The sequence below is a fragment of the Giraffa tippelskirchi genome, chromosome 10, assembly GCF_054371585.1.
Source record: "Giraffa tippelskirchi isolate mGirTip1 chromosome 10, T2T-mGirTip1v1.2.pri, whole genome shotgun sequence".
NCBI lineage: Eukaryota > Metazoa > Chordata > Mammalia > Artiodactyla > Giraffidae > Giraffa > Giraffa tippelskirchi.
This window is the reverse complement of record NC_137284.1, coordinates 124,786,296-125,864,905: the sequence shown is the minus strand read 5'-3', so window position 1 is coordinate 125,864,905 and position 1,078,610 is coordinate 124,786,296. Positions and strand designations below refer to the sequence as shown.

Here is a 1,078,610-nt window from a genome sequence, read left to right as displayed (position 1 = left end):
CCAATTAAAAATAAATTAAAGAGATAATGAAGTTAAAATATGAGGATGGGCCCTAATCCAATCTGACCTGTACCCTTCCAAGAAGAAGAAATTTTGACACACAAAAAGACATCAGACATATGAGTGCACAGAGGAAAGACCATGTGAATACACAGCAAGAAGGCAGCCATCTGCCCTCCATCCAGAGGGGTGAGGCCTCAGAAGGAACCACACCTGTTGCCATCAGATATCTAATTTCCAGAACTATGAGAAAATAAATTTCTGCTGCTTAACGTCCAGTCTGTGGTGTCTTATTTTGGCAGCCCTAGCAAGCTAATAAAACACCCCTCCAGATTCTTCCAGAACCCTTGTATACACATGTTAGCAAATGGCACAGTTTTATTTTCTAGAAATTCATTGTTTCATCAGGTCTTTATTGAGCACCTACTATATTCAGAGAGGTTTCATTGGTGTGCAAAACAAATCCCTACTGAAATGAGATCATACCAAATATACAAAAATCAGCTTTATTTTTTCACTTAAAAATGTATCTGTATCAGTAATGATAACCATAATTTATTAAGGGCTTTGTAATCTCCAGGCATTAAGGGTAAACACTTTGCTTACAGTGTGTTAAAGTGCTCCCGTCTCTCCAAGCCAAATGAGATGATAGGCTTGAAAGCCTTTGGGAACACTGAAGCTTAAACTACATATAAAGGATGTACCCTTGACTGCAGCCTTCAGAGATTCACTGACTGATAAACATTAAGCCTAGAAGGAACCTTAACAAGCCAGGGATTCTGATTACTGTGTATGTCAGGAAACTGAGGCCCAGAGAAAACAGAACCTGTTGTGACCCTTAGATGGGATCATCAAATTGGCTCTCGACAGCAGAAGCCAAAAGAATAACTTCTTGCAGGATCTCAGGAACCAAGGGAGAACCAAGCCCAGAAAGTTAAAAGAGGGGACAGTGGTTCCCCCAGACACTTCTAGCCACTTGGACTCTCAGCAACACCACTGCCACTGTGAATAATCTATAATGACGCCAAGATTTTGTTGAACCTCTTCCAATTCTAAGTCCCAGGCAAGAGTGTCCAATTACTTGTTCTGCCAGGTACCGGGAGAGAGGGGATATCTGGTACCTCACACTAGGAGGAAGAGTCCTGTCTCCCAACAAGCCTCACATAGCAGAGGACCCCCCAAATCAAGAAAGGGCACTCAGATGCTGGGTACCCAAAAGTGCCGATGTCCACTACAGAGGGGAAAATTCAGGACTTGAAGTCAGGTGTCCTAACTTTTAGTTCTAATCTTTTTTCTACAACCCTTTTCTTTACCTTCCTTGTACATAGTTTCTTTAAAATCATGAGATATCTTTATTTGAGTGGGAGTATAATTTAATACACACTGAATTTTCTGGGGCTGTGACTACTGCATTAATAGAGAGAATGTTGTATTATGTTGTGTTTGGAACTGATAAACTACACTGCTGCTGGTATCAAGTCACCAGTGCAACTCACCTGCCAGACTGCCCCTTGTCTCCATCAGACTCCTCTGTTATGCCTTAGTGGAGTTGTGCCCAAGCATTACGTGTAGAAGTATAGATTCTTTTGCTGATAATAATCTTCCTTTCATTTCTCCTTTAGGTTATAATTAGGGCCCTATCATAATTTTTTAACTAGATGGATAGGAAAAGGCTGTTATGTCTAAAAACCACTACTTTAAGGATAACAACTTAGAATAAAATTCTAAAAGCACAAACTTCTGTCTGTATCTTCCTCACTATTTTTTTAATCACTATTTACTTTCAAGTTTTTGTTTGTTTGTTTGTTTTCTTGGCTAAGGGGTTCCAATTTATCTTGGTTTCTGCCTGGAGAATCCCATGGACAGAGGAGCTGCAGTTCATGGGGTAGCAGAGAGTTGGACACGACTCAGCGACTAACACTTCACTGCTGATTTCCAGGACTTTTTAAACACTCCAAACCACTATACTTGTCTTTTACAGGTGTTAAAATTTCTCCAATCTTTCTTTTATTTCAGCCCAGATTTAATTACTATGTTACTGTGGACTGCTTGGTTTTGAAAAGTTAGTGTTACTTAGTCCTTTGTACATGTAAGGAGCCTGTAAGCTTGACAAAGCTTGGAAGTAGGAAAAATTACAGCTACCCCACCTACTGCACAGCAGCAGCAGAAATTTCCATAGTGTTTCTTTTCTAATAATAATAGTCTCCTCTCAAAGGAGAAGGCTTCCCCACTTTTATTAAGTATGTGGCTATCTGGTTAGAATTTGTTCACTGATTATATCCACTTACGGTGTTATTAACAGATTAAACAAGGCTTCCTATTTATTCACTTGCTAGCACATTCCTTTTTTAGAATTTACTTTAGAAATTTAAATATTATACAATTTTAGTTTTAGTTTAAAATAAAAGGCTTTTTAAGGACTTGAAAATCCCTTGGACAGCAAGGAGATCAAACCAGTCAATCTTAAGGGAGATCAACCCTGAATATTCACTGGAAGAGACTGATGCTGAAGCTGAAGCTCCAGTATTTTGGACATCTGATGAGAAGAGACGACTCACTGGAAAAGTCCCTGATGCTGGGAAAGATTGAGGGCTGAAGTAGAAGAGGGTATCAGAGGATTAGATGGCTGGATGGCATCACTGATGCAATGAACATGAATTTGGGCAAACTCTGGGAGATGGTGAGACAGGAAGGCTTAGCGTACTGCAGTCCATGGGGTTGCAAAGAGTAGGATGTGACATGGTGACTCAACAACAACAACAACAAGGATTTCCCTGGTTGTCCAGCAGTTTAAGACTCTGCCCTTCCAATACAGGGAGCATGGGTTCAATCCCTGGTCAGGAAACTGAGATACCACATGCCACGAGGTGTGGCCAAAAATAAAAATAAAGGAATTTTATAATAAAAAGTAAATCACTTGTAATCTTAGAAGCAATGGAAACTAATTTGCCTTATACACTGATGAATGTTGAAAAGTGATAGCTATAGATAAAAGTTCCCATGTAAGTCAAAAGCTTTGCTGAGAAAATAAGTGTATGACTGTATTTGACAACATAAAATCTATATATTTTGCACCAAAAATTTTCTATGTAGTTTTCTGTATAGCTAGTTTAATGACCTCAAGAGCACATGTAGTTTAGAATCTAAAATCCAAAACTGAAATTGTCAGTTGTTGATTTAATGGTTTATAGAGAACTGTTGGTGTTCCAAATCTGAAATGTGTTCTTCAGCTGGGGTGTCAGTTTTGCAGTACCTGGGTTGCTTAATTAGAATACGCAGTGTCCTAACCTTTAAAAATACTTAAAGATAAATTATCTTCTTTTACATAATTGGGGACCCCAAATCCTATTGGGTGTTAGTAAAAAAAAATCCTTCACATTCTTCAGCATCTAAAGCTCAAACCCTGTTTTTAGCTGTATAAGAAATCCTATTTTCTTCTCCATAGTGTTTAACCACCTTGGTTCAAATCCCCCACCTATCCCATACCCCCTACTCCACCCCCACCTCCAGAATAATCCTCATGACCCCCAAACTCCTGAGGAATCCTGTTGTCATGAAAGGTCGGTTTCATACCTATCTAGTAAGGCGATTGTTAGACCTAAATACATAATAGGTAGTATTAGTATTAGTACTGTGTACTCTCTTAAAATCTTGTCATTGGTTTATTTAGATTTTCTCCTGAACTCCATGAAGAGACAGAGATCTAGTGTCTAATAAGAGACAAACATGTGGAGTTAATTGTCTGCTTATTGTTTGGATGCTTTTGAGAAGAAGAATCAGTGCAGATATATTTGTTGGTGTGTAGCCAACACTATCCTAGGGGGGGCAGGAAAGTTTCCTTTAGCTGAACACTCAATCAGGCTCAGAAACAGCTGTAAAATTCATGGATTTTAATTTCCACTGCCTTTCAATTTTTGCCTAGGCTATAAGAATAGCCTCTTACTTCCCATTGCTCCCCTGTCCTCTATAGCATTGCCAGAAAGATCTTTCTAAAACACAAGTTTGATTTTATTGTTCTCTTCCATGTCTCCTCATGACTGAAACAACTGGTCCCAGCCTTCATTTCCAATGTCATCATCTGTCAGATGACCTCACACATCAGTGATAATAACAAATGCTGTTTCCTAAAGCTCCATGTGCTTGCAAATTTGTTGCTGTGGCTGGATTGAATGTTTTCCACTGTCTCCTCCTTTAAATTCAACTAAAGTATCATCACTAGGAAAACCATTACTCATTCTTCCGAGGCTGAGATAATAACTTTGTGTTTCCCTGGTACCTCTTACCCACCACAGAGCATGTTACAGGTACTCCTCAGTGTTGCCACATTAGCTTGTGAGCTCTTTGAAGGGTTGAATGCTGCTGCTGCTGCTAAGTCGCTTCAGTCATGTCCAGCTCTGTGCGACCCCATAGACGGCAGCTCACCAGGCTGCCGGGTCCCTAGGATTCTCCAGGCAAGAACACTGGAGTGGGTTGCCATTTCCATCTCCAGTGCATGAAAGTGAAAAGTGAAAGGGAAGTCGCTCAGTTGTGTCCAACTCTTAGCGACCCCATGGACTGTAGCCTACCAGGCTCCTCCATCCATGGGATTTTCCAGGCAAGAGTACTGGAGTGGGGTGCCATTGCCTTCTCCGGAAGGGTTGAATAGATATTACTAAAATCTGGCTCCTCAGAATTTAGTAAAGTGCTGGACACATATTGAGTAAATGCTCAATCAGTTCAGTTCAGTCGCTCAGTCGTGTCAGACTCTTTGCAACTGCATGGACTGCAGGCACTCCATGCCTCCCTGTCCATCACCAACTCCTGGAGTTTACTCAAACTCATGTCCATTGAGTCTGTGATGCCCTCCAATCTCAATAGACATATACTGAATGAACAGCATTCCACAGGATAATTCTTTTCGTTTTCCCACAGTCTTAAGGAGACTTCCTTAAATTCACTGAAGTGCCTTTTTTTCTGAGAAGGGTGTCTTGAATGTCTAGGAGGATTTTGTCCTCTGTTAAGGTATTAACAAATAAAGTGACACAATCAGTCTGGCTTGTTTATGTCTCTTGAATTTAGTTTATATGACTCAATTTGCCAGAGCCTGATTCCTCTGACTGAATGAAGAAACAGAATTCCTGAACATACAGTAGGGGTGTAAAAAGTATCCAAGGGAACCCACCAGACATGTGAGATTATTCAGTAACAGTTACATTTTTTCTCTTAACTTTTATTTGGTTCTATTCCTGGAATCTTATCTTATTGGAACAGATAGATAATAGATTGGGATTGCTTGTTGGCATGTGGTTTAAAAGTCTTTAAATAGACACCTTTCTTTGACTATTCTGTTCAATTATTGTCTTAGTGGTTTTCTTAGTATTTGTAATGTGTGGTTGTTTCTCTCTCTCTCTTTTTTTTTTTTTTGGTTTTTGGTAAATCATTTTCCAAGTTGAAAATAATTAAGCTATCACTGACTTGTCATCGAGGGTTTAACTGATTATTTCTTTGACATTTGCTGACATAAGGAATTGTTTCTTGGTCATTACTCTTTCATAATTTTTTTCTGAATGTGTTGTTTATTGGCATTTCTTTCAAATGTAAGGGTGGTAATTTTTTCTTTCTTTTTTAGTGTATTTTAGTTGTGATTATAATACTTAAGAGTAGTGCTTAGTAGTATTTACTGTTTAATAAATATCTGTTCAATGAATGAATAAACACAATCAAATTCTTTTTTTTTTTTTTTGGCTGTGCCATGGCCTGTGATCTTAGTTCCCCATTGAACCTGTGCCTCCTACAGTGGAAGCACAGAGTCTTAACCATTGGAGTGCCAGGGAAGTCTCTCCAATCCTTCCTTCTTTAATCCTCCAATTCCTACTACCAGTTGTACACATAAATTGATTTTATCTTTTGTTGAAATCAATAAAATCATCTTTAATAAGAATAAAACTATTAAAAAATATGCTCTCAACAGGCCCTTAATAATATTTTGAAGTAAATTGGATTTTTCAGCCTCAGTTATATGATCTGAATATTTTTAATGTGAAGATAAAATTTCTGTATTTAAAATTTTATCCCTCTTTACTGCCAATAAAAAATTAATCTATTTTGATCACTAATTCTGAGTCTTTGTGTTTTTCATAATTAAAGGTAATTTACTTGAGTACATGACATCGCTGTTATAAAATATTTTCCTGTTTGCCAGGAGGTCTATCAAGGGTAATTCCAGGAATGTGACAGCGTCTACAGGAATAACAAAACCACTGCAACCAGTCAGCATTTAGGGAACTGTAGCCTTATTTCAGGAAGCCATGCTTGGAGGCAGTAGGCAGACAATAAGGTCATCTGTCACCACAAGACACCAAGATGATGACTCACCAAAAGTCCCCTTCCAAACCTTGGCACTTAGAGGAAGAAACACCTGACAAGCATCACTAATACAATATGTATCTATTATACTTTACAGAATATGATTGTAGCAGCAGGAGACTCAGAACACAGAGAAATATAATTTCAGTGTGGCTCAGCTCCACTGACATGACAATCATGCATATATGAATGAATTATTATTGAATATAATAAAGTATTTAATATGTTGAATATTGACTAAGACACTGTACCAAACACTATAAATCACTCATAATACTGTTCAGATTCCCAACATAACTTAAATTTTAATGATTTTTAATTACTGTAAATACTTTAAAGAAATTATCACATATACTAATCTCACAGTGTTGTCATGGAATCAAATGATAAAGTAATGATACTAATTGAGCACATAAAATATGTCAAATACTGGCTAAGGCCTTTAAGTGGACTGTGTTACTTTATTCTCATTAAGTGGTGATATCCTTATTTTACAGATAAATAAAGAAGTGAGATTGAATCTATATCTGCTGGACTCCAAAAGCTTGTCCCCTTAATTACTTTGATCTTTAGCACCATTCCCTCAGACCTTTACAGAGGCATCCCCACAGAGCTTAATAATATACCTTTTACTGGCTGCCTTTCTCTTCCATCCCTACTTCTCTACCACGTTTCCTAGTATCCCCTAATATACTAGTTTGCTAAGGTTGCCATAATAAAATATGATACAACCATCTGGATGGCTTAAACCACATAAATTTATTTTTCATGGTTCTGGAGACTAGAAACCTAAGATCAAGGTGTCAGCAGGTTTAGTTCCTTCTAAGGCCTCTCTCCTTGGCTTGTAGATGGCCTCGTTCTTTATGTGTCCTCATGTGGTCACTCCTGTGCGCACACATTCCTGCTGTCTTTCCACATGCCCAAATGTCCTCATCTTATAAGGACATCCATCATTTTGGATTAGGGCCTACCCTGAAGACCTAATTTTTACTTAATCAACACTATAAACCCCTTACCTCCAAATAGGTTACATTCTGAGGTGCTGGGGATTAGGACTTCAACATATAAATCTGGCAGGGGGCAGGGGATACGGTACATAATTCAGCACATAATATTACCCAGTAAACTACTTCAATTGAAACTTTGTTCCAGGTTTGACTTCTTGGCAAACACAAACTACTACTTAAAATAAGAAGATTTCTGTTTGGTAGGTAGTACTAAATATTTCTTTAGCATTCTTGGTAGTGCTAGCTTACTGGCCATGAATTCTCTTAGTTTTCATTTATATTAAAATGTCCTTATTTCACTTTTATTCTTAAAGAGTATTTTTTGCTAGGTGTAAAATTCTAGATACTTCTACTAGGTATAAAATAGGTATAGAGTTCTAGCGTTTTCTTTCTTTTGGCACTTTAAATATACCATTCAGTTACCTTCTGACTTCTGATTAAAAGTCAGCTGTCATTACATATCATTGTTGCCTTGTTCACAATGTACTGACTTTCTCTGGTTGCTTTAAATATGTTGTCTTTCATTTTTAATTTCAGTAGTTTCAGTGTGATGTGCCCTCATTACCCTGGTTGGTGTTTGCCAAGTATCTTGGATATTTCACCAAATTTGGAAATACTTTAGCCATTGATTCTTCAAATTTTTGATCATTTATTCTCTCTCTCTCTCTCTCTCTTGCCTTACAACACTCTACTCCAGTTATACAGAGTCTGCTTGATGTTGTTCAGAAACTCACTGGGGCTCTGCTCATTTTTTCCCCAAGCTTTCTACTGTTTTTTTCAGATTGGATAATTTCTATTGACCTGTATTTAAGGGTACTAGTTCTTTCTTCTACTATCGCCATCTGCAGTTAAACCCATCCAGCCAATTTTTTATATCCGATATTTTAACACCTAATTCTAGAATTTTCATTTGGTTATTTCTTTTTACTTACTATTTCTGCTGAGATTTCCTATATATTCACCCATTAAAATTAAATTTTACATCCTTGCTGCTGCTGCTGCTAAGTCGCTTCAGTCATGTCTGACTCTGTGCGACCCCATTAGACGGCAGCCCACCAGGCTCCCCCGTCCCTGGGATTCTCCAGGCAAGAACACTGGAGTGGGTTGCCATTTCCTTCTCCAATGCATGAAAGTGAAAAGTGAAAGGGAAGTCGCTCAGTCATGTCTGACTCCTAGCGACCCCATGGACTGCAGCCTACCAGGCTCCTCCGTCCATGGGATTTTCCAGGCAAGAGTACTGGAGTGGGTTGCCATTGCCTTCTCCGAGTTTACATCCTTAAGTGCAGTCATAATAATTGCCTTAAAATTCTTGTTAGCTAACTACAACATGTGAGGCATCCTGGGATTGATCTCTTGATTGTCTTTTCCTTTGAGCACTGGTCATATTTTCCTGTTTCTTCTTTTGTGTAGTAATTTTGGATTGTATCCCAGACATGGTGAATAATACATTGCAGAGACTGTAAACTCTGTTATGTTCTTCTCAAGAATATTGATTTTTGTTTTAGTTGACAACTTTGCAGAACTCGAACTCTAAACTTTACCTCTCCCTGTTGGGCAGCAGCTGAAAACTCTGTCAGTTCTTTTAGCCTTGTATAAGCTGCTTGGATTCTGCCCTGCACATACATAGAACAGAGTTGAGCCAGATTTTCAGGCAGAGTTCGTATTCCTAAGTGGAGGCCTTTCTGTGGCTCTCTCCTTTCTGGAATATTCTCCCTATCATTTCAGCTGTGGTTGCTCCAAGCATTAACTGAATACTCCAGAGATTACAAGTTTCTGAGCCTTAGCTCTCTGTATGAACCTGCCTGGAGCCTGCCCTGAGGTAAAGATTTATAAAAAGGGGAGAATTCACCGAATGTCCTTCCTTTCATCCAATTGTTGACTCCCCTCCAATTTCTGCCTGCTTTGATCACTTTTCAGTACCTTTATATAGTTGCTTTCTTCTATTTTGTCCAGACTTTATTATGGAATAGTTTACTATGGAATGGTTGATGTGATACAAGCTACTCACCATTAATGGAAGTAGAACCTCATTTTTTTTTACTCAAAAATCTGCTCCGTATCTAGACATCTGTATTGTATTTATTTATACCAACCCTATTACTCCCCATCAAAATATGCTTTTAAATTTTTTTACGTTTTAGAGATAAACCTTTTTAGAAAAAAGACTGCCTCCCTTCTCTTCTGGTGCTCCTGTCTCAATTCTCTGTTGAAGCTGCCACACTACTTTTTCTCCAGACCTCCCTACCAGTAGGACTTTTATACTTGTCTTGACTTACGCTTCCAATTCTGTTTCTTTGGATTAGTGAGTAGAAGCATTATAGACTGGGGATTTTTTCCTGAGGTTGAGGAAGTACCTTGGAACATTTCCAAGCATTCCATTCAACTGTTCTCTTTTTATTGACAAGGATATTTATATAGACTGTTTCTGGAGGGTTGCACAGGAAATTTCTGAATAAAGGAGATTTAAGTTCATATCCAATGGTATAACCAGGAAAGGAGGAACATGTCACCCTGGGACATGTTCCAGAGGAGATGGAGGACACTGCAAAGGGGCAGAGTCAGGCCACATGCTGAACTCAATGCAAGAAACATTTATTTGCCAAACTCTGCTGGTCTCTGGGGAGAAAAGACATTGGAATACACTATAAATGTCTCTTCTTTAACAGCTTTATTAAGATACAATTTCTATACCAAACTATAAAATTTTAAGAATGAATAATATCTGAATAAATAACTAGTTCCCAAATAACTAGTACAATATTACAGTAACTACTACTATATTTTCTTGAAGAGATCTCTAGTCTTTCCCATTCTGTTGTTTTCCTCTATTTCTTTGCACTGATCACTGAGGAAGGCTTTCTTATCTCTCCTTGCTATTCTTTAGAACTCTGCATTCAAATGGGTATATCTTTCCTTTTCTCCTTTGCTTTTCGCTTCTCGTCTTTTCACAGCTATTTGTAAGGCCTCCTCAGACAGTCATTTTGCTTTTTTTGCATTTCTTTTTCTTGGGGTTGGTCTCGATCCCTGTCTCCTGTACAGTGTCATGAACCTCTGTCCATAGTTCATCAGGCACTCTATCAGATCTAGTCCTTTAAATCTATTTCTCACTTCCACTGTATAATCATAAGGGATTTGATTTAGGTCATACTGAATGGTCTAGTGGTTTTCCCTACTTTCTTCAATTTAAGTCTGAATTTGGCAATAAGGAGTTCATGATCTGAGCCACAGTCAGCTCCTGGTCTTGTTTTTGCTGACTGTATAGAGCTTCTCCACCTTTGGCTGCAAAGAACATAATCAATCTGATTTCGGTGTTGACCATCTGGTGATGTCCATGTATAGAGCCTTCTCTTGTGTTGTTGGAAGAGGGTGTTTGCTATGACAAGTGTGTTCTCTTGGCATTAGCCTTTGCCCTGCTTCATTCTGTAGTACAAGGCCAAATTTGCCTGTTACTCCAGGTGTTTCTTGACTTCCTACTTTTATTCTAGTAGATAGAAGAGGAAGAATGGAGAGACTAAAACTTTTTAAAATGCCAATTTTTCTATAACCCCCCAAAATAAGACCCAACGTAGGTAGATGTCTCTTAATTTAGCAGTGCCTGTGCTGAGTTTTGATATGCAAAAGTAAACTGGAGTCCCTAAGTAGGTTGAAAACTAAACTGATTGGAAAACAAGCTCTGAGAATTTTGATGAAGTGCTTGCTCCTGAAGAGATTAGCCTGAAGAATGAAACCAGAGACCAGTGACTATGGAAGGCAACCAGTGAAAAATTCCGATAGAATTGCTGAGAATGTTTAAAACAAGAATGTCTAATAATCCACGTTAAGATGTTTTACTGGAGTAATGTAAACTCTATTCCCTTAACCTAAACCTCCAGTAGAGTTTGGAACACGCCCACACACATACACACAACTTTCTATGTCTTATGCGAGTGGAATTTTTTTTAATTTTGAAGAAGTCATGTTTCATGGCTGCATAAGAAAACACTTTGCCGAAGGAGATAAAAAGAGATGAGATGAGACAGCAAGCATTCAATAGAATCAAAACATTGGACTTGGAGAATGTCAGCCTGAGGAAATTCAAAGAGATACTGGGAGGATGCTGGATTTCCCTCCAACTGTGAGTCAATGGTTAACTCAGTTTTTGAAGTGTTCAGGGAAAGAATTTGTCAATTAAGATGACTTTGGCTGCAAGTAACAAAAAACCCTGGTTTAGTTTAACTTAAACAATAACAGAATTCATTGTCTTGTATGATCGGAAGTACAGAGGAAGGGTGGGCTTCCCTTGTGGCTCAACCAGTAAAGAATCTGCCAGTAATGTGGGAGACCTGGGTTTGATCCCTAGGTTGGGAAGATTCCCTGGGGAAGGGAAAGGCTACCCACTCCAGTATTCTGGCCTAGAGAATTCCATGGACTCTATAGTCCATGGGGTCACAAAGAGTCGGACACAACTGAGCAACTTTCATTTTCACTTTCTTTTTTCACAGAGGAAGGGCAGAAAATTTTAGAAGAGGGTTTTGGTGGTCTCAAGGACTCCAGTTCCTTTGATATCCTCACTCTGACATTTTCAGCTGATAGTAAAATGGCTATAGCAGTTCCTGGCAATACATCCAGTTATAACATCCAGAGGCAGGAAAGAGGCCATTTCTTGGGATCACCTATTTATGAATGAGGAAATTTTTCTAAGAAGCAACTCCAGCCAACTTTCCTACGTGTCTAATTGGCCAGAACTGTATCACATGCCTGCCATTAAACCAATCTCCTTGGAAGGGGGATTGCTCCCATTTGGAAACACCCTAATTGGCTTAGACCAATTAGGATTTACTCCTGTGCTAGGAATGAGTCACCTTCACCTGAGTCACAAGAGTTGGGTAGATACCTAAGAAAATCAGGACAATTAGGTTTTCAGTGTGACCTCCACTGACTCTGAGTCTCAAGAAAAGTGATACATTGCAGGAAATGTGATGTATATATATTTCAGTCAAGAGATTCACATATATATGTGTGTGTGTGTGTATATGTGAGGCACATTTATGTAAACTACTTAGACAACTTATATTAAGGCTAGTTTCATTATTAGTATTATAGTCAGAAATAATGGTTTCAGTGATCCTCTCAACAAAAAATTCCTTTTATGGGAAGAATGTAAGTGAGGACTCAAAGTTGTTTTATTTTTCAGTATAAAGGAGTTGAACACATTTAGAATAATGTGTTCAAGTTAAGGCATCACATTTTATAAAAACTGAGAAAATGGCAGTGTGTCAGAGAAATCATATACTACAGGTTAGAAAAATAAGCTGGGAATATTTAACTTGGAAAAAAATCACTTGGGAGAATATAACAGGGGTCTTAATTTATTTGAAAGGCTAGTATAGCCTATACTATGGAACAGAATACAGACTTACTCTGAGTAGTTCCACAGAAGTATGACAAATTGAAATTACAGTGAGACACTCTTCAGGTCAATGTAATATGGCCATTCAGCAGCGATGTTGAGATTCTTGCTTTGGTGGGAAACCAGACTAGGTTAAAGTAACTCTGTAAGCATGATTTGCAGCCTACTGCGAGCTGTCACCCTGCTTCCTGGGCTGTGATGGTTAATTTTATGTGGTATCTTGACTGGACCGTGAGGTGCCATAATACTTGGTCAAACATTATTCTGAGTGTATCTGTGAGAGTGTTTTTGGATTAAATGAACCTTTCAATTAATAGACTGAGTAAAGCAGATTGCTCGCCCTAATGTGGATGGCTCTCATCCAGTCAGGTGAAGATCTAAATAGAATAAAAAGGCTGATGCTCCTGCAAATCAGAGAGAACTCCTCCTGGCTGACTGCCTTTGAGCTGAGACATCAGCCTTTTTCCTGCCTTCAGAGTCAAACTGAGACACTGGCTCTTCTTGAGTCTCTGCTCTGTTGGCTTTCAGACTGAGCTTGCATCATTAGCTCTTTTGGTACTTTGGACTTTGACTGGAACTACATTGGCTCCTATGGGTCCCCAGAAAGCAACACCTGTCTTCAGTTCTCATAGGTGAGTGATTCATTCTGTAGATTATCCTTTTTACTAGCTGGTTTGAGGATGACTAGAATTCTGATTCTATTTCAGTTTCTATGGATGTGTTCACCAGCACTGATCTCTTTTCATTAGAAAATGGAAACTGGTGGGCTTCAGGACCTTTGCCCTTCCTCCACAGATCATGGGCTTCCCTGATGGCTCAGTGGTAAAGAATCAGCCTGCAGTGAAGGAGACACAGGAGACACGGGTTCAATCCCTGGGTCAGGATGGTTCCCTGGAGAAGGAAATGGCAACCCACTCCCAGTGTTCTTGCCTGGAGAGTCCCATGAGCAGCAAGCCTGGTGGGCTATAGTCCATAGGGTCGCAAAGAGTCGATGCGACTGAAGTGACTTAGGACACAGCACACACACCATGGATTATAGTAAAACCATTTTTAAAGAAATTCTCTGGTTTAGACCACTTCCAAAGTCTCCTACAACTTTAAAATTCCATTATGATATTAATTTATTTCTTCCATATTTATTTCTTTGGGACATCTAGATTTTTTGTGCTCAGAAAAAAGAAAATATAAGTATGATGAGTCAGAAACAGAAGAGAGGAAAGCTATAGATTGTAGTTTTTAAATGGCCGTTTCAAAAATACACAGAAACTAAAGATTTCGACTTTATTTTTCATTTAATAGGTTTTTAGCGACTAAAAGAAGGCTAGTGTATTACATTCCACCTGTAGTTAGGTTTTTCACAGAAAACCTCAGGAAAATTCTAAAGGAACAGATAACTTTTAATCTCACTCTGTCTGATAACGATAATTTTGTGGCCCAGCAAGAATGATAGGAAAAAGTGAAACTGTTATTCTATACTACATAAATCTACTCCACCCTCGTGGCTTTTTCTGAGCGTGGAGGTAGAATGGGGTAAATGGTAGGAAAAAGAACACCCCAGTTGCTTGTGTTTGTGCATACACAAAGACATGCCCAGGATTTTCTCTCTAGGTTGAGAAGCAAAGTAGAAGATCCCAGACATAATATCAAAATAGAACTAAAATATTAAGCTCCAAGAGTACATTATCTAGGAGTTATAAGAAGACATATAAAATTGTTTAGCAATTTACAATACAAAATTCATCAAATTGTGTAATTGTGGAGTAAAATCCTTTTTGTAATTTTTATTAAACTTCAGAGAAACAGGCTTTCTTGTTTGAGTGACTTGCATAAAGTTGCCTACAGTCATTATTTTTGAGTCTTTCAAGAGATAAGTTGTACACTTTGAATTCTTTCCTGAAATTTTAATATTTTATGCCAGTACAAGTTGACTTTGGTGTTGCTTTCTGTAAAATTACATGATATATCCAAGTTCTTTCCTCCCATCTATGAAAATGTTATTTCCAGTGTCATGAACTATCCTGTCTTCAGCACTTCTTTGTTGCCATCTATTCCTCCAAAGTATGATGTTTACTTAAAGCCATAACTTGTCCCTTTTTTTAGGACTGCCTGGATCCTCTCCTTTGTTGTAGATGGAATAACACCCCTCTCTCTAAGTCAACTGTGAAAGTGTTAGGTGCTCAGTCATGTCTGACTCTTTGGGACCCCATGGAATGTAGCCTGCCAGGTTCTGTCCATGGATTTCTCCAGGCGAGAATACTGGAGTGGGTTGCCATTTCTTCTCCAGGGCATCTTCCCTACCCAAGGATCAAACCTGGGTTTCCTGCATTGCAGGCAGATTCTTTACTGCCTGAGCCACCAAAGCAAGTAAATACATAAAAAACAATAATACCCATCTCCCCAAAGATGTCTATGTTCTAATCCCTGGAACCTTTGAATAGGTTAGGTTACATAGCAAAGGGACATTAAGGTCCCAGATGGAATTCATCAGCTGATTTTAAGGTAGGGACGCTATCCTTGATTATACAGATGGGCTCAATGTTATCACCAGAGTCCTTAGAAGTGGAAGAAAGAATTTTGAGAAGCAGAGAGATGGCAGGCCCATGACGCTCCTGGCTTTGAGAGTGAAGGAAGCCGTGAGCCCAGGAAAACAAGCAGACTCTAGAATGTACCTGGCTAACAGCTGGATTGTAGTCCAGTGAACGCTGGGTAGGATTTCTGATCTGCAGAACTGTAAGATTATAAGTGTGTGTTGTTTTAAGCCACTAGGTTTATGATAACTTGTCACAGCAGCATTAGAAAACTAATTCATCTGTTTTGTTTTGGGCCTTTCCTCTGCATGGATTCCATTTTCATTGAAATCCTTAATAACCTTCAGGCCAAACCCAAAGATCACAGTATCTATTCATCCTCCCTTGATTTCTTTCTATCAGAAAATTAGTGAAACTATGGAATAATCCTATAGTATAAAGATATGCAGTTTTTCACTTGTCTAAGATGCCAGGATATAAGTGAAATGCCATTTGCTTATAGTTCTAAAATATTTCCATAGCCAATAATCTCTTGAATGCCTATAAAATATCCAGCACAGTAGTCTAGGTAAGTTAAAAATTGGGATGATACATGTAGCAAAGTCCTTGGGAATGCATAGAACCCACCCATGTTGAGCAAATGACTTGAGAGAAAAGGTATAGATGGAGAGACAGGAAGTGAAGAATAGATGGAATGAGAAGTAGAGGAAGTTTCATGGGTGATTTTTTAAATGGAGAAAAAGAGAAAGAAAACAAAGAAAGGAGAATGTGGCAAAAATAAGAACACTCAGGAAATTTGTGTCTTGACCGTAATATGTACCCCCACAAACCTTTACAGGAGGACTGACTTGTATACTGTGATTCCTTCTCAGTGGAAAGCCAGGAAAGAGATTTATGCCTCTTTCTCTGATTCCCCAAGACTCAAACCATCCAGATTCATGGGACCTAGCCAGACATCCCTTCTTTTGTAAGGTGCCTGGAACAATGTTTGAAATATAGTAAATATTCAATAAATGCTAATTTAATTCCCTTTTCTTGGCTGATTCTGGACTCAAATAGTCAGTTGCTTCCCAATGGATGGCATCTAATTCTTTGTTTTGGTTTCTCAGATCTTCACCTTCTGGTGTAATCCTTGCTACCTACCAGATTCCTCCTGATTTTATAAATACCCTTTTGTTCTAGTCTATCCCCACCTTTACCCTTTTCCAGGACAAATCAATTTGTTTATGATACAATAATTCATTTTAATGTGGTATATTAAAGACTAGATTTGTATTCTACAGGAAGATATAAAGGTATTCTGTGTATCTGTATACCCACACACCCGCCCGCACACCCATACACACACAGACACACAAGAATATATTAATAGAAGCCATTGAAGCCCAAGGATTGTGGCTCAGATGATAAAGAATCTGCCTGCAATGCAGGAGACCCGGGTTCGATCCCTGGGTCAGGAAGACCCCCTAGACAAGGGAATGGCAACTTATTCCAGTATTCTTGCCTGGAGAATTCCATGGACAGAGGAGCCTGGTGGGCTACATACAGTCCATGGGGTCAAAGAGTTAGACACAAATGAGCAACTCACACTTTCACTTTCACTAGATATCGATGCAAGGTATGCATTGATTCTTCTGAAAAATAATACAACTTATGCTGCTAAGTCACCTCAGTCGTGTCTGACTCTGCGACCCCACAGGTGGCAGCCCACCAGGCTCCTCCATCCCTGGGAATCTCCAGGCAAGAACACTGGAGTGGGTTGCCATTTCCTTCTCCAGTGCAGGAAAGTGAAAAGTGAAAGTGAAGTCGCTCAGTCGTGTCCGACTCTTAGCGACCCCATGGAGTTATAAAACTGAACAAAACTAAAATGGGTATTAATTTTCACAATGATAGATTCTGACCAGAGGTATATTTTCACAGACTTTGTCAAAATGTAATCAAGAGCTCTTTAAAATATCAAAATGGATTCTTCAGTTACTGGTGAGAAAAATGCACAATTTTATTTATAGTTAAAAAGTATAAAAACTTATTCAAGGTTGAAAGATTATGAAAGAAACCTGAAGAGAAGTAAGGACATTAAATAGAACCAAGCATATCTATTCCCTAATTCAAGGGAAATATTTCATTTGCGAGATCAATCCAAGCAGACAATGGCTTCTAAAAAACAAATACTTGATTTCACAATAGTAAAAATCAATTTTAGAGCTAATTCAGCGATAGGACAGTATAAAATGCATCATGCTGTGCTGTGCTGTGCTTAGTCCCTTAGTTGTGTCCGAGTCTTTGTAACCCCATGGACTGTATCCTGCCAGGCTCCTCTGTCCTTGGGGATTCTCTAGGCAAGAATACTAAAGTGGGTTGCCATGCCCTGTTCCAGGGGATCTTTCCAACCCAGGTCTCTTGCATTGCAGGTAGAATCTTTACCATCTGAGCCACCAGGGAAGCCCAAAATACATCATCCAATGCACTTGAACGGCAATTATATCTTAAATAAAAGAATATAAAAATACTACACAGCTGCAAATCCAAAACTTCATTTAATAAGTATAATTCCTAACATTTCTCTTAATGTGTCAAAAAAGAGGAAAAGAAGCAGCATAGAGATATTTTCAGCTATACAAATTCAGGGCTTCCAAAACACACCTACACAAAAGCTGACGATGCCACTGTTATTTATACACATTTTTTTCTACATAGAAAATATTTATATCTAATTCAATTTTACCTTATTAACCGTGAGCAAAGTAAATGTTCTAATTAGACAACAGCATTCATTTAACATTTCACCTACTCATTTAACATTTCACCTACATGTACTAGACATGTGCCAGATACTGTTCTAAGTACCCTACAGATATTAACTCATTTAGTCCAAAAACCATGCAACAGAATATGGTAAAAAAAAAAATTTTTTTTTAACTGAAATTGCTATTTTTTCCTTCACTTTTCCATCCCACCCCATCATACATAGTCAGTGAAAGGACAGCAAAAGTCTAGTGAAAAGTACTTAACTCAGATTCATAAAATTTGAGTCCATTTCTGGCTCTGTTTAGGGTTTTGGGTGACATTGGGTAAGTTAGTAAACCAGAACTTCCCAAACCTAACCGATATATCTAAATTTATATAAATATACATATAAGGTTTACCCAAGACTTACTTTGTTTAGAATGGGACTCAAGAATCTGAATTTCCTTTAAAGGTATATGTATCTTCCTCAACTTCTGATGGGATTATATCTCAATAAATCCATCATAAATTGAAAATAATATGTCAAAAATCTAACCTATTGAACATCATAACTGAGCTTAGTCTACTTTAAATGTGCTCAGAACACTTACATTAGCCTACAGTTGGGAAAAATCAGCTAACATGAATACCTATTTTATAATCTATTTTATAAATTTCATGTAATTTATTGACTACTGTAGTCAAGATGAAAAACTAAATGGTTGTCTGGGCACAGGATGGTTGCAGATAAAGCAGTTATTTACCCTTGTGTTCATGCAGCTGACTGGAAGCTGCCTCATGAGAGAGAGTATTGTACCCATATGGCTAGCCCAGGAAAAGTTCAAACTTCGAAACTCCAAGTATGGTTTCCACTGAACATGTATTGCTTTCACACCATCATAAAATCAGGGACTGTCTGTGCAGGTGGTTCTGAAGGTGAGCAGTCACACTTGGGAACCATTGATCTAGTTGTCTTAGCCTTTAATCACAACAGAACAAGTATGGAAATATGTGGTCCACAAAAGTGAAAATGAAGGGCAGGATTATAAAGTCTAAGTGTCAGACCTCCATTCTTTATGCATTCTCACTACAGTGGCCACAACATTAGGGCAGAAACATTAGAAATAGTATTATACAAATGACTGTCATAGCACCTATGTAAACCTACCCTTTTAGGCCTAATGTCAGTAAAAGCGAAGCAGAAAACAGAGTCTCATAAACTTATGAGTCTCATAAACTTAAACTAAAAAATCAAAACAAAATTTTACCTAAATGTGCTGAAAATGGACACACACACCTAAAAGTTTCTAAGGTGATCATTTATTTTTCCTTATTCAACTAATCATCACAATATACTTTTTATTTTTATCCTTAAAATATTTTGATTACTTACGCCTGACACCATGAAGATGAATAAAACAAAATGTCTATCTTCAAGGTGGTAAAGACATCTCTATAAACATAATAGCAGTTTAAATTTTAAAAATTTAAGTTGGCTGGATTTCTGAGATTGTAACAGGCAATCAATCATAAGCCAGAAATGCACATAACTGCCATATCAAGTTGGTAGCCATCTATGAAGTCCTAGAAAGAAGGCTAATTTGAAAGTCTCAGGATAAGAGATTGAGTTTGACTTGGCTACTTGACAATTCGTAGCAAGTCTTTCAGCCCTTAGGCAAATCTTCAAACCCTCTGAGCCTGTTTTTTTGAACAATGCATGTCTTACAAAGTTGTTGTGAAAACAAAATCAAATACAAATGTTAATATACCATGGGTATTACAGACAATATTTACAACTCTACTAATAATAAAACATGTATTTTGAGTTCTTTTTCCACCAATAGGGATAAACTGCTAGTAACCAACTACTTTCTCACCTTACTCCCAATACATCTAGGAGGCTTTTGTTATTACCATATGTATATCTATTGTACATTAATACATTTTTTTATAAATTGATATATAAGCAGGTATATAAAAATAAATATGCACATATAGCCATGAATATATTTACATGTATGTTTATATACACATACACCTTTCAAAAGAGAAATACTGAAGGCAGCAATCTAAGAGGCAAAATTTCATCTACTTTGGGGATAGATGCTGGACTAGACCTCAGAAGACTATGTATTATATATTTCTGATTAACCAATGATGAAAATGACAGATTTACAGGAATGCACTTACCTTCATACTTCAAACATGTAACTACATGTAAATTACTATTCTATAGGGATGTGAGTAATGCTTTAATAGAAAATTCCAGTTAAATGACTGCAGTAGACTGATCATTAATTCTAAAATGTGATTCTGACAAAAGCATACATACCTATCTCATACTTCTCCCAAAAGCATAATTAGCTACAAGCAAATGTAAGAATTATAGTTACTAAAACTTCTTAACCTTTTTTCCTCACACATAAGATAGGTTTATAAACAATAAAAATTAAATTAACAAGTCAAGAAGAAATCCAAGTATATTTTAAAACAGAATCCTTCATGTTCTTTTGAGTTGTCCAGGCAGCAAATTTTGAAAGGCTCATGCATTCTACTGGATATTAGTGCTGATTATTAACAACATATACTTACCATTATGCCCTTTCATCCAAGTACCTCAAAGAGCTTTTAAAGCAATATATAATATGTTATTTCTTGTAATAATTCTGAGAGGCAGACTGGTAGAAAGTTATCATTAACTCTATTTTATAGTCAAAGAAACTAGGGCACTGAGAGGTTAAATGACTTTGCTGGGGTCATATGGTGCAAAGAACTTTGGACCTCAAGATCATTGTTCTCATTTCGAGTTCAGTATATTATCCATTATATGGTTGTTTATTTAGTACACCTAAATGTAATTCTATTCTAGGAAAATTGGGAATAATGTATATGAATAATCTAAGAACTAAAGGTGAGAGTTTATTTTTTGTGTGTATTTAAGAAATGCTGCTATACAGGAATATAGAATAACTAATAATTAGTCTCTGGTTTGTTGCTGTAGCTATTATTTATAGGGCTTTTGCTATTTGTGGCTTTCTGAAGCCTCTGCTCAAAAATGATCCATTCTATTTCTGACTGTTTTAAGCTAGCTTAGCATAGCTGTAAACAACCAAGAAGCAGCTTAGACAGGCTAATTAACTTGAAGTTGTCTTTCATTGTGTTTCCATAGCTCACTCTTCTGAAAGTCATTCTCCTTCTAGTTCTCCATTCAACAGGTATCTGTGCAGTCTACCATCCGCAATCCTCCATCTATGGCCAGTTTAACCAATGCCTTGTCAATTATTGAATTTTTAAAATTTAATTAAAGTAACAAAGATAGGGATTTCCCTGGCAATTCAGTGGTTAAGACTCTGCATCCCTAAAGCGAGGACATAGATTTGATCCCTGGTCAAGGAACTAGAATCCCTCATGGTGTACCACAGGGCCAAATAAATAAATACTCATCTGCTTTTAATAAAAATTTTTAAAAAGACTCTTAAAAAATATTATGCTATACTAGTTAAAATTGTCATATTCAGCTTTTGGAAGCCTAACTTATAGGCTTCCCAGATTGCTCAGTGGTAAAGAATTTGCCTGCAATGCAGGAGACACAGGAGATGTGGGTTCCATCCTGGGTCAGAAAGATCGCCTGGAGAAGGAAACGTCAACCCACTCCGGTAGTCTTGCCTGGAGACTCCCATGGACAGAGGAGATTGGTGGGCTACAGTCCATGGGATCACAAAGAGTCAGACATGACTGAAGCGACTTAGCACCTGGCACAAGCCTAACTTTCATTGTCCTTAGAAGACCATTAAGCATATATCACCACATGGGGTTTTTTTTAATGTAATATTTCACCATTTTTCCCAAGAAAAAGTAGGGAGAAAGAAGTGGTTTTAAATCTGTGCTCAATGAATTGAGACTGCACAGCTGGCTTGAATGTGGTAATACAAGCCTGTGGTGTTTGTTACTTCATACCACATCCTACCCAGAGCTCTAGATGTATATAGCAACGGCCATTCGACAGCACCATCCACACTTAAAATCCACCAGGTCCAAAATGGCACTTATTTTCTGCACCCCACCCCATCCCAATCCTTCCCTATTTGTAAAATACACCTTTATCCTCCCCCCAAAAGCAGGACAAGGCATACTTATAGTCATTTCCATTCTTTTACCCAGCAAGCACCTGCCCCCCATGAATCAATTATAACCAGTTCATTTGGCATCCTGTACTTTGGGAATTCATCTTCGGATGTTCACTGCCACTCACATTATGGTTCTTTTCTGTTGATTTCTGTAATGGCCCCTGGTCTACAAGCCCTCTGCTTGACCTGTTCCTCCCCTCAGCTAATCTATCCCCCACCAACTTAAATTGTATTATCAATCTGTCCAAGGTCATTACTCTATTCATTGTCTCAGCACAGCGTAAGACGGTTCATGTTTGGCTCCTGTTTGCTACCTTAGATTCATCTTTTTCAGCAGCCCAGGCTTGAACTTTTGTCCTGTAATTACTACTTAGACTTTTCAATACTCTTTTTGTTCCTTTGCTGCACGTTCCTTTTTAGTCAGGATCTGGATTTGCCACCCCACCTCTTTTTGGTGCTGTAAAATCCCCACTTTAAAACCTTAAAGCAGTTTCAGTAAACTCAACCATTCTTTTCTCTCTATACCTTGATATACTACACTTCCAACCATAATTATTTGCTTTCATTAGACTGGGCATTCTTTGAATGGACTGTGTCAAGCGCTCAGTTGGAGGGTGGGGAGGCTGGAGAACGGAGTTAAGCATCAAGAGACAAGACTGTAGCTAGCTGCTAACGGATGTTAGTCTAACGATCTTATTTCGAACCTGTGGATGGATTAAATAAAGCAAAAGATTTAGTGGAACTACTTCCAATTTAGGTTCCCAAATTACACGATGGGGCTGCGGGTTGATCTCAATGCCACGCCAGACATCAGCCGCAGTGTCGTGGGAGGCTCGGGAATTCTCAGGAAAGGATGCCAGACTATCCGCCGATGCGAGTTCTCTAGGGATCAGCAGGAGGATAGAAGGCCCACGGCGGCCACCAGACCCTTCAGCCAGGGCAGACGACTGACTCATCTCCCGGGATTCAGCCCGCGACGAGCCACGTCGCCGGCTCCACTCGGGAAATCCCGGACACAGAAGAGTTGCCTCCACCCTAGGACGCCCCGGGAGAAGGGGCTGCCCTCTAGAAGCAAGATGGCGGCCTCCGCTCTCCCCCTCCTTCCAAGAACCCCCTCCTGGTCCCCAGAAGAGAGACAAGGACGTCGTGGCGCCGAGATACGGGAAACTCTGCGAGGCCCGCGGCCACTCCCGGGCCCCCGGGAGGTGACTTCACCTCGCCGGCGCAGAGAGCCGGGGGTGGAGCCGCCCTAAAGGCCGTGAAACCCGCCCTCAACACTCAGACAGTGGACACAGGAGAGCCCGCACCCTCCGGCCATTGTTCTCCAGCCCCAGGCCCCCACCCTCCTCTCCGTTCGCAGACAGGAAGTTGCTTCCCAGCCGACCCCGCCCCACTCCCCAGCGCCCCGGAAGTGATCCGCGGCAGCTGCTGCAGAGAGGCCAGGAGGAGGGCGGATCTCCCGAGAACGGAGCGGCCGGAGTCCTCCTCCACCTCCTCCTGCCGCCCAAGCTCCACCGCCGCCTGTCGGACTCCTCCTTCTGCCGCTCCCGGCGTGGAGCCTCCTAGACTACAAGAGCGGAACACTATCCGGCTGGAGCCAGCTCAGCCGCGGCTTCCGGAGCCCACGGGGCGCGGACCGGCTTGCGGTGCAGGTGAGCTGTGCCCACCCGGGCCGGCCCGGGAAGGGTTAGGGCCTCCCGGGCGGCGGCGGGGGTGTGTCTGGGCGGCGGCGATCCGAGGCCCAGGCGCAGGGCCCGGACGCCGAGATTGCACCTCCCGCGTTCTGCCCGGGAACCAGCTGCGGGACGAGCCCGAGCTGGAATCCAGGGCTCCGTGTTCGCTGCCGTGCGGGCTACTGCACCTCCCGAGAGCGGTTGGTTGCGGCGGTGTCCCCCGAGCCCGGCACCCCGTTGAGTTGGCCTCGTCGGAAGGTCACCCTGCATCTCTGGCCCGCCGCGGCGAGGTCCCCGCCTGGGCGGTGCCCGCGACCTGGGGGACCCGTCGTCGCAGTCCCCGCGCCTCACTCCGCCCCTCTCTCCTCCTTCCCTCTCTTCCACTCCTTGTCTGTTTGCGGACAGTTGCTTTTTAAACATCTCTGGTGGGGTTTTGTGCCAGTTAAAGGAATGGGTTTTACAGGTTGAAGTCCTTAGATGGTCCTCGCTGAACTAAATAGCCGGTCCTGGGCTCTTGTACAGGTTTAGCCAATAGTCACGAATCAAGCCTCTGAAACGAGGACGCGATAAGGGTGTTTTGAGCAAGGGGGTGTTTCCTCCGTGATTCCTTCTAAATGTTTTCCAAAAGTGAAAGATGTGATGTGTGTGATCCAGGCTGGGTATCTGTGTGTAAGTGGGCGGAGGTGACGGCGCAGAGAGGTGGCAGTGTTGTTTCAAGGTTTAGGGAGAATCAGGGAGTTGACTGGCCTTTTCTCGGGAACCTGAATGTCCAGACTTGTGAGAGCTCATCCAAGTGTCATTGACGTTGTTTGAGAACTCCAGGACCACGCCCTACCTGTCAAGCTAAAAAGCACCTAATTTACTAATTGTGTCCGGACGGGGGAGGTGGGGAGAGGATCGTTATAAAATATGTGTCATGAGTTAATTCTTGTCCTGGAAATAAATTCCAACTTTAATCATGCTCCACATATTGAATAACACATTTCATTAGTAAACTCATTTCCACTAAAGGAGAGGTATTCCTCTTAGCTTATGTTTATTAGTGTATTTCAGTGTGTCTTATTAGGTTACGTTTTTGTCTCTATTAATGCAATATTATAAAATGACTCTAGATTCTTATAACATTATTTTTAGTTTTTTAATTTCTTCAGGGTCAGAGTCATGTCTTTCTCATCCTTGTGCTTACATGGGATGTGCCCAGAATGTAGAAGTTATTCACACAATTCTTCACCGAGTGAATCAATGTGTAGGTGATCTCATAGTTGCCTTCTAGTAGTCATTTAGTATGTTGGGCTAAGGTTTTTTGTTTGTTTGTGTTTTTGTTTCAGTTTGGGGGCACATGCAGATTTTGTTATGTCTTTCCGTTCTTTAGCATGGTCAAAGGACAAATCAAGAAGAATCCTTTGCCATCCTTCCAAAACTATCCTCCCTTGAAAGATTAAAATTATATTTGGGGTGTTGTGATTAGGTATTGTAATAACTTGTATTCAGTGGGAAATGTTTACCACTTGAGCTTTTTTGCCCAGGATTACCAGGATTTCCTGGTGATAGTAAATTGTGTTTGGAGTTTGTAACCATACCCTATCTTAATCAAACAGAGAAAATTGGTAGTTACCACTATTGGCATAGTGTGGTACATTGCAAAATTGCTTATAGTGGTTCATTTTTTCCCCATGGGTACATGAAGTCTGACATAACAAGTCCTCTTGTTATGACCTTGACATGACTTACCAATAGCCACTTTCACACAATTTTTCAGCGATCCAGATGCTGTTTTCCAGTGTGTCTGCTGAGTGTGCAGTCTACTGTATCAATTATTTTGAAGTAATTATTCATACAACACTTTCTTTGCAAGGCTTTCAGGGAAAAGGGGCTAATTATAGAAAAGAATATTGTCTACCATTTGTGCAGGGAGGTAATTTTTGCCTGTGGATGGTTGGGTTATTTTCACTGTAGTGAGGTTCAGATAAAAAAGCGCTGATACCTTCTTTTCTCTCCGAATGTCTGGTCCTGCACTGGTTTTCCAAGCTTAGCTTCTGCAGAACAGAAATAATTGTACCAGTATCACTTTTTGTATCTGTGTGTATCAGTGTAATATGCACATGTACATGGATTACAAAGAGAGTTACTTTTAAAATACTGGATTAAGAGGCTATGAATATTCATGGAGAAAAGATACTGATTTTGAAGAAGTAGGGAGACGGTTCATGGTTTTCATTGTTTTATGAAATTTTTCATTTTAGACACGAAGAAGACTGAAGCCTGCAGTTCTTATCTCAGTGACGTAACCACTATACAGAGGTCAGATTTCCCTTATTTTAACAACCCTCTTGGTAATAGCAGTCCTCCTACATTGATTGCCTGCCAAGCCCTGTGATAAGAACTTTACTTGTATTATTTTTAATCTCCACACTACAGGAAGAAACTTTTCCATAGTTTACTAAGGCTAAGTGAAGTTACTTGCTGGAAGCTGGGCCACTAGTGAGTAACATCATCTGGATTTTGAAGTAATGATTGCTGAGAGCATTGGCTATTGCAATTAATACTAAAAGACTGAGAAAAAAATTTAGTTTTTGATTTAGCTGAGCTTTAAAAAAGCAAAGATACTGATCTCCTCAGTATTCTTGGCCATCAAATGGGGCCTGGGGTAACCACTGACCCTGGCCAGGTGGCTTCAGACAGCAGCCAGTCTTCTGTTTGTGACCTTTCATATGTTATCCCCTTCTGCGTGTGCCGTGATGAAAAATGGTTGGGCATTGTTCATGTAAGTGTCCTGGGAGAGTAGACTATTCGGAACTCAACTTTGGTGTTTGATGATTACTTTTTACCTTTCAAGTAGCTGAATAGTCCCTATTTGAGAAGACTCTTGGAGGCTTGTTTGTAGTGACCTTTCCTGAAGTCTTGTTTTTTTTTAGCTCTTTCTTGGACTGAAGGAGATGGGGGAACTTATCCTCCAGCCCCCATTAGTAACAGTTATTCTTTTTTTTTTTTCTTTAGCTATAAAACATCTTTCTTACTACTTTATTGCACTCATAAGGATTTGGTTACAATATAGAAAAAATGAAATTAAAGCTCTGAGTTCTTAAAGATGTTTGAATAAATTATAGAAAATTTGCATCTTTGACTTATTTACACCTGCAGGTAAAAACTTAATTTCTCAACATCAGAGGATATTCTGTCCAACCCAAAAAGCAGGCTTCCATAAGATACATTAGTATTCTTAAATACACCACAGCTAGAGTCCTGTATCAGATTCAGTAGATGGACATAATGCTTGACACACATAATCTCTTTGAAGTCTGGGATCCAGTTTCATTGCAGAATTCACTTATTGAAACTAAATATCAGGGTTTGTCAATGTCATCTTGGAGAATAAAACAGCAAGATTATGAAATGACTTCTACCCCCAAATACATTGTGAAGGTGGGGCAAAGATCCCCAGTTTCTAAAAAGATCATGATTGTAGTCTTCTAAACCGCAGGATCTCTGCTTTCCTGTGCAGTGAGAAGCTAGCATAGTAATCCATTGAAAATGAGGCTGCCCTACTGCTGAGTGATTGCAGATGCTTTAGTTCTGCTGCCCTATCTAGATCTATTCTGGATTCTTGTAACAGCCTTTCAGCCTCTGATTGGGGTCTCCCCACCCAGTCTTTTCTCCACACTTTGGGGGTTAGAGCATTCTTGATACTCCCATGCTTAAAACCCTTTCACACCTTTTTGCTAATTAATAAAATGCAAATTCCTTTTATCCTTAATTTCATATATAAGTTTAACTTATACCTCTCCAAAAATTGTATCTTGATTCAATTTTTTTTCTGTCAACTCCATCCCTCAAAACAACACCCAAAAAATCAACTTTCAAGACTGGGCTAGTTGCTCCCCTTGCGATCTGCCATAAAATCTACCTTATACTACCATGGACAGTGCCTTCATTAGCCTATTATAAATTTTGTTGACCACAGTCTATAGTAACCTCATAACTACAGGTACCCATGCATTCTTAAAAGCCTACACAGGACTATGTCAGAAGTTCCCAAACTTCTTCAGTTCTTAATGACATCCTTATTCCTGGTGGCTCAGATGGTAAAGAATCTACCTGCAGTGCAGGAGACCACGGCTTGATCCCAGGGTTGGGAAGACCCCCTGGAGAAGGGAATGGCAACCCACTCCAGTATTTTTGTCTGAAGAATTCCGAGGACAGAGGAGCCTGGGGGCTACAGTGCATTGGGTCGCAAAGATTTGGACAGGACTGAGCGACTAACACACTATGCTACAAGTAATATCCAGTATCTTTCTTTTACAGATGATGTTATAATGCCAATCTTTGTTTCTTTGCATTATTGAAAGCACATCTTCAGGGTAAATGCATATGTAAGATTTGTTAGATTTGCCAAATTTTTCTTCTATAGGATTGTAGTATTTTGAATTCCCACCAGTGGTATATGAGTACTGCAGCTTCTGCTAATTTGAAAGGTGAGAAATGGTATCTCGGTGTAGTTTTAATTTGTATTTCTCATATTACAAGTGAATTGAACATTTTTTATATGTTTAAGGGCCATTATTTTGTATATTTAAAATTGTTCACATTATTTGCTCACTTTCTAAATAAATTTTGGTCTTTTCTCCTCAGAGCTTAAAACTTCTTTATATTTAAGAGTATTAGTCATTTAGCTTTGCCGTACATTGCAGATACTTTGCCCAGTTATCTTTGGGCATTGCTAGTGGTATGTGTGTTGTTTTTTTTTTCTTTTGACTTGCAAAAATTTGTTTCTGTGTAATATATTAAATCTATTGCATCTATATTTTTAGTCATAGAGAGCCTTTTCGCTACCCACAGGACAGGTTAGAGAGGAATTTAGCCATGCTTTCTTCAGTACTAATACAGTTTTATTTATAATATAGAGAGCATTCAGTTCTGTGATCCATTTGGAGTATATTTCTGCTTTGATGTAAGGAATGGATCTAATTTTATCTTTTCCACATGACTGTCCAGTTGTTCTAATGCCACTTAATTAAGAAAAAACTTTGCCCCCTTTATCATGTACTAGATTTCCATATGTAATTGAGTGTGTTTCATTCTTTTGTATGTCTGACTGTTCATGTACCAGTAAGTAGTACACTGTTTTAATCATAAAGTCTTTGTATATGATTCAATATCTGGTAGGGCTAGTTCCCCACTATTGTTCCTCCTTCAGTGTTCCTTACTAGTCTTGCATGTCGTATTTTTTTTATTTGAACTCTAGCATCAGTTTGTCTAAGTCCATTGAAAAGCTCAGTTTTTATTGAGATCGCATTAAACTTACTATATAACTTAGAACTGATCTCTTGATGATGTTGGAACATCTGAATCTTAAGTGAAATCTTTTCATTTTCTTAAATCCACTTTTTTGTCTCTGCAGAATGGTTTATATTTACTTTGTATAAGTTTTGAACATTTCTTGTTTATTCCTACATATTTTGTATTTTGTTGTTAATATTATAAACAGAATTTTCTTATCCATTGTTTTTTATCATTGCTTCCCTTTGGTCCAGATATACAGTTACTTGTTGTTGTTCAGTAACTCAGTCGTGTCCGACTCTTTGCGATATATAGTTATATCACCTGTAAATAAAGGTTTTATCGTTTTCTTTTCCAGTGTTTTTGTTTATGTCTGTTTGTCATATCTAATTGCATTGATTACTATCTCCAGAACAGTGTTAATAGTGGTGTTAAGAGTGTCTTTGATAGAGATGATGATTGTTTTATTGTATTATCTTCTCTGTGCATGTACAAAGATAAACATTTTGGAGAAGGCAATGGCACCCCACTCCAGTACTCTTGCCTGGAAAATCCCACAGACCGAGGAGCCTGGTAGGCTACAGTCCATGGGGTCGCTAAGAGTCGGACACGACTGAGCGACTTCACTTTCACTTTTCACTTTCATGCATTGGAGAAGGAAATGGCAACCCACTCCAGTGTTCTTGCCTGGAGAATCCCAGGGATGGGGGAGCCTTGTGCGCTGCCGTCTATGGGATCGCATAGAGTCGGACACGACTGAAGCGAGTTAGCAGTAGCAGCAGCAGATATTAATTTAACAATGGAAATTCCTTGCCACGACTGCAGTACTTCACTATTTCTGTAAGTGATACTCAATGTCGATAAATATAAGAGGCAGGAAGCTTGACTTACCTAGTGGGCAGCAGCAAAGTGTAATGACAGTCAAGGTGAGGTACTGATCCTTAGCTTCCCAGTTCATACAACCATTCCTGAGTTCTGTTCCTGCCTCTCCATATAATTCTTCCGAACCTCGTTGTAATTTTCATTCAGCGAGACATGGGTGCCACAGGTTAAAAGCAGCCATAGGGATATGAAAATCTAAGAGTTTCCTTCTAGACTTTCATGGTCTTTAAGTGGTTTCTGTGCCTAGCAGATGAATTAGGCTCACCTTGTATTGAGAGTCCCTTGGACTGCAAGAAGATCCAACCAGTCCATCCTAAAGGAGATCAGTCCTGGGTGTTCATTGGAAGGACTGATGTTGAAGCTGAAACTCCAATACTTTGGCCACCTCATGCGAAGAGTTAACTCATTGGAAAAGACCCTAATGCTGGGAAGGATTGGGGGCAGGAGGAAAAGGGGACGACAGAGGATGAGATGGATGGCATCACCAACTCTATGGACATGGGTTTGAGTAAACTCCGGGAGTTGGTGATGGACAGGGAGGCCTGGCGTGCTGTGATTCATGGGGTCACAAAGAGTCAGACACGACTGAGCGACTGAACTGAACTGTATTGATGTAATTATGGCTTCAGTCCTTAGTCAATAAGGCAAGTCAGGCTTGTAATTAGATGAGTTTATCCATCGGGTGGCCCATGGCATACAAATATGGGGTAATTGTAGGCAAGTTTGTAGGGCTTGGGTCCATTTGGCCTCCAGAATTCATTTATAAATGATCTAGGCCTCTGGCTGGAGGTATATGTGGTGTGGAATCAGATGCTGGCATCCTGGGCACATTGCATTCACATGGCAGTTATAGAGACACACCAGTGCTCAGTCTCCCATGTTCTGGAGAATGTTTCATTTCGCTGCCATCTACTTCACCCAGAAAGTTCAAGTAGCATATTTTCTGTAGATTCTTATAATTTCAAGATTATCTAGGTCCATTTTGTGAACTTGCAATCCACGTCTCATTTTCCGTCTCAGTCATTCTGTTTCTTTTCCCAGGAGTGCAGGGTGATGGGATATTTATTAATTTCTTATCCCTTGTGCCGAGGAACCTTCTTCCTAGCTGCTGCTGCTGCTGCTGCTAAGTCGCTTCATTCATGTCCGACTCTGTGCGATCCCATAGACGGCCACCCACCAGGGTCCCCTGTCCCTGGGATTCTCCAGGCAAGAACACTGGAGTGGGTTGCCATTTCCTTCTCCAATGCATGAAAGTGAAGTCTCTCAGTCATGTCCGACTCTTGGCAACCCCATGGACTGCAGCCTACCAGGCTCCTCCGTCCATGGGATTTTCCAGGCAAGAGTACTGGAGTGGGTTGCCATTGCCTTCTCCCCTCCTCCCTAGAAGTCCCTTCAAATCTCTCTATGACCTGTAAGTCCATCTTTGTTGTCCCAGAAATTCTGGTTGGTCTCTAGGTAGAGGAGCTCTCACCCCCAGGTGAATACTCTTGGTCTGTGGCCAGTTGTCTGTCTCCACTTTTTCCTGGGATCTGTGTTGCCTTTTTCTCTCTGTCTTGTTGCCTCCTTAGTCCACAGTTCAGCCTTGGACAGGTGGTGGCTGGGGGCTCTCCTGCCTTGAAGAACCTCAGGTCTCATCCTCTGCTTCATGCTGCTACCCTGATATCTGGGCTTGCAGTTGGCTGATCTTTTCTGTTCGCTGATTTTTGCCTTATTTCCCCTGCCCCCATCTTTTTAGTCTGAGGACATTTCGTCTTCCTTCATCCTTCTGCCTAAAACACTTTCCTGTGACAGAAAATCCCTGTCCTCTGAGATTCTAAGTTTCTGGGACACCAGCCGTAGTCTTTTAGTACTTAGACTATCGGTGACTTTACTACTACTCTGTCAGTCTCTAAGATCTCCCTATTTCATGTGCCTACACTACAACTAAAATAATTCTCTACGTCTGTTACTTCATTTATTCATATTTGCTGAGCTTTCTTGATCCCTCAGAATAAAATAAAACTTGATCATCTATCTTTTCTTGTCCTTTGCTTTGGCCCGGATAATTAAACCCACCCTTGTTTTTATGTTTTGTTAAAGTTTATATATATATATATTTGGCTACAACTGTTTGAACTTTTTGCACATTCATTAGTCATTGATATTTTTTATCCTGTCAACTATCTTTTTATGTCCTTTGCTTATTGGGGTGGGGATGGGGAGGCTGGGTTTTTTTTAATGACGAATTTGTCAATTTATAATTCACATACCAATAAATTTACTTTTTAAGTGTTTAATTCAGTGCTTTTTGTTTGAACTTTCAGGTGAACAGTCCTTTTGATTCATAACAGGATTCCTGTCTTACATTACTGTGTCTGAATTTAAGCCATTAAAACTCTTTAAATTGTTAAAAAGTACACTGTTAACAGATTGTGGTATAGTTTAAGTAGAAAGACAAAATACCCAAATTAGAGTGGTGAGAGGGAGTTATTCATATTGAACACTGACAGTGCTTTGAAAAATTGTTTGTACAGTGTTGACTACAAGATTGAGGAACTCCAGTTATAGACAGGAGTAATCAGATATGATGCTCGATTTAATTCTCTGTTTCTGTTCTAGGAAGGTACAAAGTGTAAGTGACTAAATTTTTTTAAATTGACACTTAGCACTTTTGTGTATATGATCTTTGATTTGATCTTTGTATCAGCCAAAGAGATGACAGTATACCTCATCTCTGTGCCTCTTTCTGAAATGCACAGAGAACTACATCGGTGAGTCCTGTTACATTTGCATTTTAAAATGAGAGTGCTCCATGAAAAGATGTTCAGTGTCACCTGTTACTAGGGACATGCAAATCAAAACCGCAGTGAGATACCACCTCACACCTGTTAGAATGACTTTTATCAAAAAGACAAGAAACCACAAGTGTTGGTGAGGATGCAGAAAAAAAGGGTATCCTTACCCATTGTTGGTTGTTGTTGTTGAGTCACTAAGTCGAGTCTGACTCTTTGCGACCCGTAGACTGCAGCACTCGAGGCTTCCCTGTCCTTTACCGTCTCCCGGAGTTTGTTCAAATTCATGTCCATCGAGTCAATGATGCCATCCAATCATCTCATCGTCTGTCGTCCCCTTCTCCTCCTGCCTTCAATCTTTACGAGTATCAGGGTCTTTTCCAATGAGTTGACCCTTTGCATGAGGTGGCCAAAGTATTGGAGCTTCAGCATCAGTCCTTCCAATCAGTATTCAAGGTTGATTTCCTTTAGGATTGACTGGTTTGATCTCCTTGCAGTCCAAGGGACTCTCAGAGTCTTTTCCAGCACCACAGCTCGAAAGCATCAATTCTTTGGCTCCCTTCTTTATGGTCCAACTCTCACATCCATACATGACTACTGAAAAAACCATATCTTTGACTATACGGACCTTTGTTAGCAAGGGTTTGTTGGCAACAGATTTCTCTGTTGTTTAATACGCTGTCTAGGTTTGTCAAAGCTTTTCTTCCAAGGAACAAGTGTCTTTTGATGCAGGCACTATCGAAAATAGTATGGAGACTCCTCAAAAAGTCCAGAATAAAGCTACCATATAATCTAGATGTTCCACCTCTGGGTATTTTTCCAAAGAATGTGAAAACACGAATTCAAAAACATGTATGTGCTGCTAGGTTCATCACAGCCTTATTATGATTGTCAAGATTTAGAAACAGCTTCAGTGCCCATCAACAGATGAATGGGTCCATAGGATGCTACTCAGCCATGAAAAAGATGAAATCTTGCCATTTGTGACAACGTGTACCTTGAGGGTATTATGCTAAGTGAAATATGTCAGAGAAAGATAAATACCTTTTGATTTTACTCATGTGGAATATAAAAAGAAAAAAAAAAAATGACGAAACCAAACTAAAGCGAATACAGAGACCAGAGTACTCCTCAGAAGGGAAGGGGCAGGGGTGAGGGCAAAATAGATAAAGGGGATCAGCTGTATGGTGACAGATGAAAAGTAAATTCTTGGTGAGCACATTGTAGGATATAGGAGAAGTAGAAACATACGTTGTACAGATGAAATTTATATAATGTCATAAGCAAATATTACCTCAATAAAAACAGTATTTAAAGAGAGAATATAAAATGAGTACTCTTTTCCCCCAACTTTGTGCTTTGAAAGATTTCTTTTTTTTAATTGAAGTATAGTTGATTTCCAATGTTGTGTTAATTTCTGCTGTACAGCAAAATAATCCAGATATATATATATATACACACACACATTCTTTTTTTTATATTCTTTTCCATTATGGTTTATCCCAGGACAATGACTATAGCTCCCTGTGCTATACAGTAGGTCTTTGCTGCCTTGAAAAGTTTACAAAAAGGTTAATAAGAGTGCTATGTTAAAAGCCAGTAGTTACTAATCACTTTATATTCACCAATTATTGTTTTGCTTCATTTGCTTTACCTTTCTAAGTGTAGATGCTTTTATTTTCTGAGTTGTTTGAAGGAAGGTTGGAGACATGAAATTTTACCTCTGTGTACTTGAGTTTACATTTCTGAGGATGACGACATTCTCCTGTCTACTACCGTACTATTACCATAGTACTACTGCAATATCTAAGAAAATTGGCAATAATTTCATTACATCATCTAATATCTAGTCCAAGTTCAGATTTCAGTAATTGTCTTCTTTCATCTTTAATAGCTTTTTTTTTCTTCCTGATCCAGAACCCAGTCAAGGCTCATAATTTCTGCTTGCTTATTTTGACTTCTCTAGTCTCTTTTCACGTTTTCTAAGTAACTTTTTGAGACGGAATTTACGTACCATAAATTCACTCATTTTAGATTTATAGTGATTTTTAGTAACTTTACTGAGTTGTGTAAATCATTACCATAATCCAGTTTTAAAACATTTTCATCACTTTAGTATAAAATCTCTTATACTCCTTTGTAGTTAATTCCCATTCTATGAATATACTACATTTTGCTTATCCTTTTACTGGTTGATGGACATTTGGATTGTTTTGCCTTTTTGGATATTATGAATAATCCTGCTATGAACATTCAAGTAGAAGTCTTTAATGGACATATATTTTCATTTCTGTTTGGTAATGTAGAGTGAAATCTCTAGGTTGTGTGGTAGATTGATGTTTAATACGTTGTTTTGCATTCCCACCAGCAATATTTGAGGATTCTTGTTTCTCTGCATCTTTATGAACAATTGTTAATCATGTTTAAAAAAATTTTATTGCCATTCTGTTGGGTGTAAATAAGTATCTTGTTGAGAATTTAATTTGCATTTCTCTAATGAATGATAGTGTATTTTTGCATGTGCTTATTATTAGTCTTCTACCTGTTTTCTTTAATGAAGTGTCTACTGAAATCTTTTGCCTAGTTTTTAAAAATTGGAATATTTTTCTTATTGTGTCTTAAGAGTTCTTTGTGAGTTCTGGATACAGGTCCTTAAGATCTGTGATTTTCAAAGATTTTCTCCCAGCCTTTAAGTTTTCTAATTTGCCGTGGGGCTTTTTGGAGAGTTGGAATAAAAGCTAAATCTTGTGTTTATAATTCTTCCACATGTCTAGTACTGAAGTACTAGATTAATTGGGGACAACAGAGGATGAGATGGTTGAATGGCATCACCGACTCAATGGGCATGGGTTTGGGTGGACTCCGGTAGTTGGTGATGGACAGGGAGGCCTGGCATGCTGCAGTTCATGGGATCGCAAAGAGTCGGACACGACTGAGTGGCTGAACTGAAGTGAGCTAGATTAATTAAAGACTAACTAATCAAAGACAGCGTAGACCCCTTTATCTTCATTCTGCCGTTAACCAGTGAGAAACTCTTCCTTTCTAAGGTGTAAGAAACAAATAGAGACCCTATAAACCATCAGCATTCTTTCAGTTGTAAGAGGCAGAAATCCAGTTTAGGCTACCTTAAGCACAACAGAAGTGTGCTGGCTTTCTCTCCTCCCCCAGCTCTGCTGCTTTCTTTTTTTGTACTGGCAGACTGTGTGGTGGCCACATTCATCTCCAGATTCATCAAAGAGCCTGTCTCTCTCACTCATTTAAGGAGTAGAGTACTCTGGCCAGCCTGTGTCTCTTGTCCTGCTTTGTAGTCCTGCCCCAGTATATAGTCCCATTGTAATTGCAGTAGGAGAGAATGGTTCCCACAAGAAGAGGGCGTGCTGGGCAGACAAACCATGTTTATCCCTCTTTAGGGGCAATGGGTCATTTTTTGCTCACTTTTATGAAATTAAACCAAATGTAATGAATGTAATGTATTAATATCTGAAGTTTAAGGGGGAAATCACATTTGTTAGCTGATTAAGTAGCCTTATTAGTAGCACTTTTTCTTACCTAACCACACACAGGTGAAATTTGGTTTAAGCTAAAACATTCCAGGTATCTCTCCCATGGAAGTGAGGGGAGGACCTACATTAACAATGATAACAACTTGATAATTGTGGCTGATTTTTCTGTACTTCTCTTACGTGTTTTTTTATGTAGTTTTCTTTAGCTCTCTGAGTGGGGGTTATAGCCAACTCTCTTGGAGTTCCTGCATTCCTACAGATTGCTGAAACGCATTTTTATAATTAGTTTCCTTCCTCTCTTCTTTCATTTACTTGGATTCTCAAGCTCTGTCTGTGTCCATATGTTACATGATTCATCTTCGAAGCGATTTTTTTTTTTTTCCCCAAAGTAAGGCTTGTTCCCAGTTCCTTTTCATGACATTGAGTGTATGGTGATGGTGATGATGCTATTGATGCAGTTGTGATTTTCCTGCTCAAAAAAGAAAATACTTTTCAGCACTTGGAGCATTTCTAATCTAAACTCTTGAATAGACATGCAACTGATATGTAAGTACTATCATGAAGTCAAACAAATAATTTTGGATACTGTGGCTCTTGTGTTGCGTCTATACTTTTCCAGTATTATTTAGGATTTATTTTTAGTGTGAAAATAAATGCAGAAACAAGAGCTTCTGATTTTGGACTGTGTATAAAATGTAGCATCTCTTACAGAGTTAGAACAGGTCTTCAAAGGGCAGCTAATACATTCTTCCACTGTTTATAAAAATCTCCTCAAAAACTCCTCAGCCACTAGCCATTGCTTAAACACTTGTAGTGGTATTGTGGAAATATGTGTTATTTCTGGATGTCTTCATTTAAAAACCCATCTTTGTTTTGAACTGTAGTCTATTATCTTGTGGCTTCTCTTTATTCCTGTTTGCTCTGGAGAAGCACTTAGTACACAAATATGTTTTTGAGCCCTTGTTAAACAGTGCATCTGTTGACAGAATCAAGAATAGTCATTTTCACATGTACCTTTCTTCAAATAATTGAAGATGGCAGCCATGCAACTCCCTTGCCAGCTTCCCAAGCGTCTGCCTGTTCAGACACATCCTTCATGTATTTAGTTAGTTCCCTAACCATCTTGGTCACATGCTTCTAAAAATAATATAGCAACAGTCACTAATTTGAAGGTCAAACTTTACAACTTGAAACATGAAATGTACTTAGAGAGGGAGAAAGAAATGACTAGAATTTGTAGCTTTCCTTCATGGCCAGGCCCTGACCCAAACATTTCAGATTCATTATTTCCATTTAATCATCCACACACAACCCTATGAGGTAGAAGGTGTGCCCCATTGAGAATTAGAAAATAAAGTTTCAAACCAAACGGGGAAAAAAAAAAAAGATACTTTGGAACATCCAAAGTAGAAAGGTAAGGTCCTAACACTAAAGGCTGTTATGTGTCCAGTGCTCAACAGAATAGTTATGTCTTTCAGAACCTACTTACCCTTATTTTATATCTGATAACAATAAGCCTGGTAATTTGCTTCCAGACAGTTTTTCGGGATGGAGGAGTGCTCTGAAGGCACGTAGGCTGTTAGTGATCAGTGAGGGACAACTGTGAAAGGAAGGGATGAGGCAGAAAGACTATAGCATGACAGTAGAATTTAGAGTTCCATCTTCTAGAGCTGTTGAATCTAGGGAAAACGGCCCTAAATTCATAGTTGCCTCTGAAAACAGGGTAATAGTTGATCATTATGATTCTGGGTTATCAAGAAAAAAAATGTAAACTGTTCAGTTAAGTTGAAGAATTTGTGAGACATGAAATTCTGAACTCAATTTTTGCCAAATACAACTCAGAAATTAAAATATCATCCTATCCAAATACTACTTCTGATGGCTAAGTTGCTTATTTTGATTATTGGCTTGTTGAGAAATTCTCATGATTATTATTATTATTTTTTGATGTGTGTATGCATATGTGTGCATGTGCTTAGTTGCGTCCGACTCTTTGCAACCCTGTGGACTGTAGCCCACCAGGCTCCTCTCTCCATGGAATTTTCCAGGCAAGAATACTGGAGTGGGTTGCCATTTTCCTACTCCAGGGGATCTTCCCAACCCAGGGACTGAACCCATGTCTCGTGCATCTCCTGCATTGGCAGACAGGTTCTTTACCACTGCACCAGATATGTGTATATTGAGTGTTAAGTATACTTGGTAAACAGGAGGTATCACTCTTTGATGATTTGGGGAGCTAAACTTTACCTTTTATAGCTTTGATTGAATTCCCAGGGTTTTCCCATCTTGGATGTGTTAAGGTTTATCACAACTTGACTGGTCCACTTCCCCTGCTGTCAGTTACTAAGTATTTAGAGAATGCTGTTATTAGACTAAGTGAAACATAATTTAAATTTTTAAATAAAAATATATGTGAATACTTTTAAGATTATCTAGTTAATAGTTGCTTGCTTTTTCTTAAATTAGGAAGTAAAGGAAGAAGATTATATTACTCCAGAAATACTTTAGTTTCAGCCTTCATCTCATTTTCCTCCAAATCCCAGCTGTTCATTTGGTTGTTCTTTCAGTGTAAGTAGTGAAATAACTACTGTTTGTTATTCTTATGAGTTTAAACTGTATCTAATTTTATTACATCTTTAAAGCTTTGATACAAATATTGACAATTTGTTCTTCAATCAAAAAAGACTAGTTAAAATGTACAGTCCAGAATACTTATAGGGTCTTTTTTTGGTTGTTAAAACTCAGGAGTAATCCTTATCAGAGCATTACTGCCGTAGAGAGCTGTAAGATAGTAAGCTTATCTGTGTTCTTAGTGAAATTTTAGTAACTTCTTATGAACAGTGTTGTCATACAGTGTAGAATGTATGTCATCATCTGACAGGTTTGTGCAAAATGTAGGAAACTGTTTCTGCTTATGGCTTGCCTTTTGCTGTTTCTTTACTGATAAATCAAGAAGTATGATATGACCAGGTTTCCTTAACTCTTAAATCTTAAAAACATGAAGTGCTCTTTTGATTATAATTGTAACATCATTTGGGTCAGAATTCGTTTTCAACTTAATGTCAGTATAAAGTATTATCAGTTATAATAAAGCTCTTGGGCCAAGGATAAACAGCAGCAAATTTCCTTTTTGTAGGTTATTTTTGTTATATTAGTCAATAAACCTCTATTTGAAATCTGTGTCACAGTGTCACAATCAGACAGATAGGTTCAAAAAGAAACATTCCCTTTTAAGGCAGTCATATGAAAGTAATTTTGAGATGAAAGTTGTTACTAATGTGTGTTTTCTTCATTCCAAAACTAGGACTTGATGGCAAAAATGGTCTCATAAATGAAGTGAGAAAGGGAAGAAAGACAGTAATTGAGAGGTTTTTTTTGTTAGAAATTATAGTTTTTTTTAAAAAATATTTGAAGCTGATAAACATCCATTTATTCTCAGTACGGTGTAAAGTTTTAAATAGAAGTATAGAACATTTGGGGGGAGACAGTAGGTACGGTGAATATTGAACATAAGTTTTGTTTAATAAAATGTTTATTGAGTGAATAAGCACTGTTGTGTGCCAGGCACTGTGCTAGACGCATATGAGGGAAGGCACTTAACCCCCACTTAAGCAACAGGGAGCTCTCCCCAGAAGTGACCACAGGAGGATGAATAGGAGTTTGATAAAGGAGATGAATCATGTTGAGTTGGACATCAAGTGTTCAGAACTAGGGAATAAAATTCATGCCGTGCCTTTAAAGGGAGTGTGGTGTATTCCGGAGGGGTGAGGTAGGGAAGCAGAAAGGGCCCAGGGGAGAGGATTGGGAGAGTTGCAGGCCAATCTTAAAGCCCCTCATTTCAGGCCTCTGGGGAGCCATTGAAAAAATTTAGGAAGCATCCTGATCAAGTTTGCCTTTTGAATGTTCTCTGCAGCAGTGCTTCTGAAATGATCTCTGATAAAGGTTTATTTTTTAGGTTTTCTGTTCATAGCAGACTGATACTTTTGTAAAATATAGTAAAAAATAAAATACTAGAAAAATGAAAATCTAAGAAGACAGAATACAAGCCCATTTTAAAAATTAAGTTGAACAAACATAAAATTACTGTCAGGTTCCTCTTTGAGTTTCTAAATGTATACTCTAAAATTGGTTCTTTCCTATTGTTGAACTAGTTATGCTTTGAGTACCTCTCCTGCGGAGGAGTAATCTCTTTTTGATCGTGTACCCCATCAGTACAGAATTCTAGAAACTCTCATGTGTATATTTACTTTCAAATCATGTACATGTGCTACTGTGCAGTTATACGATGTGTGCCATAAACTGTAAATACAAATTGAAAAATAACAAGAGATTGTATTAGCTATTTTAAATGAAAATGTTTTATTCTTAGTAGTTAAAAAAAAACTGCACTAAAATATTGTTTAGTGAGAGCAGTGTAATTGAATGCTTCATTACAGCTTTTGAAAGACTTGGTTCATTCATAAAATAATCAGTGTATTAGATCATCATATTGTGTACTTTGTATATAATTCTACTGTCAATTATATTTCAATAAAGCTGGAAAAATTAAGTAAGAAATAAATTGTCTCGGCTCTCTTCCAGATGATACCAGACCATAATATATACAAGAACCCCTGCACACGTGGGGTCTTCTTTCTAGTGGAGGTTATTAACGCTTCGTGATTCAAAGGCCTGGTTTTAGGGTTGAGTTTGTTTTGTATTTGTTGTAACGGCTGTCATAGTTGAAATAAATGCTTTATAAAGTATATAGATCAAAATGGGAGAACTGTGTTGTTGGTTGTGTTTCCTTCGTAGTAGGCCTCAGTTTTCAGTTTCATCCAGCAGTTATTGACAGATTTTTAATGAAGTTTGTCTTGCTCATTTTCTTTTCCCCTGATGTCAGTCAGTTCTTACAAACTCATCAGAATGTCTTCCCTTTGTATGTGTGTGTGTGTATGTGTGTATTTTTAATCAGTGTTTTCAAAATCCAGTGAAACTGTAGATTTAAACAGGTTAGGAATTTTCAAATTGGTATTCAGGTGAGATGTAAAGTGGGCATATTACATTTATAAGGGTACAAACTTGTCAGCTCTTCCTATATCCATTCACTAATACCAACTGTCTTTATTGCTTTCTAATAAGTCTTCTTAGTCAATATAGTAAGAGTCAGCAAATATTTCCTTAAGGGGCCACATATTAAATGTTGTAGGCTCTGCAGGCCAAATGGTCTGTTACAGTACACACCTCAGCCACTGTAAATAGAAGGCAGCCATAGATAATACATAAATAATTTGGAATTACTATGTCCCAGTAAAAGTTTAGGTACAAAGAAGCATTTTGCTATGAACCTGAAAAATGAAACCTATTAAAAAGAAATGAAGGCAGAAAAAAAAAGCATCATTTTTTTGTTCTTCCTACCAGAGATGCATAACCTGAATCTGATCATCATACAATTCACTTAAGGGACATTCTATGAAATAATTGGTCAGTAATCTTTAAAATACCCAACTTCATGAAAGTCAAAGAAAATATTAGGAATTCTTCTAAACTGAAGGTGACCAAAGAGATATGACTACTAAGTGCAGTGCATGATTCTAATCCAGTGCAGAATCTTGGATAAGGTCTGAGGATTCTTCTGGTAGAAATGTGTTCATGCTGATTTCCCAGTGATGGTGGCTGCATTATGATTTGTAGATGCTTGTCCTCATTTGTTGGAAGTAAATGCAGAGGCGTTCAAGTGAGATAGAGTGAGCAACTTACTATCAAATAGCACAGGGAAAAAATCTTTTTGGGTTATACTTGCAACTTTTCTATAAATTTGAGATATTTTAACATCTTAAATGTATATATCATTAAGAGTAAAATAGATTTATTGGCAGGACAGTCTAGTTTGACAACCTCCTACATACTTTGATGCTGTTTTGGATATTCTTGATGTTACTGTTACCATACAAATTTTAAAATCAGTTTATCAGTTTCCACCAAAAAGAAAAACCCTGCCAGGATTTTTAGTGAGATCGAGTTGAGTCTGTAGATAGGTTTGGGGAGGATTGATGCTTTTGCAATAATGTGAGTTCCAGTCCGTAAACGTGACTTAAAGCAGTATTTAGATGGTCTCTACATTTTGTTAGCAGTGTTTTATAGTTTTCTGTGTAAATTTTTTTGTGGTTGCCATCCTCTAAAATGCCCACCAGAGATTTTTGCCTCTTGGTATTCATACATACTCTTTTGTAAGTGACTCTTTTTCACATTGAGTAAGGGAGTAAGATTGACCGAATGACACTGTATGACTTCCAAGACTAGATCATAAGAGATGTTTCAGCTTCAGCCTTGCTGTCTTGGATCACTTACCTGAAAGAAGCCAGCTATGATGTTATGAGGACATTCAAGCAACCCAATGAAGACGTCCAGATGGTGAGGAACTCTGAGGTCTCCCGCCAACAGGAGTTGTGAGTGAGCCATCTTGGAAGCAGCGTGTCCAGCTCTGTTTAAGCCTTCGGACGACTGCAGTCTGCCAGCATCCTGACAGCAACCTCATGAGAGTCCCTGAACTACTAGCACCACCTACCTAAGCTGCTCAAACTCTAAGAAAATAAGTGTTTGTTATTTTAAGCCACTAAGTTTTAGATTAATTTATTATAGAGCAATAGGTAACTAGTAATGTACTTGTTTTTTAATTTTTAAATCCTGTGTAATTATTTTTTTGTTTCCACCTTTTTTTGTAGTAAAATACACTAACATAACATTTACCATCTTAACCATTTTTAAGTGTACAGTTTCATGGTATTAATACAGTCACATTGTTCTACAACCATCACCACTATTCATCCCCATAACTCTTCATTGTAAAACTGAAACTCTGTATTCATTAAACAATAACTCTCCAGTCTTCCCTCCCTGTAGCCTGTGGTAGCCCCCATTCTACCTTTTGTCTATGATTTTGACTATGCTTAGTACCGTAGCTAAATGGCATCAGACACTATTTGTCTTCTTGTGATTAGCTCATTTCACTTAGCCCAGTGTCCCAAGATTCATCCATGTAGTAGCAGACTGCAGAATTTCCTTGCTTTTCATGTTGAATATTATTCCATTGTATGTTTATACCACATTTTGCTTATCTCTTCATCCGTTGAACTTGGTTCCTTCCATACGTTAGCTATTATGAAGAATGCTTTATGAATGAGTGTACAGATATCTGTTTGAGACCCTACTTTTTTTTTCTTTCTTTCTTCTCTTTTTTTATGGAGGTTTTGATTCTTTTGGGTATATATACTCAAGAAGTAGAATTGCTGTATCATATGGTAATTCTGGTTTTTAACTTTTTGAGGAACCGCCATACGGTTTTCCACAGTAGCTGTACAATTTTGTGTTCCTAGTAAGAGTGCAGAAGGGTTCCAGTCTTTGCACATCCTCACCAGCACTTGGCTATTTTCTGTTTTGTGTTTGTTTTGTTTGTAGTAGCAGCCATTCTAATAGCCATGAAGTTAGTTATTCTTGAGCCCAAGTGGGTGATGATGTCATTCATTGAAATGAGGAACGTAGGAGAAAGAACAGGCTATTTTAATCATTTTGAGTTTGAGTTGTCTGTGAATATCCATGTCGTTATAAGCAGTAGCAGTTGGAAGCATCAGATGGACTCTGTTCACTTCTCCGTTAATATTGAAGATGCGTAATCCCTTGTACAGTCTTGTCTTGTTTTTTATTCATCTGTTTGATGCCTACCTTATAGAATCATTTTGACAAATACCATAAAATGTTAGAATATTGTAGGCATTCATCCACAAATTTTAGCATCTTTTCCTTTAAAAATAAGCAGGAATAACTATTAGTTTATATTCAGAAATATAAATAAATAAATGTTTATTTAATATAAATAAATCCTGAGTATATTCCTATTAGCTTATAAGCAGGTTGTCTTTGGTACTAAATCTGCATAGCTTCTGCTCTTATGGGACTTACCCATGAATTTTGGAAATACCTTCATAATGACCTATAACTCGGCTATAAAAATGATTTTTGTAAATATACTAGAGGTAGAATCCAGCTAGTTGTGTGTCTAATCAGAATTCCATCAGTGTGTGCGACTATCTCAGATATATTGTGTCCTTGAACTTAAACTTATGGTATATAGTACATTGGAAATAGTGTAGATTTGGGGTTTCATAGGCCTATATTTGAATTCTTGTGCAGCCATTTATTAGCTATGTGACCTTACACATCTTAGTTAACTTTAGGGACTCATTTACATGGTCTTCTACTGAAATTTGAAAAAAGGATGAAAATTTCTACCAACTTGCCATTGTCATTGTTGGAGACCAGAAGACAGTTTTTTCCATATCTAACTTAACACCTTGGACATTTTAAGCCCTTAAGTAAGTGTTAAGTATATTCTCATTGTTGTACAACCATCACCACCATACATCCCCACTGCTCTTTTCATCTTGTAAAAGTGAATCTCGTTTCACTTCTGTGTCACCAGGTTATATCTGCTGGTATGACACTTCTCCTACATAGCATGTCATTTTTTCCAGGAAGTCAGAATTGTACTTCCCTATCAACACACCTTTATAGAAGCTGTGGTCTGCTCCCTGTGGGTTTGGAAGCATCTGTCATCACACAAGCCTGAAGTTATATGTCAACTTTTGGAAGTTTGTAGATTTTAAAGGGGTCCAAGTCTCCTGGGTCAGTCATCATTTTACAGATCTGAAAACCATGGTCGTCAGAGGTTAGGTAAGTGTCAGAAAAACTAGTCTTTAGAGGCTAGTGTGTGGCAAAATCTCAGTGTTAACTCATATTCCATCCTTTTTGCTATAAGTTATCAGGGGCTCTGGTTATGTTTTACAAACACTATGAGAATGTAAATTGAGGACAAAGTTAATATACACAATTTATTTTGCTAATAAGTTTTCCATCAACTTTGTAAATGATCTGGGTTTTGGTTTGGGTTTTTTTTTGTGTGTGGGGGGAGTCTCTTTTCACAGTTAACTCATTCAACAAATATTTCTTAAGGACTTAGTATGTGTCAGGTACTACTGAGGTAATGGAGATGCAACAATAAGCAAAAACTCCCTGCCCTCATGGATCTGACATTCTACAGACCAGAATCCTGAAGGATATGAGGAAGTGGGCCATATGTTTATCTTCTAGTAGAAGGAATGGCAAGAAAAGTTAGAACCATAGTAAGGATTTTATTCTGAGTATCATGGGAGGTCTTCTGAGGAGTGGATATATTCTCAGGATGGAGCCTCTAAATTTGCCAGCAGATCAGGTGTGGCCTGTGAAAGAGTAGTCAAAAATGATTCCAGTAGTTTTGGTCTGAGAAACTCAAAGAATGAATTGCCGTTTACTGATAAAGAGAAAACTAAGAGACAGTTTGGGGTAGGTAAATTAGATAGGAGTAGAGTCTGGACATTTCGGAGTTTGGGCAGTTGAGTTTGGACTACCTGTTAAGACAACCTGTTGAAGATGTTGAATTGGTAGTTGAATATATGAGCCAGGTGTTCAGGGGAGAAATGAAACCTGAAGATATAAATTTGTGTGTCTTTCCATGTAAAAAAGTATTCTGAGAACATGAAAGGAAAGACTATAGCTAGCCAAAAGGGGTCCAAGATGAACCCTGAGATAACACCAGAATTTAAAATGATGGTGATGGAAGAGTAATAGCCGAAGAGATTCGAGGGGGAAAAAAAGAGCAATGTGATTAAGGTATCTTGGAAGTCAAAGAAAAAATGTATTTTAGGAAAGAGAGAGTGATTATCTCGGTCGCTGCTGCTAAGCAACGTGTGTTGAAGACTGAGAATTTCTGGTTGGGTTTGGGCTTCCCTGGTGGCTCAGACAGGGAAGAATCTGCTTGCAATGTAGGACACCTGGGTTCAATCCCTGGGTTGGGAAGAGCCCCTGGAGAAGGGAATGGTATCCACTCCAGTATTCTTGCCTGGAGAATTCGTGGACAGGAGAAGCCTGGCGGGCTATGGTCCATGTGGTCACAGAGTCAAGAGAGGGCTGAGTGACTAACACTTTCACCTTTTCACTTAGTGATTTGAAGATCATTGATGATCTTAACAAAAGCTTGGTTAAGAGCAGGCTTAGGGAGAGGAAAGAAGCAGAATTCGATACAGTGAGTTTAAGAAATGGAAGTAGGATTGAGAATTTTTTTTTTTAGGATAGGAGAATAACATGTTTGCATGCAGTACAGAGGGACAAATTGGGAGGGTGGGAGATTTCTGGAACAGTATCTGTTGAATCAACAGAGGAAATGGGATGTTCTGCATGAGCGGAAGTATTATTCTTACAGGATCTTGATCAGTTTAATTTATAGCAAGGGTTGGCAAGCCACAATTCTGCAGCCAAATTCCATCTACTGCCTGCTTTTAAAATAAAGTTTTATTGGAACAAGGCCACACCCAATTATTTAGATATTGTCCATGGTTACTTTCCAACTATAGCAGCAAGCTTGAGTAGTTGCTCCAGAGAAGCCTAAAATATTTACTGTCTGGCTCTTTACAGGAGTCTGGTGACCCTAGATTTATAGTAACTAAAAGAGAAGATGGGATGAAATAGGAGTGGGGGAAGGAAGGAAGTAGAAGTCAAATCTAAGGAACTGAACCTTTTGCAAAGGTATTCAAATATCTTTTCTGATTTGGGTCAGACCAAGAGAAAAATCAGAACCGTGAAGTTGAGCAAAATGAGCTATAAGCCTAGGTGCTTTTTACTGAGATGAGTTCTTAGGACTCTATAGTCTCCAAAGCTGTAAGCTAACTGTATATAGTCAGCTCTTCCTGCATTACAAATGACTGCAATCTTATCAGCTTAAAACAACAAACTCTTAACTATCTCACAGTTTCTGTGGGGGAAGAATCGGAAGTAGCTTTAGCTGTATAGTTCTGACTCAGTCTCTCAGGAGGCTGTAATCAAAGTGGCAGCCAGGACTGCGAGCACCTAGGCTTGTCAAAGTCCAGAGGGTCAGCTTCCTATCCTGCTCACATGGTTGTTGGCAGGAGACCTCCATTCCTTGCCACTTGGGCTTCTCACATATGACTGCTCACAGCATGGTTTCCCATGTAGAGAATTATGAGAGAGTCCAGGGTGGAGGCCTCAGCCTTTTATTACCAGTTCTAGGAAGTGACGTGCCTTCATTTCTGCTGTATTACACTGATCACACACATCAAGGCTGGTATAGTATAGGAAGAGACTGCATGAGGGTGTGAATACTGGGAAGCGGGAGTTGTTGGGACTCCTCTTGGAGGCTGACTGCCACAGACCCACTTGACTGCCTACAGAGTTCAGTGCATTGTGTACTTCCAGTTTTGCTGGGTGTGTCCACTGTCTTCACAATTGCCTGAAGCAGCTTGTGACTGTTTGATTCTCTTAAAGCCCAATCACAGACACCGTTTTAAATATTTTTTCCTTTTTTTTAATAAGCTTTTTTATTCCTGATTGTAAAAGCAGTATTCATGGTATTAAAAAAAAAAAAAAACTGGCATAGAAATAAATGAAAAGCTCTGGGAATTAAACATTTTTCATGTTCCCCTGTTTAGATTATTCTTGTGTGCTTGTTCAGTCACTCAGTCATGTCTGACTCTCTGCGATCCCTTGGACTGTAATCCGCCAGGTTCCTCTGTCCATGGAATTTTCCAGGCAAGAAAACTGGAGCGAGTTGCCATTTCCTCCTCCAGGGGATGTTCCCAACCCAGGGATTAAACCCTCATCTTGATTGCATTCCAGGTGGATTCTTAACCTGCTAATCCACTGGGGAAGCCCTTAGATTACTTGTACCAGATTTTTGTTTTGCTATCTAATGTTTTTCCTGTCTGTACTAGTATATATCTGTTTCAAAAGTTTATACATAGATCCTATTTGTAAGCTACTTTCACATATTTTGTGAACATTTTTCAGTGTCGCTCAGTGTCACTTTTTAATAATTGTTTTATACTATTTTACAGCTATTCTTCATTTTTTGTTACGAATAATGTTACAGTAAATATCCTCGTTATCAATTCTCTATGCCAGCCATATTTTTTTAAAGGAGTTATTGCTGATAATCCACTAAAAACTCAGCAAAAGCAGTAACTAGGTATAAGCTTTATAGCATTTAGATTAATTTTTAACTAGAACCATGGTGGGTCTTCTGTGTTGAGGTTCCATGAACTTTATTGAGTTCTCAAAGAGGAATGGGATATTTACATGTCAAGTTAATTTGTGAAAATAATTCAGTTACTGTAAACATAGCTTACATAAGTAAAACTATTGGATTGGATATAGGAACAGAACATGGGTGTAATCCATGTATAACCTTGTAATACGTATATAAGATAAGAAACAAAAAAATTTTGTAGGGATTTGCAATTTGCTATAGTGATTTTAGTAAATGACTGTCATCAGAAGACTGAATTTCTTTGTAATCAAATGTCATATAACATTGACATGGTTGTATTTATTAAGAAAAATGTGTGACAGATCAGCTCAGCAGAATTATCTCTGACAGTTCCATTTTCTTTTTTTCAGGGTTTCTATTTTCAACATTAGTCTCATAAAAGCTAACAGCCTCTGAGACCAGTGTTCAGTTTGTCCATATTGCATAATGCATTGTAATTCCAGGTAATAAAACAAGGCATTATCAGCTATGGGAGCAGTCTGCCTTTCTCTATGGCTGATTTCCCCATCACCTCAGTCAGTTCTTAACTAGTGCCAGCCTTCCAAGGGGAATGAATGTCTCAGAATTTTACCAGTACCGATTACCTGTTCTCCAAGGTCATTTTCAAGAGTTTAATTTCTTTTTCAACTATATATTATATACTAGTTATTTGCTAAATACTGTGCTAAATTTGAGATTACAAAATTGGAGGTGGGGAGCTCTTTGCTATCGAAAAACTCCCAATAATTAATGTGGTGGGAAGCACTGGAAGAAATTTTGTCCAAAATGCTCTGGACTACTGAGCAGTGAGGAGTTACCCACCTAGGCCTGGAGAGAAGGCCAGGAATGCTTCACTAAGAGGTTCTGTTTAGATAGAACCTCTAAGGGATTCCTTGGTGGCTCAGATGGTAAAGAATCTTTATCTTTACTTACACATTTATTTACATCACCCTGTTAGGCAAAAAATGTTTTAACTGAAAATGTTTTTATCAGGTTTTATGGATCAAGAATTTCTTTCACCATTGATTTAATATGATATCAAATATGCATTAAGTTGGTCATCTTATAAATAGCTAAAATGTGTATTTATAGAGTAAAAAGGAATTTAAATTTAATCAGCTCAGTCTCTATTTCCCTTTCTTTCTCTGCTTGAATTCTTTGATGGTAACTTACATACAGTTCATTTCATTTTTGAGTTCCTGCCAGTGAGCCAAAATCTGCCTTTCTCTTTACCCAGTAATTTTAGTTTTAAATTCTAAAAATTTTCCCTGGTCTGTGGCTTACCTTCCCTTTTTTGTTGTTGGACAGGGATTTTTTTTTTTAATTAGCTTAATCCATTTGATATATTTCAGAAAGTACAGTACTGTCCTTCATTTATCAATGAAAGAAGTTAGAAATTTTAAAAAGATCATCCAATGGCAAACAAATTTCCTTGAAAGTCACATACATAGCGCATCCTAGGAAAGAGGCAAGTCACGTTTCACTAACTTTCATGAGATTCATCAAATACTGGACAAACTCAGGGTTGGGGGAAAGAGGCAGCTTTCACAAAGGACAGAGTTACCTACAGTGTTTCCTGCACGCCTTCCTAGGAGCACCAGGTGGGGAACACATTTTCTAAACTAGATCTAGGAATTGGAATGCAGTGTCAATCTGCCTTCCTGTTAAAGATTGTTCAGTATTTTGTTTTGTTTTGTTTTTTTAATAAAAGGACTGATAACAAAAATCCTCCCTCCTCAAAAAAAAAAAAGAAAAGGAGAAAAACACCACTATTCTCAGGAGCGGAATCAGCTTCAAGAATCCAAATTAGTCTGTTACAGTCATTACAAGCATGCTTTGCTTCTAAACACAAGAAAAAGAATTTAAATAACAGAACAAAAGCTAGTAGTGATACAGATGACCCAGTCAGAGAAAAAACCAAAACCTCATACTCAATGTAGTTCAGTTTAGTACTAGTTCTTCTGTGGGTTTTACTTTTGGTGTTATATGTAAGAAATTTGCCTAACTCAAGACCACATGCCTATTTAACCCTATGCTTTCTTCTTGGAGTGTTGTAGTTTTAGGTTTTATATATGGGAATGGGTACATTTTGACTTAATTTTTGTGTGTGGTGGAAGATATGGATCTAAGTCCTTGTTTTGGTATATGGATATCTAATTTGTTATGTGGTTATCATTGTTGACGCTGTTTTTTTAACCACACTGCCTTTTTCATCTTTGTCAACGGGCGTCAAAAACTAAATTCACATGTAAATCAACAGGTGAGTGGATAAATAAATTGTGGAGTACCCATACTAGTGGCATACTGTGCAGAAATGAGTTATTGATACAGCAACAACAGGGATGTGTCTCAAAATTATGCTGAGTGAAAGAAGCCAGATAGAGTACATATTACATAATTCTAGAAATTCTAGAAAATGCTAACTTATTTATAGTTACAGAAAGCAGATTGATGTATTGGTGGGGGAGTGGAAAGAAGGGAATTATAATAAGGCAAATTTTTGAATATGTGCAGTTTATTATGTTATACCTCAAAGCTGTTAAAAATAAACTTCTTAAAATGATACAGGCTAACACAGTAGTTGGATAAACTTTTGACAGCCACAGTTTTTCTACCCCCATTCCTCAATCGTTTCTTCATACTGGAACTCCAGTTTATTACTGCTGTTTAAAAAAAAGATGTATGTCTGAACATAACATCCAGAAAATGTTGTGATGATTATAAGCTCACTTCAACTATACTTTTTATTTCTTTATTCAAGACATTAATATGTTATGCCAGTCCCTGTAGGGTCTGTTAACTTTCCTTGGTACCATGTTGTTCAACTACCTACAAATCCACTTTACTTGTTATGACTTAATTCAAACTTCCCCAAATTGTCCATACATATTTCATTATTAGAAATTGAAAAATGCATCAGGAGGCATATGAGGTATATGAGGTATATGAGGTTTAGTGGAGAAGAGTAGAAAAGGGACAGATAATACAGGTAAAGAGTATTAAGAAATTTAAATTTTAAGCCAGAAGCAGCATGGAGTCTGGAGAATTTTAAGTAAGCCATGTCAAACTAATTTTACTTTTTATTGTGGTAGGTGGTGCTTATACAAAAGGCAGACAATATTAATAATAAGAGTATTTGTGTCAGTCCCTTTGGTATTTTAGTATGTATATAGCTTTTGGGAGTGACAGGATCACCCTATTCTTACATCTTAAATTACTTGTTCCCGTGCTTTGTACATTATAGTTGTAGCCCGTCAACTGAAATATAACTAGCAATTCAAAGTTCAGAACTATTTGAATTTTCTCGCTTCTGACTACTTCTTGGTTTTATGAGAATGACAACTATATTTAGGCCTAAGAATTTAGTCTGCTAGAACTGGAACAAATGCAGGTCTCATCTGTTCATGCTGGCTGGTTCCCAATATGAAATCGTATAAAATAACATGTAAGAGCTTTAAAATTTTTTTCCTTTCAAACCTTTAGAGTTAAGGTTCAGTAATTTGGTTAGTTATGGTTCTCTGTGAGGCCACTACTGATTCTTGACTACAGCAAGAACCCAAAAAGGAAAAAAGGTAATTTATGAGCAGCAGCCAATTTGGCAACCAGAATGCTTTGTTGTTACAAAGAGTCTATTGTAGTAAGTCTCTTTGTCTTCATTCAACACCTGTCACTGTGTAACCAAGACGATGTTTTTGAACACCTGGCATAGCATAAAACGACTGTATCACTTTGAAGCCAGTCCCTCAAGTGAGTTAAATTGCTCCATTAGTTTTAACTCAGCCCTCCAATATGGTGGATCTGTGAACGTGGAGACCTGTAAGTGGGTACCAATTCCTAAGTGGAACAAACATGCTTGAACTGAACCCCACGCCTTGAACTGAACCCCAGATTTGGGGATAGAGTAAAAGAATGAGAGTGGATAAGGGATATTTGCTTCAAATGTCATTTGAGAGAACACAGTGATTTCACATCTGATCTAACTACACTGGCACAGATACATAGAATCTGCTGGATCATGCCATCCTGGGTGAGTGCCATTTTTAACTCTATCGCAAGTTTCTGCTGAGTTTCTTGCAAGTGACTTAACTCTTCTCAAGCCCATGTTTCCTCATATGAAAAAATGAGGGGATTAGATTATTTTAAGAATTCATCTATGGTTCAGTTACATATTGTTTACCTGACTTTAAAAAATATCTTGCAGTAAAACTTTAGGTAAAAATGAAAGTAACTTGTCAAAATCATATCACATGTAAAATTGGAATAAGTAGATTAGTATACCAAAGGATATTGTATTGAATGAGATCTCCAGGAAAAATCTCACTTTCTCTGGAGCATGGAGCTTCTAAATGTTATCTCTTAGATCATTGTCCTCTGTATTAGTTGAAGCCTTTTCTTGCCTAGAGAATCCCATGGACAGAGGAGCCTCACAGGCTATAGTCCATAGGGTTGCAAAAAGTTGGACGCGACTGAAGCGACTGAGCATGCATACATAGCTTAAACGATGATGAGATAGTACAAGTTTACTTCTGACCACTGGTTTGAATTCAAGTGTGCATGTTTAATGTTTTAATTTTAAATGTACGATTGGCTGTTTAGTGATACAGTTTGAGAAGAATGGAGGTTTACTTGCACATGGAGCTGCTGACCAGCCTGACGAACCATGACTGTACCCAGTGAACCCCTTATAAGGAGAGGGTAGAAGTGTGTCCAGGGTTCAGACCAGAGGAGTGGCTTAAGTGTTCTGCCCACCCCCTTGGTGGGGTCAAGTACAGGGGGCATGCCCAGTACCCTGCTTTTCCTCCTGACACCTTGTTTTATGTTCCCATCTCTTCAGAAGTGTTGGGAGGGGCTGTCTTTTTGTATCCTGTTGTCCATAATTTGCCCCAACTGCGCCTGCATGCAGTTATTGATAGTCCCTTACAATTTCTTTGTATTTTATTGCTTGAGGACACATTTGTCCACGTGCAGGCACTACAGCAAAGGGTCCCAGGTCCTAGGAAGTGTGGAACCCTCACCACTGGACCACCAGGGGACTCCCTCCCCAATGTTCTTTATCCCAATCATAACAGTAATTTGCCCTGTGGTCTCATCTCTAATTCAGTTCGTCTTCTGTCTCAGCTGCCTCTCTGTCCCCCTCACCTCATCACGTGAAGTTTGGGTTTATTTTTGCTCATCTGTTGCCTGGTGTTACCAGACTTTCAGCAACAACTATAAAGAACTTCGTGCCTGGTACAAAGTCATACAGTGTTGGCTGTTTTTAATCCTTGGCCACTTTCTATCAGATGAATCATATGAAATTGCTATTTTTGTATATAAAAAAGGAAACCTCATGTTGGCTGTGTCATGCAGTTCAACTGTATCGATACTCATACAGAGCAATGATTCTTAGCCATCGCTAGGATGCAATTAGAATTATCTACGCAGCTTTTTATAAAACATGTATACACTGTCCCCGTCTTAGACAAGTGAATCAGAAGCTTCATGCGTGGGTCCTAGGTAAAAACATTTTTATGAAGCTCCCCAGATGATTCTAATTCTTATTCCATCTTAAAACCACCTATGAAAAAAAAAAAAAAAAAACCACCTATGAGAGAATCTTTCCTTCAGGTGATTTTTCTTTTAACGTAGAAGTTTCTTTTTAATACAGACCTGTATGTTTTTTATATAGTCAGTTGTCTGATCATTAACTGAAACTTTAATTTTATGACTACAAATTATGGTCATTTTTTACTTTGAGATATGATCAAACCTCAGATTAAGATTTATCAATACTCAATCTTGGGAAGAAAAATCTAGGTGCTATAAGACATTTTCATGATTTTCAGGGAATTCCAAAATCTTTTTTTCTCCTAGTTTGTAGCACCACATTATCTTTCATATAACTTAGAATTTTGTACTTTTCAAATGCACTTTTGCCTTTTCATGGAAAAGAGAATGAACATCAGTAAGCAGGCTACAGTTCAGTAGTAACTTATACTGACTAACATGACTCACAGTGTAGCATACGTACATGATTCATAATTTTAATGTAGCCAAGAAAAAATGGAAGCAGCTTCATTTGACAGTATCTGTCTTTGTTCGTGGATGGTAATTTGTGTGTTGTACTCTTATTATTAACCAGCATTTTGAAATCTCTGGGTAAGTGGGCTCTAGGTAAGTCCAAAATTATGAACAGAATTTTTTACTTTGTTCATTGGTGGCTGTAGACAAAAATATTAAAACCCAGAAAAGAGAATTGTGAGTTGTTTTTCTACCTCCCACTATCATGTTCTCTGCACATGAAACGAGCTAGCTCAGTGGCAAATACACTTTATATATACATATAAAAAAAAATACAGAGAAGTATAGTGTTTAAAAATGAATTCTGTATAAAAATGGCTCTTAAAGCTGTGTATGAAGCATTTCATTAGAAATACATATGTGCACCAACAGTGGGCAACCTCTGATGTTGAACTCATAAATATTGTATCAACAAGGCCTACTGAATTTTTCTGATGCCATTTTCTTTTCTTTTTTTTGTTAATTATATGGCTTTTCTCATTGGGCCTAATCATGTGACTATGTTATTTTATAGCCTTCTTAGTATCAAGCTATTATTATATTCCTGGGATAAAACACATTTGACTCAACTGAATTATTCTTTTTGGTTCAGTTCAGCTCAGTCGCTCAGCCGTGTCCGACTCTTTGCAACCCCGTGAACCGCAGCACGCCAGGCCTCCCTGTCCATCACCAACTCCCTGAGTCCACTCAAACCCATGTCCATCGAGTCAGTGATGCCATCCAGCCATCTCATCCTCTGTCATCCCTTTCTCCTCCTGCCCTCAATCTTTCCCAGCATCAGGGTCTTTTCCAATGAGTCAGCTCTTCGCATGAGGTGGCCAAAGTATTGGAGTTTCAGCTTCAACATCAGTCCTTCCAATGAATACCCAGGACTAATCTCTTTTAGGATGGACCGGTTGGATCTCCTTGCAGTCCAAAGGACTCTCAAGAGTCTTCTCCAGCACCACAGTTCAAAAGCATCCATTCTTCGGCACTCAGCTTTCCTCAGTCCAACTCTTACATCTGTACATGACTACTGGAAAAACCAGAGCCTTGACTAGATGGACCTTTGTTGGCAAAGTAATGTCTCTGCTTTATAATATGCTGTCAGGTTGGTTATAACTTTTCTTCCAAGGAGTAAGCGTCTTTTAATTTCATGGCTGCAATCACCATCTGCAGTGATTTTGGAGCCCAGAAAAATAAAGTCAACCACTGTTTCCACTGTTTCCCCATCTATCTGCCATGAAGTGATGGGACCGGATGCCATGATCTTAGTTTTCTGAATGTTGAGCTTTAAGCCAACTTTTTCACTCTCCTCTTTCACCTTCATCAAGAGGCTCTTTAGTTCCTCTTCACTTTCTGCCATAAGGGTGGTGTCATCTGCATATCTGAGGTTATTGATATTTTTCCCAGCAATATTGATTCCAGCTTGCGCTTCCTCCAGCCCAGCGTTTCTCATGATGTACTCTTCATATAAGTTAAATAAGCAAGGTGACAATATACAGCCTTGACGTACTCCTTTTCCTATTTGGAACCAGTCTGTTGTTCCATGTCCCGTTCTAACTGTTGCTACCTGACCTGCATACAGGTGTCTCAAGGGGCAGGTCAGGTTGTCTGGCATTCCCATCTCTTTCAGAATTTTCCACAGTTTATTGTGATCCACACAGTCAAAGGCTTTGGCACAGTCAATAAAGCAGAAATAGATGTTTTTCTGGTACTCTCTTTTTCGATGATCCATCGGATGTTGGCAATTTGATCTCTGGTTCCTCTGCCTTTTCTAAAACCAACTTGAACATCTGGAAGTTCACAGTTCACGAACTGCTGAAGCCTGGCTTGGAGAATTTTGAGCATTACTTTACTAGCGTGTGAGATGAGTGCAATTGTGTGGTGGTTTGAGCATTCTTTGGCATTGCCTTTCTTTGGGATTGGAATGAAAACTGACCTTTTCCAGTCCTCTGGCCACTGCTGAGTTTTCCATATTTGCTGGCATATTGAGTGCAGCTTTCTTCACCGTCCAACTCTCACATCCATACATGACCACTGGAAAAACCATAGTCTTGACTAGACGGACTTTTGTTGGCAAAGTAATGTCTCTGCTTTTAAACATGCTATCTAGGTTGGCCATAACCTTCCTTCCAAGGAGTAAGCGTCTTTTAATTTTATGGCTGCAGTCACCATCAGCAGTGATTCTGGAGCCCAAAAAAGTAAAGTCTGACACTGTTTCCACTGTTTCCCCATCTATTTCCCATGGAGTGATGGGACCAGATGCCATGATCTTAGTTTTCTGAACGTTGAGCTTTAAGCCAACTTTTTCACTCTCCTCCTTCACCTTCATCAAGAGGCTCTTTAGTTCTTCTTCACTTTCTGCCATAAGGGTGGTGTCATCCGCATATCTGAGGTTATTGATATTTCTCCCGGCAATCTTGATTCCAGCTTGTGTTTCTTCCAGCCCAGCGTTTCTCATGATGTACTCTGCATATAAGTTAAATAAGCAGGGTGACAATATACAGCCTTGACGTACTCCTTTTCCTATTTGGAACCAGTCTGTTGTTCCATGTCCAGTTCTAACTGTTGCTTCCTGACCTGCATACAGGTTTCTCAAGAGACAGGTCAGATGGTCTGGTATTCCCATCTCTTTCAGAATTTTCCACAGTTTATTGTGATCCATACAGTCAAAGGCTTTGGCATAGTCAATAAAGCAGAAATAGATGTTTTTCTGGAAGTCTCTTGCTTTTTCGATGATCCAGCGGATATTGGCAATTTGATCTCTGGTTCCTCTGCCTTTTCTAAAACCAGCTTGAACATCTGGAAGTTCACGGTTCACGTATTGCTGAAGCCTGGCTTGGAGAATTTTGAGCATTACTTTACTAGCATGTGAGATGAGTGCAATTGTGCGGTAGTTTGAGCATTCTTTGGCATTGCCTTTGGGATTGCAACGAAGACTGACCTTTTCCAGTCCTGTGGCCACTGCTGAGTTTTCCAAATTTGCTGGCATATCGAGTGCAGCACTTTCACAGCATCACCTTTGAGGATTTGAAATAGCTCAACTGGAATTCCATCACCTCCACTAGCTTTGTTCATAGTGATGCTTTCTAAGGTCCACTTGACTTCACATTCCAAGATGTCTGGCTCTAGGTGAGTGATCACACCATCGTGATTATCTGTGTCATGAAGATCTTTTTTGTACAGTTCTTCTGTGTATTCTTGCCACCTCTTCTTAATATCTTCTGCTTCTGTTAGGTCCATACCATTTCTGTCCTTTATCGAGCCTATCTTTGCGTGAAACGTTCCCTTGGTATCTCTAATTTTCTTGAAGAGGTCTCTAGTCTTTCCCAATCTGTTGTTTTCCTTTATTTGTTTGCACTGATCGCTGAGGAAGGCTTTCTTATCTCTCCTTGCTATTCTTTGGAACTCTGCATTCAGATGAGAATATCTTTCCTTTTCTCCTTTGCTTTTCGCTTCTCTTCTCTTCCCAGCTATCTGTAAGGCCTCCTCAGACAGCCATTTTGCTTTTTTGCATTTCTTTTCCATGGGGATTTTCTTGATCCCTGTCTCCTGTACAATGTCACGAACATCTGTCCATAGTTCATCAGGCATTCTGTCTATCAAGTCTAGTCCCTTAAATCTATTTGTCACTTCCACTGTATACTCATACGGGATTTGATCTAGATCATACCTGAATGGTCTAGTGGTTTTCCCTACTTTCTTCAATTTAATTCTGAATTTGGCAATAAGCAGTTCATGATCTGAGCCACAGTCTGCTCCCGGTCTTGTTTTTGCTGACTGTATAGAGCTTCTCCATCTTTGGCTGCAAAGAATATAATCAGTCTGATTTCGGTGTTGACCATCTGGTGATGTCCACGTGTAGAGTCTTCTCTTGTGTTGTTGGAATAGGGTGTTTGCTATTGCCAGTGCGTTCTCGTGGCAAAACTCTATTAGCCTTTGCCCTGCTTCATTCTGTACTCCAAGGCCAAACCTGCCTGTTACGCCAGGTGTTTCTTGATTTCCTACTTTTGCATTCCAGTCCCCTATAATGAAAAGGACATCTTTTTTGTCTAGTCAAGACTATGGTTTTTCCAGTGGTCATGTATGGATGTGAGAGTTGGAAGGTGAAGAAAGCTGAGCGCCGCAGAATTGATGCTTTTGAACTGTGGTGTTGGAGAAGACTCTTGAGAGTTTCTTGGACTGCAAGGAGATCCAATCAATCCATCCTAAAAGAGATCAATCCTGAGTGTTCATTGGAAGGTCTGATGTTGAAGCTGAAGCTCCAATACTTTGGCCACCTCATGCGAAGAGTTGACTCATTGGAAAAGACCCTAATGCTGGGTAGGATTGGGGGCGGGAGGAGAAGGGGACGACAGAGGATGAGATGGTTGGATGGCATCACCGACTCGATGAACATGGGTTTGGGTAGACTCCGGGAGTTGGTGATGGACAGAGAGGCCTGGCATGCTGCAATTCATGGGGTCGCAGAGAGTCGGACACGACTGAGCGACTGAACTGAACTGAGTGCAGCACTTTCACAGCATCATCTTTGAGGATTTGAAATAGCTCCACTGGAATTCCATCACCTCCACTAGCTTTGTTCGTAGTGATTCTTCCTAAGGCCCACTTGACTTCACATTCCAGGATGTCTCGTTCTAGGTGAGTGATCACACCATCTTGGTTGTCTGGGTCGTGAAGAACTTTTTAGTACAATTCTTCTGTGTATTCTTGCCACCTCTTCTTAATATCTTCTGCTTCTGTTAGGTCCCTACCATTTCTGTCCTTTATTGAGCTCATCTTTGCATGAAATGTTCCCTTGGTATCTCTAATTTTCTTGAAAAGATCTCTAGTCTTTCCCATTCTGTTGTTTTCCTCTATTTCTTTGCATTGATCGCTGAGGAAGGCTTTCTTATCTCTCCTTGCTATTCTTTGGAACTCTGCATTCAAATGGGTATATCTTTCCTTTTATTCAAATGGGTATATCTTTCCTTTTCTTCTTTGCTTTTCGCTTCCTGTCTTTTCACAGCTATTTGTAAGGCCTCCTCAGACAGTCATTTTGCTTTTTTGCATTTCTTTTTCTTGGGAATGGTCTTGATTCCTGTCTCCTGTACATTGTCACGAACCTCCATCCATAGTTCATCAGGCATTTTGTCTATCAGATCTAGTCCTTTAAATCTATTTCTCACTTTTACTGTATAGTCATAAGGGATTTGATTTAGATCATACCTGAATGGTGTAGTGATTTTCTCCACTTTCTTCACTTTCAGTCTGAATTTGGCAATAAGGTGTTCATGATCTGTTCCACAGTCAGCTCCTGGTCTTGTTTTTGCTGACTGTATAGAGCTTCTCCATCTTTGGCTGCAAAAAGTATAATCAATCTGATTTCGGTGTCGACCATCTGGTGATGTCCATCTGTAGAGTCTTCTCTTGTGTTGTTAGAAGAGGGTGTTTGCTATGACCAATGTATTCTCTTGGCAGAACTCTATTAGCCTTTGCCCTGCTTCATTCTGTACTCCAAGGCCAAATTTGCCAGGTGTTTCTTGACTTCTTACTTTTGCATTCTAGTCCCCTATAATGAAAAGGACATCAACTGAATTATTCTTTTATTAAGAGGTAAAATTCAGATGTTCATGTTTTATAAAATTTCTGTGTTCATAAATGCAATTGTAATATGGCTTTTTTGGGTACAGTTACTGCTCTTTTGTTACCGCTATTATTACCCAAATAAAATGATTTGGCTACCTTTTCTGTGCTACCCATGAAAATTATTTTTTTATTTTTAAAAGAAATTGCATCTTAACCCATCTGTGCCCCAAACCTTGTACAAAGATCATTCTTACATTTTCTTTCATATTGGTAGTAAACTTTAGATGGAAAACACTTAGGATCTGGGTTTTTGTAAAAATCCTGGCTCCATATCAACAATGAGATTTGGGGTTTGTTAGTTTGAAACTCTGTGTGTGGTTAGTTTGAAACTGTGAATTTTCTCACAGAAATAATGATTATAATGCCTTTTGAGAGTTCCATGAGATAATCAAGTAATTGAAAAAGTATCTCACTAAGTGAAACTATTCACTCTCCTCCAGTGTTTATTGTACCATTTCCAAGTATTATGAGTTTTTTAATCTCCTTTTTTTATTTTTTCTTCTTTTCTGTTCTTCTTAGAATTTTCCTCCCAGTTTCTTGAACCATATGACTGGTTGAACACTTTTTGTAAGATAGACCTGTAAGAAGATAAAAATTGAGAAATATTAACCCTGGATGACAGGAGCACACAAATGACCTTTCCCCTCTTCTCTTTTCTCTCCACATTATATATGATGACCACATGTTATTTTTAAGATTATGAAAACTTGATGAGGGAGCTCAAGTCTATGCATCCATGCCTGTGTACTTCGTGCATGCATGGCAAGGTGATCAACACTAAGGGTAAGATGCGGAGTGTTCAACAGCATTCAGGATAGATAGCCCTTGGAAGTGAACTGTGGTAAACAAGTTTAATATTCTAGTTGTCATTAAATGAGTTCAGATAATATATTCATTGTCAAAGGAGGTTCTTATTTGAAAAAGTGGTATTTCCAGTATATTTGTTATGCCATACTTAACAGTGAGCATCTTACAGTACATACCAAGATGTTAACCTGTCTGGAGAGATGGGTGGTACCATGCATAGCAGGTCAGAATTTTAAAGGTTAGTAGTTTATATTTTCTTTCTTTCTTTCTATTTTTTCAGCAGCTCCTTGTTATTCCTTTGAAAGAATTGGCTGATTGCCCACAGTTTCACAAAAACAAACTTAGCAGGTGGTCTCTGAAAGAGCTATTGTTGTTTTTCACTAGCTAAGTCATGTCCAACTCTTTGCAACCCCTGAACTGCAGCACGCCAGACTTCCCTGCCCTTCACTATCACCTGGAGTTTGTTCAAACTCCTGTCCATTGATGCCATCCAACCATCTCATCCTGTCACTCCCTTTTTCTCCTGCCCTCAGTCTTTCCAAGCATCAGGGTCTTTTCCAGTGAGTCGGTTCTTCACATTAGGTGGCCAGAGTATTGGAGCTTCAGCTTCAGCGTCAGTTCTTCTAGTGAACATTTTAGTGACTGGTTTGATCTCCTTGCTGTCGAGGGGACTCTCAGGAATCTTTTCCAGCACCACAGCTCAAAAGCATCAGTTCTTTGACACCTCTTTATGGTCCAACTCTCACATCCATACATGACTAGTGGAAAAACCATAGTTTTGACTATATGGACCTTTGTTGGCAAAGTGATGTCTCTGCTTTTTATAGGCTGCCTAGGTTTGTCATAGCTTTTCTTCTGAGGAGCAAGCACCTTTAACTTCCTGGCTGCAGTTACCATCCACAGTGATTTTGGAGCTCAAGGAAATAAAGTCTGTCACTTTACCCTTTTTCCCCTTCTGTTTGCCATGAAGTGATGGGACCATATGCCATGATCTTAGTTTTTCTTTCTGCCATTAGAATGGTATCATCTGCATATCTGAGGTTGTTGTTTCTCCCGGAAATCTTGATTCCAGCTTGTGAGTCATCCAGCCTGGCATTTTGCATGATGTACTCTGCATATAAGTTAAATAAGCAGGGTGACAATGTAGTGGAGCTTTGATGTACTCCTTTCCCAATTTTGAGCCAGTCTGTTGTTCCATGTCTGGTTTAACTGTTGCCTCTTGTCCTGCATACAGGTTACTCAGGAGACAGGTAAGGTGGTATGGTATTTCCACCTCTTTAAGAATTTTCCGCAGTTTGTTGTGATCTACACAGTGAAGAATCTGCCTGCAGTGCAGGAGACTTGGGTTCAATTCCTGGGTCAGGAAGATTCCCCTGGAGAAAGAAATGGCAACCCACTCCAGTAGTCTTGCCTGTAGAATACCATGCACAGAGGAGCCTGGCAGGCTACAGTCCATGGGGTCAAAGCGTCAGCCACAACTTAGTGACTAAACCACCACCACCAATCTGCAGCCTGTATCTTTGGGGCTTCCCTGGTGGCTCAGTCAATAAAGAATCCACCTACAATGCAGGAGACTTGGGTTCGATCCCTGGGTTGAGAAGATCACCTGGTTGAGGGCATGGCAACCCACTCCATTATTCTTGCCAGGAGAATCCCCATGGACAGAGGAGCCTGGTAGGCTGCAGTCTGTGGTGTTGCAAAGAGTAGGACATGACTGAGTGACTAAGTACTACACACAGTCAAAGGCTCTAGCATAGTCAATGAAGCAGAAGTAGATATTTCTCTGGAATTCCCCTTTTCTATGACCCAACAGATGTTGATGATTTTGTCTCTGATTCCTCTGCCTTTCCTAAACCCAGCTACTACATCTAGAAGTTCTTGGTTCACATACTTTTGAAGCCTAGCTTGAAGTATCTTGAGCATCACCTTGCTAGTATATGAAATGAGCATAATTGTAGGGTAGTATGAACATTCTTATAATTAGATGTCTTTAATACAGCTTGTCATAGTTTTAAAATTTGGAATATTTGAGGATTCCAAATCAAGTCAACTCTGAGTTTTAACTCATTTACAGGGAAAGCCAACAGACTAATGTGTCCTACTCCTCTGTAGCCCCAACTCCCTGTGAAACGACAGAGGGGAAAAATTTACAGGCAGAAATTTGTAAATCCATAACTGAGAGTGGGAACAGATGGAGTGACCCTCAGCAAAGCAGACACTTTCCAGGTTCCAGAAGACAGAAGACAGATGGTGCTGGTGGATGAACCAGAGTGGAGAAAGCCCCAGTGAAGCATAGCCATGAGGGAGGCTGCCAGTGCGGTCTCTCTTTACCCACAGACTCCTGAAGAGACTTCCAGCTTGAGTCTGTAGCAGCAGAGAGCGGAAGAGATGCTAGGACATGGTAGTAAGTAAAAGAGGATATGTTAAGAGCTAATTGGATATGCTGCCCACTCACCCAACCCATGCAAAGATTGCACAACATTGGTTACCACGCTGATTTTGGAAATCTGCTTTCAAAAAACCTTGTTTTTAAACTCTCAGCCTGTGGAGGACTAGGAGTTCTGATGCACAAGCTAGTGCCCTAGGTAATACCCTCCTTATTTTGATATTTGGAAAAAGATCCTACCTGTCAACCTGTTCCTTGCCCATGAACCCTGAAGTAAGGCATTTCCACTTAAATGCCACTAAACGTAGAGTCTGTTACCTCTGCTGATCTGTCATGGTAGCAGATCTACCCAGCAACAGAAGAAACCTGCTACAGTGAACTGGGAAACAAGAGGAAAGAAAGCCTAGCCAGGAGTGACGTGAAAGAATAAAAAGACTTTATTTTTTTGGGCTCCAAAATCACTGCTGATGGTGATTGCAGCCATGAAATTAAAAGACGCTTACTCCTTGAAAGGAAGGTTATGACCAACCTAGATAGCATATTTAAAAGCAGAGACATTACTTTGCCAACAAAGGTCCGTCTAGTCAAGGCTATGGTTGTTCCAGTGGTCATGTATGGATATGAGAGTTGGATGGTGAAGAAAGCTGAGCACCGAAGAATTGATGCTTTTGAACTGTGGTGTTGGAGAAGACTCTTGAGAGTCCCTTGGACTGCAAGGAGATCCAACCAGTCCATCCTAAAGGAGATCAGTCCTGGGTGTTCATTGGAAGGACTGATGTTGAAGCTGAAACTCCAATACTTTGGCCACCTCATGCGAAGAGTTGACTCATTGGAAAAGACCCTAATGCTGGGAAGAATTGGGAGCAGGAGGAGAAGGGGCCAACAGAGGATGAGATGGTTGGATGGCATCACCGACTCGATGGACATGGGTTTGGGTAAACTCTGGGAGTTGGTGATGGACAGACAGGCCTGGCGTGCTGCGATTCATGGGGTAGCAAAGAGTCGGACATGACTGAGCGACTGAACTGAACTGAACTGAACTGATGAGTAAAGGATGTGATTCACAAAATTCATAAGAACATGGAAACAATGATCACCCTCATCATGTAATCAAAGGTGTCATTAGAAACAGTGAGATCATTCCCCCATTATATAATGAGCAGATTTTTAAAAAGAATGTTCATTGCTAATAGGAATGTTGTGAACGATTGTATAGCACTTTTGAAAAGCATTGGACAGTATATCTAATAAACCTTAAACAATCCATTAACTCATTACAGTTCCTTAAAATATGCCTCATGGAAAGCATTTTTAATGTAGAAATAGACGGTTATCCATTTAGAAGAACTCTTAAACAGCCATACTGTCTTATATAATAGTTTTTAAGTAGGCTTTCTACATCTGTAGGATGATGGTATTAAATTAAATTCAAAAATAAAAATGGCAGCTATAAAGTTAACTAAAAGAACATACAAAAAGCAAGTGACTTAAGTGGAAAGGGATGGAGAGGGCAAACTTGTGTGTTGCAACTTAGTAACATCCTTCCCCCACATCTGTCACTTATTGTAAGATCTTGAAGTCAGGAATTCTGACTTGTTCATCTGTATACCCACCCACCAGCCCCTCCCAATGCCTAGCACAGCATCTGATCCTTAGTAAATATATGTTGTCTCAGAAAATGGGCATAAGAAGAAGAAACAGAAAGGAAATCCAAAAGCAAACCAAAAGATCGGGGAAGCCACTATACAAAGAGAGAGCTAATAATGTAATGAAACATGCATCCCAGAGTATGCACTGACAGATGTCTTCATGTAAACCAGAGGCCATACTTAGATTCTTAGAAAGTATTTCATTTGCTAACTGTTTACTGTTAAAACTTTTTGTCAGTATTTCTTCTAATATGTAGTTTGATATGGGGCTCAGACGGTAAAGCATCTGCCTACAATGTAGGAGACTTCGGTTCGATCCATGGGTTGGGAAGACCCCCCTGGAGAAGGGAATGGCTACCCACTCCAGTATTCTTGTCTGAAGAATTCAATGGACAGAAGAGCCTGGCAGACTGTGTCATGGGGTTGCAAAGGGTCGGACATGACTGAGCAACTTACACTTTAATGTCTTATTCAGTTAATCAAATGCCCTATTTATTTTTAAGTTGGATCCTTAAGACATGGGTAATTCAATTATTTTTTTCTGGTTCCACTTTTTTAATCAGCAGAGCTTTCATAGCCAATATCAGGTTTATAAATATATCAGAGAAATTCAAAATAGCAGTAGTTATACACCTGATTTATAGCTCAGATGCAGTAGAATCTAAAGCAGGTATAAATTACATAAATCATACTTTTTTATTCTATTAAATTTAGGCTCTGACTATTACTTCATCTAATTTTGTAGTTGTTAAGTTCAGTAAATAATATGTATTGAATTTTCAGATAGGTAAAATACTCACATGGTTCAGAAGTCGATTATTGTTATGTATCTTGCCATAGTTAGCATAGGAATGCAGGAGCAAAACATATATTCTTTATAATTAATAATTATTAAATGTTTCTACATAATCTTATTTTTAAAACACATTTAGGAGTTCAAAAACAAATGTTAAAATAGCTGTAAATAATAGTTTGTCAGTCTTTCTCTTCCACCTTTCAGGTTCCACCCTGTTACTTATTTCTCAGCATTGCTGAAATCAAGTCATAGCATGGTGGCGAAACCTCTGGGACTGGAGTAAGAAAACTGCTTATACTTAGGCTATGCTTAGATTTTTCTTTTAAAATATTTTCATCTATTAAAAGATCAGGATTGATTTCCATCATTTCCTAGCACCAACTCTTCTCACACACACCCACTCCTCTAAAAAGGCCGCTTGTTTCTCTTCCTTTCCTTACCCCGATCAACTCTAGCCTTAAAAGGGAAGTTGGGTACTTTGAATTGAATTGTCCCTTCATCCCTTGCATTTAATCTGTCCCAAGATTTGATTGATGTTTTTTATCTTAACGTCTCATATCCATCCCCATCTTCTCCCTAGTCCAGACTCAAGTCACCGTTGCCCTGTAGCCTTGCAGCTGTTTTTTCTGCCTTCTGAGTCGTACTCTCGGACTTAAAAACTCCTGGTGGGTCTCTTTGAGTGCATACGTGCTAAATCGCTTCAGTCGTGTCTGACTCTTTGTGACCATATGGACTGTAGCCCACCAGGCTCCTCTGTCTGTGGGATTCTCCAGGCAAGAATACTGGAGTGGGTTGCCAGCTCCTTCTCCAGGGGATCTTCCCAATCCAGGGATCAAACCCTGGATTGCAGGCAGATTCTTTATCACTGAGGAAAAAACCTAATTACTGGCATATAAACTTCTGTTTTTAGTCACTTTTACGTAGAGCTTCGTCTCTCACCACCATCCCCAAAGTTCACCTCGTCTGCTGATACTTTGTCTTTCAAGTGTCAGCTTAGTTGTGACTTTTTCCTGAGCTCTAGACATTTTTTGTTAGTCTTAACTGTGGTGAGGGCTTTGCCTTTGTGCTGCTGGTAATAACTTAATACTGACTGGGGGCTGAATATACCTGGCATATAAAGGTAGGGTCTTCTAAAAAGATGCCTGAATGTTTACATTACCCATACTTAAATGGTGTGTATTTAGACATCTTACAGGTGCTATTTATCTTAACCTTAGTTTTACAAACAAATTAAGATCGAAGGAAATAAAGTAATTTCGACCTTTCCCATGAATTTAAGGCTGTGCTTTGATGTCTGAAAACATGTCTGGCAAGTCAGATAAATGAATTTTATTATGCAGACAAGGCAAATTGTTAAGTCACCTTTACTCTTAAAACAGAATGTAATTTTTCTTTTAGTTCAGTCTTTGTTATAATTTTGTGTTCTCCTTATTCAGTGCACTTTGGGTTGTTGGAAAATATTAAGTTATTACGTTTCAGAAGTAAAACATTGCCTCAGGGACTTTCTGACTTTCTTGCTTCTTTTGAGCTGATCAAATACCTTAAAATAAAGAAGGACCTTCTAAGAGTTCAGGGTATCAGTTACTACTTATATTGTGTTTCACTTGAATGTGCTTCCATTTTCTCTTTTTAATTATAACTAAGTAATAAGATTTTGTTTATAAATATTCAAAAAATAGTAGCTTCTTTGCCATTTAAAATTTACTTGTCAAAGATTAGGACCCCCAAAACATGAAACACAGAAAGTTGATAAATTGGACTCCATCAAAATCAAAAGCTTCTTACTCTCCAGAAAACATATTAAGAAAATGTAAAGATAAGCCACAGGCTGGGAGAAACACTTTCAAGATAATGTTTCTAATAAAAGATTTGATTCCAGAATATCTAAAGAACTCTTATGAATCACTTAAAAAAAAAAATTTTTTTTTTAAATGGGCAAAAGATTTTAACTCCAAGGATATAAAATAGCAAGTAACCACATTAAAAGATGCCCAACATGATTAGTCATTAGGAAAATGCAAATTAAAACCACAGTGTAATTACTAGTACACATCCAATAGACCACTTAACATGAAAAGCCTGTGGCTGTGACTGTACCAGGATGGGGAGCAACTGGAAATCTCATACATTTATGTACCATACAGTTTAGCAATCCCACTCCAAGGTATTCCAAGAGAAATGAAAGCATATAGGTGTACAAAGACTGGTGCACCTCTGTTTATAGCTTCTTTTTCATAAAATTTTTAAAATGGAAAGGCCCTGAATAAATGTGAATAGATAAATTATGCTACTTCCAGACAATGGAATACTGTCCAACAGTTTAAAAAAAAAAGGGCACATCCTATTGATATGTGTAACAATATGAATATATCTCAAAAGCCTTGTCTGGGTGAAAGAAACAGGCACAAACGGCTATGTACAATATAATCCATTTATATGTAACATTCTGGAAAATAGGAACTAAGATCAGTGGCTGCCACAGTGGTTGCCATGGGGTGGAGTGATCATAGGAAACTGACTGCAGAGAGGTAAGAGAAAACCATCTGGGGTGATAGAAATGTTGTGTGTCTTAGATTGTAGTGGTGTTACATGACTGTATACATTTATCAAAGCTCATAAAAAGGGCAATATTATTGTATGTAATCAGCTTGCCTTAAAATGTTAAAGCCAGCTTTTAACATCAGAAATTATCTTCACAAATTTAAGGGCAAAGAAAGCTAGGAGATAGTTCAGATGACTCCTAAGTCAGGTCCTTTGTCTCTTGACCCAATGGTCAAAATTGTTTTTCATTGTGAAGTAATTTTTATATATTAGAAATTAATAGTCTTTCTTATTAGAGTTTTGTCCCTTTACTAATATACAATCTTCTTGTCCCAAGAACAGGATCTACCTTCATTTATCTTCATAAAGTCACCCTTTCTGTTACCTAAGTATTGTTATTGTCTTCATGAATATCTTACAGTTTGTTCATTTTATTCTTAGTTATGTGTTCTTTTGTGAGTCTTGTTGTAAATTGAGCCTTCCATTATATATTCTAACTGCTTATTTGAAAAGAAATTTATTTTTCACATAATGTATTGATTATATAACCATTTACCTTTGAAATCTCTCATTTGTAGTAATTTTTCAGTTGATTCTTTTGGCCTCACTATGAAAGCTTCATTGGTATAAGCAGTGTACTTTGAGTTTTATCAGATATCATTCCAGATCATATAGAGATAATCTATGACTTTTCTATTAATGTAAAGAATTAGATTGATTTTCTAAAATGTAAAGACATCCTTATGTATCTGGTTGAATCCCACCTGGTTACTTTTATTCTTTTAATGTAGTGAACTCTAACATTTTTTATTTAGAATTTTTGCATCATATTTACATTATAGATCACCAGTCTGCTTTTCCTTTAGTCTCTTTGTGTTAGGAACTTTACATCAATGTTTAACTAGTTCTCAAAAAAGAATTTGGAGGCTTTCTGTATGCTTTGAAATATTAAATTGTATTAATAAGACATGTTCTTTAAATGCTTGGGAAAATACGCCAGTGATACTGTCTGTATCTGAGCCTGGTAATAAACCTGAATAGACTCAAATCCCTTTCAAATTAGAATTGTGTATCTTGCTTTCTTGGTCAAGTATATTCTAACGCAATTGTTTATTTTCTACTAAATTTCTTTATTGAGCGGGTATTTTGAATGCAGATAGGGATTGTCATTTGTGAGTTGTCTGTATGAACCATTTTTCACTTGGAGGATGAGTCACTAATTTGGCCTCTACCAACTTGTGCTTAGTAATGGTTTGTAATGATTTGCTCGGAACTGAACTTCCATGATCATAGCCTTTCATGGGCTATTCAAATTGGAGGGGAGACAGATGTTTCATTTAATCTCTTTTTAACAAGGAATCTCTCAGTAAGAACTTCTACTAGCTAATGGTTTTATTAAACTAAAGTCTAATGATAAGTGTCTCTATTTTGAAAGTCTAAAAAAGGTAGTAATGAACTCTGGAAATAAAAAGATCATTGGGTTTATTTTTAGTGGGCAAGGAGTATTGTTTGAGACCTTACTTGGTAGAGTATTCTTTTTTGGAGAACTAGGTTGATCACTTCTTAGAAATTTTCATAAAGTTTAAAATAGAGACCTTAGAGTTTGGGTTGGAGATCTATGATCTGAAGTGCTCTGACCCACTTCTTACTGGTGTGGCAGGGTAAATCATGACCCAACTACAAGATATTCATGGTCCCCATAACTGTTGACTGTTAACTCCTTTGGCAAAGGGTACAGGTGTGATGAAGTTAAGGATTTGGGGATGATTTTCTGGATTATCCTTGTGGGCCTTAAATCTAATCACAAGTCTCCTCATCACGAGTCTGCCTGTAAGAGGGAGGCAGAGGAAGGTTTGACTGCAGTGAAGGAGAAGGCTGCATGACCACAGTAGCAGAGGTGGTGGTGATGCAGCCAGGAGCCAAGGAAACCCAGTCCCTAGAAGTGGAAGCAGTAGGGAACAGATTATCCCCCTCTGGAGGCTCTAGACGGAACCTGCCCCGCTGACACCTTGAATTTAGCCTCTGAAAATTCATTTTGGACTTCTGACAACAGGAGCTCTTAAGACGGTAAATTTTGTGTTGTTTTCAGTTTCAGTTCAGTTGTTCAGTTGCGTCCAACTCTTCGCGATCCCTTGGACTGCAGTGTGCCAGGCTTCCCTGTCCATCACCAATTCCTGGAGCTTCCTCAAACTCATGTCCATTGAGTCGGTGATGCCATCCAACAATCTCATCCTCTGTCGTCCCCTTCTCCTCCTGCTTTCAACCTTTCCCAGCATCAGAGTCTTCCAATGAGTCAGTTCTTGCATCAGGTGGCCAAAGTATTGGAGTTTCAGCTTTAGCATCAGCCCTTCCAATGAATATTCAGGACTGATTTCCTTTAGGATGGACTGGTTGGGTCTTCTTGCTCTCCAAGGGATTCTCAAGAGTCTTCTCCAACACCACGGTTCAAAAGCATCAATTCTTCGGCGCTCAGCTTTCTTTATAGTCCAACTCTCACATCCATACATGACCACTGGAAAAACCATAGCCTTGACTAGACGGACCTTTGTTGGCAAAGTAATGTCTCTGCTTTTTAGTATGCTGTCTAGGTTGGTCATAACTTTTCTTCCAAGGAGCAAGTGTCTTAATTTCATGGCTGCAGTCACCATCTGCAGTGATTTTGGAGCCCCCCAAAAAATCCCTATAAATTTGTGGTATTTGTTACCGTGACAGGAAACTTACTTCGGTATATGTGTATGTGCTCAATTGCTCAGTCCTGGCCAACTCTTTGCAACCGTATGGACTGTAGCCCACCGGGCTCCTCTGTCCATGGAATTTCCCAGGCAAGAATACTAGAGTTGGTAGCCATCTCCTACTCCAGGGGATCTTCCCGACCCAGGGATCAAACCCACGTCTCTTGTGTCTCCTTCAATGGCAGGTGGATTCTTCACCACCACACTACCTGGGAAGCCCATCAAGACAATATGGGTACCTGTTAACTAAACATAGGAGGGCAGGGACCTAGGCCTGTGGAATTCTGCTTCACATCCTCAGTCCCTAGAACTGTGCCTTATGTATTTTAATAAGGCAAGCACTGAGTCTATTTGTTAATGGAGGATGGGAAGGAGAGAGGGAGGAAAAAAATCGTGTAATTTATCATTTAAATCAACATTGTGAGCATGGTATAGGTATCTAGCTTCTGGGTGAAGCAGAGAAATGCAGTGAGGTTGAAAACTTGAAGGCCACCCATAACCATAGATTCTACAGTATTTTTCTGGGATATCACTTTTTAAAAATAGAACTGCCGTCAGTTCAGTCGTTGAGTAGTGTCTGACTCTTTGTGACCTGATGGACTGCAGTACGCCAGGCTTCTCTGTCCATCACCAACTCCCAGAGCTTGCTCAAACTCATGTCAATCAAGCTGGTGATGCCATCTGACCAACTCGAACTGCCATATGATCCAGCAATTCCACTTCTGGGTATTTCTCCAAACGAAATGAAAACACTTACTCAGAAGATATATGCACCCCCTCGTTCCTTGCAGCATTACTTACAGTAGCCAAGACATGGAAGCATATTAATTAGTGTCCATCAGCATATTAATGGTTGAAGAAAGTGTGGCCTATATGTACAATGTAATATATTACTCAGCCTTTAAAAAAAAAAAAAAAATCTTGCTATTTGTGACATGGATGGACCTTGAGGGCATTATGCTAATGAAATAAGTCAGAGAAAGATAAATACTGTAGGATTTCGCTTATATGTGGAATCTAAAAAACCAAAACCAAGCTTATAGATACAGAGAACAGATTGGTGGTTGCCAGGATGGGGGTGAGGGAGCAAACAGTGAAGGGGATTAAAAGGTACACACTGGCAGTAAAAAATTAAGTCACGGGGATGAAATGTTACCCCAAAGGTGGCAGGGAGGAGGCAGTTGTGTAATTCAAAAAAAAATTGTTTTTAAACAGTAAGCGGTAGAAAATAATTGAGGAACCGAATCAAACAATTTGAAGTTGAGGGATCCCTAACTCTTTACTTGCAGAGGGAAAGCACAAATGCATACACATATGTGGAGAAGTCGTATTTCTCCATGAGAAATCTAACTTCTCAAAGAAGTTAAAATTCAGGTTCAGTTCTCTAATTCCTCATTTGTTTAATGTGCCAGGAAAGTAGTTAATAATATTTTTACCAAGTGGATGCAGGAAATAAACAGATTTACATTATTAGTTTATTCTGTGGCTAATTTTAATTTTAAAAACAAGCTGTATGTTCACATTATACAGAAATCAAAATGGTGGTTAGCCAAACGCCGTTATCCCAAGTCTGTTCACCAGTGACTTAGTTTCCATGCTCACAGGCAACCCTGTGTTAACCATTTTTTATATCCTTTCAGGTAGATAAACAAGTGAACTTCTAAATCCCCTTTTTCTCGTCTTTTTATGCAGTTCATAGCTTACAAAGTGTATTGTTCTGTATCTTATTTTTTTTCACTTTACCAATACGTTTTGGCTCCCTCCATCTTGTGGGTAAAGAACATCTGTTTCTCTCTGTGGGCTTCCCTGGTGACTCAGTGGTAAACAGCTTGCCTGCCAATACAGGAGACACAGGTTCAATCCCTGGGTCAGAAAATTCCCCTGGAAGAGGAAATGGCAACCCCCTCCAGTATTCTTGCCTGGGAAATCCCATGGACAGAGGAGCTGGCAAGCTGCAGTCCACGGGGTCACAAAAGAGTTGGACATGACTTAGCAACTAAACAACAGCAACACAAAACTTTTTCTGTGGTTACTAATTAGTTTGTGTTTCCAGTTTATACTTCCACTGCAGAGAAGGAATGTGCCTGTTTGTCTACCAGGAAGGAACAAGCTTTTTCTGTAGATGAGGGGAAAGAAAAGATGATTTAGACTTGCTGGCCACATACGTATTCTGTTGCATATTCTTCTTAGTTTTCTTTTGTTTACAACCCTTTAAAACCATAATGCCATTCTTAGCCACAGACCATACAAAAAGTAGACCAAGGAGGCAATAGTTTACTGATCCTTGCAAACATATTGATAGCAATCTGATGGGTAAAACAATTGAGTCTCCATCTAATCTTATTTGTATTTCTTTTATAAACAAGGTTGAACCTACTAGAGCCATTGGTATCTTATTGTTGATTTTATTTGTAGTAACTTTTCATATTGAGAAATTACCTCTTATCTTTGAAATGGATCACAAAATATTTTCCTGTTTATCTTTTTATTCTGCTTATAGAAGATTTTGCCATGTAGAAATTGTTCTAAGTAGTAAAATTTATCAAAGTTATTTTATGACTTGGGTTTTAGATAGTACTTTATGCCTTTCCCATTCTAAGATTATAAAACAGAAATTTTGTGGGATTTTTTCTTTTCTGGTGCTTTTGTGATTTCATTGTGTCATTTAAACCTCTGATACACTTTAACAGTTTTGTTTTGTTTTGTTTCCAGAGAGCTCACCAGTTGTCCCATTACCATGTGAATTATCCTCTGTGCTTCCCTCCCCCACTCTCCACTTGAAATACCACCTTTATTACACACTAAACTATAGTCTTTGCTTGGATCTATTTCTGTATATCCTGTTCCATTGATCTTATCTAGACAGGCTTACTTTTGAATTCCAACTCCCTCACTAAATTGCTCTGTGAATCATATTTCATTGAGGAAATACAGATGCAGTTAAATAAATAGCCAGATCTACCTGCAGCCCGTACGTCTTGCTTTACCACCACACCTGTTACAAAGGAAGCAGTGTCCCTGCTCTTGTGTGCCCTGGGTCCCCACTCCTCTGGTCTACAGCTAGTAGAGTCACTTTGCTCCTAGAGGCACTGTCTCTTCTTCATCATTAATTTCTGCCTCTTTTAGATGATTGTCATATAAACATCCCTTAAGAACATTTAAGAAGCTGCTGCTGCTGCTAAGTCGCTTCAGTTGTGTCCGACTCTTAGCGACCCCATGGACTGTAGCCTACCAGGCTCCTCCGTCCATGGGATTTTCCAGGCAAGAATACTGGAGTGGGGTGCCATTGCCTTCTCCGATTTAAGAAGCAACCCACACTAAAATCTATGTTCATCTATGGCCCCATTTCTCCATTTGTCTTCAAAGTTCGTTTCTGCGCCTTCTGTTTTCTCCCCAACCCACCCCATTCAGGCTATGGTTCCTATCTCATTGATGAAATGACTCTTCCCAAGGTCATTGGCAGCCTCCATCTGCCACACTTAGTCATGGCCTGTGGGAGAGATTCCTGTGTTTTCAGCCATTGCTCCTCTTCCATTCATTGTCCACACACCAGCCGTGGTAGTCTTTTCAAAAATGGATGAAATTATGTCACAGTCTTGCTTACACACTCTCCAGAGGTTTCGCATTACGGTTATAATCAAACACCTTTCCATGGCCTTCAAGGCTTTTTATGATTTGGTCTCTGCTCCCTCTCTGTCTCACCTCCTGTTTACACTCCCTGATACTCACAGACTCCATCCACTCTGGCCTTCGTCCAGCCCCTAGAACGTGGCAAACCCTCTCCTGTCTTGGACCTCTGCACTTGTCTTTCCCTGTGTCTAGAGTGCTCTTCCCTCAGAGCTGGCTGGTTTCTTGATAAAATTCAGATCTCATCTCAAATGCTGTCTCATCACAGGAGTCGCCCTTGGCCATCCTGGTTAAAGTAGCCCGTCCCCACTGTCTTTATCCCAGTGCCCCTGTGTTCTCCATTGCATTTACCACCAGTGGAAGAGTCTTATTTCTGTGTGTGTTGTCTTAGGTTCCAACATCTAGACCAGGGATTGGGACCTGAGTTGTGGAAAGCCAGATTTTTAAATTGGGGCTGAGGAGTGTCTCCTTGGTGGGATATTTTCCTGGATAGCCTCTTGAAAGGAAGGGATCTGCACCTCATAGTTACTGAGGAATGTTTGCACTTTGGGAAAATGTCTTTAGGAATCTCTGCATTTTTTAAGTCATAGACTGAATTGTAAATTTTTCTGAAAGGGGAAGTGTTTTAACCCAGTTCTACAACTGCTAACTAATTTTTTGCTTTAAAAGCATACATACTCAATTCTTAGAATATTAATTGATACGGTAACACCCTCAGCTCTTGTGGTATAACTATTTTAAAAATTAAATGGTAGTTATGTAGCCATGAAGTGATTACAGCTGCCAGCAAGTAAAGATCGTACGAGTGAGAAATAAATCATTTCCTGCCTTCCTTAGGAATGCCAGCAACAGCGTGCTCCATAAGCTTTCTTAGATGACGTGTCTTTTAGACTTCTACTTATCTGAAGTACACTATTAATTTTCACTGTTTCTGAGCAGTGGCAATCATTTAGAATCCAATGATTTTGTCCTTGGTGTCCAGGAAAAAGAGGGACTCAATCCTTGTTTATTGAGTTAAATTGAACTACTAGCCTTCAAATGTGGATTCCTTAGCATATGCCTCACAGTTCAGGTTGCCTCTACTAAAAATGTTTATGACATATGAATAATAGGATCAAAAATTGCATTATGTAGTGTGATCTCAGTTATGCTCACAAGTTGCAGCTTGTGAAAGGTATGCTGTGACTCTCTCAAATATGTCTCAACTTATTCCTGGTGTTATATGGATAGCAAGATTTGGGATTTTTTTTTTTTTCCTGAAGACTTTTTTATATTGGGCAGATAGGCATATGGGCATGATTTCTGGGGCAGCGTGAGCAGCACCCAGCTCTTGGGTGCCTGCACAACCAGTGTGTGGAGCACAAACCCAAAGCCGACTGTTCCTCACCTGAACTTGTGATGGAATCTCTAGTAGCAATAGCTGCTTTATACCAGTACCATCCAAAGCACTCCCCAGATTAAGTCAGACTCCGACATTTATTTGTTCATTTGACACACATGTACTGATGTTGCCAAGTCAAGTAAACCACAGACATAGCGGCCATACTCAAGTTGCTTCCAGTATATTAGGAAGAAGACCGGTATTAAACAATTAACACGCTAGAGCAGTTCCAGCTCGTGATAATGGTTTGAAGGAAAGGTATCATGTACCATGTGAGCACAGAGCAGGGGAGAGCCTAGTTTAGGTTGAGAGTTTCAGGTAAGCTGAAACCTCAAAACTGGGAGGAGTTAGCCAAGAATATGTCAGATGGAGGAAACGGCATGATAAAGGCCTGCAGGCAGAGAAGAGCACATGAAGAATCAAGGGAGACCAGTGTGGGTCTTATGCAGCCAAACTGGGAGAGATGAATGGGCATGAGATGGAGAAGTGGGCAGCGTGAGGAGTATTCCTGTGAGTTGCAGCTTGTGAAAGGTGTGCTGTGACCTAAACAAGTCAGAGAAGCTGAGAAGGTAACTCTAACCTCTAAAGAAGGAACCCCCCTCCAACCTCTAAAAACAAAGCCTCCTTGCATGGGCCTCCACGCAGACTCAGTGTTTGCGCTGACCTTACCGCCTCTTTTTCTGAGGACTGGTACCATGACCAAAGGTAACTGGGTACCATTAGTGTGCAGCACCACTCCAGCTCCTGGGGGAACCTGGTGTTTCCGCACTGAGCACATAAATGCAGTAAACAAATACATGTTCGAAGGAAAGTGAGGGCATGCTAGATTCATGTATTTAAGTTAAGTTTCCCGTCCCATCACAGTATATACAGATGTTCCAGTAACACGATCCTCGGGAGTTGGGGTGCACAGTGTTAGATTCTACTTATGCTTCAACTTCCAAGTTGTCAGGATGAGGTTTCTTTTTTTTTTTTTTTGTCAGTTGTTTCTTACTGAAGTTAGAAGAAACATCTCTTTAATTATTGCCAACAGAGATTAATGTGGAAACAAAGTGATTGTTCAGCCTGCTTTGTCATCTGTGTGACCGTATTCTTGTACAGCTAATACTCCATTACTGTCAGCATGTGGTTGCCCTGGGAAGCTTTCCCTTTCGGTCAGCAAACTCATTACTGAAAACTATTGTAAGAGAAATGCCCTTGAGTCATATACTTGTCTTATTGCCATGGTGTTTTCTGATAAGTGGTTCTTCCCACAAATGAGCATACTTCATTTGCCCTCTGTTTAAAATCATAGCAGAATGGGAACTAGTAACTTGAAGCCTAAGGACTTCATATCTCTTTCATATACTGAAATTCTGACAAAGATTGTATTGAGCATTACTTGTTCTTTCATTCTTTTTAGATTCTTCTTAATCCTTTGGTGAAAACTCTGTGACACAAGATGGCTGCGAATAAGCCCAAGGGTCAGAATTCTTTGGCCTTACACAAAGTCATCATGGTGGGCAGTGGTGGTGTGGGCAAGTCTGCTCTGACTCTGCAGTTCATGTATGATGAGGTAAGTGCTGACTGTATCATGGATGTCAGAGTTTGGGCTTTCAGAGAGTATTTCTCTAGCTTAGTTTTGGTTGTGTTTTGGATGGATTCCTTGAGCCTTTGAAAGCTACTGATCATTTTTTTCCTGGTTTTAAATTCAGAGCCAACATTTGTATGCAGCTTGATTTACCAAGTTGACAATTCAAGGTCCTTAAAAACGTTATGCTTTTAAAAAACAGAACAAAAGTGGAAACAGTACCTATTTCTGAGCAATATGTGACTTTTTTTTATTTTTAGTGTCTTAATAGTAAGACCCACCTTGAATTAATAGAACTGGTAGATATAGTACCTACTTGAGACTTGAGGTTAACATATATAAGGTATCCTTTAATAACTCAATGAAAAAAATCAGTTATTTATTGTATATTTGGCCTGGTACTACGCTCACCACTAAGCAAGTGAAGGCTGTGTCCCTGAAGTAAAATTACTTAAAATAAATAAAATTACTTACAGATTTGTGTGCATGTATTTGTATTAAGACTTTATGGCCCCAAAGTTAAGGTCTCAGCCTATATACAGCAATGTATTTTTTCCATAGAGCATTGTTATTAAGGCTAAATGATTTGAGTTGCTAATCAAATTTAAGCATTTATCCTCAATTCTTCTTCCTCCCAAATAGAAGTAAGGATTTATGGTTACTCTTTTTTACCTGGTCCTCACAGCAGTCTTGTGTGGTAGGTAGTGGTATCCTCATTTTACAGATGAGAAAATAGAAGTTACCCAACCTGCCCACGTAGAGTGACCTCTGATGAGTAACTCAGTGTTAAACCTGGTCTTCTAAGAAAAGTATCCTGCAGATTTTTATCACCCAATGTCTCTTTTCATTGCCTGGTCATCAGCATTTCTTTCATACATACAGAACTTTTAAAAAAAAATTTTATTAAGTGTAGTTGATTTACAATATTGTAATAATTTCTTCTCACACTCTTAAATCCTGCAGTTGTCCTGCTTAAATAAACAATTTGGAGGGGGAAAATTGAAATGGTATTTTAAATAGAATTGCTAATTTATCTGTTCAGCTCTGTTCTTCATACTGGTCACCTAAATAGCTGCTTTCCTTTAAATTAGTCCTTAAATCAGTCCCCTTCTTGACAGTAAGGCGGTCAAAAGTAAGAATGTTCATATGTCTGATGTTTGATGAATGGTTACTCTTTCATTTAATAGTCATAATATTTTCAGATACAGTAACTGAATATATCCATTAAATATTCATAAATGTTTATAAATATTTGATATTTGTGGAATAATAGCATGTAATTATGGTAGAATGTTCTGTATCTTTTACAATTACAAATACACTGTGTTTGATTTTTCAGTAAATACCTGTTGAGTGTCTCCATGTACCAGACACTCTTCTAGGCTTTGAGGAGACATTGGTGAATAGACTGGTCAAGGTCCCTGCCCCCAGGGGTTAAAATTCTAGTATGGGGATTTAGACATTGAGCAAATAAATAAGAAAATATCAGATAAATATTTATAGGAACTAATTAAAAGCCCACAAAAGTATGTGTGTATATCTGTATACACACACACCAACAGTGATACACTGATCAAAAATATCAAGGTGAGATTTAGAGGGTAAAAGTTAGAAGTACAATTGTAAAGTTGTTTAATTGTGCTATTTTTAAAAATGGGCAGACTGGGGAGAAATCTCAGAGTTCAAGATTTGACATTCTACAGAGTGGCATAAGCCACTTTTTTGGCTCGGTTCATTTTGGAGAAAGAAAAGATTTAACCATGCTTTCAATCCTTACCTAAATATTGACTTACTTTGAAGTCATTTTCTACAATTCTGACATGAAAATTTATATTTGGAGTCACAAAAAAGGATTCTTAAACATTTGATAAAATACCTATGTAATAGTTTTTGCAGATACAGTGTTTTAAGGAAGAAAAGAGTCACGATTTTCAAGCTGTCAATGGCCTAGAGCTGTTCAACCTCCACTTTTTGTAAAAGCAAAGACCTCTGAATTGTCTACGATGGAAATGTAAACGAATGTAGCTTTTACCACTAGGGAAAACTTAATGAAGGTTACATGTGGCCTCTCAGTACTATTTTGGCACCTTCATGTAAATCTGTATTTCACAATAAGAAACTTTGAAAAGTAAAAATGATTTAGAAATAGAAGTGCTTTTCCTCATTCCCAGTTTGTGGAAGACTACGAGCCGACCAAAGCCGACAGCTATCGGAAGAAGGTGGTGCTAGACGGGGAGGAAGTCCAGATTGACATCCTGGATACAGCTGGGCAAGAGGACTACGCTGCCATTAGAGATAACTACTTCCGCAGCGGCGAGGGCTTCCTCTGTGTCTTCTCCATTACAGAAATGGAATCCTTTGCAGCCACAGCCGACTTCAGGTATGTCAGGGAGTCGTGTCATGACACTGCAGAACAGCTGCCTCCTCAGCAACGAGTGGATGACTAGAGGCTCTTAACCTAGTTGTCTTTCCCTCTAACTGTGTTTATTCCCTCTCTGACATCAGTATGACTCTGTCCTCTGTCCTCAGTGCCATACCTAACCTCACAGCCAGCTCTCCCAGCGCCAGCTGCAGTGCAGCTTGCATACGCAGAGTCTCCTTATGTGTTACTGAAGTATTTCCCTTTGGAGTACAGTACTACTGCTGCTGTAAAAGCAGATGCCTGGATCACATAACGGGTCTCTGACCCAGATTTTAAGTCTTTCTGTGTTAGTCACGGGTGTCTCAGCACCTGTGTCATGCCCAGCAGGCACATTGCCATCCTCCTCACAATGTAGACACGTTGATAACACACACTGAACTTTCAGTGGAAATAATACCACCATAGATTGACACACTGTCTCGTTATACAATCTTTTTAATATCTTATTTACTGTTTAATAGAAATCCATCTTCCACTTGATTTGGGGCAGGGGATTGGGGAAGTGATAAAGGGGAGAGGTGTTCTCTCTATACATGAGACAAATATAGCATAAATAAGTTCTTGAGTAGTGTCATAAATACAGCATGCATAAAAACAAATATTCTTCATGTATTTTTATTTACGTACACGTGGTCTGCTTTGGTGTGGGGTGGGGTGGGTGCAAAAGAAGCATATAATGTATCTTCTGTTTTCAACGTTCACACAGCCGGGTTGAATAAGGCATGAAACCCAGTGTCAGTTCATGATAAAGAAGATATGGACAGTGATTGTTACAGGGGATCCAGGAAAGGAGAGGAGTTGGAGGCCTTCAAGAAGAGATAGATAACCTTGAAGGATAACAAGGATTTCCAAAGATGAGGAAAGACATCATCCCTAGTGTTTGGGCAGGAAACTGAACCAGGGCTTACACCAAACATTTCTCTTCATGTATACATGAAGGTCCCAAGAACTCAAAAGATTCTAAGAGAACCTTCTTTGCAAAAAAGCATGTCACTGAGAAACTTAGGAAATGTAAATTTATTTGTAAAATTAATTTTATTGGTTTCTGTAAGGAAGAAGTTTTTGTACATGATAAAGTGCAAAGAGTGGCAGATTCTGGTAACTTGTAACCCTGGGAGACATATTGAAAGTTACGTGTCAGTGCTTATTTGTTCATTCAAAAAATATTTGAGTGCTTACTCTGTAGCAGATTCTGTTCTAAGTAATGGAATACATTTTGTCACCATAGTCACCAAAGCCAATGTGGTATCTCAAGGGAATGAGGTATTTTTATGCCAAGAAAAAAAGTCTTAGGCTATTGCTATTACAGAAAATAAGTGAATCATTCATTACCCTTCTGTCCTACCTCCAATGTGTTGCCCTTCCCATAAATAAAAAATGTTCCTGGTAACTGACCAGCAGTAGGAAAGCCATTTTTGAGGTGGTCTGAATGGTAATAGAATAGTAGACACTCCACATGATCTGACCTGCAAAGTATAGCACAATGTCAGCTCCTCATTTCAATTTTTTTTATTGTAGTTGATTTTTAAAAATTTTTTATTGAAGTATAGTTGATTTACAATGACATGTTAATTTCAGCTATACAGCAAAGTGATTCAGTTTTACATACCTAATTATTTTTTTATATTCTTTTCCATTATGGTTTATCATAGGATATTGAGTGTAGTTCTCTGTGCTATACAGTGGGACCTTGTTGTGTATCCATTTTATATGTAATAGTTTACATCTGCTAATCCCAGACTCCCCCAACCCATTCCTCCTTGGCAACTCCAAGCCTCTCTTCTATGTCTGTGAGTCTTTTTTCATAGATAGGTTTATTTATGTCATATTTTAGATTCCATACATAAGGGATATCATATGGTATTTCTCTTTCTGACTTGCTTCACGTGGTGTGATCATCTCTAGTTGCATCCACGTTGCTGCAAATGACATTATTTCATTCTTTCTTATGGCTGAGCAGTATTCCATTTTATAGGCACTATATCTTCTTTATGCATTCACTCATCTGTTGATGGACATTTAGGCTGTTTCTGTGTTTTGGCTATTGTGACTAGTGCTGCTAAGAACACTGGGGCACATGTATCTTTTTGAATTAGAGTTTTGTCTGGATACATGTCTAGGAATGGGCTTGCTGGATCATGTGGTAATGCTTAGTTTTCTGAGGACCTTCCATACTGTTTTCCACAATGACTGCACAAATTTACATTCCCACCAGCAGTGTAGGAGGACTCCTGTTTCTCCATGCCCTCTCCAGCATTTGTTATTTGTAAACTTTTAAATAATGCCCATTCTGACTGGTGTGAGGTGGTACATCAGTATAGTTTTGATTTGCATTTCTCTAATAATTTTCAGCTCCTAAATGTAGCCTTCCTGGGCCTCCTGTCACGAAGGCAGAATCCACTGTTTCCTCATCGGTGTTTGTGATATACTTTGCACAGCCCCAATAGCACACTCATCACACTCTGACACTGAGATTGATTTCTGTATGCTGTGTGTTTTTCCTGACAAGGTAAAAACACTTGAGAGCAGAACCCATTTCTTACCCATTTCAGTTCAGTCAGTTCATTTGCTCGGTTGTGTCCGACTCTTTGCGACCCCATGAATCGTAGCACGCCAGGCCTGCCTGTCCATCACCAACTCCCGGAGTCTACCCAAACCCATGTCCATCGAGTCAGTGATGCCATCCAACCATCTCATCCTCTGTCGTCCCCTTCTCCTCCTGCCCCCAATCCTACCCAGCATTAGGATCTTTTCCAATGAGTCAACTCTTCACATGAGGTGGCCAAAGTATTGGAGTTTCAGCTTCAACATCAGTCCTTCCAATGAACACCCAGGACTGATCTCCTTTAGGATGGACTGGTTGGATCTCCTTGCAGTCCAAGGGACTCCCAAGAGTCTTCTCCAACACCACAGTTCAAAAGCATCAATTCTTCTGCGCTCAGCTTTCTTCACCGTCCAACTCTCACATCCATACATGACCACTGGAAAAACCATAGCCTTGACTAGACGGACCTTTTTTGGCAAAGTAATGTCTCTGCTTTTAAATATGCTATCTAGGTTGGTCATAACCTTCCTTCCAAGGAGTAAGCGTGTTTTAATTTCATGGCTGCAGTCACCATCAGCAGTGATTTTGGAGCCCCCAAAAATAAAGTCTGACACTGTTTCCACTGTTTCCCCATCTATTTACCCATTTCAGTAACCCTGATACCCATATTTGGCACAGTTGCTAGCATGTAACTTACAGTACTTATAAGTGTTCAATAGAAATGTTAGAAAACCCTGTTACCTTTTGTGGTTCTCACTTTCCTTAAAATAAAAATGAAGCTTGACCAGTTTGTAAAGGTGCTTTTCTACTCTAAAATTCTATAATTGTCTCTCAAACTCCAAAGGGAGCATCAATTTAAGCAAAAATGCTGGTAATGATTACAGTCATCACAAAGGTCACTTATCACCCTAACAAATTTAATAATATTGGAAAAGTTTAAAATATTGTGAGAATTACCAAAGTGTGACACAGAGACACAAAGTGAGCAAATGCTGTTGGAAAAGTGACACCGATAGACTAGCTTGACACAGGGTGACTGCACACCTTCAGTCTGTTAAAAAAAAGAGAGAAAGCAGTATCTGCAAAGCACAGTAAAGCGAATTGCAGTATAACAAGGTATATTTGTATCAGTAGTACTTCATAAATTGTGATAAATATACCACATTAAGGTAGTGTTGACAACAGGGGAAACTGGGTATGGGGACATACAGGAACTCTGTCCTATCTTCACACCTTCTCTGTAAATCTGAAATCATTCTAATGTAAAGAGTTTGTTTTGAAAAAGCCTTTAGAGGGACGTCCCTGACAGTCCAGTGGTTAAGACTCTGTGCTTCCACTGCAGGGGGTGCGGGTTCAATCCTGGTTGGGGAACTAAGATCCTACATGCCACACAGCCTGGCCAAGATGTAAAAAAGGTTTTAAAAACAAGGCATTTAGAATGAAGTTGCATTTGATACTTTCACTTCATGCCTCTACTGCCATATTTGTACTCTTCTTTGGTGTATTTTTCCTCCATCAATGAAGTGAATGTGAAGCTCAAATGATTGAGGGTAGATAAAGGAAGACGTGCTGCTTGTTTCCTCCTGTGTAATAAAAGAGCTCATTGTTAAGAAGCATAAATAAATGCCTGCATGTGTTATTTGTTATTTTAACACAGATATTTCTTGCTCATTTCCTCTTATCCAGGGAGCAGATTTTAAGAGTAAAGGAAGATGAGAACGTCCCATTTCTGCTCGTTGGAAACAAATCAGATTTGGAAGATAAAAGGCAGGTTTCCGTAGAAGAGGCGAAAACCAGAGCCGATCAGTGGAACGTTAACTATGTGGAAACATCTGCCAAGACGCGGGCCAATGTTGACAAGGTAAGAGGGGACCCTCCTCACCACGACATCATGTTAAAATAGGTTGATTTACTTAACTCGGCTGTATCTGTGTCTAGAGATTCTGTTGAGACTTTCAGAGAGAGATTTAATACACGTTGATGTTTATTAGCCCTGAATGCTCAAGTACACTGTGTTAGGACTTTCTTGACTTCACCTTGTCTTTAGGTTCCCAAGGGGCGTAAAAACATGAGACAACAACAGCAAGATGTACTATTTTTTTAAGTACTGGCCAGATTCCTGATCTGAATCCCTCCTGTTTTTGTTTTTTTTTCCTTTTCTTTTCCTGATTGGCTGGAGAATCTCTGAGCTGACACCTGCCCATCCCCACTTAAGTTCTCCCAAATGAAGGTGGCTCCCAAGATGAAGGAGCCCCAAGGGAGAGGGTTTTGAAATCTCTGTCACCACAGCTACACTCCCCACCCTCCACCTCTGTTCTCCACCCCCTCGCCCCCTCTCCACCCAGGGGAAAGAGAACTCCTCTGCCCTCTTCCCTCATCTTTGCACTTTGTGCAGATTGGCCCTTCCTGGAGACCAGGTGAGGAACACCTTAGAGCCTTTGCAGGTGCCGTTCATCCACCCTCCAACACCACTGTCAGAGTTCAGGAAGCCTGCTGCTGGGGCTGGAGCAGCTCTGGGTGGGAGCCCTTCCAGGGAGGCCTTTTCAGTGCCCGAGTATCTCAGCCCTACAAGTGCCTCACAAAACCTCACATGCAGAAGGATTGCCTATAAAGCCTGATAAACAGAGGTTCCTGGGTCTTCTTCAGAGATTTGGACTCGTTTGCTCTGGGGTGAGTCCTGAGAATTTGCGGATCTAGTGAGCTCCTGGCTGTGCAGGTGGGGTGGTGGACCACACTTGAAGTAACGCTGCCATAGGCGTCTGCAGCTGTTTGTGAACTGGTCTGCTGTGTCTGTAGATCCACAACCCTGGTCCAGAAATCATGATGTTAAAAGTTTAGAGGTTCTTTCTGCCTGTCTACTATAGGTTTGAAGACGTAGTCATTTTAAGCTCACTTTTTTTTTTCCAGTCACATGGTCAGATTCCTCTAAGTCCAGGATATCTTTACAACATGCTAAAAGAGTTCTACTCAGTAAACCAGTTTCCACTAGTTACAGCGAATGTTTTTTAAAATACTAATGAAATATAGTTTAAGATTCAGTCTGTATGAGGTTTTGAAAGACGCCACAGAACAGTATGGTAGCATATATATACTTTGTTTCCTCCTGTTTAACATCTCCAGCAGATGGTAGAACACACACTAAAACCTATTTGAACTAAGGGGGGTGGGGAGGAGAGGTGAACAGTAACTGTCCGGCTCTGAGGCTTGCAGCAGTCCTGTGGTGTCACCTGCTGGCATCAGAGGTCCCGGGAAAGTACAGTCATGGACATTGTCAGAGTTACCACAGGACAGTGAGAAAAAGACCAGCCAACCCAATGGGAAAACAGTCAAAAAATATAGACACCCTTGTCATAGAAAAGAAGTACAAATTGCTTTTAAAGTTTAAAAGCAGCTTAGTCTAACTTATAATAGGAAGCACAATTTAAAAATAGGGCTTTTTTTTTACCTGTTATATTGGGGAATAAAGCAGCAAGACTGATGATAATACTGTTGACAGGAGTATGGGGAGGAGGGGAAAGGAACTCTCATATGTTCGTGGAAGGCCAATTTGGTAATTACCTGTCAAAATTATGACCCCACCAATTCAAGTTCTAAAATTTATATAAAATCATACATCCACGCATAAGTATGTTCAGCAGTAGTCACTGAAGCATTATCTGTAGAAACAAAAGACTGGAGATACCCAAGCGTCCAATAACAGACTATTTTAAAGGCTGGTGCATCCATATAATGGAATATTGTACAACCATTAAAAAGAAATGAAGAGAACTTCCCTGGTGGTACAGTTGATAAGAATCTGCCTCCCAGTGCAGGGGATGCAGGTTTGACCCTGGTCCATGAAGATCTCACAATGCCACAGAGCAAGTAAGCCCGTGCGCTGCAACTGCTGAAGCCCACACACCTGGAGCCTGTGCTCTGCAACAAGAGAAGCCACTGCAATGAGAAAAGCCTGTGCACTGCAACTAAGAGTAGCCCCCACTCACCACAACTAGAGAAAACTTCGAGCAGCAGTGAAGACCCAGCAGGCCAAAAATAAATATTTTTTTTAAATGAAGGTAGAGCTAAATGTGCTGATCTTCAGCATTAGGAAATTAAATACAGAACAGTAGCAGTAACTGTAGTTTGCTGCCATCTGTGTTTGAAACGCATCATGCACAAAAGCACACGTGTATGTGTGTGTCAGGGGGATATGCAAAAATCTAGTACCTGTGGCTGCCACCAGGTAGATGCATTTTTCACAAGCACCTCAGTGGCTGCAGAAAAGTAATGTGCAGCAACTCTTCAGCCACAGCATGAGTCCACATCCTTCAGGCCCTTCTCAGTGTGCACTCAGACACTTGCCTGGAGAATCCCATGGACAGGAGCCTAGTGGGCTACAGTCCGTAGGGTCACACAGAGTCAGACACAACTGAAGCAACTTAGCACGCACACATGTACAGACACTTGTTAGTGATATTGAACTTTTGAATTATTACACTAATAGCTTTTAAATTATTATGCTAATATCTCCCATTATTTGCCAATTTCTAGACAGACAAAAATTGATAAATCCTAAAATATTGTGCAACAAGCAATTATTTTCTAGTGCCTGGTATCAAAATAATAAAGGAAGCAGTCATTTTCCACAGCTGTTTTTAAAAATGGGGCTGAAGAAAGATTAATTGAAAATTTTATTAAATTACTTTAAAATAGTAATTGATAAAATATATTTGCTGATTATTAATTACTCAAATGTAATCCATTGGGTTACATCTTCGGAGCTATCACTTGCAGTGCTTTTTTATTTTTATCTTGAAAATTCAGATGGGAGATTAGGTTATATTATGTAAGCAGATTTTACCCAAAAGTGTAATTCAGAAAATCTTCCTGTTTCCCATTTTTTTAATGTACTTGGAAGAAGCAGACTTTACTTATATACTTTCCTGTCCCTGTACTCCCCAAATAAGAGCTCTTTAATATTCATATAGTCCTCCCAGTGTTTACTGCTATGATTCAGAGATGTACCAGGCACATATTATCTACTTGCTTTATTCTGTTTTCTTCTTTGTAGGTATTTTTTGATTTAATGAGGGAAATTCGGGCCAGAAAGATGGAAGACAGCAAAGAAAAGAATGGAAAAAAGAAGAGGAAAAGTTTAGCCAAGAGAATCAGAGAAAGATGCTGCATTTTATAATCAGAGCCCAAACTCCTTTCTTATCTTGACCATACTAATAAATATAATTTATAAGCTTTGCCATTGAAGGCTCAATTGACTGAAATTACTTTAACATTTTGGAAATTGTTATGTATCTCTAAAAGCATGAATTGGAACTGCACTGAAAGTCAAATTCACTTAAAAAGAAATTAATGTGGCTTCACCAAGAAGCAAAGTTCAACTTATTTCATAATTGCCTACATTTATCACGGTCCTGAATGTAGCGTGGGCGCTTGTGTTTTGCCGGCAGTCTTTCTTGAACTGTTCGAGAGGTGAGAATGGGGGTGGACAATGGGAGGAAAGGCTACTTCCTCTGGTTTATTATAAAGCTTAAATTTTATAATCATTTTAAAATGTCTTGGTCTTCTACTGCCTTGAAAAAAAAATGACAATTGTGAACATGATAGTTAAACTGTACCACCTTTTTTTTAACCATTGTTATGCAAAATATAGAAGAAAAAGTGACTGGCATGATTGTTGCGTATAGTTCAACTGAGAGTAATTCATCTGTGAACCTGCATTAATTACCTGGTGATTAACGTAGAAAAGTGGTGTAAACTTGTACATGGAAATTTTTTAATATGCCTTAATTTAGAAACCGAAAGATACCTGGTTACATCATTCTGGGTTGTATCCTTATGGTGCCGTGGGCCCACTGCCCACGTGTCCTAGTGAGAGAATATATGTCAGGATGGCGAACAACTTTTGTATAGAAGATGCTCAAGAAATAACTGCTAGAGTCTGTCCAAATGTAAAATGTGTGCCATACTCTGGTTCTTGAAAGTGAAGTTCCAGAGCTCCTTGATTGCTTTTAATTAAGGTAGTTTAAAAATGAAGGACCAGCATATACTTGTAAGATAATTTTAGACTATGAGGATTCAGTATGACTCAGTGAACCCTTATTCTGTAAGATGCTGATCCCTGGAAATCCCTTTATGCAAGTGGTGAGCATGTGTTAAGATTTTGATCTCTTTGGAGCAGGGCATAGGAAAAGTGTCCACGGTGCTAATGCGTTTTGCACTAGACCACTTCAGGAAAGTAGTTGTGCTTGCCATCTGTTAACTTCTAAATTTGTATTCCTGAGGTTGCAGTTTGGCTGTGTGGGAGTTACTAGGAGTGTTTGTAGTCTGTGTTCATAATGAAGAACATTGTAGTTACATTTTCCTAAAGTTAACATTGAACAGCCAAACCTGAGGATAGTGCAGAAAACATGTTTGCCACCAAACAGTAGGCTGTGTCCCCGTTGTACAGCATGCCCACTGAAGGGACATAATTTCAATGGGAAATATACCACTATCAGATTTTTCTTTTCTTTGGAATGGGACTAGGGAAGTTGTTTCAATAAAGTTTTGCTTTCTTTATGCTCAGTCTTAATTTCAGCAAGTCAAAGATGTGTTCAGGCATTCCAGGTAACAGATGTGTACGTAAAGTTAACACAAATAGACTATTTAGGAACTGAACTCTTTAGATACTACATCCAGCTTGTCATGTTAAATATGTGTCCTTAAAGGGTTTGAGATGTACATCTTTCATTTTATATTTTTCATAGGCTATGCTGTGTGCAGAATTAAAGTTCCCCATATAAGCGCAGCCCCGCGGGCCCAGCAATCTCCATGTGTACTTGTTGCAGTCTCATTTAACCAGGGGTCCTAACCACTAATGTTGTGACTTTGCTTTGAGACCTTTCCTCTCCTGGGTACTGAGGTGCTATGAAGCCAAATGACAAAGATGCATCACATGTCTTAGGCTGATGCCACTACCCGACTGGTTTATTTGCAATTTGAGCCATTTAAAGACCAATAAACTTTCTTTTTTTAAATGTTTGTGGTGTTACTTGATGTTTACAATAGAACATGTAAAATTCAACCTGGGCATCCTTACCAGAGACTTGAAAACACCTCACTCTTTTGAGCTATCAGTTTAGGGACTTCTGTGTGAGAAGAATCCTGAGCCAGATGTCCTCGGTCACAGGACCATCATTATTCAGGTTTAAGCAAGGCTCAGAAATGGCAGAGCCCCCACACGCACAGTTTTAAGGAAGGCACTCTTCTGCTGTCACGAGAGTCCTCCATTGTACATTACTTTTCGAATACTACTCAACTCCTGAGTGGGTAGGTGGCAGCTTTATATTCATTTTGTAAATCAGACTGATCCCCAGAGACAATTCCATTTCCAAATTGTGGCAGGAGGAATCCCCCCTGCCCCCTGCCATCTCATCATACTTCAGGCATTCACTCACATTTGATGTCTGTCTGGAAAACAGTGGCCTACTAGCTGTCACACAGCCCCTGTGCTAGAAATGATCTGGCCCAACATTGAACACAACCGTTCAAAATCAAATTCACTTTAATTTCTTAATTCATAAGCAGTGAGCACATTTATAATTGGCATAATTTTAATCTCGCAGTATGGACCCATTCTTAACACCAATCAGGGGCATGATGTTGAACATTATATACTAAACAAAGGTTAGATTAAGTTGTCTCAAAGTGAATCAGAATGTCATTTTCAAAATTTTGTAACGGAACATAAAATTTAAAACTATCGAAGCATTCACCAAAACTTAAATGAACAGTTTTCAAACTAATCCTTTCTTTTAAAAAAATCCATCATTAAAAGTCCCCTTTAGCAAATTGCTTTGAAAGTGAAGAGTGGACAGACCAATGGAGGCCTTCATTCATGCCCTTAGTTTGTGATAGGTTTTTACAGACCACCTACTGTGGGCACTGCTGCAAATATAATAGGTGAAAGGACAGGCATGAGTTCAGGACAAGTATAGAGATTCACACAGAGGAAAGTACCTATGTGTTACAAGGAAAGCAAGTTTTAAAAAGATTAGAGATTAAGGCTAGGTCTCCTTATCCTGGGCCAGACACCCTATGTCTTAACGATTGTAAACTTATATAATAATAGCACAGTGCATCCTATATGAAAGATACTGTATATTTTTTAATTTAATATTAACTCTTTGAGGTACTTGCTATCATTAGCCCTTATCTTCCAGATGGACAAACTAAGTTGAATAACTTGCCCAGAGCCAAAAAATGGCAAAATTATTAACGAATCGGAAGCAAAGTAGTCAGGTCCCGAGTCCATGCTCTGAATCCCTGCACAGTGAAGGAGTAGAGGATAGAGTTAATGATTCGGGGGTCTGTAATACGGGGGGAAACATCCAGGATTTTCCCCAGGCTGATTTCCTTCAGAGAGCTTGCAGAGGTTGCTGTGAACCAAAAGGCCTCTTGGGCATACAGCCTGGTTGCTAAGAGAAAAATCAAGTGTGGAGGGAAAACCTTGTGCAGAGCTCAGCTGTGGAGTCAGCCTTACAGTGCTTTTTCCATAACATCAGTCAAGAGGCAGCATTCTTTGGCAGGCAAAAAGCCTCTATCCTACATTTCTTTAACTGCAAAAAATTTCCTAGTCATTTGCTCCAGCAGTACTGCCTGCAGCTGTTGTGGATGGCTGCCTGGAGACGCATGAAGGTAGGTGGGGAGGGACGTTCGGCCATCTGTGTTCTCAATCCTACAGAAGCACCATTTCTAGGGAGAGTGAGGGGCCCAGAGAGCATTTAACATCTGTTTAAGAAAGTCCATGACGGTCCAGTGGTTAGGACTTGGCGCTTTCACTGCCGAGGCCAAGTTCAATCCTCAGTCAGGTAACTAAGATCCTCCAAGCCATGCAGTGCAGCCAAGAAAAAAAAAAAAAAGGCCGTGAGAACTGTGATAACTTACACAGATAATCTGATAGAAGAACAAGATCACTTTTATCAAAAGCCCTAAGGAAAGAAAACAGCCTAAGTGTTTAAGTGCTTGCAAGCTCCTAGCAGCTAGAAAGTGCTCCTACGGGCAAAGTGAAACAGCCAAAAAGCAAGAGTCAAGCCTTGTTGAATTAGAAGGAAAAGGAGCAGGTATGAGAGCTAACTTCTGGGCCTTTGCCCAGGGAATTGCATGCTGTCGCCCTGAGCATTGCACCATTACATGCCAACTCTGTTCTTTATGACCAACCTAGACAGCATATTAAAAAGCAGAGGCATTACTTTGCCAACAATGGTCTGTCTCGTCAAAGCTACAGTTTTTCCAGTAGTCATGTATGGATGTGAGAGTCGGACTATAAAGAAAGCTGAGTGCCAGAGAATTGATGCTTTTGAACCGTGGTGTTGGAGAAGACTCTTGAGAGTCCCTTGGAGTGCAAGGAGATCCAACCAGTCCATCCTAAAGGAGATCAGTCCTGAATATTCATTGGAAGGACTGATGCTGAAGCGGAAACTCCCATACTTTGGCCACCTAATGCAAAGAACTGACTCATTGGAAAAGACCCTGATGCTGGGAAAGATTGAAGGCAGGAGGAGAAGGGGATAACAGAGGATGAGATGGTTGGATGGTGTCACCAACTCAATGGACATGAGTTTGAGTAAGCTCTGGGAGTTGGTGATGGACAGGGAAGCCTGGCATGCTTCAGTCCATGGGGTCACAGAGTCGGACATGACTGAGCGACTGAACTGAACTGATACCAACTCTGTTGTTTACAGACTGATCTTTGTAAAGGGTGCCAATTTGGTGGAAAGGTATTTGGATGATTTTCCTGGACACCTGGAAGTTAGCTTAGAAGGAATTTGGAATTCACTTTGAACTTAGCCTTCAGGTCTCCTTAGTCTCCTCTCCAGTCAATGACAATTCCTAATAGAACTAAGATCCCACATGCCCTGTGGCCAAAAGATTTAAAAAAAAGAAGAACTGAGAGCATGTGACATAGAAAGCACCCATTAAGTGTGACTCACGAGGAACACGTCTAAATCCCACACAGGACTTCCCTAGTGGTCCAGTGGTTTAAGACTTCACATTTCCAATGCAAGTGGTATGGGTTTGATCCCTGGTTGGGGGACTAAGATCCCGAAAGTCGTATGACATGGCCAAAAAAAAATATCCCACTCCAGTTCAAGGCCCACCTCTTTGTAGTTGGTAGATAGCTGGGATATAAAATAGTGGGTGGACCTTGTAGTCAAAAGATAAGTGATTGTTGTCCAACATGTGGGGAAACACATATCCAGGTGGAGGAGGGGGCAGTATGGCAGAGTCTTCAAATATGAAAACCACATACCTTAACATTCATAAAATTCCCTTTTTCTATATCTCTCTAAAGAAATAACTGCACATGTGCCCAGAGTCATGCCCAAGGTGGTTCACTGTAGCACTGCTTACTAAAAGAACACTGAGAACTACCTAATGTCTAGAAACTGAGGAATGGCTGAAGAAACATAGACAATCCATACTATACAACAGTTTGAAGGAACAGACTAGAGATATTTATCAGTATAAAGAAGTCTTTACAATATTCTTGGGTCAAAAATGCATCTTCGGGACTTCCTTGGCAGTCCAGTGGTTAAAACTCTGTGCTTCCAATGCAGGGGGCATGGGTTCAATCCCTAGTCAGGGAACTAAGATCCCACATGTCACACAATGCTGCCAAAAGCTTTTTAACTTTTTAAATTTAAAAATACATCTTTGACCATGGTACAAACATTATAACTTTTCTATAAAACCCATATACAAACAATACCATATACATTCTATGAGTCTGTTTATCTTGAGAAAGCTAATTTTTTTAATCTAGTGGAATATACCTGAAATACATAATAATGGTTACTCATGAGAGAATGCCGAAAAGGGAAAGGATTTGAGGGTTTAAACCTTATCCTTTTTAAAAAAAAACATTTTAAGTCAACCTGGGGGATTGTCAGGTTGACTGCTTTTTTAAAAAAAATTATTTGTGGCTGTGCCGGGTCTTTTTTTCTACATGGACTCTTCTCTAATTGCAGTGAGCAGGGGCTACTCTCTAGTTGTGGTGCACAGGCGTCTCTTGTTGCACAGCCTGGTGCACAGGCTCTAGAGCACGCGGGCTTCAGTAGTTGTGGTTCCCAGGCTCTAGGGCACAGGCTCAATAGCTGTGGTGCATGGGCTTAGTTGCTCCTCAGCATGTGGGATCTTCTCAGATCAGGGATCACACCTGTGTTTCCTGCATTGGCAGGTAGATTCTTTACCACTGAGCCACCAGGGAAGTCCTATCCTGTCATTTTTAAATGAAGGATGCATTCATGTATTACCCACATAATTGAAATTAATTTTTTAAACATGATTACATGTGGCCAGAGTCCTCATACCTAGAATATATAGAGAACACTCAAAACTCAACATTAAAGAAAAAGCAATTAGAAAATGGACAAAAGAAACATTTCACTAAGTGGCAAATAAGCACATGAAAAGATGTTTGTCATCATTAGCCATTAGGGAAATGCAAACCCTTTGGAAATGCAGACCCTTTGGAAGACAGTTTGGTGGTTTCTTCCAAAACTATAAATAAATTTTGGGGACTTCCCTTGTGGTCCGGTGGTTAAGAATCCTCCTTGCAATGCAGGGGACATGGGTTCCATTCCTGGTGGGAGAACTAATATCTCACGTGGTTCGAAGCAAGTAAGCCCACGGACTGCAACTAAGACCTGCTGCAGGTCTTAGTAACTGTTAAAAAAAAAAAACAAAAAACTGTGATATTGGCATAAGAATGGTCAAATAGATCAATGAAATAGAATTTAGAGTCCCAAAACAAATCTTCACATTTATAGTCAATCTGTTTTGGACCAAGGTGCCAAGACAATTCAATGGAAAAGAGTAGTTTTTCAACAAAATTGTGCTGGGACTGGATATCCACAAACAAAAGAAAGAAATTGTATTCTTTCTTCATACCGTATACAAAATTAACTCAAAATGGATCCCTGACCTAGAAAATGAGAACAAAACTACAAAACTCTTAGAAGAAAAGAGAAGTGAATCTTTATAACCTTAGATTCGACAAAGCCTACTAAGCTATAACACACACAGAACAAAAAAATTAATTGAACTTCATCAAAATTTAAAACTTTTGTGCTTCACAGAATACCAAGAAAGCATAAAGACAACCCCCAAAATAAAATATTTGCAAATCTTATATCTGATAAGGAATTTGCATCTAGACTATCAAGAAACCTACAACTCAACCATTAAAATACAACCCAATTTAAAAATGCACAAAAGTTCCAAGTAAACATTTTTTTCCCCCAAGAAAATATGCAAATAGCCAATAAGCACATGAAAAGATGCTCAGAGGCAGAATCAAGATGGTGGAATAGGATGTGGAAGTCACTTCCTCCCACAAAAGCATCAAAATACATCTAATACTTACTCAACGTTCGCCTAACTCAGACACCCAAAACTGTAAGAAAGATCTCCACATAACCAGGTAGGATGAAAGGAGAGAGGAGAAAGGAATCAGGACAGAACCTCTGCCCTTGGGAGGGGGCTGTGAAAAACAAAAGGTTCCTGCAGCCTGGGAAGGCCCTTCACCAGTGGGGTCAGGACAGAAAAGGAGTTTCAGAGGCTCAGTGAGACAGGCAGTTTGCAGCACACAGAACAGAGCAGACCTGCACAGGTGGTCTATGCCACCTCCCCACACTCTCCAGACTGAGACTCACATCAGCTGTGCATGTGGATGCTGAATGCTGGATGCTGAAACTCTGGCTTCAGCAGACAGATGTGGGGAGAAGACTGGGATGGGCTGCATGGAGACAGCCTGATGGTGGTAAAGAATCCGCCTGCCAATGCAGGCTGACCCAGAAAGATCCCACATGCTGCAGAACAACTGAGCCCATGTGCCACAACTATTGAACCTGTGCTCTAGTGCCTGGGATCCATAGCTATTGAAGCCTGCGCTCTCTAGAGCCCGTGCTCCACAACAAGAGAAACCACCACAATGAGAAGCCCTTGCACCACAACTAGAGAGTAGCCCCAGCTCTCTGCAATTAGAGAAAGCCCATGTGCAGCAACAAAGACCCAGCACAGCCAAAAATAAATTTTTAAAATCAAGAGAATTCCCTTAAAATAATAAAATGTACCCCAATGTTCATTGCAGTACTATTTACAATAGTCAAGACATGGAAACAACATAAATGTCCCTTGACAGATGAATGGATAAAGAAGATGTAATGTGTGTGTGTGTGTGTGTGTGTGTGTGTGTGTGTGTGTAGGTATGAATATATAAATGGAATACTACTCAGCCATAAAAAAGAATAAAATAATGTCATTTGCAGCAACATGTTTGGATCTAGAGATTATCATACAAAGTGAAGTCAGAAAGAGAAAGACAAATACCATATGATATCACTTATATGTGGAAACTAAAATATGACAAAAATGAATTTATCTATGAAACAGAAACAGACTCACAGACCTAGAGAACAGACTTGTGGTCGCCAAGGGCAGGGGAAAGGGAAGGATTGGGCATTCAGGATTATATAGTATGAGTGAATAACGAAGTCCTATTATATAGCACAGGGCACTATATTCAATATCCTGTAATAAACCATAATGAAGGCGAATATGAAAAAGAATATATATATAACTGGATCACTTTGTTGTACACCAAAAAAATAACACATTGTAAATCAACTATACTGGATATATAGTATATACACATATATACTATGCAGGCTTGGCAAAGTTATATGGAAACGAGAAGTCTGATACACTACTGATGGAAATAAAGTCTTGATAAAAGCAAAACAAGGTGGGGGGGGAGGCGCACAGTGCTGGCACAGCAACGTTGTGAATCACTGCGTGGCAGTGAGTGTGCACTTTTCCCAACCCAACCGCGACGTTTCGCAGGCATGAGCTATAACCGCGCCATCACCGTCTTCTCTTCCAACAGCCACCTCTTCCAAGCGGAGTACTTGCAGGAGGCCATGAAGAAGGGCTGTACCGCGTTCGGTGTTCGAGGAAAAGACGTTGTTGTTCTTGGTGTGGAGAAGAAGTCAGTGGCCAAACTGCAGGATGAAAGGACGGTGTGGAAGGTCTGTGCTCCGGATAATAATGTCTGCATGGCATTCGCCGGCCTCACTGCTAACGCAAGGATAGTCATCAATAGGGCCCGGGTGGAATGCCAGAGCCACCGGCTGACTGTGGAGGACCCGGTCACCATGGAGTACATCACCCGCTATATCGCCAATCTGAAGCAGCGCTACACACAGAGCAAGGGGCGCCGGTGGTTTGGTATCTCTGCCCTCCTTGTGGGTTTTGACTTTGATGGCACCCCCCGACTCTATCAGACTGACCTCTCCGGCACATACCATGCCTGGAAGGCCAATGCTATAGGCCGGGTTGCCAAGTCAGTGCGTGAATTCCTAGAGAAGAATTATACTGAGGAAGCAATTGAAATGATCTGACTATTAAGCTGGCTATCAGGGTCCTTCTGGAAGTGGTTCAGTCAGGTGGCAAAAACATAGAGCTTGCTGTTGTGAGGCAAGATCAACCACTCAAGATTTTAAATCCTGAAGAAACTGAGAAATACATTGCTGAGATTGAAAAAAAAAAGAAGAAGAAAATGAAAAGAAAAAACAAAAGAAAGCATCATGATGAAATGAAATTTTGCTTGTAACAATTTTTAAATTCAAATCATGGCTGATTTCCAAAATGATACATAGGCGTTTCCATTCCATTTATCTGTACTGTCCAAGTGTCCTACAATAAATTTGCCTATTTTTTTTTAAAGCGAAACAAAAAGATGTTCAATCTCTTTACTCATTAGGGAAATTCAAATCAAAACCACAATGAGATCCTACTTCACCTTCACTAGAAAAGAATGGCTATAATCAAAAAGACAGTAAGTATTGGTGATGTTGCAGAGATATCAGAATCTTCATACACTGCTGGTGAGAATGTAAAATAGTATAACTGCTTTGGAAAACAGTTTGGCTATTCTTGAGAAGATTAAACATACAGTGATCATATGATTCACTAATTTCACTCAGATATAGCTAAGAGTACTGGAAACATATGTCCATGCAAAAACTTGTACATAAATGTTCACAGCAGCATTATTCATCACAGCCAAAAAGTGGAAACAACTCAATGTCCATCAACTGATGGCTAAACAAAGTGGTTTATTCATACAGGGAATATTATTCAGCAATAAAAAGGAATGAAGTACATGCTACAGTGTTACTGAGCAAAAGGCTTGCTGCCCCATGTGCATAGAAGCCAATACTATGGCACTGGCTTTTGAGGAAAGAAAAAGCTTTATTGCAACATGAACCTGCAAGGAGACAGGAGGCCTAGCTCAAATCTGTTTCCCAAATCTGGGATTCAGTCAAACTTTTAAGAGTTAGAGGAGAATGGATTAGTATGCAGAAATGCTGGTGAGACAGATTTCAAATGGAGGGCTTTGGAACTTGGTATTTATGGGAAGATATGGGAGGAGGCTTCAGTGAATCTTCTGGGCAATGGAACTTTCGTTTCTGAAAGAGTTCCAGCATTCAAGTTCCAGTCATGTCTCCATAGTTTAGTTCTGGGGTTTGGGGGGCCTCACACTCTCTTTATAATTCCCCATGCTTAGGGCCTCACCCAACACAAGGGGGTTGGGGGGAACTTTAGTTCCGAGTGTTATTTAAGGTTAAAATTTTCTCTTCCGTGCTTACTTTGCATGATTTATGGTTTTGCTCTGTTGTCTTTGAAAAACAGCTCAGTGTCTTATTATTGATAGAGCAGGACTTGTTTCAGCTCTTCCTACAGTTGCAACAATGTGGATGAACCTTGAAAACATTGTGCCAAGTAAAAGAAGTCAGTCACAAAAAACCACATATTAAATGATTCTGTTTATATGAAATGTCCAAAAAAAGTGAATCTATAGAGGTAAAAAGTAGATTAGTGCATCCCTAGGACTGAGGGGTTGGGAAAAATAGGGAGTGACTTATAAGGGTATAAGGTTTCTTTGGGGGGTGATGAAAAGGTTCTAAATTGACTGTGGTGATGGTTGTGCAACTGTTAATATATGAAAAAAACTATTGAACTGAACACTTTAAATGGATGAAATGCATGGTATGGGAATTATATGTCAATAAAGCTGTTATCTTTCAAATAAAGATTGCATACTGTATGATTCCATTTATATAACATTCTCCATGTAGAGATGGAGAACAGATTAGTGGTTTCCAGGAAGGGGAGGGGGAGGGGTGAGCGTAAATTCAAAAAGGCCGCAGGAGAGAGTTCTTTTTCAGCAATTGAGCAGTTCTGTATCTTGATTGTGGTGGTGATGACAGAAATTTCCAGAGGCAATCAAGCTGCATGGATATACATACACACAAATGAATACAGTTTTTCTTTCTTTTTTTTTTTTTCAAGTGGTAAAAACTGAATAAGGCCTGTAGTCTAGAAGAGTAATGTACCAATTTCCTGGCTTTGATATTGTACTACACCCATATAAGATGTCACTACCTGGGGGAAATAGGTGAGCGGTGCAGGAAGCTTGTTGGATTAGTTTTACAGTTTTCTACAAGCCTGTAACTATTTCAGGATAAAAACTTAAGATAGAATTACAGTTGTCCAAAATTGGAATATTTTGTCCCATGGAATGATTTCTCTGTTGTCAGAGTTTTTAAAAGGCTTGGTATTATTAAAATTCTATAAATAATAAATGCTAAAGTAGCATAGGGAACTCTACACAATACTCTGTAATGGCCTAAATGGGAAAAGAATCTTAAAAAAAGTGGGTATATGTATATGTGGGCTTCCCAGATGGCACTAGTGGTAAAGAACCTGCCTGCCAATGCAGGAGACATAAGAGACACGAGTTTGATCCCTGGGTCAGGAAGATCCCTTGGTGGAGGGCCCAGCTAACACATTCCAGTGCTCTTGCCTGAAGAATCCCATGGACAGAGGAGCATGGTGGGCTACAGTCCATGGGGTTGTGACTTAGCATGCATGTACACATGTACATGTACATATGTATATGTACACTTGAAACTAACAGCATGGTAAATCAACTATACTCCAATAAAAAAATTTTTAATAATAATAAATAATAGAGAGGCTGTGGATATCAGGAAAACTTCCTACAGTGTTGATGAGAATGCAAACTGGTGCAGCCACTGTGGAAAACAGTATGGAGGTTCCTTAAGAAACTAAAAATAGAGTTGCCATATGATGCATCAATCCCACTCCTAGGCATGTATCCAGATAAAACTCTAAATTCAAAAAGATACATGCACCCCAACATTCATAGCAGCACTATTCACAGTAGCCAAGACATGGAGACTATCCATACTATGTGAAGTCAGACAAAAACAAATACCATATTATATCACTTATATGTGGAATCTAATACATTATACAAATGAACTTATTTATTGGGCTTTCCAGGTGGCTCAGGGGGTTAAGAATCTGCCTGAAATGCAGGAGACGTGGGTTCGATCCCTGGGTTAGGAAGATCCCCTGGAGGAGGGCATGGAAACCCACTCCAGTATTCTTGCCTAGAGAATCCCATGGACAAAGGAGCCTGGCAGCCTGCAGTCCGTGGCGTAACAAGGAGTCGGACATGACTGAAGCGACTGAGCATACATACATGCACAAACTTATTTATAAAACAAAAACAGATGCAAAGACATAGAAAACAAAAAGCTACAAAAGTGTTTCCCCTCTCTGGAGGGTGTTCAGTTCAGTTCAGTTCAGTCGCTCAGTCATGTCCGACTCTTTGCGACCCCATGAATCGCAGCACGCCAGGCCTCCCTGTCCATCACCAACTCCCAGAGTCTACCCAAACCCATGTCCATCGAGTCAGTGATGCCATCCAGCCATCTCATCCTCTGTCATCCCCTTCTCCTCCTGCCCGCTATCCTTCCCAGCATTAGGGTCTTTTCCAATGAATCAACTCTTTGCATCAGGTGGCCAAAGTATTGGAGTTTCAGCTTCAACATCAGTCCTTCCAGTGAACACCCAGGACTGATCTCCTTTAGGATGGACTGGTTGGATCTTCTTGCAGTCCAAGGGACTCTCAAGAGTCTTGTCCAACACCACAGTTCAAAAGCATCAATTCTTCGGCGCTCAGCTTTGGAGGGTGGGGAAGGGATAAATTAGGATTCACAGATACAGACTACCCTACATATAAAATAGATAACCAACAAGATCTCACTGTAGAGCACAGGAAACTATATTCAATATCCTATGATAAACCATAATGGAAACAAATATATTCTTTGCTGAACATTAGCAACTAACATGACATTGTAAATCAACTATGTTTCAGTAAAAAATAAGATAAATAAATTTTTTAAAGTTTGGGTGAATCTGTATCTGGGATACTAAAAATTGTAGAGAGCTGGCAACCGAAAAGACTTTTTTCTATAGCAAATTTCAGATCCAGCTGTTACACAAGCCAGCCCTGTCCCTACTTACAGTTTTAGGCCGGAGAATGAGGTCTGGAATGTGGAGGCTCTCAGAAGTTCCTGGATGCGCCAGGCTACCCTGTGGTTCCAGGTGACCCAAAGCTCTTTATCTCCCAAGGCTGACTTGACAAACTCAGTTCTCTCTGGGCAAACCCAGCTCCAGTGTAAACAATGAAGGTGAGGCTCTGTCTGGAAAATCTTTTCCTAAGATAAAAAGCAACTTCCTGCTCCAGGAGCCATTTGAAGATAGAGACTGAATCTCACTCCCTCTAGAATTCCCCGTGCCCAGGGCCTCACCCAACACAAGGGAATGGCTAGCAGAGGAGCGTGTCTTACATATCACTCCCAGTCCCCGTGGGTCTCAACTCTGGCAGCACATCAGAGCTTTTAGAAATGTGGCAGATAAGCAGTTAAATCAGTTTGGAGTGTTCTTTTTCACTTTTGCTTTTCTATTTTATAGCATCCTCAATGTCATTCTTACATCAGGTTCGTTGATGAGTTTCTGAGGGATATTTCTTATGCTGGTTCTCAGGGGAGGGTGACAGCTGTCATTCCTAAGGAGGATTCAGTTAAATATGATGTCAACCAGACATCCAGCTTGGAGACTCATCTAAGCTTCCACAAACTTATTGTATCTCTTTTAATGTAAGTGTTAGTTGCTCAATTATGTTTGACTCTTTGTGACCCCCATGAAGCCTGTCAGGTTCCTCTGCCCATGGAATTCTCCAGGCAAGAATACTTGAGTGGTTGCTATTTCCTTCTCCAAGGGATCTTCCCCACCCAGGGATTGAACCTGGGTCTCCTGCATTGCAGGTGGATTCTTTACCATCTGAGCCACATAGTAAACATAAGCCAAAAGCGTTGAAAGCTGTTCAGTGTAAAGAAAGCCTAATTCCCACCCAGCTCCCCAAAGGCCACCATTTGGTTTTTGTATTTTGTTTTTTTTTTTTTTCGCCATGCTGCATTGCATATGAGATCTTCATTCCAACCAGGGATCGAACCCATGCCCCTGGCAGTGGAAGCATGGAGTCTTAACCACTGGACTGCCAGGAAAGTCCTGAGGCCACCATTTGTATCAGCTTATTTTTCCTCCCAAACACTCTCTGCAACAACACACACACATATACTCATGTAGAGATGCATTTTAGAAGACACAGACCCTTGTGGGCTTGTAAAAGCTTCTGGGGAGAAAGAAACATTTGGATATGCTACACCCTATCTACTGTACACATGCATGCATCTACTGCATAGTGCATATTAAAATTTCTGAGTGTTCACAAGAATATTTTTTTTGATCTATCTCCTAGAGTAATGAGAATGAAAACCAAAATAAAAAAATTGGACTTAATCAAACAAAAGTTTTTGCAGAGCAAAGGAAACCATAAGCAAAACAAAACGAAAAGATCTCCCACAGAATGGGAAAAAGTATTTGCAGATGATATGACCAAGAAGGGATTAATGGCCCAAAGGCACATGAAAAGATGCTCAGTACCACTAATTACTAAAGAAATACAAATCAAAACTATAATGAAGTACCACCTCACACCAGTCAGAATGGCCATCAATAAGTGGTACTGGACAGCTACATGTAAAAGAATAAAATTTGAACACTGCCTAATACCATAAACAAAAATAAAATGGATTAAAGGGCTAAATGTAAGATTGGACATTATAAAACTCTTAGAGGAAAACACAGGCAGAACACTCTTCAACATAAATCGCAGCAAGATCTTTTTTGATCCATCTCCTAGAGTAATGAAAATAAAAACAAAAACTAACAAATGAGACCTAATTAAACTTAAAAGCTTTTGCACAGCAAAGGAAACCATAAACAAAATGAAAAGACAACCCTCAGAATGGGGGAAAATATTTGCAAATGAAGCAACCCACAAGAGATTAATCTCCAATATATACAAACAGCTCATGCAGCTCAATATAAAAAAAAAACCCAACCACCCAATAAAAAAAATGGGCAGAAGATATAGATATTTTTTCCAAAGAAGACATACAGGTGGCCAAAAACCACATGAAAAGATGCTCAACGTTACTAATCATTAATGAAATCAAAACTGCTATGAGGTATCACGTCACACTAGTCAGAACGGCCATCATCAAAAAAATCTACAAACAGATGTTGGAATGGCTGAGGAGAAAAGGAAACCCTTCTACACTGTTGGTGGGAATGTAAATTGGTGCAGCCACTATGAAAACCAGTATGAGGTTGACTAAAAAACTAAAAATAGAGTTGACATATGATCCAGCAAACCTACTCCTAGGAATATATCCAGAAAAGATGAAAACTCTAATTTGAAAAGATACCTGCACCCCAATGTTCATAGCAGCACTATTTATTCAGTATAATCTCCAGGACATGAAAGCAACCTAAATGTCCAACAATGAATGGATAAAGATGTGGTATATACACACACAATGGAATACTGCTCAGCTATAGAAAAGAAACAGTACCATTTGCAGCAACAAGGGTGGACCTAGAGATTATTATACTAAGTGAAGTAAGTCAAACAGAGAAAGGCAAATACCACGTGATACCACTAATATGTGGAATCTAAAAAAAATGATACAAATGAGCCTATTTACAGAACAGAAACAGACTCACAGACACAGAAAACAAACTTTTGGTTACCGAAGAGGAAAGAGGAGGGGGAAATAAATTAAGAGATTAACACAGACTACTATATATAAAATAAACAACAAGGACCTACGGTATAGCACAGGGAACTATACTCATCATCTTGTAATGACCTATAATGAGAAAATCTTAAAAAGAATACTGGAGTGGGTTGCCATTTCCTACTCCACTTAAAAAGAATATATATGTATACTTAGGTGGATCATTTTACTATACAGTTGAAACTAATACACTGAAAATCAACTGTACTCAATTGAAAAACAGTTCTGTTTCTCACACTTTTTGAACTTAGAATTTTTCTTTTGGGGGAAATTCTTTAAGACTTCTAGTGGTGGCATTTTCGGGCACATGAGCTAGGTGAATACTCACATAGATGGGTCATAGCTGATAAATTAGTGAACATGTCTTCATTCCTGGACATCCCCGGTCTCTTGTGATCCTTTCCCTCTTCGGGTCCCAGCTACAATGTTCTGGGCTCATAGTCCCAGAGAATGGGGGTGGGGCCGAGTCGTACAGTGACAGAAAAGTACAAAAGACACAAAAGTGACACAAAAAATCTGATCTAGATTTCTGACTTTTAATCTACATCTTTTAGAGGACAGAATGAGATAAAGGTTTTGAATCTCAAAAGTCAAAGCCCCAAGGGAGTCAGAGCAGACAGTTTAAGACAGAAATCACAGATTTGGATGAATGAAAGAGAATAATGGTTTTCCTGCCCTGGGAGACATTAAGACCCTCTGCTTGAGTAAGGGAGAAAAAAAGTCAGAAGAGAAGAGAAAGATCAGGTGCTATGTTCCTGAGAAAGAGATTACGTGACAGAATCCAAGTTAGTTTGAAGACTTAAAAGCAAAAGGACCCATGCTTACTTCCCCTGTGGCAACTCCAAGGAGAAACCAAACCTCATGGAGAAGCCACAGGTCCAGGACAGCAAGAAGTGTGTTGGTCAGAACTGGGTTATGCCCCAAGAGATAGAAATACTCAATATATTGATACATTGATTTCTCTCTTCTTTTTTTTACCTCTGTGCCACACACGGCTTGTGGGATCATAGTTCCCCAACCAGGGATCGAACCTGGGCCCCCAGCAGTGAAAGCACGGGGTCCTAACCACTGGACCACTAGGGAAGTTCCTGATGTCTCTTTAAAGTCCGAGTTGACTGTCCAGGACTGATCGTGCGCTGCACGCTGTGAAGAACCCAATCCACTCTGCATTGTTGCTTCATCTTGTGTGGCTCAACATCAGTGTCTGAGTTCTGGGCAGCAGGATGGAGGAAAGGACAGAGAAAGAGGAAAGGGAATCAACAGGCTATTTCCTAAGAAAGGTCTATGAAAAGCTCCTGTATATTTCTACCACATACCTTTAACTAGAAGTTAGCCACTTGGTATTATGGGTTGAGTTGTGTTCCTCAAAATGTTAGGTTGAAGTCCTAACACCTGTATCTGTGAATGTGACCTCATTTGGAAACATGATCTTTTCTTTAAGGTATTTTTTTATGTGGACCATTTCTAAAGTCTTTATTGAATTTGCTACAATATTGCTTCTGTTTTATGTTTTGGTTTTTTGGCTGCAAAACAAGGATCTTATATCCTCGACCAGGGTTCAAACCCACACCCCCTGCACTAGAAGGCGAAGTCTTAACCACTAGACTCCCATGGAAGATCCTGGAATTAAAATCTTTTGCAGATGTAATCAGTTAAGATGAGGTCATTAAGGGTGGATCCCAATCCAACAGGAAAGATGCCCTTGTAAGAAGGGAAGAGACACACGGGGAGAGGCTGGTATACCATGTGGCGAGGGATGCGGGGCAGGGGGCAGAGATTGAAGTGGTGCCTCCACAAGCCAGAGAACTCAAGGATTGTTAGCAAACATCAGAAGCCAGGAAAGGAAAGAAGGCATTCCTCCCCCAAGTTTCTTCAGAGAGAATGGTCTTGTGACACCTTGATTTTGAACTTCTAGCCTCCAGAACTGTAAGACAATACATTTCTGTTGTTTGAAGTGACTCAGTTTGTAGAACAAAGTGGACAATCAGTTCAGTTCAGTCACTCAGTCATGTCCCACTCTTTGCGACCCCATGGACTGCAGCATGCCAGGCTTCCTTGTCCATCACCAACTCCTGGAGCTTGCTCAAACCCATATCCATTGAATCGGTGATGCCATCCAACCATCTCATCCTCTGTCATCCCCTTCTCCTCCTGAAAAGTGGACAATAGGGAGCATTAAAGTTTTCAAGTGGGATAATAATAGGAGGAAATTTGTATTCTAAGGAGGCTGCCTACCCAGTGAGCCACGAAACACTTAACAGCCAGTGCAAGAGCCAGCAGAGGCCAGACCATAAAGGACCTTGAATGGCAGCCTCAATAATCCTCTGAGGGTGGAGGTTACCTGTAATGAGATGCCCTCATGTAGTGTCTGAGAGGCACTTGAGCCAAGGTCGTGCCTAGAGGGAAGGCCATTGGGAAATGTTTCTATTCTCTTTCAGTTCATCTGTTATGTAAGTGAGCCAAACACAGCCTCTGTGTATCAGCCCCTGGGTTGTTTATTTCTTCACTGCAGACTGAGACCCATCCAAAGCCTGCCTGTGAGAAACTCAAAACTTTACACATCTAGTTATTGTAAATCAAGCCCAAACAAGTGGATTTCTAGCCATTTAGATCCTGCTGATGTGCATACTCTGTAAGACATGGCTCATTGCACATCTGCCACTGGTAGATAAGATAGAGCCTGGTAGTTAGAAGACCCCAAGTGCCCTTTGCAGTTCCCTGATCTAGACATTTGTTCATGTATGGATGTGAGAGTTGGACGGTGAAGAAAGCTGAGCGCCGCAAAATTGATGCTTTTGAACTGTGGTGTTGGAGAAGACTCTTGAGAGTCCCTTGGACTGCAGGGAGATCCAATCAATCCATCCTAAAGGAGATCAGTCCTGGTTGTTCATTGGAAGGACTGATGCTGAAGCTGAAACTCCAATACTTTGGCCACCTCAGGCAAAGAGTTGACTCATTGGAAAAGACCCTAATGCTGGGAAGGATTGGGGGCAGGAGGAGAAGGGGACAACAGAGGATGAGATGGTTGGATGGCATCACTGACTCGATGGACATGGGTTTGGGTAGACTCCGGGAGTTGGTGATGGAGAGGGAGGCCTGGCATGCTGCAATTCATGGGGTCGCAAAGAGTCAGACACGACTGAGCGACTGAACTGAACTGAACTGATCTGGACATTCCTCACCATGCTCTGAGCAACACCACCTAGACCGGTGAGCTCCATCTCTCAGCCCTGAATCCCTGGGACTTCCCTTGGTCTCCTCTCCTCCTGGAGGACGGCCCGCTCACCAAAAGCCTCTCACGGTCTCAAACTGTGAGGGATTTCCCCTCGGGTGCACCCTTGCTCTATCACAACTGCTTCTCTCTGGTCATGGTTTTTCCCTAATCAGCCCCCAAGCCCCTTGAACTTCATCATCATGTCCCAGGGCCACACCCCACTGACTGCTTCCGGGGACCACAGCTTGGGAGGGCTGAAGAGCTTCCTTGAACCCAGTCCTGGTCTTTGTGGGTGAATCCTTTGATCCTAGGCCAGAGGAGAGGGGACCGAAGGGAGGGGTGGGATGGACACCAGCCAGGAGCCTGGAGAGGCAGTGCCGAGGCCTCAGCTCTTAGCACAGAGTGTTTTCAGGATGCAGTCAGGATGCATCAAGAAAGAATACCTTCTTTGTGAAATAAGCCAGACAGAGCAAGAGAAATACCACATGGAATTGCTGAATCACTTATATGTGGAATCTTTTATTCTAAAAAAAATCATAGAAACAGTAGAAAGGTGGTTGCTAGGAGCTGAGGTGTGGGGGAAATAGGGAGGGACTGGTAAAAGGGAACAAACTTCCAGCTATAAGATGAATAAAGTCTTATTACCAGGTCCAAGCTCCAACTGCTCACCACGTGACAGGCTAATTAATTGAGAGAGGACTTGTTGGGGCAAGGAAAAGGGACTTTATTTGGAAAGCAGGGAGACTAAAGAGATGGACTCAGGTCCCAAGTCAGAATTCAGGATTCTTTTATACTAAAAGTGCTTGTGCGTATTAGTTGCTCAGTCGTGTCTGACTCTTTGCGACCCCATGGACTGTAACCCGTCAGGCTTGTCTGTCCATGAGATTTTTTCCAGGCAAGAATACTGGAGTGGCTTGCCATTTCCTCCGCCAGTGGATCTTCCCAACGTAGAGATTGAACCTTGGTCTCCTGCACTGCAGGCCGATTCTTTACCATCCAAGCCACCAGGGAGGCCCAATTAGGCTTATTGGGTATGTTCAATTACATGGGTAGCATTGTCAAATAACCATGTCCACTGCAAGAAAGAAGAAATTAACAATCCCTTCTGGAGGCTGCCTGAGCCAGGAAATGTTTGACTTTACTCCCTCCCCTTTGGGAGGCAGATTCTTTACCATCTGAGCCACAGGGAAGAAGTTTGGTCTTGGGGTTTTACATATACCAATGACACAGAAGACCATAAATGGCATTATTAACACAATAAAGGTAGCAGTACCTGGTGACAGGGTCCTGAGATAACTCTGCCTGAAGCCCTTGTGGAGATCCTAACAGGTACTGTGACCACATAGTGTTACAATAAAATATCATCTTCTTCTCATCCATGGGGTCATAGCAGTAATCAGGTCACTTATCCAAAATGAACCTCAGAGGACTTTCTGTAGAGATAGTTGAAGCATTCCCTGTTTTTAAAGACAGAAATTCAAGACCAAAAAAAATACAAACTTCACACACAAATGCTATAACAGCATCCAAAGAAACAAATGAACCAGTTCACAAATCAGGTACAAGTCCAAAAACTATTTCCTTTCTCCAACAGTGTATTCCAAACTAATTGATTTATTCCAGAGAAAAAGCCCCAAACAGAGAGGAAATAAAGGTTCCTAGCTGTACACACCAGAGCAACTTACCCTACTGTATGGAGCCTGTCAGTTTCCAAATGTTCCTCGCTCCAACTGCCAAGCGCTGGGGTAGCCAGTGCTAATTTGGAGAATTTTGAGAGGAAGATCTTCAGAACGAGTGGTCCTGGCATCTGTGAGGGCCTTACCTGAAAATCCCCCAACTGGACCGGCTAGCCAGGAACATCAAGGCTCTCGACTGGAACGCCAAAATTTGTTACTGAGTCCCAGCTCATACTTGCTTGCCCCACAACAGACCAAGAAATTGAGAAACGAGTTGTTGGGGCAAGGAATAGTAACCTTTTTCAGAAAGCCAGATGACTAAGAAGATGGTGGACTCATATCCCTGGAATTTGGGCTTCTTTTATACTAAAAGAGGAGGGAGTAAAGTCAAACATTCCCCGGTTCAGGTCAGCCTCCAGAGAGGATGTGTTCATTTCTTCCTGCCTGCAGCCATTCACAGCTAGGCCTGTGAGCTAAATGAAGGTATTTTAGCTTAATGCTCATTATCTGGGTGGCAGGGTTCCCAGAGATGGGCCATCACACTTAGATGACCCTTAACACCCACTGAACAAAGGAAAGGAGGAGGACTTACCTCCTTTCAGGAACCCTCCCCAGATTAGGCTGAACCAGGTTCTATAATCATTTGAGGAATAGTACCTTGGCCTTTTGGGTCCAAAATATACCACTCCCCCATCTCCACCCCACAGACACACACGCAAATAGTAAGTAGATGGCTGCCATGTAGGAACGTCCAGCCTGGCCTCTGTGGCTACCTACCCACATTTTTCACTGTGTGCTGGAAATTTTTCACTGTATCAGGACAAAGTGGACACAGCTGGCACTCGTCTCCCTACAACTTGGCTCTAACTAGCCCTCCTTCCCCTCAGGTACACCTTAGTCTGTTGTTTCCCAGGACGGTACTTCCCTCCTCTGACATCCCCATTCATGAAAAGGGCGCCCGCTACCTAAACCCCACTCAGCTTTTCCAGGCAGAATCAAAAGTCAGCAATGAATTCCACCCTCCGGTACCCTATGGCCACCACTGCTAGAGTAAATGGACAGCACTGAGAACTGAATTCAGGAGGAGCATCTGAGGGGAGGGGAGAAGTGAATTTGGGGACTGCATGAGAGGAGGTGCCTGTGAAACATCTAGGAGGAGAGGAAGCTGAGTATCTCAGACTTACTCCTTGCCAGGTACCATTTTTCCAAACTCCTGACTGGTGGCTCCGGCGTCTGCCTCTGCTCGCGGCCAACTCTTCTACACCTGCCTAGATACCATCGACGTCTCGGGATTCCCGCTATCTCATTGGTCGATATTTCCTCTCGCCCGTGCGTGGGAAGAAGGGAGAGCCGTGGTCCCTTGAGATCTCGAAGGCTGTTTCCCTGGTGACTGTAAGCTGGCTGCACACGAGGCGCCCACGTGGGCCTCCCCCAGCCCGCTCTAGGAGTTGGGATCTCCTTGGACAGAGACTGCTACATCTGTCGTGCCTGAAAACCGGAAACTGGATGCACCCTGCTCCCTAGTGCATCCGCAGCACCAGCGCAGAAAGGAGGCACTCATCCTCCATCAGCACTAGAGTCTGTGGCCTCTAGCTTTGTTTTTCGCACCATGGCCTTGGATTAGTCTCTCCTCAAATCAGAGAGAAGATATTATCGGAGATGATCCACAAGCAGTTTCGGCTTCAGAATCAGAGGAACGAGAGGTTCATCCAGGAGCCTGGATTCCTGACCTGGCCTTGTATCCTACCTCAGTTTCCTGATCTGTAAAATATGAGTGTTGAGACTTGGAACATGGGAGAAGGGGTGGAGGGTCATTAGAGCCCCTTCCAGCCTGTCTTCTAAGCCTGGGATCTCTTTCAATGGCCAAGTGTCTTTGAGGGTTTCAGATGAAGGGACCTGCCCCAAGTCACATGCTTAGGAAGTAACTGAATCAGAACCTAGGTCATTTCCAGTGCTTCTAATGAGCAAGACACTGAGTGACCTTTCAGTCTACAAATGAGGAAACTGAGGCTCTGAAAGGTCACTCAGACTCCGACTGAGGACTGTGAACCCTTCTTCCATGGCGTGTCCCTATAATTAGGAAAAAATGTGTAGAGTAAGTGCCAAGTACGTGGCACTTAATAAAAAAAAAGATCACTATATAGTGTATTTAATTTTTAATAAAGAAAATATATTCTTATTAAGTGTATTCAGTGTTGTGTCCCTAAGCTAATTCTGTTAACTCTTTTTTCCCTTTGTCTAGTCTGGCTTCTCCAGTTCTTCTCCACCATCCCTCCCTCATTTCTGTAATTCCCAGGGACTCAGCTTATTTCTCTCTCATCTGAGTCACTTCACAGTCCCCTCTTTGAGATCTGTACTCTAGCCTGCTGTGTGTTAGTTGCTCAGTCGTGTCCAACTCTTTGCGACCCCATGGACTGTAGCCTGTCAGGCTCCTCTGTCCATGGAATTCTCCAGGCGAGAATACTGGAGTGGGTTGCCATTTCCTTCTCCCCAGCCTGCTGTAGAGCTTAATAAAACCCTATATCTTCTTTTAATTTTTTTTTTAATCATTTGGCCACACAGCAAGGCATATGGGATCTTAGTTCCCTTCCAGAGATGGAAACTGCACCTCCTGCATTGGCAGTGTGTAATCTTAACCACTGGACAGCTAGGGAAGTCCCTAAACCCTATCTCTCTTCTTGTCTTCACTATGCTCAAGGCAAGGCCACACAACTTTACTATATTAGGGATTTTGTAGTATTTACTATAAGGGCTTCCCCACTGGCTCATTGCTAAAGAATCTGCCTGCAATGCAGGAGACCTGGGTTCCACCCCTGGGTTGGGAAGATCCCCTGGAGAAGGAAATGGTAACTTTAGTATTCTTACTTGGGAAATCCCATGGACAGAGGAACATGGTGGGCTACAGTCCATACAATCATAAAAGAGACATGATTTAGCGACTAAACAACAACAAATATTTACTATAGGAATACAGTTGGGGACAATAAAAAAAGGAATCAGGGCGATTACAAAGCTCAGGAAAATGATACCAAGATGAAACATGACTCCTCTGCCAGGTATCCCACTGGATACTGGCCTAGGCTCACTTCTCAGCTCAAATGCCATCTCTGCAGATCATTCCTGAATCTCTGTAGCCAGCTCAGATCTCTCCTGACCTGTGGCCTCAACTGTGTACTGTGTAATGTCTTCATTCTTTCACTCAGGAACATGGGTCTCTCCCCACTTCTCTGGGTAGGTCTTGGGAGGAATAAGCCAGTGAAAGTCCAGTCCCCACTTCTGATCTAGCATCCTGGAGAGGGATGAACTAGGCAGGAACCAATCTACCTCTGCCAACAGGAATGAGGATGCTATGTAAGAGAACCAAGTCCCCTGAAATACACATTTTGCTGATTCTGATGATGCTTTGAGAACCACTGGACTCTGTTTCCCACCTCAGTTGTTTTTATTCAGTTGCTAAGTCGTGTCCAACTCTTAGCCACCCCATGGACTGAAGCACACCAGGCTTCCCTGTCCTTCACTCTCTCCCAGAGTTTGCTCAGATTCATGTCCATTGAGTTGGTGGTGCTAGCTAACCATCTCATCCTCTGCTGCCTCCTTCCCATTTTGCTTTTGATCTTTCCCAGCATCAGAGTCTTTTCCAATGTGTCAGCTCTTCATATCAGGTGGCCAAAGTATTGGGGCTTCAGCAGCAACTGAAAATAGACCCCAGAGCAATGAAGCCTTGGTCCAAGAGGGGTCCATGTGGAACAGAGAAATATTTCCTAGTGCTGTGTTCACCTTTCTGACTCTTCTAGTTAATTTATGACTTCTGGAATCCAAAGCTCACAAAACCTTTCATGAAAGGGCCACAGTTTACATCATCACATCTCTCATGGATCTCTTTCTCCTCAAAATGTACCTTGAAGTTTTTGCATAAGCTCTTCCCTCTGGCTAGACCCTACCCTGCTCCTTGTTCCAGCTCTGCCACCTACATTTTCACCAGGCTATTTGCTGTTCCCCATCCATCTGATCTCAGCTTAGACATCACTTTCTCTAGGAAGGCTTCCTGAACTAACTGCTTGTCTGTCTTCCCCAGTATCAAGCATAATACCTGGCATAGAATAGATGCTCTATAAATACTTGTTAAATTTAAAAAATGGTTGTGGGGGGAGGGGGGGACTTCCCTAGTGATTGAGTAGCTAAGACTCCTCACTCCCAATGCAGGGGGTCTGGGTTCAGTCCTGGTCAGGAAACTAGATCCCACATGGTTCAACTAAGAGTTAACATGCCACAATGAAGATCAAAGATCCTGAGAGCTGCAATTAAGACCTGGTGCAGCCAAATAAAAAATTTTTTTTGTAAATGAGGAATTCCCTAGTAGTTCAGTGGTTAGGACTCAGCACTTTCACTGCTATGAACCTGGATTTGATCCCTGGTTGGGGAACTAAAATCCTGCAATCCATGCAGTGCAGGAAAAAAATTAAAACAATTAAATGGTCCATCTGTAACTGTTCTTTCTGGTAATGACTATCCAGCAGACAGTGTTATCTTTTATTTTGTCCCTCCTAGTTTGAAGGAATAAGGCATACCATATGTTTATTACAGAATGTTTATCTTTATGTTCTCTGTAACAAGAAAATGGAATCCAGCCCATTTCAACGTTTTGTACTTTTTATAAACAAATTAGAAAAAAGGGAGGCCAGATCACAGTGCTGTGTTGGGTTTACCAACAGTTCAGTTTGAAGATTGTTCCCATAGAGATCTGGCCTCCCCTATTTCAGTGACAACCAACAGTCATTCTCAACCGTAGCTCACCTGGGAGTCTTAAAAAATACCCATCCCCAGAAATTCTATGCAATTGGTCTAGGGTGTGGCCTGGGCCACAGATTCTTGAAAGTTCCTCAGGCGATTCCAATGTGCAGCTAAAGCTGAGAATCCCTGTCAGACTGAAGCAGAGCATGATCAGTGTTCCCTCCCGGAAGACTTGTGAGAACAGCGCTGGTAGGACAGTGGAGTGGGTCTCCACCTGGGTGACACATTACTGGTACTGGCAATCTGACTGGCAGTGAGCAGTGCCAGCAATCTCAGCAATAGCAGTTCTAGACAACTACAGGTAACCTAGGATCACCAACCTCGACTGGTTGCAGAAAACCACCTCTAATCTCATCACCAAGAGGCCTAGAAGGGAGACTCATCTTTAGTCAGATGACAAAAGCAGCTGAAAGAGCTGAATAAGGACAAAGGGGAGTAAGGAGGCTTGTGCTGCCCAGGTTTGTGCAAATGTCAATCTCAGTTTCCTCATCTGTAAAATGTTGATAAAAATACTACCCATGACTTCTCTGATGGTACAGTGGATAAGAAGCTGCCTACTAATGCAGGGAACATGGGTTCAATCTCTGGTCTGGGAAGATTCCACAAGCCAAGGAACAACTAAGCCCATGTGCCACAACAACTGAGCCTGAGCTCTAGAGCCTGCAAGTTACAACTACTGAGCCTGTGCACCACAACTACTAAAGCCAGCACACTATAGGGCCTGCAAACTACAATTACTGAAGCCTGTGCTCCTAGAGCCCGTGTTCCACAACAAAAGAAGCCACCACAGTGAGAAGCTCGTACACCACAAAGAAAGAGTAGCCCCTACTTACTACAACTTGAGAAAGCCCTGTATATCAATGAAGACCCAATGAAACAAACAAACAAAAATACTACCTCTCTTATAACCCTTTCGGACTTCAGACAATACTACAAAGCTGCAGTAATCAAAACAGCATGGTATTGGAATAAGAACAGACATATGGCCCAATGGACTAGGATAGAGAGACAAGAAATAAAATCCACACATCTATGTCAATTAATCTTTGACAAAGGAAGCAAGAATATATTAACACAACGGAGAAAAGACAGTCTCTTCAGCAAGTGGTGCTGGGAAAGTTGGATAGTCACAAGCAAATCAGTGAAGTTAGAACACAGCCTCACACCATACACAAAAACAATCTCAAAATGGCTTAAAGACTTACATGTAAGACCTGACACCATAAAACTCTTAGAAGAGAATATAGGCAAAACATTCTCTGACATAAATTGTACCAATGTCTACTTTCGTTAGCCTACTAAGGCGATAGAAATAAAAGCAAAAACAAACAAATGGGACCTAACTAAACTTATAAGCTTTTGCATAGCAAAGGAAACCATAAACAAAGTGAAAAGACAACCTATGGACAGGGATAAAATATTTACAAATGACACAACCAACAAGAGCTTAATTTCTAAAATATGCAAACAGCTCATACAACTCAATAACAGAAAAACAAGCAACCCAATCAAAAAGTGGACAGAAGATATGAACAGATATTTCTCCAAAGAAGAACAATAGGCACGTGAAAAGATGTTCAAAATTGCTAATTATTAGAGAAATGTAAATCAAAACTACAATGACCTCACAATGATCAGAATGGCCATCATCAAAAAGTCTACAAATAATAAATTATTGGAAAAGGTGTGGAGAAAAGATAACCCTCCTCCACTGTTGGGTGGGAATGTAAATTGGTGCAGCCACTATAGAAAACAGTATGGAGGTTCCTCAAAAAACTAAAAATTGAATTGCCATATGTTCCAGCAATCCCATTCCTAGGCATATATACAACTCTAACCCTAACTGCAATTCAAAAAGATGCATGTACCCCAATGTTCAGACCAGCACTATTTACGATAACCAAGACATGGAAATAACCTAAATGTCCACCAACAGATGAAAGGATGAAGAAGTGGTATAAATATATACAGTGGCATACTACTCAGCCATAAAATAGAATGAAATAATGCCCTTTGCAGCAACGTGGATGGACCCAAAGATTATGATATCAATACTAAGCAAAGTAAGTCAGAGACAAATATATGATATCACTTATACATGGAATCTAAAATATGACACAAGTGAACTTACTCACAAAACAGAAGTAGAATCACAGATATAGAGAACAGATTTGTGGTTGCCAAAGGAGAGGTGGGAGAGGGATGGATTGAGAGTTTAGGATTAGCAGATGCAAACAATTATATATAGACAAAGTATAAACAAGTCCTGTATAGCATGGGGAACTATATTCAATATCCTGTAAAAGATCATAATGGAAAATAAGTACTACTTGCATTGTTAGTAGTTACATAGAATAAACAATTTAATGTATATAAAATGTTACTAAGTGGTATGTAAGTCTTCACTGCTACTGTGGTTTGGAACAGTGAGGAAATAGGACAGTGTTTCAGTGGATAAAATAAGACTTTTTACACATATTTCTTCCCTGACCAGTCTCCTCATATGAAGAGGTTCACAGTTTACACTGTTTTTAGTTCCTATCATAATAAAAAAAAATTTTTTAATGTTTGTACTGTCTTAGTGTAAATGAACTTCATCTTCATACATCATGTAATTTTCATGTCCTAACATGCTTCATGTTCTGGCAAGCTTCTGATCACTGCATTTTCCTCTTTGGAACATCAGCAAGGGTTTATACAAGGTCTTGCTGTGTTGGGGAGTGCAACTCAACATGCTGGATCCATGGAGTGGGTTTGGAAGGAACCCAGGTTTCTCTCTACCAACCAAATGTTGAGCTTATATCTGTGGCCTGGCCTTCTTGTCTTGCTTATTAGAAAAAAGACACAAAGGAGGCTGAAACTTTGGGGCCAGGTCAGTGGGGAGTGGCAGGCCCTGTCTGTGTGAGTTCACTAGGTTATCTGTCCTGTGGAGAGATACAATGGTGAAGGCACCCACCTGCTGTTCTCCAGGGATGCTGACCTACACAAATCAGGTCTGTGGTATCACCAGAGCTCCTGGAGGAGGGCCCCTTGTAGTGTTGACTCTTCAGGTATCAAATATGGAACACAGGCATGGACACTCCACTTGCTGACAGAATTAAACTGGAATACTCTGCCCTTGAAGGGCAATCTCATTTCTCTCATGAAGATAAACGGCCCGAGAACTGTCAACAATTCTGATTAAAAGCTACTGACACAACGGAAAAACAAACTTTATCAGAGCAAGAGAGACTGTAGACTATTTTCTAATCCCCTGGAAAAGTAGGCATCTTTTGAAATGATTTGTTGTACCTGAAATCCAAATTCTGAAATTAAGTTCCTGGAACCTAGCAAAAGTGGGGCAGTGACATTGATTGGTGTCTTTTTTGATGTGTTGCTCAAGGATAAACGCTTTACATATGTGAATCATTAAAAATCCTCTTAATTTTTAATCCTTAAAAAGTATCTCATTTTTTATTTGTCTGTAAAAGGAAGCTCTTATATTGAGGTAACACCTCCAAAGTAGCATGGCTAACACAAGGTTGGAGCCGGAACATCATTGCAGATCTGTCCATAGACTCTTGAGTTCTCAGGGGAGGCAAGTCATCTGTCTACCCAGTACAATGAGGCTGTCTAAGGTTGAATAAAATGCATGCGTGCTACGTTGATACAGTAATGTCTGACTCTTTGCAAGCCTATGGGCTGTAGCCTGCTAGGCTCCTTGATCCATGGGATTCTCCAGACAAGAATACTGGAGTGGGTTGCTATGCCCTCCTTGAATAAAATGACTAAATGTTTTTTAAAGATAAGGGTTTTATAGAAAAGTCAGAAAATACATAGGAGCAACTGGAAAAATATTCATTTGTCATGCCCATCCAAGTTACCACAGAAAATATTTTGGGGTTGTATTAATATTTGAAAGTATTAATATGTTTCCCTGTTTTTGTCATGTGAGCCTTCATAGTGAGGTTATTTTTCTAGGTCAATAAATATAGATTTATATCATCTACAGTTAGCTGGGTGGTATCTCAGTGTACACATGTCTCCTAAATTATTCATCTGGTTTCCCTATCATTAGACATCTATATGGTTTCTAATTTTTATTTATTACAAATGGTGTTCAATGCATATCTTTGTACATCTTTGGGTGCTTTTATTATAGCTTTCTTAGGGGAAAAATTTTCTGGGAATTGCAAAGTCAAAGGGAATGCACATAACTTTCTTGGAAAAAAACTTTTTATTTTATTTTTGAAAGATTTAAAATATTTTTTATTTTATGTTGTTTTGGCCATGAGGATGTCCTGGATGACCATTGGAGGATGTTCACTTAGTCCAATATCCATAATGAATCCAATATCCTTCTCGTACTGATGGATGAGACTGTGCTGATTTGAGCAGAGGCAGCAAGAGCAAGAACCCTGGCTGAATTTTCTCAGATGGCTCCAGTAGAGCTGCTGGTGACCCGTTTTGCTTTCTTGAATGCAAGGAAGCAAAAGGAAAGGCTCCAAAAACAAACATTAAATTTTCCAATTTTTTGGCTGCACTATGTGGCATGGGGGATCTTAGTTCCCCAACTTGGAATAAAACCCTTGTACCCTGAATTGGATGCACAGAGTCTCAACCACTGGACTTCCAGGGAATTCCCCCAAAACAAACTTTTAGCTTCAAGTATGGCGCTAGTGTAAAGAACCCATCTGCCAATGCAGGAGACATAAAAGACACGGGTTCAATTCCTGGGTGGGGAAGACCTCCTGGAGGAGGGCATGGTAACCCACTCCAGTTTTCTTGCCTGGAGAATCCCAAGGACAGAGGAACCTGGTGGGCTACAGTCCATAGGGTCACAAAGAGTCGGACACGACCAATGTGAGTTAACATGCACATGTCATGTACAGAGAAAGTTCACAAATTATAGGTGGACAGCTTGACCGAGTATCACAAAGGGAGCACACCTGTGTAAATATAACCCAGAACAAGAAACAGAAAAGTATGAACCCCAACCCCTTTTATGCTTCTCAACCTTTCTTGCTCTCACCTTTCCAGACATAACCACTCTTCTAACGTTTAACATCACAGATTGATTTTGACTCTTAACATTATGTAAACGTTTTCATTCAGTGTACACACATTTGTGTCTGATTTCTCTCAGTATGATCTTTGTGAGTTTGTGTTGTCAAGTATAGCAGTAACTCATTTTCACTGATGTATTTTTTCATTCTAATAGTGAATTTTTGCAGATGAATACTCATGTGCAGCCATCATACCAGAAGCAAACTTTGTGCTTTCTACCAGTCATTGCTTTCCGGAAAGATGACCTCTCTCCCATTTTCCCAATTCTTGGTGTATCTTCGCTTGTTATTTTCATAGAGATGTACTTCAGTATCATGTGCTAAAAATCTTAGGAAAATGAATGTTAGCATTTTGATTTGGATAGTGCAGGACACACAGGTTAATTTAGTATCTTAATTTTCAAAATCCTCCTCTGTTTGTTAAAATCCACGTTTCTTAACAAAGTTTTATAGTTTCCTTCATGTCATTTTTACACACTTACTTTTATAAATAAAATTTATTCCTCAGTAGTTTATATCTTTGGTCACTTTTGTGAATGAGATCTTCTTACAGGGAGGTCTTTCGATGACATTGTACAAAAGAAGTAAATGAGTACTGTTCAGAAATTCAGTATCTCACAGAAATTCTACCCATCTCAGGACTTCCCTGGCAGTCCAATGGTCAAGATTTTGTGCTTTCAGTGCCGGGGGTCATGAGTTCAATCCCCAGTCCAGTCCTGTCCGACTCTGGGCTATAGCCCGCCAGGCTCCTCTGTCCACGGGATTCTCCAGGCAAGAGAAGGAGAATTGCCATTCCTTTCTCGAGGGGATCTTCCAGACCCAGGTATAGAACCCGGGTCTCCCACATTGCAGGCAAATTGTTTACCATCTGAGCCACCAGGGAAGCCCAGATTAGGGATCAAACCCATGTCTCCAGCACTGGCCAGTGGGTTCTTACCACTGAGCCACCAGAGAAACCCTATCTTTTTCTTAAATTTCATTTAAAATAAGCAGCAAGTACAGCTTCTGGTTCCTCTCCCTGTTAAGCATTTAACCATCTGTGAGTGTGTACATGAGAAGCAGCTTCTTCTTTTAGAAATATGGGCAAGCCTTTTGTCACGGGAGTGATATCACCCTCCAATTTGATGCAGTAATAGGGCTTCCCTGATAGCTCAGTTGGTAAACAATCTGCCTGCAATGCAGGAGACCAGTTCAATCCCTGGATCAGGAAGACCCACTGGAGAAGGGATAGGCTACCCATTCCAGTATATTCATGGGCTTCCCTTGTGACTCAGTTGGTAAAGAATCCGCCTGCAATGCAGGAGACATGGGTTCGATCCCTGGGTTGGGAAGATCCCCTGGAGAAGGGAAAGGCTACCCACTCCAGTATTCTGGCCTGGAGAATTCCATGGATTGTATAGTCCATGGGGTCACAAAGAGTCGGACATGACTGAGCAACTTTGACTTTCACATTTTTTCAATGAAACAGGAGGGAAGGATGTGGAGCACAACCTTTGAAAAAATGACATAGCCAGAGGACACAACCTAAACTGATTAGAACCAAATAGGGCCAAGGTGGTGGATGAGTTGACTTCCACTAGACCTTGAGCCTCAGTATAAAATTATTGTAACACAGCAGCACACTAAATGACACACTCCCCAGCATCATGACAGATATGAAGCCAACCATAGAGGATCAAAAGGTGGGCAATGGCACAGTTCCTGGAAATTCCCACTCCTTCCCTAAAAGAGCTGGAGTACTCCCCTTCATTAGCCTATGAAATTACCCACTCCTGTAAAAACTGACAACCCCATACCCTGGTGCCACTCTCACCTGAGATGACCACACTGTCTGTGGGATATGTTTCTCTCTAAATAAATCCACTTCTTACCTATCACTTGTCTCTCACTGACTTCTTTCTGCCATGAGACATCAAGAAACTGAGCTTCATGAAGTCTTGAGATCAGGTGTGTGATCTCAGTTAAAAGACTGTGGGTTCAAGCCCCAATCTGAGTTACACAGTTTCAGTAAGCAAGTAAATGGCTCTGTATTGGAGAAAGCAGCCTGGTGAGGGAGAGGGTATTTTTGTACACATAGAATTCCTCTGATTCATACTCTGTGGTGTCCTGTGTTTCTGTGACAGACACCCAGGCATTCCAAGCACTCCCCTCCCAGAAAGTTATTGTGTGATGCCAAAGAGATAAAGCATGGGAAAATACTTTCTAACTGCAGAGCCAGACAGGCTGGGGGTTATAATCAGATTGAGGGTCTTCCTGGGGTCCCTGAGCATCTGGGGAAACAGGTAACCCACCGAGAAAGTGGAGCAAATGTCAAAACTGAGGAGATGACTGAGGCAGCTGGAAATCAAAGAAGATACATAAAACTTAATTTTTTTTCCTAAGCTGGTCTGTCCACAGTCAAAATTTCATACTACAGCAGAAACTAATATGATGTGGTATAGCAACTATACTGTAATAAAAGTTATATTTAAAAATACTTTGAAAAAAGAAAACATGATATAGTTTCCAGTAATAGAAATGTATTAGACATAATTTGAGCAAACTCCAGGAGATAGTGAAGGACAGGGAAGACTGGTATGCTGCAGTCCAAGGGATCACAAAGTCTGGGACACAACTTAGCAACTAACACATTCACTTTCATATCAAAGGAATAATGTCAGTAAGTCCAGACTCTTGCATCTTCCCATACATAGAAAAGTGTAAAATTCCTTAATTTGGAATATCTGGTTTTCTTTAATTTATAATCATCTTCTGATGTTCAGACTACCTGTCCTTTGTTGCAAAACTGCTGTACATCCTAGCTCCCCACTCACCTCCTTGGAGCAGTTCTCTCAGGGTTACTTGAGATGCTGCCTTCCAGGTTTGAAGTCCTAAATATTCCTGTTGAATGAAGCAGAACTCTTAACTTTTAGGTTGTGAAAATATTTTTGAGTTGACAAACCCAACTAGGGTCTGTTACCTCAATGGTTAGCAAGATGTGGAAGCCTGAGGTCTGGAGAGCAGGGATCCAGGGATACTGGACTGGTTCCCAAAAGGTAAAAGGAATGGAGAGCAGGGGAGGGTCTAAACTGTTCGGCCTAACATAAGACGGATGCAGAAGGAATGATAATGCTCTGGCTCACCTCTCTGCCCCGGGCATTCTTGTTTGAGTGCCAGCTCTGTTACCCTGAGTACTAGCACTCTAGATACATAAAGCACAGTATACCAATCAAAGGAAATCAGAAATTCATCTCATCTAGGGAACATTTACTGACACCCTCATTTGGGCCAGGAGCAGATAGATACTGGGAATCCGAAAAGGATTTCAGGAGAGAGGATGACATAATACAGTGAGGTAAATGCCCTGAATTAAGCCCAAGGGGTCACAGGAGCCCAGAGGAAGAGCAAGCTGGCTCACTTTTCCTGGAAAGGGGTTGGGGTAGGTACCTGGAAAGTTGTCAGAAAGGAGTTGCTGGAGTCGGGCTCTGCAGGCAAGACAAGGTATCACAGATCTCCTTGTAAGGGGCAGGGGATTCTCAGCTTTAAAGAACCAAACAACCAGGATCAGAAGTCTGTGTGAGCAGATGTAGAGAGCAAATGTATGGATACCAAGGGGGGAGGGGGTGGGATGGATTTGGAGATTGGAAATGACGTATATACGCTACTATATATAAAATAGATAACTAATGAGAACCTACTGTATAGCACAGGGAACTCTGCTCCATACTCTGTGGTGACCTATATGGGAAGGAAATCTAAAAAAGAGGGAATATGTATAGGTATATGTATACGTAAAGAAGGCTGAGCCCACAATAATTGATGCTTTCGAACTGTGGTGCTGGAGAAGACTCTTGAGAGTCTCTTGGACTGCAAGGAGATCAAACCAGTCAATCCTAAAGGAAATCAGTCCTCAATATTCATTGGAAGGACTGATGCTGAAGCTGAAGCTCCAATACTTTGGCCACCTGACACGAAAAACTGGCTCACTGGAAAAGATTCTGATGCTGGGAAAGATTGAAGGCAGGAGGAGAAGGGGGTGACAGAGGATAAGATGGTTGCATGGCATCACCGACTCAATGGTCGTGAATTTGAGCAGACTCCGGGAGGTGGTGAAGGACAGGGAAGCCTGGCGTGCTGCATTCCAGGGGGTCACAAAGAGTCAGACATGACTAAGCCACTGACTAACAATAATATATACGTATAGATGATTCACTTTGCTGTACAGCAGAAACCAATACAACATTGTAAAGAAACTATACTCCAATTGAAAAAAAAGTCTGTGTGAGCAGTAGGACCCAGGCAGACAGATGAGGACACAGATGATGTAGTCCATGGAGGGTGAGGCTGGTCCTCTTTCCAGACCTTCTTCTTAGGGACAGCTTGTACTAGACCCCAAGCTGGGGCTAGGTCTAAAGGTCTGGGTATCCAGATGGCCTGAGGGAGAGAAGGGTGGGGCTGCAAATCAGGCAGGCTCTGAAAAAATTGATCTGCTGTCAGATAAACTTCCTGGGGAGAAGGGTGGAAAAATATGGACTGGAGTGTGGCCTTTCCAGGAAGCAGAAAAGATAGGCAGGCTCCAAGACACTGGTTCATGCTTGACTAGAGAGCAAGGTTGAGCAACAAGCAGGCTGGCCCCAGTCCACCCTTCCCACCCCCTCCACCCTCCACAATGTCTCCCACTGCTGGTTGTGTTCAGCAGTGCGGTGAGATCTGCACACTGAGGATGCTGGTAAGTGTTAGGGTCTGGGTGAGGTAACCAAGTGGGGCTCTCAAGCTTCAGCATCACCTGAGGAGCCCTGTTAAAACACAGACTACTGAGGCCCCCTCCAAGGTCTATGGGTCTGAAGTAGAGCCCCCAAAACTCTACTGTATACAAGTTCCCAGGTGACCCAGTTCTCAGGGTTGTTTTTTTTGGGGGGGGGTTGTTTTTAATTGAGGTCTAGCTGCACAATACTATAAAAATTTCAAGTGTACAACATAGTGATTCACAAATTTTTTTTGCTCTCACCATGCAACTCAAAGAGTTGGACATGACTGAGACCAGCACATGCGGTGTGGGGGATGGAACCTGTGCCCCCTGCAGTGGAAACCAAAAGTCTTAACCAATGAACCATCAGTTCAGTTCAGTTCAGTTGCTCAGTTGTGTCCGACTCTTTGAGACCCCATGGACAGCAGCACACCAGGCCTCCCTGTTCATCACCAACTCCTGGAGTTTACCTAAACTCATGTCTATCGAGTTGGTGAATGCAATTCAACCATCTCATCCTCTGTCATCCCCTTCCCTTCCTGCCTTCTATCTTTCCCAGCATCAGGGTCTTTTCCAATGAGTCCACTCTTTGCATCAGGTGGCCAAAGTATTGGAGTTTCAGCTTCAGCATCAGTCCTCCCAATGAACACCCAGGACTGACCTCATTTAGGATGGACTGGTTGGATCTCCTTGCAGTCCAAGGGACTCTCAAGAGTCTTCTCCAACACCACAGTTCAAAAGCATCAATTCTTTGGCACTAGTTTTCTTTATAGTCCAACTCTCACATCCATACGTGACTACTGGAAAAACCATAGCCTTGGCTAGACAGACCTTTGTTGACAAAGTAATGTCTCTGCTTTTTAATATGCTGTCTAAATTGGTCATAACTTTCCTTCCAAGGAGTAAGTGTCTTTTAATTTCATGGCTGCAGTCACCATCTGCAGTGATTTTGGAGCCCCCAAAAATAAAGTCAGCTACTGTTTCCACAGGTTCCCCAACTATTTGCCATGAAGTGATGGGACCAGATGCCATGATCTTAGTTTTCTGAATGTTGAGCTTTAAGCCAACTTTTTCACTCTCCTCTTTCACTTTCATCAAGAGGCTCCTTAGTTATTCACTTTCTGCCATAAGGGTGGTATCATCTGCATATCCTAGGTTATTGATATTTCTCCCGACAATTTTGATTCCAGCTCGTGCTTCATCCAGCTGGGCATTTCTCATGATGTACTCTGCATATAAGTTAAATAAGCTGCTGCTGCTGCTGCTGCTAAGTCGCTTCAGTCGTGTCCGACTCTGTGCGACCTTATTGACGGCAGCCCACCAGGCTCCGCTGTCCCAGGGTGACAATATACAGCCTTGACATACTCCTTTTCCTATTTGGAACCAGTCTGTTCCATCAGGGAATTCCAATGATTCACAATTTTTTTAAATGTATTTATTTATTTTTAGTTAGGCTGGATCTTCATTGCTGCATGTAGACTTTCTCTAATTGCAGCAAGTGGGGACTACTCTTCACTGTGGGGCCCAGGTTTCTCATTGCCATGGCTTCTCTTATTGCGGAGCACAGGCTCTAGAAGCTTGGACTTCATTAGTTGGGGCACAGGAGCTCAGTTGCTCCATGGTATGTGGAATCTTCCCAGACTAGGGATTGAACCTGTGTCCCCTGCATTGGCAGGCAGATTCTTATCTAGCATACCACCAGGGAAGTCCTGATTCACAATTTTTAAAGATTATATTCCATTTATAGTTATCAGAAAATATTGGCTATATTTCCTGTATTGTACAATATATCCTTGCAGCTTATTGCTTATGTTGGTTCTCATGTTTTGAGAACTGAGGTGACCCAGGTCTGGCCTCTCTTTGACAGGGGACCTGCGGCTGAGGAAGGACGGGGAATTCGGAAGCTGGAACTATGCTTGTGGGCTGACTTGAGTGACTCCTCATTTTTTTAATCACAATAAAAAGGTCATCTGGGGAAATTCCCTGGGAGTCCAGAGGTTAGGACTTTACTCTCACTGCCAAAGGTCCCTCTGGGTTCAATCCTTGGTCAGGGAACAAAAATCCCACAAGCCACTTGGTGTGAGGCCAAAGAAAATAAAAAGAGACAAGGATCATTCTGAGTCCCAAACAATACCTGTGATGTGTAAACTGAGAGGTGAGACTCAATGTCAGTTATCATGCCCAAACTTAACATTGTAAAATGTGTTTATTTCTCCTAAAATTATCATGGCTTTGACCTAAGGACCTCACCTACATCAGGACTCCTTGGATGTTTCTTTTAATGCAGACTTTAGTAGTTCTGAATCATGGGTTGCTGTTCAGTTGCTCAGTCATGTCCAACTCTTAGCGATCCCATGGATTGCAACATGCCAGTCTTCCCTGTCCCTCACTATCTCTTGGAGTTTGCTCAAACTCATGTCCATTGAGTCAGGGATGCCATCCAAGCATCTCATCCTCTGTCACTCTCTTATCCTCCTTGTCCTCGATCTTTCCCAGCATCAGTGTCTTTAATACATCAGTGTTATACATTTTAATACATCTTGGGTGATTCTTGGGTACCCCAAGGAGTTTGAGAACCACCAACTTATGCTGAGGAGTGAGTGAAAGATGAAAAAAACAATAATCATTCTTCATTGTCCTGGTTTGCTGTTGGACCACTAAGCTCTCGATTCAGTCTCCTTACTGCCAGCAGTGCTGGAGGAACCTCAATTCTCTGGAAGGTCATGACTTACCAGCCTCACTTTTCCAAAGGCAGCTTCTGGGTTGCCAGACTCCTAGCCACATGCACGCCAGGCGCCACCTCCTGGCCACATAGTATTGTCACTTTTTTTCTCCAGTGGTGTTAATCTGATCCTCCCACATCTGTGTTCAGAATCTTTTTAATGTCAGAAGGAAATGAGATTCTCTTGCATTTAAGAAGTTTGAGTGTCTCTTTAAATGTCTCAGCTACTTGTGATTTTGCCTTTCCAGTGTTTTGGAATGAACTCTCCAGAAAAATAGGTTCAGGCATTTCTTTGGTAATAGTGAAATGCAGGTTGGGTGGACCGCTTCTTCCTTGAGTGGAGTCCTTTCTTTAGAAGCACTGCATCTGCCAGGGTGTGACTCAAAGCGCAGCAGAAAACTGCAGTCCTAAAGGATGTTTGTGGTGGGTACCTGTGTGCAGTTTCCTTCCATGGCTTCAGTTCAGCAGTGTGTGGTTTTCTGTGTGCATTTAGCATTTCCTACAGAAGAAATCACACATAAGCAAATGCAAAATTCCCATTATGCTCAGATTGTTCCCTAATATATCAATTGTGCTGCACAAATTTGTACCTCTTACAGCAGATCTGACTACAATGCATAATTAAGAATGTGCTGATGTGAAAATACCTTTGAAATAAATTGTAGAGTGAAAGAACCAAGGTGCAAAAAAAAAAAGTGCTGCATCTCAGTAAGCTAGTGGAGAAAAGTGTCTGTGGATTCAGAAAACCTAATTAACAACTTGAGATTTCCTCTGAGTCTTGTTGATTGTCTGATCACTTTTATCACAGCATCCTGGAGCTGGAGGGTGTCCTAGTGATTTCTTCCCATCTGTGTGCACGCTGAGCACACTGAGATTGTTAAAAGATAAGCTAATGCACATGACACATTTGAAAAGTTTATTTCATCAAACATCAGTTTGAATTGGGTAGTACCAAACCAAAAGCGGGCTTCCCAGGTGGCACAGTGGTAAAGAATCTGCCTGCCAGTGGAGGAGATGCAATAGATTTCGGTTTGATTCCTATGTCAGGAAAGGAAATGGTAACCCACTCCAGTATTCTGGCCTGGGAAATCCCGTGGACTGGTGGGCTACAGTCCATGGGGTCACAAAGAGTTGCACACGACTGAAAGACTAAACAACAGCAACAACAAAACTCAAAGCAGTTAGAAGCACACAACCGACAGGAAATGGGGAAAGGCTTTTATAGGAGGATGCAAAAATAAAGCAATGATTTCATTGGCTGTAGCCTGAGCAGTTGCCTTTTTGGGGGAAATCTACTTGGCTCTTTGTCCTTAAATTTTGTTTTCTGGGAATTGAGTGCATTAACTCTGGCCTAGGTTTCAGTTTGTTTATACAGGCTATCAAGGCATTAGTGCCACCTCAATCCATAGGTTTCCTTAGGGTCCACTCTCACTGCTGTACATTCGATGAGTTTGGACATGTGTGTAATGACACGTATCCATCATTATAGTATCATCTGGAGTGTTTTCACTGTCCTCCAAACCCTCTGTGCTCCACACAGTCATCTCTCCCTGTTCACTAACCCCTGGCAACCACTGATCTTTTACCATCTCCATAAGAATGTCCTGTACTTGGAATCATACAATATGTAGACGTATCAGGTTGGTTTCTTTCACTTAGTAATATGCATTTAAGTTTCCTCCCTTTCTTTGCACAGCTTCATAGATCATTGCTTAACAGTGCTGAATTATATTTCATTGTCTGATGTACCCTAGTTTATTTATCCATTCACCAGAACTTTTTCTTCTGCCCAAAAGGAAATTTTGTACTCATTAAACATTTACTCCGCAAGTCCTGGTCTTCCCAGCCCGTGGCAACTGCTTCTCTACTTTTTGTCTCTATGGATTTGCCTATTCTGGATATTTTATACAAATGGAATCTCATTAATTCTTTGTACTTTCCTTATTATTCAGTCTTGATTTCATTTGTTCTTCATTTCCAGCCTCTCCTCTTCCCTAGGTCCCCCAGGCTTCCTTGCTACAAAGATGACACTGTGTTACCTTTCCTTGGAATATTTATGCTGTAAACCCATATGAATGTGGCAGCTTAAAGCAAAAAGAAACATTTCAAATCATATTTCTGGGCCTGGCTGTGACCCACCCTCCAACCTGAGTCAGCCTCAGAGTTCCTCGGAAAGTGTCAAGAAAATGAAGATTCTAACTGCTCACCGGTAAAGTCTCATCCAGTGTGTCTTTGGACACCCTTGGACATATGTCTTTTTGTTCATGCACACTTGTGAGCACTCTGGGGCAGGGCTGGAAGTAGAGTAAGAGCAAGCCCTCAGGCATAGCACCTAGGGAAGCACTTGGCCTGTCCCCCTTGTCTCACCCCAGTCCGGGCCCTGCACTGTGCTGTGTGGTTAGTCACTCAGTTGTGTCCAACTCTGCGACCCCACGGACTGTAGCCTGCCAGGCTCCTTTATCCATGGGGATTCTGCAGGCAAGAATACTGGAGATGGTTGCCATACCCTCCTCCAGGGGCTCTTCCCAACCCAAGGATCAAATCCAGGTCTCCTGCATTGCAGGTGGATTCTTTACCGTCTGAGCCACCAGAGAAGCCCAGGCCCTGCACTAGAGACTCCTAAAAATGTGTGGAGGAAAAATAGGTCTTTCCAGGGAGTTGGAGCCAGTGGCCAGTGTCAGAAAAACACAGGTTATATCTATAAGGCCTCTTGACTTAAACAACATGGCAATTCAATGAGTTTTCACTGTTATCTTTAAAAACTCGTATCTTAAGCCTTTCCTGGCGGCTCACTGGTTAAGACTCCATGCTTTCACTGTTGAGGGTGTGAGTTTGATCCTTGTTTAGGGAACTATGATCCCACATGCTGCATTGTGCAGCCAATAAAAGAAAAAAAAAACCCATATCTGTAAAGGTCACATGCACAAGTCCGTGTTTCCACCTAAATTTCAGACCTAGAGATGTCTAAGAGCTATTCAGAATTAGTGACCCTCACTTTTCTCAAATGGATGCTTTCTAAGATGCTGTATTAATTTCCTAGTGCTGCTGTAACCAAGTACCATAAGTAAGGTGGCTTAGAGTAATTATTCTCTCCTAATTCTGGAGCCAAGAAGTCTGAAATCAAGGTGTTGGTAGGGCCATGCTTCCTCTGAAACCTGTAGGGGAGAACCTCTCTTCGCTACTGGCTATCCTTCGGATTCCTCAGCTTGAAGCTTCATGACCCCAGTCTCTGCCCCCACAGCCTCATAACCTTCCTCTCTCTGTATCTGTGTCTCTGTCTCCAAATGTCCCTCTCCTTATCAGAAGCCCTACCTCAATCTGGCAGGACCTCATCTTAACTTGATTACATTTGCGAAGTCCCTATTTCCAAACAAGGTTATGTTCACAGGTTACAGATGGACAGCCAGTCTTCCATACACTTTTTTTAAAAGCCACTATCACTTAAGAGTTTTGGATAAAGCAGCATAAAGTCATTAATGTTATCAAGTCTTGATCCTTGCCTACACATCTTCTTAATATCCTGTGTATGAAATAAACATGTATAAAGCACTTTTGTGGCATACTGAAGTATAGTGATTGTCCACGAAAAGCAGTTGAGCTATTATTTGAATAGCAAACTGAGTTGCGTTTCCATGGAACACTGTTTTTACTTGAAAAGAACACCTGCCAAACTAGAGTTATTCACATTTGAGTATTTAGCAGGTATTTCCACAAAAATGAATAAAATGAAGACAACTGACAGCATTTGTTGCCAATGATAAAATCTGATCCTTCAAATAACAATCAGAATTCTGGGAAACTTGTGCCTACCACCATGCGTTTGACAATTTCCCAATATATAAAGACTTTTCTGATAAGATCTATAGCCATATTAACAAAGGTGATTTTTTTATATTACAGAATGAAATGTGTCATTTCTTGTGAGATTTGAAGAACTCAGTAAATCAGTATTTTCCACATCTTCAATCCATGATGTTAAGAAGCCACACATGGGTAAAAAGATCTATTAGAAGTATGAAACGGGTTTCAATGTAGCAGAATATGAGAAGTTCATTGATACTGTTTTGGATTACACATTACAATTTGGGAAACTATCACTTGTCTAGTGCTGGGGTAGTATGAAACAACAGCCACAATTATATAAAAATCATCTAAAAACAAAATATCATTCCCCTTTCATACTGCATAACAGTGAGGATGAATTTTCTTCAAACATTTTAACCAGAGCAAAAATAGCAACAGACTAATAAGGAACTGTGATGTTGGAGAAGACTCTTGAGAATCCCTTGGGCTGCACGGAGATCCAACCAGTCCATCCTAAGGGAGATCAGTCCTGGGTGTTCATTGGAAGAACTGATGCTGAAACTGAAACTTCAATACTTTGGCCACCTGATGCAAAGAACTGACTCATTGGAAAAGACCCTGATGCTGGGAAAGATTGAAGGCGGGAGGAGAAGGGGACAAGAGAGGATGAGATGGTTGGATGGCTTCACCGACTTGATGGACATGAGCTTGAGTAAGCCCTGGGAGTTGGTGATGGACAGGGAAGCCTGGCATGCTGCAGTCCATGGGGTTGCAAAGAGTCGGACATGATGGAGTGCCTGAACTGACCTGAATAAAGAATCAGATGAGAATCAAATATCTTCTATTAAGATTAACTATCTTCCATTAAGCTAGGCCTTAAAACATTTTTAATTTAAAAAATCCATTCTTCTCACTAAATGCTTTCCTATTTTGAAGAAGATGTTTATTTTCTATTTTTTAAAAAATGTGTTACTGTTTTACCTAACGTGAAATGGGTTTATTATTGGTATTGTTCTGGCCCCTGCCATGGAAGTACATGGACCCCACACTTAAAATTTGGCTCACAAAATTTAGAGAAGAGCTAACTAACACCTATCCTACTCAAACTCTTCCAGGAAATTGCAGAGGAAGGTAAAATGCCAAACTCATTCTATGAGGCCACCATCACCCTAATACCAAAACCAGACAAAGATGCCACACACAAAAAAGAAAACTACAGGCCAATATCACTGATGAAATAGATGCAAAAATCCTCAACAAATTCTAGCAAACAGAATCAAACAACATATTAAGAGATCAGACATCATGACCAAGTGGGATTTATCCCAGGGATGCAAGGATTCTTCAATATTCGCAAATCAATCAATGTGATATACCACATTAACAAACTGAGAGATAAAAACCATATGATTATCTCAACAGATGCAGAGAAAACTTTTGACAAAATTCAACATCCATTTATGATAAAAAACCCTCCAGAAAGCAGGCATAGAAGGAACATACCTCAACATAATAAAAGCCATATATGATAAACCCACAGCAAACATTATCCTCAATGGTGAAAAACTGAAAGCTTTTCCCCTAAAGTCAAGAACAAGACAAGGGTGCCCACTCTCACCACTACTCTTCAACATAATTTTGGAAGTTTTAGCCACAGCAATCAGAGAAGAAAAATAAATAAAAGGAATGCAGATTGGAAAAGAAAAAGTAAAACTCTCACTGTTTGCAGATGACATGATCCTCTACACAGAAAACCCTAAAGACACCACCAGAAAATTACAAGAGCTAATCAATGAATATAGTAAAGTTTCAGGATATAAAATGAACACACAGAAATTCCTTGCATCCCTATACACTAGCCATGAGAAAACAGAAAGAGAAATTAAGGAAACAATTCCATTCACCATTGAGATGAAAAGAATAAAATACTTAGGAATAAATCTACCTAAAGAAACAGAAGACCTATATATATATAGAAAACTAAAAAACACTGATGAAAGAAATCAAAGATGACACAAATAGATAGAGAAATATACCATGTTCGTGGATCAGAAGAATCAATATAGTGAAAATAAGTATACTACCCAAAGCAATCTACAGATTCAATGCAATCCATATCAAGCTACCAACAGTATTTTTCACAGAACTAGAACAAATAATTTCACAATATGCATGGAAATACAAAAAAACCTTGAATAGCCAAAGCAATCTTGAGAAAGAAGCATGGAACTGGAGGAATCAACCTGCCTGACTTCAGACTATAATACAAAGCTACAATCATCAAGACAGTATGGTACTGGCACAAAGACAGAAATATAGATCAATGGAACAAAATAGAAAGCCCAGAGATTAATACATGCACCTATGGACACCTTATCTTTGACAAAGGAGGCAAGAATATCCAACAGAGAAAAGACAATCTCTTTAACAAGTGGTGCTGGGAAAACTGGTCAACCACTTGTAAAACAATAAAACTAGAACACTTTCTAATACCATACACAAAAATAAACTCAAAATGGATTAAAGATCTAAATGTAAGACCAGAAACTATAAAACTCTTAGAGGAAAACATAGGCAAAACACTCTGACATAAATCACAGCAGGATCCTCTATGACCCATCTCCCAGAGTAACGGAAATAAAAGCAAAAATAAACAAATGGGACCTAATTAAATTTAAAAGCTTTTGCATAATGAAGGAAACTACAAGCAAGGTGAAAAGACAGACTTCAGAATGGGAGAAAATAATAGCAAATGAAGCAACTGACAAAGAATTAATCTCAAAAATATATAAGCAGCTCATGCAGCTCAATACCAGAAAAATAAACAACCCAATAAAAAAATGGGCCAAAGAACTAAACAGACATTTCTCCAAAGAAGACATACAGATGGATAACAAACACATGAAAAGATGCTCAACATCACTCATTATCAGAGAAATGTAAATCAAAACCACAATGAAGTACCATCTCACACCAGTCAGAATGGCTGCTATCAAAAAGGCTACAAACAATAAATGTTGGAGAGGGTGTGGAGAAAAGGGAATCCTCTTACACTGTTGGTGGGAATGCATACTAGTACAGCCACTAAGGAGAACAGTGTGGAGATTCCTTAAAAAACTGGAAATAGAACTTCCAGAGGTCCCAGCAATCCCACTGCTGGGCATACACATTGAGGAAACCAGAATTGAAAGAGACACGTGTACCCCAATGTTCATCACAACACTGTTTACAATAGCTAGGACATAGAAGCAACCTAGATGTCCATTGGCAGATGAATGGATAAGAAAGCTGTGGTACATATACACGATAGAATATTACTCACCTATTAAACAGAACACATTTGAATTAGTTCTAATGAGGTGGATGAAACTGGAGCCTATTATACAAAGTGAAGTAAGTCAGAAAGAAAAACACCAATACAGTATATTAATGCATATATATGGAATTTAGAAAGATGGTGACAATGACCTTATACGTGAGACAGCAAAAGAGACACAGGTATAAAGAACAGACTTTTGGACTCTGTGGGAGAAGGCAAGGGTGGGATGATTTGAGAGAATAGCATTGAAACATGTATATTACCATATGTGAAATAGATGACCAGTGCAAGTTCGATGCATGAAGCAGGGCACTCAAAGCTGGTGCACTGGGACAACCCAGAGGGATGGGATGGGGAGGAAAGTGGGAGGGAGCTTCAGGATGGGGGACACATGTACACCCGTTGCTGATTCATGTCAATGTATGGCAAAACCCACTACAATATTGTAAAGTAACTAATCTCCAATTAAAATAAATAAATTAATGTAAAAAAAGTTTGGCTCACAATTTGACATACCACAGACACCAAGGAGGCTTCCCTGGTGGCTCAGATGGTAAAGCATCTGCCTGCAATGCTGGAGACCTGGGTTCGATCCCTGGGTCGGGAAGATCCCCTGGAGAAGGAAATGGCAACCCACTCCAGTACTCTTGCCTGGAAAATCCCATGGATGGAGGAGCCTGGTAGTCTACAGTCCATGGGGTCGCAAAGAGTCAGACATGACTGAGTGACTTCACTTTCACTTTCACTTTTCACACACACCAAGAGGGTATAAAGAATCTATTACTCCACATAATGAGGCTTTCTGGGAAGAGCAGAGCAGGCTCTCAAAGAAGGTCCAAACACAGCTTATGAAAGCAGAGAGAGGTGACTGATTTGGAGTTTTTTGGTGGTTGAGGGGTCGGGCTGGACCAGATTGCCTGTGGTCTGAGCTTTTTGTTGGTGCAAAGGGAGGCAGATCATTGAGCTTTGTTATTGCCTTCAGTTGTAGAGCAAGAGGGCCAGGTAAGGGACAGAAGTTGAAAGATGTCAACAGTCAAATAGCAACAACAGAGTTAGACTCCTTACTAAAGTTCACTCCTGATATTAGACCGATGACTGAAATGTGCCATGCTTCATTTAATTGAATTTGAACCTGTAACAAATAGTCCATCATGGTGTTCTACAAAGCCTACAGCCTGAGGCTGGTTTAGGAGGTGAAAGTTCTGTTGAATACCTGTTTTAGTTCAGTGTTGTGTATTTTGCAAAATAAAATGTGTGCATTGGTCGCTATCAATAATATTTCAAACTGCAATAATGGAGGTAATAAGTATCTTGGTGAACCCTCACACTGTGACTTTTGTAGGTGCAGAGGTATGTGTGACCTTGGTTTATATATTTAGGTGTCAGTGAGGCTACAGATTCCTAGAGTTTTTACCTCTAAGGACGCAACTTTGGATCAGGAATTGTTGCTGCCATTGGCTGGACCAGATGACTGACCACCGGAAATGAATGACTCACATGTCTGTAAACACGTGCAGCTGGGGCCAGGGCTAAGATGACTGCCTGAAGTATAGCTAATTATGCTGAACCTTGTGTCCGTCCTTAGTTAGGGATGACTCTGTGATGGGAAAAAAAGCAGCAACTCTCCAGCAAGCTCCATCTTGTGTGCCGATTGCATTGCTATCTGTAAACCATTCAGACTTCCGTTGCTATTCACTGTATGGATCCCAAGTAGCCACAGGGGTCTGGAGAGGGGTGACCTCATCCAGCATGGTAGCATCTAGCAAAAGCTGTGAGACATATGACCCATGGCTAACCCGAAAGGGGATCTCAAAGCCATTCTCCAGGCCCTAAACATCAATTATCAAAACTTTCAACAAAGGTTGACTACAAGTGTGAAGGAGGCTTGGGAGGACTCAGCAAATGCAGCACAAAGCAACACAGCTCAGGGTGTAAGAAGTGCCCCAGCAGACAGGAACACAGCTCAGAGAGGCACACGGGCCAGCCAGCCTGTGGTGCTCAGAACACATGCTTGCCAGCAGGCAACACAGCTGCTGGCATATCTGTAAAAATGAAGCAGAAGTCTCACAAAACAATAGTTTCCATCTATCATGTGATAGCTCTGATTTTCTCCTCTATTCTTTTCTCTCTCCTCCTGTAACAAGTGCCAGTCATGCCCACCAATAGTTCATTCACCAGGTAACAAGCTGAAGCAAGAGAAGAGAGACCCTAGGTAGTAGTCACCAGCTTGATACCCAATGGTTGGGTTCACCTTGCCTCCTTGGGGTGATCACATTTATTCATACAAAAAATAAATAAACTAATTAATTATTATTTATTTATGCCACACTGTGCATCATGTGGGGTCTTAGTTTCCTGACAAAGGATCAAACCCACACTCCTTGAACTGGAAGCTCAAAGTCTTAACCACTGGACTACCAGGGAACCCCTGCATTTTCCCTCTTTAAATGCAAGAAGAGGCAGACAGGCCACCACTGAATTTCCTCTGGTTATTATTAGCCTAGTTGTTTACTAAGAATGGAGAGAGGCATTTAAATGTGACTCTTTTTCTTTTTTAAAGGTATTTCTGGTCTCTGTTAGGCAGAAAGTTAGAAGTTAATTATAGAAAATAAAAAAGAGTTCATTCCTACATCAAGCAATGGTAGGATATTTTTTGAGGTTTAGTGACCAGGAGAATAAGATGCGTGTACTTCCAAGTACACTAAGCATTTAGGTTCAGAAAACACTGTGCCAAATACTCTTTGGATCTAAAACAAGAATTCACCTTGTCCTTGTGTGACATGTCTGGGAGGGTTAATGTTTCTGACCTTAAAGAAACTGCCGAGGAGACGGGGCTGAGAGCAGGACAACAAGACCGTCTGAAGACCTGTTGTGACAGCAACTGACCATTTAGAAGCTTTACAATCAGAAGGAAAATGAGCTTGAGAAGAAATATGAAACAGCGACAAATCACCATGCCACACAATGAGCCCTCCAGTTTCTATGAAAGATGAAAACTCTCTGTCATTTGAAAAGGCAGAAAAAAATAAACATTCTAATGATGAAAATTCTTAAGATTTTTTATTGTGAGAAACAGGGATGAAAATGGCATCGAAGTTATTTTTAAAAGGTCACAATCTTCGAAGAGCTGTGGCTTGCAACAATAGCAAAAAAAAAACCTGGTTTAAGTTTATTTACTTGCGTAAGACTTAGTAAAGTGATTTCAAGCACATACTTTTATTTTCTTAGGACATACTTTTCAAAAGTAGAAAGAATATGTGTTGGGCTGCACCCCATGGGCCTGCAAGGACTGCACTTGCCCAGCTTTAAGACAGAAGAAAGAGGGAAATTGCCTGGTGGTCCAGTGGTTGGGACTCTGAGCTTCCAATGATGGGGTTCAGGTTCAATTCCTGGTCAGGGAACTAAAGATCCCACATGCCATGCAGCATGGCCAAAATGGTTTTTAAAGAGAGAGAAAGAGCCTCAACTCAGTGACAAAGATGTCAGTGGTTTCATGGATGAGAGAGTTTGCACATCTGAAGCAGGGTCCTGGACCTGTAGCAAGTCTTCACCATGTGCAGCTGACAGCTTGCAGGACACAGCAGCAGGCCTCGTCCTGGGGGAAGAGGAGATTGTCCATGGGCTCACTGGTTACCTGGGAAACCACCAATCCTTTGATAAGAAAAATTTCTAGTTAGAGCCTGGGGCAAGTATGTAGGAAGGTCAGTCAGGTGAATATGGTGTAGGTGAAGCAAGCAGCACTGGTCAGGCAGGGCATGTACATTTCTTGGTGCTACCTAGAGCTGTTGTGAGAATCAATTAAATTGACAAAATAAAACAAAACAGAAGCGGTAGCTAGGTCAAAATATCTCTGTGCTATGAATCGCAAAGAGTTGGACACAACTTTGTGACCGAACAACATGAATAAAAGAAGAGAGATGAAAATATTTACTGCACGAGGGATTTCCCTGATGGTCCAGTGGTTAAGAACCTGCACTCCCAATGCAGAAGGCATGGGTTGGATCCCTGGGTGGAGATCTAAGATCCTGTATGCTCCATGGTGTGGCCTAAATAAATAAATAAAATAAAGTATTTAATATGTGAAAATGAAAAATGAGGTTGGAGTCTACCTAGCTCTGGGCTTTCCTAGAAGCTCAGCTGTAAAGAATCTGCCTGCCAATGCCAGAGACACAGGAGATCCCTGGGTTCGATCCCTGGGTAAGGAAGATCCCCTAGAGAAGGAGATGGCAACCCACTTCAGTATTCTTGCTGGGAAATCCCATGGACAGAGGAGCCTGGCGGGCTACAGTCCATGGAATTGCAAAGAGCCAGACACTACTTAGGGACTAAACAACTACCTATGCTAGAGTTTTGATATATTTGTTCTTCTTTTGCCAGGTTCAGTAAACATTTGTTGTTTTGGTGCATATGTTGGACATCCTTTAAGGGGAGAATATATTGGATATTTGTTGTAGTTGCTGTTGTTTTTATACAGTTCTACTCTGTGGTGACAGTAGCCTGAATTTTGCTTTGGGGAACCGCCCCTTCCCCACACTTTGAGCCCACATGCTTCAGGTGAATCTGAATCCACCATGGCTCCTGGAAAGAAGTATGTAACCCAGGCTAAGCTGATCAGCACACCTATGTCCCCTGACAACAGTAATTGATTCAGAGAAGAACACATGAATCAAATGAGACCAATCAGGGCATAAAAGATTCAATACCAAGAAATTGAGCCTATTGGTGGGTTACCTGGACCTATTTTTTCTCTTTAGGTATGAGTAAGAATAGAGGTACTGTTATAATACGTTCCTGGCAGAGAATGCAAAATGTTACAACCTTACAGAAAATTCAGCAATATCTAAAGAGACTGACAATAGAAGCAATTAATAACTTGTGATTTTTTCCCCCTATAAAAGGTGTTATTGGGACCTTTAGTGAAATCTATAGCTTTTTTAGTGAAATATATAGTGAAATCAAGAAAACTTGAGTTTTTATATCAAGTTTAATATCTTGTTTTTAATCACTGTTTTTTGATAACTATATTGTGGTTGGTATTCTTGTTTTTAGATAATACACATTGATGTGTTTAGAGATAAAAAGTTATTACATCTATGACTCATTGCCTGTGGTTGAAAAAAAAATGACACTATACACATACACATGCAGATGGTAAATGTATAAAGTAGGGGACAGGAAAAGAATGAAAAAGCAAATGGGATAAGAAGTTAACTGGGGAACCTGATTAAGAGGGGAGGTATAGAAAGAAACATATTTAGTCCTTGTCATAGTTTCTGACTCTGAGCTTCTTTAGGAGGGTTTTGTGTTTGTGTGTGTGTGTGCATGCATGCTCAATTGTGTGCAACTCCTTGTAACCCCACGGACTGTAGCCCACCAGTCTCCTCTGTCCCTGGGATTTCCCAGGCAAGAACCCTGGAATGGGTTGCCATTTCCTCCTCCAGTGGTTCTGACCCAGGGATGGAACCCATGATTCTTGCATGTCCTGCATTAACAAGTGGATCCTTTACCACTGCACCACTTTTAACCCTTGGCGTTTCCTGAGTGATAGAAATGTCTTGTCATTCATAAGAAGCCCCTCTTGTGCACACCTGAGTACATTCTAATGAGTTGACTGAGGTTGGGCCCCAAGATAACTCCTGATGGAGCTGGTCACCAGAAAGGCAAAGGGATGAGAAGGCTGGAAATTTCAGCCACACTTACCGACCTCTGGGAAGGTGAGGAGATTGGCAATTAAGCTCTATAAGAACTCTTCAACAAGATTTGATCAGCTTCCTAGTTGGTGAAAGCTTCCACACACGAGGAGATGGTGCACCCCAGTTCCATGGGAAAAGAAACTCTTCCCCTCAGGACCCTTCCAGACCTTGCCCTATGTACCTCTTCATCTGGCTGTTCATCCGGAAATAAATATTTCTGGGCTCTGTGACGGAGAAGGCAATGGCAACCCACTCCAGTACTCTTGCCTGGAAAATCCCATGGACGGAGGAGCCTGGTAGGCTACAGTCCACGGGGTCACTAAGAGTCGGACATGACTGAGCGACTTCACTTTCACTTTTCCCTTTCATGCACTGGAGAAGGAAATGGCAACCCACTTCAGTATTCTTGCCTGGAGAATCCCAGGGACGGCGGAGCCTGGTGGGCTGCCGTCTATGGGGTCGCACAGAGTCGGACACGACTGAAGCGACTTAGCAGCAGCAGCAGCAGCAGAGCTCTGTGAGTCATTCTAGCAAGGTAACTGAACTTGAAAAAAGGGTTATGAGAATCTCCAGTTTATAGCCAGTTGGTCAGAAGCACCTGGAATTTCTGCTGGCATCTGAAAAGGCAGATGCAATCTCATAGGACTGAGCCCTACGGTTGTGGGATCTGACACTATCTTCAAGTAGTTAGTGTCAGAATCGAGTTAAATTGTCGGACACCCAGCTTGTATTGCAGAATTGCTTAATGTCTGGGGAAAAAACCACACACTCGGTGTCAGAAGTAAAGTGGAGTGCCTGAGTAGGGGAGTGAAGGACACAAACGAAGTGAGTTTTCATTTACAGGGCAGACACAGAAATAAGTCTTGCTATTCTTGTAACTCTTCTGTGAATCTGCAATTACGTCAAAATAAAGTTTACTCGAGCAAGTGCAGGAGAGGGAGGAGGAAATGCAACAGAGGAGGAAAAAGAAGAAAATTACTGTTGGCAGCCGCCTTAAAACCACACTGAGAAAGGCTGTCTCAGAATGGAATAGACCCAGAAGCAGCAGTGTGAGGTGGATTGAGGTTGTTCATTTTCATCCCCTCAGTTGTTCATTTTCATTCCTAAATGAACACTGAGATGACACACCAGAGTTCTAAGAAGCTACATGCTTTGCTGAAAAAAAGAAGAAGAAAGCGGAGGACATGGACAAAAGTTACTTAGAGAAATACAACCATAAAGAATTACATGGATGGGAACTTGCCTGGCAGTCCATTGGTTAAGACTGTACTCTTCCAATGCAGGGGATGCAGGTTTGATCCCTGGTCAGGGAACTAGGGGGCTACATGCCGCGTGGTGCAGCCAAAAAAAAAAAAATTACAGGGACAATTCAACGACAACAACAAAACCAAACTGATTTAAAAATGAATAAAGGACTTGCATAGATATTTATCCAAAGAAGACATACAAGTGGCCAACAGGTATATGAAAATATGCTGCACATTGTTAATAAATAGTGAAATGCACATAAAACCTCAATATCATCTCACAGCTATCAGGATGGCTATTATTTAAAAAAAAAACAAACAACAGAAGATAGTGTTAGTGAGCATGTGGAGAAATTGGAATTCTTCTGCACCGTTGGTGAGAAGGTAAAATGATGCAGCCACTGTGGAAAATAGTATGGCAGTTCCTTGAAAAATTAAGCTTAAGCATAAAATTACCATATAGTGCGACATATACCCAAAATAATTAAAACCAGGATCTCAAAGAGATATTTATATTCATAGAAGCATTATTTGCAATAGTAAGAAGGTGAAAGTGACCCAGATATCCACCGATGGATGAATGGATAAAGAAAATGTGATATAAATACACATACATGAAATATTATTCAGCCATAAAAGGGAAGGAAATTCTGACACGTGCTACAACATGGGTGAACTTTGAGAACATTATGCTAAGTGAAATAAGCCAATCACAAAAGGACAAATACTTTGTGGTTCCATTTACATAAGATTTCTAGTGTAGTGAAATTCACAGAAAGTGCGATAGAGAAATAAGGTGGTGGTTTCCAGGGACCAGTGGGGAGAGAAGAATGAGGAGTTATTGTTTAATAGATGCAGGTTTCAGTTTTGCATGATAAAGAGTTCTAAGCATGGATGGCATTAATGGTAGCACGACAGAGTCAGTAAACTTAATGACACTGAACTATACATCTAAAAATGGTTAAGGTGCTATACTTTATGTTATATATGTTTTACGATTAAAAAAAATAAAAAGTTACAAGGACAAAGAATTTGCCACAGGATAGACTGAACAACTTACATAGTTTAGCCAGAGAACAGCTAGAGTAAAGAAAAAAAAATTACTTAAAGGAAGCAAAAATGTATAAATCCTGAGGAAAGATAAAATTTACTGTAAAACTCTAAGCTAAATCTATGTAGAAAATATAGCAGAAAATATGCATATTAAATATAATACCCTATATGTGGCTTTCTCTATACACAAAGATACAAAATGACTATGTCAGCCTTGTAAGGAATTACAAATCCCACAAAATCTAGGACTTTAGTTCTCCACTAGATGTGAATTATTTAGAGTTAGGTTTGGTTATATGTGACAGAAAATAAATATGTAAATAATGGTGGCTTAAAAGAGAAAAAAAAAGAAAAAGAAAAGAAAGAAAATATAGTGGAGGGAGTCCCCTGGTGGTCCAGTGGCGAAGACACTAAACTTCTACTGCCAGGGGCCCTGGGTTCAATCCCTGGTCCAGGAACTAAGATCCACGTACCACACGGTGTGGCCAAAGAATAAAATGAAAAGAAAATATAGCAGAAAATCAATACACTACTATATATAAAATAAGGAACCAATAAGGACCTAATGTACAGCACAGGGAACGACACCCAATAATTTGTAGTAACCTAAAAGGGAAAAGAATCTGAAAAAAACAGGTACATGTATATGTATAACTGAATCACTTTTCTGTACACCTGAAACTAACACATCATTGTAAGTCAACTATGCTGCAATAAAAGCAAAAAAACAAAACAAAAAAGTATTACTAAATAGGGATTACTAGACATGGGCCCTGTCTTTATTCTAGAAATTCTAAGAAAGATTACCTGCCCCTGACATACTCTTCAAAGCTTCTCATGATGCCTTAAATGTCAGTCTTTAAGGACTGTAACTTTAGCTTAAAGTTTTTCCCTCTGTCCTAACCACGAGGTAAGTTCCAGAACTATAGTATAAAAGCTTAGTCAATGTTTTCCACCAATTCTTCAAAACAACACATCCAAATACATTATCTTATTTTCCTCAGACTTCACTCCTTTAGATATTACCATTTCCGCCAATCCCTCACTATTCCCTCTAAAGTGTGTGTTAGCCGCTCAGTCGTGACTGACTCTGTTGTGACCCCATGGACTATATATAGCCCCCTAGACGCCTCTGTCCATGGAATTCTCCAGGCAAGAATGCTGGAGTGCATTGCCATTTCCTTCTCCAGGGGCTCTTCCCTATCCAGTAATCAAACCTGGGTCGCCTGCATTGCAGACAGATTCTTTACCATTTGAGTCACTAGGGAAGCCCACATCCCACAGTAATTTTTCCTCCTCCATCCCTCTTGCCCTTATATCCACTTGGCGATCTGGTCCTGGCATTTTCCTTCCCAGTCGCGTTCCTCTCTTCTGCCCATCCCCATTGTTGCTACCCTTTGGCTATTTATTCCTTGATTGCTGTGACAGAGGCCCAGCTAGCTATCCCCCTCAACTTCCCCCCCATCCCATAGTAGAAAGACTGGACACAGGCTACAGCACCAGGAAAGCAGGTGAGAAAGAAGAAGGGAGAGAGGGAAGGAAGCAATACTGGAAAAATTTCAAAAACTTGAAAATAAAATCAAAGGATGCATCATGAGAAAAATATAAAAGAAACCTTCCTTAACAAATTCTATTACTTGAACACAATCCTTGTACATATATTTTGCACATTTTTTTCCCCAAATTTCCAAAAGATAGTCATGTATACTTTCTAGTAGTCTAGCCTGACCCTAGTCTATAAATTACTGTAATTGAAGAAAGTCTCTAAGAATCAATCTTAATGTAATAACATAGTGTATTGAATCTGAGATTTTTCTCAGTCAAAAAATTTTCTCCAAGAATAACCAGCCTTTAGGAGACAGGGTGTCTTACAAGGTTATTATATAAAGATTATTGTTTAGTAATAATTTTACAGGTTCTGATCTAAATGTGTTTTCTATATCACTGGACTTAGGTAAAACTTGAGGGAAAGAGAATTTCAGCTCAGTATAAGAAAGACATCAATAGCAAGATTGTTGGGAGTTCCATGGTGGCCTAGAGGGTAGGATTCTGGGCTTTCGCTGCTGTAACCCAGGTTCAATCCTTGGTTGGCAAACTGAGGTCCCGCAAGGCACAGTGTGGACAAATCAATAAAATAAAATACAAAAAAGCCAAAACAGCTACAACAATAGTGTTGACAACAGGATGGAAACTTTCAGAGGAAAGTAAGCTGGAGAGGATGAGCATTTGTCAGGAAATTGCCAGACTGACTTAAACATCCAGGTCTTAGTTGTGACATGCAGGATATTTCAGTTGTGGCATGAGGGATCTAGTTCCCTGACCAGGGCTCGAACCCTGGCCCCCTGCATTGGGAGCACAGAGCCTTAGTCACTGGACCTCAAGGGAAGTCCCTATGTAGCTATAGTCTTAATAGTGAATATATTTACCATATTTGTAACCCAAGTATATATTTGGAGAAACCAGTTTGAGAAACATTGTGTTAGAAGCTATCTAAAACCCTGAGATTTAACAACTAGCTGGAGTATCTGACTTAGGCTCAATTAACTCCTAAAGAAAATTCTTAGGAAAAAAAAATTGAAGGCCAGGTTTGGGAGGAGTCAGGGAAGGTGTTCTATCAGTGCAAGGACAGAACCTGTGGCTTTTAAAAGCCGTTTCACCAGGACCTGGACTAGGGCCTAGCATAGTAGGCAGTTAATAGATACTCATTAAGAAGGAATGAAGGAAGAAAGGAAGGGAGGGAGGGAGGGAGAAAGAGGAAGACAGACATTTTGTTTATCATAATTAGATCCTTTGCCTGCATTTGTGGATTAGCAAGCCATATAAAGAACCTATAAAAAGCCATTTTTGAAATAATCAAGAAAATTTGCATAAGATTTGGGTATTGCATGTTATTAATTTACTGAAATTCTTATTAATATTAGTGTATTTCTGTGTGTGTGGTGCTCACTCGCTCTTTGAGACCCCACGGACTGTAGGCCACCAGACTCCTCTGTCCATGGAATTTTCCAAGCAAGAATACAGAGCTGCTTTTTCCTACTCCAGGGGATATTCTTGACCCAGAGATCAAAGTCGAGTCTCTTGCATCTCCTGCATTGGCAGGTGGATTCTTTATCACCGCACCACCTGGGAAGCCCCATGTTAGGGATACATTGTGCTATTCTTCCCATTTACTATGACTTTTGCTGGGTGCAATCATGGCATAGTGATTTATGAGTGATTTTAAAGGCCTTTCCAGTGAGAGATGTATACTGAAGAATTTATAGGCGAAATTTTAGGATGTCTCAAGGAACAGATGAAACAAAATTGACAGTTGCTAATTGTTAAATATGAGTGGTTTGTACAGGGATTTTATTATGGTAGGTGTGTGCTCAATCGCGGACTGCAACCTTCCAGGCTCCTTCTGTCTGTGGGATTCTCCAGACAAGAACACTGTAGTGGGTTGCCAGGCCCTCCTCCAGGGGATCTTCCTGACCCAGGAATAGAACCCAAAGTCTCCTGAGTCTCCTGCATTGGCAGGTGGATTCTTTACCACTGAACAACCTGGGAAACCTCATGTTATAGTGTACATTATACTATTCTTTCCATTTCCCTGTATGTAACAAAAGGTAAACTGCCCTTTTCCTGAGAGCAACAAGTCTTCCTACCTGGAGGCTTGTGTATGTAATGAATTAAGTTTGCTCCTTTGTATCCAGCATGAGACTAGTTATGTAGCACCCTGGGAGAGCTGGGTGCTACAAAATACTCAAAATACTCAAAAGTATTTCTTTGTGGTTTCTGTGGTTCCTCTTCCTTGGCTGAAAGTTTTGAAAGTCTAAGCCAGAGCAGGACATCCCATTAAGGAACAGGAAGGCACAGTCAGGATTTACCTAGTCTTTCTTTGCCTCAGTTCACACAGATGTGAAAATGGAGATAATAAAACTACCCACTTCATAAGGAGTTGGGATGAACTGCCTGCCCTTCTTGTTGCCCTGGACAATTGATTTTGTACTTCCTGAGCGTGATGGTTTCTGCTCAAGGCCACAACAGGCGATGAGGCAAGAGGAAGCGTTGGAAGCAGTGATTATGTGCACACTTCTTTGGAGTCTGCCCATACATCCCTATTTCTCTCCTTAGCCTCCCAGGATGAAGCCTCACTTCATCTTCCCTTCTCTCCGTCCCTAAAACAGTGTCATTCTAGATTTCCCAACAGTGACTCAGGAGCCGAAAGGCAGGATTTTTAGTGGGAGATGTTGGGCCTGGCAGCCCACAGGCATCTGATTTTCTATCCTGATGCCATGACTCTTTGGCCATGTGATTTTGGGTAATTACCTAACCTCTCTTGGCATCAAGCTACTGTGAAACAAAGATAGTATCGCCCCACATGCAGATGGGAAGACTGAAGAATTGTAGATAAGGGGCCTGGTGGACCACATGGTATACAGCAGATGCTCAATAAGTTAGTGATGAAGGCAGCAAGAGTCTCTCATTGCTGTCTCCCCCACATTTCCCACCATGCCCACTCGGACCTCACTGGGCCATTTGCACCTTGGATTTTTGATGCTGATATCTGGTTTCTGGCAGAGCTTCCCATGTGGCGCTAGTGGTAAAGAACCTGTCTGCCAAAAGAGGATACATAAGACATGCTGGTTGGATCCCTGGGTCAGGAAGATCCCCTGCAGGAGGGCAAGGCAACCCACTCCAGTATTCTTGCCTGGAGAATCCCATGGACAGAGGGGTCGCAGAGTCGGATATGATGGAAGTGACAGCACGCACACAAGGTAAGATCAGGGCAGAGAAGACTCGGGAAGGGTTGGTAGGCTGCTCAAAAGACTTCCTCCATAAGGGCTGATGGTGGGGTTTTCAGTGAGGCAGGTGAGAAGGAGAATGCTTGCAAGGGAGACAAGGGGATTTTCTGGAGCAAATGGTAGGGGAAAGGAAGAGAGAGGAACATGTGGAAAATCGCTCTGAGGATCACAATGGAAAACCAGACTTACCTGTGAATATGAATATCTCTTATAAATAAAGTGAGATAGTGCTTACTATGTGCCAAATATTCTAGGTGCTTTACATATGATAACTCATGTAAACCTCCCAGCAACCTGTGAGTTATGCATAATATTATCATCTCCATTTTACATGTGAGTGAAATGAGGTGAAGAGTATTTAAATAACTTGCTTAAGGTACCCCAGCTGGTAAGTGATGTGGCAAATATTGTTACTGTTCCCTATCTGCCCTCCAGATTCCATCCCAGATGTCTTTAGTGGCCCATACCAACCTGTAACTGTGCAGGGAAGGGAATTTGGAGAAGTATAGTTCCCAGGTGCCTCAGTGGTAAAGAATCTGCCTGCCAATGCAGGAGATGCAGGTTCAATCCTCGGGTTGGGAAGATCCCCTAGAGGAGGAAATGAAGCTAATTTTTATAGGATCTTAATTACACAATGATTATGTTCCAAATATATATGCCAATATATATTCTTTAAGTCTCAGTGTCTTTTGAATATGCCATAATTATATGAAATAGCATAAATGACAGTGTAATATGATCTACAATACTAATCTCCAGGGTAGGTGTAAGCACAGAGTTGCTTTTATTGAAATACTCTAACAATTAGAGGCAGCATTGCCTAGGTGAGTGGTTGTCATAATTTGGGCTGTGGCAGAATTCCCTGCTGTGTGTGGTTAGTTGCTCAGTTGTGTCTGACTCTTTGCGACCCCATGGGCTGCAGCCTGCCAGGCTCCTCTGTCCATGGGATTCTCCAGGCAAGAATACTGGAGTGGGTTGCCATTTCCTTCTCTAGGGGATCTTCCTGACTCAGGGATTGAACCAGAGTCTCCTGAATTGCAGGCAGATTCTTTTACCTCAGGGCTGATTAATACCCTGCTGGCTCCCATCCTTGGAATTTCTGATTCAAAAGTTCTCGGGTAGGGAGGGCCTGGAAACTTGCAGGTCTATTGGGTTTCCAGGTAATGATGGTGCTCCTGGTCTAGGGGGCCACACTTTGAGAACCACTGACCTTGTGGTTAGGATCACATCCTTCTAGGTGAGACATCATGAGCTGGACTCCCAACTCATCATCAATTTGTTATTTGACCTTGAGCAAATTCTCAATATCCTCAAGCCTCAGTTTCTTTATATGTAAATGAGGATAATAATGACACAATCTTTGGGAGTTACACTGAGAATTATATAAATTAATCCCCATAATGTATAGATACTTTATGCATCTATAAAGTACTTTATCCACATAAAATATGGATACAGCACACAGTAAATACCCAGATGTTTGCTATTATTTTAATTCAGAATGTTTTGTGCATCAATGATTACATAGCAAATGCATATTATAAAATATTCCAGATCTGCAGATCTTTTAGACTATGTCTAGAAGAAATGGAAGTTTTTTAATGTAATTTCTAAGTAATCGGTTGTGATCTTGTCATGTCTCTTCCTATTTGTCCCTTCGTTTTTCTCTAATGACCAGGAAGTTTGGAAAAACCAAGCAAATGCATTTAGGAAAAAAGATAGAAATACAGCAAGGGCCAGGTCTTTCACAAAATTTAATTTCATTAGCATTACAACAAAGTTTGAGTTTAATTTCCTAGTTGAACAGAAGGTGGCAGCACCATACAGGATTTGGCAGAAGAGTTTCTCAGAGCTGCCTCCCCCAAAACCCCTGCCTGAGGCTGTCTTCTTGCACTTTGAACTCCATTTCCTGGATCTCAGGCCTTTTCTTATTCTTGTTTAGGTTTTAGACCATCAGTGGATCGAGCCTCATTCTGGCTGGGGACTCCAGGGTCAATTCACAGGTTAGAAAAACGGAGTTTCACCTTAGCCGCGAGACTAAACTGATTTGTAACTCAAAAAAAGGTCCCTGTGTGCCTCTGAGCCTCAGTTTCCCCTGTGTAAAACAAATTCAGTTCAGTCGCTCAGTCATGTCTAACTCTTTGCGATCCCATGGACGGCAGCACGCCAGGCCTCCCTGTTCATCACCAACTGCAGGAGTTTACTCAAACTCAAGTCCATTGAGTTGGTGACGCAATCCAACCATCTCATCCTCTGTCATCCCCTTCTCCTCCCGCCTTCAATCTTTCCCAGCATCAGGGTCTTTTCCAATGAGTCCGCTCTTTGCATCAGGTGGCCAAAGTATTGGAGTTTCAGCTTCAGCATCAGTCCTTCCAATGAATATTCAGGACTGATCTCCTTTAGGATGGGCTGGTTGGATCTCCTTGCAGTCCAAGGGACTCTCAAGAGTCTTCGCCAACACCACAGTTGAAAGGCATCAATTCTTTGGTGCTCAGCTTTCTTTATAGTCCGACTCTCACATCCATACATGACTACTGGAAAAACCATAAGTTTGACTAAACGGACCTTTGTTAGCAAAGTAATGTCTTTTTAATATTGAAATGTAAAACTTTGTGTATAAAGCAAACCAGGATGTATCAGGAGAGTCTGGAAAGTCGTGTCAGTTTTTCACACCAAACGGATAACGGCAATGAAATTGCATTGCCTCAGAAGACTTTTCCAGGGACCACCTGTCCACTCTCTTCTGCCTTTAGGGTTACTTCGGTGGAGCCTGTCGTTTTGGGGAAATGTTTTTGTTTAACTGACGCCATAAGGGTTTCGTTGAACTGAAACTTCTTTTGGCGAAGGATGTTCCGGCGCCCTCTGGTGACGAATCCCAAGTAATGCACGATTCGCCTCACAACGCCTTGCTTTCTATCCCTGTCACCAAATAATCCAGTTTTTGCCTTTTGAGTCCTATGTTAGCCTGCTTCTGGATTATTATTTTTACTGCTAACTCTATGAAACCCCCCACATAGCGGTTATGAGATTCAGTATTGGAAATATGGACTCCAGGCAAACTTAGAGCGGAAGCACGAATAAACTAACTTGGTAGGACTGCCAACTCTTCGATGTTGGCTCATTTCACAGGAAAAGCAGACGCCTTCGGAGAGATGGTTGTCAGTCCCAGTGCGGAGAGGGAGTGTCGGTGAGCTTCATATTTTCTATGCTTGCGATCCGGATAGCTGGCTCCCTGGAATCTCTGCGCCCTTTCCTCTACCTCCCATTTCCAAGGCTGACCCTGTATGACTTGGTGACCACTCTTAGGACCCTGACATCTATCCTAGCGCTCCTAGTGAGTGAGGGGCCAGACCTGATCCTTCTGCCTGGAAATGTTGCTAGAAATACCAATGTTTCTCCAGGAACCAGCTGCATCAGAATCTTCTAGGATGCTGCTTACATCCAGACTCCTTTACTGAACACTGGACTTGCTGCAATAGAATCTCTGAAGGTAGAGATGAGAATTATGCATTTTAGCCAGATCCCTAAGTGATTGTGAGGCAAGCCAAGGTTTAGAAATTGCTTCATATACTTGTGACTTCATAGACATGATGATGATGATAACTGCTGTCTACATAACAAGTGTCTGTGTTTCTGCTGCCACTTCCCCACTCCACTGCCATGACTATCAGTGATGTGAGCACCAGCCAGGGTACATAAGCATGAACCATCTGGCTTTCATCCCTGGAAACACATCATAGAATATGTTTTTCAGCCCTTTCCTGGGGCTTCTTTTTTCATTCATCAGGCTAGTGTTTCTGAGCAAGACTCTTCCCTGAGAAGCCTTAAATTATACCCCTAACACTAAAGTTAAAATGTCAAGGATTAAAAAATCTAATTTCTGTGTGGTACATATAAACACTGGAATACTACTCAACCATGAAAACAAAATAATGCCATTTGCAGCAACATGGGTGCAACTAGAGATTAGCATACTAAGTGAAGTCAGAAAGAGAAAGACAAATACTATATGGTACCACTTATATGTGGAATCTAAAATATGGCACAAATGAACTTATCTGTGAAACAGAAAAAAACTCACAGACATAGAAAACAGACTTGTGGTTGCCAAGGGGGAAGGGGAGTGGGAGAGAGATAGCTTGAGAGTTTGGGATTAGCAGATACAAATTATTATATATAGAATGGATAAACTACAAGGTCCCTACTGTATAGCACAGGGAGCTATATTCAATATCCTGTAATAAATCATAATAGAAAAGAGTACGAAAAAGAATGTGTGTATATATATATATATACAAACTGAACCACTGTACAGTAATTAGCATGACTTGTAAATGACATTAGCATGAACTTGTAAATCAACTTCAATAAAATAAATTTTTAAATAAATAAAGGCTACCTACCAAAACAGTTGTGTGGTGGGTAGCTTTGCCCAGCTGAAGCACCTTTTATTTCTGTTGGTCTGTCTGTCTGTGGAGGGCATGGCATGCCATTGTGCCTTTGACATTAACAGGAATAAGTTGAAAGTGAGCACCTGCTGTTTCTGTTAGGGGCATTAAATCCCCCCAAGGACTCAGTGTTAGTAAGGACAGTGAAGTGCAACTTGTTGCCCAGGGCAGGAATCACATACCCTCATACTCATTGAGGGGACATTGTCTTAGATGCTGACTTCTGAATCTGTCTTCCCTTGGATCTGTTTTCAGGTATATTTTTCATCTGAGTACCCAAGTGCTTCCTCACCCAGCAAGGCCCAGAAAAGAGATGAAGCACAAAAGAGCCTAGGAGGTCACTAACACTGGTCACTAGTGTTACTAGTGTGGACACTAGTCTCAGACTCTGTGCAGTGCTGTCCGATGTAGTAATACAAGCCACATCTGGCCACTGAGCACTTGAAATGTGGCTGATGAAGAATGTGCTATAAGTGTGAAACACACACCAGCCTCTGGACACATAGCACGAAGATAAAATATCCCATAGATAGATAGGTAGCATGTTGAAATGATAATATTCTGGATATATTGGGTTAAATAAAAAGTATTATTAAAATTAATTTTATTTGTTTATTTGTCATTTTCAAATTTGATTACATGGCAATTTAAAATTATATAACATGGTTTAGATGCTACTGGTCTGGACCTGTGGTGTTTACCTGATGGTTTCCACTACTTCTAACCAGGCTTCCCTGGTGGCTCAGTCAGTAAAGAATCCCCCTTAAATGCAGGAGACCACCTGCAATGCAGAAGATACGGGTTCAATCCCTGGGTTGGTAGGATCCCCTGGAGAAGGAAATGGCAACTCACTCCAGTATTCTTGCCTAATAAATCCTATGGATAGAAGAGCTGGCGGACTACAGTCCATTCGATCACAAGAGTTGAACACAACTTAGTGATTAAACCACTACCACTGTTTTTAACCTTTTGGGGCTTAACCACTTCCCTAACATGATCTTTCTGGTTCCTCCTAGTTCTTTCCCTCCTCGTCAGTCTTATCCTGTTGCCCATGGAGCTGTGTGATACATTACAGCTCATGCCAGAAAGTCTTCCTGGGGTGCCCCAGTTTGCCCACTCCATTGCTACATGATTCTAGTGGTTAGAAGATTCTTTTTTATGCATAAACCAAAATAGGCTTCCCTGGGACAGCTTTCTATGGAAGAAATGAGTCATGGTTAATGATCATAAAGTAATACATGTAAGCCATTTATTTAATCAATTCCTTATTGCTAGTTATTTAGTCTATTTTCAGGTTTCTAAATTTTGTATTATGATAATCATCCTTATGTTTAAATCTTTGTACTCATGTTAAATCATTTCCTTTGGATCAGTTCTTACTAATATAATCTTTTAAGCTTTTGATGCCATTCTGTATTACATGAACAACATTAGGCATTATAATTTAAAAATTTTTTATAATTCTTATAAAATGGTAATTTTGTTAAAAAAATTGCATTAAAATTTTACATGGCTTAAAGGAAGTTTAAAATGATAATTACTAAATGGTAAGAACTACAGCGGTGGGATAGGGGACAGAGGGAGATTTGAGAGGGAGGGGATATATGTTTACACACAGCTGATGCACTTTGTTGTACAGCAGAAAATAACACAACATTGTAAAGCAATTATACTCCAAGAAATAAATTAATGAAAAAAAGGACTTAATTTCATCTCAAGTTCCCTTTCTGTTGATGTGCTGTGCTGGGTGCTAAGTCGCTTCAGTGGTGTCTGACTCTTTGCGGCCCTATGGACTGTAGCCCTCCACTCTCCTTTGTCCAGGGGATTCTCCAGGCAAGAATACTGGAGTGGGTTGCCATGCCCTCATCCAGGGGACCTTCCCGAGAGGGAACAAACCTGTGTCTCATTATGTCTCTTGTATTAGCAGGAGGGTTCTTTACCACTAGCACCACCTGGGAAGCTTCTTTCTGTTGATAGCAGAAGTTAAATAGAATTCAAATGCCAGTTCTGACCTGTGTGTTTTCTTCTAGAGGTGATTTATGCATTTCTATACAAAAGTACCATAAAATGCACCCTTTTCTATGCTTTTCATTTTCACATTTATACTTTTTTTTTAAAAAAGAAAATTCTAGGCTGTCTTAAAAAAAAGTCCTCCTTAACAAATGTCACTTATTACCTTAGTCTTGTAATAAACACAGGAATCCACTTTAAGCAGCGATTTATTTTCCTCCTTCTTTTCTTTTTCTTTTTACTTTTCTTTCCACTTGCCTTTGCTTCAGATGGAAGAGTAAGCAGTCAGATCCTGAGTATTCTGGGACCCACGAGGGACAAGTTTGCCTACCCTTGTGTCTTGTGAGCTGGAAAAAGTGGGTACTAAGCCCCTGGGCCAGGCTGCAGAATCTCTCCTCTAAGACCTGCTGGTGGAGGCAAGAAGTGAGAAATGACTGACTTATTATTATTATAAGAGGTCTCAACCTCTCTTCCTCAGGTTTATTTCTTTATTTTATTCCTCTATTCCAACAAAGGTCCATCTAGTCAAGGCTACGGTTTTTCCAGTAGTCACGTATGGTTGTGAGAGTTGGACTACAAAGAAAGCTGAGCACCGAAGAATTGATGTTTTTGAACTGTGGTGTTGAAGAAGACTCTCGAGAGTCCCTTAGACTGCAAGGAGATCCAACTAGTCCATCCTAAAGGAGATCAGTCCTGGGTGTTCATTGGAAAGACTGATGTTGAAGCTGAAACTCCAATACTTTGGCCACCTCATGCGAAGAGCTGACTCAGTTGAAAAGACCCTGATGCTGGGAAAGATTGAAGGCGGGAGGAGAAGGGGCCAACAGAGGATGAGATGGTTGGATGGCATCACCGACTCAATGGACGTGGGTTTGGGTGGGCTCCGGGAGTTGGTGATGGACAGGGAGGCCTGGCGTGCTGTGGTCGGACACGACTGAGCGACTGAACTGAACTGAACTGATTTCAATTTAACAATGTTTTGCATAAAGTTGACTTTATATAAATATGTATTGAATGAATAAACGGAATGAATGAATGAATGAAATGTATCTATCAGTGGGTGACTGTTTACCCTGGAAATATCTGGTTAGGCTTGTTACGGCAATACCAAAGATTTTCCTCTGTGTGACTCACCCATACAGATGGTGAGTCACATACAGATGGTGAGTCACATAATGATCCATATGTCACTCACCATAAATGATCAGTGACAGGGTAGCACACATACTACTGGGATATCACAGAATTATATAGTGTTAGACCTGGAAAGGGCCCTTGAGCTTTTCATGTCCCAAGGTTCCCAACTGGTGAATACCACCAGAATTTAGCTGACAGATGTATTTATTTAGCTTGCATAGTCTCACTGCTGACTTTTACTTATTTTTTATTTATTTTTTACTTTTACTTATTAATTTTTAAATTTTATTTATTTTAGGCTGAGCCACTTGGCTTATGAGATCTTAGTTCCCTGACCAGGGATTGAACCCAGACCTTGGAAGTGAAAGCACAGAGCCTAAACCACTGGGTCCCCAGGCAACTCCCTACCTTTAGAGTGGTTACCAATGTATACATATTGGGAGATTCATACAGTGTTTGGAGCTTTTTTAAACTGGAAATTTTGGCACCACTAGGTCCATAGCAACATACAACAGCCTGGGCTGAGTAGCTGCTGCCCTCTTTTATTCAACCAATAGTGGATTTTCGTTCACTTGTCAAATGATTGCTATATATTTAAGGCAACTTGCTCATTTTTCTGTTTTATCTATGACTTAGTGAAGTTTTCTTGCTATGAATCCAGACTTGCTGATTGATTCTTGGAAGCACATTCAAGTATAGCTTGGGTCTATCCCCTATCTTAAAATTCTTTTTTTTTGGCCACCCCTTGCAGCATGTGTGATCTCAGTTTCCCAATGGGGAATGGAACCCACGATTGCTGCATTGGAAACCCAGATAACCACTGAACCACCAGAAAGTCTCTGCCCTCTTTTAGATGGGATGTGTTCTATCCATCGGTGGAGCCCCAACCACACACAGCACACCTGAGAGATACACAGGACTTTTCTGGCCTTTTGGATATTGTATTTGTGATGCCAAATCTAGTCTGATGCCAATGTAGTTAACGAAACTGAGGCCCACTGAATTTACCTCCCTGAATATTTTGCTTGATCTTCCCCACACCATCTTCCATCTATTGCCAGAGTAAGCTCTGGAAAATATAAATTTGCCTAGGTCACACCCCTGCTTAAAATATTCCAGTGGCTCTACTAGACCCGCTTCCCTGGTGGCTCAGACGGTAAAGCGTCTGTCTGTTGTGCGGGAGACCCGGGTTCGATCCCTGGGTTGGGAAGATCCCCTTGGAGAAGGAAATGGCAACCCACTCCAGTACTCTTGCCCGGAAAATTCCATGGACTGAGGAGCCTGGTAGGCTACAGTCCATGGGGTCGCAAAGAGTCGGACTTGACTGAATGATTTCACTTTTCAACTAGACCTAAAGATCCTAACCTTCTTATCGTGGTTTATGAGACCTTTCAGTGCCAAGCCTGCCTGACCAATCTGCCTCACCAGCCACACCAGGTAACTTCACGTTTCTCTACTCTGCCCTTTCCTCTTTGCCCTAAGGTCTCCATTCCTGCTGTTCCCTTTTCCTAGAAGGTTCTTCCCCATCTCTTTGTCTGACACTTTCTTATGTGCTTAGGTCAGACGCCCGTGATTCTCCCCTGTGAACCCTTCCACTTCACTTTATCATCTCCGCCGTGGGACACAGTTCACAGTCCACTTTACAGTCCCTGGAACAGTTTAGTATGATTTCTCCGCTAGACTGTATTTTTCTTGTGGATGGGAACCACAAATCACTCTCTCTCTCTCTCTTTTTTTTTAGGCCGCAGTGTGTGGCATCTTAATTCCCCAATTAAGGATCAAACCCATGCACTCTGAGTTGGAAGTGTGGAGTCTTAACCGCTGGACTGCCAGGAAAGTCCCACAAATCATTCATTTTTATCCTCATTATTTATTCCAGTGCTCAATAAATGTTGAATGAATGAATGACAGCCTTGCTCCGTGTGACTTATTTAGTAAGATAGCCATGAGAAACTATGGTCTGCCCGATTCCCTGTAGGGTTATGATCAAGGATGCTTTGCAAACTAGATAGAGCATAGGGACAAGCTTCACTCTTTCCATATTACCAGACTGTCTCAGGAACCTTAGTCTTCAGTATTTGTTGATTTTATTCCTGCTCTTTCTTCTACACAAATTGTATAAGTATTTTTGACTTCAGTGTCTCACTTTAAAAATTGACTCCCAAGTCCCTGGCAGTCCAGTGGTTAGGACTCCATGCTCTCACTGCCAGGTCCTGGGTTCGATTTCTGGTCTGGGAGCTAAGATACCACAGGCTGCTCAGCATGGTCAGGGGGAAAAAATGATCCCCAAATCTCTATTTGCCTCCAGATAATTAATATAAATCAATCATTGAAATTCTATACTCCTTGCTAGTGGGTTCATAAAGGGGTTTGTGACCAAAACCTGGGTAGTGAGATGTGAGGACAATGATGCTGGATGAGAACAGATGTGTCCTGCGTCTATCATCAAGTCACTTTCATTTCAGAATTTGATGTTTAGACATACTGCAGATATCTTGCCACCAACCTGAAAATGAAGCCAGTATTAAGGATCACAGAAAGATGCAAAAAAACCTGAAATGAAGGTATCATTGAAGAGCTAAATCAGTCAACCCTGATTCTTGTTACAGTATGAAGGTTAATTGTTAATTGCTACATTAGATGATAAATTTCCTTTCTGTTAAGCCAGTTTAAGTCTTGTTTCTATACTTTAATTTGGAACCAAAACATGTTACCTGATATAGTTCTCCAGTTCCCACTATCATTCCTAAAATAACTACATATAATCCTCAACTTTTTAATCTCTTTGTTAGTCTATGAATAGCTTCATTAGATAGGTTTTGGATGATCTAAAATTGAGCAAAATAAAGGTGGAAGTGACAGGACCAGGAGTTCTTTAAGTATTTGTTTTCTTTGGATCATTTCTACACATTGTTGTTGTTCAGTCGCTAAGTCGTGTCTGACTTTTTGCGACCCCATGGACTGCAGCATGCCAGGCTTCCCTGTCCTTCACTATCTCCCAGAGTTTGTTCAAACTCATGTCCATTGAGTTGGTGATGTTCTAAACATGGCTATTAATTACTGATAATGCACATCTTAGAGGGGGCCACAAGTGAGCCTCATTCCATCATTCCCTACCGTGGGCCACACTTCTACCCAGGCTTCAGCCACAGTTTTTCCTTCCTAACGCCACCCAGATTTTGTTTATAATAATACCCATCCTCCCGATAGTCACAATACCCCCAGTTCTAAGAGTAGGCCTGATTCCTCCTCAGATAATCACATTGCCCCTTGTCAGTTATGAGTGAGCCCAAGACTGATTTTCAGCCAGGGATACATGACGAGAAGGCCATTAGGAGGCTTCTGGAAAAACTTCTCTCATTCATAAAAAAGATGTCATCCTTATTCCTCTTCTTTCCCTTTTGAGATGTGGATACTAGAATTAATGCTGCTGTTTTATTATGAGCTTGAGGACAAAGCCAACACTAAGGATTTCAGAAGAGAAAGCTGAAAAAACTGCTGGTCCTTGATGGCACATTGAGCTGTTAAACTGACCAATGCTGAAGCACTCCCTGTCTTAGCTGAAACTTTTAGTGGTGCGAGTTAATGCATTTTCTTATGTTTAAGCCAATTCTATTTAGACTTTCTGACACGTGTGCTAAGTCGTTTCAGTTGTGTCTGACTCTTTGCAATCCCATATACTGTAGCGTAGCCTGCCAAGCTCCTCTGTCCATGGGATTCTCTAGGCAAGAATACTGGAGTGGGTTGCCATGCCCTCCTGCAGGGGATCTTCCTGACCCAGGGATTGAGTCTGTGTCTCCTGAAGCTCCTGCATTGCAGAAGGATTCTTTACCCCTCAGCCACTGGGGAAGCCCAGACTTTCTGACATTTTCTCCTAAATCATTCATATGATACATCTACAAAATAGGGAAGGTGTCTTGCAGTTAGCCATTTATTACTTTCCTGATAGCCCTAAGTTATTTTTATATATCTTGCTTGCTGGTTGAAAATCAGCTTTTCATTAAGCATCTGACATGTGGGTGATATGATTTGAAAAGGACATTCCAGGAATCGGGTACTGTTCAGTTCTCCTTTCCAACAAAAATCAAATGGTACATACTTGTCTCAGCCAGGATAGGATAGGATGTGATTCAGCAACAAACCCTGTCTAATGACTTAGCATGCATTAGAGCCAAAGGTCTCCTCCATCTGGCCACCTCCACTTTTACAATTTGGGGATCCCTGAGTCACCAGGTCCAGTTAGTCTTCTGATGAGACCAAGTAAACTCTGTGGAGGAGTCATACAGGGAGGGCGAGGCTCTGGGACTACTCAAGAGGGAGAGAGGTGTCTCACCTTCTCAGAAATTCAACTGAGCATGGGCTTCCTACTGCCCCCACCCACCCCCACGCCCCCACTAAGGGGCCAGACATGAGAGTGAGGACATCTTGGACATTCCAGCCCCCACTGGCAGGTGACTGCAGCTTTATGGGAGACTACTCATGAGGACAACTTTCCAGGTGGCTCAGTGATAAATTATCCACCTACCAATGCAAAAGACACAGGAGACGGTGGGTCCATTGCCTGGGTTGGGAAGATCTTCTGAAGGAGGAAAGGGCAACCCGCTCCAGTATTCTTGCCTAGAAAATCCCATGGACAGAGGAGTCTGGCGAGTTACAGTCCACGGGGTCACAAAGAGTTGGACGTGACTGAGTGACTGAGCACACACATAGAGACAAACTCATGAGGCCAGCAGAAGAACCATTCAGCTGAGCTTTACTCAACTCACAGAACCAAGGAAAACATTAGAATGGTGGCTGTTCTAATTAGGCTTGTGATATGTAACTAAAATGGCCACCAGGCAGCAACTCCCCAGATAAGCAGCCTGGCGATGATCAACATTTCAACCTCATCCTTCTCTCCCTTTTATTTCACCTGCTCTCCCAAAACTGAATCTAATCAGAAGCAGAGGGTAAAGGAAACTTTGATGTTGTCCATAAAGGTGAGCCTCTCAGGGCACATATCAGGGAAGACACGAACAGAGATTGGATCTGGAGAGATGAACAGAAGCTATTCAGTAGGGTTCACCCCTGTCCCTTTTAGCATTTTTCTTTTTTTAATCCTGCAAACTTTACTCTGCCCACTCTGTTAACACACACATAATAATCAAAAGAAGACAATACAAAATATTCCTCCATTAACTGAACAATGCAAAAAGCATCCAAAGATTTTAATGCCAATTCACATCCTAATGTGATGCTTTCATAGGGAAGGTTCCATTGTTGGTCAAAGAATACTTCCTTCCCAGCAAAAGCATCCTGGGTACTAGGATAATGAAGAATTCGCTCACATTTAACGAAACATTCCAATTTCATTCCTTTTCAAAAATATTATTATTAAAACTACTTGGAAGAATTTGGTTGCAGGTGTTATATTTATAAGCCTGCAGCAAGCATTCCATTGAGTAAAGTAAAATTTGAACTTCATGATAAAAGAGAAAACTTGATCTTTGTGCAGGTAAAATTCTGTCTCCCATCACAGGAGATACTCAAAGTTCTTCAGCATCTGTATTACCATAGGGAAATGTCTATTCAGTCATAGTCCCACCTGAAACCTAAAATATTAGCCACCACTAGCGTATTTCAGGCTTCCCTTGTGGCTCAACTGGTTAAGAATCCACCTGTAATGTGGGAGATCTGGGTTTGATCCCTGGGTTGGGAAGATCCCTTGGAGAAAGGAAAGGCTACCCACTGCAGTATTCTGGCCTAGAGAATTCCATGGACTGTATAGTACATGGGATTGCAAAGAGTCAGACAGGACTGAACGACTTTCACTTTCACTAGCATATTTCACATCAGGTGGCTGGGACAGGGAAAGGATATAGAAAAATAATTAATGAATATATAAAACATCTCTATGACCATCCCTGTTTCTGTGACTGGTCAGGAAGTCTAAGAAGGCGGTAATCATAGCTGTGTTCTTCAGACTGGCTTCCCATCTTTCTTAACCTCTGATAGCACATCAGCCAGATGAGATTCTTCACCCAGTAGGATGATTCAAACCTTCCCTCCTATGGCATTTGAGTTGTTAGTGGTCTTGCTTTATTGTCCCACAACAGTTTCCCACTGACTAAGATACTTGGCCAGTTGAGCACTCTGAGGCTCCCAGTGAATGCTCTGGATGCCAAACACAGTTCTCCGCCTTCCTTTTGTGGCAGCAACTCAATTTCCCCCTGGTAATCAGGATCAATGACCCAGTCAGCACGGTAGCCTCATTCTTTAAATTCCTCCCTTGGGCACTAAGATCACTAAGAGAAGCTAAGATCACAGAGAAAGCAAAAATTCTTCAAGCCCATGGTGTAATAGGGAGAGGGATCACTCTCATTTCCAGCCCTTGGAGCCCATGCAATCTGGCTAGGAAAAAGAAGGCACCATAAATGGATCACTGGTTAAACATATACTTAGATTTACAAATCGCTAGCCAAACTTCACAGGGTGGTGTCTCCCAGCTGGTGTTGAGACTAAGCTTTCAGCACGCCATTCCACTCTTCTAGCTAACCAACTACTCCTGTGAAATGGAGCACATGATAATATCAGTGAAGTTCACAAATGCTGAGAGAAGTGCTCCAGTTCCTTTACTCTAAAATGCATCCTTACATCTTAGGCAATGTTGTGTGGGATACAAGGTATTCTGGAAGTACAAAACTGGTGGAGTTGGCAGAAGCACTGAGATCTGCCACTGATTTTCCAAAAATTGTCTTTCCAAACTCCTAACCACCTGAATCACAGTCCATGTGTCACTATAGTTTTATACCTCGGGCTACCTCTCTTTTTTTATTGAAGTATAGTTGATTAACAATATCATTTTAGTTTTAGGTATACATCACAGTGACTCAGTTACATATATATATATATATATATATATATACACACACATAACTTCACATGTTATATATGTGTGTATTATATATATAACTTCACATATTATATATATATGTTATATATATCTTCACATATTATATGTGTGTGTGTGTTATATATGTATAACTTCACATATTATATGTCTGTATGTTATAACTTCACATGCTGTATATGTGTGTATTATATATATAACTTCACATATTATATATATATGTTATATATATCTTCACATATTATATATGTGTGTTATATATATGTATAACTTCACATATTATATGTCTGTATGTTATAACTTCACATGCTATATATGTGTGTATTATATATATAACTTCACATATTATATATATATGTTATATATATCTTCACATATTATATGTGTGTGTGTTATATATATGTATAACTTCACATATTATATGTCTGTATGTTATAACTTCACATGCTATATATGTGTGTATGTTATATATATCACTTCACATATTATATGTGTGTGTGTTATATATATATTCCATCTCAGATTCTTTTCTCTTATAGTTTGTTAAAAAATATTGAGTATAGTTCCCCGTGCTATACAATAGGTCCTTGCTGATAATCTACTTTATATATAGTAGTCAGTCTCCTCTTCTTCCACATGAAGTGGACGACCAGATGCAGCATCCAGAATTCTGCCCGTGGGGACTTCGCCTCTGTCTTTCCGGGCCACTCTTTGGTAGAGCGCTACTATGGCAGCCCCCGACTTCCAGCTGGTGATGTTGTTAATATAGGCAGATCTGTCAATAAATCTAGCCTTTGTTTTCTTTCTTTTCTATTAACTTGTCATATGGAACTCTTCACAAGGCACTGGTGTGGACTGAGAAAGAAGTGACAAAGCAGTAGCTTGGAGGGGGGATGCCACACGTTTATGTTTTCTTGTGTCTTCCCAAGCTCCTTATAAGACTGTGTATACCATTTCCATTTGATAAGAAATCTCTGCTGTAAAATGGCCACATTTTAAATTTTTTTTATGGAACACGTACCACTGACTTCATGATGGGCAGCTTGGGTCAGGCATCTGTCAGGTCTGGTTATCCAGGTTTGTTTTTTTTTTCCAACAGAGAATAGTTGAAGGCCTTTTAGGACCCGAGTCCTTCCAACAAGGGATGTAGCTAGACTCCTTAGAGAGGGAGCTGGGGGTATAAATATCCAAATCTCCCTCTTCTTCTTCTCTCTAATCTCCTTGGTTTGTCATGGACTGAGGCCAAATGGATTCCAGAGAACAGGGGGTTCATTGGTGATTGTAGACCATATATGTCATCTTCCTAGGGCACAAAGCAGGATGGAAGGTGGATCTAGAGAGGCAAATAGAAGATATCCTGCACATAGGGTGAATATAGTAAAGGGAGACACAAAGAAATTAAGAATGATGTGAATCAGACTTAGAGAATGAATTTATGGTTACTGGAGGGAGGAAGGGAGGATGGGATATTTAGGGAGTTTGGGATTGACATGTGCACACTGTTATATTTAAAATAGATAACCAACAAGCTCCTACGGTACAGCACAGAGAACTCTGCTCAGTGTTATGTGGCAGTCTGGATGGGAGAGGACTTTGAGGGAGAATGGATACACATATATGAACAGCTGAGTCTCTTTGCTGTGCACCTGAAATGATCACAACATTGTTCATTGGCTGTACTCCAATGTAAAATATAAGTTTAAAAAAAATGAGGTGGGACTTACCTGGCAGTCCAGTGGTTAGAACTCCATGCTTCCACTGCACGGGACACAGGTTCAATCCCTGGTCAGGGAACTAAGATCCCACATGCAGCAACTAAGACCTGGGACAGCCAAATAAATAAACTCTAAAAAAAAAAAAAAAAAAGAATGAAGTGAAAGATCATAACACTTAAGCTGGGGAGGGGGAGTGGTGAGGACTCAGGAAGGGGATGACAGCAAGGAGAAAGATGTAGGACCTTATAAGTACAGGTCAAATGGGGGTTACAGAGTATTCAAGTGGGGATACAAGGGCAAGTTGGAAAGATAGAAGGTGTTTTTCATAAAAGGGGACTGCTTAAAATGAAAATTCTGAGTGAAATATTGGTTATGATATGGTTTAGAAAGATAAGACCAGAAGCTGACTGTGGCTCATATCATGAACTCCTCCTTACAAAATTCAGACTTAAATTGAAGTAGGGAAAACCACTAGACCATTCAGTATGACCTAAATCAAATCCCTTACAATTATACAGTGGAAGTGACAAATAGATTCAAGGGATTAGAGCTGATAGAGAGAGGACCTGAAGAACTATGGATGGAGGTTTCTGACATTGTGCAGGAGGTGGCGATCAAAACCATCCCCAAGAAGAAGAAATGCAAAAACACAAAAAGGCTGTCTGAGGAGGCCTTACAAATAGCTGAGAAAAGAAGAGAAGCTAAAGGCAAAGGAGAAAACGAAAGACATACCCATCTGAATGCAGAGTTCCAAAGAATAGCAAGGAGAGATAAGAAGGCCTTCCTCAGTGATCAATGCAAAGAAATAGAGGAAAACTATAGAATGGGAAAGACTAGAGATCTCTTCAAGAAAATTAGAGATCCCAAGGGAACATTTCATGCAAAGATGGACACAATAAAGGACAGAAATGGTATGGACCTAACAGAAGCAGAAGATATTAAGAAGAGGTGGCAAGAACACACAGAAGAACTGTACAAAAAAGATCTTCATGACCCAGATAACCACGATGGTGTGATCACTCACCTAGAGCCAGATATCCTGGAGTGCGAAGTCAAGTGGGCCTTAGGAAGCATCACTACAAACAAAGCTAGTGGAGGTGATGGAATTCCAGCTGAGTTATTGAAAATTCTAAAAGATGATGCTGTGAAAGTGCTGCACTCAATATGCCAGCAAATTTGGAAAACTCAGAAATGGCCACAGGACTGGAAAAGGTCAGTTTTCATTCTAATCCCAAAGAAAGGCAAAGACAAAGAATGTTCACACAATTGCACTCATCTCACATGCTAGCAAAGTAATGCTCAAAATTCTCCAAGTGATGCTTCAACAGTCCATGAACCAAAAACTTCCAGAAGTAAAAGCTGGATTTAGAAAAGGCAGAGGAACCAGAGATCAAATGGCCAACATCCATTGGATCATCGAAAAAGCAAAAGAGTTCCAGAAAAACATCTATTTCTGCTTTATGGACTATGCCAAAGCCTTTCACTGTGTGGATCACAACAAACTGTGGAAAATTTTTCAAGAGATGGGAATACCAGACCACCTGACCTGCCATGTGAGAAATCTGTATGCAGGTCAAGAAGCAACAGGTAAAACTGGACATGGAACAATGGACTAGTTCAAAATTGGGGAAGGAGTACATCAAGGCTATTCATTGTCACCCTGGTTATTTAACTTATATTAACTTACATGCAAAATGCTAGACTGGAGGAAGCACAAGCTGGAATGAAGGTTGCCGGGAGAAATATCAGTAACCTCAGATATGCAGATGACACCACCCTTATGCCAGAAAGTGAAGAGGAACTAAAGAGCCTCTTGATGAAAGTGCAAGGGGAGAGTGAAAAAGCTGGCTTAAAACTCATCATTCAGAAAACTAAGATCATGGCATCCAGTCCCATCACTTCATGGCAAATAGATGGGGAAACAATGGAAACAGTGACAGACTTTATTTTCTTGGGCTCTAAAATCACTGCAGATGGTGACTGCAGCCATGAAATTAAAAGACACTTGCTCCTTGGAAGAAAAGCTATGACCAACCTAGACAGCATATTAAAAAGCAGAGACATTACTTTGCCAACAAAGGTCCATCTAGTCAAAGCTATGGTTTTCCAGTAGTCATGTATAGATGTGAGAGTTGGACCATAAAGAAAGCTGAACACCAAAGAATTCATGCTTTTGAACTGTGGTGCTGGAGAAGATTCTTGAGAGTCCCTTGGACTGCAAGGAGATCCAACCAGTCCATCCTAAAGGAAATCAGTCCTGAATATTCATTGGAGGGACTGATGCTGAAGCTGAAGTTCCAATACTTTGGCCACTTGATGTGAAGAACTGACTCACTGGAAAAGACCCTGATGCTGGGAAAGATTGAAGGTGGGAGGAGAAGGGGTCGACAGAGGATGAGATGGTTGGATGACATCACCAACTCGACGGACATGAGTTTGAGCAGGCTCCAGGAGTTGGTGATGGACAGGGAAGCCTGGCGTGCTGCAGTCGATGGGGTTGCAAAGAGTCAGACGTGATTGAGCAACTGAACTGAACTGAATTGAAGCACTCTCCAGTGGAACTTCCTGTGATGATGGACATGTTCTAGATCTGTGCTGTCCCGTTCTATAGCAACTCATCACATACGGCTACTGAGCTCTTAAAATATGGCTTCTGTGACTGAGACAATGAACTTTAAATCATATTTCATTGTAATTAATTAATTTTAATTTTGATAGCCAAACGGGTCTAATGGCTACTGTACAGTTAGATAGGACAGGTCTGGAGTATGACCATATCAGCTGCTTTATTGGGAGGGCAGCCAAGAATGATGGAAAAAGGAAAGGAGCAGAAACAAACACAGTGTGGTGAGTTTCTGAGCTGGTCACAGATTCATGGGAAAACACACCAGTTACACGGGACATCCCTGGATGTGCCACATGGCAATGTTGTGGGAACAGCCCATCAAGGGGAGGAAGGAAGATGCCCTGGTCTGCCGGCTTCTTCCCATCATCTCCAAGTGTGCCCAGCAGTGTCATAAGTACTCTACCCTTCTGGGCTGTGCTGGGAAAGCAGGGCTTCACCTCTTCTGGAAACTGGGGGAAAAGCCAGTCACTGGGTCGCTTTGGACCGAAGTGCTGAAGCTGCTGCTGCATGAGTGGGCATGAGAGAGGCAGGCCAATGCCAGGCCCTCAGTGGGGGAAGACTGAATCACATGGGGTATTAGGAGATGAGATTAGCTCCACTGAGCAAGAGGCCAAAGTCAGGAGGTATGGTCAGGAGGAGCCAAGTAAGTCTGAGGTAGTGTATGAGCTCAGTCTGGTATATTATATATAAGTGACCTCTGGCAGGTCAGCTAAGCACTTCAAGTCTTAGCTCCTTTTTCTGTACGGTGGGTAACAGGACCTACCTTGTATGCTGGCTCATATTATTCATACACATTACTCAGTATTATTACAAGAACTTTGTGACAATAGATAGGTGAGGCATCTAGCATTCTTGCCATTTCACAGATGGGGAAACTGAGGCTAAGAGAGAGTAAATGAAAATACAAATGGTAGAGCCTGAGTTCCTCTGATTCAACATCTTACTATTTCCACCCTATCATACATCCCTTGAGATTTCATCTGAGGACTTAATTTTAAAATGCTAAGAGAGAGGCCTCCAGCATGAAAGTGAGTTAAAATTATACACAGGGGCAGATATTATAAAGGATAAAGTGTTTAACAACACTGACTTCATAAAGTAAAAGGTACTAGGAAAGCAGTTGACAAGTACAGTTTTAGAAGCACTCCAAAAAAGTGTTTGTTATCCCTGTTGGAAGTTATTCCTGTTGAATTGTGATCTGTTGAAGCAGAAAATATAAGATCCATTCTTCCAAATAGTTTTCAGGGGATGCCTCTCATGGGCTAGTCCAGCGCAGCAGGAGAGCTGCTATCATTGAGACCACACATGCTCTGACTTGTCAAAACCTACCTTTGTGCTTCCCTCTGCCAAAGAACAGACTCAGGTATCATGATCTCTAATCCCTTGGATGCAGCTGCCCATCAGACTTTTAGAGCCCAAGCCAGGCAGCTCCCACTGACAGCAAACCTCTTTCAGATCTGAGTTCCAAGGAAAAGAACGCAAGATGGGGAGATTAACTCAGCAAAGACCCTCCAGGCAGTATGAGTAGAATTTAATCATGAAAATAAGATGTGAACTGTTAATTTTTTTACTTCCTGTAAATACAGAGTGAAATCAAGACTCTCTTAAAAACAGGGTTATTATTTTGCAAGCCTTCAAACTCTCTGAGTAAGGTGATATGGGAGTCGTGTTAAGGGACACAAGCAGAGCTCTTAGAGAAGTCTAACAGGGGCTTCTCTGGTAGTCCAGTGGTTAAGACTCTGGGCTTCAGGTGCAGGGGGCACAGGTTCAGTTCTTGGTCAGGGAACTAAGATCCCAGATGGGCTGGCACAGCCAAAAATAAATAAATTAGTTAAATTTAACAAAGAAGAACAAACCTGGTGTTTTTCAGGAGCATATACCAGAGATGAACCATTTCATAACTGAAGACTTTTCCTGTGAATGATATGGACACCGTAAGGGCTATGGAAACAGAAACTGGCCCTTACTCACTGATGTTATTACCCCAAAAAAGTGAGTGCTGGAAGGGATGAGAAGGTCATCCAAATGTTAGACGGAGGCCGGTGTCTTGGGCACCCAGGGCCTTCTCATCAAGAGAGAGGCAAACAGGCGTTCTGCATCTCCACACTTATTCCCCTCTTCTTAAACCAGAGGATGGTGGCAGTGCCAAAAGATCCAGTGATGATCAACACGGGCTCTCTTCCTGGGGAGCTGACTGGTGGGCCACTACTGATGGAAGCAGTTCCATGAGCTTTCTCCAAGGCCACCTTTAGTGATAAGGAAAAAGACTCTCAAATATATTATACTCTGGAATGGTGGGATTTCAAATAAAGTTTCCACCAAAAGAGAAAGAACTATGCTGTAGGACTTCGCTGGTGGCTCAGTGGTAAAGAATCTGCCTGCCAACGCAGGGGACACGGGTTCGATCCCTGGTCTGGGAAGATCCCACATACTGCAGAGCGACTAAGCTTGTTTGCCACAACTACTGAGCTCACATGTCATATCTACTGAAGCCTGTGTGCCTAGAGTCTGTTCTGCAACAAAAGAAGCCACAGCAATGAGGAGTCCAAGCACCACAAGGAACAGTAGCCCCCACCCACCGCAACTGGAGAAAGCCTGCACAGCAATGAAGACCTAGCACAACCACAAAAAATTTAAATAATAAATTGTGCCGTTAGAGAAGAAACACATCTGCTTTACGTCTTTGCATCCAGGATGGTGCCTTTCCTGGATATGGTAGGACTCAACAGTCTCTGTCATCAATGCTGATAGTAAAAAGCTTAAAAAAAAAAAAAAAAGTTCCTGGGCTTTCTGGAGTAATTATTTGTTTACCTTTCAGTTTCAGTGACCAGGGGATGAAGAGTCATAAGCTTTGGCTTCACATTATCCTGTGAGGCATTAACCAACTGTTCTTTCATGAACAGCTGTGAAAAAAAAAGTTTCAAAACTATTATGTGTTCTTTAGACAAATTCTCATTTTACCCACTTAAGGCTCTGCTCCTTGCTAGTTACATGATGTTGAGAAAATTATCTAATTTCTTTGATCTTCTATTTCTACATTTGCTTAATGTGGATGATAGTAATGCCTGCCTCACTGGGGTGTTCTGAAAATAGTTAAATGAGTTATTATCTGTAAATACTGTCAGCAGGATGCTCAGTGGACTGTAGGTATGAATGGGATTTTTGGATTAAAAAAACATGCAGAAATGACAGCTTAAGTTTTACTTCGCTGATATTTAAAATTTCTCTTTTGAATCCAATATCAGAAGAAGAAGAGAAAGTGGCAAATAGTCTTTATTTTGGAAAATATTTCAGAAGAAAGTCAATGTCATATGGCCTAAGCATTTCTTTCAGATGCAGGCCAATTCTATCTTTCCTGAAATATGGGCAGTTTGAATTTTCTTTGGATTTTGAAGAATTTTGTTTAATCGAAGACCTTTAAACATCTAGAGTTTTCAGAGAAAATAGGAAATAATATCAAGAAAAAAAATTCTGCAGCATTTCTGGTTTCATCTGGATTGGAATTTATAGATTCTTATCAACTTCTTTATGATTTTTCATAAAATGGGACAAACTACTTAAGTTTCATGAATCCTGTCATTCTAAATTAAAATTTTGTGCAACATAATCTCGTGCAATAACTTTCTGCTAATAACTCCAGAGATGAACAGAAATCAAGCTTTTTAAAAAATTATCAGCAATAAGTACTTAGTGATGTTTATAATAGCCTAACTATTTTATGCAATATGCTAAGCAAAGGGAATATAATTAAAACTTTCAGGAAACTAACATTCAAGTCATTCAAAACAAAGTTCAAACAGTTGGTTATGAGTGCATTAGTCTATGGGAAGACAATCCTCTTTCTTTGGTAGAAGTTTCGTTTGTTTTTTTCTGCTTGATTTTGTTTGATTTGGTGTTTCCCTGAGACACTCCTTGTCGGGGGGTGGGGACAGGGCAATTGAATGCAAAGGGATTTGAGAATAAGTTTAGGCAGAACAGTCAAGGGCTTGATTATTCATCTGGCTTGGAATTTGTCAGTTTTATAAATGGACTGAGAACTAAAGTCATTATTTACAAACAAAAGGAGAAGCTTTCTCATTAAAACCAACTTTCTGGTCATAAGATTACAAGTCCACTAGGGGAATTAGGGGCTTCCCTGATGGCTCAGTGGGTGAAGAATCCACCTGCAATCAGGAGATGCAGGGAGACTCTAGTTTGATCCTTGGATGGGGAAGATCCCTTGGAGAAGGGCATGACAACTCACTCTAGTATTCTTGCCTGGAAAATCCCATGGAAAGAGGAGCCAGGGGGCTACAGTTCATACTGTGGCGAAGCATCAGACACAACTGAGCATGCATGCATGCATTTTACCTGTGTGTTAAAGGTCTAGCAAACCTTCAAAGGAAAAAAAAAAAACATCTAGGGGAATTAGGGTCAGAAGAGAATGAGTGAAGACACCAAGTTATGATGAATTATTCAATGACATGCAATGGAAATACCCAAGATAATATACATTCCAGTCTTGGAGGGATGAAGAAGGTCCTCTTTGGGGGAGAGGAGACTTAAGTTGAATTTTCATGGGTACATGGGATGTACACAAGAGTAAGTCATGGGAAAGAGTATTGAAAAAGGAAGGAAACACACCCAGGAACTCTGGTTCAAAGACCAGCAAGCACCACATTAGGATGGATTGGGATGCTGAGATGTGAGGCTAGAAAAGTGACCAGAGATTAGAAGAAAAACCTTCAATCTGTCATGAAGGCAGTGAGATCCATTAAAGGATTTGGGTTAGGGGAAGGCCTTAAGCAGATTTGCCTTTGAGTAAGATCCCTGGGACTAGTGTGGAGAAGAGATTGAGGGAGATATTCTAGCTATTGGCCAATATCAATGTCCTAGAGGGAAGAAAGTGACATACAATAAACCTGTTTTTCAAGTTTAATCCAACTTTAATGTCCTTATGTTGCTCTTAGAAGCAACCTAAACATCTAGAGAACTACCTAAATAAATAAATTCAATTTGTGCCCTTCATATAAGTATTGATATATGCTGCTAATGTGTCAGCAGGGTTTTATAAAAACAAGAATTTCAAGATAAGCTGGGTGTAGTTTTAGAGATGATTTTCCCCCTGTGCAAGCGCTATGGTTTGGTTTCTTTGGCTTATCGTTTAAAGTCATTAGTCATGTCAGATATTATGCCTAATTGTATAATTAAGTATATACATTCCCACTTAGAAGGGCACAGGTACCTCCATGAAATATGAAACACTTTCAGGGGTTTTTTATAGGTGATTTTAAAATGAAGTCACCAGAACATATTCTTAAGTTTTTAGTTTCTTGATACTGTGGTTTAAGGTAGATTCAGGATTAAGGATGATCATGATCTTCATAAATTCTAGGAAACATGAAAAGTGTGGAAACTCATACTTTCTGCCTCTTCTTTGAAAGGTACTAAGACCTATTTTTCTTCAGGGACAGGCAGTAGCTTTTGCTACTCCTTCAAACTTTTCTCAGCTCTTGGCCTCTTCTAATTATTTTTGGCAGAAAATGTAGTTCCTCACCTTCAAGAGCAACTTCCTGGCAAAACTAAGAGTAATGACCACCTACCTACCTTTCAGAACCAAATAATATAAAAGAAGTTATAACACAAGGCAACACTCACCTGTCCCAGCCCTGTACCATTTTCCAGAGACAACTACTTTGAACCATTTTCTCATTATTTCATTAATCCACTTTAGATGTTTTCTTTTTACTTCCTGCTCTGACAGGAGAGTATTTAGCACATTTATACTTCATCTCAGTTCACTTACCTCACTTCTCCTTTCTGTTAGTCATATTCTTACACTGTATTTAGTTTCTCTATTGCAGAGCTTGCAAGTGGATGGCCTGGAGGCTAGATCTGACCAAGATGTATTTGGTTTGAATAGCAATGAGTTCAAAAACAAACAAAAATAACCAATATGAAAAAAATTCTAAGATGTGACATTTAAAAATTCCAAATGTTTAGCCTCCTGAAAAAGTCAGAGGGGACACATTTTAATTTCCTACGGCTGCCTTAAGAAATCACCATGAACCAGGAAGCACAAAACTTAAATGGACACTCACTGTCCTAGAGGCTTGAAGTCTGGAAGCAGGGTGTTAGCAGGGCCATGCTCCCTCTGAAAGCGCTAAGGAAGAATCCATTCTTGCCTCTTCTGAGCATCTGGTGGTTCCCAGCAATTCCTGACATTCCTTGGTTGGTAGCTGTATCACTCACATTTCTTTCTGTATCTTCATGTGGCCTTCTTCCCTCCATGTCTCTTAGTCCAAACCTCCCCTTCTTGTAAGAACATCAGCCATTTGATTTAGGGCTTACCATAATCCAGTACAACTTTACGAGTTACATTTGCAAAGACACTTTTTCCAGATAAGATCTCTCTCTGAGATTCCAGGTGGACATGAAGTTTAGGGGGACACTAACCCAATGCATGGCAAATATGGCCCCTTTCCCATGAATTGACCAAATCTAATTGATTGGCTTTATTCTTTAGACGGGGCAAGCACTGACTAGCCAGCCAAAGTTCTCTGCACATCTTCCAGGTAAACACAAGCACCAAAACCCTAATCCTGTTTCTCATTTAAGTTGCTTGCTTTGCTTCTTGCTTAGTTTGCTAATCATGCTATTGGTTATCTTTATAACTTTTAAATAATATACCAAAACTCCTATTTCATGTTTTATAAACTTTTGTCTTTATCTCACTGCTACCTTCCTGTTCTGTGATACCAGGATATTAGTTTTTTCCATGTTTTCTTCCGTCTCTTCTGTTCCCTTTCTACCTCACGTAATTTTGGCAGCAGCATCTTAATTATTGCTATGGGTAGAATCGTGTCCTCTCACCCCACTAAAATTCTTATGCAGAAGTCCTAATCCCTAGTACCTCAGAATGGGGCCTTATATGGAAATAGGGTGATTACAGATATAATTAGTTAAGATGAGATCATACCAAAGTAGGGCGGGTCCCTAATCCAACATGACTGATGTTCTTAAAAGGGGGGAAATTTGGAGACAGACGTACACACAAGGAGAATGCCGCATCAAGAGAAAGGCAGAAATTGGGGTGATGCAGCAAAACCAGGGAATGCCATAGATTGCCGGTAAACTTCCAGAAGCTAAGGGAGAGACATGGAAAAGATTCTCCCTCACAGCCCTCAGAATGAACCAACCCTGCTGTCACCTAGATCTTGGATTTCTAGCCTTCAAAACTGTGTGACAAAAAAATTCCTGCTGAGGACTTCCCTGGGAGTTCAGGGGTTAAGACTCTGTGCTCTGAATGCAGGGGGCATGGGTTCAATCCCTGTTCTGGGAACTAAGATCCCTCATGCTGCACAGTATGGCCAAAAAATAAGTAAATGAAATAAAATAAAATTTCTGTTGTTTTAAGTCATCAGTTTGCGTTACTTTGTTATAGCAACCCTAACAAAATGATTTCACTGTGGCTTAGATGGTAAAGAATCTGCCTGCCATGCAGGAGACCTGGGTTCCAGAAGATCACCTGGAGAAGGAAATGGCAACCCACTCCAGTTTTCTTGCCTGAAAAATCCCATGGACAGAGGAGCCTGTGGTCTACAGTTCATGGGGTTGCAAAAGAGTTGGACACAACTGGGCGACTAATATTTTCACCTTATACATGTATATTCAATATTACAGCATTCATATTACATTCTAAAGTTTGAAGTATACCTTATGTTCTACTGCCCTCAGATGTCTGCTGATTCATTCACATTTATTTATTTTATTTTTTTTGGCCACATGGCATGTAGGATCTTAGTTGCCCAATCAGGGATTGAACCTGCGTCCCCTGCACTGGAAGTGTGGAGTCTTAACCCCTGGACCATTAGGGACATCTCTATTCATATTTAAAATGAGGCAATAGACTTCTGCTTCCTCTCGTGATGGGGTTACTGGTATGGGGCTTGCCATCTGCTATAAATAACTAGAAAACTGAACAAAACATTTGAAATAAATATCCAAAGCCATTTATTTTCAGCCTTTCTTTCAGAAAGGAAACCAATATGGTATACCTTTTGATTGTGGCAGCATTCTCTTTGGGGGCAACTTCTGGACAATAGTATCAGGAGGAGAAATCCATACATCACTGGGAGATCTCACTGTGTTGATGAGCCAGGAATCCAGAAATAAGGACTTGGAAGACTGAGGTAGCTGCAATTTGTGGAGTGAAACACCAAAGAGAAGAGAGATACACAAAGAAGGAGATCCAAAATTCTGCCTAGGGATTTCCTTGATTTTTTGGCAGAATAATAACCTAAACGTATGTAAAATGAAACTATACGAGGCTGGGTAAAGAACAAAAACTAGGAGCTATGAGCTAAACAAATCTTAGAACTCACACAGGGCTAAAAGACAATTGATCTCCTACTAACTAGAGTGAAGAAAACATATAAAAAAAACCTGGGGCATTCAATAGAGAACCAAAAGCGTTATACCTTGTGAGTTGGGTTTAAATAAGCATTACAATAAAAGTTACTTTAAATCTACCCTAACACAGCTTACAAGTAGATCTTGATATGATCAAGCTGATCCCCAAGTAACTAAATTGCCTGACAAGCAAATTTAATACTCATTAAATGAGACAAAAATGTCCAAATATTCAAGGGACTTCCCTGGTGGTCTTGCGGCTAAGACTCTGCATTCCCAATGCAACGAACCCCGGCTTGATACCTGGTCAGGGAACTAGATCCCCCATGCTGCAACTAAGATCCAGTACAGTCAAATAAATAAATAAATGTTTTCTTAAAAAATCAAAATATTCAAAACCATAACATTCAAAATACTCAACTTCTAGTCAAAATTACTGGACAAGAGAAGGTGAAAATACGACCTCACTAGCTGGCAGAAAAACTCAGTATGACAAAAATGAGTGGGGGTTAAACTCATCAGGAAGATATAATTTCTCAATGTGTATGCAATTAAAAACAGCATTTCAAGATACATGAAGCACAAGTTGGTAGATTTAAAAAAGAAATGAAAAATCCACAATTGCAGTAGATTTCACTCAGCTCAGTAACTGATAGATTAAGTAGCAGATATGTAAGAATATAGAACCATAAGAAAATTTAATTGACCTTTTCTCACTTATAGAACACTTTCTTCTTATTAAAGAACACTACCCTCAACAACAGAAGAATACACATTTTTTAAGCTGACTAGAGTAATCAGTAAAATAGGCCATATATTGAACCACAAGATAAGATTGGATAAATTTATGTATATGGGAATCATAGTGAGCATGTTATTTGACCACAATGGAATTAAATTAGAAGCTAGTAATCAAAAGATACATATTGTTGTTTAGTCGCTAAGTCATGTTTGACTTTTGTGACTCCATGGGCTGTAGGCCTGCCAGGCTAACTCTGTCCATGGGATTTCCCAGGCAATAATACTAGAGTGGGTTGCTGTTTCCTTCTCCAGGGGATCTTCCCAACCCAGGGATCGAACCCAGCTCTCCTGCTTCTCAAGTGGATTCTTTACCACTGCACCACCTGGGAAGCCCAAAAGATATGTGATCAGAGCCTAATTACCTGCATAATCTGTATATTTTTTTAAAAAAAGATATCAAATAACTGAATCACTTTGTTGTACACCTGAAACTAACACAACATTGTATATCAACTGTTCTTCAATTTTAAAAATTCTATGAAGAAAGAAATAAGATCTAAAATCAATAATCTATGCTTTGTCTTTAAGAAGCTAGTAAACAAAGAGTAAATTAAACCCAAAGTAAGCTGGAAGAAAGAACTAGTAAAGATAAAAGTAGAAGTCAATGAAATAGAAAGTGGAGAAACAAAAATGAAAAACTAAAAGTTAACTCTGTAAAAGATGAAGAAAAATGATAAGCTACTAGCTAAACAGATAAAAAATGAAAAGAGACAGCATAAATTTAAAATAACAGGGCTGAAAGAGGAGAGATCACAGCACACATTGAAAGATGTAAAGTAAAATTTTGAAGAACTTTATGCCAATAAATTCCACAAGTCAGATGAAATGAACAAATTCTTTGAAGGACACAAGATTGTCATTAAGGCATAATAACTATTTCTAAATACTAGCAACGAACTGAAAGAAAATGGAATATTAAAAAAAACCTTTGCACACCTTTCATGAAAATTAAATAAAAATGGGTCATGGACCTAGCTGTAAAATGCAAAGCTACAAAATTTCTAGTGGCAACAAACGAGAAAATACAGATGACCTTAGGTTTGGTGATAAATGTTTATATACAGCAAAAGCAGGATCCTAAAAGAAAAACTTGATAAGTTGTCCTTTATAAAAATTGAATACATCTGTTCTGTGAAAGAGAATCAAAAGATCAGACTCAGACAAAAAAAATATTTACAAGATATTGTTTTTGTAAATATTTAAGCAAAATATTAAATATTTAAGTGACTAAACAAGACTAAAAGATCAGACTCAGGCAAAAAATATTCACAAAATTCATAACTGATAAAGGATTTGTATCACCAATACACCAAGAATCTTACAGCTCAACAATAAGAAAACAATCCAATTTTTAAAAATGGACAACAGATATAAAAAGAACACATCAAAGAAGATACACACATATCAAATAAGCATATGAAAAATGCTCCATAGCATTTGCCATTAGGGAACTTCAAATTAAAATTACAATGAGGGCTTCCTGAGTGGCTCAGTAGTAAAGAATCTGTCAATGCAGGAGACATGGGTTTGATCCCTGATCCGGGAAGATCCCACACGGCACAGAATAGCTGGGCCCGTGCGCCACGACTATTGAGCCTGTACTCTAGAGCCCGGGAGCCATAACTCCTGAGCCCCTGTGCAGCTGAGCACCTAGAACCCGTGCTGTACAACAAGGTATCCCACTGCACTGTGAAGCCTGAGCACTGCAACGAGAGAGTAAGCCCCTGGTTGTCGCTACAGGAGAAAAGCCCACACAGCAATGAAGACCCAGCATAGCCAAAGATAAATAGATATATAAATAAAACAGCGAGATACCACTACATATCTACTGTCAGATGTGTTGCTGGAGAGGATGTAGAGAATAGGAACTCTCAATTATTACTAATGGGAATGGAAAATGGTACACTGTGACAGCTTCTTACAAAGTTAAAAATAGTCTAAACATAATCTTACCATATGATTCAGCAGTTGCACTCCCAAGTATTTACCCAACTGAACTGAAATTTTATGTCTACATAGGAACCTGCACACAAATGACTGTATTATCAGCTTTGTTCACAATCACCCCAAACTGGGAACAACCAAGATATCCTTTAACAGGTGAAAGGACAACCAAACTGTGGTACATCTGTGCAGTGGAATATTTTTCAGTGATAAAAAGAAAAGAGCTATTGAGCCATGAAAAGATGTAGGTCAATTTTAAACACACATTGCTAAGTGAAAGATGCCTGTCTAAAAAGACTAAATACTGTATAATTTCAATTATAATCTGGAAAAATAAAACTGTAGCAATTGCCAGAGGTTTAAGGGGAGCAAGAAGTGGTTGAATAGGGTGAAGCACAGGGGATCTTTTTAGTACAGCAACACTATTTTGTGCGATACTTCAGTGGTGGCTACATGAACCTTGTGTGTGTGTGTGTGTGTTAGTTGCTCAGTCGTGTCCGGCTCTTTGCGACCACATGGACTGTAGCCTGCCAGGCTCCTCCGTCCATGGAATTCTCCAGGCAACAATACTGGAGTGGGTTGCCGTTTTCTTCTCCAGGGGGTCTTCCCGACCCAGGGATTGAACCCAGATCTCCCACATTGCAGGCAGACCCTTTACAGTTTGAGCCACCAGGGAAGACTTGTTCATGAACCTTATAGCAGTCTTATTCATAGTAGTCCCAAACTGCAAACAACTGGAATGTCCAACCACAGGTGACTTGTGGTATATCCATACAATGGAGTACTGCTCAGCAAGAAAAGGAAATGAATTACTGATACAAGCTACAACTTGATGAATCTCAAAAACATTATGCTAAGCAAGAGAAGCAAAAACCACATACCCTATGTACGATTCAATTCATCAGAAATTCTATAACATGAAAATTAATTTATAGCTAGTTGCCTGGGACTGGTGAAGATAGAGACTGATTTCAAAGAGGTAGGAAGAAACTTGCATTTTTGCGAAAAACTTGTTTTTGTTTTATTTTGTATGGTGCTTAATATGCGTTATACATTTGTCACTATGTATATGTAATATATATATATACAATATACTATTGTATAATATACTTATATATTATATGTAGTATATAATATACTAATGTATATAATATACTATATATTACTCACCACCACCCACCCAGGTGTAACCACCTAGCTGCCAACATTTATGTGTTTTGTGTTTCAGGGAGTGGGCAGGAGTGGTTGGTTCCCTATAGACCTTGAAATCATTACAGAATGATTCCTTCCTTCTGTAAACTTCGTATACCTAAGTCAAAACCTCTCCAAAGTCCTGTAAATCCAAAGTTGTTCATTTATCCTCAAGATTTTTAATTCTTGATGTGCATCCATCGATCATCGATTGAATCCTCATTGAAAGTCAGTGTATCCATTGTCTATCACTGCATAAAAAAATACCACAAAATTTAGGGTCTTAAAACAACAATAAAAGGAGATGAAGATCATTGGGGATCATCTTGGAGGCTGGCTAATGTATAGTCAGTGAATAGTTACTTGTGTTTTTATGTCCATCTACTTCATTTTATTCCTTAGTGAGCATTTCACCTACCACTTGTGAAGAAAATACCAGTCTTTATTAATTTGGTAGATACCATGATAAATGCAGCTAAGAAGTTTATAGTATTTCATAATTATAATTGTACATGCTTCAGTCTTGAAAAAAATTAATATACTTAAAAAAAAATAAAAAGCAGTTGTAAGAAACTTGAGCTGAAAGCTCTCATATATACCCCACGTCCAGTGTCTTCTATTAGCATCTTATATTAGGGCAGTACATTTGTTACAATTAATGAAGCAATATTGATACATTTTTATTAACTAAAATCCAACTAAAGTTTATATTAGGGTTTACTCTTCATGTTGTACATTCTATGGATTTTGACAAATGTATAATGACAGGCACCCACCTTTACAATATTATATAAAACAAATTTCACTTCCTTAAAAATATCTTTTCGCTCCACCTATGAATCCCTCCCTTGCTCTGAACCCCTAATCTTTTTACTATTTCTGGTTTTCCCTTTTCCAGAATGTCATATAATGGAAATAAGTATTGTGAGCCTTTTCAAATTGACTTCCTTCACTTAGCAATATGTACCTAAGTTTCCTCCATGTTTTTTTTTGTGTGTGTGTGACTTGGTAATTCAATTCTTTTTTATTGCTGAGTAATATTCCATTGTCTGTATGTACCGCAGTTAAGCCACTTACTTATTGAAGAGCATCTTGGTTGCTTCCAAATTTTAAGAATTATGAATAAAGCTGCATAAACATTGATGTGCAGGGTTTTGTGTGGATGCATATTTCTTTTTCACTCCTGGTTTTTCAGGTTTTACATTGGACATTTTTTTTTCTTAGATGGTTTATTTCTTCCATATCTGAGGAAAACCCTTCATCTTGTCTATATGACGCTGAATTCCTGTTGCATTATTGACAAACATTAATTACCACAAGGTTTCCTCAAGACTCCTACAGACATTTAAAAATTTATTGAGTGATTTTCAAAGCCTTTTGGATTTCTAGGTCGATTGCTATTTTCACAGAAAGGTAGAATTCTGTGCTGTGATTGAGATGGGAGCCCCATATAACTTTTGCCTGGTGCAACTAAAAGTACTTTAAGTGCTTTTCAGTTAATGTTTTAAATGTTTATTTTGTAATTTCTTTTTCTATCCTTAACTGAGCACTTCATTAAGTAAAACTTCTCACATAACCATATCTGAATTACTGAATATTCCACTTGACTACAGGATAAAGACTATGTTTCTCTAAAAACATCACACTCAATTCATGTGTTTTTATTACTTTCTAAGCCACTCTAGAGGCCCTAAATACACACATGGCACCAAAACAAACTGTTCTGTGTGGAAACACATATTTTGCTTTAGTTCTAGACAGCTGTAGCAGACAGCTGTACTTTCTTAGCTTCACTGTATCCAACCCTTCTTCCTGTGTGAGGGAATTCCCCACTGTCCCAGTGAGAGGCATGCCTTCATTCCCTCTCTGGATGTGTGACAGGCCCTGACCTGATATTCCTCATCTTCAGTAGTCTGGGCATGGCACATGATCATTAGACAATGATTGCTTTTCCAGAAACGTAAATCTTGATCAAGTGACACAAAGATGAAGGGGCAATTCCCAGCAGTGGGGAAATTATCTCCAAGAGAATTTGAGGTGGAATCCTAAAGAGACAGCAACAGGGTCATATAAAAAAAGGTGACTGTGTCCCTCTCAGTCTACTGGGGTATTCATTGCTAACATTTTCCAGCTTCTTGGCTGCTGGAGTTACCCAGCTCTTTATCTATTTTTCAAGACTGGTATTAAAACTTCTTGTCAATTCATGAGCCCTTTTTACCCTTCCAATAAATTCCTTTAAGATTGTTATAGTAGCTGTTACTTTCAACAGAAGTATTTTAATTGATCAATCAGCAAAATCAATCCATTCATTAGGGATTTCCCTGGCGGTCCAGGGGTTAAGACTTCATCTTCCAATGGCAGGGGGTGTGGGTGTGATCCCTGATCAGGGAGCTAAGATCCTACATGCCTCAGGGGCCAAAAAAAAAAAAAAAACCCCAAAACATAAAAGAGAAGCAAAGTTGTAACAAATTCAATAAAGATTTTAAAATGGTCCACATCAAAAGATCTTTTTAAAAAAAATCTATTCATTAATTCTCCCACTATCCATTAAGAAACTTGCAGGTACCAAATATTGTCGGAGGCTTGATATGATGATGAATAGACATTGTTTCTATTGTGCTACAACCTACAGTGCACCAGGCTCCTCCATCCATGGGATTTTCCAGGCAAGAGTACTGGAGTGGGTTGCCATTTCCTCCTCCAGAGGATCTTCCCAACCCAGGGATTGAATCCGGGTCTCCTGCACTGCAGGCAGACGCTTTACCCTCTGAGCCACCAGGGAAGCTCCTATTGGAGGATACAGGCCAGGAAAGAGAAGACTGTAGTACATGCTTGATGAAGAAGGACACTATTCATTGGGAACATAAAAAAGGAAAATTTAATCCAAACTTAGTGATGCTAGTGGTGGGGGATGTGTCAGAGAAAAGTTCAAATGATATTTGAATATGTAAATTTATGTTTGAAAATGTAAAAATTAGACCTAGTTGAGAGGTAGGAAGTGGGGTAAGTGTTCCACATAGTGGGACCAGCCCGTGTGAAGGCCCAGCATTGAGAGATGAACAGGACTTTCAAAGAACTGAAAAGAAGTTCCAGATGACTATAGTGCAGAGTTTGAGCGGACAGAAAGATAAGTGTGGAACTATAAGTGGGACTCGAATCATTCAGAGTAATGTCAACCTCTGATGGTGTTAGCACTTTTTCCTAGACACAGTTGGGATGCATTTGTGAGCAATTGAAGAGTTTTAAGCAGAAGTCTCAGTATATAGCAGTCTGGTGCTGTTTTCCAAAACTTGTCTATTGATTATAGCCACGCTGTTTTGTTTTTTTCAAAGTATATTTTCCATTTTATTGTCTTTTCAGAGAACAGTATTTCTTCAGTCTTTAAGGATTTGCCTCTTTACAAGGGCTTTGGTGGAGGACTCGGGGCAGCACCCGCAGGTCTAAATTGAGGTGGAAGTGTGCAGTCCTCTCTGGCTTCCCCAGAAGGATTCCTAACTACCTTGCTGTGAATGGCACAACTCACGCAGTAATGCAGTTTCACATACAGCTTGGAAAGCACATAGGCATTGAAAACACTCGTTTCACAAGTGTCCCTGAGAGTTGTGGCCTCTAAGATGTTCTGAATGACTAACTTCTTACCGGCCTATTCTCAGGCACACATCGGGCAAAGTTAGTGCAAATAAATGAACAGGCTGCACGTAGCTGTGGCCCTTTCTGGCACAACCATTGTTCCTTCTTTTCTTGGAAGCAGAGAGAAAGAGCGCCCATCCTGGTGTTTTAAAGTGGTATCTCATTGTGTTTTTTTATGTGAATTTCCTAAATTTTTTTTGTTGTTGTTGTTTGTTTAGTCACTAAGTTGTGTCCGACTCTTTGCGACCCCACGAACTGTAGCCCACCAGTCTTCTCTGTCCATGGGATTTCCCAGGCAAGAATACTGGTTTGGGTTGCCATTTCCTTCTCCAGAGGATCTTCCTGATCCAGGGATAGAACCCTCATCGCCTGCCTGGCAGGCAGATTCTTTACCACTGAGCCACCTGGAAAGCCCTAATTTCCTTAATGGCTAAATGTTATTGAGCATTATTTCAACTTTCTTTTGTGGCCATTTGTATGTCTTCTTTTGAGAAATATCTATTCAGATCCTTTAATCATTTTAAAATTGGGCTATTTATCTTTCCATTATTGAGTTGCAAGAGTTCTTTATATATCCTACATACAAATCCCTTACTGTATAAATTGTAAAAATATATGTGCTGTCTTTTTTATTTTCTTGATGGTGCCATTTGAAGCAACACAAGCTTTTTAATTTTGATAAGTCCAATTCATCTGTTTCGTCATTTGTGCTTTTAATGTCTCATTGAGGTTTTGTGTAACCTAAGGTTGCAAATATATATTCCTATGTTTACTTCTCAGAGTTTTTGATTTTTAGCTCTTATATTGGGCCTCTGATCCATTCTGAGCTAATTTTTGTATATTGTATGAGGTTTGGGTCAGCTTCGTTCTTTTGCATGTGGCTATCAAGTTGTTCAAGCACCATTTTTTTTCTTTGCTATTATTTATATTCTGACAATGGGGAAAAGGGAAATGGGGAGGGGGCTGAACAGTTGTTGTTTTTATCAATCAACAATAATCTCCTTCATCATAACCATTTGTTGAATGGACTATTCTTCCCCATCGAATTGTCTTGGCACCCATGTTGAAAATCATCTGATCATAAATACAAGGATGAATCAATTGATCCTATAATTTTATTAGATTCTAATAATTTTATTGCAGTACTCTGAACACAAAATAAGATTCATGTGGTCAGTTAAAAAGTTCTAGTAGAAGTTATTTCCTTTGATCTATATCACCAATAGTTTATTTTAGGCTATAATGACCTTATTAATGAGAACTTTGAACACTACATAAATGGCTTACTTGTTTATGCTTTATATGTCAAGTCTTAGTTGATGTAATTAGAAATTTAAAGTATTGTTCTGTAGTCATACTTCCAAATATTCCTGAATATCTATCTCCTAAGAGTTCATAAGTATTCTTGTGAAATTAAACATTAACAAAATATTGATTCCAGTAAATTACATACCCTTTAAATCTTGACATAATTCAATGTATTCATCTGTCTCTATAACTAAGGCATAACTAATACACCATAACTAACATGTGTAGTTTTGTGTCAGGGTGTGAATCCTGAGCTTTTTGACAAAGCAATGCTCCAAATGGGAAAAATTGCTTCAGAACAAGCATGAAAAATAATTTCATTACTGGTATCATTTCTGATTCAGAGGTAATAGGCTTCTGAAACTGTGTGAAAGATGAGCTTGGGAGTGACACATTGCTTCAGAGTTTCACTAGAGAAATTGATCTTAAGTTTTATCACAAATTTCATGTTGTATTTTCTTTCTTTTTTAAAATTTTTTTTGGCTTTGCCACACAGCATGCAGAATCTTAGTTCCCGATCAGGGATGAAACCTGTGCCCCCTGCAGTAGAAGCAGGAGGTCTTAACCACTGAACCACAAGGGAAGTCCTGTGTTATATTTTCTTTTATTCTGGTATATATTGCTTTGGGTATGTCTATGTCCCATGCTTTATTTAAGAACAAAGTGATGAATGATGTGGGGATTATAATCAGGAGCATCACTGAACTTCACCTTCCCTTCAGCCAGTTCCCCAAAACTCCCTGTCCCCACACCCTCTGTGTTGCCAGTTCCTTTCAGAGTGAATGAGAACTTAATCCTAAAAACCCTGGTAGAGACCCCAAAGTGTCCCCCTAACTCTTTCCTTTCCTTTGACTTCCATTCCTGGGAAGGCACCTCAATTTGAAGGTATGGGAAAGCCCAGAGTGGTGATAGACATGAAGGAAAGGCTTGACCCTCACAGAAAGAGACTGAGGGGTACAGCATGGTCAAGTGAGGGTCCCCATAGTCTGGGGTGCCCAAAATCTGGCCCTGGGGCCAGAGAAAAGGATGATGGTTTCTCTAAGAAAGGAGACACAGTAGCCTCAAAATCCTCTCATTGGGAATAAGCACTGCATGATCATTTGCCTTTCTGATGAACCACACTTAGTTGCAGAAGTACACTTGGCCCATGTGCTTCTCAAGCCTGAGCTGCTGGGTGATGTGGGTTTTAGACACTTATGTTGAGATGGATTCTGAGGCTATGTTTAGGATGAGCAGGAAAGAATGCTGTCATTAATGATACCCACCATTGAAGTGGAATGGGAGCATGGGATTCACATTGTAATATTTATGTATGTGTGCATGCTCAGTCGTGTCCGACTCTGTGTGACCCCATGGACAGTAGCCCACCAGGCTCCTCTGTCCATGGAATTCTCCAGGCAAGAATACTGGAGTAGCTTGCCATTCCCTTCTCAAGGGGATCGTTGTGACCCAGGGATCAAACAGGGGTCTCCTGCACTGCAGCCAGATTCCTTACGGTCTGAGCCACCAGGGAAGCCCTTGCAATATTTAGGAATTTAGTTTATCTGTAATGAAATTGGAAATAATAGCGGCATAATCATATCACCAGTTTTATGTCTTTATTGGTCCAGGGTTGATTTGGCAGATCCAAAAGTAGGAAGTCAAGAGATACCTGAAGAACAGGCAACTTTGGCCTTGCAGTACAAAATGAAGCAGGCGAAAGGCTAATAGAGTTTTGTCAACAGAATGCACTGGTCATAGCAACACCCTCTTTCAACAACACAGGGGAACACTCTACACATGGACATCACCAGATGGTCAATACCCAAATCAGATTGATTATATTCTTTGCAGCCAAAGATGGAGAAACTATACACAGTCAGCAAAAACAAGACTGGGGGCTGATGGTGACTCAGATCATGAACTACTTATTGCCAAATTCAGACTTAAATTGAAGAAAGTAGGGAAAACCACTAGACCATTCAGGTATGACCTAAATCAAATCCCTTACCATTATACAGTGGAAGTGACAGATAGATTCAAGGGCTTAGATCTGATAGACAGAGTGCCTGAAGAACTAAGGATGGAAGTTCGTGACACTGTATAGGAAGCAGTGATCAAGACCATCCCCAAGAACAAGAAATGCAAAAACCAAATGGTTGTCTGAGGAGGCCTTACAAATAGCTGAGAAAAGAGAAGCTAAAGGCAAAGGAGAAAAGGAAAGACATACCCATCTGAATGCAGAGTTCCAAAGAATAGCAAGAAGAGATAAGAAAGCCTTCCTCAGTGATCAGTGCAAAGAAATAGAGGAAAACAATAGAATGGGAAAGACTAGAGGCCTCTTCAAGAAAATTAGAGATCCCAAGGGAACATTTCATGCAAAGATGGGCACAATAAAGGACAGAAATGGTATGGACCTAACAGAAGCAGAAGATATTAAGAAGAGGTAACAGGAATACACAGAAATGACCCAGGTAACCCGGATGGTGTGATCACTCACCTAGAACCGGATATCCTGGAGTGTGAAGTCAAGTGGGCCTTAGGAAGTATCAGTACGAAAAAGCTAGTGGAGGTGATGGAATTCCAATTGAGCTATTTCAAATCCTGAAAGATGATGCTATGAAAGTGCTGCACTCAATATGCCAGCAAATTTGGAAAACTCAGCAGTGGCTACAGGACTGGAAATGGTCAGTTTTCATTCCAACCCAAAGAAAGGAAAAGACACAGAATGTTCAAACTACCACACAATTGCACTCATCTCACATGCTAGCAAAGTAATGCTCAAAATTCTCTAAGCCAGGCTTCAACAGTATGTAAACTGTGAAATTCCAGATGTTCAAGCTGGATTTAGAAAAGGCAGAGGAGCCAGAGATCAAATTGCCAACATCTGTTGGATCACTGAAAAAGCAAGAGAGTTCCAGAAACACATTTATTTCTGCTTTATGGACTACGCCAAAGCCTTTGACTATGTGGGTCACAACAAACTGTGGAAAATTTTTCAAGAGATGGGAATACCAGACCACCTGACCTGCCATGTGAGAAATCTGTATGCAGGTCAAGAAGCAACAGGTAAAACTGGACATGGAACAAATTGGGAAAGGAGTATGTCAAGGCTGTATATTGTCACCCCGCTTATTTAACTTATATGCAGAGTACATCATGTGAAATGCCGGGCTGGATGAAGCACAAGCTGGTATCAAGATTGCCAGGACAAAAATCAATAACCTCAGATATGCAGATGACACCACCCTTATGGCAGAAAGCAAAAAGGAACGAGAGCCTCTTGATGAAAGTGAAAGAGGAGAGTGAAAAAGCTAGCTTAAAACGCAACATTCAGAAAACTAAGATCATGGCATGTGGTCCCATCACTGTATGGCAAATAGATGGGGAAACAGTGGAAACAGTGAAAGACTATATTCTTGGGCTCCAAAATCACTGCAGATGAGTACTGCAGTCATGAAATTAAAAGACACTTGCTCCTTGGAAGAAAAGCTATGACAAACCTAGACAGCATATTAAAAAGCAGAGACATTACTTTGCTGACAGTGGTCTGTCTAGTCAAAGTTTTGTTTTTCCAGTAGTCATGTATGGGTGTGAGAATTGGACCATGAAGAAAGCTGAATGCCAAAGAACTGATGCTTTTGAACTGTGGTGTTGGAGAAGACTCTTGAGAGTCCCTTGGACTGCAAGGAGATCAAACCAATCAATCATAAGGAAACCAATCCTGAATATTCATTTGAAGGACTGGTGCTGAAGCTGAAGCTGCAATATTGTGGCCACCTGATGCAAAGAACTAACTCATTGGAAAAGATCCTGATGCTGGGACAAATTGAGGGCAGGAGGAGAAGGGGACGACAGAGGATGAGATGGTTGGCTGGCATCACCGACTCAATGGACATGAGTTTGAATAAGCTCTGGGAGTTCATGATGGACAGGGAAGCCTGGTGTGCTGTAGTCCCTGTGGTTGCAAAGAGCTGGACACAACTGAGCAACTGAACTGAACTGAACTGACAATGTCCTCAGAGAGCCAAGTCTTTCTTTCCTTAACCCAGCCATCCTTAACATGTGCTTGTTCCTTTGTAGTTGCAAGATGGTTGCTCAAGCTCCAGTATTGCATTTGAGATCCAGTTGTAAAGAAAAATAAAAGGCAAGGTCAGCTAAATCAGCCTTCCGTTTTAAGAAAGCATTCTCAGAAATCTCATCCAACAACTTCCACTTAGATTTCATTGTTCAAGACTGCATAGTATGGTCATGTCCTTCATCTGCAAGAAGTGCTGGGAGATCTAGTTTTAAGTCAGGCACACCTATACAGCCATCAAAACTAGTGTTCTTTCCTTATGATCAGGGAGAATCCCTATTAGGAAGGCCTCTTGGTTTCACCCACCATTTTTGTTTTATAAATAGGCATCCTTCAGCTTTATTGAACCAGGAAGAACTGCTCCCCTACCACTCCCAACACACACGCATGCCTACACACACACACACACACACACACACACACACACACACAAGCAGCATTGCTTTTCTGCAAAGTGTTGATAGCAAGTGTGGGCCTCTGAACTGTGTAAAAGATGAGGGTGGAGGGTGGAAAGAACACATCTATCACATTAGTGTTTTACTACTGAAACTGAACTCAAAATTTTATCATAAGATTTTGTGTGTTTTCTTCTTTTATTCTGGAATATATTACTATTGTCGGGATCAACATAAATCTCAGAAGCACTGATACCATTGTGGAACATCTCGTTATTCTTTAGGATCCCAGATCCACATTAACTAGTGGTATACTTTGGGCAAGACACTCAATCTCTCCATGCCTCGGTTTCCTAATTTGTAAACTGTTGATAATACTTTTTATGGGAAAGGTGATCAGATAATTTACGTCCAAACTTGAAAAATTTATATTCTGGAGTAAGTGAAGTTGCTCAGTTGTGCCCGACTCTTTGAGATATCATGGATTGTAGCCTACCAGGCTCCTCCATCCATGGAATTTTCCAGACAAGAGTACTGGAGTGGGTTGCCATTTCCTTCTCCAGAGGATCTTCCCGACCCAGAGATCGAACCCTGTTCTCCCACATTGGAGGCAGATGCTTTACTGTCTGAGCCACCAGGGAGCCCCATATTGGAAGGGGGCTATCACTAATAATTATGCTTGTACAAGTGGCACAAACAAGGACCACTCCAGGCAAGCTGAGGACTATGGTCATCCTATTTTTAAATGCAGGTGCGAGCGTGCATGCTCAGTTGCTTAGTTGTGTCGGACTCATTGAGACCCCATGGACTGTAGCCTGCCACGCTTCTCTGTCCATGGAATTTTCCAGGCAAGAATACTGGAGCAGATTGCCATCTCCTACTGCATGGCATCTTCTCTGCCAAGGGATTGAACCCGTTTCTTGCATTGGCAGGTGGATTCTTTACCACTGTGCCACTTGGGAAGCCCCTGAGATGCAGTTGAGAGAATTAAATGAGAAAATAAATACAAAGCACTTAGCACAAAGCCTGACACACAGTAAGTGTTCAGTAGATACTAGCCAATATTTGATTTTACTATTGAATTGAAAAGTTTTATTGTTTTGGCTTTGCTTTCTCTCTTTTAACAATACTAAGCTAGATATTCTTCTTTATGATAAAAGATAGTGGGCTGAAATAAGGAGAGCTTAAGTTTTTCAAGACTGAGAAAAACCTAACTGAAAATTAAACATCCAACCTCTCTTAAGGAGCAGCAGTGTTGAAAGACACTGCCGAAATTCTTAGTTATAAAGAAGATTCTGGAATTGCAGTGCATGACCTGTTTGAGAACTGTTTGTACCATCAAAAGCATGAATGGAAGAACTAGAATTTTAATGGTTTTGTGTAACATTTCTCAAAGGTTTTGGTCTGAAGATCCCTTTGCACTTAAAAAAATTTTTGAGCACCACAAAAAAGCTTTAGTTTATATGAGCTATATCTATTGATATTAGAAATAAAAATGGAGGCAATTTAAAAATATTTATCTAGGAAATTCCCTGGCAGTACAGTGCATAGGACTCCACACTTCCACTGCCAAGGGCCTGGACTGGATCCTTGGTCAAGGAACTAGGATCCCTCAAGCCACTCCATGTGGCCAAAAAAATTAGTTTTTTCATTTAAGATAACTTCATCATATATTAACACAACTAACATATTTAAATGAAAGAAACTAACTTTATAAAATAAAAACTGTTAGAGGGTTCATGTTTTACCTTTCTACAGATCTCTTTTTTGACTGGTTTAGTAGGGTTGAATTTGTTGCAATATGTTATGGTAGAAAAGTATGAATAAGATACACTGTTGGAAAAGTGAGGGAGTATTTTAATAGCTTTTCTAGATAATTATGGTTATTCTTTGATACTACACCAAAACTCCACAGTAGTTTCTTATAGGTTTATTATAAATTGAGATCTGAAATCATATCAATTAACTTTTTGTACTGTTACATTAAAGCACATCAGTCTGTTCTGCACTTTGAATGAATCTTTAACTCATGATTTTGTAACATCATCTATTATTCAGTTGGAAAATATTGTTTCACTGAGTTAGGCAGATATTTCAAATGTTCACACATTTCAGAAATCTAATACTTTAGATCATTCTAGAAAACATATGACACGCATTCCATTAGCCATCAGAATGATGGTATCATCACATGTCACATTGCCTCTGGAAAACTCCATGGTGGATTTGTGAAAAAATGAGAAGAATAAAGACAAATCATGTCTTATGATGAAAATAGTTTTGATTGCATGATTCATTGAAAAAGTATTAGTCTCAGGCCACACTTTAAGGACAGTTGATACGGTATGATATGAGCTATTAGATAAACAAAGAAAACAAACAAAAGAAAACTTACCACCTCCTTTTCCCTCTTTTAAATACAAGTAGACAATACGAAATAACACACAAACAGTAAAAGGCTAAAATATAGTCTCAGGTGGCAATTCCAAGTCTCTTTACAATGAAGGTAAGTAGACAAGCTTATAGAGACATATGACTTGTAATTTAAAGGTCTTTCTCATTTTTTGGGAGTTTGAACCCTGTTAATCATTAGCATTTCAAAGCATGAGAGTAGCTCTCTTTGGGGAGCTCAAAGTGCTTCACTTCTTGGTCTTCTCCCCATTTCCCCCCACCCCCACCCCTGCCCCTGCCCAAGATGGAATCTTTGCAGAAACATACAGGGTGGCAGAACAATACTAAATACATTTTAGTACATGTTTTCTGTTTGCAACCTAGATTGGAAGCTACTCATTTTCTACGGAACGAGTTTTCTTTGCAGGTACAGAATATAAGGAGATATTCTTACATGAAATTTGTTGCATGTGAGGAACTGCTAGATAAGCCTGTTTTGCTCTCCTTGTTCTATTATTCCAGGCCCTTCAAAGTAGGATGATAGCACAGGCTGATCCTAGTTTTTGCAAAAAGCTGCTTGCTAACTAGTTTAGGCTGCAAGAAATTCATTCAGCAATACTGCCGAGGAGAAACGTTTTTTAGGCGCCTTGCCCCTTACTATTCAGTTTCCCAATGCACTTACCACATCCTTCCTGCTGCATGGTAGGTCCTACTGTGTGGTCTCCTGGGAAATGAACCGATTTCAAGATTACCTACCCTTCAGCAAACATCTTTTGTACTTTCTTTTAGGTAAGTCTGGTTTTATCTTAGATCAGTCCAGACTCAGATACAGTGTTAGAGTATGTCAAATCAATTAAAATTATTTACACTAAAGCATGAATGAAAGACGGATATCAAGTGTCTAAGAACCAAGAACAAACTGATGGACTGAACAAATAAACTTGAAAAGGGGTGATTACATGTGGCCACAACGCAGTACTCAGCTTTTCTTTCCATAATAAAAGCCAGTAAGATATAGCACAGGGAATTCTACTCAATACGCTGTAAACACCTATGTGGATAAAGAATTTTTGAAAAGAATGGATATATGTATACCGGATTCACTTTGCTATACACCAGAAACTTTCACAACAGTGTGAATCAACTGTATACTCCAATTAAAAAAACCCCAAAAACAGTAAGTCATAGGTTTTAATCTTATTAAGTGCCCAGGCCGTAACTGAAAGACAAGGCTGGTAATGCAATAAGTGAGGCCTGAGATCACTAAATGGTTGTTTTGCAGACCCACAGATTTAGATAGTTAAGGTGAAAAAAGGTGAAGTGACAAGATGACAACTCTCATTTGAGCAAGGTGTTTTGACTTCAAGGCCGTTGGTAATAATTCTGAGACCCTCTTGACGTTTCATTATTCTTCGTATTTGTTTTTTTAACTTCAGCACTATGAAAATTCCAGACTCTGATTTACAACTGTTTTTAGGTTAAGACGGGGCCTGGAACTTGGGTGTGCATGACATAGTTTAAGCTAATGCCACCTCCACCCTCTTTTGCAGGGCGCCCTCTCTTCCTTTCAACGTAGCTGTTCCAACTCCCGGGCTTGGCTGAGGGTAGACGACGGGGTGACTACCCGGCCCAAAAAGCCATTAAGGGCATATTCCTGAGTCTTCAGATTTTCGCTCTCGCCATGACCTTTCAACAGGCAGGCGGTACGGCGCCTGCAGTGATCCGGAGCCGGCAGTGCGCGCTGGATGCAAGCAACAGGCACGACCGACGTGCCATTACTGCGATTCTCCAGCGACAGCAGTGGGCGGCACATGAATCTTCTTTCTTTAACCCTTCTTCACAGAGTCCCACCCTCACCGGAAGTGAAGTTGACTCTACGTTACGTCACTTCCGACCCGAACCAGCCGCTTGGCGGAAGCGAGCACGTCCGTGCGCGGTAACTTTGTTCCCGCCTCCTTTGCCCCTGACACCACTCACCTTCGGCTTTCTCGGAGCGCGACGTGCGTGCGCGCCCCCGGCCTTGCGTCAGGGCCGAGGGGAAAGGCCGAAAGAGCGAGGCTAGAAGGAGGGGTTGCGGAGGTTAGGGCCCAACCAGCAAGTCCCGTCGTCCTCCCCCCTCCTGACGAAGAGCGGAGAGGGAAGGGGAGGAGCGAGCCGGCCCGGCCGCGCACTCTAGGAGCCTCCTCGTGGAGGAGGGGGGAGCGGAGGAAAAGGGCAGCACCGCCACCTCTGCTCGCGGCAGCGGAGGAAGAAGAAAGTCAGGGCCCCTACCCACCGCCACAGACTCAGAAACGCCCCCCCACCCCCATCTCCCCGGAAACAGCCCCCCGCCCAGCCCCGCACACTCGCTGCCCCAACCGTGAGCCGCAGCCGGGTCGCCCCCGCCTCGCCCCGCCCCACCGCCCGTCCCTGCGGGCCGCAGAGTGCGCGAGGCCTTAGGCCGGGAGTTGTTGTCAGGCCCAGGCCACTTCCGAGGCGCCCGCCGTGTGTCGCCGCCACTACTGGAGGACGACGTCGACGCTGAGGAGGAGGAGGAGGCGGCGGAGGCGTGTTGTTGTCTCGCCCACTCCCCTCCCCTGAACTCGCACCCAACGTCAGGGCGCGATGAAGTGAAGCGGCGACGAAGGTGGTACTTCCGCGTTGCGCTGCCGGAGCTGAGAGCGCAGCCGAGGCCGCTCCCCCACCCCTGGGGGGCACTTGGAGGACTCCGGACTCCCCCGCAGGTCAGCGCCCGGCGCATCTGGTGTTTTTGCGGCTGAAGCTACGACGGCGAGAGCGATCGGGAGCTGCTTCGCCCGGATTCCTGCTGCCCTCGGGCCCGGAGGCCGCTACGTACCCCACTGTGACCTGGAACCCAGGGACCCAAGTCCCGATCCGGATTATCGTGGCGCTTCTCCTGGACGGCCCTGGTGCTCGGTGTCCCTCCGCCGCCGCTGCCGCCGTTCCCGTTTCCGGCGGGGGAGATGGCCAGGATCTGACCCGGGAGGAGGCCGCACCCGCGCCGCTCTCTGCGGCGGGCTCTAGGCGATGCCGAGCAGCTCGGACACGGCGCTGGGGGGAGGCGGGGGCTTGAGCTGGGCGGAGAAGAAGTTGGAGGAACGCCGCAAGCGGAGGCGATTCCTGTCCCCTCAGCAGCCGCCGCTGCTGTTGCCGCTCCTGCAGCCGCAGCTCCTGCAACCGCCGCCGCCCCCGCCGCCTCTGCTCTTCCTGGCTGCTCCCGGCACGGCCGCCGCCGCAGCCGCCGCCGCCGCGGCCTCCTCCTCTTGCTTCAGCCCGGGCCCCCCTCTGGAGGTCAAGCGGCTGGCGAGAGGCAAGAGGCGCGCAGGAGGGCGGCAGAAGCGGCGCCGCGGGCCCCGCGCCGGGCAGGAGGCGGAGAAGCGTCGGGTCTTCTCGCTGCCCCAGCCGCAGCAGGACGGCGGTGGCGGTGCTAGTAGCGGCGGGGGTGTGACCCCGCTGGTGGAGTACGAGGATGTAAGCTCCCAGTCCGAGCAGGGGCTGCTGCTGGGGGGGGCCAGCGCGGCAACGGCGGCGACGGCTGCCGGGGGAACGGGGGGCAGCGGCGGGAGTCCGGCCTCCTCCTCCGGTACCCAGCGTCGCGGGGAGGGGTCGGAGCGCAGGCCCCGCCGGGACCGCCGCAGCAGCAGCGGCCGCAGCAAGGATCGCCACCGCGAGCACCGGCGGCGGGACGGGCAGCGCGGCGGCGGCGAGGCCTCCAAGTCCCGCAGCCGACACGGCCACGGCGGCGAGGAGCGGGCAGAGGCCGTCAAGAGCGGCAGCAGCAGCAGCAGCGGCGGCCGGCGGAAAAGCGCCTCGGCCACGTCCAGCAGCAGCAGCAGCCGCAAGGACCGAGACCAAAAGGCCCATCGGAGCCGGACTAAATCGTCCAAAGAACCGCCTTCGGCCTATAAGGAGCCGCCCAAGGCCTACCGGGAGGACAAGACCGAGCCCAAGGCCTACAGGCGACGGCAGCGGTCCCTGAGCCCGCTGGGAGGCCGGGACGACAGCCCGGTATCCCACCGGGCCTCGCAGAGCCTGCGGAGCCGCAAGTCTCCCAGTCCGGCGGGAGGTGGCAGCAGCCCCTACTCGCGGCGGCTGGCCCGCTCCCCGAGCCCCTACAGCCGCCGCCGTTCCCCCAGCTACAGCCGCCACAGCTCCTACGAGCGCGGCGGCGACGTGTCCCCCAGCCCCTACAGCAGCAGCAGCTGGCGCCGCTCCCGGAGCCCCTACAGCCCCGTGATCAGGTGAGTTCGGCGTCCCGAGCGCCCGTCCTGAGCTGGGCCGGCCAGAGCCCGGAGGCTAGGCTGGAGGTGATGAGACTCCGCAAAATTCGGGTCCGCGGGCGGGGCGAGAAACCCCACCTCGATCGGGGCTTCTGGTGGGGAGGGGCGCTTTCGCGCGCCCGGGACCCCTGGTGGGGGGTTTGGAGGGGACAAAGCGACAGGTCCAGTAGACTCTTTCTCCTCTCTCTAGAAAGGAAAGGTTCTGGGGAAGAGTTCAAAGCTTTAAACTTGTTGCGTTAATATATTAACAGGTTTCTCTAACTGCTCTTAGCTTTTTTCAGCCCAGTTGCTTTGGGTAAACCGAGAGGTGGATTGGATTTGTCACAATTCGAAACCTCTCAGAAGAGGTTTCATTGCTGGAGACGTAGAACTGGGTTGCGGCTTAGGGAGTAAATACTGTAAAGGAGAATCGGCACCAGGTGCTGATGTCAAAGTTAGGTGTGGGTTGCCTATGTTGCATATGAGGAGTACAGCGATGGGAGAAGCGAAAGCTCATGGTTTTAAATTCTGAAGATACTTATTTTATATTCTTGCCTGGAATAGTTTTTTCACCTGACCTTCCAGTCTAGTTTTAGAAAGAAAAAAATGGCGAGATTGTGGTTTCATTGTTTGTTTGTGTGACACTCAGTTGCTGATAACGTCATTTAAATACAGTCTAGCTGCTGTGATCCAGTATAGTGACCGAGTGAATGACTTAGTGAATGTTTCTTAACACTATTACACTATCTGCTGTTTAAATTATTTACATTAAAGTTAACTAGACCTTTAAGTATCAGGATTTTTGTTCAAGTGAAATTGAAGTAATTCTTTTATGCAGTTGTTATGCCTTATCTGTTATATAATACTATTCTCCAAAAAAAAGTGTGTGGCTTGATATAAATTTATATCTGTTAAGCAAAATAAATTGAAAGTAACTTTTGAGGATATTTCATGTTCTTAAATTCCCTTAGATGTGTAGAAATTCTAGACTTTAGAGTATTAGAAAATGTTTGTCGGTTTGTTTTTTTTCTATTGGTCTTTTCAGTAATGCCAAGCTACTGAACGTGGTTATGTTGAATACAATATGTGTACCTGTAAAATTAGATCTTCTTGAAGCGTCAGCCTAGTGTTTGTAAAGATGTGATTCCAGTACATATTTGTGTTTGCCTTTAAACCAAAACAGCTGTATAAATCTCTTCATTCTTGCAGGGTTGCAGCACACTTATAGTGCTAGTTGATGTGTTAAGCAGAGAATATCAAGATTGAACACTCAATTTCACCATATCTAGCTTCTATATCTTGTAAGAGGTTATATTTTACTTTAGATGAGATATGTTAGGTTTGCCAAAATGTTTGTATTTTTTGCAGGTAAATTTGTTTTTGACTGATTAGGTCTAAGTTTTAGTGCTTTAGATAGCTATTAAGTGTATGATGCAGGTTTAAGAATGAATTTTGTGTTTATCAGACTTTTTAGTTGCTAGGTACTTCAGTGAGGTCCTTTATTATCTAATAGTGCTGTGTATTTTGTATTTATTACAGAGCAGCGTTATGTGTGTTTAGGGGTGTTATTTTATATTTAGCAAGTATTTATTGAGCATGTATTATATGCCAGATAACTGTTTTAGGGACTAAAATATAGCAGTGAAGAAAGACAAGGTCCTTCCCCTTATGAGCCTGGCATTCTAGAGGATCATTTATACAGAATCTTTTCATGGTGTCAGTACTGATCACTTATGTTTATAAATGGTTGGATTTGGAAGAAGCTTTAGAATATATTGGCCAACATTCCTGACAGCTAGCCTTTTGACTGTGTGCATGTATACATCTAGAGGTTGGAAGATGTTATGTTACTTTGCGACAGCCTATTCTGTTAGATTCAGAACTTCTACTCCTGGTTTGCCCAGTTTCTTAGCAAGTCCCTGGGAGATTCCATTTCCTAAACTTTTAACAGGGAAATACTTGGTTTTTTTGGATTATTTCAAGGGTTAAGTGAAAAATTTGTGTTTTGTGTGTATTTAAAATTGGTAAATTTTGCTGTATTTAAATTACATCTCAATAAAACTGATATTTTTAAAGGGAAAAAATTTGTGTTTTGTAAAGTGTAGAAATAGACTATTGCAGAAATATAACATTGTAGAATATTTTATTGAATAGCTTGAATTGCTCGAATTTTTCATATTGAAACCAGAAATCTTCCTCCACATAACTTCTGCTCACTGCTTTGAGTTTAGCTTTTTGGAATGGTTCAGAGCAAACCTGTATGCTGCCTCTTCAAAATGTAGACAGTTGTGGCTTCTGAGTCTTTTTTTCTCTGGGTCAAAAACCTAATTTTTCATACAGTTTTTAGATTTCACATTGTATTATGCCTAGTTTGTCAAATGTCCTACTTGAAAATAGGACTCAGAATATATAGTTAAAATAGTTGATTGAAAAACTTGATTTTTAAGTATAGCAAATGTGTTATTACAGTTTTGGAACAACTAATTGATCTCTCTTGTCCATGTTAATGCATAAAGTTTTAAGTAATTATAGTAGATGGCCCACATTGTTTAATGAATGGACTGTTGGATTGTGAGCTCCATGAAGGCAATTAGCCTGTCTTGCCTACCATTGTATTCCTAGTGCTCAGCGTAATATCTGGCACCAGTAGACTTAATAATTGTTGAATGGGGACAGGAAGGGATGATGGAGTTTACTGAGAATATGAAATGCTGTGGGCAAGAGTTTAATAGCAACTGCGTGTTTTGCTATAGAAAATAGCAGAGTGATATTTTGTAGCACTCATGGAGCTTATATATTAATGAATAGTCAGTGTAGATATTTTAAGGAAATGCATGCACCTTTAAAATGGTATTGAAACTATGGAATCAAAGTTTTTCTCTGTATTCCTAGAATAAATTCTCTCTTCCATTAACTTCTACTTCATGTCTTCTACTTTCCATTGATAACCCGCTCTTTGCCTCCATCTGAATCTTTAGCTCCCTGCTGCTCATGCTTTTCATAAAGTCCTTTCTTACTTTTTCTCCTTTATAACCGGGTTACCATATTTTCTTTGCTAGTTGACAGTTGAGGTGTGAGAAATCACATAATTCTGCTGATTGGCCTTACAATAAATGTGCAAGTGAACTGAAGAGAGGGGCTGTGTAGAATGAGAGAGTGGTACTGACATTTAAGTTTTCCTGAGTGCCAGCCATTGACTGATACTTAACATACATTCACCGCCAAAACCCATGTTGTGGTTGGAACAGTCTTGTTGATAGACTGGGGAATGGAACCTCTAAAAAGTTAAGTGATTTGTTCTAAGGTCAGCTTGGATTCTAATGCTGAGCTGATCCTGAAGTATAAACTTTTGATAGATATTGTGCTGTAGGGGTTCAGGGGAGCTGACCACCTCACTTGGCGATCTGTTTTGCTAAAATTTACCCTGTTTGGTTACTTGTGTGTTAATTTCTGTTTTCTGACCCATTTCTGCAGCATTTTGAAGATTTAAAAAAACAAATTCAAAAAAACCCAAATTCTTCTAAAGATCCTTTCAGGTCGTTTTGTCTTTTAATTTGTAGGTTTTATGAATAGGAGGCTAAAAACATTTCTTGGAGGCACTAGTAATACTTAGTTATTGACAGGTGTTTTGCAATGGCATGTCTTGGTCTGAAGTCACTCAAGTCAGACCAGTTGTAATCAGTACAATAAATTGCTATATGTAATTGATTCCTTTTCTGAACCTGTGGAAGTTCTCTTCCACCAAGAAGCAGCAGAAGCCTCGATTATGGAATAATAAGATCCTGAGGATCTAAAGACAGGCATAAATTTAAATGAATTTACTAGTATTCACTTGCATATGTTGTAGGGTACCTCTGTTGTGGAATATTTAATGTTTTGTCCTAAAAACTAGTGCTCAAAAATAAATAAAATGAAGACATTCCAGAATATTAAAAACACTATTACTCATAAAATACTGATTTGATATGTATTTACTAGAAATGTCATGAATACTCATAGATGAATTGAGTTCTTAAAATGCTTTTCAAAAGTGTTAAAAAGATAGGCTAGTTGAATAAATGCAGAAACACTCAGAAGGGATGGAAATTTAGGTGAACTGTCTTAAATCTCTAAACCTGTAATCACTCCTTTCGTTCCCAGGATGGCCTTGTGTTTTGCTACTTCTCTGACCAAACCTTTCCTGACATTTATGTCTACTCATTCTGTATCACATTTTTGTCTTAACCCTGATATTATTGCCTTAGTTCAGGCCCTCATTTGTGATCAGACTTCTATTATTCTTTTCTTCCCTGTTCATCCATTCTTTTCTTCCCAGTTCATTCTTTATCCAGGAGAGTTTTCTGAAAATTTTGGTTAGGTTGTGTCACTTCCATTAATTAAGTTCACATTTTCTAGTGCATTGTCAGGTAAGGCATTTTATTATCTGGCCCTGTTCTATCAGAGTTCTACTTTTAGAGGCCCTTCTATTTCTCTACATTTTTACTTTTGCCATTCCTTTAGCTTGGAATCCCTTTCTTTTGCTTCTCTGCCTCCACTTTTACAGATCAAAATCCAGCTCAAATTCCACCATCCTGAGACCTTTCTCCATTCATCCAGAAAAAGTTAATTCCTTTTCTTATATCCTTATAGCACTTGCTGTAGCTTTGCTGTAGAGCTTTTAAAAATTTGATTGTTTGTCTGACTACATTTCCCTACTAGATTGCAAGCTCTTAGAAGACAAATTCCAAAGTGTATTTATTAGTGGTTGAATTAAATATTTTTCTCCACTGATTAATGCAAATCAGCTTTTGCACAGATGCCAGTTATATCTCTAAACTTACCTACTGTTTTGGTTCACATATACTCCAGGATGGGGGAAGCAATTGTTTTGATTTTTAAGTGAAGAATTTAAGAACCTCCCTCTTTTAGCTTCTACTTTATTGGAAATGAGTCAAGGATGCTGGGAGTCACTTTTAATGTGAATAGAATGAATTCAGGGACTTCCCTGGGAGTTCAGTAGTTACGACTCTGTGCTTGGGGCAAGTGTTCAGATCTCTGGTTGGGGAGCTAAGATTTCACATGCTAGGATGTGTGGGGGCTCTCCCCTACCCCCCCAACAAAAGAATAAGTTCAGACTTAGTGTTTATATTTGCACTCTGTTGTGTGATCAAGATAATGATCTGTTTTTCTTGGTGAAAATTTTCTGCATAGACTTTATGTCAAACTTTCATTTCCTAACTCTGAAAAATTAATAGCTATTTCTAAAAAACCAGTTGAAAATTAATGTTGCTTAATATTAATATTTAAGGTCATTTAAATTTTTTATTCTGTATGCTTTCTATGAATATCACTTAAGTTTTTGCTGTTATTTTTGTTTTGAGTTGACTTTGTTTATCTACAAATATGTAGATATTTGTAAACTTTAAGCTGGATATTGGAAGCAAAAGTATTTGCTAGAAAAATCAGTTTTTGTTGAGTTGCTCAGTCATGTCCATCTCTTTGCTACCTCCCATGGACTGCAGCATGCCACGCTTACCTGTCCTTCACCATGTACTGGAGCTTGCTCAAACTCATGTCCATTGAGTCTGTGATGCCATCCAACCATCTCATCCTCTGTCCCTTCTCCACCTGCCCAATCTTTCCTAGCAACAGGGTCTTTTCCAGCGTGTCGGCTCTTCGCATCAGGTGGTCAAAGTATTGGAGCTTCAGCTTCAGCATCAGTCCTTCCAATGAATATTCAGAACTGATTTCCTTTAGGATGGACTAGTTTGATCTCCTTGCTATCCAAGATACTCTTAAGAGTTTTCTCCAGCATCACAGTTCAAAGGCATCAATTCTTCGGCGCTCAGCCTTTTTTATTGTCCATCTCTTACGCCTGTACATGACTACTGGAAAAACCATAGGTTTGACTAGATGGACCTTTGTTGGCAAAGCAATGTCTCTGCTTTTTAATATGCTGTCTAGGTTTGTCACTGTTTTTCTTTCAAGGAGCAAGTGTCTTTTAATTTCCTGGCTGCAGTCACCATCTACAGTGATTTTGGAGCCCAAGAAAATAAGATCTGTCACTGTTTCCATTGTTTCCCCATCTATTTGCCATGAAATGGTGGGACCAGATACCATGATCTTCATTTTTTGAATGTTGAGTTTTAAGCCAACTTTATCACTCTTCTCTTTCACCTTTATCAAGAAGCTCTTTAATTCCTCTTCTGGAAAAGGTCAATTTTCATTCCAATCTGAAAGAAGGGAGTGCCAAAGAATGTTCAAATTATTGCACAGTTGCACTTATGTCACATGCTAGCGAAGTATTGCTCAAAATCCTTCAAGGTAGGCTTCAACAGTATATGAACCGAGAACTTCCAGATGTAGAAGCTGGATTTAGAAAAGGCAGAGGAACCAGAAATCAAATTGCCAACATCTGTTGGATTATAGAAAAAGCTAGAAAAATCAGAGGTATTATTCACAGTGATTTTTGTTCCTTGAATTTCTACACATGCAAATTATGGTAGAATCTAGTGTTCTTAATGTATTTGAAAAATAAATGTAGGTTAGAGGAGCAAAGTCTAGGCTAAAAATTGGAATTTACATAAATGGAAATGAAAAAGGTAGTGAGAGGAACTGAAAACTGAAAGTAGTTAATGGGCTGCATGCCTCCCCTTTTCTGTTTCTGCATTTTCAGTTGCATAGGGATACTTTCACTGAGGTATTTTATTGACACTTCAAACTTAATTTGTCCACCATTTAATTAATTATTTCACTTGTCTTGAAGGCATTTTTTTTTTTTCTGATATTGCTCTTCGTTATTTTTTATATATCCTCAAAGAATAATAGAGGCTTATGTAGACATTTTAGTAGTACAGAGAAGTGTAAGAGATTAAAAGTCCCTTTGAATCCACCTACCTGAGATGATCACCCCATGACATTTTGATGAACATTCTACTAGACTTCTGTGCATATGTTTGCAAGGACATAAGATTTTACATGACATACTATGATTCTATTTTGTACCCTGTACTCCATGGTGTATTTTTTATATTGAATCCTAGTGTTCTGTTATATGAATATATCGTAACTTGTTTGGCCAACTCTATTTTGCTAGACTCTTAGTTTTTTGGTTTTTTCCCTATGATCATGGATGCATCACAAAATTTTTGTGTGCATTTGTTCATAATCTCTTCTAGATTGGATTTCCTAGGGATAAAATTGCTGGGGTCAATTTATAGGTTTATAAGCTTGATACCATCCCTAAGAAAAAGAAATGCAACAAAGCAAAATGGCTGTCTGAGGAGGCCTTACAAATAGCTGTGAAAAGAAGAGAAGTGAAAAGAAAAGGAGAAAAGGAAAAATATTCCCATTTGAATGCAGAGTTCCAAAGAATAGCAAGAAGAGATAAGAAAGCCTTCCTCAGCGATCAGTGCAAAGAAGTGGAGGAAAACCATAGAATGGGAAAGACTAGAAGTCTCTTCAAGAGAATTAGAGATCCCAAGGGAACATTTCAGGCAAAGATGGGCTCAGTAAAGGACAGAAATGGTATGGACCTAACAGAAGCAGAAGATACTAAGAAGAGGTGGCAAGAATACACGGAAGAATTGTACAAAAAAGATCTTCACGACCCAGAAAATCACCATGGTGTGATCACTCACCTAGAGCCAGACATCCTGGAATGTGAAGTCAAGTGGGCCTTAAGGAAGCATCAATACGAACAAAACTAGTGGAGGTGATGGAATTCCAGTGGAGCTATTTCAAATCCTGAAAGATGATGCTGTGAAAGTGCTGCATGCAGTATGCCAGCAAATCTGGAAAACTCAGCAGTGGCCACAGGACTGGAAAAGGTCAGTTTTCATTCCAATCCCAAAGAAAGGCAATGCCAAAGAATGCTCAAACTACCGCACAATTGCACTCATCTCACATGCTAGTAAAGTGATGCTCAAAATTCTCCAAGCCAGGCTTCAGCAGTACGTGAACTGTGAACTTCCAGATGTTCAAGCTGGTTTTAGAAAAGGCACAGGAACCAGAGATCAAATTGGCAACATCTGATGGATCATCAAAAAAGCAAAGGGTACCAGAAAAACATCTATTTCTGCTTTATTGACTATGCCAAAGCCTTTGACTGTGTGGATCACAATAAACTGTGGAAAATTCTGAAAGAGATGGGCCTGCCAGACCACCTGACCTGCCTCTTGAGAAACCTGTATGCAGGTCAGGAAGCAACAGTTAGAACTGGACATGGAACAACAGACTGGTTCCAAATAGGAAAAGGAGTACGTCAAGGCTGTATATTGTCACCCTGCTTATTTAACTTATATGCAGAGTACATCATGAGAAACACTGGGCTGGATGAAGCACAAGCTGGAATCAAGATTGCTGGGAGAAATATCAATAACCTCAGATATGAAGATGACACCACCCTTATGGCAGAAAGTGAAGAAGAACTAAAAAGCCTCTTGATGAAAGTGAAAGAGGAGAGTGAAAAAGTTGGCTTAAAGCTCAACATGCAGAAAACTAAGATCATGGCATCTGGTCCCATCACTTCATGGCAGATAGATGGGGAAACAGTGGAAACAGTGGTTGACTTTATTTTTCTGGGCTCCAAAATCACTGCAGATGGTGACTGCAGCTATGAAATTAAAAGACGCTTACTCCTTGGAAGGAAAGTTATGACCAACCTAGATAGCATATTAAAAAGCAGAGACATTACTTTCCAACAAAGTTCTGTGTGGTCAAGGCTGTGGTTTTTCCAGTGGTCATGTATGGATGTGAGAGTTGGACTATAAAGAAAGCTGAGTGCGGAAGAATTGATGCTTTTGAACTGTGGTGTTGGAGAAGACTCTTGAGAGTCCCTTGGACTGCAAGGAGATCCAACCAGTCCATCCTAAAGGAGATCAGTCCTGGGTGTTCATTGGAAGGACTGATGTTGAAGCTGAAACTCCTGTACTTTGGCCACTTGAAGCGAAGAGCTGACTCATTGGAAAAGACCCTGACTCTGGGACAGATTGAGGGCAGGAGGAGAAGGGGACGACAGAAGATGAGATGGCTGGGTGGCATCACTGACTCGATGGAATGGGTTTGGGTGGACTCAGGGAGTTGGTGATGGACAGGGAGGCCTGGCGTGCTGTGGTTCATGGGGTCACAAAGAGTCAGACATGACCGAGTGACTAAACTGAACTGAAGCTTGATACACTATCACTTTTGCCCTTTAGAAGACTTTTATCAGTTTATATTTCCCAGTGATGTGAGAGTGCCTGTTTCTTTGGTCTCACCATCACTTGGAATTGTCAGATGTCCCACTATTTTTTTTTTTTTCTTTCATTTGTGTTCCTTTAATATCTAGTAAAGATGCCTTTATTTTCATTCATATTTTGAATGTTCTAATTTCTTGATTCATTACTTTGTTGTTTTTCTAATTTGTAAGAGCTCTTTGTATTAGATACCAAGTGTTTTTTGTGGTACTAATACTTTTGTGAGTCTTTTAACCTTCTTTATATAGCTTTTATTTTTAAGAAGTTTTTGATTTGTGTGTGCATACATATTTTAAGTGGCATTAGTTTCTCTCAAATATCCAGTGGGAAAACCTTAGTAATACTTAACTCCTCTCCTTCCTGAGTTCTGATGAATTGCTTGTTCTCGTTGGTTCTTCTGTAATGGTCTTTGTGTGGTGTGCTCAGTCACCTCAGTTGTGCCTGCCTCTTTGACACTATGGCCTATAGCCTGCCAGTCTCCTCTGTCCATGGGATTCTCTAGGCAGCAATACTGAAGTGGGTTGCCATGTCCTTCTCCAGGGGATCTTACCCACCTGGGGATTGAACCTGCATCTGCCTGCGTCTCCTGCATTGCAGATGGATTCTTTACCCACTGAGCCACCTGGGAAGCCACCTGAGAAGTAATGGTCTTTAGTGTACTCTTACTTAGTTTGGAACTCTTTAGCTCATGTCCCTATTGTTGATTCTGCTTGCTTTTGGGCTTTACATTTTTGAGTCCCTCCTGTTTTCTGCATTCAAATTAATCTTAAAATACCCCTTTGAATCTGTCATTTATATATAAAACATGTTTACAGAGTCACATTCTTGAATTGGGTATTTAAGATTCTCCATTGTAGACAGATCCAAAATAACCTTATTTCTCACTATATATGCTGATGACAATACAAACTGGACCCTTACTATTTTAAAAATACGGAGTTGTAAGCTCCTGTACCTTGGTTTATGTCGTACCTTTCTGGCCAGTCCTGCTTGTCCATTCTTTCAACCATAGTCTGGGTGTCATCTTATCTATGAAGCCTTCATTAATCTCATCCCAAAGTGCTGTGTCTTAATGCTTTTTTCTCTGAGATCACTTTTATGTAGACTTACTACATCGAGGCTTACATTAAATAGAATTCTCCCTCCTAACCCCAGGTATATTGGACATGTTTTATTTATTCATTTTTTAAAATTCAGTTTTATTCAGGTATAACTTTACATATAGTATAATTCACCAGTTTTAAGTGTATAGTTTAATGGGTTTTGGCAAATATATATATATACACACACACACACCTGTATAACAGTCATCACAATCATGATAACTGGAACATTTCTGTTGCCTCCGAAAGTTCCCTATGCCTCTTTGCGGTCTGTTCTCTGCTTCTACCTGTGGTCCTTGGCAACCACTAACTTACTTTCTGTCACATTAGTTGTACCTTTCTTGTCATATAAATGGAATTATATGGTATGTAATTTTTGATGTCTACCTTTCACTTAGCATGCTTTTGAGATTCACTGATGTTATTGTATGTTCTAGTGGTTTGTTCCTTTTTATTGCTGAGTAATATTCCACTTATGAATATACCACAGTTTGCTTGTCCTGCTACCCAGTTGATAAACAATTGAATTGTTTCCAGTTTGGGGCTGTTGTGAACAAAGCTGCTGTGAACATTTGAATATACTTTTTTTTTTTTGGTGAGCAAATTAGGGGTGTGATTGCTGTGTTGAATGGTTAAGTGAGTGTTTGACTTTATAAGAAAATGCCAGCCTGTTTTCCAAAATGGCTGTACCATTTTGCATTCTAGTTGGCCATGTTTGAGCATTCTAGTTACTTTCCATTCTTACTGAGACTTCAGCTTTTGTCTTTGGTTTTAGCTGTTCTCGGAGAAGGCAATGGCACCCCACTCCAGTACTCGTGCCTGGAAAATCCCATGGATGGAGGAGCCTGGTAGGCTACAGTCCATGGGGTTGCTAAGAGTCGGACACGACTGGGCAACTTCACTTTCCCTTTTCCCTTTCATGCACTGGAGAAGGAAATGGCAACCCACTCCAGTATTCTTGCCTGGAGAATCCCAGGGACTGGGGAGCCTGGTGGGCTGCCATCTATGGGGTCGCGCAGAGTCAGACACGACTGAAGCGACTTAGCAGCAGCAGCAGCAGTTGATGCATAGTGGTATATCATTGTGGTTTTATTTACAGTTTCCTAATGACTAGTAATGTTGAGCTTCTTTCTAGTTGCTCTTCGTGTCGTGAAGTATCTTAAAATGTTTTAATTCATATTCTTTGTGAATTGAATTGCTTGTCTTATTGAGTTGTATGAGTTCTGTATATACCCTGGGTACAAACTATCAGATAGCGTGTTTTGTAAAGATGAGCCAGTCTGTGGCTCACCTTTTCTTAACAGTAATTTCAAAGAGCAGAAGTTTTTAATTTTCATGGAATCCCACTTGGCAGTTTTTTTTCTTTTATGATTTGTGTTTTTGTCTTCCCATCCTGCCGTCAAACTGTCTAACTCATGTTCACAGGTTTTCTCCTCCATTTTTTTTTTTTAATTGAAATATAGTTGATTTACAGTGTTGTGTTAGTTTCTGGTGTATAGCAAAGTGATTCAGTTATTTATATATATATATCCTTTTTCGTTACAGATTATTATGAGATATTGAATATATATATATCCTTGGCTTTGTAATACATATTTTTAATTTGTCACAGTCAGCCTTCATGTATAATATAACATTACTTGCCTGGAGAATCCCAGGGACAGGGGAGCCTGGTGGGCTGCTGTCTATGGGGTCGCACAGAGTCGGACACGACTGAAGCGACTTAGCAGCAGCAGCACAGGAGCATATTTCCATTTTCTTGTCTTTTGCACTGTTCTTGTCATGTTTTATTTCTACATGTGGATAACCTAACATGTTATACGTAGACATGAAATGTAAAATGAGAAAAGTTACTTACCTACTTTATATATACCTTTTCTTTTTCTTTTTTAAAAATTTCTCGTTTATTTTATTTTTTGCTGTGCTACATCTTCATTGCTGTGTAGGTTTTTCTCTAGTTGAGATGAGCAGGGGCTTCTCTCTAGTTGTGGTGTGTGGGCTTCTCGTTGCAGTGGCCTCTCTTATTGTGGCTCCCAGGCTCTAGAGCATAGGCTCAGTAGTTGTAGCACATGGGTTTATTAGTTGCTCCGTGGCATGTGGGGTCCTCCCCGATTAGGGATTGGATCTGTGTTCAATGCATTCTCATGCCTTGGCAGGCAGATTCTTTACCACTGAGCCACCAGAGAAGCCTTTATATATGCCTTCTCAAACATTTCTCTTTCCTTTGTATAGACCCAAATTTTAATATGATATTTTTCTGTATTAGAGGGATGGTTTTGAACATTTCTTTTAATGTAGGTCTGCTGTTTTATCTGTTTGAAAAAGTCTCCATTGCCAAAGATATTTTTGCTAGGTATAAAATTCTGTATATACTTTTTTTCCCCCCAGGTTCTTTGACTTATTTCATTTCTAGCTTGTGTAGTTTGATGAGAATTTTTGTAATTGTTTTTTACTTCAGCCGCTGGATTTTAAGTTCCATGAAGTTCTTTTTTAATCTTAGTGTCTCTTAAGCATTTGTCACCTGTGTGTATCTATAGGTGATAGATACCTGACAAATAATTTTAGATTGATTTGAATTACAAAATATCCAGCATTTCAGGAATGAATAAAATTTCGTAGGGATTGCATTGAATCCAGAGATTAATTTGGGAGTATTCCTGTCTTTATCCATCGCTTGTATTGTTGGTGTTCAGTTGCTCAGTTGTGTCTGACTTTGCGACCCCATGGTCTGCAGCATGCCAGACTTTCCTGTCCTTCACCTTCTCAGGGAGTTTGCTGAAACTCATCACCAAACTTGAGTTGATGATGCCATCCAACCATCTTATCCTGATTGAGACCTGATGCTGAGAAAGACTGAGGGCAGGAGGAGAAGGGGGTGACAGAGGATGAAATTGCTTGTATATAAAACTATTAATACATTTTGCTATTAACAGGGTCTAATATTGGCCTTGAAATAAATTCATGATGACTAGAGCTAGACTAATCAAAATTATGTGCCTTTGTGCAAGTCAAGTATCAAGCCCTTTCTATGCTGTTCTCCTGTCTTTCTTTTTTCTCTCTTCAGAAATACATTTGAAGACATGATTCAGTGAAACATGAAGATAGGGTTATGCTCAGTGGATTAGAACTTGTTTGCCTGAGCAAATCAGCAAAAGTCAGCCACGTACTCTCTATTTTTTTTTTTTTAACTTTTAGTGTTGTGTTAGGAACATAAGGAAAGAAGATATACTTTAAAAATAAACATGAAGTATTTCAATGTTATTTATTTTTTCTAGTTTTCCTAGTTTTAAAGTAATTGTACAGTTTACTCTGGTTTTAAATGGTGCAGTCAGTGGTCTTTAGTATATTCACAAAATGAATAATTCCTGCATAATAAAAAAAACTGAAACAACCTAAGTACGCCGAATAGGGCAGCGTTAAATAATTTGTGGCACAGATATGTTATTTGCAAATATTTTCTCTCTTTGTATCACTTTCCTGATGTCTGTTAAACACAAAAGTTTTAAATTTTGATGAAGTCTAGTTAATTTTTCCTTTTGTTGCTTGTGCTTTGGTGTCATATCTAAGAAGGCATTTCCTAATTGAAAGTCACAAAAATTTTCTCCTATGTTTTCTTCAAAGGGTTTTTATACTTTCAGTTCTTATATGTTGGTCTTTGATCTAGTTTGAGTTACTTTTCTGGAATCTCAGTTCCATTCCATTGATTTACATGTCCATACTTGTGCCAGTAGCACACACTCTTGATTATCCTAACTTTGCAGTAATTTTTGAAACCAGGAAGTATGATTGTGTTTTTTGGGAGTGGGGGAGGGTGGTGGAGAGATCCTTTGCATTTCCACATGGATTTTAGGATCAGCTTGTCAATTTGTACAAAAAAGAAAGTTAAGGATTTTCATAGGAATTGCATTGAATTTGAAGATTAGTTTGGGAATATTACCAATATTCTTAATAATGTTAAGTCAACGAATAATGTTAAGTCAACTAATACCTGAACATGGAATGTCTTTCCATTTATTTAGATTTTCCTTAATATTTTCAGCGGTGTTTTAAGTTTTTAGGTACGATCCTTGCACCTTTTTTTTTTGCCAAATTTATTCCTAGATTTTTCTTTTAAGGCTATTGTAATGGGAATTGATTTTGTAAGTTAATTTTTTTTGGTAAATTTAAAAAACTTTATTGAAGTGTAGTTGATTTGAAATGCCATATTAATTTTTGCTTTACAGCAGAGTGGCTTGGATTTATATGTATATATGCTTTTTCATATTTTCATTATGATTTATCATAGAATATTGAGTATAGTTCCCTTTGCTATACGTAGGACCTTATTTTTTAAGTAGATTTTGATTGTCCGTTGCTGCTGAGTAAAACTAATGTAGATTTTTTTTGGGGGGGCCTACTCTCCATGGATTGAGGGATCTTGGTTCCTCAGCCAGGGATTGAACTTTGGGCCTTGGCAGTGAAAGTGCTGAATCCTAACCACTGGACTGCCAGGGAATTCCTTACAGTAGATTTTTTTGTGCTGATCATGTATCATGCATCTTGCTGACTTGTTTGTTTGTTCTAATAATTTTTTAGTGGTTTCTTTAGGGTATTTTATATGCAAGATGTGTTATCCTATCTGCAAATAGAGAATGTTTTACTTCTTTTTTATCTCTACTCTAGTTCTTTTGCTTGCCTAATTGTAGTGGCTAGAATTCCAAGTGCAGTGTTTATTAGAAGCGGTGAAATTGGACTGCCTTACTTTGTTCCTGATCATTTAGGGAAAGCATGTAGTCTTTCTCCACAAAATGATTTTAGCACTGAATTTTTCATAAATGCTTTATTTTTTGATTAAAGTTGTTTCTCTCAGAGTCTCATTTTTGGTGTCAAAAACATTCCAAAGGGTTTGGTTGTCCCATATACCCAAGCCTGTGTAATTATTGCTATCGTTCTTTGGGCTAGCTGCTGCTGCTAAGTCGCTTCAGTTGTGTCTGACTCTGTGCGACCCCATAGAGGGCAGCCCACCAGGCTCCCCAGTCCCTGGGATTCTCCAGGCAAGAATACTGGAGTGGGTTGCCATTTCCTTCTCTAGTGCATGAAAGTAAAAAGTGAAAGTGAAGTTGCTCAGTCGTGTCCAACTCTTCACGACCCCATGGACTGCAGCCTACCAGGCTCCTCCATCCATGGGATTTTCCAGGCAAGAGTACTGGAGTGGGGTGCCATTGCTTTCTCCTCTATGGGCTAGAAGAAGAGGAAAATCTCCTACTTTGTGTGTAATGATTGGTCACATCAGTTTCTTCATATACAATGCCCAAAAAACACTTGAAAAATGTTTGCTCTGGAAAATACATGAATTGATAATAGTATTTCCTTTAGTTAGTGTTATTTGAAACTCGAAGTGGAAGTCGCTCAGTCTTGTCCAACTCTTTGTGACCCCGAGGACTGTACAGTCCATGGAATTCTCCAGGCAAGATACTAGAGTGGGTAGCCATTCCCTTCTCCAGGGGATCTTCCCAACCCAGGGATTGAACCCAGGTCTCCATCATTACAGGCGGATTCTTTACCAGCTGAGCCACCACAGAAGCCCTAGTGTTACTTAAGCACACATAATTTTCTGACTTTCAGTCTGTAAAGTTAAGCAGTTGGTGTACTGGAGTAAATGGTACAACTTCTTTTGTTTTTATTGAGAAAAGTGACAATGTAAAAAACAATATAAAATACCATACATTTTGGTTTGCAGTAGTTTCTGGTAGTGTTCATATTTAAACTTTTCTGTTGGTGTTTATCCTTAATTTTTCTGTAATTTTCAGTTTTCTACATTGAAGTGGTGTGACTTTTCTTAACCTACACTTTTTTTTTGTATTTGCATATGTAATACTTGAAAACAGTATGGAGGCATAGCAAGATGTGAAAGCTACCCTTTATGTCCTTTTCATTTCCATTTCCTTCCAAATATATAACAATGTAAATAGATTGATGTCTGTCCTTTTTTTGCATATATGCTTACATATAAACATATGTATTCATAAACATTAAAGATGTTTTTATTCCATAAATGTTGTTTACTGTTTTTTAAACAGTATTATGTGAAGATGTTTCCAAAACTACATAGAATTCCATAGTGAAATTTATCAAGCTTTATTTAACCATCAACTGCTGGGCACTAAGCTATTTTTTTCATTATTTTTGATTTACAAATAGTCCTTTAAACTATATGCTAGGGATAACTTCTGACACGTTTGGAAATGTTTTTGTAGCATATGTTCTTAAAAGTGGAATTACAGTTCCAAAGCATTTGATAGATACTACCAAATTGCCTTTTAAAAAAAGGCTTAGTTAGCAATTTTATATTCTCTCTGATAATTTATGTGAGTGACTGTTTCTTTGTATTCTCGTGACTACTTGATATTTTCAGAATTTCTCTTTTTGCCATCCTGATGGATGTAAATTTATTACCAACATTTTATTTTGCTTTTTTCTGGTTACCAGAGAGGAGAGAGCATTTAAATTTTTTTAAATGACCATTTGTATTTCTTCTGTGACTGAATTATTTTTCTAATTAAGAAGACCCTCTAGTTATTAAAAAGAAGGAGCAAACACAGTTTTACGTTAGAAAAAGTTTTGTTCACTAAATCCCCATGGGATAATTAATGTAAAATATTTGGTTGCTAATAAAGAATAACTTCATCTCAGTGTTTACCTGAATAAGCTAATTAACTAAATGTGATTCTGTCTCCTAAATCATCTTAAAGTAGAATTTTATCAGTGGACCTATGCCCATTAGTTGACTAGCTGGATATCTGTTACCCAAAGCATTCTTTAGTATTAATATTTGCAGACATTCAGAGAAGTAGATAACTTGTTGTTAACTTTTATTCATCAATTCAGTAAATATCTTTTGATCTCTTACTATATGCCAGATATAGATTTAGGCATTGGGGCTATAGTGGTAAATGAGACATTGGTTGAGGAGAGGGGTGTATATGTACTAATTTATCTTTCTGATGAGGGAAAGCCTCACTATGAAGTTGACAGTTAAATGGAGACCTAGGCAATGGCAACCCACTCCAGTACTCTTGCCTGGAACATCCCATGGATGGAGGAGCCTGGTAGGCTGCAGTCCATGGGGTTGCGAAGAGTCAGACACGACTGAGCGACTTCACTTTTCACTTTCATGCATTGGAGAAGGAAATGGCAACCCACTCCAGTGTTCTTGCCTGGAGAATCCCAGGGCTGGAGGAGCCTGGTAGGCTGCTGTCTATGGGGTCGCACAGAGTCGGACACCAGTGAAGTGACTTAGCAGCAGCAGCAGATGACAAGAGTCAGCTATGTGATGATCTAAGCATCCCAGGAAGATAAAAAATAGTATTTTAAGGTATCAAGAAGAAGCATGGCCTTTTTTTCTTTCTTCACATTAAAAAAAAATTAAGTACAGTTTTATTTACCATGTTTTAGTTTCAGGTGTGCAGTAAACTGACTCACATCTGTATCACATATAACTATTCTTTTTCAGATTCTTTTCCATTATAGCTTATTATAAGATATTGAAGATAGTTCCCTGTGATATATACTAGGTCCTTACTGTTTATCTGTTTTAAATATAGTAGTGTGTATCTGTTAATCCTGAACTCCCAATTTATCCCCTCCTCTCCTTTTTTCCTTTGGTAACCACAAGTTTGTTTTTAGTGTCTGTGAGTCTGTTTTGTAAATAAGTTAATTTGTATCATTTCTTTTTAGATTCCACATATAAGTGATATCATATGGTATTTGTCTCTTTCTGACTTATTAGTATGATCATCTTTAGGTCCATCCATGTGCTGCAGATGGCATTATTTCATTCTTTTTTATGGCTGAGTAATATTCTGTTGTAGATATCTTCTTTATCAGTTCATCTGTTGATGGACATTAGGTTGCAAAGTGTGACCTTTTGATGACTTGGAAAAGAGGCTTGTGTGGCTGGACCCATAAAGACATAAGAAATAAATGGAGAATAAAGATGTAGTATGGTGTGGTAGCAATAAATAATGCCTGCCTTTGAACTGGAAGACTTGCTTTCGAGTATTGACTCGACCTTTTTATAGATCCTGGCCTCTAAATTTCTTAACTCGCTTCATCTTAGCTCTTCCATCTGCTTCCTCTATGCCTTGATTGATATAAAGAGCAAGTCAAACGAAAAATGCCTATAAAGGTATTTTGTAAACTGTTTGGTTCAGTGTGGTGTGCTTGTTTATTTAATAAAAGGCCACTATCTGTGTGTTTTGCTAAGGGCTATGGAGCAACACTAAAATGAATAGCATTTGGTGATTGGTCCTTAAAAGAGGATATAGTCTAGTAGTAATATAGTAATATCTGAAATACAATGTTGAGAATGATGGAGATCTTAAGGATGCAGATAAGGTGCTATAGGGACTCAAAGAAGGGAGAGCTTTCTTTTTTCTTGAAGTTGGTGGTATGGCTTTATGAAAAATAAAGGACTCTTGAACTAGCCCTTGAAAGATGGGTATGGTTTCAATAGAAGATGGAGGAGAAGAGCATAATCTCAGTAGGTCAACCTGTGGGAGTAAAGGCATGGAGCATTAGGCAAATTCAGAAGGAAAGGTTAGGACCAGACAGATTATGCAACATTTTAATACTAGGTTAAGGAAAGTGAATTCCATTCAATAGGAATACTACCAGCAAATATTTATTGAGCATCTGCCTTTGCTAGGTCTCTGCTGGTTAGGGCTATGAAAATTCAGTGATCTCAATTTAGTTGGAGAAGACAGATTAATTATTATAATTTTAATGAAATGTGAATAAAGTGTTGTAGGATCATAGTTCAAGGAACATCTCCAGCTGCCTGGCATAATAAGGGAAGGCTTCATAGAGGTAGATATTAGTGCTTGGACATAAAGTATCCCTTTTCGTAGCAGATAAAATTGATAAAGAGAGGCATATGAAGAAACATTCTAGACCTGGCACTTTATGTGTTTTGGGATGGCTGGATGAGGTTTTGTGTGCAGTACAAGGCCGTGAGGAGTTTTGTCAGAGAGAAACTGAAAGATTCAGGTGGCAGCGTGAACGGTAAATTAGAAAAGGTAGAGATTGAGATGGGGAACCTGTAAGACTATTACGCTGGACCAAGTAAAAGATGATGTAGGACCTCTTCATGTGAAATAGTAGCTAAGGGAATAGAGAGCCTGGAAAACTGGAGACCTGCTTAAGATGTAGAATTGGCAGGACTTGAAAAGCAGTTGGTTATGGGAGAAGGGAGGAAAGGATCAGGTGGAATATGGAATGACTTGCAGATTTCACCATTGTATGAGGATAGAGTATTTAAGGGGAAAGAGGGTGGGTTTGGAGAGGTAGGCTAATAGTTTCAGCTGTATTTGTCAGAGGTGCATATAGGATAATTGGGAGGGGCAAAGGATGACTTGGGGGGTGATCCACGTTTAGATGATGATTTAAGCCTTACATAGTGAATAGTGAAAATCGCTCAGTCTTGTCCGACTCTTTGCAACCCCGTGGACTGTATAGTCCAGGCCAGAATACTGGATTGGGTAGCTGTTCCCTTCTCCTGGGGATCTTCCCAACCCAGGGATCAAACCCAGGTCTCCCACATTGCAGGTGGATTCTTTACCAGCTGAGCCACAAGGAGAGCTATATGTAAGTATAAATTAAATAATCATGGGAGAATAGGTAAGTGAAGAGGAACCTTAAGGAGCATTGAGAAACAGCCATAGAAGTAAAAAAACAATCAGGAAAAAAAAAGTATTAAAAGTGGTTAGAAGTTTTTGTTAAAGGGGGTAGTCAGTGTTGTCATCATAGATGTTGATATTTCTCTTTCCCTTTATTTTTCCTCCAGTAGTAGGTCATTGGTCACCTCAATAGTTTCAATGAGGATATATAAGTGAGATTATAGTGACTTGAGTATATGGGGGCAGATTAGAATTCAGCTATAATTGGAAGGAGAGATAAAGATACAATATCAAGGTACTATTGTTTGCTTATTTTTTCTTGTCTGTTTTTAAAGATCTAAGAGTCATGAGTTTTTTATTTCCTGAGAGGAAATTGTGAATAGACAGCAAAGGGTTGAAGTCACAAGTAATGGAGTAGCCATTGAGGAGCTTAGCATAGTACATCTCAAACTGTAATGGGAATTCTGTTGAAATGCAGATTCCAAATCGGAAGGTCTGGGTTGGAGTCTGAGATACAGCATTTCTGATAAGCTCCCCGGATCAGGATGCTGCTGCTTTTGTTTATGGCCCACACTCTTTGAAGTAATATTTAGAGAATATGGGATCGATAGTATTATAGTGAGTTAGCGTTAATGGAAAGAGGAACACCTGCTCTGAGATCAGGTGGAATATAAGGTGGATGAGATACAAATTAGGTTTGCAGGTAGGAAACATGCTTGGTAACCTTAAATTGTTTTTTCTATGCAATAGAAGTAAAATGGCTTTAAAAAAAAAAGACTTTGAGAATGGTGTTGTGAGCTTAAAAAAGGTGTGAAGGTTTGAAATAGTTACTAAAAAGAGAAGGGAAGTGAGTGAGTATGAGACATGTAATAATCGCTGAAAAGTGAGAATTATTAATAGTTTGGTTATGGGTATCTGTAGAAATAGTTGGGACAAGGAGAGATTAGATTTGAGGAAGTCAGTCCTTTTTGAGATGATTCAGTTTAGTTCAGTTCAGTCGCTCAGTCGTGTCCGACTCTTTGCGACCCCATGAACCACAGCACACGAGGCCTCCCTGTCCATTACCAACTCCCAGAGTCCACCCAAACCCATGTCCGTTGAGTCTGTGATGCCATCCAACCATCTCATTCTCTGTCGTCCCCTTCTTCTGCCCTCAATCTTTCCCAGCAAAAGGGTCTTTTCCAATGAGTCAGCTCTTCGCAAGAGACTGTAGAAGGAACATAGCCCTGGTGACATGTTGATTTTGGCCCAATGAGACATTTTGGACCTGCAGAAACTGTAAGATAAATCATTTGTGTTGTTTAAGCCACTAAATTTGTGGATTAATTTGTTACAGCAGCAATAGGCAACATGCAGGGAATTGTGGATGTGTGGGAATGTTGAGTTGAGTTGAGTTCAGTTCAGTCGCTCAGTCGTGTCCGACTCTCTGCGACCCCATGAATTGCAGCACGCCAGGCCTCTCTGTCCATCACCAACTCCCGGAGTCCACCCAAACCCATGTTCATCGAGTCGGTGATGCCATCCAACCATCTCATCCTCTGTCGTCCCCTTCTCCTCCCGCCCCTAATCCTACCCAGCATTAGGGTCTTTTCCAATGAGTCAACCCTTCGCATGAGGTGGCCAAAGTATTGGAGCTTCAGCTTCAACATCAGACCTTCCAATGAACACCCAGGATTGATCATAAAATTAGGCAACTGACGGCGTGTGATATGGGCAGCAGAAAACTGGGAAGGTTTTTAAGCTGGGTAAATGTGTGGAGGAGTGTGGTGAAATTAAAAATAGAGAATGACAGCAGATTTTATAGAAAGGTGTTCATTTTGCATGTAAGTATGGGTTAGATATGGATTAGTTTTGAAATGAGATAAATTTAAAGCGGCTGATATTTTATATTACTATTTTATGGTACTATTAAAGTTAATAGAGCTGTTATAATAAAATGCATGGCAAATTTTATAGGAATATTTAGAGTTTAAAGTTTTGACTGAGTGACCAAAGGGGTGAGTGAGAGAGACTGGTTTTTTAAAAAATAATGCCACATTATGTTTATATAGTGCTTTTCTTCATTTTGGGAAATGTTCCCCTACCCCCCACCCCCACCCCCAGGTTTATTGAGGTATAATTGACAAATAAACAAAATTATAATATAGTCAAGGTATCAACAGTGATGGTTTTGATATATGTACACTTTGTGAGAGGCTTTCCACAATTGAGTTAACACATTCATGACTTCGCATATTTACCTTTTTTTTTCTTTTTGATTTTTTGTTGTTGTTCAGTTGCTAAGTCGTGTCCAACTCTTTGCGATAAGTGATATCATGCAGTATTTGTCTTTCTCTGGCTTACTTCACGTAGCATAACACCCTCCAGATTCATCAGTGTTGTCACAAATGGCAGAATTTCTGTCTTTTTTTTTAAGGCTACATAATGTTAAACACATGCTCCTATTTTCTTTATCTGTTCATCTGTTCATGAACATTTAGGGTTGTTTCCATATCTTGGCTACTATGAATAGTACTGCAGTGAACATGGGAGTATAGGAGTATTTTGTTTTATTGTGCTTCGTAGGCTCTTTGTGTTTTTTTGTATACAAACTGAACTGAAAGTTTGTGGCACCCCTGTATTGAGTAAGACCATTGGTGCTGTTTTCCCGGCAGCATTCTTTTTTAAAATATTACTTATTTTTAATTGGAAGATAATTGCTTTACAATGTTGTGTTGGTGTCTGCTGTATAATAGCATAAATCAGCCATAAGTATACATATATCCCTTCCCTCTTGAACCTTCCCCTCTGCCCCCATCATACCCCTCTAGGTCATCACAGAGCACTGGGCTGAGCTCCCTGTGTTACACAGCAGCTTCCCACTAGCTATCTGTTTTACACATGGTATTGTATATATGTCAGTGCTTTAGTGCTTTTCTCTCAGTTCACCTCACCTTCTCCTTCCCCTGCTATGCCCACAAGTCTGTTCTCTATGTGGCTCTATTCCTACCCTGCAAATAGGTTCATCAGTACCATTTTTCTAGATTCCATTTATGTGTTAATATACAATATTTGTTTTTCTCTTTCTGTCTTAACTTCACTCTGTATAACAGGCTTTAGGTTCATCCACCTCAGTTCAACTGACTCACAATTGTTTCTTTTCATGGCTCAGTAATATTCCATTGTATATATGTACCAAAACTTCTTTCTCCATTCGTCCGTCGGTGGACATCTAGGTTGCTTCCATGTCCTGGCTCTTATAAGTAGTGCTGCAGTAAACATTGGGGTACATGGGTCTTTTTGAATTATGTTTTTTTCAGGGTATATGCCCAGTAGTGGGATTTCTGGGTCATATAGTAGTTTTATTCTTAGTTTTTTAAGGAATCTCCATGCTCTTCTCCATAGTGGCTGTATTATTTTACTTTTCCACCAGCAGTGCAAGAGGGTTCCCTTTCCTCCACATCCTCTCCAGCATATATTGTTCATAGATTTTTGGATGATGTCCATTCTGACCCATGTGAGGTGACTCCTCATTGTAGTTTTGATTTACATTTCTCTAATAATTAGCAGTGTTGAGGATTTTTTCATGTGTTTATTGGCCACCTGTATGTTGTCTTTGGAAAAATGTCTGTTTAGGTCTTTTCCCCATTTTTTCATTAGGTTGTTTGTTTTACTGATATTGAGTTGCATGAGTCATGTGCATAATTTGGAGATTAATCCTTTGTTAATTGCTTCATTTGCAGTTTTTTCTCCCATTCTGAGAGTTGTCTTTTCATCTTGTTTATAGTTTCCTTTATTTTTTTGGGCTCTAAAATCAGTGCTGATGGTGATTGCAGCCATGAAATTAAAAGATGCTTACTCCTTGGAAGGAAGGTTATGACCAACCTAGATAGAATATTTAAAAGCAGAGACATTACTTCGCCAACAAAGGTCCGTCTAGTCAAGGCTGTGCTTTTTCCAGTAGTCATGTATGGATGTGAGAGTTGGACAGTGAAGAAAGCTGAGTGCCGAAGAATTGATGCTTTTGAACTGTGGTGTTGAAGAAGACTCTTGAGAGTCCCTTGGACTGCAAGGAGATCCAACCAGTCCATCCTAAAGGAGATCAGTCCTGGGTGTTCATTGGAAGGACTGATGTTGAAGCTGAAACTCCAATACTTTGGCCACCTGATGCAAAGAGTTGACTCATTGGAAAAGACTCTAATGCTGGGTAGGATTGGGGGCGGGAGGAGAAGGGGACAACAGAGGATGAGATGGTTGGATGGCATCACCAACTCGATGGCCACGGGTTTGGGTAAACTCCGGGAGTTGGTGATGGACAGGGAGGCCTGGCATGCTGCGATTCATGAGGTCACAAAGATTCGACATGACTGAGTGACTGAACTGAACTGAACTTGCTGGGCAAAAGCTCTTACCTTTAGTTAGGTCTTATTTGTTTGTTTTTGTTTCTGTGTCATTACTCTAGAAGGTGGTTCAGGGGATCTTGCTGTGACTTACGTCAAAGAGTGTTCTGCCTACGTTTTCCTCTACAAGTTTTATAGTTTCTGTCCTTACATTTAGGTCTTTAATCCATTTTGAATTTATTTTTGTGTATGGTGTTAGGAAGTGTTCTAATTTCATGTTTCTACCCATAGCTGTCCAGTTTTCCCAGCACCACTTACTGAAGAGCTGTTTTTTTCTCCATTGTATATTCTTGCCTCCTTTGTCAAAGATAAGGTGCCCATAGTTGTGTTGGTTTATCTCTGGGCTTGCTTTCGTGTTGCATTGATCTGTATTTTTGTTTTTGTGCCAGTACCATACTGTCTTGATGACTGTAGCTTTGTAGTATAGTCTGAAGTCAGGACGGTTGGTTCTTCCACTCTGTTTTTCTTTGTCAAAATTGCTTTGGCTATTCAGGGTCTTTCGTTTTTCCATCCAAATTGTAAAAATTTTTTGTTCTAGTTCTGTGGAAATGCCATTGGTAATTTTATAGGGATTGCATTGAATTTGTAGATTGCTTTAGGTGATATGGTTATTTTCACAAGGTTGATTCTTCCAATTCCAGAACATGGTATTTGTTTTTGTCATCTTTGATTTCTTTTATCATCAGTGTCTTACAGTTTTTTGCATACAGGTCTTTTGTCTTCTTACATAGGTTTATTCCTAGGTATTTTATCCTTTCTGTTTGCACTAGTGAAGGGGATTGTTTCCTTAATTTCTCTTTTTTACTTTTTTGTTGTTAGCATATAGGAATACAAGGGATTTCTGTGTATTAGTTTTGTGTCCTGTACCTTTGCTAAATTCATTGATTAGCTGTTAGTAATTTTCTGGTGGTATCTTCAGAGTTTTCTATGTATAGTATCATGTCATCTGCAGACAGTGAGAGTTTTACTTCTTCTTTTCCAATCTGAATGCCTTTTATTTCTTTTTCTTCTCTAATTGCTTGGGTTGGACTTCCAAAACTGTTTTAATAATAGTGGAGAGGATGGCCACCCTTGTGTTGTTCCTCGTCTTAGAGGGCATGCTTTCAGCTTTTCACCATTGAGAAGAATGTTTGCTTGGGTTTGTTGTATATGGCCTTTATTATATTGAGGTACCAACAACAGTAATTTTTAAAATTGAGGTATGTATTTCTTTTAGAAATAATGCTATAGACAACAGTATAGTGTAACATAGGTTTTATATGTGCTGGGAAACCAAAACATTTGTGTGAGTTGCTTTGTTGCAAATTTGCTTTTTGTGGTGCTTTGGGTATGTCTGTACAGATACCTCTTTTGAGGTAGTGATTTTATTTCCTTTCAGTATATACAGAAGTGGATTGCTGGTAGTTGTATTTTTGACTTCTAGGTGTGCTTCCGTATGATTTCTGTAGTGGTTGTATCAGTTTGCATTCCTACCATCAGTGTACTGAGGTTCCCTTTTCTCTACATTTTCACCAGTATTCAGTGTTTTTCACCTTTCTGATAATAGACATTCAAGCAGATGTGTGATGCCTTCTCATTGTGGTTTTGAATTGTGTTTCCCTGATGATTAGTGATACTAAGCATCTTTTCAAGTACCTGTTAGCTGCTTGGATGTGTTGCAAAATCTCTTCAAGTCCTTTGCCCACACTTTTTTAGACAAATGCTTTTTAAAATTAATTATTTGGCTGTGCAGAGTGGCATGTGGGATCTTAGTTCCCTGAATAGTGATCAAGTCTATACTCCCTGCTTTGGAAACATGGAGACTTAACCACTGGACTACCAGGAAGTCCCTTTTGTCTACTTTTTAATTGGGTTATTTGATTTTTTTGCTCTCTGAGTTGTATGAGTTCCTTATATATTTTGTATATAAACCCCTTATCAAGAACATTTTCTCCCATGCTGTATAGGTTGACTTTTTGTTTTGTTGATGGTTTCCTTTGCTATGCATAAGTTTTGTTATGCATAACAAACATAAGTTTGTTATACATAAGTTATGCTATGCATAATTTTGATCTAGTCCATGTATTTGTTTTTGCTTTCGATAAACCATTGCCAAGACCAATATCAAGGAGTTTACCCCCTACTTTTTCTTCTAGGAATTTTATAGTTTCAGATCTTATCTTCAAGTCTCTATCTATTTTGAGTTGATTTTTGTATGTGGTATAAAATAAAGGTCCAGTTTTATTTTTTTGCATATGGTCATCCAGTTTTCCCGCACCATTTATTGAAGAGATCATTCTTTCTTCGTTGTATATTCTTGACGCCTTTGTAGAAAATTAATTGGCCATATATATGCAAGGGTTTATTTCTGGACTCTCCATTTTGTGCTGTTAGTCTGAATCTCTGTTTTTATGTCAATACAATTACCAATACAGTAATCAATTGTTTAGATTACTGTAACTTTGCAATATAGTTTGAAATCAGAAAGTTGATGCCTCCAGCTCTTTTCTTCTTTTTCAAGAATGTTCTTGCTATTCAGGGTCTTTTGTGGTTCCATATGAATTTTAGTATTTTTTTCCCAATTTTTGTGAAAAATGCCATTGGAATTTTAATGGGGATTGCATTGAATTTGTAGACTACTTTGGGGAGTATGTACAATTTAATAATTCTTCCAGTCCATGAGCACAGATGTTTCCATTAATTTCTTTTTCACTTTCTTTTATCTCCTTGGTTAAATTTATTCCTGATTGGTTCATTCTTTTTGGTGCTAGTATAAAAGGGATTGCTTTCTTACTTTGTCTTTCTAATAGTTCATTGTTAGTGTATAGAAGGACAACTGATTTTTTTTTTATACTGACTTTGTATCCTGCAACTTTGTTGTTGTTGTTCAGTCACTAAGTTGTGTCCAACTCTTGGAATTCATGGGGTTGCAAAGTCGGACACGACTGAGCAACTGAACTGAACTCTCTGGGACCCTATGGACTGCAGCACATTAGGGCTCCTTGTCCGTCACTATATTTCCTGGAGTTTGCCCAAGTTCATCTCCATTGAATTGGTGATGGTATGTTGATATTTATTCTTGCCATCTCTTGCATGACCACGTCCTCATGGACCTTATCTTCAAGGTTTCTATGCAGTATTGTTCTTTACAGCATTGGATTTTACTTTCACCACCAGACATATTCACAACTGAGGATCATTTCTGCTTTCTCCCAGCTGCTTCATTCTTTCTGGAGCAATTAGTAATTGTCCTCCACTCTTCCCCCAGTAGCATATTGGACACCTTCCAACCTGGGAGGCGGCATGGTTCATCTTTCGGTGTCATATCTTTTTGCCTTTTTATACTGTTCATGGAGTTCTCAACGGCAAGAATACTGGAGTGGTTTGCCATTCCCTTCTACAGTGGATCATGTTTTGTCAGATCTTTCACTGTGACCCATCCACCCTGCATGGCATGGCTCATAGCTTCTTTGAGTTCTGCAAGCCCCTTTGCCATAACAAGGCAGTGATACATGATAGGATCCTGGAACTTTTCTGAACTTAATATTCTGACAGGTCTTTGGTGGAGTCTTGAAAGGTTTTTCTGTCTATAAGATCACATCATCTGCAAACAAGACAGTTTTACTTTTTCCTTTCTAATTTTGATGCCTTTTATTTCTTTTTCTTGCCTAATTGATCAGACTAGGACTTGGCAATACTATGTTGGTTGAAAGTGATGAGAATGGGTATCTTTATTTTGTTCCTGATCTTAGAGGAAAAGATTTCCAGCTTTTCACTGTTGAGTATAATGTTATCTGTGGGTTTGTCATATATGGCCTTTATTTCGTTGAGGTATGTCCCTCTGTGTCCAGTCTGTTTAGTTTTTATTTTTAAAAGTTTTTATTGGAGTATAGTTGACTTACACTGCTGTGCTACTCTCTGCTGTACAACAAAATCAGTTGGTTATATATATATGTATATCTACTCTTTTTAGATTCTTTTCCTATATAGGTCATTGTAGAACATTAAGGAGAGTTTTCTGTGCTATATAGTCCTTATTTGTTATGTATTTTATATATAATAGCATGTATGTGTGAATCTCAGCCTCCCAATTTATCTATCCCTCCTCCCTTTCACCCAGTAACCATAATGTTTGATTTTTATAATAAAGGGATGTTGAATTTTATCAAACACATGATTTTTATCCATTATTTTATTAATGTGATGTATCACATTTATTAATCCGCATATATGTTGAACCATTCTTGCATGGGAAGCATTTCATATCTTTTTAGGGGGCTTAGTAACAAGTTTTTGAATGGACATAGCTGCTAGCATGTAAAATAAGCTACTAGCATGTAAAATTAGGGCAAAATAATATTGTGAATGGTTTTTTTCCCTGGTAGCTCAGCTGGTGAAGAATCCACCTGCAATTCAGGAGATGCCGGTTCAATTCCTGGGTCAGGACGATCTGCTGGAGAAGGAGTGGGCTACCCACTCCAGTACTCTTGGGCTTCCCTGGTGGCTCAGCCAGCTGGTAAAGAATCCCCCTGCAATGCTAGAGACCTGGGTTCGATCCCTGGGTTGGGAAGATCCCCTGGAGAAGGGAACAGCTACCCACTCCAGTATTCTGGCTTGGAGAATTCCATGAACTATTCCATGGGGTCGCAAAGAATCAGACATGACTGAGCGACTTTCACTTTCAATACTGTGAAGAGTTCCTACTCTAATAGACATCAAATGTATAGACCATTTCTAGCATCCCAGAAAGTTCTTTTGGATACTGCTGTTGTGTATTATTTTATGTAATAAGGACTGAATATCATTACAGTAAAAGTTTTAAGAATCACTCTTTGCTAATTACATACAGTTTCAGAAGACTTAGACTCTTATAGTGAAGTGAACAGTACACCATGCTCTTTAAGAAACATCAATCTAATTAACAGCAAGCACTAACCAGTTGGTTGGTTTTTTTTTTTAATCCTAGTTCTGCTTTGTGTTTCATGAATTTGGGAAACCTAAAGAGATTCTGTAAGCTCTTAAAAGACATTAAAAGCAAACAAGAAATAGCTAATGTGTGTTGACTGTAAATTTTACAGTGCAAAAAATTAGAAAAACCATTTTTGAAAAGAAAAATCGTATTTATAAAACATGGGCTTGCTGTCTACCATCCGTTTAAGTTCTTTTTGTAACACATGATATAATTCATTATATCATCTTTCTTCTCTAATTCGATCCACTTTGTATCGAGCCACTTCTCTTTTAGCCTCATAACTTTGTTTAACTGAAGTATTAGATCATCAGCAAAAAAAAGACCTAAACTTGAGTTTTGTGTTTTTATTTAATTTTAGATTCCCCAAATGTGTTTGTTATAAACAGTAAGGATTTCCCTCGGTGGTATAAACAGTAAGGATTTCCCTCGGTGGTTCAGTGATAAAGAATCTGCCTGCACTGCAGGAGATGCAGGTTCCATCCCTGGGTGGGGAAAATCCCCAGGAGGAGGGCATGGCAACCCACTCCAGTATTGTTGTTTGGAGAATCCCATGGACAGAGGTGCCTGGTGGGCTACAGTCCATGGGATCGAAAAAGGTCAGACACAACTGAAGAGACTTAACATGCATGCACATAAACAGTAAATACATAATTGAAATTTATTACCAAATATAAAACATCTTAGAGGATACAAGTTTACTAGGATAGAAAATGTGAAAAGTTAAGAAACCTTTGAAGTGAAATAGAATTGGATAAGAAGGGAGAGTGTGTCTAGAAGAATTTCACTTGGTACGTAGATCAAATACCATAAAAACATCTTTTCTGAAATATGATTTTTATAAATCGAACATTTGTTGTCTTTTCGACAATTTTGTTATACAGATTCTCGGCAGAAAAGAATAATCAATATGCTAGAGGAGTGACTTGTGTTGGGATTTTATCTTTGTTTTCTTAAGTAAAGTTTACTGATTATAAATTTCTTAACATATAATTTCTGTCTGTATGGAACTGATAACAAGTATAGGAAAGTTAATTTAAGAAAAGTTCTGTGCTATTACCTTTGACGAGATGACAGTTTCTTTGCTGTCTCCTGCTGTGTGCCTTTCTTCTACTGCTTAGTATCTGATCAGGGCATGGAAACATGGCATAGAGACTTACTTTGAGGTCCAAGATTCTGAAGGCAGAGGAAATTAAAAGTGTGGCTGCATGTTTCATAATATGACACTTTTGGCTCCTATATTAAAGTTATCTGAGATAGTTTATAACCAGCTTGTTACTTCATATTTAACCAAACATTTCCCTCATTTCTATAAATAATTATAAGCTCATTGATGATTTTAATGATCGATGTATATGAGTATTTAACCATAAACAAGTATTAGATTAAAGTGTTTTCTAAACCAAGATTCCCTTTTACCTGAAATAATGTTACATAAATACTTTATGTAAAGTATAGAGTTTGAAACACTAGCTCAACGCTGAACACTAATTGGGCCCTCTGTACATTTTGAAATGTTTCTGAAAGAATGAGGGAGAAGTTGAATTTGTATTTGAGTTTATACTAAATTTAACCATTATTTGTCTTCATACTAGAATTGTAAAATGTATTGCATAATATATATTATATATTATGTATCACATGAATGCCAGATATAAACAAAAATTTCCGGTTCTTCCTTTTCTCTTCCCATTTTAATTATAGGTTCTTAGGAGTTTCTTTGCTTTATTTACTGAATCTCAATATTTTGATTTCAGTAAGAACTGTCTCCATAGTAGTGTGTTAATGTGTTGAATGTGACTTTACCTACTTCAGAATCAAAAGGTCTGGTTTTAAGACCTGGCATGCAGTTAGGTTCTAGAACATGACAGAATCCAACTTAGTTGGTTCAGGAGGAGTACAGGGATAGGGATGGAGTAAGAAAACTGACAAAGGATATGTTTTCACTGGTTACAGAGGGAAGCTTGAAAGGGCAAGGAAAGCATAGTGTCATTAGAGCCTAGTGAGAGCTCTGGAGAAGTGGGTACCTGACAGGAGCCATGATTGTAGAGGGACACAGCGTCTGTCACAAAATATGACCAGTAGGAAGGAGGGAATTGGAAAGAAATAATCCAGCTTTTCTCTGCCAGTGATGGACAGTACTGGAACCGAGGAGATGCTGTTCAGGTCTGCTTCCTTTGGGCACAGAGTAGGGCAGAAGAATATTGGAGGCATGGGGTAATGGCAGTAAGATAATAACCAGGACAACTACTAATGAGAGTGGGACTGACTTAAGGTAATATTTTAGATTCAGTTTCTTATCTCTAAACTGCAGATACTTCACTGGGGTTGATGTGGTCATTAAGTGAGCCATATCAAAGTACTAATTCAGAAAACTAAGATCATGGCATCTGGTCCCATCACTTCATGGCAGATAGATGGGGAAACAGTGGAAACAGTGGCTGACTTTATTTTTCTGGGCTCCAAAATCACTGCAGATGGTGACTGCAGCCATGAAATTAAAAGACGCTTACTTCTTGGAAGGAAAGTTATGACCAACCTAGATAGCATATTAAAAAGCAGAGACATTACTTTGCCAACAAAGGTCCGTCTAGTCAAGGCTATGGTTTTTCCAGTGGTCATTTGTGGATGTGAGAGTTGGACTATAAAGAAAGCTGAGTGCAGAAGAGTTGATGCTTTTGAACTGTGGTGTTGGAGAAGACTCTTGAGAGTCCCTTGGACTGCAAGGAGATCCAACCAGTCCATCCTAAAGGAGATCAGTCCTGGGTGTTCATTGGAAGGACTGATGTTGAAGCTGAAACTCCAATACTTTGGGCACCTGATGTGAAGAGCTGACTCATTGGAAAAGACCCTGATTCTGGGACAGATAGAGGGCGGGAGGAGAAGGGGACGACAGAGGATGAGATGGCTGGATGGCATCACTGACTCGATGGACATGGGTTTGGGTGGACTCAGGGAGTTGGTGATGGACAGGGAGGCCTGGCGTGCTGCAGTTCATGGGGTCGCAAAGAGTTGGACACGACTGAGCGACTGAACTGAACTGACTGAACTGATCAAAGTACTCCAATAGTGCCTTGGTCTTGTATTTTTTAGAAGTTTTGATAAGGTATAGATTTGAAAAGCTCAGCTTTATTTCTCTTGGTGCTGTGCTGCATTTGTTTCATAAGAACTTTGATTGCCACCATACTTTGGAATATATATTAGTATTTGTGTTTCCCAATGATTTTGGGGGCTTCCCTGTTAGCTTAGTTGTAAAGAATCCATCTGCAATGGAGGAGACCGCCGGTTTGATTCCTGGGTTGGGAAGATCTGCTGGAGAAGGGATAGGCTACTCACTCCAGTATTCTTGGGCTTCCCTTGTGACTCAGTTGGTAAAGAATCTGCCTGCAATGGGGGAGATCTGGGTTCGATCCCTGGGTTGGGAAGATCCCCTGGAGAAGGGAAAGGCTGCCCACTCCAGTATTCTGGCCTGGAGAATTCCATGGATTGTATAGTCCATGGTGTCGCAAAGAGTTGGACACAACTGAGTGACTTTCTCTTCACTTCAGTGATTTTTGAGAAGTGAAGAGTCATTGTTCAGTGGTTCCCAGGATTTAGACTTTTTTTCCTTACTGCCTAATGAGAAGTTTCATTCTTTTCATTCTTGGTGTAGACAGAGCACTGCTTGCTTCTGAACTTATGGATGAAGTGCTTTTGAGATGCAGAAATTATCTCCCTGGTAAAAGATTGGTCAGACTTCACTCTCCCACTTCTTCCATTGATGTATCCTTAGTAACTGCTTCTATTTTCTTGAGACAGCAGTGATTGTATTTTCAAATTTTTTCCTCCTAATTCTTACTGTATTTCTTGTCACAGAGATATGCTTTCATCCAGCTTTACCTTTGAGCGTTCGTAGGCCAGACCAGAATCAAGCATTCACTCGGTTTTCAGGAAATGTGTAGCCACTAGATGACATTTTACTTAACAGCACTTTTTGTTTTTTTAACGATTCTCTCACAAAAACTATATTGTGATTTTGAAATTAAGTACTTTCTATTTAATTTACAGGCTCAAGTTAGCAGTTTTGTACACTGCAAATTAAACTTTCTGAATTACTGACTAAATCTTAATTATTTTCCACCAGACGGTCTGCCAAATCACGAAGCAGAAGCCCATATTCATCTAGGCATTCAAGATCTCGTAGCAGACATAGATTGTCTAGATCCAGAAGTCGTCATTCTAGCATTTCTCCTAGCACACTAACTCTGAAGAGTAGCCTGGCAGCTGAATTGAACAAGAATAAAAAAGCACGAGCTGCAGAGGCAGCACGAGCTGCAGAGGCGGCTAAGGCTGCAGAAGCAGCTAAGGCTGCTGAGGCTGCTGCCAAAGCTGCCAAAGCTGCCAACACTTCTACACCTACGAAGGGGAACACAGAAACTGGTGCCAGTGCCTCACAAACCAACCATGTGAAGGATGTGAAGAAACTTAAAATTGAGCATGCACCTTCTCCCTCAAGCGGTGGAACTTTAAAAAATGACAAGGCAAAAACAAAGCCACCTCTTCAGGTGACGAAAGTGGATAATAATTTGATTGTAGATAAAGCCACCAAGAAAGCAGTTGTAGTTGGAAAGGAGAGTAAATCTGCTGCTACAAAGGAGGAACCAGTATCTCTTAAAGAGAAGACGAAACCACTGACACCAAGCATAGGAGCCAAGGAGAAGGAGCAACATGTGGCTTTAGTGACCTCTACCTTACCACCCTTACCTTTGCCTCCCATGCTGCCTGAAGATAAAGATGCCGATAGGTAAGTGCAAACAATTTTGTTGTGACTGGTTAAAGAAAAGGAAATCTCAGTTTGAAATGAGAGATTATTTGACCCCACCCCAAAAAAAAACCTTTATGAAAGACTGTTTAGTAAGTGAATTAATTTTCTTTATGGTATACAACTTAAAATGAAGCACATTGCTTGTAGGATGAAAAAATTATAGCTTGTGCTAAGAATTCCAGGTAAAAATTGCCATTGTCATGGGATATAATGTATATTTCAGTTTGAGTTTGAAAATTAGAAATGTCAGTATTTTCTTTGGCTGAGTATTCTTTGATGTTATCAGAGACAGGACATTTTATAATAGAATCTGTCCTGGGTGATAATATCATATTATCTTGCTTATTTCTAAGTGTTTTCACTGACATTATAAATTTATCACTTTAGGTCCCTTTATGAATACATCGTTTTTTAGTTTTTTATTGACTTAATTTTTTGCAACTAGAGATTAATTACATGTTACAGAAACTTCATAATGTGTTAATGCTTTCCTTTAAATTATTTATAAATTTCTGCTGTTGGGGATATAGCTAGTACTTTATTTTGAAACATTTTAAAGAGGATGAAGTTAAGAGTGACTAAATGTAAATGCAATTCTAAGACTGTTTCTCAGATTGTGCTCGGATGGAAACTTGCTGTGTGTGATTTGCCTATTGACTTGACCTTTTTCATTTTTATTTTTATGAAGAAATTATAACTCCCTCTCCCCTTTTTGTTAAAAAACAACTATATGGGCAATTTTTTTAGCTGGCATCCTTAGGGAATTTGAAAACAAATTAATAAAAATGCCATGTGGGAAGGTCTTTCAAGCACTCAGTTTGGCTAGCTTTATGAAAATTTTGTAATTTAAACAAAAAAATGATAATTTCATGCCCTCTGAAGCATCTTTTCTCTTTTGTATTTTCAGTACAATCAGAAATGTTGCTGAAGGGACCCCATCCAATTTAATCAGGTGTTATCTAGTTACACTATTCTAATTGTGATATTTGCAGGTTTGACTGGTTTTTTTGGAACACTGAAGGGACATAACAGTAGTGATTTATAGTTTTGATGAGTCCTGGAATAGGTTGTCCAGCACAGAGAGGCATGAGTGCAGAACTGTCATGTCATCAGTAAGAGAATAAGCCTGTTGCCTGTTGCCGAGAATCTAGTGATTCTGGACCAACGAGACTAGTTATTCTCTACTTTACTCTTCATATGTGCTGTAGGGGTAAATTTTACTTGTAAGAATTCAGGATATGTGCCCAGGTGGTGACTGCTTATTAAGAAGGGTATTCTTTGTGCATATGTTTTTAATGAGATGGTGGCACATTCCATACTTGGTCATTAAAAATTTTTTTGACTCACCTTCTTTGCTGTCTTCTTTTTTTATTGTCTCTGCTCTTTTTTGCTTTGAATGTTTTTGTATGTTTCAGGGATATAGAATTTTTTAAGACTCTTGAGTACTACTACTGACATATGTGGCCAAAGATTGATTTAACACCAGTTACAGCCGCTCTTCTTTTTGATGTTCCAAATTTGATTGTCTGAAATTTGGCCAGTGGGAGCTCCTTTAAGCCAACTCCTTTGTCCTTTTGATATGATCCCTTTTATTTTTGAGTGCATTCTTTCTTCCTATCCAAACAATCTTTTAGACTCACTCTGAACTTTGCTTCTCTCCCAGCCCTAGAATCTTTTCTTTCTGAAAATCATAAGATAGACTGTTAACTATAGGTTTACATCTAATCATCTTTTTAAAAAAATGAGGATCATACCATTTATAATATTCTTCCTCTCTTTTAAAATTTAATGTATTGGAGATCTTTCCATGTTGGTAGAGATAGATTCAGCATTCCTACACATGGAAGTGGATGCATCACTTTCTTATTAATTATTCTGCTATTGATTAGTGGATATTTAGATTTGTAATTGTTTGCTATTAAACACTCCTTATACATTAATATTTTATGTACGTGTGAGCAACTTATGTAGGATAGTTATGTGGTCAAATATCCACATTTAAAGATTTGATAGAAACTGCCAAATTGTGTCTTAGTAGGATTGTGTGTCAATTTATGTAGCCAAATGTATAAAATTGCTTCAGTATCACTAAATATTGCCAATTTTGAGGTGTTGAAAATCTTTAAAATATATGATTAATTTTGCATTTTTCTGATTATTGAGATATAGCATCTTTCTGAACATTTGTGGGCTATTTATTTTTTCCTGTGAATTGCTTGTTCAGGTCTTATGCTGACTTTTCCTTAAGATTATTATTATTTTTTAAATTGATTTATAGGTACCCCTTATGTTAGGATCTTGATCTGTGCCTGTCAGAGTGTGTTGCTTGTCTTGGAGACTTAACTTGTTTTGGCTGTGTGAATGTTTTCCATTTTGGATGTATTTGGATCTGTCATTTTTCCATTAAAACTTACAGGTTTAAAAAGTTTTTAAAAGTTGATTCACATCTCATAGAAATTTATTTTTGCTTATTATATGTAGGAGAAAGACATGGTCTGATTATCCGCTCTCGTCCACCACCTTGTGGACTAATAGATCAGTTGTTGCTAACATCATTTATTGAATACTCTTATCTTACTGACTTCTGGTGCCATATATAAAAATTAGATGCAGGCAGGTAATGTAAAAGTGAAGGGATGGAGTAAACGACTGCTTGTGAACAACCCAACCCTTCAGCCTCAACTTCAATGCTGCTGTGAATGAATCTGGACCCAGTGTTGGCATTTTTTCCTTTATTCTTAGATAAATTTTAAATCATTTGGTTTCTCTTGCTTGATTTTTTGTTTGGGACTTGATTAAATGCAGTGATTATTTTGGAGACTGACAGCTGTACAGAATTAGAGCTTCCCATATGAAAACACCGTTTCTTTTCTTTCATTCTTGTCTAGTTTTATGTTTATCAGTCATGTTTTAATTTTCTTCTCTTGATCTTATACATTTCTTGTTAAGGCATTTTATTGTTTTTTTGTTACTGTAGTATATGGAACAAAAAATCATTACATATCCTATTTGGTTACTGCAAATAGTGTGAATATATTTTAAATTATATAGTGTTATTTTGGGGAAGTAATATTTCATTTCTCTAAGTCTCAGAGCCTTGCTGAATTTGATAGTTCATATAATGATGTATTTGAATATAGGCAGTCTTTTACATGCTAAATTGTAAGTAAAATAAGACTTCTACTCCGCCCCCCCATGTTGAATTGTTCTTGTACAAGCAAATTTTTGACTAAAGCCTAATTACAAGTTAGAGACTACAGTTCTCTAAATAAGTTATTTTAAATAGATTTATTTTCAGACAGTTCAAGTGGTACCTTTTCTAGAAAAAAGCTTTTACTGTCTTTCAGTCTTGAGTTGGCTACCCTTTAGTACCATATTACTCTGGAAATAAGTGTGTTCAGTACTGTATCCTGCTGCTTACTGATATCTTCCAAAAGACTAAACGCTTCTTTCTGAGAAGAACTGAATCTTAATGTTTTTTGTGAGTTTTTTCTGTTGTGAAACTATAGTGTTTTCTGTAACACGTAGCTCATGGGCATGTACAGTGAATATTTGTTAAATGGTAGGACATTAGAATTGAAAAGTAGGTTGCATGACACCATTACTGTAGAAATAAAACTGCAATCCAATTTCCTTTTGAGCTTGTTTTCCCTATTAGAGGTTACCTTCTAGTAAGTAACCTGGGGTTGTGAAGAAAAGTCATAATTTTATTGATAGTGTTTATCAGATGGTATTGAAAGATTCATGTATTTACTGTACAGTAATATTGATGTTCAGTGTAAGTAGGAGAAGTGATAATTAAGTGAAATGACTTAACATCAGTAGTAATTTCTGACCACAGCAGTGTAGTTTCACTAAATTTTTTAAATTCTGGGACTCATAACTGTTACGAAAGTATATGAAGTAAGGCTTCTCTACTGGCTCAGTGATCAAGAATCCACCTGCCAGTGCAGGAGACAGGGTTCAATCGCTGATAGGGAAAATCCTGCATGCTACAGAGCAACTTAACCTGTGTGCCTCAATTATGGAGCCTGTGCTCTAGAGCCTGGGAGCTGCAACTAGTGAGTCTGAGCACCTTAGAATCTGTGCTCTGCAAAAAGAGAAGCCACTGTAATGAGAATCCTGTGGACCACAACAACAGAGTGGCCCCTGCTTGCTGCAAGTAGAGAAAACCGCAGGCAGCAACAAAGACCCAGCACAACCAAAAGAAAATAAATAAAATTATATATAAAAAATGAAAGTGTGTGAAGTCCAAATTTTATTATCATTTTAAGATTCTTTTTTATATTTGTAATGTCTGGGAGGTTTAATTACCAGGTTAAGATATACTTAAAAAATCAGAGCCCTTAATATATTCATAAAAAGTATAACACTGAGCTTAATTTTCAACTGTAATTCTGATAAACTAGAGTCTTAAAAAAACTTAAAAAAAAGAGAATCATTGTCCAATTCAAGAAGAATTTATTAGGAAAGGGAATGAAGCTAAATCAATTCTTTGTGTGCGTGTTCAGTCCTATCTGACTCTTTGCCACCCTATGGCTGTAGCCCTCCAGGTTCCTTTGTTGTATGGCATTTTCCAGGCAGGACTACTGGAGTGGGTTGCCATTTACTATTCCAGGGGATCTTCCTGACCCATGGATCGAACCTAGGTTTTTTTTTTGCATCTTCTACATTGGCAGATGGATTCTTTTCCACTAACCTACCTGGAAAGCCGTAAATTAGTTCCCTGTCGTTATTTAAATAGGCAAGATAAATAATAGCATGTGGTTTATTCTTACAACAAAATAGCTTTTTGTCTCTCTACCAGAATCAGACCAAATGCTTTAAAACTAATGAATTTTCCTGTAAAGCATGACTACTTGACTTTAAGTTTTAATTTGTAGTTTTATAGTAATTCTGTATCATTAAAAAAGAAACTTTTTAAGAACAGTTTTGGTATTTACAAAAAAATTACAGTGATATTACAGAGGGTTACCATATTACTTGCACTCGGTTTCATTATTAACATCTAACAGTATTAGTATGGTACATTTGTTACAATTAGTGAACCAATATTCATACATTATTAGCAACTGAATTCCATATTTTTATTAGTTTTGCATTGTTTTTTATCTAATTCTGCATCATTTTTACTCCCAAATTTTGTATTTTGCAGTTGAATATAGCTGGAAAGTAAACTAGTCTTCTGCTATTGCATATTTCATAAATGTATTTTTATTTCTCAGTGAAATAAATTTTGTGTTTATTCGTGATTCCTTTTTAGCTTGCGAGGAAATATTTCAGTAAAAGCGGTTAAAAAAGAAGTAGAAAAGAAACTGCGATGTCTACTCGCTGATTTACCACTGCCCCCTGAGCTACCAGGAGGAGATGATCTCTCAAAAAGTCCAGAGGAAAAGAAAACAGCAACACAGTTACATAATAAAAGGAGACCTAAGTATGTGCTTGCTTTCTACCTGCTCTTAAATTGGCCAGAGATGATTCTGTATCACCAGAAAAAAGATCATAAAATACAAAATTAAGATTTTAAAAAAGTGTATTTATTTTTTCAGCTTAAGTATATGAATAAATTTTATTGGAGCTTTGGAAATTTTTTTCATAATTGCCTGAGTACTTACTCAAAGTGACTAATAAAACCACAATTTTTTCTCAGTTTGTAATGTATTGATTTCTTGGGATTATATGTGTTGAAAAAAACTTCTATAACATATTTAAATGACAGAAATATTGAAATTGGGCAAGGTGGAAGTCAGCAGTCAGTGAGCCCAAACAAAATTAGAAATGGGCAAGCTGCTATGTTTTCCTTTCCTTTTAGCTCCGTTTGCTCCCATAACTAATGCATTCTTCATTTTGCAAGAGGTGGAGTGGAAGAAGGTTTGAAATCTGTATCCTAAATTAGCTTCAAGTAAGTGCCTAGAGATAACTCTTTCCCTTGAAACCTGTTCATCAGTTAAGAAGCGAATGATGATTCCTTTTTTTTTTTTTAACTTAACCAAAGAAAAGTGTGAGTAAGCCTTTGAGTTAGATCTGATTTTAGAATTGCTGTTTCAGATATTGCCTAGTATAAGAATATGAAGTGATTTTCTAGTGTAGAGTAGAAAGCTAGAAAACTTTTTAAAATAGTCTCTCCTTGGGTATTGTAGCTTAATTACTTAAATTCTATTACCTGCCAGAATATTAAAATACAGAGTTACATATCTTCTTGACAAGGGTCAAATATTTGTTGTATATATAATGCACACTTTTTAAAAAGTGTGGATTCCTAAGGGTTGATTATATTAATATTTCTATATTCTCATGACTGAAAGTCTTTCTGGTGCTTCTGTTTTTAAGATAGTTTTATTGAGCCATAAGTCTAAATTTGTTAATATGCTTTATAGTTAGATCTTTGGTAATTTTTGTATTTTTAAACTTTTGACTTTTGAAAGCAAATGTGTATAGATTTGTTGTCAGTGAATGAAAAAGAAAACACTTTGGTGGCTGGCTAGAGAGCTTTGACTCTTTGGACTGGTGTTGCTTTGTTCCACTCACTGAAAAATTACATTGTATTTCTGAAAGTCCTTCATAAACACTTTACTTCTCTTTCCTATTCTGTTAGTCTACAGAAGGAAAGTCAGTATACAGAATAATAACTTAACTTTCATGATGATTTATAGTACCAACTCACAGTGTAACTTGTCTTAGATGATCACAAATATACAAGGGTGAGGGGAAATAAAAGATTTAAGATTGGGTGGAGGGTGGATACTGAGTATTAAATAGTTTATTCAGTTTGCTTGATTGTATATAAAAACTTCAGAACTATATTTGATAGAATATGTGGGCCTCGCTATGGTGAAATCAAAGAGAAAGATATTGACTGGGGAAAACGCTGCGTGGATAAATTTGATATCATCGGAATTATTGGAGAAGGTACCTATGGACAAGTTTACAAGGCCAGGGATAAAGACACTGGTAAGAATGCCAAGTATTTTGGATCTTTGGGTCTATGGAATGTACTTAATTCATGTTTCTCTTCTAATGTATAACTTGAGGAAGTTTCAGGAAAAAGTTAAACTTGAATTTATCATGCTATTGTTTCATCTTGTTTTTGGTTTCATTTTATATATAGACTAATGTTAAGATATGAGTTCAGATAACAAGCTATATACATATATATGTTTAAAAATTTTTTTTTTTTTTAGTACTTATGTTGTGTAGTATGGGGGGATTTAGATTTCTTTCGGTCAGTAAAATTTTACATTGTTAGTAATCAGGTGGAAAGTACCTTGACCTTAATTAGTAAATTTTGTTCTATTAAGACTTATGTGACACCTATATTTTTCCCCCCGCCCCAAGTTTTTTTTCTGTAGAAATTATCCTTTATTTGGAGGCCAGATTTAGCAGTGTAGTCTTTCAAATTATAATATGTCACCTGAGAGAAAGTTTTAAAAAGCCTTGGAGCAGAGGAAAAAGTAATTATGTTAGAGGTCATATATTTTACTAATAAATAGTGCTTAGAGCCAGTATTTAATTTTTATTTATAGTTCCTTGATATAAACCAATACATAAAATAGCATAGATGTTTGAGGCCACTTAGTATAAGGGAGACTACCTTATGCATAGAAACTTTGAAGGCAATTATAGCATGCAGCAATAAAGTAATATTTATAACGATTCTGCATTATCAAAAGAGATTGAATTATAAAGCAAGGAATCATACTGTATTTTAGAGTTCTGTTAAAAAGAATCAACTAAGTTTTAATGATTAAAAGTAAAAATGTCCTTTCTTTGGAAAATTTATAAGAACTGAATTCTTCTTCTTTTTTCCTACAAAGAAGTGGAATGAACAAACTTCTATAGTGAATTTTCTCTTAAAATAGGATTTCTGTGTGTGTGTTTCAGTACACACACCAGGCTTCTTTGGTAGGTCAGATAGTAAAGAATCCACTTGTAAGCGGAAGACCTGGGTTCAGTCCCTTTTGGGAAGATCCCCTGGCGAAAGAAATGGCTGCCCACTCTGTTATTCTTGCCTGGAGAATCAGATGGACAGAGGAGCCTGGCAAGCTACAGTCTATGGGATTGCAAAGAGTCAGACATGACTGAGTGACTAACACGTCAATATTTAGATTATCTGTTACAAAACTCAGTCGTATGTGAATTATGAAATCATTTAGTGTTGAGGGACGAGCACATAGTTTGGAGACAGCTAAACCAGATTTTGAATCCCAGTTTCACTACTGGATAACTGTGCATCTTTGGACAAGTTAATATAAATGAGCATATCTTCTTATCTGTTTAATGTCCAGAGTTTTTGCATCTGTTTAGAGAGATTTTACACATTTATAAGCAAATCGGGTGTATATTTAGTGTTCCCTCTTCATTTTTTAAAAAAAATGACAGTATAATGTATCAACCCTCATTATCTTGCTTTTTTCATTTAATGCATCTTATAAAATAACAATACATTTGGACCTACTGTATCCTTTTTAACAGTTATATAGTATTCTGTAGTTTGAGAAATACCCCATAATTTATTTCACCGGAGACTTTTTGAACCATAAATTTATAATTTGGTATATTGGAAACCAAAATATATTTTGTGGGTTGTAATTTCAAGAGGTAGGAACTGAAATTATGAATTAAAAATTTGGGGGATTCCCTGGTGGTCCAGTGGTTAAGATTCCAAGCTTCTTCTGCAGGGGCATAGGTTCGATCCCTGGTTGGAGAACTAAGATTCCCATGAACTGCCTCAGTTCAGTTCAGTTCAGTCGTTCAGTTGTGTCCGACTTTTTGCGATCCCATGGACCACAGCACGCCAGGCCTCTCTGTCCATCACCAACTCACAGAGTCCACCCAAACCCATGTCCATGAACTGCCTGATGCAGCCAAAAAGAAAAAATAAAAGTTTAAAATGTTACTTGGTTTTGTTAGTTGGTAACCTGATTTTATTTACTTTTCTAACAGGAGAAATGGTAGCCTTAAAAAAAGTACGCCTGGATAATGAAAAGGAAGGGTTTCCTATTACAGCAATTCGAGAAATTAAAATTCTCCGGCAGCTTACCCACCAGAGTATTATCAATATGAAGGAAATAGTGACGGATAAAGAAGATGCTTTGGACTTTAAGAAGGATAAAGGTATGTGTGCATATTTATATAATCAGCTCTGTATATTCATGATGTTACTAATTTGTATATTTTGGTATTGATTATTTAAGTATTAGGTATAGTAAAGTCATTGCCTTAATATCAAACTTATTAAAATTTTTTCTAAAAATTTATTAAATTACAGTTGATTTACAGCATTGTAATAATTTGTGGACAGAGGAGCCTGGTGGGCTACAGACCATAGGGTCACAAAGAGTCGGACACGACTGAAGTGACTGAGCACGCACACATGCTGGTATTTCATCGGTTTTGTGATGAGAGAATTGTTAATTATTGATTGATTTGGTCATTTTTTCATTCCACACACTGTGCCAGTTCAAGACTTGGGCTGACCAATACAGAATCCATTAGGCAATGTGGTTATTTGAATTTAAACTAATTAAAGTGAGTAAAATTAAAAGTTGAGTTCCTTGGTTGCATTAGTGACATTTCAAGTGCTCTATAGTTGTACGTGACTACTGGCTGCAATTTGGATAGTGAAGCTATAGATTGAAAGAAAGTGAAAGTCGCTCAGTTGTGTCCCCCTCTTTGCGACCCCATGGACTTACAGTCCATGGAATTCTCCAGGCCAGAATATTGGAGTGGGTAGCCTTTCCCTTCTCTAGGGGATCTTCCCAACCCAAGGATCGAACCCAGGTCTCCCACATTGCAGGCGGATTATTTACCAACTGAGCCACAAGGGAAGCCCAAGAATACTGGAGTGGATAGCCTATCCCTTCTCCATCGGATCTTCCCTGACTATAGAATATTTCCATCAAATCAGCAAGTTCTAATGAACAGTGCTTGAGATATACAAGGGAAAGAAAAACATCTGGTCTGTGAATCAGCTGAGCTTCTGGGAACCAGACAGATCAGTGCTTGCTAGAACTAGATCAAACTAATACATGAATGACAAGCTTATTTCTGCCCAGAAGTTTTCCTCTGTTAATTTGTAATTGCTAAAATTTCAGTTGTAGGTGGTGAGTTTTCAAGAGAGGTGAAAAAATTTCAATACAGCCTGTGGAATTTTATTTAATAAGGAGGAGAAACTTTGTTAAGGAGTGTGCACCTACCAACTCTATACTATGTCTTCTTTTTTCCCAACTTAAAAAAGTAATGAACTTGGTTGTTATATTAAAAATACAATTTTCCTGTAATGGTGTGGTCTCCAGCAGGTTATTGAGGCAGGATTGAAAGTCATTTGTAAGTTTAAATTTTTTATATACTGCTGTGTATGTGCTCAGTAGTGTCTGACTCTTTGTGACCCTATAGACTTTAGCACACCAGGCCACTCTGTCCATGGGATTTTCCAGGCAAGCATATTGGAGTTGGTTGCTATTTCCTACTCCAGGCAATCTTTGCAACACAGAGATTGAACCCGCATCTCTTGTGTCTCCTACATTGAAGGATTGCGTGTATTATGGTATTAATTTTGTCATATAAAAGGTAAAACTTGTCTCAGATGTTCAATTTATTTGTATCTGATATTTTATGTGAAATTTCCAATTAAGGTGTCTAGACCAGGGATGCATAGTTTTAAGATCTTATACCTTCTTTTTGTGTAGCACTACTGCTATTTAGAATTAGTAACTTTTTTTGAGTAAAGCAGAGTATATCATGAGAAATTCTGAGCTGGATAACTCAAGCTGGAATCAAGATTGTCAGGAGAAATAACAATCTCAGATATGCAGATGATGCCACTTTAATGATAGAAAGTGAAGAGGAACTAAGGAGCCTCTTGATGAAGGTGAAAGAGGAGAGTGAGCAAGCTGGCTTAAAACTCAGCATTCAAAAAACTAAGATCATGGCATCTGGCCCCATCACTTCATGGCAAATAGATGGGGAAAAATGGAAACTGTGACAGACTTTATTTTTTTGGGCTCCAAAATCACTATGGATGGTGACTGCAGCCGTGAAATTAAAAGCTTCTTGCTACTTAGAAGAAAAGCTATGACAAAATTAAATAGCATATTAAAAAGCAGAGATAACAGTTGCTGACAAAAGTCTGTATAAGTCAAAGCTATGGTTTTTCCAGTAGTCGTATACGGATGTGAGCTGGACCATAAAGAAGGCTGGGTGCTGAAGAATTGATGCTTTTGAACTGTAGTGCTGGAGAAGACTTTTGAGAGTCCCTTGGACTGCAGGGAGATCAAACCAGTCAGTCCTAAAGGAAATCAACCTTGAATACTCATTAGAAGGCCTGATGCCGTAGCTCTAATACTTTGGCCACCTCATGCAAAGGATTGACTCATTGGAGAAGACTCTGATGCTGGGAAAGATTGAAGGCACGAGGAGAAGGGGATGACAGAGGATGAGATGGTTGGATGGCATCACCGACTTAATGGACATGAGTTTGAGCCAACTCCAGGAGTAGTGAAGGACAGGGAAGCATGGCGTGCTGCATGCAGTCCATGGTGTTGCAAAGTTGGACACAGCTTAGGGACTGAACAACAATAGCAACTTGTTTAAGTGAGGCACAGGAGGAGAAAAGAAAAATATTAGACTTTCTTTACTTGATTAAAAAAGTGATGTTTACTGTTTTAAGTTTGGGAGATAACACATAAAATGACCCAGATATTATCACTATTGCAATTTTGTGTAGTTTTCCTAATATCTTTCTTCTCTATACATATGATTATTTATTCCCAAACTGAAGTTATGCTTCTGTCATTAATAACTTGCTTTTTTATTGGCATAGTGGCACTTGGATAGACCATATTTCATTCCTCCATTTTATTTTATTTTATTTTATTTCTTTCACTTCTTTCCATTTTATTTCTTTCAGGCATTTCAACTACTGTTTCCTATACTGAAGTGTTCTACTCGAAAATTCTAGTAGTTATTGTACCTTTTCCTATACCTTTAACCAAACATAGGAATTTTATCTTCTAGAAAAAGTCCTGACAAGTTCTGAATTATAGGTTTGATGAGAAATGAAGTAGTGAGTGATAAAAGATTCTGTCTAATAAGCACGTATAATTCTAGCAGTCAGTGAGTCCATATGTCTTTTTGTTTAAAACTTATTTGCATCTGATTATTCCCTTAACTTCATTATAGAAATGGGATTACTAGGTCAAAGGATTTGAACTTTGAAATTTCTTGACACATTACCACATTGTTTTCCAGACAGTTTGTGTCCATTTACACTCTGAAAAGTAGGGCAGCAATAGAACAGAATAGGAAAAAAGGGGAACTGCCTCCACTTGTTAAAGGGCATCTGTGAAAAATAAGGATGTCTGCTCTTGCCACTTCTATTCAACATTACCAGGGCAATTAGGTAAAAAATTGAAATAGAAAGTAACCAGTTGGAAAGGAGGAAGTAAAACCAACTCTAATCAGTTTGTGTGTGTGTGTGTTTGCATGTATACACAGTACAGAAAATTCTGTGTAATCCACTAAAAATCTGTTAGAACTAATAAATGCGGTCAGCAAGGTGGCAGAAGATCAATATACGGAAATCTGTTCTTCTTTAGTAGTGAGCAGTCTAAAGTGAAATTAAGAAAACTTTAGTTTACATTAGCATTGAAAAGAATAAAATATCCATGAGTAAATTGACCAAAAAAATTGTAAGCCTTTGTACCCTGAAAACTGCAAAATATCATTGAAAGAATATTAAGACCTAAATAAATGGCAAGATGTTGGATTAGATTCATAATACTCCCCAATTTGATGTATGTATTCTATTCAGTCTCTCTCAGAATCCCAGCTGGCTTCCTTAAAGAAACTGACATGTTGATCATAAGATTCATATGAAAATTCAAAAGGTGAACTAATAAAACAAGAAAAAAATTAGAAAAACAAAATTGGAGGGCTCATACAAAGAGATGTCAAATATTTCTTCTGGCTTTAAGATACATATAGAGATCAGTGAAATACAATTGAGAGTCTAGAAACAGACCCTCATAGTTATGGTCAGTTGATTTTTTTTATGAAGATACCAGGACAAGTCCATAAGCTTTTTTAGCAATCAGTGCTGGGTCAAGTGGATATCTATCCACATGTAAAAGAATGAAATTGGACCCCTTTCTCACATTATACACAGTAATTAACTGAAAATGGATTAAGAACCTAAATATAAGAGCTAAAACCATATAAAACTCTTAGAAGAAAATCTAGGAGTAAACTTCATGGCCTTGGATTGGCCAGAGCCACCTTAGTTACGACACTAAAAGGAGAAACCAAAGGAAAAAAATAATTTATTAGACTTGATGAAAATTTAAAACTTTTGTCCTTTGGTGGACACCATTGGAAAAGTAAAAAGACAACTCAGAATGGGAGAAATTTATAAATCATATATCTGATAAGAGGCTTGTATCTAGACTATATAAAGAACTCTTAGAACTAAATGCAAAGGATTTCAGTAGACATTTCTCTGAAGAAGATACACAAATGGCCTATAAGCATATGGAGAGATGTTCAACATCATAGTCATTAGGGAAATACTGATCAAAACTACAATGAGATACCACCTTATTTACACTATCAGTTGACCATAATTAAAAGGATAGGTAATAACAAGTGTAGGGGGGAGATGTGGAGAAATTGGAAGACTCGTACATTATTGGTGGAATGTAGAATGGTACAGTGGACTACTTGGAGAAGCAGCCTGGCATTTCCTCAAATTATTATATGTGACTCAGAACAGCTTCTACTCCTAAGGACATATCCAGTAGAAATAAAAGTCTGTTATATTTATGCAGTTGAATATTACTCTGCCATTAAAAGGATTGAAGTACTTACACCAACAAATTAGGTAACTTAGATGAAATGCATTCATTCATAAAAGCACAGAACCTACCAAGAATCATGAGGAAATAGAAAATCTAAATAGACATATAACTGTTTAAGAGATGAATCTGTACTAAAAAAAAAAAATATCTCCAGACTGCCGGTTCAGTCACAACTAGGTGTTGAACAGCCATCAACAGGAGGACACTGGAACCCACCTAAAAAAGATACCCCATGTCCAAAGACAAGAAGCTACAATAAGATGGTAGGAGGGGCACAATAACGATAAAATCAAATCCCATACCTGCTGGATGAGCAAGCCACAAACTGGAGAACAGTAATACCAAAGAACTTTTCTCGTTGTGAAAGTTAAAAGCCCCATGTCAAGCTTCCCAGCCTGGGGATCCAGCAAAGGGACTGGGAATCCCCAGGGAATCTGAGCTTGAAGAACAGTGGGATTTGATTACAGATAGGTCTTCCACAGGACAGGGGGAAACAGAAACTCCACTCTTGGAAGACACAGACAAAATCTTGTATACACCAAGACCCAGGGGAAAGGAGCAGTGACCCTTCAGGAGACTGAACCAGACCTACCTGCTAGTGTTGGAGGGTCTCCTGTAGAGGTGTGGTTTGGCAGTGGCTTGCTGTGGGGATGGGGGCACTGGAAGCATCAGTCCTGGAAGGTGCCCTGTGAAGTAATTCTTCTTGGAGTTTGCCGTTAACCCTACCATAGAGCCCAGGGCTGGGTCACCTCAGGCCGGACAACTAACAGAGAGGGAGAGAAACCCCACCCATATGCAGATAATTGGATTAAAGCTTTATTGATCAAGGCTCTGCCCACCAGAGCAAGACCCAGTTTTTCCCATCCAGTCCCTCCCATCAGGATGCTTACACAAGCCTGTTACCCTCATCTCCTGTTAAACAGAAGAAGCAAGAAGAACCACATTCCCATAACTGCTAGTACGAAAACCACATTACAGAAAGTTAACGAGGATGAAAAAGCAGAGAGTTATGTCCCAGATGAAGGGACAAGGTAAAACTCCAGAAAAACAACTAAATGAAGCGAAGATAGGCAGCATTCTAGAAAAAGAATTCAGAATAATGATAGTGAAGATGATCCAGAATGGAGAACATGCAAGAAATGTTTACCAAAGACCTAGAAGAACTAAAGAACAAACAAACAAACAGAGATGAATGTTACACTGGAAGGAATCAATAGCTGAATAACTGAGGCAGAAGAACAGATCAGTAACCTGGAAGATTGTTGGAAATCACTACCACAGAACAGAATTTAGAAAAAATGAAAAAAAAAAATGAAGATAGCTTAAGAGACCTCTGGGACAACATTCGCATTATTGCGGTGCCAGAAGGAGAAGAGAGAGAGAGAGGACCCAAAAAAATATTTTAAGAGCTAATAGCTGAAAACTACCCTATCATGGGAAAGGAAATAGACAATCAAGTCCAGGAAGTGCGGAGTCCCAGGCAGGATAAATCCAAGGAGGAGCACCCTGAGGCACAGTAATCAAACTGACAGAAATTAAAGACAAAGGTAAAATATTAAAAGCAACAAGGGAAAAACTAAAAGTAACATACACGGGACCTTCCATACTGTTAGCAACTGATTTCTCACCGAAAACTCCACAAACCAGAAGGGAATAGCTGGATGTATTTAAAGTGATGAAAGGGAAGAACCTACAGCAAGAATACTCTACCTAGCAAGGCTCTAGTTCACATTTGATGGAGAAATCAAAAGCTTTCCAGACAAGCAAACGTTAAAATTCAACACTCCCAAACCAGCTATAATACAACAAATGCTAAAGGAACTCCTCTAGCCAGGAAACACAAGAGAAGGAAAAGACCTACAGAAAATTACCCCAAAACAATTAAGAAAATGGTAATAGGATGATACATATTGATCATTATCTTAAATGTAAATGGATTCGATGTACCAATCAAAAGACATAGATTGGCTGTGTGGATGAAAACCTGTATGTATGCACTTCCACTTAACCGCATCACTCTACTTAACCCCTTAAATTGTATGTAATTATTTTCTCTTGTTAGGTTAGGTATGTTTCCATTATGGCTTGCAATTATAATTATCTTTTAGTTTTTGCCTGGCTATTGATTGTGAAAATTGATAAAATCTTTTCTTACTTTGATTATGTAACTATTCGCTTAGTACCACTGTGTTATGATTGGTCAACAGAAAATCATTGAATTTTTTATCACTAAAACTAGCATTTAATAGAAAAACCTGTGATCACTTTTTAAAATCCAGATGCATATAAGGATTATCTTGGAAATTTTTGAAAAATACAAATGCCCAAGTATTGCTTTTTTCTCCAAGGCTTCAGATGTGTTTCTAATGAGCAGCCATGTTTAAAAAGAATTGGACTGTATGACTTTACTTTTATCTAATTTGTTTCACTTTTTCTATTTCATATTCAGTGTTCCCATTTCATTTAGTTTTTGTTTTCCAGGTTCTCCGTCTCTCTCTTTTTTTGATATTCTTTCTCAACTCTTTATCGAGAAAGTAGAGAAGATTTTGGATAAATATATATGTGTATAAATAGTATGTATAATATATCTGTTTCAGAAAACTGAGGAATTTTTGCCTAACCAAAATATTTATGACATTTTGATACCACTTGTTTGAGTTAGTATGAATAGTTTGCTAGATTTCTAATCTATATTCACTCAAAACTTTGATATAATTCCATGTATTTTGGCATCTAGTGTTACTGCTAAAAATCTAGGAAGTTTATTATGTTAGTTATCTTTAAATAAAAAATTTGATGCTTGAAACTTCTAACCCAATTCTGAGAATATAAAGAGATACTATGTTGCTAGAAAAAAAAACCCAGGAAATTAACATGTGATACACTATTATTAACTAAATACAGATTTTGTTCATATTTCACAACACATAAAAAAATTTTCAACAAAAAATGCCCAGGTCCAGATGGTCTTGCTGATGATTTCTGTCAAAAATTTAATGAAGAATTAACACCAGTTCTCTCCAGACTCTTCCAAAAAATTTAACAGGAGAAATAGTTCAAACTCATTGTCTAAGCCTAGCATTACTCTGTTACCAAACCTTGGCAAAGACTATAAGAAAACTATAGGCTAATGATTCTTCTGATGAATATTCAACAAAATAAATTCAGAGCCTCTTGATGAAAGTGAAAGAGGAGAGTGAAAAAGTTGGCTTAAAGATCAACGTTCAGAAAACTAAGATCATGGCATCTGGTCCCATCACTTCATGGGAAATAGATGGGGAAACAGTGGAAATAGTGTCAGACTTTATTTTTTTGGGCTCCAGAATCACTGCTGATGGTGACTGCAGCCATGAAATTAAAAGACGCTTACTCCTTGGAAGGAAGGTTATGGCCTACCTAGATAGCATATTTAAAAGCAGAGACACTACTTTGCCAACAAAAGTCCGTCTAGTCAAGGCTATGGTTTTTCCAGTGGTCATGTATGTATGTGAGAGTTGGACGGTGAAGAAAGCTGAGCGCCGAAGAATTGATGCTTTTGAACTGTGGTGTTGGAGAAGACTCTTGAGAGTCCCTTGGACTGCAAGGAGATCCAACCAGTCCATCCTAAAGGAGATCAGTCCTGGGTGTTCATTGGAAGGACTGATGTTGAGGCTGAAACTCCAATACTTTGGCCACCTCATGCGAAGAGTTGACTCGTTGGAAAAGACCCTGATGCTGGGTAGGATTGGGGGCAGGAGGAGAAGGGGACGACAGAGGATGGATGGCATCACTGACTCGATGGACATGGGTTTGGGTGGACTCAGGGAGTTGGTGATGGACAGGGAGGCCTGGCGTGCTGCAATTCATGCGGTCGCAAAGAGTTGGACTTGAGTGAGTGACTGAACTGAACTGAAATTCAGCAATGTTTTGAAAGGATTATACACTGTGATCAAGTGAGATTTAGTCTTGGATTGCAAAGATGATTCAGTGTATTAAAATCAATGTGATATATTACATTATTACAATGAAGGGGAAAAAAAATAACATGACAATCTCAATTGAGACTAAACATTTGTCTTAGTGTCTTAGTCTCTATTTCTCAGAGAAAAAGCATTTAGCTGTTTAATGCACTTTTATAATAAAAACACTCAACAAACTAGGAATAGAAGGAAACTATGTCAACATATTAAAGAGCATATATGATATGAAAATTCCAGAGCTAACATCATGCTTAGTGATGAAAGACTGAAGGCTTTTCTAAAATCACGTAGAAGACAAGACTATAGTTTCCCCATGCTGTCTGAAAACTTTGTGGTCTTGTGAAGCCTTCTGTAAGCCAAATGGCATAAAGGGAAGAAACAATTACTTTAGGACACATCTTGCTAATAAAATCAAAAAAGAAATTGAGATAAAGCACAGTTATGGCAACCTGATGCTAAGAGTGGGAGCATAGCTGTCAGGGAAGGAGGTTGGTAGTGCTACTCTCATTGCTCAGAGTGCATTCTGCTTCTGTAATGGATCAGTGCAAAATCAATACTGAATGCTATTTTGGCTTTTTACCTTTTTTGGTAACAGCAAAAATCCTCTTTCAGTTAGCGAAAACAGATACTAATGTAGGTCTTCTATAAAAAGCAAAGTGGTGTAAAATGAACTTTCTAAAAATGTGATATACTTGTACCTGCTTTTGTTGCTTCTGTTCAACATGGTGATTGAATTCCCAGTCAGAGCAAGAAAAAGAATAGATGCCCAAATAGGAAAAGAAGAAATAAAATTATGTCTGTTCATAGACAGCATGGCTTTATGTGTAGAAAACTCTAAATGTTTCACACACACATATACACACAGTTAGAATTAATGAATAAATGCAGCAAAGTAGCAGGGAACAAAATCAACATCCAAAAATCAATTGCATTTCTATACTCTTTAACAGTGAAAAATATGAATAAAAGTAGAAAACAATTCTGTTTACAATAGCATCATAAAGAATAACAGGAATAAATTAGTCAAGGAAATGAAAATGTTTTACACTCAAAATTACAAGACAGAAAGTTAAGGACGCCAATAAATTACAGATATTTGTGTTTATGGATTAGAAGACTTAATAGTTTTAAGGTAGTAATACTACTCAAGGTAGTCTACAAATTTAGGGCAACTCTTACGAAAATTCCACATTGATTTTTGCAGAAAAAGGTTTATTTTTAAGTATAATGTAAAATATCAAATGTATGCATAAATTTAAAAATAGTATAATGAAATAACACTCCATGTACCCATGGCTCACCTTTACCAGTTATCAACTCATGGCCAATCTTGTTTGTATATGATCCATATCACAGTGATCTAAACTGCAATCTCAGGAATCAAAGAACAAATTAAACTCCAAGTAAATAAATACAAGAAAATTAAGAGTGGAAATCAGTGAAATAGAAAACAAATATGCTAATAGATTAAAAAGCAATAAAACCAATATGTGATTCTTCGAAAGTGGGAATATCATTTCCGACCCTACAGATGTTAAAATGATACAGGAATTATGACAACTTTATATGCATAATTTCGACAACTTAGAGGAGATGAACACATTCTTCAAAGGAGAAAAAAGCAGAGCAATGATAAATCTGAGTGACCTTTGTGAAAGGGTTGTTGGACCCAGTTCGTGTGTGTGTGTGTGTGTGTGTGTGTGTGTAGGGTTCCCCACCTCAAGAGTCAATCCTTAAAGCACCCTGCTGGTGTCTCAATTCTGACACTGTCTACTGGGAGGTAGAAACAGATTCCAAAGGTGTAGGGCTCAGTCCCGCAAAACTGCACTCTAGTTCAGATGCTGGTCACAATCCCAGGTTATTACCAGCACTTCTGACCAACCAGCTATAAATCAGAAGTTTCCACAACCCCCTCCTTGGGTTCATTTAACTTGTTATAATGGCTCAAAGAACTCAGGAAAATTCATTTATTCACTGGATTACAGATTTATTACAACTTGACATTAAGTGATATGAATCAACAATCAGATGAACAGATACATAGGGTGAGGGTCCAAAAGGGGGAGTTTCTGTCTTTGTGAAGCTTATGGTCTGGCATGGTACACAGGGAAGCATACTGCTTCCCTAAAGGGGAAAACTCTTGAAAACCCTTGGCCCCCGTTTTTTTTGGTGTTGTTGTTTTGTTTTTATGTAGGCTTAATTACATAGCCAAAATTGATTATTAACTTATTGGCTATTGATGATTGGTACTACCTCTGGTCTCTTCTTCCACAGTGGTTGCATCAGTTTACAGTCCCAACAACAATGGAGAAGAGTTCGCTTTCCTCCACACCTTCTCCAGCATTTGTTATTTGTATACTTTTTAATGATGGCCATCTTGACTGTTCATCTTTTTAGTGATTTACATGAAAAGTATCCTGCGATCTGGTTTTCTTGCTCATTGTGTGTTTCTTATGTTATTGCTTAGTGTTTGTTGAATTGAATTGAGGAGAAAAATATTTATGAAACAAATACTGTATTGTTTTCTGTTTCAGAATAACTGAATGAACCTTTCATGATTGTGAATTTTGCCTGATCAGTAAAAGTTATAGGAAGATGCTTTTAGTTATTACATCAATAAAACACAAATAGTGCTTTTAAAGGAAAAAAATCGAACTCTTAACTAGTAATGACTTCCTTTGAGTTACAGGAAATAAAGAGTTAGCCTCATGTGTTGAAATTTAGAGGTAATGTACATAGATCAGAATGTGTAGGTGCCCATTAGGAGGTGATCTATGGCAAGAAGATTGTCAGTCCTTTTAAGGAATCTGTAGGAAGGTAGGTCAGGGGTAGTAGGTGGACATGGAAGGGGTGTAGGGATTCCATTTCCCTGCCATTATTTCCTGAATAGCTGAACAAGAAATATGTTATTTTGAGGCAGATGTTAAAAGGTAATAGTTATGGGAACTATGTGTAATGGTTGAGAGCATAGTTGGAATCTGTGCTTCTTGCACTATCATGTCCTCTCTGTTTTCCTCACCTGGAAAATGATATAGTAATACCTAACTCATAGGTTTGTTGTATCAAATGAGACAAACTGTGTGAAGTGCTAAACCTAGACATTTGCACATAGTAAGCACACAGTAAAGTTTGCTGTTATCATAGCTTGGTAGTTGATTGTGAGGGCAGAAATAGGTCAGTAATACAATAATTGTTCCAAGCGCAGAGGGTGGATGTTTGGGAGAAATGAATATTTTAGTTTTAGTCTTTAGTGAAACTTGACTATGTGGAGATCAGATATCAGGAATGGTGCTGACCCAGAAGTTAAAGTAAAGAAAATTTCCTGAAAGCTTAAAAATAGTCTCTAATTATTAACAGCAAAAGTTGTTAAGAAGAGTAAAAAACTTGTCACATCTGACCAGCTGTGATTGACTGGTTAACTCACCAGAAGTCAAAAAGTGAATTTTTTGTGCGAAGTCACTTCAGCTGTGTCTGACTTTTTGTGACCCCATGGACGGTAGCTCACCAGGCTCCTCTGCCCATGAGATTGTCCAGGCAAGATTACTGGAGTGGGTTACCATTTCCTTTTCCAGGGAATCTTCCTGACCCAGGGATCGGACCCGTGTCTCTTAAGTCTCCTGCATTGGCAGATGGGTTCTTTACCACTAGCACCACCTGGGAAGCAAGCCCCAGAGTTCTTGGTTGGATCAAACCCAAGCAGCCAAAAGGAAGTCAAAAGGGTAAAACTCAATAGCAGGCAGAAGGACTGATGCCAGTTGCAGAAGCCATAGAATGCTATGGCTGTCAGTAAGCTGAAAGAATTCTGCAGTTAAATTCTGTGGTGGAGAAAGGGAGTGAACTAAAAGACAGCTGTTAGATTGCTCTGTGGTTTTTGAGCCCTCTCTGAGGAAGTGAATAACCCATTTTGCTTCATGATGAAAAGGGGATGGGACACTCAGGCTGAGGGATTGTTTTGCTCTTGCCATTTAGTAGGTGTGTGATAATGGGCAGATTATTTAGTGTCTCTTCAGCCCCTGTGTTGCAAGGAGATAGTACTTTTTGAGTAATTCTGAAGCTTAAATGAGATAATATGTGAAGTATTTTCACCTCTGTAGTAGTTTACCATTTTTTATGCTTACTGTAGCGTCAGCCTACATACTAATATGTCACTCTTAAAGTGAATGTTATAGAAGAGACTTAATATAATAGTTGATAATCATGCAATTACTACATAAGACTTTCAGATTTCTTATTTCTTTTCATTTGTGTGCAGAATTTTGTTGAAAGTCATTTGTTAGAATTTGGAAGGTACTATGCCATGTGCCATATCTTTAGAGGTGTATCTCATGTTTAAAAGAAATAGCTGTGGCATCAATGTTCTTTTTAACATATAGGCACAGTTTTCCTTTATAGCTCAGAAAAGGTTTACTAGAAGAAGACATAAACCAGGAACAAAACCCCAATAATTTCTAGTAAATATTAGCAAAAATATTTAGCTGCCAATGCAGGAGACGTGGGTTTGATCCCTGGGTTGGGAAGATCCCCTGGAATAGGAAATGGCAACTCTCTCCAGTATTCTTGCCTGTAAAATCCCATGGACAGAGAGTCTTGGCAGACTACACTCCATGGGTTCGACGAGTCAGATATGACTGAGCCACTGAGCACACACATACATAAAGGAAGTGTAATTTAAGTACAACATATTTTTTACCTGTCAAAAACTGTTGAACTTCTTTCACCTGATTCTTCATAGAATTATAAAAAAAATAACATATCTGGTGAATTAAAGCCCTGGAAATATAGAAATAAAGAATATAAATGAGTAGAATAGAGACATAGGCATAGATGCTCTGACATTTGGCCAACAATAAAGGTTTTCCTGGTGGCTCAGATGGTAAAGAATCCACCTACAATATGTGGGAAACCTGGGTTTGATCCCCTGGTTGGGAAGATACCCTGGAGGAGGGCATGGCAACCCACTACAGTGTTCTTGCTTGGAGAATCCCATGGACAGAGGGGGCCTGGTGAACTACAGTCCGTGGAGTTACAGTCGGAGATGATTGAGTGGCTAGCACCACACGGCACAGCACAACAAAGAGACGCCGAGTGGCTCCCTCATTTTAGTTTCTTTGCAGGCATTTTTGTGTGTGTGAAAAAGTATACACCTTATTTAATCATTAAGTTGACATAATCAATATTCTGTAAAATAGACATTTCTTCTATATCATACAGCCATTTTTGTTCTGTAGTTTTGTAATTTGTGTATATTTTATTAGACTTTCCTCTGTTAATAGGCATTGAGGCTATTGGTTTTTAGCTTCTGTTAGTAATGCTTTATCAAACACCATTAAATGTAAACCTATGTATATTTCTTGAGTCCTTCTATAGATACATTCTTAAAGTGGACTTGTTAGGTTACATGATACAGCTTTTTAATGTTACTAATTACAGCCAAATTAACATATAAGAAAGCTTATACTAATTTACATATTCATTATAATTTTGTGTGAATGCTTTGTTTAATGAATCACAGTTCATTATTGATTTTACATTTTTTGTCCAACTCACAAGAGAAAATAATACTTTTTTGTTACTCGTGAGGTTAAATATTTTTTTCATGTTTCTTGCCATTTCTTCTGTGAATTGCTTGTTCCTTTGACATTTTCTTACCATCTGGGGAGATTTATTAAAATATAGATGTTAATGCTTCATGTGTTTCACATATCATAGTTAATTTTTCCCATTCTGTTGCTTGCCTTTAACTTTTTCTGTTTTTTGTAAATTTAGATTTTATATGTGGTCATTCTGTCAGTTTGGGGCTTTTTGAGGGAAAGTGATTTGTCTTATGCCTAGCCTTCTAGAAAATTATGAGAATGTTTTTCTGAAGTTTTTTTCAACTTCTGTTTTAGTTTCAGATTTTTAGATATTTAAATCATTTTTATTCTGTTCTGCTATCTTTAATCCGGAGAAGGCAATGGCACCCCACTCCAGTACTCTTGCCTGGAAAATCCCATGGACGGAGGAACCTGGTAGGCTACAGTCCATGGGGTCGCTAAGAGTCGGACGACTGAGCGACTTCACTTTCACTTTTCACTTTCATGCACTGGAGAAGGAAACGGCAACCCACTCCAGTATTCTTGCCTGGAGAATCCCAGGGACGGCGGAGCCTGGTGGGCTGCCGTCTATGGGGTCGCACAGAGTCGGACACGACTGAAGCGACTTAGCAGCAGCAGTAGCAGCAGCTATCTTTAATCAAGTTCCTTATGTTATGGGCTTTCCTGTTTTACTGACCCTTTTGCATGTTCTGCTACCATACCACGTTGTTTCAATTATTGCAACCTTATAATTACATGTTAATTTCTGTAAATAAGGGTTTCTTCTCCTTTCCCCCTTACAAGAAGGTCTTATGTATTTTTATGCATTTAGGTGGAGATTAGGTGTGAAAACTTACTAGGATGGAGATTTGACTGGAATTACATTCAGCTTCATTTGGGGAAGGGCAGGGATTTTTAAAAACTTATTGATAGGATCATAGATGGGTATGTTTATGTAATGCTTGAGAGTGGAAATTGGTATAACTTTCAGAGTGTAGTTAAGGGCATGGTAGAGTGTGTGACACATACTAAATGATCTGTAATATTTGATGTTGATATTATAATAATTATTTCTTAGAAGATAATGTGTCCTATAAATCAGCTATCCTGTTATTAGAACCATATAAGGGGACTTGCCTGGTGGTACAGTGGGTAGGAATCTGCCTACCAGTACAGGGGCCCTAGGTTCAGTCCCTGGTCTGTGAGCATTCCACACGCCTCGGAACAACTAGGCCCCTGTGCCGCAAATAAGCAAGCCCTCTAGCGCCCATGAGCCACAACTACTTTAGTCCATGTGCTGCACCTACCGAAGTCCGTGTGCCTAGAGCCTGTGCTCCGCAACAAGAGAAGCCACCACAATGAGAAGCCCTTGCAAAGCAACGAAGAGTAGACCCCACTCAGTGCAACTAGAGAAAGCCCGTGCATAGCAAGGAAGACCCAGCATAACCAATAAATAAATAAATGTTTTTTCTTTTTCTTTTTTTTTCAAAGTTATCTGTTCTTTAATTGCCTCTACAAATGCAAAGTTTCCCACTGCCAGTGTTTTTTCAAAAGAAGCATATAAGGAAGTAATCATGACTTCATATAGATAAAGCTGTGAAACTGTTCTTCGTAGCATTGCTTATAGTAGCAAAATGTTAGAAACAATTATCTAACAATGAAGGATTCTTAAACAGAACTAGGGCATATTATTACTGTGGAATACCGTATAGCTCTTAAAATTATGTAAAAATTAAATGATAATGAGGAAAATTGTTTACCCTTTATATTATGAACTGGAGAAAGTTCACAAAGGAAGATACTAAGTTTAATCCAATTTTTGTTTTAAAAACGTATTCTGGGAGTACTGGGAAACCTGTGGGGGTGATAGATATATTCATTATCTTAATTGTAGCCATAGTCTCACAAGTGTATAATACCTATGTGAAAACTACTTAAATTTTATCTTCTGAATATATGCAGTTTATTTTATTAACTAATAATATCAAATCTATTTAAAAAAACTTTGTTCTTTAAATGTAATAAATGTAAGGAAAACTGTTGAGCTTATTGCTCCAAGAAATAAAACCATTAGTGCATAGAGAGAGAGAGAGAGAGAAAGATTGATTTTAAGGAATTGGGTCACATGATTGTAGAGGCCAGCAGGTCTGTCATTTGTAAGGCCTTCTGGCAAGCTGGAAATTCTGGCAGGAGTTGTTGCAGTCTTGAGTTCAAAGGCATTCTGGAACAGAATTCTTCTTTACGGGACCTCAGTCCGTTCTCTTAAGACTTCGTATTAAGTCTCTCCTCAAAGTCTACTGATATAAAAGTTAATTAAATCTAAAATACCTGTACACAACAACATCTAGACTGGTTTTGAGCAAGCATCTGCATACTATAGTGTAGCTGAGTTCGCACGTAGAATTAGCCATCTCACTTGTGTTAGAGTGATTTCAGCAGAGTAACAGAAAATCCAGTTGGAATGGTTTAAAAGGTCCAGAGGTTGAGCAGGGTTTAAGGTAAGTTGATTCAGTGGCTTCAGGATGTCATCAAAGACCCTAGTTATGCTATCCGTACTGTCTGTTTCGTTCTCACTGTAGTGTGCCTTGGAGAGGCAGTTGTTCGTATCTGGAGAGGTATCCTGGTTTCCCATGGCTCTTTGAAGATGTACTTGTGCCTGCACATCTGTAAAGCAGTCACCAGCAGGAGGTTTGCCAAGAAACTACTTAACGTAAAATGTGCCCAAATTTAGACTATCATAAAAAGGAAAGAAACTAAGAAAAGTACCACTTTCAGAACTCAGGAGCTTACTTGGAGAGGAGATTGCTGAGTTATACAGAGGTCAGTTCATTGGCTTTGTGTGAAATCCAAAGATACACACTAGAGTGTAACATAAGAAGATTGAGAAATAACCTGTTCTGGTAAGCAATGTAAAGGTTATGCACTGGTTTTGTCCTTTTTTTTTTCCCCATTTAAATTAGTAGTCTGTATCTCTAGGACAGGTGGGAACTGGCAGCCAAACATACTGAGTCATAAAGATAATGGAGTTATTGACCATTTTTAATATAAAATGTAGCAAGTTGCATTGATATCTTTTTTTTTTTTTAATTTTTTGATTATGCTGAGTCTTCTTTGCTGCATACAGGGTTTTTCTGTTTGTAGTGAGAGGGCTCTGTTGTGGTGTGTGGGCTTTTCATTGTGGTGTCTTCTCTTATTGCATAGCACAGGCTCTAGGCATGTGGGCTTCAGTGGTTGTGGTGTACAGGCTTAGTTGCCCTGTGCCTTGTGAAATCTTCTCAGACCAGGGATTGAACCCATGTACCCTGTATTGGTAGGTGGATTCTTATCCACCTGACAGGAACTTACCAATAGGAAATTCCAGTATCCTCTTTTTTTAATGCTGTGACTTTAGTGTTTTATTTAGTGAATGTAATAATTGTTTACTGACTCATCTTCCATCACTGGGTTTGTTCATAAGGTTTAAGTTCATTTCACTCTGGGGTTTTCAGTTACCAAATTTCTGATTTGGGGATTTTAGGTCATTTTAGTGTATAATGGGATTTTCTAACAACTGTTATATACTCATAAGATTTGTCTATTTTTACAGATACTTGGGGTAACAGGAATTGAATGAATTTTGTACTTTACAAAGTTTTTTTGTTATTTGTCTCTGTTTTTTGAAATTGAATTGGATTTGTACCTTATTTTCTAGATTTAATATAGCTTGATAAGCTCTCAACTTTCATGAATATAGCTTGATATTGGCCCTTCTTTGGAGTAAGTAGTTATTGTATTGGACATATTTTGCCATCTCCTACCAATTTACCCTACTTCCTACTTACTTTACTTCCTATAATAGCCTTGAGCTTTTTTGTTTGTTTTTGAGGTTCCAGCTTTTATCTCTTCTTTGTCCATGAAACTGTGGCTCATGGACTTCACTTCTGGCTCCCTAGATACGTGTCACTCAGGTTTGGCTAGTTAGAGCCTTACAGTGTTTCTGTCCACGGATTTGAGACTTTTCCTAAGGTTCCATGTTGTAAAGAATCCGCCTGCAATGCAGGAGACCCTGGTTCGATTCCTGGGTTGGGAAGATCCACTGGAGAAGGGATAGGCTACTCACTCCAGTATTCTTGGGCTTCCCTTGTGGCTCAGCTGGTAAAGAATCTGCCTGCAATGTGGGAGACCTGGGTGTGATCCCTGGGTTGGGAAGATCTCTTGGAGAAAGGAAAGGCTACCCCCTCTAGTCTTCTGGCATAGAGAATGCCATGGACAGTATAATCCATGGGGTTGCAAAGAGTTGGACATGCCTCAGCAACTTTCACTGCAACAACTGCATGTATATTGAATGAGGTCTCTTACTTGTGAGTTGTGCACCTGAGAGCAAGAAGGGGCTTTTGCTGTAGCAGTCACCCTGAGAGTATGGGGTCTGAGGATAGAGCCAGCACAGAGAAGTGGAGAGAGGGAACCTAGACTCTTCCCATAGGATTTTGAAAGCTGTTTTGCTCCATACCCAAAACAAAATAGAATGTTTAGGAGATTGATAAATTACCTTTTTTGATCAAATCATTGTGCTTTGAATTGTAGAAGTAGTCCAAGTTTAACTGAAACTTGGATGAGAGGTTTGGATTAGGTAAGTCTCTGTTAAATATCTTATGGTCCTAGAATGCCCCAGTAGCACAGGGCTGTTCTGGGGTTGATGGGAGGGCTTCCACTGGTTTTCCAGTTGTGATTCCCAGGCCTCAGATTCTTGAGTTGTCTTCTGTCAAGTGTTGTTCTGGACCTTTTGGAGAAGTAGACATTTAAGGATTCAACCTAATTACAGTGAAAAATGATGACCCTACTTTTTATCATCAATGAAGGTGATCAGAACTGCAAGTAACACTATAATTTGTTCCCACTAGGGTGCTTTCATTGCATTTTATTGCTTTAACTATGATTGCAGAATGTCATCAACTTTTACTAAATTTAGAAATTTTGTTTTTTAAGGACTGTTAACTGTAAATTCTTTAATATTTTTCTTTTGAAAATGAACTTCTTCTGTAAGAAGTAGAAAAATAAAATGAGTTTTTTATGATCATTGAAATAATATATATAAAGAAAAAACTAATTTCCCTTCTCTTGCTACTTTGTCCAGCTCAGGGTTAACAGCCTGCTATATATCCTTCAAGACCTTTGTCTATGCACAGAAATGGAAATAGAAATAATAAGAAAAACTATGTTTAAACAATAAAAAACTATATTTAAGTATATAAACTGAGAGAGCGAGCCAGGCAGTCAGTCAGTCAAGCAGGGACACAGAATCCAACAAAAATACAGTTTGATAGAGCCACAGAAAGGGACACAGAGAAAGAGATAAAGGCACAGAAAGCCCCACAGAGAATCTGACAGGAGCGCACGCACGCACACACACACACACACACACACACACAATAGTTTCACTGTCTTAAAAATCCTGGTGTCCACCTTTCATCGCCCACCTCCACCACTATCCCTAGCAAGCGCTTGGTTTTTATTTTTTATTTTTTTTTTTACTGTCTACATAGTTTTACCTCTTCCAGAATATCATCAAAGTTGGAAATACACAGTATGTAGCTTTTACAGATCGGCTTCTTTCACTTAGTAATATAGATTTAAGTTTGGTGTATGAATTTTCATAGCTTTATACCTCATTTGTTTTTAGTGCTGATCAGTGTTCTATTGTCTGGATGAATTTACCCATTCACCTACTAAGACATATCTTGGTTGCTTCCAAGTTTTTACAATTAGGAATAAAGCAGCTATAAACATTGATGTGAAAGTTTCTATGTAAATAAAAGTTTTAAACCTCTTTGGGTAGATATCAAGGAGTGCAGTTACTGGATTGTATGTAAGAGTATGTTTGGTTTTGTAAGAAATTTCCAAATTGTCTTCAAAAGTGGCTGTATTTGCATTTCCACAAGCAGTGAGTGAGTTTGTTGCTCCATGTCCTCACCAACATTTGGCATTGTCAGCGTTATGGATTTTTGTCATTCTAAGTATGTATGACGTTGTTTTAATTTGCCTTTCTCTGTTGAAATATGATGATATTCATGTACTTATTTGCCATCTGTGTCTTTTCTTTGGTGAGGTATCTGTTCAGATCTTTCACCATTTTTAAATTAGGCTTTTTGTTTTCTTGTTGTTTTTCAGTCCCTAAGTTGTGTCTGACTCTTTGTGACGCCATGAACTTCAGCACCCCAGGCTTCCCTGTCTTTCACCGTCTCCTGGAGTTTGCTAAAATTCATGTCCATTGAATTAGTGATGCTATCTAACCATCTCATTCTCTGTCATCCTCTTCTCCTGCCCTCAATCTTCCCCAGCATCAGGGTCTTTTCCAGTGAGTCAGCTCTTCACATCAAGTGGCCGAATTATTGGAGCTTCAGCATCAGTCCTTCCAATGAATATTCAGGATTGATTTCCTTTAGGATCAACTGATTTGATCTCGTTGCTGTCCAAGGGACTCGCAAGGGTCTTCTCTAGCAGCACAGTTTGAAAGCATCAGTTCTTCAGCGCTCAGCCTTCTTTATGATCCAACTCTCACATCCATACGTGACTACTGGAAAAACCATAGCTTTCACTATCCGACCTTTGTCAGCAAACTGATGTCTCTTTTTAGTATGCTGTTTAAGTTTGTCATAGCTTTTCTTGCAAGGAGCAAGTGTCTTTTAATTTCCTGGCTGTAGTCCCCATCCGCAGTGATTTTGGGGCCCAAGAAAATAAAGTCTGTGACTGTTCCCACTTTTCTCTATCTATTTGCCGTGAAGTGATGGGACCGGATACCATGATCTTTGTTTTTTGAATGTTGAGTTTTAAGCCAGTTTTTTCATTCTCCTCTTTGACCCTCATCAAAAGGCTGTTTAGTTCCTTTTCGCTTTCTGCCATTAGATTCTAACTCTTGCTTCTTGTCTTGTATACAGCTTTCTCAGGAGACAGGTAAGATTGTCTGGTATTCCCATCTCTTTAAAAATTTTCCATAGTTTGTTGTGATCCACACAGTCAAAGGCTTTTCCATAGTTAGTAAGGCATAAGTAGATGTTTTTCTGGAGTTCCCTTGCTTTCTCTGTGATCCAACTGATTTTGGCAATTTGATCTTTGGTTCCTCTGGCTTTTCTAAATCCAACTTGTACATTTAGAAATTCTCGATTCAGGTACTTCTGAAGCCTAACTTGTTGAAGCCTAACTTGAAGGAATCTGAGCATCACCTTGCTAGCATGTGAAATGAATACAACTGTATAGTAGTTTGTACATTCTTTGGCATTGTTTTTCTTTGGGTGTGAAATGAAAACTGACCTTTTCCAGTCCTGTGGCTACACTGAGTTTTCCAAATTTGCTGACACACTGAGTGCAGCACTTTAACAGCCTCGTCTTTTAGGCTTTGAAATACTTCAGCTGGAATTCCATCACCTCCACTAGCTTTGTTTTGCTTCCTAAGGCCCACTTGACTTCACACTTCAAGATGTCTGGCTCTAGGTGAGTAACCACACCTTCGTGGTTATCCGGGTCATTAAGACCTTTTTTGTATAGTTCTTCTATGTATTCTTGCCACCTCTTTTTAGCATCTTCTGCTTCTGTTAGGTCCTTGCCGTTTCTGTGCTTCATCATGATCATGTTTGCATGAAATTTTCCCTTGGTATCTCTGATTTTCTTGAAGAGGTCTCTTTCCCATTCTGTTGTTTTCCTCTGTTTCTTTGCATTATTTGCTTAAGGCCTTCTTGTCTCTCATTGCTACTGTTGTTTTCTTAATTTATTGAGTTTTTACGTTTCTTTGTATATGTCGTATGTGCTGTGCTGTGCTTAGTCGCTTGGTTGTGTCAGACTCTTTGCGACCCCATGGACTGTATAGCCCACCAGGCTCCTTTGTCCATGGGGGTTCTCTAGGCAAGGGTTGCCATAGCCTCCTCCATGGGATTTTCCCAACCCAGGGGTCGAACCCAGGTCTCCCACATTGCAGGTAGATTCTTTACCATTTGAGCCACCAGGAAAGCCCATGTGTTGTATACGAGACCTTACCAGATACATTTTTAAAAGATTTTCCTCAGTCTGGCTTGTCTTTTTATTCTCTTAATTGTGTCTTTTGCAGAGCTGAAGTTTTTAATTTTAATCAAGTCCAGCTGCTTTCACAAGAACCCCATTTCTTTTTCCCTGGTTGCAATTTTGGTGTCATCGTCAGGGGTTTTCTGTTTTGTTAACTTCTAGGAGTTTTTTTGGAGAAGGCAATGGCAACCCACTCCAGTACTCTTGCCTGGAAAAGCCCATGGACAGAGGAGCCTGGTAGGCTGGGCTGCAGTCCATGGGGTTGCTAAGAGTCGGACACAACTGAGTGACTTCACTTTCACTTTTCACTTTCATGCATTGGAGAAGGTAATGGCAACCCACTCCAGTGTTCTTGCCTGGAGAATCCCAGGGACAGGGGAGCCTGGTGGGCTGCCATCTATGGGGTCGCACAGAGTCAGACACGACTGAAGTGACTTAGCAGCAGCAGCAGCAGGAGTTTTTTGGGAGAAAGAAATGGCAACCCACTCCAGTATTCTTGCCTGGAGAATCCCAGGGACAGGGGAGCCTGGTGGGCTGCCGTCTATAGGGTCGCACAGAGTTGGACACGACTGAAGTGACTTAGCAGCAATAGGAGTTTTTTAGTTTTGCATTTTGCCCTTAGGTCTATGATCCATTTTGAGTTAATTTTTGTGAAGTGTTTAAGGTCTGTATCTAGATTCTTTTTTTCCTTTTTGTTGTTGGCATGTCTATGTCCACTTGTTAAGCAGCCTTTGTTGAAGACTCCATTTTTCTACCAGAATGCCTTTGCTCTGTTGTTGAAGATCAGTTGTCTAGTTTTGGTATTAGAGTAATGCTGGCCTTTTGGAATGAGTTAGGAAGTAGTATTTCTTAGTTCTTCTTGTATTTTCTGGAAGAGATTGTAGAGAACTGATATAATAATGTCTTCCTTAAATGTTTGGTGGAATTCGCCAGTCAAGCTGTTTGGGTCTATGCTTTATGTTTTGAAAGGCTATTAATTATTGATTCATTTTCTGTAATAGATTTGAGCCAATTAAGATGGTCTGTTTCTCACTGTGTGAGTTTTGGTAGGTTGTGTCTTTCTAGTTGTTGGTTCATGTCATCTAGAATATAAAATTTGTGGTCATAGAGTTGTTGATATATTCCTTTGCTATGCTTTTATTGTTTGAGGGAGCAATAGTGATGTGTCCCTCCTTTCATTTTTGATATTAGTAGTTTGTACTTTTTCTCTATTTTCCTTAGTTAACCTGGTGAGAGCCTTACCAATTATATTGTTCTTTTCAGAGGATCAGTTTTCAATTTCACTTATTTTCTTTTTTTTTTTGTATTGATTTCCCATTGTCAATATCACTGGTTTCTGTTTCAGTTTTTATTATTTCTCTTCTGCTTACTTAGCTCTTTTTCTAGTTCCTTGGGTGGATGCAGAGGTAATTGATTTTAGATTTTCTAATACATATATTCAGTGCTATAATTTTCCCCTAAGCAATAGCTTTGCTGTATCCCAAGTGTTTTGGTAAAGTGTGTTTTATTTACTTCAAAGTATTTAAAACTTAATTTTTAGATTTCTCCTTTAACCCACATGTTATTTAGAAAAAAAATTTAATGTATTTTGCAGTTTTCCAGCTATCTTTCTGTTACTGATTTCTAGTGTAATTCCATTGTGGTCTGATAGCATACTTTGTAAGATTTCTATTCTTTTAAATTAGCTTAAGTGTATTTTATGTGTGTAACTGGGTCTGTCTTGGTGAATGTTTCATGGGGAATTGAGAAGATGTATTTATTCTGCTGTTGTTGAAGTGTTATACAGACATAAATTAGATCCAGCTGACTGACAGTGCTGTTCAAATATGTTCTCACTAATTTCTTTGTATTGAATTTGCCAGTTAATCTTAGAGGGGTCTTGAAGTGTCCCAACTGCAATGGAGAGTTTTGACACTGTTGCTAGGATTATACACATTAAAGGTTGTTATGTTTTGGAGAATTGATTCCTTTATGTAATGAGCATTCCTTATGTAATGCTCCACTTTATTCCTATTGACTTCTTTTGCTCTTAACTCAGCTCTATCTGATGTTTAATGTAGTTTCTCCTGCTTTCTTTTGCTTAGTGTTACTCTGTTGGTCTTTATATTTAAAGTGGATTTTTTTTGTAGACAACATACAATTGAGTTGGGCCTTTTTAAAAATTCAGTACAACATTCTGCTCTGAATAATTGGTATATTTTAGACCATTGGCATTTAAAGTGCTTGTTGATGTAGCTGAATTATTATCGACTGTAATTTGTTTTGTTTTCTATTAGTTACCCTTGCTTGTTTTTCGTCTATTCTTTTTCTGCCTTCTCTTGTCTTTGTCTTTTTATATGACTCTGTTTCTTCTCTTTTCTGAGCATATAAATTATCCTTTAAAAAATTTTTGTTAGTTGAGCTTGTGTTTGCAATATACATTTACAATTGGTCCAAGTTGTCTTTAAAATATCATTATACTACTTTAGGTTGTGTGCATGAGTTCATGCTTCATTTGTGTCCGACAGTTTTTGTGACCCTGTGGGCCATAGTCCACCAGGTTCCTCTGTCCATGCGATTTTCCAGGCATGAATACGGGATTGGGTTGCCATGCCCACCTCCAGAGGATCTTTAGGTACCTCATAACAGGATTCCCGTTTCCTCCCTCCTATCCCTTATAACATTATTGTTATTCATTTTACTTATCCACAAGCTGTAATCACTCAACTCATTTTTGCTATTATTGCTTTAAACAGACTCTTAACTGTTTGGTCAGTGAATAATAAGGAAAATATTTTATTCTACCTTCATTTAAGTTGGTTAGTTTTTTCGTTCAACACTTTATAAATAGTTCATTTCACTCTCTTCTTGTATAGCTTCTGAGGAGAAATCCAATATGCATTTTATCTTTCCTACTGTATAGGTAAGTTGTTTTTTTTTTTTCTTTTCTGGCTTCTATCAAGATTTTCCTTTTGTCTTTGATTCTCAGCAGGTTGCATGTGATAGACCTAGGTGTAGATGTTTTGTTATTTATCCTCCTTTATATTTAAGCTTCCTGGATTTGTGGTTGGATAGTTATCAGTTGGGGAAATTTTAATCATTATTAGTTTTTTTTCTGTCCTTCCCCCGACCCCCTTCCTACTTGCTTCCTTCCTCATTCCCTTCTTTGTTTCTGGTATTCCTATATACATCTATGTTGTTATTGTTCCACATTTTTCTGGACTTTCTTTTTCACTTTCTTTTTTTCCTTGGCATTTCAGCCTTTGGAAGTTCCTGATTCTTTGCTTGCTTAAATCTGGTGTATTGATGAACCCAACAAAGGCATTCTTTGTTTCTCTTACGGTATTTTTTATTCCCATCATTTCCTTTTGGTTGTTTCTTAGAAATTTCCATTTTTCTGCTTACATCTGTTCTTGCATGTTGTTTATTTCTTTCATAAGAGCCCTTAGAATATTAATCACTGTTACTTAAAAATTCTTGGTGTGATAATTCCATTATGCTTGGTTTTCCATATTCAGACTGTTTTAGCATGCCTTGTAATTTTCTGTTGAAAGGCATATATATAATGTATTTAGTAAAAAAATGAGATAAATCGACTTTCAGTGTAAGGTTTTATGTTTATCTGGCTAGCAGTTACGTTGTGTTTGCTGTTTGCTGAAGCTGTATCAGAGGCTAAAATTTCCTTCTCTGTTGTCTTTTGGTTTCCCTGGAGACTTCTTCTTAAATAAGGTCTGAGATGCATAGTTCTTTTGTAGTACACTGTTATTATATATGATGGTAAGTTATAGCGGGGAGGGAAGTGTTCTGTGCTCCCATGATTTGGCCTCAGTTTTTTTAGAGACTCTCTATCCTCAAGACATGTTTACCTGTTTTCTTGTTTCTGTTCCCTCTTAAGTGAGACAGGAATGATAAAAGGCACTGGAGTTTAGTGTTTCTTTACCCTAAGTCAAAGACTAGAGTGTTCTAGAATTGGATATTTCCTTTTTGCTAGGCTGATGAGGCTCTTACTGAACCCCAGTTGGTTAGACTCTGGTAAAATAGGTTCTCTTGAGGACAGACCTTGTTAAATGCTTTAGGGATATTTCATCATGACTGTTTTCCCCCTCACCTTCCTGGAAGAACAACTTGATTTTCAGTGTGATAACCTGGTAGGGTTCCTGGTGATGAAATTCACAAAAGTGGTGGGGGGCTTCCCTAAGACTGGAACCCCTGGAGTTTTAACTTAAATTTATTCCTGCTGCGTCTTCAACAATTTGTCGGTCATAATTTGGGCTTTCCTACTCTGGTAATGGTTGTTGTGGCGTTTTCTGCTTCTGAGCTTTGCTGAATTGATGATTCTCTGTATCTGCCTGTCTCTCTCGCCAGTTTTGGGGGCAGTGGTTTGCTCTGTGAGCCCAATTCTCTGATAATCTAAGAACTGTTGATTTTTAGTTTGTTTTGCTATTTGCTATGGGGATTGGTGTGAGAACTTCCAAACTCCTTATTGTTGGATCAGAAACCATAAGCCCCCTGTGATAATTACTTTTATTTATTCTATATTTTACTTTTCTTACTAAAGAGTATAACATATCTCAAGGTGATAAAGCTTTCTTTTTTCTAGCTGCATAATATGGCATGGTATGCATAAACTGGGCTGATTTCAACCATTCTTCTTGATGGGCACTCAGTCTTCCCCATCTTTTCCTATTACTAACAGTACTGCTAGAAACGTGTTTATACATGTATGTATACTTGCATGCTGGTTATGTTATTTCCTTAGGTTACTTCCAAAAGTGTGATATCCAGGTCAAATGATAATTTCTTTTGTTAGCCTACTTTGTCAAAAAATTTTGGCAGTGTATGAATTTCCTTTCATTTGGACATCACTGGATATTGTCACTCTGATAGGTAAAAATAGTTTCTCATTGTTTTTTTGATTAGTACTTTCCTAATTAGAGTGAGGTCTGAAGCATCTTTGTCTACCATTTCAGCTTCCTGAATGCATCTTTATTTGTGATATTGCCATTTCTTTCATTTGGGTTATTTGCTTATTCCTAATAAATTTGTATTCTAGGCCCAGTTGTTAATATATTTAAAACTTATTATTTATGTTCCTTATAGAAAAGTCAGAAAATGGCAGCATAAGAAGAAAGTAAAAATCACCCATCTGCTCACAGAGATAAACTGCTCTTAGAATTTTGATATTGGACATTTTTCTAAGCATATGTATGTATATAAATTCCTACCAAAATGAAATTTTACTTGGAATGCTATATAAAAATATTATTACATGCTATTTTATGTTTAAATACAAAATAAGAAAAAATATCAACCAAGAGAAAAAAGCTTTTTGAAATGTAGGTCATGACCTACTAAATTGATTTCATGACACACAGTTTGAAAACATTGCCTAAAACTATGTAAATATGCAACCTTGATAAAAGAAAAACCAAATTAAAAATATGGGAACAATAAATATATCCCTTAATTCAAGATAACTTGAATGTCTTCTATGTTTTTCATTTATTTAGTTTTTTTCAGACATTTAAAAAATTCAGTATTACTGAAATGCTCAAACATAATTAAAAGTAGACAAAGTAGTATGATGAATCCCACTGTCCCCATCCCTTACATTTAGCAGTTATCACATTTTGCTAATCTTGTTTTACCGAACAATCCATATTTAAATTTACTTAGTCGTCTCAAAAAATATTTTTCATAATTGTCTTTCTTTGAATCTGGATGCAAGCAAGAGATCTGCACACTGTGTGGTTAATATTATCTTAAGTCTCTTGTGATCTATAATATCTACTGTTGCCTTTTAAAATTTTTGCTCTACTTATTGCTTCCTGGGTGACTCAAACGGTAAAGAATTTGCCCACAATGCAGGAGACTGGAGTTTGATCCCTGGGTTGGGAAGATCCGCTGGAGGAGGAAATGACAACCCACACCAGTATTCTTGCCTGGAGAATTCCATGGACAGAGGAACCTGTGGGCTCTAGTGCATGGGATCACAAAGAGTTGGACATGACTGAGGACCAAACATTGATTGAAGAATCGACCATGTTTTGGGTTTGACAAATACTTGCTTTGGTGGTGGTAAAGGACAGAAATGGTATGGACCTAACAGAAGTAGAAGAGATTAAGAACAGATAGCAAGAATACATAGATGCACTATACGAAAAAGATCTGCATGACCTAGATATCAACAGTGGTGTGCTCACTCACCTGGAGCCAGACATCCTGGAATGTGAAGTCAAGTGGGCCTTAGGAAGCATCACTCACTGCAAACAAAGCTACTGGAGGTGATGGATGCCAGCAAAGTAATGCTCAAAATTCTCCAAGCCAGGCTTCAACAAGAAGTGAACCGAGAACTTTGAGATGTTCAAGCTGGATTTAGAAAAGGCAGAGGAACCAGAGATCATATTGCCAACATCCATTGTATCATAGAAAAAGCAAGAGAGTTCCAGAATAAAAATCTACTTTATTGACTATACCAAAGCCTTTTGACTGTGTGGATCACAACAAACTGTGGAAAATTCTTAAAGAGATGGGAATCCCAGGCCACCTTACCTACCTCCTGAGAAATCTGTATGCAGGTCAAGAAGCACCAGTTAGAACCAGACATGCAACAAAGGACTGGTTGCAAATTGGGAAAGGAGTAGGTCAGTGCTGTATATTGTCACCTGTTTATTTAACTTATTCATAGAGTACCTCATGCAAAATGCCTGGCTGGATGAAGCAAAATGGTAGAATCAAGATTGCCAGGAGAAACATAAAGAACCTCAGATATGCAGATGACACCACCCTTATGGCAGAAAGCGAAGAGGAACTAAAGAGCCTTTTGATGAAAGTGAAAGAGGAGAGTGAAAAAGCTGGCTTAAAACTCCACATTCAAAAAGCTAAGATCATGGCATCCAGTCCCATCACTTCATGGCAAATAGATGGAGAAACAATGGAAACAGTGAGAGATCTTATTTTCTTGGGCTGCAAAATCACTGCAGATGGTGATTGCAGCCATGAAATTAAAAGATGCTTGCTCATTGCAAGAAAATCTATGACCAACCTAGGTAGCATATTAAAAAGCAGAGGCATTACTTTGCTGACAGTGGTCTGTCTGGTCAAAGCTATGGTTTTTCCAGTAGTCACGTATGGATGTGCTGTTGCTGCTGCTAAGTCGCTTCAGTCGTGTCTGACTCTGTGCGACCCCATAGACGGCAGCCCACCAGGCTCCCCCGTCCCTGGGATTCTCCAGGCAAGAACACTGGAGTGGGTTGCCATTTCCTTCTCCAGTGCATGAAAGTGAAAAGTGAAAGTGAAGACGTTCAGTCGTGTCCGACTCTTAGTGACCCCATGAACTGCAGCCTACCAGGCTCCTCTGTCCATGGGATTTTCCAGGCAAGAGTACTGGAGTGGGTTGCCATTGCCTTCTCCATTTATGGCTGTGAGTTGGACCATAAAGAAAGCTGAGCGCTGAAGAATTGATGCTTTTGAACTGTGGTGTTCGAGAAGACTCTTGAGAGTCCCTTGGACTGCAAGGAGATCAAACCAGTCAGTCATAAGGAAATCAATTCTGAATATTCATTGGAAGGACTGATGCTGAGCCTCCAATACTTTGATCACCTGATGTGAAGAACTGACTCATTGGAGAAGACCTTGATGCTGGGAAAGATTGAAGACAGGAGGAGAAGGGGACAGAGGTTGAGATGATTGGATGGCATCACTGACTCGATGGACATGAGTTTGAGCAAGCTCCAGGAGTTGGTGAGAGACAGGGAAGCCTGGTGTGCTGCAGTCCATGGGATCGCAAAGGGTTAGACATGAGTGAGCGACTGAACTGACTGAGCTTGTTCTTCTAATCGTTGTAGTTCCTAGAAATGGAAGTTAGCTATAGATGATTATTTAGATGTAAGTTCACATCTTTGGCAACTGCACTTCAAAAGTGATGCTGGCAGCTTATTTTTTTGCAGTTTCTGTGGGCACGAATTTGGGCACCTTAGCCAGGCAGTTTTGACTTGAATTCCTTCATAAAACTGCAGTGAAATGTTGACTGGGGCATCATCACTAGAAGGTGTAACCAAGGTTGGAGAATCTCTTCCAGGTTGACTCTCTCACATGGCTGGCAAATTGTAATTCACTGTTTAGGGAAGGTCTCAGTTGTTAGTGTGGACCTTTCAAAAGTGTTAGTTGACTATTTGACAGCCTGGAGGCTGGCTTCTCAGGGCCAATGATCCAAGCAAGTTTTTAATAACTTTTTTATATTGAATGTGTATGTCTTTTCAGAGAACAAAAGTTCATGTCATCTACACGTGGGGATAGTTTTAGCACTCATGTTTCAGTTCTTACTCTAATTCAGTACAGGCTTCCCTGGTGACTGACATGGTAAAGAATCTGCCTGTGATGCCGGAGACCTGGGTTCAATCCCTGGGTTGGGAAGATCCCCTAGGGGAGGACATGACAACCCACTCTAGCGTTCTTGCCTGCAGAATCCCCATGGACAGAGGAGCCTGGTGGGCAATAGTCCGTGGGATCACAAAGAGTCGGACAAGTAGAAATAGAATGCAAGACATTATGGTTTAACTTAAGAAAATCTGTTAGTCTTATTTTTAGTTTTAATAATATTTTTATTTAACCCAGTATATCAATAAATTATTTTATTTGGTACCAATTTAACAAATTATCAAGATATTAATTTTTTTATTTTTTAATTAGTTTATTTTCTGTTTTTTAACTGTACAATATTGTATTTGTTTTTCCATACATTGACATGAATCCACCATGGGTATACATGTTTTCCCCTTCCAGAACCCCCCTTCCACCTCCCTCCCCATCCCATACCTCCAGGTCATCCTCGATTAATTTTTTTACTTGTAGTAAGTTTTTGAAATCAGTGTATGTTTTACACTTCAGGAACATTTGGACCATCCACATTTCAGGTAAGTGGTAGCCACATGTAGCTAGTAGTCACTGTATTGGGCTGTTCAACTCTGATACTCTTTGTATAATTAACTGTGCTACTTAATACCATCAAAGATAGTGAGATAGAGCTATCAACTGCATAATCTTTGATAATCTACTCTAACTCAATATCATCAGTATATTTCCATATCAGCAACATACTTCTGCAATATTTTTCAGAGTGCATGGTATGGTATAGATGTACCATAATAACTGTTTTTTTTGCTTAAAGTTTTTAGGTATTATTATATTGCTTTTAGTGAACATGCTTATAGAAAAATCTTTTATGTCTTTATTTCCTAGTGCTCAATATCTGTAAAAGCCCTTGCTATGTTAAAGGGTACAGGATTTTTTAAGCTTTGGGTGCCTTCGCCAAATTATATTTTGTAAATATGCCAGTTTACTACTGGCAGCATAAAACAGTATCTGTTTACGTCATACCTTTGTTAATACTGTGTAGTTTTCCTTTGGAAATATTTTCCTCTTAGTTAAAAGTGGTATATGATTTGTATATTTTGATTAATAGTGAGATTAAATACATAGGCATCTGCGTATTGACAGTTCATTAATTTTTCATTTTCTGTTGTTGTCCTGGTATTTTCTTTGTTCAGTTTGGTCGTGTCCGACTCTTTGCAACCCCATTGTTTTGTCACTAATTTAAAATGACTATTTTCACAATTATTAGATGTGTTTGGGTTTTTTTTTTTTCCTGATGTGTATTTTATGCATTTTTCTGTTGTTTCAGTATTACAGTAGGTCATATTAATTTCTGGTAGGGCAAGTGTTTATTTTCAGAAATGTATTGGCTGATACTCTCATTTTGTTTTCTTCAAGGTGAATTTAGAATTAGTTTGTCAAGTTAAGTGTTCTTTCAGCAAAAGAAATAAAAAGAAATAATTGGTCCTTTTATTGAAATTGTATTAAAATACAGAATTTTACAATTTGCTGAATTGTTAATAAATTTTTTTAATTGTCGTTAAGGTTTCAGTTCAGTTCAGTCTCTCAGTTGTGTCCAACTCTTTGCAAATCCATGAGCTGCAGCATGCCAGGCCTCTCTGTCCATCACCAAATCCCAGAGTCTACCCAAACCCATGTCCATTGTGTCGGTGATGCCATCCAACCATCTAATCCTCTGTCGTCCCCTTGTCCTCCTGCCCTCAAATCTTACCCAGCATCAGGGTCTTTTCCAATGAGTCAGCACTTCGCATCAGGTGGCCAAAGTATTGGAGTTTCAGCTTCAACATCAGTCCTTTCAATGAATACCCAAGACTGATCTCCTTTAGGATGGACTGGTTGGATCTCCTTGCAGTCCAAGGAACTCCCAAGAGTCTCCTCCAACACTACAGTTCAAAAGCATCAATTCTTTGGCGCTCAGTTTTCTTTATAGTCTGACTCTCACATCCATACATGACTATTGGAAAAACCATAGCCTTGACTAGATCGACTTTTGTTGACAAAGTAGTGTCTCTGCTTTTTAATATCTTGTCTATACTGGTCATAACTTTCCTTCCAAGGAGTAAGCATCTTTTAATTTCCTGGCTGCAATCACCATCTGCAGTGATTTTGGAGCCCCCAAAAATAAAGTCAGCCACCGTTTCCCCATCTGTTTGCCATGAAGTGATGGGACCAGATGCCATGATCTTAGTTTTCTGAATGTTGAGCTTTAAGCCAACTTTTTCACTCTCCTCTCTCACTTGCATCAAGAGACTCTTTAGTTCTTCACGTTCTGCCATAAGGGTAGTGTCATCTGCATATCTGAGGTTATTGATATTTCTCCCGGCAATCTTGATTCCAGATTGTGCTTCTTCCAGCCCAGTGCTTCTCATGATGTGCTCTGCATATAGGTTACGTGAGCAGAGTGACAATATACACCCTTGATGTACTCCGTTTCCTGTTTGGAACCAATCTGTTGTTCCATGTCCAGTTCTAACTGTTGCTTCCTGACCTAAGTACAGGTTACTCAGGAGGCAGATCACGTCATCTGGTATTCCCATCTCCTTCAGAATTTTCCACAGTTTATTGTGATCCACACAGTCAAAGGCTTTGGCATGGTCAATAAAGCAAAAATACATGTTTTTCTGGAACTCTCTTGGTTTTTCGATGATCCAGGGGATGTTGGTAATTTGATCTCTGGTTCCTCTGCCTTTTCTGAAACCAGATTGAACATCTGGAAGTTTATGGTTCACATATTGCTGAAACCTGACTTGGAGAATTTTGAGCGTTACTTTCCCAGCATGTGAGATAAGTGCAATTGTGCGGTAGTTTGAGCATTCTTTGGCATTGCCTTTCTTTCGGATTAGAATGAAAACTGACCTTTTCCAGTCCTGTGGCCATTTCTCAGTTTTCCAAATTTGCTGACATAGTGAGTGCAGCACTTTTACAGCATCGTCTTTTAGGATTTGAAATAGCTTCGCTGGAATTCCGTCACTTTCACTAGCTTTGTTTGTATTGATGCTTCCTAAAGCCCACTTGACTTCACATTCCAGGCTGTCTGGCTATAGGTGGGTGATCACACCATCATGATTATCTTTGTCGTGAAGATGTTTTTTGTACAATTCTTCTGTGTATTCTTGCCACCTCTTCTTAATATCTTCTGCTTCTGTTAGGTCCATACCATTTCTGTCATTTATTGTGCCCATCTTTGCATGAAATGTTCCCTTGGTATCTCTAATTTTCTTGAAGAGATCTCTAGTCTTTCCCATTCTATTGTTTTCATCTATTTCTTTGCATTAATTGCTGAGGAAGGTTTTCTTATCTCTCCTTGCTATTCTTTGGAACTCTGCATTCAAATGGGTATATCTTTCCTTTTCTCCTTTTCTTTTCGCTTCTCTTCTTTTCACAGCTATTTGTACGGCCTCCTCAGACAGCCATTTTGCTTTTTTGCATTTCTTTTTCTTGGGGGTGTTGTTGATTCCTGTCTCCTGTACAATGTCATGAACTTCCGTCCATAGTTCATGAGGCACTCTGTCTGTCAGATCTAGTTCCTTAAATCTATTTCTCACTTCTACTGTATAATCATAAGGGATTTGATTTAGATCATACCTGAATGGTCTAGTGGTTTTCCCCACTTTCTTCAGTTTAAGTCTGAATTTTACAATAAGGATTTCATGATCTGAGCCACAGTTATCTCCTGGTCTTGTTTTTGCTGACTGTACAGAGCTTCTCCATCTTTGGCTGCAAAGAATATAATCAGTCTGATTTCAGTGTTGATGTCCATGTGTCATTTTTAGTATTTTTTCTTCTATTGTTCAGTTCAGTTCATTGATCTGTTGTGGAGTCATTTAAATTTTACTTTCTTATTGTTTCTAATTTTAATTTCTAATTGTTGCTGGCATGTGAGGAGTCTTCTTTTTTGTGTGATAGTCAAAGTCGTTCAGTCCTGTCCTACTCTTTGCAACCCCATAGACTATACAGTCCATGGAATTCTCCAGGCCAGAATACTGAAGTGGGTAGCCTTTCCCTTCTTCAGCGGATCTTCCCAACTCAGGGATCGAACCCAGGTCTCCTGCATTGTAGGTGGATTGTTTAGCAGCTGAGCCACAAGGCCCCTGGACTAACCTTTTTTGTATACAGTTTTTCTAATGTATCTTTTTCTTTTTTTAAAATTCTTTTGGATCTGCGGAGATTGTCATCTCTTCTACGAGTAATCTTGTTTTTGTCACTTTCAATATTTGTTTTTAATTTTACTTACTAAGTTCTAGAACAGTTAGTAATAATGAACATTCTTGTCTTGTGTGCAACACCTGGCATTTTACTGTTAAATATGACAGTAATTGTTTGTTTCAGGGAAATACCATTATAAACGTTTAAGAAAATATCCTATTGCAAGGTTACTATGAAATCTTTGCTCCAGTTGTTTTTTTATTTTTATCTTTTTGCCTTGCCACGTGACTTGCAGGATCCCCAGAGCATGGATGAAACCTAGGCCCTGCTGTGAAATTGCCCAGTTCTAACCACTGGACTGCCAGGGAATTCCCTTTGCTCTGTTTTTAATCAGGAACTGATTGTGAACTTTCTTCCGATGTCTTTTTGGTATATTGATAGGTTTTTTACTTTGAAAGATAGATGCATGGAATTTTATTAGCTTTTTCAGTCTTGAATTGGTAAATTAAACTGCTTGAGTGAGATATTTATAGATGATAGGTTTGAATTCAGTTTGTGCAAGTTTCGTTTAAGAATTTTGAATTTATCATTTGTATCGTGTGTATTTGCTATGTGCTGTTGTATGTTTTAATAGTAGGATTAGTAAGTTGGTTTTATAAAATTAAGCTGTGATTTGTATGCTTTCACATACTCTGGAGCTGTATAAAAGAATTAAATTTTACATTTATTGAAGACTTGCTAGAAGTCATATAAAGCCCAACTGGGCCCGGACTATTTTTTTTTATTAAAAGTAACCCTTTTAACATCTTTAAATGTTCTTTGATGAACTATACTGATTTTTTTTCAGCTTTTGCCAAGAAACAGTTTGTTCAGTAAGTAAAACAGCTAAGAATTTATTTTATGTTAATCATACCCAGAAACTATGCAGTGTGGAAATTAGCCGTGTTGATTTTATATCATAGCAATTTTCTTTAGGGGAAGAAGGCTGGTTAGATATCTCCTTGGGATGTTATTGATACTAGATTCAGAGAGAAGAGAGTAAACGTTATTAAATGACAAAAGTATCAGTTCTTTTAAAGGATTAGTTTTCTTCCTAGCACTTTATTTTTTAAAAATTTTGAACCTGTAGTAACGTTATGGGAATAAAATCTTTAATGTATTAATTATTCTTGTTCTTAGGTGCATTCTATCTCGTGTTTGAATATATGGACCATGATCTGATGGGACTGTTGGAATCAGGCTTGGTTCATTTTAATGAAAATCACATAAAGTCATTTATGAGACAACTCATGGAAGGTCTGGATTATTGTCATAAGAAGAACTTTTTGCATCGAGATATTAAATGTTCAAATATTCTTCTAAATAATAGGTATGATAAAAGTTTGACATATATGTTTAAAATGAATCTTACATATTGTCTACCTTGATGAGATTTAAAAATTAGTTTTCTATTGCTTAAAATATTTTTAACATAATCAGTATTACCACTTGGACTACACCTGAAGTTGTGTTAAGTATACTTCAATTAATTAACTTCCAGTAATAGTTTGTAATGTATGTAAGATAAACTTTGTTGACTTGTTGAAATTCCATCTCCTCAATCTAAGCAATTTAACAGAATTAAGTGGATCAAACCTCTAAAGAACTTTAAAGTCTCTTTAACCTTGTAGGGATTTAGGAGTCATAAAGGCCTGAGTTTGAATCCACAGAGTAGTTTGAATCTATATACTGCTGCTGCTGCTAAGTCACTTCAGTCGTGTCCAACTCTGTGCAACACCATAGATGGCAGCCCACTAGGCTCTCCCGTCCCTGGGATTCTCCAGGCAAGAATACTGGAGTGGGTTGCCATTTCCTTCTCCAGTGCATGAAAGTGAAAAGTGAAAGGGAAGTCGCTCAGTCGTGTCTGACTCCTCGTGACCCCATGGACTGCAGCCTACCAGGCTCCTCCATCCATGGGATTTTCCAGGCAAGAGTACTGGAGTGGGGTGCCATTGCCTTCTCTGATCTACATACTAGTATCCATAAACTATATACTAGTTGAAGTGAACTTGGGAAAACTATTTAACCCCTCCTTTTGTTGTTGTTGCTGAATAACAACTGTCATACCTCAGTGGAGGAGACAAAGGGAAGGGAAGATGACTGAGCATTATAAGCACCTCCTGGCTCCCAATACTTAGTTGACCTTCTTGTATGATAGTCTTCCAAATAATATGAATGACCCTTATAATAATAATATGATTTTAGCTTTAGATTAAAAATTGATTTTAGAATCTTTCTTAATTTGAATTTTTTTTAAAAAAAGGCACAATTTTTAAGTGAACTATTTTTGAAGTGTTTATATACATGAAGTTTATGTTAAATATTTTACTGGTAGCATAATCTGAACTCTGATAATTCTGTTGTAATTGCTACTATTTGTTAAAGTGAGGCATGTCTGATCCTGATTTTAGTTAATAGGAAGTATTCTGTAGAGCGCCTAGTCACTCTTAAGAACTGAAAAATTAAACATAAATTTAAAATGATATGATTTGCTTTTGTGCATTTTCGGCTGGAATTGAACAGGTAATCTGTATTATTACTAAAGTAATACAAGTTACTTCACTTTGTTAATTTTTATTGAAGTGTACTTTTCTAAATAGGAACTGGATAATACTGAGAAACTTGTTATATTAATACTTTTATGTATAATAATATATATAATAATAGTACTGGTATAATAGTAGCTGAAATTATCCAAAGAAAAGTATTGATTTTTTTGCCTTAAATTGTTGTGAGCTTATCTATTTGCCTTTTCCTACAGAGCCTTGGGTACTGCAGTGTAATCAGAGTTACTAGTTAGTTCTAGAAATAGAAGAGAATGTTTACCATCAATTCAGAGTAAACTAATACTTTTTGTTCATTTTCTCTTACTTCCATCAGAGGACAGATAAAGCTTGCAGATTTTGGACTTGCTCGATTGTATAGCTCAGAAGAAAGGTAAGAATATTTTCAAATGAATATTGTAGACATTAGTGACCAGTTGTAGAAGCTATATTAAGGATACCTTATTGATAGTTTATTTTTTAATTCTGAAAATTATTTTTAGAATTTAGAGGGTTTTAAATGGTATGTTTCGGATACATTAGAGTTCTTTTAACCTCAGACCATGGTATGGACAGGCTGTAATGGACAGTGTTCCAGTTCCCTATATGTACTTTAGCCCTAGCTTTTCTGCCTTTATTTGTTTTACCTAATTAATATTTAAAGGACAGGTTGTATGCTTTTGCTTGTTTGCTTAAGTTGTTCTAGAGCTTAACAGCTTCATTTCCATTTGAGAAAACAGACCCAGAAAGGATTGAGTGACTTGAAATATTCAAAAGTATTTGTTAACATCATCTAGAGTATGTAGCTTGAAGTTTCCAACTTCCAATTATTTATTTTTTCCATCATATATAATAATGCCTCTTGATAGAATTTGAAGGAAAAAAATATATAGGTTCATAAGTGTACTTAATCGAAAACTTCACTTGCATAGCTGGTTCACTGAGATTGCATTGTAGTTTGGTTATCCTTTTTTAATACAAGTGTGTGTCTCTTATACTTTGACTATAAATCCTATTCCTCTTGTTTTCATGTTAGGTTTCAGTGGAGATGGAGAACAGCTAAATTGCCATTTTCCATCTGATGATTCTTTTTATGCAGATATTTGTGCACATTGGAATAAGTATGTTCCAGAAAACCTATAAAGCCAAATTTTATGTCTGAATCCACTGTCCTATTGATTTTTTTTTTTAATGGAATGTTGGGTTTCAGTGGATTGTCAGGGGTTTGGTGTGTTAACTGAGGCTTGGTCCTCATTGTCTTGCTGAATTGAAAATTTAAAATCCCATAACTTTGCATCTTCAGGTAATGTATACTGAAATTTTCTGCTTATTAAAATTTGCAAGTTAAAAACTTGGTGTATCATTTTGTTTTACAAGCAGATATCTTATCCTTCAGGGTTAAGTAGTTTTAAAAAATTACTTTTTTCAGATTCAAATAATTCTGATTTCTTTAAAATCAGTAAAGAAGTAGGCTTAACTTAATGGAATGACTTTAAACATATTATTCTAGTAAATTTTAATAATACTGAAATTCACTGCCTTCAGCAGATTCACTGTATTATCTCAAATTCTCTAGATATTTCTTGAAATATACAGCAAATGATTTTCATCCATATTTCTTTGTTATTAGAACCAGAAAGAAACCATAATACCCCGATCTAAATATTAAGATAACTTTGAAAAACTTTCTGAGTATAATTAGCTATTATAGATAGAATGCAGTATTCAAGAAATTATCCTAGGGACTTTTGTTTTAAAATAGAGCAAATTTCAGCTTATCACTGTAATTTGATTTGGTATGTCTTTTTTTGAGTGAAAATAACTGGACAGAGCTACAACTAGTGTGTAGGAATTGAACATGAAGTACAGGGTGACCAATATGAATCTCTTATGTCCTATGTGCTACATTAGAAAAAAGATGAACTACTAGGCTAAAACTAGGGGGAAAATGATTCCTTTAAAGTTGAAGAATCATTTTCTCATTTTGAACATCAATATTAATGCTTTGCCTTATTTTACCTTGGGGAAAAAAAGAACTTGAGAATGGGAGTTTTTACCCCATTTTTTCATATCTGTTCTGTTTTTTAGTAGCTTGTTTAGGTCCAACTTTTCCCAAGACTTTCAGCCACAATGATAAACTCTCTTTCTGAGTGTTTATTTTACTAGGTCTGGGCCCCAATGCTTTTCCAGGTAATCGGGTATCTTTTTCTCGTTGTGATTGACTTATATGAAGAAAAAAATAGTTTATATATAAGTTGAAGTTAATTTCACTTTTAGAGAAGAAACTATAGCTTAGAACATTTATTTCTTTAACGCTAAGAACTCAAAATCCTTAGGCCTAAATCAGGAAACTTTGGCTCTAGGCCTGGCATTGTTATTTTACCAGTTGTGGAATATTGAACAAGTCAGTTAATCTCTCTGTATTTCATTATTCTCAGCTTTTAAGATAAAGGATTTCAAATATCTAAGATACTTATAGTTTATTGAAAAACATATATTATTTCTTGGTTCTGAAAGTTAACATGAATAACAGATTTTTAAACATTTGAAGACAATAGCGCCATCTAGAGGCTTTTCATAAGATTGCCATTATAGCCAAAACTAAATTTTCCCAAACCACATAGGGTATGAATGGGAGAGTCAGCTGTTGCTGCTTGTCCAGGTTCTAGATGAAATTATATTCAGAATGAAAATTGGCTTCTTAGCGCTGGGCTTTTTGTGTTCTTGTCTTTTCACTAGAGCTAGAATTATAGTTATTTAAGGACAGGTATCATTATTTTAAACTTTCGTGTTTTATATGCCTTAAAACATAAAACACTTTCATGGTAGCTGCTTGATTAATTCTGATCCTTGAATATGTTGTATTAATTATATAAAGATTAGTTGTTGGCCCTTCAAATATTATATTTTATTTTTGCCAAATAAAATATACTCATTTAGTCTTCCAGCAAGTTGTGTGATACTTCCATTTCTGAATCTCCCTTAAAGCACCCTGTCTAATAATATTTTGATAGCATCAAATATTTAAAATTACCTGTGATTTCACATCAAAATTATTTATAAGTCTGATGACTTTACAATTTATTATCTTATTAACCACATTAAAGTAGAAGCTTTGAAAAATAAGTGGTGGTGGTGTCACTTCCCTAGTGGACTAGAGAAATAGTGTCTGCTTTTTTTTTTTCCCCCAAAAAAACCGTTAATGAGACTTATTTGCAGAAGATATTCAGTAGAAATTGAAAATCAGAATATTCAATGTTGAGACCATTATTTCTGGATTTTTACAAAGTTAGTTTCCAGCTGTCTGAGAGTAACAGCTTGTTAGAGTTACTGTTTTCTGTTTTCTAATTTAATGTCTGAGGGATTTTATGTGTGTCTGTCTGCTAGATTATGGAATTTATTGCTTGGAATTTAATTGTGGGAATAAATTGGAATAAAAACATTCTTTTTTTATTTTTAGACTTGTTTTGAAGTATTAATTTATTCTATAACACGTAGAACCTCACTGTATGTTTTTCAGTCATGTTTCTTTTTCAGTAGGGGTGAATTTGTTTTCTGTGTGTGTGTGTGAAAAGACTGGGTAGACATGTCAATACCACAATTTTTTTAGTCCATGAAACAAAAAAAAGTCGTCAGATGTGTGGTGTCACTTCAGTTTGTGTTTTCTCTTTGTGAAATCTAAACAAAACCATCTTTAGGATGTTGACTGTGAGTAGCCAAACCAGTAGACCAAGTACTAAATGTTTAGTTTTGAGGACTCTGGATTTTTATTTATTTGTCTAACTTCGGATGATCTATTTTCATTATTACATCAGTACTTTAGTTTTCTTGGCATTTAAATATCCTAGTTTCAAAACAGTTTCAGTGTCTTATACTTTTGTTTTTACATTTGTAAACACAACATTCTAATCATACCATGAAATATTCTCTTGATAACATAACACTATAAATGATTATTAAATTGGGTAATTCAAGATTGGTCTTATTCTCTGCTAATTCCACCTACCTTTGAGTTTTCTTTTATATTAGAGTCCTGTCTGCATACTTTCTCAATGTTTGCTTTTTCCTCGTTAAGCACTAAGGTAGAACTGAAGCATGACACAATTTTGTGAAAGTTTTGCGTAAGTTATCATGAGTTTTTCTTTGACATTAATAAAACAATCATTTTCGTTGTCTCTGGTCAGTATTAACTTTAAAAATTATATTAAAAAGCCTAATGTAATTAAAACACCCCTGTCTTTTTTAAAGTTCTTTTGCCAGTTCTCTTCTCTCCCTGGCTCTTTCTCCTAGCTCTAGAAATGAGCATTTGCTCAGCCTTCTCAGGGAAATGATAGTCGAGTGTAGTCAGAGCAAGAACCAAGTAATTTTATAGGTCTCCTCTGGATATCGTCCTAGAGACAGCAGTATGTATTGAAGGTGTAAACATCGGCATTTTATTTTATATTATCACTTTGGCTGCACTTTGGAAAGTAGATTGACCTTGTAAGACTGCAAGCAAGGTGTTGAATAAACCTCTGTAGGATAATCATAGCTAAACTAGGCAATGGGCATAGCTGTTGTAAAGGTGGAGATGAATTTCGTCATAAGATACAGAATTGTTAGAATTTGCTGGTTGACATGTTGGTAGACATATTCCTGCCTTTACCCCTATGGTAAGATTTCTGCTTAAGTAACTGAATAAATGACCTATTAATTAGGATAAACTAAATTTATAACAAAGAGAACCTCAAAATTCAGTGGCTTAAAGAATAAGAAGTTTGTATTTCTCACTCAGTAATCTGGAATAGTTGTTACTTTACCTTGATGCAAAATTGAGAGTATTTTACCATATTTTAGATTAAGTGTTGACTCTGCTTCACACAGTCAGTTAAGGATCCAGATTGGAAGATGTGCTATCTTTCTTCACATGCCTTCCAAGTCGGTCACCATGTTTGTCAGCTTGAAGCTAGAAAAGAGAAAGGAATGGTGTTGTGAGCCAAGAAATGGTACCTGTGTTCACTTTCCTTTGGCAAGAACTTGGGCACATGGCCATACTTAACTGCAGTGAGGATGGGAGATGCAGTGTAGGTGGGCAGCTCCCATCAAAGAAAGGAAGAACAGATTTTAGGAAACAGCTTTGCAGTCTCTGCCATAAACTGTGATGCTTTTTGCTGAGACAGGAAATGGGAAGCAGGTTTGCAAGATAATAAATTTCCTTTTATGTTAAGACATAGGTATTTATAGGACTTCTAAATTTGCATGTGTAATAATGTACAAGTGATCCTAAGATGACAGCACTTGGAAAAAAAATACTTATATTTTTCTGTAGCAATCTTATGATACAGAAATTTATTTTTCTAAGAAAATATCAAAAGGAGAAAAATGGGATAAAATTAGAAGGGAATGGGAAAAGGGCATAAAGAAAAGATTGTGTTTATTGTTATATATTGATAGTTATGGCATAAATCCGTTGATTAAGTATATTAATAAGTACTTATTATATGCCAAACACTGACCCAGGTAATACCCATTGGCTGCGTATTAAGAGATATAAAAGATTGACCAACTCCCTGGTCTCATTTACATGGTCATAAAAGAAGGTAGACCACGAACCTATTGGGTAGAAGAAAGAATTTAAAGTACTAAATACTAAAAAACAAATAAAATAGTTTCTGAAGAGTCATTGTGAGCGTGGGGTGGGGCTGCTAGGGTAATTTTAGCTAAAACAGTAGGATAGAACTCTTTGTGAAGTAAAAATGAGCTAAGACCTGAGTGATGAGAAGAGAATAACTTAATGAAGATCTAGGCAGATAACATTCCAAATAGAAGGAACTCAGCAACTGCAAGGCCTGGGAACAGACTTGCAAAGTTAAGGGGCCAAGATGTTTCCCACTGTAATTGGTACTCTAGGTTACAGTCTTATCACCAGAGGTAAAGTTTAAATTTTATATAATTACTGTGGGAAATCACTGGACAGTTTAAGCAGCTGACTGATATGACCTGGTTTTATGCTTAAAAGCCATAAAAATGGGGGAAGAAGGCTAGAAATGGAGGCAGGGAAACTAGTTAGGAGTACCAGAGAAAAGATAATAGTGGCTCATATTCAAAGTGAGCAGTGACTCAGATTTCCTTGAAATTGTGGGAAATGGTTGGATTTAGGATCTATTCGGTTGTAGAGTTGACAGAGTTGTTGATAGATAAGATATGAAATTTGAAGGAAAAGGGAATCAAAGATGACTCCTCAGTTTTTGACTTTAGAAGCTGGGTTGGAATTAGAAATAGGTCCCAGATTTCTTTTGTAATTTTGGTAGGTGTTTATGTAGTAGATTCTGAAGGATACATGACTTGTGGTCATAGAGTGAATTTACTTAGCTGAACTCTTTACATGTTTTCCTCATATAAGTTATGCTGTAAAAGAATTAAGTGTAGACTTTATGTATTGTTGGAAAAGTGAAGTATTTTAGAGCTTATTTAGTTATTTCCCTTTATGTGATTCTTTTTTCATTACTTAAGAGAATAGGCAAAGTTATCAACTATGGTTTGTGAATTTTACTTTGGGTTATCCAGAATCTCTAAATACATCAAGGGCCTAAAATCTTGCTCTGATCATCTGCCTTGCCTTTTACCTGTTTAGACCAAGACAGGAGACCGAGCTGCCTGCCAGCCTGGGGATGCACCGTTAAGGCAGTGCTTGCTTTGTTAGAAGCAACAGTGCTGCTTGTGGGGCAGTAGGGTAGGGAAGACCATAACCACATCACAAGGTCCCTAAGGTCCCCAGTGTTAAGGGCAGTGTTGGAATCCACTGATAATTTTTGATCTCTGTTCTGTTGATACTTAATCGAATGTAAAGAGAAATGCTGGGATGGTACTTTGTTTTATAAAATGTATATATCAGTTTGAATATTTACTTCATGAAAGAATTTTCACAATATAGATTATGCTGCTGCTGCTAAGTCGCTTCAGTCGTGTCCGATTCTGTGCGACCTACTAGTGTTTTAAAATTGAACTTTGTGTGTCAGATTTTACAGTTAAATGTTTCCAGTATTTACATAGTTTTAATTTTTCTTCTGACAGAAACTAAGCATTTGGATATATTTGGAAAAGCTGCTAATTGGTATACATTAAATTCTTTTGCTGTATACCTGGAAGTGTATTCCATCTAGTCTCTGTTACTTTTTGAAAATATACTAAATATTTTCACTTATGAATTTGATGAGTTAATAAAAAAGTGAACTACTCTAATTTTAACTGCTAAAGATGACTGTTTCTGAATGTTGCCTAGAACTTATTATATAGTATGGTTAAAAAACAAAATTCAACTGAGTAAATTCGAAGATCTAATTGGGTTATTAAGCACTTCATGAATCAGGCAGCATCCCATCTAGCAAGTAGAAAGGAGCTCCAAAGATCTGTACAAAATGGAAGATTTTTAAAGGCAGAGGGGGCAGGGACAAGGAAGTTATACTAGCAGAAAGCAGATTGGTTGTAGCAAGGTTGTTTTCCTTTAAGGGATGGCGGGGGTATCTGTGTGACAGATTACCTCACTAGTGCTGAGCAGGAAATTCCAGACTGATTGATTAAGATGAAGTTTCTGGGATGGCTTGAATCTGCAATTAGGTTAGATATTAAGTCTTGGTTTGCTGGTGTGGGGCTTACACAAATAACTCCATTTTGGATTTGTTGTTTTTTTTTAAACTATATAAAATAATCTTTCATTTAAATATGAACTTTACTAACCTTAATTTGTATAATCTTTCCACATATTTCACCCTTTTATTTTTTAAAATATATTTAAAAACATTTCTAAACATAAAAAGATTAAAAGTTACCTATTTACTTGACCACTTTATATTAATTTAAACATTTTTCTTGAGACTAGTTGTACCTTAGTAACAAGACTTCAGGTTTCATGTGCTCACAGACCCTTGAAATGTTTTAGAAAACTACTTGACATATTTTTCTAATACTTTGCCTCCCCTCTGCCACCAGCTAATTCTTGTATGTCACCTAAAGTTGGGGCCATAACACATTAAAAGGTCTTCCCTATGTCCAGCACTGTTCTGGGCTTAGTTTGTTCATAATAAAGAATGGTCTCTGAGGCCTTTTGACTTTTTTGGGACATAGAGAAACAAAATAGTTTAATACAATGGTAAGTATGGTGTAAATTTAAAAATATGAAAATAAATCTCTCTTTAAAAATAAATCTGTTGTTAAAAAGAGATTAGACCTTATGGAGATGGATCTTTCACTGTGTTTTAAAGGAGGTATAGGTTTGAGTGAGAGTAAAATGGGAAGGAACTTCAAATTTAAAAGGAGGTAGGACATCAAGAGGTGAACATATTTTTAAATGGTTAAATCCCGCTTAATTAGAATAGCTAGAGTTTAAGAGACTTCCTCATTATGCAAAGTGATGCTAGTAAAAACAAGCAAAAATCACTAAGGAAAGTAATTTAGTAATGTTGGAAAAATCTAATGCTCGTTGGCTGTTGAAAACAGACTATCGTCTCTGTTTTCACAAGGTCAAGTATTCTTTTTTCCTGGCTTTGGCACACTGTTACTATAGTCCTAACTGTGGTAATGCTGTGATGTCTAGACCAATATATAGCATAAATGTTTAAATTATTTGGAGAAATTTGGCTGTGTGGGAGCCGGCTGCTTGGAACTTCAGACCTACAGTTGGCAAGAGGGAATTGCTTTGTAAATTATATGCTCCTTTTTTTCCTTTCCCAAACTGGTCCAAGTTTAAGCCAACCTCAGGTGGCTTAGCTTGGAATACAGGCGTTCTGGGGAATTTCCTGATACGCCTTTTGTGTCCTTGTGATTCGGAGGATATTTGGAAAGAAAGAGAAGTTTAGAATTGATCTAAAGAAATATGTGATAATATGTGTATGTGTATGAAGACACATATGTATGTCTTCATTGTTAGAAGATGATCAGGTGTCTCACATTGCCAGTGGTTCTTTACAGAATAAACCTGAATTGGAGAGAGAACACAGCCCCGCCTGTCAACAGAAAATTGGATTGAATATTTACTGAGTATGGCCCCAGGCATCAGAACAAGACCCAGTTTCCCCTGCAGTCAGTCTCTCCCATCAGGAAGCTTCCATAAGCCTCTTATCCTTATCCATCAGAGGGCAGACAATGAAAATCAAAATCACAGAAAACTAACCAAACTGATCATATGGACCACAGCCTTGTCTAACTTAATGAAACTATGTGCCATGCTGTGTGGGGCCACCCAAGACGGATGGGTCATAGTGGAGACTTCTGACAAAACGTGGTCCACTGGAGAAGGGAATGGCAAACAACTTCCGTATTCTTGCCTTGAGAATCCCATGAGCAGTATGAAAAGGCAAAAAGATATGACACTGAAAGATGAAGAGCCCCAGGTCAGTAGGTGCCCAGTAAGCTACTGGAGAAGAGTGGGGAAATGACTCCAGAGAGAATGAAGAAGTAGAACCAAAGCAAAAAGAATGCCCAGTTGTGAATATGACTGGTGACGGAAGTAAAGTCTGATGCTGTAAAGAACAGTATTGCGTAAGAACCTGGAATGTTACGTCCATGAATCAAGGTAAATTGGGAAGTGGTCAAACAGGAGATGGCAAGAGTCAATATTGACATTTTAGGAATCAGTGAACTAAAATGGACTGGAGTGGGCAAATTTAATTCAGAATACCATTATATCTACTACGCTGGGCAAGAATCCCTTAGAATAAATGGAGTAGCCCTCATAGGCAACAAGAGTCCAAAATGCAGTACTTGGGTGCAGCCTCAAAAATGACAGAATGATCTCTGTTCGTTTCCAAGGCAAGCCATTCAGTGTCAGAGTAATCCAAGTGTATGCCCCAACCACTAATGCCGAAGAAGCTGAAGTTGAACAGTTTATGAAGACCTACAAGACCTTCTAGAACTACCACCCCCAAAAGATGTTCTTTTCATCATATGGGGCTGGAATGCAGAGGTAGGAAGTCAAGAGATACCTGGAGTAACAGGCAGGTTTAGCCTTGGAGCACAGAGTGAAGCAGGGCAAAGGCTAATAGAATTTTGCCAAGAGAACACACTGGTCATAGGAAAACACCCCTTACCAACAATACAAGAGATAACTCTACACGTGGACATCACCAGACTGTCAATACCAAAATCAGATTGATGATATTCTTTGCAGCTGAAGATGGAGAAGCTCTGTACAGTCAGCAAGAACAAGACAAGGAGCTGACTGTGGCTGAGATCATGAAATCCTTACTGCAAAATTCATACATAGATTGAAGAAAGTAGGGAAAACCACTAGACCATTCAGGTATGACCTAAAATCCCTTACCATTATACAGTGGAAGTGACAGATTCAAGGGATTAGATCTGAGAGAGTGCCTGAAGAACTAAGGATGGAGGTTCGTGACATTGTACAGGAAGCAGTGATCAAGACCATCCCTAAGAAAAAGAAATGCAAAAAGGCAAAATGGTTATCTGAGGAGGCCTTACAAATAGCTGAGGAAAGAAGAGAAGCTAAAGGCAAAGGAGAAAAGAAAAGACATACCCATCTGAATGCAGAGTTCCAAAGAATAGTAGCAAGGAGAGATAAGAAAGCCTTCCTCAGTGATCAGTGCAAAGAAATAGAGGAAAACAATAGAATGGGAAAGACTAGAGATCTCTTCAAGAAAATTAGAGATCCCAAGGGAACATTTCATGCAAAGATGGGCACAATAAAGGACAGAAATGGTATGGACCTAACAGAAGCAGAAGAGATTAAGAAGAGGTGGCAGGAATACACAGAAATGATCCAGGTAACCAGGATGGTGTGATCACTCACCTAGAACCGGATATCCTGGAGTGTGAAGTCAAGTGGGCCTTAGGAAGCATCACTATGAACAAAGCTAGTGGAGGTGATGGAATTCCAGTGGAGCTATTTCAAATCCTAAAAGATGATGCTATGGAAGTACTGCTCTCAATATGCCAGCAAATTTGGAAAATTCAGCAGTGGCTGCAGGACTGGAAAAGGTCAGTTTAATTCCAATCCCAAAGAAGGGCAATGCCAAAGAATGTTCAAACTATTGCACAATGACACTCATTTCACACACTAGCAAAGTAATGCTCAAAATTCTCCAAGCCAGGCTTCAACAGTACGTGAACTGTGAAATTCCAGATGTTCAAGCTGAATTTAGAAAAGGCAGAGGAGCCAGAGATCAAATTGCCAACATCTGTTGGATCACTGAAAAAGCAAGAGAGTTGCAGAAAAACATCTACTTCTGCTTTATTTGACTATGCCAAAGCCTTTGACTGTGTGGATCACAACAAACTATGAAAAATTTGTAAAGAGTTGGGAATACCAGAACACCTTACCTACCTTCTGAGAAATCTGTATGCAGGTCAAGAAGCACCAGTTAGAACTGGACATGGAACAATGGACTGGTTGTGAATTGGGAAAGAAGTATGTCAAGGCTGTATATTATCCCTTGTTTATTTAACTTACATGCAGAGTACATCATGTGAAATGCTGGGCTGGATGTAGCAACAAGCTGGAATCAAGATTGCCGGGAGAAATGTCAATAACCTCAGATATGCAGATGACACCACCCTTATGGCAGAAAGCGAAGAGGAACTAAAGAGCCTCTTGATGAAAGCGAAAGAGAGTGAAAAAGTTGGCTTAAAACTCAACATTCAAAAAACTAAGATCATGGCATCTGGTCCCATCACTTCATGGCAAATAGATGGGGAAACAATGGAAACAGTGAGAGACTTTGTTTTCTTGGGCTCCAAAATCACTGCAGATGGGGACTGCAGCCATGAGATTTTAAAAGACACTTGTTCCTTGGTAGAAATTCTATGAGAAACCTAGACAGCATATTATAAAGCAGAGACATTTCTTTGCTGACAATGGTCCGTCCAGTCAAAGCTATGGTTTTTCTAGTAGTCATGTATGGATGTGTGAGTTGGATCATAAACAGAGCTAAGTGCCGAAGAATTGACGCTTTTGAACTGTGATGTTGAAGAAGGCTCTTGAGAGTCACTTGTACTGCAAGGCGATCCAACCAGTCCATCCTAAAGGAAATCATTCCTGAATATTCACTGGAAGGACTGATGCTGAAGCTGAAACTCCAGTACTCTGGCCACTTGATGTGAAGTACTGACTTACTGGAAAAGATCCTGAAGAGAAGCTAAAGGCAGGAGGGGATTGAAGGCAGGAGGAGAAGGGGACAGCAGAGGATGAGATGGTTGGATGGCATCACTGACTCAATGGACATGAGTTGGCGCAAGCTCCAGGAGTTGGTGATGGACAGGGAAGCTTGGCGTGCTGCAGTCCATGGTGTCACAAAGAGTTGGACATGACTGACCAACTGAACTGAACTGAACTACAGTTTACCTTTCTGCACTTCCTAGTCACATACCAAAATGGTTTAAAGTAAATAAAATATTGTCAATGGAAGGTATGCCCAGTTGAAAACTTTTGTTAGGTGGTTACAGTTTGAACTGTATCTTACCACACATTAATAATTTGCCATATTTGATGAATATCAATCTGCCAACAGTTATGTTGATATATAGATCTTTCTCTGACCATATTACAGTTAAAACAAGATGACTTTTTAAAAAATATATTGACGGAATCTTTCAGTTAATTACATTGCTTTCAGATCTATTTTATGATCCTGTGTTAGATGTCATAGCATGTATGCAGGCAGATGAAAGTGGTTTTAGTTAGGATTGTAGGATGGTTTTGATTGGCCAAATAATATTTCTTAAGAGAATTTCGGGGGCTTCCCTGGCGGCTCAGTGGTAAAGAATCCACCTGTTAATGTAGGAGTTGCAGGCTTGATCCCTGGGAACAGATTGAGAAGATTTCCCTGGAGAAGGAAATGGCAACTCCAGTATTCTTGCCTGGAGAATTCCATGGACAGAGGAGCCTGGCAGTCTACAGTCCATGGGGTTGCAAGAGCTGGACACAACTTAATGAGTAAACAGCAACACCAAAAAAGAGAATTTCTCTTTTCCTAACACATATTAACTCTAAAGAGTGCTTTCTCTGTTTTTTAGTCGGCCATATACAAACAAAGTCATCACTTTGTGGTACCGTCCACCTGAACTGCTGCTGGGAGAAGAAAGGTATACACCAGCTATCGATGTGTGGAGCTGTGGGTAAGATAGGTTTTCTGAATAGTTTATTTGAAACTTTTGATAATTACGTGAAATCATACCTTTTGGTAATCATGGTTATTTTTTCCTGTTAGATGTATCCTTGGTGAACTCTTCACTAAAAAACCTATATTTCAAGCAAATCAGGAGCTTGCACAACTAGAATTAATAAGGTAAGTTTGTGATTGTAATATCTGTAGGAATTTAAAAAATTTTCAGGCCTGTGTTTCTAGGTGAACATCACGTTTCTATTTAAAGCTAAATGAGTGTTGAAAGGAGGAGAAACTATGTTACAGGCACTCTGATGATTGTTCTAGTAAAATTAAGGATCTTAAAGTCCATGAATATTTTGTGATTAAATTAACATGTTTGAGGCCCTAAAAATAAGACTGGGAAGGAGGAGTAAATGTAGGAGAGAATGAATGGTAGATTCTGTTTTTCAGAGTGTGGAGTATGGAAGAATTAATGTTTGGGGATATCAGAAATACTCTTTTATATACGTATATGCATACATGTTTATATGTATCTGTATATGTATGCACACACTGAAATACATCCATGTACTCACTAGCATATGTCTTCATTATTTGAAGCCTATTGTAGGACCTTGGTCATAGGGTAATCATCTTTCTCGTCATCTAATATTTTAAATAAATTTTCTTTTAAAAAAACAGCTTTGGTTTTATTATTTATAGTAATATTAATTCGCAACTTGTAAGATTTGCACGAGTGTTTGAAAATATGGCTGAGAATTTTTAGGAAAGATTGGTATAAGACACAAAAATACCCATATACTGTCAACTTTGCCTTTAGCAGACTTATTGGACTAATTGGTGCTTTCCATTCCATCTGTAAATACCACTAGCTTGATAACATAGCACACTGAATATTTGCAGTTAGTAGATTATCACTCTCTCCTCTACTTAAGACTATGTATTTATTCCAGCAGTTGAAGAGTACGATGACCAAGAGGGAGTTGTTTCCAATTTTGTATACAAATATTCTATTATTGTACATATGTTCAATTATGGACAGATGTTCTTTGCAAAGACTTATCAACATTGCTATTAAATTATTTAGGTGTGTGCAGGGTACTGTAAGAAAGAAAAGTCATACAAATTTAGAATAATTTAATGATCAGATTGCTTGGAATCCTGGATGATATGTTATGGCTATGGTTTGTGCAAGAAAGCTAATGTAGAACCCCATTCAGTGAATCCTCTCTTGAAAGAGAAGGCCATGGCTCTGTGTCAGAACATTGGGAAATACACATTTATATGCTTTTAGTTAAAATAAAATGTTTAAATCATATATCTGTGTACCTTTCTTTTTCTTTTGGTAATGATTTCTTCTAACCCATTTTTTTCTGTTAGCCAAATATTGTTCTTAATTGGATTGGATACTTGGCCTCTGTCCGTGATGTTGATATTTATTTAGTTTATACATGATGCAAATATTGTTCTAAGAATTCACCTGAATTACTTCAGTTGTGTCTTGTCTTTATAGTTAAGAAAACTGAACTTTATAGAGGTGAAGAATTTGTTCAAAGTCATACAACTAAACTAGCAAGTGGCAAAATTGAGATTTGAATCTAAGTAGGTTTATCTTAGAAACAATATCATTCTCTATTACTCTGGGAAATAAAACTTCTGGAGCTTTTAGTTACTATGACACAAACACAAAAAGTTAATGAAGAAAGCCTGAGAAATTTTTACAGGACATTAATATAAAAATTCTAAAAGAACTGATTAGCTTGTGTTATCTAATGTTTTATTAAAAATTACAGAGTCAAGTAGGTCATCCTAAAAATACAAGAATGTTTTAGCTTTAGGTATTCCTTTATTATAATTCATCATTTTAACAGACAAAAAACAGTATGTTTATCTTGATAGCTGTTGAATAGGCATTTGCTGAAATTATAAACTCCTGATTAAGTGTAGAGGCATATTTCTTTACTATGATAAAAATATGTATCACAAACTGACTAAATCATGTTTAGTGGTAAAATACTAGAAGCAAAGATATGAATGAGAAAAAGTTAACTTATGGTATCATTTTAAGAGTGTTTTAGAGGCGCTGATAAGTTAACTAGTAATATTAGAAAAGTGAACCCAATAGAGGTATATATACTAATACATATATTCCAAAAGAAATAGCTTTTAAAGATTATTTATGAATATTAACCAGTTTGTCACCTACAATGTTAAAGAAGATTTAAGTAAGTATTGGAGAGACATATCTTATTTTTGGCTAGGAAGCCTTCCTTTTTTTTTTTTTAAGGTGGCAGTTCATCCTCTAGTAGTCATTATAGTCCTAATGAGAATTTCAGAGAACATTTTCTGAACACTGATTGATTTTAATGTTTATCTGGAGGGATGAGCCTGAAAGTAACTAGGAAAAATTTTTTAAAAAAGACAGACAATTTGGCATATCATATGTTAAAACCAAATTTTAGTGACTAAAACTATTTTGTGCTGGCACAAGATACCATAGATGAATCATTGGAATTATATGGGAAATTCAGAAGTAAGGAAAGTTCATATGGACCTTAAAATATGATACAGAGGACATTTCAAATCAAGGAGTTAATTGAACAGTATTTATTGAGTGCTGATTATGTTCCAGTTGCTAGGTACTGAGGATACAGCAGAGGTTGGGGATTGTATCTCCAGTGCCTAGTAACTGGCACACATCCTTTTCTGCTTTCTTGTTGGCAGAGACAGAAAAAAACAAGAATAAAATGTATCAGGTGGTGATAAGTGTAAGAGGGTAGAAAGCGATAGAAGGTAGTGTATATGGTACCAGAGAAAATTTCATGAGGTATCATTTGAGTAGAGATTTGAGTGAACAGAAAAGTCATGATCCTCAGGCAATGAGTCTGTTTTGATTATCTTGTGAACATGTTAAGTCAGTTAATGGGAAACAGAAAGTTCATTCCGTTAGTGACATACTCTACAGTTATTAAAAAGGAGGTAGTAGATCAGGAGATCCTGATGTGGAAAAGCAACATTGTCACATGAGAAGATCAATTTTATAGAAACTGTGATTGGTTTGATCCCATATACAGGAGACAAATTAAACATATCAGAAGAATCTGAATCTGTTAATCTGATCATGGACTTGTGAGGGGGGTAGGGAGGGGACTATTTTATTTTCCACTTGATATATTTTGAAATGTCTTTGGGTTTTGGTAAGATAGTAAATATGTATATTATGAAAAAGAATGCTTCAAATTTGATTTTATAGCATTAATTATTTTTAAAACATGAAAAGGGGGCATTTCTGGTAAAAGAGACATATCTCCTTGATTTGAAGAAGGCAGCAGAATATATTAGATAGGGTGGGCTTTGGAATCATGAAATCCTTGGCTCTAATGCCATCTCAGCTACTTCCTGCTCTTGTGACTTAGGTTAAGTTCCATAATGCTGTAAGTTTCTTTCTTCACAAGTAAAACAGGACAAAGAATATGCTTAGGATTGTAAAAATTAAATATAAGTTTGCTAATACATACTCTTCCCCTTATCTTATTTGCAGTAATGTTGGAATATTTCCCCAGTCTGAAGCCTCAGGAATGATGAGTTCTAGGGTCTGCATTGAACAAATACATATAAATGTATTAAGGATGGTAATACTAATCAGAATCTGTCTTAAAAAGCTTTACACTGTAGTGGTCAAGTTATTTGTACTTCACCTGATTCCAGAAAATGCTTTAGGCAGATTACAAAAATTCTATGATAAGTGGCTTGAATTGAATCAAAGAGAGTGAAAAACATAGGTGGGGACAAAAAAGGGATGAATGAGGGCAAAAATGTTTCTACATGAGAGTCACACTTTTAACTCTTAAGCAGCCAGTGAAAGAACCTTATATCACACAGTGTATATTGCTTAGGGAATAAAAAACTAATTATGGGAGAAAGTAGATTTGGAATGAGAAGAATCTACCCTCTCTCCTGCCCTACACATACACAAAGCCTCAGGTCACACAGGTAAAATTTTTAAAACTTTAAAGGCATAGGCTTTGGTTCCAGAATATTGGAAATGAAGCAACGTTCGCATATTTTAAAAAGTGAAGCATGTATACGTTTATAAGTCAGTATCATAAAAAATTCTGTAGACTTGTATTTCTTAATCTTTTTGGTCTCAGAACTTCTTTATACTATTAGACATTGTGAAAAATCCCAGGAGCTTGTTTATGTTGATGGTATGTATTGAAATTTAAAACTGAGAATTAAAAATATTTATTCATTTTAAAACAATATGTTAACATAACATTTTAATTGTAAAAAGTGTATATTTTTCCAAACTAAAATAAATGGTGAAATGAATAAAATTGTTTTTACATTTTTATAAATTTTGCATGTCTGGCTTAATAAACATATGGATAAACATCTGTGATATGATGTTTTCAGTAGTCTTTTCAGATAATTGTGCATATTCTTCCTTGAAACTGCAGTGAATGGCAGTTGTTTTTTTTTGTTTTTTAAAGCAGGTTATTTGCAATATTCAGTCTGTAACCACAGATTTTGTACTCTAATATATTGAAACCCATTGGTGTATCTTATACTCTGAATAGGTCTTTTACCCGTGATGATTTTGTAACATTATGTGTGGGTCACTTAATCTATATTGGATCACTGAATTGAACAGATCTTCTAAATGTAACATTTCATTTTATGGTTCTTGTTATGACACTAATCTCATCAGAAAAGCCTTTAGGTATTTATTTTGAAGCTTTTTTTTTTTTTTAATAAATTTATTTATTTTAGTTGGGGGCTAATTACTTTACAATATTGTAATAGTTTTTGCCATACTATTTTGAAGCTTTTAAGTTTACAGTGCAGACGTAAGTCTTTTAGTATTCCTGACTTTCTCCTGAAAGCTTGAATTTTATAATTGACAACACTGCAGTTGTCTTCCTTGAAGTAACAAGCTGACTTTGTTCCTATATAAGAAAATGTCTGGCAGATACCCAAGTCAGTGACCACAGTTTGATAGTTCTTTTTGTAGGTAAAAATGGTGGTTCATGAAAAAAGCAGCAGCTTGCAACTCAATTATTGTACAAGTGCTTCTCAAGATAACTGTCACTTTTTTGTGCAGCAGAAGTGCTTTATGAGTATCTTCTCTTTCATTACTAAGAATATTAAAAAGATACATCTTCAAGTGTAAGGATTTAATAACAATTTTTACTGCTTCATCAAGTGCATTCTTGAGTGAAAACCCTCCCCACCCCATCAAGTGTTACTGAAGAGTCTGTACTGCTAATAGTCTGGCATCTCTGCCTTAAATCATGCTAAGGTGCCAGTGTTTTATACCGTTGGCTTAATAGTGTCAGTACAAAGTCAACACATTAAAAAGTGTAAATGATGTTTTAAAAGTATCTTTGACCTACCAGACCCCTGAAGGGTCTAGGGGACCCTATTTTTGCAAACTGCTGGTGTAGACCAATTAAAAAGGAGAATACAGCATTACACTAAAAACTTGTACTTTGATTAGGCCCAAGAAATATTCCTCTTTTGAATGTATGGATAACTAAGTATTAGAAAATCTCTTAATAATTCATAATATTAGTAACCCAAGTAAAAAAATGCAGATGATGGCTACAATAGAGTTTCTAAAAATCAAACTGATAGAAGTAAAGAAGCATTCTTTTGAAATTTGAAAGTCACAACAATTAAACCCTAAGTTTAGGAATAAATTAATGCTTTCTTAGCAGGAGGTATGTGTGAATTTGTATATGTCTGTTACTATCTTTACCATGTGTTGTGTTTCTCAAACCAGAAGTTATCATTCTTCCCACTGGTAAATAATGAAAGTACTCCCATTAAAATCGGAAACCAAAAAATTACCAAATATTGTGTAGCATCGTTAGCATTTTAACATTGTTTGGTAATTACCACATAATGTAGCATACCATAATGATAAAGAATACATATTTGAAAAAATAACAGATGTGTTCTGATTTTAGGTGATGATAATGGAAAGCCTCAAACAAACAACTATTTTTAAAAAACTATTAGGAACCATAGGATCTCAGAGGGCATTCTAAAAAAAATTTTTGCCACATTTTGACCATTTCCTTTAACAAAACTCTTCTAATTATTGCTTAGGAAATATAATAGGGATAGGAACAAGTTCAAAAAATGACACTAAACCCCATAAAAAGAAACACAAGATCTAATTGAAGAACTTTATACAAGTAAACTTTGGAGCTATTGCAGGTTTGGTTATAGGCTACCATGATAAAGTGAGTATCAAAGTGACTCACAAAATTCTTTGGTTTCCCAATGTATATGAAGTTATATTTGCACTATACTGTAGTCTGTTAGATAAGCAATAGTATTATGTGTATATGCCCTAATTTTAAAATACTATATTGCTAAAAGTGCCTGCCATCGTTTGAGCCTTGAGCAAGTTGTAAACTTCTTGTGAAGGAGGATTTGAGATACTGTGAGAATTACCAGAATCTGATGCAGAGACATGAAGTGAGTAAATGCTTTTGGAAAGATGGTGTCAGTAGACTTGCTGACACAAGCTTACCACAAACTTGAAATTTGTTTAAACAAAAAAAATGCGGTGTAATAAAATAAGATATGCTTGAATAAAACCAAAGGAAATGTAAAAATTGAAGCATTAAGCTTTGTAAAGATCACAGTTCTTTAATCCAGAGCAGCTGTGTTGAATCCCAACAGGATTCTCTTACTTGGAATGTGACAGTATTGATTGTACAATTCATCTGTAAGGAAATCCTGAAAAGGATAATTAGAGGAATGAGTACATAGTGGGGTTTGTCTTGTCTTAAGAAAAATGTAAAGCTTTCATGTGATATTGACATCAGAATAGATAAATCAGATCAAAATAGATTCCCATAACAGATCTCAGGTATTTAGGGATTTAGCATATGATGCATTTCAGAATGTCTTCAGAAATGATTTAGGCATAGCTAATTGATTATCAGGCACTGATTTTGCTAAAATGCAGTTATCAATTTCTGTCATGTCTCCTTCCCTAATTTCTAAAGTTTTTCCCTATCTTAGAATGTGTATTCCATCCTGTATGCTGCTCCCAGTTAGATAACGTTCCCAGTCAACTATCTTCCCAGAATACATAAAATAAAAGTCTTTAGCTATGAGATAGTGAAGCTAATTTCTATTATAAGGCTATTAATGAGCCAGATGCTGGATCATATACTTTCACAGCTCTGAAATAAAATGAATCTCCATTTTACAAAAGAGCAACAGATTCTAAGCAGCACAGTTTCACCCATATCACAGATAGTGTTGAGGTCTAAAGTTTGTTTTCCAAGTCTGTCTTCTTTGTAGTTGGACAAACTGCCTCATAAGACTGTTGTGTGACCCCTGTCTGTGTTCCGAAATAAACCTCTGTAGCCCCAAATTCCACCTATACCACTTTCCTTGATCTGCCTCCTGAATGTTTATACTTTGCTATTTTCATAACCTTGCCTGTGCACTAGTCTTTGCCAGTAACGTATTTCTTATTTCCTTTCTCACCTGTCTATTGTTTACTTATCCTTTGAGTTGTAGGCAAAATTCTGTATCTCTTCTGTAACTCAAGTACATTTTCTTATATTTCTGTAGTTTAAAGTATCCTTCATTTTCTTTATTCCAGTGTATTTTATACTTTTATTATGGTGCACATCAATCTGTGAGGGATTGATTATTTATATTTATGTAGTATACAAAAGTGCAAGAGTGATTCTCTTACCATAATTTAGTAAGATAAAGTCATGTAAACAACTAAAATGTAAAGCAGGATGAAATAGTGTCAAAAGAAATCAGGAGGATGTAGAAAGTGACTATTCTGGACAGCGAGGATACGGAAAACATTGTAAATAGATTACTTTTGATGTGCATCTTCAGGAATGAAAAGGATTCAGCTAGGTAGAATCTAGGAAGAAGGAGTACGAACAAAGACATGGAAGAATGGTTGGCCCATGAAGAGATGAATTGGAAGATGAGAATGAGGAAGACAATTTGGGACCCGATCATAGAGAACCATGCTCCTGAGTTTGGCCTTCTCTCCTTTTGAGGAGGTTGTGAGAATGAGATTGTAAGGAAGAAGAGATAGGCATATTAAAGAGTAAGATCTTAAAAGCTTGAATTTACAGAAATCCTAATGACACAGCTTTAAAAATGCTCTCATCGTCTGGTATAAATGTTTCTGATGTAGTAGTGATCTTAAGGTCTGCTGAAGAATGGCAACTTTAGTTGTCACTTGCTTCTGTACCTTAGTACGTGTATTTATGTATGTGTAGAATATTTTTACTTTTATGTCAGTGAGGCATGGACCTTTTCTTTTTATATATGAAGGTCAGTATAATTTTATAAGATAAAATTTTATCTGATAATTTTATATAAGATACACATCTATTCTCAATATACTTGACTTAAGTATATTTAACCAGTTTTTCATCTATATACTACCAAAGCATTTTAAAATGTTTATCAGCTAGAGTCATCTGTTAGAGCATTTCTTTAGTTTATGAAGGACTTACTATAAGAATACTGAGGGATTCCAAGATATAGAGAGTAAAGCAGTTAAAAGCTCTAAATACCTTGAAATCAGAGGCAGTACTGAAATTGAAGAACTATGTTTCAGGAATGTGACTTTTAGGGTTCTCTAGTTGATCTAATTCAGCAGCAGTCTATACAGTTAGTGTCTTCAGTGTAGGAAATCTTTTCTGCTGTTATTGCAAACTTCATTATATTCATGAAAAGTGGTAATGATAGGTACCTGCGAAACCAGAGAATACATATACTAAACTCTAGTTCCTCAATTGGTATAAAAATTTAAAATTTTGGTTCAAAATATGCTCCACATATTTTGAATATTACTTGTGTCTTTAAGATTTGATTTTGCAAATATGAAGGTTTTCTTTCTAGAAATTGGAATGTTTATAGAGTGTTAAAAGCATTCACTGAAAAGAAATTCTTAAGACAGTTTATTTGGGATGACTAAAATATTTAATGAAACTTTTATACATTATAGGACTTCCCTGGTGGCTCAGATGGTAAAGCATCTGCCTAAAATGTGGGAGACCTGGGTTCAACCCCTGGGTCAGGAAGATCCTCTGGAGAAGGAAATGGCAACCCACTCCAGTACTCTTGCCTGGAAAATCCCATGGACAGAGGAGCCTGGTAGGCTTACAGTCCATGGGGTTGCAAAGAGTCGGACACGACTGAGCGACTTCACTTTCACTTATACATTATATGAGAACTTCAGCTTTTGTATATTTAAAAAGGAGTTGTTTTGTATAGCATTTGCATGTATTATTTTTTCCATGTAGTTTATATTGATGTACTTATTTTTGTGTGTTGTTTAGCCGTATATGTGGGAGTCCATGTCCTGCAGTGTGGCCTGATGTAATCAAACTACCGTATTTCAACACCATGAAACCAAAGAAGCAATATCGTCGCAAGTTAAGAGAAGAATTTGTTTTGTAAGAGGGGGATGCTTAAACATCCATATTGCATTGATTTTTTACAAAGTTACTTCTTTAGAATTCTAAATGTTACTCTAGCCTCTGTTGACCTAAGGTAGAACTATCACAGTTCTACTATATCATTTAATTTTGAATGTCCCTTTGCTACATGCAAGTAAGCGTTTCACCATCATTATGAAATCAGTTATTTGGGGTTGTGTGTTTGATTTAGTGTTTACCTGAAAGAAGTTTAACAATATCATTTAAAATTTTAATGAAACAGTTTTCAAGATACTTGAATTCAGTTTTTTATTTTGTTGTAGGAAACTATTCTGTTCAGTTTTTAGTTAATGTTAAAACAGCAGATTGCCCATAGAGTAATAAATATACTAATTTTGCTAGTTTTCAAATTATTTAGAATAATACTTACAAAATTATGTAAAAAATAAGCATTTCTTCAAAGTAAGATTTGTAACTTATTGGAATAAACTGTTGCAAATGTGTTACAAAATGCTAATGTTTAAGTTCCTACAGAACATTAAACTTGAGTCAAAGAACTTGCATGACTTTTGTAATCCTCTCATGCCAGTATTCCTGCAGCCGCACTAGACTTATTTGATTACATGCTCGCCTTGGATCCTAGTAAGCGCTGTACTGCAGAGCAGGCTCTTCAGTGTGAGTTCCTGCGGGATGTGGAACCCTCAAAAATGCCTCCACCAGAGTAAGTAACTTTTTACCATATGCAAAGTGTGGACAATTTTAATAACATCTGTATGTAACTATTAAGCTATTCTGTGGTAAGTTAAGTCAAAAGAAAAATAATTAATCAAATAGAATAGCAGTAGTACATATAATTTGCACATTAAATGTTCAGCTAAACGTCAGACGAGCAAAAGCAGCTTTCCTATAGGTAATTTTATTAATATATTTCAACTCTTAAAAAAAGTCACTGCTGCTGCTATTGTAGTACTGCTTCTATCAATATTACTTGCTATAGCTAAAATCTTGAGTGCTATGCTAAGCATTTCTCATGTAGTACATTAATCTTTACAATCTTAGGAAATGGGTATTACTATCACCATTTTACAGAGATGCAAACAGGTTCAGAGAGGTTAAGAAACTTGCCCAAGAATACAAATCTAGTAAAGGGTGAAGCCAGCTATCAAATTCAAGTTAGTTCTGTAACAAAAAGAGGTTCTGAAATACTCCTTAGCAGACTACACAATAGAAAATTCTTATCACTGAGTGAAAGAATATTAGTATCAAAAGCCTGTATAGAATAAGTTTACTGTCTGTTGTGGGGGTTGGGAGGCAGGAAATGCATAGAGTTTGGGAGTCAGAATGCTTGAGTTCTTGACTCTTTCACTCCTTTGTGGTTCCTGTAATTTCTCTAGGATTGATTTGGGGAAGGGAATAAAGCAGTCCATTTCATTCTCCTTGATAGAACCTGGCAAGTTTGTAGAGATTTTGTTAGTTATTTTGAAAATGATGATGAGTGTCATAAAAGCAAACCTGTTCCTATAATAACAAAGTGTGTCCATGTAATAACAGTATATTGTGAATGAACAAACATGGGCTTTGGAGTTCAAATCCTGACTCTTCCACTTAATTAATGAAACTGGTCTTACTACAGTTCTATGAGATCCATCATACTCGGCTTTAGTTTTTTATTGAACTGTATATGAATAGCCTTTGTGAGATGTTTTGAAAGGCAGAAAGGATCTATCATCTGACATGCTGAGGAACCTGAATCACTCACTGTTGAATTGTTTCATGGATTTTTTTTTTTTTATGCTTATAGTATATGTCAGCAGTCTTGAAATTTTGGCTTTAGTACCCCTTTTAACTTTTGATTTTGAAAATTTTCAACTCTATACAGAAAAATAGAATAATACAATGAGCATTTATATATCCTTCATCTAGATTCAACACTTAACTGTTATTTGGACATATTTATCACTCTGTATCTTTTTTCCTGAACTATTTGATTATTGTGGAAATAACATTTCACTTTCACCATGTTATGTATAAGAACTAGGACTTTATTCTGTATAACTACAATATCATTATGAAACACAGGAAATTTAACATTTAAATATCTGATAGTTTATATTCAAATTTCTCTAGTTGGCCCAATAATTGCCTTTTTACTCTGGTTTTTGTTTTGTTTTGGTTTGGTTTTTTGGGTGAAGAATTTATTCTAAGCTCACACATTTCATTTAGTTGTCATGTCTCTTCAGTCTCCGGGGAAGACTTTTATGACATTGACATTTTTGATGAGCTAGCTGTTTTGTAAAGCATTCTACAGTCTGGCTTTAATTACTTCTTCATGATCAGAACTAGTGTAACCAGTAATTGGAGTGTATTTTTGGTTTTTTTTTAGCAAGAATACTACTTAGGGTAATGATGTGTATTTCCTGCTGTATCACATCAAGAGGAATATAATATAATTTTTCTCCCATTATTGGTAGTACTAAATTGATATCTTGGTTTAAGTGGGCCATACAAAAAAATTCTGGTAAAACTGGATTGAGCACATTTTAAACTGCCATCTAAACTTTTAAAATCAAGGGTTTAAATAGTTGCCAAAGATAAAACTTTCAGTGTGTAATTGTAGTCACTTTTAAATACAGCAGTTATCTTGTAAATGTATCTAGTGGAATCAAAATACCTAGGCATTTGATATTAATCAGTATTCACTTAGAAATGTATGAACAGACTTTTCAACAATTGGACATCACTGGGTTTTTGTGTGTGTGTATGAACTTACATTGCTTCTGCAGGTTTTTAATGTAGCATATATTTATGCTTGAAAACATTTTGTTGATTACCCTGTTGTACTTCTTTAAAACAAGTATATATATATGAGTGGGAATTTAATTTAAAAATTTCCTTTGACTACAAAGCTTTTTCTTCTTAATTAATCAGTAGTGCATATTTTAGTTAAAAAAAAAGAAACTAATAGTAGATTTTATTGGAGATGCAACGTTAATGAAATAGAGTTGAGATTTTTTTCAAGTGATTTGCATATCTGTTAATGTTATATATTCTAGAATGAGATGTAGTTCCACATTAATGGTAATTTAAAAAATTTTGTAAGTACCCTTTTAAAATAAGCATTTGAGACTGGATGGAGTTTTGTTATAGTTAAATCACTGAGTTTTTTGAACTTCTTCTATATTATATCCCCAAGATCACAGTGCTCTGTCATCAAAAATTATTTTAATGACCTTTCAGATGTCAACTTAAGATTCTTTCTCTAATTTTCTTGACAGCAAAGAATTAGAAACCACATGACTTGCAAAAGATTACTTAACCAGTCATTAATCATTTATTTTTTTCAAATTTTGAGAGAATAAACCAAAGAAACTTTACCAATACTTACTACATGACTTCTTATACTTGTTACTTTTTCTTTTATTTGCACTTAGGAAGTCAACATGTAATTTCAGTGCTACTTAACCAATTAATGCATTTGTTAAATTGCATTTCTTATTACATATTAAAAATATATGCTTTTGTCAGAATCTTGAAACCGTAGATGCATCCCATTTGATTTATGGAAAATATTTGCCATATAACCTAATAGGAAACTCTGTTCATACTATCAAACACATAACCTAAATTGATTTAATTTGTATCAGAACACACTGGACTATATTTTTCCATTAAAAATAAACATGTTAGTACAGATTTTGGTGAACATTCTATTCAACCAGTAATAAATTATGGGATTTATCTTTGTTAGGTATATCACTAAAGCAGTCGGGTTGAAATTATGATGATATTGATCTGATATTTAAATAAAAGGCTATATAAATAGTATAACATATCTCTATTATTTTCTTATGTAATGGTAGTTAAGATTGTAAAATGTGAAGATGAGAACTATAAAGAAAGGCATTGGTATTACTCTGGGAAATAGTATATGTATTAAACTCTTGTTAACAGTTTTTTAGGAATAATCAAATGAATATGGTACTAAAAATAAATTTCATTAATTTTACTAGATATCCTGTCAAACTTTTTTAATGTATTTAATGAAATAGTGCACTTTGCTAAAAAGTGGATTAGGCTAGCAGCTAGTCTATAATTTTATTTTTCCTTAAAAGCAAGTAAAAGGCTTTAAACAATTCATAAGATAAATGTGATCAACTGTAAATGGAATAAATATTTTGTGATATGATTAAATACAAAATACTTTCAAACTACCTTTCTGAATGATGAAACATGAATATAATGCTTGCTGTGTGAAAGGCACTGTCCAGGTGCTTACATATGTTAACATACATTTACTTCTACTCCACAAGGTAGATTGTCTTGTTAACTCCGTTTTTAAAGATAAGGAAAGTGAGGCACGGAGGTCAAGTTACTTGCCTATGAGACACAGTAAGTAAGTGCCTGAGCCTGTATTTGAACGTTTAGAAAAGAGCACATTAAAAATTTGGTTGTCCTGGAAACATTCCCAGTACATCTAATAGCATCACTAACCTATTACTATTTGTTGGGTAATGTTTATCTTTCCTAGTGTTGAGATCATCCATAACAAATCTCTTACCTTTAAATTGTGGAAGGGAACAAAATCCCGTTTTAGTGGGTTTCTTTGCTTTATTCTCATGGGACTCTCCCACAAAAGCAATGCGTTCTCTGAATATCAGCATGGAAAAAATGAAATCACTCTAGCCTTCTTACTACAGTACTGCAGTATGTCTGAATTCAGAATAACCCCAACAGTGGCCAGAGTTACATACTTTATAACACACATATGTACACACACACACAAATACAGAAAGGAAAGTCTTTGGCAGGTTTATGATGCCTTAAAGCTTCCCAATATCAATATTTCAAATTGTCCCTTTGTTTGTTACTCCAGGAGGTTTTTACACGCTGAGGCAATGCATCATAGTAAGATGACTGAGAGGTATGCCTTTGTTTTGTTTTTGGACCTCAGGTGCATAGACTTGGTTTAATCATAATTCTTGTGTCACTCATCATTGGTCCATGCATGGCTCTCTTTTATTCTTTTAGTCACTTAATTAGTTATTTTAAATGATGTTATAAGCAGCCATGAACTTACCGAGTAAAAGCTCGAACCTTGACAATAACTTACTTTACTCATATCGTATCCTCTCCGCCCATGACCTATCCCCCTTGCCTTCCTCCACTGGAGGTAACCATCATCCCTGTTTTCTTTTGTATATACTTTTTGTTGCCATCTAAATGTACTCATAAAAAGTTATATTTTGCAATTTTAGTTGCTTTTAATTTTATGAAAGTGTCATGCTGTTTGTAATCTTTTGGGAATGACTTTTTTTTTAACTTAATATTATATTGCTAAGATTCGACAATATTGTTGCATATGCCTTTATTTTATAACATGAGGTAAAACTGTGAAAGAGGACGTGTGAAAGAACTTTCTGAACATGCAGGCCCTTCTCAAAGATCAGTTTTAGGAAAGTGGACACATGGATGTGGAACTTGTAGAACAATTTCAGGTGTACTCCATCAGAAAATCTTGTATCCCTAGAGGTAAACATATCCAGGTTGAAGACTAGGTTGGGGCTGCTTAAGGGAATTTATAGATATTCTGGGCAAGTTTATTAACCTTTCCAAGCCTCAATTTTCTTATCTTTAAAATAGATATCATAGTAACTTCCCATTGGATTTTTTATTAGGGTAAGAAGAAAATATTTATAAATCAAATATTTATGTCTTTCTTAAGCAAAAGTTATTCTTTATTGTTGTGAATTCTGTGAAATTACACAAAAAAGTTGTTTCAGAATTGTGGATAACTTTGATAGTTGCTAGTTATTCAAAACTCAATGATAAGTATAAGCGATAAGCCTGGATTACAATCTGTTTTTGAAACTCCTCTTTAGCATCAGTTTAATTCTAGAGCATTTGATTATAGAAGCAAATAAGAGGATATCAAAAAGTAAAAAGCTTGTACTAGAAAGTTTTTCACAAACATTATGTCCTAGCCTCTGTTACTTTTTAATTCTGTGTCTATTTTCTGCAAGTGGCATATTTTTCACCTTTTTTTCATGTCCTATTCAGTGTATAATGTACAGTGTGAGAAGTGGCTTTAAAAGATTGCACCAAAGATAATAGTAACCTACTTCTATGAACATTTACTCTTCATTCATAGTTTTAATAAGTTATTATTCATTGATTATACAGAAGCCACAGAAAAACAGTTTGTCTGTATCAGACACGTGGATGATTTGTGTTGGAGGAGTTTATAAGACCTCTGTGTGAAATCTTCAAGAAAACTTGTAGGGAAGTGGGGGTGGCAGCTTTGGTTCTGTATATTAGCTGTATATTTGCTGTATATTAGCAGACGCTAAGTATTAGCATTTTGTTGTTGTTGTTAAGAGATGCCATTGACAAACAATTTAATACTTTTTTCCCCCAGCCTTCCATTATGGCAAGATTGTCATGAGTTATGGAGTAAAAAAAGAAGACGACAGAAGCAGATGGGCATGACTGATGATGTTTCCACAATTAAAGCCCCCAGAAAGGACTTGTCTCTGGGCATGGATGACAGCAGAACTAGCACACCTCAGAGCGTGCTGCCATCTTCACAGCTGAAATCTCAGGGCAACTCGAATGTAGCACCTGGTCAGTAATACTTCATGGGTTGGTTTGCTTCACATTGTTTTGTGGTTGCCATTAACTATATTGCTGTAGTGTTAAATCTCTTGTGCTTTAAAGTTGAGCACTGAATTTGACATTTCCTTATAATTTGATTGTGCTAGTACAGATGTTTCACTGCTATAGCAACATAATATTAAGCACTCTCAAGGTAAGATTTTTTTATAAACTGTATCAAATTACATATGATTAGTGATTGGTCAGATTTCTCTACTGTTTCCCTTGGTACAAGAGTCAGTAGATCTTTTACTAACACTATTTTTTGAGGCTCCTCGTTCAGTGTCTGTGGATGCTTCTAAGGAGGAAGAAGAAAGATATAAGAAAACAGCCAGAAATCATACTAAAAGCTCTTTCACACCGTTTATAATGTCCTCAGGTCACTTTTAAAATATTTCCCACTCTGTTACAGAATCTCAAAGACTGGAATCTGACATTGTGTCCAAAATGATTTGAAGTATGATAAAGAAGGGTATTTTGAGGAAGTTAAATTTTTTCCTCTGATTCAATCTGTTACAAGAGTAAACTTTTTTATGAGAAACCAATCTCTTCAGTGTTGTTAGAAGTGTTTTTTCTCTCTTTTAGTTAACAACTTTAAAAAAAAAATTGAATCCACTCCCTCATTTTGCCTCAAGAATCCAGAAAACTTTCACTTTAATATTTTTATGAAGACAGAGATGATAAAAAATAAATACATGTGTGTGTAGTATTTTATTAAACATGAAAAATAGCCCAACACTTATTAAGAGATGAGTAACTATTGACCGATGAGTTACTTGATTAAAACAGATGTGTGGATCAGATTGAACTTTTTGTGGTTAAGTATAAATATAAAGTAGACTAGCTGAGAAAGCTTGAGGAAGATTACCTTTAATACTTTCTCATGTAATCTACAAGCTTAGACTTGACCTTAGTCGTACTACATAAAGTGTTAATGTTACTTTAGAAACCAAAATTAATTACTTGTTTTTCAGAAGTATTCTTCAGAGTTTCTTGAAATAGTGAATTCCCCTTGTACATGAAAATACTTGATATTTGTAGCTTAGGAGAAAACACCTTTGTTGTAGAAAGTGACGGCTATCTCTATCAAGTTCAATATCATTTCTCTTCATGTATAAAATAGTAAAACTTGGAGAAAGACAAAAGAGAAGCAACAGAAGTTTTCTTGGTTTGTGTCACTTGTTTTATGTACCATCTATTACTAAAAAAAGCTTTGAGATGATTATAAGTAATTTGGATGGTGGCCACTTGTCCCAGGTAATAGTTGTCATGTTCCTTAAGAAAAATACCAGGTCTTTATTTCTACTTCTCTTCATGGAACTGATGTCCTTATTCCACTGGCAAGTCTAGTGGAATAGAAGATAGTTATTGCACTCTATTTTAGCTGATTAAAAATGAAATCTGGGCTCATTTTGTATTATTTCTTAGCTCTACATATTTACAACTCTGTTAATGGTAGAGTTTCATTTTTTTTTTCTTCCTCTCTTTCTTTATTCAAACTGTCGCTATTATTCTAGTTTTTTGAAATAGGAATGGATCTTCTTAGCTCCGTTTTTTTACATCATCAGTAAGTGTCATGAAATAAAAATGTCCCTTCTGTAGATGAAACACGATAGTTAAAGTGTACTCTGAGCTCACATGGAGACTGCATCTGCTAATAGAGAAATGAAAGGGAAAATGAGGAAAACTAGCTCTTAGTGGGTAGCAAACGAGCATAATTCCTTACTAATACCTGCAGATCATAAGAACTCGCAAGAATTTGTTTTTAGTTAATCTAAAAAAATACTAAGAAATAACAAATATCTAAAATAATGTAAAGAGAATATATTAAAAATAGAATTAATCATCACCTTTTCATCTTAGAATTCTATTAGTCTGTCATCTGTGGTTATAGAAATTGCTTATCAGTATCTGTATTATCACTTAATGTATATAGTATTATGTACAGGGCCTTCGTGTTACGTATGACTCAGATAAGTTTGCATAAGAACCTGTAGAAACCATCACAAGTCTAAACAGAAAATTAGAAAAAGACAGTCTGTTTTATAGGTGATGAGTTAATGCCATGTTATATGTAAATAGGCTTCCCTGATGTCTCAGTGGGTAAAGAATCTGCCTGCAATGCAAGAGACGCAGGAGATACGGGTTTGATCCCTAGGTAGGGAAGATCCCCTGGAGTCAGAAATGGCAACCCACTCCAGTATTCTTGCCTGAAAAATCCCATGGACTGAGGAACCCACTGGGTAACAGTCCAAAGGGTTGCAAAAAGTTGGACACAACTGAGTGACTAAGCACACACATATATATGTACATGATACGCATGCTTCTGTAGAAGTTCCTAATTTATCCAGAGGGCTTAACTTTAAGTAAAAGCAATTTGAGTGAAAGACATTATATCAGACAGTCTATAAAACCTCAGTTTGAATTTACTGCAAAGATAAGGTTAGGTTCTTAAAAAAGAAGCATTATTTTAGATGAGCAGTATAGTGAATGGTTGAAAGTTCAGACTCTGGAGTCAGAATATCTGGGTTCAAATCTCATTTCTGCCACTTACAGAGTTTGTGACCTTAAGCAAGTTATTTTAGTCTCTCTGGATGCCAGTTTCTTCTTCAGTTTTGTTTTTGTTTTTTTTTTTTTTAAAAGTGGGGCCAGTAATTAAGCATGCCTTATACGGTTGTTGTGAGGAATAAAGGATATGCTCAGAGAGTAACCTGAAATTGTAGCTGTCATCATCACCAGTGCCCATTCACAGGTGCGGTTTCCTGGTCATGTCTATAGTATGGGCTTCTAATGCTGGTCTTGATTTTCCATTTGAAGTATTTACCCTTAAAGATAATTTATTCAAAATGGGCTGCAGTTCTTTTTCTTTTTTGTTTTAACTTACATGCACTTAACATCTTAAATGTACATGAAATTGAACTAGAATAAGATTCCCTTTTCACAGTATTTCTTAAACACTGTCCCACACATGTACATTTTAATATGGTAATACAGAGGCATTTTGTGGGGAGGGGGAGCTGTGAATTATGGCAATTCTAACCAATACAAATTTTGTCTTTAGTAAAAACAGGCCCTGGACAGCAGTTAAACCACAGTGAATTGGCAATTCTGCTAAACCTACTACAGTCTAAAACAAGTGTTAATATGGCTGATTTTGTCCAAGTGTTGAACATTAAGGTAAACTCTGAGACTCAGCAGCAGCTAAATAAAATAAACCTTCCTGCTGGAATTTTGGCAACAGGTGAAAAACAGACAGATCCATCAACACCACAACAGGAGTCTTCGAAACCATTGGGAGGAATTCAGCCTTCTTCTCAGAACATGCAGCCTAAAGTGGAGCCTGATGCGGCCCAGGCGGCTGTGCAGAGCGCATTTGCGGTTCTGTTGACTCAGTTAATAAAGGCTCAGCAGTCAAAGCAGAAAGACGTGCTTCTGGAAGAGAGGGAAAATGGATCGGGACACGAAGCACCATTACAGCTCCGGCCGCCTCCAGAACCTAGCACGCCGGCGTCGGGTGAGTGTGCAGACAGCAGACCACGGACCCTGCTGCTATCGCTCTCTTTTCTTGCTGTTGATGATTATCTGTAATGGGTATTGTTTAGCTTTGCTAGCAGATGTCCTGAAAATACTCAGGTTACTGGTTATAGGTTGGTTTCTTAGTCTGTATATTCCTCGGAATTGATTCTTTAATTGTCTGTGGGTAGTAGAACTCATATGAATGCTGTAGTTATTTTTCATGTAATCTATGCTAAAAAAGTAATCTTTTACTCCAGTTATAACTGGATGATTGACCAAAGCAGAAACTTTACATACATAGTAGCTTTTTTTCAAGCCATAGATAGGTACATTTGAGGTGACTTTTAAAAGTCAAATACAATAAAATTTTTCTGTCACCATAAACTCAAATGGTAGCAGGCAATGTTAGTACTTACATACACGTTTTTATTTTTCATTTGACTTTTGGGTGGTTTTTGTTTGTTTGAGTTTTTGGTTGGTTGGTTGTTTTTTTGCCAGAGATGGAACTTCTTATGCCATTTAGGAAACATTGAGTATTCTGAAGATTTTGTTTTCCATGGTAACTTTCAGCTCTCTTTTTTGCTTTGTTTCACTTAGGGCAAGATGACCTGATCCAGCACCAAGATATGAGGCTACTGGAGCTCACACCAGAACCGGACCGGCCTCGTATTCTGCCTCCCGATCAGCGACCTCCAGAACCTCCAGAACCCCCGCCAGTCACTGAAGAAGATCTAGATTACCGGACAGAAAACCAGCATGCACCCACCACTAGTTCTTCGCTAACTGACCCTCACGCCGGAGTCAAAGCAGCCCTGTTACAGCTCCTGGCTCAGCATCAGCCCCAGGATGACCCCAAAAGAGAAAGTGGTATTGATTACCAAGCAGGAGATACTTATGTACCTTCTTCAGACTACAAGGACAATTTTGGATCCTCTTCTTTCTCTTCTGCTCCTTATGTTAGCAATGACGGTCTTGGAAGTGCTTCTGCTCCACCATTGGAACGACGTAGCTTCATGGGAAACTCAGATATTCAGTCCTTGGATAACTACAGTACTACTTCATCTCATTCTGGTGGTCCACCTCAGCCTTCTGCCTTTTCCGAGTCATTTCCCAGTTCGGTAGCTGGATACGGAGACATTTACCTCAATACAGGTCCCATGTTGTTTAGTGGAGACAAGGACCATAGATTTGAATATAGCCATGGCCCCATTGCAGTGCTGGCAAACAGCAGTGACCCTTCCACAGGGCCAGAGAGTACTCATCCTTTGCCAGCAAAGATGCACAACTTTAACTATGGTGGTAACTTACAGGAAAACCCAGGTGGCCACAGCCTCATGCATGGACAGACCTGGACTTCTCCTGCCCAAGGACCTGGGTATTCACAAGGATACAGGGGACACATTAGCACATCAGCTGGCAGAGGTCGAGGCAGAGGGTTACCATACTGAGTATCTGTTTTTCCTCAGGCACATCATTTTTATCTGGAAAGACTTTTCTAGCTGCAATTTAAAGCAGCAATCCAAGAGACTTGAATAATATTAATTCAACAACAGCTTTATTTTTATGTGGAAAAGGGTCTTGCATACAATAGTTAAAAAAAAAAGACAAAAAAAAACCTTTGCTTAAATTCATGCTGTTCTAAAACCTAGATCTATTGATTGTACATCTTCACAAATTCTAGTTAACGATTTTATTTTGTATTCTTGCAGTTTTAAGTGGATGCTAATCTTAGGGACATAAAAGTCTTTTATGGCCCTCTGGCAGATCTTCTGAACTATGCACATTTGTGCTTTTTTGTAAGTTTGGACCAACTTTTATGTAACAACCACCCAGCCCCTCCCCCCTCCAGTTTTACAACAATCAGAAAGGGCACTGATTTATTTGGTATTTTTCTTTTTACAAAGCTACCTTTAGTCAAAGGTCACTGTCAGTCTTTGCACCTGCTTTCAGTGTTATTGTGAAAGGTGTACTTTGTGCTCATTTCAGAAAATAAAACACAACCTTTCTCTTGATGCAACAGTTTTATATAAAAAAAAAATGGTCAACGTTATTTTTGTTTTATTTTGCAGATTATCATAGCCTAGCAAAATGCATTCAAACGAAATAGTGGGTTTTATATGAAAAATATGGGTGGGGTGGGGAGGGTAAGTAAGTGCCTTAACAGGTAAGCTTAAGGTCTGAAAAAGTAGTTAACCTTTACACCCATTTGTCTTCTAAAGGGAATCAATGTATTGTATTGAAGAGGCAGAGAGCTCTCAAGTGTCCAGGGGCTGCCTGTTCAGTTCCTGTTAGGTCCCTTCCGTCTACCTATCACACTTTCTCCTTTTCTTTGGGCTGTGTTACCTTCCAACACCACCTTCTCTTGACAGGGGAGTGAAAGCAGAGAATAAAAGTCCAGCCCCCATCTGCACCTTCTGTTACTTCTGAGAAAAATTTCTAAAAAGTTTTGTCATTTAAATGGTGGAAAGTAATAGCTAAATGAGCATTTTAGAGTATTGTTTTCTTTCAGGCTGGCACATTGTCCCTGTTTCCTTTTGTCATGGGTAATTGGAGGGCAATAGCAAAGAAACAAGGCTTAATAACAGAATTTGCATAATTCAGTTAAAGTTCATGGGGGCAGGGGTGGCAAACACCACTTTTTAAATTATATAATTGCCATTTAACACAAAGTTAACTCTGTTCACTTTACTGGTTAACTAGAAACATTGCCTAGATTGAATTTATTGAAGTAAAAAGAAAAAGTAGTGCAAAAAACCCTCTTATTCTCTCTCTCACTTTCTGTAAGGTTTACTACAACGTCTGCCACACCTAGAGTAACTTTATTTTAGTTCATTTTAGAATGATGGACTAACTCTTATTTAAACTGTAATGGTGTCAAGTCTTTTTGTGCACACTTAAACACATGTACCATTATAGTACCATTATAGTAATCCTAGAAAGGAACCAAAGGTAAATAACCAGTGTTTCCATTAGCACTAAATGCCAATTAACCATTTTGTTTTAATCGTTCTCCTGGTAACTTATTTTTTGATTGGAATCTTAAATTGGAACAACTGTTATTGAATGAATATTGCTCCAGTTCTAAAGTCAGTCTTTTAATCTTGTGCCCTCTATCTGACTTGTGAACCTTCATTTCAAAACAGTATATGGAAAGCATTATAGTTTGGTGACAATAAGATTATTTTAAAGTGAATAATTTACCATTTTACTGCTATAAAATGAGTTGATGTCAGTTGACCATTTTATCTTTTGATGGAATTTTTTTGTTGAGAAAGAAATGAATGAAAGAAAATTATTATGCTTTTATTTGAATATTGAATACTAACAACTTATACTAAAACTACATTGCAGGAAGTGAAGAAATATTTTGAAATTTAGCAAAATAGCTACAGTATTCAAGTATCTGGAATTTTAATATGGTGAGTCTTAGAGCTTTAGACTTTCCTATAAGTGACAGTATCTAAGTTATTCTTAATAGTCACACTTGATAATTCTGCTGACCATAGCAGCTAACCTAAAATTGAAGATATTTATGTGACATGAATAGCCTGTGTTTTAAAAATTAAATATTTTATATAAAATTGAATTGTGTTTGGATAGTTTTTCCTAACATTTCAGTTATATATTTATACTGGGAGAGCGGCTGGGAGGACAAGGAAATTGTTGCTTGAGGTTGAAAATTTGAACTACAGCTCCTGATACTACCCTAAGACGGCATTGATTGTGAGATACACTAGTTAGGAAAAATGTTGCCAATTAAACACAACTCAAGGCTAAGGTACTTCCTAAGTTCAGAGATGTTGTTATATGGAAGAAGGCTTCTTAAAATTGATGAAATATGGTAGTAAAAATCTTAATGCCTTCTTCCATATCATCTAATACTTCAGTAAATTTGGATTAATGAAAAGAGCAGGGCTATGAAATCAATAATTCTGTGTTGTAACTGCAGTAATCAGTATTCTTGAGTGAAACTGAAGGAGCATAAAATATTTTTGGGAAGAAACAGGTAAGTCAGATTGCAAATGAGATGAAAATATAAAAAATTGACCTACTAAAAGAAGAAAATGTTTATTATTTCCCATGTGAAATTCCCTTATGTATTTCTTGATCCAGCAGCTTTTTCTGCATGAAACTCAGTATGTTTCCCAAGTCTTCAATCCATTGTTTTTTGGAGAGTCCCAGTCATCCATGAAATTTTAAAAGACTGATGTTAAGGGTTTACTGATTAATAGTTTGTGGAATGTGAATTAGGATAGGGCTTTAGCTATGATTCAGAGCTTAACTCTATGTAAATATTCAGTGCCTACCAAGTGCCAGGTACTATTCTAGTACTTGGGGTACATCAATCAACATGAAAGGCTTTAAATAATACTTCCAGTGGACTGATAGTGAGCAGGAATATTTAAAAAGCGAAGTAGTAGTTGCAACTCTTCAGCTGTATCTAAATTACACATAAGTGAAAGTAAGAAAAATGTGTCTATGTAAAATTTTGAAGTCAAATAGAGACAAAGTTCTAGAAAAATAGAACAATTGGAAATTCAGTGATGAAAGCAAAATTTAAATTGGCTCTGACTAGTTTGGAGCTCAATTGGTAAGAAGTATCAAGATTTCTTAAGAAAAATAAAAGAAAAATGGCGTAAATGCTTCCAAACTAATCTTTCTGGTATTTGTGAGTTAAGGTTTTTTTGTATTTGGTATGGACTTAATCCAATTTTAGATGATTTTTCTCCCTAGGCTCCCTTACCTGGCCCCTGCCTTTCTTTAGGTAAAGCTGAAATATGAGATTTGAATAAAGATTCAGTGATTCCCTGGGTTAATGATTTTGATATTTTAAAAGTTTGAATAGGATGTCCCCAAAGTCTAAAATCTGGCCCATATCTTAACAGCTAAGAAAAATGAAATTTAGATGGATTACCAGGGTTGTTCTTAGCTATATCTAAATTCTTTAGTAAATGCTTCTTAATGAGAAAATTAACTGTTAAAATACTTTTGTTAAAATAATTAAATTTAAGATACTGAACAACTGTTTTAACAGATGACTTTAAAAAGTCAACTTAAAGGCCTCAGAAAAAATAGGCAAATAAAATTTTAGAAAACTTAGGAGCCTATAGAGACAGTTTTTTTTCATATAGTGATGGTCTTTAGAAGGGAGGTTCCTCATTTTCTTTTTTGAGACAATAGTTACCTGAATATCTAACAATTAGATAGTAAGACTGAATCTTTAAACTTTTCTGTTTGTAGGAGGAAGATCGGTACCAGCAGGCCTGCAAACATTGCTTTTAAATTCTTTCAAGTTTGTAATTCTTAAACTGTTTCTAGTGTAATTGAAAATAAGAGCTATTAAGAGAAAAGCTGTCGGGATTCAGTTGAAGGTGGGGAAAACAAAATTTTGATAATATTGGAAAGAACTTGCTCTTTGAATTATGTAGAAGGACATTTTGTGGGTTTTATTCCTTTCACCATATCAAATGTCCCATTAAAAAAGATTTTCTAATTGAAAATGCCACATTGAAAGTGAGGCTCTGTAGTGAATCACTTTATATTTTTCTCACAATTAAGTTAATTTGTTGTCAAGGTGTGGTTTTTTTGCAAGAATTTTTAGTAAAGTCTCGTAACTCCTAAATCTAATGTGTTTAATATAAGCCATTTGTTTAACAAAAGAAAAAAGACTGTATTTGATAGTCTGTAAATAAACTGCCCTAAAAATCCAGGCTATTTTTATCCTTGTTTTCTTCTTGCCTCATACACAGAATAGACTCAGAAATAAGCTTATCTGATGTGAAGAATATACCACTTGTTATAACCATTGTGTCATGTTTTACAGACAATACTTTAAACCTGGAACCCTTATTTTTTTTCCTTCTTATATATTTACATATTCAAAAATGTAGGAACACATACAGAGATAACCACTATTAATATTTTGCCTTTGATGGATATCTTTTCAAACAATGGGATTATACTTCCCATAGCTTTGTAATTAGTTTTCATTTAATATTTTGTGAAAATCCATCTGTCAGTAATTCAAGTCTACTCTCTTTTTAGTGATAATAAATTACTCCTTTATAGAATAACCATAACTTAACCATTCCTCATTGCTAGACACAAAATAGATAACTTTTCTGTTACAAATAACAATGTGAGGGGAAATCTACCTAAGTAGAAGCATACAAATGTACATAATTTCCTTGGAGTTGCTGGTGTGAATTGTACACATCTAAACTTTTGCTATGTCCACATTGCCCTCAGGAAAGGTTTGCAAGTTTCACATTCCTATTACTTTCTTTTTTCATTTAGCTATGCTGAGTATTTAAAATTTTTGAATCATCGCCAGTTTGACAGGTGAGAAGTCATTTTCATTTGTATTTCTTTGATTACTAGTGAAATTCAAATTCATGCTAACCGGGTGTCTTTTATTAAGTATTCATATGTTTAGTTATTAGGCATTTCTCCTTGTAGCTTGGAAGAGCTTTTTCTATAAAGAGGGTAGCCCTTTGTAAACTGTAACCTTAAAAATACTGTGTGGTGTATTTTGATAAAAATTTATTAATTATATGTAGTCAAGTCTATTCATCTTTTCCTTTTGGTTTCTTCTTAGAAAAGTTTACCCTAGTCCAAGGTTATTTTACTTTTTACACAATTTTATTTTACTCTCTGGCTTTCTGCTTTTACACTTAATTCTAAACTGTTCTTGTTAAATTGTTAAATCTTGTGAGGTAAAAGGTCCAACTTAATCTGAATGGCTGTACTAATTATGCCAACAGCTTTTGTTAAATAGTTTCATCCTATCCCTAGTTTTCAAATATCTGTCGTATTTGGGTCTGTTGCTGAGCTTTCAGTTATGTTCCACCTCTGATCTTTCTTTTCTGGTAGAAGTACCTATGTATTTTTTCTTCATAAACTGTGTGTAGCACCGATAGCAGGAAATAGTATTTGTTTTGAGACAGAAGATTATTAAATTGTCCCTTTTCCCCAAGCTTTGTCTATTTCTGCCGATTTTTTCTTGTTACTTTCAGAATCTCTTGACTCTCTTTCATCAGGCATCCTTTTAGGATTTTAACTAGAAACGTATCAGTAGTTTAAACTAGGGTTTTTGTTTGTTTGCTTGCTTTTCGCATGTTCCTCAAATTTCTGAAAATTTACTATGGTTTTGACTTGTTGGTTTTTTGAGTTCCAAAATTTGTTATTGCTTCTAGAAATGGGCTCTTCATATTGTTATGAATAATGTATTTTAAGCTAGTCTTCTTGTATGTGCTGTGCTCAGTCACGTCTGACTCTTTGCAGCCCCATGGACTGTTAGCCTGTAAGGCTCCTCCATCCATGAAATTTTCCAGGCAAGGATACTGAAGCTTCGAAGTTGCCATTTCCTACTCCAGGAGATCTTCCCAACCCAGGAATCAAACTTGCATTGGCAGGCAGATTTTTTACCACTAGCACTACCTGGGAAGCCACCTGCTTATATAGGAAAGCTGTCATTAAAAAAAACCCAAAAACTGGCCACATTAATTTTTTCTAGTTGATTGAATATGTTAATGGGCATCCTTATTTCTGATTTTATGAATGTATAATTTTTAGTATTTTACTCATGTATAATTTAAACTATAGATAAGAAATATTATGTTAATATTTATGAAACACATTTATCAGGATCAGATGTTCTTTTTTTCAATGCTTTTTCATTGTATTTTCTCCTTTGATCTGTTGATGACAGGCACCACTTAGTAGAATCTAATACTGAGCCATTCATTAGAAATACTGCTGTTTTCTGTTGACTAACCCTGTACTTATTATGAGAGGTAGGTCTGGTTTTAATTAACAGGTTTTGATAGTGTTACAGAATAAACTAGAAACTCATGTTTTATTTGATTTAGAATGGTTTATGTATCCTGAAGATGATTTTTTTTTTAAGTTGATGCTATTTTATTTATATACAGAAACACCTGACTTTTTTCTTGAAGGTAATTCTTTCACTATGTCTCTATTTCCTCATGTGTCCATTTTTTCAGGGTTCTATTTCTTGAGTAAACGTTGGTAATTTTCTTTTTTCTGGAATTCATCATATAGTCCATCTTATATTTAAAATTCTTTTAGCATATAGTTGCACTTAATAATCTCAGTGTTTTAAAAACATTGTCTATTACATTTCCTTTGTTTTTTCTCTTTCCTTGTTAGACTAGTTAGGATTTGCCCCATTCCACTTCTGTCCTCTCAGCACCAGGGAATAAAAATCTAATCATTTACCTTCTCATTTATTTTAGCATTGTGACTTTGATTCCTTTCTAATTCCCTTATTTATTACTACCTCTTCAGTTGAATAATTGACCATTTGTTTGTCTTCCTTCCAATTAAAAAAAAAAACATTTTAATCGTACAAATTCCCTGATTATTTCTTTACTTTCATCACATAGGTTAAGAATGTTGTGTTTTCATTGTTTTCTTAATATTTGATGGCTGCAAATGTGATTGCTTTTTTGATCCAAGGATTATTCTGAATAGTGCATTTCAATTCCAGGTCATTGGATATATATTTTTTTAATAACATATTTTCTAATATTACATATAGTCAGTATATGTAGCCTGCATTGGGGAGTTTATTAAGGATATCCTTTTAGCCTGCTAAGCAAACAAATATTGTAAATATTTCTTTAGAAAGTATGTCATTTGGTACAATTTTTCACATAAGAATTAATATCATTAAACACTGGTGAGATTCTCAACATCTTATTTCTCCAAGAGTGAGAAATGTAAAATAAATTCTTATAGTGCTATAATGTATTTTCCTTATATGTCTAATGCTTTTTTTTATATGTTCAGTGCTATATTCAGCACTAAATATTCAACACATGCATGTTCATAACTACTTAAACTTTATTCCATTTATTCAAGCTTCTGAAACATTTTGAATGCTACTAGGTCCAGTTAATTGGTCTGCTTGTCCTTTTTTTTTTTTAATGCTACCTTGCTGTCATTGTTTTTAATCTTTTGCTAAAACTGTTTTTTTTTCCTTTGTTAGAAATTTGTATTTTGAACCTTCTGTTGATTTGTAGTGTATACAGACTTTTCTTCTCAGCTTTAAGTATTTAAAAGACATAAACCTATTCCTTGAATGAAGAACTTCAGGAGTTATATAAGAGTTGTTATAGACTGTCTTTTATTAAAAGGTTGCCCAAAAGATGAATTACCATGACTGCCTTAGACCAGGATTGAAGCAATGTTGGAGAGTCACCTGTATTTAATTGATTTTTAAAAAGGCTGACAAAAATAAGAATCAGTATTCTTGGATGTTAAAAACATGATCGTATGGGCTGTAAAATAGAGTATCCACAGCTGAAGATCAAATTAGTGAGCCGGAATATCAACTGAGTGAGTTGAAAATGACCTTCTCTAAAATTCACTACTAAAGTTTAAAAGGAAAATTGAGAAATGGAGACTAAATCGAGATATCCCACTATTTATCTGGTAGCAGTTCCAAAAGTAGAGAATAGGGAAAATGGAGAGAAATAGAAAAAAATGTTCCAGAGTTGAAAAGACATGAATCTTCTATTAAAAGCCCATGGAATGCAAAGCACAGTTACGACGAGTCATACTTGAAATACATCAAAGCAATATCTCAGAATTCTAAATTTTATTAGAACTTCACATTTATTTATATTGAGAAAATAACAGATTGTAAAAGAAGCAGAATCAGACTGGGTCCTCACCACCAACACTGGATGTTAAAAGGCAAACACCTTTGGGCTTGGAATTCCATCCTCAGTGTAGTGGTGTTCCCTCAGCCTTCTTGCTTGATTGAAATCAAGCTCTTCCCTATGGGGGACTGATTGCCCTGTAGCCTTCTCAATCGATGGCTGTTTTTTCTTCCTAGGACTACTGGGCTTCGAGTTTAATTGTCCTTTCTGAGGCTCATTTTCACTTTCAGAATGTTCTTGTTGCTCCTTAAAACTATGGAGCTTTGATGCTCGTGTCATCAGACTGCTCCACTCTTGCCTCCCAGCTGCAGTTACTTACTGACCTCTGAGTGGTTCTTCCCCTTCCACCCTCCCCACCATACCCTACCCTTGATACCTCACCCATTCTTTGAAGATTTTAATTTCAGTTTCATTGTCACTCCTGTTTCTGTCTTGATTTCGATATCCATGTGGATGATCCTTCAAATCTTAGCTTCATTCTCTGCCATTCCTCTGTTGATCTTATCTTCCCTCTCATCTCAGCTACTCCTGTCCTAGTCATTCTCTTGACTTTATGGCTACCAGTAAAAGTCTCAATTCAAGCACTCTATTTAGACTACTCTTCGAACCCCTCCCACAAGTTTGCAGCCCACTTCCTCTACTATGCTCTGACGCCAGCTGCCTTTCTTATTAAAATCACTCACTCACTAATACGTATCTTCAACTGACTTGTCACCCTCTTGCTTTCCTGTATTCACATGAAAAAGCCAAAACTCTGTTCAAACTCAATCTCCACAAACAATGTTTAAATCCATTCTATGTGTGCACCTATGCAGCTGGACATGGCTAGGAAAAAACTCAACCATGACCACTAGTTTCATTTTACTTCATGATACTAACCACATTTGGGCCCTTACGGCTACCCAACAATTAGACTGCAATTAAATGGTTCATCAGTTCTAAAAACATAACATTTTCATAATATCTGTGAAGTGAGGATGTCATATATGCCACTAGGGTATGTCATACTTTAATTGGTAGGTTTTCCCTTTTTTAGTGTTACTGAAAATAATGGGGTATCTTAAAATCAAGGGTATCTTTGATAAAGTACAGCATAATTCTCTAGTTCTTTTCATTCTCTTGTTTCTCCACATGATCATGTAATACTTTTTCTCTGCTCTACTCAGATTTTCAGTATTTCATTCCTTTATTTGCTAGAGCTGCCAAGACAGCATTCTTGCTTTGTTCTCACGTATTCTTTCCTCTGTGTGCCAAAGTTTGAGAAGAAATCTCACTGCTTTAAATTCAAGATTTGTAATACAACCATATCCTTCTACAGGAATCTCATCCTTTATTCTGTAGGCTCATGTCATGGTGTTCATTAATAAAAAAAATCACAATCACTCATTCCCAATAAACTGTTGAATTTCAAAATGGCCCTAATATGTAGAATGTTAACCAACAATGATAATTCCTTTTATCTACATATTACGGGAATATGTATGACAGTTACTCAATTGATTAAAATCCCAATTTAAAAAATAACTCTTCCCTGCCCCTGCCCACCCCCCACCCCCCCAGATCCCTGGTCTAACAAGTATATAAAAAGCATTTACTGAAAATATGTACATTTTCCTGTTAATCACTCAGAACAAAGGTTCGAATGAACTGGTGATCCAGGGTTGGAATTCAGCTTATAGGTGGTTTTGTTTGACTCAATGCTTAAACATTAAAAAAATTAGTTTAAAACTGGGAGGGTTTGTGTAAAAAAAGTCCAGGTTTCTGCCAGTAGCAAGTTGTTTAAAAAATGGGAAAATCTGGCAACACTGCACTTCTGTACTGGGCATTAAGTTAGTACACCCTTAAAAAGTGACTGATTTCTCAGCTGCTTTCACATGTAACAAGAGCTAGGAAAAAGATGGCAAGAGCAGTGTTTACTCCTCTTGCCCCTTCTCTCTGGTACCTGAATCTTGAGGATGCTTCAGTAACATTAGGGATTATGACTTGCAAAGGATTAATAACAATTTTAAAGACTAAAAGGGAAAGGTAATATGCAATATTTATTTCAGGGTTGCTTTTGCATTATCAAATTACAGATATGCTTAAGAGTCACCTGGTAAAACCAAAAGCATGTTGATACTTTATGATGAAAGTTAACCCTAATTATAAAGTAAAAAAAAAAAGGAAATGAAATTTGAGGGCTGGAGTCACAAAACCCAACCAAATGCATTTATCCCAGACAATGTGCTCACCTAAAAAACAGAAAAAATAGAACTCTTGACAGTTTCCTTGAACTGTTCTATTATTCTAGCCTCATAAGCTAGAGGCTTTGATGTTATTTAATTACTTTCTTATTTATTTATATTACTTTATTTCTTAAGTGTCACAAAGTTAGTGACCTAGCAGCATTTGGTTAGTGTATGTGGCCCAGACATTCACTGATGTTGTACACTGATGTAATGAAGTGTGTGAAAGTCGCTGAGTCGTGTCTGACTGTTTGTGACCCCAAGGACTACACAGTCCATGGAATTCTCCAGGCCAGAATACTGCAGTGGGTAGCCTATCCCTTCTCCAGGGGATCGTCCTGACTCAGGATTCGAACTGGGGTCCCCTGCATTGCAGGTGGATTCTTTACCAACTGAGCCACAAGGGAAGACCTAACAACCTAACAACCTCACCCTCATAGGACATCCCTGTTTTTTTTCTTCCCATTTCTCATTCCCAAAACAGAGGGATTTCCAGATAACAGCTAAATTTTACTTTTAAAATCTCTATGGATTATATATTTAACCAATCAGGATTAAAGGCATAAAACAAAATTCATTGTAAGTATTAAGGGTTTAATACAAACATTTTGGAATGCTCTCTGAAAATACAGAAAGTAGTCTACTAGGAAGGATACTGCATCTAAGGCCAGGCTAGAACTCGTAAGACACCACCACCAGCAACAGCATCTCGACAACAGGAAGACAAGGGAAGCTGCACCTAGGAACCAGGGAGATTAGAACAAGGAGCTGCAGACCCTTAGGAACCTGGCAAATGAAAACTGGAATCTCAGGAAAACTGCAGCCTTCCTAACCACTGGTGACAACCAGAAGCCAACTGAAGATGGCCTCTGATTCACTTTTGTTTCCTAAATCTTAAGCAAGTGCCTCTAATTGGCAACCCTTAATTTATATTCAGAACTCTGTGGGTGCAAGGGAGTCAGGGCATTGAAAAAATTTTTTTCTAACCCTTCCAAATGGAGGGTGATATGAAAAGTTGAGGACCAATTTATTTACTATTTTAAAATGATGTGTATTGAAGAATTTTTATAAATGTATACTTAAAAGTAAACAGGATTATAGTGACAGTTCAATTTGTGGCACTGGTATATATTGATACAAATGTTTAACACAGATTATATATAAGGAACTAGAGAAAAACAAAGAATTACATTTCCCTTTACACAGAGACAAAAGAATCTGCCTGTGATGCAGGAGACCAGGGTTTGATTCCTGGGTTGGGAAGTTCCTCTGGAGAAGGGAATGGCAATCCCCTCCAGTATTCTTGCCTGGAGAATTCCATGGACAGAGAAGCCTGGCAGGCTACAGTCCGTGGGGTCATAAAGAGTTGGACATGACTGAGCGACTAACACACATTACACAGTGACAAACGGTGAGATTAATAATCTCAGCCTCTTATGCCTGCAACTGTGCATTTCCAACCAGCTTTGCTATCGGGCCATCTCTAACCCCAACTATTTCAGGAGTTTACTAAATGGTTGCTGGGAATCATTTCAGTCTGTCAGTCTTCTATTCTGTTTTCCACACAGAAGCCGGAGTACAGATCTTTAAAAATCAAACAGATTTTATTTTTTTGAGTTTGTGTTTACAGAAAAATGAGCAGGAAATACAGAGTTCCCCCACACCCTCTCATCCCCCTCCCACTTCCAGTTTCCTCTATTATTGACATCTTGCATTAGTGGTACATTTATTACAATTGATGAACCATTATTGACACATTATTAACTAAAATCAGAGTAGATGCTTTGTGTTGTCCATTCTATGGGTCTGGGCAAATGTATAACATGTATCTACCATTACAGTAACAGGGTAGTTTCAAGGGCCTACAAATCCAGTGCTCTACATGTTCATCCCTCCTTCCACTTAATCCACCTCTCCCAACTCCTGGCAACCTGATCTTTTTACTGTCTCCCTGCTGCTGCTGCTGCTAAGTCGCTTCAGTCGTGTCCGACTCTGTGTGACCCCATAGACAGCAGCCCACCAGGCTCCGCCGTCCCTGGGATTCTCCAGGCAAGAACACTGGAGTGGGTTGCCATTTCCTTCTCCAGTGCCTTTTCCAGACTGTCACATGTTGGCATTATATAGTATGTAGCCTTTTCAGATTGGCTTCTTTCACTTAAGTGTTACACTTTCAAGGGCCTTCCATAACTTTTTGTGACTTGATAACTTGTTTCATTTTATTGCCAAATAACAATCCATGTGTGGATGTACCAGTTTGTTCATACATTTACCTATTGAAGGACTTTTCTGAATAAAGCTGTTGTAAACATTGATGTGCCAGTTTTTGTGTGGACCTAAGTTTGCGACTCATTGAATTGCTGGATTGTTTGCTAAGGGTATGTTTAGTTTTCTAAGAAACTGCCAGCTGTCTTCCAAATTGGCTCTACCATCTTGCATTCCCACTAGCAATGAAAGTTCATGTTACTCCACATCCAGCCAGTATTTGGTGTCATCAGTGTTTTGGATTTTTGCCATTGGATTTAATCACTGTAACAATGGTGTTTCATTGTTTTGCAAATATTTTCTCCCCACTTGTGGCTTATCTTTTCATTCAACATCTTTTGGATAGCAGAAATTTTCAGTTTTAATGAAGTCCAACTTATTTTTTCTTTTATAGATCATGCATTTAGCTATGTATCTAAAAAAGTCATGGCTAAACTGAAGATCACCTAAATTTTCTATGTATCTTCTTTATAGGTTTGTGTTTTACATTTAGGTTATTATTCATTTTGAGTTTAGTTTGTGAAAGGTGTAAGTAAGGTCTATGTCCAGATTCACTTTTTTTTTTTTTAATGTGGATTCCCAGTTGTTCCATTCCAACACCATTTGTTGAAGACTATCCTTTCTCTATTGAATTGCCTTGATCCTTTGTCAAAGATCAATTGACCATATTTGTGGGGTCTATTTCTGGTCTCTGTTTTCTATTCCATTGACTAGCTGCTTATTCTTTCACCATTACCACACCATCTTGGTTACTGAAGCTTTATAGTAAGTCAAGGGCTGGCTGTGTCAGCCATGCCACTATGTTCTTCTCAATGCTGTCAGCTATTTTGGGTCTTCTGCCTTTACAATTAAACTTTAGAATAAATTTGTCAATATCCATAAAATAACTTTCTGCAGTTTTAATTGAAATTGTGCTGAATCTACAAAGCAAGTAGGGAGGAACTGATATGTTGACAATATTGAGTCTTCCTGTCCATGTACATGGAATATTTCCATTTATTTTTTTAAAAATTGCTTTCACCAGTTTATTAGTTGTCCTTGTATAGATGTTGTGGATGTTTTAAGATTCATACCTAAGGTGTTTTTTTTTTTATTGTTTGTTTTTGTTTGGTATTGGGTTTTAAGTTTCAAATTTAACTTGTTCATCACTGGCATATAAGAAAGCAAGTGACTTTGTATATTAACTTTGTATACTGAAACTGCTATAACTGTAATTGCTTAATCCTGCTTCCAGGTTTTTTGTTTTGTTTTTGGTAATTTTCTAGATACTCATGTCATCTGACAATGTTTTATTTCTTCCTTCTCAATCTATAATCTTTATCCTTCCCCTGCTTTATATATGTGAAAGATGTCTTAAGATGTGAAAAGCAGTGGTAAGAGGGGACATCCTTGCCTTGTTCCTGATCTTGGTGAAAAAGCATTTAGTTTCTCACCATTTAGTATGATATTAGCTGTAGGTTTTTGTAGATGTTCTTTATCAAGTTAAGGAAGGTTTGTTCCTAGTTTGCTGAGAGTTTTAATCATGAATGGGTGCTGGATTTTGTCAAATTCTTTTCCTACATGTATTGATAATATATATTTTTTTCTTTTTTAGTCTGTTGATATGATGGACTACCTTAATTGATTTTTGAATGTTGACCTAGCCTTGCACACCTTAAGTCCCACTTGTTCATGGTATATTATTCTTTTAATACATTGTTGGATTTAAGTATAAAAATGAGGTCATGGCCAGCACGTTACTATACAAAGTTCATGAGCAAATCCAATCTACTATCACAATGCTAAGTAAATAAACACAAGTTTTATGGACAAATTAAGAGTTTCCTTTTCTATACTCTAATGTTGATAGTTAACAATACTTGGAGAACAATATTAAATACAAATCTAAGAATCTTACAGGAATAGTCTTTGTCCTTCTGAGTAAACACTTAAGGTATATTTAACCTAGATTTTTTGGTAACTGCGATGTATTCTCTGACCTTAAAAAAAAAAAAACACTTTATAAACATATTTGCATTCCTCAAGTACTTCTGACAGTCTTAGAAAGAGCTTTCTCATTACATTCTATTCTGACTTAGGCAAGTTTCAGTTGCATTAATTGGGGTTTGTAATTTTCATTATCACAAAAAATTGACCTATTACTACTTATTATCTGTCCTTTCCCCCACTGATTTGTAGTGCTATCTCAACCAAGTATCAAGTTTTTATATGTGTGTGAATTTGTTTCTGAGTTCTCTATTTTTGTTTCTTTAGCCTCTTTACTCTCAGAGTACACCGATCAGTCATTAGTTTTACAAGTTTCTTTGTCTGGTAGAGCAAGCCTGCTTACATTTTTCTTCTTCAACATTTTTATGACTAACCTTGACACTTTCCTCTTCCATTTAAACACTGGAATCATTTTGCAGGGTTCACCAAAATTATTTTGAGATTCTACTGCAGGTGAATTTATAGATTAATTTAGGGAGAATGACCTATGTACAATACTGTATCTTTCCATGCAAGAATATCTACCTCTCCATTTAGTCATGCTTTTAAAGGAATTCTTCCAAAATGTTTTGTAATCTTCTGTGGTCTCCTCAAACCCTCTTCCTACCTAGATTTACGGCAGCTTGCTGTATGGAGTGTGGGGCATATTATTGCATCTTCTGACTGATTTGTAGGAATGCTGTAATTGTATATTGGTTTTGGATCCAGAAAAACAGTTCCAAAAAATTTGCCTCCCTTGGAGTTATGGCAACCCACTCCAGTATTCTTGCCTGAAGAATCCCATGGACAGGACAGTCCATGGGGTCCCAAGAGTTGGACAAGACTTACTGACTAAACCATGAAGTTGTACACAGACAGTAACATTATCTGCAAATAAGATCAGTTTCTTCTCTTCTTTTGTTCTTTCATACTTGATAAAATTTTTTTTTGGGGGGGCTGTGCTGGATCTTCATTGCTGCGCTCAGGCTTTCTCTAGTTGTGGTCAGTGGGCTTCTCATTTCGATGACTTCTCTTGTTGCAGGGCAGGGCTTCGGTAGTTGCAGCTCATGGACTCTATAAAGTGTGGTATCAGTAGTTGTGGGTGTACCAGCTTAGTTCCCCCAAGGCATGTGGAAACTTCCCAGACCAAGGATTGAACTTGTGTCCCCTGCATTGGTAGGCAAATTCTTAACCCTGGACTACCGGGGAAGGCCTAAACAATGCATTTTCTTCATCTGCTGAGTTACTAGTATAGATCTTTTCCTTTAAGCAATTAATAAAGTGTATTATAGAAATAAATTTTGAGATGTTGAGCCAATACTGCAATCCTGAGACACACCTATTAGTTGTTTTTTCGTTTGTTTGTGAGCAACTGCTGAATTGTCTTGTTTAGGGTTTTTATCAACAATGTCCATAAGTGAAATGACCTATAATTTCCATTTATATTTTCCTTGGCCTGGTTTGAGATCAGTTAATACCATATGTGTGTTGGATACTTTTTTTAAACTAAAGTTTTTATAGTACAGGAGTTAAGTATTCCATGAAGGCTTAGTAAGTCCAATATCATTTGTGGGGAGAATACTCATGATTATCAGCTCAGCATCTCTAATGGTTATTGGTTTATTCTGAGTTTCTATTCCTTTTTGAGTCAATATTACTGATGTATTTTTGTAAAATATACATTTCACCTATGCTTTCAAATACTTTGGTGTAAAGTTAGTCATCTTTGTTTGGGTGACTTTTAAAGCCTTTATTGGTTCTAGGATGATTTCTTCAGTTAATCATCAGTATACCAGAAAAAATTAGTCATCATTTGTTATCTGGGTCCAATGATCCTTTTCATTTTTAAAAACATTTTTAAGTTATTTGGCAAAAATGTAGAGAATAAGGAGTTAGTAACAACTTTATTAGACATCTTAATAAGAATGTAAACATAGGAAACCCAAAATTTTATTCAGTATTTTTGTGGTTTTGAAAGTATTTAATATACAAGATGGGTAGCATCACATGAACATAAATACGTGTTCATCAACTGTCATGAACCGAGACTATATTCATTTTATGAACTTTGACTCCAGAGTTTAAATACATCTCTAATGTATTTAACACTAGCGTTTATTAACACTTCTTGTTCTTTTCACATTTGCATCTTCATAATGCAATATATTTAAGAACTTTGATATCATATTTTTGTAAAGAAAAGGATCGTCTTTTTTGTGTGTCTCATAATTGCAGAACACTTTCACTTTCAGATTTATAAACAGCAATTAGAATGGTAACTCCAACTGATTTTTCACTTTTACATCATTTATTGCCTTTCAATAAATTCTGGATATACATCTGCATTCAATATTGGTCTACCTACAATTTTGAGTAATAAATATAAAAGATGTTCTTGTCACAAAGTACAGTGATGATGACGTCTTTCCTCCTGCATAACTGAGTAAATGAGAGTATCTTATTTCTTTTGTCCTTAGAAGTATTGTTCACTCATTGATTCTTGAGTTTGAGAAAAATTTTCTACGACATTGTCATATGAAAATTTATAGTCTGAGTTTGCTTGTAAGAGTCCAAAGTGCTGATTCATTTAATAATCATGAAAAACCTATTAATTTTCTTTTCCTTGCTATTATGGATAAAAAATGAAAATGCTAAGTTTCTGCTGCTGTGGCTAAGTGACTTCAGTCGTGTCTGACTCTTTGTGACCCCGTGGACTGTCCATGGGATTTTCCAGGCAAGATTACTGGAGTGGGTTGCCATTTCCTTCTCCAGAGGATCTTCCCAACCCAGGGATCAAACCTGCATCTCTTGTGTCTCCTGCACTGGCAGGCAGGTTCGTTACCACTAGCACTACCTGGGAAGCCCTTAATTTTCTTTTCCTTACCATTATGGATGAAAAATGAAAAACGCCAAGTTCCTAACTGTGTCCAAGAAAAGCTTAATAAACATTTATAGAGATTGTGTCTCTAGACCTCTTTTACCCTCCTGAAAGGTGATGCAGGATTTAGTAAGGCAATGCGAAGAAATCAGAAGGATGGTGCAACTGATGATTCATTTCACTGTTCTTCTAGGTGATTCCATCACTATTGTTTTCCTACTGTAGTCCTTTTTCAAGCATAATTCCTGATGTTACAGCAAGGCTTAACATTTATATTTTTCCTTTTTTTCATCAATACTATTTTTTTTTTTTTTTGGTGTACAATGCAGCTTGAAGGTTCTCAGTTCCCCAACCAGGAATTAAGCCCAGGCCATGGCAATGAAAGCCTAGAATTCTAACCAACAGGCCACCAGGGAAATTCCTTTTCATCAATTTCTATCGACCTCAGTTAATCCAAGGAATAGGTTTGTTTTTGTTGACATTCTCCACAATTTTGTCTTCTGTTTTACTCATTTTTTTGAGGGAGGATATTTTTGTTTTTAAATTTACTGAATACTTTTGGTCAGGATATATGACCTATCAAATCCTTGAAATGTGCAAAGACTCTGTGATTTAGAACATTTATAAAAAATTTGTTAAATACTTGAAAAAATATGTATATATTACATATAATTTCTATTTTATATACCAGTTCCTTTTCTCCCTGCAAATTCTATATCTGCTTGTTATATCCATGTCTGGTGCATGCTTAGTCGTTTCAGTCGTCTCCGACTCTCTGCTACCCTATGGACCATGTAGAGGTGTGCTAAAATCCCCCCTGTGATTTGAATCTTTTTATAGCTTTTTATTTTAGATGTATCTTTTCTTAACCAACAAATTGATTCCATTATCTCTAATCTTATCTGAAAATATGCCTTTTAAAAGATTTTACTTTTTTAAGATTCAGTGTTATTATTGGAATATCCGGATTTACTCGTCATTTACTTCTCTTCCTTTCCTGACATCTCTTGGATTTATGGTTTATCATATTCCTCTTTCTCCCTCCTCTGATGGTTTGAGAGCTTTAATTTTTTTAGTCATATATTTTCTGAAGTAATTTTGAGAAGTGATGTACCCTTTTATACTTTAACACAAAAACAACCTTTTTAAGTCTCAAAAATTGCAAAGAAAGTCATTTTAGTAACACTGACGTTTTAAGCTAAATCCATTACATTAAGGTATCCAACTGAATCTAACTGTCACAGTAATTTGTTGTCTAAAAACACTCCTTAACATAGTAGGAAATTTTACACTACCTTATTCCCAATTCATGTTTTTATTTTATTTCCCCACATAACTTTTATCTCATTGTAATGAAAGTGTAATGTTTATAAGTCCTTTACTGGACTTTACTGTTTACTTTACTGTTTTATTTTTTACTGTCATACATGTTTCTCAAAAATGTGTGAAAAATATATTTACTGAAATTTTAAAAAATGTATTTCAAACGGCTATAAACCTTCAAGTTTGAAGACTGTTATCTGGATTATCATTACTATTCACATAATAAATAAAGACACGATAAATATTACTAATTGCTAGAATGAGAATTATATTACTATTTTTAAACTGTAGATAAAAATGCTGAGAAAACTCATTTATGCCTATAAGTGAAAAGGGACAGAATTTTGTTATAGTGATGTCACTTTTTAAGTTATATGCCAGAAATAATAAATTGATCATCAAATTATTTTTAATGATCTTTAATTGATAATCTGATTAAGCTTTTTTCAATTTTGTTGAAAACAAAGAATTGAAGAACCACTCTCACTGAAGTCTTTTGCTGGTTAGGCCATTTTCTTTCTCAATTCCTTGGAAACTTAACTAAAAGTTAAGACATCAAGATGTCTTTACCAAGACATCACTTATTCACTGAGCATCATCTTGCTTATGGAGCTTAAAATTAAGACAATCCTGAGTATAAATATCCCCATAAAACTGGAAATTACACATATTTATTGAGGATAACTCTACATAGGTTAGAAGCATTTTACATTTGAAAAGTATGCCTTTTACAGAATTAGAACAGAATATAAATTATCTGAGAAGAATTAATCCTAATTAAGTAAAGCTGGAGTTCTAATTTTACATGCACTTTCCTAGACTCTTTTGTAAAACATTTACACCTATACCTATACGTGAATAGATGTTTTGCTTTTTAAAAGTATTGTTTAAGGTGTTTTATCAAACTAAGATGCATATTTTAACATCTCTGAAACTGAGATGCAACCTATAATCAACAGCATATTATAGTTTAGTTGGCAGTATTTTACTAAGTGGTACATAGGGATTATATATAATCATGTAATAACAGTTTCTTAAATGAATATTAGAATAAAAATTAAGAGCAAATCAGCAAAGATGTTTGGTCACTACCAAGTTCAGGGTTTATACAACATATACTTATGACTACAATGTTTTATTTATAGTAAAATTCACAATATGTTTTGGTTAATTTAAATGTAAACACAAAGTAGAAATGAAAAAAAAAAAAGAGAGAAATGTCTCAAAGACAGTAAGTAGGTGACTTGGACCAGGTAAGAAATTAATATGGATTTATAGAATCTAATAATGAACTGGCAAAGGATAATAATGTTTTTCCTAAGAATCTGAAAAATGCTCTAGAAAATATAAAAACCACAAACTTACCTCTGAAACAGGATGTTTTAACTTGAAGATCTAAGGTTAATATGTCAGAAATAAACATGGAAATTTTAACTTCTCCTTGAAATCATGCAAATTATTAAGACAGGTTTGAGACATATTCATCAGGCTCTTTATCATTATTGAAGTGGGGAAAAGACAGTTTTCCTGACAGCAGATTCACCAAAACCCATCATGCTTTTATACCAATATTGAATAGATGAGATAGATAGATAAGGCAAGCAACTTTATCATTTGTTTCCTAAAAATAAGGTGCCTTTCTCTTCATGTTACGTTCATGCTCTCTTTGCTTTACTTTCACATGATTCACACACAGGAAAAATCATTTTTTGAATAGTCAGTAGACAAAAAAGGAAAGGCAAGGTCATTAAACAAAAACTGTCATCACTCTATCTTTGTATCTCCACATTTGCCAATATAACTGATTTCTAAGACGACACTTCACCCATAATGAAAATAAATTTACTTTCACTATACTTCCTTGGGCAGTGAGAACAGTCTGCTCAAGTTGAAAGGCCAGGGACATAACTTTACGTCTTGATGAGGTGCAGGAAAGGTTCTGGGAGTCTGAAGGACCTGAAAAATTGTTGGTATCATTTTTGAAAAACAAAACCTGCCATAGGTATCTTTTGTCAAGAGGGAGAAGGGTAATTATGAAAAGGCAGAAGGGAAAATAGAGAACTAGCATTAGCATCATCCACTGATGACAGAATGTTCTTTAAGCACATCATTTTAACAAAGAGTACATTTGGGATTTGAGGATCTGGATCTGAATCCCTTAAAGCTATCTTTGTCTTTAAGATCCAGCTATAGATTATACTTCTGTTCTTCAATTATATGAATATTTAAGAAGCATGCTTAACTATAAATTTCCCTAAAAAAGTCATTTAACATTTCTACGGAGGTAAAAATGTGCTTTCTGGAATAATTAAAAGTCATTTTTCATTTAAAAGAATGATCAATTTCTTCACTCAGCTAAACAAAATAGGCTAGTAACATAAACAAATCAATATCAATGTTTAAAGACCTTTGATAACTATGTATACTAATAACCAGAGCAAAAAAGCAATGTACATTTACTGAGGACAAAAATGTTTCTTTTAAAATCAGAAAGGTCAGATATCTGGAAGATGTTGGTAACTTGGCAAAATAGAAATTCTACATGTAGTTGTTTAAGATTACACTTATAAATTAGTAAAAATGTACATAAGCCATTAGAAAATTATAATTTGAATGTCTTACAAATATGCTAACATATATTAGCGTAAAACATCTGACTTTTTTTATTTTTGTCAATAATCCAGTGATCTCTAAGCAATAGCTTAATAATTTTTTTCTAAATGCCATTTCTTTGAGATATATTTCTTACCTACAAAGTTCAATAAAAGTATTGTACTTGCTCTAATTTTCATCACACATCATGACCTCAAATCATCTAGAAAGATGTTAAGAAAAATAGGACATTCCCTTTAGAATATTGGGGGAAAAATTACTATCTTCTTTGTATACAGCAGATAAAGGCAGAGCAATATAGTAGTTATAATCAGAATGTCTGCATCCATTCGCCAAATATTTATTAAGCACCTACTATTTTCCAGGCATCATTCCCAGAGCTGAGGATATAGGGGTGAGTGAGAAAGTAACAGCTGCCATTTAGAGTGCTTACTATGTGCCAGGCTCTGGCCTAACAGTTTTCACACATGTAAACCCATTTAATCCTCAAACACAACACCTCTATGGCATGGGTACTGTTAATCTTTTCATTTTACACAAAAGAAAATTGAGGCACAGAGAAGTTAAATAACTCACCTAACTAGTCTGCCTCTGAATTTCTCTATTCCACATCTTTCAGTATAATAACAGTATTAGAATATAGTAACAGTACTAGTCCTGAGTCTCATGAAGCTTTTATTAATCTAAATCCTTCCCTTATTTTCTGTTTTGCCTTTGTGAAAGACCTAACATACAAATAGAACTGGTTACGGCTCAAATAACTGGTGTGACCATTTCACTTTTAGAAGTTTCTTTCTGGGAATGTTCAAACAAAATTTTAATGAGCTATACTTTCATCATATATTGACCCCAAAATACCTAAAAAGCCTGAATGTTCTAAGATTTGGTTTTGTTTAAATAGTTGGGGAAAATGAAAATCCCTTTATATTTTTCTCATAACCATAGGCATAGGTACACAGCATTCCATCCTTTGGAAAACCTTTCTTTAGTCCAGGTAGGCCTAAGGTGGGTCTAAGATCATGGGACTCTGCCTCATTCTAGGGATGGGTCCATGTTCAAATTTATTATGCCACACCGCCTTGATCATAGTTATTAGATCAAGACTACAAAAAAAGACCAAGCATAACCAATCTGTCTTCACTGGGATTGACAAGAGTTGGAAAATACTCTCTTCACAATGGAAGTGATTTGAGACTGCTGATAGCCATCTTCCTAGACTCAAGAGAAAATGATTCCACAATACTGGGAGATATGGAGTAAAGAAATTCAGATACAGAATTCTTTTATCTAGTTATGCAAGAAATAGGTTCATCCCTGACTTTTTCAGTTAAATGAGTATAAAGGCTGCAAATAGTTTTAAATTTAAGCTTAAGTGGGTTTCTCTAACTTTCTACCAAGTTTCAATGCATTTTTACAAAAGCATTACATAAAATATGGACACAGAACAATGGTTATAATATGAATAGAATCTTTTTTATTCTCTTCCTTTACTCCCTTTCCCTGTGAACAAATATATAGACCTGTCTACAGCACAAAGTATGGTCTATCTATTTTCAAAAGCAGTATTCAAAATATATACTTATGAATTCTAACTATGTGATTACAAAGTATTATTTTAATAATTCTTTTTTAGCATATGACAAAAGAACAATATAGCTAGAAAGACAAACTGCTTTATTTTAAAACATTGGGACAAAACATTAAAAGGCAAATGTCCATTATATAACCAAGAATGTTAAGCATTTGGAAAATGTCAATCTTCTAAATTGTGGTAGGCACTTCCAGAGAGCTAAATATTGCAAATTATCCTACCATATGTCTTCTCTAATACCAAAAATACTTGACATGATGAAACACACAACTAATTACCCAATCAAAGTCACCATGTTAGGTTTCAATTTAATTACAAGTAAAAGTTTTGTCCAAGATGTTCCTGACACATGAAGCATCCAGTTGAATTTCAGAAATGTTAACAAAAGTATCTTCCTTTTTTGCCTGTGAATGTTTGAGTATTGCTGTATTGTTGGCTTATATCCACTACAGATACTGGTTCTAGGCCAGCCCAAGGGTCTTCAAGCATTGAAGGCTTGAAATAACTCTCCAACTCATTAGACATTCTCTTTTCTCTACCACGCCCTGATCCAAATGGTGTAGATGTCCTTGGAGAACCCTTTAGGAAAAAAATCATTAGTTAAAGACATTTAGCAGAGGTAAGAGTGGAACTTTTTCTTTAGCGGCTAGTTGGGGGGGGTCACACTGCTAGTTAAAAGTTATGTCTTGAACCCAATTATGTTCAATTGCAAAGCCCATGCTTCTTTTAATCTAGTGTTTTAAAAAAGTATTTAAACCAATTTGATGTACTTATTAATAATTTTATGCCCCTTGTCAATTCAAATCCTTCTGGATTTCTAATGTGATAACTTTGCCAAATGAAAAACTGATGATGAAATAAGAATTGTAGTTTTCTCTCAGTTATTTCCCTATTTTTTCTGGAGGCAAATTAGAACTTTTTTTTACCCTACAGCTTCAAAATTTCTAAACCTTCCCATCTCATTAGCTCCACACTCAAAGAGGTGTTTTCGTTTAGCATAAAGTTGGAAAACTACTAAGCACATTTAAGTTGTAAACCACAGAATCCTAGAAACAATACAAAGACTTGGAACAGAAGCCAGTGTAGTCGGAAAACCAAGGTCAAAAAAAAAAGTGGAAGAAGAAAAAGGTGCCAACAGTAGGAAGAAGGCACTAGCCTATAACTCTAGAGAGATGACCTCTATGCTAGGGATTAATTCGCTATTTTTCCCCCTCGGAGAGCGGGGACTCGGCATAGTCTACTGCACCCAACGGGCCATGCCCCTGACAAAGGAGAGGGAATTAGGGAAATCTCCTGTGCACAAGCGGCACTGTACCGGTGAAAAAGTAGGAGGGCTCCAGAAACAAGTCGGGCTCTGCCACTTGGTAGAGCATTCCAAGGAAAGCTACACTTCTCTGAGCCTCAGTTTATTCATTGGCAACACAGGGCTAACGACAGTATCCCACCTCATAGAGGAGTCAAAATAATCCACGTAAAGGGAGTACCATGCCTGCCATACAGTAAGAGCTCGGCAAACGCTGGCTATTATTACCTGGGGGTGGGTCTGCTGCTGCCCTGGGGAGTAGCCGAATTGCTGCTGGGACCCCGCGGGGGACTTGGAGTAGTTGCCAGGGTAGCCGCCAGGGGACGGAGACCCGAACCGGCCCCCCGGGAAGCTGCCGCCGTGTCGCGGAGAAAGGCTGCTCCCGTAGGGCCTAGATCGGGGCCCGTACGGCGGCGTGTGGTGTGGACTCCCGTAACCGTCCCGCGGGGATGGCGGCCGCGGTCCGCCTCCGCTCGGGGTACCCCGGAAGCTGCTCCCGCTACCCCAACCTCCTACACCCGGGCCGGGGTAAGGAGGAGTCGGGGGTCGAAAATTCTGTCGCTGCATCTCAGTAGACGACAACAAGGATCTCACTGGCGCCTTCTCCTGCCGGAACTGTCGCGAGCAACCCCTCACTTATATTTGGTGGTCCTTCACCAAAACACTTCTCTGTTCTCCAGCAGTATATAGCACATTGGTTCCGGCCTCACAAAGGTTCCGCTAGGGCGGCGGGATAAGTAGGTTATCGAATTGGGTACGGATTGAGTTAAGTGAAGGAAAGAGAAGGAAAAAATGGATAAAGGAAAGGCCAAACACTGAGGAAGCCCCAGCAATGGCCTTTGAAGTCTCGCGGGCTTTGGTTGGGACTGACCCACCGACTAAACGCCTGCCCAGAGCTAGGTGGGTGGGTCGGAGCGCTCGGCCTGGCCGGGCCCGGCCCCTCCCACGTGGTGCCGGGAGAGGGCTGAGTTGTCCGCGGGCGCCTCCAGTGGCCGCGCAAGCGCGGAGTTCTCTACTCGGGGAGCCAGGATTTGTGAGCGGCGCGCAATGCTGGCATCGCTGGCGAGGGTTGGTGCTCTGCGGAAAACCGGCCTTTTCTCCCGCCAGGGCGGCGGGATGGGGCTGTGGACCGGCCGCCCGCAGTCAGGTACCCTCCGAAACTCTGTCCGGGCGGCGAAAGAGATCCCAGTCCCAGCCTTCCCACTCAGGCTCCGCTCAGATTGCGGAGCGCTGCGCTTTCCTGTAGTATCCGCTGACCCCGCCGCCCGCCCTCTGACCTTTCGCGTTTCGCTAGCGCCTGGCTCCGCGGTCGCCGGGTGGTCACCCTGCCCGACGTCCGGCTCCCGGTTCGGCCCCCGCGCGGTCCTAACCGGGCGGACTCGCCTGTCTCCCTTACTCATCCCTCCTCGTCTCCCATGTTTAAATAACTTGAAAAATGTACCCCCCACCTCCACCCCCGTAACCAGCTGCATTTCAGAAAGGATTTCAGACTGCGTCTTTAAATAACTCGGGGTTGAGGCTGTGTTCACAGATGCCGGACTTTATTCGCTGCCTTGTTCTTGTTAAATGCAGTCGGGTAAGGGAGGTGGTTAGGAAGCAGAGATCCTGATTTTCAAAAAGAACATTTGTCCAGAGCTCTTAAAATAATGGCCATTTCACAGACCTTTGGTTATAAAGAAAAATGTGATCATTCAGGAAATGACCCCTGAGGTATAAACACACCTTTGAACCGAAGACCTGGCCCAGAATTTTATTTAGATGAAATTTGGGTTTATTGCAGTTTTCTGAAACTGCCTTGACTCCCTTCGAATTTGGGGATGAAAGTCTACGGTGAGCCTTGAAATCAGCTTGTAGAAAAATCTTAGAGAATTTTAGGACTCATTTAATCATAGCCTAATGGGTAGCGTGGACTTGTGCCTTTCAGCCTATGAACATTCTTGCAGCTTCCACTCCTCACCGTCCGTTTGACATATTCTGTGGCATGTGGCAAACTGAAGAATGTGTTGTTTTCTCAGCTTCTATCCTTGATGAATGGAGAAACACACAGGTTTTCGCCATTGTTTGAGAGAATTTGGATCTTCAGATTTCTTGTTTAGACTCAAGTTATAGAATCAATCAAGGCAGGGTAATTGCATCGAGGCTTTGTGATGCAATTAAGGCTTGAGGATCCCAGATTACCCTCTTTAAACATACTTCTGTCCTGTCCAGAAATTCACCTTCCTGGACATTGTCTTTGGCGCTTAGTTTAATGCCTGGTAATTGGGCTCTCAGATATTTATTGAATGAATGAGTGGGTCACATCATTAACCCACATGAGTGGGTTAGTGAGTCTCACTTGTAATACCACCTTTAATGTCATCAACCAGTCTACCTCTTGGTGGGAAGGAACAGAGAAATGAGGGTGACAGGGACCAAAATTACCTTTGTTAATATTTAAATAATTGGCAAATGATTTGTTGAATTGAGTGAAGTACTGTAAGTTGTCTTTTTACTTGGCTTGCACTTCTGGAATGTGCTTCCCTGTAGTGATATCTTGCTGTCTTCCACACATATGAACTTGTATTAGAAACAAGAAAGAAAGCGTGAAATTTTTGACCAGTAGATTATGCATGACATTGTGCTCTTCATTATGTTTTCAGGTATTAATACATAGGAGTAGTGAGGGAGAGCACATTCTTAATAATTGTATGAAAACTGCAGATTCCACCTGGATCACTTCTGAGTATAGGCAATTTGCCTTTTTATAGATGAGAAATTGTCCAAGAGAAATTAGGTGACTGAAACGGGAATCTAACTTCTTGTTCACGGAGTCGAAGAATGGAATCCAGGAACATGTAGACACTCATGGTAGCAAGCAAATAGGATTTATCAGAGAGGAGGAAAGTACAAAGCTCTCAGCATAGACACTGGGGGTGGGGAGCAGTAAAGAGTCCCTAAAAAGGTGGGGATTACAGCAGTCTTACATCTTTACCAGTATTAATCTGTACATTTTTGGTTGGCTCCTGTCCTTAAAGTACATCATTTTTGACCAATCAATTTAAAGGTCAAAGTGTTTAACTTAACATCTTTATGGCTTCCTAATATGGTACTTCATAGCATATTTTTTTTAGATGTTTAGAGATTAGTAGATATAACTTTAATTGTGAACATTTGTAAATGTAGCTAGAATCTTCACAGGTGTTAACCTGGGGATTGCAGTCTGACTGCCTGAGCTGATGGATCTGAGGTTCCAAGACGCCTATTTGTATTGAATTTATTTATATGGTGGTGAGTTCAGGGAAAGAGAAGTGAAGGAAGTTTTATGTTGCATTACCTGGAAATAGAAAAGTGAAGTGGGATGATGTATGTGAGAGTATGGTGGCTTCCCCATGAATGAAGTCAGAGTCCTGTGAGGAGAAAAGGGCACTTTTAACATTTGTGTGAGTAACACGGGTATTGTTCTGACAAAACGAGAATTGTAGAACTGTTTAGGGAGGACCACCTTTAGAAAACAGGATCCCAAATAGGATAGTGCATTTATTGAAGACACTATTAATGGCTAGGTGATGTCTTCAAGTGACATTGTACTCAGAGGACATAAACAGGCAAAGCGTTAAGAACTTTCTCAGTACCTGTGAAGTATATGAGGATCCCCAAAATAATTGGTTAACTTTCTGATGATGCATGTTTTACAAGTTTTACACTAATGCAAGTAAGAGTACCACAAATTTAAGTGTAAATTTAACTGTAAGTGAAAATGGGAACTTGTCCATTTCTATAAGACAGAGAATCTTTATTGGGGTTACCAAAGATTTTTTTTAGTGTTTCTTTTTTTCACTAGATTAAAATTTTTTTTTTTGGTAGAGCCTTTTTGAGAGCATATGGCTTCGTGTTTGAAGGAGGAATTGGGATTCCCAGAGCTGCTCACTCTGTCCCCTACTTTATCTACCTCCTTGAAAAGACACTTCTGGGGCACCTCTGAGGAATTTCTAGGGCTCTCCAGAAAGGATTTGAAAGCCAATATGTTTGGTAGGCGTCAGGTATTAACGAGTGCTGAAAACGTAAATACTTTGGTTAGTTTTTACTACTTATTACCAAGGAGTGAATATTTTCATGTTTCTGCATGGTCAGGGCTTTCTACGCCAAGAAAACTAGAGCTTGGGTTAAAGGGCAAGCCTTGGAAGTTAAAAGATGACTGAAATGATTGTTAGAGAACTTCCAGGAAATTTATGTTTATATTTCAAAGGGGTATAAAACTCAGAGTCTTGGATACATTCCCAAGATTGAGATTGTTAACCCAGTTAAGTTTATCTTTCCCCCTGGAGACATTTATTTACATTCCAGAGAGTCAGAACCCAGGGACCATCCCCCTTTCTTCCTGAGGAGAATTTGCTTACTTTAGGGTGATTAGCTGTCTCTGCTTTTTGGGAGGAAGGTGCGGTGCTGAGCAGCTGTTCCATACAAACTGATTGATTTATAATTTGGGGGACCTTTCCTAGGGTTCAGTCCTTCTATGTGCAGGTGAAGTCCACCAGCTCTCATTATGACTCCTGAAACTTATTAGTTGGGGAGCAAATGGTGCATTTCTTGATGTAAGAAATAATAACTCTGATCTCTGTTTCAGAAACCACATTTTTGAATAAGCATGGGTATTAAAGACCATGTATTTTTAATGAAAGCACTTCTTAGGACAGGAGAGTGTATTTAATAGCTTCTATGTTAGAAATGTTTGTTCCAATTTTAGTATATGTGCTCCTGAAGCTAGTTCTGGAAATGTTTGTTCAGGTATCTGCAGAGGATTGATTCTAGGATTCCCGCCCCCTTGGATATGAAAATCCAAGGATGCTCAAGTTCCTTACTATATAAAATGGTTTGGTATTTGCATACTATTGCATACCACATGTTCTGTGTGTACCTTATAATACCTAATACAATGTAAATAATATGTGAATAGTTGTAAATACAATGTAACTGCTATGTAAATAGTTGTGGGAGGTGTGGCATATTCAAGCTTTGCTTTTGGAACTTTTTTCTCCCCAATATTTTCAATCCACCATTGGTTGAATCTGTAGTTGAGGAACCCATGGATGAGGGGCAGGGGGCGGAACTACTGTGATATACTTAGAGCATAAGCTACCATAGTATTCCCTGATGCCTTTCAGATTATCTCTGTTTTCCTCTTCTCTTGTTAGCTGTTCAGCTGTTCCATGTTAAAGACTGTCAATCAGTTCAGTTCAATTGCTCAGTCATGTCTGACTCTTTGCGACCCCACGAACCGCAGCACGCCAGGCCTCTCTGTCCATCACCAACTCCTGGAGTTTACCCAAACCCATGGCCAACGAGTCGATGGTGCCATCCAGCCATCTCATCCTCTGTCATCCCCTTCTCCTCCTGCCCTCAATCCTTCCCAGCATCAGGGTCTTTTCCAATGAGTCAGCTCTTTGCATCAGGTGCCCAAAGTATTGGAGTTTCAGCTTCAACATCAGTCCTTCCAATGAACACCCAGGACTGATCTCCTTTAGGATGGACTGGTTTGATCTCCTTGTAGTCCAAGGGACTCTCAAGAGTCTTCTCCAACACCATAGTTCAAAAGCATCAATTCTTCGGCACTCAGCTTTCTTCACAGTCCAACTCTCACATCCATACATGACCACTGGAAAAACCATAGCCTTAACTAGATGGACCTTTGTTGGCAAAGTGATATCTCTGCTTTTTAATATGCTGTCTAAGTTGGTCATAACTTTCCTTCCAAGGAGTAAGCGTCTTTTAATTTCATGGCTGCATTCACCATCTGCAGTGATTTTGGAGCCCCCCAAAATAAAGTCAGCCACTGTTTCCACTGTTTCCCCATCTATCTGCCATGAAGTGATGGGACCGGATGCCATGATCTTAGTTTTCTGAATGTTGAGCTTTAAGCCAACTTTTTCACTCTCCTGTTTCACTTTCATCAAGAGGCTGTTTAGTTCTTCTTCACTTTCTGCCGTAAGGGTGGTGTCATCTGCATATCTGAGGTTATTGATGTTTCTCCCGGCAATCTTGATTCCAGCTTGTGCTTCCTCCAGCCCAGCGTTTCTCATGATGTACTCTGCATATAAGTTAAATAAGCAGAGTGACAATATACAGCCTTGATGTGTTCCTTTTCCTATTTGGAACCAGTCTGTTGTTCCATGTCCAGTTCTAATAGTAGAAAAGTAAATGCATCTCTAGGATATGATTAGCTCATTCATTGATAGGGTGAGGTCTGCATTGAACACAGTAGATCACTTAACTGTCACTTATGTCATGTTCTCATTGATTAAGCAGGTGTTGGAAGCAACTTGTTCTTGTCTCTGAGAGCCATACTACTGTTAATTATCTTCTTTTCAATTCTAAGCATGTTTGCATTGTCCAAAGCAGTCAAGCACAGGTGAAATGTTTTATACATATGTATTTCTTTTTGATTAATATTCTTCACCCATGTGTAATATGTGTTAATGCATTAAACCACTTATAAAAATTTTTATTGCATATAATAAAATTGTTGACAGAATAGTTTGACATGAAGAAAAATGTTAAAGAATGTAATTATTCTTTTCTAGATACAATTTTTTATTTTAAAATGAGTGAATAAAATGTTAATGTCACTAGAATTTGTATCTTTTTGTTTTATACTCATAAAAGGTTAATGTTCTTACTACACAAAGAATCCATACAGATCAATAAGGAAAAGATAAATGTGCCTGTAGACATATGGGCCAACAAGAAGAATACATTATTTACAAGAGAAGATATAAAAAAAGAGAAAGTATGAAAAGCAGTGTAATTTCTGGTCATTAAGTAAATGAAAATTAAAATGGTAGTAACATGCAGATTTTTAACTGTTGGATTTACAACAAACAAGTAAACAAAATGCTCCCAAAACTAAGCCATCGTGGGTTATGGGAGATGGTGGAGAACATTGTTTTCCATGGCTGATGCTGGTATATATTAGTACTGCTTTTCTCGTGGACAGTTTGATAGTATGTATGAGAAGTTTGAATGAATTTACAACATGAACATGGCTAGGCCACCTTAAGACCTGCCTCTGTCCCTGGAAACATGCTCCTCATTGTGCCTTCTTAATCCCCCCAAACTCTAAAAGGCTTAGAGAATAATTTTTATCTATACTACTTAAAGAGACATCCCTGGGAGGGTTCCATAGCACTTCACAGAAAGTATCCTGAGTTCTCCTAGACATCTCCTGCTCCTCAGAATGACTTATTGGAAGCTGTTGAAAACAAATCAAGTCATAAAACATTTTTTTCTGACATATGTATCTGTCCACTCACTTCTCCCAGGTTGTTCCTTTCTTTTGCATCTACTTCTCCTGTTTTATTTGCAGTTGGTCTGTAAAATAGGGTTCAGTTCCCTTTTTGTGTTCAAAATAGGCTCATCACATTCACCATCTAACACTGCCCCCTGTTCCCACCCTCCCATGCCTCGCACACACACATTTTCTTCTTTTCTGTGATAACTATAATGCCCCTCAAGTACCTATGATGGTGTTTTGCTGCTTGTCCCCTGGAATGGATGACTTTCCCTAATTTGCACAAAGGTCTTCCCTTTGGTCAGTCTTCTTCTGGAAGAAAGCCACGTCACCTACACAGTAAAGTTTCAGAGGTCTCATGGGTTTGTGGGCATTCATATTCTGTAGTTTATAACTCTCATTTGCTCCACGAGTTCCTGGTTCAGCCGCTTGTTATCCCCGAGTTATTCTCTTCAGGCCCATTAAAGAGGCTTTGACCCTGAAGCTTTTTTCTCTGGCTTCCTGACTTTTGGTTGTGAATCCTATAACTATAAATTGATTATTTATAAAGTCTCTAAGTTGGTACTGTTTTCCACCCTTCCACCCTTCTAGTGGTCTTTCTCCTAAATGACTTTTGAAAAGCAATGCATTGCATATGTTAAGTTCATATTTAAAATTTTTTTTTATCACAAATAAATTTTATAGTAAGAACTAAGGTGAGGGTAATATCCGTAATGTGTGAAGAATATGCTTACCTTTTACCCAGTGTGAGAAGCCTCGTCATGAAAGAAGGCTTATTTGTAGGTCTTATTTGATCAGTTTTGGGGAAAAATATGTATGGAAGCTTAAGATCTGGAAATTGATTTTTCTTTAAAATCATTGATTTCTTACAAAAGTCGTAATGTATCTCAGTTTGATGACTGCTGCTAGCAGTGAAGCAACCTACCCCTGAAATGGACATCCAACTTGTTGGCTTGGATGCTCTGCGTTCACTTAGATGATACTACCGTTTTTCCTCCACTCATGCCTGGTTTCTTCATTGGTCAGGAAAGGCTAGATGGGGCTGTGGTACAAATTAGCCCACAGTCAACTGCAGTAGGACTATAGAAGCCTGGAGGACCTAATGGGATGTTTTTAAGGATTAGGGCTGGAATTAGCTTATATTGCTTCTCTTTATGTGTTATTGGCCAGACCCCAGGCATTTGGCCCCAGTCTAATTGCAAGGGAAGCTGGGAAGTGAGAAGAGCAGAGGGGTTAGGGATTAGCACCCATTGGTACTTGGGTTGTGTAATGCTTTACCTATCATTTGGTAGCCCTTTATTTCTAGTCTTTGCATTTTTCTTCAAGTTTTCATTAAAATAGTAGCATCCAGCAGTTTTAAAACCTCTTTGATTGCAAATCCCCCAGTGATAGCCAAGTCCTTGCAAGGGAAGGGCAGTTCTCAAGAAACTGAGTGTCAATGAAGCATGAATTATAAACTATTATACGTTATTATCCATCTTGCTATTGTTTTCTGTGTACTCAGTCACCTAGTTGTGTCTGACTCTTTGTGACTCCATAGACTGTAGCCTGCCAGGCTGTCCATAGGGTTTTCCAAGTGAAAATACTGGAGTGGTTTGCCATTTCTTCCTCCAGGGGTTCTTCCCAACCTAGGAATTGAACCCATGTCTCCTGCAGCTCCTGCACTGCAGGTGGAGTCTTTACCGCTGAACCAAGTTGTCTCTAAATGCCTTGTAACTTGAGTGTCACTTCCATGTTATCTTTTTACAACTCAAAAATTTTAGTTTCCCTGGAATGTTTTCCAGTGGCTTCTGATTTTCCAAGTACTCTAAACCTCTAAAATTTCCTGCCAAATTATACTATTAGGAACAGAGAATTCCTTCAAGACTCAACCTGTGCTAGAAAGAAAATATCCTGCTAACTTTTCTAAATAAAGCTTGGAAGAGATATCCATCTACTGGCTAACTCCTAAGTTCTGGCAATTAAGTTCTCTTTAAAAATATCAAATCAGGAAAGCCTTCTGATGTATATCACATGTTGTATTTGATAGTGATATTTGATCAGTTTGTTTTAGGACTTAACTTTTTTGTTTAATGACTCAGTAGTTGGCTAGTACAGTGGGAGAGGGATGTCATGGTTGCTGCCATACAAATGAGCCACTTGTGTGGACATCTGTCAATTATATCTGCGCTGGTGTTCAAATTTATTTGTGTCATGGAAACCTAGGGCCAAATACCAGAGGAGTCCTAGAAGCAACTCTGGCAAGCATAAATTTGATAGCAGCTTCATTATAATTATATTTCTTTGCATGATTACTCAGCTGTATCAACATAATAGCTTTCCATTCCTAGAGGCCAAATAAGATAGAGTGATACACAGGCTGCTCAATATATCTCAACAAATTACGTTATAATAGATGCTCTTTTCAACTGTTTTTCACCCTGTAATCAGTCTTTTCTGGTCTTTCATAAGGAGGCAAAATATGGCTGTAGATATTTTTTTAAAGTATAGAGTATTGAGAATAAATTATTTTCTGTTCCTCAAAATAATCATGAGTCATGTAATTGCTTTCAAATCTAGATTATCTACTTTAATAGATATTGGGACTGTATATTACGTTGGTGATGATGATGATAACAACAATTGTTGGTATTTAGTGAGCATTTACTATATGCCGGGAAGTGTACTTTGTGTGTGCCTGTGTGCTAAGTCAGTTCATTTGTATCTGACTCTTTGCAGCCCCATGGACTATAGCCTGCCAGGCCCCTCTGTCCATGAGATTCTCCAGGCAAGAATACCAGAAGGTTGCCATGCCCTCCTCCAGGAGATCTTCCCGACCCAGAGATCAAACCCAACTCTCTTATGTCTCCTGCATTGGCAGGCGGGTTCTTTACCACTAACACCACTGGGAAGCCCACATATAACATTTCACTTAATCTTTGCAAACTCTATGATGTAGGTGTTTCAAATGAGGAAACTGAAACAGAGAAATGTTTACCTTGGTCAGGGTCACTAGGATAGTAAATAGTAAAGCAGAGGATTAAATTCAGTCTCTTAAGGTTTATGCTCTTAACTGTTTAAAACTCATTAATTGATTGTGACTTAAATATGCTTTAGAAGTCCTTTTGGTTATCTTCGCAGATCATAAAAGTAAAATGCTATTGGCTGATGTTAAATGAATTCATTTAAAAGTTTTTGCATCATTACATAAAATTTTACTAATTTATTACGGTTGTGAGTTGACATTGGTAATAAAATATAGACTTCTCTTTATAGATTTATGATGAGATGAGATTTATGGATTGAAGAGATCTCTAAATATATTTTCTGCATCGTTTGAAATAAAACAGGGGCCGCCAAAGAGATGAGTACAGAAGACTCATATTTTTGGAGTCTTATGGACAATAACTACTTGTCAGTTCATTCCTAATGATATCAAAATATCTTCTCATATTTAAGATCTTTTTCTATGTTTTACTTTCTCTAAAATATCTTGTTTCTCTCTCAATTTGTTCTTTATGTTTTCACTTTTTCTTTTTTTTTTCTGATTTAAGAATTAAGCAAAATTACAGAAATAAATAGCTTAGCCAGTGAAAGTGCTCCATAAATTCTTACCCCAAGATTTAGCCAAGAGTCGAACTTTATGAATGCTCCAGGTACCAACATTATTATTAATATTATTATGTATGTTTACAAACATAGGCTCATATTATACATTCTATTCTACAACTTGAATTTGTAAAATTATTTATTTATTTGGCTGTGGCACTGGAAGTCTCTAGTTGTGGCATAGTTGCTTCGCAGCATGTGGGATCTTAGTTCCCTGGTCAGGAACTGAACCTGGTTCCCCTGCATTGCAAGGTGAATTCGTAACCACTGGACCACCAGGGAAGTCCCTGATTTATTTTTTAACTTAGGAATATATCTTGGTCAACTTTATATGTCAGGGTATGTAGATCTGTCTCATTTTTTTCTTAACATCGTCGTATTTTGTTATATGAATGTCAGTGCTTATTTAATATTTCACATGTTGGTGGATTTTTGCATTGCTTTGAATATTTTGCTTCAGTATTACGATAAAAAGTGAGACAGTTCACAATAGAAGATATATGAATGGCTTGTTGTTACATGAAAAGATTACAAACAGCATTAATCATCAAAAGAATGCAAATTAAAGCCTCAGAGAAACATCATATACCCATTAGAATGGCTAACATTAGAAAGATTAACAAGGGACTTCTTTGGTAGTCCAGTGGTTAAGACTCTGGTCCCAATGCAAGGGACCCAGGTTTGATTCCTGGTCAGGGAACTAGATCCTGCATGCTGCAAGGATGATTGAAGAGTCCATGTGCTGCAACTGAGACCCAGTGCAGCCAAATAAATAAATTTAAAAAAGACTAACAATACTTAGTGTTTTGAGGATGTGGAGCTTCTGGAACTCACACGTACTATTGTCCAGTCACTTTGGAAATCTGTTTGGCAGTTTCTTAGAAAGTTAAGCATAACCTTACCGTATCACCCAGCCATTCTACTAGGTATTTACTCAAGAGAAATGAAAACATGTCCAACAAAGACTTGTACATGAATGTTCATAGCAGCTTGATCCACTGGAACCTAAAACTGGAGCCTACTCAGTAGGTTAGAAAGGATAAAGAAAAATGTATATCCATAGAACAAGATATTACTTATAAAAATTCAACAACATGGATGAGTCTCAATATCATTATGCTGAATGGAAGAAGCCAGACAAAAAGGGTGCATGCTGTATTATTTTAGTTAGATAATATTTTAGAAAATGCAGATTAAACTGTAGCGACAGAAAGCAGATCAGTGGTTGCCTGAGGTTGGGAATGGAGGGAAAGGTAGTTTGCAAAGGGCAGGCAGAAACTTTCAGGTGATGGAAAGTTTTTGTGAGTTTGGAAAATGTGTAATGACATGTATCCATCATTGTGGTATCATACAGAGTATTTTCAGTGTCCTAAGAATCCTCTGTGCTCAGCCTCTGCAACCCTCTCTCCTCCAACTTTTTATTTTTCATTAGACAAACTATTTTACATGTAGCTTTGGACTTTATTAAATGGGGAATAATCTGGTGTTGGAGGCTTTAAAATCTCTACAGATTGATAAATTGGATTGGTGAAGGGTTCTGTGTTATATGTAGTTCCCTTTAGTAATCTGAAGGAAAATTTATTTATTTATTTGGTAGTAATAGAGTACTTTCAGAATATGAAAAATTCTGCATTATTCCTTTCTAAAATTAGTAATCAATTATCTTCAAGTATTTTCTGTGTTTTGCCAGATACTGACAATGTGAAGCCATTGGAGGGTGTAAAGATTCTGGATCTAACGAGGTTTGTATTGGTTTATCTATGTTTTGGTGATTGAGTTTTCCTCTTCTCTAAAAAAGCATTTGTTTCTTGGATTATAAGAGGGTGCTTGTAAGCTTATCATTGAAATTTTGGAAAGACAAATCAAGGAAATTTCCTATAATTTAATTATTCTGAGAAACAATTCATGTAATATTTATACATTTCTTTCTAATCTTCATATCTATGTATACTTTAAAAAAATGAAACCATATTGAAATTATAGGTTTATTCACATTTTAAGCATTGTGCTATATTTTGGCTATTTTTCCCATGTCATTCAAAATTCAATAAAAATATATGATAATATTTTATTATATAGTTGTCACATAATTACTTAATCATCCCCCAATGTTTTTCTACTATAAACTAGACTCCTTTGTACATAAATCTTGGCCTTAGAAAATCTTTCAATTTCTTCTTTAGGGTAGAATTATGGAAGTAGAATTACTGCATCAAAGGGAATATACTTTTTAAAGCTCTTGATACATATGGCCAAATCACTTTTATAACAGTTGTAATTCTTACTAACATTATATGAGCTTGTCTGTGTTGGTGGACCATTAAGAAACAAATAAATATAAAAATCTTAAAGATGGTAATGAATTTATTTATCACTGTCAACATTGTAGAGTACTGGCGGGACCTTTTGCTACTATGAATTTAGGAGATCTTGGAGCAGAAGTTATAAAAGTGGAAAGACCAGGTAAAACTACTGTTCTCTTTAAAACATAGAAACAAACTAATGTTTTTAATAGTTCTTTAAATATCCATGTACCTATATGTGGGACGAGGAGAGAATTGAAATGAAGTGATTATTTTCTCTTCTCCATTCTTTATTTTCCTCTGAACCTATACTAAAGTTAGATCTCTTTCTACTCTTTACATGCCAAGGGTTGAGGCCTAAGCCAGTTTCTGGAAGCCTCTGGTAGAAACACCAGGGCTTCCCTGCTGGCTCAGATGGTTAAGAATCCGCTTGCAATGTGAGATACCTGGGTTCGATCCCTGGGTTGGAAAGATCCTCAGGAGGAGGGCATGGCAACCCACTCCAGTATTCTTGCCTGGAGAATCCCCATGGACAGAGGAGCCTGGTGGGTTACAGTATATGGGGTGACAAAGAGTTGGACACGACTGAGCGACTAAGCACGCTGGTAGAAACTGACATGCAATGTGATAATAGCGATGCTAAACCTAAATCATTCTTTTCTATTTCTAATAAAAGAAACATTTTCCCATTTCATACTTTTAAATATTTTGAGGGAAAAACACTGAAGCTAAGATGAATTCTTTGCTTTTATGTTTTTCATCTGACAGCTTTCCTTTCTTCTCTTCCCTTTGTCCACCAAATAAACCCATTCTAGGTGCATAATTCTCACTCTTATTTGGTGCCTTCTCAACTCTTTGGTGTTTAATTCATGTTGCTGTTGATGAAGTTATTTAGAAAAGTGTCATATTACGTTCCCTTTCTCTCTAATAAACACTTAAACCAGGAGTCCATGTTCTCTGCATCGTCTCATAAACAGCTTGTTTTGAAAGGTTTCAGAAATCAGCGTTATTATTTATCCTTCAAGATCTGATGCTGGGACTTCCCTGGTAGTCCGATAGTTAGGATTCTGTGCTTCTACTGCAGGGGGCACTGGTTCGATCCCTGGTCCAGGAACTAAGATTCCACATCCCATAGTCCATGTACCATGGCCAAAAAAAAAGAAATTCTGATGCTTATGGATCTGGAACAGAATTCCCAAATCAATGAAAATGATCCAGCCTTCTTGAGTAATGTGCATGTGTCTGTCAGACCCATAAGAGACTAGATTGCAATTACATCAACATATGAATTCACCATAAGTGATTAAATGCTATAAAGTTGAATACCTGATCTGGAAGATTCAACTTTCTGCTAAATCTTCTTAGGAGGCCCAAGCAGTTAGCAGAAGATTCTCTGATGAGCATGAAGAATATTATATATTTTATATTACGTTTTTCTGACCCTGTCTTTGTCAGGCTGCAGGTGATAGAAGAGCCTGGTGAATCCTGCTTTCCAGAGATGGTGCTTCATTTATCCAGTCCATGATATTTATTGCTTTTGGTCATTGCTGGATACATGCTGAATAATGTTCACTTTCTAGCTGAACATGTTTTTTTCTTTCTTTCTTTAACAGTTACCACAAAACTTCTAATTACCACACTGCTATCCAGTTTCAATGCCACATACTTTCTGATTTCAACCATGGGGTCTTCCATTTACAGGAAGAATAGTCAATCTAATTTCTCTTGCTATTTCCCTTGATCTCTAGGTTAAATATTTGTACAGTTGGCCCTTTGTGTCTGGTTGGTTGAGTCTGTGGACTTGTGAACTTTAATGGTCTGTGGTTGGTGGAATTGGGGGTGCTGTACCTGTGGGTATAGAGGGCCAGTTGTAGGACTTGAGCATCCGCCAATTTTGGTGTCCTCGTTGGTGCTGGAACCCTCGAGGATAATGAAGAAATGACTGTATTTTTATTAATTTTAGAAATCACTCTTCCCTATTTGCTTAGACTTGTTTCTCCTTTGTTATTTTTTCCCCTTCCACCCTGGGGGACCCTTTCCTTATGTAGAACTTTATTAAGTCCCATAGCTATACACTAGGCATCAAACTTTTTTCCTAGCAGTTGTTCATTGCTCTTTTCCTAACTAATTTCTCTCTTTCCTTTAACCTTTCTGCTCAGTACATTTTAATGTTCATATATTTTGTTTTTCTGAGATAATTATTCAACAGATATGAGGAAAAGTGACTTGGCAGTATTTTCAAATTTTAGTGGAGAGCTAGTCTTTTTTAGTGTCCACTTCTCCAGTTCTTAAATTAAATTTGGTTGGTGGCTCAGACAGTAAAGAATCTGCCTGCAGTGCAGGAGATCCTGGTTTGATCCCTGTGTTGAGAAGACCCCCTGAATGAGGGAATGACTACCCACTCCAGTGTTCTTGCGTGGAGAATTCCATGGGCAGAGGAACCAGGCAGGCTACAGTCCGTGGGGTCACAAAGAGTCGGACACGACTGAGCAGCTAGTACTTTCACTCTCCCACTTTCTCTAGTTCTTGAATTAAATTTTGTTGTAGTTTTCTGACTTAGGACTTAGATTATTCTTACTTGAGTAATCAAAGAACATATCAGGCGTAAGTATATGTTTTTCTTCTTCTTTTCAAGTTTGTTGGTGGGTGTAAACTATATGCTGGCAGGGCCAGGCAGGTAACCTAAATGAATGAAATGGGCTGGGCAGCAAATGATGGTGCTGTTACTTCATATTTGTCCTTAGGAGGCAGGGGTATGAGGACAGTGATGCTGGTCTTTATTTACTGCTGTGTCTGCTCTGCAGAGAGTGGTGCTTGTGACCTAGTAGGCACCCAATAAACCTTTGCTGAATGAATGAATATTTTGAAATATCATTTAAAAAAAGAAGTCTGAATTTTTATCTACTGCTTCTGGATTTTGAAATCATGGCAGATAGTTAAAAACTTTAAATAGTGTGTGGGTCAAATAAAAATCGCTAGTTTTACAAGCTTGTGACCTTTAACCTTTCATGTGCCATCAGCACTCCCTTTCTGCTTCTCTTAAACCCTGGTTATATAATAGGGATTATATACTAGCGATGGGCTTCCCTGGTGTCTCAGTGGTAAAGAATCTACCTGTAATGCAGGAGATGTGGGTTTGATCCCTGGGTTGGGAAGATCCCCTGGAGAAGGAAATGGTAACCCACTTCAGTGTTCTTGCCTAGGAAATCCCATGGACAGAGGAGCCTGGTGGGCTGCTATCCATGGGGTTGCAAAAGAGTTGGATAAGACTTAGCAACTAAACAACAGCAACAGCAACAACATACATTAGGGACAGGTCCGGTAGGGAGGCCATGTGTGCAAGCGTGCTTGATCACTTCAGATGTGTTTGACTCTGTGCAAACCTGTGGACTATAGACCACCAGGCTCCTCTGTCCATGGGGTTGTCCAGACAAAAATACTGGAGTAGGTTGCTGTGCCCTCCTACAGGGGATCTTCCTGACCTAGGGATCAAACCTGCATCTCCTCCATTGCAGGCAGATTTTTTTTTACTGATGAGCCACTGGGAAAGCCCCAGGAAATACATGTGGCCTCCAATTTAGATTTCTGACATTATCTTCACCGGAGAGATGAATGTGATCAGAGATGAATGTGATCATTTAAAATAAGCTAATTTTAACCTTATCTTGATGTTGCTTCCTTTAAAAAAATTTTTTTTTTTTTTTAATGTGTTGAGACCTTCAGAAAAATAGACATGGCTGGACTGTCTCATGACTCTGGGAGGTCCTGGCTGGTCTTGGAGATTTATATTCACACATACATTTTCCATGAAGACTCTAACTGGTCTATTACTGGGAGGTTGTTTTTGTGGAATCTTGCACTTTGTTTTTTCCCTTGATGTTTTGAACATGTGTTCAGTTTGAAGCTTAGCATTTATTGCCTTTGTGTTGTTTCTAGTTCATCTCCAGTTAGAACTAATGCTTCTTTTCTCCTCTTGTTCTCTCCCCTTCTCTTGTGAGTTTTTTTCTTTTTGTTTTTCTTTTTAAATCAAGGAGTCTATTGTTTAGCTTCTGTTTTGTTTTCTAAAAGGCTGTGTCTGTTTTTCTTTATCAGTTTCAGTGGGTAAAGTGTAATGGCCTAATAAATTAACCGTATCATTTAAATGAGATTAGAATTTAAACTTTAACCCATACTCACAAATTATCTCTTATTGGAGGGGCTAGTAGTACTTAGGTAGTGATTAGTTTCTAATATCTATATTTAATTGAACTTATAAAATTCTTAATTTAAGTGATACTAATTTGTGCCTATTAATCGTTAATTCACCTTCTGTGTTCCATCTACATTGTTTGCTTTTTGTGCAAAGAAAACTTTTTTCTGTAACTCTGTAGTGTTGTCTTTGAATCAAACACAAGTACTTTTCAGGTCATTTGAAGTAGATGTCTCAAAGAAAATACCCTATTTTTGATGGTTTTAAACATTTTACTTTGAAGCAAGACCTTGATGACTAAAATTTTATTCTAAGCTAGTATTTTAAATTATTTACATTTGCTACTCAGTTGCTTATTTTGCTTTTTCTGATTTATTATTGCAGAATTTAAAAAATAGATTTATTTATTTATCATTATTTTATACCTAGCCTCAAATACCACTTTATTATAAAGATTTACTTATCATTTTTCTGATTTAAATTATATATAACAAAAATCCTTTACAGACGTAACACTTTGTTTGCACATTTAATGCCAAAAACACTGAAAGAGCTGACTTGTTTGTTGAATTAGGAGAGTAACTTTTTCCCTTCAAACTTGCTGTTTATATATCTTAAGACTGGCATTTGGATATTCTATTCTGGGTTTTTACTGTCAGGGTTGGGTTTTAGTGAAAGAAGATATGGGAGGATTTAGTGATTTACATGAACAGGCAAAGAATTTGGGCAGTTCTAACAAGCTCCCATGGCTCCTTTAGGTTGCTAATTCCACCGAACTAAGCTGATCTTCATAGTCATCTGTGAACTTATGAATGAGTAAATTTGTTGGTTTGAAATGTCTCATGATGTTCCAAGGTTAAATAGCTCATACTGTTATTTTCAGGAGCTGGTGATGATACACGAACTTGGGGTCCACCTTTTGTGGGGACAGAAAGTACTTATTTTCTCAGTGTTAACCGAAATAAAAAAGTAAGAATATTACCCCCATTTTGCTTTCTTTCTATAATCCTCTTGTAGCAACAAAACTTTTGATATCATTGTGGCTTGTTTATTTCTACCCTTTTTTTGTACATATAAGTAATATTTTCAAGAAGCGACATTTTATTTTATCCATTTGCCAGTGACCAAATAGAAACAGTAGACCTTTTTATCTTCCTTTTCTACTGACTTAAAACATATTGTGAGAATTTATAATGGTTTTGAATGCAAATAATTTTATTAAGGAGAGTAATCACTTGATTCTTTTGGAGATTGTTTATTGTGTACACTTGGGATCATTATTTGAAATTATTTTACTATAATCCTTGCTATCATTTTAACATATCCAAATTGCAAATAAAATCAGTAAAAATGATTTAAATGTTTCTTTCTGAGGAAAATGCATTTACTTTAAGAGGAGAGTTGATGATATGAATGGCTCTTTTAGTGAACTGTCAGTAATTTTTCTTTATCATAAAGAAAAATCTTTATGATATTTTAATATGCTTATTTTTAATTTTTAGAGTATAGCTGTTAATATCAAGGATCCAAAAGGGGTGAAAATCGTCAAAGAGGTACAGTATGCTCTATAGAAGTCATCTTACCCCCTGGGTTGTAATTAGGGATTTGAATATCAGAGTAAAAGGGTTTAAAACATGATTTTGTTGGCAGTCTGAAATTTTGCTATAGATGCCATTGAAGAGTTTGTTGTTCTTCAGTCGCTCAGTTGTGTTGGACTGTTTGCAACCCCATGGACAGCAGCATGCCAGGCTTCCCTGTCCTTCATCTCCCGGCGCTTGCTCAAACTCATATCCATTGAGTCGATGATGTCATCCAACCATCTCATCCTCTGTCATCCCCTTCTCCTCCTGCCTTCTATCTTTCCCAGCATCAGGGTCATTTCTAACTAAATTATTGGAGTTTCAGCATCAGTCCTTCCAATGAATATTCAGGACTGATTTCCTTTAGGATTGATTGGTTTGATCTCTTTGCAGTCCAAGAGTTTAACTGCTTTTATAATAAGTATAACTTGCTTTATAATTTCTGGTATATTGTGTATGACATTTCTCCAGGGTGTCAGAGTGTTTAGTTATGGTACTATCGTCTATTGACTGAGTGCCTGCTTTGCATCAGATCTTAGGCCTGGGCACTTTGCTAACATTATCTTCTTAAATCTTCAGAATTTGCTTTGTAAATGGCATATTATAGCTTTATTTTCACAAGAGGCAAAATGGGTCTCAAGGGGTTTGAATGATTGTCTAAAGATCACAGAGCTGATAAAGGGAAGAGCTGAAATTTGAACCCTGGGTCAATCTTTTTCTAACATTTATTCAGATGGTTAATGTGTCCAGACCTGATCTTGGCATCTTTCCTTGAGGGGACAGGGCAGCACAGTGGTTAGGGGCATCCCTTAATGTTCTCTTCTGGGATTTAAATCCTCCCTTCTTTAATTGCTAGCCATGTGACTTCAACAGGTAACTTCTTATATATCAGTTCCCTTATTGTAAAATGAGGGCAATAATAATAACTACTTTTTTTAAAGTTTTTATTTTATATTTATATGGCTGAGTGGCATGTGGGATCTTAGTTCCCTTACTAGGGATCAAACCTGTGACCCATGCAGTGGAAGCACAGAGTCTTAATCACTGGTCCGCCAGAGAAGTCCAATAATACCCACTTCTTAGGGTTGTTAGAATTGAATGAATATGAGTGAAATGTATAGAAGGGTGCCTGCCATAGTTAGCACTCATTAAGCATTAGCTTTTCATTCTAATCCCAAAGAAAGGCATTGCCAAAGAATGGTCAAACTACCGCACAATTGCACTCATCTCACATGCTAGTTAAGTAATGCTCAAAATTCTCCAAGCCAGGCTTCAACAGTACTTCAACCGTGAACTTCCAGATGTTCAAGCTGGATTTAGAAAAGGCAGAGGAACCAGAGATCAAATTGCCAATATCCGCTGGATCATCGAAAAAGCAAGAGTTCCAGAAAAACATCTACTTCTGTTTTATTGACTATGCCAAAGCCTTGGACTGTGTGGATCACAGCAAACTGTGGAAAATTCTTAAAGAGATGGAAATATCAGACCACCTTACCTGCCTTCTAAGAAATCTGTATGCAGGTCAAGAAGCAGCAGTTAGAACTGGACATGCAACAGCAAACTGGTTGCAAATTGGGAAAGGAGTATGTCGAGGCTGTATATTGTCACCCTGCTTATTTAACGTATATGCAAAGTACATCATGAGAAACACTGGGCTGGATGATGCACAAGCTGGAATCAAGATTGCCGGGAGAAATATCAATAATCTCAGATACGCAGATGACACCACCCTTATGGCAGAAAGTAAAGAAGAACTAAAGAGCCTCTTGATGAAAGTGAAAGAGGAGAGTGAAAAAGTTGGCTTCAAACTCAACGTTCAGAAAACTGAGATTGTGGCATCTGGTCCCATCATGTCTTGGCAAATAGGTAGGGAAACAATGGAAACAGTGACAAATTTTATTTTTTTGGGCTCCAAAATCACTGCAGATGGTGACTGCAGCCATGAAATTAAAAGACGCTTGCTCCTTGGAAGAAAAGCTATGACCAACCTAGACAGCATGTCAAAAAGCAGAGACATTACTTTGCTGACAAAGGTCCGTGTAGTCAAAGCTATGGTGTTTCAAGTAGTCATGTATGGATGTGAGAGTTGGACTATAAAGAGAGCTGAGCGCGAAGAATTGATGCTTTTGAACTGAGGTGTTGGAGAACTCTCTTGAGAGTCCCTTGGACTGCAGGGAGATCAAACCTGTCAATCTTAAAGGCAATCAGTCCTGAATATTCATTGGAAGGACTGATGCTGAAGCTGAAACTCCAAAACTTTGAGCACCTGATGCGAAGAGCTGACTCATTGGGAAAGATCCTGATGCTGAGAAAGATTGAAGGCAGGACGAGAAGGGGAGAACAGAGGATAAGATGGTTGGATGGCATCACCGACTCAATGGGCATGAGTTTGAGCAAGCTCCAGGAGTTGGTGATGGACATGGAAGCCTGGTGTGCTGCAGTCCATGGGGTTGCAAAGACTTGGACATGACTGAGCAACTGAACTGACTTACTGACAGAATATTCTGATATTTTATCCTGAATAGTGAAGGTTTCAGATTTGATTTAACAAATGCTCTACAAGTTCATTAAGGTTTTTCATCTAAAGTGTTAGATGTGCTTTTTCCTTCTAAAGTGTTAGATGGAATTCATAGCTCTTGCTCTCAAGACATCAGTGTACATTAGAGTATTTTAGGCCTACATGTATGATTCTAACCAAAATAAATGGATTTGCTGGGGCGTCTTTCTCACTCTCTTTGGATACTGCCTATGTCTTCCACCATACTGTGATAGGTTTAAATTGTAACTTTATGGACAGAGTTTCTCTTCAGATCTGATTGATAACAATGAAGTACATTTCAAGTAATTAATGGCAACCCACTCCAGTGTTCTTGCCTGGAGAATCCCAGGGACGGGGGAGCCTGATGGGCTGCCGTCTGTGGGGTCGCACAGAGTCAGACATGACTGAAGCGACTTAGCAGCAAACTTAAATAGATTATCTGGGGTCTTAAATCTATTGCTTTCAGCTAGTTCATAAGTTATATACCCGTGTTGTGTGTATGAATCTTGGCCAGTAGAGCAGTGCCATGGGTCTTATTTTCCCCCAAAATCTTATCAGGAAAAATTCAAACATACAGAAAAATTGCAGAAATAGTATAATGAATTCTTAAAACTTTTATTTTTAGTCAGTGAATGACAGCTTTTATTTTTTTTCTCTCCTCTTTAATCCAAATTCCTTTAAAAAAATTATTTATTTTTAATTGGAGGATAATTGAGGAAGAGATGGTTGGATAGCATCACCAACTCAATGGATATGAAGTTGTGCAGACTCTGGGAGATAGTGAGGGACAGGGAGGCCTGGCGTGGTGTAGTCCATGGGGTTGCAAAGAGTCAGATATGTCTTATGGACCGAACAAACACAACAAGCGATTGCTTTGTAATGCTGTGTTGGTTTCTGCCACACAGCAACATGAATCAGCTCTAAGCATACATACGTCCCCTCCCTCTCGAACCTCCCTCCCGCCTCCATGCCACCTCTCTAAGCTGTCATAGAGCACCGAGTGACGTTCCCTGTGTTATACAGCAGCTTCGCACTAGCTCTCATATGTGAAACATTACCATATGTTTAATATATACATTTCAGGGCTACTCTTTCAAGTCATCCCATCCTCTCCTTCTCCTTGTGGACCCTGTGTCCACAAGTCTATTCTCCATCTCTGTCTCTATTCCTGCCCTGCAGATAGGTTCATCAGTACCATTTTTCTAGATTCCATATATATTCATTATGAAATTTTTATTCAGTATTTGTTTTTCTCTTTCTGACTTATTTCACTCTGTATAACAGGCTTTAGGTTTATCTCCCTCACTAGAACTGACTCAAATTCATTCCTTTTTATGGCTGAGTAATATGCCATTGTATATATGTACCAAACTTCTTTATTCATTCATCTGTTGGTGGACATCTAGGTTGCTTCCAAGTCTTGTCTATGTAAATAATGCTGCACATTGAGTCCATGTGTCTTTCTCAATTATGATTTTCTCAGAGTATATGCTCAGTAGTGGGATTGCTGGGTCATATGGTAGTTTTATTCCTAGTTTTTTAAAGGAATCTCCATACTGTATCAGGTTACATTTTCACCAACAGTGCGAGAGGGTTCTTTTTTCTCCACATCCTTTCCAGCATTTATTGTTTGTAGCTTTTTTTGGTGATGGCCATTATGACTGGTGTGAGGTGATACCTCATTGTAGTTTTGATTTGCATTTCAAAGTAAGTAGAAGACATCATGAAACTTTGCCTTTAAATCCTTCAGAAGATATCCCCTGGGGGTAGAGCTCAGGGATAGAGCATTTGATTGCAGAATACATGTCGTATGAGTAAGGACATCCTTGGACATACATTTAAAATTTATTTTATGATTTTTTTTAACAGATAAATGTAGTTAAATTATTATCATTCTTCCCCTCTATTCCTTGCTTGCTCCTCCAATGTGTTCCTAAATTATATCTAATGAAAACAACTCAGAATTAAGTATCTGGTATTTCAATTGATTTTAATGTTTTTTTTTACTGTGAGTGGAAGGAATTTTTTTCCCAGAAGAAAAGAAAAAGATGATGGCTTCTCCAACATGCAAAATTGTGCTTTTTTTTTTTTATTGTGGGCAAAATTTTAGAATAGATTATTAGTTGATTTGTGAACACTTCAGTGAGGAAGAGGTGATCACCAGTAAAACTAGGACTAAGTTGTTTTTCCCTCTCACTTTATTTCATAGTAAATTCTTGTATCAGGGAAATGTGATAAATGTTTGGTCTCCACTGAAGCAGTTGACTTGTATAAACCTTGGAGATAGTGTGGAAATCCATAAAACTCAGGGTGATTCTGATGTGTCTGATTTCAGCACTGCAGTGTTTATAATTTTAACAAGTGCCTTAGCTAATACTTTAGGGAACATACCTGTTCTTGAAATGAGTTCTCTCAAAACAGAGAGAGAAGGAGAATATGTCATATGGCAGACTCACCAAGAATCAGTATGTAGAAAATAGCTAGTATACATTTATTTAAAAGAAATGTTTATAAGGTGGAGAAAAGAATAACTTATGTGCTGTGTACTTTTCCAGGCATATTTTATCATTAAATATCATAATGCATACATATTGAATTCTTGGGTAATAGTAAAAGCTACTGGGGGACTTCCCTGGTAGTCCAGTGGCTAAGATTCTGCACTCCCAGTGCAGAGGGCCTGACTTAGGGAATGAGATCCCACATGCTGCAGCTAAGAGTTTGGATGCCACAACTAAAAAAGCCCACAGGTTGTAACAAAGATAGAAGTTCCCATGTGCCATAACTAAGATCTGGCACAGCCAAATAAATAAATAAATATTTTTTAAAAAGTTACTGGGCATCTTTATCAGTAGAACTCTTTAGCTCCAAAACTCAACTTTTCTGTATTTTTCTTATAACTTTATAGAGTCAGACTACGTGGTACTCTGAGCACAGCTCTTTTTAGCTTAAATTTTTTTTTCTATTGTTACACAAGTAATATCTGTTCATGGCAAAAAGATTAATATTTTAGCATACAATATAAAATCTCTTTATGTCCTTGTATGCTCATTTCTCCCGATAAACATAATAATATGTATATTGGTTTTTTAAAATGTTTTTTCTTTACTTTATCCATTCTGAATACTTTTCTATTAGCTTATTCATTACATTTATTTTCTTGTCTTACCGAAAGTTGATCAAATCAAATTGAAAGTTGATGAATCATCTGAATTCACCAAATTCACATGAATTTGTGATTCATCTGACTATTTTATGTGATTTGAAATATAATTTATGATCCTATCAGTTCAGTTCAGTCGCTCAGTCCTGTCCGACTCTTTGCAACCCCATGAATTGCAGCACGCCAGGCCTCCATGTTCATCACCAACTCCCGGAGTTTAACAAATTCATGTCCATCGAGTCGGTGATGCCATCCAGCCATGCCATCCTCTGTCATCCCCTTCTCCTCCTGCCCTCAATCCTTCCCAGCATCAGGATCTTTTCCAATGAGTCAGCTCTTTGCATGAGGTGACCAAAGTATTGGAGTTTCAGCTTCAACATCAGTCCTTCCAATGAACACCTAGGACTTCTCTCCTTTAGAATGGACTGGTTGGATCTCCTTGCAGTCCAAGGGACTCTCGAGAGTCTTCTCCAACACCACAGTTCAAAACCATCAATTCTTCGGCACTCAGCTTTCTCCACCGTCCAACTCTCACATCCATACATGACCACTGGAAAAACTATAGCCTTGACTAGATGGACCTTTGTTGGCAAAGTAATGTCTCCGCTTTGTAATATGCTGTCTAGGTTGGTCATAACTTTCCTTCCAAAGAGTAAGTGTCTTTTAAATTTCATGGCTGCAATCACCATCTGCAGTGATTTTGGAGCCCCCAAAAATAAAGTGTGACACTGTTTCCACTGTTTTCCCATCTATTTCCCATGAAGTGATGGGACTGGATGCCATGATCTTAGTTTTCTGAAAGTTGAGTTTTAAGTCAACTTTTTCACTCTCCTCTTTCACTTTCATCAAGAGGCTCTTTAGTTCCTCTTCACTTTCTGCCATCAGGGTGGTGTCATCTGCATATCTGAGGTTATTGATATTTCTCTCGGCAATCTTGATTCCAGCTTGTGCTTCCTCCAGCCCAGTGTTTCTCATGATGTACTCTGCATATAAGTTAAATAAGCAGGGTGACAGTATACAGCCTTGACGTACTCCTTTTCCTATTTGGAACCAGTCTGTTGTTCCATGTCCAGTTATAACTGTTGTTTCCTGATTTGCATACAGGTTTCTCAAGAGATAGGTCAGGTGGTCTGGTATCCCCATCTCTTTCAGAATTTTCCACAGTTTATTGTGATCCACACAGTCAAAGGCTTTGGCATAGTCGATAATGCAGAAATAGATGTTTTTCTGGAACTCTCTTGCTTTTTCGATGATTCAGGGGATGTTGGCAATTTGATCTCTAGTTCCTCTGCCTGTTCTAAATCCAGCTTGAACATCTGGAAGTTCACAGTTCACGTATTGCTGAAGCCTGGCTTGGAGAATTTTGAGCATTAATTACTAGCATGTGAGATGAGTGCAATTGTGCGGTAGTTTGAGCATTCTTTGGCACTGCCTTTCTTTGGGATTGGAATGAAAACTGACCTTTTGCAGTTATGTGGCCACTGCTGAGTTTTCCAAATTTGCTGGCATATTGAGTGCAGCACTTTCACAGCATCATCTTTCAGGATTTGAAATAGCTCAACTGGAATTCCATCACCTCCACTAGCTTTGTTCGTAGTGATGCTTTCTAAGGCCCACTTGACTTCACATTCCAGGATGTCTGGCTCTAGGTGAGTGATCACACCATCGTGATTATCTGGGTCTTGAAGATCTTTTTTGTACAGTTCTTCTTTGTATTCTTGCCACCTCTGCTTAATATCTTCTGCTTCTGTTAGATCCATACCATTTCTGTCCTTTATTGTGTCCATCTTTGCATGAAATGTCCCCTTGGTATCTCTAATTTTCTTGAAGAGATCTCTAGTCTTTCCCATTCTGTTTCTTTGCATTGATCTCTGAGGAAGGCTTTCTTATCTCTCCTTACTATTCTTTTGAACTCTGCATTCAAATGGGAATATCTTTCCTTTTCTCCTTTGCTTTTCACTTCTCTTCTTTTCACAGCTATTTGTAAGGCCTCTCACACAGCCATTTTGCTTTTTTGCATTTCTTTTCCATGGGGATGGTCTTGATCCCTGTCTCCTGTACAATGTCACGAACCTCCATCCATAGTTCATCAGGCACTCTGTCTATCAGATCTAGTCCCTTAAATCTATTTCTCACTTCCACTGTATAATCATAAGGGATTTGATTTAGGTCATACCTGAATGGTCTAGTGGTTTTCCCTACTTTCTTCAATTTAAGTCTGAAGTTGGCAATAGCACTACACTGTTAGTACGTACCATTCCGGTTATGCAGCCGGGAGATGGCGGGTGTCGTAGCCCAGGTGTATTTGATGTCATTCGTTTTCTTTATTGCCCACAGGAGTGCGTTGTAAGTAGTAGCCAGAAACTCAGAAAAGTATGTGGAAGAAATTGAAGTGTAACTGTAGCCTGTGTTTTATTTATACTCACACCCACTCTCCCTCCACATTTCACAAGCAATACTTGGTAGAATCGTTAGAATCATTAACAGTAAATAAACACATCTCAACTTGGGCTCTCCCTGGAGCATAATGCCCATGTGAGAAGCATCTCAAAAGTTAATTGGCGCCTGAAATTTGGAAAGGATGTCTGTATGGCCTGAGATTTGGAGCGCATACCTGAAATCTGTTCTTCTCTGTCCCGTATCTTAATGTATTTATCATTCCTTTTCTGACAGATTGTCACCTGAATCTCCAGCACCTCTGTTTCAGGAGCTCTGGAGGATGACAGCTTATTTCCTTGAGATGCCGCCTAAGATCCCCTCTCCCTAAGTTTTGTTAAGTCAAATAGTTTCATGTATCCACTCCAAATTTGGTGACAACGTAACAAACAGGCACTCAGTTTATTTATGTTTCCATCTAAAGTTTCTGTGAATTCAGTTATTTTCCACCTAGAGCAGAGGTTGGCAGACTGTGGACCAAGTCCGATTTGTTTTTGTATAGCCCATGGACTAAGCATGAATCATTAAAGAAAAATAAATATGTGACAGGGAATGTATGTGGCCTGGAAAGGCTAAAGTATTTGTTGTTTGACATTTTATGGAAAAAAGTTTGTCTACCCCTGGCCCAGACTTATTCTATTTCATTAGTTTGTGTGTGTGAGAATATATCTATGTTAACATGGCAATTAAAAAATTGCTGAATAGTTATTAGGCACTTGGATATGGTTAAGAATTATGTCATGAGTTTTTTTTATGGCCTCGTACAATTTTTGTGATATTTTCAGAAGATACTTAGTCACAATTGAGATTTTGAAAAGAAGTTTAAGATTAAGGTTTCATGATTTGTTCTCCTCTATTTCATATAGTAGTAATCTGGGAATCAAAACTGGGGTCTTGTTTCTGACAGTTACTGATTTACTGAGTTATAGTTTAGCATTTTTTTTAGTTCATTAAATACATTTAAAACTCTTTAGAAAGGAAGCATCTGGAAAGTGTGAAAGCAATCGACAAGAGTTTACAAGTATTAAGTGCCAATATGTACATGTTGTAGTGAGGAGTATTACATGATAAGGATAGGGTTGTAAAGATGTGTTTAGTTTTACAGGGGTTAAAATATATGTTTCATGTATTTTATGTCCTTATAGTCTAATTTTTTAAATTTCTGAGCATATACTTGGACAGACCACACAGCCTAGATATTTCTTACATTTAATGTAAGCAGAATCCACTTAACACTATGGTATTAACTGAACATTTTAATAGCCATTGTTTAACTGACAGTCATACCTCACGTAGTTGATTAGAGCCTTCATGTCTATCTAATTACACCTCGTAATTCTACTTTTCCTGTGATTTTTCTGAGCTTTTAGAAAGTAAGGATTATTGTGTTTACTGAAATCAGAATTCATGTGGGGATTTGTTGAAAGTTAGGGAGTCCCTTACGTCTGACTTGTCCTCATCTCTTCCTTCAGCTTGCGGCTGTTTGTGATGTATTTGTAGAGAACTATGTCCCTGGCAAACTGTCTGCGATGGGGCTGGGCTATGAAGACATAGACGAGATTGCACCTCACATTGTCTACTGTTCCATCACAGGTATTTCAACCCCACACCCTTGTCAGTGAGTAGGTTTTCCAGGTTCTGTGTCTCTTTCTGTACATAAGAAACCTCTCACTAGCACTGGTTTTCTCAAAGTGGCTCTGCTCTCCTTCCCTGCCAAGCCATTTTAGGTTGTTGAAAATTAATCATCAAAGAACATTAATGTAAACGAACATTTCTGATATATTTATTGGCTGTTTGTATTTCTTCTGTGAATTTGTCTGCCTGTGAAAGTGAAAGTGTTAGTTGCTCAGTTGTGCCCGACTCTTTGCAACCCCATGGACTCTAGCCCACCAGGCTCCTCTGTCCATGGGGTTTTCTAAACAAGAGTACTGGAGTGAGTTGCCATTCCCTTCTCCAGGGAATCTTCCAGACCCAGGGATCGAACCCTGGTCTCCTGCATTGCAGGCAGATTCTTTATCAGAAATTTTCTATAGAAATTTGGCAGATACCAAGAGAGTACTATTATTAACTCATATGTAGAATTACAGGTGAAATAGTCATTGGCTCTAAGATAACATAGGAACTCAAAGTATCACTTCAATATATTCAAAGGTACTAAGCCAAATAAAGGAAAAGAGTGCTATAAATTTTTCTAGGTTGTTCAGCCCTTGGTGGTGAACTGTGTGTGTGTGTTTATGTCTTTAGACTAAATGGAAAAAAATTGTATTAGTTATCTTTACATAATTTATAAGCACTTAACTATTAATTAGGGATACAGTGTTAAAAATTATTCTTAAAATAGAAAGTTATAGTAATAGCATTTATGAGAATAATTGATAATATTTTCAGCTTTTATTAATTCATCCACCAAATATTATATTTACTGCAGGTCTATGATCTGCCAGGCAGTATTCTAAGATCCTGAGATACAGCAGTGAGTAACACATATTCATGCTCTGCAGCAGATTTACATTCTAGGTTTAGTTCAGTTCAGTTCAGTCGCTCAGTCGTGTCTGACTCTTTGCGACCCCATGAAATGTAGCACGCCAGGCCTCCCTGTCCATCACCAACTCCCAGAGTTTACCCAAACCCATGTCCATCGAGTCAGTGATGCCATCCAACCATCTCATCCTGTCGTCCCCTTCTCCTCCTGCCCCAAATCCTTCCTAGCATTAGGGTCTTTTCCAATGAGTCAACTCTTCGCATGAGGTGGCCAAAGTATTGGAGTTTCAGCTTCAACATCAGTCCTTCCAATGAACACCCAGGACTGATCTCCTTTAGGATGGATTGATTGAATCTCCTTGCCGTCCAAGGGACTCTCAAGAGTCTTCTCCAACACCACAGTTCAAAACCATCAATTCTGCAGTGCTCAGCTTTCTTCACCGTCCAACTCTCACATCCATACATGACCACTGGAAAAACCATAGCCTTGACTAGATGGACTTTTGTTGGTAAAGTAGTGTCTCTGCTTTTAAATATGCTATCTACGTTGGCCATAACCTTCCTTCCAAGGAGTAAGTGTCTTTTAATTTCATGGCCGCAATCACCATCTGCAGTGATTTTGGAGCCCAAAAAAATAAAGTCTGACACTGTTTCCACTGTTTCCCCATCTATTTCCCATGAAGTGATGGGACCAGATGCCATGATCTTAGTTTTCTGAACGTTGAGCTTTAAGTCAACTTTTTCACTCTCCTCTTTCACTTTCATCAAGACGCTCTTTAGTTCTTCACTTTCTGCCATAAGGGTGGTGTCATCTGCATATCTGAGGTTATTGATATTTCTCCCGGAAATCTTGATTCCAGCTTGTGTTTCTTCCAGCCCAGCGTTTCTCATGATGTACTCTGCATATAAGTTAAACAAGCAGGGTGACGATATACAGCCTTGACGTACTCCTTTTCCTATTTGGAACCAGTCTGTTGTTCCATGTCCAGTTCTAACTGTTGTTTCCTGTCTTGCATACAGGTTTCTCAAGAGACAGGTCAGATGGTCTGGTATTCACATCTCTTTCAGAATTTTCCACAGTTTATTGTGATCTACACAGTCAAAGTCTTTGGCATAGTCAATAAAGCAGAGATAGATGTTTTTCTGGAACTCTCTTGCTTTTTCAATGATCCATCGGACGTTGGCAATTTGATCTCTTGTTTCTCTGCCTTTTCTAAAACCAGCTTGAACATCTGGAAGTTCACGGTTCACGTATTGCTGAAGCCTGGCTTGAAGAATTTTGAGCATTACTTTACTAGCGTATGAGATGAGTACAATTGTGTGGTAGTTTGAGCATTCTTTGGTATTGCCTTTCTTTGGGATTGGGATGAAAACTGACCTTTTCCAGTCCTCTAGGTTAGGGAGTTGGTAAATAAGTACATTCTCTTTTGTGTTTTTTTTTTTTTTTGTAGTTGAGTCTAGAGACAAATAGGACAAGGGAGATGAGGGGAAGATAGTCTGTTTTGTACTGGAAAGTGAGACAAGGCTTCATTGATAATGGGAACATTTAAGCAGAGACCTGAATGAAATAAAGGAGTGAATCATATACATGTTGGCAGTGAGGGTTTCAGGCAAAGAGACCAGCAAGTGCAAAGGACCTGAGGCAAGACTGCATTGGGCAGATTTGAGGGCCTGCAAGGATGGCTGAAACAGAGAGAATGCTGCTGCTGCTAAGTCGCTTCAGTCGTGTCCGACTCTGTGCGACCCCATAGACGGCAGCCCACCAGGCTCCGTCATCCCTGGGATTCTCCAGGCAAGAATACTGGAGTGGGTTGCCATTTCCTTCTCCAGTGCATGAAAGGGAAAAGTGAAAGTGAAGTCACTCTGTCATGTCCGACTCTTAGCGATCCCATGGATTGTAGCCTACCGGGCTCCTCCATCCATGGAATTTTCCAGGCAAGAGGATTGTAGCCTACCAGGCTCCTCCATCCATGGAATTTTCCAGGCAAGAGTACTGGAGTGGGGTGCCATTGCCTTCTCCTAGTAAAGGCTTGTGGACTGCTCTTAAAGAATTAGGCTTTTACTTAGAGTATATTTGTAAGATAATAGAGAGTTTTAAGCAGAGGAATGGTACAATCTGATGTATTTTTAAAAGGATCACTCTAGCTACTGTGTTGAGAATAGACTGTTGAGTGCAAGGTAGAAGTGGAAGAACAGTTATGAAACTATTGAAATAGTCCAGGCTAAAGATGATGGGGACCTGATTTAGGAATTAGGGTGATAGCAAGCTAGTTGAAAAGTGATAGAATTTTGAAGGTTTTTGAGAAAAGTAGATAAGGTTCTCAGATGGATGGGATGTATCAGAGAAAGACTAGAGTTAAGGATGAGTCTAAGGTTTTGGCCTGAGCAATCAGAAAAATTACTGTTTACAGAGTTGAGTGAGACTGTGGAAAGATGTTTTGGTGGGGAGAATGTCAAGAGTTTGATTTTGGAATGTCAAGAGTCTAGCTTGAGATTGCTATAGATATCTAAGAGGAGATGTAGAGTAATTGCTTGGATCTAATTGTCAGGAGATATAAAATTTTATAGTTATGAACAAATACATGGTATTTGAAACCTGTGTTTGATCATTTATAGAGCGAGTGTAGACAGAAAAAGGGGGGTGTGAGTGTCTGAGCCTGATGCATTCCAAGTAATAAATGTTTAGGAGATAATGATGAAACAGTGAAGGAGGTTGTGAAGGAATTTTCAGTGAGGTAGGAGAAGAACCTCCAGAGGTGAAGGGAGGAAAGCATTTATTTTCATAGATGGTTTAGGCAGAGAAGCATAAAGAATATATGAACCTGCACTACTTGCATCTTCTAAATTCACCATGCTCACCCTCATGGCAAAGCCTTTACACACGATGTTCCCATTGCTTGAAACCCTGATCCTCGGCCACACCCAGTGACCCTCTCTTTGCCCTTTAGATCTCACCTTGGATGTCATTGCTTCTGTGCAGACATTTTTTTTCTTGATCCCTGAAGGTTAGGTTGACTGTTGTTGATCATATTTTGTATTTGCCACTTTACTTGTCTGTCTCATCCACTGTCCTGCAGGCTTTTGTTCTTTTCTTTTATTAAAAAAATTATTTATTTATTTGACTACACCAGGTCTTAGTTGTGGCTTGCAGGATCTTCGATCTCTGTTGCGGAGTGCAGGACCATAGTTGCGAAATGTGGGATCTAGTTCCATGACCAGAGATCCAGCCTGGGCCCCCTACACTGGGAGCACAGAGTCTTAGCCATTGGACCATCAGGAAAGTCCCTGAGGCTCTTGTTCTATTCTCAGTTCCACACACAGTGCAGAGCACATGGTAGGCAGTTTCTTAAATCAATGAATGAATAATTGGAACTTGACTGAAGAGTTTTTAATAGTTGCAACTTTTTTAGAGTACCACTTTTCAGAGATAAGAGTAAGTGGTAAATGTTATGTTTACATTTTCCGAAGACACTTTCAGAGGATAGCCTGGGCTTAGGGCATTGTTGGCCTAGTCTGTTATTTCTTATATAGTTTGTCCATAGTACTATATAATGATCATTAATTTAAAGTACCTAAAGAGTCTAACTGGAGAAGGCAATGGCACCACACTCCAGTACTCTTGCCTGGACAATCCCATGGACGGAGGAGCCTGGTAGGCTGCAGTCCATGGGGTCGCTAAGAGTCGGACACGACTGAGCGACTTCACTTTCACTTTTCCCTTTCATGCACTGGAGAAGGAAAAGGCAACTCACTCCAGTATTCTTGCCTGGAGAATCCCAGGGATGGCGGAGCCTGGTGGCCTGCCGTCTATGGGGTTGCACAGAGTCGGACACGACTGAAGTGCCTTAGCAGCAGCTGCAAAGAGTCTAACCCCGGAGGAGGAAATGGCAACCTGCTCCAGTATTCTTGCCTGGAAAATCCCATGGACAGAGGAGCCTGGTGGGCTGCAGACTGTAGTGTTGTAAAGAGTCAGACAAGACTGAGCGACTGAGCACACACACACAGAGTCTATACCATGAAGTAAATAGTCAGTTGTTGTTAGGTCACTATGCCTTAGATTTTTGCCTAAGACAGTAAAGTGAAAGTGAAAGTCGCTCAGTCGTGGTCAACTCTTTGTGACACCGTGGACTATACAGTCCATGGAACTTTCCAGGCCAGAATACTGGAGTGGGTAGTCTTTCCCTTCTCCAGGGGATCTTCCCAACCCAGGGATCAAACCCAGGTCTCCTGCATTGCAGGCAGATGCTTTACCAGCTGAGCCACAAGAGAAACCCAAGAATACTGAAGTGGGTAGCCTATCCCTTCTCCAGCGGATCTTCCCAACCCAGGAATTGAACTGGGGTCTCCTGCATTGCAGGCGGATGTTTTACCAACTGAGCTATCAAAGGAAACAAACATATTAAAAATATATTTAAAAAAGGAACCAAGAAAACACTTTACTTCTTATATTTCAGTAAATTTATCTTAAAATTAATACCTATCTGAAAATCTTATTTCACGGTAAAAGCTGCAAAAATGTTGTCTTAAAAATATTTATTACTTGTAAAATTATAATAACCAAAATACCCTTATTTCTCTTCATTCAGATTAATTGAGATATTTTAATACTTTGGGACATATTACCTCAGTATGAAGTGTGCTTTTCATGATAAATTATCTTATGTGGTAGTATTTTTATGTAAAATAAACATAATTGCAACATTTGGCTGACTGTTATTTTAGATAGGATGGAGAGCCCAGTGCCATTAACTTCCCTTCTGACTCATCACTAGAGATAGGTTCTGTTCATAGCAGATCTTTGCCACTACATCTGACTCTTTTTCAGATGTACTGTTATATAGATGTGTAATCACACTTTTGTTTTTTGTATATCAATACTTATATGAATGAGAGGGAGAGTGAGATTTTTCCTTAGACTCTCACAATACAATGGAAAGGTTGAGGTCTAAAATATTAAATAGGTGAACTATTATCTGAATTACCCTACTGCTGTAAAAATTCTGCATAACTACCAAATGCAGAATCTCACATGACAGTAAGTGTTTATTTCTCCTTCTTGTGAATGTGGGTTGGCTGGAATTCAGTTCATCTAGACTTGTTAGGTTGGGTTCCAAGTTGCAGATCTGCTCCACACATGTCTTAGACTCCTTACACCAGTGGCTACCAAGTGCAATTTCTCCTCACAGGGAAACTAAGAGCACAAGAGAACAAAATCTCACAAGCACATTTAAGGCCTCTCTCTGTTCATGTCACTCCTGCTAATATTCCTTTGATCAAGGCAAGTCATCTGGCCAAGCCTAACATCAACAGGTGGTTCATTGTACTATTCTAGTGACAGGAACTACAAAGTCACTTTGAAAAGGGTCTGGAATCTGGGAAGGGTGAAGATTGAGAATAATAAAATATTTCATCACATCACCCAGCTAAATAAAATGCTAATCCCTTTGGGAAGCCTCATACCTCCCCAAAGTTTCACAGCTGTATCTAACTATGGTTAGAATCAAAAGTTCTTCTGAGCTTGGTTTTGTGACTGGAGAATTTCTTAATTTTCTTCCAGTTCTCAGATTCTGTACTAACATTTTAGTGTGGCAAAGGGTCTTGGAGATAGATGATATAATCCAGTGTGTGGTAAGTCACTTCAGTCATGTCTGACTCTTTGTGACCCCATGGGCTGTAGCCCACCATGTTCCTCTGTCCATGGGATTTTCCAGGCAAGAATAGTGGAGTGGGTTGCCATTTCCTCCTTCAGAGGTCTTCCCAACCCAGGGATTGAACCATGTCTCCTGCGGCTCTTGCATTGCAGACGGGTTCTTTACTGCTGAGCCACCAGGGAAGTCTGATACAGTCTAGTAGTTCTCAGCTAAGGGGAGAATGGGAGTATCATGCTTTTTGCTAACAGGGATGGGGCATGAAGGGGTGGTGTGGAGAGGCAGGTGTGGTCTGAAAAAGCAGCTCTCCTGATTCTATAATCCTCTCCCCACCTCCTGACAGTCGTTAGAAAAGCATTCACATAGCTCATTCTCTTTTATTTCCTGATAAGGAAACAGATCCAGAACACATAAGGGACCTAAGGTCACCAGCTATTTAATGGAAAATGGGTTTAAAACTCAGGCTCCTTGACTTAGCATTAAGTGCTTCTATGCTTTTTCTATTCAGACATACATGACTGTTTAGTGATGACATAGACTTTGTGACTACAAGACACTGAGCAGCTCTACTTGAGAATATATATTTTTGTTATTCTCTTTCATGTGTTGTTGATCATATTTGCATTGGTGGAAGTCATGAACAAATCTGCTCATCAAGGAGTCGAAATTTCAACAGATTCATTTGGAAGCAACCTTCCTTTGTGAGTCATGAGTTTGTTTGTATATAAAGCAAGGGCCATTTCTCTCTCTCTCTCTTCTTTTTTTAGAAGTTTGATATTCTTGTTAATAAATTTTTTATTTTTTAATAAGACTGATTAGATCAGTCTAAAGTTGCACATGTTATTATTGGGATCCTAGACTTGCCTGATGTTTCCCAGCAGTATTGATGTCTTGTCAGTGCTTTCCAAGCACAAATAATCTGTTCTCACTCACATGTTGGCCTTCTTACTGATGAGAGTAATCTTAGAATGGTCGGGAGATTTACTGTAATGCATTCTGACAGTTGTGTGGTTGAGACTGCCTCAGTCTGTGAAATCTGGTCTGCAGGACAAAAATGCTGGACTGATCACAGGGGAGGAAGGACCTGGTTATTTTTATTAGCACAATCTTCTTAACATTGCAGAAGAAGCTGCATGTGAACATTAGGGGGCAGTGTTTAAAAAGCTATAATTCACTAGAAATCCCTTTTTGAGAAAACTGGAGTGTTGCCTGTGTACCACTGAAAGGACATATCTGTATATTTTCAGAAGTATTTTTTTTTTCAAGGTGACCATTCCCCACTTCTCTATACGTTTATAAGTATAATGATATTTTCCTTAGCAATTTAATCTTGAGTTTACCTTCTTTCCTTTGTGTCTTCTGAGCATGTTATTAGTTACACAAATTTAGCAATAAGAATGCTCTCTACCACATTTTAAAGTATTTATTTTTTCTTCATGTTAACTTCACTGCTCTTTCTTTCTAAAAGGATAAACATTACATTATGTTATTGACTAGACTAATTTTGTAGTAGGAACATTGTGTATACCCTTTAAATAAAAATTTTTGATTTTCTTTTAAGAAAAGTAGTTTGCAAGGTACCTTTTTGATTTTTGAAAACAAGTTGCAACACATGATATACAGAATAATGTTATTTGTATAGAGTTAAAATCATGTAAAATAAATCTTTCTTGGTATTTTACTCATATGTGATTAGAGGTATAAAGATATGCATGGTAATGAAAAATTGTTTAAAAGAATGATTACCCCTGGGGGAGGGAGAGATGGGGTACAGGGAAGGGATGCACACAGGACTTCAATTATATTTGTCAAATAAACCAACTGGCAGTGCATGAGTATTTGTTATGTTATTTTATACCCTTTTATGTTTGAAATAGCAACAGCCAATGATTCAGAAATGCCCAAATAATTCCCTCCCTCCCTTTCTTTCTCATTCATTTCCTTTGTCTCCTCCCTACCTCCACCATTTCATACATATTTCTTGAGTTTCTGTAGATTCCTGGCTGCGTTGAGTGTCCAGGGCAAACAATGCAGGCACAGTTCATGCCTTTATGGAGCTTACAGCCTAGTGTCAGAGACACTTCATAAACAAGTGAAAAAGGCAGTATATGTACCAACCAATTATGCTATTATGAAAGACTCAAAGAGGGTACTGTGGTGGAAATTAATAGAGCAGAGGGTGCATAAGTAAATGAGATGGTCAAGGACAGCCTCTTTGGGGAGGTAACATTTAATAGACTTAAAGTATGAGAAGGAGCCAGCCATGCAAAGATCCAGGGGATGAGCAATTCAGGCAGAGAACACCATGTGCATAGATAGAAAAGATCTAGCTATCTTTAAAGGCCTGAGAGGAAGCCAATGTGCCTGGAATACCAATAATGGGGAACAGCATGCTTGAGAAGGTACTGCATGGAAGTGTGCATGTGCCATGCAGACTGGAAGGGGTTTGCACAGTATAGGAGTATGATTCAAATTCTATCAAAAATCATCTTCAAAAGAGGTAGGAATCAAATACTGATGGACTTATGGAAGAACTTTATTGTAGACATTGGTCTTGAAATAATGTTCATATTTGAGAGAGTAGCGATTAAGATAAAATTTTCTTTAGATTACTAAAGGGTCCCATGGTGTTTCAGAATCAATAACAGAGAATGATGAGCCCAAATGGATATGGCAAATCATCTAGCAACTGCATCCAACATTTATATCATGGCAACGATAATACAAAACAAAACACTGCTGCTCTTGGATTCTTATGGAGTGAATAAGTCTGTGTGGCTATGTATATTCTCCTCTTTTTCTACATATTCACCACATAGCCATGTCTTTTAAAAAAGAATAATTATTAGTCTGCCTGCACTCTAAACCCATAAAAGTTTTGAAGAGGAGAAAAAGAAGAAGGAAAGAGGGGAGGGAAGCAGGGAGGGAGGACAAAAATAGGGAAGGAGAAAAGATGGGAAGGAAGGAGGAAAGGAAGGAGGTAGGGAGGAAGGAATGAAGGAAGGAAAGAAGAGACAGAATCAGAACTAAGTTAGATGGAGTAACAATGGGCGAGTTTTTTTACTCTCTAAAAATAATAGTCCAGTTTAGTTCATTAAGCATCTTTCTAGATTGAATAAACAATACAGAGATGACATTAAAAGAAGTCCTCACAGTGAAAGTAATTGGGAACTACTGGTCCAAATTATGAGCGTCTCTGCTGTTCCCCTTCTAACAGGACATATTTTTTCCCCCCAGAATTTTAGAGTGTTGTGATCATCTGTCCAACTTTATAGTCAATGATCCCTAGCAAAAGTGTGGTTTAACATATTTACCATTTCATACCAAACTCATTGTTTAAACAAACAATGACACAATCTCTGCAGGGGAAGAGAAATTTAGCACATAAATACAAGATTTCAAAACACAGCCTATAAAGTTAGGGACTGAGATTATATTTTGTCTGTAGACATGGACAGACTCCAGAAAGTGACTTTATGCCTTCACTGTATCCTCTAAGGGCGTAACCTTTATATCTTTAAATACTTCTTTCTAGCCTTACATGTATAACAGATGTGTCATACAAGTTGGACTCAGTGGCATGTAAGCAGAAACTTTATTCTTTCCCACCCTACCTCTGTAAACCTGCACTTCTAACTCATTTTCCTTACTCATGGCTGAAATCCAGGAAAGTCCTACAGATTTTTTTCTGATTATTTTATTTCAAGTATTAAAAGGTCCAGTCCAATCTAAAATCAAAACTTCAGACTTATGACTTTTCCCTTTCCCCAAGTTGGGCCTGACTTCCTGGAAACTTGAAGTGTGTGTGTGTGTGTGTGTGTGTGTGTGTGTGTGTGTGTGTGCATGCGCATGCGCATGTTTGTTGGAAGAGCATAGTCAATTTCTTCGTTCATCCATGATTCTTCTTTTCCCTGTTTCTAGCTGCTGTTTGTGATTCTTTCAGTGTCAAGCCTCCTTAGGGAAGAGTGAGTTAATGGGTACGAAAGAGCTGGTGCTTGATGGGGGTAGTTGAACCCTGCACTGGGACCTTCTGTGTGCCTGAAGCTCAGTTGGTGGTTCTTTGTTCTGTGGGGAGCTTTGTAGGCTTCTCTTCAGTCCTTGACTTCTGTGGTCTTCTGTATATAGAGTGTACCTGTTCAGGTCACTTTGTCCTATAGGCATCCCTCATGGGTAGAATTTCTTTTTTAATTTTTAAATTGAAGTATAATTGATTTATGATGTTGTTAGTTTTAGGTGTACAGCAGAGTGATTTGATTATATATATATGATTGGTATACATATTCAGATTCTTCTCCATTATAGGTTAGTACAAGATTTTGAGTATAGTTCCCAGTGTTGTATGGTAAGACTTTGTTGTTTATCCATTCTATATATGAGTTTGTGTCTGCTAATCCCAAACTCCCAATCCTTTTCTCCCTACCCTCTCTCTCCCTTAGCAACCACAAGTCTGTTCTCATGTGAGTCTCTCTGTTTTTTAAATAGGTGCATTTGTGTCATATTTTAGATTCCACATATAAGTGATATCATATGGTATTTGTCTCTCTCTTTCTGGCTTAATTCATTGAGTATGATAATCTCTAGGTCCACCTACATAGCTGCAAATGGCATTATTTCATTCTTTTTCATGGCTGAGTAATATTCCAGTATATGAGTGTATCACATTGTCTTTATCCATTCATCTGTCAATGGATGTAAGGTTGTTTCCATGTCTTGGCTATTGTAAATAGTGCTGCTGAGAACATAGGGGTGCATGTATCTTTTTGAATTATAGTTTTTTCTGGATATATGCCCAAGAGTGGAATCACTGGATCACATGGCAATTCTATTTTTAGTTTTTGGAGGAACCTCCATACGGTTCTCCTGATTGACTGCACCAATTTACATTTCCATCAACAGCATAGAAGGGTTCCCTTTTCTCCATGCCCTTCTTAGCATTTGTTATTTGCAGATTTTTTAATGATGGCTATTCTGACTGGTGAGGTGATATCTCATTGTAGTTTTGATTTGCATTTTTAAATAATTAGTGATGTTGAACATCTTTTCATGTGCCTGTTGGTCATCTGTATGACTGACAGCTCTTTCTAAGAAAAATCTTGCTAAAGGTCTTATTTACCTTTTCACCTTTTTCTCACATACTCTGATGATAAGCTAGGAATGGCAAAACTGATTTCATAGTCTTTTAGCTTGACCTGTGTTGTTCTGGAACTTATGGCATTCTTTTTGGATTTGAAGCCTTAACTAAACTGAAGCAAGAGAGTTCTGTTTGAACATTCTTTAACTCAAACTTTGTTGAAGAAATATGTTTTTCAAGTAGTAAAAATAACAGTAAGTAGAAAAAACCCCGAGATATCTGTCTTCAAAATTTTTAAGTATGAAAAGATAATATTCAGTAAGCTAAGAGTGTTTGAACTAATTTTATATATACTTTAAATTATTTAGACCCAAATGAAAAAGTCAATCATTTCCATATTCATAATGTCTAAATAAATATCTTTTCCCAATAGCAAATCCCAACTTAAAGCTGACACTGAATTGTTACTGGGTATAGGGAACATTATGATAATTTTCCTTGAGAATTCTTTGGGAATTTTGGGATTAAGGAAATCTACTGAACTGGAACATAGATAAAATGATTCCCCACTATGCTAAAGAGACAAAATCACTCTTCTTAAAACATTTCTGCTGGGTATAATTAGGGATGTGCAGTGAGCACCACCTCATGACAGTTTTATACATAAATATGTGTTTGAGCTTCTCCAGTTCTCAGACACTTCCATTTTCCTTGAATGGTTGATTGATAAAAGAGAAACCCATGATTTGAAGAAGAACTTGAACTGTTTTCTCAATGGTTTAAAATTCCAAAAGCAAAGAGATAGCCTGGACCTAGAAATATGGTATAAATCTAGGATCAGTTAGTTTTACCTTTGCTCTCTGATTTCTAATACATGGATCTATTGGTTCCCAGTTTAAAGAACCACTTGAAGCCAGAGACCAACAGAAGGGAAGACGATGACACTGTTAGTATCAAAGCAGTAGTTATTTCAAAAAAAATCTTCACAGATCGAATGCTTCATAGATTGTACCAGATAACCATGCCAAGACTTAGCCACAATCTAGAAATCCTGTCATCAGAACTAAATTGTTTCCCCTTATGGTAATAGGTCTGGGATATAAACCCACAAATTAAACAAGCAATGCTAGATAGGAAGAAATGTTATACTTAAAAGGATGAAAAAAATGAATGTTAGATAAAATTTAGATAGCATTTATTTCATGAATGCTAATGATTTTTTTCATTCTTTGGATGGGCTTCCAAGCCAGCATTAGTGTAATACTACAACTTTCAGCCCTTATTTGAACCAGGTTAACTTCACAAAGGTCAAATTATGTTGAGTAAGTAACAGTCATGCACCCTGAAAGATAAGGGATGTTGATATTAATAGAATGTCAGATTGTGGAATCAGTGAATCTGTTTTGCAAAGAACATAAAATTCACAAAAGTTTATCAAGTGAAAAATACCAAAATTAAAAGAAACAAGATAAATATTTGGTTATAAGAAAGACCGTCTGACAGTCTGATTAAAAAATGGGTCAAAGATGTGAACAGACATTTCTACAGAGAGAATATACACATAGCCAATGAGCACACGAAAAGATACTCAGCATTGCTAATTATTAGGGAAATACAAATCAAAATCACAATGAGATACCACCTCACACCCACTGGGATGACTACTATCACTACTAACACTATTGGTGAGGATGTGGAGAAATTGGAACCCTTGTGCACTGTTAGTGGTAATGTGAAATGGTGTAAGCCACGTTGGATGTTCCTCAAAAAATTAAACATAAAATAACTGTGTAATCTAGTGATTCCATTTTTTGGTTATGTATCCAAAAGAATAGAAAGCAGGTACTTGAACAGATATTTGCATCATGTGCTTAGTGGCATTATTCAAAAATAGTCAAAAGTGCAAGCAACCCGTGTCCCTCAGTGGATGAATGGATAAATAAAATGTGGTATATGTTCATTGGGATATTACTTAGCCTTAAAAAGGAAGGACATTTTGACAGATGCTACAACATAGAAGAACCTTGAAGACGTTATGCTAGGTGAAATAAGCCAGTCACAAGAGGACAAATGCTGTATGACTCCACTTACATGAGGTTCCTAGAGCAGTCAAATTCAGAGAGAAAGAAAGTAGATGATGATTGTTAGGGGCTTGGGGGAAGGGAAAATGGGGAGTGACTGTTTAATGGATGCAGAGCATCAGTTTAGGAAGATGAAAAAGTTTTACAGATGAATAGTAGTGATGGTTACACAACAATGTGAATGCCACTGTACCATACACTTAAAAGTGGTTAAATTGGTAAACTTTATGTTATGTGTACTTTATCATGATTAAAAAACTTAAATGAAATAATGTTTAAAAATAATGCAAAGAAATAGAGGGAAAAAATAGAATGGAAAAGACTAGAGATCTTTCAAGAAAATTGAAGACACCAAGGGAATATTTCTTGCAAAGACGGGCACAATAAAGGACAGAAATGGTATGGACCTAACATAAGCAGAAGAGATTAAGAAGAGGAGGCTAGAATACATCTGTTGGATCATAGAGAAAGCAAGGGAATTCCAGAAAAAGATCTGCTTCTGCTTCATTGACTGTGTTAAAGCTTTTGACTGTGTGGATCACAACAAACTGTGGAAAATTCTTCAAGAGATGGGAGTACCAGACCATCTTACCTGCCTCCTGAGAAACCTGTATGCAGGTCAAGAAGCAACAGTTAGAACTGGACATGGAACAATAGGCTGTTTCAAAACTGGGAAAAAGAGTACATCATGACTGTATATTGTCACCCTGCTTACTTACATATTCAGAATATGTGGTAAATGCTGGGCTGGATGAATCCCAAGCTGGAATCAAGATTGCCAGGAGAAATATCAACAACCTCAGATAAGCAGGTGATGTCACCCTAATGGCAGAAAGCGAAGAGAAACTAAAGAGCCTCTTGACGAGAATGAAAAAGGAGAGTTGAGAAAACTGACTTAAACTCAACATTCAAAAAACAAAGATCACAGCTTCTGGTCCCATCACTTCATGGCAAATAGATGGGGAAACAATGGAAACAGTGGCAGATTTTATTTTCTTGGGCTCCAAAATCACTGTGGATGATGACTGTAGCCATGAAATTAAAAGATGCCTACCCCTTGGAAGAAAAGCTATGACAAACCTAGACATCGTATTAAAAAGCAGAGATGTTACTTTGCCTACAAAGGTCTGTATAGGCAAAGCTATGGTTTTTCCGATAGTCATGTACAGATCTGAGAGCTGGAACATAAAGAAGGCTGAGCTCTGAAAAATCGATGCTCTCAAATTGTGGTCCTGGAGAAGACTCATGAGAGTCTTTTGGACAGCAAGGAGATTAAACCAGTCAATCCTAAAGGAAATCAACCCTGAATATTCATTGGAAGGGCTGATGCTGAAACTGTAGCTCCAATACTTTAGCCACATGATGTGAAAAGCCGACTCACTGGAAAAGACTCTGATTCTGGGAAAGATTGAGGGCGGGAGGACACAGGGGCCACAGAGAATGGTTAGATGGCATCACCAACTCAATAGACAAGAGTTTGAACAAACTCTGGGAGATCATGAAGGACAGGAAAGCTTGGTGTGCTTCAGTCCATGAGGTTGCAATGAGTGGGACATGACTTAGTGACTGAAAAACAGGGTATATGGGAAAAAACCAAACCCTTTTTTTTTATGCATTTGAAGTTGGCCTGTATGATTCTGGTTTAGAAGAGGGACACATATGATTTGTTATTCAGGAATGTGCTCCTAAACCCTATGCATCAATGATGCTTTTAGTGGAAATTCTCCACTAAACAAGGTAAGTGATGTTATCTTCCCTTTAAAGGTCCCCCCTTCCCGTTTTTTCCTCCAGTTTTGATATTTATTTTATCTCTTCATAGGTATTTTGATGGAATATTGAGAGAAAGCATACTGGAATGGTTGTCTGCTCTCACATTAACACAAAAGTTAGAAGAACCACTTTTGATATATTTCCTGCTATTTCATCTGGCTCTAATGATATCTCCAGAGTGTTCCAGATATTTATTTACATCTGGTGTGAAGTTGTGTTAATTAAAAACATATAGCTGACTTTGGAACTTGACTATATCAGGAGGAAACTTAGTGTTGGTTCATGACTTTGTGATAAGTCTGTTACCAAGTACTTTCAGGCTATCTGACCATCAAGCCAAGTGATAGTCCCGGAGTGATGATGGAGGAGCATGCTGCTTAATCTAAGATGACAAAATCTGATTCTTTAATCACTTCTGAGTCAAATCACTTTAAGCCCATTTAATTTAGGGCCACAACAGTTACTATTTCTGCAATAGCATCTCATGTTATTTTGTTCAGTCGCTCAGTCATGTCCTACTCTTTGCAACCCCATGGACTGCAGCATGCCAGGCTTCCCTGTCCTTCACTATCTCCTGGAGCTTGCTTAAACTCATGTCCATTGAGTCGGTGATGCCATCCAACCATCTCATCCTCTGTCATCCCCTTCTCCTCCTGCCTTCAATCTTTCCCCAAATCAGGGTCTTTTCTAATGAGTCGAATCTTTGCATCAGGTGGCCAAAGTATTGGAGCTTCAGCTTCAGCATCAGTCCTTCCAATGAATATTTAGGACTGATTTCCTTTAGTATTGACTGGTTGGATCTCCTTGCAGTCCCAGGGGCTCTCAAGAGTCTTCTCCAACACCACAGTTCAAAAGCATCCATTCTTTGGCGCTCAGCTTTCTTTATAGTCCAACTCTCACATCCATACAGGACTACTGGAAAAACCAGAGCTTTGACTAGATAGACCTTTTTGGCAAAGTAATGTCTCTGCTTTTTAATACACTGTCTGAGTTTGTCATAGTTTGTCTTCCAAGGAGTAAGCGTCTTTTAATTTCATGGCTACATTCACCATCTACAGTGATTTTAGAGCCCAAGAAAATAAAGTCTGTTACTCTGTTACTGTTTCCTTTGTTTCCCCATCTATTTGCCATGAAATGATGGGACTGGATGCCATATTCTTTGTTTTTTGAATGTTGATCTTCAAGTCAACTTTTTCGCTCTCTTCTTTCACTTTCATCAAGAGGCTCTTTAGTTCTTCTTCGCTTTCTGCCGTAAGGGTGGTGTCATCTGCATATCTGAGGTTATTGATATTTCTCCCGGCAATCTTGGTTCTAGCTTGTGCTTCATCCAGCCCGGCATTTCGCGCGATGTACTCTGCATATAAGTTAAATAAACAGGGGACAGTATACAGTCTTGATGTACTCCTTTTCCAATTTTGAATCAGTCTGTTGTTCTATGTCTGGTTCTAATTGTTGCTTCTTGACCTGCGAACAGATTTCTCAGGAGGCAGTTAAGGTGATCTGGTATTCCCATCTCTTTAAGAAATTTCCACAGTTTGCTGTAATCCACACAGTCAAAGGCTTTGGCGTAGTCAATAAAGAAGAAGTAGATATTTTTCTGGAATTCTTTTGCTTTTTCTATGATCTAATGTTGGCAATTTGATCTCTGGATACTAGCAATTTGACAACATCAAAAATGAGCCATAAATATATATATATATCCCCTTCCTCTTGAGCTTCCCCTTGACCGCCACTCCCCATTCCATCCCCCACTCTAAGTTGTCACAGAGTTCTGTGTTGAGCCCCTTGTGCTAGACAGCAACTTCCAATTATCTATCCATTTTACATATGATAATATGTGTGTTTCAATGCTACTGTCTCAATTCGTCCCACCCTCACCTTCCCCTGCTGTGTCCAAAGTCTGTTTTGTATATCTGCATCTCTATTCCTGACCTTCAAATAGGTTCATCAGTACCATTTTTCTAGATTCCATATATATGTGTTAATTTATGATTTTTTTTTTTCTTTTTGACTTACTTTGAATTTCTTACAGTACCACTTCTGTTTTTATGTTTTTTTTTTTTGGTTGCAAGGCATGTGAGATCTTAGCTCCCTGGCCAGGGATCAAACCTGCACCCCCCTGCATTGAAAGGCAAAGTCTTAACCACTGGACCACTGGGGAAGTCCTTCCATAGTCATTTTTAAATTAATAATTTTTATCAGACATTTGTAGTTTCAAAAGAAATAGTTCTATAAAATTTATAATCTCAAGTCAGAGGATTTGTTCCCAAGAGCTTGGTAGATAAGTGAATTGATATGTGATTCATGCCTGAGATATTTAGAGAGCCAGTGGATGTCTGGAGCACTGTGGTTTGGAAAGTCACTGCTGTCCCGTGGATCAGGGTGAGAAAGAGGAAAACAGTGTGTGGTTGTTTAAGATCCTGTCCAAGAGGCAGAAGGAAGCTGGTGGTGCTGAAGACGCCTGGGGCAGAGGAAGGACTCACAAGTGATCACCTGGAAAAAAGATAGATTCAAATATAAAGTGATCCCCACTGATGGGATAGGGGAGGTCTTTGAAGAACCCAGTAAAGTCCCCCATGTGACAAGAAGACTTGCAATCTCTGCCATGCCTAGAGAGGGACAAAAATATCTCACCATGATGGGACCAATTCAGTGAGACCTTTCTTGCTGACCAGACCTCTTCTTCTCCTCATGCCCCTTTAGTTCTGGCCAACCATGGAGGCATTAGAAACTGTGCTGAGCAAATGGAGGAGCTACAAAGATTTGGATTCTGTCCCTATTGGACACTGATGATTTTTTTCCCAAGTGCTACTGATTTTCTTGAAAATACTGTTGCCACATAGTAGATATTTCTCAAATCAATATTAGTGGAATACTGTGTTATACTTATTTAGTTTTAATTACAAATATTATTAAAAATGAAATGACTCTCCAGGTTCCTACTTTGGACGTGAGCACAGTGGTGAGTATTCTTTTCCTTCCTCAAGTTGAGTGTTAAGGCACTAGTTGGTGAGCAACTTTAATTAGCTTTCCTGACCTCTTTACAACCTTAGTCTTGTGTCTTAAGTGATGCTGTCAGTGTGGCCGGGAACATGGTGAAGGGTAATAGTGTAATCTAGTGTTCAAAGATTATCCAGCCTTTTCTTCAAGTATCTTACCTAGTGGCCCAACAAAGATAAAGGTGGAACTGCCGAGATTCATTCAGGGCAAAGAGAGGAGGAAGGAGCATTGCCCCCTAAAGACTAGTTGAAATACTGGCTCTGCCATTTGCAACTTAGATGACTTTGGATAAGTTACTGAACCTCCCAGGTGCAGCTGCCTCATCTGCAAATTCTAGTGTTTATTGTAAGGATTAAATGAGATAATGTATGTGAATCGATTGGCATTTACGAAATATTGAGGAAGTGTTGGCTATTCCTCCATTGCTGCTGCTTCCTCCTCCTTCTCTTCCTCTTCTTTTCTCACAAATGGGGGCAAGTTGAATGGTTTTCAGGTTCCTGTTAGAACTTATTACTATCGTGTATTATTCTATGGTTGTGCATATGCACATAGTTTCGCTTCATCCTCTTTCTGCCTCTGTGTATCTATCCATGTTTCTATGTATCCGTCTACCTACCTTCCTGTTATCTTTCTATAATCTGTATCATCTGTCTAATCTACTTACATTTTTTATGAACCATATAAAAATAAGACAGGCATGTGATGTGTTTTTACCCCCGCATTTTTCAGTTTGTATTTTACAAAAACATGTAATTCTATTATGTAACCAGAGTATAATTAACTGAAATCAGGAAATTAACATTGAAGCAATATTATTATATAATTTACAGACCTTATTGATAATTTGTCAGTTGTTTCAATAATGTCCTTTATAGCAAAAGAAAACCCAAACTACTCTGCATTTTATCTGATTGTCATGTCACAATAAAAGAATATGTTGTTGGTGAGGGGTAGGGGTGGGGGGCTATACTTTGAGACTGTGTAAATATTCTTATTTGCCCAGACTATCATCCACGATTTTTATTACACATTGATGATTCTTGCCTGAGCTTACTATTGCTAGGATGTTGTTAAATAGTGATTTTCTAATTCCATCATTTCTTTACATTTATGAGTTTCTTTACATTTATTCTTTACATTTATGACTTTTTACTATGAGGGTAGCTCTCCATTTCCTTTATTGATTTGTATCAATGTGGACTCTTATATTCATATTTTATTCAGTCCTTTATTATCATGATTTATTTTTGATGTTCAAATTATCCATATTTGGCTAGTGGGAACAGTTTCAAAATATCCCCTGTATATTTTTTGATATGTCCTCATCACCCTTTGAGCACTTTCTTAATTTTTAGCACAAGATAATCAACATTTATTTACATTCTCCCCCTGCCGTCACCCCCTCTCCTCTACCACTGCACCTGCACTACCTCTGCCCACAGGCCTGATTTTAACTATTTTCCAAGGAGCCCTGGTTCCATTGAGTGGAGAATGATATTTAAGAACCAAGATCTGAGCACTGGATTGTGGTCATAATTGCAAACTTTTAAAACCCATTTGTTTATTCTGCAAGTGATTATTTTAACCAGCGTCGTTACATGTTATACTATTTTTTCATGACTTCATGTTATTTATTTCTCTGCTTTTGGCCTTGGTGTTAACTATGTGTATTTGCTCACACAGGAAGCATTGCTTACTCACAAGTCTGCATTGTTGGAAAGACTTTAATTGTTCCCAACTTTGGGGAGTTCAAAGATAACTGGGTTTTGTTTGATATCTTTTTTACTTGGATTCCTTTTTTTTTTTTTTTGTTTCATTGATCTCTATTAAATAAAGATGTAGACTATACTTAACTGAGTACTTTTCTCTTGGCAGTGGAACAAGGCTAAAGGTGATTCTTGTTAATTTGTTACTCACTTGAGTTATCCATTTATCTGGGTTTGATTTGAGTTGATGTTTAGTCTCTGTAAAGAGGTCAGTACTGGACATTTTTGTGTTCTTTGCCTAAAGCGTCCCTTCTCAGGCTGACGTAGTGCTGCTATTTGGAGTGTGGGAATCTAGCTATAGGGAATTGGTTTTATGTGAGAGCCTGGCTGGGCTTTTATTTTCTTTTCTCCTCATGTTTTATATACTCAGGTTTTATGTTTCAGTCATTTAAAATTTGATTTTTCTCCTGAAAATGAAAAATATATAAAAATGGTAATTCTCTTTATTCTTTAGTAATTTTATGGGGCATATGTCAGAACGTGAGCTGCCTTCATCTTGTACAAAATATTGAGTCTTGGGATATAGGTGTAACTCCTGGTAGTTTCTTTCGAATAGATTCCATGAAAATATATTTGAATTCTTAATCTGAGGGCAGATTCTGGAATTTCCAGTAATTTTTAATAGTTTTTTCCCCTCCCTATTTGAATAACTCTTCTGAGATTTAGGATAATCTGAGAGGGTGTGTGTGTGTGTGTGTGTGTGTGTGTGTGTGTGTGTGTGTGTGTGTGTGTGTGTGTGTGTGTGTGTGTGTGTGTGTGTGTGTGTATAACTTACATGATTGTGGGTGTAGTTAAAGTCACTTTTAACAGGATGTATTTGCATGATCATAAAGCTTTTGCAATTGTAGACTTTATTTGGATGATGAAAGTTTGAAGACTTTTTACTTCTTTTCCATTAAAAACATACTGTATATCATAGGCAAGATAGTATCTTGACACCCAATTACCTCTAACTCTTGTCTGTCCTATAAAAAACATTTGTTTTGATAGTTTATGTGAAGAATATCATAGGCATGCGTGAAATGGTATAAAATACAAAAATATATATCAGTCGAGTGAGTGTTTATTAAGTTTCTACTGCCCGCTTAGTGTTATATTAACTAGTTGGGGAAAATGAAACCTGTGTATAAGAAGCAATCGTCAAAATATATTTATATATATTAGTATCATCAAATCGACTATCATAAAAGTGGTAATTCTATAGTAAAGACAGCTATCACTATCATCAGTAAAAACTTTTTTGCTTAGTGTGCTTTTTTCCCTACATTATAGTAATGCTGCTTTAATTTACAAATTTATTTGCCTTTTCTGACTAGGAACATACACTTATTAGTATTTTAGGTGTTTTAGTTGCTATACAATTAATCAACCAATTTTGCTGCCTCTCAGTGGTAGACATTAAGGGGTCTAAATTTCATAGGTTATTTGAAATTGAGGTAACAAACCATGTTAATCGAATTTTTGGTCTTTGAAAATGTATGAACTGTTAATACTCATGGAAATATTTTGTAAAAGTGGTTATAGAGTAATGAATGTCAAGACTTCAATACTTATAGAATCATAGCAAGTACTTCTGTGACCTTGGGTAAGGTACTTAATCTCTCAAAACCTCATTTTTCTAGGTAGTAATTCAAATAGGATAATACAATTTACCTCATGTAATTCTTTGAAGATTTAAATAAGATGACACATACAAAGCACCAGCACAATTCCTGGAACATAGCAAGTATTCTGTACATGTTAACTACTATTATTATTGTCACTACCCTAAATTACCACTGTTGCTTTATGGAATCCTTGGTTAAGTATTAGTTTTGATTGGTTGGCGTATTTGCAGGGAAATCTCTTGCTCTATTGAGATTTACAGGAATCTCAGTGGAATCCTGCTGAGGTTAGTTTTGTAATCTTGCATGTAGAAAGGTACATATCTTACAGTCAAAAATGCTGTGCATGACCTGAGGGAAAAAGAAAAAAAAAATCCACCAAAATGGTGTAACCGTGAGAATCTAAATTGTTATTATGCATGTGACAGAAGGACAAACCCTACTAAGTGGAAGGTATAATTATGGGAAATCTTTCAAATTAATAGGAAGATTTTTTTTTAAATGCCAATAGAAAAGTTGAGTGAAATTCATAAGAATTTAAAACTTTGGCCCATTTACTAAATGTCTCATTTAATTCTTACAGTGGAGGAAAAATGTATGACAAGGAAGATGTCCAAAAAGCAAAGCACACAAACTAGTTAAAAAAAAACAAACAAAAAAAACATTGAGACTGGCTCTGGAGTTTTTTTCTGAATTAATCCTATGAAGTTGAATTTAGAAAGTGGCTAAGTAGAGTCTTCAGACTTCCTGTTTAGATGAAAGAAAACCAGATGGGGCAGGTGTGGAGGTGGTGAAGCTGCTTGGGTCATAGCTAGAACATGGGAACAAACTAGATGTCCATCGACAGATGAATGGATAAAGAAGTTGTGGTATATATACACAATGGAATATTACTCAGAATTTGAATCAGATCTAATGAGGTGGATGAACCTAAGCCTATTATACAGAGTGAAGTAAGTCAGAAAGAAAAGATAAATATCATATCAGTTCAGTTCAGTCACTCAGTCGTGTCTGACTCTCTGCGACTCCACAGACTGCAGCATGCCAAGCCTCCCTGTCCATCGCCAACTCCTGGAGTTTACTTGAACTCATGTCCATTGAGTCGGTGATGCCATCCAACCATCTCATCCTCTGTTGTCACCTTTTCCTCCCACCTTCAATCTTTCCCAGCATCAGGGTCTTTTCTAATGAGTCCGCTCTTTGCATCAGGTGGCCAAAGTATTGGAATTTCAGCTTCAATATCAGTCCTTCCAATGAATACTCAGGACTGATCTCCTTTAGGATGGACTGGTTGGCTCTCCATGCAGTCCAAGGGACTCTCAAGAGTCTTCTCCAACACCACAGTTCAAAAGCATCAATTCTTCGGTGCTCAGGATTCTTACATCCATACATGACTACTGGAAAAAGAATAGCCTTGACTAGATGGACTTTTGTTGGCAAAGTAATGTCTTTACTTTTTAATATGCTGTCTAGGTTGGTCATATCTTCCAAGGAGCCAGCGTCTTTTAATTTCATGGCTGCAGTCACCATCTGCAGTGATTTTGGAGCCCCTCAAATAAAGCCTGTCACTGTTTCCACTGTTTCCCCATCTATTTGCCATGAAGTGATGGGACTGGATGCCATAATCTTAGTTTTCTGAATGTTGAGTTTTAAGTCAACTTTTTCACTCTCCTCTTTCACTTTCATCAAGAAGCTCTTTAGTTCTTCTCGCTTTCTGCCATAACGGTGGTGTCATCTACATATCTGAGGTTATTGATATTTCTCCTGGTAATCTTGATTCCAGCTTGTGCTTCATCCAGCCCAGCGTTTCTCATGATGTACTACTCTGCATATAAGTTAAACAAGCTGGGTGACAATATACAGCCTTGATGTACTCCTTTCCCAATTAGGAACCAGTCTGTTTTTCCATGTCCAGTCCTAACTGTTGCTTCCTGACCTGCATACAGATTTCTCAAGAGGCAGGTCAGGTGGTCTGATATTCCCATCTCTTTAAGAATTTTCCAGAGTTTGTTGTGGTCCACACAGTGAAAGACTTTGGCATAGCCAATAAAGCAGTAGATGTTTTTCTGGAACTCTCTTGCTTTTTCTATGATCCAGCGTATGTTGGCAATTTGATCTCTGGTTCCTCTGCCTGTTCTAAATCCAGCTTGAACATCTGGAAGTTCACAGTTCAAGTACTGTTGAAGCCTGGCTTGGAGAATTTTGAGCATTACTTTACTAGTGTGTGAGATGAGTGCAATTGTGTGGTAGTTTGAACATTCTTTGGCATTGCCTTTCTTTGGGATTGGAATGAAAACTGACCTTTTCCAGTCCTCTGGCCACTGCTGAGTTTTCCAAATTTTCTGACATATTGAGTACAGCACTTTCACAGCATCATCTTTTGGGATTTGATAACTCAAGTGGAATTCTATCACCTCCACTTGCTTTGTTCATAGTGATGCTTCCTAGGCCCACTTGACTTTGCATTCCAGGATGTCTGGCTAGAGGTGAGTAATCACACCATCGTGATTATCTGGATTGTGAAAATCTTTTTTGTATAGTTCTTCTTTGTATTCTTGCCACCTCTTCTTAATATCTTCTGCTTCTGTTAGGTCCATACCATTTCTGTCCTTTATTGTGCTCATCTTTGCATTAAATATTCCCTTGGTATCTCTAATTTTCCTGAAGAGATCTCTACTGTTTACCATTCTGTTATTTTCCTCTATTATTTGCATTGATTGCTGAGGAAGGCTTTCTTATCTCTCCTTGGTGTTCTTTGGAACTCTGCGTTCAAATGGGTATAGCTTTCCTTTTCTCCTTTGCCTTTCACTTCTCTTCTTTTCACAGCTATTTGTAAGGCCTCTTCAGACAACCATTTTGCCTTTTTTGCATTTCTTTTCCATGGGGATTTTCTTGATCCCTGTCTCCTGTACAATGTCACGAACCTCTGTCCATAGTTCATCAAGCACTCTGTCTATCAGATCTAGTCCCTTAAATCTATTTGTCACTTCCACTATCTAATCATAAGGGATTTGATTTAGGTCATACCTGAATGGTCTAGTGGTTTTCCGTACTTTCTTCAATTTAAGTCTTAATTTGGCAATAAGGAGTTCATGATCTGAGCCACAGTCTGCTCCTGGTCTAGTTTTTGCTGACTGTATAGAGCTTCTCCTTCTCTGGCTGCAAAGAATATCATCAATCTGATTTTGGTGTTGACCATCTGGTGATGTCCATGTGTAGAGTCTTCTCTTGTGTTGTTGGAAGAGGTTGTTTGCTATGACCAGTGCGCTCTCTTGGCAAAACTCTATTAGCCTTTGCCCTTCTTCATTCTGAAAGGCCAAAGTTGCCTGTTACTCCAGGTATTTCTTGACTTCCTACTCTTGCATTCCTGTCCCCTATAATGAAAAGGATATCTTTTTTGGGGGGGCGTTAGTTGTAGAAGGTCTTGTAGGTCTTCATAGAATCATTCAACTTCAGTTTCTTCAGAATTACTGGTCGGGGCATAGACTTGGATTGCTGTGATACTGAATGGTTTGGCTTGAAAATGAACAGAGATCATCCTGTCGTTTTTGAGATTGCATCCAAGTACTGCTTTTCGGACTCTTGTTAACTATGATGGCTACTCCATTTCTTCTAAGGGATTCTTACCCACAGTAGTAGATATAATGGTCATCTGAGTTAAATTCACCCATTCCAGTCCATTTTAGTTCGCTCATTCCTAAAATGTTGATGTTAACTCTTGCTATCTCCTATTTGACCACTTCTTATTTGCCTTGATTCAGGGAACTAACATTCCAGGTTCCTATGCAATATTGCTCTTTACAGCATCAGATTTGACTTCCATCATCCGTCACATCCACAACTGAGTGTTGTTTTTGCTTTGGCTTCATCTCTTCATTCCTTCTGGAGTTATTTCTCCACTAATCTCTAATAGCATATTGGGCACCTACCAACCTGGGAAGTTCATCTTTCAGTGTCCTATCTTTTCACCTTTTCATACTGTTCTTGGGGTTCTCAAGGCAAGAATACTTGAAGTGGTTTGCCATTCCCTTTCCAGATAGTAAATATCACATACTAACACAGAATCTGGAAAAATGGTACTGAAGAATTTATTTGCAGAGCAGCAATGAAGAAGCAGACATAGAGAATAAACTTATGGACATGGGGAGAGGGGAGGAGAGGGTGAGATGTATGGAGAGAGTAACATGGAAACTTACATTACCATATATAAAATGGACAGGCAGCAGGAATTTGCTGTATGTCTCAGGAAACTCAAACAGGGGCTCTATCAACCTAGGGGGTGGGATGGGGAAAGAGATGGGAGGGAGGTTCAAAAGGGAGAGGATATATGTATACCTATGGCTGATTCATGTTGAGGTTTGACAGAAAGCAACAAAATTCTGTAAAGCAATTATCATTCAATTAAAAAATTAATAAATTAAAAAGAAAACCTGATAGGGAAACTGAAAACCTGAGCGTTAGTTCTTGTGTGCTGCTAGTTGGCTTCATGACTTTGGATAAGTCACTTAAGCTCTCAGAGCCTCAGTTTTCTTATCTATAAAGCAAAAGTTTATTCAATTCTAATATACCTGAGTGTACTTTTATGAAATGAAATTTGCATGTAATTCTTAAGTTTATTTCTATAAACTTGGAGTTTTATTGTGGAAAATCTTAAAGTTACATAAAAGTAGAGAGACTATTATAATGGCTCTTGAAGTGCACATTACCCAGGTTAATAGTGATCAAGTCGCAGCCAATCTTATTTTGTCTACAGTCCTACCTATTCTCTCTCCCCCTGATCACTTAAAAGCAAATCTCAGGCATTAAATTATTTTATTTATAATTATTTCAAAGCATGCCTAAAATAAAAGGACTGCTTTTAAAGCATAAACACCCAATGTCATCACATGTAAATTAAACCAACCCTATAATTACTCAATGGGCTTCCCTGGTGGCTCAAACAGTAAAGAATCTGCCTACAATGTGGGAGACCTGGGTTTGATCCCTGGGTTGGGAAGATTCCCTGGAGAAAGGAATGGCAACCCACTCTAGTATACTTGCCTGGATAATCCCATAGACAGAGGAGCCTGGCAACTACAGTCCATGGGGTCACAAAGAGTCGGACATGACTAAGTGACTAACACTAACTAACTAGTTATAATTACTTAATAACATCAAGATATTCAGTTGGTGTTCAGGTTTTCCCAGTTCTCTCTCTCTGTTTTCAGTTCAGTTCAGTTTAGTCGCTCAGTTGTGTCCGACTCTTTGCGACCCCATGAATTGCAGCACGCCAGGCCTCTCTGTCCATCACCAACTCCCAGAGTCTACCCAAACCCATGTCCATCGAGTCGGTGATGCCATCCAACCATCTCATCCTCTGTCGTCCCCTTCTCCTCCTGCCCCAAATCCTACCCAGCATTAGGGTCTTTTCCAATGAGTCAACTCTTCGCATGAGGTGGCCAAAGTATCGGAGTTTCAGCTTCAACATCAGTCCTTCCAATGAACACCCAGGATTGATCTCCTTTAGGATGGATTGATTGGATCTCCTTTCAGTCCAAGGGACTCTCAAGAGTCTTCTCCAACACCACAGTCTCTCTGTTTTACTGTTTGTTAATTTGAATTGGGATACAAATAAAGTCTAATCATTGTGGTTCATTGATATGTCCCCTACATCTCCTTTAATTTATAGTTCTTTCTCAGTCTCTTGTTTCTTACAGTTTATTTGTTCTGTTGGTAGGTTGAATTTTGCTGATTTCACTCCTATGTTGTTTAATTTTTCTTGTTGTTATTATTTCCAAATTGACATATCTATAGATTTGCTCAAATTTTGGTTTGATTTGGTGGTTTTTTTTTTCTGATTGCAATATGTCATAGAAGGTAGTGTGTAGTTCTACTTGGAGGCATGTATGGGTTGCCCTGGCTCTTTTTTGTGGTATCAGCAGCCACTGATGTTGATTGCCTAGGTCTGTTAATCCATTGCATGCTTGTGTGTGTTTCCGACTCTTTGTGACTCCATGGACTGTAGCCTACCAGGCTTGTCTGTCCATGGAATTTCCCAGGCAAGAATACTGGAGTAGGTTGCCATTTCCTACACTGGGGGATCTTCCCAACCCAAGGATGGAACCCAAGTCTCTTGAGTCTCCTGTAGGCAGATTCTTTACCATTTTGCCACATGGAAAGCCCCTTGGGAGTTACAAAATGATGATATCCTAATCCTGCTGTTCCTTCTTTGTATATTGATTGGAGTACTTCCATAAAAATAATGTTCCCCTCATCAACTGTTTGATTATCCTGAGATAGAGATCACTAAGTAAAGGCAGGATGGCTGTAAATTCTATTTACCAATTGTCATAATAATGAATTTATTCCTTAGTATCGTCCAAAGGTGACTGATGATTTGAAAAATATCATTATGAACTCACAGAATTTAACATGTTTGATGTGTTTCAGCCCACTGCAGCTCTTACCCTTACTGATTCTCAAAATGGTCTCATCTTTGGTCAGTGGGGGCCTTTTTAAGTTGGCTTGTGCATACTTGTGCATACAGTTAGAACTGGACATGGAACAACAGACTGGTTCCAAATCGGAAAAGGAGTACATCAAGGCTGTATATTGTCAGCCTGCTTATTTAACTTATGTGCAGAGTACATCATGAGAAATGCTGGGCTGGAAGAAACACAAGCTGGAATCAAGATTGCCGGGAGAAATATCAACAACCTCAGATATGCAGATGACACCACCCTTATGGCAGAAAGTGAAGAAGAACTAAAGAACCTCTGATGAAAGTGAAAGAGGAGAGTGAAAAAGTTGGCTTAAAGCTCAACGTTCAGAAAACTAAGATCATGGCATCTGGTCCCATCACTTCATGGGAAATAGATGGGGAAACAGTGGAAACAGTGTCAGACTTTATTTTTTGGGGCTCCAAAATCACTGCTGATGGTGAATGCAGCCATGAAATTAAAAGACGCTTACTCCTTGGAAGGAAGGTTATGGCCAACTTAGATAGCATATTGAAAAGCAGAGACATTACTTTGCCAACAAAAGTCCGTCTAGTCAAGGCTGTGGTTTTTCCAGTGGTCATGTATGGATGTGAGAGTTGGATTATAAACAAAGCGGAGCACTGCAGAATTGATGGTTTTTAACTGTGGTGTTGGAGAAGACTCTTGAGAGTCCCTTGGACTGCAAGGAGGGCCAATCAGTCCATCCTAAAGGAGATCAATCCTGGGTGTTCATTGGAAGGACTGATGTTGAAGCTGAAACTCCAGTACTTTGGCCACCTCATGCGAAGAGTTGACTCATTGGAAAAGACCCTAATGCTGCGAAGGATTTGTGGCAGGAGGAGAAGGGGACGACAGAGGATGAGATGGTTGGATGGCATCACTGACTCGATGGACATGGGTTTGGGTAGACTCCGGGAGTTGGTGATGGACAGAGAGGCCTTGCATGCTGCAATTCATGGGGTCACAAAGAGTCGGACACAACTGAGCGACTGAACTGAGCTGAACTGAACTGTGCATACTTTTGACATGAATGATAGTCTGATAGCTTCTTTGATTTCTGGTATAATAAGATATGAGCTTCCCTGGTGGCACAGTGGTAAAGACTGACTGCCAGTGCAGAAGATACAGGTTCAATCCCTGTATTGGGAAGATCCCCTGGAGGAGGAAATGGCAGGCTAGTCCAATATTCTTGCCTGGGAAATCCCATGGGTAGAGGAGCCATGCGGGCTACACTCCACGTGGTCTCAAAAGAGTCAGACACGACTTAGTGACTAAACAACAACATAATAAGATATTCCAGGTGAACTTTGTACTTTTCCTGCCCTGTCTTGGAATCAACCATTTCCCTGAGAATCTTAATTTCTTTTAGTGGAAAATAGCATTTAGAGAGCACAGTCTAGATACTAGGGATGCTCTTTGCTACTGGGTTAGTCTTTGCTTCTAGGCGTTTTCAGTGTTTCAGTACACAGATAAGAAAATAAATATTTTTTAAAAAATAAAATGCATTAAGTAAGTGTATAATCTTTTCATTCAGAAATAATTTACACACCAGAAAATTAACAGAGAAAGGAAGTATAGACATTTGTACACATTTTGAAGGATTCCCTTATTTATTGTAGAATATTTCATTACTTTTGTTATTTCAAGTAAGCAACCTGTTTCTGGAGTTTCTATAGCTGCTGGAATGATACTGACTTTAAACATGCTCCTATTTTGGTTAAGGAGAAAAAGGAAACAAAAAGTTAAGGCACGATTAAGAAGAAAAATGAGTATTCAGGGCAAATATTAAAAGATAGGAAGGAAATCTTTTCCCTCTAGTTCCCTTCGCTTGCATTTTTACTTATGTCTGCAAGTTCCTTTTGCTTTATAGTCAGTGTTCATAAAAGCCACAAGATGGCGACATTGCTCCATAAAATGAATGTAAGTGCGTAAGGGCTCTGGGGAGTAAAGAGCAGAGGAAAAGATGTTCCTCTCTGATTTTTCATAACTGCCTTAATTTTCCTTACCTCCTTTACTTGAATATAAAATGTAAGTAACATGCTTAAATTTTTCCTCTTTCATTTGGATTTGATCATGATCGTTTTTGGAATTGTAAAGCTAAAAATAAAATTTGAAAAGAACTATCTGGATCCCATGCTTACCATTTTCTCAGCTTTGTTAAATTATTAATTAATAATTCAATCTTCACATTGCCCGCAGAGTAATCTTTGCAAAATACCATTTTGATAATATCAGTTTCCTGTGGTAAAATTTTTTGTTTATTGTCATAAGTATTTGTTGATGTTACTAGTTGTCAGTATTTAAGTAGTTAAGGCATGTATAAGGTGAAAAGTAGAATAAGTTTTGACTCATTACAAGAAAAATATATTTTGTTATTGTCAAGTTTCTTTTCTAAAATGGCCACGTGCTAGTTTCCAAGTACATAAACTTTCAAGTTTAATGGGTTCTTAAACAACATAATTGCAATGCCTAGAATATTTATTCTCATCATTTCAACATACCTCAAGGCAGTTCTTGTTATTCTGAGTATCTTGTGGAAAGGAAAAACTACTATATTATTAGTATATTAATCAATGCGACTTAGCAGCAGCAGCAGCAGCAATGCATATTTATTAACTAAGTACATTTAGCTGTCAATGTAAAATGTACTTTGCTTCTGATGTTTTCTCTAATTGAACCTTCATAATTATATCTATGGGGGCTTCCCAGGGGGCGCTAGTGGTAAAGAACCTGCCTGCCAATGCAGAAGATGTAAGAAATGTGGGTTCCATCCCCTGGAGGAGAGCATGGCAACCCACTCTAGTATTCTTGCCTGGAATATTCTCTTGCCTGGTGAATCCCATGGACAGAGGCGCCTGGTGAGCTACAGTCCATGGGGTCACAGAGAGTCAGATATAACTGAAGTGACTTAGCATGTACACTTGCACAATATATCTATGAGATAAATGTGAATCGTGTAGAAACTGAAACTCAGAGAGATTACATGAATTGTTGAGGATTCAGTATTTCTCAGAGCCTTGATTTGAATCCAGACTTTTTTCAGTCCTGGAATTCATCTTCTTATTCACTATGCCATGCTGCTTCTGTGAGAGTAACTATTTATATTTCTCTTTAATAGAAATGTCTGGAAGTTGTAATTTAAAGCAATTAGGATATTTGTGCCTCCTCCTTGTTGTAAGCTGAACAAGAGAATTTGTATCACAAGGCAAGTATTATGGTGCCTTTTACTTAACAAACTGTTTCTCTGAGCATGTTTTCCTGCAGGCCTTATTGAGAAGACTTCACTTAGAGTTGTGCTGCTGATGAGAGCCTTCTTTTTGTCCTATTTGAGGCACAAAAAAATTGAGGCACAAAAAAATTTGAGGCACAAAAAAATTGAGGTTCCTGGCTCCTGATACTCCCTACCTAGAGTGGATTGAAACCAATTCCTTCTCTTGACTTCCTGTTGAGATAACAGGTGGTTCACCAGCACATAATGTTCCTGCCTTACGTGGAGCTTCTCTCTGCTCCTGGAGGCCTGCTTTATGCTGGGGATACTGGTGGTTGAAAAACCACTGTGTCCAGGTCTGGTCAGGATGCCCGTTACAGCTGTCAACTAGCTGCCCTGGAATATCAGCTCTTTAAACATTTGGTAGAATTCACCGTTGAAACCTCTGCTCTTGGACATTTGTTTGTTGGGAGGTTTTGGATTACTGATTTCATCTCCTTACCAGTAATTTGTCTATTCAGATTTTCTGTTTCTTTATGATTCAGTCCCGAAGTTTCTAGAAATCTATCCTTTTTTCCTAGGTTGTCCAATTTGTTGGTATACACCTTTCCATAGTAGTCTCTTATGACTCTTTGTATTTCTGTGGTGTCAGCTGTAATATCTCCTCTCTCCTTTCTGATTTTATTTATTTGAATTCTTACTCTCTTTTTCTGGTGAGTCTAAAAGTTTGTCAATTTTGTTTATCTTTTCAAAGAACCAGCTCTTGGTTTCACTGATCTTTTCTATTGTCTTTTTTAGTCCCTCTTACATTTATTTCTTCACTGTTCGTTGATATTTTCTTCCCTCTTCTAACTTTGAGCTTCATTTGGTCCTGTTTTTCAGGTTACTTGATGTTTGAAGTTAGGTTGTTTATTTGAGATCATTCTTGTTTCTTTTTGAGATCATTATTGTTTCTTTATGTAGGAATTTACCAGGTGAACTTTACCCTTAGAACCGTGTTTGCTGCATCCCATAATCTTGGTAGGTTGTATTTCCATTTTTGTTTGTCTCAAAGAATTTTTTGATTTATGTTTTGATTTATTCTTTGACACATTGCTTGTGTAGGAAAAGGTTTAATCTATATCTATTTGTGAATTTTCTATTTTTCTTCTTGTAATTGATTTCTAGTTTCCTGTCACTGTGGTCAGAAAATATGTTTTATATGACTTCAGTCTTCTTAAAGTTTAAGCCTTGTTTTGTGGCCCACATATGATTTATTCTGAGAAAGTTCCCTGTGTGCTTGAGAAGAATGTGTAATTTACTGCTGATGGATGAATATTATGTAAATATCTGTTAAATCCATTAGGTTTAATATGTAGTTTAAGTTCAATATTTTCTGTTTAGATGATCAAGCTATTGTTGAAAGTGGGGTATTAAAGTATCCTACTGTTACTGTGGGGCTTCCCAGGTGGTGCTAGTGGTAAAGAATCTGCCTGCCAATGCAGGAGACCTAAGAGACACCAGTTCGCTCCCTGGGTCAGGAAGATCCCCTGGAAGAGGGCATAGAAACCCATTCCAGTATTCTTGGCTGGAGAATCCCATGTACAGAGGAGCCTGGTGGGCTACAGTCCATGGGGTCGCAAAGAGTCAGACACGACTGAAGCGACTTAGCATGCATGCATGCACTGTTACTGTTGTTGTTCAGTCGCTCACTCGTGTCCGACTCTGCGATCCCATGGACTGCAGCACATCAGGCTTCCCTGTCGTTCACCATCTCTCAGAGTTTGCTCAGACTCATGTGCATTGAGTCTGTGATGCTATCCACCATCTTGTCGTCCGTCATCCTCTTTTCCTCCTGCCTTCAGGCTTTCCCAGCATCCGGGTCTTTTCCAATGAGTCGCTCTTCACATCAGGTGGCCAAAGTATTGGAGCTTCAGTTTCAGCATGAGTCCTTCCAGTGATTATTCGGGACTGATTTCCTTTCAGATTGACTGGTTTGATCTCCTTGCAGTCCAAGGGACTCTCAAGAGTCTTCTCCAGCACCACAGTTTGAAGGCATCAGTTCTTTGGCACTCAGCCTTTTTTGTTGTCCAGCTCTGACCTCCGTACATCACTACTGGAAAAACACAGCTTTGACTAGATGGATTTTTGTAGGCAAAGTAATGTCTCTGCTTTTTAATACGCTGTCTAGGTTTGTCATTGCTTTTTTTCTAAGCAGCAAGTGTCTTTTAATTTTATGGCTGGAGTCACTGTCCACAGTGATTTTGGAGCCCAAGAAAATAAAGTCTGTCACTGTTTCCATTTTTTCCTCATCTATTTGCCATGAAGTAATGGGACCAGATGTCGTGATGTTCGTTTTTTGAATATTGAGTTTTAAGCCAGGTTTTCACTCTGCTTTTTCACCCACAGCAAGCGGCTCTTTAGTTCCTCCTCGCTTTCTGTCATAAGGGTGGTGTCATCTGCATATCTGATGTTATAGATATTTTTCCCCACAATCTTGATTCCAGCTTGTACTTCATCAGCCTGGTATCTTGCATGATGTACTCTGCATATAAGTTAAATAAGAAGGGTGACAGTGTACATACAGCCTTGATGTACTCCTTTCCCAATCTGGAACCAGTCCGTTGTTCCATGTCTGGTTCTAATTGTTGCTTCTTGACCTGCATACAGATTTCTCAAGAGGCAGGTAAGTTGGTCTGGTATTCCCATCTCTTGAAGAATTTTCCACAGTTTGTTGTGATCTACACAGTCAAAAGCTTTAGCATAGTCAATGGAGCAGTAGATGTTTTTTGGAATTCTCTAGCTTTTTCTATGATCCCACAGATGTTGACAATTTGATTTCTGGTTCCTCTGCCTTTTCTAAATCCAGCTTGTACATATGGAATTTCTTGGTTCATGTACTGTTGAAGCCTAGCTTGAAGGATTTTGAGCAACACCTTGCTAGCATGTGAAATGAGTGCAGTTGTGCAGTAGTTTGAACATTCTTTGGTATTGCCTTTCTTTGGGATTGGAATGAAAACTGACCTTTCCAGTCCTGTGGCCGCTGCTGAGTTTTCCAAATTTGCTGGCATATTGAGTGCGGTACTTTCGCAGCATCATCTTTTAGGGTTTGAAATAGCTTAACTGGAATTCCATCACCTCCACTAGCTTTGTTCGTAGTGATGCTTCCTAAGGCCCACTTGACTTCACACCCCAGGATGTCTGGCTCTAGGTGAGTGATCATACCATCATGGTTATCTGGATCTTTAAGATCTTTTTTGTACAGTTCTGTGTATTCTTGCCACCTCTTCTTAATATCTTCTGCTTCTGTTAGGTCCATACCATTTCTGTCCTTTATTGTGCCTATCTTTGCATGAAAAGTTCCCTTGATATCTCTAATTTTCTTGAAGAAATCTCTGGTCTTTCCCATTCTACTGTTTTCCTCTATTTCTTTGCATTGTTCACTTGCAAAGCTTTCTTATCTCTCCTTGCTATTCTCTGGATCTCTGCATTCAGATGCGTGTATCTTTCCTTTTCTCCTTTGCTTTTCACTTCTCTTCTTTTGTTGGTTATTTGTAAGGCCTCCTCAGACAACCATTTTATCTTTTTACATTTCTTTGCTGTCTGTTTCTCCCTTCAGGTCTATTAATATTTGCTTTATATGTCTAGCTGCTTGTATGTTGGGTGCATAAATATTTACATATAATATATCCTCTTACTGCATTGACCCTCCGTCACTATAAAATAACCTTCTTTTTTTCTTGTCTTTGTCCTAAAGCCTACCTTAGCTGATAAGTATAGATACGTTTACTTTCTTCTAGTTTTTATTTGCATACAGTGCCTTTTTCCATGCCTTCACTTTCAGTCTGTGTCCTTAAAGCTGTATTGTAAGCAGCATATAGTTGAGTCTTGTTCATTTTATCCATTCAACCACTTTTGTGTTTTTTGACTGGAAAATTTAGCCCATATACATTTAAAGTAATTTTTGATAGTTATGGCTTCCATTGGGAAGCCCTGGTGGCTCAGAGGTAAAGAATCTGCCTTCAATGCAGGAAATGCAGGTTTGATCTCTGTGTTGTAAAGATTCCCTGGAGAAGGAAACAGCAATCCACTCCAGTATTCTTGCCTGGGAAATACCAGAGACAGAGGAGCCAGGCAGGCTACAGTCCATGGGGTTGCAAAAGAGTCAGACACAATTTAGTGACTAAACAAAAACAATGGCCTTACTATTACCATTTTGTTAATTGTTTTCTGGTTGTTTTATAATTTCTTTGTTCCTTTCTTTCACTCTTGTTTCCTTCCTTTGTGATTTGGTGATTTTCTGTAGTGATATGCTTAGATTACTCTTTTGTGTATCTGCTTCTCTTTTGTGTATCTACAATGGAATTTTGCATTGTGTTACCATGAGGCTTACATAAAACATCTGAAAGCTATAATAATCTATTTTTAACTGATAGCAACTTGACTTCAAATGTATAAAAAGTTTTACTCTTCTCCAGCATTTAATGTTTTGATGTCACAATTTACATCTTTTTAATATTATGTATTATTAACAAATTCTTATAGGTATAGGTGGGCTTAATACTTTTAATTTTAATCTTTATACCAGTTATAAGTGATTTACTCACCATTATTATAATATTAGAGCATTCTGAATTTAACCATATATTTACTTTTATCAGTGAGTTTTATACTTTCATGTTTTAATGTTGCTAATTAACATCCTTTTGTTTCAACTTGAAGAAATCCCTTTAACATGCCTTGTAAGAACAGTCTAGTGGTGATAAATTCCTTCAGCTTTTATTTGTCTGGAAATTCTTTATCTCTCTTTCATTTCTGAAGGACTTTTATTGAGTACAGTATTCTTGTTTGGCAATCTTTTTTTTTTTTTTCCTTTCAGTACTTTGAATATCTCATCCCATTGCCTTCTGACCTGCAAGGTAGAATCCACTGATAGTCTTATGAGGGTTCCCTTGTAAGTAACAAGTTGCTTTTCCGTTGCTGTTTTTATGGTTCTTTGTCTTCAACTTTTGACAATTTAATTATACATGATACTCCTTGGACCGCCTAGATTTGGATGTTTGGTTTTCCCCCCCAAGGTTAGGGAAGTTTTCAGTCATTGTTGTTGTTCAGTTGTTAAGTCGTGTCCAACTCTTTGTGACCCCATGAACTGCAGCACGCCAGGCTTCAATGTCCTTCACTATCTCCCAGAGTTTGCTCAAATTCATGTCCATTGAGTCAATGATGCCATCCAACCATCTCATCCTCTGTCTCCGCCTTCTTGTCTAACCCTCAATCTTTCCTATTATTTCTTTGAATAAAGCCCTCCCCTTCTACATTTTTCTTTGAATAAAGCTCTACTCTTCTTCTAGGGGACGACAGAGGATGAGATGGTTGGATAGCATCACCGACTTGATGGACAGGAGTTTGAGCAAGCTCTGGGAGTTGGTGATGGACAGAGAGGCCTGGTGTGCTGCAATCTGTGGGGTCAAAAAGAGTCAGACACGACTGTGTGGCTGAACTGACTGAACTGACTCCTCTTCTAGGATTCTTATAATGTGTATATTGACCCATTTTCAGTGCCTTATAAGTCTCTTAAGCTATCTTCACTTCTTTTTTAGTCTTTTATTTTTTTTTCTTTTTGCTTCATTGTTTGGTTGTATTTCACTGCTCTGTCTCCTAATTCACTGATATTTTCATTTGATCTAGTCTGCTGTTGGACCTTTCTATTGAATTTTTCAGTTTAGTTATTTTATTCTTTATACTGTCTGTTTGGTACTTTTTAATATTGTCAATCTCTGTTGAAAAATCTTTCTTTGCTCACGCATTGCTTTCCTGACCTCTGTGAGCATCCTTCTGAGCATTATTTTAAACTCTTTGTCAGATAAATTTGTCTGTTTTATTAAGATCAATTTCTGGAGACTTTACTTGTTCTCTTGTTTGGAAAATATTCCCATGTTTCTTCATTTTCCTTGAATGCTTGTATTGGTTTTCATGCATTAGCTAAAACAGCACCTCTTTCAGTCTTGGCAGATTAGTCTTGTGTGGGAGATGAATCCTGTGTATTAACCCAGCCTGAATTCGTGGTTGCCTTGCAAACCTTTGTGATTGTCCAAGCCACTCTTTTTATTTCGTGCCTTTTAGTAGTTTAGGGTATGAGAAGACCCGTCAGCGTTCCAAAGGGAATGACTGTTGTGAGGCCTATGTACAGACTGATTAGAAGCCAGACCCTCAGGCAACAGCTGGGAAAGGATGCTCTCAAGCAGTTTCTGGGGAGAAACTGGGAGATTGGCGTATTTGTCTTCTCCCTTTCTACTGAATCTGGGTAGATAGCTGTGTGGTGGGGAGGCTATTCCTGAGCCCATTAAAAAGCTGCTTATTTCTTTGCTATAATCCAGTTTGACTTATTAACTGCAGGTACTGTTGGTAGTCAGAACCAGGTGATCTGGGGGCCCATCTCCCAGGCAGTATCTGCAAAAGTTGGGGCACAAGACATGTGCACCATCTCTCTTGAAACTCCTTCTAGAGAGATGATGGTGACCTGATTTTACTGTGGGAGTGAGCTGCATGGAGAAGGTGGGTGAGTGCCCACTGATTCCTTCAGGTTCCAGTTAGATGTCAATTAGGTAGGATCAGTTAGATTTCAATTAGTGTCAGAATCCTTAGAAAGCAGCTTGTAAAGTATGCAGTTAAAGCCTTTCTAGGGGAGGACTGAGAGATGGCCATTTTTGCTGCTCCTCCAGTCTTGAGACCTGAGGGGAATAGCTGTGGTTAATGTTCATGAGCCTGTAATTAGCTTCTTTGTTTGCCATAGTCCTGTAGGACTCATAGATTTTGGCTGTCAGAGATAGGAGTTTTAGGGGATCGTTACTCAGGGAGGAGCCTTAAAAGCTGGGACACTTGATGTGCTGCCTGTACTGTTTGTTCCTTAGGGAGGCGCTAGGAGTTTGGAGTTTATGCCTAATTGTATGGTGCTGTGCTTGGAGCGAGGTTAATGGTGAACTTCCTACCAAGTTCATTATGGATATTTTCTCTGTTACCCAATGTGTAGGAGTCATTCTTGTAGATTTCTGTAGTTTCTCAATTCCCAGATCTCTCAGAGAGAAGGGCTCTGTGTATAGCTGTACATTCACTGTGTGCACGGGAGGAGGAAAAGGGCCTCCTATGTCATCATTTTGGTCCAAAACAAAACAGAGAAAAAAGCCTCTTTAATTTCTATAGTAGTAATTAATTTGTTTCTTTCTTAAAAGATAACTTTTTTATAACCAGTATTCATTCATTTATTCACTTGGTAACCATTACTGAATTCTATTCTAGATGTTGGCAATACTGCAGTGAATTCAATAGAAAAAAAAAATCTCTTGTGCATACCTTTGAGTAGGGAGGATACAGAAAATAAATAACTAAACTTTATTACGTATCTTGTGGTGATAAGAGGTAAAAAGTCAAATACAATGATGAAAGGGGGATTAAGAGTGACAAGTGAGAGTGATCTCTCATAAAAGTTCTCCAGAGAGACCTCTCTGGTAAGGACACATTTCAGTTTAGAGTTGGAGGATGTGAGGTATGTAGAGATATAGAATGAAATAGAGGGAGGGTGTTCCAGGTTGCTGGAGGAGCAAGCAAAATATATGGAATTTGAAGACAGATTCATGTAGCTCCTGATATTATCCAGCAGTTAAGCCCAGGACTGAGGAAAGCAGGATAAAATATGTTTTCTGTTCTAATTTTTGCTGATGGCAAAGAAAAGGTGATAGCTTTCCCTTCTGTTTGTGATCCTAAAAAACACTGTCAGGAGATATATTAATTCTCTTTATGTTCAAATTTTAGGGCATGGCAACCCACCTTCAGGGGATCTTCCTAATCTAGGGATTCAACCCAGGTCTCCCACATTACAAGCAGTGGCTCAGACAGTAAAGAATCTGCCTGCAGTGTGAGAGACCTGGGTTCGTCACTTCAGTCGTGTCCGACTCTGTATAGAACCTAAGGAGATACCGTTTTGTTTTATTTTGCATATTGTTTGGTATAGAACAAGAGTAGCAAATACCTATTGGTTAATGACTGAATCAGACTAAACCATAAAGGATTAAGGAGGGGTGGAAATTTGGGGCAAATTGGAGAATTTATGCCCTGTGCAAAGGGAAGAACGTGGTTTATTGAGTATTGCCATGTGAGGATGTGAGCCTAGGTTTGAGTGTATTTTCTGTTTTTTTTCAGGTAAAGCTAGAAATTTGTGTTTTATGTGCTATTTCCTGATCTTTAAATATTGGAAACTAAGTAAAAACTTTTCAAAACACTCTTCAGGCCAGACAAAACATTCATCCAAGGAGAATCCGGCCCACAAGTTACAAGTTTGCAACTGTCTGTGGTGTAACACTGTAATTAATTTTTTACTGCCTCCTTAAAGGCTAGTGTAGGTTTAATACAACAAAATGCTGCAGAATTTCTGGATACAAATGCTTTTAACATGCTATTATACTATTGGACTTCCAGGTGGCGCTAGTGGTAAACAACTTGCCTGCCAATGCAGGAGACATAAGAGATGTGTGTTTGATCCCTGGATTGGCAAGATCCCCTGGAGGAGGGCATTGCAACCCACTCCAGTATTCTTGCCTGGAGAATCCCATGGACAGAGGACCCTGGCGGGCTACAGTCCATAGGATCGCACAGAGTCGAACACGACTGAAGTGACTTAGCACAGCACACATTATAGTATTGCTCTCCCTGGGTGGTGCTGAATATATTTATTCTTGTTGTCTTAGGGTATGGTCAGACAGGTCCACTGTCTCAGCGAGCTGGTTACGATGCTATTGCCTCTGCTGTTTCTGGTCTAATGCATATCACAGGACCTGAGGTAAGTATCTTTCTTTAGAATAGTCATAATTTTCCCCCTATTTATTCCAAAGGATTTTTCATCTTTATTGACCCCATAGGCTTAAACATGAGTCAATTTTAGAAAGAAACCATGGAAAGTGAATGCCTTTAAAAATGGAAGTGTTGAATGTACTTGATGCTAAATGTCAATGTGGCCCCATGGAAAATAACAGTCTTATTAGCAAGAAGCAATAGGTCAAGTGGTGGACACATTTTCCATATATGAGCATTATATTACTCAAGCTTAGTAAAGGCACTTTTGTGTGACCTTGGAATATTCCTGTGTGAAGTAGAATGGCTGACTAGACTAGTCTGCAGATGTCCAAGGGGACAGAGGAGCCTGGTGTGCTACACTCCCTGGGGTCGCAAAGAGTTGGACATGACTGAGCGACTCAACAACAACTTTCATTTGACCTATATACATAGTGGAGGGTTTCTTTTTCCCTCTGGAATATTGTAAATGGTTGTTTATTTTCAAATTTGTTACTTTTCGCCTTGGGTGTAGTTGTGTTTGATTATTACATGCATTGATTCTGATGTGAAAGAATTATTTGACTTTATAACACTCTTCTCCATGATGATGGGTTGGGAAGTTCCCCTGAAGTATATAGATGACCGAAATGTGGATAGTTTGATCAAAGAAAATGGACTCCTGGGGGAAACTAAACGTGTCATTAAATAAAGTAAAAAAAAAAAAAAAAGTGTGAACACACTGAATAAAAATACTAAAGACATAGGTAGTACATGTTCCCTGGTGGCTTAGATGGTAAAGAATCCGCCTGCAGGAGACCTGGGTTCGATCCCTGTGTTGGAAGGATGCCCTGGAGAAGGGAACGGCTACCCACTTCAGTATTCTTGCCCAGAGAATTCCATGGACAGAGGACCCCTGCCAGTCCATGGGGTCACAAAGAGTCAAACACAACTGAGTAACTTTCACACAATACATTTTCTAAGTAATAATTCACCTATACATTATGATACATTTAAACATCAAGAATTACATCAGTCAATGACAAAGATGTATTGACCATCTGTGTGTAGTGTTGTTTCAGATACCAGAAATAATTTGCTGTTACTCTATAAGTAACAGTTTGGTTGACTAGATTAGATATATACTCATGGAAAAGTTAAAAAATGATAGAAAATTACATAAAATTAAGCTAGGAGGATCCCCTGGAGAAGGGAATGTCTACCCACTCCAGTATTGTTGCCTAGAGAATTCCATGGACAGAGGAGCTTGGCGGGCCACAGTCCATGGGGTTGCAAACAGTTGGGTATGACTGTGTCACTAACACTTTCACTTTCAAATGGAACATTATGTAGCATTGTGACTTGCCTTTGTCACTTTGTATCTGAGTCTACAATGTGAATCTCCTTCCCTCTGTCCTTAATTCACCTGCTTCTCCTCAGAGAGAATCAGTGCCATCACTTTTCTTTTGCATGCTTTCAGAGGTGTTCTATTCAAAAACAAACACAATAGTCTTCTCCCGTCTTTTAAAAAACACAGTTGGTAGTATACTTTCTCAACATTTCTCCCAGGTTTTGGAGAGATAATTAACATACAGCAGTGTTTAAGGTGTACAGCATAATGATTTGACTTAAATACATGATGAAATGACCACAATAGATTTAGTGAACTATTGTCTCATACAGATACAGCATTAAAGAAATAGAAACATTTTTTCTTCTGTGATATGAGTACTCTTAGGATTTACTGTCTTAAGAACATTCATATATATGCTACAGCAGTGTTAATTATCTCTATCATGTTGTATGTTACATCCCTAGTACATATTTATCTTATAACTGAAAGTTTCTACCTTTAGACTGCCTTCATCCAGCTCCCACTTGTCACACCCGCTGCCTCTGGTATCTACAACCCGATCTCTTTTTCTATGACTTTGTTTTTGAAGTATGATTGACTTATAATGCTATGTTAGTTTCTGGGGTGCACCATAATGATTCAGTATTTGTATACATTTCAAAATGATCCCCTTGTTAAATCTAGTTGTTATCTGTTACAAAACAGCAGTATTATATAATTATTAACTATATTCCCCACACAGTACATTTCATACCTATGACTCATTTATTTTGTAACTCGAAGTTTGTACCTCTTAGTCTCCCTCATCTATTTCTTTCCTCTACCCAGCCTCCTTCTCTCTGGCAATCACTTGTTTGTTCCTTATATCTATAACTCTGATTCTGTTTAATTATGTTCATTCATTTGTTTTGTTTTTTAGTTTCCACAATTGAGTGAAGTCATACAGTATTTGTCTTTCTCTATCTGACTTATTTCATTTAGCATAATACTATTTAGGTGTAAAAGCACTTATTCAATTGTTTAAAATTTTGCCATTTTAAAAATTGAAGTATAGTTAATTTACAATGTTGTGTTTATTTCAGCTGTATAGTAAAGTGACAAATGAAAGAAAATGTTAGTCACTCAGTCGTATCCGACTCTTTTTGACCCCATGGACTGTGGCCTGCCAGGGTTCTCTGCCATGAAATTCTCTAGGCAAGACTACTGGAATGGGTTGCTATTTCCTTCTCCAGGGGATCTTCCCAACCCAGGGATCGGACCTGGGTCTCCTGCCTTGCAGGCAAATTCTTTACTGTCTGAGCTATATATATATGTGTATATATGTGTGTGTATATATATATATAATTGTGTATATATATATTATTGTATATATATATTAATTTTTGGGTTCTTTTCCATTATACATTATTACAAGATATTGAATGTAGTTCCCTGTACTATAATGATAGTACCTTGTTTACCTATTATATATATATTAGTGTGTGTATGTTTATTCCAATCTCCTAATTTATCTTCTTCCAGTTATCTTATTTCATAACCATAAGTTTATTTTCTATGTCTTTGAGTCTATTTCTGTTTTGTAAATAAGTTCATTCGTATCTTTTTTTTTTAGATTCCATATATAGGTGATATCATATGGTATTTGTCTTCCTCTGTCTTACTTAATACGATAATCTCTGGGTCCATCCATATTGCTGCAAATCGCATTTCATTCTTTTTGTGGCCAAGTAGTAGCCAATCTTGAATGGTTTTAAATCTCATAAAACGTGAAGTATACCTTATATATAACAAAATGAAGAATCTTAAAGGTATGGTTCAGTGATGTTTTACAAATATATATACCGGGATAAATACCACCCAGTTAAAGATACAGCATATTTCTGTCACTCCAGAGAGTTCCCTCATACCTCTTCCCAAACAATACCACCTCCTCCTAGAGGTAACTACTATTTTGACTTCTACTGCTGTAGACTAGTTTTACCTATTTTGGACTTGGGTAGATAGAATCCTGTAGTATATGCTTTTTAGTGTCTGGCTTATTTTGTTCAACACAAATTTTTTGAGGTTCACTAGATTGTTGTGGGTATCAGTGATGGTATAGTATTCTGTTGTGTGACTATACCACAATGTATCCATTGTTCTAAAAATGAATATTTGAGCTGTTTTCAGTTTTTGTCTATTTTTAATACACACTCGTTTCCCTTGGGTATATATACCTCGTAGTGGAACAGATGGGTTACAGGTTAGGTGTATATTTAACTTTAGTAATACTGCCAATTTTCCAAAAATGTACCAGTTTTCCAAAATGGAAAAGAAAATAAGGAAACTCAATTCCAGTGACTGATATTAATACTGCTGATATTTATTATTGAAGCTTATTTGAATGTTCAGCTATTATTCCATAGAACTTATATCAGTGTAATTCTACTTTGCTTTTCTCACATTTGGCCCCTAAACGGAAGGAAACCCAGAGAAAGAAATTTCTCTGTAAAATTTATATAAGAATGCAAAAATCCTCAAATTTCTCTAAAACTTTTTTTTTCTAAAGCAGTCTTCTAGTAAGAGATTTCACACATGAGTCTTCCTGCCCCCATACTAACAATACCAATTTTTCAAGAAATAACCTGTATTTCTTGTGAGAGGAGAAGCCTCCCCTATTTAGGTTAAGTTGTTTTTTTTTTATTTCAGAGAAAGCATTCATTTTAGAAGTATTCTCTTATTCTGAATTATCTAATGTTTGCTAAAAATTTCTTTATTCTGTAAGGGGTCATGTAATCTCATGTCATTTAAGATGTCAGTTTTATTCTCTATCTCTGTCTGTTTTTTGGTAATTCGAATGACCTTGAAAAATTTATCTTCTCTTTTTTCTAGAAAGTTCTTCAGAAATTTAACACATTTATGTTTAGTGATTGATGAGCTTTCATATGATAAAAATCAACTGTTACTTTAAAGTCTGAAAGAGAATAGCAATAGAGATATCCTTCAGTTTGAATTCATCTACAAATTGAAAAGAACAATAGAGGGAGGATTAGGTAGGAAGCGATTTATTTTTGCTTGACTCCATGAAACAGTTAAAAAATACGAGCCTGAAGTATCTGTTTACAATCTGTAGTTTTGTGCATTTTTTCTTTTTTGCGATCTCATTTTCCTCTGATGTTTTCTTTTGATCGGACAGTCTGGGAAGATTTTCTCATCTAGAAAATTACTTGTTGGGATTACAGGGACTAAGGAATGAGGAGGCAGGTGTCTTCCCTTTATCAGGGTAAGGAAGCTCAGCACTTATGTCTGGTTGGAAGTGAGGATTCCTAATGGTCAATAGCCCTTGTTATAGAGGCTGTTATTATTCCTATCTTTTTAAACGGTCCAGTAAATGCAATCAAAATAGGAATAAATTATTTTTGTTTAACATTTTATTTAATCAACTTGTTTCTTTCTGTTGATTCCCTTGATATTGTCAGTATCATATTGAACTGGGTCCCTGCTTGTTTCACATGGCAGAGCAAGAAGATTATTATAGCTCATCTATATATAGCACTGGTATGCTTGGAACTATAATACTGAGTTGGTTTATAAGCACCAAAGATGCCGTAGAAATGTCAACAAATTGGACACATTCCAGAGAAATGTGAAAAAAAAATCTTTATTTTTAAAAAACTAGAAAGAGAAAAGTAAATATAAACAGTTTATTTAAATGTTGTAGGACAAAAAGGACATTTGTGTATAAATGAATACCAACATAGAAAGGGAGTATAGATTGGGATCATTGTTTTGAAATATTGTCCATGGATAATATTTGCTTCTTTCAAATTTTCTCAGCTGGAAGATGCTTACTCTTAGCATCTTTCTTGATGGTCCTATGTAATTTTCATTCTGTTGCTAATTGTATATCTGTATGTCTGTCAGACTTTAGAATGTAAGTGCCTTAATTCAGGGAGAGTGTCTTTGGGATGCTTACTTTTGTATCCCTGGGGTATAACACAGATCTACTACAGAGTTTGTGCTTATTGATTTATTTTTTTGGTTTGGTTTGGTTGGTGCTTATTGATATTTTTTTGTATCCCTAGGGTATAACACAGATCACTACAGAGTTGGTGCTTATTGATTATTTGTTATATATGAATTTGGAATCTTTAAGGATTCAACTTCAGTTTGATAGTAAGAGGTTGATACGTGTAGCAACAACCATGGCATTCTAGATCCCTTTTCGAGTCCTTTAAGGGACTTACTTAAATGAAAAAGGAGTCTTTTCTATCGAGTAGAACACTTCATACAAGCCTCATGCTCAAAAAATATGAATAGACAACTTTTGGGTTGTGACTGGAAAAATGTGGTGAAAATACTTGGAAAACCCCTCAGCTTGACATGATTAAAAATCATTTAAAAAACTTTCTTCCTAATGTTTTTGCTTTCTGAATCTTATGAAAGAAAAAAACCTCTTTTTTAAATCTCAGTAAGTGGTTACTTTTGAGAGCATTGTGTTCATTTTGAGTCATCATGCTTTGAAAAAGTGTTACAATCAGAGAAAATCCTAAAAAGAATGGCCAAAATTATCCCAGGAGTATAAAATAATTCTTCAGGGAGAATGTCTGTAGAACTGGATTTGTTTGCCATAGATAAGGCAAAGAAATGATTTGAGTACTGTTTTCATCTATTGATATTTTGGAGGATGTGAAATAACAATTATTATTATTTAAAGAACAAGGAATAAGAGAAAATGAGCTCATAGCAGAGAAGACATTTTAGTTAGCTGAATGAAGAGCTTTATGACCATTACGGTATTGAACATTGTCGTGTGTAAGGAAACTGGTCATGCAATTTCTATTAGCATGGTGGAATGGAAAGATATTGTCCTGGCTTGAAATCCTAGTTCCATTTAACATTTCTGAGCCTTGTTTTTTCATTTGTAAAAATGAGAGTACTAACACACATCCTGGAAAATGTACTCAGATTAAATGAGATAATGTGTAGGCAAACACCTGGGAAATAATGCTAGCTCCTTTTTCCTGTCTGGTGCATGCCTGGCATGTATTAGATACTCAATAACTGCTCTGTTTCCTCTGGAGATCTTTAAGGAGAGAGGGATAAGCATCTTCCTGGATGATTTAGTAATTTACCTGCCTAAAGGCAGGAAGTTGGGCCAAATGATCCTTTGAGAATTTTTCAGCTTTTAGGGTCTTTATGTGCTGTTTATTTTGGAAACTAATGCAGTAGAATTTTTTTCTTCCTTTTTCTAAAGTTCTTTTGTAGGAAAGATTGGGTAGTCAAGGATATAGTATTTGATTCATATTGTAACTTTTACATAGTAAAAAGAAAGATGCAGAGTGTCTTGAATGACTGTATTATAGAGAATTTTTACAACAAGTTATTGGGAACTTAAATTCTGAGCTAGTGTCTTTCCTGGGAGATTAGACTGCATGACAAATAACAGTGTATACCCTGAACTCAAGCATTTTTATCTAAGTAAAATTAGGGTAAAGTGACTATGAGCTGACTGTGGCTCAGATCATGAACTCCTTATTACCAAATTCAGACTTAAATTAAAGAAAGTAGGGAAAACCACTAGACCATTCAGGTATGACCTAAATCAAATCCCTTACCATTATACAGTGGAGGTGAGAAATAGATTCAAGGGATTAGATCTGATAGACCAAGTGCCTGAAGAACTATGGATGAAGGTTCGTGACATTGTATAGGAGGCAGAGATCAAGACCATCCCCAAGAAAGAGAAATGCAAAAAGGCAAAATTGTTGTCTGAGGAGGCCTTACAAGTAGCTGAGAAAAGAAGAGAAGCGAAAGGCAAAGGAGAAAAGGAAAGATATACCCATTTGAATGCAGAGTTCCAAAGAATAGCAAGGAGAGATAAGAAAGCCTTCCTCAGTGATCAGTGCAAAGAAATAGAGGAAAACAATAGAATAGGAAAGACTAGAGATCTCTTCAAGAAAATTAGAGATACCAAGGGAACATTTCATGCAAGGATGGGCACAATAAAGGACAGAAATGATATGGACCTAATAGAAGCAGAAGATACTAAGAAGAGGTGGCAAGAATACACAGAAGAACTATACAAAAAAGATCTTCAAGACCCAGATAATCACGATGGTGTGATCACTCACCTAGAGCCAGACATCCTGGAATGCGAAGTCAAGTGGGCCTTAGGAAGCATCACTACGAACAAAGCTAGTGGAGGTGATGGAATTCCAGTGGAGCTATTTCAAATCCTAAAAGATGATGCTGTGAAAGTGCTGCACTCAATATGCCAGCAAATTTGGAAAGCTCAGCAGTGGCCACAGGACTGGAAAAGGGCGGTTTTCATTCCAATCCCAAAGAAAAGCAATGCCAAAGAATGTTCAAACTACTGCACAGTTGCTCTCATCTCACATGCTAGTAAAGTAATGCTCAAAATTCTCCAAGCCAGGCTTCAATAGTATGTGAATTGTGAACTTCCAGATGTTCAAGCTGGATTTAGAACAGGCAGAGGAACCAGAGATCAAATTGCCAACATCCACTGGATCATCGAAAAAGCAAGAGAGTTCCAGAAAAACATCTATTTCTGCTTTTTTGACTATGCCAAAGCCTTTGACTGTGTGGATCACAAGAGACTGTGGAAAATTCTTAAAGAGATGGGCATGTCAGACCACCTTACCTGCCTCCTGAGAAATTTGTATGCAGGCCAGGAAGCAACAGTTAGAATTGGACATGGAACAACAGAGTGGTTCCAAATCGGGAAAGGAGTACTTCAAGGCTGTATATTGTCACCCTGCTTATTTAATTTATATGCAGAGTATATCATGAGAAATGCTGGGCTGGAGGAAGCACAAGCTGGAATCAAGATTGCTGCGAGAAATATCAATAACCTCAGATATGCAGATGACACCACCCTTATGGCAGAAAGCAAAGAACTAAAGAGCCTCTTGATGAAAGTGAAAGAGGAGAGTGAAAAAGTTGGCTTAAAAGTCAACATTAATAAAACTAAGAGAGTAGCATCTGGTCCCATCACTTCATGGTAAATAGATGAGGAAACAGTAGAAACAGTGAGAGACTTTATTTTGGGGGGCTCCAAAATCACTGCAGATGATGACTGCAGTCATGAAATTAAAAGATGCTTGCTCCTTGGAAGAAAAGTTATGACCAACACAGACAGCATATTAAAAAGCAGAGACATTAGTTTGCCAACAAAGGTCCGTCTAGTCAAAGCTATGGTTTTTCCAGTAGTCACATATGGATGTGAGAGTTGGACTATAAAGAAAGCTGAGCACCGAAGAATCGATGCTTTTGAACTGTGGTGTTGGAGAAGACTCTTGAGAGTCTCTTGGACTGCAAGGCGATCCCACCAGTCCATCCTAAAGGAGATCAGCCCTGGCTGTTCTTTGGAAGGACTGATGTCAAAGCTGAAACTCCAATACTTTGGCCACCTCATGTGAAGAGTTGACTCATTGGAAAAGACCCTGATGCTGGGAAGGATTGGGGGCAGGAGGTGAAGGGGACGACAGAGGATGAGATGGCTGGATGGCATCACCGACTTGATGGACATGAGTTTGTGTAAATTCCAGGAGTTTGTGATGGACAGGTAGGCCTGGCGTGCTGCATTTCACGGGGTTGCAAAGAGTCGGACACGAATGAGCGACTGAACTGAACTGAACTGAACTGTTACTACATGGCTTGTATATGCATCAAAATATTTTGTCTATATATGTTGTCTTGTATCTATAAATAGACACAAGTCTATTTAACTTGTGTGCTTTTTAATATAAAAAGTAGAAATACAACATAAAAAAAAGGGGTCATTATTGACCTTCTTAAGCAGTATGTCCTAGAATCTCATTATAATTTGTTGGAAGAAGTGGGTTTAGACTGATATGTAGACTTTTGGAAATCAAGCAATATTTTTATTTTACTAAATTTTAATTCTAATAATCAACAGTAGAATGATTTTTTTCATGGTCACTTAGAAACTGCTTTAAGTATATTAAGTTAGTGTAGCCTTTTTGTAAGAACAATTTGTGATGGTTTTTCTAAATAACTAAAACAAGTATGCGTATCATCAACAAAGGTATAAGAAGGAGATTCTACTTAAGAGTTAAGACATGCAGTTATAGTTAGAGGAGAAAGTACAATATAAAAATATTAAGAGTCCTCCCAGTTACTCACTTTACATATTCATTTGTATATTTCTCCATTCTCACTGTTTCAATGTTATTTTCTTATACCATCTCATACCACATGTGTTAAAAACTCATTACAAGTAAAACCTGAACATTAGCAGAAAAACTAGGTTAAATCTGAATGAAATGTGCAGTTTAGTTAATAGTGTCATTGTTATTGTTGTTATTTGGTCGCTAAGTTGTGTCCAACTCTTTTGCCACCCCACAGATTGTACTCTGCCAGGCTCCTCTGTCCATGGGATTTCCCAGTGGATTTCCCATTGGAGTGGGTTGCCATTTCCTTCTCAAAGAAATTTTCCCAACCCAGGGATTGAACTGTGAGGAATCCGTTAAGGCTGTTATCTTGTCACCCTGCTTGTTTAATTTTCATGCAGAGTGCATGCATGTGTGCTGTCACTTCAGTCGTGTTCAACTCTATGCGACCCTGTGGACTGTAGCCCACCAGTCTCCTCTGCCCATGGGATTCTCCAGGCCAGAATACTGGAGTGGGTTGCCATGCCCTCTTCCAGGGCATCTTTCTGACCCAGGGATTGAACTTGCATCTCTATGTCTCTGGTATTGGTTCTTTACCACTAGTGCCACCTGGGAAGCCCCTATATGCAGAGTACATCATGTGAAATGCTGGGCTGGAAGACTCACAAGCTAGAATCAAGATTGCTGGGAGTCAAGATTGCCGGGAGAAATATCAACAACCTCAGTTATGCAGATGATAGGACTTTAATGGCAGGAAGTAAAGAGGAACTAAAGAGTCTCTTGATGAGGGTGAAAGAGGAGAGTGAAAATACTGGCTTAAAAATCAACATTCAAAAAACAAAGATCATGGCATCCAGTCCTATCACTTTATGGCAAATAGATGGGGAAACTATAGAAACAGTGACAGATTTCATTTTCTTGGGCTCCAAAATTACTGTGGATGGTGACTGCAGACAGAAAATTATGAGGCTTGCCCCTTGGAAGAAAAGCGATGACAAACCTAGTCAGTGTGTTAAAATCCAGAGACATCACTTTGCCGATAAAGATTCTTTTAGTCAAAGCTCTAGTTTTTGTAACAGTCAGAGCTCTAGTAGTCATGTATGGATGTGAGAGCTGGACCATAAAGAAAGCTGAGCACCAAAGAATTGATGTTTCGAACTGTGGTGCTGGAGAAGACTCTTGCGAGTCTCTTGGACAGCAAGGAGATCAAACCAGTTGGTCCTTAATGAAATCAACCCTGAATATTCATTAGAAGGACTGATGCTGAAGCTGAAGCTGAAGCTTCAGTACTTTGGCCACCTGATGCAAACAGCCAACTCATTGGAAAAGACTTTAATGCTGGGAAAGATTCAGGGCCAGAGGAGGAGGGCAACAGAGGATGAGTTGGTTGGATGGCATTAGTGACTCAATGAACATGAATTTGAGCAAACTCAGGGAGATAGTGAAGGAACGGGAAGCCTAGCGTGCTGCAGTTCATGGGGTTGCAAAGAGTTGGATACAACTTAGTGACTGAACAGCAACTACTATATTAGCAGGTGGATACTTTACCACTGAGCCACCAGGGAAACCCTAATAGTATCATACCACTGTTAATTTTTGGTTTTGATCATTGTATTGGGTTGGCCAAAACGTTTGTTCAGATTTTTCCATAAGATGGTACAGAAAACCTGAATAAACTTTTCTGGCCAACCCAATACTATGATTTTGTAAAGCGTTAACATTAGAGGAAACTAGATGAAGGGTATAGGAACTTTCTGTACTATGCTTGCAACTTTTCTCTAAGTATAAAATTGTCTTTAAATTTAAAATTTGAAACGTAAAATCTGAATTATTTATTTAAAAAATGGAATTTGACAGTTTCAAATGGCAGAAATGTTTGTGGTTTTTACTGATATTTTTAGAAAATTATTCAATCTAGAGAAGAAGGCGGCAAAAAAAAAAAAAGTATTCACCTGTAAAGGTGTTCATTTGTTTCCTTTACATCACAATCTCTTTAATTAAAAAATTAAGAACATAAAAAAGATTATTTCCCAGACACAATTTAAGAGTGTTGAACATTTTCTTCATGTCCCCGTATCTATTCTCACTACTTTCAGAGTTTGCCAAATGAAATAGATTTTTTTAAAGGAAGGAAAGGAGAGAGGGGAACAGGAAGAATGATGTTTTTCCTAAGTTACTTGTTATAACTTTGTCTGGTTAAAAAGAACATAAGAAGCTAAATCATTGCTGGCAGATACTCAATAAAAAGGCATAAATTTGAAAAGTCATCAAGCATTTTTCTCCTTAGTCATATTACTCAATCTAATTACTTCATAAAACAACAAAAACGTTAAAACTTCTTAAAAGAAGTTGGTTTCATTTCCAGAATAAAAAGTTATTCTTAAATACATCCATGTCTCTATGTCATATTTTTTATTTTGCAATGAGTCATTCATTATACAAATGTAATCTAAAGAAAATTTTGTTGTTACTCTGGAGCACATGAGTTTTTTCCATGATCTATTATGAATTCCACCATTTACTAACTGCATAACCTTTGGGAAGTTCTTAGCCTTTGTTAGTTTTTTCTCAATTGTAAAATGTTGGTAACAAAATATACTTCATCAGTTGGCATTAAGATTAAAGAAGAAAAGTTGTATAAAAAAGCACTTTATGAATATAAAAGACTGTATAAATGCAACTTTTTAAAGCTACGTGGGGTGGTGATAGAAGACCCTCCAGAAAGATTTGAAATGGCTCAGGGGAGAGAGACAATATGGGAACTTCAATCAAGATAGAGGAAAGAGGGAATGTACGTATTCAAAAGATCCTTAGAAATTTGAATTCATAGAATTTGGTTACTGATTGGTAAAGGAGGGATTAAAATTAAATCAATTTGGGGAAAAATCAACAGTAAATTAAGTTTCTTAATATGATGGTAATATTTTGATTATGAAAGCAACTGTAAGTATGACTTGCAGCCCTAGTTAGGAAAAGAATCTTTAAGTAGAAATAGAGCAATACAGAGAACATAAAATGGTATATTCAGATCACACGAGGGTTTTAATGAATAGGAAGAACACGGTCACCACGGTCCCTGCCTTCACACTTCATGAGTACAGAGTCTGGAACTACAGTGTCTGAACCTCCTGTTCCAAATAAGTAATCTACTCGAACCATTCATCGATGCTAAAAAAAAAAAAAAAAAAATGCTTAAAATGACAATCACAAATTTTCACAGAGTAACACTTCCTCTACATGAAGAAAATTCTGTTTAATGGCTGAAACATGAACCTAAAAGCTGTAGATTTACCTGTAGGCACCTTCACTTTTTCACCTATAAATGGGCACACAAAAAAATCTATCACCTATGTGACTTAGTGACTCTACTAAGTCCTTTAACCAAAATCACCTCTTTTTAGAATTTGAAAAGATTCTATAGTTAATTCCTCTTATCAGTGGAGGCAGAGAAGCAGCAAAGCATACAGGTGTTAAAAGATCAGCCTCTGCTACTTATTGGCAAAGAGATCCCTGGTGAGACAGAGAAAAGAGAGTTAGCATTGTAAATGCACTACAGCAACAAGAGAAAGTTTTTACATGTTTCACCTAGAGCCTGGAACATTTTTATTAACCACAATCTAAAAGGCTCAAAGTTCTAATCTATCTCTCACTCACACACTTCCTTCTCAACACCGACAAAGCACAAGTCAGAAGCCAAAAACATAATAAAATGGGATGCCAGGAGGAAGGAAGTAAAGAAAGATTTAAGATGAGGGAGAAGAGAGTCCATTCTCCTGATTCACTTGTACATCAGGCAACTTATGGAGAAATGTAACAAACTGACTCGTGCCATTCTCTGGATTCCATGTGGATGCTTGCTTACCCAACACTATGAATTTCTTTCTAATAATAAAGCTTTCTGCCCTGCCAAACTTTAAAGGTAACAACTTAGAGATATCAGACTTACAGAATGCAACATCCTATGCCACACTTTATTTATTTATTTTTTTTAAATTTTTTTATGTGCCACACTTTAAAATCAGTATCTAACTAACTTTTTGCACAGCCCTTAGGAGGAAGCAATCCTTGTTATAGATGAGAAACTAAGGAACAGCTAGGTTGAGTAAATAGTAGAAGATGTAATAAGCATTTAGAAGCTAGGTTGGGAGGAGACCCCAAATCAACTGACCCTGAATCCACTGCCTCTAGCACATTACTGGATTCAACTGCCTTTCTTAAGCCTTCATGACCAGGTTTGGGTTCTTAACTATTTTGTATTTAGTAAACCAGTAAGAAACTACCTTCAGGTCTCCTGGGTGTTCATAGTGTCATGTATGTACAACTTCATGCTCTTCAAAATGCCTGAAGTGGTTACGTTTAACTCTCAGTAATGATTCTGTAAGTACCGATCAGTGCTATCAGGGCTTCCCTGATAGTTCAGTTGGTAAAGAATCCGCCTGCAATGCAGGAGACGCCAGTTCGATTCTTGGGTTGGGAAGATCCGCTGGAGAATGGATAGGCTATGCACTCCAGTATTCTTGGGCTTCCTTTGTGGCTCAGCTAGTAAAGAATCTGCCTGCAATGCAGGAGACCTGGGTTTGATCCCTGGGTTGGGAAGATCCCCCAGAGAAGAGAAAGGCAACCCACTCCAATATTCTGACTTGGAGAATTCCATGGACCATATAGTCCATGGGGTCGCAAAGAGTTGGACATGACTGAGTGACTTTCACTTTCACAAGTACCAACAGTATCCCCATTTTAGTGGATAAATTAACTTGTCAAAGTCATAGAGAGCAAAAGGTACAACTAGAACTAGAACTAGAACTCAGGAATTCTGACCCCAAAGCTTCTGTTCTTTTCACTACTATCTTGCCTCCATATATTATCCTAATTCCAATGTTCATCATCACTCCTCTTCAGACAATCCCTAGAAAGCAAATTTTTTTTTTATTTGTTTATATTTCTTGTCCATTCTGCACAACATGGGGGATCTTAGTTCCCTACCCACGGGTCAAATCTGCACCCCTTACATTGGAAATGCAGAGTCTCAACCACTAGACCACTGGGAAAGTCCAAAAGCAAAAATTTTTAATGTGTGAGTTGATTTGTCATTTCTACTACATTGTTATTAAGAAATAATCAGTTCTGATGTAGCAGAGTTTGTTCCACAAAATGTAAGTGAATGGCAAGCAGTCGAATGCATCTACAGAGAAACATACTTGAACCACTCTGAAAAATGTAAACCAGAACTTCTTCAGAAAATAACTGGAAGAGTCGATTCACTGAGAGCCTGCTAAACTAAAAAGTAGAAAAAACTACAGATTTTCAAAGATACCTTAACACACCAAACATACTATTATCTTGTCTAGTGATTAAATACCATCTAAATCATTCTGAGTTGGCTCCCACAGTGAGATGCCGAAAATATCATCTGGCCTGACTGTCCTCTTGAGTTTAAACAGGGTTAGACTGGGAGAAAATGGAATGGATGTTTGGGGAATTGGGATATTTTAAGGAATGGCCTAAGAAACAATTTGAAAAGTTATTTTGCTTCATGTTGTTCTTCAAGAAAAAGTTTCCTAGTTATAGTTTCTGCACTATAGCTTTCTGTGCTAATGGATCAGAGAAACAAATCTAAATGAAACATCAATGACTCTAATTTCTGAGATGAAATATCTTTCACATCCACTAAGACCAGCATATAAACAATCCTATCTCCAGAACTCAGTCAAGAGTTGTCTATATCTGGAATAATTTAGGTAAGTCATACCTAGAAGCAACAAAATAGAGGAACTCGTGAGGACTTTCCCTATCCTATAAGTTTACCTATTTCATTTAATTTTCATTTCTCATCAATAAATGATGTCTCAAAGAACTACACTATGGACTTTGAATGCAATTACTTGTGAATGAAAAATCTTTCCACACGAGGACTATAGGTTATCCAATACAATTCTTCCTGAACCCTCTAAGATAAACTGGTTACAAACATTTTATGCAGTTGTGGTGACCACATGCATGGAGTTGCCAGAATAAGCCAAATAAATCCAACAGATAATTTGGTTTAAAAAATTATTTTAGCCTTATTGAGTTATGACAAAAATTAGATAGAACCAGTGGCCTATTAAGACCAGTCTTTGAACATGATAACAAACCATCAGCATGCAGGAGAACATTTAACATTCTGCTGTCTATGGCAGTGTATTCATTTAATCTACATGGAATATCAAGTCATTAAGATACACATTTTAAAAGGTAGGAATAGGGTGCTTCCCTGGTGGTCCAGTGTTTAAAAATTTGTTACTGCAATGCTAGTGGAGAAGGCAATGGCAACCCACTCCAATATTCTTGCCTGGAAAATCCCATGGATGGAGGAGCCTGGTAGGCTGCAGTCCATGGGGTCACTAGGAGTCGGACATGACTGAGTGACTTCCCTTTCACTTTTCACTTTCATGCATTGGAGAAGGAAATGGCAACCCATTCCAGTGTTCTTGCCTGGAGAATCCCAGGGACGGGGGAGCCTGGTGGGCTGCCGTCTATGGAGTCGCACAGAGTTGGACATGACTGAAGCGACTTAGCAGCAGCAGCAGCATATCTTTGAATCTAGAAAGTGTCAGCAAGTTTCTTTACTTAAAACCAACACTCTTTTTAAAAAAATTGGATTATAATTGCTTTGCAATGTTGTTTTAGTTTCTGCTGTACAACAGTGTGAATCAGCTGTGTGTATACATATATCCCCTCCCTCCTGAACCTCTCTCCCCTCCATCCCGCCACCCTAGGTCTTCACAGAGAGCAAGCCTCTTTAAATTAGTATTTCATTAAATTTATTTGGCACAAATTGTCGTGTTTCAACAGTGGCAATTTTGTTTCTAATATATGGATGACAATGTTTACTTAATGGTCAAACATCTCACTGTTATCCTGTATAATATAATGATGTTTTTAGAATATTAGGTGTAGTCTCTGCTTTTCAGGAAATTTAAAATATAATATAAAGGATTTATTATCTTATTTGTCCGTATTTGTCTGAGAAGTATGGCAGAGAAAATGTGATTATATTAATATTATAGTGAGAAAGCAAGTGATGTCTATAAACTTAAGTTTGAACTCACCTCTCACTTTTAATATATTAAATAGTCTTAAATCCAAATGATGGTATTAATTTTAAATTTATGGATTCATGCCATTACAAGTTTTGCTAGTAATAATAGATTCCCAGAAATTTCCAATTTTCATAGCACTGTCTTCTTTGAAATTGTGTTGAGAAGCAGGGAAAAAAAATTGTTGTTTATTCACTAAGTTGTGTCTGACTCTTTTGCAACCCCATAGACTGTAGCCCATCAGTCTCCTCTGTCCATAGGATTTACCAGGCAAGAATACAGGAGTGGGTTGCCATTTTGTCTCCCTTACTTGCTTTTGACCTATTCAGTTGTCTTGTAAGATGATTAGCATAGTTTGTGTATAGACTTCAGAAAAGGAAAAATTAGCTTCTGAAAATGACTGAACAACAACAGGAATTAATGAATAAGGAGGTGAATTAATGAATGTGTCAACCAGGTGAACTGTAAAGTTTAGGTTTTATAGGCATTATGTGCAATGAAAGACTTAGCATAAGTCAAGGTAGTAAAAAATAGAAACTGATTCAACAATGATTAATAATAATGCTGATGAAAAATTTGATAGCTAATTTTTATGGGTACTTCTTGTTTGCCTTGTTGTTGTTCAGTCACTCAGTCATGTCCAACTCTTTCTGACCCCATGGACTGCAGCATGCCAGGCTTCCTTGTCCTTCACCATCTCCCGGAGTTTGCTCAAACTCTTGTCCATTGAATCAGTGATGCCATCCAACCATCGCATCCTCTGTCATCCCCTTCTCCTCCTGCCTTCAATCTTTCGCAGCATCAGGGGTCAGGTCTTTGCATCAGGTGGTCAAAGTACTGGAGTTTCAGCATCAGTCCTTCCAATGAATATTCAGGATTGATTTCCTTTAGGATTGACTGGTTTGATCTCCTTGCAGTGCAAGGGACTCTCAAGAGTCTTCTCCAACACCACAGCTCAAGAGCATCAATTTTTGGCATTCAGCCTTCTTTATGGTCCAGCACTTACATCCATGGACTTGGGGTCACAAAGGGTTGGATACGACTGAGCCACTTTCATTTTCACTTTTCTCACAGCCATATGTGACTACTGGAAAAACCATAGCTTTGACTAGATGGATGTTTGTTGGCAAAGTAGTGTCTCTGCTTTTTAATATGCTGTCTAGGGCTTCCCTGTTGGCTCAGCTGGTAAAGAATCCACCTGCTATTCAAGAGACCTGGGTTTTATCCCTGTGTTGGGAAGATCCCCTGGAGAGGGAAATAGCTACCCACCCTCTGGCCTGGAGAATTCCATGACTGTATAATGGGGTAGCAAAGAATTGGACACGACTGAGCGACTTTCACTTTCATGATTATCGTAGCTTTTCTTCCAAGGAGCAAGTGTCTTTTGCCTGGTACTACTATTCTGATATCTTTACATATGGGTCAAGGATTGGATTGTCAACTAAGACTGGCAGAAATTGAAGATGTTAATTAGTATTAAAATTTTATGTAAATATTTTGTCATTGTGAGGGCTTCTCTCAATGTCTAGAAGCTCCTTCTGCTTCTCCTGTGCCTTTTGATTGCTTGAATCCTTGAAATTATAAGTAATATATTTGCAGTATATTTATCATATTTCTTAACCCACCCTCTACCAACCAAACTAAACAAAACCAAATGTAATAAAATATTTTTAAAAACATGTCTGAAATTTCCTCTTAATATATTTTATAGTGGGAAGCTTTTATTTCATTTGGTTTTGTTTAGTTTGGTTGGTAGGGGGTGGGTTGAGAAATATGATAAATATACAGTAAATATAAATACATTCTTGCCACCAACAGATATCCACAGTAGCAGTTTGTTGTATTTCTTTTGCGTGTATGTGCACATGATATACAATTCTTTCTTTTATTTGACCTTAGAATATTTGTGAACTTATATGATGGTTTTAATTTTCAATTTTTGTTTTCCTTAACCCAACCTTCAAATCAGGATGGAGATCCAGTTCGTCCAGGAGTGGCCATGACTGATATTGCCACTGGCCTTTATGCCTATGGAGCCATTATGACTGGATTGATACAAAGATATAAAACCGGAAAAGGACTGTTCATTGATTGTAACCTGCTGTCATCCCAGGTACCAATCCAAATAACATTTCTGATAATGGAGTAAAAACATGTATCTGTGTTATACGTTTTCATATCAAATCCTGTGGTCACGTGCAAAAACAAAAAACAAAACAAGAGGAACTGCCCCCCCCAAAAAAAACCCAACAACAGAAAAAGCTGTCCTGTTTTTGTGTCCTTGATGTTGTACTATTAAAATAAGTAGACCACAAAAATTTTGTTATAATGTAGATATTGCTGTTGAACCAGAATTCTAAAGATTGTTTTTAACTATTTTTGAGACAGAAATGCAGTTGTCATCTTTTTTGTGCCATAGACCATTGGGGTAGTCTGGTGAAGTCTATAGACCTTTCCTCAGAATTATGGTTTTGAATGCATAGAATGAGATATTTAGAATTACAAAGGAAACCAATTATATTGAAATACAGTTATTTCAACATAAAAGCCAAATTGTGTTATGATAGTACATATGATTTTTTTCATTAATGCATTAAAATAGAATATCTATTAGAGGATTCAATAACCATTGCAATTTTAAAGTAGTGACTGAAGTAGCTATAATATGATAAGAAAATATGCTTAATATTTACTGGTAATCAAGTCATACTTAGGCACTGCTCATACTCCTGTGGTTTGTTGCCTATGTTCATAATGGAATAAAATGCTAAATTTGCCAACAAAGGTTCATATAGTCAAAGCTGTGGTTTTTCCAGTTGTCATGTATGGATGTGAAAGCTGGACCCTAAAGAAGGCTGAGCGCCAAAGAATTGATGCTTTTGAACTGTGATGTTAGAGAAGGATCTTGAGAGTCCCTTGCACTGCAAGATCTAACCAGTCCATCCTAAAGGAAATCAGTCCTGAATATTCATTGGAAGGACTGATGCTGAAGCTGAAACTCCAGTACATTGGCCACCTGATGTGAAGACCTGATCCATTAGAAAAGACCCTGATGCTGGGAAAGATTGAAAGCAGGAGGAGAAAGGGATGACAGAGGATGAGTTGGTTAGATGGTATCACTGACTCAATGGACATGAGTTTGAGCAAGCTCCAAGAGATGGTGAAGGACAGGAAAGCCTGGCGTGCTGCAGCCCATGGGGTCACAAAGAGTCAGACATGACTGAGTGATTGAACAACAACAACAACAACAACAACAACAACAACAACAACATACTCCTGTGTTTGTTGCTTAAGTTCATAATGGAATAAAATCCTAAATTTAAGTTAGAGGTTAATGAAAATAAAGGTATAATTGTTTTCCATTCAAGTTAATTACTTCCCAAAATTCTTTCCATAAGCTCCAGATTAAGAGCACTTGGTTTGTATTGCTGTCAGTTATGTTATGCTAAGCACTAAGCAGGTAGAATAAAAGGGTTATTTACTCATTTTCAAATTGACATTTTGCCTACTTTTCACTGGATGAGACCTAGATGTTGTACCACATGTGGAGGTTGCTTCTGAGTAATTTTTCAGGGAGAAGAAAAAAAGAAAATATCTAATTTGTGCAAGGAGACATTTTAGTGAGGGAAAAAATACTTCATAGAAACCTCAGTTGGGAATTTCAGATTTAAATGGCATACATGGGAAAATAGTAAACTTGGAACTCTCCTTTGGAGACTTTTTGTTTTCTTTTAGACAAAATTAAGGTGTGAAAAGCAAAGGAGAAAAGGAAAGATATACCCATTTGAATGCAGAGTTCCAAAGAATAGCAAGGAGAGATAAGAATGTCTTCCTCAGCGATCAATGCAAAGAAATAGAGGAAAACAATAGAATGGGAAAGATCTCTTCAAGAAAATTAGAGATACCAAGGGAACATTTCATGCAAAGATGGGCTCAATAAAGGACAGAAATGGTAGGGACCTAACAGAAGCAGAAGAGTCCCAAAGAAAGTCAATGCCAAAGAATGCTCAAACTACTGCACAGTTGTACTCATCTCACACGCTAGTAAAGTAATGCTCAAAATTCTCCAAGGCAGGCTTCAGCAATACATGAACCGTGAACTTCCAGATGTTCAAGCTGGTTTTAGAAAAAGCAGAGCAACCAGAGATCAAATTGCCAACATCCTATGGATCATCGAAAAAGCAAGAGAGTACCAGAAAAACATCTATTTCTGCTTTATTGACTATGCCAAAACCTTTGACTGTGTGGATCACAATAAACTGTGGACAATTCTGAAAGAGATGGGCATACCAGACCACCTGACCTGCCTCTTGAGAAACCTGTATGCAGGTCAGGAAGCAACAGTTAGAACTGGACATGGAACAACAGACTGGTTTCAAATAGGAAAAGGAGTACATCAAGGCTGTATATTGTCACCTTGCTTATTTAACTTATATGTAGAGTACATCATGAGAAACGCTGGGCTGGAGGAAGCACAAGCTGGAATCAAGATTGCCGGGAGAAATATCAATAACCTCAGATATGCAGATGACACCACCCTCATGGCAGAAAGTGAAGAAGAACTAAAGAGCCTCTTGATGAAAGTGAAAGAGGAGAGTGAAAAAGTTGGCTTAAAGCTCAACGTTCAGAAAACTAAGATCATGGCATCTGGTCCCATCTCTTCATGGCAGATAGATGGGGAAGCAGTGGAAACAGTGTCAGACTTTATTTTTTTGGGCTCCAAAATCACTGCTGATGGTGACTGCAGCCATGAAATTAAAAGACGCTTACTCCTTGGAAGGAAAGTTATGACCAATCTAGACAGCATATTAAAGAGTAGAGACATTACTTTGGCAACAAAGATCTGTCTAGTCAAGGCTATGGTTTTTCCGGTGGTCATGTATGGATGTGAGAATTGGAGTATAAAGAAAGCTGAGCGCCGAAGAATTGATGCTTTTGAACTGTGGTGTTGGAGAAGACTCTTGAGAGTCCCTTGGACTGCAAAGAGATCCAACCAGTCCATCCTAAAGGGGATCAGTCCTGGGTGTTCATTGGAAGGCTGATGTTGAAGCTGAAACTCCAATACTTTGGCCAGCTGATGCGAAGAGCTGAACCATTGGAAAAGACCCTGATTCTGGGAAAGATTGGGGGCAGGAAGAGAAGGGGACAACAGAGGATGAGATGGCTGGATGGCATCATCGACTTGATGGCCATGGGTTTGGTTGGACTCCGGGAGTTGGTGATGGACAGGGAGGCCTCGCGTGCTGTGGTTCATGGGGTCACAAAGAGTTGGACACTACTGAGCGACTGAACTGAACTGAAAGGTGGTATATAGAGCCAAGAAACATTAATATGGTTGAAGATAAATACTATAAATGGGTTTTCATTACTAGCTTTGAGTCACAGTCAGAGTTTTAATGGTTATATAAAAGGATGAAAGAACTCTCTCCAAATGAATGATCTATCTCCTTAACAGAGTGGCAGAGGTTAGGTATGGAATGAAGTTGAAAGTCTTTTCTTCCCTCCCTTAATTTTATAGCTGCAAGGAACCTGACATAGGTTAAGTTGCTGCATAAAAATTGCACACCCAGGAAATATGGAATCCATGAAGGTTTCATGGCTTTGTGACCTATGCAGTCACAGAAGTGGCACTGGACTTAATTTAAATGCTCTGCTGTCACTGCCTTGAAATTCTTAATAATTTTTAAAATTGGAATATAATTGCTTCATAATGTTGTGTTAGTTTCTGCTATCCAACAAAGTGAATCAGCTATGTGTGTGTGTATATATATATATATATATATATAGCCTCTCCCTCTTGAGCCTCCCCCCACCAACCCCCAACTTAGGTCATCACAGAACACTGAGCTGAGCTCCCTGTGCTATACAGCAGCTTCCCACTAGCTATCTGTAATAGTTTTTGAATGAGAGACCCTACATTTTTCATTTTGCCTCAGTACTCACAAATTATGCAGCCGGTTCTGTATTTGAGATTCTACTTAGGTCTCCTGATCTCTACCTGGACCGCTTTTCTTATAGTATGTCAATTCTTAACTTGGAAAAAAAATTTCTTGTAGAGTATTATAGAGTTTAATTCTCTTCTGATACCTAACACAGGGATTCACAATCTGGAGGTGTGTGCCTCTCTGGGGGTGGGAATGGAGGTGGGTGAAGTCACTGGTGGGGGTGTTTCAAAGTGAGAGTACAGTAAATACAAACTCATGCATACTTAGAGTGTGTGTCTAAATTTGTTGTTTGCGTTGCTCCTTGGAGCTGTAAGTTCCATGTATGCAGGAATAATGTTCGTTTTTATTTATGTTTGTGGCCTCTTCAAAGCCCAAGTATTTGTAAAATAGCAGGTCTACCAATCTTTGGAGATAAGTCAGAGAACCACTGTTACCAATGGGTATGCCTCATATCCCTTAGATTTGCTAGGGAAAATTAGAAAAAAGCAGTGAATGATTGACTTAGGTTAAGTACTTGATAAACAACTAATGATGAAATGATTTGCTTTTGGCAAACACAGTAGCAGTGATTTAGCCTATTGTGTTACAGGTAACCCAGTCAAAGGTTGCTAAAATCACTAGTGTATTTAAGACTCATTAGCTATCTTTTTATGATTGACATAGAACATTATATTAGTTTCAGTGTAAACATAATGGTCTGGTATTTGTGTATATTGTGAAATGGTCATGATAATAAGTCTAGTTAGCTTCCATCACTATATAAAGTTACAAATATATTTTTCTTGTGATAACTTTTAAGATATACTCTTTTAGCAACTTTCAAATATGCAATATAGAGTCACCATGCTGTACATTATATCTCCTTAACTTTTAAATTTTATTATTGCGAGTTTATGCCTTTTGACCCCCTTCACCCATTTTGCAAACCCCTTGTCCCTCACTTCAACCATCAACCTATATCTATGAGCTTAGTATTTTTTTAAATAAAAGTTAAAAAAAAATTTTAGGTTCCACATATAAGTAAGATTGATTGATGGAGACTTATTTTGCTTTCATATCTTGGCCAATGTCATTAATTACCCTTTAACAATAAAAATCTATTATGCCTTATTTTAGGGCTTTGCGCTTGCACACCTACTATTTTATTGAACCCTCATAATCATCATTTGAGGGAGATGGGTAGATGAGGAATTTCTATTTTCATTTCACTTATAAGAAAACTGAGGCTAAGAGAGGTTGACCTGTTTGAGCAGCTGAGTCACAGCAAGACCTCTGGTTTCTGACATCCTGACTGGTTCTCTATTCCCTGCTTAATGAAGGAAAAGCTTTGGCATTGAGAGACAGGCAAGCTTCAGCTTTCCTTTGGTGAAGCTAAAGAGGAGAAGGCAAATTGAGTAAGAGGCAGGGGAAGCAGAACACTCAGTAATAAGGAAGCAAATAGTGAGACTGCCCCTACTTCCCCAAAGCCTGCCAAGAGCTGCAGCAAGACAGTGGAACCAAGTAGGCCCTTCTGGATTAATATCTAATCATGTTTAGATCCCGTGAGTGAAAACTGTCATGGAATTTAATGTTATGGATAAGTGCTTTTGTTGAAATATGAGAATTTTGAGAAAAATAGCATTTAGAGTGATGGGATGATGGGATTTTTTTGTTTCAGCTCTAGTTCACTGAGCAGTCACTGTGTCCCAGCCTCTGTGCTCCAGAGGTTGGAGTGGAAGACAACGCTGCTGTTCAGGGTTTACTAGAAGAGGCAACCAAGTTGGATGGAAAAGTTGGAGGTATAGATAGTTCGCTGTGGTGCCCTGACAGGGTTACAGAATGTGGTTGGACCTTATATGTCATGCTTCAGAATTTGGATTTTAACTTTTTAAGACTTCTGTTTCTCTATCTGTAAATTCTGTTAGGTCTTTTCAACCAATGACCATGTTTCCTTGAATCCTTGCTGCTGTTGCCACTTCAGAATAACCTCTGAGTTGTGAGCAGTATCAGAGAGTTTCTGAAGGCGGTGGTGTGCAGGTAGTAATTTATGCTGAAGCCTTCCTGACGTGTAGTGCAGTGGGTGATAAGAGCCTGTTCACTCTCTGAACCCACTACAGCCACAGCCTAAGCTGTTTTTTTTTGTTTTTTTTTTGATACTGTGCCTCTACCCTAATTCTTTGGCTCTGGACCCTCTCTTTTCTTCTGACAAGGGCTTCTTCTTCTGACTGGGCATCTCTTTTCTCTGTGTTTTTTCTTGTCTTTCTTCACTTTCCTGCTTTCATTCTGTGCTCTCAGCCTTTCTCCTTTCCCTCCCTTTTTCTCCATCCTGCATTGTGTGGCATTAAAGTTGTTAGCAGTTGTCAGGACTTCCCTGGTGGTTCAGTGGTTAAGATCTTGCCTTAGAATGTAGGGGGTGCAGGTTGGACCCTGGTTGGGGAGCTAAGATCCCACGTGTCTCATGGCCAAAAAAGCAAAACATAAAACAGAAGCACCATTGTAACAAGTTCAATAAAGGCTTTAAAAATGGTCCATATCTTTCAAAAAAAAGTTGTTAGCAGTTCTGGTTCCAGATCTTACATCCTTCCACTGTACCACTTAGGAAAGTTTCAGAATCTTTCATTAGTTCTCATGGAACAAAAAAGAAGTGCCCTTGCCTAGAAGTCCTAGAACACAAGACAGTGACTGTTAAGTGACTGAGTTAAGTGACTATTCCTGAACCAATTAATGAGACCTGAATGATAAAGAATACTAATTGGCTTAAGCCATCTTTGGTGCAGGGGATGGGGTTAACTCCACCCAAACCATACTGCTGTGACTGGGGAGAGGTGATTTCCTTAAAGAATAGTGGGGTTATTTTTCGGCCAGAGGAAGAGGAAAAGGATGATGGGCAGCTCATCAAAAACTATTCACCATGCTAACATACTGGGTTGTTTTGAGGTTCTAGTGCAACAAAGGATATGAAAAATTCTTTGTATATTAGAAAGTATTCTGTTGATGAGTAATATTAATTTTATTAGGCTATTGAAAAAGTATTTCCAGTGTTAAAAATATGCTGAGATTAAAAAGATGGCTGTTGACATTATTTTATCATAATTATTATATCTTTTCATAATAGAGAAATCTTGACGAACTTCACTTAGTCTTTCAATTTAAGATAACAATGATTTATTTTAGATCCAAAAGCCAAACCGCAAAATGATTAAAATCTGCTTTATGTAAATGGGAAGTGCTAGTTTTAGATACTTTTCAAAGTAACATAATAGGAAACCACATTTTTAAAAAAGTATTCCTTTTTTCTTTTTATATAAATGTTCACTGTCATTAAGCAGATAACATTTGAAATTAATTTCAGCTGCCTGAAAAATGACTGCTATTTCATGCAGTGGTAAAAAAACATAGTTTTCTACTCATTTTGATTGCATTGTATAAGATGACAAACGAATTATTATAACATTCAATATCATCATTGCAAAAAATGAAATTTCGTACCCCTCTCTTAAAAGTGATCTAATGTACAACAGACAAATTACATTTGATTTGAATAGTAGCTAATAATTAACTCAGAGATGATTGCCTCAGCCACAACAAAACCATTTTACTGTAGAGACATGACAGATGCCGGGATGTGGTTTGTAGTGGGCACCAATTTTTTTTGTAGTTTCAAGGCTATAAACTTTTAACCCGTGTCATAAAATTCTTTGACTTTTTTTTTTTTTTTTTTTAGTTTTAATGTGATTTAAAGTTGTCAAGTGAAGATTGTCTAATGCCAGCATCTAGACAGTATTCTTTAGATGATATTGGTAAATAACAAGGAAGTGGGTTTGGATGTGGTTCCAATTATTCTGTTCCTCTTATTCTTCTGTTGTGGCTTAGAGAAATATCTTTTGGAAGTTTTAATATCCTTCCTGTACTTAATTGCAACCAGGCTCCCCTAATTACTACTACAATGAGTTTATTTTTTTAGCACCAAACTTCTGTAATTATTTTCACATATATAATGTTTTGGAATTTTTGATTCACTTTTTCATCCTTGTTTGTATATTGTTCATATTCTGTTGTTCATTCACTAAGTCGTGTCTCACTCTGCGACCCCATGGACCACAGCACTCCAGGCTTCCTTGTCCTTCACTATCTCCCAGAGTTTGCTCAAACTCATGTCCATTGAATCAGTGATGCCATCTAACCATCTCATTCTCTGTTGTCCCCTTCTCCTCTTGCCTTCAGTCTTTCCCAGTATCAGGGTCTTTTCCAATGAGTTAGCTCCTCGATCAGGTGGCCACAGTATTGGAGCTTCACTTCCAGCATCAGCCCTTCCAATGAATATTCAGGGTTGATTTCCTTTAGGATTGACTAGTTTAATCTCCTTGCTGTCAAAGGGACTCTCAAGACTCTTCTCCAGCACCATAATTTGAAAGTATCACTTCTTCAGCACTCAGCTTTCTTCATGGTCCAACTCTCACATCCGTACATGATGACTGGAAAAACCGTAGCTTTGACTATATGGACCTTTGTTGGAAAAGTGGTGTCTCTGTTTTTGAATATGCTGTCTAGGCTTATCATAGCTTTTCTTCCAAGGAGCAAGAATCTTTTAATCTCATGGCTGCAGTCACCTTCCACAGTGATTTTGGAACCCAAGAAAATAGAATCTACCACTATTCCCACTTTTTCCTGATCTATTTGCCACGAAGAGATGGGACAAGATACCATGATCTTAGTTTTCTGAATGTTGAGTTTTAAGCAAGCTTTTTCACTCTCCTCTTCTACCCTCAATAAGAGGCTCTTTAGTTCCTCTTCATTTCTGCCATCAGAGTGCCATCACCTGCATATATGAGGTTGTTGGTATTTCTCCTGGCAGTCTTGATTCCAGCTTGTGATTTATCCAGCCTGGCATTTCACATGATGTACTCTGCATGTAAGTTAAATAAGCAGGTTGGCAATATACAGCCTTGATGTACTCCTTTCCCAATGTGGAACCAGTCCATTGTTCTATGTCTGATTCTAACTGTTGCTTGTTGTCCTGCATGCAAGTTTCTCAGGAGGCAGGTAAGGTGGTATGGTATTCCCATCTCTGTAAGAAGTTTCCATGGTTTGTTGTGAACCACACAATCAAAGGTTTTAGCTTAGTCAATGAAACAGAAGTAGATGTTTTTTGGAATTCCCTTGCTTTTTATGTGATCCAACAGATGTTGGCAGTTTGATCTCTAGTTCCTCTGCCTTTTCTAAATCTAGCTTGTACATCTGGAGATTCTTGGTTCATGTTCTGCTGAAGCCTGACTTGGAGAATTTTGAGCATTACTTTGCTAGCATGTGAAATGAGTGCAATTATGTAGTAGTTCGAACATTCTTTGGCATTGCCTTTCTTTGGTATTGGAATGGAAACTGGCCTTTTCCAGTCCTGCGGTCACTGCTGAGTTTTCCAAATTTGCTGACATATTGAGTGTGGTACTTGAACAGCATCGTCTTTTAAGATGTTCATATTTAAGATAGATAAAATTTTAACTCTCCTCATTATAGCACATTTTTATTAATAAACTTTTGAATTCAAACAAGCATAATAACTGAAATTCATCTTTTTCTTCCTCTAGATACACTTGTATTTCTACTTTTCCTATTTAATCTATATCTTTAAATATTTTTTACTGAGGTACATTTTACATACCATAAAATTCATCCTACATTAAGGGTGACCATTTAATAGTTTTTAGTAGATTTAGTGAGTTATGCAACCATCACCATAAATCACATTTGGAATAAATAATCTATAGTCATCTCTGGTCTGGGTGTTACCATCCAGCAAGAATGGACCAGTTCTGATGGAGGAGGATGTAGGGTTGTGCTGACTCAGAAGAATTCAAGGACTATTATGACTTCTGTGGGCCCAAGAAAATTTTGCCTTTATGCATCCTTTCTTCTATAAATATATTTGAATTATATATTTATAATTGCATTGGTGTAAAGATCAATGTAATTAGCTATTATGTCCATTTTTTCTTCTGATTTTAAAAGAATTAAAATTAAAGCATTTATGTGTACCCCTAAAGCATTGTTGGTCTTAGGCACTATCAGTTTAGTTCAGTTCAGTTGCTCAGTCATGTCCGACTCTTTGTGACCCCATGGACTGCAGCACACCAGGCCTCCCTATCCATCACCAACTCCTGGAATTTACTCAAACTCATGTCTATTGAGCCAGTGATGCCATCCAACCATCTCATCCTCTGTCATCCTCTTCTCCTCCTGACTTCAATCTTTCCCAGCATCAGGGTCTTTTCAAATGAGTCAGCTCTTCGTATCAGGTGGCCACAGTATTGGAGTTTCAGCTTCAGCATCAGTCCTTCCACTGAATATTTAGGACTGATTTTCTTTAGGATGGGCTGGTTGGATCTTCTTGCAGTGCAAGGGACTCTCAAGAGTCTTCTCCAACACCACGGTTCAAAAGCATCAATTCTTCGGTGCCCAGCTTTCTTTATAGTCCAACTCTCACATCCATACATGACCACTGGAAAAACCATAGCCTTGACTAGATGGACCTTTGTTGGCAAAGTAATGTCTCTGCTTTTTAATATGCTGTCCAGGTTGGTCATAACTTCTCTTCCAAGGAGCAAGCGTCTTTTAATTTCATGGCTGCAATCACCATCTGCAGTGATTTTGGAGCCCAAAAAAATAAAGTTTCTCTCTGTTTCCAGTGTTTCCCCGTCTATTTGTCATGAAGTGATGGGACCAGATGCCATGATCTTAGTTTTCTGAGTGTTGACTTTTAAGCCAGCTTTTTCACTCTCTTCTTTCACTTTCATCAAGAGGCTCTATAGTTCTTCTTTACTTTCTGCCATAAGGGTGGTGTCAGCTGCATATCTGAGGTTATTGATATTTCTCCCAGCAATCTTGATTCCAGCTTGTGCTTCATCTAGCCCAGCGTTTCTCATGATGCTCTCTGCATATAAGTTAAACAAGCAGGGTGATAATATACAGCCTTGATGTTCTCCTTTCCCAATTTGGAACCAGTCTGTTGTTCCATGTCCAGTTCTAACTGTTTCTTCTTGAGCTGCATACAGATTTCTCAGGAGGCAGGTAAGGTGATCTGATATTCCCATCTCTTTCAGAATTTTCCACAGTTTATTGTGATCCACACAGTCAAAGGCTTTGGCAGTAAAGCAGAAATAGATGTTTTTCTGGAACTCTCTTGCTTTTTCTATGGTCCAACAGATGTTGGCATTTTGTACCTAATTAATAAGTTAGCTCTGGAAGAATTTCCTTGAGAACAGTCTAAAATGTGCCAAATATGTGAAGAAAGACTATCCTGTATTCAGGAAGGAAGTGGAAGCTGAAAGTTGAGATTATGCTGAAGGGTGAATAGAGAGTGGAAAGATGGAGAAACAGCAGTCTGTGACCAAAGAAGTTGAGAGACTGGAGTAGGGAGAGAGAGAGAGAGAGAAAAGTATATTATCACAAAGTTCAAGAGATTTAAGAACTACAAATTTGCATTTGAATCTCCCCAAGAAACCTAATGCATTCCAGCCTTGAAGGCTTTTGCCAGCCTGCCAATCCTTGGTTGTTCATGTGTGCTCACTCAGTCACTTCAGTCATGTCTGACTCTTTGTGACCCCATGGGCCATAGCCTGCCAGGCTCCTCTGTCCATCGGATTTTCCAGGCAAGAATACTGGAGTGGGTTGCCATGCCCTCCTCCATGGGATCTTCCCAACCCAGGGATCGAAACTGCATCTCTTGTGTCTCCTTGATTCTTGTGGCCAGTTTTTAATCCCCATCTCATTTCTGCTCTGTAACTTGCTAAGGGCTCCCATTTCTAACTCAGTTTAAATTTAGGGGATAAATGAATATGAACATTTAACTAATATTAGGATGAGTAAGTAAAAAGGCAATGACACACCAAAAAATGAAAAATCAGATGATTTCCAAAGGAAACTATGAAAAATTTTATATAATTATTTTATGTTATTATTTTATTTTATTGGTTCGATTGAATACAAGTTGACTGTATTAAAGAATACCATTCGCTATTTTTTTTAAAAGAAGATTTGGCAAGATGCAAGTGTATAATGGAGGATGCTCTGATTTTGTACAGATGAAATCTTTACTTATATTCATGGACATGTCATATTTTTATATGACATGGGCCATAGTGAGGGAAACCAGGGCTTTTAACTTTTGCTGATTGGTAATTGGGAGAATGTCTCAAAGGAGAAAAGAATAAAACAGGAAGATGTATTTTATTGTGATGTAATTTAATTCTCTCATTAGATACTTTAAAACAATTTGGTGCTTTCAAAATGTTCTGAAAATTAGCAAGATAGTTAAGATAAAAATATAAAAGAAATAGGAAAAAGAGTCATTGGTCTTAACAAATATTCCCTGAATTTAAATTTTGTCTTTGCAGGATCTTGTAGAATAGTGAACCTAATCAATTATTCCTAAAGGTATAGCAAACACCCTATTCCAACAACACAAGAGAAGACTCTACACATGGACATCACCAGATGGTCAACACCGAAATCAGATTGATTATATTCTTTGCAGCCAAAGATGGAGAAGCTCTATACAGTCAGCAAAAACAAGACCGGGAGCAGACTGTGGCTCAGATCATGAACTGCTTATTGCCAAATTCAGACTGAAATTGAAAAAAGTAGGGAAAACCACTAGTCCATTCAGGTATGACCTAGATCAAATCCCTTATGAGTATACAGTAGAAGTGACAAATAGATTTAAGGGACTAGATCTGATAGACAGAGTGCCTGATGAACTAAGGAGAGAGGTTTGTGACATTGTACAACAGACAGGGATCAAGACAATCCCCATGGAAAAGAAATGCAAAAAAGCAAAATGGCTGTCTGAGGAGGCCTTACAGATAGCTGGGAAGAGAAGAGAAGTGAAAACCAAACAAGAAAAGGAAAGATATTCCCATCTGAATGCGGAGTTCCAAAGAATAGCAAGGAGAGATAAGAAAGCCTTCCTCAGCGATCAGTGTAAAGAAATAGAGGAAAACAACAGATTGGGAAAGACTAGAGAGCTCTTCAAGAAAATTAGAGATACCAAAGGAACATTTCATGCAAAGATAGGCTCAATAAAGGACAGAAATGGTATGGACCTAACAGAAGCAGAAGATATTAAGAAGAGGTGGCAAGAATATCCAGAAGAACTGTACAAAAAAGATCTTCACGACCCAGATAATCATGATGGTGTGATCACTCACCTAGAGCCAGACATCCTGGAATGGGAAGTCAAGTGGGCCTTAGAAAGCTTCACTTCGAACAAAGCTAGTGGAGGTGATGGAATTCCAGTTGAGCTATTTCAAATCCTCAAAGGTGATGCTGTGAAAGTGCTGCACTCGATATGCCAGCAAATTTGGAAAACTCAACAGTGGCCACAGGACTGCAAAAGGTCAGTTTTCATTCCATTCCCAAAGAAAGGCAATGCCAAAGAATGCTCAATCTACCGCACAATTGCACTCGTCTCACATGCTAGTAAAGTAATGTTCAAAATTCCCCAGGCCAGGGTCCAGCAATATGTGAACTGTGAACTTCCAGATGTTCAAGCTGGTTTTAGAAAAGACAGAGGAACCAGAGATCAAATTGCCAATATCCGCTGGATCATCGAAAAAGCAAGAGAGTTCCAGAAAAACATCTATTTCTGCTTTATTGACTATGCCAAAGCCTTTGACTGTGTGGATCACAATAAACTGGACAATTCTGAAAGAGATGGGAATACCAGACCATCTGACCTGTCTCTTGAGAAACCTGTCTGCAGGTCAGGAAGCAACAGTTAGAACTGGACATGGAACAACAGACTGGTTCCAAATAGGAAAAGGAGTCCGTCAAGGCTGTATATTGTCACCCTGCTTATTTAACTTATATGCAGAGTACATCATGAGAAATGCTGGGCTGGAGGAAGCACAAGCTGGAATCAAGATTGCTGGGAGAAATATCAATAACCTCAGATATGCAGATGACACTACCCTCATGGCAGAAAGTGAAGAAGAACTAAAGAGCCTCTTGATGACAGTGAAAGAGGAGAGTGAAAAAGTTGGCTTAAAGCTCAGCGTTCAGAAAACTGAAACTTAGAAAACTAAGATCATGGCATCTGGTCCCATCACTTCATGGGAAATAGATGGGGAAACAGTGGAAACAGTGTCAGATTTTATTTTTTTGGGCTCCAAAATCACTGCAGATGGTGATTGCAGCCATGAAGTTAAAAGATGCTTACTCCTTGGAAGGAAGGTTATGGCCAACCTAGATAGCATATTTAAAAGCAGAGACATTACTTTGCCAACAAAAGTCCATCTACTCAAGGCTGTGGTTTTTCCAGTGGTCATGTATGGATGTGAGAGTTGGACGGTGAAGAAAGCTGAGCACTGCAGAATTGATGCTTTTGAACTGTGGTGTTGGAGAAGACTCTTGAGAGTCCCTTGGACTGCAAGGAGATCCAATCAATCCATCCTAAAAGAGATCAATCCTGGGTGTTCTTTGGAAGGACTGATGTTGAAGCTGAAACTCCAATACTTTGGCCACGTCATGCGAAGGGTTGACTCATTGGAAAAGACCCTAATGCTGGGTAGGATTTGGGGCAGGAAGAGAAGGGGGCGACAGATGATGAGATGGTTGGATGGCATCACCAACTTGATGGAGATGGGTTTGGGTGGACTCTGGGAGTTGGTGATGGACAGGGAGGCCTGGCGTGCTGCAATTTATGGGGTCGCAAAGAGTCGGACATGACTGAGCGACTGAACTGAACTGAACTGCAGCTTCACAATCTTAGAATCACTTCTATTCTGTTACTAGAGTTAGAACAATTTGTTTTTGTTGTGAAATTAATCGATTCCACCTTCATCTTTGTGCTTTTTAGGGTCAGAAAATTTTATGAACTTGTAGAATAAAATATTGTATTACATCCTTCTGTATTGTCTCATTGATGGTGGCTCTTTACCTGCTCTAAGTTGTGGTCCAACTGATTCCTGGTGGAACATAGCTATTTGGTCCCAACTCTTATGTCATCATTGCAGCTAATAGATAAGACATTTAATTTCTAGGAAAATCACTTTGGTTCTTCACAGATATATATATGAGGTATAAGGATGAATACTTTTTTCAATTTTTTGTAGCCTAGAGTTGTTATATACCAGCAATTACCAGCAGTTGATTAGCTAAAGTGCTTAGAAATTTTGATTTTCTGGTTATTTTCACTTTCTAGATAATTGAGGGCAAAAATGAAACTGTTTTGATTTCAACCATTTTTATAGAAGAATCTCCTAAATTGCTTAGTTTACTTTTCTATTATGGTAAATGCTGTATACTAAATATATTTTCACTTTAAAGGTTCTAATTTTGATCTTTATTCTTTAAACCTATTGATACTCATTTTAGGTACTAAGAAATTAAGTTGAATCTGAACTAACAAAATTCATCCATCCATTATTTATCTTTTCATTTATCCACACTTTTTTCTTATGCCAAATTATACAAATGATAAATAAACCAGCCAGTTTCTTGTCTCCATAGAATTTGCATTGTAGTTGGATATATAGACAATAAATAAATGATAAGTCATAAATTTGCATAAGGAAATAAACAGTTTGATAAAGATAACAGGGACAGTTCTGTTAGCCAGGGCAAGATTATTCCAGATGGCGGGAACAATTAATACAAAAGCATGAAACAGAACAAAACTTGGCATGTCCTAGGAACTGACAAATGGCCCAGTGAAGGACATCCCTTAGAAGTTGACATTAACACTAAGTCTGGACAAATAGTCGTCTAAATAAATGGGAGGTGACATTTAATCTAAATAATCCAATATTCTGTGGTTAGTAGACCCATTAGAAGTTAGAAGTCAGTAACAGACTGTTCTTTTTTGTGGGGAGAGAATTTATTGGCAGGGTACTATGTCAAACCTTAGAGCAAATGTTGTGTTCTGGTGCTGTTTTTGTAGAATGACGATGGAATCAACACAGCACTGAAAACAGTGTTAAATTTTTTCTCCTATTTGGCCTTACTGGAGACTGGTATTGAGAAAGTCAAGACAGGTTCTGGAAAAGGAGTGCTGTGATTTTTAACATAATAATATAAGGTGCAACATTGCCAGAAGTGCTATACACTTGCTGACCTTGGAGTAGACAGTGAATTGTATAGACTGTTTACATTTTCCAAAGTTGAACTAATAACATAATGAAACATATTTAATTTATGCTAAACATTGTTCTAAGCGCATTGTATATATTAACTAATTTATTTCCCCAATAGTTCTGTTATTCCTATTTTACTGAGGAGGTAGCAGAAACATAGAATAACATTGTAACTTGCCCTGTGTCACACAGACAAATAAATAGCAGAGTTGGGACCTGAACTCAATCTGCACAGAGACTGTGCTATACTTCCACTCTCCTTAAGAGTATAAGGCCCACCCAGTATTCATTCATTCATTTATTTACTTACTTAAATGTTTATTGAGTTCTTAGTGCCAAGCATGCTGTTATTCCTGGCAATGTTATGATGAATAAGTTGACTGGGGAATATATTTTAGCTTTTAAGAGAGGTATACAAATATAAGAAATCTTGACCTATCTTTTGGGAGAGTAATTTTGGTAAGTAATATGGTCAGCAGTGAGCAGTAGAACTTAACATAATGATTGTACATTGATCTTGTATCTTGCAACGTTGCTGTGTATTAGTCACTCAGTCATATCTGACTCTTTGTAATCCCAAGAACTGTAGCTTGCCAGGCTCCTTAGTCCATGAAATTCTCTAGGCAAGAATACTGGAGTGGGTTGCCATTTTCTCCTGAAGGAGATCTTCCCAACTCAGGGATCAAACCCATATCTCCTGCATTGTAGGTGGATTCTTTACCATATGAGCCACCAAGGAAGCCTTGTTGGGCTTGTGTTTTTAGTTTTAACAGTTATTTAATGGATAATAAGATTTTCTGTATACAAATTCATGTCATCTTTTCATACAGGTAGTTTTACTTCTTCTGATATAGATACATTTTATTTCCTTTTCTTGCTTATTGCCCTAGGTAGAAAGAACACCAGTACGATGTGAATAGAAGTGCCAGGAATAGACAGTCTTTTTTTTCATGATTTCAGGGCCAAAAATCCAGTTTTTCACCAGTATGTATGCTACTTCAGTTTCAGTTCAGTCAGTCAGTCATGTCTGACTCTTTGCGACCCCGTGAACTGCAGCACACCAGGCTTCCCTGTCTTCACCAACTCCCAGAGTTTACCCAAACCCATGGCCATCGAGTCGATGATGCCATCCAGCCATCTCATCCTCTGTCGTCCCCTTCTCCTCCTGCCCCCAATCCTTCCCAGCATCAGGGTCTTTTCCAATGAGTCAGCTCTTCGCATGAGGTGGCCAAAGTATTGGAGTTTCAGCTTCAACATCAGTCCTTCCAGTGAACACCCAGGACTGATCTCCTTTAGGATGGACTAATTTGATCTCCTTGCAGTCCAAGGGACTCTCAAGAGTCTTCTCCAACACCACAGTTCAAAAGCATCAATTCTGCGGTGCTCAGCTTTCTTCACCGTCCAACTCTCACATCCATACATGACCACTGGAAAAACCATAGCCTTGACTAGACGGACCTTTGTTGCCAAAGTAATGTCTCTGCTTTTTAATGTGCTGTCTAGATTGGCCATAACTTTCCTTCCAAGGAGTAAGTGTCTTTTCATTTCATGGCTGCAATCACCATCTGCAGTGATTTTGGAGCCCCAAAAAATAAAGTCTGACACTGTTTCCACAGTTTCCCCAACTATCTGCCATGAAATGATGGGATAGGATGCCATGATGTTAGTTTTCTGAATGTTGAGCTTTAAGCCAACTTTTTCAGTCTCCTCTTTCACTTTCATCAAGAAGCTCTTTAGTTCTTCTTCACTTTCTGCCATGAGGGTGGTGTCATCTGCATATCTGAGGTTATTGATATTTCTCCCGGTAATCTTGATTCCAGCTTGTGCTTCCTCCAGCCCAGCGTTTCTCATGATGTACTCTGCATATAAGTTAAATAAGCAGGGTGACAATATACAGTCTTGACGTACCCCTTTCCCGATTTGGAACCAGTCTGTTGTTCCATGTCCAGTTCTAACTGTTGCTTCCTGACCTGCATACAGGTTTCTCAAGAGGCAGGTCAGGTGGTCTGGTATTCCCATCTCTTTCAGAATTTTCCACAGTTTATTGTGATCCACACAGTCAAAGGCTTTGGCATAGTCAATAAAGCAGAAATAGATGTTTTTCCTGAACTCTCTTGCTTTTTCGATGATCCAGCGGATGTGAGCAATTTGATCTCTGGTTCCTCTGCCTTTTCTAAATCCAGCTCGAACATCTGGAAGTTCATGGTTCACGTATTGCTGAAACCTGGCTTGGAGAATTTTGAACATTACTTTACTAGCATGTGAGATGAGTGCATTTATGTGGTAGTTTGAGCATTCTTTGGCATTGCCTTTCTTTGGGATTGGAATGTATGCTATTAGCTGTGGCTTTTTTCACTGATGCTCTTTATCAGATTGAGGAAATTTCTTTTATTTTTTGTTTGCTGAATTTTATTATGAAAGAGTGTTGGATTTTGGCAAATGCTATTTCTGTGAATGTTGAGATCATTAACTGGTTTGTATCACTTATCATGTTGCTATGTTATTTGATTATTGATTGATTAACAACTGACATTGATTTTTGTGTATTGAACCAATTTTGCAATCCTGGGGGAAAATCTCAGTTGATATTGTTGTGTGAATCATGGTATAGTTGCTATATTTAGTTTGCTAGTATGTTGCTAAGGATTTTAAGGTCTATCTTCAAAAAGTAGAATTGCCCTGTAGGTTTCTTCTTACTGTGATTTTTTTTAACCAGTTTAGTATCAAGGTGGTATTTCATAGAATGAGTTGTTTTCTCCTCTTCTTGTTTTTGGAAGAATTTGTGAAGAATTGGTATTTTTTATTTAATTGTTTTGGTAGAACTCATCAGTGAAGCTAAAAGAGGCTGAGCTGCTGTTTTTTGGGATACATTTTATGACTATTGGGACTTCCCTGGTGGCTCAGACGGTAAAGCGTCTGCCTACAATGTGGGAGACCTGAGTTCAATCCCTGGGTCAGAAAGATCTCCTGGAGAAGGAAATGGCAACCCACTCCAGTATTCTTGGCTGAAAAATCCCATGGACGATGGAACCTGGTAGGCTACAGTCCATGGGTTCGCAAAGAGTTGGACTCGACTGAGCAACTTCACTTTCACTTTCACTTATGACTGTAAATTTGGTCGTTGTATGTCTATTCAGTTTTTCTATTTATTATTTAGTCAGTTTCAGTAATTTGTATCTTTGTAAAATTTTTTTCAATTTCATTTAGCTTGTTTAATTTATTGGCAAATAATTATTAATAGTAGTCTTATATAATGCTTTTTTCCTGTAAATTCAGTACAGATATTCCCTGATTTTAACAACTTGAGTCTTCTTTCTTTTTTCTTGGTCAGTCTAGTTTAAGGTTTGTTAATTTTGTTGATCTTTTCAATAAACCAACTTTGGATTTCATTGATTTTCTCTACTGGTTTCCTATATTCTATATTTCATTAATTATACTTATATCTTTAGTAGTTTCATCCTTTTACTACTTTTGGGTTTAGTTTGCTTTTCTTTTTGAGATGTCTTAAGGCAGAATGTTAGGTTATTGATTTGAAGTCTTTTTCTTTTTTGATATAGGTGTTTTCAGTTATAAATTTCTCTCTAAGAACTGTTTTAGCTTCATATCATAAGTTATGGTGTGTTGTGTTTTGTTTTTAGTCATCTCAAGTCACTTTCTAATTTCCTTTGAGATTTCTTCTTTGATTCGTTAGTTTTTAAGAATGTTTTATTTAATTTCCATCTGTTTGTAAATTTCCCAAATACCCTTCTGTTACCGATTTATTGCTTCATTCCATTGTAGCTGGAGAACATTCATTATGGAGTTTTAAGCCTTTTAAATTTGCTGAGGCTTGTTTTTTGATTTATCTTGGAAGATGTTTGGTGGCTCAGTGATAAAGAATCCCCCTGCCAATGCAGGAGACACAAGAGACATGGGTTCAATCCCTGGGTCAGGAAGATCTCCTGGAGGAGGAAATGGCAACCCACTCTAGTAGTCTTACCTGGGAAATCCTAGGGACAGAGAAACCTGGCAGGCTACAGTCCATAGGGTTGGAGAGTTGGACACGACTGCGCCTACATGCACGCACAGAACATGTTTCAGGTGTGCTTGAGAAGAATGTGTATTCTGCTGTTGTTATGGAGTGTTGTATAGATGTTTGTTAGGTCTGATTGATATATATGGGAAAGTTTCATGTAACATTTGAGGGGCTATTAAATTTTTTTTCTGAAACAGCTGTAGTATTTTTGTATTCTCACCAGTAATTTATGAGGTTTATAGTTTTTCCACATTCCTGTTAACACTTGCTATTCTCCATAATTTTTACTTTAGCTTTAGAAATGGGTGTGAAGTGGTTTTGATTTGCATTTTTGCATTTCAAGTCTTCCATTTCTGTGTTGATTTTCTGCCTAGTTGTTATATTAATATCTATTATTGAAAGTGGTATTTTTAAGTCTCTATCTATTACTGTCCGATTGTCTTTTGCTTCCTTCAGTTTTATTAGTTTTTGCTTCACGTTTTGGAGGCTCTCTTGTTAATAAACGTATGTTTATAATTGTCATGTCTTATTGCTAAATTGACCATTTTATCATTATAAAATGCAGTTTGTTTTGCCTCTAGTAACAGTTTTTGTCTCAAAGTCCGTTTGTCTGATGTCCTTATGTACTCAGTCTGTTTTTGGTTACCCTTTTCATGATGTATTATTTGCTAGGTCTGCCATAGCAAAGTTCCATAGACTGGTGTCTTAAGCAACCAAATATTTATTTTCTCACGGTTCTGGAGGATTGAACTCTATGGTCAAGGTATTGTCAGGGTTAATTTCTTCTGAGGGCCATGAGGGAAGGATCTATTCCAGGCCTCTCTCCTTAGCTAGTTGATGGCTATCATTCCCTGTGTTTTCACATCATTTTCCTTCTGCACTTGTATGTCTGTGTCCAAATTTTCTCTTCTTATAAAGACATCAGTCATATTGGATTAGGGTACATCCAAGTGACCTCATTTTAACTTAGTTACATCTTAAAAGACCTTATGTCCAAATATGGCCACTTTCTGAGGTGCTAGGGTTAGGACTTCAGCCCAGAGAAGTTGACACATAAAATTAACAGTCTCAAGTGCTACCTCCCTACATATGTAATTTAAGTTTTTCTAATGGCCACATTATGTTTGTGTGTGTGTGTATGTGTGTGTGTGTGTGCACGCACACGCGCACGTGCGTGCTCAGTCGCTGTCACGTCTAACTCTTTGTGACTCTTTGTAGCCTGTCAGACTCCTCTGTCCATGGGATTTTCCAGGCAAGAATACTGGAGTGGGTTGCCATTTCTTATTCCAGGGATCTTCCTGACCCAGAAATCGAACCCAGATCTTTTGCGTCTCCTGCAGTGGCAAGTGGATTTTTTACCGCTGTGCCACCTGGGAAGCCAATGACCACATTGGAGAAAGTGAAAACAAATGTAATTAATTTTAATTACATATTTCATTTAATAGGCCAAAATTTTTTATTTCAAAATGGAAAATTGATATAAAACTAATGAGAAGATAGTTTACGTTTTTTCTGTACTGTCTTTCACATTTGAAATGTACTTTATACTTATGGCTCATCTTAATTTGAAATATCCTCATCAAAAGCTTAATAGCCACATATAGTTAGTTAATGGCTATTGCAATAGCCAGAACAGTCTCAGAACACAGAAGAATGGGAACATCCCAGTATTTCCTTTTTGACTTTCCCACTTGTTTGAAAGTACAAAGTGGTATTTAATCATAACCTTTGTCCACCTTCTACTCTTTTCCTATTTACCTGTGGTAGACCAAACAATGGCCACGAAAGATGTCCATGTCCTTATCCCCGGAACCTGTGATTATGTTACCTTACATGATTAACGGAACATCATAGATGTGATTAAGTTAAGACTTTTGAGGCACTTCCCTGGTGTTCCAGTGGTTAAGACCTTGCCTTCCAATGCAGGGGGTGTGGGTTTGATCCCTGGTTTGGGAACTAAGATCCCACATGCCTTGAGGCCAAAAACCCAAAACATAAAGCAGAAGCAATATTGTAACAAATTCTATCAAGACTTTAAAATGGTCCATAGCAAAAAAAATCTTAAAAAAAAAAAGACTTTTGAGATGGGGAGATTATCTTGGATTATCTCCCTGGGCCCAATGTAATTACAAGGTTTTTTTAATAAGAGGGAGGCAGGAAAATCAGAGTTAGTAGTTTAAGATCTGACAATGGCAGTAAGTGGTGGAATGTTGTGTGGGGTCATTTGTAACAGTAGCAGTAGGAAACCAGTTCACCGCTTTAGCAGGTAGATGTGGCTACAGAAAGTTTGGTTTTATATATAGATTTTAGTTAATATTAAAAAAATCTTGAGTTCTCTATGAGTGAAGGGCCATATTAATTGTTTCAAGTTTTACATCAATGATTAGTTCAGCAATTTTAGTTTTTTGGTGGATTTTTATAGGGGCAGAGGATTAAAACATTGCTGAGAGACAACTGCCAGAAATTTTGGGGTTGCTCTAGAATCCATATATTTATCTCTAAAATTACAAGAATACTCTTCTTCTTGGTGAGATAGTTTGTTTTCAGTTCAGTCCATTCCTCCTGAAGCTGAACCACACTTACAGGGTGGGTGATAAAACAGATACATTCTGAGGTTTTATCTAAAGGAAGCTGCAGAAACAAAGCATAGTTTGAAATCATGTAAACCATTGAATCTTTTCTGAAATGCTGACTTCCTTTCCACTAAATTGCTCTGTAATTCTTTTATATTTTTGATTCTATTGACCTCAAGCCAGGCTGCAATAGTAAAACGAGTACATTCTCCTTTGGCCTTTTGTTCACTCTATAAGTGGAGTTTGAGTCTGAAATTTGTAATTCTTTGAGTAAATACATGCTTTTAAAATTCTGTAACTGTAGTTTCAAGTCCACTGTACTAAGATATGTTACTATCTTGTAAGCCACTGAGGGAAAACAAAGTGCATCTTTCAGTCTTTTAACTGCAAAAGGCCTTGACTTGAGAAAGTAGCTTTCTGAATCGTTTTATTTCTCTGACATTGATGCCTTATTGAAAATCTCCTTCATATCTTCTAAATATCCTTAAATTGTTGCAGATTGATTTGTAATAGTATGAAATAGTTGCACAGTATTGGTCACTGCCTCCATCATATTATGTAATAAAAACTGATTTGTAATATTTAGAGCATAAGTTTTCTGTCAGTGAAGACTGGGCTTAATAAGTATCTTATTTGACTCAAATTAATTATTGAAAAACTTCCTCCTTTTTTTATCTATTGTCATATTGGTAATGAGGATTTTTCTGTGTTTAACTCATACTTAACATTATTTTTTATGGCAGCTTATGAAGTCTTTTTTTGTTGCCACAATAACTAACTGGGTATTAAACATTTTTGCTGTTGTTGTTCTTATTCTTGTTAAAAATTTCAACTTGAGCAGTGTTTGACACTCATAAAGACTGAAGTTGAAAATCCCACAGACAGAGAAGCCTGGCAGGTGACAGTCCATGGGGTCACAAGAGTCAGACACAATTCAGTGACTAAACCACCACCAGCACCAAGTTGAATGTTGAGCTTTAGTTTATAACACTGATGCTTCGACTTGGCTGTACATTGGAATCATCTGGAAAGTTTCAAAAACTACTGCCTTTGTCCACTCTAAGAGATTCTGATTTAATTAGTATGAGGCATGGCCTGGGCACTGGGATTTTTAAAAGCTCTCCAGATGATGCTAGTGTGCAGAAAAGTCTGAGAATCGCTGTTCCATAAAATGATTTCCAAACTTACGGTGTAGGAAAGTCACCATGCAGCTTTTTTTAAAACGTCTTTTTTAGAGAAGTTTTAGGTTTACAACAACATTGAGAGGAACGTACAGAGATTTGTCATATATCCCCTGCCCCACACATGAAGAGCCTACACTCACCGGAGTGTATCAACATCATTCACCAGAATGGTACTTTTTTTAAACCAAGAGTTAACCTACACTGACACATCATAATCCCCCACAGCCCGTAGTTTACCTTAGGGTTCACTCTTTGTGTTATGCCTTCTATAGGTTTGCATAAAAATGTAATGACATATATCCATCATTATAGAATCATGTGGAATATTTTCAATGCCCTAAATATTCTCTGTGCTTATCAGTTAATTTCCTGTCTCCGCCACCCTGGCAATCGGTGATCTTTTTATTGTCTCCAAAGTTTTGCCTTTTCCGAAATGTCACATAATTAGAATCATACACTATGTAGCCTTTTAAAATTGGCTTCTTTCATTTATTGATATGCATTTAAATTTCCTCCATGTCTTTTCATGACTTGATAATGCATTGCTTTTTAGTGCTATATAATATTCCATTGCTTGTATATACTAAGTTTTTGCAACTATGAAAAAAAAGCTACTATAAATATACATGTGTAGATTTTTGAATGGCCTAGTTTTCAACTCCTTTTGGGTAAATACCAGTAGTGCAATTGCCAGATCATATGGTAAGATTATATTTAGTATTGTAAGAAACCACTGAACTGTCTTTCAAATGGCTATACCATTTTGTATTCCAGCCAGCAATGAATGAGAGTTCCATGATCACCAGCACTTGGTATTGTCTGTGTTCTATTTTTTGGCAATTCTAATAGGTGTGTAAGTGTCCAGGGAGCTTTGGAAAAAAAAAACAGATTTCTGAGTCTCACATTCAGTTGTTCAGATCCAGCAGGTCTGGGGCAGGATTCAAGAGCCTGCCAGTTTGAAGCAGCATCCGAGGTGACTCTGATGTAGTAGAAACCGCAGGTCACAATTTGAAAAGAAGGTGTGTTTTAGAGTAAACCTGTATCTCTGTCAACATATCATCCTGATACTCTTAAAGTTAAATGGCATTAAAGTTCCCCCCCAATTTTTTTTCAAGACTCAAGTCATTTTTGAAGCAGCTTTCTTGTCTGGTTCCTGTGGGTTTAGTTATGGATGTCACTGTACTTGAGGTTTTAGCTCTATGAACTCTCAAGGGGCCTTTAGCTTGTCAGGAAACTAACAGAGCAAAGAATGGTTTAGAAAGAACCTTACAGCCTTAAATGACTATATGGCCCACTGAACACAGCTTTAACAATGATGATATGGACTAACTGCAAATTAGCAGCTGATTTGTCAGTGGACTTGCAGTCCCTAAGACTGTGTGAACTCACCATCCTGAACCCTTGAAGGGAAACAGCTGCAAAAGAGGGATGTTTCAAAGGTCCACAGACATGAACCTCAAGCCTCCATTTCTCACGTACTGGTGATCAGAGTTAACATATTTGTCTTTTTAATCATGCTTACTCCCATAGACATGTTGTTAATCATGACATTTTAAAAATGAAAGAATTTAAAAGTTGGCTTAGCTGCTAATTGGAAAATATACTTTACAAGCAATTAGATTTGTAAGTAGTTCTGTGAAGGCATTTATTAATTTAAGCAAAAGCTGTGTTTTCTTAGTGTGTGTAAAAATATCAATCACACAACGATTGAAACATATATAGAAAGTAGAGACAAACATCTTATTGTTTATTGTTTCTTCCTGATTATTATAGTCAAGTGGAGCACAGGACTTTCCTATACTTTTAACAAAAGAAATGCATGTCTGGGGGAAAAATGCCAAAGATACACAAATGTGTAACTTTGAACTAAAGCTTTTTTTGTCATTCCACTTCCTAGCAATAACTACGATTCAGTGTTTGGTGAATATTTCAGAAAAAAAATAGAGAGAACTCACTTGATGTGTCAGGGTAGGTTCATCAGTTGTAACAAATGTACTACTCTGGTAGGGGAAGCTTTTAGTTGGGGAGGCTGTGTATAATGTGGGGTAGGAGATATATGGGAAATCTCTGTACCCTCTGCTCAATATTCCTGTGAACCTAAGACAGCTCCTAAAAATAAAGTCTAGTAAAAACAACAAAAAAAACCCCATACAAACAGTATCAGCGACAACAAACAACTCACTGATGAGACTTTCTTATATATAATTATTTTGTCTTAATGGTATAATCAACATAATATGGTTTTGGATGAAAATGAAACTTAAGAAATCAGTTTTCATAATGTAAACATTGTGCTTGCTTGGCTTCCCTCCTCTCACCCCCACTTTCCTTCTGCACCATGTGCCTCATTGCTGCATCTGTTTCTTTTTGGAGGTTCCATAGTGCAGGTACTGCTGGTAAGGGATCTGCCTGCAATTTCCATTGCTATTTGGAGCAGGTGTTTTCAGACCTCCTCACTGGCTACCCACTGAACAGAAATGAGAGTCCAGAAATAAATCCTTATATTTATAATCAACAAAAGTAGCGAGGCAATTCATTAAGGGAAGAATTGTTCAACAAACGGTGTTGGGAAAGTGATGTCCACGTGCCAAAGGGTGAACTGAGGTGCTTACCTCCCATCATACACAAAAATTCAGTAAAAATGGATCAAACAAACTTTAAGAAGAAAACACAGAACTCCTTTGAGACTGTGGGTTAGGCCAAGATTTTGTAAATAATACCAGAAGAATGGTACATAAAATTTTTAAGTTGATAAACTGGACTTCATTAGAATTCAAAACTTTTGTGCTTCGAAGGACAGGATTAAATGAAAAGAGAGACTAGAAGATTGCATCACATATCTAATAAGGGACATGTATCCAGATTTTAAAAGAACTCTTACCATTCAGTAAGACAACCCAGTTAGAACATGGGCAGAAGATGTGAATAGACATTTCACTAAAGAAGATACACAAATAGCAAATAAGTACCTGAAAAGATCAACATCATTAGTCATTAGGGATAAAAACAATTGAGATATCACTTCACACTCATCAGAAAAAGTATAATGAAGACTTCCTAATTTATTCACAAATAACAAATATTGGTGAGAATGTGGAGAAACTGGAGCCCTCATACATTGATATCAATTAATGTACAAAGGTGCAGGCACTTTGGAAAACTTGACAACTTTGTAAAAGTAAATTAACTGTGCCCCAGCAATTCCATCCGTTCATCTCTTCCCAAGAGAAAATTCATGTTCACACCAAAACATGCATGTAAATGTTCGTTAATTATAGCCCCAAACTGGAAACATTCTAAATGCCCATTAACTGCTCAGTAGATAGACAAAAATGTTATAGAGCGGTAAATCACCACTGATAAAAAAGAAGTGAACTGAAACATACAACATGGATGAACTTCAAAACATGTTAATGAAAGAAGCCAGACATGAGACACTACACGTATTTCATTTCTAGGAGATGCCTAAAAAAGGCAAATTTATGAAGACAGAAGTAGATTAATGGTTGCCTGGCCAGTGGGAATGCGAATTAACTGTAAATGGTCACAAAGGTACCTGTTAGAATGAAGAAAATGTTCTAAAACTGGTTTATGGTCATAATTGCTCCTTTTGGTAAATTTACCAAAAATCTTTACCCTTGAAATGAGAAAATTCCATATGTAAAATATTCCTCAATGAAGCTGTTTACCAAAATAAAACTTGTGCAATGCAACCAAACCAGGCTTTACAGGAAAATTTATAACTAAATTCTTGTAATAGAGGAACAGCTAAAAATTAATTGAGCTGTGTTTACTATTCCATAAAAGTTAGAAGATTAAGAGCAAATATCAAAAGAAATTTTAAAAATTAAGAGCAAATATCAAAAGACTCAAAATATCAACAGAATGAAAGTCAGTACTTCAAAAGATAAATAAAATGAAGGAAAGCATTCAGGGAGCACAAAAAAAAGCATGAATTTGCAAAAAGAAGTGATTAAGACGTTTAGATGGTAGTATGAATAATACTTGCCAATAACTTGGTTGGATGGCATCACTAACTCAATGGACATGAATTTGAGGAAACTTGGAGATAGTGATGGACAGAGAAGCCTGGCGTGCTACAATTCATGGGATCGCGAAGAGTTGGACACAAATGAGCAACTGAACAATAACAACACTGGCTACTTCTGAACTCCATACTCCACTAACTGAAAAGGTTATACTAGGAAACACTGAAGTACCCTATATGGCACCAATGTTATGTCCTCACTGGGTGAATTAAATGGTATTCACAAAATATTTTGAATGATTGCTTGGGGAAAATGAAATACTCTACTAACTTTTCAGCAAGCAAGCTTTCTTACCCTCACGTTAATAGTTTGGGATTATCTTTTCTAAGTCATATGTTTCATTAAGAAATAATGGAGAGGAAATTTAAATGTAAGGGTAATTTGGGAAAAGTTATAGTAAAAATAAAAGATTATTACTAATCTAATTTTCCTTTTTTATGTGAAAATTCTGTATTTGTTATAGAAAAGATTATGAAAACTTGAAGAGGATATACACGTGGTTCACCTCTCCTATCACTGGATGGCACTGTGGGCTCATGAGATGCACTAAAAGCAGGACGTCTTGGGTGGTTAAAATATTGTGCTCACGTCTTTCTGAAGAAGGCTTTTTATATTCATCCTAATGTTTGTAATTGCACTTGTTATCTGTTGCCAAGTACACATTAAAATTTATATTGTGTTTATTAGGTAGGACATTTTAATCTGCATGCAACATATATTTTTTTCTGTATAAGATAGAACCTCAATTTTTTTTTTTAAGCTTAATTTTAACCTTATTGTTGAATTAATTTCTTTCCATTTGGTAACCTTCCTTTTCAGGCCTCTGGAGTGGTGGTTAGGAACATAGGCTCGAGCCAGACTCCTGGGTTTAAGTCCTCAATTTGCCACTAAGTAGCTGAGGTCTTTGAGCAAGTCTTGAAACAGGGTCTCGCCTTAGTTCCCTCCTTCATTAAATGGGGACAACAGCAATGTTTGCCTCCTGAATTGCTATGGAGATTAAAATGTGTTTATATTTATACAGTGTTGATAGCAGTCCTCACTCCATAGTCAGCACTAATAAGTGTTAGCTTTTATTATTATTATTACCATTGTCTCTGTGCATGCTAAGCCACTTCAGTCATGTCTGACTCTGTGTGACCCTATGGACTGTAGCCCTCCAGGCTTCTCTGCCATGGGATTCTTCAGGCAAGAATACTGGAGTGAATTGCCATGCCTTCCTCCAGGGGATCTTCCCAACCCAGGGATCGAACCTGAGTCTCTTAACATCTCCTGCATTGGCAGGTGGGTTCTTTACCACAAGGGCCACCTGGGAAGCCCAGTCTCTTCAGCACACTCTTACTTTATTATCAATACTACATCCCTTAACCCTTTATATACTGACAGAGAAGTGTATTGATTGCCTCAAGACTGATATTTTCTTGCCCAAAGTCTTTACTTTTGATGACCTCTTGCAGTTATTTAGAATGTAAACATTAAAAAATAAAAGTCTTACTTAGCTACTGCTTTTCTTGATGTTTTTAATTTAATTTTTATTTTATATTAGAATATAGTTGATTTACAATGTTGTGTTTGTTTCAGGTGTACAGAAAAGTGATTCAGTTGTACCTATACATATATCCATTCTTTTTCAGATTCTAAGTTGAAGGAATGTGCATGTTAAAGTGCCTCAACCAAAATTAAGTTAAAAGTATTGATGACGTTGTGAGTGCATATTCAGTCACTTCAGTTTTGTTCGACTCTTTGTGATTCCATGGACTGTGTAGCCCGTCGGGTTCCTCTGTCCATGGGATTCTTCTAGCAAGAATACTGGAGTGGGTTGCCATGCCCTCCTCCAGGGAATCTTCCTGGCCCAGGGATCAAAACTGCATCTCCTATGTCTCTTGCATTGCTGGTGGATTCTTTACCCACTGAGCCACCTAGGAAGCCCCACTGATGACATTATATTGTGTGTTCAGTCAGTTGTGTCCAACTCTTTGCAACCCTATGGATTGTGGCCTGCCAGTCTCCTCTGTTCATGAGATTTCCAGGCAAGAATACTGGGGTGGGTTGCTATTTCCTCCTTCAGGGGATCTTTCCAACCCAAGGATTGAACCTGCATCTCCCGCATTTCCCACATTGCAGGTGGATTCTTTTACCATTGAGCCTAAATATGGGTGTAAGGCTCTAGGATGCTGGCTGGTGCTTTAGACTAGAAGAAGAACTGATATAGCTTGTCATAAGTCCGGGAAATTTGCTTCTTTGCTGGTCAACTGTATTACAAACCTGAGAATTTCAGTTATCCCAAAAGAATTCAGTTTTTTGTGAGGTAAATGAGGTAAAGGCTTTTAGCTTTAAATCGGTAAAAATTAATACACTGAAACAAAGCTTGACATAAATCATTGCAGCTGGTGCTTTACTAAATGAAGGTTAAACTCTTGTTCTTTTTGCTGTTGTTTTCCTTTGTTTTTTGGTACTACTACAAACTCTTCTTGACTTTATTTGGATCATTTCCTGAACTTTCCTGTGTTCACTCTTGAATGTCTCATGTGTATCAGAGTGTATGGAGGCAAAATTTTATCAAGAGGATCAATAGTAACAGTATTTGGATTCTACCCCCAAAATTTATATGAAGAGCAATCTAAAAGGACATGGGACAGTTGCTTTCCTCATTCTCTTTTAAAAACTTCGGTCCTTTCTCTGATGTTACCTCAAAACATGCTTTATGTCCTTTTAGTTTTTCTTTTCTTTCCTTTCTCCCTCCCTCCCTTCTTTCTATTTTTTCTATTTATTTAATTTCCTTGTTTTCTTGCTGCTATAAAGATGATCTTATTATAATTTCAGGGCTAGCATAGAAGGCCAAACACTTGTTCATTTTGAGCATCTTGAAAAAAAAGGCAAGATCAGTAAGCAAGCTGAAGTAGGTCTGGGTCTGAGACTGAAAACAAATTTCGTGGTAGGTAGGAGAGGAAGAGAATTTTAGAGGCAGTGTGTTGAGACAGAGACTCCTCACAAATGCTCACATTGCCCCTTTCTCCTGGTGGTGATTACTGTTAGGAGACTGTCCAGAAATACAAAAGCTGTTGATGGGAATTGTTTCAGGAACTTCCATTGGTCTGCGTTCTTTCCCTAATTTTGTCTTTTATTTTTGTTCTTGGGACCTTGGAAAGTGGTTTTGAGAAAATGCTTTTCTTCGAGCGGGTAGGACTGTCATACTTATGCCCCAAGGGAAGGGAATGATAAATGAAAGCATTATTGTCTTTGGAAGCACAGACCTACATATTAGGGCAGGCTAAGCAACAGTCATCTGTGTATGAACCCACGTAATGTGACATGAAAGGGAATTTTCGTGACCGCTATTATATCTGGTTTCATGTTCAGACATTCTTATTGATAGAGTCATTTAATCAGTGGTTTGTCTTGTGTAAGAATTTTTCTGCCCAGGTTTTCAAGATTTCCATCAAATATCCATATAAGGTCTTCAGACAAATCAAAAAGCCTTCATACTTTTGAGAAGCAATGATGATTTTTACCTCTAGAAATAAAAATTCTCAGTTTTTCATATTTTGTTTCTTGAGAATATGCAATTAAATAATATTCTTATCTTTTAAAAATATTCATTTTGCTAACTGCTCAATTTATGACTTGAAATCTGTTACAGTGTTCTTTTTCACTTAAATAACACAATGGTTAGAAAAAGGAATAAAAGAAACCTAAAGATGGTATTTCAGTTTGTTCAACAGTGTTCAATTTATGCCTGCTCTTTGTTTTAAATTATCAAGAGAGCACAGTGGCTTGGCTTTTTTTCTTTGCTATCCTAAGAGTTTTTTTTTTTTTTTTTTTGAGAAGAGTATGACCGTAAACCAAGAGTTGCAAAATCAAATGCTGAAATATGCCAGGCAGATAATTAAAATAAGTGAACTAAGCCAAACAAAAGACAATAGAGAATAGTGGTAGATATGGACTGAAGAGCCCACATCCTATCTGAGGGCATAATCACTACTCAGTCCAGCCAGTTGCTGCCATGTGAGATTGTGGTCCCAAGTATAAAGTGTGCTTGTAATGTTTAACTGGATTTCTCAGCTCTGTGATGACCTAGAGGGATGGGATTTTCGGCGGGGGGGTGGGGGGGAGCACGTGGGTGGTGGGCAGCAGGGCCTTAAGAGAGAAGGGATATATGTATACTTATACTTGATTCACATTGTTGTACAGCAGAAACACAACACTAAAGCCATTGTACTCCAACTAGAAAAATAAAAAAAAGCTGTGACCTATAGAATTTGCCAATTCTCATAGTGTAAATATTCTTACATAGCTCATCTGAAGTCTCTAATGTGATTATTACTGAACATGTTCGAAAGATGGCTCTCATGAGCCAGGATAAGCCTTCTCTATCACACAGCGAGCCCAGAGTAGCCAAATTTGCATTTTTTTGAAGTAAGAAATCTGAATTTTTATATACAACTTTCAATTTTTGAAATATTGGGTCAGCCTAAAAGTTCCCAAATGAACTTTTCAGCCAACCCAATAATATGTAAGCCAAGCAAAACATATTAATGCAATGAATCATGCTCATTGAACTGCCAGCCTACCACCTCTGGAGGTAAACTGATAATACTTGTCTTAGAAATCTTATTAGAAATTTTGCTACTCTAGAGTCAAACCAGAGATGCTTTTTTGGTATTCTAAACCAACAGAGTTTTCATGTGTGTTTAAAATTTGTAGAAAGGTGAAAAATTTGCAGTTTAGAAATTCTTCTTTGATTAATAAAAACAATAAATATACTTGGAATTTCTAAAGCTGACTGACCTGGTTTGCCACCTGTGGGAGCTGCTTTTCCTAGATAGATTATTTATATCAGTAAAAGATGAAAAACATTAATTAATTGAAATTACTAAATTGTGTCATAAAACCCCAAGTTTGCTGTTTAGCCTATATTTTCATGGGCAATATGTTTCTTTAAATGCTAATTTTCATTATTCCTACCTTTGAGTATTTTCAAAGCACTTTCACAATATTGTTCTGAAGTCACAAACAGGGCTATGAGGAGGCTAGTGATGTCTTGCAAACTTGACCGAGAGCTTTGCAGTAAGGGGCTAAGCTGAGCCTGAGACTCAGGCTTGTTGACTCAAGATCGAAATTTCTTTCCACCAGACTGCTGAGGATGTCAAAAAGATCCAAAGAGTATCCCCTCTTCACAACTGTCTAGCCCTCCAATTGTGGTTAAGGAGTAGGTGGAGGATGTGGCTAGTAGAATGATCACTGTCTGATGAATATGAGAATTGACACAACAAAGCAGAATGACTCCTTAAGGGCTCTATCATATTACAGTCTTCTAGCATATAAAAACGTATTTGTGGATATGTTAGAATGCAGATCATATGCAAATGTGCTGAATTAGGGACATATGAGAATATGGATACATGATACAGTGTATCATCAAAGGCTGCTTATGTCAGTATACCTTTGAGGTCTTTTAGAGGTGATGTTGAAAAGCCCAAACTCGTCTACAATTTGCAGCTTAGATCTTAAAAGCCATCCAGCTTGTGCCATGTGGCACATTGTTGATAAGTTCTGACTGTGATATAAACTAGTGAGATTCTGAAATCAGTTGACTTGATTTTACTCTCTGGTGAGATATATTAGAACAGTGAAGAAATTGGCCAAGTGTTTGTGTAAATATAGTGAAATATTCTCATTGTTTCTGTTCCTGTGAAGTGACTCCCAAATTAGTAAAGATGACTGTTATATTTGCCAAAACATTTGTGTGTGTTGGTGGGAGGAGGGGGCGAGAAAGTGTGAAAAGAATGTGTTTGTCATGCAAACTCCACTTTGAGCTAAGGCCTGCTTCCAGTCACATTGCTGCCCCTAAACTCCTCGCATCACTGGGATGTGTTCACCTTGTGTCTTCTCACTGGACCCTGTTCCATGAAGGCAGAGAATCCATCTCTTTTCACCACTATATTCCCAGCACCTTGCACACTGCCTAAACAAAGTAATCACTCAATAAATATTTGCTGGATGAAAAAATAAAATGTAAATACAAACTTTCAAATAAAACAGAATTAGTATATAAAACATAGAATGTGTTTTCTTTATTTGGCTATTCCTAGAGTTGTGTTTTTCATCACTGAGTTGGTTTTTGTTAATGAACATGGCAATCTTTGGCACTGTGTACCTGTGTTCATTGCCTGAATTTTTTGCTTGAAGTTCAGTGACATAATACATATTTTACCTGCTGAATCATCTGATCACTGACATGATTTCTTGTCCTAATCCACACCTGGCTTTGCGCCTTTCCCCAGAACTCCCATGAGGTCACTTTCAGACGAGTCACCAGTAAAGAACTTAATTATGTACTGCATTCTGGAGAGTACCCCCTCCCCTGTTATTCTGGGAACCATTCCACAGGAGCTCAGGAAAGCAGTGTAATATGACATGGCCAGACAGAAATCATCATCACATTCACCTTTACAGGCTTGGATTTTAGTCACTTAGAAAGATCAGATGTAGGCAGAGTGTGTAAGTTAGTTAATTTTGTTCTCATGCCAGGGCTTGGTTTATAAGCTGTTGTTATGTTCAGGGTTGTTTTATGTAGTTCTGTGACTGAAAGTTTCTAGGAAAATGCCTCCCTTGATTATAAAATCTTTCTCCCATGAACTTTGGAAAATGCCTGAAATTCCACCAAGAGAGATTCATTCTTTAGCGCCAAGGCTTTTGGTCCTTCATTAATTTTCTATAAAAGTCAATATACCCCAGAAAAGGTAGCATCATAAACAATCTTCATTTGACACCATTTTTGGTGATTTGGCTATGCATTCCAGCTATTATTCATCTCTTTCCTTTTTTTCACTGCCAGTGTATTATTTGTATTTGAGGTTTCTGCTTCCTACCGAATTTTCTTAACCCTTTGCATGTCATTGTCCTCTCCACTTCCTCTACTGATACTGCTTTTAATGGCTTATTTCCATTTTTTTTTTTTACTTTTAAAATTAAGTTCTAAGGAATATATAAAAATATGAGAAAATTCTTGTTAAGTGTAAAAATCAGGATATAAAAATAAGTATAGTCCCAAGGGTATGTAGTCCTTTCCATTTGCTGGATATGAGAAAATCTCTATTTAGAAGAAAACGCAAAAGGTTTGTCTTTTAATATTGAGATGAGGAAGGTTTTTTAAAAAATTGAAGTATAGTTTATTTACAATATTAGTTTCAGGTGTATAGCATAGTGATTCAAAATTTTTATAGATTATATTCCATTTATAGTTATCATAAAATATTGCTGTACAATATATCCTGTAGCTTATTTATTTTATACTTAGCAGCCAGTTCTTCTTTATCTCTACCCTTATCTTGCCTGTCGCCCTTTCCCTCTCCTCACTGGTAACCACTACTTTGTTCTCTATATATCTGTATGTTTCTTTTTTGTTATATGTGCTAGTTTGTTTTTTCTTAGATTCCACATATAAGTAATAACATATAGTATTTTCCTTTCTCTGTCTGACTTATTTCACTAAGCATAATACCCTCCAGGTTCCAGGGACAAAAGATCATCAGGACATAAAAGCAGAGGTTATCAGAACTAGAGGAAAAAAGTGACAAAATAGAAAATTGGAGAAGGGGAGTGTGTGTGCTCAGTCATGTCTGACTCTTTGAGACCCCATGGATTGTAGCCTGCCAGGCCCCTCTGCCCATGAAAGTTTTCTGGCAAGAATACTGGAGTGGGTTGCCATTTCCTCCTTCAGGGGATCTTCCCAACCCAGGAATTGAACCTGTTTCTCTTGCATCTCCTGCATTGGCAGGCAGATTCTTTACCACTGTGCCACCTGGGAGGCCCAACTGGAGAAGGTACCGTGAACTAACATAACTAAATAAAGTGTATGGAGCTCTTCCCAAAATAAGCTACCACATTCTGTAGAGGAAACCTCTTGGGCTCCAGGGAACAATGAAGGATATCTACAGGGTCAGTAGGAGTCAACCTTTCTTCAACATTTTAACCTCTGAACTGAACTGCCTTAGTGTCCCTCTTAGAACTTATTGGCTCCCGCGCCCCCCCCCATTACAAACTCACCCTATACCCATTCCTAGGTCGATTCTGACTTAAGGGAGAAGTTATTTTGCATCTCTACCATCCACAGATCTTTTGTATAATCATATACTCATTTTTAGCTTGATAAGCTCTTGACCCCTGAAGCCTCCATTGTTGTTACTAAGCCACCTTTGTTGCTTTCCTCACCCTGAACGTGAGGCCTCAGGCCTTGACATTGCTATCTAACTCAGCCTCTGTGTTTATCCACTTGATGAATGGTAAATAGGGTTGCAAAGAGTCAGACATGACTGAAGCTACTGAGCAGGCATGCACGCACGCACGCACACAAAAGGATGTGTGCTCTGTGTGACTTTAGTACGCAGAGGCAGGATTTAGAGGAAGCAGCAAACATCAGCCTGTCCTCCTCATCCTACGAAGATGCCTTCTATTGTTCTGCTTCTCTGGGGAGGTTGCATCCAACTTTCCTCTTTTTCACTTAAAGATTTCTTCTTCTTCGTTAAGATTCTCCTCCAAAATTCAAGGAAAACTTCCTTTATTTACCAATTTAACTATTAATGACTGAGTGTCTGTAGTATGTCTCAGATGATGTTCCTGCTCCTAGGGAGAGAGCACTGAAAAAATCGGACAAGTTCTTTCCTTCCACAACCTCCCATTCTACTAGTGGACAGAGAGATAGAGGGGAAATGTCCTCTTCTGAGTGAGTTAGGGAAGACTTCACCGAGAGATGGGATTTTAAACCATAACCCCTTAACTTGTATTTTCCTTCTTGTCCTCTTACATCTTGCTTAAGACTTCACATTTCCAATTATTTTTTTCTTGCACATTTGAATGAATTTCAGGGTTTTTCCCTCATCTTCAAAAATAAAACCTCTATCTTCCTGCTTATCTGCTTGAGCTACTATCGAGTCTCCTTCACCCTTTATGCAAGCTTCGAAAATATTCTTTCACCTTCCACATTCTTTTCATTCATTCCTTAGCCCTTTTTAATCTGGCTTTTCCCCCACTGCTTTATTGATACTGCATCTTAATGAGCATTTATGATTTCCTGGTCATCAAATTTAATACCTTGTTTCATTTTTTATTTCCATTAATTAATTAATTAAAAAATCCCAGTACTTTTCTATCTAGGCTGTGACTTTGCACACAATATTTCTTTCGTATGGAAGGTCCTTTTCCTTGTGTTTGCATAGCTAAATTGTTGAAGGGTCAGCTCAAACATCACCTTTTATCCCTACTTGATTTTTGAAAAATAAAGTCTCTTGTAGAACAGATTATTTCTCTTGTGAATTATAGGTTTTAACCTTCTTCTTTTTTTTTTTTTTTTACCGAATATTCATTATTTAATATTCATTCTTTAAAAATACACATGGACCATTTATCACACTCTTTTTTTTTTTTTTTGCCATACATTGACATGAATCAGCCATGGGTTTACATGTGTTCCCCATCCTGAACCCCCCTCCCACCTCCCTCCCCATCCCATCCCTCTGGGTCATCCCATTGCCCCAGCCCTGAGCATTTGTCTCATGCATCGAACGTGGAATGGTGTTCTGTTTCACATATGATAATATACATGTTTCAATGCTATTGTCCCAGAACGTCCCACCCTCACCTTCTCCCTCAGAGTCCATAAGACTGTTCTATGCATCTGTGTCTCTTATTCTGTCTCGCATATAGGGTTATCGTTACCATCTTTCAAACTCCATATATATACATTAGTATACTGTATTGGTGTTTTTCTTTCTGGCTTACTTCACTCTGTATAATGGGCTCCAGTTTCATCCATCTCAATAGAACCGATTCAAATGTATTTTTTTTAATGGCTGAGTAATATTCCATTGTGTATATGTACCACAGCTTCCTTATCCATTCGTCTGCTGCTGGACATCTAGGTTGCTTCCATGTCCTGGCTATTGTAAACAGTGCTGCGATGAACATTGGGGTACACGCGTCTCTTTCAATTCTGGTTTCCTCGGTGTGTATGCCCAGCAGTGGGATTGCTGGGTCATATGGCAGTTCTATTCCCAGTTTTTTAAGGAATCTCCACACTGTTCTCCATAGTGGCTGTACTAGTTTGCATTCCCACCAACAGTGTAAGAGGGTTCCCTTTTCTCCACACCCTCTCCAGCATTTATTGCTTGTAGACTTTTGGATAGCAGCCATTCTGACTAGTGTGAAATGGTACCTCATTGTGGTTTTGATTTGCATTTCTCTAATAATGAGTGATGTTGAGCATCTTTTCATGTGTTTGTTAGCCATCTGTATGTCTTCTTTGGAGAAATGTCTGTTTAGTTCTTTGGCCCATTTTTTGATTGGGTCGTTTATTTTTCTGGAATTGAGCTGCAGGAGTTGCTTGTATATTTTTGAGATTAATTGTTTGTCTGTTGCTTCGTTTGCTATTATTTTCTCCCATTCTGAAGGCTGTCTTTTCACCTTGCTTATAGTTTCCTTTGTTGTGCAAAAGCTTTTAATTTTAATTAGGTCCCATTTGTTTATTTTTGCTTTTATTTCCAATATTCTGGGAGGTGGGTCATGGAGGATCCTGCTGTGATTTATGTCGGAGAGTGTTTTGCCTATGTTTTCCTCTAGGAGTTTTATAGTTTCTGGTCTTACGTTTGGTTTTAACCTTCTTGAGAGATGAAACTGTTTAATTGACTTTGGGGTCTTCCACTGCACCTGAAAGTGCTTTGCATGTAATAAGTGCTTGTTAGATATTTGCTATAAGCCTGAAGAAAGCAAAAATCAAAAGTAATTTCATTCTTAGAACTTCTTTTAAAAACTAGTGTTGCAGAATAATGTATTATTTTATTCTAAAGACAGACATATTTTAAAGAACTAAGTCATTTAAAATGTGGACTCATGTTTGAAGAAGATGTTTGAAACTGAAGACGTGCCATCACAGGGATAAATACGTAAATCATGTCACTAAATGTTACTTTTCTACATTTTCACTACTCATCACATTTTTTTAGAGGTTCATAACCACTTTTTGAGTCAAATGATTGACTGGGTCAGTGGTTCATGGTAAGAAATATGTTTGATGTATTATCCTACAAATGCTTTTGAAATTCTGCCTCTCTTTGCTGTCTGGTCTTACCTTCTGGCACTCAATATCCAGTTTCCTCATATGTCTGATTTTCATTCAGATGGATTGGCAAAATTATTCTGAGTATAATGCAAATATGTTTTTCTTTTGAGTTCAGAATATAAAGTAAACATCAGTAAGATTGGCTATCGTTTGTGATAATTCAGAGGAGTGTGAAATGTGTGTGTTCCTTTCACTAAGTTAAATAGTTGCCATGAAGACAAGGATATGATAATATCTTTTTCTTTGCTAAGTAAATAAAAGTAGAGATTTAAAATTTATATAACAGCTCCACTGGTTTTGGTGTTTACAGGTAAAATGTTTATAGGTTGAAGTTTATTTCTAATTACATTGGAATTGAAGCCAAGACATAGTTTCAGTAGAGCAGAAAACTTTGAATGAGTACTACTTCAAGTATTCTATAATAATTAAGTTTAGACTTAGCTGTACATGTTAACTTAATTGAAAAGGATGCTTAATCATTGTTTTTTTTTTTTTTTTTTAGATAGGTAAGACAGTAAGATAAAACTTTTTAGGATTAAGGCCTCTCAGAAGTCTTAAGGAGCCTGATTCTGTATGTAATTTAGTGTAGAATGCCAGCAGAATCCAGAGCAGTTGAGTTCAGGTCCTGGCTTATGCGTAATAAAGTGCACAACTTAGGGAAGATTATTAACCTACTCCATGCTTCAGTTTTCTCATTTGTAAAATGGGTTCGTCAGAACATCTCACACATAAGAGTTCCCTAGTGGCCTAATGGTTAGGATTCCAGGCTTTCACTGCCATGACCTGGGTTCAATCCTTGGTCGGGGAACGGAGATCCTGCAAGCCACTTGGTATGGCCAAAAATAAATAAAAAACCAAACAAAACATCTCACTTATATTGTTGCTGTGAGGATTAAATGAGATATTTCATATAAAATGCTTAGAACAGTGCACAATTAGTGCTCAATAAGTATTGGCTTTTATCATGAATAAATGCTAGAAATGTAAAATGATAAATGTAATATGACTAAGTAGAATTCTTCTTCTTTCAACATGAGATAGTCACAATACTTTCTTTACTTCAGATGTTTTTCCTCCTTGGTCCTTAGTGGTCCTGAAGAAATTAGTCTTCTTTAAAGTATGAGGGACAAAGCAAAGCAGGTTAAATTGTGTAGGAAGTTTGTCATGCAAGGAAATGGCATTAGGGTGAAAAAGAGGAATGTCAGGATCTCTTTCTGATGAGGGCTTTTTTTGAAGAAGTCTTCTTCCTGAATGATGTGTTCTCCATGAATGTTAGCTTTTTAATTTCTCTTTTAACATATTTCTCCCAGATAATCTTTTATAGTTAGTTAATGAGTGAGGCTGAGCAGAAGAACATGAAGAGAATTAATTGATTCAGTTAAGGATGTGCAACCTTAGCAAATGCAGGGGACAGCAGAGTGATTGTGGGGCTTCTAGTCTACTCCAGCGATTTGGGGTGCTTTTCAGGGAATATTAAATGTGAAACCAAGGATATATATGCAGGACAGAGACATAACACTAAGGCCTGCTAGAGTGGGAGGGTCTGGGAGCAGAGAGGTTAAACAGAGAAGAGGCGGTGGTATAGGGATGGCTTAGAGACTAGGAAATTTGAGTGTGAGTTATAGTTTTGCTCTTCACCAACTGTGAGATCTAGACAACATACTTAAGCTCCCTAGGCTTAGTTTTCTGACCTGTAAAAATGGACATTGTGATACCTACCTCATGTGAGATCATTTGGTTTCACTGATTGCCTCTGTATACTCCATATAAGAGCCAGATTATCTAATTCTATAAATCAATGGTTTCCCATAACCCTTAGAATACTACCGCAGATCCTTACCAGGCCTATAAGGACCCTTATGATCTGACCCTGGCACACCTCCCTGACCTCACCTTCCACTATTGCCTCTTTTACTTACCATGTTCCAGCTCCAGAGATGTTAATAATAGGGGAGGCAGGTGTGTTGTATATCAAAACTCTTCTGCTATCTTGGTATTTTTTCTATAAATCTAAAACTGTTCTAAAATAGTTTAAAAAATTTGTGAACATTTTCTTACATGGTGCTTTGTTCTTCTGTTTCATCATTTTAAGTGCCGCCTTTGTGTTCCATCACATATGGATATCATAGTTTATTAAACCTATCTCTGATTTGGTGGTGTTTCAATTGTAGCTAGTAGTTTGTACCCACATCTTTGACCATACCTGTAATTAGAGGAAGGTTTCTTTTGTTATGGAGGCTTGTCTTCTTTTGTTTTATTTTATTTGTGATTTCTTCTCTAATTTTTTCTCTAAATTTTATACTCTTGGGGGATGACTTTAATTTACTTTGATTAATTTTTATTGAAGTATTTGTTGTTTTAGTCACTCAGTCATGTCCAACTCTATATGACCCCGTGGATTGTAGCCTGTCAGGCTCCTCTATCCATGGGATTCCACAGGCAAGAATACTGTAGTGGGTTGCCATTACAATGTTATATTAGTTTCTACTGTACAGCAAAGTGAATCAGTTAAACGTTTACATATATGGGGAGTATGACTTTTAATACTATCTATGTGCTGGTGATTCCAGCCCAAGTGTTTGTCTCACAGGAATCTCCAATTAAACATATTTAAAGGCAGACTCTTATTTTCTTTGCCTTCAACTTGTTCATCTCTCCAACTTCCTTATTTCTGTGAATGCCTTCAGAGCCTACCCAGATATTCACCCAGAAATCTGGGAGTTACAGCTGGCTCCTACCTTACCATTTATCTGCTATCCCCTTTCCATATACTTTTTCACATGTTCTGTCCCTTCAGATCCTAAAACATGTCTTAAATTCACTGTTTTTCATTTCCATTGCCACCAACCTAGTCTGAACTATCAACAACTCATGCTAGACTCCTGCATTAACTGGTCCCCTTACTTTCCTTTTTTCACGTCATTCTTTGGATTTAATTACAAATGCAGTGGGAAGCCTGATGAGTTTTAAGAAGAAGGATGGCATGATATGATTTGTGATTTTAAAATGATCGTCTGAAAGATCTGGAAATAACAACTCCTTACCCTGATCTGCAAGGACTGGCATTGTCTGGCTTCTCTAAACCTCTCCTGTTTCATTTCTTTTCTCTTTCTTTTCATGCTTTGGTTATAGTGGTCATCTTCAGTTTTTGTTTTCTTCCTGTATGCCAGTCTCTTTCCTACCTTAGGGCTTTCACATGTTATTTTCTTTGTTTTTAAAGTTCTCCTCTATCTTCTCTCCCCACAGCAGTTCCTAAGACTGTTTAGTTTTTTTCTTCATTATTCTTAAGTCCAAAAAGGGCAGGACAATGTCTTTTTCATTTCTTTATGTGTAACCAGTACCTAGCGTAATGACTCACACAAAGCAACACTCAGTATGTGTTGAATAAATAAACAGTAATTATTGTTTTCGTTCATGCTTTAAAAATATTAGTGTGCAAGTTCTATTTTAGGTGCTATGAGTACATACAAAAGGTTTATAATACATAATTCTTACCCTGAAATAGTTTCCAATTTAAAAGAAGTGATTGAATAATGTTGTAGCATGGAGAAGGACGCTATCATTGGAGAAAAGTTCTACTGCTCATCTACGTGACCTCAGATAAATTATTTACCTTCTCTGTTCCTTTATCTATCTATAATATGCAGAGGTTTGACTAGAGTTTCTTAAGGCTTTGGATCTCAGATATGTGTACAGTTAATGATATGCTGGTTGAATCTTTTCTTCCAGGCTCCATTTTGGTTCTTTAAGTCTGGCTGGAGTTGTGAAATTCCCCATGTGATTGTGATGTACCACTAGGTTTAGGGACTACTGATTTAGATCTGTCTAGCTTTACCATCTCATGGTTTTAATTGTAATATGTGGCAGACTGTGAAAGCACAGCAGGAGTCAGGCAAATTAAGGTGTTGTATTTGTTCAGAGGCTTTCTTTTTTGGCTTGGGTGATGTGGGGACTTAGAGCTTTCCAGGTGGCACTAGTGGTAAAGAACTCGCCTGCCAATGCAGGAGATGTAAGAGATCTCCTGAATTCCTGAGTCAGGAAGATCCCGTGGAAGAGGGCATGGCAACCCACTCCAGTATTCTTGCCCAGAGAATCCCATGGACTGAGGAGCCTGGTGGGCTATAGTCCATAGGGTCAAAAAGAATCAGACATGACTGAAGTGTCTTAACATGCACTCAGCACGTGGGAACTTAATGAAATAGTATTGTTGAAATGGACTGTGAAGAGTGAATGGAGATTTCAGTAGATGCAGAAGTGATGCATGATTGGTGTGTAGTCTAGCTTAGTCAGAGGCTAGAATATATGCAAGGAAGCAGTGTAAGACAGAAGAGTCAATTTTGACTCCATGTTGGATCTGTTTCTTTGACTTTAACCGTTGCTTTTCATTGCTTTAGTTATTATCATCTCACATAATTGCCTGCCTCAGGGGACCCTGCACCTCTGCCTGAATGTTAAACTAAAATGGCTTTGTTCAACTCACAGGGAGGCAATCTGACTCTTTATTGTTGTTGTTTAGTTGCTAAGTCATGTCGCACTCTTTTGAGACCCCATGGATGGTAGATCACTAGGCTCCTTCTGTCCATGGAATTTTCCAGGCAAGAATACTGAAGTGGGTTGCCATTTCCTTCTCCCTGCCTACCTATGAATGGCTGCAGAAAAGAAGAAATGAACACATTCCCTCCTATTTTGCAAGATAAATGACCTTTTAACTTTATTTCCTCACCCTCTTCTATAAAACAAACGGGCATCCAGACCTCAATAAGGTGCTTATTTTGAGAAATTAGTCTGCCATCTTCTCAATTTGCCGGCTTTCCAAAGAGTCCGAATTCCTTGTCTCAACATGTTGTCTGTAGACTTATTGGCCTGCCATGCAGTTAACAGAGTGAGCTTGGTACCAGCAGAAAGGAAAAAATTATCCATTTTGATGCAATGGCGGTATGCTTCTCATCTTGTTTTTCCTCTTTTACTTGTGATGCTTGGTTGTCCTTTTGGAGATGAAAGATTATATTGTTTCATTTTATCTTCATTTTGGTAGAAGTAAAATGAAGTGATGGACACCATGGCGCTGCTTTGGGAAATGGACATATTCTTCCTCAAACCTTCTGGGGCTGTGCCCTTTGAGATTCACATTGACCACCCCATTAGTTTTCTGGTTAAATGCAAAGAATATCAGGACCCATTATTTTATCTAAAATAATAATTTTACTGTCAGAATGATTATTATTAAGCCAAAGCTGGCTGTTTTGTTTAGATGAAACCATATAAAGGCAACATTCTGAGTAAATTATATGGCATCCACATGATGAAATAATGAGCCTAAGTTTAGGGGATGAAAATAATGATATAATGCAATATTTAGAATGGGTATACAGTATGTAGTTATTAACCTAAAAGTCACATCCTGTATTCTTTTGATCTGTGGAAAATTTGTCATTAATTGCCAGGAAGCCTCTGAATTTTTCATACATAATCATGTCAGAGCTGTTGACTCTCTCCCCTTTCTCCTGCTTTAAAATATGTCTTTGTAAATAGTAGATAACTTTCAAATCTGGAATGCCCCTTTTAAACACTGAGTTGCTAAGTTTAGCCCTGTTGCTCTCATTTTTAAAAGAGAATTCCAACCCCCACCCAGACTTCACCTCTGAGTTGTCACTGACAAATCATGCTTTGTTTTTTGATGGCAGCTTGTGTAAAATCTTATTTAACCTTCCTCCCTGGTGGGAACCTGCTAGTTTTGAAATGCTTCTTATTTTCATGAGCTACCATTGTGTGGAGAAAATGGATATGATCTTCCACTTGGAAACAGTCTGTGAGATGAAGTCTGACCCTTCATTCAAACTCACTCTACTTGATGCTATTCTTATTAAACAGTTGTCAAAGACAGCTTATGTCTTCTGTCAAAGAAACACAGAAGTCAAAATTGAGAAGAAAGAATGAGGTAGTAAGGCAAGAAATGAGGAAGCTAGGCTGACCTCTAGCCTGGCATCCAGCCCATGGTTATCCCTGGTAACTGTCTCAGAACAATCTAAGAGCTTCACATTAACCTGTGACCAATGGTACTGATGAACCTATTTTCTGATTAGGAATAGAGAGGCATATGTAGAGAATGGACTTGTGGACACAGCAGGGGAAGGAGAGGGTGGGATGAGTTGGCAGAGTAGCACTGACATTTACACACTATCATGCGTAAAACAGCTAGCTAGTGGGAGCTGCTGTATAGCACAGGGAGCTCAGCTTGGTGCTCTGTGATGACCTAAATGAGTGGGATGGGGGTGGATGAGAGGGAGGCTCAAGAGGGAGGGGATATGTGTATACTTATAGCTGATTCACATTGTTGTATAGCAGAAACTAATACAACATTGTAAAGCAATTATCCTCCAACTAAAAAAAATAACAACAACAGCAATAACAAACGAACAAAAACCTGTGACCATCCAGTCAGCCCACAAGTTGATGCAGTCCTTTCTGTTGTTGGCCTATTGACTATCACTTGATTTTGAAATTAGAAAAGTGAAACTATCAAGCCCCATGTGACTTTTTGCTTGCAAGGAATCACCTTTATTAATGTGAATTCTTGACCTCCAGTAGCACCAGAGCTCTTTAGAGAGTGACTTTCACTAGTCCTTTTGAAAGGAACAACACCTCCACTCCCCAACATAGCTATTATCAAAGAGGCACCTTTCTTACAGTAAAACTTCAAACTTGAGTAAATGTCCCCAGTTTCAGGAAGAGCCTTCATGAGAAAATGACTTCTGTTGCATCCCTGGTATCTTTTCTTCTGCTACATTGTTAACAAATATAATATAGTCAGAGGTATAGACCTTGGAAACAAATTTAGACCATTTACTAATTTGCAAATTGTGTTCTATGTTCATATTTTCTAGGGTGGCATTGTAAGGTCGCCTGTACTTCAGCCAGTCCATGGTGGGGGGGTGGAGGGTATTAGCTGCTTATGTATTATTTATACATTATTTGGTTTGATACAGAAATTATGCCCTTTTTTTTTTAGATAAAAAAAGTTTTGAAACTAGTTTAGGTCAAATGCCCAAGATTTTATAGAGAAAGTGTCTAAAAGTCAGTGAGGTTAAATTATATATGTACAGTTGACAGAAATTAGAAACCATGAATCTGGACTTCCCATCCGGTACATTTTTTACTACAAAATGTTGATTTGATTTTCCATTTTGAAAGACACAGAAGTGATCTGTGAAATGGTGATTAGCACCAGGCAGCCCCGGGCAGCCCTGGAATGCTCCATGGTTCAAATGCCCAAGACCAGATGGAGGTCCAGAAGTGGATGACTCAAAGTTTATTAGTTTTGCCACCTGGGCAGTACAACCAAACCAGCTGCCACAAGGCAGTTCCAATTTCAGCAAAGCAGTAAATGAACATAAAAGTGAGTGTAAATCCCAAGAAAAAAGTAAAGTAAAGGAGAATGACTGCTGCTGTTGCAAGGAGATTCATCCAGGCTGAGCCCCGTTTATAACTCTTGTAGGAGACGCAGCTGCCAAGCCAGGTAGAGGGCAAGGACAGGTTGCAGAACCAAGCCCTGAAAAAAAAATCATCCCTTGAGTTGCTCCACAAGCCAGTCTCAATTTGGAATGTTTCTTTTGCTGGCTTGGTAGATTCCTGATCACATCTGATGATAACAGAATAAGAAAAGCCAGCCAATGCAATATCATGATGGTGCTATGAGGCCAGAAGCTTTTTTCCTGCAGACTATGGAAAGTTGTTATTTGGTCACCTCCTTTCCATAGTTCTGGGCCCTTGGAAGCATGGATAATCATTGGAACATAAGCCCTTTGTGGCAGATCACCAGGAATCAAGTCATTATCCTCATATGGAATTCAATAAGTACAGGTTTTCAATTTCTGTATATGAAATACTGCAAGAGTCAGAGGTTGATCCTACAGTTTTAGATGACCCTTTAATAGATCTGTAGTTCTTGAAAGCTGAAACAAGTATAATAATGAGGATATTGGCCTAGGGCCATGTTGAAAGAAGTCCAATAATTTTTATTTGAGAACGATTAATTAATTAATTTAAAAAGTTAAATAATCTTGATCCTCTGTGCCAGGAAGAATGCTTTGGGCAAAAGGAACAGAAAACTTGACTGAACTGACTTAACAAAATAGAGGTTTATTATTATTTTTTCATGTTATGAGAAGTTTAGAGGAATGTGGCACCTGACCAGTTCATTTGCTCAATGACGATGCAGGCTCTTTGTGTGTCATCTTGATGGAAAGTAAAAGGGGAAAGTAATATACTAGTTGCTGATGTATTTTGCAATGACTTTGATGCTAAAGGCTGGACCAGGGTTCCATCCACTGGGTCAACTTCTGCCTTCAGATGATCTTTTCAGGAGCGGGTGTTTCTGTGTTTATATTTCTCAATTGACCATTACTCAGGACTTAAGTCTCACGCAGTAATGTAATACTGCTCTGTTTTTCTTTGTGTGATGAAAGTGTGGTTGCCTGCATATTTTCTAACCAAGCAGGACAGTTTTCTCTTTCTCTTTTTTTTCCTTTTACAATGACATGAAGTGAAAGCAAATGAGAATGTTCATATTATGACCTTTTATTTAGGAGTAGAGATAAACAAGCTGCTTCTTTTTTTTTCTTTCTGGTAGGTGGCGTGTTTGACCCAGGTAGCTGCTAATTATCTTATTGGCCAAAAGGAAGCGAAAAGGTGGGGCACAGCTCATGGCAGTATTGTTCCTTACCAGGTAAGAAGACAACAATATAGGATCAGGCTACTAGAATCTGCAGTTTTGTATGACATGAGTTTGAGAAATGATTCCCACTTTAAGAAAAAAAAAAAAAACTTTCAGTGTATTCTCTCATATATCTTTGACTCTAACAAGGTTCTGTTGTTCACTTCAAATTCTGTGTTTTGCACATTTCTTCATCAGAAGATTAGTAACAGGACACTTAAATGGATCAAAAGAACTTGCTGAAAGTGAGTGACTTTTGGATTCATATGATGGTTTGCTTTTGTGTTTCACCAAAAAGAGGCACTGATTATAGCCATTTTATAAAGCCTGGTCTGTTCGTCACATCAATTAAAAACCAAATGTTACCTACCCCAGCTGACAATAATATTCTCACAGGCATGGAGAAAAATGAAAATTTGCGGGTGACAGATCTTCAGTTTTTGAGCAAAGCAGATGGTTCAGGAACTGCTGTTCTTTATTAAGTGTCTAAACTTGTCCTCAGAAATTCTTGACTTTGGCTAGTGTGAATGAATATGTGAAGAAACTATGATCTTTCAAAAATAAAAACAAAAATTGTCTTCAGACTCTTCAACAGAGGACAATGTTGGAAACCAGGATAATTCATTTCAAATGATGGACATTCAGGCTGCAGTTTTTGATATGTATGGAAAAAGTGTCTTTGAGTTTCAAGGCTTTGCAGTAAAATTCCAAATCACAGCATATAAGGAGGTGTTCATCATATTCATGTTTAAGGTGGATAGTCTATTTTTAGCTTATTTTAAAAGTTAGACTGTCTTTAAAAAATGCTTTATGTATACCTCTGTATCCCTCCTGGGTGTTTAAACTGAGAGCTCTGGTTCTTTGGTGTGCTTCTCAATTATTTCACTTTTAGGTGAAAAAAAATTAGAATCCTTGGCTTTTATTATTATAGGTAAGAGATATGGAAGACTCTGTATGTGTTTGTGTATTTCTATTCTTGGAAGACAGAACATGTACTTTTCCTTTTTGAATTGTCCCAGTCACATAAAATGGGATACTGTGCTTATTTGATCAGTTGATTGCAGCTTTATAATCTGTGAGAAATAAGAGAAGATTGACTAGAGTTTTTCCTCAGAAGCCCAGAATTAATTTGTTTCCTCTTGGTGGAGAACGAGTTCAGCACTGTGATTAAGGAATAAATGCAAATTTAGCTTGAATGAAACTAGCCTACCAAGATGGATCCTTGATATGCTTGTAGAAACTGGTCTGTTTTCAATTTTTAAAATAGATTTGGGAAATATTTTTATGGGTGAATTACAGGATAATTATAATTCAGTTTTCTGTAATAATTACAGCATTGCATCTCATTTATGTTGTCTGAGTTTTGAGCTGAAAGTCTATAATGGAAGATTCTGATGGTCTCAGGAATAGTTTAGGCATCTATTTCATTCCCTTACTTTTGATTGAACCCTATCTGAGGGATCAAGGACCTCAAATGCACGAAATAAAAAATTTTGAAAAGTAATGCTCTTTGATTTGTGTATTATTTTGTAAATATGTAGTTCTTAACGCCTTAGGTTGATCATCCACTTGAGCTCTTTCCTCCCTGTTTTTTGTCTGCCACCTTGTTGAAAATGGGGCTTCTGTGATAGCTCAGTTGGTAAAAAATCTGCCTGCAATGTGGGAGACCTGAGTTTGATCCTGGGTTGGGAAGATCCCCTGGAGAAGGCAAAGGCTACCCACTCCAGTATTCTTGCCTGGAGAACTCCATGGACTGTATAGTCCATGGGGTCATGAAGAGTCGGACACAACTGAGTGACTTTCACTTTTTGTTGAATATGAATAGATTAAACAAGGCTTCCCAGGTGGCTCATTGGTAAAGAATCCACCTGCCAATGCAGGAGATGCAGGTTCAGTCCCTGGGTGGGGTAGATCCTCTGGAGAAGGAGATGGCAACCTTCTCCAATATTCTTACCTGGAAAATTCCATGGACAGAGGAGCCTGGCAGGCTACAGTCCATGCGGTCACAAAGAGTCACACAACTTAGCGACTAAACAACAACAACACAGTTATCAATGGGGCCACTCCTCTTTTGATATATGACTACTATGATTGTTGTTGTTGTTGTTCAGTCGCTAAGTTGTGTCGGACTCTTTGTGACCCGATGGACTGCAGCAAGCCAGACTTTCTTGTCCTTCACCATCTTCTGGAGGTTGCTCAGACTCATGTCCATTGAATCACTATGCCATCCAATCATCTTATCCTCTGTCGTCCCCTTCTTCTCCTGCCTTCAGTCTTTCCCAACATCAGGGTCTTTTCTAATGAATCGACTCTACACATCAGGTGGCTAAAGTTTTGGAGCTTCAGCTTCAGCATCAGTCCTTCCAATGAACATTCAGGGTTGATTTCCTTTAGGACTGACTGGTTTGATCTCGTTTCAGTCCAAAGGACTACCATGATAATCCTTTAATTTAATAGCACATATATATCCCAAACTATCTCCCAGAGCTCTTCAATATCCTGGGAGCCTCTGTTTGCATGTTCTTCTCTGTTTTCTGGGCTCATGATCCATACTGATCTCCAATAACTATATCCTCTCTAGTATTATAGAAGATCCATTCACAAGTACGCTAAAAGCATAGGAGATTATACTGAATATTTTGAAGAAAAATGGAGTTCTTTTATAGATGAAAGTTATACAATCTCCATTAGGACTCTCACCTCTAATAGAAGTATACTGAGCCATCTCTGTATTCCCGAGAAGACTCCCTCTCCCCCAGTCCATATTACCTGCTGCAGGACTTGAGGGAGCTCACCAAATTACATGTGTTCTTTCAGCTACACTGTTGCCTCCACGGTCAGTATAAACTGCCCAAGAGACCAGCCTGGAGAATGAGACCACAGACACAATATCCTTCCCTTACAAGACTGCCAGAATGAATTCCGTTGTTCCTTACACATTTGCCTCCATCATTACCAGGACTCTCAGCCTTCCAGGCCATCTGTTATCACCTGGACAATGACTCCCAAATGGCTCTGTTCACCTCTTTCTTTGACTCAGTCATTTCTTCTGTCATTGGTCTTGGTGGTCTAGGATCTACGTAGCAAACTAAAGCAACAGCCTGGCTTCTCATAGCCTCCTGTTGCTCTTAATGATCTTTACCTGTTGATTCGCATGGCTCCCAGACACTTATTCTCTTAAAGGTGCACACAAATCATTTGGAAGTCTTGTTAAGATGCTGATTCTGTTTCCAGGCAATGTTGATGTTGCCCATCACAATGATAAGATTGTAGATCTAGGCTTGCCTATTATTGATGACTACACCATCTCATTTATATTCCACTGGCAAATCCAAGTGCTAATTGGTTGTAATAGTCCATCTATTCTGTGGCTGTGCTCAAGTGGTGAATATGGCTGGAAAAAACATAACTACCATGTTATGTTCTCACTTTCAATTCATGGTTATCTCTGTGTCTTACTCAGCAATCTAGCTATATTCACCTACGTGTTTATCGTCTCTCTCGGAGGTGACTATTTCACACTTCTCTTGAAATTTACCTCTTCTCTCCTCATCCTTAGCCAAAGACTTTGTCTTATACGACACTAAAAATTGATGCAACCGAAGAGAACTGCTTCCTTTTTGTTCTCAAAACATCATTGCCTCCTTACCTCCCCTCCCTAAAGGCATTGGTCGTGCACTTGAAATCTTCCATCACCTTTGTTATCCATCAGTAGATAAATATATGATTACATCCTTTACCTTAAAAATAACCCAGCCTTGGACACCACCTTCCCCTAAACCCTAACCCCTGAACTCCAGGCATGTCTTACTCCATTTACTGTCACATTCCTTCACGCTCTTAATTCTATTACACAGCTCTTCAAAAGTGCTGGGTGGCGTCCACTGGAAGGAAGCCCGGCACCTTGTGTTCTAGAGTGCTATTTGTACCTCACAGGTAAAGAGATCTTACAGCACCCTGAAACCTCAGGAGTCTGGGTGCTGTGGACTAGCTAGAGGAAGCCGACTTTCTGGACACTTCATTCATAAGAATAGTCTTATGCTTTATCCTGAACTTTTCAAATGTAGGGCCTTCAAAGAGAATTTTTCCTTTAAATGGCTTGTAATGGCCTGTTAATTCACATGGTGATTTCTTCTAAATCTAGTCCCCCCCCGAAAGAAAAAACTTCCAATTCATGAGAGTGAAGAAAACAGTTATTCAGATAATTAAATAAAATCATGTCTCCCTTTCTTCAGTATGGGCTCATTCAACCAAGGAGTAGAGCAAGAAGCAGTGCTGTGTTATTTCTGGTAGGGACATTATACTGTATATTTAATTTGGCGTAAGCAGAAACTTAGGCAGTAAATTTCAAGTTTGAAGAGATGCAGCACTTTACTATCATTCCTTAGAAAAATGTCAAAATGATGTTAAATCATAGCAGATTAGGTAACCTTGGGAATCTTTTTTTTTTACCCATGTTTAAGAGTTGTTAAAAAGCCAAAATGTGAATGACACACATCTGTTTCTTCTTGTATGATTTTTTTTGTACCATAGTTGCACTAAAGCATTCATTCACTGAAGTTTGAAAGTACAACTGAAGCAAGCATATGATTGTAATGTGTATCTTATTTAATTGATGGATTGATAATGACAGTAATAATAATCATGCTGGCTTTCACTGAACACATACCATGTGTAACTGGGATAAATATATGTATGTATTTTTTTCTTTTTCATTTTACATGAATGAAATGGACATTTAGAGAGATAAAGCTGTAGCTGGGAAAGTCAAAGGGCCTGGGTTGGAACTATGATTTTCAGTTTTCAAAACTTGTTTCCTTTCTCATTGTATCCAAACTGTGGTTCTTTTGATGCTCCTCACAGTGTGGCTACCTGTCTTAGGTTCTTCCACAGATAGAATTCTTCTGAGCTGTTTCCATCGTCTCTTTGACAAGGTGCATGTGAGCATGCTCAGTCATGTCTGACTCTTTCCGACCCCATGGACTGTAGCCCACCAGGCTCCTCTGTCCATGGAATTCTCCAGGCAAGAATACTGGAGTGGGTTGCCATTTCCTTCTCTAGGGGATCTTCCCGACTGACCCAGGGGTTGAACCCACATCTCCTGCAGTGGCGGGCAGATTCTTTACCACTTCAGCCATCTATGAAGCCCCACTTTGACAAACACCCTGTTTATTATGAGTTCAGAGGGTCTCAAACCTAATTAGTGACCTGGCTATGGAAGGATATTTGAATTCTGAGCCATGCGCCTCTGAGCTATGTGCCAGTTGTAGGCTCCCATCTACTGTGTTTTCATTCATACTTTCAAATGACTCCTGATAAATAAACCACAGTTTCTTGAGCCCCCTATGGAATAGGTGCTGTTTTATTAATAGTTCTGGAAGCCTTCCAAATAAGGAAGAACTAGGCCCTTGATTTCAAAGAACTCAGAGGCAATATAGCAAGGGCAGCTGAGAGGATTTGAGCTTTGGAGTCAGATAGACATGGGCTCCTAACTTGGCTTTGCCACTTGATGGCTTTGAAATCTTGGACAAGTCTTTTATATCCCTGGTGTTAGCTGCTCCTGTGCAAAAAAGCTGATGGTGATAGTTGTTTCTGTGTTCATTGATGTATTTAAATGAGATATACTGAATGCTTAGAGTTTTGTGTAGTACTTGACTCTAATAACTGTTTGATGAAAGGTGGCCCATTACTATTTCTGTCGGTGAAATGATAATTATACCTTTGTAAAACAGTTTCTAGGAAACTATGAAATAGTTCCCTATGAATATGACCCATGACAGCTTAGGGGCAGAGTAAACAAACATACATAGCTTATTTTCTTTCCTAATGGAATTTCCACTTTAATTTCTTCTTCTTTTTTTTTTCTTTTGAAAATAAAAAGGAGGACGATGTTCTGTGGTACTTTTCTTTAAAAAAAAAGCTATCCTGAATCTTTTTTAGAAATTGTGGTATCAAGCCATTGCTCAAATGTAGCATTATTGAAAGAAAGGCAGTTTGAAGAGAATCATATATAGCACCACCACTCAATTGTCGAAGGGAATAAGGTTTCTAGTTTACTGAAGTGTTTAGTTAATTAAGATTTAGTATAAATTCATACTTAATGAAATGAAACATGACAAAAATGATTTTCAGAAGTAATCTCTGAGGAGCCCACAAGGGAGCCTATTTCTATAAAAGAGACATACCTACCTCTTTGAGAACCAAAAATTGTGGAGATTTCTCCTTATGATTTAAAAAGTGAGAGAATGACAGAATATTCTGAACATTTGTTCTTATAACCTTAAGATTACAGTGAACTTGGATAATCTCTACCCAGTAAAAAAATGCCTGAAGATTTTTTATTGGGAAAAAAGGTGTAAGTGATAGCAAATGGGTTATGTTTCAGAGGTTTCTGCAAACTTTTGGAACTTAGCACTGACAAGTTAGAATATTCAAAAGTTTTTTTTTTTTTTTTTTTTAATTTAAGGCACGAATTGTCTGAATTTCCCCTATCCCTTTTGTTCTAAAGGTTTTCTCCAGGTAGCTTTTGATTATTTGCTTTGAAGTTTATTTTTGTCTTAATCCTTATGAATCTGGGATTCTTGTTAAAACAAAACAAAATCATTTATTTGAAGATCTTGGTTACTTTGAAACCACTTGGCTAGGATTCTGCCACAGTCTTAAGAACATAGGTAACTGGGCAGTCCAATAGGCAGATAAAATTAGGGCAGACATTTCAGCTACCGGCAAGATGGTTGCCAGCCTTTCAGCTTCTCCTTAGAAAATCTTCAGCTTTCTCTGATTTAGAATAAAATCCCTAAATTTAAAACACTAATAAATTAGGCAATATGATGTTTAAGGAGAGCATATTGCACAAATAATAAACATATATATGACTGTTCAAAAACTATTGTCATTTTTAAAAATCAGTATTGCCTTTAACTGATAAATATGGTCTCTTTAATACATTTCACTAAGAGGTAAAATAGAAACTTGGACCATAAAGAAGGCTGAGCACCAAAGAGTTAATGCTTTTGAACTGTGGTGTTGGAGAAGACTCTTGAGAGTCCCTTGGTCTGCAAGAAGATCAAACCAGTCCATCCTAAAGGAAATCAGTCCTGAATGATCACTGGAAGGACTGATGCTGAAGCTGAAGCTCTGATACTTTGGCTACCTGATGTGGAGAGCTGACTCATTGGAAAAGACCCTGATGTTGGGAAAGATATAAGACAAAAGAAGAAGGGGGCAGCAGAGGATGAGATGGTTAGATAGCATTACTGACTCAATGAACATGAATTTGAGCAAACCACAGGAGACAGTAGAGGACAGAGGAACCTGGCATGCTGCAGTCCATGGGGCCACAAAGAGTCGGACACAACTTCATGACTGAACAACAATAAAAGTAGAAAGAGGCACAAGGAAAGGCATTGTTTCACAAGGAATAAATCTGAAATTCGTTTAGGATCTTACCAGTTTCTCTTACATTCTCAATATTCTTCTCAATATATGTCCAGAATTGATGGGACTGTATGTTGTCTTACGCTTATCAAATTTGGCTAAAATGATTCTAAATAATCAAATGCCATTTTGAATATTCAGCTAAGTAATAATATTAATATTATTGACTAAATAATATTGTATTATAATAATCAGTGTAATCACCAGCAGTAACATTTATTAAACGATTGCTGTGTCTGTTATTAAGTATCAATACTTTATGTATATTAATTCTATCCTCACAGCAGCACTGTGGACTAGATATAGCTACCATCCTCACTGTCAGATGAGGAAACTGAGGCATGAGAGGTTAGGTAACTTGCCCAAGGTCACATGTAAGTGTGTAGCTGGGATTCAAACCAAGGTAGATGGTTTAGTCACTAAGTCATGTCCGACTTTTGTGACCCTATTGACTGTAGGCTGCCAGCCCCTCTGTCCATGGGATTCTCCAGGCAAGCACACTGGAGTGGGTTGCCATTTTCTTCTCTAGCTGATATATAGGCAGATGATGTGATGCTACTTACTTCAACTGACATGTGTAGTTTCATTTTCTATCTTCATCTCACTTTTGAGGAAGAATTATGTGACATTTTCTTCTACATAATTTCCCCTTTAGGACTACCAAGAGTAATTGAAGAGGTATCAATAATTCTGTTGTTTACTTCTTACCAGGATCCTTAATTATGCCTAAATAGCAAATTTCATTTGGGAAATCAGGTTGTACATCTTTTGAAGAAATCCTCTGATTACCTATGCTAAAATTGTAGTAGACTTAAAATCAATTTATAGTGGAACAGCCATCTCCTGCTCCATCTATGTAATGGGAACAATACTGTCCTTGAACAGTAGAGGAGCTTGAGATGGCCTTAGCTATTGTGAGACTTATAGTTTCTGGTTTTCAAATGGTATTTCTGTGAGTTTTGGAGGCTTTGGCAGGAATTGGGGTGGGAAGAAGTTAACATGGGGAGGAGAGAAGGGGCATGGGGTAGGGAAGAAGCCAGGTAGGCAGATCTCCAAGTGCTCCAACCCCATTTCAATCAGAGCAGCTCCACTTTTTGTTTATTTGAAAAATAAGGTCTATCACTTAACAGTGATTATTTGTCATAGAACAACCGACCTGTACTGAAGATCCCACAGGACCAAAAAGTGGGTTTTCACACGTCTGTGTGTGTGTTTCCTCCTTGTTGGTGGTTCTTAGAATCAATAAAGGGTCTGTTCCAGCTGAGATGGAGGTCTTGGCAGGAGTTTGTGTGAGACCTCGCAGAGCCCCTCTGTGGAGGAGCACACGTGTTACCTCCCAGCTGAGAGTCTAGCCCGGTGTCTCTGTGTGGAGGTCAAGGCTCCTTGCTTTCAAGTTGTAGTGCTGGAGAAGACTCTTGAGATTCCCTTGGACAGTAAGGAGATCAAACCAGTCAGTCCTAAAGGAAATCAACCCTGAATATTCATTGGAAGGACTGATGCTGAAGCTCCGATAATTTGGCCACCTGATGTGAAAAACTGACTCATTGGAAAAGAGCCTGGTGCTGGGAAAGATTGAGGGCAAGAGGAGAAGGGAGCAGCAGAGGATGAGATGGTTAGATAGCATCACCGACTCAATGGACATGAGTTTGAGCAAACTCCAGGAGATAGTGAAGGACAGGGAAGCCTGGTGGGCTGCAGTCCATGGGGTCACAAGGAGTCAGACATGACTTACTGACTGAAAAGCAAGGCTCTTTGGCTCAGGTAAATCATGTGAGACTGGATTCCAGAAACAGTTGGACCTGGGGATGTCCAGGGCAAATGCTGTGGAAATCCTGAGTAGGTGTGCTTAGCACTGATACAATACCCTGATGGCTCCCTGCTCAGGTGCAGTTTACCTGGGGGGAAAGAACTGAGTTCTGATGTGGTGCAAATTACTCTTACAATATAATTCAGTATTGGGCCCAAAAGCATACAATGAAAGCAAAGCTATATGATGTTAAATTCTGAAGTGAGTGTATGTTGGAGACTCGAGCACATCATGTCCACATATTTAAATGTGGCTGTAAAGTATGCTCTTTCCCCTCCTCATTCTGTTTCTGGCATTTAGGGGAAGGGGCTCTGCTGCAGGGACTTTGCTCAAACAGAGGAGTTGCTATGTGTACAAGCTGAATGGGGCTAGGTTTTTAAAAAATCATGTTAACAATTCATTTGACCTGATTTTATTTTATTATTATTAAAAAATTTTTTTATTGGGGTATAGTTGATTTATGTTGTGTTAATTTTAGGTATACAGTAAAGTGAATCAGTTATACATACACACGTATGCACTCTTTTTTAGATTCTTTTCCCATATAGGCCATTACAGAGCACTGAGTAAAGTCCCTTGTGCTATACAGCAGGTCCTTCCTTATTAGTTATCTATTTTATACATGCTCGTGCTCAGTCACTTCAGTTGTGTCAGACTCTTTGCGACCCTGTGCACTGCAGCATGCCAGGTTCCTCTACCCATGAGATTCTCCAGCAAGAATACTGGAGTGGGTTGCCATGCTCTCCTCCAGGGGATCTTCCCGATCCAGGGATTGAACCTGCATTTCCTATGTCTCCTGCACCGTAGGTGGATTCTTTACCCATTGATTCACCTGGGAAGTCCACTTTATACATATTAGTATGTATATGTCAAGCCTAGTCTTCATTCTCCTAATTTTAACTGGGAAATTATTCTCAAGTGTGTCTTGCCTCTTCTCTTTCCTGAGTGTGAAAGCAGGTGTGAAATGCCAGGTTTTTGTCACTTCATGGAGCAGTGGCATCGGAATTACCTGGAAGCTTGTTAGAAATGTTAGATTCTCGTTTATTCTACTGAACTAGAATCTGAGCTTTAACAAGATCTCCAGGCGATGTATTTTCATGTTAGATTTTAAGAAGTCACCTCTCAAGTGTATGAGAAATCCTTTTGGTCATTGCACTATGAATCCACTAGATGTCATTCGTGTAACCTGGTAATGGGAAGGGTGCCTCCCCCCCCCCCCCCAAGTGGGAACTTGGAAGAATCCATGAATATGAACACGTTATTAGGTGATTTCCTCCCCATCCATAGAGCTACTGATACACATGTTGATTATGTAAGGTAGAACTACCCTTCTTGCTGGTTCACAGTCCTGGAGAGAGATTCCCAGGAATGATTTTCATTTTGTGGAATTAGCACTTGTGCCTTCCATTTTCCCCTCCTTTAAGCCTCCTGTTGCTTGGGTGAGTGCTGTCATTATATAACCTTAGCATAGACTATGCTGCCAGTTGCTCTGACTGACTGGTTCACTTAAAGAACAGCATCCTGGCCTCCTCAACACAGCCACACAGACTAAATGGACAGGTTTAATCTCTGTAGAAATGATTGAGAGCAGAAAGAAAGCAAGGCTGTATTCTGAAATTATCGTCTACCTCTGTGTGATTGTCGGAGGAAGGGCAGACCTTTCTGAATTCTTGGGGGTATTTCAGAGGTGGTTTTACAAAGAAATCTACTTCTGCTTAGAAAGAAGTGTCCCAAGTGTAATCTTGGAGGGTGTTAGTTAGTTTCAGTCATGAAGATGAATATAAAGGACATTTACAGGTATAGTAAGATCCAGAGGGAGATGCTCTACTTTCAGAGACATATGAGGCCCCTGGGACAGGTCTGTTAACAGCTGGCTAGGTCTGAATATTAGAAATGAGGGGTGAAAAGGCTAAGGACTATGCTTTAGAGGATCCAATTTTTTGCCGGATGCGCAGTTGGAGAAAAGTTAGTTCTTGAAATAAATCAACCTCTTGCAAAATTCTTCTCCTTTTGAGTCTGATATGTGTGTGTGTGTGTGTGTGTGTGTGTGTGTGTGTGTGTGTGTGTGTGTGTGTTTATCTGTTTCAGTTAACAAGGGTAGCAGACAAGTAGTAGAGTAGCAGGTGTGTGTATGTGTGTGTGTGTTTGTGTGGACTTGGGTGTGTTTTGTGTTTTTGTGTGTACTTCCTCTTCTTGGTGTGTGGGAGGGGCATTTATAATCTATAATATCACTAAATGAGTAAAAAATGTTTAGTTTGATTTCAGCCTAGCAAACATTGATGTGAAAACAACATGGTTTTAGCTTAAATATAACTTCCTTTTGTTCAAAATAATTAAGGTGGCCATAGTATTTACTTTGACTCTTTAGAGTCCTTTTGCAATGTTTTATTATTATGTGATTCCTGATGACCTGGTGCAGAATTAACTTTTAAGAATGTTACCAAGAATCAGTTTCATTTTTAAAAATGGTATCTATTATGGAAAACAAGCCTAAGAGGCTCATTTTCCATCCCTAGCCAGGGTCTAAATTTCCACTTCTGCAATTGATAGGATTTTACATCACCATCCCCATCACTGTTAAATTTCCTTTTTAACTGTTGCTGCTAAAGTTGCAGATGCTATCAGAGATAGCAGCATGTTTTTGATGTATTATTTAAAAGCATGGACCTTGGATTCAGACAGACCTTGGGCAAATTGCTTCATTTCACCAAGCCTCAGTTTCTTCATTTGTAATCCTAGCTGCCTCATGGGTGGTGGTGATGATTTAAGGAGACAGTACAGATAAAGTATGTTGCCTAGAGTCAGACACATGCTGTGTGTTCAGCAGAACATACACCATAAGTGTATATTATCCCAGTTATTGTTCCTACTCCTCTAGCTCTTGTCCTCATCTTTCAGTTGTTAAAACACAGTCCACCAACTGTGGCAGGAGCCCTTGTTCATACACTTTTTTTCCACCAGATGACAGCTCCCAGTCAAGGAGCTGTCATTTCCCTCTACCTGGCAAGTGTGTGTGTGTGTTTGTGTGTGTGTGTGTGTAGATGGGTGGCCGGGGAGCAGGTCAGTTCAATGCCCAGTGGTAGGGAGGCTATTGATCCTAGCATTGCAACAAGGAGAGAAGTTCTCTTTACAACCCACACTGAAATCCTCAGGGAAAATTCCCCTCAGTGTCATACAATGGTGGTCAAATTCAGCAAAATGGAGACTAGTTAGCATGGTTAGTATGTTTGGTACAGCCATATCACAGGCTGGCCCAGGGTCCTATTCACCTATTTCTCAAGAGAAACAAACTTGGAGATGCAAAACTGAAATCTCAAATGAATTTTTGCAATATAAGTTCTGGATCGCCTGCTCTTTACAATCTTTACTGCTTTGGAATGACCTTTTTGATTCAGAGAGGATCTCTAGGCTTTGAATAGCTGTAACTTCTATCTCAGGGGTCCCTGGAACATCACCTAGTTAGCAGCAGCATCAGAAAGCTACTGTGAAGAAGTTCGAAGAGATCTTTTATCCTAAAAGCACCCTTGTAGGAATCTTTGCAGTTCCAACATAAGTTACCTTATGGTTTGACGTGACAATATTCTGTTGATGAACGATGGAGATTTTGGTGTAATAGCAATTGTATTAGTGTGCTGCCTCAAATAGAAGAGGATATAACATGTTAAACAATTAATTAAGCTATTTTTTTTGCTAGACTTTTGGAGTCTGCATTGGAATTATTTTTTGTTTTTACACAGTATGTGTGTGTGTGTGTGTGTGTGTGTGTGTATACATATATATATATGTATATATATTTGATAATTGTTTGAAAGGCTCTCCAAAAAAACCTTAAAAGGGGTATGGATTGTTCTTTTTTCCTTACCATGTCATTCTTGTTTCCATTGCAAGGAGTCAAATCAGTAAGGTCAGTCCCAGTTCAAAGAAGCTGGCGGAGGGGAGGGTGGTTAGGGAAGAAAACTTATAATGGTGTTACTGTGTAGATTGCCAAATAATCTGAGGTTTGTTCAGCAAATATAATGGTGCATTGAGGTGTTGTGTTAATGTGGGGGGCCAGAAAATGAGCTCTGTGTGTAGTGAATCTGTTAAGTGGCAGTTTACGGTTTAACCGAAAAATTGGGAGGAAGTTGATAAGTGCCGAGGAAGCATGAGACGCAATCTGACACAGACTGGGAAGGTGACAGTGGTGGTGGGTAGAAGGAGGAGGGAAGTAAGAAGGGGATTCTGTGGAGTACTGGGTGAAGGTGTGGATGGCAAAAATCTCCATCTGTATACATAGAAAATTAACAGTCTTTATAAAAAAGCAAAGCCCCAAGTATTTAAATGCATGTAAACTCGAAGGCTTCGCAGGTGGCACTGGTGGTAAAGAACCCACCTGCCAGTGCAGATGAGTTCCATCCCTGGGTTGGGAAGATCCCTTGGAGGAGGGCACGGCAACCCACTCCGGTAGTCTTGCCTGTAGAATCCCATGGACAGAGGAGCCTGGCAGGTTACAGTCCATAGGGTTGCGAAGAGTTGGACATGACTAAAGCAACTTAGGATGCATGCATGCAAGGATCCCAATTTCATTTTCTTTTCATAGGCTTAATAGAAAGATAAAATGTAGACGCTAGTGGAAACTGGTACCACAACATTAGGAAGCTTCCCTGGTGGCTTAGACGGTAAAGAATCCGCCTGCAACGTGGGAGATCTGGGTTCTATCCCTGGTTTGGGAAGATCCCCTGGGGGAGGGCATGGCAACTCACTCTAGTATTCTTGCCTGGAGAATCCCATGGACAGAGGAGTGTGGCCGGCTACAGTCCATAGCGTCGCAAAGAGTTGGACACGACTGAGCGACTGCGCACACACATAGGAATCTTAAAGATGGATGAGCTGTTGAGATTGTAACATTTTACATATAAAAATGATGAAAACAGAATGAGTATAATAAAAACAGTAAATGACGGATTCTGGGCAAATAAATTCTCTGTGGATGAGAAATTCATGCTCACTAATAAGATTAAATTTAGGGACATTACGGACCAGTGGCTCTGAAGTATTTTTTTTCTTTCTTTCTTTTGGCTCGTAATTACTTTGAGAGGCTGATGAAAGCTTGGAATCCTTTCTTAGAAAAGTCCACGTACCCATATACGTGCATGATTTTGCCTATAATTTTGGGAGCTTCTCAGACCTCTTGAGATTCATCCCTGTATTCCCACTGAAGACCAGCTGAATAGGGTTAGGCTACTGAAATTCTATCGATAACACCAGAAAACTAGACCAAATAGTAATTAGGAGGGAAATCATACCCTGAGGCTGGAAGATCTCACACAAATGTCTGCTTCATAGGGTTTGAAGTTTTTAGAATTAAGGGTAGAATGGAATTACACTGAATTTGGGCCTAGGATTAGACAGGGCTTGGTGCAGGAAGTTATCTGTGACTATTGTAATAATGCTCACAACTTAATTACACTCAATCTTCTAAAGGGAAGTGAAAGAAACAAAATTCCATCACATTGTTACTCAGTTTTAGAAAATGGAACTCTGATCAGATCAATGTGTGCATGAAGTTAAAATTGAAAGTAATACTTTAAAAAGTTTGTAACTTGTAAGAAACCTGGAAATGCTTTAAACACGTTCATGGAAGGGCAGGAAAATATGTCACTTAACAGAGATTAGGAGCTCCTATAAAAACTTTTGCATCCATCTCATAAAGTAAAAGAAGCAAATATAAGGGGGAAAAGTAGGCAAAAGATTATTCAAGTGAGAACAGGGAAAGCCTCAAAGTGTGACAGGTCAGTTGTAAATAAGAAGTCAGTCAGACTGTAAAGGAATTCAAGAAACAGCACAAAAGGACTGCAATCCAGAAATAAAAGCTTTTTTATACATGAAAGGCAGAATGTCACTTGGAAACTCAACGGGACTGCTTGATGATCAGGGTGCAAAAGACGTGCTCACAAGGAAGAAAGGAGATCTAGAGGCTCAGTGAACTCTTTGCTTTGCTCTTTGTTGAAACATAGAAATTTCCTCTGTCATCATGTCTTTTGAAGCAAAGAGGTGAGAGATGTAGTATTAGATCAAATAGTGGTCAGGGAACATGATGTTCTACTTGATTGACATACTGGATATAAGTAAATTGCTGAAACATTCTGTCATCCATTAGAAGAGTCTAAAGAAACTCAGGGGAATAAATTGACCAAAATGCAAAACAACTCACTGCACTTACTGTTTAGTGTGAGTGAATTCCATTCTGGCTTCCATTCTAATGAGGACACCCTACAATCTATCAGTGAGTCTCAATTCATATGGGTGGACTTCAAAAGTTGTAGGATGGTTGATTACTTAGTATAGTGAATGGAGGAAAATAGCCTGTTTTCTTCTAGGACAGGGTGGATTGTCTGAAGAGGTAAATAAGCACCAGGAAAAAAAACAAAACAAAGCAAATGTAATTTGTTTAGACTTTTAAGGTATCAGTGACAAAGTTTCACAAGAAAGCTATTCTGAATTGTGTTACCATGGTGTTAGGAGGAACATTTTATCAATCATAGGCATTAATAAAGGAAACCAAAAGTAAGGTGTATGATCCTACTGTTGATGGAGATGTGTCAATAGTGAGGCCCTTCCAGAAATTTCTGCTGGACCTTTTTATTCAACATAGACAACCTAGAAGAGTAAGTACACTATGAAATTTCCCAAGGTGCAGGACTAAGCTTTTTTGGCTAGTGAAATTATGAATCAACAGGAATAAGCTTTTGAAAGATCGTATAAGTGGACAGGAAAGTAGCAGGAAGGCTCGGTACTGCAAGAAGTGCTACGCATTTAGGGAAAAGAAATCAGACTAAACCATGTAAAATTGTGGGCTGTGAATTATTTAGAAACCTGCTTTCATTTAGGGACCAGGAAAGGAATTTAGAGGCATTGTAGTTGCATCCTTCTGAATAGACCATTGAATTTCCAAAGGTTCAGAAACCAAAGGCCCATGTGAAGCAAAACCATTGTGCCTGTGCATTCTTTCAGGTTTTGTTTTTTTTTTTTGTATCTCCAAGAGAGGTATGAGAAAGACCTGGTTTTAAATCCTGACTTAGTCTTCAAAGGATTGTTATGAGGACCAAATTAAATATATGTAAAATTGCCTAGTACGGTGGTCCATGACAATCTTTGAACGTAGTATCAGAGGGGACATGATGAAATTAGGCTGTCCTGACTAGAACAAATCATTCAAGCTCTTACCAGGTGTAGGAAGATGCTGATCTAATTTCTTTCTAACTCAGCAACGAGTAACTTACTTCTTACAAGGGAGACAGTTTCATTTTTGTACAGCTCTGATTGTCACTAAGACTTTATTCTTAGCTGAAAGCTACCTTTCTTGTGATTTATAGGCAACAGAGTAACAGAAGAAAGGGGACTTGAGAGATCATGCAGGCAAAACCTGTTATTTTATGGAGGAATGTAAGGTGAAATGATTTCTCAGGAAAGCCAATGGGGGTGAATTGTCGATTTGTGAACTCTGAGCTTTCTGTTAACAGGGTACTCAGTCATAAAGTTCTGTACACATGAACGTGCACACCTCTGTTGAGTTCATAGTTACTAGATGTATAACTTAAGGGTAGGCTCTTTGCAGAGTGCGGGGAGTATTTGGCATTCCATTTTTGAGAGTCTTTAAAAAAATTCCTGAGAGACTTGTCACCCATATTGACACTTTCCAATCCCAGCATATTGGAAGTCAATAGAAGGTCCCAAGATTTTAATCGTCAGTCTTCCTAAACCTTGAAAGAATCTAGTCTTAAATATCTTGTTTTTGTTTTGTTTTTCTCATATTTATATTTTATTGACATGTAATTGACATGTAGGGGCTTCCTGGGTGGCTCAGATAATAAAGAATCTGCCCACAATGCAGGAGACCCGGATTCTGTCCCTGTGTTGGAAAGATCCCCTGGAGAAGGGAATGACAACCCACTCCAGTATTCTTGCCCAGAGAATCCCCATGGACAGAGGAGCCTGGCAGGCTAGAGTCCATGGGGTCACAAAGAATCGGACATGACTGAGTGACTACCACTTTCACTTTTAATTGACATATAACACTGTATTAGTTTTCAGTGTAAAACGTAATTTTGATATATGTATATATTGTGAAATGATCACCACATTAAGTTTAGTTAGTATTGATTGCCTCATATAGTTACAAATTTTTTTCTTGTGATGAGAACTTTTAAGATCTACTCTCTTAAAAAATTTCAAATATTGAAATATGTGTGACATATAGGAAACTTTCTATGTGAAGTAAGTACTGTTGATAAACATCTTTGCTTTATTGATTATTTATAAATAAGTAAATAATATTTATTTACTTATGTATATATTTGATAAATCTCAAGGCTAAGTTAAGAAGTAAGATCCATGGTTATACTCCGATGTATTTATCTACATCCATCTGTCACTCTCAGATTTATCTCAAAATTTGATCCTAATTCATCTGTTCACTCCCTAAGATGATTATTGTTATAGCTGTTAGAAATGAATATTGTCTCATTAACTTACAGCTACTGTAATTACTTGCATGATGTACATTACTATTGATTCATGTTACTTTATTCATCTATACTAATTACCAGCATGCCGTATCACAGAATGTGCCAGCCACACTCACAGAGCAAATTAGACAGACTTGGGACTTGAATCCAGAACTTTACAAAGCCAGGGAATCAGAAACCAACCCTTTTGAAGCTATGTCAGGTTTTCAGACATGGACTGTCTGAAAAAAAGGAAAAGGGAACATAGACACCTATGTAGTTGACATTTCACAAACTCTATCAAAAGAGTGGAATCTGTTGGGCTGATCTTCCAACTTGAATTTTTTTTCCCTCCCCACCACCTCTGGCCCCTTCCTTCCCTAAACATTTCTATTAGTAGAAAGTCTTCTCTCCTTTTCCTTCTGACATTCCATGCAAATCCCAGGGCCAGGTGACCGAGTGATGGATACCCAGTGTGTTTGTATTAGCCCCATGGCAGCTATGGTAGCTCCTTGGGTGAGGTACCCTCTGGGTCAATGATGGCATTTTATTTTCTTTCTTCCTAAAACTTGAGAAATTATAAATTTAAATTGCCAGCTTGGGATATGTTTCCACGCACATGAATTCATAAAACTTTGCCTCATTGATATTTCTGTTTGCATTACTTATTAGTGTGTTTACTTTACCTGGATATTTAGAAGGCCCTTACTATGCAGACCTATCTTGAGCTCCCCTTGTTTAGCATTCATTACCAGTTTTTAATATGTATCCCACCCTCAGGCTGATTTATTTCATTTTCTGTATTGTAGCTATTAGGGCAAATCACGTACCATGGGCCAAATCCCTTTGGTGCCTGATTTTTTTGTGGCACGTGAGGTGAGAATAGTTTTTACACTTTGAAAAGGGGTAAGAGAAATCAAATGAAGAATAATATTTTGTAATGCATGAAAATTATATGAAGCTTAAATTTTACTGTTCATAAGTGAAGTTTTATTGAATCTTAGTCATGCTTATTTGATTATGTATTATCTGCATCTGCTGTTGACAACAGAAGAGCCTGGGCAGAGACTGGCCTACAAAGCTGAAAATATTTACAACAAGCCCTTTACAGAAGAAGTTGGCTGACCCTTGTTGTAAAGTGTCTGCAAAGACCCAGTCAGCATCACTCCCTGTTCCCCATGGACCTTTTGCTTTCTTAGAGTTCCAGCTTGGATTCCACTTCCTTCATGACCCAATCAAGCATTTGATTGATTGCATAGTTCTCTCATATCAATAGTTTTATGTATATTGTTTTGTCTTTTTTCTCCTTCTTTTTTGTAAATGTAATCTTTTTGAAGACAGGAACCATATATTGTGTTTAGCAGCATAGCACTAAGCCAAGGATTAGGCATGAGGTACTTGGCTCCAATGAGGTATTTGCTGACTTTAATTGAAATTCTTTAAGTTGGGTCTTCTAGGCTTCACTTAAGAAGCCACAGTGGGGAAGATAAGATTTTGATATACAAATAATTATGTGATCACTGTTTTAATTGTAGTTTGTATAGAGAACTGTGGAAGCCCAGAAGAGCAAGTAACCAGAGGAGTCAGAAAAGGCTCCCCACTGGAAGTGAAATTTGATGTAAATCTTGTGTGCAAGGCATGGATGGAAGAGTGCAGCCAAGTGACCTTTCATTCTCTTTCATTTTCCAGGAGAGGGATGAAAACCATCCTAAATCTGGTATTATCAATTTCATGAATACTTTTATCCTTGTATATATCTTTTGTGATTGTGTGCTAAGTCAGTGAGCCATGTCTGACTCTGTGCAACCCTTTTGACTGTAGCCCACCAGGCTCCTCTGTCTATGAGATTCTCCAGGCAGGAATACTGGAGTGGTTGCCATGCCCTTCTCCAGGGGATCTTTCCAACCCAGGGGTTGAACCCCCATCTCTTAAGTCTTCTGCATTGTCAGGCACATTCTTTACCACTAGCACCACCTGGGAAATCCCATATATCTTTTAAAAATATTTATTTATTTGGCTGCACCAGGTCTTAGTTGCAGCCCTCGGGGTCTATCTTTGTTGTGGCATGCAGGATTTTTTTTTTTTTTTCATTTGTGGCCCGAGGGATCTTTAGTCACATCATGTAGGATCTAGTTCCCTGACCAGGGATGGATCCCCACACCCTGTATTGGGAGCACGGAGTCTCAGCCACTGGACCACCAGGGAAGTCCCATGAACATGATCCATTCTGTGAGTGGTTGGGAATAGGGTAGAGCTGGTACAAAGCTTTGGTCTCAGAGGTCTCATCATCTTAATTTTGTCTAGTCACTTCTGATGGAAATAAATTGTTGCCCAAAGATACCAAAAAGCTGAAAACCTGAATAGAAGTTTTTTTCCTGGCTTACTCCTCCTGGAATCACCTTTCTGGTTTGGTGGGTATTTTTTACAGAGCAATGAAGTTTCCTAAAATGGAGTCTTTCTCTGGGCTGTTTGGCTCTCAGTAAGGCAGGCCCATACCTTTTCCCTTCTTCTGTAGAAAGGGAAATATGGATTAAGCTGAAATGAGAAAGTGAGAAAGGGATTAGAAATCAGAAGTGAGAAAAAGATTAGACTTCTGCTTCAGAGCTATAGAGTTATCTGGAATGTTTTGCAAATGGTTGCTACATCGTCAACAGCAAAAAAGATAATTACGAAATGTGTACATCACAATGTGCTTTTGTAGACACTTTGCATTGTGCTCTGCTCAGTTCAGTTCAGTTCAGTTGCTCAGTCATGTCCGACTCTTTGTGACCCCATGGACTGCAGCATGCCAGGCTTCCCTGTCCATCACCAACTCCTGGAGCTTGCTCAACTCATGTCCATCAAGTCGGTGATGCCATCAAAACATCTCATCCTCTCTTGTCCCCTACTCCTCCTGCCTTCAATCTCTCCTAGCATCAGAGTCTTTTCCAATGAGTCAGTTCTTTGCATCAGGTGGCCAAAGTATTGGAGCTTCAGCTTCAATATCAGTCCTTCCGATGAATATTCAGGACTGATTTCCTTTAGGATTGACTGGTTTGATCTCCAAAAGGCAAACCACTTCAGCATTCTTGCCTTGAGAACCCCATGAACAGTATGAAAAGGCATCGTGCTCACATTCCCTTAAACGTTGTTCCCAAAGGTGCTCAGCCTCTAGCCCAACTGGACTTCTGGGGAGAGGCAGAGGCAGTTTGGTAAAGATACAGGAGTGGGGTTGGGAGAGGTGAAAGCAGCCTTCCAGTTACAGATCAGTCCTCACTTTAAGATCAGCTTCGGGCAGACTGGTGTCAGGTGGAGTCAGAGTCAGAGGGAGGAGCGGCAGCAGGGTGGGACTAGGGTGCTCTGCTTCTCATTCAGGTCAAGCAGAGTCTGGTCCAGCATCCTTCGGTGCATCTCACTGTCTTCCAAAGCATCGGTTGTCTTTGCAGCTTGACTGTCAATCTCTCAGAAAACTCAGCGTGGATATCTGCCTCCTTAGATTGTCACTAAGAATCTTTATCTCTTTCTCATATTTGTCTTCTTTTTGAGAGTACTTTTCAGCAGCACTCAGACATTTCAGGTTCTGGTCCATCAGCCTGATTTGCCCATCCATCTCTCAACAACGGGACTCTGCCAGTTCAGCTTGCTCCTCTGCATTCTAAGTCTCCTTGTCATCACCAACCTGTGAGCCACCTGTCTCTTCAAACTTCTGATTTACCTCTTCTGCAATGTGCTTATCTTCTTCGAGTTGGATTCCCCAGAGTTCCATTTTTTTTTTCATCTTTTAAGGTTCAATTTTCAGTATCCCTCATACTGCTCTTGTTCTCATCAGCAACTTTCTGGGCTTCATCTAGCTTTTGCAGGGTAGTGGCCAGGCGCTCTAGAGCATGGTCCAGCTCCGCTTCACCTAGCTGGAATCTGTGGTTCACGGAGGGCATCTCAGCCCATTACATTTGTAATTTTGTTTTCCCATGTTTTGAATTTAAAACTCATCTATAATTTATTTTCGTATGTAGTATGAAGTAAATTTCAACAATTTTCCCCTTCTGCGTGCATGCATGGTACGTCGCTTCAGTCGTGTCTAACTCTTTGTGACCCTGTGGACTGTAGCCCACTAGGCTCCTCTGTCCATTGGATTCTCCAGGCAAGAATACTGGAGTGGGTTGTCATGCCCTTCTCCAGGGGATCCTGACCCAGGGTTCCAACCTGAGTCTCTTATGTCTTCTGCATCGGCAGGTGGGTTCTTTACCATGAGCTCCACCTGGTTTTCCCTCTTAGTAATAACAGATTATTCTAGAATATTGAATTAAAGTTTATTTTTTGTCAATTGTTTAAAGTGTTAATATTATCATGTATTAAATTTACAGGTGTTGGACATTTTCTGACCCCTCTCTTCTCTTTACTCGTGTGTGCTCAGTTGCTTAGTCACGTCCAACTCTTTGTGACCCCATGGACTATAGTCTGCCAGGCTGCTCTGTCCATGGGATTATCCTGATACGAATACTGGAGTGGGTTGCCATTTCCTCCTCCAAGTGATCTCCTGATCCAGGGATTTAACCTATGTCTCCTGTGAATCCTGAATTGGCAGGTAGATTCTTTACCACTGAGCTACTTGGGAAGCCCTCTCTTTACACGTATCTCCTCTCAAAGTTGTGTCACTCTCTATAATGTGCTCTGATATTCTGTGGTGAACATTTACTCCTTGTTTTCCCTTTTTATTATTGACTTAGATATTTTTGTTGGTGATTTCTTTCAAAACAGGTAGAATTATTTTTTTTTTCAAGTGAAAAAATCCCTTTGAGGTTTTATTAGGAGTTGCATCAAATATATAAATTGTTTGGCAAGAATTTTCCTTTTCACCTACTGATTAGTGCATTAGTATAATAGAGTTCTTAATACTGAGTTAATCAAATATTTCTGGAAACTGTTGTCTTCAATTACAGTTTTTTTTTCTTTTTTAATGCTGCTTATCTAATATGGTAGTGTTGTACTTAACATTTTTACATCTATTTTTCTAAGAGTCATTAGTTTTTCTTCATTGTTTTTTCAGCTGTAGTATGAAGGCAATGCTAGATTTGGGGATCGAATTCAGCACTTTTCCATTCTTACTCATCTTTGAATTTCTTTTTCATCTTTTTAAAATTATTGGGATATAATTTACATGTAATATTGTGTAAGTTCAAGGTGTACAATGTGTTGATTTGATGAGTTTATATATTGCAATGTGACTGCCATCTTAGTGTTAGCTAACACTTACTCTATCACAGCACATAATTATCATTCTTTTTTTGTAGTGAGTATATTAAGAGCTAGTCTCTTAGCACTTCTTTATGTAATAGAAGAAATATATTTTCTTTGAACGTTTGATAAAAAACTTTTCTAAAAACTATCTGGTTCCAGTGCCTCTTCTGAGGGGTAAGTTTTGGTTTGTAATATTTATCAATTTAGCTCTTTGGTTTAATTAATGATCATTGCTTTCAATACATAATATTTTCTATTGTTTAATTAATTACCTCTGTTTGTCATCAGGTCTCTCTAATTTTGTGTGTTTGATGATTGATCCTCTTTTTTACTTCCGTTTAAGTCAGGATAAATTAAATTGCGCTACTTAAAATCCTAAAGGATGATGCTGCTGAAGTGCTGCACTCAATATGTCAGCAAATTTGGAAAACTCAACAGTAGCCACAGGACTGGAAAAGAACAGTTTTCATTCCAGTCCCGAAGAAGGGCAATGCCAAAGAATATTCAAACTACCATAAAATTGAGCTTATTTCACATCCTAGCAAGGTCATGCTCGAAATCCTTCAAGCTAGACTTCAGCAGTACGTGAACCAAGAATTTCCAGATGTACTAGCTGGATTTAGAAAAGGCAAAGGAACCAGAGACCAAACTGTCAACATCCATTAGATCATAAAAGAAGCAAGGAAATTCCAAATAGATATCTACTGCTTCATTGACTAGGCTAAAGCCTCTGAATTTGTGGATCACAACTAACTGGACAGTTCTTAAAGAGATGGGAATGCCAGACCACATTACTGACTCTTGAGAAACTTGTGTGCAGGTCAAGAAAGCAACAGTTAAAACTGACATGGAACAATGGACTGTTGTTTGTTTCCTACTTTCAAAATGGGGAAAGGAGTACGTCAAGGTTGTATATAGTCACTCTGCTTATTTAACTTAAATGCAGAGTCCATCATGCGAAGTGCCAGGCTGGGTGAATCCAAAGCTAGAATCAAGATTTCTGGCAGAAATATCAACAATGTCAGATATGCAGATGTACCACTCATGGCAGAAAGCAAAGAGGAACTAAAGAACCTCTTGATGAGAGTGAAAGAAGAGAGTGAAAAAGATGTCTTAAAACTCAACATTCAAGAAACGAAGGTCATGGCATCTGGTCCCATCACTTCATGGCAAATAGATGGGGAAAAAGTGGAAACAGTGACAGATTTTCTTTCCTTGGGCTCCAAAATCACTTTGGATGGTGACTGCTGCCATGAAATTAAAAGACGCTTGCTCCTTGGATGAAAAGCTATGACAAGCCTAGAAAGCATATTAAAAAGCAGAGACATTACTTTGCCAACAAAGGTCTGTCTAGTCAAAGCTATGATTTTTCCAGTAATCAGGTATGGATGTAAGAGTTGAACCATAAAGAAGCTTGAGCACCAAAGAATTGATGCTTTTGAATTGTGGTGTTGGAGAAGACTCTTGAGGGTCCCTTGGACAGCAAGGGTATCAAACCAGTCAGTTTAAGCTCCAATACTTTGGTCATCTGATGGGAGAGCCGACTCATTGGAAAAGACCCAGATTGAAGAAAGATTGGGAAAGATTGAAGGCAGAAGGAGGCGACCTAGGATGAGATGATTGGATGCCACCCCTGACTCAATGAACATGAGTTTGAGAAACCCCTGGGAGATAGTGAAGGACAGGGAAGCCTGGCGTGCTGTAGTCCATGGAGTTACAAAGAGTCAAGGTTACAGCTTAGCGACTGAACAACAACAATAACTTAGATTCTTCTTCTTCTATCTTTTTTTTAAGACCCTTGTCTTTATCAAAATGGTGACTTCTTTAAAATTTTTCGTTTTTATTTTCAGTAAATTTTTTTATTCTGATGAAAGTCATATAATATAAAACATACTATTTGACCATATTTAACCATACAGTTCAGTGGCACTGAAAATGGTGTTATCTTTTTCTTGAAATTTGCAGCAGGATATTTTTAGGCTGATCTTCATTTAGTAATATTTCTGGTCTTTTAAATTTACAAATATCTTTTCTTAATCAGTAAGGTGAACTTCCATTATCTTTTTATCTATTTTAAGAAATATCAGATTATGTTTATTTTGTGTTTGTATCTGTCCTCCATATCTATTACATCTCCTTTATTCTTGTTCCTTTTTTGCTTTCTGTTTAATGGTGTCTGTGTACAAATTCTGGGTCTTCTTCCTCAAGCCCTGCTTTCATTTATTGCCTATTTTCAGCTGCAGAATGAAAACTGTGTCCCTTGCTCCCCACCTTTTGTGTCATTATCTCATTCCTCTAAAGAAAAATCTATTATATTTTGTCAATGTTGCTGTTAAGTTATGAATTATCAGTGGACCTCTGGTGATTTCATTTATTTTGGTTCACTTAGAATATACTTGGCTGAAAATCTTTAACATTTCTCTTCCAGTGTCTTTGATTTCAGGCTTCCAAGGTGGCACTAGTGGTAAGCAACCTACCTGCCAATGCAAGTAGACATAAGAGATGCTGTTTCAATCCCCAGGTTGGTAAGATCCTCTGGAGGAGGTCATGGCAGCCCACTCCAGTATTCTTGCCTGGAGAATCCCATGGACAGAGAAGCCTGGCAAGCTACAGTCCCTAGGGTTGCACAGAGCTGGAGACAACTGAAGCAACTTAGCATGCACGCATGCATGTATTATTTCCAGTACTGTCCTCATTCTTCTTTTGAAGATAATTTCTAATACCCAGAAATTAATGGCTAAATACATGAGTGAAAGTGAAAGTCTCTCAGTCGTGTCCAACTCTTTGCGACCCCATGGAATATACAGTCCATGGAATTCTCCAGGCCAGAATACTGGAGTGGGTAGCCTTTCCCTTCTCCAGGGCATCTTCCCAACCTGGGGATTGAACCCAGGTCTCCCGCATAAATAAATCCATAAACATGGGGATCTAGGAAGAGTAACAGGTAATACTTTTCACGTTAACTTCTTACAGGTTACACATTGTTTAAAAAAGTCCTCACCTGTCTGATAGGTGAATCATACTCAATTGTTTTATTTTCATTTTTTCCATTATTGGTGATTTTAAATGTTATTTTCCTTATTTATTGAATGTGTAATGAATTATATATTTATGTTCTTTGTCTTTTGTGGTATGTCTTCTTATGAGCTTTTTGCAGATTGATGCTATTATGCCTGTCTGACAGTTGTTGTATCTACTCTTTTCTAGTCCATTTTAAAGTTTTATTTATGTTTTTAATGTACAAAACATTATATTTAGGTATTAAATTTTATAATTTCTTTTGTGACCTCTTCTATTGTTTTTATGCTTAAAATATTTTATATCTTGAAATATAATAATAATTTATCTCATTTGGTCAAAGTTTTATGATTTCACAAGAAAATATCTATGTATGTTTATTTACCTCCTTTTAAGAAATAAGCACGAGAAGTAAACAAATTGTGTTCCTATTTCCTTGAGTGGATTATTAGATTTATTTTGGGATTCAGCATAATTGTACTAATAATAGTGTGATTGTATTTTATTTCACTATTCTTTCAGGATTCTCCAAACCTTTATGATCATTATCTTATTAACGTAACACCCTTGTGAATTACATAATAACTGTAATCAGAGTTCCACATGGTGTTTTTAGAACATCTCTAGAATAAATAAGGTTTAATTTTGTTAACAAAACATTTGTAAGCCGTCTTTATGACTAGTTGACATCACATTTAGAGTTTGGGATACAAACATAATTCTATTTAAAGGCAGCTTTGCCAACTCATCTTTTATTTTCTGTCTTCATTTTTAACCTATGGAACATTTGCTACACTTTCACTCCTTCAAACATGGATTATGATTGAAGAGATGGCGATTTAAATTTTAGATTAGTGATTCTCAACCTTACCTTCACACTGGAATCACCCAAGAAGCCTTTTAAGAAACATTAATACTCAAATTTCATGGCCAGAAAGTACTTTTTCATTGTTATGTGATGGGACCGAGCATTAAGAGTGTTTAAAAAGTTTCCCAGGTGATTCTAATGTGCAGTCAGAAAAGAAAACTACTATTTCAGTGGTCGCCAATGTTTTTGGCACCAGGGACTGGTTTCTTGGAAGACAGTTTTTCCATGGAGCAGGGTTGTGGGAGTGGTTTCAGGATTATTCAAGCACATTACATTTTTTTAAAAAATATTTAACTTTTTATTTTTGTTTTATATTGCTAATATAGCTAATTAACAATGTTGTGATAGTTTCAGGTGGACAGCAAAGGGACTCAGCCATACATGTACATGTATCCATTCTCCCCCAAACTCCCCTCCCTTCCAGGGTGCCATATAACATTCAGGAGAGTTCCCTGTGCTGTACAAGTAGGACCTTCTTGGTTATCCATTTTAGATATAGCAGTGTGTACATGTTGATCCCAAACTCCCTAACTGCCCCTTTCCTCATTCTTCCCCCCACCCTGCACAACTATAAAGTTAGTTCTCCAAGTGTGTGAGTTTGTTTCTGTTCTGTAAATAAGTTTATTTGTACCGTTTCTTTTTATTGATAGATTCCACATATAAGGGATGGCATAAGATATTTCTCCTTCTCTGACTTATTTCACTCAGGTCATAGTCTCTAGGTCCATCCATGTTGCTGCAAATGGCATTATTTCATTCTTTGTAATAACTGAGTAATATTCCATTGTATATATGTATCACGTCTTCTTTATCCATTGATTTAGGTTGCTTCCATATCCTGGCCATTGTAAATAGTGCTGCAATGAACATTGGGGTGCATGAGTCTTTTGAATTATGGTTTTCTCGGGGTATATGCCCAGAAAACTGGTACAGATGAACCTATTTGCAGAACAGGAATAGATATGGAGATGTAAAGAACAAATGTGTGAACATGGTGGGAGGGAGGGAAAGGGGGTAGATTGAATTGGGAGATTGGGATTGACATGTATATACTACTCTGTGTAAAATAGATAGCTAGTGGGAAGCTGCTGTATAGCAGAGGGAACTCAACTTGGTGCTGTGTGGTGACCTAGATGGGTGGGATGGAGGGGTGGGAGGGAGGTTCAAGAGGGAGGGGATATATGTATACATATGACTGATTCACTTTGTTATACTGCAGAAACTAACACAATATTGTAAGGCAGTACTCCCGCCCACCAAAGTCAGCTGGCGAGGGAACTGGGACAGTTCATTGGGTCAGTGTCCAGAGCACTGAGCAGGGCAGAGCAGGCTGGAAAAGGATGGAGGTTGAAGGCTAAAGTAAAATAACCAGGAGATAAAAAAAGAAGTGGTAATCCCAGGGAGAAGGACCATTATGTACTATTGCACAGAAATGTGACAGATGCTTGGTGATTCTGGGGCATAACAGGGAGTACAGAAGGTAGCAATGTGAAAGGAGAATGTGAAAGATGAGGCTGGATAAATATTAATAATAGTGAAGACTTTTGGTGATCAGCGCTTGGTTAAATGCTTTACATAATTTATTCCATTCAATCATCATGTGATTATGAAGCTGGCCATATCAGGTAGCAGTCATTCTTGTCCACAAATATGTATGTAATTTTTTTTGTTAACCCAGATTTGACTGTGAACCTTTACTGCATCTTGGTAAATTGTATTTCAGTCACTATTTTGGTGCCTTCCCTCTCCATGGAGTTGCATATAAATCCAGGAGATTAGCATGGTGCCATGTAAATGGGGAGGACCCTAATTTCCAGGCCTCTTCTGCTTATCTTCTCTTTGTTTCTTGGCATCCCTGGATTTTCAGCCATGAGTGGGATCCTGGAGTCTTTGTGGAGGCTGTCAGCCCTGTTGAACTCTCTTAATGGGGTCTTTATTTATCCATCCTAGAGTCGTAATCTATGTCAAAATGGAATCTTTTGGTGAGAATCATAGGAGGTATATTGTCTCTTGTTCCCCTTATTAGACAAGGTTATACTTAGAATTTTTGATTTTTATTGGAGTATAGTTGCTTTTCAATGTTATGTTACTTTCTGTTGTACAGCAAAGTGTATCAGGTATACACACACACACACACACACACACACACACACATATATCCCCTCTCTTTTTGGATTTCCTTCCCATTTTTTAATTAGTTTATTTATCTATTTTTTTAACTTTACAACATTGTATTTGTTTTGCCATACATTGACATGAATCCACCATGGGTGTACATTTGTTCCCCTTCCAGAATTCCTTCCCATTTAGGTCACCGTAGAGCACTGAGTAGAATTCCCTGTGCTATACAATCTGTTATCATTAGTTGTCAGTTTTATACATAGCAGTGTACATATGTCAATCCCAATCTCCCAATTCATCCCACTCCCCTTTTCTCCTTTGGTGTCCGTATGTTTATTCTCTGTGTCTTTCTCTATTTTTGCTTTGCAAATAGTTTCATCTGTATCATTTTTATAGATTTTCCATATATATGCATTGATATGTGATATTTGTTTTTCTCTTTCTGACTTACTTCACTCTATATGACAGTCTCTGGGTCCATCTACATCTCTGCAAATGGCACAGTGTCTTTCATTTTTATGGCTAAGTAATATTCCATTATATATATATATATGCCACATCTTCCTTATTCATTCCTCTGTTGATGGACATTTAGATTGCTTGCATGTCCTGGCTATTATAATCTGTGACAATTTTTTAATTTACATTTTTGTAACCTATTTTACTTTTGGAAAGCATAAACCATTCCTACTTCTTGGAGATTGTGAGATGCCCCATTTTACCACCAATTCTCTTGAGCAAGGGTTGTTTCCCTTTTTTTGATAAGGGGAAAATTTAGGCTTTGGAGGTCAGAAGGCAAAGTTGAAGATATTACATAAGTACTTATATGATAAGAGAAAAAACACATTTCCACAAAATTTTGATTGATTAAATTAAAACAATAATAATTGTGAACAATTTTTTCGTAATATAGATTTGCTAATGAGAAGAATGGAAGTATTTTGGGGGAGGATAAAATTTCACTTAATTGGGGTGCAAAGTTATTGTTTCCCATCATCAGAATTGACTGCAAATATTTATTGCTTAATGCTGATCTGTAATAAGAATTTATATATTTCATCTTTGAAAATATCTTTTCATCCAATAGTTCAGTTCAGTTCAGTCGCTCAGTCATGTCCGACTCTTTGCGACCCTGTGGACTACAGCACGCCAGGCTTCCCTGTCCATCACCAACTCCCAGAGCTTTCTCAGACTCATGTTGATCGAGTTGATGATGCCATCCAACCATCTCATCCTCTGTTGTCCCCTTCTCCTCCTGCCTTCAATCTTTCCTGGTATGATACTGCCAAATAGTAGTATCAGTCCACAAATATCTGATTTTAATTGAGCATATTCATAGCCTAGAAGGTATTTATAGAATTTATTAGATTTTTCTCCTGATTATTTTCCCTTTACATGTCATTATATTTCAGATTAATCACTTATAATAGAAAGTTAGGTGGAAGCTCCTTAATTGCACCCAGTTAAAAGGATTTTGAAATTTGGAAATTTCCTTTTCACTTGCATTGAAGTCTGAAAAACATTGCTGTAATTTGAGCTCACAAAATATATATTCTGTCAGTCTGTGTGGGAATGAAATCCTACTTTTTATTTTAACCTTTGTGAGCATGGGAAGTATGTAAAACAGCCTGACATCATTTGTGATTCAGACATTAGTTGTCGTTGAAATGACTTTATTGTTATAAAATTTTGGCATGTATGTGCTGTTTTGTCTTGGAATTTTAGGTAGAATTCATTGAAAAACATTCCCAAATTCATAAGAAAAGCTGATTTCCAAAGCTATTCAGTGTTCAGTGTTAGTGATTAGGGGGTGGGTTTTTTTTTTTTTTCTCCAGAAAAGACTTGTTTCTGACCCTGAGTTTAAAAAAAAAAAATCACAGTAAAACTTTACACTGTTAATCCATGAAACTTTTGTGTGGTGGAATGAGTCAGGATATTCAGCTTATATTTTCTGAGAAAACTTCATGGGACTAACAATGGTTAAGCCACTAGAGCAAACGAAGATCACTATTAACACTACTAGTTTAACATCCACATGATAAAATTCAAATATTTTCCTCAGTGTTCCTCCTGGTGAATAATAAAATGAATAATCATACACTTTTACAAGCTCTTTATTTTTGTTCAACCAAGTCTCTTTTTGTTCCACATATAATTTTTAACCACCCTAAGTTGTTACACATTTTAGCAGATTCCACTTAAGTTGTATTGGATTATTGCTTTTTCCTACTCATGTGAATATTCTTGTTTGTAGTGGTTTCACGCAGCCTCTACAGGCTAATTCTTCAGTCACTTCAAAATTGACATTGACTCTTGGTACGCGGAACAACTGAGTAGTATCCATGACATCTGTCAACTCAATAAAGCCAAGGAAAACCACTCAAAATAATTAGCCTCATTTTTGAATTGACTATATTGATACTGCTCCCAATGTCTTTACTGTTCTTACCAAGACTAATACGTAGTCCTACACAAGTTTATTTTCTCTGGACACATTGCTTCAGCTGCTGCAATCAAACACAACTAAATTAAGTTAGCACTGTAAACGACTTTCCTTGCTTGGCTAACAAATGAACCACTTACAAACTCACTTTGGTTGCAGGCTCATTTTCTTTTCTTCTTTTTTTTTAAATCTGTGAAGAAATTCTTCTGTGATGAGATAGTCTGTTTTCATTTTGTAATATTTTTCTGACCATTGGATGTTCTGTGAGTTGGAAATACTGTGATGAGTGCTTAACCTGGAATTAAATATATTCTTTTAGCCCAGATACAGTGTCATTGACTGATATACAAAGTGCTTTGTCATCTAATTCAGTAACAACATGGTCTATCTTCCGGTGTGTACTGAAAGTGCAGCACACTTCTCTTTTTATTTTAGCATGATGGGTATCCACTGGTAATAAAAAAGATTATGGTAAGGTAATTCACATGACATTTGAAATGCCATTAAGTTATGATTGAGCCACTGTGATTCATAGTATGCCAAGCAGGTGTGCAAAGCAGTGAGAGTGTGGCCTCTATCACACCAATAACATTTTTTATTTTTAATATTTTTATTGAAGTATAGTTGATTTACAATGTTGTGTTAGTTTCTGGGGTACAGCAAAGTGATTCAGATATGTGTATATATCTGGATATCAGCAATATCAATATAGTCTATATATATATATATGTGTATATATATATATATATATAAATTCTTTTCCATTATGGCTTATTACAAGTTATTGTATATATTTCCCTTTGCTATACAGTAGGACCATATTGTTTATTTTTAGACATAGTAGTTTGCACTGCCTATCCCAAACTCCTTATTTATCCTTCTTCACACCCTTTCCTTTTTGGTAACCATAAGTTTGTTTCCTATGATTGTGAGTCTATTTCTGTTTTGTAAATAAGTAGATTTGTATCATATTTTAGATTCCACATATAAGTGATATCACATGGTATTTGTCTTTGACTGATTTCACTTAGTATGACAATTTCTAGATCCATCCATTTGCTGCAAATGGCATTGTTTCATTCTTTTTCATGGGTGAATAGTAGTCTATCATATATGTATCCATACCACATCTTCTTTATCCATTCATCTGTTGATGGACATTTAGACAACCACTAAAGTTTTGTAGTGCAAAAGCAGACATAGATGTAATCAGATGAGCTTGGCTATGTTCTAATAAAACTTCATTTATGTACACTGAAATTTGAATTTCATATAATTTTAGTCTATTATGAAATATTTTTCTTTTGATGTTAAAAACCATTTAAATATGTAATGATAATGCTTATTTGTGGTCATATGAAAATGGACAGCAGGTTGGATTTGGCTTTCAGGCTTTTGTGTATGATCTATGGTAATTAGTATGATTCTCACTTGCTTAGTCATGTCCGACTCTTTGCAACCCCATGGACTATAGCCTGCCAGGCTCCTCTGTACATGGAATTCTCCAGGAAAGAATGCAAGAGTGAGTTGCCATTCCCTTCTCCAGGGAATCTTTCTGACCAAGGGATCTAACCTGCATCTCTTGTGTCTCCTGTATTGGATGGCAGATTCTTTACCACTGGGCCTCCTGGGAAGCCCCTGGTAATTAGTATTACGTTGGCCAAAAAGTTCCATAACAGCTTATGGAAAAACCCAAATGAACTTTTTGGCCAACTGAGTAGTATCTCAGAGACACTGAAAAATACAGACATTTAAGTCCTGCCTTAAGAATGGGCAAATAAAGTTCAGAAACCCTGGCTATATTGTTTACCATCAAATCCCCAGCACATAGATGCTCAGTAAGTTTTTTTTTTTTTTTTGATTAAGTAGATGATAGACAATTTCTGGCCTATAATAAGCTTATGAAGGTCTATTAGATGAGTGAAATTAATCAATGATTACTGTATATTTTATGTGGGATCCTAAAGATAGTGAGATTAAAATGAATTGTTTAATCTTAGAGACGTTAAAATAGAGAGAGGCCAGTCCCAAGGAGCGTGAAGTGTTTAGTAGCTAGGGATCATTTTGGTTAGGTTACTAATTTATGTAATAATAACTGAAGAGCATATTATTTTGGTTAATTCAGGCATGAGAGAGGAATTAAATTCTTTAAAAATGTTATGCAGAAAAAAATGAAAGAGTTTTTGACAAGGCAAGATTTTTAAGCCAAGAAGCTAGGAGTTATTGCATTTTTCAGGAGGGTGAACTCAGTGCATTTTAGTTATTTTAATATGCTAGACTATTTAACTAAAGTTTCCCCTCCCCAATTAATATGTACTTCCAAGAATCTGGTTTGTATCTGCATGTGTGCGTGCTAAGTTGCTTCCGTTGTATTTGACTCTTTGTGACCCTATGGACTGTAGCCCGCCAGGCTCCTCTGTTGATGGTATTTTCCAGGCAAGAATCCTGGAGAGGGTTACCATTTCCTCCTCCAGGGGATCTTCCTGACCCAGGGATTGAACACGCATCTCCTGTGTCTTTTACATTGCAGACTGATTCTTTACCAATGAGCCACCTGACAAGCCCCCTGGTTTGTCTCTAGGATGTGGTAAATGTGGGACATATGATTGTTAAGCAGAGGTACATTTTATACTACATTTTCGAACTCATTTAGGTTGCACTCAGATAAAGAACTCGGTAAGATTTTAAGCATCCTCTTTGGCATGGGCTATGTTCCATGAATATGCACCATTTTATCGACTTGAAAGCATTTCTCACTCCAGCAGCCTTAACCTTGTATTCTGTCACTTACTAGGGCAAGATTGGATGTGACATGGCAATATGAAGTATAAGTTTTGTGTTCGGTTTATTTTTCTGCTATAAAGGTGAGATACTGGCTTTTTCACATCCTAACTGTACTATTGTAGTCTATGTGCTTACCCTTCCATAGCCTTGGTTTCTTCCTCTGAGAAGTTGTAATATGATCTGTTTGAGAGCTTGATTGTGGAGATTAAATGAGACAATATGTGTCAACTGCTGAGCATAGTGCTTGGAGGATGGTAACAGTGGCTATTATTTATATTAAATGACAAATTTCATACTTTAATATTTCTTAATTTAAGATGACTAGGTGACTGTTGACACTGCATAATCCAAGTTCATTATGGACAGAGTGAACAGTAACTACTTACAAATGTTGGCTGAAATGAACTCCAGCCCTTTCATATCCACAGCATAGCCCATGGGTCTGCTGTGCATGTGTGTGCAAGATTTCTTTTTAACAACTATTTTTCTTGTATCCTAACTTTGCTTAAAGAGGGTTAAAGCAAGTTTCGTTAATGAGATTTGTGAGAAGGACTATAAGGGCTATTATTCATTCATCATTCATTGTTTATTTCAACAAATGCTGAACACTTACATGTGGCAAGCATGGGCAATCATGAAGAATTGTCTCTGCTCCTGAGGCACTCAGTTGTAGCAGGGAAGATAGTCAAGCTAGCGATTGATGCAGTAAGTAGAGTAAGTGCGTGGTGATAGGGCCATGAATGGAAGGGACACCTGGCTTGGGACACTAGAGAACATTTTTCCAAAGAAAGAAATTTCTGCTAAAGTGAGATGAAGGAATGATGAGGGGATTGGACCAGCCACAGAGGGAGCAGTGAAAGCATCTGGAGAGGCTTGTAAGGGCCTTGTAAACCAAATGCAAACACTATCCTCAGGGCAGGAAGGAGCCTCTGAAAGATTTTAAGTACACATAAAACATTTGTGTTTAGAAATATAGTTTTGGTAGTGCAGACCAAGTAAGGATTTGTGGACAAGGAGACCAGTTAAGAGGCTGCCATGGTACTCCAGGCAAGAGAATATGGTGGCCATGGGAACGAAGAGAAAGTAAACAGATTCATGAACTCTCTAAGGGTTAGAATTGATGTTACTTGGCCAATCATGAGAATGAGGATATGAAAGATGGAAAATTAAATCATAATTTCCTAGTTTTTTAATTTAGCCACTGGGTAGGTGTTAGGGCCATTTAGTGAGAGGAAGAGCAGATTTTGTCTGGGTACGTGGGGAAATGATGAATTCTTTAGCAGGCATTTTTTTTTTTTTTTTAGTGTTTGTGAGACCTTTAAATTAAGCACCCCCCCCCAACACCCAGTGTCTGTAGTTTAGAAAATACGTGCTTACATATGCTGCATTTCCCAGGAGGCAGTCTTATCAGTTTTTTGGGATATGAACAAAGCACAGGTTCTTCATTCCCCAAAAAAGAGAAATAAAATTAGAGAAATCTAGGAAGAAATGATTTAAACTTTAACATATTTTAAAATTTTGTGTCAATTAAATAAGAGTTTATCTTGTGGTTTAGTGGTTGTTTTATCTCTAGCTCCCAAAGGTGGTGGGAACTAGAGATACAGATTTGTGTTATTGGAATAAAGATGATAATTAAAATGACTGAGTGAATGAAATTATTGAGGGGGTGGTGGGATGAAGAGCATAATTTTATTTTCCAACTGCACGTTGGAATTGGGAGAACATTAAAAAAATCCTAATGCTTAAGAACTACCACCAGAAATTCTTACTGAATTGCTGTAGGTTGACACTGGCTTAGAGTGAGAAGAGATCCCAGTAAAGAATATGGATGACCACAACATTTAAGGATCAGGCCAGAGAGGAAAGTTAAGACAGCTGGGCTGCCATGGAATTTAAGGAAACTGCTCTCCAGGCGTGTCGGATCTACCTGCATCATGTATGCTTGTTTCAGATAACAGAAATTCAGGAACCAACCAACCAACCAACCAATCATCGTAGTTCTCCAGAGTCTCCATCACTACCAACTAAAGTGCTCCTCCTGGGATGTATAAGGATGAAAATGACTGCTATGGTTAAAGATTCTGGTACTAAATTTGCAGAGAAGGTAGCTTGGGAAACGTATTCATATATGTATCTGCTCTCTCTCTCTCTCCATCCGTAAATATATTTATCTTTATTATAGTATAGTAGCTGTAGTAGCATGTATAGTATGTATAGCTATTAGTATTAACACCGATCATATTAAACATAGGAGGAATGCTGAAAGTAGAAACTTAAGCCTAGAAACAACAATGTAGTTTAAAAAAATTCATGTAAAATTCATATGCCATAAAATCCATCCTTTTAAAATGTACAATTCAGTGGTTTTTAGTGTATTCACAAGGTTATATAATTATCAGTACCAGCTAATGCCAGAAAAAATTGTAATTTTGACTTGTGTGGTAGGATGAGAATTTGCTTTTAGTCATTCTATTTGTAAAATATAATTTAGTCTAACAGTATATGAAAACAGTTCCAGTTTTTAAAAATACAAAGCAATAATGTAAAAAAAACCTAGTCTTTTAAAAAAACTCTGGCACTGAGATATTTACTAATAGTAAATAAACCCACTAAATAACATTAAAAAAACTCACCACTCTTATTTAAAAAATGTTATTCTAGTGGTCCAGTGGCTAAGACCTTGCTCCTAGTGCAAGGGGCTTGGACTTGATCTCTGTTTGGGAAACTGAGATCCCACACGTGGCAACTAAGACCTGGTGCAGCCAAATAAATAAATTAAATATTTAAAGAATTACATTTAAAAATGTTGTTTTACTTCCATACAGTGAGAACCAGCATCATTTGCCATTAATAGTAGGTAAGAATCAAAATAAATATAATGGACATTAATAATGTAAATTTAAGTAAGGCAAAGATATTTCTCCTTAATACCTCTCAAATCTCCCCTCTTATGTCCACTTACCTCCAACACTGCTGCTGCCCTCTGGTCCATTACGTCTCAGAATGCTGCAGGTTCTCATCTCCCTTCTTCCTTTCTTGCATCCCAACATCAAAGTCCTGATCTTGAACTTGGCTTTCCTGTCTTGCATGACCTATCTTTGCTTCCTTGCCCATCCTCATCTCCCATTATTCTCTTCCTCCTTATTGCACTTCAGATAAATTTCTTTCAGTCTCTAAGCCTTTGTTCTTGCCTTTTTCTCACCTCCCTGGAACACACTCTGCTGCCTCTCTTCACCTAGTAAACTACTTGCCCTTCAGACTTTATTTTTAATGTCACCTCCTCAGGAAGTCTTCCCTGACCTCATTTCCATGCTTCCTGCTCTTCCGTACTGAGTCAAATCTTCCATTATACAACTTTAGTCTATATTTATGTGTTTATTTTTGAGATTGTTTGTTTAATGTTCACAGTCTGTGTCAGTAGATTATAAATTAACAAGAGCAAGAGCTGGACCTGTTTTGTTTATTATTGTAGCCCCCACATATAGCACAGAGTCTGGTATACAGTGGGTTCTTAGTACATATTTTCTTGAAAAAAATAAATGAGTAAGCAGATGGACCCATTGTCCTTGATTGGTTGTATTATGAGTTCCATATTCTTTCTTGTCCTATCTGATTGGAATATTTATCTTATAACTGGGACCGATATGATGATTATCTGCAGTTGCCTCAAGTTCAGACCTTCTCTTCACTGGCCACGTGTCTATAGCTGAAGCTAGTATCGATTACCACTACTCAGAACCAGGCAACCACAAAATTGAAGTCTATTTTTCCAATTTGGCTGATTTTCAAAATCATCTGGAGACCTTTACAAAATGAAAATTCCTGGGTTTTAGGCTTACTGAATTAGAACTTTTAGTTGGGGCCTGAGTGTCTGTATTCTTAATGAGTTCTCCAGGTAGTTTATATTCAGTAATATTAATACTGCACTGCAGAGTGGTATTTGGGAACCAATTCTTTGGAAAACTCAGCAAAATTCTTTTTGTAACTGTTTTCCCTCTTTGTTTTGGCGATGGGGTGGAGGATGAGGAGAGAGTGTGTAATAGAGCATGGCTGAGTGCAGACCTTGGGGGGGGAGGTGCTGTTGCTGTGCCCCATTAAACCCCCCTCCGCACCCCTGTTACCAGGCAGTGGTTACTACAGGACTGTTACTGGTCCTCCTCGGCCATTCGTTGGCACTTCAGTGAGCCCCTCCCCCAAGCAACCAACTGTCAATGAACAGCAGTTAATGGTCCTGCTTAGCCATTGGTCAGAGCTGCTGTGGGCCCTGCCCACAAGCAGCCGACTGTCAGCGAGCAACCGTTAGTCGGGAGATTCAACCGATGGTTGGTGGAGTGGCGGTTGTCAGGCGGAGAGTAAGGTAAGAGTTGGATCCCGGCCTTCTACCTGGGGTCCTCCAGCTCATCTGGCCTTGGACCAGTGGGTGTGCTGAGGGAGGGGCCCAGGGAACAGGCTAGGAGGCTGTGTCCTGCAGGGCTCCAGCGGCCTCACCAAGGCTGTCCACTGAGTCGGCCCAGGCCTTGAGGCAACGGTGAACCTCTACCCTATCCCTACCTCTGTGACCTAATGGAAGGGACAACCTGGCTGAATCACAGTCTGAAGGACTTGGCCCCAGCTGTTTGGGTGGCCTGAGGAGCCTGAGGGCTGGATTGGTCCTGGGCAACTGGCCCCCTCAGTGATGACAGCTGGGCAGGGCCTGGGAACCTGGCTCTGAAGGAGCCACCAACTGAGATCTGCCTCCTCTTAGCCAGAGCCTGGATCTCAGAGGGTGGAAGTGAGCTTGGGGACCTGCCCTTTCTTGTCAGAACAGAGTAGCATTTGTTTGGTGGAGATTTATATGAACATCATTACCTGACCTTGACCTGACCTCAAGTATGAAGAAGTATGCAACAACTCACCATGCCCCTCCCTCACCTTTTCTAGAAAAGGGCTTTGCCTAAAGCTTTCAAGGAGTTCGAGGGTTTTAAGGCATGAGTCACCTGTCTCCTTGCATGACCCTCAATAAACCTTTCTCTGCTCCAAACTCTGACACTTTGGTATTGTTTGGCCTCACTCTGTGTCGGGCACACGAACTTGCGTTTCGGTAACAGACAGACTATTATATTTATTTGGCTTCTGTGGAAAGAAAACAGCTTCTCAGTTGAGTTCTTCCTGAAGAAACTAACTCCCACTTACGCCTGTAACAATCTTTCTATCACTTCTTCCCTATTTTACACTGTCAGTCTATTCTAGTCCTGACTTCACATGTCCATACTGCAACAGTTTGGCCTGAATTGTCTTACCATTTTATATACATTTGCATCTGGCCACTCATGGAATGTTACACTCAGCCACAGAGAGAAGGAAGCTGAGATGAGGTAGAGCTGTTTCAAGAAATGATTCTGCAACCGTTCTCGTCTCTAAGAAGGTGGATGGACAGACATCAGCCTCCATCATATTATTTAAGAGAGAAAAGTTAAATCCAATCTGAGTTTAGTATCTGTCCAATTATAGGGGGCAGGGAGTGGCAGTAGATGGAGGAGGAGTATTGGATGGAGGTCAGCAGGGATTCAAGTGGCCCTAACGTTATGACTTCAAGGATCAGTTGCAATAGACCCTTGTTATTGTTGTTCAGTCACTCAGTTGTGTCTGACTCTTTGTGACCTCATGGGCTGCAGCATGTCAGGCTTCCCTGTCCATCACTATCTCCTGGAGTTTGCTCAAACTCATATCCATTGAGTCGATGTCATCCAACCATCTCATCCTTTGCCACTTCCTTCTTCTCCAGCCCTCAGTCTTTCCCAGCATCAGGGCCTTTTCTAATGAGTCAGCTCTTCGCAATAGACCCCTAGGCTCCTATGAATTGTGTGAGTATTTATGTTGGGAACTGGTGAAGGTTGTTGAAAGGATGAAAGAAACTGGAGATATCTAGTAGCATTTCAGCTTGATGGCTGGTTTAAGGTGGTTCATGGCCAGGCTATATGTCCCAGTGGGGCACTGGACTGTGATATTTTGGACAGGTGACAGAAATTCAGTTCAGGGACATGTGGTTCCTGCAACATTTGACATTGTGCAAACACAGGATACTGCAGCTAAGCTGGGAGCAGGGAAAGTAACACACTCTGGGCAACTTGGATCCTGAATTTAGGTCAGTCTGCAAATATCCAACTCTGCCCATTAATGGGAATGGAGCTTATGATCTTTTGATCAACTGATCTTCTGATCTGAGCTTCTGATCAACTTCTGGGGTTGATTCTCACAGGCCCGCCAGAGCTGAATAGTAGGAAGCTGTCCCATCACACTTGCCTCCTTTCCCCTCAGCTTAATTAGAAAAGGGCACTTAGAAGAGGTAGGTAGAAAGGGAGAAAGAAAATAAGAATAGTTTTTGCAAAAGTCAGGGAAGGATCAGTTTTAAAGACCCACTTTCCTTTGGTACTTTCTCTGAATTTTTTACTTTGTTTACTGAGTTACCCCAACCAGAAACGATGTGGTCAGTCTTGAATTCTCTTCTTCCACTTCCCCTATCCTTATCAGGTATTAATTGTACCACTGAAATTCTGTGAAATCCCTCTCTTCTCTCCTGCCCTTAGCTGTTCTCTGCCTCCTCTGGTTCCTCAAAGTCTTCCTTCTATACCAAAAATATGAGTGTCACCATCCAGCTCAGAAGGCTTCAGCATTTCCTTCTGACAAATAAGATAAATATTTATGGAATATTTCTCAGTGTTTCTATATGCAGCCAACCCTCATTATTCATGGACTCTGTACTGTGAATTTGCCTACTTGCTAAAATGTGTTTGTAATTCCTCAATCAACACTCTCTTGCTTTCATGGTCACTTGTGCACAGAGCAGAAGTGTCACCTGTTAGGCATGTTCCCAGCTGAGGTCAAACCCAGTGACGCTCTGCCTTCTTGTGTTAGCTCTCATACTGAAACCTAGTGTTCGTCCAGTGGTCTATGTATTATTGTGGTTTTCACATTTGTGTTCTTTCTTGTGACTTTGCTGTTTAAAAACAAGGACCCCAAGTATAGTGCTGAAGTGCTGTGTGGTGTTACTGTGTTCCAAAGTACAAGAAGCTTGTGACTTACAGAGAAAATATATGTATTAGATAAGCTTCATTCATGCATGACTGATAGTGCTGTTGACTGTGAGTTCAATACTAACAAATTGGTAATACATTTTAAATAAGGTGTCTTTAAACAGAAACGAAGGCTATGTATCAATGTAGTGATAAAAATATTGTGACCAGAAGCTCTTAGGAACCTAGCCCTGTATTTCACCCAGGAGAACAGTTATTTTATAATTTAGTGCTTGCTGCAACTTTATAGAATATAACTACTGCAAATAAGAATTCACTGTATAGTGATGAAATTCTTTTACACATGCTCTCATCCCTGTTTTACAAATATGGTAAACCAAAACTTAAGGAGATTAAGTGATTTTCCAGTTAGTGATGTACCTGGAAGTAGAACTCAGCTCAATTTGGTGCCAGAGTTCATGCCCCTGACCAAAAGGTTATGAGGTCTAAAAGCCTCAGCATGGCTGATGAATTCTTCTGCTACCTGTCTCTGCCTCCTTTCTAGGCTCCCTTTTTCCCTGACCCCTTCTCTGTAACAGAGGAGCCATATAGGACAAATTTAACGTCCTGAAAAGACAATCTTCCCTCCAGCCTCTCTGCTTTTGGCAATGCCATTTTCTTTGTATATCTTACTTTCTTTTTATTTCATGTAAATTCATACTTACTTAATTCTTTTTGCATTTCAGTGCTAACTTTAAAAACGACGTCCACATTGAAACTCATAAAGCAAGTTGCAAAACTGTGTACAGAGTGATGCCCCTGGAATCTGTACTGCTGATAATTGTGAGAAATCCCTGAGGGCGAAATGAGTCTTCAGGGGAGATTTGTGGGACTCTGAGAGGTGCTCTTCTCTGTACACATATTCCCCAAACTTTACTCAATCTGGAGGATGAGAAGTGCTTTCCCCCCATGAGAGATAATTGCTGGGTCTCTGTATATGAAAGTGATTGCTTTATGTATAGCAGAGGCTGCAGGAAGAGCTACACCAAGGGATCATCACTTGCAGAGGTTCTTTTCACTATGCTTAGGGTGGGAGTGAAGGGAACACTGAGAAAGAAAGAAAAAGAAATGAAGGAAGAAAGAAAAAGAAGAAGGAGGAGGAGGAGCGAGGAAAAAGGGGAGAAGGGGAAGAAGGAGGTGGGAGAGGAGTCGAAAAAAATGGTACAGTGTGATGGAGATGGAGAGAGCGAGCCAGAGAAGTACACAGTGCAGGTGCACCTAGATATTAACTGTGGTTATCTCAGTTTTAAGATTTAGGATAATTTTCATTTCTCTTCTTTTAGCTTCTTGATATTTTCTAAATATTTCAACAATTTAAGTATATTAGTTTTTAATAAGAAAAATATTTTTATACAGTACCTCAGCTATAATTTGCACTCATGTAAAAAATGTGAGCTCTACAAGCTTTAAACTAACAATAACAAGCTTAGTGTTAATTTAATGCACATAGTGTGTTAAACACTTCATCTTAATGAACTTTCAGTCACATTGTGCAAGATGTATTGTTATTACTTTACAGGGTGAGAAACTGATGTTCAGAGAAGTTCCATGACTTTCTCAGGGACTAATGGAACAAATGGCCCGAAACTAGACAGTCCCAACTCAAAAGACCATGAACTTTTATTTTATGCTAATTATTTTCATTATTATGAACATTTAGAAAAAAAATTACCAGAAAAGAAGATTCCATTTGACCAGTTCTCAGCTGTGACTTATTCAGTTTGCATTCTCTCTCTGTTTGTGACTCTGTCACTTTCTTTTTATTTCGTGAACAAGGTTTATTGCTGCAAATCAAAGCTTCTCAGTAAATGTTGATTGGTTACTTTCATTGACTACAGAAGTTAAATACACAGGAAGAGACAGGAACTCTCTCTCTTTTTTTATTAATGCTTTGCATTCAGTGCTTTGTTTGATTTGTTATTTTGATTTCTCCTACAGCTGGTGAGCACATACATAGTGGTGATGCCAGGTGAGGGAAGAGTTGGAAAGGTTATTACACAAAAGAAAATCAGTAATGGATTCTAAGGAATGCAGCTGTGAAGTCAGATGAAGGCAAAGCATGATTTCCCATACACTTTAACTTCTGAAGAGTTATTTAAAATATAGGGAAGACAAATTTGTTACATTTTGTTTTCTCTACTCCAGCTAAATGAATGGCTTTGGGAACTTGCCAAAACATTACACATTGTTTAAAAATATTACAGAGAAATCTCAGCTATGCACCAGAGATTCATTAAATTTAATATTTTTAGAAGATGTTTTCAGTCATTGAAGGCTGTTGGTATTGTTTCCTTAGCATTTTGCTTGTCACTGCTTAGAGAGAGCATTCAATATTGTGCTGATATTTGAAAAGATTATTTTAAGAAGTCCACTTTATTTGCTGAGGTATAATAAGAAGAAAATCTTCTGATCTTCTCCCCCCTAATTTAAAAATCATGTTCACAGGAAATTCTTCATAACTCTCTTAAGTAAACAGGAAACAATTATTTGCTTGAGGATGTGTATATATGTATGTTAAAATTAGTATAGTTAAGAAGTACAATGTGCTTTTTTAAAAAAAAAAATCAAGATTATGCAACACATCCTTCAAATAAGACCCGAGGCTGTGTGTATGTTTTTGACGTGGTCTTACTGACTTGAGGTTTTTATTTACGGTTTTATTTTGGGGTTTTATTTTTCTGATGCTCTTCCTGTTTTCTTACAAGTCCCATAATGAAATAAGAGTTAAAGAGCTGACAAATTCACATGGAGATAGTCTTTGTAACATCATCTGTCAGGTGTCTCTCTCTTATTAGTCATATGAAATTTTGAAGACAATCGAGGCCATTACGAAACATCCTGCACATTTTAGACACTACATCTTTAATTAATTAATGTTCAGAAAGCACTTTGCAATTGATGACTAAAACTGGCTGTTGAAACATACTGAATGATGAACTCTTTTTGTATTTTTCTCTTATTTCCACACTAAGTACATTAATCTGATTTTTAAAATTCTGCCATGGCTGGTCTTAAGCACTTTTTTCTTGTGAGCTCTTTTTTAAAGACATTTTTATTGGAGTGTAGTTGCTTCACAATGTTCTGTTAGTTTCTGCTATAATGAATAAGCTATAATGTACAGGTATCCTTGTACATTATTTATCATTTGTATAGGGATATCCTCCATAGTTTTGCTTCTTCTGTTTTCCTCGTACATATATATTTCTCAGCTGGAAAACACCATTTTAATGTTATTTTAATTCTTAATAGAATTACTTTTTTAATTCAGTGGAAAAATCTGTGAAATTATTTGGACAAATTAACCATACATCTATATAAACCTTTAAAGAAAAACCTAAAGATCACAGAAAATGCTGTCTAAGAGAAGGGACTATTCTATGAAAAACTCTTATTTACAAGAAAAGTTAATATTTGGCTAAAACACAGGAACAAATGTGACTATGAGGAACAGATATGTACTTGATCAAATAACCTTAACAGTTTCTATGCAAGTAATCTAGATATACTGTGCTCTAAGAATTCATAATCTCAAATCCACATCGATTTTTCATAAAAGAAGTCATAGCATAAATATATACACACAGAGGATTATTAGCTTGCAAGAGCAAAATCTAGGAATCAATGTTTATACTGCATGCAAACAACATATCATGTGGCTTAATTGTGTATCATAGTAATAATTATTGCTATTAATAAATAATTTCAGAGAATTCATAAGTGAAAATTTGTATCACTCAAGTCTAAAGGAGTAAAACTGTGATACTATAAATTCCTAGATGATGTGATTTAAAGTTAGAAAGCTTTTTTTCTTCTTTTACTTTGTGTGGAGAAATGAAGATTCTAGAAATACAGATATTTAATTCTATAGTTTTCCACTTTGCTATAATAGAATAAGATTTATATTAAATTTAGATCAGTGAAAAATAATCCTAAAGCTTTATAGATTTTATCCCTGAGGAGAATTATGAGATTTAAAAATTACTTTTAAGTTAATAATACCCTCATAATTTGAGGATACTCATTTTGATATATGAGAATTTTCAATGGGAGAGTGTGTATTCCTAAAGAAGGGATATAATACAAGAAAGTCCTTCAATTCAAATTTGGAAGATAGTGAGGACTTCCTTTTGTCTATATGTGTGTATTTCTGATTGTCCTTAATTTTGGAAGTTGAGTGCCAGTTTATTTTTGTAAATAAGAGCAGAGATAAGCAAGTGATTTGTCTTTGACTCATTCTGTTTGTGGCACATTACTTTTGGAAAGTATTTTCAGGGGTTTTGACAAGATAACTTGGTTTTTAATAGAAATGACTCAATGACAGGAGTAATAGAAATCTGTGAGGATGTTTCACACATTCTGTAGATAAAAAGTATTTGCAAGTTCAATTAATTATGATAAGGAGTTCATACAAGTAGGTGCAATATACTTATATAAATCTTTTTATGTCTGCAGTTTTTTGGCATATATAACTAGGACCTCTTCTGTATCTTGTCAAATACAAAGATTTTCTGGCTTATATATATATATATATATATATATATATATTTTGCTGTGAAGTAAGACTTGGAATTCTTAGTGAAGCAACCAAGTTACACAGCACCATACTTAGGGATATATAAACTCATAAGGAAAAATATTAATAAAGTGTGTTAGGCACTTTGCTGGGCAAGTGCTCATATAAAGGACTGAGAAAAGAGGAATATTAATTTAGTTCATGAGGAAGAGCCATTTTCTGGAATGAGGATTAGGAAAATCAACACTTATAGTCTGAATTAATATTTGTATGATTCTTTTTATTTGTATTTTCTGAGTCAACATTCAAAATGACCTTGTGAAGTAGGTGTTATCTTCATTTTATAGATGACACTAAGGTCCAGAGATAATCATTTCCTTAAATCATAGATGAACAAATGGATTTATCCCAAAGCTTCTGCTTCCATATTCTTATCTTTCCATCAAGTGGAGACAGAGGCAAAGTATTAATCCACATTGAGGAGATCATCACAATTTTAATGGGAGAAATAGTACTTGAAAGCCTTAAAGGAAAGGCAAAATCTAGATGTGTAGAACCAGGGCTGTCTCAAACCGAATGAGTGGTCCATGGACTGAATTCAGCCTGTGGATGAGTATGGCATGATAAGTACAGTATTTTTTAAAAAGCCTGAATTTGAACAATTTGGTTGAAGAAGCATTTTCTAAACATATGGCTTTTGTTAAATAGATATTTTCTAGTGTGCCATTTTAATTCCTTAAAAAAAGTTATATTCTTTTGAATATATATAATATATTTTCTAGGTAGTTATCCTGGGGACTGCAATTAATGTTTGAACTTATAAAAATCTAGTTCATACTACTCTGTTTAATGCACTGTAGTGACCTGAATGGGAAGGAAATTCGAAAGGGAGGGGATATATGTATTAATATACATATGACAACAATACGTGAACCGTGAACTTCCAGATGTTCAAGTTGGTTTTAGAAAAGGCAGAGGAATCAGAGATCAAATTGCCAACATCCACTGGAGCATCGAAAAAGCAAGAGAGTTCCAGAAAAACATCTATTTCTGCTTTATTGACTATGCCAAAGCCTTTGACTGTGTGGATCACAATAAACTGTGGAAAATTCTTCAAGAGATGGGAATACCAGACCATCTGACCTGTCTCTTGAGAAACCTATATGCAAGTCAGGAAGCAACAGTTAGAACTGGACATGGAACAACAGGCTGGTTCCAAATAGGAAAAGGAGTCCGTCAAGGCTGTATATTGTCACCATGCTTATTTAACTTATATGAAGAGTACATCATGAGAAACGCTGAGCTGGAAGAAACACAAGCTGGAATCAAGATTGCTGGGAAAAATATCAATAACCTCAGATATGCAGATGACACCACCCTTATGGCAGAAAGTGAAGAAGAACTAAAGAGCCTCTCGATGAAAGTGGAAGAGGAGAATGAAAAAGTTGGCTTAAAGCTCAACATTCAGAAAACTAAGATCATGGCATCTGGTCCCATCACTTCATGGGAAATAGATGAGGAAACAGTAGAAACAGTGTCAGACTTGATTTTTTTGGGCTCCAAAATCACTGCAGATGGTGATTGCAGCCATGAAATTAAAAGACGCTACTCCTTGGAAGGAAAGTTATGACCAACCTAGATAGCATATTTAAAAGCAGAGACGTTACTTTGCCAATAAAGGTCCGTCTAGTCAAGGCTATGGTTTTTCCAGTGGTCATGTATGGATGTGAGAGTTGGACCGTGAAGAAAGCTGAGTGCCGAAGAACTGATGCTTTTGAATTGTGGTGTTGGAGAAGACTCTTGAGAGCCCCTTGGATTTCAAGAAGATCCAACTAGTCCATCCTAAAGGAGATCAGTTCTGGATGTTCATTGGAAGGACTGATGTTGAAGCTGAAACTCCAATACTTTGGCCACCTCATGCGAAGAATTGACTCATTGGAAAAGACCCTAATGCTGGGAAGGATTGGGGGCAGGAGGAGAAGGGTACGACAGAGGATGAGATGGCTGGATGGCATCACCGACTCGATGGACATGAGTTTGGGTAGACTCTGGGAGTTGGTGATGGACAGAGAGGCCTGGCGTGCTGCAATTCATGGGGTCGCAAGGAGTCGGACACAACTGAGTGACTGAACTGAATTGAACTGAATACATATGACATTCATTTTGCTGTACAGTAGAAGCTATCACAATATTGTAAAGCAACTACACTCCAATAAAAAAATTAATCTAAAAATCTACTTCATGTTAATACTAACTTAATTTCAATATTGGGGCTTCCCAGGTGACGCAGAGGTAAAGAATCCACCTGGCAATGCGGGAGACACAGGAGACGTGGGTTCAATCCCTGGGTGGGGAAGATTCCCTGGAGAAGGAAATGGCAACCTACTGCAGTGTTCTTGCCTGGAAAATTTCATGGACAGAGGAGCCTGATGGGCAACAGTCCATGGGGTTGCAAAAAGTCAAACATGACTGAGTGACTGAGCACACAATTTCAATATTATACAAAACTTCGTTTCTACAACTTCATTTTCTCCTTTTTTTTTTTTTAACTCTTTCCTTTTTGTATTTATTTTATTAGGTTTGGAGGAGTAGAGGTTTTATGACCTCACTTCTTTCTTTTTACTGTCTTCTCCTAAAATGACATAGAATTACTTACTTTAAAAAAAATTGTAAATGTCCATAAAATGAGAATTTTGGCCTTGGAGAAATCAGTGTGTAGCCTTTCTTTTCTGGCTTGCAATTAGTAAGGCCAGTTGCTTACTGTGATCACACTTAATTTGTGCTACTGAAACAATGCTATCTGCACGAAAGATGTTTTAATATCTATTTGCAATAGAGTATGGTAGAATGCATGTGGACATCACCAGATGGTCAACACCAAAATCACATTGATTATATTCTTTGTAGCCAAAGATGGAGCAGCTCTATACAGTCAGCAAAAAAAAGACTGGGAGCAGACTGTGGCTCGGATCATGAACTGCTTATTGCCAAATTCAGACTTAAATTGAAGAAAGTAGGGAAAACCACTAGACCATTCACGTATGACCTAGATCAAATCCCTTATGAGTATACCGTGGAAGTGACAAATAGATTTCAGGGTCTAGACCTGATAGACAGAGTGCCTGATGAACTATGGACAGAGGTTTGTGACATTGTACAGGAGACAGGGATCAAGAAAATCCCCATGGAAAAGAAATGCAAAAAAGCAAAATGGCTGTCTGAGGAGGCCTTACAGATAGCTTGGAAGAGAAGAGAAGCGAAAAGCAAAGGAGAAAAGGAAAGATATTCCCATCTGAATGCAGAGTTCCAAAGAATAGCAAGGAGAGATAAGAAAGCCTTCCTCAGCGATCAGTGGAAAGAAATAGAGGAAAACAACAGATCGGGAAAGACTAGAGATCTCTTCAAGAAAATTAGAGATACCAAAGGAACATTTCATGCAAAGATGGGCTCGATAAAGGACAGAAATGGTATGGACCTAACAGAAGCAGAAGATATTAAGAGGTGGCAAGAATACACAGAAGAACTGTACAAAAAAGATCTTCATGACCCAGATAACCACGATGGTGTGATCACTCACCTAGAGCCAGACATCCTGGAATGGGAAGTCAAGTGGGCCTTAGAAAGCATCACTACGAACAAAGCTAGTGGAGGTGATGGAATTCCAGTAGACCTATTTCAAATCCTCAAAGGTGATGCTGTGAAAGTGCTGCACTCGATATGCCAGCAAATTTGGAAAACTCAGCAGTGGCCACAGGACTGGAAGAGGTCAGTCTTCGTTCCAATCCCAAAGAAAGGCAATGCCAAAGAATGCTTAAACTACCGCACAATTGCACTCATCTCACATGCTAGTAAAGTAATGCTCAAAATTTTCCAAGCCAGGCTTCAGCAATATGTGAACCGTGAACTTCCAGATGTTCAAGCTGGTTTTAGAAAAGACAGAGGAATCAGAGATCAAATTGCCAATATCCGCTGGATCATCGAAAAAGCAAGAGAGTTCCAGAAAAACATCTATTTCTGCTTTATTGACTATGCCAAAGCCTTTGACTGTGTGGATCACAATAAACTGTGGAAAATTCTGAAAGAGATGGGCATACCAGACCATCTGACCTGTCTCTTGAGAAACCTGTCTGCAGGTCAGGAAGCAACAGTTAGAACTGGACATGGAACAACAGACTGGTTCCAAATAGGAAAAGGAGTCCGTCAAGGCTGTATATTGTCACCCTGCTTATTTAACTTATATGCAGAGTACATCATGAGAAACGCTGAGCTGGAAGAAACACGAGCTGGAATCAAGATTGCCGGGAGAAATATCAATAACCTCAGATATGCGGATGACACCACCCTTATGGCAGAAAGTGAAGAAGAACTAAAGAGCCTCTTGATGAAGGTGAAAGAGGAGAATGAAAAAGTTGGCTTAAAGCTCAACGTTCAGAAAACTAAGATCATGGCATCTGGTCCCATCACTTCATGGGAAATAGATGGGGAAACAGTGGAAACAGTGTCAGACTTTATTTTTTTGGGCTCCAAAATCACTGCTGATGGTGATTGCAGCCATGAAATTAAAAGACGCTTACTCCTTGGAAGGAAGGTTATGGCCAACCTAGATAGCATATTTAAAAACAGAGATATTACTTTGGCAACAAAAGTACGTCTAGTCAAGGCTATGGTTTTTCCAGTGGTCATGTGTGGATGTGAGAGTTGGATGGTGAAGAAAGCTGAGCACCAAAGAATTGATGCTTTTGAACTGTGGTGTTGGAGAAGACTCTTGAGAGTCCCTTGGACTGCAAGGAGATCCAATCAATCCATCCTAAAAGAGATCAATCCTGGGTGTTCATTGGAAGGACTGATGTTGAAGCTGAAACTCCAATACTTTGGCCACCTCATGCGAAGAATTGACTCATTGGAAAAGACCCTAATGCTGGGTAGGATTGGGGGCGGGAGGAGAAGGGGACGACAGAGGTTGAGATGTATGGATGGCATCACCAACTCGATGGACATGGGTTTGGGTAGACTCCGGGAGTTGGTGTTGGACAGAGAGGCCTGGCGTGCTGCAATTCGTGGGGTCGCAGAGAGTCGGACACGACTGAGCGACTGAACTGAACTGATGGTAGAATGCATTGATAAGAATAAGAGGTAGAATCCGTTTTCTTTTACCTCTTTTGGTTCATTGAATCCTTTGGTTCTAAAAGAGTCAATTTGATTTTTATAATAGTATTATGCTGTAGGTCTCTGTGCACCTGAATGTGGCTGGCTAGAATAGCAGTAGTAATAATAGTTATAAGAAACTTTTGATAATATGTAATTGTATTTTTAGCTCACTTACGCAGGGATAAGGGAGTTGTATTATTTAGACTTTATTCCCCAGGTCTTATAATAGTTTGATTTTTTGATCACATTGGTGAAATATTAAAATATGATTATGAAACCTTTAAAGCTTTGTTTTTCAAAGCTCCAATTATTTGAAAAATGGTCTGTGAAACTTTGCCATTTTTGCTTTTGTAAAAAAAGAAAGAAAACCTACATTTGTTGACTGGTTGTTCAGAAAAAATACAAAATTCAGTAATTTCCAAATCAGTGTGGATGAGATTGTTTCTGTGTCTCAGGAGACATTCTAGACCCATCCTAGCTAGTATGGATGTAGTAAAATTTAATACTTTGATAAGGAATATATTGAAAAGTCCATGTCATATCATCCACCCCCATCTCTCCCACTGTACTAAAAATTCTAATCATTCAAAGTCAGAAGCAAGTGGACACACAACAATCCCATCAAACCAAATAACTAAAATGTCAAGTTTAGTTAAGTAACCAAATGATGAGTAGGCTTTTTTCATGTCATTTGTGCTCTCTATATATTTTATATTTGTTTCATTGGACAGTTATTTTAGAAGGAGTTTATGAACTTATAAGACATTATGCCAAGTGTTGCTGATTACACAGAGCTGGTGTAATTACAGTTCCTACCATCAAGGTGGGAGGGATGTCTATATATAACTCTAAAAATTTCTTGAGTGTGGTAATTCTTATTTAATAGTGTATCTATTCTTATGTAATACTGCTGTTTTTATTTTTCAAAAAATGCCAAAGATATTTGAAAAAGTAAGCGCTGGTCTTTAGTGTTTGTTTTTTTTCTTGTGTCTCTATGTAACCTGTTTTAGGATGAGGTGGCTTTTTGGATAGAATGAATATGTTTTTTTTCAGAATCCTGCATGATCTAGTGGCTTTCAGAATTATGTTGTCAGAAGTTGAATTTTATTGCCTGTAGGTTTACCCTTCACATGTTTATACATGTGATTAAAAAAGTGAAAAGCTATTTTAAGGTGGAAGTGAGCTTAGCTTATACTGTGTCATCCCTTGAGAGAACATCACTTTCAAGGATTTGGCACTCTCCTTTATTGGATAGGAAGAGGTCATGGGTCACTAGTTTCAGTCAGTTTCTCCTTTTTATGGAAAGGAATACTCTCCAAGTGTACAGAAAGGAACGCATGAAAGAAGATAGAAAGCTTTGGCTTTGCATCTAAAATCATACCTTTAACTTATAATTATAGTGCTAACTATAAAGGTTTATGTGGACTTAGACAGTTATAAAATGTTTTAGCTTATTAAATCAAACATATTTGTATAAGTTTAAAAGTATTCATAGGATAAAGAAAAAGAAACCAGTAAGTTTGAAAAGTTTACATCAAGTGAAGCATTTCAGATTTTATTTCCTACTGCTTGGATTAGTTCTATCATTAAGATAAGTTTTAGACTTTTTTTTATTATTCACATTGAATATTTGCAATAATAAAAGATGATGTCATTAATATTTAATTCCTAAACCTTTTAAATTTCTGTTGATTAAAAAATCAAATATTAAATTATGTCTATTTACAAAGAAACATTCTTATTTTTCCTGCTCATACTAAGGTGTTTACTTTCTACATCATAGAATCTATAAATAGATATTTTTACCTAACTAATGATCCAAGAAAACACATGTGATGAGTTGTTTAATAGGTAAATTTCTTTAGAATGGATAAAAAAGTACAGATAAAAATAAGAAAGAGCTGAAATAAAAGAGACTTCATATTTAGAAATAAGTCTGTCAGAGGGATTTCCCTTGTGGTTCAGTGGTTAAGACTGCACTCCCAATGCAGGGGATGTGGGTTCAATCCCTGGTCAGAAAACTAAGAATTCCACATGCTGCTTGGCATGGCCAAAAAAAAAAAGTCTATCAGAGACCATATTCTTTGAGCATGTAAACGTTGATTGAAATGACACCTGTGTTCTCTGAGAACTGTTTTACCTCTTTGAAGTTGTGATCACCCAGCTTTGTCCATCATCTTTAGAAAATATTTAAGTGGTGAAACATATATGATTCAGTTCAGTTCAGTTCAGTCACTCAATCATGTCCGACTCTTTGTGACCCCATGAATCCCAGCACGCCAGGCCTCCCTGTCCATCACCAGCTCCTGAAGTTTACCCAAACTCATGTCCATCGAGTCGGTGATGCCATCCAACCATCTCATCCTCTGTTGTTCCCTTCTCCTCCTGCCCCTAATCCTTCCTGCATCAGGGTCTTTTCCAATGAATCAACTCTTCGCATGAGGTGGCCAAAGTATTGGAGTTTCAGCTTCAACATCAGTCCTTCCAACGAACACCCAGGACTGATTTCCTTTAGGATGGACTAGTTGGATCTCCTTGCAGTCCAAGGGACTCTCAAGAGTCTTCTCCAACACCACAGTTCAAAAACACCAGTTCTTCTGCGCTCAGCTTTCTTTAAAGTCCAACTCTCACATCCATACATTACTACTGGAAAAACCATAGCCTTGACTAGATGGACCTTTACATAACTACAAAGAGAACTGCTGAAAAAAATCGTTTTGCTTTGTAAAACCATATATTCTAAGATTACACTCATTCATTCATTTTATTGAATATACATGGGATAAGAAGGAATAGACTTTAATTAAATAATCAAAGAAACAAAAATAGGTATGGTAAATCCTGCAAAGTGGAGGTTTATGGTGCTGTAAGAGCATTATGTGGAGGGATTTGATGTAGCTCTGGTCATCAGGGAAATTTCTCTGTGAAGGTGATGATGAGTTGAGCTCTGAAGACTGAAAGTTCCTAGACATAGGAAGGGGAATTGTGTTTCCTCTTTCTGGAATTACCCACATATTTTATACTATGTCATGTTTTTACATTTTTGTAATGACCTGAGAGATCAGTTGTAGTTCATCTTTTTTCAGATGAGGAAACTTGAACCCACGGAGTGACTTGCCTGAATTTCATAGCTAGCTTATGAGAAAAACTGAATTAGGATTTATGATGTATGCATGAGTAATGCAATTTTCATTAAGCCAGATTCAAGACATAAGAATAATCAAATAAAAAATTCTTTTCACTTTTTATTCATTCATTTATTCACTTAACTTATAAAGCAGACACTATGTAGAAGGCCCTGTGCTATCTGATGTAGAAGATAAAGAAGTAAATGATGTGTGGGCTTTGCCTTTAGGGAGCTTACCGTCTAGTCAGGAATAAATAAAACAATATAAAACAGTTATAAAACAATAACTGAATTTACAGAGTCAAGTTGTGTCTGTCAAAAAACTATAGATCAAATGAGGGAATTGAGATGAAGAAAGGGTTATCTCCATTTCCAATGAATTTGTGAAGCTTTCCTGGTAGACAAGATAACTGAACTGAACTCAGGTGTGAAAATGAGGGGTGTCTGGTGTAAAATGTACTGTGTAAGCAAAGGCAAGAAAGTTGTCAGGGCGTCAGCAGGTTTTTCTCTTTCGATGACACCAAAATGGGTGGAGAGAGGGATAGTGGGAAATAAATTTGGAATATGAGTTGCAGCTTGATTGTGGATAAATACTATGGATACAGGAAAGCCACTATAAAAAGAAGCATACACTCATAGTGGCCATAGGTCAATGCTAAGTGCACTGGGTAGAAGATAGAGAAAGGTTGAATGTGTAGGTGCTTTATGGTACGCTGGTGACACAAAGATAAATATGTGCATCCTAGAGATGGGAGTAAGTATGATGTTCAAAACATGAAGAAAGTCAAGTGTGAGAGTTTCATGCCTTGGTTGGGGGGATAACTATTGGGGAAGAATTTGCAAAGGCTTTGTGGGGCAGTGGGGCTTTACCTTCTATTGCTCTCTGCTCTTGCTTGATTTCCTTTGACCATAGGTTCTCTGCAAGTAATCACGATCCAGCAGTTCACAATGAAGTGTTACTTAGCCAGCTGCCACCTGTTTGTCGTTATTCCCTTAGCTCATAAGGCTGCCATGGCCCCTTCAATCGTTCCTTCAACCAAGTTTTATTGAGAGCCTACTATGTGCCAGGCATTGTGCTTAGGTGTTGAGACTAGTGGTAAATGAAGATAGACCCTTTTTCTGTGCTCAAGAGTCTTATAGTCTGGCAGGAAAGACACGTTAAACAAGTAATACCTTAAAATAAGGTAAGATTAGTATTAATATTAATGATAGGGGAAGAGTATGAGTAGCATGGAAGATAAAGCCAGGATTCTTTTCCATGTTCATAACATTTCAAGTGAATTGGAAACAGTCCTATCAGTTCATACTTTAATTGTCACTTCCAGAGTCCTTGATGGCTGCCAGGAATGATCCATATTAATTCTGAAATGCATACCATCTCTTCACTGTGTGTAAGGGGATAAGGAGAAAAAGAGGAGTCATGGCTGGAAGCATGGGCTTTGAGTCTGACAGCAGTCCTTGTTGGAATTCAGTCAGTACTTATTTGCTGGGTGCTCTTGTATAAGCTTCTTGATGCCACTGCTCTTAGTTTCTTCAATTGTACAATGAGGAAAATTACATCTACCTCTTTGGGTTGTAGCAAGATTTAAGTGAGAAAAGTATTTAAAGCATAGTGCCTTGTACATACTGTTCAATGAGTGATATCTTTTAAAATGGTGTAGTGCTTGTAAGAGACTAGGATTTAACAGGTGTCTTATTCTTCATGTAGGACTTTAACCCCATCTCCACCAATCACTGCCTGAGGCAAGTGATCTGAATTTGTGCTGCTTCTCCCAAAAGGGATCATGTTGCTCCATCTTTCTTTTTAACAAACAGGTGTCAAGATTAATTACATCCTGTAAAGGTTTTCTTCACTTTCAGAGTAGGTGCTACATAAGTGATGTTTTATTCCTTTCCTCCAACTAATTTTTCTACAAAAATTGAAAATGCTTCACATCTCTTTCTATTTTTTAAAAGATGCATGTGGCTGTTTACTTCACTTTTAAGGTGATGTGTGGACATTTCTCCTGAAGTAATATTTTGTGTCACTTTATATAGCATTGCCAAAGTCCTTTCTTGCAAATCTTCTCCTGACATGTAACAATTGTGAGGTGGGATGGATATGTATACAGATGCTTAACCATATTTTCTTGATTATAAATAAAACAGTTTAAAAATAAAAATTTAAAAATATAATTACTGCTGCAATTTTCATAAAAAAGTCAGAATAAAGAAATATGGGTGTTCTCTTAGGGACAGAAGGATGGCTTGGATTTTTCTTCATTGCACTAGGACACAGATGCAGTCTGGAGAGTCACCTTCAGAGCCATTACAGTACAAGGTGCAATGCATCTTCGGGAGTACACATTCCTGAAGGAAACAGGATGAGCGAGATCCTATTATGCTTTCAGAAAGCCCCTGACACTGTATTCTTAAATATGAAACATACATAGGGCATATCCATCTACTGAATAAGCCCCAATGTGTAAGAAAGACCATGTTACTTCTTCTTTTTTTTTTTTCAATCAACCTAAATCCAACTCTGAGCTTCCATCCCACCTCTTGAAGGGAGTTCAGCCTCAGTCTTAAGGGGAGTCCCTCTCTTATTCACAAAGTTGTTGGGGTGAGGTCATGGGGGTGTTACACAGAACAGTGTTTGAGGGCAATCCTTGCTCTTTTATTTTATGTTTTAAATTAGTTAATTTATTTTTTGTCTGCACCTTGTGGAATGTGGGATCTTAGTTCCCTGACCAGGAATTGAACCTGCACACCCTATATTGGGAGTATAGAGTCTTAACCACTGAACTGCCAGGGAAGTCCCTTTTAAAAAAAAAAGCCACTCCTTGGTATTGTGTTCTATTGTTTAGTTGTTGGTCTTTTAGTACAATTAATTTCCTCTTTGATGCCCATCATTTACTGTTTTTTGTTGACAGAGTGTAGGGAATCTGGGTAGAACAGTTTTTGTGGTGCAGGACTGTTCTCTACATTGCAGTGTTTTTAGCATCCATGATTCTCACTCATTATGATACTGAAGGAAACTTCTCCTGCCTTTCCAAAGCCCCTTTAGTTAGCCCCATAATGGATCTACTTTTATCTTCCCAGCCAGTCCCTTGGGATCTGATGGTGTTGGGCTGATCATGTTACCTAGTATGTGGGGGCCTAGGTTGGCTCAGGTGCTCTGAACAGTGCCTTGCTTGTAGGACCACTTGGCTGTTGTTTTCTGTGGAGACAAAACTTCCTGAAGTCTGCAAGGGGGAAGCTGTGGGTCCCTTTTCTGGAGGTTCCACAGACCTCAATGCTCCCTTAAGCTGAGGGCAATCTTTTTCTTCCTCTGGCAGCTCTGCACACCTGTCTGCACCTTCATCCTCTAGTTTCACACCAAACTCAGTGACTTCTCTTATACTTCCTCCATAGCATAAGACTTTTGGAAAACTCTGGCCAGGAAGAGAGGTTCTTTTCTGGCCACTTCTGGTTTAGACTTGCAGCCTTCCCTGTGGCAAGGGAGTGAAGGAGCTCTGGCCATCTTCTTAGAATGTAGGGGTGGAGTGCAAGGAGAAACAGAAAATACAAACCACTCAGTGTTGTCTCTCTCTTGGGTTAGCAGCAAAATAAAAAAGCTAATTAACATCTCAACCTTACCTGCCTCCTGAGAAACCTGTATGCAGGTAAAGAAGCAACAGTTAGAACCGAACATGGAACAATGGACTGGTTCCAAATTGGGAAAGGAGTATATCAAGGCTGTATATTGTCACTCTCCTTATTTAACTGATATGCAGAGTAAATCATGCAAAATGCCAGGCTAGATGAAGCACAGGTGGAATCAAGATTGCCGGGAGAAATATCAATAACCTCAGATATGCAGATGACACCACCTTTATTGCAGAAGGCGTAGAGGAACTAAAGAGCCTCTTGATGAAAGTGAAAGAGGAGAGTGAAAAAGTTGGCTTAAAACTCAACATTCTGAAAACTAAGATCATGGCATCCGGTCTCATTACTTCATGGCAAATAGGTGGGGAAACAATGAAAACAGTGACAGATTTAATTTGTTGGGCTCCAAAATCACTGCAGATGGTGACTGCAGCCATGAAATTAAAAGATGCTTGCTCCTTGGAAGAAAAGCTATGACCAACCTAGACAGCATATTAAAAGGCAGAGACATTACTTTGCTGACAAATGGCCATCTAGTCAAAGCTATGGTTTTTCCAGTAGTCATGTATGGATGTGAAAGCCGGACCATAAAGAAGGCTGAGTGCCAAAGAATTGATGCTTTCAAACTATGATTCGAAAGTCCCTGGGACTGCAAGGAGATCCAACCAGTCAATCCTAAAGGAAATCAACCCTGAATGTTCATTGGAAGTACTGATGCTGAAGCTGAACCTCTGATATTTTGGCCACCTGATGCTGGGAAAGATTGAAGGCGGGAAGAGAAGGGAAGGACAGAGGACAGATGGTTGGATAGCATTACTGACTCAATGGGCACGAGTTTGAGCAGGCTCTGGGAGACCATGAAGGCCAGGGAATCCTGGCATGCTGCAGTCTATGAGGTTGCAAAGAGTTGGATACAGCTGAGTGACTGAACAACAACAACACATCAACAAAATATCTTATTATGACCCTAAACAGATTTTTCATCACATTTCCTTCAAAATAAATGTTCCCACCCTACTTCAGAGGTTCTGATTTCTTTTCCCACAGGAAATCAGAGCTCTTTAATTTGGACAAATAGGATACATGGCTAGTGGTAACACTGAGGCAAAGGCAGGGAATAATTTGACAGGGTCAAGGGTTGTACTGCTTTTTTTCTATCAAAGTTCCTCAACTAAGCAACAGAACACAGAAAACTATTTGAGCTACTACTTTTCTCAATTCTCCTGTGGATAGTACTTTCCAGTTTGATAGAAATGTGAAAATCACTCAGTTGTGTCTGACTCTTTGTGACCCCATGGACTTATACAGTTCATGGAACTCTCCAGGCCAGAATATTGGGGTTGGTAGCCTTTCCCTTCTCCTGGGGATCTTCCCAACCCAGGGATATAACCCAGGTCTCCCGTATTGCAGGCAGATTCTTTACCAGCTGAGCCACAAGGGAACCTCAGTTTGATAGAAGGGAAGTTAATTCATTCCATACAGTGGATGTCCTAGGGCATTAGGTTTTATTTTCCTTACTGAACCCCCTGGAGTGGTTTGTGCTAATCCCTGTTTATTTGGTCCTGTTGTCTTGTGAAATCATCAGAACTATGATTTACAGATGGCTTCTTCTCTTCTCCAGAAGCATGATAATAGGACTATATCACATGGGGCTCTTAAAGGATTAGAGGAATTAATGTATGCACAGTGCCTAGAACACTGCTTGCAAAAGTGCTTTGTAAGGGAATCATGATAATGTGTCCAGGTACTATCAATACATCTTTGTGCATTCTCATTTATGCTCTCCTAAACCTTTCTGTGATAGATATTATCATCCCCATTTCACAGAAGAGAAATATGAGGCTTAAAGAGTGTTGTTGTTGTTGTTGTTTTAATTGCCTAAGGAAACACAGCATGTCAGTGGATGAATAGGAATTGGTAGCAGGTGCAGAAAGAAGAGGGCTTCCCAGGTGGTGCTAGTGGTAAAGAACCTGTCTGTCAATGCAGGAGATGTAAGAGATGCAGGATCAATTCTTGAGTCAGGACAATCCTCTCGATGAGGGCATGGCAACCCACCCCAGTATTCTTGCCTGGAGAATCCCATGGACAGAGGAACTGGGCGGTCCACAGTCCATGGGATCACAAAGAATCAGACAGACTGAAGTGACTTCACACACGCACACATAGAAAGAGATTCCTCTTCCCAAATGTAGGGCAGAGACGGGTTTGGGCTTATCTTATTGTAAAAGTCTCAGTCGATATTGTGCTGAGTTTTGTGCCCTCCATGCCTGCATACTGCTTTTGACTGAAAGTAGAAAAATGAAGTAGAAATCTAATCAAAATTACAAAAAGACTGAAATAAAAATGAATCTGGTTGCTTGTTGAATAGAGTCCACACCTGGAATACATTTGTTGGGTTCACCTTACACAAACTCCTGTAAAATATACGGTAATTACAGGCATTATTTAATGAAGCAGGCAGGTGGGCACTTTGGTAATAGATTTCATTTTATTTTCCTTAGGGTAATGAACAGGCTTATGATATAATGAAAAAAAGTTGGTTTTGCAATTGAACTCTGTTTAAATACAAATCACTGGAAAAACCAAATTCAGAACATTTTAACATTTTTAAAATTAACAGATGTTTTTCTAGAACTTCACATTTTATACTTTCACATTATCATGCTCTGAAGTAAATTAAAAGCAGGATCTCCTATTTTGTGTGTGGATAACTCATAATAATTTAGTAAGAGAAATCATTTTTTTCCCAGAAAAAAGGCATCCATAGTTCCTAATATTTGTGTTTTTACCAAGTAAGAATTTTACCATGTTTAGAATTCATTTATTGTGAGAAATACTACTCCCCTATCTTTTCACTGGCAAGTCATTGCCAGACTTCTCTTCTTGTTATTGTTTTAATATGTGTCAAGATTATTTCCTTTTATAAGGAAGAGATATTTGTATGAAATAAGAAGACTAACTTAAATGAACAAAATATCAAAATATGTTGCAAAGATTCTTTTGCAAAAGTAAGACTTTGGTAGAATTACTGAACACATACATCATAGTTTCATATTCTGACTTTAAAATCAACAAAGAACATTGATAATAACAACTAAAATTCTAATGTATTGGGTTCTTACTTTGTGCCAGTTTATATCCTAAGCATTTTATCTCACTAATTCTTAATGACAAAGCAGTAAGGTGAATATTTTACACATGAAGGAAATGAGGTATTAAAGAAGTTATATAATTTTCTCAGGTACGAATGTTGGCAAATGGTGGAGCAGTGGTTTGAATCCAGATCTCCGTCATTACCCAGTTTTTGTAGCTACTGAATTATGATATGAATAATATACAAATGCACAGGCTATTATGGCCACTTAGTCAAACCTGGAAGACTGGAGTGTTTAAGTGTATGAATCAGCTAAAAGTGTTTGTGAAGGGGGTAAGGAGTATAGGAGAGGAGAAGAAATGAATTCCAGGTAGTTCACTTCAGTTCAGTGGTTCATTCATGTCCGACTTTTCATGACCCCATGAACTGCAGCACGCCAGGCCCCCCTGTCCATCACCAACTCCTGGAGTTCACCCAAACTCATGTCCATTGAGTCAGTGATGCCATTCAACCATCTCATCCTCTGTTGAGTGCTTTTCCTCCTGCCCTCAATCTTTCCCAGCATCAGGGTCTTTTCAAATGAGCCAGCTCTTCGCATAAGGTGGCCAAAATATTGGAGTTTCAGCTTCAACATCAGTCCTTCCAATGAACACCCAGGACTGATTTCCTTTAGGATGGGCTGGTTGGATCACCTTGCAGTCCAAGGGACTCTCAAGAGTCTTCTCCAACACCACAATTCAAAAGCATCAATTCTTCGGCGCTCAGCTTTCTTTATAGTCCAGCTGTTACATCCATACATGACTACTGGAAAAACCATAGCCTTGACTAGATGGACCTTTGTTGACAAAGTAATGTCTCTGCTTTATAATATGCTGTCTAGTTTGGTCATAACTTTGCTTCCAAGGAATAAGTGTCTTTTTATTTCATTGCTCCAGACACCATCTGCAGTGATTTTGGAGCCCAAGAAAATAAAGTCAGCCACTGTTTCCACTGTTTGCCCATCTAGTTGCCATGAAGTGATGGGACTGGATGCCATGATCTTAGTTTTCTGAATGTTGAGCTTTAAGCCAACTTTTTCACTCTCCTCTTTCACTTTCATCAAGAGGCTCTTTAGTTTTTCTTCACTTTCTGCCATAAAGGTGGTGTCAGCTGCATATCTGAGGTTATTGATACTTCTCCTGACAATCTTGATTCCAGCTTGTGCTTCCTCCAGCCAAGTGTTTCTTATGATGTGCTCTGCATATAAGTTAAATAAGCAGGGTGACAATATACAGCCTTGACGTACTCCTTTTCCTATTTGGAAGCAGTCTGTTGTTCCATGTCTAGTTCTAACTGTTGCTTCCTGACCTGCATACAGGTTTCTCAAGAGGCAAATAAGGCGGTCTGGTATACCCATCTCTTTCAGAATTTTCCACAGTTTATTGTGATCCACACAGTCAAAGGCTTTGGGATAGTCAATAAAGCAGAAATGATGTTTTGCTGAAACTTGCTTGCTTTTTCAATGATCCAGCAGATGTTGGCAATTTGATCTCTGGTTCCTTTACTTTTTCTAAAACCAGCTTGAACATCTGGAAGTTCACAGTTCACGTATTGCTGAAGCCTGGCTTGGAGAATTTTGAGTATTACTTTACTAGCATGTGAGATGAGTGCAGTTGTGCAGTAGTTTGAGCATTCTTTGGCATTGCCTTTCTTTGGGACTTGAATGAAAACTGACCTTTTCCAGCCCTGTGACCACTGCTGAGTTTTCCAAATTTGCTGACATATTGAGTGCTGCACTTTCATAGCATCATCTTTTAGGATTCAAAATAGCTCAACTGGAATTCCATCACCTCCACTAGCTTTGTTCATAGTGATGATTCCTAAGGCCTGCTTGACTTCACATTTCAGGATGTCTGGCTCTAGGTGAGTAATCACACCATCGTGATTATCTGGGTTGTGAAGATCTTTTTTGTACAGTTCTTCTGTATATTCTTGCCACCTCTTCTTAATATCTTCTGCTTCTATTAGGTCCCTACCATTTCTGTCCTTTATTGTGTCCATCTTTGCATGAAATGTTCCCTTGGTATCTCTAATTTTCTTGAAGAGATCTCTAGTCTCGTTTTCCTTTATTTCTTTGCATTGATTGCTGAGGAAGGCTTTCTATCTCTCCTTGCTATTCTTTAGAACTCTGCATTCAGATGCTTATATCTTTCCCTTTCTTCTTTGCTTTTTGCTTCTCTTCTTTTCACAGCTATTTGTAAGGCCTCCTCAGACAACCATTTTGCCTTTTTGCATTTCTTTTACATGGGGATGGTCTTGAGCCCTATCTCCTGTACAATGTCATGAACCTCCATCCATAGTTCATCAGGCACTCATTCTGTCTATCAGATCTAGTCCCTTAAATCTATTTCTCACTTCCACTGTATAATCATAAGGGATTTGATTTAGGTCATACCTGAATGGTCTAGTGGTTTTCCCCACTTTCTTTAATTTAAGTCTGAATTTGGCAATAAGGAGTTCATGATCTGAGCCACAGTCAGCTCCCAGTCTTGTTTTTGCTGACTCTGTAGAGCTTCTCCTTCTTTGGCTGTAAGAATATAATCAATCTTGTTTAGGTATTGGCCATCTGGTGATGTCCATGTGTAGAGTCTTCTCTTGTGTTGTTGAAAGAGGATGTTTGCTATGACCAGTGCGTTCTCTTGGCAGAAATCTATTAGCCTTTTCCCTGCTTCATTCTGTACTCCAAGGCCAAATTTGCCTGTTACTCCAGGTGTTTCTTGACTTCCTACTTTTGCATTCTAGTCTCCTATAATGAAACGTACATCTTTTTTGGGTGTTAGTTCTAAAAGGTCTTGTAGGTCTTTAAGAACCGTTCAACTTAAGCTTCTTCAGTGTTACTGGTCAGGGAATAGACTTGGATTACCGTGATACTGAATGATTTGCTTTGGAAACTAACAAAGATCATTCTGTCATTTTTGAGATCGCACCTAAGTACTGTATTTCGGACTCTTTTGTTGACTATGGTGGCTACTCCATTTCTTCTAAGGAATTCCTGCCCACAGTAGTAGACATAATGGTCATCTGAGTTAAATTCATCCATTCCAGTCCATTTTAGTTCACTGATTCCTAGAATGTCAATGTTCACTCTTGCCATCCCCTTTTGACCACTTCCAATTTGCCTTGATTCATGGACCTAACATTCCAGGTTCCTGTGCAATATTGTTGTTTAAAGCATTGGGCCTTGCTTCTATCAACAGTCACATCCACAGCTGTGTGTTCTTTTTTCTTTGGCTCTCTCCCTTCATTCTTTCTGGAGTTATTTCTCCACTGATCTCCAGTAGCATATTGGGTACCTACCGACCTGGTGAGTTCATCTTTCAGTGTCCTTTCTTTTTGCCTTTTTATATTGTTCATGGGGTTCTCAGAGAAGGCAATGGCAACCCACTCCAGTACTCTTGCCTGTAAAATCCCATGGATGGAGGAGCCTGGTAGGCTGCGGTCATGGGATCACGAAGAGTTGGACACAACTCAGCAACTTCACTTTCACGCATTGGAGAAGGAAATGGCAAGCCACTCCAGTATTCTTGCCTGGAGAATCCCAGGGACAGAGGAGCCTGGTGGGCTACTGTCTACGGGGTCGCACAGAGTCGGACACAACTGACGCAACTTAGCAGCAGCAGCAGCAGCAGCAGCAGCATGGGGTTCTCAAGGCAAGAATACTGAAGTGGTTTGCCATTCCCTTCTTCAGTGGACCGCATTCTGTCAGATCTCTCCACCATGATCCATCTGTTTTGGGTGGCCCCACAAGGCATGGCTTAGTTTCATTGAGTTAGACAAGGCTGTGGTCCATGTGATCAGATTGGCTAGTTGTCTGTGATTGTGGTTTAAGTCTGTCTGCCTTCTCTTATCTGCCCAAGAGAAACTTGGGTTTCTCTTACCTTGGATGTGGGGTATCTCTTCACGGCTACTTCAGCAGGGTGCAACCGCTGCTCCTTACCTTGGACGTGGGGTAAGTCCTCTCAGCCGCTGCTCCTGACCTTGGATGTGGGGTAGCTCCTCTCGGCTGCTCCTGTACTGCACAGCCGCCGCTCCTGTGCGGCGTAGAGGGTTCTGCAAATAGGGGATTCTATTGCTGTTACTTGCAGTGTACTAAGAGTACTAAGTGTGAGAGGCATGATGCCATAGTGGTAAGGTCCAAATTTTGGATAATCTATGTTGAAGAGTTTGGAGAAGGCAATGGCACCCCACTCCAGTACTCTTGCCTGGAAAATCCCATGGACGGAGGAGCCTGGTAGGCTACAGTCCATGGGGTGGCTAAGAGTCGGACGACTCAGCGCCTTCACTTTCACTTTTCCCTTTCATGCACTGGAGAAGGAAACGGCAACCCACTCCAGTATTCTTGCCTGGAGAATCCCAGGGATGGCGGAGCCTGGTGGGCTGCCGTCTATGGGGTCACACAGAGTCGGACACGACTGAAGCGACTTAGCAGCAGCAGCAGCAGCAGCATGTTGAAGAGTTTAAGCGTGGTTTTATATGATAGAGACACTATAGGTCTCAGCCATATAACTGACAGAGTTATATTCGTGCTGAAGATAAATCCCTTTTGAATGAGTAAGGAGATGGTTTTTGGAGACAAAACTGGTGGTAGGGGGGCCAGTTTCAGTCTTCTACGTGAAAGATGAAGACTTTAGATTAGGTCCATAATAGTAGGGGACCCATTTAGGTGTAGTTAAGAATTAAATTTGCAGGATCTAATGATGCTTAGCCGTGGGTGATTAGGGGATGGAGGGGTAAGCAGTAAGTATCAGATTTTCAGCCTATATAAGTGGGTAGATTGTAGAGTCAGCAACTAAGGGAAATACAGAAAGAGGGGCAGGCAGAGAATAAAATGAGTTTAGTTTGGGGGCATGTTGGGTTTGGTGCAGTCAGTGGTGATTCTGTGCTGTGCTTAGTCACTCAGTTATATCCAACTCTTTGTGACCCCATGGACTGTAGCCTGCCAGGTTCCTCTGTCCATGGGGACTCTCCAGCCAAGAATACTGGAGTGGGTTGCCATGCCCTCCTCCAGGGGAGCTTCCTGACCCAGGGTTCAAACCCAGGTCTCTCGCATTGCAGGTGGATTCTTTACCAGCTGAGTCACAAGGGAAGCCCAAGAATGCTGGAGTGGGTACTATATCCTTTCTCCAGGGGATCTTCCTGACCCAGGAATTGAACTGGAGTCTGACCCAGGAATTGAACTGGAGTCTTCTGCATTGCAGGTGAATTCTTTACCAGCTGAGCTACCAGGGAAGCCCCAAGTGGTGATTGTCAGTAGAAACTGATGATATGAATCTGACATTCTTTCTCCAGGGATTTGAGGTGGAGTCAGGCTTAGGGATCATAAGCCTTTTGTGGTAGGTGCAACTTTTAGAGTGACTGAAATCATGGTGCAAGTGAGCATAGTGGACTATTTATGGACCACTGGGGTCCCTAGGTTGGGTGAAGAAAGGGGAGCCTACCAAGGAGACAGAACAAAAATAATCAGAGATGGAGTGAACCAACACTATGTAGTATCAGAAACACAGAGCATTTCGGGAAAATGATAAACGAGTTGTGGTGCTGTTGTTGTTCAGTCACTCAGATATGTCCAACTTTTTGTGACTCCATGAGATAAGGGTCAAAAAATGTCCACTAAATTAAGCCATGTGGATAACTTGATTTTTGCAAGAAGAGATCTAGTAGAATGCTGTTGACAGAAACCGTGATCCATTGGGTTTGAAAGTAAATGTTAGGCTGGGAATTGAGATGGCAGGTAAGAAATTCTCTTTCAAGTAATTTGGTTGATAAAGAGAAAAGATTGAGTAGTAGCTAAAGGTGAGTATTTGTGTGTTTGTGTGTGTGTCGAGGGGGTGGCCTGTCAGTGGACATGGGTTTGGGTAGACTCCAGCAGTTGGTGATGGACAGGGAGGCCTGGCATGCTGCGGTTCATGGGGTCACAAAGAGTCCGGCACAACTGAGTGACTGAACTGACTGAACTGAGGGGGTGGCAATAGAATTATCAGGTTTCTAGGATGTGGGAAAAGAGGCCACTGAGAGGGGAGGTTGAAGATATAGGAGAAGTTATGGCCCGTGTGCAGGTCCCAGAGAGGCCTTAGGCCCTAGAGAGACATGGATGCACATGAACTTATAGAGTCATTCCTTTACAGAAAGAAAGGAATCATGATGAGTATACTTGTAATAGATCACTTGTATTAGACAGTGTAGGTCACATGTATTAGACAGTCCAATGATAACACTCCTGCTGGTTTCAGCCATACAGAGGAGGAAGGAGGCAAATAAATGTGATAAGCAATGAAGAGAGTAGACAAGGTTCTTACTAGCTTTGAAGTGCTGAAGTTAAGAGTAATTAAAAATCCCTGAAGAGTCCATCAACAGAGGAATGGATAAAGAAGATGTGGTCCATATACACAATGGAAATTACTCAGCCATAAAAAGGAATGAAATTGTGCCATTTGCAGAGATGTGAATGGACTGTCATACAGAGTGCAGTCAGTCAGAAAAAGAAGAACAAATAACATATATTAATGCATACATGTTGAATCTAAAAATATGATATAGATGATCTTATTTGAAAAACAGAAATAGGGACACAGATGTAGACAAGAAACCAATGGACTCCCGGGGGCAGGTGGTCTAGGGGATGGGTGGGATGAATTGGTAGATTGGGATTGACATATATACACTATTGACACTATGTATAAAATAGATAACTAATGAGAACCTACTGTATAATTCAGGGAACTCTACTCAATGCACTATAGTGACCTAAATGGGAAGGAAATCCAAAACAGAGGGGATATGTATCTATGTGCAGGTGACTCACTTTGCTGTACAGTAGAAACTAACAACTTTGTAAGGCAACTATGCTCGAATAAAAATTAATTTAAAAAATCCCCAAAGAATTGTGCTAGGGACTGTATCTTAGTTCATAGGGATTGGGCAGGAAGAAGCTGGGACTAGCTGAAGATTTAGACTTTAAACTTCGACTTTGGTGACTTTGTCTATAGGTGCTGAGAAGTAGGCAGGTAGACAGGGGATATTTCCTTTAGACTGGTGGTTTTCAAACATGACTGCTTATAGGAGACACTTGGAGAGCTTTTAAAAAATGATGCCAAGGTCACCCTGTGAGCTTTTAAATTGCTGATTTCATGTGGTAGAAGGTCATAAATATTTTTTAAAGCTCCTGGGTGATTTGACTGTACAGCCAGGGTTAAGAACCACTGCTCTAGACCAATGGTCAGAAAATGTTTTCATAAAGGGTGACATAGGAAGTATTTTGGGCTTTGTGGGCTATATGGTTTCTGTTAGAATGACTCATCTCTGTCATAAGTCAAAAACAGGAGCCTAGATAATACGTAATTACAGCATGAGTATGTACCAATAAAACTTTATTTGTGGACAATGAAATGTGAATTCCACATCTTTTTTACATGTCATGGAAGATTATTTTTATTTTTTTTCCCCAACAATTAAAAAAATGTGAAGACCATTAGCTCTTGGGTCATATAGGTGTAGATTGCAGTTTGCAGATCCCCATGTTAGACCTTTGCTGCTCAGAGTGTAGGTCCTGAACCAACCAATTCCTCAAAGGGAGTTAGAAATGCAGAATTCTGAGCCTTGAGTGAGTTCTGCTGAGGCAGAATCTGCATTTTAATAAGATTCTAAAGTAAGTGATTTGCAGCTTCAAGTTTGAGAATCATTAATCTGCTCTAGCCTGTACTGTTTCATTCCCATTCAGCTCAGGAAACAGGGCAGCCTCTGCATCCCTCTAGTTGTTTCAGTGACCTTTTAATGGAGGTTAGAGAGCATTTAAGGAGAACTCTGTGGTAAGAAGCTGTCATCCAGGTGTTCTGAATTGTTTAACAATTCAGATAGAATGGTTTTAGGTCTTATAGACACAAGTGGAAAGTTGACATTCTGTTATTAAAAGGAAGGGTTTAATTTATATTCTAGCGCATATACAGAGAATGTCTTCATACAGAGCAGCAAAATTGTGGTTCTTAGAGGCAGAGCCAAGCTTTTCTAAGAAACACTTTGAATTTATTCAACAGCCTCTAATGAGGACTCTTTTGAGACATTAGAGAATTACAACCAACACTGTGTAAGAGGTCATCTTAGCTTAGTTTTGTGGGAGAAAAGTCATGGAAACTATGAAAGAATATTAAACATCTAAAAACTAGCTCAAACATTCACAATGAGCCCATTACTAAAAGAAGTGACCCCTACCATTTTTGCATTGCACAGATTAGAAAAGTGAATTACTTAGCAAATACTTGCTTTTAAAACTCAGGTAAGTTGGAAAGAATATTAAAATGGGATTCAGTGCACCATATTACAACTTGGATGTGAGGAAGCCAATTAACTTTTTTTAAACCTTGCTTTTTTAATCAAAATGAGGATCACGTTTTTGAGACCAGTTTTCTTCCCAGAATTATTCTAAAGATTAAATATATGGTAATGTGCTCTGAAAAGTACTAATTGTTATTGTGATGTAGATTAACCCAGGCTATTGTGTGTTCATAAAGAGCTAGACTTAGACTGTGTGTTTATGGGTTGACAAAACAACTGTTAGGACTGTTTACAAGAATTCTCAAGCTGAACCAAAGTATTTATTCTGTAAGAAAGAAAGAATTTCCCTTTAGCTTCAGTTATTACACTTAAACAGATTTACTTCCCATTTGACTCTGGTAAGAATAAGATTAATAAAGGAACTGTAGCAACTCTGAAACGTTAATTCCCTCAGGATGTAGAGAAAAACCACATGCATATAAACGTGTTTAACATTGATTTCCCACGTTATTTACTTTGGCTAATTTCCTTTTAAACTCACGTATATGTGTAAATTTAGGCACCTGTTGAGGAGAACATTAAACACTGACTTATTTTATTCATCTTTTTTTTATTACCTCATTTTACCACTTTTGTAAAATACAAGCTATATCACTTTGTCCTTTAAGCAGTATTTGGACAAAGACGAAAAAGATCATAGTCTCTTAAACTTTAATGCTATCCTTGTATGACCATAAGGGAATGATCCCCTTCTGACTTCTATATTCCATTTCAACAAGTTTGACCTTGCAGAAATTTTAAAATATGAACTGTAACCTGGTATTAAAAGATACTATGCAGCTGATAGACCTTACCACCAGAGGTATTAATGTCATGCCACTTTCAGGAGTTGAAAGCTCTGATGATAGATTCCTGAAAGGGTTAAAAATACATGCAGAGTAGACTTTTCCAGCCATATCTCTCAGTACACTTCTGTGATGTATACATTGTGTTTCAGACAAAACCAGACGGTTTCTCAAAGGAGCATGCATTTTTCTGTGGTTGGAACTTTGCTTATAATGTTCTCTATATTTAGAAAGCCCCATAGCCACCTTTTGCTGACAAAATTCCATCCAGCCTTCAGAGCTCAGCTCACAAGCCCCCTCATTCACATATCCTTCCTGATCCTGCCAACTGAATGTGATATTTATCTCCGTTGAGCCCTCAAAGCACTTTGTATGTACCTCTCTTATGGCACTTAGCTCATTCTGCCTTATGTTTTAGTTATTTGTGACCTTGACTTCTTTCCTTTGCAAAGCAGCTGGAGAACAGGGACTATGTCTTCTTAATTCTTGCAACTCTTGAAAGTTAAAGCTCCTATTTCCTCAAGAAGATTTCTTGCAAAGACTAAAGGTAGACAGGTTAAAAAAGGGACAGCTTATACCAAGTAGTTTCTTTTATTTTTTGGAGAATATTGATCAAAGGGGAATATATCCTATTTAATAAGGAAATTGTATGTGAGTTAGCAGTAGAAATATAATATGTTAAATAGGTGAATGAAGAGGTGTGTAGAGACTGTAGAGAAGTCGACAAGATGAAAGGAGGAGGAGACAGAAGAATGTTGGATTTTTGTGATCACAAGGATGAAGTCTCTTGAAAGCCCACTTGGACTGTTAACTGATGCTGTTGACATCCCATTCTTCCATCTACTCCTGAGTTCTGTGTCATCACTGACAGCTTCCCACATCAAGCATCTGTGTGTCTGAATTTTTGCCTCAGGCATTACTTCCATGACACAGACGTTTGCTCAACTTACACAAGGCAACTTAAGATGTTTGCTTAACTTGAAGAAATAGCAGGGAGTTCAGGAGCCTGTGGGCAGCCCTCAACAGTGAAGGATGACAGTCAGTGGTTAAATATTCCACCTTCTTGGTTCCTCAGTAAGGTAATTCTGAGGTATACTGTGCGTGATTTGTCAGAAAGTCCCTGGTGGGATTGAGTCTCAGTTGGCCACAGCAGTAACCTGTTCAGTGACACATTATTTATTTGCTTTTCTCCCTCCCCAATCTTACTTTTATTTCTCCCTGATTTGTGCTTTCTTGGGTCATGTAACAAATAGGGTCTTCCTTTGGGCTAGTCCATCCTGAGACAGTCTGATCAAGTAGAGTTAAGGTCTTAGCAAAGAATAAATTAGCTCAATTATGAAGTTCAGTCTTCACATTTGTAGTTTTATAATGAGAGTCATTGTTCAGTCACTAAGTCTTGTCTGACTCTTTGTAACCCCATAGACTATGGCACACTCCTCTGTCCTTCCCTATCTCTTGGAGTTTGCTCAAATTCACGTCCATTGAGTTGGTGATGTTATCTAACCATCTCATCCTCTGCTGCCCTCTTCTCTTTTTGCCTTCAAGCAATCATAGATAAAACAAGCATAGTGTAATCACAATGGGAAAAATGTAGTTTAGTTAGTTTAGTTTAGTTAGTATCATTTTGGAGAAGGATTTTTGGAGGGGTCCAGGAAGAATTTGTGCAATGAACAAGGAATGGACTTGTAAAGAGATAATCTTGAGTTGTAGATAAAAGTAATTATATTGAGCTTACATACTTGAAATGTAATATGTACTGTTCTGCATGCTTCTCATATTTCTTGATGAATTTGCCCATAATCAGTATAAATAAAACATATGTCTTATATATCTACATTGCATAAGTTGCCATGTCCAATTGTCATTCCACTGCTATTGCAATATGGAGAGTGAATCTAGAAGCAGTATAACTGATGAATCTATATTGTCATTCTTTTACATTGGAGAAGTTTACAGAGGACTGATTCTGATTTAAATTTTTTTTTTTTACCAATTACTTTTATTTATCACACAAGTGTCAGGATAATATTTATATATACTATTTTCTTAGATTTACAGTCAACTTTCAGGAAAGAAAAAAAATAGCAGCAAGAGAATTCAAAAGTCTTCCCCCTGAAGGGATTTAAGGTATGAAAGAAGATACGAGAAAAATTAGGGCTCTTAGGTGATAACTCACATTGGCTTAAGCCAAAAAGAGAATTTATTATTTCACATAACAGAATAGCCCAGTGATAGAACTGCTCTCAGACCAGCTTGATTCATGGCTTCAACATCCCAAGGATTCTTTTTAGGCCCTGCACTTAATGGGATAGTTCTATTCTTATCCTGTATCATGGGCTCCAGAAGTTTGAGGGTCTCCTCACAACAGTAAAAGATAGCACGGCGGAAAGAGAGGTATACGCAAAATCAGTTGGACCTCATTGACCTGGTTTGGGTCACATGTCCATTACCAAACATAAGTAAGCACATTAACTTATTTTATTTTCTGTTTTCCAGTCTGTATGTGATTAGTTTCTTTTTCTTGACTTGCTACACTGACAAGGTCCTCTGGGACAATGCTGAATAGAAACGGTAAGAGCAGGTATCCCAGCATTTTCCTGATAACTGAGAAAAACAGTTTAATGTCTCACCATAAAGTGTGGTGTTAGCTGTAAGTTTTTCATAGATTTCATCTATCAGATTGAGGAAGTCCTCTTCTATTCATGAGAATTTTTTCAAAAATCATGATTTCGTGTTGAATTTTCCTAAATGATTTTTTGTGCATCAGTGAAGATATTATGTGGATTTTGTTCTTTATTCTATTCGTATGGTGAATTATATTAGTGAACTTCACTTTCATTCCTGGCATAAACACTATAAGGTCATGATGTATTGGATATGTTTTATAAGTTGCCAAATTTAATATGTGTGATTAATTTTGATGTCCATGTTCTTGAGTGATATTGGTTGTTTACATATTTCATGTAATATCTTTATCTGGTTTTGGTATCAGGGTAAAGTTGGCCTCATAAAATTAGTTGGGAAATAGTCCCTCTTCCTCTATTTTTTTGAAAAGAGTTTGTGTAGGAAGATGAACTTATTTTAATTCATGATCTTGCTTTAATTCTTAAGGAATAGAATCAGTTTTACCCAAGTGCATGAATTGACAGTGGGAGAAGATTGGTTCCCCTGAAAAAAACTGAGGTACTGTTGCTGCAAGAAAGAAGAATGAAAGCTAGAACAAGATTTCTCGTCACTAAGAGTAGATACGATTCCCTGAGTTGGTGGGAGAAATGGAGATGGATGGAATGAGGAGATAGAGCTCTAAATGAGGAGTCAAAAACAGGAGCAGAGTTTATATCTAGAGGCTGTCCAGCACCTATTCTCATGGAAATCTGTTGGGAGCCAACTTGAGTCTCTATCTGAACAGAATTTATTAATGTGTTGGCTGTAGGACTTTGCATGAATTGCTCTTCTAATTGGCATTTGGTAAGGACTTAACCTCCTACTAGCATGCTGACTTTCAGCTGGTGTCATATGATGCATTTCTTATTGTTGTTTTTTTAATAGATTTTTGGCCACACTGCATGGCATGAGGGCTTGTAGTTCTCTGACCAGAGATGGAACCCATGCTCCTTGTATTTGAAGTTCAGAGTCTTAACCAATGGACCATCAGGGAAGTCCCCATATGATACATTTCTGTGCCTCCATATTTTGCTTACTTCCTACTCTACTTGCCTAAGTGGCAACTCACTTTTCAGTATCCTTTGCTCTCATACCACATGTCAACCCAATCCCCAGAGATGGAGGGTATGAATCTGTACCCCAGGGCAGTGGTGGGGGTGAAGAGGTACTTGGATGGGTTTGAACAGAGCCAAATGGAACTCTCCAATACAGATAGGCATCATAAAAGCAGCCTAGGGATTCCCTGGCAGTCCTAGTGACTCAGGTAAAGAATCTGCCTGCAATGCAGGAGACCTGGGTTCGATCCCTGGGTCAGAAAGATCCCCTGGAGAAGGGAATAGCAACCCATTCCAGTATTCTTGCGTGGAGAATTCCATGGACAGAGGAGCCTGGCAGGCTTCAATCCATGGGATTGCAAAGATCAGACACAACTGAGTGACTAACACACATACATACCAGTAGTTAGGACTTGGCGCTTTCACCTCCAGGGCCTGGGTTCGATCCCTCACTGGGGAACTAGATCCCACAAGCTGTGTGGCATGGAAAAAAAAAAAAAGAAAACAACAGCCTAATTCATCCCTTTGAAGTTGCTAAAGTATTTTTGTTCTACATCCTTCATCTTAATGTTAATCTTTAACCATGATATACTCTTGTCAATCTTGAATTATTTTTCTTAAATTCTGCAATTAAGGGAAGATAACTGGCTGATTTTTTTTCCTTCTGGACTAGCCAGTATCCTTAGAAAGATTTTTTAAAAATTACAATGTCTGATCATAAAAAGGAGATTTTTTGTTTCCTCATTACCAGCTGGTCAAAAAACCTACTTGGACTTTTATTGCACTTAATCTAAGAAATCATTATATATCAGTATAGGATACAGTAGTATCTTTCTCAATTTACTTCAGCATTTTTAGAGTCTGCTATGCACTATGTAGCAAGAGGGCTAGACCATGAGATGATCTAGATGAGGGCTCTCCCTTCTGGGTGCTCTACAACTCTGTAAAATGGAAGTGGTTGGCAGTGAGGACCAGACAAGGAAACACGGAAGTGTAATGGAATGTGAGAAGCTGTTAACTTAAGCAGGACATGGTTAGAGCCCAAGCAAAGAATGAATGGTCAATTAAACTTGTGAGAGTTCTGGAAAGGTAGGTTAAGGATTCTTTATTCTCTGGGGTTTGTTCTCCCAATCTTGCAGTCTGGGAGTTGGCCATTCAGTTAATCTAAGGAGTGATTAAGCCCTTGGGAAAGTGGACTGACGGTGACTCAATTCTGATTTTAGCTAGAAACTAGTTTAATATCCTAAAATAGCAAATCTTTCTTCCTAGAAGGGAAGTTTACTTAAGACAAGAAATAACAAGAGCTATAAATCAAGACCAGAAAGCAACTTGGTGAATATATAGTATTTGAATAGAGTAGTATCCCTAGGGATAAGCCTACCCCAACTGTTAGAATACTCTAATTTAGTGAGGGTCCCTCACTCCTTAACCATGAACCTGTTCTTTCTACTGCTCTTTCAAAAATGTTCCAAGTTACTCCCTTTAACATTTTTGGTTGCAACAGCTTTTTTTTTTTTAATCAAATATTCCAAATTGCTTCATAAAAATACATTTAATAAGCACTCATAACAATAATAGCTAATATTAATTGAGCATTTACTATGTGCTAGGTACTATTTTAAATGTTTCATGTGGCTTATTCTCTTTGCTCCTTACACTCATGGTATGAAATAAATATTATTATCCCACCCTTTTTTTTCTTCAAATAAAGAAACTGAAGCATGTGGAAGTTAACGTCTTACCCAAGGTCACATGGTTAGGAAGGCTGGGTCTAGAGCCTGTGCTATGAAGCTTTCTGTGATTCTGCCTCAGTCTTTCTTTTGAGCTGGTTGAGCCATTAGACATGATTTGGTATAATCTGTTTTTTGTTTTTAAGATAAGTGAAGAGAGAGCTCAGTTCAGGACTGACCTGGTAAACCAAGCGGCTAGCTCTTATTGTGCTTTCTGACGCACTATGGCCTAGAAACCAACTGCTTCAATTAAGACCAGCAACTTTTGTTATGAGAAGTAGAATTTTCTTTCTTCTTTTTTTTCTTTATTGGAATATAACTGCTTTACTGTGTTGTGTTAGTCTCTGCTGTACAATGAAGTGAATCAGCCATATGTATACATATAACCCCTTCCTCTTAGACTCCTCCTCCCATGCTACCCATCTAGGTCATCACAGAGCACTGAACTGATCTCCCTATGATCTTCAGCAGGTTTCCACTGTTTTACACATGGCAGTGTATATATGTCAATCCCAATCTCCCAATTCATCCCACTCCCCTCTCCCTCCACCTGTGTTTACACATCTGTTCTCTATGTCTATATCTCTGTTCCTGCCCTGAAAATAGGTCCATCTGTACCGTTTTTCTAGATTCCACATAAACAAGTTAAGATATATTTGTTTTTTTCTTTCTGACTTACTTTTTTCTTTTTATACACTTCCCTGGAGTAAAACTGATGATAAGGTAGAAAAATAAAGGCCAGTGAGAATATACTAACACAAAGACAGTGAAATTTTTCTTTGTTTTCCAGATATTAACATCTACTTTCTTTCTGTTTTCTCCTAAAAATCTTCTTTTGCAAATGTATCTAGCTTTTCTATATTTGGCCTAAATTCATTGGGTTGGGAATCCATATACACATTTTATGAAGAGCTACTTTAAATGGTTCTGGATGTAAAATGTCTGTCTATTTGTCTCTGTCTTCTAAGCTGTTTGGTTTTTTTGCTTATTAATTTTTATTGAAGTATAGTTGATTTACAATGTTGTGTTAGTTTCTGCTGTACAGCAAAGTGAGTCAATTATACATATACACATATCTGCTCTTTTTAAAATTCTATTCCCGTATAGGTCATTATAGGATATTGAGTACAGTTCCCTATGCTATACACTAGGTTCTTATTAGTTATCCATTTTATATATAGTAGTGTGTATACGTCAATCCTGATCTCCCAATTTATCCCTTCCCCCCGTCTTCCCCCTGGTACGTCTCTGTCATCTAAGCTTTTAAAAAGTTTTCTCTCATTGCTTCATCCTGATCAGGTGGGATCCACCCTCCTTAGGGTGAGAGGGAGTTCAGTCTCCGAACAGCCCAAACTTTGTCCTCTCCAGACTGAACACTGCCAACTTGCCAATTTATGTGTGATTTTAGTGAAGCCTTCCATGGATTTAGGTGGGAACACCGAGACTTTTCACTGGAAAATTCACTTTGCATTTCACTTCAATTCCTATAGGTTAGAGGCATGACTGTATATATATAGAAATTATCTGGTCTCTATATCTGTTTGCTTTTTACATTTAAAACTGTAACTTAATTCTTCATATCCTATGTTCATTCTTACATGTATTTTTCTACTTTTCTTTTTTTTCCTTTGGGAAGTAGATGACTGTAAACTATATGTTAAACATAACAATTGTCTTTTTACTGTTATTTTCCATATGTTATAATATTTTACACAAAAATGCAAATACATTTGCTGCTGACCTGGCATCAAAACAAGGAAGTAAATAAGCCAAATAACATAAAAATCCTTCTGTGAATAAATGGAGTCCCACACAAGTCTCATTCACTAATAAATAAGACAAGACTTGTCATACTGAATGAAACTGGATAGTGTTTTATCCCCCACATATTTGAATATGTGGGGGATAAATAAATTTATCTCATTGTATTAAAAACAGTGATAACACTTTCAAGAACATTGACTTTTGCCAGAGGTACTGCAAACCTAAAGGGAGAGAGTAACAGCATTTGCAAAGAAGGAGCATTAACTGTATTTCAAACTGTTGGTATGTTGGGAAAAAAGGGAAAAGTTACACAGTCATAAAAATGGAGGAGCCATTCTAAAATTCAGAATCGATGTGTAAACAAACCAAACAGATCATTATGTCCTGAACACAGCTCAGAGTGGCTAAAATGTTTAATCTCTATTTGACTCTTGTTCTCGCCTCTGGTTTTGATGTGCTTAGGTGATTCATAAGTTATTTCTACTCAGTTTCTTCATAGGGGAATGGAACTCATTTGACACAGTTTGACGAGAAGCATGTTTTCATGTTTTCTTTGTCTATATGGCAAACAGGTTGAGTTTGTAGTGTGAGCATGCCCTTTTAATATCTTTGAGATTAATTTTGGAAGCAGCATCTGCTCCTGGAGATTATTTTTGACTAGCTTTCTGACTGATGAAGAGTATTCAGCCTAGATGGGAATCACGCATACTGGTCTTGGCTACTTATTTCTCTTTCGTGAGTTGTCTTTTTCAGGTTTTAGCAACACGTGAAAAGGAGATAAGGCAGGGATCAGGAGAGGAACTACACTGGCTTCATTCATGCACAAATGCCAAGTGCATGAGTCCAGGTCACTTCGGAGCTGAGATTGACAAAGGATCACTGCTCTGTGCAGTGGGTGAGCCCCTGCCTGAGTCCCAGGAAGCTCTACTTCTGACTCAGTGACCTTGGTCAAGTTGCTGAACTTCACCAGAATTGAGTTTTATCATCCAAGAAATGAAGAATTAGAGTCAATGAAGTTACTTACAGAGCTATTATTCTGTGATTCTAAGTAAAAGAGGGAAAGTCACATTGGTCTGACTCTTTAGGAGCCAGGCAAGGCCCTTGGCACCTTGTACAGGAGTGGATACCTAGGTAGTGACCTTTGTTGTTCTTTGTCCTCCTTGGTCTGAAAAGAGATTCCTTTGGGAGAGGCCTCTAGTTGCACTTTCAGCTCTATCTTTGCATGTAAAGGAGATTCTAATGTGCTGGTGCCTTGATAATATAGCTTCTTGGGGAGAAAAATACTTTCCGCACAAACAGAGGCTCTTCAGCTTATCCCATGCTCTGCCAGATCTGTCCTGCTGACAGATGAGTGTTCCTGAACAGTGTGGGGACTAAGTGGAGCCTCTTCTTAATTCTGGTATCGTTATAGATTGGCTGGGCTTGAGTCTAAAACACCACAGCAGAGCTCTCTGATATGCTGAGCTGGGCTATGTAGTTTAATTTCTAAGCCTCTTTATCTCCTAAAACTCCAAACTAAACCTCATCCCCTTCCTATAATCTGTGTAGGGAGTCAAAGAGATTAGAGCTCTCCCCAGGAGGTCAGCACCCCTCACTCCCTGTCCCTAGCAACAGAAGAGCTGAAATAGAAGGGTCTCCTCCTGGGCTGTTTAGACAAGGCTATGGAATCAGTCTATGATACCTAGTCACAGGGTGGTAAAGAGTAAGAGAGTCCCAATTGTGAAGATGCAGTGACCGCATCCCTAGGTACACAGCACTTTCGGTATCTTACACTGGTTTTAAAGTGATATAAGGATGATAGGAGATGTGTTATATGAATTTGGACCTCAATTTCTCCATATCTATAAAGAGGACAATGACTTTTCCTTTTTCATTGCCATTAAGATAATATGTTGCCTGCTTTAAAGTTAGGATTTGTATACATAATGTTTTAAGTATTACAGAGCACTTTTACTTCTCCTCTTATAATACTGATGTGTCTTGTTCTAGAAAATATTTTGTAAAACTAGCATTTTAACAATCAGAAACTATCTTTTATAATTTATGAAATCCTGTAATGCTTTCCTAGCAAATTTTAATTGTGATGGCATTAGCAAAGTAAAGTGGTTTATTTAGGTTCATTAGAGCATTAATCTGATTAGGGTATGTTCAATTCTGAGTTAATTTATACAAATATATTTTATTCAGAATATTGTAACTTGGTCATAAAAATATAACTCAGGGATAAATATGCCAAAAATATGTCCTAGTCTTTTGAGAACTTTTTAAAACAGTAAATAATATAGCAAAATGTACTGATTTTTAGGTACTCATTCATATTCAATGACAGAGAATTCTGAATTTTTACAATGATCATTTGGCTGGAGAGTAGAAACAAAGGATCCCTCTCTTTCATTTGCTATTTTTGCTGAGCTTTAAATTATACATATGGACAGAAAACTTGGAAATGTAGTGATAGTCTAGGTTCTTGGTTTAAAACAAATGTTGAAATAAAGTCTACCTCATGAAAATAAAAACTTAGGTTTTTTTTGAAAAAAGAAAAGAACAAAAGGAGCTTTAAAACCTTCTTTTAAAAGATGATGACAAAGAAGACAGAAAATATGAATGAAAATGAGGGTTCAGATACAAAAGCTTATAGAAAAGTACTTACAATTTACCTTATTGTCATAAAATAACATTTTGTTGTCAACATCTCTTTGTTGATTCAAGTCAAAGTTTTTCCTGACTTACTTGGCTCTGAATAAAAATATAATAAATGTAGCTATTTCAAGAGCTGGATGAAGTGGCTTTTAAAGTTTAAAAAGTATTCCAGTTATTTTGTTTTATTAAAACAATAAAAGTCAGAAACCATTTGTCAGTGTAATATCTGCAATTAAGGTAAACAATTCTTTTAATCGTATATCTTTTAAGTTGATGAAGATATAAAATTTTGTGTGTCCTGAAACCATGGCAAAAATTAAAAAACAAAATAAATGTCATTATTTATTTTCTGATATGTATTTTAAAAGTGGTTCAATTTAAGTCATAAAAGGATAGAAACAGCTTCAGAACTTAAGATCATGCCAAAAAAAAAGAATTAAAAAGTTATATTGATCTCAGTCTCTAAGTATTGAAGAATGAAAAACATCAACAATATTTTGATCTTTCCTCATTCAATTTTGGCAGTAGTTAGCAAAAGAATTTGGTAGGTCTGAGCTTTTAGAAGGCTTTTAAAGGAATGTAGGTAAATAGGAATACTCTTTTTTTTCACTCCTCCTCCTCCCCTACCCCCAGTTTATTTCTCAGTGCACACAGAAGAATTGGCAACAGAGACTAGAAGAACATTTTCATTTATATTTCTTCCAAACTAGACTGTATTACCTTGAAACAGGGCACTTTTTCTGAAATAAGAGCCATCTGATTGATTCCCTAGTGAGACTGGGATAGTTTTCTATTACCATTAACTTACTAACCTACCACTGAGTTCAGATCTTTTCTTTAGTCTTGTTTTACCTATTTTCCTTGGAAGGATACTAATGGTTTGTTGATTTCAATGCCAGGAAGCTAGATAACTCTGTATGCAAGACATCAAAAGAGACACAGATAAATAAAACAGTATTATGGACTCTATGGGAGAGGGTGAGGGTGGGATGATATGGGAGAATGGCATGGAAGCATGTAAATTATCATATGTGAAACGAATCGCCAGTCCAGGTTCAATGCATGATACAGGGTACTCGGGGCTGGTGCACCGGGATGACCTGGAGGGTTGGGATGGGGAGGGAGGTGGAAGGGGGGTTCTGGAGGGGGAAAACATGTACACCCATGGTGGATTCATGTCAGTGTATGGGAAAACAAATACAATATTGTAAAGTTAAAAAATAGAAAATAAACTAATAAAAAAAAATAAAGTCATTCACGCCAAATGTACTTTTCTGTCATATTTTGGTGGTCATTATGTAAAAAAAATTTAGGAGATAAATCAAAGGTGATGTCTTTCTTTTTAAAACAATATTTCTAGAGCAGTCCTATGACTTGAAAGTAACTTTCCCATTACAATTTCTCTTAAATACAGTTCAGTTCAGTCACTCAGTCATGTACGACTATTTGTAATACCGTGGACTGCAGCATGCCAGGCTTCCATGTCCATCACCAACTCCCGGAGACTGCTCAAACTCATGTCCATCGAGTCGGTGATGCCATCCAACCGTCTCATCCTCTATTGTCCCCTTCTCCTCCTTCCTTCAATCTTTCCCAGCATCAGGGTTTTTTCTAATGAGTCAGTTCTTCGCATCAGGTGGCCAAAGTACTGAAACTTCAGCATCAGTCCTTCCAATGAATATTCAGGACTGATTTCCTTTAGGATTGTCTGGTTTCATCTCTTTGCAGTCCAAGGGACTCTCAAGAGTCTTCTCCAATACCACAGTTCAAAAATATCAATTCTTTGATACTTTAGCCTTCCTTATGGTCCAATTCTCACATCCATACATGACTACAGGAAAAAACATAGCTTTGACCATACAGAACTTTGTTGGCAAAATAATGTCTCTGCTTTTTAATATGTTGTCTAGGTTGGTCATAGCTTTTCTTCTAAGGAGCAAGCCTCTTTTAATTTCATGGCTTCACCATCTGCAGTGATTTTGGAGCCCAAGGAAATAAAGTCTGTCACTGTTTCCATTGTTTCTCTATCTATTTGCCATGAAGTGATGGGACCAGATGCCATGATCTTTTTTTTTTGTTTCCCTGACATTGTTTGATTTGTCTGGTACATCTCTGTCCAAAAATGAAGACAACAGATAAACATGATAGATCTTCAGGTGCTAAGAGAATGTATCACCCCTGTCTGAAAGGCAGCCTAATCAAACTTACGTGTTCAGACACCATATATGGGCTGGGCTTGATCATGATGATGTCACTTAATACTTGTATAACCTTAGGCAAGTTGATTAACTGATTTATGCCTCAGTTTTATAATCTATAAAATGGGGATGATTTGAGGATTTATATGAATAACAATATAAAATGCCTTTGATAGTGCCTAGCGCATACTACATTGGAGATGGAAATGGCAACCCACTCCAGCGTTCTTGCCTGGAGAATCCCAGGGTTGGCGGAGCCTGGTGGGCTGCCGTCTATGGGGTCACACAGAGTTGGACATGACTGAAGCGACTTAGCAGCAGCAGCACAGCATACTAAGGGCTTCCCTGATCGCTCAGTTGGTAAAGAATCCACCTGCAATGCAGGACACCTGGATTCGATTCCTGGGTCGGGAAGATCTGCTGGAGAAGGGATAGGCTACCCATTTCAGTGTTCTTCGGCTTCCCTTGTGGCTCAGCTGGTAAAGAATCTGCCTGCAGTGCCAGGACCTGGGTTCGGTCCCTGGGTTGGGAAGATCCCCTCGAAAAGGGAAAGGCTACCCACTCCAGTATTCTGGCTTAGAGAATTCCATGGACTGTATAGTCCATGGGGTTGCAAAGAGTCAGACATGACTGAGCTACTTTCACTTTCACTTCAGAGCATACTAAGCACTAAACAAGTATTTGCTGTTATTTTTATTATTCTTATTTCAAAATTTTGGGAATAATTTTAATTTCAGTCAGTTCAGTTCAGTTGCTCAGTCATGTCCGACTCTTTGCGACCCCATGGACTGCAGCAGGCCAAGCCTCCCTGTCCATCACCAGCTCCTGGAGCTTACTCAAACTCATGTCCATTGAGTCGGTGATGCCATCCAACTATCTCATCCTCTGTCATCCCCTTCTCCTCTTGCCTTCAATCTTTCCCAGCATCAGAGTCTTTTCAAATGAGTCAGTTCTTTGCATTATTATCTAAATTTTAATTTAGATATGTCTTTTAAAATGTATTTTTTTCCCTTTGAACACTTACTTGCATATTTTTGATACATTTTATACTAACATATGTGATTTGAATTTATGAAAATCTTTTCTTCTGTTCCTTTTCCTTTTTGTATTTTGAAACCTTGTCTTTTTGTAATATGATATAAATTATTTCTTGTGCAAAAGTTGAAGCCAGAGGGCATCAGAAGGGTTTCATGTCTGATCATTCCTTTTATAGTGTTCTCAGCCCACAAAATCTTGTCCATTAGACCAGAGACTTTGCTAGGTGTCCAGAGTCCTCGTGACTCACATCACATCAGAAACCACCCCTCTCTCACTGACATTTTTTCCTCCTAAGTTTGATTACTAATAGAGTGCTTAATTCTTATTTGTTGTCTATCTTATCTTGTTAAGAAGACAAAGTTTAAGTAGGAACTAAAATCATTTAGCGGCCTAATGTGCTGATCAAGGCAAAATTCTTGTTACTGATCCGAGTATTAGTTTGTAAAATTAGCTGATGCTTGTTCTCCTTTCATCATTCTTCCAAGATAAGATTAAAAAATAAAAATAACTCTTCTTTTAAGGGAAGCTTTTCATACAGTATTAGATACTTTCTATCATTTGTTTAGATTTCTTTGCTAATAAAAGATATTATCTGTATATTATATCTTCCATATTGGTATCATTTTGACAATTTTAATATTTTTATCCATTTCTTCTTTGGTCTTGGCTAGGTTTATAAGTTTGTCTTTTGCATGACTTACTAGATTTTCTGCAGTTTAGGTCTGACAGTTATAAATTTTAGTGTAATTTTTAATTCTATTGTCATTCTTTATTTCCTCCCTACATTCTTTTAGTGAGTCCATCAATTATCTTTTTTTTTTGAGTGTGATTTTTTTTATCTTAGTTCATCTTTACCCATTTTGTTCAGAGAGTGCAAAGTGTTTTATTTAATTTCCTTCAGAACATAGATTAATGTTTTCTAAAATTTACTTATGTTTCTTGCCATAGTAACATTAAAGTATTCTCTTTACCTCTTACATGCTGTATTTATTTCCCTGTGTAGGATATAATATCTTTATGGATATCATTTCATCTTTATTATTGTACATTCTTTTTTATACTTATACATTCTTAAATGAAAAGGATTTATTCTGTTCTTGTATTTGGCAGTAAATAGCCTTTTGGTTTTTTTAATATTCTTTTAAGATGTTAGGATCCTTTTCTAAAAGCTGTGGTTGAATGGTGGGTAGGGTAAATTTATATCAGTGTCCCAGCAATTTGGAAGAAGTTGGAGGAATGGGACACCTAAAGCCAGGAAATTTCCTCTGCTTGGTTTATTCTCGGTTCATGGGGAAACTGCTATGCTGGGGACTAGCTTACTGTAACTAGTTTCTTTACCTCCTGGCTTCCCCTCAAAAATACTGTTTGGCTCTGTCAGACCTCTTTCCTGTAGCTCCTGCCTGCTGTTTCAGGCAAAATCCCCACTTCAATGGGAGAGTCAGATTCCTAACTCATTTCATCTACCAAAATAAACTCCAGATGGATTAAAGATTTACATATAAAAAATTATAAAACTTTATTATTACTTTAAAAAATATGGTAAAATATTTATGTACACGTTGGGTAGCAGTGTACATTTTAAGTCCAATACAAGGGCAAATTAAATTACTGATAGATTTAACTATTTAAAAATGTATAACATCTGTATGTAAGGAAGCTCACTCTATATACACTATTTATGGCAAATAAAAATATTTATAACATGATTTGATTGTCAAAGCATGAATCATTATGTATCAAGAATTTTTGCAAATTAATAAGAAAAATGTGAAAATTCTAATAGAAAACTGAGCAACATTAAAAAACCGTTTTGGGCTTCCCTTGTGGCTCAGCTGGTAAAGAATCTGCCTGCAATGCTGGAAACCTGGGTTCAATCCCTGGGTTGGGAAAATCCCCTGGAAAAGGGAAAGGATACCCACTCAGTATTCTGGCCTAGAGAATTCCATGGACTGTTTAGCCCGTGGGGTCACAAAGAGTCGGACATGACTGAGTGACTTTTACTTCAAAGTTCAGCTCAGTTCAGTCTCTTAGTCATGTCTGACTCTTTGCAACCCCATGGACTGCAGCATGCCAGGCCTCCCTGTCCATCATCAACCCCTGGAGCTTACTCAAACTCATGTCCATTGAGTCGGTGATGCCATCCAACCATCTCATCCTCTGTCATCCCCTTCTCCTGCCTTCAGTCTTTCCCAACATCAGGGTCTTTTCCGGTGAGTAAGCTCTTCGCATCAGGTGGCCAAAGTATTGAAGTTTCAGCTTCAACACCGGTCCTTCCAATGAGCATTCAGGACTGATTTCCTTTACGATGGACTGGTTGGATCTCGTTGCAGTCCAAGGGACTCTCAAGAGTCTTCTCCAACACCACAGTTCAAAAGCATCAATTCTTTGGCACTTAGCTTTCTTTATAGTCCAACTCTCACATCCATACCTGACTACTGGAAAAACTATAGCTTTGACTAGATGGATCTTTGTTGGCAAAGTAATGTCTCTGCTTTTTAATATCCTGTCTATGTTGGTCATAACTTTTCTTCCAAGGAGTAAGCGTCTTTTAATTTCATGGCTGTAGTCACTATCTGCAGTGATTTGGAACCCCCAAAAATAAAGCCTGCCACTGTTTCCACTGTTTCTCTATCTATTTGCCATGAAGTGATGGGACCGGAAGCCATGATCTTTGTTTTCTGAATGTTGAGCTTTGAGCCAACACATTCACTCTTCTCTTCGACTTTCATAAAGAGGCTCTTTGGTTCTTCTTCACTTTCTGCCATAAGAGTGGTGTCATCTGAATATCTGAGGTTATTGATATGTCTCCCAGCAATCTTCATTCCAGCTTGTGCTTCCTCTAGCCCAGTGTTTCTCCTGATGTACTCTGCATATAAGTTAAATAAGCAGGGTGATAATGTACAGCCTTGACGTACTCCTTTTCCTAGTTGGAACCAGTCTGTTGTTCCATGTCCAGTTCTAACTGTTGCTTCCTGACCTGCATACAGGTTTCTCAAGAGGCAGGTCAGGTGGTCTGGTATGCCCATCTCTTTCAGAATTTTCCACAGTTTATTGTGATCCACACAGTCAAAGGCTTTGGCATAGTCAATAAAGCAGAAATAGATGTTTTTCTGGAACTCTCTTGCTTTTTCAATGATCCAGTGGATGTTGGGAATTTGATCTCTGGTTCCTCTGCCTTTTCTAAAACCAGCTTGAACATCTGGAAGTTCACGGTGCACGTATTGCTGAAGCCTGGCTTGGAGAATTTTGAGCAGTACTTTGCTAGCGTGTGAGATGAGTGCAATTGTGTGGTAGTTTGAGCATTCTTTGGCATTGCCTTTCTTATGGATTGGAATGAAACTGACCTTTTCCAGTCCTGTGGCCACTGCTGAGTTTTCCAAATTTGCTGACATATTGAGTGCAGCTCTTTCACGGCATCATCTTTTAGGGTTTGAAATAGCTCAACTGGAATTCCATCACCTCCACTAGCTTTGTCGTAGTGATGCTTCCTAAGGCCCACTTGACTTCACATTTCAGGATGTCTGTCTCTAGGTGAGTGATCACACCATCGTGATTATCTGGGCTGTGAAGATCTTTTTTGTACAGTTCTGTATATTCTTGCCACCTCTTCCTAATATCTTCAAAAGACAGTTCATAAAGAAGAAAGTACAAATAGCTAAGAACATGAAAGAGACATTCAATGTCATCAGTAATCAAATAAATGTAAATCACAGCAACAAATTATAATTTTATTTATTATATTGATAAATGTAAATAAAATATGTGTATACTTCTCTGGTACATTATGGAAATTTCTCTTTCAAATACATTCTTTTAATAGTTGCATAATAATTCATGGCTTGGATGTAACCTGATTTATCCCCTGTTTATGGATAGTACGTTGTTTCATTTTTTTGCCAGTATAATGTTTCCATAAAAATTCTTTTATATGTGAATAAACTGTGGCTATTATATCTACAGGATGTGAAAATGAAACGTGCAAGTGAGAGTCGCTGAGTTGTGTGTGACTCTTTGCGACCCCGTGGACTATACAGTCCATGGAATTCTCCAGGCCAGAAAACTGGAGTGGGTAGCCTTTCCCTTCTCCAGGAGATCTTCCCAACCCATGGACTGAACCCAGGTCTCTGGTGTCGCAGGCAGATTCTTTACCAGCTGCGCCACAAGGGAAGCCCAAAAATACTGGAGTGGGTAGCCTATCCCTTCTCCAGGGGATCTTCCTGACCGAGGAATTGAACTGGGGTCTCCTCAATTGCAGGTGGATTCTTTACCAACTGAGCTATGAGGGAAGCTTCAGAATTGCCATAACTAACAGTGTTGTGACTACTCCAGGTGAACAGCCATGGGATTCAGTCATATGTATACATGTATCCATTCTCCCCCAAACTCACCTCCAACTAGGCTGCTACATAACATTGAGCAGAGTTTCTTGTGCTATACAGTAGATCCTTGTTGGTTATCCATTAAAAAAATTTTTTTAACTGGAAATAATTGCTTTACAACTGTGTTGGTTTCTGCCATTCATCAACATAAATCAGCTATAAGTATACATATGTCCCCTCCCTGTTGAACGTCCCAGCCACCCCATCTTATGGCTGATTCCCATCCCACCCCTCTAGGTTGTCACAGAGCACTGCATTTGAGCTTCCTATGTCATACAGCAAATTCCTACTGGATCCATTTTAAATTTAGCAGTGTGTACATGTCCATTCCAAAATCCCTAACTATCCTTTCCCCCCCATTTTTCCCCCTAGCAACCATAAGTTTGTTCTCTAAGTCTTTGAGTCTCTTTCTGTTTTGTAAGTAAGCTCATTTGTATCATTTCTTTTTAGATTTCACATTTAAGGGATGTCATAACAATATTTCTCCTTCTCTGTCTGACTCACTTCACTCAGTATGACAATCTCTGCATCCATCCATATTGCTGCAGATGGCATTATTTCATTCTTTTTAAAGGCCGAGTAATATTCTAAGATAGGAAATGGCAACCCACTCCAGTACTCTTGCCTGGAAAATTCTATGGACGGAGGAGCTGGTAGGCTACAGTCCATGGGGTCGCAAAGAGTCAGACATGACTAAGCGACTTCACTCACTTCAATATTCCAAGAAATGCTGTTTTAATAGCCCTCTCACATTTACTGAGTTTGACTCTCTTTTTATATGTTTCTTGAATATTTTCTTCTACTATGCATTCACTTTTTTATTAGCCCCTATATTTTCTTTATCAATATATAGAAACCTCTTAAGTGAATAATGTTTTTCCAATCCATTTTTCATCTTTAACTATGTTTTTATTTTTTATACAGTCAAGTGTGTCTGATTTTTCTTCTAGACTGGAGTGGGTTGCCATTTCCTTCTCCAGTTCATGAAAGAGAAAAGTAAAAGTGAAGTCGCTCAGTCGTGTCCAACTCTTAGCAACCCCATGGACTGTAACCTACCAGGCTTCTCCATCCATGGGATTTTCCAGGCAAGAGTACTGGAGTGGGGTGCCATTGCCTTCTCCGTGTTGGGTGCATATATATTTATAATTGTTATATCTTCTTCTTGGATTGATCCTTTGATCATTAGGTAGTGTCCATCTTTGTCTCTTTTCAATGCCTTTGTTTTAAAGTCTATTTTATCTGATATGAGTATTGCTACTCCTGCTTTCTTTTGGTCTCTATTTGCATGAAATATCTTTTTCCAGCCCTTCAGTTTCAGTCTGTATGTGTCCCTTGTTTCGAGGTGGGTCTCTTGTGTAGACAACATATATAGGGGTCTTCTTTTTGTATCCATTCAGCCAGTTTGTCTTTTGGTTGGGGCATTCAACCCATTTACATTTAAGGTAATTATTGATAAGTATGATCCCGTTGCCATTTACTTTATTGTTGTGGGTTCGAGATTATACACCCTTTTTGTGTTTCCTGTATAGAGAAGATCCTTTAGCATTTGTTGGAGAGCTGGTTTGGTGGTGCTGAATTCTCTGAGCTTTTGCTTGTCTATAAAGCTTTTGATTTCTCCTTCGTATTTGAATGAGATTCTTGCAGGATGCAGTAATCTGGGCTGTAGATTATTTTCTTTCATCACTTTAAGTATGTCCTGCCATTCCCTTCTGGCCTGACGAGTTTCTATTGAAAGATCAGCTGTTATCTTTATGGGAATTCCCTTGTGTGTTATTTGTTCTTTTTCCCTTGCTGCTTTTAATATTTGTTCTTTGTGTTTGATTTTTGCTAATTTGATTATTATGTGTCTTGGGGTGTTTCGTCTTGGGTTTCTTGGACTTGGGTGATTATTTCCTTCCCCACTTTAGGGAAGTTTTCAACTATTACCTCCTCGAGTATTTTCTCATGGTCTTTCTTTTAGTCTTCTTCTTCTGGGACTCCTATGATTTGTATGTTGGTGCGTTTAACATTGTCCTAGAGGTCTCTGAGGTTTTCCTCATCTTTTTAATTCTTTTTTCTTTTTTCCTCTCTGTTTCTTTTATTTCTATCATTCAATTTTCTATCTCACTTATCCTATTTTCTGCCTCCGTTATTGTACTGTTGGTTCCCTCCAGAGTGTTTTTGATCTCATTTATTGCATTATTCATTATATAATTACTCTTTTTTATTTCTTCTAAGTCCTTGTTAAACCTTTCTTGCATCTTCTCGATTCTTGTCTCCAGGTTATTTATCTGTAGCTCCAATTAGTTTTCCAGATTTTGGACCATTTTCACTATCATTATTCGGAATTCTTTATCAGGTAGATTCCCTATCTCTTCCTCTTTTGTTTGATTTGGAGGGCATTTATCCTGTTCCTTTACCTTCTGGGTATTTCTCTGCCTTTTCATCTTGTTTATATTGCTGTGTTTGGGGTGGCCTGTTTTCTCGCAGTTTGTTGTTCCTCTTTATTGTGGAGGTTCCTCACTGTGGGTGGGGTTAGACAGGTGGCTTGTCAAGGTTTCCTGGTTGGGGAAGCTTGTGTCGGTGTTCTTGTGAGTGGAGCTTGATTTCTTCCCTCTGGAGTGCAATGAAGTGTCCAGTAATGAGTTTTGAGATGTCAGTGGGTTTGGTGTGACTTTGAGCAGCCTGTAAGTTGAAGTTCAGGGCTATGTTCTTTTGTTGCTGGAGAATTTGCGTGGTATATCTTACTCTGGGACTTGTTGGCTCTTGGGTGGTGCTTGGTTTCAGTGTAGGTATGGAGGCGTTTGATGAGCTCCTCTCGTTTAATGCTTCCTGGATTCAGGAATTCTCTGGTGTTCTCAAGATTTGGACTTAAGTCTCCTGTTTCTGGTTTTCAGTCTTATTCTTACAGTAGCCTCAAGACTTCTCCATCTATACAGCACCGATGATAAAACCTCTAGGTTAATGATAAAAGGTTTCACCGCAGTGAGGGACACCCGGAGAGGTTCACAGAGTTACATGGAGAGGAGAAGAGGAAGGAAGGAGATAGAAGTGGCCAGGAGGAGAAGAGAGGAATAAAAAGGGGAGAGAGCAAGCTAGCCAGTAATCACTTCCCTATGTGCTCTCCACCGTCTGGATCTCTCAGAGGTGTTGATGGAGTTACACAGGGAAGAGAAGAGGGAGGAAGGAGACAGAGGTGGCCTGGAGGAGAAAGGGGGGACTCAAAAGAGGAGAGACAGATCCAGCCAGTAATTAGTTCTCTAAGTGTTCTCCACAGCCCGGAACACACAAAGAGATTCACAGAGTTGGGTAGAGAAGAAAAGGGGGAGTGGGGAGATGGAGGCGACTTGGTGGAGAAAAAGGAGAGCTAAAAGGGGGAGAGAGCAATGAAGCCAGTGATCTTGTTCCCAAGTAAAAATGGGTGCTGAAGATTGGGTTCTTGAAGATACAAAGTTGATAACAAATACTAAAAAGCAAAGATTAAAAATCTAGAGTAGAGGTTAGGTTCTCAAAAATACCATATTAAAGGAGAAAGAAAAGAAGAAAAAAAAGAAAAAAAAAACCCCACCAAAGTCACAAAAATTATAAAATATATATACATGAAGTTTACTTTAAAAATAATGTCGTAAAGAAAAAAAATAGGGTCTTTTTTTTTGCAAGGTTATAGTAGGTTATAAATATGAAAATTGAAGGAGTAATAGGGGACTTAAAAAGAAAAATAAAATAAGAAAATAAAATAAAATTTAGAAAAAATTAACAAAAGAATAATTTTAAAAGTTTTAGAAATTTAAAAAATGAAACTAGTAAAAATATATCTCGGACTTTCTCTGGAGCTGTTATGGACTGTGTGGGGTCAGTTCATTTTTAGATAGTTCCTTGGTCCAGCTTGTACTTCTCAAGGTCTCTAGGCCCCTTCCTATGTAGTCGGTGCTAATTACAGGGTTTTAATCTGTTGCACAGAGAAGGCAATGGCACCCCACTCCAGTACTCTTGCCTGGAAAATCCTATGGACGGAGGAGCCTGGTAGGCTGCAGTCCATTGGGTCGCTAAGAGTCGGACACGACTGAGCGACTTCACTTTCACTTTTCACTTTCATGCATTGGAGAAGGAAATGACAACCCACTCCAGTGTTCTTGCCTCGAGAATCCCAGGGACGGTGGAGCCTGATGGGCTGCCGTCTATGGGGTCGCACAGAGTTGGACACGACTGAAGCAACTTAGCAGCAGCAGCAGCAGCAGCAGCAATCTGTTGCATCTGTCACTTCCAAAGCGATTCCTTCTGTTTCTTTTAGCTTCTTCTGTTTGCTGGTCTCTTCAGTGTCTAATTTCCGCCCTGACACAAGGAGGGCAGTGGTGGTCACTTTGTTTTTTTTTTTAGTCTCACTTGTTCAGTCGTGTTGTGGGGAGGGAGGAACACTGCAAACAAATCTCACTGGCGTGTGTTCACAATGTTTCGGCCACTCTGGGTTTGCCCCGCTCACGGCGTGTGTGCTTTCCCAGTCTACACTGCTCAGGCTCTAGGTTACACTGCTGGGAACTGTCTGAAGCCGCCCATGGGGTTGCCTGTATTTCCCAGGTCTAAACTGCTCAGGTTCTGTTTCCCGGGTACTTCACAAAGGCGCAGACTTGGTTGAGCCTGGGTTTTGTGCCCTTCCCAGGTCCGAGCAGCACCGGTGACCAAGTTTTTGGCTAGTGCGATCGGGGGCTGCAGCTTTTTCCCTTCCCCCGATCCAGCTGCTCGGTTTTCTGTGTGTACAATGGTCGCAGCTTACCAGGTGTGCCATGCTTTCCCCTGGGGAGCTGATCTCTGGCTGCTACCCTCTCGGCAGGTGTTGACCCTCCAGAGTTCCAAGCAGTCCTGGTTAGCAGCGAGATCTGTTTGCAGTTTGGTATAGAATGCCTCTCGGGCTGCGATTCCGCCCTTCCGGCTCTCGCTGCCCTCCCCTTCCTGTCTCCTGCTGGGGATGGGCCGGTCTGGGTCTGCGGCTGGTTTACTCTGCTCAGTCCTTTGTTCTGTGAGCCGGCCTGGCTGTGTCTTAGGTTAGGGCTTTTCACGGGAAAGCTATCCCACGGTCTAGGTTGCTGTCTCAATCTAGTTCCCTAGATTGCCCACGGGGCATTCAGGCTTAGCCCTAACCCAAAGCAATGCGGCCTACCGCTCCCTGCTCGGTCTCCGCTTGCTAGTTGGGGAAGCACACGTCTGGGCTGCGCGCCCGCGCCTGCTGGGAATTGCTGCTAGGTACGTAAACCGCGGAGTTTAATAATTTATTTATTTTTCCTCCCGGTTATTTTGCCCTTTGCGATTCCAAGGCTCACCACCGACCCGCCAGAGAGAGTGTTTCCTGGTGTTTGGAAACTTCTCTCTTTTTTAAGACTCCCTTCCCAGGACGGATCTCCGTCCCTACCCCTTTTGTCTCTTTTTATCTTTTATATTTTGTCCTACCTCCTTTCGAAGACTATGATCTGCCTTTCTGTGTGTCTGATGTCCTCTGCCAGCATTCACAAGTTGGTTTGTGGAATTTGCTCGGCGTCTAAATGTTGTTTCAGTGAATTTGTGGGAGAGAAAGTCGTCTCCCCGTCCTATTCCTCTGCCATCTTAGGACCGCTCCCCACAATTCTTTTTAAACCATTCACCCATTGAAGGACATTTGTGTTGCTTCTAGTTTTTGGCTATTATCAGTAAAGCTGGTAAGAAGCATTCATACAGATTTCTTTGTGAACTTGAGTGTTGTTTCTCAGGGATAAATGTTCAGAAGTTCAGTTGTTAGGTTGTTTTGTAATGGTATGCCTGGTTTTGTAAGAAATGGCCAAACTATTTTCCAGAGTGACTGTATCATTTTACATTCATACAAACAATGGCATTAGTGACCTAGAATCCCTTCCTTCTTCCCAGCATTTGGTGTTTAGCACCAATTTAAAAATTTTAGCTTTTCTGATAGATATTTAGAGATATCTCATTGTGGTTTCAATTATCATTTCTGTAGTCACTAATGATGTTGGTCATCTTTTCATATGCTTGTTTGCCATGTGTAGATCTTCTTTAATGTCCTTTGCTCATTTTCTTGTTGGATTGTGTGAATTAACTTTTTTTTGTTGTTTTTTACTGTTGACTTTTGAGAGTTCTTTATATGTGCCAGATACTAAGCCTTTGCCAGATATGTAGTTTGCAAATGTTTTCTCATACTTTGTAGTCTGCCTTTTTATTCTTTAAGCAGGGTCTTTCTTAAAACAAAAGCTTTTAATTTTGAGGTACAATTTATCAATATATTATGGGTTCTAATTTTAGTATCAAGCCTAAGAGCTCTTTGCCAAGTCCTAGATCTGAGAGGTTTATGTTCTGCTATTTTTTATAAGTTTTGTTTTTACATTTTAGTCCATGATCCATTTTGAGTTAATTTTTATATAAAGTGTGAGTTTCTTTCTTTCTTTCTTTTTTTGACCTACAGATACCTAATTGTACTTTTGTTAAACCAGCTACTATTGTTCCACCATTGAATTGCTTTTGTACTTTTTCCCAAAAGTCATTTGAATGTTACTAGCTACTCAATATTGTTTTAGCCCCATTCTTATCTTGGAGTGCATGTATTATTGCCTTGCCATGTCCCTCACTCACTTTCGTAGCATGTTTTTACTACTAGCTTCTTAAGTGGTCCATTCTCTTCTTTTCCCAATATCATGTGTTTGGGAGACTAAAGAGATTGGAACAGTTGAAAGTTTTGGTCAGGCATAGGCCACTGGCTGGCCTCTGGATGATCTGTCCTGGTCAAGTGTCACTGTCTAACTCCCACCAACTATGGTTAAGAGGGAGACTGTGTCCTAGAGGACTAGGACACTTAAGGGACAGGGGTTATAAGCAAGCAGATTGTAGTAAGCTGTGATCTGGTTAGGCAGTGACAGCATTACTTAAATATTATCTGTCAATAACCAAGAGGTTCTTTAAATGAAAAGCATCATCTTTTTTCATTTTCTCATTTGTGAAAGAGAGGAAGTGACATTTTTGCATTTGCTCTCTGAGTGTTGGATAACTTAACCCTGAGACGGTTAAACGAAATTACAATGCCTTATTATGCATTGGAACCCATAAAATGTAATACTTTTCTAACCAGAATTTTAATATTCACCAGGGTCTTGAAATAATGCTTTATTCTTTGTCTTGCTCTCTGCCTACAGTAGAGTGCTAGAAACATATTTGGAAGTTATTATGACAAGAGATGTAATTTTAAAGAAGAACATCAGTGTAAAGTATGTTAACTAAGTTTTTTGGTGTAATGAGATGCAGCAGAATCATAAAGGAATGTGTTCATTTGTGAAGCAGTGAGTTCCTGTTACATGGAACAGAAGGCAAAGTTCATGTTTACTATTGCAAATGGATATTGTAAATGGATAGTTCTTCATGGATTTTGTTGATTGAATTTCTTTGGCTGATTACAAAGGTACTAAAAACTAATGCAAAGAGAGATCTGATAGCAGGAATTTAACTTTTTTTTTTTGTTTACTTAATTATCCACTTTTGTGTATTGCTAGCTAACTCTAAGCCTATAGACAGACTCTTCAATATACTTATACTCATGAATTCCCTGATTTATTACAGAAAGGGAAAATATAATTTTAGCTTGAATTTGAAGGGAAGTGAGGAGAGTTATAATTTTTAGTCAGTAAAGGTCCACTTTCCCCTGATTTTTTTCTGGCCTCAAAGATATACTAAGTTCAGTTTGTATTTTGAGTAGCTCTCACTTCACATTTTTCCTTTTCTAATATCCATAGGAGGAAAGGAGGAACTGATTCAGGAGCTTGGATGTCTCCTTGTCAGTTTACAGCCTGGAGCCACTATTGAGGAGGTCTGTTGCCAAGAGGCATATTGGGAAGGAGAGAGGTTGAGGGACTGAGATCTTGTCTACTCATTGATTTTGGTGGTCATCTCAGACAAGTAGCCTGGTCTGCTTCATTGTTTAATCTGCACTGTGCAAAAAGAGTTGATGAAAGAGCTGTATTATTTAATACTTCTCCCATGCCAGTGGCTTCATTAATCAGTTTCCAATTATTGTTCCATATACTTCTTGAAGCATGGGCTTCCCTGGTGGCTCAGAAGGTAAAGAATGAGCCTGCAATGCAGGAGACCGCAGTTTGATTCCTGGACAGGGACGTTCCCCTGGAGAAGGGATAGGCTACCTGTTCCAGTATTCTTGGGCTTTCCTGGTGGCTCAGAAGGTAAAGAATCTTCTTGTAATGTGGGAGACCCCAATTTGATTCTTGGGTTGGGAAGGTCCCCTAGAGGAGGGCATGGCAACCCACTCCAGTATTTTTGCCTGGAGAATCCCCATCAACAGAGGAGCCTAGAGGGCTATAGTCCATAGTGTCGCAACGAATTGGACATAATTGAGCGGCTCAGCACAGCACAGGTACTATGATAAAGTTGTAGAAGGCTGCTATGGGCATATATGGTCTGCAGGGAGATCAAAGAACTTTAGGGAAATCAGATGCTGAGATGAATTTTGAAACATGAGAAAGAGTTAATAAATGAAGAGGGTAGGGAAAGAGTATTCTATTGACAAGTAATAGTGTTCTGTGAAGTTATGTGGGTAGGTAACTAGATGGGGTGAATTGCTGCTCCTAACTGTGATGAAGGTTTCTTGAGACTGATGATGGAAAATGAAGGAATAAAAGTCAACAGATTATGTCGACTGCTTTTTCCAAAGATTACGTCTTACATACTTTGCTATGTATAAAATAGATGAATAGTGAAAACCTACTGTAGAGCGCAGGGAAAGAAAAGAAGGTGTGCTCTGTAGGACATCCATTATGTTAACCTTAAAAATACAATCCAATATATACATTAGGTGCAGAAAAATACTGTTTGATCCCACTTATGCAAGATAACTAGAGTAGACAAATTCATAGATTTAGAAAGTGCATTGGTGGATGCCAAGGGTCAGGGGGTGGTGGGGGAGGGAGGAATGGGACTTAGTGTTTAATGGAGACAGAGTTTCAGTTTAGGAAGGTGAAAAATTCGGTAGATAGATGATGGTGAGTGTTGTATAGCAATGTGAATGTACTTAATGCACAGTTAAATATGGTTAAAATAGTATGTTTTATATTGTGTGACTTTTACCACAATAAAAACATTAAAAAAAAAAAAGGCAATTAAGACAGACAGATAGCCACAGTAACTGATTTTGAAACTAAGGTCAGTGTTTCACTTTCCCAGTTGAGAACAGATAGATCAACTGAAATGCATTTTAGGAGAGGGATAAATTAGGAGCTTGAGATTAGTATACACGCATACACACACACACACACACACACACACACACACTACCATATATCTCACACACACACACACACTACCATATATCACACACACACACACACACACACACACACACACTACCATATATAAAATAGATAACCAAGAAGGACCTACTGTATAGCAGAGGGAGCTCTACTCAGTATTCTGTAATAACATATATGGGAAAATAATCTGAAAAATAATGAATTCATGTACCTATATAACTGAATCACTATTCTGTATACCTGAAACACACAACATTGGAATCAACTATACTCCAGTTAAATTGAAAAAAAAAAAAAGATCATGTCTGTATGTTTCATCTGAAGTCTCTAAGTACGTTGCGGGAAATTCTTTTACTGGCCGTTTGTGCTGCTGTGATTTGCATGGCCACTTCCATGGACACAACCCTACATTGTTATCTTATTTTCACTTGCTTGGATCATTATACAAGCCACGCCCTTTCCTCTTCCTGGGACCCCTCTCCAATATATACTCTCTTGAATCTCGAAGAAGAGGTTTGATCAGGTTTCTCTCCTGCTCATGATTTTATGCAAGCTCTGTAAAGTTTATTGATTAAAACCCAGCTTCCTTAACCTGGAAGCTGTTAAAGGATCAAAAGCCATTTTTTTTTTCTGACTGTAGTTTCAGTATTTCCTTTATTTAACCTGTATTCTTATCAATCCATTTATTCTTATCTGATCCATTTATTCAGTTCCCACTCTGCTCTCTCATGGATCCCTTTTTTTTTTTTTTATCTTCCTACACCTTTGTATCTGCAAAGTCTATCTTATCCAGCCAGCCAGATGCTTATCAACCCATTTGAAACCTCTGGTACCCGTCAAAGATCTTGAGGAGCTATCCTTTGCAGGTCTGGGGATTTTCCCAGTGTTTACCTTCTTATTTCCACTTTCATCTAATTATCTGAGTCTCCATTTTATTATCAAATTCCTGGAGATCTGTTGTCTGCCTTTTCCTTTTCTTCTCTCCAATACCTCACTTCTAATGTCACCAATATTTGTATTGCATGCCCTAAGGCAAGTGACAGTTTATCTCTGGTCTTGACCAGATCAGGTGCCTGGACACTTTACCAGAATTCAGGCTAACCATTCCTCTGCCTCCAGTCTAGAAGGATGATTGACCCTAATGCCATGTGCCTGCTGATCTGCTTTGTCATCTGTCCTTCAATAAATATTTACTGATTACCTACTGTCTGCTGAGCACTGGAGACTTAGTGCTGGGCCAAATAGTAGATATGACTCTGTTTTCCAAGGAGGTCAGGAAATGCTTCCTTGAGAATTCTCCAAGGCATGTCACCATCCCTAAGACTGTGTACTAGCTCTGAATTGTGACTAATTCACAGAATATGGCAGGTCTTTCTGAATAATTGTTAGAGAAGGGCTTTTTCTTCTAGCCTTGAGCCTTTAGTCTTGCCCCAGGTCTTTTCCTTAGATATTAAAATATCAACCAGGTTTTGGTGATCTAGTGTCTAATATTTGAATTCTAATATCTACCACTTGTGTTATTTGTTCCTTTATCAAGACCAAGTCTAAGTGACCTGAGGAACTAGGAACTCTTTGTATGTTTTCTTTTGATTCCTAGACGTCAGTGAATACAATTAAAATGTATTCAAAAGCATCTAACTTAGTCTTAAATTTACAATATACACACAATATGGTGTGTGACAGTTTATCTTTGGCCTTGACCAGATCAGGTGCCAGGACACTTTACCAGAATTCAGGGGCAAGTAGGAGTGGTAGAAACATGTTGTGTGGTTTATGTGGTAGTGTTTTGTTAGTATTAAGAATGGTGTGTAATTAAAATTTTAAGAAATAAATTATTTATTTGCTGGTATTTTTTTAGTAGTTAGTATGTGGCAGACACCATGCTAAAAGTTACCATATGTATTACCTCATTTAATAATTTAAACCTTTGGAAAAACTGTCAACACACCTTTCATTGATCCTGTATAGCACTTCCTTGGGCTTTTCACAATTTGGCCTATGGTTTCTTATTCAGACTTACTTTCCACTCTCTTTGAACCCTTGTGACAAACATATTCCTGGCTATTCTGTGTGCTGTATTAGCATATTGTTTTCCTTTCTCTAGAATTCATTGTTTTTAAAATTCTACACTTGGGATTATTATCTCTTCAAGATATTCCAGTCAGTCTACACCGAATATGATTTTTGGCCCTGTTCTTAAATAAAGTAGATGTTCAGCAAATATTAGTTAAACGTCAGATGCTTTGGGTAGATTTGCTAACATCTCATTTATGCTAAGAAGACATTCTAAAACAGCCAAATAATCAATGAGATTTAAGATGGTTCATTGCTCTTCATCCTGCCATCTTAAAGAACTAACCAGAGTGAAACAAACATCCTCTCTAAATCATATAATCATTAAGAATCACTAGTACTTATTTTGAGAACTTTCCATGATTTAAGAAGATTTTAAATTGTGTTTGAATAAAGCAGATTCCAAGAAGTGTAGTATATAGCTGTTTGGACCACTAGGTACTCAGTTTTTTGAATGAGTGGATCCTATGAGATAGACACTATTATTATCATTTTAAAAATGGGATGCCTGAGACACCAAGTTAGATACCTTGCCTGGGTGGCACAAAATAGCAAGCAACAGAGCTGACACCTTAACCGATATGTCTTTGAGGCCTGGCAGTGTTTCCAGCACTGTCAATAGTTAATCCAGATAAAATTCTAAATGGAGTATCAATTCATATTTAATTTCATTATTACTCTTTTCCATGTTACCCATCTAGGAATACCTAGACTCCCAAATATTGTGATTAGTGACTGTAGAAAAATATTAATGTCACTGCTGATGCATGTCATATCTGGTAAAAAGGTACATGTTAAAGTGCCTAAAATCACAGGTTATTTTGTAGAAAAAATAGGACTAAATTTATTTAGAAACAAACTTTCAAAATATGTTTATAAATCTAATGGCTAAAAGCTTTGCTTGAACTTTACAGTACCTTCTCCTCAGAATAATTGAAAAAAAAAATAAAAAACTTCTTCCAAATGGTCAGAGGTTGCTTTTTTTTTTCACTTTTTAAAATGTTACTAAGAACACACATGCCAGATTTCATTTAACTACATTTTTATGGTTCAGTCATTAACCTACTGAAAAAAAGTAGCTTAAATGGAAACACTGACATAAACCTTATTACACTGGCTCCAATGTGTTGCTATCATAAAGTATCCATCTTCTATATGTGTATGTTTTCATAGGATACTATTGAAAAGGTAATGGAAAATTAATGTTGCAATGGAGAATTTGATTCTTTGTATATATATTTAAACACTCAAGCACAGTGCATGTTTACAACATCAAGCAGTTTATTTGGAATTAAGGTTTATCATAAATTTTATGATATTTAAAACATATTTTACAACTGGCCATATATTATTTCTGCTCCCTATTTTGAAGTTTATCTCATTTCTTTGACGAAATATTTGTTATATGCCTCTCCTTGGACTGGTACCATACTACTTATAATAAGTCTTCAATAAGAAAAATAAGTCTTAGGTGATCAATGACACTATCCCTTACAGATCATTTTTCTGATTAAATTTGAAAATGTACTTTGCTATGGTGGGATAGTGTGTCAAATGGTAAAAATAACTGAGCATGAAATAATTTAAAAGATATCATCATCGAAAGGTAGCCTTCTTACTGCTGATGGAAATGTAAATTGATGCTGACGCTGAAGCTCCAGTACTTTGGCCACCTGATGCGAAGAGCTGACTCACTGGAAAAGACCCTGATGCTGGGAAAGATTGAAGGTGGGAAGAGAAGGGAAGGACAGAGGACGAGATGGTTGGATGGCATCACCAATTCAATGGACATGAGTTTGAGCAAACTGTGGGATATGGTGAAGGACAGGGAAGCCTGGCGTACTGCAGTCCATGGGATCACAAAGAGTTGGACAAGACTGAGCAACTGAACAAATAACAGCAGACACTATGGAGAAGAGTATGGAGGTTTCTTAAAAAGCTAAAATAGAGTTACCATATGATCCAGCAACCCCACTCCTGGGTATGTGGCTCTAATTTGAAAAGATATATGCACCCCAATGTTCATAGCACCACTGTTTATAATAGTCAAGACATGAAAGTAACCTAAATGTCCATCAATAGACGAATGAATAAAGATGTTGTGTATGTATACAATGGAATATTACTCAGCCATAAAAAATAATGAAATAATGTTACTTAAAGCAAGACAGATGGACCTAGAGGTTATTATTACTTACTAAGTGAAGTAAGTCAGATAGAGAAAAATATCATGATATCACTTATATGTATATATCACTTATATATATATACGTGTATGTTCTTTTTCATGTTCTTTTCCATTAAGGTTATTATAAGATATTGAATAAAGTTCCCTGTGTTATATAGTAAGCCCTTGTTGTTCATGTATTTATATATAGTAGTGTGAAACGTTAATCCCAAATCCAGATTTAACCCTCTCACCCTTTCCCCTTTGGTAACCATAAATTTGTTCTTTATGTCTATTTCTGTTTTGTAAAAAAGTTCATTTGTATCTTTATTTTAGAGAAGAGTGAAAAAGCCAGCTTTAAAACTCAACATTCAAAAAACGAAGATCATGGCATCTGGTCCCATCATTTCATGGCAAATAGATGGAGAAACAATGGAAACAGTGATAGGCTTTATTTTCTTGGGCTCCAAAATCACTGTGGATGGTGACTGCAGCCATGAAATTAAAAGATGCTTGCTCCTTGGAAGAAAAACTGTGACAAACCTAGAAAGTGTATTAAAAAACAGAGACAATACTTTGCCAACAAAAGTCTGTATAGTCAAATCGATGGCTTTTCCGGTAGTCATGTACAGATGTGAGAGTTGGACCATAAAGAACGCTGAGCGCTGAAGAATTGATGCTTTTGAACTGTGGTGAGAAGACTCTTGAGAGTCCCTTGAACTGCAAGGAGATCAAACCAGTCAAACCTAAAGGAAATCAACCCTGAATATTCATTGGGCGGACTGATGCTGAAGCTGAAGTTCTAGTACTTTGGCCACCTGATGCAAAGAACCGACTCATTGGAAAAGACCCTGATCCTGGGAAAGATTGAGGGCAGGAGGAGAAGGGGACAACAGAGGACAAGATGGTTGGATGGCATCACTGACTCAATGGCCACGAGTTTGAGCAAACTGGAAGATGGAGAAGGACAAGGAAGCCTGCGATGCTGCAGTCCATGGGGTCACAAAGAGTCGGACATGATTGAGTGATTAAACAACAAAACAACATATGTGTGTGTATATCCCTTGTGGCTCAGCTGGTAAAGAATCTACCTGCAACGTGGGAGATTTGAGTTTGATTCCTGGGTTAGGAAGATCCCCTGGAGAAGGGAAAGTCTATCTACTCCAGTATTCTGGCCCGGAGAATTCCATGGACTGTATAGTCCATGTGGTTGCAAAGAGTCAGACATGACTGAGTGACTTTCACTTTCATATATATATGAATCACTTTATTGTATACCTGAAACAGTGTATATCAACTATACTTCAATAAAAAGTCAAACACACATTAAAAATAGATATCCTCCTCCTCCTCCTTGTCCTTATGGCATAGTCAGAGAAACTTCCCTATGTAGTTTTCATAGAGAAGGGAATCAAGGTGTAGGGAATTGAATCAGTAGAGATGGTGACAGGAGTGTGGGAACACCTGCAAGCCTGTAAGGTAATTTCTTTTTATGCATACTTGATAGAGGTGTAGATGTGTGGAACAGTAGTAAATATAGAAGAATTTTGTGATTTGAGACTATAATAACTGTCTTATCAATCTAATTATCTTACCTATCAATTTGTGAGTCTTGAGAAGAAATGAGTACTTTCCCTCTAGACCTAGAGCTTCTACCACATTGTAGGCAGTTTTCAAGAAGGGGGTTGAGAGCACTGATGTTTTGAAGCTGTGTACCTGTTGACAGATTACCTATCTATGCTTCAGCTTTCATACTGGTAAAATGGAGATAATATAATAATAGTGTCTAGCTAAAACGGTTCTTGGGAGGCTTACAAGAGTCATTACATAATAAGAATTCAATAAATTTTACTATTATTATTATTTAAATAGCAAGAAGATTTAAGTTACTTTGAGAAAAGTGACAGAGCAGAGCCAAATAGTCTTGGGTTCTTGTCTTGGTTTCTTATTTGTATTCAGCAAAGCTGTTGTACTCTCTGAGACCTGATTTTTCTTATAAGTAAAGTGGGAATAGTCATACATATTTTGCAGGCTTGTTGAAAGAATATTATGAATGTAAATTACCAAGCAAAGAGTCAGACCCAATACTGAGTGCTTGATGAATGAGGCCATTATAATTATTTACCAAAAAAAAAAAAAAAACCCACAGTAATAATCAGATTGAGTGCCTAAGGACACTATGTCTTTACAAAGTAGCATTACTTTACTCAGGAACATAAAGAACAAAGGTTAGTGTTCTCCAGAATTCATGTAGTTGACATTACCTCTCAGCCAAAAGAAATATATTGCAGAGAAAGTGGTTGTAAATGCTATGTTCTATTTATACATGGTGAGGGTGTTGTGAACTCTGGAGCCACGTTTTAAATATCTTGTGTGTGAGGGCTTTCTTGTTTCTTACCTTATAAAATGTTCTTGTTTTAAATGTCTCGAAGTACATGTAAACATATATAAGCTAGCCCCAAATACTCATAATAAAATAAGCGAAATCTTCTAGACCAGACCATTTTCTTTCTTTTTCACTGTTTTATTGTAATCCTCCTATCAGGATTTCATTTTTGATCTTAAAATCACAGAATTTAATAGCTGGAAGGGATCAGTCTAACACCCTTAATTTGTTTGTCAGGGATCTGTGACCGGACCGGAGAAGGCGATGGTGCCCTACTCCAGTACTCTTGCCTGGAAAATCCCTTGGACAGAGGAGCCTGGTAGGCTGCAGTCCATGGGGTTGCTAAGGGTCGGACACAACTGAGTGACTTCACTTTCACTTTTCACTTTCATGCATTGGAGAAGAAGATGGCAACCCACTGCAGTGTTCCTGCCTGGAGAATCCCAGGGACGGGGGAGCCTGGTGGGCTGCCATCTATGGGGTCACACAGAGTCGGACATGACTGAAGCAACTTAGCAGCAGCAGCAGCATGACCTGACAAGTTGAAGTGATTGCCTAAGACCGTATAGTAAGTTAGTAGCAGAATCCCGGTCTCTTGTCTCAAAGACATATTCAGGCATGAGAAATGACACTGGATCAAGACAGAATTGAAGCTATTATTATTTAGGAGTGGTGGTACTGGGGCCCTACAAAGTGTAGTCCGCATATGTGTGTGACAGTCAGCATATGACTGAAAGAAAAGATTGGATAAGACTGGTGCTGGGGACCCTTATCTGGTGGCAGAGGCTGACCCATACATTCTAAGGGATCTTATGATCTCAGTTATGGTCAAGTAATATTATCTAAGGGCTTCCCATGTAGTACTATTGGTAAAGAAACCACCTGCCAATGCAGGAAACATAAGATACATGGGTTTGATCCCAGGGTTGGGACTATCCCCTGGAGGAGGGCATGGCAACCCACTCCAGCATTCTTGCCTGAAAAATTCCATGGTCAGAGAAGCCTGGCGGGCTATAGTCCATGAGGTCACAAAGACCTGGACACGACTCAAGTGACTTAGCACACAAGTAGCATGCAATATTATCTACGGATGTCAGGTTGAACCAGAAAGGCAAGCATCAGGTAAATACCTCAGCAGTGGGCTGTGAAAAGAAGAGAAGTGAAAAGCAAAAGAGAAAAGGAAAGATATACCCATTTAAATGCAGAGTTCCAAAGAATAGCAAGGAGAGGTAAGAAAACCTTCCTCAGCAGTAAATATAAAGAAATAGAGGAAAACAATAGAATAGGAAAGACTAGAGATCTCTTCAAGAAAATTAGAGATAGCAAGGGAACATTTCATGCAAAGATGGGCTCAATAAAGGACAGAAATGGTATGAACCTAACAGAAGCAGAAGTTATTCAGAAGAGGTGACAAGAATACACAGAAGAACTGTACAAAAAAGATCTTCATGACCCAGATAATCACGATGGTGTGATCACTCACCTAGAGACAGACATCTGGAATGTGAAGTCAAGTGGGCCTTAGGAAGCATCACCACGGACAAAGCTAGTGGAAGTGATGGCATTCCAGTTGAGCTATTTCAAATCCTGAGAGATGATGCTGTGAAAGTGCTGCACTCAATATGTCACCAAATATGGGACACTCAGCAGTGGCCACGGGACTGGAAAAGGTCAGTTTTCATTCCAATCCCGAAGAAAGGCAATGCTAAAGAATGCTCAAACTACCACACAATTGCACTCATCTCACACGCTAGTAAAGTAATGCTCAAGATTCTCCAAGCCAGGCTTCAGCAATATGTGAACCGTGAACTTCCAGATGTTCAAGCTGGTTTTAGAAAAGGCAGAGGAACCAGAGATCAAATTGCCAACATCTGCTGGATCATTGAAAAAGCAAGAGAGTTTCAGAAAAACATCTATTTCTGCTTTATTGACTATGCCAAAGCCTTTGACTGTGTGGATCACAGTAAACTGTGGAAAATTCTTCAAGAGATGGGAATACCAGACCACCTGACCTGCCTCTTGAGAAGCCTGTCTGCAGGTCAGGAAGCAACAGTTAGAACTGGACATGGAACAACAGACTAGTTCCGAATAGGAACGGGAGTATGTCAAGGCTGTATATTGTCACCCTGCTTATTTAACTTCTATGCAGAATACATCATGAGAAATGCTGGGCTGTAGGAAGCACGAGCTGGAATGAAGATTGCTGGGAGACATATCAATAACCTCAGATATGCAGATGACACTGCCCTTATGGCTTCTTGATAAAAGTGAAAGAGGAGAGTGAAAAAGTTGGCTTAAATCTCAACATTCAGAAAACTAAGATCATGGCATCCGGTCCCATCACTTCATGGCAGCTAGATGGGGAAACAGTGGAAACAGTGGCTGACTTTATTTTTCTGGGCTCCAAAATCACTGCAGATGGTGGTTGCAGCCATGAAATAGACAGCATATTAAAAAGCAACGACATTACTCTGCCAACAAAAGTCCGTCTAGTCAAGGATATGGTTTTTCCACTTGTCTTGTATGGATGTGAGAGTTGGACTGTAAAGAAAGCTGAGCACCGAAGAATTGATGCTTTTGAATTGTGTTGGAGAAGACTCTTGAGAGTCCCTTGGACTGCAAGGAGATCCAACCAGTCCATCCTAAAGGAGATCAGTCCTGGGTGTTCATTGGAAGGGCTGATGTTGAAGCTGAAACTCCAATACTTTGGCCACCTGATGCGAAGAGCTGCCTCATTGGAAAAGACCCTGATGCTGGGAAAGATTGAGGGCAGGAGGAGAAGGGGACAGTAGAGGATGAGATGGTTGGATGGTATCATCAACTCAATGGACATGGGTTTGGGTGGACTCCGTCAGTTGGTGATGGACAAGGAGGCCTGGCATGCTACAGTTCATGGGGTTGCAAAGAGTTGGACATGACTGAATGACTGAACTGAACTGAACTGAATTGAGTGGGGTAAAAATTTCAAAGTCAGAAAAACTACAAGAAGGCTTTGCTAGTTCATAGCCTGAGGTAGTTGCTTATCTTTCAGTGCTTCAATTTCCTCTACAGAACTTGATTATACTGTTGTTCAGCTTCTAGGTGGTGTCTGACTCTTTGCAGCCCCATGGACTGCAGCACGCCAGGCTTCCCTGTTGCTTCGCTATCTCCCGAGTTTGCTCAAATTCCTGTCCATTGAGTCGGTGATGCTATCCAACCATCTCATCCTCTGCCACCCTGTTCTCCTTCTACTGTCAATCTTTCCCAGTATTAGGGTTTTTTTCAGTATGTAGGCTCTTCATATCAAGTGGCCGAAGTATTGGAGCTTCAGGTTCAGCATCATTCCTTCTAATGAATATCCAGGATTGATCTCCTTTAGGATTGATGGGTTTGATCTCCTTCCTGTCCAAGGGACTCTCAAGAGTCTTCTCCAGCACCACAATTTGAAAGCATCAATTCTTTGGTGCTCCACCTTCTTTATGTTCCAACTCTCACATCCGTATATGACTAATGGAAAAATCGTACTTTTGACTGTACAGACCTTTGTAGGCAAAATGATGTCTGCTTTTTGATACACTGCCTAGGTATTAGACATAATATTATCTGCATTATAGTTGTGCTGATAAACAAGATAATTCATGAAATGAATTTAGCATAGAGTCTGTCATGAGTAGTAATCAGTAAAGAGTAGTCATCACTATAATCCCAAGTGATCAGGCTCTTTGAAGCGTGATATCTGTTACAGGGAGAAAATCTATCCCTTGTGAAAGTGCTTAGGAAACTTTCTAGGTTAGTAGGTTCTCAGAGTCCTATCAAAGTCACTCTCAATTTAGAATAACATTCCAGTCTGAACAGATAAATGGGGTACTTAGTAGAGAAATTGAGGCAGAAACAGATTCCCCGAGCAGGGCAACAAGGTGGGTATTTAGTATTTTTAAGGAATGCAGCATAGGGAATATTGTGCTTTCCTGTGTTTGCAAGTGAGCCGGGTACATCTCAGACTCAAGAGATTCAGAGTGTAAGACAAATTTCACTGACTGTCCTGACTAGATTCAAAGATCGTTGGTGGCCTTCCCTCCTGGTTAGTATCTATTGTTATTAGCTACTTTAAAACTTACTCATGGTTAGTAAATATCTTCTTTCAGATATGGCATTTTCTTTTTTTTTTTTTTTTTCAGATGTTCATGCTTTATTTAAGGCAAAAAAAAAAAAAGCAGCAGATTACAAAGTGGTTGCGAGAGCTATAGTCTACAAATCTACAAAGAGTCTATTCCAAAAGCTCAGAACACATACACATATTCATATGAAAGCCTGGCATTTGCCATTACAAATTCCTGGAATAACACAACCACTGTGCCCTTTGTCCTAGTGAGTTGGTCTTTGTAACCAGGGAAACAGCCCTGGTTCATGATCTGAAGAAATATTGGAGAGTTAGTCCAGCTAAAGATAACAAACAGGGTTACATTGTCTTGTGGGTACATGGTGATCTCTCTCTCTTTTTCCCTGGTTTTATGATTTTGACAATCAGCAATTGGTTTTCATCCACATTGTTTGTAGGTTTTTGCCTGTTTTTTACAAAAATTTATTTATCTATTTTTTTTACTTTATAATATTGTATTGGTTTTGCTATACATTGACATGAATCTGCCATGGGTGTACATGTGTTCCCCTTCCAGAACCCCCCTCCCACCTCGCTCCCCCTCCCATCCCTCTGGGTCATCCCGGTGCACCAGCCCGAGCACCCTGTATCATGCATCGAATCTGGACTGGCGATTCGTTTCACATATGATAATTTACATGCTTCAATGCCATTCTCCCATATCATCCCACCCTCGCCCTCTCCCACAGAGTCCAAAATACAGTTCTATACATCTGTGTCTCTTTTGCTGTCTCGCATACAGGGTTATCTTTATCGATTTACTAAATTCCATATATCTACTTTAGTATACTGTATTGGTGTTTTTCTTTATGACTTACTTCACTCTGTATAATAGGCTCCAGTTTCATCCACCTCATTATAACTGATTCGAATGTATTCTTTCTAATGACTGAGCAATATTCCATTGTGTATATGTACCACAGCTTCCTTACCCATTTGTCTGCTGATGGAAATCTAGGTTGCTTCCATGTCCTGGCTATTATAAACAGTGCTGCAATGAACATTGGGGTACATGTGTCTCTCTTAATTCTGGTTTCCTTGGTGTGTATGCCCAGCAGTGGGATTGCTGGGTATATGGCAGTTCTATTTCCAGTTTTTTGAGGAATCTCCACACTGTTCTCCATAGTGGCTGTACTAGTTTGTATTCCCACCAACAGTGTAAGAGGGTTCCCTTTTCTCCACTCTCTCCAGCATTTATTGCTTGTAGACTTTTGGATAGCAGCCATTCTGACGGGCGTGAAATGGTACCTCATTGTGGTTTTGATTTGCATTTCTCTGATAATGAGTGATATTGAGCATCTTTTCATGTGTTTGTTAGCCATCTGTATGTCTTCTTTGGAGAAGTGTCTGTTTAGTTCTTTGGCCCACTTTTTGATTGGGTCATTTATTTTTCTGGAATTGAGCTGCAGGAGTTCCTTGTATATTTTTCAGATTAATTGTTTGTCCGTTGCTTCATTTGCTATTATTTTCTCCCATTCTGAAGGCTGTCTTTTCACCTTGCTTATAGTTTCCTTTGTTGTGCAGAAGATTTTTAATTTTAATTAGGTCCCATTTGTTTATTTTTGCTTTTATTTCCAATATTCTGGGAGGTGGGTCATAGAGGATCTTGCTGTGGTTTATGTCAGAGAGTATTTTGCCTAAGTTTTCCTCTAGGAGTTTTGTAGTTTCTGGTCTTACGTTTAGATCTTTAATCCATTTTGAGTTTATTTTTGTGTATGGTGTTAGAAATTGTTCTACTTTCATTCTTTTACAAGTGGTTGACCAGTTTTCCCAGCACCACTTGTTAAAGAGATTGTCTTTTCTCCATTGTATATTCTTGCCTCTTTTGTCAAAGATAAGGTGTCCATAAGTGTGTGGATTTACCTCTGGGCTTTCTATTTTGTTCCATTGATCTATATTTCTGTCTTTGTGCCCGTACCATACTGTCTTGATGACTGGCTTTGTAGTAGAGCTTGAAGTCAGGCAGCTTGATTCCTCCAGTTCCATTCTTCTTTCTCAAGATTGCTTTGGCTATTTGAGGTTTTTTGTATTTCCATAAAAATTGTGAAATTATTTGTTCTAGTTCTCTGAAAAATACCATTGGTAGCTTGATAGGGATTGCATTGAATCTATAGATTGCTTTGGGTAGTATACTCATTTTCACTATACTGATTCTTCCGATCCATGAACACGGTATATTTCTCCATCTATTTGTGTCCTCTTTGATTTCTTTCACCAGTTTTTTATAGTTTTCTATATATAGGTCTTTTGTTTCTTTAGGTAGATATATTCGTAAGTATTTTATTTTTTTTGTTGCAATGGTGGACGGAATTGTTTCCTTAATTTCTCTTTCTGTTTTCTCATTGTTAGTGTATAGGGATGCAAGCGATTTCTGTGTGTTGATTTTATATCCTACAGCTTTACTATATTCAATGATTAGCTTTAGTAATTTTCTGGTGGAGTCTTTAGGGTTTTCTATGTAGAGGGTCATGTCTAGATATGGCATTTTCTAAAGACTTTTTGTTGTTGTTTTGTCTTTGCTGCTCTAAAATGAATTTTTAATTGATGCGGTGAGTGCCTACAGCTTTTTTCACAGTTAGTTTTAAAATGCTGCTCTATGTGTCAATAAGACCATTTAAAAATCTATTTGAACTCCAGAAAGACAGAAGACATTTCATTTCTATTAGCCCTCTCGTTTCTCCCTTTATCCACAAGATTATAAGCTTTTATGTTAGACTTTTGAGAGTATATTATTCATATTTGTCTCCCCATGCCTAATATATTATTCAGAAGTTATGATAGGTGAATGTTAGACACGTACTGAATGAATGAATGTTGGTGGCTTGAACAAATATTCTGGGACAAACAATAACTTACTAACTTTTGGATGTTTTGTGGCATGTGCTGAATGCTCTTTTAGTTTTCTTCATAAGAGCACCTATTTTAGCAAATAAAATAACATCTATGAAGTTCTTTATAAATTATAATATGCTCTGCTAAAAGAAGGCCTTGTCACTAATTTGTATGATTATCTTGGGAACCTGGAAAGACCACACCCTCTGAGTAAGGACCCAAGTCTAGGAGTAAGGACAGTACTGAAATAGACCAACCTTAACAAAGCCAATTCTTGATGAGATCAAGGTGAGCTTTCAAGTAATTCAGCATGCTTGTCAACACTCAACAGAAACATTGCAGGATTTTATAGGAAATTAACATAATCCAGAGTTTTTGAAATGTAGGCTTTATAATGTTTAGCAGATACATTTGTAGATATGTGAAAAAGCTAGAAGAAATGACTGATAAGAAAGATTAAAATAATCAACTGAATCAGACACAGAGATGATCCAAAAACTGAAATTAATAGACAGGGACTTCTGTTTGCTGTCCCGTGGATCTTGTGGAATAGTATTGGGTTAACCAAAAAGCTCATTCAGGTTTTTCTGTAACATCTTGTTGAAAAACTGGAACAAACTTTTTGGCTAACCCAAATAGCACACCACCCAGCTCTCTCTCTCTCTCTCTTTTTTTTCCCCTCGGCATCCTTTGGAGTATACTGTGTCCTGTAAGTTCTCTGAGACAAGTGAGATGGAAACCTTGTCCCACAGGCAGCCTCTTGAAAATCTTGCACATTGGATGTACATTTTGGTCTTCTTTTTTGCTCTCTAGTAGGAAGCCAGCAGCTGGGAGATTTTTCCCAATAATGATGCGATGGATGAAGGGGTATAGAAAATGAGTGCCACAAATTTTCTTATTGGCTTTGATGTGGCTGGTTTCACACTCACCTCAGGACCTGGGATTCAGGAGCCTCTTAACCATTTTCTGGATTTCTTAGAAAGGGAATTGGTCTATACATTGTTGTTGGGTGAAGAGGGTCTGGGGCTTCCTATTCTGCCATCTTGTTGATGTCATCCCACATCCCACCCGATGAGATCTTAGTGATTCATCCCTATTACTGCTTTATTAACTGTTATTATTAATAAGTGTTTTATAATTATAATATTGTTTTAGACTCACTCATATATATTAATAGTGTTAATAGTGTTTTACAGTAGTGTTTTAGATTCACTCATATATTTTTGTCTCACTATTCCCTTTTGTATCTCATTCTTTCTAGGTTTAATGTTCTTCTTTATAAAGCATATTTTTTAAAGAAATTGCTTTGGTGAGGATCTGGTGATGATAAACTCTCTGACTTTATTAGTCTGAAAATGACTTTTTTTCAAGATTATTCTTTAAGAATATTTCAGTTAGGTATGCACTGTTTACAATAGCCAGGACATGGAAGCAACCTAGATGTCCAGCAGCAGATGAATGGATAAGGAAGCTGTGGTACATATACACAATGGAATATTACTCAGCCATTAAAAAAAATACATTTGAATTGGTTCTATTGAGATGGATGAAACTGGAGCCCATAATACAGAGTGAAGTAAGCCAGAAAGAAAAACACCAATACAGTATACTAATGCATATATATGGAATTTGAAAAATGGTAGCGATAACCCTATGTGCGAGACAGAATAAGAGACACAGATGCATTGAACAGTCTTTTGGACTCTGAGGGAAAAGGTGAGGGTGGGACGTTCTGGGAAAATAGCACTGAAACATGTATATTATCATATGTGAAACAGAACACCATTCCATGTTCGATGCATGAGACAAATGCTCGGGGCTGGGGCAATGGGATGACCCAGAGGGATGGGATGGGGAGGGAGGTGGGAGGGGGGTCCAGGATGGGGAGCACATGTGGACCCATGGCTGATTCATGTCAATGTATGGCAAAAACTACTGCAATATTGTAAAGTAAAAGAAAAAAAAAAGAAGAAATCCTATGTTGACATCATTTCTATATCTCAGCACTATCCCCTGACTTATATTATTGCTCTAGAGGTTTCTGCTACCAGTATAAATGACATTGTTAAAAATGACAGATAACTGCTTGGATGATTTTAATATCCTTACTTTTTTTTGATATCCTTCAGTTTTATTCTGGTTTATTTAGATGTACATTTCTTCTTATTTATGCCATTTGGGATCCATTGAGCTTATAGAATTAATTCTGGATATTTCTCAGACATTATTTTTTCATATATAGCTTTTCCGATATTTTCTCTATTCTCTCTATCTATAACTCCATTTGAATGTTTTAATTTTAACCTCCTTGTCTCTTGCTATCACTTTTATATTTCTGACCTCTTCTCTATATGCTGAATTCTAACTAGTTTTTAAAAACCTCTATTCCAGGCAACAATTCTCCTTTCAGATTTCAGATAAGCTCTGTAACCTGCCCATGCATACTAAGTTACCTTAGTTGTGTCTGACTCTTTGCAACCATATGGACTATAGCCTTTGTCTCTGAGATTCTCTGGCAAGAAAACTGGAGTAAGTTGCCATCCTGTCCTCCAGGAGATCTTTCTGACCTAGGGATTGAACCCACACATCTTACTTTTTCAGCATTGGCACATAGATTCTTTACCACTAGCACCACCTGGGGAGCCCGTAATCTGTTCATTGAGTTTTGAATTTTAATTGTATTTTCATTTTTAAAAAGTCTATCTTGTTCTTTAAAAGGTATACCCTTTTTTGAGGGTAAGTTATATTTTTTTCACGTTTGAATCTCTCCATCATTTAAAACTTATTTTAGCCATGGTTATTTTATATTTTTTATCTAGAAACACCATTAGTTGAATATCTTGTGATTCTAATTCTGGTCTTTGTTGTTTCTGCCAACTCCTGCTCATGGAAACTTATTTTCTTGTATATTGTGTATGTTGGATTGTAGACTCAAAGATAACTGGGCTATCTCAGTGTAAATACCTTTCAACTTAACTTGAGTCCTTCTAAGTTGGGTTTGTATTTACTTTTTGCATAGAATCCTAAGGGACCTAATGGAAAGCAGGGGCCATTTTTTGGCTTTTGCTATTCAGACCCTACCCATAGATTTGAACCTCTTTAGGGAAAAACTGGGAGAAGGAAATGGCAACATGCTCCAATATTCTTTTCATACTGTTCATGGGGTTCTCAAGGCAAGAATACTGAAGTGGTTTGCCATTCCCTTCTCCAGTGGACCACATTCTGTCAGACCTCTCTGTCCGTCTTGGGTGGCCCCAGACGGCATGGCTTAGTTTCATTGAGTTAGACAAGGCTGTGGTCCATGTGATCAGATTGGCTAGTTGTCCGTGACTGTAGTTTCAGCCTGTCTGCCCCTTGATTCCCTCTCTCAGTGCCTACCTTCTTACCTGGGCTTCTCTTACCTTGGACGCGGGGTCTCTCTTAATGGCTGCTCCAGCAAAGCGCAGCCGCTGCTCCTTACCTCAGGCATGGGGTAGGTCCTCTCGGCCACCAGTCCTGACCTCCAGCCTGGGGTAGCTCCTCTTGGCTGTGCTCGTGGCCGCCTAGCTCTTTTGCCATCGCAGCCGCCGTGCTCATGCACCGTCTAACCTGAAATGTTAGGTCCATGAATTAAGGCAAATTGGAAGTGGTCAAACAGGAGATGACAAAAGTGAACGTCGACATTCTAGGAATCAGTGAACTAAGATGGACTGGAATGGGTGAATTTAACTCAGATGACCACTATATCTACTACTGTGGGCAGGAATCCCTTAGAAGAAATGGAGTAGCCATCATAGTCAACGAAAGAATCCAAAATGCAGTACTTGGATGCAATCTCAAAAACAACAGAATGATCTCTGTTGTTTCCAAGGCAAACCATTCAATATCATGGTAATTCAAGTCTATTCTCCGACCAGTAATGCCAAAGAAGCTGAACTTGAACAGTTCTATGAAGACCTACAGACTTTCTAGAACTAACACCCAAAAAAGATGTCCTTTTCATTATAGGGGACTGGAATGCAAAAGTAGGAAGTCAAGAAACACCTGGAGTAACAGGCAAATTTGGCCTTGGAGTACAGAATGAAGCAGGGCAAAGGCTAATAGAGTTTTGCCAAGAGAACGCACTGGTCATAGCAAACACCCTCTTATAGCAACACAAGAGAATACTCTACACATGGACATCACCAGATGGTTGACACCAAAATCAGATTGATTATATTCTTTGTAACCAAAGATGGAGAAGCTCTATAAATCAGCAAAAACAAGACCGGGAGCTGACTGTGGCTCAGATCATGAACTCCTTATTGCCAAATTCAGACTGAAATGAAAGTAAGTGGAGAAAACCACTAGACCATTCAGGTATGACCTAAATCAAATCCTTTATGACTACACGGTGGAAGTGAGAAATAGATTTAAGGGACTAGATCTGATAGACAGAGTGCCTGATGAACTATGGACAGAGGTTTGTGACATTGTACAACAGACAGGGATCAAGACAATCCCCATGGAAAATAAATGCAAAAAAGCAAAATGGCTGTGTGAGGAGGCCTTATAAATAGCTGTGAAAAGAAGAGAAGCGAAAAGCAAAGGAGAAAAGGAAAGATATATGCATTTGAATGCAGAGTTCCAAAGAATAGCAAGGAGAGAAAAGAAAGACTTCCTCAGCGATCAATGCAAAGAAATAGAGGAAAACAATAGAATGGGAAAGACTAGAGATCTCTTTAAGAAAATTAGAGATACTAAGGGAACATTTCATGCAAAATGGACACAATAAAGGACAGAAATGGTAGGGGCCTAACAGAAGCAGAAGATATTCAGAAGAGCTGGCAAGAATACACAGAAGAACTGTACAAAAAAGATCTTCATTACCCAGATAATCACAATGGTGTGATCACTCACCTAGAGCCAGACATCCTGGAATGTGAAGTCAAGTGGGCCTTAGGAAGCATCACTATGGACAAAGCTAGTGGAGGTGATGGAATTCCAGTTAAGCTATTTCAAATCCTGAAAGATGATGCTGTGAAAGTGCTGCACTCAGTATGCCAGCAAATCTGGAAAACTCAGCAGTGGCCACAGGACTTGAAAAAGTCAGTTTTCATTCCAATCCCAAAGAAAGGCAATGCCAAAGAATGCTCAAACTACCGCACAATTGCACTCATCTCACACGCTAGTAAAGTAATGCTTAAAATTCTCCAAGCCAGGCTTCAGCAATACATGAACCATGAACTTCCAGATGTTCAAGCTGGCTTTAGAAAAGGTAAAAGAACCAGAGATCAAATTGCCAACATTCGCAGGATCATCGAAAAAGCAAGCTGCTGCTGCTGCTAAGTCACTTCAATCGTGTCCAACTCTTTGCGACCCCATAGATGGCAGCCTCCCAGGCTCCTCCTCTGTGAAGCTCCAGGCAAGAACACTGGAGTGGGTTCAAAAAAGTAAGAGAGTTCCAAAGAAACATCTACCTCTGCTTTATTGACTATGCCAAAGCCTTTGACTGTGTGGATCACGATAAACTGTGGAAAATTCTGAAAATGGCATACCAGACTACCTTACCTGCCTCTTGAGAAGCCTGTCTGCAGGTCAGGAAGCAACAGTTAGAACTGGACATGGAACAACAGACTGATTCCAAATAGGAAAAGGAGTACGTCAAGGCTGTATATTGTTACCCTGCTTATTTAACTTATATGCAGAGTACATCATGAGAAATGCTTGGCTGGAGGTAGCACAAGCTGGAATGAAGATTCCTGGGAGAAATATCAATAACCTCAGATATGCAGATGACATCACCCTTATGGCAGAAAGTGAAGAAGAACTAAAGAGCCTCTTGATGAAAGTGAAAGAGGAGAGTGAAAAAGTTGGCTTAAAGCTCAACATTTAGAAAACTAAGATCATGGCATCTGGTACCATCACTTCATGGCAGATAGATGGGGAAACAGTGGAAACAGTGTCTGATTTTATTTTTCTGAGCTCCAAAATCACTGCAGATGGTGATTGCAGCAATGAAATTAAAAGATGCTTACTCCTTGGAAGGAAAGTTATGACCAACCTAGACAGCATATTAAAAAGCAGAGACATTACTTTGGCAACAAAGGTCCGTCTAGTCAAGGCTATGGTTTTTCCAGTGGTCATTTATTGATATGAGAGTTGGACTATAAAGAAAGCTGGGCACCAAAGAATTGATGCTTTTGAACTGTGGTGTTGGAGAAGACTCTTGAGAGTCCTTTGGACAAGGAGATCCAGCCAGTCCATCCTAAAGGAGATCAGTCCTGGGTGTTCATTGGAAGGACTGATGTTGAAGCTGAAACTCCAATACTTTGCCCACCGATGCAAAGAGCTGACTCATTGGAAAATACTCTGATGCTGGGAAAGATTGAGGGCAGTAGGAGAAGGGGACAACAGAGGATGAGATGTTTGGATGGCATCATCGACTAGATGAAGGTTGGTTTGGGTGGACTCCGGGATTTGGTGATGGACAGGGAGACCTGTCGTGCTGTGGTTCATGGGGTTGCAAAGAGTTGGACTCGACTGAGCGACTGAACTTAACTGAACCGGTATTCTTGCCTGGAGAATCTCATGGATGGAGGAGCCTGGTAGGCTACGGTCCATGGGGTCGCTAAGCGTTGGACATGACTGAGCGACTTTACTTTCACTTGTCATTTTCATGCATTGGAGAAGTTAATGGCAACCGACTCTAGTATCCCTACCAGGAGAATCCCAGGGACAGCGGAGCCTGGTGGGCTGCCGTCTACGGGTTCACACAGAGTCGGACACGACTGAGGGGTCTTAGCAGCAGCAGCAGCAGCAGGGAAGAACCATGATTTACATTATTCAGAAAAGTCTTTTTTTCTCCCATCTTTTCTCATGAAGTAGATCTTTCTTATTTATACTTTTACTGATAGAGTAGCCTTTTATGTTTTCCAACTTTATGGTTGTGTTAGCAACTTTGAAAAATTTAGGACGAGTTTGGAAGCGTGTCAGTGTTACAGAGAGGATTCCTGTAGAAGTCATGGTTGAATATCTGGGAGTGAGTGAGGTCACAGAGTTGAAGGAGAAGAAACAGAGGGTGACTCAGGAGAAAGGCACAGGAATCCCACAGAGTAAGAGGAATTGGGATTGGAAGGAAATAAGACTGTATAGTTTCTCTCCAGGGTAAAACAGGAGAGTGTGGTTGGGGGCGAGGCAAGGAGATCAAAAAAAGTGAGGACTTTGAGGAGACTTCCCTGGGGTCCAATGGTTAAGACTCGGTGCTTCCACTGCAGGGGACGCTGGTTCCATTCCTAGTTGGGGAACATTTTGTAGAACTAGGATCCTGCATGCAGAACAATATGGCAAAAATGTAAAAATTTTTTTAAAAGTGAGGACTTTGAGAAAAAAATGTTGTGATTAAGATGTCATTTGAGAGTAGTTTTGATGAAGTGCTGAATGGGAGTCATCCAGACATAAAAGGGAGAAATGAATGAATGGTAGGGAATGGAAGCAGAGAGGGACAACTATCTGAGAGCAAAATAGTTTGTCATATACAGTTAGGTAATTAAAAACTGATTATTAATTTAACAGTGTGTGGAGAGAAGTTCCTGAAGAACTTAAATTATTTGGTCTATGCAAATGTCATTCTTTGCTCAGAACACCTGATAAATAAGATTTCATGATCATTTTTTTAAAAAACCACCCTCTCTAAATGATTCAGTTCAGTGCAGTCTCTCAGTCGTGTCCGACTCTTTGTGACCCCATGGACTGCAGCATGCCAGGCTTCCCTGTCCATCACCAACTCCTGGAGTTTACTCAAACTCATGTCCATCGTGTCAGTGATGCCATCCAACCATCTCATCCTCTGTCGTCCCCTTCTCCTGCCTTCAATCTTTCTCAGCATCAGGGTCTTTTCCAGTGAGTCAGTTCTTTGCATCAGGTGGCCAAAGTATTGGAGTTTCAGCTTCAGCATCAGTCCTTCCAATGAATATTCAGGACTGATTTCCTTTAGGATTAACTGGTTTGATTAGCTATCATATTTAAAAAAAAGAACAGAACTTTGTTAGATGGAAAATACAGATTAAGGTAAAATAAATCAGCATTCTCTTTGTGTTTAGCCAAAGCCTTCTCTTAGAGCCTTGCAAACATAGTTTATTTTTGAGGGGATAATGTTAAATCAGGTTTTAAATAAAGCAGTTAATAAAGCAGTGTTAATGACACTAACACTGAAGAAAATGAAAGATCACAGCCTATAGATTCTTCTGGATGTCATCAGGGTCCTTGCTCCTATATAGGTCAATCAGTTTGCCCTGCCTTCTTCAAACTTTTCTTTGGAACAGTCTTCTGGGAGGAATTAATTGGTATTCTTACCAGAAAATATTTCATCATCAAACTAATTTGGGAAATTCTGTTTTTTTTTAATTGAAGGTCCTTTTTTGAGATTCATAAATTTTCTAGTACTTTAAGGATTTTGAAAAGTAGGATAAAAAAGCTGTTGAATTTGCATTTCCCAAACTTATTTGCGTGAAGAGAAGTTTTGTTTGTGTCACCACACACACAGGAGAAAGAAAAAGAGAGGGAAGATTGTTATTAACATACTATGGAACAGGGCTTTGTGAAACTAATTTGGGACATGCTGGCTTAAAATCTTCAGTTTTAAGAAAAAAATTTTTCAAATGAGTATAAGGTCCTCCTAATATGTCAGGCCCTGTGCAAAGCAAATAGATCATAAGTCTATAAGATATAGACCCAGCCTTCTTTTTTTTTAAGTCTTTATTGAATTTGTTACAATATTGCTTCTGTTTTATGTTTTGGTTTTTTGGCCTCAAGGCATGTGGAATCTTAGGTCCCTGACCAGGGATCAAACCCAAAACCCGTGCATTGGAAGGTAAAGTCCCAACCACCGGACCTCCAGGGACATCCCTTGACCGGGCCTTCTTGCTCATTGATTCCCTCCAACTCCACTATGCAAGAAAAGTCTAGTCATATACTGACCCTGAACTTGCATCATATGGCACAGTTTAAGAGATCTAGGATTAAATCTTTTTGGTTCTAGAGAGCAGAAATGCAGTCAAACTAACTGATAAACAGGGATGGGTGTTTTGATGATGGTCATTCTAACTGGTGTAAGGTAATATATCTCATTGTACTTTTGATTTGCATTTCTCTAATAATGAGCGATGTTGAGCATCTTTTCATGTGTTTAATAGCTGCCTGTATGTCTTTTTTTGGAAAAATGCCTGTTTAGGTCTTCTGCCCATTTATTGATTGGGTTTTTTGTTTTTCTGGTATTGAGTTGCATGAGCTGTTTTTATATTTTTGAAATTAGTCCTTTGTCAGTTGTTTCATTTGCTATTATCTTCTCCTATTTTGAGGGTTGTTTTTTCACCTTGCTTATAGTTTCCTTGGCTATGCAAAAGCTTTTAAGTTTAATTAGCTTGCACTTGTTTGTTTCTGTTTTTATTTCCAATACTCTAGGAGGTGGGTCATAAAGGATCTTCCTGTGACTTATGTTATAGAGTGTTCTGCCTATGTTTTTCTCTAAGAGTTTTATTTAGTTTCTGGTCTTACATATGACCCAACAATTCCACTATTGGGCATATACCCTGAGAGAACCATAATTGAAAAACACACATGTACTCCATTGTTCACTGCAGCACTATTTACAATAGCTGGGACATGGAAGCAACCTGGATGTCCATGGAGCAATGAATGGATAAAGAAGCTGTGGTACATATATAAAAGGAATATCACTCAGCCATAAGAAGGAATGCATTTGAATCAGTTCTAATGATGTGGATGTCCCTAGAGCCTATTATACAGATTGAAGTAAGTCATAAAGAGAAAAACAAATATCATTTATTAATGTGTATATATATATATATATACACACACACACACACATATATATGAAATCTAGAAAAATGATACTGAAGAACCTATTTGCAGGGCAGCAATGGCTATGCAGACACAGAGAACAGACTTGTGGATATGGGGGTGGGGTGAAGGAGAGGGTGGGACGAATGGAGAGAGTAGCATGGAAACATATACACTATCATATGTAAAATTGATAGCCAGTGGGAATTTGCTGTATGACTCAGGGAGCTCAAACCAGGGCTCTGTGACAACCTAGAGGGGTGGGATGTGGGGGCAGATTAAAGAGGGAGGGGACATATGTATACCTATGGCTGATTCATGTTGATGTATGGCAGAAGCCAATACAATATTATAAAACAATTAGCCTTCAATTAAAAATAAAGGAAAAAAGAAAAAAAAAAGGATGGGGGTGGATAAGGGGAGGCTGTTTTAAAGCTACAGAAATTCTGCAGAAACAAAAGTGCAGTCTCATTTCATGAGAATAAAGATGCCATCAGGCACATGGCAGTTGCTTGGTCCCTGTCTGTTTCTTTTTTTATCAGTTCAGTTACTCAGTTATGTCCAACTCTTTGTGACCCCATGGACTGCAGCACGCCAGGCTTCCCTGTCCATCACCAACTCCTGGAGTTTACTCAAACTCATGTCCATCAAGTTGGTGATGCCATACAACCATCTCATCCTCTGTCGTCCCCTTCTCTTCCTGCTTTCAATCTTTCTCAACATCAGGGTCTTTTCTAGTGAGTCAGTTCCTCGCATCAGATAGCCAAACTATTGGAGGTCAGCTTCAGCATCAGTCCTTCCAATGAGTATTCAGGACTGATTTCCTTTAGGATGGACTGGTTGGATCTCCTTGCAGTCCAAGGGACTCTCAAGAGTCTTTTCCAACACCACAGTTCAAAAGCATCAGTTCTTTGGCCCTCAGCCTTCTTTATAGTCCAACTCTCACATCCATACATGGGATGGGCTGGTTGGATCTCCTTGTAGTCCAAGGGACTCTCAAGAGTCTTTTCCAACACCACAGTTCAAAAGCATCAGTTCTTTGGCCCTCAGCCTTCTTTATAGTCCAACTCTCACATCCATACATGACTACTGGGAAAACCATAGCTTTGACTAGACAGACCTTTGTTGGCAAAGTAATGAATAGTCTAATCTTTTGTCTAAGTTTTAGTCTTTCTGAGGCTTTCTTACTTAACTTAAGCCTAATATGGTCATTCCAGCTGCACTTCCACATGGCTTTTGAATTTTTAAGCTGATGTAATTGATTCTTGCTTGGTGAATCCACTGGCTGGCTTGTGAGTGGTATCTGCATAATTCTAGTCAACCAGGGATGAAGAACGGTCAGTCACACAATGTACGGAGCCACTTCTTCAGGAGGGTTTGGGGTGGAGTGGAAATTAAACATATTTAATGTCACTGGGATGAAGAATTTTAGTGTTTGAGAACACAGGCAGTAATAAATTATTTGCAGCATATTCAATTATGCCTAAAAATTCTTAACTAGCTCCCACCTTTATTTGCAGAGCATGAATCCCAGGGGAACTAAAATAAATTAATTATTCAAACAGAGAAATAAACTCTAAAATAAAACAGAATCTCCTGTTACCCTTGACCTTTTAGCTAATATGACCTGTTGGCAGAGGTCATAGAAATATCAAATATCTTTTCTTAAGAGGTTAAGGAGTTGAGAAAAGAATTATTGCTTTCTTCACCTGTTGACCTACTGGAAAGGCTACTGAGATTTTTTTCAAGTTGTTTTGGAAGAATGCTCCTAATGGCTCTTGTGTTAGATTACTTTGGAAGGGACAACTTCCTCACTGGTTTAAATTTTGATGCAAAAGAACCTTGCATAAAGCTCCCATGATCTCAGTTGTGGTGTATGTGCCCATGTGAGTGAATCCAACTCTTTTGGGTCACCAATGATTGAAACAAGAATGTGCAGAATAATTTTTGGAGTGCCTATATATATTTTTTCTTCTGAGTATGTCATGCAATGGAAATAGTTGAAGTATTGAGACTTCAGTTCTTTTGCAATTCAGCATGACTCTCTCCACTGAACAAGGCTAAGGCTCATTTTCCCTGTTTCTTATATCCACATGCAGACAGTGTCTACTGACCTCTCCATCTGTTGATGGAAAGATGGAAAGATTCAGGCTTGACTTCATTTCCAGATTCATGAGGACTTGTGACAAGAAGTAATTAATCCATGCTCAGTTCTGAATTTTGCCTCCTGATTTTTAGTTTCCCAGGGGAGAATTCATTGATCATTTATTCTTCAAGAATTCCAGCCTCTGATATAGTTATTTCTTACTGTATAGTAGCAATTCATCATTCTGTTCTCTTCCTTAATCTCACAGGCATGATAGATGCCTGAGTTAGGCTCCCAGGTCCTGATCACCCAAGAGAAGGAAGGAGTCCTTTAAAGAATGGGTTCAGAGCCTCGAAGGTAACCATCTCACCAGGGTCTTACCAGCTCTTTGCAGCCTACCACCTTTTCCATCACTTGCCTTAGAGATGTCTGTAAATACATAAGATGGAGCCCTCCCTAAAGCTTTTTCTGACCCTGCAGTTGACTTGTTTTAGATACTTGCTTATCCCATGAGGACTACATATCACTTGCTCCTGTGAGTCAGCCGGGCCTTACCATAAGTGCTTACTCTTCACTGAATAAATTGAGTAACCATTAGTTCTTCCCATAATCTTTGAGCCAACCCCAAAGATGTTTTGAGAATCTGTATTCTTTAGATTCTAGAACCCATTTTATATTTGGATGGAAAATAAATTTTACTTCCAGTTAATGTTCAACTATTAGGTAGTAGCTATCTGGGGTATTTGCTGAAAAGAACACTGATCCTATATGCTTAAAGACTAGAGTGCCAGAGGTATATAGTAACATCTGCCATAGGTACCAGATTAGGGTGATGATGATAACTTGATGGTTGGAGAAAGTAGAGGTGTGAGTGAATCGTGAATGGTCCTGCCCTACGGAGAGATGCTGGGAGATTTCTCTGCATCATCCTACAGGACAACAACTTCCTTGCCTCCAAATACCACAATGGGTTAAGAAACCCTTGGCTTTGAGCATTAGGGAGATAAAGGAAGGCATCTTTCAGACAAATAAATGGCCCCTGACAATGGAAGGACTGTCTTGTGAATGGGCTAAATTTTGACCATAGTAAAATGAGTAAGTAATTAATTAGTAGGACTAAACCTTTCATTGTTTCAACTACACGATATATATGGAATTCTTATTGGAATTATATTCTCTATCTCCCCTTAAACTTATCTTCATCCATAAATTTAGACAGTAATCTGTGAAGAAGGAAGTTTGTTTTGGGAATCAATGCTTAGTATGTTTGCCATTCTCGGTGAGTTCTCATCTTTGGGTCACTGACACTTTCTCATCTTTCCTACCTCATGCTTCTCAGTTTTGCCAGCAAGCCTTCTGTATAGTTTCTAGTATTTGTTGAATTGCTTACTTTGCTCTGATCCAACGTAATACATCAGCCTTTTTTAGAAACTTTGTTTTTTTATCAGAGTATAGCTGATTAACAATGTTGTTATAGTTTCAGGTGGACAGTAAAGTGATTCAGTTATACATATACACGTATCTATTCTTTTTCAAATTCTTTTCCCATTTAAGTTGTTACATAACATTGAGCCGACTTCCCTGTGCAATACAGTAGGTCTTTGTTGGTTATCCATTTTAAATATTGCACTGGGTACATGTCAATCACAAACTCTCTTAATTATCTGCTCCCCCTAACTCCTGTCTTCCAGTAATATGTTTGTTCTAAGTCCCTGAGTCTGTTTCTGTTTTGTTAGTAAGTTCATTTGTATCATTTCTTTTTAGATTCCACATATAAGCGATATCATACAGTATTTCTTACGTTCTCAGTATGACAATCAGTGCATCAGCCTTGATTTGACAAAATGTGTTAAGCTCCTGTTATGCCAGATGTTATCCTAGGTGGGTGGGGTAACTGCAGCAGGTTCTAAGTTCTTATCTGCCAGCCAGACTCCTATGTTCACTTAGAGGTCACTGTCATTGCTTCATGTGTCTTTGTTCAAAGGCTTGGGCTTCTGCTTTTGCCTATATTCTCTGAGGATTTTATCTAGTTAACTACCAGTGTGCTATCCCTCCACCCTGTGACTTGCTTTCACAACTCGTCATGGGGGAATTTGGAGGCAAGTCTCTGAGCCTCATTCCCATAAATGCAGCATCTGCCTATAACTCTCAGGAACTGACTACCTACTGAAGGACTTTCAAGAATTCAGTTCAGTTCAGTCGCTAGTAGTGTCCAACTCTTTGCGACCCCATGGACTACAGCACACCAGCTTCCCTGTCCATCATCAACTCCTGGAGCTTGCTCAAACTCATGTCCATCGAATTGCGGTACCATCCAACTATCTCATCCTCTGTTGTCTCATCCTCTGTTTCAAGAATTTGTCCAAATTTCGTACTCCATTTCCTACCTATACCCCCATACTTCATCTGGCTGAATGTTTCCCTCAGCCGTGCTTATCCAGACTTTCTATATTCTAGGCTGAAATTCCACTGTTAACTAGACCTGTACCCTAGTGTCTCTTCAGGTCTAGTGGACAGGTCTAATACCAGTCTCTTCAGTAATGCCAACCTTCTGTGTGCCCTGTTTTGTCACTGATAAATCTTGAAATATGATGGAGTTAAAGTATGTTTGGAAAACCTTATTGATAATCTACTCTGTTATCTACTTTACAATAATATTCTCATTGAGGTTTAGTTAACATTCTGCTCTAGCTTTATCTTTTTTGCTTGAAGGTGAAATGTCATAATGACAGCATGAATAAAGTTCTAGTCTATGATAAGTGTCTATGATAAGACTTTTAACTTGTTTTAGATAAGTGTAGGCTCATTGTTAGAAATGGTATTTTCATGGATGGTACATAACTAGTACAAAACTTTATTGTAACATGTTTGGGGTAAAACAAAGAGTACTTGAAAAAGGTTCAACACAGTCAAGGAATTTTTTACCTTGAAGTGTTCCTGAAAAAATCAATATGGATTCTTGTCCAGAATTTTTTGCTACTTTCCATTAAATAGGAGATGCTTTTCGCAGCTTAGTCCAAACAATCTAGCTTGAGATTCTTTATAACACAGGCAATTCAGAATCATCAGTTTCTCACGCATAGCTTCCAGGAAAAATAACACCATGTGCCATTGTACATTATGTCCAGGATACATGATGGCTGCCTTATAAAGTACCTCTAAGAAAATTTCTACCGATAATTTGTGAAGATAAAAAACATGACAGTTTTCCATTTCCTTTCTTGCCCCTGACTCCATATCTAGTATCAGAAACTGACTGATTGAAAATCCTGAATTTATTTTATTTAAAATAGGATTTAATTGATTTGAGGGACCTCAAGGAACACTCAGACTTCCTATGGAATTGGAAAATCCTGACCTGGATCTGGAGTTGCAGGAAATCAGTATGTAGTATTGCTTTCAAAGTGGTTCTAGAATTCAGGACAATATAGAAATGAGTGTGTTCAAAATGGCTTATTCCCCGTGAAAAAAATGTGTAGACAAATAGGTAATTGGTGAAATTAGGGGCTTCTGGCCTCCTTTATCACTTGTTGCAGAGTTCCATCTCATAGGACATTGTTCTTGAACTGTAAGCATTTGAGGCCTCCTTGCCATCTGGCTCAGCCAGCTCCAGCGCCATAAGGTGAGCTGAACTGTTAGTGGTAGGAAATAGTGCTCTATATTTATCACAGTGTACTAGCACAGACCCAAAGTCAGTAACTGCTTGACATTCCAGAAAACATTCTCATGGCAATGAGTTCAACTCCATGGAATGTCTTTTTCCAGTGGACGATGAAGTCATTTTGCAATGGTTACCTTTTCGGGAAGAAAATCTTGTCAAAAATCAAGTAGCTCCAGGAGGGTTTGAAGTTTGTGTTCTTGTTTTTGAAGTAGACACACCACTAACTGTATGTACCTTTTTTAGATCAGAGAAAATACTGACACATCAATACGATAGTTTGAGGCTTCAATTCTTTACAAGAGAAACATCCCAGCCATGAATGTTTGCAGTGCAGTCTGCTGCTCTTATTTAGTTCACCCTGTGATGGAAAATCTGCTAGAGGTGTGTGTACATAGTATGTGGTCATTTATCTTGCCTGGTATAGAGAGTGAGGCAACCAAGGGGATGAAGAGAGAGAGTTTGCAGAGTAGATAAGTGTCCAGAAATCAAGATCCGAAGGCTTAGAATGTACAGGGGGTTCTTTTTATGTGCCAATCAGCATTATTAGTAGCTATGTAATAATAATGACATTTATTGAGTCCTTACCTTTTATCAGAAATTATTCTATGTACCTCACACTGTGACTCTAACCTCACACTGAAACTTCTTTGCTCCAGTAATCACTGACTGAAGCATTTTATATTTTGACCATCCATAGTCTCCTATCTTCCACCTTGCATGTTCAACTACTCACCACATTATGGCCAGTCTTTGACTTAATCAAGACTCTTATCCACTGACACCTCTCATATGCCCTATTCATAACTTCCTCCCATCTTCACCATTTTTAGGTATTTGTTACAGCAGTATCCCACTTCTCAGTACCAATTTCTCAGTCCATTTGGGATACTATAACAGAATACCATAGTCTGGGTGGCTGAAACAGCAGGCATTTCTTTATTACAATTCTCAAGGCTAGGAAATCCAAGATCAAGATGCTAGCATATTAGATGTCTTGTGAAGGCCTACTTCCTGTTTCAGAAATGGCTGTGTTCTGGTTCCTAATACCATCACATTGTGGGGTTAGGATTTCAACAACTGAATTTGAGGAGGATACTGGAGTGGATTGCCATTTCCTTCTCCAGAAAACATTCATTTTAGAGCAAAATATATTCCTCTAAAAGTTATTTAAAATATATTTATCTAATACTGTAGCAATAATAACATGGGACAGATAATTATTTAAAGAACTAATAATCTTCTGGCTGTTGTTGTTCAGTCACTAAGTCATGTCCGACTTCTTTGCAACCCCATGGACTGCAGCATGCCAGGCTTCCCTGTCCTTTACCATCCCCTGGAGTTTGCTCAAACTCATGTCCATTGAGTTGGTGATGCCATCCAACCGTCTCATCCTCTGTTGCCCCCTTCTTCTTCTACCTTCAATCTTCCCAGCATCAGGATCTTTTCCAGTGAGTCAACTCTTTGCATCAGGTGACCAAAGTGTTGGAGCCTTAGCTTCAGCATCAGTCCTTCCAATGAATATTCAGGACTGATTTCCTTTAGGACTGACTGGCTTGATCTCCTTGCTGTCCAAAGGACTCTCAAGAGTCTTCACCAGCACCACAATTTGAAAGCAACAATTCTTCAAGTTTGCTACTTTTACTTTTACTTTTACTATTTCCACTTTACCCCATCTATTTGCCATGAAGTGATAGACCGGATGCCATGATCTTAGAATTTTGAATGTTGAGTTATAAGCCAGCTTTTTTACTCTCTTCTTTCATCCTCATCAAAAGGCTTTTTGGTTCCTCTTCTCTTTCTGTCTTTAGACTGGTATCATCTGCATATCTGAGGTTGTTGATGTTTCTCCTGGCAGTCTTGATTCCAGCTTGTGATTCATCCAGCCTGGAGTTTCACATGATGTTCAAAGTTAGATAGGCAGGTTGGCAATATACAGCCTTGATGTACTCATTTCCCAATCTTCATCCTAATAAATCTACTTGATGAGCCTTAGTCTAATTATATCCTGGTGGCTGAGCTGCTAGGGCTTCCCAGGTGGTGTTAGTGCTAAAGAACCCACCTGCCAATGAGGGAGACATGAGACGTGGGTTTGATCCCTGGGTTGGGAAGATCCCCTGGAGGAGGGCACAGCAACCTACTCCAGTATTCTTGTCTGGAGAATCCCATGGACAGAGGAGCCTGGCAGGCAACAGTCCATGGTGTTGCAAAGAGTTGGGCATGACTGAAAAGACTTAGCAGGCAAGCACGCATGCACAGCTGAGCTGTTACTTGATATTTACTTTCCAGTGATTATTAACTAGTTATTACTGCTTAAAATTAAAAATATATGTATTGGTAAAAATATAGTTTCATGTTATGTTTCAGAATGAAGGAAGAAACAGCCATTTCTTTATTAATTGAAAGAAAATGAACCCTCTCCAATATGTAAACTTGAACATGTCACTGATCCAAATTTTTGAAAACCTTACTTCCCATTATACTTGTTAACACACATTGTTACTTCATATTACTTATCTACTTCCCAACTCACTTTTCCCTCATAAAAAAAAGCAAGCAAACAAACAACCTGTATAACTTCATAATTATGAATGGGTTGTTGAGACATCTCTGCTCAAAATCCTTGACCCCCACTCATAGCTCTGTTGCAGACTTCCTTTCTGTAGTTTAAGAAACACTAATGCATTAGGTATGGCACTAATTTTGCTTTTGCCTGCTGGATAATGGAATATAAACATTTAAAATAGTTCATGTAATATCTTGGTGGCATTGATTTACAAATCAAGCAAAAATGTAAACAGAAAAAAAAACAAACTCGATTATATTGTTCTGAGATCCCTTTTAGCCACAACCCTATTATATGGAAGCAATCATTTGAGTGATTTATTAACATTTTATAGCCATTTATTAATTGCCTCATATTCCTCAGATACCATGAAGTAGGAAGAATAAAAGAAAAAAAAATACAGTCTACCAACTCCAATCTACTTATACTGTGCAACAGAACTTTCTATGATGATAGAAATGTTCTCTACCCAGACTGTCTCCCGTGGTAGCCACTAGCCACATGTGGCTATTGAATGCTTGACATATAGCTAGAATGCTGATGGAAGTGAACTATTAATTTTTCTTAAAAACAGCTTTATTGATATATAATACACATACACTACAATTCACCCACTAAAACTGTACAATTCAGTGGCTTTTAGTACATTCATAGAGTTGTACAGCCTTTACCATAATCAATTTTAGAATATTTTCATTGCCTCAATAAGAAAGCTGGTACTTGTATAGTCACTTTCCACATTTCCCAAACTTCTTCAGCCCTACACAGCCACTAATCTTTCTAGTCTCCATGGATTTGCTTATTTTGGTCATTTCCTATAAGTGGAATCACAATTCGTATTCTTTTGTGACTGGCTGATTTAATTTTAGTTTATTTAAATTTAATACTTACATGTGGCTAGTGGCCACCATAAGAAACAAGTAATACAGATACTTAAGTAATGATGATGCTTAAGTAATGCTGAGGTTTAGAAGGTAACCCTGTGAAGGGGGCATGTGAAAAACATCAGAGAGATTAGAGATGAATGCAGACAGAGCCTAGATATGAGACAGTTTCCTGAAGGAGGGGATGGTACCAACTAATATAGTGGTATAAGAAAGAATTGTTTCAGTGATAGGATAGGAATCCTGATGACAAAGGGCATTGGAATGTGGTGGTTGGTGAAGAAGTGGCATTTTTATATTATTTAGAGATGGAGGAAGGGAACAATTTCAAGAAAGCTTGAGAGGTATGTCAGGACTGGTACAAATTTGATTTTGTTTCTAATATTTTTAGTATTAGCATGAGCTTCTATGTAGGCAGAAGAAAAAGATCCAGTGGAAATGAAGACATAAAAGATGATTGAGCAGGGTTCTGAAGGATGTGAGTGAGTACAGGTAGTACTAAGTTCATTAACCTAGGAATAAGCCCTGGCTGGAAAGATAGATGTTGTCTTTCTCAGAGGCGGGAGTAAGTGAAGAAAAAGTAGGTGAAGATGCAGAGCAATTTTTACATAGAAAGAGAGGAAACTAAAGAAACTCATTTACTCAAAGAAAATGGGAATAAGGCCTTCTGAGGGTAAAGTTTGGTTTCTCTGACCATCACTGTGATCCAGTGTGTAGAAGTGAGTTCTGATAAGTACTTAAGAGGGGCTTGGACTATGAGAAGTATCAATTATTTACATATATCTGGCTTCCCAAATGAACATGTCTCTTAAAAGGAAGAGACTTTCTCAGGTACATAAAGCCACGTGGGGTCCAGTGATCTAGATGTGTCATTTTTCACTTACTAGGAAGTGAAAATTACCCAAAAGTTTGTATCTGAGATTTTCGAAGACAAACTATAGCTACATTACTCATCTTCCTTCCACCCCACTCTCCTTTCTTTTCTCCTCTTTTCCCTCATTTCCTTCCTTTTTCCCACCTGTTCTTCTTAGACTTTGTAGAAAACAATGTGCTATATCATTCTCTTCTCCCTACACGAAAAATTGGAAATAAAACACAAAACTTTGGGAATATCCAACATTAATCCAAACTATAATGAATATAGAATTTAATATTATGAATTATAACAAACCTCTAGTATTTTCTTTACTATTCTAAGTTACTCATTTTTCCTCCCTCCTCCAATGTTATAACAATTGGTGGATGAGACGATGAGACAGGAAGTGCTTTGAGAACCTCAAATAACAGCTATACAAATATAATAGAAAAATATACTAGTTAGTTGATATTGATTTAATTAATATTATTACTTTAGAACAAGGTTTACTTATAAATTTTGAGTATTAAATTTATTTTTGTGCTATTCTCAATATATAAAATTATATATTTATGTATGTATTTATTTATTTTAGGCTTTTAAAACCAAGGATGGATATCTTGTAGTTGGAGCAGGAAATAACCAACAGTTTGCAGCTGTGTGCAAGGTAATCTGTAATATTTGGACTATTTGGAATGGGTAGATAATATATACAACAATTCATTTTGCACAAAGCCAGGAAAATTCAATTTTGCCTAGAGGAGCATTGCTAAATCTATACTAAACTCAAGACTCCCTGTGTTAGCACCTTAAAGTGTGCCCTTTTTATGCTTACAATGTTATGGACAGAGTCCAACTTAACACTCTGGGTATTTTTTTGTAAAATTGATGTATATGACTATTTTTAAGTGAAAAATCATAGTAGCTTAAATTATGTTAAAACCTGACCTGTCTACCGGTTCAAACAAAAAGGGGGAAAAAAGTCATTTAAAAGGGTTTTTTAACACCAGGATTTTTTTTATTTCTGAGAAGAAGAAAGGAACAGAAGGACTAGGAAACAACCAGAAAACAATTAACAAAATGGCAATAAGTACACTATCAATAATTACTTTAAATGTAAATGGACTAAGTTTACCATCAAAAGACATGGACTAAATAAGTTGATTAAAAACACAAGGCCTGCAAGAGTCTCACTTCAGGTAATAAGGACACACACAGACTGAAAGTGTAAGGATGTAAAAAAAATATTTAATGCAAAGAGAAGCCAGAACAAAGCTGTGGTAGCAATACTTATATTCAACAAATGAGACTTTAAGACAAAAACTGATAAGAGACAAAGAAGGGCATTGTGTAATGATAAAGGGATCAATCCAACAAGAGTATGTAATATTTGTATACTTATGTACCCAACATGAACAAAGTGAAAGTGAAAGTCGCTCAGTTGTGTCCAACTCTTTGCGACCCCATGGACTATACAGTCCATGGAATTCTCCAGGCCAACATGGGAACACCTAAATATATAAAGCAAATATTTACAGACCTAAAGGGAGAACCAGACAGCAATACAGTAGTAGTAGGGGACTTTACTACTATGCTTACCTCAATGGACAGATCATCCAGACAGATAATCAATAAGGAAACACTGGTCTTAAATTAGACCAGATTGACTAAACAGATTTATAGAGAACAGTCTATCCAAAAGCAATAGCATACACATTCTTTCTCAAGTGCCCATGGAACATACTCCAGAATAAATTATATGTTAGGTTATAAAACAAGTCTTAATACATTTAAAAATATTGAAATCATATTAGATATCTTTTCTGACCACAATAATATGAAACTATAAACCAATTACAAGAAGACAACTGGAAAATCACGGATATGTGGAGATTAAACAACATGCTACTATAAAAATGACTGGTATCAATGAAGAAATAAAAAGAGAAAAAAAAAAATACCTTGAGGGCTTCCATGGTGGCTCAGTGGTAAAGAATCTGCCTTCCAATACAGGAGACACAGTTCAATCCCTGATCCAGGAAGATACCACATGCTGTGGAGCAACTAAGCCTGTGTGTCATAACTGTTGAGCCTGTGCTTTAGAGCCCAGGAGCCACAACTGCTGAGCTCAGGTGTAGTAGCTACTGAAGCCTGCATGCCCTAGAGCCCATGCTCTGCAACAAGAGAAGCCACTGCAATGAGAAGCCTGCACTCTGCACCTGGAGAGTAGCCCCCACTCACCACAACTGAAGAAAAGCTCATGCAGCAACAAAGACCCAGCACAGCCAAAAATAAATATATGCTAAGACACTTTAGTCGTGTCCAACTCTTTGTGACACTATGAACTGTAGCCTGCCAGGCTACAGTTCATGGGATTCTCCAAGAATACTGGAGCGGGTTGCCATTTCCTCCTGCAAGGGATCTTCCCGACCCAGGGATTGAATGCGTATCTCTTGTGTCTCCTGCATTGGCAGGCAGGTTCTTTACCACTAGCGCCACCTGGGAAGCCCAAAATAAATACCCAAAATTATAAAAAATACCTTGAGACAAATGAAAATGGAAATACAACATACCAAAACTTATAGAGTGCAGCAAAAGCAGTTCTTAGAGGGAAGTTCATAGTGATAAATGGCTACCTCAAGAAGAAAAAACTTGAAGAAACAACCTATATTTACAACTCAAGGAACTAGAAAAAGAATAAACAAAGCCCAAAATTTGTAGAAGGAAGGGAAGAACAAAAGCAGAGTAGAAATAGAGTAAGAAGACAATAGAAAAGATCAGTGAAACCAAGCAAAGGCAACAAAAGCAAAAATAAACAAGTGGAATTATATCAACGTAAAGAGATTCTGCACAGCAAGGGAAATCATTAAAGAGATGAAAATGCAACCTACTGAATGGGAGAAAATATTTGTAAATCATATATCTGATAAGAGGTTAATATCCAAAATAGGTAAGAATTTATATAACTCAATAGGAAAAAATATCACACAATCCAATTAAAAAATGGGCAGAAGTTCTGAATAGACCGTTTTCCAAAGAAGACATATACATGGATAATAGGTACATGTAAAGATGCTCAGTGGGAGAGAGGCAATAAATAAAACTCCAAAATGATCCATGGTTAAATGCCATGCAGAGAATTAAAATAGACTACTGTGTTAAAATAGTGACTGGATTGTCAGGGAAGTCTCTTTTGAAGAAGTAACCTTAAGATGAGATCTGAGTGATACTCATAATGCAATATTGATATGATTTTTCAATATAAATACTAACATAAAATGTTTATAATACTAATATAAACATAGTACTCAAAATTCACAAAAAAGCCTGAAAGTATTCCATAGCTAATACGGACTATATGGCTTAGTAGTAAAGGATCCACCTGCCAGTGCAGGAGACAAGGTTTGATCCCTGGGTTGGAAAGATCCTCTGGAGTAGGAAATGGCAACCACTCTAGTATTCTTGTCTGGAAAATTCCATAGACAGATCAGCCTAGTGGGCTACAGTCCATGGGGCCACAAAGAGTTGGACACCACCGAGCATGCTTGCATGTATGCCAGTTTAAAAGTGGGTTTTTCTTTTTTCTTTCTACTTCTATGAAGTGGTAAAATACAAAAATATGTTTAGCCGTTGTCCCCAATTCCTTACACAGAATTCCTAAAAAATTCCTGAGTTTTGAAAGTGTCCCTTGTTTTTCATAATAAGCCCCTTTCAATCACATCTGAATTTATTCTCCTGAGGTAACTTAGGATGGGGCCCCTAGATAGCCTCAGGATGGGTTGGTCACCAGAAAGACCAACTGATCAGAGGGTTGGAACTTTCAGCCCCACCTACCAACCTCCAGTAAGAGGGGAGAGGACTGGAGACTGAGCTCTGTGTAAACCCTTGAACTGTAAAATTCAGAGAGCTTCTGGTGAAGACAGCAAGGTGGTGGGAGGGTGGTGGAGCATGGAAGCTCTGCACTTTCCTACCTCTGTGCATCTCTTCCATTTGGCCTTTGTAATAAACCAGTAGCGGTTTATTTAAGTGAAAAAAAAAAAAAGATGCTCAATGTCTTGAATCATCAGGGAAATGCCAATAAAAACCACGAGATCTTACCTCACATTTGTCCAGAATGGCTATTATAAAAAAAACAAATGTTGTTAAGGATGTGGAGAAAAGGGAACCCTTGTGCACTGTGGATGGGATTGTAAATTGATGTCGCATCTATGGAAAGTATTTAAAACTAGAACTACGATCAGTTCAGTTCAGTTCAGTATTCAGTCGTGTCTGACTCTTTGTGACCCCATGAACTGCAGCACGGCAGACCTCTCTGTCTATCATCAACTCCCGGAGTCCACCCAAACCCATGTCCATTGAGTCGATGATGCCATCCAGCCATCTCATCCTCTGTCATCCTCTTTTCCTCCTGCCCTCAATCTTTCCCAGAATCAGGGTCTTTTCCAATGAGTCAGCTCTTCGCATCAGGTGGCCAAAGTATTGGAGTTTCAACTTCAACATCAGTCCTTCCAATGAACACCCAGGGCTGATCCCCTTTAGGATGGACTGGCTGGATCTCCTTGCAGTCCAAGGGACTCTCAAGAGTCTTCTCCAACATGACAGTTCAGAAGCATCAATTCTTCGGCACTCAGCTTTCTTGATAGTCCAACTCTCACATCCATACATGACCACTGGAAAAACCATATATGTATATATCTGAAGAAAATGACAACACTAACTTGAAAAGATACATGCACTCCTGTGTTCATTGCAGCATTATTTATGATAGCTAGGATATGGAAGGAAAAAGGACTTTTTAATACCAGGATTTTTTTCTCTTCTTTCTTTTTCTGTTTTAATCCCCACAAGATCTAATTAGGTCCAAATATAATTGATCTACTACCAATGTATTTACCACTAGAAAATTTTTTCTTCAAAGTAGCCTTTGTTTAATAAGTACCTTTCTAAAAACTTCATGTTTTAACTTTTTAGAAATTGTCATGTTAAAAATGTTGCTCCTACGCAAGATCTAAATAAAGGTCTTGGAATCAGTAAAGTTGAAAATATTCTCAATTTTTAGCATTGCTTAGATAATGTTTTTATTTAATATTTTTACTATTTATCCAATCTCTGTTTTTTTTTTTTTTTTTTTTGAGGACTTTAGTTTTCAGTTCATTTTTTAGAGTTCTAATCCCAGGCAAATAATCTAGTTAAAAAAAATATATATATATATATATGTAAATTTTTATTTTTCTTACATGTAGGGAAAGGCCTTACCTGTTGAGGATTTTTTTTCTGGTTGGGAAAGATTTTTTTTTTTTGTACTAACCATACTACCGTGAGCTTTTAGTTTTATTAAGGATGGCTGTGAATTCCTTAGAGGAGTCTTATTTATTGCAGTTAACTTATTATGTACAAAAATTATTTATTACTGTGCCTCTTTCATATGAGAGGTTAACGAGCACAGCTAAAAACCACAGCAAAGGGGTGGGAAGTATCACAGAGAAGGTGACAAATGGAGATAGTTCCTATTGCAGGAAGGGTTGGAGGTGGGAAAGAAGAGAGCTTTTATAATGGTGACTCTGAGTAAGTGTAGAGAAAATTGATTCAAACATTTGATCTGGGATCAAAGAACCTTTGTTATGAATGGTCAATGTTAAAAATATAAAACATACGGAAGCTGTTGCCTGTGAAGTCATTTGCGTACTCTGGCTGCAGAGATGTAAAAGCCAGTTCATCACTATAAACGAGGACAGATTTTTTTTCCTGGGCCATATGTTTTGGAGTTTTCTCTCCCCAGAATCAGGATAGGGAGGGGGTAGAAATTACTAGTTGACATATTCTTCACTGTTGAAAATAACTGCACTGAATTCTTTTTATTTTTGATTCATTACTGCTGATCAGTTTGAAACTTTTGAATTTCCTCATAAATATCCATAAGAACTTTTTTTTTGGAAGAAGATTTTTATTTCAAAGCAGAATATTTACCATAAGTTTTAGTACTAAAATATGACTTATTGTTATGGTGTGTTATGACACATTTTTTTAAAAAGAGAATAGCAGAGAGGGCCTTGGAGAATGGCATACTTGACCTTGTTTTTTCCATATGTGAGTAGGAATGATAATCCCTGTTATGAGCCATTAAGGCAGCATCTATAAAACTCTTTGAGATCCTCAGAAGAAAAGTTTTATGTCTACGGCATTTTAATGTTATCTACATCATTTACTAGGGATCTTGAGCAAACATTGCAATCTGATTGACTTTTTCACCTTCATAATTATATCCTTACATCTAAACTTGTTCTAAAAACCTTTTCTGTTAAGGGGAAAAAAAAAAAATCATCTTTCTTTATTTGATTCAAGATTCTCCTCCATCCCATTTATACTGAGTGAGTTTTTCTAAGTTTTTTTTTTTTTTTAATTCAACTCTTTTTATTGCTGAGGGTGTTATAATTCAGTCTGGCCTTATAGATGTTGAGGATCCAATGTGATGACAATTTTGATCCCTATCAAAATTATTCTTTTGCCAGGTAAGGTTTACCATGAAAGATAGGGCAGCTCTACCTCCTGGGGAGAAATGTGGCAGTATTGTTTGCAATGAACGAATAGAATTTACTTATGCTGGATCTCTTTTGAAAAGAGAATTTGATATACTGGTTGGTTAATACTTCTTGGGGAGGGTCCTACTAGAATGCTGTTATTGTCAGGGATTAGAGAGGAGTAAGAGCCTTTGGTTCAGAGGCTTGGGGTTCAGAAAATTTCCTGTATATAAAGTGAACCTTGGCTTATAACAAATCCTATTTTATGTCCCTTAACGTGATACAGAAGAGCAGGGAATGTGAGCATATGTAAGCTATTTTAAGCTGATTGATGCCAACACTAATGGGTATTCCTATTTGAAATACACTGACATCCTTTTAAAAGTCACATAGACTGAAAGTTTCTTTTATTGGAGGCAATAATCATTGGTTCTCAACTTTTGCATGCATAGGAAATCTCCTTGAGCCCCTTCCCTAAAGATTTTGACAAAGAATGTGAGGTGGGGCACAGGAAACTTAAATTTTAATAAGCACTATAGTTGTTTTTTTAGCAGGTGGTCTGAGGATATTATAATTCTAGGGCATTCTGTGAGTCTTGAAACCAGTCAGGTGATCTCTGGCAAGGTGATTTTTGCTAAGCATCTGTGTCCTCATGATGAAATGAAGATTATGACATGTAACTGTACTAATATATAACTTTTGGGGTTCTAGAAGAGATTAGTTAAGTAAGACAGTACAGTCCCTGGATCAAAGTATAAACTTAATAAATGGCCTTTCTAGTATGACCTAATTAGTATGCAGATTCTGGTTGTGGGTAAAATGGAGTTAGCACATTTCTCCCTGTCTCATTCACTTGACACAGTGATAAAACCGGTACAGAATGCATGGAATATCTATACAAAGACTTTGAAAAGTAATTAGTAGCAGGAAAATTAGTAAAGAACACTAGAATTTTGAAAGCTCCAAACTGGCAGTAGGTTTACCAGTTTTCCCCTCTGATTATTCCGTTACATGAACACAGCCTGAAATCTGGACGTGGGAACAGGGGCGACAGAGCTGACTTCCAGGAGATGCCCTTCTTCCTGGTGCAACAAGCATGAAAGTGATCTCTAATGTCAGGGAGACATTTTTTCCCTCTTCCTCACTTCCTCACACCTCAGCCTCCAAGCAGTCCTGTAGTGGCAGCAGCAGATGAGCAGGAGCCAGAACTCTGAGGAAGGGGACCTTTCCAATATTGCTGGGCTCTGATTCCAAAAGAGAGGGGTGAATCCTTGATGCATTTTTCCTCTGTCCTCCCACTGATTGGCCTCTGCCCCGGAACTATGCTGAGGAGTGGGGTAACTAGAGGGAAGCCCTGGGGAACTGGAAAGAGGTTGCCAAGGTGGAAAAGCTTTAGAAAGTGATCTGTGAAGTTGTTTGTGAACTCCTGTGCTCACTGCTGAGTTGCACATGCATTGATCTGATCCTAATCAGGACACCAGAGATGTTGAGAACTGTGTTAACAAATAGACAGCTTCTCAGGTGGCAGCATGAGCATTTAGTGCATCACAAGTGGGACTGGTTAAAAAGCACTGCAAAGGCTTTGAAAACTGAACTAACACTAGAACCAAAGCAAGTAGAAGGTAAGTTGGGACTTGTGGTCTGGATCTAACCAGGAGAACTTCTTGCTAAAAACAATAAAACAAATGTTTTCTTTAGAATTTAAACAAGACCCAGAGGCTTGTAACATAATATTCAAAATATCCAGGATACAACTCCAGATTACTCAGTTATGAAGAACCAGAACCTGCATGAGAAAAGACAATGGCAGTTCCAAGATAACACAGAAGTGGGAATGCATTCATGAAAATTTTAAAACAGCATTTATAAAAATACTCCAGTAAGCATTGCAGACACTACTGAAATAAATATTTAGAAAAGTAGAAACGTCTGGCACAGAAATAGAAGATAAGAAGAACCAAGTAGACATTTTAGAACTGAAAAATACAACCACCAAATACAAGAACAAACACCTCACTAAATGAGCTCAGTAGCACAATGGAGGTAACAGGGGAGACGGTCAAGGGACTTAAAGATGGATAAATATTGGGTTGACCAAAAAATTCATTTGGGTTTTTCCATACCATTTAATGGAAACCGGAACAAACTTTCTGGTCAACCCAACAGAGAGGAAAAAAGTTCCTTCCCAAAAATGAAAGAAAGAACACATTTCCAGGACCTGTGGGACAGTAACAAAAAAGTCTAACATTTATGTCATTGTAGTCCCAGAAGGAGAGAAGAAAACAACATACTGAAAAAATAGTTGAAAAAATAATGGATGGAAACTTCCCAAATTTAGTGAATGATAGAAACCTACAGATTTAATAATTTCAGCAAGTCCCAAATCAGATAAATCCACATAAATCCATGCCCAAGCACATAAAAATATTACTGCTGAAAACTGAAGAAGAAACATTTGAAAGCACCTAGAGAAACTGACCTATTACCTTTGGGGGAACATGACTCGATTGATTGCAGATTTCTTGTCAGAAACTCTTGTCAGATTTCGTGTCTTGACAAGATTCTAGTCAGAACCTAGAGAGAAGTTGCACAGCATGTTTAAAGAGCTGAAAGGAAAGAGCTGTCAATGCAGAATTCTATATCTAATGCGAATATCTTTGAGAAATGAAAGTTAAGTAGATAACCTCCCCTACCTTCCCCCTTTTTTCCCATCCTTCTTTTAAAAAAATATTTTTTAATTGAATTTTTTAAAAAAAAATATTTATTTATTTTTGCTCATACATGTGGCATGTGGGATGTTAGTTCCCCAAACAGGGATTGAACCAACAGCCCCTGCCTTGGAAGCACAGAACTTTAACCACTGGACCACCAGGGAAGCCCCCATCTTTCTTTTTTGAACAAACACATGTTTTATTATTTCTTTGGGGAGAAACAGTACCTACTTGGAATAGTTCACATTAATTTAATGCTTACTATGTCAAGTACTTTCACTTGCATTGTTTCATTTTGTCCCAGGCAGCATTCTATTTCAAGCTCCTAAAGCACAGTTATGACTACAGCACTTGAAGCAGTCTCTCTACAAAGTTCTGAATGCTAGCAAAGTGGGAGACAGAAGGATCATTACTTCACCCACTATTTAACATCAACTATCAAAGAGAAAGGAAGTCTAATAAGTCAAATTTTAAGAAGGATACATGAATCCATCCCAGTTACCATTGAGGGCAAACACTGAATGGTTTTTTATGACACTTACAGTATGTTCTGAGTGAGACCACATTTATAAATTTAACATGAGGGCTAGTGAAGACACTTGCTTTTTCTTACTCTTAGCAGAAGAGGGTGGGTCTCAATTCCTGGATAAGACTTGAGGCCAATTCTGGGATCAGGTGTGGTGACAGGGAGATTTTTAGAAAGGGCACTGTATGTAGCGTCACTTTTTAAAATCCAGGAGAGCAATGCTGTCTTTATTATTCTTCAAGGAAATGAATAAGTGGAATATGTGAAAGAGAAATTGTACCGTTGAGATGTTCTCTTTCCTTCAGGGAATCTTCTTCACTTCTCTCTCCTTTGTAAGATGATTAATGGCTTGATTTTATTTAAACTGTGGGAAACAAATGAAACCATTAAGTGTTTATATTTAAACCAAATACATTAATAGAGGTAGTGAAACTTTCTGTAGGCCACATGGCCTGCCCCAGCCCATAAATGCTCCTTCTGACTTTCCAACACAACTGCCAAACACTGCCTCCACACATTCTTTTTAAAACTTCTTTTCCATTTCAAATCCACTTGGTACTTTCATTATGGTCTTGTTAAAATTGCAAAATGTCCACTGGGACTTACAAGATAGATTTTCTCTTTATTGAGGAGGAGCAAAAGAGGAAGTATATAAAAGCATTTCTATTTGTTATTCCTTCAGGGAGTCATATTCAAGAAAAATAGTGACAATTCTATAGGAAGAATATCTTTTAATTTGACATTGTTTTAATGGTGAGCATTTGAGGTCAGTGTGTTTGCCTCCCCTTGATTTTAGCACCTTGTACAACATCCTGGATAGGACTACTGGGACAGATAATATTATTTTATTTACATGTGGAACAAATAAGGCAATGTACCTACACGATATATGTTGATTATGGGCTTGATGTAAGTGCAGACATGCACTTATGATATTTGTTCTTGAAATTAGGTCTGTTTTACCCAATTTTGTACCCATAGTCCAGTTTCCTCTAGACAAGACTTACTGTGAGAATCTAATAACTCCTTTCCTATCTTCTCATAAATAGGTACAAGATATTATGGAGGTCTGAGAACTTTTCCTGTGTTCCTATATATAGATATCTGCTTAAATGTAGTTAAGAAGTTCTTAAAGATGACAAACCCAGTCACCAGTATGACCCATCCTAGTTGCATGATCCTTCCCTATATATATCCGTGTTAAGAGGTATAAAGCCTAGCAAGGAATGGTCTTGAGGACGGAGTGGTAGGCCCTGAACTCTAGTACCCAGAGGCAGGTACACAAAAATTTTGTGAGTTACACTTTAAAATTATTTTTCCCTTTTAGATCTTGAATTTGCCTGAACTGATCAATGATTCCAAGTATAGAACTAACCACCTTCGGGTACAGAATAGAAAAGAACTTATTAAAATATTATCAACACGGTAAGCTTGGCTCTACTCTGTACATTTAAGAATTAATATGTTATTAACATTTATCTGGTATTTTTTGGTGTTCTCTTCAGCTTATTTAGATTAACTTAAAAGTATCTTTCATTTCACAGAATTGGTTAGTGGAAATATGTTTTAAAGCTATGTTTTACTTTGTCTAAAGCATTTTACATGTCTTATAAAGTACTGCATCATAACAATGATATAAATAAGAAAGTCACAATAACTTATGTTGCTTCCCTATGGTATGTGTTTGGCTTTAGATGATCATAAATAGGAACAATAATAATTCAACATCATTTTTTACATTTACTGTATGAAATGCTCTACATATATAAGCTCATTTAAACCTTATAATAATCCTGTGAGAGAAGTTTTATCATTCTTACTTTACAGATAAGGAAACTGAGACAAGGGAGGTTTAGTCAAGAGTTTGTTGGCTTTTCTAAGCCTCTCCTATGTAGTTTGCCATGATGATGTTTTAAAAATGGCAGATCGAGTTATGGATCATAAAGGATTAATGCTAATCAGAGTATTTGATTTCTAAATTATTTCATTCATGTCAGGTTATGATTTTGTTAAAACCTATACCAGTTTTTCAAGTTTGCCCCAGAAAAAGTTAATAATTCATACTTTTTCCTATCAGTTTCACTTTTGTTTACATCTAAACTTCTCAATCTAAAGGAATAGAATGTGGTTTTTGTGGATCTAAATACCCATATGTATTCAGTATGGAATGTTTGCTCTCATCACACCAGTAAACTAACAACTTTTGTTCAAATACCATGTCTTGTCTTTTGAAAAAGGCCCTTGTGTTTTCATGTAGCATAGATATATCAAACCTCTTAGGCTCACAGATATATAGAACAAACTAATGATTACCAGTGAGGGTGTAGGGGAGGGGCAGTATAGGAGTTGGGGACTGAGAGGTGTAGCCAACTGAGTGCAAGATAGGCTACACGGATATTGAACAACATGGGGAGTATAGCCAATACTTTGTAATAACTAAATGGAATGTAAGTTATTTAAAATAGATAATCAACCAGGACCTACTTTAAAAAAAGAAAGGCAAACAAGGGGACTTGCCTAGCAATCCAGTGATTAAGACTTCACCTTCCAATGCAGGGAGTGCAGGTTCAGGGAGCTAAGATCTCACATGCCTTGTCAAAAAACTAAAACATAAAATAGAAGCAATACTGTAACAAATTCAATAAAGACTTTAAAAATAGCCCACATCAAAAAATATTAAAACAAACACACAAACAAGTTCGCATTCATCACCTACTTGGTCTTTCCTGGATTTTAAGCACTTCTGTACACTGCCTGTATCTCCTCCTTCAATCAATGGGGCCTCTGTGTGTGGGACTGATATGCACAGAAGAGAGGAATGAGAATTGGGCTCCCCTTCTTTGGTCATTAGTTAAATAAAACTCAGATTCTACTGCAAAGCCAGAGAGCCCTCAGTCATTAACCTTTCACCCAATGAGAATCAGCCATTTAGCTCTGCTTTTTGCCTCTTTGCCTCTCATGCAGTTTTTAATTCATTAATATGACTTTTTCCTTTCACACAATGGTTACCAAGTTTCAATAATAGACACTTGTGAGAACCTTATCAAAAGCTCTTTGATAGTCTAAATAAATCATATCCATGCTGTGAGAAGAGTGGACCCAAGAAAAATACAAAACCTAGACAGATGCAAGTGTCCTCTTGTTTCTGAATTGTCAGCACTTTTATAACTTCAAGAACCACAAAATTATTGGTTTCCTATGTCCTAAAACTTGTATTCTTTGCTAAATTCTGTTATAGAATTCTGCTCTGTACAGACTTTTAACATCATCTGTAACAGTTTAATTTCTAATTTCTCTCTTTGGGGTGAATTAAATAACCTGGCACTTCTTCGTTATATTCTTATATACCCAGAAGTGGGACTTTCAGCATTTTGGATCCCATAGGTTCTTGTGTCTTTATTCAGACTTTAGGAGTCAAACTTGTAAAGAAGAGGCTAGAGGATAGTCTTACGAGAGGAAACTTAATCGAGGAGGTCCCATCATCATACTGCTTCCAGTTAAAACACAGACTACTACTACAAGGCCTTTGGTTGCCTGGGGGCCAGAGTCCCTGCTCTCTTTAATTGCTGTATGGATGTATTTTGGTGATGCTTTGTGGGATGCAGTTCTTCAGTCTCTTGTCAAGTCTCGTCTTCTCCATGGTGGATCAAATAGTAATGACCAGGGAAGATTAGCGTATTGGTTTAGTCCCTTTGATAACTTTTTCATTTGTTTTTCTGAACAAATATCCATGGGTTCATTAGTACCATTAATTACTGGGCTTTCATAAGTATGTATTAGTTGCTCAGTCATGTCCAACTCTTTGCAACACCAAGAACTGTAGCCTGCCAGGCTCCTCTGTCCATGGAATTCTCCAGGCGAGAATACTGGAGTGGATTGCCATTTTTTCTCCACGGGATCTTCCTGACCCAGGGCTTGAATCTACTGCGTTGCAGTCAGATTCTTTACCAGCTGAGCCACCAGGGAATCCCTGGCTTTCAGAAGTCTCTGTGAATGTTAAAAATATCTCATTTTCATGATTTTATATTTTTCTAATATTCAAAATATTAGTGGCTCTATATTAATTAGAGGATTAAATCTGGCTGTTTTAGTCTGACATTATGGCCTTCCACAATCTGACATGACCTTTCCTTTCCACCTTTTCTCAGTATAAAGAAGAGTATAGAGAAGTGAGTTCAGAGTGAGAGACTGGGGGCAGGGGGTGACAGGAACATCGTGCCATAAAAGTTCCAATAGACTTTATGATAAAGGAGTTCCTTAAACTTGAGAAACAAAGGAAAGTATTTGACCATTAAATGAGTTAGCTTATCAACAACTTCTATTTTCTGTCTAAACTGATGACAGATCTTTTTTTTCTGTCCAATTTTATTGAGATATAATTGATATATAATGTTGTATTAGTTTAAGGCATACTGATAATGGCTTGATATGTGTATATATTCTGAAATGATGACCAAAATAAGTTTTAGTTAACATCTATCATATCAGAGTTACAACTCTTTTTTTTCCCTTGTGAGGAGAACTTTTAAGATCTGCTCTCTTAGCAACCATCAAATACAATACAGTATTATTACCTATAGTCACCACTGTTGTTGTTTTTTAGTAGCTAAGTCACGTCTGACTTTTTGTGGCCCCATGGACTATAGCCCATCAGGCTTCTCTGTCAATGGGATTTCCCTGGCAAGAATACTGGAGTGGGTTGCCATTTCCTTGCCCAGGGAATCTTCCTGATTCAGGGATAGAACCCACGTCTCCTGCATTGCAGGCAGATTCTTTACTGCTGAGCCACCGGGAAGCCCAAAGTCACCATGCTGTATATTATATCCTCAGGGGTTATTTATCTTGTAACTGGAAGTTTGTACCTTTTGACCACCTTCACCTATTTTCCCGACTCTGAAGAGATGTCTTGAAGGGAATACTCTAGCTGGTAGAGTTCAAAGTTTTCGAGCAACTTAGAGTTAGCAAAACATTCTTCATCACATGAAGAGACTTGAGGGACTCAAGAGTTTCAGCAGAACATGCTTCTCCATTGTTCATTCTCTTACTCATCTATTTAGCCCATTTATTGACTGCCTACTATGTGCCAGTGATTGTTTTGAGCCCTAGGAAAATGGCATTAAAAAACCAACATAAAAATTCCTATATTCCTGGATTTTCATTAGAATAAACCTTGAAGACTTTCTATAAGACTTGTAGGGCCTCTTCCATAGAAACATTTGTTTTGATATGCCTCAGAAGTTAGTTGTTCATATTTTTCATATAAGCTTTTTGTAAATTTTGCTTCATAAAAGTATCGTAGCTATAGGCTGTTAATTATTAATTGTTAATTATTTATTGTCCTTTTTTTGAGCATGTTATAGTGCACATGCTACAAGTTTTGTGTTTAGTTTTCCTATCATTTCTATAGAAAAGCATGTTTTTTTGGTAACATTAGCTACATTGCCATGTGAATATGCCATGCTTTTTCTTGTCTGCTATTAAATATTACATCATAAAACTTTCCCTTAATGCTTGTAGACACTTTTTTCTGCCTGTATTTCTGTTTTAGAAAATCTTCAAAATATATAAAAATGTAGAGGGATTTGTTAGAGTGAATTTGCACCTTAGGCAACTTAAAAAAACTCTACTATGATGGACTCTCAGTATTTATTAAAAAAAGAAAAAAACAAAAAACTTCTTACCCCTTTCATCTAACTTGATATCCAAAAGTGGAAACAGAAGCATTTATGGATTTTTACAAAACTTGCTCTCCTAAATACACATGAAGTTTCCCTCATGGGTTTCAAAATCTTCCATCGAAAGCATTTTACCAAGTTTCGATTAATTTCCTGAGTAATTTCCCAAAGTAACTTTCTTGCCTATGGCAAGTATTCATTTAAATGTTTTAGAATCTGGTAATTCTCTTTGAGTTCTCTGAAATTCATAAATTCTTTAGAAAGTGCCTACCAGAAATGTCAGTCACTTACCTCACTTTTCTGTTATTCTTGCTAAATTCAGTGTGATGCTACTCTCTGAGAGTGGTCCGGCCCGTTCAGGAAGGCAGCCGCATGTTTTTGTCATCAGCTGGGTTTTCCACAGCCAGCACACACACAATCCCCCTCAAGTGCTCTCAGGTGTTACTATTCCCCAACTGTCACCACAAGCACTTTTTTTTTTTTTTAATTTAAAGGTGGAAGGCTTTCCCCCTGAGCTTGCCATTTTATCCAGGGTGTTGCAGAAAGTCTGTTTACCCAGCTGCTAAGACCAAAAATGAGATGAAGCTAAAGCATGTTGAGAGTCATTCCCCAGCTAAAACACAGAAGAAGAGTTATAATGGAGACTCATCCAGGGCCTGTTACAACAAACCCCTTCTTTGCAAAGCTAAGGAGCAACAAGCTCATCCTGTGCCTCCAACATGCAGGACCAGCATTTTTGCGATAGTTCAGACCTTGCAGGAGAGACTGAAAATCATGATGTGTATTGATGCTAAGAAGAGAAGGATTAAGATGATGTATTAGTAGCTGGGGAGAAACAGTAGGAAGACATGAAATGAAGATGAAGGAAAGAAGAACGGAAGGGGAAAATAGAAATACAATTCCCTTTATTCCTCCCCCTTCCTCTCTTCATTTCTTGCAGCCATTGACTATATGCCTTTGCCCTGTAGATGCAGAGATGATAGAAGTGGTGGGCTCTTGGTCTAAGTAGGAAAACAAACAAATAAAGCAATGAACTAAGTAGTGCATGTGAAATGCCACTGTGCACATACACCCAGGGTGCTAGGAGCTCAGAGAAGGGGCAGTTCCCTCAATTTGGGCAAGTCAGGGAAGGCTTCCTATAGGTAGTATCACCTGAAATGAGTCTTAAAGGACAAATAGAAATAAGCAGCTAAAGAGAAAAGATAGGTCAAAAGAGGAAATATCAAACTGAGTGTAATTTTATACAGAGAAAAAAATTAATCATAGGAGAATAAAAGAAAGGAGCTTGGAGAAAAACTGATAACAACTTTTGCATTGCTTTTTGAAAAGTGCCACACATATTAAGGAAGTGTATATCAGTACAGTCCTGGTGAAGGCACTCCTAAAATGTTGGTTGCACTAGGTTGTCATAAATAAAATGACAGTGTCAGATAAATTACCTTTTATTTTTAAAGTACTGTGGCAATTCCTTCAGTAAAATAAATCATTATTTTTGGTTTAGAACGATCTGAGTTTTAAGTCCAAGTAATTGAATATCTACTTATTTTTAGACTTTTCTATATTAAAATATTGTGAAATTAAATGCCTTCATTCAGAGCCTTCTAAACAGAGGTACTAAACAAATATTTGTTGAACTGAATCTGGAACTGATCAAAGAGCTTCATCTCTTTAAATTTGATATCAGGTCATTTTTAATAGACTTGTTCAGAATATTGGAGAGTTGGACCTGGAACATTTTGGGGGCTGTTGATGGAAGGCTTGTGACTTCAAAGATGCCTAAATATAATGTTAATTTTTAAAACCTGACATCTTGGCTCCATTAGGCAAATTTGGTCATTTCACTGCCCTGACTAGATCTTTCATGGAGACCCCACAGCTTTGAGGATAGTGTAAACTGTTTATCTTAACATATGTAATTGCATCTCCCACTGTTGCCTTAGAACCATCTTATAATTTAGCCTGGCCTTTTAATCTGCTGTGTCTTCACATATGCTCATTGCTTTTCACTAAAATGATGAAGTTTCTTTGTCCTTTAAAATGAGCACAAATTTTGGGAGCTTTTCCTGTCATTTGTCTGTTTTAAGTGGCTCCTCCTATGTTGCTATGTGAAAGCATCTATTACACTCAACTGTCATTCATCCTCCTCCTTGACAAGACAGTAAATTTCTTAAGGCAAAGACTAGCTTTTGATTTTCAAAGATTTTTTTTTTTTAGAGCAGCTTTAGGTTATAGCAAAACTGAGAGGGAGGCACAAAGAGTTCCCATATACCCTCTGCTCTCCTGTTTCCTGCCTCCCCCAGCCTCTCCACTATCAACATTCCTCACCAGAATGGTACATTTGTTAGAACTGATTCACCTACACTGACACATCATAAGAGACTATGTCGCTTTAAAAATTTTTATTTCTAGTGCATATTTAGGTTCCTGACACTAGGTGTTCTTTGAGTTAGTGAACATATGAATTAATAAGGGACAGGCAAAGCCATCCAAATTTGGCAAACTGGCTAAAGGAAACAGACCCAATGTCAGGTAAAGTAAAAAGAGGAGAGCAGTGGTAGCTAGAAATGACAACTTTTTCTAAACGCATCTAGGAGGCCTGTATTATGATCACAGAATGTCAAAAGACCTGAAAACCAGAGTCTTCCACTAACTCTGTGGACTTGAGTGAATCCTCTGATTGCTCTGAGCCTCTGGTTCTCTTGTATATAGTGTGTCTAATAATACCTACATCATGGTGAGAATTAAAAAACAGAACAGGCATGAAAGCTGCCAGCATGGCCCTTGGCATATGACAGTGTTCAGTGTATTGTAGGAGAATCTCAATCCTCAAGAATCATAAAATCCTAATTTTTTGCCATCAGAGTTCTCCTGTATCTTTTTTCTTATTCATAGATGCCATGTTTTGAGAGATTTTTCTCTTCCAAACTGTAATTATTATATGAATTACCTTTCACAATTTTTATTTAATAAAGTTTCTTTTAACTGCCAATCAGATTCTGATTAGGATGATATAACTAGTGTTATTGTACTAATTTGATTTAATTTTAGCAGAAATAAAGCATGACATTCTACTTGGCCTGTATGACCCTGTTGCAGCTAAATAAATTATTTCTGTTCAACTTAAAAAAATTAAAAATAGCTCACAAGATTCAGGAATACATTTAATTTTGTACAATGACCTTAATAACTGTTTGTTTTTGCTTTTTTTCAAACCCAAAGTGGGCCTTAATAGCTCATATACTATTCCCTTTCAAGCAATACTGTTTTTCAGTGTAGGCAATGAATTTGGAACTTGTGAACATTCCACTTAAATTATTCCATGCATTTGTGGTTGTACCTTCATAAATAATGAAACACTTTAGTGTGTTTCTGAGTTGCTATGCTGTGTTAACAGTCTCTATGAAGAGCTTCAGTCAGGGGCTTTGAACTCTGAAATAAAATGTATCCATGAGTTTTCCTGTGTCATTTTTATGGTTAAGTTTTTCAAAGTTTTAATGGGTATCTCTGGCCTTCCTGAAAGCTGTTGACTTTACCTTCAGTTAAATAACATCTATTGTGCTCATGCTTAGTTGCTCAGTCATGTCTGACTCTTTGCTACCCCATGGACTGTAGCCCTCTAGGCTCCCCTATCCATGGGATTCTCCAGGCCAGAATACTGGAGTGGGTAGCCTTTCCCTTCTCCAGAGGGTCTTCGCAACCCAGGGATCAAACCCAAGTCTCCCGCATTGCAGGCAGATTCTTTACTGTCTGAGCCACCAGGGAAGTCCAAGTATCTTTAATTTTAATTTCTAGTGAAAAAATAAAACCACCACATATTTTTATCTCTTGCCTCTTCCCCTACCCCTGTCTTAAATCCCCATTTCAGTCCTCCCTCCTGCCTGTCTTCCATGGCCCCATCTTCCTGTCCTTATCCTGTCTTTCACAATTTGGACTCATTTACTATTAAATTGGAGAAGGCAATGGCACCCCACTCCAGTACTCTTGCCTGGACAATCCCATGGACGGAGGAGCCTGGTAGGCTACAGTCCATGGGGTCGCTAAGAGTCGGACACGACTGAGCGACTTCACTTTCACTTTTCACTTTCATGCACTGGAGAAGGAAATGGCAGCCCACTCCAGTATTCTTGCCTGGAGAATCCCAGGGACGGCGGAGCCTGGTGGGCTGCCGTCTATGGGGTCGCACAGAGTCGGACACGACTGAAGCGACTTAGAAGCAGCAGCACTATTAAATAATAGGTAGATATCATGTATCACCTTCCTAGTGGGTTTTACCTTTTTGCAGGAAGGCTTCATTGAACAGTGGTTTGCTTAAAGAACAGGAAGGGTTTTATCAGTGGGCTGCCTACATGATATAATTTAGAAGAGCTGGAAGGAACCTCTCTTCCGTGGAATATAGCTGTTCCTTACACATAGTTTGCTGGTTTCAGAAATTCTACAGTTATAGATTTGAGAGACTTAAAATTTGGTTCACTCTGAAGCTTCAAACAGCACAGAAGGAGTTAAAGAGTGAAGTCTTATTCCTTAGAATAAATAAAATTTCCCAGGCCTTTTCTTCAGACTAGATTTTATTATGGGAAAAGTGGAGAATTCACCAAAGCCCTGGCTGCCTAAGGTGGGTGAAAAGCAGAATGAAGGCTGAGAGCAGTTGGGGACCTCAGAGATTAAGTTTCCTCACTGACACTTTTGCCAGGGCTGGGAGGCTCTGAAAGTCTCTTTTAACCCTGATTAACTCCTCCTCTTTCTAAACCTGGCAACCATTGACTCTCCCATGTCTACATGTTTTTAATATAACATAGAGAAACTTACTGTTTTCTCCCATGGAAACTTTTATGTTGGTCTAATATTCTCTTTCCCATGTGATCCTACTTTAAAATCTCTTCTGCCAGCCTTTTTCCCCCTCCCTGACTTCTATTAGTATCTTATGAGGCTGAATTTTATGTGATTTATATATATCCTCAACCTACATATTTAGTTTATTGTAACCTCTCCCCCCCCAACCGTGCATAACGTTTCAAATTGTATCATTGAAGGTTTATCTGGCAGGCAATGCAGAGGGATGATTTGGATAAATGGATCTGACGTTTGCTGAGGGTCACATTTGTTTTCTTATGCATTCCATGGCAGCTCTGCCATTATCAGCTAATAGATGGTCCCTTGTAAAATGTCTATATTTTATGTGGTATGTTTTCTGAATGTTGGTTATTTGGAGATAGATTTAAGTGGCTATGTGTTGTTACTATAAAATCAGCCTGGAGGGAGAAAGAATGAAAGAAACCCAGTCCTGGAATGCATCCTTTTGGCTTACAGATGCAAAAGGACCCACTGCAACTCCAAACAAGCTCCTCGTGACCAGGGCTCTTTCCACCCTGTTAAGAGAATTCTTTGTGACTGAGAATCAAATGATGTCTTTAAGTGAGTCAGGGTGGAATGGAATGTCATCCCACTCCTACTTTCCTCCTCCTTTTTTCCAGGAGGGCTATAAACCATTCCACACTGCCTTTTAGTAGAAAGAATTAGGCGGTAGGGGTGGGATATTTATATGTATGTGCGGGGGGTGGGGGGGTGGATGGTGGTGGAGGGAAGGTGTCCAGTAAACTCTGTTTCCCTGGATAAAACATTTAATACCCTCATCTCTCCATTGGAACTAAATGTATATTTTTAGATTTATCGAATGTTAGAGTCCTAAACACTTGAAGAGCTGGATAGAACTTGGGATATCATGGAACTTAACCCCTTCCTATGTGTAAGAACTTGGAATTTAATGGCATCATGACCAGAGACCCCTTGAAATCTGGTGCGAGATTCCACAAAGCTTGAAAGGCTTTCTTTTTAGAAGGATGTAGGCACAGCTCTCCAGACTTTGTTGGCTGACCTTCTTTTGCTCTTGACTTTTGAATTGGATAGAGAATCTGGAGTTTGACTCGGTCTCCTGACACTCAGACTCCCAGACTCATTCCTGCCCTGCCCAGTTTCCTGCCTGCCTTTGGCTCAGACTGAGTTCTGTTCTGCAATAACTTTGCCGCCCACTTGGGTCCTATGCTTATCTCTTCTTAGCTTCAGCTTTGCAGCATAGGCCTTCCTTGGTCCTTTGATCTTACACCAACTGATGTTTCTAGGAAGAGCTGACTCCACCTCTCTCCCAGTGCTGACAGCCGACATGCCTGCTGAGCTCTGATTTCCACCAGCTGTCCAGCATCCTGGAACATTCTCTAGTGACCAGCTGCTCCTGGCCATCTTCACCTGGACAATCCACGGTAGTTTTGGCAAGCTGCTCACTGCTTCCAAAGCCAGACTAGACCTACCTTAGTTCTAGTTTAATATGTTTTTCCCAATATCACACAGCTCACTGGTGAGGCTCAAATTGGAATCTCCTGATTATCAATGCCTTTTCCATAGTACTCACAAGGCAATCGTTTCTCTTTTTTATAACTAGGAATTTTGTGTTTAGAATAATCTTGGCTAGGAAAAGAAACTCAGTGAACATTCTGCACCACCCCCTCTCCACCAGGCACACACACACACACACACACACAGACTTTTAATCTTTCAGTTTATATAAATTTGCGTTTTTCTTAATGATTTTTCTTCCCTCTATTGTGAATTGTTTTTCTTTTCTCATTTGCTAACTTTGGAAAAAGAAAAATCCAGACATTGGAATGTCTGAGTTTATTTAAGTCTCAGTACTCTGTTCAATTTAATGAAGGGAAACAAAAAAGGAAAATCAGAATGCTGGCCTGGATCTTTGTGGCTCTGGGATTGGCCCTTTTTGGTGGTCACTGATAATATACTGTATTTGGAAAATAAGAGTAATCGGTGGTTCCAAGCTGTTTTTAAACATATTAAAATATAGAAATATGTTCTAAAATATAGACATTTAGAACTATTAAAAACAGAAGTTGTGAGAAACATAATCATTTAAAATATATTTTCTAAAATAGAAAAATAAAAAGAAGATTTATTTGGTATATTTCACGAGGTGGAAGTAGTAGACATAGGTCACATTGTACAACCTGCTAATAGAGAGCACATATTTGTTTTTAGTGTCTTATCTATGCAACATTTATAAACACTGATTACAGACTAGGTTACAAAGAAGATATTATTAATAGTAAACTTCAATAAAGTTAGTTCAAAAACTAACATAATGGAATATTCTAAAAATTAATAACAAATTTCAATAAATAAAATATAGCATGTAAGCAAAAAAAATTTAGCATAGGATGAAAATTTTAAAATCATATTTAACTATTATGGTAGAACAAACCATCCTAAAATTTGCTGTTTTAAAATGTATCTGAAAACTTTTTCTATGAAGAGTTAGATAGAAAATTCTTTAGGCTCTGTGGACTTTGTAGTCTATATCATGGTTACTTTACTATTGCAATGAGATGGCAACCGTAGAGAATACTTTAATGAATGAACATGACTGTATTCCAAAAAAATTTTATCTATGGACATTGAAAATTGAATTTCATACATTTTTCATGCATTATGAGATATTATTCTTTTGATTTCTTTCAATCATTTTAAATGTATCCATTTTTTTATTGAGAACAAAGAATTTACTCTCAACAATTTTCCTCCATACCATATAGCAGCATTAGCTATAGTCAACATATTACTTATTATATCCCTAGTATTTATTTATTTTATAGCTGGAAGTTTATACCTTTTGAACACCTTCTTCCAGTTTCCCTTCCTTTTACTCTTTGCTTCTGTTTACCACAAGTCTGGTCTCTTTTTCTGAGTTTTTTTTTTAAGTACTACATCTAAGTGAGATCATCCAGTATTTGTCTTTCTCTGTCTGACTTATTTCACTTAGCATAAGATTTTCTCACTTTTTATGTCTGAATAATATTCCATTGTCTATATTTACCACAATTTCTTTATCTATTTATCTATTTGTGGACAGTTTGTTTCCATGCATCGGCTATAGCAGATAATGCTGCTGTGCACATTGGGATGTAAGTATCTCCTCAAGTTAGTGTTTTCATTTCCTTTGGATGCATCCCCAGACATGGAATTGCTGGATTATGTGATAGCTCTATTTTTAACTTTTTGAGGATCCTCCATAGCATTTTCCATAGTGCTTACCAATTTACAAGACCACCAACAGTCCAAAAGAGTTCCCTTTTCTTCACAGCTATGACAGCATTTGTCATTTCTTTCTTTTTGATGATGCCGTTCTAACAAACGTAAGTTGATGTCTTATTGTGGCTTTAATTTGCATTTTCTTGGTGACTAGTGATGTTAAGTATCTTTTCATGTGCCTTCTGGCCATCTGTAAGGAATCTTTGGAGACATATCTATTCAGGTCTTTTGCCTATTTTTTTAAATTGGAATATTTGGATTTTGTTATTTAATGAATTATTTATATATTTTGAATATTAACCCATTTTCATGTATATAGTTTGCAAATTTTTTTCCCATTCCACAGGTTGTCTTTTCACTTTGTTGATGGTTTCTTTCACCATGCAGAAGCACTTCAATACAGTCCCACTTGTTTATTTCAATATTGTTTCTTGTACTTTAGGTGTCATATCCAAAAAATCATTGCCAGCACCAATGTCAAGGAGCTTTATTTGTCTGTGTTTTCATCTTGAAGTTTCATGGTTTCAGATCTTACATTTAAGTCTTTAATTCATTTTAACTAATATTTGTGAGTGGTGTAAGATACAGGCATGCTTTCATTCCTTTACATGTGAATATCCAGTTATTCCAGTTTCATTTATTTAAAACTCTCTCTTTTTTATTGAGTATTCTTGGCTCGCCTTTGAAATGTTAGTTGACCATATACACTCGGGTGTATTTCTGGGCTCTCCATTCTATTCCACTGGTCTATTTGTCTGTTTTTAATGCCAGTACCATATTGTTTTGATGACTACAGCTTTATAGCATTGCTTGAAATCAAGAAGTGTGATACCTCCTGTTTTGATCTTTCTCGGGATTTCTTTGGCTACTCAGGGTCTTTTGTGGTTTCATATAAATTTCAGAAGTGTTTTTCTACTTCCGTAACAAAATGTCATTGGGGTGTTGATAGAATTTGAGTTGAATTTATAGATGGCTTTTGACAGTATTGACATTTTAACAATATTAATTCTTTTAATCCATGAGCATGAAATACTTTTTTGTTTATTTGTGTTTTTATTATTTTCTTTCATCAGTACCTTGTAATTTTCATAGTGGAGATATTTCTTCTCTTCATGAAAATTTATTCCTCAGTATTTTATTGTTTTTGATTCTAAGTGAGATTAATTTCCTTATTTCTATTCTCCTTCACTTATTTGTGTTCTAATCTTTGTTGTTTTCTTTCTTCTTCTAACTTTGGGCTCAGTTTGTCCTTCTTTTCCTAGTTCCGTAAAGTATTCATTTTTAGCTCAAGGGTTGTACAAGAAGAGGTAGACTAGATGTGCTCTGTTGGTCATAGTTTTCAAGCCCTTGTTTTGAAACATCAATGATTTATTATTATTATTATTGCAATTCTGAGGGTTGACTGGGTGGTTCTGCTGGACTTGGAGGAGCCCATTTATGTGGTTGTTTTCAGTTAGATGGTTATCTGGGCTAGAAAGCCCAGGATGGCCTCACTCATTTGACTGATCGGGGTTGGCTGCTGGCTGCAAGGAGTGACTTGGATCTCTTCCTCATCTTTTTCACCTGTCAAGCTAGAGAGGCTTTCTTTCCTACATGGTGATCTTTAAACAGTTGTTAAAAAGGCAAAAGCAGAAGCAACAAGGCCTCTTGAGGTGTTGGCTCTAGAATTTGTACAGTGTCTCTTCCATCACATTTAATTATTCAAAATGAGTCATGAGGCCAGTTCACATTCAAGCTGAAGACAAATAATTTGCTAATGTGTATTATGAATCTCTTTGGAGAAATGTAGCAAGCAGTGATTTCCAAACTTACATGGCCAGAAAAAGTTTCTTTCACCTTCTTACTCCACTAATCCCAATTCCTATTAACACATCAAGTGATCCTAGTGTACCTTGGAATACAGCTTGGGAAATCAGATAATCTAATCTAATCTAATTTAGAGAATTGGGTACTAAAATGGTATCAGATAGAATTTTATATTGAAACAATACACACTACATTACACTGCCCTACAATTAAATAGAGCTTATCTTGGGTATTAAAGTTAGAAAATCTAGAACTTGAACTTGTGTAGGAGTTCTGAATTTTACTGTTGTATTACACACACTAGAGGGGAAATTATGTATTTCTTGGACGGGATGGTTTATTTTAACACTGAAACAAAAGAATTATGTGTTCATTACCTAAGACAGATTGGAAAGGCTGTGGGACCTTTCCAAGATTTTATCTAGGGTTTGGTAAATACTGAATTTAGAGAATGAGTTGGAAATTGGAAGAGAAAATAAACTTGGTCTCTGAATATGTACTACCAACTATAGATTGTTTACTAAAATGATGTATTAATAAAGTATTAAAAATAATACTGCATATTATATTAAAGGAATGATTTTTAAAAATTAATTAATTTATTTTAATTGGAGGCTAATTACTTTACAATATTGTGGTGGTTTTTGCCACACACTAACATGAATCAGCCATGGGTGTACATGTGTCCCCCATCCCAAAACCCTCTCCCACCTTCCTCTCCATCCCATCCCTCTGGGCTGTCCCAGTGCATCAGCTTTGAGTGCCTTGTTTCAGGCATTGAACTTGGACTGGTCATCTATTTCACATATGGTAATATACATGTTTCAATGCCATTGTCTCAAATCATCCCACTCTCGCCTTCTCCCACAGAGTCCAAAAGTCTGTTCTTTATGTCTGTGTCTCTTTTGCTGTCTTGCATATAGGGTTATCACTACCATCTTTCTAAATTCTACATATATGCATTAATATACTGTATTGATGTTTTTCTTTCTGACTTACTTTGCTCTGTATGATAGGCTTCAGTTTCATCCTCCTCATGAGAACTGACTCAAATGCATTCTTTTTAATAGCTGAGTAATATTCCATTGTATATATGTACTGCAGCTTTCTTATCCATTTGTCTGCTGATGGACATCTAGGTTGCTTCCATGTCCTGGCTGCTGTGAACAGTGCTGTGATGAATATTGGGGTACACATGTCTCTTTCAATTCTGGTTTCCTTGGTGTGTATGCCCAGCAGTGGAATTGCTGGGTCATATGGCACTTCTATTTTCAGTGTTTTAAGGAATCTCCACACTGTTCTCCATAGTGGCTGTACTAGTTTGCATTCCCACCAACAGTGTAAGAGGGTTCCTTTTTCTCCACACCCTCTCCAGCATTTATTGTTTGTAGACTTTTGGATAGCAGCCATTCTGACCAGCATGAGATGGTACCTCATTGTGGTTTTGATTTGCATTTCTCTGATAATGAGTGATGTTGAGCATCTTTTCATGTGTTTGTTAGTCATCTGTATGTCTTCATTGGAGAAATGTCTGTTTAGTTTTTTGGACCATTTTTTGATTGGGCCGTTTATTTTTCTGGAATTGAGCTGCATGAGCTGCTTTTATATTTTTGAGATAAATTCTTTGTCAGTTGCTTCATTTCCTATTATTTTCTCCCATTCTGAAGGCTGTGTTTTCATCTTGCTTATAGTTTCCTTCGCTGTGCAAAAGCTTTTAATTTTAATTAGGTCCCATTTGTTTATTTTTGCTTTTATTTCCATTACTCTGGGAGGTGGATCATAGAGGATCTTGCTGTGGTTTATGTCAGAGAGTGTTTTGCCTATGTTTTTCTATAGGAGTTTTATAGTTTCTGGTCTTACATTTAGATCTTTAATCCATTTTGAGTTTATCTTCGTGTATGGTGTTAGAAAGTGTTCTAGTTTCATTCTTTTACAGGTGGTTGACCAGTTTTCCCAGCACCACTTGTTCAAGAGATTGTCTTTTCTCCGTTGTATATTTTTGCCTCCTTTGTCAAAAGATAAGTTTTCCATAGGTGCATGGATTTATCTCTGGGCTTTCTATTTTGTTCCATTGATCTATATTTCTGTTATATTAAAGGAATAATATTTTTAAGGAAAACTTACAGCTAGCAGAGTTAACCATGTGACAAAAAACAAAGTCAATGTATAGTGAATAGTACTTTCCTATTTAATCCAAAGATGTAATGCAGGAGAAATTCCTTACATGGTTAACAGCAGCAACATCAAATACAAAACACCTGGGAAAAATAGTAATGAGATATATGAGATTTACCTGAAAAAAACTATAAAAATTTCTTGCCTAGGAAGACTAAATACTATAAATTTGTCAATTTTCCCTGTTACTAATGGTTGAGCAAAATCCCAAATACCATTTCAAGAGGGTTAGTTTTAGAATTTAATACAGTCTAAAGTTTATGTTGAGAATAAGTTTACTAGATAGATTATTAAAAAGTTACTGAGAGGACAACCACTAATATATATTAGAACAACTCTAAATGTTAAAACACTATAAATAAGTTGAAAAAAAACAAAGTAGGGAAACTGTTTCCAATAATAACTGCAGATAATGGTAGTTATTTTACAAAGAATATAGACAGATCAATAAAAAACCTACAATAGTTTAACTTGAAGAAATAATTCATAAAAGCTGAAATCCTCATGTGAAATTAATATATAAAAAGTATTTGGCCCTACCAGCAATTCAGTTCAGTTCAGTCACTCAGTCGTGTCCAACTCTTTGCGACCTCATGAATTGCAGCACGCCAGGCCTCCCTATCCATCACCAACTCCTGGAGTCTACCCAAACCCATGTCCATCAGGTCGGTGATGCCATCCAACCATCTCATCCTCTGTCGTCCCCTTCTCCTCCTGCCCCCAATCCTACCCAGCATTAGAGTCGTTTCCAATGAGTCAACTCTTCGCATGAGGTGGCCAAAGTATTGGAGTTTCAGCTTCAACATCAGTCCTTCCAATGAACACCCAGGATTGATCTCCTTTAGGATGGATCTATTGGATCTCCTTGCAGTCCAAGGGACTCTCAAGAGTTTTCTCCAACACCACAGTTCAAAAGCATCAATTCTTCAGCGCTCAGCTTTCTTCACCGTCCAACTCTCACATCCATACATGACCAATGGAAAAACCATAGCCTTGACTAGACGGACTTTTGTTGGCAAAGTAATGTCTCTGCTTTTAAATATGCTATCTAGGTTGGCCATAACCTTCCTTCCAAGGAGTAAGAGTCTTTTAATTTCATGGCTGCAATCACCATCAGCAGTGATTTTGGAGCCAAAAAAAATAAAGTCTGACACTGTTTCCACAGTTTCCCCATCTATTTCCCATGAAGTGATGGGACCAGATGCCATGATCTTAGTTTTCTGAATGTTGAGCTTTAAGCCAACTTTTTCACTCTCCTCTTTCACTTTCATCAAGAGGCTCTTTAGTTCTTCTTCACTTTCTGCCATAAGGGTGGTGTCATCTGCATATCTGAGGTTATTGATATTTCTCCCGGCAATCTTGATTCCAGCTTGTGTTTTTTCCAGCCCAGCGTTTCTCATGATGTACTCTGCATATAAGTTAAATAAGCAGGGTGACAATATACAGCCTTGACGTACTCCTTTTCCTATTTGGAACCAGTCTTTTGTTCCATGTCCAGTTCTAACTGTTGCTTCCTGACCTGCATACAGGTTTCTCAAGAGACAAGTCAGATGGTCTGGTATTCACATCTCTTTCAGAATTTTCCACAGTTTATTGTGATCCACACAGTCAAAGGCTTTGGCATAGTCAATAAAGCAGAAAGAGATGTTTTTCTGGAACTCTCTTGCTTTTTCGATGATCCAGCGGATATTGGCAATTTGATTTCTGGTTCCTCTGCCTTTTCTAAAACCAGCTTGAACATCTGGAAGTTCACGGTTCACGTATTGCTGAAGCCTGGCTTGGAGAATTTTGAGCATTACTTTACTAGCATGTGAGATGAGTGCAATTGTGCGGTAGTTTGAGCATTCTTTGGCATTGCCTTTCTTTGGGATTGGAACGAAAACTGACCTTTTCCAGTCCTGTGGCCACTGCTGAGTTTTCCAAATTTGCTGGCATATCGAGTCCGCACTTTCACAGCATCATCTTTGAGGATTTGAAATAGCTGAACTGGGATTCCATCACCTCCACTAGCTTTGTTTGTAGTGATGCTTTCTAAGGCCCATTTGACTTCACATTCTAGGATGTCTGGCTCTAGGTGAGTGATCACACCATCGTGATTATCTGGGTTGTGAAGATCTTTTTTGTACAGTTCTTCTGTGTATTCTTGCCACCTCTTCTTAATATCTTCTGCTTCTGTTAGGTCCGTAGCATTTCTGTCCTTGATCAAACCTATCTTTGCATGAAATGTTCCTTTGGTATCTCTAATTTTCTTGAAGAGATCTCTAGTCTTTCCCAATCTGTTGTTTTCCTCTATTTCTTTGCATTGATCGCTGAGGAAGGCTTTCTTATCTCTCCTTGCTATTCTTTGGAACTCTGCATTCAGATGGGAATATCTTTCCTTTTCTCCTTTGCTTTTCGCTTCTCTTCTCTTCCCAGCTATCTGTAAGGCCTGCTCAGACAGCCATTTTGTTGTTTTGCATTTCTTTTCCATGGGGATTTTCTTGATCCCTGTCTCCTATACAATGTCACGAACCTCTGTCCATAGTTCATCAGGCACTCTGTCTATCAGATCTAGTCCCTTAAATCTAATATATACAAATAAGGACTGCTCTGATGGTCCAGTGGTTAAGACTTCACCTTCCAATGCAGGGAGTACAGGTTCAATCCCTGGTCAGGGAGCTAAGATCCCACAAGCCTTGTGGTCAAAACACTAAGCTATAAAACAGAAGCAATGTTGTAACAAACTGTCCTAGTTGGTAGACATACCAGTAATTTTATTATAAGCTTTAAGTCATTAAGGACCGAGAACAGCACCGACCATAGAGGTCAAATTAAATGTAAGAAGTTTATGCTATTTGATGAAATGCTTCCTGTCAATTAGTTTCTGTTCTTAATTTCATTTGATGTGATATCAAAATTAAAGGTATTTCTGATACTTTTTCAGCTTTTATGTTATTGTGGATAAATTAATAAATTTTTATAATGTCTTATACATTTTACTTTTTTCAGTTGTAGGTTTCTCCTTTATACATTCTTTGAAAAAGTTGTATATTTTCCTTGCTTTTACTTATGGCGATGGATAGTATAAACTTGGTAAGAAGAAAAAGGACCATGTATTTTGTTTGTGTGCTACAAAACTTTTCATTTTTCAGTGGGAAGGAGAATGTTTTGATAAAGCACAGTCTACCAATAACTTCTGCCATAAGTCGTAGAATCTACTAACAATTTACGCATGCCTTTTGAAATTGTTTACTGTATTGTTCAATAAAACTTACATACTTGTTTTAATTGTAACCATATAAAGCATCTTAAAGCAACATGTATGTACAAAAGCTGTGCATTTGAGAAATGTCAATAATATGATAATTGGTGTGGGGAGAGAGCAAATTAGCCAAGATGGTGGTTCTCTTGCCCCACATTTGGTAAATAATGACTATGTAACAGCTGAGATCATTTATAGCACTGCGCATGTGAATCATGAGGTTTATGTAACAGCTGAGATCACTTATAGCAGTGTGCATGTGCTACACAAGGTACTTTCTTGGTCATGGGTTGTCTGCGGTATGCCTGTATGAGCTCCATCCATAAAGTGGCAGGAATTACTGCTGCCTCAGGGCAGTGTCCATTGGGTCAGCCACAAGAGGAGAGAATATAACGTGAATATTGCTACAGCTGCTGCTTCAACCTGGAGAGACTACTGTTATGGCTGCTGTGTCAGCCAATGGAGAGGCTGTGTGTGGTTATGTTGTGATACGTTTTGTCCACTGCTACAGCTGCTGTGCCAGCCTGAAGAGAATAAATGTGTCTGCATTCCCTATGGCTACTCGCATCTTCTTCTGGCCTCTTAGCTTGCACATTGCCTACCCTGGGTTCGGCGAACAGTGAGGACAGTGTGAACAGCAATACAACTGGTGCTGTGAACAGGATGAAGAGCAGTACAATTGGTTACCTCATTTTTCTCATGCAATAGTTGGATGTGACATTCGATTATCAAAATACTATTTTCCAGTGAAATAAGACTGCTAAAAAGATTTCATTTAGGTTACCTCCTTAAGTAGCCTTTGTTTTTCCCATTTTCAAAGTGTTTCCAAGTCTAAATTGTTCATTCCCTAAGATAGCAGCACCCTAGCATTACTGACTTATCAATGGCACTTTTTACACCTTCCTGAAAACACTCTTCATATTAGAAGACTATGAGTATGACATCCAAATTTAGTAACAAAGGCCTTACAAACAGGTGTGAAAAAAAGACAAGCAGAAAGCAAAGGAGAAAAGGGGAGATATACCCATTTGAATGCAGAGTTCCAAAGAATAGCAAGGAGAAATAAGAAAGCCTTCCTCAATGATCAATGCAAAGAAATAGAGGAAAATAATAGAATGGGAAAGACTAGAGATCTCTTCAAGAAAATTACAGATACCAAGGGAACATTTCATGCAAAGATGGGCTCAATAAAGGACAGAAATGGCATGGACCTAACAGAAGCAGAAGATATTAAGAAGAGGTGGCAAGAATACACAGAAGAACTGTACAAAAAAGATCTTCACAACCCAGATAATCATGATGGTATGATCACTCACACTCACCTAGACCCAGACATCTTGTAATGTGAAGTCAAGTGTGCCTTAGGAAGCATCACTATGAACAAAGCTAGTGGAGGTGATGGAATTCCAGTTGAGCTATTTCAAATTCTAAAAGATGATGCTGTGAAAGTGCTGCACTCAGTATGTCAGCAAATTTGGAAAATTCAGCAGTGGCCACGGGACTGGAAAAGGTCAGTTTTCATTCCAATCCCAAAGAAAGGCAATGCCAAAGAATGCTCAAACTACTGCACAATTACACTCATCTGCCATGCTAGTAAAGTAATGCTCAAAATTCTCCAAGCCGGGCTTCAGCAATACATGAACCATGAACTTCCAGGTGTTCAAGCTGGTTTTAGAAAAGGCAGAGGAACCAGAAATCAAATTGCCAATATCCGCTGGATCATCGAAAAAGCAAGAGAGTTCCAGAAAAACATCTCTTTCTGCTTTATTGACTATGCCAAAGCCTTTGACTGTGTGGATCACAATAAACTGTGGAAAATTCTGAAAGAGATGTGAATACCAGACCATCTGACTTGTCTCTTGAGAAACCTGTATGCAGGTCAGGAAGCAACAGTTAGAACTGGACATGGAACAAAAGACTGGTTCCAAATAGGAAAAGGAGTACGTCAAGGCTGTATATTGTCACCCTGCTTATTTAACTTATATGCAGAGTACATCGTGAGAAATGCTGGGCTGGAAGAAGCACAAGCTGGAATGAAGATTGCTGGGAGAAATATCAATAACCTGAGATATGCAGATGACACCACCCTTATGGCAGAGAGTGAAGAAGAGCTAAAGAGCCTCTTGATGAAAGTGAAAGAAGAGAGGGAAAAAGTTGGCTTAAAGCTCAACATTCAGAAAACTAAGATCATGGCATCCGGTCCCATCAGTCATGGCAAATAGATGGGAAACTGTGGAAACAGTGTCAGACTTTATTTTTTTTGGCGCCAAGATCACTGCTGATGGTGATTGCAGCCATGAAATGAAAAGACACTCCTTGGAAGGAAAGTTATGACCAACCTAGACAGCATATTAAAAAGCAAAGACATTACTTTGCCGACAAAGGTTCATCTAGTCAAGGCTATGGTTTTTCCAGTAGTCATGTATGGATGTGATAGCTGGACTATAAAGAAGGCTGAGTGCGAAAGAATTGATGCGTTTCAACTGTGGTGTTGGAGCAGACTCCTGAGAGTCCCTTGGACTGCAAGGAGATCCAATCAATCCATCCTAAAGCAGATCAGTGCTGAGTGTTCATTGGAAGGACTGATGTTGAAACTGAAACTCCAATACTTTGGCCACCTGATGCGAAGAGCTGACTCATTTGAAAAGAACCTGATGCTGGGAAAGATTAGGGGCAGGAGGAGAAGGGAACGACAGAGGATGAAATGGTTGGATGGCATCACCGACTCAATGACTGGGAGTTTGAATAAACTCTGGGAATTGGTGATGGACAGGGAGGCCTCGCATGCTGCAGTTCATGGGGTCGCAAAGAGTTGGATGTGACTGAGTGACTGAACTGAACTGAACTGGTAGCATGATTTAAGCAAGGACTGAGAAATGGTTTTCTAGTTTGCCAGCCTGGTTTGACTAACATATCTAGCTGTCAATAACTTCCTATGAGTATATCAAAAAAGAAAATAAATTAAAGAGTTAAAGGATTTCCTTTTCAGAAACCTTGTTGAGAATGAGCCAGTTTTGTAACGTGGCTCCAGGGAGTCTATGGGTGAATAATGGGGTAGCATAAGACCTAAATTTTGCTTGAGTTATAATGGTTGAATTTAAAGTTCCTGTCTCCTTCATATTCTTCTTCCAATATTTTGTTATTTTCCCTTTCCTTTCTTTCTCAGCCACTTTGAGGTTTGGTTGGTGGCCTAGAGGAAAGTCATGCCAGCACCTTTTATTTTCCTCCAAGTCGTGCTCCAGTATAGCTCATAACATAGAACAAGGAGTATATAATTAATGCCAGAGATATCTATGTTATGCTTTAAAATATAAATCATTTAAATTTGTAAAGCAATTAAATTAAGTAAATAATTACTTACAGTTAGAGGATTCACTAACCACTTATTCAACCTAAGTGGTATCTTAGTTTCAGATTCAATTCAGTTCAGTGGCTCAGTTATGTCCGACTCTTTGCGACCCCATGACCGCAGCATGCCAGGCCTCGCTGTTCATCACCAAATCCCGGAGTCCACCCAAACCAACATTCATCGAGTTGATGATGCCATCCAAACATCTCATCCTGTGTTGTCCCCTTCTCCTACTGCCCTCAATCTTTCCCAGCATCAGAGTCCTTTCAAATGAGTCAGCTCTTCACATCAGGTGGCCAAAGTATTGGAGTTTCAGCTTCAACTTCAGTCCTTTCAATGAACATCCAGGACTGATCTCCTTTAGGATGGACTGGTTGGATATTTTTGCAGTCCAAGGGACTCTCAAGCATCTTCAATACCGCAGTTCGAAAGCAGCAGTTCTTCGATGCTCAGCTTTCTTTACAGTCCTACTCTCACATCCATACACTACTACTGAAAAAACCATAGCTTTGACTAGATGGATCTTTGTTGACAAAGTAATGTCTCTACTTTTTAATATGCTGTTTAGGCTGGTCACAGCTTTTTTTCTAAGGAGCAAGCATCTTTTAATTTCATGGCTGCCGTCACCATCTGCAGTGATTTTGGAATCTGAAAAATAAGGTCTGTCACTGTTTCCTTTGTTTCCCCATCTATTTGCCATGAACTGATGGGACCGGATGCCATGATCTTAGTTTTCTGAATGTTGAACTTTAAGCCAACTTTTTCACTCTCCTCTTTCACTTTCATCAAGAGGCTCTTTACTTCTTCTTCACTTTCTGCTATAAAGGTGGTGTCATCTGCATGTCTGAGGTTATTGATATTTCTCCCGGCAATCTTGATTCCAGCTTGTGTTTCTTCCAGCCCAGCATTTCTCATGATGTACTCTGCATATAAGTTAAATAAGCAGGGTGACAATATGCAGCCTTGATGTTCTTCTTTTCCTATTTGGAACCAGTCTTTTGTTCCATGTCCAGTTCTAACTGTTGCTTCTTGACCTGCATACAGATCTCTCTGGAGGCAGGTCAGGTGGTCTGGTATGCCCATCTCTTGAAGAATCTTCACAGTTTTTTGTGATCCTCCCAGTCAAAGGCTTTGGCATAGTCAACAAAAGAGAAATAACACTTTTTCTGAAACTTTCTTCCTTTTTCTATGATCCAGTGGATGTTGGCAATTTGATCTGTGGTTTGTCTGTCTTTTCTAAATCCAACTTGTACGTTTGGAAGTTCACGGTTCATGTAGTGTTGAAGCCTGGCTTGGAGAATATTGAGCATTACTTTACTAGTGTGTGAGATGAGTGCAATTGTGCAGTAGTTTGAGCATCCTTTGGCATTTCCTTTCTTTGAGATTGGAATGAAAACTGACCTTTTCCAGTCCCGTGGCCACTGCTGAGTTTTCCAAATTTGCTGGCATATTGAGTGCAGCACTTTCACAGCATCATCTTTTAGAATTTGAAATAGTGCTGCTGGAATGCCATCACCTCCACTAGCTTTGTTCTTGGTGGTGTTTCCTAAGGCCCACTTGATTTCACATTCGAGAATTTCTGGCTCTAGGTGAGTGATCACACCATCGTGGTTACCTGGATCATGAAGATCTTTTTTGTATAGTTATTCTGTGTATTCTTGCCACCTCTTCTTAATATCTTCTGCTTCTGTTAGGTCCATACCATTTCTGTCCTTTATTAAGCCCATCTTTGCATGAAATGTTCCCTTGGTATCTCTAATTTTCTTGAAGAGATCTCTAGTCTTCCCATTCTATTGTTTTCCTTTGTTTCTTTGCGGTGATCACTGAGGAAAGCTTTCTTATCTCTCCTTGGTATTCTTTGGAACTCTGCATTCAAATGATTATATATTCCCTTTTCTCTTTTGCCTTTCACCTCTCTTCTTTTCACAGGTATTTGTACGGCCTCCTCAGACAACCATTTTGCCTTTTTGCATTTCTTTTTCTTGGGGATGGTCTTGATCCCTGCTGCCTGTACAATGTCAGAAACCTCTGTCCATAGTTCTTCAGACACTCGATCAGATCTTATTTCTTGAATCTATTTCTCACTTCCCCTTTATAATTGTAATGGATTTGACTTAGGTCATACCTGAATGGTCTAGTGGCTTTCCCTACGTTCTTCAATTTATGTCTGAATTTGGCGGTTAGGAGTTCATGATCTGAGCCATAATCAGCTCCCAGTCTTGTTTTTGCTGACTGTATAGAGCTTCTCCATCTTTGGCTGTAAAGAATATCATCAGTCTGGTTTTGGTATTGACCATCTGGTGATGTCCATGTGTAGAGTCTTCTCTGGTATTGTTGGAAAAGGATGTTTGCTATGACCAGTACATTCTCTTGGCAAAACTCTGTTAGCCTTTGCCCTGCTTCATTTTGTACTACCAGGCCAAAATTTGCTTGTTACTCCAGGTATCTCTTGATGTCCTACTTTTGCATTCCAGTCCTCTATAATGAAAAGGACATCTTTTTTGGGCATTAGTTCTAGAAAATCTTGTAGGTCTTCATAGAACTGTTCAACTTCAGCTTCTTTTGTATTATTGGTTGTGGCATAAAGTTTGATTACTGTGATATTGAATGGTTTGCCTTGGAAATGAACAGAGAACATTCTGTTTTTTTTGAGGTTGCACCCAAGTACTGCATTTCGGACTCTTGTTGACTGTGAGGGCTACTCCATTTCTTCTAAGGGATTCTTGCCCACAGTAGTAGATATAATGGTCATGTGAGTTAAATTCACTCATTCCAGTCCATTTTAGTTTGCTGATTCCTAAAATGTCGATGTTCACTCTTTCCCCAAAATCAGACCCTAATCCAGGAACTTGGGTACAAGTAATTTATTAGGGAAATGATCTCAAGAAACACAATCAATAAGGAGGAAAGTGAGGCAGAGGACAGTGCAGCCCAGCAAACTCACATGGTGGTGATGTTGTTCAGTTGCTCAGTCATGTCCAACTCTGTGACCTCATGAACTGTAGTACGCCAGGCTTCCCTGTGCTTCACCATCTCCAGAGTTTGGTCAAACTTATGTCCATTGCATTGGTGATGCCATCCAACCATCTCATCCTCTGTCATCCCCTTCTCCTCCTGCCTTCAATCTTTTCCAGCATCAGGGTCTTTTCCAATGAATTGGTTCTTTGCATCAGGTGGCCAAAAGATTGGTGCTTGAGCTTCAGCATCAGTCCTTCTGGTGTATATTCAGGGTTGATTTCTTTTAGGATTGACTGGTTTGATCTCCTTGCAGTCCAAGGGACTCTAAAGAGTCTTTTCCAGCACCAAAGTTTGAAGACATCAGCTGTTCGGCACTCAGCCTTTTTTCATTGTCCAGTTTCCACATCCAACGGTGACTAGTGGAAACACCATAACTTTGACTATATGGACCTTTGTTAGGAATGTAATGTCTCTGCTTTTTAATATGCTGTCTAGGTTTGTCATAGCTTTTCTTCCAAGGAGCAAATTTCTCTTAATTTCATGGCTGCAGTCAACTTCCATGGTGATTTTGGAGCCCGAGAAAATAAAGGCTGTCACTGTTTCAATTGTTTCCCCATCTATTTGTCATGAAGTGATTGGACCAGATGCCATGATCTTCCTTTTTTGAATGTTGAGTTTTAAGCCAGCTTTTTCACTCTCCTCCTACACCTTCATCACGAGACTCTTAATTCCTCTTTGCTTTCTTCCATGGGGTTGGAAAAGCCCGCATGTGAAAAAGAGGTACAAGCATTTGGGGTAGGCAGCTGTCAGCAGGCTGGGACTGTCCATAGCTGCTTTTGAATTCATAATGATTAAGGGCATGTTGGGTGAGTGTCTACAGCTTCTGCAAGTGTTGGTGTCAGATGGTAAGAAAGACTGAATAGAATCATCGTTAAGATAAGTTGAAGCACCAATTAGACCGCTTATCTTTCAATACCTGTCCCATCCAGTTAGTTATGAGATATTAGGCAAATGTGTGGCTTTCATGTTTCATTGTTTTTTTCATTTGTAAGTTGACGTTAATAATAATCCTTACCTCTATAATTGTTGAGAGACTTAAATGAGCAAATGGAGGTAGGGTCCACAACAGTTGCCTGGCAAATGGCAAACACTTGTCACATATTCAGTTCAGTTCAGTCGGTCAGTCATATCCAACTCTTTGTCACCCCATGGACTGCAGGACGCCAAGCTTCCCTGTCTATCACCAACTCCTGGAGCCTACTCAAACTCATGTCCATCGCATCAATGATGCCATCCAACCATCGCCTCTGTCGTCCCCTTCTCCTCCTGCCTTCAATCTTTCCCAGCATCAGGATCTTTTCCAATGTGTCCGTTCTTTGCATCAGGTGGCTGAAGTATTAGAGTTTCACCTTTAGCATCAGTCCTTTCAATGAACATTCAGGACTTATTTCCTCCAAGATTAACCGGTTGGCTCTCCTTGCAGTCCAAGGGACTCTCAAGAGTCTTCTCCAATACCACAGTTCAAAAGCATCAATTCTTCGGTGCTTAGCTTTCTTTACAGTCCAACTCTCACATCCATACATGACTACTAGAAAAACCATAGCTTTGACTAGACAGACTTTTGTTGGCAAAGTAATGTCTCTGCTTTTTAATATGCCGTCTAGGTTGGTTATAACTTTTCTTCCAAGGAGCAAGTGTCTTTTAATTTCATGGCTGCTGTCACCTACTGCAGTGATTTTGGAGCCCAGAAAAATAAAGTGTCTCACTGTTTCCCCATCTATTTGTCATGAAGCAAGAGGACTGGATGCCATGATTTTAGGTTTCTGAATGTTGAGTTTTAAGTCAACTTTTTCACTCACGTCTTTCAATTTCATCAAGAGGATCTTTAGTTCTTCTTCACTTTCTGCCATAAGGGTGGTGTCATCTGCATATCTGAGTTTATTGATATCTCTCCTGGCAATCTTGATTCCAGCTTGTGCTTCATTTTAGGAATCTGGCCAGGTAGCAGTTAGTGAGATGGTAGTTGATTTGTTTTGAGTAATAGAGTTCTATTGATGAAGTATAAGTGTTCACTCTTGTTTGGCAGCAATGTGTCATACTGACCTGTATTAAGTAACCACAGAAAGACCTTTAAAAAAATCTTGGTTGCTACTAAACCTTGTTTCTCTTTGTGCGTTTATTATTTGAGAACTATTTGAGAACTTATGTAAATTTTTAAGAATTTTGTTTAAAATAAAATTGGCTCCATTTAAACCAACTTGATTACTGTGATTACAAGTTTCCACAAATCTGATAATGATAGTATCCAATTATCCACAAATCTGATCAATGACATCCTCTGGGCCCTCATTTGATGGGGAACACATGTACACCCATGGTGGATTCATATCATTGTATGGCAAAACCACTACAATATTGTAAAGTAATTAGCCTCCAATTAAAATAAATAAATTTATATTTAAAAAAATAAATAAATTCAACAAGAGAACTACCTTTACTCCTCCAGATTGAAACTGAACTTTTTTGGCATATCTTTACTGGCTTCCGATTCACACAATTATTTTATTACGTGAACTACTATTTTCTCCATCTTATCCAGAAAGATATGTTGAATGACATTGTTAGAAGCTTTTTTGAAATCCAGGAATACTTTGCCCATTTTATTTCCCTCATGAAGCTGTTTAGAACCCAATCAGAGAAGAAAATGAGATTGGCTTGGGATGATTTTCCTCTAAGAAAACTATATTTGCTATCTAATACTCATAACTTCCTTCTGTATGTATTAAAAAAATGTACTGTAAAGTCCTTCATTCAACAAATATATATGGAGCTCCCATTCTTCCAAGCAACATTTTGAGTCCCAGGGTTACTTTTCCAAGATTCAACATCAAATGAACCAAACCCAGTTTCCCCATTTTCAAAAATGGGCAATAATCCTGCATCCTTGCAAAGTTATTACTATGATTTAGTGAGTTAAGTTATGGAAGCACCTAGCACATCCCAAAGTGAAGAAGATACTCAATATATCAGTTTCCTTTCTCAGGTTCCAAAAGAGTTATTTAACTGTTTGAAATGGGTTGAAAAGAACTCATGTATCCATTGATCTATCAATCCATCCATCCATTCATCCAGATAGGTGTACATTCAGTCACCTTTTATTACTCACTTCCTTATTTATTAAGGTGATAGAGTGTTGGAGGAAGATGGGAAGAGCTTGGATTTGCAGTTCATAGTATTTATGTTCTAATCCTGGCTCTAACTCTTACTATTGGTATGATCTTGGCAAATCACTAAAACCTGAAGAACTTCAGGCTCCTCATCTATCAGATGGGAACAATGATAGTATTTATGGTTTAGGATTGTTGTAGTAAATGTGTAATCTATGTTAAGTGCTTAAAACAGTGTCTGGAACATAGTATATGTCATATAAATGTCAACTATCAAATGTCAGACTCTGTCCTGGTAAAAGGCTACAACAGAGAGTAAGCCAGACTCACTTCCTGTCCTGTAGTACTTAAAGTTAGTGGAGATCCCCATATGCTCTATGAAGCCATGAAAAGGCTTTAATCAAATCTGCTTGTTTCTTTTTGTTGTTGTTGTTGTTGGTAAGGGTTTGAAAATCTTGAAAAAGAATATGATGAACATTTAGTTCTATTTTTATCTTGCCAAATTGTTTCGGCAGTTTTGTTAATGTATATACACAATTAGATATAATTATATGCACATATAATTGTGAGTTCTGTTTTTGCATTTGCTTAAGTATTTTTGTATATATTGTATAAAGTGTTTAGTGTGTATTGGCTATATATTTACTTTAAATTGCTCATGTGCTAATCTGCTATATAAATATTCTGCAGTATATGAAGGTATTTTGCAATTTTCTAGACATTTAGGATATATAAAATGTTTTGCTGCTTTTGAAGTCTTTGATTTGGTTATTACTGTACAAATGGAGTCATTCAGACTGAATAAACAGATTTGTAGTTTTTATTATACATAACCATTAATTTTTGCTGCTTCTTAGAGTAGCTAATGATACCTCAAATATTTTAGCTTGTATTTCTTAAATTTTAAGGGGATTGAGCATGCTTCCCTCTGTTTACTTATTTTCATCTTCCCTCTTTGAATGAAATATTTCTTCTGTTGCTGTGTGGACTATGAATTGCTTAAGTTCTTTACATATACCATAATGAGGGATAGGTAAAGGATATAGGTGTATATAGCTTATATAGTAAGACTTTCTGGAAAAGCATAACTTTTCTTTTAAATTATTGAAGGACTGTTTTCGGGAAGAACATTGCATGAGGCTCCCCAGGACTTGACAAGGATCAATAGGAGGAAGTTTCCAGGGGAAAATTCTAGGATGTATCTGAACATTTGCTTTAAAATTTATAGTACTGGTTCTCACCCGGAAAGAGTCTTAGAATCAGGGAAAGTAGATTAGTGTGAGTGGAACTAGGGAGAATGAGAAATAACAGAAAGATTGCAACACTGGAATTCTTATTAAGAGATTTCCAAATGTGAGGTGAGTTGCTTTTGAAAATACTGTCTTCCCTGGCTAAACATCTTCTCTACTGTATACCTGCCAAATCAGGTTAAATGACCACTTTTCTGGGTTTTAAGAGTTGGAGGAAATTGCCAGTAAAACTCATATACCACCTCTGAGATCTTTTGAAATAAAAAATAGCATTTTATAGCCTATAACTTTTTCTTTATGTCATTGTCATGTTAGTGTATTATGTACAGTAAAAATAATGTTCCTTTTCCTTAGGCTCTTTGTGGAAGAAATCAGATGAGAAAATGGGTAGATTTGTGAAGCAATAGATTTTCATACTTCACTTGAAAATTTCCTTTGTTTAATAAGTTTAAATTAAATTCAGTGTAGACATATTAAAAACAGGGTTTTGAAATAGGAAAATGAGCAGGATATGGATAAGAGAGGGGCTTCCCTGGTGGCTCAGACTGTAAAGAAACCACCTGCAATGCAAGAGACACAGGTTTGGTCCCTTGGTCAGGAAGACCCCCTGGAGAAAGGAATGGCAACCCACTCCAGTATTCTTGCCTGGAGAATTCCATGGACAGAGGAGCCTGGTGGGCTACAGAGTCAGACATGACTGAGTGACTCACACTAACTATGAATAAGAGAGATAGGACAGAGAAGATAGAGGTAAAAGTGACCTAGGAGAATAGAGCCAGGAAGTTTGGGAAAGCAAACTACCATGTATTTCTTTCACACACACACAAACCTAAGAGAGATTTCTATGACGTTAGAAAGGCTATTTGAGCTAAGTCGCCTTCTAAAAGTTCAGGAAAACTCATTTTACCTTAAAAAAAATTGAGAAAAGTACTGAGATCAAATCCTATGCAAAGTTATTATAAGATTAAAACATGGAATAAGAAGAAAAATATTTCTATAGGCAGTGAAAACATGCCATAGAGATATGCCTATACAACAGATAAAAATGAAAAAGAAAACATTAAAATTGGCTATTTAGGGTCTATTGAGATTGCATATGAATTTTATGGTGGGTTTTCTATTTCTGCAAAAACATCGCTGGGATTTTAGTAGGGATTGAATTGAATCTGTAGATTGCTTTGAGTAAATTGACATTTTAACAATATTAAGTCTTCTAATCCATGAACATGGGATGTTTCCATTTATTTGTGTCTAATTTCTTTCAGCAATGTTTTGTAATTTTTATTCAGTCTTGAAAAGGAAGGAAATATGCTTCAGTGTGAATGAATCTTGAAGACATTATAAGGCAAATACTGTATGATTCCACTTATAAGAGGTACTTAGAGCAGTCAAAATCATAGAGACAAAAAGTATAGTAATGGTTGCCAGGAGATTAGGAGAGAGGGAAGAATGGGGATTTATAATTTAATAGGTATAGAGTTTCAGTTTTACAAGATGAAAAGAATTTTGGGGACAGATGGCTGTGATGGCCCCACAAAAATGTGAATGTATTTAATGTCACTAAACTGTACACTTAAAATGGGTAAGATGGTAAATTTTATGTTATGTGTAGTTTAAAAAAGTAAAAAGGGAAAAAAATTGTGATACCTTAAAATTTTAAAAAATATATTCATATAAAATGCTAAATGATATGCATAAATCAAAATTATTTCTGTATAATAAAGTTATAGTTGATTTTGTTTCTTCTTTGTGTCTATTGACATTTAAATCTTTTCTACAACAATTATATATTGCTTTATTAGTAGCTTTTTACAAAGAGATCTTGATTTAAGAGGCTTATTTTTTGATATCAGCAACCCTGGTATGAGCAACTGGGCACTGGCAACATGGGCAACTTTCTCATATCATGTTTGCAATGATGCTGCTGAGGCTGTAGGGACAGTCACAGCAATGCTGGTCAGTCCAAACTGTTATAATATATGACTTACTCGTTACTTAAAATTTGTGCAAAGCAGAACATATTTTGGAATTCTGATCATTAGTAGGGATAGGAATTATTAATGTAATAATAATTAATCTGACTTGTAAGACATAGTGGCTGATCAGCTTAGTAAGTGACCTGATGTATTTAAGAGCAAGCTCTATGAAAAGTCCATCATGACCCTGCACTAGAAGGCAGTAATAGGAGTCCCTGGATGGATGCTTTCACCATCTTTTGTGTGGCTTGTGGATTGACATGCAGACAAAGAAGAGAATTAGTGAATGCTAGCAGGACAAGAAAAAAAAGATCTTAAACCATAATTTATCAGTAATATGTAGAGATAAATTCCTAAGAGGAAATAAGGTCTAAGGAAATTACAGGAAATATTAAATCTGTGATTCTGTTTACGGTAGAAACGCAACCAACAAATTCCAGCTGTTTCTCTGTGGGTTATAGAAGTGTCACAGGCCTGTTTATAGTTACTGCATTGCAGACTCCAGCCTGGTTCTTATAGAATCCCACTGGTTTGGTTTGGGTTTACTCAGATTTGTCCAAAGAGGTATTTCCTATAGGCAATACGTTTATGGAATGTAGCCCTGTACCAAATTTTTGTTCCTATAATATCTATTCTAGTTTCCTCCTCTTCCTGCCAACAGTTTGGCTCCCCAGAAATGTTAGTATAGTTTTATTTATTTAACAATTATGTAGCACTTGTACCATTACAGTGTTCTAAATACCTTCAAAGTATTAATTCTTCTAATTCCTCATGACAAATTTATGAGCTAAATAGTACTTCTTAAACCAACATAGAAAGCAAAAACCTTGAAGGACAAGAATTGCGATTTGTCCACGTTAAAGTTAATAGTTTCTGTATGAAAAAATAAATATTCCTAAGTTTAGGAGAAGAAATTTGCAATGTGTGTAACTAGTAAGATTTGTATGTAGACTATCCAAATATGTAAGTCAATAAGGAAAGAAAATGGGGAAATGGGGAAAATGGAGGTTGAATCATCCATGGGGAAGTCATGTTTATAGGGGTAATGCTGCAGCTGAGTGGAAATATTCTGTGGTAACCAGAAAAGGAGAACTGAAGTAAGATCAGGACCAGAAATATGAATTTGGGTATCATCTGCATAGCAATAACAAGATTCCTTAAGTGCATAAAAGAAAATGAAGACTATTGGGACTAGAAGGAAAAAGTTAAAGAATTAATAAAAGAAACAGAAATGGACAAAGAGGTATTAAAAATCCAAGAAGGTATTGTATCATAGGAGTTAAATACAGGATAGATCCACAGCATCAAATACTGCACCAAAAGCAAGTAGGATGACTGTGGAAAGAATATTGCGTCTGTCAAGTGGTCACTGTAGACCCTTGGAGACTGGGTAACAAAAGATGTTGGTGACCAAGTCAGATTTCAGAGGCTCAAGCAGTAATGATAGATTGGAAACAGATAAATAGCATAGTAACAAAAAGGTGTAAGAACGTCTGGAAAACTTATTTTTTCAATTGAAAACTTGCTTCTGGTTGACAGTAATATGGAGGATATTGATGAGACAGATTTAAGAAGCATCAGGGGTGGACAGCATGGTGCCTCCTGTCAAGTTTCTTTTTCCCTAAACTCATCAGTCTCCTCCTGTTCTCAGTATCAATGTTGATTTTGTCAGTCCCCTAATGAAAGACCTCTCTGGGTTCCTCATTGCCAGTGGAAATGCAATATCCTTAGCAGAGCTCATGAGGTGCCTCATACTTTGGTTCTAACCTCCCTTTTCCATTTCATCTTTTGCTATTCAAGACACAGGAGATTTCAGATTCTTTCCAGACTTTGTACACCTTGATCTTTCTGCCTGGAAGATTCTTCTTCCCATCTTTCACATGGAAAATTCTAACTCATCCTTCAACACCTGGCTCAAGTGTCACCTCGTTTTTGAACCCTTTGTGACTCCCCAGGCCCTGTGCAGGTCTCCCTCTTTGGTGCTTCAGCTGGAAGTTATTCATTCATGTTTTTGTCTCAGCATCCTGCACTGTAACTCATAAATTTCCATAACTGTGTTCTCCATTAGACAATGTGGTCTCTGAATACAATGACTTTCTTTTTTATTGTTGTAATACCCATGACTGGCACACAACAAACTCTTGTTAAAAGCATAGGAATGAACCTCCCTCCCACCTCCCATTCTATAGAAAGGGGATATACCTATGGTTGATTCATGTTAATATATGACAGAAACCAACACAATATTGTAAAGCAATTATCCTCCAATTAAAAATAAATAAATTTTAAAAAATTAAAAAAAAAAAAAAGCATAGGAATGAATGAGTATTCATGTAAAGAGATTTTCCTTGAGGTGTATTGGATGAAAGTGAAGAAGCATCTTAGTGCTAAGTGAAATAAGCCAGACACAGGAATACAGATACTGTGTGATCTCACTTATGCGTGGAATCTAAAAAAAGTTGAACCCATAGAACCAGAGTGTAGAATGCTGGTTGCCAGGAGATACGGTGTGGGGGAAATGAGGAGATACTGGTCAAAGGGAATAAACTCTCAGCTAAAAGATGAAAAATTCTGAGCTCTAATGTACAATATGGTAATTATAGGTAATAATACTGTATCAAATACTCAAAACAAGTGTTCTAACCACATACACAGAAATGATAACTGTGAGGTGATGGATCCATTGATTGACTTGATTTTGGTAATCATTTCATAATGTATATGTATTTTAAAATCATCACATTGTTCTCCTTAAAAAATCCTATTATACAAACTAAATATATGTGATTTTTATTTGTTAGTCATATCTCAAAAACATTGGGAGGGGGGAAGCTATATGAATTTGAGCAGGTTAGTTTTTCTGAATCTGAGTTTCCTTTTGATCAAAGGAGAATAATACTTACCTCATAATGTGCTTGTGAGGATAAAATCTATAGGATATAGATCAAACAATTAATGACCAGCATTTATTAACAGTTTCCTTAATGATTAATAATTAAATACTTTATTAGTGAAATAATTACCATTTACTATAACAATTATTAATAATAATTTATTGATTATTTACAAATCTTACCTTCATGGCATGGATCTCTTACTGGTTGCTCTGTGGTCTTGGATTTGGCTGCAACTTTAGTCCAGTCTCTAAAGAGAAGAATTTGGATTTGTTTTGTAAGTTAAATTTTTATGTTAAGAAATTTAAACTCAAGTCTTCCTAAATGGTGTAATCTGATTAACAGTAACCATTTGGCATCAAGTGAATTCAACAGAAATGTAGAATTAAATATATGGGTTGGTTTATTAAGTTCACAATTAAGTCTGAATTGTTTTATGAGTCTCCAGATAACTTCCCAGAGGAGGCCCTTAGCTTCAGGGCCAGATCTAAGGACACCCTTCTTGTCTTAGCTCAGGATTGTGTTGCCCTGAATGATTTAAATCAGCTCTTTCCATTTTTTTTTAGCAAAATTTTTGTGGTTCATAAAAACATGTGTTTATAGGTTTTTGTTTTTTTTGCATAGATAAAGGAAAGGATTCTACATCAGATGTAGATCAAGAGATAGATTTTCAGAAGAAAATGATGGGTATGTCCTCTGGGAGTAGTGGAATGCAGTGATGTTTGGTCTCTGACTGATTGAGTTTAAGACATTTGTGAACACGTCCACGCCCACACCCACGCAAATACACAAACAGTGGTCACACTTCAGCTCCAGACGCGGCATTTCTCTCCAGTCTCACATCCAAAGTGCATCCGATGTTTTCCATAACATGAAATAAATCCCTCTCTTTTGCTCAGTGGTGAAAAGCTTATATAAATACTAAAACTTCAAATATTCCCCTGAGTTTTTGTTGGCAAGTCTGCAGCTATGGGTTTGTTTAGATATTGACATGCATTTTCTGTGCATATCTTTCAGGCCACTTGGGTGAGTTCAGTGGTGATAAATTCATTTGTCTTGAAAATGTACCATACTAACCATTATAACACTCTGTTTATTAACACTTAAATAATTGATACCCTGATTGGAAAGGTTCCAGGTTCAAAGTGCCACTTCTATTCTTTCAACATATATCATTTTGGTGATATCTATCTATCTATATATCTTAGGAAATCTTGGCCAGGAGATGACTTTAACAGTCATTGAGCAGAAAACACGGATATGAAGAATCCACTATGTGGTGTTCCCATGACAGAATATCTTTCAGTACTTAGAAGTGAGAAATTTTATTGTCTATTAAATAGGGATAGTTAACATTATTGGGCCATAATTAATGTGTATAGTGAAAAGTCTTTATCATAATGGAGAAGAAAAGGAAGACAATATTTTTAGAGGCAGTGATCAATGCCTGGGCTTTCCAGGTGGCTCAGTGGTAAAAATCTGCCTGCAAGTGCAGGAGATGCAGATTTGATATCTAGGTCGGAAGATCCCCTGGAGAAGAAAATGGCAGCCCACTCCAGTATTCTTGCCTGGGAAAACCCATGGACAGAGGAGCCTGGTGGGCTACAGTCCATGGGGTCACAAAAAGTCCGACAGAGTCAGATTTAGTGACTAAAACCACAACAACAACAATCAATGCCTGGTGTATAGTAGGCACTCCTTAGATGGTTGTAAAACAAGTGGATGTATAAATAGGATTAACTACATTCCTAGTGAAATGTAATCCTACCTTCATTAAAAAATTTTATTAGATTCTTATATAAAAATTTATGATTGAACACAATTGTTCATATGTAGTCTTTCAGAGACTACATTAATTCAACCTTTTTCTTTTTATCTGTTAGATGGCAAAGAAAGCATTATGGTTAAAATATTGATACTGTATTTATCCTTTTTTTAAATAGTGGAAGAAATCTATTTCTTTGACAAATTCCCATAGAATCTACTGATCTGAGATTAACTCTAGCTATGTCTAAAAGAGCTGAATAGAAGCCCATGAATATTAAATATTTCTACATTTCCAGTAGTTCTCCCATATTGATGAAGCATTAATACTTTAATACTTCAATACATGCTGCTAATAATTCACTATAGCTAACTCTTTAAAAAAATCCCTTTTAACCTATATTATTACTTAACTAAAATAAGTTTGCTATTTTAACAGATAACAGTTCTAAAATTCTTCATATATTATGAACTATGAGTGAGTTGTCTTTGAGGATACAAGATATTTTCCTGTGTTCACTGTCTTAACAGAAAACCAAAAGACAGTATATTTCCTTAATGAAGTAGGTCCCCTTCCCTTAAGACCTAATAAAGGAAAAAGGACATCAAATAAGCTTTTGTGTCTGAGAAGTCCAATTCTAAGTTATAGTGGAAACAAAACAGAGGTAAAGGACTTCGATGAATTTAGATACTAGTCTTTGCATGTCTCCATTTGTTCTGATTACTAAGCCACAGTGCAAGTAACTAAATAGTTAAGGTTGTTTTTTAGGCCAGTGGTTGTGCCTATTAATTCTGATGTGCCTTAAATATAATGGAGATAAAACATATAGCTTTCTTTTAAAATAGATTCACTAGTTTATTTTTTGTTTTGAGGAATAATTTAGCATATCTGTGTCTATCTTAACCTCATATACTATTCCTGAGATCTAAAAAACCACTTGGTAAATGACATTATGCTCAAAACTGGAGTAATATTATATTATCATTGTTAATTTATCAAGTGCTCAATACCACATTTGAAGCTCGGTTAATACAAAAGCTCATTTTATACCTAATCTTTCTTCTCTGAGGGACTCTCTGTCAAAAAGTTCATAGGGGAAGAAATAGGAAGAATTTCAACTTTACAGTGGGTTTTTAAACAAGGGGACCTGAGTGACTATTCTTATTGCTTACAGGGCGACTCAGGTTGTTTCATGTTGGCAACATTGTCAAAACTAGGCACAAGGAAAGTTAAAGAAACATATTTTTGTCATTATCAGTTCAGTTCAGTTCAGTTGCTCAGTCGCTCATTCGTGTCCGACTCTTTGCGACCCCATGCATCGCAGCACGCCAGGCCTCCCTGACATCACCAACTCCCGGAGTTTACCCAAACCCATGTCCATCAAGTCGGTGATGCCATCCAACCATCTCATCCTCTGTCGTCCCCTTCTCCTCCCGCCCCCAATCCTTCCCAGCATTAGGGTCTTTTCCAATGAGTCAACTCTTTGCATGGGGTGGCCAAAGTATTGGAGTTTCAGCTTCAACATCAGTCCTTCCAATGAACACCCAGGACTGATCTCCTTTAGGATGGACTGGTTGGATCTCCTTGCAGTCCAAGGGACTCTCAGGAGTCTTCTCCAACACCACAGTTCAAAAGCATCAATTCTTCGGCGCTCAGCTTTCTTCACTGTCCAAATCTCACATCCCTACGTGACTACTGGAAAAACCATAGCCTTGACTAGACGGACCTTTGTTGGCAAAGTAATGTCTCTGCTTTTTAATGTGCTATCTAGGTTGGTCAGAACCTTCCTTCCAAGGAGCTAGTGTCTTTTAATTTCATGGCTGCAATCACCGTCAGCAGTGATTTTGGAGCCCCAAAAAATAAAGTCAGCCACTGTTTCCAGTTTCCCTATCCATTTCCCATGAAGTGATGGGACCAGATGCCACGGTCTTAGTTTTCTGAATGTTGAGCTTTAAGCCAACTTTTTCACTCTCCTCTCTCACTTGTCATTGTCAGTTGCTTTCAAAGAGGGCTATATGAGAAAAAAGGTTGTGTTATTTAAGTATAAAGGTGCATCTGTTTTTTTGTCTGTTCCTAGGTTTGAAGAAGAAATGACCAGCAAGTGGTTACAGCTCTTTGAAGGAAGTGGAGTCCCGTATGGCCCGATTAACAGCATGAAGAATGTGTTTGCAGAACCCCAGGTTTGTTTTTTGAAATTTTTAGTATGTTTTGATTAAAAACACAAGAATGTACCTCTTTTTTTCTATCCAGACTGATTCATATAAATGTACATTAGCCATTGGTCTTGAAAAGTCATATCACATGATTTTTCACTCTAGGTTAAATTATGTGTCTGAAATGAAAAATAATCAGAATTTGGAACTGGCTGTCTACAATTATACCTTTATATCAATTAGATCTAACATATTTCTCCAGCAGTCGCTACATGACATTTTCAAGGTTAGGGCATTTGTTTTTTCCTGAAAAATGGAATAAAAACAATTGAGAGTTGGGATCAGGCACTCAGAGATCATTCTTTGCAGGAAGAAGTAGGAGTAAGAAGTGTGTAATTTTCACAGTTACAGTCCCCCTCTCACCATATGGCTATTTTAAAATGAACAGAGAAGTCATCATTAATTTTGCTGATTAGAGACATCTCTATGCTTTGATTAATGTGCAATATTCATGAGGAATAAATATAATTGAGTAAAGATTCATGCTGTACATTGTTTACAGACTCCTTGAGTTTCAGAAATTGGGATCATCTGAAAAAATATTTCTTCTATAACACTGTTCAAATGATTATTTTGAGATAAGGTCAGAATAATAAGTTTTGATGTTATTTAATCAGCCTCACTGCAAGCAATTTACCGTTGCTCAAATTCACATATTAATTCCATAATGTAGAGGAGCTCCCTTTTTCTGTGAAGCTTTCACCATGATTATTCATGTATCTTGTTGGCTTCCAACATTTCAAAATTATAGTCTTTCTCTTCATTTTTTTCATTTTTACAATGGTAGATTTTTCTTTGAAATAAATTGCTGAAAATCAAATACACTTTTTAAGGGAGAAAACTGACCTAACTAACTTTGGTACCTTTATCTTATAGGAATATCTGTTTAAGGGAAAACTGAAATGTATTCAAATCAATTATTTCAGTATTTACTGGAGAAAAAAAACAAAGGTGATTAATGCAGGAATTCTGCTCTGTGCTATTTTTTTGGCCAAGATGGTGATTATGGAAAGGCTTTGTTGCTAGTGAAAGAATGGTCAATAAGAATTGGAGGAAAGGGTGTCCTCTTGATACAGACTGAGTCTTTGTGAAGGGGTCCCCACTACACTACATCGGTGGTGAATGCTGGTGATTCCTTGTGATGAGGTAACAGTTTGTATACCCTGAATGTAACAGACCAGAGGGCTAGTTATCTCACTTCATAAGTCTGAATGAGGCCAAGCTTTGGCTTTAAGCTGTTGTAGGGGAATGGGTGGGTTTTACCATTATTCCCCTGCTTACAAGTAGAACTGAGGTGTGTAGGACTTCCTGTTTAACTCAATTTGAGGGTACATTTCTCTAGAGATAATTCCTGAGAGTTCTTCCATCAGCATTTCTGTTGGCTCCACCTGTGTTTCATTAGGAATAAAGGCACCAAAGCAAGGAATGTTATTTTAAAAATTATTAGATATATTCAAGGGTTACTTATTTTTTAGGCTTTGATAAACAAGGATCTAAGGCCACACACTTAAAATTGTTCACTTTGTGGGCTAGCTCAAATTGAATATTGGGTAAATAGGAGTTTCATTGTCAATTTTCCCTTGTAGATCAGTTTAATTACTTTCATTTTTGGATCAAAACTCCTTTGGACCTACAGGAACTTTCTAGTATTGGTCTGTGGCTTGTTTTTAGTACTGAAACAAAAGTTCAAATAGAGAATATAATATATCCTAAGCCAGGATACCAATTTTTTCTGCTCCCTCATGTTTCTGAAAAATACCTTCTTATCCACCAAAACCAAATTCTAATTTTTACAGTTCTAGCATGAAAAGTTCTTAATAATACAGTTATGGTTATTAACAGTCATACTCTAGTTGCAAGAAAGAGTTGGTCTCTTTTATACATGATTTCATTCTTCTTTGGAATTTAAATACCAAAATCTATGTGTAAAAGTTTCTGGATTTTTAGAAAGACTAGAGAACAGTTTAGTATTAATGCATTTTAAATATGAGCAAAGATTACTATGACAATTGTATGTAGGACTGTTTGGCACAAGAAATAAGGGTATCATCTTTTCCCATGCCTGGAAGTGTTTGGCTATTTTAGAAGGATTCTCTATCATTAGGTATTTTGATAGGACTGTAGAAGATGAAAAAAACAGGGAGTTAAAAATTTTTGTATATCCAGTTTTTTAAGGAATCTCCACACCGTTCTCCATAGTGGCTATACTAGTTTGCATTCCCACCAACAGTGTAAGAGGGTTCCCTTTTCTCCGTACCCTCTCCAGCATTTATTGTTTGTAGACTTTTGGATAGCAGCCATTCTGACCAGTGTAAGATGGTACTTCATTGTGGTTTTGATTTGCATTTCTCTGATAATGAGTGACTGATGGTGGGAATGCAAACTAGTACAGCCACTATGGAGAACAGTGTGGAGATTCCTTAAAGAACTGGAAATAGAACTGCCATATGACCCAGCAATCCCACTGCTATGCATATACACTGAGGAAATCAGAACTGAGAGACACGTGTACCATAATGTTCATCGCAGCACTGTTTACAATAGCCAGGACGTGGAAGAAACCTAGATGTCCATCCGCAGATGAATGGATAAGAAAGCTGTCGTACATATACAAAATGGAATATTACTCAGCTATTAAAAAGAATGTATTTGAATCAGTTCTAAGGAGGTGGATGAAACTGGAGCCTATTATACAGAGTGAAGTAAGTCAGAAAGAAAAACACCAAAAATACAGTATATTAATGCATATATATGGAATTTAGAAAAATGGTAACGATGACCCAATATGAGAGACAGCAAAAGAGACACAGATATAAAGAACAGACTTTTGGACTCTGTGTGAGAAGGCAAGGGTGGGATGATTTGAGAGAATAGCATTGAAACATGTATATTATCATATGTAAAACAGATTGCCAGTCCAGGTTCAATGCATGAGACAGGGCGCTCAGGGCCGGTGCACTGGGATGATCCTGAGGGATGGGATGGAGTGGGAGGTGGGAAGGGAGTTCAGGATGGGGGACACATGTACACCCATGGCTTATTCATATCAATGTATGGAAAAAAACACTACAATATTGTAAAGTAATTAGCCTCCAATTAAAATAAATAAATACATTTTTAAAATTTTGTATAAGATAAATTATTAAAGAAAACATATCTTAAGATAATATCTAAAAGAGAACTACTCTGAAAGTTCATGTAACAAATCTTTTATTGTATTCAACATTTACTATGTACCAGATGCTAGGGATTTAGCATGAGTTTAGTAATTCTTTTACTTTCTGAAAAATAAATTATAAGTTGACTTAAGTAGCAAGTACCCAGTAAAATTTCACTGATGCATGAATCAGTGGATGAGTGAGTTGATTAACTCTGTAAAGTATAGGTTTCCAAATAATCAAGTGGCTACTATCCCCCCTGTGTGAGACTGACTGACTCTTACATGTGGAGCTGGCTGAGAAGCCTTTGGGAAACTCCAGGGACTAAGCATAATACAATAGCTAAGACCATGGAATCAAGGCGTTGGGAAGTTTTATAAGATTTCTAGGCTTCAGTTTCCTCAACGCTAAAGTAATGAAATAGAACCTTTTCTCTATACTGTAAAGTTAAATGGGATAATGTTTATCAAAGACACATAGTAGGGATTGTTAAATGGTAAATGTTCATTAAAAAGTAACAGCTCTGGTTATGATGCCCTTCACAGTTATATTTTACTAAAAGATGTCTTTTACTTATCATCATGTAGTAGATAAAGGCAAATACAGTGTAGCTGTGAGAATGGGGATCATCAGCTTGACATCAAGCTCTAACTAATATCCTTTTAAGGAAATGCATCCGCAAACTTTGTGCCAAGAAGTGCTCAGCCCGTCATTTTTCTGATTACTGAAAATCTTTTTGTTTTCCATTTTCTACAAAAGTATGATTTCCGTTCAAGGTGTCCTCCCTTGTTTTTCCCCTGATGAGCTGTGGAGTTTCTTGGCCCCCGGTATATGGAACTGGCCACTTCTGTTCAGATGTGGGACTGCGCCACTGGCGCCCAGGGCCCAGCTCTCCATGTGCGCCTGGCCAGCACAGCTGCTAGTTCAACTGAAAATTGATTTGGGTGAAGTACAAGGCCTGGAACATGGCGCAGGAAGTGAAACTTTGATGAAGTGTAAAGGGGTATGTCTAAACAAAAAAAAAAATTAGAAGCATCAAAGAGCAGGATAGAATTTTCTGTGAACCTACTTATCAAGTGGACCATTTATATTTCATCTCTGGTTTGAACATGGTAGACAAGTTTACTTGATGGTTGAAACTATTCCTAACCAAAATAATGTCTTCATAGTCTCATGCTCTGAGAAAACTTGCCTTTTGACTCAATTGAAACTACAAATGATTTTTTTCTTGGATAGATGCAAGGTTGTCTACTTTTTATCCTCTGGTTATATGCTACAGCCCTTTGCACAGTTAAAATGATCCTGCAGGCATCCACTGTTAAGTCAATCAAGAATACTACAGGGGGTTTTGGTCTGCATTTACTGATAGCTCTGAGAAGTTTTGATCCAAAACCCTTTTAGTGGGAGTTTTATTGTTTTTTTCTCCCTCAGCGACATATTATCTTCGGAAAACTCGGTGCATTATAGAAGTATAATATAGATTATCTGCATATAGATTTTAATAGTCAGTCATGTTTCCAAGTGCTTTCTTAAAATATCTTCTTTTAATCAGGCCAAGATTGTGCAGTACATTAAAAGAATTCTTAAAAAGCTTAAAAATCTTACTAGATGACCTCAGTATGGTCCTATTTAACATACCCTCGGGAACATGTGCATGAAATACATTGTGGTTTGAGGTTTTCCAACCCAAATAAACTTAAAAGAAAATGTAGCTTTTAATAGAAACTATTCAAATTCCTACAAAACTAGGTATGGATCTCACCACTGAGAGGGTTTAAAAGCATTATTATCTACTATGAGAATCAAAAGAGAATGTGTTATCCTGCTTTTTCTATTTTGCTCAAGACCGTGTATTTGGCGGTTCTAGTGTATGACCATTTTTGAATGAACTGCTCAATTAGAATATATATATATATATGAATAATTGAACCTCTGATGAATATTTTTCTTTCTCCTTGATGCCATGACCTGTGGGTGGAAAAGAAAGGGTAAAGGGTGTCGCAAAACTGGTGTTATTTAACAGAGTCTTCATATTTGTACCACACAAGTTGAAGACATCAGGTGTAAGACATCACCCTCAAGCATCACTTCTGAGAACTATTGGGAGGGAAATATCAGAACTGAAATGTCACAGCTGGCCCTGATTTTAACTGGTGCCAAACACCTGCAGGCCCTAAAAGGATACCAAAACAAAACCCCACCCTGTGGCAGCAAGCCAGCCTTTAACAACCCTTCCTTAACTTTGCATCACTATCAAAATTAATTTAACATTTTCTACAGAAACCTTATTCTTCCTGTCCCAAAAGGCCATTACAACTCCTTTAGCCAATCTTTCATATGGGATAAATATGTCATAGAAACAAACAGTGAAGTCTTAAAATATTTGATCACTTAAAAATTATCTGTTGTTTTCATATCATTATTTGTGGAAGCCTGTGAAGTTGGAGGCTTTATTAATCTCTAGGTTAGCTCATAGTCTCTAAGTGATTTTGTTTTAGCACATTTTGGCAAAATATCTGAGCATCTGGGGGAAAAAGCCTTCAATATTTGTATAGTAAGTGTCAGAAGCTCCCCGAAATACAGAGCTATTTTTCAAGCCCTTTCTACCTTATACACACAGACATGCATGTGCACACATGAACACACATACACACATACACCATTGATGTATTTCAAAGATTGCTTTTTGAATGACATTCATTAATATTAATTAAAATTCAGTTGCATAGCCCTGAGAGTGTTATGCAAATCAAGCAAAATTATATTATTGTTTCTAATACTGCTGGGAAATATGTACATACAGTGCTCCCTGTAACTGGAAAACAGTTGATGAAGATCTGAGGTAAAATAGTTTGTCTGGATATAATTCTTAGTAGACAAGAGATGAAAAAGTAGAATTTATGTTTATCTTTGAGTGTATATGGCACATTTCAGATGATGAACAAATTCAGACGTATTATGTGTGTGTTTGTGATATGTGGGTATAATATTTTTAGTTTTGGAAAAAAATAATGTATTTCAGCCTTATGTGATTAAATGAAATAAAAATTGAGGGTTTACGGATACAATTTTATATTAAAATATGACATAAAAGACATTAATATGCAGTTTTATTTTCTTGGGGCTGAGAAGAATCTTAATATCAAAAAACCTCATGTGTTATCATGTAAGAGGAAACCTACTGAAATGTCAAATAGACTATTAAGGACTTAGTATTATATTACTGGCCTTTTATGTTCAGTTTTTCTATATAGCTAGAAAAGTTGGTTGCACCCATTTTTTTTAAGTTATCACATGTATTTAGATATCTAACTGGAATGCCTTGGGCATTATTATGGAAATAAATAATAGAATTTATGTTAAAGAAAAACAAAAACCCCTCACATCTTTTTTGTTAGCTTGGCCAGGAAGTTCATTTGGGTTTTTTCATACCATCTTATGGAAAAACCCAAATGAACTTTTAGACCAACACAGTACTTTTGATATTTTCATGAAAACATGAAAGCTATGGTTCAAGGAAGAGTCACTGTTTCATTCCTTCAGTCACTCAGTCATTTGTTCAGCAAATAGTAATTGATAGTTCAGTCGCTCAGTTGTGTCCAATTCTTTGGAACCCCGTGGACTGCAGCAGGCCAGGCTTCCCTGTCCATCACCAACTCCCAGACCTTGTAAAACTCATGTCCATCGAGTCAGTGATGGCCATCAAACCATCTCATCCTCTGTTGTACCCTTCTCCTGCCTTCAATCTTTCCCAGCATAAGGTCTTTTCCAATGAATCAGCTTTTCGCATTAGGTGGCCAAAGTATTGAAGTTTCAGTTTCAGCATCAGTCCTTCCAATGAATATTCAGGACTGATTTCCTTTAGGATGGACTGGTTGGATCTCCTTGCAGTCCAATGGGCTCTCAAGAGTCTTCTCCAACACCACAGTTCAAAAGCATCCATTCTTTGGTGCTCAGCTTTCTTTATAATCCAACTCTCACATCTGTACATGACTACTGGAGAAACCATAGCTTTGACTAGACAGACCTTTGTCAGCAAAGTAATGTCTCTGCTTTTTAATATGCTGTCAGGGTTGGTCATAGCTTTTCTTCCAAGAAGCAAGCGTCTTTTAATTTCATGGCTGCAGTCACCATCTGCAGTGATTTTGGAGCCCGAGAAAACAAAGTCTCTCACTATTTCCATTGTTTCGGCATCTATTTGCCATGAAGTGATGGGACCAGATGCCATGATCTTAGTTTTCTGAATGTTGAGTTTTAAGCCAAAGTTTACACTCTCCTCTTTCACTTTCATCAAGAGACTCTTTAGTTCTTCTTCGCTTTCTGCCATAAGGGTAGTGTCATCTGTGTGTCTAAGGTTATTGATATTTCTTCCAGCAAACTTGATTCCAGCTTGTGCTTTATTCAGCCCGGCATGCAGAGTGACAATATATAGCCTAAATATACTCCTTTCCCAATTTGGAACCAGTCTGTTGTTCCATATCCAGTTCTAACTGTTGCTTCTTGACCTGCATACAGATTTCTCAAGAGGCAGGTCAGGTGGTCTGGTATTACCATCTCTTGAAGAATTTTCCAGTTTCTTGTGATCAACACAGTCAAAGGTTTTGGCATAGTCAACAAAGCAGAAGTAGATGTTTTTCTGGAATTCTCTTGCCTTTTCTATGATCATACGGATGTTGGCAATTTGATCTCTGGTTCGTCTGTCTTTTCTAAATCCAGCTTGGACGTCTGGAAGTTCACAGTTTACATATTGCTGAAGCCTGGCTTGGAGAATTTTGAGCATTACTTTGCCAGTGTGTGAGATGAGTGCAATTGTGCAGTGGTTTGAGCATTCTTTGGCATTGCCCTTCTTTGGCATTGGAATGAAAACTGACCTTTTCCAGTCCTGTGGCCACTGCTGAGTTTTTCAAATTTGCTGGCATATTGAGTGCAGCACTTTCACAGCATCATCTTTTAGAATTTGAAATAGCTCTGCTGGAATGCCATCACCTTCACTAATGTTGTTCTTGGTGATGCTTCCTAAGATCCACATGACTTCTCATTCCAGGATGTCTGGCCCTAGGTGAGTGATCACATCATCTTTGTTATCTGGGTCATGAAGATCTTTTTTGTATAGTTCTTCTGTGTATTCTTGCCACCTCTTCTTAATATCTTCTGCTTCTGTTAGGTCCATACCATTTCTGTCCTTTGTTGTGCCCATCTTTGCATGAAAGTTTCCCTTGGTATCTCTAATTTTCTTTAAGAGATCTCTAGTCTTTCCCATTTTATTGTCCCAAACAATAGAATGGGAAAGAAGAGTAACTGATGGTCTGCTGTATATATATATATATATATGGTCTTATATTAGATATTTGTCCAGGGGAGGAATGGTAGAAAACAGTGAAGTAATAAGAGAAAGATGAAGCTATTAAGCATTCAAGGAGGGTGCACAATTCAGTTTAAGGTAGAAAGTGTCCAGTGTCACACAAGAGTTATATATAAATTTTGCTTTAATACCTATTTTCTGTTATTAGTTAACTACCCTGTTCTCTTTTAAGGTTATGATTTGCCTTGTGCATCTTTTCCCATCCTTTCACTTCAGCCTGCTTCCAGGTTTGAATCTAAAGTTTCTCTTACATAGTTAGTATATAGTTGGCTCCTATTTTTTTTTTAATCCAGTTTGAAAAATCTGCTTTTTGTTTGAATTGTTTAAATCAGTCACACTCAGTGTTACTATTGATAGGATAGGATCTCTGTCTGACGTTTGCTCTGTGTTGTCTCTGTTTCCTGTATTGTCTTTATTCTGTTTTCTTCATTGCTGTCTCTTGCATTAAACAGATATTTTCTAGCATAGCATTTTAATTAATTCCTTTAATGATTTTGATGATATTTTTGCATTTTTATTAGTTTTTTCTAGACCTGTAATACACATCTTATCAGGATTGACTTCAGTTTTATACCAACTTATTTACAGTGAAATATGGAACCTTTACTGTTATGTAACTCCTATAGATGTGTGTGTGTGTGTTAGTTGCTCAGTTGTGTCTGACTATTTGTGACCCCATGGACTGTAACCCACCAGGTTTCTCTGTCCATGGAATTTTCCAGGAAGGAATACTGGAGTCAGTAGCCATTTCTTTCTCCAGGGGATCTTCCTGACCTAGGGATCAAACCCCAGTCTCCTGCATTGCAGGCTGATTCTTTACCAGCTGAGTTACCACAGAAGCCCATAAATGTATGTGTGTGTGTGTGTGTGTGTGTGTGTGTGTGTGTGTGTGTGTGTGTGTGTGTATAATAAACTCAACAATAGCTGATGAAAACTGATGAAATAAATGAGAGCTAATCCGTATTAAATTATAGATTTAAATGCCAGAGATCAAATTGCCACCATTTGTTGGATCATAGAGAAAGCTAGGGAATTCCAGAAAAACATCTCTCCCTGTTTCATTGACTATGCCAAAGCCTTTGACTGTGTGGATCATAATAAACTGTGTAAAGGTCTTAAAGTGATGGGAATACTAGACTATCTTGCCTGTCTCCTGAGAAACCTGTATGCATGTCAAGAGGTAAGAGTTAGAACCCTGTATGGAACAACTGATTGGTTCAAGATTGAGAAAGGAGTACAACAGGGCTGTCTGCTGTCACTCTGTTTGTTTAATCTATAGGCTGAGCACATCAGGAGAAATGCCACACTGGATGAGTTACAAGCTGGAACAAGATAGGCAGGAGAAACATCAGTAACCTCAGATAATGCAGATGATACCACTCTATGGCAAAGCCTTTGACTGTGTGGATCACAACAAACTGTGGAAAATTCTTCAAGAGATGGGAATGCCAGACCACCTGACCTGTCTCTTGAGAAATCTGTATGCAGGTCAAGAAGCAACAGTTAGAACTAGATGTGGAACAACAGACTGGTTCAAAATCGGGAAAGGAGTACATCAAGGCTGTATAATGTCACCCTGCTTATTCAACTTCTATGCAGAGTATATCATTAGAAATGCTGGGCTGGATGAAGCACAAGCTGGAATCAAGTTTGCTAGGAGAAATATCAGTAACCTCAGGTATGCAGATGACACCACCCTTATGGCAGAAAGCAAAGAACTAAAGAGCCTCTTGATGAAAGTGAAAGGGGAGAGTGAAAAATTTGGCTTAAAACTCAATATTCAGGAAATGAAGACCATGGCATCTGGTCCCATCACTTCATGGCAAATAGATGGGAAAACGGTGGAAACAGTGACAGACTTTATTCTCTTGGGCTCCAAAATCACTGCAGATGGTGACTGCAGCCATGAAATTAAAAGACACTTGGAAGAAAAGCTATGACCAACCCTGACAGCATATTTAAAAGCAGAGACATCACTTTGTCAACATAGTTCCATCTAGTCAAGGCTATGGTTTTTCCAGTAGTCATGTATGGATGTGAGAGTTGGACTATAAAGGGAGCTGTGGTACATATACACAATGGAATACTACTCAGCCATTAAAAAGAATACATTTGAATCAGTTCTCTTGCGATGGATGAAACTGGAGCCCATTATACAGAGTGAAGTAAGCCAGAAAGAAAAACACCAATACAGTATACTAATGCATATATATGGAATTTGAAAGATGGTAACAATAACCCTATATGCGAGACAGAATAAGAGACACAGATGCATAGAACAGTCTTATGGACTCTGAGGGATTAGGTGAGGGTGGGACGTTCTGAGAGAATAGCATTGAAACATGTATATTATCATATGTGAAACAGAACACCATTCCAGGTTCGATGCAGGAGACAAATGCTCAGGGCTGGGGCAATGGGATGACCCAGAGGTATGGGATGGGGAGGGAGGTGGGAGGGGGGTTCAGGATGGGGAACACATGTAAACCCATGGCTGATTCATGTCAATGTGTGGCAAAAACCACTACAATATTGTAAAGTAATTAGCCCCCAACTAAAATAAATAAATTTATTTAAAAAAAAAAAAAGCTGAGCACTGAATAATTAATGCTTTTGAACTGTGGTGTTAGAGAAGACTCTTGAAAGTCCCTTGGACTGCAAGAAGATCCAACCAGTCCATCCTAAAGGAAATCAGTCCTGAATATTCATTGGAAGGATTGATACTGAAGCTGAAACTCCAATACTCTGGCCACTTGATGTGAAGAACTGACTCATTTGAAAAGACCCTGGTGCTGGGAAAGATTGAAGGCAGGAGAAGAAGGAGAAGAAAGAGGGTGAGATGGTTAGATGACATCACTGACTCAATGGACATGAGTTTGAGTAAACTCTGAGAGTTGGTGATGGACAGGGAGGACTGGTGTGCTGCAGTTCATGGGGTCACAAAGAGTCAGACACGACTGAGCGACTGAACTGAACTGAACCACTCTAATGGCAGAAAGTGAAGAGGAACTAAAGAGCCTCTTGATGAGCATGAAGGAAGAGGGTGAAAGAGCTGGCTTAAAACTAAACGTTAAAAATACCAAGATCACGACTGTGTGTGTTCTTAGTCAATCAGTCGTGTCTGACTGTTTGCAATCCCATGACTGTAGCGCTCCAGGCTCCTCTGTCATGGGGATTCTCCAAGCAAGAATACTGGAGTGGGTTTCCATGCCCTCCTCCAGGAGATCTTCCCAACCCAGGGATCGAACATAGGTCTTCTGAATTGCAGGTGATTCTTTACCATCTGAGCCAGGGAAGCTCCAAATCATGGCATCTGGCCCCATTACTTCATGGGAAATGGAAGGGGAAAAGGTGGAAGTAGTGACAGATTATCTCTTCTTGGGCTCTAAAATCACTGTGGATGGTAACTGCAGCCATGAAATCAGAAGACATTTGCTTCCTGGCAGGAAGTCTATGGCAAACCTAGACAGTGTCTTGAAAAGCAGAGACATTACTCTGCCAACAAAGGTCCATATAGTCAAGTTGATGGTCTTCCCAATGGTCACGTATGGTTGTGAGCACTGGACTGTATAAAGAAATGGAGTGCTGAAGAATTGATGCCTTTGGACTGTGGTGCTGGAGACTTCTGAGAGTCCTGTGGATAGCAAGGAGATCAGACCAGTCAATTTTAAGAGAAAATCACCCGTGAATACTTGTTGGAAGGACTGATGCTGAACCTGAAACTCCAGTATTTTGATCATCTGATGCGAACAGCTGACTCACTCCAACAGTCCTTCATGCTGAGAAAAATTGAAGACAGAAGGAGAAGAGGGTGTAAGAGGATGAGATGGCTGGATGGCATCTCCGATGCAATGGACATGAACTTGGGCTAACTTTGGGAGATGGTGAGGGACAGAGAAGCATTACATGCTGCAGTCCATGGGGTCCAAAGAGTCAGACACAACTGGGTGACTGAACAACAACAATAATCTGTATTTATAGAATTTTTAATATTAATATTAATTTTATTTATGCTATTTTGTTTTCTTCTTACAGATTTGAGTTATAGATTTGAGTTCGATTTGATGTCCTTCCCTTATTCCAACAGAGATTTTTTTTTTTTTTGCCCTTATTCACCTCCTTTGTACTATTTTGTCAAATATATTGTATTTCTGTATGCTATAGGTCAACAATACATTTACTTAGATATTGTTTATTGCAATATCATTTAAAATATGTCAAGAGATGAAAGGAGGAGAAATATGCAGTTATATTGCTTTTTATAAATGGCTAAGTGATTATCTTACTGGTATTCTCTATGTGTGTCTGTGTGTGAGTTCATAGTGCTGTATGGTATCATTTAGTTTCAGCCTAAAGAATTTTTCTTTGGTATTCATCATAGTGTATTATGTACCAACAAATTCTCTTAGCTTTTGTTTATCTGGGTTTATCTTTAGTTTGCCTTCATTTGTGAAAGGTAGTTTTGCTGGATACAATATTCTTGTTTGACAATCTTTACTTTCAGCACTCTGAGTATGTTGTTTCACTGCCTTCTGATTCCCATGGTGTCTGAGGAGATGTTATGTGTTAATCTTCTTGGGTTCCCTTTATGTGATGTCGTTTTTCTTTTGCTCTTTTCAGAATTTTCTCTTTGTCTTTGAGCTTTATGAGTATGCTGTGGCTGGGTGTGTATCGATCTCTTTACATTTATCCCAGTTAGAGTTCATTGAGCTTCTTGGATGTGTAGATTAATGTTTTCCATAAAATTTGTAAGGTTTTATGCCATTATTTCTTTGATATTCTTCATCTTTTTCTTCTTCTTGTACTCTAGTTGTGTGTATGTTTGTCATTAAATAGTGTTTCACATTTGTCTGAGACTTTGTTCAGTTTTCTTAATTTGTTTTTCTTTCTGAAATTCAGATCGAATAATTCCTAAGTTTCCTAATAATTCCTATCTCTAAGTTTGTTGATTATTTCTTCTGACAATTCAAATATATAATTGAGTCCCTCGAGTGAATTTTTCATTTCAGTTATTGCACTTTTCAACTCAAGAATTTCCATTTGGTTCCTTTTAAAAATTTGAATATTTCTCTTTATTGATATTGTCTCTTTGATGAGACATTGTCCTCACATCTTCCTATAATTCTTTAAGCATGATATCCTTTTGTACTTCAAACATATTTATAATAGCTGCTTTGAAGTTTTTTTCTGCTAAGTCCACCTTCTTGGCCTCTTCAAAGGCAGTTTCTATTGCCAGCTCTTTCTTTCTGTGTATTGGATGCACTTTACTGTTTATTTGCATGTTTTGTATTTTAGATCCCCCTACCCCAGTTGTTGCTTTGTTTGTTGCTTACTAGGTCAAACAACATCGTGCAAAATGCTGGACTGGATGAAGCACAAGCTGGAATCAAGATTGCTGGGAGAAATATCAATAACCTCAGATATGCAGATGACACCACCCTTATGGCAGAAAGTGAAGAGGAACTAAAGAACCTCTTGATCAGAGTGAAAGAGGAGAGTGAGAAAGCTGGCTTAAAACACAATATTAAAAAAATCATGGCATCCAGTCCCATCACTTCATGGTAAATAGATGGGGAAACGATGGAAACAGTGACAGAGTTCTATGTTCTTGGGCTCCAAAATCACTGCAGATGATGACTGCAGCCATGAAATTGAAAGACACTTGCTTCTTGGAAGAAAAGCTATGACCAACTTAGATAGCATATTAAAAAGCAGAGAGATTGCTTTGCCATCAAGAGTCCATCTAGTCAAAGCTATGATGTTTCCAGTAGTCATGTATGATGTGAGAGTTGGACCATAAGGCAAGCTGAGTGCCAAAGAATTGATGCTTTTGTACTGTGGTGTTGGAGAAGACTCTTGAGAATTCCTTGGAGTTCAAGGAGATCAAACCAGCAATCCTAAAGGAAATTAATCCTGAATATTCATTGGAAGGACTGATGATGAAGCTGAAGCTCCAATACTTTGGCCACCTGATGCGAAGAACTGACTCATTTGAAAAGACCCTGATGCTGGGAAAGATTGAAGGTGGGAGGAGAAGGGGATGACAGAGGATGAGATGGTTGGCTGGTATCACCAACTCAATGCACATGAGTTTGAGCAAGCTCTGGGAGACGGTGAAGGGCAGAGATGCCTGGTGTGCTGCAGTCTATGGGGTCACAAAGAGTCCGACATGACTGAGTGACTGAACTGAGGTCAAACAACATGATTTGACTGCATTAATATTGTGAAGTCTTTTTTGCACAGCTTCTAACATTGCAGCTCAGATTGGTTGTACTTGTTTTTATCTTTTACCTAGTGATCATTCCTGAGTAGACATAATCCAGTTAGTGGTCAAAGATTGTTCTCAGCCAATTAGGTTTTTATCCTTTACACTTGTATGTGTGTATGGCTTAGAGGCCATTATAACAGTTCAGAGAGTTTACATTATTTTGCCGTACTTTTAGCCAGGGACTAGTCACTTGGGGACTCTCTCTGGTACTGATTTTGCTTTCTCAGAAGCAATTGCCCAGGCTTCTAGGGACAGTGTGATTTTAGTTTTAAGCATAGCTTCCTAGACATTGCCCCTGGGTCAGAGTAGCTTAATACCCAGTCAGTGTTTGGTCAGAAGTTGTTTGAAGCCTCATGCCAGTGAGACTTCTGCCATGTTAATGGATCAGACTGCACTGTGGTGAATGGTTGGGTTTGTTTAATTTGTTTGAATGTCTCACAGAACTCATGAAATTTGTTTACACACTACATTACTGTTGTATTACAAAGGATATTAAAGGATGTAAATCAACAATGAGATGAAAGATTCATAGAGTAAGGTCCTAAGTGGAGGATCTTCTGTCCTTGTGGAGTTTGAGGACTGGTGTGGTGGCACATGGAAGCATTCTGGTTCCCCCTCCTGGAAGCCATCTGAACCCCTTTCCTTTGGGGTTTTATGGTGATTTCATTGCAATGTATGATTGATAAAATAATTGGCTGTTGGTGATTGAGTCAACCTCTAGCCCTTCTCCCCTCTCAGAAATCAGTAAGTGGACCAAAAGTTCCAGCCTTCTATTTAATGTTTGGTTCCCCTGGCAGTTAGAGCTCATCTTTAAGTGTTTCCTAAAAGTCACCTCATTAATGTAAACTCAGATGTGGTGAAAAGGGGCTTGTTATGAATAACAAGATACCTATTTCACCTTCATGACTCAGGAACTGAGGACGAGAGACCAAATATGGCAAAAGATTCTCCCATTGCTTTTATTGCTCAGGAAATTCCAAAAGTTTGGGGAACTGTGAAAGAAAAATATATGAGAAATATATATGACCAAATATGTATGTCAGATGACCAAATATATATTAATATGTCTTATTAGTCAAAATATCACACTTGGTGGTTTCAAGGTGATGGGATTCAGGCTACAAGTTCTGCTTAGCTTTCTGTGGGTTGTGGTTCTAATGTCACTTCAGCTTTCCAGACTTTGGCAGAAGTATCCAAATCTGTGCTGTGTATGCACCACCTAATAGATCTGGGTGGTGGTGTATCTGTTAGTTCAGTTCTTAAAATGTGGTTTGTTGAATTCGACACATGCATATGTATGCCCAAGAATTCATAAACAACCTTATGCAGTCATATTCCCAAGTTTTCTCCTTGGTAACTTCCAGTAGGGAACCTCTTTCTGGTCTTGTGGCCAGAATGCTGTGACTGTAGTTACTGTGTTCTCCTGTGTACTTCCATAACTGCACTTGTCTTTGGGACCAGGTAGCAGCAGGACAGAGAGAAAAAGAGCAGTGGGTTTGACTCCACTTTTTTTGAAACCGCAGTTCCATCAACTTAAAGGAATGTTCCCCTTTCTTCAAATTTTGGCTTTTGCTGGCTCCCATCATTGACTGTTTTAGTCAAAGCTGCTGCTACCACTGTCACCTCAGCCTTGGCTGAGAGCTGGGGCAGAGGAATGGATAAAAGAAAGCAGAAACCAGATTTCTACACTCTTTGAGTTATGCATTCCCTTTTCCTATTATTCCTTGAACTAAAACAATAGGCTTCTCCTGGAGCTATCTTTGTTTGCACCTGTGTTCGTTTTAGCTGCTATAACAAAAACACCATTGATGGGCTTACAAATAAACAACAGAAATTTATTTGTCCCATTTCTGTGAGCTGGGAAGTCCAAGATCAAGGCACCAGCATAGTCAGTATCTGATTGTGCTTAGTCGCTCAGTTGTTTCCGACTCTTTGTGACCCATGGACTACAGCCCTCCAGGCTCCTCTGTCCATCGGCATTCTCCAGGCAAGAATACTGGAGTGGGTTGAAATGCCCTCCTCCAGGGAGTCTTCCCAACCCAGGGATTGAACCCAGGTCTCCCGCATTGCAGGAGGATTCTTTACCATCTGAGACACCAGGGAAGCTCAAACAGTATCTGATCAGAACCCACTTTTTGTTTCATAGATAGTTGTTTTTTTCACTTGATCTTCTCATGTTGGAAGGGGTGACATGGCAGCTCCTTGAAGTCTCTTTTATCATTTATTATTATTTTTAATAAGAATCGATGATCTTTCACTATAGGTGTCAATATGCACAAACACCATGAAGAAATAAAGAATTGCCAGCACCCCAGAAGCCTCCCTGAAGTCTCCTTGATATGGATATTAATCCCATTCTGAGGGCTCCATTCTCTTAATCTTCTCTCCAGGACTCCCTCTCCAAATACTGTCCCACTGGGGGACTAGGGTTCAGAGTGTGAATCTGGTAGGGAGTGCACAAACATTTATCTGTAGCAGCATCTCAGTGCTCATTTTGTTTCCTGGGGATGCAACACTAAAAAAAACTGAGAAATTTACCACTTGTATGATGGTATTTGAATTCTGTTCTTCCCCTATCCATCTGCTGCTGTTGACTTTTGAGTCCTCTAAAAGCTCCTCCACTCATTCTGTCCAGGTTTTATAGCTACGTTCAAGAGGAGGCAGTGTAGATTATACTTACTGCTTCATAGTACCTGGAACCTGAATGTTTCAATTTAAAGGCAAATATTTCTTAATATTTTAAAAAACAGTTTCCAGATCATTTTTCTTCAAAAGAATCTTAACATAATTGTTAATTTGTAGTACTCAAAGGTTCATATATTTTGCAACTACTTTTTCATGCAAATTAGAATTTTCAGAAAATGTCTAATCAAACCAAAATATAGAAATGAATGAAGAGATTAATAAATAAGTGGAACTACAATATACTCCAACTTCTATACTGATTGTTAGGCAAGTATGTGTTGTAGTTTCAAACATGTATATGAATGTATTTAGACTAATGCAATATTCGGGATTTATTTACTTTTTTTTTAATTGAAGAGAGGGTTTCCTGTTAAAAGGAAAGAAAGTCTTCTGACCTATGGGAATGAGTGGTTAGGTTGTCCTTAAACGACTTTCCTTAAATGTCAGTTTTCTGTGTTGGTCATTTGACAATTACCTAGCACTTATCTAGCATTCTCTGGCAAATTCAGTGTTTTAGAATATGAAGGAAAACAAAATTCTCAGAAAGAGGAGAAAGGTATTAGAGCCTGCAATGGTCAGGGGGACTGAGCAAAAAATAAATAAATAAATAAATAAAAAGAGTCTATTTTCTTGTTTCTGAGCAGTACTAAATCATTCATCTAATTTTTCTTGGCAAATACAATATAAGCCTGGAACATCTTGCGTAGTACCAGGAAGTGAAGAAGTGTCCACAAAATGATAGGAACATGGCAAAAAAGTACAAAGGCGGCAACTTCAAAGAGTTCCCAATAGCCACATTGGGACAATTTGAGTAACAAAATAAATATAATTATAGTAATGGATTATAATCCATAGAATAAATAAGTATCCATGACTCCATACTAATATAAATAAATAGTTGAATCAATCAGTGAATGTAGAGGAATGGAAAGAGCTCTTTAGATTGTAGAATTTCAGCTAATAAACATAAAGGAATGAAGGAAATTGAAAATTATCTTTAGGTAAACATCAAGGTAATGATTGTTGCAGAAAAGAACCATTGAAGGATACTAAAATTATGAAAAAAAGAGGATATTTGTATAATCACAATGTATCTCTTTACCCTCTGTTACAAAGGCAAAACTATTGACTTCACAGTAGGGAACTCCTACTGATATCAGCTTAACCATGTGATTCAAGTTAGTATCAGTAATAAGTATCAGTATCAGTAATAAGATCTGACAGCATCATGAATCTTTTATTATGATGCATAATCACTTTCTTGCCCCAAATGTATAACTTGAATCTAATCATGGGAAAATATCTGACCAACTCAAATTGAGAAATTCTATAAATTGCCTGACCACTGTTTTTCAAAAATGTCAAAATTATGCAAGACAAAGACTAAGATTGGAGATTATGACAGTTATTTGCAGTGTGGGATCCTATATAGTATCCTGTTCTGGAGAAAAGCACATTAGCATGACACTTGTCAGATTTCCAAGTCTCTAGATAAGTTAGTGACATTGTATCAATTTTAATTTTTTGGTTTTGATAATCTTACTCTGGGTAGATAAGATGTTAATAGCAAAAGCTGGGTGATGAATATTTGAAAACTGTGCTTTGCAACTGTTTTGTCCTTCAAAATAAAAAGTAAGAAACCCAGAAATTTTATTTCAAATACCTCGTATTACATAAATACAAAGGCAAAGAGCCTTGCATTAAAATAATTAAAGCATGAAGTGACAAAGGGAAGTCTTCTATGTGTCTATGCATGCTCAGTTGCTTCAGTTGTGCCCTATAGAACCTGCAAAATAAAATTTCAAATTTTATTGCTTCTCAGGTTTCCATCATTTAAAAACAACCCTTATCAAAATATCAGAGGACTCTTATGTGCCATTTCATTTGTTTTCTCACATTTCAAATTGACCGATTGTCTGTCTTTGCTGTTCCAGGGACATGAGACCCTGAGTAGTATGAAACCTGAACTATTATTGATATTTCTGCATCTTAGTTGAGATTTTATTTCTGATGCCTGAGGACCACTGAGACAGCCACACACTCAATCAAATTTTCAGATCCTTTCCACACAACTGCAGTTGATCCCTTGTCAAGAATTTAAATGAAAGCTAATTTAAATTCATTTTTCTTTAGAAAACAGATTTTTGCTAATTTATAAAATGTAATTAAAATGTTACCAGAATGCAGTTACTCTTGGAAATACTTCTCCACAGATTCTCATTTTTGCAAAATAGATATGTCTCATTTAACTTTTATGAAAAATGGTTAAATTTTCAAAATTCGTTTCAGAAGCTATCCAATTTCTTAGTAGTACGCTAAGTGTCAATAGTTGTTGTAAGCCCTTTTATGTCATCAGACAGCAGTTCTCAAACAGGTTGTATATTAGAGTCACCCAGAGAACTCTTCCAAAATCTAGATCCTGGAACTCTAGAAATGTGATATCTGATAATACAGGTCAGTATGGAGTTGAGGATATCTGAATATTTAGAATATTCATCAAGGATTCTACTATAGAATCACACAATGGTTTGGAGAGGGGATAATTTTGTAGTTATGAACACAGTCTTTCTAATTGGGACAAACCTGACTTTTATCTGGGTTCTGCCACTTACTCACTGTATGACTCTGAGCATTACTTGACCTTCATATGCCTTAGTTTCCTCTTCTGTAAAATAGAGGTTTTAATGATTTTGACCTCATTAATTTAAAAAAAAATTCAATGAGATAAGATTGTGCCTATAAAGTATTTAAAATGAGGGCACTTTTTTATTGATTAATTTAAGATGATCAGGTGTTTTCTGGAAAATGCCATAGTGGAAGGGAAGGAACATCAGGCAAAAGTAGCAACCAAGCCAAGAAAGTGATGCTTTCAAACTGTGGTGTTGGAGAAGACTCTTGAGAGTCCCTTGGACTGCAAGGAGATCCAACTAGTCCATCCTAAAGGAAATCAGTCCTGAACATTCATTGGAAGGACTGATGCTGAAGCTGAAACTCCAATACTTTGGCCACCTGATGCAAAGTGCTGACTCACTGAAAAAGACCCCGATGCTGGGAAAGATTGAAGGCAGGAGGAGAGGGGGACAGCAAAGGATGAGATGGTTAGGTGGTATCACTGACTCAATGGACATGAGTTTGAGCAAACTCCGAGAGTTGGTGAAGGACAGGGAAGCCTGACATGCTGCAGTTCATGGGGTCACAAAGAGGTGAACATGACCGACTGACCAAGTAACAACAACAACAACAAGCAAAGAAATGGGAGACATGAAAATGCCTGGGGAGATGTGAGAAGGTCAGATGGTGTGTTATGGCTGGACTATTGAGTGTGGATGAGATACTGTAGGAGGTGAAGATGGAGAACCCAAGAGTCATTTCATGGAATATGGTATGCCATGCTGATAAGTTTGATCTGTATCCAAATTGTTTGTCAGAACATGTGGTCTGATGCCAGCTACTGGAAGTGCTGCAGATGTACTCATACCAGCAGCAATGTATTCTGATGGTCTCGGGTAGCTATGAAGCCTAGAAGAATGCAGGATGCAAGTATGCAGTGTCTATTAGTCCCATGGTAAAGATTCAGTATAGGAAATACAAGTCCTAAGGTCCAAGCTGTATTTGACCCATCCTACCAAAAAACATGCATTGTCAGAGTTATTGGGAACTTAACCATCATAGCTATTCATTCTTTGTTTTATACTTTGTCAGCCAGAAATCTGAGAGGAAACCTCTCATAAACTCAAATTCTGGTATTAATCAAGCTATATATGGCACGTGATGACCTGCTATGGTTTTTACAGTAGTCACATATGGATGTGAGAGTTGGACTATAAAGAAAGCTGAGCACCAAAGAATTGATGCTTTGAACTGTGGTTTGGAGAAGACTCTTGAGAGTGCCTTGGACTGCAAGTAGATCCAACCTGTCCATCCTAAAGGAGATCAGTCCTGAATAGTCATTGGAAAGACCGATGCTAAAGCTGAAACTCCAATACTTTGGCCACCTGATGCAAAGAACTGACTCACTGGAAAAGACCCTGATGCTGGGAAAGATTGAAGGCAGGAGAAGGGGATGACAGAGGATGAGACGGTTGGCTGGCATCACCGACTCGATGGACATGAGTTTGAGCAACATCTGGAAGTTGGTGACGGACAGGGAAGCCTGGCATGCTGCAGTCCATGGAGTTGCAAAGAATCAGACACGACTGAACGACTGAACTGAACTGATGGCACGTGAATTAGCACTGTGAAGAACTACAGGAAATCAGCTACTTTAATGTATAGATATGTGTCGGCATGTTGGGGAATAGTATTTATTGAACTGCAGCTGAACTCACATGTGCCATTGTAAGCCCTACTCCTAGCCATCTTGGATTGTGAAATCAGTTTTAAAGAGCTTTCTCCAGGATAAAATTCAGCTCCTAATCCCGTGAAGGTACATATTACTTATCCTTCAATTGTAACTAAAGTAGGGAAAGCCAGGATCTGACTTTGTGGGGACACCCATATGAGTGGGCAGACACAAGCTAAGCATGATGCTGTTCTGAACTCTGGGGTCCTCTGATACAACACACACAATGACATCATGTCATTGAAAAAGTTGCTTTTATCCCCCAAAGGTTTATGAGTACAACTAGTGTTTATTTGAACTAGAAATAGTGGTGATTGCATAGCATAGAGACTCAAAGAAGTATCTTTATACAAACTAGTAGAAGTGCAATTAGATAAGAAATATATTTTTTCAGAGTCTGAGAGACTTGGACTTTGGACAAGAAGATGATGTAGGTAAGATGTTGATGTGTCATTGTCACTTCTTCAGTTGTAGCAATGTGACTGTAGTGGCAGATGTTGATAATGGGGAAGAAAATGCATGTGTGAGGGCTGGGGTATATGGGAACTCTATTTTCCTCTCAATTTTACTATAAACCTAAAACTACTCTAAGAAATGAAATCTTTAAATATGAAAAAAAGATTCCTTAACTGGTATTGATACTACCTTTAGACTAGGCTTTTCAGTATTGAAATGGAGCTCAGTTTGTTGTCTGAGACCTAAAGATTCAGAATTCATTCATAATCAGATATAACGTGAGTACCCACTGTGTACAAAGCAGTATGCTAAACACTGAAGAGAATGAATAGCAGTATTTGATTGATTCCACACAAATACAAAACTAATAAACATGAGTACCTTGTTATTTGTTTGCAGTGAAAAACATATTTGCTTCAAAGTCTATAATATGTTATATCTATTTGTTAGGGTATAATTTTGGGGTATTAAGAAACTCATAGGGAGCTATGTTAATAATTAGGATATTGTTGATTAAGATGAGATCTGAAGATCATTGGAGTTAAATTTTTTTCTCACTTTTTGTTTTTAAATAGTTAGATTCACAGGGAGCTGCAAAGATGGTACAGAGAAGTGCTATGGACCTCTAACTTAGTTTCTCCCAATGATTGCATTTTGCACAATTATAGTACAATGACAAAGTCAGGAGTCTGACTTTAGTACAGTGTATGTGTATAGTTCTATGCCATTTTAATACACAAATGTGTAGAGTTATGTAACCACAAACACATTCAAGACACTGAACTGTTCCATAACCACAAAGATCTCTGTTATGCTACCCCTTTATAGTCACATCCACCACAGCCTCATTCCTAATTTGTCTTCTGTCACTATGATTTTTTCATTTCAATAGTGTTATATAAATGGAATCATACTACAGTATGTGACTTTGAAAAAATGACAGCTTTATTGAGATATTGTTCACATACCATAAAATTACTCTTTTAAAGTATATACTCCTTCATTTTTTCGGCCATTCACGGAATTGTGCAATCATCACCACTAATTTCAGAACATTTTTGTAATCCTTAGTAGAAACAACATTAGCATTCACTCCCTGTTTTTCCTTCCCCTAGCCCCTAGTAACCATTAATTTATTTTATTTTCTGTTTCTTTGGATTGTTCTATTCTGTACGTTTCATGTAAGTGGAATCATTTGATGTGTCCTTTTGTGAGTGGTTTTTTTACTTAGCATGAAGTTTTCAAGGTTCCTCCATGTTGTACTGTGTTTCAGTGTTTCATTGCTTTATATGGCTGAATAGTATTCTGTTGAATAGATGTACTACATTTTACTTATCCATTCATCAATTGAAGGGCATTTGGATTATATCCACATTTGGCTATTATGAATAGTGCTTTTATTGTAAATTCATATATAAGCTTTGTGAAGACGTATATTTTTGTATCTATTGGGTAATGGAACTTCTGGATCATATGGTAATTCTATGTTTGGCTTTTCAAGGAATGGCTAAGCTTTTTTTCCAAAGTGGCTGCCCTTTTTTATAATCCCACAAGAGTTGTATGAACATTCCAATTTCTTCACATCCTTGCCAACACTTATTACCTATGTTTCCTTATTTATTTCGACCTTCTTTTCTTCTCCCATCCCTGCTTCCCAACCTCTCTTCTTTTTCCCCTCCCCCTTCCTGTCTTCCTTCCTTCCTCTCTACCTTTCTTTCTTTTTTCCATTTATAGCCATATTAGTGGGTATGAAGTAGTATATCTTTGTAGTTTTGATTTGCATCTCATTAAGGATTATGATGCTCAAAATATTCTAAAATGATTATTGGCTATTTGTATGTCTACTTTGGATAAATGTCTATCCAAATATTTTGCCCATTTTACAAATTGGTTTATCTATTATTATTGAGTTCTAAGAGTTCTTTAGATCTTTGGATACAAGTTCTTAATCAAATATATGAATTAAAAATATTTTCTTCCATTCTGTCAATTGTCTTTTTACTTTCTTAATGGTGTTCTTTGAAGCACAAATACTTTATTTTGGGTGAAGTTTCATTTATCTATTTTTGGTGTCATATCCAAGAAACTGTTGCCTAATTCAAGGACCTAAAAATGCATGATTATATTTTCTTCTAACAGTTTTATAGATGTACGTTTTATATTTAATTCTCTGATCTATTTTGAGTTGAATTTTGCATATAGGGTGAGGTAGGAGTCTAACTCTTTTCCTATGCATATGGATAGCCAGTGGTACAGCATAAATTGTTGAAAGATTATTCTTTCTCTCATTGAATTTTCTGGCATCTTTGTTGAGAACTATTTCACAGTAAATATGAGGGTTTGTTTCTGTTCCGTTGGTCTGTATATCTGTCCTTTTGCCATTACCACACTGTATTGAACTGTAGTTTTGTCATTGTTTTGAAATGAAGAAGTGTAGGTACTCCAACTATCTTTTTCTTTTTCAAAATTGTTTTGTTTTTCCAGGTCTCTTGCATTTTCATATGAATTTTAGGAGTAACTTGCCAATTTCTGCTAAGTCAGTTGGGATTGTGAAAGTAATTGTGTTGAATTTTCAGATCAGTTTGGTAGTATTGCCATTTACTAATATTAACTCTTCTGATTCATGCAAATATGTCTTTCCATTTACTCTTCTTTATTTCAAAAATATTTTTTGGTTTTTATTGTACAAGTTTTGTATTTTTTGTTAAATTTTACCTGAGTATTTTTTTCTTATTGATGATGTGAAATGGAATTGGTAAATGGAAATTAGTTTGTTAATTTTACTTTCATATTATTAATTACTATCACATGGAAATAAAATGCACTTTTGTATATTAATTTGTATCCTTCAATCTTACTGAACTCATTTATTAGTTTTAATAGCATTTCTGTTTGGAAGGATGGGGAGTCTTTGGGATTTTTTTATACACAAGATCATGTCATCTTCCTATCTAATCTGGGTAGCTTTCTTCTGAATTTTTCCCAGAATTCCCTAGATTGAACGTTCAGTACAATGTTGGATAGAAGTAGCAAGAGCAGACATCCTTGCCTGCTGATCTGATCTGAGGGACAAAGCATTCAGTCTTTCACTGTTAGTATGACATTTGCTGTGGTCTCATAGATGCCTTTTTATCAGGATGAAGCAGTTACTTTGAATTTGTTGTTGAATACTTTTATCATAAAGAGGTATTGGTTTTCTGGGTACAGCTGATCATTTTTTATTGATATATTGTATCACATAAATTGATTTCTCAGCTTTCAAGCCAAATTTGTACTTAGTCATGGTATATAATCCTTTTTATGTGTTGCTGTGTTTGGTTTGCTAGTATTTTGTTGAGAATTTGTTTTGTCTGTATTCTTAAGAGATATTTATGTGTAGTTTTCCTGCTGTGTCTTGCCTGGTGTTGGTTTCAGTGTAATACTGGCCTCATGTAATGAGCTAAAAATTCATGAGTTGCCTTCACATATGTATAGGTATAATTGTCTTTTTTAATTAGTTAAGAGAAGAAATAAGAAATATATATTTGTTATCTCTTTTTTATTTTCACATTTGTCTTTACTGGTGCTCTTTGTTTGTTTTCTCATATGGGCTTAAACAACTTTTAATATGTATTATAAAGCAGGTGTGTTAGCAAGACATTCTCTCAGTTTTTGTTTATCTGGGAATATCTTTAATTCATCTGCATTTCTTAAAGATAATTTTTCTGTATGCAAAATTCTTGAGTCACAGTTTTTTTAAATCAAATCCCTTATGATTATACAGTGGAAGTGACAAATAGATTTAAGGGACTAGATCTGATAGACAGAGTGCCTGATGAACTATAGACAGAGGTTCATGACATTGTACAGGAGACAGGGATCAAGACCATCCCCATGGAAAAGAAATGCAAAAAAGCAAATTGGCTGCCTGAGGAGGCCTTACAAATAGCTGTGAAAAGAAGAGAAGCAAAAGGCAAAGGTGAAAAAGAAAGATATTCCCATCTGAATGCAGAGTTCCAAAGAATAGCAAGGAGAGATAAGAAAGCCTTCCTCAGCGATGAATGCAAAGAAATAGAGGAAAACAACAGAATGGGAAAGACTAGAGATCTCTTCAAGAAAATTAGAGATACCAAGGGAACATTTCATGCAAAGATGGACACAATAAAGGACAGAAATGGTAGGGGCCTAACAGAAGCAGAAGATACTAAGAAGAGGTGGAAAGAATACACAGAAGAGCTATACAAAAAGGATCTTCATGACCCAGATAATCACAATGGTGTGATCACTCACCTAGAGCCAGACATCCTGGAATGTGAAGTCAAGTGGGCCTTAGAAAGCATCGCTACAAACAAAGCTAGTGGAGGTGATGGAATTCCAGTTGAGCTATTTCAAATCCTGAAAGATGATGCTGTGAAAGTGCGGCACTCGATATGCCAGCAAATTTGGAAAACTCAGCAGTGGCCACAGGACTGGAAAAGGTCAGTTTTCGTTCCAATCCCAAAGAAAGGCAATGCCAAAGAATACTCAAACTACCGCACAACTGCACTCATCTCATACACTAGTAAAGTAATGCTTAAGATTCTCTAAGCCAGGCTTCACCAATACTTGAACTGTGAACTTCCAGGTGTTCAAGCTGGTTTTAGAAAAGGCAGAGGAACCAGAGATCAAATTGCCAACATCCGCTGGATCATCGAAAAAGCAAGAGAGTTCCAGAAAAACATCTCTTTCTGCTTTATTGACTATGCAAAAGCCTTTGACTGTGTGGATCCCAATAAAGTGTGGAAAATTCTGAAAGAGATGGGCATACCAGACCACCTGACCTGCCTCTTGAGGAACCTGTATGCAGGTCAGGAAGCAACAGTTAGAACTGCACATGGAACAACAGACTGGTTCCAAATAGGAAAAGGAGTACATCAAGGGTGCATATTGTCACCCTGCTTATTTAACTTATATGCAGAGTACATCATGAGAAATGCTGGGCTGGAGGAAGCACAAGCTGGAATCAAGATTGCTGGGAGAAATATCAATAACCTCAGATATGCAGATGACACCACCCTTATGGCAGAAAGCGAAGAAGAACTAAAGAGCCTCTTGATGAAAGTGAAAGAGGAGAGTGAAAAAGTTGGCTTAAAGCTCAACATTCAGAAAACTGAGATCATGGCATCTGGTCCCATCACTTCATGGCAAATAGATGGGGAAACTGTGGAAACAGTGGCTGACTTTATTTTTGAGGGCTCCAAAATCACTGCTGATGGTGATTGCAGCCATGAAATGAAAAGACACTTACTCCTTGGAAGGAAAGTTATGACCAACCTAGACAGCATATTAAAAAGCAGAGACATTACTTTGCCAACAAAGGTCCGACTAGTCAAGGCTACGGTTTTTCCAGTGGTCATGTATGGATGTGGGAGTTGGACGGTGAAGAAAGCTGAGCGCCGAAGAATTGATGCTTTTGAACTGTGGTGTTGGAGAAGACTCTTGAGAGTCCCTTGGACTGCAAGAAGATCCAACCAGTCCATCCTAAAGGAGATCAGTCCTGGGTGTTCATTGGAAGGACTGATGTTGAAGCTGAAACTCCAATACTTTGGCCACCTCATGCGAAGAATTGACTCACTGGAAAAGCCCCTAATGCTGGGAAGGATTGGGGGCAGGAGGAGAAGGGGACGACAGAGGATGAGATGGCTGCATGCCATCACCGACTTGATGGACGTGGGTTTGGGTGGACTCCAGGAGTTGGTGATGGACAGGGAGGCCTGGCGTGCTGTGATTCATGGGGTCGCAAGGAGTCGGTCACGACTGAGCGACTGAACTGACCTGAACTGTTGATATCACATCACTCTCCCACTGTTAAACTCCATTAATTTCCAGCTTGCTCCTGTTTTGTTTTTAGCAGTGCCCTTGGGCATAAATAGCTCCATAGTCTGATCGAACTAAACTGATCCCATTTTGCTGGGATAGTTTTTGAGTCCAGTCTTTGTGTATTGTTCTGATTCTGGGAGTGAGTCTACTTAGCTTTCTTCTTTCCTGGTCCTCACAGCAGCACTGGTAAGTAAGCTATGAGTTTCCTTTTTTTTTTCTAGCCTGTGTTAGCTTACCAGCAAGTATCTATTGATTTCAACATATCCTTAGTCATGAACTTCTCCATGCTCTTTCCAAATATAGTCAGTTCCTTTGGGAGAGCTCTTGAACTTACTTTTATTATTGTATTCTCTCTTTGAATGAAATCTCTGAGGCACTGCTCTGAAGTTGGAGGCAGAGACAGTGGCCACTTCTCTCAGAGTGATACCCGTGCTTTGTGAACAGGATCCTGGTGGGGAGTGGTGTCTACTAAAAAAAGATATACAGCTTTAGAGTTGTGAGTTAAATTTTATTTGGGATAAAATGAGGACTGCAGCCTGGGAGGCAGCATCTCAGATATCTCTGAGAGACTGCTCCAAAGCAGCAGTGGGGGAAAGTCAATATATATGGTTTTGGTGAAGGGGGAGTTCAATACCATGGAGCACTCATTTTACAGAAGGGTTTTTGTCAGTCGTGAGAATCTGATGTCTCCATGAAGGGATTTAGTGCTTTTCTAGGTATCAGGAGATGCAAGGATTGAAATCATAAAATCTGTTCCTAAAAACATCCAACTATCTAAAAACCTGTCCCTCCAGATTCCCTGGAGCACAGAATGCCTCACTCCACCCTGAACTCCCTCAGGGGTTGTTGAAGGTCAACAGCTATAGCAGGATGGGGTTCAATATCTATAGAGGCAGATGGCAAATGCCTTTGTTGTTCAGTCATTGGCAATGCTCTTGGAAAGTGCCAATTTGTAGTTGACAGTGGTAACTTCTGTTCTTCTTCGTTTGCCTTTCCCAGTATGGAAACTCTGTCCTATGATCAAGCTATGGAAAGAGTAACTAGGATCTCAATATCCTTGGCTTGTCATACTTGGGATAGAGTCTCTGTTCTATGGATCTTTGCTGCGTGAAAGAAGACAGCCCTGGACTTCTATAAAGTTCATGCCTGAAGTAACGACTCTGTAATACTGAACGAGGAGATGGAGTAGGGGGTGAGAAATGCTGTTGGCATGCATTTTGTATTTTTTTAAACTGGTGATGGCCTGTGAGATGTCAGTTCTGCAACCAGGGATCAAGCTGTGCCCCCTGTATTGGGAGCATGGAATCTTAACCACTGGACCACCAATGAAGTCTCAGCATGCATTTTCTGAAGAGACACCTTAGCCCTTGATTGGGAGCTGGGTATGTGGGTAAGGAACCCCATGGTCTTGGATGCACCCATGAAGAGTAGAACTTCTCCTGATCTCAGGAGCCACTAAGGGATGGGAGTTGCCAGAGTTGTGGTTCAAGTGCCAAAGAATTTTTCTGTTCTTACTGAGATTTAGCAGATTTTGTAGAATAAATATTTCTTCCTTTGCTGTATGCTATAAGATAATTTATAGAAACTTGAAATGGTTGTTTTTAGTAATGATTTTCACCAGTGATGGCTGTTTCACTGAGGAGTGGATCTGTGGAGCTCGTCATATGATCATTCGGGAAGTCACCAAACACCATCCCCCCCAACACACCTGGTAAAGTTTAAGTGTGCATTGCTGTGTGAAGGAAGCCAGGCACAAAAGGCTGCATACATAACATACCAGGAAAGGCAAAAGTATAGATTTGGGAAACAGGTTAGTGACAAAGAGGAGGGGTAGAGATTGATTACAAAGGAGCAGTACAAGGGAACTGGGAGGGGTTATTGAACTGTTCTGCATGATACTGTGGTGGTCAATATAGGACTTTATGTGTTCAAAATCCATGCAACTCTATACTGTAAAGAATATGCGTGTCACTAAAAAATCAACCAGCATGTCAACAAAACCCAAGGTGCAGTCTAGAGTATGACAAATGAATGACGTAACTACACTGAAAGAGACAGGGAGGAAAGGAGCTGACCTAAGCAACTTTGAGAAACAGTGTTTTGACTTGCTACTGTAAGGATAGAGACAAAAATTACAACATGCAAACAAATGTACTCTATGTAGCTGGTAGACTTGTTTTTCAAATGGGCATGGGTCAGCAATTCTGCAACTACTTTACATGTATATTAGGGTTGAAAAAATATGTGAATGTATTGTAGATAATGAAAGGCATTTTTTTTTTTTTCTATGTTGTAAAAGAATTTATCACTAACCATAGAAAGAATAGTAGAATGAACCGTGTGGTGCTGGATTGAAATACCACTATTAACCCATGTGTTCTCAATATAAACAGAGACACAGAAGTACATGTATATGTATGTATGTGTGTATGTATATATATATATATATATATATGCATAACTTGGTTAATATGCATACACATGATGTCCGAGAAGCAGTGACTCCCTAGTAGTCATGAGCATATTTTGCCTCCAGGTCTTGCTTTTTAAATATCATTCTCCTATTAAAAAGTATCAGAGCTTATTGGAGTAGTAGTTGATTCCAAGGTTGAGCAGAAAAATCCAAGATAAACTTGGACATCTGGTGATGCCAGAAAATAAGGAAATACTAAAAAATAAAATTTAAAAAAAAGTATGGAGACATTGAAAAGATGTAGGAACTAACCTGAAAGAATTCCCTGTGGCCAAAGTTAGAACAAATTAAAAAACAAATGATTCAAATCACAGTAAAAAAAAAAAAAAAAAACAACTCAGAATTATTTGAATTGCAACTCAAATAATAAAATAAATATGTTTTTTCATGTTGGCATAATAGATGATAGAATAAATAAATGGAAGTTAAAGGACAAGTCTTCTTTACAGATGTATTTTTGTTAACAAATGTAGAAGGAATGAAGGAAATAGAAAGAACCATTAGAACATCACCATTAGAGCATCACCATAAGATTACTATAGGAAAAATCCACCAGTGAGTGTTTAAGTTAGTGGGTAAATGTTATGGAAAAACATAATATTTGCAATATATCACCATTTCCCCCCCCAAAAAAATATTTGTTAATGTTTGTATATTCATTTGCTACAGTCATGTCCTATTGTTTGTGACCCCATGAACTGTGGCCCACCAGGCTCCTCTGTCCATGGGATTCTCCAGACAAGAAATACTGGAATGGATTGCCATTTCCTTCTCCAGGGGATCTTCCCAACCCAGGGATTGAACCTATGTCTTCTGTGGCTCCTGCATTGGCAGGTGGATTCTTTAGCACTTGTGCCACCTGGGAAACAACTACAATAGAAAGAGTAATAACTTTAAAGCAGAGAGAACTCAAAGACATACTTTAACTCTGTAGTCTGAGCAACATCAGATCACTACTAATAATAAGAAGAAGTAATAGTAATTAATAGTAAGTCAGTAATTTGGAATTGGATTCTAGTATAGGCAAAGCCATTGGTGGAAAAGCTAGTGAAATCCAAATAAAGTCTATAGTTCATTTCATTTTGTTGTTTAGTCACTAAGCTGTGTCCGACTCTTTTGCAACCCCATGGATTGTAGCCTATCAGACTCCTCTGTCCATGGAATTTCCCAGGCTAGAATATTGGAGTGGGTTGTCATTTCCTTCTCCAGGGGATCTTAATATTATTTTCTTAGGTTTGATAGTTGTACCATGGGTGTGTAAAGTGTTAGTATTATAAGGAGCTACATAAACTGTACATAGAAACTCTGTAACTATTTTTTCAACTTTTCTGTTTGAGGTTATTTCAGAGTAGATAATTTAAATAATTAAACAAAAATAAAATGAATAAAATAAATATTTAAAATAAAATAAATAATTTAAACAAACAAATAAAATGAATAAACAAAGACAAAAATAAAATGACACTGTGTAGAGTTGTCATAAGATGGTATATGTATAGCAGATACAAAAAAATTCTTTGAGCTGAAAGTAAGAAAATGTTGCAAAAATCCTGGCAGCATATGTCTGAATTAAGTCTCTGAAATAAATTGTTAGAAAAGTGGAATTTATAATAAAAAGTGTTTTAATGGGGTGATAATCATAAATGATAAGACAGGCTATTGATAAGTTTCATTAGCTTCTAATAACAAAGATTATTTTTGCTTAATAATACAAATGAATTTTCCTTCAGTAGGGGAGACTTCCATTGTCAAGACAGAGGCAGTGTGAATGTGATGAAATTCTGGTGCAGAACTATGATGATTTGCAAAGATGTCCAACAAAATTCAACTTTGTTGAAAAACTCATTCAATTGCTCATTCATTCCAGGTACTGAATAAATGACAGACTTACCGATAGTATGTGACTCTGTAATACTACATGATGCTTTAGAATTAGACTAATTTTTTGAAAAGCCTTTTGATTTTAAAGTTTGGAAATAAACAATAGACATAAAGAATAATTAAAAGGAGATAATGTGGAAGTTTTTATTGTGGTAGAAGAAACAGAAAAGTCCTAATAAAGATTGTCACTCAATTCCTATTTAGGGGATACTAATAGCAAGTTTCCTAGATGTGTGGAATAAAGACAGAATTCTAAAAAGACCCATAATATTCTTACAACACTAAAATGCCTATAATTGTCAGTATATCGTGTTGAATATAATTAGAAGGACTAGAAATGAGACAGGTTGAAGAAATTCTGTTGCCGATTAAAGTTAAACTTTTTAGAAGCTTTCCTGGTTTGAAAGAAATTTGGGTGAGAAAATCTGGGTTTCTGTCCTACAATCTTGAGTAACTCTACCCCTGTAAACCTCAGCTTTGTGATATGTGAAATGGCAATAATATTGATCTCCTAAGGTTATCATGAGATCAAGTGAAATAATGGTTAGGAAAGGAATTTGATAAAATATAGACCATTATATTTTTAAGAAAATGTTACAAAATTTAAGCAGCCAGGACTCATTCAAGTCATTTGATCAGTAGGAAGGAGAACAGAACAATTTCTTGGTCTGGGCAAACCAGATTCGAGATGAGGGATTTGCCACTCTGTCTGTGCTCTCACTTCTGCAGTACTTCTTGTGTGTGAACAAAAGCAGCCCAGGTAAAACAAGTTGAATCAAGGGTCTTGTTTTGCCCTTAGAAGTTGGCAGCTCACTTCAGTGTCACTGCAGAGTCATTGTAGTTACTACTACAATTCAGATGGCAGGAGAAAGGATGGAAAAGTATAAAATTGAACACCAAGGGGGAAAGGACGGGGGTGGGATGAATTAGGAAATTGGAATTGACATATATACACTATGGATACTAAACAGATAACTAACGAGAATCTACTGTGTAGCACAGGGACCTCTACTCAGTGCTCTGTGGTGACCTAAATGGGAAAGAAATCCACAACACAGGGGATATATGTATACATATGGCTGATTCAGTTTGCTCTACAGCAGAAACTAACACAACATTATAAAGCAATTATACTCCAATAAAAATTAATTAAAATTTTTAAAAAAGTATAAAAGGGACACAATCGCTTATAGTTATCCTTCAGATTGACAGGTATAATTGCCGCTATTTTGGTTTTACAGCAAGATTTCAACCCAGAGATAGGAAACAATTTTGTTGCAAGAGTAGCTGAAGGATTTTAAATATCTGAAATCGTCATGCCCTGAAGAATACTAGTGAAAATTAGTACTAGATTATGAAAAATAAAAGTAAAACTGGGAGTGGTCAATATAGAAGCAGTGCTCTCTTTTCACTTGTCTACAATTAAATGGGAGGGGATCCATGTGAATTTATTGTTACAGAGTCTTTAAGTTCAAAAGTGTTGCATTACTAACTGAGCAATTAAGCAATTTAATTTCAAGGACTTCCTTCCCTTATTTTCACCCTCCTTTCCTCCCCTTTGCCCCACCTCCCTTTCTCCTTTCTCTTTCCTTTCTAATCAAGCACATGGCTTTTGGAGTCAGAGCCATTTCGGCTGTCTCTGTCACTAGTTACGTCACCTTGAACAAGTCACTCTTCTCTAAACCCTGGTTTCCTCCTTTGTAAAATGGTAACTATAATATTGGCAATTGGAGGGTTGTTGTGATGATTAAATGATATAATGTAAATACTGCTAAGTCCAGTATTTGGTTCATAATAAGGCCCAGTAAGTGACATACTTACGATTTAAACATTGTAACAGAAAGAAGATAGCTAACAGAATCTTGAAGAGGAAATCATCTGCATTTTTCAAATGAGGTTTTAGGAACCATCAGGACATTCTATGCAGATTTACATATGCACACTGTATTTTGTTTTGTTTTGCTAATTGTGTTTGGTGACTTAGAGGCAGGCGGGGAGCCCATCTGCTAATGCAGGAGATATAAGAGACAGGGTTCGATCCCTGAGTTGGGAAGATCCCCTGGAGAAGGGAATGGTAACCCACTTCAGTATTCTTGACTGGAGAATCCCATGGACAGAGGAGCCAGGAGGGCTACAGTCACAGAATCAGACATGACTGAGTCACTAACACTTAGAAGTTACTTGGAAAAACAATTATTAACCTGAAGTGATTTCAATGTTCTTTTACACAGGTTATATTTGATACTCTAGGCGACCTTTCTCATAATTGCTTGCTCTTTATTATCCCTGGGTAACTAAAGGAAAAGATTCCATGCTAGTATCACCCATTTTCACACTCCATCAACTCCTTGGCCCCTTTTTAGTGTTATTGTACTCACTAGAACCCATTTTTCCATTTACATCCTACTCTACACTTATTTCATTTTATCCAAATTTATCACTTCCTCTCAATCAATTTCTTCACTTTGCTCAGGAATAATATACTCAACCGGAGAAGGCAATGGCACCCCACTCCAGTACTCTTGCCTGGAAAATCCCATGGACAGAGGAGCCTGGTAGGCTACAGTCCACGAGGTCGCTAAGAGTCGGACACGACTGGGCAACTTCACTTTCACTTTTCCCTTTCATACACTGTAGAAGGAAATGGCAACCCACTCCAGTGTTCTTCCCTGGAGAATCCCAGGGACGGCGGAGCCTGGTGGGCTGCCGTCTATGGGGTCGCACAGAGTTGGACACGACTGTAGCGACTTAGCAGCAGCAGCAATATACTCAACATTTTCCTTCTATCTCGCTGGTCCTTTTTCTAAAAAACAAAAACAAAACCCTGCTGGTGGTTTTTCTACCCTTCCACAGTCACTAAATATTAAAATGCCCTAGGACTCAGTACTCATACCTATTTAGTTTCTTCTCTTGGTGTTCCCTAGGTAATTTTTCATCACGAAGTGCTATCTATATATCTCTGTCTCTATCTCTACATTATGCTATCTAACTGCATATTCCTGGCCCAGTTCTGAACTGTAAATAGTGGCTATGCAGTAGAAATTCAGTGATGATGTGTATATTCTATTTTGCACTCTCTATTAGTGTAGCCACTAGTCACATATGATTAATATGCAATTGAAATGCAGCAAGCTAATGCAACCAAGTAATTAAAATTTTAATTAATTTAAATTCAAATTGCCATGTAGCTAGTGGCTATTGTTTTAGACAGTATAGTTGTACGCTAGTATGTTCTACCTGCTAACTAAATTGCAGAGGGGCCTGGCATGCTGCAGTCCATGGGGTCACAAAGAGTTGGACCTGACTTGGTGACTGAACAAGGCCCAATAAATGTAAGCTCTTATTAAAGTTACTACTATTGTCATCGCTTCCCTTGTGGCTCAGGTGGTAAAGAATCCACCTGCAACGCGGGAGACCTGGTTCAATCCCTGGGTTGGGAAGATCCCCGGAGAAGGGAAAGGCTACCCACTCCATTATTCTTGCCTAGAGAAGTGCATGGACTGTATAGTACATGGGGTCGCAAAGAGTTGGGCACGACTGAATGACTTTCACTTTCACTATTGTCATTATTAGTCCTCCCTAGTGCTCAGTGGTGTCCAACTCTTTGTGACCCCATGGACTGTAACCCACCAGGCTCCTTTGTCTACAGAATTTCCCAGGCAAGAATACTGGAGCAGGTTGCCATTTGCTGCTCCAGGGGATCTTTCCGACCCAGGGATCAGACTTGCGTCTCTTATGTCTCCTGAATTGGCAGACACATTCTTTACCACTAGTGCCACCTGGGAATTTGTTGAGTGGCTCCTGTGTACTACTCACTGTTGCTGAGTGAGTTCACGTATCTTTTAATAATCCATATAGTTCTATAAGTAGATATCACTATAAATTACTATAATATCTAATAATCTACATTATCAGAATATTTTCTTCTTTCTCTCCAACTGTAAGCTCTGCTGGTTTGTTGATCTTGTTTCCTAAGGAAAGAATATCTCTACCAGGTGATGCATAATAATTCATTGACTGGAAGATGAGACTGCCACCTGACTATATGGGGATTCTCTGAATGCCACTGAAACAACAGGCTTCACTGAACCAAGGCTGGCTGGTAATTGACCCTGATTACCAAGGGAAAATAGGGTTAATAGTACACAACAGGCTTCTCTGGTGGCTCAGTGGTAAAGAATCCACCTGCCAATGCAGGAGACCTAAGAGACACTGGTTTGATCCTTGACTCCGGAAGATCCCCAGAAGAAAGAAATGTCAACCCCCTCCATTATTCTTGCCTGGGAAATCTCATGGACAGAGGAGCCTGGAGGGCTACAGTCCATAGGGTCACAAAAGAGTCAGACATGACTTAGCAACTAAATAATAACAACTACATAATGAGGGGAGGGAAAACCATGTCTGAAACTCAGGGCATTCTTCTGGGAGCCTCTTAGTAGTCCCAGGTCCAGTAGATAGTGACAGAAGGAAGTTAGATCCATCAGTGACAGGCTTGTGACCAGTTACATAAAGACTGTAGCAGCTATATATTTTTTCCTCTTGTTTTTCATGTTTGTATGAATATACATATATATTTGTATATGTTAACTTTCTTATATCTCCTCTTTCTTAATTTACAGCTTTTGAGAGATTATTTTCTGTTTACTGCTAGGTAACAGAAAATTCAATGGGACTGACTAAATATGGGAAATAGTGTAGCACAGGGATGCATACCATGACTTTCGAGATTTTTGTCTGTACTGAGTTTGGTGAGACGATGTCTTTATTTGCATTAAGAATAGTTGCAGCTTGTTAAGTGGAAACACTGAGTTGTGTTGTTGTTGTTTATGGAAAGGTACACATGGATGGGAGTTGCCAAACCACTAGACAAGTTTCTAAGTGGTTTCTCAGCTGCATATCCTCCCTTCTATATTATACTTGGTGAGGCTGGGGTTGGGATGCTAAACCGTATTTCTACTTTGCCCCCTGACTTCTTGTTTCAATCTGAGAGGAGACATGAGAAGGAGTCAGCAAGGTAGGAAGTGGAGGGAAAGTCTTTCTCTTTCGTGTTTTTCTCTGCTTTCTTCCCATGGACTCCAGTTCATCTCTGGCTCCCATGATCCACACCCCAACAGCACTCCCTTCACTGTGACAGCGGCAGTTCTTCTTATGTGGCAGCAGTGGAATCAAGCTTGCGGTTTTCCCAACATTTGAAGAAGTAACTTCAAAATGTCTTGTCTCAAGTAAACCAGCTGTATTTCGCCAGCACTTCTCAGAAATCTGAGTTTTAGCTTCAGGGCCCCTTCCTCTCAGGTTCTAAGTTTGATAATTCTAACAGTCTCTAACTATTGCTTCCCTGCTCCTAGGAGTGGTAACTGCTTCCTGTAGTTGCTACCTTTGAAACACCTTTGAGTTCCCTTTTTATCTCTTCAGTTACCCAGCGACCAACTTCATTGGAGAATTCTTTTAATTAGATTGTCCCTGAAAAGAGAAATGTTATGATTTCTGTCCCCCAATTCCACCCTGAGTGATACTAACAGTTTTATAAAAACAATTTAACTTGGAAAAAACTTTGTATAGGAAATATTAAATGTACCATGAAGCAAAACATCTCATAAATATTTGAAATTTTCCATCAAGGGAATATCTAGACTGAGCTGTCCTATTCTCTCTTAGTTTTGGTTGATTACTTAGGTCAACTTATAGGCATTGTGGGTTTTTCTGGTGGCTCAGCCAGTAAAGAATCTGCCTGCAGTGCAGGAGACCAGGGTTCGATCCCTGGGTCAGGAAGATCCCTTGGAGAAGGGAATGGTTACCCATGCCAGTATTCTTGCCTGTAGAATTCCATGGACAGAGGAGCCTGGCAGACGACAGTCCATGGGGTCACTAAGAGTTAGACAAGACTGAGAAACTAACACTTTCACTTTTACTATAGGCATTGTAGGAATAACCTCCAAATTACAAGCTAAAGTTCTTCTTACTTGCATATTTACAAGTCATTTTCTGTCTCTGCTGCCTAGGGGTTCACACTACTATTATAAGGCTCTAAAAATTCGTGGGCAATGCCAACAATTCTCTTCCTTCATAGTAAACTCCCATGTTGTTTATTTATTAAGTCCCAGTAAGAAATTTCAACTGAAACAAACATTTCAGTTAATTTCTAAAAAATTCAGGATTCAAAATCTTTTACATTAACTATTTTATGCGTAAATACTCAATGATGTGTCATAATTAATGTCTACCGAACTGTTAAGTGAAGCTGACAATGAAATATTGAAAGTAAATGTCCCTTTTATCCTTCTTTTAATAATAAATCATTTATAACATTATCTATAGAATTCAGAAAGACATGAAGAATGTTGTAATAGCAATGACTGAGATATTGAGAACAAAGTTGCAATTTTTATTTCTTTCAGTCCATAATAAATATGAAACCTCCAAAATCAATTTTATTTAACACGCAGACATCTAGAACATCTACAGATTTCTAACGTGAGACTATCAGCAGATGTAATGAAATTTCACATAATTTAAAGGGAGCAGAAAGTCTTACACCTTGACATTTAATATCTATCTTAAGAATTATAATTTGTGTCTATTTCTTCCACTGGAAGAACTGTGATTTCAAAGACAAAAAGATATCTTAGATTTTTTTTTAGCCTAATACAGTGTCTGATTGTTTTAGTTTTCTATTATTGCTAAAACAAATTTTCACATAATGGTTAAAACAATACGAATATATTTTCTTATCATCCTAGAAGTGTGAAGTCTGAAATAGGTCTTACTGGGCTAAAATCAGTTGGAGACTCTAGAGGAGAATTCATTTCCTTCCTTTTTCCAGTTTCTATAACTGCCCACACTTCTCATGACTTCCTTACATCTTTAAAGCCAGAAATGGCCAGTTGGGTTTCCTCAGACTACATCACTTTGATTCTTGCCTCCATTTTTCTCTTATAAGGACCGTTGTGATCATACCCAGATTTTCCAGGTTAATCTCCTTGACCTCATCACACTTGGAAAGTCCTTTGCTGTGTGAAATAACACATTCACAGGTTCTGGGGATTAGGATGTGGACATCTTTGAGGGGTTATTATTCTGCCTGCTGTGCTGGCCTATGCTACTGCTGCTGTTGCTTCAGTCATGTCCAACTCTGTGCGATCCCATAGACGGCAGCCCACCGGGCTCCGCCGTCCCTGGGATTCTCCAGGCAAGAACACTGGAGTGGGTTGCCATTTCCTTCTCCAATGCATGAAAGTGAAAAGTGAAAGTGAAGTCGCTCAGTCGTGTCTAACTCTTCGCAACCCCATGGACTGCAGCCTACCAGGCTTCTCCATCCATGGGATTTTCCAGGCAAGAGTACTGGAGTGGGGTACCATTGCCTTCTCCGTGCTGGCCTATAGTACAAAACAAATATTATTGACTCAGTGGACACAGTACGTTATACTTTGGACCTAAAAGTAGGGACAAAAATTTTCCATGTAAATATTTATTATGCAGTGGCTAAGGGTATTGTGCAGTGGTAGGCAATGCTGTGGTCAGCAATTCTTATTTGTAAAGAATGGCTTTTAATTGTTGTATAATCATTAATTATTACTTATATATTATGATAATGCTTTTATTAATTATTTAAATATCTATTATTTTCAAAGATTGTACATTGGTATATGGGAATGCAGATTTATTTAGATGGTATTTGTCTGACTTGAAACATTTGACTGGTAACACATAGTAAGACAATGAACATGTTCATATTTATCTTGGCTTACTTGTGTATTTCTTGAATAAATTCTTTGAAGCATTATTTCTGGCTGAGTTGATAAGCTTGATTTAAATTTGAGTAGAACCACCAAAATGCTTCTCAAAAGGCTGTGCTTATTTACACACCAATCAAAACTGAATTGTGAGTACTTGTTTTCCCCTACCATCACCAGTACTAGATATTATCAGCCTTTGCAGCTTTCATTAATCTGCTTGGCAAAAAAAGAGGTGGCATTTGCATTTTATAAACACTAGCACTAACACTTTCATTTTCTATAGTAAAAATAAGAAGGAGAATTATTTAATGTGTATTTGTTTTAACTGCTAAAATCTTTGCTTATTTTTCGATTGGATTTTAATTTTTAATGCTTGTATATTATGGATTTGGGGGCTTCCCTGGTGGCTCAGCTGGTAAAGAATCCACTTGCAATGAGGAGACCCCGGTTTGATTCCTCGGTCAGGAAGATCCCCTGGAGAAACAATAGGCTACCCATTCCAGTATTCTTGGGCTTCTCTGGTGGTCAGCTGGTAAAGAATCTGCGTTACATGTGGGAGACCTGGGTTGATCCCTGGGTTGGGAAGATCCCCTGGAGAAGGGAACAGCTACCCACTCCAGTTTTCTGGCCTGGAGAATTCCATCGACAGTATAGTCCATGGGGTCGCAAAGAATCAGACATGACTGAACGACTTTCATTTCATTTCACTTCATTATGGATTTTAACCCCTTTTCTATTTATAAACAGTAAAATTTTCCACTAGTGCTGCTTGCCTTATAACTTTATTTACACTTTTTTTGTTGATTGGCAAACAGAACATTTTGGTTTTTAAGGTAGTTATATAAGTCAGTTTTTTCTTATCTTTGTGTAAAAAGACCTTTTGTCTCAAAGTTATTAAAATAGTCATATTTGTTTTTTATTTGACATTTTTATAGCTTCATCTCTAGCTCTTTATTACATTAAGAATTTTTGTCTACATTGTGAGATCAAAATATAACTTAGTTTTTTTGTTTTTTTTTCATTCAAGTGAAAAACAAAATATCCCAGTGCCATTTATAGTTGTAGTCTTCCTTTTCCTGCTGGTTTGAAATATTACCATTATTATGACAAATTTCACATAGACATGGATATTTTTCTGGATTTTTAATTCTGTTTACTGTTCAGTCTATGTATATCTGGATTAGTTTCTTGCTGGCTTTTAATTAACATATTTGCATAGTATTTAGGTCAAATTTTCTTTTTTAAAAATGTTCTTGCTCATCTATTTTATGTAGAATTTAGAATGATGTGAGAGACTTTGTTTAATTTATAGATTAATTTGGGAACAAATTTACAGTTTTACAATATTAAATCTTCTCATCCAGCAGCATGGTGCAGCATGGTGTTTCTCGCAGATTTAAGCCTTATTATATGTCCTTAGTAAGACTGACAGTTTCTCTGCATATATGTTTTGTTTATTTACTTTATCATTACTTTTAGTTATCATATGAGTATTTGAATTTTGAATGGAATCTTTATCGGTTTCATCTTGTAATTTGTGCTAACATGTAAGATAGCTGCTGATTTTATATATTGATTGTCTCCATCTAGATTACTAAACTCATTTATTTTAAAAATTTTCTAAATATTTCACTGGACATTAGATTGTTGGTGAAGAATGCTAATATTATTTCTTACACTACATGCTGATTCCTTATATCTTGTTCTTATATTTAATGTATTTGCTAATACCTAATTTTTGTCCTTTTTACTAAACTCTGGAAGAATTCTTATGATATTCCAGATCACTAACTGAATCTTTATCCCTATCTATATCTATCTTACTATTTACTCATCTATCAATTTATTTCAGTCACAATGCTTTTAATTTCGCAAAATTCTCATTATTTCTTTTCCTCCTTTTCTTCCTAGTCGTCCTTTCTTCTTCTTTCTATTCCTACTCTGAAAAGTTTTTTTTTTTTTTAAAGAATGCAATGTTTTCTTTAGTGTTATTGCTTGTAATTATAGTACTTTTAAAAGTTCTTCCTATTTCAGAAATTCTTATTTTTTGGAGATTAGTTCTGTATGAAACATTTTTATCACTATGTTGGTTTTCTTTAAATGTTTGGGATTCTTGTTAGTTTTTTAGTAGTTGTATTTGAAGGACTCAGTTGAATGGTTTTGGTAGTTGGAGGGTTATTTCCCAAGGACAAAAGGAATTCCTATTCCTTCAGCAGTGAATTTGGTCAAATCTTAGGATCTGTGGCTCTAGCAGTTTTATGGAGAGAGAAAGGCCAGTGCTTCTAGGAGCCTCAGGAGCTGAAGCTCTCTTCCTTAATAAAGGTGCTTATCCTTGGCATCTGGAATAGCACTTGCTTAATATTTAAACCAAATGCTATTGTATAGATTAACCAAAGACCTATGTTAAAGTTTTATTTTTTATATTAAACTTTTAGACACATGTATTTTCTCCTAGTATTTCTAAATATCATATAGCAGAATAATAAAATTGGAAGCATTGATCTAAATTAAATCCTGCCTAGTAAATAGACTATATTCTCTGCTTTAATGCCTGTTTTCACTTTGGCATTGTCCATCTTTTATCTTTTGTCCAAAGCTGGGGCTGGAGAAGAGTTGCTGGAATACTCATGATGTATTTTAGAGACAGGGACCATACAGGGACCATGTGATTTGAGTTTAGGATTCACATAAGGAAACAGTTAGAGATAAGGCTGGAGTCAGACTGTGAAGATGTTTATATTTATGTTTAAGGAGTTTAGACTTTATCCTGTCAGCAGTGGAGTATTTCTGATGGGTTCTGAGCAAGGAAGCATCATGATAAAGGCAGATTTATTTGACAGTGGTCTCCATAATAAATTTAAGGGAGAAAGAGATTATGAGAACATTGTGGTAATCTAGGATGAGATGATAAGGGTCTGAGATAAAGTTGGGGAAGCTGGAATGGAAAGACAGTGACATATAGAAGAGTCTGAACAAAATAATGTTAGGTTTTAGTGATTTCTTGGATGGGACAGTGAAGAAAGAGAAGTGCTCAAGGCAACATGCAAAGTCTCAAGCCTGGGTTACTGGAAGAGGTAATATAGAACTAAATAAGGAAAGAAAAGCGAGGCAGCTGTTTACATCCTGACTTTAGCTGTCATTTGAACACTTAGACACAATTGTGTTTTATATCTTGAGCTCCTTTATATTTCCTGTCCACTGAAGCTGAGAATATCCATTGATTAGATAAGGCTGAGAGGATGAGAGCAGGGATGTAAAAGATGGTGTTTGAACTTTGTGCTGGTCAGACCTGAGGGCAATCTGGTTGCAATATCATCCATCTTACTTGTGACCAAACTATTCAGTGCATCTGGCTAGCTGGACTCAGTCCAGTTCCCATTCTGGACCAAATGAAGGATATCAGACTGGAATCATTTCAAGAAGTTGATTCATGAAAAAACTAGACCTCAACCTGTTCATCTATCAAGAGAAATTGCAAAATTTTATGAAGATTGTTACCAGTAAAAGTTGCTTTAAAGGTACATAAAAATTTTCTTTTCAGGCCTCCTAGTGTTTATACTTCTGTTGCTGTTGGTGCATGTACATTAAAGAAATTCATCTCATTATAGCCCTGTCTTTTCTCAGTAGCTTAGTTTCACTGTGCCTGTCTATCTAATGAGTTGCATGGGCATAGTAGTTACAGGGTTGCATAAAGATTAAATGAGTAAATACAAGTAATGTGTCATGAAGAGTACTTTGCTCATAGTAAGCTCCCAATAACTCTTCATTTTTTTTCACTCTTAGGAGTCACAGACCAAAGAAGGGCATCTCTCCTTTTTACTGATCAGGTTGTGATGTTTAAGGCAGTGGTCTCAAACTTGAGTGTACTTTAAAATAATCTCTACAGTTTATTAAAACACAGATTAATGGGCCTCCTCCCCAGAGTTTTTGATTTTGTTCATCTAAGGTGGGGCTGAGAACTCTGACATATTCCCAGCTGATGTTGATGCTGCTGGTTGGGGACTGAATTGTTGAGAACCAGTGGTTTTGGGGGCTGGAAGAGGGGAATGAGATGTGGATTTGTAATGGAGTCAGTTTCTTTGCAGTTAGGAATTACATACTCTTCTGGCTGTACATCCTGAACTCCAGTCTGCTGTGCTTTTTGTTTTCTGAGCAGCAGAAACCAGTCAGCAGGTGACAGATTTCATTACTCCACTTGCTTTGAATTTTCCCATGGATTACTAAGTATACAACTGTTAGTGCTGGCACTTTTCTGTTATTTTAAGGATTTGTTGGTTTTTCCAAGGTGGTTTTTCCCTTGATGCCAGAAGATGTGAATAAGAACATGCTGAGGATGTTTGGTCTGTCTTGGTATGTGATATACTGTAGAATTTATCTTTTTCATTTAATATTAATTTTAATCTGTGCTTTTTTTCTCATCCCTTTTAATTCTCGTTTAATTAGTCGAAGTTACAAATGGCATCACTTATAAACATACTTGTAAGCCCAGCAATGTGGCTTTCAGCATTTCTGTAATGAAAGTTTAAACTACTTGGAACTCTAGCTTACATTCTTTTAAGTCTTTATGATCTAAATATTCTTTTCCATGATGCCAAAAAGGTTCTGTGTGATCATCTAAAGTTTGAAATTCTTTTCAAATCAAAGGCACTGCCAAATGCAGAAGCAACTGTGTGTGAAGAAAATGTGTGGAAACACCAGTCATTACAGGTTGGTTTATAAAAAGAGTTGCAGATTGATAGGTCTTTGAAAAATGTTTGGTGACACAAAACTCTTTTCAATCAGTTCCAAATCTGGCAACTCTCTTGTTTCGTTAGATTTTCTTTCCTTCATTTTTCTCCTCTCTCTAACAGAGACAGACACATCCCTTTTCCTGCGTCCCATTTTAGATGACTGATGGAAAAGTAAACACCAAATATGAGCATGTGGGGATGGTTTATTTCTTTTTACATTGACTAGAAGGCAGTGTTGAAAGGGAGACACTGCTGTCATTTCACAATGTAGGAAATTTAGAAAAGGTGTTAGAGCTGTTTTAAATAATTTCTTTTTTTGGATTATGCCATTCATGAGGGTATGTAGTCTTTCCTTTATAGCAGGAATTTGTTTAAAGTATATCTGAGATCTCTTGGTGACAAATAAACAATGTGTTCAAAAGAAAGCCCTGTAATTTTTTCATTAGATGATTCATGCTTAAAAATGTCAGATGATCAGGAATGAAAGACCCAATGATTGGGTCATTTGAAACATATGGTTCTGGGGTTATTTTGCATGGCAACTCTAAATATGGAATCTCAGTCCCTTCTTTTACCCTTGCAAAGAGAGCAGAGTCTGTTGTGCCTAGTTCTTTCAGTTTTACATCTTAAATTCAATACCCTCTTGACCTGTGAAACAGTATAGAATAGTGGTTAAGACTAGAGGTGAGTATTTATTCACTGAGCAAAGCTGAGAAAACTACGAAGCCTTTTATGCATCAGTTTCTTAATTTGTAAAACAAGATAATGCGTATACTTACCTTGAAAGAGAAGAAATAATACACATAAGGCCCTTAGAACAGTTTCTGGCATATAATAGGCACAATCAGTCTTAGCTTTTATTACTGATCTCGAGTGGACTTCTTTAGTTTGATCAACTATTTCCCCCAAACAGAGAAGATTATGACAACTTCAGTGTAAATTGCCACTTAGAATATCATCTGGGAATGGTTCAGACGTAAAGTGGCTTAATTATTATAAAATCAGGCCCATGTTTATCAAAACTAAATATGTGATATTTGGGTCATGGGTTATATTTCTACATATGAGAAAATGCATTCCATTACAGTAATTTCCCCATATTTTAACAACAGGAAATTCTTTTAGGCCAGTAGATTTTGGATTCTTTTGCTTAGTGAGAAAGGACCTGTGATTTTTACTTTTGTACTCTTTTCTCTAATCAATGAAAAATTTGTACAAAAAAGGATGATTTTTAAATTATATAGAAAGTTAAGAATGGCTCAAGTTAAATATAACTTCACATAAAGTAATTCCTCTGAACTGGATATTTAGACTTGAGATGCACATTGAAGATATTTTGGAGGTATTAAAATAATATATCTAGATTACCTATAATACCAAATTTCTGTTTGTTCTTTGAATCTTCTGACTCATTAAGTCAATAATATCCATTACTTTTGGGGGAAGAGATTGACCCGGCTGAAAGCAAGAGAGTCGTCATTTGCCTTTGGACTTTCAAATAGAATTGATCATGTCTATAGTAAGACGATAGTCTTGAAGTAAGTACCTTTTGTTTGAAAAGGCATTCTTTTTTGAGAAAGAAAAAAAAAAGGGATGTATGTTATGATTTTCTTATAAATCAGAATCTGGAGTGGATATCATGGAACAGAGCACGGGTCAGAACAGAACACAGCTCAGAACATATGGGAAGTTCCCACAACATAGTTGGGGGTAGGGGGAAGCAAATCTACCAGAACTGGAGAGAGTCGCTGAAAGTGAATAAGGTTGAGAAAGCTGACAGAATACCTTCCCTTCTGCATCCTACCCCCTTCAGGTGAGATCTTGAAAATGGGAGGGAGAAGTGAAATATTAATAGATTTGTTTGAATTGAAGAACGTTGAAAGTTGGTGCTCCCAGTTACTTGGGAAAACCCTGGGAGGTTACAGGATCTCTGTCATAGCAAAATGTGCAACATGATGTTGGAATGGTCGAGGATCAATGGCTGATAGGAAGGGCTGAAGGTGTGTAGGCTGGGGTCCTGCATACTGCTTAGTGCAGCAGAGAGAACAACTGAAGGCTTCTTCATCCCTGTTCCCTCTCCACTATCCCACTTCCAGGAGGATCAGTGGACCAAAACGGAGAATGCAGAATGTGGAGACCACACCACCAGGCACGATGGCAAACTCCATGGTCATCAACAGTGGGTGCCAAACTGATACCATAAAATGGTTGGCTAGAGAAATCAGTGCCAATAGCAGAGGATTCCCTGTGGACTAGGCAGAATGCAGGACATCTCAACAGAAGCCAGAAAGAACTGGTTGCTCCTCTTCACACAGACAATACCATCTTGGGAAGAAGGAAGAGGAAAAAGAAAATTTTTCTTTTGCCAAGTTATGAAAAGAAAAAACTTTTATTTCTTTTGCCATCAGTAAAAATGAGGCTTATAAAGAAAATATAATCAGTGATAGAAAGTAAAGTGAGTTGAAGAATGTAAATTTCATCCCTACTACAGAAAGTATTAATTAAAATAATCATTCTGTGTTCTAAAGTACATGAAAAGTTGGGTTTTCCAACTAGAAATGGGGCAGTATATACACAGTTTGTTCAGCTTCAGTGTGGACCACATGCCCCTAGAGTTCTAGTGTCTGGAGATTTTTAACTTAATTGCTCACCTGACTTCAATTTCTCTCCTTTAAATCCTATCCTGCATATTTCTGCCCACATAATCATCTGCCTGTAGTCTGCCTCTTTTGTCGACTGTTTCCCTAATTCAAGAACCTCAATGATATATTTGTTTATGCCTCGAAGTACTGTGATTCACTCTAAAGGTTTATTTGTTTCTTGCTTTCTTGCTATATTTCATTCCTTTTGAACAGTTCTAATTATAGCATAGCAAGTTGGGAGTAGTTCTGTAACTTTTAGCTGCAGAAGTTGACTATTTGGAATCAGTTTTCTTCCTGTGCCTTTATTGGTATTCGAAATATAGTATGTATTTTTTGGCATGAAGATACAATTGTTTTAATAAAGAATCAAGCTGACCAAAGCAGGAAGTATATATAATCCTTCAAACACTACTGCTAAGCAATCGAATTCAGTGACCACACTGAAACTTGAGAAAAGCATGCTTACAATTTAGCTTTGTGGTATATTGAACTCTTGTATATCAATTTGCCTGTTTCATGGGATTTGTAAGCTGAAAGTCCTTGATGCTAACTTACTACAAACAAGACAAAATATTCTTAACAGAGTGTGTTAACCATATGCAGGATTCATATGATGATGTTTTTCATTTTCTTTATAAAATATATCTTAGAACCACTAGTGATTTTTGTTCAGAAGTTTAAATCACAAAAATGAAGTGATATCATGGTGGACCATAGGATCCATCATCTCTAAGGGTTTAAATATCAAATTCAGCTAACATAAACTGAATTCCTACTATATCACAAATAGCGTAAGTTCAATACTTTTGTATTATGTCATGCATTTATTTAATCAACATCCAGTTTTTTTTTCCACCATGGGTTACATGTGCTAGGTACACATGATGAGATGGAAGGCATAGTTTAGCAATTCAAGCAGGGTAGAGTGTAGTCAGTGAATTGGACCAATAAACAGGTAACTGTTAGGATAAAGATTTGTATAGGTTGTTCTTGGACACTAGAGAAGGAGCTGATTTAACTTGGAAGTGGTCAGGGAAGGGTTTCTTGAGAGTTAGTCTCTATTATCCAAATAGACAAAGAAGGCATTCAAAACAAAGGGGAAGGGTGAATGTAACACCATTACAGAACCTCAAAGACTTTGATGTGACCAGAACATAAGACTCACGTTGAGAAAGTGGTGAGATACAAGTATTGAAAAGTAGGGTGGCAGCCAGATTGTAAGCTATCTGATTTTAACCTCACAAGAACTCTGTTGGGTGGGTGGTGTCATGCCTGTTTTATAGATGAGGAAACAGACTTGGGAAGCTTAAACATCTTGCTTATGGCCACACAGTAAGCAACAGAGTTGGATCTCCTGACTGAAAATCCAGTGTTTTTCTCACTACTGCCGTGGAGGAGTTATTGGACTTGTTTCTTAATGGCCACTTTTGTTTTAATAATACAATTAGTTATAAAATATGATCAGTCAGAAAATGTGAGCAGGTATTGAATTGAGGCTTCCCTGGTAGTTCAGCTAGTAAAGAATCCACCTGCAACACAGGAGACCTAGTTCGATTCATGGGTCAGGAAGATCCCTTGGAGAAGGGATAGGCTACCCACTCCAGTACTCTTGGGCTTCCCTGGTGGCTCAGACCAGACAGTAAAGAATCTGCCTACAATGTGGGGGACATGGGTCAGGAAGATACCCTGGAGGATGACATGGCATCCACTCCAGTATTCTTGCCTGGAGAATCCCCATGAACAGAGGAGCCTGGTGGGCTAAGGTCATGCCAGGGATCACAAAGAGATGGACACGACTGAGCGACTAAGCACACACAAGTATTGAATTAGAATTGCGTTGTAGTTGTGAACAATGTTATTTAGGTAACTACTCAAAAATGTTTTAATAATAGTAGTAGTTCTTGCTCTTATAACAGGTGGGAAGTCCCTGTCCACCTCTATATCTATGTGCTTACACTTTGTATTGAACATGAGATATTTTATTTATTTATTTGAACATTAGATATTTTAAAAATGTGTTTCTACCACATGTATGGAACAGTATTTAGTTTAGTCTTTCTGAATGCCCGCTTATACAGAAGCCTGGGAGGAGAGACCAAATAGCTGAGGGAACAGGCCTAAGGAGTGGGTCAGACTGGAAGGGTGGCCTCATGTGGATTTTTATGTGAGATTGGTCAAAATCATTGCTTAATTTGTGCAGGAATAAGGATGCAACACTACTGGATGATTTAATGTCTTAGAGTAACTTTACAACAGCAGAAGCATAAAAGAATTTATTTTAGAACTCTTAAAACAAAACAAAATTTAGCCATGTCTTATGTTCCTTTGGGAACCACAGATGGAAAAAATGTCTTTTTTAAAGAAAAATTGGTTAACCGAGGGCTTGCTCTCCTTAGGAGAGGTCCGTGTTAGACTTTAGCTAGGTGTATGGGTGTATGTAATTTATCTGGAATGGAGGAAGGGAACCTGTAGGATTCCCTATATTGTTTTCTATTTTTTAAAAATTTGTTGGCTGTGCCATGTGACTTGTCGAATCTTGGTTCCCTGATCAGGGATGGAACCCAGACCATTGGCTGTGAAAGTATGGACCCCTAACCATTGGACTACCAGGGAATCCCCTCCTCATATTCTTAAAGAGATCCAATAAAGCATGAAAAAAATAAGAAATATTTTAAGTGTGGCACCACAAACTGAATGTGAGAGTGTGTGTATATGTTTATATGTGTTTGTGGGTGGCCTCAGATTACTTTTAATCTGTAGTGTTGAATTCTTCAAAGTTCATCTTAAGTAAGCATGCAAGAGGTTTTAAAAGACATTTGATATTAACATTTGACAATTTTTTTTAATGTTAAGGTAACATACTGATTCTATCACATCATCCAAACAATAGTAGCAGCATTAAGTTCCAGAACAGTAAAGCTTTCAGAACTACAATGTTTAATGTGTGAATTTTAAACACAGTATTTTAATTATGATGAAATTGAATAAATACTACATCATTAGTCTCTCTGCTCATGTAAATGAGAAAACTGTGGTCTTTAAGTGCAGTTTGGTTGATTAAGGTTAACAATTTCTGATTTTTTAAATTCGTGATAGGCTACTAAGCGTCCTGATAAACCCTTCCTTCCACGCCAAAAATGTTTTTTGGTAATTCAAAATAGAATGTGAGTTACTAAATAACTGTAGGTGCTGAAGTAATATAGTTTATTAGTTAGGAAATGCAAGGAGCATCATTATGAAGTCTGTATTAAATGAAGAGCCAGAGTGTAGAAAGGTGATTCGACCATAAAAAACTGATTAATGTTACATTGAACAATAAAATTCAAATCTGGGAATCATGCTTGCATAATCTAAAAATTTTCTACATCCTCAATTGTTCTTTTAAGTATTTATTCTTTTTAAAGAGTGTCTCTGAAGCTTCTTTCACTTTGCACAAATTATTGGCCTCAAAATGTAAATTTAATAGTATTGCATATAATCTAAGTAATAAGTTTTTTAGAACAGTAATTAAATATCAGTACTCATCTTTGAAAACTTGTCTATGAAAGCTACAAAAAAATATAAAAATAAAAAATCCAGAATTTTATCCTCTCTGAGATAGCTTGATTGATTTTTATGCATTTAGAAAATATTCTTTGATATATTTTGTACTCTTTTAAAAATCTGTTTTGAAATTTAGCTGAAGAATCACTTCTACTGTTGAGGGTAAGAAAATTCTATGATTCTATGTTTAATCTCTTTAGAAAGAGTTCTTGTAACTTTGTTGTTGTTGTTGTTCAGTCACTAAGTCATGTCTGACTCTTTGTGACCCCACGGACTGAGCACACCAGGCTCCTTTGTCCTTCACTATCTCCCAGAGTTTGCTCAAACTCATGTCTGTTGAATTGATGAGGCTTTCTAATCATCTAATCCTCTGCTGCCCCTTTCTCCTTTTGCCTTCAATCTTTCCCAGCATCAAGGGGCTTTTTAATGAGTTGACTCTTCACATCAGGTGGCCAGTGTACTGGAGCTTTAGCTTCAGCATCAGTCCTTCCAATGAATATTCAGGGTTGATTTCCTTTAGGATTGACTGGTTTGATCTCCTTGCAGTCCAAAGGACTCTCCAGAGTGTTCTCCAACACCACAATTTGAAAGCATCAATTCTTTGGTGCTCAGTCTTCTTTATGATCCAATTCTCACATCAGTACGTGACTGCTGTAAAAACCATGTGCTGTGCTTAGTCTCTCAGTCATGTTCAACTCTTTGTGACACTATGGACTGTAGCCTGCCAGGCTCCCTTGGGATTGTCCAGGAAAAACTGTAGCTTTGACTATACAGACCTTTGTCAAAGTGAAGTTTTTGCTTTTAAATATGCTCTGTAGATTTGTCATAGCTTTCCTTCCAAGGGATTCCCTCATAGCTCAGTTGGTAAAGAATCCACCTGCAGTGCAGGAGGTGCTGGTTCGATTCCTGGGTCGGGAAGATTCGCTGGAGAAGGGATAGGCTACCCAATCCAGTATTCTTGGGCTTCCCTTGTGGCTCAGCTGGTAAAGAATCTGCCTGCAATGCGGGAGACCTGGGTTCGATCCCTGAGGTGGGAAGATCCCCTGGAGAAGGGAAAGGCTACCCACTCCAGTATTCTGGCCTGGAGAATTCGATGAACTATACAGTCCAGTTCAGTTCAGTTCAGTCGCTCAGTCATGTCCGACTCTTTGCGACCCCATGAATCGCAGCACGCCAGGCCTCCCTGTCCATCACCAACTCCCTGAGTCCACCCAAACCCATGTCCATCAAGTCGGCGATGCCATCCAGCTGCCTAATCCTCTGTCATCCCCTTCTCCTCCTGCCCTCAATCTTTCCCAGCATCAGGGTCTTTTCCAATGAGTCCTCTCTTCGCATCAGGTGGCCAAAGTATTGGAGTTTCAGCTTCAACATCAGTCCTTCCAATGAACACCCAGGACTGATCTCCTTTAGGATGGACTGGTTGGATCTCCTTGCAGTCCAAGGGACTCTCAAGAGTCTTCTCCAACACCACAGTTCAAAAGCATCAATTCTTCGGCGCTCAGCTTTCTTCACAGTCCAACTCTCACATCCACACATGACCACTGGAAAAACCATAGCCTTGACTAGATGGACCTTTGTTGGCAAAGTAATGTCTCTGCTTTTTAATATGCTATCTAGATTGGTCATAACTTTCCTTCCAAGAAGTAAGCGTCTTTTAATTTCATGGCTGAAGTCACCATCTGCAGTGATTCTGGAGTCCAGAAAAATAAAGTCAGCCACTGTTTCCACTGTTTCTCCATCTATCTGCCATGAAGTGATGGGGCCGGATGCCATGATCTTAGTTTTCTGAATGTTGAGCTTTAAGCCAACTTTTTCACTCTCCTCTTTCACTTTCATCAAGAGCCTCTTTAGTTCTTCTTCACTTTCGGCTATAAGGGTGGTGTCATCTGCATATCTGAGGTTATTGATATTTCTCCCAGCAATCTTGATTCCAGTTTGTGCTTTCTCCAGCCCAGCGTTTCTCATGATGTACTCTGCATATAAGTTAAATAAGCAGGGTGACAATATAGAGCCTTGACGTACTCCTTTTCCTATTTGGAACCAGTCTGTTGTTCCATGTCCAGTTCTAACTATTGCTTCCTGAACTGCATACAGTCAAGGAAGCAGGTCAAGAGGCAGGTCAGGTGGTCTGGTGTCAGAGAAGGTACTAACTACGAGGAAGAAGAAGTTTCAAATCTAGGAAAATGAGTATAACAAATTGAGTAAGAGCTTGAACATGACAGAAATGGGAAAAACCTATAAGAAAGGGTACCTCATGCTCTGAGACTGCCAGGAAGAAGTGGAAGAGGAGCGTGGTGGATTAAAGGTGAAGTTTCAGGATATAAAATTAACACACGGAAATCCCTGCATTCCTATACACTAACAATGAGAAAACAGAAAGAGAAATTAAGGAAACAATTCCTTTCACCATTGCAATGAAAAGAATAAAATACTTAGGAATATATCTACCTGAAGAAACAAAAGACCTATACATAGAAAACTATAAAACACTGGTGAAAGAAATCAAAGAGGACACAAATAGATGGAGAAATATACTGTGTTCATGGATCAGAAGAATCAATGTAGTGAAAATGAGTATACTACCCACAGCAACCTATAGATTCAATGCAATCCCTATCAAGCTACCAACGGTATTCTTCAGAGAACTAGAACAAATAATTTCACAATTTGTATGGAAATACAAAAAACCTCGAATAGCCAAAGCAATCCTGAGAAAGAAGAATGGAACTGGAGGAATCAACGTGCCTGACTTCAGGCTTTACTACAAAGCCACAGTCATCAAGACCGTATGGTACTAGCCTAAGGACAGAAATATAGATCAATGGAACAAAATAGAAAGCCCAGAGATAAATCCATGCACCTGTGGACACCTTTTCTTTGACAAAGGAGGCAAGAATATACAATGGAGAAAAGACAATCTCTTTAACAAGTGGTGCTGAGAAAACTGGTCAACCACTTGTAAAAGAGTGAAACCAGAACACTTTCTAACACCATAGACAAAAATAAACTCAAAATGGATTAAAGATCCAAAGGTAAGACCAGAAACCACAAACCTCCTAGAGGAAAACATAGGCAAAGCACTCTCCGACATAAACCACAGCAAGATCCTCTATGACTCACCTCCCAGAATATTGGAAATAAAAGCAAAAATAAACAAATGGGACCTAATTAAAATTAAAAGCTTTTGCACAACAAAGGAAACTATAAGCAAGGTGAAAAGACAGCCTTCAGAATGGGAGAAAATAATAGCAAACGAAGCAACAGACAAAGAATTAATCTCAAAAATATACAAGCAACTCCTGTAGCTCAATTCCAGAAAAATAAACGACCCAATCAAAAAGTGGGCCAAAGAACTAAACAGACACTTCTCCAAAGAAGACATATAGATGGCTAACAAACATGAAAAGATGCTCAACATCACTCATTATCAGAGAAATGCAAATCAAAACCACAATGAGGTACCATTTCACACCCATCAAAATGGCTGCTATCCAAAAGTCTACAAGCAATAAATGCTGGAGAGGGTGTGGAGAAAAGGAAACCCTCTTACACTGTTAGTGGGAATGCAAACTAGTACAGAGTCTATGGAGAACAGTGTGGAGATTCCTCAAAAAACTGGAAATAGAACTGCCATATGACCCAGCAATCCCACTGCTGGGCATACACACTGAGGAAACCAGAATTGAAAGAGACATGTGTACCCCAATGTTCATTGCAGCACTGTTTATAATAGCCAGGACATGGAAGCAGCCTAGATGTCCCTCAGCAGATGAATGGATAAGGAAGCTGTGGTACATATACAGAATGAAATATTACTCAGCCATTAAAAAGAATACATTCAAATCATTTCTAATGAGGTGGATGAAACTGGAGCCTATTATACTGAGTGAAGTAAGCCAGAAAGAAAAACACCAATACAGTATACTAACACATATATATGGTATTTCAGTTCAGTTCAGTTCAGTCGCTCAGTCGTGTCCGACTCTTTGCTACCCCATGAATCGCAGCATGCCAGGCCTCCCTGTCCATCACCAACTCACGGAGTTTACCCAAACCCATGTCCATCGAGTCGGTGATGCCATCTAACCATTTCATCCTCTGTCGTCCCCTTCCCCTCCTGCCCCCAATGCTTTCTAGCATTAGGGTCTTTTCCAATGAGTCAACTCTTTGCATGAGGTGGCCAAAGTATTGGAGTTGCAGCTTCAACATCAGTCCTTCCAATGAACACCCAGGACTGATCTCCTTTAGGATGGACTGGTTGGATCTCCTTGCAGTCCAGTTAATCAGTAAAGATAATCCTGTATGCGAGACATCAAAAGGAGACACAGATAAATAGAACAGTATTATGGACTCTGTGGGAGAGGGCGAGGGTGGGATGATATGGGAGGATGGCACTGAAGCATGTAAATTATCATATGTGAAACGAATCGCCACTCCAGGTTCGATGCATGATACAGGGTGCTCGGGGCTGGTGCACCGGGATGACCCGGAGGGATGGGATGGGGAGGGAGGTGGGAGGGGGGTTCTGGAAGGGAAACACATGTACACCCATGGTGGATTTGTGTCAATGTATGGCAAAACAAATACAATGTTGTAAAGTTAAAAATAGAGAAATAAACTAATTTAAAACAAAAAAATAAATATAAATTTTTTTTTTAAAAAACGTGAAGCGACAGAAAGTAGAGGGGATTCCTGCTTTGTTCATTTTCTCAATTAAGTAGTAGGCAAAATTATTTGTGAATGATCAGTGGAGAAGCAAGGCAATCATGAGGGATGTGAGGATGGGAAGTTTTGGAATGGCTTGTCTTAGAATTGGATGTGAGCTCACCAACTAAGGCTAGGCAAGTAGTTAGCTGTGTGATACTGAGATCGATTACTTTCATAAGCATTTCCTGAAGGCATGCTACATGTTACGTATTTGGTTAGGCTCTGGGGATACAGATATGAAAGACCTTGTCCTGGTCCCCTGGGCCAGGAAGATCCCCTGGAGAAGGAAATGGCAACACATATCAGTATTCTTGCCTGGAAAATCCCATGGACAGGGGAGCCTGGTGGGCTGTAGTCCATGGGGTCGCAGAGTCAGACATGACTTAGTCACTGAGCACACAAATTACTAGTTACCATGTGGATGCTGCTCTGGAATCTGAGAATAGAGACATTTTTCTCAGCCTGGCGAGAAGAGAGAATTTGATAATTTTCTTAAAGGAGAGATTCTTAGACCCTTTTATGTACCTGGTTAGCTTTACTATCATCAACACAATGGACATGAGTTTGAGCAAGCTCCAGGAGATAGTGAAGGACAGGAAAGCCTGGCATGCTGCAGTTCTTGGGGTCACAAAGAGTCGGACATGACTTAGCAACTGAACAAACTTTACTTTATGCATTTAAGATGATACAGTTTTCAAGTAAATTGAAGTCAGAAGATTCTAAAAAGTTAAGTTGTTCACTAAATGATATCTGACAGAACAATATAAAATAAACCAGAAAATCTTTTTTAAAAAAAAAGCATTCATACTCTTTCAGTTGTTAGTGACCAAAACCCAATTTAAAGTAAAGACAAACAAAAAAAATGAAGCTATAGATTCATACCATTGCTAATATTTGGAAGTCACTTCTGGTTTCAAGAATGGCTGCATTAAGGGGTTCAGGTAATATCATCAGGGTCTTTGTTTTTCTACATTTTTGAGAAAGGAGCCTCCTTTTAAAATTTTTAATATTTCAGCCTCACCCTGCTGCATGTGGGATCTTAGTTCCCCAGCCAGGGATTGAACCCACACCCCCTGCAGTGGAAGGTGAAGTCTTAACCACTGGACCACTGGGGAAGTCTGAGGAAGGAACTTGTTTACTCCAGCAGTTTATTATCACACCACCTATAAGCCTGTATTCCCTTTGAGAATAAAAATTTTCTTTTGCCAAAGTAGTGTGGCAGACTCTTGAGCCCCAGGTGCAGGAGAGCTACATTCCCTATCAAATCTGGCCACTGAATATGATGAGAAATATTTGCCTTATCATTATAAAACAAAACATCCTATTCTTTATATTTTTATTAAAATTTGGGATAAAACTATAAAGCCTATAATGCTTATCAGCTGAGTACTTTTAAGGCTTTAATTAATAAATTAATTATGAAAGCTTTACCTTTATTAAACCAAGTAGTCACCAATTATTTTATTATAATTCTGAATACACATCATGTGCAACTCTGGTGTTTAGAATGAGTAAACAATAGAAAACAAATGTACATTAAATCTTAGATGTGGATGTAGCCTAAATTTATGTGTTTGAGAAGTAATTTTTGTGGTTATACAGCTCTGAACAGATAAAGCATTATAAATCCTTCATTATGGGTTCTCCTTAACATTTAAATGTACTGGCCTCTTAACAGATTTTGAAGATTTTGAATTTAGTACAATCCATAGGACCATTAAACACTTTTTATAATAATATTTAATATAAATAGGAAACTATTAGATAGTGCAAATTTAATATTTCTAAAGAGACTTTTTAAAAAGTCAAAACACAGTAGCATAAGGGTAGTTTTAGACTAACTCCATTATGAGCAAGGAAATTTCTATTTGGGGAAGTTTAGAAAATAATTTATATACTTTATGGGACTAATCATTATGAGTCATTTAATGTGGCCTATTGCATATATTTGAATTTCTTTTTTTCTGTTGTTAGACTAATGACTGAGAATACCTACAAAACATATCGTTTCCTTTACTTTATTTAACTTTACAACCTTAATGGCATTCATCTGTAGGCAGTCAATTTAATTTTATTATTGATGTTGCTCTTATATTAAGTCAAGTAAGAAAATACCTCCATGGTGAAGCATATCATGTCGTATTTTGGTAGTTCAAATTTATTACTATGATTAATGGCAGTGATAACTATTATTATTTTTGCATCATTAAGCATTGACATTTTTGACATAGGAAATCATCACCACAGTCAAGGTAATGAACATATTCATCCATTTAGTATTAATTTTTAATGCCTGGATTTTGAAACTGTGTTTGAAAACAGTTTGAAGGATGAAAGTATTAGGGTTATTACCGATTACCAGATAAATGGTCTGGTATGAAAGATATAAAACAATATAAAAAGTTTAAAGTTTGTGCATAGCCTACTATAGAAAATGAAGGCTTATGACTCGATGTTCACCATCAAAATATTCTTTCCACCCTCTTAAAATAACCAGATAAGGTTACAGTTATGGTCACCAAGTTTTTTTGTTTGCTCCCCCCCCCACCCCTTTCTTTCTTTTTTTAACAGTAGGACATTCTGCCCTTTAAGTGTCTAGTCAGAGTTTGATGCTTTGTAAAACAGAATAAGAACCATTGTTATATAAGCACCACATGTAGGCAAGGTATATTTGGCTTTAGTTCAGAATTTTAAAGATTAGAATACAAAAGCTAATAACCTGGGGAATGTTTTCGAGAAAGACTTCTCAACAAAAACCGAAACAAAGATTAAGTTCTGGGTGCTGAGGACACAAAGGAATGATAAGAAGTAAGCATTCAAATTTCACCGGGGACATTTTCTTGAGCAAAGACTGTCTCTGTATAGTGGGTATGCAGATGAAGAAAGATTGATTGAGATGCTTTGGTGCTGTCCAAGGACAGGAGCAAGACACACAGATAAAAGACGGCTCTCCTTTAGAAGGCTCCAAAGTGAAGTTCAGACTAACTTCTCCCAAGGCATTGAGATGATTCTGTTTATTTATTTTCAACTTCCTCACTCAAGAAGATAAAACAGCAAGTAGGACAATCTGGGCAAAGAAGAATATGTGTTAGAATAGTAAAATACGTCTGAGAAGAGGTAACAACACAAAATATAAAATGCTGTGTAGTCTAGCACATTCAGAAATGACCTCCAGTTTCATTCTGAGATTTCTAGCAGGCAGCAAAAAGAAGGAAACTAAATCCCTTATATAAGTATTAGGATTTTCATAATATTAAAATAAACAATTGTTCTAGAGAAGCAAAATTCTACTAAAGAGACACGTTTCTCTTGTTAATGCTTATAGCGTTGGGGAAATGGTGGTTTCTTTCATTTTGCCTCAAATGTTGTATAGAATCTTCTGATTTCCAAAATACTAAGGGAAAGTTGGGCATATAAAGTGAAATAAAAATTTTTACCAACATTACTTAATCCCTAGAAAAATGCTTCTGACATTTTGAATCATGGAGTAGATTGTTGTTTTGAGCACCAACTAAATGCCAGTAATAACTAAGGTGCTGTCAGACTTTGGAAACCAGTGATATTGAACATATTTTATGCATGCTATTTTGCAGGTTCCAAAGTACTCTCCCATTTATTATCATGTCACATTTTTACAGTGTGTCTGAAGATTACATAGTAGTATCCCTATTGACAGCAGTCTGCATCCTGGTTTGAGGCCAAGATACTTGCTTGTTAAGCTCACACAGCATTGAAGTGGTATAGCTGGAACTCAAAATAAAACCAAATCTTTCATTGTTAAAATAATGTATTTTCCCCACTAAAGCAAATAAAATTCAATTTTGCAAGGAAAACCTCTCACTTAATCATATATCATTTCTTTCTAAGACTTAATTCACGTGTTAGTAGCATACTTCCATCTATTGTTTCACCTTGATAATGTGGAATAGGTTGGGGAAAGGACAAGCATAATAAAATCACTACCACTTATCAAGTACTATACCATTGTTTCATTTGGTTATTAGTGATACAATAGTCCTATAAAGCCAGTCTCATTGTTCATATTCTGCAGATGCAGAAATTAATGGCAGAAGAAATAAAAAGTAACAGAACTGGTATGTGACAGAGTCAGAGTTCTAACAATGTCAGTTTGACTCCAAAGACCTTGTTCTTGATCATCACACTGTGTGACTTGGCAACTTTCATGATATTAATCAAGCAAGTGTTTATGATGTTCTCATACATAATTAAGTGTGAGACCACTGTTGCTCTGCCTTTATCAGGAAAGTTATAGAAAGTATAGCTATCTGCATAGGCTACTAGGTAAATACTCACCTACCCTCTAGGGAAAATTAATGTTGGCAAAAAGTAGAATTTTCTTTACTAGTTTTTGTATTTGTATATAAGAGCAGGGCTTTGGGGTTTCCCAAGATGAAGCTGCCAGCATAATGCCCATTAGGTCCTTAAAGTGAGTAGTGAAGAAATTCCCTTGCACAGCTGATCAAGGGGGACTGTTTGTAGACATCACAGTAAAATCTCTACTTTAGAATCATCACATTAGCAACTTCTTCCTAACCTTCAGTGTGGAGTTTGATGTAGTGAATGGGTGCTGTCATTTTTAGTTCAGCTGGCCAAGGGAAATCGTGGTTTTAGAAATCAGAGGATGAACCTTATCTCACTTATTTTAGATTTCAAAGCACTCATTTTTCTCTGTCACTATCCACACATACTCTCATGCTTTTAGTTCATTTCTGTGTATATATTAATATTTTATGTCTTTCTTCAGGTACTTCAGTAGGCTTTGTAGTAAGTACAAAAACGAGAAAAATAAATATGCCTCTACCTTAAAGTAGTTTGTAATCCTGCAGAGGGTGAAGAGAGAAGAGAAGCATTTCAGATGAGAAATTTTCAGGCTGTATAAGCCAAAGGCCCAAGAAAAACAACCATGAAGAGTCAATGCATTAGCAAGTAGAGAGATGCAAGTGAAAACAATGATGAGATATCAGTTTAAACTGAATAAAGTAGCAAGACTTGGCTGGATAGAGCCATGTGTTGACACAGATGTGGAATATAGAGGCCAACATGCACCTCTGTTGAGATTCCTGCCAGTGAAGCCCTTTTGGAGAATGATTTGCCATTACTTGGTCAATAAGCTTACTTAGTCCTGTGATCCTGCAATTCTGCTCTTTGGCATATATCCCGAGAAAAATTCCTTAACAGGTTCATGACGGGGAATGTATGAAGATATTCATTTCTGGTGGCCAGGGATTCAATGTTAAAAGTGTAGGTAAGGGACTTCCGTGGTGGTCCCATGGTTAAGAATCCTCCTTCCAATGCAGGGGATGTGGATTTAATTCCTTGTCAGGGAACTAAGATCCCTGCGTGTCTCAAGGAAGAGCCTGTGGGCCACGATGAAAGATCCAGCATGTCACCACTGAGACCTGATGTAGCCGAGAAAACCAAACCAAAACTGTAGGTAAAATGCAGGCAATGCACAGAAGGATCACAAAAGAGCATGGAGAAACAAAAGAAGCAGACTGACATCTATCACAGTGTTCATTTAAGTAAATTAATGTGTGTGCATAGAAATAATACATATTTCCAAGAATAATTATGAATAAAAGGATACAAATGTATATTAGAAAGTTTTCCTATGGGAGAAGGAGTCTAGGATTGAGGATTGGGAATAAAAGGGACAATAAATATAACACAAGGACTATCCACGAACCAATGATGATAATCTGTGAGAGTAAACAAGTAGAATGTTCAACTCTCTACAGTAGGAAAAATAAAAATCATGGTGTTCAAGGAAGTAAAAGTTCACAACTTGAAGAGTTCAGGAAATATTTCATGAGGAAGTGGCATTTGATCTGTATCTCAAAGGTTGGGTAAATTTGGACAGAGAACACAAAGGATGGGATGCTGGTATAGGTAGTACATACAGAGATATATGAAGAGGGCCTTCCAAAGAAAAGGATCAGGATCTGCAAATGCTTGGTAATACAGTGCCAGGGGTAAGGGTTCAGTGAGGAGAGAGGGATCCACTTCATTTGGAATACATGGTATAGATGCTGCAATACAATAATAGCTAACATTCAGTACTAAGTGTCAGGCTGTTGGCTGAGTCATTTATGTACCTTTCCTATTAATCCTCACAATAATTTTATCACACCTATAATCTACTCATAACCATCATTATCATCATCCTCTTTACAAACAGGAAACTGTGACTTAAAGAGGTAAGTAACTTTCTAGCCACACATCCTCTAAGTGCTGGTCATGATGAAAAGCCAGGTGTATTTGACTCCAAAGACTGTGCCCTTAACCTCCATGCCAGATTCCCTTTCAAGGCCATGCTCTGTATTTTTCTGTCCATGTATATGCAGAGGGGTTGGGTAGTGAAGTGGTTAAAGTAGTCAAAACTTGGCCCTGTGTTATGTATGGCTTTAATTATCCCTTACTACTGATTAGTTTGATAGCAAAAGGATATTCGAGAAGGAAGCTGCCCATTTATAAAGGCCTGCCTATATTATAAAGGCCTTTCTGCTCATGTGTCTCTCATTGAAATGATGGAGGGGCGCTGCCAACATCAAACTAAATAAGGAGAAAACATTTATAAGCACCCTTTTAACCCTGTTAGAGCTATACATTCTTAAATCCCTTCAAGTAACAAATGGGTAAGAACAAAAGGGGCAAAACTGGTCTTTCAACTACAAAGACTGAGGTTTAAGCTATAGAGAACCCCGTTTATCATACTGCCTTGATACTGTTAAACTCCAAACTTCAATGTGGTTTAAGATGGGAGAAATGGCCACATCTATAAGATAGGGTTCTGTGCCTTAGCTTATTGAACTGGAATGTAGCACATCTCATTCTGGTCAATATGGGGATAGAATTTGGTTCCTTGGAAATGAATACCCAGGCCCATGACTATGCCTGTTCCCACATTTTGGAAAGTAATATTTGCAACATGAGAAACCATTAAGTATAGAAGCCAACCAATGGAAAACAAAAGTTGAAATGTTTAGAAAGGGCTTTTAGTGATAGGCCATAAGAACTGAAGTTTCAAAAACGTCTGTTTTTTATTTATGGCTTCCTCTTTCTCGCATCTCTACCCATTTCTCAAATTCTTCAGTGGCTATTTACACATCATGACATCTGGAATGGGACTTCCAGCACCTGCTATAGGAAGCAGAGATTTTTCCTGCTAACACATGCCTTTAAATGGCAAAATTTAAATGAATATTTCTTATTTAGTTCAAAAAGAGTATGGTTTAAAATCTGGTTCTAAACAAATTTGCAGCTTAAGAAACTGTAACAGTAACATAATTTTAACAGAAGAAATAACCAAACATGAAGATCTTGATAAAGTAATAAAACAAATGAAGGACTCAACACACAGACTGAAAACAGACTCTTCATAGTTTAGACCTGGAAGACTCTACCATACATCTGTTTAACATCTTGCAGTTTGAAGAACTCTGCCTTGAAAAACCTTCTGTACCAATGACACACAGAATAAAAGGTTATGTTATGACTTTCAGATGGAAACCTGCAAAAGTTTATCTGCTGGACTAAACCATTAACTCTTACTATTTCTGATTCTAACTGTTAGAAAGATTGATTTCTCATGTGTGAATTATAATTAATGTTTTAAGTTTACATCAAAAAAGCAGAAAGAATTTTTAGCTGGAGAGAGAGAACATGCTGTGGAATGAATAGAATGTTTGAGTTGTGATGTCTAAATGGAACTAAAATCACCCCAATCGGGATTTTATAGAGTGAATTATAATAATAAGCATATATGCCTACATATTGGGTTGGGACCAAAAGCACCCTATTTGAAATGTGAGGATGTTACAAAACCTCTGTCACTGGCAACATTCATTGAAAGTTTTGTCAAGACAACACGGTTCTATTTGCTTCCAAGTATGGGTGCAGAAAAATGCCCTTACAGTAATGTGGCAAAAATCATACTGGGTAAGGAAGTAGTGTCATTTGGAATAAAGTAGTAAAAAAAAAAAAAATGTAAATCCCTTTTGTGATTGGTTTGCTACCAGAATTACATTGTGTTTGCTTGCAATTTACTTGGCTCTCAGGGGTAAAAATAAAGAGAGCAGTTCTTACATACACTGGGTTCTCCAGTGTTTAGCTGTCATGTGGATGTGTGTTTCCTTGATCTGCAGGAAGGAGATAGTTGCTTTTTCTCTAATCACAGAGGAGGCTCACTACCAGCCTCTTGTCTCCGTGTCCTCAGCATCCAGCAGACATCTCCGAAATGCTATCTGAAGCTTATTGTGCAGCAAGTGTGTGTGTGTGTGTGTGTCAGTGAGCAAAGGAGATATATCATTTTCTTCAGAGACATACACACCCTTGAACCCAGATGAAGCAAGAATCTGCTATGCAGAGGCTTGCTGCGAGGGGTTTTTCCATGTGCATTTTATTACGCTGAGGCTGACTGTGGTGACAAGTTATGCATTAAATAGCTATCTGTCTTTTGTGAAATTTCACATTCTCTTCTCTTTGTAGGGAAAGTGATGTAATACTCTATTGCTTGTATAAACAGTATCATTTCATTAGAGGGTGTCGTTTCCCCTCACATACCATGAAAGCAGCGTGCATCGCTTAGATGCATCGTGGACTTGGTTGCAGAATGATTACCTGTGCTCTTGGGGACAGTGAGGTGCATATACTGACACTGTTAGTAGCCAGAAGTTTTCACTGGGGAAATAAGTTTAGTATACTGGTATTAATTTGGTTTAGAAAATTGCTGCAGAGTGCTCAGACAAAGAAGACGTAGCGGAACACATGGTCTTCGTTATTCAATAACTATCCCTCTGCAAAGGAAACATGGTCTATTTCCCATTTGAGAAGGCTCTTACAACAAACTAGTAAATATGGAGAGAGGGCTACATATGTACTATAATTTTATGGAATTGTTCTCCTCATGCACTTATAAAGCCCTGCCCCACTTCATAGACTCACACAGCAGGTCCACATCGATGTATTCCCAGCTGGAATTAGCATAATCATTACCACATTATAAATAAGCCGGTGGAAAAATAGCCTGAGAGATTTAGATGGCTTGTTTTATAAATGAAGGCAGGTGGGGATGGAGAACCAGATAGTTTTGGAAGAAGTCCTCCTTTTTTTCCCTCTTTAGAAATAATAGGTTAGAGCTCATAAACCTCAATTAATAGCATGGAATGAGGAGGCAGAGTTGAAAGGAGTCATGACATACTCAGTATTCCTGGAGAAAAGTCAGGGAAAGGCTCACCACAGAGCCCCTCCACTGGAAGAAGTCCTCATTCGATGATGGAAATGTTGAGCCTTTCTTTTTTCTTTTCTATTGGATCACAAGTGGAAAACCTTTCTTCTGGTTTAATATAGTTCCTGTTGGTCAGGGTCTCTGGCTCTTTCCTCCTTTCTCTATTGTACTTTTTCCTGGAGTTGACTAGATGAGAAATCCGGACTTAATAGCTAATTCCATGTTTACTGCCAAGACCAGAAATAAAATATGATGTAAAATATGGCCTTACCTGAAAGCTTCAGGACATTAAATGCTGTTAGATCCAGGTTGAGTTGAAAAAAAAAAGAACCCAAGGCAAAGGAAGGAAAAGGATTTTATGAAAGTAAGAGATGGTACATGTGTCCAGGTTCTAAGAGATCAGACAACAGGATGAAAAGAGATTTAGTGTGCTGTCCTTTTTTTCTTTTTTCTTTTTTTTCTGTTGATTTTTCCAGGCAGACAGAGAATAACTAAGTAATGTGCTAGTCACTGAAGAATCATGGGTGTGTGCATTTAAACTTCTGACTCAGGAAATACCCAGAGAACTGTATTATTCTCAGGAAGATGCTGTTGGTGAATGTGGGTGAGGCAGTGCACTCTCTGTGTGTTTATTACATCTTCTGTGGCCTTGTGATTTGTTTGTAAGATGGTTGGATTTGATCAGATGGGCTTAACCATGAGGATCTATAAAAGAGATTCACATTCATATATAATAATAACTATTATATGTAATAACCATGAGGATCTATAAAAGAGACTACATTCATATATAATGTGGATCACATGAATTTGAACATCTGAGGGAGTTAATCTTTAAATAAAGTATTCAAGTGCTTCTCAGCTTTGACATGAGATTTCTATTTGGAATAAAGGTAAGGTTTTTTCTTCCTAGACTCAGATCTGAAAGACCATTGAGTCTAGTAGACCTGTGGGAAGGGAATGCACATATATCAAACTGGTATCGCTGTCTGGTCTGCTGGAAGTTCACTGAACCCTTGCACAATAACTTCAAATTTCATCAAGTCCTGAAGTGACTTAATGTTTCATCATAAATAAATTATCGTATATGGAATGTTTTATTCTTATAAATTGGCTTTTTCCATGACTAAGAAAGAGGATTGGATTAAAACAGGCCTATTTCAAAGTAATGTGCCTATTTTTCCATTATATGTTTGCAAAGCTAATAAAGTAATTGATATTGCAAAGACTTTGCCAAAAGGCAGGGCATTTCTAGGCCTTTCAATTAAACCATGATGTCCAAAAGAGCTTGCTTAATGTATTATTTATTGAGCACCAATGGAATATTCAGTATAGTCTAAGAACAAAGTTAAGCCAGTGTATTCATAGTTTGAATAAAAGCATCTAAATATTGTTTCCCATCATAATAGAATCTTAGATTTATAGAACAGAAAAGGACCCTGGAGGATTTCTGGTCTAAACAAATCATTTTATACGTGAAGAGTCAGAGGCTTAGAGAGGGGAAGTGATTGACTTAATCTAAGGAATAATAGCCCAGCTAGAATTAGAACTCAGTCCTATTGATTCTCTGAGCACCAGAAGCTTCCCTTTTCCATTGGCTTCATCCCTAGCCATCTTTCATCCTCTCATCATTTTTTGCCCACTTTCTGCAGCATGTTTTCAGCTGAATTCTTAGCCTCTGGACTTCCCCAACTCTTGTCCATCTTGCACACAACTATAAGATTAACTTCTTTAAAGATATTTTAGGATTAAGGATTCCTTCTCTGCATTATTCAGGATTCTCCAGAAAAACAGAAACGGTAGGAGATAGACAGATAAATAGGTACAAATAAACACATTAATAAAATAAGAAATTGGTTCACATGATTATGGAGGCTGAGATGTGTCCCAAGAGCTGCAGTTGGCCAGCTGGAGATCAAAGAAAGCCAATCATGTACTTCCAGCCTGAGTTTGAAGGACTGAGAATCAGGAGAGATAATGGTGTAAGTCTAGTCTGAGGGCAAGAGAAGACCAGTGTCTCAGCTCAGACTGTCAGGCAGGAAAATTTCCCACCTACTTATCCTTTTTGTTTTATTCAGGTCTCAGCTGATTGGATGAGGCTCACCCACATTTTGGAGAGCAATCTGTTTTATTCACTCTTTGGATTCAAATGTTAGTATCATCCAAAAACCTCCTCACAGACATGCTCAGATTAATGTTTGAACAAATATTTGGCCACCATGTGGTCCAGTCACATCCATACATAAGGTAAAATACCTTCCTTAAGAAGTTAAAAAGTTGTGTCTTCTTTTTTTTTTTCTTTTTAGTAGAGCACCTTATTCATTTCAAAAAACTTTCATGGGCTTAATCTTACTAGATCTCTTGGACACAGAAAGAGGAGGGAATGCTGACTTTGAATGCCAGATTGCTCCAAGGTACTAGGAAACCCCATTAGTGTTTGTTTTTCTTATTATAAAAGAAATACACTTTTACCATAAAAATCCAGATAATAAAGATAAATAAAAGGAGGAAATAAACATTTTCCTTAGCTCAGGGATCAGAGGAAACCTCTTTTATAGCTTTTTAGGCTTTGATGTATATAATTAGTTTAAAAAATATTATACATAATGCTCATTCTGATATATTATCACCTTCCATTCACATATACATATACCTATGAAAGGATTATTTAAAATGATTTCATAATACAGTTGACTCTTGAATAACAAGTTTGAACTACAAAAGTCAACATGTGTAAATTTTTTTCAATAAATATGTACTGTGGTACTACACAATCCATAGCTGGTTGAACCTGTGGATGTGGAACTCCAAGTATGGAGGGCCAATTGTAATGTTATTATATGTGGAGTTCTCACTATGGGTGGGTAGCAGCCCAACCTTGAGTTGCTTAAGGGTTCATTTTATATGTTTCACAGATGTCTGATAATTTGTTAGCTAATTCAGTCCTGGATATCAAGATTATTTCCATTTTATGCTGAGATAAAACTTTGAACATGCAGCTTTGCACATGTGAGTAGTAATTCTTTTAGAAAAAAACTCTTACAGGTGAATTTTTATTTTCTCTATCACATTAACTCTAAATTATTTTGCCTTATTTTCATCTTCTAATCCTAGTTATGATTTCTGCACCTTTGTAAAACAAATGTAATTTAGTGATCTCAGTTTTGTGTTGTATTATTTTCTTTTTCACATATGTGAATTTTAATTCTCCAAGTTATCTGTCAGCTACTTGAGGGGAAAGATTACATTTTATATTTTTGTGTATATATGTATAAACAAATATATAGTAGTTGATTTGAGTTGTTAGTAAATTTATTGTCGGTTGTTTGACTACTTTCAGTTCAATAGTTTAAAACCTAAAGAAATTATCTTGTATAGTTTCTATTAGCTTTGAAAATATGATGATCACGAGACAATTTAAAGAGTAAGTCTTCAATCTATCAGTTGACACATGTTTTTGAACACTTCCTTTGTATAGATTATTGCAATGGTTATGTTGGAAAGTGGTGTGAAACACAAGAGATACTAGTTCTGTCATGTAAACATATAGCTACAATTCAGATCATATATAATAGATGTAAAATTTGGGAGGCACTCTTGTTTGGCCTGGTATGACATTCTGTGAGGAAATTGTTCCTTTTAATTAATGACATGAATTCTGCCCTTTGTAAATATGATATTTCCTGTCTCTCTATTGTTTGGGCTTTTACTTGATACTGGCCTGTTCTAGACTTTCTGTAGACTTGATTAATGAATTGTGGAAAGAAAATATTGCATTCTAAAACCGAACTCTTTTTTGCAACAACTAAGGATGCAGCCTAATAAGACTTGGAATGATTGCTAAATTTAAATTGAGTATGAAAGTAGAGCAAGCATTAAAGAAATGCAAGCATCTGGCTGAAACTTATTTAGGAGAAAAATGTAAAGGTTATCATCGGTGTATTTCTGCCTAAAGAGTTTATAATCCAGTTGGAAATTTAGACACGCACAATTTTCTAGTAAGTCAATTTCCTATGGTGATATAATTAGACATCAGTTCAGTCACTCAGTCATGTTCGACTCTTTGCAATCCCATGGACTGCAGCATGCCAGGCTTCCCTATCCATCACCAACTCCGGGAGCTTGCTCAAACTCACGTCCATCCAGTCTGTGATGCCATCCAACCATCTCATCCTCTGTCAGAGAATTCAAAGATATAGGCAAGAACAATTATTGTGACCAAGAAAAAGACATTTAAGCAGGCCCTTGAAAGGTAGGATTTTGGTGTGTGAACTGTCTAGAGTGCATTATAACTGTGGGGATAGGATGAAGGGGCAGTATGAATATCTGAAGATACCTATTTATTCCTGGAATGTTGAAAAGTCTACTTTGGTGTAAAAAAAAAAGGATGAGGGAGGAAGAAAGTGGTAGAAGATAAAACTGGAAAAGTAGCTTGCAGCCTGATTCTGAGAAATGTTCTGGGCCATCCTGAATAACTCAGAATTCATTCTATTGGGTATTGGCAGGGAGTGAGGAGAGGATTTTAAGTAGAGGATGGCACAATTGGTTTTATCTCTTAGGATAATTACTCTGACTTTGTCACAGAGGATAGATTGCAAGAACTAGACACTTGAGGTGAGAGAACAATTGAGAGTCTTTACAAACAATCGTTTAGGATGACTACCCATAATCATAAGTTGAAAAGACAACCTACAGAATGGGAAAAATATTTGCCAACCACATATTTGGTAAGGGGAAAATCCCTTGGACAGAGGAGCCTGATGGTGTACAGTCCATAGAGTCACAAAGAGTCAGTCATGACTGAAGTGACTTAGCACACAATATCCAAAATAAAGAACTCATGCAACTCAATAGCAAAAAATAATCTAATTAAATAGGACCTGAACAGACATTTTTTCAGAGAATACATACGAATGGCTAACAAGTACATGAAAAGATGCTCAACATCACTACTCATTAGGGAAATGCAGCTTAAAACCACAATGAGATATGACTTCACACCTGTTAGAATGGCCATCCTCAAAAACACAAGAGATAACAAATGCTGGTGTGAATGTGGATAAAAAGGAATCCTTGTCCACTGCTGGTAGGATTGTAAATTGGTACAGCCACTATGAAAAACAATATGGAGTTTCCTTAAAAAATTAAAACTAGAACTACCATATGATGCGGCAGTTCCACTTATGGGAATATATACATAGGAAGCAAAAATACAAACTTAAATGGATGTATGCACTCCCATGTTCATAGAAGCATTATTTACAATAGCCAAGACATGGAGACAGCTTAAGTGTCCATTGATGGTTAAATGGATAAAGAAGTTCAGATTATCTATCTCTCTATCTATCTATTCAATTGAATGTTACTCAGCCATAGAAATAAGGAACTCCTACCATTTGTGACATGGATGGATCTTGAAGGCATTATGCTAAGTGAAGTAAGTCAGACAGAGATAAATACTATATGATCTCATTTATATGTGGAACCTAGAAAAAAACAATGATACCAAACTCAAAAAGAGATCAGATTTGCAGTTACCAGAGGCAGAGCATGGAGGGAGGGAGCATAGCTTAAAGGTACAAACTTCCAGTTATAAGACAAATAAGTACTAGAGATGTAATGTACAAGTTGATGACTATAGTTAGTATTGCTTAGTGATATATAAGAAAGTTGTGAAGAGAGTATATCCTAAGAGTTCTTGTCACAAGGAAGAATTTTTTCTTCTTACTGTACCTATATGAGATGGTGGATGTTTACTAAATCTATTGTGGCAATCATTTCACAATAGATGTAAATCAAACCGTGGTGTATACCTTAATCATGCAGTAATATATGTCTATTATTTCTCAGTAAAACTGGAAAAATTTTTTATTTACAACAGTGGCTCTATTGTCTGATGAAGAGACACTTTAATTGAATTTAAACTGTGCTGGGTTGTGTCTGTGACTTTTGGTCATCCAGTACTTTTATGGGATATCAGTGTCTTATATCTTCTCTTCTGATGTTGGTTGCATCTCTTTCTATAAGACGGGAGGATTTGTACTGTAGGTATAGCTGTGCTGTGCTTAGTCGCTCAGTCATGTCTGACTCATGCAACCCTGTAGCCTGCCAGTCTCCTCTGTCCATGGGGATTCTCCAGGCAAGAATACTGGAGTCGGTTGCCATACCCTCTGCCAGGGGATCTAGTTATAGCTAGTGATACTAAGTTTTCCTGATATGTAACAGCCTGGATTTCATCTTCTTTTCGATCACTAGTCTTTTATGAGGTTGCATTTGCTTTGGGGAGCAAACTGCTCCATTCCACCCTTTCTCTTGGATAGGAAGGCAGGAGCAGAGGCAGATCCAGTCAAGAACTGTTTCTTCCTGCCTGAATGGAGTATGGCTATTGTTGCCCTCACAGTGAGGCATTTGTTATAACAATATCCTGAGACTTACAACCAATAAAGATTCATCTGAGAACCATGTAACCTTTCCCTCTGGAGAAAACATTAAATTTGCTAAAGTGACTATTTGAACATTACAAAAAAAATACAGTTATACTAACATACTTCTCTTTGGTCCCCGATTTCATTTCACTCAGCAAGTTCTCTCCGTTAAAGAATTACTACCACTAGAGTTACAGTTCTTTTTTTTTCCCTTTCCTCGTTACCCTCATGGGCTCTTCTGCTATCCTGTCAGATGTCTAGACGTTTTGCCGGGTTCTCATACGTTTCACCTTTTTTCCTCAGGACCTATTTACTACGTGACTAGAGTTCTCCTGATCTGCCTAGAATGTCTCACTGAAGCATTCCCCTGCCTCTTGTTTTCTCTTTTACTCATTTGGCCTGTTTCCTTTTATTGCCTCTCGTGTGCTTTTTTCCTTCCATGGCAGTCTGCTCCATTCTTTCAGGCTGCAGTGTCCCATGTCTTTGCAGTGACTGGTTGCCTGAAGGCCCTCACTCTGCTGTCTCGGGCCCTCTGCCTTCAAGTGGGCATGCTATCTGGTTGATACGTACTCCTGGGACCCCTCCTGATTATCTGCTTGGGCCACTTTTGTTTTTATAGGTTACAACTTTCTTGCTCTCCCAGTCCCCACAGTTTCTGCTGAATTTTCTATTTATTTTTTTCTCTAAATACCCCTTCTCTCCAGAGGGAAAGAATTGACTTCCAGGTCAAATGCTACCAGGAATCCTATCACCTCTATAAACATATGTAACCAATACTCACATATAACTTTAAAACATATTTAAGCTCTCTCTCACAAGGTTTGTAAATAGAAAAAAATGGTTTAGTTAAATCACAAAGAAGGATACGATCTAAAACAGACAGAGAAATAAATGTATGTTGTACTAGGTCATAATAAATACTGACAATTCAGACTGAAGTATATTCATTCATTCGCTGGACATTCATGAATGGGATACTGTATGTGCTAGGTTCTGTGGATTTGAGGCAGTAGAAGACATACTTTCTATCCACAAGAAATAAAAATACAGGGATTTCCCTGGCAAAACAGTGGTTAAAACTTCATGCTTCCACTGCAGCAGGTGTGGGTTTGATCCCTGGTCCAGGAGCTAAGATCCCATATGCCATGTGGCATGGCCAAAAAAATAATAATAATAATAATAAAAGAGGTGATGGTCTACTTGGAAACACAAACATAAATATGGGCGATTACAATAGAACAGGATGAGTGCCATAATATCGGCACACACAGATAATCTTGAGAACACACAAAAGAGAGAGAATAATTATGAGCCAGCCCAGGAAGATGCTGCACTGCGGTGGTGCTCGGTTAGCCGGCCCGAGAACGACAGAAAGACTGCTATTCCGTAGGTCAGCATTGCCTCCTGGTCTGCCAGCTGTGAGAGGCCGCTTTCAGCTCAGATAAATACTTCATCAGAATCATTAAACTTGAGCTTCAGGCTCTTGGAGAGCTTTATCAAACTTTTAGAGTGCAGATTATCTAGAGGACAAAGGCGTCTTTGAGGTGCTTGAGAACTGTTCTGGAGAGTCATAGATTGGCTTTTCCCCATGTCTCAGTGACACTTTCCCTTCACAGCATGAGAGCAAAGCAGTAACATCTGTTTCTGTGTGACTGTCCTGTGAGTCCATTCAAGGGGACAGGCAGTGGTTTAGTGCAGCATGTGACTTGTAAGGAATTTCATATGGAGAGAATTCTACTGTGTGGTTCTGAAATGAGGGAAGAGAGGAAGTTGCTTTTATTACTGTGGCATATGAGGCCCCTCTGTCCTGAATTCCTCTTTCTTTTTCTAATTTGTAACCATTTCCTGACTGACGTTCAGGTTGTATGCTTTCTCATAAGTTCCTTGATACTTACATCGGTTCAAAGCCAAGGCTGCGCTAGGCGAGCCTGGAGCCTGGTCCCCACACCTGGGCTTATACTGGATTGATCACGTGGCAGGGCCTGGGTGCTGGCCTGCCAGAGCAGATGGAACAGTTCAACCCTGTGTTCATCTGGCACAATTACCAGGCATTGAAGGGTTTGTCTGGCTTGCTGCACTCATTTTCTTTGTCAGCATAACTGAGATCAAAGTCCAAGCAGGATTCATAAATGATAACCTAGAACTTTGCCCAAACACAGAGGCTACTATCTGGGCAACATCTTCTATTATGCTTTCCCCAAAGGCACGGAAGGAAAAGGGCAAATTATGCTTAACTACAGCCTTTATTATGCTGAACCATTCCCATCCCCCACCACCGCATTGTCATATTAATCAATTAGTTCAGGGATTTGAAATTTCCTGGCCTAATCACAGGACTTGGGAAAGACTGATTTCTGTTTATATGAAGCTGTGGCTGTGATTACAAACTTGGTACCTGCCTGAGCTCATGTCTGTCATTCCGTACATATTCAGAGTTTGAGATGGTTCTGGCTTTTCTGGGAGTAAGGATGAATGATCTCTGTTTGTGTTGGGAAGCAGAGATAATTTACTTTCAGAATGCATTTTGTTCAAAAGAATATTGACAAACAATGTTCAGAATGGCAACATAGTTTACGGAAGTAATTGGAGGGGTAATACCTTTGGACTTGCATTCCAGACTTTAAAGAATACGTTGTGGTGTTCTGAGTTTACTTTTGTCATATTATGCTCTCTTCAAAAATGAGTATTAGTGCCTAAAAAAAGAAAGGGAGATATGAATTTGTTGGTATGGCCTCGAGTTAGGGAATAACTAGGAATTCACCAAGAGCAACAATTCTCTTAGAAAATAACATTCAGATAACACAAAAGATTTTTATTTAGTTAGAAAAATTTATATGATTGTTCTCTAGATCAGGTTTTCTTTTAGAGAAAAAGAGCAGGAAAGTCAAAGTCAAATGATACAGCCCTTGGTGAATGCCATTGTATATGCTTAATGTTTTTTTATCAAAATAATTGTTTTATGATAATAAATGATAATCCCTCAATGGATTTTCGGAAATCACTGCTTGTCCATGTGACTTCTCATTGTTTTCTGAAAATGCTGCTGCTGCTAAGTTGCTTCAGTTGTGTCTGACTCTGTGCGACCCCATAGACAGCAGCCCACCAGGCTCCCCCGTCCCTGGGATTCTCCAGGCAAGAACACTGGAGTGGGTTGCCATTTCCTTCTTCAATTCATGAAAGTGAAAAGTGAAAGTGAAGTAGCTCAGTTGTATCTGACTCTTAGCGACCCCATGGACTGCAGCCTACCAGGCTCCTCCGTCCATGGGATTTTCCAGGCAAGAGTACTGGAGTGGGTTGCCATTGCCTTCTGAAAATAGGTATCTATATATTTACCTATGTATATGTAGACATATAGCTATTTATATTTATACAGACTGATATATCATTCATGGTGGTAGAATGCTAAAGTGTAGATTCCTCCCCCACCACCATTACCTTTATTCAGTTGCCATGTTATCTGTGTGTGTGCACACCCATCTTCAGGGCTCTCAGCTATGCTGTGTTTCAAATGTTCTACTTTCTTTCTCAGAAAATGTTGGTATGTTTTAGAGATACTGAATATGCCTCCAATCAGAGTAACTCCCATCCCAGGAAGTGGAGCGGAAGGCGCTTGGAGTAGATAACTCTGGTTAGACCTTCCTGGTGGACTCTTGTTGAATTTGACACTTGACTTCTTTGGGTCTCATCTTCCTTACCTGTTAAATGGTGATAATAAAGACTATTGTAAAGGGTTTTTTAGAAAGATTAAATTAAAAGACATCATGTATAAAGAGACATTGTTTAATGTTTTGAACTCTGGCTCTGGAGTCAAGCAGATGTGGGTTTGAATCCTGACTCTTCTATGTAAGAGCTCTGTGTGTGTGTGTGTGTGTGTGTGTGTGTGCGCGTGCACAGTTGCTCAGTTGTGTCTGACCCTTTGTAAGAGCTGTGTGTGTGTGTGTGTGTGTGTGTGCGCGCGCGCGCGCACAGTTGCTCAGTTGTGTCTGACCCTTTGTAACCCCATGAACTGTAGCCTGCCAGGTTCCTCTGTCCATGAGATTTCCCAGGCAAGAATACTAGAGTGGGTTGCCATTTCCTCCTCCAGGGGATCTTCCTGACCCAGGGATCAAAACTGCATCTCCTGCGTCTTCTTTTATTGGCAGGAGGATTCTTTACCACTGAGCCACCTGGGAAGCTCAAAAGCTGTGTAACCTTGGGCAATGCATTCAATTTTCTGTGCTTCAGCAATAAATTAGGTAAGGCATGTAAAGAGCATAGAGCCTGGCACATAGTAAGTACTCAATAAATACTCACTGTTATTATTAAATGCTAAAACTGTGTAGTTGTTAACTTTTTTATGATGAACCAACAAGAAGACCATGTCTAAGTCTGCTGCTATGCTGTGCTTAGTCCTGTCTGGCTCTTTGTGACCTCATGGACTGTAGCCCGCCAGGCTCTTCTGTCCATGGGGATTCTCCAGGCAAGAATATCAGAGTGGGTTGCCATGCTCTCCTCTAGGAGATCTTTCCAACCCAGAGCTCGAACCCAGGTCTTCTGCATTGCAAGCAGATTCTTTACCATCTGAGCTACCAGGGAAATCCAAGAATTTGGGAATGGGTAGCCTATCCTTCTGCAGGGGATCTTCCTGACCCAGGAATCGCCACATTGCAAGCAGATTCTTTACCAGCTGAGCTACAAAGGAAGCCCATGGCTAACTCTTATGGTGAATGATTTCTCTAAACTTACTCTAACAACAGATCAGAAGAGTCTGGTGGCATGTCAAGTAGCATTTTTATTGATGTATAACATGCCAACTTTGTGAGGGAATGAGTGTATTTGTAGGTTTGAGCTAGAAGTGTGATTACATGTATTTGTCTTAAAGACACCTGGAATCATTTAGCTTATCCATGTTTCAGAACTCTTCTATGATAAATATGAGAGTTAATCAGCATTTGTAGGGTTACAACTTCTCTATTACTGTGTTTTGCTGTGTGGATGATTTTAATGACCATTGTTTTAAGGTAAAAATGAATTTTCTATTTCAGCTAAAAAAAAAAAATCAGACTTTTGTATCACATTTATTGATAACTGAAGTCTGCAGAAAACTGTGTCCTTTCCTTTGCCAAATGTTTGTCAGTTTCTCACATACTTTCCCACCTTTCCATAGTTCTGCTTCTCAGCCTCCTAAGGGATTTTTCTTCTTCCAGGATTTCTTTAATTCATTTTGCCTCCCTTCTAGATACACTTACCTAAAGGCTTAGTGTTTGTTCATTTCACTCTCAGGACTAATGGTTCCTCATCTTGACCCCCCCAAATCATATTTCCATGACTTCTTTCTATATGTCCTATCCCACTACACTGTGCTTTTCTTTCATAAAGCATATTTTTATATATTACGTAATTACAGTCACTTCGAATGAATCACTTCCTCCTGTCTGTAGGAATGACTTTGTCTGCTAAATGATATTTGATAGATGACTTCAAACTTTGGTGGTGCTGCCTATACTCCTCCTCCTTTGCCATAAGCCATTAGCCTATCATTTTCTGAAGTAGAATGGGTATTCATGAGCCCCTCATGAGCCCCAGATACCTCATGGCCAAAAAACAAAGCATAAAACAGAAGCAATATTGTAACAAATTCAATAAAAATTTTAAAAAAATGCTCCACATAAAAAGATCATTAAATAAAAAGACTGATGGACCCCATCCCTCTCTGATAAAATATTTCTGGGGTAGGACCAGAGATTTTGCATTTCTAACACTGTTTGAGATGCATTATATTTGAAAGTACATTATATTTGAGCACTATCTGATTATAAAAGTGCTCTGTACCTTCATATCTCTGTGTGGCTTCACATGTAGTATGATTGATCTTGTAGGATTTTCCCAAATCTTGTAATTCTTGTAATTTTCTTCCCAGATTCCCAGGTCTAATGCAACCTCTTCAATGATCTTTTATGATTACCTTAGTTAGGGCATGCCCATGGAACAGTTGTTTTACAGTTTGTTCTCTCCAATTTCTTAGCAGTTTATTTTCCTTCTTATAGTACTTACCACTGCCAATTCTATATAAAGGGTGCATGTCTTGGCTTTGCTACCAACACATAAACTCGTTGATGGCCAAGATTTTGTTGGTACCCTACCCAGATTCCCTTGGAATTCACTTTACTACCTCTGTGTATCCATCCTCCTGTACACTTTGCTCCTACCAACATGAACTTGTAACTTTCTTCAGAGAACTAAACTTGAACTTCTAGGGCCATTTCACTCAAGCATGTAGAGAGCTGGAATTGTCTGAAGTTTACATCCTCAGCAGAGTGACCTGCAGCTAAGTGACTGATGCAACAATATGAAAGCCCAGCTCCCCTGCCTTGGACGATCCACAGCACTCACAAGATTGGGCTGAGGCAGGGGTGTCATTTGAAATCAAACCCATGTTTGACTTCTTCCCCTTCCCTGTTCTGCTTTTCTTACTCCCTTAGTGGATTTCTCCTGAGAGCACTTTCTTAATAAATCACTTGGAAGGTGTTGTGTAGTGCTTGTTGAATGAATGAGTGCTAAAAAAGATGTAGATGGTCATAGTTAGAAGCATGAACCCTGGAACCAGACTGCCAGGTTTAAGTCAGAGTTCTACCACTTACTGGCTCTGAGAGCCTGGGCAAGTTATTTGACCTCTTTGTACTTCAGTTTCTTTATCTATAAAGTGGACTTAAAATGGTACTTCATCAGGTTGTTATGAGGATTAAATAAATGAATGTTTGTAAAGCACTTAGAGGGTTTCCTGGCTTAGAGTAAATGTTAATTAAGTGTTTTTAAAAGACAAATTAAATGAAGAATGTTTTGAAAGAAAGTAAAGAAAACATAAATAAGTGGAAAGACATACTGTGTTCATTGACAGGAAGACACTATTGTTAAGATGGCAATACTACCCAAAGTGATCTACAGATTCAGTGTAATCCCTATCAAAATCCTACTGGCAATTTTTTTTTTTTTTTTTTTTCATAAATAGAAAACCCATCCTAAAGTGACTTTGAATAGCCAGAAGAATCTTAAAAAGAACAAATTTGGGGAATTCACACTTCCCAATCTCAAAATTCACTACCAAACTATAGTAATCAAAAGAGTGTGGTACTGGCATAAGGACAGACATAGACCAATGGAATAGAATAGAGAGCCAAGAAGTAAACCCTCACATATGTGATCAGGTGACAAGTGTGCCAAGACCATTCAACAGAGAAAAGACAATCTTTTCAACAGAAGTTCTGGATATCCACATGCAAAAGAATTAAGTTGGGCCCTTACCTAATGCCTTATAAAATTAACTCAAAATGGATCAAAAAATTAATGTGTGACCACAGAATATAAAACTCTTAGAAGAAAACATATGGGGAAACCTTCATGACTTTGAATTTGGCAGTGATTTCTTGGTTATGATACCAAAGGCATAGGCAATAGAAGAAAAAATAGATAAAATGGATTTCATTGAAATGAAACCTTATACATCAAAAAGTACTATCAAGTGACAGACAACCTGTAGAATTATAGAATATACTTGAAAATCATATATCTGATAAAGGATTTATATCCCGAATACATAAATAACTCCTACAATTCAACCACAGAGAAACAACTCAATTAAAAAAATGGATGAAGAACTTGAACACACATTTCTCTGAAGAAGATAATACAGATGATCAAAAAACAGATGAAAAGATGCTCCACATTATTAAGCATTAGAGAAGAGTAAATCAAACCTGTATATTGTCACCCTGCTTATTTAACTTATATGCAGAGTACATCATGAGAAAAGCTGGGCTAGATGAAGCACAAGCCGGAATCAAGATTTCTGGGAGAAATATCAATGGCCTCAGATATGCAGATAACACCACCCTTATGTCAGAAAGCAAAGAAGAATGAAAGAGCCTCTTGATGAAAGTGAAAGAGGAGACTGAAAAAGTTGGCTTAAAACTCAACATTCAGAAAACTAAGATCATGGCATCTGGTCCCATCACTTCATGGCAAGTAGATGGGGAAACAGTGGCTGACTTTATTTTTCTGGGCTCCAAAATCACTGCAGATAGTGATTGCAGCCATGAAATTAAATGATGCTTACTCCTTGGAAGGAGTTATGACCAACCTAGATAGCATATTAAAAAGCAGAGACATTACTTTGTCAACAAAGGTCTGTCTAGTCAAGGCTATGGTTTTTCCAGTGGTCATGTATGGATGTGAGAGTTGGACTGTAAAGAAAGCTGAGCACTGAAGAACTGATGCTTTTGAACTGTGGTGTTGGAGAAGACTCTTGAGAGTCCCTTGGACTGCAGGGAGATCCAACCAGTCCATCCTAAAGGAAATCAGTCTTGAATACTCATTGGAAGGACTGATGTTGAAGCTGAAACTCCAATATTTTGGCCAGCTGATGCGAAGAGCTGACTCATTTGAAAAGACCCTAATGCTGGGAAAGATTGAAGGTGGGAGGAGAAGGGGACGACAGAGGATGAGGTGGTTGGATGGCATCACTGACTCAATGGACATAAGTTTGGGTAAACTCCAGGAGTTGGTGATGGACAGGGAGGCCTGGTGTGCTGCGGTTCTTGGGGTTGCAAAGAGTCGGACACGACTGAGTGACTGCACTGAGCTGAACTGAAATCAAACCCGCTATGAAATACCACTTCATATCCATCAGGATGGCTATTGTTAACAAACAAATAAACAAATAAAATAGAAAATAACAACTGTTGGTGAACATGTGGAGAAATTGGAACTCTCATGCTATGTGGTGGAATGTAAAATAGTACAGCTACTGAAGAAAACAGCAGTTTTTTCAAAAAGCCAAACATAGAATTATGATCTGCTCCAATAATCCCTCTCCTAATTATATATCCCAAGGAACTGAAAACACTAAGACAGATATTTGCATACCAGTGAGGATAGCAGCATTATTCAAAATAACAACAAAGTGTAAACAACCCAAGGGTCCATCCACAGATGAAGGTATGAGCAAAATGTTGTATATGATAGAATATTATTCAGCCATAAAAGGGAATGAAATTCTAATACACGCTACAGCATGAATGAACTTTGGAAACACTATGCTCAATGAAATGTCAGACACCAAAGGGCAAACGTTGTATGATCCCACTTATGAAGTACCCTAGGATAGGCAAATTCAGAGACAGAAAGTAGAGTAGAGGTTAGGAGGGGAAGGAGAGTTGGGGAATAGTGTTTAATGGATACAAAGTTTCTGTTTAGAGTGTTAAAAAAAAGCACTTTTAGAAATATATAGTGGTGATGTTTATACAACATTGTGCATCTATTTAATGCAATTGTATACTTAGAAGTGGCTACAATGGTAAATTTTATGTTATATCTATTTTACCAGAGTGAAAAAAAAATGCATTAACTCTTGCCTTCCATTTTACTGTCCTGTTCTGTCTCTGGGACTTTGATACCTGTCACACTAATGTTTCTTTCCTTTCTCATGAAAGAAGTCCGTGTAAGTTGTCTATGAGCCGTTAAACAAAATTTCTGAAGAGCTGTAAAGTTTTAAACATTCAATTAAAAGCAGAGAAACAAAAGATCATTGTGGATAAACATGAATAAATACGGGAATAATTAGATTATTGGAAAATTCTTTAGGTTTAGTCAGAATTTGCAATAACCCCATGAGTGCAGTGAGTCCGGTTTAATTATTGATGCCATAAAGCAGTCCGCGCCTAGAGTTTTCTTCAGCTTTACCGTTTATGATTTTATAAAAGCTATCCATATGGGTCCACTTGGTTTGGGCTCATAGGCAAATTGGTCTCCAGCCAGATACTCCATCTTCTTATGTATCACACCTCTCTATAGAGCTGAAATGTTCCCCTGAAGAGAAACTTTTAAAAACCCCACAAACTCTAATTTAGATTTGGCAATCACTAGGCTGTGGTGTTTGAGTGTTTTAGACTTAGCAATAAATAGTGTTTTAAAACTTCCAATGTCTGTGTCTTAGTTGCTGTGCTTTCTGTATCTACAGTCAAAAGCCCTAGATGCAAGAATAATTAAATTGCACAAGAATAAATTAAATCACTCATTGGTTAAGATGGTCCTTCCCACCCCATAGACTGGAGGCATGGCATAGAAGGCATGGCAACCCACTCCAGTATTCTTGCCTGGAGAATCTCCATAGGCCGAGGAGCCTGGCGGACTTCAGTCCATGTCGTCGCAAAGAGTTGGACATGACTGAGCGACCAAGCACAGTGAAGTGAAATGAAAGAAGGAGGGAGAGGAGAAGGTGCATTTGTGTGTGAGATAGTGTTCCTCAAGGAAGCCAGTTTATATTTGACAAATCTCCATAACATTTATTCTGACGTATTTTTGCCTTTGCCTCTCATACTTTTACATCTTTACTTTAAGACTTTTTCATCTTCATTTGAGCAGTGCAGTGTTGAGGGATCTGTGGGACGGAGGACTGACTCATTCAAATATATGACATTTTACATCAAATTTCCTTAAAAAGAATATAATGGGGGTAAAAGACCAAATTCCATATAGCAGCTTTCCAAACTTCAGCCAGTCTCACATTTATTTCACACAAAACTCCTTTAACTCCTTTCTGGAACAAGATAAGGTATGAAAAGACAGAAAAATAGTCTGTCAGATTGTTTAATACAAAACATTTTAGGCCGTGGACATGTCATATCATATTTGCTACTCAGATTCTCATCACCTTTTCTACTGTTGTTGGTCTAGGGTTCTTAGGTGAAAGGGCAGTTTGTTATAAATTACACTGTTAAAAACATGTTGATGTTACTGGGGGATCTGTTGTTGGAGAGTGTGAATATAATATATCCGCCCATCCCTTGTATATGGAGTTAACAGTGACAAGACGTGAGTGGTAGGTATTGCTGGAACACTATAGCTGGAACACTACATGTGAACACTTAGTTGGTACCCACTGGTTAAGATCTGAGCATTTGGAAAAGGTACACACACACACACACACACGGTATGTATATTTATGTATACATTTCCCCCACGTTTTGGGTGGAGGACGTTACAATGACATGGCCACTGGACAGAGAGATAGGAAAAAGAATGGCCACAGGGCAAAGGGCAGCATCTAAGTATAAGTTGTAAAACTGGTTTCTTAGGTTTTCTTGGTCTTTTCACAGGAGGCAGAGAATCATTCTCACAAAGAGTTAACAGTATCAGAGCATCCTCCCTTCTGGCAGGCACAGAACTCCTGGAAAGTCTCTTAGGAGTGATACATCTTAAGTTAAGTGGAAATCCTATACCCCAAGGATCTTAGATTCCTGATTAGAGATTATACTGAGAAAGACAAATTAGTTATTTCCACCCAGTTCTCCAAAGCTCACTGGTTGGCTTTGTATTGACAATTTGAAGTAAACCTTGTATTTATTTACCTTCATTGAAGAGCTTGCACAGTGGAAGTTTGTTGATGTGCAGTGAAATCCCTAGTGGGAAATTACTAGAACTCACAAGATGAGGAATATTTGTTTTCAAATGGAGTTTTAAATTGACCTTGATAGTTTTCAATGTTTCTTAATTACTGTTTGCAAATCTGCTGATTTTACGAAAAATCTGTTTCTTGCTGTATTAGAGTATAGCATCACAACAAAATTAGCATTCCATATGTTGTTTTGTTAAACATACTTGGTGACTTTCTTTAAAATCCCTTGGGAAATGTTTTGAAATTTGTTGAAACAAACATGCAACACTTGAAATTAAATGGTGATTATCACCACATTGTCCTTTCTTTAAAGCATTGCCGGTATTTGGACTCAGTGAGAAATGCTATCATTGAACACATTTTCTGCAGAAATTACTCACAAATGGGTAAGACCTAGATATAAGCCTTTTTGCCTAAGTAAGTAAGTGTAGCTTGCTATGCTGCTGCTGCTGCTAAGTCGCTTCAGTCGTGGCTGACTCTGTGTGACCCCATAGACAGCAGCCCACCAGGCTTCCCCGTCCCTGGGATTCTCCAGGCAAGAACACTGGAGTGGGTTGCCATTTCCTTCTCCAATGCATGAAAGTGAAAAGTGAAAGTGAAGTCGCTCAGTCATGTCTGACTCTTAGCGACCCCATGGACTGCAGCCTACCAGGCTCCTCTGTCCATGGGATTTTCCAGGCAAGAGTACTGGAGTGGGGTGCCATTGCCTTCTCCGGTAGCTTGCTATAGAATTCTAGTAATGCCATGACACCATGATGAAGCACATTTATTTTGCCAAAGGCTGGAGTGGCAAAAACCATCTATAAAAGCCGTTATGAGGGTATTCTCTTCTCTAAGTGCAAAGAAAAAGTTCAGTTCCCTTTTGCTAAAATCTCCTTCAGAACATCTAAGTAGAAACAAAAGAATATATTTCATCTGATATTAGAGAACTGAATTGCCTCACTGGTAATACTAATCATTAACAGTTACTCATTTATTGAAAGTGAGATGTGGAAAGAGTTGTCGTGTGTCTGTCTTCACTTTAGGCTTACCATTTAGTCAACTTAGATTTAGTAGTGGACTTACAATTTAGTAGTGAACATCTACTATATGCCAGTAATTGTGCAAGGAGCTGAAGTTACTGACAGAAATAAGACACGATGGCATGAAAGGTTCTGATCTGTGAACATCATAGCTTAGCTGAGGAGATAACGGTTACCGTACTAGAGTTGGGGGGAGGTGTTCAGGGAAGAGTTCAAAGAGGAGTAGATGCTTAAACTTAAAAGGTGAGTGTAAGGTTATCAGGTTGGAAAAGCAGGAAAGAACATTCCAGGATGAGCGACTGACCTATATAAGGCACTGAGGTTTAAAGGCTGTAGGATGTCAGTGAAATGTTAATTCATTCTGTGTGGCTAGGCAGGGTGTTTAGGATGGGCCTTGAGGAAAATGCACTTGCTAAAGTAGGTGGATGTTTTCTGCCCTGCTGAGGACTTTGGACTTCATCTTGTAGGATACAGAAAGCTAAAAAAATTTCAAGAAGGGACAGAAATTAAGCAGTGTTGTATGAGCAGAATGTGAGGACACTGAAAACACCAGTATTAGTTAAGCTATTTTTAATCTTAATTTTTATTTTTTTTTAATTCCTTTTTTTTTGGCCACATGGCATATGGGATCTTAGTTCCTTGACCAGGGATCAAACCTGTGCCCCCTGCATTGGAAGTGCAGAGTCTTAACCATTGGACTGCCAGGGAAGTCCCAAGGAGCTATTTTAACAGTCTTGAAAAGGATCCTGAAATCTGTGTCTCTTGCATCTCCTGCATTGGCAGGCAGATTCTTTACCAACTATTCCACCTGGGAAGCAAAATCATAACAGTGGGAATTAACAGACTGTCCTTTTTAGGTCTGAGAGAGATTTAGGAAGAACCAATTTAACTGTAAAGAATGAAGGCTGAGAGAGTCCTGATGAATCCCAAAGTTTGTGGTGTGCTAATTGATTAGGTCATAGCATCATTTGTTGTTAGGGAACATAGTAGAGATTTGAGAGAAAGAAAATGAGGTCTGGCTTGGACACGATGAATTTAAGGTTAGAGTGGAATGTATTGGAAGTGTGTGTTTTTTCCTAGGTTCTGATAGATAGCCCAAGCATTTCCTCCCCTTCTCTTGATGGGTTAAGGCTTTTACTGGGTTGGCCAAAACGTTCTTTTGAGTTTTCTGATGTTACAGAAAAGCCCAGAAGAAATTTTTGGCCAGCCCAGTACTTTCTATGAGAGAAGGGTCCAGGGAAGTGGGTGGGATTTAATGCTTGCCTCCACTTGCATTATCCACATGGCACTGAAGGAGCTCTTGTCCTTATCTGTGGCTTCCATCCTGTGCTCACATAAGGATTTGTTAAAATTTTAGCTGTTTTCTTCCTAGCTGCTGTCACTCACCTCTTCCTCCTCTGCTTTGCCAAAGGAAAAAGAGTTTCTTTGACCCATTTCTCCTCAGAAGGGCTTTTCAATTCTTTGGAAATGCTTCTGGTTGCCTTGATACTTCAGCTCTAAGATGTGCTCAAGAAAAATCATTGTAAATTTTTTGGCTTTTTCTCCTTATGAGGGTAAGGACCTCTTGTGCTTTTTTATATTCTAAGTGGAATCATGAAATCAACTTTGACAATTAAAAAACTGACAATTACTTTAGAACATGATCTGAAAAACAGAGTTGTGGACACCTGCTGTCAGGTAATTAGGGCAAATAAAAAGTAGTCTCTCTATGATGCTAAAGAGATAGACTTGGTGGTATCAGTACTCAAAAATTCACAGTAGAAATCTGGCTACACTTGATAGGCTCTTCTCAATTATTGCTCAGATCAGAACTATTTCCATTAAGCTGTAGTTACTTACTGTCTCTTGTACCTATAATACCTTGAAGACACCTTGCAACTGAGGGTAAATAAAGCAAAATGCAAAACAAAACAAAACTGTGGTGTGTTCCTAAACCATTAATAATTTAATGTGGACTCATTGGTTTGGAAACTCATATTATGACAATTCAAGACCTACTCGAGCCAAGAGAAAGGTAGAAGAAGAGGTAGTTTGACACATACCTAGTATTTTTCTCTGAAAATTAGATTGGAGGGGGGATATGGTCGGCAAGTTTTTTTTGTAAAGAGTCAGCCAGATTATAAATATTTTAGGCTTTGCAGGCAGTACGGTCTCTATTTCAGTTATTCTGTTGCAAATTAGCTTTGCTGTAGAAGAACATAGCATCTATAGACAGTAAAAATGAATGGATATGATGGGTTCCAATAAAACTTTCTTTACAAAAGCAGGCAATAGCTGGATTTGTTGCAGTTTGTTGGCTGAGCTAGAGAATTGATACAGATAATAGGGTGTACAACATATCCACTCTGGCAATGGCAGTCAATCTACATCATAGATTTTTACAAAGAAACTCATTGAACCCAAGGCTAATCTATGTAATGAATCAGAATATTTGCCTATGAGACATAGATCCTATTCTTTGCTATAAATGACACTTAAAAGCAATAACAAATGTCCACTGCATGGTCACTCCTTTATGAAACAAGGCAGGGAATCAATGATTACATAAGTAGGGTGAGTGGTTAAGTAGTGTAAGTGTATATACAGTATGTATATATAAATATGCCACTTTTAAAATATGTATGGTAGGAGAAGGGATCATACTTGAAATTGCTTCATATGAGAATTCATTTCAATTTATTTCATTTACTCATCTTAAGTTATGAATCAAAATCTCGATATCTTTTCCTGTTAGAGCTATGTCCTTTTCCTTAGACTACCATTTGACATCTTGAGAATGAAGATAATTGCATGATGTGAAAAGGGCTTAATATTACTAAGCCCTGGGCTCCTATAGGATGGCCTCCTATAGGAGGGACTGGGGCTGACTTTCTGTACCCAAGGATGGATTGACTCAGATATCCCTAAAGGTTAATTTTCCTTTCTGCTAGTGAACCAGACATATGCCAAGAGGCATATTTATTAATTCAGACCAGACTTTTCGTATACTGACAAGGAAGATAATTTTCCAACCTCCAAAAGGCCCAATGTTATTCTGGTCTAGATAAAAAGCACTTGCTGACTATGTTCTCTTAGAAGTCAAACCATGCCTAATTTCCTGTTCCCTAGGAAGAATGGTGAACCAGAAAGGATGACCAAGCTCTTCAACTAGAAAAAAGCTGGATTCTGCAGAAGTAGAATGAACACTGGAAATGTGTTGTAGATGTAAGCAGGGAATATTTTCAGGGCTGCTTTGGGAGCAGTTGAAGAACAGTCATAATTCATTGTTATCATCTTCCCACGTCCCCTTTTAGCAGTATTTTCCCAAATCTTTGTTTTAGTCATCCACTCTTAAAATTCTAATGCACAGTTCTTGTCCCTCAGATCTTTTTTTATCCAGACATTTTCAATGCCTAGTCTCTGCTCATAGTCACATTGGGCAGAATCTGTCAGTGAATTAGTTGACAAAACACATTGATGACTCAAAGTGACTAAATTGTGATGTTGCTTAGGTGTATGCTACAATGTAAAAAGGGAATGTGGTTTTGATTAAAGGAATAACAGTCTAATGGTGGAAAAGTTTTTATTGGGGCATAGGCTATCACCATCATATCTTATATTGGTTCATTTTTTCTTTCATTCAACAGATCTTTATTGAACATCTGTTATGTTCGAGGCGCTCTTTGAGTACTGTACTGGTTCTGCTTTAGGTGGAAGCTGAGGTGACCTGTCCTAGTCTTTGCATAAGAGGATCATCACACCCCTGCTCTGCTCAGATCCTCCCCCACTGCAATCAGCAGAGTTTCCAAGGTTGAACATGAACTCCCCCAAGCTACTTCTCTCACCTTATTTCATACCTCTATCCAGCATCATCCCTCTGCTCTAGCTCCATTGACCCACTTGATGTTCTTCAACCCAACTAAGCAAGCTCATGTTTAGGAATCTTGTATTTGCTGTTCTTTCTATTTGGAATACTCTTTCTGGAGATATCCATGGGGCTTATTCCCTTATTTTATTCAGGACTTTGCTCAAATGTCACCTCAACAGAAAGGCTTTATTTGATATGGTATTACTCCTTAATTCTCTGTTCCCTTTTCTTGCTTCATTTTTCTCATAGCACTCATCATCACCTGGCATTATATACATTTATACTGAGTGTGGCTTTTCTCTTTGCTAGCATATAAACGTAAACTCCATAAAGTCAGGCATTTTATTTTCTCCCCTGTTTTATTAGCACCTAAAAGAGCCTGGGCATAATATATATTCAATCAATTTGTAGATTATTCAATGACTCTGCTTCCCTTGGAGCATTTACAATCCAGTCTTCTTAATCTGCGGTTTGTATCTTTTGTCCAAATAAACAAGGAATAGCATTACTATACCAGAAGTTATCTATTCAGGGAATTTAATCATAAGAAGTCTCTGTTACTTACCGAAGACACAACTAATACTAGATCCATGGAGTTCCTTTCCTGGAGCCCTGTTTTTAGGATATTTGGCCATTGTGACTTTGGTTCAGCTCTGTCGTTATTTTTACATGGTGCTAATGTGTTCCTGACATATTTCAGAGACCAGGCTTGTCATTTACTTTGAGGGGTCCCATGAATTTCTCTCTTACACTTTTGAAATGAAATTTCACAATCGAATCAAATTTATTGTTTCAATCAAAATGGATTTGATTTACAGATGTCTGATCCCTTAAAAACAGATCTAAAAAAAGAAAGCTTCCATCAACTTCAGTTCTTGTTTTCTTGTCTCCTCCAAACAAGAACTAAGGACTTTCTACAAGACATTTTCCATAAGACTTTATTGTGTTAACTATCGGTGCATGTTAAATTTAGTATATTATACTTACCTATGTTTCAAGGTTTGTTTCATCAGGGAAGTAGTATAATCCACAAGTAAGTTGTGTATGCCTTTCAGAATGTGATTATTGCTCATAAAAATGGTTTTAATTGAAAATTTTATGTCATGGATAGCCTATAGCAATCTTAGATGCACATACCTGTATTTATGTGTCTATAATTTATTTTTTAAGATTCCCTATACAACACTAGTTTGAAATTACTAAAGGGGTTTTCTTTCTTTTTTTGTTATTCATCTGGGTAACTTAAAAAAATATTGCTGTTATGTTCAACTGTTGGCAGTGTTGCAGGCAACTAAAAGCTTAAGAAAATTATTCCCCATCTGTCCCCCACAAAAGCCACATCTTAAAAGGTCACAAAAGGAAACACACAATTCAAATAATCTCCATGCTGTATCTGAGATTAACTTGGACACAGATGTTTTAACTTACAGTTTGATCTGGCGTAATATATACATTTAACAAAATCCTGTTTTGTATTGCTTCTATAAACACTGAAGTCTGATAAAAGTGTATTGATTTTTCTGCTATTTAAGAGCTTTTGAACCAGTGCTTAAAGCAAGTTGTCTCCAAGGCCTAAATTAACTCTTTCAGCTTTTGACGATGGTTTCCGTGTAGGGGTATGTGTGTATACATGCAAGAATGTGTTTGTTTATGCTTGAAATGGATTAGAATGGCAAACCATTTTGTGGTCTGCAATATTTTACTTGCTGGGGATAATCATTAGACTTTGTTCTTGATTTCTTTCTTAGAAGATGAAATGATTCAACACTGTTCATTACTGCTCATTTCCTAACCACACTGTAATCATTACAGGCCTAGATATTATCTGAACAGTTACTGAAAATATTAATGCAACATGAATTGGGTTTTCCTCTCTCACTCTGAGCATTTAAATATGGACATCATACTTCCTCCTCTTAGTCCTTAGGCCTTTTGTCCAACTGATCTTAATATGAGAACCTTGAAGGAAGCAACTCAGGGAATATGAATCCAGTTTGTCTGTCTTGCTTTCCAAGTTATTCTTGCACTGTCTTCCTTCTTGGCCAACATTCTAAAACAGTAAAGCCTCCCTACATATGAGTGAGTTCCATTCCGAGAGCAAGTTCATAAGTCCAGTTTATTCCTAAGTCCAACAAAATTAGCCTAGGTACCCAACTTTTACAGAAAACTCCAGACGCATGAAGTGACTTACATGATTGGACATACAGTGCACGCTCACATCTTTGACAGTTCTCAACATGAAGGTTCCTATGTAGCAGGTTTACTGTACATCACAAGGTAGCTTCTCACCCTTGAGCAGTAGCATGGAAGCCACCACAACTGCAAGTAGGCGTCTCCAAATTATGTGCGTCTTCAAATCAGAATTGTGATAACTCCCGGGGAAAAAGATGCTCCCAAATTGAAAATATAAAAAGAAATATAAAGCTCAGCAGCAACACAATCTTTTGAAGGTACAGAGACTTTTGCTAAGAGGAATCTCTTAGGATCATTTCAAAAGATAGGTTTTGAACTAGATAAGACACTCTCTTGTATGAGGGCCTATCTGACTTTGTCATTTACCAAAGGTCTTCACACAAATGATTGCATTTGAGCCTGGATATAACCTTCTGAAGTGATGTTTTAGAGATTCCCACATTGCAAGTGATGATGACGCAGTCTCTGAGAGAGGCTACATGATGAAGCAAGACCTTAAAATCTGCATTTATTCTTTTTCACTAGGCAGAAAGCTCACATCTCTCTGGATATAATGGACAAACAAGCATTTAATTCAGTGGAAAGTTAATGAAATGGCTATTTTGTGATGTTGGACCACATTTCTTCATTTTTAAATTAATCATCTGGGTACAAAATAAGCATACAGGTAATAAGACTACTTATCTATCAGTAAATATATATATTTATTTCTCTTATCAGTCTTATACACACATGCACAAACACCTCCAGACCAGGGACAAAAGCAAATGCAACCCCCCAAACTAGAAATCTATAAAGTTTCTTAGAAAGTATTCTCTCTACCTTAAAAATCTCTTGGGAATTCCTGGTGGTCCAGTGGCTAAGACTCTGTGCTTCTAATGCAGGGGGCTCAGGTTCCATGCCTGGTCAGGGAACTAGATCCTAAATTCCACAACTAAAGGTCCCGCGTATAGCAATTAAAGACCTGACACAGCCAAGTAAATAAATAAATATTAAAAAGAAAAGGATTACAATAGTGTTTTATATACGTATATGGAGATTTTCTTTCATTTACATTTTGTAAAATGAAAGTGTCTTCCTTTAGCAGAAAACCCTTAAATTCCTCAATGAGGGAATTCTATCAGCAACAGTAGAAGGGAAGATAGTAGTGTAATTCTGAAGGATGTGGGTTTAAATCCTGGCTCTGTTTCTTACTAGCTGTGTGATCTTGAGTAACTTAACTTTTCTCTATAATCCTTAGTTCTTATCTGCACAACATAAATAATAGCATCTATTTTGAAGGTTGTTTAAAAGATTGTTGGGAATACATGTATTGGCCAAGATGACTTTTAAAAAATCAAGTGTTTAATGTATGGAAGGAATAGGACTTTGGATCCTGAAAATCATCATGGAACTTATACTACCAGGGACATGTAACTCCATTACCTGAAATGCCAAGTAAGGGAGATGAGATGTAGAGGGCAGGAAGTTTGCACTGAAAGGAGCTGCAGAATCCTAAAGTGAAAGTGAAGTTGCTCAGTCATGTCTGACTCTTTGCAACCCCATAGACTAACCTACTAGGCTCCTCTGTCCATGGGATTTTCCATGCAAGAGTCCTGGAGTGGGTTGCCATTTCCTTCTCCAGAAGATCTTCCTAACTCAGGGATTGAACCCAGGTCCCCTGCATAGTAGGCAGACGCTCTACCGTCTGAGCCACCAGGAAGTCCTAAGCCACACAGAATCCTAAGGGGATACCTATCCCTCATTTTCCTCCAGTGGTTGAAGAACCTTTGACAAAGTCACCATTCACCTGATCAGTAACGTGTGAAAAATCAGCCTTTGGCTCAATATCTCTTCCCATGTGTCTTTGACTTACATTTGTTCATTTTACCCACTAAACTTGCTTTTATTATCTCTGGCTCCTTAGAGCCAGCACATCTCTGCAGGAATGAGCTGGATCTGATTTGGATTCTCACATCTCTGACAGAACTGTCAGCTTCATTTCCATCACAAAATCTTGGTTGCCTGTAAGGGTGTCAGAACTCAATGTTTCCCATTCTGGGTTGAATTGGCACAACTGGGGCAGGGAGGAATCTTCCTTAGACTTTGGTGAGCAACTTGGACTGACAGGTCACTGAGAAGATACAAATGTGGGTTTGAATCTCTTGTAAGACCTCAATTATCTGAATGTGAAAGGATCATAAAAAAGTAAACCTTGAATTAATTCATTGATAGTTCAGAGTTATATTATTAAAAGCAATCAGACCATCTGATCCTTTTGACCTGTGATCTATTCCGAACAGAAAGTGGCATTAAAAAGTATTTAACCTTAGTAAACCTTTAATCACAACCTAAATGATAAGGTTAATATCGTTTTTCATTGAATTATTTGGAAAAATTAATAGGCAGAAATATGTATGTAGTTATTCTCCAACTGAAATGTGAAGTATGATATCCAGAGTTGATGACATGTAGCTTGCCCCCATAAAAATGAAAGCTTCATCACTACACTGTTACCAAACCTGGCTTGTATAGTAAGGAAAGTGTAGGTCTTAAGAGAAATGGACACACTGGAATACAGTAAGTCCTCTACATACAAACCTCCAAGTTGCAATCGCAAGCTCTCAAAGTTGCGAATGTACATGCCATCAACATCATATTTGAGTGAAATTGCAGCTTGCTCTCCATCTCCAGTTGCTGATGATCCTTCAGCTCTATCCCACCTCATCTTCCTCCTCCAGTCAGTAAGTCTTCTTGCCTGTTCACTCGATTCTGGCCCCTGTATGCCAGCTGTTGTACAGTACTACTGTACTTTTCAAGGTACTGTATTGTAAGATTAATTAAAAAAATTTTTTTTGTTTGTGTGTTCTTTATGTATTATTTGTGTGTAAAGTATTATAAACCTGTTACAGTACAGTACTATATAGCTGATTGTGTTATTTGGATACCTAAGCTAAGTTTGAGACTTACAAACAAATTGGACTTGAATGCACTCTAGAGCAGAGCTCATTTGTATGTTGGGGCTTACTATAGTGGCTCAGTGGTGATTATATTACATTTCATAAAATAAGAATTTTCCTAGTTACCTGGAGTTGCTACTGCTTTTATTTGTAAGACTGCTGTTGCTACTGCTACTGCTAAATCGCTTCAGTCGTGGCCGACTCTGTGCAACCCCATAGACGGAAGCCCACGAGGCTTCCCCGTCCCTGGGATTCTCCAGGCAAAAACACTGCAGTGGGTTGCCATTTCCTTCTCCAATGCGTGAAAGTGAAAAGTGAAAGTGAAGTTGCTCAGTCGTGTCTGACTCTCAGCAACCCCGTGGACTGCAGCCTACCAGGCTCCTCTGTCCATGGGATTTTCCAGGCAAGAGTACTGGAGTGGGGTGCCATTGCCTTCTCCGTTTGTAAGACTGATTCATTGTAAGCATTTTTGGTGGGCATACTGTATTTATTTCACTGTTTGTTTTTTAAATGGAATATATGAAAGATAGGTTTTCTGAAAAACACGGGGTTAACAAGATTGATACTTATTTTTTCATCTATTTATTAAACAAATATTTTCTGTGACCATTATTGTATAAACTCAGGCTTTAAGAAAAAAATGTAACCATGTGAATAATGGGGCAAAAAGATTTCTAAGCAGAGAGAACAGCATGAGTGAAGCCCTTGGGTGGGAAAGACCTTGGCAAGTTTGCAAAATGATTGGAACTTAGTGAAGGATGGGGAGAGTGAAACAAGAGACTGAAAGTGATAAACTTGAGGAGCTCTTAATGTGCATGTAGCTATTGTCCTTAATTTGACGTCACGAGCCTGCTGTACATTTTGTGATGTGTGTGATGTCTTTATTTTGTGATGTTCTGATGTCATTTCCTCGTCTTTCTTCATTGTTGTTGTTCCTTCTTTGACTTTGCAGCAGTTATTGCTCCTGATTCTGGTAACTTGATCTTTTCTTTCTAATGTGCTTTCTGTTGGTTGAAGAATCAGATAACCAGACTAATTAGAATTATGTTGAATTTAAGGGTTAAAAAAACAAAAACAAAAAACTATGAATTTGGAGCATAAACTGTCTCCTTTGGGCAAACTCTATACATTTTTATACATGGACCTGTTTCCTTCTGAACCTCAGTTTCCTCCTGTATAAAAGCTGGCTAATGACCAAAATATCACGTCACTGCCCTTTTAGTCAGCAATTTGATTTACAATGGTTTTCTAAAGGATCTTTAAAAATTAATTGCATTTGTTGTGCTTTTCATAGTTAAGCTTGCCACGTCTTAACTATCTTGAAGTGTTAACTACTTCTTTAAATAATAGCACTCTCAATGCATAAATATTGACTAAAAGAAACTAAACAAAATGTTGAGGATCCTTGTCTAAAAGAGGATCGATATTTAATTATAAATCACCTATTACATTTTTTTTCTGCTGAGTATAAAATACATTGTATGAAAGTGTGAATTCAAGTGAAAATTACAGTTTTGAGCTCCATGCCTAATGATTTCTGCATTTTCTAAATGCATGTACTTATTTTCCTATTCCAAAAATCTGTACTCTAAACTTGCTACACATAGGAGTGTCCAGTTGTACATGGACACACAGCTATTAACTCTTTGAGGGGAGAAGCTGTTTCTTCTATTCTGATATCAACTGCTGCATGTGCCACAGTACTTTGAGCAAATCAGATGATCAGAAAGATGTTTATTGAATGAATGCGTAAGTGAATAAAATCCACTGGCTCGAATCTGGATTTGAGCCTTTGCTAACCACCCCAGACGTCATCATCTAGCTGCTTTTCTGTCTTCAGAAAAGCTTTTGTCAAGCCTGTTTCTTAAAAATAAAGTGTGAATTTGTGGAACTCTAGAATGCTCTGGGATTATGTAGGAATGTATAAGATGGTCTTCAAATGTCTTAGGAGAAAAGAGTTAGTAAGCAACACTTAGGTAGAAATAAAATAGTCAGACAGTGGTCAACCTCAGCAAGGTATTTGCAAAACAGCCATCAAGTGACTTTCTTCCTTGTTTGGGGATCAGAAGTTGTCCACTTACCTCCAAACCTCCCTCCTGGCTAATTGCAGGGGAGAGATGAGTGGAAGGCCAGGTGCTGGGCAAGTGCTGACAGCTGTCCTGAATGTGGCATCTTATTTCCTGCAGGCCCAGGTCTGCTTAGCATTACACAGTACTTAGCTTTGGTTAGGATGTGGTCAGTGTTTGTTACAAGGTGTGTGAGAAATTGGCTTTCCAGGAGGAAAGCTTCTGAAAATTTACACTGTGTGTGTAAGTTTTAGTTTAGAAAATTGCCTCTAAAAATTCAGGTGTGTGTCAGGGGTACAGAAAATTTATTGGTTGGACAGCAGCAAAAATATTTCTTTTGTCAACCCAAGGGAAAAATCCATAAGGTTTATGGTCTATATTTGAAAATAAGTAAATTCATTCCTAGAAATATTTGGAGATCTCTGGCTCTCAGATGGTTTGGGGTCCATTGATCCATCAGTGGTCAGATGATTCTGAAGAGTTTTGTGGGGGTAAATGAAGGAAAGATGAGGATTTGGGGTAAAGGGCTTGTAAGGATCACAGATACATTTGTGTTACTACAATCCTTGAAGATCAGGAGGAAGTAGCGAAAATTATTTATTGAATTAATCTGTGCTTAAACTTAATGGGGATTATATTTAAAGAGTAGCAGTGGAAAAAAGGCATCTGGGAAAAAACCTTAACACTTCTGGAAGAAATTTATGATTTTATTCTCATTATATTACTGTAGTGTTTAAACTATTAACTCTTTCTTAAGAATACAGATGATGTGTGAGGTCTCTAATGGCTTTAGATTTCAGTGATGCTGTGATTAATGAAGAACAAAGGGTATGTCTGAGAAAGACCTGGCATGTCCCCTTATTTCTCAAACTTCTGTGAAACAAGAGGAGACAGAATTTAAACCATGTGAATAAGTGATTCATCTTGATGCATTGTTTGGAGAGTTGGCTGAGAAACCCCTGGACTGAGGGAAGAGATTAGACTCACAAAAACACATCTCAATGTGTGAGCACAAATGTTCACTTTCTTTATTTTAACTTGAGCTGTGACCTCTCAAAACTGCTTGCTCAGCCTTTCTTAATACCAGAGCAACTTAAAAACAAATCATATCTTTTACCAAAATTGCATAAAAGCAGGTCCTCTGGGCCCAGGGCTTTGACAGGATTCATTCTGAAATGATCCTGGGTCATGCAACCTACACAGCAGATTTGTTACTTTTATTACAGAAAAATCACACAAGTTTTTCCAGAGTCCAGCTGTGGATCTTTAGATTGTCTTCATGTTACTCAGAACAGAACAACTGTTTGAATCAAAGCCAAAGATGTCCTTGAATCATTTGGTATCAGGCACTAATGAGCTCTGCAGACATTTCAAATTCCTTTCCCTCCCTCTCTCCCACCCCTTCCACCTTAACCAGGTGTGACTTACTCCAGTCTATTTCCCCCCTAAGTAATAAGCTATAACACACACATAAAATTTATGTATATATAATTTTTCTGTACTGTAAAGTGAGTTTTCAAAATAGTGGGTTTTTTTTAATAAGAGCTAAATGATTTACTGATCTGTTTTTATTAATAGGTATGTAAAATGGAGCTTCAATTTTCATTGTATCCTAGGGTTTATAGAGATGACAGATAACTTTCATGATCTGTTAAGCCAACCCTTGGTTTTCAGAGATGAGAGCCCTGAGGCTCAGAATTTGAAGAGATTTACTCCAGATCACACAGGTAATACCTGGTAGGGCTTGGCTAGAACCAGGCCATTGAATTCCTGGTGCTTTTTTCCCTGGAGAGTGTGATCTGAGAGCTTTATAATTCTTATTTTTCCTACTTTTCTTCACCTAAAATTGCATGTTATAAATGGGCATGTGTTATCCACCTATGAGACTTCCTTCTTGTTTTTCATGGTGAATTTATGCAATTATATAATTCTGAAATCATGTTATATGAACATGATTTCTGTGTGGTATGCTCACTGCTCCCACCACCCCCGCCCCCGCCCTCCCAATCCTCTTACCACATCTGTCTGATAAACTCACACTGAAAACCAAGGCTCAAGTCCTCTGTGAGTCTCTGTGCCAAGTAAACCCTTCTCTAGACAGGTGAACCTCCCCTCACCCCCAGCAGCTTGTCCTCTATATGCACCCTAGCAACTCTTTGTGCATGTGTGGCTATGAGCACTCTTTACATCGTGTTTTATTTATTTATTCATTCATTTATCTTTCTTTATCCTTAGTTCTGTAGTATAGAAAATAAAATTCTTTATAGGATGAACTTCTGAATAATTTAAAACCTCTTTAATTTTTATTCCTAATTATGTTTCTGAACAAGTATGTCACCTTGAAAGAGGTCCTATTAGTTCAATCTCCCCATAGATTATGGGTGAATCAGTTTTTACTTTCAATTAACTGACACTTATTGAGCACCTAGTATTACAAATAACTCCTAGAATTGTTCATGTAGACACCATGCCACTGAATCCTCACAACAGTCTTGGGGAATTAGGTTGTCCTACTCTACGGATAGATACAGAAACTGAAACACAGAGTCCATATCTTGCCCGAGGTTTATTAAGTGGCTGAATCTGAAATTGAAACCCAATCATTGGAATCAATGTTCAAGATCCCCCAACCCCCATTATATTCATCCTTATCTCATTAAGCATTTTTTATCAGTATGTCTTATACATCAACAAGATAGAGGAGTGGTTGGTAGTTGTGGCGGGGGGAGGAGTTCGGAGAAATTTCAGAAGTTTGAGAGTAATTCTTTGGATTGTGTGCCTCACATGTTTTGTTCAAAAGTCACGGCCACCAATGTGAAAAATGTTTAAACTGTTATGCTTTTGAAAGAAGGGGACTAAGTCTCCGTCAGTTTTTGTTGTTATTGCCTTTTATTTCTGTTTATGACTTGTCTGAGTTAACTTTTTACCATCAATATTTTTAAAATGGGAATGAGTTCCATATTTTAACCCCTGGAAGATAGCTCTTAATTACCTAAGAATCACAGAGAGGAGAGGATGGATGACATTTTGACATTTGAGTTACTAGCTGGTTCAAAACAAGAAGTTGTCTAGTTGCTTCTTTCCACTAAATTCTTTGTCATATTTTCTAATCAATATCAAACATATACTTAAACTCCATTTATCCCCTTCTTTTAATCTCAGACATCCTATCGGTTCTTTAAGTTGGCCTATATAGAGTGGTAAAGTGGAAGAGAAATTAAAAATCTCTTAGCTGTTTCAAACCAACAGAATTCTATAAAGCAATTATCTTTCATTAAAAAAATAAATTGGTTAAAAGATTTAGCACGTAGGAACTTTTTATTTTTTTCTTTTATTTTTTATTTTTGTTTTTTATTTTTATTTTATTTTATTTTTTTATAAATTTATTTATTTTAGTTGGGGGCTAATTACTTTACAATATTGTAGTGGTTTTTGCCATACATTGACATGAATCAGCCATGGGTTTACATGTGTTCCCCATCCTGAACCTCCCTCCCACCTCCCTCCCCATCCCATCCCTCTGGGTCATCCCATTGCCCCAGCCCTGAGCATTCGTCTCATGCATCGAACCTGGAATGGTGTTCTGTTTCACATATGATAATATACATGTTTCAATGCTATTCTCCCAGAACGTCCCACCCTCATCTTCTCCCTCAGAATCCATAAGACTGTTCTATGCATCTGTGTCTCTTATTCTGTCTCGCATATAGGGTTATCGTTACCATCTTTCAAATTCCATATATATGCATTAGTATACTGTATTGGTGTTTTTCTTTCTGGCTTACTTCACTCTGTATAATGGGGAACTTTTTAAATAAAGTTTTTCAAATTAAAAAAAAATCTCTTAGGTTTCTTCAGATTGAGTCACCTGTACCTGAATAGTTATATCATGTGTAATGCTTGTCCTGGGTTGTGAAAATTGGACAGTATTGCTGAACAATCAGTCTTTTATAATTCACTGTTGCTTGCATCGGGCATTTTGTCAGTTAGTACTGAACAGTAAGAGATGGGCCCTTTTATTTGCATAAAGATAAAAAATAAGGATCATGAAGTTCATTTAGCTTTTTGAGCAATTCAGCTCTAATGGCAGAGCAGGAATGTATTTTTAAAAAAGTGAAATTAATGAAAAGTGTTCATCTGTTGGTAGAGCAGCAGTTTGAAGATTGAATGTTAGCAGCTTTGCAGCTTTTGGTTATTAACTCTATTTTGTCTTCTGTCTTGCAGCTGTCAAATAAGAGTGGCAGGTTTTGAAAAGGCAAGAGAGAAAGAAGTTAGAAAAAGGGGTATGCCCTCACCAGAGGAAATGCTTCTCAGTTATGGTTTAAAAGATTTTGAGATAGCTACTTCCAATCCATTGAGAGCAGAAAACATGTGAATCAGGAAAATCAGAAGGCTCTTAGAGGCCTGAGTATTATTGCAGACCTAGAATGTGAATGTTAGAATGAGGTCATCAGCTCAGTTTGTTGCTCAGTCTTGTCCGACTCTTTGCAACCCCATGGACTGCAGCGTGCTAGGCCTCCCTGTCCATCACCAACTCCTGGAGCCTGCTCAAACTCATATCCATCGAGTCAGGGATACCATCCAACCGTCTTATCCTCTGTCATCCTCTTCTCCTCCTGCCTTTAATCTTTCCCAGCATCAGGTTCTTTTCGAATGAGTCAGTTCTTTGCATCACGTGCCCAAAGTATTGGAGCTTCAGCTTCAGCATCAGTCCTTCCAATGAATATTTAGGACTGATTTCCTTTAGGATTGACTGATTTGACCTCCTTGCAGTCCAAGGGACTCTCAAGAGTCTTTTCCAACACCACAGTTCAAAAGCATCAATTCTTCAATGCTCAGCTTTCTTTATAGTCCAACTCTCACATCCATACATGACTAATGGAAAAACCATAGCCTTGACTAGACGGACATTTGCTGGCAAAGTAATGTCTCTGCTTTTTAATATGCTGTCTAGATTGGTCATAGCTTTTCTTCCAAGGAGCAAGCTTCTTTTAATTTCATGGCTGCAGTCATCATCTGCAGTGATTTTGCAGCCTCCCAAAATAAAGTCTCTGTTTCCATTGTTTCCCCATCTATTTGCCATGAAGTGATGAGGCTGGATGCCATGATCTTAGTTTTTTGAATGCTGAGTTTTAAGCCAACTTTTTCACTCTCCTCTTTCACTTTCATCAAGAGGTTCTTCAGTTGCCCTTTGCTTTCTGCCATAAGGGTGGTGTCATCTGCATATCTGAGGTTATTGATATTTCTCCCAGCAATCTTGATTCCAGCTTCTGCTTCATAGGAGGAAGCTGTTCAAAATAGCTACTGGGGAGTGTTGTCTAGGTAGTCAGCTAGATCAGAGGCGGGAGATGTCAGTGTTTTCCTCATTTTAAATGCAAAGGCTTGGCTGAGTTTAGTTAGAGCCATTGTTTTCAAATATATTTCTCATCCTTTTATTCTTTTGTCAAATGAAATATCAATATAGAAAACTGATTTTAAGAGTTGGTTTGATTGATGTAGGGGGAGATTTAGACTCTGGCCTCCTAAGCTATATCTTTCCTCTTATAGAAGATGCTGAAACATCAGATTTCTTCCAGACCCAGTTTGGAAACCATACAATCACATTTGGAAATATGGTTGCTGAGCTCCCTGATCATCTCATTGCTTTGGGGCCAAGGAGAGTGAAACTCAGTCTAGTGATTCTCAAAGTGTGACCCCAGTAGTATCAAGATCACTGGGAAACTTATTGGACAGGCAAATTCAGTATCAAAATGTCTTGGGTGGGGCCTAGTAGTCTACATTCTGTTAATAACTACAGTTGTCAAGACCATCAGATTTTGAGAATCAGGGCATTGGCTTAGATGTTTATATTTCTCAGACCAGTTGTAGAGCTGGGTCCCCAGAGAGGCAGACACCAAAATAAAATTGAATTTATAAGATTTCTAGCAGAGGCAACAACTGTGAGAGAATAAAGCTGGGAGGGCTTTCCAAACTCATGCATATCTACTCTGAATGAAGGAGAGAGGAAAGAAGATTGAGTGGAAACATCTCAGAATGTTAGTTCTAATAACTGGGACATTTTCATTGCTTGTTTTTCTCTTAAAAATGTTATATTTTCCTGAAGAGGGGAAAAATTTGTGAGAGGAAGAGGTATATACTAAGTAAATTTGGATTGTTTTCTGGTCATTGTCAACCGATCTGTTGAGACTCTCTATTTTGGTATACTCCTCTGAAGAGTTCAGTTCAGTTCAGTCACTCAGTCGTATCTGAGTCTTTGCGACTCCATGGACTACAGCACGCCAGGCCTCCCTGTCCATCACCAACTCCCAGAGATTGCTCAAACTCATATCCATTGAGTTGGTGTTGCCATCCAACCATCTCATCTTCTGTCACCCCCTTCTCCTCTTGCCTTCAATCTTTCCCAGCATCAGAGTCTTTTCAAATAAGTCAGCTCTTCACATCAGGTAGCCAAAGTATTGGAGTTTCAGCTTCAACATCAGTCCTTCCAATGAACACCCAGGACTGATCTCCTTTAGGATGGACTGGTTGGATCTCCTTGCAGTCCAAGGGATTCTTGAGTCTTCTCCAACACCACGGTTCAAAGCATCAATTCTTTGGTGCTCAGCTTTCTTTATAGTCCAACTCTCACATCTATACAAGACTACTGGAAAAATCATAGCCTTGACTAAACAGACCTTTGTTGGCAAAGTAATGTCTCTGCCTTTTAATATGCTAAGTTGCTCATAACTTTCCTTCCAAGAAGTGTCTTTTTATTTCATGGCTGCAGTCACCATCTGCAGTGTTTTTGGAGCCCCCCCAAAATAAAGTCTGCCACTGTTTCTACTGTTTCTCCATCTATTTGTCATGAAGTGAAGAGACCAGATGCCATGGTCTTAGTTTTCTGAATGTTGAGTTTTAACAGCCCAGTGTTTTTTATGATGTACTCTGCATATAAGTTAAATAAGCAGGGTGACAATATACAGCATTGACATACTCCTTTCCCTATTTGGAACCAGTCTGTTGTTCCATGTCCAGTTCTAACTATTGCTTCCTGACCTGCATACAGATTTCTCAAGAGGCAGGTCAGGTGGTTTGGTATTCCCATCTCTTTCAGAATTTTCCACAGTTTTTTGTGAACCACACAGTCAAAGGCTTTGGCATAGTCAATAAAGCAGAAATAGATGTTTTTCTGAAACTCTCTTGCTTTTTTGATGATCCATCAGATGTTGGCAATTTGATCTCTGGTTCCTCTGCCTTTTCTAAAACCAGCTTGAATATCTGGAAGTTCACAGTTCATGTATTGTTGAAGCCTGGCTTGGAGAATTTTGAGCATTACTTTACTAGTGTGTGAGATAAGTGCAATTATGCGGTAGTTTGAACATTCTTTGACATCGCCTTTCTTAGGGATAGAATGAAAACTGACCTTTTCCAGTCCTGTGGCCACTGCTGAGTTTTCCAAATTTGCTGGCATATTGAGTGCAGCACTTTCACAGCATCATCTTTTAGGATTTGAAATAGCTCAACTGGATTTCCATCACCTCCAATAGCTTTGTTCGTAGTGATGCTTCCTAAGGCCCACTTGACTTCACATTTCAGGATGTCTGGCTTTAGGTGTGTGATCACACCATCGTGATTATCTGGGTTGTGAAGATCTTTTTTGTACAGTTCTTCTGTGTATTCTTGCCACCTCTTCTTAATATCTTCTGTTTCTGTTAGGTCCATACCATATCTGTCCTTTATTGAGCCCAATTTTGCATGAAATATTCCCTTGGTATCTAATTTTCTTGACGAGATCTCTAGTCTTTCCCATTCTATTGTTTCCTCTGAAGAGTGCTGGTGTTCAAAAATAGGCACTGAATTTTGCTGTATTCAAAGCGCAAACTTTGTCTCCTTTGCACCTCAAATCTTGGCTCAGTTCTTATTAGCCTCAGCTGTTAGGGTTATATGCACAGGGGGTTATCATAGATGAGGCCAGGTTTATGGGCTCCCTCTTTCTGGTTCTCTTCTTACTCAGGTCTTCCTTCTCCTTCCAGTAGCTGTAGTTTCCTTGTGTTTTGTCCTCTGGCTCCTCAGGCCAGTAAGACTGAGACTAGAAGTTTCCTATGGGAGTTCAGTCCTCCTCTCATGGATCTGACCATTTTTTCTTTGTTTCTGATTTTTTGCGTTAAATATTTAGTTGTGTTTTGGTTTCATATATCCAGGTTCATGAATGGTATTCATATATTTTTAAAACTTAATTATGCACTTGTCATTATTTACCTCCCTAACCTTTTAGTGCTTTGTCCTCAAATTTCTACATATTTGTATGTTGACATTGGTACTTCTACCTTCTTTTTATTTGAATTTGCCTATCTTTTTATTCATTTATTTGAATTAAATTTTTATTACTTTGTTTTAACTTAAAAAATCCAATCTTTCAGTCTTTTTTTAAATGGGAGCATCATGACCATTCACATATATTTTACTACTGATATATTTAGTAGTTTTTTCTAGTTGCATGAGTGCATGTGAAGTTGCTTCAGTTGTGTCTAACTGTTTGTGACCTCGTGGACTGTAGCCCACCAGCCTCCTCTGTCCATGGGAGTCTCCAGCCAAGAATACTGGAGTGATTAACATGCCTTCCTCCAGTGGATCTTCCTGACCTAGGGGTTGAACCCACATCTCCTGCATCTCCTGCACTGCAGGCAGATTCTTTACCTCTGAGCCACTGGGGAAGCCCTTTTTCCAATATTACTTTATTTTTAATATTTATTTATTTTCCCTTTTTGAAAAAATTAATTTTTTATGTGGTAATTTATTTACTTTATTCTCCTTGTACACCACTTGTCTTACTACAGTAATCAGCCATCCTGGTTTACCAGGCATAAATTCATCTTAAGCACTAAAATCTCACATTCCTAGAAATCCCTCTGTCCTGAGAAAACCAGGATGACTGGTCACCTTAAGTCAGACACACTTAGTTGTACACTGGACTTTCATGAGAAGTTTTCCAAGACACTGATGCTTGGCCCTCCCTGCTCTAGAGTCTTTATTTAATGGGTTTGCTGCTGCTGCTGCTAAGTCGCTTTAGTCATATCCGACTCTGTGCGACCCCATAGACGGCAGCCCATCAGACTCCTTCGTCCCTGGGATTCTCCAGGCAAGAATATTGGAGTGGGTTGCCATTTCCTTCTCCAGTGCATGAAAGTGAAAAGTGAAAGTGAAGTCGCTCAGTCGTGTCTGACTCTTCGTGACCCCATGGGCTGTAACCTACCAGGCTCCTCCGTCCATGGGGTTTCCCAGGCACGAGTACTGGAGTGGGGTGCCATTGCCTTCTCCGGATTATTATCAGGGTTTATTAATCATTGCTCTGACCACAAGCCTAACTCCTATGGGAAAGCTTTTGTACTAGCTATTTCTTTGCTGGAATATACTTCCCTTTTCAGTGGTTCTCATTCATGGCTAACCATTCAGAGTTGGCTTACTGTGTGTTAGTTGCTCAGTTGTGTCTGACTTTGTGACTCCAAGGACTGTAGTCCATTAGGGTCCTCTGTCCATAGGATTTCCCGGCAAGAATACCTGAGTGGTTTGCCCTTTCCTCCTCCAGGGAACCTTCCTGACCCAGGGATCAAACATGGGTCTCCCACATTGCAAGCAGATTCTTTACCATCTGAGCCACCAGGGAAGGATTGAGTTGGCTGGGAACATTTCATCAATCCCAATGCCCAGGCTCCACCACCTAAGCCCAGTGAAATAAGTCTCTGATTCCTTAACTACTCAAATGATTTTCATGGGTGGAAAAGTTGAGAAGTACTGTGATGTTTTCTCATGGATGTTATTTAGGAGAAAAGATCCATCCTATCCATTCAAACTAAATTAGCTCCTCTAACACTTTCTAATAGCATATATTACTTTCTGATAATTTATACTTGATTTAATTCTCTATTTGTTTTGTGCTTTCTACCACCAAACAGAATATAAGATTCATGAAAGCAAAGTTTTGTCTTGTTTATCAGTTAGCCCGAGATCTCAGAATGGATTCTAGAACTTGTAAGCACTTGGTCAGTATTAATTTATACTTTCCATGTGCCAAGCACTGTGTTAGGACCCAGGGATTGTATAAGAATGAGTAACTATACAACAGCAACAGATACCCCTCCCTCCACCAAATGTAGTATTCTGTGTCTTCATGAAGCTCACAATCTAGTGAACTACTTTTTTTTTCTAACATTTTATTCTATTCTGTTAAGACTTCAGAAAAGTAAAGTAGTTAAAGAGGAAATATTTTATCACATAAAGATGCCACTGGCATCTCTTCATTGTAGTTATCTGGCATCTCTTTTCATTGTAGTTATCAGCGACACGTTTACATGGTTAAATAGACTCAGTGATTTATAGAAACTGAAATGACGTTTCAACCCTGCCTTATAACAGTCTGAGCTGTGGTTTCAGGGCTCTGTGATTTCTTAAGTCTTCCCTTGCTGCATAGTCCTACCAAGGAACCCTGAGACAGTGCAGCTTTCTCCCCCACACAGCAGGTCCTCAGTGGGATCCTCCTGGTGGTCCAAGACCAGAGCCGAGTCTTCCTGCTGTGGTTGGGTTGCAGGAAATACTCTGCAGTCCCTCAGTTAGCCAGACAGACACATGAAAGAGCCCAAGAACACACACAGAGTAGACACATAAACAAGTGTACACTCATCCATTTTTATGGAAACAGACATAAATGGTGTGGGGGTGCCTTAGCACATAGAGTGTCTAGATTCTAGAGGGTTTAGTCAAGAGACAGTGGCTAAATTTTGACAGCAGAAATTGCAATGAAGGAAAAGCTCAGCTGAGAGATCCAGACTAGGGCATTGCAGGCCAAATGATGATCCATGTGCAAAGTCTAATGGGCTTTAGCTAACACAAGGCCAAGGCAAGTAGTCACTTTTTGCTGATCTTGGTTCTGCCTGTACTGGAGCAAGATGGCTTGGGGATTAGGTGAAGTCAGTGTTTCTTCATACTACCTGTCTTTCCTCCTGAGAGAATTCACCTATCTGGGTCAAGATAAGAGGGTAACTTTTATGTATAACTTAAATAGAGCATAACTTATTCTGTTATAGTGATTGTTTCCCTAATCTCAACTTTGATTAGCTTATGTGGATTTATTTCTTTAATCATTAAGCTATTAGAAAATCTTCGTCTAGAGCTTTGGTTTTGTAATATAGACTTATAGAGAGAAATTTGTTAGTTGATTGAAACCTGAGTGTGAACAAGATATATTTTTCAATATTTAGTGTATATAGTCCATTGGTTTGTCTGTATAAATGAGATGACAGACTCTTGGTTTGCCACAGGTAGTGCTGTTCTACTTAAAAATATAGCCCTCTAGGGAATTCCCCAGGGGTCCGGTGGTTAAGACTTTGCGCTTCCACTGCAGGGGCCATGGATAAAATCCCTGGTCAGGGAGCTAAGATCCCACATGCTGCATGGTGCAGCCAAAAAAAAAAAGCATCTAAAATATTAATGCTTTAGCGAAAATACTGTAACACTTGTAGCTTCTCCAGATATAACATCTATCTCATTATATTGTCTTTTAAATTGTTGTGTAAATACCCAAGTCACTGTTAAAGGCCAAGAAGGAAACCCAAAACGTTCTAGGTGGTATATCCATACCTGCCTTGAATTTAGTTTAGACCTTAAGTAAGAAATCAGCTCACTGTGACTCCACAAAGCAAAAAAGCAAAGGCATTCAAATGTGATGGATCAGGAGGAAGGCACATTTCTTAATTAATTTATAATTGTAGATTTGTGTGAAAATGTATGCACTAGCACAGAATAGTACAATTAGTTTGGCTCTTTTCTCTTTAACCAGCTTCATTAAAAAAAAAAATAACTGTTGTTAATTTTGCTGTTTATTTAATCATGAATTTAATATATGTTTATTATGTGCCAGGTACTATGATGGGCACTGAGTATATAATGGTTAAACATTTTTTTTAAGTTTACAATAAAGTGGAGGAGACAGGGCATTAAAAACTTCATAATTATAGGTATGACCTTACTTTATTGATAAGGGTGGTAGGAGAGACTGATGAGGGCATAATTTAAATAATTTAAATGAGGGATAGAGCAGCTAAGTGACATTTTAGCCTAGAAGGAGTTAGCCATCTGCAGGATACTTTACATTTCAGAGTCCAGAAAACCTGCAAATCTCTTATACTTCATGTTTTACTTTCAAATCTAGGAGAAGAAAATGGACAGTAACTTGTTTTAGTTTTATTGGATTCTTGGAGAAAGATATAGAAAATAACTTTTCTAGGACTTCCCTGGTGGTCCAGTGGTCAAGACTCCATGCTTCCAATGCAGGCAGTATGGGCTCCATCCCTGGTTGAGAAACTGGGATCCCACATGCCATGCAGAGTGGCCAAAAAAAAATTATTTTTTCTCCTAAAATATGGTGATTGTAGAGGAAGCCTAAATAAAGGGAAAATACTTTATTTTTGTTTCAAAATTGTGATTTTATCCCACACTTGTAATACCCTGCCTCCCAAATGATGTATGTATATGTGTGTGTATAATCTTTTTCCTGATGAATATTGGGTAAAGACTGTATGTGCACAGGAGAATAAGAAATAAGAACTCCCACAGGCTAGAATATTTGAATAATTTCTGCAAGATGTCATAAAAATAAGACCTGATTTAGAGAGGTTCTGCTCAGTCTGCCATTTACAGCAGGGGAAGGAAATATCCACCTGGAAAGTAAGCAGAGAGAATCTTGAAGTGCCCTAGATTACCTCCGTGTTTGTAAAGACCAGTCCATGAAACTAAAGACAAGAAATCATAAGGCACAGAAGTGAATGTTCCTCCTCCTGCATGCTTAATCTGGGAAAACCTCAGGAAACATAATCATTCTTCTTTATATTTTGATACTGAAAGTATTGAACAAGAACACACATGCACTCTCTCATGGAACTTATTGTAAATTCCAATCCTGGACAAACATACACTGTTCTTTATAAGCATAAAAGGGAAAAGTCACTCTTCACTGAATTTATTGAGATTGCTTCCAGAAACAATCAACAGACATAAAAACATCCCTATCTTCCTTACATGGAAAATAGATCATCACAGACTATAAATCTTCACCTATATTCTGGTCTGAAAATGGAATCATCCTTGTTAAAACAGCCACAACTGGCAGGATCATGAAATATACACTTCACTGATAGAATCTAAAAGTTATTTCATGATTGAAGACATACTAACAAGTGTGTAAAAGTTTTAGTCTCTCTCAACACATTGTATTTGAATTCCATTATTACAGTTCACAACCAGAACTAAAATTGAGTTACTATCTGCCACTAAACAATATAATCAAGTCACAGGGTCTTAAGAGTGTTTTTCATTAATAAAAGTGCTGCAAACATAATTCATAGTTTGAGTATTTGATAGTCCTCTTTTTGGGGGATACCAGTTTTTCATCTGTCCTAAAGATTCTCCTGAGAAATCTATATGCATGTCAAGAAGCAACAGTTAGAACTGGACACGGAACAACAGACTGGTTCCAAACTGGGAAAGGAGTATGTCAGGGCTGTATATTATCACCCTGCTTATTTAACTTACATGCAGAGTACATCATGCCAAATGCTAGGCTGGATGAAGCACAAGCTGGAATCAAGATTGCCAGGAGAAATATCAATAACCTCAGTTATGCAGATGACACCACCCTTATGGTAGAAAATGAAGAAGAACTAAAGAGCCTCTTGATGAAAGTGAAAGAGGAGAGTGAAAAAGTTGGCTTAAAGCTCAACATTCAGAAAACTAAGATCATGGCATCTGGTCCCATCACTTCATGGCAAATAGATGGGGAAACAGTGGCTGACTTTATTTTTTGGAGCTCCAAAATCACTGCAGATGGTGATTGCAGCCATGAAATTAAAAGACACTTACTTCTTGGAAGGAAAGTTGTGACCAACTTAGACAGCATATTAAAAAGCAGAGACATTACTTTGCCAACAAAGGTCTGTCTAGTCAAGGCTATGGTTTTTCCAGTGGTGATGTATGGATGTGAGAGTTGGACTATAAAGAAAGCTAAGTGCAGAAGAATCGATGCTTTTGAACTGTGGTGTTGGAGAAGACTCTTGATTGGACTGCAAGGAGATCCAACCAGTCCATCCTAAAGGAAATCAGTCCTGAATACTCATTGGAAGGACTGATGTTGAAGCTGAAACTCCAATACTTTTGCCACCCGATGTGAAGAACTGACTCATTTGAAAAGACCCTGATGCTGGGAAAGGTTGAACGTGGGAAGAGAAGGGGATGAGAGAGGATGAGATGGTTGGATGGCATCACCGACTCGATGGACATGAGTTTGAGTAAGCTCCAGGAGTTGGTGATGGACAGGGAAGCCTGGTGTGCTGCAGTCCATGGGGTTGCAAAGAATCAGACATGACTGAGTGACTGAATTGAACTGAAAGATCCACTCTGGCCCAAATATTGAGATAGAATTCATTTGTACTGCTATAGCAAAGACTTTTATTGAAGGCCTGTTCTTCTCCTGCCAGTTATTGCTTCCAACACAAAATTAGGTGGCTGGGTAAGACCAAATGCTCTGGAGTTAGGTTACTCCAGCTTTCTCTAACCCTTTGCCTGAGTTTCCACATCTCTATATTGGGAGACTGATAGTAAATAGCTCTTGCGTTGGGCACACCGTTTCTCCTATGCCTGTGACATAGCACATGCGCAGTATATATTAGCTCGCTATCCAAAAAGGTTAGGAGAACAGTGATTTAATGTTGCCAATATGTGGCATTTTCTGTAATAGTAATTATTCTGATATTATTAATCTTTCCTAGATATTGTCATTTTTTCCCCCACAAAGAACCTTAGGTTAGCTCTATCTTATTTTTTATTGAAGTGTAGTTGATTTACAATGTATTAAGTTCTGCTATTCAGCAAAGTGACTCAATTATACACATATAGATACTTATATACACATATAGGTACCTATATACATATATAGTACCTATACATATATAGATACTTTTAAATATTTTCTCCATTATGGTTTATTCTAGTATATTGAATCTAGTTCCCTGTGCTATACAGTAGGACCTTGCTGTTTATCCATTCTGTATGTAATGTGTGTGTGTGCTTAGTCATTAAGTCCTGTCTGTCTCTTTGAGATCCAGGGACTGTGGCCTGCCAGGCTCCTCTGTCCGTGGGATTCCCTGGCAAGAATACTAGAGTGGATTGCCGTGTCCTCCTCCAGAGGATCTTCCCAATCCAGGGATTGAACCTGAGTCACCTGCATTGCAGGCAGATTCTTTACAGTCTGAGCTATTAGGGAAGCCCTCTATATGTAATAGTTTGCATCTGGTAACCCCAAACTCCCAATCCTTCCTTTGCCTGTGCCCTTCCCCCTTGACAGCTACAAGTCTGTTCTATATGTCTGTGAATCTGTTTCAGTTTTGTAGATAGATTCATTTGTATCATATTTTAGATTCCACATACAAGTGATATCATGGAGAAGCAAATGGCAACCCACTCCAGTATTTTTGCCTGGGAAATCCTACAGACAGAGGAGCCTTGTGGGCTATGGTCCATGGGATTGCAAGAGCTGGACACAACTAACTTGGTGACTAAACTACCACCACCATAAGTGATATTACACGGTATTTGTCTTTCTCTTTCTGACTTATTTCACTGAGTATGATCATCTCTAGTTGCATCCATATTGGTGCAAATGGCATTATTTCATTCTTTTTTATGGTTGAGTCGTATTCCATTGTGTATATGTATGTACCACATGTTCATTATCCATTCACTGTCAATGGATATTTAGGTTGTTTCCATGTCTTGACTATTGTGAATGGTGTTGCTATGAGCATAGGGGTACATGTATCTTTTTGAATTATGGTTATGTCCAGATATATGCTCAGGAGTGGGATTGCTGAATGATATGGTAATTCTATTTTTAGTGTTCTGAGGAACCTCCATACTGTTTTCCGTAGTACCTGCACCAACTTACAGCTCTGTTTCATATATAGATATGACTTACTGAAAAGCTAAACCAATACAAAAAACAAAACACTGACTTATTAGGAAAATAAAATTTTTTGAATACAAAAATTGGCAGCCTGATAATTTACTTTACAACATATTATCCTTAAATAACGGTTAACTGGTTATCTGAAACTTTTGAAAACAGATTCATTAAATGAGAAGGTATGTCATTGAAGAAAAATATACTTCGAAATACTCATAGCCAAGTCAAGAAAAAAAAGGTGAGAAAATAGCCTGGAAATTTCTGTCTTAAGACAATATAAAAGTTTGAACTTTTATAGTTAATTTAAAGTAAAATAATATGTAAAATAGATAGCCAGTGGGAATTTTCTGTATTATCAGGGAGCTCAAACTGGTGCTCTGTGACAGCCTAGAGGGGTGGGGTGGGATGGGAAGTGGGAGGGAGGTTCTAGAGGGAGGGGACATATGTGTACCTATGGCTGATTCATGTTGATGTATAGCAGAAACCAACCCAATATTGTAAAGCAATTATCCTTCAATTAAAAATAAATAAATTAAAAAAATAAAGTAAAAGAATTTTTTTTTGACATCAGGAGGAGATTTTTCTTGGGCTCTAAAACTATTCTGTCCTACATGAATAGATCATTCTTTAATTCTTCTAATAAATACATTTAGTATTATATATTTATCTTAAAGTAATCATTTAAAAACCAAACTTCCTTGCCATTGATAATTCAAGATATATCATCCCTGGAATTATCTAATGACCTTTAGTAATACTGAATCAATGATTTTACTTAAACTTTCAGACAATTAAGCTTAAAATCAGTTCTTAAATATGCAAAATCAAAAAGAATGTTCCTAAATTAAACCAATGGCTCTTTTTGTATCTGCAGGATGCTTTAATTTCTACCACATATGTGTAAATTGGCAAAGTACCTAAAAGGCTATAATAATCCTGATGGCTTGGAACCAATGTTTTACCATCATTGAACAAGCCCATATACTCCGAATCTTTGGATTAAGACAAAAACTCCATCCTGCCATGCACCTGGTCAGTTGTGCAATCCTGACCAATGAACAGCTGCTAACAATAAGGGTATTGTGCTTATGTAACACAGTTCAGGACCTGATGGTTAGTCTCTTGATAAATGGTGAAACACTAGGGAATATTCTCTTGCCAGGATGCCTGCTTCATGGAAAATACTATGCCTATGTTGACATGTACCCTTAAATCTTCTCTCTATATGACTTGGTGGACTTGGGTTCTGGAAGATCACATTAGCCTTCCCACTTGGCTTTGAGGGAGTTAAGGATATTTCAGCCAAGAAATGGCCATACAGTGTTGCAGCAAATGTAATTTTAAGAACTGTTTTCTGTAGACTTGTTTCACCACGTTAACAAAAATCTGTATTATGTTTCTTCCCATCGATGTGGGTGTGTCCTTGTGTGTGTATTCAAGAGAGGCTTCCGTTTGTTGAGTGATCTTCATGCAAACATCTTGGAGTGCTTTACAAAAGAATTTTAAAAATTAAACCAAACAGGATATGAAACTGTGCTGCCAAACAAGTAAGTCTTTAGGCATGATTTAAATTTAGTTAATGACATAAAGAGCTAAATCTGTGAAAGGAAGCAAGTTCCTTGGATCAGAGAAAAAAGAAGCAGAAAACAGATACTCATATTTTGTAAGTCTTCATTTGAGTAGCTCCAAAAATGTTCTTTTAGAAGTATAGTTGGAAAACCCCAGGCTAAGTGAGTTCCAAGGAACAGTATTTTAGGGAAAAAGACCAGATAATGGCTCCCGTGTGCATAGCAATCTACAGATTACAAAGTGTTTTCCCAGCTTTGATGACAATCTTACTTGTCACAAAACCCCACCAAAGCTAAGGAATATGTTATTCCATTTTACAGATGAATAAACTGATGACAGGAGAAATTAAGGGATTATACTAAGGTCACTCAGCTAAGAGGTGATTGAGATAGGATCTGAATATGGATTTTGATCTAAATCTGGTGTTCTACTTATAGTACCATGAGTTGAGTCTGTGGCATGTCCTTTATGCTGGATGCATTTCTCATGCCACTATAGATCTCTGTCTCTGATATAACAGCAGTGACTCTGGCTTCCTGGGATAACATAGTATTCTGCTCTCTCTTAGAAAGGACTGCTGATATTCCTAAGTAAGAAATTTGAAAACTAGGGTCTTTTAATGCCAAGTACATAGCAAATGATAATATTGTGGCTTAATTCTCTCAAAACATTTAAGCTGACTTTGATGGTTTGCCTTTCAAATTACCCTCTAAGCAGTTGCCAGAATCCTCCCTTAATCAATGTGATTGGATTCAGGCATCAGTCTCAATGTTGCAGGTAGCTTCTCTTAGCTGTAGATTGTAGTAGGGAAATTGGGGAATTCTTAATGAGCTTCCTGTCCTCTGCTGACTTGGACCAAGTGTGGTTATTTTAGAACCTCTTAAGATTCCACGAGCATTGTGGTTTCAGACAGTGAGTCATGGCCTTGTCCCTGAGGAGTGGGTGATACAGTATGTGGACTGATTCTCAAGACATACAGTGTTCAGGGTCATTCAGAACTGACTGTGCTACAGCTGCCTAGTTTTGTTGTTGTTGTCTTATTGCCTTTTCCTTTAAAAACACATTTGCTTTCTTATCCAAGTTTTAGACATTTAAAAGTTTACATTTTCTCTGGTACTCCTTTAACTTTAGACAAAGCCAGGAAGAACTCTGCTTTGTGACTCTGTCAATTGTTTGGCAAAACACATGTGGTATAACCCAACAGCAAGCAATTGAAACCTTGTCTCTGTAATCAGCTCCTTGAGCAGGTCACTCAAGCCAAAGATAAGCCTAACTATGGCAATGGAAAAATGGAGTAACACTATTAGGGTAGTCAGGGCCTTGCACTAAGCCAATTAACCTAAGCATGTTACTTTTTACCTTACATTTCAGTAGACTTTTTGCAGATTTTTACCTTTATGCTTAATTTTAAAACATTAACATAAAGACTTCAGCTATCTTGCCTTCATCCAATAAGCACAGCCTATCCAAAAGATTTATATGACTTCCATATGTCATTTAAGCATTTGAGACAGGAAGACAATCCATCCCAGGTGGAACCATCAGGGATAAAAGATAGTTGGAACTGCGTTTCCAAATTGGCTGCATTTCCCAGTCTGGCCTCTTATATGGCACCTGCTCTCTCATCCTTCATTCTTTCTGGTGATCAGTTATCTCTGGCTGCATTGTGCTAATTAACCTTTGGGTACAGCCTTCCTCCTTGAGCCTGAGTTTGCCTCAGTATCAGTTTTATTGCCTATTGTCTATTCATTTCTTTCAACTTGACTTTAGTTCCTTAGCCCTTGCCTCTGGACTTGCTTTTTAACCTACCTTTGCCAGTCTGCCCTTAGTTTGACCTGCCCTGAGCCTCTATTTTTTGAATCCTTATCTCATGACTGTCCATCATGTGTTACCCTCAGTAACGTGACTAACTGAATATATTCCTGCTCCTTATCATTTGGTTCTTCCACATCTCAATGTGTTAGTTGTGTTTCTCTGTACATAACACTGTGCTTCATGCTCTGGAAAGAATATGAAATAATATAAGATAGGGTTCTGCTCACTCTTCTATCTTCCTGGACTATTCCTTTTCATATATGTCCTGAACTTTCAATGATCCACATCTCTACCAGCCAGCCAGACCTTGGTAATCATTTCATCTTTTAAATTCCTTTAGCATTTGTTGTCCAGGTGGCTCAGGACCACCTGAAAGATGACTCATTGTTGCCTAATGTTAGTATTATGGTAAGCTCTTGGAAGGTAGGTCTTCAGATCCTCAGTCCTTGCCAGGGTGTCTTGCATAGGATAGATGCTCAATGACTGCTAACTGGTTTTCTGTGGTATATGTGCACAGAAAAACTGAGAATACAACTGTATCATATAACCTAGTTCTAAATGGAACCGTATAGTTTTAAGTGTTGAGTAGTGTTGTCCAATAGAAATTTATGTGAGGATTGAAATATTCCTTATCTTCATTGTCCAGTATAGCAGCCATTCACTGCACTTTTCTGTTAAGCACTTGAAATATGGCTACTGTGACTAAGGAGCTGAGTTTAAATGTAAAAAACTGGAGAAATATCATGTGACCGCCCTTATATGTGGAATTTAAAAAGAAATGATACAAATGAACTTACAAAACAGAAAGAAACTCACAGACAGAGAATGAACATATGGTTGCTGGGAGGAAGGATCGGGGGAAGAGATAGGGAGTTTGGGAAGGACATGTACATACTGCTATGTTTAAAATGGATAACCAACAAGGACCTACTGTATAGCACATGGAACTCTGCTCAATGTTATGTGGCAGCCTGGAAAGGAGGGGAGTTTAGGGGAGGATGGATACATGTATGTGTATTGCTAAATCCCTTCTCTGTTCACTGAGATTATCTCAGCATTGTTAATCGACTATACTCCAATATAAAATAAAAAGTTTTTAAAAATTTATTTAACTGTAATTAATTTAAAATTTTAAAAAAGCTGTAGTGTGTAGAGTGGCTACCAGACTGAATAATGCATGCTATAGGAATGTGGAGAATGGAATGGTAAGTGGGAACTGTGAATTGGGAAAGTTCTCATGAAGAAAAATGGACTTGGGTCATAAAGATGGGAAGCAGAGAGAAGGGGAGGTATATTTTAAGTGAAGTGATAAAGCAGGAGCTCTGAGGTGATTAAAGATGTTACGTTTGGGATCAGTTTGAAGACCTGAAGTAAAGCAGAGTTTGAGAACCAGAGGTCATAGTAGCAATAATCAGTTCAGTTCAGTTCAGTCGCTCAGTCGTGTCCGACTCTTTGCGACCCCATGAATCGCAGCATGCCAGGCCTGCCTGTCCATCACCAACTCCTGGAGTTTACCCAAACCCATGTCCATTGAGTTGGTGATGCCATCCAGCCATCTCATCCTCTGTCGTCCCCTTCTCCTCCTGCCCCCAATCCTTCCCAGCATCAGGGTCTTTTCTGATGAGTCAACTCTTCGCATGAGGTGGCCAAAGAATTGGAGTTTCAGCTTCAACATCAGTCCTTCCAATGAACACCCAGGACCAATCTCCTTTAGGATGGACTGATTGGATCTTCTTGCAGTCCAAGGGACTCTCAAGAGTCTTCTCCAACACCACAGTTCAAAAGCATCAATTCTTCAGTGCCCAGCTTTCTTCACCGTCCAACTCTCGCATCCATACATGACTACTGGAAAAACCATAGCCTTGACTAGACGGACCTTCGTTGACAAAGTAATGTCTCTGCTTTTAAATATGCTATCTAGGTTGGTCATAACCTTCCTTCCACGGAGTAAGTGTCTTTTAATTTCATGGCTGCAATCACCATCAGTGTTGATTTTGGAGCGCAAAAAAATAGTCTGACACTGTTTCCACAGTTTCCCCATCTATTTTCCATGAAGTGATGGGACCAAATGCCATGATCTTAGTTTTCTGAACGTTGAGCTTTAAGCCAACATTTTCACTCTCCTCTTTCACTTTCATCAAGAGGCTCTTTAGTTCTTCGCTTTCTGCCATAAGGATGGTGTCATCTGCATATCTGAGGTTATTGATATTTCTCCTGGCAATCTTGATTCCAGCTTGTGTTTCTTCCAGCCCAGCGTTTCTCGTGATGTACTCTGCATATAAGTTAAATAAGCAGGGTGACAATATACAGCCTTGACGTACTCCTTTTCCTATTTGGAACCAGTCTGTTGTTCCATGTCCAGTTCGAACTGTTGCTTCCTGACCTGCGTACAGGCTTCTCAAGAGACAGGTCACTGGGTCTGGTATTCCCATCTCTTTCAGAATTTTCCAGTTTATTGTGAACCACACAGTCAAAGGCTTTGGCATAGACAATAAAGCAGAAATAGATGTTTTTCTGGAACTCTCTTGCTTTTTCAATGATCCAGTGGATGTTGGCAATTTGATCTCTCGTTCCTCTGCCTTTTCTAAAACCAGCTTGAACATCTGGAAGTTCACGGTTCACGTATTGCTGAAGCCTGGCTTGGAGAATTTTGAGCATTACTTTACTAGCGTGTGAGATGAGTGCAATTGTGCGGTAGTTTGAGCATTCTTTGGCATTGCCTTTCTTGGGGATTGAAATGAAAACTGACCTTTTCCAGTCCTGTGGCCACTGCTGAGTTTTCCAAATTTGCTGGCATATCGAGTGCAGCACTTTCACAGCATCATCTTTCAGGATTTGAAATAGCTCAACTGGAGTTCCATCACCTCCACTAGCTTTGTTCGTAGTGATGCTTTCTAAGGCCCACTTGACTTCACATTCTAGGATATCTGGCTCTAGGTGAGTGATCACACCATCATGATTATCTGGGTCGTGAAGATCTTTTTTGTACAGTTCTTCTGTGTATTCTTGCCACCTCTTCTTAATATCTTCTGCTTCTGTTAGGTCCATACCATTTCTATCCTTTATTGAGCTCATCTTTGCATGAAATGTTCCCTTGGTATCTCTAATTTTCTTGAAGAGATCTAATTTTCTTGAAGTAACAATAATAGCTGCCACATATTATACTATAGTGAAAGTCGCTCAGTCTTGTCTGACTCTTTGTGACCCCATATACTATACAGTCCATGGAATTCTCCAGGCCAGAATACTTGAGTGGGTAGCCTATCCCTTCTCTAGGGGATGTTCTTAACCCAGGGGTTAAACCCAAGTCTTCTGCTTGCAGGCAGATTCTTTACCAACTGAGCTATCAGGGAAGCCCAACAAGTCACCTGTTAATTTAATCTTCACAATACTATGACTCAGAAAATATAATTTGCTCAGGGGTACAAATTAATATATGGCAGACCTGAGATTTGTACTAAAGTCTGTCTAGCTTAAAAACTTAAGCTTTTAACATACTATACTGTCTCATTCTCTGACATGTTAAGAAAAACTTAAAAGTAGAAAATAGCCCAAATGTCCCTTCATCTGCAAAATGGGTAAACAGTGGAATACATCCAATCAATGGAATACTGCTAAGCAATATAACAAGTAACAGAACTAGAAATAAATGTAACAGTATGGATGAATCTCAAATGCATAATGCTAAGCAAAAGAAACCAGATGTAAAGGCTGCATACTCTATGATTCTATTTATATGACATTCTAAAAAGGTAAAATTTATAGGGACAGAAGGCAGATCAGTGGCTGTCATGAGCTGATGGTGAAGGGCAGGGAATGACTACAGCTAAACAAGAGAATTTGGGGGCAGGTGATGAAAATATTCTATACTTGGATTGCAGTGTTGATTACATGATTCTGCATTTGTCAAAACTCACAGAACTGTGACCTATAGAGGGTAAATTTTCCTATATGTAAATAGCACTTCAGTAAAGTTGACTGAAAAAAAAAGGCTTACAAGTAGTTGCAAGTTTATTTTCACAAAGGCAGGTGGGAATATGGTTGGTTATTCTTACTCAGGCTATTTTGAAAAAATAAATAATTATAAATTTTTTGTGTCTAAACATATCTTCATATTTATGATATGTATATATACACATACAACCACATATAACAGAAAAATGATGTATTTTGAAGACTCTTAAATGTGTGTGTGTGTGTGTGTTTGTGTTTGTCTAAAGCAGTTAAATTTGTATTTAACGTGAATTGACATAGTACATGTTTATTCAACTTGGTGTTTATTTGCCATCAGCATGGGAAAGAGGGTGGAGGTGAAAGAGGAAGAGATATTTTAATTAGACCTGAATGGTAAGATGTCATATAACGTAACCCATTTTCCTTTTAAGTGAAAAATAACTACCATATGAAGTCATGGGCCCTTTTGAAAACTTACTTTAAAATTTCCCGATGCATTCTCCCGATGCAAAAATGTAATTTTTGTTTTTACAATAAAACCATTTGTATGAGACAATAGTACAATGGATACGTTTTTGCATATACTAATGTTCTTCTTTAATATTTCCAAGAAAACTTTCACACGGAATTAATCATCTAAAAGGCTTACGTGACTTTGTCTTCACTCGTTTTGTTGTGTGTTCATAAAATCATAGATAGTCTAATTTTTAGACAGAGTGTACATCAAAATATTTTACATGCTGCTCTGTTGTCTATGAGCAGATAAGAGGTTATCTCTGTTTTACAACTGAAGAGGCAAAATACAGAGTAGTTTTATAACTTTCCCATGGTCACATTTCTAATGCTCAAAGAGTGATTAATCTTAATAAAGAACTATAAACAAGATTAATGAATGATTATGATTTAAGCATTTTTCTTGGTGTTCTGCCTTTAGCATTTCTCCAGGTTCAAGCTTTATTAGCATCATATATAATCATACATAAGTAATCCTAGTTAATCTTAAAATAGTCTTATTAGGGAAAACATAAATTATAGGATGTATTATTTTTTTAATATACTGCATTTACTTTTTTGGATAAATACTTTTTAAAATTTAATTTCTTTTTTTTTTAACATATGATGAATAGTTTAAAATTTTTTTTACCTTATTATTGGAGTATAGTTGATTAGCTATGCTATGTTAGTTTCAGGTGTATAGCAAAGTGATTCCGTTTACATATACATATATCTATTCTTTTTCAAATTCTTTTCCCATTTAGGTTATTACAGAATATTGAGCCAAGTTCTCTGTGTTATACAGTAGGCCCTTGTTGACTATTTATTTTAAATATAGTAGTGTGTATATGCTAGTCCCAAACTCCCAATTTGTCCTTTCCTCCACCTTTCTCCTTTGGTGACCATAAGTTTGTTTCTCAAGAATAGACTGCGTATACTAATGTGGAATCGGAAGTGATGAATATGAATATGTTCAGTGCTGGCCTTAAAGCACTGAACAAATGTTACTATATTCTACTTGATTTTATCTTTCTGTCATTTATTTGCCATTTTTTCCTAGAATCCTGAGTAGTACAATGCATACATTTGCAGAGAAAATTGATGTCTGACATTTTTGCTAGTTAGGAAATAATGCTGTTGCACTACAAATAAATATATAATTTAATATCAACATCTACATATAACAAAGTTTCAGAGAGTGATCTAATTAAAATGATAGAAATGAAATTGCTTTTGAACAGATACCAAATCCGTATTTGGTGTCATTGTGACTTGTCACTCTATTCAGTAATCTCATAGCATTATTTAAATGTGTGTGTTTGTGTGTGTGTACCCTCAAGACTGTTTCGTGGCAACATGTTTTATTTATCCGCTTTAGTTTTCTGTGTGTCTAGCTCAGACTTTTCAAGTCACCAAATGGTTGCATCAGAACATGCTGGCTAGATGTCCTCTCCCAGTGATAATGACTTCTCCATGCTTTAGTTTTCAAAGAAGCTCATTGTACTGCTTTTCTCCAAATGTAGTCACAAGTCCTTAGCTAAATCACCCCAGATCATCCGAGCTTACACTGTCACTTGTACGAGACATATGAAAGATTTGGAGATAACAAAGGGAGAACACAGCACAGGAAAATAACTCTCAATGGTAACACAAATCCATATACAGCACAGACTCTTTTCAGACCAGCTGCCAACCTCTCTCAGCCTCCCCCATACAGCACAAGTAGCTTGCTCCTCACCACCAAAACCACTCAGGCCTCCAGGCTGGGAATCTGGGCCAAACCTTGGCCCCAGATTTACTTGTCCTACTATGAAACTTTCCCAGGCTTATTCATACTGAGAACAACTCTCCCCTTCTGGGAAACCCCTTCTCTCTTCACAGGATTATGGTCAGGTCCTGTGTGGCACTAACAAGAAAATCTTAAGTAGGCCATCGTTGGTCCATTTCCTAAATCCAATGTTTACACATGGCCAGTATAAAATAGAATGAAGTACAGCTGTGTTGGTTAAAGTAGGGTCAGAAACCCAAAGTCTCATGGGCTTGGGCTTCCCCAAGTCCACCTCAACCACTCCCCAGGCTACTCTGCTAGGTTTAGAATGAAGATCACATCTTTTTAAAAAGAAATTTATTGGAGTATAGTTGCTTTACAATGTTGTGTTAGTTTCTACTATACAGCAAGTTATACAGATATCCGCCCCCCTTTTTTCGGCTTACTTCCCATTTAGGTCACCACAGAGCATTGAGTAGAGTTCCCTATGCTAGGTTCCATTAGTTATTTATTTTATACATGGTATCATCAATAGTGTATATATGTGAGTCCCAATCTCTCAATTCATCCCACCCAAGATCTCATTTTTAAAGTATCTTTTCTCCTAGGAGTAGTTTATCGACAGCCTCCTTTTTCTGTCTCATCATGAAATCATTTTTGCTTTAGAGAAACCATTGGCACTGGCACTGATAATGAAAGAAAGAAAGGAATTTTTTATCAGATATAAGGGAAAAAACTATTCTTATATACTTACTATTCTAAGAAAGAAACCCATAATTTTAAGACTTACAATGAGCTAGACAGTTGCTTTTAAACATATATTATCTGCCTCAACTCTCTGATAAAACTGTTAGTCTCCATATTATAGTTGATGCAAATGAGTGCCTAAAAAAGTGAAGTTATATGGCTTAGGTCATAATGTTTTGAGGTAATGAACTGTGTGATGCTAAAAGCTGCATTCTTTCCATTCCCCTTTTCCATCTGTGGAAGCTTCAGGAAATGTATTGTGCTACTTTAATTTCTGCTAGAATGTATTATTGTGCTGTGCATGCTAAGTCACTTCAGTTGTGTCCGACTCTTTGTGGCCCTGTGGACTGTAGCTCACTAGGTTCCTTTGTCCATGGGTTCTACAGTCCATAGGGTCACAAAAAATATAGTATTATGATCTATTAATGCCTTGAGCAGAGAAGTAACTGGAGTAGAGCCTGTGAGCCTTGAAAAGCACTTTGTAGAAAGAAAGTGAAGTCGCTCAGCCGTGTCCGACTCTTAGCGACCCCATGGACTGCAGCCTATCAGGCTCCTCCATCCATGGGATTTTCCAGGCAAGAGTACTGGAGTGGGGTGCCATTGCCTTCTCCGTTGTAGAAAGAGGGGAGTAGTTAATGAGCAAGTTGAGATTGGTAAGATTGACAATGTTTAAGAGGCAGAAGACACATACAGACTGTGTTGTCCTGTGCTTGCTATGCTAAGCCGCTTTAGCCATGTCCGACTCTTTGCGACCCTATGGACTATAGCCCACCAGGCTCCTCTGTCCATGGGATTCTCCAGGCAAGAATACTGGAGTGGGTTGCCATGCCCTCCTGCAGGGGATCTTCTTGACAGGGATAGATCCTGAGTCTCTTATGTTTCCTGCATTGGCAGGCAGGTTCTTTACTACTAGCACCACCTGGGAAGCCCTCTATATGCACACTACTATGTGTAAAATAGATAACTAATAAGGACCTACTGTATAGCACAGAGAACTCTTGTCAGTACTCTGTAATGACCTATATGGGGAAAGAATCTTAAAAAGAGTGGGTATATGTATATGCCTAACTGATTCACTTTGCTGTACACCTGGAACTAACACAACATTGTAAACCAACTACAGTCCAATAGAAATTAATTAAAAAAAAAAAAGGCAGAGGAAAAGTCCTCACAGAACTTCTCGGACAGGGGCATGGAAAAAGAGAAACTTTAGAAACTTCCAGCAACTCCGTGCTGTGTATCTCAGTGGGCTACTAGATACACCCTCTACTTTTTCTTTTTTGCCGTAAAAAGAAGAATACAATAAATTTTCAACTTAATGTTGAAAATGTTGAACTAGCTACAGCTGTATCACCACTCTCTTCTGAATCACTCAGCTGCAACTTATTAAGCATGAAATGTGGAACCCAGGATATAGAGACAGTCTTTACTAACAAAAGGGAGTGAGTGAAGTCGCTCAGTCGTGTCCGATTCTTTGCGACCCCATGGACTGTAGCCTATCAGGCTCCTCCATCCATGGAATTTTCCAGGCAAGAATACTAACAAAGTTTGAAACATTTTAATATTTATACCCACTGATACCTGTAACTATTTATACTTGCGAGCTGGGTAAGATCTGACTTTGTTTCAATGGTTGATAACCTATGATCTTAAGTTTAGTAGCTTAAACAATTTATATTCAACAAAAGCAGTTACTGATACATTTCCCCTGCCTAAAGTTGATGGGAAAATGTCCTAAATAGGACACATAATTGGAAGAAAAAACAGCTTAAAAATAACACTAAATCCTGGATGTGTTTAAGGGCTAAGAGTCACATTCACATGTAGTGTGAAATCTTCCTTTTATTCAGAACATGGCTGACATGTTTATAAGATGGAGTTCTTTTTCAGACCAGAGAATCCCACAGATGTCTCATCTGGGAGGACTTACGAACTATGTGACTTACTTGTTATTGTTAATAAGACAAACTGTTCAATTTAGAAATCATTTCTTATACTTTTCATGGCTTTTTGCACATTTCCTTTGTAGCTTTAAAGGGATCTTTTGTGTTTTTAATAGTTTACTCTTTCCAATAAAAATAGCTAAAAAATAAAACTACAATAGGCATTGTGAGTCTACCACATCCTTGGAAGCTACGTTGATATCTTACTGATGTTAAAAGGGCCACAGAGGCACAGACAAAATTCTCCAACTGCTTTCGTGAATGTATAGAGGGCATTTTGGTCATGTTGCATGTTGTAGCTGCCAATGTAAGTTTTCATAGTTGTTTAGGAAATTGGATTATTTAAATATGTGCAAAGTATTCTAAGTCAAATACTTAGGAAGTCAAAGGAAAATGTTTTAAGGTCCTATGGGCTAGTTAAGAAAACATAAGGCTTCACTTCTGTAAATGGACTCTACGCTGACAGCTTCGATTTTACCTGTTTTTTAATACTTGAACATATATTTCATTGCCTGATTGAGGTCCAGTATTCAAGGATGGGTGAGATCGTCTCTCAGTCTATTATATTTAGGTATTAAAGTGTTCATTTAGCTCTCCTCTTCCTTGCCTTCTCTATCAGTTACCTTCTCCATTGCCTCCCTAATTTAGGGGCTCATATACCAGTGCATTGAACAGATTAGTGAAAGTCTTAGTAATTTTCACATGATATTTATCCATACCTATATTACCATGTTCCATTATTTAGAATCAATTTTTATCACTAGTGATAAATAGGTTATAAAATTCATGAGGTCAAGGATCATGCAGTTTTTCCTCTTAATCTCTATATTACCACTGTGGCCAAGCACTTATATCCAGTGAATGTTAAATGAATATTCGATAATTGGATGAATTAATGCCACCCATTTCTGGAGAGAAAAACTGAAGCACATGACCTTTGAGACTGTTTTAAGTTAAACAGTAGGTAGGTAGAAGGTGAGGAAATATCTCATATCTTTTTGTGATTCTAATCAACCTTTATTTCTCATCAGACCTGTTTCAGTAAAAAAGTGTTTTTCATCAGATCTGTTTCAGTAAGATATAATTCAATTTATTATAACAAGTGTGATCTACTTTACAAGCTTGGGGTGCAAATTAGGTCATGTGGTAGTCAGCAGTGCTGTTTACCAAATATTCTCAGCTTCCTGCCTCCTGGTAACATGATAGAATTGTACTTCCTGGCCTTCTTATAGTGGGAATGGGACCATGTGACTTGATCTGGGCAAAATGTGAACAGAGGATATGTCATTCTTAGGACAAAGCATTTAATATCCAGTCGGAGACCCTACAGAGTACTCATTCTGTTTGGCACAGTGGACTGGTAAATGCTTGAGATGGTTCTTCTCTGTCAACTTGAGTCCTTGAGTAATTAAACAGAGCAGAGTCCACTATGGACCCAAAGTTGTTGTTTGGCTTAGGAAAGAAATGAATCTTGGTTGTTTTAAGCCATTTATATTTGGGTTTGTTTTTGTTCCCTGATGCTAGGAAAGATTGAAGGCAGGAGGAGAAGGGGAAAACAGAGGATAAAATGTTTGGATGGTATCACCGACTCAATGGACATTAGTTTGAGTAAGCTCTGGGAGTTGGTGATGGACAAGGAAGCCTGGCATGCTGCAGTCCATGGGGTTGCAAAGAGTCAGACGTGACTGAGTGACTGAACTGACTGTGGCATAATCTAGCTTATCCTAACTGATGAAAATACTTTCCTTATTTTTCCAATTAATCTTTGGGATAAGGATAATCATCTCTCTTCTCCATCAATTAGTCCTCCAAAATTCTGTGCTTTATTTTATCCAAAAAGCTCAGAAAAAAAGACTGAAGCCTTATCAGTCCATGACTGCCTTTTCTTTATCTCTGCCATGGTTTCTCACAGACAGGTGGTTTTTTGTCCACTAGAGTGAAACTACCCTTGCTGGTCCAGATCTCTGCATAGGTCTAAATAGTGCTACCTGTCAAGATATCGGCTGTTTAAATTCACATTTATATCCTCAACTGTTGCTCAAAGTATAGCAGTGTGACAGGGTAGCTGAACCACAGAACTCACAGTTGACCTTGAACAACATGAATGTTAGGAGTGCCAATATCCCATGAGGTCCAAAATCTACTTGTAACTTTTGACCCCACCCCCTGCCCAAATTTAACTACTAATAGCCTTTTGTTGAATGGAAGCCTTACTAATAACATAAATTATCTGATTAACATATATTTTATATGTTATATCTATTATATACTGTATTTTAAAATAAAGTAACTTAGAGAAAATAAATTGGTATTAAGAAAATCATAAGGAAGAGCAAATACATTTACACTACTTAACTGTATTGATACTGTAGGTTTATGTCATCTAAGATGAGTTTTTTGAGTTTGGAGTAGAGATATGTTTATTATTTCAGGACCATGAAAGGAGAAAAGGTGGCTCATGCCCTGAAAAGCCTCATGCTCATTGAAGGGTTTCTGGAACGCATTTTTAAAGGCAGGTGAGGGAAGATGACTTGCAGGATATGTGATGGGCTTATGTGCAATTCTCTGGCTGATGGTGAGGCAGCAGGGTGGTGTCACAGGTTAACAGGCATCAGGGTTGTGTCCCTGCAGTTAACATTATCAGTCCTTAGGCTCCAGGAAGCCTGGGGCTGTGTGCTCTTGGTCACCAGGTAGTTCTTCCATTTGTTTCAGGGTTTGCACATCTGCAAAATGATAGGAAAATTTACATCAAATACTATTATCTAGATACTTCAGAGAGGAGCTAAAGCAGGTATGAGAGATGGCCTGTCCTGGAAAGGCCTCACAAGGTCCTGCTTGGTTACAATTCCTCCCCCTTTTTGGTACTCCTTCATCCCGAGGAGAACAAGTTTTGAACAAGAAAAGGAATGAAGGTTAAAACAGAGAAGTTAATCATTATCTTGGTGGAGGTGTCCACAGGATCCTGCTTGGTTACAATTACTCCGGCAGACACTGTTTCAAGAATGGCTTCTGAGTCTGACAAGCTACTCCACTTTTACTTCCAGGTACATTTCTCTCCTCAGTGGCCAAAGCAGAAGTCACCATTAGTGATTCTGATGCTTTTCAACATGTATTTTAAGCTTGAGACACATTTCAGTTTGGACTAGCTGTATTTCAGGTACTTCACAGCTAGTAATACCTTATGCACAATGAGGCTTTAGGCTTTTGGTTCTTCACTTACTGAATGATATGATTTGTAAAGAGTATTTTAGCCCTCAGTTTTAAAATTCTAATTCTGGTTAAAGCTCACCAATGATGATATACAAAGTTCTTTCTCATCTCATAAATATGCACAAACAAAAGAAATTATTGTTAAATATCATCCAACAAGGAAAATGGCAGATTAACTAAAGGGAAATTTTACTTGCATTTATTAAATGATATCATAATATGTTTATATTATGACAAAGTTAATAAAAATTTTAAAAAGTAGAAACAAAATGCTCAATAGAATTGTATATAGGAAAAATGATAAATCTCATGAATAAATCTCTGATCAGTGTTTTGGGGCTGTCCTTATAGACATGAAAGTGTTAGGGAAATAGTGAAACCAGAGTGGCCAGAGCAGGTGGGAATCTGATGAGACATCTATTTGGAAAGGAGCTTATTGGGATGTGCAGAAAGTAAGAAATACATGTGGATATTATTTGGAAAAGAAGATGGTAAAAAAAGGTGATGTAAGATGGTAACTTTTTTCAGTAGATGACAACCACCATGCCCAACCCAGCATTATTGTATATAGGGTACCAGTTTCCAGACCTTTCACATGTGATCCGTGACTTCTATTGGGTTGGCCAAAAAATTTGTTCAAGTTTATCCACTCCATAAGATAATTGCAGAAAAACCTAAATGAACTTTTTGGCCAGCCCAATAGAACTGAAAGTATTTCCTTTAAACTGAGTTGGAGGGAGGAAGCATTTTGGACTTTCAAAATACTAGCAAAGGAGAGGTGATTTCTAAAGAGATCATCATTTCTATTATCTCTAAGAGTGTATCCTTTCTCAACCACAATTCTAAACATGATGGTGGCTGCAGAGATGGAATTGTAAGAGACACCTAACTGGCTCACCTTCCTCCTCACTTCCTTCTGGACAAAATGCTGTCTCTGTTTCCTGCTCCCCATTTCAGATGCCACAGGAAGCTGCCCTGGTTTGTGGTCAGATGTAAGAAAAGGAGGTTGAAACCAGCACTTGCAGGGAAGCCTCAGAAGCTGGTGCTTAAGATTTGCCTGCCACCCCTTGTTATCCTTGTTACAGGATGCCACAGCGTCAGGGGAATTTTCTGAGAAGTTTGTGGGTAGCTTGTGCATTCTCATTAATTAGGAAATTAGATTGTTGACTATAAATTGGAGATTTAGGAATGTCTTTATTTAAAGTTGAGGAAATGAAGCGTGGGAGGTTAGATGATAGCTATGCTGTTTACACCAAATTGCAGTGGTTTACTTGCTTTTGCTTTGGGGGTCATATTAACTTCAGCACCAGAGCCAGTCCCCTCAGAAGGCTCAGTTCCCTGCCAGATGGGTTTGTTTTACAAGATTTCCTGTATAAGCATGATTCTAAGTAATACAAGTAATCTTATTGATTGCAAGTCTTCTTTCTCTTCCCCCAAACTCTCCATCTGATTTTTTTCAAGATTGTCTTGTCCCGTGTAGAAACAAACTTAAAACCCAATTGTTTTTGATTTCTAAAGTCAAATTTCCCTAGGCTTACCAGCTTGTGGATAATACATAATAGATTGTAATATCTCTGTTCACTAGTATAATTCCAGATTTCTAGAGTCCCACTCTTAAGCAGTCCTTTTTTCCTTCTTTCTTTTCTTTTAAATTGAAGTATAGTTGATTTATAATATTGTTTTAGTTTCTGATATACAGCAAAGTGATTCTCTTATATATATATATATATATATATATATATATATATTATTTTTTGTATTCTTTTCCATTATGGTTTATTACAGGATATTAAACATAGTCCCCTGTGCTATCTAATAGGACTTTGTTGTTTATCTTTTTTATATACAGTAGTTTGTATCTGCTAACGTCAAACTCCTAATTTATTCCTCCCTCACTTTCCCCTTTGGTAACCATAATTTTGTTTTCTATGTCTGTGAGTCTGTTTCTGTTTTGTAAATAAGTTCACTTTTCTTTTCTTTGTCAAGAGACATACACATTCAGAATTTCTAAAGAATCAAGGTAGAGATCTTTTTCCTCCTAAGTTTTGTGGATTAGGTTCAATTAAATAAGTGTTCATGTGTTTAAAGGTTTGCCCATGGAGTGAGGATGGAGCTCAAAATTCTGTGACTAAAGACAGTTTAAAAGGTTGAATAAAGTGCTGTCTTGACCTGAAAAAAAAAAAATCCATCTTTACTTTGATATGCAGAATATTTAAGTACATTTTTTAGGACTTATGTTCAATACTCTGTTCCAGTATTTCTTGGTTGAAACAGCATGCATCACTTTCATTTTAGTATAGCAACATACATGAAATTCTATGAATCTGAAGCCAATTCTAGTATAGAAGAGGATAAAAGGGCTGTGTTTTTTAGGTGACACATTTACATGAAATTCAGAACTGCTCATGATAGTAGAGAAACAAATAAATCCAAGCCTATATGAAGGATCCTGACCTTGGATGATGTGAAAAGAAGCAAATAGCTTTCAGGGTAATAATTGCAGAAACTGGAAATATGTAGTGTGTTACCTCTGGAGGTATACTCTAAAATTTCCTTGTTATTCAAGTTTATCTTCTATGTTGTGCTGACTGAAGCTCCTAACTTATTTGATCAGGAACCACAGGGAGAAACTGCAGACCTGTGGACACCAGGCTGGCCCTGTGGACTGTGACCACCGAGTACATGTGTCTTCACCACAGATCTATGTGGTGTTAGTGCAGTTCACCACAGATCTATGTGGTGTTAGTGCAGTGGATTTCTGAGTGACAAAATTATACTGCTTCGAAGCATTTTTCTGTAGAGTTTGAGTCTGTTATGGAAATAATGATGTTAACCACACAAAAGCTTGGCTTCACATTGTGGTTCATTAACACAAAATTCCATGATGTGGAGGATCACAGTAACCTCACTCTTTTCCCTTCCAGTATTGAATGGCGGCCCCTCTGCCGAGGAAAGCCCAGGCCTGTAAGATATCCTGCAAAATAAGATCTAAACATTCAAATGGCCAAATTTAAAGTGTATTCAAAAATCCAGAATTGCCCTTTGCCCAAAAGTTTTCATTTAAAACATCTGGCATATTAAATTAACTTCCTTCAGCCTTTTATAAACAAACTATTTCAATTTTGCACTGGAACTAAAAATGTTAATTTATTTCATAGACCTCTTCATACAACAACACTTAGGATTTTAAGCATGGGTTCACCTTTAGATAATCGCAGCTCAACTTCATTGAGTGAAGTAGTGTTCCTTTCTCCCCCAATCTTGTCTGTTATAATACAGGATTAAATTATAGGTCTACCCTTAAGCTATGGGTATGTATTTACTCAGAAAGTGTGAAAGTATTAGTCACTCAGTTGTGTCCACCTCTCAATTGTGACCCATGGACTATAGCCTGCCAGATTCCTCTGTCCATGGAATTTCCCAGGCAAGAATACTGGAATGGGTTGCCATTTTGTCCTTTAGGGGAATCTTCCCACCCCAGGGATAGAACCCACATCACTTAGGTCTCCTGCATTGGCAGGCAGATTCTTTACCACTGCACCACCCAAATACATAATTAAAAAAGTACTTTTGCTAGTATTTTTATTTGCCCAAGATAACCCATTAGAAAAAAAGTGTTTTCCTTTTATTTGATTTGAAGTAGTCTATGAGTTTCTAGAAGACAGAGATTGCATTTTATTCATCTCAGAATTCCTAGCAGAATCTTGTGTGATGGTTTCAACAAGTAGCTCATCCAAAAATATTTGTGAGATTAAATTAAGTTCCTCTATAACAAATGATACTTCTATATTGAAAAGTAGGATTGCAAGTCAGTTCACTTGAGATTTTATTCTGAGTTTAGATGGTTCTAGGACTTGCAGTCTGTATAAATGATGGCCCTTAAGCCTGTTCAAGACATGGGAACTTGGGTCTAGGGCAAGATAAGTAGGCTAGAAATGGAAGAAACATCTCAGTCTCATTTAGTATGTCCTGTTTTTCAAAATTCAACTCATGGTCTTGCTATACCTTATGCTAATTAATAAGCATGACATCTGATTTAACATTTCATATTTGATATGTATAAGCCTGCTCTATTGTCTGCTGTTTCTAGAGTGATCATCCCAACATGCAAACCTAATCATGTCACTTCCTGTTTAAAATTCTTCAATGGCTTCTTAAGATATCAAGATAAAATCACACTGTTTATAATGATTTACAGTGAGTTCAGTTCAGTTCAGTAGCTCAGTTGTGTCCGACTCTTTGCGACCCCATGAAACGCAGCACGCCAGGCCTCCCTGTCCATCACCAACTCCCGGAGTCCACCGAAACCCATGTCCATCGAGTTGGTGATGCCATCTAACCATCTCATCCTCTGTTGTCCCCTTCTCCTCTTGCCCTCAATCTTTCCCAGCATCAGGGTCTTTTCCAATGAGTCAGCTCTTTGCATTGGTGGCCAAAGTATTGGAGTTTCAGCTTCAACATCAGTCCTTCCAATGAACACCCAGGACTGATCTGCTTTAGGATGGACTGGTTGGATCTCCTTGCAGTCCAATGGACTCTCAAGAGTCTTCTCCAACACCACAGTTCAAAAGCATCAATTCTTCAGTGCTCAGCTTTCTTTATAGTCCAGGTCTCACATCCATACATGACCACTGGAAAAACTATTCTTTCACTTTCATCAAGAAGCTCTTTAGTTCTTCTTCACTTTCTGCCGTCAGGGTGGTGTCATCTGCATATCTGAGGTTATTGATATTTCTCCCGGCAATCTTGATTCCAGCTTGTGCTTCTTCTAGCCCAGTGTTTCTCATGATGTACTCTGCATATAAGTTAAATAAGCAGGGTGACAATATACAGCCTTGACGTACTCCTTTTCCTATTTGGAACCAGTCTGTTGTTCCATGTCCATTTCTAACTGTTGCTTCCTGACCTGCATACAGGTTTCTCAAGAGACAGGTAAGGTGGTCTGGTATTCCCATCTCTTTCAGAATTTTCCGCAGTTTGTTGTGATGCACACTGTCAAAGGCTTTGGCATAGTCAATAAAGCAGAAATAGATGTTTTTCTGGAACTCTCAGTGAGTAACACCAGGCTTTTATATTGAAAAGTAGGATTGCAAGTTGGCTCACTTGAGGGTTTATTCTGAGTTTAGATGGTTCTAGGACTTGCACTCTGTATAAATGGTGGTCCTTCACCACTCCCCAGCTCTCCACTCTCTTCTCCAGGGAGCTGGAGGCACCAACAAACAGCCTTCTATCAGTCAGTCCCCATTCTGCTTTCTAGAGCCTTGCACAGAAGAGAACAGGGCCTCCTCAATGCAGGGGCAAGATTCCATGAAGATGTCTCCTCTCTGCTGAGGTGTATTTTGAAGGGATAAGACGGTACTCTGTGTGCCCTTTCTGGGTGTTAACAAGTAGCTTTTTCTATCTGCCTCCTCTCAACAGGTTTTGGGGTTAATAGCCGACAAATGAGCTCCCCGTAAGGACTGTGATGTTCCTCTGTTCTCCTCAAACAAAGCACAGAGGGGATGGTTGTGGGTTCCTTGAGAGTGACATGAATCTGGTTTATTATTAATTTTCAGTTTGTCTTCCTAGATCACTGGCCCTTACTCTGAAGTTGGACACTAGAAGCATCTGTCTTTAGAATGTGAGAGGATGGCATTTTTTCCCCCTCCTCTTCTACTAGTTACCCCCCATAAAATGTAAATATATATTCAAGGGAAGGAGTTTACCCCCATTCATCCTTTTAATAGCTTGATGACCTTAGTGTAACCATTCTGAAGCCTAAAATATCTATGCTAAATCATTAAGGGCAGAAAATAATTTTCCTTCCAGTTGAGGGAGGGGCATTTTGAATCCCCTATCCACTTTCAAAGGAAAGGAATCAGATCGTAAGATAGAGCCAGTTTGGGATGCTTTCTGTAAGCCATGATGCTCAGTAGGAGTGAGTTAAAGTTTCCTTTTCCAAGAAATTATCACACCCCTCAGTGAACAGCCTCACCTTTGCCCTCTTCCCATTTGCTGCAAAACTGGTATGCTTGAGATCTGGAAGTTCACTAACACCTCATTGTGAGTGGGAAGAATAGAACAGAGTGCCGGGGAGCAGGCGAGGACAGGAGGTCAGTGCGTTGACCCGGATTTGGAGGCTATGGTTCCTTGAACAACTTCACCCTCGCCCCGCGGGCTTCCTTGACTCGCCTTACTCGGTGTTGGGGGCTATGCGCCCTCTGCTGGGAAGAGCAACACCTGCAGCCACCACATTAACGCATTTCAGGCTTTTAAAATGCGTTTTCAGGGGCAAGAATTTCAGGGGCAGATTTTCTTCTCAAGAGCGATGCTGTGCTGGTGCAAGATGATGGTCATGAATACAGAGAGTTAGGTTGTTGAGTACAATTTCAAGTCTGATCTGAGAAAACAAAAAAGAACTCATTTTACGTTCCACCCGGGTCAACTCCATACCCACCTGTTTTCTCTCTCTGCCTTAGATTTTTGACGTATTTGAACACTTTGCCTATGTGTAGCCTAGTTTTTTTTTTTAATATTAATATTCCAATTTCAGGGCTTAAAACTTCTTTTGAATTTCATGTGCTTACTTATTTATTTTTTTGTGATTCAACAAACATTATACATATCAGGCACCGTGCAGGGTTGTGCAGGGCACTAGGCGATGGAGGATGAAAGAGCTGTCTGGATAATTGAGAAGCTCAGTCCAGAGGGAGACCTTATATAAAAGGGCATTAATGGGACTTCCCTGGTGGTCCAGTGGATAAGACTGCACCCCCACTGTAGGTGGCACAGGGTTCAATCCCTGATCAGGGTAAAACCCTGCATGCCATGCAGCACAGTCAAAAATCGAGGAAAAAGAGCATTAATATTAATAAGAAAAGGGACAAGTTGTTTGGAAAGCACTGAGGTTGGGATAACAACACTACAAAGGTACAGAAGTTAAGATATACTTCATAGGATAGAGAGGTAAATACTGAGAGATGTTTGTGTGTTTGCCTGTCGGTCAAAGTGGTCAACAGCAGATAGTAGGTGGTAGAGTGAAGGAGTGGTCCTGTGTGTGACTCAAGAAAGCAGAGCCTGTAGAGAGGCTGAAGTCCATTAAGTGGAGAGTGGAGCAAGCCTAGAGTGGTGGTTTAGAGCCAGCTTATGAAGGGCCTTAACCAACACGTTAAGCAGATTGGATTTTATTCAGCTGGAGATGGGAAGTCATGGGAGCACTGTAACCAGGAGAATATAATGACTGCTCTCCATTAAAAAAATTTATTTACTTTTGGCTGCATTAGGTCTTAGTTGCATCATACAGGATCTTTTATTGGGGAGTGTGGGCTTAGTTTCCCCAAAACTTGTGCGATCTTAGTTTCTATGTCGGAGATTGAACCTCTGTCCCCTGCATTGGCAGGAGAATTCTTAACCACTGAACCAGGGGAGTCCTTACCCTTCAGTTTAGAAATATCTCCAGAAGGTAGAAAATGGATAAGGGGTAAGGGAATGTCAAAATACCAACAGGGAGGCTATTTAACAAACTGTTGGAGTGGAAAAGAAAAAGGAATGAGGGTGGAGATCCAGGGAAGGGATTAATTGGAAGGCTGATGGTGGAAGCCCATTGGATGTAGAGAATGAAAAAGACGGATGAAAGGAGGAAGGCTTGACTAGTAGGTTCAACAGTGATACCAGGGTGAGCAGTAAATGACTCACAGCCATGAGTTTCACTTTGCATTTGAGGTGACTGTATGTAAGGATACCCACTGTATATGGGTATGGAAAGATGAGTTTTGAGCTCAAAGAGAGGCAATGGCTAATGGGGAAGATTTGGGACTCACCAGCTTGAGTCTGAGGAACCAGTGAGATGCCACGAAGAGTCTTGGTAGAGACAGGGAGATAGAGGCAAACTTGGAACATTTCATGTTCTATTTTACTTAGTAGAGTAAGGTGACTATTTTAATACCTCCTTTTTAAATATCAAATGTTGTCAAGGATGTGGGTGTTGGCTCTTAATGAGAAACCTATTCAGAAGTAAGTTTTTATTTTATTCTTTTTTTTAAATGTACTTCTACATGATAGAGTCTTGAGTCTTCTTTGTGGAGTTCATTAGCTTTAGCATCTTGGATTTTATGTCAATGTATGTTTTCAAAAAATCATATTAAATCATAAATGACTTAAAAATAAACTCTGCATGAATTTGGTCTATACGGGTTAAGCCTCGATTAAGCTATAGATGTGATAAAGTGTCAAAGATTGGGTTCACATTGTGCATTTCCATTAAAAAAAAGATTGGGTTCATTTTGGGTGGCCTTTGGGATGGGAAAATGGAAAAAGATCTAATTTCTCCTGATCTTGAGGGAATCAACATTTATTTTCTTAAAATCAATGGATTTACTTTTTATTTAATAAAATATTTATTTATTTTTATTTATTTGTCTGCACCAGGTCTTAGTTGTGTCGTGTGGGGTCTAGTTCCCCAACCAGGGATTGAACCCAGGCCCCCTGCATTAGGAATGTGGAATCTTAGCCACTGGACCAGCAGGGAAGTCCCTTCATTTTAAAATCTATATTCATAGGCATAGCTAGTTCTAAAACAATGCCTAGAATTCTAATCTCTTAATGAGGAGGGAGGAATTTAGAGATTATGCTGTAAAATCTTATGTTTTATAGATGAGGAAACTGCCCAGTAAATTTAAGAAGCACTGCAGGCTGTATCTTATGCCTCTTTAGGGGATTCATAACTCACATTGTCACATTAAAGGGTCAGAGGAGTTTTGCAGGAAAGAAAGTACTAATTTTGTTTAACTTAGATTTCCCAGTCTTACGACTAACCCAGTATTTCTGAGTTTGAATAATGGTGTTTTAAATGTTTGCTTTGTAATTAAGTGGAGTAGTGTAAAATTTCAAACTATTAGCCATAAAACTAAGTTTAGTTAGTGAACATTATTGATTCCTTTATATTTATGGGCATTGTGTTAGGTACGTAAGAACATAAGGATTACTCACAAGATATCAATAATAATCATAGTAGTAGTAGTAGCTAAAACTTGCTGACTGCTCACTAGCTGCTAAGAAATTTGCTAAGTATTTTACATATGCTATCTCTTTTAATCCTCCCAACCCTGCCAAGTAAGTGAGTAGTATTAGAGTACTGCATATGTAAGAAAAGAGAAAATTAAGGCTCAGAGGGGTGAAGTGATTTTCTTTTTTTTTTTTTATTTATCTGTTTTTTTAACTTTACAATATTGTATTTGTTTTGCCATACATTGATATGAATCCACCATGGGTGTACATGTTTTCTTAAGATCATAGACCTTGTGAATTACAGAACTGGGATTCAAATGTATCATGAAATGTTATGGAAAAAGCAATGAATTTGAGTCAGTTCTACTGAGGTGGGCCAACCAAGAGCCTGTTATAGAGAGTGAAATAAGTCAGAAAGAGAAAAACAAATATCATATATTAGCACATATATATGGAAACTAGAAAAATGGTACCGATGAACCTGTTTTCAGGGTAAGAATAGAGAGACATAAAGAACAGACTTGTGGACACAGTGGGGGAAGGAGAAGGTGGAAGGAATTGAGAGAGTAGCATTGAAACATATGCATTGCTACTGCTGCTGCTAAGTCACTTCAGTCGTGTCTGACTCTGTGGGACCTCACAGACGGCAGCCCACCAGGCTCCGCCGTCCCTGGGATTCTCCAGGCAAGAACACTGGAGCGGGTTGCCATTTCCTTCTCCAGTGCATGAAAGTGAAAAGTGAAAGGGAAGTCACTCAGTCTTGTCCGACTCTTCATGACCCCATGGACTGCAGCCCACCAGGCTCCTCCGTCCATGGGATTTTCCAGGCAAGAGTACTGGAGTGGATTGCCATTGCCTTCTCCGACATATACATTATCATATGTAAAATAAATGGCTAGTGAGAAGTTGTTGTATAATGCAGGGAGCTCAGCCCAGTGCTCTGTGACAACATACAGGGGTGGGATGTGATGGGGTGGGAGATGGGAAGGAGGTTCAAGAGGGAGGGGACATATGTATACTTACGGCTGATTATGCTGTTGTATGGCAGAAACCAACACAACATTGTAAGGCAATTATCCTCGAATTAAAAATAAATTAAAAAAAAGATGTTATGGAAATATACCTGAACGAAGTTTTTGGGCAACCCAATAGTTTCTGTCTGATCCCATCATTCACATTCGTAACACAACAGCACTGTCCTTAGAGAATATACAGCCTAAATAATGTCCACAAACATTCTCAAGATGGGTTTCAGGTATCTTGACTTCAGAATCTTAAACTGTCATGTCTAATGTTAATCCTTGATATTACCTTGACAAGTCTTCCATATTTAACAGACAGCATATCGCCTTTCTCTCTAAATCTGAAGCTCTTGGTCTCAAGCTGTTCTTTGTTGCAATATAGTATCTCGTTTCTTCCATATTACATAATGCAACATATATGAAGTAGATGAGGATATAGCTAATTTACAACTTTCCTGTATGGTTCCTGAATATTCCTTTTTAATTTTTTTTTAAGTGGGGAAATTGGGCACTGTATTTTAAATCTTCTTTATACACTCTAGGCAATACTTAAACATTTAACTCTTAGCAATTTGTGTTTTTAATGGAATAGGGTTTTCCTTTTGGGTCATTTTCATAGAGTAACTTGGGTTGTCCAAACATACTCTGAAATACGTTGGGGATTATGGTTTCAACACATGTAAGCCTAAGGCCAAAGTATGAGTAACACATGATATTTTGTTACATTTCATGAACTAACCACTGTTTTGTGGTATAATGCAAAACATAGCTAAGTAGTTTAGATCACTATCAGGCATTGCAGGGTTAGGTTTTCAATTTATGTGATTACTGAAAGCTCATTAGAAGTATATTCTCTAGCTCTAGGGAATGCAGCCTAGAAAACTGTGGTTTCCCTTGTGAAAATGATATATTTTTAGTTCATTTGTTATGTTTTTAGTTTATCTCAATTATATCCCTTTGTACTTTTAGGACAATAGTTGAATTTATAAATAAAATAAACTTACAAAATCTATTTACCAATGAGCCAAAAAGGTTAAAAAAAAAGAAAAGGAAGAAAACACATTATTTTTATTAACTTAAGCTCGGTCTTTGGAATATCACAGATTTTCTATCAGTGAAACCACTATTACAAATTTTTCTCTTTAGGTCGTATCAACTGTGATGTGGTAGAAAACTCTAAATTCAAGTTATGGCTCTAGTACACACTAGAAAAGCATTTTGACTCTCTGATTTTTGGTTTCCTCACTTAAAAAATTGGCCTACCATCATGTGCTCTGCTATATGAGAGCTCTTCTGAGAATGCTAGGAATATGAGCTTCACAATTACACATACATGGAGTCATTTTCCCTTTCTGACTCTGTGATCTTGATTAAGTTATCTAATCTCTGAGCATTGGTTTCCTTATTTGTTAAAAAATGATAATGATAGTGTCTACATGATTGACTCATAGGCACATCTCCTTTCATTGCACTAGACTCTGTTGTGCTTCAGGATATTGTGTTCTTCACAAATTGAAGATTTATGGCAACTGTGCACGCTAAGTCACTTCAGTCATGTCCAACTCTTTGCGACCCTATGGATTGTAGTCTGCCAGGCTTCTCTGGCCATGGTATTCTCCAGGCAGAAATACTGAAGTGGGTTGCCATGCCCTCCTCCAGGGGATCTTCCCAACTCAGGGATGGAACCCAGGTCTCCACCCATTGCAGGCAGATTCTTTACTGTCTGAGCCACCAGGGAAACTCAATAATACTGGAGTGGGTAGCTATCCCTTCTCCAGCGGATATTCCTGACCCAGGAATCAAACCAGGGTCTCCTGCATTGCAGACGGATTCTTTACCATCTGAGCTACAAGGGAAGTCCATCTAAGCACAGATAGATGATCAAAACAGCCACAACATTCCCTTAACCCAAAGTCTAATCCAGAGCAAGGTCCAACTCCCCTCAACTCTATGAAAGCTGAGAGAGGTGAGGAAGCTGCAGTAGAAAAGTTTGAAGCAGCAGAGGTTGGTTCATTAGGTTTAAGTAAAGCAACTGTGTCCATAACATAAAAGTGCAAGGTGAAGCAGCAAATGCAGATGTAGAAACTACAGCAAGTTATCCAGAAGATCTACCTGAGATAATCAATAAAAGTGGCGACACTAAACAATGGGTTTTCAAGGTAGAAGAAAATGTTTTGTTATTAGAAGAAGATGCCATCTAAGACTTCCATGGTTAGATCGGAGAAGTCAATGACTGGCTTCAAAGCTTCAAAGGACAGGCTGACTCTATTAGGGGTAATGCAGCTAGTGACTTTAATTTGAAGCCAATGCTCATTTACCATCTGAAAATCCTAAAGTCCTTAAGACTTGTGCTAAATCTATGCTCTGCTCTATAAATGGAACAGCAAACCCTGGATGACAGCTCATTTGTTTATGACATGTTTTACTGAATATTTTAAGCCCTCTGTTGAGACCTATGACTCAGAAAAAGAAGATTCATTTCAAAATATTACTGCTTACTGACAATGCATCTGGTCACTCAAGAGCTGTGATGGAGATGGACAATGAGATTATTGTTGTTTTCATGCTTACTTTAACACACAATAACCAACCTATGAACCATAGAGTAATTTCAACTTTCAAGTCTTATTATTATTATTTAAGGAATACATTTCATTAGGCTGTAGCTTCCATAGAGAGTGATTCCTGTGATGGATCCAGGCAAAGTCAATTGAAAACCTGCTGAAAGGGATTCACCATTCTACCTGCCATTAAGAACATTCATGATTCATGGAAAAGGTCAAAATATTAACATTAACAGGAGTTTGGAAGAAGTTGACTCCAACCCTCATGGACTACTTTGAGGAGTTCAGGACTTTACTGGAGGATGTAACTGCAAATGTGGTGGAAATAGCAAGAGAACTGGAATTAGAAGTGAAGCCTGAAGATGCATATGAATTTCTGTGATCTCATGGTAAAATTTCAGTGGATGAGGAGTTGCTTCTTACGGATGAGCAAAGAAAGCAGTTTCTTGAGATGGAATCTACGCCAGATGAGCGTGTTGTGAAGATGGTTTAAATGATAATTGTGTGTGTGCACTCAGTCATGTATGACTCTTTGCAGCCCCACAGACTGTAGCCTGCCAGGCTCCCCTTTCCATGGAATTTTCCAGGCAAGAATACTGGAGCAGGTAACCATTTCCTACTCTAGGGGATCTTTCTGACTCAGGGATTGAACCTGCATCTTTTGTGTCTCCTGCCTTGGCAGGCAGGTTCTTTACCACTAGTGCCACATGGGAAGCTGAAATAACAATTAGGGATTTAGAATATTATATAAACTTAGTTGATAAGGCAGAGGCAGGGTTTTAGAGGATTGATTCCAATTTTGAAAGTAGTTCTCTGTGAGTAAGCTAGTATCAAACAGCATTGCATGTACAGAAAAATCTTTCATGTAATGAAGAGTCAACTGATGGGGCCAACTTCACTATTCTGTTATTTTAAGAAGTTGCCACAGGCACGCCAACTACCTCTTTCAACAACCACCTCTTCGATCAGCCATCAACATTGAAGCAAGACCCTCCACCAGCAAAAAGATAATGACTCATTAAAGGCTCAGATGATGGTTATCATTTTTTAACAATAAAGTATTTTAAAATTAAGCTATGTACATTTTAAAAGACACAATGCTATTGCATATTGAATAGACTACATGCATGTGTGTGCATGCTCAGTTGCTAAGTTGTGTCCTACTCTTTGTGACCCTAAGGACGGTTGCCTGCCAGGCTCCTCTATCCATGGGATTTCCCAGGTAAGAATTCTGGAGTGGGTTGCCATTTCCTTCTCCAGGGATTGAACTCTCATCTCCTGCTTGGCAGGGGGATTCTTTACCACTGAGCCACCAGGAAAACAAATAGACTACAGTATAGTGCAACATAATTTTTTGTGCGTTGAGAAACAAAAAGATTTGTAAATCATTTTATTGCAATATTCACTTTATTGTAGTGGTCTGGAATTAAACCCATAATATCTCCAAGATATGTCTGTATTGTGGGGATTAAATTAGATAATGTATGTAAGTACAGACCAGAATGGGATGCAGGGTAGTTTTGCACTCCATGTTAAATTCTTTTCCTTCTTCCTTACAAAATATGTGTTATAATGATTTTGTTCTTTTATATACTTTATTTTATATAAATATGAATACTTCTAAAATTGCACTTAAAACTCTTAATAAATAACATGAAAGCAACAGCTGTGGCTTATATAATAATATACCTGATACCTGAAGAACTGGGCCTAATTTGATTCAGCACATTTACTGAATTTTTGCTATGCAAATACATTGGACTAGCTAATGAGAACTGATCTCTTTCTGAAATCTTGGTAAGTCTGCATTACAGAATAGGGAGTTTTTGGTTTTGTTTGTTTTTTGTTTCATTTTTCGCAAAGTAAGAGTTCATCATTGGCAATATAGTAGCCATTACTTGGTAATAATATATGTCCTGGGTTTAAAATAAAAACATTGACCTATTTTAAGAACTGAAATATTGTCTGCAGAGACCATTCTTCTGTGAATCTAGAGGTCTTTCTATATGAGGGCAGCAGGATGATGCTCTGAAAAAGATGTGTGTGAAGCAAACAATGTAGCATCCATCTGTGAGTCTTAAGTAGATGCACATTTGCTGAAATAGTCTGACTTGTGATTTTGGAATAATCATTTAAATTGGGCTGTTTATCTGCAGTGCCTTTAACTTAATTCTCGGAGACTTTTTCTCTCCTTGCATTGACCATCAGGAAGCTTAAAAGTGAATCTATCATCCAGTTATAGTCACCTTGTGATATTTTAGCTGGTCTCTCATTTTTCTTGGCCCTGCTTATTAAGTGTGTCTTTTATTAGTGATCTCATAAAGTTTATTGAGTAAGGGGGAGTATTCATATAATAAATAAATAATTCTAGTTAAACTTTTTGTTAGAAGAGACCAAGTTCCCAAATGAGCCAGACATTTGACTATTAATGGGTAAGAAAAACCTGGATCAGTTTACATCTCATCTGCTCTCTCTTGGAAAATACAATCTTTTTGGCAATCCCCAAACTGAGTGTTTGTAAATGAGGTATTCTTAGAAGAGACCAGCAGATCCCCACAATTTCTGAACTGCCCTTGAAATCAGAGTGCTAGCTTGAACAACAATCCTGATTTTTAACAGTGTATTATGTATGGCTCCACCTTGCGCCAAGGGGATTTATTCATGCTTATGGCTTCAAATTCCATCATGAGCCTCTGCGTTGCTCCATTTCAGTTTAAGATTAATTATGGTAATTCTCAAAGCAACTGAGTACCTGTCAGAGTTTCTGTCTGGATCAGCACTCCTCCCCTGATCCAGAACTGGGAAAGGTGTGGAAAGAAGTAGATTTGGGGGAAGGACATGCCTTTTTGACATTTCCCCTAAACAAGATTGGTTCCCCACAAGGCTTTGATGTCCCACTGTTAACAGTGCACCCAGACACCTTCATGTATACTTGCTGTACATTTTCTCTCTCTCATACTTTTATATTTAATCAAGATATATCAGATTTAGTAATGAAACTCCAGAATGACCATATGCTTTGATGTATAATTCCTTTTCCAACATTGAAAATGAAAAAGCTATTAGACTGTGAATCTGTAAATAGTTATTCTCTCATTCAAGTTACCATAATTTATCAGTAGATTCAATTGTCTTTAGTATGCCACTTATACCCTTTTGCTGTCTCATGGTAATTAGTAATGACTTATTAAGGATAATGCCCTAGGAAGTTCTCGATTTTAGATCACTGATGGTGAGATGTGATTGAAAGAGGGCTGAAACATATTTGATGTCTTTTTCAAACTTCAGGAAATAGAGTTATTGGATCTTCATGCAGAGTGTTGGTTTTATTTTAAATCAAATGCTATCCCTATGTCATTTGTGCTCCATTGAGTCTCTTGGGGCAATAATCATGTGAGGAAAACAGTCACAAGATATACTGAGTTATGTAGTAGTACTGCTACTATTATTACTACTAGGTAAGTGTATTTTCAGTATCTGCCAAACTTTTTAATAAATATGTTCTATATATTATCTTATTTGAACTTCATAATCCTAGAAAGCAAATATTATTATTATCCTCATTTTGCAACCCTTTAAGGGCAGGCATTTTTATTATCTTCACTTTACAGGTGAATAAACAGACACAGACAGGGTAAGCCACTTGTCCAAGGTCACAGCCATTGAGCAGCAAAGCTGATCTTCCGATCTGGGCAGCTTGCATGCAGAGGTGTTCTTTAACCACTACTATAGAGCCACCTTCTTAGTCATTTTTTATTGTTATTATTTTATAAGTTTATACTGTACCTAGGCATTGCTGGAAGCTAGATTACCCCCTGATTTGGTGCAGCCTCCCAATGAGACTGTTATGATGATGGTTGTGATTATAAAAATGTGTTATGAAGTTTCAGTGTATGTGGTGATATATCTGATGGCTAACATTTATTGATTATGGCATGTCAGTCATCATTCAGAGTTCTTTACATGTGTTAAGCCACTCCTCCAGTGGCCTGACAACTGGACCCTCCCCTACTCTCAACCCATAAGGAGCTGGCTTCCCCACCCCATAGAGCAAACAAGGGAATCTGTTACTTGTTTTACTCCCTTGTGCTGTACCACAAGCTCCAGTAAAGCCTTATCTGGAAAAAAGAAAAGGAACCCCCCCCCCAAAAAAAAACCCACATGTTTTACATGCATTAAAACATTTAGTTCTACTATTACTTAAGTATCATTAAGGATAATAACTTCATGGGAAATAAATGGGGAAAAAGTGGAAACAGTGACAGATTTTATTTTCTTGGGCTCCAAAATCACTGTGGAGGGTGCCTGCAGTCATAAAATTAAAATACACTTACTCTTTGAAAGAAAAGCTATAACGAACTTAGTGTATTAAAAAGCAGAGACATCACTTTGGCCACCAACGTCCATTTAGTCAAAGCTATGATTTTTCCAGTAGTCATATACGGATGTGAGAGTTGCACCATAAAGAAGACTGAGTGCTAAAGAATTGATGCTTTTGAACTGTGGTGTTGAAGAAGACTCTTGAGAGTCCCTTGGACTGCAAGGAGATCCAACCAGTCCATCCTAAAGCAGATCAGTCCTGGGTGTTCATTGAAAGGACTGATGTTGAAGCTGAAACTCCAATACTTGGGTCAGCTGATGCAAAGAGATGACTCATTTGAAAAGACCCTGATTCTGGGAAAGATTGAGGGCAGGAGGAGAAGGGGACAACAGAGGATGAGATGGTTGGATGGCATCATTGACTCAATGGACATGGGTTTGGGTAGACTCCGGCAGTTGGTGATGGACAGGGAGGCCTGGCGTGCTGTGGTTCATGAGGTCACAGAGTCAGACACAACTGAGCGACTGAACTGAACTGATATATGCAAAGTACATAGAATGAGTAGTGTTCTGTAAATGCTAGTTATTATCCATATGTTACAGGCGAGGAGACTGAGACTTTACTGAGGTTAAATGCTTGCTTACAGGCATGTAGCTATTTAGAGACAGAGCAGGGCTTTGAACTGAGACAGTCATGTTCCAGAGCACATTTTCATGTACCGCACAAGCAAGAAAAATCAGGACCTTTATGAATTATTTCTTTGCTTTTACTTGCTCCATTTTCCAATAATTGAGGCTTTTGGTTTACTCATGAGAAGTTTAGTATCAGGGTTTAGAGGAAACGATTTGGAGTTAGCCTTCCTAGATTGGCACACCATCTCTGTCCCTTGATAGCTGTGCAATCTTGGGAAATTTACCTAAATTCTCTCTCCTTTGGGTTTCTCTTCATACAATGGAGATGATTATATATTATATATTGGGTTGTTATGAAGATTAAAGGGGAAAAAACCTATATAAAGCTATTTGTATGGTGCTGATCATATGATAGCATTCAAATAAGATTAACTGATGTTATTATGAATATTAGAAATAAAAGTACATTTATAATTCACAAGTATGCTTTGAAATTAGAGTCACAGATTAAATCCTGGGGGCCAAATTCAGTGAATACTTCTAGAAGCTATACCAGACTCTCTATGAAAGTCTGTGAATATGATTGTCTTATATTGAAAGTCAGAGTGTGGGCTATTATCACAGAGGTTTAGGGGGAACACTAGCTGGAGTAGAGACTAGGGGCATCAGTTGAAAATGCCAGAATGTTTGCTGCGTTTATTTGGGGCCCTTATAAATAGTGTTTAGGCAGTTTATTCCCATCAAGAGTTCACTTAGCTTCATCATGACTATTTTCTAGACCTGGGGTAGATGGAGAAGAGAGAGAGTGACAAAGAGCACACCTAGAGATTATTGTAGTGAGTGAGATGGTCACAGTGAGTAAAGTAAGTCAGACAGAGAAAGACAAATATATGATATCGCTTATATGTGAAATCTAAAAAAAAATGGTACAAATGGACCTATTTACAAAAAAAAAAGAAATAGACTCACAGACATAGAAAACAAACTTATAGTTAAAAGAGGATAAGGAGGGAGGAGTAAATTGGGAGATTGGGATTAACATATACACACTACTATATATAAAATAGATAACTAATAAGGACCTACTGTATAACACAGGGAACTCAGTAGTTTGTGATGACCTATATAGAAAAAGAATCTCAAGAAGAGTGGATATGTATGAAACTGATTCACTTTGTTGTACAGCAGAAACTAACACAGCATTGTAAATAGTTATACTCCTGTAAAAATTAATTAAAAAAAGAGCCTACACACGCAATGACATCTTGGCATTATGTCTTTCTCATTTCTGGCTCTTTTTTTTTAATTCATTTTTATTGGAATATAGTTGCTTTATAATGCTGTGTTAGTTTTTAGTGTACAGGAAAAGGAATTAGCTATATGTATACACATATCCCTTCTTTTTTAAAATTTATTTATTTTTTATTGAAGCATAATTGTTTTATAGAATTTTTCTGTTTTCTGTCAAACCTTAACATGAATCAACCATAGATATGCCCTCCCTTTTGAAACTCCCTCCCATCTACCTCCTCATCCCACCCCTCTAGGTTGACACAGAGCCCCTGTTTAAGTTTCCTGAGCCATACAGCAAAGTCTCATTGGCTATCTATTTTACATGTGGTAATGTAAGTTTCCATGTTATTCTTTCCATACATCTCATCCTCTCCTCTCCTCTCCCCATGTCCATATGTCTATTCTCTATGTCTGTTTCTCCACTGTTGCCCTGTAAATAAATTCTTCAGTACCATTTTTCTAGATTCCGTATTTATGCGTTAGAATATGGCATTTATCTTTCTCTTTCTGGCTCACTTCACTCTGTACAATAGGTTTGAGGTTTATCCACCTCATTAGAACTGACTCAAATGTGTTCCTTTTTATGGCTGAGTAATATTCCATTGTGCATGTGTACCACAACTTCTTTATCCATTCATCTGTCAGTGGACATCTAGGTTGCTTCCATGTTCTAGCTATTGTAAATAATGATGCAATGAACAATGGAATACATGGGTCTCTTTCAATTTGGGTTTCCTTAGGGTATATGCCTAGGAGTGGGATTGCTGGGTCATATGGTGGTTTTATTCCTAGCTTTTTAAGGAATCTCCATACCGTCTTCCATAGTGGCCGTATCAATTTACATTCCCACCAACAATGCAAGAGCATTCCCTTTTCTCCACCATTTATTGTTTGTAGACTTATAAAGTGGGAGTCTTACTTCTTTTCCGATCTGGATTCCCTTTATTTCGTTTTCTTCTCTGATTGCTGAGGCTAGGACTTCAGAACTCTGTTGAATAATAGTGGTGAAAGTGGACACTCTTGTCTTGTTCCTGATGTTAGGGGGAATGCTTTCAGCTTTTCACCATTGAGGATGATGTTTGCTGTAGGGTTATCATAGATGGCCTTTACTATGGTGAGGTAGGTTTCTTCTGTGCCCGTTTTTTGAAGAATTTTAATCATAAATGGGTGCTGAATTTTGTCAAAGGCTTTTTCTGCATCTATTGAGATTATCATATGATTTTAATCTTTCAATTTGTTAATATGGTGTAGCACATTGATTGATTTGCATATATTGAAAAATCCTGCATTCCTTAATAAGCCCAACTTGATCGTGGCATATGAGCTTTTTGATGTGTTGCTGAATTCTGTTAGCTAAAATTTTGTTGAGGATTTTTGCATCTATGTTCATCAGTGATATTGGCCTGTAGTTTTCTTTTTTGTGCTGTCTTTGTCTGGTTTTGGTATCAGGGTGATGGTGGCCTCATAGAACGTGTTTGTAAGTGTTCTTTCCTCTGCAATTTTTTGAAAGAGTTTTAGAAGAATAGGCATTATATCTTCTCTAAATGTTTGATAGAATTCTTCCGTGAAGCCATCTGGTCCTGGGCTTTTGTGTTTTGGGAGATTTTTTTTATCACAGCTTCAATTTCAGTGCTTGTAATTGGGTTGCTCATAATTTCTATTTCTTCCTGATCCAGTCTTGGAAGGCTGAACTTTTCTAAGAATCTGTCCATTTCTTCCAGGTTATCTATTTTATTGCCATATAGTTGTTCATAATAGTCTCTTGTAATCCTTTGTATTTGTGCATTGTCTGTTGTAAACTTTCCTTTTTCATTTCTAATTTTGTTGATTTGATTCTTCTCTCTTTTTTTCTTGATGAGTCTGGCTTAAGGTTTGTCAATTTTGCTTATTTTCTCAAAGAACCAGCTTTTAGTTTTATTAATCTCTATTATTGTTTCTTTTATTTCTTTTTCATTTATTTCTGCTCGGATCTTTATGATTTCTTTCCTTCTACTAATTTTGGGTTTTTTTTTTTTTTTATTGTTGTTCTTCTTTTTCCAATTGCTATAGGTGAAAAGTTAGGTTGTCTATTCGATGTTTTTCTTGTTTCTTGAGGTAGGATTGTATTGCTATAAACTTCCCTCTTAGAACTGCTTTTGCTGCATCCCATAGGTTTTGAGTTGTCATGTTTTCATTGTCATTTGTTTCTAGAAACTTTTTGATTTCCCTTTTGATTTCTTTAATAACCTGTTGGTTATCTAGAAATGTGCGGTTTAATCTCCATGTGTTTTGTTTTTTACACTTTTTTTCTTGTAATTGATATCTAGTCTCATAGCATTGTGGTCAGAGAAGATGATTGACACAATTTCAGTTTTCTTAAATTTACTGAGGTTTGATTTGTGACCCAAGATGTGGTCCATTCTGGAGAATGTTCCATGTGCACTTGAGAAGAAGGTGTATTCTTCTGCATTTGGATGGAATGTCCTAACAATATCAATGAGATCCATCTCATCTAATGTATTATTTAAGACTTGTATTTCCTTATTAATTTTATGTTTTGATGCTGTCCATTGGTGTAAATGGAGTGTTAAAGTCTCCTACTATTCTTGTGTTACTGTCAATTTCTCCTTTTATGTCTGTTAGTGTTTGTCTTATGAATTGAGGTGCTCCTATGTTGGGTGCATAGATGTTTACAATTGTTATGTTTTCCTCTTGGGTTGATCCCTTGATCATTATGTAGTGTCCTTCCTTATCTCTTGTAATCTTCTTTATTTTAAGGTATGTTTTGTCTGATATGAGGATTGCTACTCCAGCTTTCTTTTGCTTCCCATTTACATGGGATATATTTTTCGATCTTCTCACTTTCAGTCTATATGTGTTTTAAGGTCTGAAGTGGGTTTCTTGTAGACAGCATATATATGGGTCTTGTTTTTGTATCCATTCGGCCAGCCTGTGTCTTTTGGTTGGAGCGTTTAATCCATTTATATTTAGAGTAAATATTGCTGTATATGTTCCTATTGCCATTTTCTTAATTGTTTGGGGTTGATTTTGTAGATATTTTTTCTTCTGTTGTATTTCTTGACTGTATAAAGTCCCTTTAACATTTGTTGTAAAACTGGTTTGGTGGTACTGAAGTCTCTTAACTTTTGCTTGTCTGAAAAGCTTTTTATTTCCCCATCAATTTTGAATGAGATCCTTGCTGGGTACAGTAATCTTGGTTATAGTTTTTCCCTTTCAGTACTTTAAATATATCCTGCCATTCCCTTCTGGCATGCAGAATTTCTGCTGAAAGATCAGCTGTTAAGCATATGGGGCCTCCCTTGTATGTTACTTGTTGCTTCTCCCTTGCTGCTTTTAATATTCTTTCTTTGTGTTTAGTCTTTCTTAGTTTGATTAGTATGTGTCTTGGCGTGTTTCTTCTTGGGTTTATCCTGTATGGGACTCATTGTGCCTCTTGGATTTCAATGCGTATTTCCTTTCCCACGTTGGGGAAATTTTCAACTACAATCTCTTCAAAAATTTTCTCCTACCCTTTCTTTTCCTCTTCTTCTTCTGGGACCCCTATAATTTTAATGTTGGTGCATTTGATATGGTCCCAGAGGTCTCTGAGACTGTCCCCAGCTCTTTTCATTCTTTTTACTTTATACTGCTTTTCAGAAGTTATTTCCACCATTTTATCTTCCAGCTCATTGATTTGTTCTTCTGCTTCAGATATTCTGCTATTGATTCCTTCTAGAGTATTTTTAATTTCAGTAATTGTGTTGTTTGTCTCTGTAAGTTTATTCTTTAATTCTTCTAGATCTTTGTTAATTGATCTTACATTTTCTCCATTTTGTTTTCAACGTTTTTTATCATCTTTACTATCAATATTCTGAATTATTTTTCAGGTCGTTTGCCTATTTCCTCTTCATTTGTTTATACTTCTGTGTTTCTAGCTTGTTCCTTCATTTGTGCAGTATTTCTCTGGTTTTTCATTATTTGTTTTTTAAGTTATTGTGTTTGAGGTCTCCTTTTCCAGGTTTCAAGGAAAGTTGAATTCTTTCCTTGAAGAAGATTGAATTCTTTCTTCCTTTTGGTTTCTTCCCTCCTAAGATTGGTCCAGTAGTTTGTGTGAGCTTCATATAGGGTGAGATTTGTGCTGAGTATTTATTTGTTTGTTTGCTTTTCCTCTGATGGGGAAGGTTGAGTGAGGTGGTAATCCTGTCTACTGATGATTTGGTTTGTATTTTTGTTTTGTTTGTTGTTTAGGTGAGGCATCCTGCACAGGGTGCTACTGGTGGTTGGGTGATGCCAGGTCTTCTATTCAAGTGGTTTTCTTTGTGTGTATTCTCACTATTTGATACTACTTAGGGTTAGTTCTCTGGTAGTCTAGGGTGTTGGAGTCAGTGCTCCTACTCCAAAGGCTCAGGGCTTGATCTCTGGTCAGGAACAAAGATTCCACAAGTGGTTTGTTATGGCTTTAAGTGAGATTAAAACAAATATCCAAAAATGAGAAACCAAAGATGAACCCCAGACAAATGGCAGTTACAAAATCAGGCAAATAATAATTAAAATACTGGAATATACACACATATATATACACCAATGAATAAAGTGAAAACAGTCCAACAAAAATAAAGTACAGTAGATTGACCCAGTGAACAGAGGAAATCAAAAATTGTATTTACCGGTTAAGAACAAAACTAACTTAAGCACAAACTGGAAAACAAAACTAAAGCAAGGTGCCAAGTGGTAAATAAAGCAATGAAAACAAAACTAACAAATATGTTGAGAGGAAAGGAAAGAAAGAAAAGAAAGAATAGACATGCAAAGTTAAATAGAGGTATATAAAGAAGATTTATATACATTAAAGATTAACTACATGGGGAAAAGAACAGTAGGAAAGGCAAACAAAGGAATAAATGTAGAAAAAAGGATAGGTTTAAAAAATTAAAAATATAAAAAAGAGAAAAGAAAAAAATGGAAGAAGAAAGAAAAGAGAAAAAAGGAAAACTCCACAGAACTGCAAAAGCCCAACGTAGAGGCAGAAGTTTATAACAACAATAGAAAGTGTGACTGAATATACACATATACATATACACCCATAATCAAAATCAAAACAGTCCTACAAAAATAAAGTACAATAGACTAACCAGGCAAACAAAGGAAACCAAAAATTAAATCTACCAGAAGAAAACTAATTAAAGCACAAACTGGAAAACAAAGCTAAACCAAGGTGCCAATTGGGAAATAAAACAATGAAAATAAAACTAACAAATATGTTGAGAGGAAAGGAGAGAAAGGAAATAAAGAAAGAATAGATATGCCAATTTAAACAGAGGTAGATAAAGGAGGTTTGTATACATTTCAAAGATTAACCACAAGGGGAAAAGAACAGTAGGAAAGGCAAACAAAGGAATAAATGTAGAAAAAAGAATAATAGGTTTAAAAAATTAAAAATAAAGAAAAAGAGAAAAGAAAAAAAAAAATAGGGAAACTCCACAGAACTGCAAAAGCCCAATGTAGAGGCAGAGGTTTATGACAACAATAAAATATGTGAATGAGAAAAAGAAAAAGCTCAAAACTTAATTGGATTTCTTAGTGCCAATAAAATTGACAACTACAACTGAGGGGGGAAAGAGAAAAAAAGAAAAAAGTTCAAAAGAATCTATAGAACAAGTCAAAAAATAAGAATAATAAATGTTTTTCTTGAGTCACTGCTGTCAGAGTCCTTTCTCCTGCTGGGAGTCACAGTCCACAGTCCACCTTACCTCCCTAGGACACCCTCCAACACTGTGCTGACCTCTGCATGTGCTGTGGGGGCAGCTCAGATTCTAATCTGGTTCTACTCCTGTGTGTTCTTGCCTCCAATGTCCACAGCTATCAGAGCTAGTGCATTTTCTTTTGCGGGAGCTTTCAATGATCTTTTATACATTCCATAAACACACATCTGTGTAGTTGATTATATGGATTTAATCTGCAGCTTGTACAGCTGGTGGGAAGGTTTTGGGTCTTCTTCCTTAGCCACACTGCCCCTGGGTTTCAATTGTGGTTTTATTTCCACCTCTACATGTGGTTCGTCCACTGGGGTTTAGCTCCTGAGGCTGCCCTGGAGGGTTTGGGTTTGCCCCTGTCAGGGCCAGGTGTGGAGATGGTGCAGCTGCTTGCTTGAGTCACAGGGGTTCTAGCAACACCAGGTACTCAGAGGGGTTTACAGCTAGGGAAGCAGAAAATATAGTGCTCTAGAAGGGTATGGCGACCAGTATTGGCCAATATGTTTCAGTATTCTCACCTGGAGAACCCCGTCTCTGACAGAGAAGCATGGCAGGCCACAGTCTACAGGGTCTGAAAGAGTTGGACACCACCGAAGCAACCCTACATGCATAGATGCAAGACTTTTTTTTTTGCCTGTGGCAGCTCTGCCTGAGTGAGAGTTGAGCATGAAGGTGGCACAGCTGCTTGGCTTGCAGGGACCCTGGTGGCACCAAGTGTGCAGGGACACGGACTGCCTCGGCTGCAGGAATTATGGCCCTATCAGAGTTTTTTTCGAGCCTCTTGTAGCTGGCAATCTGAAGGCCTCTGGCCAGTCTTTCTCTGTAGCTCCATCAGTTCAGTCACTTAGAGGGCTCCCTTGCCTGGGGTCCTTCTCTGTTGCTCCATGTGTCAGACACATAAAAGGACCCCCCTGGTTGGGGTCCTACTCTGTAGATAGGGGGTCAGGCACTTAAAGTGGCACCCTGGGTGGGATCCTGCTCTGTAGTTCAGTGCCTTAGGCGTTTGATGGGCCAGCCTCTCTATTGTTCAGCTGTGGATGCTGGCATGTTGGGGGAGAGAGGCTATGGTGATGGCCCCACCCCCTACACGTGACTCAGCAGTATCGCCTTTCTTCCGCGGCTGCCTGGCTTTCCTCCACTGGCATTTCCCACCGTGATCTCCTCCCTCACATCCCCTCAGTCCATCTTTCTGCAGTCAACAGCAGCCCTTGGCTTAGGATTGCTGCACAATCCCTAAGCTCCAGCTCCCAGCTGCTGTGCCTTCCAGGAGACCAGCGTTCTTGTCTAGGGTATGTATGGCTGTGGCAAGGACTGTTTGATTCTCATTCCATTTAGGTTGCCACAGATCAGCTATTTCACCCTCAGCCTTAAATGTTTCTCTGACTGAGACAATTGCCCCACTGTGGTGATCTGCCCCGCTGTGGTGCCCTGCTTCAGTTCCCCCACCTGGTGAGGACAGGTCCAGTCTTACTAACACTCCTGTTTTTCCCCCTAGTTCCTTCATCCTACCGAGTTTTGCGTGGTTCTATATATTCTTTTCCACTGGTCAGGTACTCCTGTCCACTCTCAGCTGGTGTTTTGCATGCACTTCTGTGTCTGAAGGTGTATTCCTGATGTATCTGTGGAGAGAGATGTATCCCACATTCACCTACTCCTCCTCCATCTTGTTTTCCTTCATTCCTTCTTTTTTGATTCTTTTGTTCTTGGAAGATAAGCCAAGGATGTAGTCTTCTTGCCACAGCTGACATGCACAGTTGCTGTTCTCTCCCAGTATTATCATGTACCCGTGATAATAGCACAATAGTAAATGCTATGGATTATAGTCTTGATTTAATTAATTTTAACTTATTTCCCTTGGGTTTTGAATATCTTATCTATGCTTATTCATATGCCTAGGATTTTTACAGTCAGTGCTCTCTGAAAGCCTATAGTTTCCTTCAGGGAATAACCCTGGGAAGGAAGGAAAGAGATAAACAAAAACCATAAGTAAACACAAGGCAGTGTTTGTTTCAAAACCCACTCCATTATCCAGTTGACTTTAAGGGACATTGCTCTATTTTTCTTGCTTTCCCTTCATTTTGTTGAGTTCGACATTCAAGAAGACAAGTTTCCACGTGACTATAGCCTACTTCCTCAGTCTGCTTTGTATGATGGCATTTTAGAGGATATTAATATTTGCTCTGCTAAAAACCTTTACTTTTGTATACTAGTTTGGGAAACACTGACATATGCAACATAACCACACTGCTCTTTTGCTAGACTTTGGAGAGCCATTAATAACCCGATGAACATGTCAGTCTCCAAGAGGAGATGATCATAAGCTGTGTTTATTGGACTGGCATCCTTCTTTCTTGCAACATCTTAAGTTACTGTTTGAAGGCATGCTTTGGGACACAATTTATACAGTAGTCATTTTTATAGAGGAAAATAAGAAAAGGTGCCACAACTTCATGGTAATTGTGCTGTTATTTTTCAAAGATTAAATAAATATCATCCCACATCTTATGAAAAAGAAAATCTTAAATTCAAAACTTATTAGACTGTTTTCCCTCTGTATTGAACTTAAGAAAAAGAGGAAAATGACAAAAAGAGAAAGCTAGAATTAACTTTAAAAACATGCTCTAATTCTATACTGAATTCTGCATCTATCACAAATCTAATCTAACAGTTTATATCCCTATCTTCAGTCAGGTTGTGGAAGGTGCTATAAACTTCTCAGTCCTCAAAGATGTTCTCTTCCTCCCTTCCTCACCCATGCCTCCTCCTCTTTCTTCTCTTCCTTCTCCTTCTTTTTACACATGCAAGGCAGAACAATGTAGATTAATAAATTACTGATAATTTTTTTATAATAGAGATTAAGACAAAATATTTCTGGACATCTTTATCTACCCAGAGAATCATTTTCCTAGAATCTTTCAATCCTAGCATAGTAAGCAGGATGATTTATTGTGGTGTTTGAATTTGTGTCCTTTAATTCTAAGGTGAGAATAAATTTATCTTTGCTCTCAAGATATGAGTACTCTAGAAAAATACTGGACAGGAAATCAGAAGGTCTCAGTGACCTTGTTAAGTTCAGACCTAGATGGGCACCCTGCCTGAAACAGAGCAGGTACCCAACACATATTTGTGGAATGAACTTCAACTGCTTGTGCTTTGACTTCTCATCTGTTCAAAGAAGATGTTGGACAGAATATGTGACCTCTTAGGTTTCTTAGAGCATGAAAATGGGGTTCTATGGTGTTCTGTAGTTCCTTTTTAAAAAAACAATTATTTAAGTTGATATATTTTCACTTTTATTCAGTTCAAGAAATTTTCTATTTTTGTTGTTGTTGTTGTTGTTGTTGTTTGTTTTGTTCACATGGCATGTGGGATCTTAGTTCCCCAACCAGGAATCAAATCCGTGTCCCTTGCAGTGGAAGCTCGGAGTCTAACCACTAGACTGCCAGGGAAGTTCCAGTTTTCTGTAGTTCTTGATTGTTTAGATAACAAGTAAAGATCATTTGGGAGAAAATATAACTTTTAGATGGCTGTGTATAATAATAAGGCCTAGTACAAATTTTATTTTAAAAATCAAGCCGTCCTCCCCTCTTATCCTTTGTTCTATTGATTGTATGTGACATGCTTTTACATTTAAGGAGTAAGGCCCTTCTCTGCACAGAAAGTGAAGCAAACAATTGTTGCTAGAGATATATAAGACTTTGCTCTCTTGAAAGTCACCCAGACAATTTAAACTGTTTAATATCATTAGAGTTTAATTGATGCCCTTAATTAACTCTTGGAAACCAGAAAAATTTCTTGTCCTGTTAAGGTATTTGTATACTTTTGATTTCAAGATTACTATCTAAAATGTCAAAAATATATGATTTCAGAATGCAGTTGATGTTTATTAAATGCCTACATTTATATAGTTACATATGCTGTCTTCTTTATTCTTTAAAGAAACCTAAAAATTAGATGTGATAAATTAGTTTTGAGAAATCAAGACTAAAATTCAAGTGACATGGGTAAGATCTAAAAGCTGATAAATAATGGAATAGGAATACAAACTTAGTCATCCTCAGAAAAGAAGAAAGATATTTCAGAAATAAAATAATCCATTTCAAACATGTGGTAGACTATGTCACTGTGCAGTTAATAGAACGAGCTAAGGCCATGAAGGTAGTAGTGAGCTGAGGGCTGTTATGCTCCTTGAGCATAGGTTTTCAGTAGAAGTGGGGTGTGGCCCCCCCTTTCCACCTTTCATCTTGAGAGGAGCTGGAAGCTTCAGGTGACATTCCATTCTGAACGGTGTGGGCTTGAGAACAACGCACTTTTATTTGATTAATGTTGGTTATCATGGCAAAATCTAGATTTTTCCATTTGTATATAAGTGAACCCAGATAGTAATAAATGCTTCCACTTCAAGTATGAAAAGCCTGTCTTTAGGTGGACTGCTGCTGCTGCTGCTGCTAAGTCGCTTCAGTTGTGTCCGACTCTGTGTGACTCCATAGACGGCAGCCCACCAGGCTTCCCTGTCCCTGGGATTCTCCAGGCAAGAATACTGGAGTGAGTTGCCATTTCCTTCTCCAATGCATGAAAGTGAAAAGTGAAAGTGAAGTCGCTCAGTCGTGTCTGACTCCTAGCGACCCCATGGATTGCAGCCTACCAGGCTCCTCTGTCCATGGGATTTTCCAGGCAAGAGTACCGGAGTGGGTTGCCATTGCCTTCTCCATTAGGTGGACTAAAGGTCAGGAATAGTTATGACTTTTTTCATACCATGCTACAAGGCGAATGATTATTATGTCTTTTTTTTTTAAATTCAGACTTTATTTTTCAACTTTTTAAAAACTTCTTGCTTAATATTTGAAAAAAAAAAATTCCAAAGGCATTACCTCTGCTTCTTACTATTTTGAAGGAATCATTCCTAAAGACTGGATTTCTGTATTTAAAAGATGGATGAACACCATTTTAAGGTTTAGAACACCTTTGTCATGTAGGTAATAATGAAAACTCTTAGATGTTCAAGGTTAGATGAAAGCATTGAGAGGTCATCTAGTCCTGGGCTTTGAATAAGATCTCTTCCAAGGTTTCTATCAAGCTTGAAGCTTTATACTTTTGTACTATCTGAAGTTTGCCCCTGAAAATGTATGCTTTTGACATATTTTTTTAAAGAAGTTTTGAGTCTCTTGGCAAAAGAGCTCAGATGTCCAGTAAAATTCAGATATAAATTTAACTGCTTAGATTTCTTTTTTTTAAAAAAAGAAATTATTAGCTGCCTAGCTCTTCAAGGAAAAAAAGAAATGACTACTTAAAAAAATTAACTGTAGATCATTCCTAAGGATACCATGTATAAAAAAACTTAGTGATATTATATTAAAGAGTTAAGTTTTAAAATCTCAGAAGACTTCAGTCAAAACATCTCAGAAATTTTATAACCTTTAGATCTTTGCCTGTAAATTGATTCTAAATATTGAAAATCAATTACTACATACATATTTTTCAGTGGAGAACTATGGTTGTATGTGTGTTCTTGTTGGTTTCACTGACATCCCCTCTGTGAAATTCAAAAATGCCCAAATAAATTATTATTTCTTACATTTTACAATTTGTTCAAAATCATGTCTTACTTCAAGTTTTTCATATTTACTCCATCAGGCTATCTCAGATCATATTTGTCTTCCTGATTTTAGTTGCCTTTCTTTTATATACTTGAGAGAAAAAAAAATTTCTACGTTTTATAATGCTGCTCCTTAATTTAAATGTGTATTTCCTGTAATCTGTTTAATTCTTTTTTTCTAGAAGGCATTGTTCTTGGAGATTTCCACAGATTTCCTGTTTTAATTTTGACCAGTTGTTTGCTAGGGCTGTTGCAAAGCTAACATCTCAAGAATTATTTTCAGAGAACACTTGAACTGGCTTTGACATTATATACCATTTTCTCTTTCTTTCTTTCGTGGTCTTTTTGTTCCTATTTTGTTGGAGTACTACTTGACATCACTTTGTAGTTGTCTAGCTTCTCAAATTTAAATAATCTTTCTCGCTAGGCTTGCTCTATCCACAGTCTTTCTTCCTCATCTTTGTTAAGTGACAACTCTGTGTTCCCAGTTGCTCAGGTCAGAAATCTTAAAACCATACTTGACTCTTTTTCTCACACTCCACTCTACCCAACAGAAAATGCTTTAATTGCCAAAATATATCAGAATGTAACCAGACCTCCACTGTAACCACGTGTATCGCTCAAGTGGTAGGCATACTTCTGTCTTAAAATTGTACAAGACCAAATGACTTTGTCATCATTAACAAACTGGAACACTCAAGAGATGACAGCTAAGCTGGTAGCATGTTTTGATACATTTTTATTTGTATATGAAATTGTTTTCCATTGCATATCCTTGTTGGTATTTGGTAGTTATTTTCAAATAATTTAGGGACTGTCAAATAGATGGAAATAGTAAGAAGTAATGTTGGAGTTCACATGATCTATCATTTACACAGAAGCTTACAGTTGATAAAGTAGTTTTCATAACTATCTCATTTGATTGTCATCATCTCTCTAAGTAGCTATTTATGTCACTGTTTTGTAGATGAAGAAACCAAGGCTCAGCATCTAAATGGTTTGACCTAACCTTGCTGGTGGTGATGACATCAGAATTTGAATCTGATTTTTCTGTTTCTGAATCTTATACTCTTTTCATTGCTTTTCTTCTGTCCTCTATGGGGCATAATTAAGACTAGCATTCTGAACTTATAGATTCTCACTAAACAGAGATGGACACTCTCATAATTTGTGCTTGATGTTAGAATGTGCTCCAGAGATAACAGGTTTTCTATCAGTCTCCTTCCACTTCCCCCAAGTCCCTGCCCTCTCTCACCCTGGCCAGGGATACTGTGGAAATTCCTCATTGATGAGTTCGCTCTTTGGGATACCTTCCACCTATCCTTTCAGAGATGAAATTGTGTCATTTATAAAGGCCCAAGGGCATGTTTGCTTCTATAAGAACCCATATGTCAAAGATACTGTTGGGTCTTCTTACATTCTCATTTCAGTAGAGCTACTTCTTATTAAATTATTGAAACTACTAAATTTTTATTAAATTATTGAAATGGCTAAATTATTAGTCATAACTCCTTCTGTCTTGTCTATTAATTCTTTAATATTTAATGTTTGTATTGTTTTCTTTCATCCTATAGTAGGCCAATGTATTTAAAAGGAAAGAATTCCTGACAGTTAACAAAATAAATTCTGTTTTTCACATTTCCAACTGATATATATTAATTTTCCTTATTTTTTCTTCATTCAGAGTACTTAAACATTTTATATTAAAATCACAAAGGAAATAATTTCTGACAGTTTTATGACTTATTGTTTCTGTGCTTGCCAATCTTTATACATTCATAAGTGGTCTTTCCATCAGGTTTATGATTTTTGTTTTGAAATTTTTAGCATATATGAGAACATATTTTCATAATATGGTTTTTAGGATCTAATATAGAAGGAAAATTTTAGTTTTATAATCAAAGTAATTCTTACCTTTTATCTCATAGATTTTGTGTGCCAAGCAAAGCCTTTTAAAAATTCCCTTCTCTCAAATTCATTTGTGATGTATTGCCAGGGTAATGGTTAGTTTTAAAGTACAGTGCATCCCCTGCATACGAACCTTCAAGTTTCGATCTTTTCAAAGATACAAACATTCATTCCATTAACATCAGGTGTGAGTGAAATTGCAGCTTGCCCTCCATCTCCTATTGCTGATGATCCTTCAGCTCTACCATCTTCCACCTCCTATTTTTCTTCCAGTCAGTAGCTCTTCTTGTCTGTACACTTCATGCCAGCCCCTGCATGCCAGATATTGTACTGTACTACTGTATTTTTCAAGATACTGTACTATAGATTAAAAATGTTTGCTTTATTTTTTGTTTTTTATGTATTTGTGTGTTTTTTATATGTTTGTTTTTTATGTATCATTTGTGTGAAAAGTATTTTAAATCTGTTACAATACAGTACTATGTAGTCGATTTGGACTTACAAACACGCTCTTGGAATGGAACTCATTCATATGTAGGGAACTTACTGTAAAATGTTGGAGATTTGCCTTTTCATCTATCTCTCTTTTTACTTGAGTAAAGTCACTTCATGATGACTCAGACTCATTTTTCAAAATGTAGATATGCTTTCTCCTTTCTCTTAATTAGTATTAATAGTTGTGAGTTAGACAGAGATTGGGCTTCCCCAATGGCTCAGCAGATAAAGAATTTGTGTGCAATGAAGGAAATATAGGATACTCACGTTCGATTCCTGGGTGGGGGAGATCCCCTGGAGAAGGGAATGGCAACCCACTCCAGTATTCTTGCCTGGAGAATCCATGGACAGAGGAGCCTGGTGGGCTTCAGTCTATGGAGTCGCAAAGAGTCAGACACAACTGAGTGACTAACACTTTCACTTTCAGACAGAGACTGTAGACACTGACTTGATTTATAACTTTTGCCCTAGAAGATGAATCTTAGGGTATTTTCGAAAGTAACCAGTAAAAGACATGTGAATGATTTTAGCACAATATGGCATGCAGATGAAAGAAAAAACAAATAAAAAACCCCTGGGTGTTACAGTTGAGGACTGGGTAGTATGACTTTTCTCTATTGGATTATAACATTTGATTTAGAAAAAAATACAAAGAATGCTGATATTTCCCATTAGGAGACTTTCATACTTTATATGATGTTTGTTTGCTATACTGGTTCCCTTGTGTCTCAGATGGTAAAGTATCCACCTGTAGCGCAGAACCCAGGGAGACCTGGGTTCGATTCCTGTGTTGGGAAGATTCCCCTGGAGAAGAGAAAGGCTACCCACTCCAGTATTCTGACCTGGAGAATTTCATGGACTGTATAGTCCATGGGGTTGCAAAGAGTCAGACATGACTGAGCGACTTTCATTTCACTTCACTTCTTTGCTCTACTACTTCCAATTCAGCTTTCAAAGCTGTCCACAGAGTTTTCACTTTTGATTCTGACTTTCTGCAGTAACAATAGGATAATTTTGTGGCTTTCTTCTATAGAAGAAACGGTGTGTCATTCACCGTTTCAATGAATGAAATCTTCTACACATTGTTTAATACTGCCAGGATAGAGACATGGCCAGTGTCCAATTTCCAAAATCATGTATGATCACAGGAGTGATGCAATGGATGACTACAGCACTTTTTGAACAAGGCTGGTCTGGATTTAAGCCATAGTGTGATGAAGTGAAGTTGCAGCTGACAAGACGGAACCCACACGCATCTTTTCCCAACTCTGGGCTCAGTGACATCACCTTGGCAGCTTGAAATACCTTGGTGGGAATATTTACACCATAGGAATCAGCAGATTTTTCAAACCAGATTCTTCCCTTGACCCCAAAGAGCTGATTGGTTAACATTTACCAACACAACGCTGGTTTGAGCACACTTAATTTGTGTGACTTTGCTCAACATACTTAACCTATCTGGGTCTCATTTTCTGTTTCTGTAAAATGTGGGAAGCTACTACCTACTTGACAAATTTTTCAAAAAAATTACATGAGATAGCTTAGATTACAATATTTAGCATAGTATTGGGTTGGCCAAAAAGTTCATTTGGGTATTTCGGTAACATCTTATGGAAAAACTGGAATGAATATTTTGGCCAACCCAATAGATGGCTATAATAATGATAATGATAAAATAATCACTTCAAAAAATAGATTGTTTATGTTAATTTATAGAACTCCTTTAATCACTGTTAGCTAAAGAGCAAGAGGAACAAGGTTATAAAACACTGGGAGAAACTTCCGTTTTAAGTGGGCATAATCGTAGTGAGCTCTTTCTCTTATTAGTCTTTAAACTTCTTTGGTTTAATTCAGCATCTATTTTCAGTATATACCATATGGCAAACCACCATAGTGAGTATAGTGAGAAGTATGTTTGTATTTTGCAGCCTGTTTCCTTTTGCTGCTTCTGAAACAGGGGGAAAAACAATTCTATAACTATGCCCCATGGTAAAGAAAACACCTGCCAATGTGGGAGATGTGGGTTTGATCCCTGGGTTGGGAAGATCCCCTGAAGAAGGAAATGGCAGCCCATTCCAGTATTCTTGTCTGGGAGATCCCATGGACAGAGGAACCTGGTGGGCTACAGTCAATGGGGTTGCAAAAGAGTCAGACATGACTTAGTGACTAAACAACAGCAAAGTATGCACTGACAATTTATCTTGTGTTTTTATTTATTCTATCTTCTAAGATATTTTTATTATATTTATTTATATAAGATATTATATATTATATAATTATAATATTTATTATTATGGCAGGTTGAGAAATAAATGGGAAGCAAGAAATTGAAGATACACAAAGAAGTCAGCAATTAGAGCCTGGTGAACACAACAGGAAGATAACTGTAAAGTAGGGAGCTTTTCCATGTTTGTGATTTTCACTTTTCCTGACTTCCTCCTTGTAACAGTCAGTGATTAAAATGAGCTGGTGTGAAGGCACAGAGTTAACTGTTATTTACTCTTTTGCTCCTATCTTGAGAGGCAGGGTGTCAAGGGAGGATTGGGTGGAAGTAGCTACCTAAGCAGAAGGAACTAGGTTAAATCTCTGAGGCTTTTGCTTATACAGCAAAGGAGATCACCGCGGGAGGCTGGTCTTGACCTGTGAGTCAGCCCTGAGGCTGATCAGATGGGGCTAGAGTGAGGTTTCCTGACACATGGAGCAGTTGGAGAAATCTGGTGATAAAAGTAAGAGGGTGCTTCACTAGCTTGAGGAGAAGGTAACAGGCAAGGGAAAATCAGAGATGCAGGATGTGAAATCAAATGACGGAACTTTCTGTCTTAATGTAGACCATCTGGTCATCTTATCTTTAAAGCAGTGATTTCTCAGACATTTTTCATCTTATATCATGATGACCATATGTCTCAGATTTCCTAGGATGGGCTGGATTTCAAATATTTTTGCCATTGTTAGACCATAGGTCCCAAATTAGGATTGGAAAATATGATTTACTATTCTTAACACCCTCCTCTTCCAACTTTTGTTACCTTTATCTCATTCAGTTTCCAAGTCATTAGCAGCATCATCTCATTCAGTTTCCAAGTCATTAGCAGCATCGTTAAGCAGCTGTCCAAAGCATGGTTCTCAGGTCTGACTTGTATCAGAATCACCTGGAACATTTGTTAGAATACTGGTTCCTGGGCACCTGCTCCACCCCCGTAGCCCCCCCACCCCCACCCCCCAAACCAGATTCAGGAGGCTCTGGGAGATATTCAGATATCTGTATTTTTCACAGGTGACCCATGTGATCACAAGGCAGCTGGCTTACAGACAGGTTTTTGGAAACCAGTGGGCCAGTCAGTGCCATGCACATCTTCCTCTGAGCATTGCAAAGCCTCTCACAACAGGGTTTCTCATATGGGGGCTCCTTGACTTATGGAATCTTCGAACTCCTGAAATTTTTTCTTAAACTTTTTATCTTTATTGGGCTATAGCCGATTAACAAGGCTGTGATAGTTTCAGGAGAACTGCAAAGGGACTCGGCCATACATACACATGTATCCATTCTCCCTCAAACTCCCCTCCCATCCAGGCTGCCACATCAGTTCCATTCAGTTCAGTTTAGTCGCTCGGTCGTGTCCAACTCTTGTGACCCCATGGCCTGCTGCCACATAACATTGCACAGAGCTCCCTGTACTATACAGTAGGTTCTTGTTGGCTGGTTATTAATATTAAACTTATGAGTATGGATCCAAGAATGATTCCCTGGGAGAGGACCATAGCTTTTAATCAAATTCTCAGTGGAGTTAATGGCTGAGAAAGGATGCAAAGTCAAGACTTTGCATCTAGAGGCCAAGGATACAAGGAAATCATCCAGATGGTGAAAGGCACTTTTTTCCAATGGTTTTAGACTTTACTATTCTCATATTTTATTTTGATTTGTTTGTTTTCATCGTCTAAAATCAGAACTAATTATTGATCTAATAGTCTCTTTTCTGGGTTTAAGGAAAACACACACACACGCACACACACTCCCTACAGACACACCAGTGACTTATTCTAAAGCAATGATTCTTCTCTCAGATAAGTATTTTCAATTCTGTCAACCAGCAATGTGTGTGTGTTTGAAGGGTGATGATGTGCTGATGTGGGATGATCTGATCATCTTCTTTCAGTCAGTCAGTCAGTTCAGTTGCTCAGTCATGTCTGACTCTTTGCGACCCCATGGACTGTAGCACGCCGGGCCTCCCTGTCCATCACCAACTCCCGGAGTTTACCCAGACTCCTGTCCATTGAGTCAGTGATGCCATCCAGCCATCTCATCCTCCATCGTCCACTTCTCCTTCCGCTTCCCTGTTTTCTCAGCCATTCTCAGCCATACCCCACCCCCATCCCCCTTGCCCTCTAGCTTCCCCCGTGTATCCACCAAAGGAGGTCATGGATCCGTGATCCAGTGAAATCCTGTCTGTTTTAAACTTTGGGGTTAATATTCTCCAGCTGTGTTGCCTCAGCTCTAGGGATACTTTTTTCCTTGACAAGCATTTGTGGTTGAGAGAGCCAAGCAATAGATTGGAAACTTGAGGGCTGTGAGTTCTAACTCTGGGTCTGCCCTGACACAGTGTGTGACCTTGGGCAATTCATTTGATCTCTGTCCAAACTCTCTGATGCTTGATAACAGGATTTTCTAGAAATCTCCCTGCCAATAAAGACATATGAAACCACTCCTTGGTTCCACAAGGGAAGGCTACACTTCATTATCCTTCAGGCTTTTAACTTTCTTTCTCCACTTGCCCATCTCTCCATGCCAGGGACTGCACAAGTCTTTTTTCCAAGTCTTGGTACTACTTTCTTGCTTTTCTTTCCAAAAACACAGCAGTTCTAGTCTATCTTAGCCCTCCCCAGGATTCAAAACTTTGTCCCCAAACACATACTCCATAGAATCAAATTGCCCAGGCAGTATGAATTGTTCAGACCTAGATTCTGCCCTGGACTTCACATGGCTACTGTAAACAGAAGAGAGTTAAATTTCTCTCTCATTTTCTGCATTCTGCAAAGTACAATTTATTGTTTTATGAGCCTGCACAAATCATTTTTATACTCCCTCTACTTTTTAACATCTCCTTTTATAGAAAATGATTAAGTTAATAAATTTTATTAAAAGCAATACAATTCCAAGATTTTTTTTTTTGGTAGAAAATATGCACTATTTCAGCTTTTGGACTTTGTTAGATTATTTACTCAGATAATATGTGTCTTCTAAGTTTTGGGAGTGCACACACATACACACACACACACACATGCACACATACCAGTGTGTAATCAAAAATTTGGTGGGGTGGCATAGAATAAAATTATGTTTGGTAAGGAACTTTTAAATTCCTGATAATTGCCATTTCCTCATTTTAGAATGAGGCTGGAGCAGTAGAGCCATAAATATTTTTTCTTACTGATATTTTGTTCTGCCTTCAGTCTCAAGATACCATGTCCCACTGAACACTGGATTTTTTTATTTTAGTCAGTTTGTTTCTGCTAATGGTAATTAAAAGTCCTTTAACATGCTCAGAAGAGTCAGCCTATGGTTCATAGTAAACCAATCCAATGGACTTGAGTTGAACAGTTTGTGGAATAACTTACGTTGTGTGTTGTAAGTCAGACACCCTCTGGCTTGGCATGGTGTTTGTGGTAACTCTTCTGGGATGGAGAACCTTCCTTCCCCTTGGAACCTCCATCACTCTCCCCTTGGTCTGAGCCTGCCCCAGAACTCTCCACTCCTGTCATGTCTCCGAGTAGCTTCCTTTTGCTGTGGAGCATCCTCCCCTCTCTCCACCAAGATCTCTTTTGGGTAATTGCCAACCTGGAAATCGCTTAATAAACTATCTGCTTATTATTCCTGTGCAAAGGAATACTATTACAGTTAATGGGTTAAGCACTTTTTAGAAAACTTTACATATAATTTTGCATTTAATTATCATCCTGGGAGGTCTTTTAAATATCCAGTCTTGAGATGAAGAGCAAGAGTGGTAAGGTAATTTGTGTAGACCCACACAGGGAGTCAAGGCAATGATTTGAGACCTATGTGCTTACCTAATGTGCTTCTTCTTTTAAAAATAGCCAGATGTACCTTTATATTATATGTGGTTTTAAACCCATGATGGTTAGACTCCAACCACAAGAAGAACTGCTGTATGTGTGAGAATGAAGTGGAGAGAGAATGAAGCAAGTGGAGATGGATTTGTCTCTCCACACTTTCTTCTCTGTCTCTTACACACACACATACACACACACCAAATGCATGTACACACACACACCACCAAGCTGAACAGATCCTCTTTTCCTTGTTTTCACGCTAGACTTCCAAATAATATTTCATCTGAAGGAAAAGTGTCTCTGTAAAATAAAAACAAGCTGTGAAAACCACTGCTCTCTAGAATCCTACTTATCCTTGTGCTTTTTTATCTCTTCCTCCTCCTGATCTGGAAATGCTAATGTGACTCAGATGTTAGCTGAGGTCACCCTTGTCTCTGAGGTCACCCTGTCCTTTGAGATTTAACTAAAATGGTCTCAATACCATTTCGTATCTCCTGGAAGGTTCCAATGCCATCCCCCAGATTTCTGCACAATCTCGACCTGATTCTCATGGATAGTTTTTCCTGGTAAACTCTTGACCTCCCTCATCTTATCTCCCCCAGCTGTCTTGTTCTCTGTTCTCCATGCTGACCCTGAGGGGGAACTCAATCCTTTTCTCTTAACTAGCATCCCCAAGTCATCCCTGTTCACTCCCACATGGCACCATTCCATAATGAAGAACTGTAGGAGGCAGGAGAGTGTGTATATCCCAGTAAAATGCTTAAGAAGAATAGGAGGCATCCTTGTTCTTAAACATTATTAAGCCACTTTGCCACCAGGAAGTTCCTCTTCACTGCACTCCTCTACCACCTCAGGTCTCTCTCACTCTCAGCTCCTTCTCCTCTCCCATCTCCCCTCATCCTTCCTTCTCATCATCCCTCCATTCAGAATCCCTCAGCTGTTCATCTAAGGCTGTGTTTGCTGCCTGCTTCTTAACTATGTCTCCCAGGATCTCACCTTTTCTACCCAAATAACTTATTAGGGTATTCTTCTAAACAGAGACAGTTATCTCTCCAGGAGGAGCTCGCTACAAGCTCTTGCAATGAATTCCCTCCAGTTAGTGGAGTAGGTTAGGTTATGTGTTGTAAGTCAGACACAGATGAACACAGTGTAGCTCTACTGGAGGGACAGAACCTGGCTGAATAGGAGGTCCAAACCAGAGGCTAACTTTTATCCATGTTGAAGAAGCGTCAGGGGCCTATGTAAAGCATAGGTAAACAATTTGTCTTTTTTTCTGAACATTTACTATTAAGAGTGATGCAACACCATTTACTGAGTACTTCACTTTTTTTAAATTGAACTTATTTCCAAAACAGAAAAAGAGTCACAGGTATAAAAAACAAACTTATAGTTACCAAGGGGGAAAGGAGTGAGGGATAAATTGGGAGCTTGGGACTGACATACACGTGCTCAGTCACTTCGAGTGTGTCCAACACTTTCTCACCCTATGGACAGCAGCTCACCAGGCTCCTCTGTCCATGGGATTCTCCAGGCAAGAATACTAGAGTGTGTTGCTATGCCCTCCTCCAGGGGATCTTCCGACCCAAGGATTAAACCTGCGTCTTTTGCGTCATACACACTACTACATACAAAATAGATAACTGATAAGGACCTACTGTATGCTTGTGTGTGTGCTCAGTTGCTTCAGTTGTGTCCAACTCTGCGATCCTATGGACTGAGAACTAGAGCTCACCAGTCTCCTCTGTCCATGGGATTCTCCAGGCAAGAATACTGGAGTAGGTTGCCATGTCCTCCTCCAGAGGATCTTTCTGACCCAGGAATCGAATCCACATCTTCTTTGGCTCTTGCATTGCAGGCTGATTCTTTACCACTGACTCATCGGGGAAGCCCCAAGGACCTACTGTATAGCACAGGGAATTCTACTCTGTATTCTGTAATGGCCTGTATGGGAAAAGAATCTAAAAGGTAGTGGATATTATGTGTATGTATAACTGATTCACCCTGCTGTACAGCAGAAGCTAATGTGACACAGTAAATCAACTATACTCCAATAAAAAATAATTGTAAAAGAAAGTTCACATTCTGTAATGTACATATTAGTATCTTTTTTTTTAAGGGGGGTCCAGGAAGGGGAACACATGTAAACCCATGGCTGATTCTTGTCAATGTATGGCAAAAACTATTACAATATTGTAAAGTAATTAGCCCCCAACTAAAATAAATAAATTTATTAAAAAAAAAAAAGAAAAGAAATAAAGCAACTTGTCCAAAGGGCACAGAATTAAAAGCATGGGGGCCTACTTGGGCCCGGCTCTGACACTTTCAGACTCTTCTCTGCGCCCCTGTGTCACTCAACCACATAGTGGTCAAAAGAATACTTCTCTCCTAAATGTTCTGGTCCACTTTCTGGCATCCTTATTCCATTGGGGCAGTTCCTTAGGCTCTGTGTCATTTTTCTGCCTCCCAAGACACTCATAAAATTTGACAGATGCAACTATTTTCAGCTCCCTTCTGGGAATATGTTCTTTTCCCCCAATATTCAGTAAAAAACAGGTACTAATGAACCTATTTGCAGGGCAGAAATGGAGACACCGGAGGCAATGGAGGCAACAATGGAGACATTTAAGACAGCAATAGAGCTGGCTTAAAACTCAACTTTCAAAAAACTAAGATCATGGCATCTAGTCCCATCACTTCATGGCAAATAGTTGGGGAAACAAGGGAAACAGTGACAGACTTTATTTTCTTGGGCTCCAAAATCTCTGCAGATGGTGACTGCACCATGAAATTAAAAGACGCTTGCTCCTTGGAAGAAAAGCTACAAACAACCTAGACAACATATTAAAAAGCAGAGATATTACTTTGCCAACAAAGGTCCATCTAGTCAAAGCTATGGTTTTTCTGGTAGTCGTGTGTGGATGTGAGAGTTGGACCATAAAGAAAGCTAAGCACCGAAGAATTGATGCTTCTGAACTGTGGCGTTGGAGAAGACTCTTGAGAGTCTCTTGAACTGCAAGGAGATCAAACCAGTCAGTCCTCAAGGAAATCAGTCCTGAATATTCTTTGGAACGACTGATGCTGAAGCTGAAGCTCCAAAACTTTGGGCACCTGATGCGAAGAACTGACTCATTTGAAAAGACCTTGATGCTGGAAAAGATTGAAGGCAGGAGGAGAATGGGATGGCAGAGGATGAGATGAGATGAGATGAGATGATTGGATGGCATCACTAACTTGATGGACATGAGTTTGAGCAAGTTCCGGAAGTTGGTGATGGACAAGGAGGCCTGGCATGCTGCAGTACATGGAGTGACAGAGAATTGGACATGACTGGGTGACTAAACTGAACAGAATGGAGACACAGATGTAGATAACAGGCTTGTGGACACAGTGGGGGAAGGAGAGGGTGAGATGAATTGAGAGGGTAGCATGGAAGCATATACACTACCATATGTAAAATAGATAGCCAGTAGGAATTTGCTCTATGACTCAGGGAGCTCAAACTGGTGCTCTGTGACGACCTAGAGGGGTGGTACAGGGTGGGATGGGGTGGGAGGTTGGGAGGGAGGTTTAAGAGGGAGGACACATATGTATATCTATGGCTGATTCATGTTGATGTATGGCAGAAACCAACACAATATTATAAAGCAATTATCCTCCAATTAAAAATAAGTAAATTTAAAAAAAAGAATAGCTAATTTGCAAGTCATGTTAACTGTATATTTGGATATATGTATTCTTTTTTTATTGTATTTTTAAAATTAATTTTTGTTGGAGTATAATTGCTTAACAATGTTGTGTTAGTTTCTACTGTACAGCAAAGTTAATCAGCTATATATATATTCCCTCTTTCTTGGATTTTCTTCCCATTTAGGTCACCACAGAAAACCAACTAGTTTCCTAATACAGTAGGAAACCTAATATAGTAAGTTCTCATTAATTATTTATTTTATACATAGTAGTGTATATATGTCAATCCCAATCTCCCAATTCATCCCATCCTCCTTTGCCCCCTGGTGTCCATATGTTTATTCTCTGTGTCTGTGTCTCCAATTCTGCTTTGCAAATAAGATCATCTATACCATCTTTCCAGGTCCCACATATATACATTAATATACAATATTTATTTTTCTCTTTTGGACTTACTTCACTCTGTATGACAGTCTCCAGGTGCATAATTCAAAAAGATACATGCACCCCAATATTCATTGCACTACTATTTACAGTAGTCAGGACATAGTAGCAGCCTAAATATCCATCAACAGAGGAATGGATAAAAAAGGTTGGTATATATATTCAGTGGAATATTACTTAGCCATAAAAAGGAATGAAATTGAGTCATTTATAGATATGTGGATGGACCTGGATATCTATATTTCTAAATGAAGTGTGCTAAGTAAACATTCTTTTCTTTTTTTCTTTAAACAATAATCAGCAAGTTTGTGGGGAAAGGGTCTAGAGAGGCATGGCCCTAATCCTGATTTGACATCTTGTGTGTCCTCTGGCAAGTTATTGGTCTTCCCTTAGATTCTGTTCTGTATAATATGTACAATTCCCTACCATAGTGCTTGAAGCTCAAAACATATCAGTTTCTTTCCCTTTGTATTACTAGTTGAAATTATCCCATCAGCCTATTTTCTTAGTATTTGTTCAAACTAGCAAATGGTTTCAACACTGGAAGTGGGAGAAAGGTAATATGATAAGTATATTCTACTTTTCCAGTTTTCCTTAGCTTTTGACATACGTTTATCTTATAAGAAGAAAAGAAATGATCATATGGTTTTTATTCTTCAGTTTGCTAATGTAGTGTATCACATTGATTGATATATGTATAATGAAGAATCTTTGCATCCCTGGAATAAGTCTCATTTGATCATGGTATATTTTGATGTGTTGTTGGATTTGGTTTGCTAGTATTTTGTTGAGGATTTTTGTGTCTATGTTCATCAGTGATACTGGCTTGTAATTTTCTTTTTTCTGTGGTATTTTTGTGAGGTTTTGGTATCAGGGTGATAGCAGCCTTGTATAATGAACTTGAGAATGTTCCTTCCTCTGCAATTTTTTTTGAAATGGGTTCGGAAGAATAGGTGTTAGCTCTTCTCTAAGTATTTAATAGAATTTGCCTGTGAAACCATCTAATCCTGGACTTCTGTTTCTTGGAAATTCTTAAATCACAGCTTCAGTTTCAGTACTTGTGATTGATCTGTTCATATTTTCTATTTCTTCCTGGTTCAGTCTTAGAACTTTGTAACATTCTAAGAATTTGTCCACTTCTTCTAGCTTGTCCAGTTTTTTGGTGTATTGTTGGTGTATTGTTGCTTAGATAGCACAGGGAATTCTACTCAACACTCTGTAATGACCTACAGGGGAAAATAATCTCAAAAAGAGAGGATTCAGGTATATATATAACTGAGTCACTTTATTGTACACCTGAAACTAACACAGCATTATAAATCAACTATACTCCAATAAATTTTTTTTAAAAAAAATCATACTTAGGAAGGCCCATTTTGAGTTGGAAAAAAAATTTGGGAGTACTTTAACGAAATAAAGATTTATTTATATATTTAAAAGAGGAAATGGAAACAGAGGTCTTTCTAAATGCCAAGAGGAAGAGGCCTGTTATCCAGCTCCTGCTTTTAATGAAGATTGAAAAGCATACAGACAAGAAAGTGGAGGTGACTTCAAGCCCCAGATGGTGAAGTCCTCTGTGGGTTTTGGTGGCAGGTCAGCCCTTGAAATGTTTGAAGGATTGAGCACAGTTCTCACATCCACAAAGGGAAAACATGTAGCTTGTATTTATTTGAATATAGCAGTTTGCTGACTTTTAGATTTTGGGTTTTTAAGTTATCAGTGTTGACTATATTGAGTGATTATATATCCACATTTACTGTACTTTGTTTAAATGGACTAATTCAAAGCCAGTGCTCAGCACAGCGAGGCTAGGTGATTAGGACCAATTCAACGACTTGGAAAATATCTTTCCTCAGTAACCATAAATGCAAAACATCACCACGGTGCTTCTGTAGAACCACTGATCAGGCAGAGAGGATTGAATCATTAGAGGATGCTGTTAATTTCTCCTTAAGTCAGCGGTTCCTATCAGGTGAGACATCCACAGCCTTCAGGCTGTCCAGCACACACTAGGGTTCCTGTCACCTTGAATGGGAGATGTCACCTGACAGCAAGTCCCGTGCCTTCTAACATCAGTAACTCTAAGCCAAAAGGAAATGTGTGTCCAAGATAAAGTGATCTTTCTCCTTCCAGGTTCTAAATTATTTCTGAAAGTGAATATTGTAAAAACTTTGACATTGACTCTGTTTAAGCATGTTTGTGATATGGTATTGATTCTTAAACCTCACTCCCCATCACTGTTGCCAGGTTCCTAGGTATCACCTCACATAGATTCTGACTGAGTTAATTTGGGGTAGAATCCAAAAAGCTTGGCTTTTCCAAAGTGGCTTCTTGAATATTTCCATTACAGGTAGTGCCTATCTTTCAAATAGCTACATTACAGGCAACCAATACATACAACTGAGCTTCCTTGGTGGCTCAGACAGTAAAGAATCTGTTTGCAATGTGGGAGACCCGTGTTCAGTTCCTGGGTTGGGAAGATCCCCTGGAGGAGAAAATGGCAACCCACTCCAGTATTCTTGCCAGGAAAATTCTATGGACAGAGGACCCTGGCGGGCTACAGTCCATGGGGTTGCAAAGAGTCAGACATGACTGAGAAACTAACATACAATACATGCAACTACCTCTTTTTCTATCTCTGAAATATCTCTGTTCTTCCACTTTCTCCTCCATTCCTCCACCCCAACCCCATGTGTGTGTTTTTTTAATGCAAATATCCTTGATTTCTATTGGTTCTTAAGTGAAGAGAGTTCAGCAATAGGAACCAGCACAGATAACTCTAATGCAGGGATCTCAGCAAGTCTGATTTACATAAATAGTGCCTGGACCCTGGTCCAAAGATGTATTTGCGTTGCTCATCTCTCTTGTTCAAGGAGGATTCCACTGAAGACAGAAACATGGATTATAGCTAGTTTAAGTAGATGAAGCACTTTTAAAACAATTGGGTTGTAGTTGCTTTATAACGTGTCAGTTTCTGCTGTTCAATGACGTGAATCAGCTATATGTATACATATATCCCCTCCCTCTTGGACCTCTCTCCCACCTCTTCCCCCTGCCCATCCCACTCACCTAAGTCACCACAGACCACTGAGCTGAACTCCCTGCAGTATATGGCAGGTTCCCACTAGCTATCTGTTTTACACATGGCACTGCACATATGTCAGCTCCCTTCTCCCAATTCGCCACCCTCCCATGTCTACCTGTCCATTCTCTACATCTGCCTCTCTATTCCTGCCCTGCAATAGGTTCATCTGTACCATTTCTCTAGATTCTACATCTGTAGATACAGATTTTATTTAGGGGTTTAGGTGCTTCAAAACTGTTGGAAGACCTTGACTATAAGACTGACCTAGACACAAGCTGGAGAAGGCAATGGCACCCCACTCCAGTACTCTTGCCTGGAAAATCCCATGGACAGAGGAGCCTGGTAGGCTACAGTCCATGGGGTCGCTAAGAGTCGGACACGACTGAGCGACTTCACTTTCACTTTTCCCTTTCATGCACTGGAGAAGGAAATGGCAACCCACTCCAGTGTTCTTGCCTGGAGAATCCCAGGGGCGGCGGAGCCTGGTGGGCTGCCGTCTATGGGGTTGCACAGAGTCGGACACGACTGAAGCGACTTAGCAGCAGCAGCAGCAGACACAAGCATCCAGAGCCCATCTGCTATACTCAGTCAAGGAAGCCACCATCCCCTCTGTAGGAAGCCAATAAAAAGAAGCCATTGCTTCCAGAAGGCTGTTTCTGCCGCTGCCCTAAGCCCTCAGGAAAGTAAAGCCTAACAGTGCCCACTGAGCCAGGAAGAACCAAATTCAGGAGCCACATAGAAAGTGGGATGCTCTGCTTTCTGCTTCTCTCCCCATGTAACTCAGTATTCAAAATAAAAGTTTTCTGTTAAATTCATCTTATTGGTGGAAACTAAGAACTAAGTCTTGCCTGGAACCCTAATTACAAGAGTGTCTTAGATTACCCCTCCCCCCATAAGTTTTAACTCTCCAATCTCTTGCTAAATAGGAGGGACCTAGAATAGATCTTGGACCAGTATATTCTCAGCATCCACTCACTCCCCTGAAGCTTGAATATTTTCACTTCACTGTATTAAATTTTCCTAAGTATTGTCATTTATAAAGTTAATTTGGGTCCTAGAATTCTGTGAATATGTTTATTATAGTCAGTGTTTCTGTGAGGGGGAAAACATTTCTAGGATCAAAGAACATTCTTATCAATATATTTTTAGATTGAAGCTCTTTATAATGTGGAGACTGCCTTTTTGGAGGCACATATGTATATGCATATGTATAGGTGTTTATGTTATATGTGTTCTGTGAATGCGAATGATCTTGAATAGTACATATTCTATAATTAGTATGGAGGTCCATAATGATCCACTGGAGGCCCAGCCAGATTCCGAAGTTCCATAATAATTAGTGTGTGTGTGCTCAGTTGCTTCAGTAGTGTCTGACTCTTTGCAACACTGTGGCCTATAACCCACCAGGCTCCTCTGTCCGTGGGATTCTCCAGGCAAGGATACTAGAGCAGGGTGCCATGCCTTCCTCCAGGGGATCTTCCCAACCCAGGGACACACCTGCATCTCCTGCATTGCAGGTGGTTTCTTTGCCCACTGAGCTACCTGGGAAGCCCATAGTAGTTGGAGTAGATAACATTTATTGAGCCTTTACTTTGCACCAGAAGTCACACTATGTGTATGTGTTCTTATACTGAATTCTTACAATTCTGTGAGTTAGATGTCATTATTATCAGCCCATTTCACCAGAAAGGAAGCTGAAACTAAGAGAGGTTAAGTGACTTGCCCAAGATCTGTAGCTGGTCAGTGGCACAGATGAGACTTGAATCTAGGACTCCAATCATCCAACAAAATTAATACTAGTATAACTTTAGTGTAGTTATTTTATTTTAATCTAATACCAGATGGTGTAATTTGTTCTTTCTCTGTCTCTTTCTATCTCTTTGCTGGTGCATGTGTGTGTGTGTTCAGTTTTGAATATGTTGAGTTTGATGTCCCATAAAGCCTTCTTTTATCTTCTCATCTTTGTTTAGAAGGAAACTTAGGATAAAAAAGTTTATTCATCTACAGTTCTGAAAGAAACACTAACCCACATTTGTCCAAATGGTGAGCAGGAAAGGAGAATGTCTAGGTTCACAGCTCATCAAAAACTAGAACACTCTTGTGATACTTCACCATCTGGTGGTCAGAAACTCAAGTGAGCCATCTGGGCACTAACTAAGCAAAGACTCTGTTATCGAGGTACCCTCTAACTTAGCTGAGAATTCTGTTATAACTTGGCCATTAGCCAATTCCAAGGACTGGTGGCTAGCTGTCATGTAAAGTTGGAATTCTCAGTTCAGGCTCTAACCCATGCAGATCTTGCATATATAAGAATCGTGTGCATTCCTATATGCCATTGTCAGAGGTTTTGGTCCATTACTGCTCCACTGAAAACCATTGTCACTGAGGCTTTGGTCAGAGGTTTTGGTCCATTACTGCTCCACTGAAAACCATTGTCACTGAGGCCACTTATGATCCCCCGGTTGTCGTGTCCAATTGCATTTTACACTCTTGACTGCTTGTCCTTTCTAAATTCTACCCTTCCATCATTTCTAGAAATGTGCTCTCTCTTCTACTTTTCTTTCTTTTTCAGGCACCTCCTTAAAAGTTCCTCTTTGTTTTGTTAGTCCCTAAAATTTAGATATTTATCAAGGTCCTTTGTTTGGCCTTTTGGGTTCAGTGGGAGCTCTTGGCAAGTCTTAGTAACTTCTGACTCCTAACTTCATCCCCAAGGAAGAGGGATGATTAAGTGGGATCAAGGGCAGTGACATTTATTAGAACCAGGTGCAGGGGATTCTCTCACTCTCTATCTATCTCCTGATTATTACCCTGAGTCAATCCCTCTCTTCCTCCCATGCAACTGGTAACAATATGGGTTTGGAGCCATTACTGCTGGGGAAATACCTCAGTCCTGTGAATATCTTGGTGTCTGGATTAAGCAGTCTCTATTATAGGCCATTGCAAAACCCCTTGCTTTGTCCTCTTGTTTGCCTCAGTCTGCCTTTCCTTTGACACAGTTTTCCTTGATACCAGAGTGGTCAGATGACCTGTGTTTCAGTATAGGGCAAATGGCCTGAGCAGCCTACTAGCTTACTGTATGTGTTGTAGATCCTTTGCATCTGCCTCTGATTTTAGAGCATGGATGGTCCAGTCTTGCTCACCCAAGGGCTTTCTACACTGGTGAAGGCACAGTGGTAGAGGGTTACAGTGAGAAAGAATACATGTTAGACTGGTTCTTGATCCTTAAACTTGTATTTCCTTGAGGAATCATAATAGGAGTTTGATGGTAAAGAGTAGAGCTTGGGAATAAGGTGGCAAGTCAAAGTTTAGGATTCCTGCTTCTGATTATCTTGTAATAGATTTCCATCATAGTCATAATGTATACTACCCACTTTTTATTCTATATATCCTTCTTTTGCTTCTAAACAACACTCAGCAGCCACATACATGCCAACATTTCCAATCTTCTTGTCTTCAGTCCAACAGTCCTTACTATATGCCAGACACATATAGTCATGTGTCATCGGGAAATTCTTCCTTGTGTGCTCCACAAGACCTCAAATATGTCCCAAACTAAACTCATAATCTTTCCCTCTCTCATCCCCTGAATCTGCCCTTCTTTTTCTAGCTCAATAGTAACAAGTATTTAGGTCAGAAACAAAGAGGTCACCTGTGACTTGGCTCTCTCTTAGTCCCCATGTTCAACCTGTCATTAAGTTAGACAGAGAGGAGACTTCCCTGGTGGTCCAGTGGTTAAGGTTCTGTACTTCTACTGCAAGAGGCACAGGTTCAATTCCTGGCCAGGGAACTAGGATCCCACATGTTGTGCATCCAAAAAAGAAAAAAAGAGAGAGAGAGAACTATTATGACCTTTTTGTTGTTTTCGTTATTGTTTGGCCACACTGCATAGCTTACATGATCTTAGTTACCTGACCAGGAACCAGGGATTGAACCCAGAACCACGGCAGCGAAAGCAGAGTCCTAACTACTGGACTGCCAGGGAAATCCCCAGAGGGAACTTTTAAAACAGTTTCCTTGAATCCATCCTCCCTTCCTCACTGTCACTGCTTCATTCAGGCTTTCCTCATTTCTCACATGTTTTATAACAACAGCATCCTAAGAGGTTTCTCCACTTCTAACCACCTCCGATAATCTCCAACTCTACATGGAATGGAGTTCAGCTTTTCAAAACAAAACTGAAACCCCTCATCTTGCTCCTTTTACCACCTGTGCTATGTTCTCATGGAAAAGCATCTGGTCCCAGAGCACGTGTTCTCTATCTGTGCCCCCTGCCCCTTCTGCCCCAGAGGTCCTCACCCTGAAGATACTGCCCCGGAGCCATTCCCTCCTTTCCTCCTGACCTCTCTGCTTGGGGCTTGTTCCTTCCATGTCATTTCTCAGCACTCTTGGCTTTTCTCTACCATAGTACTTGCCCCCATTTGCTCCTCTCTTTTCTCATCTTCTACTAAATGATGATCTCAGTAAGATCAGGAATTAGGTCTCCTTTATCTCTGTATGAGTCCAGTCAAGTACAACCTAATGCTTACTGAGCATTGTTTATGTGGTTTAAATCAGTGAACGATGTATTTTCCAGAAAGAAAGAACCTGTGGGCCACACTTCAGGACATGTGAGATTGAAATAATTCACCCGATCATTTGTAATCAGAGAGTCCCTCCTATAGAGGGTAAGTGATAAACCAAGGCAGAGAGAAGATTCTCTGTTCTTGCCTTCCTGAGGGTTCTTAGGGTGCTCAGAGGAAGACCTTTGAGGATAGCGTTGAAGGTAGTCTCAATTTGTCCAGAGGTATAGGGACTCTGAAACTACAGCTATGAATATGATTTTGGGGACCTCCAGGAATAGTGTGTTGCTGGACTAGGGGATGGGAGTGTGACAGGAGGAGGGGGTCAGTTTTGAAGAACCTTGAGAAGGTTGTTGTTGACCTTGACCTTGACTGTGTTGTCCACAGTCACATGGTCTGTAGTAAACTGGGTGGGGAATCAGCTTTATTTGAAAATAAACTGGAAATTGGTTAGCATTGGTGATCAGAGTTAAAGACTGCCTCATCTATCAGATTATGTACATACCATGAGATATCAATCTTGTGAATCTAGATTATATATTTTATGCAAATATAAGTTGACATTACATGCAAAATATCAAGAGGAAAATATTTATGACCCTTTAAAAGATGTCAATCCATAAATGTAGCTCCATTTTGTGAACTGCAGAGTTAGAATGAGAAGCTACCGAGTTTGAGAAAAATCATCTCTAAATTGTTGAGGCCCATTTCAGTGAGGGAAATAAAATCCCAGCACTTCAGAGGAGACAGATGTCAGGGGTAGCCTTCCTATACCCACCCTGACTTCTGGCTTCCGGTTCTCCATTTAAACCTACACTTAGGCACAGATTGGCCCTTACCTCCCCCTCAGTTAGTCAGTTCAGTCCTACTTCCTGGTACTACTTCTACCCCTTCTCTGTGCCGTAAGGAAATCTGCTCTGCCTGCATCCCTTCACTTCACCCATTCTTCCCCTTTGCTCCTCCAGTGGCCTTAGCCCAAACCTGGAGTTCTCTGATGCCAGCTATGTTCAGGTCATGCTGAAGAAGGAAACCCCTTGTCGTGCTCCATGCTGGATCTCAGGAAATGGGGGAGGAGAACTTTTTCCTCTTTGTCTCTTGTTTCTTCAATTCACATGATAGAATACCTATTTTCTGTTCACAGTGGCTCACTCAGTATCTGAGAACGAAGATGCTATTTCTTAGGAAGGAAGGCGTAACCACAAAACAAGGATAAGTAGAAATTAGAAATAGCAGATCTCTTATTGTAACACCATTTGTGGTGAAAGGATCTTGGATGTGCACAATTGTAATGTTGGGGCTTAAGTTATGTCTTTCTCTTGTTCTCATTTCCTATCTTAAATGGAGGAGAGGGCTCTTGTGACATGAACACAGGGAATGTAAGAAAATCAAAATCAAAAACAAATTTTATTTTTGACTGCCTGCTCTATGCTAAAACTTATCTGAAACTTCATGACAGAAAGATAATGAGATATATGCTGTGTCCCCAAAGAACCCTCAGTTTAGTTGAGAAGGTAAATGTGTAAAAAATATTTAAAAACTTACATAATACAGTACACGCAAGATTCTGAGCTAATAGAATGGGAGTTGATTAACTGTTTGGGGTGTGTGTATGTGTGAATATGTGGGTGCATGTGGGTGCGTGTGGGTGTGTGTGTCAGAGAGGGAAAATCTCATTTGTTTAATATGAAATACCTATGGGACAGTCATTAATATCTCTCTTTTATAGATTAGAAAACTGAGGTTCAGAGTGGTTGTGTAATTTGACCTAGGTTATCTAGTAAGTGGTTAATGACATTCATACCCAAATCTGTCTGACTGCAGAGTCCAGGGTTGTTTTAGTTCACTTCACTGCCTCTGGTCTTCATAACCCCATGGTCCAGAATGGTAGAAAAGAACCACAGTATGAAAACAGGAAACACTATTTGCTATCATGAGCACTGTATGGGAACATAGGTATATCGTGCAGCTTTTCTCTGGTTGATTCTCTGCTTCTCTCATCACTATTTCTATGTAACAAGAAACCATATAGCCTTCAACAGGCACTCCTGATTTAAATTTAATAACACCTTTTCTTCCTAACTTTGTCTGTTTATGCACCTTACAGATTTTGAACATAATTTGCATTCTAGAAGAAAGTTCAGATTACCATGGGGCATTTGTCCTTGTCACCAGCTGTTGTGATTTAATTTTACAGATTGAACATTCAAGAGGTTGTTTTTACTCATCAAAGAACCAGATCAGCAGTTGGCCTACATGTTGGCAAAAGAGCCCTTTTTGTGGTAGGATCCATGGCCTGAACTGGATCTCGGTAACTGTGTGAAGAATGAAGTGATTCGGTTTTTTTCTTTTTGTAATCAGGAAGGTAATACCATGGATTTCTTGGATGAGATGCTTCCTATAGCTCGTCATCATTTCTAAGACCTAAGTCCTGTCCCATCTCAAAATCCTGGATAGAGTGTGACCAGTGAGTTGAGATCCCGTTGCTCATGGACAGGGCTCTCTTTTTTTCTAGGAAAATAGAGATCTGCCTTATTGCTGCATGGATTTGAACCTTTTTTTTCTTGAGTTTTTCCCAGTTTATATAGTGAAATGATTGTCATAAGTTTAGTTAACATCCATCACCTCACATAAATACAATTTTTTCTTTGTGATAAGAACAATTAAGATATTGTGCTATGCTTAGTTACTCAGTCATATTAGACTCTTTGTGACACCATAGACTGTAGCCCACCAGGCTCCTCTGTCCATGGGGATTCTCCAGGCAAGAATACTAGAGTGGGTTGCCATGCCCTCCTCCATGGGATCTTCCCAACCCAGCTATCGAAACCAGGTCTCCCGCATTGCAGGTGGATTCTTTACCATCTGAGCCACCAGGGAAGACCAAGATCTTAGCAACATTCAAATATATACTCTTTTCGATTGACATTTGTACCTTTGGCCACCTTCACCCTATTCCTCCATCCACCACCTTCCACTTATGACAACCACAGCTCTGATCTCTTTTGTTTTTTAAATTCCACATATAAGTGGGATCACACAGTGTTTGTCTTTCTCTGTCTGATTTATTTCACTTAGCATAATGTTCTCAAGGTCGATCTATGTTGTCACAAATGGTAGAACTTCTTGCTTTTTGTGACTGGATAGTATTCACAGTTTCTTTACTCATTGTTTCATTGGTGGACTCAGGTTGTTTCCATGTCTTGGCTGTAGTAAATAATACTGCAATGAATGTGGAGGTGCAGATATCTTTGGGATAGTGATTTTGTTAGTTTTGGATGTACACCCAAAGTGGAATTGCCAGATGATATGATAGTTGTAGTTTTAATTTTCTGAGGAAACTCCATACTGTTTTCCATAGTGGCTGTACCAATTTACATTCCCACTAGCAGTGCACAAGGGTTCTCTTTTCTCCACATTTTTTTGCCAGCATTTGTTTTTCTCTTGTTTTAGTTTTTGTTTGCTTTTTCCGATAGTGGCCATTCTCACTGATGCGGGGTGATATCTCATTGTCGTTGATTTGCATCTCCCTAGTGATTAGGGCGGAGAAGGCAATGGCACCCCACTCCAGTACTCTTGCCTGGAAAATCCCATGGACGGAGGAGCCTGGTAGGCTGTCGTCCATGGGGTCGCTAAGAGTCGGACACGACTAAGCAACTTCACTTTCTCACTTTTCCCTTTCATGCACTGGAGAAGGAAATGGCAGCCCACTCCAGTATTCTTGCCTGGAGAATCCTAGGGACGGCAGAGCCTGGTGAGCTGCCGTCCATGGGGTCGCACAGAGTCGGACACGACTGAAGCGACTTAGCAGCAGCAGCAGTGATTAAGGATGCTGAGTTCGTTTTCATGTACTTCTTGGCCGTTTGAATGTCTTTAGAAAAATGTCTGTTAGCGAAGCATTGATACACTCCTTTGCTTGCCTTTTGCTAGAGAAGAATTATGTCCTTTTTTCTTGGGGTGCAGGGAGATGGCATAAAGCTTCTGATGAGTAGATGCCAAACTTTCTCTGCTGAATCTTCTACCTCTGAGTGCTCTGTTAAGTGTTCTGTGATTGCCACTGGTGTTGCTGTTCAATTATTTGTCCTTTGTACTTCACTTTTCACTTCCTAGTCTTCCTCCCTCAGCATGAAAAGAAACTAGGCAAATATGAAAAAGAAATGTGGAGCCATGCCACCAATGCCTTTCTTCTGACTTTCTTACCTTTCTCTGCCTGAGCAAAAAGAAAAATATTAAGTTATATAGGTTCTTGCACACAGGTTCTGTAAAATCATATTAATTCATTCAAAAAACGTTTAGTGTTAACTTTATGTCACATACAAATTTTTGAAAAAACAACTTGTGTTTCTTTGCCTCTTCATAAAAGAGGTTTAGAATCTCTCACTTAAAAATATTAAACAACAATGACTATTTTATGAGTTATAGGAATTTAAGGGCAATAGTATTTCTAAATTTCACAAAAATAACTGTTAGTAACCTTACATTTTGTAAGTCTGGATACAGACTGTTCAATTATTTGTCCTTTGTACTTCACTTTTCACTTCCTAGTCTTCCTCCCTCAGCATGAAAAGAAACTAGGCAAATATGAAAAAGAAATGTGGAGCCATGCCACCAATGCCTTTCTTCTGACTTTCTTACCTTTCTCTGCCTGAGCAAAAAGAAAAATATTAAGTTATATAGGTTCTTGCACACAGGTTCTGTAAAATCATATTAATTCATTCAAAAAACGTTTAGTGTTAACTTTATGTCACATACAAATTTTTGAAAAAACAACTTGTGTTTCTTTGCCTCTTCATAAAAGAGGTTTAGAATCTCTCACTTAAAAATATTAAACAACAATGACTATTTTATGAGTTTATAGGAATTTAAGGGCAATAGTATTTCTAAATTTCACAAAAATAACTGTTAGTAACCTTACATTTTGTAAGTCTGGATACAGACTGCATTGTCATGAGAGTTTTCTTCAGTCAAGGGAATTTTTTAAAGTATCTCTAGGAGAATATCTTCAAAAACCATGAAAGAGAGATGGAAAGAGAATCAGAGAGAGACAGATTTATACAGGTTTCTTCACATATTATAAAACAACTATATTAAAAATATTATAAAGTTAGCTAGAGGAAGAATTATGAGTGTCTTACACATTCTTTGAATTACCTGGAAAAGATATTCAGTAACTTTGTCTCCGAGTTCCTGTAAAGACATATTTTAATAAAATCGAAATCTGCATTCTTTTGAAAAGTATCTGTTTTACTTTTTCTTTCAAATCTGTTTAATCTTAATATTAAGGATTAAAAGAGAATCTCTCCTTTTTAAAAATAATAAACTTTCTATACATGATATATCCGATTTGAAGAATCTGACCTGTTTGCAGAAAGGCAGGCCTACACTGAAATAGACAGACTTAGCTCAATGTTTTTGAACATATTAAAGTTTGCTCTCAATGAACTGACATGCACACCAGTGTTTATATGGAGTCTGTTGTCAGTGAATATGTTGAGGTTATCTGTACTTCCAGCCAGGAAAAAAAAAATGATACCTTTTTAAAAGTAATTTTTATTGGGGTATAGTTGCTTTTCAATGTTGCATTAGTTTCTATTGTACAGCAAAGTGAATCAGTTATACATATACATATATCCCCTCATTTTTGGATTTCTGTCCCATTTTTATCACCACAGAGCACTGAGTAGAGTTCCCTGTGCTATATAGTAGATTCTCATTAGTTATCTATTTTATGTGTGTGTGTGTACTTAGTTACTCAGTCATGTCTGACTGTTTGCAACCCCGTGGACTGTAGCCAACCAGGCTCCTTTGTTCATGGGATTCTCTAGGCAAGAATATTGGAGAGGGTAGCCATTCCCTTCTCCAGGGAATCTTCCCGACCCAGGGATCATACCTGCATCTCCAGCACTGCAGGGAGATTTTTTACCGTCTGAGCCTCCAGGGAAGCCTATCTATTTTATACATAAACTCAATATCCTAATTCATCCCACTTCCCCTTTCCTCCTTGGTGTCCGTGCATTTGTTCTCTATGTCTGTGTCTCTGTTTCTGCTTTGTAAATAAGATCGTCTATACCAATTTCTTCAGATTCCACATATGCGTATTAATATGCAATATTTGTTTTTATCTTTCTGACTTGAGTCTGTACAACAGTCTCTAAGTCCATCTAAGTCTCTACAAATGACCCAGTTTTGTTCCTTTTTAATGGCTGAGTAGCATTCCATTGTATATATATATATATATATATATATATACCACATCTTCTTTATCCATTCCTCTGTCATTGGACTTTTAGGTTGCTTCTATGTCCTGGCTATTGTACATAGTGCTGCTGTGAACAGTTGGGTGCTTGTATCTTTTTGAATTATGGTTTTCTCAAGACCATTTTAAACTCATTCTATTATTTGGAAATGAGTCATTAAGCCAGACCCATATTCAAGAGAAGAGAAATTAGACTCACCTTTTGATGAATAGGAGTATGGAATAATTACAGATGTTAAAACCCTATAGTCCTTATATAAAATAAATAGAGTAGGCAAATTCATAGAGGCATAAAATAAAGTAGAGATTACTAGGGGTTGGGGTGGGGGAGAAAGAGAAGTTTTTGTTTAATGGCTACAGAGTTTCTTTGGGAGGTGCTGGAAAAAGTTCTGGAATTGATAACAGTGATGGTTACACAAAACTGTGACTGTACTTAATGCCACTGAATTGTACACTTAAAATGTTTAAAAGGGTCAATCTTACATTATATATATTTTACCACCGCAATAATATAGTCTGCACTCATTCTAATTAATCAGTGCCTGACTTTTGGTCCTAATGTATTCTAAATATCCATATTTTATGGCTACATGCATGCCTCCAAAGTACTCATGAAGGATATGTACTTCTAATTCCTCCTTGTCCTGGCTGGGATTTCACAAAGGCAGATATTGATAATGAAAGGAGTGCTGACTTGTTAGCACTGGCCTATAACATCCAGCAAAGTTTGAAATAAGCTATTTCCAATTTTATTTGGTGAGCAACCCAACAGGGGAGCTACTTATTGCATGTAAGGATGCCTGATGAAGCACACATTTTCCATTTATGTTTGATGAATGAAATTCTGTTTCACTCCAGAGAAAAGTCACTAAGAGGGAAGTTATAATGGACATTTTTAACTTCTAAACCCAGTTTCCTCTTTCTATTCATCAGGAGCAGGAAAAGCCAAATAGCCTCCATGACTCACAGAGTTGCACTGGGACTCAGTGAGAACTGTGTTAAGACTGACCACCTAGTGAGCGGCAGGCCCAGAACCTTTATAGTCTTGTCACATCTGGCACCTTCAATGAAACATTTGAATTTAGTATCTGGTATCAAAAAGTGTGGCTGAGCCATAGGAACTAGCATGTCTGAAAGGTAATAGAAAAATAAGTGTTTAATAGTGAGTGGGGGATACTCAGCCCTGGGATAATTTTATATGGCTGCAGACTCTGGGCCATTCCCAGAAATAGAAATTCTGGTATATTTGTTGTTAATTCTTTAATGTCAGACCTTGGTTAGTAAACTACTGTAGCCCATAGCTCACTAACCTTAGAAAAGTGGTTGTCCCCATTTCAGTGTGATGGCCCTTTATTAGGAATGCCAGAGCTTGGTTTCTTCCTGTTTTGGCACTATTTGAGGACCCCAACAAATGTTCTAATCCATTTACCTCTGTGATTTCTTAGTTTTACAACAGTGGTAACATCTCCCTGCTAACTGATTCTTATGCTAACAGCATGAAAGATACTTCCTACTTGGGGCTTAGTATCATGGTGTTTCTCCTTCTGACTTTTTGGGAATGTTTGGAAGTATTTGATAGCATTATTGTTACTTGTGGTGATACTGCTTGAATTTTTCAGAAAATGATGTGGAGTAAATACTTGCACATATGCATTACATATTATCAAACCTACTCGTACTTTCAGATAATGTGTCATAGCAAAAGCTCAAGTGGGTCCCTATTTCAGTAATTTACCTCTATCAAATAGTAAATTTCCTTAAAAGTAAGAGTCAGTTGCCTTAAGAAGACAAGGTAAGTAGTCCTTGTCTTCAAACATCTTACAGTAATTTTTGGTAGCAGGTTTGTAAACATGATGCCTTAGATGTAAGGTGGTTTATAAGTGTGGAGAAGGCAATGGCATCCCACTCCAGTACTCTTGCCTGGAGAATCCCATGGATGGAGGAGCCTGGTGGGCTGCAGTCCATGGGGTCGCTAGGAGTCTGACACGACTGAGCGACTGAGCGACTTCACTTTTCACTTTCATGCATTGGAGAAGGAAATAGCAACCCACTCCAGTGTTCTTGCCTGGAGAATCCCAGGGACGGCGGAGCCTGGTGGGCTGCTGTCTATGGGGTCGCACAGAGTCGGACATGACTGAAGCGACTTAGCAGCAGCAGCAGTTAGGTAAAGAATATAATCAACCTCCTTTCGGTATTGACCATCTGGTGATGTCCATGTGTAGAGTCGTCTCTTGTATTGCTGAAAGAGGATATTTGCTATGACCAATGTGTTCTCTTAACAAAACTCTGTTAGCCTTTGCCCTGCTTCATTTGTACTCCAAGGCCAAACTTACCTGTTATTCCAAGTATCTCTTGACTTCTTTGTTTGCATTCCAACCCCCTATGATGAAAAGGATGTCTTTTTTTTGGTGTAATTTCTATAAGGTCTTCTAGGTCTTCATAGAATTGGTCAGCTTCAGCTTCTTCAGCATCAGTAGTTGGGGCATAGACTTTACTGTGATGTTGAATGGTTTGTCTTGAAAACGGACTGAGAACATTCTGTCATTTTTGAGACTGCACCCAAGTACTGCATATTGGACTCTTTTGTTGAGTATGAGGGCTATTCCATTTATTCCAAAGGATTTTTGCCCACAGTAGTAGATAAATTAGTCATCTGAATTAAATTCACACATTCCCAGCCATTTTAGTTCACTGATTGCTAAGATGCCAGTTTTCATTCTTGCCATCTCCTGCTTGACTACATTCAATTTACCTTGCAATGTTTTCATGGACCTGACATTCCAGATTCCTATGCAATGTTTTTCTTTACAGCAATGGACTTTACTTTCACCACCAGACATAATCACAACTGAGCATTGTTTCCACTTTGGTCCAGCTGCTTCCTTCTTTCTGGAGATATTAGTAATTGCCTTCTGCTCTTCCAAGGAGAAGTTCTATACAGCAAAAACAGGACCTGGAGCTGACTGTGGCCAAGCCCATCAGTTCCTTATTGCAAAATTCAGACTTAAATTGAATATAGTAGGGAAAACCACTAGGCCATTTGTATATGACCTAAATCTAATACCTTATGATTATACATTGGAGGTGACAAATAGATTCAAGGAGTTAGATCTGGTAGACAGAGTGCCTGAAGAACTAGGGGCAAAAGTTCATAACATTGCATAGGAGGCAATGACCAAAACCATCCCAAAGAAAAAGAAATGCAAGAAGGCAAAGTGGTTGTCTGAGGAGTCTTTGCAAATAGCTGAGGAAAGAAGAGAAGCTAAAAGCAAGAGGGAAAGGGAAAGATATACGAATTGAATTCAGAGTTCCAGAAAATAGCAAGGAGAGATAAAAAGGCCTTTTTCAATGAACAGTGCAAATAAGAGGAGGAAAACAATAATGGGAAAGAGTAAAGATCTCTTCCAGAAAACTAAGATATCAAGGGAACATTTCATGCAAGGATTGGCACGATAAGGGACAGAAATGGTAAGGATCTAACAGAGGCAGATGATGTTAAGAAGAGGTGGCAAGAATATACAGAAGAACTATACATAAAATGTCTTCATGACCCAGATAACCATAATGGTGTGGTCATTCACCTAGAGCCAGACATTTTGAAGTGTGAATTAAAGTGGACCTTAGGAAGCATTACTACAAACAAAGCTAGTGGAGGTGATGGAATTCCAGCTGTACTATTTCAAATCCTAAAAGATGATGCTGTTAAGGTGCTGCACCCAATATGTCAACAAATTTGGAAAACTCAGCAGTGGCCACAGAACTGGGAAAAGTCAGTTTTCATTTCAATCCCAAAGAAGGGCAGTGCCAAAGAATGTTCAAACTCCCAGACAGTTGTGTTCATTTCACATACTAGTAAAGTAAAGCTCAAAATCCTTCAAGCTAGACTTCAGCAGTATGTGAACTGAGAACTTCTAGATGTTCAAGCTGGGTTTAGAAAAGGCAGAGGAACTGGAGATCAAATTGCCATCCTTCTCTGGATCATAGAGAAATCAAGGGAGTTCCAGAAAAAACATCTACTTCTGCTTTATTGACTACATGGAAGCCTTTGACTCTGTGGATTACAACAAACTGTGGATTGTTGGTAAAGAGATGGTAATACCAGACCATCTTACCTGTCTCCTGAGAAACTTGTATGGGAGCCAAGAAGCAACAGTTAAAACTGTACATGGAACAACTAACTGGTTGAAAATAGGAAAAGAAGTACAACCCTGTGTATTGTCACCCTGTTTGTTTAATTTATATGCAGTGTACATCATGTGAAATGCCATGCTGGATGAGTCACAAGGTGGAATCAAGACTTCTGGGAAAAATATCAACAACCTCAGATGATACCACTCTAATGGCAGAAAGCAAAGAGATAATAAAGAGCCTTTCAATGAGGGTGAAAGAGGAAAGTGAAAAAGTTGACTTAAAAATTAACATTAAAAAAGCATTTAAAAAACTAAGATCATGGCATCCAGTCCCATCACTTCATGGCAAACGGAATGGGAAAAAGTAGAAGCAGCGATAGATTTTATTTTATTTTCTTAAGCTCCAAAATCACTATGGATAATGACTGGAGGCACGAAGTTAAAAGACACTTTCTCCTTGGAAGGAAAGCTATGACAAACCTAGACAGCATTAAAAAAGCAGAGACATCACTTTGCAAACAAAGGTCCCTCTAGTCAAAGCTGTGGTTTTCCCAGTAGTCATGTAAGAATTTGAGAGTTGGACCGTAAAGAAGGTTGAGCACTGAAGAATTGATGCTTTTGAATTGTGTTTCTGGAAAAGACTCTTGCAAGTCTCTTGGACACCAAGGAGACCAATCCTAAAGGAAATCAACCCGGAATATTCACTGGAAGGACTGATGCTGAAGCTCCAATACTTCGGTCATGTGATGGAAAGAGCTGACTCATTGGAAAAGACCCCAACGCTGGGAAAGATTGACGGCAAAAGGAGAAGAGGGTGACGGAAGTTGAGATGGTTAGATAGCATCACCAACTCAATGAACATAAATTTGAGCAAACTCTGGGAGATAATGAAGGACAGGAAAGGTTGGCGTGCTCAGTCCATGGTGTTGCAAAGAGTTGGACAGAACTTAGTGACTGAACAACAACAAGTTAAATGAAATTTTAGAGTGGTTTATTTAAAAAACTAAACAGATTCAAGGTGTTCCCTTGAGCAATGTGACTCACACTTGGATTCTGAAATACCTCTTGATGGGAGAGAGTAAAAGAAGCTATGACTGAATCACTCTTGTTTGATCATCCGTCATGTGTGTATCAAAAAATTCTGGTTAATTTGGCACTTTGTGTTAATTTTGGCACTTTGCTGGTGCCTGCTTTTGAAAAACCTCAAGACCAAAATAATCGATTGAGCACATACGTGTCCCAGCACATACGTGTTTCAGCACATACCTGATGAAAGCTTCATTTGACTGCTTCCAGAAAAGCAGTTCTTTTCTGCTTCAAGTGAGAAAAGGACCTAGTGTCAAGAGAATTATGTGAATTTGACCTTTCTGCCTTGAGGAGTTGTTCAATCCTACTGTGCAAAGGTCTTCTAGAGATCAGTAAGGGAGAGGGGGAAATGGGGCACAAATTAGGAAGAGGATGGAGTAGGGATGCAGTGCCTGGGGTGTAAAAGAACATTGGAGAACGGTGATGGAGATAAAAATGTCAAAGCTGGGTGAAGGAAAAGGGAGTAGTGACTTGCTTTCGAGGTAAAGATAGGACATGTACACCACAACTAGAGAATAGCCCTCGATTGCCACTACTAGAGAATAAGCCCACACAGCAACGAAGACCCAGCACAGCCAAAAATAAATTTAAAAAATTATTTTAAAAAATAAATATCAAGATATAAAGATTGAATTGAGTGAACATGAGCTGACTTAAAGTTTTGGGGATGAATGTGATTACTCAGAAACTATTTTTTCTGCATCTTCTGATGTCATCTTCAGAATTTGTACCATCTGTCTGAGTCTAGCTTGCATTCCCTAGCATACTCAGTTGCTCAGTAATAGCCCCAATTTCACTTGATAGTAGTTGTCAACTTAAAAAATATTTGCAACCTTTAAGTTGAGAGTTATCTCTTATTAGGCAGAACTTTTTAGTACTTCAAACACAGGACACAATGTTTCATGTAACCCTGAGAAAACTGCTCTAAGGAGGTGAAGAGAGGGAAATTTTGCAACAAATGGCAGGTAGTCTGAACATCAAAATATTGTTAACTAAAGAAAACCATATACCCCAAGTTAAGGAATTTAGTTCTTTTCTGTGTGTGGGAAGATACAGGAGTCTGAGCTCACTGGAATCATTCCTTTGATATGAACCTCCGCTATCTGGGGCCAGAATCCTGTGTTTTCACATTCTGAGTTTCCTCAGGGCTCACCATAGCGGGTGGCTGCAGTCTGATGGCTGCTAGATGGCAGGTATTCTTTCCTTCCTGAGTGCCCTCAGGGATCAGCAGCTCACCATTAGTGGTGCCTGCAATTGCTGATGACTGTAACATTCTGTTTACTGATATGGCAGGAAATATTCCATTTCTCATCCTCTTTTTATATGTGTCTTCCTGACTAGATTGTACACTGTGAGGGCAGGACCACATCTACTCTCCTAACTATACCATCTCCAGTGCAATACCTGGCAAAATGTCAGTGCTAACTTTTGACAAAAGAAGTTGCCTGATATAGATGATATAAGAATTAAAGACAATGTTTATAAAGGGCTTTATTCCATTTCTGGCTCTTAGTAGGTATTTTTATTATTTGTAATAATAATATGAAAATCCTCTTTCTCTGATTCTTGCTTGATTGGTTATAAGGGACCACTGCAGTGAAAAAGCTATAACGATTCAACAACACTGTGTTTAAACAAGTATGTGAGAATGTATAAACTCTCCTTAAGATGCTTGCTAAAAAGACTTCAATTCAGGAGAATTTAAAGCAATGCTTGGACCTTCTTAATGAACTCTTCCTTCCAACTTCCGGTGGATGTCTTTTTTCATTAAACCTAGTAAGTCAGAAAATCAAACAGTGAGACCAGAAAAGCTAAAGCTAACCATGGGAAGTGAAATAAATATTTACACATGGCTTCCATAAGCATGATATATGTTTATACCTTTAGTATGTTTTGATTTGTGTATCCTACCACCTCAAGATGTAAGCTTCTAGCAGCTGGGATCCTTATCCCGGACGTATTTTGTATGTTCTTTATTGTATTTAATGACTATCAGAGTTCACCAATAAATATACCAGACTTAGTTGGAGATGCATGCATGGTTAATTCAGTAAGCATTCTTATCTACAATTTTGTGTTTTTGCTTGGCTGCTGTATCAGTAGACCCGAAGACTCAGCTACAGCTGTCCTGAGAGGCTAGGTATAAAAATGCAGGTGTTCAGCATTAGCAAATAGTCCTTATTATATGGATCGACTTTTGGCAGCTAGTAATGATGTTTCCTGAGATTGAAAAATGATTTTCTACCTTAAACAGTGGTTTCACATTACTGGAATGCTGAATTAAAAAAAAAGAAAAACCCACACAAAATTCCTCTCATCAAGTAGTACTGAGACTGTTTTTGTTAGTTGTATACATTTCATGATTTGTATATTTTATAGTAGAATGTAAGCCTTTATTTTTAACTGTTGTGGTCAGGTTTAGGTCCTTTGCCAAATGAAGCAGACTATGAAGAAGTAGGAAGAGTAATGCGTCCTGGTGTTCTGTTCCTGGTAAAGGGGACCAGGGCCTGGCCAGAAGCCAAGGAAAGACCTGGGGCTGGAGATATTTTCAAGGTTTTAAACATATTCGGGAGTTTTTGTGTTTTACTGTTGTTTTGCATCATCATGTATTAGCCGATTGCCTTTCATCCCCGTTTACAAGGAGTTCAAATGCTTTTTGTGATATAATTCTTAACCCTTCCTATACCTTAATCTGAAGGTCATGACTGGGCAGAATTTAAGATCTTGTTTAAAATGATTTATGGGAAGTTAAGATATCCTCTGTTTGTAGTTCCTCTGTTTCCTATGTATCTACCTATTGATTAGACCAGAGTATGAGCTATATAGCTTGGTATCTGTTAGCCTCTAGGTTAAAAATTACAATACTACTAAAAATTTTTAAGTACAAGGCAAAGACGTTTTCCTTTTGGAATATTGTAGAAAAAATTACAGAAATCATTGGCAGAGGGTTAGTGAAGCTCACATCTAATATATGAGCCTTTTACTGCTTGCTTGGGTGTTTGTTGATGCAGTAGAGAGGCCAGGTTAGCTAAAAAAGTAAATGACAAGATGGTACTATTGCATGGGGTGGCACTTGGGGACTATCACTGAATTGATCTTAAGGAGGGCTGATTCTGTTAAATAATTTTCCTTACTTTGGCAACACATCACTGACTTTTTGGAATCTTTACAAGGCAGGTAAGCCTTGATATCGAGGAAAACCAAACAAACCAATGTCAATTATCCGAACTAAGCTTCACATTAGCAGACTTGAATTACAGCCCATGGCAGGAGAATTCAGAAAAGTTTCATGTGTAAAGGTTTCCACTTTATCATCTTACCTTCTTCCTCCTTCAGGTCTTTGCAGCAGAGTGCATTTCAGGTTTTTGTTAGACATATGAAAGGCTCAGTTTCAAAGACTTGGGTTTTCACATCCATGTCAATATCACAAATTGAAATGTGACCTGGGTACCTGGCTGCATACTTTCTTTAAACCTGAGCCAATAATACTGCAAAATGTGAGGGGAGGCCCTCTTTCATCTCACACTTTAAAGTGAAAGGTTTGTTGATGTAACCCAATTTCCAGTCTGCAGAGGTCACCCTGCAATGTAGTGCAACGATGATAAGCCCATCAATTCTGTTTGATGTTCGAATTTTCTTTCCCCTGGATTTCACTCCCACTTTGTTTTGTCAAGTAAGTTTAGTAATAGTGATATTCTGGCTTGCCAACATGTGATGATATGATTTCCCTTGACGCTCACCAAGTGGCTTTTTAAACTGTGCAGGTACTTTGCAGGGATTATATCCTGGATATAATTAAGAGGGGATAATAGAAATAAACATGTTTTTATATACTTTAGATAATGTTCTTGGGAAGGTAAGTGATCAAATGCAGAGATACCAACTCTGGCTTTCCTGTGACCTCTGACAGTAGTGAAAGTTATTCTGTATTGTAAGCATTTAGTGGTCAGTATGAAATCAGTTGGTGGTCTCTGTATGATGTAGCTGTGTGGGTATGAACTGAGGGTTGGGGGAAAGAAGAGAATGAACAGGAACCATTGCTGGGGAGCAGGAGGGCATGAGATAATGCCTCTGACACACACAGTTGTCCATGGTGAAACACATGCAACTTAACATCAAAGGCCGCACTGTTGTTTCGGCCCTGGCCCTAAGTTAAGAAGTATTAATAGAATCAGGGATGAACATGGACCAGAGTCCACTACCTAGAATACTGGAAGGTCCAAGTTGGTTGGGGATCAGGCCAGTGAAACAGAGTTTGAAATATATAAAAACGCCAATGTTTAGCCATTTATGATTTATAAAAACATATGATTCAGTGTTTTCATTTCACTTTATTTTATGATTCAACCTAATTCTATCTTTGTTAGCCACACAGTTTTTATCCTTCTGGATTAGAAATACCCCTACACCACCCCTTTCTCATGGAAGTCCAGGGTTATAGTGGGGACAGTCAGTTCTGACCGGCAGCTCCCTATTGTGACAAACATCTGTTTTCTTTGTTGAATGCTCCCTTCTGGAAAGGAGAGACAGACAGAAAGACACATTCAAACTATAGTGCTGAAGGTCACCTCGGAAGCTCCATTTATGCTTTTTCCTCCCATTGAGTCATCCTGATGATAATTATTTACCCTTTGGTAAGGATCTCTGTCAGTAGCATTGTTCTCTGTTCAAGGATCTCTGTTCTCCATTCATTGTGAACCCTCTGCTAAGTACAGCCTCTGCTAAGACCAATGGGCATTACTAGATGGGGTGCCTGGTAGTAGAACAAGAAGTGAGACCAGTACTCAGAAAGATACCTTTCAAGTGAGTCGAAAGTCTCTGTGTTGTTTTCAAGCCCTTATCGTGATGAAGGATGCCATGGTGGATTCTAGTAGCTCCATCTCCACCATTGACTCAACTGCACAATTTTGCGCAGTCACGTAACTTCTCTAGTTAGCATTTCTCAGCACAGTAGACCGTTTCAGAGGTTTAGAAACTAGAGTATGAAGTCCTAGGGCTCCTCTGAGTTACCTTGGGGTGGCTGCTGAGGAGGGATGGAATGTCCTCATGGGTTCAGCCTGTGCTTTCCACACCTCTTACTTTGCAGCCAGAGTAGCTCTATCTTTTGTGTTTTATATTCGAAGAAAGCGTTCAGCAACTGAAATAAAAAAAAAAAAATTGAGGACCCCTGGACCAAATGACCTTTAGGCCTACTGCTAGCTCATTGAGGAATTAGAATTTTTCCTCTAAATATCACAGTGTACAATCTAACAGTATATGCTGTATAATGCAAGGAGAATAATTTTCTTCCTTTTCCAAGCATATCTACTGAGAGCCATAAAATAGAAACATCTGTCCTGCTGGAAATACTGGGAGAGAAGGGAACCTGCAGCCTTCCTTCCAGCCCCCTCCCAGAGGAAAGGGGGGCTTATTTGACTGCCTAATTGGGTGGGGGGAGAGTCACTGACTTCATGTGGCTCAGGCCCCCTGGGTTTTCTTGCTGTCAGTCCAGTCTACTATTAGCTGGGTTTGTTCTTTGCCATTGGGGCAACTGAAAAGGGCAGGCTGTGCCTCTGCCTTGGGGTGAAACCCATCCCTTTTGGGATGGGTGTGGGGAAGTTGGTTGCCTATCGTGACCTTAGGTACCAGCCACGGTTTCCCATCCAGCTTTACTGGTAATGAGGTTGATGGACTGATCTTGATGTGCCCCTGTATCCATTTCTCTGAAACTGCTGGAGTGACAGAGAAGGAGGAGTTTTCTTGGAGAAACTCTTAACAAACTCAGTCCTTGTGCATGTATGTATGTGCTCAGTTGTGTCCGACACTTTGGGACCGCATGGACTGTAGCCCTCCAGGCTCCTCCATCCATGGAATTTTCCAGGCAAGAATACTGGAGTGGGTTGTCATTTCCTTCTCCAGGGGATCTTCCTAACCCAGGGATTGAACCCGGGACTCCTGTATCTCCTGCACTGTTAGATAGATTCTTTACCACTGCGCCACCTGGGAAGTCCAGCTCAATCTTTATTCCTTGGCTACTGATTCTAGATTTCCCCAGTAGAGAGAATATCTTCCCCTGCCCCAAACTCTTGACCTGTATAGCAGTGGCCTCCATGACTAGATTAAGAACTTGCTCTACTATATGCCTCATCCCTTCTTACCGCCTCTCTTATTCTGGGCTGTGCCTGCAGTTGGTGCACAATGATTACACACTGGTTTTATGAGCCAATCTCATTGCTGATTGCGGTCTTCTGTCCTGGTACCTGGCTTCTCCTCATGTTGCCTCACAGTTCAGTTTAATTCCCAGCCTGGTGAACTGCCGTAGGTGGATCATGGTCTTCACCAGAAAGCAGGGAGTTTAGTCCTGGTTGACAGGAGCAATTGGCTGAACCACAGTGTTCCGTGCTCAGACATGCCTGACACTTTCATCTCAGGATCCCTTTCTCTGTTCCATCATTAGCAGATGTGCCTGCCAGTTGCAAGCTGTCAGGGAACTGAGCCGTCTGGTGTGAAATTTGCAGCTCCAGGATGAAGTCTCTGCCGTTCTTTTGTCTTGTTTCATTTCTAGTATTTGAACTTGTCTGTTCCTTTCCCATTCAGGACTCTCACCCAGTATCCACTCATCTCTCTCCCAGTACACTTCACCTGGCCTCTTCCTTTTATCACTGAGCGTTTTAAAATTCATTGTCACTTTTTCCAAGAGGCCTTCCATCTTCCCCAATCTAACTGGGTCACCTTTTTCTGTTTTTCTCCTTCTTTGCACCCTATTATTCCTTCCTGCTGTTAAATCACAAAGCATGACTCTGTATTTGTTTAGTGCTTTCATTCACTAAGCTCCAGGTGGGCAGGTGTTATTGTGTTCAGTATCTAGTACAGGTCCTTGTAGTCAATGAATATTTGTTACATGACTGAGTTATTTAACCCAGTGTGGGTCAGGGTGAGGAAGAAGGTGATGCTGACTCAGAAACTGAATATCTCTGAAAGCAAAGCTAGTGCAGTAGGCAAACGCCAGGCTGACCTGCTCTTGGGGTTGGGGGAGGGCAGTGCTCTGCACACACTGCTCAAGGATCAGAGGGCCAGGTGGGGCTGAGTGCACCTGAAGGCCAGAGGCCTTCAATACCTGCCGTGTGACAGGCAAGGCAGGAACAGATGGAATTGGTAATATCAGGGCTTTCAAGCACCTTCTGTGGCTTATTTCACTGGGGGGCTGGGCAAGAAGCTGAAAGTCTTAACTTGAAATCATAAGATCAAGCCACTTGAAGAATATTAAATAATACTGGGAAATGTATCTGACTTAATCTGTGTGTTTGGCAGGGAAGGGGCAGGAGGAACTAGCCAGTCACTTTAGGACCTCTGTGCCTTGGGTATCATTGAAGTCATCCTACTGCATTTTAGGGAAATACACTTAATGAGAATCCACATATAGAATTGTAAGACTGTACAATATGACTACCACCACTTTTATTCCTACTAATACTATCAGATACTCCTTGCAAAATTGTTGACCAAATTGTAGATAGAAAGCAACTGACCTATCATTTTTGTCGAATACACTAGCAAAACCTTTGCTAAAATGATGTTCTGATGTCCTAAATAATGTCATATTATATTTTCAGCTTACAGATTAGAACTCTGAAACACAGAGAGGTTAGTTTATTTGACCAAGTTCATACTGCCCCAAAGTACCATTTTCTTACTGTAAATCTAGGTTATTTGGTGTGTGATCTTAACATTACATGTAAATATACAAGCACCTCCCACCCCATACAATCCTGGGAGTTAATTAAATTCCTTCAAAAAATATATGAGATTATCCACAACTATCTGAAGAGGGGTATGAAAAATACACTTTACTTTTCCTGTTAAAAAGAAAAACATTATGAAAGTCTGAAAAAATTACTCTTAACTATAAGAAAATATTGAAAGTATAGCAAATTATGAAGATAAAATTTCCCTGCCATCCTACCAGCCAGTGTTAATCACTGTCAATATTTTTGTGTATTTCCTCTAAGATCTTTTTATGTGTAATATATGTGCATAGATGATTTGAAGTTATTATATCTTTTCACTTAACTCCCTATTTGTATTTTAGTATCCTTTATATCACTAACATTTTCTCACATATTATTCTTCCATAATCTGATTTTTAGTAGGTTTCTAAATTTTATATTGGAGTATAGTTGATGTTTTATTTTATATTGGAGTATGATGGCTTGGTGGTAAAGAATCCATCTGCCAGTGCAGGAGATGCAGGTTGAATCCCTGGGTTGGGATGATCCCCTGGAGAAGGGAATGGCAACCCACTCCAGAATTCTTGCTTAGGAAATCCCATAGACAGAGGAGCCTAGTGGGCTACAGTCCATAGGGTCACAAAGAGTCAGACACGACTTAGCAACTGAACAACACGGTTGATTCCGTCAACAACCAACATGTTGTGTTGGTTTCGGATGTACAACAAAGTGATTCAGTTATACATATAACATGTATCTATTCTTTTTAAATTCTTTTCCAATTTTGGTTATTACATAAAATTGAGCTGCATTCCCCGTGCTATACAGTAGGTCCTTGCTGGTTATCCATTTTAAATATAGCAGTGTGTATATGTGTATCTTAAACTCCCTAACTATACCTCCCCCTCCCCCATACCCCCTTGTATCCATAAGTTCATTCTCTAAGTCTCTGAGTCTGTTCCTGTTTTGCAAATAAGACGACACACAGAATGGGAGAAAATATTTGCATGTTTAGTAGGTTTTATACATTTCATTATGTGAATATATTCTAATTTGACTGTCCCCTTATTGTCACATGTTTTAATTGTTTCTAATTGATTTTAGATGTGCCTTTTGTAATACCCTCAAAGGAAATTTAATTTTAATAATGTGATTTTAGTGTCATTGTAATTTTTTTTTCATTTTTACTGTTACCCTTTTAAGTTTGTCCTTTTATCTTTTCACTTCAGCCAGTTGTTTCCTTAAGATCATTTCTGCCCACTCATGGTTGTCCTCTTATTTTTCATTGAGGAAATCAAACATCTTCTTGAAATTTCTTCTAAGTCCTGAAACAGATGTTACAAAACATTTTATCCTTCTTTATCTCCTGGATACTATTTTTTTCTGAAAACTATTTTCTCCATATTGGTTTTTCTCTTACTTATTTTCAAACAAGGGTCCTGACTCAGTATTTTTTCAGTCAGCAAGACAACTAGAATTTCCTTTATATACTCTGAGACTGAATTGCTTTCTTAGTTGTACACATAAAGGGCAAGTTTATATAATTGTCTACCATTTCATAACAGGCTTAAAAATTATAATGTACCCTCTATGCTATGGAACAATTGGCTTCTTCCCTGCCTTCTTCCTGGCAATCTTGATTCCAGCTCGTGCTTCATCCAGCTTGGGATTTCACATGATGTACTCTGCATATAAGTTAAATAAGCAGGGTGACAATACACAACCTTGATGTACTCCTTTCCTGATTTGGAACCAGTCTATTGTTCCATGTCCAGTTCTAACTGATGCTTCTTGACCTGCCTACATACAGATTTCTCAGAAGGCAGGTAAGGTGGTCTGGTATTCTCATTTCTTGAAGAATTTTCCACAGTTTGTTGTGATCCACACAGTCAAGGCTTTGGGAGAGATATAAATAACCTCAGATATGCAGATGACACCACCCTTATGGCAGAAAGCAAAGAAGAACTAAAGAGCCTCTTGATGAAAGTGAAAGAGGAGAGTGAAAAAGTTGGCTTAATACTCAACATTCAGAAAACTAAGATCATAGCATCTGGTCCCATCACTACATGGCAAATAGATGGGGAAACAATGGAAACAGTGAGAGATTTTATTTTGGGGGGCTCCAAAATCACTGCAGATGGTGACTACAGCTATGAAATTAAGACACTTCTTGGAAGAAAAGCTATGACCAACCTAGACAGCATATTAAAAAGCAGAGCATTACTTTGCCAACAAAGGTCCGTCTAGTCAAAGCTATGGTTTTTCCAGTAGTCATGTGTAGATGTGAGAGTTGGATTATAAAGAAATCTTGGTCCTGAAGAATTGATGCTTTTGAGCTGTGGTGTTGGATAAGACTTTTGAGAGTCCCTTGGACTGCAAGGAGATCAAACCAGTCCATCCTAAAGGAAATCAGACCTGAATATTCATTGGAAGGACTGATGTTGAAGCTGAAACGCCAATACTTTGGCCACCTGATGCAAAGAACTGACTCATTTGAAAAGACCCTGATGCTGGGAAAGATTGAAGGCAGGAAGAGAAGGGGATGACAGACGATGAAATGGTTGGATGACATCACCAACTCAATGGACTTGAGTTTGAGCAGGCTCTAGGAGTTGGTGATAGACAGGGAAGCCTGGCTTACTGCAGTCCATGGGGTCACAGAGAGACACCACTGAGCAACTGAACTGAACTGAACTGAACTGCCTTCTTCCTCTGGTTTTAAGAATTGATTAAATACAGGAAATCCTGTAGCATTTGTGATCCTGGAGTTGTGTCTATACCCATGTTCTGAAATTTACTGTTCTACCTCTAGACCTTCTTCTACTATGTTTACTACCATGGCTTTCTGATTTTCAGTCTCTGGCTGTGATAAAATTTGGGGGAGATGTTAGGGATATAGATGTATCTCACTCTAGCTCGACTATCATTTAATTATTACCAGTTTTCTTAGATTTAGATTGTCTCTTAATATTGATTTTAGTTGTATTTTTACTTATTATGTGTTTCCATGGAAAGAAGTTAGGATGATTGCACTAGCCGCTGTTACCAAACATTGTTTTGAAAGAAAAGTATGTATTGATATAATAATACTAGCCTCTTCAGTCTGTTTGCTACTGTGCTGCCTAAAGCTCTTTACAAAAGGCATAGATCATGTCATCTCCTTCTTAAAGTTCTTCAGTGTTCTTTCTATCCGAACTCTGCTTCAAAACCTCATGTTTGCCCAAGTCTCCAGCCTCGCTCCTCACACTACTCCAACCCTGTGTGCCTTGATTGGTGGTATTCCCTTGCTTATTATTTCCTTTCCTTCAAGTTTGTCTTAAAAATGCTTGTTCAAGACTCAGCTCCAGCTGCCTAAAGAGGAGACTTGATAATTTCATCTTTGTGCATGAGTTGATTTCAGCACCTCTGTCTTCTTATTATAGTTTTACTTGACCATGGCTGGGCAGAGGAGGTTTCTAGGTACCTCTGTAATCCCAGAAATTGGTACAGTGCCCAGGACATATTAAAAGTTTTAAAAAATAATTGCTGATTCAAAAAAAATCTTGGACATGTAAATAAATTTCCTCTTGCTCTCCCTGGTGACACAGATCCACCTCTAGTGTGGGAGACCTGGGTTTTATCCCTGGGTTGGGAAGATCCCCTGGAGAAGGGAATGGCTACCGGCTCCAGTATTCTGGCCTGGAGAATTACATAGACTGTACAGTCTATGGGGTTGCAAAGAATCGGACTCAACTGAGTGACTTTCACTTTCACTTTCCTAGTAAAATGAAAGAAGTGATACATATGGGGGCTAGTTCTTCTTTAGTTCCTCTTATCTCTTACAGATTTATGATCCAATTCTTGAGGTTTTGTTATTGTTGTTGTTTAAATGGATGGATGGTATTTATTTATTTATTTTTAATGTGTATTTATTTATTTATTTGACCACACCACAGAACACCTGGGATCTTAGTTCCCTGGGCAGGGATCAAACCCATGGCCCCTGCATTGGAAGCACAGAGTTTTAACCACTGGACCACCAAGGAAGTCCCTTATTTTTGACTAAAACGGAAACCTCTTATGCTGTGAAAACAACTCATAAACTGCATTATGACTTTATTGCCCACTACCTCCTCTCTATGACAATTGGCTACATCAGCCTTCCTATTGGGATCAGTGGCTTACGATGGTAACTAACTCTTGAATGGACATTCCTTGAGCATATGTAAGAGGCTGGATTCAATCACTTATCTCCTTCTCCTCTCCTTCAGTCCATATTCCACTCCCTTCCTGGATTGTTTATGGTTTCAACAATCAGAATAACCTGGAACTCACCTGATCAGTTGCATGGATTCCTAACGTTTGCCCAGATAGGCTGTAAATCTCTGAGCAAACTCTTCACCTTTTTGGATGTCTCACTTTTTACCTCTGAAAAACAAGTTGACCTGGTTCGCTTGGTTGTTTCACATGAAATCTGACTATTAAGTGGCAGGAAAGCAATGTTATTTTTTCCTTCCAGAATGCTATAATTAGTTTCTGTGGAAATGATTTTGTTGTCACCAACAGTATTACGGACTCCTGTGTGACACAGTAGCAAGTACACATCAGCTGTTAAGAAACAAAGATCTTGCTTTCCTACTGGAGACATATGGTTAAAACCACAACAACAACAATTACAAAAAGTACCAAAAGGATATTTTGCACCCACAGAAAAAAAAATTCAAGGAAATTACTTTTAAGTCCTATATCCTTGACTTTTCCTTGAAGTAGCAACATCTCATAAACACCAAAGAGCCCTGATTTAATTTTTTAAAATTTGATGTTAAGCTACCAGTCACTTCAGCCACAGGGAAATGGATAGAGTTCATTAAAGAGTGAAAAGTAGTCTTTTGCTGTTGTCACTTATGAGGATGAAAATATATGAAGAGCTCAGGCAAAGAAAAAAATTTCATTTCTAATTGCAGTGCAGCCCACAAGCTTGCACGTCCTATAACGAGAAACCTCCTTGTTAGCTGCCAAAATCTGCCATCCAATCTGTCTGGTAGTTGATTTCGTTATTACATTTTGATGTGCCCTTGACAAGCTTTCGCACACAAAAACTCAACACCTCCTCCAGAGCTCCTTCAGTACCAGAAAGATCATGGAGGGATGACAAAGGCTTGGGCTTGGCTCTTTATTATTCACATAGCTGGAATGTTTATAAACAGAACAGAGTGTAACGAGAGCAAATGCTCAACCACATCAAGCGGCTCCCTTCTCTTGCATGTCATTTAAGTATCGACTCCATCTCATCCTGCACTCTGTGCATCACACACACAAAGACCTTATCTAAGTGCCTGAGAACCGTCCTTAGGAGTTTAAAAATGTGGACAAACAACTCTCTTTTCTTTTGATAATTCAGATGCATTCTTCCACCCCTTTGGGTCTGTAGCATTTGGTGTTTTTGAAATTATCTTGACATGATGCCCTGATCTTGGTCCCAGCAATAGCACCTGGCCACTCTCTCTCCCCAGCTCATCCTCATGGCTCCTATACCCAGACTGCATTCAGGAAAAATAGAAGGGATTCAAATTACTATTAGTTTCATGAAATGTATTTATTATCAACCTCAGTAAAACTTAAGAGAAAGGCAAGAAAAATGGCCCGTGCCACAGTGCCTTCGCCAATCTGATTTTATCCTCACCCCTTCTCTTTTCCATTCACTGGTGTTAATGTGATATAAGTGTTCTGATTGAGCTTCAGTGGAAAGGTCATAACCCACTCCTCAGGAGTTAAACATTCCATTTCAGCGTCACTCTTAGATACACTTCTTCACTGCGAAGCAGAATTCTGTCCTACACATTGAGCAAAGTATTCCTTTGCAGACTTGTCCATTGCTAACCCCAAATGTTAGAAAGAGATGAATTACAAAGGCAGTTCCAAGATGTACTTTAACCCCAGGACCCTGTGATTGTCTTGATTTTGGTGAATCAAAATGATTATGATATGCCAGTCTTGACAGTTTTTGGCAGGTTGTGGGGAGGCAGTAGAGAAAGTGTAATAATTTGCTATAGTCATAAAAACACATGTCGGGAGATACATTTCATGAAATGCCTTTAACTACAGTGATCAACTTTTCTGAGATATCCAAAGGAAAATATTTTCCAATCCATGTGTACGTTTCACTTCTTGTATTCTCTTGTGCTATGCTACTGACAGTTTAAGTTGTAGGGTACATGGAGCCTCCTGTCTCATTGTGTTTGCCAAAAATGTATTGCTTTTAGAAAAATAAGTTAATGAAGGATAGAAGGAAGAGAGAAAGGGAGAGCCAAAAAAGGTACATTTATAGAATAACTTTTATAGCTACATAGTCTCATAATCATTAGGTGTTTTACATATGCTATATGATTTAATATAATAACCAGAACACAGATCTCTTCAAGATAAGAATTATTCCCATTTCCCAGATAAGGAAAAGATAAAGAAAGATTAGGTAACATTCCCAAAGTCACACAGCTAGTAAATTAAAATCTAGGTCAGTCTGATGCCAAAACCATGCTTCTTCTCACAGCAGGTTTTCTTTTCTAAAAGAGACATGATGTTGATATTTGAGCACCTAAATTTGACCCTAGTACACAGAAACTCCCAGACAAAATGTGCACCTCAAAGAGACATTTGAAAATTTACCTTATTCAATCAACAACTGGTAGCAGCTTCATAGATACAGTACTAATGATTCTAGTTGAAATGAGAAACAAATATATTCACTAGCTCGAGGGGATCTGTTTGCATGTGAGATGAGCTGGGATTCCTAGGTTATTATTCTTTCTTGTTTTAAAAATATAATTGAACTCACTGTCCTAAGAAAACTCTTCCTTCTGTTCCACATATAACCTATTCCAGATGTGAGACCACTTTCCTCCGATAATTGGTGTTTTACTTTGACTGGTTTGACCTTTCTTAAAACCCTCTCCTCTCTCAAACTATTTAGATGCTCATTTCCAGACTGAAATAAAATTTGGACCCTAAAGTGAGGAATGTCTACAAACTGAAAATTCCATTTCAATTCACACACTGCCCTCGAAACATTAGAACCTGAAGGGAAGGAAGGACTGAAGATCTCCCAGAGACCAAAGATCCAGTCCCACTCTGGTGTGTTCCCATGGCTTAGCCCCTCTTCCAGGCCAGACCCTCGGCTGGGGCTTTCTTGGCTTGGAGTCATTTTGCTGCAGTTAACATTTAGTTCACACATCATTAGGTGAAGCCTCGGTTACAAAGATACACTGCTCTTGTCATTGCAGAAGTATGCTGAATGCACCTGCAGTTTGAAGTTTTTGTTGAGGGAATAGACTCAAATGAATGAAAAGATTGAAACCACTTACTTTTTTGTGACTCCACCTGCCGTGGTATATTTTTGTTGGACGGGATAACCAGAGGTGTGTTTATGGCTTTAGGGAAAGGATGCATTAGAGGTTACATGGTTTTAAGGCTATTTTTTTTCTTTAAAGCTATAAATCAAATTTCCATGAAAATAGTTATATACATATAACTATTATAGACTCTGTATGTGTGTGTGTGATACTTTTTTCTCCTTTGGTGAGTCAGGAAGAGATCATTTCTTTTGCTGTTGTCAGTGCAGGAATGATTTGGTCATGGCAGTACTGTGTCAGTACCATATCTGTGCTATATTTGACAATAACAGCAAGGTCAGAATCAAAACTAGCTTACCATTTATATGGGGTTCCCAGGTGGCACAGTGGTAAAGAAAAGAATCTGCCTGCCCAGGCAGGAGACATAAGAGGTGCTGGTTCAATCCCTGAGTTAGAAAGATCCCCTGGAGAGGGCATGGCAACCCACTCCAGTATTCTTGCTTGAAGAACTCAATGAACAGAGGAGCCTGGGGAGTTGCAGTCCATGGGGTCACAAAGAGTCAGACATGACTGAACACACACACACACAAACACACACACCATTTATATAAAATTTTAGTTATCAGATTCTGCTTTAAGTGTCTTTCATGAGAGCATATTCTATATCAAGTGTTCAGTGATACATTTTGATTAGTAATTAATAATCTCATGTAATAATCTCATGAAGTAAATTTTTTTAATCCCCATTTTACAGAGGAAGGACCTAAGATTAAATAAGGTATGTGACTTGTGAAGCTCCTGTGGCTCTTAAGTGATAGAGTTGAGATCTTTGGTCTATTGATACTAAATTTAATGACCTACTACACAAACACTATTAAAAACTTCAAAGCCCAAATGGCAATCAAACACATTGTCCCTCTGTTAGTATGTATCAAGTTTTCAGTTAACCTGTTCATGTCTACGTATTCCTTCTATGTGGCATTTCTGTTATTAACCCCTGCAGAGTTACAAGTCAGAATGGTTATATGACGGGATCACCTCTATACTGAAGAATTTCAACTCATTGAGATTGAAATAGAAAATTGTTTTGATTTTTACCAACTGTTATATTGGACCCCTCTCCTGGTTTTCCATCACTTAACATCCTATTGGAATGACTCCAGACATTTCCAGTGTTTTAAAATGTTGGTCTAACCCCATACTCAATTTAAAGCCTTCTCTTTCTCCCACCAAAGCCTAGACTTCTCCTTTAGAGTGGAGAGGGATGTGATTAACCTGGCTCGGACTTACCTTCTTCCCATCCTCTCCTAGACTTAGATCCTTATGTACTGGGGTCAGAAAAGGGGAAGAGCAGAGACAGATTTCTTTTCTTTATTTTCAGCTTTAATGAGCTATAATTGACAAAAATTTTAATATGTTTAAAGTGTACAATGTGATGATTTTCTGTGTGCACGCATTGTGAAAGGATTCCCACCACTGAATTCACACGTCCGTCACCTCCCTTATTTATCATTTTTCTCACTTGGCTTTGGGTGAGGTGGATACGTCTCTCTCCTTCTCCTAGATACCCCGTGCTGCTCATGAAGCCAACACTCACCTCTCACCTCGTTTTAGTCCTCTCCTTCCATGAGCTCGGGAAGGGACGTAGGGTCATCGTTGGTGCACAGTAGGTGCACAGTAGTTGGAACTCTACATCTCAGTAAGATTTTGAAGAGGTCTCTGTGTTCAGTTATGAGACCCGTGATAGATATATCGTTGTTAAAGTACCATTGTGTGTTAGTCGCTCCGTCGTGTCCAACTCTTTGTGACCCCATGGACTGTAGCCCAGGCTCCTCTGTCCATGGGATTTTCCAGGCAAGGATACTGGCATGGGTTGCCATTTCCTTCTCCAGGGGATCTTCCTGACCCAGGGATTGAACTCTGGTCTCCGGCATTGCAGGAGCATACTTTACCATCTGAGCTACTAGGGAAGCCCAAAAGTACCATTAGCTGCTGTAATAAATAAACCTTGCAATAATGTTTATAATATTTTCACATAAAGTCTCCTGATTGGAAGAGTTTCTGTGTATAGTCCTTCGGGCTGAGAAAGGCTCTGCCACATTTAGCATGAGTCTGCAGGGTCACCCTCACCTTTCTATCCATCCAGTGGAAGGGATGAGACAGAAGACATGGGAAAGAAGGATTTGGGGGTCAGGCCTGAAGTGACATGCATCATTCCTGTTACATTTCATTGGCCAGAACTTAGTCATACCTAATTTATGCTTTCATGAATTCTACAGGCTGGGTGTGAGGGGAGGTGGATGGGAAACATAGTGCCAGGTTGGGAAGCTGTTTCTCATTTTGCAATAAGAAAGGAGAGTATGAACCTTGGCTAGACAGCTAGTCATTGTTGTCACAGGACAACATTCACAACTGAACATGGCACAGGTGTGAAGTGGGACACACATGAGTAGACACAGCCAAGTGCTCTCGGAGTGAGCTCCTCCCTGCAGATATTGGATGATATTTCCTGGGCTTTAGTTTCTAGCAACCACAGGGCCTCCTCAGCTTGCCTATCACTGAGTGTGCACACCCAGGCCTGAGCCCATCAGCTCTCAAGTCCTCAGTCTCCTTGAGAACTCCCCACTTCCCACTGCACCTGCTGCTCTGTAACCATCTCCATCATGTCCCACTTGCCATACCCTGCTCCCTCACTCTCCAGACTCCTCATCATGATCTCTCATCCTTAACTTCCCTACAGCCTCCAGCTTTTCTTGGAAAATTTCCTTCACTTTCTTGCTCCAACTATAATCCAACGTGGCTGTCCCCTGAGCATACTGAGCTCTCCAATGATAACTGATTTCTGCCTCCTCCACATATATCAGGGCTAGAAGTCCAGGTAGGTATCACTTTTCTCTCTTTTCTGCTTCTAATTTTTCTTTCCTTGTTCTGTCTTTGACATGCCTGTCATCAGACTTCGATCCCCTCATTGTTTCCTGTTGTCATTTGTTGACCTCCTGGCCTCTCTTATCTATTGAAGAAGTCAGAATTTGGGTCACTGTCTCAGTCATGACTACTTTTCCTTTTACTTCTAGCAATTTCTACATCCAAGCAGATAATTCAAACACCACTCAAGGTTCTGTGTTCTTTGACCGCTTTGACTTCCGTGATCTCTACCACTGCCTGTTGGCAACAGTGATATCCTAGAGGTTGTGCCATTTCAGAAAACTTGATTTCCTGAAACAACCCAGAATGATCATCATCTCTTGTGTTTCTAACTCACTCACTCAATTCTACCTTTATAAGAACTCTTCCATTAAGCAGACATACCTCTACTGTGTCTCTTTCCAGCTGTTCATCATGTTACCGTATTCCTTGTACCTTCACTTCTCTGCCTGCTCTCTGGGATTTCTTTGCCCAGCAGTATGACATTTCTTGTGACCTTATGTTCTTACTCCTCTCTCATTTTTTTGTAGTCAACTGGTAAAATCCCAAATGTCTAGCTATGTCCCACCTGTATCTGTGAAACTGAACATTGCTAGAAAAAAAACATACATCACAGACTGGACTCACTTCAAATTTATGACCAAAAATCTCATATGAGCTGTAGTCTTGGGTTCCATAATAGATAACAGGAAGATCCTTGTAGTTTAAGTGACAAAATTAAAATTTTGTCATCATGTCCAAAAACCGGCAAATCATTAGTGTACCAGTGTATCTCCAGTACTGTAGCAAAGAATCGTGGCCCTATTTCATAAAGACATGGAACTGGTCAATGTTATTGCTTTTGTTTGTTTAATTTTTAATTAAGGATAATTCTTTTTAAAATAGCATCTTTCTACTTATTTATGTGATTCATAAATGTTTTTAAAATTTTTGAAAAAAGTAATATAAAAGTATTATTTTTAAAGCCATCAAGAGAAAATTATTTCTCACCTTTTGGTGTAATGAATTTATAAGTGTTTGGTTACTTAGAGGTCCTCCCTCCAACTAGACTATCCTAGGGAAAATCCTCTGTGAGTGGGGTGTGTTCTGAAGTTAATCCATCCACAGCCGTTTCCAGTGACCCATTTCAACATTCTGTCCAGCAGCTGGTTGTGCCTCAGGTAGGTGCAAGGCCATTCATCTTGGAACAGGAGGGCTTCAATTATGCTCAGGCTTAAGCAGAAGAAACATACCAGAAAGATCCTTTATATTCAAAGTGTAATCCATGGGCCAGCAGGACGGATATCACTTGGAGGTTTGTTAGAAATCCCTATCCATTTTGGATTACCATCGTGTCTCACCAAAATTCATGCATGAATTTTGGTGAGACACGATGGTAATCCAAAAATAAGGGGAGAAATTAGGATCCAGAGAGACATGCATAGAAGGATGATGCCAACTATAAGGCCCAAGTAGAGCAGTCTGGAACAGATCTTTCCCTCAGAGACCTTAGAAGGAACCATCCTTGCCAACACTCTGATTTTTAACTTCTAGTTGCCAGAATTTGAATAAATTTTTTTAAAGCCACTCAACTTGCCGTCCTTTGTTATACTAGCCCTAGCAAACTCGTATTCACTATAGAGCTATGAATCAGAATCTGCATTTTAACAAAATCATCAAGTGATTTTTTATGCATTTAAACTTCGGAAAGATGGAGTTAGAATGCTTTTAAGAGTAAGTGAGGGAAAACCTAACTCAGTCAACAATAAAGAGGATTGATTGCAGTGGTTCTCAGCCTTGAAGGAGTGTTAGAGTCAACTGGGGAGCTTTTAAAAAATACAAACGCCAGGGGCTTAGCTCAGAACACTTAAATGGGATGGGTCCCAGGTATCAGTAAGCTTCTCAGAGGAATCTGATGGAAAGCCAAGGATGAGAACTACTGATTTATTGACTCAAGTAACTGAAAATCCTGCATAGTGTGGGCCCTGGATGTGGTGAATCAGAGCTTGGACTTTGAGTCTATGTTCTCCATATGTTTGTTTTGTCCTCTGATGACTTTCTTCAAGGTCACAGAGCTGCTGCTGGCAGCAGTTGTGACTGCATGCTTCCTTAGCTACCTTCAGAGAAGGGGAGAGTGCTTTGCTTTAGTGACTGGGCCAACATATAACATTGTTAATGAACTGTAGCTAAGGCCTGAGGGTCACTATGCCCTGAAGAGTTTAAGCCTGGCTTATGTGCCATCCTCAAATCATTAACGCTGATGATGACGAGGGGCAACTGAAAATGGCTTAGGCTAAAGGAGGCTAATCTCTGAAGCTAAAGGTGAGTCTATTCCCCTCTAAACTACTGGGCTTTTCCAGAATGGGAGAGGATTATGTGAAATTCATGGACTTAATTCAATCCATTTTAGTGTTCCATGTGGCAATAAATACAGTAAATAGAAAACAAGCAAGGAAGGAATGAAAGAAGGAAGAAAGGGCAGAAGGAAGGAAGAAAGGGAGAGAGAGAGGGAGGAAGGGACTCTGCTAAAACAGAGTAAATAAAGCCAGCTAACACAGAAGGTTTAAGTAAGATCCAGAATTTCATATCATAATACTCAAATTGTGCAGGTTTCAGTTGCTCATCATACCAAGAACTAGGGATATCTCAAATTAGTAGATACCAAAACTCAGATGACAGAGATGCTGGAATTATCTGACAAATATTTTAAAGCAGCCATAATTAAAATGCTTGGACTAGCTATTAGGAAATGCTTGAAACGAAAACAATAGAAAGTCTAAGCAAAGAAATGGAAACTCTGAGCAAAGATATAGAAGATATAAAAAAGAATCCAATGGACATTTTGGAACTAAAAATAATTTTAAAAAAATAAACTCAATAGTTGGATTCAACTACAGAGTAGAGGGAAGAGAGAAAAAAATCGATAAATATTAAGGTAGAATGATAGAAATCACCTCATATGGACAACAAAGAAAGTAGACTGGGAAAAAAAGGAACAGAGCCTCAGGGACCTGTGGGATTTAACACTCCTGTTATTGGCATCCTGGAAGGACACAGTAAAAAGGGTGGGGCTGAAAAAGTACTGAAAGAAGTAATAACTAAAACTTCCCAAATTTGACAAGAGACATAAATATAGGGATTTAAGAAGTTGAGCAGATCTAAAAAAACAAAACAAAACAAAACAAAAGAATTCCATGCCAAAACACATCATAATTCTGAAAACTTTGGGAAAACTAAAGACATAAAAAAATCTTTAAAGCAACCATTAAAAATGACACCTTACCTACAGAGAAAAAACCAATTCAAATGTCAGAATATTTCTCGTCAGTTATCATAGAAGTCAAGGAAGAATTGGCATAATAATTTTCAGTTGCTGAAATAGAACTGTCTTCCCAGAGCTGCCTATAAAGCCTTCTGGAATGAAGGAAAATAAAGACATACAGATGAAAAAAATCTAAGAGAATTTGTCACTGACAGACCTACCCTCAAATAACGGCTAAAGGAAATTCTCTAAATAAAAATGAAAGTTGGGGTAGGGGAGGGATCTTGGAACATAAGGAAGGAAGAAATAACATGGTAAGTAAAAATATGGGTAAATATACTAGACATCTCTTGAATTTTCTAAATTATGTTTGAATGTTACAGTAAAAATTCAGACTGTCTGATGTAGTTGTAAATTCATGTAGAGGAACTATTTAAAGCAATGATAAACAAGAATGGATAAAGAGATGCAAAAGGTAGTAAGGTTTTAAACTGGCAAAATGACAATACCTATGGACAGTTAAAAATACATATAAATGATGTCTAGTGCAACCACTGAAAAGCCTGTACAAGGAGATGCAGTTCAGAAACACTACAACGAAGCTATACAAAGAGATGCAATAAAAAGCACTGTCTAAACTAAAATAGAATTAAAAATATATATATACAAGTAACACACAAAGGCAGGAAAAAAGAGAAAAACAGGAAACACAAATAAAATGGTAGACTCAAGTCCTAAAATATAAAAAAAAAAAAACAACCCTACATTATAGGTAAATGGTTGATAATGAAGTGTTAGTTGTTTAGTTGTGTCCGACTCGTTGCAACCCCATGGACTGTATCCTCCAGGCTCCTCTGTCCATGAAATTCTCCAGGCAAAAATACTGGAGTAAGTTTCCATTTCCTCCTCCAGGGGATCTTCCTGACCCAGGGATTGAACCTGTATCTCCTGCATTGCAGTCAAATTCTTTACCAACTGAGTCACCAGGGCAGCCCAGGTAAATGGTTAAAATAAACCAATTAAAAAATAAAGATTAGCAGAGTGGATTAAAAAATATGACTATAAGAAACTCACTTCAAATATAATAAAAGTGGTAGATTGAAATTTAAAAGATGGAAAAAGGTATTTTGAAAACATTAATCAAAAGATGGCAAGAGTGACTATATTAATATACAAATAAAGTCAACTTCAGAGCAAAACAAATTATCAGGGCAGAGTAGGATATTATATAATGAGAAAAGGGTATATACATTAAGAAGAGATAGAAAATTTTAAGTGGGTAACTTAAAATTACCCTACAGTAGGAGATCCCAACACTCCTTTCTTAGTAATCAGTAAAACAACTGGACAGAAAATCTACAAGGAAATAGAAAAACTCAATAGCACCATCACCAGTAAGATGTAACTGACCTACAATAGCATAATATGTATTTTTTCCAAGTGCTAACAGAACATATACCAAAATAAACTATTCCCTGGACCACAAAGAAAACTTTAACAAATTTAAAAGAACTGAAATCATAGAGTGTACCTTCTGACCACAATGGAATTAAACTAGAAATCAATAGCAGGAAAAAAATAAACTCTCCCAAATCTGGAAGGCTAAACAACACACTTGTAAATAAGTAAATAATCCATGGATAAATGAGGAAATCTCAAGAAAGGTAAAAAACAAAAAACTGAATACAATGAAAATTACAATGCAGTATATCAAGATTTGCAGGATGAAGCTAAAGCATCACCGAGAGGGAAATTTATAGCACTAAATGCAAACATCAGAAAGCATGAAAGTCTTTCAACAATAAGCTAAGCTCCCAACTCAAGAAGTTAGGAAAAAGCAAAATAAAACAGATGCAAAAGGAAGGAATTAATAAAGATAAAAACAGAAATCAATGAAATTAAAAATAGAAAAGTCAATAGAGAAAAATCATTGAAACAAAGAGCTGGCTCTTTATTTTTTTAAAGGGCTGCATTTTTATTATTTATTTATTTGTTTATTTGGTTGTCCTGGGTCTTCAATGCTGTGTGGGCTTTTCTCTAGTTGCAGTGGGTAGGGGCTATTCTCTAGTTGTGGTGTGCAGTCTTCTCGTTGCTGTGGCTTCTCTTGTTGTGGAGCACAGGCTCTAGGGTGCACAGGCTTCAGAAGTTGTGGGCTCAGCAGTTGCAGTTACCAGGCTCTAGAGTACAGGCTTGATTTCTCCACAGTATACAGGATCCTCCTGGTCCAAGGATGGAATCCATGCCTCCAGCATTGGCAGGCAGATTCTTTACCGGTGAGTCACCAGGGAAGCCCAAGAACTGGTTCTTTAAGAGGTTAATAAAATTGGCAAACCTCTACAAAACAAAGATGAAAGAAGTCATAAATGAGAAACAAAAATTGGCAGGCATAAGAGCTCATGAAACATATTTTACTTTTTGTTCTATAATAAAATAACAAATATTAGAAAAATAATAGTAACCATTTATCAATCCTGTACTAAGTTTTAAAGCACATTATATGCGTTATTTTTTTCAATCTTCACAGCTCTTTAAGTTTTAACAGTCCTTTTGCCAAATGAGAAAACTGAGGATGCTGACAAAATAAGCCCAGCATCGTGTGGCTGCAGACTTGCTCACGTCATTATGCTCTAATGCCTTCTAATGTTTCCGTTACAGTTAAATCTATAGTATGACTATTTCTCACTGTTGTCTCCTTCTCTGATGTGACTGGACTCCACCTCCTCACTGGTCTCTGTGGCTCTCCTCCAATCTGACTGCAGCCACAGATGTCTTTCTCAAGTCTATACTTGTTCATATTTGCACATTGTCATTTCAAGAAATTAAGTCAAAACTCCTTGACAGGACACTCCTGAACTCCCGAGTTCACTCACCTTTTCCTTGCACCCTAGCCTCTACTCTCAACATTGCTCCCTGTTTTTACACCTCTTTTTAAATTTCCTTTTACTGTGCCTTCAATGTCCTATCCATATTGGATTTCTCCCACTTACCTATGCTTTGTCAGGCCCAGACTTTTGCAGCCAATGCCCCTCTCTGCCTGGAGCACTTCTTCTGACTCTTCTGGTCTGAACTCTCTCTGACTTTTCATCTTAGACATCACTTCTGAAACACTTTGTGCTTCTGTAAATTTCAGTCCTCATTGGTTTGTGTCTCTCTTGGCTTGAACGTATTATATAAATCAGGTTCACCACTGTGCTCCCAGTGTTCAGTAAAAGTTCAAGTCATTCATTCTTAAAAAAAAGGCTTGTATACTCCTACATTGCTGCTGCTGCTAAGTCACTTCAGTCGTGTCCGACTCTGTGCGACCCCATAGACGGCAGCCCACCAGGCTCCGCTGTCCCTGGGATTCTCCAGGCAAGAGTACTGGAGTGGGTTGCCATTTCCTTCTCCAATGCATGAAAGTGAAAAGTGAAAGTGAAGTCGCTCAGTCGTGTCCTACACTACTATGTATAAAATAGATAATTAATGAGAACTTACTGTGTAGTACATGAAACTCTACTCAATGGTCTATGGTGACCTAAATGGGAAGGAAATTGAAAAAAGAGGGGACATATTTATACATGTAGCTAATTCACTTTGCTATACAGTAGACACTAGCACAACATTGTAAATCAACTATGTGCTGTGCTAAAGTTGCTTCAGTCACGCCCGACTCTTTGAGACACTATGGATACAGAGCCCACCAGACGGCTCTATCCATGAGATTCTCCAGGCAACAATGGTGGAATGGGTTGCCACGTCCTCCTCCAAGGGGTCTTCCCAATCAAGGGGTCGAAACCATGTCTCTTGCATCTGGTGCCTTATCAGGCAGATTCTTTACCACTGTGCCACCTGGGAAGCCCACACTGTGTGCTACCCACACGTATAATTATAGACAACATTCTGCTAGCGTCACAGATATAGCAAAGAGCCCAGGTGCCTGGCCTAATTAAACTTGCATGTTTAACTACTCATTCTCCACATAAAATACACCAAATTTTCAACACATGAGAATGTATGTGTATGTAGTCAATGTGTATTTTATACATATGTTATGAAATGTTGTAATGATACAAGAGAATATTCTATATATAAATACATAATTAAATATAATTATTGAACAGAATGGATTCCCTTTCAACTTTATAGTTATGCCAGCCTAATTCATGTCTTCTATCACCTTCCTTAACTCTCTGAGTAGACCAGATTCAATCAAAATTTATTTTCTTAATATTTAGCACCCCATCCCCATTCTCTATACTGTGGGTGAGAGACCATCTCTTCATTGTCTAATAAGTCATTGATATGATTTTCTATCTGTCTTACTATCACCAATACAGATTCTAATACTGTTAGGTATTTTGAAGACCATCCTTATATCAACTGCCTTCCCCTCAAAAAAATTAACCTGAATCTCCCTTAATCTATTTTTAAACTAGTCATTTTTTTAAAAAATTTCCTTGTTTATTTTTAAATTTAATTTTTAACTTCCCATTGGAAAAAGCTATTCTCTTTCAGAAGTTAAAGCATGTCCACAGAGGCCACAATTTTGGGTCTCCATCCAGCTTCTTCTGTGGTTGATGGACATTTCTGTGACTGTCCAATGGTTCACTGTTATCTTTGATTTTCATAACTGTTTGTCTTTTCTTATATCCTCATGAGTATTTGAGTTAGGAAGGTCACATCATGAAATGTGAATATGACACCATTTTGAACCAAAAGGCCCTGTCTGTCCTTCAAAGCACTTCTTCTGCCTTAGTTCACACTGTGCTGTGTGTGGCTTGGCTTAGTCACTCAGTTGAGTCCAGCTCTTTGTGAGTCCATGGACTAGAGCCTGTCCTCCTCTGTCCCTGGGGATTCTTCAGGCAAAAATACTGTAGTGGGTTGCCACACCCTCCTCCAGGGGAATCTTCCCAACCCAGGAATCAAACCCAGGCCTTCCGCATTGAGGGCAGATTCTTTACCATCTGAGCCATGAGAGAAGCCCAGGAATACCGCAGTGAGTAGCCTATCCCTTCTCTAGGGGAACTTCCAGACCCAGGAATTGAACTGGGGTCTCCTGCTTTGCAGGCAGATTTTTTACCAGCTCAGCTACTCAGGAAGCCCTAAGTGGCACTAAGCACCTGTAATTCTTGGAAGAGAAGTGACAGATTAAGCAACAGGGGAACTTGCCAGACAAGGTAAATGAAGTTTTCAAAGATTATCTCTTGTGGTCAGAGTTTCTATTTCTCGAAGTCACTCCTAATAGAAAATATACTCCTAGGAAGAAACAGCATTTAGTACTTTAGTAACAAATTGGTTCTTTCAAAAAGAGAAAGAACAGTCTCACATTTTAGCCTTTTACATTTCTTCCCTTGATAATATAGTTAAATTTTAAACTACGCTTCCTTTCCAAACTGATTTTGGTAGAACTTTTGAATGTTTAAAATCTGTGACTGATTTTCATTGTTGTTACTGTTGTGGTTGTTTATTGTTTTAAGTGACCTTGGCAGGAAATGAGTTCGGGAAGCAGAAGAGATACCTAGAAAGATATCTTTAGTATCATCTAAGGTAGCAAAAACTCCTTGAAAAATTGAAAGAGGAATTATTTATCTCCAATAGGATTAATAAAATCACAATGCATACAATTTTTGGCATTGAAACATAAAATTTGCTCCAAATCACAGGTAATTTTGTTTCAAAGACTGGCTATTGTTACTAATATTGTAATGAATCTGTGTTTTCAAATATCTAATTGGAATAACTGTTTTCAGTTATTTTGAATATATACCCAGAAGTGGGATTGCTGGATAATATTCTGTTTTTAATGTTTTAAGGCACTGCCATACTCTTTTCCATAACTGTTATACCATTTTACATTCCTACCAACAGTGCACGAGGGATCTCATTTCTTCAGATTCTTACTAAAACTAGCTATTTTTTTAATAATAGCCATTCTACTGGATATGAGGTGATACCTGACTGTGGGTTTGATTTGCATTTCCCAACTTATTAGTGATGTTGAGCATCTTTCATATGAGTGTTGACATCTGTGTGTCTTCTTTGGAGAAATGTCTTTTCAAGTCTCTTGCCTATTATTTGGTTACTGAGTTATTCAAATTTTGGGTTTTGAGTTGTAGGAGCTAAAGATAAGCATTTTTCCATGTTATTTGCATATCATCTTAGATGAAATATCTGTTCATGTCTTTTGCCCATATTCTAATAAGATTTCTTTTACTATGGTATTGAGGGTTTTTTGTTTTTTCTGTTTTTTATTGTTTGCTTGTTAGTAGGAATACTAGTCCTTTGTCAGTTATATGGATTTCAAACATTTTCTCCCATCTTATAGCCTGTTTTTTACCCTTTTTAACATGGGTACTTTGCAAAGTTCTTAATTTTGATGCTTTCTAAAAGTCTTATAGTTTTACATTTTACATTTAAATCTATGAAATATTCTGAGTTAAATTGCTGTGTAAGGTAGGTAGGTATATTTTGTTTGCTTCGTGTATTTGCCAATGGATGTCCAATTTCTCCAGAACCATTTGTTGAAAAGGTCCATCTTCCTTCTATGAAGTGATTTTGTACCTTCATCAAAAATTAACTGGGCATATTTGTGGGGGTCTATTTCTGGATTCTTTCTTCTGTTCCATTGATGTATGTTGTCCCTCTTCCAATTTCACACAGACTTGATTACTGTAAGCCATGTAAGTCTTGAAATTAAGTAGACTAATTCCCCTCACTGTATTATTCTTTTTCAAAACTGCTTTAGCTAGTCTGTACCTTTCAACTTAAAATTTAGGAGAAGTTTGTCTCTATCTTGCTGGGATTTTGATAAGAATTGCATTAAGCCTATTCAGTGTTCCCTCGATATCTGTGAAGGATTGGCTTTAGGACCCCTTGCAGACATCAAAATCCAAGGATGCTTGAATCCCTTTTATAAATTGGCATAGTACAACTGGCCCTCCATATCCATGGATGTGGAACCCAAAGACACAAACGGTCGACTGTATATCAATATTGAGATAAGTGACATCTTTTCTACGTTGAGTCTTCCAATCCATGGACATGGCGTGTCTCTCCGTCTAGTTAAATCTTCTTTGAATTCCTTCATCAGCAATTTGTAGTTTTAGCATAGAAGTCCTATACATGCTTTGTTAGTTTACACTTAAGTATTGCATTTTTATCTTTGAGCAGTTGTAAATGGTACTATATTTTTAATTTTGGTATCAAAATGTTCATTGTCAGTATATAGAAATACAATTGATTTTGGTGTAGTTAACTGCCCTTATTTGGGTGACTGAAAGCCAGAGAACACTTTGGCATAGACGGTAGAAGATAACCAGCTAATATAATAACAATAGCATTGAAAAATTTATGATAAAAACCCCAGATGTCAAGATAGAGTCCTGAGTCCAAGGTCAAATCCATCATGAATTAAAATTTAATTTTTCCCTCCTTTTTCCAAGTCTTATTTGCTACCCTGTGATTAATTCCTTCTTCCTCATGACAGTATTCTCCCATGTTGGGGATTTCATAGCAGTCTAGACAATGCCTTAACTTAAAGCCACTTGCTATACCTTAGCATTTTGTGCCATTATTGAAAAATATATTATTTCATTTTTAAGCCAGTATTGCTAATATGTGCCCCTCCATCCTAAATTAAAGGGTTAGTAAAATGAAAATGTAACGTCACATTTTGGACCTTTCAGCTTTTTAAGGAGTAAGTCCACATGAGCTCATGTCTTAATCTTCATGGAAAGTTTATTTTTAAGAAGAAATGCAATTGTTTTCTTAGGACAAAATAGAGAGGAAGGATTTACTGTCAAAATAACCTAAATAATTAGAGCTATTTTTTTTAGGTTTGATAATAGATGGATTTGGATCTTTAAAAAATTAGAGTCAGCTGTTTAACACCTGCAAAAGATTCAGGATATACTATGTTCAAAAAGTGTTAACTTTTTAAAAGGGAGAAAGATCAGCAAACAGAAAAAAAAAATTCTTAGTACAGTAAATGTTAGCATCTGAGGCTCTCTCTTTGGCTCATTCATGAGTGTTACTTAAAGGTCTGTCTGAGGCTCATTAGGACATTTAAAATCACAGGCCTATCCATATGTAGACCAAATGTTTAAGAAAGGATTGCACATTCACAGAAAAAGTAAAAGAAAAAAAAAAAACCCATAACAGTATTGCTTTGAAAGTTCTAGGCTACATCCTATTGTCAAAGCTAATTATATTCTCCACTTCCAACAAAAGATGTTGTTTCGTGAGATTTTATAGGGAAAAAATTCCATATTTCACATAGGTAAACTCCTGATCTGGAGGGTGTTTTGACATCTGATACGCCCTCTTTGGTTATGGTGGGCATAGTGTCCAGATCCAAATCTTGGATGTATGGCAGGGTAGCCAAGGTCATTTTACTTGGGAACGACAGTCTTGTACTCAAGTCGTATTCCAGTAAGTGAGAATCTAGAGATAGTCATGACTAATGGGATGAAGTACTACATACAGTTTACTACTATGATGCATTCAAAATGAGGTAACATTCCTATTTACATTAGGAAAGTTCTTGCATCTTTTTAAAGTAAAACTTTGTGTGTGCATCTTTCCACTAACAAAGACAACTGAAGACTTCTTCTGAGACGTGAACCTCAAAACACCCTCATCCCTCTCTATAGTACACCCTACGTACTGGGGACCTTGAGGAAGTTACATAGAAAACTGAGGGGAAAAAAAATCCCTTTACTCTCCCTGGGAGGATGAAGGGAAGTTAAGCATTTTTGTTTGTTTGTTTTTATCTAGCTTGAAATATTTTTATTCCTTGTTAATTTTGTGAAATGTAGACCTAAATTATATTAATATTATTTCTTTCTAGTTTTTTGATGTTTCTAAAAGGAAAGGATTTGGAAATTAAAAGTGAATATGTAGTGTGAAAATCAAAAGGATCAGTTCCATTTCTATTATTGCTATTATTTCAATAGATCTTAAGAGTTTGTAACATGTCAGGAGTAGAAACAGGATTCTTTTTCATTTTGTAGTTTGTCAGTCTACTTTCCTTGCGTTATAGCAATAATTTATTATTTAAAAATATACTCTAGATGACTTTTCTGCTTGATAAAAAATCCTGGACTTTTTCAGTTATTGACAATTTTAATAAAAGCTATTTCCCAGTTATTCTGTGTAAATTCCAAAAGGTTTTGATGTTCTGGTTAGGAAAGTGAAAGTGAAAGTCGCTCAGTCGTGTCCGACTCCTTGCGACCCCATGGAATTCTCCAGGCGAGAATACTGGAGTAGGTAGCCTTTCCCTTCTCCAGGGGATCTTCCCAACCCAGAGATCAAACCCAGGTCTCCTGCATTGCAGGCGGATTCTTTACCAGCTGAGTCACAAGGTAAACCCAAGAATACTGGAGTGGGCAGCCTATCCCTTCTCTAGCAGATATTCCTGACCCAGCAATCAAACTGGGGTCTCTTGCATTGCAGCCGGATTCTTTACCATCTGAGCTATGAGGGAATGAAAAGATGCTCAATATCACTAATCATCAGGGAACCGTAAGTCAAAACCATGATGAAATATCACCCCCCACCCCTTAGAATGGCTATCATCAAGAATACAAGAGATAACTAGTGTTGGCAAGGATGTGGAGAAAAGGAAACCCTTGTACACTGTTGTTGGAATGTATATGGGTGAAGCTACTACAGAAAACAGTATTGAAGCAGTATTGAACAGTATTGAAGTATTAAAAATAGCACTACTATATGATCCAACAATTTTACTGCTGGGCGTATATCTAAAGGAAATGAAAGAGGATATAAAAAAGATACATGCATTCCTATGTTTTTTTCCAATGCTTTAATTATTTATTTATTTTAGTTGACATATAGTTGATTTACAATATTATATTAGTTTCAGGTGTATAGCACAGTGATTCAGAATTTTTATAAATTATATTCCACTTAACATTATTATAAAAAATGGCTATATTTCCCCATAGTATGCAATATAGCCCTGTTTCTTATTTATTTTATACATAGTAATTTGTAGCTCTTCATCCTACACCCCTATCTGCCCCTCTGCACATCCCTCTTTTACTAGTTTGTTCTCTATATCTGTAAGTCTGTTTCTGTTTTGTTAAATATATATATTCATTTGTTTCATTTTTTAAGTTCCACAAAAATGGATAACAGAGTATTTTTCTCTCTTTGACTTAATTCACTAACTTAATACTCTCCATGTCCATCCACATTGTTGCCAATGGCAGAATTTCATATTTTTTTATGACTGAGTAATATTCCATTGTATATGTACCACATCTTCTTAATCCAGTTACCTGTTGATGGACACTTAGGTTGCTTCTGTATTTTGGCTATTATAAATAATGCTGCAGTGATATATGGAAACAGTGGAAACAGTGGCAGACTTTACTTTTTGGGGCTCCAAAATCACTGCAGATAGTGACTGCAGCCATGAAATTAAAAGACGCTTATTCCTTGGAAGGAAAGTTATGACCAACCTAGACAGCATATTAAAAAGCAGAGACATTACTTTACTAACTAAGGTCCATCTAGTCAAGGCTATTGTTTTTCCAATAGTCATGTATGGATGTGAGAGTTGGACTATAAAGAAAGCTGAGTGCTGAAGAATTGATGCTTTTGAACTATGGTGTTGGAGAAGAATCGTGAGAGTCCCTTGGACTGCAAGGCAACCCAACCAGTCCTTCCTAAAGGAAATCAGTCCTGAATATTCATTGAAAGGACTGATGCTGAAGCTGAAACTCCAGTACTTTAGCCACTTGATGCGAAGAGCTGACTCATTTGAAAAGACCCTGATGCTGGGAAAGATTAGGGGCAGGAGGAGAAGGGACAACAAAGGATGAGATGATTGGATGGCATCACCGATTCAATGGACATGAATTTGAGTAAACTCTGGGAGTTGGTGATGGACAGAGAGGCCTGGCTTGCTGCAGTCCATGGGGTCACAAAGAATCGGACACGACTGAGCGACTCAACTGAACTGATATATGCGTTCCGGCTTGAATGAGTTCATGAATATCTAAGTAGCATAATGAATGATAAAGGATACACATATCTTTTTGAGTTAGTGTATTTATCTTCTTCAGCTATATACTCAGAATTGGAATTGCTAGATCATATGATCGTTTTCTTTAGTTTTCTGAGGAAACTCTAAACTGTTTTCCATAGTGGCTACACCAATTTACATTCCCAGTTATAGTGTACTAGAGTCCCCTTTTCTCCACATCCTCTCCAACATTTGTTATTTGCCGACCTTTGGATAAAAGCTATTCTGACAAGTATGAGGTATATCTCATTGTGGTTTTGATTTGCATTTCTTTGATGGTTAGCAATGTTGAGTATCTCTTCACATGACTGTTGGCCACTTGTATATCTTCTTTGGAAAAATGTCTATTCATGTCTTCTGCTCATTTTTAAATCAAGTCCTTTTTTCTTTGATAATGAGTTATAAGAGCTATTTATATATTTTTGATATTAATCCCTTATCAATCATATCATTTGCAAGTATTTTCTCCTGTTCAGTAGGTTGTCTTGTTAGTGATACATCTTAATGTGAATACTTTATCATTCATTATGCTAGTTGAATATTCATGAACTAATTCAATTTAGAAGCTGTCTTACATTATTTTTTTTGATAATTTCATCATCATAGTTCTTTTTTTCTAGTCAGATTGTTTTAGCTTCCCCTCCTGCTTTCCATCTTTGTCTTTTAGCTTTACAATTCATTTTTATAACTCATCAATTGAATCTATTGATCCCATATTTTCTTCTTCATTGAATGAGAGAGCACATTTTTGGGGGGGGTTGGTTTTGTTTTCTTTTGTTTTTTAATGGATGCAATGAGTAAATTGAGTAAATGTGTTATAGTTGAGTTACACTTTTTCTTCTGCTCCCTTGTTGCCTGTTTTCATTGTTTCCCTGTTTTCTTTTTTGCGTGATTTTGTCTTTACTTTCATTTTGAGACAGTATGTTGTAGAGATTTAGAAGCATGGGCCTTGGATCTGAATTGAAAATTTGTGAAACTGGCCTTACAACCTTGTAGCTTGTGACACTGGGCAAGTTACTTTAGTCTTTTTTTTTTTTTAACCAAAATTTTAACTGCATCTGCTTGTCTCTGTGGTCAGAGATCTAAAGTGAAATGCTCTAAGGCCTACTGACCATTTTGCTTCTGAGTTCTGATTTGTCACAATAAATAAAAAAACAGATATTGTTCCCAATCACTAGAATAGTTGCTATGGTGCTTTTATTTGTCTTGAAATTATGTTTGTCTCCAAGATACCATTAATAATAAAAAAATTTAAATAACTCCCAACTCTCCCAGAAGTTGTATTAAATAATAGATTATTATCAAACTATTAAATTATACAATATTTAAGAGGAGATAGTAAGAAATTTCTAACACATTTTGACCACAATTATAGTAAAATCAATATGCAAAAAAAAAGTTTTAAGGAAATATACTCAAATGTTAACACTCTTTGTGTTTGGGAAAGAGATAATGAGTAATTTTTCCCTTTTTTAAAATATTTATGTATTTTCCAAATCTCCTATAAAGAAATTTTATTATTTTTGAGTTAAAAATAATTTGTATATAAATAATTAACATATACAATATATATTATATTGTATAATAATCTATAAGATAGAAATAAAACAGCGTATTTGTAGATGAGATTAAGTGTTTTAATTCTCTATTAATATTTTAAAGAAACTTTGGAGGGAGTAAACATTCTGAAGTTTCACTATGAAATTCTGAAATGGAATAGATTTATTTAAAGGCTAACTTGTAGGACTGTTAGGCCTGAGTGCATAGTTTGCCAAATGAATAAAGAAAAGGAAGAAACTTACATAATTCCATAAGGCAAAGACCCAACTTGGTATTTCTTTGAAAACTTAATCGTAAGCAAGACTTGTTCAGAAAGCCACAGATCAATCAACATTTGTTCCAATTTCTACTGCTCTGCATTTTTCCATCTATGTTTACTCATTTTAAGCCTATCAAGTAATTAAAAAGAAGCCTTTGTTGGAGCAGACATCTCATTTGTTCTAGAGAAGGTTGAACTATCCAATTAATGGCGAATGATGAATCCCCAGGTTCTGGGGGAAATGAAAATAATGGGAAGGCAGTATTTTATTTTTTACATTTGATTTTTTTTTTTAAATCATAGATTTCCAAGCAAAGAGAGAGCAGCATAGTTTGTTTAGAATGTAATTCTCAAAGGATAAGGGATATTATTATGAGTGATTGCCTAATGAGATACTTTAACAAACTTAAGTGGAATAGCTGTCTTCTCAGATTTCAGATGGAGCCTTTCTGCAATTGACCTGCTGACTTTCATAAAGACAAACATTTCCCTTGATCCATAGCTCCTTCCTTCTCACATGTGAAGGGCATCATATAGCAAAGGCAAGGATCTTTCTTTGAATCCTGGTATGAATGAGGTGAGATCTTGGCAGAAGGCTCATTTCTTACAAATAGGAGTCTGTTTGTGCAACTCAGATTCTTGTGGCAAACTTCACTGGGCATTTCTCATTTAACTGAGTAGTTGGGAAGTTGGATGGATAGATTGGAAGGTGAAGAAGTAGGTGGGGAATTGGATGAGGGAGAATGGTAAAGAATGAAAGATGAGGATTAGCTGTGCATATTATTTTACTCTGGGTATTCTCTTCCTTACTTCCCATGATCTCCCCCATGAATTTTCCACATTTAAGCAATAAGTAGCCACTGTAAATTAGCACTTAATAGGATCAGTTCCTCATGTCAGAAACCTCAAGTGTTCCAACAGAAAGGGAAATTAATATTTGGCTTTTTACTTTCTAAGGATTGGTGCATATGGCCACCATACTCCAAAGAATTTCAAATTCATGTTTAGGTAAATGAATTTGTTCTCTTATGCATTTGGAATAGCAACAAAAGCTTCATATTTGAACTTTTATTGTTAAGTCAAAAAAAAATGCAGAAAACATGTGGAACTTGGGACTTAGGCCAACATGGTAAACATAATGGTTACAATTTGGTTGTCTGCGACTATTGCCTTAAAGCTCTTTTTAAAACTTGTATTTACCGTATCATTATGTGTATGAACAAGAACATGTTTTTGTGACATGAGTTGACTTCTGTTCAAAAAAGGGTTTAGAACAAGGAAATGTTTTAGACTTTCTACCCAGTCACCTTTATATATCCTCTGTAAATCAAATATTATCTTTCTTAAGTGTGACTTATCCTCACGGTCATTAGGTTTTATATATTAATTGTTGAAAAGCTACATTTTCGTAGGTCTTGCATAAGTTACATTAAAGAACTAGTAAGAGAGATTCATTCATATAAACATTTAAGCTGGAATCTTTAGGAGGACCTAAACATTGTGACCTAAAGTCACTGTCAAGGTCTGTTTCTCCTCCAGTGGCGAAGAGTCCATAAAGACCAAATATACTTGGGTCTTTTGAATTTGGCTCCCTGACTTTTCTTCTTGAGGGCAGAATATGACGATCTGGGAAAAACAGAGATTCAGGCCGTCTACTGTTGGAGAACTAAGGATGTCAAAGAATACAGATGGAGTTCATAGAACCAGGGGAAATAAAACAAAGCTTAATGAAGTCCTAGAGTGATCTGGACTCTCCTTGAACATGCAAGAAGTCATTTTTGTGTTTAAGGTCAATCAGTATTGTCTCATGCTAAGATACGTTGTGTGTGAGATTGTGGTAGATTCCAGAAAAGTTATTAATTTATGTGAAAGACTTTTTTTTTGGTCTCTAGGATTGAAATAGGACCAGAGGTTTCCTCCTCACAGCCAGATCATAATCAGAAGCCATGCTGTTTTCTGATTGTGAAATATCATAGCCACGGGGGTCTGGAAAGAGTCAAGGTCAACATGATCCATAATTCTCCCCAGAAGGCAGGTCCAGATTTCTGGTGAATGTGGAGTCAGAAAAACCATGTTGGATGCATTAAACATTCATTGGAGTGCCAAACCAAGATATCCTGCTATGCCTACTCCATAATGATGATGACTTTGATTTTGTCAGTGGGGCCAGAAATCATTAAAGTCCATTGGCTTAAGAATACTACATTCATCTTCATACTAGGGCCATACTAAGATACCAGGTGTGTGGTATCCAAGTCAAATGGATCTTTCCATCTTTTAGACTCTGCTTAGAGGGACTCTTCTATAATATGCTATTATAGTTCCCCTTTCTCCAAACTTTCAACAACCACATTTCTCTTTTCTATGAAGAAATGGTGTAGGGCAGGGGATGGGAGTAGGAATATGAAAAGAAGAAAATGTGTGCAAAAGTCAGGAGAGACACAAAAATTTGTTAAGTTTGCACCATGCAGCAAAAATGCTTATATCCCTTTCTTTTTAAATTCTCATGACAATACTCTGTTTCATAGATGAAGAAACAGAGGTTCATTGTTGTCTTGCCATCACATAGCCAGGAGATGGGAGAACCTACATCTCTCTGGTGTCAAAAATTATACTGTTTCCACTATACCACTCTACCTCAATCTACCTTAGTCACACTTTAATGGTCTTTTTCAATAAAGCCTCTTGGGTGTCTATTATATCTTAAGACTATACGAGGTGCTAAACAATGGAAGGTTATGAAATGGTGTGTTAAATGCTACAGAATTAAGAGAAATTGAAGAATACAAAGAAGGTAACAATTTTCCTTGCAGTTGACACAGATGGTCATGAGGTCTAAGAAAACTACAGTGAAGGCACAACATTTGTCTTCCTCTTAGAGCAGGGGTAGGAGCTTGCCAGGTTAAGAAAGCAAATAGGTGGAGGATGCAGTAGTAAAAAGATGGTATTTCAGGTCTAGGAAGTAAGAACTGCAAAAGCAAAAAATTTGAAAACTTGAAGCTCCTGATTTATGAACTTCCATGATACAGTCTCTGAAAATGAACAAAGTCTCTTTGAATGTGTACTAAGAATGGAAGCCTTCACTAAGGGAAAATTGAATGAGATATATGGAGCTGAACAGTTTGTTGATGATGTGAATGTGCCACCACAATGGACATTTTCCTTAACCCAAGAAAAACTCACAGAGCTGTATTGGGGGTGGTGTCAGGGCAGAGAGTGGAGGTGGGGAAGGGAGAGTGGTATAGGAGAGAGGGTTCAGAAGTAGGGCAGGTACAAATAGAACTCACTCACCAACACAAACCTTAATTTAAAAATTCTGCTAGAGGGGGACTTTTCTGGTGGTCCCATGGTTAAGAATTTTTTTAAAAAATTCTGCTAGAACCTGGTAGGTCTTGTAGCCTTCACCCAGAAGTCAGCCAAAATTGACTCAGTTGGCAGAATTCTACCAACAACAGACGTAATTGTGGTGAAGGATGTTTGTTGGGGAAGGGGAGGAGAATGGTGTTCAGATATTCATGCTATATGCTAAGTATTAAGAAATGACCTGGTTAAACTGAGGGAAAAGGAGTTTTGAGACAGTTCATCTTTATAAGCATACTTTTTCACTCTTTTTATTAGGGCTTTGGAGAGATGAAAGGAGTTGTAGATACCCCTAGAGGATTATGGAGAGCTCCTTCCTGAACCAAGAATGATCCTAAGCTCTACCCTCAGTTCAGTTCTGTTCAGTCGCTTAGTCATGTCTGACTCTTTGTGACCCTATGGGCTGCAGCACACCAGGCTTCCCTGTCCATCACCAACTCCTGGAGCCTACTCAAACACATGTCCATTGAGTCGGTGATGCCACCAACCATCTCATCCTCTGTCGTCCCCTTCTCTTCCACCTTCAGTCTTTCCCAGCATCAGGGTCTTTTCCAGTGAATCAGTTCTTCACATCAGGTGCCTGAGGAAGCTGAGGGCAGAGAGGTGAAATAAGTTTCCCAAAGTTGCACAAGTATCAGAGCTTGGATTTGAACATAGACTTTTGGACTTTAGTGATCATACTCTTTGGTTACCAGGGAGGGTAGAGCATTTGGGGACATTTACTAGAAGATATAATCATGGAATGAAGTTTAGCTAGCTAGAGACTTCCCTGGTGGGCTAGTGGTTGAGAGTTGGCCTTCCAAAGTAGGTGTTGTGGGTTCCATCCCTGGTCAGGGAGCTAAGAGCCCATATGCCTCATGGCCAAAAAAAACCCCAAACATAAAAGAAGTAATATTGTAACAAATTCAATAAAGACTTTCAAAATGATCCACACCAAAAAAAAAAAAAAAAAGAGCAGCCACTTAGAGAAAGCCTAGGTTTTTTTTTTTTTAATTCAAATCCAATGTTCAGCATATTCCTCAGTATTCGACTTTTGAAGCCTTCATCTTACATTAACTTAACAGCCACTTTAACTGATTTTCAGTTCTTCACAAATCTTGTTTACATGAAGACAGTTAAAATATTTGCTCTTTTCATGACCTGGCAAGTTGAGGAGTGGTACTTCTTTCAGTTACTGTTTTAAAACGATTTCATTCCAACCTGTGGAAAATAGGAGTCAGCATATCAAACCCTCACAAAAACATCATCCCGCCATGTTCTTACCGTACTTTTGGAAAACATTCCCACAGCTCCAACAAATTGGAGGTGTAAATATCCATTGTATAATCAACATAGATCTGGATTTTTCTTAGGGTGCATATTCATATAAGTTCAATTCCATTCTGGTTGTATTAGCCATTGCCCTCAAAAGGGATCCCCAGATGTTGTAAGCATTAAGATCTAGAATTTAACAGGCTGCCTTTTTTTTTTTTTTTTTTTTTTCCATTTTGAAAGTTTCTGTCAGAGGCCTCGTATGTGAATGAGAAAGACTGCCTTTTGTCCAAAACCTACCAACTTGTTTCCATGCTGTGAAGAGCTGACATGGGGAAAGTTCAGTGAGGGTGTCAGGGCTGCTCTGACATATCTATCATGGTTTGCAAAGTGTGCCATCAGGCTCTTGGCAAAACCCTGAGGAGGGGAACTTCTCCAGCTCTGGCTCTAGCCTGCCATCCCTCTTTTGAGCTTGGCACTTAATGAATTGGTCTTTGGCTTGCTTGCATCTCAAAGTCAGGCTGGAATAAGCTTCCTTCTCAATGTAGGGCTTTTCAGTTTTGTCTCTAGTATTTCCTTTGCAATAGAAATTTTATTAACATTCATAAATAAAGTTTTCCACATACTGTCATCTATCTCTTTTTCACCTAACTTATCCCAGATTTTCTGGGAATTGTCTGAAAATGATTCACATTGTGGGTGAACAATTTCCACATTGTTCTTGCTGGTCTCTAACTAGAACCTTGCCCTTGGTTAAGTCAGTGAGAAAGATGTGAATTTGTTCTCTTTGGTCTTTTTAAACAAACAAACCAAAGAATACATAAAACAATTCTTGGCATCAGTGGCAAGATTTCTTCTTTTTAGAAGATATCACTGTGTGCAAAATGGTGCTGTACTTTCCAAGATAAAATTAACACCTTATCTCAAGAAATAGCAGGAAGAATCTGGACCATATGCCTAGAGAAATTTGGGGGGGTTAGATAGTTCAACACTAGTGAGTCACCTGGTCATGCTGATGACCTTTGTGTTTTATGATCTAAGTCTTGGTTTCAGGAAAGATTATGATCGACATTGACCTTAAGATGAGTACTTACAAGGTATTACTGAAGAGGGTTGAAGTTGCCATTTGTCCTCAAATGACCCCCACAGAATTGCCCCCAGGATGGTTAGATAGCATCACTGACTCAATGGACATGAATTTTAGCAATCTCTGGGAGACAATGAAGGACAGCGAAGCCTAGCATGCTATAGTCCATGGAGTCACAAAGAGTTGGATATGATTTAGTCACTGAACAACAATAAGCACTGCATTAAGGAACTGATGAAACTAAGGCCTGGAGAGGTTGAGTAGATTTCCCAAGGTCACCTAGCTAGTAAGTGACAGATTTAGGACTACAAACCTTTTCTGAGTACAAAATATTTATCTATTACACTATTCTACTGCTATTTCATCAACCATATTCTTTTTTTTCTGTCTAATATCATATGTCTAATGCACTTCTGCTTAGTACACTGTGTGTACGCACCTGCATGTACCACATTCAACAAATATCTGTTAATATTACAAAACACTCTTAAAAAAACTCAATTTTTTCTATTAGAGTATAATTGCTTTACAATGTTGTGTTAGTTTCTGCTGTATAACAGCATGGATCAGCTGTATATATACATATATCCCCTCCTTCTTAGGGCTCCCTCCCACACCACCCCCCATCTTGCCCTCTAGATCATCACAGAGCACCGAGCTCCCTGTGTTATATGGCAGATTCTCACTCGTTATCTATTTCACACATGGTAGTGTATATATCAACGCTACTGTCTAAATTTGTCCCACCCTCCTCTTCCCTCACCGTGTCCACATGTCCATTTTCTTTGTCTGTGTCTCTATTTCTGCCCTGCAAATAGATTCATCTATACCATTTTTCTAGATTGCACATATATGAGTTAATATATAATATTAGCTTTTTTCTTTCTGGCTTACTTCACTCTGTATAATAGACTCTAGGTTCACCCACATCACTGCAGTATTTCAAAGTACTCATAAATGTATTCTGCATTAATCTTCACATACCATCAGATGGGAATCACAGAAACAGAATACACTTACGTCATCACAGTCTCTGAGCCAGTAGGTACCTTTGAGTGAAGATCTGAAGTCAGAGGTATGGGTCTGAGTTCAAACTAGGGGGCCCCATTGCAGGCAATCCCTCATTTCCTAGGAAGACTCAAGTTATCCCTGCTCAGACTATGTCTTATGTTTGGGGTAAGTGGACCATCCCAGTCTCCAAAGGATAAATTGACATGGAAAGGCTTCCTACCCATGTGCTACTGTGAAGTAGAAGTGACACACAGATCCAATTATAGCTCTTATTTTTCTTCCCATCCTGTAGTCTTTATCAGAACCTCCAAACTCCGTGTTTTAACCTCTTCTCTGAAGCACTTGAGCCTCTAAGAAAGTGTGAGAATGCTAATCAATCTAATGTCATGTTTCATTTGCTCCTGACAACATTAACTCTTCATTTTCTTCATACTTTGTAAATATGTGAATAGTTATTACTATGGGGGAAAACACTACTGTCTACAATGACTGCAGCTGAAAAAACGATAATAAACATGAGAGATTAACAGGGCTCACGAGAGGAAGCAGATCAGGGATGGTGAACCAGGGTCTGTGGAATGTAAAACAACTGTCATCCCAAGAACAGCGAAAATGTTAGACATGCTAAAGGACATTGTGTTGGCAGAAAATAATGAAAGGGAGTTTCAGATTATAGTGTGTAATTAACATTTGCATAAATATTCATACCAGGGTACTTTGTGGATAGTAGCAGATATTCAAAATATATACACTCAGACACACACATGCACAGCTAAGAGGCTCAGAAAAAATGTTTATTTATGAACTCATCATTTAAGATCTGCTTTAAAACTCATTTATGGAGCTAAATCTTCCTTTATTTCCCCTACAAAGAGCACTTGCATTTCGTTTCGAATTCTATAACTTTTCTATTTATGAATCTATTATTCCTCTAGACCCTTGGCTCACCTGGCTGTTGCTTCCATAGTGTCTAGAAGGTAGGTAGTAAATGATCAACTCTTGTTGTTCAATCACTAAGTCATGTCCAACTGTTTGCGACCCCATGGACCGCTGCAGCATGCCAGGCTTCCCTGTCCTTCACTATCTCCCAGAGCTTGCTCAAACTCATGTCCATTGATTTGGTGATGCCATCCAACCATCTCATCCTCTCACCCCCTTTTCCTCCTGCCCTCAATGTTTCCCAGCATCAGGGTCTTTTCCAGTGAGTCGGCCGTTCACATCAGGTGGCCAAAGTATTGAAGCTTCAGTTTCAGCATCAGTCCTTCCAGTGAATACTCAGATTTTCTTTAGGATTGACTGGTTTGATCTCCTTGCTCTCCAAGGGACACCCAAGAGTCTTCTCCAGCACCACAGTTCAAAAGCATCAATTCTTCGGTGCTCAGCCTTCTTAATGGTCCAGCTCTCACATCTGTACATGACTACTGGAAAAAACTAAAGCTTTGACTAGATGGACCTTTGTCGGCATATGATCAGTAATGATGGTCAAATGAATAAAGATTGGTCAAGGTGAGAATTATGTGGTTCAGTTTCATTTAACTAACAGATACTGTGCACCAGACACTATGTTAGTCACTGAGGAACAGGAACATCTCAAAGAACTTTCAGCCATTTCTTATCAGTGGTTCCAGGTGGTGGCTGTGATTGCACCTTGTTGCTGTCAATGCATTTGATGAGTCAGCCAACGAGTTTTTTCCTTGGTCCTTACAACATGTCTGACACTTGCAGTATCTCTGAGGACACAAGGTAGAGAAGTTTGAAGGAAGTACTAGTCTGTGTCATAAATGCTGTGCTTGGCGCATGTCCAGAATTTCTGGAAAACAGAGAGGAAGAGATTCCAGCTCAGCCTGGCAGACTCACTAAAGACTTCCAGGTTGTGTGAACTGAGTCTTGAAGGAGTGGGGGTTACTGGGGTGGGTGTTGGAGGCAAGGTGAGCCTGAGCACGCTCTGAGATGGAGAGAGAGATGTGAGGAGGAGGAGAAGAAGCCTGCCAGCAGTCAGCATGGCTGTGGCCGGGGTTCCTGTGCTTAGCAGCCTTTGGGGAGGGAAAGGCGGTCCTATCAGGTGAGAGCTGCAGGTTCAGAAGGCCAGAACTGAAACTGTTAGCGGGGCCAGGGAGAAGGAGGCAAGAGGAGGTGAAAAGATCAGATCTCTTTAAAGTGGAGAACAGATCAAAGAGCGGAAGAGATCAACTCAAAGTGTAAACTGAAAAGGCTGAGGCTAGAGGCTGGGCTTGCCTTGATCCAAGTCTTGAGAATCTTCTGAGATGGAATACAGACGCCTTGGCGTGCCCATCTCTAGCTGTCCGAAGTTCAGGACTAGGGAAGAGCTGAGGATGCTGCCCCCTTCAGGGCTAGGCCTGCTCACATGGCCCGCATCAAAGAGGAAGAAGCAATTACACCCTGTGATTTGCGTGGAGCATTCACAGATGCTGTAAGTTATGCATTTCATGGTATCAAATCTTAAATAGCCCTTTGTCGGTTGGACTTTCACTTTGATTTCAAAGTCAGCTTTATCTAATTGGTGGCTAAGATCAGCCTTAGCATTCAGCTAGGGTTGAAACATTACATTTTACTATCCAAATAATTGGTGAGTTAAAAATGCTTCCAACAGTTTATGACTCATACTTTTCAACTGATAAATGAAAAAAACGAAGGTGGGTGACTGTAGATGCCTGATTTAGGGACAGGCTGAAGTGCCACTGTATTCTCAATGTGATTTTTGGCCTGATGCTCTCAAGTCATCCCAGGCTTTCAGGCTATCCCTGAAGTTAAGAGAGCCACATTCATATAGATTCAAGTTCATTATCTACATGATGTACAGCATTTTAAGTTCTCAATCATACAATATTTTTATGTGTTGGAAAGATCCGAGAGTAGGTTTTGATAGACATGAGTCGAGGTTGAAAGCAAGAGGTTACTGGATAGGGAATACACAAAATTTACTTCTTTTGAAGTTTTATCAGATTGGTTAAGTTTGGTTCAATTTGTCAAATATTTATGGAGCACATTGCTACATACAAAATGTGGTACCACAGCCTCTGCCCATCAAAGATGGGCCTCACAGGCCCCTTGTCCAACCTTTAGCAATACAAGGTAAGTACACAGATAACTGAGATGACAGTGCATGGTGTAGTGAGACCAGCTTCTGCGGGGGGAGGGTGTTGAGTGAGTAGGTTTGTGTGTGCTGGTGAGAGAAATAGTGACTTGGGGAGACAGGGAGCTCAGATCACACAGGAAGGACAGCAAACAAGAAGGCTGTGTATGAAAATAGCTCTGCCTATCTAGAAAAAGGACCTTAGGGGAGTTATCCAGACCCCAGAGGTGGCTTGCTCATCTCTCAGATAGGGATGACAAAGACTTTCCTTCTCACTCAGAGGTTTATTATGAAATCCAAATATGTCGCTTAATCTTATAGAACTAAAAATATCAATGTATCGAGTGCTTACATGCTCTTGTTGATGCAAAAACCTGACTCACTTGAAAAGACCCTGATGCTGGGAAATATTGAAGGTGGGAGGAGAAGGGGACAAAAGAGGATGAGATGGTTGGATGGCATCACTGACTCAATGGATATGAGTTTGAGTAAACATCAGGAGTTGGTGATGGACGGGAGGCCTGGCATGCTGCAGTCCATGGGATCACAAAGACTCAGACACGACTGAGCGACTGAATCTAACTTAACTGAACTGAACTACATGCTCTTCATTGTTTAGCAGAATCAGAATTGGAACCCAGGCTATTTGATTTATCCCATGAACCACTAAATTCTGAGAGCCTTCCTGAGTTTCTTTCTTTTTTGCTGGGATTTGCTTTATTAGAAAAATCTTTGTGACTGCTGTAGGCAGCTGCATGTATCTCTTGATTCACAGGGAAGAGTGGAATAAGGACGAGGAAGAAGATGACACGGTGAGTGGATGACTCTAAATTCTGTGAATCAAATACAATTCCTGGGACTCTGACGGTGCTTGGAACCTCTTGAAAGACTGCTTTTCACGCTGCATTTTAACTTACACAGTGTACGTATATTAGCTAAGTGGGCCTGCACTCACATATCTAGTCGCATTCGAGGGCTGGAGGATCTTAAAGCATTCAAGAGAACTTGACTTTTTCTTAACCGATGGGTTTTTTCCAGCCTTACTTGAATGGAATCTTGTAGGAGTTAAGTGATCTTAAAATGGGAAACTAAGCATTGAATATAATCAGGGTATTCATCACAGGAAACCTTCCCAACAAACTAGTGTTTGAGTAAGTTGCAGTGCAGAAGGAAATAAGCGGATCACTCTGTCTGAGTATTCTGAACAGTTTTCCAGTTGTTCTGCTTCAAATCAATTATTCGTATTTTTGTTGTGACTGAAAATGGACAGATCTCAGAGGAAATTCTCCAGGACTTCCCCTGGTTCTGGATATCAAATGAAAGAAATGTATTCATTGCCTATATTTATGGTTTTATGTCTAAGTTATAGCCCCTCTTTGAATCAATTCTTTTCCTCAATTCTTCCCTTTTTTGGCCATGTGACATGTGGTATCTTAGTTCCCTGACAGGGATTGGACTCATACCGCCTGCATTGAAAGTGAAGAATCTTAACTACTGGACTGGCGGGGAAGTCACCTTTTCCTCGATTCAGATAGCAAGGGAGACTTGCTGAGTAGGCAGGACATTTCATTAGACTCTCTAGGAGGTGCGTGATGCAAAAAGAAGTCATTGATTCTTATGGAGCTTCTTAAATGGATCTGTAGTGGGAGCCTAAGACCAGATACCACTCTAGTCACTTATTAAAGAAAAGAAGCATCCCAGATACCAAACCAAACCTCACATTCCTTTTGAAGAGCTTCCGGTAGCAGACCCAGTCTAAAAATTGTAAGTAAGGGTTGGGATTTTGGGGAAACCTCTTCCTCCTCTTTGGTTTGATTGGTAGCAGTCCTGCTAAAAGCATGGTTGTTTTTATCATTCTTTTCTTTTATAGTTTCTTCAGGAAAGCCCCAGGCTTCTGAGGCCAGATTCTGCTTCCCTTGGAGGGGTTTTTTTTTTTTTTTTTTCACTGTAAGGACAGGAAACATTCGTTTGGCTTCTTCACTTTTGTGACACAGTTGCCCACTCCCCCGCCCACGCACCCTCATTTGCTACCTCCTGAAAAGTCCTGCTAACATTAAGCAACCACCTTTTAATGTGGCTTTGGCTGAATTTGTCCTAGGAAGTCAGTGTGGCAGAACACCCCTATCTCAACGACTCCAGCCACTTCTAAAAGCTGAGCTCACCCACTGCTCACTCCAGGGTTCAGAGGTGTGGGCGACCGTGCACAGTGCCGGGCTGCCTGAGGGTGCAAGCTGCTTCAGCCAGGCAGGCAGGCTGCCCCTCAGACTAACACTCACTTTTCAGAGAGGAGCTGCTACCTGCTGCTTGTGATGATCATCTGGAAAAGTTACAGAATTTGTTTAGGGAAATAGAGAAATACATAGCAATCAAGAGAACTGTTCAAAGTCCACAAGCTATTACAGCAGTGGTAGAAGGTGAATTTTCAGATTTCTTTTCTAACACATTTAATGTCATAAACTGCATTTAGTGGCTGTTTATTTTCAACTGTTGTGAGGCTTCAGAGCAATTCTAAACGTGTAACATGCTCTGCCACCTCAATTTGTTAAATCTCCACTGAGAAGCTCTGTTGAGTAAGCAAGCTTATTTACTCTGAAGGAAGTAAGTGGGAGCTTCCCCCTACCTTGCAGCAGAGAAAACTGACTTGTAGAAGAGTTTATGTGTAGCCTGAAACTAAACAGTGAGTTAGTGGGAGACCTAACCTCAGGCTGACCTCAGTCAGCCTCAGGTTCAGAGCCCCTTGTATACCTCTGGGCCATGGTTCTGACCGTTAACTGACACAAGCTTGCCAAGGTAAAGCAGTAGACGTGAAGAAGAAAAGCAAAAATTATCGTGAGATCCACTTGGGTTACATTATCACAGGATGCCACTCTCTCTGTCATCAGCCCTTTCTGTAAACACAGCCAAGGACTAGTCTCCCCAGATAACCCTCAGTTCAGTTCAGTCGGTCAGTCATGTCTGATGCTTTGCGACACCATAGACTGCAGCACGCCAGGCCTCCATGTCCATCACCAACTCCCGGAGTTCACTCAAACTAATGTCCATTGAGTCGAATATGCCATCCAACCATCTCCTCCTCTGTCATCCCCTTCTCCCGCCTTCAATCTTTCCCAGCATCAGGGTCTTTTCAAATGAGTCAGTTCTTCGCATCAGGTGGCCAAAGTATTACCACCTCCAAAAGCCTTAGGACTCTGCAGGACTCAGGGCAATGTAAAGGCAGCCAGGTCTTCCTCTGATTGCCTAGGTGGTGATAAAGAGATACTTGTCAGTGACCACACAGGTCTCTTTTTCATCCTACTCTTTGTACTGGATGGGCAGGCAGACTGTTAGAACAAGTTAGGAGAAATTTAAAATCAAATTTCTAACCTTTCATTCTGTTGAGATATTTTTTTCTAATGTGAAGGAAACTTGGCACTGTTTCAGAGAAGGAAAATAATCCAGTGGAAAATACGTTTTCCCACAACCTTTTCTGTAAAAACATCAAAGTCAAGAAAACCAAGTGAAATCATTATTCATTACCTCTAAGAGCCTCAAATTACCTTCTCAGCTTCTTGGTCACTGGGCATTCATCTACCTTTTCCTCCCCTGTGTGAGCAGCAGTATTGTATGGAGCATGTGGGATTGGTACAGTAGATTTATGTGTATTTTAAAGGCACTGAGTCCACCTCATTTTAACTTTCTGCTTTAAGGGTCAACCTACTGTAAAGCTACTTTCAGTTTCATAGTAATTTATCAAATTGAGTCTGCTCCATGCTTTCAGGATTGACAGAACTGTGGGGTAAGGTGTTCTTATTAATACCCTGTGAGTGCCAGTGAGGGATTGCTAGCTGGATGAAGGATCCCTGAAGTGCATTTTTCTGGGATGCTTTCTCATCCTGTGGAGCACTCACTTATAAACCAGAGCCAAACATGGAATCTTTTTACAGTCAAAAACCATGCTACTCTTAAATCAGCCCACATGCTGTGCAAGAAGATTTTGACTAAAGATTGGTTCTGGTCTGTGCACATAACCATTCTACCACTCCTGTCCCCACTTTTTTATCCCAAGTGTCAACAACAACAACAACAAATATACACAATCTACAAGTTGAGAGTTGGTTTTATTTGGTGGCAATATTAGGATGCAATCTCAAAAACGACAGAATGATCTCTGTTCGCTTCCAAGGCAAACCGTTCAATATCACGGTAATCCAAGTCTATGCCCCAACCAGTAACGCCAAAGAAGCTGAAGTTGAACGATTCTATGAAGACCTACAAGACCTTCTAGAACTAACACCCAAAAAAAGATGTCCTTTTCATTATAGGGGACTGGAATGCAAAAGTAGGAAGTCAAGAAACACCTGGCGTAACAGGCAGGTTTGGCCTTGGAGTACAGAATGAAGCAGGGCAAAGGCTAATAGAGTTTTGCCACGAGAACGCACTGGTAATAGCAAACACCCTATTCCAACAACACAAGAGAAGACTCTACACGTGGACATCACCAGATGGTCAACACCGAAATCAAATTGATTATATTCTTTGCAGCCAAAGATGGAGAAGCTCTATACAGTCAGCAAAAACAAGACCGGGAGCAGACTGTGGCTCAGATCATGAACTGCTTATTGCCAAATTCAGACTTAAATTGAAGAAAGTAGGGAAAACCACTAGACCATTCAGGTATGACCTAGATCAAATCCCTTATGAGTATACAATGGAAGTGACAAATAGATTTAAGGGACTAGACTTGATAGACAGAATGCCTGATGAACTATGGACAGAGGTTCGTGACATTGTACAGGAGACAAGGATCAAGAAAATCCCCATGGAAAAGAAATGCAAAAAAGCAAAATGGCTGTCTGAGGAGGCCTTACAGATAGCTGGGAAGAGAAGAGAAGCGAAAAGCAAAGGAGAAAAGGAAAGATATTCTCATCTGAATGCAGAGTTCCAAAGAATAGCAAGGAGAGATAAGAAAGCCTTCCTCAGCGATCAGTGCAAACAAATAGAGGAAAACAACAGATTGGGAAAGACTAGAGACCTCTTCAAGAAAATTAGAGATACCAAGGGAACATTTCATGCAAAGATAGGCTCGATAAAGGACAGAAATGGTATGGACCTAACAGAAGCAGAAGATATTAAGAAGAGGTGGCAAGAATACACAGAAGAACTGTACAAAAAAGATCTTCACGACCCAGATAATCACCATGGTGTGATCACTCACCTAGAGCCAGACATCTTGGAATGTGAAGTCAAGTGGGCCTTAGAAAGCATCACTACGAACAAAGCTAGTGGAGGTGATGGAATTCCAGTTGAGCTATTTCAAATCCTCAAAGGTGATGCTGTGAAAGTGCTGCACTCGATATGCCAGCAAATTTGGAAAACTCAGCAGTGGCCACAGGACTGGAAGAGGTCAGTCTTCGTTCCAATCCCAAAGAAAGGCAATGCCAAAGAATGCTCAAACTACCGCACAATTACACTCATCTCACATGCTAGTAAAGTAATGCTCAAAATTCTCCAAGCCAGGCTTCAGCAATACGTGAACCGTGAACTTCCAGATGTTCAAGCTGGTTTTAGAAAAGGCAGAGGAACCAGAGATCAAATTGCCAATATCCGCTGGATCATCGAAAAAGCAAGAGAGTTCCAGAAAAACATCTATTTCTGCTTTATTGACTATGCCAAAGCCTTTGACTGTGTGGATCACAATAAACTGTGGAAAATTCTGAAAGAGATGGGAATACCAGACCATCTGACCTGTCTCTTGAGAAACCTGTATGCTGGTCAGGAAGCAACAGTTAGAACTGGACATGGAACAACAGACTGGTTCCAAATAGGAAAAGGAGTGCGTCAAGGCTGTATATTGTCACCCTGCTTATTTAACTTATATGCAGAGTACATCATGAGAAACACTGGGCTGGAAGAAACACAAGCTGGAATCAAGATTGTCGGGAGAAATATCAATAACCTCAGATATGCGGATGACACCACTCTTATGGCAGAAAGTGAAGAAGAACTAAAGAGCCTCTTGATGAAGGTGAAAGAGGAGAATGAAAAAGTTGGCTTAAAGCTCAACGTTCAGAAAACTAAGATCATGGCATCTGGTCCCATCACTCCATGGGAAATAGATGGGGAAACAGTGGAAACAGTGTCAGACTTTACTTTTTTGGAATCCAGAATCAGTGCTGATGGTGACTGCAGCCATGAAATTAAAAGACGCTTACTACTTGGAAGGAAGGTTATGGCCAACCTAGATAGCATGTTTAAAAGCAGAGACATTACTTTGCCAACAAAAGTCCGTCTAGTCAAGACTATGGTTTTTCCAGTGGTCATGTATGGATGTGAGAGTTGGACGGTGAAGAAAGCTGAGCGCCGCAGAATTGATGCTTTTGAACTGTGGTGTTGGTGAAGACTCTTGAGAGTTTCTTGGACTGCAAGGAGATCCAATCAATCCATCCTAAAAGAGATCAATCCTGGGTGTTCATTGGAAGGTCTGATGTTGAAGCTGAAGCTCCAATACTTTGGCCACCTCATGCGAAGGGTTGACTCATTGGAAAAGACCCTAATGCTGGGTAGGATTGGGGGCGGGAGGAGAAGGGGACGACAGAGGATGAGATGGTTGGATGGCATCACCGACTCGATGAACATGGGTTTGGGTAGACTCTGGGAGTTGGTGATGGACAGAGAGGCCTGGCGTGCTGCAATTCATGGGGTCGCAGAGAGTCGGACACGACTGAGCGACTGAACTGAACTGATTAGGACTCGAGCCGGGAGACAGCATCTCAGGTGACCCGGAGAGAGCTGACTCCAAGGAGGTAGGGGAGGAACCAGGCTATATACAAGTCCGAAACAAGGAGCAGGTAATCTGAATATTAAAAGATTATTGTTAATTAAGAGAAAACTAAATCTATCTCACATGAAGAGATTTAACAATCTTCTATGTATGGGAAGATGCTAGTGTCTGGGCTTGATGAAATCATTTCTTTCATATGCATCTAGCTATCTGGGGCCAATCATGCTTTCTTTTTGCCCTGAAGAGCTCAGCACAGGTGAAGTTCTCCATTGGTCCATAGCATTCCCTCAGAAGGTGTTTTTTGAGCCCTCTTCTCCCTTTCTCTGTACAGATACTCAAATTTCTTTGGCGATTGGAAAGAGTGGTGGTACCCTTTTATAGATTTCCTAAAAATTGATAGATTCATTTTATGTTATAGAAAAAGAGAGCCAGTAAAGTTTATCCACTTGCTCAAGGTAACACTAATGAGTGATTTTATGAAACTTTTGTTCTTGACTCCAAGAGCTGGCAATGAAGCAAATACTTTTCCTCTTTCTTGGTATTAGGCTAACTGATACTCAGACTTCTATAATCATAATCCCAGGTGGTCATTCATATACTCAAGAGCTTCTCAAACAGAAACATTGATCGTCTTTTTCAAGCATTGTTCCAGATTTGAGGGCCAATGATCTGCAGTTATAGGTGATGGTACTAATGGTTTTGAGGAGATATCAGATAATGTCAACACATGGTCCCTGTATTCTCTGAACCTCCAGTCTATCTGGGGAGACAGAACTCTAAAACATCTTAAGGGCATAGAGAACAACGTGTGTTCCCACATAGAGTGTGACCCAAGTAGAGGAGCAGCTGACTTGTCCAGACAAGACTTGTATAGCATGTACTACTTTCTGGAGCACTGACAAGAATCAAGAAGAAAAAAGTAAAACCTATCATAAGTCAACAGGTTGTCTAAAAGCCCATGCTAGAAAAATGCGGGCCCTGTAGATCCTTATGAATCATCTTTGTTTAGATACAATGTTTACAAAGTGGACTAGAGGGGTTTCCACCAACTCTGGAAACTTTCAGGCTTTTGATGCCGAAGAACTGGTTTATGTTTGTTTGCTTGCTTGCTTGTTTTGTTTTTGGCCATGCTGCATGGCTTAGTTCTCCCACCAGGGATTGAACCCTGGCCCTTGGCAGTTAAAGTGCAGAATCCTAACCACCAGACCACCATGGAATTCCCAAGAGGAACTGGTTTTGAGATTAAGTGTTACTACTTGCTGGCTGTGTGATCTTGGGCAAGTCAGTGCCTTCTCTGAGTACCATTTTTTCTCTAAATGGTGATAATAGTATCTATTGACAAGGACACTGTGAGGGTTAACAGAGGTAATGTTTGGGAATATGCAGTTGATAACACTGGTTATTGATACAAGGGGCCTCTTACAATTATCCTGTTATGATACTTAATTACAGTGGACTATAAGCACAGCACTGAAAGAGAAGTGGATGTATAACCACATAGGAAGACACACTGAAGAGAAAAAGTTTCCAGCTATCAGGCAACCACAAGGTCACTTAACAGATCATCAGCTCTCATGATAAATGTCCAGGTCTGACTCAGCATGAAGATATCATTATATCAGGACAATACTTCCGCGCTTATTCAGAATGAGTTTACCCAGCCAGATCCTAAATAGCAGAGAGCTTAAAAGAAGGATTTATCTAAAAGAAGGATTTATCTTTTTTTTTTTCTTTTGTTTTGAATTGTAACCATTATAACAACAACTAAATCAGCTAGTACTTCATGTGTTACTGTGTTCCAGATACTGTCCTGAGGACTTTATATTGTATTAACTCATTTAACTGGTTCCAAATAGGAAAAGGAGTACATCAAGGCTGTATATTGTCACCCTGCTTATTTAACTTATATGCAGAGTACATCCTGAGAAACGCTGGGCTGAAGAAGCACAAGCTGGAATCAAGATTGCCAGGAGAAATATCAATAACCTCAGATATGCAGATGACACCACCCTTACGGCAGAAAGTGAAGAGGAACTAAAAAGACTCTTGATGAAAGTGAAAGAGGAGAGCGAAAAAGTTGGCTTATAGCTCAACATTCAGAAAGCTAAGATCATGGCATCTGGTCCCATCACTTCATGGGAAATAGATGGGCAGACAGTGGAAACAGTGGCTGATTTTATTTTTCTGGGCTCCAAAATCACTGCAGATGGTGGTTGCAGTCAAGAAATTAAAAAACACTTAGTCCTTGGAAGGAAAGTTATGACCAACTTAGATAGCATATTAAAAATCAGAGACATTACTTTGCCAACAAAGGTCTGTCTAGTCAAGGCTATGGTTTTTCCAGTAGTCATGTATGGATGTGAGAGCTGGACGGTGAAGAAAGCTGAGCGCCGAAGAATTGATGCTTTTTAACTGTGGTGTTGGAGAAGACTCTTGAGAGTCCCTTGGACTGCAAGAAGATCCAACCAGTCCATCCTAAAGGAGATCAGTCCTGGGTGTTCATTGGAAGGACTGATGTTGAGGCTGAAACTCCAATACTTTGGCCACCTGATGTGAAGAGCTGACTCATTGGAAAAGCCCCTGATCCTGGGAATGATTGAGGGCAGGAGGAGAAGGGGACGACAGAGGATGAGATGGCTGGATGGCATCACCGACTTGATGGACATGAGTTTGGGTAAACTCCGGGAGTTGGTGATGGACAGGGAGGCCTGGTGTGCTGTGATTCATGGGGTCGCAAAGAGTTGGACACGACTGAGCGATTGAACTGAACTGAACTCATTTAACCCTCAGCAACATCTCATGGAGGATGACACTAGGATTATATCTATTTCAGAAGTTAATGCTCAGTGAAGGTAACTTTCCTAAAGTCACACAGCTATCAAGTGATAGAGTAATGATTTTAACCAAAGCAGTCTGGCTCCAAAGCCCACACTTTTAGCTACTATATAGATGATATTAAGTTGATACTTTTAAACCTTCATTTGTCAATTATGGAGAACATATCTGAATATTTGCCTTTCAAGTTTGAATTTTTGGACATTCAGAAATTTCCAGCTTTTACATGGCTAAATTTATGAATTCAAAATGAATTCATCCTTGCCCACATGAAGTTTAGCTACTCAAGTTTACCTTATTCTATATCTTTTATGTTTACTTTTAATTTTTATTTTGAGATAATTAGAGTTTCACAGGAAGTTTCAAAAATAGTATAGAGCAGTCCTGTGCACCCATTATCCAGCTTCCCCTAATGGTTACATTTTACATAATTATAGCTCACTATCAGAATTAGGAAGTGGAACAGCATGTATGCATAATTCCATGCCATTTATCACATATGTAGATTCATGTAGCAATCTCTGCAATCAAGATACAGAACTGTTCCATCTTACAAATCTTTTTATGCTTTTGTTTTTATTCAAAATGTTTTGCTTCATCTGGAATGTATTTTGATGTTATTGAGAAGTAGGAAATCTATTTTCTAATTTCTAATTTTCTCAGAACGATTTAGTTTAACCAAATCATCATTTGACACTAATTAGAAATTTCGCCCTTACATTTTAGCACTGCACAATGACAAATGCCAGATCTTTCAGAGGTTGGGGCAGTTGTTCTTCTAATTTACTGCCTTATCTCCTAAAATTTGGATCATGGCAGAAGTGGGATTTGATTTTTATGCCATCGGAAATAACAGAGCTTACATCAGGGTCTTGGACCACTTAACTGTACTGTTGTGAAATTAGTGCCTTCTATCTCCTTAAATTTATCTGTAAGTCCCTTTGGGGCAGTCTGGAGGGCTGGGACTACCTCCTGCACCTACTGGTACCTCCTTTTCAGGGCAGCACGTCTCAGAAACTCAGAAGGGAGTGATCATGAGTTCGGAGTCACAAAACTCATAGTTTCATCACTTTTTTAATATCCTTAATTTTTCTTCAGCCTCAGCTTTCTCATCTGTAAAATGAGAAAAATTGTATCTGCTTCAGGGTTATAATTATGAAGATTAATTGATGCAATAAATTTTATTTATTTACATGTAATTCATCTTATTCTCTTTTTTATTGAATGTAAATGACATAGAACATTGTGTTAGTTTTAGGTATACATCATAATGATTTGATAATTGTATATATCGTGAGATGATCACCATTGTAAGTCTCATTAACATCTGCCCTGGTGGCTCAGATGCTAAAGAATCTGCCTGCAATGTGGAAGACTCAGTTTCAATCTCTGAGTCAGGAAGAGATCCCCTAGAGAAGGTAATGGCAACCCATTCCACTGTTCTTGCCTGGACAATCCCATGGACAGGGGAGCCTGGTAGGCTACAATCCATGGGAATGCAAAAAGCTGGACATGACTGAGCGACTAGCATTCACTATGATGAAAGCTTTTAAGATTTACTCTCTTAGCAACTGCCAAATATGCAATACAGTTAGCTATAGTCACCATGTTGTATATCACATCCCCATGACTTATTTATTTTATAACTTTTGACTCCCTTCACCCATTCTTCCCAGCCCACCACCACCTCTAGCAACCACCAGTCTGTTCTCTGTACCTATGAGCTTGTTTTTGTTTGGTTTTTAAGATTCCACATGTTAGAGAGGTCTTATGGTATTTGTCTTGTCTGACTTCTTGCACTTAGCATAGTATCCTCAAAGTCCACCCATTTTGTCACGAATGGAAGAATTTCCTTTTTTATGGCTAAATAATATTCCATTGGTGCTTCCCTAGTGGCTCAGATGGTAAAGAATCTGACTGCAATGCAGAAGACCCAGGTTCAATCCTTGGGTCAGGAAGATTCCCTGGAGGAGGAAATGGCAACCCACTCCAGTATTCTTGCCTGGAGAATTCCATGGACAGAGGAGTCTGGCAGGCTACTGTCCATGGGGTTGCAAAGAGTCAGACACGACTGAGTGATTAACACAGTATTCCATATATTCCATTGTACATATATACCACAATTTCTTTATCCATTTATCCATCAGTGGACACTTAGGTTGTTTCCATGTCTTGGCTATTGTAAATAATGCTACAACAAACTTGGGGGCGCACAGATCTTTTCAAGTTAGCTTTCATTTTCTTTGGATAAATGCCCAGAAGTGAAATTGCTGGATCATATGGTAGTTCTATTTTTAAAATTTTAAGGAACTTTCATACTGTTTTCCATAATGGCTGCACCAATTTACATTCTCACCAACAGTGTACAAGGGTTTCCTTTTCTCCACATCCTTGCCAACACTTGTTATTTCTTATCTTTTTGATAATAGCTATTTTAAGAGGTATGAAGTGATATCTTACTGTGGTTTTGATTTGCGTTTCCCTGGTGATTAGTGATGTTGAGCATCTTTTCAAGTGCCTGTTGGCCATCTGTATGTCTTCTTTGAAAAATTATCTATTCAGATCTTGTGCTTGTCTTTTAACTAAATTCTGTTTTGCTATTGAGTTATATGGACTCTTTATATACTTTTGGTTGTTAACCTCTTATCAGATACATGATTTGCAAATATTTTCTCCCATTGTATAAGTTGCCTTTTCATTTTGTTGATGGTTCCCTTTATGTGCAGAAGTTTTTTAGTTTGATGTAGTCCTATTTGTTTATTTTTTCTTTCATTGCTTTTAACTATATAGCTTAGGAGGACCTCAACGTAGTCTAGTATTTTTGTGATCATTATCATTTCTAATAATATAACATTTCCTTTATTTATGACATATATTTTTATTTATATATATCAGTATTGTCTTTGATCATGATGTCGTTTCTTATTCCCTCTTAAAAGGTCAGTGTAATAGAATCTTAGAATTGAGGGAAATATGGTCATTGTAAGATTTGAGTTTGAAGTTGATGATCAATGTCTTAGTCCATTTAGGCTGCTGTAACAAAAATATGAACTGGGTATCTTATAAATAACAGAAATTATTTCTCATTGTTCTGAAAGCTAGGAAGTCCAAGATCAAGGTACCCAGAGATTCAGTGTGTGGTGAGGGTCCACTTCTTGGTTCATAGATTACCATGGTTCCACCATGTCCTCAAAGAGCAAAAGGGGAGAGGGAACTCTCTAGGGTCTCTTTTATAAAGGCACTAATCCCATTCCTGAGGTCTCTGCCCTCATGAGCTAATCATCTTCCAAAGGCCCCACTTTTAAACACCATTCCCTTGGCAATTAGATTTTGATGTATGAATCTGGAAGAACACAAGCATTCAGTCTATGACAATTAAAAGCAGAAACATGTTCTTTCCTCCCTGGATGATGTTCTTTCTCATGGCAGTAGCTTCTTCTATTAGTAGCAGTATCCATTCAGCAGCTTTCCAGGTGGCACAGTGGTAAAGAATCTGCCTGCTAATGCAGGAAATGCCAGAGATGCAAGGGATGTGGGTTCCATCCCTGGGTCAGGAGGATCCCCTGGAGTAGACAAAGGCAACCCACTGCAATATTCTTGCCTGGAAAATTCCATCAACAGAGGAGCATTGTGGGCTACAGACCATGGGGTCACAAAGAGTCAGACATGACTGAGCAATAGAGACTACTCTGGCTTACAAAAAAATTAGCCTTGCTCTAAAGCTGCCTACCTCCAGTGGGCAGCTGTCTCTTGGGACCTTGCTAAGCTTAATTTGGAGGAAACCACAATATTGTCAAGGGTATACAAGATAGCTTTGTATGAAAGCTTTATGTTCGGAAAGCTAGACTGTGTAACCCTCCTGCCCCCTCTTCTCCCTTTTGTGTTTACAGCCCCATTTGGGTCAGATGAGCAGTCCTATTCCTTAAAGAAGTCCTTACAAAGATTGTGGGTTTTTGCACAACTCTGACAACTAGGAAACTATTCACCCTTATTGTCCATCTTCACCTTGGAACACACCAGCATTTGTCCCAGGGGTAGCCCTAGGTATCCTATAATTGCTCAAGGTAGAGGTTCTTTAAACCTCTAATACTAACTCAGATTACATGAATCTATATCTCACACTAAAGGAAAAATCTGCCTTAAATGAGAAGTATACAGTGAAGTAAGTCAGAAAGAGAAAGATATCATATATTAATACATTTATATAGAATCTAGAAAAAAGGTACAGGTGAACCTATTTCCAGGTCAGAAATAAAGAGACCTAGAGAATGGGCATATGGACACAGCGAGGGAAGGGGAGGGTGGGATGAATTGAGAGAGCGGCACCGACATTTAAACAACACCATGTGGAAAATAGATGGCTAGTGGGAACCTGCTGTATGGCGCAGGGAGCTCAGTTCGGTGCTCTTTGATGACCTAGAGGGCTGTAATGGGGGTGGGGGTGGGAGGGAGGCTCAAGAGGGAGGGTATATATGTATACATGTAGCTGATTCACACTGTTGTACAGCAGAAACTAGCACAGTATTGTAAAGCAATTATACTCCAATTTGTAAAAGTGGATGTAATAAAAAGACATGCAGTTGAAAAAAATAAATGAAGGGTATAGATCTGAAACCCCAGCATAAGCTATGAAACTACTGCAATAGATCCTCTTAATAAAAAAAAAGAGAGAGAGAGAGGCAATTTGGGAAAAGAAGAGAATTTCTTTACTTTCTTCTCTGCTTCATCCTCATTTTGTTTTGGGAGGTGTTTTGTTTATGTGCATAGGAGTGTTTTGCTTCTGAGTTGTAACTATAAAATCCAGGAATGATGCTGTGATGTTCATTTCCTAAAGAGGCACTCCTACAGGAAATTGGACTTCAAGAAAGGAAAAGTGTGTGTTTTCCTGAAGGAAGTGCTTGTAGAAAGCTAAATCTGGGAAACAAATCATGGAGAAGGTATAAATAAACTTCTGGCGCTTTGCATTTGAATGGTGAGATAGTACCTTTGGTCCCAAGGAAAGCAATTTCTTTTTGGACGCAATCCTTAAGGCATGTGAGAGATTCAGGTTTAATTTTAAAACCAGCACCTTTATTCTTCTCATTTTCCCTAAACCACCTGACCACAGGCACATACTCTGCAACCACCAACACCAGGATACTTACAAATGGGAAAATTGAATTCCACTTAGAAAAGAAGTATTAGAAATCTCCATGGATGTAAGCCTTAAATATTGTTTCTAAGTAAGCTCTGGTGGGTTTTTGTTCCTTTCGAAAGAATTGACTTCCTATGTTAAAACTTGCTGGGTTATAAATTGTAAGTGAAATCTTTTTTCCATGCCCTTAAAAACTTACTGACAGCAGAAGTTTAGCAAAGAGTAGATTTTATTAGAAGCAAAAACTGAAGTAGAAATTTTTAGTTTTTACCATAGATGATATCAAATGTCTTTTTTCATGAAATTGCTTAATAATATTTATATACTTTGAATAAAATGATATGGAAATAAATTATTCCTTACATTGTGGGTTTAGAGAATAGAACTTGGTCTTGGTAAATCTTCCCGGATCTTCACAATATCCACACAACAACAAGAAGCAGGGAACTGTTTCATGAAATATAACAAAACTGGCCTCAACATGGGGTGGGGTGGAGGTGGGGGGTGGATGGTTTTCCAGCCATCTCTCCTCATTCTGTCAGTCACTAATAGGTCCCTGGAAAAGGTCACAGGGGTAAACCCTCAGCTTTATTACTCAAAGGAGTCAAAGGATGGGTGCACTGGCTGGTCAAGCAGCTCTGTATGGTGGACACCAACAGCTTCTACTACAGATGGTTCCTCCATAATGGCAAATTGCTATAGGTTACCATAATAGTTTTCAATGTCAGCATACATTGAAATCACTTGAAAGGCTACTTAACATACATATTGCTGGACTTCATTCCCAGAATTTCTTACAGATCTGAGGTGGGGCTCAAAGCTTTATTTTTAGAAGTTCCTAGGTTTTGCTGATGCGAGTCAAGGATGAGGGAACAGCTTTGAGAATGTATCATATTGAAGATTTCCTTGAAATCATCCTCAGATGAAAGAAACACAAATCTTACTTCAAAAAGGACTGGAAGTCTTTACTGAAATTTTCTGGAAGAAGGGGCAGGGGTATAGGGGTATACATCCACTATGCCATGTTCAGCAAACTTTCTATAAAAGAATTTTTAGATATTTGTTCCTATCTTCAAAATTTTACTTCTCACTAAAACTCCCAACTTTCCCTGGGTTATAAAACACTCTCTAAGTGTTAGCTGTAAGGTGGGCCACCTATTTCTTATTCCAGAAAGTGTGGTAGAATGCCAAATGGAATACGTTGCTACATAGGTAATCTTAAATTTGCTTTTGTTTATTTACATAGAAATAAGTTATTAGAAAATTTTTCTTCTACAGATCTTAAGAACAAATTACTTATGATCCATCTCACAGTTTATAGAAAGAGTAAGATAAAAGTCCCAGACTCTATTTTATATTAATAGATGAGTAAGAGGCACTGAAGGGGATGAGGCTTTAATGTTTTATTCCAGAGTCCTTATCCTTGTAGGTTTTCTTCTACCCCATTCCTCCACCATCTTCCTTTCTATAGATCTCCATAAGAAGGATGGTTTTAGGGATGTGCCTCTGTGTGTGTGTGTGAGAGAGAGATAGAGACACGTAGAGAGAAATGGAGAGAGAGATTAGGAGAGATTTCTAAAATCATGCTTGAAGACAAAGAGATAAGAAAAACTTTCTAGTCATATTTAGGCCTAGTCCAGGGGAAAAAAACATGCTAAAGCCAGATCCTTTTATTTGAGTGAAGAAACTAGACAATCATCACCAATTTATTGAAAATTCAGCCCTAGTCCTTATCAGGGGTTTTATCATCATTTGATTCTCTTTTCCCCTGGGATCTTAATTTAAGAACATTTCCTTTAAGAATTTTTATTGGCAAAGATGCCACCTAAAATAAATTTAAGCTTTGCCTATAGCTTCTCTATGTTCGGAGGATGGAATGCAGCCCTCAAGGTTTTAGATGAGTTCCTGCTAGTGAGAGGGAGTCCAGAAAGAAACAGGAAGTAGCTTGTGGTTGCATGGGTTGGTTGATGTCACTCAAGTTAGGATCACCATGTAACAAGTTCGGTGACACTTCTAACTCAGAGTACAGCAGTATCAGGCACCGAGGAGGGCCAGTCAGGGACCACTGGTCAGGGAAGGTGGAAGGGTGGAGGAAGCTCACACTGGAGCCCTCTGTGGTGAACAAGGGTGGGTGGGTGAACCTCCTCTTCTAGGGGTAACTCAAACTCAGTGTGTATGTGTTTACGGTACAATCTCAAAATCAGGATTTTTGTTGTGAATCTTATAATTGAGCCACCAGTTTGCAAGTCTGTATTGAACATCCCCGTGCCCATTCCTCTTAGTCTATTCAACCCCCTCACCAAGTTCTACATCCCCATTATTTGGAAACCAGAACACTTCTGCTCATGTTTTTCACTGAATCAGAATTTCAACATTCACTCTCCAGATGTGCCTCATTCACATGATGGAGTGTCCGACCTGAGAAGGCAGATCCCCAGTAGAGTGGTTGGCGTTTGCAGGCTTCACATTTCCCTAGAGTTAAACTTAAGAGCAGACATCACATCTTTTTCTTTAAATCCTTAGGTTTTCCTGCCACTGGATCTTGGGAAGATCCCATCACCTTTTTCCAGTGATATGATAACAAAAGTCTCTCATATCACTTTTCGTCACAGATTCATCTAAAATTGCAATTCCTATGTCAATTACAGTGGAATCATAAAATCTCTGAACTTTTTTTAAAGTGACAGCTCCTATATTTTCCAAGCCCTGGCCCACTATGATTCAGAAGTCTGCTAGTGGGACTTCCCTGGTGGTCCAGCCGAGGATGCTACACTACCAGTGCAGGGATTCAAGGAACGCTGTTTTAATCCCTGGTGGGGGAACTAAGATCCCACATGCCGTGTGACCAAAAAAAAAAAAAATCATTGAAAAAAAAAAAATCCAGAAGTCTGCTGGGGTGGAGGACAGAAGAGGGATACATGGCTGGCTTCAGTTGCAATTTGTCACCTGTCTTTTATCCCTTGACCCTTATTCCTGCCAGGAGAACCCAAGGAGAGAGTAGGACAGAAAAAGCCTCACTTGACTGGTGTTGGGTGATCTGGTGTAGACCTTCTGGACTTGGAGACAGCTCAAAGCTACACTCTTTTTTTAATGATTTTTTCATTAATTTATTTAAAAAATAGCTAAATCTCCCTTGTGCTTATTGACACTTTGCACACATTATCTCCTTTACCTCTCATAAAAGCACTATGAGAAGAGAGGAGATTATAAGACTTGATTACACAGCTAGTAAGAGGCAGGAAAGCCCACGTGCTCTATACTCTAACCCATTATACACAAAGCTACCCTCTCCTGATGTGCTTTTATAAATTTACTCTGAGAGTCTCCCACCCAGAAAATCAGACCTAAGGTCCCTTAGCTCAGACAGTGCCTCACCTGTTAGTATTTCCTTAGTCCCAGCCTCTGAACCCAGGAGGTATGATAAACCTTTCCTCTTCTCTTAGTTGTCTTATTTAAGCTTCTGTATTAAGCTTGAGGGAAAGAAGATTTTTACATGATCAGACAGTGTTACTATAATAAATGCGATCATTTGCCATTTCATAGGTGGATATTGAGTTAAGAGTTGCAAAGCCAGTTTTTGCTACTTCCCTGCAAGTTCTGCAAAGGTGGTAGAACCACAGCAACCTGTTATTTTGTGTTTAACCTTTGTTTGGCCCAAACCCGGACAGAGGTGGAAGACATTTTGTTTTAATATCCTGTAGCACGTGTGACTCCTGCTCTGGAGTTAGGTATCCAAAGGTGGTCAGTTTGAATCTTTTCATGGGAAGTATCAATTGAGTACAGAACTGTTTGAATTATTCTTGCGAATACTTATTCCTTCAACCCCTCCCTCTCTCTCAGCCCTCTCACGTCAAGGTTTGTATTTTCCTTCATAGTCTCTTTCCTTTTTTGGGAGGGAGGCATTTTGACCACGTAAGGGGGTGTAATTTGGCATCTACCTCCCTTTTGCCAGTAGAAAACTATCCTAAGTTATTAAACTAAAAACTATTTTAAACTTTATTTCACTTTCCATAGTGATTCTATTTAGCTAACATTGATTATTGAAAACAAAACAAAAAAGAAATACAACTACTCACTCTCCTCCTACTCCAAAGAGTCAAATGATTTCCTGAGATTTGTCATATAGTGAGTTAAGTGTTTCTAAAAACTGAGCACCATGGTTCTGCTGTAATTTCTGTTTAATCTCCCAGTTTTGCCCAAAGCCATGAAGTCGACCTCAGAGCTGAGCCTCTCCAGCCCTGACTCCCCAAATGAAAACCATGTGCCTGTGTGGGTTTCCTTTGTTTTTCTTTTTAAAGTTCTTCTCCATTATTTAATGAAACTATTTAATAATGTATAGGTCTTAAATAATAGGTTTCACACTGGCTGTTATCAATTAAGTGATATTAACACAACACTTGTTCTCAGAATCAAATTTAAGTCCGGACCTGTTTAAAGCTGATGGTAGCACCCTGGAGGAAGCTAGGAACTCTTTGAATGTTTACAAGTCAGACTACGCAGGATAATCTATAAAAATAATATATATGTGAAATACTTAATACTTGCACAGCTCCCATCCATCCTTTCCTCCTTTCATGAAGGCAATTTATCAATCGAAACTCCCACCCTGGATAGTGTTACTTCTGACTCTGGTTTAATGGGAGAAAAGATCAAATTCACACAGGAGTTATATCATATTCCAGAAATCGGGTCACAAATCAAAGTCTCTACACCTACTGAGCTGTGAAGATGGCTCCTCCTTCTACCTGTCAGGAGCTGAGATTGTCTCAAAAAAGAATTGCAGGGGTATGACTTGGATTATGAAAATCACACTTTTAATACTATTGAAACAGTATTTTTTTAAAGCTCTCTTTTGTTTTTCAAACAGACTAACCTAGTACAGATAGGTCGTTCTTGAGCATTTATTCATTTCAGTTGTACAGCAGAGAATGAGTAGTTTATGGCCACTGCGGCAAATACAACAGAGGTGATGATATGAGGGGTGAGATGGGGAAATTTTGCATCTATGACCTAATTTACACAGTTGCAAAGAACCTTTGACCTACTTTTGCTGCCTTCTTAAAGCCCCTTCTCGTATTTTCTGACATCCCCACTCCTGCCTTTTGGGAACCCAATGTCCACCCCACCCATGAACTCTCCTTATTTCTCACAAAACAAAGACACAAAAAAGCTCAATTCATGGGACTTCCTTAGCAGCCCAGTGGTGAAGACTCTATGCTTTTAATGTAGGGAGTTCAGGTTCTAATCCTGGTTGGGGAATTAAGATCCCACGTGTTGCGTGATGTGGCAATAAATAAGTAAATAAATAAACTCTCACTGTAGTCCTATAAAGTAGGTCATTTTTTGTTTTTGTTTTGAAAGCTCAATTCTCATTTCTTGAGGGTGTTCTCACTAGGCAAGTAGGTGAGATAAAGTAATTTACAGCTGGATGTGATTGACTCTGTCCTGAGCTCTAGATACCCAACTGTGAGCTGGACATAGATACTAGGATATATCCACTTACAGCAGCTCAAACGCAACATGTCTAAAACCAAATTTACCTTTGCTCTTCCTCCTGTGTTTTCTATCTCAGTGGATAGGTACAAGCATGTTCTCAAACATACAAGCTACCAAATGGATAATCTGCCCAGACTTCTCCACGTCCCTTCCTCTAGGTATTCAATCAGTTGTCAGGTCCTCACTTTACCTCTTCACTATATCTTCTTTATGATTCTTTCTCAGTTTCCCCAGACAACCCTAACTCTAACCCTCACTGTCATTTCAGTGCCCAAGCCCACAGGTCTGCTTGCAGTTCCCCCAACCAAACAGCCCGTTGATACATATCTACATATTAAGCTGTTCCCAGCTCTCATACCCCCACCTCCACATCTTCAGATTTCTCTGATTCTTCTGATACTTCTTCATGTGGTTTTTCCATCCTTCCCCCTTCCTCCTGGACCACTGTTTACTCCTTCGTTCTCCTATCATTCTCCCATAATACATTAGTAAACTAAGGGTTGGATTTTATAGCACTTTGCTGGCTGGTTCTCTGAGGGCAGAAACATTTGCAGACCCATCTACCTAGTGTGAGGCATTACCTAGTGTGTCATTAGTGTGAGGCATAGAACAGCTGCTCATCAAGGGCAGCTGCTCATTGAGTGCCCTGCTTGGATACAGGCATTATAAAAGATGAACTTGTGAATGCACCTGCTGAGTGGGGTGAGGGGTGTGTTCTGACTTCAGCATGTTGCCCTGGTGGGCGCTCAATACACTGATGCAGAGTTTTGTTGAGGACTGAAAGTAGAGACTTTCCAGCCTGGCACAGTATGCCCCTCTCCCTGATTCCGATGGGCCAGAAGAATGGACACCAACAAGGAGGAACACTAGTTCTCAGTTTGCTGGGTCCTATTATATATTATGTAATATAATATTACATAATATTAATGTCTGAAGCAGTGATAAGTCAGGGAGGCAAGATGGCAGATTGGTTTTTCACCACTCAAACCAGAATCCCTCCAGAAGCCCTAACCTGTGACTTCAAAACCTTAACCTAGAGCAACTTCTACAAATTGTTTCTATAAATTTCATTAATCAACCAATGACAATCTCTTAAGTGGTTCTTGTGTTTGAAAGACTAAAATAATAGGAATTATTAACAGTCAGAATAAGCTCAGTGATATATGAGCAAAAATGATTTAGTTAATATTAGCAAAATTGGCTAATTCATTTGTGAAAAAGTAATTTGCAAGTTTATTAAAGATTTAAATGCAAAATATAATAATAGGAAACATAGGTGACTGCTACATAAATTAGAGAAATCATGAGTATGGCAGCTAAAGAAGACACTATTAGATTATATAAAAACTGTATCTATTAATCATAGTCACACATATAAAGGCAAATATGAAATTTTGTGGCACTTAAGACATTGATAATATGATGCAGCACTATAAGTATCACTAGAAAGGAAAAATAAAAATAACAAGTATGGTAAAATGTGACTTATTTTTAAAGATGTAAAAATGTACCTCTTGGAATCAACAAAGTATTGTAGAAAGCTAAATAAAAACAACATGACAGAAAAATGTCATCTACTCACCTCTAATGGGAAGATAACTTAGTACAATATTTCTGGCTGCAATATTGTAGTTATGTACCAAAGATTTTAAAACATGCATCCTTTTGACCCACAGATTTTACTTCTTGGAATTTATGCTGAGGAAATAATCAAGAATGTGTAGAAAGATTAAGCTACATATTTGTTAGTTGCCATAATATTTATAAAACCAAAACACTAGAATGGTTTAAGTGTTCACAAATCAGTGATTAGGTAAACAAACTATAGCGTATCTACACCAGGGCACTGTTTTAGTCATTAAAAATGATGCTGAAGATGAAGATTAATCAGCATAGAAAGATCTTCACTGTTTTGATTCCATTTCTCCAAGAAAAAAAGTGTATTTATATACACACAGAGAAAAAAACCTAAAACTAGAGTGATATTTGAGGGGGTTACTGAGTTTGATGCCATAATGAGAGTTCTATTTTTCTCTTTTTTATTTATTTATTTTAATTAGAAAAATATAATCTGTACAATAATGAAAAGTTATTTTGTATATAAAATGAGAGTCATGTCTTTACTAGATTTTAAAAATTATTTGAAATACTAGGGAAGAATGCAAATGAAAATTATTGAAATAAAAATATAAACTATGCCCTTGACTGTGGTCATTTGTATAAAATCGTATTGTGTGCAAAGTAGTGAGTATTCTAGCATAAAAACTAGTTTCTCCCTGTTTTATTGCTGCTTTGATTAATAGCAAGTCAAGTTCCTATTTCTGTCTTATGGATGTATTAAGACTCTAACCCCTGCAACCAAATCCAACAAAATCTTGTGAAAAATTTGAGAAACAAAAATTCTTGGGAAGTAACCAGGCACTTAAAAATTAACAAGTATTCAGTGTAACCTGACCTCAAGTGTCACATTTTAACATCTGTTTTTCATGTTATGATACTTATTTGTGATCTGGTATTATTAAGTAATGAGGAAAATATCTAACTGTTACCATAGGTAACAGAGCAGTAACTTGAGGCCGATGGGTCGGCATGCTTTGTCTATATAATGTAATTCAAATAAAGTCATAACATTATGGCTATAGCCTTCATCTGTCAAGCATTTATACACGTTTTTTTTCTCTGATAAATGAACTGCTAGACTTTCTGGCTGGGTAATAATAGTATAGTTTTTGGTCTTCCATTTAAAATTGCTATCAGCCATTTGGAGATTTAGGTATATACATAAACATTTTTAAGTGATTCTGCAGTGGCTTTTTTTTTTTTTGGTGAAAGAACTTGGAATATTTTAAATAATACTTATTGAAATGGATTCCACATACTTGTATTTGAGCCAGTGTCCACACTATTGCCACAAACTCTGGGAACAAGTTCTTATAATATTAGAGACTATAAAAATATTTATTTATAGCCTTCTTCTCAAAGTCTATATAATGTAAATTTTTAAAAAACAGATTTCAAAGAGACCACTTTGAAAAGGTGATTGAATATGATTCCTTCAGCTTTTATGGTTGATCTGGAGAATTTCTAGGCAGCATTCCTAAAATGCAAATTTCATCATGCTACTGCATATTTAAATTAAAGCTTTCAATATCCCTTCATCACCCTTAGGATAAAGTCCAATTTCCCTAACGTAACTTACAAAGCCATTCATGATCTGGCACTTGCCAGTCTTCTAAGCTCACCTTCCCTCACCAACCCATCCCATTCTACCTTCTACCACACAGAGTTTCCATTAGGGCACTGGCTATACTCTGCTCACTGGCATGTGGACCTTTGCTCATGCTATTTTTCCTGAAGTTGTCTGATCATTCTTTCCCTTCTCTGTTCTCCAGTCGTCTGTATCCCGGTCTATTTCCCAGTCTATTCCATGCTCTTTGCTTTATCCATCATCATGATCATGATTGTGAAAGTTGCTCAGTCTTGTCCGACTCTTTGTGACCCCATGGACTAAACAAACAGTCCATGGAATTCTCTAGGCCAGAATACTGGAGTGGGTAGCCTTTCCCATCTGCAGGGGATATTCCCAACCCAGGGATTGAACCCAGGTCTCCCTCATTGCAGGTGGATTCTTTACCAGCTGAGCCACAAGGGAAGCCCAAGAATACTGGAGTGGGTAGCCTATCCCTTCTCCAGTGGATCTTCCCTACCCAGGAATTGATCTGGGGCCTCCTGCATTGCAGGCAGATTCTTTACCAACTGAGCTACCAGCGATGATCATCATCATAATGGTCATCATGAACTCTCCTGCTGCTCTAGCTGTCTGATGTTGACATCCAGTCAGTTTCCCCATTTCTAATCTCCCTTGGGAGATTTTGGTTCCCCTTGTTCTTCCCTCTTTGGGCCCTTTGGTTACATACCAGCTGGAGTCAGCCCCAGAGAGCCATACATCAGAGGGTCTTGAGATGTTTGGGACCTCTACCAGCCACTGACTTGAGAACAGCAGAGTGAAAAACCAGGTGGGGCAGAGTTAGCAAAGCCTACAACAGAAAACTCACAAGCAGAATGAGGTTGAAAATTAGGTGAACAGAGAGGGAGGACTGGGATGAATAAGAAAACCTGATGAGCAGGATAAGGCAAGAGATAGTCACCTGCTGAAATAGGAAGGCAGGGAGTTCTAGTGCAAGGACATGCAAGCTCAAGTAAAACGTCTGAGGCAGCCTTCAGTTAGCACACAAGGCACATGCAGTGCTGGTGTGCTGGTCATAAATCCAGATTCCAGTCTCTCTCCTGCTGTATGTGACCTTAGGCGAGTCACTTAATTGCATGTGGTTTTAGTCATATGATGTGGTTAAGTCACAAATTCTTGGGAACTGAGTATTCTCTCATAACTGAGCAACTTGGATTGGATTGTAAATGCCCGAGTTTGGCACAAAAAAATCCAGAGGGTCAAGGGGATATGGCTGGGGTTCACAAAGATATAGGATAAAAATATCACAACTGCTCCAAGTATTGATTTTTTATAGTGGGGCAGTGTTAAATATTATTTTTTCAATCCATAGAGAAACGGATATACTGCAGCGTCAAATGCAAAACTTGAATACAGTTTTAGGGTACAGTGTGAGACTACAAAGAAATTTTATCCACAATCAGGCCTCTGTAGGCTTTTTGTCCAAATCTTTGAGGGGTCCCTCTTTATTCCTGTCTGGTATTTGGGGCCTTTCAGTGGACACATGTGAAAAGCAGAGACTATAGTATTTATTACTCAGGCTCCTTCCAGCTAAACAAGATGTTTTCTTTAGATAAAAATTAGGGTAATGGGTTAAATATGAACTTTGTTAATAGTAGTATTTACTTTCTTTGAAACACGTAAAACATAGCCTTAATGTAACCAAATACATTTACCTATGTTACATTTTTGCTTGCTGACTGCATATGTATTATATTAAAGCTCATTTTTACCTATCACTTTTGAAATAGAACAAATACATGGTGTTTGACAACACAAAAGAAGCTCTATGACGTGTTACATAAAAGATTTTAAAACAGACCTATATTCTCTAGGTCTTCTTAGATTCTACCTGGATTTATAACAATAGGATCCCCCTCTCCTAGTCGTTATGAATTCAAGCTACCAAAAGCACAGATAAGGTTCATTTTTTCAAATACTCCAACAATGAGTCTGGTGACAGTAACTGGAGCTTTTGATGTACCCACTTGAGTGACTGTTTCTGCAAGAGTCCTAAATAGGTTCTGGAGCCAGTCTGCAGCAGTTTTCTTCACTCTAAGGATGTGTTGATGGGTTAAAGCAGGACCTAAACAGTCACTACCTGTCAGTTGCTGTGTAAATGAGAACCTCTAGATTAAAAAAAAAAAAAAAATTGAGGGGTAAATCTCAGTGCTTGGGGCTAACAACCCAGATTAGCACAGAGCTGTGCTTTCATTTATCCTATGCCTCACTCAAGTGGCACTCTTTCAAGCTGCATTTTTTTTCTTCCATCTCTTGAGAGGTATTATGGACTTTCTTTACTGAGTGTTACATGGAAGCCATTTGAATAGTTTGCTGTCTGCACCAGGGATGGCAGATAAAGGATGCTATCAGTGCATCTCACTGTGAGACATAATGGTGAAATGCTGCAATGCAGGGAATTTTATTTGGGACTGCAATTTAATAAATGATAGACTATCTCTAGGTCAGATCTAGTCCAGATCAGTCACTACCATCTGTCACCAAGCTACAGCCAACTGGCAGCTGGTTGGTGGCCATTATGAAATCCATTAGTAATTTCAGTTCATTCCTTAATTAATGGACATACTTACACACAGAACATTCCATAATTGACCATTTTCTTCAGCAGCTTCATTCCATTCCTATAACCTGGACATTCTTTGCCTTGGAGGAGTATCTTCTGGTTTTCAGTTGCTACAGTGGGGATCAAGTTTCTTCTATCACTGTTTCTGCATATATATACAATCTGTGAAGGGGTGGTAGGTTTGGAAAATTTTGCTTTGTGTAGCTTGAAGTGGAAAATATGATTCCCAATGAGACTTCTGGAGTTGGAAGCATGTCAAGACTGCCCTTTCGTGAGAGATTTTAGGACTGCATATACAATTCTGTTCCAGGATGAAAGCAGGCCTTGTAGAAGCCTATGACCAAGAAAACATCCATTTAAATGCGAAGAAACCTGGCCTGTGTTTGGGGCCATTTTCCCAGTCAGTTTTTATTTTATCTGAACGATTTCATCCATCACAGATTGACAGAGTAGAGGACTTCCTCTTTTTGGGTTGCCAACAAGCACATTTTGCTACCAGTAAATTCTCCTAAATATTAACCACAATGAATAACATCAATTGGGGGGAAAAATTAAATAGAAAGAAGGCTGACAGCTGTGAAAACAAAACAAGCATGCAGCTTTTCAACTTAAAGAAATTCTAGCTCACTCTCATGCTATAATGTAGGAGAGTCCTTGGCAGAATCATATTTTTGCTCTATTTTTGTATAATAAATACACATATAATCAAGTGAAAATAGACCTTGGTACAGTGCTCAGCCATTCCCATGCTGTGATGACACAGCTCATGTAAATGCTTCTCGGGAATGTTGGCTCATACAATGAGAAAGCAGTCAGCTTTAGACCAAATATAGTCAATTCCAACAAACAGTCAAACCAGTTGCATGAAAATAAATTTTTCACTTCTCTACTGGTTGTTTTGGAATCACATTGACAGAGACAGAAGATGGACTGATCATTCTAAAATCACATGTTTTTCCACTCCAGATATAGTGGCCCTGAAGGATCCTGATGAATCTGCATTTTCTTAAGATGCTTGTGGTCCTCTAAACAGGACTTTCTGGAGGCAGGATCAGAGAGGATGCTCTCTTGAATCTGATCAGTTGGAATATGGATGCTGAGGAGGTCCTGGGCTGGAGTGGTGGCAAAGGACCAGAGAGTTTTCTGTTCCCCACAGCCCTGTATACACAGCTTTCACCCATAGTTTAGCTGATGAGTCTGGAACTCAGGCTATGTGCAACTGTCCTGCCAAGGCAAGAGTTTCTACTTACAAGGAATTAACTACATGAGGAAAGTAAATTACATTTAGATGGACCTAACCCTTTATTTTGTACATAAACCCTGATGATGGCTTCAATTCAGCAAGTGGCATTAGAGGAAAGATACCTGGGCTCACGATATCACACTTAGTATCTACCCATCTAGAACTGCTTCTTCCTGAATTGACAGTCAATGAATGATGAGGCGAGACTTCCTGATTTGTCCATTCATTCCCTCATCCAATAAATGAGACAAATGGAAGTTAAGGACAAATCGAATCCAAGCCTTCATGAGGTTTTCAGTACACTATAATTCATGGGCTGGACATAAGGACGGCGTACCAGAATACAAGTGGGAATCAAATGTGTAAGATTTTTGGCAGATGAGTGCAGACACAGACAGCTAGTGTCTGTTCCTGAGGGACTCTTGTTAACTTTACTTAAACCAGTGGTGATTAGGTTAGCTTTTTTAAAACCAGCTGTGATTAGGTTGGCATTCAACATACAAAGCAAAACAAAATAACCCCAAATCCTCTTAGCATTTTAAAACCCTCCTCAAGCTGACCTAAAACAAATCACAAATGCCTGAAAGGTACTACTTTACATCTATCACTTGGGAAACTCAGTCCAAACAGACCAAGCAGATAATTTAATCCTCTTTCCTAGAAAGACAACATTTTGAAATTTCTTGGCTCAGAAAAGAAACTACAAAAATCATAAGAATATGCATTTTAATAGTTTTGTACACTTTATAAAACTGGTGCCCTCTGATCTACTATGTCAATGAAGACAGAGAAAAGTAGATGTTCTCAAAAGATGCTTGACTAAAAAGCTCACATGTGGAAGTCTACATTTGTTTGATTGTGTTCCTTTGGACCAGTAATATAGTAACTGATTTTCTTTTTATGAAAGATAATTTTGATTTTTACCAAAATTCAAGTCTGCTGAGTTCCTGGTATTTGAGTATAGCCTGACATTAGAGAGGTTATAGGGAATAAGTGAAGAAGTACCACTAAATTACCTTATAGTGTAAACCTTGCCCAAGGATAGTTTTTGAAGGGGGGATAGCCAAATATTATCTTTTACAAGTTGTGTTCGTATGGGTTTGAACATCCTAGAAGGATATGGGATATAAATAAATGAATCAGTAGGTTTAGAAACACATTACTAGGAAATATGAGTTGGTAAAGCCACATCAGGGGCACATACAAAAGAGATGGCTGATACATTGTTAAACATCATGCTTGTGTAAGAGAGATTTTTCTTTGGGTTTGAACATGGAAGGAATCAATACATTTCAATCAAGTTTTTAGAGGACTATTGAAACTAATAGCTAACTAACATAATAAAATGCTCCTGAAGTACTGCGAGAAAATTGGGGGTCACACCACTTCATAAGCCTATCAGGTATGTTTCCATGAATCTGGATGTTGAGTGCTCAGGTAGCACTTGGGTACAAGATCTCCAAATTTAGCAGGAGATAGAGGGGCTGGAATCTTGCGGTCTCTCCTTTCCCCAGCTGGCATGGGAGCTGCTGCTTCTTTTACTTTTGCTTCCAGCAATATTTGTAGAAGCATACAAAAAACACAGATATCGATTGATCATTGGGCAGATGATCATTTACCCTCTGGAATGTCTTGTTTCCTTGAAGTCACAGTTCTCTGAAAGAAGATGAGGTTGGCTTTGATTTGACAGAGACAGTTTCTGATACTAATTCCTGGTCATAGACTCCTCCTTCTGGTTTTGACTTTCATTTGTGTGTGTGTGTGTTGTTTGGTTGTTTGTGTTTATTTTTGGCTTCACTGGGTCTTTGTTGCTGCACAGAGGCTTTCTATAGTAGCAGTGCATGCGATTTTCATTGCAGTGGTTTCTCTTGTGTGGCATGGGCACAAGAGTGCAGGCTCAGTAGTTGAGGTACATGGGCTTAGTTGCCCCATGGCACGTGGCATCCTAGTTCCTGGGCCCGGGATCAAACTTCTGTCCATTCCAGGTGGATTCTTAACCAGTGATCCACTAGGGAAGTCTCTGATTTTTATTTTCAGTTAAATCACAAAACCACAGGAAATCTCTACCTAGCTTAGTTTTTTAGAAATAACTTTTTGTTGGGAAAGAAAAACAAACAAACACCTGACTTTCCAGGAAACAGAGTTGCTAACCTTATATACTACACCCTATTGCTTAAGGCACAGATTGAGGATACCGAGCCCTTAACCACTACACATTGCAATTGTCTATTTGCTCTTTGCATTTTCAAGATAGGAAACCTTCACCTGCTTCATTCTCAGTACTATCACTTTATAGACACTTGGCAGCTGTTGGTGAATCAACTAATGCATCCATATTTATGTATTTCCTGTTTATTTCCTTAAAGGATTCAAGGCAGTTTGTAACAAAACACATGGGATACAGAACAAAATTAAGATAAGAAAAAGACCAGACACCATGTGAAGAAAATGAAAATACATTCCAAGGGCAAGGGCCTGGGATGAGATCTCTTGAGTACTAGACTAAACTCTCAATTGAGGCAAAAAATGAACACATGATTTCCTATGTTACTTTCTTAACCTGAGGAAACAAAACATATAAAGAGGATACCTGAGGAAACAAAACATATAAAGAGGATTTGTTCCTGTGGGAGTGCTAGCAAGTGGGAAGGCCTGACACAGTTGACTGTTGCCACATCTGACCCTATTTGTACCTATCCGGTGTACTTGTCCCCTGGAGAAGGGCATGGCAACGTACTCTAGTATTCTTGCATGGAGAATCCCATGGACAGAGGAACCTGGTGTGCTACAGTCCGTAGGGTTGCAAAGAGTGAGACAAAACTGCAGCAACTTAGCATACACATGTGGTATACTTGGTCCTCCCTTTATCCTATTAGAAGAAGAATTGATACTATGTATAAAATAGATAACTAATGAAAACCTACTGCTAGCTCAGGGAACTCCATTCAGTCTCTGCAGTGACCTAAATAGGAAGGAAATTTAAAACAGAGGGTGTATATGTATATGTATAGGTGATTCACTTTACTGTACAGTGGAAACTAACAGAATATTGTAAAGCAAATACACCCTATTAAAAAATTAATTTAAAAAAAGTATAAAAGAATAAAATCTGGAGTTGGCTGAATGCAAGGGCCTGGACTCTGAAATCCAAGTACAGCAAATGGTTTATTAATCTCTCTTCTGAAGTCAGTACAGTGCAATTTGAATATGTATTATATGTGTAATATTTATGTTTATTTTGCATTTGACATGTTATACAGAGTATATATATATATGTATGTATGTTTGTATATATCTGCTGCTGCTGCTAAGTCGCTTCAGTCGTGTCTGACTCTGTGCGACCCCATAGACGGCAGCCCACCAGGCCCCCCCATCCCTGGGATTCTCCAGGCAAGAACACTGGAGTGGGTTGCCATTTCCTTCTCCAATGCATGAAAGTGAAAAGTGAAAGTGAAGTCGCTCAGTCATGTCCGACTCTTCGAGACCCCATGGACTGCAGCCTACCAGGCTCCTCCATCCATGGGATTTTCCAGGCAAGAGTACTGGAGTGGGTTGCCATTGCCTTCTCCATATATATGTATAAATTTATACATATCAAGCATATGTATGTTTCTCTCATATGCATGAAAGCCGAACCTCTATTGGAATCAACTCTGTATCTTTTATTTACAAAAAACACAAATTGGAAACAGATAAAACATGAATAAACTAATTTTATTTAGGGTTTGAGGAAACCAAAGGAAATCCTTTTAAACATCTATTTTGCCATCATAAACTGGGCCTTTGACTGCATTTGCCAGTAGCCCATTTTTATAGCCTTGTTAAAACTCTAGGAGGACACAAAGTGATTGAGAGAAATGCTTGACCACAGCAGTGCCTTCTCAGATGGGAGCTATGCTGGGCTCCTTCCAGGTCTGGTTTCCCGCTGGTCACTGCAGCTTGGTCTTGTTTCCCCTCCCAGGATGCGTGCATCTGGTGGTCTTCTCATGCAGTGGTAGAGAGTCTTGCTACTCAAGGTGTATTCTGGCAGCATCAGCATCACCTGGGAGCTTGTTAAGAAGGCAGTCTTGGAAATAAGAATTTTCTAACCCAGCTCTCCAGGGGATTTTATGCATTCTAGGTTTTGAAGCATTGACCAAGAGCACACGTCAGCTTAAATAAATGAAGGAGTGAATGGATAAGTGAATGAATGGGTTATCTAAAGAATAAAGAGTATTCTTTTACAGATATGTATTATCTAAACCTCTCTTCTTAGAATCCTAATATCTAAATGTTACAATGCATTTTCTGTCCTGGTAGAGAGGGACCAGCTTAGAATTCTTACCCATTATTAATTGTTTAATTATAAACAACTGAGTTTTGAGTTCCTGACTGCTAAGTTTTTTCTTTTCTTTTTTAAAAAATGATCTTATTTTTAAATTTTATTTTAATTTTAAATTGAAATATACTTTACGTATAACATTTATTTAAGGTGTGCAACATGTAGATTTGATGCATTTATATATTATTCTCTGATCTCCATTGTAGTGTTAGCTAACATCTGTAAAAAATCACATAATTCTCATTTCATTTTTTGTGATGAGAAAAATTAAGAGTGAATCTCTTAGATGTTTTGTTGTAAAAGTATTCTCTTCTAGATAAAACCCTATACCTATTCAGTACCTGACCCCCGTGACACACTAAGAGTCGTGGAACATGATGGACAGTAGAGATCTGTCCTTTCCCACAGCCTTTCCAAACCTTTCCATTTGTTTCTGTCTCTATTTAACTCTTGAAATTTATCAGAACTTGGTCTCCTTGTGCTTGGCTCATATGATTCCTCCTAGAGATAACCTCTTGAATCCTGTAATTAATCGTTTATACCTACCTACAATCCTGTTTCTCAGCAGACTGAATCCAGGTCTCCAGTTCTCAGAACTGCTGTGCTCATGATGGAAGTTCCAGACTCCTTCCACGGAGAAACTGGATTTTCTCCCGTTTCTACTGCCTCAAACCCTTTGACAGCCTTGATTTGTGAGGATAAGTTTTTTTAGACAAGGAATTCCCAGAGGGAGTAAGGGGAGTTTAGGACTTTATAGCGAGGCAACTCTTGGTAAAAAATAATAGGTAACTCTATAGTAATAGATGTAGGGTCCCTGGTGACTTAGTGGTAAAGAATCTGCCTGCCAGTGCAGGAGATTCCGGTTCGATCCCTGGGTCAGGAAGATCCACTGGTGAAGGGAATGGAAACCCACTCCAGTATTCTTGCCTGGAGAATTCCATGGACAGAGGACCCTGGCAGGCTACAGTCAGTCCATGGGATCACAAAGAGTCGGACACGACTTAGTGACTGAGCATGCACGCACGTACGCGTAATAGATAAACTAATAGATATAATGGATAACTTTCTGGTCAGGAAGGCAATAGGTAGAAGATAATTTTGAACTGTTGGCAGCTTTGGCTGCTTTGGCTCTGGCACTCTGGTCTCAATTCATTTCCTAGCTCCTTCATTTAAAATGACTGGGTGGCCTTCACATATTACATAAACTCTGTACCTTTCTTTGTTTGTAAAATGGGGCTAATCAACAGTGAAAGGAAATAATCCATGCAAAATATATGGTACACAGTAAGCAGTCATTAAATACTGGCAGTTGTTACCTAATATGGCTAAGCTTCATGCCTCAGTTACTAAACTTTTTCTTAGATGGCTTAAAGGTCAACATCTTATATTCCAGCATAATATGTTCATGGAGTGAGGTTACCTTGAGAACAGGATAAAAGAGAAGCTGAGGTTCCATGACACTTTCCTTATGGTCGAGCGGTTAAGATTCCACTCTTCCAATGTGGGGGTGCAGGTTCGATACCTGATCAGGGAACTGAGATCCCACATGCTGCATGGTATGGCCAAAAAAAAAAAAATCAAAATTAAAAAAATAAATAAAAAGAAGCTTAGGCTCTGTGTTCTGGAGGACCTTGTCATTGGGTTGGTTTCCCACCTCCATGACAGTACATACTATAATGGAATACACAGGTGCTGCTTGAAATAGGCATTTCCATGCAAGAAACAAGTTTGATCATCAAGGGAGGGGTTTGTGCTTACAGCCAAAAGCCTGTGCACTAAGAAAACAAAGAATGATATATAAACAAGGTGCAACACTTGCATGGCAGGTGAAAGATGAATGAGGTACTTAAGCAAGGCTCTTGAGACAGAGCACTGTGTGATTGAAAGGCTGCACTGACTGTGTATATTGTGTTTGGAGAAACAGGTGAGGACCCTGTGGGCTGTCAAATATTGAATATTAGTAGGATGGTATCATGTTATTGTTAGTGACTCCTTCGCTCACTGTTAGCTAAGGCAGTAACTTTCTTTCCATATAAGGACTTCATGACCTTTGAGATTTTCTATTTTGCCTTTTTCAAGTATACTTTTCCATGCTATCTACAAAGATGTGTCATGATTTCTTTAGTAGGAAATTTATTATTGTTGTCCCCTGGAAGTTATTCTTTAGCTTATCCAAGAGATATGAATTCATTTGTGAATCCAAAAGCTAGTTCCCAGAATGTAAAGTCTCAGTGGATATAAAGCTGCAACATTTTGGAAACTACTTTGCAGACAACCTTCTTCATCTTTAGGAACAGAATCTGGCCCACTGGACCATTCTCTTTCGTAAGCATTTTTCATTTAGTTGAGTCCCCATGGCCTTTAGAGGTCTTTTTCATCCTACACTTATACTTTGACAAATGTAGACTGTTCCATTGAAAACATTCAGTTATACCCTTCATGTTTGATAGCTGTGCTGGGGTTCAGCAAGAAAAACCATATTCTTCCATGTAGGGGTGTATGAGTGTGTGTGTGTGTGTGTTAGTAACTCAGTCATGTCTGACTCTTTGTGACCCCATGGACTGTAGCCTGCCATGCTCCTCTATCTATGGGATTCTCCAGGCAAGAATACTGGAGTGGGTTGCCATATCCTTCTCCAGGAGATCTTCCCAACCCAGGGATTGAACCCGGGTTCCTGCATTGCAGGCAGATTCATTTCCATTTGAGCCACCAGGGAAGCACTAATGTCAGTATAAATTTAATATAATCTTTTTCTCTAGCTCTGCCTGAGTCATAAGGGTGAAATATTTAATTATGATAGTCAGAGAATTTTGCATATCCTACAAATGTTGTGGTTCTAGACACTTATGTACAAAGTCAGTCAGGTGTAATTCCTTTCATTGTTTTATTTCCTTTAATATTTGGGGCTCTCTTATTCATAGCAATTTGTATCCTGCATTTTTAACTTTCCTGTTTCATTAAATAATTTTGTGAACATAATTTTAATAGCTCCTCATATATTTGTATTTTTATTTATTATTCTATATTTGAATATTTAGGTTATTACCAATTTGATAATACTACAAATGTGTTGAGGTGAACATTTTTTTGTGTGTATGAGGCTTTTTCCTTTTTTTTAAAAAAACTGTTTCCTGGGCTTTTCTGGTGGCTTGGTGGTAAAGACTCTGCCTACCAATGCAGGAGACATGGGTTTTAATCCTGGTCCAGGAAAATCCCACATGCAGTGGAGCAACTAAGCTTGTGTACCACAACTATTGAGCCTCTGCTCTGGAGCTTTGGAGCTGCAGCTAGTGAAGTCTGCATGCCATTGAGCCCATACTCCACAAAAAGAGAAGCCAATGCAATAAGAGCCTGAGTACCACAGCTAGAGTAGCCCCTACTTGCCACAACTAGAGAAAAGCCCATGCAGCAGTGAAGACCCAGCACAGCCAAAAATAAATAAATAAATAAACTGTTTCTTTAGGACAGAAGCACAGAATTAGGATTATTTGGTCAAATGGTACATTTTTGTCTTCATAAATTATATATATAAATATTGACTAAATCCTTCTCAAAAAGATATATACATTTAGATCTTTACCTTCAAGGTAAAAATTGTGTGTCTTCTTTCACCTTTGAGAGGTGCCTCCTTGTATAAGACTGTAGTGAAGTGAAAATCGCTCAGTCGTGTCTGATTCTTTGCAACCCCATGGACTATGGAGTAGTCCAGGGCCAGAATACTGGAATTTTCCAGGCCAGAATACTGCAGTGGGTAGCCTTTCCCTTCTCTAGGGGATCTTCCTAACCCAGGGATCAAACTCAGGTCTCCCACATTGCAGTCAGATTCTTTACCAGCTGAGCCACAAGAAAAGCCTAAGAATACTAGAGTGGGTAGCCTATCTCTTCTCCAGTGGATCTTCCTGACCCAGGATGAAACTGGGGTCTCCTGCATTACAGGCAGATTCTTTACCAAATGATCTATCAGGGAAGCTGTTTAAGAATATACATATTTACAAACGTTGCAAATAAAATATGGTTTTCCATTGTTGCTTTGGGCACATAGTGTCTTACTGCTTGACTATGTTTAACTGCCATGGCTTTTCTCAATTAAGTGTATTTGTTTAGGGCTAAATGGAGCTTAAAGAAAAGAGGAGTTTCCTAAAGTTCTCACCTATGGGAAAAAAGGGGGCTTTACAACTGCTTTGAATATATATATATATGTGTGTGTGTGTGTGTGTGTGGGTGTATTACCTTATGTAAGTAAAATCTGACATCTCAGTATATAGCTGCCTCACTAGAATGCTGTTCTATAGATGCAATTCATGGGTTTGTTACACAAGAGAGACATCTTCATTAAGAAGGCTTTACTGTGTAGTTAGCCTAGCAGTTCCCTCACTGCGATCTATTGAACCCTCGACGCAAGGGTTTGTAAAAAAAAAAAAGAAGAAGAAGAAGGCTTTACATAACAAAATGATAACAATAATAATAATTACAGCCAAATATATTTAATGCTTACTGTGTGCCAAAAGCTGTCTAAGACTTCATGAAAGTGAAAGTGTTAGTCCCTTAGTCGTGTCCGACTCTTTGCTACCCCATTAACTGTAGCCTGCCAGGCTCCTCTGTCTGTAGAATTCTCCAGGCACAAATACTGGAGCGGTTAGCCATCCCTTCTCCAGGGGATCTTCCTGACCCAGGGATCAAACCTATGTCTCCCACATTGCAAACAGATTCTTTATCATCTGAACCACCAGGGATAAATAACGTATATAATCATCTCAAATCATGCCTTCATCCATTAAGGAAAAACTTCAGAAAGTCAATGTTTAGGAGTTACTAGCAAATAACTGAATCCTACAAATGAACCAAAATAATGAGGATGACATGCATCTTTGTTTATATGGTGCACATCACCCACAAAGTACCAGTCTGTACCTGTGCAAAGTCACTTCAGTTGTGTTCGACTCTTTGTGATCCTATGGACTGTAGCCCACTAGATTTCTCTGTCCATTGGATTCTCCAGGCAAGATTACTGGAATGGGTTGCCATTTCTTCTCCGGGAGATCTTCCCCAGCCAGGGATCAAACCTGTATCTCTTAAGTATCCTACCTTGGCAGGCAGGTTCTTTACCACTAGTACCATCTGGGAAGACAATTGGAGCAAACAAATCACTAAAAAGAAAGAAAAAATTGATGTGGAAAAAGTATTTGGTTTTAACTTTCTACCAGGTTATTGAAAATGGCAAAGCTTGGTGCTCTGTGATGACCTAGAGAGGTGGAATTGGGAGGAGGTGGGAGGGAAGCTCAAGAGGGAAGAGGTATATCATATACATAGCTGATTTGCATTATTGTGCAGCAGAAACTAACACAACATTGTAAAGCAATTATACTCCAGTGGTAATTAACTAAGTTAAGCAAACCAGAGGCAAGAACCATGTTTCTTGCTGCTCCATTGAGATACAACAGTGCTATGAATATCTAGGCTGAAAAATGTGCCTGTAAGGCATTTTGATAACATGTGATTGAAATTATGAGTCACTGGATGCAGAAAGTCAGCTGGGAAAACATATGTATCTGAAAGGGGCTTAGGCCTAACTCTCGAACGAGTCCATGTCTCTTCTGTTTCAGTTTCTGTGTATGACCATCCCTCCATGCTCTAGCTAATTCAAGCCAAAATTATATATATATGTATATATGACTCAGCTCTTTATGACCAATAAAATCTTAGTGTATCCAAAGGATCAGTTGACTACAAAGTTATCAGTGACTCTGCTCACACTGATCCATATCATCTCCCCAACCCCTCATCATCCAGGCTCCTTCCTAAAATAGTTCTCCTTATTGCTTGCCCTAGAGCAACACACATCTGCCTGCAAGCAAGATATTTCCCCATCAATACAAGTTCCTGTGGAAACCGAACCAAAATGTAAAATGAAATCACAAAATTTAATGAATTTTAGAATGGCCACCGTAGTGCTTTTTTTTTTTTTTTTAGAAATATCCCAGTTATCGTAATGATCGTTTCTCTGAACCTGAGTGGATTGTGTGAGTGATGAACCATGTGGAAGGAGGATGTGATATGCAGTGTCCCTGATCTCTCTGGGGCAAGGACTGTCACTTGCTTGCCACTTGGGTGGCTCTGTTTCTCTGGAATGACTACCATAAAGTAAACATATGCTCTTGCTTTCTCATTCAGGCAGAGGACTGAATAATTACATTTATCAACGGGTGTTCTGCTTTGCGGCTGTTTAGATATCGTGTGTGCCCACATCATTTCCTCTGTGGTTTCTGGATGCTGAAAATCTTTCCTGGTTAAACTTCTATCATACTGTGTCAAGAGCGATAACCAGTCTTAAACATATTTGGCATGCATGACTTTATTAAAGAAGACATGGTTAGGGAAGCAGATGCTGGTGCTTTGTTATACCCTGCTGGCCTTCATATTCCTGTGGATGTATGAAGGGAAAGCTTTACAACTCCAAATCAGGAGATGTCTTACTGTTGTTTGATCCCAAGTTGAGTTTACAACACATTGCCATCAAGGGGGGAGAAACGAAGCCCTCAATAAAATATCACTTGCATCTTACCATTCCCAAGCTTCTAGGCAGCAGTCAAGCCAACAGAAGAAATCACAAATTGCTGAACCATTTGGACTATTTGGTGTCCCCAGTATTCTTTCCCCTTGTGTCTGTGTGGAACCCAGGTCAGGAACGCTAGAATAAAGAGACAGCATACTGTGATAGAGTGTAGGCTCTGTCATCCAAGAAAAGGATCTGCCACTTTTTCCCTCTATTTGTGATCTTAGTCAAGTTATTTTAGCTCCCCAAGTCTACTTTTTCATCTATGAGATATTTATGAAATAATAACACCTATGTCACTCGACTTTTCTATGGATAAAATGAGACAGGGCATGCAAATTGCCCCATGAGTGGTGGGCAGTGCTCACCTCACACTCATCTCTGTCCTTTCTTTACATTTGTGCTGGTTAGATTGTCTAATTTTGACACATCACTTAGAAAACTCTGCCCTCTCACAGAGCCCACACAATTTTTTATGGTCATGCTCTATTTTCATCCAACTGACTTTTTTCTTTCTTACTGCTTTTGTTCAATTGTTCCCTGAAAGAGAAGACTGGTTGGCAGTGATTCACCTTGAAGTGATGGTTTCTTGAACAACAAATGGACATGAGTAAGAAAGGTGTTTACTTCCATGACACTGAATAGGATCAAGAATTATTTCATTAAATAAAGTAGATCGGGTTATACATCTTTGATTGGACACCTGGGCTTTGCCTTAGAATCTCCAGAGCATCAGGGGAGCAGACAACTAAATCCAGTAAGAAAGATGAGACAGTCACAACCTTCTGACCTGTTCTTAGACTAATCAAAACTAAGTTTCCCCAGGGGACAGTTGGATAATTCTTAAAAATGAGGGAATGATTTGGTTCTTTCTAAGTGAAGACAGCAAACACAATCATCCTACCGACCACTTCTTGGAATGGTTCCTTCCACATGGCTTTGCAAGCTGCTGTGCTGGAGGGAAAAGAATACTGTCTCAGCTCTCACAAAGTTTGTAGCAACTGGTTCTGGAATAATTTCAATAAAGGTCCCAATGCCAAGGATGATTGAGTTAAAGATATTAAGTCTGGACTTCTAATATTCTGATTTTAAGATTCATAAATCACCTTTATATTTCACTGGATTTTATTATATTTTCTCCTTATTGTTGTTGTTCAGTCACTAAGTCGTGTCTATCTCTTTGAAACCCCATAGATTGCAGCACAACAGATTTCCTTGTCCATCACTATCTCCTGCAGTTTGCTCAAATTCATGTCCATTGAGTTGGTGATGCCATCCAACCATCTCATCTTCTGTCACCCCATCTCCTCTTTCCCTCAATATTTTCTGGCATCAGAGTCTTTTCCAATGAGTTGGCTCTTCATATCAGGTGGCCAGAGTATTAGAGCTTAAGCTTCAGCATCATTCCTTCCAATGAATATTCAGAGTTGATTTCCTTTAGGATGGACTGGTTTGATCTCTTTGCAGTCCAAGGGACTCTAAAGAGTCTTCTCTAGCACCACAATTCAAAAGCATCAATTCGTCATTGCTCAGCCTTCTTTATGGCCCAACTCTCACATCCGTACATGACTACTGGAAAAATCATAGTTTTGACTACCTGGACCTTTGTTGGCAAAGCAATGTCTCTGCTGCTAAATATGCTGTCTAGGTTTGTCATAACTTTTTTTTCCAAGGAGCAAGCATCTTTTAATTTCATGGCTGCAGTCACTGTCTGCAGTCATTTTTGAAGCCCAAGAAAATAAAATCTTCTCTTTATTAATAGTTGCTAATTTTCTTATTCCCTGGGATAATTAATATTGGGAAAGTTTGGAGTACCAAATTAAGTCTGAAAAGTATAGCTTAGAAGAGGACATGTTAACATTGTAAGGACCTTTGTTTCTGTCAACATAGGGGACTCTGTGAGCAGAGAAAGCCTACTGGTACAGAAGTTGCTAGAAAACATGGATGCACAAAACTGTACACTGGCTAATACCTAGGGGCTTAGAACTTTAACTCCTTGTGCCATAAGAAATGAGGATGGGACAGAAATCCTGAATCACACACTAGGTGGAAGGTTCAACTTCAGAATAAAACTTGAACATCTAAAGGCTAGCATTTTCAATGGGTGAACTAGGTAAAAAGCAAAACAAACAAAAAGTAAATTTAAGACCTGTACTGAAGACTGAAATAGTAGGGATTCTGGCCTTGACTTTGGCTTCTGCAGGAGAGAGAGAAAAAAATTCTCTCATGAGATATCTTAGCCACATACCTACCGTCATGCAGATAAGGCAGAAATTAATTCCATTATAGGACTCCTAAATCTACAAGAATGCCAAAGACTGTTCAAACTACTGCACAATTGCACTCATCACACGCTAGCAATATAATGCTCAAAATTCTCCAAGCCAGGCTTCAACAGTACGTGAACTGAGAACTTCCAGATGTTCAAGCTGGATTTAGAAAAGGCAGAGGAACAAGAGATCAAATTGCCATCATCTGCTGGATCATAGAAAAAGCAAGAGAGTTCCAGAGAAACATCTACTTATGCTTTATTGACTACACCTAAGCCTTTGACTGTGTGGATCACAACAAACTGTGGAAAATTCTCAAAGATGTGGGAGTACCAGACCACCTGACCTGCCTCCTGAGAAATCTGTATGCAGGTCAAGAAGCAACAGTAGAACCAGACATGGAACAACAGACTAGTTCCAAATCGGGAAATGAGTATGTCAAGGCTGCATATTGTCACCGTGCTTATTTAACTTATATTCAGAGTAAATCATGCAAAATGCCGGGTTGGATGAAGCACAAGCTGGAATCAAGATTGCTGGGAGAAATATCAGTAACCTCAGATACCCAGATGACACCACCCTTATGGCAGAAAGCAAAGAGGAACTGAAGAGCCTCTTGATGAAAGTGAAAGAGGAGAGTGAAAAAGATGGCTTAAAACTCAGCATTCAAAAAACAAAGATCATGGCATCTGGTCCCATCACTTCATGGCAAATAGATGGGGAAACAATGGAAACAGAGATTTTATTTTCTTGGGCTCCAAAATCACTGCAGATGATGACTGCAGCCATGAAATTAAAAGACGCTTGTTCCTTGGAAGGAAAGCTATGGTCAATCTTGGCAGCGTATTAAAAAGCAGAGACATTACTTGGCCAACAAATATCCATCCAGTCCAAACTATGATTTTTTTCAATAACCTTCTATGGATGTGAGAGTTGGACTATAAAGAAAGCTGAACCCCGAAGAATTGATACTTTTGAACTGTGATGCTGGAAAAGACTCTTGAGAGTCCCTGGGACTGCAAGGAGATCAAACCAGTCCATCCTAAAGGAAATCAGTCCTGAATATTCATTGGAAGGACTAATGCTGAAGCTGAAACTCGAATACTTCAGCCACCTGATGTAAAGAACTGACTCATTTGAAAAGACCCTAATGCTGGGAAAGATTGAAGGTAGAAGAAGAAGGGGATGACAGAGGATGAGATGGTTGGATGGCATCACCGACTCAATGGACATGAGTTTGAGTAAGCTCCAGGAGTTGGTTATGGACAGGGAGGCCTGGCGTGCTGCAGTCCATGGGGTCACAAAGAGTCGGACAGGACTGAGCTACTAAACTGAACTGAACTGATTGGTAACGCAATCAAGGAAATAAAATCTAAAGCCTCAATAAGACAACATCACACAGGGATTAGATTGGCAAAACCTAAAAACTCTGAGGACATCAAATTTTGCTAAGGATATAAAGCAACTGAAAATAATATTCACTGCTGGTGAGAATGGTTGATACACCATTTAGAAAAATAAGCTAAAATGCATGTTGCACGAAGAGATGGGTTACGAGCAGCATTACTTATCATGGTGAAATAACTGGAAACAACAAAAGAGTAGAATGAATTAATAAATTATGATATAAGTTTATGTAATGGCATACTTTATATGAATGATCATAATTGGGCCATGGCCACAAGCTTCAAAATTAGATGAATCTCACTAACAATGCTGAGAGAAAAAGCAAGTCAGAGAAGGATGCAGACTCATGACTTCACTGATATAAATAGGTGAAAGCAAGGACTAAATTGTTAAGAGATATGTGAATATTGAGTACAGATTTAAAAAAAAAGGAAATGATAAAAAAAATTCAGGGAAATGATTATTTGGGGATGGAGAAGGGAGGGATTGGGGCAAAATTAGGACTTTAAATATTTTGTTAATGTTTTTTTTCTTAAGCTGAGTGTTTGACTGGAACTCAAACTATGATGTATATTATAATACCTCTTTGGATGATTAATATTAATATTTTTAATTAGAGAAAAGAGGGGAAAGTCTGTGTCACGTGCATTGTTAGCACCAGGAAAAAGTTAGGTTACAGTAATTGTTTCAACAGAAATAAGAAAACCAACAATGTCAGCATTTAAATCTGATTTCTGTTGTGCAAGTAAAGTTAGGCAATTACATGTCAAGTTTTTATGAATTTATATGTTATCTGTGCTCTTTTTTGTGGTCATGATTTTCAGGAACAGTTGAATTAATTTTTGACTTGTTAATTTTAAGTTATGCCTTTAGTTATGTAAGTTTTCAAATATTTTTTATTGAGCCAAAGTAAAGACTACACTGATAAAATGTACAGGACAATAAATGAGATTACTCCAGTGCTCTTTTTTTTTAACTTCCTATGTGAATATTACATGTTTTGGAAATGGTTTTCTAAGTTTTCTCAAGAATGTTATGATTATTTTCTTCAAGTGTGGCTAGATTCACTTTACATGTAAATGTGTGTGCCCATTGTTTTGCTGAATTCCTAGATTTACCCTTTTGGGGTTTTTTCCATGGTTAATGGCTATGATCCTTGCAGAGCTTCTCAGCATGGCCTCTGGAATGTGCAGTATCTAGGAAAGATTCAAGATCACCTGGAAAACTTCAGGAAACTGAGGGAATTACAACAGAACAATGGAACTTGATAATTACGTTCTTAAGAATGAGTATATTTTGGAAACCCAGTAAAATAGTTCTGGGTCCAGAGAATTTTAGGGATTTATTAAAAGCTTCAAACAAGAGTACTCCTTCCATCTCCCCTACCCATACAAAAATGAAACCAAAAGGAGCCACTTACTACTTAAATAAGCAAATATTAATAACTAATACATTTAACTCAATAAAGCCTAGAAATACTGTTGAACATCTACCAGATAGTGCCAGATAATGTTCAAAGTACTGAAAATGTAGCAGAAAAATAAACAGATATTGTGTAATAATAAGAGACCAGTGCAACCCACTCCAGTATTCTTGCCTGGAAAATTCCATGGACAGAGGAGTCTGGCGGGCTACACTCCATGGAGTGACAGAGTCGGACAGGATTGAGCACATACACACATGCTTCTTGAGAGCAAGGACTTTACTTTTTTTCTGTGACCCAGTTTTCTTTTAGCACTTAACAAATCACAGCACATTAGTAGGCATTTAATACTTATTATTAATCATTACCATTAATACATTTAACATTTGTTTGTTGCATGAGCAAATGTGCCTCAGAGCCACATAGCTGGTCCTTGATGGAACTAGAGTTTGAACCTAGTCTATCGATAATGAAAAACAGATGCCATTTATGCTGAGCTTGGCATCCCTTGTGGCTCAGCTGGTAAAGAATCTTCCTGCAATGTGAGACACCTGGGTTCAGTCCCTGGGTTGGGAAAATCCCCTGGAGAAGGGAAAGGCTACCAGTATTCTGGCCTGGAGAATTCCATGGACTGTATTTTCCACGAGGTCACAAAGAGCTGGACATGTCTGAGCAATTTTTACTTCACTTCATTCTGAGCTTACTCTGTCCAAGGCAGCATGCTCACTACTTTACATTTTTTGTCTCACTTAATCCTCACAAGGAGAAGGCAATGACACCCCACTCCAGTACTCATGCCTGGAAAATCCCATGGACGGAGGAGCCTGGTAGGCTGCAGACCATGGGGTCGCTATGAGTCGGAAACGACTGAGCTTCACTTTCACTTTTCACTTTCATGCATTGGAGAAGGAAATGGCAATCCACTCCAGTGTCTTGCTTGGAGAATCCCAGGGACGGGGGGCCCTGGTAGGCTACTGTCCATGGGGTCACACAGAGTCAGACACGACTGAAGTGAGTTAGCAGCAGCAGCAGCAGCAATCCTCACAAACTCCTGAGAAACAGATATCATTGCCCTGTTTTGATTGCTGAGGGTTCTGAGCTTCAGAGTACTTAAGTGCCTTGCCCACAATCACCCTCTAGATCAGTTCAGTTCAGTCGCTCAGACGACTCTTTGTGACCCCATGGACTTTAACACGCCAGGCTTCCCTGTCCATCACCAACTCCTGGAGCCTACTCAAACTCATGTCCATTGAGGTGGTGATGCCATCTAACCATCTCATCCTCTGTCATCCCCTTCTCCTCCCACCTTCAATCTTTCCCAGCATCAGGGTCTTTTCCAATGAGTCGGTTCTTTACATCAGGTGGCCAAAGTATTGAAGTTTCACCTTCAGCATCGGTCCCTCTGATGAATATTCAGAACTGGTTTCCTTTAGAATTGACAGGTTGGATCTCCTTGCAGTCCAAGGGACTCTCAAGAGTCTTCTCTAATACCACAGTTCAAAAGCATCAATTCTTCAGTGCTCAGCTTTCTTTATTGTCCGAATCTCACATCCATACATGACTACTGGAAAAACCATAGCTTTAACTAGACAGACCTTTGTGGGTAAAGTAATGTCTCTGCTTTTTAATATGCTGTATAGATTTGTCATAGCTTTTCTTCCAAGGAGCAAGTGTCTTTTAATTTCATGGCTGCAGTCACAATTTGAAGTGATTTTGGAGCCCCCCCCCTCCAAAAAAAAAATCTCTGACTGTTACCTTTGTTTCTCCATATATTTGCCAAGAAGTGATGGAACCGGTTGTGATGATCTTAGCTTTCTGAATGTTGAGTTTTAAGCCAACTTCTTCACTCTCCTCTTTCACTTTCATCAAGAGGCTCTTTTGTTCTTCAATTTCTGCCATAAGGGTGGTATCATCTGCACATCTGAGGTTATTGATATTTCTCCCAGCAATCTTGATTCCAGCTTGTGCTTCATCCAGCCTGGCCTTTCACATGATATACTCTGCATATAAGTTAAGTAAGCAGGGTGACAATATGCAACCTTGATGTACTCCTTTCCCTATTTGGAACCAGTCTGTTGTTCCATGTCCAGTTCTAACTGTTGCTTCTTGACCTGCATACAGATTTCTCAGGAGGCAGGTCAGGTGGTCTGGTATTCACATCTCTTTCAGAATTTTCCACCGTTTGTTGTGATCCACACAGTCAAAGGCTTTGGCATAGTCAATAAAGCAGATGTAGATGTTTTTCTGGAACTCTCTGGCTTTTTTGATGATCTGGTGAATGTTGACAATTTGGCCTCTGGTTCCTCTGCCTTTTCTAAAGGCAGCTTGAACATCTGGAAGTTCACGGTTCACATACTATTGAAGCCTGGCTTGGAGAATTTTGAGCATTACTTTACTAGTGTGTGAAATGAGTGCAATTGTGTGGTAGTTTGAATATTATTTGACATTGTCTTTCATTGGGATTGGAATGAAAACTGACCTTTTGCAGTCTGGTGGCCACTCCTGAGTTTTCCAAATTTGCTGGCATATTGCACTTTCACAGCATTATCTTTGAGGATTTGAAATAGTCAACCGGAATTCCATCACCTCCCCTAGCTTTGTGCGTAGTGATACTTTTTAAGGCACATTTGACTTCGCATTCCAGGATGTCTGGCTCTAGGTGAGTGATCACACTATCGTGGTTATCTGGGTCATGAAGATCTTTTTTGTACAGTTCTTCTGTGTATTCTTGCCACCTCTTCTTAATATCTTCTGCTTCTGTTAGGTCCATACCATTTGTGTCCTTTATTGTGCCCATCTTTGCATGAAATATTCCCATGGTATCTCTAATTTTCTTGAAGAGATCTCTAGTTTTCCCATTCTATTGTTTTCCTCTGTTTCTTTGCACTGATAGCTGAGGAAGACTTTCTTATCTCTCCTTGCTATTCTTTGGAACTCTGCATTCAGATGGGAATATCTTTCCTTTTCTCCTTGTGCCTTTCGCTTCTCTTCTTTTCTCAGCTATTTGTAAGGCCTCCTCAGACAACCATTTTGCCTTTTTGCATTACTTTTTCTTGCAAATGGTCTTGATCACTGCCTTCTGTACAATGTCTCAAACCTCCATCCATAGTTCTTCAGGCACACTGTCTGTCAGATCTCATCCCTTAAATCTATTTGTCACTTCCACTGTATAATCATAAGGGATTTGATTTAGGTCATACCTGAATGGTCTAGTGGTTTTCCCTACTTTCTTCAATTTAAGTCTGAATTTGGCAATAAGGAGTTCATGATCTGAGTGACAGTCAGCTACCAGTCTTGTTTTTACTGACTGTATAGAACTTCTCCATCTTTGCCTGCAAAGAATATAATCAATCTGATTTCAGTATGGACCACTTGGTGATGTCCATATGTAGAGTCTTCTCTTGTGTTTTTGGAAGACGGTGTTTGCTATGACCAGTGCCACTGTTCTCTTGGCAAACCTCTGCTAGCCTTTGACCTGCTTTGTTTTGTACTCCAAGGCCAAATTTTCCCGTTACTCCAGGTAGCTCTTGACTTCCTACTTTTGCATTCCTGTCCCCTATAATGAAAAGGACATCTTTTTTGTGTGTTAGTTCTAGAAGGTCTCTTAGGTCTTCATAGAACTGTTCAAATTCAGCTTCTTCAGCATTACTGGTCAGGGCATAGACTTCGATTACTGTGATATTGAATGGTTTGCCTTGGAAATGAACAGAGATAATTCTGTCATTTTTGAGATTGCATCCAAGTACTGCTTTTCAGAGTCTTTTGTTGACAATTATGGCTACTCCATTTCTTCGAGGGGATTCTTGCCCGCAGTAGTAGATATGGTCATCTGAGTTAAATTTACCTATTCCAGTCCAGTTTAGTTCACTGATTCCTAAAATGTCAATGTTCACTCTTGCCATCTCCTGTTTGATCATTTCCAATTTGCTTTGATTCATGGACCTAACATTCCAGGTTCCTATGCGATATTGCTCTTTAGAGCATCGGACTTGACTTCTGTCACCGTCACATCCACAACTGGGTGTTGTTTTTGCTTTGGTTCCATCTCTTCATTCTTTATGGAGTTATTTCTCCACTCTTCTCCAGTTGCTAAGCATATTGTGCACCTACCAACCTGGGGAGGGAGTTCATCTTTCAGTGTCATATCTTTTTGCCTTTTCATACTGTTCATGGGGTTCTCAAGGCAAGAATACTGAAGTGGTTTGCCATTTGCTTCTCCAGTGGACCACATTTTGTCAGAACTCTCCACCATGACCCATCTGTCTTGGGTGGCCCTATGTGGTATGGCTCATAGTTTCATTGAGCTAGACAAGGCTGTGGTCCGTGTCATCAGTTTGGTTAGTGATCCCCCTCAAAATTCAGCCAGGCCCAGACCAGAATGCTTCCTCTTTCCACAACCTTTGTTTCTGTGAGAACCAGAATATCCTTGGCTACCTAGAAGGGAGCAGTTCAGTTTATTCATTAATTGGGCTGAATGGTGTCAGGCAATCCATTTGGCTAATTTCCCCCCCAATAAATTGACTAATTTATCTTACAGAATTGACCACATCAGCTAGTTATTTTAATGGTAAATCAAATTACTACTTTTTCTTTTAGTAAGTCTCCAACTGGTTAAGAGTTTAGGGTCAGACATACCCAAATTATAATCCAAGGTCAGCTACTTATTAATTTATAAAATCTTGGGAGAATTTTATTTAACGACTTTAGGCTTTCATCATGTTATCAGTATAAATGCAGGCAATAGCAATTCTTATCTAGTTAATTAATCCTCTCACTAGGAGGATTAAATGGAGGTAACTCTTTAGTTCCTGACACAATACCTGACCCTTGAGTTTTGTTGAGCAAAAGCTGCTGTTATTATATGCATCATTGTAATAACCTTATGCTTTATTTCAATACCATCTTTGTTCTGTGACTTTTACTGACCTCCTTGACCTACATCTTTTCCTTTCCTTCCAAGGTATACACAGTTACTTACTTTTGCTCATTGGACATTACTCCTTCATTATGGAATGGAAACTGTGTTGTAAAAAATTGGCTCAGGTCTCTTTTTGCCTACCTTCTAAATATAGGCACTTTGAATGCCAGTTCATTAACCTTTTTACTCTCAGCTCTTTCATGAATGGATAGATTGTTTCTCTTTTGTGCATCTTTGTTAATGTCATTGGTGGTATTACATTGATTTTTGATAAGATCTTTTACACATATCCTTTGTGTCTATCCTTTGATGCTTTTGAACTATGGTGTTGGAGAAGACTCTTGAGAGTCCCTTGGACTGCAAGGAGATCCAACCAGTCCATCCTAAAGGAGATCAGTTCTGAATATTCATTGTAAGGACTGATGCTGAAGCTGAAACTCCAATACTTTGGCCACCTGATGTGAAGAACTGACTCATTTGAAAAGACCCTGATGCTGGGAAGGATTGAAGGTGGGAGGAGAAGGGGACGACAAAGGATGAGATGGTTGGATGGCATCACTGACTCAATGGACATAAGTTTGAGTAAACTCCGCGAGTTGGTGATGGACAGGGAGGCCTGCCGTGCTGCAGTCCATAGGGTCGCAAAGAGTCGGACATGACTGAGCAACTGAACTGAACTTTGTGTTCATCACTTAATGCCAATACTCCATCTCTCTCTTTTTATTTGTATATGGCTTGCTAATTCTACTCTTGACTCAGATCCCTTGCTTTTCGTAGAAAATCTCTGCTTATGTGTGTGTGTGTCAGGGTCATTCATTTGTGTCCGACTCTTTGTGATTCCATGGACTGTAGCCTTCTAGGCTCCTCTTTTCATGGCATTCTCCAGGCAAGAATACTGGAACGAGTTGCCATTCCCTTCTCTACACTGCTTATACAGTGGGTATTGATTTTCATGTTTTTGTGTTTTTTTCCCCTACATATTTTTTCCTTGCTAGTACTATATTACAGACTTTTTTCTGCCATTCCTACCGTAGGACTTTATAAAAAGACTTTTTCACTTAAACTTTTATTTCCCACATGGCTTTAAGGTATACATTTTACTCTTTCCCCCCATCATTAATACATTACCATTTGACTCTATCATTAGGCTGTCAATCTGTAAAACTCTTGAGGAAGAATGAGAGACCTTATTTTAAATAGGCCTGATACTTTGCTAGAGAGATTGGTGCACTGTCTACAATTCTATTCTTATCAAGAAGAGGCTTTTGAAATTTCAAGAAGAAATTCAATTTTGAAGAGCTACCAAACCATGAAGGATTGAAGGAAGATAAAATAAGTTAAAGGGAGGACAAAGTACACATCAGAATTCTCGGGAATGTCCTTCGCCTCAGTTTAAAATAACTCATTATGCAACAAATATCCTGAATGGCCATACTGAGGTTCCAGGCGTGAAATTTCCTTCAAGGAAAATGGCAGTTGAAGTTCCCTAAGGCTGAGGCCCCTGTTACATTGTTAGTGGTCAGAAAAGAAAATACTTTACATTTGAATTTCTTGGTTAAGGTAATAGAGATCAGGGTGTTGCACTTGGATGAGAGAAGGAAAAGGAGACATTTAGTATGGATTACAAAAGAAATGTTATACAAACGGTAGCAAGTGGCAGTTCCTGCATTTCTGGTGAAGTTAGAATGGGACCTAGGTCTAAAGTGTAGCAGGAGAGAGTTCTGTTAAAATCCAGACAGACTGCCTGGATCCTGAGGTTCTCAAATATGTTATTGAACAGAGCAGGACTCACCTCACAAATAAGGTTGGAGAGTTTCCTAACATTCCGAGTCATCAGGCAGGGTTTCCAGGGACAGCACTGCCACAGCCTCAGTTGTTCTGAGATTATCTGACCTGATTCATAAAGAAAGCCTATGGAATTTGCTGGACCTCTGATTTCACATTTTATGGGTAGGTGGCCACCAAGCAGGGGAATAAGTCAATTCTTTCTGAAGATGGGGGCTTGGAGTTGCCCATTTACCTCATAATTGTACAAACACTCCAGCAAATTAGAAATAGAATTACCTTGCTTTGCAAACATAAGAAGAATTTGTATTTCTGCTTTAAATCGAACAATTTTCAATGCAAAGAAATTGATCCAGTTCGATAAGAAATTTTCATATTGGAAATATCACGTATAGGCATCAGTGGGGGAAGAACTAAAGGGAGTACACTCCTTAAGCTGCTTTCATGCAAAACTTCAGTCAGCTGCTAGCTTCTGCTTTACAAAACTTTGACATCTGTCCCTTGACCTTTACCAGCTATCCTTTCACGTTTGACACTTAACGTTTGCTACATGATTAAAATTCAGCGTTAATTAATTTTAACACTATCAGTTAAGTTATATTTAGCTAAGAACACTCACTTTTGTCTTTTGTGAGTAGCACTGCAGTATTATTACAAAGAGGTAGTCAGGAGGGCAACAGAGATAGAGAAGAGAAGAATGATTCAGTGTGCAGATAATTGTTTCAAGTGAAATTTAGCGTGGTATTTTTGTTCCTGTCCTCAGTAGAACTGAGATTTAGCACCTCGAGTTGGCATTTAGCCCCCACCCCCACAAAGGAGGAGGCTGTGCTGGGCGGGTGCTGAGAATGAGCCTCACCAGAATGAAATTATAGCACAGTTCTAACACTGGCAAGAATTTTCTCTGGCCAGCTCTCGGCTGCAAAGCTGGTGATTCCAAAAGAAAGGCAAGGCATTCCTAGAAAGGATCTCCTTCTGGCATTGGCTTCACCCTTAATGAGGAGAGTTGACATGGTAATTTGAAAAGCATCATTCCCAAAGAGGCAACCATTCCCGAAGAAAACACTGGAAGCCAGAATATTTAGCCACAGAAGGGTTATAGTTCTCACCTTAAAAAGTCACCCAGGATGTTGTCTTCTTGATGGCTTATTCCATAATGCGACCAATAAGCTCATTGAAAACGGATAAAACTAAGGAAATTTGTCCTCTCTCCCTGAATTTTCCAAGTGAGAAAACTTTTTTTTTGGCTTTGTTGGGTCTTTGTTGCATCGCAGGACTTTCTCTAGTTCCAGGGTGTGGGGGCTTCTCTCCAGTTGCAGCGGGCAGCTTCTCTAGTTGTAGTGTGTAGTGCAAGGGCTTATTGCAGTGTGTGGGCTTCTCTAGTTGTGGCACTCAGGCTTGGTTGCTTCTCAATATGTGGGATCTTAGTTCCCCAACCAGGCATTGAACCTGAGTCCTCTGCATTGGAAGGTGGATTCTTAACCACTGGCCCACCAGCGAAGTCCCAGAAAACATTTTTATTAGTTTATTTATTACATGCTTTTTTGCTCTGTGGAAAGATTATAAAAAAGATAGAGATATGCATATCTTGCTTTAAACTGAAGCTCAAAATGTAGAGCTATTACAACTACTACTCTTTAGAATATTAGTGTGAAATTGTGGTCCATAAGTTCACTGGGCCACTGCAATACTTCTGCCCTTTTTGTTGTTGTTGTTCAGTTGCCTAGTCGTGTCTGACTCTTTGTGATCCCATGGACTGCAGCACGCCAGGCCTCCCAGTCCATCACCAACTCCTGGAGTTTACTCAAACTCACGTCCATTGAGTCAGTGATGCCATCCAACCATCTCATCCTCTGTCGTCCCTTTCTCCTCCCTGACCTCAATCTTTCCCAGCATCAGAGTCTTTTCTAATGAGTTGGCTCTTCGTATCAGGTGGCCAAAGTATTGGAGCTTCAGCTTCAGCATCAGTCCTTATAATGTATAGTCATGATCGATTTCTTTTGGAATTGACTGGTTTGATCTCCTTGCAGTCCAAGGGACTCTCAAGAGTCTTCTCCAGCACCACAGTTCAAAAGCATCTGCCCTTTAGATCCATGTACAGAATAGCACAAGAGAAGCTCTGCTCTTGGTAGATAGTGCAGGTGAAGAGAGCACTCCATATGTAATTCACCCATATGCGTCTCAATAAGATGCAGTAATAGAAATAATAAACTGAATTTGGGGGTTCTATGATACAGTATACACAGGTTGCCTCCAACTGGTAAACACCTAACTTAGAAAAACAACTTCATAGCATTTTCATTTGTGTGTGTGTGACACAATATATTTCCTCTAGTAATTCAACTTTTGTGTTCTAGAATCTAGTTCCATGCCCTCATCACATCTTCTACATGTGGAAGGGCACAACTAGGGGAAACTTGATCTCTGGCAGCTTTTGTTTTCCTGCCCACCAAGGGGGAAAAACGACAGCCTCTCTGTGCCAAGGATTTAAGTAGCTCTGTTTTAGTATCCAAGTGTGGTTGTTTTGTTCAGTCAGTAAGTTGTGTCTGACTCTTTGCAACTCCATGGACTGCAGCACACCAGGCTCCTCTGTACTCCACTAGCTCCCAGAGTTCACTCAAATTCATATCCATTGAGTTAGTGATGCTATCTAACCATCTCATCCTCTGTTGTTACCTTCTCCTCCTGACTTCAATCTTTCCTAGCATCAGGGCCTTTTCAAGTGAGTTGGCTCTTCACTTCAGGTGGCCAAAGTATTGGAGATTCAGCTTCAGCATCAGTCCTTCCAATGAATATTCAGAGTTCATTTCCTTTAGGATTGACTGGTTTGATCTCCATGCTGTCCAAGGGACTCTCGAAAGTCTTCTTCAGCACCACAATTTGAAAGCATCAATTCTTCAGCGCTCAGTCTTCTTTATGGTCCAACTCGCATATCTATATATGTACTGGAAAAATGATAGCTTTGACTGTATGGTCCTTTGTCATCAAAGTGATGTCTCTGAATTTTAATACACTGTATAGGTTTGTCATAGCTTTCCTGCCAAGGAGCAAGTGTCAGTTAAATTCATGCCTGCAGTCACCATCTGCAGTGAGTTTGGAGCCCAAGAAAATAAAATTTGTCACTGCTTCCACTTTCCCCCCTTCTATTTGCCATGAAATGATGTGAGTGGATGCCGTGATGTTAGGTTTTTCTAATTTTAAGTTTAAAGCCAGTTTTTTCACACTTGTCTTTCACCCTGATTGAGATTCTCTTTAGTTCATCTTCACTTTCTGCCATTAGAGTAGTATCATCTGCATATCTGAGGCTGTTGATGTTTCTCCCGGCAATCTTGACTCCAGCTTGTGATTCATCCAGCCCGGTGTTTCGCATGCTGTACTCTGCCTGTAAGTTAAGTAAGCAGGGCGGCAATAAACAGGCTTGTATTCCTCCTTTCCCAATTTTGAAACAGTCTGTTGTTCCATGTAAGGTTCTAACTGTTGCTTCTTGACCCACATACAGGTTTCTCAGGAGACAGGTGAAGTAGTCTGGCATTCTATCTCTTTAAGAATTTTCCACATTTGTTGTGATCCACAGAGTCAAAGGCTTTAGTGTAGTCAATGAAGCAGAATTAGATGTTTTTCTGGAATTCCCTTGCTTTCCACATGATCCAATGAATGTTGGAAATTTGATTTCTGGTTCCTCTGCCTTTCTAAACTCAACTTGCACATCTGGAACTTTTTGGTTCAAGTACTGCTGAAGCCAAGCTTGAAGGATTTTGAGCATAATCTTGCTAGCATGTGAAATGAATGTAATTACATGGTAGTTTGAACATTCTTTGGCATTGCCCTTCTTTGAGATTGGAAAACTCACCCTTTCCAGTCCTGTAGCCACTGATGTTTTCCAAAATTTGCTGACATATTGAATGCAGTGCTTTTTATAGCATCATCTTTTAGGATTTGAAATAGCTCAGCTTGGAATTCTGTCACCTTCACTAGCTTTGTTTGTAGTAATGCTTCCTAAGACCCACTTGACTTTACCCTCCAGAATGGTTCTAGAACCATTGTTGTTATCTGGGTCATTGAGACCTTTTTGTATATTTCTTTTGTGTTTTCTTGCCACCTCTTCTTTATCTCTTCTGCTTCTGCTGGGTCCTTTCCATTCCTGTCCTTTATCATGCCCATCCTTGCATGAAATGTCCCCTTGATAGCTCCACTTTTCTAGAGAGAAAAGCGATCTCTAGTCTTTCCCATTCTGTTTTTTCCACATTGTTCATTCAGAAGGCTTTCTTATCTCTCTTTGCTATTCCCTGGAGATCTACTTTCAGTTGAGTATATCTTTCCCTTTCTCCTTTGCTTTTCACTTTTCTTCATCTGTCAGCTATTCGTGAAGCCTCCTCAGAAAACCACTTTGTCCTCTTGCATTCCTTTTTCTTTGGGATGGTTTTGGTCACTGCCTCTTGTGCAATGTTACGAACTTCTGTCCATAGTTCTTCAGACACTCTATCTAGCAGATCTAATCCCTTGAATCTATTTGTCTCCTTCACTGTATAATCATAATAGATTTGATCTAGGTCATACCTGAATGGCTTAGTGGTTTTCCCTATTTCCTTCAATTTAAAACTGAATTTTGCAGTAAGGAGCTGATGATCTGAGCCATGGTCAGCTCCAGCTCTTGTTTTTGCTGACTGTTTAGAGCTTTTCCATCTTTGGTTGTAAAGAATATAATCAGCCTGATTTTGGCTTTGACCATCTGGTGATATCCATGTGTAGAGTCATTTCTTGGATTGTTGGGAAAGGGTGTTTGCTATGACCAGTGTGTTCCCTTGACAAAACTGTTAGCCTTTGCCCTGCTTCATTTTGTACTCCAAAGCCAAACTTGCGTATTATTCAGGGTATCTCTTGACTTCCTTCTCCAATCACCTATGATGAAAAAGATATCTTTTTTTAAAATTTTAGTGTTGTAGGTCTTCATAGAACCAGTCAACTTCAGCTTCTTTGGCATCAGTGGTTGGGGCATAGACTTGGATTACTATGATGCTGAATGGTTTGCCTTGGAAACAAACTGAGATCATTCTGTCGTTTTTGAGATTGTACCTGAGTACTGCATTTGAGACTCTTTTGTTGACTATGAGGGCTACTCCATTTCTTCTAAGTAATTCTTGACCACAGTAGTAGATATAACTGTCATCTGAATTAAAGTAGCCCATTCCTGTCCATTTTAGTTCACTGATTCCTAAGTTGTCAATGTTCAATCTTGCCATCTCCTACTTGACTATATCCAATTTACCTTGATTTGTGGACCTAACATTCCAGGTTCCTATGCAACACTGTTCTTTACAGCATTGGACCTTACTTTCACCACAGACACTTCCACAACTGAGTGTTATTTCCACTTTGGTCCAGCTGCTTCATTCTTTCTGGAACTATTAGTAATTGCCTTTTGCTGTTCCCCAGTAGCACATTGGACACCTTCCAACCCAGGGGACTCATCTTCTGGTGTCATATCTTTCTGCCTTTTCATACTGTTCATAGGGTTCTTGTGGCAAGAATACTTGCAATTTCCAGTGGACCAGGTTTTGTCAGAACTCTTCACTATGACCTGACCCATCTGTCTTGGATGACCCTGCAGGGCATGGCTCATAGCTTCGTTGAATTATGCAAATCCCTTCACCACAATAAGGCTGTGATCCATGAAGGGGAGTAACCAAATGATTCAGCATCAAGCCACCTTTCTGTTGGTTGGGCTCTGATAGAATACCCCTGTCCTAGTAACTGCCTTGTCTCTTAACCCTGAGGTCAAGTCTACCTTGTTTTCTGGATGTGTGCTGTGCTAAGTCGCTTCAATCGTGTCTGACTCTTTGCAACCCTATGAATTGTAGTCCACCAGGCTCTGTCCTTGGGATTCTCTAGTTAAGAATACTGGAGTCAATTGCCATGCTCTCCTCCAGGGGATCTTCCCTACCCAGAGGTTGACCCTGCTTCTCTTACGTCTCCTGCATTGACAGATGGATGCTTTACTACTAGTGCCATCTGGGAAGACCCACTTTCTTGATGAGACATCAAATACCTGTCTTGGTCCAGTGCATGAGATTCAATCAGTCCTCCAGGATGGGGTTTCTGGCTTTTTTCTCAGTCGTCTCCACCCCACTGACTCCAGGTAGTGGAGTCCTAGTTATAAAACCTTGTCTTATGAGTAAGGTCTCGTGACCACTGAGAACATTTTTTGTTTTAGTCTCCCGCTCAGGCCTCTGACTAGGGTCTACTCTAACCTGGGCTCCCTATCAGCTGGCTCTGCTCATGGCTTGTCACAGTGGCTTTGATTTGTCCACTTTCTGCAGTCCCTGGGCCTCCTGGATATTCTGATTCACCTTTCAAACTGGACTGACTCCCCACACCTTCCACTGAAGAAATTGCTAGGAGCACATATGTACTGCAGTGGGCTTCTCTGTTCCAGGTCCTGGTTCCTCTCATATTCTATCCTTCTGCAGTTGACCTTAGTCCAATCCTGCTTGAGGTCATGGAGGAAGAGGCTGAGCTTTAATATTTAGAGGATCAAAAATAGATGAAAGGGGGGAATCACACCCTGTATTTAAGAGCAAATAACATTTTTAAGACTAAGAAGACTATAAAAATGAAGTTGGCTAGCTCTTGAGTCTTCTAATTCTTTTTGGCTTCACTTGGTTTAATATTAAATGAAAACATTTTAACCTCAAATACTTTCAAACTAATATTTCAAAAATCTCTATGTTTTGTAATCATTTTTTTCAATAGATTGAACAGGTAGCTTTCCACATCCCTTGAGATTGAAGATAAATTTACTTTGTAAGTTATTTTTCTCTCTTGTTTTACATTTTAGGTGTTACACAATGACCTCATTATGGAGATGAAGCATCCAACTGTGGGGAAGATATCAGTCCCAGGTTTGAAAATCTTTATTTTTCTTAACTCCTTTCTTCATAAACTTATTCCATGTGCTGATATCTGCACGTAACTGATGAGCCTCCAAACAGCTTGTAAAGACATTATCCAAATTTTTTATTTTGAATGAAAGCGGAATCCTAGAATCATACCCACAGCATGTTTGCTAAGGCTATAGACTTGTATCTTCACTCTGATTGTCTGGGTGAAAAAAAATGCTTGTGTTATGTAACTCCATTCTGTGGAATCATGGACTCACATAAGTGCTTTATGTCACTGCCAATTGATAGATGGCGATAGATGTGGAAAATTTTATGAGATTGCACTTGGCTCATATGAGAATGAGAAAGCAAGCCAGGCACCAAAGAGGTGGTGTCCAAGCAAGGCTATTGACTTCTCAGGCCAGGGCTTTTTTTTTTTCCTTCCCATACTATGGTTTGGGGTATAGATCTTAGCTTTGTTGAGATAAAAAAACCAAATGCTTTCAGTAAGTCCAGAATATATTGAATTTGTAGAAGTTGACTTACACCCAACAGACTCACTGAAGACATTTTGGCCTTAAGGTAAATGGACAAGTTTTTCAGGTCCAGGGAGAGCTCTCTTTCCAGTAGCCAGAAGCCTCAGGCCTAACTCTCAGAGTATCCAAATTGTAGTGACAGCTTACAATCAACCCATCAGCCCCATAGACCATACTTCTCTAGTAATCATGAAATTACTATTCCTCAGATCTGCTGTATCTGTTCTGGCCACTGCTGGAAAGCCCCTCCATGTACTTGTCCACCGAGTCCCTTTCTTTCCAAACTATATGCAAATCATTCCCTTATTTTTTCTTTAATTCTAACAGAGGATAATAAAATTAGTTAGAATATAACTTTGGTTATTGTTGTCCTGAAACTATATCCTGTTTGCCTTGCTTGAAATTTGAGTATTTCCCAAATCCCTCAGTCACCTCACTCAAATGGCGTAAGTGTGTACTTCTACAGGTATCAGATCTCATTTCTTAAATAACTGCTGTTATTAAGTTGTTTTGGGGTATAATCTAATTATAAGATTTGGGAGCAGCTGGATAAAAATGTCCCAGAACAGATTAGACATGGCCATTGGCCAAACAAAAAGAATAAGAGGAGAGAAGTATGATGAATAAAGCATATTGGAGGAAATTCTGATATTCAAGAGTGTAAAGAACATTCTGTAGAATTAAGGGAGGTAGGTAAGAGAGAGAGTAGGTATACATATATCAGAGATTGGGATCACATGTTAACAGGGAAATGCTATAGGGTATGGGACTTCCCTGGTGGCTCAGTGGTAAAGAATATGCCTGCAGTGCAGGGGATGTGGGTTAAATTGCTGGGTCAGGAAGATTCTCTGGAGAAGAAAATGGCAACCCACTACAATATTCTTGCCTGGGAAATCCCATGGACAGAGGAGCCTGGTGGGCTACTGTCCGTGGAGTCGCAAGAGTCAGACACGACTTAGCAACTATACCACCAACACAAATATGGGCTATAAAAAAGTAGTAAAAAAAAAAAACCAGCATGTTGATAAAAGCTAAGAAAATTATTCCTTTATATTATTGAGTGTATATTATGTGCTTATAAAATTCTCAGATGTACAGCAATCTCTTTTAAATCTCCTTTTGGGAAATTTTATTTTTGTTTCTTTAATTTTGATAGGACCTAGGCGTCTTTTTGCTATGTCTATCTTATTGACTAACCTTATATTCTCTCTGTAGAATTATCAAAAGAGTCTCAGATTTGAGGTGAAATGCATGTGTTTAGATTATTTTTGGAATTAGTATCTGAGTGTCTTTTGAGGGCAGCACATCTGGACTCCCCATGAAGGGAAAAGGCAATTCCACTCACAGACATCAGATAAAAAGTTACTATTCAGTGTGTCTCAGTAGGAGGGTACTCAGCTAGGACAAGAGATATTAAATGCAAAGAGAATTTATCAGTAAATAATTAATTTTTTTTCTGTGGATTGTCATTTTCATTGATTTTATTTATCAGTGATGGTTCTGCATTTCTTTGTAAAGGATGTCCTTATTGGAGATCTCATGAATGCCATAGAAATAGCTCAGATTTTCCATTAATGCCTCAATGAGTTGAACTTACCAAAACAGGCAAGGTAAGCAGAGTTAAAAATGATTTTATGCTACACTGTTTTCTAGTTAGCCAGTGGAGACACATTTTTGAATTCATTAAATATAGCTCTACAGTTTTACATATACATCTGCATCTTTATACTTACAATGACAGTCATAAACTATTTATTTCTACGTCCTTTGTTATTAGTGAACCTCTTGTGAACAGTACTGAATTTTCTATACATTGCACTTATTTGCCTGAAGGATTGTCTGTCTTAGTCATTACTAGAAACTTATTTCTTGGAGAATAATATTTATGGCACCTTTTAAAGAGAGGTATAAATCCACAACATTCCCTCAGATTCTCATATTAGAGGTCCTCTATCAGTTCAGTTCAGTTGCTCAGTCGTGTCCAACTCTTTGGGACCCCATGAATTGCAGCACGCCAGGCCTCCCTGTCCATCACCAACTCCCGGAGTTTACCCAAACCCATGTCCATCGAGTCGGTGATGCCATCCAACCGTCTCATCCTCTGTCGTCCCCTTCTCCTCCCGCCTCCAATCCTTCCCAGCATCAGGATCTTTTCCAATGAGTCATCTCTTCACATGAGGTGGCCAAAGTATTGGAGTTTCAGCTTCAACATCAGTCCTTCCAATGAACACCTAGGACTGATCTCCTTTAGGACGGACTGGTTGGATCTTCTTGCAGTCCAAGGGACTCTCAAGAGTCTTCTCCAACACCGCAGTTCAAAAGCATCAATTCTTGGGCGCTCAGCTTTCTTCACCATCCAACTTTTCACATCCATACATGACTACTGGAAAAACCATAGCCTTGACTAGACAGACCTTTGTTGGCAAAGTAATGTCTCTGCTTTTTAATATGCTATCTAGGTTGGTCATAACTTTCCTTCCAAGGAGTAAGCATCTTTTAATTTCATGGCTGCAGTCACCATCTGCAGTGATTTTGGAGCCCAAAAAAATAAAGTCTGACACTGTTTCCACTGTTTCCCCATCTATCTGCCATGAAGTGATGGGACCAGATGCCATGATCTTAGTTTTCTGAATGTTGAGCTTTAAGCCAACTTTTTCACTCTCCTCTTTGACTGACATCAAGAGGCTCTTTAGTTCTTCTTCGCTTTCTGCCATAAGGGTGGTGTCATCTGCATATCTGAGGTTATTGATATTTCTCCTGGTATTCTTGATTCCAGTTTGTGCTTCCTCCAGCCCAGCATTTCTCATGATGTACTCTGCATATAAGTTAAATAAGCAGGGTGACAATATACAGCCTTGACGTACTCCTTTTCCTATTTGGAACCAGTCTGTTGTTCCATGTCCAGTTCTAGCTGTTGCTTCCTGACCTGCAGACAGGTTTCTCAAGAGACAGGTCAGATGGTCTGGTATTCCCATCTCTTTCAGAATTTTCCACAGTTTAGTGTGATCCACACAGTCAAAGGCTTTGGCATAGTCAATATACAGAAATAGACGTTTTTCTGGTACTCTCTTGCTTTTTTGATGATCCAGCAGATGTTGGCAATTTGATCTCTGGTTCCTCTGCCTTTTCTAAAACCAGCTTGAACATCTGGAAGTTCACGGTTCACGTATTGCTGAAGCCTGGCTTGGAGAATTTTGAGCATTACTTTACTAGTGTGTGAGATGAGTGCAATTGTGTGGTAGCTTGAGCATTCTTTGGCATTGCCTTTCTTGGGAATTGGAATGAAAACTGACCTTTTCCAGTCCTGTGGCCACTGCTGAGTTTTCCAGATTTGCTGGCATATTGAGTGCAGCACTTTCACAGCATCATCTTTCAGGATTTGAAATAGCTCAACTAGAATTCCATCACCTCCACTAGCTTTGTTCATAGTGATTCTTTCTAAGGCCCACTTGACTTCAGATTCCAGGATGTCTGGCTCTAGGTGAGTGATCACACTATCGTGATTATCTGGGTCATGAAGATCTTTTTTGTACAGTTCTTCTGTGTATTCTTGCCACCTCTTCTTAATATCTTCTGCTTCTGTTAGGTCCATACCATTTCTGTCCTTTATCAAGCCCATCTTTGCATGAAATGTTCCCTTGGTATCTCTAATTTTCTTGAAGAGATCTCTAGTCTTTCCCAATCTGTTGTTTTCCTCTATTTCTTTGCATTGATCGCTGAGGCAGACTTTCTTATCTCTCCTTGCTATTCTTTGGAACTCTGCATTCAGATGGGAATATCTTTCCTTTTCTCCCTTGTTTTTTGCTTCTCTTCTTTTCCCAGCTATTTGTATGGCCTCCTCAGACAGCCATTTTGCTTTTTTGCATTTCTTTTCCATGGGGCTGGTCTTGATCCCTGTCTCCTGTACAATGTCACGAACGTCTGTCCATAGTTCATCAGGCACTCTGTCTATCAGATCTAGTCCCTTAAATCTATTTGTCACTTCCACTGTATAATCATAAGGGATTTGATTTAGATCATAGCTGAATGGTCTAGTGGTTTTCCCTACTTTCTTCAATTTAAGTCTGAATTTGGCCATAAGGAGTTCATGATCTGAGCCACAGTCCACTTCTGGTCTTGTTTTTACTGACTGTATAGAACTTCTCCATCTTTGCCTGCAAAGAATATAATCAATCTGATTTCGGTGTTGACCATCTGGTGATGTCCATGTGTAGAGTTTTCTCTTGTGTTGTTGGAAGAGGGTGTTTGCTATGACCAGTGTGTTCTCTTGGCAAAACTCTATTAACCTTTGCCCTGCTTCATTCTATACTCCAAGGCCAATTTGCCTGTTATGCCAGGTGTTTCCTGATTTCCTACTTTTGCATTCCAGTCCCCTATAATCAAAAGGACATCTTTTTTGGGTGTTAGTTCTAAAAGGTCTTGTGGGTCTTCATAGAACCATTCAAGTTCAGCTTCTTCAGCGTTACTGGTCGGGACATAGATTTGGATTACCATGATATTGAATGGTTTGCCTTGGAAATGAACAGAGATCATTCTGTCGTTTTTGAGATTGCATCCAAGTACTGCATTTTGGACTCTTGTTGACCTTGATGGCTACTCCATTTCTTCTAAGGGATTCCTGCCCACAGTAGTAGATATAATGGTCATCTGACTTAAATTCACCCATTCCAGTCCATCTTAGTTCGCTGATTCCTAGAATGTTGATGTTCACTCTTACCATCTCCTGTTTGACCACTTCCAATTTGCCCTCTATAGGAGATGCTAATTGATTAAAACCTTAAAACTACTAGTCCACCAATGTTGAATACACTTTTAACAGGGATGGGAAATTATTTACCTCTTCAAGATTTCTTTTTGCTGCTTAAATAATTATTGTCAGCACTGAATACCTTGTTCCAATATTTGTAAGCATTATCCATATTAAAATGAACCAAGTAGTATAGTCCAAACTGTCTCCTTTATTTTGTATCTATTGTAACATGCTGTGTTTTCATATCATTTCCCACTACCTCCAATCTCTAGTAAACAATTACGAAATTTAATTTGTGTATATGCATGTCAGAGTTAAAGCTTGCTAACTAGTTAATGCTCATGAATTGTCTGTAAATATGAGTTGTAGTTTTGCTAATATTGGTGTCCTTTTTCCATACATTGTTTGTTAAACTACTATCTCATTTGAGCTTTATAGTCTGTTTTACAGTTAAAGGTAGAGAAAAAAAAACCTGATTATTAATTGGAGTAGAGTTGAGAAAATGCATCGTGTCTTTCTTTGCCCAACTTGAGTCATCCGGTGTTGTGTGAGTCCCCAGTGAGTGGAGTAGTTGTTAGTTTTAGCTCACCATTAGTTTAGTGACAGACATACCATCACATTGGGCACAAGTTACTAATTCGCTCACAATTAACTAAGGTAACCTGGTTGAGTGATAAAACCTTTAACACACCCACACTCACATACATAACTCAAGTCACTAAGCCTACCATGTTCCACACACTCTATGATATTCTGGTAGTAAAGTTGTACCCAGGACAGGCCCAGTCACTCATGGAACTTACAGTTTGCCAGGGATTCTCTTTTTTGAATAATAAATTCAGAAAAATGAGATGGGCATTTCCATGGAGAACCAAAGGCAACAGCAGAATGATCTGGAAGCTCAGATGAGAGAGACCTCGTCTAGAGTGCAGATCAGGAAAGCTGTCCCTGAGAATGAAATGTAGGCAGACATACGACCGATGACCAGTTGCCAGCTGGGCCAAACTGCTGTCGGCTGAGGGAGGGGTGTTGAGATGCTGAGCAAGGTGCTGGAGGAACTGAGAAAGGGCTGGAATAGAGGTGACCCTAGAGAGGTAGCCAGAGGCCAGGACAATAAGACCTCAAGAGGAGCTAATGATCACATTAGAGACAAATCAAAATGTAAAGGAGATCTATGCTGAGGTCTCAGATCTCAACCACCTGAGCCATGAGTGGAGGCAGGGGTGGGAATGAGACCTAGAGGAAGAGCTTGGGAAGAATCTCAAACCTACTTTTGGCAGATGCTCTCATTGACTGCTTTTAGGTGTGATTTCTAAAATGGTTCTAACTTCATGGAAATTTTTCTTTTTCTTTTTTTTAAAATTTTTGACCACACTGCATGGTATCTAGGATCTTAGTTCCCTGACCAAAGATTGAACCTGTGCCCCATGCGGTAGAAGCAAGGAGTCTCAACCACTAGACCACCAAAATTTTTTGTAAAACTTCTAATGTCCTGAATTTTAAGCTTTGAAATTGAAAAAAAAAACTTTCATTTGTTAATTAGTGAAATGAAAAAAGGACATTAAATTTCATACCACGTTTCCTCAGTAAAAGGCCATCATATAAACATCATCTTATTTGTGACTTTAGTGGGAAAATCTTACACTGGTTATCACATATGGAAGGAGTGCCACTTTCCACTGAGCACATTCTCCATTTTCATCTTCTTGTGATTACCACTGGCTACTGGCCTTTTAGCCAAAAAGGAACACATTGTCCTTCCATGTACTGTGTAGGTGCCAAAACAGCCTTGGTGCTGAGTTCCAAACTTCAGAGGATGTCACTGAAACACAATTTGACTCATAACTCTGAAGTTTCTCACCATAACTTGTTCCCGATACCTCCTGGTGAATGTGTGTGTTGGTTATTTGGTTCTAGTAGCACTTCTGGGAAGTACTTGAGTGGTGAATGTGTCAGGGTTGTGAGAAGGCAGCAGTGTTCTATCCTACGAAATGATTTTAAATTGAATTACCTTTGTCTGCTGGTTCCCTGATCTGTTTTCAGAAAGTAGCTTCAAGTTCTTTTAAATAAAATTTTATTTTTTTCCCTCATAGTATTTTAATATTCATATTTGGAACCTGCAACAATTTTTAGCTAGTGGGTGTTGGGTGCAAGAAGAACAGTCATTGCTATGAATTAATGTTGTTGTTGTTTAGTCACTAAGTCATGTCCGACTCTCCGTGACCCCATGGACTGCAGCACCCCAGGCTTCCCTGTCCTTCAACATCTCTTGGAGCTATGAATTAATGTAGTTCAAACCAAATTATCGCAATATTGACATTTGGATTTTATGGCTACTTTTTTAGAATTTGAATGTACTTCTTTATTTGATGATCTAACATACTTTATTTCTGAATGTTTTGCAAGACTTTTTTTTAATAAGTGATGATCTGAAACATCTTTCTTTTGTAAGCTCCTGAAGGGCAAAGACACTGTCATTTTAACTCTAACCAGCACCCTTTATACCAAGGTAGTACTTCATAGATGTTTTCTGGATGATGATTAGGATATCAGTATTAGATGAAAAATAACTAAAATGACATTTGACAATTTAAAGCATATGCATTTTTTTGTGAACCAGTTGGCTACCTATGCAAGCTATCTGAAAGAGATTATTTTCTGTCTGTCTTTAGTTTGTTTCCAGTTTGAAGTACATATATTAATTGGAGTGACCACCTAGTATCTTCCACAGTTACCAGTCTTCCTCTTCTGTGCTATACAAGGCTTCAGCTTGCTTTTTAAGAAGTTACTTTTAGCTTTCTTTCTTCCCTTTACATAGAAAATTAGATGATGTTTCAGAAATCACAAATCCTCAAAGCTTAGTTAAATTACTATAATGGATAATAGCCGTGGGGAAAAGTTGTCACAAATCTTACTAGGGAAAAAGAGAAATTAAAGAGGAACAAAAGTTTAGCTTATATTCCTCCATAAAGTTTAAATATGTTGGTTCTTATAAGGAATTCTAAGTAAAACCAATCTGAGAGTGAAAGGTGAGGTAAGTTATTTCTTCCAGGTAGGAAAATCTTTTAGATGACAACAGGAAGAGTGTGTAAAGTTTTCACATTGTGTATAGTATATAATCTATCTTCTAGAAAGAACATACTCCTTCGGGGACCAGGGCTAAGCTGTAAAAAAAGAGGACAGAAATGAGAAGAAGGTTCTATACTGTGTTAACAGAATGAGAGAAAGCTGGCAGGGAAGTGGGTTTTCAAATAGACTAGCCATGGTACCTCCCAAAGCCCTCAATTAGTTTTAACTTGATTAAACTCTTAACCCATGGCAATGCCCTGAGAGTTAAATAAATCAGCGTATTCTCAGATGATTAACGTTGAGTGCCTGCAACCTTCTCTGGAAGTCCCGTTACAGTGAGGCAGGGTCGTAGACATTATTACCATTCAGTGAGAAATGAATAGCTAGAGTGACTTTCCTTCCTACGAGAGCAGGGAGGAAACAGGAGGAGTGAATAGCATCCCCAGGAATGTCTTTCCATCAGGAACTGGAGAATCCCTAAGAGCCAAGTTACTGTCGCTGATATAACTTAGGGATCTCCATCAACGATGCTTATCTGTGCTGTGAGGAAGAAATATTTCGTGAGAGCTGGACTTTCATGCTCTGGGAATTTACGTTCCTGTTATTCGGAACCGGGAAAGTGGCCAAGATCTCAGTTGTTACTCTTCAACCATCCTCATCAACCCCGACACTAAGATAAGTCAATCTGTCTAAAGGACCAGAAATTAATGTTACAAATCAGCCCTAAGTTATCAATGAAGTTCTGGGATGCATAATTATTTTCACTATTAGAAATTCATATTTCCAAATATGGCTAAAGAATTTTCCTGGATAACTACTTAATTGGACTTCTACATTCTTTGGGGTGTTTTCTCAAGTGTCACTGTATGGAATGATCCTTGAGGTCAGAGGTGTATTTGACATCATCTGAGTCGACCACTGAATGTCAAAACAAATCTAGAAATCAAAGCAAAATAAAATAAAGACGTAAATCAAACCACAGGAAAAGTGGAAGTTTCACTGATAGTACAGCAATTTTTGTCATTTTTGTCTTGAAAGTTGGATCAGGCATTTTCGGGGATCAATTCTCGAGTCCTTGCTGTAATTGCTACTTCCAACTTTCATTGGGTACCCAGAGAAGTCTTTTTCTGGATCAAATTTAAATACTGAATTTATGATAGATCTTTGAAGAATAAATTAATTAAATGTAATTAGGCATGGGGTCTCAAAGAGTCAGACAGGACTGAGTGACTGAATTGAACTGAACTGAGGCGTGTAAATTGGGCTTCCCTGGTGACTGAGATGGTAAAGAATCCATCTGCAATGCAGGAGACCTGGGTTCCATCCATGGATCGGGAAGATACCCTGGAGAAGGGAGTGGCTACCCACCCCAGTATTCTTGCCTGGGAAATCCCATGGACAGAGGAGACTTGTGGGCTACAGTCCATGGAGTAGCTAAGAGTCGGGCACGACTGAATGACTAAACACAGGACATGCACATGACGCATGTACGCTGGTCGGAGGAGTAAAATCAGATGCCAAGTAATAACTAAATGCACAAGGCTTGAAATTATCTTTCAGTTTGGACTTTCATGTTGTGGAATTAACTTGGATAATTAAGAAGTGACATTAACTTTGCCTCCAAGTGGGCTTCAGGCTAGAGGAGTTGCTTGACCTCATTGCCGGGTTTATTCCTGACTGGAGAAGGTGACTTCAGTCCTCTCTGAAAGAGGAAAGGCTTGGTGCTCCTTCAGCATTGCCAGGTAGGAACTCTATGATCCATGAAAAGATGGCAGTTGGGCTGAATGCCATGGGAAAATTGTTCTCCTTAAATCCGGTTCCTTAAGATGTCAAGATTAATTCTGTTAAGAAGAATTAAACATAAAAAAATATCAGTAGAGTAAACCACCTTTTGATTTAAAAGGATTATAGCTGAATTTTGACTAGGCACACACTGTACTGTAAATACTAATAGGAAGTGTTGGTGGAGGCAAAGAAATGGTAGTGAAACGGTTAAATAAGAACTTTCAGAGGATTTGCCTGGAGGTCCTAGTGCTTAAGACTTTTGCCTTCCAGTGCAGGGGATGCAAATTCAATTCCTTGTCCAGAGCTAAGATCCCACATGCCTTGTGCCCAAAAAAAACAAAACGTAGAAGCAATATTGTAACAAATTCAATAAACACTTTAAAAATGGTCCACATCAAAATAAAAAACAAAACACCTTAGATAAACCCTTCAGATAGTTAAACCTAACCAATGGGTCATTTGCGATATCCCACTTACGCCATCACCTTCCAATCTTTTGGATTTATTTGGCATTGAACTGAGTCTGTGAGATTCATTGCTTTTCTTCTTTTCAGCAGGAGTGAATGCTGTCTTCTGTGTTAACTGTGTACTGACTTTTATGGGACCCTATCTCCCAGCATTCATATCTTTATCTGGCATGGCATGAGCCATCACTGTGTCCCTGGGCTCATCCTTTGACTGAGATTAGGGCACTGCCTAGAGGAGGAGGCATGAGGGACCTTGAAATGCTTTCCAACTTGTCCTTCATCAGAACATCATGTAAGTCACGGTGGCTGTGTAACACTCGGAGTGGATGACCTGTTAGACCTCCTCAGAACTCTGTGTCTGTTGAAACTGTTCCTATGAACTCTATATTCCAACTTATTGCTAGAAATCATGTTTTTCAAACAATGAAGCAAAAAAAAACCAAAACAAAACCAGTTTTAATTCACTTAAAAATTAAGAAAAAGTATAAGACATCTGGGGAGATTTCAGAAGAGTGTATGGTGAAATAAAAGCACCAAGATGCTTTAGCCACAGAAAGAGAAGTACGACCCTACATAGATTTAAAAAAATATCCTCAACAGTTTACATCCCATAAACTTGTAATGAACTGCTTTCTCTTTGTTTCTGGGCCTTCAAGTTAATATGTGACCTTAAGTAACTGACTTTATCTTTTAGTGCCTTTTCTTGCTTTCATGGGATTGATCTTTGCATTCTTTTAGTTTAAAAGAAAAATATAATTTACATTGCTGCATATAAATGCCTTTTGTGAATAGATTTTAATAACATCATTGCATGTGGAACATTCAAATTTGAAACAGAGGCAAGTATGCTTTGTCTATATGTACTATATATGAGTTGTTTATGCATATGATTTATTTAAGCTCTAGAAATATTCTGTAAGCCATACATTATTATGTCCATTTTATGGGATGAGAAAATTGAGATTTACTAAGTGTTACAGCACCAATTAGAATCCAGGTCTGAACATCTCTGAAATCTGTCCTCTTTTTTCCCATTTCCTGCTGTCTCCTAAAGTTGAGCCAAAAAAGGAAGTTGAACCAGTTATTGAATTTTTTTATCTTACAACTTTAGTCTCTAGTCTAAAGACAGATTAATATATTTTAAAAGTTTCATTTAAAGATGAGCTTGGAAATGTATTTAAGAATGTTTAAATTTAAACTTAGATTGAGCTTCCCTCCTTTAGGTATTAAGTTTGTTTTTTAGTCTATTATTATGTTCCTATGAAAAAAGGTCCACCAGAAAATATATTGTTAGGCCACTTCAATATTCTCAAGAGCATATAAGTGTAAATGCACCAAAACATGTGGATTACATTTCCCTCAAGTTGTACTGTTTTCACACATTAACAGAAAAGCAGTTTGAAAGGGGAGGAAAAAGAGAAATGTTTGGGAAATATATGCACATTTCAGTCATCAAAAGACCCACGGTGCTAAGCTGCCACCTTGACTTACCCAGATTTCTCATCTTTGCAATGATCTGTCCTTGCTACAATGGGCAGATTTCTTCTTGCTCACTGGGAGCTGGTTTTGTTTCCAAGTTCAAGCCAATTCCCTTTGAGCAACTTGAATTAACCTGCAAACAGTGTTGTGTTGATATAAGAACGTTACCGTGATTTTTTTCCAAGTGAGTGGTTGATACTATGGCCAGAGCAAGAATTTAAAAATTAGGGACTTCCCCGGTGGTTCTTCCTGCAATGCAGGAGACTGGGGTTCGATCACTGGGTCAGGAAGATCCCCTGAAGAAGAAAATGGCAACCTACTCCAGTATGGACAGAGGAGCCTGGCAGGCTACAGCCCATGGGGTCTCAAGAGGCAGACACAACTTAGCGACTACACCACCACTACCACCACCTGATGGTCCAGTGGATAAGACTCCATGCTTCCGCTGCATGGGGCACGGGTTCAATCCCTGGTTGGGGAACCAAGATCCCACATGCCACACGGTGAGGCCAAAAATAAATAAATAAATAATTAGTGACAAATTCTGTATGATTCCACTTATGTGAGAGACTTAGAGTAGTTAAATTCATAGAGACAGAAAGGAGAAAGGTGGTTGCCCAGGACTGGGTGGGGAGGAATGGAGAGTTAGGCTTTAATGGATAAAGAGTCTCAGTTGGGGAAGATGGGAAAGTTCTGGGGATGGATGGTGGTGATGGTTATAACAGTGTGAATGTACTTAATGCCACAAAATTGCACACATATGAAAAAAGGTGGAAATGATACATTTTATGTTACATATATTATTGCAATAAAATACATGATTGCTAGAAAAAATTAGCTAACTTCTAGGCTGTTTTACCTTTTGCATGTGTTATACATGTGTGGTATAGAGTGGAGTGTGTTGGGGCTTCATCAGGGGAATCTGAGTACAAACCCAGCTCTACAAGAAATGGTTGGAGACACTAGACAGCCTTCCTAATCTGTCTCAATGACATCTGTCTTCTCTGTAATATGAAGATCAAGCACTTCTTTCACTTACGATAATTAAATAATAACACGTGCCACGGGCTCAGTGAGTAGGAGTAAGTGGAAGCACATCATAGATAATTAATAAACTCAGAGCAGTATCTACAGTAGCCATGACTCTTGGGGGAAAATAAAACCAGCCACACGATTAGTTATTTTTCAAACATGGAACATTGGAAGAATCATGCATATTTCTCTAAAGAAATAGAATAAAACAGATCATTTTTTTGATTTGTTTTTTGATTTGTTCAACTTTTGTTGAACAAACATTTCTCTACCATCTACTCTGTGCCAAGTGCTGACTGACAAGGAGCTTGTCTAATGGGGCATTTGACAGTGACCAATCAGGTGAGTCACAGTGGCAATAGGGAAATCGTGGGACTCTCACTGCCAGATGTGTGTTGGGCCAAACCAGCCCCTTTCTCGACCTTCCAGCTTTGGAGCTCTTGGATAAATATGTTGTCTGTAGAGTCAGTAGATACCACAGCTGTGTGAGCTCATCCTCCAAAAACAGCATTGTGCTAGACAGATCACTCAGGTGAAAACAGTGATTCAGAGATCACAGACAAGAATGTAACAGCTTGTTTAGGGAAAATGAGAGGAAAACCACAATATGGTGCAGCATTTCCAAAATATACTCTGCAGAAACTACTTTCTTGAAGTCCTCATAGTTGTCCCACCAAGAAATGACTCTGTTGTCCCAACAAGTTTGGGAAGCTGCCTTAAAGAAAGGTCTGTGGATTTTCTTTACTTAGACGTTTCTCAGATCCATTAACGTTCTAAGATAGCTTTGGGTCTTTAAGAGGGAGATGTCAAGTTTCCTTAACTTATTTGACAATGGAGCCCTTTTCTTTCCAGAACTCTTATTAAGATCCCGTGGAAAAGCATGTTGTGGGTCACCACACTGAGAACATGTGTCCCTTGGAGCCACGTGGAACAGACTGTAATGGTCATTCACTAGAAAAAATGGCTAGTTGACACTAACAAAGAGTGAGACAGCCAAAATAGAAAGCTGCTCATCTTCTGAGGATAAGAATTTTTCTTGTTTCTTAGCTCAAGGGACCAAGAAAGGTGTGAGGAATATCAGGAGGGGTTTCTTTTCCCTATGAGGTCTGAACACCTATGAGCCTGGGCAGGAGAAAATCAACCAGGAGTGTGGGTGTCTGGGTGGCCCAGTGGCTGTATTTGCAGAGGGAGTGCTTCACTCCAAGTTGGCTCAGCTCCCACTCATGAGCGCCTCTTTCCAAGGCATTAATAATGGATTGAGGGCAACACCGAAGTGCAGATCAAGAACAGCTCCCATGGCGATGCTCTTTTACTAGAAGCAAAAACTATCCTGGGATCTAAGCAAATCACTTAAGAAGAAAATAGTTTCTCTTCATTGAGCCTCAAGGAAAGCTACATTAGTAGAATCCTGCACAATGGTTCATACTCTCACTTAGAAAATGGAGTTGATTAAGTGGAAGGAAAATTTTAAAATGTGACAAAGATGATGAGGTGATTAAGGGGTAGGGTTTAAGTACAAGATGTGAAGAATTTAAGATGTATGACTGAGTAGCGATGACAGCGGGGTATATGATAGCTGCCTATAAATACCCAATTAATTGCCTAATGTGGCAAATGAGAAGAAACAGGCTTTAAGCACCAAAAGGAAAGCTGGATTTGAAGTCTATTAGGGAAACAGTGTTTACCACTAAGGGTGATTTGACTGCCATCAAAGGGAAGTCAGTGGAGTTATTAGGGTAAAGATTCAGGATGAAACTTTTCTTTCCTATATCCTGGTGTCAACCAAATTTTTTTTTCCTTTAAAAAGGATGCACACATTTTCATGTTTCTTAGGAGCAGAAATTGAAGAATAGGGCACAATATTTAATTTGCTCCAGGATGTTGTAAGCTGGTCACAACATTTAGGATTGCTTCAAGACTCTACACGTGTTTTCCCTTAAACTGAATTATAGCAATATCCTTGCTGGTTAGAATCACAGAAAATCTATGCATTATGTTACACTGTGTGTGGAGATATACTTAGTGATGTAAAACGTAATAAGGATTGTTGTTCTGTTGCTAAGTCATGTCCAACTCTGTTCAACCCCATGGAGTGCAGCATGCCAGGCTTCCCTGTCCTTCACTATCCCCTGGAGTTTGCTCAAACTCATGTCCATTGAGTCATCTAACCATTTCCTCCTCTGTCATCCTCCTCTTCTGCCCTAAATCTTTCCCAGCATCAGGGTCTTTTCCAATGAATAATAAGGATAGTTACCATCAAGAGCGGGTGATGAAACTTGCTAATACTTTTGACTCTGCAGTAGGTGCTTTTCATATAACAGATTCTAATCTTTCTATTGCCACTCAGAGAGATGTTGGTATCCCCATTTCACAGATGAGCAAACTGAGCCTCGGAGAAATTAAATGACATGACCAAGGTCACACAACCAGTAAGTGACAGTGAGTTTGCATTCAGTTGTGAGTGACTCAAAAATCCGTGCCCTCTTACTGCGATGCTATGCTGCCTCCTGAAGGCATTTTTGATCATCACTTTTATAAACTTGAGACCAATGGCTTAGTATATAGGAAGCACCCCTGAGAATGAGACAGATTGCTTGTGTTTGAGAGCAGGTAGTTACAAGAGCATTATCCATGCTTAACCCAGGCAGGGCCGTGGCTCAGCTTAAGCAAACAGCTTGGCTGGAGCTACGCAGGGAATGGAGCAGACAGGGCTGGAAGGTAGTTGGTCCTAGCTCCCGGCGCATGCAGAGCTGGTGTATGGAGGAGCTCCATCAGATCTCAGAAATAGCATCCAGATTTGATTATAACTTCTCTATGTTGTCTTTGAAGCTTTTTTGTTTTTTCTTCCCTTGCCTTGCAGAGTTCAGATCTATTTTCACATAAACAGAAATGATTCCTCCTTTCTGAGCACTTCATTGTTGGTGGCATTGTGGAATGTCCCAGGAAAGGGGAAACGGGGCCAATTAGAAAGGAGAAATTTCTCTTCGGCTTGCATGTTTATATGAAAATGCCAAAGCCATCAGCTGTTACAATAGCAGGCCTCGTGTAAGCCCTCTTCCAACTGTCCTGCTGCACACATACAGCAGGGGGAGATAAATCCAGTAGATTTATCTGCTCCCCCCACCAACGAGTCATCCTGCACTCAGGAGTTTTACAGGAAAAATGCACCTTGGTATCCTGTTTGTTTCAGTTAAGAAGTTCCCAAATTACAAGCATGGAAATGACAATTCAGATGTTAATTTTTCTCTATTAAACACCTTACCTCAGCTTACTGCAAGAGTATTTTCCTTCAATAGAGAGAATGTAGGCTGAAAAAAAATTAATTTCACATTCCTATTTATAGGACATTTGAGACAAACAGCCATCAGTGTTACTGTTACCTCATTCTCCTTTTTTAGCCATCAGGACTGACTGCTTATGTCTTTTACATTCATGGAACGCATTTCAAACTTAAGGAATTCAGTTCCATAGCAGGACCTTAGCAGAGATGATATATATCATCTTGTTTGGCTATCTTTATAATGCTTTCTTCTTTCTTAAAAAAATATAAATGGTGTATTAGGACTGATGGAAAAACCAGCTCTGACAAGAAGGTTTTAAAAAAGTAAGTTACCTAAACAATTCTTCTGGAATCATTCAAGAGAGTAGGCTGGAGTAGGCTTTAAAAGCAAAACAATACAATCCTGAAGATTGTTTTTAAATGAAATTTAATTGGAGTCGTTTCACTGAAATGAATCTGTTAAGGCATCTACCCTGTCAGTGCTTCCCGTGGAGGCAACCCCAGGCCTATTTCCTTCCTGTGTGGCCTGGAGTCCAAGGTGAGCTGCCAGTTTCATGGATAGGAGCATGGCTACTGCCCGGACTCTTGCCCACTTCTCCAGAGCAGACCGCAGGCTGTGGCAGCATGCTCTTTCAGAGGAGAGAACTTCTCCTTGGTGGTGCTGCAGGCTCATCTTTCTCTATTGTTCCAATTTCATTTGTTTTTTAAATTTCTATTGGAGTGTAGTTGGCTTACAATGCTGTTAGTTTCAGGTGTACAGTGTGCTGTGTGCTAAAGTGTGTCAGTCATGTTTGACTCTTTGCGACCCCCTGGACTGTAGACTGCCAGGCTCCTCTGTCCTTGGGATTCTCCAGGCAAGAACACTGGAGTGGGCTGCCATTCCCTTCTTCAGGGGGCCTTCCCAACCCAGAGATCAAACTGCATCTTTTGTGTCTCCTGCTTTGACAGGCAGGCTATTTACCACTAGTGCCACCTGTACAGTAAAATGAAGCAATTATATGTATACATATATGCAGTCTTTTTAAGATTCTTTTCCCATGTATATCATTACAGAATATTGAGAAGAGTTCCCTGTGCTATACAGTAGGTCGTTATTAGTTATCTATATATTTTATATACAGTAGTGTATTTATATGTCATTCTCAGTCTCACAGTTTATCCCTTCCCCCCTTCCCCCTTGGTAAACATAAGTTTGTTTTCTACATGTATGACTCCATTTCTGTTTTGTAAATACATTTTTCCAATTTTAGAAGTTCTTTGTTCTCATGGTAGCTCAAATTATAATCAAAATGGCACCAAGGTGTTTCTCAGTCTTCTTTTGCCTGCAGATAGCAGTAGGATCTCTGAGTCTTCGGAAAGTATGACAGCTTACTCCATATTTGGCATTGGAGATCCAATGAGTTTTAATAATGAATGCCTCTTCATTTGCACTGAATGACAAACAATATTCTTCCTGGTCTACTTTCTTACATCTTGAATTGTGAAATTATCTAGTAAAAAAAATTATCAAAAAAAAAAAAAAGGTGTTATTTAAAACACATTAGTCTTAAAGCTGTAGGAACTCCAAACCAAAGGTAGTTATTCTGGTTGAAATAACAAGATATTTTCTATGACACTGGATTCTTTTCACTAAACAAACAAACAAACAACAAAAAAAACACTGAACCAAACATTGCTTGAAGATAATTCTTGGGCTCTTTGCATTCAGTCATTCCCCAAACCCTCTGCCTGGGATCCAGATGCTTTTGAGGGCAGGATGTTTTTATAAAAAGTGAAACCCCAAAACTGTGTGTTTCTCTTGAAATAAAAAGTAACCAACTTACTTTTAGGCCTTCACATCATCTATTTAAGTATTTGAGACCAAAGAAAAGTGAACTTTAGAATCAGAAGCTTCTGAACTGATAGAAAAAGCAAATTTGACTTCTCTTTATCGCTAGCTTCCATTGTCTTTATTTAAAGGGATATGGGGATAATAACAAAGAAAACTAAAGGAAGGCAAATAAAGAGGGAAAAACTGGAATTTGTGGTGAAAAAATAGAATAAATGCATATATTTGAACAGTTTCTGAAATGATTTAAATCCGCTTCTGTCAACCAACGCACCTTCTCTTATTCACAGGGAAATGCTCTGACAACTCAGCTTCTTCCGGTGCTTTTCTTGAATATCAAGCATCACCCTCTAAGTTTTCAGCCATGTATTTTCTTTGGACCACTCTTCTTTGCACTTATTAAATACTTCACATATATGAAAGGAAATGTCAACATTTAAACTTTCCTGTGAGGTGGGAGAAAGAAAAAAGTTTATTTCAATGCTCTTCTACTTAAACATGTGGAACTCTGTTATAACATCAGTTTTGATTTTTGCAATGGAATATATGGTTAACATCTAAAATGTGGTTAAAACCACGACCTGCTCCCCTCCCCCCCAAAAAGTAGAAAAAGCAATCTATACTGTCCACAGACAAATCCTGGTGCCAATCCTGTGTTACAACAAAATTCAATTTTGTATTTTTATATTATAGGTATTATGCCTGTTGTTTCCCCCACCCAAATCTACATTCCTGTGAATTCTAATATCAATTTATTTTTGTTTTCTAATAAGAATGTCAATCTCAGTATGTTAGTGAGAATTAAGCCTTTGAAATATACTTTTTTCTTCTACAACACTCTGTTAAGACTGCTGGATTATTTGAAAATATGTCAGCTTATTTATATCTTTAATTTTTTTTTAATTTTTTAAATTTTATATTGGAGTATATTTGATTTACAATGTTGTGTTAGTTTCAGGTGTACCGCAGAGTGAGTTAGTTATACATATACATGTGTATAACTTTTCCCATATAGGTTATTGCAGAATATTGAATAAACTTTCCCATACTATACAATAGGTCCTTACTGGTTATATTACATATATAGCAGTGTATATGTTAATCCCAGCCTCCTAATTTTTTCTTCCTTCCACCTCTTCCATTTGGTAGCCATAGTTTGTTTCAAAGTCTGTGAGTCTGTTTCTGTTTTGTAAATAAATTCCTTTGTATCATTTTCTAAGATTCCATATATAAGTAATATATGATATTTTTCTTTCTCTGCCTGGAAAATCTGTCAGTTTTAGACTTTAGCAGATACATATACTTTGAGCAGATGTACAGAAATACATATTAATATAAGTAATCAATCCTATGCTTATGCCTTCTATATCCAATTTGAAGTGTGTGAGCATTTATGTGACCCATTTTAAAATGTTGTGTCAAATATTTTAAGTATTACACAAATGTCAGTTATTATTGTTATATATGTGAGATCTACTTTGTGCTGGGGGAAGTTCAGTGATATTGGCTGGAGGCAAGAGACTGAATAAAGTAGTATAGGCTGAAAACTGGATTCCATACTTAAGGGAAACCTGATTTTAATTATGATGATTCTATAATAGCACTAGCAATATCTCTACCTGTAAGTGAGAAATATTTGAATATGTATTATCTGCCTTATTTACTTATTAAATGCTTTTGAAAATGTTTCAGTGACTTAAGACTTTTAAGTCTGTATTTCGCAAAGCAAAAAATTCACCTAAACTATAAGACTAAAAACAGTTTAGTAGAAATTAACCTAACTTTTTTCTTTTTAATAACATAGATGGTCTCTTCATAGAATTCACTAATAAAAAGTATAGTATTAATTCCTGTACTTGGACAAAAAACCTCCTTATATACTTCCATACACACAAGCTATGTCTATAGATGTAAATTGTGTGATAAGAAAAAGAAAACTATGCTATTCCTAAACCTTAGCACCCCCAAAACTATCTTAGTGGTGTATTTTGAAAAATGTCATTAGTCCAAAAGATCTTTCTTTGATCCCTGGATCTCACATCAAACTAAAGAGCAGACTAGCAGGATTGGTTGCTGTAGCAGGATGGAGTATCCCAATGATGTAAGAACTTGGACCTTGACCCGTCATACATGGGTGTGGATCAGAGGAATGTCAGGGGACAGCCTGTGCATGGGCTATGGAGAGGATGCCAACCCATCAAGAGGGGCATGATGACTGGTAAATACAGTGTGACTCAGCGGTTAAGAATCTGCCTGCCAATGCAGGAGATGTGTGGTCAGTCCCTGGGTTGGGAAGATCCCATGGAGGAGGAAATGGCAATTCACTTCAGTATTCTTGCCTGGGAAATCCTATGGACAGAGGAACCTGGTGGACTACAGTCTATGTTTGTAGTCATATCCTTCTCAGTCATATCCTTCTCTTTGTGGCCCAATGGACTGCAACCCACCAGGCTCCTCTGTCCATGGAATTCTCTAAGCAAGAGTACTAGAGTGGGTAGCCATTCCCTTTTCCAGGTGATCTTCCCGACCCAGGAATCGAACCCAGGTCTCCTGCATTGAGGGCAGATTCCTTACCATCTGAGCCCCCAGGGAAGCCATATCTTGAGAGCCCCAAATCCTGTGAGCAGAGGAACCTGGTGGGCTATAGTCTATGGTGTTGCAAAAGAGTAGGGTATGACTTAGTGACTAAACAACAACAGCATTTACCTAGAGATGGCAAGGGGTCCTGACAGAAAATGCAAATAGAAATGGTAGGTTTGAGGAACATCACAGAACCCTAACAAAGAGTATGCAGTGGATCCCATGTACATCCTTTTGCTTGACAAGGCCTAAGTCACAGGGTTGGTATTCAGAAACAGAGCTCAGATCCTGGCATAAGAAAGAAGAAGGCAAGAACAGGATGGAATCATTGATTTTTCCCATATTCTGTAAGGACAAGTTTGTCAGAATGGTTTTAAGGACAGAACAATGCTCCCAGGGAGAAGACAGAAACTACTCTTCAAAAGTTGAGCAAAAGGTGAGACTTGGCTTCAGGAAAAAGTCAGCTTTACTCTGGTGAGGCTCATTTCAGACTTCTGACCTCCAGAAATGTAATAAAATAAATTTGGGTTGTTTTAAGTCACTAACTTTGAGATCATTTGTTACAGTGGCAACAGGAAACTAAACCTTTCTCTAGACTTTGTCTGGAATTTTGTTTGAACCCTAAACAAGCTAGCCAAGGCCCAAAATGAATAGGTCAATGAAAGAAATATAGCTGTCCACTCTCTTCCCCCAAAACCAGTTGTAGATTCTTGGATTGAGCCTTATGTAAAGTTGCTCCTTTATAATGGAATTTTTCCTTTTTAATTTTAAATATCCTTTTTAATTTACTTTTATGTATGCATGTCTGCATGCTAAGTCCCTTCAGTCATGTCTGACTCTTTGTGACCCTTATGGACTGTAGCCCACCAGGCTCCTCTGTCCATGGGGTTCTCCAGGCAAGAATACTGGAGTGGGTAGCCATTCCTTCCTCCAGGGATCTTCCCAACCCTGGGATCAAACCTGCGTCTCCAGCATTGCAGGTGGATTCTTTACTGCTGAGCCACCAAGGAAGCCACCAATTCTGCTTGTGTAGTTAAATCCAAACTTCTTAGCATGCTGATCAAGGCTGCTACTTGCCCATCTACTTCCTTCCTGAACCCCTGTCATGATGAACTTAGCAAGTTTCCTGAGAGCACCGTTCTACTTTGCCTCTATTATTTTGCATGTGTTGTTTCCTCTGGAATGAACAGCTTTTATTTTCTTTCTTTCCTGGATAACTTCTACACAGCTGCATCAGGATTATGTTTAGCTGTATCAGAGACTCCAAATAACAAAATCCTTAAAGTGAAAGTGAAGTCGCTCAGTCGTGTCCGACTCTTCACGACCCCATGGACTGTAGCCTACCAGCTTCCTCCGTTCATCGGATTTTCCAGGCAAGAGTACTGGAGTGGGTTTTCATTTCCTTCTCCAGGAGATCTTCCCAACCCAGGGATCGAACCTGGGTCTCCCGCATTGTAGGTAGATGCTTTACCGTCTGAGCCACCAGGGAAGCTCAAAGTTCTTAAATAGAAGTTTAATTCTCTTTCCTGTGACAATTCAGAAGTCGACAGTTTGGCACTGGTGTGGTATCTCATCTCTGGGATGCCCACAGGAAATCAGGTTTCTTCCAGCTCATTGCTCTGCCTCCCCTGGAGTATGTCTTTGTCTTCATAGTACAAGATAGTGTTTAGAGCTCCAGCCATCACATCTGTGTTCCAGACAGAAAAATGGAGGGAAGCATAAACAGGAAAAGGAACACATCCCAGTTTATCTTCTAGGGGAAGGTTCCTGAAATGTATCAAGTTATACCTCTGCTCACATATATTAACAAGTACTTAGTCACTTGGAAAGAGACTGGGTAATGTAGTTTTCATCTTGCAGTAAGGGGTGGCATTGGCCTTACTAAATATCAGATGTTATTAATTCTGTGGAAGAATTAATGGACAATGAGCCGTATCTATCACACTATCACTTAAAATTCAAATTATAGTGTTTCTGTTCTGGGAAGACATTCCTAACCCCGACTGTGATAGCTGTTCCTGCTCTGTGCTCCCAGACATCCTGTGAATACCTTACCTAACTCTGTCAAATGCCTTTATTACCCTGGCTCTCTCTCACTCAGGAATGTGAACCATTTGAGGCAGGAACTCTGTTTTTATCACTGTATTGCCTAGCAAAGTAGCTATAAAAATTTATTTATATTGAATGAATAGATAAGTTTTTTTTTTGAATAGATAAGTTAACTCAAAAGTTTTCAGATGGCTGCATCCCAGAAATTTTGAGACTCGAGGAGATATTTTAATGTCAGCTGTACTGTATTTTGTGCTGTTAAAATAGTTTTGTTTCTAGGCAATTCCTAGGCAATTAATACCATGTACATCCAAATATACAGCCCGTGTAGTTGTGTGTGTATGTGCATGTTTTATGGTTCTAAAAGTTAGAATTCGGTGTATGACAAGACATACAGGGATCCTCCTTTATCTGTGGTTTCATTTTCCACAGTTTTAGTTACTGGCAGTCAACTGAAGTATGAAAATGCTAAGTAAGAAAGTCTAGAAATAAACAATTCATAAGTTTTAAAATTGTATGCTATTCTGAGTGGCATGATGAAATCTCGTTCCATCCTTCTCCATCCTGCCTGGGATGTGACTCACCCCTTTGTCCAGTGTATCCTGCCCCATACTTGGTAGCCGTCTTTGTTATCGGATCCACTGTTCTTGCATGATAGTGCTTGTGTTCAGGTGATCCTTATTTTAACTTAATAATGGCCCCCAAACACAAAAGTAGTGATGCTGACAATTTGGATATGCCTAAGATAAGCTCTAAAGTGCTTCTGTTAAGTGAAAAGTTGAAAGTTCTGGCATTAATAAGAAAAGTTTGTTGAGGTTGCTGAGATCTACAGTAAGAATGAATGTTTTATCAATGAAATTGTGAAGGTAGAAAAATAAATTTGTGCTAGTTTTACCGTCATCCCTCAGACTGCAAAAGTTATGGCTGCAGTGGATGATAAGTGCTTAGTTAAAGTGGAAAAGGTACTAAATTGGTACAATAAAATATTTTGAGAGAGAAAACATTCACATAACTTTTATTACAGTATATCATAATACTTATTCCATTTTATTATTGTTGTTAATCTCTTATTGTGCCCAGTTTATAAATTAAAATTTATCATAGGTATATATGCATAGAAAAAACATAGTATACACAGGGTTTGGTACTATCCAAGGTTTCAGGCATCCACTGGGTTCTTAGAACTCATCCCCCACAGATAAAGGAATGCTACTGTACTTAGATTTCCTTCACGTTCTCACTCCACTTTTCCCTCTAAAGACGGTTTAGAAAAAATTGTGTCCAAGGGAGGATTATGTCAGTTTAATCAATTAAAATGCAGCAGATTGCATGTGGCCCCTAATCTGTATTAATGCAACTGAATTATGTAAGTAATTATAACACTATACAGCTAAGAAGTAAACTAATAAATCTATTGAGTAATAAAAAATACATAATTTTGTTTCTAGCCATTTTTGTTCTGATATGCCTCTTTTATGAAATGTGTTTTAACAGTGCCATGATACTACAAATATTAGAAAAATAAGTACTGTGGTGTGGGGAAATCCAGACTCCTATAGCATTCTTTTAGTTTAAGGGACTAGTTTGACCCTAGTAAGATTAAGATTAGATGGGAAAATAAAAATGTCATTATTGTTTTCAATGTGTAGATCTTTTTTTCTTAAGGACACTCTGGTGGTCATTAACAGATATTTATCATCTACTAAAGGAATAAAGTACACAAGACTTGAAAATTAATGTAACAATAATAATAATAAAAAGACTTGATACTGCCTCTTAAAAACTTATAATCAAGGAGGGCAGAATTTTGTTTTATTAAAAATGATAATGTGTTACAGGAGCTGTCACCCTAGGTTAACTAAGCAAATGAATTACTGATGATAAGAATCAGGGAGACCATTTCTGGAGGATATTCTATGGGATTCTTTCCTGAGTTACCTGGTGGGATCCTCTACCTCAAGAATTGTTAGAGAACAATTAATTAGCAGAGTATTTTTCAACTTGCTCCTTAAAAATAGGGTGACTGTATGTTGTGGTTCACCCAGGACCATCTCAGTCTATGCCTGTTGTCCCAGTATAATTATTAGTAGAGTTCGACTACTTCCCTGGATACGGCCGTATACAGCGTGCTCCTTCGTCCTCAGCGGGATGCATTCACTTCTTCATTCTTCCCCACTTTGCACACCAAAGCTAGTGGAGGTGATGGAATTCCAGTTGAGCTATTTCAAATCCTGAAAGATGATGCTGTGAAAGTGCTGCACTCAATATGCCAGCAAATCTGGAAAACTCAGCAGTGGCCACAGGACTGGAAAAGGTCAGTTTTCATTCCAATCTCAAAGAAAGGCAATGCCAAAGAATGCTCAAACTACCACAAAATTGCACTCATCTCACACACTAGTAAAGTAATGCTCAAAATTCTCCAAGCCAGGCTTCAGCAATATGTGAACCGTGAACTTCCAGATGTTCAAGCTGGTTTTAGAGAAGGCAGAGGAACAAGAGATCAAGTTGCCAACATCTTCTGGATCATTGAAAAAGCAAGAGAGTTCCAGAAAAACATCTATTTCTGCTTTATTGACTATGCCAAAGCCTTTGACTGTGTGGATCACAACAAACTGTGAAAAATTCTGAAAGAGATGGGAATACCAGACCATCTGACCTGCCTCTTGAGAAACCTGTCTGCAGGTCAGGAAGCAACAGTTAGAACTGGACATGGAACAACAGACTGGTTCCAAATAGGAAAAGGAGTACGTCAAGGCTGTATATTGTCACCCTGCTTATTTAACTTATATGCAGAGTACATCATGAGAAACGCTGGGCTGGAAGAAACACAAGCTGGAATCAAGATTGCCTGGGGAAATATCAGTAACCTCAGTTATGCAGATGACACCACCCTTATGGCAGAAAGCGAAGAAGAACTAGAGAACCTCTTGATGACAGTGAAAGAGGTGAGTGAAAAAGTTGGCTTAAAGCTCAACATTCAGAAAACTAAGATCATGGCATCTGGTCCCATCACTTCATGGGAAATGGATGGGGAAACAGTGGAAAAAGTGTCAGACTTTATTTTTGGGGGCTTCATAATCACTGCTGATGGTGATTGCAGCCATGAAATTAAAAGATGCTTACTCCTTGGAAGGAAGGTTATGACCAACCTAGATAGCATATTTAAAAGCAGAGACATTACTCTGCCAACAAAGGTCCGTCTAGTCAAGGCTATGGTTTTTCCAGTAGTCATGTATGGATGTGAGAGTTGGACGGTGAAGAAAGCTGAACGCCGCAGAATTGATGCTTTTGAACTGTGGTGTTGAAGAAGACTCTTGAGAGTCCCTTGGACTGCAAGAAGATCCAACCAGTCTATCCTAAAGGAGATCAGTCCTGGGTGTTCATTGGAAGGACTGATGTTGAAGCTGAAACTCCAATACTTTGGCCACCTCATGTGAAGAGTTGACTCATTGGAAAAGACCCTAATGCTGGGAAGGATTGGGGGCAGGAGGAGAAGGGGACAACAGAGGATGAGATGGTTTGATGGCATCACTGACTCGATGGACATGGGTTTGGGTAGACTCTGGGAGTTGGTGATGGACAGGGAGGCCTCGTGTGCTGCGATTCATGGGTCACAAAGAGTCAGACACGACTGAGCAACTGAACTGACTTGCACACCAAATGCATGTAAGTCTACAAAAGAGGGCAGTTTAGTCTTCTTGAAAGCCTGGTTTCTGGATGTGGTTCCGATTTTCCTGTTACCACCTGCTGAATATCAGCCCATTCTCAAACCTTGCAGATTGTTTCAAGTTCCTGTGGTTTGTAGATAAAAGACTTTATTCTTGGAGGAAAATATACTTCTGTTTTGTTTTTTTTTTTCAAGATTCCCACGTTTGAGTTCACAAAAATCATTTCTTTAAATTACTGTTAGATCATCCAGCACTGGATAGATATGCTTTCTCAAATTCAGTCATTCAATCTCCTGTAATTAACTTAGCTTTTGGCCTTTAAAAATCTTTTTTTTTTTTTCCTGAGGGAATGAGTTATTCTAGAGAGGTGAATCTCTTGTGTATATTTTTAAATCAATCTATAGATGATAGGTGAATCACCAGAGCTTATCACTTTTGATAATCCTTTAGAAGTGTTTGTCTTATTTGATGAAATTTTATAAATTGACTTAAATACTTTTTGGCTTTCTTAATTAATATGGTTGGAATGAAACAAAACCTTTTCTGTTTTTATAATCATTAAGAATGCTAATTCTCTTTTTTAAGTTAGTGATGTCTTCATGGACTTATGAGACACAGGAGATTGTGTGTCCTTTTTACGTAATCTTTGAATTAGTGTCTTTTTTTATAGCATATTGCTCTTACTTTATTGCTTCAAATGCTCCCTCTTTTGCCCTTGTGCATGCATGCATGTGTGCTAAGTTGCTTCAGTCATTTCCAATTCTGTGCACTGCTATGGACTGTAGCCCGCCAGGCTCCTCTGTCCATGGAATTCTCCAGGTAAGAAGACTGGAATGGGTTGCCATTTCCTCCTCCAGGGAATCTCCCCAACCCAGGGATAGAACCCTCATCTTTTATATCTCCTACATTGGCAGATGGGTTCTTTACCACTAGAGCCACCTGGGAAGCCCCTTTTGCCATTATGAATTATTTATTTTTATCTGCTGTAGGTTCAAAAACAACATCAGCATAATGATCAGAATTGTTAATAAAATCAAGGTAAACTTGCTCTAAATGATTAGCAACTCTGATGGGGAAAATCTGGGTTTTTATGACATCACTTTTGGCTGCACTGGTAATTTTTTGCTTGCTTTTTGCTTGTGTTCCAAGTAGTTGGGTTTGTAGAATAGTTGACCTCTAGATAAGTAAAGTGTTTTTGTAATTCCATTTGAAAATGAGTGTAGAAAATTGAGGTGTGCACCCCTATGGAGAAAGTTGAGGTCAAGTAATTCATTCCTGAAGCTGTGTGGTCATAAAGATTCACATACCGGGTTCAGAACTAGTTTTAACCAATCAAACTGCTCCCCAAGGGGTGCTCACTTCCTAGGTCAACTCTTAAAACACTCCACATAGCCATTGAGGCTTTCACATACTTGCTTGGTGAATGGACAGAGAAACAGGAAATCAGAGTAAAAATGGATACTATAAATCTGTTTTGTACAGAAATGTGTTGAACAACTTTTAGTGAGGGCAAATGCACTGCATTAGAATTTAGGATTTCACAATACTGCCTAATTCATCTGGGAAACTGACTCTTTCTTTTGTTACACTTCTCTTTTTTCCCTCTAACTTAAGACTCACCAAAATTGTTAACGTTTGTAATTATTTCAGAGTTTTGGAAATCAATCTTCCTTCTGTTTTATCAAAGGTTACAAAACAATCCTTCTAGAAGTCACAGGGAAGATAAGCAATTCTACAAAGTAATTTTAATAACTTATCTAGTGAAAGACCAAGTATTCTTATTGCCAAAAGAATGCCTTCAAAATAGTAGGCAAAATAAAAACTGAAAGATTTGCTCTAATTTATTTAAAAGAGAGCTCAATAAGTTACAGCAACATATTATTATTATATATTTTATATAAGTATTATATGAAGTTAAAATGATTCACAAATATTATAGATTATTATACTATATACATATATATAGTATATACACATATATATACATATATATAGTATAATAATATATGTACACATATATTTGTTATTCTTTAGGAATAGATGTTAAACATTAACCCTAAAAGGTTCCCAGTTATCAGTGTTTCAGGAAATTGTCATTTTCTTGTCTTAGAGATCGAGAGACAGCCGATCATGTGGATGTTTGCTAGATTTTGGATTTTAGATGCTCACATAGAACCTGTAGGTCAAAGACACTCTGTCTTGCCCAATGCAATTACATTTCCTGACAGAATTACTTCTGGTGCTGATGGAATTTAAATACAGATTGTAAAACCTTGAATAGACTTCTGGGTTTTCATTTTATGTTGTTTTTTCCCACAAATTTCATACTTTCAAGCTACCCCAAATACCGCAACTGTGAAATATAGTGACTAAGGTACTTTGGCAAAAAAAAAAAAACCACACATAGATTTATCCTGATCTTCAAGATCTAAAGTAGCTTGAATTTTCATGGTCATTAAGTGTTCTCCCACTAGTAATATTCAGGAAAGAAGGGAGGAAAAAGTTAAATGAAATGGCTCATTTCTTTTTAATTGCAAATCAACAGTAAAACCCTTTAAATGGACCAAATGCTTGTTTTTGGAAAGTGCATATTTCACAGTACTATTTGATACTTATTTATGGTAACTGCTTACCATACCATGCAATTTCAACTGTGGTATTACTGGGGTTTGTTTCTGCACAGAAGAGATAGCAAAAGCAAACAAATTAAAAAAAAAACCACACAACAGATTTATTTGAGAGCCATTAGAGTTACCTCAATACCTCTGAAGGTTTTGAAAATAGCCCTACTTTAGCATCTGTAACCATTAATGTAACTTGTACTGAAAGGAGTTGGTCTTAAGGGCCAGCACATTCTAATGAGCTCTGCTCTTAGTGAGGGTCCTTGGTCCAATTACATACGCTGACCCACAATAGACGTATTTTATTTCTGGACTAAACCACTGACTATACCTGAGGTCTTTGGCAGGACATGATGTCCCCGGTTTGTCTTCCAGAAAAGCAAACATCCAGAGCATTCTCAGTTAACAATGCTAAGAGGTATAAACACTAAGTTACTTCAGTCATGTCCGACTCTTTGCAACCCTATGGTCTGTAGCCTACCAGGCTCCTCTGTCCATTGGATTCTCTAGGCAAGAATACTGGAGTGGGTTGCCATGCCCTGCTCCAGGAGATCTTCCTGACCCAGGAATCAAACCTGTGTCTCTTATATCTCCTGCATTGCCAGGCAGGTTCTTTACCACTAGCGCCACCTGAGAAGCCCACTAGAAGGTAAATGTATATGCTAATAGTTACTATGCATTGAGTATTCTCTGCCAGACCCTGGATCAGGTGCCTAACATACACTATTTAAAAATATTCTTGCATCTCGCAAGGTGGATACCATTTTCTTTGCTTTAGGGGTTTGGAAACCAGGATTCAGATTAAGGATGTGTTTAAGGTCACAAAGCAGGTGAGATGCAGGTCCTGTGTTCCAACTGATGTGAGTCTGATTCTACAGTCACTGCACTATATCCCCTTTTTGCTTTCCTTCTCCAGTGGAGAGAATCTGGTCTGATTTTAGACAGATGCACTTTATTCTTTTAGAGGGCAAGCCCAAAATATTAAACTGTCTCCAGCTTAAGTGTAAAGTGAGTGGATTATTTCTGTACTTCACCCCTTCTCAGTTCAGTTCAGTTCAGTCGCTCAGTTGTGTCCAACTCTTTGTGACCCCATGAACCGCAGCACACCAGGCCTCCCTGTCCATCACTAACTCCCGAAATCCACCCAAACCCATGTCCATCGAGTTGGTGATGCCATCCAGCCGTCTCATCCTCTGTCGTCCCCTTCTTCTCCTGCGCCCAATCCTTCCCAGCATTAGGGTCTTTTCCAATGAGTCAACTCTTCGCATGAGGTGGCCACAGTATTGGAGTTTCAGCTTCAGCATCAGTCCTTCCAATGAATATTTAGGACTGATTTTCTTTAGGATGGGCTGGTTGGATCTTCTTGCAGTGCAAGGGACTCTCAAGAGTCTTCTCCAACACCACAGTTCAAAAGCATCAATTCTTCGGCGCTCAGCTGTCTTTATAGTCCAACTCTCACATCCATACATGACCACTGGAAAAACCATAGCCTTGACTAGATGCACCTTTGTTGGCAAAGTAATGTCTCTGCTTTTTGATATGCTATCTAAATTGGTCATAACTTTCCTTCCAAGGAGAAGCATGTTTTAATTTCATGGCTGCAGTCACCATCTGCAGTGATTTTGGAGCCAAGAAAAATAAAGTCAGTCACTGTTTCCACTGTTTCCCCATCTATCTGCCATGAAGTGATGGGACCAGATGCCATGATCATAGTTTTCTGAATGTTGAGCTTTAAGCCAACTTTTTCACTCTCCTCTTTCACTTTCATCAAGAGGCTCTTTAGTTCTTCACTTTCTGCCATAAGGGTGGTGTCATCTGCATATCTGAGGTTATTGATATTTCTCCTGGTATTCTTGATTCCAGTTTGTGCTTCCTCCAGCCCAGCATTTCTCATGATGTACTCTGCATATAAGTTAAATAAGCAGGGTGACAATATACAGCCTTGACGTACTCCTTTTCCTATTTGGAACCAGTCTGTTGTTCCATGTCCAGTTCTAACTGTTGCTTCCTGACCTGCATACAGGTTTCTCAAGAGGCAGGTCAGGTGGTCTGGTATTTCCATCTCTTTCAGAATTTTCCAGTTTATTGTGATCCACACAGTCAAAGGCTTTGGCATAGTCAATAAAGCAGAAATAGATGTTTTTCTGGAACTCTCTTGCTTTTTCGGTGATACGTAGGATGTTGGCAATTTGATCTCTAGTTCCTCTGCCTTCTCTAAAACCAGCTTGAACATCTGGAAGTTCACGGTTCACGTATTGCTGAAGCCTGGCTTGGAGAATTTTGAGCATTACTTTACTAGTGTGTGAGATGAGTGCAATTGTGCGGTAGTTTGAGCATTCTTTGGCATTGCCTTTCTTTGAGATTGGAATGAAAACTGACCTTTTCCAGTCCTGTGGCCACTGCTGAGTTTTCCAGATTTGCTGGCATATTGAGTGCAGCACTTTCACAGCGTTATCTTTTAGGATTTGAAGTAGCTCAACTGGAACTCCATCACCTCCACTAGCTTTGTTCGTAGTGATGCTTCCTAAGGCCCACATTCCAGGATGTCTGGCTCTAGGTGAGTGATCACACCATCATGATTGTCTGGGTCATGAAGAACTTTTTTGTACAATTCTTCTGTGTATTCTTGTCACCTCTTCTTAATATCTTCTGCTTCTGTTAGATCCCTACCATTTCTGTCCTTTATTGAGCCCATGTTTGCATGAAATATTCCATTGATATCTCTAATTTTCTTGAAAAGATCTCTAGTCTTTTCCATTCTATTGTTTTCCTCTATTTCTCTGCATTGATCGCTAAGGAAGGCTTTCTTAACTCTCCTTGCTATTCTTTGGAACTCTGCATTCAGATGGGTATATCTTTCCTTTTCTCCTTTGCTTTTCGCTTCCTGTCTTTTCACAGCTATTTGTAAGGCTTCCTCAGACAGCCATTTTGCCTTTTTGCATTTCTTTTTCTTGGGGATGGTCTTGCTTCCTGTCGCTGGTACAATGCCACGAACCTCCATCCATACTTCATCAGGTATTCTGTCTATCAGATCTAGTCCTTTAAATCTATTTCTCACTTCTACTGTATAGTCATAAGGGATTTGATTTAGGTCATACCTGAATGGTCTAGTGGTTTTCCCTATTTTCTTCACTTTCAGTCTGAATTTGGCAATAAGGAGTTCATGATCTGATCCACAGTCAGCTCCCGGTCTTGTTTTTGCTGACTGTATAGAGTTTCTCCATCTTTGGCTGGAAAGAATATAATCAGTCTGATTTCGATGTTGACCATAAATAAATCAGTATAGGTACAGCCTTCCCAATTCCTTTGAAGAAGCAGCAACATAGAATGAAATTATCATATGATGTCGGAGAGGGGTACAGTATACGTATTTTTAAAAATGTTGTATATTTATTAATTCTTTGGCCATGTAAGATGTGGGATTTTAGCTCCCTGGCCAGGGATAGAAACTGCGCCTCCTGCATTGGAAGCACGGAGTCTTAACCACTGGACCACCAGGGAAGTCCCTGATACACGCTTTGAACACAGATGAGGCTTTCAGAAATGGTTCAGGTTTTGAAACTGTTTGTAAAGTTTCTGTTTAAAACACTATTTGGTTGAGATATATTGTCCTTCAGTGTCAGTTAATCTCCTGACCTTTCACCTGTGCTCTGCCCATCGTGAACCTTTGCCAGTCTCCTGCCGAGCCACACGGTAGTTTGCAAGGAGGTGCCCAGCGGTAGCCTTCATCCTCTGCTATGAGAGTCATCCAGGTGTCTGTGAGCTAGAACAAGTCAGCTCCAAATCGAGTCTTATTCTGTGCTTAGAATTTGCTACTGATTCACAATGGGGCCTTTGAATCGGTTTTTTTTTTCACTATGCCTCAGTTTCTCAATTATCAAAATAAGGAAAAAAGATGAGGGCAGCACATATATTTTGAAGGGAGAGCTTCACCTTAGTATGAAAAAATTTTTGTGTTTTTTTAGGACTTAAGCCCAAGTTTATTACATCATTACTTTTTATTTTTTTCATTTTTATGATTATTTCTCTTTAACTGGCATATGGACCTTCCAAATCATGAGAAAAACCTTACTACCCTGGGTTTAAGCAGAGACATTACTTTGCCAACAAAGGTGCATCTAGTCAAGGCTATGGTTTTTCCAGTGGTCATGTATGGATGTGAGAGTTGGACGGTGAAGAAAGCTGAGCACCGAAGAATTGATGCTTTTGAACTGTGGTGCTGGAGAAGACTCTTGAGAGTCCCTTGGACTGCAAGAAGATCCAACCAGTCCATCCTAAAGGAGATCAGTCCTGGGTGTTCACTGGAAGGACTGATGTTGAAGCTGAAACTCTCATACTTTGGCCACCTCATGCAAAGAGTTGACTCATTGGAAAAGACCCTAATGCTGGGAAGGATTGAGGGCAGGAGGAGAAGGGGACGACAGAGGATGAGATGGTCGGATGGCATCACCGACTCGATGGACGTGGGTTTGAGTAAACTCCGGGAGTTGGTGATAGACAGGGAGGCCTGGTGTGCTGCAATTCATGGGGTCGCAAAGAGTCGGACACGAATGAGCGACTGAACTGAACCCTGGGTTTGAGTTTCAATATTCTTCTGGAAGTTTCAGTTGTTAACTAGTTACTGTTACTTTTTTAGAATTTAGAGGCAACATTTTATATCTGTTGTTTTCTGTGTATTATTTTAATTTTGAATGTCAGCACTTCTCTCTGGAAGGGATATTTGAAGCAGAAAAGTTTTACGCTTAACTCAAAAATGCAATGTGCTAAATCAAACACTTGCCGATACGTTAAAGATGTAAACTAAAGCTGACCAGTCCCTAGTAGGCTGGCTCGTTTTCATCCCATGCCTGTGCCAGACATTGCTGATCGACCCTGGGTTCTTTCTTACCAAGCATATGGGTCATTTGACTTTAAAGGACCCTTCTTGACACAGAGTTCAAACCATCATTTGGAATGGGCATGCAGGATAAAATCAATTTGTCATTCATGAAACAATGCCCTGTGTAATAAACACCAAAACAAACATAGATTTTTTATCCTCAGGGAGCACTCTGCAACCTTAATGAAAAGATACTTTGTAGTAGAGTGGGGACCTATAGAGAAGATCCTAAAATTCTTACAGATTCTGTAATGTGGATCTCATCTATGGAAACTACTTTGTAAAGAAATGAAGTTTTGTGTTAAAAAAAAAAAAATTTCACTAGCAGAGGCACAGATGAGAGAATTTGCTTTTCCACTGTAGGTGGCTTTTTGTAACACTTCATCTGGAGAGGTTGCCTGGATTCATGCTCACCAAACACTGGCAGAGCTCATATCCTTGTGCCTGGACCCAGATATTAGTCTCTTAGGATAGCTCCTACTTATTTTTTTCTCCTTAGCTTGAACACAAAGGCACATACGGAGGTAGCCTCGGATGGTACACTGTTATCTTTTTCCATGAACCTCAGGATTACTCCTCAGGAAGTGGTAAGGTAATATATTTTTGTTAAGGGTTAGAGTAAAAAGACATCAGATCCAAACTGAATAGCTATATCCCTACTGGTGTTCCCTGTGTTCCCTTGGTAGGGTTTCTTTTTGTATTGGTTGGCTTTGTTTTTGTCATCTTTTAATCTAAATATGGGTGACATATTTTAGTGATGTGTGCTGTGCTGTGCTTAGTTGCTCAGTTGTGTCCGACTCTGCAAACCCATGGACTGTATCCCACTAGGCTAAAATCCGTGGGGATTCTCCAGGCAAGGATACTAGAGTGGATTGCCATGTCCTCCTCCAGGGGATCTTCCCAACCCAGGTATCGAACCCAGATTTTCCACACTGCGGGCAGATTCTTTACCAGCTGACCTAACAGGGAAGCCCAGTTTTAGTGATGCTTGATGTTAACTTGAGAGGAAGAATCAAGTGGCTTGCAGTTATGCTAAGTGACCAGAAGCTGCACTAGGGGGTGCCCTCCTCCAGGAGTCCTGACGTTGCCAGGGGTCTGGAGAGAGTTGTGTGTGTGCATGGTGCTGGATACACTACTTGGACTATCCCAGAAGGTCTTTAATCATTTCCTTGGGGGCCTTTGTTCTTCTCAAGGCTCTTTGGGTTACAAGAAACAGACATGCACTTAAGTTGCCTCACGGGAAGCAGGATTTATTGAAAGTTCGTGCATGGGAGAAGCTGAATGACCAGCTGCAGCAAGGACAGAAGCTCAGCGTCACTGCCCTGGCATCTCAATCTCTCTGAACTATCCTGCACTGCCTCACTCTCCTCTCCCTTTGCACCTGGCTTCCTCTGTGGATCCGTGGTCACTCCCTGCTCATAAATCCAGCAGGTGTTTGACCTACTCTGGGTACCCCAGCTCTGCCTACCACTCCTTGTTAGCTGCAAGCCCCAGATAACTAGCTCAGTGGCTTTACTCCCCACTTCTTGAGTCCACTGAGAGGATTTGGGCGCTGTTTATCTTTCCAAGCGGACCCATTAATCATAATGTCACACGGACTGAGACCCAGGGGTTAGGTGCCCTTGAGTCGGGGCTTTCTTGGTTTAATCAGCTATGGCCAGAGGTTGCAGAATCAGATTGTATACATCGTGGCTGCCTTGGCAGTCTGTTCTGCAGACCTGTTCTCTCAGTGCCCTTACAGGTATGAGAATACAATGACCAAGCCTGGAATTAGAATTGTAAGAAAAAGCTGGATTTACCTGGGGAAGAGTGTAGCAGTTCAGGATCCACTTCCAAAATTGGCTCCAGAGAGTTTCAAGTTGTGTTTAGAAATTGAGACCATGTGAAATTTGCATCCATCTTCACTATGTTTTTCCTCTGAGATAGAATCATTTCAGAAGCAGTCATTTTTCCTTTAAGTATTACCATTGGCTTATATCATAACTTAATGATCTAGGATTGTTCTCTGTCACCCAAAGGGAAGCAAAGACCACAAAGAAAGGATGCTACAGAATCAGAGTGGATCGTAGGCATGGAGGCTGTGCATGGAGGTGAGGAATATTAATTAAGATTGTACACCTGCTTGGTACCAAACTTATGCTTTTCTTACCCTGACCTTTCAAATTAATGACATATGATGTTAGTAGTAGCTAGGGATAAGACCTAAGAGCTGTGAAATAATTTTTTTTTGTAGAAATATACTTCTGTGGTAGGTAATGTGAGGCTGAGAGTCTTGGATAAGGAGGAGATTTTCCACTCCATTGTTATTTTCTGGATGGCTTTTACCAAGTACAAGTCAAGCCATGATTAGAGACCATTTATCCAGCCCCTTTGGCCTCCTTCCAGCCTCCTAAGAAATGTTAACATGTACATTGACCAACACTCCCACCCCCACCTTGAGAAGAGAAGGTAAGTATCACTGTGAACAGCACCCTTGGAGAAACAGATCAGGCAGGATGGCTCAGGGGTCTGAGATCCTGTCACATGTTCCTGCTTGTCTGTCTCTGTTTCTGTCCTTGCCTTTGAAAAAAAGTCTCCCAACCTCTTTCCACATCTCAATTTTCTCATCTGCAAAATGGGAATCGATTCCTCTCAATGACCCCTAAGGACCTTTGTGAAGTTTGCTTATTCATGATGCTAAGAATGCTTGGAACTTGTAAATACTTCCTGAGAAGAGCTGGTATCTTTCCTCTTGCTGTAAGATGGGAGGAAGCATGCAGCATCTTTTCTGTTCATCTGTAATTTAGTCAGCTTGTGTACAGACTGCATTGAATCAAACGCTGAACTCCAATCCTAGTGTTTAAACATATTAAATACAAAATATGAGTAGTATAAATTGTGTGAAACACTTTGGTCTCCTACTTGGAGGCCTAACAAGATTTTGATGCAGGGTCACCACAAACATTATACAGATGCTGCTGAGAATAAGTGGAAGTCTTTTAGTTGGTGGCTGGAAAATAGTCTAATAGCAAAAGTACTGGAAGCCCATCACTGGGGGATTTATAAGTGGGCCAGGGAAAATTGAGGGGAACCAGTCTGCACTGCTCATGGGTGGGCAAGGCCTGGAGGTATTTGTTTATTTTATTTGCACATTAACTTTTATAATGCTATTTCTCTAAAGAGCATACAAAAGCTTTACAGATAACAGACTCCAAACTTTAAACTCTTCATCTCCCAGCAGCTTTGTAGGGGTTTGCTGCCACAATTAATCAAAAGGAACAACCACCTATTTCTCCGTTTAGAAAAATAAAACTTTAAGACAAAGGGGTTTTCCATCAGTGTTTAGGGATAGAGGAAACCACTGCATGTCTCTTTTTCCTGAGCTCTCAGTTCAGGATTTTCATTAATAAAAATACAATGGGTTTCACATGATGGAGGAGTAAAGAGAAGCAGACATCTGTGGGGGAATTATGGACAAAGCCATGAGGATGAGTGTCATCTTCCATGTGGAATTGTAACCCTCGTGGTTCTTGTTATCCACAGGTTCTTTAAATTATGCATTTTCCTTTCTTCCAGAAGTGGTCCTTTTTGGTCCTTCTTGGCTCTGATGTTTGAGTAGTGACTTGTAATCTGTACATCACCACAATTGTATTTCTCCAAAGTTACATGGGATATGAACAGGGCATCTAGTGAACGTTTATGGCCTAAAAGAAATTTGGGGGCAGAGTGAGTACATGTACATGTATGGCTAAGTCCGTCTGCTGTCTACCTGAAACTATCACAATATTGTTGATTGACTGTACTCCAATGTAAAATAAAATGTTAAAAATAAGGAAATGTGAACCTCTTTGACCTTTTCCTTTTTACATCATGCTGTTTTCTGTTTCATCCTGTCCTGTATTTTTAATTTTACTGTAAAAACCTAAAGTCTTTCATATTTTTCTCTGGGGCAAAGCTCAAGAAGAAAAGAAACTCTAAAGTGTGGTAGAAACTGTTGACCAGGAAAGTTTGAAAATGATCATGTTTTGTTTCAGTTTTCAGAAACCGTAAGCTGACACAGAGAAACCTTAGCAATTACACATATCAGCAAACTCCTCTATCTGAGAAGAAGGGAGAGATTTATGGAATCCACAGGGGCTGGGGCCACATAACCCAGTTTGAGCTTAGAAGGCTCTAGCTCCTTAATGCCAAGTCAATTTTGGAAATGATTCTCTTTTGCTGACAGTACCCTCATTACTGATTGTGTAGAGTAATTTATCAGGCATTTCTTAAAATAAACCCTTCATTTATACTAATAGGACTTGGCAGGAAGGAAAAATTGGCAGGACTTGGAGTTCCTAGGGTGGGTTTTTTCTTTTCTTTTTTAAATTTTTTCTGTCTTTAAAAAATTTAAAAACACCAACGTGGAAGAGTTTTAAACATTTTGAGGAAACAGTTTTAGGGGCCAGCTTGAAGTTCATTAAAGCATAAAGAATTACATTATAAATCTTCAAAATGGAAGAAGAGACATATTTCCAAGGATGAAGTTCACCAAAAGAAGAAAATAAGTACAATGTCACTGATTTTATCTTTCTGCATTCTTGGGGCATTGGATTCCTCATGTTGAAGACTTTGTTACTTATTTTTGGTGTCACATGGGGTTTTGAAGGAGCTCATGTCAGTTTTTCTTCTCTGTGTACAGTTATAGTCTCCTTCTCCTTGAAGTTGGTATCAGCTAGCTGTTTCTCTTTAGTTATGCACATAATGTAGCGGTGTTGTTTATATATACCAAGATAGTTATTCTCAAGGCTTTCTGATTATCTGCATATACTTAGCCTTGGGCTTCCAACAATACATTTCCATTTTACATTCCCTTGGAATTAAATGGACGTCACCAAAATTGATAACCTTGCCTCCAGAATAATATGATAGCCATGTTATCATAATAATACTTATGTAACAACTGAATTTTCAGGCTAAGAAAAAATGCTTCTGCCCCTCTTCAGCACTAGGGATGATTAAGGACTAAGAAACAAACTCGGGCAAATGTTCTAGTACAAGGGATACACACACACCCCCCTATACCTAGACATGTATACCTACTACATGTACATAGATGTATTACATGTACATATAACATATATATTTATACTCACATTGGTACACACATATTTGTGTGTGGATATATACAGATATATATTATAATGGAATGTAAAGTTACAGCATGGGTTGAGGCTTTGGCATACCAGTAGTTACTTAAGTTCAGACCAAAACAAAAAAATGAATGTTTTCTGAGAATGAATGGAATTCTTTAAAATTTCAGGGGTAATGTGGGTCACGTGGAACTTACAATAATAGGTTAACAATTGTTTTACTACAATTGAATTAGAACTCTACCAGTTTCTCAGGCAAGACAACTTCCTTAGCTGACTTTTCAACATTGGATGGGAGTTAATCACTTTATTTTTATCTTCTTTCCTATGAAGATGTTAGAGCTTATTTGTCGAAAACTCAATTTTTAGATTGTTATGTCATGTTCAAGCTTTTACATAATTGGTGTAATGAGGTTTATGCACACCTCCTCCCCAAAAATATCTAGAAGAAAATGCATCAGAATATTAATAATAATAATGTTATGATGTTAAGGATAACAATTCTTTATGGGTAGCAAGATTATGGATAATTTTTAACTTCTCAATTTTATTTAGTATTTTTTCTAAATATTATCAATATTGTAATATTTTTCATATTTATAAAAAATGTTTCCATGAGAACAAGGTAAAAAGGCATATACCTTATATTTTGGTAGTATAGATAAATAGAACATTGTTTTTCCTAACAAGTTTAAAGTATTATTTTTTCTCAATAAACATCACAAGGGTTTTACATAGTTCTAGTGTATCCTTGATATCCTTATTTTAATTTTTTTATATCCATGTTTTTTAAATGTGCTTCACTGATTCATCGATAACTTCTACTTCTTCACTTTTCTCATACTTTTATTGCCAAGTAAATATTTTTATTTTGTTTCCTTTCTTTTCACTTTCAGACTGTCCAGTATGATAAGAATATGCAAAATTTTCAGGTATCATCACCAGTTTATTTGGTAGTAAATACATGAGACAGATAGTAAATACATAAGATTTGTAGGCTTCCTTCTTTTCCTAACCAAAGGTTTCAAACAAAATCTTTATCAGAACTGCTTCTAGAGCCTCCAAATTTTGATCATTGCCTTTAATTTCAAGCTAAGGGACTAGAAAAGGTCTAGAAAAGTTTGAGGGAAGCATGTATGTGGATTGGCACACAAATTCATTGTGCCTGAAAATAAGGAGAATCCAGAAAGAAATTTCATTATTGTTAAGGTTTAAAGCAGTACTGTGGGCCTCATGCTTTGCCCCTTTCCTGATTAAATCCATCTCATGAAATTGCCGTGTTCTTGTTGAGCAAAAGCAACAGGAGACTAGAAGAATACAATTATTTCATGATGAAGATTCTTTTTATCCGAGTAGCCTAGGATACCCAAAAGCTCAGGAACATTCACTACACTCCTTTAATTAATCTTTCTGACACCCAATTGCCTTTTCCTTCCCTACCATGCCTTTGTGGAAAAGGGAAACAGTGAATAGGAATGCATGAGGGGACAACTTCCCATGTGTAGTTCTTCCTGTGTGAGTGCTATGTGGTTACAGGGTTGTGGTCGGATATTGGGGTTTGGTTGATTCTGCCCTGAGGAAATTTCATCTTGAGCATAGTATCACTGATTAGTTAGACTTCCAGTCAGAAACTGGAATGGAAATTGGGACTTTTATTAAAACTCTGCATAGTGACAACATTCTGAAGCTTGTCTTTTGGAGGCCAGCTGGTGCTAGGAAGGGGACATATTTTACTCCTTGTGGTCTCACAGGCACTGCTTTTTGGGAAATCCCACATAGGAGACAGAACTTTCAGGCCCTGTAGGCCAGCTGGATTTAACAGGGTCAGAAAGCTTTTCCTAATTAGTTTGCCTGCGTGTATCAACTGTACTTCAGTTTTAAAAAAGAAAAGGAGAAAGCTGAAAATAAATAAAAACAAAAAAATGAAAAATAAAATATTTTCCAAGGAACTTGGTAAGAACAAAAGTTTTGGATGTTTAATATTCTTATCTCTCCTTTGTTTTTCTTTAATATTGAGGAAGGAAACTTTTCAAACAGGTTCAGTCAATTTCGTCTGAAACTAATGAGCAAAACTAATTGGTTCATGTCAACTTTAAGGCAGGAAAGAGGCAGTAGGGGTTGCCCAGGAGGGGGAGTAAGACTCCACCTCTGTGTAGTAAAGTCTCAGCCCAGTGCTAATCTCTGAAGGCCTCTAGCGGAAATGGCCCTCGCTCGATAGTCGAACACGACTGAAGCGACTTAGCAGCAGCAGCAGCAATTATTGAGAAAACGTACTGATGTTGAGGTAGATATGACTGAATGTTGGTATATTTAGACTGGGATGCTAGATTTGCTTTTACCTCTGAACTTTTCAGTTTTCTCAATTATCTTACCTGGATCACTATGATTTACTCACCCAGGAGGTTTTGGGTCCTAAGAAAATTAAGTCATGCCTTTTAAAATCATATACAACTAATTTACAGCAAAAAGCCAGTTAGAGTCTAAGCTTGTAAAGGGCAGTGTTATCTGAATTATTTTTGATGTCTCAGTGCTGAGCATGGGAGCGTGATTCAATCTGTGCTCGCTAAATGAATAGGTATTAAATTGTTGAGCGGGAAAGGCCTTTGACAATACCTAGATATATCTATCTTCTTCTTAGTCTAAAAACCTAGTATGACACGGGACTTCCCTGGTGGTCCTCTGGTTACAGTTCTGCACTTCCATTGGAGGGAGGGCAAGTTCAGTCCCTGGTTGGGGAACTAAGATCCCTCAATGCCACTGTGGCCCCAAACTATTAAATAAATAAATAAAGCCTAGTATGCAAGTTGATATTGGCAGGCTGGTTTGAGCCTGATTTTCAAACAAATAGAACCAGGTAGTTTAGAGCAGTCATGGGAGATGAGTGATCTCAGAAGCTTGTGAAAGATTATTTCTGTTCCACTCATCGGCATATCTTTGTAGTTATCTGAGACTTAAGCTCCTCTGCTGATGTCCCCCTGAGACAGAGCTAAGAGCATTCTTGTCATTCTCATTTTCAGTGTTTCAAGTGGACCATTCAGAGCTGCTTAGGTCATCCTCTTGTCACAGCTATTTTCTAACACTTTTATATCATTAAAATCCTACAATACTGAAGGTTAAATTCAGAGGACCAGATTCACTTGCTTTGGGGAGGAACTCTCATAGACTAATCCTTTATTAATACCCTGGGAATTCCTGATTACTTGGGCCAGAGGGTGCCCCTTCTTTGACCTCTGTCTAGTTCACCTTTTCTGTAAAAAGGACTGAGGAAAAAAAAAATTTAAACTATTATGAATATAATGCTAACATGACTTAAAATTTCCTTGTTAATTATCGGCATGGCATTATTAGACTTGATTAGAATATATTCAGGTATTACTCAGACTATGGTCAGATAGAAACGGCACTGAACTAGGAGTTAGAATCTGGCTTTCCTACTTATGTGTTTGATTCCCTTGAGCCAGTCACTAATTATGCTGAGCCTCCATTTCCTCAGATAAACTTCCAGTTCATCCCACCCACCCTTTCCCCTGTGGTGTCCATACATTTGTTCTCTACATCTGTGTCTCTATTTCTGTTTTGCAAATAAGATCATTTATACCATTTTTCCAGATTCCATATATATGAGTTAATAAACGATGTTTGTTTTTCTCTTTCTGTCTTACTTCACTCTATATGTCTCTACTGAAAAGCAAAAGCAAAAAATTAGTTAAAAAATAAAAATAAAATGAGACTTTACTTACTATCAAAATCGATAATAGTAATATATGTCTATCTATAGGACCTATAAAGGCAAGGTAATATTGCATATTACATCTTGGTAGCAAAGTATTCTTGCAGAGACCAATTAGAAGAGAATATTCACATTCTAATCAAGGTCAACAGCTAGATGGTTTTAGTCTGGTGACCTTGCCATCACCATGCTGATAACTGATAAATTTTTCATTTTCTACATACATTTTATCAACTGGAAACTGCCTCTCAAAGTGAACCAGAATGCATACAGAATTGATATGAACTGTTTTGTCTATGAGGAAATGTAAACTGCTGCTTTGTCCATGGACAAGAGGGCTGTCCTCAGATTAACTTGGTCTGACTACCTATTTTTCACTAATTCTTTAAAGATAGGAAGCATGACTAAGTTAGCTCAATGATATGAATTCTGACCAGATTCTATTCTGATTCAGATAGCTATTTGCTATAGCTAGTAACCCAATCCTTACAGTAGCTTCAGATTTGTCAGTCACAAAGAAGTTTAGTTCTAGTTAGACAGGATAAATTTGATATTGAGATTTCTTTGCACCCAATTAGTAACCAGGAACTTGAGGCAGATACAAGAAAAGCCTCCAAGGCTTTTTACACAATAGCTGGGCACTAGTAGTACACATATAAGCACTTTGCGTCTTACTTGAAGTGCATGGCACCATTTCCAAAGTCACATATGAAGAAAACTAAAAAGTTGCACTAGATTCTACTGTACAACAAAGCAAATCAGCTATATGTTTACATATATCCCCTCTTTTTAGGATTCCCTTTCCATTTAGGTCACCACAGAACACTGAGTAGAGTTCCCCAGTGCTATACAGTTGGTTCTCATTAGTTATCTGTTTTATGTATAGTATCAATAGTGTGATATGTCAATCCCAGTCTCCCAACTCATCCCACACCCTCCTTTTTTCCTTGGTATCCATAAGTTTGTTCTCCACATCTGTGTCTCTATTTCTGCTTTGCAAATAAGACCATCATCATTGTAAAGGAAGTATACTCCAATAAAAATCAATTTAAAAAATGTTAAGGCATTAAAAAATTGCATGTGATAGCCTCTAAATTGATCAGTTTAGAGGAATGTATGAGGGAGCAGAGATTTTGCCACTGCATTGCAATACAGCAAAATCATTACTTAGGCTTCTGCTTGCATTTTAGTTAAAAGAAAAACAATTTAGCATAATGAATGGCTTGATTTGCCCTATAGAAAGTTAATAAGTGGAATATTGATTAAGGCTGGTAGGAAACACAATACAAAATTCTCATACGTTCTTGTGAAACTTGAGCACATTATCTCAAAAGCATAGTGACAATAATGCACCAAGAGCACAGTTCGAGAAGTAAGTAATTACAGTGAATTATAGCAAAATAAAGATGGCAGCTATTCATGAATTTGCAATGATTATTGTCTGAAAGACATGTTAAAGAGTATTCTTATTTTCATGTGTTCAGCATAACATTTTTGATTAACAAGAAAAAAAATATTGTCTCAGCTGTGAGGTTGGCCTTATCAGAAGTTATTTGGCTTAACCTGGCAATTATGTTAGTTATTAAAATATATTCATAGACCAGAAATAAAAACAGTTCATTTTCAGAAACAATTCTGAATATTTTGGCAACTATATTGTTGCATATTATTCAAATAAATGAAAAAGCCATGCCAAACAATTCTGTGTGGAAATAACCAAGAGGAAAATAGAATTAATCCCTATAATAAAAGAAAAAAACAATCTGAGATATACATGGCTCATGTGGACACAGGAATGGTATTTAAGATACTTAACAACAGCTAAGCCTGGGCCCTCACCAAAAATGGTAGAATGCTGGTCCTTGACATTGGAGCAGTACTGTTGAAGGTACATCCTGACCCTGGTGTTAGATCTTTATATTTTGGATCATTAGAAATTTCAATGGATCCCAAGGATGGCATGGAGTATAGAGAGTGGCAATTATTAAGTAATTAATATATTGAGATTTTAGTAACCAGTGTGGATGTACCAGTGCACACAAGCTGAATGTTTGCTATAGGAAATACCTACTAACCCAATAGTAAAAATCTTATTAATTTCCCAGTAAACTTTCCAAATAGAATCTGTCCTTATCATGGCCTTCACCATCAGTAATAATCTATAAGCCCAGGACAGGTGTGAACAAAGAAAGAAAATACCAGGTACATTGCTATATATACCCTTTACAGATACCTGAGTTCCATTTCTGGTAGTGAGAAGACTAGCTTGTAGCTTCCCAACCCTCCATTGAATAATAAAAACAATGAAAAATCTTTTGTTAATTAAAAAAAAAAAAATCTATCTGAAGTACCAAGGAACTACCAAGAAAACTAGGACTTCAAGGGTCATCATCCCCAAGGGAAGGAGAACGTATTAAACTGAGAGCTATATGTACTCCTTTACTTTCCCCACCTAAGAACAATAGTATTTTTAATGCATAGCATAGGGTATTGATGCTTTTGAACTGGGGTGTTGGAGAAGACTTTTGAGAGTCCCTTGGACTGCAAGGAGATCCAACCAGTCAATCCTAAAGGAAATCAACCCTGAATATTCATTTGAAGGACTGATGCTGAAGCTGACACTCCAATACTTTGGCCATGTGATTCAAAGAGCCAACTTACTGGAAAAGACCCTGATGCTGGGAAGGAGTGAAGGTGAAAGGAGAAGGGAGCAACAGAGGATAAGATTATTGGATGACATCACTGACTCAATGGACATGAGTTTGAGCAAACTCTGGGACATAGTGAAGGAAAGGGAAGCCTGGCTTGTTGTAATCCATGGGGTCATGAAGAGTAAAACAGTTTAACAACTGAACAACATAGAGGTCCACCAGCAAGTGATGACTTAGCGCTTTCACCAGTTTTACTGGGTTTGAGTTTAGAGATACTTAAGGTGATCTGGATTAAGGGTGATCTCCAAAATCTCAGAGAAAAGTGAGTATTAGAGATAACATAAGAAGACTCAGGGTGGAAAGTAGCTAGGGATCTAGGGACCCAAGGATGGACACAGCAGTGAATTCCTGGGATTTCATTTTGCCTCATATATCCCCAAGATATATGAGACTAAAAAAAAATCCCCAAGAAATACCTATTTTCTCGTACTGAAGAACTGAAAAGTTGCCAATTAGAATGACAGAAGATATTTTAGACTTTTCAATAATAATCTCCCTACTTCGCTCAAACACTGCACACGCTCGCGTGCGCGCGCGCACACACACACACACACACACACACACACACACACACACACACACCTTGTAGTCCCACCCTCACCTGTCAGCAAAGACAGAGTGGGGGCTCTAGAGTTCTGCCTTACCCAATTGAATTGAGGCCCTTTCCAAAACACACACCCATAATAGGGTGGTGTCAAAAAAGCCCAGGTTGGTAGTTGAGTTAGGTTTTGTGTTTAGTCATTGTGTCTTAAAGTGAGTGAAGTGAAAGTCACTTAGTCATGTCCGACTCTTTGCGACCCCATGGAGTTCTCCAGGCCAAAATACTGGAGTGGGTAGCCTTTCCCTTTTCCAGGGGATCTTCCCAACCCAGGGATCGAACCCAGGTCTCCCGCATTGCAGACGGATTCTTTACCAGTTGAGCCACCAGGGAAGCCCAGTGTCTTAAAAAGCCCCCCAAAATAGAGAAAAAAGTCTATTTTATATTATAATTCTATTGATTAAAATATATTAATAGGAACAGATTTTTATCATGTACCTTTTGTTTCAAAGCACTGCACTAGGTTTTATACTGATCAGCTCATCTAATCACCATAAAACTCAATGTGGTAAATGTGGTTTCCAAATTTAACGACTGAGTAAAGAACAAGGCAGGGCTTCCCTGGTGGCTCAGTGGTAAAGAATCTGCCTGCTAATACAGGAGATGCAGGTTCAATCCCTGGGTCAAGAAGATCCTCTGAAGAAGGAAATGGCAACCCTCCCAGTATTCTTGCCTGGGAATTCGCATGGAGAGAGGATCCTGGCAGGCTACAGTCCATGGGGTCACAAAAGAGTTGGACGTGACTTGGTGACGAAACAGAAATGATTGATCCCACAGACTGCCTTCAAATAAGATTTATCTGTATGTATATATGTGTTAATGTACTACAAATGGTTTCTTCATCACTGAATTTTCATTATTGTTGGGTGATTTTTAGGTATATACTAGTATAAAAAACTAAATGCTTAATAGAAAGCCAACATATAAAGAGGAGAGTTTTATTAAAATATCTTTTCTCTGAAGTTCTGATGTAGATTTAAAGAACAATTCCAGTGGATAATAAAATAAAAGGACAGACAGTCGAAATTATTTTCAGACAAAGAAAACTATTAATAAATTCAATGCAATAATGAAAGAATTGAAGAATATTATGTCATTGCATCTTCACTTATGTGCACAACTCTGATCACTTTACCTTGGAAAAATATAAATTTGAGATGTTATTGTGCTTTTTTTAGGAACACTCTTTAACTTATAGGATGCTGAATAAGTATTTGAGTGTGATCTATTTTAGAAAGAGTATTCTATTCTGTCCTTAGACAATGACTGATGGTCATTAAGTCCATCCGTAAGCAATGAGTTAGACTGCTTATTTGATGCTGTCCTTTTATTTGCTAGTCAAAGGAGATTACGAATGATTGAAAGGATTTATAAAATGAGGTGGCTAAGATTTGTTCTTATTTGTTTACAGCTGAAAGCCTAATATACTTAATGTTTCCAGGATATGGAGGAGCTAACAGATGTCAAAAGAGCAGAGAAAGCTATTTTGCAAAGATCATTCAAAAGCCAAACAAAAATCTTTTCTCTTACAAAATTCATAAACTTTATTTATAAGACATTAATTATATTTGACAGAAAATGCATTTGCTGTTTACATAAAATGTATCCTTTTCCTTTTCAATTAAGAAAATAAAAGTTGTTATGATAAAGGTAAGACCACTGGATTAAAATCAGTGTAACATAAGTTTGTCTTCATCAAATAACCATTACTGTAAACTATTTGTGTAACTCTTTACTGTCTATAAGTAAAGTATTTTGCTTAAAGATGGAAACAAAATAATTAAAAATCAAAGAATGTTTTTACTCGCTAGTTTGCTTAACCATATTCTAACTGATCTGAGCTTCTAAGAACTAACATTTCATGCTAGTTGTTTTATGCCATAAATATAGAGACTGTAGATTTACTTTAGTGATCAGCAGTCTGTAAGGCTTGCTAACTGGGTCAGCTTGGTATGCTTGAAAGAATAACCATAATGTTGTACATTAGAATTTTAAGGACAAGATGGTAGTTTGAAGGAATAAATTTCTTAATACTGTTTCCATAGGTCCCATATAAACAAACAGTAGAATGTTGGCAATTTTTTGCAGTCAAGGCCAATGTTTAATAAAGTCAGGAAAGCATTAAAAATGGAAATATTATTCCTGGATTTACATTTTATCTTACCTCTATCCAAATTCTTACTGTTAAAACAATCTAAAAATACATTTAAGATCTCACCTAGCTGCCACCCTGCTCTTGTAAACATGCTACTTTAAGGAATTGGTTTGGTTCTGACAGCTACTCCCTTTGGAATTAATAAAAAATACTATGAATACAGCACCTAATTGGCCTTACATGCTTCTATATTACTTACATCTTTTGTTGCTCTAATCTCTCATTTTTCTGGGAAAATTTCTCCCACACACTTGAAGATTGAAAAAAACCAATTTAATCCTGCCCCTTTGGCCACACTTGATTGGCTAAGGGTTGACCTAAGATGGGTAAATATGAGGTATTACCACAGAAATTTTGCAAATATAATGGAAGAAAGAGTTCCTATCAGGTGGCCAAAATGTCATTGATTTAATTTTTAAGTCATATTAAATCTATATATCTGTCTTAAGACACATCACGACTGGAAATATGAACATGTGCTCTTGCCTTAGAATAGAAAGCAGTAATGGACTTCCCTGGTGGCTCAGACAGTAAAGCGTCTGTCTACAATGCGGGAGACCTGAGTTCGATCCCTGGGTCGGGAAGATCCCCTGGAAAAGGAAGTGGCAACCCACTCCAGTACTATTGCCTGGAAAATCCCATGGATGGAGGTGCCTGGTAGGCTGCAGTCCATGGGATTGCAAAGAGTCGGACATGACTGAGCAGCTTCACTTCACTTCACTTCAATGTATATTAAAGAAGTTTTAATCTGAAACAGAACAAGAGTGGATAGCTAAAGAGTTTTACAGAAGCAGTATCATCTGTGCCTGTTCCAGTCCTGTCCAGATATGTCAACCTCATTGTCAGGAGGCTCTGAGGCCAATGACCTTGTCCTCAACACTGGTCATTGTCACTAGACTTGTGTATTATGAGTTTGTATTGAAAACCATCCCTTTGGTGAGAAGAATGCTTCAAGAAAAATCTTCAACTGACCTAACTCCTCTTGTTCCAGTTCCACACTCACTGGCAACCTGTCAAGTCACCCAAAGAAAATATGCTGATAGAATGTACTGGATTTAAGGTAGCCATTTGGTCCATGTGACTGTGGTTACTGATGCAAATTGATAAATCCTCTTCTTGTAATTATGTTTCCATGTAGCTGGCTATTGGCTTCCCCACTGGCTCAGTGGTAAAGAAATCTGCTTGCAATGAGAGGAGCCTGGTAGACTACAATCCATAGGGTTGCAAAGAGTTGGACACCATGAAGCAACTAAGCATGAACACACATAGTTTTCAATTATGAAAACATGAATATCTGTGCTCCGTGTGACAGCTATATACATTAGGGAGTGGCGGCCTGGTGTCTATTTCAGCCCTATAGGCAGTTTTATTTTGAGTGTATCTGCTTTCTTGGGACAGAGAGATAAGAACTAGGTGGATGGAACCCGGGTCTTTTTCTGGGTCTTTGAAGCACAAGGCTGGGTCTAGCTGGAATTCCCTTAGACTAACGATTTTCAAACCTGTCTGTATAAAGATCACGTAGAGAGTTTGTTGAAAGTATGCTTCCTGTACTTGGGATTCTGATTCAGAAGCTCAGGTACAGTACAGCTGTTAAAAAACACTTCCTGGATGGTTCTGCTGTATAGCCATGTTTGGGAATGACCACCTTAAACTCTATCTTTGTATGATATTCAAATGTGCTTCTTTTTACTGATTTTTAAACAACAATAGTTAGATTTACTGAGTTACCATGACTGTAGGTCAGTAAGCATTGATAAATGTTCTTGGGGCAGTAGCTGGCTTCCGAATTTACTTTTTATGATTTTCCCTGTTTGTTGGGTCTTCCTCCCTCCTGCAGTCTGCGCCCCCCCCCCCCCAGCCAAAGGATTTCTTTTACTTTCTTGTAAACTCAACCATGGGCTTCCCCGGTGGCTCAGGCAGTAAAGAATCTGCCTGCAATGCAGTGAGACCCAGGTTTGATCTCTGATTCAGGAAGATACCCTGGAGAAGGGAATAGCTACCCACTCCAGTAGTCTTACCTGGGAAATCTCATGGATGGAGGAGCTTGGTGGGCTACAGCCCATGGGGTTGCAAGGAGTTGGACATGAATGAGCACACACATACAAACTCAGCCACACATGTAAACTATTTTAAAAAGACAGCCAAAAATATCTTTTATCGAGATGATTTTATATGATAGTTAATCCATCTGATTTCCATAAACAGAAGTTCCATGTTCTTCTTAAAATTTAATTAAAACCTTTTTTTCAGCCTCCAGTTTTATGTTACAGACATTCAAGAAATACAAAAGTTTACAGCAATCTTAATATATGGGCATACATTGGAGATACTGCAGGTTCAGTTCCAGACCCCTCCAATAAAGCAAATCTCACAGTAAATCAAGTCATATGGATTTTTTTTTGTTTATTAGTGCGTGTTAAAATTATGTTTACACTGTACAGTAGCCTATTAAAGGTACAATAGCATTATATCTAAAAAACAATAGTTTAATTAAAAATATTTTATAGCTAAAAATTGCTACCCATTATCCAACAATGCAGGGTTGCCATAAACTTCCATTTCTGAAAAACGCATTATCTTCAAAGTGCAGCAGAGCAGAGAGCAATAAAAGGAGGTATGCCTGTATATCTTTTCCAATACCCTTATTTTTTTTTTTTACTGGCAAGTAAATATATACCTTGTTATTTAGTCACTAAGTCGTGTCTGACTCTTGTGACTCAATGGACTGTAGCCTGCCAACCTTCTCTGTCCATGGGATTTCCCAAACGAGAATACTGAAGTGGGTTGCCATTTCCTTCTCCAGGGAATCTTCCTGACCCAGAGATTGAACCCACATCTCCTGCACTGGCAGGCAGATTCTTTACCACTGAGCCAGCAGGGAAGCCCAAATATATACCTACAATAATACTTTCCAAAGTGAGTTCTGCAGAATACTAATTTGTAGTTTTACATGGTCAAATAAGCTTGGGAAACACTGAGTTAAGCAAAATCACAGATTTCCTTGGTGAAGAAATTGTGTGGCATGTAATATGCTTGTGCATATTTGAGAATAGGGTAATTCATAGGCTGCATGTACTTCCTGAGCCACTTGAGGAAAGCTGGCCTGAAGTAAAAATGACCTCCATAGGACCCAAGAAGTAGTTGATAGCAGAATCAAGATCAGAACCCAGTTCTTCTAACTCTCCTTTCCTCTTTCTTATGACAGTGGAACATTCTATAAGTAGCTACTTGTGAAACAATTTCCAGTAGTGCCCCATCCTCAAACTGAAATGCTTTTAGAGCCTGTCTTCTTTCACTAAGTGAAAGAAACATTGGCTTGTCTCCCAAAACCAGCTAAACAGTGATGCTCCAGAAGTTCTTTAAGGAAAATAAAATCTGAAGTAGAAAAGCAGGGTTCAAGATTTTGATCTGAAGTAGAAAATCGTTACTTCCGTAGTATTTCCATTCAAATCAGTGAGGAGACATTGTCATCTTGTCTGATTTTTAAGAGAGTTTCTGCTTTCTGAAAAATCATAGTTTTTAGTTGGCAGGGGACAAACTCCCAAGAACAAGTTGTGACAGAAAACTTTTTTAAAAACTGCTTTTGGATTTCAACCAGTAGAATGTGCACAGTTTCTTTCTTGACTGTTAGTGTAGCCTTCCTTCTATTACCCAGAAAATGGACTGTGGGAACTAGGGAAGGTGAAGTGCAATATTATTTACATTTTTGTGCCAAAACATTATGAAATGAAATGGTCAAGCATTCTGAGTGAGTGCAGCCTATGAAAATTAATAGGAACACTTTGAATATCTGATCTTTTACTTGAAGCGGTAGAAATGAAAAGAATCTTGTCGAGGTAATTTTTCGTCCTCTTTTAAATGTTTCTTCTTCTTCTTCTTCTTTTGTTTTTTAACACTCTCAGTTGTTTATAATAACCCCTTTGGATCTTAGACCTCAAAGTTCTTTCCTTTCAGAATTTCCTTTTCTCTGTTTGTCTGTGTACCAAAATTACTTTTCAGGGAAAAAAGACAATGACTTGAGTCCAGTAAATACTAAATGATGTCTAATGGCATTGAAATAGGACAATATTGGGTTTGGAATCCATTGGTTGGTGTCCCAGTTAGTCATAAACCCATGAAAACAAGGGGATATATAAAAGATATTCCAATGGAATGAGAGCATTCTAGATATTTTAAGGAGAAAACTTCTAATTGAAAGGTAAGGATGCCATCAGCATTTCTGAGAAGGCATTTTGTAAGGTGGAAACTTGGTAGATTTCTGCATTAACAAGAAGCATATTCTGGAGAATTCATAATAGTGAGAAAACAGAAGAAGAAGACAAAAAGAAATGTTGAACTTTTATTCTCTGTTAGGTTCCAAGTTAAGCGCTGGGTATGTATCATTCACTGTATTATTGTATTTGTACCGCAAAAGCTGAGAGACTGCTTCTGTCCTATTTCATAAATGATTCTGAGAGAGCTAACAAGCTAGAGTAACATGTTCAAAATTTTATACCATAAATGCAGATTGAAGATTTGAATGCAATCTTTTTTCTGACACCACAGCCCTGGTCTTCATCACAAAGTTGTATTGACTCCTACATCAGATGTGACTACATGTTATATATTTTTTTTGTATCTTTGCCATCTGGGAGAAAGGGTTTGACTTTATACAGTGAAACAAAACCAGTGAACCAATGAAAGTCTGGAGCCAACTAGAAACTCTCTGGAGTTTGAGCATGAAGTAGCTACTAAGATAAAGGATGACAGCAATGGATGAGCCTGTGACCAGTCCCTGGGGATAAGCTCAGGCCTTCCTGGAAGCTGAACCTCCAAAGAGCAAGTCAGGGTAGATCCAGGGTGGACTGGGATAGGAGCAAAATCATAAGTGGATCAGGACGTTTCTGAAAAAGCATTTTCTACTGGCCATAACTAAGTTTCCTCAATTTGTAGGGTAAACTGAGGGGCTCTCCCTTAAGTCCTGTGATAACTTTTCTATGTTTGATAGGATACCGAACAGAGTAGGTGATACACAATTTAATTCTGTGTATTTTAGGTTCGTTTTATGAAATAACACAACATGAACTGATTTTGTAAACTATAAAACCGACCTTTGCTTATCAGTATTTAAAGTACACAGCAGTAGGTTATCATAACAGCTCAAGTTGAAATGTATACCTGTCTTATTTTCTCACACAAAAAAGCCCTGCATCTTGGGCAAGTTCTAATAAACCAATTTTTCATTTGGAAAACATGACCACTCTCTTCATAATACACAATTCAGTTATTTCAGTTTCCTATCTCAGGATCTCTCAGATTACACTGGTTATCTATCCTCTGAAGTCTTTTCCTCTTTTTATATTTATTCTCTGAATTACTGGCTGCATCAGTCACTAAGCTGCTTCTTCACCCTCACGCCCTACATCCATCTGGTCAACAGGATCCTCAGTTCCAAGTCCTATACACCTCTCAAATTTATCCCTTCAACTGTATCCCTAAATTTCCCATCCTATCTACCCGGTAGGCTAATAGACTTTCTCATGTCCACTGTTTGGGTTAGGTGCTGATTCCCAGCCCAGTTTATTGTTTTTAAGCTTCCAGCATTGCATGACAAAAAGCATGGATCCCAGAAGAAACGGCCAGGGGTTGCTTTGCTTAGAAGAGGTGATACAAGTAAATGGGAAGTACTTTTAGGATCCTCTGCCTCTCAATATTAGACTAGTCTCCTGTATACCCTTTACCTACTGATCAGAATGCAAAGATTTCATAAGCGAGACCCCACCCATCCTCCCGGCCTGTCTTGCCCCACTCTCAAACTCTTGCTGTACGCATTAGCCCATCAGACATATTTGCTATTATTGTACAGATGTCTGATTTCATGTTATTTCATCTGCTCAGAGTCCGTGCTTCAAAATTCAAGCATCAGCAACTTTGGTGGAATCCCCAGGCACACAGAGATTCTCCATGCTATCTTATACCCATTATACTTCCTTGCGCTTATCAAATTGTGTTGTAATAATAACATACTATTATGTCTTCCTCTCTATCTAGTGACTTTCTTGAGTCACTGGAAAAGAATCCCATGTTCTATTTATCATTTATCTCAAGTTCTTTGCATAAAGCTTGGATCAATAAATGCATATGTTGAATGAATGATTGTGCTAATATTAATGAATTACAATGAATGACTCTGGCCCCTTTGATAGAAATTCTGTTGTTTTTGTGTGGTGTCTTCCTTTAGTGAAATATTTTGAGATCTCTACAAATGAATAAATAAAAGAAAACAATCTATTTAGGATTGCTAAGGTGGAATATTAAGATACTGAGAAGATATAGAAAAAAAAATTAAGTTAACCATAATAAAAGGTAAAGGCAGAATTCACTGCTTGCTGACAAAGCTTTAATCAAAATAAGAAGTGAATCTTAATCCGTGTTAGCAAATATTACCTCCTAGTACTAAAGGGTAGCATTTCAAAGTGTTTTGGTGTCTTGGATTTTAGACAAAAATACATTATTTCCTCTAATGCTATAAGGTTATAATCCCATCATTTATTTTCTCTTTATCCTACATGCCTTGTGAATGCTACTTAATCTCTCTGGGCATCCTAATTCTTACCTTAAAGTGAGAGAAATGAAACCTATCTCACAGAATTGTCATAATTATCATATGTAGATCCAAGGAGGTAAAATGTCTGAGTTCCTCAAATCCTGGCTGCCATAGTTAGCACTTACTAGTAAATGATGCTACTTTTCTTTTGTTTTAAAAAAAAAATTGTTAAATGGAATCTACCCCCAGGGTATTAGGTTCATATATGGGTAATAGCTTATCATTCCTTATTACAAAGTACCTAGCAAATCTTGCAAATCTCTAGCACCCTTGTAAATCTCTGCAGATCTTTGCTGTAGGAAGATGACCGTTAACTCTGTGGATGTCAGAGTGTCCACTCTAGTGGAGTGGCTTTTCTCCACTAGAGGCCAAGACTGTGGGCTGCAGAAATCCATAGCCACCTTGGACAAAGGGATTCCTATGAGCCATAGTGGATCCTAGACCCAAACAAATCTTCAATCACATCTCCAAAATCCTAAAAGATTGCCAGAACTGCCTCTCCCATGTAGGGAGTATGGAGCCAACTCCCACTTTCTCTTTGTGCACTGTAAGGCCCCTGGATCTCCTAGAACGAGTCCTCTGACTTGCCTTCACACTCAAACCAAAATATTTGCATCCTAACCGACAATCAAGGCTATTGCCACATTTTGATAGATATGCTTAGGAATAGCACGCTACTTTTGAAAACTTCTAAAGAAAGGGTATGAAAAATATCCCGTGTGCTTTGTTTGAAATATTGACAGAAGCATGTTTTCTTAAAGAAAATTATCCAAACAACCAGAAGTAAAGATAGGGGAAAAGGATAGACGAGGGTGGGTTGGTTGATGGTTGACATGTGAAACCCTTTACCATTCATAAAATATTTAGGTTATTTGAGCTAAGGAGGAAATTGCAAAGGATTAGGTTTATAGCACTTGACCACATCTCAGAAGTGCTACTCTGTAAAACTTGTCAAAGACCAACAACAAAAAAAAAAGGAAAGCAATCCCATTAGGAAACCTGGGCTTTGTATCCTGTCGTTTATTACATTTGTCAGTTGAAGCAGTAAGGATTATGGCAGTAGATTTATTAATTTTTCAGAAAACCTGGCATGGAGAAGCTTTACCCTTGGCACTAGCCTGGGAAGCGTGGTGAAGGTAGTTTGTGAAACAAGCAGAATACTGAGTACCCGCCGCGAAAAAGTCATTACCACCGCAAACCTGTCAGAGACAAAGCCAGGTAACAAATTTAGAAAGGGCTCTCTTCCTGAAAATCAGCAAGATTTTATTCAGAATCTTTTTGTCTCAAGGAACATTCTTTCTTAGCACATGTGTGAGGGTGGCTGTAGTCACTGTGGCCCCAGAAAATGACATTGTGCTCCAGGAAAATATTGGTTTTCATTTCTAACATTCAAGAATCACTGTCATGAGTGTCCAAACATTCATTCTTGCCTATCCGGCTAAAAAGATTTAAACATTTTGTCCCCATACTTGGGCATGCATACACATCAGTCCTTGTACTTGGACATGCATAAACAAATTTATTAATTTTGCCCCCACTTGCAGAAGTTTCTTATTCAGCATGTCTTAGATCCTGGGGTCATCTACATTAATGTAAGCACTCTCAAACAATTCAGAGCATCTTGAGGGTGTTTGAGATATATTTCATTTGAGACCTGTGTCTTGTACTCACAGGCTTGGTTTATTTCAAGGAGGACAGAAAGAAATTAACTTTCATCCTAAACATCTCCCATGTCTTGTTGGAGTGTCCTAGATAAGAAACTCTATAGAACACAAATTCATCTTCCTAGCAGATTTTTCTTGGACAGTGAAGAAGGGGTCTGGAGAAGTTGGCAATAGTAAGATAGTCTAAGATTTTAACCATGAGAATGAAGACTTTTTTCAGCAGAGATTGCCCCTTCTTCTGGGAGGTACAGCAGAGGGCAGTGTGCTCCTCTCAGGAAGTAAGTTTAGAAATGAAAGCTTATGGACATTTCAAATTGGGCTGAACTTTAAAATCTTTTTTTTTTATTGTATATGCTCTGGACATAGGAATGTACTAAGTCACTTCAGTAGTGTCCAACTCTTTGCGACCCCATGGACTGTAGCCCACCAGGCTCCTCTGTCCATGGAATTCTCCAGGCAAGAATACTGGACTGGGTTGCCATTCCTTCTTCAGGACATAGGAATGGGGTGGGAGGGGGGATGGAAAATAACCCTAAGGATGTTATGTAATGTATAGTTTATCAGATTTCTTTAAGCCCCTGTGATCCAGGATAGATGTAGTGAAAAATGCCCTCACAGTTGAACTCGATAAGGATTTGACCTCACCCATGAGCCAATACAGCACATTTGAACAAGAAAAGAACCAACTTATAGTCTTGTATCCCTTCTAGCAAATGTAGGCATAGTCTCAGAGAAACCCAATTATTAAAGTGAAAAGAAAACAGAAACTATTTCCTATGACATGAATTTAAAGAACAAGCTTACTCCTGCCACCCTGCCTGACCCCTTGAATAGAAACAGTGAATTGAAGTGGAGTAAAATTAAACTAAATAAGAGGAAACAGTGAAATTTTGTATACTGTGGAATAGTCTCTCTGGGAACATTTTGGAAGCCCCATCACTTAGTCATTTCAAACTAGACCAGACAAATGACTTGAAGATATGCTATGAGAGGCAGTGTGTAGGGAATGGATGAATGAATTTTTTTCTCTATCCCCGGTGGAAATCTCCTCAGTGGTGTCAGCACTTGCTCTCTCTCTCCCATACACACACACGCAACACACACACACACACACACACACACACACACACACACACACACACACCATCACTCACTTTCAGATTATCTCCTTTCTGCCTTTTCAACTTGATCATCACCCAAATAGCATTTTAAAACCTCAAAAGCCTCTTTTTATTTCTGACTCTATGTTTACTGTCTATTCGAATCCCCCTTTTCTTCATCCAGGATCAGGTTTTCTGTTCAGACTATAAAATCCTTCCAAGTTTCCTACTGTCAACTTTAAAGTGGTGTAAACAACCTTCCCCCAATGTGTCCTAGTGATTACAAGGAGCAAGCAGCAGGGCTTCCTTTCTGAGACCCATTGGGGAATCAAGAGGATGACCCAAGTCCTGTCAAGTGTGGATATACACAAGCTGTACATTTCATCAGACTCATTTAAAATACCCACCAAAAAATCACTGAGCCTCCGTGGCATCCCTTGAGTAGCACATGCTTTCATGGATAGGTGGTCTAGGAAGCACAGTATTGAAGAGCCAGCTTGCAAATTTGGAGCTCAAAGTAGGGAATTCAGTGTAATCATTTCCCCTATTTCTTATTCAGAGTTTAGCCCATTTTGTACCAAAAATTATATAAATGACTGGATTTTATTTACTTTTTTGTTCCATTTTGTGTTTGCTACAGTAAGAAATTTGAATGAACATAAAAGATTACTGATGGCTTTCCATTTAAACACGTGAACCTGCACTCCCTGATTCTGGGAAGGTAGAAATTGCTTTATGTTTCTTTAAAAAAGATATTTAGTCCAGGTTGTTGGTCACAATGAAATAGAATTAAAAATGTCAGTTTTATATTTTCAATGGTAATTTTTTTTTGGAAGGCAAAACTTTTCTGTTATACTTCATTCTTTTCCTTTTTCTTCTTGCTGCTTGTTGTCAAGGTTAAGCAAGATTCTCTACTCAGTCTTCTGACATATAATAGGAAAATAAGATAATTATAATTATAATCATGGTAGTAATAACAAAAAGCAAGTATGTATAAGGTAGTTATAGACATGCCAAATATTGCTCTCAGTCCTTCATTGGTATTGTTCCATTTTATCCTCACAATGGTTCTATAATGGAAAATATTTTCATTTTACCCATGGGAAGATTGATCTTAGAGAGTTTCAACTGCTTAAAATTATACAACTAGTATAGCAGGAATCAAGCCAATTTTTTCTGACTCCAAAGCCTGTGTCTTTAACTACCTGCCATATGCCTCAGAAAGACACATTTTCATTTAAATCTTAATGAAATCATTATATTTCCTGTGGCCCCCTAATCCTTAATGTTGTATCTTCCTATCCCATCCTCAAGCAGGAAACAAGAATATCTTCCAAAATAATATTTTTGAACTTTTAAAAATGGTAGACACTTATTATGACTTTTTGCCAGATGTTAAAATTGTCACACACAAAATATGATCATGCAAATAGGGATGGATTTTAGGTGGCCTAAAGAAATCAAGCAGTGATTCTAAAGAAAATCATGTGGTATATTGAAAGCCATTTTTAGTATATTCCTGCTATTGCATTTGATAGTTAAAAAAATTATTAAAGCATAGTTGATTTACAGTGTTGTGTTAGTTTCAGGTGTACAGCAAAGCATTTGATAGTTGTTAAATACTAGTTTTATTTGAGAGCATAAAGCATACTATTACAATCCATAGAGAGAAGGGTAGTACACTGATTACATTTGTTTTTGGAAGATGAAGAAGAGTGATTTTTATGACTTTTTATACCTAGTCATTTAGAAAGATCAACTTCACTCCGTGAAATATATTCACTTTCCATGTGAAAAGTCCAGTCTATATAGTAGAGTGATTAAATGATTTGTATATGAGATTTTGGGACAATAGTATTTTATTCATTGTTTCAAATTTGCTGATCATAATCATTTAGGAATTGATGATTGTCTGGGAAGGAAAGGCACATTAGCCCTCATCTTGCTTCGAAAAGGTTACACATTTTCGCAGCAGTACACACCTTGTGCAGAAATATAACATTGGACTTAAAATTAGAAAAGAGGTGCTGAACAAAAATTTAAGCAAATATTGAATTGAACAGTCAAGTATTGATGTATTGGTTTTTTTCTCCATGCCAAAGAGAATGCAGACTCCATGAGAGCAGGCATTTGATGATTTTTAATTACTTGCTATCTTTCTCTGGAGAAGGAAATGGCAACCCACTCCAATACTCTTGCCTAGAGAATCCCGTGGACAGAGGAGCCTGGTGGGCTGCTGTCCATGGGGTCGCACAGAGTCGGACAAAACTGAAGCGACTTAGCATGCATGCATGCATTGGAGAAGGAAATGGCAACCCACTCCAGTATTCTTGCCTGGAGAATCCCAGGGACAGAGGAGCCTGGTGGGCTGCCGTCTATGGGGTTGCACAGAGTCAGATATGACTGAAGCAACTTAGCAGCAGCAGCAGCATCTATCTTTCTAGCATCTAGAAAAGTATGCTAGATCCTTAATAAGTATTTCTTAGATAATGTAAACTTTAAGAGAAGGACTTCAGGTGATTCTGCACTTTTCCTTGCATCTGTTTCTTATTTGTGAGGGGTAAGAGCGGGATTGTCTACCTTATTCATCTTAAGAATATCACTGTCTGGGCAGTTGCCCTTCTCAGACAAAAAAAGTAAAAAAAAAAACCACTTTCGTGAAATCAACATTGTGAGTGATTCAAGGACTGAATATCTTAAGTGAAAGCATCTGTTAGAAAACATGATAAGGTATTCAGGAACAAAGTCCTTGTCATTTATATGTTCTGAATGATGCCCAGCTTCCCATGGGTAAACACCAAGTCCTAAATTGCCATAATAAAAGATCAGTGCCTTTGTTATGTAAGTGCAGTGTTTCTCCCAGCTTGAGTGCAGAAAACAAATGTTGGCACCAAGGAACTGATTCTGCACCCATGTGGAATAATTTAATTCCATTAATAATGCTAGAAATGTTAAGAAAACTGTTTTAGGGGAAAAAAAGCAAAATATGGGGGCATACAGAATGAACCTTTTTATCTGAACTCCAGGATCCATTTGTTTTCCGTTGTTTTCTGTACTTATTCTGGATCTGTTTTCACTTTTATTTGTGGTCAGCTTCAATATGTCTACACGAAAGCACACATCAGAAGTAAAATGACTCTGTCTTTTTATAGTATGACTTCAGACAGTTGGACAGTTTTAGGGTTCACTGGCTCCTGGATCAGTTTTCCCATGCCTTCATGAAGCATGCTAGTTAGTAGACTGCAAAGAAAAATGACATTTTCGTTAAAGGTACATGCATCCAACCCATTGAGCTAAGTTCTGGGCTCAAACCCTGTACATCTGTGGATCCTCATGCATAGCTCCCCAGCTGAACTCTGCCCCTCAGAAATTCTCATGTACTTTTTACTGGCCACAGTAGAACTCATCCTGGTGTGTCAACAGGTAGAATACAGCTGGCTGCATGTAATATACTTTTTGGGTAGGGGCACAAAACCAAAAAGGCATTGTTTACTATTTATATGGGCCTTTACCAATTTCTGGACGTCAAAAGACATGAACTCACTGCTTCTAAATAACTCATTCACCAAAACAGACGTGAACATTTTTCTTTCTCGGGTTTAGTTGGAAAAAAAAAAACATTTTCTAGTTTCCTCTCTGGAAGTCAAAGTATATTTGGGATTCTCCACTTCGACCCAAGCTGACCACACCTTAAAGCAGTGTGACTTGTTTTCACGCAGAGAGGGGTATATGCAAGTTCCTGTGGCCATGAGGGTATGACAAAGACACTGAGACTGGCTTGAGCCTTCTTGAAGATTTTCTTACAAACGTCAAGTTCTTGGAAACCATTTGGTGTGCAATCACTTTGGTATTCTCCAAATGTGAATCCAGTCTAGGAAACTGTTAATGCCTCCACTGTCAGGAGTCAATAGTTTTTCTGTGCAGTTGACTTAATGGCAGTTGTCATTTGTTTTATGGCCTTGTGAAAAGAGCACATATTCCTTTGGGGTTGTTTTTAATATAAAAATGCTAGTGCTTTGCTTTTGAACATATTAAATGGTTCCATGTGTATTATCAAGCTGTTGTAGTAGTGTAAAATGAGGGTGTTGGTCTGACTTGGTCTGAAATCATGTGTGTGTGTGTGTGTCTGTGTGTGTCTGTGTGTCTGTGTGTGAGATGTCATCTAAGGAGACTCAGAGACTAACACCAGAAGTGTAGAGTGGTGAGAGAAGGCTCCTTGAGACAGTGCATGCATTGTGGAAAGCACTTGGGGAATCTTCTGAGAAACAATGGGTAGGTATACTTCCAAATCCTCAAAAATATCAAGTATCCAAGCAAAAAGCATTAGGTTTAATGAGATCTTTTATCTATAAAATAAAGCTAAAAGCTTAAAGAAACTTCAAGTTTACAAGTACCTAGGGCTAGAGATTTTGGACCCAATTTCAGCTTTTAAGAAGAAGGATGTCTAAACCCTACAGTATTGACAGGGTTTTGTTCTCAAAGGATTCCAGGTGGTCCTGAAGAGTCAGTTTCAGGATTTCATCAGACTTGTGGTCAAGACTTACTGATATTTACCCCAAAGTCTACCCTGTTTTCAGAGAAGGCAATGGCACCCCACTCCAGTACTCTTGCCTGGAAAATCCCATGGACAGAGGAGCCTGGTAGGCTGCAGTCCATGGGGTCACTAAGAGTCGGATACGACTGAGCGACTTCACTTTCACTTCACTACCCTGTTTTAAATCTATTTTATTCTGTCCATGCTTCTGTAAATGTTGAAAGTAATTTCCTCTGAGAAACTCTTTGAGTACTGAGATTCTATTCATGACAGGTTTAGCCTTCTCTTTTCAACCATTATCATTGTAACCTCCCTCTTCAACCTCATTTTCCTGTCTTTTCTGGCCTTTGTCAGTCTTTTCTTTCAATTTTATGGCATTACTAAGACTGTGGTGATTCTGATTAATCTTGCTTTCTTATATCCATCCCAGGGGTATTATGTACTCCTGGTTTTGTTAATCTGTCTTCTTTTGTTTGTTTTGCTAGGACTAAATTCATTATGAATGTTGGTCTTGAGCTCATGTTCTAACTCCCACAGATTTGAATTCAGATTGGCTCTACCACTTAACTAAGTTGCTTAAGCTAGGACTTCACAACATTTTTAATGTCATGGAATACATTTTAAAATGATAATATTTGTACAAATGCTGGGATAAAAACCCTAGAGTAAACGAATGGGACTGCTTGAGGCAGAGGCCTGAGAATCTGGCCCAGCTGCCTTAAGGGATAAGATGATGAATAGCTCAGAAAAATCCTAACCTATTCTCTGTGAAGAACCACTTGAACTTTCTATATGTCAGTTCCCTGGTCTATCAAATGGAAAGAAGAGGGACATCCATAACCAACCTCTTAAAGTTATAAAGATTAAATGAGATCATGCCTATAAAGCACTTATCACAATGCCCATCGCCCAAAGGATGCTGATTAGTAATGGGAATAATAGAAGTCACGGGAGCTTGCAGTAACTCAGTTTATAATCTCACAAATTAGAGAGAATCATTGACAACCCACAGGCTATTCTATTTGCATTTTCAAAGAACAAGTATATTATTTGATGCTTAATGTTATAAACAGTAAATCTTAATGTGAGGCCTCACATAGTAGATTTTCAATAAATCAAGACCACTGTAAAGGAGGACTCTGTGGAAAGAGTGATGTCAAGGCAGGTAGAGTCTGGAGGAAATTATTCATTTTCTCAGCAGAAATAAGCAGACTATCCAAGGACTAGGTCATGAAACTAAAACTTAGTCAGTCAGCTGAGATTTAGGAAAGGATAGTAGCCATTGAGAAGGGGTCTATGGAAGGAAGCTGGTCAGCCAGACAGAAGCTCAGTACCATGAAGAGGCTAACTTGAGGGGCAGCCTGAGTTTTGATCGAAGGGCCATATACCTATATGTAACATGTCCCTGAGTCACCCTGTCCTTACCCTGTTTGCCAGCAAGGGGAAGCACTGGAGTACGCTTAGCAGTGGATTCCAAACCCAGAAGAACCACTTAATTCTGGGAGCATTTGAAGGACTGTTTTCTTAAAGAGGGTGAGGTGTTTGGATGGCATCATTGACTCGATGGACTTGAGTTTGAGCAAACTCTGGGTGATAGTGAAGGACAGGGAATCCTGGCATGCTGCATTCCATGCGATCGCAAAGAGTTGGGCACGACTAAGTGACTGAACAACAACAACCATTTATTAAAGACTGGCCTCCAGCCTCATCTACAGATGGAAGGCATCAGATAGCCAGTGACAGAAGCCTGGGCCTCTTGACAGGTAGGAGGGGCCATCTGAAAAGCCAGGAAGCCTTAGATTTTCAAGGATTGTATTCAGCCACATCTGAATACAGATGCATCCATGTGCTTGGGCATTGTCTCCTCCCCTCACTGCCCAAACCGTCTACTTCCAGCCATGCTCCCTGGGGACATTGCCTCCATTCCCCAAGTCTTACTCTTCTGCAGCTTCACAAAGCCTAGTTGGTTTAAATTCTTTGCCCTTCCATTGTCCAAGCCTAATAAGGAAGTCAGTCAGCTGTGTTTTGGGATAAGGAGTTGGTCGTGAGGAAGAACATTCTTGCAAGGGCCTTTTGATCTTTAAGAGGCTGTAAGTGGCCCAATTTCCTGCTTTTATGTAAAAATTTCTCTTGTATGTGTCATTCAAACAGACTGTTTTCCTTCACATGAGTATAATTGTTGTCTCTTGGAGATTTTATAGGAAACAGAATGCAGGCCATCCCAAAGTTAGGCAGAAGAAGAAAGCATATGACTGTATTTTGCTCACCTCCCAGACTTTTCTTTCTTATTCATTGATATCTGTCTTCAGGAATTGCATATTTCAATGGCAAGGCAAGCTGCCCCTGGGTAGTTCATGCCTAATCCTGACTCTGTCCCTGACCAACTATGTGACCTTGGGCAAGCTGCTTCACACCTTTGGACCTCAGTTTTGTTATTTGGGAACTTAGCAAAGGTAAATTTGATCAACAGTGTATTATAGATGGTGAACCATGATTTGAAGATGATGAATCCACCTTATTTTAAATCTTTGTTCTGATACTTTGCTAAGTGACTCCATTATATCAAAGCCTCGATATTCTTATCTTTAAGCAAGGATCTTATATGGATTTTTAAAAATAATCCTTGTACAGTTCTTAACAGTGCCTGAGTATTATAAGGGCTAAATAAATTTCAGCTCATATTATTTTTCCCACCTATTGTTTTCCATATATAATTTTATATAAACCTGTTATTCTCTACCATATATGCTAATAACCTATTGCATTAGTGTGGGCAAATCAAAATGGGCAATAATGACACTATATTTTATTCTACATATACAAGTACATTTGTGTGTATACATGTATTCTCTCTCTCTCCATTCTTTTCATTATTTCTTTCTCACTTTCTTTATTTTTTTTTCCTCTGTCTTTTACTGTCTCTCTCACACATACACATAGACATACACACAGATGCATACACACACACACACACTCTAAAAAGGTAGCTGAATTTCCCACCATCAACAGAATCTAAGATTAACTCAGGTGAAGAGACATCATACCAGTATTTGGTTTCATGAGCTCTTTCACAAATCCTTCCTTTTGAACCAATGGCCCATGAAAACAACAGGTCAAATTTAAGGCTAAGGAGGTTGTTAAGGCCATTCCTCAGCAACTCCACTGTGTGCAAAAGTAAAGGTCCTCCCTACATATGGAATGAACAGAACCTTGATGAGTGAGGGCATCACAGCTCTGCTACATTAGCTATGGCCATTGCTCTCAGAGCCAAGCCTTGTTTGGTTGTTGTTTTTGTTGTTGTTCAGTCACCAAGTCGTGTCTGACTTTCTGTAACTCCATGGACCACAGCATGCCAGGCCTCTCTGTCCCTCACCATCTCCCGGAGTTTGCCCAAGTTCATATCCATTGAATCGGTGATGCCATCCAACCATCTCATTCTCTGTTGCCCTCTTCTCCTTCTGCCTTCAATCTTTCCCAGCATCAGGGTCTTTTCCAATGATTTGGTAGGGGTTTCCAAACAAGTCAAAGAAGGAGTCTGAGAAAAGGTGGGACTGAAGTCAGAGAGAAATGTTTGTCTCTAGCATCTTTTGTGAAGAGAGGCTCTTTTTGATAGAGGTTTGGAGATTATGAGCTGCAGATGAAATGTGTTATCTACCATACAAGCCCTCAGTCACTAAGCCACCCACAGTGATGGTCCTGATGGGACACGGAATGGGAAGAGACAGGATACTGGCTCAAGATAGCTAAGGTTAATAATGTCAAAGGAATGATTTCAGTGATCCCAGACTTGCATCTTTCCATATATAGAAAAGCACTAAATTTCTTGAAATACCTGTTTATCTTTAACAGTAATCGTGTGATGTTCTGACCACCTGGGCTTTGTTTCAAAACCTCCCATATATCCAGGCTCCTCCAGAGTAACCCCTCAGAGCAGTCCTGGAGGCTGCCTCACAGCCTCGAAGTCCTCATGTATGCTTTTGGACACAATGCCTGGCGTGTTGCAGTTCATGGGGTCGCAAATAGTGGGACACAACTGAGTGACTGGACTGAACTGAACTGAACTGCGGCTGCTGCTGCTGCTAAGTCGCTTCAGTCGTGTCCGACTCTGTGCAACCCCATAGACGGCAGCCCACCAGGCTCCGCCATCCCTGGGATTCTCCAGGCAAGAATACTGGAGTGGGTTGCCATTTCCTTCTCCAGTGCATGAAAGGGAAAAGTGAAGGTGAATTCGCTCAGTCATGTCCGACTCTTAGCGACCCCATGGACTGTAGCATACCAGGCTCCTCCGTCCATGAAATTTTCCAGGCAAGAGTACTGGAGTGGGGTGCCATTGCCTTCTCTGGAACTGAACTGAACTGTAGTTTATTAGCATTGTGCTAGGTGAAAGTGAAAGTCGCTCAGTCATGTCCAGTTCTTTGTGACCCCATGGATTATACAGTCTATGGAATTCTCCAGGTCAGAATACTGGAGCGGGTAACTTTTCCCTTCTCCAGGGGATCTTCCCAACCCAGGGATCGAACCTGGGTCTCCCGCACTGCAGGCAGATTCTTTACCAGCTGAGCCACAAGGCAAGCCTAAAAATACTGGAGTGGGTAGCCTATCTCTTCTCCAGTGAATCTTCCTGACCCAGGAATCAAACTGGGGTCTCCTGCATTGCAGGCAGATTCTTTAGCAACTGAGCTATGAGGGAAGCCCTCATTGTGTTAGGTGGTAGACGTACAAATGTAACTAAACCATAGATTTCTACCTACCAGGAACTTGCAGTCTTAATAGAGGCAGATGAGAAAGCCAGCAACTGTCAGGATTGCAGTTAGATGCTGTGAAAGGTATCTTCCAAAGAAGGCCCAATGGGAACACAAAGGAGAAACGTTGATCCCAGGGGGCTCAGGGGAGGAGAACTAGAATCAAGTAGCAATGGAGGAGGGCAAGGGTAAAGATCTATTGAGAAGAAATTAACACACCGAGTAACTGAATGTAAAGAGCCTGTATTTGGAATTGTGTTAGTGTCTAGGGCTCTTAGGATAACAATGATATCATGTGTTAATGGAAGGAATACAAGACAAGGAGCTATTTTGTGTAAAAGCATGGTGGCTTTAGTTTTCTCCACACAAAATTTGAAGATCTGTGTGATATGCCATGAAAATAAGTTGTCCAACAAACCACTGTCATTTGGATTTAAATAGAGGCTGAAGCCATGAGTGTGTATGTATGCACTCTTTTTTCAAGTTTTACTTAATCTTTTTTAATTGAACTATAATTTACATTGTTGTGCTAGTTTCAAGTGTGCAGCAAAGTGATTTAGTTATACATACACATATATGTGTGTGAACATATATATATATATTCTTTTTCAGTTCTTTTCCATTATAGATTATTACAAGTAATTAACTATAGTTCCCTGTGCTATAGAGTAGGTCCTTGTTGTTTATCTATTTTATATATAGTAGTGTGTGTATGATAATCCCAAACACCTAATTTATCTCCTGTCCTTAGCTAACCCTTTGGTAACCATAAATTTGCTTTCTATATGAGCTTATTTCTGTTTTGTAAATAAGTTCATTTGTGTCATATTTTTGATCCCACATATAAGTGATATCATATGGTATTTGTCTTTCTCTATCTGACTTACTTCATTTAGTATGATAATCTCTAGGTCCATCCATACAAATGGCATTATGTCATTCTTTTTTATGGCTGAATAATGTGTGTGCTTCTTTAGAGCGATAGTCTATAGATTTGAGAAAAGTAGATCACAACATGCCTGAGGAGTAACCATTTTTAAGGGTTGAAATGAAAGAAGCAGAGATAGTGAAGAAAGAAAAAAACAGAACTATATAATTCGAATACCAAGAAGAATTGTATCATATAAGCTAAGAGAAAAAGAACTTCTAGAATGAGGTAGTGATCAACAGAGTCAAATACCACAGATATAAGATAATGTCTGCTGTATGTCTCTATTTACTTATTTGGGTTTTTTGCTACCAAAGACTGTGTTCGTTCACGTTTCATGAAGTAATAATGGCTTTGTTGTAAGTACACACTCAGAAAATAAAGTGGATAAGAACCCTAGTTATGGAATCAGGTTTGTGGAGAATAGGAACTATTGCAAAGTCAGGCCTCATAGAGTATGGAATACAGTTCAGAAACTAGAAGTTCATTCAAGATACAACAAAATTCATGCATTCAGGATATCTTGTGGCCTCCTGAAGGAACTATGGGAACAGAGAGGATGTTCCATGACCCCTCTGTATAGGAGGTGCTCTGGGATCTCTCTTTAGTCTGCCAAGTCTTTGGTTCTCTATAGAGATCTGTGTGCTTTGGCTTCACTGCCATATTGCCATTTTTAGACCGTGCTTTCAAGGAGAGAATCCAACTGGGGTAGTTAACCCCCATGTTTCTAATTAGAGAGGGACCTCCTAGTCTATAAATTGATATTCTTGGGGTCATTTGTATACCCCCACCCTCTAGGGTCATCTGTAGCCAGTAGGCAAGGTAATATGTATGTGCCTACATCTTCATAAAGAGCCACCAAGAATTCCTTTCTTCCACAAAAGGTAGTGGATCTGAAAGATGCTTCCTGTTTTAAGTCCTCTTCTTTAGTATCATGGACAGTGGTAATGTGGAAATATTGGTCTACCATGAGCCATAGTATTGGTCTGTCATTCCATTTCAATAGAATGGTGGAGACAGAAGCCAGATTTTGGATTTTAGTAGATTGAGGAGTTAATATGGACCAGTCTTTGTGGGAAGGAAGGTAGGAAGAAACAGCACCAGAGCTAACAGACCATATGCTTCCAAGACAAGATTGTCTTTTAAGATAAAAATACTTGTAATAGGAAAAATAGAGAGAAGTAAAGGGTGCACATGTAGAGGAGGAAATGATTGATAGACTGGGTCCCTAAAGAGCTAGAAGGGAATCTGACAAAGCACCATTGTTCACTTGATCCATATTTACAGGCCCCAGCGGACAGCCAGATATTACTGGGTGTGGAGAAATTCTGAGAGCGATATGGAGAAGGACTGAAATAAAAGTGAGAGTCTTAAAGAAATGGAGAAATACCGTGCCATTGGGCAGCCAGAAAGACTAAAGGGAATAGGAAAAGAAGGAAAATAGGAAACTGAAGAAATCTGTAGGCAGGAATTTGACCAAATATCCCCAAGGGACAGCTCATGAATCCCTGTGGATGTTCTGATGACTCTCAGGGTTGTGCTTATTTCTCTGGCTGCAAGAAGAAAAACAAAAGCAGGCCTTGGTTGTGATATCTCTCATAACTCACTACTGTAGCAGGCAAGTCCCCAGGTAGTCCAGAGCTTCTTATTTTGCATCAATAAATATTTACTGTTGTTGTATCGCCTTAGTGATGATTTTTACCATACATCCTGTCTGAGTTTCTTGGAACCATCTCTTTTTAAAAATTTTAATACCAGAAATAGTCCCTGTGGATAAGTCAATTAGGTCTTAAAAATAGAACCTTTGTTAAAAAGCCATTACAATTTCTCTTCTGGTGTTGGGCTCTGTCATTGATAAATTGCCCCAAGGCTCCTCTCTTAACATCTTAGGTTAAGACTGTCTCTAGTATGTACATATACCAGAAGCACTAAGATTTTTTTCATTTAAAAATAGATCCAAAGGCAAACGTATTTCAAGTGGGTTTCCTACTACGGGGATTTCAAAAGCGTAACACTGGAGAATGAAGGTGGAAACTGGACTTTTGCATTTGTACTCAGCAAACACAGTTTTTACTGCCGTAGTTTTTCATTTCCTCCACCTAGCTCTACTGCACCGATAACTATAAATGTGAGCTGAAAGTGGTAGATTTTGTGAGCATCTGAGACCTTCATTTTCTGCTTGGAGAAGAATATGAGCTTCTCACAAGTTTCCTCCTTTTCTTTCTTTTCCTCCTCTTCCTCCTTCTTCTCTTTGTCTTTCTCCTTATCTTCTTCCTCCTTCTCTTTCTTTTGAAAGAAGAGGAAAAGAAAGAGGTTATTTGAAAGTGAATTAAAAAGTGATATTGAGGGACTTCCCTGACAGTCCAGTGGTTAGGATTCCATGCGTCCACTGCAGGGGGTATGGGTTCAATCCCTGGTCAGGGAACTAACATCCTGCATGCCATGCAGCCAAAAAAAAGTGGTATTTATATTTAAATTTTCATTTCCTTTAAGTTTCATATCTGGGATTCAAATAACTCTGGAGCATGAGAAGAGCCAGACAGCTGTCCTAGTCCCATAAAGTTGTCTCAGTTCTTCCTGAAACTGATTTGTTTCTTGGTTTATAATCTGATCACTAAATAATAACCATCATTTACTGAGCATATAGTAGGTGGCTCAGAGAGTAAAGAATCTGCTTCCAATGAAGGAAACATGGCTTCCTTCCCTGGGTCAGGAAGATCTGCTGGAGAAGGGAATGGCTACCCACTCCAGAATTCTTGCCTGGAGAATTCCATGGACAGAGGAGCCTGGTGGGCTATAGTCCATGCGGTTGCAAAGAGTTGGACGTGACTGAGGGACTAACACTTTCGTTTTTCACATTTTCACTGAGGATAAAAGGGGAATAAACATTGGTCCCTTTCCTAAAAGACTTCACTATCCAGTAGTGACCATTGGGTAATTGTGAAATTAATCAACAGTCCTGGGGGAAGTGGAAACTAGAAAGAGCAAATGACAGTGAGTCGTGGATAGAACATTTCTCCCTTATTCAGGGTCATAACAAGTAGTTAACTACATCTTTAAGTTTGCTCTGACTGAAGAAAGCAAAATATATTCCTTGCTTTAAAACAGTATTCCCTAAGGAAAGAAATTTGCCTATAGCTATGAAGCTGATTGATGTTCTTAAAGCCCAAGGAGTCTTTGCTGACAAACTTGATTGCCAATTCAAAACTGAAAAGTGTGTGTGTGTGTGTGTTTAGAGGTAAGGACTAAGGGAAAGGAAAGAGGAAAAACTTCAGGTAGGGAGAAGTACTTGTGTGGATGAAGTAATTTTACTATTTTTTTTAATCTTAAAATGATGACTATGGGAGAGGATGGAATAAACAACACAGGGAACATGCATGAGGGAATATGGTATGCATTAGTTGGGTAGTGATGCTAGCCACTATAACAAACAACTCCTCATCTTGAATTATTTCTTGTTTTCCCCTATTATAGTCCAGTGTAATCATGAGGGAAAAGGACATCATCACATGCAGTCTTTCAGGAATCCAGGCTCTTCCTACCTTGTAATGCCTCCATTTTCAGTAGGTAGTCTCCAGGTTACTGCAAAATGAGCAGAGAGGAGGAAGGGTGGTAGCCAAGTCTGGAAATGGGCGTACAAAACCCTCAGCTGTGTCCCATTGGATAGAATTCAAACTCATGGCCCAAAACTAAATGCAAAAGAAACTGAGGAATGTAGTCTTCTTTTATGTCCAGGATGAAAATACATTATTTTGGTGAACGTATGGCATTGTCTCTAACTTGTGGACATATTTGTGTGTGCGTGCACATGCTCATGCGTGTGTGTGCATGTTCAGTCATGTCTGACTCTTTGCGACCCTATGGATTATAGCCCACCAGGCTCCTCTGTCCATGGAATCCTCCAGGCAAGAATACTAGAGTGGGTTGCCATTTCCTTCTTAGTCAAGCTAAAATGGACAGTGATAAAAGTCATGGACTGACTGCTTTGTTTTTAGCATTACTTAGAAGAGTTTGAATCTATATACTTATTATTTATATCTCTCTACACCTTTAGTGAAAAAAAATATTTTTAAAGTTTCAGATTTGAGGAAACCTAATTTGAAGTGAATAACATAAGCAGAAGATTCCTTCTTCTTTTCTTTCTTGCCTCCCCCCATCTTTCTTTCTCTTCCTTCCTCTCCTCCCTCCTTCTTTGTTTCTTTCATGTTACATATATTCATCATGCCAATTACATCCCATGAATAAAGGAAAATGGCGTGTGAAATTTAATGTGTGTTCACTTCGAAGGATATATCTCCTCCCAGCTCTGACTGTCAGAGTTGACTCGGCTCATTGAGTAAGCTTGGATGGTACCCCAGATAGTCCTTCAGTCCTATCAGATAGTCCTTCCCAGCTATCTGATGGTCAGAACAGACACTCTTCCAGTCCGAAGGAGCTGTCTCCTTGGACTAAGACCACAGGGGTACTTACACTGCCAGTTAGAACTTACAGCAAACTCCCATGGCAGAGAAACCAGCCTTTCAATTTTAGCATTCCTGTAAAGATATCATTGAGTGTGGTAGAAAAAATAAGGAAAAATAAACTACTCACAAGTTCCAATATTTTGTATATGTATTTCCTTCTTTTCCATAAAAGTTCATTTATTAAGTGCTCTGAACCACATAATTAAGAAGGAAACTTGTACTCAAAATGTAAAACCATAGTAAGTAATCCAAATGCTGTGTATTCTCAAATCTTCAGATTGCTCAACTAACTGTCTCTAAGTTTTAAATGATAGTTGCTAAACCATACCATCAAAGAATTACTTTTAGCAACAATAGCAGCTGGCTTTGAAATTAATTTGAAAATGAATATAATTTATAACAGGTCCGTGGACACAAGGTGAAGTCATTCCTGGCATCCTTCAACTGATACGCTTTCTTAAAGTTTAGGGCAAAGCACTTAGTAGTCAGGAAAATTACACATAAGATTGTATTTTATGATTTTTTTCCTTGGGAGTGTATGAACAAGCATTACAAACATGCTCTACACCTGTAAGACCTAGTATTACGGGTAGGTAACTAGGGAATATCCACTACACTAGGAAGAAATCTGCACAATGAATCAGGCAGAGAACAGCTGGCGGAGAAATCAGACAGAGAATCAGAGTAATCTATGGAAGGTATTTGAGTTTGCTATAAACATTTTGCAAGCCTTGGGTGAAGAAGTTAGACCTCTGGGCCTCACAACCAAAGCCTGGGCCTGCTGTGGGCCAGAGAAACAGTTTTCAGAAAGTACACTGCTCAAGAGAAAGAATTATCCTTTGAACAGTATGTGGAGAATGCAGTTGGTTCGGACTTGGGTTGTTTTTGAATCACTCACAAGGTGTCCATCTTCAGAAGAATCATCCCCAGGTTTCTAGAGAGTTTGCCTCTTGGGTGCCCTGACTTTGCACTGCTGGCAATAAGTGTATCACCAGACAAAGGGAGGGTATTTCTTTTAAGTGTTAAGTACGTGCTGAGCAGGAAGGAGTCTTTGCCTATCCCTTAAGGCACATCTCCGTGGTGAGGAACTGAGAATGTGGCCAAGAAAAGAAATATGTTTTAGGTTTGAGAAAGTGGGATGGAAGTTTGCTTTCCTTCACACCCCAACCCAAATCCACTAGACTGTCATATCTTAGTTTTCTTATTTTTCTTTTGGACACATCTTTGTGTCATACATAATTATAAAACACAAGTGGCTTAAAGGAACTCCTGCTTCATACAAACAAAGGAAGAAGCTCCATGAGCTTGGGACATAGTAAACAGGAGTATTGGGGAGGGAAAGAAAAGCATAGGAAAGAAAATCACAAAGACACAGATTCTGGAGCAAAGTCAGAGTGCAAGGTCAGATGAAACCCACAAGAGCGAATGGAAGAGGACCAAAGGCGATAAGGTGTATAGGAGGAAGGTGCTTCTCAGCTCTGAGACATTCTACCGTGGGAAGATCCCACTGAAACAGGCACCTGTTGTTTTAAGATTGGAGCCTCAAGAAAGCAAACCAATATTGTAAAGCAATTATCCTTCAATTAAAAATAAATAAATTTAAAAAAATCAAAACAGTAAGATTGGAACCTCAGGAAACAGGTAGAAGTCTGAAGTGGCTTGCGGAGGAGGGAGGGAGTGAAGAGGCTGAGACAATCAGAAGCGAGGGGCCCATGGAGCTGCCTGCATTTAGAGGCCAAAGTGCTGATTCTCTGCTCACCAGCTTCAACCTGATTCTGATTGGTGGCCCCCAGGTTCTTGTCTAGTCAACTGTAATGTGAAAAACTCTCACTTCAATGAAGTTTGAACAGAGGGAGCTTGGGCTTGATACTGACCCGAGGGTCATTCCTCCACCAGGGTGTTTCCAAGCCTAAAACTTCAGGCCTGACCCTTCCTCCTCACTGTGCCCAGTAGACTTGAACTGCAAGGCCCTTGACCACCCTCAGGGAAGTCTTTACCATCGAACTCTCCTTGGGTTCTAAGCTGAGACCACCAAAGAGAAAAAGCCACAAGAGCTTCAACTTCGCAAGAGCAACAGCAACAGAACTCCCTGACACCATCAATACCATCCAGTCACAGAGGAGCCTACTGTCTCTTGGTGTGGCTTTGATCCCCTCAACAAGGAGGTTGCCATTTCAACACACGCTGGCAGCAAGGTCTTGGAAACCTGTCCTGTCCTCCAGCTTAAACTCCATGATAACAGAGGTCAAATATCCACTTGGAAATTCATGCCTGGAATCCTTATGTGAGCCCTCTGTCTCACCCGCCCATCTCTTTGGAGCTGAAATTCAAACGTTGCCTGTTTCTGTTAGGACTCTGAAATCAAAAATAAAACAGATAATTGGAATATGAGAGAACAGGAAGATAGCAGTAACCAGAAAGGATAGCATCTATGTTCAGGTTTACTTTGCTGGTAGAAGTGAGTGTGTTCATCAATTCATGAATAAGATGAGGCTGCCCGAGAGCTAGAAACTGCTTGGGGTGAAGACTCCTTCATCCACTGTATGTCTCGTTGTTGGGGCTCAGGCAGTGGAGTGGGGTGACGGTTATGGGCCACGAGGTCTTAAAGGTTCCTTCCTGGCTTGAGTGCCTGTGAAGCTAGCATTTAATATGTTTTCAACATTGAGTGAGATCTCCTTCCCCTGAAATAACTGCACAGTTGAGGAGAGACGAAAAGGATGAAGGGATGGACAGAGGTGCCAGGAGCTGGTATGTTCATCAGGATTTCCAAAGCTCCCTCACCTTGCTTTCTGCAGTTTGTTTCCTCCTCTTCTTGCTCTTATTTCCTGTCTGACTCAGTAGATTTAATGCGTATTTAATGTGTGTGACTTAGTAGACTACGACTCAGATTTAGTAGTCTTGGGACTTTCCTGTGGTCCAGTGGTTAAGATTCTGTGCTTCCATTGCAACAGGCATGGGTTTGACTCCTAGTCTGGGAACTAAGATCTCTCATGCTGCAGCATACAAACAAAAAAGACATCTCAAGAACACAATACTGAGTGAAAAAAGCCAGGGACCAAAGAATATAGTGCAAAAATCAACCACTTAACGTTCATTTCAAAAACTACACCAAACTGTACTGTACCTTGTCATGAAGATATATTTAGGTAATAAAAGCTAAAAAACACATGAGAAGGATACACATCAGTATCATTATAAGGGTAACAACCAGGTCACCCTCTACCAGCATCACTGTACCTAACCTTCATTGATGAGAACTTCTCATCTGCCAAACTCATTGGCTTACTGAAGCCTCTGGAAAGGAAAGGAGAGGGTTGGGCTGGAGGGGACCCTGAATTTTGCTGTATTTGAAATGAATATAGCAATGGGCTTCCCAGATGGCACAGTGGTAAAGAATCCACCTACCAATGCAGGAGACTTGAGAGACGTGAGTTCGATCCCTAGGTTGGGAAGATCCCCTGAGGAGGAAATGGCAGCTCACTCCAGTATTCTTGCCTGGAGAATCCCATGGACAGACGACCCTGGGGGGCTACAATCCATGGGGTTGCAGGGGTGGACACAACTGAACAGACACACACACACAAATAGCAAAGTGGCACAACGTTGACAAATTACAAATTGGGGTGTAGTGTCAGTCATTGTATTTTTGGTATTCAGTGTGTTTGAAATGCTTCATGATTTTTTTTTTTTTTTGGTTGAAAGAAGAAAACAAAAGCAATAACCAAAATAAACATGCAGACCTTTAGTTATAAAGGGTCCCTTCTGCTAATTTCCACTGATGAAGTGTGTCCTCCCCAGACCTTTAATGGTGCCCCTGCGTGGCTCAGTCCTCTTCCCTTTTCTCTATTTCCAATCCCCAGACAACCTTGTCTGGTCCCTGCCTGTCAGACCACCAACCAGCTGAGGCCTCCACAGCCTCTATTCCAGACCTGGGCTGTTCCCCACCCTCCAGGGCCTGCCTTAGCTCTCCACAGAGATCCTCAAAGTGTACATCAAACCCAACCTGCTTAAAATAGAACACCAATCCCCCAAATGATGTCTCCCTATCACAGTAAATGTCATCACCTTTATAGTGAAAACAACTATTTAATTCTGTTTTCTTTCGGTCGCTCTCCAAACCAACTCATCAGCAAGTCTTACTGGCTCTAATTTTAAAATCCACATTCAACCCAGAGCACATCTGGGCCTCCTGCTTCCACCCTGCTCCAGCACTGCCATCTCTGACCTTCACCACTGACGGCCATCGCCTCCCAGTTCAAAGCCACACCATCTTGTCTTCAGATGGCTGCTTTGAAACCTTCCCAGGGCGCCCTTGTGATCAGAACTAAGTAGAGTCCTTTCTGTGTCTGCAGAGTACACATCCCTGGGCCACCAGGGCCTCCAACGCCCATCTTTTCCCTCTCCCTCCCCAACGGTCACTGTGACCTTCTGAAGCCTTCTAGCTGTTTCTCTCTCTCTCTCTCTTTAGATTTTTTTTTAACTTTTTATTTTGTATTGGGGTATAGCCAATTAACAATATTGTGATAGCTTCAAGTGAACAACGAAGGGACTCAGCCATACATATACATGTATCCATTCTCCCCTAAACCCTTCTCCCATCCAGGCTGCCACATAACATTGAGCAGAGTTCCATGTGCTATATAGTAAGTCCTTGTTGGTTATCCATTTCGAATATAGTAGAGTGTGCATGACCATCCCAAACTCCTTAACTATCCTGTCCTCCCAGCAACCATAAGTTCATTTTCTGTCTGAGTCTCTGTTTTGTAAGTAAGTTCATTTGTATAATTTCTTTTTAGATTCTACATAAAAGGGATGTCATATGGTATTTCTCATTCTCTCTGTTTACTTCATTCAGTATGACATTCTCTAGGTCCATCTATGTTGCTGCAAATGGCATTATTTCATTCTTTTTAATGGCTGAGTAGTATTCCATTGTTTATATGTACCACATTTTATTTATCCATTCCTTGGACTTTCCAGGTGACACTATTGGTAAAGAATCCACATGCCAAGGCAGGAGATGCAAGAGACACAGATTCAATCCCTGGGTAGAGAAGATCCCCCGGAGGAGGGAATGGTAATCTTCTCGCTGTTTCTCAAACAGGCCCATGCATGTCCAAGGGGCTGGGCCTGTAGCTTGCTCATCCCTCTGCCTGGATACTTCTTTACCTAGAGTTTTAAAAAATCTAATTTTTTTCCTTTCTTTCTTTCTTGACTGCATCGCATGGCATGTGGGATCTTAGTTCCTCAACCAGGGATTGAACCCTTGTCCCCAGAATTGGAAGCATGGAGTCTTAACCACCAGGCCCTCAGGGAAGTCCGTTTACCTAGATATTTTTATGGCTCTCTCTCCTTTTTATCTCTCTCTCACTCTCCATTCAGGCCTCTGCTCAAATCTCATCTATTCAAAGAGACTTACCAAACCACCCATCCAACATAACAGGTTGTGGCTTTCTTTCCCCTTGTCTGGAGTCATTTTTCTAGAGCACTGTCTGGCCCATAGTTCGACACACAGTTCTTGAAATATTGAACTAATACTACTGCTCAAGCACCAGCTGGTGGCAGGCATCCACACATTCATTAACTCACTTACTAGCCACCATAGCTCTATCTAAGCAAGTCCTGTCCTAGCAGAACAGGGGACTGACACTCAGAGGGTGTCCACGGGCTCTCATGGTGCCAATTGCATGATCAGAATTCAAACCCTTTCCTTTTCACTCTAATCTTTCCCCATATCACACTGCCTCTCTCAAAGGAGGAAAGCGAGAAGAAGCAACGTGTCTGCTGTCTGCTGCCAGGGCTTGCACTGGTCACATTTACAAAGTTATTTTGATCTTCACAAGAATTCTGAGAAACAAACATTATCTCCATTTTAGAGATGAGAAAACCGAACCCCCTGAGAGGTTAAATATTCAGCTCCAAGTGATCATTCTCCTCAGTGACAGAACTTACCCGGGGCCTGCCTCATCCACAGCCTGTGCTTTCTTAATGACATCCATCCTACTTGCCGAAAAGTTCCATTTGAATTCCCATAAAAGGCACCCCCTGCATCCTGTCGACATCCCAGGCTGACCAGTCAATGGTTGCTGTCCTGTGAAAGCGTCCAGCTCTCTCTTCTCCCCTTTCCTCACCCCCTCCCCTTGCCACTGAGATCTCTCCCCAGAACTTTCACCTTCTACTCATTGCTTATGCCTGCTGTGGCCTCGAAGGAGCAATAGTTTCCATGGGCCACCCAGGAGTTGGACGTGAGAACACAGGTTAGGTCAAGGGGAGCAAGTAGGAGAACAGCCAGTGCTGGAAGACAGACGGTGCCCGACTTGCAAATGGGTTTATTTGCTGGAACTTCTTTGGAGGGGTGTCATGTGGAACTCGAAACACATTTCCCCATGGAAGCAATGTTATCAATGATGGATAAGGTCTTGGGGTCATCCATGAACCCTGTGTAATGTAAATGTCCAATCAAGATACCACCAGATCCTCCTAGAATTATTGAAGCTCGTTAGCCTGTTAGCATCCATCACATCAGTTCTGTGGGGAAATAGGCTTTTGAGTTCCAAATGGGGACACCAAGCATGCTTCTCTGCACATCATTCAGCTCATGCTCCTGTCTCTGGGTGAGATTCTCCTTACCGCTGCCCCCTACCCCAGCTGGAATTCAGCAATGGCTGCTTGTCTGTTGGCTTCGGGGAATGGAAGGTCTGGGCATTTGAAGTGGCCAGGGGGGAGTAAAGGGCTCCGAGAGCAAAGGAAGCTTCCCAGAGCAGGCTCCTCTGGTGGGTTGGCAGGCTGTGCTTAGCACCTGTGTAGAGTAGCGGCTCCAATTTCAGGGCCAGGGCATGTTGAGTGCTCTTCTGTGAGGTGGTACAGTGACCTGAGACAGAATGTGAACAGTGAGTAGGGAGGTGCCACCACATGGGCAGCACATACTGATGTGGGGCTGTTCCCTGTGCATGTCTTAACATCTCTGGAGAATTCTGGTGAGATGGGTGGTGATGCAGAGTCATAAAAAGTGCTCAGAACAATAATCCGAAGGTCCTGGTCATTGTTCTGCTTCCTTAATTGAGGACTCTAGGCAACACATAGCCTCTCAGACCCTTATTTTCCTTTTCTGTTAAGTGGGGAAAGTAATAATCCCTTTAACTCCATAGGGTCATTGTGAGCATCTTTTGTTTTGGTATGTATGTGAAAACACTTTCTATCCCCTTCACTACTATCTTAGTGTCACATCTGGTATAACACAACAGGCCACATGGTCTCCAATACAGTAAGTCCTCTACTTACAAACAAGTTCCATTCCAAGAGCACGTTCGAAAGTCCAACTTGTTTGTAAGTCCAACAAATTTAGCCTAGATACCCAACTAACACAATAGGCTATAGAGTGTGCTTAGTTGCTCAGTCATGTCTGACTCTTTTGAGGCCCCATGAACTGTAGCCTGGCAGGCTCCTCTGTCCGTGGAATTTTCTAGGCAAGAATACTGGCATGGAAAGCCATTTCTTCCTCTAGGGGATCTTTCTGATCCAGCAATCAATCCCATGTCTCTTACATCTAATGCATTGGCAGCTAGGTTATTTACCACTAGCACCATGAGGGAAGCCCCTGCTATATAGTTCTGTACTATAATAGGTTTAAATAATACATAAAAAACAAACACAAAAAATGAAAAAAAAATTTTGATATTACAGTACAGTACCTTGAAGCGTAAAGTTGTACGAGTTACATCACCACTGCTTTTACACTTGCTTCCAGACATTGTGGCTTGAAATAAAGATGCTGTTCTGTAGTACTGTAATGTACGCTATGCGTACTATGCAGAAAAGTACACAAAGGCACAACCACTTGTAGAGGATGCATGCGTGTGAACTAACATGTGATTTGACATGTGAGCACAGGTTTGCATCTTTGAAAGTTCGCAACTTGAAGGTTTGTATGTAGGGGACTTACTGTACTCCAATATTCTTTGGTGTTCTGTCACGAAACATCTAAGGGAGAGACACTTACGAACTTGCATCCATTCACTATTTTTTTTAAGCACTCCTAATAATAGAGAATTATCTGATGAGGAAGATTTTGGCCTTGACACACATTTTGTTCCAGACCGTCTCCATTTCCAGCCACTCCTGCCTCCGGTCCTCCATATCTGTCTGCAGTTGCTTCAGATCATGCAACATGGTGCTCTGTTGGCTGCATGGTCTCCTTGTATCAGAACCTACGTTTCCAGCAGTGCATTTTTCCTCTTTTGTCCTGCTAGAGGAGAATCTAACACACAGTCCTTTTTGCTTTTAATCCTCCAAATAATTATCAAATAGATTCTATTTTAGTTGCAGGTTCTTGGAGGAAGAACAAATCTTTATCCAAACTCCAAATGTAAGAACGTTAAATTGAAATAGTTTGTATTTCTAGACTCTGGACATAGCAAGACACACAACTCAAGGAAGTTTCCTATTTGGAAAGCACTTTTTTCCTACCTTGGAATTATTTCTCTCCTAGTTTGTGACACAAAGTTCTGTGTGGAAAGTGAACATTGACCTGATTGACTTCTTTTATACTGACTATTCTCTATAGGAGAAGTCAACCTAGTTAGAGCTTTGCCCTTTCAACATGTGTTCATAAACATATTAGTTACTTAGCCACATTCTGTTTTAAAGTCCCATTATATCTTTTGAAACTGAAGTTGTGGACACAAACCATTTTCACATTGGAGAGATGTTAAAAATAATGGTGTCCTGCAGTGTTTCTCTAGAACCTTGCCTTTCAAGAGCTTGGCACAGGCTCCATCATTACTGTACAGTCACCTACTTTGAGATCAGCTGCTACAAGTTTTCCTCTATTTGTTTCTAGACTGAATGAGTCAATAAGAGGATTGATTCTAAAACATCCCAGCTGGACACTGGTGAAGGTAGAATTTAAAATACTGAGTTCTCTGCCAAAGCCAATTCAGATAGTTTTCTCCAAGAGATGAGTTTGTGGAGAACTGTGGCAAATATCAAACTCCTTAGAATTCAGTTAAGCAGGACCTCACCTTTATTAATGTTTGAAACTCAGTAGAAATTGATAGAAATTGTTAGAAATTGTTCTCGAAATTTTTGGAACATAAAATGCCCACTGTGAAGTGCCAAGACTCTGAGCACATCCTTTGTTCCCCAGGGTTGATGAGTTGTCTTTTGGGCTGTAAAAGCCTCCCTATTCATCTTAAATTAAGCTTCACTTGTGGCTCAGCTGGTAAGGAATCTGCCTGCAACACGGGAGACTTGGGTTCGATTCCTGGGTTGGGACAATTGCCTGGAGAAGGGAAAGGCTACCCACTCTGTATTCTGGCCTAGAGAATTCCATGGACGCCATAGTCCATGGGGTCCCAAAGAGTCAGACACGACTGAGCGACTTTCACTTTCATTCATCTTAAATTAAAAAAAAAAAAATTCAACATCTGCTTTTAGCTTTCTGGGAAAGGTAAGAGATGTTGTATGAAGTGCAATGAGAAGTCTAGATTACCAGGAATGTCTTTGTGGATTAAACAGAGAAGCATGGGCTGGACACTACTACATTCCAGCTGAGTTGAGGATGGTTGCATCCAAACTGTGATGATTTGGGGGCTGAGGGTGGGTGATGGTGACAGTTTTCCATGGATGTATCCATCATTGGTATCTGTTGTCAACATTTTTATCAGTCATGCCAGGAAAGATGTAGGAGGCCATACATTTGCATCTGTTACAAAACCAATGATATTAATTGAATTAGCCACCTTAAATATTAAAAGCATGCAGGTGGTCCACTTCATAGGGATGTTATTAGAATTAGAATACCAAAAAGTTTCAGTTAGCTAAAGCAATGGCCATATTAACCCTATTGCAGGGTTCTCTTTGACTGAAAACTCATTGTAAATAAACTAATTGATGATGTGTATGTGTGTGAAAGTCACTCAATCTTGCCTGACTCTTTGCAACCCAAGGACTATACAGTCCATGGAATTCTCCAGGCCAGAATACTGGTAGCCATTCCCTTCTCCAGGGGATCTTCCCAACCCAGGGATTGAACCCAGGTCTCCTGCATTGCAGGCAGATGCTTTACCAGCTGAGCCATCAGGGAAGCCCAAACTGATTGATGGGGTTACTAAAAGATACCATATGATTTTCATCTGTAAAAATAAAGGTATAGTATCTAGAATAAGGAAAAAGACAAGTCTTTTATACTCTGAGCATCTAAAGCATGTATTTAATTTTGCTATAAAGTATCTGATTAGTGGTGATGGTTTAGTTGCTAGGTCGTGTCTGACTCTTGCAATCCCCATGGACTGTAGCCCACCAGGCTTCTTTGTCCATGGATTTTCCCGGGCAAGAATACTGGAGAGGGTTGCCATTTCTTTCTCTAGGTGATTTTCCCAACCTAGAGCTGGAACAAGGGTCTCCTGCATTGCAGGCAGATTCTTTACCGACTGAGCTACCAGGAGATGCAGATAAATTGGAAGTCAGGTTGGAATCTAGCAGTGAAGAGCCAGGATGATGAAAGATTTAAAGCCCTAGAATAATTTTAAAGGACAGGAATGTTTCTTTTAATTTAAAGAAGAAAGAATAAGATAATAATTATTTACTATAGAAAAAGATGTTGAATATAAACTCAACAGCCAGAAATATTTAAGCATATGACAGGTGTTTTGACATGGTATTGTATTAGGGTCCTTTCTAATCTTCCTCTTCTAGGAAGTCATGTATATGCTTTGGAGGGTGTAATTTTATAAAATTGTGTCTTTTTAACTTTTAAAAAAAAAATTTGGAACTTTGTAGTATTTTCTTTAATAATCTAATTTAGGACTGCTTAATAATTTATTGAGAAGATGAAAATGTTTAGTGTACTGTCCAGTATGTTAGCTACCAGCCACATGTAACTACTGAGCCCTAGCAATTTGCCATTCCAATAGAGGAACTGGAGTTTAATTTTATTTTATTTTAAATTTAATTTAAATACCCACATGGAGCTGCTGGTTATGATACTGGGCAGTATTGGTTAAAATATTGTCCTTTTCTTCCATTTCTCCTTGCTAACAGCTTTAGAATTTGGTCCTTTGTCTCTTCCAGATTTACTGAGAAATTTAAAAGCAAGTGTGTAATATAATTAATATCTACTTTTCAGATTACTAAATGTGGAATATTATTTTGTAGATTACTTCTGGATATTTCCTAAGTTCCTCAGGTTTTTTTTTAATCTTCTGATTCAAAACACATTCCCCCATTTCTTGCATGTTGAAATATTGATTGTAGAAATTAAGTTCTTTTAGTACTTTCCTTCTGACAGCACCCACATTCTCCTGCCAGAGCTCTAGAAACAGTGTTTCCAAAAAAGAACCTGCATTAATTGCCCCCAACCAGGAGTGAACAGATTTGTATGACATGGTAAGCAGTCCCCCAAGGCTTGCCAATGACTTGGCGGAAGAACATACTTGATAGTTATTGTATATTCTCATTTGGTTTCAAAATTTTCAAAAAGATAAACATCTTTTTGGGTTCAAAGCAAAGTTTATTCTTGGTTTGATGTAAATCTTCATTAATCTATTATTAAGCCTTCTGGTCCATAAAAATTACTTCTCCATGCCCCAGTTTCACGATTCATCCAGTTAAGTTAGCGAAATATTTAGTATCTTTTATTGGGAAAAAAATCATTAGTATCTTCCATTTTCTTGAGATGAGATGTTATATAGGAAATGATTTGTAGTGAAAAAAATGAAAATCACTAATCAAATGTAAGTTATTGCTTTTTTTGTTTCTCTTTTATTTTTATTTTATTTATTTATTTTGGTCATGTCAAATCTTAGTTGTGGCACATGGGGTCTTTTGTTGCAGTGCACAGACTCTTTAGTTGTGACACTCGGTCTTAGTTGCTCTGTGGCATGTAGGATTTTCATTTCATAACCAGGGATGAAACCTGTGCATTACATTGCAAGGTGGACTCCCTGGGCCACCAGGGAAGTAAGTGTCTTTATGCTTTTTAAAAAGTTTTTATTTTGAGATAGTTATCTATTTATATGAAATTGCAAGAAATAATTTCTTCACCCAGTTTCCTTCAGTAGTAACACCTTACATAACTATAGTGCAAAATCATAGACAGGAAACTAACACTGATAGAATCCACTGATCTCATTCAGATTTCACTAGTTTACACAACTCATTAGTATGTGCGTGTATTCAATTCTATGCAGATTTATTACACATGTAGATTCGTGCTAACACAACCATGCCCCAAGAACAGCTTCATCACCAGGATCCCTCATGCTACTCCTTACAGGTACTACTACTCTCCACCTTCTTCACTTCTATAATTGTTATCAACCACTAATAGTTGTCCATCTATGAAATTTGTTTTTCTAGAATGTTCTATAAATGGAGGCATACAGTATGTAACTTTTGATTTTGGCTTTTTTTTTTTTTTACTCAGCATAAATTCCTTGAGATCCATCCAAGTTCATTTTATTGCTTAATAGTAGTCCTTGATATGAATGTAACAAAGTTTAACTCTTCACCTGTTGAAGGATATTTGGGTTGTTTCCAGCTTTTGGTATTACAAATAAAGCTGTGTTGAACATTTGCGAACAGATTTCTGCGTGAACATCAATTGTAATTTTTTTGGGATAAACTTCCAGGAGTACGATAGTACAATAGCTGGATCATATGGTAAAGTGTATATAGTTTTGAAAGAAACTGTCATACTTTTTTCCAGAGTGATTGTAACACTTCACATTTCAGCCAGCAGTGTATGAATGATTCAATTTTTTGTTGTTGCATCATCACCTGGATTTAGTGCTATCACTATTCTTTATTTTAGTCATTTGCTTCTGCTGCTAAGTCGCTTCAGTCGTGTCCAACTCTGTGCGATCCCATAGACGGCAGCCCATCAGGCTCTGCCATCCCTGGGATTCTCCAGGCAAGAATACTGGAGTGGGTTGCCATTTCCTTCTCCAATGCATGAAAGTGAAAAGTGAAAGTGAAGTCACTCAGTCGTGTCCGACTCTTCACTACCCCATGGACTGCAGCCTACCAGGGTCCTCTGTCCATGGGAGTTTCCAGGCAAGTGTACTGGAGTGGGTTGCCATTGCCTTCTCCGATTTTAGTCATTTAGATGCAGTTTTAATTTACATTTCCATGATAGCTGTTTATATTGAACATCTTTGCATGTGCTTATCAGCCACTTGTGTATTTTCTTCTGTGAAATGTCTGTTTCAGTTTTGCTCATTTTCTGGTTGAATTGTTTGATATTTCTTGTTTTTGACTTTGTCAATATTTGATTTGCAACTATTTTCTTCAAGTCCATCGCTTGTCTCTTCATCCCCTTAACGTAGTCTTTCACAGAAAAAAAAAATGATGAGGTCCAATTTATTAGTTTTTCCTTTTGTGGATTTTGCTTTTGGTGTCAAGTTGAAGAACTATTCGCCTAGTCCTAGGTTCAAAAGTGTTTATTCTGAGTTTTGTACTTTTACATTTATTTCTGTGATCTGTGTTAATTTTTTTATAGAGTGTGGGACTTAGGCTGAGGTTAGGCTGCCTATAATGGCCAGTTACTCTAGAATCATTTGTAGAAAAGGCTTTCTTTTTCCTATTTAATTGATTTTTCACCCTTTTCAAACATCGATTGGTCATATTTATATGGATCTATTTCTAGATTCTCTGTTTCCATTGACTTGTGTTTCTATCTGTCCACTAATACCACACTGTCTTGATTATTACAGCTATTTGTAGTACTTAAGAATAGATAGGTTCCTCTCACTTCATTCTTTTTCATAATTATTTTTAGCTATTCTAAGATATTCTACTTTTCCTTATAAAAGTTGACTGTATTTATAAAAAAGGTGTCTTGGATTTTGATAGCAATTGCATGAGACATCTATCAGTTTAAGGAGAATTGACACATCTTTACTGTTGATTTAAAAAAATGCACAACATAAGAGTTGCAAGTTAAGTTTTATTTGGGGCAAAATGAGGACTGCAACCTGACAGACAGCACCTCAGATAGTTCTGAGAAACTACTCCAAAGAGGCAGAGGGGAAGATCAGTAAGTATGTGATTTTGGTAAAGCAGTATCTGCATGTTACATATTTTTCAAAATTTTTACTTTCAAATTCTGTTATTAAATTTGAAATGAGTTTCTAATAGTCAATTACTTTTAATCCTTTCTGCCAATCTCTGTCTTTTATTTTTTTATTTATTTTTTTTTATAAATTTATTTATTTTAGTTAGGGGCTAATTACTTTACAATATTGTAATAGTTTTTGCCATACATTGACATGAATCAGCCATGGGTTTACATGTGTTCCCCTTCCTGGACCCCCCACCCACCTCCCTCCCCATCCCATCCCTCTGGGTCATCCCATTGCCCCGGCCCTGAGCCCTTGTCTCATGCATCGAACATGGAATGGTGTTCTGTTTCACATACGATAATATACATGTTTCAATGCTATTCTCCCAGAACGTCCCACCCTCACCTTCTCCCTCAGAGTCCATAAAATTGTTCTATGCATCTGTGTCTCTTATTCTGTCTCGCATATAGGGTTATCGTTACCATCTTTCAAATTCCATATATATGCATTAGTATACTGTATTGTTGTTTTTCTTTCAATCTCTGTCTTTTAATTAGTGAGTTCAGATCATCTACATTTCAGTAATTGGGAAGTAATATAGCTTAAGAATTTTTCCTCTGTTTTTGCTGTCTTCTCTTGCCTTTCTGTGAGTTATTGAAACATTTTCAGAATTCCATTTTCATTGATTTAGAGTGTATATTTTTGTTTAGAATTTTTAAACTGGTTGCTTTGGTTATTATGTTATATATATGTTTCTGTGTGTGTATGTATATACACATGCATAACTTATAGCAGTCTACTGGTATTGACATTTTTCCAGTTCAAGTGAAATATAGAGACCCTAACTCCACTCCAGTATTCTTGCCTGGAGAATCCCAGGGATGGCGGAGCCTGGTGGGCTTCCGTCCATGGGGTCGCACAGAGTCGGACACGACTGAAGCGACTTAGCATAGCATAGCATAACTCCACTTAGGTTCTTTTACTGATCCATGCATATAATTTTCCTTAATATTTTTCCTACATACCTTGAGCACCACATCAGATGTTCATTCAGGTGTTATAATTTTGCTTCAATCATCAAATACAATTTTTAGAACTCATGACAAGAATGATAGCCTATTACAGATCTTCCTCGACTTATGACAGGGTTACTTCTCAATAAACTCATCATAAATTGAAAATATCATAACTCGAAAATATGTTTAATACACTTAACCTACCTTAAACACACCCAGAACACCTAAATTAGCCTACAGTTGGGCAGAATCATTTATCATAATACTTACTTTATAATAAAGGTTGAATATTTCATGTAATTTATTGAATACTGTACCAAAAGTGAAAAACAGAATGGTTTTATGGGTACAAAATGATTGTACGTATCTTGATTGTCCACCTTCATGATTGTGTGATTGACTGAGAGCTGTGACTGGCTGCCACTACCCAGCATCACAAATGAGTATTGCATCATGTATTTCTAGCCATGAAAAAGATCAAAATTCACAGTGCAGTTTAACTGAATATGTTTTGCTTTTTTCAACACCATTGTAAAGTTGAAAAATCATAAGTTACTCCATAGTAAGTTGGTGACTGTCTGTGTATTTACCCCTATTTTTACCCATTCTGATATTCTTCCTTTTTGAAGCTTGAAATCCTCTTTCGTTATTATTTCCTTTCTGTTAAGGGAATTTCCTTTAACCATTTTTTAAGAATAGGTTTGTTATTAACATTTTTTTTTAGCTTTCCTTCATTTGAGAGTGCCTTGATTTCCCCTTCATTTCTAAAGGCTATTTTTTTTTTTTTTTTTTGCCGGATATAGAATCCACAGTTGACAGTTCTTTTCTTTCAGTAATTTTTAAAAGTGCCACTTTCTCCTGTCCTCCATGGTTTCTGATGATACATCCCCTGTCTTTCTAATTGTTTTCCCCTTGTAGGTAATGTGCTATTTTTTTTTTTTTTTCTGATTGCTTTCAAGATTTTTTCTTAGCCTTTTGTTTTCAGAAGTTTAATTATGATTTGTCTTGGCATGAGTTTCTATGAGTTTGTCCTATTTGGAGTTTGTTCAAATTCTTACAGCTATAAATTTGTATCTTTCACCAAATTTGGAAAGTTTTGTCCATTATTTGTTCAAACACTTTTTCAAAAAGTTCCACACTTTCCCTCTTTTTCTGAGACTTCAGTGATAGAAATGTTAACTCTTATTATTATCCTCATTCTCTCTTCATTTTTTTTTTTTTGTCAAATACATTCTCTCTCTGTTGTTAGGTTGATGAATTCTATTGATCTGGTTTCCAGTTCACTGACTCTATCCTCTCAGCTCCAGTCTGCTGTTGAGCCCATCAGTAAGTTTTTATTTTCATTATTGTATCTTCCAGTTCTACAATCTTCATTGGGTTCTCTTCAAAGATTTCTACTTTTGCTGAGTTTTGTATTTTTCATTTGTTTTAAGAGAATCCATGACTATCTATGAAGCACTTTTATAATGTCTACTTTATGATCCTTGTCTGATAATTTCAACAGCTAGTTTATCTTGTCATTAGCACCTGGTGGTTACCTTCTTTCATTCAAGTTAGGATTTCGCTGGTTGCCATTATAATGCAAGGTTTTTGGTTGTATCCAGGATATTTTGAACATTATATCATGAGATTTTTGCATTCTATTCAATCTTCTCTTTCTTAAGCAAGCTATCCTTCTGTTGAGGTACAGCATGAAGGCCAAGTTAGTGTGTATGGTCAGTTTCCCACTGGGCTCTCTGACCCCACTCAACTCACTTCCAGATTTCCATGACACTATCCTGGCAGAGAAATTAGATTGTCATCTGTCCCACTGGGTGAGGAATATAAATCTGCTCACTCTTGGTCTTGGCGACATTACGCAGCTGGAAAATCAGAGAGCCACTGCCTGCTTCTGTGGAACTGGGGTGAAGGTGGTAGGATAGAAGATCAGTTCTCAGCCTGGCCCCAGGCATGGTGGTACCACAAGGCAGGGCGATAGAAGGGTCTCTGTCATTGCTGTTGGCCAGAGTACCGCCCATATTGACAATAATATTTAGGGTTCGTTAGGCCACCCTTTTCCTAGTCTTTTGGCTAGGAGGAATAGACTTTTTCTTGGCTTTTCTTTTGTCTGTGTTTGTTAGTGGTTTGGGACTGATGGCATCTGTAGTGTCCTGTCCAGAATGCATGAGAGGCTACAAGGAAAACCAGAAGAATCTCCTTGGTATTGTTCTTCAAGTATCAAGGTCTTGGCAGTCATCTGCTTGTTTCCACTGATCAGAATTATTCTGTACTTTTTGTTGCCGTATGTCCAGAGATTTTAATTGCCAGAGGAAAGACTTGGGAGGAAAACTGATCAGAAATGGAAACCTAAGGTATTGTTTTTTATGTAATGAGTTTCTAAGATTTCACTGTCCATTTCCTTAAGGGTAAAATAAACAATCTCCCTTCAGAAAGTTTTTTTGTACTAGATTTCAGACTAAATCCTAAACATGAGTTTGAATCCCTGTTGGCCATTGTGAAGCAGAAGCTCAATTCTCATTACCCCTGCACCTCAGACCCTGCAATGTTAATTACAAGACAAATTAGAAGAACTAACAATTTACAAGGGTTAATTAGTGCCAGGTCTTGGGTTAAGTGCTTGGCAAGCATTTTTTCATTTAATTTTCCAAACTAACTTATGAACTAGATACTGTTATCATTCTCAATGTTATGGATGAGGACACTGATGCTAAAAGAGGTTAAGTGATTTGCCCAAATCCACAAAGCTAGGAAGTAGTAAGACTTCCAATTTAGTGATTCAAGTTTAATGCTTATTCAAATTTAGATAGCAAGCCCTACTCCCAAAGATTCTGATGTAGTAGGTATAAGGCCAGGCCCAGCAATATGCACTGTGACTTGTCAAGCTGGAAAATTGACATAGGAAGACCTTTATTCACACTTTGACAAACATCCAAGGCACGGAGGCATCTGTCTTGTCTTTGACAAAATGACTCTGACCAACAAAGGGTGGAGTAAACAAGTATACCTCTTCTTTCTAAAGAAAACAGGGATTTGGAAATGTTTCTTTCTCCTGGATTTTCCCCAAAAGGATGCCCAGGACTTTCTCAAACATGCTCTGTGGGGTTTACTGCACATTCACTGTCATACCACTGGGCTGGGCAATCAGACTCACTTTATTCATTTATTTTAAAAAATATTTCTTTATTTATTTGGCTGCATCTGATCCTAATTGTGGCATGTGGGATCTAGTTCCCTGACCAGAAATCAAACCCAGGCCTCTTGCATTGGGAACATGGAATCTTAGCCATTGGACCACGAGGGAAGTCTTAGGGTGGCCACTTCAATGTTTCCTGAATGTTCTGTTTCATAGAAAACAGAATTATAGTTATCTTTAAAATATGTATTATGTATTTGCATGTTTTCAACTCTGTAACATTCTTTACATAGAGTGTCAGCCACCCAGTCCTTTTCTAGTGAAGAAGTGAAGTGAAGTGAAGTCACTCAGTCGTGTCCAACTCTTTGCAACCCCATGGACTGTAGCCTACTAGGTTCCTCTCTCCATGGGATTTTCCGGGCAAGAATACTGGAGTGTGTTGCCATTTCCTTCTCTAGTGAAGAAAAGGAGTCTCTTTCCTTACATAAACAGTTTTATACCTCTTCATTTAATTTTAAAGTATAAAAATGTTCAGAGAAATTTTAATCCAGGAAGGACTCTTATACTTATTATCCATTAGACTTTTTCTTTCATGGGAGTCAAGGGTCATGTATAGGAACCTTTTCATTGGAGTATTTCTTACTTTTTTTTTTTAATTAGTTTATTTTCTATTTTTTAACTTTACAATATTTGTTTTGCCATACATTGACATGAATCCACCATGCGTGTACATGTTTTCCCCTTCCAGAACCCCCCTCCCACCTCCTTCCCCATCCCATCCCTCCGGGTCATCCCGGTGCACCAGCCCCAAGCACCCTGTATCATGTATTGAACCTGGACTGGCGATTCATTTCACATATGATAATTTACATGCTTCCATGCCATTCTCCCATATCATCCCACCCTCGCCCTCTCCCATAGAGTCCATAATACTGTTCTATTTATCTATGTCTCTTTTGATGTCTCATATACAGGGTTATCTTTACTGATTGACTAAATACCATATATATGTGTTAGTATACTGTATTGGTGTTTTTCTTCCTGGCTTACTTCACTCTGTATAATAGGCTCCAGTTTCATCCACCTCATTAGAACTGATTCGAATGTATTCTTTTTAATGGCTGAGTAATATTCCATTGTGTATATGTACCACAGCTTCCTTATCCATTCATCAGCTGATGGGCATCTAGGCTGCTTCCATGTCCTGGCTATTATAAACAGTGCTGCAATGAACATTGGGGTACACGTGTCTCTTTCAAGTCTGGTTTCCTCAATGTGTATGCCTAGCAGTGGGATTGCTGGGTCATATGGCAGTTCTATTTTCAGTTTTTTGAGGAATCTCCACACTGTTCTCCATAGTGGCTGTACTAGTTTGCATTCCCACCAACAGTGTAAGAGGGTTTCCTTTTCTCCACACCCTCTCCAGCATTTATTGCTTGTAGTCTTTTGGATAGCAGCCATTCTGACGGGCATGAAATGGTTCTTACTTTTTTAAAGGATATAGAAGATAAATTATCTCTGTATCACCATTCAGCAAGGACTTTCTTACTCATGATAATCTACAAATCATTATCTGGGACTGGGTCTGGTTTTATGGACCTTGTGAACTAAGAGACTTAAGAACAGTAATGTTTTAAATTTGTTTCTCATTAATTTGGGATCTGTGGCCACTGAGATATTTAGATGATCATTTTGAGGTTTATCTTTGTGCTATCTTTAAAAAAAATCCATGAATGAATTATTGGCTTAACTATGATTACACAGGAAATGTTTTCAACTGCTCCTAACAATAAGCACACTGACACACAGAAGAAGTACTTTTTGTGGGCAAAAAATCGATTTACTAATTATAATCCACTTGTGTGTATTATTAAGGCACTTTTACTATAGATTTACAAGACATCTTTGGCCTGATTTAATTTATTTGTAAAACTGATATGTTTCATATTTTTCATTTACTTAAGGTGGATTGTTACTCAGGCAAAATTAATGAAGTTTCAATGTGGTAAGAACGTCTTCTCATTCAGCATCTACTGAGGATATCCTAACATATTTTACAGACAATTGTCAACCCCATTCTTAGTGGAAGAAGACAACCAAGTTTGTGTTCTTGGAAATGTGCATTTAATTAATATATAAAATAGTATGGGACTTGCCTGGTGGTCCAGTAGTTAAGAATCCACATTGCAATGCAGGGGGCATAGGTTCTATCCCTGGTCCAGGAAATAAAATCCCTCATGCCATGGAGCAACTAGAGAGCCTACATGCCACAACTAGAGAGTCAGTGCACTGCAGTGAAAGATCCTACATGCTATTACTAAGACCTGACACAGCCAAATAAAGAAATAAATATTTAAAAAGGTAAAATAACTGTCTTCACATTTACAATGACACTATAAAAAGCCAAAACAACATTTCAGATATTCAGTAGTTATTCCTTTTTACTATGAATTACTTTTTACTATGAATTACTTTTAAGTAATTCAGAAGATTCTAGGAAAACATTACTACAGATTTCATTTGTGAGAGTCAGCATGATATTTTGTAAGTAGAAATCTAAAGAGCTAATAAGGAGAATGTGGGAAAGGGGAAGTAATCAATAGGAAAGTCTTTGTACACCACAATAGAGCTGTGCTATTATTATGTGAAATTCATAACACCCACTAGCAAAGAGAAACATGGAAAACAAAATTAAATTAATGTGCAATTGTAAAAATTATAGTTCCATATAAATAAAAACCAAGACTTGTTTTCCAAATAGAAAAGTAGTCATTAAAAATCCAAAAGAAGTTATGTCCTTCCAAGAAGGAATGAGAAACAATTTTTTAAAGTCTGACCATGTTTTCTGAGCCATTTTACACTGTTCAAAGAGTACCACATATTATTGTCATAATAAAAAAATTAACTTCTAAACAAATTAAATTAAGGTAAAATTTGACATCATTCTACCGACATCCAGGTAGTAAAACCTTCCTTTGTGTGAATAACAAAATTACTTTTTATTGCCTTATTTATTTCTGAAAATAATAAAAATCCTTTCTATTCCATCCTATATTCATGTAGCAAATATGTTTTGAGCATCCCAATTCACTGGCTTCTAGACCGCTCAAGGGGCTTCCCTGGTGGCTCAGTGGTAAAGAAACTGCCTGCTGATGAAGGAGATGTAGGTTCGATCCCCGGGTTGGAAAGATCCCCTGAAGAAGTAAATGGTAACCCACTCCAGAATTCTTGCCTAGGAAATCCTATGGACAGAGGAGCCTGGTGGCTCCTACAGTCCAAGGGGTTCATGGACCCCTACACAACTGAAGCAACTAAACAACAAGAAAGTGCAAGCAAAACGGATATGATTCCTGCTCTCATTGAGCTTAAAAATAGTCCTGAACACCTGTTTTCATGTGCTCTATGAGTCTCTGTACTCAAAAATGACACACAGCTCCTGGAACTTTCCATCTTCAGAACATTGCAGGCGTTTGTCCTCATAAGTAGCATAAGTGCAAGTTGGTTTCATAGTCAATAATACTGCTTCAACTTGCTTTTGGCTCTGTTTGACAAGATTTATTTTTCTAGAGTCTTGAGGTCTGAGTGTATGAACACTTTGAGTTTCATTCTTTTAGAAACTTGAGAACTGAATTCTAAGCCCTGTTATCCTACATCACTGATTTATACACACATTCATATTCAACAAATATTTGTTGAGGAAAACAGACACAGCTCCCTGCCACTGTGAAGCTTACATTCTAGCAGAGGGAGTGAAGGAATGGTAAACATAGTTGATAAGTACAACAGAAGAAAGAGAGAGTTGAATAGAGTAAGAGGAAATGGAAGTGGCAAGGTCAGAATGGCAGGTGAAATGTTAAAGGTGCTTAGGGTAGCCTTCATTGAGAAAGACTTGAAGGATTTGAGGGAATGATCTGTGTAAATATCGGAAAGAAGAATGTTCCAGGGAGAAAGAAGTCCCCTAAGGATGAGCCTGCCTGGTTAAGAAAACCAGTGCAGTGGAGCAAAGTAAGGGGAGGAGGGCAGGAGGGAAGGTCACAGGGGTAACCTCATAGTGGGAAGGTTAGTGGATTATATGGAATCTAAGAGCTCATTGTCAATACTCAAACAGGGGAAGCTTTGCAGAGTGTAGAGTTTTTCTTTTTTCTTTTTTTCTATGTTTGTACACTGAAGTTCCCTTGAAATGATACATAAGTAGACAAGTCCTAAAGTCTGATGTGTATCCAAGAGCGCTTACAAGGAAATAGGTGATGCAGAAATGAAAAAGTCAATTGGATTCATTATTCCATTTGAGATTAAAAAGCAGTATGAAAATTTTTTTTGCAATTAGGGAGCCTGAGATGGCTATCCTTCAACAAAATTCTGAGCCATCAAAAATTACAAAGGTATAGCTTTGAAGAATTTTGAGCAGAGGGGTGGCTTGATCTGAATCATGTTTTTAAAGGGTGACTCCAGCTGCCTTGTTTGAGAATATATTGCAGGGAAGCTATGCAGGCAGGGAGAGCTGGTAGGAGCCCTCACAGAAATCCAAGCAAGACGTGATGGTGGCCAAGGCTAAGTTGGTTGTAAAAAGTGATTGGATTCTGTATGTATTTTGAGGGTAGAACCAAAAGGATTTGTTGATGGGTTGGACATGGGATTTCAGTGGAAGACAAGAGTCAAGATGATTCCATTAGACATCTATGGCAAAATATATTAATTTGCATGTCTCTTTCATTCTGTATTTCATGTTTCTAGTATTCTTGTTTTCTAATCTAAGACTATATTAGGTCTTTTTTTGTCTAATACTTCCTGTTGTATTGTATTTTTTTATACTTGCAACTTGGGTTGCTGTATTAGTCGCTCAGTCATGTCTGACTCTTCGCAACCCGTGGACTATATAGCCCACCAGGTTCCTCAGTCTATGGAATTCTCCAGGCAAGGATACTGGAGTGGGTAGCCATTCCCTTCTCCAGGGGATCTTTCTGACCCAGGGATCGAACCCAGGTCTCCTTCATTGCAGGCAGATTCTTTACCATCTAAGCCATATTAGATTTTTTTTTTTATGTCTAATACTTCTAGTAGCTGAACACTTAGTGTGATAGGTGCAGTGTGGGATTGAAGATGAGCAAAACATTGATTCTGGTCTCAAAGAGGATTCTAAGAGGCCACACTATTAGAGATGGAGATAAACTATAAAGGAGAAGTAGATCAAATGTTATAGAGAGTCAGAGAAGAGAGATGTTCCTTTGCACTGTGAAAAAAAGAAGGAAAGCTCAAGTTATCCTGAACAGAATTTTCAGAATAATGTGGGTTTGAGGGTCACCAAACTGATATGCATTCTAGGAGGGCACAAGGACTCACACAGCTTCCAGTCCAGGGCAGAATGAGTGCAGGTTGCCTGGAGGGAACAGCTGAGGGAAAAGATTGGACAAGTGGTCCTTCTATTTCAGAGTGCTTTGGACCAAGGAGGTGGCAGAAAAGATCAAAAGTGTGGGGAGGTGTGAGGGATAGTTCAGAGACAGGACTTGTGGGGTAGCAATGTCTCAAAGGCAAGACTGAGAATTGGGATGTTGTTATTGGGAGGCTGTTGTTTAGTCGCTAAGTTGTATCCCACTCTTTGTGACCTCATGGACTATAGCCCACCAGGCTTCTCTGTCCAGGGGACTTCTCAGGAAAGAATACATTCCCTTCTCCAGGGCATCTTCCCAACCCAGGGTATGAACCCATGTCTCCTGCATTGGCAGGAAGGATCTTTACCATTGAGCCACCTGAGAGGCTGGTGATGCCAAAATGGAAATAGGGACATAGAGGGAAAGGACCTTTGCTTTGCCTAAAATCTTCCCATCTGGACTACAGAGGGAAAATGAATGAGAAAAGCTAACATCAAGGCTTTCAATAAATCCTGAGCAACTCGTCTTCTCAGCAGCAGATTTGAGGACCTAATTTTCTTGATCCGTTATTTGCTTGGACTGTGATTGTGATTTGTGTGCTCTCAGAGACTTGGAAAAGACAAGAATATTGTTGATATGACTGATTCCTTTAAGATAAAAGGTTAAAAAGTGCAGCAATTTTTATTAAATTACAGAAGACTTTCCAAGGTTTACAGAAGAACTTTTCAAAGCTCATTTGAGGGAAGAGCCATAAGTAACCACCTGCTCTAGCTCTGTTCAGTTCCTCCTCTCAAAACTGAACTGAAATGCAATCTGGCTGCTCTGCCTGGAAACTTCTTCCGGTATTTTCCTTAATGGAGCGCAGAAGCAGAGGAGGTGAGGAGAAGGTCACCACTTTGAAGGTCTATGAAGCTTAAAATGTTCTGGCTACAGACTTCAGCTGAACCAATTTTGTTTTCCATGGTGAAGTCGAACCAAACAAAATCTTGGGAATGTGCCCAAAGAGCTTGTATTGAATATTAGAATTTTAGAAGGCGAGAGAAGCTGGAGGATTGATTATTTTGGCAAAGAGCACATTGTCAACAAGGTGTTTCTTCACCCTTCCTAGCGTTTTCAGAAGTGTAGAAAATAATTAGAAGCAAACACAAATGTTGGAAAAAATCATTCCGGGGGGAGTTTCTTCAAGCCTGATGTTTTTCTGAGACCTTAGCTGAAAGTTTGGGTAGCTCACTTTGAGGGGAGATGGCGTGTTTGCTAATGAATATGAATAGCATTTCCTTATGGGCCATATATTTTTTCCAGCAGGAAATGGATAATCTACTATGACATTTCAGTGGGTTGGAACAAGATAGATAAATCAAATACAAGTTACCCTCTTTCTTTTTCAAATGAAAGATAAATGCCTTAATGGATTAGCAATCATGAAATATATAAGTATTTATAATACAGTACTGCTTTATAACACCATCTGCCAAAGAATGGTATTTATTCAGCCACTGATATGAGAACAGATTTTCTCCCACATTATGCAGAGAGGAAATATATCCTAGTGTTAACGAGCATGCACTTTGTATTTAGCCAGCCTAAATTCTAACAGAATTCTTTAGTTGACTGGCTGTGTCATTTTGATAACGTTACTTAACCCCACTTTCCTTTGTTGATAAAATGGTATAATAAGCATCCTACTTTTTAAAGTCATTCAGTCTATCAAACAAGGTAATATATGAAAAGCATTCCACCAAATGCCTAACGCGTGTAAGTACTCAATAAATAATAGCTGTTCTCATCATTTCACTGGTCAAAATTGACTCCACACAAAATGAGAGTTTAGAAGTATTTGGAACATCTGAACTGAATACTTTTGAAAGGAGTGCTGAGGGACTAGATGAATGAGTCTCTGCTCTGGTCCAGGCAAATAAGGCTCTGTATTAAAATTGAGACATAGAATCAGTCTCCATAGGCTATGTCATATATAATTGTCATATAGTGTAGTGACAATTCCTGAATAATACCAGTTTAAAATAATGCAAGTAGATTCCCTGCTAATATCCCATGTCCATCATGGTTTGCAATGCCTGGTGGGCAGTCACTATCTCACACATTGCCGAGCTGTTATACCAGAGAGACCGGGATAGTCTTATGTCAGCAATTGAGTGTTCTGACCTGGAGGTGGGGCATACATATCCCTCCTATTCACAGTTTGTTGGCCAACACATGACCTCACTCAGCATCAAAGAGATCAGGACATCTCACACTGTCATGGTCCTAGAACAAGGAATCTGGGCATCTGAACAATGATGACAACCACAGAACCACAGAGAGTTGAAAACATAATCTTACCTCATAGGTAGTGGGACTTTAGCTATCTTTATAGAGTCCCAAAATAAATTCTGTTACAGCAGTAGTGATCCATGGTGCCTCTGAACTCTGGGTAAGATGGGTGACTCATCCTAGTTGGTGGTACACACCACATGTTGCCTGGAGTTTCTGGGATGCCTGACCACATAAGCAGTGTCATCGATTGAGTCCTTCTGTTCAAGATATCCAGAGCCATTTTTATTCTCTATGGCTTTTTTCCACCATTCCATGCTAGTTGAAATGGCTTTATCTGTTTTTATCTCACATCTAATGGGTTTAATGTGTTCTAACTGTATGGCTCCATTTGGCGCCTTGGATGCTATGGCTGAGAGGCGCCATATAAAAAATATTGTTATTGTTATGATGATGAGTTCAAGCAGTGGAGGGGAAATTGTGAAATAACTTGGTACTGGAGCTATCATTATTTTCAGAAAAATGAAATTTGGCTTCTTATTGCGCTAGTAAGCCTTGAAGATTAAATGATATCTACAGCATGTATCTTAGCAATGGGCCAAAGAAGTCAAAATAAAAACTTTTGATATAGCATTTCATATATTATAAAACAGATGTTTGCTTTTAAGTATTCTTGATTTTTTAAAAAAGTTGACACCCATATCAGACATTAAAAAAACACAACAGATGAAAAGACCCACACATTTAGTTTTAATTGTATTCATTCTTGCTTCCATCATGATTGGACTGGCCAGCTATGTTAATGAATTTAACCCTTAGTGTTGATCCTTGGCCAGTTTTCTGTGAAGTTGAGCAATATGTGGTTTCATTGCTTTAGAAATACATCATGGAGATGTGAGGTGCATTGAGTTCTGGAAAAAAAAAGGAATGTTGAGGTCCCTTCCCTCATGATGATGTGATATTATGTTCCCATTACTTGAATATTCATTATGGTTTCCCACATGTTTTTGGCTACCTCTGCTTCCTGCAACTGTTTACATTATTAAGTTGGTCTGGATTATAGAAATGTAGCTCGAATGCTGTGTGTAGTTAAAGTAGCTTGTGATGTTTGCATGGAATGGGTAGATTCCGTTCTTAGCCTCAGAGAGGCGTGGAAGGTATCTAAGAGGAGACGAGATGAAATAGTCAGGGTCTTATTACTGAAGGGCCTCAAACCACAGATGGAAAACACAACACAGGGCTAGTCGGAGGAATTTTCTGGCACACCAGGAACTGGGCCTTCCCTGCGCCTTCAACCAGATAACTTTCCACAGAGAAGACAGTGAAGGCTTCATTCCTTTCTGGCCGGGTAGGGAAGAAAGATTTGGAGAGCACTGCCTGGCTCAGAAACATGAGGAATTAGAATATATTCATGGGGCTATGTTTCCAGGACCTCCTACAAGGAAATAGGTGGTCTATGACAAATTCATGTGAAAAGATGAGGTAGTAATGAGTACATATTGCATAAAAAATCTGATAGCACTGTGATCTAGAAAGACAGAGGGCATAGACTGTCAGAAGATGAAATCTGAAACTGTCCCTGGCATGTTTTACTCCAAGACCCGTGAGTTTATTTTTCAACTTAGATAATTCTCTTTTTTGCTTTTTTCTTTTTACTGGGAAACAGCATGGCCTGTTGGCAAAGGTTCAGGATTTGGAGCAAGTCTCTCTGGCTTTAAATCCTGGCTCCTTTTAGCTCTGCGACCCATTTAGCACAGTGACTTCCCTGCTGTGTCGCTCAGTTTTCCCGATTTGTAAAATGGGGACCATGACCTTCTGACCGTATCCTAAGGGCTGAATGAATCAAATGTGCAAAGCACATATGACAGTGTTTGGCGCATAGGAAGTGTTTGTTGAGTAAGTAAATAAGTCTCATGTTTCCAAAGTTCCTTTTAACATATCTAGTAAAAAGTTAGTTTCTGGTGTGCATTATGATGCTGTCCGATATAGTGAGTCTGTACTTATCTGGTGACTTGGTACATTCAACCTCCCTTAGCCTCCCTTTTGCTATCTGTAGGAAAAGGAAAACATACTTATCTCCCTACCTATTTATTTGAAAAGTGCTTGTTATGTCCCATGTGCTTAAAAAAAGTTTCCTTCCGTATAGCACAGGGAACTCTGCTCAGTGTTCTATAATAACCCAAATGGGAAATGAATTTGAAAAAGAATAGATACGTGTACATGTATGATTAATTCACTTTGTTGTACACTTGAAACTAACACAACATTGTTAATCAACTATACTCCAATATAAAATAAAAATTACACAAAGAATTAATATTTGAAAACTAAACAAAACTCTCCTTAATTAAAATGAAGAATAGAATTTATTTTTTTAAAAAAAGAGTTCCTCCTTTTTCCTTTTCCTTTAAATAATCTTATCCTTGATTATTAAAGAGTTTTAAAAGTTAAGACTTTTGTCCCCAGCTTGCCGTCACGAATCTAAAATGAAGTTCACTTGTTCATATTCTGGGAAGTCTGGGACTGAAATGAACTGGTGACAAGGCCTCTACCTGAGGAATCCGGGTTGCTGAGGTCAGCACTGCAGCAAAGAAGGAAAGGTAACAGCAGCAGGTGGTGTGTACTGAGGGCTTACTGTGTGCCTGGTTCTGTTCTAAGAAGTTTTAAAATCCTCACAACTTTAGATTGTAGAGACCTTTATCATCCCCATTTCACGGAGAAACACTGAGGCACAGGTGATGAAGTAAATTACCCAATGAGACTAACTCAGTTCACGACAGAACAAGGATGTCAACCTAGACCCTCTGGCTCCCTAGCCTCACTCGTAACCTCCTTACTGTGTCACTCCTCGAAAGCAATGATTATGAAGTCAGCACATCTATAAGTGTGTCTGCTGTGTGCCCTTTACACATTTCATAACCTCTCTGAGCTCCATGCACCTCTTCTGTGATATAAGGATAAAAGGCAGTAATAAATGCAAAAAAAAAAAACCATAAACCCTATCTAAGGTCATCGTGAGGATGCCATGTAGATAACAAATATAGCCCCAGGCCTGGCATACAGTAAGTTCTCACTAAATAGAGGTTGTGGATGCCAGATGTCATCATTTATGACTAGAGCCTGGGGCAGATTCCTCCTCTTCTAACTCTGAATTTTGTCAGCCTCTGGCTGGCTTATTAGTTCAGCCTCCCAGGAAGGGGCAGAAGTTGAGGTCAAAGGCATTGTCACTTTCCTAGAATCAGCTGTACTGTCCATGAGGGGCCCAAGGGCAGTTCACACACTGTCCTCTTGGAGAGGTGGGTCTAACCCACAAGCCATGCCACCCAGTCCTCTTCCTGGTAAGGGCTTTGACCTCCAACTGTTAGAGTAAGTAGGCTTAAGTAGGCTCCTCACAAGACAGGACTTGGGGTTCCAGGTTTGGTACCACTGATGTTCTGGAGACCGCTGTGGTGTGCATTTTTCCCGAGCATTTTTCAGTTTGATTGCCTTTATCAATGCAGAGGAAAAACACCCACAGCTTCATTAATCCCTACATGGCTATGACTCAGTCTTAGAGAGCTCTGCATTTCTTTCTCTGCCTCTTTCTGTGGGGCACAGAGTCCACATTTCTTTTAAAAGTAAAACTGCCCTAATTCCTACTCTCAGGTCAATGGAGATGTGTCTATTTAAGGCCAAGAATTTCTCATTGCAAGAAATGCATTTATTTCCAAACTTATGAGCTATACAGGTTAATTTTTCATTCATTAAATTTGTTTCCTTTGGACGTCAAACATTTTGATGCAATAGATTTTTGATATAGAACTTAGATAATAGAAAAGCCTGCCTAAACAACTGATTGAAACCCTCAGCATCAGAGAGGTTGGAATGAATACAACTGCCTTGGAAATATATTGCTTTGGAATGAAGACATTTAGATGGAAATGACCTCTAAATTTACGTATCCTGGCCCAAATTCTTCCCTGAATTCCAGACTTGCATAGCTAAAGGCTTCTCTCCTTGGATACCTCATTGGCATCTCAAACAACATTTTCAATGGGCTTCCCTGGTGGCTCAGTGAGTAAAGAATTCTCCTGTAATGTAGGAGATGCAGGCGAAGCAGGTTCTGTCCCTGGTCAGGTAGATCCCCTGGAGTAGGAAATGGACTTGTGTAGTTAAAGGCTTCTCTCCTTGGATATCTCATTGGCATCTCAAACAGCATTTTCAAAAACGAATTTGACTTCTGGGACTTCCCAGACTGTCCAGCGGTTAAGACTCTGCCTTCCAGGGCAGCGCGTGCAGGTTCAGTCCCTGCTCAGGGAACTGAGATCCCACATGCCTCAGGGGGCGGCCAAAAAAACAGTGAAGAAAAGAAAAAGAGAATTTGACTTATGCTTCTAACCAGGTTTGCCCATGAATCCATTCAGCCTTTCTCATCAGGTAAGAAAAAAAAAATGAAGTCGCTCAGTCATGTCTGACTCTTTGCGACCCCATGGACTGTAGCCTACCAGGCTTCTCTGTCCACGGAATTTTCCAGGCAAGAATACTGGAGTGGGTTGCCATTTCCTTCTCCAGGAGATCTTCCCGACCCAGGGATTGAACCCCGGTCTCCGGCATTGTAGGAAGACGCTTTACCAATGCTTTACCATCTGAGCCACCAGGGAAGTTCGCCATCAGGTAAATGGCCCACCAGTTATTCAATTCAGAAACAGGAGTTTTCCTTTGATCTTCTCCCTCCCCAGCTACCTTGGGTCTTGCACTCCATCAGCAAGCCCTCTCATTCTATCAGGAGAAAAGCTCTCAAATACATCCACTTTTCTCAAATTCTGTAGGCACCATCCTAGTGTAGGCCACCACCATCTCCTCCAATATCCCCAGAACAGCCTCCAAGCTCATTTTATTGCACTCTCTGCCCAGCTATAGGAGTACTGAAGTCTTGTCACTGCTCTGCTTAAAGCCCCAGCTGCTTCCCAGTGAACTCAGAATAAGATGCACTTTACTACCATAGCCTGTAAATCCCTGTGCCTGTCCTTCCAACTTCATCTAGAAACTACCAAATAATATTCTATCCACACTGCAACTTTTTTCAGTTCTTGGACATCAAGCCTGTTCGCACTGCCTGGAGTCTTCTTTCTTTTAATGTTAATAGCTTTTGTTTTAATATTAATAGCTCAGCTTTGGGACTTCCCTGGTGGTCCAGTGGTTAAGACTCTGCCTTCCAATGCAGGGGATGTGGGTTCAATCCCTGGTCTGGAAACTAAGGGCAACATGCCACGGAACAACTAAGCCCGTGTGCTGCAAGTAAGACCCAGCACAACCAAATAGATAAATAAAATAAATATTTAAAAAAAAAAAAGAAAAGAAGAAGAAACATACTTAGTAAACTTAATCTTTGGCAGTTTGAAAATACCTTCGTATTTGATTAACCATTTGTCTAGGTATACAATTCTAGGTTTAGAGCTTCCCAAGTGGCACTCATGGTAGAGAACCTGCCTGCCAATGCAGGAGACTAAGAGACACTGGTTCAATGCCTGGGTCGGGAAGATCCCCTGGAGGAGGGCATGGCAACCCACTCCAGTATTCTCGCCTGAAGATTCCCATGGGCAGAGGAGCCTGGCGGGCTACGGTCCATAGTTTTGCAAAGAGCTAGACATGACTGAAGTAACTTAGCATGCATGTGAAGAAGGAATTCATAGGGCCTGGACTCCATCTTAGGCCTGTTCATGCTGATCATGCTCGGCCACCTCTCTAATGGACTCTGAACTCTGTGCTTGGTGCCTGTGGAAACGACAATAGAAGGATAAGACCCCCTCCGGACAGGGGAACCTTGAAGATCGTATCCAGGTTACTCATCGCCTAAGAGAAAACATACACTAATCACCCCTGTCTCTGGACAAGCCGTAAATTTTTCTGTACCTATCGGAGTGTAACCTCGGGCTTATTAATTATTGGCCAATTGTTTAACTGTTTGAACACATAACACCTAAATGATGAAATTATTGTGATTATATTTACCCTTCCTTTGTTTATGTAAGTCTCAAGGAGTTTGGGATGGTGAGTTCGGACACGTACACCTGGGGTATAAGAGATTTTCACAAATGCTGGTCGGGGTCCTTGGCTAAGAGGAGACTCGGCCTTGGGCCCGCCGGTGTAATAAACTGCACTCCATTACCTGCATTGTCCTTCTGAGTGAGTTTGTTTCCCAAAACGCGTGGCTATAACACATGCACACACAATTCTAGGTTTAACATCACTGCCATTTAGAAATTTGAAAGCGAGCTTCACTTTCTTCTAGTTTTTAGTAAAAATTAGTGAGACTAATACATATTGCAACATTTGATCTTTCAGCTTTTGTCCTACTTCTATTCTAAGATCTGTCTCTCTCTTAACCATTGATTTTTAAGAAAAGAGGCTTGGAAATTTGATGGTTGTCAAGTGGTTAAGACTTGGCGCTTTCACTGCCAAGGGTTTCGGTTTGGTCCCTGGTTGAGGAACTAAGATCCCACAAGCTGCCTATAGTGTGGTCAAAAATTTTAAAAAATAAATATTTAAAAAATTTTAAAAGAGTCTTTAGAAAGACTCTTGGGGAAGTGAAATGGACCAATTGGCATCCACTTCCTCTCAGTGTCCTTGTAGAATATCCTGTGCTTCAGCTTTCTCGACCTCTTTCCCCATCAACATGATCCCATTGGTGTCATTCTTAAATTTGTTGAAATATCTCATGCACTAGTGATGCTCCCTCCCATCCTTTTCACTCATATGAAGTTTTATGTTTGTTTGTTTAACTTCTATACCTTTACTTCAATGGTTTATCAGGGGAGAGTGAAGGCAACATATATATTCAAAGTCCCAAAATACAGCACTTGAAATTACAATGATTTGCCATCATTTATATGTACTGTAATTTATTTGACCAGTGCCAAAGGAAATGGCAACCCACTCCAGTATTCTTGCCTGGAGAATCCCATGGACAGAGGAGCCTGACAGGCTGAAGTTCATAGAGTCACACTGAGTCAGACACTACTGAAGTGACTTAGCATGTACATGTGCCCAAGTTTGGAGCATATTTTCCTAATTTTATCAATATTACAACTATTTGACCTCTTTATCTGGAAGGAAGCGGTTTGGGATAGACCTATGAGGACAGTACATGAGAGAATGATTGCTAAACACCTGCTCTTAATAAGGTACACTTTGGAAGCTAAGAACAGATGAAAAAGTTTCTTTTTTTTTTAAATACAGAATCCCACACAAAAGGGGGTATTGAATATTAGATTTAGAAATTTGTGTAGATCCTTGCCTATCACATTGGTTAACATTCTTGATTACATTCATAGGGAAAAAATTTTTTTTATTAAAGTAGGATTTCTCCATTCAAGTATGTGAACACTTAAAACTCTTGATATCAAGTTGAAAATTTTCCTTCCAGAAGTATTGTACCATTTTCTACTACCTCTGGTCACAGACTTCTTAAACACATACTGAAATATCTATAAGATTGACTAGTTTTGTAAACAAAGTTGTATATCATTATCTCCACACTCTCTGATTATTACTGATATTGAGTATCACCCACATTATATTCCCCAAATGCTCAAACCAATCCTGCATAGGTATTGCCAACCTCATTTGAGAAATCTATGGACTGAGACTCAGGGACGTTTAAGAATTCTCAGGATCACACAGCTTTCAAGTGTTTGAAAGCATATGCGAATGTAGACGTTGCTTTGCCAAAAAGTAATTTAAGAACATGTGACTTATCTGCTCATCTTTTTTTTAAATGGAAAATCAGATTATTCATTCTTTCTGGACCTTAGATATAAATAATTATGTCAAACATGTTCTACTTCTTGAAACAAATACATTTGAAGAATATATTTTGTGCAAAGCCTAGACTGAGGAATGTCCCAGGCACATAGGATCATTGCACAGGGTTTCAAGAACAGATTTCAATTGACTCAGGGAAATATCACTTTCTTTGGGATCTGGATATATCACTTTATTTGTCCTGTTTCACATACAGATGTATACTTTAAGGGGCTGTACATTTTTGTTTTTTCATAAACTACATGGCCAAACAAAACAGTAGCACCCCTGTCCTCCTTATCCATGGGTTCACTTTCCAAGGTTTCAGTTACATGTGGTCAACCATGGTCTGAAAATATTAGAAAATTCTAGAAACAAATAATCCATACATTTTTAATTGTGTACTGTTCTGAGAAGAGTGATAAAATCTCCTGTCATCCCCTTCTGTCTCTTGAATTATCTCTTTGTCCAGCGTATTCATTCGTTAGCCACTTAGTAGCCATCTAGTTTATCAGACTGATTGTCCATCAGTGTCAAAGTTATTCTTCTTTTACTTTGTAATGGCACCAAAGCACAAGAGTAGTGATGCTGGCCATTTAGGTATGCCAGAGAGAAGTCGTAAAGAACTTCTTTTGAGTGAGAAGGTGAAAGTTCTCAGCTTATTAAGGAAAGAAGAATTAACTGTATGCTGAGGTTGCTAAAACCTATAGTAAGAGCAAATCTTCTATCTGTGAAACTGTGAAGAAGGAAAAAGAAATTCTTGGTAGTTTTGCTGTCACATTTCAGTCCACAAAAGTTAAGGCCACAGTGCATCATAGATGCTTAGTTAAGTTGGAAAAGAAATCAAATATGCATAGTAAGATATTTTGAGAGAGACCACTTTCATGTCACTTTTATTACAGTGTATTGTCATATCATGTTCTATGTTAACAGTAGTTATAGCGGTTCACTTACTGTGCTTCATTTGTGAATTAAACTTTGTCATATGGTTGTATGGATAAGAAAAAAGTATACATAGGGTTCAGCATCATCTGTGATTTTAGGGATCCATGTGGGGTCCTGGAAAGTATCCCCCACAGATAAGGGGGCACTACTGTATTTAAGGAATTTTTGAGAAATTGCAATTGGAAAACTGCCAGTACAGTTCAGGTAACTATACCATACTTTGATACTATTACATGGACAAATCTCAGCTTCAGAATCTTTCTAAAATCAATCATATGCAAAATACCTGGTTTCTGAAGGGGCATATGGAAAAGTATATACAATTTCGTCAACTGCGATATGGCTTACTTAGTAACATGTATTTGTTTAAAGAAGCCTAAGCTTTCCAAATATATCATATCCTCCAGGTGTCTTTATCCTAGCAAGTCTAAAAATTACCAAGTAATACCATCCCACCAACCTAAATTCTTTAAGATATTTTTGTGCAAGGTGTTACATGCCCTTCATCCTAAACTGTTAGCATAGTGTTCAGTGTCGATCTGGAAACTCCCAGGAAAGGATAGGAGTGACACAAGTGATGGAGGGTGACACAAGTTGACCAGCCCTTTCCTACGGCTGGACCTGAAAAATTCCCTCATAGAATCCTTGCTGGGAGTTAAAAATCCAAGTTCTATGCGACAATAGCACAATACTCCAAAGTAGATGAGTCTCAAAAACATAATAAGTGAAGGATGGCAGACAGTAAAGGCCGCATATTGTATGGTTTCATTGATATGGAATACCCAGAATAATCCATAGAGATGGAAAGAAGTTAGAGGTTGCCATGGGGTGGGGAAAGGGGAGAACTGAGAGAAACTGCTTAAAGGATGAGGGTTTTAGTGGGAGCGATGGAAATATTTTGGAACTTGATAGAGGTGATGGTCGCACAGGATTGCAAATGTACTAAATGTCACAAAACAGTTCACTTGAAAATAGTGGATCTTATGTGAATTTCGCCTCAATTAATTCTTTTTTTTTTTTTAAACAAAAGTCCAAGTTCCTGAACCTAACATACCTGGACTTGGAAACTGATACTTCCTAGCTGTGTGATGTTTGGCAAGTTATTCTCATAGCCTAACCTGGATCCTTACTTTAACCCTTTTACCTTAAATCTCCATCAGTATCCATACAGGATTGCTGTGAGGATATATAGGAGCTGATGTGTGGCCTTTGGCACAGTGGCCAGCACAGCCTAGGTTCTTAGGAAACAGTAGTTACCACTGCTAATGCTCCTGGCACTGGGAGCAGTAGTGATAAATGGTAACCCTGTTTTATCCCAGATTCTTCAAGAGTCAAATGACTATTTCCCAGTTGATTGTTTTAGGAAAAAAGCCACGTGACATTGACTTAAGTCTGTGTTTTTTGGCAGAGCTCTTCTTTTGAAAGACAAGTTTTAGATGAAAACTATGGTTAATGTCAAAATGGCACACATCCCTAAAACACTAGATATCAGCTTTCTCGGGAGCATAGGGGACACCATCTCCCAATCTGTATGGTTCCTTCTTGAAAAGGGACCAACCTATGAGAGAAAACAGTCATGCACTGGAGCATTTGAAAGGAAGTATGAGAAGGAAAAAAGAAAAAAGAATTTCCCTGAGCTTCAGAGAAGGAAAACTTTGGATATCAGTTGGAATTGCCATTTATCCGGTGTGGATGTTATATGTGACCCAAATGTGCCACTTGATGGTTTTAGGAGGTCTGTGTCCTCTCTCCATCAACAATGGCTTCCTCGCCATTATCTTTTCTGAATGGAATTCTCCTAGATCCTAAGGCACATTTCTGCTTTATTGACTGACATTCTGTTACCCACATGTGCTTGGGTTTTATCTGTTCTTCCTATGGGCTCCCCAAATCCAGAGGAGACTGGAAAAATCTTTATGAGATGGAAATGTACTGTTCTGTAGTCTTCCTGTGACTCTCTAATTTGTTTTCCCGAAGGCTCATCAAGTGAGATGTAAGGGACAGCCAACATAAATATCATTTATTGAATAGGCAGCAAAGGTAAAATCTGTTGAAACAGCATGTTCCTCAGTGTCCATCAAGCATGAAAGAGTGAGAAGATGAGGCTGCTAAGGTTCTGGAAAGTACATGGCCTTCAGTGTGAGATGGTTCAGGTGGATGTGGATTTGCATCCTGTTGCTATTAGTTATTAGCCATGTGTAAGTGTGTGCGTGCTGTGATCAGTCGTGTCCACTTCTTTGTGATGTCATGGACTGTCGTCCACCAGGCTCCTCTGTCCATGGAATTTTCCAGGCAAGAATACTGGAGCGGGTTGCCATTTCCTTCTCCAGGGGATCTTCTCGACCCAGGGATCAAACCCCCATCTCTTGCATTTCCTGTATTGGCAAGCTGGTTCTTTACCAGCTGAGCCACTGGTGAAGTCCACGACCTTGAACAAAACCTTAGCATTTGGGACTTTAGTGTCATTATGTGAAGAGTTAGGATGAGGGACTTCCCTGGTAGTCCAGTGGTTAAGTCTCTGAGCTCCCACTGCAGAGGGCATGGGTTCAATCCCTGGTCAGGGAACTAAGATCCCACATACTGCATGGTGGAGCCAAAAAGTTGGGGAAAAAAATGAATGAGGATGATAAAATCCATTCTCAGCAGTTGTTGAAATCCTTGCTTTAATTATGCTGTTTGTGGTGGCTTAGTGCTCAGCAAAGAGCTGGCAGTACATATCCATTTCCCATTGCACTGCAAGTGTCAAGGAAGGTGATGGGGGCAGCTTTTGTCATCATAGTGGCTGGCAGGTTTTGTGCATTATATGGATTAGGGGATGCTTACTTCGTGCTTTCTGTTCATTACATCATGTAAACCCTTTCATCAAGATTGTATGGTAAACATTATCATACCCAGTTTAGTTGTGGAACATGAGGCTCAGAGAAGTTATATAATTTGTCCAAGACAGCTCTTCTTGAAAGTGAAAGAGCTGATACCCAAACAGAAGTCTCTCTGACAGTGAAGCTTGCACCCGTAACCTCTTCTACCACCTAAATGCTTCACCCAGAGTCTGGCTGAGGTTTAGTTCATCTGCATTCTGTTGAACTAAATCTTGGAACTTTACACTGGATGCTGAGTGGTAAACACTTGGGTTACCTTCATCTGGGGTCAGATTTTCAGAGAGACACTATGTACCTGTGCCACTGTTCTCTGGGACCCAGAAAGCCAGTTCAGCTGAGTGACTTACCCCTGCGAGTCTTTGCGACAGGCCTGGCACACAGCAGGCACATCCGTGAAGCCCCCAGGATGGTGGATGACCACTGCACAGTTGTCTAAAGCAAAGTCAAGGAAAGCCACATGCATAAATACGTTTCTTTCCAAAACGATCGTCCATCTGCAAGGGTGTAATGGGCAGTGATATTCTTGGCATTCATTGGAAACACCCCAGGCTGCTTGGGTAATGAATTTCCGAGGGTTAGTCATTAACAGGCTTCCTGCTTTCCTCCTGCTCTGACAGGCCCAGCTGTGAGATACAGTAAGTTCAAGATGTCAGAGGCCAGGCCGCCTCCCCTTCTCGGGCAGCACACGACGCACATCCTGAAGGAGGTCCTCCGATACGATGACAGGGCCATCAGGGAGCTGCTCAGCACTGGAGTGGTGACCCAACATGAGGTTGAGTGACAAAGGAAAAATGCTTTTCTGCAAAACCACATCTGAGTGCATTTTGCCAGCAAAGACAAAACAGCCTTTCTGGACCCTTCTCCCCAAATCTGGTGCCTGCCACTGAAGAGTTAGAGGAATTCCAGATTTCCTGCCTGGCGTCTCCAGAATGGCTCTGGTATCAGTGAATCTAGTGCTTTCTAAATGTACCCCACCTTTCATTCCTCACTGTTTTCCCCCAGTTAATAGATTAATTGCATTTTTTTGTGTGAAGATTTTTTTTTTCTGGAAAAATGCATTCCTCATTCTAATTACGTTAATAGCCTAAACGTTTGCCCCTCCAGCCCACGCAGGTCTGAAAAAGAGCAGATCTCTTGATGTTCTTTGCTTGCACATAAAGTCCTCATTTAAACCTTTGTTAGGAAGTCAAAGCAATAAGCAGAATGACAGTCTCGGTGATTGATTTTAAACAGAATAACTTAATTTGAGCTCATGAACCCTTTGTTAATCTGTAATTTAAACCATGGAATTTGTTAATGTCCCTTATAAAACTGAACTTCATTCTCCCCTGTGGGGGTAAATATTTGCTTTATGTTGTGTTTCTTTGACTATTTCCTGAGACATGCAGAAAATCAACCCCCACCAATGAGTTTTGCGATGTGTAGGTATCTGCATGACAGGGTGAAGAGTGGTTCTTTAATTGGTACCTTATTTTGAGCCAAGTGCAAATGCAACACATTTTTAAATGAATGTCAGATGAGTATCTAGGTATTAAATAATGTCTGTGTGTGTGTGCTCAGTCATATCCTACTCTTTGCAACCCCGTGGACTGTAGCCCGCCAGGCCCCTCTGTCCATGGGATTTTCCAGGCAAGAAAACTGGAGTGGATTGCCATTTCCTTCTCCAGGGGATCTTCCTGACATGGGGATTGAACTGGCATCTCTTATGTATCCTGCATTGGCAAGCAGATTCTTTACCATCTATACCACCTGGGAAGCCCCAAATAATGTCAAAATAATGACAAATAGGAAAATGAAAGGAAAATATTTCTTTATATTCTGTGTATCTACTGTAGAAGAATATAGCATGTCTTGGTATTAAGTATTTGCATTTAAGTATTTGTCAGTGAATTTGAAGTATAGAAACATCTTCTGTCCAGAAGGTGGTAACTGATTTGCATCTATGTTCCAAGATGAATTGTTACTCAGATTGCCAGTCACTAAAGCCCGGGTACAGACCAAGGAATTAGATGACCTGTGGTCTATATCCTGATAGGATGACAATTCACTCTGTTAGGCACATATATCTTAAAGCCATGTCATTATATGCCATGTGGTCATTGAAAGTTCAATTACAGATGTTCATTTTTCAAATTGTGATTTAGAGCTAGTTCTCTTATTGTGTTCTTTTTCATTGGAAGGATTCGAGCCATTTATCCATGCTGTAAGCCTCAATGTGTTTCTAGAATTAAGGATTCCAAATAACTAGGACATTTGCCTGTTCACAAACCCTTATGGGATTTTATAGAATAATGCCTACTAATTCTAGAAACAGTTATTGTCTTCTCTGCTTTCCTCTTTGTGGACATCTTGTTCTGAAGAACTCCTGTTGTTATCCTACTAGTTAGAATTCCATCATGCAAGGGTAATTTGATACCTTCTGCAGTACTTTTCCCCCAATGGCTAATTCGTAGATGGATATTTGGAGACGTTCACCTCAGGCCAGACATCTAAATGAAATTCCTCCATGTATATACAATTAGTAATGAAAATGGTAAAAGGCTGGATGACAGAGATTTGGCAAAACCACATATCCTGAAAGATGTTTCTCCACCATTATTCCCCCAGTGATCCAAGTTGATGTCTTGAAATGCAAATTACTTGGTTCCTAAGCAATATTCCTAAAGATCTGGGTCATCATATGTAGCAGGACATTGATCATTCAGAGAGGGTCACAAAATGCCTCAGAAACCTTGAAATCAATCAAAACTGTAGTCTTGGTCCACAGCAGAGTCACCATTGGAGACTATCTCCAGTGTAAATGTGTATGTAGCTGTTCAGATTTCTGCCTACACAACTCAAAATGATCCAGAAGAACTTTGAACCTGTTCATCCCTCAACAGATATCATTTACTCTACTGATTTAGTGAGAGAAATAATTTAGAATATATCTCAAATTTAGGTAGAGAATTAGTCCTGGAAGAAACATTGTGTTTGCTGAAATTTATAACGTGTCCCAGATCAAGTTATGCCTATAGACAATGTGTTGTTTTAACAATCAGGATGTATTATACATTTCCAAAGCTGTACACATTGTTACATTACCAGTGCTGCCAGTTTACTTTGTGTCAAGGCCTGCCTTCTGACAGGTTGATGTCTGAGGTGGTTCTTCAAATGTCTTAGCAACTTCCAGGTTTAATCATTATGGAATTGAGACAGTATCCATGAGCAACTAAGTTTCCTTTTCTTGATTTTTTTTGCTTAAACTTTCTGTTGCCATGGTTTTCTGATTAATAGAGCTTATTTTCCAGCTTGCAGTCTCATATGCTGAATGTTACCCCAGAAGAAGAGAAATGAGCATAGTTTTGGGAGACTCCTCTGGTTACTTGGTGTTCTTTCCATGTTCAATCCATCTGCTGCTGCTAAGTCACTTCAGTCGTGTCCAACTCTGTGCGACCCCATAAACAGCAGCCCAACAGGCTGCTCTGTCCCTGGGATTCTCCAGGCAAGAATACTGGAGTGGGTTGCCATTTCCTTCTCCAATGCATGCAAGTGAAAAGTGAAAGTGAAGTCGCTCAGTCGTGTCCGACTCCTTCGCAGCCCCATGGACTGCAGCCTACCAGGCTCCTCCGTCCATGGGATTTTCCAGGCAAGAGTAATGGAGTGGGGTGCCATTGCCTTCTCCTCAATCCATCTACTAGGAGTTAGAAGCACGATCATGATTAAAAAAAAAAAACTACAGCAAAGGAGGTTTCACACAGGCTATTTCATACTAGCTCCCAGCTCGTTTAGGCTATAACCTAGATAACCCCACAGAGGGAGGCTTTTGCATAAGACTTCAACACCCCTGTTTTCTGCCTTTATCAGGGAAATTCATACCCACTAGTATCTATTTGAGCGACTTCACTTTCACTTTTCACTTTCACACATTAGAGAAGGAAATGGCAACCCACTCCAGTGTTCTTGCCTGGAGAATCCCAGGGACCAGGGAGCCTGGTGGGCTGCCGTCTAGGGGGTCGCACAGAGTCGGACACAACTGAAGCGACTTAGCAGCAGCAGCAGTATCTATTTCACCTGAATTCGATGTCTCACTACCAACTCTTTGGTCCCATGATGTTGGTGTGTTGTCTACTTTTATGGATGCGAGTGTTGCTTGTTACTCTCCCAACTGGCTCAATGCTGCCTTCATCCACAGGAAACGTTCTCCAGGTCTTGGACCAACAGGCACTGAGAAAGAACACCACCAGAGCTGAACAGATTGGTCAGATCATCTGCCTCTGCTCTGATGGCTCATATGGCAAAGGAGACGGGTGGGAAAAAAGGCACATTCCTCAACCTCCATTCCCTGACCCTGGGCTATTCATTTTCAAAGGCATCCTCCAAGATTAAGAGATTCTTCTTGCATTTGCTTCTGTTCGTGAGAGAATATCCACTGCCATGAGTCCCTAAATTCTTGAGTTTCTTCAGACACAATGTGCCAGGAAAAGTGGTTATTCATTTTAAGAGTAGTATCAATGAGCCTTACCAGGTGAGATTGTCAAGCCTGTTTCTTTCCCCTCTCAATTTTGGAGTACAATCATTATTTTGATAAAGAGGATGAAAAAGTATGGGGGGAAAAGGTACATAATTGTATTTCAAACATCTGTTGGAGAAAACAACAACAACAAAACATTTATTTTTTTTTATAGCAATGACTTTTTATTGTATATTTGGGAGTGATACTGAGCTGGAAAGAATGAAGCTGGTTCTGAACTGCTTCTGAGAAGCTAGCTTTTGCTAGTCTTACTACTTTTTTTATTGGAATATAACTGCTTTACAAAGTTGTGTTAGTTTCTGCTATACAACAACATGAAGCAGCCATATGTACACATGTATCCCCTCCCTCTTGAGTGTCCCTCCCACTCCTACTCCCATTCCATCCCTCTAGGTCATCACAGAGCACTGATCTGAGCTCTCTGTGTTATACAGCAGCTTCCTGCCAGCTATCTATTTTACACATGGTAGTGTATATATGTCAATGCTCCTCTCTCAATTCACTGCCCCTCCTGTGTCCATAAGTATCTATTTTAAATATAGCAGTGTGCACATGTCAATCCCAAACTCCCCATCTATCCCTCCCAGCCACTCTTCACTCCTGGTAACCATAAATTTGTTCTCTAAGACTGTGTGTCTGTTTCTGTTTAGTAAATAAGTTCATTTGTATCTTTTTTTTTTAAATAAGAGGCTGTGGTGGGCAGGATAATGGCTCATCAAAGAAGCCCATGTCCTAATCTCCAGAACCTGTGGATATGTTACATTCTATGGCAAGAGGGAATTAAGATTGCTGATCAGCTGACCTTAGAATAAGGAGTTTATCCTGAATTGCCCTGGGGGGCCCAACATAATCACCAGGACTTTCAGTGTGGAAGAGTCAGTGTCAGAGTGATGGGATGTGAGAAAGACTTTCCCGATTATTGTGGGATTTGAAAATGAAAATAAATGAGGGGTGTAGGCATTTTCTAGAAGATGAAGAATGCAGGAAAATTGGACTCTCCCTTAGAACCCCTGGAAAGAATGTAGTCTTGCTTGACTTTAGCCCAGTGAGACCTATTTTGGACTCATTTTGGACTTCAGATCTCCAGAACTGTAATGTAATAAATTTGTGTTGTTTTAAGCTACGGCATTTGTGATATATTGTTACAGCACCAATAGAACACGAACACAGAGGCTGGTCTTCCTTAGTTTAAAAGTCTAAAGTAACAGGAAAATCACTGGCTTGCAAAGTGACTAGTTGACACCTCCTGGTAGTTCCATTTTTTTTCTTCTTTCTCTTTTTTATCCCTACGTCCTTTTTGACTTTTCATTTTTTCCCCCATACTTTCTCTGTGGCCATATTTATTTTCTCCCTCTCCTTTTATCTCCTTTCCTTTCTTCCTCCTCTTTCTTTTTGTCCATGTTACGTAAATGTGGACTCCAAAAGCTGCCGCTGACCTCAAGAAAAATAAGACTTGCTCAGTGATCTGGAAGCTAACTAGTAGTAAGTAATTCTGGCCATGACTTCAGCTCCAAATGCAATTTTGGCTTAATCTCTGGGTGGGGTGAGCCCTAAATAACTGGCTACCTCTTATTCTCCCTCAAAACTCAGGGAAAGAAATGAAGGAGTGTTTCAGGTGTCATGCCAGGCTGGGGCAGAGCCTTCAGACCTACCTGTCACATGCCCTCACTGCTAAGAAAAGCATAAATAAAGTGGAATACAGAGCATAGACTAGACTCTTTGACAGTGGGGTCTTGCTGTTGTGATGGAACTTCCATCAGAGAAAGGGGAGGGAGGGATTGGTGGTGAATAGTTTTGTTCTAGCACTTGGCCTTGCCCTTTGTTTCTTGCTTTTTCTTGGAGTAGTCAAGGCTACCAGCCTTCATAGGAGATTGGTATTTTGCTCTTAGTCACTGCAGTCAAATGGCCTCCAGAAGAGTGGTACCCTGGGACATCCCTGCTGGTCCAGTGGCTAAGATTTTGTGCTCCCAATGTAGGGGGCCCAGGTTCAATCCCTGGCCAGAGAACTAGATCCCACAGACTGTGACTAAAGATCTTGCATGCAACGAAGGCCATGGGCAGCCAAATAAATGAGTAAAAGAGAGAAAAGAAGAGTGGTGCCTTCTCCTCTGCCTTGGTTTTGCCATCTGTCAAACAGAGCACAAAGATCCTCACAACTCCCTTTGCTTTCTCCTTTCAAGAAGATGAAAAACATTCAGATACATTGGGTCTTTTCTCTCCCTATCCCTTTCTTTGCAAATGAACCCCATGTCAGTCTGTTCAGGTCACATTCGTTTCTTTGTCTCCTGACCACAGAGGTTGGAGGAGTACTTCCTGCTGCTCGTCTACATCTGCATCCTTTCCTCTGGCCCAGAACTTGCGCACAAATGCTCCACCCATGAAGCAAGACACTCAGCTTCAGAACACACTGCCGAGATGCTGAGAGGAGAGAAACTAATGTTAAATGACCACAGGGAAATATCTTTCTTTCTACCCCTTTACCTCTTTGAGAACGCTAAAGAAATATTTGAAATTCCAAAGCATCTCTTGGTAGGAGACATGGCAACACACATTCGTCCCAACAGATTTGGATTTATGCTTTTAGATTTTACAAAGAACTTCCTAGCTGTTCTTGACTGAAGCTTTGAAATATACTACAAATGAACATCAATGTGTTCTTTGCAGAGGGTCAAGAAAATCATAGCATCCATTTTGGGGGGACTGTTAAAGATTTACTATTTCAGGGGGTAGAAAATAAACTATTTCCAGTATTATTATAGATAGCCAAACACGCTTGCAATGGCATTGACACAGATGAGGAGGCAGAACAGAAATACAATGACCTACAGGTCGCCTTTGGAAGAAGTATCCAGTGAACAGGACCCTGAATCTTCTCAGCCTGATTTGCTGAACTGTGCAGATGGAAAAATATGACAGAGTTAGAAATATCCAGTTACTAGAATTTCCTTCTCTGGGCCCATGTTTCCCATCTTTTTTTTTTTTTTTTTTTTTAATTTTCACTGGAGTATAGTTGCTTTACAATGTTGTGTTAGTTTCTACTGTACAGCTGAGTGAATCAGCTTTACGTATACATATATCCCCTCTTTGTTGAATTTCCTTCCCATTTAGGTCACCACAGAGCACTGAATTGAGTTCCCTGTGCTATACGATAGGTTCTCATTAGTTATATATTTTAGACATAGTATCAATAGTGTATATATGTCAATCCTGATCTCCCAATTCATCCCACCACTGCTTCCCCACCTTGATGTCCATACCTTTGTGCTTTATGTCTGTGCCTCTGTTTCCCATCTTCTGAATCCCAAACATGTTTTTGGTTCTCCAACTTTGCTTTGAGTGAAAACCTAAGTGAAAGGGTATGGGCCCAGCATGCGAGCAGAGGTGGTGCTCAGGCCCTGATAAGTGATTCACTTAGCTGAAGTCACCGACAAAACCCTGCAGAGATGACAGTGATCAAAACTCTTCCTTTTGTGTAGCTATACTCATATGACCCAGGTGACATGAGGTGAAATGAGTAGCTTGGTGAGCCTCTGTGTGGGTACATTTCTGGGGGAAGGTTTTTTTAACTTGGGAGAATGAGCAGTCAGAGCTAGAATAGGCCTGGCTGGGGGAGGAAGAGGATTCTGCTGGTAGTCAGAGTTAGTACCTTTCATATCCTGAGCACAGTGGAAGTAGATTTTCTCTACTCGTCCCTTGAAATAAGAGCTCTTATTATATTCCTTCTCCCTTTCTCTCAGGATACATAATAGATACAGTTCAACAGTGGTGGAAGATCTTCTCATGAGTTTTATGACTTGGGTTAAATTTGGTGCTTTATAACAATAACACCAGCAACAGTATCTGTTAAAGTCTTATGTATAAAGCACTGTCCTGGGACTTCCCTGGTCATCCAGTGGTTTAGACTCCGTGCTTCCACTGTAGGGAGCAGAGGTTCAATCCATGGTTAGGAAACTAAGTAAGATCCCACATGCCTCACAGCATGATCAAAAGGGAAAAATAAATAAATTAATTAAGCACTGTCCTAATCGATATACGTGTACTAACACAATATGCCTAGGAAAGCCTTAAGGCTACTGCCTGAAGAGAGTAGCAATGGATACACACACACTTCAAGTCACAATGGACACACTCATACTGTGTGTCACTGAGCGTGTCACAACGGACACACTCAGGTCCTCTGCTCCACCAGTGTAAGACCCCCACCTTCATTATCATAGACACCACCTTCAGATTGTGTCCCTAGAACTCATGCACCCTAGGACACTTTGGGTGGTTCAGAAGGATAAAGGGCAAGACATGTCAGGAGCAGAAAGACCGTCATCCATTCATTTGAACGTTTGCAAATGCTCTAGAAACAACAGGATTCATAAGAGGATCAGCTTAGCTCAAACACTGTTAGCAAAACCCTCAGGAAAGTCTCTTCAGGCTGCCACCTCAGGGAGATAGCACAGTTTTTCAACTGTTAAATAGCCTAAGAACATATGCTTCTACCAAAGAGGACCTTAAAATGTTCACCTCACTCCAGAAGATTTTTCTGTGTATGAATTTATAGGTACAGCCTGCCATTTGTGATTCTTTTTAAAGGTTGAGTGGAGCCATAAAATTGCTGATGAAATAGGTTAAAAGTAGCTCTCTCAAAGACCACTGCTGGAAAAAATGAGAGAGGCTGAACACTTGGACTTAACCACTTAGGGAGGCACCGTTTGGTGTCCTACAGAAAACCAGCACACTGCTGAAATCGAGACACGGAGAGAGAAAGACATCCAGTGGAAACAAATGCTGGCTTATCAGAGATACTGAACAACGTCAGGAAATGAGGGACACCCATTTCCAGTGAAATCTCAGCTACTCCTTGGAGAGAGAAAAGAAGTATAACAGATATCTAGGATGATATATATGACTCTAGCAGGAGTTGCAATTTTTATTAGTAGGAAGATATTCATTTGTGTAAAAATCTACTCTATAAGTAAATTCAATGAAACGTGAAAGCCCCTCAAATAGAAAATACAGTAGTAAACCATACAGATAACTTCTTTCAATTTGTGGGAGCAATTTCAAAGTATTGGAGTGGAAGGGAGAAGGAAATACTTGATGTTTGTCTGTTAACCCACAAACAATGCATTTTCTGATCTCCATTTGCTGTCTCAGTCCTCTGTATTTAGCTGGCCATAACATTTATCACACCTTGAGTTGTAATTACTGGTCACCAATTGCTGTCTTCCATTAAACCATAATATTGTGGGTATCTTAGTCACACTTGCATCTCCTGTGATTACCATGATGCCTACTCTGTAGGAGACACAGTAAATATCAGTCCAATAGACATTCTCTCACTCACCAGATTACATGTTCGATGAGAGAAGAACTGATTATGTTCATTTTTTTAACTCATAGAGCCTGTGATAAACAGTTTTCAAAAATGGCCACCATCAGTACCTCCCTCCCATTATAAACATGCCTCTCTTTCCATCAAGAGATACACTTTGTTTTCCTTCCCCTGGAACCTGGACTGGTCTGGTATCTTGTTTTGTTTTGCTTTTTAAGCTTTTTATTTTAAATAATTTTATATTTACAAACATTATTAAAATAATACTTTAGAATTCTCATATACTGGTTTCCATGAATGTTGACATTTTGCATAACCAATGTACAATTACCGAAGCCAGAAAATTAACATTGATACAATATTATCAGTTAATATACAAAAAATTCTACCAGTTGTCTCACATTGGTAGGCAGAATTCTGTAGTCCCCAAGATTTCCAGCCCTTCATGTACCACTCACTTTCTCCTAGTTATTCAATCAAACACTAATCTAAGTGCTTCTATGGAAGGATTTTGCAGCTGTAATTAAGGTCCAAAATCAGGTGACTTTAAGACAGGAAGAACTTCCCTGGTGGCTCAGATGGTAAAGAATCTGACTGCAATGCAGGAGACCTAGGTTCAATCCCTGGGTCAGGAAAATCGCCTGGAGAAGGAAATGGAAACCCACTCCAGTATTCTTGCCTGGAGAATCCCATGGACAGAGGAGCCTGGAGGGCTACAGTCCACAGGGTCACAAAGAGCAACTTCACTTTCACTTTTCACTTTCAATCTTAAAATAGGAAGATTAACACTTAAGATAGGAAGATCAGTATCTGAGTGGAGCTGACCTGATCACATGAGTCCTTTAAGGCTGAGTCTGGAGGTCAAAGACATTAGGCCAAAGATTTTAAGCACAAAGAGGGTTTGATATGAGAGAGCTTTTAGAAAGTGACTCACTTGGACCAACAGAAAGGGGTAGACGTGATACTGTGCCAATTCGATGCCAAGACTTGAAGAAGCTTAGGATCTTCTTCTTTTGCTTTTGGAAATTAACCATTGTGGAAGACATCTGACTGGTATCCATTGAGGAATCCTGTGATATTTCATGCCTACTGTCTTCAGAGAGAGAGAGAGGAACCGCTTGAAGAAGCACAAAAACACTAGACATGTGAATGAGTCTTCCTGGATCTCTAACCCACCTCTGCAACCTTGTGAGGATGACTAAGTGACACCAGCCCCTACCCAGTGGAGCAGAATGACCCGGCTGAGACTTAACCCCATTTCTTACCCACATAAAGTAAGATTGTTTTATTCCACTGTTGTGAGGTAGTTCATTATCAGCAAAGGTCTAACTTAGAAAATAAGCTCAATATTAAATATAGTTTGATGAAGAGTTCACAGTATCTTGGCTGACCGAAATAGTGAATGATATGTGCTGTGGCTTATTAATTATTTTTCCCTATTGAAAAATGCCAATCAAAAAACTGCTTTTGTTGAAAATTCTTCTATAATAACCTGGCCTTCTATTGTCGCCTAAGAAATGAAACAGGTTCCATTGGACTATGTAGTCCCCAGGGACATCATGACCAGATGCGAATTCCTTCCCACGCTAATGAAATTGATGACACTTAGGATCAGAAATTGTCATGTTCTCAATCTGGGAAGAGATTAAATTCAGGAAAGGTTTGAGTTATTGAGGGGTTTCCAGGGTAGGCAGCCTCTAAACTGGCACCCCAATGAGCCTCACCCCTGCCTCACACCTTTTTATTCTTCCTTCCCAAAGTTGGTCTGTGGACACAACAGCATAGAGCAGAGTGGTTGGTACATCACTTCCCACATTAGGTTGTAAAAAAACTAAAGAGTCTGTTTTCTCTGTCTCTGTCTCTGTCTCTGTCTCTGTCTCTCTCTGCCACTCACTCTGGGGAAAGCCAATTGCCATGGAATGAGACATCCCTACATAGGAACCCACATGACAAAGAACTAAAGCTCTGGCCAACAACCAATGAGGATGTGAATCCAAGAATCACAGAAGTGACTTTGGAAGCAGATTATCCAGCCTCAGGACTGCCTGGCAATGACTGTTGCCCCAGTCAACAGCTTACTGACCTCTCAGAACTGTGCAGCTTACCCAGACTCCTGACCCTCACAAACTGTGTGAAATAATACATATTTGATATTTTAGCTTTATGTTTAATGGACTAAGTTAGCTTTATTTTGAAGCAGTTTATGACACAGCAATAGATCACAAATATATTTCCCCATTAGATTATGGCAAAAAGTCATTTTCAATAGGTGACTTTCAATTTCAACCTCAACGTTATGACTGTCGTCAGTCATGCCCACTGTTAAGTGTGATACAGCCCTGCATGGAGGCATTATGAAGAGAAAGGGACAGAGTTGCTTGCTGTGTGTTGGCCTTGGTGCAGGAGTCCAGGGTGGAAATGACGGCAGTGATGTCAGAGTTGGTGGGTGGAAGCCTGTGGAACAAAAATACTGATAAGAAACTTCTGAAAGATCCTCTCTGAGTAATCTCTGCATTCATAGGATGTTCTAGACCCAGTAGTTCTCAGGAAGGATGGGAGCAGTCTTTCCCCCAAGGGACATTTGGCAACATCCAGAGACATATTAGCAAAGGTTAATAGAGTTTTGCCAAGAGAACACACTGGTCATAATAAATATCCTCTTCCAACAACACAAGAGAAGACTCTACACGTGGACATGACCAGATGGTCAATACTGAAATCAGATTGATTATATTTTTTGCAGCCAAAGATGGAGAAACTCTATACAGTCAGCAAAAACAAGCCAGGGTACTGATTGTTGCTCAGATCTTGAACTCCTTATTGCCAAATTCAGAGTTAAACTGAAGAAAGTAGGGAAAACCACTAGACCATTCAGGTATGACCTAAATCAAATCCCTTCTGATTATACAGTAGAAGTGAGAAATAGATTTGATGGATTAGATCTGATAGATGAGTGCCTGAACGGCTATGGACAGAGGTTCCTGATATTGTACGGGAGGCAGGGATCAAGAACATCTGCAAGAAAAAGAAAGGCAAAATGGTTGTCTGAGGAGGCCTTACAAATAGCTGTGAAAAGAAGAGAAGTGAAAGGCAAAGGAAAAAAGGAAAGATATATCCACTTGAATGCAGAGTTCCAAAGAATAGCGAGGAGAGATAAGAAAGCCTTCCTCAGCGATCAATGCAAAGAAATTGAGGAAAACAATAGAATGGGAAAGACTAGAGATCTCTTCAAGAAAGTTAGAGATCCCAAGGGAAGATTTCATGCAAAGATGGGCACAATAAAGGACAGAAATGGTATGGACCTAACAGAAGCAGAAGTTATTAAGATGAAGTGGCAAGAATACACAGAAGAACTCTACAAAAAAGATCTTCATGACCCAGATAATCACGATGGTATGATCATTCACCTAGAGCCAGACATCCTGGAATGTGAAGTCAAGTGGGCATTAGGAAGCATCACTATGAACAAAGCTAGTGGAGCTATTTCAAATCCTAAAAGATGATGCTGTGAAAGCGCTGCACTCAATATGCCAGCAAATTTGGAAAACTCAGCAGTGGCCACAGAACTGGAAAATGTCAGTTTTCATTCCAGTCCCAAAGAAAGGCAATACCAAAGAATGTTCAAACTACTGCACAATTACACTCATCTCACAAGCTAGCGAAGTAATGCTCAAAATTCTTCAAGCCAGGCTTCAACAGTGAACCCTTAACTTGCAGATTGAACAAGCTGGATTTAGAAAAGGCAGAGGAACCAGAGATCAAATTGCCAACATCTGATGGATCATTGAAAAAGCCAGAGAGTTCCTGAAAAACATCTACTTCTGTTTTGTTGACTATGCCAAAGCCCTTGACTGTGTACATCACAACAAACTGTGGAAAATTCTGAAAAAGACGGGAATACCAGACCATCTGACCTGCCTCTTGAGAAATCTGTATGCAGATCAAGAAGCAACAGTTAGAACTGGACATGGAACAACAGACTGGTTCCAAATAGGGAAAGGAGTACATCAAGGCTGTATATTATCACCCTACTTATTTAACTTACATTCAGAGTACATCATGAGAAACGCTGGGCTGGATGAAGCACAAGCTGGAATCAAGATTGCCGGGAGAAATATCAATAACCTCAGATATGCAGATGACACCACTCTTTTGGCAGAAAGTGAAGAAGAACTAAAGAGCCTCTTGATGAAAGTGAAAGAGGAGAGTGAAAAAATTGGCTTAAAATTCAACATTCAGAAAACTAAGATCATGGTATCTGGTCCCATCACTTCATGGCAAATAGATAAGGAAACAGTGGAAACAGTGACAGACTTTTATTTTTGGTGGTCTCCAAAAATACTGCACATGGTGACTGCAGCCATGAAATTAAAAGACACTTGCTCCTTGGAAGAAAAGTTATGACCAACCTAGACAGCATATTAAAAAGCAGAGACATTACTTTGCCGACAAAGGTCCATCTAGTCAAAGCTATGGTTTTTCCAGTAGTCACGTATGGATGTGAGAGTTGAACTATAAAGAAAGCTGAGCACAGAAGAAATGATGCTTTTGAACTGTGGTGCTGGAGAAGATTCTTGAGAGTCCCTTGGACTGCAAGGAGATCCAGCCAGTCCATCTTCAAGGAAATCAGTCCTGAATATTCATTGGAAGGACTGATACTGAAGCTGAACTCCAATACTTGGGCCACCTGATGTGAAGAATTGACTCATTTAAAAAGACCCTGATGCTAAGAAAGATTGAGGGCAGGAGGAGAAGGGAACGACAGAGGATGAGATGATTTGATGGCATCACCTACTCAGTGGACATGAGTTTGAGTAGACCCCGGGAGTTGGTGCTGGACAGGGAAGCCTGGCATCCTGCAGTTCATGGGGTCCCAAAGAGTTGGACACTACTGAGCGGCTGAACTGAACTGAACTGAACAGGGGCAGCAAGAGGGATCGTGTGCTTCTGGTGAGGAGTGAGTAGAGGCCAGGGTGGTGATAAACATGAGCCCAGGACAGGTCCCAACAAAGAACAGCTCTCCTAAAATACCAGTAGCAATGCTGTTGAGAAACGTTCTAGAGGAAGCTGATCCTTGACAGATGAGCAGGTACCTGACTCATCACCTCTGTGTCCTTTTAAAAAGTTTTTTTTTTTGCATTATGTAAGTTTTAGGGAGGAGGGAAGTAGGTTCACCGAGCTATAATATGATCTCCAGGTAAAACCTACACGTGTAGTCTTTATCTTTTTTTTTTTAATGGAAATGTGAAATCCTTATTTTGACTTCTTGCAGTAAGTGTGTTTCTAAAGTAGAGGGAGCTGGAAGTTTCCTAACAGCCCAGTGGTTAAGACTCTACCTTCCAATGCAGGGTACACGGGTTTGATCCATGGTTGGAGAACTAAGATCCCACACGCCACAGGGCAGCTAAGTCTGCTCACCACAACTAGTGAAAGCCTGCATACCACAGCAAAGACTCAGTGAAGCCAAAAATAAAAATAAAGTGGAGGGATACAAAACATTGTCATTAATGGAGGGAGCTTAGTTATTGTTCACAATAGCAGTTACATTAAGGACACAAGTCAAATTGCAGGAAAAAAATTCTTAGTTCTTAATAGTATCAGAGAACTGTAACACATTCAGATAGCAATGGCCAGGCCACATTCCCCTCCTGGGCCATAGTTAACTCTGAAGAGTATGAAATGATTTCTGAGATCCTTATGAGATTTCAAGTTCTTTCATTCAACGATTGTTTTATTTAGGGTCATACTATGAATGCACAGAGAATGCCATATGTATAGGCAAAATTAATGGACAGATTTGAACAATAATGCTTAAAGAAGAAAAGACACCTTAAATGAGGAATTAAGAGTAGCCCCTTTGGGTATCTTGTGATCCAGAACTGTAGAGAAGTTGAAAGTTAGCAGAGTTAACAAATAAGAAGTGAGATAATCCACACATCACTTAGCACATCTTCCTAACTTTTTGCTGGATGGACCCAATAGATGGTTTAACTCTGGGAAGAATTGAGGTGTGGTTGAGGCTGAAGTGTCCAGCATGGGAAGGGTCTAAGGTCAGAGCTAGGAGATTGGATCTCAATTGCAGCCTCAGCAGAACCCAGTTGATCTCTTGATCAGCACATACCTCATGATATCCCCCTCAATATCCCTGAAAACCTACAGATATGGATGTCATAGAATCTTTGCTATAATGTGGAGTTTTTGAAGGGGACCTAAGGACATGAAAATCAGACTAAGTACTTGTGTAAAACATTAATCTACATTTGCAATTCTGCCCAATTGTTTTGACAAGGTAAAAATGAGGGCCAAACAACTCACCAATGAGCTTCCCATTGGAAAAAAGTTACCTCGCCCAAGGAAATAATATTTCAAACAATTAAATGGAAGAAGCACATTTGAAGGTCATAAGATAGAATTTAAGTCTAGATGATGACTTTTCCTTGGCTCTAATTGTCAACTCCATGGACCTAAACAAGTTACACCTAGAAGATATGCAAAGGGAAGGGCATTTGGCCACCAGACTTCCTTACCAATCTGTTGATTTTATTCAACTATCAGAACATGGTCAGGTTCCCAGATCCACCCATTACTTCCCATGTCTACCATCTTCATTTTAACCCACACCCTTCTTGCTAGCCCTTCTGCCATTCCTGTACTTTCCTCCAAACCCAGTTTAAAAAGTCACCTGCCTAGTAAGCCTTTTTAAAACTCATTCTAGTCCATTCTGATTGTATCTGATTACTCCTTTGCTCCATAGTCAATGACTGGCTTTATTTTTCCATCAACAGCATTGCTGAAGATCATTTTAGAGGTGTTTGTTAAGTTTTAGGCAGATAGAATTGGAATAAGGTGCTCAACATCCAGGAACTGGAAATCAAGATGAGAAGACAAGGGACTTCTCAGGTGGTCCAGTGGTTAAGACTTCGCCTTCCAGTGCAGAGGGTGCAGTTTTGATCCCCAGTCAGAAAGCTAAGAACCCACATGCCTCGTGGCCAAAAGATAAAACATAAAACAGAAACAATATAGTAACAAATTGAATAAAGACTCTAAGAGAATGATGGGGAGGCAAGACCTTTGTATAAAATTTATGCAGAATGACTCATAATGCTACATAAGAAATGCCAGTGGTATTGGAGTTCAGGGGAGCGAATGATCTCTGTAATCTGGTGTGTTTAGGAAAGTAATTATGTAGGAAACACACGTTCCTCTTCGAAGAAGAATGAGATTTAAATAAGCAGAGACAGGAAGAGTATTACAGGCACAGGTGAGCAAGCTGGGGAGGCAGGACAGCCATGACCAATTTGGAAACAGAGCTCTTGAATAAACAGATTTAGTGAAAGAGGGCTGCTCTATTGGAAATAGACTGGAAGACTAGAGAGGAACAGATTTTAGAGGGTACTTGAAGGTCAAGAGGGTAATTTTTTGGTGGGCACTGGGTGCCATGTAAATATTCCAGCAAGGAAGTGACTCACTCATTGCTGTACTTTGGAAAGATGGCCCTGGTGGATGCGATAGAGCACATGGGATTATAGAAGGAGTGGTTCCAAGGCAGCTGTGAGTCAATAAGGGGCTGGACCAGAGATGGTCATCTTATATGTTACTTTATACATATTGTGCCATACATCTAAGTCATATCAGCTTTACTAGATATGAATTCCTTGTAAGCCAGAAATACATTTCCCTCATTTTAGAGCATATCCCTTCTTGTCTATCCAGTGCTCAGAATTCATTGACTGTTGATGAGTCAATGTTGGGGCTTCCCAGGTGGTGCTAGTGGTCAAGAACACACCTGTCAATGCAGGAGACGTAAGAGTCGTGGGTTTGATCCCTGGGTCAAGAAGGTCCCCTGGAGGAGGGCATGGCAACCCACTCCAGTATTCTTGCCTGGAGAATCTCATGGACAGAAGAGCCTGACAGGTTACAGTCCATAGGGCTGCACAAGAGTCAGACACGACTGAAGTGACTTAGGGTGCGTGCATGAGTCAGTGTTATTGTTATAATTATTCTGTACATTTTTATCAGACTTACCTGCTCCAAATAGGTTATAAACACACAGCATTGGAATGGGCAATCGTAAGAATTTGGAATCTCCAATATATTCTCTATATAATATATTCTCTAAGGCCAAGGGTACAGAGCCATTAAATTAGCTCAATCATATTCAAGCTGTCAATCCTGAGGGCTTGTTGAAAGATAGAGCCTTAAAAAAACCACAGCCACACTTTCCGAGCTCTAGAAACTTACTACCTCTTCAAGCTTCAGGATTCAGCCTTCTCTGGAAGAAGATGTATTTATACAAAGTCATGGTTGTGGTTACAGTTAGTGCATGGGAGACATTGACACAAAGTCTGAAAAACTCTGAGGCCATCTGTCTGCCTGCCCTGTGGAAAGTACCAGTCCCTATTACTGACTGAGGCCGAGCCTGTATGCCCATTTGCAAAATGGCACTGCAGTTAATTATGGAATTCTCCCTGGTCAGTTTAGTCATGGCCAGTTAAAATGGCTCTAGCAGTCTCCTTGGGCCCTAAATTCTAGGCTGCCTTGTTCTACTGTTTAACACTTGACTGTCCACATGCTTTTTTTCCCACGAGAGACTGGACGTTTCTTAAGGACAGAGTTTGTGTCTTGTACCTCTTTTGGATGCTGGTGCAAAATAGCAAGATGAATCAGTGTTCAGTAAGTAGTTGTTGAATTGGTCTGTAGAGAAAGCTCACGCTCTCAGAAATCTGAAAGACTAGCTATTCTGTCAAACTCATTCTTCCGTGGTAAAGATGCACTCCTTGTTTTAGTCTGAAAGGCTTGAAAACATAGTTCTATGTGTTGTAAAGATTAAAAAGTAGCACAGAGAAAAGTTCAAATGGACATGCCCCGCTGTTCAGTTCTACCCTTGGCATTGATGAAGCCATAGCTTGCACCCTTGGCTGATTCCTATAACTGACTTTTTTACTTCCCTTCCCTGGCATAGGTGAAGCCCCAGAATCTTTCTTAAGCACCGCTTTAGACAACCACTGGAAATAAACCTGAAGTGACACAAAAAATAAAATCCATTTGCCACTTCAAGACCACTGAAGCAACAGCCAGTTGCATCTTTGGAAAAATTTCCTGTAGGGGCAACATAATGTGGACAATAATGCTAGCAGGAGGTAAACTTTACTGGATATTTAAAGGATCTTTCCCTACATCCATTTCTCCTCCAAAGATAACTTTATTCCAGTCATGATGACCCTATTCTACTTACAAGGATAATTTTAGGATGGGCTTGTGATGCAATTCTCACTAATGGGATGAGAGAAATCTACTGGAAGCTTCTGGAAGGTTAACCTCATCCTTTCTTACTGAATATGAACAAAAAATAATGTAGTCCTGGTTGCCATAGGAAGCCAAAATGTGACCAGGAGAGGAAGCAGCTTTGGGATGAACCAATGCCAAGAATAGCATACGGCAGAGGGAAAGAACCTAGGTTTTTGACAATCCATCAAGTTGTCAATCTTTCTGTGCTGGAAGCCTGCTCTTCTGGATTCCAGCCTATATGAAACACACATTTAGTTATTGTTTTAGCCAGTTTGAGTTACTATTTCCGTTGTTTGCAGCCATAATACCTCTGGGCAGGGGAATTTTTAAACTTAATGAAGTTTTTCTCAATTAATCCTCATAGTAATTCTTTAAGGTTGGTACAACCTTCATCCCCATTTCTCGGGGGAGGAAACTGAGAATTAGATTCCTGGAGCAAATTTCCAAAAGTCATGGAGCATTTATGCATTGGAGCTGTCGTTCGTACTCAGGAACCCACTCTCTTAAACATTATGCTAGAGTCAAGCTGTCTGTCAATTTATTCCACAGGGGAAAAAGAAAAAAAAAAAGAAAAATGTAAAGACTGGGCATGTTTGAATTTCTAGGAAGTCTTTTTTAACACATTAAAGGGAAAGAGATCATGTGTCTATACCAAGTTGAAGACATAACGAAGCACCCAATGCCACCTGTGACTTAGAAGTCTGCATACAGAAAGTGTTTTATTTGGCTTCTTTCCTCCCAGCAGCCTGGAGCTCTATTTGAGAAGGAAGGAAAGCTTCACCACCATAAATCAGAGGTTCCTCTGCAAACTCCACACAGCGTGTCTCAGGCCTGCGGATGGTGGAGTTCATTTGCTGTGATAGTCAAGTTCTTTGGGTTGGGTTATCGAATCGTTGGGAGTGATGAATTTGTGAGCGTGTGTCCCTCCCAGGCTGCCACTCTTGACAAACGCTGCTCAGCACTCAGGTCCCCACTGTAAATAGACACTGTCTATGCCGCTCCTGGAGGAGCCTGTGCAGCCTGGAGCTGTTACAGTATTCCACATCGTCAGCCTTCTAACTTCCCCGGGGTCAGCCATTCCTTTTTGGACAGTACCCTTTCCCAGAATTCATACAAAACCTTTCTCTTCTTCAATATATTACATGTTCTCCGCCCCCCCCCCCGCCCACTCCTTTTAATTAGACCCTGGATGGAGTTCCAAAACATTTAAAATCAAGGGCTACTTGTGATTTTTTTTTCAAGGAATATCTTTCTTTTGTGTTATTGATCACTTTAACCAGCTTTAAGCCTCTTTTGGCCGGAGGATGGTCTCAGATGAACAAAGTTTCCTTGCATTATGGCTTGTCATCAAAACTTGAAAGAGTCTTTAGATAAAATGGAATAAACAATTAAACAAAACTTCCGGAAAATATCTTTTGTGTCGTATCCATTTGTGCATATGTTGACTGGAAATCACGTGCAGTCTCAAGGTTCATTATTGGATGTTATCGCCCCAAACATTACCATCAGGATTATAACACTTTGATAAACATTTTTAGACAAAGCCTGTGTGGAAGCAATTTTGACATGCTCTGGATTTTCAATAACATACTGCAGGCATGAATGTGTACTCCATGGTGGGGGGTGGTGGTGTGAGTAGAGTTTTCCTCAATATATAACCTTTTTCTTTTTACAAAAATTTCAAGCATAACTCTCATCCAAAAATGACAAACTTTAAAAACTAAGATCATAGAAATTTTTCTAGCGAATTGGCTTCACTGTAAGAGAATTTTAGGGTTTTTTTTGAAATTTAACCTTTCTACACCAAGTGCTGACAATTAACATAGAGTCTAGACTTTGAGATTTTGGGGTCTGGAAATAAAAGCCTGGCTGAGTTATTAGATACTTGAGGATTCACTTTTTATGATACTGACTTTTGTTTGATTTAACATTTGTATAATACGCTCACCATGTTAAATTGTTTCTGCACATGTGTATGCCATATATTCTGAAAATGCACAGTGACAAACCTGATGTGATGAAAACGCCAAAGATCTAAACAAAGCTCTGGTGTCCTTTGTTGTCCCAGATAAATGGCTATTCCACCCTTCTCTATTTGTTTAGTTTTATTCCTCTTTTTCTATGTGTCCCTATACTTCCTTCACCTTCCCAGTGATGGAGAGTATCCTATTTCTCTCTCTCTTTTTTCTTTTTTTCTGTTAAAGCCTATATTATCTTCCTTCATCTTTTCTTCTTTGCTTGGATTGGACAGAGTGAGGGTTAGAATAGAATTTTAATTTCTAACAGCACTTTCTTTGTCTCTGATTTTCCCTTTTTCATTCCCTTCTTGTTTTCTGGATGTCATTTTGTTTCAAATCTCTGAGACTGTTCACCAAAAGTTTTTCCTTCATTTAAAATAATTGTCTTCTGTTTCCTAATTTAGGTGCCTACTTCCCGTCACACTACCTCTGAAGCCACAATACAGTTGATAACCACTTGTACTAAGGGTGAATTTGACCAATGGGTCTGTTGGTGTCAGCCTGATCCTTCTGTTGAAAAGTTCCCCATCAACCTTCCCTCTTACATTTTCAGCATCCATTTCCAATTATTGCCAAACCCATTGTTTCATTGGTGACTGTAAAATGGTGATTTTTTTCCTAATTAAATCCATTTTTATTAGGTAAGAATTTTTTAAAAGTTGTGATCAAACTTCCATTTTGAATTATAGCATCTATATTTATTTTATATTCCCAAGTGTAAGTAAAATTTCATTTGAAAAATTTTTTTTTTACTAAAAGCAATTTAGAAATCATTGAGCCAGGATCTCTTGGGTACCTTCTAGCTCTGAAGGCTTATGATTCTTCGACCTGTGCTGAACCAGTGTTTCATGACAAGACAAAGAAGTCCAGCTGATAGAGGTTCTGTTGTGATGGCACAAAGGTAACAGGCTAGATTCTCCTTCTGCTCTGGAGGAGACTGGATTTTGATGAAGCCATGGACAGTCCCTTTGGGCAACAGCCACTTGTTGACTCAAGGGAGAATGACCTTCAAGCCTTCAGTTCTTAGAAGTCATGCAGAATGATTTTTATGTCAAGTTGTACAAGTATGTAAGATATAAAACTGGGATTAGAAAGCATAACCAATATAACTTATACCTTTTTCTTCCCCTCATCATTCACTATGGGATCTTTAGTTTCTTCTAAAGTGTCCTTCAACTACTCCTATAGTTTATGGGATAACAGGCTCTCCAATGTTCTTAGAAACACGGACGCATCCATCATTAACCTCTTCTCACGACCTATCACCCAACGCCTTGGCTACTCTGAAACCATAACCTGCAAGAACCACTCCTGAAGAACACAGATTTGCTGTATTCTCTGAACTCCCTGATGGGCTGCTCTGATCTCCTTCAAAGTGGGAAGAATTCCCTTCCTCCACAATGATGCTCCATTTCATTACCTGAATAGAAAGGCTATTCTCTTGTGCACCCAGTGATTAACAGAGAGTTGAATGAACAGCCCTCTCCAGCTGAAGCCACTGCCTCCTCTCTGGTGACTCAGGCACCTTTTTATGGTGCTTAGGAGACTGGGTCATCTGAATGACAGCCGACTTTATTGCCTGTCAAATGCTCCTTCTCTTGCTTTAGCTTGAACATGCAGGTGGCCCTGTGTCCTAATATGAAAGAAGATATTGCTGGACCCTTTTTCAACATCAGAGTTGCAATGACTCCAGTCATGCCAAGTAAAGCAACAGGCTGGAAGATAACCTCAAGACATCCTTTCCAGACATCCTTTTCCATGTGGAAGTTGACACTGGCTTCTCCCACATAGGGTGGTCCTAGAGAGAACTGAGATGAAACCTTGTTGTTAAAAGGGTTGTGTTTATTCTGACGTCCTTGCTCTCACTTCAGGGAAAACTGACTGCAGAAGGAACAGCAGGAAAAACCGAATTGGGAAGCCTTGGGAAGTATCATAATCTAAGACAACATTTAAGAGCTAATATAGAAAAAAATGTCCATGTAAAAGCCAACAGAGAAAGTGAGTCACTTGGTTTTCCAAGCAAACCAACGTTGGCTCTCAATTATTATCTAAATCTCTGAGAAAAGTTATTTTTCTCACACCTTTGCTTGATTCCAAGTTTTCTTTTAGACAACATCTTGGAGCTATGAAACATCCTTGTAGAGATTAAAGCAACTGACTAGACCTGCCACTAATAGGAAGTTCTCCTGTTACCCTCCAGGCATCAGGGGATGATCCATCAGGTTGAAATTGTGGGGAAGTAGAACTCATTAATTTATGAAGATTATGAAATGTCAAACACTAAACTTTAAGTTCTTAAAGTCTGGTTAATAGAAACAATTTTACATAAAATTCTATTTACTCCTAATCCAAAGTAGTCAGAAAGACCCACTTGTTCTGTGGAGTAGAGGACCCTGTATCTACCATCAGTGGATGGGATTTCTTTATGGTTGTGTTATAGAGAGGACCATCTTAATTCCTTAGCCACTTCCTCTAGTTCAAATTGATCCTCTTTTTTCCTATGGAAGGCAATACCCAATGATCAATGTAGAATGTCTATTATTTGTAGCACACATCAAGGATGTGTGTGTGGGGTGTGTGTGTGTGTGGGTGGGTGTGAGCTCTCAAGATCTCCAGTGCCATTAACAGAAGAAAAACATAGATGTGCTCAGTAGTAGAACAAATAATAAGGCTGTTAGAGCGATGGTCACACCAAAATCTGCTTCCTGATGAATTTGGGTTAACATTAATTTAAAGATAATAAAGATATTACATGGGAACATTGGCCTTTTTTGAAAGTTGTATCCATTTAGCTGCATAAACAGAACAATAAAGTCACTGATTTCTTGGTCTAATTTTAACGAGGAGAAAAAAGAGTTATCAGAATTAGTATTTTAGCAAGTAAAACCAGTTTCATCTTATTTCATTTATTCTAGAAGCACTCACTTGCCCTCGTCTATTTCTTAGAAAGATTCCCCACAGTTTAGACCGTGTGTTGCTGGCTGTTTTCCACTCTCTTAGGTTATGTGGATCATTTGATTTCCTCCTGCTTAGCAGAGCTTTTTTACTGCCTAGCCCTTAGCTCTGACAACAGAGTGCCCAGTGAAAATTATCTTCACAGTTCACTCTCTGAGTCTCCTCCTCATGGCTCAGCTGTCCTGTCTAACTGCAAGCAAGAGATTACACCAAGGCAATCAGAACTTGGCGTCCCCAACTGGAGTTTGTGTGGTCAGTTCACTACCCTTTGTATGTTTGCTTGTTAACAGCACAGGCTTGTTAATTAGGTATCCATCCAGCTCATGAGATGCAAGAGGTGAAGACCTTTCCCATGTGTATTTGGAATCAAAGCAGTGTGCCTTGGTGGTTTGGGACTTGGGACCCAATCACTCAGCTGCTTTTTATTCCTCGAATCAACTCCATGTGTGACTTGAGGACCTTGAGGATGTGGGAGCAGCAATTCCACTGAATCAGTTTCTTTTATTTGATCCATAGGTAACATTATTTGTTGTTTAGTCGCTTGTTCAAGTCTGACTCGTTGCGACCCCATGGACTGTGTAGCCCACCAGGCTCCTCCGCCCATGGGATTTTCCAGGTAAGAATACTGGAGTGGGTAGCCATTTCCTTTACCAGGGGATCTTTCCAACCCAAGGATTGAACCTGTGTCCCCTGCTTTGGCAGACAGATTCTTTACCACTGAGCTACCTAGGAAGCCCGTAGGTAACATTACTTGAAAGTTAATCACATAAGCCCTGAAGTCCAGCTGCCTTAAGGGCACATCTTTGTTCTGACATATATTCTGTGTGATCTTAGAAAAGTTTCTTAACCTCTCTGTGTCAGTTTTGTCTATAAAAGAGAAATAATATGTCTGTTTACCTCATAGGATTGTCATGAGGTTTAAGTGAGATAATGGTATAAATGCTTAGGACAGAGTAAGGTATTTTTAAAAGTTAATTGCAATAATTATTATAAACAGTCTAAGACTGACCTTCTAGAAGTTAAGGGTGGGGCTTCCCAGATGTACTTTACTTGTTTCAGTGTTTCAAAATGCTTGAAAAGTAAAAGTGTTAGTTGCCTGCTGCTGCTGCTGCTAAGTTGCCTCAGTTGTGTCCAACTCTGCGACCCCATAGACTGCAGCCCACCAGGCCCTGCCATCCCTGGGATTCTCCAGGCAAGAATACTGGAGTGGGTTGCCATTTCCTTCTCCATTGCATGAAAGGGAAAAGTGAAAGTGAAGTCGCTCAGTCACGTCCAACTCTTAGCGACCCCATGGACTGTAGCCTACCAGGCTCCTCCGTCCATGGAATTTTCCAGGCAAGCCTAGTTGTGTCCAATTGTGAGACCCCATGGACTGTAGCCTACCAGGCTCCTCCGTCCATGGAATTTTCCAGGCAAGCCTGCTGCTACTGCTACTGCTGCTAAGTCGCTTCAGTCGTGTCCGACTCTGTGCGACCCCATAGACGGCAGCCCACCAGGCTACCCCGTCCCTGGGATTCTCCAGGCAAGAACACTGGAGTGGGTTGCCATTTCCTTCTCCAGTGCATGAAAGGGAAAAGTGAAAGTGAAGTCGCTCAGTCATGTCCGACTCCTAGCGACCCCATGGACTGCAGCCTACCAGGCTCCTCCACCCATGGGATTTTCCAGGCAAGAGTACTGGAGTGGGGTGCCATTGCCTTCTCCCCCAGGCAAGCCTAGTTGTGTCCAATTGTGAGACCCCATGGACTGTAGCCTGCCAGGCTCCTCTGTCCATGGTATTCTTCAGGCAGAATACTGGAGTGGGTAGCCATTCCCTTCTCCAGAGGATCTTCCTGACCCAGTGACTGAACCTAGGTCTTCTGCATTGTGGGCAGATGCTTTACCATCTGAGCCACCAGGAGATCATAATACGAAGTACAGCTTAATTTCCTGTATGTTTTCCTATAAAGCAGTTGATATATTAATAGCTCATCCTCAGTCCTGAAGGTACAGACAAACCTTGCTTGCCTACTCCAGGGAGGGTCCTAATGATCCAGCACCCTTCTGAGGGAGCAGGACACACAACCACAGACATGGTCTCCAATCTGTTCAGTTTCCAGGAGCTTCAGTTACAGAAAAGTTCTGTGTTCCAGAAAGAGGAATACTATGATTATGGCTCATCAAATCAGACTGGGTTTTCTTTCACTTTGTCTCTCTTGTAACCCTAGTGGAAAAAAAAAAAAAAAGCCAGGTGACACACAGCCAACTGCGGGGTAGTAAGTCAGAAAGGCAAGTGGAGGGACATGATGTTTGTCCAAGTCGCACTCGGAAATCAAACTGAGTGTCCAGCAGCCAAACCATTCAGTGGCATTATAGGGTAGCTGGGCTTCCCTGGTGGCTCAGTGGTAAAGAATCCTCCTGCAATGTAGGAGACTCAGGTTCAATCCCTGGTCAGGAAGATCTCCTAGAGGAGGGCTTGGCAACCCACTCCAATATTCTTGCCTAGAAAATCCCATAGACAGATGAGCCTGGTGGACTATAGTCCACGGGGTCACACAAAGAGTCAGACACAACCGAAGGGACTGCATGCACAACACACAACAACACAGGGTAGCTAGTGGTAGTGATGTTGGTACTGGTGGTGGTGGAGGTGGTGGTGATGGTGATAGTGGAAGAAGAGGCAATAATATGAGTAAGCTCTAGATTTTTCACCACGTGATTCAATGGTGCTTCAAGGGTGCCATAGCAGATATACTGGCTTGGAGAAGAACAAGCGTTTGTTGGACTCACTCCTCTATGGTCTTCTCCAAAGTATGCTTTTCCACCACTTCTGCCTGCTTTTTTTCATGGAACCATACCTACACATGGAAGAAAAATATGAAGGATCAATATTACCACACCTGTCTCACCTGAGCTCCTTGGAGACCTGGCAGTGAAGATTTCCTAAGAACCCTGTCTAAACACTTGTTTTTGAGTCTTCCTCTCTGGGGACTCCTATTTCCCTTCCTGGATCCCCAGCCAGACAAGGCCAGGTGGTTTTCCATGCCATCACACTGAGGTCAGATTCAACCTCAGTCCTCCAAGGGAAAGGTACCATTTCCTTTCTTCAATCCCCTGGAGCCAACCTTCCTCCTGTGATGACTGGCCTTCTCCCAGGGTGACTCATCAGCCCAGAGCCTGGCCTGGTGCTGACCCCTGACGTCTTCCTGAGACAGGGTGAGAGCTTCTGGGAGGGAAGGCAATCATTATATCATTCCCGCGACGAGGCTACATAAACACTTCCCTTCTCTAATGAATGGGCTCCAAAGGGCAGGCTGACTAGTCTTGGTGTGGCCCACCTCAGCCAAGGGTGTGGATGAGAACTTAAACTAATGTCGGCTTTGGGAACATTTAGATATCAATTTCCCAACTTTTTCTCATTACCACAAAATGTTAATGCTGGTGTGGAAGAACCTTCACCTTTTCTTTTTTTCCTTTTAAAAGACTTTACGGAAGCACAATAAGAAACCACCCTATTAATAGTGCCCTGTCCAAAAAGTGTCAGTGTATCATATACCTTGGAGCCTAGGATATGTGAAGATGAGTCTTAAAGGACACAGGAGAGACAGGCATGCTTGTAAATGAGGCAAAAAAATGCAACAGCTAAGACAGTATGTGATAGCTTTGAGCCAAGGTGGGCTTGAATTGTGACCTTGAGGTGGGAAAGAGGACCGCGGGAGATCAGGCATAATCAGTGGTGGGAAGAGTGGTTTAGGGATGAAGTTCAAGGGCAAAGAAAAGGTTGGATGCTATGGAGCATCACGAGTCCTGGAGAGTAATTTGAGATGAATTCCATGCAAAATGAGGAAGTGATCAGGGGACTGATGTGGTTGAATGTCATGATCTGACTTTTGAGTTGGAAAGATCACATGTATTTGGAAGATGAGTGGCGTGGAAACAGAACCAGAAGCTGGAAACCTGCTGGGAAGGTACTGTGGTGGTTGGAACTAGAGGTGGTGATCAGCTCAATTGCTGGGAGGAGTGTAGGGGAGGGGTGATGGGGGCAAGATGGGGAATTTAGATTCAAATTTATTTTAGGTTTAGAACCACAGAGTTCAGTAATGGATTAGAATAGTAGTGAAAACAGAGAGTGAAGACAATCTGTTAAGTTTCCAGCTGTAGCCATCAGGCTGTGAGGATTATAACTGACTGAACTGGAATACACAGGCATGAGGATCTGCTTTGGCAGGAGAATCATGAGTTCTGTTTTTGAGACATTCCAGTGGAGTCTCAGGGAGGCATTTGTTTATCCGTGACCTTTTGGTGTCTCGTGAGCCTGTGGGCTGGAGACACAAAAGTAGAAAGGCTGAGCTTCCACAGGGAGAGAAAAGGGACAGGACTAACTCCTAAGACCTCCAATATTTTGTGTTTCAGAGGAGGAGGCAAAGGACACTGAAAAGAAGTAGCCAGAGAGTTTTGATGAAAAGCAGCAGAGTGTGGTACCCAGAGGTGGGAAGGGCCATGTGGTAGGTCAGCTCCCTGGGCCAGGTGCCCTAAAGTCTCACTATGGCAAGCATGGCACTAAGCATTTGGTGCCAAACATCTTATTTGATCCCTGACGTGGCAGAGCTGGACTTGAAAGCGGGGCTTCCCCTCTCCTAAATCCATGTGTACTGTCCCATGGCAGCCCTTCTCCCCTACTCTGCCCCCAGTGTGGACTGAGAGACTCCAAGAAGAGATGGACATGGCTCTCCATGAAGACTGAATTGCAAAGCAGACAGAGGCCCAATGCGAGAGTTGCAGCAGTGTTTTTGGATGATCCAGAAAAGCTTGATTTTCATAGGAAGCAATAATGAGTGACATTCTCAGCCTTGTGCTTTAAAGCAGGGACAGGTTTTTTGAAAAGCTGATCACAGAATGTTGAAGGCCAGGTCTCCTTTGAGGATGGCAGCCAGGGACATCCAAGCAGGGACCCGATGGATGGATGGGTGGGGTGACCCGTGCATTCTCAGACCTCGGAGGGGAGAAGGTACGGCCAGCACTGCCGGGCTTGCTCACTGCCAGAGTCAGGGAGGTTCAGGTGGGGGGAGGTACCTGGAGGAAGCTGGAGCAGAGCCCGGCTAGCCAGCCTGTGTGTGTGTCCAGCTGGGGCAGGGCGGTGGCCCTCTGCTTCTAGACCCTGAGCCTCAGTGCTGCTCTGAGGGACACTCTGCTGCTTTCCTCCCAGAGCTGTCAGAGTCAGTTAGGCTGAGACAAACAGCCTGTGGCCTGATGCCGCGTGATTGTGTTTTGTTTGACTGATTTTATTTTGGCGCAAAGGCTCCCGGAAAACGCAGATGCGCTGGAGCTTGACTGTGATGGATGGAGCCGGGGGGAATAGGGAGTTAAGCTGTGCCCTGAGGCAGGTCCACAGGCTTGGCAGGCAGTACTGGCAGTACAGAGCCCCACGGGCGAGGATGTGGGCCCTGCCTGACCTATAGATGGGTTGACCAGCTGCCATGGCTCCCAGGGGGACTTCTGGAAAGCAGGGGACATTGACCTGTGGCTTCTGGCTGGGGTTGGTGGTCTGGAAGCACATGGTCTGCAGGGCTCCCTGGGAGGACAGCTAGTTTCAAACTTGAGGTCTGTGTCCTCTGTGGGGCCACTGAAGGGAGTGGGCTGGGAAATGGGCCGTGGAGTGTTCACGCCTCATGTCTCATCTCTAAACACCCTCATCCCAACCAAGGGGTCCCTCAGAGGTCCTCACACTGACTATGAGCCTTCACTGTCTTCAGAAGCAGAAACAGAGTGATGGCCAGGCCTCACATCCCCCTCCTCACACTCCCTGGGGGTCAGGAGTAAGCTCTGTACTCAGATTCATACCTGTCTCTGTGAAAACCCGCATGTCACACGGTAAATCCCACCATCACCAACATCTCCTGCAACCATGAAATAAGTGAATGGACCTCTTTTGACTCTGTGTTTGCCTGCTGGACATAGTCTTAGTTCACTGGGCCTTTTCTCAGCAAAACTTCAGAAAAGGTCTGTCTTCTCATTCTTACTTCCCATTCATTTCTGAGCCCAAGCTCCTCTCTTCCGAAATCACCAGTGGGCAAAGATAGGAAGAAGGGTGGGCTCTGAAGGACCTTCTCCATGTCACCTCCTGGGAGATGGCCGTTCCTTCTCCTGCGTACACAGACCTGGGCCTGGGACTAGAGAGCCCTTCCCCCATCCTCCTCTATCACCACAATCCACACAGCATCTGGGTGTGGGGAGGAGGGTATCTCTAAAAAATGACAATTAGGTCATACTCTCCACTTGTTTCCAAAGCTCCCATTGTTGTTCAATCACTAAGTTGTGTCTGACTCTTTGCGACCCCATGGTCTGTGGCATGCCAGGCTTCCCTGTCCTTCACTATCTCCCAGTTTGCTCAAATTAATGTTCATTGACTCAATGATGCCATCCAACCATCTCATCCTCTGCTGCCCCCTTCTCCTCTTGCCCTTAGTCTTTCCCAGCATCAGGGTCTTTTCCAATGAGTCAGCTCTTTGCATCAGGTGGCCAAAGTATTGGAGCTCCAGCTTCAGCATCAGTCCTTCCAATGAATATTCAGGGTTGATTTCCTTTAGGATTGACTGGTTTGATCTGCTTGCTGTCCAAGGGATTCTCAAGCATCTTCTCCAGCACCACAGTTGGAACGCAAAATCTCCCATAGTTTCCATTTACAATCAGACAAAATCTTAACTGTCATCCTCGCTCTGACCCTGCCTACCTCTCTGGCTTCATCTCCTGCTTCTGGGCCCCCAGAACACCACCTCGTCAGACCCTGTCCTAGCTGCTCACCTGTCAGGTCTCTGTTCACAGTTTACCTGCCCAGAGTCCTATTCTCACAACCTGGCCCTACTTTTCTCCCTGAGCTTGCTTTCTGTGAAATACCTGCCATCCGTATCATTTGTGTGGTTGCGTTTCTACCCCTTCTCTCCTGTGGAAGCCCAGTTCCATGAGAGCAGGCATTTTTGCATTTCTCATTGAGCATAGACAGCATGCTAGGCATGTCATGAGAATTGCTCAGTATATACTTATCAATCACTGAGTCAATAAAGGGTCTGTGTGGTTGCCATATGAGGGGTTATGGGGAGGCAGGAGAGTTGCTGGAGAGGTGAGCAACTCAGAGAGTGCAGGCCCTTGGGTCTGTGTTGAATATGATTGGTCTTGACCTTCTAGGAAGTGAGTGAGCCACAGAAATGCTTTACCCAGTTTAGATCAAAGTTAGGTTGTCCAATGACCACTCCAGTCACTGGTGAGAGTGCCTTGTGTCTCCTAGAAACAGAAATCCCATGTGAAACATTGCAGTGGGTCACCAAGAGCCTTCAGTGAGGGACAAAGCCTGGAGGGGTTCAAGTATGGGAAGGGCTAGAGAGCAAACTTGGTGATGTCCTAAGAGACCCAGAGATGGTTCATGTGTTAGGAGAGGAGAGTTCCCATAGATTAGGAACAAACTTTTTAGGTAAAGGAAGAAGACATATGTGTACTGCCATGCTGCCATGTGTGAAATAGATAGCTAACAGGAAGCTGCTATTTGGCGCAGGGAGCTCAGCTTGGTGCTCTGTGATGACTTAGATGGGTGGGATGGGAGGGAGGAACAAGAGGGAGGAGACATATGTATACATGAGGCTGATCCACACTGTTGCATAGCAGAAGCTAAGACAACATTGTAAAGCTGCTGCTGCTGCTGCTAAGTTGCTTCAGTCATGTCCGACTCTGTGCGACCCCATAGACGGCAGCCCACCAGGCTCCCCCGTCCCCGGGATTCTCCAGGCAAGAACACTGGAGTGGGTTGCCATTTCCTTCTCCAATGCATGAAAGTGAAAAGTGAAAGTGAAGTCGCTCAGTCATGTCCGACTCTTAGCGACCCCATGGACTGCAGCCTACCAGGCTCCTTTGTCCATGGGATTTTCCAGGCAAGAGTACTGGAGTGAGTTGCCATTGCCTTCTCCAATTGTAAAGCTACTATACCCCAATTTAAAAGAAAAAAAAAAAAGCTTTCTTCAAGCTCATGTTCATAACTCCACAA

General features: G+C 38.7%; 5 protein-coding genes, 6 long non-coding RNA genes, 3 other non-coding genes and 2 pseudogenes across 46 annotated transcripts; 6 read left to right on the top strand and 10 right to left on the bottom strand.

The window, feature by feature from the left end:
• Positions 1 to 23,564: 23,564 nt before the first annotated feature.
• RALA (RAS like proto-oncogene A) lies at positions 23,565 to 89,480 on the top strand. Of its 3 annotated transcripts, XM_081537425.1 has the most exons (7): positions 23,565 to 23,775; positions 26,040 to 26,097; positions 38,696 to 38,797; positions 77,333 to 77,485; positions 79,672 to 79,880; positions 84,154 to 84,328; positions 87,518 to 89,480. In XM_081537425.1, the coding sequence occupies exons 4-7, from the start codon at positions 77,372 to 77,374 to the stop codon at positions 87,638 to 87,640; spliced, it is 621 nt and encodes a 206-aa protein (XP_081393551.1). In that variant the 5' UTR covers positions 23,565 to 23,775; positions 26,040 to 26,097; positions 38,696 to 38,797; positions 77,333 to 77,371; the 3' UTR covers positions 87,641 to 89,480. The 3 variants fall into 3 exon arrangements, with proteins under 3 accessions (XP_081393551.1, XP_081393550.1, XP_081393549.1); XM_081537424.1 differs by lacking the exon at positions 38,696 to 38,797; XM_081537423.1 differs by lacking the exons at positions 26,040 to 26,097; positions 38,696 to 38,797.
• A 6,870-nt stretch (positions 89,481 to 96,350) lies between these two features.
• On the top strand, positions 96,351 to 97,095 carry LOC145524687 (proteasome subunit alpha type-7 pseudogene; annotated as a pseudogene).
• A 7,504-nt stretch (positions 97,096 to 104,599) lies between these two features.
• TRNAE-UUC (transfer RNA glutamic acid (anticodon UUC)) lies at positions 104,600 to 104,672 on the bottom strand. The gene has a single exon. It is a non-coding gene; the product is annotated as a tRNA-Glu (tRNA).
• A 31,255-nt stretch (positions 104,673 to 135,927) lies between these two features.
• On the bottom strand, positions 135,928 to 191,336 carry LOC145522481 (uncharacterized). Its single transcript, XM_081531171.1, has 8 exons — positions 190,955 to 191,336; positions 190,574 to 190,654; positions 189,279 to 189,320; positions 172,525 to 174,003; positions 166,345 to 166,734; positions 161,872 to 161,993; positions 146,135 to 146,251; positions 135,928 to 136,481 (listed from the first exon to the last, which is right to left on the bottom strand). The coding sequence occupies exons 1-4, from the start codon at positions 191,334 to 191,336 to the stop codon at positions 173,825 to 173,827; spliced, it is 684 nt and encodes a 227-aa protein (XP_081387297.1). The 3' UTR covers positions 135,928 to 136,481; positions 146,135 to 146,251; positions 161,872 to 161,993; positions 166,345 to 166,734; positions 172,525 to 173,824.
• On the bottom strand, positions 180,159 to 180,609 carry LOC145523937 (small ribosomal subunit protein eS26 pseudogene; annotated as a pseudogene).
• Positions 191,010 to 311,900, top strand: CDK13 (cyclin dependent kinase 13). 8 transcript variants are annotated; one of them, XM_081537405.1, is made up of 15 exons: positions 191,010 to 191,084; positions 192,188 to 192,837; positions 226,280 to 226,939; positions 232,224 to 232,394; positions 233,772 to 233,911; positions 235,904 to 236,074; positions 272,075 to 272,264; positions 273,815 to 273,871; positions 286,486 to 286,587; positions 286,680 to 286,757; positions 295,925 to 296,041; positions 296,613 to 296,744; positions 302,439 to 302,644; positions 305,916 to 306,188; positions 306,788 to 309,771. In XM_081537405.1, the coding sequence occupies exons 3-15, from the start codon at positions 226,911 to 226,913 to the stop codon at positions 307,636 to 307,638; spliced, it is 2,517 nt and encodes an 838-aa protein (XP_081393531.1). In that variant the 5' UTR covers positions 191,010 to 191,084; positions 192,188 to 192,837; positions 226,280 to 226,910; the 3' UTR covers positions 307,639 to 309,771. The 8 variants fall into 8 exon arrangements, 3 of the variants coding, with proteins under 3 accessions (XP_081393531.1, XP_081393530.1, XP_081393529.1); XR_014067743.1 differs by lacking the exon at positions 191,010 to 191,084 and adding an exon at positions 311,432 to 311,900 and having other exon boundaries at positions 191,198 to 192,837; positions 306,788 to 309,609; XR_014067742.1 differs by lacking the exon at positions 191,010 to 191,084 and adding an exon at positions 311,432 to 311,900 and having other exon boundaries at positions 191,198 to 192,837; positions 305,736 to 306,188; positions 306,788 to 309,609.
• Positions 311,901 to 330,599: 18,699 nt separating this feature from the next.
• On the bottom strand, positions 330,600 to 332,650 carry MPLKIP (M-phase specific PLK1 interacting protein). The gene is made up of 2 exons (XM_081537421.1): positions 332,268 to 332,650; positions 330,600 to 331,315 (listed from the first exon to the last, which is right to left on the bottom strand). The coding sequence occupies exons 1-2, from the start codon at positions 332,604 to 332,606 to the stop codon at positions 331,115 to 331,117; spliced, it is 540 nt and encodes a 179-aa protein (XP_081393547.1). The 5' UTR covers positions 332,607 to 332,650; the 3' UTR covers positions 330,600 to 331,114.
• A 112-nt stretch (positions 332,651 to 332,762) lies between these two features.
• Positions 332,763 to 1,047,525, top strand: SUGCT (succinyl-CoA:glutarate-CoA transferase). 24 transcript variants are annotated; one of them, XR_014067749.1, is made up of 17 exons: positions 333,034 to 333,186; positions 344,582 to 344,633; positions 345,281 to 345,354; positions 350,267 to 350,352; positions 350,886 to 350,936; positions 360,571 to 360,691; positions 400,927 to 401,018; positions 419,546 to 419,689; positions 467,192 to 467,287; positions 597,967 to 598,038; positions 608,454 to 608,551; positions 647,551 to 647,653; positions 680,002 to 680,135; positions 738,195 to 738,336; positions 809,012 to 809,102; positions 936,660 to 936,723; positions 972,744 to 972,769. XR_014067749.1 is itself a non-coding variant. In XM_081537406.1 (15 exons), exons 1-15 carry the CDS (start codon positions 333,087 to 333,089, stop codon positions 1,047,281 to 1,047,283), a joined length of 1,389 nt encoding a protein of 462 aa, XP_081393532.1. In that variant the 5' UTR covers positions 333,034 to 333,086; the 3' UTR covers positions 1,047,284 to 1,047,525. The 24 variants fall into 24 exon arrangements, 13 of the variants coding, with proteins under 13 accessions (XP_081393545.1, XP_081393544.1, XP_081393546.1 ...); XR_014067747.1 differs by lacking the exons at positions 738,195 to 738,336; positions 936,660 to 936,723; positions 972,744 to 972,769 and adding exons at positions 758,117 to 758,288; positions 758,825 to 758,900; positions 760,103 to 760,209 and having other exon boundaries at positions 809,012 to 809,191; XR_014067751.1 differs by lacking the exon at positions 680,002 to 680,135.
• Positions 465,697 to 505,651, bottom strand: LOC145524682 (uncharacterized). Its single transcript, XR_014067759.1, has 2 exons — positions 504,419 to 505,651; positions 465,697 to 468,348 (listed from the first exon to the last, which is right to left on the bottom strand). It is a non-coding gene; the product is annotated as an uncharacterized LOC145524682 (long non-coding RNA).
• On the bottom strand, positions 523,839 to 534,913 carry LOC145524685 (uncharacterized). Its single transcript, XR_014067763.1, has 3 exons — positions 533,973 to 534,913; positions 525,671 to 528,443; positions 523,839 to 524,080 (listed from the first exon to the last, which is right to left on the bottom strand). It is a non-coding gene; the product is annotated as an uncharacterized LOC145524685 (long non-coding RNA).
• LOC145524681 (uncharacterized) lies at positions 721,729 to 723,573 on the bottom strand. The gene is made up of 3 exons (XR_014067758.1): positions 723,470 to 723,573; positions 722,612 to 722,871; positions 721,729 to 721,869 (listed from the first exon to the last, which is right to left on the bottom strand). It is a non-coding gene; the product is annotated as an uncharacterized LOC145524681 (long non-coding RNA).
• On the bottom strand, positions 739,299 to 739,371 carry TRNAS-ACU (transfer RNA serine (anticodon ACU)). Its single transcript has one exon. It is a non-coding gene; the product is annotated as a tRNA-Ser (tRNA).
• Positions 820,271 to 823,823, bottom strand: LOC145524683 (uncharacterized). The gene is made up of 2 exons (XR_014067760.1): positions 822,433 to 823,823; positions 820,271 to 822,375 (listed from the first exon to the last, which is right to left on the bottom strand). It is a non-coding gene; the product is annotated as an uncharacterized LOC145524683 (long non-coding RNA).
• TRNAR-UCU (transfer RNA arginine (anticodon UCU)) lies at positions 823,708 to 823,780 on the top strand. Its single transcript has one exon. It is a non-coding gene; the product is annotated as a tRNA-Arg (tRNA).
• On the top strand, positions 827,370 to 829,211 carry LOC145524686 (uncharacterized). The gene is made up of 2 exons (XR_014067764.1): positions 827,370 to 828,119; positions 828,266 to 829,211. It is a non-coding gene; the product is annotated as an uncharacterized LOC145524686 (long non-coding RNA).
• A 4,875-nt stretch (positions 1,047,526 to 1,052,400) lies between the features above and the next one.
• LOC145524684 (uncharacterized) lies at positions 1,052,401 to 1,055,099 on the bottom strand. Its single transcript, XR_014067761.1, has 4 exons — positions 1,054,662 to 1,055,099; positions 1,054,273 to 1,054,450; positions 1,053,842 to 1,053,906; positions 1,052,401 to 1,053,433 (listed from the first exon to the last, which is right to left on the bottom strand). It is a non-coding gene; the product is annotated as an uncharacterized LOC145524684 (long non-coding RNA).
• Between the last annotated feature and the right edge of the window lie 23,511 nt (positions 1,055,100 to 1,078,610).

What these genes read in the sequence shown, in the direction of transcription:
- CDK13 (XM_081537403.1), top strand. Translation starts at nt 191,624, where the DNA reads ATGCCGAGCAGCTCGGACACGGCGCTGGGGGGAGGCGGGGGCTTGAGC. An exon ending in TTGTATAGCTCAGAAGAAAG is followed by an intron (nt 273,872 to 286,485) that starts GTAAGAATATTT and finishes TCTGTTTTTTAG; the next exon opens with TCGGCCATATACAAACAAAG. An exon ending in CAACTCGAATGTAGCACCTG is followed by an intron (nt 302,645 to 305,735) that starts GTCAGTAATACT and finishes TTTTGTCTTTAG; the next exon opens with TAAAAACAGGCCCTGGACAG.
- RALA (XM_081537423.1), top strand. Translation starts at nt 77,372, where the DNA reads ATGGCTGCGAATAAGCCCAAGGGTCAGAATTCTTTGGCCTTACACAAA. An exon ending in TGCAGTTCATGTATGATGAG is followed by an intron (nt 77,486 to 79,671) that starts GTAAGTGCTGAC and finishes CCTCATTCCCAG; the next exon opens with TTTGTGGAAGACTACGAGCC. An exon ending in GCAGCCACAGCCGACTTCAG is followed by an intron (nt 79,881 to 84,153) that starts GTATGTCAGGGA and finishes CCTCTTATCCAG; the next exon opens with GGAGCAGATTTTAAGAGTAA.
- SUGCT (XM_081537406.1), top strand. Translation starts at nt 333,087, where the DNA reads ATGCTGGCATCGCTGGCGAGGGTTGGTGCTCTGCGGAAAACCGGCCTT. An exon ending in GACCGGCCGCCCGCAGTCAG is followed by an intron (nt 333,187 to 344,581) that starts GTACCCTCCGAA and finishes GTGTTTTGCCAG; the next exon opens with ATACTGACAATGTGAAGCCA. An exon ending in AGTTTGCAGCTGTGTGCAAG is followed by an intron (nt 598,039 to 608,453) that starts GTAATCTGTAAT and finishes TTTCCCTTTTAG; the next exon opens with ATCTTGAATTTGCCTGAACT.
- LOC145522481 (XM_081531171.1), bottom strand. Translation starts at nt 191,336, where the DNA reads ATGCGCCGGGCGCTGACCTGCGGGGGAGTCCGGAGTCCTCCAAGTGCC. An exon ending in CGACCCGGCTGCGGCTCACG is followed by an intron (nt 190,655 to 190,954) that starts GTTGGGGCAGCG and finishes CCCTCCTTCTAG; the next exon opens with CCTCGCTCTTTCGGCCTTTC. An exon ending in CATGCAGCAGGAAGGATGTG is followed by an intron (nt 174,004 to 189,278) that starts GTAAGTGCATTG and finishes TGGGCTTCCCAG; the next exon opens with GTGGTGCAGTGGTAAAGAAT.
- MPLKIP (XM_081537421.1), bottom strand. Translation starts at nt 332,606, where the DNA reads ATGCAGCGACAGAATTTTCGACCCCCGACTCCTCCTTACCCCGGCCCG. An exon ending in AGCAGCAGACCCACCCCCAG is followed by an intron (nt 331,316 to 332,267) that starts GTAATAATAGCC and finishes TTTTTCCTAAAG; the next exon opens with GGTTCTCCAAGGACATCTAC.